This window comes from Lissotriton vulgaris, chromosome 2_2 (assembly GCF_964263255.1).
Source record: "Lissotriton vulgaris chromosome 2_2, aLisVul1.2, whole genome shotgun sequence".
Classification (NCBI taxonomy): Eukaryota; Metazoa; Chordata; class Amphibia; order Caudata; family Salamandridae; genus Lissotriton; species Lissotriton vulgaris.
The window spans coordinates 221285934-222439366 of NC_141688.1; the positions used below are offsets into that span (position 1 = coordinate 221285934).

The 1153433-nt window shown below is 42.7% G+C and overlaps 2 protein-coding genes and 1 pseudogene across 2 annotated transcripts; 2 read left to right on the forward strand and 1 right to left on the reverse strand.

Annotated features, from left to right (window-relative positions):
• Nucleotides 1-1095: 1095 nt before the first annotated feature.
• On the reverse strand, nt 1096-486201 carry ABTB2 (ankyrin repeat and BTB domain containing 2). The gene is made up of 17 exons (XM_086959586.1): nt 484609-486201; nt 198239-198385; nt 156900-157110; nt 68496-68648; nt 57438-57603; nt 51485-51574; nt 32185-32286; nt 31650-31746; nt 29831-29966; nt 20832-21058; nt 17930-18108; nt 15159-15264; nt 13708-13810; nt 11353-11443; nt 9120-9188; nt 6931-7044; nt 1096-3551 (listed from the first exon to the last, which is right to left on the reverse strand). Exons 1-17 carry the CDS (start codon nt 485651-485653, stop codon nt 3354-3356), a joined length of 3234 nt encoding a protein of 1077 aa, XP_086815712.1. The 5' UTR covers nt 485654-486201; the 3' UTR covers nt 1096-3353.
• Nucleotides 486202-590815: 104614 nt separating this feature from the next.
• LOC147729269 (mortality factor 4-like protein 1 pseudogene) lies at nt 590816-591352 on the forward strand (annotated as a pseudogene).
• A 107331-nt stretch (nt 591353-698683) lies between these two features.
• TFIP11 (tuftelin interacting protein 11) lies at nt 698684-805937 on the forward strand. Its single transcript, XM_086959587.1, has 13 exons — nt 698684-698770; nt 721728-721933; nt 723045-723207; nt 725263-725422; nt 729430-729557; nt 749391-749543; nt 767358-767864; nt 772763-772866; nt 773475-773643; nt 784925-785168; nt 791130-791272; nt 795597-795762; nt 804965-805937. The coding sequence occupies exons 2-13, from the start codon at nt 721734-721736 to the stop codon at nt 805318-805320; spliced, it is 2493 nt and encodes an 830-aa protein (XP_086815713.1). The 5' UTR covers nt 698684-698770; nt 721728-721733; the 3' UTR covers nt 805321-805937.
• The last annotated feature ends 347496 nt before the right edge of the window (nt 805938-1153433 follow it).

The window sequence follows — 1153433 nt, forward strand, 5'->3', positions numbered from 1 at the left end:
ACTCTGCAGAGCACACACTCTTTCTAAAAGTTGTATACTGTCTTGCACTACAGCCCAGGTGATAACCTGTGGGCCTTCTTGTGGGCGCCAGGAAACGTAGGGGCAACCTACCGAGCCCCTATCGCCACCACAACGTCACTGTTTGTGACGTTGAGGTGGTGATAAGGTCAGCGCCCTATTACCAAGGCAGGGTTAAACCACATAACGTGGCTAAAAGCCATGTTAAGTGGCTTAATGCTGCCTTAGTAATAGTGCCCCTTTCATGCTAAACTTAGCGGGATGCAGTGGCGGTTGCGGTGGGCGTTCCACTGCAACACCCATTCACTTTGTCGCTGCCAACTATTATCACAAGAGGCGATAATAGGTGGCAGCGCAGAACTTAGGATCAGGAAAATCCTGGTCTTAAGATGGCGAAACGAGGAGAAATGCTACATTTCTCCTCATTTTGTGCAGCACACATGGAAAAAGCAACAAGGTTTGTTTATGTGCAGGTAGGAGTCCCTTCCTGTACATAAACAAACCGATTTTTGAAAAAAAACAATTAGTAACTTACATTTGTGCTGCATGAAGCAGCACACATGTAAGTTACAAAATGGCATTCTAGGTTTATTTATGTACAGGAAGGGACACTTTCCTGTACATAAGCCAACCTCCCTGCTCCCTGCGTTAAGTCGTTAGCCTTAGCGCCATCGCAGGGGGAAACGCCAGGCTGCACCATATCCTTGGGAATATGGTGCAGCCTGGCGTTTCCGAAGTGGCGATGAGAAGCAATAAGCCAAGCAGGCTAACTCCTCTCACCACCACTTCCTAGATAATATGCCCCTATGTCAACACCAGTGGCCTTCATTCACCAGAGAGGGTGCAGAAGCTGTTTGACCTCCTCCGCCTCAACAACACGTTCAGACTGGAAGTGAACAAGGCCAGGCAGGAAGTGAACATAACCAATGGACAGAGAAGAGAGGGGTTCAATGGAAGGGTTACAAATATGAATGTTCATGTGTACAGTTGACAATGCGAGTCACACTTTGTTCATAGGCCCACCCCCTCTCCCACAGTTGCCACGGTTTATGCAAAACAACGACAGTGCTTCCAGAACATTCTGAAATCTGTTTATTTGGTCAATACTCATACACAAAATAAACAGTATAATATTTACATTATTTTTCACATAGCATTGGAAATATTCCTTTTTTTTAAATTAATTTGACAGTTGCTGTGATCATTTGGATAGTGAGTTACGCTTAATTCAAGTCCAAACTGTACATTGCCTCGGTACCTTTTCTTTGCAGTGCGCCAATAGAGCCGCACAGATGTGTGGGTCCTGCCACGTCTGGAAGCAATGCGCAGGCAGTGAAGTTCAGGTTAAGGTGTTTGTCTGTGGTCCAAGAAGCCATTGTAAAATGTGAAATAAACCATACAGTGAGATTTTAAGTATTTGCCACAAAAGCAAAGTATGCAAGGCCCTATGAGAATAGGTTTGAGAATTGTGTACCAAAATGTTTTAGTCGAACAGAAAAAATCATGATTTCCAGTTAGAAGGTAACAAATTACCATTGACACGGGCCAAGCTGGACACTGTGCTCCAAGGCATGACATTTACAGAACGTTGTTATGTTCAATGTAATGGACTGGGCCTCTGACAGACATCTGAAACACTAGACTGTACTTTTGGGTGGAGCTAAGCGGCAGCCATGTTTGGTGTAGAGTATAACGTTGACTATGTATAAATAATCTGTAAGAGGAGGTAGAGGCCATGGGCCATTCTTATCAATTGTAATGCAGCGCAGCGCGTCACCTTGCTACAGCGCCTTTCAAGAGAGGGCAGGAATGTGCCGTTTATATCACAATACGGTGCATTCCTGCCTTTTCCCAGAGCTGGCGCACAATAGGCGCTCTTGCACCATGTTACAGAGGTGCCTGCACTGTAAGGAGGATTGTTTTGTGCAGGAGGGGAAACCTTCCTGCAAAAAAACAATTCACTGACTCATTTTCCTCTTTGTAGGTGTGCTGCAGTGTGCCACAAACATAGAAAGATGAAACAACGAGGAGAAATGAAGATATTGCTCCTCGTTACACCACCCCTGGAAAGACGTAACACCAAAATGCTATCATTTTGGTGCATTCCCAGGTCTACGAGTAATGTTAAATCTGTAAATGCGTGGGACCACCCATGGAACGCCTCCCTGGAGCAGAGCAACGCAATGCAACGATTTGCGCTGCGTTACTCTGGATTTATCAAGCTACTCAGCGCCACGCAAGGTGGCCTTGTGTGGCTACCGAAATCTAATTTCGAGGGTTTTCATATCTTGATAAATACGGTCTTACATTTTGCACCATTCTCTCCTCCGACAGGTCGGGTAGGAGCCAATTACACATTTCCTCCACTAAACATAGCTGCTGTTTGAACATTGCACTGGGGCTTCCAAAAGCACTGACAGTTCTACAATGCATATGGAGGCTTCTAGAAACTCAAATCCTCAACTGATCACCTGTACAGACCAGAATATACAGCGCTGATGCAAGCTTCCTTGCTATGAGCAACTCTAAGCAGGATGTCAATTGGGATGTATGTCACACTCTGTGCACGTTCAGTCCTTGGCTTCTTTGCCGACAAGAGTTTCATCGAGTCTCTGTTGTGATGAGGGGTTTAGTGCACTTTCCTTACCTGCTAACCTAATGTTGGACACCAGGAGATACGGAAGATGGATATAAATTTAGGCCACAAGCTTCCTGGGTTGGGTTGGACTTCAAATAGGTATTTCTAACCCTCCATTGAGACATTTCGCATCTACTAATCCAGGACTCCTAGTTCTGTACTGATTGGACTAGTCCAAGAGAAGATGGGTCCATATCCATGAGATGACATTACTGTACAGCTCACACTTCCAACATCCGTCCTACGTTCAGATAGGACAGCAAGCTCTCATTCTGTTCATTAGAGATAAATAAGTCCCTTGGAACTGCTGTCTAGCATTTGATAATTTCCCAAAAAATCCTATTAGCTGCAAATGATTTGTGTTCATGTTTAGTTTTCCAACTTTTCTAAGACTTGATTTTGAGGTTTTTAAAATGCTCTGGAAATCCTCATCCTTCAGTGAAGCTCCAGTGTCCATGCGTGGTGCTTCTACGTCACCACGACTGTGCAAAAGAGAACAACGCCTGATTGCATTTTTTGTCCTATAATTTCAAACATGCCATCACCTGGCCAGTGAAAGAGGTCCACTTCATTAGTGCATCAAAGGATGTTGGGAGATTCACCAGCCAGTTGGCAATGAACAGGACGCGGAGGTCACCATTGCCAAGGTGCACCTGGTCAACACGGGGCCGCCTCTTGTGCCCTTCTTGCAGGAAGCTCACACTCTGGAGGTGATGTAAATGGAGTGTATTCGAGTGGCCAGGGTACGCTGCAGGTCCTGCAAGGTGTCCAGCCCTTGCACCCTACTGTTTCGGCCATAGATAAGTTGCCTAAAGGAGTCCTGCTCCAGCAAAGTGCTCATGTGCTTCAGAAAGTATCCTTCGCAGAAGAGAGCCAGTTCTGGGGCGTTGTGAATCTAGAAAAGAAGAAACAGACTGCATTCAATCCAAATATATCTCAAGCACTCTGGTTGGGAGACAGTGGGCCCAATGCACAGAACTAACTTAAGACAAAATCCTAAACATACTTTCATTTTCGTATTCACAAAAGGCACTTACTCATTTTGGTTTTCACAGAAGACACTTACTCATTTCGGTATTCACAGAAGACACTTACTCATTTCGGTATTCACAGAAGTTAGGACTCCTAACTTTAGGACTCCTAAAAGCCTTCTGTGAATACCGAAAGTCTTAAAATTAGGATTTTTCTCAGTTTAGTAGTAGGAAAGTTGAGAGAAATCCTAATTTTAAGACTTTCGGTATTCACAGAAGGCATTTAGGAGTCCGAAAGTTAGGAGTCTTAACTTCTGTGAATACCGAAAGGAGTAAGTGCGTTCTGTGAATACAAAAATGAGTAAGTGCCTTCTGTGAATACAAAAATGAGTAAGTGCCTTCTGTGAATACCAAAATGGTAGTAAGTTTAGTAGTTTGTCTTAAGTTAGTTCTGTGAATCGGGCCCAGTGATTGGAGACCCATATTTACATAGAGATATACAAATAGAACATCACTTTTAGCGACGCTCTGCTGATGATATGCCCTTCCCCATATTTACAGAGTGGCTATTTGAGACTTAACGCTGCCTAATATGCCCTATGCACATATCACTTCGCTTGAAAGGGGCATGCAATGGGTGAGGCTGTGGGCGTTCCACCACAAAACCCATTGCTTTTGATGCTGCTACAGATTGACAAAGATGTGTAAGTTTGAGACAGAAACCAAATCGCCATGCAAGAGCAGGTATCAAAATGGCGGAACTAGGAGAATTGTTTTCATTTCTCATTATTTTTGCTTTTTCTATGTGTGCTACAGAAAGTAGCACACATAGAAATAGCATGATGCCATTAATGATTGTAATTCAATAATTATGATTTGCTACTTCTATGTGTGCTGCCTTCCGCAGGACACATAGAAGTAACAAATCGCCATTACTGATTGTTCATGTGCAGGTTGTACTCTATGTGAAAGAGCAGAATGCCATCACTCACAGTGAAGTCAGCCAATGACTGAAGTGGGCTGAATGTTTGACCCATGCAGTATACTGCAACGGGTGTAAGTAAAATATGAAAGACGCAATCACAGACGAGGACGGTTGGGTGAAAGTATTTATTAGTAAGTTGATTTTACTAAAGATATATTCATAATATAAAGGTCTTGGCTAATGCCAGACCTAAACAAAGCAACCTGTGGATGAAAGAAGCTCGAATACCAAGTGTGCAAAAACGCTATTTGGCCAGATCTTTGTTGCGTTTATTGTATGGAGTAGGGATGCACTAGAGTTTTTGATTATGTTAGAACTTATTGTGTTGAGTTAGACATTTAGGCCCATCTTTATGAGGCCTATTTGTTATCCTTGCATCACGCTAGGCAACGAAAGGACAACGCAAAGCTTCAGTAATATTTATAAAGCCACAAAAGCACAGATTTGTGTGGCCTTTTGTAAAAAAAATATCAACACAAGGCAGCAACTTGTGCTGTGTTATGTTACACTACAACTTGTGAGACGTTCCATGAGTGAAACATGGGCATTCTCATCCATCCACCCATAGATTTTGGTGCATCTGCTCGTGTACAAAAAGTTGTAAACCTGGCAATGCATCAAAAGGCAACGGATTCCCATGTAAGAGTATCTTTATTTCTCCTTGTTATTTGTTCTCTCCACATGTGCTACATGTGCTACATTCTGCAGCACACATATAAAGAGGAAAATGCCTCTCAGAACTTCTTTTGTGCAGGAAGGTATGCTTTGCTGCACAAAAACAATCCTGCATATACGCTGGCACCCTTGCAATTTGGGGTGCAAGGGTGCCTGCGTCGGTGCCAGGCAGCAAGCACAGGAAGAGAGCTGAAGAGCATCATATCTTGGTAGATATGGTACTTTTTAGCTCTCTCAAACTGACACAACGCAGTGCAGCAACGTGCCTTGCTGCACTGTACTGCATTGCGTGAATAGTAAATAAATATGGCCGTTAGAGGCTTTCAAAATCTGGCAAAATTTAGGGCCTTGTTTAAAGGGCCTTGCGACACGTTTGCGCTTCCATTGCGTCACTTTTAGTGACGCAGTGGCGGCGTAAAACATGCCTCCTGGTGATCCCTATTTACAAAGTGACGCATCTAAGCAGCTGTGTCATTTTGTAATTCCCTGTGCTACATTATACCTGCGTCAGGTATAATGTATGCAGGGTGGGCATTCCCACGTAAGTAAGCCTTGTAGAAGTGACGCAGTGAAATCTTCGAGATTTCACTGCGTCACTTCTAGGGTGCAAATGCGTCTAAAACTTACGCCTGCTTCACAGCAGGCGTAAGACTTACGCAGGCCCTTTTACATGGGGCTTGCCCATGTGAAAGGACACATTGCTGGAGTTGCGCCACTTTTGTGACACACCAGCAATGCGTTACTTTTGCGCCTGCAGAAATACTGACGTTTCTGTAACTCCTTGCGACATGATGCATCACACAGTAAATATGACGCATCCTTCATGTCGCAAGGAGGGCGTACTGAGAAGTGACGAGTCTCTGCTTTCACGCAGCGATGCGTTCCTTCTAATAAATGAGGCCCTTCGTTTTTAGTGGTCTGTATTGAAGCCGTTCTCTTTATTTCTACGTTTTTATCTTAGCCCAGGAAGAAGGCACTTAGATTTCATAATAAATGGTCTGATTACCCTCATCTGCTAAATTTGGTCTGATCCATGAGGTACCAAGAAGCCAGGGCGGCTCCTTCACTATGTTGGAGGAGCGTTGGCCTCCCCTGTCAGCACCCTTAAAAACAGCCTCCCTGGAAGTGCAAATTGAGGGCTCTCAGGCCAATCCTGATGCTGCTCTCATGCTGTGAGAGCAGCGTCAGGATTGGCCGCAGGGGATTCTGGGAGCCTGTCTGCAGAGGAGTGAAGAGCGCCATGCGGCTGGAGGCAAGTTCTTTTTTTCCGTCCTAGGCCCTCTCTCGCACTCTTCCTCCCAGCCCGCCACCCTGCCACCAGCTACACTGCAGAGAGAAACTAGTCTGAGAAAAGCACGGACGTTCTCCTGTTCCCCCCCGGCTACTGCTTGGTTTAGCTGACAACAGGTTGTCGTTACTGCTCTCAGAGCTGCCCTGCCCTAATGTATGATACAGAGAAACCCTTCTTCAGGCTCAAGAAACCCTAGTGACAGCAGACTTTAAATGTAAGTTTCTCACCGCCAGATGCCACCTCCTACAGGCGCCATAAATATTTCTGGCTCGAATTTAATTTAAAGGAGTCTCTGAAAGCAGGTGAAGGCGGTGATGTGTTTTCTCTCACACACATGAGGCTGCCTCATTACCTTGGCGTACTTATAGATGTGTACAGCGGACTCCGTTGTGATGGTGTGCGCACAGCGGATCTCACAGTGCCTCTGCAGGGCATCCAGCTGGAACAGGCTGGCTGCCGAGAGTAGCTGCGAAGAAACACAGAGGAAGCCAATTAAAATCTGAAGGAGCTTCAACAGAGAAAGAACCCCTTTATGCAGGTGTGGCTTCTCCCCTACCGCCCCCCTTGTGCTGTGAAGTGGATCCCTTACTGCATGTGCATGCTACAAAGGCATTTTTTTTACACTCATTAAAGGTCATCTTTTTTAATCATTTCAGCAATTTTGTAACACAAAAGAAAATGAACTATAAATATATACACACACACATATATATACACACACACACATATATATTTAAACAAATATACACATATGTGTAAATATCGTCATTCTTCTAACTCTCAGGGAACAGGACAGGCTGTAGCCCACCATCGTAGAGGCGGTCCGTTAAAACGGCCTCCACAAATGAACAATATTAGTAATCCAGCACGTGGACGGTAAAACCCTCATAACCTCAGTAGGGAATCAAGATTCAGTTTTGAGACGATAATTTCAAGAGAGGCCTTTCCAGTTCACCTCACCACAACTAAAATATTGTACACACATTGTTTTCACACATTCTAATATGGTAAAATGTAATTTTTTAACAAAAATCTAGCATACAGTGCATATTGCGTAGAGGTAGTGCATAGCCATGAAATGCACATTAATAAATATAGATATGCATTATAGCATAGTTTTTGTATAGGTAGGACCACCTTCCTGCACAAAAATTATGTGTATTTGTAAACTAGTGTAATATTGAGTTCAAGAAAATATAATTAAACTACTTTTAATAAATTCTATACATTACTGTTAATAATTATTGTTAACGCATAAGAGAAACATAGGGGCATATTAGCAAGGAGTAGCGATAATTATTGCTAAATGCGCTTAGCTCACTTTTTTTTATCGCTGCCCATCGCCGGATATTATCGCAGAGATAACGTGCTATTAGCAACGTTTATCTTCAATGCGTTAAAACATCTTAGCGATAGCGGCTCAATGCGAGAATATCGCTGGAAAGCCAGCGATATTCTCGCATTAACGCCAATGGGGGCTTAATGTGATAATCCACCCCCCAATGACTATACAGGTAAGTCTACATTTTAGTAGGCGTTAGATTCTAGCGATAATAGCGATTATTGCGATTATTTTTATCGATACGCCTAGCTTGCAAATAGGCGATAGCTGTATTATAGACTGCTTTCAGTCGCTAACAGTTTGGGTACGCCCACTTTGGATGTCATTAGCGATAAATATCGCTGACATGCAAAGCGGGACCCAAACCTGTACTATCGCCTACAAGCTGTCGCTAACTGCTGTTAGCGACACCTTGCTAATAGGGCAATAAAATTATTGCCTCTTTAGCGGGAAAAAGTCCCGCTAAAGCGGCGATATGGCTCTTGCTAATATGCCCCAAAATTTTCTTACTTTATTTTTTAATGTAAGATTCAGAAAAATAATCTAATTTAATGCAAATTATTTAAATTAAGAATTCAGTTCAAAAGTAGAATATGAACTCTTTTTTTGTAGGGCGTTGAAGGTTTAAAACGGATGTTACCCTAGAAAAAAACATCCATCAAATGTGGGTGGCTTGACATATGTGCTGTGTGTGTACAACATGTGGTAAAAGGTTATGTCCATTTTTTCTTGATTGGTGATGGAAAATTCTTCACAAGTGTAGTGAGATGGATGAGTTGGATAGTGTATTGTAGTAGTTGAAGTCCATAAATCCTATAGTATACTGTCATAATGACTGAATTATGTATTCAATAATTTTAACATTTTAGATAATAACTTTCCAGAAAGAATAAGAAAATACATCTGGCCAGGCCAGTGAAAGTGGTAAGGGCATGTACACCCCTTAAAAACAATATTAAACCATATCTGTCTACGTTTGTTGGTACCAGGTTGTTTCATGTTTGAAGAGGAACATGGCTTTAGTCCAGAGTAGGTTTTATTTAACAAATTATTGCATGCTGGGAGTTGTAGTCTTTGTTCCCCTCAATGCAACAATTCGATGAACACCTGTGACAATCATGATCTGTCAAAAGGAAGTCCTGCACTGGAGATGTGTTCTCCTGGCAACACCATCTATCACACATGGTGGAGCGTTTTACCTCTAGGATGTCTGCTGTGGGAATGTCTATTGAGTCCGTTCCTCCATAATATAAATACTGCATCAGCATCTGAAAAGAAAGATGGTATAGACTGTCATGAACTGGCCACATTTCCCTCATCCCGTCTTAGGTGCTTAGAGGCAGACATCTAGATGCACTCAGCACTTCACAATCAGTAGCAATGCCCAGGTGGAAAAAGTTCATCTTTCAGATCAGATGTGCCCCCCTAGACCAATAAAATACCATCATTTCCATCTCACCTTCCACTGACTCTGTGGAAACTGTTCATTCAAACATTGACATCACTCCACTCTCGCCATCTTTTTTATTACCAACCACTTGAAGTGGCCAAAAATGAAAAGCGGACAATGTAGTCCATGCCGTGCAAGAACAGAGGTGCATGCACAGGGGCAAGAGCGGGCCCTGTAGGGCCGCCTATGTTTCCTTACCACCAGCAGTTTCATAGGGTGAGAACAGCCATGAGACCGCTGGCGGTGAGGAACCTTTAATATGCTTGGCAGTGCTGCCAAGCATATTGTGCCCTCAAAGGACCAGGGGGCATATTACCAACGTGAAGCGATATTTATCGCTAACGATGCTTAGCAACGATTTTTTTAACGCTAAGCATCGCCGGAAATTATCGCAGAGATAACTTGCTATTAGCAAGGTTTATCTCAGAAGCGATAAAAATCCTCACGCTAACTGCCAATTGAGAGATTATCGCTGGAAAACCAACGATAATCTCTCAAAGTTTGGCGTTAGGTGGATGATAGGGGCTCACAAACGTAGCCATGATATCCACCTTCCATAGGATATCATGGCTAAGTGAGGAAAATACCAGGTGTAAAAAAAGCAGTGCTAACCGCGGTTAGCGCTGCTTTTTTTTTATCACTAACAGGGTTAGCGAAATCCTTGATAACAGGAGAAATGTCCCTTAACAACATTTCTCCTATTATTTTTCTCTGGAACGCCCCCTGTGCATCTCATTAGAGATGCAAGGAGAAGCGTAGAGAAAAAGGGTGCTAACATGCGAATTTGCGTGTTAGCACCCTGTGGCTAATAGGGAGATAATTTTATCTCCGCTTTCTTGAATTGAATTGAATTGAAAAGGTTTTTCTATAGCGCATGGCTACTCGGAAGCATCCCAGCGCTTTGATATTGAACAGAGGAAATAGACATCAGAAACCTGAAGTAAAAAGGACCAGCTAATCTACATCTTAGGGAACAGTGCTGTTTTTAACTTCTTGCGGAATGCGAGCAGGTTGGGTTCTTGAGGGAGTGGTAAAGGAAGAGCATCCACAGCCTGGCCGCATTTCGCGAGAAGAGCCGGCCCCCTGTTCGGGCCCTGTTGGTTCTAGGGATTATTAGGAGGTTTTGCTGGTTTGAACGGAGATCCCTAGATGGTTTATATGGTCTGACCATGTCATTTAGAATGGGAGGGCCCTTCCCATAGAGAGTTTTATGGACCAGACAAAGGGTCTTGAAGTGGACCCGCTCCTTTATTGGGAGCCAATGCAGGGTCCTTAACGAAGGTGCCGCTGATGTGCGACCGCTGGTACCAGTAAGTAACCTTGCTGCGGAATTCTGGGCAATCTGGAGTTGTCGGGTGACGAGGTGGGGGCTCCCAGATAGAGCGCATTCCCGTAGTCCAGCCTTGATAGAATAAGGGACTGGACTATGGTTTTCTTGGCGGTCTCTGGTAACTGGGGAAGGATTTTCCGGATTGTCTTCAATAGGCCAAAGCAGGTAGCCACTGTCTTTCTTGCCTGGCCAAAAAAAAGCAGAGATAAATCCCTTGATAATATGCCCCAAGGGTCGTAACACAAGTCCCCGCGGTGCTCAGGGGCTTCCAACCTCCAGGGGCCCCCTCAGCAACACACTTTGGCCGGAGAGCTCCAGATTGAGGGGCCCCCTCCCTGTACCCTGCAGAGGAGCCCCCTCAAGTTTTGTTACGCCTGTGCTCAAGACCACTGTGCCACCTTCAGGGATCGTGGATCCCTGGCGGCTGACTCTGACCCTTGTTACCCTGCCATGAATTCGTTGCCCTGGCCTGACTACCCCTGGTATGTACAGGAGGATCAGCTTTAGAACTGTGGATAAAATGAGATTCCAGGTGTGTGCTCAGCATCTTCTCCTTATTATTCTAAGGAGTGCCTTTGATGGCTCTGGGAGCAGGAAACCAGGGGGCTGGCAGGAACAAATTAAGAGTTAGACCATCGCATCTTTTGCCTACCTGGAAAATATTGTACTTAGTGTCACCGATTTCCACCGTCCTGCTGCCGGGGTTATCTGGCTCCGCCTTGTTGGTCATCAGAGCTTTAAACCTGCAGAGGGAGGAGAAAGGCACTGTTGTCAGATCTCAAGGACATGTCACATATCAAATGATGGTTGGATAAGATCATCACAAACGAAGACTTTTTTGGGGTAAAACTGATGAAGGCTGCACAGTAGAAACTAAGATTACTACAGGCTTCCCAGGAAAATGCTTCACAAATTAACGCCAAGGTCTAGAGTACCCAACACCAGCCAAGATTACTGCCAGCTCCCCAGGAGACCTGAGCTCTGTGCTCTAATCCTCAGTCTGGATTATGACAGTTCTGGCTAGTCTACCTTACACCCATCATGGTCACACACCGCTACATAATGTGCTGCATTTAAGTATTGCGCCTGCTTGTCTCCAGTCCGCGTCACACTGCAGCGGCTACACTTGGAAGGCAGGTGTCTCTTCAGATTGACTTGGTTGTCTGTAGTGTCTGAGGATTATGAAGAGTTCTCGAGGAGCGCCCGCTATTTAGGGTAGAACAGACTATGGCTTGTAGCGGGGCCCAGGTCAACACACTGAAGTGGGGCCCTCCTTGGGGCGAAACCTACTTTACACTTTAATAATATTATCCTGTGGTGAAATAGACACGCGACAGATCCAGCACCTGGCGCCCGCCTTCTAGTGGCATCAGCCGTGCTAGCAACATCATGATCGATAAACAGGGAAGCATTAGGTTAAAATCTATCAATAGTTGTACTACAAGAGCGCAGGACCTGAGGAATAATCCTCAAATTCATTGGCACTCCCTTATACTTTCAAAAAAATATTTTACAGTTTAGATACAACCTCGCTTATACTTTGTCGTAATTTTCTGGAAAACTTAATGATACTGTTTCTATTGTTAATCTTCTACATGTAAGTCCCAGCACATTCTTAAGTGAAGTGCCCCTAGATCTTCCTGTACTTTTCTGCATTATGTAAGATCACAGACTTTATGGTTCAAAGAAACAATGCGCAGCTGAGCACCTTTGATAAGAGATCACAGTGGCAGGACACTCTGAGCCTTAATTACAGCTCCCCCCTGATCACCCCCCGTGTTTCACACCTGGTAAACTGAGGCGCCAGTGTGAGGCATCCTCTCCCCTTTATGTGCTTCATAGTAAGTACCAAGGGGCATATCATCAACAACCGGCGATAATTAATGCTAAGTGCACTTAGCGCTAGGATAATTATCGCCGGCTACCTCTGGTTTCTATCACGGAGATAGCGTGCTATCAGCAACGCATACGTCAAAACGATAGAAATCCAAACGTTAGCTAGAAAACTGTGCGATTATCGCTGGAAATCCAGCGATAATCGCACAGGGAACGGCGATACCTTGATGATAGGGCATGCCAGACTTAGCCATAATATCCACCTTCCATTGGATATTATGGCTAAGTCAACCTGAAAGCAGGCGTAAGTAAAGTAGCGATAACTAAGGTTAGCGCTACTTTTCTTATCGCTATGTTCTTCATCGTGCAGATTGTAAATAGGAGAAATGTCAGTTAGCGACATTTCTCACGGTATTTTGGGGCGGACCGCCCACTTTGCATCTCATTAGAGATGCAAAGCTTGGTGTTCAGGGACAGGGCGCTAAAGCAGGGATATATGCGATAGCGTGACCTTGCTAAAAGTGCAATACAATTATCGGCACTTTCTGGCTGCAAACGGCCGCTATAGCGGCAATAATTGTCTTGATGATATGAGTTAACACGGTAATACTGCACATTTCTCACACTTTGAACTGCAAAACTCATGAGGAATTCTTAATAAAATTTGTTGGGAGAAAAAACTGATTCTGAAATTTGAACAAATTTTGTAAAATTGTTTCGGGCTAAAACCACCATTTGTGATCAAATCAGATTACCAGGGTTTAGGAAGGTCAGATTAGGTTGCGGAGTTGTAGCCCTCCGCTGATTGGCTGGGCGAGAGAGCCACACTACAGGAGTCCTTTATGTCTCCAAAATAGGGCAGCTCTTCTTTCAGAGACAAGCTCAGAGCACAGATGAACAAGGGACAAATGGAGATATCAACGGAGGGCATCATTTGAGACCAGGCCGATTAATGTCCTGCCCTTTAAATATTCACTGTAAACCTACAACAATTTTGTTTCCTCCAACAGCCCATATAACCTGATGGACACCAAAAGCTGACAGAACAACATGCATTCCAAAAGGTTTATCATTTTAAAAGGCCCCTGAGGCACACTTAATATTGAAGGATGGGTTGAAGCACACGACCAATGAGGAACGAGCCCTGCTGAACTCTGACATTTGAACCCACCTGTTGGAGGCCGTCACCAGCAGCACCTTGTGAGCATAGAATAGCTTCCCTTCCACCACGAAAGTCACATCAGACATCTCTTTATTGTTGAGAAAGTGAGGGTCTGGAATCGAAAGAAGAGACGTTAAAGGGCAGACTCTACAGGAAAAAGGACGGAAACATCTACCCCAAACCCTAAAAGCCGTTCATCCTCATTTTTCCATGCGAGGGAACAAAGGGACAATGGATAAAGTGAGTTAGTCACCCAGGATCAACTGGATGAGAATCTTAGGAGCGTATTTACGAACCCCTTGCACCGCCGTGGAGTTACTTTTTGTGAGGCAACGGTGGCACAAACCAACAAAACATATTTATGAGACTTTGTGTGACTTTAAATGACATCATGGATATGATGTTTTGGAAGGTGAGTAATCATGGATATGAAGCAAGACACTGCAGTGCAAATCGCTGCGTCGCCTTACTCTGCACTAGGGAAGAGTTCCACGTGTGTTGCGGTGTTCCAAGGCAAATCCCATGGTTTTTGATGCATTCCCACATTTAAGAGGACTTGTAAACCTGGGAATGTTTCAAAATCTTACACTTCCCCAGGTGAGGAGTAACGAGGGGAAATATGTTCATTTCTTCTTGTTTTTTCCTCTTTCTATGTGTGCCGCGGTCCAATGACTTCGCCTTATGTTCGGTCCTGAGAGTTACATGGACTTGTATGGGTAGCCGGTCTTTTGCCTACGTGGGCCTTAAATTGTGGCACGACCTCCCGCTATCCTTGAGTAGTTGTATCTCTCTGACAACGTTTCAGAAACAGTTGAAAACCTAGATGTTTTGAGCTAGTATGCTCTGGATGCTCTTATCCGTCTCCAAGCGCTGGGAAACCCTGTGTAGGTAACTTTTATGCTATATAAGCGTTAATAATAGCGTGGGCCATACATATGTATTTACATTCAGATATAGCTGCCCTTAGCATCGTAAGGTGAAAACTACTGCATTGGTGTAACAAAAACAATGGTGACAAGGAATAAGACAAAATACAGCTGTCCGTCAGCGAGACCTAAACACCACTACTTCCTTATGTTGATCTAGCTAGGCCTATGCATTTTAATGTTTATTGAACTGTTTAATTTATATGCGAATAGCCACAACTTTTACACGCCCTGGACAGCGACACCTACCCCTTCCTCCCCTCCCCCCCCATACCTAGTATTAGAATATCTGTGGGAGCAGCAGGAAAACGGTAAGAGGTACTGAATCGCCGTCTATTGGGGCCAGGGAAACTCTTGGCGTATTTAGAACAGGGGACCCATCAATTCAGGCCAATGGAACCTCAGAGTTCCCAGATTCTAAGCACAAATGACCAACAAACTCCCCAACACTGGCCAATTACAGGGCAGGATGAAAAACCAATGGAAACTGTCCGTGTGAGCGTGCTGACGAAGGGTGGCCACGCGGGCTCTCACCTAGTCGAGCGGGCAGCGTCTTCTTTATCTCGGGTATGCTGGGGATGGGGCTGCTGCTGTAGCAGTGGGCGAAGATGGCGGCCAGCTGTTGATTGACGGCATCATTCTGTTGGCAAAGAAGACACTTTCAGTTGATAGAAGGTACATACTAAAGCGTTACACTGTTCTAAACTGAACCCCAGTTTTTAAACCACTGCATCAGTTCCTCCACCAACTGTGATTTTCAATTTGCTAAAAAAAATAATTTCTAAGTCAATATTTTTCTTGGCACAGATGTCGTGATTAGCTGAAAAATGTGATGGTGCACAGTTATGCGTTTATATTTCACTGCCAGGAAACTGCGGTGCTCCCAATGTTTCTGTTCAGCAGCTTCTTACATTATAACACATCTGTGCGAGGTCGTGTGGATGGACAAGGCTGCTTAATGCCAAGGGTCTGCTCCCTGATATGGGTCTCCGCAAAGGCCTCACCCTGTCCTTTATCCGGCCCTGGCTAGTGCTCTGCCCTAGTGAGCCATCTCTGCTTCCCATGCACAGCTGCCATCTTTGGGCAGAGCTACCAAAGGACAGGATACAGATGGACCAGTGAGCACTGCACGGTCAGCTCTTCCCAGGCCTGCGAAAAATGGACATGTGTGACCTGAAGTGACAGATTTTCTATTACCACCTCCTCTGTGCAGTCACATCAGAATATTAACCTTATGCAGCAGATCAGGAGACTGGCAGACGGTGGGCGGAAATGGATGGCATCCCACAGGGGACAATGCCACCTTCTAGCCAGAGGCCAATGAACAAGATATAAAGTCAATAGTACAAAGTATATAGCACACTCTATGACAAGGTGTCTCTTGGAGAAGAGGAGGTAGTACCCTTGTTTGTGACCCATGCAATGGCATAAGCCTGTGCCAACCTATTATAGCTGTAAGCATCTGATTCTGCCATTTACACTTCCACTGTGGCCTCACAATGGCTGCACACAATGAAGTGCTTAATTTGAGCCGGTGTTTTCTGGTGCTTAGCACTAGCACTTATTTGTCAACACCGGCACCTTTGATAGTCTGCCACGTTGTCTAAATTAGAGACGAACACAACAGTTGTTTATTAATTCAATATACATTTAATAATGACTAATACCTGCCACCCATGCCATTCTTATAGATTTGGTGGCCTGGGGTAGTTTAAATTGTCACACCTTTAGGGTGTGATGGTTAGTAGTTGTTTTGTTTCTGTTATTGGCGTTACTGGCAGGGGTAGTTGGTGGTGCAAACTGAAGCGACCTGTTTATGTTTAACAAATTATGCTCTGATTCAATGCTTCTCTGAAAACTGTGCTTGAATAGGGGTGTAGTGTTAGGAAGCTCATGTTTGTCTGCAGAATGGACCGCCCACTACTTATCCACCGATCACTATTTATGCAGGCCTCGGAGTGGTGAGGTTGTCTCTATAATGAGTTGAGGGAGGGGTTTTCTGGCAGCAGGAAACAAACCCATTAGACAAAAACTGTAACACAAATGCACCCTGCATATATCGCTTTCTTTCATAGCCCTTTACCTTCTGTATGCTGTTATTATTACCCAGTGTAACGTAGTAGTGATATCCTGACACTGAAAGGAAAAAAGACCAAGCGATCAAGGCTTCATTTTTGAACCTGTGACCTGCACATCCCACACACGTCTCAGCAGCGAGCGCTCAACCCATGTCTAAAGGCGGTCACATAGTGACACCGGAGATGCAGGAAAATTAGAGCATGAGATACATGGACACTAGAAATAATTCTCCCTAGGTGTTGACACAGACTATAACTAGTTATTATAAGTGGCTGTGATATCACTTTCTGCTTAATTCCTGTTCCTTCAGCTGCCTTCATAACTTTTGGACCAGGGAGAGCAAGAACAAAGAGTAAAGCTAGGGTCGTGAGGGGGCAAACTAGGGTGCTACTTGGTGTATGTTCGCTCTATTGTTGTGGAGGAGTACGAGGCCTGTTGTGGAGGGGTACCACACTGTTGTGGCGGGGACCACACTTGTTGTGGAGGGGTACATGCCTGTTGTGGGGGGCACCGCACCTGTTATGGAGGGGTACACGCCTGTTGTGGAATGGTAGCACGCCTGTTGTGGAGGGGTACTACCCCTGTTGTGGAAGGGTACTACGCCTGTTGTGGAAGGGTACTCTGCCTGTTGTTCTGGGGTACCACGTCTCTTGTGGAGTGGTACTACTCCTGTTGTGGTGGGGTACCACGCCTGTTAGGGAGGGGTACTACGACTGTTGTGGAGGGGTGCTACACTGCTTCCCTCCGGTTCCTGGTACCGGCACTGGTCCGCAGTGAGTGAGTGCTAGTGTCCGAGATTGTAACCGCCTATAATTTTGGTAGTTCTAGTGCGTCAATTTATTTAATAAATGGAAGACAACCAACCATCTCTGTATGCATCTATGTCATATTAACTGCTAACATAAATCAAAGTTGCCTTCTGGCAAGCATTCGTTCTTTATTCCTGGCTTCTTAGGATCCCTCCTCTCAAAACCTTCTCAATCCATTTAAATATTTCACCCTCAGTATTATATTTTACACCCTCAGTTCTTTGCATGTGCCAGTCTACCTCCTGTTTGCACACTGGCTCTCCCTGCATCCTTCTGGCTTGTCAAACATACAATCAGGCACTCCTCTTGGTGTGGAGGATAAAGGGATTCTGTAAATTAAGTCATAAGCCAAGGTGGAATAAAAATGCATTTTCCAGGTAGCGGCAATCTGCCTGAGGCACCGCCCACCCCTCTTACCTTACTGGTTTTAAGGATATTAAACATCAGCTGCAGCCCGTCCTCAGCCAGCTCCTCGTTGAACTCCTCCTCTTTGATGGTGGTGAACTCCCGCAGCAGGGTCTGCGTCACGGAGAGCCGGGACTGATGGAAGGAGGTCCGCAGAGACTCTATCCAGACGTGCAGCTTCCAGGGGATACCTGTAGACACGGTCCAAGCAACCAGAGTGCAGAGTATTAATAAATATCAGTATAAAAACAGAAATGTAGAGGCCAATGAAAGAAGAAGGCCTACGTAGGGTGCCAATATCACTAAGGGGTCTATTAGGATGGCGGTCGGAAGATCGGCCCAACAGCCATGGTAGCGGGAAAAGGCCACTCGCAAGGACCACGGCATAACCACTGGTCCGATTAGCATGCTCCGCAGTAGAGATCTGACCGCGATGTTATGATCGCAGGCATTAACTAGGCGTCGGTTGCTGCTCCCAGCAGCACCGCCGCAATGAGAAAAGGAGCTTTGCATGCATGTCACTGCGCTGCGTGGCAGGCACTACACAGTGCCTACCACCTGGTACAGGGACATGTAGGGGGTACCATGGGGGGTGTGTGGGGGCATCAACACCCCCCCAACACATTGGGGACCCACAATGGGCCCCCAGAGACATTCTCCGCATGCCTTTTCATGGCGGTCTCACCGTCGCGGAAAGGCTGGCTACGGCCCGTGGAGCCTAGCCCTGATCCGGCACCATTGTAGCTGTCCAGTACTGCCCAAAAGGCTGATGTGCGGACTGGTACTGGCGGAAATGTGGGAGGGCGGAAAATTTCACTGGCGTGGTCGTCACTGCCATGATAATGAAACCGGCAGTTTTCCGGGTTGCGATCGTAGGTGAATGCCCGCCGCCGGTCGGGTGGATGCCACCGCCGGCAGCGGCCATCCATCCGCCATCCTAATAGACCCCTATATACTGAAATACCTCCATAAATATGCAACAGCTAGCCCTTAAATCTGCCTTGTATTATGTATCTTCTAGAGCCCCTAACACATGCCATAGTTTGAAGATCCGCCATGGTTTGTGTGATATCGGTCCCTTGTAGAGGCCTTTTATCTGCTTCGGGGTGTCTCTTCTAGATCCTCGTAGATTTGCTATGGTTTGGCGTGTGTACATCTCTTCTAGATCTCTTACACTTGCCTTTCTGTCTGTTCTAGATACTATTAGATCTGCCCTGGTTCAGATGGAGTGTGGCCAATCTAGATCTCTCATACTAGAATGGATTCTGTCTCTTCAGGATCCATCCATCTCCAGTGCTTTGCCTGGTGGGTGTCCCTTTGAGGTCGCCTATAGAGTCTGTCTCTTCTAGATCCCACACATCTGCTATCTGTGCCTGCTGAGTGTGGATCCTAGATTTACTACATCCAAATATGTATTATGAGGTCTCAGTGCTCCCCCTTGAATCCACCCTGGTTTGATTGTGTGTGTGGTTTGTGGACCCCTTATGTCTGACTTGCATTTTTATCTTTTCTAGATGCCATAGCTCTGCAACAGTGTTCTTGGTTTGTACCTTTTCTAGATTCATTATATCTGCCACAGAGTCTGTCTCTTGCAGACCCCTTAGACCTGCTATGGTTTGCCGAGTGTGGGTCCCTTCTGGATCCCTGTCATGGATTCTGTCTGTTCACAGATCCAACCTGGTGAACACATGACCTCTTAATTCCAGTAGATAAACAACAGTTCATCTGATATGTGTGCTCCCTTCAAACCGCCAGATCATTTACTTTCACATATTTAGATATAAGCCTACTTTGCGGCCTCGCACACACATCTCATCGCTTTCATGGAATACAAGGCCTGGCTATATATTTGGTAGCGTTTCTTTCTAGACGAGAACAAAGTGGATGGCAGAAAAGCATCTTCCTACCATGCACATGTCTCTAGATATCAAGGGCCATATTTACGAGGGGGTTGCATCACTTTTGCACCATGTAACATGGTGCATGTGTGACGCTACTCACAAATGCGAATGCGTGGCCCTGAGAGGCCTGATAAATCAGGAGTGACGCAACGTTATCGCTGCACAGCGTTGTGTTACTCTGCTCTGCAAAAGTGTTTCCATGGGCGTTCCACGCAACTCCCATGGATTTTTATCCATTACCAGATTTACCATTGCTGGAAGACCTGGGAATGCGTGCGGCAAAGTAAAAACGGTACTCACTTTGGTGTCCAACCTCAACGTGGGTCACACACAACAGGATTTCAATTAATATACAATCCGCGAACTCACTCACATCACATACACACAACGCTGTAGTTAATTATAGTGCCACAGACATATTGACAATATCAAATTTAATATAAATGTATTCCTTCACAAAATAGCACGACACATCATTTATAATCTAGTCATTTATATATATAAAGTACAGTTCAAAAGAGAGATAAAAACAAATATCTTTATTATTACACCATAATTAAAATTCGACATCACAAATAAGGGAGAAAGAACACATAAGACAGTACAATTATTCGCCAAAATGCTACGCCTCCCCAGGTAAGGCGTACCAAGGAAAATATCTTCATTTCTCCTCCTTAACGCCTCTTTCACTGTGTGCTGCAGCCCACAGCATGCATAGATAGAGGGTTAATGCCTCAGGAAATTGGTTTAGAGCAAGTGGGTGCCCCTTCATGCAATAAAACAATCCTGCGTGCAACGCAAGCTTCCTGGTGCAAGGGTGCCTGCGTTGACGCTAGGCAGCCGACTGTGTGCCAGTGCGGGGAAAGAGCAGGAGTGCGCCGTATTATAATAAATACGGCGCGTTCCTGCCCTTTCCCTATAAAGCCGGGCAGCCCAGCAAGTGGCCTAGCTGCACTAAGTGACTTTTACATAAATATTCTCCCAAGTGTTTGGAAACGCTCAGCCTGACTCACCGAGTGCCCGGAGCTCCATGGTGATGTCGATGTAGCCGTGTTCAGCGCTGTAGTAGGAGGCCTCCTGCAGAGCCTTCATCCTGGCTTTGCTGAGCCGGACCTGTCCCTCGTTGCAGCTCCCGGTGCTGGAAGTGTCGCTCTCTACACCCTCGGCCAGGATCTCCTCAAGCGACAGGACATCTCCCTTGGAGTGCTGCGGCTGCGTCAGCAGCTTCCGCAGAACGTTCCTATCAGACATCTCACAGTCAATTCTTTATGTCATGCATGCATTGTTTACAAAATGCTATTTATTTATTATGTTATGCGCAGTGACGTGGTATACCTGTAGGAGGTCTCTCGCTGCTCTAATTAGGATGTTTCCATTTTCCACGTTTGGGATCCTATAAAGTTTCTTTATTTCTCATGTGACATGCAGGTAGATACATCAAGCATTTTTGCGAGCGCAAACGGTGCGAAAAGCAAAATTCGGCCGTTTGCACCCGCAAAAATGGCATTTGAGATACATCAAGGGTTCATGCACTCGCAATTAAAAAATTTGCAAATAATTGCGAGTTCTCAAATTGCGATTGCATTTAAGGAATCACAATTTGCGATTCCTTAAATGCAATGCATGAACCATTCCTAGATTGTGAGTTCGCAATATGGGGCCGCTATTTACCGTGAAGTCAAACTACGTGGTAAATAGCAAAAACTTAGAAAAATGCACTTTAGTGCATTTTTCTAAGTTGTATGTTACACACACAAATGTACTTTGGACATGTGTGTGCGCAACACCAGTGAACATTACCATTTCAGGGGTGCAAGGGTGTCCTTTGGACACCCTGGCACCCTTGAAATTGCGGCACATTTACGTTTAGCTAATTGCTAATCGCAAATAAGGAATGACTCCCCATTCATTCCTATGGGCCTTTAGGCCCATAGGAATGAATGGGAAAGCCATTCCTTATTTGGGATTAGCAATTAGCTAATCGCAAATTAGGAATCAGTAGGAATCACAAATAATATTGTGATTCCTACATGCATCCCGTTTTGCGAGTCTTTAATAGCGAATACTTAAAATTCGCTATTAAGGACTCGCAAAACATGACTTTGATGAATCTGGGGGATGACCTTTAGCTTAGTAAACTGTATAATCACTCCTATTTAGCGTAGATTGACCTATCCCCTGCCAGCATGCCACCAATGCCTTTCAAGGTCTCAGTCAATCACAACCACTATGATAATGCCTCTTGGCTCCTAGCAAGCAGTCAGAGCTAGCGCTTGGAAACTAGCGCTGGCAAGGCAGCCAACAATGGGAAGTAGGATTAACTCATTTAAAATACAAAGATCCATTCTTCTTTTGTATCACATGGACATAATTTCAAAATATGGCCCTATATTTACATTATGGAGCATACACCACACAACCTTTCCAGCATCAGCTGCATTAACAGGCTTATTTATGAGAGCCTTGAGTCACTTTGTACCGTGTAAAGTGGTACGTGCGTGACGCAGAGCTCTCATAAAGATTTATTTAGCCACGCAAATCCACCCTGCATGCCTTTCAGTGGCCTCATAAATCATGAGTGAGGCGACGCAGCACAGATCGCTGCGTCGCCTGACTCTGTGCCTAGTAGACTTTTCATAGGAGTTGTGGTGGATTTTTCCCCACAACACCCATAGAATTTGATGTTGCCCAAGATTTACAAAGCAATGTAAACCTGGGGGAGGGGCCAAATCCGTACGTCTTCCGAGATGAGGCATAATGAGGAGAAATATGTTTATTTTGCCTCGTTTTCCCCTTTCCATTTCTGCTGCATTCTGCAGCACACATAGAAAGAGGAGAAAGCCTCTTTGGATTACTTTTGTGCAAGAAGGTGCCCCTTCCTGCAAAAAGACGATCCTGCCTGCAACAGAGGAACCATCGCACCATGGTGCAGGGAAGCCTACGTTGGCGCTGGGTTACCAAAACGGCGCCATCACAGGCCCAAAGGACAGGATTCCACGTATTGCTTAAATATGGTGCCATCCTATCCTTGCACTTTGGCGTAGGGCAGTGCCGCAAGATGCCGTGTGGCACTGCCCTATGCCAAAATGTCATAAATGAGGCCCTAGTGCTTAATTAAGTTATGGGCATTGGCACTATTTTAGGACCTATGACTTATTTTTCTCATCAGACTGGCAAACTGTTCTGTAGAGATAATCATGTTACTATGAAATACTTTGAAAAGTTCATGAGTGATTTGTTTATTTTCGTGACAGCTCCACTGAAAGCGAGATCCCGCTCAGCCCTCAGAGTGACTGGGCAGAGATGAATGTGAGTGTCTACTTGGGGAAAGGCCAAACCACAGGGCTAGACCCATTTTCGCGGAGAAATTAGATATTGTTACATATCATTAAGCCAGAGAGTAATTAACTTTGTTATAGGTGGAAAAAATGTGCACATTTCACATACAGTGGGCCAGAGGTACATATATAAATCTGAAAACTCAATCTGCTTTTTATTCTGATAGAATAATTTGGATTCATGATTAATGATAAAAGTAATAGTAGAGGAGGTTAATCAAGCAAAGCATTTTTTACAGAGTGTTAAAGTCCACCGCAAATGCAAACTGCTCTGTAGCAGCAACGTTAAAACTGGCGATGTTTAAAAAAAAAAAACTTCAGCATATGGCATGTGTCTTTATTTTCTTTCAATTTTATTGGGATAATTAAAAACAGGCCCTAGACCATTGCACAACCAATAACTTTACAGCAGTAATGGATAACACCAATATAAGGTAATTTGTCTAATTTGGGCTAGTGGCAAACGCTCTTACCCATACTAGTGGAGAGAACGTATTGTTAGGGGTGAGTGAAAATTATTCTCCGCTAGCAAGTACGCAGAGTTTTGCCACTCCACTTTCTGCCGGACGGTGAAATTCTGGAAAAACTCTGCCACCAGCCATGTGGCACAATTTTATTCTCGCGCATGGCTTGCCAAAGTTAAGCAGGCAAGCGCAAGTGAGAATGTGCACCCCCTAGTGTGATTTTCAGGCGCCAGAACGACTAACAGAGATTCCTGAATCCAGGCGGTTACGGAAGGTCGCAGCCATTTACGTTTTGAAACCTGCGGTTCGAGTGGAACATATGCTGAAGCATTAGAAATCTACAGCGCCCACTGGTGCCTACGTGGTACCGTTCGCATTGATTTTACACTGCGGAACAAGCTCACAGTGCTAAAAATCGGTGCTAGCAGCACGTAATACTGACTTCTATCCACTCGCGGAACTCAACAAAGTTTTTATGAAACTCCACAAGTTCTGTCCACCCCTACTTATGGTACAACATGTGTATTTCTAAAGGGCATGTTCATCCCAGAAAGGGTATCTTTGCACTGACTGAAATAACAGATGTTTGTTACTCAATGGTAGGTAATCTGCCAACCTCAGAAGGATGAAAGACTGTGGGGACTTGTCCTGGATTCGCACCTGTGATGATACAGTCAGCAGCGGCTCCTCTGCTATGGTAGAGAGTGCTCGCCCCCTCCTGCTAGGAGCTTCAAAAAATAAAAATAAAAATAAAACAAAAATAGACTACGTTTATTATCTTTTTATTTATGTTTCCACCACCGAGTTTTGAGGGCAGGGCCAAGTTCGGGGAGACATGAGAGGAGTTGTTTACCACTGCTATTTAGTGCGAATGACGACCGGCCATACCGTCATGCGCAGTGAAGCTCTCTCCAACCCAGCTGCGTTGCCAGGTTGGCAGCAAGCCCAGGCTCCCTGTCAAACAGGAAGCGCAAATTATCGGTGCTCAGGCCAATCCTGATGCTGCTTTCTTGCTGCCACCAGCATTTCCAAAGGAGAACGAACAGCTTTGAACTCACTAAAGAACAACAATTCTGTGGTAATAAAACCGGCAGACAAGGGGGGAGCAATAGTGATGCTGAACGTTGACGACTACAAGAAAGAGATTTACTCACAGCTGAGAGATGGCTTAAGCTACAGACCAATAACGACCAACCCAACCAAAGAGATCAGACTTGAAATCCTGGAAATTACCAAGAAAGGTAAAGAAGAAGGTTTTAAATGTGAACCAACCAAGGGCTACCATCTACATTTTACATTTTACCCAAGGTCCAGAAAAACCCAGCGAAACCACCTGGTCGACCCAACATATCAGGATGTGGCTCACTACTTGTACCACTGTGCAAATATGTGGATATCTTCCTTAAACCACTCGCGGAAACAACATCAACTTATTTAAGAGACCCAATGCAAGTTATCAACTTGGTGGACCAAATGCCCTTCGATAAAGATAAAACAACTACTGGTTACGATGGACATCGTCTCGTTGTACACGAGTATTCTGCAAGTACCAGCACTACAATCTGTGAGGAGATCGCTACATTGGAGACCACAACCGGCAGGGGTACCAACTGACTTCATAATTGAACTATTAGAGATTGCGATGACAAATAACTTTTTCGTGTTCGATTTTTACATCCAAAGCAAAGGGGTGGCTATGGGGGCAGCCTTCGCCCCAGATCTGGCAATTCTGTTTATGGACGCCTATGAGCAGCAATGCATCCTCTCACCACACAACCCGTACCAAAGCAAGGTCTCAGAATGGCGGAGGTATATTGACGACGTCTTAATGATATGGACAGGGGACGAACAAGAACTTACCGCATTCGCACAATGGCTCAATTCACAATCTGAAGACATTAAATTTACTACGACTTTTACGATTACTTTTTCCAACACGGACAGGGTTTTCCTCTTAGCACTGTAATTAACGGAACAGTTTTAGCCGCTCTGGGCTGTTTTTCCTGCTGAGTGCGAGTCTAAATCCTTAACAAGTATATATGGATGTTTCACGCGATATAACACAGTATTTCGCACATCACCGGTCGTTTTACCAAGCGGTCCGTCTTTCCACATTTGCGAGACCAGGATTAGTTAAAGCTGTGCAGGCTCACTGGGTGAAGCACTGTTAATATAGCGATCTGGTCGAATACTTTTTTCCAACACGGACAGGGCTTTTCCCTTTAGCACTGTAATTAACGGAACAGGTTAAGCCACTTTAGGCTGTTTTTCATGACGAGTGCGCGTCTAAATCCTTAACATGTATATATGGGTGTTCCACTTGATATAAAACAGTATTTCGCACACCACAGTCGTTTTACCAAGCGATCGGAGTCACATGAGGGGTGGTATCGTTGTCCCATTTAGAAGCGGGCACGCCAGTGTCTCTGGCCTTTGCACACGGGCGGCTGTATTCACGTGTAATTGACAAACTGAACCGGTAGTCGAGTTTCTCCGGTATCACTGTAGTACTCGAGGATCCATGGTAGTATTACAATCGCGTGACTGTATGCAACCAGACCCTGTACTTTTAAGGCATCACAATATGACTGATATAAGGCTAAGCCCATCTTTTTTTCCATTTCGGGGACTAACATGTCTCCCTCAATACCTTCCTTTCAGACTCATTTCCCGGGGTTTGACTACTCTAGCGACCTGCAATGGTAGACTAAGGATACCGTATTCGGAAACAGAATTTTGGATGTAATTCACAATAACTAGGAGATTTATACCCTGTTACGCCAGGATACCGCCTGAGTAAGTCTCCCAATTTTGTAGTAAATTTAAACATAGGACAACCAGTATATATGTCCTAGGTTCTAACGAAGGGATCCCATTACATTTTTCAGAAACAAAAGGAGGTCCTGAAGGCCCTACACTGACGGTCAATAAGAGGGCGCGTAAGAAGTAGGTATCATGTACCCGGATACCACTCACTGATGCAGTGTTCACCACAGGCCATCATATATACTGAACACAATTTATTGTTTTAGGTAATCCCACACTGCCATGTCCTGATGAAGACCCCAGAATGAGGCGTGACTAACCCTTATATCCAGCGGGGTCGAAACGTAGAGTACATCACATTCTCGCATCATAGGATCTAATGAAATTGATTAATCTGTCCTATGTGTGATGAGTTTTAGAGAACTATGGTTTATTTTAGACTGTAACGGTCTACTTGTATTTTAACGTGATTGTGTTATTGTCACACTACCTTTACCCAGTCCCTCACCTACCTAATCACCCCCATCTTACCCAAATACCCTTCTTCTCTTCTTTACTGAGAGCACTATATAAAGTTCAAATAAGTTTGAAGGCTATACGGATGACTTTGAATTACAAGCGTTATTTGTGAATTTTGACTTTTGGAACCAGAAACTTTGATTAATATATTTGGAGCTATGGAATTTGCTTTGAATTTCAAAAGCATTAATGTTTATTATTTTGTGTTTGCTAAATAAATAATGTTGATGAATTATGACAAATCAATTCGAGGTGAAACTATGAAGTTTTGAATTTTTTTCCATTTATCTTTGTTTGGGATAAATTGAATAAACCCTGACCCCTCTTAAACGTACTTATTCTATGACCCAGTTCAGGTAGTTTTCAGGGTATACCCCGTTGAAACTCAACACCAGCAGCATGTCAGCAGCATCAGTATTGGCCAATGGAGTATGGGCTTTGCAGAACAGAGGAAGCTGGGAGAGAGCGATGTGGCGATCTGGTTAAGCAGCAGGTAAGTTGTCTTTTTTGTTGTTTATTGGTACTCCTCCCCTTGGCGGTGACTAAAGGGCTTATTAAATGGTAATAACAATGTTATTATCATTTTATTTGTTCCAGCTGCTTTGTGAGCTGGCGGGGCTGCTCTACTCTCAGTGCAAGAGAGGAGTGGTGTCAACACTGTGGTGCGCATGTTGCTTTGGCCGGCCCTTTGGGACCGACTCTCCAGTCATGTGCATTTTCCATGTTTCCCATCCAGGCTGCAATACAGCTTGAGTGGAGAACATGGCCAGGTTCCTGTCCCCGTCTGAGCACCAAATCACAGCACTCATCCCAATCACAACTCTGCAATGTAGCTTTGTGATTGGTCAGGGGTGCTGGGTGTGCTTCCCGGTTCCTGTTCCGGTGGGGAGAAGCGACAGAGCAGAGGCCACGGGACGCGGCAATAAGGTAAGTGGTTTTTATATTTATTTTTTTACATTCCCCTTCATCCTCTCCCCCGCACCCCCTATCTACTGTAGAGCGCGAGAGTGAGCTGGACTTAGTTTATGGAGAATGCTCTCTTCCAGTCCGACCAGTGACGAACATTCTATGAAGTACCCAACTGACAAAGACTAATTGCTACAACGGGCCGCTAGGTGGCACTGTTGTAACACATAGCTGGGTTCAAACTACCAAAACTTTTTATTCAACCTCGTCTCAGGGTGATTTTCTCCAGGCTCCTGGTCCTGCAGCTGCCTCTTCCTTAGCAGGCTGCGAGACCAAAACAGAACTCTGCTAATAAGTGATCTGGAAGGGGGGGTAGGTGAAAGAGAGACCTGGCCAGTATAGTCGCAGGGGGGCCAGAACCATGACAGATTTTTAGGGTAAGCAATGTCTATGTAAAGTAGTTCCATTTCAAATCACTGTACATCAATGTATCTGATGTGGACAGACTGAAAATCTGGCCTGGGTCGGTCCCTCCTATGCTGGAAACAGCTGGTCGAGAGTGGCTAACGCGGGTCCAGGGTGGCCTGAAGATACAATAGAATCTGAGAAAAGCCACTATGAAAAGGTCGTTTTTGCAGTTTTCTGTAGCACAATCTTGGTTCGAGGGTATTAGAGCACTTTACAAGACAAATGGATTACAATACACATGTTATAGACATGGGGAGATGAAGGGACTCATTTATGGCATTTTGGCGTAGGGCAGCGGAGCAAGTCGCCTTGGCCTACGGCAAAGAGACAGGGCAGGAATGCTCCTTATTTAAGCATACCGTGCATTCCTGTCCTTTCTACGGGCACAGGCTCCGTTTGGCAGCCAAGCGCCAACATTGGCACCCTTGCACCATGGGGCAGAGGCGCCTGTGTTGTCGGCAGGATTGATTTTGTGCAGGAAGCGTCACCTTCCTGCACAGAAATAATCCTAAAAGGCGTTCTCCTCTTTCTATGTGTGCTGCAGAACGTAGCACACATGGAAAGAGGGAGAAGAATAAGCTGAAATACAAACATTTCTCCTTGCTTATATTACACCTGTTCTGGGGAGGCATATGGGTTTGGTGATTCTACGTTTATGTGATGAAGTCAATCTGTGGCAGCATCAAAATCCATGGGTGTTGCGCGGGCTCACCCACCGCAATGGCCATTGAACAGCTCCCTGGTGCAGAGTTAGGCAACGCAGTGACTTGCGCCTCCGTGCCTTACTCCATATCTATGAGGTCATCCAAAGAAAGGCAGAGCGGCTTTCCGTGGCGCGTCGGAGCATAAGATAATGCGACGCTTCGGCGGTGCAAGCCTCTCATAAATAAGCCCCCGAGTAATTAACCCAGAAGCACGAGATGTAAATACTGTGGTTTATTAAAATATTGCTTCGAGTTGGCATGCAGGGCCTTCACACCTGATGGACAGTTTTATCCTCTGCCTGTCTCCCTGAGGCCTTCTATCCCAGTTCTTAAATGAAACTCTTACCAACCTGCATGATCCTGTGCTAAGAAGTGGGTCCTCAAACTTAAGAGACATGAGGCGAGAGGATTCCGCCTGGTGCTTAACTTCTCTGTTCACTTCCATCGGTTTATCAAGTGTTTTATCCATTCCTAAAATATAGAAGTCTCCCAATTGAACAGGTAGGGTATTTGCGGAGTTACCCTTGAACTATTTTTATACAGAATCAATCAATCTATCTATCTATCTATCTATCTATCTATCTATCTATCTATCTATCTATCTATCTATCTATCTATCTATCTATCTATCTATCTATCTCTCTCTCTCTCTCTCTATCTATCTCTCTATCTATCTATCTATCTATCTATCCGTCCGTCCGTCTGTATATCTACACGCCTGTCTCTCTATCTATCTAATTAGATTGCATTTTATTAACAACTAACAGATTGAGCTTGTTGTGGAAATAACCTATATAATGATTGATATGTGAAAAGGATGATTCAACATCATTCCTAAGATCTTCACCTGTGTCCATGTGCCGCGGAGTGACTGAAGCAGTTCATGTCTTCGTGCAGCGAGGAGGACAAACCATTGGTGTCCAGCGTGCTCAGCAGGGGGTCGGCTCCTCGGCTCAGGATCAAGCTGACCAGCTCATAGTTGCCTGGAAGACAGTAGGCAGAGAAACAGAAGAATACTTGAGAGCTAAGAAACATGAACTCTCTGTTCATTCTGTGCTCACAACTGACCAAAAAACTGTCTTAGTCTAGTGTCCAGAATGATAGGTTTATTTTTTGTTTAAACTTTATTTTCCATTTCTATGATACAAAAAGTCACAGCATCCACATATGTAGTACACTGCTGCACCGCAGTAGGTAACTCCCCGTTGAATCATACAATGAACATTGAATACATTAGAGGAGATTGTCTCCCCCCCCCCCAACTGTGTTTGCATTGGTAACTGCCTATATATGTAATCAGAACACCCAGACAAAGCTGTCCTACCCCACAATAATCATCTGTACTCTGAGAAGGTCGAGTCCCCTTCCCCCCAAGTTGAAAATCACATAACAATGGGTGCATCTGAGAGGCGTGTGCCCACCCTGTAGGGTGTCACCCCACTCCTTTGGGGACCAGCCTGTCCGGGGGTTGTGAAGTGGGGGTGGTGTTTATGTCCACTAAACAGGCTTTGAAGGTGCCCCAAATATCCTGTGGACGCGAGGCTGCAGGTATGGTGTCCGCGTACAGATCACTATTCGTGTTACCGTAGGCTAAACTCTGGCGCCAGGCCTTGGTCGTGGGAGGGGCCTTGCAGCTCCAGTCCAGAATGATAGTTGACTATTCAACATAAAACGGCCATGCTCTTCCTCCTAGACAGCCATGAATAAAAGAGCCCAGAGCAGGTACTGCTTACATTACGTGGGCCCCCTAGTAAACCATCAGTGACTCTGACCATGTCATTGTACAGTGCTACACACAGAAAATACCATACCTCACTCACCAACTCTGGACAACCTCTCTCTCATCACTGAAACAACCTAAGAATCCAACTATCAGAGGGAACATGAAAGCTACCCTCAAAGAGACTAAAGACATGCTGGGCGTCCATATAAACAGGCATGACACCTCCACATGCACTGGTGATAAACAGCTCTAGTGTAACTCACACACTTGGGCTATGCTGCCAGGAGCCCAATGCTTGACCACCCTTATGTGTTCTATCTGAAAAATAGGAAGAAACTGAGAGGTTCATTTACAAGCCCCTTGTGCCGCTGCTGCGTCATTTTTTTTAATGCAGCGGTGGTGCATTCCGGCCGACACACTGCTCCATATCTATAAACTGATGCATTGCGTCCAATGCTTCAGTATGGAGCCCTGCGTCACATTATTCCTGCGACACATATAATGTATCCAGGGTAGGCATTCCCACACAAAAAGCCGAGTAGAAGTGGTACAGTGAAATGTACGTTTGCGATACTCTACAACTTGACTGCGTCAAAATCCTAACGCCTGCTCAGACCCAAATGAGGCCCCAAACATCTAGACAACTCAACAGCCCTGCTGGGTTCTTGCATTTACTGACAAGAACTGAACAATTGTCTATAAATTCTTGACAGTGCACATGACTTCCAAGAGGCATCATGTCCTTTGTGCCACAAAGAGCCAGTGCAGGCTGGGTGTCTGTAACTTTATGTATCAGTGTTAAATATGAACCCCAGCACCCAGCATGCAGAGCGCTGCAGGCTCGGGGTGTTGCATGTGGCATGGAGCCACCTGGGAGCTGGGAGTGCACCACAAACACCGAATAGCCCAATAGCCTGCCACCTTCTGCATGCTGCCCCCTCACCTGCTGCCGATGCCAGCTGCAGCGGGGTCTCAGCGTAGTTGTCCTCCCCACTGTTGACCGCAGAGCCCTCCACATGTGCACCGGCGTCCAAGAGCAGCTGCAAGGGTGTAACATAGACATGTGTGTATGTTAGACATATAAACGTCAGAGACAAGGGTGTACATTTACATTAGAATGTGTGTGTGAGGTACAGTGCAACCCAAGAACATTATAAGGTGTGTGAGGGACGAGCGCAATAACAGAGCGTTAGTAGGCAGGTTCTCGAGAGAGATATTGAGCAGGAACTGAAAGGGAATAACAACAATAGATTGTGAGAATATGCGTTTGGGATGTGTGTGTGTGTTTGTGAAAGTTTCTAAATATATAACACTATGAGTATTCATGAACAGAGGCAGCAGCTACATGTGTGTTCTGTGTAAGCATCATGTGTACATGTGTGATTTGTGATGTGTGTGAGGGTTGGGTACATGCAACTGTGTGTAGTGTGTGTATGCACACATTTACATACATTGCGCCTTCCTGGTTGAGCACTTACCTGCACCACAGATATGTGACCGTGTAAGACAGCGAAAGTCAGTGCCGTCCAGTGCCTGCTGTCGGGGTGCACAGACGGGTATCTGGGGGAGACACCAGGAACCTGGAAAAAACGGAAGAACACAATGATTACTTATTTATTTGATGAGTTTATATGGCGCTGGCTAGACCCGAAGGTATATGAGCGCTTGACAACAGGTTACATTGTTACAAAGTGACATCAGTTACAAGTTGCTCATTTTTCCAAGAGTGGACATATCAGAGAAAACAATAGGTTAAACAATATTATGAGTTATTAGTGTGTAAAATAGCCAGCCGAACACGTCTTAACGCGTAAAGTAGGGTAGGGGGGATTGGGGAACAGGAGGGAGGGATGCAGATTCAGTAAGGCTGAAAGTCAAAGTATCAAGGAAGGAGGAGGTTGGAAAGGGAAGGAGACACATCAGGGAGACGGGGAAAACAATGTCAGAAGTCCGGCTGGGTAGGTGACGGCCAAGGCGGTCAACCTGAGTCAGACTCCTCTATAGCTGCATAGGACAGCTCCACCAGGCATCGGCCAAGGTTGCTCAGGCACCGTGTTAATAACAAACAGTTTTTCCGGTGAGAATGGAGTCTAGCAGCAGGAGCAAAGGACAATAGCTAGTCAAAACCGGCAAAGGGAGGTAGTACATCAGTGGGACCTCAAATTCACAGTCCACGAGCCCAAGGTCCGGATTAGTGTCATAGACATAAAAAACACATCATCTGGGTGGGGCCAGTTTCACTCTCTGCACCGGAGCACCATAGGACGGAAGGGGGTGTCTCGCAGTGGCAAACAGAATTGGAAGGAGGAGTTAAGCGACTGGGAGGGGGTGGGGCGACTAGAAGAACTAGAGCAGGATTGGCAATACCAAGACATATACCGGCAGCCCAGAGCATTCGTAGCAACCGGTCAAAGTCGCCCAGATGGTGCACCTAGATCACGGACCACGAGTAACTGGCTGACTTCAGTGATGAGACGGTAATATAGAGGTGGGCAGGTGGCCCACACCCGTATGCCAAAGTGGCCGGGGGGAGCACCGCTGTGAGGACCCCACTTCAGGCTCCAAGATTATAATTATTATGTTCTTGAAAGAACATTAATAATGTTCCTGGCTGTTTCAAAGTGGATCCCTAAAAGAAACTGCCGCGAGCAGTGTTGGGGTGCATTTCTATAGGATCAGCTACATTTTGGCTGTTGGAAAAAATGGGAATTATTGTGAAGCCAGTGCGTGTGTGTGTTTAGCAAATGTGAACACAGTTATTGTGAAATAAGTGATTGTGGAATTAGTGATCATGCAATTAAATATGATGTTATTCTATATGTAACTCTAAAGATGATCAAATTAGTTATTGGTGAATTATTCATTGCATACATCGAAATTGTTGTATCAATTATTTTTTAAATAATGAGCGTTAAATAAGTAATTGAGAAATTGTGATTGTTAAGTAAGTGAATATTGCTTTCTTGAAAGATCTTTTACAATTGTACACATGTGCTTTGTGTATTCAGAGATCGCAAGTGCAATGATCACATTGCTAGTAATTGCGGAAATAGCGATTGTTAAAGATTGTCATATAAAGTATTTTGATACTACTGGTTGTGAAGCCACTCCTAGGGGTCTCATTTATGAGGCTGTGCGTCACTTTTACGCCGCAGGTGCGTCACTTTTAGCGACGCACCAGTGGCGTAAAAAATGCACCTTGTTGCGCCATATTTACAAAGTAACGCATCTAAGTAGATACGTCACTTTGTAAACCCCTGCGCCACATTATACCTGCGCCAGGTATAATGTATGCAAGGGGGGCGTATTGACGCAAGAAAGGGTCGTAGAAATGACACAGTGAAATCTATGAGATTTCACTGCGCCACTTCTAGGACACAAATGCGTCAATTTCTTACGCCTGCCTCACAGCAGGCGTAAGACTGATGCAGGCCCTTTCATATGGGGCTTGACCCATGTGAAAGGACACATTACTGGAGTTGCGTCACTTCTGTGACACACTCCAGCAATGCGTCACTTTTGCGCCATACAGATACGTCAGAAATTCTGACGTATCTGTAACTCCTTGCGACATGATGCGTCATATTATAAATATGACGCATCCAGCATGTCGCAAGGAGGGTGCAATGAAAGGTGACGCATTGCTGTTTTCACGCAGCGATGCGTCACTTTTCATAAATAAGACCTGAAGTGTATTTAGAAAAAAGTGACCATAACTATTGTGGAATTAGTGATCATACAGTTCAATAAAATATTATTTCAGAATGTGAATCTACTCATTGTCAAATCAGTGAATGTTAATTATTTAGCGCATACCTGGCAAATGTTGTATTCATTATTTGGAAAATAGTGAGCCTAATATTCGTAATTGTGAAACTGTTAGTTTTGGAAATAGAAACTATGGTGTTTGTGATCGTGAAATTAGTGATTGCTGAATTACTGATTACAAATTAACCACTGCAAAAGAAAGGCAAGAACTATTAATAATTTGTTAAATTACTCACTGAAACATTAAACATCAGAAGATTACTTAATGCGGCTATCAGTGGTTGTAAAATTATACATTTTGAAATCATGACATTAGCAAGTGTGAAAATGCTAATTGTGTAATTAACAATCTCCAAACTATTGAATTTCAAAAAAGCGATTGTGAAATACGTATTCGGAAATTAATTTTTGTGAATGTTATATCTTTTTGAGAGCAGTGTAAACTGAAATTCTCCACTAAACCACTATTGGCAGCAGCAGTAGCAGAACCAACTCTTCATCCGTGAAAAGGTCTCTGCCTGAGGTTCCGTGACGGTTCCGTGACTATTTGAACCCGTGTTTTCAATATTGTCGGAAATACATAATATTGGTATCAGCGAACCGCAAATGATCCATTTAGCATATCCTGGTGTTTTCGCTATGCTACGAGCAAGAGCACTCCTGTTATGAACACATTTCTGATCTACCCACGGCATCCATCTTAGATCATGGCCGCCATTTTGTGTTTCCTTGCCCTCACATATGCAATAGCCTCTGATCACTCCACTTTGATTAAGGACACGTAGCCTTAGCCGGAGATTCACCTCTTACATGACACGTGCACCTTAAACCAGATCACGCTGTGGCTGCATGACTCGACAAAGGCTGCCTCCTCTGCCCGAGGCCAGTCCTGCCAAACTGGTCTTCGTGTCCATTGTACCTGATCATGATTAGGCGGCCGAAGCCGGTAGCCTTGCCCATTTACAACCCACAAGCATCCCTTATCCCGCTTTCCTATCTTCCACACCTGGCTCTGTTTCTTTCTTTCTGAATCTTTATTAGGGGGAGGTAACGAACTTTACGATGAGGCGGTCCGGGTCCTGAATGCAATATTGACAGGGAATTGTGACAAACTAGTGGGAACACCTCTTTTCGCAATGTTTGGCCTCAGATATTATCGACGGTTCCTGTGTAACGCCAAATATTTATTGTTTTAGACACAAAGGTTTTGGGAATGTATTACATGTAAAGAATTTGCCCCTAGCATAAAAAACAGTATATAAGGAGCAGCCCTCTTTGTACAAATCGAACAGGCTCCTGGTTACTGCCCGTGTGTAGTATCTATGACTTCTGTGTCCCTGCAGTAATAAACCTTTGGTCTTTGACGCCACCATCGAGAAGCCCGTGTTTCTGTTCATTTGTGCACCAAGGCAGGTGGAACTCCGGGGTCTTTGGGTGTTGTACCCTGACACCTCTGGACGGAACCAAGAAGTCCAGAACTCCAATTGGCGCCCAATGTGGGGCGACGTCATTCGGTACCGGTCCAAAAGCCTGAAGAGTTCGAGAAGCTTCGTGTGAAGATTCCTGAGGGAGGCGCCCCACTTCATCGATCCCGGCATATCGCAAAAGTGGCCCGAAGTTCTCTTCCACAAGGGTTTCCCGTTCAGGACGGCTGCAGTGGGCCGTTGCCTTGACCGTCGCCCTGTCTTGGACCCGAAGAGGTGCAGTCCTTAGTACGGCGAAACGTGACGGGTTTCTCCTTGGTGACGTCTTCAGTGACTCAGTTAAGTATTTAGTGATAGCTAGCTGGTTACTTTTGTGAGGATTGTTAAAAATCCTTGATCGGTTCTTGGTTTGGTTTGGTTTTGTCAGATTATCATTGGTTGTTCTAATTACGATAATCTATTTGGTTTAGTTTGGATATCGATACATCAGTTCGTTTTGGTAGGCCTAAGTTCTTGGTTCTAGTGCACATATTTGTTCCGTGTTTGTTTGTTTTGTGTTCCGGACTGAAAATGGTAAGTCGGAAAATGTTGTCTTGTTTTAGTTGCAACAGTGACTCACGATTGGAGGACTCTTGTCTGGTTCCTCCGATTGGGACTCCCCTATATGATTTATATTGCAAGTATGGCGTGGGTCCTATATCTTATAATGAGATATGGGTCCGTTATTGTAAGAAGGATGGTGTCCTTAGTTGGCCACTGCATGGTAGTTTTGAACCAGAGATTCTCGACAACTTAGAAGCGAAATTGTTTAAGAAGAAAGCCCGGCCGGCAATGTTTGATTCTTTCCGTTATTGGCGAAAAGAATCCAAACAGAGAGAAATGAGAAGGTTGAAGAAAGAACAGAAAGAACAAGAAGAGTTAACTCTAGAGCAAGCGACTAAACAGTTGCAGGCTAACGAGTGTGAGAAGGCTATAGATGTAGCCATTAGAGAGCATAATCTAGCGATTGACAAGTGCTATCCTGCCTTGCCATCGAAAATGGCTAAGATATTGGAGGATTCCGAAAACGATCCTCTGTTATCTTATCTGTTACGGTCACCTCCACCGTATGCACAAGGTGCTGCGGCTCCACTCGTCCCGAATGTTCAATTGCCGGTTGCTGGACAACCTGGTGCTCCTGTCCCTCAGAATCAAGTTCCTGTACTTCCTGTGGTGAATGTAAATGTCCCTACAGCTCCTCCTCTTCCTACACTGCCAGCCTCTATACCTACTTCTGTACCCACTGTTCCTCAAACTATTTTTCTCGATACTCCTACTGTTCCGTTATCTATTCCTACCTCTACTGCATTTTCTACGTCTGCGAGTGTACTAACTCCACTTTCTGTTCGTCGAAGAATCACTGATTCTGTTACTAATATGCTGTCTCCTATATATAAAACTTTGATTAAGACTCCTACTCCTGATTCTGTACAGAGACGGAGTCAGCTTCCAAGTGCTGAGGAACGGGGAGTTTTAGATTCCACGGCTCTCAGATGGATTTCGAAGGGTAGAAGATATAGTACGAGAGATGTGCTAGACACATTTATGCAGTGGGGGGAACCAACACAACGGTACGTCTTTGACGAGATGTGCTCATTGTTACGTGAAGAGATAGAAGAAGACGATGTTGAATCAGATTTGGAAGATTTAATTAGGGTTCAAAAGGAGTTTGCTGCTGGAATGATAGTGGGCGAGAAAATAAAGGAAGCGATGGAACTCATTTTAAGTTTTAGGAATGATCCATCTCTTCGTTCACCGAGAGATTTAGAAAAAGGTAAAATGAAGCTAAGTCGCCAATATCCTATGAGGGAGGTTCCTCCAATTTGGCGCGAAGCAATACAACGTGATGATAATGCAGGAATTGCAGCTGCTCCAGCACAGTTCCAACGAGTGTGGATACACATTCCATGGAAGCGAGCAGAAGTGTTAGCGGTGAAACAGGCCTTGCCAGATCCACGTAAGAATCCAGCCGGATATTACAAGGAATTAACACAGACAGTTGAGGCTTGTATAATGAACCTAGCCGACATCGATATGTTGTTTGGTAACGTAGTCCCGCAACCAGTGTGGGCTAAAATTCGTAGAGAGGATCATCAAGCTGCTTTAGGTGGTGATTGGGCAGCTATCACTGCAGCAGATGGTCAACAAATAGGTGGTGCGAAACCCGAACCTTTAATTGCTAATCTGCCAGGTAGAATAATTGATCTAATGAAGACTCTGATGCCAGCACTACGTGTAAATTGGGACAAGTTGTCAGCATGCAGACAGAAGAAAGACGAAAGTGTCTCCGACTTCTTCACGAGGTTCGAAGAGACTTTTGTGGATCATAGTGGTCAGGACATGAGTACAGAAGGAGGACAGAGATTGTTTGTCGATAAATTTGTGCATAATTTGTTACCTGAATTATGCAATAAATTAAAAGACTCAGAAAGTGCGTGGGCTGTATCTACGACAGCGCAAATACTTGCAACTGCGCAGTACTACGAAAATAGAGATAAAGAGGAAAAGGAAAAATCAGAGAAGAAAACGAAAGATTTAAAAACTAAAGTTCTTTTGCAGCAGGCGTATCCGCCTCGCACGAATCAAACTAATACGCAGCAAAACTCATACCAAAGGACAGATTATGGTTCATCAAGACCTCAATATCAATGGAATCAGTGTGTGTACTGTAAGAAAGAGGGTCACTATAAAAATGAATGTCCGATCTTAGCGCAAAATAATGCAGCAGCAGCACAGAGAGGTCGTGGTGGTTTTGTGCAGAATTCTAGAGGTCGAGGGCGAGGCGCTATGCCTCCACAAACGAATGATCGTCCCTCTAATCACTTTGATCAACGAAATGGACAATCTACTCAGCAAAATAGATCTCAACAATATCTTGTTGAGGACTATAATGAAGTAGATGAGGGTTATCAACAAAATGGGTACTAGGACAGCCATGGACAGAGAGAGGGAGTAGTATCAGTTCCAGTGGATCAGAGTGGGCCTTATGTCGCAGTAGCAACATCAGGTGTAGTCGAACCGTTTCTGTTGGATACTGGTGCCGCAAAAAGTTCTATCATTCATGCGAAACTCCCTGGCGCACCTTTGTCTGGCTCAACAAATGTTTCCGTAGGTTTTTCAGGCGCCCCTGTTTACAACCCGATATCTGGTCCTTTGTCTATTTCTGTTGGACCGTGCCAATTGAAAGCACCCCTGATTTTGACGACAGGTTGTAATGAAAACCTGCTTGGTTTAGATTTGTTAAAAAGACTATATGCGACATTGTACTGTTCTCCGGAAAGAGTACAGCTTACGTTGGGTAAAAATATCACCTCTCCGATGTATTTGTCAATGGACGCACTCCCGCCGGAGCTACGTTCACTCCCTGATTCTCTTTGGGCGACTGGTCCTAATGATGTAGGTCTCCTAGAAATTCCACCGTATGTAGTAACTTTGAAAGCGAATGTGAAATTTCCAAGAATTCCCCAATATAAAATATCGAGTGAAGGTGAGCGTGCACTTTTATTGATTGTGCAAGATTTGATTAAGAAGGGTGTAGTTGAAGAAACTAGAGGAAATGTCTGTAACAGTCCTGTATTACCGATTCTGAAACGAACTGTCCCTACAAAACCTCCAGTATATAGGTTTGTCATAGACCTTAGAGAAGTTAATAAGATTGTAATCCCGCAGTTTCCTGTAGTGCCAGACATTACTGCCTTGTTAACATTGATTCCTGCCACAGCCACATGGTTCTCAGTTATTGACCTAAAGAATGCCTTTTTCAGCATTCCGATAGCCGAAGAAAGTAGGGATATTTTCGGCTTCTGCCTAGGAGGTCGCAGTTTCAGATTTATACGCGCTCCACAAGGCTATTGTGAAAGTCCATCAATTTACAGTCAAGCTTTAAAAAGTCAGTTAGATTCTTTTGTCCTTCCTCCAGGTTCTGCCCTAGTACAGTACGTAGACGATCTTTTAGTGGCTGCCGATGACAAGGAAACTTGCAAAGCAGCTACAATTTCACTATTGCATCATTTGTCTAACTTGAATCACAAAGTGTCTCCTTCGAAAATGCAATACTGTTGCCAAGAAGTGACCTACCTAAGTCACCTCTTGTCAAAGGAGGGAAGGAAGTTGACCCCAGAAAGAATAAAAGCAATTACGCAGATGAGTGTTCCACGCACACAGAGAGAAGTACGTGCCTTCCTAGGTATTACCTCTTACTGTAGGCAGTGGATTCCAAATTTTTCTCTGTTAGCGAAACCGTTGGTAGCTTTGACTGGGAAAAATGTTCCGAGTCCGGTGCCATGGTCTGATGAATGTCAAGAGAGTTTTACTGAATTACGAAAAGCCTTGTGTTCAGCTCCTGTATTGGGTACACCTGATTACAGTAAGCCATTCACGCTCTACGTTCACGAAAGAGAAGGTTGCGCGTTGAGTGTTCTGACACAGAAGTTTGGTGATAAACAACGCCCTTGTGCGTATTTTTCATCAACATTAGATCCGGTAGCCAGAGCGTTACCTAGTTGTTTGAGAGCTACAGCGGCAGCTGCAGCTTCCATTCGACAATCTGCTGGTTTGGTGATGAACAATATGCTAGTGGTCATGGTTCCTCATGCAGTGGATACACTCATGAACCGAACGAAGACACAACACCTTACTAGTGCGAGATTATCTGGTTACGAGTTGACATTACTAGCGAGTCATATTCAGATCAAAAGATGCAATGTATTGAATCCAGCAACATTGTTGCCGACTGATCAAGAGTCGAGTGATTCCGAGCCACATGACTGCTATTTCAAAACGGAGGAAGAGACAAAAGGACGCATCGATTTGAAAGATACTCCCCTATCCGACCCAGATGGTACGCTGTATGTGGACGGGTCATGTTTTAAATTGGAGAATGGTGATGTGACTGCTGCTTACGCGGTAACGACTTTGAAGACGATTGTGGAGACTGCAAGAGTGAGTCAGAATTCTGCCCAAGCTGCAGAATTAATAGCTCTAACAAGAGCGTGTGTTTTAGCTGAGGGAAAGAGAGTGAATGTGTTTACAGACAGTCAGTACGCTTTTGGCGTGGCCCATAGTTTTGGCCGGTTGTGGAGAGAAAGGGGTTTCATTACGTCCCATGGGACTAAGATCCAGCATGGTCAGCTAGTTAACGACCTGTTGGAATCTCTAACCTTACCGACTGAAGTTGCGATTGTGAAGTGCAGTGCTCATAAAGCAATCACGGATGATGTTGGTCGGGGGAATGCCTTTGCTGATGAAACTGCTAAACAGACAGCTAGAGACATGATGAGTAGAATGTATGTTGCTACGTCTGCAAGATGGATTGCTGAGTCTGGAATGTGTGAAGACACTATGGAAAGTGTGAAAGAGATTCAGAAAGAAGCGACTGAGGAAGAGAAACGTGTATGGAGAGAAAGTACGGGTAAGTTGGACTCGAATGGATGTTGGATTGATTTGACAGAACAGCAGCGTTGGATGTTGCCCGATGCGTATGTGCTTGCAGTAGTGACGATGGCGCATGGAGTAGCGCATATAAGTTCTAAAGGGATATGTAAGATGTTGGCTCCGGTCTGGAAGAATGAGGGAATCAGTAAGTGTGCAGAAAGAGTGGTGAAAAATTGTATGGTGTGCTTGATGCATAATCCTGGCAAGGGAACTCCAACTCCAGCTGGTCATTTCGCTCCTCCTTCCTGTCCCTTTGAAGTAATTCAGTTAGACTTCATTCACATGGAACGCTGCAACAATTTAAAGTACGTCCTGGTGGTAGTTTGTGCTTTTTCCAGGTGGATAGAAGCATACCCACTAAAGGACAACACTGCCCTATCGACTGCCAAAATTCTTCTCAAGGAATTTTTCCCTAGGTATGGAATGCCACGGATTGTATGGTCAGATAACGGAAGTGAGTTTATAGGGAAAGTTATGCAGAGTGTGTGTGCCGGTTTAGGATTGAAACAGAAATTTCACAGTGCAAACCACCCCCAGTCTGCTGGTTTAGTCGAGGGTTACAATGGCACCCTCAAGCTAAAAATAGCCAAAATACAAGCATCCACAGGTTTGGCCTGGCCAGACGCACTTCCTTTGGCCCTGTTATCAACGAGAGCAACAGTACATTCTAGAATAGGGCTTAGTCCATACGAGATTGTGTTTGGCCGCCCGGCAAATATCTGGGGTGTGCCAAGGCCTAAGCAATTTTGCTCCATTGAATATCCTATGTTGATAGACTACCTTTACGACTTGACTGCTAAATTGAGTCTTATTCATCAACAGGTTTTCGATGCCTTGCCAAAACCTCCGGAGAGTCCAGGGCACCAGCTGAAACCGGGTGACTTCATCGTAATAAAGAACTTCGCGAGGACGAAGAACCTTCAACCAAGATTTGTGGGGCCTTATCAGATCTTACTGGCAACGAGGACAGCCGTACGTGTCGCTGGCCGTAAACATTGGATTCACGCTTCTCACGTAAAGCGTGTTCCGTTGCCGCTCCCTTACGACGACTGGGTGAAGAAGGGAATTGGTGCCTCCGAATCTGAAATCACACCGAAGTTCATCTCTTTCAGCGATGCCGAATTGATTACTGACACTTTGAAACCTGACTCTCCTCCTGAAAAAACTCCTTTGAACATTGAACATTTGTCTCCAGCATCAGAAGAAACTTTACTATCTGCGAACTTAAACTCTGCAACAGCTGCTAGTGATACACTATTTTCCGATCAGACAGTACCAGCGAAGAAGAGATACAACCTAAGAAGCCATAATATGGACAAATAAAGCAGGCAACTGCATATTGTGATTTTGATATATATATATTGAACTTTTGCCTTTAGCCAGGAAGTTTGCTATTGTTTATTGTTTTTAAAATTGCCTTGCCGTCTGGGTAGCCGTAGGGTCGTGGCTGTGTGCCTAGTTTGAATTTGCAGGGGTCTGACACAAGGTCGATCTTTCTGTTGGTTCTGGGAACTCCCAGGGCTGATAGAGGCATTTTCATCTACGTACACATCATCAGTGGTCGCGAGCGGATTGTAGAAGATGGAGCTTCCTGCGCTGCAACGAGAAAATGTGATTTATGTTCGCAGAAACAGACTTAATAGAATTCTTCATAGCAAATGTTTTCTGATGCAATGTGCCGTTACATTTTTGATTGTTTTAGCAACATTGGTGGGTGGAATCGTCTTTAGCATAAATTTGATTTTTGTGCCAGTTTCTACAGTACCTCCCCTTGATCCTGCTATTTCTACTGTTTCTTCTATACACTCTTTTCACTCGTTTCCGGAACATGAGCAAGCCCGACGCTCAGAATTTACCAACAACACTTTTGTACAGCTCTTACACCAACACCAACTGGTAGTTAACACGACAGACTGTTGGGTGTGTGGCTTGATACCTCACACCATGGATAAAGGTATTCCATATCTGGTTTTGCCTTACAGCTATAATGGATCATTTCAGGCCTTCCAAACGATCTTTGCTTATGCCCTTGAGACCTATCCTCCACGTCCACCGCGTTCCACTAAATATAACTCTGCCAACAAAGCTTTAGTCCAGGGAATTATTGACATGGTCAAGGACGTCAATAATACTCCATCTTACCCTAGAGACGAATTGCGAGTATATTTAAGTTGGAATACTTCAGAGTATCGCCTTAGTTTAGGAGAAAGCAAGCGTAAAAGCTCAACTCCAATCTGGGTCGTACCTCACCGAGGTCAGGTCTGTTTGCAAGGTAATGGGAGAAATCCGAGAGCTCAGCTAGGGAGGAGTGAGTGCGTAGAGACTTATGTGTTTCCGGCTAACTCTTCCCCTGCCTTTCTCACTGCTAGGGGTACCTATTTCATTTGTCGAGACAGAGCTTATACATGGTTGCCTGCCGACTTCTCAGGATCATGTTATATTGCTCGACTATTGCCTCCGACATACACTGCTTCACCTGATTACCACAGAACAAGAGTAGCGAGAGGTGTCTTCAGCAAGGAAGATACCGCTGGTCAGGAAGCTGGAGACTTCTTCAAAGGCTTCCTTCCGTTCTGGGGGCCTATGGCCAATAGTAGAAACATACGTCAGCTAACACGGGTAGTTGAATCTACTATTACCGAAACTGCTGGTGCCCTTAGCAATCTAACAGCTGAGCTTCAGGCGGATAGGCTCATGACGTTGCAGAACCGTATGGTTCTAGACGTTATACTTGCAGATCGAGGTGGGGTATGCAGAATGATCCAATCGAGCTGCTGTGTCTTTATTCCTAATAATGCTCCAACAGTCTATGAGGCGATCTCTAAGTTGCACAAGATTTCAGACTCCATACATGTAGACAAGGGAAACTGGTCCTTCATGGAGTGGTTTTGGACTCTGATCTCAGCGTGGGACCTGATGAGCATAGAACTAGATTCTGACATAGACTGAGTAATTGCCTATGTAAGGGCAAAAGGAGGGCCTGAGGTTCCGTGACGGTTCCGTGACTATTTGAACCCGTGTTTTCAATATTGTCGGAAATACATAATATTGGTATCAGCGAACCGCAAATGATCCATTTAGCATATCCTGGTGTTTTCGCTATGCTACGAGCAAGAGCACTCCTGTTATGAACACATTTCTGATCTACCCACGGCATCCATCTTAGATCATGGCCGCCATTTTGTGTTTCCTTGCCCTCACATATGCAATAGCCTCTGATCACTCCACTTTGATTAAGGACACGTAGCCTTAGCCGGAGATTCACCTCTTACATGACACGTGCACCTTAAACCAGATCACGCTGTGGCTGCATGACTCGACAAAGGCTGCCTCCTCTGCCCGAGGCCAGTCCTGCCAAACTGGTCTTCGTGTCCATTGTACCTGATCATGATTAGGCGGCCGAAGCCGGTAGCCTTGCCCATTTACAACCCACAAGCATCCCTTATCCCGCTTTCCTATCTTCCACACCTGGCTCTGTTTCTTTCTTTCTGAATCTTTATTAGGGGGAGGTAACGAACTTTACGATGAGGCGGTCCGGGTCCTGAATGCAATATTGACAGGGAATTGTGACAAACTAGTGGGAACACCTCTTTTCGCAATGTTTGGCCTCAGATATTATCGACGGTTCCTGTGTAACGCCAAATATTTATTGTTTTAGACACAAAGGTTTTGGGAATGTATTACATGTAAAGAATTTGCCCCTAGCATAAAAAACAGTATATAAGGAGCAGCCCTCTTTGTACAAATCGAACAGGCTCCTGGTTACTGCCCGTGTGTAGTATCTATGACTTCTGTGTCCCTGCAGTAATAAACCTTTGGTCTTTGACGCCACCATCGAGAAGCCCGTGTTTCTGTTCATTTGTGCACCAAGGCAGGTGGAACTCCGGGGTCTTTGGGTGTTGTACCCTGACACCTCTGGACGGAACCAAGAAGTCCAGAACTCCATGCCAGTACTTCTTTAGTTATAGAAAAATAATTCAGGGGCCAAAGTTTCCTTTAGGAACTAGCCACTGGTACGCCCTCACAGTCCTCTTTCTTCCACCATTCTGCATTGCCTGTCTCTTTATCTTACTTGTGCATATTTTTTTACATTCCTACCTTCTCCATTTGTCACAGTTTTCCCCTTTACACAGAGTTCCAGTGCTGGCCGGCCACAACCACCGGCACAAATTAGGCACTGGCTTCAATCGTGCACATGAATGGAACTGGCTAGTTTTGCCTAGACGGCTATTGTCCCACCAACCTCTCTAATACGACCGCCCCGTTTGTGCCAATTGTGATGGTTTGTTGGAACTTTTGAACATCTATACTTCCCATGAGACATTTCAGAGCTGATACACAACGCAGCAAGTGTGTAGCAATTTCACACCACTACGAACCTGGTGCATAACCAGTGGGCAGAATGAAAGCACCGTACCCAACTGTTGCGCCGTACATACTAACCACAAAGGAATGCCCTGTACTCACCTGTTGTGCCCTTCATACTTACCACGAAGGAAAGCCCCGTACCCAACTGTTGCGCCCTACATACTTACCAAGAAGGAAAGCCCCGTACCCAACTGTTGCGCCCTACATACTTACCAAGAAGGAAAGCCCCGTACCCAACTATTACACCCTTCAAACTTACCAAAATAAAAAGCCCTGTACCCAGCTGTTGCGCCCTACAAACTTACCAAGAAGGAAATCCCCGTGCCCAACTGTTGCGCCCTTCATACTTACCAAGAAGGAAAGCCCCGTACCCAACTGTTGCGCCCTTCATACTAACCAAAAAGGAAAGCCCTATGCCCAACTGTTGCGCCCTTCATACTTACCACAAAGGAAAGCCCCGTACCCAACTGTTGCGCCCTTCTAACTTGCCACAAAGGAAAGCCTGCACCCAACTGTTGCGCCCTTCATACTTACCAAGAAGGAAAACCCTGTGCCCAACTGTTGCGCCCTTCATACTTACCAAGAAGGAAAACCCCGTGCCCAACTGTTGCGCCCTTCATACTTACCAAGAAGGAAAACCCCGTGCCCAACTGTTGCGCCCTTCATACTTACCAAGAAGGAAAGCCCCGTACCCAACTGTTGCGCCCTTCATACTTACCAAGAAGGAAAGCCCTGTGCCTAACTGTTGCACCCTTCATACTAACAAAAAAGGAAAGCCCCGTGCCCAACTGTTACGCCCTTCATACTTACCACGAAGGAAAGCCCCGTACCCAACTGTTGCGCCCTTCATACTAACAAAAAAGGAAAGCCCCGTGCCCAACTGTTACGCCCTTCATACTTACCAAGAAGGAAAGCCTCGTACCCAACTGTTGCGCCCTTCATACTAACCAAAAAGGAAAGCCCTGTGCCCAACTGTTGCGCCCTTCATACTAACCAAAAAGGAAAGCCCTGTACCCAACTGTTGCGCCCTTCAAACTTACCACGAAGGAAAGCCTTGTACCCAACTGTTGCATCCTTCATACTTACCATGAAGGAAAGCCCCGTTCCCAACTGTTGCGCCCTTCATTCTAAGCTGTGTATTGACTCCCTCTTGAGGCGGAAGCCGAGAGGTTGTGTTGTTTGATGTCTGTAGCTCATAGCCTCATTTTAAAATTTGTTTTATATCGCACTGTATTTTTTGCTTGATCACGAAGCGTTTTACTCTGTTACTGTGCCCCTGCCTATCCGCCCAAATAGTAAAGCGGGTCTTACTTATTTACTCCTGCTGCTGCCTGCTAGATTTTAATTAGCACGGCGAGCCTACCGATCTTCCTTCGCACCCCCGGTGTCCCAGACTCACTTCAGCCGATTCAGGGCTGAGTCAGCGGTGTGCCGGACGGGCTAAAACTTAGAGCGGCCATCTTTGCTTGGGAAGCCTACTCTCGTGCTGTAGCGGAGAGTATAAAAAGGGAAGGGCATGTCACCTCGCAGCGGACGCGCTCAGCGGACGTGCAGGACCTGCGCCGGAGTTGTGCCAGAGTCCTGCCCGTCTGCGCCCGTCCGCGACCAGAACGTGGCCAGGACGATAGACCATACGCTCCCCCCATCTATAGGTATGATAGGAATACACTACTCAATCTACAACCATTCCACTGTGCGTTTACACATTCCCTTTCCTTGGATCTGACTTTATCTAGATATCCGTGTATGCCCTGCCATTTTGATCAGGCAGAGGAGAACTTGGCATTATGTTGTCCCTTTCGCACGCATTTTAAACGGCCCTTACCCATTAATAACAATGTCAAGATAAAGGCAGGCCTTATTAACTGTCGCTCTCTTGTAAAGCACTCCCTGGATATAGCCCTATCCCTAACAGACAACAACTGGGACATTCTTTTCCTGACGGAAACATGGCTCGGGGAAGATTCCAACCCTGCCTTAGCCCTAGCCATTCCTGTAGGATATAATATCTACTGTGAGAATAGGAATAGTAGTACCCACGGTGGCAGCATTGCTATTATTTATAGATCTGTATGGACCATTTCTTCATTCCCCTACACCCAAATTGATTCCATTGAGGCCCTCCCTTTTTGTATCCATTTTCAGGCTAATATTACTTTCTCAGGTTTACTTGTCTATCGACCCCCTAAGTCCAAGATCTCCGCGTTACCTGTCTTTCTGGACTATATTCTTCAGGCCAGTTTGCGTTACGCAAATTTCACCTTACTTGGAGATTTTAACCTCCATGTGGAGGATGCCTCGGATCTGAATAGCTTCAACTTCCTTTCCACACTTCTTGACGGCGACCTGGAACAGCTGGTCCATTGCCCCACCCACAAGGCGGGACATACCCTCGACCTGATTTGCTCCAATCTGCCAGACCTAATCATTGGCCACTCGTACCCTGTGATTTGGTCTGACCATCTTTTTATTCTGTTTTCTTTTTGTTTATTCCATCAAAAACGAACTTGTGTTCAGGCCAAAACCCACGGGCGCAACTGGAGTACTATCTCGCCAGTCAGTCTTAGCGCTCAGTTGGGTACCACAGTTCCGAGGGAGGCCGTTGATCTTGATCCTAGGCTGAACAATTTCAACAGCTGGATCACTTCTGCCATTGATTCAATTGCCCCCGTTAGGTCAATTAAAACTTTCCGTTCTGTCCCCTCCGCACCATGGTTTTCAGAAGAATTGCGTAAATGTAAACCGGCCTGTAAACTTTTAGAAAGGCGTTGGAGACTCTCATACTCTCCCGCCAGTAAAACAGAATATAAATTAGCACTCAAAAAGTACAGGAAAAAGATCATTGATCATAAAAGAACACACCTTGAGGAAAAAATTAGCAATGCTCATGGTTCTGCTAGGGAGATCTTTCAGACGGTAAGATCATTCACTGATCCTTTGGCCCTCAAACGCCAGTCCCCTGTCTCCCAATCTCTTTGTAATCGCTTATCTGTTTTCTTTGAGGACAAAATTGTCGCCATTTATGACTCCTTTCCTAATAAAAATCATCCTGATCCCTCCAATGAGTCCACATCAATCATTCCCTCTGACTTAGCACCTTCCAAGATCTTTACCAATTTTGAAGAAATCCCCCTTGATCTTTCTCTGGTAGAATTATCTAAATGTAGATCGGGTTCGCCGACCGACCCATCGCCGGCAAAACAATATAAAGCCTTGGCCCCGCTTCTCAACCCCATTTTGAACAGCATTTGGAACGATTCTCTCCAGACCGGCATCTATCCAGACTCATGGAAACATGCATGATTAGTTCCAATCCTTAAAAAGGCCAATGCTGATCCTAATGAGCCGGCTAACTATAGACCTATATCTCTGTTGCCGGCTCCAACAAAGGTACTGGAGAAATTAGCACAAAAACAACTTGCTAATTTTCTTGAATCCAATGGTGCTTTCCATGATTCTTAACTTGGATTCAGACATGGCCACAGCACGGAATCAGCTCTGATAGAGATGGCCGATGCTGTTTGCTGGAAACTCGATGGAGGTGCAAGGGCGGTGTTGGTGCTGCTTGACTTGTCGGCAGCATTCGACACCGTCTCTCACTCTGTCCTGTTGGGTCGTCTTCACTCTAAGGGTATTCAAGGCCAGGCCTTGAGGTGGCTATCTTCCTTTCTGTCCAACAGGACTCAGGCAGTCTTCACTCCCCCGTTCACGTCCAATAGCTGCCCGCTCAAGTGGGGAGTCCCGCAGGGCTCCTCCTTGAGTCCTCTTCTTTTTAATGTTTATTTTTCCCCGCTTGCTGAGATGATCGCCCAGGCTGGAATCAAAGCCACCTCATATGCGGACGATATCCAACTCCTGTTCGCCTATGATAAACTCTCCCTGTCTACTTTCGATCCTCTAAAAAACTGCCTGCGTAAAATATCAATGTGGATGGATAACAACTGCCTTCGACTTAACGCAGGGAAAACGGAGGTCCTTTTTTTCCATCAGCCATCTCCCCTGGACCCCCACCTTTGGTGGCCACATGACTTGAGTTCCCCCCCTCGCCTAAAGAATCTATAAAAAACTTGGGCGTCAGATGGGATTCCAACCTCTCTTTACGCAACCAAGTACAGACAGTGTCGGCGGCTTGTTTCTCCAAAATAAGGATGGTGAAAAAATTCATCAATTTCCTCCCTAATAACACCAGGAGAGCCATAGTCCAAGCTCTGATCACTTCTCACTTGGATTATGCCAACGGTCTGTACACCGGGCTGTCTGTAGGTTTATGCCATCGTCTACAGACAGTTCAGAACTCAGCGGTGCGCTTGGTGTGTGGTATTTCCCTAAGAGAGCGTATCTCCTCTCATCGGCGCTCGCTTCATTGGTTACCAATCCAGAAGAGAGTCGAATTCAAGGCCCTAATCTTGGCTCACAGGGCTTTGAAAGGACAAGGTTCGGCCTACCTGACATCCTGTCTGCGCCCTTACAAAAATGTGAGATCTCTCCGTTCTGACACCAAAAATGTTCTTATCTCTCCCAGATTTAATAAAACTCGTTCTGTAGGGAAAACTTTCCAGGTCTGTGCCGTCTCTTACTGGAATAAACTTCCTCTTGCAATCAGGTTGATCCCAGAGGAGCCCTCTTTCCGTAAGGCACTAAAAACTTTCCTTTTCTGCTGATCCCTTCAGGAGTAAGATTTATTTACACTCTCAGAAGCGCCGGACACCCCGGTGGGGTAGCCGCGCGCTATACAAGACACACTAAATAAATAAATACATACCACGTAGGAAAGCCTCGTACCCAACTGTAGCGCCCTTCATACTAACCACGAAGGAAAGCACCGTACTCATATTTTGCACCATTCATACTAACCACGAAGTAAACTGCCTTACCCATCTTTAGCAGCCTTCATATTAACCACGAAGTAAAGCGCCATACCCATCTTTTGCGCCCTTCAAACTTACCACGACGAAAAGCACCGTACCCATATTTTGCACCATTCAGACTAACCACAAAGGAAACTGCTGTACCCATCTTTTGCACCCTTCATACTAACCACGAAGGAAACCGCCGTACCCATCTTTTGCGCCCTTCAAACTTACCACGAAGGAAAGTGCTGTATCCATCTTTTGCGCCCTACATACTTACCACGAAGGAAAGCACCGTACCCGTTATATACTACAAGCTTACCATGAAGGAAGGCACTGTACCCACCTAGTGCGCCCTTCATACTTACCACGAAGGAAAACCTTGTACCCATCGGTTGCGCCCTTCATACTAACCACAAAGGAAAGCCTCGTACCCAACTGTAGCACCCTTCATACCTACCACAACGGAAAGCCTCATACCCATCTGTTGCGCACTTCTTACTTACCATGAAGGAAAGCACTGTACCTAACTGTTGCGCCCTTCATACTTACCACAAAGGAAAGCCTCATATCCATCTGTTGCACCCTTCATACTTAAGACGAAGGAAAGCCCTGTACCCTACTGTTGTGCCCTTCATACTTGCCATGTAGGAAAGCACCAAACCCAACTGTTACACCCTTCCTAATAATCATAATTCCAGGATTTGTAAAGCGCTCAGGTACCACAGGCGAGGTGTCTTGGCGCTGGGGCCGTCGGGAAGATTAGGCGCGCTATTACCCAGAGTCACAAGGTTACCGGCTAACCTGCCTACGGCGCCAGGAATTCAACCGTGAACCCCTATGCTCCGGAGTCAGCCACCCTGGCTGCGACACCATACCTCTTCCGTCATACTTACCGCAATGTCCAAGTTGGCTCCGGCGTCGATGAGCATCTGAACCATGGCCTCGTCTCCAGCTGCGCAGGCATACATGAGCGGCGTCATACCCTAGAGGATGCAAAAGGAGCCAGCGTTAGAATGGGCACAGGGGTTGACACTCGCTGTCGCTATATGAAAAAAAAGCACACCGCTGGTCTCCTCTAGTGAGTCTGTCAAAGTCTGTCACTGTAACTGCAGATGACTTCTAGACACTGGGACTAAGGCGCACAACACCCATTGGACTCAAAGGGCTTCAGCCCCCCCGTCGTGCGCCCGGGATGAGACAGCTTCCCGGGAACACACACGCTGCCACACCCGAGCACTTCACAGGTCTTTAAATGACCATTTGCATGCTAATGAGGCCTTGCTGTTGTTTCACCCCTTCTAAGATCCCCTGCAGCTCCACTCTGTATGTTGCTTAAAGATTCGGCCCCCCGAAATATTTTTTAAGCCTCCCCCCCCCCGAAATTTGACTCTAGTTGCGCCTCTGCTGGGACTCCGTGGCAAATGAGAATCCCAGGGACCTGAACGGGGCCACAAGTGGTTTGTCACCCACCGTAAAGTGACTACCGCAAGCATTTGCCTAATGTTCTATAAGCCAAATTTAAATGCTGGCTAGATTCCACATAGTACAGTTTTTTACAGCTTCCACTCATGGCTGAACTTGGGGGCTATATTGACATATTTGCTAATAAAGATTGCAACCACCTCCAGATGCAACTGCAGTTTTTTATTAAATCTTCCACTAATACCAGTTCAGTCTAGCTCCCCATCACATACACTGGTGAGAGTGTGTATGCTGCATCTGCTGAAGGTGCTCTGTATCATACACCACTACATGACTAAAACTCACCCTGGTCAATAACATTCATAACAGAAATGTCTGATCAGCCTCCAGTTCCCTCGTTCCTGTCTAAGGCATTCCTAAGCCCCGATAATGAGAACAACATTTTCAGAACACGTCATCATGCACCCTTTCATCAAACATAGAGCCTGGACTTTGCAAAGCAATTCAAAGTTGTAGCTTTTCCACTTTGCAGTCCTAACCACACAACATTAAAAGGCACGTTCACATTATGACAACAAGCACAAACAGAAGCAACAACACACCAACAGGCAAAAAAAGTTTTGAAAATACAGATTGCAAAGTATTGTGTAGATACAGTCAACACCGGGTATCATGAAATGGATGTTTATTAGACACACACAATGACTGTCTGTGGTGCGCCCTCTCCAGTCAGCTAAACGCTGGTCCGAGAGAGTACCACTGCATCATAACAGGGCCGAACATGAGCCTAGACCTTGCGATTAAAGGCGATCGCCACATCATCACAACAGGGTGGAAATCCGATAACCCTAGACCCTGGGATTAAAGGCAATCGCCACCGCATCATAATAGTACAGAACACATAACCCTAGACCCTGGGTTTCTAGGCGATCGCCACCGCATCATAATAGGGCAGAACACAAATCCCTAGACCCAGAGTTTCTAGGCGATCGCCTCCGCGTCATAATAGGGCGGAACACATAACCCTAGCCCCATGGTTTCAAGGCGATCGCCGCCATATCATAATAGGGTGGAACACATATCCGTAGACCCTGGGTTTCAAGGCGCTTGCTGCCGCATCATAATAGGGCACAACACATATCCCTAAACCCTGGGTTTCAAGGCGATCGCCACCGCATCATAATAGTGTAGAACAAATATCCCTAGACCCAGGGTTTTAAGGCGATCACCGCAGCATCATAATAGGGAGGAACAGATAACCCTTGACCTGGGATTCAAGGCGATCGCCAATGCATCATAATAGGGTGAAACACATAATGCTAGACCCTGGGTATCAAGGCGATCGCCGCCGCATCATGATAAGGCGGAACACATATCCCTAGACCCAAGGTTTCAAGGCGTTTGTCGCTGCATCATAATAGGGCGCAACACATAGACCTAGACCCAAGGTTTCAAGGCGATAAGGCAATTACCACAGCATCATAATAGGGCGGAACACATATCCCTAGACCCTGGGTTTTCAGGCGATCGCCGCCTCATCATAATAGGGCAGAACACATATTCCTAGACCATGGGTGTCAAGGCAATTGCCGATGCATCATAATAGGGTGGAACACATAACCCTAGACCCAAGGTTTCAAGGAAATCGCAGCCGCATAATAATAGGGTAGAACACATAACCCTAGACCCTGGGTTTCAAGGCGATTGCCACCGCATCATAATAAGGCAGAACACATATCCCTAGACCCTAGATTTCAAGTCAATCGCCGCCGCATCATAATAGGCGGAACACGTAACCATAGACCCAAGGTTTCAAGGTGATCGCCGCCGCATCATAATAGGGCGGCACACATAACCCTAGACCCAGAGTTACAAGGCGATCGCCGCCGCATCATAATAGTGCAGAACACATATCACTAGACCCAGGATTTCAAGGCCAACGCCGCAGCATCATAATAGGGAGGAACACATAACCCTAGACCCTGGGTTGCTAGGCGATCACTGTGCATAATAGGGCAGAACACTTAACCCTAGATTTCAAGGCGATCGCCGCCACATCATAATAGAGAGCAACACATATCCCTAGACCCTGGATTTCAATGTGATCACTGCAGCATCATAATAGGGCGGAACACATAACCCTAGACCCTGGGTTTCAAGGCGATCGCCGCCGCATCATAATATGATGGAACACATAACCCTAGACCCTGGGTTTCAAGGCGATCGCCGCCGCATCATAATATGATGGAACACATATCCCTAGACCCTGGATTTCAAGGTGATCACTGCAGCATCATAATAGGACCAAACACATATCCCTAGACCCAGGGTTTGAAGGCAATCGCCGCCGCATCATAAAAGGGTAGAACATATAACACTTGTTCCTGGGTTTCAAGGCGATCACCGCCACATCATAATAGGGCGGTTCACATATCCCTTAACCCAGTATTTAAAGGCGATTGCCGCCGCATCATAATAGGGCAGAACACATATCCATAGACACCGGTTTCAAGGGGATCGCCTCCGCATCATAATAGGGCGGAACACATAACCCTAGACCCAGGGTTTCAAGTCGATCACCGCAGCATCATAATAGGGAGGAACACATAACCCTAGACCCTGGGTTGCAAGGCAATTGCCACTGCATCATAAAAGGGCGGAAGACATAACCCTGGACCCTAGGTTTCAAGGCGATCGCCATCGCATCACAATAGGGCGGAACACATATCCCTAGACCCTGGGTTTAAAGGTGAATGCCAATGCATTATAATAGGGTGGAACACATAACCCGAGACCCTGGGTTCAAAGGCGTATAGCCACTGCATCATAATAGGGCGGAACACATTACCCTACACCATGGGTTTAAAAGAGTTTACCACCCCATCATAATAGGGTGATACACATAACCCTAGACCCTGGGTTTACAGGCGATCGCCACAGCAACATAGAAGGGCAGAACACGTAACCCTAGACCCTTGGGTTTATAGGTGATATCCACCGTATAATAGGATGGAACACATAACCCTAGACCCTGGGTTTAAAGGCGAACGCCACCCCATCATAAAAGGGTGGAACATATAAGCCTATACCCTGGGTTTAAAGGCGAATGCCACAGCATCATTAGAGGGCAGAACACATAACCATAGACCGTGGGTTTGTTGGCGAACGATATGTCATCATAATAGGGCAGAACACATAACCATAAACCCTGGGTTTAAGGGTGTACGCAGCACCACCCAGGGTTAACAGGGTACATCACGAAGCCAGTGCTTGTTTGTTTAGAAAATGCAAACCTAGTCGTTGTGAAATTAGCGATGGTGTATTTAGTGATCTAATGATTGGCAAATTAGCGATTGGGGAATTATTTATTGCTTACATTGTAAATTGTGCCATTGATTATTTTGAAACCATTGATTAGTGAATTGGTTATTGTAGAATTATGAATGTGAAATTAAGGAATGTTGCTGTCTTGAAACATATTTTAGAAGTTGCAAAAAGAAGTAACAAATCTTTTGTGCATTTGGAGATCACAAATACAATTATTGTATTGGTGGTAACTATGGAAATAGCGATTGTTAAAGATTGTTAGATGAGGTATTTCGAAATTACTGTTTGTTCGGAAACACCTATTGTTTTTTGCAAAAAAGGACCTCAGGTATTGTGGAAATACTGATCATAAAATTAAATAAGAATTCATTACAGACGGTGAAGGAGTAATCAGGAACAGCGAAAGATAGGACCGAAGTCTCAACATTCGCTGTCGCAATGTGCTAGAGTGTGAAACACTCTGAGGGGCACATACAGAGTGGAAGTGCTACGAAGTGGCCGAATTCACCTACGCTGATGCTTACCGCCTCCCCACAGCAGTCTTGGCAAATGCAAATTTATATGGACGTTGTACAAGTGTTTCAAATGAGTCAATACGCTGTAATGTAACCTAACACAAAATATAATACAACAAAGACTGAATTATACATAAAAATTGATTCAATGTAATCGTATCACAGGTCAAATGCTCACGAACATAACCCATAAAAGCGAGACTGCTATTGGCTACATACATTTTCGCCCTTGTTAGTTATCACTTGCAAGTCTAATCTCATCTAAACCACGCACTCCAACGTCTTAGCCTCTCCATCTTATTGACTCATTACTGGACCAAAGAAGGACTTCCATCCACCTCCCTCGCCCACTCACTGTTCAAGAGGTTGATGAAGGGGTCCAGCCTCACCTTCCGCAGTCTGTTGGCAGACAAATACTTCACCATAGTAGCCGAGCCCTACACGTTCTTGGCACTCTTTAACCACAATCAATCACATCTTTGTCCCTTCCCTTGGTTCACTGAGCAAGGGAAACAATTCAAGGGGCTCTGTAAAACTTGAAAATAAATAAGGTGGAGAAAAGAGGAGGTATCCAGAAGAAAAACTTTATAGAGTGTAAGGAAGTTCCCAGCACCATCTAGAAGCCAAATGGCATTTCTCCAAGAGTTCCGAAAGTTATCTATAGGCTAAAAGAACAACTGAGCTTAGCCAAACGTCTCATCCCTTAAATGTCTAAAAAATGATTACAATATGGCTAACCGGGCAGCCAATGAGGACCAAGACAGACGCCAACCATCCGCCAGGTCTCCTTCTCCGCCCAGTTCGGTATCCACTAACTCGGCTCCATCTCATCAGGAGCCCATCCTGCCAAGTTGGCCCAACATTTGCCACAGCGAGGAACATACTCTAGCCCTGATAGAGCCATTCACTGGTCACTACAGGCCGGTCACAGCCACTGCAGGTAAGATAGGTGGGGCATTGGGGCCGGCTTGGGGGATTTCGAGAGAAGGCCACAAGGAAAAATTAAATAAATAATACATTTTCCCTCTTGATCGTCTCTCAAAATCCGCCCCAGCGGACCGACTGCCCCACCGCTCTTACCTGCAGCGGCCGTGGCTGCTACAAGCATTATACGCTCCTCTATCCTAGAACGGTGAACACCTTCCTCCTTGTGAAGAGCCATTGTCAAACATCTGCTATGAGACCAACATGGGCCGTCCCAGTGCTGCTATGAATGCCGTCAATGGACGGCCACAGTTGCCTCGGAACACGTCTGACTCGCTGGATAGGTTTAGTCCTGTTACTGGAGACCTGACAGACAGTCCTGCCGTATGACGCATTCCCAGCCCCAACTGCCTTTTACAGCCTTGTCCCAGTAGTAATCCCTATTTCTTATTAAGTCCATTGTCCATTTTCCTACAGCGTCCACAAAGATTTTTGCAGAAGTTGGAGAAACTCAATGAGGTGTAGTACCAGCTAAGCGATACTGCTAGGAAGGGTTACTGCTGACCAGTGCTAAGTCTCAGCGTAGACCGACTGCTCCCTACCACTCTCACAAACCCATCCTTCAACCTTCTACCTGTCCTTCCTGCTCAAAGCCTACCTGGTCGTCCATGGTATTCACCCCGTCTGGGCCCAGCACCTCTTCCGCTTGGCTTATAAGGTCCGTCCGGCCACAGTTCAGCAACCGGAAGCCCAGGTCCTGCTGGAACTTCTCCGTTGCAGCCTTGGCGTCCAGCCTCCTGAAGGAACTGAAACAGCATTCAGGTCTGAGGAGGAAGAGGACACAGAATGAGTTTGACAAAGTCCACGCCGTTCAGAAAATCAACAACAAAGATTGACTGAATGAACAAACTCGACTCCATATGAGTATGTTCACTCAAGCGCTACAACCCTTGGATAACCAAAGCTGGCAGGATGGCCCGATGATCTGAATGCGCAAGATGAAAAAATGCAGTATTCAGGAGGTTATTAGTCCAAACCCTGGCAAGGCGGACCTAGCCTTGCAAGGTCAATAAATTGAATATTATTAGTCGGGTAAAAACAACTGTCAATTTAAAACGCTTAGAAAAAGCAGAAGCGCTATATGTAGTGCTATATAAAAAAAAACTACTAGAATCAGGGCCACAGGAATTTTGCAATTGTAAGATCGCAACGTTTTTAGCAAAATTATGGCTTGCCACATTTGCCACATAATCCATCATCTGTTGCTTAATCTACAATTGTTCCTAGCTCATACGGTTCAATAGACACTAAAACGTGGCAACTCGTGCTTCTGATCACCAGAAGGTCCTTCACAAAGATTGACTAATCATCTTTCAGTTACTTATTGCTATATTAGGGTAATAAATTGGTAATTAGTTGAAATATTTTCTTACACACTGTTACCAGTGGAAAATGACAAAATAATTAATTAATACTAGTTCAAATGTGTCACATAATGCCACACAGTTTGCTTTTTCTAGCTGCGTAATTAAGTCAAATTTGCCGCATAATTTGATCCTCTTCTGCTAGATAATTCCAGTGGCCGTGACTATAATTAAAAACTGGTATTCATCAATCTCTTATAGTAAGTCACAATTTTAAAATCCACCGTAGCTGCCGAACACATCTACGACCAGAGATTAAAAGAGAAAAGTGCACGTGCTCGGTATAAAATTATAAATAATCTAGATTTTTTTAAGCATTGTTTACAAATCTCCTTGTCACAATTACTGTGTGAAAACTACCAATTTGGAAGGACACATTTTAAAAAGTGACTTTAATACTAAAGGAGAAAACTGTCATGAAGACAACAACAATTCTACCCCAATCATTACTTATGGTAATAAAATGCGAATCCTACTTTTATGCAATATTTCTTTATTGTAGCCAAGGCTGATGAAATTATGTGGCAGAGGAGGACCGAATTATGTCGAATGTATGGATAAGTATTAGTTCTCTATTTGTAATTATCATGTCAATACTGCTACAAAGCTTTAACCTTACAGCATCAGTTTAACTTTTGATTACAGCAATCAGCAATTGAAAGGTGAAATGATAATCTTAGGCAAGAGGCTACTACTGCGGGGTAAAAGCTAGAAAGTATTTTTCTTAAAATCTGCAAATTATACAGCAGGAGATGGTATATTTGGTTGGTGAGGCGTACATCCAAAACTATGCACACATTAAGCGGTGGCAGTATTGCACAATTCCAGGAGCCCTGAATATAGCATATTGACTTGGTTCAAGGTACTGAAACTCTTCAACTCACAGCAGCGTCAGCAGATCATAGTAGGGGAGAACTCAGACTTTAGTAATGTAAATGTATAGTGATTTCCATAGCGCCTACTATTGAGATTGCGTCAGTTTCTAGATACTCCCAAAATTGACAAAAAACACCTGAGGTAAGACGGCTGGCCAAACTTACATGCACTCTTCTAAGTGGACACCCATTCTGTCTGTCTTGACCAGGCCCCGCCCCGCATGCACGCACCATCAGCCAGAGCCCGTCACAGAAAAATAAAATTATATTATTGTTTTAAAATCATTTTATTTTCTGTGGCGGAATCTGAACAGTGGGTCGACGCTCCTTGACCAATACGGAGGAGCCGCCCCTGCCTGAGGTGATGTTCAGTAAAAGATTTGCTCATAATCCCAATATTTGAACCTACAGGAGGCTGGGGTGAGAATTCAGTGTCCGGCAGCTGGGAATTCATCCCCTAGATTAGACCTTCTCTCTGTAGGGGTCAGGGATTGCTGGAAGACATTCTGTGATTTGCCAAAGGATTCAGAACTCCCAAGTGGATAGAAAATCCTGCAACCCATAAGCCAAATTCAGGAGAGCATGATAAACAGGGAGATTAGGGAACTCTGCCTCTGGCAATTTTATTTAAATTGAAAAAAACCTTAGTGGCCTCATCAAGTTTGCTCAATTATGAAGTAACCAAATGATGGGCACAATTTTTGTGGAAGAGCTGTTTTCCTGCAATACAGCTTGCACTAAAACCGTATAGGGGTGTAAATGATACAATATTGACATGTGACAACTTTTCTATTCATTTAACTAGGCTAATTTTTTTTTAAATCCTCAAATTATTTAATAAAATGATTAAATGCAATCCCATTTCCCAAAAACCTCAAATAACTTGTTTCTAAGCAGTTTTAGCCTGCTAAATTTTTCAAAATCCCAAATAACCTATTAGTTTGTTGATTGACTGCTGCAACTATGTGAAATCTTCCAGATTATTTTATAATATTTATTTTGTGTATTCACTTTTTATGATACGGCTGCACGCTCCCTGCCACCGCGGTTCAGGGTTTCCATGCCCCACTGTTCCCAAGACTGTTGCCCCAATATGGGGAATTTTAGGTCAACCATTTTTCACGAGGTCCGTGTCGGAAAATGATAAAATATATTCTACATTTTTCTTGAGACTCCAAAATTTGTGAGCTGAGTTTATCACCTACCGCACCTATGGCGAATGTAAGTCCCCCCACTGTTTACAAACACTTTACCTCCACTCTTCGTGAGATAATGTCATCTTATAGGTTTTTTAGAGAGGTCCATCCCTTCCTTTCTTGGTTTATGCCGATTTCCAACGGTTTGCTCAACCTGAGTGTAATGAGGCTGACAAGGACACAAGCTATGGAGCAAAAACCCTTCCTGAGGGGTCTCTCTTCACATCTGAGTGCAGCTTGGCACGGCTGCTAGGCGTTCACTTCAGAGGGACTACGGATTTACTTCGGAAAGAGTGGGAAACGAGCACTGGCAAAGCCAAGTGGTCTTGCCTTGGCAAGCTGACGCAATAGTTATTTTTGTATTTTCCTTGCAGGCATATCCTACGAAAATAAAGAGAAAGAAAAAAGAAAACAAGCTAGTGCCTTATACCGGAGGCCATACGCCTGCAGTGTGCATTTTAAATTGAAAAGAAAAATAACCATCACAAATAATTTTAATAGAACAGCGGAGGGGCTTCCTACCTGGCAGGTGCACTTAGAATAGGTACAGAAAACATGTTTAGATTCTAACGCATGTCACAGGGAGATAAGAATTTGAAAACTCTAAGATGTGGTTTAAACACACAAGGATAAATGAAAAATTAAAAGGGATTAAGACTGGAAATGCAGAATATTATCTCACCAGCCGTGGCCCTGATGAGCACATTTCTTTTTAGGTGGATGTGCGCGTGTAGTCAGGCACAGAAACATCACTCTGAGTGGAAGAGAGCCATGGCTGAAGTGAGCTGACCCTCTGCCACAAGCTGGACGCTGTGATGGGTGAAGCGAGGTGTCAATAACAGACAAGGCCCTGCTCCAGGGGAGCTGATGAATAGCCCCGTCTGTGTCTGCATATGTGCAGAGTTGGACTGGCCTTTAGGGCAGGAGGTACTTCAGGATGGGCCAGTATCAGAGATTGTGTTTTTTGGTCCCATCTAGCAGGTCCATCTCACAGACTGAAAACCAGTCCAGCATTGTATGTGTTATGTACCTGTGATTTAAAGTTTTATATTTTTTACCCTGGCGACACTGAATTTTTAGGCCAGACCTACAAGGGTTTCCAGATTATAGCTCTGGAGCCAGACTTACTAAACAGTAATAATAATTTGAATAATATTAATAAGAATGGTAATTATAATGCCTGTATTAGCAATGTTATTAATATTAATTGTTGGATTACTGAAACCTTTTCTTCATCACTCCTGGAGCTTTCTTCCTCATCTCATTCCTTACCACATGAGCAAATTGTCTCTTCTCAATAGATGTCCCAGATGTTTATTCCATTTTTATTATTACAAAATCCTCTTTTTATTAATTATATTTATCCATTGAGAGAACCATGAGGCAGATTTTCGCTCAAAGCATTTCTTGTAGAGGCCAGGCCTGCATCCTGGTCAGAGGCCAAAGGATTAGAAGGGAGAGAAGGGAATCTAAGGAATTGTGTGGTGGAGATGACCCCAGGGGAAATTAATATTACCGGTAAGTAATCCAACCATTACCACTTGTGGCCACTTCTTTTTCGCTGATGATGTGCCAAGAAATAAAATCCTGGCCAATCAACAGGCTAATAAAGAAAAAGAAATCAGTGCATGTGAGGCAGAAAGCGGCAAACGCATCAGCCTACAATTACAGGAAACTAGAGACATTTTTTTTTTAACTAAATACCAAATTATCCCCAGAACCTTAACATAACCTACAGTGAAGACTAAATGCAGGCCTACTACCCAGGCGGCCGCCATGCAGATATCCACTACTGACATTAGAGGACCTCCCTGTACACCAGAGGGAAGGACAGAACCTTCTGAGGAAGCAGTGATGGATATAGCAGGACCAAGGCAACAACTGAGGGAAGAAACGGTAGGTTCAGTCCACTTCCTGGAAGAACTAAAAGTAACAAAATAGCTACAGTGTCGAAAATCTGGGCCCTTATTTATGAGGCTGTGCGTCAGTTTTGCGCCGCCGGTGCATCACTTTTTGTGACGCACCAGCGGCGTACAAAATGCGCCTTGTTGCGCCATATTTAAAAGGTGACGCATCTAGGTAGATGCGTCACTTTTTAAACCCCTGCGCCACATTATACCTGTGTCAGGTATAATGTATGCAGAGGGGGCGTTCCCCCGCAAAAAGCCTCGTAATAGTGACGCATTGAAATCTATGAGATTTCACTGCGTCACTTTTGGGACGCTGTTGCGTCAAAATCTTGCGCCTGCCTCACAGCAGGCGTAAGACTGACGCAAGCCCTTTCACATGGGGCTTGCCCCATGTGAAAGGACGCATTGCTGGAGTTGCGTCACTTTTGTGACACACTCCAGCAACGCGTCACTTTTGCGCTTACAGATACAGATACGTCAGTATTTCTGACGTAAGTCCTTGCGACATGATGCGTCATACATTAAATATGACGCATCATTGGTGTCGTAAGGAGTGCGCAGTGAAAAGTGATGCATCGCTGTTTTCACGCAGCGATGCGTCACTTTTCATAAATGAGGCCCCAGATGTTCTTTTCAGATAAACAGAAATAGCTCTTTGAGCATCCGGTGCATGTAGGGCTTGTTCCTGGAGAGAAACTGGATTCAGGGATAAAGAGGGAATAGCAATTTCTTGTTTCAAGTTTTTTTTAGAATGGCGCCTCCTCTGCTACAGCTGAGAAGTCCTCCCCCCCCCCCACCACCGCAAGCACCCTTAAAAAGTGACAAATAAAACGATAACAAAATGGGGTTAAAACACGTTCTAATATTGTTTTATTTTTCTTGTGCCGACTCCTGGGGGCGGGGCCAGAGTGACGATAGGGAGCTGGTCACTACAATTCAGTGCGCATGTGGGTTTGGCCAGCCGTCTCCGCCGTCTCAGGGCAGCGTGGCTCTCTCCAACCCCAGCTGCAATGCCGGGTTAGAGAGAGCAGGCATAGACTCCCAGTCTGCCCTAGAGCGCACATCATCAGCGCTCAGGCCAATCCTGATTCACGAGTGCAGCCACAAGATTGGGCGCAGCGCAGTCTGAGAGCCTGTGCCTGCCCGCAATGAAGCGGGGAGGAGCAGAAGAGTACGACAAGATGCTGGAGGGCAGCAGGTAAGTTCTTTTTTTTTGTTCATCACCCCCCTCGCCCTATAACCCCACCTTTTTTCACTGATATGACCCACTCCTGTACATTTGGAATAAAGTGTGTAACTAATTAAAAGACAACTGTGTCTGAAAATATCCTAAGGTTCTGGGGCATTAAGAGTAATGACCCCTACTCACCCATAAATTAGGCAAAAACATGTAAACCAGAAAGTGCACTGAGCAGATATCCGTGTTATAGCTCTCTTGATAGGTAAATAAAATACATTTAACACAAAAGGTTATGTTTATAATAGAAAGGGGGAAAAGACTTGCAAACACAAATCCCTTATTCAGTAAGGAAGGGAAGAGGGAGTGGTTTCAGGAGGTAATAGTAATAATTCTAATAGAAATGCTAACCCTGACATTACAACAACTACTACTACCTATTAATAATAATAATAATAATAATAATAATAATAATCACTATAATCACAAGAGCTCTAATCATGTTTATATTAATAACAGCCAAGATAGTGCTAAAAGAAGAAATATGAATCACAAAAGCTATAGTTCATTTTATAATATTAATAAATATATAGTTACGTAAGGCCATGGACATCATACTCTCGGTCAGTAGGCTTGGCCAGTAAACATGGTGGTAATGGATGAATTAGTAATAGCATTACCGGTCTTCATTATCATTGTATGTAAAGACGGGGTCATAACATTGAGGAATAACCGCAGCAATATATTTCTTTACAGCCAGTAATTTATACATACTGAGATAAAAGGCAGCCAGTTACACTTGCGAATGTTACTGTGCGTGTATGGTATTATGGCATATGTCTCGATAATTTCTGTAAGTACTATAATGTAGTCGAGGAGAAAAAATGCACAGTAATCTAATGAAATAACCATAACCAGGCAGCAAGAAAAATGACAATACATTTTACTTAATAGCTACACTTCTTCAGTAGGCAATATACCCTGCAGGGAACTTTTGAAAGTTTCCTACAGAATTCCAGTGCACAACTAACAGACTTTGTCTGCCCTGCTCGAATTTAAACTTGTGGCTAATGTTTTACTAGACCACAATGCTGAAAAAAATGTCTTTCTTTTTAGCCCCGGAGAGGGGCATCTTAGGTCCCATATTAGATTTTTCCTCATAATTGTACTACAGCCATTATGTCAAAATATTTAAAGATAATTATAAGAAGCTGGCTCTGTATATACTATACCACATGGGATATAGGTTGCACAGAGTCCAGTGGAACCCCAAAGGTAGGCAGAGGTAAAAGTAGATAGCACCTCACTCTCTATTTGTGGTAGTGTGGTCGAGCAGTAAGGCTTTAACAGAGGGTAGTAATAAGCATTGGTTGTTCACACTCAATCAACAAGCGATGTCACGCACTCAAAGACTGAATGAACTCAGACCAATTTGTTTGTATCAATATTATTAAGTTATTTTTATTTCTAGAACCAAGCCAAGCCTGGTGCAGGTAAGTGAAATAATACTTTGCAAAATTATATGCAGTGATTTACAGTTGAATGCAGTTTCAAATGCAGTTGGTTGAATTAGAGGTAAGTCAACAGTCCGATATTACTTTTTAGTTATGTTACAGATTACTGTACATGTTAATTCTTGGATTACTTTTGCTAATCAGTGTGATAAGCCTAGATATGACACCAATATGTGTCAATAAGGAGACTATGGGGGCTGGGATAAATTCATAATCTATCAGAAAAATATTACCCCAAGACCATCAATCTAATAATTGCCCATGCATGTGTGCATTGCCTGCGTTGGAATTCACGATCTCATGTGTAAAATAAGCTATGCTCTGACCACATTTCTAAATAGGGCCCAAGCAGTACCGGTTTTGACTACAGAAAAGAGGGTGTAAATTGAGATTTGATTCAGTATATGATAGCATAGGACACTACACACCTAAACCTGTATGTTTATGTTTTATAATCAACTTTTGGCATATACTTACATATACTTTAGTGTTTTGCTTGATGTGATGCATTGTATTTCGGTTTTTACTTGTCTTGTTTCTAATTTATTAGGTAACAACTGCAACCTTTTGTGAAGGTGTTTAAAATAGTACATGTAAAGTGTTCATTTTGTTTACAAAACAATGAATGGCTTAAGAAACATGATACCTTGTATAGTCCCACTTATTTAACTCTTGAAGATAGATGTTTATTTCTATTGGTGCGTTCTAATTTTGTGTACATCTTTTAAATTAGAACAGGTCAAGTCATTGACGTTTGGAGAAACAATTTTTTTGTTTTTCAATCCTGATATTATTAGATTGATGGTCTAGGGGGTAACTTATTTTATGACAGAGTAGATATCATCATGATACATTTCCTAAACAAAAGGTAAGTAATTCACTATTCACACATATGCAGTCTTTCGAGATTTCATACAAACTAACTCCACACTTAGAAGAATTTGCAAGGGAAAAGCATTCAATGCAACCCTATGGAAGGAAATAAAGTTAATGGTTTGCAGCTAAATACTTATTTGTGGGAGTTGGTATTTTGAGGTTAGAACCAGGGTTCCCCCAGGGTCGAGGATGCACTATCAGAACACCCTGAGTGGCACTAGGGCGGCTGGGTGCAGAGTGCTGAGGCCCAATGTTATCCAATGGGGGAGAGGGGGCCTACGGTTGGTGGTAGCTAAGCTCTTGGTGTTAGGCTCAGGGCAAAGGGGATCTGAGTTAGCATACAAATGTGCACCTGCAGCTGTGCAGGGTGCTGTTTTGGGAGTCGGGTGCCCTGTTGTTTTCATGGGAGTTGGCGTTTTTGAATTTTGGCTAGAGGCTTGGTCCAGGAAGACTTCCGGGATGAACCAACAGCTAGGCAGATAAGTAGGAGGGCTCAGGGACATAGGTACACCTCGGGTACTCTTCTCCAGGGCGCAGGGTGGCTGGATGCAGGGCGTCTTTTGCGGTCCGATATCACCTTACTGGGCCATTCGTGTTAGGAGGAATCTCTGTGCAGAGGCAGTAGGCGACGTCGGAAGTCCTGAAGGGGTCAACCCATGGTGGCCTCCAACTCTGTATTACTGGATTATCTCGCTGGGACCAGTGGGCCACCCGGATTCGGGCCATAGGCATCGGATGCAGTGGTGGTTACAGGCAGCTGGTTTCTTTGTCCTCAGCAGACTCAGAGTCTTTCTTGGGAGTCTCTTTTAAACAGAGCTGCTGTTCACAGGAGATCCGGTCTTTGTAGCAGGCAGTGAGTCCTCCAGGGTTCTGGAGGTCACTGGCTGCAGGACAAGGAGACCTTTTGGCACAGGATTTCTGGACACTGCAGATGAGCTGGTAGGGCTAGGGCCATTTCGGTTCTACTCTGCAGCCACCTCTGCTGGGTGTCTACTTTTGTCCTACTTCTTCGTAGGTTGCGAGAATTTGTCTTCTTGGTTCAGGGCTTCCACCTAAAAACTGTTTTTAGGCAGTGTTTTAGGGGTCTCGAGGTCAGTAGCCACTGGGCTACTGACCTTAGGGTGACTACTCCCTTGATGTCTCACATCACGTGGGGGAGTGGGCACAGTCCCTAATCCTTACTGGAGAGTACCTGACATCTGTAAATGGTGGGTACTGAAGAATGTTCTTTACCTCGCCTACCCCACCCGAGGCGTGGGGTTAGCAGAGGTGGGCACACCTTCTGGGCTGCCTATGGCTGGGTCCAAACTGGGGTGGTGTGGTGAGCAAAAGAATGATGGATTAAACCCAGATCCTTGTGACTAGGGGTGAATGTTTGCATTGTCCAACAGTCCATCAATTGTTTCTTTTGCATATGTCGCCCTAAGTGGGAAGGGTATGCTCAGACGTGGGTCTCGTGCTCACTACACCACTGGATTCAAGCTAGCCTGGCTGATGAAGGGTGATGCCCTGAAACCAGTCCCAGGATACTCGTTTCCGGTCCAGGGAGCACTAGGCTTGGCAGTTCTGGCTCGACTGTTCCCATAAGGAACAGGATCAAGACTGATTTGCATATGGCTGGGTCCAAACCTAGATTCTTGTGACTGGGAGAGAATGTTTGCATTGTCATACATTCTGTCTATCAATTGTTTCTTTTGCTAATTTTTCATGCCAGTGTACCCGCCGAAAAGGGGGGGAGACAGGAAGGGTGCCTGCTCCTTATAGCAGGAGAGGCTGGGGGTTGCATTACAATGAAGGCAAGGCCTTTGACGCTACCTTGCCACAGATGGCTCTTCCCGAACTGGGGAAGGTGTGAAAACCTCTGCCCATGAAAGGCTTTGTTTCTGGCCTCAGGGAGCGAAGGCTTCCACCCCAGGGATCCAGAAACATGTCTTGTGGTGGCAGGCAGGTGAGTACCAGTCAGGGAACCCACCAGAGACTGGTAGTTTTTCAGGGGGCATCTCTAAGATGCCATCTGAGTGCATTTTTCATTAAATCCCAAACTGGCATCAGTGTGGGTTTAATGTGCAGAGAAGTTTGATACCTATGCCAGGGCAGTGGGTTATAGGCATGGCATACAGGAAAATGTACCATGTCAAATCATTACTTTGTTCCGCACCAAAACATGCAGCCTGCAACTGTAGTGTATGTGTGTAAAGGTACAGGGCTTCTAAGGGTGGCACAATCAGCTGCTGCCCTTAGAGGTATTCCCTGGCCCTTGGTACCCATGGTATATTTTACAAGGGACTGACATTTGGCCAGAGAGCGGCAATTGGGGGTACAAGGTACAGTTTTGTGAAACAACACAGTTCCTAGGACCCTGACTGGCAGGGACCCAGTGCACATCAAGTCATAGTGCATCATGAGGGTTACTGCAACAGAAACCCCGCTTCCTACAATAATGCAAAGTGAATAACGTTTTTACCACCACTTATCTTCCTTGCCATCTGCATACCCACTTCTTTAGTTGAAACACCGATAAAAATACATTGTTAAGTTAAAGAAAGACACCCACAAAACAGTTGTCTTCTATAAAGAGACGCTGGTCTATAGGATAAAGTCTGAGACGGGCTGATACCGACACGTAACAGACTCAGCGCTCCCGCTGGTCCACCACAAAATTCTGCTGATTCCCTGCATAGCCACCTCCACCTGCAATAAATACCATCTCTGGGAAGAATTCAAGATAGGGATATCCAACATACTTCAGTTGTCGGGGCTCGCAGTCCAGTCCTGGGAGCAGTAGTCGCGCCGTCTGCCGAATGTCGTCGCTGTCAACAGTGAGGCTGCGCCGGTGCTCGGCGTAGGTGATGGCCACCCGCATCCATTCCATCAGTGGCGGCAGCAACATAAATGGCCTGTACAGGGGAGACAAGGGAGACAACGTGCATTAGAGTGAGATCCGACCATGAGGGGGACCAGGATAAAGGACTATAATAATTAACAACATCTTACACTTGAAAATATGCCAGCAAGGGTCAGCATATTCATCATGTACATCTCCTAACATAGTCTATATTGGATAGATATAGACATCAAAACTTTTATAGAAACTTACATGCGAAATACAAATTAGCTATGTTGAATTCCGATCAGTCATTGATATTCTAATTGATTATTTAGAATCGCAATTGTTCATTCGGAATTCCAGTTAGTTCCTTCCGAACCAACTGATCATCTGTGCTCATGATTATTATTCGGAATCCCGACTGGTCCGATTGAAATCTGATTGGTTAGTCTGGTTCCTGCTTCATTATTCTGACTCATGATTGGTCATCCAGAATTCTGAATGGTTGTTCGAAATACCATTTCATAAAGACAAAACTATTACTAAATTGTAGCTCAATACTTGCCTTTCAGCTACTCTAAAATTGTTATCTTGAATATGTTAACTCTCACTACATGACAAACCATATTTACATATACATTGCTATTTGGGGATCATATTTTGGAGTTGGAGCTTTAAGTATGTTCCTTGTTGCCATTTATAAATCACCTCGTTTGGACTGTCTCCATTATGTAAAAGTGGGGAAAAAAAGTCCACAAAGTTTGACATGTATGCCGCATGTCAGTGCACAATTAGGAATCTAAGTGGAATCCCTAATGAATTTCCGGTTTTAATGCCCACATGAAGTTATTTACATTTAAATGAACATTTATGAACGAGATAATCGGAATTTCAGAATGCTAATTAGATTTTCAATAGTGACTAGTTAAATTTTAATTCATATTAATTTGCTTTGCATGGAAATTACAAGACAAAGGAAATTTGAAATTATGGTTCGGAAATCCGTATAGATAATCATAATTCCAAACTCCAAATTGGATCAAATTGTGTTGAGACTAACTCACTGGCACACACTGCTTTTGCAGTAAAATCCGTGTTAACTAGAGGAACGGTCTAGAGAATTTTAAGACAAATTGTAATGGCAATTAGACTCTAGATAGTCCCTTGACTGTAACACAAGAGGACAACTATCTGGAAATCTGACGCGTCATAATGGATTCCCTTTTGAATCCCACAAACTTCTGACTTTGAACTTTAGGTGTTTAAATCCCCAAGGTAGGAACTGCGAATGTTCCATCATGTTCCATCATTCACTAGCCCCCAATCACACGTCGACAAGTCACTCAGAAATAGTTGTCTTGCTGAGAGATTGGCCACTTTAGGCTAAAAATAAAGCACATTTCTCAGAAAAGTACTATAAATGATTAGTGACAGGATATGTCAGTTACTTAGATACCGACCACCAGATTCTACCTCACAATAAGTGTGCCAGCCAATCAAATAGCTTAGCTTGCAGTACAGAAGACTGTAGCTTCCTCACAAGAGACCACTGTCCTAGCAGGGGGAAAGGGGGAGTGCTGGCACTTCCGCGTGCTACATTGCTTGCCGGCCGTGCTCACACACAGATATTCAAGCAGACGTACTGGTAACCGTGCACGCACGTGAACGTACACATCAACACACATCTGCACTCAAATACAATTCACAGACTGCCTCTCCATGTTTGCATCACTTGAGCAGGCTGGTGGAATACCAGTCATAATTACAATGAAGTGCAGTCTTTGTGCCCATTCAGTCCTTGGCATCTTAGCTATTATCACACACGTTTTGAGTTGAGGACACTTATACTTGCTAGACACAGTAATGTCGTCTCTTCATGATCACTGTGTCCCTTAAGTCTCCTTTCCTCACACCGATACACACACAATCTCTTTCCATCACAATAGTTTTTTCTGTCGTCTGTTCTGTATTAGAGTCCCTCAGCTGTGGCATCCAGGATCAGTCTCTGTTGTTGAAAGCGCCGGGATGCCCCCTTGCTGTGGCAGCTGCGCGCTATACAAGCACAAATAACATACCATAACATAACATAACAGATGTGCAAGTAAAAAGGTTTCAATTTGATATAAAACATGCATATATTTACGAAGTTACCAGTTCAACATGTTTGATGGCTGATACTTTCATAATTGTGTCCTTAAATCCTTATGGAGCAGGGCATCTGGTACAGTGTGAATTGTCACTCTTACAGGAGTGTGATGGTTAGTAGTTGTGCTGGCGCGGTCATTGGCAGTCCTGGCGGCGGTAAAGGGTGGTGCAGGCTGCAGTGGTCTTCTCATGAGAGCCCTGTCACTCAATGTTTTACAAATTAAGCACTGCAGAGGTCCCACTGGGATATTACTGTTCAGCACAACTTATCCCTCGAGTCAAACCATGACAAACAAATTCAGGGTCCCTCAGCCATTGTGGAACAGTTTGGTGCGTTTCTGTGACCACAGGTCTGAACTGTAGGCTGTGGGCATTGTCCAGAAACTTAGCAAGTGTGTCCTAGCCTTAACTGTAGGGCGCTGCCTACGACTATGCATATGAATGTGCTCTAATAACTGTTGTATAAAAAAAGGTGGCAAACAGAATCTCTGCTTCATACAGATGAAAAAGCAATAGGTGACGTCACTTAGGGCCAGATCTTCCAAGAGTTTCTACAACGCACCGACCGCGCAGCAAGCACAGCTGCTGTGCTGAGTTGAGTCAATGTGAGAGAGCAGAACAACACCCCATCTCCTAAAATGTGGGGCTCTTGTAGCCCCTCCCTCCGCTGGCTGCCAGGGGCCCGCACAGGTGCAATGTCCCCATAGTGCGAGAGTGTCTACATAGCGGGCAGCATTGTTTTTGCGCAGCAGGGGGTTCCTGCTCATAAGAAAAGCTTGGCTGTAAGGCGTTTCCTCTTGGCATCTGTGCCGTACAGTGCAGATCACTAGCAAAGGAGAGAAAAGAGGAGTAAATTACATTTCTCCTCTTCAGGCCAGCGTCGGGCAGGCGCAGCATTCTGGCGTAAATCCCTGTGTACAATGTTTGTGGATAGCAATTTGTGTCAAGGCCCACGGGTGCTACCATGAGCACACAAAGTGCCGCAAGCACAATTCGTACTGCACTGTAAATCCACCAGTGCACTTTGCGCCAGGTTTGCCTTAAAAAAAGTCTCGCAAATTGATGCAAAAACTTTCAGGTTTTCAGCCTTAGAGTATAACTAAAAACAAGAGGAAATTAAAACAATGGAGCCATTTTGCTAAGTGTTGCAATTCTACAAAGTAACCAAAAGACATATGTTAAAGTATAAACATTAGCTTGATCCAGAGTTTGTAAACAAAGAGGTCCTTAGAAGGAGTCCACTGTCCACCCAATGTAGGGTGCTCTGTACTCCACTATAGATGCTCGTGTGGAGCCTGAAGGGTCTGTCATTAGGAACAGCGACCCTTTCAATGGTTTGTAAGTGGCCGCAGTGGGCGGGGACCTGAGAACATGGCCGCCATTTATAATTCATAAACACAGGAAATGAGCACCTGGTGAATGGGCTTTCATTGGCCGTCATTAGCAGGAAACGGAAATTGGGGTTTAGGGTTGATAGAATGGCGCTGCCTTGTTATGGTAGGAGTGGGCGAGCGGAGGAAGATGGTGGTGCCAGAGAGGCGGAGAGATGCTTTGCAAGGAGGGGCAGCTGTGGCGGCTGGTATTTGACGGCGGTGGTGGGTGGTACAAGGCGGGGGAGGGGAGAAAGAAGGGAGTCAATTGAAAAATATTAAAACACTCACCTGTTTCCACCTCGGCTTCTCGGTCCTCTTCGCCTGTTTTCAGGTCATGTAGATGGAAGGACCCGGCTCCTAGTCTCCCCATAGCCAATCACAAAGCTGCAATGCAGCATTTTGATTGGTCTGAGCGCTGTGGTTCAGCACTCACCCAGGACATGGGAGACTGGGCATGTTCTGCACCCAGGCTGTAGTGCACAGTGCGCATGATGGTTTGGTCGGATGTCTGCACCTTGCCACTTAGAGTGGGCAGCCACTCCTGCCCTGCTCTGCGAGCAGAGGAGCCCTGCCCCGCATTACCCAACACAGGGCATAAGAGAGTTACACAGGCATTTATGGCCAGTCGTTTGGCTCCAAAAATGGAATAGTAGCAGCATTGCAGAATAACTGTGTGGCACAGAGCTTGAGCAGTGCTGAAAGGAGAAATTATCGCAAAAAGACTACAGAGACCAGGATGCCTAGGGAGGCTCACAGGTGTGCCCACCAAAGGACACGTGTGGAGTGCCGAGGGAGTGTACTGCTGGAAAATGTGCTTAAAATATGTAGGTGTCTGAGTTCACGTCAGTACGCACTTCCTGGCCTATACTTGCACCAAAAATGGACTCTCGCCGCCGCATGGCCAGCACCCGCGGCTTCCAAAGGTGTGGACTTCACTTTTCCTGAAGATTTCCAATGAGAAAAAAGTGTGCTTAGAGAAGTGAGCGGCAGGAGTCTGAGCAGTATTTACACAGGATACAATGAAAAATGACGGATTGTCCCATGATGGTGTGGCAGAGATCCTGCCCCCACTTGAGACTACAGAGACCAGAATGCATTGGGGGCTCACAATAGTGAAATGTGGTAAGAAGACGACAGAGACCAGAATGCATTGGGAGGCTCACATGTCTGTGCCTAGTAAAGGACTAGTGCTATAATAAAATGTAGTGCCCACAAATAACCAATGGTGTATCCTCACTATTGGGTTAATGAAAAGAATGTCCTGCAATGAAAAAGATAGTCTTTCAGGCACTACACCCTGAGGTGGACCAGGGAAGGGGCCTGGGCCTTGCCACAAGGGTGGGGGTTGGTGTCATGAGGTTGTATTTCGGAGATCTTGTGTGGGCACACCTTGCCGTCACATGGCTCAGGTATGGTTTCTGTATCTGGGCACCTCCTCCGGACATGGCCAATGGATGTGTATCAGTGCCCTGAGGTTGGATTTCAGGGATCTCGTGTGGGCACCTTGCGGTCTCATGGCCCAAGGATGGGTCTCTGTATCATCAGGTTGAATTTGAGAGACCCTATCTGGACAACTCATCGTGACATGGCCCATGTGTGTCTGTACCAGAAGGTTGGATTTCAGATATCCTGTGTCAAGGGGTGAACATCTCTGCTACGAGGCCATAATGAAGAGACCCCTTGTGGGCACCTCGGCCTGAGATGGCTCGTGGTGTATCTGTGCCATAATGTTGGTTTTTAAAGACCCCGCGTCCCCACATGGGCACCTCGGCCTGAGATGGCACACGTGGGGTGTTTCTACTCAGTGCTTAATTTGTAAAATTTGAAGTGCAGGTGCTCAAATGTTTGTCGGAGGCCACACCTACTTTTCTCCGGCTCCACCCACTTCTTCCACTGGCTCCACCCACTTACTATATCCGCTCCACCCACATCCTCAACTGGCACTGCTAAAAGTCAGATGTAATACCCAATCTGATTTTCAGGATAGGAGGTTCCCCTGCCTTGTGAACATTTTGAAAAAGATTAAATCAAAAAGTGCATTTAAAGCACAATTTTGGAATAAATTAGCTAAAATCACTAATGCATTGAAAAGGAACAAATCCAGTGCTCTATGTGCCGATTTGGGGAAATTACAATATTGGGGTATCATAAGGAGGACATGTATCTCTCCAGGTGCAGTAACAGGCCATGTTGCCAATGCATTGTGAAAAGTGGAAGAGCTACTTTAGTCAGCTGGTACTTTTTTTCACTAATGTGCTGCTTCCATAGCAGGTGTGAGGTCACGGCTGCCCGGAGAGAGGGGCAGTGCTTTATCTGTGCACTGACCAAGTCTGCATCTGGTGCGCCCACTTAAAGAGGCCAGGCTTGTTCACTGGAATATTGGGCTGCAGTTTAAGACCCTTGTGTTTCTAAGTTCATCAGATGCTGATGCTCTTATATCAATCCTTTCTGGTCTGATGCTCTTGCCAAGTAGAAAACCTGCTCTCAGTCTCACTGGCTATGCTGCAGCCTCACATTACCTCTTTGAGCCACAATTGTGTATTTTCAGGTTCAACAGATGCTAAATGCTTGCAGAGGTAACCCCTGTCAGTGCTAGTGCTCTTACCCTTCAGTCCAACTATAGTTTGTATTTGGCTACTGTTTACTCACACAGATGACAGGAATGTCATGATGCACTCTACATGGATCTTTCTCTTCACCTGAATGTTAACACACCTCCCGTTTTACCAGCTCAAAACAAGCTCCCAACAACTGAGCAACAGTATAATGAACAGCAAGTGTTTTTTGAATTATAAAAAGTGCAAGCAGAGGTCATGAACTTGGAATTAAATACGTGATCAGCAATATAAACACACAGTGTGTGAAACGGTCTTGTATACATGTGTGGTTTTTCAAAACGAAAATCTGTTCCTATTCAATTTATGAATTTGAAGGTAATTAAAAAACTGTTATCTGGAATATTACAGCAATACATGTTTTAAGTTTGCTTGAGTTAGATAACTTGTCGGTAATGTAGAAAGCAACTCAACCGTTCCTTAAGATACTTTGAGAGCTACAGTGGGAAAAGGTATCGTTGCAGATCACTCATCACAGCAGACCTTTGATGGATCCCCTAGAAATGTGCTCGACAATGTGCAAACACTGCTTGACTGACAAAGTTTTTTTTCTTCTGTTCATCAGGGATCCCAGCCAACATTCCTTCCCCTTGATAGCTAAAAGTAAATGAAAGGCAAACTGCGCAGCACCTTCTGTGCCCCATTTCAAAGTTTACGATGCAATGCAATTCACATACTTTTAGGTCATCGTGGGGGGCCCCAAGCACCACAGAGGTTGCAGAGGTCTCCATCGCGCCCCTGTAACACAGATCACACTGCAATAAAGCAGCACACTGTGGCACAAAAAACCCAGAAGACTGACATCATCAAATGTGTGACACATTACACCACGTCCAGAAAATTGTTTCCATAAGATGGTGATAATTTGATAAGAGATGTGAGCAGCAAAAGCAGCCTCAGTAATCATCCAGTACAACAACTAGTGCCAGGATATAATGTTTGTGCACTGGGCCGGCGCAAGAAAATCTTAATTTAAACAGACTCTGGGGCAGTGCCCCACCAAGAGGCTCGTTCGGGGAACCAAGCTTCACCACAGGCTTGGGGCAGATGTAGGACTGTCTCACGTTCTTTCTGTTAGACAACAAGAATGTCTCGATGTCCCACCTGCCAGAATACAGGACTGTCTTTTGTATTTTGTATCGAGTAATATGAGTGCATCACTGTCCTTTCTGCCAGATACAAAGGCTGTCTAGTGTTCCCTCAGACAGTCAGGGTCTCTGTGTACCACATTTCAGCATGTCGGAAACTGAAACTTGGAGAGATCAAAAATGAGGTTAAAAGCTTAGAACTGTATGTATTGTGATCGTGTGTAAAGTAACGTGCTCAGTGGCACTTACCCCATCAATGCCTTGTTGATGTCACTGCCCTCCTAATGGCACCGCTGCAGTTTCACCCGTGGTGGCAGCTGAACTCTCCGCAAACAGCAGCAGTACCGGTTCTTGCCGGGCCAGGGCTGGGCTGTGTCAGTCACTCCTCGCTGATTGTCAGTGAGCACTGATTGATGGTGAAGGAGGCATGAAGGACGGGCCCAGCTGCGACGTGCAGTGGTAGCACAGCCCGCCCGAGAGGAGAGGACTCGAGTGCCTTGCACAGATCAGGCTGCATTCGGAATTTCACTTGGCTGCAGGCCGCTGCACTCTGCAATAGCAGGATGGCCAGGCTGCTGAGGTACCTGGCACCACTTCGTAGTGGCCGTGGGCCCTATTGACTTCAGATACGGGTGTGGCGGTTCCGTGCGGATACCATGTTCTACCGCCGCACTTGGAATGAGAGATATTGCCTCGGTAAAGTGTCACCCACCACTAAGTTTGTAGGGTCTGTGGTACGATAGGTGAACGAGGGTCCACCGCAGTCCGCAGAGCTTGCCTAGTCACGCGGCACAACGAGGTGCAAATTACAGCGGCAGACTACTCCCGCCTGTGACAGCTTGAGCAGGCTCATTCATACTTTAAATGTACCGCGCGCGCCCGCCCAATTGTGTCACACTATCGGCTGTTGCGATTGGATGCAGGCCTACCACGTCAATACCGCGCATCATCATTGGGCAACCGTCACGTTTCTCTAATAAAAGAGAGAGGGACCCTCTACCAAAGGGATGGGGTACCAACTATTGACTTTGTCAAATAAGAAATTCCCTCTGGCCACATAAATCAAAGCAACATAAATGACAACCAACAATACAGGCAAACTTAATAGTGCAGTAGAAACCAAAACTATGAAACAACAAATAAATCACCAAATGTATAAATTTATTAAAATATAATTAAAAACTAAACAAATAGTAATGGTAAAATCAAGGGGACACAGTCAATATAGGGAACGGAAAATCTTCACAGTTAATTACACAGGTTCCTAAAGTATAGTAGAAGGAGGAACTCAATAAGGTTATATTCAGCAGCAGTCAGAATAGTCCTTAGTTGGTCATATGAGACCAACTAAGGACTATTCTGACTGCTGCTGAATATAACCTTATTGAGTTCCTCCTTCTACTATACTTTAGGAACCTGTGTAATTAACTGTGAAGATTTTCCGTTCCCTATATTGACTGTGTCCCCTTGATTTTACCATTACTATTTGTTTAGTTTTTAATTATATTTTAATAAATTTATACATTTGGTGATTTATTTGTTGTTTCATAGTTTTGGTTTCTACTGCACTATTAAGTTTGCCTGTATTGTTGGTTGTCATTTATGTTGCTTTGATTTATGTGGCCAGAGGGAATTTCTTATTTGACAAAGGCAACCGTCACGTTGACAGACTCTCGTGAGCAACAGGTGTTAGTGGAACACTGTAACCAGGCGAGTCCAGAGCAAGCTCAGCCAGCCCCCAAACTTAGTTTACTGGCTGCAAAGCAGCGCGGACGCACAATCTCATCTAAGGCAGGAACTCGGAACACTCTGCACCGAGTCTTGGGGAAATCAATAAATATCATGTGGATAATGTGACGTCACGTGCAGCAGACGCATAGACCCGGCCCTGATAAGAAAGTGCCGGTGCTAAGCACCGGAAAGCACCGGCACAAATTAAGCACTGTTTCTACTCCGCGTGGGCACCTCAGCCTGAGATGGCACGTGGTGGGTGTTTCTATTCCACGTGGGCACCTCAGCCTGAGATGGCACGTGGTGGGTGTTTCTACCCCGCGTGGGCACCTCGGCCTGAGATGGCACGTGGTGGGTGTTTCTACTCCGTGTGGGCTCGGCCTGAGATGGCCCGTGGTGGGTGTTTCTACTCCGCGTGGGCACCTCGGCCTGAGATGGCACGTGGTGGGTGTTTCTACTCCGTGTGGGCACCTCGACCTGAGATGGCCCGTGGTGGGTGTTTCTACTCCGCGTGGGCACCCCGGCCGGAGATGGCCAGGGGTGGGTGTTTCTACTCCGTGTGAGCACCTCGGCCTGAGATGGCCAGGAGTGGGTGCTTCTCCCCAAGTGGGCACCTTGACTTGAGATAGCCCAGAGTGAGCGCTTCTCCTCTGCGTGGGCACCTCGGCCTGAGATGGCACGCTGGCGGTGGGTGCTTTTACACAGCGCCTGACCCCGAGTACCTGGGTCTCACCCTCTAGGCCGGGTGGTCTCACTTGCCACGAGCCCCGCACCTGACCCCGGGGGCTTTACGCGGACCTTCCGAGCCCCTGACAAGCAGGTTATTGTATATCATGCATCGCAGAGGTCACCGGGTCCAGGCCTCCGGCTCTCGGGAAATGTCAGCCATTCTGAAACATCTTTTAACAACTCTTTGCAAAATTACACGAATTTTGGAACCAGCAGGTGAAGCGGGCGTTTGACCTCACGTGTCAGAGTTCACATTCTGTAACCTTGCGGCCGTTGTTTTTTATTTTTCAAACAGTGTGTTTGCATTTTTGCGAGGTCACATCTAGGCAGAGGCTAGGCCGAGAGGTCTGACCTCCAGGTCCATCCGGGGTCTGCGGGGCTCAGGCAGAGTCTGTGGCATGCCTCTCTGACGCGGCACTGAATCTGCCCAGCTGTGGCAGCCTGTAGACCTGCATAGCCATTGGCTGTCAATAAGGCACGGTAATACCGGACACAATATTACCATGCATTGTTTACGTCCCTTTTCCAGATGTAGTACCTCTTTTGTACATCTGGAATGAAGTACAACATTCCGACCTCGGTGTTAACACACTCGTTTCCACATAATTTCACCACTTTCTGGGCTATTTTCATACATATTTTTTTCACCTGTTTTAGCAGGTGGATTAGTGTCTGGAATTACCACGTTAATTGTATTTCAGCTTTAAGTGGGACACTTTGCTAAGATTATATTTCTCAAAGCAACTTTTAATAGTGGCTTTCTTTCACTATTTGTTATCTAATTAACTTTACGAAAATTGCAATGGCTTCAAATGTTTTTATTTTAATCACGTGCTTCCAGGGGGAAACATTTAGAACTTCATAAACCCAATAATTTCCCTCAATGCCCCCACAGATGTCAGCTAGGAGTAGCCAGGGGGTAGGCACTGCTAACTCCAGCTTGCCCTCAAACACCCAGGCACTTACTTACAGTGAAGTTATAAAAGAAAAATGTGAACGACAAAAACAGACCAATGGGCGTAGTGGGCTGCCTTCAAGTCCCTAAATGCAAGCATATTATGTATAATATAATTAATTCAAAAACGACAAAAGACCAAAAAAAGGGATCTAACAATGCATGTTACTACTTTCTGCAGTTTTCTCTTTTTCCCTGACTCCTCAGCAGTAAACAAGAAAATGCTATTGAGGATTTATAGGTAAGACGATTTATTAAGGATATGATGCTATCAGAGGTCAAAAGCTTTGTGATGTCAGATCCATTACCCCCAGAATTTTTTGTGAATAAAGATTAATGAAAGTCCTCCTGGAAACATTTCTTCAAACAAGGTTCCATTCTTCTACCCACTCTCTTAATGTGTGATCTCTTGAGATAGGGGATTTGTTGTTCTGGCCCAGAAGCTCCATAACAAAGTGCCTGCCTGCATCACAGCTTGGCTTGTCTTCATTCCCTCCGTGAACGCCCTGAGGAGTGATCTCTGTGAATAAACTCCCCCATCCAAGACCCCCACACCCTTTGCTGTCAAATGATATAAAGCTACATCAAAAAACAGAAAAACAAGATGAAACTGTGTTGGATCACTAATGGTAAGATAGGGTATTTGCAGCTCTAAGAAGCTCCTAGACTATGGCAGGAAGCGCTACACGGAAGCACGATGAAGAAGTCCTGCCGTCTGGTCTTGGCCTACTTGTGTTTCTTCCAATATAGTGGCTTCTGGGTTAGCCGGCCAGTAGGGGTGTTGGTCATCTCCGCCAGGCATGCAGGGACCTTCCTTGCGTTTCTTCCACTCCAATGTCCCGAATCGCGAAGGTGGGCAGCCTGTGGGGTGGTGGTCTTCTCAGCCAGGCAGCCTTCCTGGGGGAAATAGACTGAACAATGCGGTCAGAGCCTGGCAGGCCGTTCCAAAGTAAGCGCAACCACGCTTGCCTTGACCACGCATATGTCTTAACCACGCATATGCATGGTTAAGGCATATGAGTGATCTAGATGCTAAGATGGACGGGCCCCAGAACAGAAAGGATCGGGAGTGGACGCAATGAGGTAAGTGGGGCTGGTTTTGAGGGTGTGGGGTAGTTTTTAAGGATTGGGGTAGTTTAAAGGGCTCAGGGTTAGGAAGTCGGTTTTTGTCAGGGCTAGGGGGCGGGTTGGGAGGTTGGGGTTGCATTTAGGGCTCGGGTGAGGTCGTTTTTAGGGCATGGAGGGTCAGGGTAGTTGTTAGAAATTGGATTTCTGCTTGGCTGAGGCTTGCGCCAAAGCCAGGCAGAAACCACCACTCTATTTAGGGCAAAGGAGTTACACTCCAAAGATAACCCCTACTCACCCCCTTGGCAACGTGACACGAGCAGTCAGGCTGATCCCAGAGGCAATGTGTAAAGTATTTGCGCACGCACCCACCAGCCACAACATCCCAGGCCCCCCACAAAAGGAACTTCACACAAGGTTATATCAAATATAGCCTTTGTATTCTTCAAACACATCAGATAGTAATCACACAATATACATGGTGCCAACTGGCACGGGCAATATTTACAAGGGATTATGTACACCTGAAGGGGCCACATGGACCACTGTCAGCCTCAGTACTTGGTAAAGAAATAGTACAATAGATAACTTGGTAACAGTAAGAAAGGCCATAAAACGTACCACCAGTAAACACTGGTAATCACTATACTTTGCGACAGTCTGTGACATGAAATCCATCATACACAGTATCCCATAAGTCTAACTACATTAGACCCTCACCACCTAGGTAAAAATTACACTAGAGGCGTAAATCACACAGGGAAATATCCACTCCCAAACACAAACCAAAACAGGTAAAACTACCTCCTATGCCTAAACCATATCTAAAGGTATCAAAACAGGGTGCGCAAAACATACTATACACAATACATTTCCTAGCACACAAAAGTATTAGCACCTAAATCACAATAGCACATTAATCATAATAGCATAAATCACATTAGGGCATGCCCCTATAAATGTAATAATCCCCCCAGGCCCACTAGCCATCTCAAATAAGGGGGCACAAATGCCCTATGTCCAGAGAGTCTGGGCTGCTGCCTAAGCAGCAAAAGTCAAGATTGCGCCACCGCCCCAAAACCTAAACGTTGCAGCTGCCCACTACTTGCCGGGCAGCTGAGAACAATGAACTGGGGCCTAAACGCTGCAGCTGGCACTAAGTGCTGCGCAGCTGTGGAAGGCCAAGGTAGGGCAAAGGAGTCTGCCTCACTCCTAGATTCACAAAGAGATGTCCCCTTAAAAAAAATGCCTAAACGGTGCTGCTGCCCACTTCTTGCTGGGCAGCTGTAAAATCAAAACGGTGGCATGGGCTCTCAGCTCTCACTAGCCCTCAGGAGCAAAACTGCACCCTAACGTTGGAGCCATCTAGGCTCTGAAAATCATGAGGCCAAAAAGGTGGGCAAGAACATGGGCCTTTAAAAGAAATATAGTCCCCGCTGGAGCCATCTAGGCTCAGGAACCACTGCTGCGCCCGTTGGTGCCCTCTAGGCTCTGGAAATCAAAGGTGTCCCCTAGGGAACTGCAGGGGAAAAGACACGGGCCCTTACAATACATACAATACATACAACCCCGTTGTGGAGCTTCACTCTCCGGATAATTAATGCCCCCATCGGTGGAGCCATCTGTCTCTAAAAGTAACTGGGGCCTTGTGGGATCCACGTAGGCTCGGTGATGGAAACCTGCCCCCTGTTGGAGCGGCCCGCTGCCATCCGGAGCCGCTCTAAAGAAAACACTGTCCCGGTGCCTCCAAGGCACCACGATGCTCACCCGGAGCTTCCCCCCCAGTCCTTTAAAACTCACCGGGCTGTTCTCCCTGGCGGGGGCTCCTAGGGGCAGCGGCACTTCCACAATGCAGCAAGGGGGAGGCACCGGCAATGTGCCTCGCGCCCCCCTTCTGCAGGGCACAGGCGGCGCTTGCGGGGCTCTCTCTTCTCATGAGAGCCTCGCCTTCACAATGCGCCAGCTTCACCCGGTCCCACAACTCGGGACCGTGACTTCCTCACTACCGGCAGCAACCGCGGGGCTCTCCCCTTCGCAAGGGAGCCCCGCGACGCAGGCTGCACCATCACTCCCGCTCAATAGCAGGCCCCGTCCAGGTCACAGGCGGGCCTGCCTGACTTCCGGTCTTTGCACCGAAGCAGCCAGCGGCGGGGATTTCTTTTGTGGCAGGAAATGAGGGGTAGGCTCCCTTGGAATTAGAGGCACATCGCGGGGTGGGCTTCACTGTCACCGTAACACTCATGATAAGATAGATAAATGCATGAGAAAGGGAGAATAGATCAGAGGTAGAATATGCCCCAATTAAATATGTATTAAGGGGGCGTGAAGGTTGCCACCAACAGAGGCAGGGTAAACCAGTGAAAATGAACATGTTTTTTTATATAATAGGAGGGGGATAAACTGATCAGCTAAACCATGCACTGTACCTACAATATAGCACATAAAATATGTATGATAAGTGTGAGTTTACAATGTAATGATGGATTGTACTTGCATATATTTGTTTTTAGATCCTCACAAATTGCCTAAGCTTTGGAAAGTCACTCGACAGCACTGTGCCCTCCGACCTTTTCTTTTCCACCTGCCTCTGCCCCTCACAGTTAATTAATATTGCCGACGCGTTTGAAGGTGTTACCCTCTTCATCATGGGCTGCAAAAAATGACTCTTTAAGATCGTGTCCTAACAATTTCCGGTTTCTTTTATTTCAAACCCCCAGGTAAGCATGCATTTCATCACACGTCACTCTCGTGATTGCTGGGACTTGAAGTCCGTGACATGATAATTATTTTATTTTTCTTTGAGTGAACTGATCAGCTAAACCATGCACTGTACCTACAATATAGCACATAAAATATGTATGATAAGTGTGAGTTTACAATGTAATAATGGATTGTACTTGCATATATTTGTTTTTAGGTAGAAAAATCATTGAACAAGATTGGGGACAACTAAACTATCTGTATGTCTTGAAAAAGGTGGTATCAAATTAATATAAACCGCCGAAACGCGTCGACGCTAAAGGGAAGCACAATTGAACAAGAAAGCCAAATAAAGGGTGCAAATGTAAAGTTGATAATATTGGCCTTGGGCTATCGAAGTCAATGTGCAATTGAATCGGAGAATTTTTAGGTCTATCATGTTTTGTTGTTGTCCAGATTATGCAGGTCATAATGGGTATATATTAAATGTGGATTTATTGAAAATTGTGTTGATTTTATTTGAACTGTGGGAAAATTACTTTTAAAGTTGTTTGTCTGTGACACCAGAGGTTGTAAATGCACTTTTCTGGAAACCTTGTATATGTATTGTTTCAATTTTTTTTTATTATTGTAAAAGCCTAAGGATTATAAATAAAGATATATGTTTTTTCAGTCAAGAAAATATTTTGTGTTATAATATTGAACAAGTGGTGGCTATTTTGTATCACTGTGTAACATTAGATATAACAGTCAGTATGGGTAAATCACAATCAAGGGTACCTTCTTCCTTTTTGGTAGAAGTACCTCTATTCCCTTGGTTCATCTAGGGGTCCCTCTCATATGTTACAGACCTTCTACGCTAGACACAATAAATCTGCGCACATCATCGCGCAGCATTTAAGCTCATGAGTTCGCACAAACCAAACTCGCCCCTGTGCTCCCCACACATCAGGAAATACCATGGACACACATATTCCCCATTCATTCCTATGGGAGGGCAGGCAAATATCACCACACGCACTCAGAGAGTGCACGCACTTTACACTGGGCCATAGTGCTAAAGTGCGCAGAGATCAGAAATCACTATAATTATGTCACATCAACTGGCACACATTTCAGGGGTGAACCTCCTAAAAGGGCCAAGTCCAACAGTAGTTTTAAGGGCTGTGGGGGCAGGATACTTTTCAGGGCTTGGGTGGTCGGGGTGCTTTTTAGGGCACAGGGGTCAGGTACTTGTTAGGGCGATAGGCAGCTGGCATACGGTGGGATCTTTATCGCACATCCACAGCATTGCGTGGTCAAGGCATGCATGGCAAAGGAATGCATTGTTCAGACACATTCATGGTTTATGCAACGTAGTAGAGGTACACGTGGTTTAGCCATGCGTGTCTCTATCAAACAACCCCTTCCTGGTGTCACATATAAACATAAACAGTTTTTGCCACTCGTAAAAACGTGTTTTGAAGCGCCCCTGCTGGAGTATCTGGAAACCCATTTTGCTCACCCACCCTCACTGCAAACACTGTTGAACTGAATACTGAAAACAACTCAAAGAATGCTTTTGAAGAAGAACAGTGACATATTATTTATTAAACAATGAGCAGCTGTGTGTGGGGCTTCGCTTCCCAACAATGGAAAAGCCTGCAGTCAATGACAGGTCCAAAGCAGCTGCTACTTTCTTGTCTATTGCTGTTTCATCACTTGCATTAGCACAAGAGAACAGCTTTGCATCAGCAGTTGTGTCTCTTATGACCTTGTGACCCTAAAGGTCACCAGGAAGCAGCAGGCAGCGTGTACTGGCCTCCTGCAGGCCGCACCGACAAGTGGCCACCCTAGAAGGTACAACAATGAGTTGCCTGCGTTTAATTACAGAGGAAATCCAGTTACAGAAGAGAAAAGATTGCAACACATTTATATAGTGCTTCATCCCCATGATAAAGCCATGAAGTGCACTAACAGTCGAGCACGCGGCACCATAGGGGGAGTACTTGCTTTAAAAAGCACTGAGTTACAGAGTGACCTATGTGGGAAGCGTTTGAGTATAACACATGAGTGGCCAGAGTGCGTGCTTATTTTGTCTTCGGTTGCTGCGGCTCAGTATGTAATGGTGGGAAGAGGAGTTATTATTTTCCGCAATAGAGCGGGCCATGTCATTAGAGCACTGCTTAATTACTACCGGTGTTAGGTGGTGCTCAGCACCGGCACTTAGTTGTAAATACCAGCTCGTACGTAAGAGAATCTGCCACATGTGGGTGTTTTTTTTAGCATATTTCATTAGTGGAGCATTTAGCCATTTAATTTTATTTATTTATAAAGTTTTACATAGCACTAAATAGACCCAGGGGTATCAGAGCGCTTTACACAAGTAAAGAAGAAGTTGCACTACATCGTAGAACATTAGAATCATAAAATATATAAGCAAAGACATCACACTTAAATATACATTGGGGGAGTGAAGAACGCAGGTGGTTGAAACAGTCAGATGACCCCCATCACAGAGAAAGTCTGAGTGATCGGGGAGATCATTAGTCTATTGATGCCTGGGCAGGTTGACTTGGTCAGGGAAGTATTGGTTGAGGAGCCGTAGTTTCAGGTCCTGTTTGAAGCCAGGGAAGGAGGGGTTGCATCTGAGGTTAGTAGGGAGTGTGTTCGATATCCTGGGAACATTACCAGAGGAGGATCGGCACTGGGTCGCTTTCCTTTTCAGTTTCAGGGGAATGAGAAGAAGTGAGTTGGAGCTTCTAAGAGTTCTTGATTCACTTGCTTTAACCCGTTTGTTGTTCAGGTAATTGGGGGATTGGGTGTGAAGGGCCTTGTGAGTGATGTAGGCCAGTTTGTAAATACATTTTCCTTCCATGGGGAGCCAGTTGAGAGATTTGAGGGTAGGTGTGATGTGTTCAAATCTTTTTCCACCAGTTATGAGTCGAGCTGCCAAATTAAGGACTGACATTAGTGGGGCAAGGTGAGCTTTTGGTGCACCTGTTAGGATGGCGTTCCCGTAGTCTAGTTTAGAAAGGACAAGAGATTGTACAATTGTCTTAAAATCATCCTGGGGAATGAAAGGTTTAATTTTCTTGAGGTGTTTTAGAGAGTAAAGTGCACCTTTTGCAGAGTTCTTGATGTGGTCTTTCATTGACAGGTTCTTATCCAGGGTAATGCCTAGAGATTTTACTGAATCAGATAGGACAAGGGAGTAGTTTAGAGCATCAAGATTCTTGAGCCAGCCTTGGATAGGTCGGTGGTTACTTTTCGGAGAGAACAGTATTAATTCTGTTTTGTTCGGGTTTAGCTTTAAATAGTTTGCCTTAACTCAGGATTGGATCTTGGTTAGCGTGGCATTGAGGTGTTAGACACCTTTGGGTGATTTGATTTTGTAGTATATTTGCGTGTCATCGGCATAGAGGTGGTATTGAACCCCTGGTTGCTTCAGAATAATTGCAAGGGGTTCAATGAAGAGATTGAAGTGGGATGGTGAGAGAATCGATTCTTGTGGTACTCAAAGTTTGACACGTGATGGTGCAGAAAGGCAGGAGTTGATTTTAATTTGTTGCGAACGGTGCTGAAGGAAGGAAGTGAACAATTTTAGTATTGTGACATTAATACCAGAGCATCTCTTCAGAGTCTCAAGTAGAGCTGGATGGTTTATTTTGTCAAATGCCGCTGATAAGTCAATAAGAATGAGGAGACAGGCCTCACCTTTATCTAAGGCTCTGTAGATATCATCTGAGATATTGAGAATCGCTATTTCAGCTCTACAACCTTTCCTGAAACCTGATTGAAAGGTGTCCAGTAGGTTGAAGTCATCCATATGTTTGTTGAGTTGTTGGAGAACGCATTTCTCTAATGTTTTAGCTAGTAACGGTAGGTTGTAGATAGGTCTGAGGTTGCTAAGCTTGTTTGGGCCGGCCCCTGGTTTCTTGAGTATGGGGGTGATTTTGCCTAGTTGTAGTGAGTCTGGTATACAACCTGATGCGAGAGCTGTGTTAATGATTTTTGTTCAGAAAGGGGTAATGTTGTGGTTGAGATTTTTTACTATTGTGGATGGGAGGGGGTCCAAAGTGTGGGAAGAGGGATTTAAGCAGGCAAGTATATTGAAGACTTCGATTTCTGACAAGAGTTAGAAGGTTGACCAATTAGCGGCATTCTTCAGTTGGAAGCAGGCCTGGTTGTCCGTGGTAAGATATTGTTCTGTTTGGTCAGGAGTAGTTAAAAGGCGGCAGGTTGCGAGGCAGGGAGGCTTTGGGGTTTGGATGAAGGATTGCTCAATTTTTGCAACTTTATCTGTGAAGAAGCTGGTGATTTCTTTGCATCGATCCTTGGTGGCAATTATTTCTTGTGGAGGTGTGACGTTAGTGTGATATTTTACAATTTTGAAGAGTTCTCTAGGTCTATTTTTTGCCTGGTCTTGTAGGGTGTGAATGAACGAGGAAGTCTAAAGAATATCCCTTGAGTAGTTATAAAAACCACAGTATGTATAGAAAAAGTTATTCTGTATCCAAGATACCCATATACATGTTAACAAGGGACAGGCCAAGGTCCAAAGTGTAAAGTTTACAATCTTTTTATTAAAATAGATACAAATTATTTCAGAATTAAAATTTCAGAAAAAACAATTGTTCTGAAAGCATACAATATAAACAAACATCTCATACCTTTAAAAATAAAAATACAAGAAGGACATTTCAATTAAAAAAGTGCATAAAAAACCTAATTCAGTACATATATATTACAATAAATTGATTTTCAATAACACTAAGTATACAAAACACCAAAAACACCCCAATTGCTGTAATCGCTCGAACGAATAGTTTCTTACCTGTCGGTGTAGTTTTGCAGCTTGAAGATCTTTCTGGATTCACTGTGCTGTGCATTATTCCGCGATCTGGTGGTTGGGTCCGGATTCGTAGTCTTTTTTCTCTTTTCATTTTTTTTTTTTTGTAGATCAGTTGGGCGTCGGAAGCTCCCACCCTTGGGCGCCATCTTCGGATTCTTTTTTCTTTTCTTTTCTCTTTTGTGGTGAATCCATGGCTATATGTATTAAACTTTCCTTCAACGTAAACTTCTTCACGTATATTTGTCTTTGTTAAACGTTCCTATCTTACTCCATGTCCTTCCACCTTCTCCAGCCTCATCTTTCTGGCGGAGGTTGGTGGGTTCGCTAGTGAATCCAGAAAGATCTTCAAGCTGCAAAACTACACCGACAGGTAAGAAACTATTCTTTTTGCACCGTGAATCTTTCTGGATTCACTATGCTGTGCATAGATTTCGTAGCGGTTTTGTCACTCATATGGCGGCTGGGTGGAAGATGAGCGTTGGTTGTTAAAGATATGTTGAAGCACTCTTTGGACCAACCTATCTCGAGTGAAGTGACACCCGACCACTGTGCACTGTTGCAAAACTATTTTAGTTTATTTTATTTTTCAATTCTTAATGTTTGATTTCAAAAGAAAAATTTGACCTTATCTTTTCAATTCAGTACATTAAAAACTTCATACACATTTGTGCTGATAATTGACACATTGGTACATAAGGCAGCAAAATTTAAACGATAAGCAAACAAAGTAAAAAATCATCCAATTAATTATTCATTCTCCGTTGTAATGCCCGATGCATTTCGAGCCTGGTAGGGCTCTTCTTCCGGGGCCTGAAATCTAAGCAGATTGAAACACAGGTTTTAAAAGCAGGTCGATACATTTAGGACCAAGTATTGTCGTGTGTGAAATGTGAGTGCTCAAGTTTAACAAACCTCCACCTGGTGGCCACGTGATTTGTGAAAAATGGGCTTACCCTGTAATTCTTTGCGCAAGCGAAATTCTGAAATTAATGGAATGAACCCTTAGTAAACAACCTCATGAACAAGTTCAGAGTGCAAACACTCAAATCAAATACACTGAAAAGCGCTAAAAAACTCACCTTCGTGGTGAAATGCAGCGTTGAACAATTCTAAAAGACAAAACCGAGAGGAGCCTAGGTCAGTAACCCAAATCAACCAAATGAGACCGTTGGAAAAACCATTAGAAACTACCGCTTGACATAATGCATACCTTGGAAATTTAACAGATGACTTCTACTGCCGTAACAACTCTCTAGGCGGTTGCCAAAGGTTTGAATGCACCGGCTTCACTTCCTGCTGTACGTAGCGCCGCTACCGTGTGTACACCAATGAAAACGCAGAACGTCTCAAACGTCTAAAAACGTCACTAGTCAACAACTAGAGCGAACCGGGCTCGGTGCCCGCGGCTCGACTTCCTGATTCTTCCACTCACAGGTGAACTGATACCGCTCGGTTAGTCTTAAGACTCGATTACTCACAACGCTGGGTGAAAAACAGTGACAAAGAAAGGGAAACTGATGAAATTAAATAAAACGTGTAGAATTAAGTGTTTCGTGCAGTGAATGGTGACCTAAGTAAAACGTTCAATGGCATACTGTATTGATCAACCAGAAGTACATACATGTTTTACATGGTGCACAGTATAATGCGTTATTTTCACAGAAAGCATGAAAAATCAATTTTTTCATTTAGCCCCTTGGGATCTTGCGTCCCCAACCTTTTGATCCAGTAAATTTCTCTCTGTAGGAGAGATCTAGTTAGATCTGTTCCCTCAAACTTTTCGACTTTCTCTAGCACTGAAAACTGCAGTTGGGCTATGCTGTGCTTGGCCTCCAACCAGTGTACTGCTAAAGGGCTTTTGGTGGATTGATTCCTGATTGTACTTTTATGTTCCGAGATACTGATTTTTAATTTGCGTTCAGTTTTACCAACATAAAGTTTCCCGCATGGGCACTTTATGTAGTAAATCAGAATGTTGGAGTTACAGTCTGCGTTGTGGAATAGAGTTATGGTTTTGCCTGTTTGCGGATGATGTATGAATGTTCCTGTGATGACATTATTACAATGTACGCAATTTCCAAATTTTTTCATCCCTGTGAAGGAAGATATCTGTTTTTGTTTGAACTTGGGTCCTAGAAGTTCTTTCAGATTCTTTGACCGGGTGTAGGCAAAAATTGGTTTTTGATCAAAGATTCCGTTGAAGTCTCCTTCATTTTGCAAGAGTGTCCAATGCCGATTTACAATGTTTTTAATCTTTTGAGAACTTGTGGAAAATTTAGAGACAAATACGTGTCTTTCCATTTTCTGTTTTGCTTTTTGTTGCAGAAGATTAACCCTGTCGTATGCTTTGATGCGTTCTCTAGTTTTCACCAAGAGGTCTTTCGGATATCCTCTCTCTTCATATTTATTTTGTTGTGTATCGAGATGTTTCTCCAAATCAGGGTTCTTAGAACAAATTCTTTTAATCCTCATGAACTGCAGGGAAAGAGGTAAATTGTTTTTCAAGTTTTGCGGGTGGAAACTTTGATACAATAATGCGTTGTTTACATCCGTATCTTTGCGGAAAACTTCTGTATGCAGTGTTGAGTTTTCTAAACTGATTGCCACATCTAGAAAAGAAATCTTATGTTCGCTTATGTTGAACGTGAATTGGATATGTTCATTGTATTGATTCAACAAAGCCAGTTTCTTCTCCAATAGAGTTTTCTCAGAGTTCCAGATGACAAAAATGTCATCTATAAATCTGCAGTATAGTATAGCATGATTGGTCCACTCTTGATCTGTGTATATATGGTCTGCTTCAAATTTGGCCATGAATGTGTTGGTGCCCCGGCAAATCCCATGGAAGTTCCCTGTTGTTGTAAGAAAAAGCGTTCTTCCCATTGGAAATAGCTGTGGTACAGACAGTAGTGAAGGATTTCTAATATGAACACTTTGTCATCTCTGATTGAAGGTTGGCTGAGCAGAGCCCATTCAACAGCCTCCGGTCCTCCTTGATGGGGGATAGATGTGTACAATGATTTTACATCTATGGTACAAAGTAACACCCTGTTTTCTGTGGGGACAGCTTGTAGTTTCAGTAGAAAATCAGTAGTGTCTTTGACATATGAGGGCCACTGCTGTACGAAAGGTTGTAGAAATTTGTCTATGTAATGTCCCAGGGGCTCGAAGATGGTACCGCACCATGTTACTATTGGTCTCATAGGAGGATTATGTATTTTGGGGAGCATATAAAGGCGTGGTCTTCTTGGATGGTCCACTGTCAAAAATTGTTTAGTCGTTGTGGTGATGTGTCCCAGTTCCAAGGATCTTTCCAGAATAGTGTGTAAGATGATTTTGAGTTCATTGGTGGGGTCTTTGTCTAATGGTAAATACGTGAATCTGTCTGAAACATGTTCTACCACTTTATCAATGTAGAATTTTTTGTTCATCACAACGATGGCTCCACCTTTATCTGCTTTTTGGATTGAGATGGCAGGATTGTCTTGCAATGATTTCAGAGTATTTCTATCTTGGATCGATAGATTTTTCTTTTTCCCTGTTTGTAAATTGATTTTTTGGATGTCATTGCATACTGATCTCTCAAACGCATCTAAAATCTTGTGGGAAACCGGTGCTTGAAACTTTGACTTGGGACGAAATTCCAAGAGTTCAGTCTCTTCTTTTTGAGGTGTTGTGGGGACTACATTGGTAAAGAAGTGTCTCAATTTTAGGACCCTCATGAACTTGAAAAGTGAAACATCACATTCAAGATGGTTGGTGGTATAGGTAGGAACAAACCCTAAACCTTTATTTAGGATTCTTGTTTGATGAGAAGACAGGATGGTATCTGAGATGTTTACTACCAAGTTTACTTCTGACTCCTTGTGGTTGGTTTTTTTATGACCTCGCCTTGTTTTCCTGTTGGTTTTGACGTTCCTGGTGGTTGACTGGAATCCGCTGCGTCGGATAAAAAAGGCTGCTTTAACCCGGAGGCATGTGCCTCTCTCTCCTCTGATGGTTTTGCAGCTTCTGGCATGTGTGTTTGGACTGATGGTCTATTTGCTGTTAAATCTGAATCTGACACCGAGCTCTCTTCTGATGATACATTTGTCTTCTTCTTTGGAAAAACTCTTCGTTGGGCGTAAACTTCCGCCCATGTGTACACTTCTTGCAATTTATAATCCAGTGTATCTCTTTTAAATTTCCTCAGTTTGCCTTCTTGGATTTCTTTTGTGTGTTTGTCCAGTCTTACATTAATTTCCTCCAAGGATTTGTCCCAATCAACTTTATCCATTCTCTCTTCCAGATTCGCTTTTACTTCTTCGATTTCTTTTGACAGGTCGTTAATGGCTTTGGCCAATTCCTCTATTAGAAGCAAAATTAAATCCAGGCTGCATTTATTTAAAATCGAATACCATCGATCCATGAAGTCTTTGTTCAAATGAAACCTAAATAGCATGGGCTTGATAGACAGCCTCAAACCTCTGGGAATGAGTTTGACTCGATGATATTGCACCAGTGTCGATGCATGTAGTTTTTGGTTGATCTCTCTTCTTGCCAGGAATTCGAAGTGTTTTAACTGCTGTATGATCGTGGTCCCTTGTGTATCGGCTGTTTTGATTTCTTGGATCAATGAATAAATAGCGGATGCTTGTTCCGATGTGTAAGCTAGGGTGCTTGCTCTGTGTTCCGTCGTGTTTGAAATTGCCTCAAATTGCATTTTGGGTGCTTTCTCACAAGGACAAAGTTACGAAAATGAATGTAGGGGTGTGCTTCTCCCCTACATTCATTTTCGAAGCACTCTTTGGCCCACTTGTGCTTCCTTGTTCATCTGCACATCTACGCAATAGTGTTTAGTAAAAAGTGTGCACTGAAGCCCATGTTGCCGCCAGGCATATATCTTGGATGGGCGTGTTTGCCAGGAAGGCGATCGTTGCCCCTTTCTTTCTGGTTGAGTGGGCTCGTGGCCCCTCCGTGAGCTCTTCACCAGCTTGCATGTGGCAGAGCTGTATTGTTTTGGCAATCCATCTTGCTATGGTGTTCTTAGTCACTGGTCTACCCAGGAGACTCCTTGCGATGGACACAAAGAATTGTTTTGTCTTCCTGTGTTCTTTCGTCCTTTCTATATAGTGCATTACTGCCCACCTTGCGTCCAGAGTGTGGAGCGCCCTCTCCGCGTTTGACGTGGGCTTCTGGAAGAAGCTAGGTATCTGGATACTTTGGTTCATGTGGAATTTAGATACTACCTTGGGCATGAAATGCGGGTCTGTCCTCATCACGACCCTTTCGATGTGTATTTGTATGTACGATTCTTGCAGCGTCAAAGCTTGTAGCTCGCTCACTCTGCGTAGCGATGTTATTGCTACTAGAAAGGCTGTCTTCATTGTCAGCATTTGTAGTGACGCTTTATGGATGGGTTCAAACGGTGGCTTCATGAGTTCCGTCAGTACCACGTTCAAGTTCCATGCCGGCAGCGGCATCCTCTTGGGTGGCGCTATTCTCTTCGCTCCTTCCAAGAACCTTTTCACTACTCTGGAAGTGAAGAAACTTCTTCCTGTTTCTCCTCTTGTGTATGCCACAATCGCTGCCAGGTGAACCCTCAGCGAGGACGAGCTTAGTTTAGCTTTGATCAGGTGCCTGAGGTATCTGAGTACTGTAGACTCTCTAGTCAGTTTTCTCTCTAGGTTTTTCCTGTGGCACCACTGCGTGAACCTCATCCATTTCTCCCCATAGCACTTCCGCGTGCTGGGTCTCCTTGCTTCTCTCAGCACCCGAAGTGTGCTCTCTGGTAGTTTTAGATGTGCGAACTCTAAGTCCTCAGGAGCCACGCTGACAGGCAGAGGCTTTCTGGTTCTGGGTGTAGAACTTGTCCCCCTTCCATGGAGAGAAGGTCTATTCTTTTTGGGAACTTGCGACATCTCCATAATCTGAGAGTACCAAGTCTGCCTCGCCCATTGGGGAGCCACCAGGATGAGAGTCATGTTGCTCGACCTGCACTTGTTCAGAACTCTGGGGATCAGTGGCGTCGGTGGAAAAGCGTAGGCAAATTTCTTTGACCAGCTTATCCATAGGGCATTCCCATGGGACATTGGTTCCTGTTCCCTCGATGCAAAGTGTTGGCATTTTGCATTCTGGCGTGTTGCAAACAGGTCTATTGTTGGTGTGCCCCACCTCCTGAACAGGTTCTCTGTCTCTTGGTTGTTCAGTTCCCATTCGTGGGACACCGATGCTTGCCTGCTGAGCCAATCCGCTTCCACATTGTCCTTCCCTGGCAGGTGTATGGCAAGCAGGTCTATCCTGAGTGGGATCGCCCATCTCCATATTTCTTGAGCCAAGCTCGACAGAGGGAATGACTGAGTCCCCCCTTGCTTGTTGATGTAAAACATCGTTGTGGTGTTGTCTGTCTGTATCATCACCCTTTTGTTGTAAAGGTGCTTTTGGAAGGCCTTGAGGGCCGCAACACTGTTTTCAGTTCCAGGTAGTTGATCTGCTTGACTGCATCTCCTGGGTTCCACAGACCCCTCACTCTGAGCCTGTTCATGTGTGCGCCCCATCCTTTCTGGGATGCGTCTGTGGTGATGGTCACAGTTGGGTCCGGTGGCGTTAGAGGCTTCCCCATCGTTATATTCTCCTTCGTCCACCATTTCATCTCCTCCTGCACATTGTGCGTAACAACCACTAGATCTTCCCAACTTCCTTCTGCTTGTGACCATTGCTGTTGCAGCCACTCCTGTAGTGGTCTCATCTTTAGCCGAACATTGGGGACCAGGTGGATGCATGACGCCATCATCCCCAAGATCTTGCTCACCGTCCTCACTGTCAGAACTTGCCCCTTCTGGTAGTGACGTTTCTCCCTCAGCAGGCTGAGTGTTCTCTTCTCGCTGGGTGTCACTCTGCATTTAACCGTGTTGATCAGGGCTCCCAGGAAGATTTTCACTTGTTCTGGGTCCATGGAGCACTTTCTCCAGTGGATGGAGAAGCCCAGGTTTGTGAGCGTTCTTGTGACCTGTTCTGCGTGAGCTTTGCATCTCGTGTAAGAGCTTGCTTTCACGAGCCAGTCGTCCAGGTAGGGGTACACGTGTTACCCTCCCTTCGTAGGTGTGCGGCCACCGCCGCGAGGCATTTGGTAAAGACCTTTGGCGCTGACTTGAGCCCGAAAGCCAGGGTTGTGAACTGGTAGTGGTCTTTGTTCACCTTGAATCTTAACATGTGTTTGTGTTTCCTGTTCATGGGGATGTGCAGGTATGTGTCTTTTAGGTCTATCGTGGACAAGTAGTCCCCGGGCCTTATTTGTGGGATGACCTCTTGCAGGGAAGTCAACTTGAACTTTTGAGTTTTTACGTAGGTGTTCAGGAACCGTAGGTCTAAGATGGGTCTTAGGCTTTCGTCCGCCTTTGGTACTAGGAAGTAGTTTGAGTACACCCCCTTGTTCCGTTCTCTGTGCGGGACTTGTTCTATGGCCTCTTTGAGGAGCAGTTCTTGAGCTTCCTCTTGGAGCAACTGCAGTTCTTTGCCCTTGTGATCCCTTCTCTTTGGCTTTCTGCTTGGTGGATATCTTTCCAACTCTATGCAGTATCCGTGCTGTATAATGTGTAGTATCCACTTGTCTGTGGTTATTTTTCTCCATTCGTGTAGAAAAAATCTTAATCTTCCCCCTACTGGTGTTGTGTGTTCTCTTGAGCCGTGTCCGTGTGAGCCTCCCCTTAGCTGTTGGTGCTCTCCCCCCTGAGGCTTTTGGTGGGTGAGCGCCTCCTTCTTCACGGAGTCACTTTTGGGGGGGTTGATCACCACCTCTCCGTCTCTGGCCTCGTCCGTTTCCTCTCCCTCGAAAGGACTGGCCCCTATTCTGGGAGTTCCAATTCTGCCTCTGTTGACCCTGGTGCCATTGGTTGTCACTCTGTTGACCATGGTGGTGCGACTGTTGTGAATGTGATTGCTGGTTTCCCCCTCTACCCATTGGTCTCCTTGTGGGGGTGCCTCTCCGCATCCCCCTGAATTGTAGGGCTCTCATCGATTTGGCTGTCTCATTGTCCTTCTTCAGCTGAGCCAGTTTGTCTTCTACTGATGCCCCGAGCAGCGTCTCCCCGTTGAAGGGGGTGTTCAGGATGTTATTTTGCACTTCTGCCTTGAAGCCTGATATTCTGAGCCAGGCTTGCCTTCTCTCAGTGATGCCTATGGCCATCAGCCTGCTAGATGTTTCTGCCCCATCTAGGGCTGTCTTCAGGCATGCGTTTGCTATGTCCTTTCCCCCCTCCACGAGGTGGGATGCCCTCTGCCTGTACTCCTCAGGCATGTGTTTCAGCAACTGGCTCATCTCATCCCAGTGCTGATATTGGTGTCTATTCAGGAGTGCATTGGAGTTTGCCATCCTCCAATGCATAGCGGCATTTCTTTCAATTTTCCTTCCAGTGAGGTCCATCCTCCTGCTTTCCTTATCAGGTGGTGGCCCAGATGTGGTTGGCACGTTGGCCCTTCTTCTGGCCGTTGCCGCGATTATGGAGTCAGCTGCCACGGTGCCCTGGATATAAGGGGGGTCCTCGGAGGAGAACTTGTATTTCTTCTCCGTCCTCGGTGTCACTGACCTGCATGTGGCCGGTTCCTTGAAGGCTTCAGTCCCTTGGGCCGTGACGCTCTTCAGCATGGGCAGGAAGCTGCTTTTCGTCTGTGAGGGGAGCAAAGTCTCTAGCAGGAAGTCAGCCTTTGTCTGTTCCTCCTCCAACTTCACATTGTAGACTGCTGCAGCCTTCTTAACGACCTCATAGTAAGCCCCGATGTCGTCTGGCGGCGAAGGCCTCGAAGGGTATGTCTCCACAGGTTCCTCGGGGTTATCGGCCTCGAGATCCTGCCATTCTTCCTCTAGCGACGCCGAGGATTCTGAGTAGTAGCTCTCGCGGAGGTAATCTCCTTCCGAGCGGTAGAAATCCTCCTCTTCTCCCTCATCTGTGGGGTTTGGAGTTTTCGGCGGCTCTTCGGCTTCGAAGTCCTCCTGCACCTCTACCTCTTCGGCGGTCGCAGCGGTCTTCGAGGGAGTCGAGTAGGTCTTCGAGGGAATCGTATAGTTCTTCATTGTTTCCTCGAAGGCTTTCTTCCTCTGGAGCATACTCTCCATTTCGGCCTCGAGCCTTCTTCTCTTTTTCTCCATCTCTGCCACTTGCTCGGCGTCGAGCTTTTCGGCAGGTCTCTTCGACGGTACCTTCGACGTCGAGGCCGTTCTGAGCGTCTTCTCGCTCGAGGGTCCCTTCTCGAGGGTCTGCCTCGACGACCTTTGCTTTTCGCTGGTCTTTGCCATCTGGGAGTCCTTTTCGAAGGATCCGCTGGGCCTTTCGGAGGATGCGGCTTCGGACGTCGAAACTTTCGTCGCCGGCGCTCCTTTCGAGGACTTAGCCTCTGCTTTTCGGGGTTCTCCCTCAGGCTTTCTCGGCCCTGTCTGGGTTTTCGGGGTCGTAGACTCTCCTACCTTTTTTGAAGGTCTCACATCGGTCTCTACGACCATGAAGTCATCTGGTCCCTTCGTCGGAGGAGGCACCCAGCTGGTAGAGGGTCGGCGTGGTCCCCTTCCCTTGCATCGTGTGGTGGGCCACCCTCTGTCTCTCTCGAACTCTCAGAGTCTTCGGCGTGAAGATTGAACAGGCGTTGCAATCCTCGCTGGAGTGGTCGATCGGCAGGCAGAGGTTGCTGACCGGATGCTGATCCTTCTGCGCGTACTTGTGGTGGCAATTACGGCAGAACTTGAATGGGGTGTTGTCCATGTGCTCGCTCAGGGGGCCCCCTGCGCGCGCTTTCTCCTTGGCCGTCGAGTATCACAAGGTTTTCTCCTCTTTCTTCGTTCTGGCTCTAGGAGGTCTTCTTCTCCGACTTCCCTCGGTCCTTTTTCCTCAAAAACTTGGTGTATTTCCTTCTTTTCTCCTGAAACTTCTCCGGAGCTTCATGCGACGATCCAGACCCAACGGCGGAAAAAAGAATCTGAAGATGGCGCCCAAGGGTGGGAGCTTCCGCAGGAAGCGTGTCGACGTCACGAAGGTGCACCAAATGGTGGGACGTCGACGCCCACCTGGGCTACAAAAAAAAAAAAAAAGAGAAAAAAGACTACGAATCCGGACCCAACCACCAGATCGCGGAATAATGCACAGCATAGTGAATCCAGAAAGATTCACGCTGCAAAATGTTATTTCTACCAATTTGTGGGATCCAATAGCCTTGCACAATTCATGTATTCATACCACAATTATTAGATTTACATATAGTTGGTATCTTCTAGGCTTTATTTGGATTCTCTATTTTTCTGTGCGTCGACGTGTTTCGGTGTTGGTCACACCTTCATCAGGACAATTAATAGCGGGGTCTCACTTTCATATAAGTGGTATCCTTCTAATTTATTGGAGTCAAGGTGGTTTTGCCTCACTATCGCCAACCGTCGTCTAGTGCCTCCCAGTAGGATTCAAATTCTTTAATCTTGGACAATCTTGTCAGTGTGATGTGGTCGTGTGCTTTAAATGTCCTTAGCGACCAGATTCGCAGGGTTATAAAGTTATGCCTTTGCGTAGCAGTCTAGTAATCTTTTCCTCTTTTATTTGTGATTAAAACGTTTTACTTCTTTTCCTCTCCGATATCCACGATTATTTTCTATGTGGGTATCTTCTCTTCGGAGCGAAGTTGTTTTCCCACAATATTCACTGGCTACAGAGGGTGACTGTTGTGCACATTTCCCAGCGTTGCCGAACCGGATATGTTCTTCCACTATGTCGCGTAGTTCTTCGCCTCGTGTCTGCCGGTGTTTTCTTTAAAGATGTGTTCTTTATATGCCAGCCGGGTTGACCTAAGTTGCGCTAGGTGGAGAGTCGAAGGCTTTAATCTCCGAGTCCTTTCTGATTGTCTGAGTTGTCGCCTTTCGTTATTAAGATCAACATTGAACCAGGATTTAAATTTGTTAGATCTCAAATGTTTTAGTTTGAGGGGAGCTACTTGATCTAACACCCCTGTTATTGTGGAGTTAAAGTGGACTGTGAGGTCATCAGCCGTCATATTGGGGGCTGGGGTAGTAGCTGGGCATGACACCTGGATTCCAGATCCGTTATGGGGACTCCTTTGATGTTCCTGGTCCAGTGCTTAGGTTTGTCAGGACGTATAGAAGGGTTTCTGAAATGTGAGACAATATTAAATATTATGAGGTGATGATCACACCAGTCAATAGGAGAAATCGATCTCAGAGAAACAAGCTCATTTTTGGTAATGATCGTATCCAGTGTAGCTCCTTTGATGTGTGCTGGTCCATTGCAAAGTTGTTTGAGGTTGTTTATTTCAAGCAGGGTGGAGAGGTACTGTGAAGTGGTGTCTTCTAGGTTGTTCCAGTGAATATTGAAGTCACCCAGGAACACGTCTTCTGTGTCTGTTAGGGAGAAGTCAGATATTATGTTGGTTAGTTTTTCAGTAAAGATGACACGTTCACCGGGAGGATGATAGATGGTGTGAAATTTGATGGGCGTGGTACCTTTGTAGGTTTAACACCTAGGTACTCCAGGGTCTGGTATCCCGTGGATTTTAATCTGGTAAATTGTATTCCTTCTTTGTAAATGATACCTAGGCCACCACCTGTTTTGATCTGTCTGGGAGGGGGGGGGGGGGGGAGGGGTAAGAAGGTCAAGGATGGGGGTAGAATGGTCACTGAGCCACATTCTGTGAGGAATGTGATGTCTATTTCTTCCGTGAGTATAACTTCAGTAATATCTGTGGCGTGGTGAACTGCTGATCTGCAGTTGAGGAACATGCACGATAGGGAACGGGGGTCTCAGTGTTGGTGTGTTCTGTATGTATAGACGTGTATAGAGCAGGGGGTCTTGGCGAGCTGGCATGTCTAGGGATTCTGTTTGTGATCACTATAACAGGGATAGCAGAAGTGGCTGTGTTCTGGCTTATTGCGAGGTACGAGTCGTTGATCTACTCTGCTTCTCGTGCTGAGATAGGGCAGAGAGTCCGGCTAGGTCGATGAGCCTGCTTCCTCATAGGGTTGGTGGGCCAAGGTGAACCAGTAGAGGTTAAAATTACTATTCCCACTCCAAAGAATGCAACAGTAGGGAAAGCGTTGGATAGCATAGGGGTAGAAATTACAATTCCCACTCCAAAGAGTGCAACAGTAAGGAAAGGGTTGGATAGCATAGGTGTAAATATTACTATTCCCACTACAAAGAGGCGCAACAGTAGGGAAAGCGTTGGATAGTGTAGGGGTAAAAATTACTATTCCCACTCCAAAGAGTGCAACAGTAGGGAAAGAGTTGGAAAGTGAATGGGTAAAAATTACTATTCCCACTCCAGTGAGTGCAACAGTAGGGAAAGCGTTGGATAGCATAGGTGTAAATATTACTATTCCCACTACAAAGAGTGCAACAGTAGGGAAAGCGTTAGATAGTGTAGGGGTAAAAATTACTATTCCCACTCCAAAGAGTGCAACCGTAGGGAAAGCGTTGGACAGCGTAGGGGTAAAAATTACTATTCCCACTCCAGTGAGTGCAACATTAGGGAAAGCGTTGGATAGCGTGGGGTAAAATTTACTATTCCCACTCCAGTGAGTGCAACAGTAGGGAAAGCGTTGGATAGCGTAGGGGTAAAAATGACTATTCCCACTGCAGTGAGTGCAACAGTAGGGATAGCGTAGGGGTAAAAATTACTATTCCCACTCCAGAGAGTGCTATAGTAGGGAAAGCGTTGGATAGAGTAGGGGTAAAAATTACTATTCCCACTCCAGAGAGTGCAACAGTAGGCAAAGCGTTGGATAGCGTAGGGCTAAAAATTACTATTTCCACTCCAGAGAGTGCAACAGTAGGGAAAGCGTTGGATAGCGTAGAGGTAAAAATTACTATTCCCACTGCAGTGAGTGCAACAGTAGGGAAAGCGTTGGATAGTGTAGGGGTAAAAATTACTATTCCCACTCCAACGAGTGCAACCGTAGGGAAAGCGTTAGATAGCATATAGGTAAAAATTACTATTCCCCCTCCAGTGAGTGCAACAGTAGGGAAAGCGTTGGATAGCGTAGGAGCGAGCAAAAATTACTATTCCCACTCCAGAGAGTGCAACAGTAGGGAAAGCGATGGATAGCGTAGGGGTAAAAATTACTATTCCCACTACAGAGAGTTCAACAGTAGGGAAAGCGTTGGATAGCATATAGGTAAAAATTACTATTCCCCCTCCAGTGAGTGCAACAGTAGGGAAAGCGTTGGATAGCGTAGGAGTAAAAATTACTATTCCCACTACAGAGAGTGCAACAGTAGGGAAAGTGATGGATAGCGTAGGTGTAAACATTACTATTCCCCCTCCAGTGAGTGCAACAGTAGGGAAAGCGTTGGATAGCGTAGGAGTAAAAATTACTATTCCCACTCCAGAGAGTGCAACAGTAGGGAAAGTGATGGATAGCGTAGGTGTAAACATTACTATTCCCACTCCAGTGAGTATAACAGTAGGGAAAGCGTTGGATAGCGTAAAGGTAAAAATTACTAATCCCACTTCAGAGAGTGAAACAATAGGGAAAGCGTTGGATAGCCTAGGGGGTAAAAATTACTATTCCCACTCCAGTGAGTGCAACAATAGGGAAGGTAAATACTTCATACATTATAAAAATATATATATATATATTAATACCAATAAAAAGTTAATTAAAAGTAATTACAAATGTAATATAATATAATAATTAATCAATTAAAAATACAAATGCAAATTAATTAATAAAATTAATTACCTATTAATACAAATTAATGACCAATTACCCATTAATTAATTAGCAATTAAAAATTAATTAACAATTCAAAATACCAATAAATAAATTAAAATATTTAATTAGTGACAATAAAATTACTTCCCAACCTATTCCCCTATAAACACACAACCCGCTATGGGAAATACATTCATAAAATTAACATAAATATCAATTAATAAAAATGTGTTACCAATTAAAATTTAATTAATTACCAATTAAAAATTAATTAACAATTAATTCAAGATAAATACCAATAAAGAAATTAAATATTTAATTAATTATAATTAAATTACTTCCCACCCTATTCCCCTATAAACCCGCAACCTGCTACAGAATTAAATTACGTAATAATTAAATAACATAAAAATTCATTACTTAAAATAAATTATAAAATAAATATACACTTTTCACACATATACTAACATACAAAATACTTTAAAAAATTCGATATTTTAAAATATTCGACATATTTAAGACCTATATTATATACTTCAATATTTTTACTTTCTATATTCATGAAATTCGATATTAAATTACTTAACTTAAATTCGATTTTTTGTTGTTGACTATATTCTGACCATTCGATATTATGTCCATTCTATATTTTGAAGTCAATATTTATGTAAGTCGATATTTTTAACTCAATATTTTGTCTAGTTACCGTGCAGAGATGTCAAAGGTAGCACGCACCACTGCTGTGCAGAGCTGTGAAAGGAAGCGCGCACCTTGGTGCTGAAAAACCGAGTGTTAAAAGGTACAGTCAAATTTTAAACTGTGCACTGTGCATTGGTGGGAAAGGATGCACGCACCAACCCTGTACACTGTGCAGAGATGTGAAAGGTAGCACGCACCACAGCTAAGCAGAGGCATTATTTAGCAGCGGTAGAAGTAAGCGCGCACAAAAAGCAAGTGCTAATAATTTAAGTGCCCATGTGCGCAGGTAGACACCGGCTCAAATTAAGCTCCCAGCAAGGGCCTGCGGTATGCCCCTGGATCGAGCGAGCACCAAAAGTAATGTTGGGAAAGGAAACATAAATCACAACTGTGCACTATGCAGAGATGTCAAAAGTAGCACGCACCACAGCTGCGCAGAGGTGTGGAAGGAACCACGCACCACAGTGATGAAAAAACGCTAATGTTAAATATTGCGTTAAATAAGATGGTCCCGAAAAAGAGGCGACTATAGAGGCCAACTACAGAGTACAGCAAATGTCTTGACAGTAACTAGTACAAAGATAACGGAGCAGGAAGAGAGTGCTGACATTGATGAAATGCGAGTGCTGACAAATGAAGTGCGCTCTCTTATGGCGGTGGGTGGGGTCTGTCCCTTGGCCGGAGTGGAGGGGAAGCACTTTGTTAGTATCTTATTGCCATGAATGCGAGTGATGGAAAAGAAACGCGTACTCTTGTGGCGGTGGGGTCTGTCCCTTGGCCGGGGTGGAGGGGACGCACCTTGAACGAAAAGCTGCAAGGTCTTGACAGATGGCACGCTGTTTGCCGCACGCTATGGGAGTAAACATTTTCCGAAAAGATGGGACATGCACCCGCCTTTGGCCAATTGCATGCTTGAATTTTTTTAATCCACAGGCAAAGGCTATTAGCACGTGTGGAAAATCGAACACCACACACACGAGTTTGCAGAAAGTCTGTAGTGATTCCAAGAGCCCTTGTCCTAGAGCAGGGCATGCGCGCTGTGCTAGGCTCGAACTACTAAATAATAATAAAACGGGTTTAAAACACATTTTAAAATAATTTTATTTGCTGGTGGTGCTCCTGTGCTCTAATAGAGTGGCCACAGCTGAATATATCTTTGAAAGCGCAATAAAACTAGGACTTCAACTTATAAAGTTGAATGTGATGTGTGGGTAGCACCAGCTGCAGTGGACCAGTGTGAAATACCTTGAGCAATGGCACTTGATTTTTTTTACAAATTAAGTACTGGATGAAAAGAGTGTTGGTGAACTTCTTTAGCTCCTAAGTTTCCTCGTGCAAACCATGGGACCATGGTTGGCCCTGATATGGTAAGGGGTATCACGTAGGGTAGGCATATTACGCTCCATATAGAGTGTACGGATAAATGCCGATAGGAAAGGAAGTCGTTGTCCATTAATATGATGCTCTCTTATCCAATATCTGTTTTAAGAGAGTTGCTGTAGCTCACTTTGCTTTCTGGAGCGTGTAGGCCTAAATTTAGAATTCCAAGAACAGGAGGACTACAAGTACTGTAAGTAATGCAGAGAAAAATCCTGAAATAGATGAGGTACTAACACATGAGCCTTGGTGTCTCTTTCACATGGAGAGTAAGCAAACACCATGAGCATAGAAAAAACTAAATAAAAAAAAGACACCTTCACAGCACATCAGCCCCTATGAGGACAAACACATCCTTAGAAGCCAGCACCCACTCCACCTTTTTCCAACTAGCCACAAAATCCGTGTTTCAAAGGAAGTTATACTAATGTTTAAGAAATACCTCTGCCAGTGACATTTGAAAAGGTCCACTTACAACATGTAATGTACTGTACCTAGCATCTCTAAGGGGCATATTTAAACACCCCTATTACCACCACAACGTCACTTTGCTCGACATTGTTGTGGTGATAGGGGCTTTGCCTTATTCACAAGGTGGCGTTAAGCCACTTAATGTGGCTTAACGTCCCTTGTGAATAAGGCACTCTTTCACGCTATAATTAGCATGAAAGGGGCGGGCATGGGTGTTGCGGTGGGGTTTTAATGCTGCCCCATATTTACACGGGTGGGGTAAATAGGAGGCTGTGCCAAAATTAAGACCAGGAAAAATTAACCAATCATTAAAATAAATTACGTTTTGCAACTTCTATGTGCACTGCATTAAGCGGCACACATAGAAGTTTCAAAACGCATTTCAGATTGTTTATGTGCCGGTAGGGACACCTTCTTACACATAAACAATCTTCACCTCCACGCAGGCATCCTGGCACTACGCTGCAAAGGGTGCCTGCGTTGGCGCTACGCAGCTAAATTAGCACCAGCGCGGGGGTGGGGGGGGACTCAAGGCTGCACCTGCTTTTTAGTAGTGGCGTAGTCCAGCATTAAGCCAAGGAAGCTAACGCTGCTCTCCACCACTGCCGTGTAAATATGCCTCTAAGTGACTCCAAAGCTGTAATATACATATATTTCAATGGAAAGACAAAATGTAAATGTTTCATTCAGAAATGTGTTTCCAAATGCAGTATCCATGTTTACCCGGAAACACTCTGCTCAAACATGGCGGCTCGATTTGAATGGATACAAGGAGAGATGCGTCCGCCCATTGTCCTCTTTCGGATTGTGTAGGGGAGAATTACAAACAGGTCGGTTGAGGTGTCAAGTATGTAAAGGAAGGCATAGAAAAAAGAGAGACTGATGGGAGGGAAGACTGACAAATGGAGAGGTAAAACAGCCCCACATGCATGAAGTTCAACAAATGCAAGAGCTCCTTTGAGGGCGGAATAATACACCAGAGCAGTCAATAACATTAGGTAAGACATGGATACGCCAGTGGGCTGAGCTAAGACGTGATTGACAAAGTTGGCAGCCAATAGCTGAAAGGAAATGGTCGGAGAAAGCCTAGGGTTGAAAAGGGTAGATCGAAAGCCCATTCTGCGTACATTGTAAGCTATAGGTCTGTTTGACAGTTGAACTGTTAAAGCCCAGTCTTAAAATTGAAATATGCTCAAGATCACACAGTGTAATAGAAATGGAAAGCTGGTGTTAGAGTCGTTGCAAACACTGCCCTTAGACGGCAGCTTTATTATCTAAGACACTTCCACCAGTGGTAGATTTACACATTGCACACATATGTACTTACAAATTGCTGCACACACTGGGGTAACAATTCCTACTGTCAAAAGAAATTAAGTAATTGCCATGTTAATCATTAAAAAAAACACAGAGGGCTCAATTCACAGAACTAACTTAAGACAAATCCTACATTTACTACCATTTTCGTATTAACAGAAGGCACTTACTCATTTTGGTATTCACAGAAGACACTTACTCATTTCGGTATTCACAGAAGGCACTTACTCATTTCGGTGTTCACAGAAGTTAGTAGTCCTAACTTTAGGACTCCTAAATGCCTTCTGTGAATACCGAAAGTCTTAAAATTTGGATTTTTCTCAGTTTAGTAGTAGTAAAGTTAGGACTCCTAACTTTAGGACTGCTAAATGCCTTCTGTGAATACTGAAAGTCTTAAAATTAGGATTTTTCTCAGTTTAGCAGTAGTAAAGTTAAGACTCCTAACTCTAGGACTGCTAAATGCCTTCTGTGCCTTCTGTGAATACCTAAAGAATTAAAGTTAGGATTTTTCTCGGTTTAGTAGTAGTAAAGTTAGGACTCCTAACTTTAGGACTCCTAAATGCCTTCTGTGAATACCGAAAGTCTTAAAATTAGGATTTTTCTCAGTTTAGGAGTCCTAAAGTTAGGAGTCCTAACTTTACTACTACTAAATTGAGAAAAATCCTAATTGTAAGACTTTCAGTATTCACAGAAAGCATTTAGGAGTCCTAAAGTTAGGAGTCTTAACTTTACTACTACTAAATTGAGAAAAATCCTAATTTTAAGACTTTCTGTATGCACAGAAGGCATTTAGGATTTCTAAAGGTAGGAGTCCTAACTTTACTACTACTAAAGTGATAAAAATCCTAATTTTAAGACTTTCTGTATTCACAGAAGGCATTTAGAAATCCTAAAGTCAGGACTACTAACTTCTGTGAATACCGAAATGAGTAAGTGCCTTCTGTGAATACCGAAATGAGTAAGTGCCTTCTGTGAATACCAAAATGGTAGTAAATTTAGAATTTTGTCTTAAGTTAGTTCTGTGAATCGGGTCCAATGTTTTGAAATAGTTTTGAATGAGTACTGAAATTAAATTCCAAATAGTAAACCAGTAAACTGGGTAGAAAACTAACCAGTAAGACGAGTCAGTGGGCTGACCAACCAAAGTAGAGGACTAGAGCCAATAATTGAAGCTCCTGGGGTCTCATTTATGAGGCGGTGCGTCACTTTTACGCCGCCGGTGCGTCTCTTTTTGTGACGCACCAGAGGCGTAAAAAATGCGCCTTGTTGCGCCATATTTACAAAGTGATGCATCTAGGTAGATGCGTCACTTTTTAAAGCCCTGCGCCACATTATACCTGCGCCAGCTATACTGTATGCAAGGGGGGGCGCATTAATGCAAGAAAGGGTCGTAGAAGTGACGCAGTGAAATCTGTAAGATTTTACTGCGCCACTTCTAGGACACAAATGCGCCACTTTCTTACGACTGCCTTACAGGAGGCGTAAGACTGACGCAGGCCCTTTCACATGGGGCTTGCCCCATTTGAAAGGACACTTTGCTGGAGTTGCGTCACTTTTATGACACACTCTAGCAATGCGTCACTTTTGCGCCATACAGATACGTCAGAAATACTGAGGTATCTGCTTTTGCGCCATACAGATACGTCAGAAATACTGAGGTATCTGTAACGCCTTGCGCCATGATGCGTCGTACTGTAAATATGACGCATCATTGGTGTCGCAAGGAGGGCGCAGTGAAAAGTGACACATCGCTGTTTTCACGCAACGATGCGTCACTTTTCATAAATGAGGCCCCAGGTGACTATGTGGCTTATTTATGAGCCCTTGCGTCACTCTTGCCCCGCTGGTGCGTCATTTTTTGCGCCTAGAGAAACGTCAGAAATACTGACGAATCTGTAACTCCTTGCGACATGATGCGTCATGTTGTAAATATGACGCATCCAGCATGTCACAAGGAGGACGCAATGAAAAGTGACGCATCGCTGTTTTCACGCAGCGATGCGTCACTTTTCATAAATGAGGCCCTCGGCTTTTCATCCTTCTGGGGCTGGTAACATAAGTAGCAATAAGTGGGGGGAATGGCAGTTCCTGCCGTGAGTAATTTATTGCCATATAAAAATGCAGGTATGTTCAGAGGGCACCGTCCATAAAGTTATACAGCCTCTTATGTTGATGGTTAGGAAGAGGGAGGGTAAAACTGGATGAAAACCGAAACTCGGCATAGATATTTGGAATCGCAGTAGTAAATTTAACAAATTCAACAGGCTTTAAAACTGTTGCTGATCAGGTATCGCACATATTTCTCTGAAATGTTTTTTTTGCACCTCTTGAGCCGGCTTGTCAGGGGAAAAGCCGTGATTCCTTCCAGATGGCAGCCTTCGTGCCTGCCTGTGATGGCGTCCACTCGGCGGCGTTCTTCCATGAGGCAGGCCGTTAATGGAGAGACGAGAACCCCTCTCCCACCTTCTTCCCAACAAAACAAAAAAACTCCTGCTTTTATGGGTCATAACTCAAATTGCAAAGTGCTCACTCTTTTTAATTTTCACTTTCTTGAATGTTAAGGTAAAACGCAGCTGTGCCCTGTCTTGGGCATGGACTGTGCAACTGAAATAGTGAGATTTCCTGAGAGGCCAGTTGGGTTGGGGGAGAATCACCACCATTATTTACATTATATTATGGCAATGCACCTAAGATAAATATGAAATGAGGATGGCAAAGCGAAAGGTGACTCCATTTTTATGCAAAAACAAAATTCCAGGAGTACGCCTTTTGGAGAAATAGAGAAGTTTTTTTCCTGAACTCCTCATGCGAATTAACAATTTTTGGAAAAGAAAGCTTGTTTTCAGTTTTTTTCTTCACTCTGTTCTTATTTCCAATTAAAGATAAATTATCTTTGGTGATGAGTAAGGGGATTGCCTATTTGCTCCCTGCAGAGACTACAGGGGCAGCTCGTTCTGTGTGTACATACTGGGGTAAAAAAAAATAAAAGACAACAGAAAATCACTGAGAGGAAAAAAACGCGTAAATGAAAGTACCAGGTTCTGTTTCTGGTCAGTCTTTCATTGCCTCAGGGATTCTGGCACGGCTCATGTTCCCAGATCACTACATTTTTAGGTCTCGCCTGAGACAGCGCATACGCTGTCTCTTTGAGACATTTAGTAAGTGGCTTTTAAAAGTGCCACCAGAGGCTTTTGCTGGCCTACAGCTTGCATTCACGAGCTTGTGAACGCACAGCTGCCGTCTGATTTTTATTGCTGTAATCATGCTCCTCTGCTCGCACTCCCCCTCCCTTCTCCCCCTCCTCTTTGTCAGTTTCATTTGTGTCTTCTATCACTGTGAATGCTCCTGCTTCCACCAGGCACACACCATCAGTCGTCAGTGCACGCTTTCACCAGGCACACGCACCACCAGGCGTCAGTGCACGCTTCCACCAGGCACACGCACCCCCAGTCGTCAGTGCATGCTTCCAACAGGCACACGCACCACCAGCCGTCAGTGCACCAGGCACACACACTACCAGCTGTCACACACTACCAGCTGTCGGTGCACGCTTCGACCAGGTACACACCACCAGCCGTCAGTGCATGCTTTCACCAGGCATACACACCACCAGCCGTCGGTGCATGCTTTCACAAGGCACACGCACCACCAGTCGTCAGTGCACGCTTTCACCAGGCACACACACTACCAGCCGTCAGTGCACGCTTCCACCAGGCACACACACCACCAGCCAGTAGTGCATGCTTCCACCAGGCACACACACCACCAGCCGTTAGTGCATGCTTCCAGCAGGCACACACAATACCGGCCGTAAGTGCACGCTTTCACAGGGCACACACACCACCAGCCGTCAGTGTACGCTTCCACCAGGCACACACACCACCAGCCGTCAGTGCACACTTCCACCAGGCACACACACCACCAACCGTCAGTACACGCTTCTACAGGCACACACACTACCAGCCATCAGTGCACGCTTCCACCAGGCACACACACCACCAGCCATCAGTGCACGCTTCCACCAGGCACACACACCACCAGCCATCAGTGCACGCTTCCACCAGGCACACACACCACCAGCCGTCAGTGCACGCTTCCACCAGGCACACAAAACCAGCCATCAGTGCACGCTTCCACTAGGAACACACACTACCGGCCGTCAGTGCACAATTCCACCGGGCACACACACAGCAGACGTCGGTGCACGGTTTCACCGAGCACACACATCACCAGCTGTCAGTGCACGCTTTCACCAGGCACACACACCACCAGCCGTCGGTGCACGCTTTCACCGGGCACACACACCACCAGCCGTCAGTGCACACTTTCACCAGACATACACACCACCAGCTGTCAGTACACACTTCCACCAGGCACACACACCACCAGCCGTCAGTGCATGCTTCCACCGGGCACATACACCACCAGCCGTCAGTGCACACTTCCACCAGGCATACACACACCACCAGCCATCAGTACACGCTTTCACCGGGCACACACACCCCCAGCCGTCAGTGCAAACATTCACCGGTCACACACACCACCAGCCGTCAGTGCACTCTTTCACCAGGCACACACACCACCAGCCGTCAGTGCAGTAAGCAGGCTCTTCTCAGAGTTTCTTGGTGTTTCGATGCCTGGGAGGGAGTGGGTTGAGCTTCCTTAACCATGCTGAGTATGCAGGTGCAGTGCATGAACTCCTGTGTGAGTGAGTCATGCTGCCTGGGGCTCACTCACTCCACACTTGTAAATTGTGCCTGCACCAGGCTTTTTCTCAATTGCAAAGTTCGGTGCATGCGCACTGCTAGGCAGCCCCCACACCTCCGGGAAAGACTGCTTCCTATAAACCAGATTGGAAACAACATTCAGAGCAATGAAAACAAGTTCATTTGATGCAAAGAACTGTTAACAAAAACCATGTCCAGCTATTGTAGATCTGGCAACTTAAACAACTTAAACAAAACAGCAACAAAAAACAGTGGCGTAGCCAATAGGTCTCGCTTTTTGGACCCTATAAGTATTTAGTTGTGCAGCAGAATATCCAACAACACCAACTAGTGCATGGCTAAACACTTATAAGGTCCCAAATGTGAGACCTATTGGCTATGCCAATGCTTGTTTCGGTTGGGAGCTTGGCAAGCCGTGGGGGTGGGAGGGCTGATAGGTCATCGTGCCAAACATGCATTCACCCCCTACATTCAAGTAATAGAGGAAGTCCTTTTGCCTGGTACAGGAAGTTACCCTTTACTAAAATGGCGGACGGTGTTCTTCGAGGGGAGCCTTGTTACACATAAGCATCTGCTCACAGCGACCCAAAAATCAAAGATTACAGGTGAACCAATGGGATGGCAGCCCAACGGTAACACAGCCTTTAAGAGGCATAGTCTGCTAGAAATTCTCTCTTTCCTTCTAAAGACCTGCATGCCTCTGCTTTCTGCATCTATTTTGGTCCTTTTCAGAGGAGAGGAAACTGCCATAGAACTACTTCAATAGTATATCTGGGAGCCAGATTTTTCCATAACACATAAACACTCCATTGTGGTTCTCTGACAAACTCTTGCTTCAACTGTGAAACAAGATGGTTGCTCCCACAATGCATTGCTGCTTTGTTTAATGGATGCCCAAAGGCTCTGAAGATGATGAGCTGTCAGGATTGGGCCATAAGGCCGCCTTGACGCTATGTTACATAAACATCCACTGGTTGTCAAAAAGCTAGATGCAAACTCTAGGGAGTGAGTTCCATATCATGGGAGCATTTCCAGAGAAAGAACGTGTCAGGGAGGATTTCTTTTTCAGTATGACAAGTATGAGAAGAAGCGCTTTAGAGTTTCTTAGAGATCTAGCACTACCAGCATTTGAAAGTTTGTTCCCCAGATAGTTGGGATTATATGTATGAAGTGCTTTGTGGGTGATGCAAGCGGTCTTGTAGAAACATCTTCCTTCGATTGGGAGCCAAATGAGGCTCTTGAGGGCCGGTGAGATGTGCTCAAACCGATTGCAACCTGTTATTAGCCAGGCTGCCAAGTTCAGAACTGAGCTTAAGGGGGCTAGGGGAGTTTTTGGAGTTCCTGTGAAGATGGCGTTATCATAATGAGGTTTTGAGAGGACAAGTGATTGCACTACCTTTCAGGGGGAATGAAAGGATGGATTTTCTGGAGATGTTTTAGTGTGAGGAGTGCTCCTTTGTTGATGTGGGCTTTCAATGACATGATTCTGTCCAGGGTGATACCTAAGCACTTACTGGAGTTGGACAGCGTTAGAGACAGTTTAGAGCATCCAAATTCTTGAGCCATACTTTGATTGATGGATGCTTGTTTCCGGTCCAGGGTAGACATGGCTTGGCAGTTCGGGCTGGACTGTTCCCATGAGGCACAGGGTAGGACTGATTTGCATATGGCCGTGTCTGAACTGGGGTTGCGGAGTGAGCTAAAGAATGATGATGGATTAAACCAAGATTAGTTGACTGGGGGTGAGTGCTTGCCATGTTCAACACTCCGTCCATCATCCCGTTTACTTTTGCTCTGTTCGCCCTAAGTAGGCAGGGAATGCCCAGACGTGGGTCCCTTGCTCACTTTGCCACTGAATTCAAGCTAACCTGGCTGATGACGGCTAATTAGCCAGAAACTGGACCCAGGATGCTGGTTTCCGGTCCTGGGAATACATAGCTTGGCAGTTCGGGCTGTACTGTTCCCATAAGGCACAGGGTCAGACTGACTTGCATATGGCCATGTCTGAACTGGGGTGGGGGAGTGAGCTAAAGAATGATGATAGATTAAACCCAGAGCAGTTGACTGGGGGTGAGTGCTTGCAATGTTCAACACTCCGTCCAACATCCCCTTTGCTTATACTTTGATTGGTAGCAGGTTATTTTTTGGGGAGAAAAGCAGTAGTTCAGTTTTGCTGGGATTTAGCTTTCAGTGGTTTATATTAAGCCAAGTTTGTATATTGATTAGTGTGGTATTCAGATGTAGGCTGTCATGGGGTGTTTTTTTCTTGTAATAGAGATGGGTGTCATCAGCATATAGGTGATATTTGACCCCTGCTTGGTTCAGGATAACCGTAAGGGGTTCCATGAGGAGATTGAAAAGGACCGGGGATAGAGATGAGCCTTGGGGTACACCATGAGAAACTAGCGTTGCATTTGAGAAACAGTTGTTTATTTTTATTTGTTGCGAGCGATGTTGAAGGTAAGAAGTGAACCAACTAAGGACTGTGCCATTGATCCCAGTACGTGTCTTGAGTGATTGGCTGGTAGAGTCCGGGAGACGGGTGCTGTGTAGTACTACAGGAGAGACGTGCAGAGGCGGCACAGAAGGTTTTTCAATATTTTATTTTTATATCATGCTTCACCCTTCCTGACTCCATCCCCATACAGAGGCAGCCACCTCTGCCTAATACCCAATGCACTGGAATTCTTTACAAACTGACAGGTGCCAGATGATGAGCTTTTCAGAGAAAAACTGTTATGTGTATCTGATATTTCTGGTTTCTGTACTTTAAGTTGTATTTTGATCCAGTATCATGGGACCCTAAAAGGAGTGGGGCCCATTGGTACGTGCCTACTTTGCCGTTTTGGTAATCTGGAACTGGTTGTGGGGTGTCTGCAATCCCAATACAAAACAAACTACAAAGGTCCAATTGGTTTACACTCTTCAGAAGGTATCTGAGCTTCCAGAAGGCATCTGAGCTTCCAGTCGGTGAAAACTCCTTGCTGAATAACAATTTCCACTCCGACCCTGTCATATCACATTCTTAAGACTGAGTGAGATTCATTCTACAGCTCATACAGTGCCAGGATACCCTACCGGGTGAGTAGTGCGCTATACAAATACACATAACATCAGGTACAGCAACCTGGACTCCTCACAGCAATTGCAGGTGAGTCAGGGCGTGATTTGGTTCTACTGCCAAGTGCTGAACAGAGAGCGCTTTTGTCACAGGCCTTTAAGGGTGCATTTTCAAATAGAAAAAAATGAAAGTTACTGTTTTTAAGGGAAAGTCCACTTTAAACTGGTGCACCTGTGACGAGCTCAGCTCGTCATGAGCACAGGAGCGCCCTGCCTCATGATGAGCTGAGCTCGTCATGAGCATCGAAGAGGTTAATGCTTTTACAGTCACGGGACTAAAAAGAAATGACCGGAACTTTAAAAAAGAGAAAGATTGAAAAAAGAAAACAGACACCCTATTATTTCAAAGCATGCAGAACCATGGGGCATATAATATGTGAGCCATATATTTTCGCAAATAGAGCAATTGATGGACGGAATGCTGGAACAATGTCAAACATTCTTCCCCAGTACAGAGATCTGGGCATAAATCCATCTTTTGTTTGCACAGTATGCCATTCCAGTTTAGACACAGCCATATGCAAATCAGTCTTGACCCTGCAGCCCATGTGAACAGTATGGCCCGAACTGCCTGGCCAGATCCTACCTGGCGGGAAACTAGCATCGTGAGACCGATTTCAGGGTATCACCACTCATCAGCCAGGCTAGTTTGACTCCAGTGGCATGGAGAGCCCAGGACTCACATCTGTTCCCGTGGGGTCCAGACTGATTGGCATATGTCTGGATCCAAACTCGACTGGCGTGATGTGTGCGGTGTTGGATTTAGGCCCAGATCTCTGTTATGGGGGTGAATGTTTGACATCGTTCAGCATTCCGTCCATCAATTGTTCTTTTCACAGATATTTTCACAAAGGCATTTAGGATACTTGTGGAGATGTACCTATGCATTTATGCCCTACTGGCCTAGCAATGCAACTTCAGAAAGCCCTAACTTCAGAAAGCCCAAACCACCAGCAGAAGGCCTGAGGTAGGCAATCACGCCTGTGCGCGGTGGGGCAACTGTCAACAAAAGACCAGGTCCCCTAAGGTCTAAATCTATGAACTAGGGTTGTAGGTAGAATTTTTGGTGTGAACGAGCAAAGACACATTTTGCAACCTAGTTTCCTAAAAAGCGAACATATTTGATGTTTGAGGGGCAATCTGGCGCCCTCTAGTTTCAGGCACCATTGGTGGCTGCTTGGAATTGCTTTCTACAGCATCAGTCCAGGGTGAGAGACAATAATACGTCTTTCTCTACCTCCTGCTTTACCGAGGTAAAGGTCTGACGATTACTCTTCCCTTCTATTATATGTAAGGCCACTGGTATTATGCTGCAATGCAGGACCAAATTATCGGCAAAAGTGACTAAATTATGTAGCAAGAAAAGGAAAATATGCGGCATATTGCAGCTCATTTTGTGACAGTAGTCCTTAACTGTTCGGGCATTTTTGGAAATGTAACGCTTTCTGGACAAATGTTAAACTCATCAGTACCAGGTTAACAACAAAATACAGCAATAAGCAACTGAACATTACCAGTCAACACTTGCAAAAGGCGTTCCACTGCACTTCAACGTGTTGCTACATTTTAGAAACTTTTGATCCATTTGAGGTAGAATTTTTTTTTCTTATGCAAATGTATCAGATGATGTATTATGTGACCAATGTGAGAAATACATAATTATGCGGAAAATGCCGCAGCCGCAGAATTCCATGAACTCATTCTTCACAGCCAGCCCACCTTTCACTTTATTGTTGGAGCAGATGCTGGCCAGCGAACTGGGCAATTTCTGAGTACTGATGTCTAGTCCTGGCCCTAAAATGGCCATCTGAGTGACATGTGCTTTTCATACTAACTAACATCTGTATCAGTAAAGAGTTTGTTTATATAAACTTCATATCCAACTTTCTCCATGTCAAAACACTTTAATTAATACGTGCCATTATTACCCAATTTAACTGTGCTTAATTTATCAACACCAGAAGAACAGAAGACTGGGGTGGCCTTACTGTGATTGAAACTATAGACCAGCGCATCACAACAGATGTCAGCAGCGATGGTTTAACTCACGGAGATCTGGCCGACGAATGAATGTGATCTGCAGGTTCCAAGAGTTGTCCAGTGCTTTATAATTAACGTTGCACTAAATTGATCAATAGAGAGATGCAGACATATAAAGTTAAATCCCAGCAGGGCCCACTCAGACTTTCATCTCTCAATCGCGATAATTTGAGGCCTTTTAATGTGTATTGTAATAACCCCTGTTCTATACCGTGCTTAAAAAGAGCAAACTGTGGTAGGAAAAGCCATACTCCCCGTGGCGTTGTGTACAGTGCTCAGAAACAACCACCAACAGCAGTAAATGTTAAAGGAAAAAAAGAGTTATTATTGTTAAAATTGGCAGAGGAGAGGAAACAATATCGGTGCATTTAGGAACTGGAGCTGTGGGAGAAAAGCAAGCCTTTGTCAGCCCAGCACCATGCCCGGACGCTGACAGGAAATAAAGCGGCTTTGTTCATTCACGGCTATTTTGGCGCTACTGCATACGCTCTGTTATAGGTCCGGATGGGACACTAACAATGAACAATGCACGGGGGCTTCTTTCCCAGATGGTTACTGACCGGGCACAGCGCTGCACCAGGCGCTATCTGCTGCTGAGAGGACTGTTTTTGTCGCCTCTGCATTCAGCGCGGGTGGAGAACAGATTACGATGCGTGGGCGCCCTGCTAAATCCAGATTCACAAAGTATTGTATTGTAATTCTAAAGCGCCACTGTCCCTGATGAGCCGTTGAGGCGCTTGATTACGGGCAGAACGCTGCTCTGGAAGTTAAGGTTAGTGGTTAATCCATCGGTTATGGATTATTGTAATTTGCCTTGTGCTTGCAAGGAAATTGCGCCCTGTAGTTTCTTGGTGGAAGGTGACATTAATAGGAGTTAGGTGTGATCAGGGCTTTAAGTGGGCCGGGTCCTGCCAAAAAGCAGGTGCCAAAACCGGACCCTTTCGGGCTCTCTTTTATGGTCCTCACTCTCCGAGTGAAAAAAATAATAATATTAGTTTCGCAGCTGGACCACCCTCCACTGCCTTTCATGTGTCTTTAAAGAGAGCCGTTACAGTTCGTTCAGTTTCATCATTTCAGAACTGAAGCACTTTAAATATTTTATACAAAGATGCCATTTTTGTTGCTTATTTATCAAATGCAACTAACAACCCCTGACAAAGCCAGTAGTCCTGGCTTTCTGTAGGACTAATGCTGCTTGCTATATTTATTAAATATCTGCATGCACAGACAGACAGAATCATCGAAATATCCGTTAGGCGGCACATAATGCTAATCAGAGAGTTCTTTATAGTGTTTTAAGCCACGCCCTTAATTGTATCTGCCACGCCCCTTTCAGAGACCCCCCCGCCCCCCCGTTTTTATTTTTTATTACCAGGGCTCTAGTTAGGAGGCCTCCACAGCTTACACCGCCCATTGCCACTGAGGTTGTTGCCAGTCACAATACAAACAACCATGTTTGATACAAGTGTGACAGTTGAGATTATTCCAGGCCCCCAGAAATAGCCGGGCACCAGGCTTTTTTAGTTGTTTTTAATATATAATGAATTAATAAACAATTGCTATACTGCTAATTTTTTAAATTATGCAAACAGCACCACCATGTGGCAGCTGTCATACGTGTTGGTGTTGACAATTAAGTGTTGGTACAGAGCACTCAAAACCACCACTCAAATTAAGCGCTGACAGTGCTTAATTTGTAACAAAATAAGTGCCAGGCCTCGTGTCAGGAGGCCCTGCAGCTTGCACCACCCATTGTCCCGGTCAGTTCTGCCAATAACTGTATCAGCACAACTACTAACCATCACACCCTTGCACGTGTGACAGTGCAGACTACTGCACACACTTAAAGCTATCAGAATGGCTTGGGCTGCAGGGGATGTATGACATTACAACGCATGCTTTTACCACGCATGCTTTTACATCGCAAGTTTTACAACGCATGCCTTTACAACGCATAGTGTTGAGGGGTGCTGGATAGTGAATATTTTAATTTACTATTCCAACTCCAGTCCCCGTGGATAGTAGGGAAGGTGTTGGATAGTAAATTAAATCTATTCCCTATCCTAGAGCGCCCCCCAGCGCAATGCGTTGTAACGGTTTGCGTTGTAAAAGTTGCGATGTAAAGGCACTGCGTGGTAAAAGTTGCGTTGTAAAGGATGTTTCCCGGGCTGCAGGTATTCATCATTGTTAATGTAAACTGAATTGATCAACAACTGTTGTTGTGCTCATCTCTACACTAGACAGACAGAGCCACCGTGTGGCAGACTGCCATAAGCGCTGGTGTTTACAATTCAGTAAAGGTGCCGAGAACTGGTAACCTCCGGCTCAAATTAAGCACTGATGTTCTAGGGTCGAGCAGCCAATGGCTTCGCTGCTCGCCAAGGGGCTGTAGACTCTTAAAGCTGTCCTTCGTTTCCAGTGGCCTGTAGCATGCCGGGCTTTTCCTGAGATTTAATGCCAGTAACAAGAGCCAAAGCTTCAGGCTCATAGTCCCTCATCTGTGTCGATCACCTGGCACCGCTGTGCTACTTCCACCTCGGTCTGCCTGTGCTGCTCTTTTCTCACTTGGGGCAGTGACCAAACTACAACAAAAAAATTGCGTCCATGCCAGGGGTGGCTACTATGTTGGAGTGGAGGAGCGTCGCCCCACAATGCCCCCAAGCACATGAAGAATAAATTGTTCATTTATTACCATTTTATTTTTCATCCCAGTCCCGAACAGAGGGTCAGTACAGGGGCAAGGCTGCTGCTGAGTCACAGCAGCAGGAAGAGGGTGGCCTGTCTATGCACTGCTCAAAGGGTGTCTTTTTGGCGGACCAGTGTGCAGTGCCCAGCCACACATGCGCACGTTAAACATCTGTAACCCTAAAGACAGCTGGGTTAGGTTAGAGCAAGTGCAGGCCTCCAGAGTGTTGTAGAGCACTGAGTGAGGCAGTTCCCTCCAATCAGGGCAGTGCTCTTATGCTGGTGATTGCAGCGCCCTGATTGGTCGAGGGCAAGCAATGAGTGTAAGTTTTTTATTTTTATTTCTTTTTTTCTTTTATATGCGCGCGCCTGCCCGCTCACCCCTACAGTAGTTGCCAGCCGCCACTGCTCCAAGCGCGTCATGAAGTACAGTAGTTGCTAGGATCACTCCATTGCAGTGAATGTCATCAAGAATGCACCTTTTATTCCGTTCTGCTACCCTTGTTGTTTCTTGGTCTCCACCTGAGGTACAGGGTACACAGTCCCGTCCCCTCGGATTCTTCGTTGGATGAGTTTTCTAGTGGGAGTTACTGGTCCACAAAAAAGAAGTTGTTGCAGCTGAGCGAGGGTCAGCCCAGTTCTTGCTGCCACTGAATGCTCCACGCATTATATCGCTGTGTATGATCTCACTGTCATTGACGGCACTGGGGACCATATGTTGTAGCAAGCATTGGCAAAACCAATAGGTCTCGCCTTTAGAAGAGCTATTGGCTCTGGCAATGTGTTATTGTCATGTTGTATGCCAGTTTGACTGCAGTTCAGCACAGCTAACATTTAGAGCCGTGGAGCATCCTAGAGTGGAGTGGGGCGAGTCGAGTATCGGAGACCGTATTTATTTGAGTAGCATTTTGTAGAGTGGTACAGGGGTGAAGAGTATCATAGAGTTAAGCAGAGGGCAGTAGGGCTGCACACCCTCCAAGCCTCGGAAGGTCATTGCTTGCTACAACATATGGTCCCCAGTGCCATCCTAGACATCGAAACCCATACACAGCAATACAATGCGTGGAGCATTCGGTGTACTGCACGAGTATGTGTTACAGCCTCAATTACAAATAAGATAGAAACAATGCCACTTGGCAGTAAGATACTCCTCATCTTTTGAGAACAGCGCCTACAAGCAAAAACAAAAGGAAACACGAGTGCATAGTAAGAAAAGGAGACTTGGCAAAATAAAAAGGTAACTTAGGAAAAATAATATTTGCAATATTATTTGTCCTGCTGGGCACCTTTTTGCCAGGGCACTAGAAGCTAAACAGGACAAAATAGTACCTCAATCACGTTGGGAGCAGCAGACGAGCTCCATCAGTGCTTGGTCCCTGCTCCACAGAGAGGAATGGAAATGATGTTAGGCATGCCTTGACAAATTACGAGTCTGTAAAGAATAGTGGCACACAAGCCAACAAATGGCAATGGGCGGGCTACAAGCCCTTTTCTGAATGCAAGAGTCTCTCTCGCCTAGCGCAGCATGCTCTCGCAGGCTCCACCCTAAAAACAACTTTGCTATTGATAGCTACCCACCTATAACTCTATGGGCTAGATGTAGGAGCCCTAATACCGGTCGGTAACGGCCGAATTCGGCCGATACCGACCGGTATTAGGGTTTTCAAATGTAGGGGGCCTAATTTTTTCCGATTCGGTAAATTTACCGAATTGGTATATTTACAGATTCGGTAAATCCAGATGTAGCTGGCACTTCAAAGAGTGCCACAGGCCCTTTAGGAGTCTGTATTTACCACCCAATACTATTGGGTGGTAAAATACCGAATTCCAGTGTACATGCACATCTGTGCATGTACACCTATCCCATGTGACACACAGACATGCCCTTAGGGCATGTATGTGTGCCACATGGTACACAAGCCTACAATTGGGGTGCTACAAGGTGTCAAAGTGACACCCCGTTCCCGCTGCCAGGATTCAGTATTCGGTATTTCCCATTGATTCCTATGGGCTTCAAGGCCCATAGGAATCAATGGGAAATACCGATTCAGTATTTACCGAATCGGTAAATATCGAATCTTACAGAATTGGTAATTGTAAAAGAAAAATTACCTACATCTGCCTACTTCCAATTTACCTACTCTTAAATGCCGAATCGGTATAATACGGTATTTAAGAGTAGGTAAATCGGAATTATCTACATCTGGCCCTATATATTTTTATACATAATTAAGTCAGACCGAAGTGTTTATTACTCAGCTTTTTATAAATGTTGTCTGTATTTTCATAGTGCCATATGCAGCTGAATAGAACTTCAATGTGCTTTTGGTTGTGCTACTAGGAGCAACTCAGGGCACTGAAAATGAACCAAGAACAGGGATACATGTAGTGTTGAGAATATACAAACATTTCTGATGGTATGCTTAGAAGGTTGCACTAGGGCATGGCCATGTGACGTGACCCCCGAGATCCCATTTCCACCATGTGTAATTCTAACAGTGCACATCTCATTAAGCAGACACAGCTAAAATAGGTATCACACAGTTGTCAGTTGTTTTGCCCTGGTGCAAAAGTGTATATTGGGCCAAATGTTGTGTTCCTCCTCACCCAATTACAGAAGTAGCCAAAAAGATGCAAAATGGATGTGCCTCATATGATGCGTACTAGTGCAAACGTTGTGCAACCTGGAGCCCATATGGATGAAGTGTTGTGAAGCAGCAGAGGCTTCGCCTCTGACGTTTGTAGACACAGTTGGAACTCCACACACCTATGAGGACCAGCAGCCCAGCTCAACGCTCGCTGCTGACACATGCTGCTACCTGCAGGCAACGGAAGGCAGGTCCTAATGAGAATTTCATCCTTATGAGGCTGGTAAATTGAGTACCAATACACTGGGTAATAATTACTGCTTTTTAGAGCGCTTAGAGATGGCAAAACGGTATTATGGCGCACTGCATAGAAGTGAGTTGTTATCATTTCGGCACAGAGCTTTAGACTTCGCAGCAGAGCTGCAAACTTCGGAAGTGCGTCTCATCCTGTTTTAGTACCAAAGGTGTGAGAGAGCGCAAACTGACCTAAATGTATAAATGCACCACATTTACACGTAGTAAGCACAAGTCATGAAGAGAAATGCCATGAGTGCTGATAGTATCTACATCTATATTCTGAAATGTGTAGTTAATATAGAGATTTAAGTAGAAATGGAACTAATGAAAAACTGTGTGAACTATATGACTTTAATAGACGTGATTATTCCTGAATCCATGTTGTGTAGCTGCTAAAATGTAAGATGGCATACGGTTAAACGTAGAACGAAGTAGGCCTCAGGGCCAGAGCTAGAAGGGAGGGGGAAGGTGGTTCAATTTCACAACATGGATTGCACTAATGTTTTAGTAATAACGAATAGGCCATGATTTATAGATGTGTTTACCGAATAAATAGAATAAGAGTACTAACATGCTAATAATTAAAGAAGAAGTTGAATGCTATAATCAGTATGAGAAATGTTATAGGGCTGGAATGTTTTAACGTTGATTTGCACATACTAGTCTGGGCCGGGGAATGTTGCAACACGGTTGGAAGTCTATGAGAATTGGGATTTTGGCTGCAGATGTCTGTCTGCAAGAGAAAAGGGGGTATTCAATTATAAGTAATATGAATAGAGGTTTGTTTGGAAGACGGCCCAGACATGGAGGAGGGTTCCGGAATGTTTAAGGGGTATCAGCGGGCCGGAGAAGAGTCTGAGAAGCAAGGTCGACTCTAACCACAAGGCCTCATCATGGAAAAAGCCAGAAGCTACACCACGTGAGGGGCGTCTCACGAGGGGCGTCCTAAATGTTGTTGTATTTTTGTATTAGGGACAGCACCCCTGGGTGGAGTTAGAGCAGAAGCCTGAGGACCCTTTAGAGAGCGGATGGGTAGGCAGAGAGGGGTCATGACTGGAGAACTATAGGTTTCCACCAAGAGGCTGAGAGTGGGTGACTTCCCTTGGGGGTCATTCACTGCTGACACCTTAGGTTAGGTTGAGACCTGGTTAAGTAGGGATACCATCTAGAGCAGGGTAGGGACAGCCTAACTTGTGTTTTTCCCTCCAACTTACATGACGGAGAGATCGCAGTATGTGTCAATGCTGATAGCTTTATTATTCTTAGAACTCGTGCTTGTAGTTTCCGTTGCTCGTCTGAGGGCTTTCAGAGAGCACATGTATGTAGTTGGGCCCGTGTATTTTGTGAATCTCATCTTGAGATGCCTGTACCTACAACTTATCTTAACTTTGTAATAAACCCTTGAAAGCTAGAAGTTGTTTGTGATCTTTTGGAGCAGAGTCCTTTATTGGGTGAACTAACTTGGTAAGAGATGCACTTTCTTCCCTCAATGACAGGCAATAAAGGTTCAGTCGACCAGATTGGGGTTTTAGATCAATAGTGATAAGGTATCGATCAAAATCTCGCCCTTCCAGTTGGTAGCTATAGAGGATGGTTGCCTTCTTGAGGAAGGTGATCTAGGCCAGGTTAGATTACCCCAAGGCCCCTAGAGATCGATGATCGGAAGAACCGCCCGCCGACGAAGGTCCGGATGACGTGAGACGGAAAAGCAGCAGTATCGGTCGAGAGTGAGTATAAAGGGTCATGCGTGCTAGATTGCGGTGTTTTTGTGTTGTCTCTATGTTGTAATGTCTGGCGGAGTTGAATGACTGTAGAGAGACTGTGGAACAGGTTGTGAGCGCGCACAACCGGTGGAAATCTTAAGTTCAAGGAGAGCTTAAGTGGTTCGGGTGTGCCGGACACCCAGAGTAATTGTCAACTAGTGTGAAGGGGGGTCATGAGGTACCATTGATCACCCGAAGGACCGGGATAGGGGGAACGTAAGAGTGAGTGCGTGAGTAACGGACGCTGGACGGAAGTTACTGTGTGTGTAAAGAACCTATCAGAGAGACGATAGACATCTCATCAGTTGTGTTGACAATTACAGATAGACTGTGGACGTACAGTCGAGGGAAGTGACCGCTTGGTCGGAAGTAGTCATTTTTCAGAGTATGAATGGGACGCATGCATGACCGCGAGGAGAGCTGAGAAGAGAGGGGTGCTGCTGCGAAGCGGAGACTAGTGACGTCAGAAAGTGCCGCACTGGAATTGGCCGGCCGGTGAAAGACCACGCTGCGATAGGCCAGCTAGCACAGCCGCGCTAGGATTGGTGGATTGTCATCAGGAAGTAAACAGAGTATTCAAGCTGGAAATTGTGCGCATAATTATGAAGTGTTTTAAATGGTTAAGAGCGCTGTTTAAAAGAGAGAGGCGGGGATCGTATGAAGGGGAAGAAGCCCCGCCGGAGGGTACACCAGCTCGTTATATGGGGACACATGTTGGGCTGCATACGATTCTGTGGATCTCAGAGTGGAGTAAGATTACAGACGGAAATGAGGAACTGACGTTCCCGAAGTATGGGACGTTCAGACTAGAGGTGTTACACAGATTAAAAGCAATTATGACCGCAACGAGACCCTTGCCTAGACCGACCCAGTTTGAAGCCCTTAATGCATGGATTAGGGCAGCGCACGAAAAGAACATGAACAGACGACAAGAAAGGGTGAAACGTTCGGTAAGGGCAGTACAGGATGCCAAGTGGGATGCGGATGCTAAAAGATGGAGGGTGCATAACATGGAAGTAAATAAATTATATCCAGTGTTAGAGATGCCCGGGAACAAAAGCCCCCTAGAAGAAGATGACGAGAGCGAGACAGAGGACAGCCTGATAAACAGATTATTGACAGACAGGCCACCCCCGTATAACAGAGCAGGGGGAGATGTCGAGAATAGAGAGAAAGGGGGGGCCAATGCAGGAGAGCATGGGCCGCTTCCCAGTCCCGATTGGGATCCCACTGCAAAGAAAGAACTGTCCCAGCCTAGCCAGGTGCAGCAGGTAGTCGGGAGGTTTGTGGTGCAAAGGGCGCCAGAGACGGAGTGTGCCACATCCTACGCATTACCCGATGCACTACAGGTACCTGTTACCATAGGTCCTATAGTATCGATATATGACCCAGAGAGGGCTAGAGGGGAGGAACGGGTACGGAGGGACAGAGAAAGAGCAGAGATGGCAAGGAGGAATGATACGATCAACTCCCCAAGTCAGTTGCCGATACCAAGAGAGTGGAGCACCCCAGTACACACAGCAGGAGATCCGGGGGGCCATAGATGGCCAGAGGATATGAGGGGATCAGGACGGAAATCCTTTCAGGAGTTAAACGAGTACATGAAGAAATGGGATGAGGCAGTTGAGGCTCACAAGAGCATCATAGCTGCGGAAGCTGAAAGGGAAAGTCAGGACAGCAGAGCCCGGACTCACTGCGGGGCTGAAGAGAGTAGCCCGGAGTGGGACGGAAGGGAAAAGGATAGGAGGGGAGTCACCCATTGGGCCCGGAGTGGAGGTAGATCAGACCTGGAGAACAGGGGCCCAGGAAGCGGGGGGGTGTCTCGCCCAATACGTAGTGATGAAGACAGGAGGGCTCGGGAGTACAGAGACAGCTTTAAGTGTATCCACTGTGTGCCCGGCAACAGAGAACAGAATGAGAGTTGTGAGAGGTCGCACCATAGTCCCTGTGATGACGGGCATGAGCGCAGCCCAGGGAATATGGGAAACCAGGAAGGATCGTATCAGATACTGAGTGATACTAGGCCAAGAGAGAATGGAGACCGAAGGGAGAATAGCAGAGAGTCCTACTGTGAAAAGAGAGGAGAGAATGGACAAAGTAAGATAGGGGGTAACAGGCCCGTGTTCCATCACCTTCCAAGATCGGATGGCCGAGCATGGGACCTGGAGAGATGGGAGCAAGAGAGAACACTCCCCAACTCTCCCGAACCCAAACGTAGGGCCCGGAGTTGGGATGGGAGAGAAACTTGTGAACCTCCCTCGAAGGAGTTATTGCGAGCAGAGATAAAAGCCAAAAGACTCGATGTCTCCAGCTTAAGGTCAGATCTGGATGACATGGTAGACGGTACCCTGCCCTTAGAAAGAATGGACATGTATGAGCAGGATGAAATTCTGTTCATGGCAAAAGACGTAACTCGAAAGGCGAGGGCAATCCATGAGAAATTGGTAGAACTAGCAGGCAAATATATGGTGGACCTGTCAAGAACCAAAGCATTACAGGGCAACCACAGGCTACATTACTCAGACCGAGACCTAGATGAGAGGAGAACCATTGGATTGAAAACACACATAAGGGAGCTGATCACTGGAATAAGGACATGGAGGGCACTGGATAAGTGGGAAGAGAGATGGTCCAAGAAAGGGACCGTCAGGAGAAGCACACTTGGTATGACACCAGGAGGACAGCAGGGAGTAGAGACATACCCTTTGAGGGAAGTCGCAAATGGGACCTATGTTCACGTCCCTTGGAGTAGGGGAGATTTAGCTGCTTTTACCACCTCCTTCCCCAAACTGCGGGAAAACCCAGTGGAGTGGTATAAGCAAGTTGAGAGATTCGTAAAAATCTCAAAGGTCCTATGGATAGATTTGAACACGCTGTTTGACATTGTAGTGCCAGGAGATTTGTGGACCGCATGCAAGGTTAGCGCTGAGTGGCCCACCACAGAGCCCGAGAGAGATGCTAAGACTAATGGGCCGTCCGAGAATGTGATGGCAAAATTCGAGAGAGTAATGACTTGGCTGAAAGATAAAGTGCCAATGCAAGACATAGATTGGGTAAAAATTGACCGAACAAGACAGGAACCCAAAGAGACGGTTCACGAATACTATGAGAGGTTGCTGAAGGCGTTTAAACAGTATAGCGGTTTGGATGTAATGGATCCAAAGGACATAGGGCAATTTGTGTCCAAGTTCGTCTTGGGCCTGAGACCGGATATTAGTTTAATGATACAGCAACACTTGATTTGTTGGCAAAATAAACCCCTAGACGAAATACTGAGGTATGCCAGGTACTGCTGTGATGAGATAGACTCCAAGGCAAAGAAACTAAAGGAGAAACTGATGGTGGTACAGATGCAGGCAGCTGGGAAGGGGGGACAGCAGCAACAGGAACCAGGAGCAGGTACTGGAGGAAAGAAACAGTACAGTCAGAACAAGGGCAATGAGGAGAACTCCACCTTTAGACCCAGGATAGATATAGCTGCCTTAAAGAAAACAACTAGGTGCCACCAGTGTAACGAGGTGGGGCATTGGAAACGCGAGTGTCCCTATAATGTTGAGATAGGAGACCAAGAGGTAGAAGAGGAAGAGACCCAGAGTGCGCCTACAAGAGGGGTAACGCAATACCAGGGAAAGGTGCTCAAAGGGGGGGGCCCACCTCCCCGAGCTCAGTTCCCGCAGCCACCCAGAGTAGGGACTATGGGTAAGACCTATAGACAGATGCCACTGTTTGTCGGGGGAGAGGAATGCTATTATGTGGACCCACTAACTGGACAGAGGGTGGAAAGGGATGACTGCACCCTCGGGGCAGCTTTGGAGGTAGACCAGAGGGGACCCTATGTTGAGGCCGAAGTGGCAGGGTTCCCCACGACATTTCTAGTGGACACAGGAGCCACCCGATCCACGATCAGATCAGCCGCAGTTCCAGGCCTGCCCATGTCTGGAGAGACCATACAAGTGGTGGGGGTCGCTGTGAGAAGTTGGCCTGATAGGTAGTGTTTCCAATTCTGGAACCACTGGTTATCAGTCCAAACAAACCCCAAAGATGTCAGGTTGTAAGTCAACCTTGTAGACAAGCTATCCTAGTGGTAGCATGGACTAAGCAGCCTTAAAGGCTTAACTTAAGAGGTCGTGTTAAGCGAGCTGTTTTACCACATACAATCCTGTAATCAAATGAAAGGACACCACACAAGTATATATTATAAAAATATATGTATTTATTTCTAAATTACTCCCCAGTACTCTTTATGAGGAAAGGGGCACAAGCGTTAAATCAAAAGCACTGTTACACATATAAAGTTGCACGTTTATGGATGAGGGCGGGTGGCCACTCAGACCATATATTAAAAAAGTGGTATAAGTAACACTTTACGAACAATGGTTAGGCCTAGGGCCTAGAGATTCGCTGGGAGCAGTCAGGACAAGCAATGAAGAAGTCGGGAGTAGCCCACAGGAGACGGGTGCAGCACGGAAAGTGCGGCGCGCACCAATGCACTGTCAATGGTGCGTAAAAGTCAATTAAAGTGAATAAAAAGATACTTCCGCTGAACCTAGGAACACAAAACTTTAGACACAGACCCTAGAGGTGTGTACCAGTGTAAAGACACCGGCGTTGCAAAGTTACCTCACCCACAGGCCGTGGGTGCACAGGGTCGAAGTGGCGTCGGGTTCTGTCACGCAGGTTCTGGGTGCTTGGAGCTGTTGCAGCTGCAGGCGCTGTGAAGCAGAAGTGTCCGGTGCGATCCAAGGGTGGATCCATGTAGAAAAGTACCTGAAAGCAGAGGGGACAGAGTCTGGGTCACTCAGCAGTGACCAGGGTGGAACCAGGACGGAACCAGGCAATGTCGGGCGCAATCAGGCGGTTGTCGATAGGCTTCTCTCCGCTGTCACGTGGGCTCTGGGGCATCTGCGACGTCCAGGAGCAGGTCACGATCTGTCCCACGTAGGCTCTCGCCGTCAGCACCGTCGGCTTGAAGATTGTAGCAAACAGCACTTGGCAAAAGCAATCCACGCGGAACCGGGAGATTGCTTATCACTCGAACCAGGAGGGTCAGAGTGGGTGCTCCTTTTCACAGGAGCTGGTGCAGATCTGGAGCAACCAGAAAAGCAAGTCGGATTTCAAAGTTCGTCGGCACAGGGGCCACAAGCCAGCTGGCAAGTGACCGGGCCAACGCGTCGAGCGCACACAAGCAGAAGGGCCCCACGCAGCACTCAGCGAGTGTGGAGGGGTGAGCTTTGGTGCAAGTGGAGCTCGGGGCTGGGGCTTCTCAAACCCCGGTGTACAGCTTCGAGGGTCACTCGTGGGCCGCACGGTCAGCGTCTCGTGGCCTTTTCAAGATGGCGTGCCCCACGCTTCCGGTCGCCTCCACGGGTCTCAGCTCTGCAGGGACTGTGGATCGGGCAGGTAGAAGGCAGGCAAGCTTGATCTCGTCGGTCTCTGTCGCTCGAGTTCCGGCGGGAACTGCAACAAAGCAAGGGTCGAGGGCTGGATGGTGCCTGTTTGCACAGGGTGGTCACTCCTTGACCACAAGGGAGATTCTTCAGTCTTCTCACGTCGTGTAGAAAGTCGAAGGGTCCAGATTTCGTTTCTTATGTTTCTTCAGGATGATCTGAGGTCCGTTGGGACTGCTCCCCCTCTTATTCGAATCTCGGGGGTTGGACATCCTGCTAGGTCCCCTCCTATGGGTGGGACCCAGGAAGGGGGTGGTTACACCCCTCTCCTTTGATCCTGGCCGCGCTGGGACAGGGGCTGGGAGGCCCCAGAACCGGTTTGGCCTGATCCTGCAAGGGGCAGCCTTGTGCTCCCCAGGCAGTGTCTGGTTTCTTTGAAACCTCCCTACTCCAATCCACTATCTCCTGTCTGGGGTGGTTTGACACCGCCCTGTGACAGGAAACTCTTTGTCCAGGCCTCCTCTGCCGGGTTTCGGTCAGCAGCAGGAGGTCAGACCCGTGTCTGTGGCAGGGGCATCCATTTTGTGGATCTGAGGCTCATTTTAAATCAACCGCGTTTCAGTAAAGTAACATGTCTTTTCCCTCTAGAAGGGTGGAATGCTACCCCCGTCGCCAGAACTGGCGAGGGGGTAGTATTCCAATTCGTATGACACCTTACACGACATGTTTTGATAAAGCCAAACCAAAGTTGCTATATAACCGCGAGGATTATAATGCGCTTAAGAGTATATGGTATGGCGTTATCCCGGATCAGCTTAGGGAGTTGTTCCCGACAGCTGCAGACAGGCTCAGCTCATGCCAGAGCACCATCTCACATAAAACCACGCACTCTGCCTCCAGGATTGATGAGGCCTTCCATAGGAGTGGCTTACAGGCTATATATGTGTCCAGATATAGGTTTAGATATAGGTATACTATATCTAAGCAAGGGGTGATTACACCCACTTGCCCCAGCTGAGTGATCAGCCAGTTGTGTCAATTTAGATAGCCAGCCAGGGGTGGCAAAAGATATGCTGCAGCCCCTGGTAGGCCTTGGATGCACCTATGCCCTGGGCACCTATAGTGCTCTGTACAGGGGCTGATAAGGTGACCCAAGCCAATCTAGTTATGCACCTAGGGTACATGGAATCCATTTTACAGAGAGAGCAGATAGCCTGGGGCCCTGATTAGCAGGGAACCAGGCCAACTAAGTCGAAAACCAGCTAAACACAGGGCAAAAATCTGGGGTAACCATAGTCAGGTAGCCACCTTCCTACATAACCCCCCCCCAAACGAAAGGAGATTAGGCTATCCTTGGCCAGGTAAGCCTATATTGCCTGAGTGGCCATATAAGGAAGTACCTGCACTAGCATGGGTACCCCCTGTCTCATGGTCCACTAAGCAGTCCCTCACCCTAGGGGTATTAGAGGGTCTCCACCATAGGGAATCACTACCTTGGGTGTGTTTATGCAAAGTTAAAGGCTGGTTTGGATATGGAGTATTGAAGTGAGGCTCCACTATTTTTGGGCTCAACTTCCTCCAATTATCTTCCACCATGGGTGCCTTTCTTTCTTCAACTGAGTTGCACTGAGCTCTCAGGGTCAACCTCTGGCTACCTAAAGCTGGAGGCTGGGTCCCTCTGTTTGGCTTGCTGGAGGGACAGTTCAGGTTTGGGCCCTTTGGGTCCCAGGTTTGGCTGTGCCCAACAGAATCCATCTGTGGGAGGTCCCTAACTATTTTTAAGGGGGCTCCCTCAGGAGTTTTTAAAGTTTTCACCTTACTAGGCCTACTAGTTTTGGTGCCCCTAATCTGTTGATGGGGGTGCTTTATTTGACAGGGGGCCCTCTGGGTCTCACTGTCCTTCTTGTCCTCTGCAGCCCTGGGCTGACTAAGGCAAGGTAGAGAGGGGCAGGTTACCTGCTCCAGACTGGATCCCACCTGAGAAGGGTCCACTGCCATCAGAGGCTCTGTCAGGCCAGGCCTAACAACCTCTGGGGCAGTTCCTTCATCAGGGGTAAGATCAGTTCCCTGAGGAGGCTGATCTTGTCCTACTGTCTGGTGAGGGGGAGATTTCTCTTCCTCCTCCATGCTCTCAGTTTGGGTGGAGTGATCCATCATTTCAGGCTTCACAACAACCGTATCTGTTTGAGTTTGGGCTGTGGCCATCACAGCCCCACCAACCTTTTCAGGAGGAGACTCAGTTTGGGTTTCTGCTGTTATCATAACAGCTTTGCTATTCTGGTTTGGAAGAGCTTCTGGTAAAGATGGGGCAGAGAGTTGCTCAGCCCTACCAACCTTTTCAGGAAGGACATCTTGAATTGGGGCTATAGCCAGTACAGCCCCACTAACCTTTCCATTGGAATTTACCATTCTAGAATGGATTTCCTGTTCAACCTCAGCCCAGGCTGAGATTTCCAAATCATTACCCAGTAGACAGTCTACAGGCAAGTTTGGTGACACTGCCACTCTCTTTGGGCCAATGACACCTCCCCAGCTGAGACTTACTACTGCCATGGGATGATTTGTTTGGATACCATCAATGTTTGTTACCTGGTATGTGGCACCTGGTAAAAGTTGCTTAGAGGGGACTATACAGTCAGCCACCATGGTGATGCTAGCCCCTGTGTCTCTAAAAGCTTCAACCTTCAAACCATTGATGATTGGTTCCTGTCTATATTTGCTCAAGGTATTTGGGCAAACAGAGAAGTTGGCAAACCCCATGCCAGTCTCATAGACAAGATCATTTGGGGATGGAGACCTGGATAGGCCAGGGTCCCCTTGGGCTCCAAAAGTAAACCCACCCAGATTCCTGGGTGTGCTCCCACTTCCTGGGGGATTACTGCTGACAGTAACAGGAGGTGTTGGAGCTGGCTTTGGAGGTATGTTTTCTTTATTGCCATTCTTGGGACAACAGCTGTCTGTTTTGTAATGCCCAACCTGTTTACAGGCATGGCAATAAGGCTTTTTCTCTGTTGAAGAAGTGTCTTGGGACCCACCCCCCTTCTTGGAGTTTTGGGGCCCTGGGGAAGTGTTTTCTTTACTTTTATCCCCACCCTTATCTTGAGGCTTGGTAGACTCCTTCTTCTGATTATTGTCCTGATTCTTAGGCCTAATCCTGGTTCTGACCCACTTATCTGCCCTCTTTCCCAATTCTTGGGGAGAGGTCAAATCTGAGTCCACCAGGTGCTGGTGTAAGAGCTGGTTCTGACAATTACTAAGGATCTGCTCCCTCATAATCAAATTATACAATCCTGTGAAGTCATGTACTTTGCTGCCATTCAGCCAACCCTCCAGAGCCTTAGTTGCACAATCAACAAAATCAGTCCAGTCCTGAGTCTGTGTCTTCTGGGTATCTCTGAACTTTAACCTGTACTGTTCAGTGGTTAAGCCAAACCCATCTATCAGAACACTCTTCAGGACTTTGTAATTGCTGGCATCCTCATGTCTGACAGTGAGGAGCCTATCCCTCCCTTTCTCTGAAAAGGAGTACCATAAGATTGCTGCCCACTGTTCCTCAGGAACCTGCTGTACCATGCAGGCTCTCTCCAGAGCAGTCATCCATTTGTGGATGTCATCCCCTTCCTGATAGGGGGGCACAATCTTTGTCAGGTTTCTACTATCATAGGACCTGGGTTTCTCTTTAGGAATTTTGCTGCCACCAGTGGCATCTAAGCCACACAATTTTCTTTCTCTTGCTAAAGCAAGTTTAGCTTGAGCCAAGGCTACCTCTTCCCTTTCTATTTGGAGTTGGACAGCCCTCATCCTGGCCCTATGCTCTTTTCTCTGGGAGGAAGTCATTCCTCTTTGAGATTCTCTTGAGGCACTAGAAAGGTGAGAGTCCCTTGACAGAGATCTCTCCCTTCTATTACCTGGGAGAATTTGGTTATGAGATCTGGAGTGGTGCTGGCCCTCTCCATTCCCATGTAGGTCCAAGTTGGCCTGGTTAAGCCTGGCAACCTGTACCTGGTTTCCCACCTGATCCTGATCTTCAGGCTCATCTAAATCAGAGCCTTCTTCTTCTTCTTCCTCCTCCACTACATCATCTTGAAGATCCTCATTCTCAGGACAGTTTATCCCTTCACCTGAATCTAAGGGAGCCTGACTCACCTTATCTAGATCATCCTTTTCTAGGAGAGCTACTAGGGAAGGAATGGTAGGGCCTCTGCCCTTTTTTAGCCCCCTGGCTGTGCACAAGGCACTCAGGTCTTTGTGGCTAAGGTTGTCATATCTGGATGTTGTCCCTATAGGATCAACTTCTACAGGAGCAGAGCCTGAGGCTCTACCTGTATCAGACATGACTGCTAGTGAGGTGTAAGTGGTGCACTTACCTACACTAAGTGGTTTCCTACTGTACCTTGCTAGTGAGTTGTAGTCAGGGTGTGCTAATCCCTTTAATCTACAACTACTAAGTTCAGTAGAACTTAATATGCTAAGCTTTTGATTTATATGTACCTAGAGGTACTTGATGTGATCTTTCAATTTGATAAAGATTGCAATGGTAAAACAAACAGCAAGCTCAAATCCGCACCGCTGCACACCAATGTGAGAAGTTGGCCTGATAGGTAGTGTTTCCAATTCTGGAACCACTGGTTATCAGTCCAAACAAACCCCAAAGATGTCAGGTTGTAAGTCAACCTTGTAGACAAGCTATCCTAGTGGTAGCATGGACTAAGCAGCCTTAAAGGCTTAACTTAAGAGGTCGTGTTAAGCGAGCTGTTTTACCACATACAATCCTGTAATCAAATGAAAGGACACCACACAAGTATATATTATAAAAATATATGTATTTATTTCTAAATTACTCCCCAGTACTCTTTATGAGGAAAGGGGCACAAGCGTTAAATCAAAAGCACTGTTACACATATAAAGTTGCACGTTTATGGATGAGGGCGGGTGGCCACTCAGACCATATATTAAAAAAGTGGTATAAGTAACACTTTACGAACAATGGTTAGGCCTAGGGCCTAGAGATTCGCTGGGAGCAGTCAGGACAAGCAATGAAGAAGTCGGGAGTAGCCCACAGGAGACGGGTGCAGCACGGAAAGTGCGGCGCGCACCAATGCACTGTCAATGGTGCGTAAAAGTCAATTAAAGTGAATAAAAAGATACTTCCGCTGAACCTAGGAACACAAAACTTTAGACACAGACCCTAGAGGTGTGTACCAGTGTAAAGACACCGGCGTTGCAAAGTTACCTCACCCACAGGCCGTGGGTGCACAGGGTCGAAGTGGCGTCGGGTTCTGTCACGCAGGTTCTGGGTGCTTGGAGCTGTTGCAGGCGCTGTGAAGCAGAAGTGTCCGGTGCGATCCAAGGGTGGATCGATGTAGAAAAGTACCTGAAAGCAGAGGGGACAGAGTCTGGGTCACTCAGCAGTGACCAGGGTGGAACCAGGACGGAACCAGGCAATGTCGGGCGCAATCAGGCGGTTGTCGATAGGCTTCTCTCCGCTGTCACGTGGGCTCTGGGGCATCTGCGACGTCCAGGAGCAGGTCACGATCTGTCCCACGTAGGCTCTCGCCGTCAGCACCGTCGGCTTGAAGATTGTAGCAAACAGCACTTGGCAAAAGCAATCCACGCGGAACCGGGAGATTGCTTATCACTCGAACCAGGAGGGTCAGAGTGGGTGCTCCTTTTCACAGGAGCTGGTGCAGATCTGGAGCAACCAGAAAAGCAAGTCGGATTTCAAAGTTCGTCGGCACAGGGGCCACAAGCCAGCTGGCAAGTGACCGGGCCAACGCGTCGAGCGCACACAAGCAGAAGGGCCCCACGCAGCACTCAGCGAGTGTGGAGGGGTGAGCTTTGGTGCAAGTGGAGCTCGGGGCTGGGGCTTCTCAAACCCCGGTGTACAGCTTCGAGGGTCACTCGTGGGCCGCACGGTCAGCGTCTCGTGGCCTTTTCAAGATGGCGTGCCCCACGCTTCCGGTCGCCTCCACGGGTCTCAGCTCTGCAGGGACTGTGGATCGGGCAGGTAGAAGGCAGGCAAGCTTGATCTCGTCGGTCTCTGTCGCTCGAGTTCCGGCGGGAACTGCAACAAAGCAAGGGTCGAGGGCTGGATGGTGCCTGTTTGCACAGGGTGGTCACTCCTTGACCACAAGGGAGATTCTTCAGTCTTCTCACGTCGTGTAGAAAGTCGAAGGGTCCAGATTTCGTTTCTTATGTTTCTTCAGGATGATCTGAGGTCCGTTGGGACTGCTCCCCCTCTTATTCGAATCTCGGGGGTTGGACATCCTGCTAGGTCCCCTCCTATGGGTGGGACCCAGGAAGGGGGTGGTTACACCCCTCTCCTTTGATCCTGGCCGCGCTGGGACAGGGGCTGGGAGGCCCCAGAACCGGTTTGGCCGGATCCTGCAAGGGGCAGCCTTGTGCTCCCCAGGCAGTGTCTGGTTTCTTTGAAACCTCCCTACTCCAATCCACTATCTCCTGTCTGGGGTGGTTTGACACCGCCCTGTGACAGGAAACTCTTTGTCCAGGCCTCCTCTGCCGGGTTTCGGTCAGCAGCAGGAGGTCAGACCCGTGTCTGTGGCAGGGGCATCCATTTTGTGGATCTGAGGCTCATTTTAAATCAACCGCGTTTCAGTAAAGTAACATGTCTTCTCCCTCTAGAAGGGTGGAATGCTACCCCCGTCGCCAGAACTGGCGAGGGGGTAGTATTCCAATTCGTATGACACCTTACACGACATGTTTTGATAAAGCCAAACCAAAGTTGCTATATAACCGCGAGGATTATAATGCGCTTAAGAGTATATGGTATGGCGTTATCCCGGATCAGCTTAGGGAGTTGTTCCCGACAGCTGCAGACAGGCTCAGCTCATGCCAGAGCACCATCTCACATAAAACCACGCACTCTGCCTCCAGGATTGATGAGGCCTTCCATAGGAGTGGCTTACAGGCTATATATGTGTCCAGATATAGGTTTAGATATAGGTATACTATATCTAAGCAAGGGGTGATTACACCCACTTGCCCCAGCTGAGTGATCAGCCAGTTGTGTCAATTTAGATAGCCAGCCAGGGGTGGCAAAAGATATGCTGCAGCCCCTGGTAGGCCTTGGATGCACCTATGCCCTGGGCACCTATAGTGCTCTGTACAGGGGCTGATAAGGTGACCCAAGCCAATCTAGTTATGCACCTAGGGTACATGGAATCCATTTTACAGAGAGAGCAGATAGCCTGGGGCCCTGATTAGCAGGGAACCAGGCCAACTAAGTCGAAAACCAGCTAAACACAGGGCAAAAATCTGGGGTAACCATAGTCAGGTAGCCACCTTCCTACAGTCGCTAACAGGAGAATGACCAGTCCTCTGACTGAACCCGTGCAGGTGAAAATAGGGAAGTACAGTGATGAGCACCAGTTTGTGGTTTGCGATTCTAGTCCTGTATGTCTGCTAGGAAGAGACCTTTTGTGCAAACTAAATTGCACCATATACTGCACACCACAAGGAGTGGAGGTATTGACTAATGACGACGATGCTGACTTTAAAGTCGCGAATTCCAGGATATGTGTGGAGTTGTATCCCACTCTGACGGTAGATGAGCTCCCCTGGGATCTGAGAGAGACAGTAGCTCCAGAAGTGTGGGATTTCACTGGGGAAGAGATTGGGTTGGTGAAAGGGGTGGACCCAGTGAAAATTGTAGTGAAACCGCATGCTGAGTTTCCAAGAACACCTCAATATAAATTGACTCCAGAAACGATTGCAGGCATAAAACCCGTGATCGAGTCCATGATTAAGCAGGGAATACTGAAGGAAATCGTGGGTAGTCCATGTAACTCCCCGATTATGGGTTTGCAGAAACCAAATGGGAAATTCCGGATAGTGCAGGACCTCAGAAAGATTAATAACATAGTCGTTTCATGTTGTCCAGTGGTACCGAATCCATCAGTGATACTGTTTCAGATACCGTTCCAAGCAGAATGGTTCACTGTAATTGATCTTTGCCAGGCTTTCTTTTCGATCCCTTTGGACGAAGAGAGCCATTTTCTTTTCGCATTTAAGCTGGAAGGTCGCGTCCTAACATGGTGTCGTATTCCTCAGGGGTATACAGAGAGCCCATCGATCTTCAACCAGCTTCTAAAGAAAAATCTTGAAAGTCTAGTGCTGCCCCAGAGGTCAGTTCTGGTCCAGTACATAGACGACCTCCTTGTGGCGTCAGAAACAGAGGAAGCTTGCAGGGAAGACTCTATTGCTTTGTTAAATCACCTAGCTGAGAATGGGCACAAGGTGTCCCCGGGAAAATTGCAGTACTGCCTGACAGAGGTGCAGTACTTGGGACACAGAATTGAGAAAGGTAAACGAAAAGTGTCACCAGACCGGATAGAGGCCATCATGAAGATGAATGCGCCTAAAACACAGAGAGAAGTCAGGATGTTCTTAGGGATGGTGGGATATTGCCGACAGTGGATTGCAAACTTTTCACTGAAAGCAAAGCCCTTGCAAAAACTGACGCACAAGGAGGTGAGTGATCCGGTACCATGGGACAAGGACTGTTTGATGGCGTTCCTACAGCTGAGAGAGGACCTATGTCGTGCTCCGGCTTTGGGAATGCCAGATTACGATAAACCATTCTTGCTTTATTGTTGTGAGAGAGAGGGTTGCGCGCTGTCTGTGTTGGTCCAAATTCATGGGAATGCCCGTAGACCAGTCGCTTACTTCTCGGCTACTTTAGATCCAGTAGCTGCAGCGTTGCCCGGATGTCTCAAATCCGTTGCCGCAACAGATGTCAGCATTGAAAGATGTGAGAACATTGTCATGGGGCACCCGTTAGAGGTGCATGTGCCCCACTCTGTTGAATTGTTAATGACCAGGACTAAAACTCAGCATCTGACCAACAGCAGGCTCACGCGCTATGAGCAAGTCATTCTTGCTGCAGAGAACGTGACCCTCAGGAGATGCTCTGTTTTAAATCCTGCTACCTTGATGCCACTTCCAAACGATATTGAGGATGATGATGAATGTACAGACCATGACTGCCTCGATGTGACTGAACTATGCACCAAACCGAGACCCGACATCGTAGATGAGCCACTGACTGACCCAGACGAAATTTTCTTTGTTGATGGCTCATGTGTAAGAGACGAAGTTGGGCAGTTGAGAGCAGCTTACGCTGTTTGTACAATTACTGGAGTTGTGGAAGCTGGATGCCTGAAAGGAGTACACTCCGCACAGGTAGCCGAGATCATTGCCCTGACGCGTGCCTGCCTGGCAAGCAATCAAATCCGAGTCACCATATACACTGACAGTCAATATGGTTACGGGGTAGTTCACGATTACGGGCAGTTGTGGTCTCAAAGAGGGTTCATGACCTCTTCAGGCTCTCCCATTCGCAATGGAGAGTTTGTGCGCCTGTTGTTAGAGGCGTTGCAATGTCCAGCAGGTATCGCAGTTGTGAAGTGCACCGCACATACCAGAAATATGGACTTCGTGTCACAAGGCAATAGATATGCCGACGAAGTCGCGCGGTATTGTGCGGAACAGGGGTACTCTTTCACAGAGGTGGAAGTGGGTGGAATAACTGTAAGAACTGAATTAGCCATGATATTAGAAACTGTTGATACTTGGGACGAACTGAAAAACATGCAAGAAAATGCTCCTGATTTTGAAAAGGAAATGTGGGAAAAGGCAGGATGTGTGGTGGGTGAGGCCTATTTCTGGGTCTCACCAGATGGCAGAGCAGTGTTGCCCAATGAGATGGTGAGCCCAATGGCCAGACAAATACATGGTCCCGTCCACTTAGGAAGAGACGCTATGCTGAGAGTGTTTAGACAGACCTGGTACAACCCTAAGTTCAGAGTAGCAGCCGAAGCAGTGTGCCAGCGTTGTGTGACTTGTCAGCAGTTGAATGTAGGGAAAAAGACACCAGTTGCACTGAGCCACATTGGGAGATCAGGAGGTCCATTCAATCGAATGCAGATAGATTTTATTGAAATGCCAAGGTGCCACCGCCTCCGCTATGTCTTGGTGGTTGTTTGCGTATTCTCCAGGTGGGTTGAGGCATACCCTACACGTAGGTGCGACACCCTCACAGTAGCCAAGTTACTGCTTAGGGAGCTTATTCCGCGCTTCGGGGTGCCGGCCTCTTTGGAATCAGATAGGGGAACGCATTTCAACAGCTCACTTGTGAAAATGATTTGTGCGGCTTTGAACATAGATCAGAAATTGCATTGCAGTTATCGACCAGAGGCCTCAGGAATAGTGGAACAAATAAATGGCACCATTAAGGCCAGAATTGCGAAAGTGTGTTCATCAACATCCTTGAGTTGGCCTGACGCTTTGCCATTGGTTCTTATGAGCCTCCGTAGTACCCCAGATAGGAGAACGGGGTTGTCTCCCCATGAGGTGTTGATGGGGAGAGCAATGAGGTTGCCATCTGTCCCAACTGCTGCGCTGATTAACATCACAGATGATATGATCCTGGACTATTGTAAGGGGCTGTCTGACGCCATTCATTCTGTGTCCCTTCAGGTGCAGGCTGCCGAGGTTCCATCGTGCCAGGGCCCGTGTCATGACCTGTTTCCTGGAGACTGGGTCCTGGTGAAAAAACACGTGAGAAGAAGCTGCCTGGATGTTCGTTGGCGTGGGCCCTTACAGATCATCCTGATCACGAACACGGCGGTGAAAGTGGGAGGCCTGCCCAACTGGATCCACGCGTCGCATACGCGGAGGGTTCCAGCACCTCTGGAAGAAACAGCTCCTCTCTCGGATAGACGTCCAGCTGCGGACCGAGAAGCCATAGAGAGGGCCAGCCAAGCTGTAGAGGTGCCAGCGGAAGCAGGGAACGAGTCTGACCAAGCTGAGGACGGTCAGTACAACAGCGAAACAGACGACGCTACGGAAGGAGAAAGTAGCTGGGAGTACGGGTCAGACACTGACAGGTCTGACAGAGAGCGAGAACCGGCAAGAAGGAGAAGGAGTCGAAGGGTACGTGGAGAAGCTGATTGGCCACAGAGAAGAAGCTCTAGTCTGAGGTCAACTCCAGAGAGAACCCTTCCTCCGATATCAGAGGACTCAGACCCGGAAGAAGGTGCTCAGGGCGCTGAAGCACCGGACTTGAGGAGGTCAAGAAGAGTGCGGGTGCCTAACAGGAGATATTCCACCCCTGAGTGGACATATCTGGTGACAAATGTCTTCGAAACCGGAGACAGGGAGGATCCGAGCGGTGGTGGTGTCCAGTTCTGAGCCCATCGTCACGGTGGAAATACGACTGTTAGTACCCGGTGTCGAACAAGAAGGGTCACTAACTTTTATGCTCCCCAGACCTCCCCGTCTCAGCAAGTTAAAGCACATGTTTCTCACAGAATTGCAATTCCCCGATTTTGGTACAAAGATAACAGCCCAAGAAGAGCACAATCTTCGTATGGAAATATTGAACTTTGCTGTCGAAGCTGCAGGCAATCGCCTGATAGTAGATGCTTAAAAGACTTTGTAAATAAGCGAGAAGAGAAGAAGATTACCTAGCGCCCAGGAAGCAGAGAATCTTAGGGACCTTCCCTTGAGTTGATGGAGAAGGGCTAGGGTTGTCTGTATTGAACTGTTAAAGGACTGCTGCGAAAGAGGTTGTCAGCTTCCAGTTGTGTGGTTCTAAGGACAAAAGGAATAAAATAGACTGTAAAGGAGCGGAAAGGAAAGAACTTTGTGCTGAGTTACGAGAGAGCCACACTGTCTGACGAAATGGAGGCCGGCACCCAGAACCGCAGAGCGAAATGTATAATAGGTACACTAATAGTAGGAGTGATAATATTAATAGCTTTAGTGGTAACTGTCTCTTATGTAGAGGGACGTGAGGAGGAGGCAAAGGTAACTGATGTGAAATCTGTAGAGGCGCTTACACCCACCGTTGCTGGTGAGAAAGGGGAAAACACACAAGAAAAAGCGTTATTAGCTGCAGAAGCCCGCAGGTTACACGTAGATGAGTCCCAAGGAGACTTTAGGTCTAATGCTTATGCTAAACTTTTATATGAATACGTGGATGCCATGGAGGTCAAGGACTGCTATGTTTGCATGCAGTTGCCGGCGTCTGTAGATGAAGGCATTAGATATCATCACCTCCCGCTGACATATGGCATTACATGTAGCTTGTTGCTTAGTATATTTTATGGGAGAGATAGTTTTGAATACTATTTCTCCAATTACGATGCAGTGCTACCAGAAGTCCCAAATTATAAACAAATGAACAAATGGGACTACTGGAAAAGTGAAGACAGGTTGGCGAAGTTTTTCATTCCTTGGATTACCTTAGATACTTCACATGCCCGTAGAAATAACCTGACATGCAAGGTGTCAGAAGTCGAGAAGAAGTTCATAGGGCAGGTGGATGATCGAAATAGGAGACAAAAGATTTTGAAAAAATCAGGACAATGGAAAACAGATTGGACCGAGGAAGAGAAGGCACACAAGAGAAAGGGTAGTAGTGGTCCAATAGCTTTGGATAGAACGCAGAGAGGAAAGTTATGTCTTCATAGAGCCAAAACGTATTATGAAAATGTATACGTGGGAGAAGTTAGCTGTGAACATGCTTTCAATCTAGAGTACTATACCAAGGACTTCCTGAAGGGAATGCAAGTGATTCCAAATGTGTATTTTGTATGTGGAAGAAATGCCTACGTGAGACTACCTGACAACTGGTATGGATCATGTTACTTGGCCATTATCTTCCCTAAAATATATCATGCCCAAGATTTAGAGATCATCGAGGGCAAGACATCATCGAGGGGAAGGAGAGATGTAGGAGATGCAGAAATGGTTGGAGATGTCTTTGGAGCTGTGTTCCCGCTTTTGGGTCTAATCCTTAATGATGTTAAAATTAGACGACTGGCAACAGTCGTAGACAGGTTGTCTGCCAGCACTGCTCAGTCCTTAATGCTGGTAGAAGGAGAGATGCAATCGATAAGGGCTATGGTTCTCCAGAACCGTCTTGCATTAGACGTCCTATTAGCAAAAGAGGGCGGAGTCTGTAAGGCTTTGAAGGTCCAAGAATGTTGCACTTACATTCCAGACAATTCAAAGCCCCTTGAGAAGGTTATTAGGAACATAACGAATATTCACAAGGAGATCGAAGACCTGAGTAGAGAAAATGTCTGGGAAAAGGTGGGCCATGGAATGAGTGAAGCTGGAAGTTGGCTCACCACCTTAGGCAAAAGCTTTGTATGGTCTATCCTAAAACCTATCATCATAATATTGATCTGTGGGATCATGTTGTGGGGATTGGTGAGGGTATTCAAATGGTACAGAGCAAGAAGGTCAGAGAGAGCCCAGAGAAAACAGCTGCAGAGATTGGCTGCCATACAAGATAGTCAGTACAGGAGTCTGAGGGCTCTGGAAACGCAGAAACGAGTTATGCTAGCAATCACTGCAGTTTAAAAATTAATGATGACCCCGAGAGGTCATCAAAGGGGGGAACTGAGAGAGCGCAAACTGACCTAAATGTATAAATGCACCACATTTACACGTAGTAAGCACAAGTCATGAAGAGAAATGCCATGAGTGCTGATAGTATCTACATCTATATTCTGAAATGTGTAGTTAATATAGAGATTTAAGTAGAAATGGAACTAATGAAAAACTGTGTGAACTATACGACTTTAATAGACGTGATTATTCCTGAATCCATGTTGTGTAGCTGCTAAAATGTAAGATGGCATATGGTTAAACGTAGAACGAAGTAGGCCTCAGGGCCAGAGCTAGAAGGGAGGGGGAAGGTGGTTCAATTTCACAACATGGATTGCACTAATGTTTTAGTAATAACGAATAGGCCATGATTTATAGATGTGTTTACCGAATAAATAGAATAAGAGTACTAACATGCTAATAATTAAAGAAGAAGTTGAATGCTATAATCAGTATGAGAAATGTTATAGGGCTGGAATGTTTTAACGTTGATTTGCACATACTAGTCTGGGCCGGGGAATGTTGCAACGCGGTTGGAAGTCTATGAGAATTGGGATTTTGGCTGCAGATGTCTGTCTGCAAGAGAAAAGGGGGTATTCAATTATAAGTAATATGAATAGAGGTTTGTTCGGAAGACGGCCCAGACATGGAGGAGGGTTCCGGAATGTTTAAGGGGTATCAGCGGGCCGGAGAAGAGTCTGAGAAGCAAGGTCGACTCTAACCACAAGGCCTCATCATGGAAAAAGCCAGAAGCTACACCACGTGAGGGGCGTCTCACGAGGGGCGTCCTAAATGTTGTTGTATTTTTGTATTAGGGACAGCACCCCTGGGTGGAGTTAGAGCAGAAGCCTGAGGACCCTTTAGAGAGCGGATGGGTAGGCAGAGAGGGGTCATGACTGGAGAACTATAGGTTTTCACCAAGAGGCTGAGAGTGGGTGACTTCCCTTGGGGGTCATTCACTGCTGACACCTTAGGTTAGGTTGAGACCTGGTTAAGTAAGGATACCATCTAGAGCAGGGTAGGGACAGCCTAACTTGTGTTTTTCCCTCCAACTTACATGACGGAGAGATCGCAGTATGTGTCAATGCTGATAGCTTTATTATTCTTAGAACTCGTGCTTGTAGTTTCCGTTGCTCGTCTGAGGGCTTTCAGAGAGCACATGTATGTAGTTGGGCCCGTGTATTTTGTGAATCTCATCTTGAGATGCCTGTACCTACAACTTATCTTAACTTTGTAATAAACCCTTGAAAGCTAGAAGTTGTTTGTGATCTTTTGGAGCAGAGTCCTTTATTGGGTGAACTAACTTGGTAAGAGATGCACTTTCTTCCCTCAATGACAGGCAATAAAGGTTCAGTCGACCAGATTGGGGTTTTAGATCAATAGTGATAAGGTATCGATCAAAATCTCGCCCTTCCAGGTGCGAGGACTCTAAATAGTTAAAACGTGCAGTTTAATTTCCTGTAGGGATTCAGGTCGTATAAAGTGACTTTTCTTGGCTAGGATACTGGCACGCCTCACACCACATAATCTGTACTTCTCTGTTTCTATATTTATACAGACAGCGCGCCTGAAACCGGAATCTGGAGCCTTCCCCAGGGGGCAGGTGTTGGGCAAGAAAGGAAACCCCAAGCCAAAAACTACAAGAAAAAAAACAGAACGACAATTTAGAGGGAAGGATAAAACCTAACCAGAAGCAAAACCCACTGGGTTACTACAAAAACAGAAAACGTTAGTAAAAGGACTAGATTAATTACAGCAACGCCGGCTTCCACCTGAATACAAATGGTTTGGGAGGAGGCACTACAAAGCTTAAAGGCTTAGCTCTGGTGCAAGAGTTTTTTGGAGCCCAGGCAAAGTTATAATTTGCCATTTGGCCACTCTCTATCCCTGCATAATAAGGTTATGTCTGAGCTGATTAACAGCAATCATTAACCCTCTTGAGGCAAAATCTTTGTGAATTGGGCCCACTGCCTCCGTCAGAGCTGAAACTAATACTGAGAAGTTTAAGTGCATTACTCAGACTTTCCAGAATTCAACTTTTCCAACTAGAGCATAAGGTCGGGAGTAGTTGTACCATTGTGCCCGACGTTCTTTCCCATCGGTTTGCCTGTCTTCATTCCCAGGTCTGCTCACGAGTGAATGCATGAATGCATGAATAAATGCATTGATTTGTTAATGAAGTGAATGAAGCCTTACAAAGTTCTACAGTGACCTTGAAATGTATTCCATCATTAAGGGGGTGTAAAAGTAGAGCCCCCACATGTTTCCTCCATGCTCTTTTCTAGTAGCTGTTTGTGTGCGCTCGGAAGCCTCATGCACGAATCAGTGCAGGGGGGAGAGGGGGAGGGGGGGGGGGGCTGCTATTTCCCAAATCTGGATCAGGCCGATAGTACTTTAATGTTCTGTATAATGTCCTGGCAACACAGTTTCCTTTACTCTTTTATTCTTTCTAAGGGGGTCTCTTAATTTCGAAGTGAAAAGGGAAGGCCAGAAGTAGGGGGTCTTTTGCCACTGCCAAGGGAGGTGGGAAAATGAGCTTAATGACGTTGGAGCAGAATTAATAATCCCCAGTACTCACTATCTGGCACTTGTCCAGTGGGCCATCTGCAACAGGACGGGCAGCATGCGGAGAAACTTAATGTCCAACATGAAGAAATATTGTCTTAGTTAAGCAAATACCTGGAACCAATGAGGACAACCGAGTGATGGATGCTGGATCTCTGTGACTGACTATGGGTCTGATGTAAATTGCAACATTATTGTACCTCATGTAAAGCGCTCTGATTCCTTTGGGTCTAGCCAGCGATATATATTATCCTAATGCTGTCCTAAGGGGCTCCCCAGTCCCTGAGACCTGTCTGGGGGCTGAGATTGTTCCAATTTTTAAAAAGGGCTGTCCACTTGCTCCATCAAACTATAGACCAATTAGTCTACTCGATACCACTCAGAAGCTATTGGGCCGAATTCTGCTGGAGAGGCTACTGGGCTGGATGGAGGAAAACAAAACTTTGACCACCCTCCAAGCCGGTTTTAGATCAGGGGTCTCGACCTTGGACCAGATCTTCAGACTCCAGGTTCTATATTGGAAAAACTGCAAGAGTAGAGGGCGGCAGCCTCTACCTTGGCTTTGTGGACCTGCGGGCCGCATAAGATCTGGTTCCTAGGGAGAGGCTCTGGACGGTGCTGGAGGAACTTGGTTTCCCTCCTTACTTTCTAGACTCCATTACCCGGCTCCACACTGGGAGTTATACCCAGGTGAGATGTGGGAAGAATGGGGAATTATCTGATCGTTTCCCTGTCACACGAGGAGTACACTAGGGCTGCGTACTGGCCCCTACCCTCTTTAGTTTATATGTCAATGGCCTGAAAGACAGACTTAATTGTGCCAAGGACAATGATGCACCACGCCTGGTCACTGGCAGGGTGCCCGCTCTGATGCTTGCGGACGACACCTTGCTGTTGTCGCGGACATCATCGGGCATTCAGCGGGTTTTGGATGGGTTTGTTTCTTTTTGCGCCTCGCGGGGTTTGGAGATCAACTTGGAGAAAACCAAGTTTATGATCTTCAACCCCCCGAGGCACACCCGCCCCAACCCCACATTGAACGGAACCCCCCTTGAGAGAGTCAAGCCATTCACATACTTGGGAGTGACTTTGACAGAACAATTCACATGGGACCAGCAAGTCTCTAAATCCTCCCTGAGACTTGCACAGATAATAGGTGGCATAGGCAGATTTTGCAGCGCCTTATCCTTTAAACCGGTTACCCCTGCCCTAGAGATATATAAAACACAGGTCAGGTCTGCAGCCTTATATGCTGCAGAACTCTGGGGACACACCAACACATGTAACCTAACGAAAGTGGAACATTCTTTTATGCGGCATTTGTTTGATCTCCCGCAAAGTACGCCTCTGCTCCCACTACGCTTGGACCTGGGCCTGGAACCTATTTCTGAGCTGGCGGCAGCCCGACCTCTGCTCTATTAGAGAAGGCTCTGGTCTGTCCCGGAGCTGGAACCGTTTAGAGCAGAATTCAAAACCATTTGGGGGCAGTTAAAGACCAAGAACATCCCATGGCTGGCACACGTTAAGTCTCTTTTTTACCAAATCGGCCTTCCCCAACTTTGGGATACATCGGAGGATAGCTGTTTGAGGATCCAAAGGACTGTCCTGGTGGCAGCTGTAAAAGCTCACAACCTCAAACTGCTACATTGCTCAAATTCCCTGGGCAGATTGTCCAATGAGTTCCTCACAACCAAAGTAGAATTCAGGATGGAGGCGTTCATGGACCAGGTGCAACCTCCACTGGCAAGAAAGCTATACATTCAACTGAGACATGGCTCTCTACCAGTCGGGGAATTCACTTCAAGATGGGCAAAAGCGATGGAGGCTAACTGCCCTGCCTGCAATCATGCCAGGGAAGACATTATACATATCCTCTTTTTCTGCCCAGCATATGGTGAAATTCGGAAGTGCTGGATCATCCCACTTTGCAAAAACTTGGGCTTTAGGCACTGTACTCTTGCCTGTAGAGTCTTTACTTATGACACTATCCCTCCCATTGTCTTTGCTGTTTCCCGGTTTCTTGTGGGTATGTGGAGGAGAAGATCCGCAATAATCCATAAGGACTAAGGGACTATTGTTTTCATTTTTAACTACTCCTTTGATATCCATTGTTTAATAACTTTTTAACTCCATGTATTTATATTTTAATACTGTGCTTGTATATATTTTATTGCACTTTTATGGTCTTTGACCGAAATAAAGTTATCAAAGAAGAAAGAATATTATCCTATTAATTTAATTTGTTCCCATTTAGTACTCTTTCTCTCTTTGTCTACCTCCCTAGCTCCTATCCCCTCTCCCCTGAATTTCCTCACCTTTCTTGCTAGTCTACCTAGCCCCCTGTCCTTTGTGCCCTTTGACTAAGCACTCCTTCTCCCCTTGTTGGGGAAAGATCCAATATTTATACTCTGGAGTCTTAGCGAACCCATTGAGAGAGTCCATTGCGCCAAGGGAGCCACTGACAGCTTTGGTATGATATGGCACCCCTTGCCAAAGCACTCCCTCTCCCCTTTTTCGGGTAAGATCCAGTATGTAGGCCTTGGAGTCTCAGAGACCCCTCTGAGAAAGTCCACCGCTTAAAGGGAGCCTCCCGCAACTGAGATAGGGAAGTGATACCACTTCCCCTGGGATCACAGCATACTGGACTTTGGCCGTTGCTTTGACTTGTCTACAGGTTTGTGGCCCAGTCGCCCTTCCTCTCCTCTTTCCATGCGGTGTCCTTCACCCTCCCCTCCTCTTTCCCGCCTCATTACCTGTCTACTTCCCCAACTCCTCCCCCTCCCCTGAATCTTTCCCCTTGCTTGCTTTTCCCCTTACGTATTTTTGCTTATTGTTTATCTCGACCTTACAAGTTACTATGTTGCCAAGCTCTATTAACGGTGTAACTTTTGTAATAATGTAACCTGTAACTATGATCTGATGCTCATGTAAAGCGCTCTGATACCTCCGGGTCTAGCTAGCGCTATATAAAACCTTTAAAATAAATAAATAAACAAATAAGTACTCCACTGCAAACGCGACAGCGCACCTTGTCTGCCTAATTATCAATCCCTCTGCCCATTTAGAGACCACTAGACTATAAGGTTTCTGTTGTGAAGCCCCCGTTATCTCTGTGGAAAGAGAGCTTCCTCTTACGTCCTCATAAAGCAGGGGTAGTCGGATGAGCGACGTTACACCCCCACCATTTTTAGTGATGTGTAATGGCCTTTTTTTCTGTCCATCACTGACCAGAAAACCCTGGGGGTGAGGAACACAAGAAAAGAATAATGACCCCAACCACCAAGGGGAAATCTCTCAAGGTGTGAGGGGGGTCATTCGTTTTCTCTTTTTCAAAGACAAACTCTCATTTTGGGAATTTGTTTTTGAAAAAAAGTAACAGCTAAGAGTTCAGTGTACGACCGTAAAAAACGATGGCGGTCGTCCACCAAACTTTTTGTACCTTGAAAGGAACCAGTGAGAAAGCGGTTCCCTTCTGGGGACAGAGAGAACTGCTGCGTCAGCAGTTACCTCTAAATTTGACAGATGATAGTCTGTCAAGATGACAGAGGTAATGTACTCTCCCACCCTGACCCATTTAGTGCAGTTCATCAAAGTTGAAATAAGGCACTACTCTGCCCATGTGTGTATAGGTTATCGAAGAGTGCAAACTTCACTGAAGAGCAACGGAGCGCAGATCAAGCGCTGTATCCCTGAGTTATAATTAAGGACCATTGGTGGTGAGTTCTATCTTGTGGAGGTGGGTCTTCAGCTGCTTTCTCCACTGTAGAAGGGTTGGGTCACTTTTGATGTTAGCTGTTAGCTTAGATGAAGCATGCTGGTCATCTGTTTTCTCTTTTCTACTGCTGCCAGTTTCTGTCTGGTGATATCCAGGCTTCTGGTGTGGTGCTGCCCACTAATTTCTCTGCCTTTGGAAGTTCAATCCTCTGCCCTTGAAAACGTTGCAGGCTAGGAAAGGGGACCAGTGTAGTTCTCTCAAGGTAGGACTTCTTTACGCCTTTGATGATATGTATTTTTGCGTGTAGGATCCCTACCAGGGGACCCAGTACGGTGCCAGGGCGACAGCGGGGCAAGGAGTTGCCGTGAGCAGTGAGAGGGCTAAGGTGTGGACTGTTGTTCTGATATAAGTCATTTTCAGGGAGGCAGAATTTCCCTTTCTGCAGTAATGAGAGTTGGTACTATGCTGTATTTATTTTCTTGCACATGTGTTCAGCGGCAGCTAGTGTCAGGGTTGAGTAGCGGGGAGGCAGTGTGGCGTGGGTGTAGCGGATTAGCACGACAACAAGGGACTACACAATAAATAAAAATAAATGAAAGAATAACTTGCCGTAACTTCAGCCAGCCGCATCTCACTCTCTCCTGCTCCTCTGCAGACATGCTCCCAGAATCCACTGCGGACAATCCTGACGCTGCTCTCACAGCACGAGAACAGGATTGGGATTGGCCTGGACGCCCAGGATTTGCCCTCCCATGGAGACTGGGATCCTGTACCTGCTGTCTGCAACTCTGCGACGCCGCTCAGGTTGGAGACACCTTCACTGCGCATGACAGTTTGGCACCTACCACTCCCCCTCTGTGGCTGTCACTCCCCTGACCCTGCCCCCAAGACTTGGCACACTTAGAAGAAATATAAAATGATGATAAACTGGGTTCAAAACCCGTTTTATTACCGTGTTATTGTGCACGTTTTTGGGAGGGTCGTGGCAGTGGGGGGTGGGGGGGGGGTGGGGCGACGTTCCTCCACCACAGCAGAGAAGCCGCCACTGATATGTGTTCTTTGAAGATGAAATTGGTGTCCAGGGAGAACCCAAGTGATCACTTGCTTGCCTTCAGCTGGACGAGGACCTGTACAAGGTCATCTCGGAGATGACGAGCAGGAGGAGTTCAGTCCTGGTTGGGATGAGTTTTAATGTTCATAGAGGATAGAGCCAGAGAGGCCCCATTTGTACCATCCCACCTGGGTGAGGCAAAGACTGTTTTGGGTGTCAGCCATACATCCTAGGTTGGGAAAGACTCCACCCCCCGTAGGTGCATCAATCAATGACAGTTTGGAGTGTGTGCAGCACAAACACTGTTCCCACATCAATCATCATGATGAAAATCTCTCTTTTAGAAAATAAAACACAGTGTTTTCAGGCTGTAGCAGAATCTTTACCAGTGCTTCTCTAGTAAGAAATTTGTATTGGAAAGTTCCAGATTTATAGAACCAAAATCACGCTGAGCCACTTGAATGAACATAATCTGTGACCTCAAAATAACCTCTATATCTATTCTATGATTGATTCTAGATCCAGACTCACCTTCTCTTGAGATTAAGCCCCCGCACCACTGAATGGGCACTGCTCCCAATGTTTCTAATCACCTCGAGACTACCAGTAAGAATAAGTGACTAAAATGCAGACAATGAACCCAAACCCTTGACCCATCAATGCCGGCAAATATTGTAGACTATCGCACATGGATTGTGGACATTTGAGCGAAATATCTTGAATGCTTCTTACCCAGGAAATGACAATCGTTATTGTGTTTTATTGTATTAGTACTATTTATGATTTCTATTCGTATTTACATGTATACAACAGGAAGTACTATATTAATCAACAGGAAGTACTATATTAATCAACAGGAAGTAGTATATTATTCAACAGGAAGTAGTATCAACAAGAAGTAGTATATTAATCACATGACAATCAATCAATCATTCAGGAGAATTGTAAGCGACCTACTTACCCAAGAGCGTCCCAAGGCACTGGGGTGGGGAAGGGGGGGGGGGGGGGGTGGGTTACGCAGTTCTGTAAGTCAAAGAGCCAAGTTTTGTGCACCGTTCTAGAGGTGTTCAGGGAGGAGGCGTTTTCTGATGTCGATCGGGAGCTCGTATGAGGTCTCAGCCGTGATGTAAGAGAAGGCTCTTCCCCCAGATCTGGCTCTGTGAATGCTCTGGGATTTGGCAAGTGTGAAGTAGGCGGATCATATGTTTCTTTTGGGTTTGTGGAAGGGGATTCTCTCGTTGAGGCATTGGGGTCTGGTGTTGTGGAGGCATTTGTAGCCGTGGGTGAGTATCTTGAAGGTGACTCTCTTCTTGACAGGGCACCAGTGGATATTCCGTAGATGTTGGTTGATGTGGGATGCTGAGGACAAGTCTGGCGGCGGTCTTCTGTATCGTCTGGAGCTTGTGGAGTAGATACCTACTTAGACAATAAGTCTAAGTAGGTATACACCATCAGTCCTATTATGGTGCGATGTTTGCTTTTGGAATATGTATTTTTCTTCTCATGCTACATACAAGTAAAAGTCCATTGATGTTTCTATTACACTCTGTACGATATAACTTGCATTTCAAAAATACCATGCGTCTAGGTTTTATGATATTTCTCATAGAGATAAAATTAATGACCTGGGCAACACTGACACCTATAAACTACTGCAAGATGCTATCTTCACAACTCCGAAGACGCCTAAGCACCAACCACATTTGATAAACCCTTCCATTCACCCCCCCCACCCAGGTACATCATGTAACATTACTACCACTCACCTTACGTGTGACGTAACCTTGGAACACAACATTTAATGTAGTATTACTTCCCTTTCTCAGTGCTTGATTTGTAAAAAAAATACTTGCCAGGGCTCTCGGCAGGAGGCCACTGCAGCTTGCACCACACATTGCCATGCCAATGACAGTAAAAACACAACTACTAACCATCACACTCCTACCAGTGTGACAATTCGGACTATTTCCAGCTCGCAAAGCTATGAGGATGGCTTGGGCAGCAGGTAATAGTCATTTTTATTGTATATTGAATTTATAATAAACTGTTGTGGTCATCTGTAAATTTTACATAGCGCCACCTTGTGGCAGACTCTCACAAGCCCCGTTGTTGACAATTATGTGCGGGTGCCGAGCACCACAAAATACCGGCTCAAATTAAATACCCCCCTCCCAGTAGTTACTAGATATTTATTCTTAAGAGGTAGTACGATATTCTCGCTTTATTACAGACAATGCTATAATTAACCCCATATTTATAAAATGCTCCGCATTAAGAAGGCAATTTTCTGACTCCAAATCTGCAGCTGCCACACGCACACTATACGTATCCTACACCTGACCTCGACATGAAAATCACTTTCCTGGAAACAGGATGGAACCTTATTAAGTGGTAGTAGAGTAGCCAGACATGTACCGGTTTACATCAACCACGCCCACTGTACTCTATAGTGACTTTATAATAAGCTGATTCTAAGCCGTCCCAAAGCGACCAAACCAAGCCCCCTCGCGTATTCTTACCGTATATCTGATAGGGACCTTCCTTTGGGGGTTGACTGCTTTACTAAGACTTTAGTGATAATGGCATTTTTTATTTACGATACATCCTTCAGGACCTGGAAACAGCTTGTGTGAGGATTTTATTGATCCAGGGTGGTTGGTTCGTTCATTTGGTCCCTGAATAGGCTTTCGTAACAGGGAAATAATGTGTCCTGTTTTGAGTGTGACTAGAAAGGCTTCTTGACTGAGGGAGGGGTTGATGATATTAGGGAGAATTCTGAGTGCTTCGAATTTCATAATCGAAGATTGAAATAACAAAATGTGACGCGTGTATACAACGACTCTTTAGTCATTAATTTTGAATTCTAAAACTCCACTTTCAACTTGTTTCACAGCCACAAACAACTCCCTGTGAACTGATGGGATACGACATTGTGAACAGTGTTGTAGCACAAATTGATCCGACCTCAATGGAAGGGTCCCTGAGATTTGAAGACAACCCTCAAGGCTAAGATGAAGTTTACCAAATCTTTATTTGCCCACTCCGCAGATCAACATGGAAAGATATGGAATTAGAATTCTTTCATCTTCATGAAATGATGCCTAACATCGATAACGAGACGCTCTACTCCGGAGAAAAAGAGATATTGTGAGTCCGATGATCCACCTTCTACTGACGATGGTCACTTTTATGATGTTCGTGATGACTATGCCACAGATGATGATGCTGAAATGTTAAAGCAAAATATATCCTTAATAATAATAATAATAATAATAATAATAATAATAGGGGCATTTATAAAGCGCTGAGTTACGCGCACCGGCGTGTCCCCGCGCTGACAGTGAGAAAACATGAAACAGGGAAAACAGTGCTGGCAGGACACAATTATCTAGTAAAGAGGTAGGTTTTTAGCTTAGCTCGAAACTTCATTTCTGCTGGTTCCAGGCGAAGGTCCACTGGGAGTTTGTTCCAGTGGTTGGGGGCCAGGTGCCTGGAGGACCTACCTCCCATACGAGCTTTCTTTATCCTGGGAGTCCTCAGCAGTCCTCCGCCCGCAGATCTGAGCGCTCTGGGAGGTTCATAGGCTTCGATCAGTTTCTGCAGAGGTCGGGGCACCCTACCATATAAAATCCGGTGACATGTGCAGAGGGCTTTGTACTCAACTCTGCTCTTTACTGGCAGCCAGTGTAATTTTTGAAGTGCCAGCTTCGAGGGCGCCCTTTTGGGCAGCCTAAGAATCAGGCATGCCGCCGCATTCTGCAGCACCTGAAGACATGCCACGCTTTTACTCGGTGCCCCAAGGTACAGCAGGTTCGCATAGTCAAGCCTTGCGGTCACCAGGGCATGCACCAAGGTTTGGTGGGCTTCCAATGGCAGAAGGTCTAAGACTTTCCTTAGTCTCTTCAGGACCCCGAAGCATACTCCTGCCACCCGATTGATCTGAGGCCAAAAGGTCAAAGCCGCATCGAACCAAACGCCCAGGTTTTTGGCCTCCTGACAAGGGGCAGGAGTTGGTCCAAGACAGGATGGCCACCAGGCTGACGACCAGGCTGACTGGGCTCTCCCTACCACCAGCACCTCTGTCTTGCTGCCGTTTAGCTTCAAACAATTCATGACCATCATATCGGCAAGATCTTTCATGCACGATTGGAAGCCATCTGCAGCAAGACAGGGCGCGTGCGACAGGGAGATGACCAGCTGTGTGTCGTCAGCGTAAGTTACCAATTGGAGGCCATAGCTCTCCACAATCGATGCAACAGGTGCCACATACAAGTTAAAAAGGGTCGGGCTCAGGGACGAGCCCTGAGGCACGCCCTGGCCCAAAGGTACCCCTTTGGAGTAGTAGTCACCCAGCCTCACTTGAAAGCTCCTTCCTGTAAGGAAGGCCTGGATCCACCTCAGCGCGGTGCCGGCGATGCCACCTTTGCTCAGACACTGCAGCAAGGTGGAATGTGCTACAGTGTCGAACGCCGCGCTGAGGTCAAGCAGGATCAAGGCCATGGTTTGCCCTCGTCTACGCCCTGTCGCAGATGTTCGGTTGCCATGAGAAGGGCGGACTCTGTGGAATGACGCGGTCTGAAACCAAACTGCGTATCGTGGAGCAAACCCACCTCCTCTACATGCTTCATGATTTGGGTGTTCACTACCTTCTCAGCCACTTTGGACAGAAAAGGTAGGAGTGAGATGGGCCTCAGATTTTCCAACACCTCAAAACCAATGTGAGACTTCTTACGGAGGGGGAGTACCACCGCCTGTTTCCACCCCTCAGGAAGCGTGCCAGAGTTGAAGGAAATATCCAAGACGTGCCTTATGTAAGGCTCCAGGACACTCAGACTGTCCCCCAACCGCTTAGGAGACACCGGGTCCATAGGGGAGCCAGATTTTACCGAGAGGCACGTCCTGACCAGCTCCTCAGGAGGGGGCGTGATGAAATTTGTGAGGGATCCCAGGATCTCCCTACCCACTGCCGTAACTTCAAACTCAGCCCCCATGGGAGGAGGGTTGGGGAAGGTCGAGTAGATTTTCTCGACTTTGGTGGAGAAATAGTTGGCGATGCGGTTACATGTTTCAATCGAACAGCTCTTCGGGTCAACAGACGAGTCGATTGTGGTCAGTGACTTGTAGATACAGAAGAGCTCCTTAGCAGAGTTTTTTGCCCCTAGAATTTTCCCTGCGTAAAAGGCAGCCTTCGACTTTTTGATCAGTCTGTGATGCAGCCGCCTCTTCGCTAAGAACAGTTCCCTGGCTTGAGCATCATAAGATACCCTCCAGGCTCGTTCAGCACGCTTACACTCTGCCTTTGTCCGCCGCAGCTCTCCATTGAACCAAGGAGCAGATCTTTCCTTGCGGCCGCCCTCAGATGTGCGGCAGAGTGGCGCTGTCTGATCTAACGCCTCCGTGATGCGCCTATTCAGGTTGAAAACAGAAGATTCAATGTCCGCACCTCCAGGCTGGCCTTCCCTTGTCAGTGCTAGATTAAACTCCTCCAAAGAGAATTTTGCCCATTTCCTCCGGGAATAGTTCAGGGGTGCCTGACTACACTTTATAGGTTTTATGTTATTTATAGAAAATGCCACCAGAGAGTGGTCTGTCCAGGGAATTGGCTCAATTGAAGAGACTTGAACCCCTCCCCAGTTAGCAAACACCGGGTCCAGCAGATGTCCTTGACGATGCGTGGGACTAGAGAGCTTGAGTTCAAGCTGAAGTGCTTGGATGTCCCTACAGAAATCCTCCGCTCCTTTATCCTCTGGGCTATTAAGGTGTAAATTCAGATCTCCCAGTAAAAGAAATGTGTCCCTACGTAACGCAGCCTCGGTAAGACTCTCTACCAGGCTCTCTCTAAACTTGGTGCAAGGCCCAGGGGGTCGGTAGACAAGAAAGCCTTTAATCACCGTCCCCCCATGTATTTGTATGGTAAAAGTACCTACTTCACTCTCCGCAACCGGGGTGGACTCCAGTGCACAATCAAGATTTTTCTTAAAAAGGATAGCAATTCCTCCTCCCTTCCCCACAGTCCTATCCTGCCTGACCATGGAGTAATTCTCAGGCATGGCCTCAATGATATCAGAGTCGGAAAACTGGTCTAACCACGTTTCCGTGAGGAACAGGAGATCGAACTTTCTCTCCGTGAGCAGCTCGAAGATATCGAGTCTGTGCTTACGCAGTGACCTCACATTGAGAAGTCCGCACAATAGTGCGGCACGCTCCTCAATGGTATCCAGCACGGTGGTGAAACGATACCGGCATTGGCCACACTCCTTATCCTCACTTGACATGCCATGCAAGCGGGAGCAAATGGTCACCGGCCGTAGGCCAAGGAGCTGCTCCCTGTCCCAGCAGATGTTACTGACCGGACCAGGGGTTCTAGCCCTAGCCCGCGGACGGGCGCAGACGGGCTCGACTTTGGCGACACTTCGGCGCGCCTTCGTCGCGCCCGCTGGCCGCCGAAAAACAAACAGGAAAACAAATTAAAATTATGCTGTGCAGCACAGTCCGTAGTTGAAAGCCCAGCGTGACCGCTGTTTAAAACACAATGCCTGCGCGCAAAGCAGCTGTAAGCCCTGCCACTGCTCACTCACCGCCACTCGCCCCACGTCTCTGGTTCCCTTTTGAAGCCCTCAGCCCGTCTGCCTCACAGCCACTAGACCGCTAACTGGTCACTCACAGGCGGAAGCGGAAGTGACTGTCTATCACCTCCACGCCCTCCGCTCAACGGTGCTAGCCACCCTGTCGGACCGAGGCGTGGAGGAGGGAAGACAAGACAGTCACCCCAAATGCGTCCGGTGAGTCGGGGGATACGGGGGGGATACAGGGGGGTTAACAAAGCCTCAGCCAACTAGGACTTGACCCCGGCGGAATCACCGCCACGAATGCCGCCGAAAAACAAACAAGAAAACAAATTAAAATTATGCTGTGCAGCACAGTCCGTAGTTAAAAGCCCAGCGTGACCGCTGTTTAAAACACAATGCCTGCGCGCAAAGCAGCTGTAAGCCCTGCCACTGCTCACTCACCGCAGGATAACTAATTGTCAATAACTGGGTTGCTTTCCTTCAACGGGTTGCATTTAACGCAAAGTTGCATATGATGTCACTCAGGATCACAAGTCGGAAAACTCCTTGTTATTGGCAGCCACCCATCTAGAGTTTTCTGTTGTGTGAAGCCCCCGACTCAAATACTCTTTCAATGTTCAATTGAAGCCATGCACCAGCTGCACGGGGCAGAGAAGTCACGAGAGAGCTTTACACAAAAGGTCCTAAACTCTGCTAACGCTACAGAGCAGTATTGGTGTCCAACCCTGTCACCCGCTGGCCAGGTGTCTGTTCCATCACTAGAGCAAATATTTAAAAGAAAACATACTTGCTACTCTCTTTACCTATACCAGACTTCCCACAGCCCTATCCCATTACCCTGAGGAACTACCTCCCTTACACCGTAATATTATTCAATATGTCAATATTATTCAAAAGCAATGCCTAGTAGACTAGGCCATCCTCTCCCTTCCCTCCACTTTCTACCGAATGCCTACTCTCTACTCACAATGCAAGAGAGGAGAGTGGCCGCCATGCTGCAAGCGGCTCAATAAGAACCAATATCAGTGTGAACTTCAGTCCCTCATTATTCGTATAGCGGGTCTACGCAGAACCTCAACCAGCAGATAAAGTTGTGCTAGATGATGCTAGAACGCCACCCACATTACCCACCACTCTGAGGTCTGGGGAGAATCAAGAGGTGGAGAAAGTGGCTGGGACCATAAAATACCAATGCCATAACACCACCTCTCTCGGATCTCTGGACTACCGAAGGAGGGAGCAGACCTACATCCACCAGTACATTGGTCCATCGTCAGAGCCGGGAAAAATTAAACGCAACTTTCACAGCTTTGATGTGCGAACAGTGAATAACCAGGTCTCAAATCTGGTATTATGGATAATGGCTTCCAGGAGAAACCATACACAGCAAAACATTTACCCCTATTGTGGGTAGAGTAGAAGAAAGAATGTTGAAAAAGCTGTTGCTAAAAAAGGTAGGGAACTGGGCATGTGCGCAACAATCTGATTTATCATTAAGTATTTAGACCAGGTTTTTTCTGTCCTCCAACAGCAGGATCCTCACTATCAGCACCAATATATTTAGCATTAAAAAATTAAACAAACCTCCAGCTGGGTGAGTCCAGTATACGCCTACCTTTCGTTGTTGAGAGCCATGCGCGGTGGATCCAGGTTCGGATTCTCCATGGACTCCATCTGCGGACATCGCAGGAAGTAGTAGAGCGTGTGCAAGGCATCGGGGGACCAGGTGATTGGCTGCTGCTGTCGCGTCTGTCGGATGGGGCTCATGCCAGGGCGGAGCGTGTTTAAACACTGCATGTGGTGCATGGCTCGCGATACTAAGTCACCTACATGTTAGGAGAGAAGATGACAGCCTTAGTATGCATTTGGACCTATGTACTGCACAAAGTAAAGACAGAGAAACATTTTAAAGGTACCTCTAATTAAGTTAACATTCTGTAAAACAATGGGTGCATCCTCTTTCTGAGCTGACTCACTTTTCAAAACGCTTGCGTACTATCTTTGAGTTGACCTGTATTCCCCTTTTACAGCACTTCTTGAGCTAACTCTGAACAAATACAGTTTTCTAACACCTACATCCTCTTTCTGAACTGATTCAGTTTCCCAAATCCTACACCATCTTTCTGAGCTAAATCAATCTTCCAGATGTTTTCACCTTCTTTCTAGCTGATTGAATTTTTTAAACATACACACCCAGTTTTCAAGCTGGTTCGGATTTAATAACCCGGCAATTTTTATGTTTCAATTCACAAGGCTTTCTTTTACAACTCTTTGGCCCAAATTTCAGTCTCTCCTCTCCATTCTTAAAGTTTGAATTTTTTCTCCTCTTCTCAGTTGTGTTTGATCACCTTTCTCACAGTTGCAGGCGTGTCGTAGAGGTCTCGTTTTTAGGGCAGGTCTGGTTTGCCTGACACCATATGATTTTAGTCGGTTGCGCAAGCATAGATTCCAAATTGAGTTAAAACAACACTTTGGCTCTGTGCTTGGAAAAGAATTATAGCTAAAGGAATTGTTTATGGTCCACGTGACTATGGGCAATGCCAGTACATTATACCCGGTACAAAAGGGGGTGGTGATGGACGGAGCATCTGAATCAATCAAACACTCACACCCAGTCAAAAGATCTGGGTTTAATCCATCACCGTTCTTTAGCCCACTCTGCCACCCCAGTTGAGACATGGCCATATGCAAATCAGTCTGACTCTGTGCCTCATGGGAACAGTCCAGCCCGAACTGCCAAGCCATGTCTTCCCTGGACCGGAAACAAGCTTCCGAGGACCGGTTTCTGGCATTCCAGCCGTCTTCAGCCCGGCTTGCTTGAATCCAGTGGCAAAGTGAGCAAGGGACTCACGTCTGAGCATACCCTCCCACACTTATGGCGGCCAAAAGCGGTACAAAAGGGGGTGTGATGGACTGAAGACGGTAGGAATGCCAGAAACCGGTCCTTTTGTGTGGGCTACACTCACGCAGCCCACACAATTGCACATGGTTCCATTCGGCTACATAAAAACGCACACTCAATGCCACACAGAAATACGTAAAAGTTTGTTTAGATATGCCACGTGGATCCATGCACACACGAGGCATACACGCTCTTATACAACACACACATCCAAACGCGCACACATGGATCCGTGCACAATGTGTCACACACACACACATGCACGGGCAAACACGGCCACCTGTTCACACATTCATCACTGCTCTTGTGCTGCATGGAATATTACAGTTGGTGTTGCAATATTTAGCATTGCCAATAGCTCAAACTTAATTAACCCGAGACCTATTGCATTGCAAATGCTTGTTCAATCTGTATTGATGTTAGCATAGGTGCCAGGGTTCTATCCTAACACATTTTGCTTTTGCACACAAACATATTTTCTCAAAGCCGCCATCTGGATTTAAAAGCTCTGCATCAACTACTGTATTAATAAAATCCTTTAGGGATTATTTTTAAAAATTCACTTGCATACATTTATTAGTGGCTCTACCCAGAATGTATTTGTAGGAGAAAGAGTGCATTCTTATGCCCAAATTGTGGATACCTGCAACAGTGTACAGTTCTGGTTGTGCATTTTGTTAATTACTACTTGCAAAATGGTCTTGTGTGCATTTCTGTATGCAGTGGCCTCAATTGGACTGTGCCTGTAAGCGTTTGCTGCGGCTTGCACTACCACACTCCCACCAATTGCAGCTATTGAGCAACATAACAGTGTGAGTTTAAGGAATGCAGCAGTCTGCTCATATTAGCCAATGTAAGGCAAGAATGATGGAGGGCCTCTTAAGATGACTGCAAGGCTCCTAACTTGAATTCAAGCTAGATGTGCCTGACTTCAGACCTTAAGGAGGCCCTGAAAGACATCAGGAGCTGAGATAACATTATTGTTCACACAGCTCTCTGATGGATGTCACGTGTTGTTTTTCTGAGTCCCCAGATAGATCTTGCAGTCTGTGTGTTCTCTTTTGTATGTGCATGTAACTAGCATGATCGAGGTAACTGTTAGCAGCAATACTATGTGTCTCTTCTCGGAGACTCAGACAAATTTCAAGTGCTCACCGACCTTTTTCCACAGCACCCCCCACCCCCAAGGGGCGGCAATCTGAGGGGTAGCCCCGGGCGCCACAAGCTCTAGCTACGCCCCTGGGTACAGTGGGTGTAAACCAATGGTCTGGAATGTGGACCCGAGCAAGTGAATTTGGAATTTAATTCAAGCATTCCAGCCATCACATTGTTGTATTTTGTGGTGATTTGTTTGGGACAACCGAACAATGTGATAACTTGTGGATTACCTGAAACTAATCTACCTAGTTTAGAAAGTTATTTTTGATTTGTGTGGGTAGTACTCCCGTTTGTCATTCAATTGCATCTAATCACTTTCACCAAACAACTAAAACATTATAACCTCAGGACACGAGAGGCGGAATAATAAAAGTTATTTCGTTTTTAATAATATCCTGGGTGCATGAACACATTTCAGTGCAGAGTGAAGGAGAAGGCGAGTCCTTTCCACAGGAGGCCCTCTAAAAACTATAAAAATCAATGACGAAGATACAGAGTTAAGACTGCGCATCACGTTTTGTATACAATCTCTTGCTTTCTGAAATAAACCCCATCCTAAAAGACTTTTCTGTGTTTGAAGGTGATTTAAGCTTAAAGGCCCCAGGTAACGTTTTCCGTTCCCATGTCAGCTATGTTTTGCTACCTTTTACTCTTTAGGTAACTTTTAAAGATAAAGTGGTTCATTTACCAGCTTTACTGATAGACATACGGACAAGCACCGTCAGACCGTCATATTCTCTATTGGGTCCATGCAACCAGTGCTTTAAATGGAAAGATAGGAGTGCAGGTACTCACTCTTTGGAGTACCTGTTTGCCCCTGAGAAGTGCTGCTACTCTCCCATTTAAGTGCATGGTGGCAGTGCTGAGAAGATCCAGTACTCTCCCATTTAAGTGCATGGTGGCAGTGTTGAGAAGCGTAGGTATTATTCTCCCATTTAAGTGCATGGTGGCAGTGCTGAGCAGTGCCAGTACTCTCCCATTTAAGTGCATGGTGGCAGTGTTGAGAAGATCCAGTACTCTCCCATTAAAGTGCATGGTGGCAGTGCTGAGAAGTGTAGGTATTATTCTCCCATTTAAGTGCATGGTGGCAGTGCTGAGCAGTGCCAGTACTCTCCCATTTAAGTGCATGGTGGCAGTGCTGAGAAGATCCAGTACTCTCCCATTAAAGTGCATGGTGGCAGTGCTGAGAAGTGTAGGTATTATTCTCCCATTTAAGTGCATGGTGGCAGTGCTGAGCAGTGCCAGTACTCTCCCATTTAAGTGCATGGTGGCAGTGCTGAGCAGTGCCAGTACTCTCCCATTTAAGTGCATGGTGGCAGTGCTGAGTAGTGCCAGTACTCTCCCATTTAAATGCATGGTGGCAGTGCTGAGAAGTGCAGGTATTATTCTCCTATGTAAGTGCATGGTGGCAGTGCTGAGCAGTGCCAGTACTCTCCCATTTAAGTGCATGGTGGCAGTGCTGAGAAGTGCAGGTATTATTCTCCTATTTAAGTGCATGGTGGCAGTGCTGAGAAGTGCCAGTACTCTCCCATTTAAGTACATGGTGGCAGTGCTGAGAAGTGCAGGTATTATTCTCCTATTTAAGTGCATGGTGGCAGTGCTGAGCAGTGCCAGTACTCTCCCATTTAAGTGCATGGTGGCAGTGCTGAGAAGTGCAGGTATTATTCTCCTATTTAAGTGCATGGTGGCAGTGCTGAGAAGTGCCAGTACTCTCCCATTTAAGTGCATGGTGGCAGTGCTGAGAAGTGCAGGCATTCTCCCTTTCAAATTAAAGAAGTGCAGGTACTCAGTACTGGTCCATTTATAGCAGCATTAGCGATGGAGATATCAGAAAAGGTGTCCCATATTTGCAAAACACGCTAGTTTTGAACCAGTCCAGTTTTTAACGAGAAAAAACAAATGAAATCGTTTTTTTTTTTTAAATACCCAGATAGTGGGTGTTGCAGCATGCATAGTGGGCACACCACTGCATATAATGTAATCTTTTTTATCGAGAGTCGTAATGGATGCATGCATTTTATATGGTTAGATCTGTGAAGCAGCCGCCTAACACCCTAAGCGCTATACATCTCAATAAACAAATGATCGGCACAAGGCCTTTTTGACTCGGGAATGAATTGCGCCATTAATGACAAACTCTGGCGCCGCCGTGTGAGAAGAACCGGTCCTTCCTGGGCCGGAATCACACGGGTGCCCGTCGAGTGATTTCATTTACCGCAGCCCTGCGGGCCTCGCCCGGTGAGTGGAAAACTCTCCGCGCGTCTCCGAGGCTTCCTACCCGTTCCTGGCTCCGGCACGAGCCGAATGAATGGACCCAAAGTCCCTGTACCCCGACCCCGGGGGTTCTGGGCGTAGAGTGTTTGGAGGTGCGGGACCTCCCTCCTCCTTTACTTGTGGCGCGGGCCTTCATGGGCAGACCACGTGCTGCTGGACAGTAACAGGGAAGGCCTGAATGGCACAGCCTGCCACACAAGCCCCTCTTGTCCTTCTCAATAAATGGAGGTGTGTGAGGGAAATCTGGAGACTATATACTCCAATTACAGCAGGTGCTGTAGACTCTGGCACTCGCTTTCAAGCAGAGCCTTGCGTGGCCTACTCATCCAGTCCTGGTTTTACCCTTGCACTCTCAGCAGTACTTCTTTTGCACACCAAAAAAAAAGAAAAAAAAAGTGGTAGGGCCCTTGTCAGGGGTCACTTCCGCTTGCACCACCTACAGCCACTGGCAGTGCTGCCAGTGACATGCCATCACAACTACTAACCCTCACTCTCCTACGAGTGTGATAATTCGTGCTATTCCAAGCCCCCATAGCAATAAGAACAGTTTGAGTGGCAGGATTTAGTCATTTTTTTGTACATTGAATTAATTAACAAATATTTTTGTGTTCACTTCTAAATTAGACAAACACTGCCATCATGTGGCAGACTGTCATAAGTGCCGGTGCTGACAATTAAGTGCTGGTGCTGAGCACTGGAAACCACTGGCTCAAATTAAGCACTGACTCTCAGTTACTTCTAGCTGGGCATTTATCTTCTCATTAAGTAAAATATTGCAGCTAAAAGCCAGGATTGGGCATAGGCTATCTTACTTAAGATCTTTAGAAAACACCTTGACAAACAACTCTATCCCGTGGTTTAGTGGAATTCACTTAATAGCAGCAAAAAAGGGCACTGCAGAGAAAAAAAACGCAATTCTCTTTACCCCGTCATGCATCTCTAGCAGACACCAACAATAGGTTTACTAGAATAAACATATAGTATGGGGTTTCTGGTTTATTGTGAAACTATTCACTGTATAGCCCTATAATATAAGGAGAATGTGTCTTAAGTCTACACATTTTTGCATAGGGGACTGCATAAGGTACGCTATTCAATACTAATCAATGAGGGTGGCACCATGCCGCATTTTCAGGATCTCCACAAAAGATAAATGTAGAAACAATTACTCTGAATGGGAATCACTTACATGCTATGGGGTGATCCTAAAAATCTGGCCAGGAGCCAGTCTTAAAAGGGCCAACATTCTCCATCCTTGGCATCTGGTAGATTCGTAAATCAGGGCCGATATCTGTATGTATTCCAAAGGCTGACAGCAAGCATCGCCAAAGCCCTGCTGCCATGGAAACCCCTCTCAGGACCACCCTGAATTCTGGAACGACTACTGCTTCATAAACTTAAACTTAACTTTACTGACACTCCAATAAAACCAAGCCAATTTGCCTCAACATCAGTCAACCCCAGTAAACCCCAAGGACACTTTACCACTTCTCCTCATCCACCGCAATCATTTTCAGAAAATCATTCATATAGTAAAAAATTAAAAACAAACCACAGTTTAAAACCTATTTAAGACGTTCCATGACAACACCATCACATTTGTTACACCAAAACTTCTCTTGCAGAGCACCCTGGTGATCAAAATAGTTACCTTCATTTATATTTGCTTGTCTCCCACAACTTTGCTCATCTGCAGCACCTACGCCGATGATTGCTACCATTAAATTAGTAGCACTCTATGACACACATAATGAATATGCATGAGGTAAATTTACATCTCATACACTTCAAAGGAGATTTACTCATATTTGTTTCTGTACTTAAACACCGGAGTGCATTTTACTACACTGTGCAGGCAGAATTAGCCCAGCCTGTACCACTCCTTGTTAAATTGTGGGTAACGTTTGTATCACTTCATCTAAGGCAGCTCTTATAGGAACACTGGAGCATATTATCAACAACTAGCGATATTTATCGCTGAATAAGCTTAGCAGCATTTTTTTTATCGCCATGCTTCGCCGGATTTTATCGCAGAGATAACGTGCTATTAGCAATGTTTATTTCTAGAGCGATAACATTTCAGGCGATAGCGGCGAAATGCATGAATATCCTGGAAATCCAGGGATTCTCAGGCATTATCGCTAATAGGGACTTAGCCTGAATATCCACCTCCCATTTGATATACAGGCTAAGAAGTGGTCTGAGCAGGCGTTAGGCTTTGGAGAAATTCGCGCTTAGTGCGAATATTCCCATCGCTACGCCTGTGTTAATAATAGGTGATAGTGATGTTAGCGACTGCTTTTATTTGCTAACAGGTTAGGTACGCCCACTTTGCATGTCATTAGCAATAAATATTGGTGACATACAAAGCGGGCCCCAAACTGCTCGCTATCGCCTACAAGCTGTCGCTAACTGCTGTTAGCGACAGCTTGCTAATAGGGCAATAAAATTATCGCCGCTTAGCAGCCAAAAACGGCCGCTAAAGCGGCGATAATCTCATATCACCAGCCTTGGTAATATGCCCCACTGGTTATTAGACAATCTACTGGTGAAGACACGAGATCTTTGGCGCATGGATGCAATGGGTACCAGGAGGTGTGGTGCAGCAGCCAGAGCAGCTGACTCTGGAGCACGGGCTCATGGGTTGGGCGCTGGCGGCAGCTAAGCTTGGCCCCCTGTGACTCTGGGCAATAGCTCACTTAATCTCCCTGATGGCTCGCCGCAGCGCCTAGACACCCTCTGGGTGATTAGTTTGCGCTTTACAAATGCCGGATGGATGGATGGAGGTCAAATGCAGGATTATACTGGATTGTTGCTACACTCAGTGGTGTTAACCCAAAAATCCTTTCAAACCATTTATGGAAGGAGCTAGGCAACTTCAATCCACCCCTTTCAATCTTTTATCTCCAGCCAGTGACTAGATGATTGAGTTTTTCTTCATATTTAACACTACAACAAAAATGGCTTTAGAACTAGATGGTTGAAAAACATCATCTCCGACCAAAATGCCTCCTACAGGATCATAGAAATGGTGCTATAAGTGCCCCCCCGCTATCTGCCATTAACATATCCTCCATTTCTGTCCAAGCAAGAAACTGAAAGAGGACCCGCTGCTGTGGGGTACAGGACCAGGCCAACACCGAGCAACAACAACAGAGAACGCTCTGAATAAAAAAAAAACACACACAATCCACCCGAGAAAATAGAAGTTTATGTTAGGCTTAGCACTAGGACTCTAGTTAGGTTTAAGATTTGTTTCATGGTTCGGTTTGGGGTTACGGCAAGAATAAGTGTATGGTTAAGGGTTAGAGTAAGGGTTATATTTATTATAGGGTCAGGTACAGCTGATTAAAGGTTAGGTTTACAGATTGGTTTAGTGTAAATAACCGATTTGATTTAAGGTTAAGGTTAGGATTAGATTTTGTGTTAGTGTGTGTAAGAGTGCGTCACAGTCATGCTGCAAAAGAGGTGCTCAGCATGCTTGTTATTTTTCTTTACTATATGTAATTAGTAACTCACAGGTAGTTTTCAATGATATGTAGACTCGCAATTATACTTTCTGAAAGATAAGTATGAATACAACTGACACGTTTCGCTCAGGCATACTTCGCCAAGGGATTTTTTTAAGGCAGTTACATTTGCCTGGTAGTGGTCATAGGACACAAACAGGACAACCCACATGACATGTGCCAAGACTGCAGCTCACAAAATGCCCTTTTGCATTTCTCACCTGATGTAAAAGAAAGACTTTGCAATGCATGTAGAAGACTCTTATAGTAAGTGCGCCATTGCGTTTTTACACCAGAGCACTCTGTGGTTGTCTGCAGGTTTAGCAAGTAAATAAGTTAAAGATAAACAACTTTTTTTTAAATCAATAAGTTTTGTGACTTGTCATTAATATTCACAGTAGTTGCTGCTCTTCTGTTCCTCAACATGTTAGTGGGTATGGTTGATTTCCATGCAGATGTCCTAAACTAGGACAGTAAGGGTAGGGAAGAGTATGTGCAGCTTGGTGGGTATTTCTTAGAAGGACATACAACTAAAGACCCTCTTTCCCCCACCCTCGGTCCCACTCCCTCTAGGGATCTGGGGGTGCAATAGGAAAGCCTTTTAAATACATTCCTATGTGTCAAAATAATGTGTGCCTGAAATATTAGGCACTTAAACTAGCCACCGAATCTCAAAGGGACTTGAAGAAAAACAAGATCTCTTAATGGACCTGCTAGGGGAAATCTGCACCAGAGAAGCAACAAAGCGACAGAAGAGGTCAGAAAGGCACATAGAAGCTGGAACCTTGAAACGTGACACCAAAGAGTAACACAGCTGATTGCAACAAATAAAATTACAACTAGGAGTATGCAAAACTATTCTTTTACTGGTAAAGTTTGGTGATGGTGACAAACATCACAACTGCACTACGTTGTTGGTATTCTCCATAACAGTTCTCAGTATTTTTCTGGATATCATTTTACCACTTATGCAGCATTCAAAAGCAAAAAAGAAACTCACTTTTCCTGGAAATTTTTATTATTTTCTGAAACTTTGTGAAGTTAAGAAATGTAAAAAAGACTGCAAAACCCAACATTGTAATCTGGACACAGTAGAGGAGGATTTTAGGTAGCATTGCGCATTCCTAAACTTTGGGATTTGAAACAGAAGAATAATCGCTGAGCTAGAATAAACCTAGAGGCTGAAAGAGGCTGCTTATTAATGGAGTCAGGGAAACGCTGACGGAAATGAACAGCTGTGTTTAGAATGCGCCCAAGCACCAGAGTATAGGCTTCCAGGCACATATAGCATTTGTTCCCTGTTGCAGATGAGGCATTCCCCATTTGGTTTGGCATGCAGTGGATTTTTTTACCATAACCCTTGGGTTTCATGCATATGTTACAGAGCTTACAATGCCGTTATGTGCATGGTTTTATACTTGCTATGTTTTTACGCTTGAGAGCACAGACACCAGGTGCCCCACCAGCACCTTCCATGACCCAAAAGAGAAGTGTAGATCACTCAGTGGTCAAACGTGCTGCACAGCCCATGACTATTACAGTTTGGCTGCCCTCTACTGGGACGTCCGCTTCTGTGTCGTACTCAATAAGCGCAGCTCCACCTTTAGGAGAATGCGCTTTGCACTAGGCATAATGCTATGACTGGGGTCCACACAGGAGTGTAGCGTATGGTTAAGGTACAAATGGGGCTCAGGGGAGGCTAGAAAGTGCAGAATAAGAGAGGATTCCGGGAATTACACTTGCTCAGTACAGAGAGGTCTGTTGATGTGCTGACCAGGGAATAAACTATAGCCAGGGCCACTGGAATTATGTGATTTTGCGGCGTTGCTGATTTTCGCAGTTATGTTTTCACCGCCTTCTGCCACATAAACCATCATCTACCACATAATCTGTAGATTTTAATAAAAAAATTGTTTCTTGCTCAAATGGATCAAATTACAAAAAGATGGGTTCCTGTGCACCAGAAGGCTTTTTGTAAAGGTTGACTGGTCATCTTTCAGTTTCTGATTGTTGTATTTGGGTGTTAAATTGGTACTAATTAAGGTGAACTCGTTTCTCAGACAAATGTACCACAGTATGCCGCATTATTTGGCTTTTTCTGCCACATAATGTAGTCAACGTTGCTGTATAATTTGGTCCTCCTCTGCGCATAATTTCAGTGGCCCTGACAATAGCAACTGAAGGACTGGATTCCTGCTTTGGCTTAGTAAATATAGAATTGTTGCTCTCTGAGTAGCTAAGAAGGAGTACATCATGTTTGCCACCCGCAGAACAGTGGAATGGTTGCTACTGCCAGTGAGAGGATAACTGATTTTACTATATGTGTGGCTGAAGCTGTGTCCCTCTGTCAGACCTTCATTATACCAACTGCGGCTTTCCGTAGGGGTCAGCTCATTCTCCTGGGTTTTTAGGTCGAGCCTGGCCAGCGCATGCGCTGCTCTGAGGTCTGCTGTATTGGAGTATGCAATAGAAGGCCCGCCCACTATCCGCCCATATTTATCCTTGGCTTGTATCATTGTCCTTCGTACATGCTGGCTTCTGATTCGTTAATAGGCTTGTTAGTCCCTACTTAGTATCGCCTTGTCTTCAATTGTAACCTCCTATCAGGACTGGCCCTTTTACTTCGGATGTTACACAGTACGCCTTTTTTTTTAGTCTGTAGTCACTATTTTCTTTAATGAGTTTCTCCTACTGCAGGCACAACAAGCTTTCCTGCAACAATCAGCGTGCTGTACGTGCTTTCACTTTCTGAGCAGCCGGGACAATGGCAACCGCTATTTGGATAGGTCTGGTATTTACAAGAGTTTGAGCTGTTGGCATTGTAAATGACATTGCCTTTTATTTATGTGTTAATTAGCAAAACAGATGAATAAATGTCACTGTCATTTGCAATGCCAGTAACTTATACTCTAGCAAATGCGACACCTATTGCATTACAAATGCTTGTCATACATGGCTGCTGGTACACGCTGGTGGTGCAAGTTCTGATGTTCATTTTTCACAGGGCTGGATTTCGTATACAGATACTGGTGCACGCTCGTGTCTCAAGCTGCACTGAACACATTCTGGCAATAGTTCCCTAACTGCCTTTGTACGTTCAGGGATCCTGGTGCACATTGGTGCCTCACGGCACACAATCTGGTGTTGGCTTCCTCTGTGGAAGGCTTTCTGGTGCACGCTCATGTTGCACATTGCACAGCACACTCTAATGCTAGTTTTCCACATGGCATAGCTGGTTTTCCTACACATATCCAGGTGCACGCTTGTGTCGCACCTTGCACTGCACACTTCTGTCTAATGCTGCCTTTCCACATGTCTGGTGTACATGCACAGATTCTGGTGCACGCTCATGTCTTACGCTGCACAGTACACTCTAATGCTGGTTTTCCACAGGGGTATTTTTCATGCACTTATCCTGGTGCACAATCGTGTCTTGTGCAGCACTACACACATTTTGCTACTGGTTTTCATACACGTATCCTGGTGCATGCTTGTGTCTCACGTTTGACAGCACATTCTAATGCTAGTTTTCCACTTGTCTGGCTTTTGTGCACAGAGCCTGGTGCACGCTTGTGTCCCATGTAGCACAGCACACACTAATGCTGTTTTTCCACAGGTCTAGTTTTAATACATGGGTACTGGTGACTGATTGTGTCTCGCGCTGCACATCACTCTTTAATGCTGGTTCCCACATGGCTAGTTTTCATGCACGGATCCTGGTGTACGTTTAAGCCTTACGCTGTACAGCACACTCTAATACTGGTTTCCCACATGACTGGATCTCGCGCACGGATCGTGGTGCATGCTCATACCTCATGCTGTACAGCACTAACTAATGATAGTTTTCATAGAAGGACCCTGGTGCACGCTTGTGTCTCACGCGGCAGAACACACTTTAATGCTGGTTTTCTGTAGGGCTGTTTTTAATGCGCGTGTCCTGGTGCACGCTTGTGTCTCACACTGCACAGCACACTCTAATTCTGGTTTCCCACACGGCTGGTTTTAGCGCACGGATCCTAGTGCACGCTCATGCCTCACGCTGCACAGCACAATCTAATGCTGGTTTTCACAGGAGTTTCTCCTACTGACATTCAACGCACCATGCACGCTTTCACTTTCTAGCAGCTGAGACAATGGCCGCAGCTTCTTTGCAAGGAAATTTGCAAAGAGATAGGTTTCGTATTTACAAGAGTTAGAGCAATTGACATTGTAAATGACGATGATTTTTATTTTGTGTTAATTAGCATAACAGATAAATAAAAGGCATTTGCATTTACAATGCCAATAGCTTAAACTCTCACAAATGCGAGACCTATTGTTTTACAAATATTTGTTTAATATGTATCTGATGCCTCTGGTCTGTTTTATTTAGTCAAAGAGTTTTCGATTATACTATATGAGGGCCTCGCACCCTGGCTCTCTGTAAGTGTAAGGAAAAGACTGCGAAGGAGTCATTTGGCCCTGCACACTCCTTAAAGTATGGCTCACTGCCTCTACGTAATTGGTTCTACATTAACATGTCTTTGTGCCAATGCCAAGCAACCCCAAATTGGAAATATCAGAACATTTCTTTCAGAAGCTGCGTTCCAGGAAAACACCAAATAAGTACTGTTGTATTGTAGTAGCGTTTGTATGGCGCCTCATGCTCCCGAGAAGTTTACCAAGCACTTCTTGTGGGTACGTAGTAGGCTATTTGTAGTATTAATAGCTGGTGTAGTGACCTGCTGGTCACTGTTCTAGTTGTTATAATATACCAGCCACTCCTACAGGGCTGGCTCACACACCTCCCCACACCCATCAGTACAGGCGGCACTGGACATGTGACCCTGCCAATAAAAGGGGCCGGGCGCACAGGCCATGGGCCAGTTCTACCATCTAACTACCGCGTCTGTGTGATTCCTATCTATGCATGGTGGCTTATAGTCTCAGTATTACAGCTGGCAGAGTGGATTTATAACGTCAGATACATGGTAATGGGTTTATGTCAGACAATGGGAGTTAGGTTCTCATTGGGCTTCACACCCCCAGCAGAATGACAAAAAGTTCGACCCCAGGGTGAGGGCAACCGGAGCAGACGTAAACAAGCATCGCCCATCCGGAACTTCTTTTAGCCTGCACAGTGCGCTGACTCATGCATCGCGGCTTATAGTGATTCTCTGTGGTCTATGCCTTGGGGTCGGTGAGCGCTCTGGGGGCCCTCTACGGGTCTGTGAGAGCTCTGGGGGCCCTCCCCGCCCTTCTTGTGTCTGAGGCGAGCAGTCATACTAACTAACCACATTTACACTGCGGGCTCCCTGCTCCCACCACAGCCAGGGTGTGTCTGGGAACAGGAAGCCTCATTAGGCCTCTCATTGGTCAATGGCGTCTGTGAACGCCTGCGCGAGCCTCCGAATTCCCAGAGTCCTCGAGGCTTCCCAGACAGCTCTGGGCTAAAACCGAGCCCAGGGGAAGCTCCCGAGGCCACGTGACCCGCCAGAGCGGAAATATCAAAAGGGTTTCGACTGGCAGCCGGCGGTGGGCGGGGCATCCGCTGGGAGAGCTGCTGCGCTCTCGCACTGGAAATAGAGGTAATATTCGCCATGTTGTGCAGAGACGTACAAAAACAAGCCATGAAGTCTATGCATAGATTTTTTTTTAGACTGCATTTACAAGTATGTTTGTGCTGTAAGCAAAATGATTCAACTTCAGTAATTAGTTATACTTTATGCTAAATTGAATACAGTATTTTTCTCCAATATTCGCAGACGATGGTCTGCGAAGATTGGAGACAAATACTGTATTTAACTGCAGACCAGAATTTCAAGGCTGCAACATCCGATAGATCTACATGTAGTAAATATTAATGGAAGCCATTTACTTAGTGTAGGAAGGTGGCTACCTGACTATGGTTACCCCAGATTTTTTGCCCTGTGTTTAGCTGGTTTTCGACTTAGTTGGCCTGGTTCCCTGCTAATCAGGGCCCCAGGCTATCTGCTCTCTCTGTAAAATGGATTCCATGTACCCTAGGTGCATAACTAGATTGGCTTGGGTCACCTTATCAGCCCCTGTACAGAGCACTATAGGTGCCCAGGGCATAGGTGCATCCAAGGCCTACCAGGGGCTGCAGCATATCTTTTGCCACCCCTGGCTGGCTATCTAAATTGACACAACTGGCTGATCACTCAGCTGGGGCAAGTGGGTGTAATCACCCCTTGCTTAGATATAGTATACCTATATCTAAACCTATATCTGGACACATATATAGCCTGTAAGCCACTCCTATGGAAGGCCTCATCAATCCTGGAGGCAGAGTGCGTGGTTTTATGTGAGATGGTGCTCTGGCATGAGCTGAGCCTGTCTGCAGCTGTCGGGAATAACTCCCTAAGCTGATCCGGGATAATGCCATACCATATACTATTAAGTGCATTATAATCCTCGCGGTTATATGTTAACTTTGGTTTGGCTTTATCAAAACATGTCGTGTAAGGTGTCATACGAATTGGAATACTACCCCCTCGCCAGTCCTGGCGACGGGGGTAGCATTCCACCCCTCTAGAGGGGACGACATGTTACTTTTGCTAAAATGCGGTTGATTTTTAAAAGAGCCTCAGATCCACAAAATGGATGCCCCTGCCACAGACACGGGTCTGGCCTCCTGCTGCTGACCGAAACCCGGCAGAGGAGGCCTGGACAAAGAGTTTCCTGTCACAGGGCGGTGTCAAACCACCCCAGACAGGAGATAGTGGATTGGAGTAGGGAGGTTTCAAAGAAACCAGACACTGCCTGGGGAGCACAAGGCTGCCCCTTGCAGGATCCGGCCAAACCGGTTCTGGGGCCTCCCAGCCCCTGTCCCAGCGCGGCCAGGATCAAAGGAGAGGGGTGTAACCACCCCCTTCCTGGGTCCCACCCATAGGAGGGGACCTAGCAGGATGTCCAACCCCCTAGATTCGAATAAGAGGGGGAGCAGTCCCAACGGACCTCAGATCATCCTGAAATCAACTTTAAACTAAGAAGACGACTGGACTTCGACATTCTGATGATAGAAGACTGAAGAAGATCTCCCTTGTGGCCTAGGAGGGGCCACCCTGTGAACACAGGCATCACCCAGCACCTCGACGTCTACTTTGCCGCCGCCTCCCGCCGGAGTCCGAGTGCAGAGCCTGACAAGACCCAGCTTCCCAGACTTCTCCCAGCCCGATCCACAGTCCCTGCAAAGAAGGGACCCGTGGAGGCACCGAGAGACGTGGGAGCGGCCATCTTGAAAGACCCCCGAGACGCTGACTGCGCAGCACCCGAGGCACCCTCGACTCTGTGCTTTGGGGTTTAAGAAGCCCCAGAACCGAGCAGCATTTGCACTAAAGATCAACCCTCCAGCATCTCCACGATCTGCGTGGGGCCCTTTTGTTTTGTGCCACTCGACTCGCCATCCCGTCCGCTTGTCACGTGGTCAGCGGCCATCTTGGCGACGACATCTACAATTTACACTGTGGGTCTGGTTGCTCCAGACCTGCCCTCGCTCCTGTAGAAAGGAGTACCCGCTCTGACCTTGCTGGTCCGAGTAATAAGCCTTTTTCACTTTCCCCGTGGCTTGCATTAGCCAAGGCTTGTTTGCTTCAATCGAGTTGCTGACACCGCCATCAGCTAGAGCCTTCGAGGGACAGCTCGTGATCGACTCCTGGACGTCCTTGACCTCTTCGTGTCCACGTGGCTGCAGAGAGAAGCAACCCCTGATCACCTGTTTGCACCCGACTTTGCCTGGTTCCAATCTGGTTCCACGGTGGTCACTGGTCAGTGACTTTGAACATTGTCCCCTCTGCTTTCAGGTCTTCACCACTTCAGATCCACCCTTGGATCCACCGGACACTTCTGCTTCACCTCGCCTGCAGCTGCAACAGCTTCAAGCACCAAGAGCCTGCGTGTCAGAACCCGACGCCACTTCGACCCTGTGCACCCACGGCCTGTGGGTGAGGTAACATTGCAACGCCGGTGTTCCCACACTGGTACACACCTCTAGGGTCTGTGTCTAAAGTTTTGTGTTCCTAGGTTCAGCGGAAGTATCTTTTAATTCACTTTAACTAACTTTTACGCACCATTGACAGTGCATTGGTGCGCGCCGCACTTTCCGTGCTGCACCCGTCTCCTGTGGGCTACTCCTGACTTCATCATTGCTAGTCCTGACTGCTCCCAGCGAATCTCTAGGCCCTAGGCCTAACCATTGTTCGAAAAGTGTTACTTATACCACTTTTTTGATATATGGTCTGAGTGGCCACCCGCCCTCATCCATAAACGTGCAACTTTATATGTGTAACAGTGCTTTTGATTTAACGCTTGTGCCCCTTTCCTCATAAAGAGTACTGGGGAGTAATTTAGTAATAAATACATATATTTTTATAATATATACTTGTGTGGTGTCCTTTCATTTGATTACAGGATTGTATGTGGTAAAACAGCTCGCTTAACACGACCTCTTAAGTTAAGCCTTTAAGGCTGCTTAGTCCATGCTACCACTAGGATAGCTTGTCTAACAAGGTTGACTTATAACCAGACATCTTTGGGGTTTGTTTGGACTGATACCCAGTGGTTCCAGAATTGGAAACACTACATATCAGGCCAACTTCTCACATTGGTGTGCAGCGGTGGGGATTTGAGCTTGCTGTTTGTTTTACCATTGCAATCTTTATCAAATTGAAAGATCACATCAAGTACCTCTAGGTACATATAAATCAAAAGCTTAGCATATTAAGTTCTACTGAACTTAGTAGTTGTAGATAAAAGGGAGTAGCACACCCTGACTACAACTCACTAGCAAGGTACAGTAGGAAACCACTTAGTGTAGGTAAGTGCACCACTTACACCTCACTAGCAGTCATGTCTGATGCAGATAGAGCCTCAGGCTCTGCTCCTGCAGAAGTTGATCCTATAGGGACAACATCCAGATATGACAACCTTAGCCACAAAGACCTGAGTGCCTTGTGCACAGCCAGGGGGCTAAAAAAGGGCAGAGGCCCTACCATTCCTTCCCTAATAGCTCTCCTAGAAAAGGATGACCTAGATAAGGTGAGTCAGGCTCCCTTAGAATCAGGTGAAGGGATACACTCCCCTGAGAATGAGGATCTTCCAGATGATGATGTAGTGGAGGAGGAAGAGGAAGACTCTGATTTAGATGAGCCTGAAGATCAGGATCAGCAGGGAAACCAGGTACAGGTTGCCAGCCTTAACCAGGCCAACTTGGACCTACATGGGAATGGAGGTGGCCAGCACCACCCCAGATCTCATAACCTAATTCTCCCAGGTAATAGAAGGGAGAGATCTCTATCAAGGGACTCTCACCTTTCTAGTGCCTCAAGAGAATCTCAAAGAGGAATGACTTCCTCCCAGAGAAAAGAGCATAGGGCCAGAATGAGGGCTGTCCAAATCCAGATAGAGAGGGAAGAGGTAGCCCTGGCTCAAGCTAAGCTTACCTTGGAACAAGCTAAACTTACCTTGGCAAGGGAGAAAAAAATAAGTGGCTTAGATGCCACTGGTGGCAGCAAAATTCCTAAAGAGAAACCCAGGTCCTATGATAGTAGAAACCTGACAAAGATTGTGCCCCCCTATCAGGAAGGGGATGACATCCACAAATGGATGACTGCTCTGGAGAGAGCCTGCATGGTACAGCAGGTTCCTGAGGAACAGTGGGCAGCAATCTTATGGTACTCCTTTTCAGAGAAAGGGAGGGATAGGCTCCTCACTGTCAGACATGAGGATGCCAGCAATTACAAAGTCCTGAAGAGTGTTCTGATAGATGGGTTTGGCTTAACCACTGAACAGTACAGGTTAAAGTTCAGAGATACCCAGAAGACACAGACTCAGGACTGGACTGATTTTGTTGATTGTGCAACTAAGGCTCTGGAGGGTTGGCTGAATGGCAGCAAAGTACATGACTTCACAGGATTGTATAATTTGATTATGAGGGAGCAGATCCTTAGTAATTGTCAGAACCAGCTCTTACACCAGCACCTGGTGGACTCAGATTTGACCTCTCCCCAAGAATTGGGAAAGAGGGCAGATAAGTGGGTCAGAACCAGGATTAGGCCTAAGAATCAGGACAATAACCAGAAGAAGGAGTCTACCAAGCCTCAAGATAAGGGTGGGGATAAAATTAAAGAAAAGACTTCCCCAGGGCCCCAAAACTCCAAGAAGGGGGGTGGGTCCCAAGACACTTCATCAACTGAGAAAAAGCCTTATTGTCATGCCTGTAAACAGGTTGGGCATTACAAAACAGACAGCTGTTGTCCCAAGAATGGCAATAAAGAAAACATACCTCCAAAGCCAGCTCCAACACCTCCTGTTACTGTCAGCAGTAATCCCCCAGGAAGTGGGAGCACACCCAGGAATCTGGGTGGGTTTACTTTTGGAGCCCAAGGGGACCCTGGCCTATCCAGGTCCCCATCCCCAAATGATCTTGTCTATGAGACTGGCATGGGGTTTGCCAACTTCTCTGTTTGCCCAAATACCTTGAGCAAATATAGACAGGAACCCATCATCAATGGTTTGAAAGTGGAAGCTTTTAGAGACACAGGGGCTAGCATCACCATGGTGGCTGACTGTATAGTCCCCTCTAAGCAACTTTTACCTGGTGCCACATACCAGGTAACAAACATTGATGGCATCCAAACAAATCATCCCATGGCAGTGGTAAGTCTCAGCTGGGGAGGTGTCATTGGCCCAAAGAGAGTGGCAGTGTCACCAAACTTGCCTGTAGACTGTCTACTTGGTAATGATTTGGAAATCTCAGCCTGGGCTGAGGTTGAACAGGAAATCCATTCTAGAATGGTAAATTCCAATGGAAAGGTTAGTGGGGCTGTACTGGCTATAGCCCCAATTCAAGATGTCCTTCCTGAAAAGGTTGGTAGGGCTGAGCAACTCTCTGCCCCATCTTTACCAGAAACTCGTCCAAGACAGAATAGCAAAGCTGTTATGATAACAGCAGAAACCCAAACTGAGTCTCCTCCTGAAAAGGTTGGTGGGGCTGTGATGGCCACAGCCCAAACTCAAACAGATATGTGTGTTGTGAAGCCTGAAATGATGGATCACTCCACCCAAACTGAGAGCATGGAGGAGGAAGAGAAATCTCCCCCTCACCAGACAGTAGGACAGGATCAGCCTCCTCAGGGAACTGATCTTACCCCTGATGAAGGAACTGCCCCAGAGGTTGTTAGGCCTGGCCTGACAGAGCCTCTGATGGCAGTGGACCCTTCTCAGGTGGGATCCAGTCTGGAGCAGGTAACCTGCCCCTCTCTACCTTGCCTTAGTCAGCCCAGGGCTGCAGAGGACAAGAAGGACAGTGAGACCCAGAGGGCCCCCTGTCAAATAAAGCACCCCCATCAACAGATTAGGGGCACCAAAACTAGTAGGCCTAGTAAGGTGAAAACTTTAAAAACTCCTGAGGGAGCCCCCTTAAAAACAGTTAGGGACCTCCCACAGATGGATTCTGTTGGGCACAGCCAAACCTGGGACCCAAAGGGCCCAAACCTGAACTGTCCCTCCAGCAAGCCAAACAGAGGGACCCAGCCTCCAGCTTTAGGTAGCCAGAGGTTGACCCTGAGAGCTCAGTGCAACTCAGTTGAAGAAAGGAAGGCACATATGGTGGAGGATAATTGGAGGAAGTTGAGCCCAGAAATAGTGGAGCCTCACTTCAATACTCCATATCCAAACCAGCCTTTAACTTTGCATAAACACACCCAAGGTAGTGATTCCCTATGGTGGAGACCCTCTAATACCCCTAGGGTGAGGGACTGCTTAGTGGACCATGAGACAGGGGGTACCCATGCTAGTGCAGGTACTTCCTTATATGGCCACTCAGGCAATATAGGCTTACCTGGCCAAGGATAGCCTTATCTCCTTTCGTTTGGGGGGGGGTTATGTAGGAAGGTGGCTACCTGACTATGGTTACCCCAGATTTTTTGCCCTGTGTTTAGCTGGTTTTCGACTTAGTTGGCCTGGTTCCCTGCTAATCAGGGCCCCAGGCTATCTGCTCTCTCTGTAAAATGGATTCCATGTACCCTAGGTGCATAACTAGATTGGCTTGGGTCACCTTATCAGCCCCTGTACAGAGCACTATAGGTGCCCAGGGCATAGGTGCATCCAAGGCCTACCAGGGGCTGCAGCATATCTTTTGCCACCCCTGGCTGGCTATCTAAATTGACACAACTGGCTGATCACTCAGCTGGGGCAAGTGGGTGTAATCACCCCTTGCTTAGATATAGTATACCTATATCTAAACCTATATCTGGACACATATATAGCCTGTAAGCCACTCCTATGGAAGGCCTCATCAATCCTGGAGGCAGAGTGCGTGGTTTTATGTGAGATGGTGCTCTGGCATGAGCTGAGCCTGTCTGCAGCTGTCGGGAATAACTCCCTAAGCTGATCCGGGATAATGCCATACCATATACTATTAAGTGCATTATAATCCTCGCGGTTATATGTTAACTTTGGTTTGGCTTTATCAAAACATGTCGTGTAAGGTGTCATACGAATTGGAATACTACCCCCTCGCCAGTCCTGGCGACGGGGGTAGCATTCCACCCCTCTAGAGGGGACGACATGTTACTTTTGCTAAAATGCGGTTGATTTTTAAAAGAGCCTCAGATCCACAAAATGGATGCCCCTGCCACAGACACGGGTCTGGCCTCCTGCTGCTGACCGAAACCCGGCAGAGGAGGCCTGGACAAAGAGTTTCCTGTCACAGGGCGGTGTCAAACCACCCCAGACAGGAGATAGTGGATTGGAGTAGGGAGGTTTCAAAGAAACCAGACACTGCCTGGGGAGCACAAGGCTGCCCCTTGCAGGATCCGGCCAAACCGGTTCTGGGGCCTCCCAGCCCCTGTCCCAGCGCGGCCAGGATCAAAGGAGAGGGGTGTAACCACCCCCTTCCTGGGTCCCACCCATAGGAGGGGACCTAGCAGGATGTCCAACCCCCTAGATTCGAATAAGAGGGGGAGCAGTCCCAACGGACCTCAGATCATCCTGAAATCAACTTTAAACTAAGAAGACGACTGGACTTCGACATTCTGATGATAGAAGACTGAAGAAGATCTCCCTTGTGGCCTAGGAGGGGCCACCCTGTGAACACAGGCATCACCCAGCACCTCGACGTCTACTTTGCCGCCGCCTCCCGCCGGAGTCCGAGTGCAGAGCCTGACAAGACCCAGCTTCCCAGACTTCTCCCAGCCCGATCCACAGTCCCTGCAAAGAAGGGACCCGTGGAGGCACCGAGAGACGTGGGAGCGGCCATCTTGAAAGACCCCCGAGACGCTGACTGCGCAGCACCCGAGGCACCCTCGACTCTGTGCTTTGGGGTTTAAGAAGCCCCAGAACCGAGCAGCATTTGCACTAAAGATCAACCCTCCAGCATCTCCACGATCTGCGTGGGGCCCTTTTGTTTTGTGCCACTCGACTCGCCATCCCGTCCGCTTGTCACGTGGTCAGCGGCCATCTTGGCGACGACATCTACAATTTACACTGTGGGTCTGGTTGCTCCAGACCTGCCCTCGCTCCTGTAGAAAGGAGTACCCGCTCTGACCTTGCTGGTCCGAGTAATAAGCCTTTTTCACTTTCCCCGTGGCTTGCATTAGCCAAGGCTTGTTTGCTTCAATCGAGTTGCTGACACCGCCATCAGCTAGAGCCTTCGAGGGACAGCTCGTGATCGACTCCTGGACGTCCTTGACCTCTTCGTGTCCACGTGGCTGCAGAGAGAAGCAACCCCTGATCACCTGTTTGCACCCGACTTTGCCTGGTTCCAATCTGGTTCCACGGTGGTCACTGGTCAGTGACTTTGAACATTGTCCCCTCTGCTTTCAGGTCTTCACCACTTCAGATCCACCCTTGGATCCACCGGACACTTCTGCTTCACCTCGCCTGCAGCTGCAACAGCTTCAAGCACCAAGAGCCTGCGTGTCAGAACCCGACGCCACTTCGACCCTGTGCACCCACGGCCTGTGGGTGAGGTAACATTGCAACGCCGGTGTTCCCACACTGGTACACACCTCTAGGGTCTGTGTCTAAAGTTTTGTGTTCCTAGGTTCAGCGGAAGTATCTTTTAATTCACTTTAACTAACTTTTACGCACCATTGACAGTGCATTGGTGCGCGCCGCACTTTCCGTGCTGCACCCGTCTCCTGTGGGCTACTCCTGACTTCATCATTGCTAGTCCTGACTGCTCCCAGCGAATCTCTAGGCCCTAGGCCTAACCATTGTTCGAAAAGTGTTACTTATACCACTTTTTTGATATATGGTCTGAGTGGCCACCCGCCCTCATCCATAAACGTGCAACTTTATATGTGTAACAGTGCTTTTGATTTAACGCTTGTGCCCCTTTCCTCATAAAGAGTACTGGGGAGTAATTTAGTAATAAATACATATATTTTTATAATATATACTTGTGTGGTGTCCTTTCATTTGATTACAGGATTGTATGTGGTAAAACAGCTCGCTTAACACGACCTCTTAAGTTAAGCCTTTAAGGCTGCTTAGTCCATGCTACCACTAGGATAGCTTGTCTAACAAGGTTGACTTATAACCAGACATCTTTGGGGTTTGTTTGGACTGATACCCAGTGGTTCCAGAATTGGAAACACTACATATCAGGCCAACTTCTCACACTTAGTGATTGTAACCAAAATGTACCATGGACGAGGGATCTCTGGAGCTATATTTGACAGCAATGTAAAGGTGCAATGATTTCTGGGAGCAGCACCTGAAGGCAGAGTGCATGGAACCGTGTGAATTGGGCTATGGCACGAGCTGAGCCCGGTTGCAGCTTGCGGAACCGAGACCCAATGGCTGTTCCATGATAACGCATATCATATCGGTAACTTCGGTAGCGCGTTATCAAGACATGTCGAGTAAGGTGTCATACGAATCGGGATTCTGCCCCCTCACCAACTCTGGTGACGAGGTTAGCATTCCGCCCTTCTAGAGGGACACAACATGTACGTAACTGTGAACCCCGGTTAAAGTTAACTGAAGCCTCAGCGCCACAAAATGGACGCTGCCACCACAGACACGAGTCTGACCTCCTGCTGCTGGGAGTCCTTCCAGCGAGGAGAGCTTGGACAAAGGGTTTCCTGTCAAGGACGGTGTTCGCACCGTCCCAGACAGGGTTTGTGTATTCTGGGTAGGTAGGGCTTTGCGAGAAGGTGACTGCGGAGTGGCACCCCGGTGCTCACTACGCATCTGCCGGCTAGAACCAATTCCAGGGGCGCGCAGCCCCTGACCTGGGGAAAGTCCAGCAGGGGGAGAGGGGTGTAACTACCCCCCTTCCTGGTCCCACCCTTAGGGCAGGACCTAGTCATGTACCCACCCCTTTCTTTAGGATAAAGGCCGGAGCGGGGACCCTTCCAAATTAGATCATCTTTGAATCAAGAATACTTTCTACGAAAGGACTTCGAGACTCTTCTCAAGATTTCTCCCTTGTGGCTAAGGAGTAGTCACCCTGCATCCGCAGGCACCATCTAAGAACTCTGCGGTTTGCTGCAAGTCCTTCCTCCAGGATCCGACGGCCCAGCTCGACGAGAACCGGCTTCCCTGGCACCTCTGACCTCTACCCACGTCGTCAGCTCAGCTGAGATCTGTGGGTGCGACGAGACCTCGAGGGACCGGCCATCATCAAAACCTGCACGCTTTCTTAATCAGCACGACCATCGAAGCAATTCTCCGGTGAGTGCTCTGGGGTCCGAGAAGCCCCGACCCTGAGTAGCTCCAGCACCGAAGTGCAGTCTCCCAGCATCCCCACGATCTGCGTGGGGCCCTTCTGCTCGCTGCTCAGCACGTTGTCTGGTCACTAGCCGCTGGCTTGTGCCCTTCTTTGACGACATCCGACAACTAACGCTGCTGGTCTGGTTGCTCCAGACCGGTCCTTGCTCCCTTTTTCGAGAGGAGCACCCCGGACCCTCCTGGTCCACTCAAGACGCCATCTTAGGCCCACCACGTGGCCCTGAGATGTGCCAAGGCTTGTTGCCCCAATCCTGGGCCCAGCGACGCCGACAGCATCAACCTTCGTGGGACAGCTCGCACCTCCATCCTGGTCGCCGACAACGCCTCCTGGTCCGTGAGACTGCAGAGCCTAGCGTCGCCCACTAACCTAGTCGAGGTGACGGCCAACCGGTGCCATCCTGGTACCCTCTGACTACTGGCTAGTAGTACGAACTTGGTCCCCTCTGCTTTCAGGTATCAACAATCACTGATCCAGGCTTGGATCTCTACGAACTATTCATCACTGGTCGCCGGCCAGCAACTCCTTTTCTTCCGGCTCCTGGCTCGTCAGCGAAGACCCCCGACGCCTGTAAGACTTGTGCAGCCGCAGCCCTCGTGGCTAGGTAACTTCGGCATTTCGGTGCCTGCATAGCCTCCTTACTCTAGGGTCCCGAGTCCCTCGCTTCCGACTTGCCTTATCGGGTCCGCCCGAGACCACTAAACTTTCCGTGCCCTCGGGCACTTGTTTTAAATTGTGCACTTGAAGTATTTTCTAAGAGCTTTGGTTCTGTGCTTAGTACCCTGTCCTCATAAAGAGTACAGGGCTGTTGTGATTCTAATAAATATACTGTTTATTTTCATAACACTTGTGTGGTGTGTTTTCACTTGGTGTTCAAGGGGTATGTGATGGTATAACAGCTGGCTTAACACGCCCTCTAGAGTTTAGCCCGAAGACTGCTCGTATCCACGCTACTAGGATAGCTGGTCTAAGGTTGACTTACAACCAATCACCATAAGGGTCGTTTGGAACGATACATAGTGGTCGCTAGAACAGCGAACGCTGCATATCGGGCCAACTTCTCACAGCTACTCAAGTAGGCTTTCTCTGTCATTTGCAGCAGGTTTATTACTTTTTGCAATGAATAAAAGGATCTCAAAACGACATCAAGAAATATTTTACAAATCTTTGGGAAATATTTTTCCCCACTCAATTTCAGCATAAGCTGATCTGCAGCACAGCTGAAAAACTAGAACTCAGCGTAAAGTTTGCTCAGGAAGATTTCAGACCATCCTGAACATTTCTGGCAAATCTGTAAGCATTCTCGAGGTCACTTGTAAAATCGATCCCAAGAAGTAAAATACGTGGTCCCGATTCATAAAGGCAGTTTCATTTATTAACACAAGGCTATGACTATTGCTTTTTTCGACCTACGTGGATTTCCCAAAAGGATTCATGAAGGGTATAAATGTACTCACCACTGTGCATTTCTTTGCTGTACGTACACCTTCTTTGCTGTACGTACACCTTCCACCTGTGCAGTGGGAAATGGCCTTCTCCGCAAGGCAAGATTAAATGTACATTTACAGTGGAGGGTCCATTTAATTTCCGTGAGGAGTACTCCAAAACAAAGAACTCTCCACAAGGGGATAGGAATCTTTAGGGAAAGGCATACCATATTCCAGATAGTGTGCCTGGATTCCTGTTGCCTGGTGTAGCTTTCCGAGCACGCCTCTACGGGGAATGATTGTGAATATAAAATAGTAAAAGTGTGTGCAAGACAGTCTAAATCCTTGCACATAAGCTGTAGTTTTTTTCGTGCATAGGGTGCTTAATTTTTATGCCTATATGCACTTACATGGATAAAAAGGTGTGCTTTTTCGGTCGAGGACCGGAAATGCTGGCTTGCCAGCTTCCGGGAGGAGTCGTATGTTACTTAGTAGGGATCTGGAACCCGCCTCCCTCGCCCGTCTCTCCTCATTGGCTGGCTTCCTAAAAGGAGGCCAGCCATTGGAGGAGAGAGCCGTCCCTCCAAATAAGCTCCGTCTTTTTCGGATTCGGGGGCGTGATTTTTTGCATTCTTTAACCCTGTGACGTCGTCTGTCACTCAGGGCGCAAAAAACACGCCCCCGAATCTGAAAATGGCGGCGCTTTTCTTTAGGCCATTTCTCAACAACAGCCGCCCCAAGAAGTCGCAGCCTCCTCCACCTGGCAGTCTCTGTGTGCCCATTTTCTATTTGCGAGAGAGAATCGAATCGGCAGCCCCTGCACGCGCGCCGTTCCCGCTCCCGCTGTCCGTGCGCAGTTCGCCCCCCCCCCCCTGTCCGCCGTGCACAATATGAGCCTTTCTCTCTTAAGCGAACGATACAAATAGCGCCACATTTGGAGCCCACGAGGCGCTACACTAAGTACCCGATAGCACAGACCAGTGTCACCCTTCAGTGGCCTGCATACCGTGCATGATTTGTACTGGTGCTAAGCGTGCAAGGAGGGCTTTGGCGCTTGCACGCACTGGCACAGAATTAGTGTTTTTTTGCACTTGAATATGTTGCACTTTGAATGCGTTTGAAAAGTTGCGATGTTTGTCGAGGTACGTTGTGTCGCCGTTCGCCCCCCCCCCCCCTGTCCGCCGTGCACAATATGAGCCTTTCTCTCTTAAGCGAACAATACAAATAGCGCCACATTTGGAGCCCACTAGGCGCTACACTAAGTACCCGATAGCACAGACCAGTGTCACCCTTCAGTGGCCTGCATACCGTGCATGATTTGTACTGGTGCTAAGCGTGCAAGGAGGGCTTTGGCGCTTGCACGCACTGGCACAGAATTAGTGTTGTTTTTTTGCACTTGAATATGTTGCACTTTGAATGCGTTTGAAAAGTTGCGATGTTTGTCGAAGTACGTTGTGTTACGTGAGTGATCACAAACAGTCGCATTTCAGCGCTTGTGAAGCATTATTTTAGATGCTCAGGTACTCTTAAAGCGCCCGTAAAGCCCTAGCGCTAGAGTGCGGCTTCTTCGGAGTTGAATTTGCACTAAACTAGAGGGGCAGCCCTGTCCTCTGAAGCCACCGGGCTTCCGCTGTTATTAGTTAATCACAAGGCTATTTCAACACACAGATTCCACTTACTTACCAGGCGACCAGTCAGCTTTGCACTCGTGAAATGATTTACTCCTGTCCAGCAGTGGCAGCGCGGGGGGGGGGGGTCAGGAGAAGGCTCCTATAGACATTTTGTGAACACCTCATAACTTTTCCCAACCCATCCCCAGCCTGGAAACGTCCCACTGACACGGGCAGGAGTAAATCAAGGATAAAACAATGTGTCGTCTTCGTCACGAGGTGGAAGTTCCCCATTCACAACACCCCCACGAAAGCGTCTCTCCAAGGGCTGTGGCGTCAGGTGGGGGAGGGGCCTTCTTCAGACCCCGAGAGAGATGCTTCCGGACAGGGGCAGGGTCCGGCTGCCACCCGCACAGTCCAGACACTGGCAACCGGAGCTTCTCGACTACTCTGCATTCCTACGAGGGACGTCATGCCCTCTGTGCTGTAACACTGTGTTGTGTTGCGTAGTACTGAACTCAAAGGCATTTTATTGTATAGTATGGTGTTGTGCTGGCCTGCACTGCATTGTACTGTCAAGGTACTGTGCTCAAGGTATGTTATTGTATGGTGTTGTGCTGTGCTCAAAGTATGATATTGTGTGGTGTTGTACTGCCCTGCACTGCATTGTACTGACAAGGTACTGTACTCAGAGCATGTTATTGTATGGTGTTGTGCTGTCCCAGACAGATTTGTTTAGTTCTACTCGGAGTTTTTGGTGAGGGTGTTGTGTTGCACAGTACTCAATTGTATTTTATTGTGTGGTCTGCTATTGTACCAAGGTGCGCGGTATTGTACGGTGTTCTGTAGTAGACATTTGCATCAATACCTGAGGGGTGTTGACACCCACAGTGCACTAAGGGGTGTTAAGAAGTCGCAGACCGCCTTAAAAGCAGAGACTGATACCCTTGACCGTAGACCTCAGAAGGATGAAAGTTTAGTTTGCCCTGTTAGGAAGCGAACCTGTGACCAGAGCGCCAAACAAGCACAGACTGACGTCACAGGTAAGGCGCGCCGCAGGTGTGTTTGGGGTTTGTCCTTTCCTTGTTGTTGTAAATGAAGCCATTCGGGGGTGAAGATGTTATCCACCTCCCGGAACCGGAAGTGCGCCAGACTGTCCTGCCGCAGCGTGGCAGCAGTATCACCACTGCGACCCCGAGATAGCTCACAGGGGTAATGCGCCTTCTCCAGAGGTCTGCGGAAGTTTAGCTAGCCAAGGAAGGAATAACTGGGGATAACACCACAATGCAACTCGAGGATTGATTTAACATGTTTACCAAGATGATTATGGCTGTCTGAATTCTATGCAAAAAGAAGAGAACGCTGCTGAATTTCTTGAGGAATGCCACACTTTGTGTCGCACGTTTCTTCTTGACATCCGTACCTCAATGCATAATATATAGCACATGGAAAATCCAAGTAGAACAATGCATTGCAATTGTGAGAATTCCACTGTTTGATTCCCACCTTTTGATACCGAAGCTTAAGCACGGCCCATATGAATTAGCAACATCCATTAATACGTGTGCATGCGCCCCTCAGTGGCGTTCATTTTATGAGCCTGAGAAGGATGAAAAGCTCTGTGCTGGCTTCACCATGAGTTGAAAGCAGTGACCTTCGCATCGTCTAGATATATTGGCAGTATGCCAGGAACGAATATTTCGCTTTTTTAAATTGTTGATAATGGATATGTTTATAACTTGTTTGAAATATAAATGGGGAAGCTAATGAAGTACTTAGTTAAAATCCGTTTCTGGAGAGAAATCTGCATCACTTTAACCTTCTGTAAGGATGTGGTAAGTGCATAAGAGATAACATGTACGTACCTACCACTTGTTAAGAAGCTGCATGTGATTATCAGACAAAGAATTGAAATGCAGATGTATACTGGAGGCTAGTTCTGGTGTTATGTTGATACAATGGTTGTAGCAAGACATATTTCCATTGGGGAATTGGCAGTAGGAACGCTAATCCCCAGAGGTGTCTTAATGGTTATATCTGAAGGCCCAATACATCAGGTGGTAATATAGCTGAGAGGGTTAGGACACTTGCAGTAGTTGTTTATTCAGCAGGTGACAGCTTTCAATCATAGTAAAATAGCTTTGCTGCAGTGTGCTCTGTTCAATCTGCTGGGTACAGGTTTGAATCCTTGAAGGTTGCTCAGTGGGTTGTTGCAGAGATACGGGTGTAACCTACAGGTCACAAATTCGAATGCTGGGAAGTTTGCTGAGTTAAGTGTGCAGATGTTTCCAAGAGCTGAATGTAAAGCTGGTGGCATAAGCTTGACACCCTAGAAAATTACTTCTAGCTTTCAGTCATCTGAGCCATTGATTATGAGTTATGGGCAGTGGTAATTACTGCAGGTTAGGCCAGGGCAAATAGCGCATGATTTAAGCGACTTACCTGATCATAATATAACATGTGCATTTGTAAATTACACGTTCAGCCCCGAAGGGGCATCTTGATGCTGAATAAGAGATGTTTATTGTTAGCCAACTATAAGAGGCTATTACATTGATTACCCAGGCAGGCGTTTGACTGCAAACTCTCCCAGATGCCTTTGTGGGTGGGGATGTGGGGGATTGTTTAGTGCGCAGGTTTAACGATTCCCCTCAAGGCTCATATGCTGCATTTACTCTTGGTGTGCCTGAAAGGTGACAGATTGGGAACACTGGAATCTGAAGTCTTGTGCAGCAACATAAGCTCTCTGACTGCGCACTTCAAATCGGCACACAAAAGTGAGCAGGGTCATGCTCCTACAATTATAGGCCTCTTAGTAAGGGCTGTTGCTAAACGATGACATGTTTTGTGCCATAGAGGTGCACCTCTCAGGGACATGCAGTGAAAATTATTGCTCAGCACACTGGGCTGGTATTGTCATAACAGCATTTGGGCCTTTATCATAACTTCAGAGTGAAAGGCATATATTAAGCATTTAGATGAAAATCATCTTCTGGATGAATAAGAAACTATAAGTGCTGCATTTAAGTGGCTTCTGCGTGCGTGAGCTCCTCACCCCACTCCCCCCCCCTCGTTGCTTGTGTGTGCGTGAGCTCCTCCCCCCTCCCCCTCCGCCTTCGTTGCTTTTGTGCATGAGCTCCTCACCCCCCTCCCCTCCTCTTTGCTTGTGTGCGTGAGCTCCTCACCCCCTCCCCCTTTCCTCGTTGCTTGTGTGCGTGAGCTCCTCACCCCCCTCGTGGCTTCTGCGTGCGTGAGCTCCTCAACCCCCTCTCCCTCCTTGTTGCTTGTGTGGGTGAGCTCCTCACCCCCTCCCCCTCCCCCTCGTTGCTTGTGTGCGTAAGCTCATCACCGCCCTCCCCCTCGTGGCTTCTGCGTGCGTGAGCTCCTCACCCCCCTCGTGGCTTCTGCGTGCGTGAGCTCCTCCACCCACCCCTCGTTGCTTTTGTGTGCGTGAGCTCCTCACCCCCCTCCTGTTGACTTTTTCTTTTGATAAGGTGGTATAATGATAGTTAGGGCTTATGCTGCGTTACGACCCCTGGCTGTGCTTGCTCCCCTGCCCCCTGGCTGTGCTTGCTCCCCTGCCCCCTGGCTGTGCTTGCTCCCCTGCCCCCTGGCTGTGCTTGCTCCCCTGCCCCCTGGCTGTGCTTGCTCCCCTGCCCCCTCGCTGTGCTTGCTCCCCTGCCCCCTCGCTGTGCTTCCTCTCCTGTGTGTGTATGTGGCTCTGTGTGGATATGTGGCTCTGTGGCTCTGGGTGTGTGTGGGGCTCTGGGTGTGTGTGGGGCTCTGGGTGTGTGTGTGGGGGGCTCTGGGTGTGTGGGTGTGTGGGGCTCTGGGTGTGTGGGGCTCTGGGTGTGTGGGGCTCTGGGTGTGTGGGGCTCTGTGTGTGTGGGGCTCTGTGTGTGTGGGGCTCTCTGTGGCTCTGTGTGTGTGTGTGGCTCTGTGTGGATAGCTTTTTTTGTAGGTGGCTCTATGTGTGGGTGGCTCTGTCTGTGTGAGGGTAGCTCTGTCTGTGTGAGGGTAGCTCTGTGTAGGGAGCTCTATGTGAATGACTGTGTGAGTGGCTCTGTGTGGTTGGCTCTGTATGTGTGTGTGGGTGGCTTTGTGTGTGAGGCTCTGTGTGGGTGTAAATACAATAGGTCATGCATTTGCGAGCGATTAAGCTATTGGCATTGTAAATGACAATGCCATTTATTTAACGATTAAGCTATTGGCAATGTAAATGACAATGCCATTTATTTATGATTTTAAAAAAAAATGTCATGAGCAATGCCAATAGCTCTACCTTTAATGATGCCGAGACCATTGCATTGTAAATGCTTGTTTCTAACTGCGTTGCTCTTGCCCAGTTGTGGTTGTCCTCTCTGTGGCTTTTCCTTTCCTGTTGATTTTCAAGGCTTTTCTTCTGAATTGAACTGCGGAGAGTTTGGTCCTCTGGTCATATGTCTTTGTAAGGGAGCCAATGTGTCGTAAGCACTAACCAGAGTGGTATTGTGGGTTTCCATAATTTTACAGTGCGGACAGATTCAAGGCCCAGGAAACTCCCAGATGTGCGATCAAGTGCGTCATTTTGTTTGGGTTGAGGTTTTTCTTGGACCTTAAAAAGGTTAGCTTACTTAGGCCTGAGCACAAACTTGTGGGTCAGCAGGAGTGCAGAATGAACCTTAAGGATCTAGGGTGTAGCTATTGCTAGTGCAGCAGTTGCAGTGGCACCAAGGTCAGAGGGGGAAACCACACATTCCTTACATCAGTTTTCTGTTTTTAAGCAGGATAGGGAAGCCTATTTTTTGTCTGCAATAGGTCCTATGGCAGTCTTTGCTTAGCCACTGATAAGGATGCGATTGAAACAAAAATGTTAGCAAATCGGGTTGATTTTGCCAATGCCTGTTTCTTGAAGATGGTAGGTACCTGGCACAGTGTCAGAGGGGATCAGCCGTTCGCATTCATTCAGACGACTCTTGCAGCCTTTTTGTGTTGTGTGTCAAAAACTTCACAACCTAGCGCTCCAATGCAGCCTTGTGGCGCTTTAGGAAACCCTGACTTTAATAAATGATTGTGCCCAAGAGCAAGCAGCTCGTTGCAGCCTATCGCTGCGGTAGACATTGGCACACTTGCTTTTCTACTTTTTGGTGCATTTGTGCAGTAGCTGAGATCAGCCCTCAGTCTCAGGACACCAAAGAGATCAAGTGATATTTAATAGCAATGTGACAACATCGATACAAATGGAGACTGACCCAGCTGTGCTGAGTAGGTAGCTTGAGAAACCATAGCCTATCCAACATGTAAACATTCACCTACCCGACTGCCAAAAACTTGCACCAGATATGGGAGGTCTGGAGTTAGAATATTACACTAACCCGGTACTAAACTCTGGTAAGTGACTTTAGATCAATTTAATCATTAAAAGATACTTTAAATTGAGCAGTTTTAAATTAATAAAATGTATACATTTAAAGCAGGTCAATTATTGCTTTTGTTGACGTAACATAAATGTGTGCATTGGTAAAGCCAGCAAATTATATATGTTTACTGTTAACCAACCTTTGAAGGATGAAAGGGTGAATAGACTCACTAGGATTCAAACACAGATTCGGGGAGGGGATGTAATAGTCCACTCAGCCACGAGGCCTGGCCTCTTTGTAAGAGTGATACAATTTCACACATGGTAATGCTTTTATTTTCACCAGCCTTAACAAGCCCAGGCATGCAGAGAAGAGTTGTATGGCCAACTGTGAGTAACAGCACACCAATGCAATATTTCATATAGAGCTGTAAATACTGGGACAGTTACAAATGACAATTTCTTTTAAAAATACTCGAGCACGAACCTTGACTGATATAAATACACTTATTCTAGTTATGTTTTAGTAATTTGTGTTTCACTGTGAAATGAAAGGCACACGTGCAACGGGTGCTTTTATGGGACCCCAGAACATGCTCAGAAAGGAACTTTTAATGTGTCTGTTTTTAACATTTCTATAAGCATATGGTTTAAAGTGATGTTGATGCATTTTGCTTGAAAGCCGTGGAGACTGTGAACTGCATGGCCTTTCGGTGTTTGGCCTCTCTACTGAGACTGACAATATATTAGCCTAACTATGAATAAAAGAAACACGCGCGCGAAAGAGAGAATACAGGTATGTTGGATGAAAGCATGGAAGGTAGACAGGAAATGTGTAGAGAGCCAATAGATTGGGTTTTGTTTGTGTCATTTACGAGGACATATAAAGAGGTTTGCAAAGCCCTAGTGTATCTCTGTAACCAAGTATATTAATAAAACAAACATTGGTTTCTTTCCAGACATGTTCCCTGAATTTTTACCTCTTTATTCCCTTCTCTTTCAATGACGTTTATTTTTTCATTTCATTTTTATTTTCTTATAGCAATTTCAAGTATTGATTTTGTATTCTACTTTCCCTTCCTTTTCTTCCTCTCCTCCTCGCTCTTTCTTTCTCTTTCTCCTCTCCCTTCCACAAAACAAAACACCTTTAAACGCTTTATTCCTTGGTACAGTTTTTATATCGCTTTTGGGGATTGCATTGCATATTGTTACATTTTAATATTGCTATCTCTTTTCATTGCCATTTATTTTTATAATGATGTTTTACTCTATATTTCCTACTTAATAAAGCTTTCTAAACTTAAACAAACATTGGTAATGCCAGTAGGTCTAGATCTTACTGCCTGCATGTATCAACACTGGAATTGTTGATTCTTGCTTTTTGTAAAGCAATACAAAACCAAGGAGCTAACACCTACATTTTTGGGGTCACCAAAAGCACATGTTGCTATAGTAATCCCTGGCACTGAAGGTGACTACATTGTGTGTGGCTGTGCTGCCTGTAAACAAAGCAGAAAGCTGGCACTGTATATTGTAGTTGGCGGAATTAAAATGTGAATGAGACAATAACAGACCTATGGTTGAAAAGGGATGGCTGAAAGCCCCCGTCCTCGTATGATTACAATGTATACCATAGATCGTGCATATCTATTTCAGTTACAATCATTGTCTTTGCAGTATCACATGGCGGCAAAGTATTTTCTTTATATAATGTCATACCATTCTGGTATTCATTTCCCCTTTATTATTTATTTTATTTTGTATTTTGATGCCTGGTGGTGCTTTTTTTCTTCAAAAGTGACTGAATTTGATAATGTATTTTCATCACGAGGCTGTCGGCATGTCGTCGAAAATGTTCTCTATGTCTATGAACCTAAAATGTTTATCTTTCTGATTTATGGGTGCTCTACTCTAACTGGACAAACGGTATCAGGTAGCCGAAACTCGTCATATTCTTTTGAACTAAATAAACCAGTGTACAGGAATTTAGTGTGACGCTACTCTGTTCATATTGGAACTGCAGACTCCTTCGGATATATATGTGTGTGTATGTGTGTATATATATATATATGTAATAATGATTAGATAATTATTATCGTTTTTGTTATTGTTCTTATTACTATTATTGTTATTATTAATAATAATAGAGCACATTTTTTCCTACACTGCTGCAAATATTGTTGGAATTAACCGATCTCACAGTGGAAGGGTTTAACAATACACTTCCTAATCTTGTCGAGGTGGATTTTTGGGCATAGCATTAGTGACTACCACTGACAAGGCTAAGAACTAAAATTACGTAACACCCGTCAGTCTGAAAGCTGTAATAAGGAAGATCTACAATACAGCCCTTGACAGCTACTCATTTTGCTGAATATATTACAACTACAGCAACAGAGCAACCACAAAGTATACCCCTGGACCACGGGGCACCTGTGGGACACTCACCCCAGGACAAAACATGCCAGGAGATTGAAGCAATGTAACACCCATCATCGTGAGTACTGTAATAAGAAAGGCGCAAAAATTATTGGAATCAGCACTTCATCAAGAAATAACATAACATTTCTTTCACGTTGAGTTAGTCCAAAAAAGTAACATAAGTAGCAGGTCCAGAATCCACTGATGATCGGAATAAATTCTTTATTAGTTGATCCCAACAATAAAATCCAAATACACAAGTGATTCTCTTTTAGCCAACGCGTTTCGTCTCTTGATCGAGACTTCTTCAGGGCTCAAAAAATATTGCGTGTTGAACAATTATAAGATGTCACTCTTAATGAGATACAGCGTCCGTATTCTGTTTGAATACGGACGCTGTTCTTGCTTCTGGCCACCATGCCTTCACTCGTTAAAACCAGTTTGCTATGAATATGACAGCAATGAAAGAAACTCAATTTATGTCTCATGTTGCACTGTATCTCATTAAGAGTGACATCTTATAATTGTTCAACATGCTATATTTCATCAGTGGATACTGGACCTGCTTCTTATGTTACTTTTTTGGACTGACTCAACGTGAAAGAAAAGTTATGTTATTTCTTGATGAAGGGCTGATTCCAAAAATTTTTGCATTTATGTTTTGGGCCTTTGGGAGTAAATAGGGTTGTACTTCATGGTTTCTTGAGCACCATCATTAGATTACTAAGCCCCTTATATTAACAGGTGCAGTGGTTGACCTCAACCCTTCTGTGTTTTGCTTATGTAATAAGAAAGGCATACGCTGTAGCACATATCGACTCAATTTGCTGAAATAGTAAACCTGCAGTAACAGAGCAGCGATCATCTGTGGTGCATTCAACCCAGGGTAGAACCACAGCACATCACTTTGTAATGCACGTCCTTATGTCTGGTGTAATACGAGAGATCTATCAGGTAGAGTATGACTCACGTGGCAGACCTGCAACAACAGAGCAAGGACAGGGGGTATCCATGGACAGCAGTGCTTCTATGGTACACTGGTGTCCAGTGCCAGCATCGCAGAGGTCAAGCCAGTGATGACCACCCAAGATCTATCCTTCCGGAGTCTGTTGGGAATAGTAAATCACTTCCACAGGACACTACACACTATATGAGCTCTCTGAATAGAGTAGCCAATCACAGTCAAAGTTTGGGTTATGGTAGAGTCATCTGTGTGGTACATATTGGTATGTAATCAAGGATTCTATCACAGACTGGAGTTTGATTAGTCTGTTTCACTACAGCATCAGGGATTTTCTACATCAGAGGGTGCTTCTGTGAGCTGTTGAAACTGTATTTTCTGGGGCCTGTGCACTTCGTTTTTTGGCCAGCAGGGGGAGTAAAGCTTTATTCAAACAGTATTGTTAGATTTTGAGTTAGTGAAGCCTTTACCTGCTGAAGTCCAAAGTTGTGGATTGAGCCTGGTTGTCTCCTAGGAGATTCTGAACAGGAGCAAGCAGCTTCCAACTCCCTGGCCAGCAAACCTTGTCTGAGGTTACTGGGACCTTATATGGTGTGCTGATGGTTGGCACATGTGTACACTGATTGGTGGTTGTATCTGGTGTTCCTATTGGGTTAGCGTTAATGTCCTCATTGGTTGGGTATTTGAGGGTTCTGATTGGTTTCTCGGTCTGTGATTCAATCATTGCAGGGTTGGGACTAGGGCTAGGGTTCGGATTTCTATACGAAGTAGGGACTAGGGCTTCCTATGTTATTGGTTGTTGGGAGTAGGGTGGGACTAGGGCTAGGGTTAGTCCTTTAATTGGAAGTAGCTATTTAGTGCTTCTGGTGTGATTGGTAGTTGGACCAGTTGTGGGACTAAGAGTAGGGTTAGGCTTTCTATCGGAAGTAGGGACTAGGGCTACCTGTACCATTGGCTGCTTGGACTTGGGTTGGGACTAGGGGTAGGACTAAATCCTTTATTGGATGTCGAGATCAGGGTTTTTTAACTGATTGGGTGCTTGGACTCGGGTTAAGATTGGCTGCAAGCTCCTGGTCTCCTATTGGTTCTAGATGTTAGGGCTAGTGTTGTGATTGGATAGTGTTAGGGCTAGGGTTCCTATTGGCTGAAGGGTTCACCTGATTACTAGGGCTACAAAAAGGGCCAGGCTTAGCCTCGACGCCCGGGCTGAGACGCCCTAAGGGTGGAGAGGACAAGGGTAGTTGCCTGTTTGGGCCTGTTCGAGACTGGTCGGGACTAGGGCCAGAAATGCTGCCCTTTTTCTCCTAAAAAAAAAAAAATCCTTCACTCTTTTATCCCTCCACAATCCTTTTTCTATCAAAATTAACAGACTAACAAGTTCACTTCTCAAATTCCATGTTCCATATTCACCTATACTAATATACTGCCCAAATAACTGAATAACATATCTACTACTCAAATTACTTCATATTTATACTATACTAATTTTCAACACTAATCCTTTATGGGTTCCGGAGTGGCGTACTACTTGCCAAAAAATCGCTTCAACACCCTTCAGGGGTAACAAGTGCTATATGAATGCAAATCTTACTTCCCCTTTTATCCATCCGCTATCCTTCTCACTCCAAGTAACAGACTGAAATTACCTCATATTTCACCATATTAATTCACCACTAATCCTTTATAGGCTCCCTGAATAGCGTGCGTCAACAAGCGAGCGATAAATAAATACTAACCTTTGTCCTACTCTATCTTTCTGCTATCAATCCAAATCCAAATAACTGACTAACCTATCCACCACTTAAAATGTACTTGCATATTTCACTATACTAATTCAAAACTAATCCTCTGTGGGTCCCGGAGTAGCGTGCTACTACCCGCCGAAAAAGCGCTTTGACGCCTCGTCAGGGGTAGTAAGCGCTATATAAATGCAATTACAATACAATACAATACAATACATTGCGCTGTTTACACCGCAATAGCTTTACAACACGGGTATTACAACGCAAGTCATTACAATGACTGAGGCTGGAGGGCGCTCTGGCCTAAGGAATAGTGGGATTTACCATTCCAACACCTTGCCTGTTGTACGTAGACTGGAGTTGGTATAGTAAATCATACTATTCCTTCGTCTAGCGCCCTCCAGCGCAAGTCGTTGTAACGACTTGTGTTGTAATGCCTGCGTTGTACAGTTATTGCGGTGATGTAAAGTCATCTATTCCTTAATAAGACACATGGTTCTCAGTTATGGCATTTGTTGAGTCTGTCCACAGCAGTTTCCACTCCTTTTCAGCTCGCCAAGGTTGTTGGTCATACCCTGTTCCCTGATTATAGCATGTGAGTGTGGTACCTGAAGATAGGGAGGCCTGGACCTCTCTCTACTGCTCTGCCTGGCATGGGCTAGGATGGGGGTTAGGACCTCTATTTAATAGAGCTCTTACAGTGCTCGCAGGGATGCCTAAGTCAATGGTGCATCTGTGCTGTCACTGTGTTCGGGAGTTCGCAGTTTTCTCTTGGCTACTGTGTGTGTGGTTTATTACTGGTTAGTGTTATTGTGCGCATGTTATGTAAGTGCATGGTGCATCTCTGTTGTGTAGGGTGGCTACCCAGATTTCTCTTGGATGGTGTGCGTTTGTGCGGTTTCTCAGTGGTTAGTGCTGTTGTGCTCACAGTGAAGCGACTGTATTAGTCGCCTCTGTGCTGTGTTGGGTAGGAATGTAGTTTTCTCTTGGATGCTGTGTGTATGTGCCGTTTCTCAGTGGTCTGTGCGGTTGTGCTCACAGTATTAGTCGCCTCTGTGCTGTGTTGGGTGGGTATGCAGTTTTCTCTTGAATGGTGTGTGTTTGTGCGGTTTCTTAGTTGTTAGTGCTGTTGTGTTCATAGTGATACTACTGTATTAGTCGCCTCTGTGCGGTGTTTGTTGGGAATGCAGTTTTCTCTTGGATGGTGTGCGTTTGTGCGGTTTCTCAGTGGTTAGTGCTGTTGTGCTCACAGTGAAGCGACTGTATTAGTCGCCTCTGTGCTGTGTTGGGTAGGAATGTAGTTTTCTCTTGGATGCTGTGTGTATGTGCCGTTTCTCAGTGGTCTGTGCGGTTGTGCTCACAGTATTAGTCGCCTCTGTGCTGTGTTGGGTGGGTATGCAGTTTTCTCTTGCATGGTGTGTGTTTGTGCGGTTTCTTAGTTGTTAGTGCTGTTGTGTTCATAGTGATACTACTGTATTAGTCGCCTCTGTGCGGTGTTTGTTGGGAATGCAGTTTTCTCTTGGATGGTGTGCGTTTGTGCGGTTTCTCAGTGGTTAGTGCTGTTGTGCTCACAGTGAAGCGACTGTATTAGTCGCCTCTGTGCTGTGTTGGGTAGGAATGTAGTTTTCTCTTGGATGCTGTGTGTATGTGCCGTTTCTCAGTGGTCTGTGCGGTTGTGCTCACAGTATTAGTCGCCTCTGTGCTGTGTTGGGTGGGTATGCAGTTTTCTCTTGAATGGTGTGTGTTTGTGCGGTTTCTTAGTTGTTAGTGCAGTTGTGCTCACAGTGATGCTGCTGTATAATTCTCCTCTGTGCGGTGTTTGTTGGGTATGCAGTTTTCTCTTGAATGGTGTGTGTTTGTGCGGTTTCTTAGTTGTTAGTGCAGTTGTGCTCACAGTGATGCTGCTGTATAATTCTCCTCTGTGCGGTGTTTGTTGGGTATGCCATTTTCTCTTGGATGCTGTGTGTGTTGTATCTTGTGATGGAAAAAAGATGTACCAACCAAACAATATAATTATTATCTAAGAGGAAGAAGGCACTTCTTTTTTTCACCTTATTTGACATATCATTCTTTCTTGACCCCAACAACATCACTCCCCATCATAAACCATACAGGGGAAGAAAGCAACAATAGTTTGATGCCAGCCTATGAAGGGGTTATTTAAAACACCTGCATGAGGCACTACTGCATGTAACTAGAGAAGGGAACCAGTGTTTTCACCCATGTGATATAAACCAGCCGTTAGACACGACACCTCAAGTTTTAGCGGAGATGGTGTCAGCGGCATCACTGCACACCTGGTTCTGCTTAGGAGTGTGTGTGATGTTGCAAACTCCCAGAGAGGCGCCTGGCCACATGCGGAGCACGGCCTAGTCCTCACCTAGGCTGGTGCCTGAGCTCGCTGATGTTGATGGGTGTCCTTTACCTCATCTAATGCAGATGTGCTGCTGTGCATGTTTTACCTTGACTTTTGGGTTGTGCAATGCACCACTAACCTCACAGCATATGTCGTGATAGAAAACACCAAGGAGCAGTGAAACAATAAAACATCTCAATGCACGGCTAAGAACAGAAAGGTATTTGATCTCGTGCATCGATGAAAAATGTAAATGGAACTGCTAAGGAGGAATACACGAACATATAACGTATGGGTCTGAGTCATTAAGCATTTACTGTGCATATGGTGAACTCAGGTGCACACTTTGATGTGACCCCGAGGTACCACTCCACAAAGTACCATTGGTGAGCCCAAGTCACTGACTCAGGACTGGAGGAATTTTCTGTGTGAGCAGCACTGACAACCGCAGAAATGACACTAGTGTCGTAGAATTGACACACTCTGAATTTTAGGTTTCTGGATGTCATTTTGGGAGTTCTTGGGTGAAGTAGTCTGTAAAAGTAGGCGAATACCTACAAACGTGTACATTTCTTTCATATTCACATACCTCTTGTAGGAAGTCTCCTGCAATAGAAATACACGGAAATGTACTTCTGTCTGAGGCTGGAGCAAGTGTGTCTAGGGCAGAATGGGGCAGGATATTCATTTTAGGTGTAACTGTAAGGATACCTTGATCAGGACATGTCTTTTCCCAGAAGAGAGCACACATTCGAATGTGTAAATAGAGTTTTGCATTAAGCTTTGGGTGCAGAGTTTTCTGCTTGGTGGAGGTTCTGCATCCGTAAAAGTTCGCACTGGAGGAGTCAATAGAACCAACGGCAATGAAAACATTTCTGGAGCACCCCTTGGATTCTTTCTGAGTTTCAGAAGAGTGGAAGTGTGTTCCAGATGATGAAGACACCACAGGGGGCACATATTGACTTTTCAAACGAGCTCTTTGTGACGCAGGCCCAGTGTGGGTCGATGGGGCCCCTCTCACCTCCCTGAGCGTAGGGGCCGCAGTTTATCCGAGCACGAGTCATGCCTACTTTAGGTGGGAGTTTTTTGTGAGAAATAAGACAGCAGCCCATACAAGAATATGTTTTCCCGTGTTCCAAGGGACATGGCTGTGGGGAGGGAGGGAAACCTTTCTACTTGCAGGCACACAGCACCCGGTGGAGAGCAGGACCACCCTCGGGGCTCAGGGCTGTGTGTCTTGTACTGACCGTGACTGGAGAGCATGCACGTGCTGTAGCGTCGCTCTTTCTGATAGTACATCAGTACCTTGGTGCTGCTCCAGCCGAAAGACTCCCATTTATATTTCTGTTTTGCCAGCTTTGCTCTCCCTCTGTCGCAGGTGAGTCTGCATACCACCTGTCCTCACCGCTCGCCCGCCCATCACAGACCCCCTTTCTTTTCCTCCTGCCCCGCTTGCAGACCCCCCCCCCCCCCCCCCCCCCCCTTCATTGCCCCCCGAGGCTCGCCGGCCTCATACTCACTCAGCTCGGAGATGCTGCCCACGCAGGTGGCCAGGAGGGCCTGCTCCAGGGTGCGCAGCTCCAGCTGGGCGTAGGCGTCGGCCCGCTCGTCCTTGCACATGGAGCCGTCATTGTAAGGACTGAAGTAGGCGGGGAGGGAGAGCACACCTGCGGGGGAGAGAGAGAGAGAGAGAGCATTAGAAGGGACCACGCCAGACCCCACACACACGACAACTGACAGCACCAGACCCCGCAAGAGAACTGACAGCACCAGACCCCACACGAGAACTGACAACACCAGACCCCACACGAGAACTGACAACACCAGACCCCACACGAGAACTGACAACACCAGACCCCACAACACCAGACCCCGCAACACCAGACCCCGCACGAGAACTGACAGCACCAGACCCCGCACGAGAACTGACAACACCAGACCCCACATGAGAACTGACAACACCAGACCCCACATGAGAACTGACAACACCAGACCCCACACGAGAACTGACAACACCAGACCCCACACGAGAACTGACAACACCAGACCCCACAACACCAGACCCCGCACGAGAACTGACAGCACCAGACCCCGCACGAGAACTGACAACACCAGACCCCACATGAGAACTGACAACACCAGACCCCACATGAGAACTGACAACACCAGACCCCACACGAGAACTGACAACACCAGACCCCACAACACCAGACCCCGCACGAGAACTGACAGCACCAGACCCCACATGAGAACTGACAACACCAGACCCCACACGAGAACTGACAACACCAGACCCCACACGAGAACTGACAACACCAGACCCCACAACACCAGACCCCGCACGAGAACTGACAGCACCAGACCCCGCACGAGAACTGACAACACCAGACCCCACATGAGAACTGACAACACCAGACCCCACATGAGAACTGACAACACCAGACCCCACACGAGAACTGACAACACCAGACCCCACAACACCAGACCCCGCACGAGAACTGACAGCACCAGACCCCGCACGAGAACTGACTGCACCAGACCCCGCACGAGAACTGACAACACCAGACCCCACATGAGAACTGACAGCACCAGACCCCGCACGAGAACTGACAGCACCAGACCCCGCACGAGAACTGACAACACCAGACCCCACACGAGAACTGACTGCACCAGACCCCGCACGAGAACTGACAACACCAGACCCCACATGAGAACTGACAGCACCAGACCCCGCACGAGAACTGACAGCACCAGACCCCGCACGAGAACTGACAACACCAGACCCCACATGAGAACTGACAGCACCAGACCCCGCACGAGAACTGACAGCACCAGACCCCGCACGAGAACTGACAACACCAGACCCCACACGAGAACTGACTGCACCAGACCCCGCACGAGAACTGACAGCACCAGACCCCACATGAGAACTGACAACACCAGACCCCACACGAGAACTGACAACACCAGACCCCACACGAGAACTGACAACACCAGACCCCGCACGAGAACTGACAGCACCAGACCCCGCACGAGAACTGACAACACCAGACCCCACATGAGAACTGACAACACCAGACCCCACATGAGAACTGACAACACCAGACCCCACACGAGAACTGACAACACCAGACCCCACACGAGAACTGACAACACCAGACCCCACAACACCAGACCCCGCACGAGAACTGACAGCACCAGACCCCGCACGAGAACTGACAACACCAGACCCCACATGAGAACTGACAACACCAGACCCCACACGAGAACTGACAACACCAGACCCCACAACACCAGACCCCGCACGAGAACTGACAGCACCAGACCCCACATGAGAACTGACAACACCAGACCCCACACGAGAACTGACAACACCAGACCCCACACGAGAACTGACAACACCAGACCCCACAACACCAGACCCCGCACGAGAACTGACAGCACCAGACCCCGCACGAGAACTGACAACACCAGACCCCACATGAGAACTGACAACACCAGACCCCACATGAGAACTGACAACACCAGACCCCACACGAGAACTGACAACACCAGACCCCACAACACCAGACCCCGCACGAGAACTGACAGCACCAGACCCCGCACGAGAACTGACTGCACCAGACCCCGCACGAGAACTGACAACACCAGACCCCACATGAGAACTGACAGCACCAGACCCCGCACGAGAACTGACAGCACCAGACCCCGCACGAGAACTGACAACACCAGACCCCACACGAGAACTGACTGCACCAGACCCCGCACGAGAACTGACAACACCAGACCCCACATGAGAACTGACAGCACCAGACCCCGCACGAGAACTGACAGCACCAGACCCCGCACGAGAACTGACAACACCAGACCCCACACGAGAACTGACTGCACCAGACCCCGCACGAGAACTGACAACACCAGACCCCACATGAGAACTGACAACACCAGACCCCACACGAGAACTGACAACACCAGACCCCACAACACCAGACCCCGCACGAGAACTGACAGCACCAGACCCCGCACGAGAACTGACTGCACCAGACCCCGCACGAGAACTGACAACACCAGACCCCACATGAGAACTGACAGCACCAGACCCCGCACGAGAACTGACAGCACCAGACCCCGCACGAGAACTGACAACACCAGACCCCGCACGAGAACTGACAGCACCAGACCCCGCACGAGAACTGACAACAACAGACCCAACATGAGAACTGACAACAACAGACCCCACATGAGAACTGACAACACCAGACCCCGCACGAGAACTGACAACACCAGACCCCACATGAGAACTGACAACGCCAGACCCCACACGAGAACTGACAACACCAGACCCCACATGAGAACTGACAACAACAGACCCCACACGAGAAATGACAACACCAGACCCCACATGAGAACTGACAGCACCAGACCCCACACGAGAACTGACTGCACCAGACCCCGCACGAGAACTGACAACACCAGACCCCGCACGAGAACTGACAGCACCAGACCCCGCACGAGAACTGACAGCACCAGACCCCGCACGAGAACTGACAACACTAGACCCCACATGAGAACTGACAACAACAGACCCCACATGAGAACTGACAACACCAGACCCCACACGAGAACTGACTGCACCAGACCCCGCACGAGAACTGACAACACCAGACCCCACATGAGAACTGACAACGCCAGACCCCACACGAGAACTGACAACACCAGACCCCACATGAGAACTGACAACACCAGACCCCACATGAGAACTGACAACAACAGACCCCACACGAGAAATGACAACACCAGACCCCACATGAGAACTGACAACACCAGACCCCGCACGAGAACTGACAACACCAGACCCCACAACACCAGACCCCGCACGAGAACTGACAGCACCAGACCCCACACACGACAACTGACAACACCAGACCCCGCACGACAGCTGACAGCACCAGACCCCGTACGAGAACTGACTGCACCAGACCCCGCACGAGAACTGACAACACCAGACCCCACATGAGAACTGACAACACCAGACCCCGCACGAGAACTGACAACACCAGACCCCACATGAGAACTGACAACACCAGACCCCGCATGAGAACTGACAACACCAGACCCCGCACGAGAACTGACAACAGACCCCACACGAGAAATGACAACACCAGACCCCACAACACCAGACCCCGCACGAGAACTGACAGCACCAGACCCCGCACGAGAACTGACAACACCAGACCCCACATGAGAACTGACAACACCAGACCCCGCACGAGAACTGACAACACCAGACCCCGCACGAGAAATGACAACCCCAGACCCCACACGAGAAATGACAACACCAGACCCCACAACACCAGACCCCGAACGAGAACTGACAGCACCAGACCCCGCACGAGAACTGACAACACCAGACCCCACATGATAACTGACAACACCAGACCCCGCACGAGAACTGACAACACCAGACCCCGCACGAGAACTGACAACACCAGACCCCGCACGAGAAATGACAACCCCAGACCCCACACGAGAAATGACAACACCAGACCCCACAACACCAGACCCCGCACGAGAACTGACAGCACCAGACCCCGCACGAGAACTGACAACACCAGACCCCACATGAGAACTGACAACACCAGACCCCGCACGAGAACTGACAACACCAGACCCCGCACGAGAACTGACAACACCAGACCCCGCACGAGAAATGACAACCCCAGACCCCACACGAGAACTCGACGAGAGAGAGAGAGAGAGAGAGAGAGAGAGAGAGAGAGAGAGAGAGAGAGCGCGCACTGGAGTACCAACTCGCTCGAGAGTTCCCTCATTGTGGCACCTCGGAGTGAGAGCTCGCTAGAGAAAGGTCCCTTAGTGTGACAAAGCGGAGTGAGAGCTCGCTAGAGAGAGTTCCCTCAGGGTGACACAGCGGAGTGAGAGCTCGCTAGAGAGAGTTCCCTCAGGGTGACACAGCGGAGTGAGAGCTCACTAGAGAGAGTTCCCTCAGGGTGACACAGCGGAGTGAGAGCTCGCTAGAGAGAGTTTCCTCAATGTGACACAGCGGAGTGAGAGCTCACTAGAGAGAGTTCCCTCAGTGTGACACAGCGGAATGAGAGCTCACTAGAGAGAGTTCTCTCAGTGTGATACGGTGGAGTGAGAGTTCTCTAGAGAGAATTCACTTAGTTTGACACACTAGAGTGACAGCTCGCTAGAGAGAGCCCTCAGTGTGACACAGTGGAGAGAGAGCTCCCTAGAGAGAGTTCCCTCAGTGTGACACAGCGGAGTGAGAGCTCGCTAGAGAGAGTTCCCTCAGGGTGACACAGCGGAGTGAGAGCTCGCTAGAGAGAGTTCCCTCAGGGTGACACAGCGGAGTGAGAGCTCGCTAGAGAGAGCCCTCAGTGTGACATAGTGGAGAGAGAGCTCCCTAGAGAGAGTTCCCTCAGTGTGACACAGCGGAGTGAGAGCTCGCTAGAGAGAGTTCCCTCAGGGTGACACAGCGGAGTGAGAGCTCGCTAGAGAGAGTTCCCTCAGGGTGACACAGCGGAGTGAGAGCTTGCTAGAGAGAGTTCCCTCAGTGTGACACAGCGGAGTGAGAGCTCACTAGAGAGAGTTCCCTCAGGGTGACACAGCGGAGTGAGAGCTCACTAGAGAGAGTTCCCTCAGTGTGACACAGCGGAGTGAGAGCTCGGTGTTGAGAGTTCCCTGTACTCGACACTGCACACGAGCATGGCACCATTGTGTGTGTACTGAAAAAAATGTTTGCACTGGGTACAACAATACATGGCACAGTTAGGGATATAAACTGTGGTTTTACTACACACCGCTCGAGTCAGTGTTCGTGTGGCAGCGGGCAGTGGTGCACAAGAGCCCGAGTATCAGCATTAATGCATTAATCCGAACTAAGTGTAGTGGTTATCAATACATTAACTCAATGAGAACAACGAAGGAACTCACATGCCAGGCACACACAGCTTTTAAACTGTTAACCACAAGCAACACTAATGCACACTGTATACTCTACATATCTCTAGAAGCAGGCACATCAATGCATAGGTCAGAGTTCACACAAAGCCATTTCCTGTGATGTTGTCAGTAGTGGGCCATTTCCGATTCCAAGTCCTCTCCCCTTATTGCTTTTGAGGTCTGGTTAAAATATCCTAACGATTTTAGACATCCTTTTGAGCGGGAAAACGACAAGGAAATTTGTCACACACAAGAACGTGTAACTCTCCGTCATTTTGCGTGTGATACAAATAGTGCAGAGCTTGCTGCTTGTCTGCGTCAAATCTAGTCTACAAATATTGTAATGTTTCATGCCTGTCTTCACCAAATCCATTTTACAAGTAGCGCAGTGCCCACAGCCTGCTTGTCTCAAATCCATGCTACAAACAGTGTGTAAGACTGCCTCTCTCGAATCCATGACAGAAATAGGGCGCTGTCTACAGTCTGCCTCTACCAAATGCAAGATACAAATAGGTAGCAGCTAGCATGTCTCTGCCAAATCAGTGATGCAAATATTGTAATATGTGCAGCCTACTTAACCTAATCCATTGTACAAATAATACAATGTCTACAGCAGCCGCCACCTAATACATGATACAAAGGAAGGTATTTACAGCCTGCCTCTACCAAATGCATGATACAAATAAAAAACACCTTACAGCCTGTCTCTACTGAATCAATGATACAAATAGTGCCACATGTGCAGGCTTCGTCACCTAATCCGTTGTACAAATAATGCATTGTCTACAGTCCGCCGCCACCTAATACATGATACAATGGAAGGTATTTACAGCCTGCCTCTACCAAATGCATGATACAAATAGAAAACACCTTGTGAGAAGTTGGCCTGTTAGGTAGTGTTTCCAATTCTGGAACCACTGGGTATCAGTCCAAACAAACCCCAAAGATGTCTGGTTGTAAGTCAACCTTGTAGACAAGCTATCCTAGTGGTAGCATGGACTAAGCAGCCTTAAAGGCTTAACTTAAGAGGTCGTGTTAAGCGAGCTGTTTTACCACATACAATCCTGTAATCAAATGAAAGGACACCACACAAGTATATATTGTAAAAATATATGTATTTATTTCTAAATTACTCCCCAGTACTCTTTATGAGGAAAGGGGCACAAGCGTTAAATCAAAAGCACAGTAAAACATATAAAGTTGCACAATTTTGGATAAGGGCCGGTGGCCACTTAAACCATATACTAAAAAAGTGGTATAAGGAACACCAATCGAACAGTGGTTAGGCCTAGGGCCTAGAGATTCGCTGGGAGCAGTCAGGACTAGCAATGCTGAAGTCGGGAGTAGCCCACAGGAGACGGGTGCAGCACGGAAAGTGCGGCTCGCACCAATGCAATGTCAATGGTGCGTAAAAGTTACTTAAAGTGAGTTAAAAGATACTTCCGCTGAACCTAGAGGAACAAAACTTTAGACACAGACCCTAGAGGTGTGTACCAGTGTGGGAACACCGGCGTTGCAATGTTACCTCACCCACAGGCCGTGGGTGCACAGGGTCGAAGTGGCGTCGGGTTTTGACACGCAGGCTCTTGGTGCTTGAAGCTGTTGCAGCTGCAGGCGATGTGAAGCAGAAGTGTCCGGTGCGATCCAAGGGTGGATCGAAGTAGAAAAGTACCTGAAAGCAGAGGGGACAGAGTCTGGGTCACTCAGCAGTGACCAGGGTGGAACCAGGACGGAACCAGGCAATGTCGGGCGCAATCAGGTGGTTGTCGATAGGCTTCTCTCCGCTGTCACGTGGGCTCTGGGGCATCTGCGACGTCCAGGAGCGGGTCACGATCTGTCCCACGTAGGCTCTTGCCGTCAGCACCGTCGGCTTCAAGATTGCAGCAAACAGCATTTGGCAAAAGCAATCCACGCGGAACCGGGAGATTGCTTATCACTCGAACCAGGAGGGTCAGAGTGGGGGCTCCTTTTCACAGGAGCTGGTGCAGATCTGGAGCAACCAGAAAAGCAAGTCGTATTTCAAGTTTCGTCGGCACAGGGGCCACAAGCCAGCTGGCAAGTGACCGGGCCGACGCGTCGAGCCAAAACAAGCAGAAGGGCCCCACGCAGCACTCGTCGAGTGTGGAGGGGGTAGCTTTGGTGCAAGTGTAGCTCGGGGTGGGGGCTTCTCAGACCCCGGTGCACAGCTTCGAGGATCACTCGTGGGCTGCACGGTCAGCGTCTCGTGGCCTTTTCAAGATGGCGTGCCCCACGCTTCCGGTCGCCTCCACTGGTCTCAGCTCTGCAGGGACTGTGGATCGGGCTGGGAGAAGGCAGGCAAGCTTGATCTCGTCGATCTCTGTCGCTCAAGTTCCGGCGGGAACTGCAACAAAGCAAGGGTCGAGGGCTGGATGTTGCCTGTTTGCACAGGGTGGTCACTCCTTCACCACAAGGGAGATTCTTCAGTCTTCTGCGTTGAGTAGAAAGTCGAAGGGTCCAGAATTCGTTTCTTATGTTTCTTCAGGATGATCTGAGTTGCATTGGCACTGCTCCCACTCTTATTCGAATCTGGTGGGCTGGACATCCTGCTAGGTCCCCTCCTATGGGTGGGACCCAGGAAGGGGGTGGTTACACCCCTTTCCTTTGATCCAGGCCGCGCTGGGACAGGGGCTGGGAGGCCCCAGAACCGGTTTGGCCGGATTATGCAAGGGGCAGCCTTGTGCTCCCCAGGCAGTGTCTGGTTTCTTTGAAACCTCCCTACTACAATCCACTATCTCCTGTCTGGGGTGGTTTGACACCGCCCTGCGACAGGAAACTCTTTGTCCAGGCCACCATATGCTGAGTTTCGGTCAGCAGCAGGAGGCCAGACCCGTGTCTGTGGCAGAGGCATCCATTTTGTGGATCTGAGGCTCATTTTAAATCAACCGCGTTTCAGTAAAGTAACATGTCTTATCCCTCTAGAAGGGTGGAATGCTACCCCCGTCGCCAGAACTGGCGAGGGGGTAGTATTCCAATTCGTATGACACCTTACACGACATGTTTTGATAAAGCCAAACCAAAGTTGCTATATAACCGCGAGGATTATAAGGCGCTTAAGAGTATATGGTATGGCATTATCCCGGATCAGCTTAGGGAGTTGTTCCCGACAGCTGCAGACAGGCTCAGCTCATGCCAGAGCTCCATCTCACATAAAACCACGCACTCTGCCTCCAGGATTGATGAGGCCTTTCATAGGAGTGGCTTACAGGCTATATATGTGTCCAGATATAGGTTTAGATATAGGTATACTATATCTAAGCAAGGGGTGATTACACCCACTTGCCCCAGCTGAGTGATCAGCCAGTTGTGTCAATTTAAGAACCAGCCAGGGGTGGCAAAAGCTATGCTTCAGCCCCTGGTAGGCCTTGGTGGCACCTATGCCCTGAGCACCTATAGTGCATAGTACAGGGGCTGACAAGGAGTCCATTTCCAATTGTGGTATGTACCTATAGCACATGTATCATAAATTTAGAGAGAGAACAGCAGGCTGGGGGTCTGATTAGCAGGCCCACAGCCTCAGTAAGTCGAAAACCAGTGAAGCAAAAAGCAAAAATTGGGGTGACCATAGGATAGCAGACCCTACTCTCCTACACACCTTATAGCCTGTCTCTACTGAATCAATGATACAAATAGTGCCCCATTTGCAGGCTTCGTCACCTAATCCGTTGTACAAATAATGCAATGTCTACAGTCTGCTGCCGCCTAATAAATGATACAAAGGAAGGTATTTACAGCCTGCCTATACCAAATGCATGATACAAATAGAAAACACCTTATAGCCTGTCTCTAGTGAATCAATGATATAAATAGTGCCCCATGTGCAGGCTTCGTCACCTAATCCATTGTACAAATAATACATTGTCTACAGCAGCCGCCACCTAATACATTATACAAAGGAAGATATTTACAGCCTGCCTCTACCAAATGCATGATACAAATAGAAAACACCTTATAGCCTGTCTCTACTGAATCAATGATACAAATAGTGCCCCATGTGCAGGCTTCGTCACCTAATCCATTGTACAAATAATAGAATGTCTACAGCAGACGCCACCTAATACATAATACAGAGGAAGGTATTTAGAGCCTGCCTCTACCAAATGCATGATACAAATAGAAAACACCTTATAGCCTGTCTCTACTGATTCAATGATACAAATAGTGCCATTTGTGCAGGCTTCGTCACCTAATCCGTTGTACAAATAATGCATTGTCTACAGTCTGCTGCTACCTGTATTAACATGATTGTGATGGTGGGTGTGCTGCGGGCCGGAAAAGCAGGCGAGGAGGCCGTATATAGTGGGCTATACTGGATGTTTATTGTACAAGTGGGCAGAAAGAAATGTCACAACAAAAGGGAAAACAAGGAAGGGTCCAGGGTTGCAGTCCGCTCCGGGCGTTGGGTTGTGGTCCTGGTCCTCGGATACTCCAACGACGGCTCCGATGTAGGGGAGGTCCACGGAGGGCAGTAAGAGAAAAAAAAACAAAGGACCGTTAGTCTTATCCTGCTCGTCAGGCGCTAGATACCGAACACCGTCACCCGGGCAGTGAGGGGGGGGGGGGGAAGAAAGAGATCGTGAGGAAAGGGTGGTATGGGGAGGTAGGAACACAGGTCGGATGATAGAAAGGGTGTAGAGACTGGACGTGCGGGGATGGGGAAACGGTCGGCGTTATGCTGTGAGGGTGCTATACACTTATGCAACAGTGCAGGGTACGTGATGCTACAGAGGGGGGAAAGGAGTATTTACAGGGGATTTACAAGGACTCCTAACGAGCAGGGGTAAGGAAGGCTTAAGACACTCACCCGGTCCGCCGTAACTCTCCAAGTGAGTTACGGCCGCTCTTCAGCCACCTCCTGAGGACTCCACCACTCTTTGGTCCACACCTCTTCGTCACACGTCTGCTCTCCTTCTCCACCTCCAGTCCGAGTCTCCTGCCACGATGCTCCGACGGGGTTCTCTTCTCGAGTCTCGGTTTTATCCTGTGCTGGCGCTGCCTCTGGGGCGGGACTTCCGGGGTCGGAGGGATATGCTTCCTCCGGACTCGTTGTTCTGGTTGGTCCCTGCGGGAGAAAGAAGGGCGGGGATCCGTGGGTTATGGCTGTTTTTCCGAGTCCAGTCTTCGCCATGGGGTTTGGTTTGCGAGGTCGCAGTCCCGGTGGAAACGAAGGAGGTATGTGCGGGGGAGGGCGGCCTCCATTGTGGGGCCGCGGGGACGCCACCTCACATTGATACAAAGGAAGGTATTTACAGCCTCCCTCTACCAAATGCATGATACAAACAGAAAACACCTTACAGCCTGTCTCTACTGAATCAATTATACAAATAGTGCCACATGTGCAGGGTTCGTCACCTCATCCGTTGTACAAATAATACATTGTCTACAGTCCGCCGCCACCTAATAAATTTTACAAAGGTAGGTATTTACAGCCTGCCTCTACCAAATGCATGATACAAATAGAAAACCCCTTATAGCCTGTCTCTACTGAATCAATGATACAAATAGTGCCACATGTGCAGGCTTCGTCACCTAATCCGTTGTACAAATAATGCATTGTCTACAGGTCGCCACCACCTAATACATGATACAAAGGTAGGTATTTACAGGCTGCCCCTACCAAATGCATGATACAAATAGAAAACACTTTATAGCCTGTCTCTACTGAATCAATGATACAAATAGTGCCCCATGTGCAGGCTTCGTCACCTAATCAGTTGTACAAATAATACAATGTCTACAGCAGCCGTCACCTAATACATGATACAAAGGAAGGTATTTACAGCCTGCCTCTACCAAATGCATGATACAAATAGAAAACACCTTATAGCCTGTCTCTACTGAATCAATGATACAAATAGTGCCACATGTGCAGGGTTCGTCACCTCATCCGTTGTACAAATAATGCATTGTCTACAGTCCGCCGCCACCTAATACATTTTACAAAGGTAGGTATTTACAGCCTGCCTCTACCAAATGCATGATACAAATAGAAAACACCTTATAGCCTGTCTCTACTGAATCAATGATACAAATAGTGCCCCATGTGCAGGCTTCGTCACCTAATCCGTTGTACAAATAATATAATGTCTACAGCAGCCGCCACCTAATACATGATACAAAGGAAGGTATTTACAGCCTGCCTCTACCAAATGCATGATACAAATAGAAAACGTATAGCCTGTCTCTACTGAATCAATGATAGAAATAGTGCCACATGTGCAGGGTTCGTCACCTAATCCGTTGTACAAATAATGCATTGTCTACAGTCTGCTGCCACCTAATACATGACAAAAATGAAGGTATTTACAGCCTGCCTCTACCAAATGCATGATACAAATAGAAAACATCTTATAGCTTGTCTCTACTGAATCAATGATACAAATAGTGCCCCATGTGCAGGCTTTGTCACCTAATCCATTGTACAAATAATACAATGTCTACAGCAGCCGCCACCTAATACATTATACAAAGGAAGGTATTTACAGCCTGCCTCTACCAAATGCATGATACAAATAGAAAACACCTTATAGCCTGTCTCTACTGAATCAATGATACAAATAGTGCCATATGTGCAGGCTTCGTCACCTAATCCGTTGTACAAATAATGCATTGTCTACAGTTTGCTGCAACCTAATACATGATACAAAGGAAGGTATTTACAGCCTGCCTCTACCAAATGCATGATACAACTAGAACACACCTTACAGCCTGTCTCTACTGAATCAATTATACAAATAGTGCCACATGTGCAGGGTTCGTCACCTCATCCGTTGTACAAATAATGCATTGTCTACAGTCCGCCGCCAACTAATACATGATACAAAGGTAGGTATTTACAGCCTGCCTCTACCAAATGCATGATACAAATAGAAAACACCTTACAGCCTGTCTCTACTGAATCAATGATACAAATAGTGCCACATGTGCAGGCTTCGTCACCTAATCCCATGTACAAATAATGCATTGTCTACAGCAGCCGCCACCTAATACATGATACAAAGGTAGGTATTTACAGCCTGCCTCTACCAAATGCATGATACAAATAGAAAACACCTTATAGCCTGTCTCTACTGAATCAATGATACAAATAGTGCCACATGTGCAGGCTTCGTCACCTAATCCGTTGTACAAATAATGCATTGTCTACAGGTCGCCACCACCTAATACATGATACAAAGGTAGGTATTTACAGTCTGCCTCTACCAAATGCATGATACAAATAGAAAACACCTTATAGCCTGTCTCTACTGAATCAATGATACAAATAGTGCCCCATGTGCAGGCTTCGTCACCTAATCCATTGTACAAATAATACAATGTCTACAGCATCCGCCACCTAATACATGATACAAAGGAAGGTATTTACAGCCTGCCTCTACCAAATGCATGATACAAATAGAAAACACCTTATAGCCTGTCTCTACTGAATCAATGATAGAAAGAGTGCCACATGTGCAGGGTTCGTCACCTAATCCGTTGTACAAATAATGCATTGTCTACAGTCTGCTGCCACCTAATTCATGACAAAAATGAAGGTATTTACAGCCTGCCTCTACCAAATGCATGATACAAATGGAAAACACCTTACAGCCTGTCTCTACTGAATCAATGATACAAATAGTGCCCCATGTGTAGGCTTTGTCACCTAATCCATTGTACAAATAATACAATGTCTACAGCAGCCGCCACCTAATACATTATACAAAGGAAGATATTTACAGCCTGCCTCTACCAAATGCATGATACAAATAGAAAACACCTTAAAGCCTGTCTCTACTGAATCAATGATACAAATAGTGCCACATGTGCAGGCTTCGTCACCTAATCCGTTGTACAAATAATGCATTGTCTACAGGTCGCCACCACCTAATACATGATACAAAAGTAGGTATTTACAGCCTGCCTCTACCAAATGCATGATACAAATAGAAAACACCTTATAGCCTTTCTCTACTGAATCAATTATACAAATAGTGCCACATGTGCAGGCTTTATCACCTAATCCATTGTACAAATAATACAATGTCTACAGCAGCCGCCACCTAATACATGATAGAGAGGAATGTATTTACAGCCTGCCTCTACAAATAGAAAACACCTTACAGCCTGTCTCTACTGAATCAATGATACAAATACCGCCACATGTGCAGGCTCCGTCACCTAATCTGCTGTACAAATACTGCAACATTGGAAGTCTCTCACCACCTAATACTTGATACAAAAGGAGCCTTTACTACCTGCCTCTATCAAATGCATGATGCAAATAGGAAACAGTTGATAGCCTGTCCCAACCAAATCAATGATACAAATAGTGCAACATGTGCAGGCTCCTCTACCTAATCCGTTGTACAAATAATGCAATATCTACAGTTTGCTGCCACCAAATGTATGATACAAAGAGAGGTCTTTACAGCCTGCCTCTACCAAATATCTGATACAGATAGGAAACAGCTTATAGCTTGTCTCTACCAAATCAATGATACAAGTAGTGCAATGTGTACAGCCTCCTCCACCTAATGCTTTGTACAAAAAGTGCAATATCTATAGAATACTGGTACGTAATACATGATACAAAGAGAGGTCTTTACAGTCTGCCTCTACCAAATGCATGATACGAATAGTGCAATATCCACAGCCCCATTAACCTAATCCGCTGTACAAATAATACAGTGTTTACAGTCTGCCTCCACCAGATACAAAGAGGTCTTTTCAATCTGCCTCTACGAAATGCATTATACAAATGGTGTTGATTGTACACTGTGCATCTACCAAATCTGTGATCAATATATGGTTGTACCTATAGCAGATTAACAGATACATTCTACAAATAATGCATAGTTTACAGCATTTCTTTGCCTGATCTGATACAAATTATGAAATGTTTACACTCTGCATCTACCAAATCTCAAATTTGTGATCAATATAGTGTCACATCTATAGCGCATTGATGCTACAAATAGTGCAGTGTTTACAGCCTTTCTTAGACTGAAACAATACAATGTTTCTTGTTTGCCTCTACAAAATCTATGAGCCAATTAGTAGTTTTTACACTCTGCCTCTGTGTAGAAGAAAAGTGATACATGAAGAAACCCTGCTCACCAGCCCAAATTCAACACCCGCCTACCGGAAACAGTGTAAATGACGATTCACTGTAGAGGTGCACTAAGCACAATTTCCCTGAGCAGGGTCGATGGCTCACATATCCATACAACATATGGAACTAATTTATGGCGCCGAAAGAGGGAAAATATGGAGTGAGGTTCACAACTTGTTCGGCTTCCATTGACACAGCCCACCGCAACATACCTGGATGGTGGAAATTGGCGTTAACGTTAAATTGAGGCATTAATAAAGTTTCGAAGGGATTTTTTCCAGGCCAGGCGTCTATGCATGAATAAGGCAGACAAGGTGAATGTAGGCAGCCCGAATCTCGGCTTACAAGCCAAACACGCGTCTAGTTTTCAGGGTACGTCAGGTGTTGATGTTAGGAGGAAATAAGAACCACTTTATGAAGTGCCTGCATACATTAGAGCACATATGGTTCTAGCTAACATCATGGGCTACAAGGTTTAGAACAAAGAGAGGTATTCAGACGGAGATTTGTGGGGGTGAGAATAGTGCACCCCTCTTAAACACGGGATTGTGCCGCGACCACCACACCCCCTCCTGGATCAAGTCCATCTTGGCCAGGTGACACTAAGAAAGTTTGGCCTTCGTATGCCACAGTTACGATGGAGAAACCTAGATGGCGGCTGCCTACCATGGAGGTCCGAATGTGAGGCCGGCCATCTTTTTTTATGGATATTTTCCTCTGTCGCTCCATCAGGGTGGGTGTTTAGGCTGGAAAGGTGGCCCGTTGTGTTGTAGTACCCCACCTTGTGCTTTTCTACAGGCTCTTTGTATCGGGAACAGTGGTAGCAGGAGGTGTTTGTGGGATCATTCATATAGATTTTAGTGGCATCTTCAACCCAGAAAAGGACCAGGATAGCAACTTTAGATCAGTAGATGACCAGGATAGCATCTTCTTCCCAGAACAGGACCAAGAAAGCATCTTTAGCCGAGCAGAGGACCAGGATAGCATCTTCAGCCCAGCAGAGGACCAGGATAGCATCTTTAGCCCGGCAGAGGACCAGGATAGCATATTCAGCCCAGCAGAGGACCAGGATAGTAGCTTGATCCAGAACAGGACCATGACAGCATCTTTAGCCGAGCAGAGGACCAGGATAGCAGTAGAGGACCAGGATAGCATCTTTAGCCCAGCAGAGGACCAGGATAGCATCTTCAGCCCAGCAGAGGACCAGGATAGCAGCAGAGGACCAGGATAGCATCTTTAGCCCAGCAGAGGACCAGGATAGCATCTTTAGCCCAGCAGAGGACCAGGATAGCAGTAGAGGACCAGGATAGCATCTTTAGCCCAGCAGAGGACCAGGATAGCATCTTTAGCCGAGCAGAGGACCGGGATAGCATCTTGATCCCAGAACAGGACCATGACAGCATCTTTAGCCGAGCAGAGGACCAGGATAGCAGCAGAGGACCAGGATAGCATCTTTAGCCCAGCAGAGGACCAGGATAGCATCTTTAGCCGAGCAGAGGACCAGGATCGCAGTAGAGGACCAGGATAGCATCTTTAGCCCAGCAGAGGACCAGGATAGCATCTTTAGCCGAGCAGAGGACCGGGATAGCATCTTGATCCCAGAACAGGACCACGACAGCATCTTTAGCCGAGCAGAGGACCAGGATAACAGTAGAGGACCAGGATAGCATCTTTAGCTCAGCAGAGGACCAGGATAGCATCTTCAGCCCAGCAGAGGACCAGGATAGCATATTCAGCACAGTAGAGGACCAGGATAGTATCTTCATCCCAGAACAGGACCACGATAGCATCTTCAGCCCAGCAGAGGACCAGGATAGCATCTTCAGCCCAGCAGAGGACCAGGATAGCATCTTCAGCCCAGCAGAGGACCAGGATAGCATCTTCAGCCCAGCAGAGGACCGGGATAGTAGCTTGATCCCAGAACAGGACCATGACAGCATCTTTAGCCGAGCAGAGGACCAGGATAGCAGTAGAGGACCAGGATAGCATCTTTAGCCCAGCAGAGGACCAGGATAGCATCTTCAGCACAGTAGATGACCAGGATAGCATCCACATCCCAGAAAAAGACCAAGATAGCATCTTCAGCCCAGCAGAGGACCAGTATAGCATCTTCAGCCCAGCAGAGGACCAGGATAGCATCTTCAGCCCAGCAGAGGACCAGGATAGCATCTTCAGCCCAGCAGAGGAGCGGGATAGTAGCTTGATCCCAGAACAGGGCCATGACAGCATCTTTAGCCGAGCAGAGGACCCGGATAGCAGTAGAGGACCAGGATAGCATCTTTAGCCGAGCAGAGGACCAGGATAGCAGTAGAGGACCAGGATAGCATCTTCATCCCAGAACAGGACCAAGATAGCATCTTTAGCCCAGCAGAGGACCAGGAAAGCATCTTCAGCACAGTAGATGACCAGGAAAGCATCTTCAGCCCAGCAGAGGACCAGGATAGCATCTTCAACCCAGCAGAGGACCAGGAAAGCATCTTCAGTCCAGCAGAGGACCAGGATAGCATCTTCAGCCCAGCAGAGGACCAGGATAGCAGTAGATGACCAGGATAGCATCTTCAGCCCAGCAGAGAACCAGGAGCATCTTCAGCCCAGCAGAGGACCAGGAAAGCATCTTCAGTCCAGCAGAGGACCAGGATAGCATCTTCAGCCCAGCAGAGGACCAGGATAGCAGCAGAGGACCAGGATAGCATCTTTAGCCGAGCAGAGGACCAGGATAGCAGTAGATGACCAGGATAGCATCTTCAGCCCAGCAGAGAACCAGGATAGCATCTTCAGCCCAGCAGAGGACCAGGAAAGCATCTTCAGTCCAGCAGAGGACCAGGAAAGGCACACCCGTGCACAATTTTGAGGATTACCAATGACTATGCATTTAATTAATTTTTTTTCTATGTAAATTAATTTTTATGTGGATATCCTGAAAACTGACATGTATTCTGTCATCCTGGATGAAAGGGTGGGGTTGGGATGTACGCGATTACCATATAATTGTAGTAGTAAGTGTACATGAAAATGTAGATGTTTTTAGGAGACACTGATATATCAGCTTTTGGAAATGCTATGCGCCTCTGACTCAATCTAGAAATAAAAAAAATCCCCTAAGAATGACTTTACTCTGAGGTGAATACCTTGTCTGGGTGGCTGTGGTTCAGGCATCACCACAACTGGCCATTATTGCTTCGTCAGCTCCTGTTTTGATTTGTTTAAAGCCAAACATCCCCTCCTCCTGGTACATAACTTCCTGTTTGGGAAGGTTCTGAAAGGGGGGCAGGCACAGACTACTCTGCTAACATTTGGATTAGTTACACATGTTCTTTACAGCACTGTGAAATGGAAACCCGCAGCACCAGGCAGAGTTTTACATCTTCCATACGTTTATCGCTCAGAGAACAAATTCTACTAAATGTCTGCTTTTAATACAGCAGGCTGTACTAGACAAGATGCATTTGGTGAATACATTCTCGTACTTTTTGCTAAGATTTTAAAATATATATTTGCATCAAATTTTACAAAGTCTCATCAAGTAAGTACAAATAGCAGTTTTCTGTGATTCGAGTTAAAAAATATGTTTAATCGTTTGGTAAATGAGATTGAGACTTTGTTAATATAATGTTTTCTACAATAACCATTGAATGTATCTATACCCGCCCCCTTGCTGCTGGAAAATGATATTGCTGACACCGCACATTAGGTTTTAAACTTCTGTTCCATGTTTAGGCTTTTCATGGTGGGGGCACTTCCATCATATACTCTAATAGTGGTCCATCATTTAACTAATCAACGGTGCCCCATTCTTCCACGGTACAGGGCGGGTGCCTAGGTAAGGCCTGGTGCAGATGTAGCAGTTGTGCACAAGTGCCACGTGGTGCAAAGTGCAAGGAAATACTAGCCTTTTGTTAATGACTGCGCAGCACTCCAACAGCAAATTATGTTTTGACTTCAGCCCAGTAACTCCGATCACCATTCATGGACGTAGGCTACTGTAACACCCACCCTTCGGCTTTTTCTGTGTTTTACAAATATTTTCTCACTATTAATGACATAACGCGTCCATTACTTACTGGTTTTTGCATTCTTCCTAATCCTACTCCCTAGCCTTCCTTCTTGACCAATGAGGCTCTCTTGCCTCCAGCAGAACCCTCCCTGTTTAACCCCTCGCCCCTTCCTCAAGCCAACCCAGACACTCAGTTGGTCCATACCGGGAGGCACCAGGAAGGAAGGTGTAGAAGAAGGACTAGAAGTAATTCCATTATCGATAGGTAATGGACGCTACCTTCTGTCCCTCCCTCGCCTTCCTACTTACCCAATAAGGACATAGCAAACAAAATAGAAACGGACAACTGAGTCAGAAACGCCCAACAATAAAAAAACTGCCTAGAGGCTACACAGAACCACCTCTACTCCCACAGAGAGGACTACATTCTGTGACCCAACACAGAAACCAGAGGAACCAACTCAGCAACCCGATAGAGATGCCCAAACGAGGAAGGAGATGGCCAAGTCCCCGTCCTACAAACTCCACCACAGAGGGCCGCAGGAAAACAACAACCGTAGTCACCATCCAGAGTGCAGAAGGCTCTGAACACCAAGGGGGGAAATCATCCCCTTAGCCAACACGACCAAAAACATACCCATCCACTTCAAGAAGCAGAAGAAAGAAGGCCCCGTCCGAGCCATGCCACACATAATGCGTACATAAGGGGCAAAAATGGAGGACCGAGCAAAGCCTCCAACTCCCACTGCAAAGTCCAATTGCACGGAGATAACGCACTGCGCCGGTAAACAGGACAACTGTCCCAGAAAAAAAATAAAAGTCACCAGCCCTGTTAAGTTAAAATATCCCAAGAACAACGAAACGCTTGATTTGCCACCCAAGGAACCCCCAAAGGAACCCCCAAGAAGTGACTGACAGACCATGGCAGCAGTTAACCGCAAACATTACACAACCAGAAACAGATTGGACACAGCAGTAACAACCAGCGGCTCCAAACACCCATATGAAAAGGCCGGGCAAAGGCTGGCCTAATCATGTAGAACAGATGTACCTCAAGGTCCAACCTGGCTTTAGCACTAGTGGTGCCCAGTGCAACAATCACTTTTGGCGCCCCTATGTCCCATGACCGCCTCCTCAGATTCTCTCCCTACCACCTGTAAAAGTGTCCCTCACCTCTCCTATCATAAGATATTGCTAAACCCAGCCCCCCCCCCTGAGGTCACAGTGCGCCCCCTCCACAGGTCAGTGCCCAGTGCGGCTGCACCAGTCACACTGCCCTAAAGCCGGCCATGTCAAGGTCCACCAAGACACCGCCAACAGCGCTGGAGCACCGAGACCAGCTAAGTAACACCGTGCAATCTCCATGTTGGCAAACACAACCTCCCCACTGATCAGAAAGGAGGAGCTGGAAAGAAAAGCAGAGATGGAAGCTCAGGAGTATCCCGACCGAACCAAACACCAGCCACTCCAGGGAGGGGACCCTCAGCAGAAACGTGAGTCACAGAAATGGGGAAAGGACAAACACAAGAACCAGAGACCCACAACAAGACAAACCTACCACTGGCCAAGCCAGAGGACACCGTATCTTTGTAACATAATGTATAATTTCTACATGATGTATGGAATATCGTTAAGCATCTGGAATTCCCAAGTGGTCTCCCATCCATGTACAAACCAGGCCTGACCCTACTCAACTTCTGAGATCAGACGAGATCAGGTGCTCTAAGGGTGTTATGGCCATAGGCCCAACCTTCAATAATGGAAGTGTCAATACCCATCTTCGCAAAGGAGCAGGAGCCAGTAACGAAAGACCGTACCCGTAGGGCAAGAGTCAAAGCCAGCAAACATTAGGCCACAGTGACACATTGTAATTGGAGCCCCATTAAACAACACAAACGTGGGGATGCCAGCAGTGTGGTGACCAGGGACAAACACAATCCCCCTACTGAAGGATCGCTGGACTCTGTCCGTCAATTGTCGATAGTGATACTTCCCTGCTACGCAGAAGACACCACCAAGCCAGGGCAGGACTCGAGTAAGGGATACATGCAGGTACACGGCATCCCCCCACTCTTTTCACAGGGTGGACGCCGTCCCCCCTGTCAAGCAGAAATATGCTGTACTTGCCCCAGTGTCATTCTCAGACACGAGAACAAGATCAGCAGTGCCTGTACGTTGTCTGCCTTCCATTCCCATCCATGGTGAGATTTAATGTGCTAACACATGCAAACACACAGGGCTCGAGTCGGGGGTACCTACACGGCATCCCTCACTCTTTTCACAGGGTGGACGCCCCCTCCCAGAAATATGCTGAACGCGTCCGGGTGTTATTTTCAACCACAGAGACACGTTCAGCACGTGACATCATGAGTAATTTGCATATTGTCAGTCCCCCACTTCTTTTTATAGGACTTGTGCCCTGAGCCAGGGGGTTCACTGGTAGAAGCACCGCAACTGCCAGAGAACCCCCCATTGGAGACCCCTGGCTCCATCATGAAGGGAAAACACCAGAAGGTAAGTCTTTTTGGAGACAAATTAAGAACAGGGTGAGGAGGGGACGAGGGGTGTTTTATGTAGAAGAGGGAGGGGTCTAGTGAAGGCAAGGGAGCCTCGTTGGTTAAGAAGGGAGGGACGGGGGGGGGGTCATGCTGCTGGGGACGGCTTCAATATGGAACTGGCTTTTTTTTAAAAAAAACATTTTTTTAAGATAAGACTGTACGACGCACCCCAGCTTCAACTCACTTGTACCTGCATACTTCTTGCATATGTTTATTTGATGTAGACTTTTCTGCTCCTGTTACAACTTCACTGTTTAGTCCTGACCAACATCATTCCTAAGGCAGGGATCTACTTCTAAAACTTTACTCTTACCTACATGGACGAAAGATATTTATATATCCTACCACCTATCTTCTCATTTCCCAGTGTGCTGTGCTCCATCGCCCTCTTTTCGATTAATTGCAGATATTATAAAGTTTTACACCAGGGCTACTGACGTCATTCATCATCAAGGCTTTGTGATGGGCGCTCCTCGTGCACATCTGCCAGGCAGGCACCCGACCCAGTCACATCTCTCAGGGGGTGAATGTTCTTACTGCAGACACTTGTTGGTAAACTGCAGCTCACATGTTCTCCTCAAAGTCATGTATCTCTGGGGTTCATTGGCATGTTTTAAAACCAGCGTTACCCTATCTGACTCTGCGTCTATTCCGTGCCGGAGAGATCTCGCCGCATATACCTAAATGTATGTACCCTTCACTTTAAAAGTTCCAACTTCAGTGAAAGTGCTCTGTGGCCTCCTTTTCGTGACAGCTCCACTGAAAGCGAGATCCCGCTCAGCCCTCAGAGTGACTGGGCAGAGATGAATGTGAGTGTCTACTTGGGGAAAGGCCAAACCGCAGGGCTAGACCCATTTAAGAGGAGAAATTCGATATTGTAACATATCATTAAACCAGCGAGTAATCAACTCTGTAATGTGAATTGTTATAGCTGGAGAAAATGTATACATTTCATGGTGGGCCAGAGGTGCATTTAATAAATCTGAAAACTCAACGCAGCTTTGTAGCCCGCTGTTAAGACCCTATAACGAGGGTGAGGGCCTAACGACAGGTATAGTCTGAGGCAGAAGGGCTATAAGGCTAATAGAACATTTCACCCACTGAGGTTAGAATGTTCTATATTAAAAATGGAAAAGCAGAGAAACAAACAATGCCTGTTGGAGCTCCGGGCTTCTACCGGCCATTATTAGCCCGGAGCCACTTCATTGTCTTCAATGGAGCTCTCAACATTCCAAGGTACAAATCTACTTTATATCATGATATTATGATAGAATGATCCGGATGCATAATTAATCACGAGAGTAATCGTAGAGCAGATTTTTCCGGCAAAGCATTTTCCATAACATTAAAGTCTTTACCAAATTCAAACTGCTCTGCATCAGCATAGGTAACATTTATAATATTTTTTTTAAAGTCTTCCATATATCATGTCGTTTACTTTTCTTTCAGTTTCATTCATGTATTTAATAGCAGGACCTAGACTATAGGGCAACCAATTACCTTGCCGCAGGCTCGGATAGTGCCCACATTAGGTGATGTTCTTAATTTGTGCCGGGGGTACCCGCAGTTATTTTTGGAGACAGGGACTGCTGTTTGTCATCAGGATTTTATCCAGAGAAAGAGAAAAGAAAGGCAGGAAAGAAAGTAGAGGGAATCACACTAGTTGCAAAGGGGGTAAGTCCATCATTTGTTTATATGTCTTCGTTTGTTTCTGTATGACGCAAAGCATAAACCTAAACTATGTATTGTATATTCCTCTCTGTGAACTGCTGTATAGTTTACACTCTTTCGGCAGCTTTTGATGTGCCACAAAACACTACTGTCCTAGCCCTGCCTAGAGACCTGGTGGATGGTCCTAGATGGGTTCACGTTCTTCCTTGTCCCCACTTAGCAGAATCGTCCAGATCCCTGCAGTACCATCAGAGATCCCGAGGGCACAGAGACCTTCTCCAGCGATGAATGCCTAATGAAGGAAAGGGGGGACATCAAGTCAAAATCCGCTCCCGCGACCCTGCATACTTGAACGTTCCGGGCCGAAGTTACCAAGGGACTAGCATGTAATCAAAAGCCGACCGACCGACCATCCATCCATCCATCCATCCATCCATCCATCTACATCCATCCAGCCAGCCAGACATCCATCCATCCATCCATCCATCCATCTACATCCATCCATTCATCCATCCATCCATATTATGAATCTATGGCTGTTGTATAGGGTGAACCAGATAGGAAGGTCTCTGCCTGCAATAATCTGGGAAGATGGCTTAGTGAGACAAGCGCTATCAACTGACACTAGCTGAAACATTATTTCTTGAAACACATAATGTGCATGGGGGACTATAGCAGAGCGGGGATGCGGTACGTCAGCAGAATGCTCAGCAGCACTTTTGCATTTAGTTATTTGAAATTCTAGATGGTCGCTGTCAATTAGGGAGTGTTTTCCAATAAGATTGGCATTCTGAATGTCATTTGAAACCTCCACGTGGAAAACTCCAGAATGCACGAAAAAAGCAGATAACGTATTTCAGACTTCAGAGCAGCCGCATGAAAACAAGAATGCATTTTTATTCTGCTTTACATGATGACTTGGACTATGTTCCAAAAACTGGGACATATATTTCCAAATTAGGAAAAGCATTGGGACACTGGGACAATCCTTAGAAAACAGGGACTGTCCAGGGAAATGCCAAATTATCTATGGGTACACCCGGAATATTGACACCAAAATACAGATGGGGCACAACATTGAGGAGAAAATTTAGAACATGAAACATCAACAGGTAAGTCAGTCTCGAATGTGTATACCTTAATTCACATGTATGTACATCTGTGGTACATTTATATCTTCAAGGTACGTAGATGTGGAGGAAAGGATAGCAAATGTGCAGCTCCCAATATATAGGGGGCTTTTTTAAGTAGTACAACTACTGACATCCCACAATGACTTGCAACAGAAAGGACAGCAATTGAAACAGAGTGTCATCCCCCCACTCCCTGGATCTAGGGGGGTGGGTCAAACTGCCTGAAAAGCCAGGATATATGATGTACAAGGGTCACTGCCTTATGACATCACGATAGGAATCAACAAATAGGAGCCAGATGTCAACAAATGGCCTTCCTCCTAGGAGAGATGGTGATCCCATAGGGCAAAATTTCACTTTACCTGGAAAACCAAAAACCGTTGAGTCGTCGCTCTTGAGGAAGAGGTGACAGCCATCTCCCGCACAAAACACATAAACTCTCCCCAGGATGGGTCTCACTCAAAAAGATTACCCTTGAAATTTGATCGAAAGTTCACTTTGGGCACTGGGAGGGCGGGGCTTTTAGAGGGAAAGGCTAGTGGGAAAGAAACTGGCTCCACATTAGCAGCCTGCATTATTCTGTCTTTGGACACAGGAAAGGCAGTCCAGCCCACCACAGACCGCAGACCAGCTGAAACTAATCTCCCAGCCCAGGATTTATTGACTTATAATGGGACTGGAAACCTAATGCCCAGCCGCCCCCTCCCACATGTAAGTGGTTCCTGAGTAGGGCTCGGGGGTGCTCCCCGGCTAGAGCACCTGGCTGGGGTCGGACTCGGACTTTAGAGGTTCACTCCCGCTGCCCCAGGCTCTGCAGTTTCCACAATGCGGATAACAAGTGTATATCTGTAAATACCAAAATGCAAAGAGAAGGCTGCGTGAACTGCTCACACGTGGACAACTCGAGATCGGTGCTCTCCGGGGGTGTATTTACAGGGTTAACGGACGTCTCCTTCGTGCCTGTGACACCACAATCATACCTAGGTTTTCATTTCACAGACAAATTCACTATTGTAGTTATTGCTCGTTTTATTACAAGCCCAGTGCTGTTTATAGGTGGGGGTGTGCTTTGTTTGTGCCAATACTTCCTGCCAAGGAGAGCAGGTTTATTCGACTTGTAGTGACTGCTGAGTGCTGCGCACAAAAGAGCAAGAGAGACTGCATGATATTCACACCCTCTTGACTATATTTAAATCAGGACTCTCCTTCAATATTATCTAGGGGAATCTGAAATTAGCATTCGAAAAAAGCACGCAGTCTGCCATTAGCGTGGCACCAAGCACACAGGGGCTTATTTTAGGGCCCTTGCGTCATTTTTGCGCCGCCGGTGCGTCACTTTTTGTGATGCACCAGCAGTGTAAAAAAATGGGCCGTGTTACGTCATATTTACAAAGTGACGTATCTAGGTAGATGCATCACTATGTAAACCCCTGCGTCACATTATAACTCCGCCAGGTATAATATATGCAGTGGGGGGGTTCCGACGCAAGAAAGGGCTGTAGAAGTGACGCAGTGAAATCTATGAGATTTCACTGCATCACTTTTTGGACAAGGTATACATTAAGAGGGAAAATATACTATCCTAACTCCAGTCCTGGAATATTTGGGGAAAGTGCTACTTCCCCCCAAATCATCCAGGAGACTTACTGTTCTGATTCCAGCCTCTGAAAATTTGGGGGAAAGTTGAAAATTCTCCAAGTGTTTGGTCAATGGAAAAGTACCAGTTTTGGCAATTACTTCAAAATCCTGGAAACATTTAGGAATACCATTAGAATAATTGCAGATGGACACCATGCAGACGGACGGGACAACCGCTGCGAAGCTGGGAAAGGGTTAATATATGATGGCCTTTAGCAAAATTCATACTTCGACCTTATCTGTGAACAGCAAATTTAGAAGAAGCAACAGTAGTGGAATGTATTTGTTTTGTACAAAAATATTACACTCACAGGAATTGTCCTGTGTGCTACCGTCACGCTTGGCTTTTCCACCAGTTGCACGTGGCACAGTCAGAATTTCTGTCAAATACGTGTAATAGGAAAAGTAAAACTACAAGTCCCAGAGGGCAAAGCGCTGCTTAGTACAAATCTGCTAATTAACGACTGGCGTATGCTGCCATACATCAGACCTGGCAGCAACAGCACAAAGTTGCATTTCCTGCCATATGGAACCCTGAACCAATTTTGCTGCGATTCGTTATATATTTATTTTTCTAAAACGTCGCCTTCCCGCTCACGTCATTGCAGAAAGAATGTGATATTATACTGCCCACTGAGACATACTCTGTTTATACCCTATCCATCCAAAAAAGTGCTGTACAAAAATGTTTCAATGCTATGTAGAAATATTGTTTATCAGTGTTACCATAACATGGTAAGTAAAAAAAAAAAAAAGAACGTTTATTAGTCACATAAAACAGTGGCAAGGTTTTTGCAATTAAAGGAGGCGCCAGGTCTGCTTCCGAAAGTGTACGTTTAATTCTTCATATATGAGACTGCATTCCCGCTGGTTCCCCCGCCCCTCCTAGCTTCATAATTACAAACACATTCACTCTGTAGAAACCTGAAGCCTCTGCGGGGGTCTTCGCCCCCCTGAAGCTGAAGTGCCATTTAGAGGCTTTCCTCAGTCATAAATCTGGCTCCAGAATGCCTTCCAGGGGTTCAGGGCACAGCACGTGGAGGGCCTGGGGTGTGCAATGGGCCTGCTCGGTTGTGTGCACTCAAGTGTGGGAGATTCTGAGCAAGGCACTTCTGTATGCAAATGATTGGTCCCAGAAAAGCAGAGATAACACGTAGGGGGCCTTCTTTTCCTCGTCTGGGGATGGGTGGGCACTTGTCAGTTGCAGCTATTGGTGCACGTGTCTGGTATCCCATCAAAAGCGCTAAAACAGGCATCGGAGTCTCCTAGGAGCTGAGCAGAGGTGGAAGCAGATATAACAAAAAGAGATTCACACCCCAATGAAACGTCACAATGTGAAAGATTCACAGCGGGCGTCTGTCTGGTAGAGAGCCTGAAAGGGTCCTGTCTCAGCACCTGCGTTTTAGACCTGCGGGTGCTGAGCACAGGCAGGACCCGGCCCACATAAAGCCCTGGCTATCTCTTAAATGCTGATAACAAACACATGTTTTCTTCTGCCCATCATTCCCCAAGAGGACCACTGTAGAGTGTCAGGCTGCCTGCAGCCACTTATCCTGGATGACACCCCACCCCCTCTCAGAAATGACATCTCTTTCCCTCCCCTTTGCCTGCGTCAGGCCCTTCTAGACGACGTCCCACCAGATCAGACCAGGGGGTTTCAAACTTGGGGGACGGTCCCCCCTAGGGGGCCCAAAGTGATTTTAGAGGGGAAGGGGGGACATGCACTGGCCAAAAGAAGCATTATGTTGATAACAGAGCTCTGTTTTAAGTGAAACGATTGAGTGGCAGTAATAGGCTGTCACTAACATCTTTTGTCATGTATTTCCTGGCTGAGAGTAAGTGTCAAAATGAAAGGGACTCCAAATATACCTACAAACTCACCCCCCATTTCTAATAGTCACACTGAGGATACTTTTACAAGTTACTAAGGCCTGCCTGACCAGAATAGTATTTTTGGCAAACATGTATTTGATTGCATTTTTGAAAGAGGTTACAGAACTTAATTGCCCTGCTTAAATACATTTAGACATACTTAAACATTGCCAATATAATCAAATAATCGTGAAAAACTCAGAAGGGGCACGATAATTCTTATTTTTTCACTGGGAGGGCTCGTGGTATTACAAAAGTTGAAGACCACGGGTCTAGGCGGTTCACAGCACTGACCCTTCTTGCCAAACGCTAGTTTTTTTTGTAATTACAACATGCCTATGCACCCTCACCACCTAGAGGTATCTGGCTTCCACTGTGATTATTACGTTGAAGACATCTGTAACTAATCGGCTTTGTATATGGATATGTATATGAATGTAAAATATTATAGTATGTAACTAACTGTGCCAACTTTGCCAAATACAAATGGATATTTATAGAGTTTCTGTTTGAAAAACAATGTTTAAATTAAGTGTCTTAAAAATTCCTACATCTATAATAATTGTTGTACAATTCATAGCCTTTCAGTCTTTCTCGGATGGGGCAAAAGCTTTCATTTTTCAAAAGATCAAACTTTGCTCAGGTACACTTTAGTTCTACGGATTGTCAAAAATTTGCAATAGACAAATAGCCCAAATCAAAAAATATAGATATTAAATATTTCCAACACGAAAATGATCTAATTCCCTTCTAAGTCAGAGCCCTCAAGTCTGTCATTTCCTGTCCTGTCCTCACCTCCTCTGCCCCCAACTCTCTCACTCCTACACCAGTAGTTAGAAATCCCCTGGTACCTGGAATCCTACCTGCCTTTCACAGGCGCCAAGTACTTCTTTTCTACAAAACCGCTCCTTCTGAAGAGGCGGTAGGACTCGAGGAGCTTGCTTGTTGGTCTTCTTTCATACTCGCTCCTGCCTTTATTCAAAATACTACACTGGGTTATTCTGGCCCTTCACATGCTTCCTATGTCTGCTGCTTCATCCTTCCAGCATCCCTAGATCAGCTTGCAATCTGCAACAACCATTGCAGGCATTAAACATGCAATCAGTCTCGCTGCATTCAATTTATATCACCACATAATAAAAACAATACTCCATAACCATACCATGAAATCCAGGAAAACAACATCCCCATAGGCCTTGTTAGACTATGAGAAAACTACCTTAAACACATCCTCCCAACTGTAGAGCATTTACTCCAACTAAGGCAGAGTGGATTTAAAATTCATCAAACAGTGGGAAAGGTGATTATTTTGGGCCCCCCCCCCAACTTAAGGTGAGGACCCAGATGAAGACCTGGAAAGGAAAAGCATGCAGTGCGTAATGATTTTGTGGTGGTCCCATCAAACTAGGAAAACACACAAGATGATGGACGGAATGTTGCATAATGGCAAAACATTCACCCCCAGTCACAGATCTGGGTTTAATTTTGCTCACCAAGTCACCCCAGTTCAGACATGGCCATATGCAAATCAGTATTGGCCCTGTGCCTCATGGGAACAGTCCAGTCCGAACTGACAAGCCATGTCTTTCCTGGACCGGAATCAAGCATCCTAGGACCGATTTCTGGCTATCAGCCGTCTTCAGCCAGGATAGCTTGACTCCAGTAGCGTAATGAGGACGGTACCCACGTCTGGGCATACCCTACCCACATAGGGTGAACAGCAAAACATACAAGATGATAGACGGAATGTTGCAGAATGGCAAAACATTCACCCTCAGTCACAGATCTGGGTTTAATCCATCGTTATTTTGCTCACCAAGCTACCCCAGTTCAGACATGGCCAATTGCAAATCAGTCTTGACCCTGTGCCTCGTGGGAACAGTCCAGACCAAACTGTCAAGCCATGTCTTCCCTGGAACGGGATCAAGCATACCAGGACCGGTTTCTGGCTATCAGCCGTCTTCAGCCAGGATAGCTTGACTCCAGTGGCGTAGTGAGCACGGGACCCACGTCTGAGCATACCCTTCCCACATAGGGTGAACAGCAAAACACACAAGATGATGGGCGGAATGTTGCACAATGGCAAAACATTCACCCATGTTGTTTTTGCAATTGTCACCCTGAGTGGGACGGGTATGCTCTGACGTGAGTCCCATGCTCTCCATGCGACTGGAATCAAGCTTTCCAGGCTGATGAGGGCTGAAAGTCCGAAACCGGTCCTTGAATGCTTGTTTCCAGTCCAGGGAGGACCTGGCTTGACAGTTCGGGCTGGACTGTTCACATGGGGCACAAGTGATGTATCCATCATCAAGGAGCGAGGCAGACAATAAAGTAGGTGTGATGAAGATGATTTATTTCAGGAAAAGAGATAGTGTTAACAGAGCCCACGCCAACCGCTGCAGAGGAATCACTGGAATGCCTCGGCACAGGATTCCACATTCCAATGCATGCGGCGAGGTGAGAGCAGCAGGGAGAGCGAGGAGGCACGAGGATACAACACATCCTCCTTTCTAGAAAAGAAAGAATTAAACTTAACAGAATGTACATACAGGCAGAGTAATAAATGCAGACATATAACATTGAGATCTATCTGGAAAGGAAAAGGTTATTTACCAACAATGTAATCTTTATGCCACACAGGAGGTTTCCTCGGACGGGAGGAAATTGGATGAGATGAGTGGAGGGGAGTGGACCCAACAGAAGGTGGAGAAACAGGAGAATGACTTGTATTGAAACCAGTAGAAAAGGTCCTAGTGTGGTTGGGAGCAAAAGAACTGCTAAGAGAAAAAGGAACTTTGACAACCTTAGAAAGGCTCCACACATTGCCATCTGACAACTCCACAACCTGCTTACCCACTCTAACAACTAACATTGGGTCAGAAAAACGTGAAACACCAGATTTAAGAAAACCAGACTTTCTCACACGTACCCAATCACCAACCTTACAGGGATTGCTGGAAAAGGAAGGCACTAAAGGGGAACGACGACTAGCATACTTGCCCTTGACAAGATCATGCATCCAGGGTTGGCTCAAATTACACACACCTTTCCTCCCCCGCATTATTTCAAAAGGAGAAGGTTCACCATAGGCCTTAGGTGTATTCCGATAGCTCCACAAAAGCTTTCTAACAGCCTCGTAACAATTCTCACCATTGCACACAGCTAGTTGTAGACCTTCTTTGAGCACCCTGATCCACCTTTCAACCATGCCATTGCCTTGAGGGTAATAAACAGAGGAACGTTTGTGTCGAATACCATGATTGCTACAGAAAAATTTCATCTCGGAAGAGGTAAACTGAGGGCCATTATCAGAGAGCAAGGAAGAGGGAAAACCTTCCTTTTCAAAAATCGAATTTAGAAAATCGATAACCACCCTAGAAGATACAACAGAAACGAACTGGACTTCTGGCCAACTAGAGAACTGGTCTATCAGGACAATGGCGTACACAGGACCCTGACCAAAAGACATAGGACCAGCAATGTCAACAGAAACGCATTCCCATGGTTTTGACGGTCTAGAGATGGGATCGTGGAGGTACTTAACAGGCTTTTGAGATTTGTCACTCACACAACATTCAACACACGATCGTACCTTTCTCTCGATAAGTCTGTCGACTCCAGGCCACCAAAATTCACTCCTAATCCTTTTTTTCATATTGGACATGCCTGGATGACCCTCATGAGCCATGTCCAAAACAGTGTTTCTTAAGTTATCAGGAACTACTAACAGTAAACCTCTCAAGAGGGTTTCCCCTTGGACTGAGAGTTCAGGAGCCACATGAGAATAAGGCAAAACATTAGGAGATAGACTATTTTTAGGAGGCCAACCATTTTTGACAAAAGATATGACATCTAAATAAACTTGGTCATCAGCACAAGCAGAATTCCAAACATCTTCACTAATGCATCCATTGGATACCTCACAAATAGATACAACTTTGTCAGGGTCATCATCAGGTGCAACAAAATTATCATCATCGATGGGAAGTCTTGAAAGAAAGTCAGCAAGGACATTCTTAGCACCGGGAATGTACTCAAGAGAAAAATGGAAATCTTGAAGTTTATACTGCCACCTAGCAATTCTAGAAGTGGCTTTACCGCAGCCTTTGGTTGTGAAAAGGTCTACAAGGGGCCGATGGTCTGAGCGTACTACAAAGTCAGTGCCATATACATATCTACGAAAGTATTCAATGCCCCACCAGCAGGCTAATGTCTCCTTCTCAAGAGTGGAATATTTCGTCTCAGCACCTCGTAAAGGCCTTGATGCAAAAGCAATGGTAACAAGACCTCTGTGTTGCTTTTGCATCAGAACCGCACCAATGCCAACATTGCTGGCGTCAGTAACAATAAAGGATTTACAATTAGTGTCGAAAGGTGCCAAAGCAGGAGCAGAAATGATACATTTTTTGATAAAATTGAATTGACATTTACAGTTATCGTCCCAAATAAATTCCTGATGGTTCTTCATCAGGTTGCGAAGGTGAGATGTTTTATCAGAAAAAGATGGAATGAATTTGGCATAATACTCGGCCAAACCGAGGAAAGATCTCAGTTGATCTTTGTTGACAGGTTCAGGTGCATTTTCAATTGCTTTGACCAGACTGACTTTGGGAGAAATTCCTTGTCTGCTAATGGAATGACCGAGATAATCTACAGAATTTTTTCCAAATTTGCACTTTTCTTTGGTGAGAGTGAGACCGTTGTCCTGAAGGATGGAAAGGACTTTAAACAAAACTTCAGAATGTTCACGTTCGTCCTTACCAAAAACAAGGATGTCGTCCTGAAAATATAATACATTGGGTACATTCTTAAACATGTTGTGCATTACACGCTGAAACACTGAGGATGCGGACACTAACCCAAAAGGCATTCTTTTATAACGGTATGCACCCTCAGTGGTAATGAATGAAGTCAAATGTCTACTGTCATCATGCAGAGCAATCTGGTGATATGCGTTAGATAAATCCAAAGTGGTGAAAATGGATGCATCCTTCAGCTTAGCAAACATTTCACCAATATTGGGTAAAGGATGCCTATCTACCCACACGCTTGAATTTAAATCGCGCATATCAACACATAAACGAATTTTACCGTTAGGTTTGTGGGCAACAACTACTGGCGAAAGCCATTCGGAGGATTCAATTTCCTCAATTACATCTAAGTCACATAACCTTTGAAGCTCAACTTTTACAGATTCACGTAAGGCTAAAGGTATGTTGCGTACCTTATGTACTTTTGGAACAGCATTGTGCTTGAGAATAATTTTATGTTTGAAATTTTTGAGTAAACCCAAGGTAGGGGAAAAGACTTGGGGAAAGATAGTTTCCCATTTGTTGTCTGGAACCACATCAACAGAATTGATGAAGTCAGAATACCCTAAAACTTGATCAGGGTGATTGGGATCAAGTTTTATCATCAATTCTCTTTGCTGTGGCCAACCAAGTAAACACGACCCATCTTTGGCAACATAAACCTTAGCCTGAATCGATTTGCCCTTGAACGATAAAGTGGATGGAAAATATCCAAAAACATCGATAGGTTTTTTCCCATAACCCCTTAATTTTATGTCAGAGGGAAATAATGAAACAACATCAGGAAATTCATTTAGTAACACGTCATCGCCTATTAAAGTATACTTTGCTCCAGAGTCGGCCATGACTTTTATCGACTTGGATCCAATTTGAAGCATACAGAAGGGTGAGTCTTTCTTTTCCTCTCCAACTTCGTAGACAGTACAGATGTCGTCGTATTCATCGTCATCAATGTCCACAGGTTGGACTTCAGAGAACCTGGGGCGTCTGGGGTCAGAACTAGAATATCTTGACTTGTTGCGATTCTTACACATCCTAGAGAAATGGCCTCTGGACTTACAATAGTTGCAAAATTGTCCAATAGCGGGACATCTCTTATCCGTAGCCACATGGCCGGGAAAACCGCATTTGAAACAGATAACATCTTTTCTGAAGTTTTGATGAGATGAAGAAGTGAACATAGGTTTGTTGGAAGCAAAAGAAGTTGGATTCTTTTTGACGTTTTGGACAACTGATATACTTTGATTTTCCAAAGGAAGATCTTTAGATTTCTTTTCAGATAGTTCTTTTATTCCAAGCTTCATATCCTCAAATCGGTGAGCGATGTCAATTGCTTTTGAAAGAGATAGATCCTTCGCGTCAAGTAATTTTTCTTGAAGTTTCACATCAGAGACGTTGTGCACGAGTTGGTCCCTTAGCATTTGATCTTGAAATTGTTGATAGTTGCATTTGGCTGCAAGGATCCTTAAATCTTTGATAAAGGAATCAACTGGTTCCACTAGAAGTTGTTTTCTGCTAAGGAACTTGTGACGTGCCACGACTTCATTAACTTTCTTTATAAATTGTTTGTCGAGTTGCATAATTGCATTTTCGTAGACATCTGCTTCTTCTTCCTCTTCATCGTCTACTGTGATAGGAGGGAGATGAGAGAGTATTTGTCTCCCTTCTGCGCCGAGTGAATGCTTAAGAATAGCGAATTTGCGTTTGTCTGTGAAATTCTCGCCTCCAATAGCTTCAAGATAGGCCTCAAATCCTTCACGCCATTGTTTCCATTCCAATGGTGGTTCACCGGGGCTTGCCAAAAATGGCGGAGGAGCATTAAAGCTCTCCATTGAGATGTAAAGAATATGACAAGAAAAAAAAAAAAATAGAGAAAGAATTCCAATAGCGTGTAAAAAAAAAAAAATTATTATTTCACTTAGATATTGTGATGTCATAAATATGGTGAACCATTCTTTGCAGAGTAATTGAGTAAAGGACTTTCTGTCGTCACAATGGCAGCTAGAGCAATTTCCTTGAAGAAACCCTTTGTGATGTCACAATAGCAGCATGTGAAGCGCTGACGCTGTCCGATTGCCAGTGCTGAAGGATTGGAATGCAGGGAACGAGGTGCGCGTGAACTTGCTCGCGCTGAACTACGAAGGCGCGTGGTGGAGTGCACGCGTCACCAGCACAGTCAAAATCAAACGAAAGACATCAAAATTGAAAATAACCTCACCGCTTGGGTTGAAGAAAGCGGGACTTTCACCAAATGAGTGCTGCTACGGCAATGAAGACTCGGAAGGGGTAGACGAAGAGATTAAACACCTTCGAACAGCAACGGTAATCGTGGTCCGGGAAAACCGGGGCTGCAGGCTCTGGGGTCGCGTAGGTTCGTTCACCTCAAGTCGCCAGTGATGTATCCATCATCAAGGAGCGAGGCAGACAATAAAGTAGGTGTGATGAAGATGATTTATTTCAGGAAAAGAGATAGTGTTAACAGAGCCCACGCCAACCGCTGCAGAGGAATCACTGGAATGCCTCGGCACAGGATTCCACATTCCAATGCATGCGGCGAGGTGAGAGCAGCAGGGAGAGCGAGGAGGCACGAGGATACAACAACAAGGTCAAGACTGATTTGCATATGGCTGGGTTCAAACTGGAATGGCATGGTGAGCAAAAAAACGTGGATTTAGGTCTAGATCTCTGTACTGGAGCGAATGTATGACATTGTTTTGCATTCTGTCCATCACCTGTTGTTTTTACACCCATCAAACTAGGACCACCACAGGCTGAGTTATGGGCAAAAATAAGTTTTGAATAAGAGCCCCGCAAAGCATTATGGGGCACTTTGCCATAGTGCAGTAAATATTATAGTATTGGCTCCCCTGCTGAGTGGGGGAGAGCCAGTAACGTTTTCTTTTAGTTTTCTTTCCTTTCTACAGGCTCCCAGGGCGTTTCCCTTTTTTAAACGGGCGCATAAAGAAAGCATTTGTTTGTCAAGTTGACAAAGAAATGCTATTTTTGTAAAAGTTCCCCATGAGGCGTTTTCACGATAATGTCGGCCGCACCAGTTCTTTACACGAGCCGCTTGTAAAGAAAAAAGAAAGTGTTGAGAGAGAGCTTACCATTTAGGAAAATAGTTCTCTGAGGCTGTAATTAAAGCCTAGTGGATAACAACACATCTAAGAGGGAGTGTTGTCATGGAAGGTTACAAATTGATACAAGGTGGTACTAATGAGGGACAACTAAGCCTATTGACCAATGAAAAGCCACAGTTTCCAAAGGACCATAACACAAGCCAAGGAAAAATATGGGCGGAGAGTGGGTGGAGTTTTAAGTCCATACCACACCACAGCATGCCTTGCAGAGCAGCATATGCGCTGCCCAGGCTCGACCTAAAAAGGATCACTAACAGAAAATCGGAAACAAAAATATTGTGTGGACACAATATCCTGTGAATAATATTGATGACCAATATATCGAGAAGGGCAGGGAAAATAGATAAATATAGATTTACTATTCATACCTCTACATCTACTTATAGTGAAAAAATAAAAAATAAAAACGAATATATATATATATATATATATATATATATATATATATATATATATATATATATATATATATATATATATATATATATATATATCGTCATGGTACATATATATGTCGGCCATGTTACCTATAGAAACTTACCTTCACAATACTTTTGTCCTTGATATTTCTGAACATAATATTATAGTTTTCGATATCCTGTCTTAATACCGGAAAAAAAGGGCAACTTAGAAAATGACAAATCCTATCTTTAAAGCGATTGATGACACCTGCACCTTCTGACAATCTTTGCTGGACCAAACTACATCTTATTATCGTCCCTAAGCCACATTTGAAGGAGTCAGACCATATACCTCTGGATTTGACTCTCAGCTTTACTGCACTCCATGTCTACGCTATCTGATTTCCAAACCATCTTTAGGGCTTCTCTGGATGAAGTCAACAGCTCTCAAGGGGAGCGCCTCAAAATGGAGGTCTTGATGCTGTGGTGAGAATCTTGCTGGTCATCCAGATTGTGAGCATGCGCCCTCTTAGATCCCCACCCCTATCTGGGAGAGGTGCGCACTTCATCAGAAAAAAGAACAAGCATTTACAATGCAATGGTTTCGCCTTTGTTAAAGTTAGAGCTATTGGCATTGCTCTTGACATTATTTTTATTTATGTATTTTTTAACATAAATAAATGGCATTGTCATTTACAATGCCACTAGCTTTATCTCTCGCAAATGACACACACAGAGCCCCCCCCACACACACAGCCACACAAAGCTCCCCACACACACAGCCGCACAAAGCTCCCCACACACACAGCCGCACAAAGCTCCCCACACACACAGCCACACAAAGCTCCCCACACACACAGCCACACAAACCTCCCCACACACACAGCCACACAGAGCCCTCCACACACACCCACATGGCACAAGCAGGCAACAGGGGCACACTGAGGCACAAGCAGGCAACAGGGGCACACGGACGCACAAGCAGGCAACAGGGGCACACTGAGGCACAAGCAGGCAACAGGGGCACACGGAGGCACAAGCAGGCAACAGGGGCACACGGAGGCACAAGCAGGCAACAGGGGCACAAGCAGGCAACAAGGGCACACGGAGGCACAAGCAGGCAACAGGGGCACACGGAGGCACAAGCAGGCAACAGGGGCGCACAAGCAGGCAACAGGGGCACGAAAACTGAGGCACAAGCAGGCGACAGGGGCACACGGAGGCACAAGCAGGCAACAGGGGCACACGGAGGCACAAGCAGGCAACAGGGGCACGAAAACTGAGGCACAAACAGGCGACAGGGGCACACGGAGGCACAAGCAGGCAACAGGGGCACACGGAGGCACAAGCAGGCAACAGGGTCAGGAAAACAAGCACAAGCAGGCAAAAGGGTCACAAGCAGGAATTGTAATTTAGACGGGGCTGAAGTGTAGAACGGTCAGTAGGGAAGTAGTGTGGCTGGTGCAGTGGTACCAAGTGGTACCAATTATTCTGCAATTGACACTTGCTTTATTCCCACCTTTCTGTTTACAGACTACACTCCGAGCTACTGTAGTGGCAGTATCCTCTGAGCTCGTGTCGCAGAGCTGCCAGGTGGCGCAATGTATATTCAAGAGCACGTATGGGCCCCTATGTATAATATAGTCTCGGCGTGAAAGCAGCAAAATACAAAAAATATGTATGATTACAGCTTTACAGATGAACAGCAGTAAAGATGCATGATTAGAAATAGTGAGTTTAAACTACTAGTGTGAACTTTTTGGGTGTGTTCCTGCCTAATCAAATATATGAAGAATGCTACCTTTTTTTACTGGATCTGTACTATAAATGTATTAAAATGTGTTTTATTGGAATACAAATAGCTTAATTAAATCCCTCCTTCAGAAACAAAAAGAGTAGCTTTGGGTTCAAAAAGAAGGTTGTGTGCTAAAGGTCACACTGTGTGACAGAGCTTGGGTATAGTAGTCGTTTTACAAAGTGCACTTAAGCCGAAGCTGGTTTAGCATTTACTGTATTTTTGTAGGGACCTTGTATGTAGGAGACCTGTTTGTACCTTAGTAAATATGGGCCAAAGCTTTAACGACTCACTCATCGAAACAGTTTGCTAATCCTGCCACTATTTAATTAAATTCCAGAAAAAATATGTAATGCGTTTTTAAAGACCACTTGCTGATGGCAGCTGCGTCCTTTGCCATGGTGGTCCCCTGTCATGCTCCATAAATGGCACATGCCATCCAGGTTACTTTGGAGGGTGGCACAGGGGCACAGCGTGGCGATCTCTTTCACGCAGAGGGACGGTTTCAAGACCTCAACAAAGAGAGGCATTCGCCCCTCCATGCCCCCTGCCCCCTGCGGGGGGCGTGTCACAACTAGCAGGCCTGGCGTGCACCAAGCACATCTGTCACTTGTGAGGAAATAAATGGCTCTCCGTGTGGCCAATGGGCTGGCAGTGACTCAGGAGGTCAGCCAACCATGGCAGCCCACCAGCACCTGCCGCCATTTACGCGACACCCCGGCCAGCACGCACAAAGCCAGGCCGCACTCTCTGAACCCGGATCACCAAGGGGTGACCTAAGGCACACAAAACATCCCCCCCAAGGAAGGTTGGCATTTGGAACCCTCCACCCAGCCTTTGTTACAGCGTGGCCCTACACCAATGTCTGCCAAAAAACACCTGCATTACCATAATGTCTGTGCGGGTTCAATGTGCTAAATTACATTAACGCATCTCTCTCCTGCATACATACACAGAACCGTCTGCTTCAGAAACGTGTTTCTAAAACTCCCGTCAAAGTTTTATCTCTCTACTTTGGTTTCCAGTTGATTTTCCCATACTACAAACGGGCTGCGTTAAACCTCTTTACTTCAGGTGTGTATCTTGTGTACAATATGTGATCTCTTTACTCGCTCTCTGATTAACCTGTAGCAGTTAGAATCAAGGAAAGGCGAACTCCCCGTTTCATCCTTCCGAGGTCGATACCCCAACCATCATGCAAACGGGTGATAGTAACACCTGTTATGTACAGCGCCTATTGGTGGCAAAAAGTGCAACATTAAGCGCTGTAAATAATATTTCATGCTGGCTCCTACTCAGCCCCCAGGTGCCTTCCGTCAACCTCAAAAATTGAGCCCCATCAGGACCACGGATCACCTCTTTCCTAAAGATGCTTTGCACAGCTGTGCACAGGAAGGCTCAAACAACAGGCAGAATTTTTGGCTGTCTTCCTTGGAGGAGTCTTCTTTGGGGAACAGAGTAAATAAAAGACCATGGCGGGGATATTAACCTTGTCTTAAAACATAAAAAATTAGCCTGGTCTTAAAACATAGCCCGAGTCCAGTGCCCCTGGGCGCTGCCCCCAACTGCTGCTCTATGAAAGAGGACAATGCTCCTCTGCCTTCAGCCTTTGCAATGAAAGTCTGACGCGAACGTCCAAGATTCAACGTGGCAGCGCTGTTTTGCCTCAGATATAACTGGCGCCAACGGCCCCTCTGGCACGGCCCGACAGCCCCACCTGGCTGCAGCCACCTCAGTGTTTTTAATCACCAAGGGCATCAGCTGGCGATAGGTCTCAGAACCCCCGCCTGCCACGTGCACCCGTTTGTCCTTCCGTCAACCTCAAAAATTGAGCCCCATCAGGACCACGGATCACCTCTTTCCTAAAGATGCTTTGCACAGCTGTGCACAGGAAGGCTCAAACAACAGGCAGAATTTTTGGCTGTCTTCCTTGGAGGAGTCTTCTTTGGGGAACAGAGTAAATAAAAGACCATGGCGGGGATATTAACCTTGTCTTAAAACATAAAAAATTAGCCTGGTCTTAAAACATAGCCCGAGTCCAGTGCCCCTGGGCGCTGCCCCCAACTGCTGCTCTATGAAAGAGGACAATGCTCCTCTGCCTTCAGCCTTTGCAATGAAAGTCTGACGCGAACGTCCAAGATTCAACGTGGCAGCGCTGTTTTGCCTCAGATATAACTGGCGCCAACGGCCCCTCTGGCACGGCCCGACAGCCCCACCTGGCTGCAGCCACCTCAGTGTTTTTAATCACCAAGGGCATCAGCTGGCGATAGGTCTCAGAACCCCCGCCTGCCACGTGCACCCGTTTGTCCTTCACGAAACCTGCGCGCGCCACCTCAGTGCTGCGGCCTCCAGAGCTGCACAGGAACCCGGAAGAGAGGCCCCGCAGCGGGGACTCCTGGTGTTGATCCTGGGTGTGCTCTAAATGTGCTTCCGCCTCAAGACCGAGACACATACTAGATTGTGACATCGCACATTCACGGACCCGTGACTATTTCCCATAGTACAGCTCTACCATCCCTCAGAACTAATTATACATAAACTGCGATAGTAACTGGAAATATTGATTTATGCTAGAACGCTTCTTGAAGTTACTAAGGATATACGAACATAAAGTCGTATCTTTTCATAAAATGAATAACTCTACTTGGACAATATTTTATTGTGAGACACAAGTGCTGGTTTGAAAATATTTAAGGGGGTTAAGGAGACATGGATGCAGGAGTTATTAGGAATAAAGAGGGGGGTCAAGGTGGTCTGATCATGAGGGGCACAGAGACCTGGGTAGAGCGGTTTTGTTACAGACGGGTTAAAGCCTAAAGGTAGTCTGATTCAGTGGTACAAGAGGAAGAGTTGAGGCGGTCGGGCTAAATGAGCATGGTTTAAAAGGCCACATCGCAGGTCCGTCTGAAGTGATCTGTTGTTTGCAAGGGGGCTAAATGGGGGACTGTGTAAGGTGCCCGGTCTACTCATTGGGAGTATAAGGGAGTAAAGCGGGAGGGTTACAGACGGAATAAATGGGAGACTGATTAAGGATGTCTGCTACTACGAGGTTACGGCGACCTGGTTAAAATGACGTGGTTACAGACGGGCTGAACTGGGGTCGGATTATGATGATGGGGCCAGATGGGTGGAGGGTAGATGTCTGGGTGATATGTTCTGCATACATACGCGCCCCTGCACACTTACCTCTGGATAGCAGTCCTTGGCCAGCACCTGTAGCATGGCAGTCTTCCCACAATGCACGTCCCCCACGAGGACCAGCTTACACCTCACCACGGCGGGGGCCTGGGGGCTGCGCCTTTCCTTCATACTCGGGATCTGCTAAGGGCTGGGCCCCTTGTGCTGAGGCTGGCCTCCTGGTGGTGGTACCCCCAGACTCTGCGGAGGCCTCTGCGGCTCCCCACGCTGCAGTAAACTGTGGCGGAGCTGGGATATCAGCTGGACCCAGGCTGTCCCGCTGCAGTGGCTCTCTGAGGGGTGTCCAGACTACGCCACTGGAGCAGCGCACCGAGGGCCGCCCGGCTGCTGGTGCTTGGGCTCTGCTGCCTCTCAGGCCTGCCCTCGCGCCCGGGGGCTGCTGAGGCTGGAAAGGCTGGGGGCAGCACGGGCTCTATGGGGGCCGCGGGGAGCTGTGCAGCGGTCAGTCAGCCCTGGCTGTGGATGCCCGGCTCTGGAGGGGGCTGTGCACGCGCTGCTGCTGTCCCGGCTCAGGCGCTGGTGGTGCTCGCGCTGCTGCGGTGCCTGGGCTGCGTGCTCTGCTGCTGTTTGGCGGGCTCTCCTGGGGGTGGGGGCTCTGCTGACCTGCACGACTTTGCCGCGCTTCGCGGTGCCTTGGACGGGTGACGCAGAAGTGCCGGCAATGCCGGACCAGACACGGGGGCGTTCCCGGCGTCCCGTGACGTCGGCAAAAGCCAAAGAATGTCGGGAACGCCCCCGTGTCTGGTCCGGCATTGACGGACAGGCCCCTCGTCCAATGGCAAGGCTCCGGTTACGGAGCCAGCCAATCAAGGACGAGGGCCGAACCAAGCCACCCTACGGTTCTCAACAGGATTTCGCCTGCGCCGAAAAGATGCGCAGAGCGCATCTTCGGCGAGGCGAAACCTAAAAAGCCTATGCTACCCCTGGACAAAGACCACAGGGCGGACGAGTTACTCCGTGACAACGGTGAAGGATATCCCATCTGCCGAGATCTAAATCAGGCGCTTGCATTAATATAGGAACTCTGACTGTGATGCTTCTGTCATTACCAACTCAACTGTGACAAAGCCTGCTCTATGGGCCTCCCACCCTATCCATCGTGCAGAACATGGTGGCCAGGCTCGCCATTGGCTACGGGAGATTCAACAAGGACTCTCCGGTCCGTCCTGGTTGCCAAGCTCTAGCCAGATCCAAAGCCTTTGGTGGTGTGGGCCCCAGAACCTTCCCAGACAATCTTCAAGCGTCCTCTTGGTCAAGGGCCACGTCTCTTGTTGACTGCCCCACGTTGTAAAAGATCTCAGAAAAGAGGACGGACATTCTCTGCTTTTAATCCCTCCCTCTGGAATAACCTGCCTCTCCATCAGCAGCACACTGAAGGCTACAAATGTTGTGGAAAGCACTCAAGTCCCAGTTGGTTTGCTGAGTCAGCTGGAATGCATAGTGCCCTGAAAATATGTAGATAGATTGATCCAGCAAGTCTTGAGGCCTGCATTCTTAATTTTAGCCCCATCTTTATTTTACCCCAAATTCAACTTCTAATAATGTCACCAATATGAAAGATATCTGCTGCCACCCAAAGCATACATGACTTTTTGCACCGTCGGTCTTGTGCCTTGTACAGCAGTTCATCAGTTCATCAGTGGAGAAGTGTGGCTCAATGGTTAGAAGCCGCAGACCCTGATGCAGAGGTCTGGTCCGGGACCAGGGTTCAATTCCCGACGCGGCAGGGTCTTGGGTCAAAGTCCGCGGACTCGATAATTCTCGCCTAGGTGCCTACGCTAACCATGGGTCCCACTCTGCAACTCTGGGTAATAGCTAGCTCAATCTCCACAATGGCCCTAGCAGCGCCGGGGATGCCTGGCTTCACCTTGGGGGTGCCCTCTCACAGGGAATGCCAGGACGGGTTCCCCAGCGGTATACAGCGCCAGGACGCCACGTAACGAGGTAACCGTGCGCTTTACAAGTATACATACATTTACATTTACATCTCTTGCCAGATAATAAAGTTACAGATTTAAGAAACCTCTATCTAATCCCATCATCTGCTCATGAAGAAAAGTGTGTGTCCCTGGGCAAAAATGAAAAACCGCTGAATAGAGACGTAGAATTCATCACATGATGGACAATGCGCGACCGCCCTTTTCCGACCCTCGTGCAGAGTAGGGTGACCAACCGTCCGTAAATGCCAAGAACACCCCGTTATTTGGACCTCTTGTACATTATCCATGAGGAATTCTTTCACGGGCGCCTTTTGTCCGCCATTAGAGCGAGCTGCCGTCCTGCAAGCAGCCCGAGAGTTCTAACTCTCACTGCAGGGGGGCAGCTCGCGCACCTGTATGATCCCAAGGGCCTGCAGCAACCCCAACCCAAATCGGTGCAACCAAATCTCTCCCCTCACTGCGGGGTCTGAATTGGACCAATCACCATAAAGAAATTGTTAGGGCTCTCTCTCGCTTCTATATGTTCTATAGATAGTACGGTGGTGCCACATTTCAGGTAATGTGCTAAACAGTGCATTTTACGGCAAACTGGGAGAGCAGAAATGGGGAAAATTGTATATAATTTTAAAAAGGACCTTTACATGAATATGCAGATTTTTCTACCAATGATTTTGACACACGAAGGGCAAATCGCTCATTTTAAAACACGTTCGGTCTATATTATTGGTGAATACGAAGGAACGGCAGACAACTCGATATCAGGTAGTAGGGAGGAACGCTCTCTTCCAAACCACTTTCAATAAATATGGTGCATTTGAAAGTACGCCCGATTGCTTATTAATTGCCTGAACTTGATAGGATTAAACAAAACAATGTTGGAGGGTTGGGGAGGGCTAAGGGTTCACCACCTGCTAGAACTTAGGTAAAAGTGAATTGCCCACTTTATTCGATGAATTTGTGTCCGGAATTTTTACACTCGCTGTCCTGAATTTGCATGCAGGCCAGTTGTGCACACTAGTGCAGAGTGTTGTAGGAGGATGCCAGTAGATAATGGCCACATTGGAGTCTTAGCTGGTCCACAGTGCCCCATGCATGCAGGGGTGGCCAGGCCTACTCCTCCTGGCGGACATATCTCCCTGTGTGCTCGTGCGCAGTCACGGGGGCCATTTGTGCCCAGGACGGGTCCTTCCAAAGCGGCAGTGCTGGGGGAGTGCCCCCCTGGTCACCAGTGACCCCCGCGCGCCCCTTGACCTCTCCCCGCCTCCGGTACCAGGCTGCAGGCGGCTTCCTGTGGTGAGAGGTGCGGTGCCATCTGTCAGGCTGCGGGTATGTGCCAGGGCCGGTGCTGACGCGGCAGGCAGGCAGGGCCCGTGCAGAAGGAGGAAGATGGAGCGAGGGCGGAGGGGGTGTCGCCGGCTGCCCTGGACAGGAGAGACAATGCAAGCGGCTCCTCGGGTTACTGCAGCCTCCATCTCTGTGCACCCGGCTGGGGGCGGGGGGCATGGGAAGGGGAGGGTGAGGGCTGACCCCTTGGTATTCTCATATTTCCAGCAGGACTACAAAGCATCAGGGCCCCCAACGCTAATGTTTCCAAACAAAAACGCAGCTTCACAGACCACTTCCCACACTGCACGTGCAACAAACACTCGTGCCCCACATACAGGCCCGCCTGGAGTCACCCGGATCGTTTTTAAGCGCTATGTCGTCAACCTCGCTGCAGCTGAGCGCTATACACCTTCAGGATAGCATATATGACCAGCGAGCCCTCTTCGTTGGCACACCATTGAATCAATGTGTAACTCTGGGGCATATTATCAACAAATAGCGATATTTATCGCTAAGTAGGCTTAGCGGCAATTTTTTTATCGCCACGCATCACCGGATTTTATCGCGGAGATAACGTGCTATTAGCAACATTTATCTCAAAAGCGATAAAATTCCCGGCAATACAACAAAATCTGTGAATATCGTTGAGAATACAGCGATATTCACGCATTATCGCTAACAGGGTCTTAGCCATTTTATCCACCTCCCATTGGATATAATGGCTAAGAACTGGTCTGAGCAGGCGTTAGATTTTGGAGATATTAGCGCGAATATTTCCAATGCTACGCCTGTGTTGGTAATAGACGATAGCGACGTTAGCAACTGCTTTCAGTCGCTAACAGGTTGGGTACGCCCACTTTGCATGTCATTAGCGATAAATATCGCTGACATGCAAAGCTGGCCCCAAACCGCTCGCTATCACCTACAAGCTGTCGCTAACTGCTGTTAGCGACAGCTTGCTAATAGTGCGCTAGAATTATCACCGCTTAGCGGCCGAAAACGGCCGCTAAAGCGGCGATAATTTCCTATCGCCTGCCTTGGTAATATGCCCTATAGTCTCTCCCACCCAAGAAGCCCCCAGTAACCTGGACGACAAAACGTGTTTGACTTAAGTAACTTCCAAGTATGCGTTACTTATGGTTAAAAATAATGCCCACCATGGTTGAAGGACGTCACCAGTGGATAAACAAGCTCTGGCAAAGCCAATAGGTCTTGGTTGTATTTGGAGTCTTAGATATTTGGTACAAAGCCTTCTACAGGGGAAAAAACACACATATGCAATAATTGTGTTCTGTATACAATGGGGTCGATAATACAATGCGTCAAGATTCAGTGCACATTTAAGAAGTCAAACAACCCCCCATGTACTCCAATACAAACACAACACTGGGAGCGGAGTGATGACAACAGCATGAGTTGAGAGAGCGCAGGTCCTCTGAGTGAAGACAAAGCCCACTGCCTGCAGATTTGAAAGAATTGGTAACAATACAGGCAGCTGAGCATCACGCCACACCCAAAACTTGGGGTAGAATACTTTAGAAAAATGCAGACAAAAGAGAATCCGACATCCTGCCTCAACAGCTTCATAGGAATGTTTGTGTAACCGGAGTTGCTGTTAAGTGCTCATGCAAGGCTAAGCAAAGACGTTGAACCGCCTGTAACACAACCATGTACCACAGCAACCTTATTTAACACATTTGGGTTGAAACTTGTTTTGCTGTATATTCTGCATGGAATATTTGCTTCCAAAAAGAACAGATGCGGCTGCAAAGCAATGACATTGGCTTCCAATCATAATATTCTAGCGGATTGCATTACGCTTGAAAGTCATGATGTGCACAATTTGTGTTCATATGAAGGTTTTTTGAAAATGTTCTATCATTTTTTTATCTGTTCGATATTTGGGTGATTGCTCCGTTCCTTGGGATATTCTGCTTTACATTTTGCATCATTTTGTGTTTTAAGTTAGATGTCCGTAATTTTGTATGTCATTTTTTGCAATTGCTTTGCTGGGGACCAGGGTTCGATTCCCGGCGCGGCAGGTTTCTGGACCAGGGTCAGCGGACTCGATAATTCTCTCGCCTCGTTGCCCACTCTGATCAGCGTTCACACTCGGCAACTCTGGGCATTAGCTTGCCTCATCTTCACTAACGGCCCCACCAGACCGCTGGGGATGCCTGGTCTCACCCTGGAGATACCCATTAAGGGACCATCTCTCAGGGAAGCCAGGAAGGGTTTCGCAGCGGTCGAAGCGCCTTGGGACCCTCCGGGTAAGTAGTGCGCTATATAAATGCCTATACATTTACATTTACATTTAACTTTAGGCATTTTTTTAATGAATTTTTTAGTTTTTGTTATGTAAGTTTTTTAGTATTATTTGGTTTGAAGAAGACAAGAGGAGCGTGATGAATTTGTTAATGTATTGCTTGCCGAATATCATTAACAGAAAGTGAGTTAATAGCGCCTTATTTTTTATTTCTTTGCACTGTAGGTTTCCTTTTTTCATAGTTTTCATTGGTGTTGGTTGTAATCTAACCTTTTTAGGTCGAGCTTAGCGGTAGCACGCATGCACTGCTCGCTCTGCGAGCCATACTGCGCTAGCAACCCTGCCCACTTCGCCCATATTTGTCATTGGCTTTGTGTCATTGTCCTTCTTAATTTGTGACTTCTGATTTGCAAATGGGCTTGTTAGTCCCGCCTAGTCTCCTTTTGTTACGGCCCATAACGACTGGACCTTATACTTGGCTCATTACACGGCCTGCTTTTTCTAGCACTATTTTTATTATTGTCACTGATGGGGACAATGGCGGCTGCTTTTTTGGGAGTTTCCTGCCGATAAAACAGCGATAATTTGAACACCAGTCCTTGATAATATACCCCATAGTTTGTTATGTTGGAGTCATGTTCACATGTTTGACATTTTGCACACTTCCAGAATCCTGGTGTGTTTAGCCATGAGTTTGTCTTTGGTTCTCTTTGGTTTGTCTTTGGTTCTCGTTTTCTCGTGGTGATGCCTCTTAAAGAAGCGGTTTTACGATAGGTTATGCTGGGATGGGATGTTAAGTTTTCTCCTAGCGTTTCATCAAGTTGTAAAATTTCCCAGTTCCTACTTATTACTTGTTTTAGCTCTCCACTTTGGTTATTAAAATCCGTGATTAGTCGTGTTGTGCTATCTGTTGCACCCTCTTTTTCATCTGGTTTCCTTTTTGACGGTGTTAAGAGGTCGATTTGGCATTCTTGATTATTTCCAACGAATACCCTCTATCAATGAAATGACAACTAATCTCCCGATTTCGTGCTCTAGATCATCAGTTGCAGAGCAGTTCCTTTATATATATATATATATATATATATATATATATATATATATATATATATATATATATATATATATATATATATATATATACATATAATATATATATATGTTCTAGATATAAACGATCAGTTACCGCTACATGCGCCATGAAACCATAGTCATGGAACCAACTGGTGCCAAGGAACAAGATGATCGTAATTCAAAGCTCATTCTGAATGTTCACTCAAATACCTGCCTTAGATACATGTTTTTTTATTGTCCTAATTCTGTTGGCAGCTTATCATTTCCTACCCATCGTATGCCAAGATTCCTACCTTTTACCAGGGATCCTAAGCCTATGCCATGGATTCTCACTGTGTGCCAAGAACTCTAAACTATACCCTGATGCTAGGGTTTGCCAGCTTATGCTGTGGATGGCCAATAAATAGCTGGCATGGCCAACTTATTCCAGGAGTAGCCATCCTATGCCAGCCGCGCTCAAGACATGTCAATGATGACATTACTCCTCGAATATCTACCTTTTACCATGGATGGCCACTTTATGCCGTGAGCGGCCGCTAGATAAGAAGTGAAGGATTCCCACTGTAGAGAGTGGTGGCCACCAGATGCTTGCAATGTCCGCATCGTCAGGAATGCCCATCTTATGCTAGCAATGTGCATCTACACCAACGGTGCCCACCAGAAGTCATTGATCCCCACCATTTTTGACGCTCTGGTGGCATTTATGGCGATACCCCGTTTCCTAGGGAGCATCACAGACCCAATCCTGTCTCGTAGGAGGCGTGAGGGTGCTCTACCCTCGGCAGCAGAAAGCCTTAGCATGTCAACGTTGATATGATATTTGATGTCGCAGTCATCGATGACCTAATTTTTGCTGTAATTTGTTATGTTGTGTGAGTCACGAGCAGTGCACTATATGGAGTAACGGTGGGGCAGGTGATCATAACTTTCAAATGTCAGTGTTTTGTTCAATCATAGCATATCTTCAATTGAATACTTTTGGGAGAATTTGTTTGTAGTTTTATAACATTGCTTCGTACTGGGAACAAAAAAAAGCATAGCTTCTCTTCACAAAAGATTTTCGTTCTCAATATATACATTGGCCAAACCTTTGGCTATGCCTGTGCTGTGACCATTAGCCATGCCCTTTGCCAAGTCACCCAGCGCCAAGAGCCACATGCCCACTCCTCACAGACTTCAGCCACCTTCAACAAGTGCTGGGAGATGGTGGTCATTTCAGCCATATCCAGCATCCAGCCCCCTCAGGCTCCATAGCTCCCAGGACCCGACCCTCACCCACGGCCTGCACTTTGTGGTGTTGTCCCTGGTTTGTACTGTGCGCGCCCTGAGCTGCAACCCTTGGGCTCTGTGACAGGGTATGGCCTCTGACAAAGGCCATTTGCGACCACTCTCCATTGATTTGCGGCATACAGGTTCTACAAAACTCGTAGAAAACAACAAACTGTGCGTCAGCATTTCTTATTGTGGAAAATAGCATTTCCCACCCCTCTAGTACGTCCCCTGAAACTCCCTGAACGTTGGGTGTACACTCCGGAAGACCCCCTATCTAGGGGGTCATTAGGATGACGGGCGGACTAAGTCTGCCCGCCATCCTATTGGATTACAGGACCGCCCGTCATAAGGGCTGGGTCCCGTGGGGGGTATTAGGATGCGTCCGCAACAGTGGTCGGCGCATCCTGCATTTTTAACATTGTGGCAGGCGGTGCTCTCAGCATTATTGTGGCGTCCAAGGATGTCTGGCGGTTCGCCACCGCCCGCAAGGCGGTGGCGATCCGCCATACATCCTAATGGGACCCTAGTCTTTATGTACTAAAACATCCTAATGGGCCCCCTAGTCTTTTGATAGAGGGTAATACAGGATTTTAAATGGTTTAAGGACTGATATGATGTCCTATAACGGACGTGGGGGCAACATTTCAGACATCAACAAACCACTTTCTTGTTATCTGGAAAAACCTTTGGATGTTTGAGACCTCCAGAGAGTCTAACAGGAAACATATCTATATTCAATTAATCATTTTCATTTTTATTTCGTAATTGAGGGTCACGTACCATTCATAAACCAACGTTTTCAAACCGAACATTCATATGTATATAAAATGAATTCCCTAATACCTACTACACACTATTAGGGTGATACATTCTCAAAAACAATTGAAAGGATTTACATCTAACTGGGGGTAAGTCCATGCAAGAAACAAAACCACAATTAAGTACCCATGGAAAGCACGATCTGCTCATAGCTAAGAGGTCTCTCCGTTCTCTCTCTAGCTCTGTCTCTCTCTTTCTCTGCCTGTCTCTATTTCCCTCTCTCACTCTCTCATTTCCACTCTTAGTTCCTCTTATGCTTTCTCTCTCTCGCTCGATCTCTTTCTCTCTCTCTCTCTCTCTCTCTCTCTCTCTAGCTCTGTCTCTCCCTTTCTATCTGCCTGTCTCTATTTCCCTCTCCCACTCTCTCTTTTCCACTCTTTAGTTCCTCTAATGCTTTCTCTCTCTCTCTCTCTCTCTCTCTCTCTCTAGCTCTGTCTCTCTATCTCTATCTGCCTGTCTCTATTTCCCTCTCTCACTCTCTCTTTTCCATTCTTTAGTTCCTCTAATGCTTTCTCTCTCTCTCTCTCTCTCTCTCTCTTTCTCTGTAGCTCTGTCTCTCTCTTTCTATCTGCCTGTCTCTATTTCCCTCTCTCACTCTCTCTTTTCCATTCTTTAGTTCCTCTAATGTTTTTTTTCTCTCTCTCTCTCTCTCTCTCTCTCTATCTCTCTCTCTAGCTCTGTCTCTCTATCTCTATCTGCCTGTCTCTATTTCCCGCTCTCACTCTCTCTTTTCCACTCTTTAGTTCCTCTCGTATGCTATCTATCTCTCGCTCTCTAGCTCTGTCTCTCTCTTTCTCTCTGCCTGTCTCTATTTCCCTCTCTCTCTCTCTCTCTCTCTCTCTCTCTCTCTCTCTCTCTCTCTCTCTCTCTCTCTCTCTCTCTCTGTAGCTCTGTCTCTCTCTCTCTATCTGCCTGTCTCTATTTCCCTCTCTCACTCTCTCTCTCTCTCTCTCTGTAGCTCTGTCTCTATCTCTCTATCTGCCTGTCTCTATTTCCCTCTCTCGCTCTCTCTCTCTCTCTCTGTAGCTCTGTCTCTCTCTTTCTATCTGCCTGTCTCTATTTCCCTCTCTCGCTCTCTCTTTTCCACTCTTTAGTTCCTCTAATGCTTTCTCTCTCTCTCTCTCTCTCTCTCTCTGTAGCTCCGTCTCTCTCTTTCTATCTGCCTGTCTCTATTTCCCTCTCTCGCTCTCTCTTTTCCACTCTTTAGTTCCTCTAATGCTCTCTCTCTCTCTCTCTCTCTCTCTCTCTCTATCTCTCTCTCTAGCTCTGTCTCTCTATCTCTATCTGCCTGTCTCTATTTCCCTCTCTCACTCTCTCTTTTCCAATCTTTAGTGCCTCTAATGCTTTCTCTCCCCCCCCTCTCTCTCTCTCTCTCTCTCTCTCTCTCTCTTTCTCTGTAGCTCTGTCTCTCTCTTTCTATCTGCCTGTCTCTATTTCCCTCTCTCGCTCTCTCTTTTCCACTCTTTAGTTCCTCTAATACTTTCTCTCCCCCTCTCTCTCTCTCTGTAGCTCTGTCTCTCTCTTTCTATCTGCCTGTCTCTATTTCCCTCTCTCACTCTCTCTTTTCCACTCTTTAGTTCCTCTGCTTTCTCTCCCCCCTTCTCTCTCTCTCTCTCTCTCTCTGTAGCTCCGTCTCTCTCTTTCTATCTGCGTGTCTCTATTTCCCTCTCTCGCTCTCTCTTTTCCACTCTTTAGTTCCTCTGCTTTCTCCCCCCCTCTCTCTCTCCTTCTCTGTAGCTCTGTCTCTCTCTCTCTATCTGCCTGTCTCTATTTCCCTCTCTCGCTCTCTCTTTTCCACTCTTTAGTGCCTCTTATGCTCTCTCTCTCTCTCTGTAGCTCTGTCTCTCTCTTTCTATCTGCCTGTCTCTATTTCCCTCTCTCGCTCTCTCTTTTCCACTCTTTAGTTCCTCTAATGCTATCTCTCTCTCTCTCTTTCTCTGTAGCTCTGTCTCTCTCTTTCTGTCTGCCTGTCTCTATTTCCCTCTCCCACTCTCTCTTTTCCACTCTTTAGTTCATCTAATGCTATCTCTCTCTCTCTCTCTCTCTCTAGCTCTGTCTCTCTCTTTCTCTCTGCCCGTCTCTATTTCCCTCTCTCTCTCTCATTTCCACTCTTTAGTTCCTCTTATGCTTTCTCTCTCTCGCTCTATCTCTTTCTCTCTCTCTCTCTCTCTCTCTCTCTCTCTCTCTCTCTCTCTCTCTCTCTCTCTCTCTCTCTCTAGCTCTGTCTCTCTCTTTCTGTCTGCCTGTCTCTATTTCCCTCTCCCACTCTCTCTTTTCCACTCTTTAGTTCCTCTAATGCTATCTCTCTCTCTCTAGCTCTGTCTCTCTCTTTCTCTCTGCCTGTCTCTATTTCCCTCTCTCGCTCTCTCTTTCCACTCTTTAGTGCCTCTAATGCTACTGCCTCTCTTCAGTACAGCCCACCCACTGACTCCTGGCTGCCCTCTCCAGGCGAGGTGACCCCTCCTCAGTGGGAGACAAGACGATGGCCCTGCACACATTTGATTGCTACTCTAATCAGTCCAGTGTGCACCCGCAGGGATAAAACAAATAACTATTTCATGAAAGAATAATCACAGCGCCATCTGCACGATGACTCGACCACTTTCAGCTGACCCGGGCACTTTGCAGGGGCCTATGTGCCGTGAGGGGACCCCGGCATTCGTAATAACAACATTTAGTTTCTTTCACTCTTTGCAGTGCACAGCCTTGCTCGACTTTTTCAATATAGCTTACATATATTATTCCGGTCATGCAAAGCCAATCACTTGGACCAGGTCAAGACATTGAGTTCCCAGATCACCTCATACAGCACCCCAGGTTTCTACTCCTGAGCGTTCATCTGACAACCTAATGCATTCTGGGAGTTGTAGTCTTGGTTGACTTTTATTGGACTAACCCACCAAAAGCACTGCTGTGTGAATAGGAAAGTGCAGAAGGAGAAACTTGGTGTTGACAGTATGTTTTCTGACATTTCTGTTGGCTGCCGCTGCAGCCAAGGCCTTAGAGGTGTCTTTTGGCAGGAGTGGTTTGTGGTTGAAGTGTGTCCTGTGTGGGAAGGATTGGGTGTGGTACATGTTGCCTTGACATGTCCTTTGATCACGTGGCAGCAACCCTGCTCCTGCTGCCAGGCGTGTGAGAAGCAAGAGAGGGCGCTTCTTCTAGTTCTGTTTCAACATACTTTACTCTGAACACCTTTTTTGTTTTTACTCACATGCATGTAATTATAAGTAGAACTGTCCTATCACGCTCGAGGTAATTTCAGGCACATATTGATATTGATATTGATATTGAGATGTATTTGTAAAGCGCTCGTTCGCCCGGGGGCTTCATGGCGCTGTAGACAGGGACACAACGCATCAGTCACAGGAAGCAAAGAGGAACTCATCAAAACGCTTGAGAAAAGAGCCATGTTTTGAGGGAGTGTCTGAAACTAAGGATGTTTCCGCACATTTTAAGGTGAAGAGGAAGGGAGTTCCAGAAGGCAGCTGCAAGGTGGTCAAAGCAGCTGCCTCCAAGACGCTTCCTTTTATAAGTAGGGACAGTCAGAAGATGTTTATGCATGGAGCGAAGATTCCTAGGGGGGTCATATTTTTTAAACAGATCTCTGATGAATAGGGGGCCTGATTGTTGTAAGGACTTAAATAAAATACAACCAGTCTTAAAAGCCACTCGTTGCTCAACAGGCAGCCAATGTAGTTGTTTTAAGCCCAGTCTGACAGACTGCCTCTTAGGTAGATTCTGAATGAGTCTGGCCGCCTTATTCTGAATCAGCTGGAGGCGCTTTAACTCACCGACCGGGAGCCCAAGATAGAGACTGTTGGAAAAATCCAATCTAGACAGAACCAGGGAGATAACAATCTGTGTGAGCGCCTCCAAAGAGAAGAAACGAGCAATTTTCTTAATTTTCTTCAGCTGAAATAGACTGGAGGACACCACTGCGCTGACCTGCCTTTTCAGAGACAGATCTTCGCTAAGGAAGATTCCTAGGCTCTTAACCGAGGACGATTTAGATGGGGGGGCTCCCATGCTGGACGGCCAAAAGCCAGGGTTCCAGCTGAGTACACTCTGCCCAGGCAAGACCAACTCAGTCTTGCCTGGGTTGAGCTTCAGGTGATTGCAGCTCATCCAACTCAGGATGTGAGACATGGTGTTTTGAAACACTACCACTGAGTCCTCGGTGTTTAAGGGAAAGATGAGCTGCAAATCATCTGCGTAATTGAAGATGGTGACTCTGGTATCCCTGAGGGAGTACAGCAGGGGGCGTAGATAAAGATTAAAAAGCAAAGGTGACAGGGAGGAGCCCTGAGGGACTCCACAGGTAGTAGGGATAGTGGGGGCCGTGAAGGGGCCCAGTCTCACGGATTGGGTGCGGCCAGTAATAAATGAGCGAATCCAGCTCAGCGCAGGACCCCTGAGGCCGGCCTGTTCGACACGGTTGACCAAGATGGTATAGTCAACCGTGTCGAATGCCGCTGATAGGTCTAATAAAACCAGCGCCTGATGGATCCCCTTGTCTGCATTCCGCCTCAAAGTATTCTGAACTGAGACGATGACTGCTTCAGTGGAATGAAGAGGACGGAAGCCAGCCTGGTTAGGCGCAAGGTACTGTGTTCTTTCCAAGAATTGGGACATGCTATCACAAACATGAGCCTCCAATATCTTGGCACAGTACGGCAGCAGGGAAATGGGCCTGTAGTTGAGAGGATCCGATGGATTAGCCCCAGCTTTTTTCAGCAAAGGGATGAGAAGGGCTTTTTTATAACTGGCAGGGACCAAACCCTGTGAGAGGGAACCATTCATCATGAAAAGAATGCTCTCAGGGATAGCGGCTCCCACTTCCCGCAGGATGTAGGGAGGGCAGACATCATCAGGAGAGCCAGATTTTACTTTAAAAAGAAGTTTGGATAGACAGGCAGCATCAATGGGGGGGAAGGATTCCAGGGTAGAGAGATTGTGATAGATGTCCGGGGGAGGAGGGGATAGGGTGGTAAGAATGCTTTGCTTTATGGTGCAAATCTTATTCAGAAAGAAGGTATTTAGTGTGTTGCAGAGATCCTGGGTGGGAGCCACAGCTGGGGAAGTTCTGTCACTGCCACAAAGACCCTCCACAATGTTGAATAAATCTCTGGATTTATTGCGTGAGTGAAGAATTTTCTCAGAGAAATAGTCCGTTTTGTGCTTCTGAATAAGTTTCTGATACTCCTTCCGTGCCCTGCAATAATCAGCCTTGTCAGATTCTGAATAGGCCGACCGCCACTTACGCTCCCTTTGACGAACTTGCAGCTTTGCAGCTTTAAGATGAGGTGTAAACCATCTATGAGCGTCATGAATACGGGAACGGGGGAAATTGGAACAGGGAGCATGGGCATTGGCGGCCTGAAATAGCCAGCTGGAGAAGGCTTCTTCATACCCCTCAATATCCTGATCGAGCGGGGGGAGGGATGAAGTTAAGGTATCAATGAAGGCAGGGAGGTCAGCGTGCTTCCAGAGTCTAACTTTCCCTCCTTGCTGAGGCGGCTGTTTCCTGTTCTCAGTGATGATGATAGAAAAATCGATCAGAAAGTGGTCCGACCAAATACATGGAGTGATGGAGTTAATGGTAAGAGGGATGTCCTGCGACCAAATCTGGTCGAGGCTGTGTCCTTTTTTATGGGTGGGGAGATGAATCTGCTGAATGAGATTCATATCCGAAAGGGTTTCTTTCAATGCAGCTGCCTGCCCCACCGGCTCAGCAGAGTCCAGCCAGAAATTAAAATCACCCAGCAGCACAATTTTCTTATAACTGATTATCAGAGGAGCCAAAGATTCTGCTAAAAGTGCAGCGAATGTGGGCATGCTCTGGGGGGGGGCGGTAGATGAGGACCATAAGTAAGGATCCGCTATTAGTGTCCATCCTAAAGATCATGTTGTCCGATCCTACAAGATCGAGGGAAGGGAGAGGGGAGAAGATGTGGATTTTTGATATGATAGCGGCAACTCCTCCGCCCCTTTTATTGGCAGGTCTATCCTCATGTAAAATATAATAGTTAGAGGGGACTGCAGCCAGGATGTCAGGTAAGGAATCAGCATTTAGCCAAGTCTCCGTGAGGAGTAAAATGTCTGGTTGCTCGGCCTGAAGTAAAAGGAATATGTCCATGTGATGCTTCACCATGGACCTTGTGTTTAGATAAAAACATTTAAGAGTTGTCTCGACCCCCAACGAGGGAATAGGGATGGCAGAGGGGTTAGGACAGATGAGCGGGTCAATGATATATTTAGGACGTAGGATGCCATGGATAGCGGCACGCTTTAGGACATGCGCGGGTAGGGCAGGCCCTGTGTCGTCGGAGGGTCGGAGACACAGCAGGTCAGGAGAGGAATAAGACAGTGTTTGACCAGGGGTCCTGGCCCCGTGCCCCGGTCTGCCGCGGACGGGCGCAGACGGGCTTGACTTGTGCGCGACTTCGGCAACACCAACACAAGTATGTTTACTAATGCGTTGTCTAAACGTACTGTATTGACGATTCATTTTAGAAAGTGAGCTAACCTGTCTTTTGAGTCAGCGGCCAGTGGTTTAGTGGTTGCTAAGAGTTGTCTTCAACAATGACATCACTTAAGGGTTCATTCTTTTAGGCTTTTCTGTAGCTGAGGTGCTTTTCTAGTTTCCACATCTGGATGAGGATGGAGTTACCAAGTTTCAGACATGAACTGTGAGAAATATTTCCATTTCAAAGATGGTGTTGGCATGCAGGAGGAGCAATCAGGTATGTATGTGTATGTGTATTGTCTAGATTTGTGAAGTGTTGTGTGAAGCCTTGTGGTTATCTCACAGTGCTGTTTGAGAAGGAAAACCAAGGCTACAGTACCCAGAATGCACTGGTTTATTAAATGAAAGTTCAAGACTGAAAACTTGAGGCCCGATTCACAAAGGGCCTTTTCACTCGTGGTGGAGCGCTTGAATTCGTGGTGGGGTCCCTGCATTGAGAAACTGCAATGCAGAGGTCCGCCACGACTGTGGGCCCCCCATCTGGAGTGCGGGACCTCCACAACGGGTGTGGGCCTCTGATACGACTGCAAGACCTCCACTACGGGTGTGGGCAACGCCGCGAATGCGGGACCTCCGTTACGAGTGCAAGGCCAACACCCCAGCTGCGGGACTTCCGCTATGAGTACGGGACTCTGATACAACTGTGGGACCTCCACTACGAGTGCAAGGACAACACCATGACTGCAGGACCTCCACTACGAGTTCAAGAACAACACCACGACTGCAGGACCTCCACTACGAGTTCAAGAACAACACCATGACTGCGGGACCTCCACTACGAGTTCAAGAACAACACCACGACTGCGGGACCTCCACTACGAGTTCAAGAACAACACCATGACTGCGGGACCTCTACTACGAGTGCAAGGACAACACCATGACTGCGGGACCTCCACTACGAGTTCAAGGACAACACCACGACTGCGGGACCTCCACTACGAGTGCAAGGACAACACCATGACTGCGGGACCTCCACTACGAGTTCAAGGACAACACCACGCTGCGGGACCTCCACTACGAGTTCAAGGACAACACCACGACTGCGGGACCTCTGCTACCAGTGCGGGCCTCTGACACGACTGCGGGACCTCCGCTACTAGTGCAAGGACAACACCATGACTGCGGGACCTCCACTACGAGTTCAAGAACAACACCACGACTGCGGGACCTCTGCTACGAGTGCAGGCCTCTGACACGACTGCAGACCTCCGCTTCGAGTGCAAGGACAATACCATGACTACGGGACCTCTGCTACGAGTGCACAGACAACACCATGACGCTGGACTTCCGCTACGAGTGGGGTGAGCACCGCCATGACTGCAGAGGTCCTTTGGGAATCTGGTCCCTGCTATTCTACTGACACGGAGTGATTTGGAAATCCTGCCTTTGTTTAATGTTCTCCTAATTTATAGAGAGCTTGTCTGCCAATTGTATGGCCTTCTATCGATCTCGCCTCCGCCAACTGTCTGAGTGTTTGCCCGGATATCACTGCGTCTGGACGTTGTCACCCCTTGACATGGTGTGGCCAATAACTGGCAGAGCAGTCGCGTTCCGCTAAAGACCGGCCCTAACATAGCTCACTTTGTTCAGTCCTGCTGCTCTAGAAGTGTCGTTGTTGCACTACTCTTGCAGAGTTATTTATCTCGGATGTATAAATCTGGTCATCAGCGCCACTACTCTACATCTGCGACATTCTTGTCACTACTCAATGTCATATTCATGTACCAAGCACACTCTCATCCTTACCTCTTTCATACAGCGGCTGCTTATCACAAATAGATTTACCCCCGAAAGCACACCATTGTACTGCTGTTCTCTGCATATGTTGAACTGCCAACTACAAATATATACGTTTTCTCAGGGCAATAATGTTGCCAACCCCATATGTATTGTGCTCTTACTTGCCCAATACTACATTTGAGACGGTGGTTGCCAGTCATTTTTATGCAGCAGTACTTATTTCTCCTTATCAGGCACTTACCCAGAACAAGAGAAAGAGAAATACACAAAGAAGCAAAAAGGAGGGAGGGAAATATGGGGAAACAAACGCACAAAGGCAGAAAGCAGAAACCTGCAGGAGTGAGGAAAGAAAGCAGGGAGTGTCTAGTTGTAAATTAAAGAGGGAGGAGGTGGATTCAATACTACGCAGCCCTGGTATTCGGGCCGCCAACATTTCATAAAGATTACTGCGGGCTTCTGAGCAGAGCTGTCGGCACCGGCACTCATTCTTTCACAAATTAAGGACTACTCTTGCTACCTCACATAAATGTATTAATTAATTTCTCTTTCACTTGCAGCTGTTGTGGAAGTGATCATCCTAGCACCCTTCGTTGTTAAAAGAGTTCTGTCTCTCTTAGGGGTGCAGTAGCGCGACATCAAAAACTCTAAAATAAAAACTACGGGAAAAAAAAGTCCACGAGATAGGGAGCTGTGGGACAGCAGCGGTCGGGTAGAGTGCTCACCCTGAGCATGCTTGTGGAACATCAATGCTCTTGGCACGTGCTGACTGTTGCGGCAGCCATTTTGTAATTTGACGTTTTCTGCCGCTCCAGCAGGCAGCAGCCGATCGGCCTTGTTTTTAGCTCAGCTTTGCACAGTAGCTCTTTGGCAGGCCCCAAGGGGTATGCGCTGTCCAACGATGTGATAAGTGATTGATTGATTAGGTCGCTTCTTGCTGAGGCCTGGTCGATTGTAGCGAAAGACTGTCTGCTCGACATTCCCATCCTGCCCAGAGCAGGGGAAGGCCAGCAGCCCAGCACTGACAACCAGTCCTAATATGCCTCATTGGGTAAACGCACCTGCAGCTGCTGTCTAGCAATCACTTTTATAATTTTATGTCAAGCATATCATTTTTACTGATGTTAGAGCTCTAGAAATTTCAGCACGTAGCTTTGTACCAGAGGGAGTTTCCTTCTAAGTTACTGAGGGGGCATATGTAAGTAATTTCCATTTTGCGATTCTCAAATAGCGATTTTTAAGGAATCGCTATCTGAAAATAGCAAAATGGAATGTATGTAATAATTCGCCATTTTTTTGAGAATGTCTAACATTCCTAATTTGCGATTAGCAAATTGCGAATCATTATTAAGGAATGAGTGTCCCATTCATTCCTATGGGCAAAGGCCCGTAGGAATGAATGGGGATACATTCTCAAATAGCATTTTTCTGTGTGAAAATCGCAATTTGAGAATCAAAATTCCAAGGGTGCCAGGGTATCCAAAGGACACCTGTTGCACCCCTGGAATGTGCCTGTAAGTACATGTGGCGCACATATATGCCCTAAGGACATGTCTGTGCGCCACATGACACTTTGAATTTTTTTAAAAAATGCATTTTTAAAGAAAATTGCAAAATACCATCTACTTGTAGTAGGTGGTATTTTGAGATTCCTTTTGCCAAAATCGCAATTTTTAAGGCACCTCTACATAGCATTTAAGGAATCGCAAAATTGCGATTCCTTAAATGCTATAAGCAAAGTAAGGTATCACATTTTTAGGTCTCGCGACCTATCGATGTGCGCAAGCGCATCGAGCGGAGCGAGAATTCAAGTGGCGAAAACATCATGAAACCAAAGGGCTTTCAGCCCCGCGGTTTTCATGCAGTTCACGTGAACCACGTGTTTAAACATGCACGAGCATCGGCAACATTTCTCAATCACCCTCCCACAGGCACGCCCCCCACCAGGCTCTCCCGCCCCCATCAGGCTTCCCTCCTAATACGCCGCAACATTTCTCAATCACCCTCCCACAGGCACGCCCCCCCACCAGGCTCTCCCGCCCCCATCAGGCTTCCCTCCTAATCCGCCGCAACATTTCTCAATCACCCTCCCACAGGCCCGCCCCCCCACCAGTCTCCCGCACCCATCCGGCTTCCCTCCTAATCCGCCTCCCCTCGCTCGCATTCCCGCCCCAGGCTCTCCCGCCCCGATCCAGCTTCCCTCCGCCATCTGCCTGCCACACTAGAGCTGCGGACGCCTCAATCTCCTCCCACCTCGCATGGCCGTCCTTTCTGCCCGCCAGCACTTCAGTTCCGCCCTGTCTAAACCATGCCTCCTTTCTCGTCGTTGCCTCCGCATCAGTCAATCAGATGCTTGTTCTTGTTTTTTCTTTTTACTTTCAAACTACTTTTTCCCACCAGTCTCCCGCACCCATCCGGCTTCCCTCCTAATCCGCCTCCCCTCGCTTGCATTCCCGCCCCAGGCTCTCCCGCCCCCATCCAGCTTCCCTCCGCCATCTGCCTGCCACACTAGAGCTGCGGACGCCTCAATCTCCTCCCACCTCGCATGGCCGTCATTTCTGCCCGCCAGCACTTCAGTTCCGCCCTGTCTAAATCATGCCTCCTTTCTCGTCGTTGCCTCCGCATCAGTCAATCAGATGCTCGTTCTTGTTTTTTCTTTTTACTTTCAAATTACTTTTTCCCACCAGTCTCCCGCACCCATCCGGCTTCCCTCCTAATCCGCCTCCCCTCGCTCGCATTCCCGCCCCAGGCTCTCCCACCCCCATCCAGCTTCCCTCCGCCATCTGCCTGCCACACTAGAGCTGCGGACGCCTCAATCTCCTCCCACCTCGCATGGCCGTCCTTTCTGCCCGCCAGCACTTCAGTTCCGCCCTGTCTAAACCATGCCTCCTTTCTCGTCGTTGCCTCCGCATCAGTCAATCAGATGCTCGTTCTTGTTTTTTCTTTTTACTTTCAAACTACTTTTTCCAATTTCAACTGTCTCGGAGTTCCCTTGTTTCTCAGAGCATGGTATTATCTTCTTATTTCCATCACGTCCATCGCTAAAAGAGAGGAAGGCTTACAGGAAACATCCTCTGCAGCGGGGCTTATCTCGACTGGGACAGTAATTCAAAGTGAAATGACGCCCCCCCACCAGTCTCCCGCCCCCATCCGGCTTCCCTCCTAATCAGCCTCCCCTCGCTCGCATTCCCGCCCCAGGCTCTCCCGCCCCCATCCAGCTTCCCTCCGCCATCTGCCTGCCACACTAGAGCTGCGGACGCCTCAATCTCCTCCCACCTCGCATGGCCGTCCTTTCTGCCCGCCAGCACTTCAGTTCCGCCCTGTCTAAACCATGCCTCCTTTCTCGTTGTTGCCTCCGCATCAGTCAATCAGATGCTCGTTCTTGTTTCTTTTTACTTTCAAACTACTTTTTCCAATTTCAACTGTCTCGGAGTTCCCTTGTTTCTCAGAGCATGGTATTATCTTCTTATTTCCATCACGTCCATCGCTAAAAGAGAGGAAGGCTTACAAGAAACATCCTCTGCAGCGGGGCTCATCTCGACTGGGACAGTAATTCAAAGTGAAATGTTTTTTTTACTGTTTTGGCTTCTTTCTGCGCCAGCAGGCGGAAAAAAAGACAATGGGAAACACCTGAGCCGCCAGAGTCAGCACTCCAGACTGTCAGAATCCACAGAAAGTACGTGCGCCCCACAAATAGGCCATCAGCTCCACCGCATGCCTTCAACCCTAGTTACATCAACCCTAGTTACATTTAATTAGAAGCAGCAGCATTTCTCCTGCGCCAGGCCACATCAGGCCACTTTCACCCACACAGCAACACTTACAGACACGCTGATAGAATTCACTTTTCGTTACCCTAATTGCCCTATGATGATGTGCGAGTTAGCATCATATGACTAACTAATGAAGTTCGTATATGCATCTATGCTGAATTACTATTCTTGCTCCTTGCTTATGCTCAAATGTATGTGTGACCATATTAGTTTCTTAACTTAGCCTGTGTGCCACCATTTTGTGTAACCCTCTTTGCCTGCGGGCCCTGCTCGCTCATATGCCCCTCCCGCAGGAATACAGAAATGTACTAAGACAGCAGTTTTCGTTTCTCAGCTTACTGTGGCCGAAACTAACCAGTCTCTTTATCAGTAATGTTCTCATGCCCAGAGACGCCGAAGCCTAGCTCCATGGCCTTGAGTAGAGATAATAATGTATCCCTTGCAGGTGCAGATGCCTGCTGTATGAGAGCATTGTCCACTGGTCTGAGGCTCGGTGATTTTCCACAAGGGGCGTACCCCTCGTTACTGTATTGCATTATAATGTATTGCTGTGATGCAGAGAGTCAGTCCTCTCGTTCGCACTCCTAGGAGTGAGGTCGGACAGGGCCCTCTCATATGAGTGTTATTTGGCCTAATAAAGACTTTTGTTTATTCTTCTCCACTGTCCGGCTGACTTCCTATATAGTGACTATAGGTGAGTGCGGTAAGTCACTCGGGTGGATTTGAGCCACGCTTATCAGATGACGCCCGAACAGGGACCCCGCGATAAGGATCTTTCTCACCCGTAAGTGGGTAGCAGAAGACCGGGGACCCGCTGGTCGGCACGGTGGGCCCGGGTACCCATCTGATGCCGAGCTTGGTTCTCGCAGCGCTGCCCCACCCTGCTGATCGGGAGAGGTCCCGGTTCGGATCTTACGCCGGGGTCCAGAAGGCGGAACTTGAAGCTGACCGTGTTGGTCCTGGCAGCCGGAGGTGGGGAACGGTAGAGGTCGGTGCCGCCTACGGAAGGTGAGTGGTCCACCTGTGATTGTTGCAGGAACGGGAGTGTTCCGGGAGACTAGAGTGTCTCTAATGGTTTGAGGAGCCGGTGTGCTCCTGGGGCTAGTGTGCTCCGGGGAACTCAGAGTACGAGTTGGTGCTCTGACAGACTCGACGAGGTTGGGGACGTATTTAGATGTAATTGTTGATAGCGATCCGACCGGGTGGTACTGTGGTGAAGGCGTGGCTCATTGTGGGCAGACTCCGGTGCTTACCCTGAACTCCTAGTGTGGTGGTTCAGTGGAGGTGAGATCTGGGTTTCCCGCGGTAAAGTGCGCAGTGATCCATAGTGCCGCACGGGTGGCGGATCTGTTCCTCGTCCTCAGGACAGTTAGTATACTGTTCGGTCTGCGGTAGAGTCCAGGTTCCCCAGGACTTGGTCGACGGGCCTTGTCCCATTTGGTAACACGTGTTTGAAGGTAATATATGTATATGTGCAAGTGTGATTTTTGATGTATGTCTGTATGTGTGTGTGAACGAGCGTGAGCTAGAGCCTTAAGGTAACGTAGTCTGTGGAGAAGTGTTTCTTTTACACCGAAGTAGAGATGCAGTGTTTTAGTAAGTTACGATGTTTTGGATGCTGTTGTCGACCCTCAGATACTAGACTGGCCGAGAGCCAACCTGCACCCCCTGAAGGGACACCGAGTTTTGATATGTATGTCAAACATGGACTGGTCCCGATTTTGTTTGGTACTTTGTGGCACCGGTACACTGCTGATAATGTGGATTTGCAATGGCCTTTGACGGGTTCTTTCGATGAAGCTAAGTTGGACTATTTGCAAGATAAACTGTTTGCCAGGCGTAGCCGTCAGAGTATGTTTGATTCTTTGCGAGTGTGGCAGAAAGAGGCCAGGAAGCGCAAGCTGAGAGATGAGAAAGAGGCTTATAAAAAGTCCACCCAGACTATGGCGCAGAAGGCGAGAGAGCAGGTGGGAAATGAGAATGCGCTACGTATGGAGCGCGCAGATAGACTTTGTAGGTTGAAAGAAAATAATAGTTACGTGGTATGGGAGGACGACCCGGATGAGATGGAAGACATTTTGAATACCCGACCCCTTCCCCCTTATGCCCCACAGCCCTTGTATCCCTCCTTGCCAATTCCAACCCCCGCTAGCGGTGTTCCGGGTCCTTCAGCCAGTGCTCCCCAACAATCCTCGCCCTCGACACCCCTCGTTTCCTTACTCCAGACCACCTCACCTGCACCCTCCCAATTTTCGTTGGCACTCCCTAGTGTTTCAGCTAGTACCACCCCCAGTCAGGAGATGCTAACGCCGAGTCGAGGCGCAGGTAGCGGATTACTCTCGCAGGTACGGAAGTTGCTTACGCGTTCTACGGTTGGTTTAGATGAAAAGAGTATGGTGGCTAATCAGGCATGTCAGTGGGCCAGGAATAATATTTATTCGTTTGAAGATATTTGGTCCACCATGAAAGATTTTGAGCCTTTGATGCAGCAGCACGCTTTGTGGCACATGTCCAATGTATTGATACCACTATGGAAGCAGGGGTATGGAGGTGTGGCTCCAGGGTCTTACGAGATATACAGGCTGGAGCCTACAGAACGAATACAGGGGTGAAAGAAGTGATGAGTAGTTTACGTGCACTATTACAATACAGGAATGAATTGCCCTCTGCCGGCGCACCCCATTTCCCAGGTCTCCACCCAATGCGCGAGGTGCACCCTATTTTCCATCCCGAGGTCCCCGAGTTGCTAGATCCAGTAACGAAGGCTGTTACCAGGAACAGGATAGATGCGCATTTTCAGGAGCAATGGGTGTATACGCCATGGAAGAGAAGTGAGGTATTATCATTGAAGGCCCAGCTACCGGATTCTAGAAAGAACCCGACTGCCTATTACAAAGAGCTTACAGAAGCGGCGTCTTCCACTGTGATGACGTTGGCTGATGTTGAATTGTTTTTCGGGCTTTTGGTCCCGGTTGATGTGTGGCGACAGGTGAAAGGTACTGATCATGCAGAAGAGTTAGGAGGTACGTGGCAGGAGTTGCAGGATTGGGATAAGGAGCATAAGCCAGGGGAGAAGCCGAAGGCCGAGATTTTAGCTTTGCCAGGGCGCATAATAAAATATATGCATTCTCTCATTCCCCCGAAAAAGGTAGATTGGGACAAGTTGACGGCATGTAAGCAGAAAAAGGATGAGGCAGTCTCGGACTTCTTTACGAGGTTTGAGGAAACGTTCATTGATTTTAGTGGGCAAGATGTGTCACAAGATGGAGGGTTACGGCTATTTGTTAATAGGTTTGTCGTGAACTTATTGCCTGAAATATCAGCAAGACTGCAAGCGTCGGAGAGCACGTGGACAACGTCCTCTCCTTCGAGTATTCTCAGCATGGCACAGTATTATGAGCACAAAGAAAATGAAAGTAAGGACAAGCAGGAAAAGAAGGCTAAGCATTTAAAGACAAGAGTTTTGTTGCAGCAAGTGGCTAGAGGCAGAGGAAGGGGCGCAGCGCCGAGTCGGGGGGGGGGGGGCTTTGGGAGAGGTGAGAGTAGGGAAAGGCTTCAGTGTGCGAAGTGTAAGCAGGAGGGGCATTGGTGGCGGGATTGCCCACTGCTTCAGTCGGGCGGCGGTCCAGGAAGAGGACGAGGACGAGGTAGTGGTGATTTTGGGAGACAGGCTACACGGTCAGAAGGAGGTGGGAGACCGGGAGGAAATTACTTTGATAATGGTGCAGACAGACAACAGTTGCAGAGGGGTGGTGGTCAGTACTATAACGATGATTACTCGGTGGACGATTTGACAGGGTTCTCCCACAACTAGGACAGCGTAGGACAGAGCATGGGACCAGTACTTATGGAAGTTGATCAGAGGGGACCTTATGTCGAAGCAGACTTATTGGGGTCTCAACAAAAATTTCTAGTGGATACGGGTGCAATGAAAAGTTCAGTGGCTCGTTCTCGGGTCCCAGGGGCGGCTCTGTCTGGCAAAAATAACATCTCTGTGGGTTTCGCAGGAACTCCGGTGATTAGCCCCATTTCTAAACCTCTCACGTTAACGATTGGCCCTTTTACTGTTGATTCACCGTTTCTATTGACATCAAATTGTGGAGAAAATTTGCTGGGTTTAGATTTATTGAAAAGATTACACGCCACCATCTATTGTTCTCCGGACGGCGTGTACCTTACTCTGGGTCCGAATGTTGCCCGCCCATTGCAGTGTTTTTCGAAAGACGACCCATTACCACCTGAATTTCAAGGCATACCCGACAGCTTGTGGGCTGTCAATGATACAGATGTAGGTAAAATGGATATTGCCCCGGTGACCATAAGAGTGAAGGTGGGAGCGAAATTGCCTAGAGTACCACAATACAGGATTCCTAGGGAGGGAGAGAAGGCCCTGTTACAAATAATACAAGATCTAATACGGTCTGGGGTAGTGGAAGAGACTGATTCGAACATATGTAACAGTCCTATTTTACCTATCCTCAAAAGACGGTCACCTGAAGCTACTGATAATACTCCTGATGTTTATAGATTTGTGATCGATTTGCGACACGTAAATAGAGTAGTGGAGCCACAGTACCCGGTGGTCTCGGACATTACTACAATATTGACCATGATACCCCCTTCTGCCGAATATTTCCCTGTCCTAGACTTGAAAAATGCTTTCTTCAGTATTCCAGTACATGAAGACAGCCGTTACCTCTTCGGATTCTCATTGGCTGGCCGAAGCTTCCGCTTCAAGAGAATTCCTCAGGGGTACACGGAGAGTCCGAGCATATATAGTCAGGCTATAAAGGCACAATTGGATGAACTGGAACTTCCACCTGGCAACGTCATGTTGCAGTATGTGGATGATATCCTGATAGCATCGGACGACGAGAAGGGTTGTCGGGATGCTACTGTGAAATTACTGCATCATTTGGCCAAAAGAGGGCATAAAGTGTCCCTTCCAAAGTTTCAATACTGTCGAACGGAGGTCACCTACCTCGGTCACCTCCTTTCGAAAGTGGGGAGGAGATTGACGCCAGAGCGCATAAAAGCGATCACTAACATGCAGGTACCTAACACGCAGCGAGAGGTGCGCGCGTTCTTGGGCATAACATCGTATTGTCGCCAGTGGATACCTAACTATGCGTTACTAACAAAACCCCTATTGTATCTGACTACCAAGGAAGTGCGCGAGCCCCTACCCTGGACCCCCGCATGTCAAGAAGCGTTCGAGTCACTAAAAACGGCTTTATGTTCTGCGCCAGTTCTTGGGACACCTGATTACCAGAAGCCTTTTGTTCTTTACGTACATGAGGCGGAAGGTTGCGCGTTGTCTGTCTTAACTCAGTGTTTTGGGGGGAAGCAGAGACCTTGTGCTTATTTCTCTGCAATGCTCGATAATGTGGCAAGAGCGCTGCCGAGCTGTCTGAGAGCCACGGCGGCTGCTGCGGTTTCTATAAGCCAGTCGGCAGGGCTCGTACTGGGATCAGATCTCACAGTCATGGTACCGCATGCTGTGGACATTCTGTTGAATAGAACACAGACGCAGCACTTAACTAGTGCTCGTCTTACGGGTTATGAGATGACTCTTTTTGCACCCCATGTTACGATCAAAAGGTGTGCTACACTGAATCCTGCCACCTTGTTACCTATCCCCACAGATACAGATACAAAAGACGATGACATACATGATTGTTTGTTCAGGACTGAAGAGGAGACAAAGGGGAGGGTGGATCTGACAGACAGGCCCTTGGACGAACCAGACGGGGAATTGTATGTGGATGGGTCCTGTTTTAAATTGCCAGATGGTACATCGACAGCAGCCTATGCAATAACAACATTACAGACAGTAGTGGAGACCTCTAGGATACCTTACAATTCTGCCCAGGCTGCTGAGATTGTAGCCTTACTGAGAGCATGTGAATTGAGTGAGGGGCTGGATGTGAACATTTATACTGACAGCCAATACGCCTTTGGCGTGGCTCATAATTATGGGCGACTTTGGGCAGAACGGGGATTCCTGACCTCTCACGGACAACGCATACAACATGGCCCACTGATATTACGACTATTAACGGCACTGACGCTACCCAAAAGACTGGCTGTAATAAAATGCAGCGCACACAAGACAATAGTGGATGATGTAGGACGAGGCAATGCTTTCGCCGATGAAACAGCAAAAGAAACTGCTAGAGAAAAATTACCACGGATGTTTGTGGCAGGACCAGCTAGATGGGTCCCAGATGTTCATATGTTCGCAGACACTGTACAGAGTGTCAAGAACATACAGGGCAAAGCTACAGAAGAGGAATTGAGAGCATGGAAGGATGGGCAGGGACGATTGGATGCGGATGAATGTTGGACAGATGTGACAGATAAGAGACGATGGTTGCTCCCGAATGCGTACGTTCTCCCAGTAGTGACGATGGCGCACGGGCCTGCCCATGTTAGTGCAAAGGGAATATGTAAACTGTTAGACCCAGTGTGGAGCAATAAGAATATCTCTAAAGTGGCCACTCACTTGGTTCGTCAGTGCATGGTGTGTTTGAGACACAATCCTGGAAAAGGTACTCCTGTCCCAACTGGAAATTTTGCACCCCCTTCTTTCCCTTTCGAGGTGATTCAGATGGATTACATCGAAATGGAAAGGGTCAATAACTTGAAGTACGTCCTTGTAGTCGTATGTGCCTTTAGTAGGTGGGTGGAGGCGTACGCTACGAAAGATTGCACAGCCATTTCTACTGCAAAAATGTTGATAAAGGAGTATTTTTCCCGTTTCGGATTACCTAGGGTGATCTGGAGTGATAATGGCACGTCCTTTAATGCAGAATTAGTGAAGCAAATATGCAAAGGTTTGCAAATTTCTCAAAAGTTCCATTCAGCCTTAAATCCCCAGGCAGCAGGACTTGTGGAGCGCTTTAACGGCACGCTCAAGCTAAAGATGGCCAAAATATGTGAGAGTACAGGTCTCCGTTGGCCAGACGCCCTTCCCTTAGCTTTGCTTTCAACGAGAGTCACTGTGAATGCGAAAATGGGCGTCTCCCCCCACGAAGTGGTATTCGGCCGTCCGGCCAATATCTGGGGAGTGCCCAGGCCTAAATGTTTTACTGAAGTACCATACCCTTTGTTGACAGATTATCTGTATGCTTTGACTAAAGATCTCGTTCTATTCATCAGCAGGTAGCAGACACTCTGAAGCCGTTGCCGGAGGGGCCTGGACATTCCATCCACCCAGGGGACTGGGTGGTCGTAAGAAGATATCAGCGGAAGTCTTGTCTGGAGCCGAGGTGGTCGGAACCACGCCAGGTACTCCTCACCACGCGCACAGCACTTCGGGTCGACGGAAGGAAGGCGTGGACGCATGCCTCACATGTGAAAAGAGTCCCGCTTCCGTTGCCCTATGACAAATGGGTACAGGATGGCATCGCTGACGAAGAGAATGAGTCTATCCCGAGGTATGTTCCTTTCTCGGATGCTTCACTGATTGGAGAAGAGCGAAGCGGAATAGAGAATTCAGTGAGCTCTACTACTCCTGTTGCCACTAGTGAAGAGACACCAGAGAGTTCAGCATCTGCCACAGATTCACCTGTTTTGTTCACTGACCCCGAAGTGCCAGGGAGCACTCGCTACGATTTGAGGCCCCGAAGAAAATAAGTAACAGTGCTGAAATATGATGGACTAAACACTGGAAGAAGGGCTTAGTGGACATTCTGAATAAGAAGATTTAGTGGTAGGGATGGACTTGTAAGAGCCCTGGTGTTTAGCCGAAGATTGGGTGCTATGAGACTATAGAGTGGTGCGGGCCCGAATTAAGTGCTTCCCTTGTTTCCAAATTTGTTGAACAAGCAACGTTGGAATTAGGTATGAACGGTAAAAGCCTGCCTGTGAGGCTTTGAAGGACACAGGGAGAAGATCCCTTTTAAGGGTTGAAGAACCCCTCTGGCCGGTTGAGGATTGTCTGGGACTATTTTTTTAGTAGAAGTGTTTTTTTATTTTTTATTTTATTTTTTATTTTTTATTTTTGATATATTTTGAACGAATATTAAGAATGTATCCCTTTGGGCGGCCCATTCCTGATGAGGAGCAGCCCTTTGCAGCTCCTCCGAGACCTGAGCCTGATTCCCCCTGGTTGGCCCTTCCCCGAAAGGGAAAGATAGTGGTTATAATTATTATTCTGATTGCCTTTCTAGTGACTCTTGGAATATTGTTTTTCCTGGATAAAGCTTACCCCGTTCATGTGTTTGCACCTGCACCCACTGCCGTTCCTGAACATAATATGATTACTGTTGATTATGGTGAAAGAATGTTAAGAAAAAGTTATAAAGACAATGTTTTCATTAAGACTTTGCACCATGCGCACGCCACTACCAACTTGACAGATTGTTGGGTTTGTGGGCTTTTGCCTTCTGCTGCCTATAAGAAAGATAGATTCCTTGCCCTCCCTTTGACGCCGGTGAATAGTTGTGTGGGGTGGTATACTCTTATAGGTCTTGTTAAATATTTCCAGCAGCCAGATTCCCTGACTCCCCGACTGCAGAATAGGGGGTGGACAATGACAATGCGAGTACGCCCTCTGCCTCCATCTTCCCTTGGACGAATATATACTGATGGACGTTTTGACCAAACTTTTATAGAGACGTGTGAGAAAAAGCTGGGTCGATTCCTGACACCAAATGATACTGACAGACTAAGGGATAGTTTCCTGAAATTGAATGCCACTCTGTCCTACAGACACCCCCCGAAGAGTAACGACAGTTCCAAGTCTCTGATACCCCTGGCTGTGGTGGGTCCTTCTCCATTTTTCTGTATAGAGGGAAGGGGTCCCATCAAAGTTGGTAATAGCTCCTGTAATGTGACTGCTTCAATACGCTTGCCTCTTAGCCCCTCTTTGATTGCCCCACCCAGTATCTATTTCGTCTGCGGTGATAATGGATACTTGTGGTTGCCCGAGGGTTGGGGTGGGGTGTGCTACTTGGCCTACATGATTCCTCCTGTGTATGTGGCTCCTTCTGATTACCACAAAACTCATCGTCGATTCCCCAGTCCCCAGGAGCAGCCGCAAGAGCAGCGTAAAAGGAGGGAACTTCAGGTAGATGACGTTGATCAGACGGACACCTCGTACCAACAATGGACTGATTTTTCTAAGGGTTTATTGCCTTTCTGGGGTCCGATATTTAACAGCAGGGCTATCCGACGACTGTCTAGGGTAATGGAAAAAGTAGTCCTCACCGAAGCTGACATTACGACTAACATATCTGTCGAGATTCAGGCTATGAGATTATTCACGATCCAGAACAGGATGGTGCTTGACGTCATACTGGCTGATAGGGGCGGGGCCTGTCGCGTCATCGGGACATCTTGTTGTGTTTATATACCTGACTCAGCCCCGACTGTTAACTTGGCAGTACAAAAATTACATAGATTAGCGACTGAACTACATCAGGATAATGGGACATGGTCCCTACAGGGGTGGCTCTGAGGTGCTTTCTCTTCCTGGGGTTGGAAAATATTGATGGGTTTGGTTGGTGTGGTGAGTGTAATTCTGACTTGCTGCCTTTGCATATATTGCCTCCCTCCATGTTGTTCAATGTGTGCTGCAAATATGCGTCCGAAAAAGAAGTTATCTGGTCAATATACCACTTCTATGATTACTGAAATTCCTGCTGATGCAAGTTAGTTAATGTTTATTGCAGAAGATGTTCTAGACTAAAGAAATAAAGTCTTGCCCCTAAAATGGATGTCGGCACTACCTTTTGCAAATAGTTAGCCAATGATGCTAAAAGGAGGGTCTGATAGAATTCACTTTTCGTTACCCTAATTGCCTTATGATGATGTGCGTGTTAGCATCATATGACTAACTAATGAAGTTCGTATATGCATCTATGCTGAATTACTATTCTTGCTCCTTGCTTATGCTCAAATGTATGTGTGACCATATTAGTTTCTTAGCTTAGCCTGTGTGCCACCATTTTGTGTAACCCTCTTTGCCTGCGGGCCCTGCTCGCTCATATGCCCCTCCCGCAGGAATACAGAAATGTACTAAGACAGCAGTTTTCGTTTCTCAGCTTACTGTGGCCGAAACGAACAAGTCTCTTTATCAGTAATGTTCTCATGCCCAGAGACGCCGAAGCCTAGCTCCATGGCCTTGAGTAGAGATAATAATGTATCCCTTGCACGTGCAGATGCCTGCTGTATGAGAGCATTGTCCACTGGTCTGAGGCTCGGTGATTTTCCACAAGAGGCATACCCCTCGTTACTGTATTGCATTATAATGTTTTGCTGTGATGCAGAGAGTCAGTCCTCTCGTTCGCACTCCTAGGAGTGAGGTCGGACAGGGCCCTCTCATATGAGTGTTATTTGGCCTAATAAAGACTTTTGTTTATTCTTCTCCACTGTCCGGCTGACTTCCTAGATAGTGACTATAGGTGAGTGCGGTAAGTCACTCAGGTGGATTTGAGCCACGCTTATCAACGCAACGCCACTCACACCCATGCAAGCCCACTATCATCCACGCAACACCACACTCACCCACGCAACGCCACTCACTCACTCACGCAAAGCCACTTTCACCCACACAGCACCACTTTCAGACACGCAATGCCACTCACACAGGCAACGCCACTCACACAGGCAACGCCACTCACACAGGCAACCCCACTCACTCAAAGCAACGCCACTCACTCAAAGCAACGCCACTCACGCAGCGCCACTCACTCAAAGCAACGCAACTCACACATGCAACGCCACTCACACATGCAACGCCACTCACACATGCAACGCCACTCACACATGCAACGCCACTCACACATGCAACGCCACTCACACAGGCAACGCCACTCACACAGGCAACGCCACTCACGCAACGCAACTCACTCACACAACGCCACTCACACACGCAACGCCACTCACACCCGCAACGACACTCATCCACGCAACCCCACTCATCCATGCAACACCACTCGCACACGCAACGCAACTCACACATGCAACGCCACTCACACATGAAACGCAACTCACACATGCAACGCCAATAACACATGCGACGCCACACATGCAACGCCACTCACACATACAACGCCAGTCACACATGCAACGCCACTCACACATGCAACGAAACTCACACACACAACGCCAATCACACACGCAACGCCAATCACACACGCAACGCCACTCACACACGCAACGCCACTCACGTTGCCAATAGGTCTCGCAGTAGGAAAGTTGGAGCCATTACCATTACAAATAACAATGCCTTTTATTTTTTTTTCATGTTGAAAACATAAAGGGCTCTGTCATTTACAAAATCAATAGCTCCACCTTTCCTACTGCGAGACCTATTGGCAACGCCAGTGCTTGTTTGCGATTGCTGCCGTACAGGGCAGAGCACACACACTCCTGTTTGCCACACTCGCTGTACCTTGAGTCGACCCCATTGGGTGCTGCGGTACAGCGCAGAGCAAACACGTGTGTTTGCACATCACTCGCTGTATCTTGAGATGACCCCATTGGGTGCTGCCGTACGGCGCAGAGCACACACGCCTGTTTTCCCATCACTCGCTGTATCTTGAGAGACAGCACACTTGCCAGTATTATGGATCTGCAGTCTTCAGTGAGGTATATTCGCTCCGTGGGGGTGTCAAAAGATGTGCGGTTTGAAAACCTGCCCTGTGTGTCTGGGAGATAAGAGGAATCTCTTCGAGTCCGTGAGGTCCGTGGGGACAGATGCCTGGCCCGCCACGCAGTCTCCGATGATGCGGTGTCTGGCTGCAAACTGTTATCAGGCGCGGGGCACTGATAGAAGCTGAGAAGAGCCCATTTGTCAACCTGTCCGCGCAGGGGGTGAACAATCCCCTCCTGTTATCAGTGGCAGCCCGTCATGCCGGCCCCAGCCCCCTCCTGGAGCCCCGCCGAGTGATGGGGTGGGACAATCTCTGGAACAAACCCGCTCTTGACAGACGAGGTCGACCAGTCGTCTGTTGGCACAACATGAATGGATGTGCCAGGGCGGCAGCGAGAAAGGTGGCATGAATGCGGCCCGGTGAGTGCGTCTCTTGGGCACACAACCTCTCAGTATGAGGTATGGAAAAATAACACCCTCAGGAAGGGGATGCGGCCAGTGGTTAACCTACTAGTTATACTCCAAGAGAACTGAGCTCTAATCCCCGCTTCCCTGCTTGACCACATAGCGTGACCCTGGGCAAATGTCTGCATTTCCCGTAGCTCGGTTCCTTCGTACATCAACACTGGGAGAGCTTATAAAAGGGTCCAATGTTCGTCTCTGGCCCAAGGGTATTCTCGGTTATTCCCTCGCCTGCCTGTAGACAGGACTGGCTCCAGTCATTAATACCATCCCTGTTGAAACGTCCTGTTGACCAGCCGCCATGTTCTCTCTTTCTCATACAGTCCGTAAACATTACACACGGTGACTTTACACCTCCGCCAATAGTGAGTACAATGAACGCACGTGCAATGCACATGCATTCCAAACCGTGAGCATGTTGTCTTTCTCATACCAACAGTAAACATTACATACAGTGACTATTAACTTCAGACTGTAAGTCCGTGTTTCATAGTGAGCACACATCCAGCGAGTACGCTTCCGCCAGTCTTTCATGCAATGGGCCAGCCGGATCTTGTTATAAGCAGGCACTTCATAGCAACGAGTAAGTGCTTATTTTGTACAACAGCACACACCGAAGAGACCGAGGGTGTTCCATTTAATGTAAGCATTTGTTATCATTTCAGCATGCGTTTATGGTACTTAACCTAGACTTCATTATCCAAGTTGACCTATTTTTCATGTTGTATGTTTTTTAATCTCTGTTTTGCTTCCTTACTGCCTTCCCACTATGTAATGCAATTTCCTTCTGGTTTTACAGTGTGTATGTGAAGCGCTCTGATGCCCACGGGTCAAGCTAGCGCCTTATAAAACTTTTAAAATAAAATAAATAAATACAACAAAATGCCATATAAGCACTCATCTCAAACAGTACCTACGTCAGACAGTCGTGCGTGCGCACTATGCTTTCCATACATTCAGTGTTGAATATGCCTCCTACGTTCATAAGCTGAGTACGCAGTGTATATACTGAGTACACGTATCACGCACATTTCCCCCCTCCCTCTGAAGCCCACAGAGGGTCTTCCCTCCTCCTCGGGCCTGCATCGGAAGCTATTTTCCACTTGTAGCTTTCGCATTATTGGCTCCCACCCCCAGGCCTTGTGATATTTAATTGAAATCTCGCCCAGATGAGCGACTCCTCCACTCCCAGGAAATGGCGGACGGATGAGGGAGGTTGGGTGGGGGGATGCGGGGGTCTTTATTTTTCTACTTCGATGTTGCAAGCCTTGGGTTTTTGCGTGCGCTGTTGATTAACTCCACTACACTACAGACGCAGGAGGCAGCCGTCTCAGCGGTATTCTGTGCCCGTCTTCAAAACACAGCGAGAAGCCCTCTGGGTAACAACGGAGCTCCCCGTGAAATGGAGAGGGCGCGGAGGGATTCTTCATACTCCAGGGGATTCGCGCGGTATTTATTTATTTATTTATTTATTTTATTTATTTATTTATTTATGCAATTTTATATAGCGCGGACTTTACCCGAAGGTGTCGGAGCGCTTTACAAAAGGACCAATAGTGATACACGAGGAACAAAATACAAAAGCAAACAATAAGTTACATGGATCAAAAGTGACACTAGTTAGCAACCAAAATACATGAGGTAGTAATCGGTGCATTACAGGAGAAAAACGTGATATGGGTGTAGGTTACAAAAACGTACAAAATACAAGTAGAAGTATAATACTGCAATAAAAGGCAGACACTCCACCACAAGAACCAACGTTACGTAGGCAATGGTGGCACTTGTGCAAGTATTTAAAACAAACAAAAAGTGCGAGGTAGCAAACAGTGTGTTACGAGACAAAAGTGACGTGTGCAAGTTCCAAAAGGGTACCATACACAGGTATTGGGATATTACTAAACATTTAAACTATCAGAACACACTGGGGAGGAGGTACCATAACCCTGGCCAATAGACTTTCCAATAATGGAAGGTCTTCCTTCAGACGAAGGCAAGGGTGTGAGTTAGACTTGGAGGTGTCTTTGGAGGAGGAGAACTTTAAGGTCCAGTTTGAAGGCCTGAGAGGAGGAGGTAGCCCCACGGTAGTCTATACCGGTCTAGAAAACACTGTGACAAGGCCTTGCGGACTCATCACCACCCTGTGAAATGGGGAAGGCGTAGAGGGATACATCATACATACTTAAGCGGATTCACACATTTGTCCCAAGGTATTCTGTGTCTGTCTTCCCCCTGATGATCTCAAGACAGTAGTACAATCCCTAGTTCTCTCTAAGATCAACTATGGGAACGCCATCCTAGCAGGACTCTAAAAGCTCACCTAGCCCCACTAAGGGCAGTGCTGAACATGGCCGCCTGACTCATATCTGGAGTAAGAGTGGGCTTAGGGTTTCGCTCCGTCCACGGAGTGTGCATAGTGTGGCCTGTAGTGTTGCCAATATCGCGAATCGCGAAGTAGGCAAAACTACGCACACGCATTGGCGGAGCTAAGTAGCCAGCCATCCGCCTCCCTCCCGCGCTCTTGTAAAAGCCCTGGCAACAATTTAAAACAATGTTAAATAAATTAAAACGACTTACCTTAGATGCGGCGTCCTGGGACACCCTCTACCTAGTTTCTTGCCACTTCTTCCTGACAAATGTGCATGCGCGGGCGCCGTGCATTACTCGCGGGAAATGCGCATGCCCCGGGACGCCGCATGTGCGGTAAGTTGCTTCGCGTTGCCCCACTACGCACACTACACCCACCCCTAATCTGGAGATTTAAACACATCTCTCCAGCTCTCAAATCCCTGAATTGGCTTTCCATGGAAGGGAGGTGTATCTACAAGCTGGCAAGCATCACACACAAAATCTTTTACCTGAACAACAATCTAGCAAGAGCAGCGCAATCCAGAACTCTGAGAAGCTCCAACTCACTCCTTCTTATCCCTCCAAAACTGAAAAAGAAAACCACTCAGTACCGATCGTTTTCTGGCAACGCTCCCAGGATATGGAATGCTCTCCCTAGAGTCCTCCTGTTTCAAAAGGGACCTAAAACTCCATCTCCTTAACACATACTTTCCTGACTAATGTCAACTAACCTAGACTACTATATCCTCTCTCTCTTCACATTCAACGATAGTTGGTGACCGGACTGTGTTAGCCACCTATGTTTGTTTTCTCTCCCTCCCCTGCACTGTTTACCTATTTTTCATGTTGTATTTTGTTATCTCTGTTTTGCTTCCTTACCGCCTTCCTACTATGTAATGCAATTTCTTCTGTTTTCATAGTGTGCATGTAAAGCGTTCTGATGCCTAAGGGTCAAGCTAGCGCTATATGAAACTTTTAAAACAAAAATAAAAAAATTAAAAAACACCACGGCAAGGGCTTGCGCGCTCATCACCTCCCTGTGAAATGGAGGAGGCGCGGAGGGATTCTTCTTACTCCAGGGGATTCACGCACTAGACCCACCGTATTCTGTGTCTGACTACAAAACACTGAGACAAGGTCTGCGGTCTCATCACCGCCCTGTGAAATAGAGAAGGCGCGGGGGGGATACTTAATTCTCCTGCGGATTCACACATTAGTCCCACAGGACAAAATGTAAAACAAAAATCCCCCTGAAGTCTGTTTGATCACATACTTTGAACGTTGTACCTCATCAGATCTGACTCTTTCCGAGAAGCTCATGGACTCGGCTTTGCGCCGGAGGCACCTTGATAAATATCTGGTCACATTGGAAATGGTTTACAAGTGGTAACTACTCTGACATACTGCGGCTTCTCAGGTAAGGTGTTTACATGATACCTTTAAAACTTTACAAAGACAGTGACTCAGGCACTGATGACTGCCCTCTGTTGATGGCGATGGCTTGATGGTGGGCATAAACTCTTCTCTGACGTCTCATCTTCAGCTGGGACAAAACTCAGCAGCCCGTCTGGTATAATATTTACCTATAGGTACCAGAATAAGGCTGGTGTTTAGTTACTAGCACTGGCTTTCCCTGAGGAAAAGGTGTATCTTTAACCTTCTCTGGCTTTCTCAATAGGCCTTGTTCCGGACAGGCCCATTATATCTCGGGACGCATTCTTTTTTTTTTCTATCCAGCCAGTGCTTAATTTGTGCCTGTGCTTTCTGGTGCTCAGAACCTACACTTAATTGCCAGCACCGGGGCTTGTGACAGTCTGCCAGGGCTTTGAGGCCCTCTGGTACTGCTCGGGCTCTTTCATGTAGAATTCAAACCACCCGTAATGGAGTCCTTCTTTCTCGTTTCTTTCTTGCTCCTTACTATTGGAACAAGTTACCTGTTCACAATCGCTCTTGTCGCCTCTTTCTGCTTTTTAAAAGATATTAAAACATGCCTTTGTAGCATCGCCTCTTTGTAAATTCCAGGATGAGACTTGACGCTGCCCTCTCTGTTAGCTGGGATACTCCATATGGATACTCCGGCTGGAGTAAACTCCGTATAGAGTATACTACATCCATACAACATACAGGAGCAGCGTATTGTTTCACTGGAGCACCCAGTGACATCTTTTCCGTTTAGATTCCCTGAGGGTGTGACTGCGCTCCAAGGCGTGGGACTCACACACAATGAGTGACGCTTTCAATCTAGGAGGCGGGCCTACCCGGACAGATGTCAAGAATAAGATCCCCCTTCCCACCCTTTTACTCTCCTGCGAGTAGTTGAGTTGGTCTGTAGTGAAAAGAGAGATTCTTTCACCACAGCAGTATCCTTGCCAAGTGTGCTGAGAGCACAGAGGGTGTGTGTGCCTCTGTGGGGGAGGGGCATGCAATCTTTGTAGGGCACATATTGGTCTCCTCTCTGTATACTAGAGTTGCTGGCTGAAATAAGCAAATTCTGTGAGTCAGACAAGTGCGATGAGTGGTAGGAAGTGGGCAGCTGGGGGCAGGAGATGCCGTGGCACCTGGGCAATTTAGCTGGAATGTTTATTAGCCGCAGGGGAGTCCAGCACGCAGTGTTTTTCTGTGGTCAGGAGCCCCTTAGAATGGTATCTCAAAGCTCTCAGACAAAAAGTGCAGAGCAGTGCTCCTGGGTAAACACAGTACATGTTCTTGACGCGGATGGTAGATAAAGACAGAGGACGCAGGATGGTGAGAAGCCCCTTGTGTGTTAGACTTCTTGGTTTACCCTCTTATCATGACCTTTTCTATTCTTTCTAGCCCCTAGAAAGTTACAGGACGCATTGCAAACACACACCAAGATTCTGGCTGCTCTTGATATACATTGCAAGATCGTCTATATATATACTTTATATAGTTTTGTACGGTGTGAGGTCACTACAAAGGGCGAGGTTACGCAGCTGCATTTTTGAATAACATGAAGCTTAAGCGGTAGCCCAAGTCCGATCGGTTGCAAGGAGCCGACCTGTAGCCGTTATTGTTCTGCCTTTGTCCTCACAAGGCTTTAGCGGATCTCCAGACTCCCAACTATCAATCTTCATGGGTTACACAACCAGAGGTGTTCACTTCTGTTCTCAGGTGGAGGTAAAAGCAGTTCTGCAGTCTAGCTCTGTACGCCCATCAATATGCATCCATGTTTCTGTTGTCCGAAGGTACACTGTTGGACGAGGATCAAGTCGGCGGGTTATAGGCTCATAGCGGGGAAGTAGTAAGGCGTCGTTTTTTAATGTAGCCGGGTTCGTCGCTCCAGAAAAACTTTTTTAGCTGGTGCAGAGTATCTCAAAACTTACCATCAACTCAGGTGGCCTTTTTAGACCACTCTGGCATGGTCTGGATCACTCGTGATGAAGATAGTAAACATATTGTAACAGATGAACCACCTGACATTAATTAGCATAATTGTCAAGATGATCAACGTGGTGCTAAGTTATCTCATTGTGTCTTTATTTACCAGAATAAACTCCTCAACACCCGTATTTTCTCCCCCCAAATCTTTACCCAAGCCTTTGACTTCAATGCTCAAGCCACAGATGCCCTCCAGCATACTACAGTTGTTACAGTTGTCTCTCTGTTCTCTTCTCTCTGCCCTCTCTCTGCCACCCCAATCCCAGTGCCGCAGTACTCGCCCCCACACTTTCACCCCTTCCCCATCCTCCTGGCCCCCTTTATTTTGACCTGTTCTCCCTGCTTAGACTCCATCATGTGTTATAACTATTGCCCCCCCACCCCCCATCTCCCTTTCTCTTACCTTCCTCTTCTGGGGGGTTCTGTTCTCTATATATTGTGTGGATAAGAATGATTTTTACAATATTTTACTTGAACTGGAAATTTTGATAAATGTAAAGTCCTTTTTTCATGTCTACCACTGCTATTATAGCATGGTCGGCGAGGGGGTGCGGAGGGGTAAATGTACTACCAGCACAAAGCATTCCATAAAATCGAGTTATTATTACTACCCGTTGCTGAATTTGTCAAGTTAAAATAGGTTTCTTCAACTTGAATGTAAGTATTTATGTCAGAATGGTATCGACAGTTGTGGTTTCGCCAACTAGGCTTTTCACCAAAGTTTCATCAAGTGCTTTAGGCTTTGCCAAAGGTATGAAAAATACCAATACAAGAGAAGTTCAGACATGGCTGAGATCTCTGCAGTGGATGCATGAACCCAGTGTACTATCATCACAGCAAGGAGAAAGTGTCCCTTCACTTAGGGGCACATGCATCAAGCATTTTTGCCTTCGCAATCGGCCCGTTAGGGAACGCAAAAAATGCTTTTCAGATGGAGCAAACCCCAATTAACGATTCTGTAACAGGTTACTGAATTGCAAAAATGGGTTTGCAATTTGGTATTTGGTAGGGGTGTGTTCATGGCGTCCCTTCCAAATACCGAATCCTAACGGTATGAATGAATGTTTTCTGACCATGAATACACTCGTAAAACAAAATTGAAAGAACACTTTTCATTTAACTTTTTGTAAAGCAAATCGTTTTCCTTTAAGGAAAACGGCTTGCTGTACAAAAAAATATTGCTGTAGTTAAAGGCAATCACAGACTTGGTGGCCTGCTGACCTCAGCAGCCCCCCAGCCCCGTCATTTTTACGATTCCTAGGGGGTCGCAAATTGAGATCTACCTCATTAATATTAATGAAGTAGACCGATTTGCTAAGCCCTATGAATCGCAATCTGAAACGCTTTGAGTTTCATGCATTGTAAATTACGATTACCTAATTGCGAGTCTTAGGAATTCGCAATTAGGTAATGGTAATTTACAATTTTGATGCATGTCCACTTAATGTGGTAAGGGCACTACTTAATTTGAGCCGGTGGTTTTAATTGTGAGCACCAGTGCTAATGACAGTCCACCACATGGTGGCGCTACCTGTCTAATTTTTGAATGAGCACAAAATAGTTGTGAAATACTCATTTAAACATTTAAAATTACTATTACCAGCCGCACAAGCCATTCCTATGGCAGTGGGCGGTCTGGACTAGGCCAAATTGACATCCTTGTAGAAGAGTTAAGGTTAGTAGTTATTGCCAGCGGAGACGGGACACTGGGTAGTGCTAGCTTCAGTCGCCTCCTGACAAGGGCCCTGGCGCTTCTATCTTTCTTTTTTTGTTTGAAAATTCAGCACTGAAGGGGTATGAAAGAGACAGTGATGAAAATGAAATGAAATGAAAAATTGCACTTATATAGCGCGTAACTACCCGGAGGCCTCGCAGCGCTGTGAATCCTACAGCAAGGCCGTGCTCTCCCAGGAAGTTAGGCAGGCTCCGGATCCCGTGACTCGGTGTCTGCACAGCTCCCTGCCTCATCCCCCAGACTGCACCAGGTATATGTAGGCCAGGCTCATCAACACCTAGAACGCCCTATTAATTAAAGACTGAAATCTTCTTCTCACACTTGTGACTTGACTGACAATCATCAGCCGCTCCCTGGAGACCCCGCCGCAGCCCCTCTCATCGCACAGCTCTGTGCTGTGTCTGAACAGGCAGCAGCGCTGGGATCAGGCCCTCTGTGCGTCACCGGGTGCAGGGTCCACAGGGCCCAGCAGGAGGCAGGATTCAGGGTAGAAGCAAGAATATCTAAAGATGCAGGAAAAGGAATCACTGAGATGAACAGCAGAGGCACAATCTTTGGTGCTTGAAACCGCTGTCTTTCTGGAGGTATGGTAAAACATGAGGTGTACATTGAAAGATAAAATCCAGACACAATAGCTGAAACTCACTAATATGATTGCAAATATTCTTTGAGACTCCTCCCCTCCCATTTCTAACATGTGAGGTCCTGTTTTGATCTAAAAAAAGCTTTTTTTTAATGGATGTTGCATGGTCATATCACTCACATTAAAAGTAAATGAATGGAAAACAGTATTTAAAACAATCTGTATAAGAACTGTCTAAGGTCATCCGAGCAAAACGATACAGAACAGAGCTGGCTCGATCAGGGCCGCCCTGAAAGGCTGGGGCACAAGGCCAGCGCCCACTTTTCCATGCCTTAATACAATTTCCTACTGAGAGCGCAAAACCTCACAGGTAATGATAATGCAGCTGTCAAACATAGAACCCTCCCACCACCAACATTCCAAGATGAACCCAGAGGAAAGTGAGGGAAACATAGAACCCTCCCACCACCAAATTCCAAGATGAACCCAGAGGAAAGTGAGGGAAACATAGAACCCTCCCACCACCAAATTCCAAGATGAACCCAGAGGAAAGTGAGGGAAACATAGAACCCTCCCACCACCAAATTCCAAGATGAACCCAGAGAAAGGTGAGGGTAACATAGAACCCTCCCATCACCAACATTCTTAGGATGAACCAAGGGGAAAGTGAAGAGAAACATAGAACCCTCCCACCACCAACATTCTTAGGATGAACCAAAGGGAAAGTGAAGAGGAACATAGAACCCTCCCACCACCAACATTCTAAGGACGAACCAAGAGGAAAGTGAGGGAAACAAAGAACCCTACCACCACCAACATCCTAAGATGAACCAAGGGGAAAGTGAAGAGGAACATAGAACCCTCCCACCACCAACATTCTAAGGACGAACCAAGAGGAAAGTGAGGGAAACAAAGAACCCTACCACCACCAACATCCTAAGATGAACCAAGGGGAAAGTGAAGAGGAACATAGAACCCTCCCACCACCAACATTCTAAGGACGAACCAAGAGGAAAGTGAGGGAAACAAAGAACCTTACCACCACCAACATCCTAAGATGGACCAAGGGGAAAGTGAAGAGGAACATAGAACCCTCCCACCACCAACATTCTGAGGACGAACCAAGAGGAAAGGGAAGAAAAACATAGAACCCTCCGAGCACAAACATTCTAATGATGAACCAAGGGGAAAGGGAAGATAAACATAGAACCCTCCCACCCCCAACATTCTAAGGATGAACCAAGGGGAAAAGGAAGAGGAACAAAGAACGCTCTGAGCACAGACATTCTAAAAATGAACCAAGGGCAAAGGGAAGAGGAACATAGAACCCTGCCACCACCAACATTCTAAGGATGAACCATGGGGAAAGGGAAGAGGAACATAGAACCCTCCCACCACCAACATTCTAAGGATGAACCAAGGGAAAGGGAAGAGGACATGTAAGTAAATAAAAGGCCAGCGGGCAGTACCAATGTGGAATATACCAGTGGGATAAGATTCTTTGTGTCCAAAGCAACATTTCTGTGTTTTGCTGTAGATGCTAAAAGGACACATTAAATCCAGTGAATCACAATCTGCTACATGATGAGACACTCACACCATGTGAGTGATTGTGGTTCAAGATGACCATCTCACACCCAGTCTATGACACCGTATTTCAAGGTGTGACACTCTGCTCCAAAGTGTCACACTTACACCCTATGAATGACTCTGTCCTCTCAGACGTCACACTCACACCCCGTGAGTGACTGTGGTTCAAGATGACCTTCTCACACCCAGTGTATGACACCGTTTATCAAGGTGTGACACTATGTTCCAAAGTGTCACACTCACACCCTAGGAGTGACTCCGTACTCCTAGATGTTACACACACACCCTGTGAGGGACTGCGGTTCAAGAAGACCATCTCACACCCAGTGTATGACACCGTATATCAAGGTGTGACACTATGTTCCAAAGTGTCACACTCACACCCTAGGAGTGACTCCGTACTCCTAGATGTTATACACACACCCTGTGAGGGACTGCGGTTCAAGAAGACCATCTCACACCCGGTGTATGACACCGTATATCAAGGCGTGACACTATTCTCCAAAGTGTCAGACTCACACCCTAGGAGTTACACACACAGCCTAGGAGTGACTCTTTCCTCATAGATATCACACTCACAGCCTAGGAGTGACTGTGTTTCAAAGCGTGACACTCACAGCCTAGGAGTGACTCTGTGCTCATCGCTGTGACACTTACAGCCTAGGAGTGACTCTGTGCCCATAGATGTGATCACCCCCGTTTCAATACGTTATCAAAGCTTTTGTTGCAGTAACTTTAGTGCTTGTAGGCAGTTGGACTGCAGTAGCAGTCATTCATTCCCAGATGATGTTCTCAAGACTGTGTTTCACAAAGTCCAACAAAAAACTGGTTCTGCACAATGTATGCTCCTGAAAGTTCAAGCTCAGGCAGCTAGATAAATAAATAAAGTAATAATAGCTGTGTGGAGGACAAGCTTTTTTTGTTTATGGATGCACATAGTTTCTGCCCAATCAAAACATGTGCTTCTGGCTCCCACCATGTGGACAGAGCCAAAGCCACTCTCCTGGGGATTCTCACATAATTGTCTGGCGACAGTTGTGCTGTAAAGCCAAACCATACAAAACTGCAAAAACATAGCATCCTGAATATTGGATTCCTACTATCACACATGAGTACAGATCTCGCTATAAAAAAGGCGACTCCAGTCTGGAATATTTTGGGGGGCCAGCTTGCTAATCGGGATTGAGGCATATAGATATTCGTTTGGGGAGATATTTATTAAAGGCTAATCTTGTGGTGAACTTTATTAATGGGTATATTTTTTCAGTTTAGGTGGGTTTTCACATACCGGTGGTATCAGTGTGCTTAGTAGAGCCCCGAACTACCAATGGATACCCCAAAGGAGGAATTAAAACGATATGACTTAGCTTGCAGACAGTGTAGGGCTGGGCACCACAGATATTTTCCAGTCATGATAAAGCCAGGCTACACTTTTAAAATAAAAAATAAAAATAAAAAACAGTTTTTTTCTGTTTCCAAAACATCAAACAATACACTGTGTCCATCCATTGTACAACAGGTCATTTTAGGCAGCGCAGTTGAATAATACAGTATCTGGCAGGACTTACAGCTTGACTTATAGTCCCCCTCTGGCCTTTAACCACCCGCCAGTCACCGAGTATTACGTTGACCCTGCCGGATATAGCACCCACCCATTCCCATAACAGAGTCCATTCAACAGACAACTGTCTGTTGAATGGACTCTGTTATGCAGCCGGCAGCCGACTCCTGGAGATGTCTGTACCCCACAGATCAGCCTATAGTGGCGCCGTCACCAATGCCAGGACACGTGTCCTTGATGGGCTGATGGGGGATTGGCTCTCTAAAGTGTATGAGTAGATGCTGAGATGCAACAGCGGGGATTGAGGATGAGAAGCCTGTGTGAGATATCAACATAAGGTTTACCGGGATCATCAGCATCGTTCTTCTGGAGATACAAGTACCATACTTGTCATCGGGGTGGCAGGTACGAACAGAGTAGTGCTATCCAGGTCCCTGCTCCAGAGAGCTAGGGAAGAGGATGGTGCTGGATCCGCTTGCAGTGATGCGGACTCCATTTTGGGATCACTGCATTTACAGCTTCTGGAAAGGCATCAGCATGACTGAATGTTAAACTCATCACAAACCTTCCCAGGTTGGCTTCCTCCACCCGGTCCATTCCAGCTGGCAGCCCATGATGGAGGCCGGGGAGAGCGAGGAAAGGACACACACTTTTTGCAGACAAAGTGCGTCATTGTGCATCAGAGTCTTGGAAAACCATAGCTAAATAAATTACCATTTTTATGCAATAATGAATTCTAATGTCTCATGGTACTGAAAACGCCCAGCGTTGGTAGATATTTGAAAATAAATCAAATGTGTTATGTCAAAAGCAATACATTTGACCTAGTTGGGAAGCAGTGATTGGAAATACGGTCTTACCACTAGGCCAGACGCTAGCTGCTTATATCTAGATACACAGACCTAAGACAAGTTGGACCAATCCCATCCTGAGAGTTGCTGCTGGTGCAGCAGAGAGTAAGAGTAGTTCTGCTATTTGGCCTGAGTTGGCTGAAGGTAGACAGCAAATAGCTTACCCAAAAGATATTGATATAGACCACAAATTGTGCTGTTCTACATGAAATGCACGATAAAGATGTGCCCATTCAGGTATCATCATACAGTTTAAACTAACTAGAATAAAAATAGTAATTGGGTAGTTCTTATAAAAATATCTCAGACCATCAGACTCTCAGGGTTAGACCAATGTCCTTGGGACTTGGGGCAAAACCTGACGGTTATTAGGTGTGTTTGTTTATTTCGGAACACAGCTTGGAAGTACATTTGACACCGCTGTAAAAGTAACGCCCAACGTTCTAGACAATGATGCAGACATAATAATGTGGATATTTTGAGATGTGTTGTAGTTGGTTTCCAGCTTTCCAGTGGTCAGAAGCCTAGTGAGATATTTGGAGTCCATCCCTCTGCTTTGGCATAAGATTTTACATCCTGCTGTTGGAGGCCGGCCCTTCTCGACTGCGGCTTCCGGTGTGCGGAACGCCCTGCTTGAGGATCCCAATGGAACCTCAAGGTTTTCTGCCAAATTACAGACTCACTTCATCCTCTAGGCCTCCTAGGTAATACAAAAAAAATCTAATTTTAGGTCATTATTTTACAATGCCCGCTTGATTCCTTGTAGGGAGGTGTAGCTGCACTTAAAACAAAAAAAATTTGGAAAAACACAATCGCGCTGTTTGGGCTATTTTCAACTGTTACTGTATATTCTGAAAGGGCTCAGTGCTGGGAACTCACCAATACTCCCATTTTATACGTTTTTGAGTCCAGAAAAAACAAAAAATATACATTATTTCCAGCTGTGTAACTTCATACATATTGAATTTGCTAGGGGGCTGTTTTTCCTTTGAACGTCTATCTTCGACGATCACTCCACTCTCTACAGCAGATTCACAGGGCCATTTGCACTCAAGTGATATGTACACTTATAAAATGGCTTGATTTATGTGTGCATGCCGTTGGCCAGACATGTACTTTACTTGTACTTGATTTACTCCTACATAATATTATACCAATAATAGTTTAGTGTTAGGTTCCTAGCTGAGCACACGCAGTGGGTGTTCCAGGTTGTTGCTCTTAAAAGTGTAGAAACATTCCCAAACTCATTAGTTTATAGGTATTTTCAAACTATCCATGACCCGTCCCCAAGTTCAAAACATTTGAAACAATCAAACAATCGTGTTTGTTAAGCGTGACTGCTCACCGATAATGGTCTCAAGGTGCTGGGGAGGAGGGAAGGTGCAGGTTTCAGTCCATCAAGGAGGGGGTCTATCGAAGAGCCAAGTTTTGTGGTTTCTCGTGAAGACGGAGAGTGATGTTGCCTGTCTGAGGTGCAGGCTCTGGCCACGAGGAAGGAGAAGGAGCAGCCTCCCGATCTGGTCTTTCTGGTGCGGGGGACCACAGCGTAGGAGAGCTGGGCTGATCATAGGGTCCGTTGGGATGCATGGAATTTGAGTTGGCTGTTCAGGTATGCTAGTCCGGTGATGTGGAGGGCTTTGTGTGTGCGTGGGTGAGGATCTTGAAGGTGATTCTAGGCTCGATGGGGAGCCAGTGGAGTGTGCGCAGGTGCTGGGAGATGTGGCAGTGTCTTGGCAGGTTGAAGACCAGTTTAGTAGTGTTGTTCTGGGTGTTTTGTATGTTGTGGGTGTAGTTTTTGTTTATTCCGGCGTAGAGTGCGTTACCCTAGTTGAGTCTGCTGGTTACTAGGGCATGAGTGACATGCTTTCTGTGATCAATGGGGATCCATTTGAAGGTCTTGCACAGGAGGCGCAGGGTAGGGCAGCAGGAGGATGTGACGGAGTTGATCTGGCAGTCCATTTTGATCTCGGAGTCCAAGTTGATTCCAAGGTTGCGTGCGTGATACGTGGGGGTGGGTGTAAATGTAGGAGCAGCTAGACTGAGTTGTTGAAAAATGAGGACTATCAACTACTGAGTGGTAGGATAACTTGAAAAACCAGGGCGGATTATGGGGAGCATTCATATTCAAACTTACTTCTACTACAGAGTAAGGCCGTTGCAAGTCACAAACGTTACACCCACATCTTTTTAAGTGGTACTACAGGCCAAACAGGCTGAAATGTGGTCAAGCATGGCTTGCCTTACGTAGCGCAGAAAGCATGGATACTGATAGATAACTGTCAGGGAAGGACACAGATTCAATAGAGTCACACAAAGCATGGCTACTCATAGGTACCGCCAGGGAATGACATACAAAGCATGGCTACTCATAGGTTCCGCCAGGGAATGACACAGAAACCAATGGAGTCACTTAAAGCATGGCTACTCATAGGTACCGCCAGGGAATGACATACAAAGCATGGCTACTCATAGGTTCCGCCAGGGAATGACACAGAAACCAATGGAGACACTTAGAGCATGGCTACTCATAGGTTCCACCAGGGAAAGGCATAGAAACCAATGGTATTGCTACTCATATCGTAATGGAGTCACACAAAGCATGGCTACTCATACGTACTACCAGGGAATGACATACAAAGCATGGCTACTCATAGGTACTACCAGGGAATGACATACAAAGCATGGCTACTCATAGGTACTACCAGGGAATGACATACAAAGCATGGCTACTCATACGTACTACCAGGGAATGACATACAAAGCATGGCTACTCATAGGTACTACCAGGGAATGACATACAAAGCATGGCTACTCATAGGTACTACCAGGGAATAACATACAAAGCATGGCTACTCATAGGTACCGCCAGGGAATAACATACAAAGCATGGCTACTCATAGGTACCGCCAGGGAATGACATATCTCCCAGCACCTGCGCACACTCCACTGGCTCCCCATCGAGACTAGAATCACCTTCAAGATCCAATGACATACAAAGCATGGCTACTCATAGGTACTACCAGGGAATAACATACAAAGCATGGCTACTCATAGGTACCGCCAGGGAATAACATACAAAGCATGGCTACTCATAGGTACCGCCAGGGAATGACATACAAAGCATGGCTACTCATAGGTTCCGCCAGGGAATGACACAGAAACCAATGGAGTCACTTAGAGCATGGCTACTCATAGGTACTACCAGGGAATGACATACAAAGCATGGCTACTCATAGGTACTACCAGGGAATAACATACAAAGCGTGGCTACTCATAGGTACCGTCAGGGAATGACATACAAAGCATGGCTACTCATAGGTACTACCAGGGAATAACATACAAAGCATGGCTACTCATACGTACTACCAGGGAATGACATACAAAGCATGGCTACTCATAGGTACTACCAGGGAATGACTTACAAAGCATGGCTACTCATACGTACTACCAGGGAATGACATACAAAGCATGGCTACTCATAGGTACTACCAGGGAATGACATACAAAGCATGGCTACTCATAGGTACTACCAGGGAATAACATACAAAGCTTGGCTACTCATAGGTACCGCCAGGGAATGACATACAAAGCATGGCTACTCATAGGTACCGCCAGGGAATGACATACAAAGCATGGCTACTCATAGGTTCCGCCAGGGAATGACACAGAAACCAATGGAGTCACTTAAAGCATGGCTACTCATAGGTACCGCCAGGGAATGACATACAAAGCATGGCTACTCATAGGTTCCGCCAGGGAATGACACAGAAACCAATGGAGTTACTTAGATCATGGCTACTCATAGGTTCCACCAGGGAAAGGCATAGAAACCAATGGTATTGCTACTCATAATTACCGCCAGGGAATGACATAGAAACTAATGGAGTCACACAAAGCATGGCTACTCATACGTACTACCAGGGAATGACATACAAAGCATGGCTACTCATAGGTACTACCAGGGAATGACATACAAAGCATGGCTACTCATAGGTACTACCAGGGAATAACATACAAAGCATGGCTATTCATAGGTACTGTCAGGGAATGACATACAAAGCATGGCTACTCATAGGTACTGTCAGGGAATGACATACAAAGCATAGCTACTCATAGGTACTACCAGGGAATGACATACAAAGCATGGCTACTCATAGGTACTACCAGGGAATGACATACAAAGCATGGCTACTCATAGGTACTACCAGGGAATAACATACAAAGCATGGCTACTCATAGGTACCGCCAGGGAATGACATACAAAGCATGGCTACTCATAGGTACCGCCAGGGAATGACATACAAAGCATGGCTACTCATAGGTACTGTCAGGGAAAACATACAAAGTATGGCTACTCATAGGTTCCGCCAGGGAAAGACATAGAAACCAATGGAGTCACACAAAGCATGGCTACTCATAGGTTCCGCCAGGGAAAGACATAGAAACCAATGGAGTCACACAAAGCATGGCTACTCATAGGCACCACCAGGGAAGGATATAGAAACCAATGGAGTCACACAAAGCATAGCTACTCATAGGTACCGCCAGGGAATGACACAGAAACCAATGGAATCACACAAATAAGAAGGAAAGGTCAGTTGATCGCTCTAACGATGAAAAACCTTGCAAATAAAAAAACAGGGCCGAATTTGACCCCACTTTTGAAGGTAGCCCAGACCAAACTTCTTCTCTCGAATGCTTATGGTAGCGAGGCAATGCGGGGAAGAGACGCTAAGGATCTGGCCAACACATAGGTCAAAGCTTATAGAACTATGCTTTGCCTTCTGCCCCACACATTACCTGCTCAAATAAGGCTGAAGTTTGGTCTTCTACAACAACTCCTAGCCAGATCTGGCTGCGCTTACATCATCAGCTGGCATTAGATTAGAAGTGCCTCTATAAATACACTATACCACTTGCTATGGCACGACAAACAGCACAGGGAGTCCCCCCAAGCTAGGAGCTACCTTTAGTTATCCCTGGAATCTACCATACTCATGGGACTTTGGTACGCCCTACTTGGCTATTTCAACTTTAAAATACTTGTCTGGAAAACCATAAAACAAATGTAATTTCCTTGGTGTGGACAAGGCAAGCTCCTCAAACAGATCTCTTGCCTGGATGGCCCTTTACTCCTACAAATCACTAACCCCACAAACATTCTTTAATCAGGGTTATCCTAAATCCATAAAAATGAATTTCTTAAGGCTTAGACTGGGGATCTTTCCGTGTGCTCCACCATGGATTCCACCATCTTCCACCATGGCTGAGGACTACAGCACAAGACACTTGCAGACTGTGTCACATCAAGAATGGCGACATTTAACACCTAATTTGCTTATGCAAGGAACTGCACCATGCACAGCAACAGCTTCTAAGAGAACCTCTTAAACAGAACAGGAATCCACACCAGGAGACAAGCAGTGCTGGCCAGCTCACACCCTGAAAATACCCAACTGAACTGCAGATTGGTAAAATTCCTTATGCTGGGTGAACAAAAAATACCCCAAATACTATAAAATGCTCCATAAAGCTTTGCCACCGCAGGCTGTCCAGAGACGAGAAGAGGCCTTAGCCGGACCACACTAAAGGACAGACTCCCAGAAACACAGGGATGATCCTTGCAATAAGTTGAGACAATTTGCACAACTTACTCAAATGGGCAAGCATGCTGGCGCAAAAAATCTGAGACGGCACCTTACAGTATCCAACGAGCGAATGACATTCATTAGTAACCACAATTAATTTTGATTTTAAACTGTAGAAAAATGTTCTAACTTTGGGTTTTACGTGGTCTTTTCCGAAGATTTTCTTTTATAATCACAACAAGCAAAAAGGCAGCAAAGGTGGGTGGTATCATATTGAATATCTGTTTAAAATGTTATTCTTGTAAGTGTTAAAATTGCAATGGTTTTAGTTAACTACGCAAAAATAAAGAAACTTAAACTTAAATATAGGTACTGCCAGAGAATGACATACAAAGCATGATTACTAGGTACTAGAAGGGAATGACATACAAACCAATAGAGTCAAAAATGTACACTACTAGGACAGAGACAAGCATTCTCACTCCCAAAAAATGAAATTACAAAAGCGAACATCAAATGACTCTACATGTTGTAGACCCCCCTCTTTAAAGCACATTGTTAACATGTGACCACAACTGATGGATGTATTAGGAATGTTACACATTTGAACATTTTCATGAGTTATGATACTTACAACTATTAACACACACTCAGACACGTCATGTCCCAAAAACCCACACATAGAGAGACACAAAAAACATACCTCTGCCAGCTAACACAATTTTGCATAAATACATTGAGCACGTGAATAAAGCAAGATGTGTGACTAGAAATTCAGAGTTCTGCTTAGACCAAGCCTCCCTCTGTGAAGGTCACCTTTCGGTGAATCTGCATTAGATTATCCAATCAGAGCTCTTTCTGTTACACTCGGAAGACGTGAATCACATCTGACACTCCCGCGTGGAGGATTGGTTACATATGTAACTGGACACAGGCCAAGATGTGGGATTTGTTATCACTTTTCTCTCCATTGGTCCTCTCCTTCCAGCCTCCTCCATGACCCCGAAAAAGTACACTGTGCACTTCTCTGCCACATGTCCCTTTCAGGGGATAACATTCAGAAACAATTTGTGGTTTTATCATACTGGTTTCCAGGCGAAGTGCTTAGTAAAACTGTTTGTGCTATATAAAACTGCAAAAATAAATATAAAATTAAAAAGAAGAACACTTAAGGTGGACATCATGGGCTCAAGCCTTTACGGCTGTTAGTGGTTTGGCAAGTGTGTCATTGACAACCCACGAGGCCAAAAAACAAGAGTTCAGAAAGGAAGCAGGGATTTCTGAAAAGGAACTATGCCTTCATCACGGTTGACACCCTGAGGAGTCACTAACTCCAGATATATGTCTGTAGTGCATTAGATGGGATCTCAGCTTCAGTCTTCATCACTTGTAATTTAGAGCAATTCTGTGTGTAACTCTCTCCAGCCCATTCTGTAAATTTCCTATGTAAGTTTGCCCGCATATGTAACCAATATGAGAAATGGTGAACACTTAGTCAAACGCATGCTTGTATTTCTGTTGAGCTACAGAGATAATCCACTGGGGTTAGGGCACCTTGATGATATCTGTACGACCTCGTTTTCATAAACTACGAAAACAAACACAAAAAACTTAAATACATAATTCCCTACATAAATTTTGATCCGTTTTTAGAGTTTGGCCAACAGGGAATGTCACTGAAAAAGTGGTGTTGTACCCTGTGTACCAGACTCTCAGTACTCATGCTCAATTAAGGTGTGGGCGAACCATCCCATTTCTGCCCATGGTACCTCTTTGGTTCTGCAGGTGAGAACCTCCAACTGGTGGCCTGAACAGGGGAGGTTCCTCATAAATGGCAGAGTAGCGAATCACTGACAAAATGTCGTATAAAAAATATCGAGGTACAAAAATATTGTGACAAAAATATCGCAGTTAAGAATATAGACATCCTATCTACATCATGGTAAGTAAAAAAAAAAAGAGAAAAGATGCCGATGTGAAAAATATTATTGTAAAAAATATCAGTTTTTTAAAAATGTTAAATAATAATATAAAATAAAGTAAATAATACATATAATTAAAAGAAACCATTACAATTATTAAGAATTGTTTAAAAATAATAACATACATGGTAAAATACATTAAACACATACATATAAAATATAATATATAAACTTACTTAATATTCATAAATAATTATTTTAATAACCTATAAATTGTTTTTAATACATATATACACATACAAAAAAATGAAATAAAAATATAAAGAATATATATCACAAATTTAAAAACTACAATATTTTTAATGTTTTTAAAATAAATTATACACAACATTAACTAAAATAATATAGAAAAATATTGAATAGCAAAGAGAAACAAATTACTATTCCCTCTCCAAAGAGTGTTGGATAGCTTAGGGGTAAAAATTACTATTCCAACTCCAGAGAGTGCAACAGTAGGGAAAGTGTTGGCTAGCGTAGGGATAACAATTACTATTCCTACTCCAGTGAGTGCAACAGTAGGGAAAGCGTTGGATAGCTTAGGGGTAAAAATTACTATTCCAACTCCAGAGAGTGCAACAGTAGGGAAAGTGTTGGCTAGCATAGGGGTTACATTTGCTATTCCCACTCCAGAGAGGGCAACAGTAGGGAAAGCGTTGGATAGCGTAGGGGTAGTAATTACTATTCCCACTCCAGTGAGTGCAACAGTAGCGTAAGTGTTGGATAGCATAGAGGTAAAAATTCCTATTCCTATTCCAGAGAAACCAACAGTAGGGTAAGTGTTGGATAGCGTAGGAGTTATAATAGCTATTCCAACCCCAGAAAGTGCAACAGTAGGGAAAGTATTGGATAGAGTAGGGGAAAAAATTACTATTCCAACTCCAGAAAGTGCGACAGTAAGGTAAGTGTATGATAGCGTAGGGGCAAAAATGACTACTTCCACTCCAGAGATTGCAACAGTAGGGAAAGTGTTGGATAGCGTTGGGGTAAAAATTACTATTCCAACTCCAGAGAGTGCAACAGTAGGGTAAGTGTTGGATAGTGTAAGGGTAAAAATTACTATTCCCACTCCTGAGTGTAACAGTAGGGAAAGTGTTGGATAGCGAAAGGGTTAACATTAATATTCACACTCCAGTGACTGCAATAGTAGGGAAAGTGTTGGATAGCGTTGGGGTACAAATTACTATTCCAATTCCAGAGAGTGCAACAGCAGGGAAAGTGTTGGATAGTGTAGGGGTAAAAATTACCATTCCCACTCCAAAGAGTGCTACAGTATGAAAAGTGTTGGATAGCGTAGGGTTTTAAAATAACAAACTTATCAATTACTTTTTTTACATTTAATAATGATTACCAATAAATTAATTATAAATACCTATAAAATAAAATTACGAATTACTTACTTTAATAACATTAAATTACTTCTCACCCTATTCGCCAATAAACACACAAACCACTCCGCATAAAATTTAACACAATTAATATAATGATCAGTTAATGAATAAAAATGAGTTGCCAAATAATAATTAACAATAAATAAATTATCAATACCAATAAAAATGAATACATAATTACTTAATTATAATAAATTAGTTCCCACCCTTTTCCCCTTTAAACACACAACCCACTCCTAAACAAAATTAACACATTTAATATATTTATCAATTAATTAATTAATAAAATTAATTACTAATTCATAATTAACAAACAATAAACTAATTATCAAAACCAGAAAAAAATGATTAATTTATTTATTTTAATTAATTTACTTCACACCCTATACCCCTGTAAACCCAAAACCCGCTAAAAATAAATTAATACAATAAATAAAAATGAAAATAAAAATGAATAATTACTTAATTACAATTACATTACTTCCCACCCTATTCCCCTATAAACCCACAACCTACTTCAATAAAAAAAGTCGATACATTTAATATGAATATCAATTAATCAATTAATTAAAAAATGATACCTATTAATAATTATTTAAAAATAAATTAATTATCAATACCAATAAATAAAAATTACGAATTACTTAATTGCAATTAAAATACTTTCTACCCTATTCCCTTATAAACCCACAACCCACTACAGAACTAAAAATGCAAAATATAATTAAAAATAATTAATAAGTTCTAAAAATTATGAATTAATTTACCATAATTAAATTAATTCCCACCTATTCCCCTATAAACCAACAACCCGCTACAGTACTAAAACACAAAATGTACTAAAAATTTTTTTTACTAACTTCTAAACAATTGATATATATATTTAATAAAAAAAATACAAAACATAACAAAAATGTGGAACACATACATATGAAATACATATTAAAATACATAACACTAACATAAACATCGATATTATTAACATCAATATTTTTGCTATCGATATTACCAACTTTGACATAGAAAAAACAATATTTCTTACCTTCAGGTCGATATTCTAGTCACCAATATTCTTGATGTCGATATTCTGTCCCTACGATATTTAAAACTCGATATTAAGGTAGGTCGCATTAAAAAACTCGATATTTTGTCTGTGCACCCAGAGGAACGTCACCCCACCTGCTGCAAGCACAGCATGCAAATACATATAAATAAAGGAACTGGCATAGTTTGGGGCACAGGGCTGAATCGCAAATTTGCCGGATGACTGCTGTGTATATAGTGCACATGTCTAATTGTCCGGCTGTCTTTCAACGTACAGCTAGACATGCGCACCCAGCAATTCCAGGGCTGTGAAACAGCCAGTGGATTGCTGGCACAGGTCGCAGCCTCGACATGCGCGCTGGGTTAGCCTACTACAACCAATCCTGGAGCTGCTATCATGCTAAAAACAGCATAAGAGCAGCCACTGGGCAGAAAGAAAGTTCTTCCCTTTCCTACTTGTGGACACCAGTATCGTGGGAGAGAAGTGCCGCACCGGGCAGGAGCAGCTTTAAAGTTGAGTTGTGCGCCATCACACCCTACCATATTTTTGCAACACTAGCTGCCACTGGTACTTAATGTCAATTTTCTGTGTTGTCACATTGAACATGGCAGAGCTTCAGTGCCTTCAGAGAAGCCACTGCGATAGCAGCTTATTGGAAAGCACACAGATCTCAGTTTCCTTGGCGGAGTGCTCTCAATATGGCAGGTTGTAGTCAGTGCTTAATTTGAGCCGGTAGTTTCGGTGCTCAGCACCGGCACTTAATCATCAACACCTGCAGTTTTCATAGGCCAGTAAAGGACACTTTAATTTATGGGGAGCTTCGGTAATTTGACCATAATCACAGGATGTTCAGCCAAGGTCGCGATTCGAACCTGATACCTCAGCTCCAAGTCGCCAGTTCTGGCCATTACACCACATCCTCTCCCCACTTTCATGGTTAGTTGTTGGTTCTGTTCTAAGCGGCGCTAGCAGGAGAAATGGCGGGTGCTAGCTGCCTCCTGACGAGAACCCCAGCACCTGTATTGTTGCAAATTAACCACTGTCTGTAGTCCACCAGGGCAGTGCAGTAAATCTCTTTCTATAAGCCCCGTATTGCCTAAATACAGCCAGCCACGGTCAGATGCCACATCTTGCAAGACTGGATCAAATTTCTGTTCTTACTCCCGTCTTGCACTATTTGGTGGCAAGCTATTGGTAACTTTGTTAGGTGCATGGCTGATTTTTTTATAGCAAGATATCTATGTAAGGTTGAGAGTTTGGCTGTCTCTGTTTTTGAGTCTCTATTTTTTAACACACGTTCTTGCTCTCTGCCTTCCCATGATACTAAGAGCCCAGCCCCAATTCAATAAACAATGCTCAGCACAGCTAATAGTCCCCGAGTGAACGTATAAAAAAGTGCAAGCAATTGACAGTCACACAAAGCAGCTATTCGACCTGGCAGCCCCCAAACATATTCAAGGCTGAACACTGCAACAGAAGATGTCTGCCAAAGTCAAGTAGAAACGTCGACCAAATACTTCACCTCATCAATAGCACACACCCCAATGCCTAGGTTCATATTCACATATGCACCCTCACAAATGCATTTCACATCTCATTTGTACCACTGGCTTTCTTTGAGCAGCCTCTTTCGTCTATATTGGCCTAAGACAATGTCAATCTCTTTTTAACTCAGTGCAGTGGAGTGAGCTAAGAGGTAGACCCATTGTCCCTCGAAATATGGTAAGAGGTGGAAACAGGGGATCACCGTGGGTTCTTTAGAGCTGGAAGGAACCCACACAAGACTTTCGGGATTTCCACATAAGATACATTTACATATAGAGACTGTCAATCATTTACGCAGTCAGAGCATTTCCTGCAAGCCTGACACCGAACCGGCCCTACTGGACCTACGATGTCCCACAGCCACCGCCAAAGATGAGTCTGGACTGACCCAGGACCACCACAGTCCGGTCTGGTGATGGAGAGGGACGCGTTTGATACAAGCTGCAGGCATCTGCCGTGCCCAGCTCGGTGCCAGCGGGCTCAGTTCGACCCTCACTCATCTCAGTGCGGCTCAGCTGAGCTTAGCTGCACTCGGCTAGGCCTCCGTTGAGAGTAGAATTACTCAGCATGACCATAAACCTACCGAGTATTCATTGTTATTAAGTAGAGACATGCCATGTCGATGTGTGACTAAGGGCTCACTTTATTTAGCCAGCAGAACTCTGAATTCTGGGACTTGTCGTTTTTGAAGTTTGGCCCTCAAATTCCAGCACGAGATGTGCTACTGTCTAAAAAAAATAGTAACTGGGGTGAAGGTTCATAGGTGACATGGATGGGTTTCCTTGGCGCATATGTCTGGCTCCAGAATACAGCAGTCCGACAGGGATTTACTGAAAGAAGCTCAGAATCTCTTGTTTACTTTCCAATTGCCCTCGGCAAGGTTTAAATCACCTTCAATCTGTTCATCTCCGAGCAGACTCTACATCCGTTTTCAATAGAGAATGCATTTCCTACTCTCTCTCTCTCTCTCTCTCTCTCTCTCTCTCTCTCTCTCTCTCAGTTTATGGCGAGTTGCTTCTAGAGTGACATCCCTCGAAGAAGGCCCACAATGCTGCATGTTTCATGTAGAGTGCTTCATTTAAGAAAAATAACAAGCCACTGCACGTTTATTCAACATGTGGCCTTGTTTAGGTGCAGTGTGGTTAGGAGCCAGCATGAAGGGGTTAAATGAGGAGAGGATGTAGCAGTACGGCTAGAGCGGTCGAGCTCGAAGCTGGAGAACCGGGTGCGACTCTTGGCAACTACACTCAACATCCTGTGATACTGGGCACATCCCCTAATCGCCCTGTCTCCAACTGTAACGCAACTGGTACGCATGTAAAGTGCTTTGATACCCGATGTCTAGGGTCTAGTTCGCGCTATATAAAACAAAAAAAAATCAGTGTAGTGAAATAGTACATTGTTGCACAGAAGTAGAACGTCATTACACATATCATTTAGGATACAGCCTCTGTTTCATACAACACATCCACACTTAGCTTTTTTTTAATTTTTAAGTCTCGACGTCTGCACAGCAAAAGTACTGTTTGTTGCGAGACATATTGTGAGCTAACCAAGAACAAACAGGGGCTTGAAGCCCGCCCATTGCTTATCATAGGTTGGCTTTTCTGTCACTCTTATTTGCCTGCTTTTTATTTCATTTTAGTTGGAAGACGAGTTGAATCGATAACAAAAATGAAAAAAACCATGTAAAGCATTCTTTTTTTTAGGGAATCAGGTGTGGGAAAGAAATGCGTGGGTGGGGTGCATGCTTTTAAAGCCAGTGGGGAAACATAACAAGTTGGGGGGACAACACAGCAACGCAGGTGGGGGGATCAAACAGGTTAAAAAAAGCAATGTGGGACTGTGGGGAAAGCTCGCAAAATGAGAAGGCAGCGTGGTCAAAGTGTGAAAGAAGCGCATGAGGAAGAAAGCAGGAAAACACATGCACTCTTGTAGAGTGCTTGAGCAGAAATAAAAAGGGTAGCACCTGAAAAAGCAAACAGTGGAATGATATAGTAATGTGTCCATGCTCCAGGGGAAGGACAAACAAGAGAAGAGTATGGAAGGCTGATGAATAAGAAGGAAGCAAATCAGAGTGACACTGTAGCCAACCAATGCTGAGCAATGGGCGGGCTCTGATCACACTGTAAGATAACAATATACCTCACAATAGACACAATGTCTTAGGTGAGACCTAAAAAGGGTGTTCCCCTGTGGAAACTTGTATAGCCAGGCATTTATCAGATGAAACACTTAAATAGTGATAATTGAAATGTGCAAATTATTATAGTGGTATTCTTTCCCACCACGTTATCCTACGCCAGGTGCCACGCACCTGCCCCTTAGAGTGGTGGACCCCCACCTCCGGTCCTTGTCCGCCCTTACCAGGGCCCACCTCTCGACCACCAGGCTGCCCAGGGACGCCCAGGAGGCTCGAAATCTGTCGCCCTAGCTTCCCCAGCCGGTGGTCACTTCCTCCCAGCGGAGAGCTAACCATATCCCCCCCTCAGAGCTGGCCTATGGAGTCCGCCAGGCGGCCTCCCATCCATTTTGTTAGTCACTGTTTACTGATCGCAGGTCTCTTCTCCGCCAAAACACTCTTCGAAACATTATATCTAAGGGACGGGTGGGTGGGAGTTTCAGAATGCCGGGCTGGATCACGGAGAATGGCTTCAGTGCCGGCGTGTGCAGTCAGGTATCCTGGAGTAGTAGCGGGTACAGAGACCCCGGTCACAGGGAGTTGACCCTAAATAGGCCAAAGGTCTCCGCCCCCCACCACCCAGGACACGCGTCACCGCCTGACCCGGAAGTGGGGTGGCCGGCCGCCGATTGGGCCACCCGTCCGCCCAACCACCAATAAGCAGGGGCGGGGTCCGGAGGAGCCGGGTCCTAAGTGCGCGCGTCCTGATTCTCCGCGCTTGTCATAGTGGTATTCTTTCCCACCACACGTTATAGAAGTGTTTTCCTTATTTTGTATTTTTATTACTATTTACAACACAAAAGTATTAGCCTAAACAAGGAATATGGCCTTGTAGTTATATTCTTCATGGTGTATCGGCTTGCACAAATTAACTAATCCTGGGCAAATAACCTATGTCCTGGAGCCTCCCTTTTCTGACTAGACAAATAAATGGGGGCACTTATAAACAGGCAACTACTATAAGATCCTATAAAAAACACAAGGTATTTTCAATTAACGAAAGAACCACAGCCCTGGCTCGGTAGACCGTTGTGGAGGTTGCCCGGGTCTCACAGAAGCATCACCGCCAGAATTGGTTTTAGCAGAGGAGCTCAACTGGAAAATGCATCAAGTTCACCAGAAAGCAAACCTCTGTGTGGAAAAGGCCACTGACCACGAAGAAAGCGCCGGCCTGCACGCTAGGCGCACTCCTGAAGACATGTTCCGCAGTAAATAATACATGGGCCTTGAACGAAGAACAAGGTGTAACCCAATCAAGGGTCCCCGGGGGCGGCATGGGTCACGAAGGGAACAGAACACCGTCCTTCTCTACTCCCCAGGTAATATTACAGAGAGGGCTTCCCTCCAGGCAGACCTGTCCATCAAGGCACCTTCTATCTCTGAAGGGGGCAAGAACTGCATTTTATTGGCGCGCTTTTTTGTCACAATCTGATCTTCTACACTGCCCCGCTCTGCATTCAAGTAATGTGAGGATAATTTGTAAATATTTATAAACACACACACACACACACACATATATATATATATATATATATATATATATATATATATATATATATATATATATATATATATGTATATATATATATATATATTCACTGAAAAAACCATAGGTTATAGACCATATATAGTTAGGGATTAGCATTTAAAAAACCTTATTTTATTTGCACAAAACCATTGAAATTCCATATATAGTTAGTTGCACTAACTATATATCGCGGACCCGCAATCCACTGCTAATGATGTCACATATTACATCATTCATGACATGGTCAGTGACATCACTGATGACATCACTGATGACATCTCAAATCGGAATTTTTTTTTTTTTTTTTTGGGTTACACTGACGGTTAGCTTCCCGGTTAGCTGCCCGGTTAGCTGCCCGGTTCGCGAACCAAGACGCGTCTCTACGGCGAAAAAAATCGGATTTTTTTTTTTTTTTTGGGCCCGGCGTGGCTCTATAATATCCCCCTCATCAATCCTAGGGGGTCAGAAGGGGTCTACCTTGCCCCCTTTCCTTCATTTCCCCCTTTGTTTTGGCCTCCTCTTGTCTCTCGATCCTACCGAGAGACAAGATGGCGGCCGCACCGGACTGTTTAGAATGTTGACAGACACCGGAGAGCCAATCAGCTTCGCCTCGCAAAGTTCCGATACGCGAAAAGTTCGCGAACCGGAGCGCTGCCCGGAGCGCTGTTACAGATATATATCTTGATTTAAACGTTAATTTCTCAAAATCCACTGAAGCACATATATTGAGACCTAGCAAAGGCACATCGGGCTAACAGTCCCTACAATTTTGCCAAGTTTCGTGCAAATCCATTCAGCCGTTCGAGCTAAAAGTGAGTCCAACCGCCCTATGGAAAACTCAATGTTAAAAACGCGTTTTGGGACCCCCCTTTTTTCTCAGGCCCCCTTGACGAAACCCCCCCAAATTTCCAGGAGCTGCTCAGAAACAAAATGTGCCATTTTCCTGAAAATTTCAGCCGATTCCGTCCACAAACGCCAAAGTTATTAGACATAGAATTTTCAGAAATCCCATAGGGAAAAAATCCTAACTATATATACCTACTGGCGACCGCCAGTAGGTAATATATATATATATATATATATATATATATATATATATATATATATATATATATATATATATATATATATATATATATATATTATAGAATTTCATCACTAATACATTTTTACTGTATTTTAAACATCAATGCACACCGAAAATAATCTAGCTCTCTCTATGTAGTTATTTTAAAGACCTCAAAAATTAGATAACAGATCTTCTTTTGGGGTGTTTCTGTGTGCCAGGTCTGCTGTGCATATTGACTATATGGAGCGATTAACATTTTTTTTTATGAGATGGTGTAATAAAGATTAGATACTTTCAGATTTACACATGCATTGGTACTATAAGGTTAAGGCGTTTGGCACCATAATGCATTAAAATCATACAGCCATTCGAGAGTGAGTCAGTGTAATAAATGTGTAAGTATATATAAACTAGCACTGGCGAAAAACGTTGGTCTGCCACAGTAGCTCTGCACAACAAATAGGTGCTAATGCAGACAGAGTTAGCACATTAGAGCAAGACACATTAAAAAGAGAATCAGCAGAAGCATAGAAAGAGAGCTATACCCATAAAGTAGTCCCTAAAGCATAGGATACAAGCACTTGAGTGAAGGTGGAACGATACAGCTAAACAGCCAGTAACATTAGGTGAGAGATAAATACTTCACTGGACTGAGCCAACACGTGACTGACACTCTTTAGCCAATGGCTGATAGCGCCGGATTGAAGACGGACAATTATTGAAACGGTGGAAGCAAATCCCACTCTATGTGTACTGTTAACAATAGGTCATTTAGACAGCTGCTCTGACAAAAGCTAGACCTCATAAATGCCATAAAACCAGGAACCCTAGTGATAAACCAAGGCCAAACTTGAAAATAGACTGCCATTGGACGTTAGTGCAGTAATAATGTTAATCTTTACACGTTCATATCACTAGGTGGCCACTGACTGGTGGAGCCTTAACACAATTCAAGCTGGGAATCATCGCGATAGATCAATAGCTGGTAGCCAGGGGTCGGTGATGCTCTCTCTGGCTTGTCATTTGGTACCCCTGCTCCAGCCCTTGCCGCCACTCATCTTTAGGGAAATACAGCAGCGACAGGAACAGAAAGCAAGAGGTAAGAGCTGGTCACTCTCTGTTGCTATGAACATGTCCTTCTGGGCTAAAACTAGGAGGCTTCTGAGGAGAGGGTGGGGCAAAGGTTCAGTCCTGTATTGTTATCAGGTGTCACGTGGTGTATGATGTCACTTCCTCTGCCTGTGGGATTTTGGTAAATTTCCATCCATGCATAACGTCACAATAGCCTCTGTTTTGCGTCTTGTACCAGTATCTCTCTTACACAGCCAGGACAGTGAAGTCTGACAAAAATACTTAAGGCTCGATTTTTTTTGGGATGCCCCCTCCTAGCCTTTCTTTACTCCGTCCCCATCATATACCTCCAGTTCATGCACTAGTTACTTCCTGCGTCTTAGCAAGGCGGGACCTCCAGCAAAAAGACTCAGGCCCTCCGGCGCCCATGGAAACTACAGATGAGTGTTGTCCCTCCCAGAGGCCATCTTGGCCAGCGGCATCTCCTGGAGCCTCACGTGCTGTGTGGGTTTCAACCCTCAGCTCAAGCTCTTCAGGCATCAAGCCCTTCCTGGAACAAAATGGCGGCCATCGCCCCATTAAAGTCATACATTACATGCATCTCTTCTTTGTTGACTCAAAACTCACACATGCTTGTTACAGGGGTCACAGGACGGAAAAAAAGACCCATTTGTGATAGGGTCAGTCCCGCGGTGTCTTGATGCGGCTTATTAGACCTTCCTTCTGCTTTTTAGCTTTTAAACCCTGGGAGCAGGGAAAGGTTATGTGCTTCTCGGCAGCCCCAGAGACCTTTACTGCGCCTGCTGAAGTCATTTTGTCATTATTCAAGTAGCCGATGGGCCCAGGCTACAGTATTTGTTTATTTTCCATTGAGTCTTTCCCAGCTCTGGAAATATCAGGCTGTGAGGCCGAATATTTTCAAGCACTGAGAGTGAAATACCAGCGATTGTCAGGGGTGCACTGGAACACACGGCTTTCAGGAGACTAGCCAACAGCCTGGTGCATTGGAAAGGCCAGCAGGGCTGGGGCAGAGTACACCTGACTAGGGTAACTCTAGAAGAAGAGAGCCAGAGCACTGCACATCTTATTTTATTTATTTATTTAAGAGGTTTTAAATAGCGCTGGCTAGACCCAAGGGTATCAGAGCGCTTAACAATGGTTAGGTGAAGAAAAGGAAAAAAATTGCAATATAATATTTGTGCAAAAAGGTAAAAAGCAGGACAAATAAAGCAATCTACACAGTACGGTAATAACATGGGACTATAAATAAGGAATACCATTGGACCCTAGCCAGTATTAAATAGTAAAATTAGCGTGGATGGTAGGGGATGAGGGGTGGGAGTAAAAAGTAGGGGGGGAACGGAGGAGGGAGATGGAAAGGGTGATAGCATGCGGGAGTAGGGAATAATTACAAGAGAACTAGGGGGAGGGTAGAAGTAAATGCAGGAGTGGTAAGAGGGGGGTAGTGAGTCAGGTATAATGTAGCAGGCACCTAGTACCGTAGGGGGCGGGTTGTGAAACTGTGAACAGGTGGCAATGATAAAGGACCCCAGTATTTGTTGAGAAGGTGCAGCTTGAGGTCCTTTTTGAAGCTGAGGTAGGAGGGGTTGCAGCGCAGGTCTTTAGGGAGTGAGTTCCAGGTAGTAGGTGCATTTCCAGCGAAAGAGCGTGTTTGAGTAGATTTCTTTGCATGGCCTCCACCGCTCACCGCGGTTCCCATGGCCTCCACCACTCACCGCGGTTCGCATGGCCTCCACCGCTCACCACGGTTCGCATGGCCTCCACCGCTCACCACGGTTCGCATGGCCTCCACCCCTCACCACGGTTCTCATGGCCTCCACTACTCACCATGGTCCGCATGGCCTCCACTACTCACCACGGTTCGCATGGCCTCCACCGCTCACCACGGTTCGCATGGCCTCCACCGCTCATCACGGTTCGCATGGCCTCCACCGCTCACCACGGTTCGCATGGCCTCCACCGCTCACCACGGTTCTCATGGCCTCCACTACTCACCATGGTCCGCATGGCCTCCACTACTCACCACGGTTCGCATGGCTTCCACCGCTCACCACGGTTCGCATGGCCTCCACCGCTCATCACAGTTCGCATGGCCTCCACCGCTCACCACAGTTCGCATGGCCTCCACCGCTCATCACGGTTCGCATGGCCTCCACCGCTCATCACGGTTCGCATGGCCTCCACCGCTCACCACAGTTCGCATGGCCTCCACCGCTCATCACGGTTCGCATGGCCTCCACCGCTCACCATGGTTCTCATAGCCTCCACCGCTCACCACGGTTCTCATGGCCTCCACTACTCACCATGGTCCTGTTGGCCTGCACCGTTCACTTTGGTACCCATGGGCATACATAGCACTGGTACCCACATCCCCCCCCCGTTCCCCCCGCCCCCCCCCTCCCTCCTGTCACCAGAGTGCTCTGTTGCTTCCGCGGAGACTCATTGGACCAGTACACTCCGTGTGCACCCCGTGAGCTACAGGGGCCCCAGGTTCTGCCCTGTCCACAGGATAGACTATACCTAATCCAGCCTGCCCACCCCCATAGTGCTGTCAGCAGGGTGGGCAGGAGTGCCCCCAGCACCTCACAGTACAGAGCACGCTGCGCCTCTGAGCGCTGATCTCCGTCAAGGAAGGAAAAACACGCTTTAAACGGCATTACCTCGTTAAATGTGATTTAAAGCACATGGCGGGGAACGCTCTCCCTATGCCTCTAGTGAATCCCAGCTGGAGCAGGCCAGCCGGGCCCCGTGCCCTGGATCCCGGCCTGTCCCTGGGGGGTCTATGCGCCCGCCGAGGCCGGCACATCCTCTATTCATCGCATCCCTCTCCCGTGGCCCCCGCGCTGGTGAGTGCTGGGGTCTCTTTCCCTTACCTCTCCCCGTCGGCGTGCCAGCCTGCCAGAGGTGTGCCAGTGTCACGTCATGGTAAGGGCATGTAGTGGCCTACTCTGGATTTTGAAAAATCCCTCCAAATTAAACTCACCCTCTCAATGGAAACAAGAGGTCAGGAGACTTTTCAATAGGAATGGTTCTCTGAAAGGCTGGTAGGGCTGAGGGACAGTCAGTCAAATATTTAAAGCACTCATGATGCTGGGAGCCTGCAAGGCAGCAGTGGCCTAGCCGGGGTACCTTGGACCCCTGCAGGCAAGGAAAGGCTGACACACAGTGCCCCCACACCCTCTGTGGATGCATTAAGGCTAGGTGCCCAAATGAGTCCTTACAATCAGGGCAAACGTGTTCCAGTCCCAGGCTTTCATTTACCAACCCAGTGCATCCTGGGACTTGTGGCCAAAGGTTCAGAGTAGCGGTGGAAGGAGAAAGAGGACTGAATGACGGTGCACCAGGTGACTCGGGGTCATACGCTAGCCCTGTTTTCATGCATCCATGGGCAACCACAGGTGCCAGCGATATTGGCTACAAAGCCAAGGCACATGGGCATGCAGGTCACCTGACACGAAGGACGTCTTGGGTTCAGCCAATCAGAAGACCTCACTGCAGCTCTAAAAAGCCACAGAGACCAGATGACTCCACACCGTGACACAATTTTTCCAGTTCAAGGTTTTGATGTAAAATATCGGTGCATTCTAGGAGCTGTAGTACAATTTTAATTGGACTAACACACCTGATGACAAGTATGAATAAAAGTAAAACCCAGGAATAGAAACGTCGCGTTGAAGTGACATCTGGTCACACTTGACACCGGCTACTTGGCAGCTCTGAGTGGGGTTGGAGTGAGGGCAGTCGCGTATTAATAGGGTGACTCTGTTCACCATATTATTAGGAAAGGGTTTTAGATAATATTTGCCTCTGTCCTCTGGTGCCCCATCTCTCGTGAGCTCTAGTCCTGTTACTTCTTTCATTCCTGCCAAGGAACAGATGTCTTTCTTCACGAATTAAAGTTTCTACCAATTATTCCAAGGAAGCAAGCCAACTGTAGTGAAGCTCGTTACAAGCCAGTGGAGGGTCGCTGAGTGGGTTGTAGTAAAGGAGCCCCCTCCCCAAGCTAACCCAGTGTGTTACAAGCTTCCGCCTGCTAGCCCGCACCACTTCCGGTGTCGTGATGGCGGTATTGTTGGGCCAAGGCCAGTGCAACCACCCCTTCCACCGAAGACTCCTCTCAGGAGTGTAGGGTGAACACCCCGACGTCAGAACTGCCACAGTCTTTCCACAGACAGGCTCCAGCTCAAACAGTGACACGTCGGTGGCGTTCCTCACACACCCTTCACATCTCACTCTGTGGGTGTGAGGTTTAGCACTCGCACAGCCCAGAGGCGGCTCACCACCTTGACAAACCCTGCCAGCTAATTGTAGCTGGAAAAAGGTTACCATGTGGCTATCCACGCAACCAGGCAGTCTTAGCTCCAGCCTGGGGCTTTAATATCAGCCCGTTGCAATCTGGGGTCATTTTGCATCACTTGTGACCCAATATGCTTATAGATTAGAAGGGTTTGCAAAATGTAAAAGTGGAATTGATCAGCCATTGGGGCTCAGTAATGGGCCTTCACCAGAGTAGTTGTGTGCCAGTGTTATGCCAGCCTCTGGCAGCCATTGTGCCTTTAACCCCTCAGTCTCCAAGTGAGAAGCTAGCAACTCCCGGAAGGTGTTCTTCCGGTAACCAGGCTTCATCGGCATCAGTTGCTGATCATCTGCTGAGCTCAGGGCTCCACTGCCCGTTGTGTTTAGATACCCCCAGTCATCAACATAGTGTGTTCACTGCTGGAATGTGTTCTTTACCACTTAGTGGCGACACCAGGCCCTCAAAGAATAATGTTCTGGGAAACTTCTATAAGTCAAAACAGGGAAGGGGGCGAGGGGGGGCTGTCAGGACAGCCAGGATGATCTAAGCCTGGTCATTCTGTCTTGTGGTTTGGAACACAGAAGGAAAGAAGACCACCTTCAGCAGATTAAGAAAGGAAATGACGTAAGCATATAAAGCGGAGAACAAGTATCCTGACCGCAGATGTGTGTGAGACATTTGTTTCATTATTCCAGACAGACGGGGTGTACCACTCTGTTCTGGGGGTGAATTCGTGCTGGTGGTGTGCATTATTTCCCCCCTCCACATCTCTAGCAGTGGTCTTTCCCTGTCCTTCCATCTTACCCTCCTTGATGCGATTGTCTTTTATCAGCCGTGGATAGAGCAGCCCTTCGGTGCTTGATGGTAGGGGATTATTGATTCATGTATTTGCAGTTCTATGTGGAGTGTACCAGACCCAGGGAGGTCTGAGGGCTTCACAGGAGGAAACAAGACAGGAATTATATTTCAATGGATGGTACATCTGGAAGTAATACACCTACATAGAAGAAGTTAAGTAGGAATTAACAACATCAAGGCATCATTTGCAGATTCTTTATAATGTACATTATATTGTAATGTCCATATATTGGACAAACCCAGAACATACAATGCGTGTAAAGAAAATCAGAGGTGATCGGGCCACCCTGTTCAAACCTAAGGACCGACAACGTCTGCTGGGAGGTTTAGATTTGTAGATATTATTTAAATTGTAGGCAATGGCGGAAACGTAATAAAATGTACCCCGTGATCATATACATTGGGGGTGCAGGCATACTACATCAATAGCCATAGATAGGCTGCCCATTAAACCGTGGGTCTAAGGCACCAGCTGCAGAGCCCTCTCTGAACCCATCTTCCATGCTGCATGCGTAATAGCAGTGAGATATCTCTGGCGGTTAAAGTGCTTCCTGCAGAGAAAGTTTGCAGTCTAGGCAGGTTGACTCATCATAAAATAGAACAGACGGTTCATCTGCCTTCTGCGAAGCACCCACTACCTATAGCATGCAGGTCACAGGTTTGTGTTTTATAGAGCACGTACAGTGGGTTACTGCTATTTCTGCAGAGTACCTCCTGTTGCCGGCTTGTCACCAGGTGCAAGACTGCCAATGTAGCTCAGTGAGTTATGCACCAATATCAAGGAGCTGTACGCAAACTGCGCGGCATTCAGAGTTGAACCTCACTCTTTCGCCCCAGTCTTTCGTAATTTCGTAGAGAATTCAAACCAAGACTAAACCACCCGTCCATATGAAACCAGGTCAGTGGGACCGACATGAAACCTTTAAACCTATATGAACCAATCAGCATATAATAACACAACCCGAGAGTGGTTCACACAGGTCATTGACAGGCACATTGTACCCATTTTTATTCTCAGCAGTGTGGGCTCGAGATACTATGTGATAGTAAATATTTGATATAGGTATATGTTGACATAGACGACAGACTGGATAGATTCTATCTCGTGCCAGAGCAGACTTGTGTGGCTCTGCTGACACTATACAAGGCATGATTTCCAAGACATCGCTGAATCTACCGTGGTCAGATGCTACTGATACAACTGAGACAGATTGTCTCCAGAAGTTTATGGTTTCAGAAAGGGTGACAGCTGGCTTATGCCCTGATAAGACCCATAGATTGAAGCATTGAGTCGAAACGTTGTGACTGACATGTTTTAAAGGATGCCCTATGCTTCGTTCTATGTGACATCCGTGGGTGTGTTTCTTGTTGAGTTTTTATGCTCAGCTTGTTCAGCACTGCCCTGTCTGCACGATTGTGAAGCATTTGCAAATACACTGTGATATTTGATTACAGACGTTCTGTTCTTCGCACAAAGAAAAGCTCTTGTGTACACGTGTTGGTCTGTGTTTAAATATGCAGTTTATTTCATATAGGCTACAAACTATTGTACACCCATTTCTAATCAATCCCAGTAGACCTATGCACCATTTTCCTGTTGTTTCTTTGCTGGAATTGGCATCAAAGGGTTAAACTACAGCCAGCTCACAGCTTGGATGACACTTGCAAAATGAGTGTTAATGGCCCTTTACGGGAGGCATTTGTAATAGACCCCGCTGGACCTAGAATTAAGAGGTCTCCCTCGCCCCAGCAGGACATACAAAGTGGGACCACAGCTGAGTGGTCCGGTCCCAATATTACACTTGGATACAATCAATTTATTACACTGGAGCCGGACCCGGCTCAATAACAGCTGCCGAACACAGTATCCGCAAGGGGATCCCTTTATTTTGAGCGCTGGTATCAGGGGTTTTAATCCCTTTTAAATAAAATAGAAGAGAGGTTTGTGTATTTTGCCGGGGAACTAGAGAGCCACATTTTCCATGAAGAAATGGACACAACAGTACATTAACAATACAATATACTTAAAAATGACTATTACCTTGCCCAAGCCATTCCTATAGCTTTGGGGGCCTGAAATAGTCAAGATTCTCACACTTGTGGCAGTGATGGTTAGTAGTTGTGTTGTTACCATCATTGGCAGCGCTGGCAGGGGCAATGTGGGTGCGAGCTGCAGTCCAGCCCTGGCGGGAGCCCTGGCACTCAATTCATTTTTTTTTTACAAATCGATCACTGAATGTTCAACCCATGGCTAGTGCTAGAGCGGGGGCTAACATGATTTGGCATCAAGTGCAAATTACACTATCTTTACTACAGTACATCACAGATTAAAAATATCCATACTGGGGTAAAATGCCAAACTAATTCCCCCATGCCCTGTAATTACACCTTTTACACAGAGATATACATTCTGTGCAATGACGATGGACCCACAATGAGGGATGTGTGAAATGTATATTACCCGAGCAAAATCTTGAAAAACTATTTATAGTTGTATACCTGCATTTCGTGCAATATCTGAGGTTAGAAGGTTGTTGAAATTTTTACTCCCAGAGGTGCTCAGACCAAAAATGTCTTGCGGGAACTATGGCGCAGGATGCGTGACGTGGGTGCGTGCACGCTGCGTAGTCAATGTGTGACTTTAGACATCTTATGATTAATACACTGGATCCGATATATGACGGCGTATCTTACATGCAATTTTCATGCAGACGATGCGATGCGCAAAATGTGCATAAAAAATATCAAATTTTAAATCCCAGACTGCTGGATGTATGGTGACAAGACAATGGCTGTGCGCTAGTTTGGTTCAATAAGAAAAGGAATGTATGATGTCATAGTCCACATCTGTGTATTAGGAACAGTTGTGGCAAAGGCAGCAGCCATTCCTTACTTATAGTGAAATCCTATTGTAAAGCCAATCGGGCTTCACAGATGGATTGTCATCACACTGTGGTAAACCTATGGACAGGCATTTAGTTATGTGGAATCTTATTCGTTACTGTAAGTAAAGAAAGGGTTTTAGAGTCGGTTACTCCCTCCAAGGCGGGAAGATTTTCACTGTAAGAACCCATGGTAGTCCCTCATCAACAAGGCTGTACTTTGTTTTTCCAGCTGTAATAGTAAAGATTCTGTAATTTTACGCCTCTGCACCTGATAACTGCCTTATAGGTTCACTATGTTCAATACCGCGGGCTTGACTTTGTAATGGTGACACGCCAATCATAAAGCTATGTGTTGATGGGTTAGTTGGGAAAAGTTAAGTCTGGAGCCCTAGGTCTCAAAACTACAAGTTACCGGAATGCAATGAAAAATCCTATATTGCGACAACCAATCACATATGAACCTGGGAAAATTGGCAGAGAGGGGAGGCAAGATGGGAAAACTGCAGACAAAAAATTCTACTTCTAAAATTCTCCTTGACCTGCGAACCAACAGCCCCTTATTTTGATGTCCTTTCCACCCCAGCTCTGTGCTTTCAACACCAGAGAGGGAGAGGGTGAGAGGGAGAGAGAGGGAGAGGGAGATAGAGAGCAGAGCTAGAGAGAGAGAGAGACAGAAGGACAAATAGAGGATTTCACAGCGATGCGACATCTTGTTAGTGCTCAGAGTCACACCGAGGCACTGCCTCCCAGGAAGTACACTCCAAGGACTTGTGCAAAATTAGAAACATTTAAGTAAGGCAGCAGGCGTGAGGCCTCAATGTCTCTGCAGACGGCGCTGAAGTAGTGGCGCTTAGAAGAGCTGTGGTGTGCAGACTGGGGCGAGAGGTGATCCCCGAGTGACCCTCTAACACCGAGTGAGTTCTGAGCCTCTGGTTCATTCATATTCCTGTGATGACAGGGCGGTGATGCTCAGGCACATGTCAAGATAGTTGTGTATGCGGAGCCCCGCAAGAACATCCCCTGGAGGAGCACACCAATTGAGATCACACAAAGGTGCTTCTTTATTGGATTCTAAGTCTTTATTACTTCATTTATATCGTAATTTTGAGTTTTTGCACGGCTTCGATATTTAACAGCATATCGAGAATGTGATAATCCATTTACACATGAACATTATGCTCCAATGCATTTCGGGCGTAGGCGCCCTTGATCACGGAGAGCTAAAAGAGGAAGCAGAGAAAGATAGTAGGTGAGGAAAGGTGTTCGAATTCGAGGGTACGGGGAGTCTATCAGTGTGCTCTTAAGTGTGGGGCTGCTAAACTTAGGCTTGCGCAAGTGGAGTACAGAGTGAGGGGTTAATGGAAGAATTACCGCCGGTGAAATGTGATAGGTATCTGAGTAATCAAACGGGAAAAAAAATGGGAAAAAACGCTAAGGGCGTGCTCTTAAATGTGAGGCTACTATGTTAAGTTCGCGTAAATAAGGTGCAGGGTAGGAGGTGATAGGAGTTTTACCGTCGGTGAACTAAATCGATGGCGGGTCTCTGGGGATGCTTACTTCAATGTGAAACGTGATGTCCTTAGGTCTGTTCCTGCGGTCATCTGTTTGCCGTCAGAGTCGCGTAAGAAACAACCGGCTTAATCAGATGAGTAGACAGAGATAACGGACTCAAGTCCGTGTATCTGGGGGCCATCTTGGAGTGGGGCAATCCTCTAAAAACACCGGATAGTGTGTACATGCGTATGTGAATGAGGGTGAGGGAATGAGCTTGGTGAAAGAAATTACCAGTAAACACAGATAAGTGTGCAGAATAAATAAGGTAAACAATATTACATCAATGTGTAAACATGGAGAGTAGAAGCATAAATATAGTGAGATGAGTGAAAGTAAAAGGAGATACACAAAGGTTAGGACAGGATGAAAGATAGTACTCAAAAGTTGGTGATGAGAGAGAAAGAGCTCCAATATTAGGTAGGTTAGAGGGAATGCGGGTGAGGGAATTTGAATATCATGGGAGAAATAGGGGTTGGGTAGGGTAAATAGGTGTGAGGAAATTAAACATAGTGAGAGAAATAAGAGTGAATGAGGTTAAGATAGGGTGAATACAGTGATAAAGAAGAATAAGAATAAAAGTGAATAAGGTTAAGATAGGGTGAATGCAGCGATAAAGAGAATGGAGAAGCAGCAACATTACAGTAATATGTTATAGGTAACAGCTAAATTCTGTACGATCATTGAGTCCATGGGGCTTGAGAGTCTGTAAAAGGTAAATCCACTCGAGTTCTCTCTTCAGTAACAATTTGGTATTGTCTATACCTTCTTTTCTGGATACGATCTCAAGGACCATGAATTTTAGTTGTGCGATGGTATGATGTGCTTCCATAAAGTGAAGAGCAATGTTGGATTTTTCAGATTTGAGTCTGATGTTAGACTTGTGCTCATTCAGGCGGGTTTTGATTTTCCGTTCGGTCTTCCCTATGTATAATTTACCGCATGGACATTTGAGGGCGTAGATGAGGTTGGTGGAGTCACATGTGGCATCTACATGGAGTCTGATGTTGTGTCCTTTCATAGGGTGTTGTATTTGATTGCCTCGGATTACACTGTTACAGTGTCCGCAGTTTAGGCACGGTTGGGTGCCACGGTGTTTTTTGGTGAACTCAGTAGGTTTAGCCAATATTTCCTTGATGTTTCGGCTCCTGGTGTGAGCAAATATGGGGGGCTCATTAAAGATGCCTTGGAAATCCGGTTCATTTTGTAATATTGGCCAGTGCTTCCAGATGATCTTTTTATATGCTGCGCTAGCAGTGGAGTATTTGGACACGAGGACCATACGTTGTTCTGTGTTCCTATGAGTCTTTTTAAGACAATCCTGTCTCGATGTGTTAGCCACACGGTTCTTGGCGTCTTGCAAAATGTTTTCTGGGTAACCACGTGCCCGGAATCTTAAAGACATTTCCGTCATGCGTTGATGAACTATGGTTTCGTCAGAGACTATGCGTTTGACACGCAACATCTGGGAAAACGGAAGGTGCTTTTTCAGGGACCCTTGATGGAAGCTGGTGTAATGGAGGGCATTATTTCGGTCTGTGTTCTTTCTGTAAAGATCCGTCACAATACCATCGGTTGTATTCTTGATGTGAACATCTAAGAAGGCAATGTCTGTGTTGCTGATTTGCCACGTAAGTTTAATCCGTGGGTCTTTGGTGTTAGTTTCTGTCAGGAGGTTATGAAGCGATTCTTTGGTGTCTGCCCATAGAAAAAACAGGTCGTCAATGTATCGTAGAAATAGTTTGGTGTGTTTCTGGAAACTTGGATGGGTGTATAAGAATTTGGTTTCAAAATTCTCCATGTAGGTATTAGCGTAGGACGGGGCAGCGCAGTTTCCCATGGCCATCCCCGAGAGTTGTAAAAACCACTGATAAAGTAGCTGTGATAGAGCGTAAATATCATTAATTCCATCAGGAATGTTTGCATGTCTGGGTGAATATCGCTTTTGAGAAGACTTTGCTCTATTGCCTCGATACCCCCCGCGTGGGGTATTGATGTGTATAATGAGCTCACATCAGCTGTGCAGAACACTAAAGGTTCATTGTTAGGCTTTTGAAACTCAGACAATTTTAGGAGAAATTCGGTGGTATCTTTGATGTAGCTCAATGCTTGGTGCACGAGAGGTTGTAAGTATTTGTCCAAGAATTTGCCGGTGGTTTCGTGGATTGAGCGTTTGGTGGACACTATGGGTCTGAATGGAGGATCCATGAGATTCTTATGAATTTTTGGACACATATGTATCGTAGGGCTTTTTGGAAATTCCACTAGCAGGTACTTTTTAGTGCGTTCTTCGATGATACCCAATTGAAATGCTTTATTGACAATTTCCTTCAGTTGGTTGTGGTATTCATTGGTGGGGTTACAATTCAGTGCCATATAGGTGTCAGTGTCTTGGATATGTTCCCTGAGTTTGTTGGAGTACATTTCGCTGTCCAATATGACAAGGGCTCCACCTTTGTCTGCTTTGGTGATTTTTATGTTAGCGTTGTTAGCTAAAGATTTCAATGTATCACGGTCTTTGATGGTAAGATTGTGGATTTTTCTGGGTGCCTTGAAATTGATGTTGGCAAAGTCTTTTCGGACCAGTGTCTCAAACATGTCGATGCACTTATGGCTGGTAGGTGCCTGGTAGGTGCTTGAGGGTCGTAGACCCTTGAGTTCATCTGATTTCTCCATAGTGGAAGGGGGCAGGACATTATCGAAGAAATGTCTTAATCTGAGTTTCCGTGTGAACTTGAAGGTACTGACCTCCAGTTCCAGGAGATTAGTTGTAGTCGTGGGGATGAAGGACGTCCCTTTTTCTAACAATTCCATTTGGTGGTTGGATATTTGGGTTTTAGAGATGTTGATCACGAGGCTGCTTTCTTTGGTTTTTGATCTTTCTTGGCTACTGTACTCCTTGTGGCCGGTGGACTTGGATCTCGCTCTTTTGATCTTGCTCCGCCTGGGTCTTCTTGGGGATCTGGGCTGATCTCTAAAAAAGGACGGCTAGAGGTAGTTTGTTCTCCACTGGTGCTAGGAATGGTGGCATTAGTACTAGTGCTCATCTGTTGTCGGTCAGCTGTATTTCTGCTATTAGGAGGTTTTCTAGTTGACCGGGTGGTCGAGTCGGTATCCGATGAGGAAGTATCCGTTTGGGAGTTGAATGGTCGGTTGCGCCGTCTTTGGGCGTAAACATCAGCCCACGAGTAGACCTCGTCGAGCTTATAGTCAAGCGTGTCGCGGCGGAACTTCCTCACTTTACGCTCGTGTATTTCTTTCTGGTACTTGTCCAGTGTGAGTTTGGTTTCATCTAGCATAGTTGTAAGTTCATCCGCTGTCAGCAGATTCTTGATTTCATTATCAATTTCTTTTATTTCCGATTCCAGCTCCTTGAGAATCCCAGCAAGTTCCTCGACTATTAGTAAAATGAGGTCGAGGCTACATTTATTTAAAATTCCATTCCACTTCTCAAGAAAGGTCTTGGAGTTTTTGCAGAGAGATGGTTTCAAAGAGATGCGTAATCCGCGTGGGATTCTGAGTGCCCTGTGGTAACGCAATAGTGTGCTCGCATGGAGCTTCTGGTTTATGTGTCTTTTTGACAGGTAGATAAGCTGCTTAATACATTGCTCTTTATTTCTGGTGGTGGTGGAAGGGCTAATGTCTTCCTCAATTAGCGAGTATATTCGTTCTTTCTCCGATTCATCGAAGGCCAACGTATGTGCTCTGGCTTCTGTGCTTTTACTGATGTCATCGAACTGCATGGTGAATGGGTGCTACCCCGTGGTGGACGGAGTTATGAATGAACGAATAGTGGAGATAACGGGGTGCACACCTCAAGTTGAAGAAGTTGCTCAATAAGAGATGGAGTATTGTGGGTTATGGGTGCTCACTTAGGGTGGTGTTATCCGTCACGGAACACCTTCAAGTATCAAGATAGTTGTGTATGCGGAGCCCCGCAAGAACATCCCCTGGAGGAGCACACCAATTGAGATCACACAAAGGTGCTTCTTTATTGGATTCTAAGTCTTTATTACTTCATTTATATCGTAATTTTGAGTTTTTGCACGGCTTCGATATTTAACAGCATATCGAGAATGTGATAATCCATTTACACATGAACATTATGCTCCAATGCATTTCGGGCGTAGGCGCCCTTGATCACGGAGAGCTAAAAGAGGAAGCAGAGAAAGATAGTAGGTGAGGAAAGGTGTTCGAATTCGAGGGTACGGGGAGTCTATCAGTGTGCTCTTAAGTGTGGGGCTGCTAAACTTAGGCTTGCGCAAGTGGAGTACAGAGTGAGGGGTTAATGGAAGAATTACCGCCGGTGAAATGTGATAGGTATCTGAGTAATCAAACGGGAAAAAAAACGGGAAAAAACGCTAAGGGCGTGCTCTTAAATGTGAGGCTACTATGTTAAGTTCGCGTAAATAAGGTGCAGGGTAGGAGGTGATAGGAGTTTTACCGTCGGTGAACTAAATCGATGGCGGGTCTCTGGGGATGCTTACTTCAATGTGAAACGTGATGTCCTTAGGTCTGTTCCTGCGGTCATCTGTTTGCCGTCAGAGTCGCGTAAGAAACAACCGGCTTAATCAGATGAGTAGACAGAGATAACGGACTCAAGTCCGTGTATCTGGGGGCCATCTTGGAGTGGGGCAATCCTCTAAAAACACCGGATAGTGTGTACATGCGTATGTGAATGAGGGTGAGGGAATGAGCTTGGTGAAAGAAATTACCAGTAAACACAGATTACCAGTACTGGTAATTTCTTTCACCAAGCTCATTCCCTCACCCTCATTCACATACGCATGTACACACTATCCGGTGTTTTTAGAGGATTGCCCCACTCCAAGATGGCCCCCAGATACACGGACTTGAGTCCGTTATCTCTGTCTACTCATCTGATTAAGCCGGTTGTTTCTTACGCGACTCTGACGGCAAACAGATGACCGCAGGAACAGACCTAAGGACATCACGTTTCACATTGAAGTAAGCATCCCCAGAGACCCGCCATCGATTTAGTTCACCGACGGTAAAACTCCTATCACCTCCTACCCTGCACCTTATTTACGCGAACTTAACATAGTAGCCTCACATTTAAGAGCACGCCCTTAGCGTTTTTTCCCGTTTTTTTTCCCGTTTGATTACTCAGATACCTATCACATTTCACCGGCGGTAATTCTTCCATTAACCCCTCACTCTGTACTCCACTTGCGCAAGCCTAAGTTTAGCAGCCCCACACTTAAGAGCACACTGATAGACTCCCCGTACCCTCGAATTCGAACACCTTTCCTCACCTACTATCTTTCTCTGCTTCCTCTTTTAGCTCTCCGTGATCAAGGGCGCCTACGCCCGAAATGCATTGGAGCATAATGTTCATGTGTAAATGGATTATCACATTCTCGATATGCTGTTAAATATCGAAGCCGTGCAAAAACTCAAAATTACGATATAAATGAAGTAATAAAGACTTAGAATCCAATAAAGAAGCACCTTTGTGTGATCTCAATTGGTGTGCTCCTCCAGGGGATGTTCTTGCGGGGCTCCGCATACACAACTATCTTGATACTTGAAGGTGTTCCGTGACGGATAACACCACCCTAAGTGAGCACCCATAACCCACAATACTCCATCTCTTATTGAGCAACTTCTTCAACTTGAGGTGTGCACCCCGTTATCTCCACTATTCGTTCATTCATAACTCCGTCCACCACGGGGTAGCACCCATTCACCATGCAGTTCGATGACATCAGTAAAAGCACAGAAGCCAGAGCACATACGTTGGCCTTCGATGAATCGGAGAAAGAACGAATATACTCGCTAATTGAGGAAGACATTAGCCCTTCCACCACCACCAGAAATAAAGAGCAATGTATTAAGCAGCTTATCTACCTGTCAAAAAGACACATAAACCAGAAGCTCCATGCGAGCACACTATTGCGTTACCACAGGGCACTCAGAATCCCACGCGGATTACGCATCTCTTTGAAACCATCTCTCTGCAAAAACTCCAAGACCTTTCTTGAGAAGTGGAATGGAATTTTAAATAAATGTAGCCTCGACCTCATTTTACTAATAGTCGAGGAACTTGCTGGGATTCTCAAGGAGCTGGAATCGGAAATAAAAGAAATTGATAATGAAATCAAGAATCTGCTGACAGCGGATGAACTTACAACTATGCTAGATGAAACCAAACTCACACTGGACAAGTACCAGAAAGAAATACACGAGCGTAAAGTGAGGAAGTTCCGCCGCGACACGCTTGACTATAAGCTCGACGAGGTCTACTCGTGGGCTGATGTTTACGCCCAAAGACGGCGCAACCGACCATTCAACTCCCAAACGGATACTTCCTCATCGGATACCGACTCGACCACCCGGTCAACTAGAAAACCTCCTAATAGCAGAAATACAGCTGACCGACAACAGATGAGCACTAGTACTAATGCCACCATTCCTAGCACCAGTGGAGAACAAACTACCTCTAGCCGTCCTTTTTTAGAGATCAGCCCAGATCCCCAAGAAGACCCAGGCGGAGCAAGATCAAAAGAGCGAGATCCAAGTCCACCGGCCACAAGGAGTACAGTAGCCAAGAAAGATCAAAAACCAAAGAAAGCAGCCTCGTGATCAACATCTCTAAAACCCAAATATCCAACCACCAAATGGAATTGTTAGAAAAAGGGACGTCCTTCATCCCCACGACTACAACTAATCTCCTGGAACTGGAGGTCAGTACCTTCAAGTTCACACGGAAACTCAGATTAAGACATTTCTTCGATAATGTCCTGCCCCCTTCCACTATGGAGAAATCAGATGAACTCAAGGGTCTACGACCCTCAAGCACCTACCAGGCACCTACCAGCCATAAGTGCATCGACATGTTTGAGACACTGGTCCGAAAAGACTTTGCCAACATCAATTTCAAGGCACCCAGAAAAATCCACAATCTTACCATCAAAGACCGTGATACATTGAAATCTTTAGCTAACAACGCTAACATAAAAATCACCAAAGCAGACAAAGGTGGAGCCCTTGTCATATTGGACAGCGAAATGTACTCCAACAAACTCAGGGAACATATCCAAGACACTGACACCTATATGGCACTGAATTGTAACCCCACCAATGAATACCACAACCAACTGAAGGAAATTGTCAATAAAGCATTTCAATTGGGTATCATCGAAGAACGCACTAAAAAGTACCTGCTAGTGGAATTTCCAAAAAGCCCTACGATACATATGTGTCCAAAAATTCATAAGAATCTCATGGATCCTCCATTCAGACCCATAGTGTCCACCAAACGCTCAATCCACGAAACCACCGGCAAATTCTTGGACAAATACTTACAACCTCTCGTGCACCAAGCATTGAGCTACATCAAAGATACCACCGAATTTCTCCTAAAATTGTCTGAGTTTCAAAAGCCTAACAATGAACCTTTAGTGTTCTGCACAGCTGATGTGAGCTCATTATACACATCAATACCCCACGCAGGGGGTATCGAGGCAATAGAGCAAAGTCTTCTCAAAAGCGATATTCACCCAGACATGCAAACATTCCTGATGGAATTAATGATATTTACGCTCTATCACAGCTACTTTAAGGTTGACAATCAGTGGTTTTTACAACTCTCGGGGATGGCCATGGGAAACTGCGCTGCCCCGTCCTACGCTAATACCTACATGGAGAATTTTGAAACCAAATTCTTATACACCCATCCAAGTTTCCAGAAACACACCAAACTATTTCTACGATACATTGACGACCTGTTTTTTCTATGGGCAGACACCAAAGAATCGCTTCATAACCTCCTGACAGAAACTAACACCAAAGACCCACGGATTAAACTTACGTGGCAAATCAGCAACACAGACATTGCCTTCTTAGATGTTCACATCAAGAATACAACCGATGGTATTGTGACGGATCTTTACAGAAAGAACACAGACCGAAATAATGCCCTCCATTACACCAGCTTCCATCAAGGGTCCCTGAAAAAGCACCTTCCGTTTTCCCAGATGTTGCGTGTCAAACGCATAGTCTCTGACGAAACCATAGTTCATCAACGCATGACGGAAATGTCTTTAAGATTCCGGGCACGTGGTTACCCAGAAAACATTTTGCAAGACGCCAAGAACCGTGTGGCTAACACATCGAGACAGGATTGTCTTAAAAAGACTCATAGGAACACAGAACAACGTATGGTCCTCGTGTCCAAATACTCCACTGCTAGCGCAGCATATAAAAAGATCATCTGGAAGCACTGGCCAATATTACAAAATGAACCGGATTTCCAAGGCATCTTTAATGAGCCCCCCATATTTGCTCACACCAGGAGCCGAAACATCAAGGAAATATTGGCTAAACCTACTGAGTTCACCAAAAAACACCGTGGCACCCAACCGTGCCTAAACTGCGGACACTGTAACAGTGTAATCCGAGGCAATCAAATACAACACCCTATGAAAGGACACAACATCAGACTCCATGTAGATGCCACATGTGACTCCACCAACCTCATCTACGCCCTCAAATGTCCATGCGGTAAATTATACATAGGGAAGACCGAACGGAAAATCAAAACCCGCCTGAATGAGCACAAGTCTAACATCAGACTCAAATCTGAAAAATCCAACATTGCTCTTCACTTTATGGAAGCACATCATACCATCGCACAACTAAAATTCATGGTCCTTGAGATCGTATCCAGAAAAGAAGGTATAGACAATACCAAATTGTTACTGAAGAGAGAACTCGAGTGGATTTACCTTTTACAGACTCTCAAGCCCCATGGACTCAATGATCGTACAGAATTTAGCTGTTACCTATAACATATTACTGTAATGTTGCTGCTTCTCCATTCTCTTTATCGCTGCATTCACCCTATCTTAACCTTATTCACTTTTATTCTTATTCTTCTTTATCACTGTATTCACCCTATCTTAACCTCATTCACTCTTATTTCTCTCACTATGTTTAATTTCCTCACACCTATTTACCCTACCCAACCCCTATTTCTCCCATGATATTCAAATTCCCTCACCTGCATTCCCTCTAACCTACCTAATATTGGAGCTCTTTCTCTCTCATCACCAACTTTTGAGTACTATCTTTCATCCTGTCCTAACCTTTGTGTATCTCCTTTTACTTTCACTCATCTCACTATATTTATGCTTCTACTCTCCATGTTTACACATTGATGTAATATTGTTTACCTTATTTATTCTGCACACTTATCTGTGTTTACTGGTAATTTCTTTCACCAAGCTCATTCCCTCACCCTCATTCACATACGCATGTACACACTATCCGGTGTTTTTAGAGGATTGCCCCACTCCAAGATGGCCCCCAGATACACGGACTTGAGTCCGTTATCTCTGTCTACTCATCTGATTAAGCCGGTTGTTTCTTACGCGACTCTGACGGCAAACAGATGACCGCAGGAACAGACCTAAGGACATCACGTTTCACATTGAAGTAAGCATCCCCAGAGACCCGCCATCGATTTAGTTCACCGACGGTAAAACTCCTATCACCTCCTACCCTGCACCTTATTTACGCGAACTTAACATAGTAGCCTCACATTTAAGAGCACGCCCTTAGCGTTTTTTCCCGTTTTTTTTCCCGTTTGATTACTCAGATACCTATCACATTTCACCGGCGGTAATTCTTCCATTAACCCCTCACTCTGTACTCCACTTGCGCAAGCCTAAGTTTAGCAGCCCCACACTTAAGAGCACACTGATAGACTCCCCGTACCCTCGAATTCGAACACCTTTCCTCACCTACTATCTTTCTCTGCTTCCTCTTTTAGCTCTCCGTGATCAAGGGCGCCTACGCCCGAAATGCATTGGAGCATAATGTTCATGTGTAAATGGATTATCACATTCTCGATATGCTGTTAAATATCGAAGCCGTGCAAAAACTCAAAATTACGATATAAATGAAGTAATAAAGACTTAGAATCCAATAAAGAAGCACCTTTGTGTGATCTCAATTGGTGTGCTCCTCCAGGGGATGTTCTTGCGGGGCTCCGCATACACAACTATCTTGATACTTGAAGGTGTTCCGTGACGGATAACACCACCCTAAGTGAGCACCCATAACCCACAATACTCCATCTCTTATTGAGCAACTTCTTCAACTTGAGGTGTGCACCCCGTTATCTCCACTATTCGCTCAGGCACATGTCCCATTATCCCTTGTGAGATGCTCCTGTCAGTGAGGACCAGTCTCCGCTTGGCAGGATGGCCTCGGAGCAGGAAGCAGTTTGCAGCTACCACAGGACAGGTCTGGACCTGTTAAGTGTCTCCCCCAGCCTTCTAAAAGCTCCTAACTAATTTCAATATCTCTGTCTGTTTTTGTGATGCGCTGTACAGTCTTGTCTGGAGAAGCTAGTTTAGGGCTACCTGGACCCTTGGTGGCATGCGAGGGATGGTGCGTAGCACGTAATGTGATGTGTATCCGCCATGCCCTGGTCGGGATGTGATTCTGATGGAGCACAAATATTCTGTGACCATCACCAGGTAGGGTTCTTTATTTCTCATATATAAAACTCTGCAAAAAAAAACAACTAACTTTATTGATTTTTAACAAAGCATGTACCAGTGCATTGGCAGCAATTCAAGGGTAGGATGTTATAAAACGCGAACAGCACTAATCCAGTGGTTAATTTGTAAAAGAATAAGTGCCGGGGGCCTCATTTTGCTCACAAGTCTGGCGGTGCCGCTGCAGAATGTCAGGGTGGTCGAATTATACATCTATATATTCCGGATCCCACCGCATGCCTCTTTCATCCTCTCCGTGCCCAGGTTATTTTCATCCCTGATTTCCCCCTTTGTCAATGTTTTTATGTCTTTCTCCTTCCTTGCTACCTTCTTCTCTCAGGGTCCGAGCCAAAGTCTGATGATTAAAAATAAGTCCTGGTCCGCAAAAAAGAGTGCTGGGGGCCACATCTGGCTATTAGCCACAGCTTCCCCAAAAGCAGGAGGAGGACACCTACAAATCTGTAGGCTCCAAGGTGGCAGGCATGTTGACAAGGCTAGGGACAGAGTTACGGCTTTAAGCTGCCTGGCTTTAGGCCTAGCTTACCCTAAAACCGCCAGGTCGTTTCTTTACTATCACCACCCTGCAAGTTAAGTCAGAGAACACATAGGGTTAATATATGCAAAGACAGAAGATGACATTTAGCATTCTATCAGTGACGTCACAGTGCGTAATGGGAGGGTAAGACACCAGATGAAAGCAGCAATCTGCATGTTGCATGTGATGTCACAGAATGTCACTTAGTGCATACAAACCAGTCACACTTTCCTTCTGCCTATAATACAAGCAGTGTCCTGAGCGTACACAAACCAGATGACAGTCAGCCTTAGAATTATGTGACGTCATAGAGTGTATTGAAAAGGTAACAAAACAGATGGGCTGGCCTAGGTTCACATGTCTTGTAAAGCGCTTCGATACGTTTGGGTCTAGCTAGTGCTATATAAAACTCTCAAATAAATAAATACATATCATAGTGAAATATAACTTGAACATACCAGACAATAACCAGATTTGATTGAGCATTGTGAATCTGACATCATAGAGTGAAAATCAACTTAAACATGCCAAATAATAACCATATATAAAATTCTATATGTAATAGCAAAGTGTAAATAATATAATATAACATGTTGCCAGCCACAATTACCAACCCATGTGCGATATCAGGGGCCCTATTACAGAAGGTGCCCTGGGGGCGCAACAGGCATTTGCGCCTGTTTTGCGCGCCCACAGGGCACTTTGATATTATGGAAGGGTACGTAGATGCTTGTGCGTGTCCCCTTCAATAATACTGATTGCGCTGGCTCACTTAATACGCTAGCGCTACCTTCAGAAGGTGTTCCCACATTGGCATAGGGGGGTATCCTATGCAAATGCGGGGATGCCTTTGACTCTGCGCTCGCGCCATATTACAAAAGGGGGCAAAGACAAAGAAGCCCTCAGGAGGCCACTGGCAGCGCGCCATTTAAAAAGGTGGGGCACTATTAGTGCGCCTCCTAACAGCAGACCTCTGCACGGGGTAAAGGGGGGGTCCCATGAACCCCCGCAGCCATCCCCTTGCAGGCAGGTGCAGTCACTGACTGTACTCGCCTGCACGGGATCTCTGATCCCCATTGAAAGTGCAGGTGGGTGCCGCCTGCACTCCCTAAACAGGGAACGGCTGCTCCTTGTCTTCTCATGAATGCGCTGCCCGGTCATACAGGGCGGACCTGTAGCGTGGCTGGGCTGGAACCGAGGTTTGTCATCAGAGCTGCGTTTAGGATGTCCTGACTGCTGATCCCAAATGGCGCAGCTCACAGCGCCTGCTTTTGCTTGAAACAGCTGATGGAGGCTGTGTTTTTGTTGTCCAGCTGGAATGGATCAGTCATCATATGTGAAAACACTGGAGTTTGGCATGGGCGGTGCTGAGCAGGCAGGCTCAACACTGCCGCCTTATCGCGGGTACACCCTTCCTCTGATGCAACGAGCGCCAAGAGACGCCCCTGTATCGTGCATTATATTATAAATGTAATCTATCAACGAACGAGAGCTTACTGTGCCTGCCACAGAGAATAATTATTATCAGAGACAGTGGTCCCTAGACAAGAAAGGAAATGTACAAAGAATAAATATAGACTAAATAGAACTATATTTCTTTTTTGAAAATGTCCAGCCGGACAGTTTAATATCTTGATAAGGATAATACAAAAGGAGTTTGTCACAAAGTGTGATGTACGTGGGACACCAGCCGATGTCTGACTAACACACAAGGGGGACACAAACAGAAAAGGGGAATAATAGGCAAGGTAGGGTCATCTGAATATCATAAGTCATAAGCAGACAATCCACAATATACACATATGCATGCACAATTTTTGTCAACTATGCATTTAGTGCATTTTAGGTCGATGACGTTTCGTACCATACATGATATTGGTTCATTCTCAGGATAGTAATAATTGCCTAGAGAGAAAACAATGTCACTATAACCCACGGTGGGGTAAGCTGTGAATCAATCAGCGCGGGAATGGCGATTGATTAGGTGGGTTTCACGGGAACGGGTCCGGCGTGAAAAACGGAAAGATCAGAGGGAACGATACCCTGTTCAATGAATCGAGATAGAAGACTGGCACAGGTCCACAATGGGGGTCCTTGCACGGCGTGAGGGAAACTTTACAGGTGCCACAGAGAATAGCAACACCAGTTGCAGTAGAAATCCCTACATGTAATTCAATGTACACGTATTCTCATAACATGTAAAGAGCTCTGATACCTATGTGTCTAGCTAACACTACAAAAACTAAACAATCTATACTACTAGTATAAAGAGAGAACAGAAACTTTTTGGCAAGGTAAACTCGGGAACCACAGCGCCAATCCACACACCCAATACATTGTTAGAATCCTCAGGGTGTGTAGATGGACATAGGCGACATAAAATAAAAAATAAAACGTAAATTAAAAAATAAAAATGTACAAACAAAGTAGTCCACTAAAACTAGCGCCGGCCGCGACGTATCGCTGACCGCGACCTACACGTGCGTGATGACGACAGGCGGGGAGGAGCGGCGAGGAGTGGCGGTGAAGTCCAGAGCTCGGGGAGGAGCAGAGGCTCAGGTAAGGCGAGGGGGGAGGCGGGAGGCGGTCTGGGCAATGTCGAGGCGGGCAGGGGCCCGGGAGTGGCGGTAAAGTCCAGAGGTAAGTCAAAGGCGGGAGGCAGGCGGGAGGCAAGCGGGCGGGAGGCAGACGGGCGGGAGGTGGTCTAGGCAATGTCGGGGCGGGCGGGGGCCCGGCTGGGACTGCACAAAAGCTGAAAATGCTGCCCCCAGCCCCCTTCTGCCCCGGGCAACGCCGGGGCGGGCTGCTAGTAAATAAATAAAATATAAATACCATGACTATCCCAGTGTTTAATGTAAGCCGGTGGTTACCGGTGTTCAGCACCGGCACTTAATTGTAAAACCTGCACTTATGACAGTATGCCACAAGGTAGTGCTGTTCGTTTAATGTAGAGACCCATAGAACAACAGTTGTTCATGAATACACTACACTGTAAAAATGACCAATGCCTATCTTTGAAGGCATTCTTATAGCTATGGGAGCCTAAGCAGTCTGAATTGTCACACTTGGAGGAGTGTGTTGTTAGTCGTTGTGTTAGTGCAGCCATAGGCAGCGCTGGCATAGGCAATGGGCTGGTCCAAGCTGCAGTGGCTTCCAGACGAGTGCGCGGCACTTATTATTTCACAAATCAAGCACTGGACCAACCCCTTATTCCTATCCATGTAGCTATAAATGTCCGTATTTCCCTGCATCAGCAGCGTGTTCAGTCTAAGTTTTACTCTGTATTTTGGTACTTGTGTTATAAATTTATAGAGGAATAAACAGGACGATGCGCACCGGAATGACAAGAAACCAGCATTTGCAATGCAATAGGTCTCGCATTTACAAGAGTTTACGCTATTGGCATTGTAAATAACAATGCCTTTTATTTATGTTTTAACCCCTTCCATGCTGATGCTCGTGCTCGTGTGCTGATGGCGGCTCCCGGCCGTTATGACCACACTTGCAATTGGAATGTGCCGCACATTTAGATTTGCGGCTGCGCCCAAGGAGTTAAAAACCAAAACATAAATAAAAGGCAACATCATTTACAATGTCAATAGTTCAGACTTGCGTAAATGCGAGACATATTGCATTGCAGATGCAAGGCATCACAGACAAAGGGAGGGCATGTGCCTGGCGCGTGTTCACTCAGAGGTGTTTCTCAAAGAACAGCAGTGATAGTTTGAAGAGTCCCACAGCAGGGAGCCTTGGGGCATCGGGGCTTCATGGCACTCGGAATGCAGAGTACAACTCTAGAAACGGGAAGTCAGAGCCATACAACTATAAAACCTGAAAAATCAGACATCATCCTCAATTAGCATAATAGGTTAAGAAACAATGTCTAACTCTGTTTGGGTAAAGGGCGCTTAATCAGAATGTGGAAAGTTTTGAGATTATATAGAATATTATTTATAAATAAAATCTGTGGTCATTTTGGTTGGTGCTCTAAAAACATAAATAAAAGACAACAGCCTAGGACGCTGGGTGCGAGACATAACTGCTGAAGCAGTAGAAACTGCGCTCAAACACCCTCTTTTACTGACAAGGAAGTTACTCGTTAGTTAAATCATCTCATGGCAGTAAATCCATGGGAGCTACAAGTCTTCCTGAAAAACACCTGAAAGGGGCAACCTATCTCGAACAACAGTAAAGCTGCCATCAAACATAATTATGGAATGACAAACACTGACTCAAGGAAACCGCCACCGCATTCCTTCCCTGATCCTTTCACACAGGTGGCAGTGTGCAGAACCAGACATGCCCACGCTAAGCATACCCCAGGACAGCTCCACAGTGCAGTGTTACAGAGTGATTGAGAAGCTTGTAACTATGCTGACAATATTTGGCATCTTGCAAGTTTTACTAAAGACGTGTCCCTTATCTACAGCTACTTTATTCAATCTGTGGTTTCCAGGGCGAAACACGACCTACATAATGTAGGTATTCACTGCTTTTTGAATGCCACCCTTTCCCTCTCCCACCCATCCGTTATAACACCACCATTCCTACCCTAAACTTAGTGTAATGTAAATTCCTCAAACTATCAGAGTTTTTACAACAGATTCTAAGCTAGGAAAAACAAAAAACACTATTCCCGATTTAAAAAGAAGCATACACTATTGAATCATCAGCCACGGGTTTAAACAATACACAAGGATGTTTTATATAAAAACAAAAAACCCCAAAAATGTTAAGTCACTTGGGTCTCACGAAGCAAAAATCAATTGTAACTCTTGACATAGAAAGGGACTGGTTGAACCATTTTTGTTTGTTCTGTAACATGTACTGCAACACCAACATCACAAGCACCGAGTTGAGGCTTACAATTGTGTTACTGCAAAACATCACAGAAGAACAGAAACGACAAGCAAAAAACAGCAGGTGCTAATGAACGTCACATCAATCATCCTTTCGACCTTCATCTTAGCACTTAGTGTTGTGTGAGACTGCGTACCTTAGGTGGAATTTCACCTGTTACGCTTTCAGCCAGGGACGTCAATTGGTGGTAGTCAGGGGTCGCGGCTACTTTGTTCGAACAGACCGCTTCGGCTCCCGATCACTGGCTGTTTAATTGCTAAAGTGGGTTGTATTGTCTGAGGGTAGGTACCATCTGCACATGAGAACATTTACAACAAGTTCACCTCAGTGGGTACCACTGCCTTTGCCCCGCGTCTTGTTAAAACCACATCTCTCTATGAAGGCAAGGTGTCCCTAATCATCAACCCAATCTCATCTGAGCAGGTCTTTCCCCAACGTTAGAGTTGTGGTCACGGAGAAAGGAAGGAACACAAAGGGTGTTGTGACACTCCAAGAGGGAATTTGAATGTAAGGCAGAAGCGTACAGGGTCAGCCACTGCAGAAAGAACTACCTGCTTCAGGGAAGGATCCACCCAAGCGCAAACCTTGACTACAGAAAGGCAGCAGATGAGTAAAAATGAGTTTAGACTACTATTCATATAAAACGTTAATCCCGAACAGCCCAAACAAGCTGACGCCAGGAGAGTGAATGTATTCAGCTCAGACACCGCAAGCGCGGGAGACGCCATGCGCGTACTTATCGTCTGCCCGGGCACGCACATGTCAAGCGCACGGTGGGAGAGTGTGAGCCAGAAAGGAGACGCCATGCGCGTGCACATGGCCTCTTGTGCGCGCTCATGATTTGTCTACCTTCGCTCACCAAACTCACAACAATAGTCTCGCCAAGGAGAAGCAGCACATGCGCTGCATTCGCTAGGCGAAACCTAAATATGTGGACTAGAGGCGCCACTCACACTTGCGATCAGGACACTCTAAGCAGGCTTCTCTAATGACTAGCTACTGAGCGACTGGTACCTCTCCAGCTACCTGCGAGTAGCTCACCTGTGTGCACTCCAATCTACGAAATTTGAAGCTTTTATAGGTTGAATTAATTTATGGCGAAATTGAAAACAGTGCATTTGAGACGAAAATGTTTGTATTGTTAGGCCTTTTAAGCTCTTGTTAGGAGAACATGGTTGAATGTTTAAAATATATTCGTAGCGGATATTTAAGTGATAATTCATTCGGCATTGGGAGAGACATTACTGAATGATATTTGTTGCCAGGAGCATGGCAGTAGTTGCTGGTATGTATTACCCATGTAAAGGCATTCCACATTGAATAAGCCATATTACATTGCGTCTGTGAGTCCTGCCTGATGCACTGCGGTGATCAATGCTTTACCAAATGATTACCACATCCTAGACAGGTGGCTACCATCGGCGTCATTCAGGGGTCACAACTGTGACCCCTGGTTTGGCCGCTGCTACCTTTAGTACTGCTTTTGCTCCCTTTCGGTAATCTCAGGGCCGGACTGGCCGTAGCGGGCACCGGGTGTTTCCCCAGTGGGACGGTTTTGGGCCACTGGGAGCCGTTTTTGTTACCGGGGGTCGGCAATATCGGCACCCTGTAACAAAATCTGCCTAAACTGGCCTTCGCAAACTGCTCAGCTGTGGACTCAGTAGCTGGGTGACTCTGTGGACTCAGCAGCTGGGTGGCTCTGTGGACTCAGCAGCTGGGTGGCTCTGTGGACTCAGCAGCTGGGTGGCTCTGTGGACTCAGCAGCTGGGTGGCTCTATGGACTCGGTAGCTGGGTGACTGTGGACTCAGCAGCTGAGTGACTGTGGATTCAGCAGCTGGGTGGCTCTGTGTACTCAGTAGCTGGGTGACTCTGTGGACTCAGCAGCTGGGTGGCTCTGTGGACTCAGCAGCTGGGTGGCTCTGTGGACTCAGCAGCTGGGTGGCTCTGTGGACTCAGCAGCTGGGTGGCTCTATGGACTCGGTAGCTGGGTGACTCTGTGGACTCAGTAGCTGAGTGACTGTGGATTCAGCAGCTGGGTGGCTCTGTGTACTCAGCAGCTGGGTGGCTCTGTGGACTCAGCAGCTGGGTGACTGTGGACTCAGCAGCTGAGTGACTGTGGATTCAGCAGCTGGGTGGCTCTGTGTACTCAGTAGCTGGGTGACTCTGTGGACTCAGTAGCTGGGTGGCTCTGTGGACTCGGTAGCTGGGTGACTGTGGACTCAGCAGCTGAGTGACTGTGGATTCAGCAGCTGGGTGGCTCTGTGTACTCAGTAGCTGGGTGACTCTGTAGACTCAGTAGCTGGGTGACTCTGTGGACTCAGCAGCTGGGTGACTGTGGACTCAGCAGCTGAGTGACTGTGGATTCAGCAGCTGGGTGGCTCTGTGTACTCAGCAGCTGGGTGGCTCTGTGGACTCAGCAGCTGGGTGACTGTGGACTCAGCAGCTGAGTGACTGTGGATTCAGCAGCTGGGTGGCTCTGTGTACTCAGTAGCTGGGTGACTCTGTGGACTCAGTAGCTGGGTGACTCTGTGGACTCAGCAGCTGGGTGGCTCTGTGGACTCAGCAGCTGGGTGGCTCTGTGGACTCAGCAGCTGGGTGGCTCTGTGGACTCAGCAGCTGGGTGGCTCTGTGGACTCAGCAGCTGGGTGACTGTGGACTCAGCAGCTGAGTGACTGTGGATTCAGCAGCTGGGTGGCTCTGTGTACTCAGTAGCTGGGTGACTCTGTGGACTCAGCAGCTGGGTGGCTCTGTGGACTCAGCAGCTGGGTGGCTCTGTGGACTCAGCAGCTGGGTGGCTCTGTGGACTCAGCAGCTGGGTGGCTCTGTGGACTCAGCAGCTGGGTGGCTCTGTGGACTAAGCAGCTGGGTGACTGTGGACTCAGCAGCTGAGTGACTGTGGATTCAGCAGCTGGGTGGCTCTGTGTACTCAGTAGCTGGGTGACTCTGTGGACTCAGTAGCTGGGTGACTCTGTGGACTCAGCAGCTGGGTGGCTCTGTGGACTCAGCAGCTGGGTGGCTCTGTGGACTCAGCAGCTGGGTGGCTATGTGGACTCAGCAGCTGGGTGGCTCTGTGGACTCAGCAGCTGGGTGACTCTGGACTCAGCAGCTGGGTGACTCTGGACTCAGCAGCTGGGTGGCTCTGTGGACTCAGCAGCTGGGTGACTGTGGACTCAGTATCTGGGTGTCTCTGTTGAATCAGCAGCTGGGTGGCTCTGTGGACTCAGAAGCTGGGTGACTGTGGACTCAACAGCTGAGTGACTGTGGATTCAGCAGCTGGGTGGCTCTGTGTACTCAGTAGCTGGGTGACTCTGTGGACTCAGTAGCTGGGTGACTCTGTGGACTCAGCAGCTGGGTGGCTCTGTGGACTCAGCAGCTGGGTGGCTCTGTGGACTCAGCAGCTGGGTGGCTCTGTGGACTCAGCAGCTGGGTGGCTCTGTGGACTCAGCAGCTGGGTGGCTCTGTGGACTCAGCAGCTGGGTGACTGTGGACTCAGCAGCTGAGTGACTGTGGATTCAGCAGCTGGGTGGCTCTGTGTACTCAGTAGCTGGGTGACTCTGTGGACTCAGTAGCTGGGTGACTCTGTGGACTCAGCAGCTGGGTGGCTCTGTGGACTCAGCAGCTGGGTGGCTCTGTGGACTCAGCAGCTGGGTGACTCTGGACTCAGCAGCTGGGTGGCTCTGTGGACTCAGCAGCTGGGTGGCTGTGGACTCAGTATCTGGGTGTCTCTGTGGACTCAGCAGCTGGGTGTCTCTGTGGACTCAGCAGCTGGGTGGCTCTGTGGACTCAGCAGCTGGGTGGCTCTGGACTCAGTATCTGGGTGTCTCTGTGGACTCAGCAGCTGGGTGGCTCTGTGGACTCAGCAGCTGTGTGACTGTGGACTCAGCAGCTGGGTGGCTCTGTGGACTCAGCAGCTGGGTGACTGTGGACTCAGCAGCTGAGTGACTGTGGATTCAGCAGCTGGGTGACTCTGGACTCAGCAGCTGGGTGACTCTGTGGACTCAGCAGCTGGGTGGCTCTGTGGACTCAGCAGCTGGGTGGCTCTGTGGACTCAGCAGCTGGGTGGCTCTGTGGACTCAGCAGCTGGGTGGCTCTGTGGACTCAGCAGCTGGGTGGCTCTGTGGACTAAGCAGCTGGGTGACTGTGGACTCAGCAGCTGAGTGACTGTGGATTCAGCAGCTGGGTGGCTCTGTGTACTCAGTAGCTGGGTGACTCTGTGGACTCAGTAGCTGGGTGACTCTGTGGACTCAGCAGCTGGGTGGCTCTGTGGACTCAGCAGCTGGGTGGCTCTGTGGACTCAGCAGCTGGGTGGCTATGTGGACTCAGCAGCTGGGTGGCTCTGTGGACTCAGCAGCTGGGTGACTCTGGACTCAGCAGCTGGGTGACTCTGGACTCAGCAGCTGGGTGGCTCTGTGGACTCAGCAGCTGGGTGACTGTGGACTCAGTATCTGGGTGTCTCTGTGGAATCAGCAGCTGGGTGGCTCTGTGGACTCAGAAGCTGGGTGACTGTGGACTCAACAGCTGAGTGACTGTGGATTCAGCAGCTGGGTGGCTCTGTGTACTCAGTAGCTGGGTGACTCTGTGGACTCAGTAGCTGGGTGACTCTGTGGACTCAGCAGCTGGGTGGCTCTGTGGACTCAGCAGCTGGGTGGCTCTGTGGACTCAGCAGCTGGGTGGCTCTGTGGACTCAGAAGCTGGGTGGCTCTGTGGACTCAGCAGCTGGGTGACTGTGGACTCAGCAGCTGAGTGACTGTGGATTCAGCAGCTGGGTGGCTCTGTGTACTCAGTAGCTGGGTGACTCTGTGGACTCAGTAGCTGGGTGACTCTGTGGACTCAGCAGCTGGGTGACTCTGTGGACTCAGCAGCTGGGTGGCTCTGTGGACTCAGCAGCTGGGTGACTCTGGACTCAGCAGCTGGGTGACTCTGGACTCAGCAGCTGGGTGGCTCTGTGGACTCAGCAGCTGGGTGGCTCTGCACTCAGCAGCTAGGTGACTACGCCCGTCTCACTCCTCCGCGCTGTCGGAGCCGGTCTTTCTTCCCAGTCTGTTCCGAGCGCAGGTTACAGGGACCTCCCAGCCGGTTCTCACCCAGGTACAGAAATAGACTCCCCCGGAGGCCGCCGCGTCTGTCTGCTCTTCGCGACCGGTTCGCGGAGCCCTCCCGGTTTCACAACAGGCACGGCTCACCCACGGCCGATGGGGCGGGTCACAGCGGGGCAGGTCCAAGAGCCTTTGTTCTAAAAAGAAAGATTTCAGTGTTTAATCTGCCGCTCTCCCCCGCTGGGCCGGGCCCCGCGGTTACTCACAGCCCTGTCTGAGCTCTGCGGCCTGGGCTGGGCACCTCAGCATGTCTCTGAAGGGAACTCCAGGAGAGTCTGAGAGTCCAGAGAGTTGACGGCTCCAATAATGTCAGTACCACCACTCATTCCAAGGCCATTGGTACCTTTTCCACTGTTCACCAAAGTGGATTCTCTAACATGGGCCGAGCAGAGGCCAGAATGGCTCCTGTGATTGCCTCACCCCAGGCCATTAGACACCCTGTTGCCCATCCCGGACCTTTAGGAGATAGCTCAATGCATTTTGGGTGTTGTAGTCTTGTTTTGCTTCATTTGAACTGACGCAATAACACACCAGCACTAGGTGAAAAGTTCTGCACCGGAGACAGTGTCGGAAATGACATGTAGTGAGACGGCCCCCCTCAGAGTGGCGTCACCCCAAGAGTGACGGCTGCCGAGCAGAGCTTCTTGAGACAGGACGTCTCTGGCACCGCCCCCTACATGAGCTCTACAGTCATTGCCAAGGTGGACGTTGGTCACAGGTATACTAGTTGTGGGTTTTTTACAGTTAAATTTAATTCGCAAACATTTATGAATTTTCCAAAATGTCACACTATGAAGGTTGCCAAGATATTCAGACTTTGCAAAACTAACACATCACATCCAATTTTTGCTACAAAACCTAATTGATCACATTTTTTTCATTTGTGTGAGAAGAGAAGTTTGTGAAGTTTTAAAGAAAACTATTACAAGCAAAGTCTTCAATTGTGCCCGCCCTCTTGAGCATACGACCCCCTTGTTCCAATTGAGTGTTCTACATTTTAGTTTAAGGAACTGAGAATTATAGAACAAAAATGACAAGAGATGTTTAAAAGAGATACGTGTGTTTAACATATGACAGCGTGCAATAGAAAGAGAGCTAACCCGAAAAGCATGCGGAGTTAATTCGGTAGAAACACATTGACTCTGGCGCCGGATTCGGTGCAATAACATGACTCCCACATTAATCGCATTAAACCTCAGAAAGTTTGTAGGTCTGGAGAAACGTATCTGTCCCATAGAGCCGCCGCTGAGAGTTTTGCTCGATTAAAATCGGAGTCTGTTAGATAGAGAATGGCCTATCTTCCTGGGGTGCTGTTCAGGACAGGCCACACTGTTCGCAAATTTGGATTAATCAGCTTGAGGAAGGCCAGCTCCGAGCACCAAACAAGGGGGCATTCACAGGGAGCCGGGGTACCGGCTGGCCACCAGCCTGGCAGAGGCAGGCGGGCCATGCACGCTGAGATGCCGTCAGCCACAAGGCATACCATCTGACTGACACCCCGCCAGCCCTACCTGACATGCAGTGACATCGGCCTGCAGTGGAAACCTACTCCTTTCTCTATGCATGACTGTCTCCGCCCCGCCCCGCTGGCATTGGTATCAATATTTGTTAAACGTAACCCTCTGAATCTTCCGTGGAATTTTTGAGCCCAAGACCCACCGAGGCAGGGAATTGAACCCTGGTCCCGGCCCGGGCTAGCCCTCTGCATCTTGGTCTGCCGCTCTAAACATTGAGCCACACTTCTCGACTTCAAACACCCCTCCATATTAGGGCACTTCTCTCAAGTATACAGTTTGGGCTCGATTGTCTTTTTGCAACACCTCTTCAAACACCCCAATAACCTGGTTTAATTGTACAGTGTCTTTGATGTAAAGGCCCTCTTTGCTCTTTGTATGGACAGCTCAAGACCACCTCTGTGCTCTGCACTTTTCCATCTACACCCACAACATTTGCAGTGCAGGTGACAGTTTTCAAACAGTTGGCTTGCACCGCCAACAAGAAGCCATTAATGTTCTACTGAGTGGCATCCAGTATGTTGTCAAATTGACATGCAGGCGGGTTCAGGCACTCCATCGTGGCCTCCTGCACCCTTGATGAAGGTCTCCAGGTCTCCAGTGGCAGTGCCTCAACACTGCATCGTGTACGTCCCTTGAAGAAGTTCAGGGTATCAGGCAGGGTTCCTTTAAGTGTTTCTGCTCATTTCGAGATGCCCGCCACTCTCTCCGTTGTCTTCAGTTCCCAGCCACAGTAACAGAGAGCACCTGCACCTTATGCTGCATAAAGGACTCTCTTTTCTTGCCCCACCCTGGTCCTTCAGTCATTTCTGTATAAACCTCTGGCATCTCCAAGGCAACTGCACTGAGTAACCCAATGGGCCACTGCTACCCAAACTGTCCATCACACAACTCCTACCTGACGCCCTGAGCATCGTCACCCGTGGGCCCGTGGCATTCCATGTATTGTGAGCAAATGAATGAGGTTCACACCTATAGAGTGAGACTTGCGAAGATTGTCATCCTTCTCTTAATTTTACACTGGCTGAAAGGTTCCACGATGTACCTTTTGATGGCTTTATTCTCACTCTTATTTGCTATTTCGTTTGATGGCATGCATCCACTACCCGTGTTTGGCCCTCCACTGGAGCACAGCCTCCTTTGTATCCTTTTGATTTGTATCCTTCCACTGCTCGTATTTGGAGAACTACTTTTTTTTTATTAAGCTCTCCAAGAGAATGTATGTGTTCTCTCTCTCTCTCTCTCTCTCTCTCTCTCTCTCTCTCTCTCGTTCTATCTCTCTCTCTACTCTCTCTCTCTCCCTCTCTCTCTCTCTCTTTCTCTCTTTCTCTCCTTCTCTTTCTCTCTCGTTCTCTCTCTCGCTCTACTCTCTCTTTCTCTCTTTCTCTCTCTCTCTTTCTCTCTCGTTCTCTCTCTCTCTCTTCTCTCTCTACTCTCTCTCTCTCTCTCTCTTTCTCTCTCTCTCTTTCTCTTTCTCTCTCGTTCTCTCTCTCTCTACTCTCTCTCTCTCTCTCTCTCTCTCTCTTTCTCTCTCTCTCTTTCTCTCTCGTTCTCTCTCTCTCTCCCTCTCTCTCTCTCTCTCTCTCTCTTTCTCTCTTTCTCTCCCTCTCTTTCTCTCTCGTTCTCTCTCTCTACTCTCTCTCTCTCTCTCTCTCTTTCTCTCTCTCTTTCTCTCTCGCTCTCTCTCTCTACTCTCTCTCTCTCTCTCTCTCTCTCTCTCTCTTTCTCTCTCTCTTTCTCTCTCGTTCTCTCTCTCTCTCTCTCTCTCTTTCTCTCTCATTCTCTCTCTCCTTCTCTCTCTCTCTCTCTTTTTCTCTCTCTCTCTCTTTCTCTCTCGTTCTCTCTCTCTCTACTCTCTCTCTCTCTCTCTTTCTCTCTTTCTCTCTTTCTCTCTCTCTTTCTCTCTCGTTCTCTCTCTCTCTCTCTCTCTCTCTCTCTCTCTCTTTCTCTCTCTCTCTTTCTCTCTCTTTCTCTCTTGTTCTCTCTCTCTCTCTCTTTCTCTCTTTCTCTCTCTCTCTTTCTCTCTCGTTCTCTCTCGTTCTCTCTCTCTCTCTCTCTCTCTCTCTCTCTCTCTCTCTCTCTCGTGCTTCTATCCTCCCTTGAATATCAGCCCCCAGGTTGCTTACCCTTCACCCACCTCCCACCCACTCACCCGCTGCTCCCCTTTGAGAGAGTTTGTAGAAAATTGTAAAACGTGACAGAAATTACCAAACCAAAATGTTGTTTTTTAAAATACTCAGAATTTCCCGAACCCCCCTCTCATGACCAAACCTGGGTCTTTCATTTTTTTTATTCAAACCAAATGTAAACACTTCCGGTATAATGGCTTCTGTGACATTTCATCCGCCTGAGGTTAACAACATGTGTATCACTGAGCTGAGTAGTTCGAACACCTGTTATTTGAGCTGTAAGACACCGTTCAGTCTGTGTTTGCACAAAATGCAGGGTTAGTCTGAAAAGACCCCTCAGGGCAGGAACGAACACTTCGATCTGCAGAAGGAAACTCGAGATATAGCACAGTTCTTATTTTGTTTATTTATTTGAGAGTTTCATATAGCGCTAGCTTAGACGCAAAGGTATCATGGCGCTTTACAACAGTAAAGAACTTGATTAGTTATCATAAATGGGACAAGGTCCTCCAAATCCGGAAACACGCGAGATCACATCTCCACGCGCCACACAGTAGTCATCTGGGCATCTCATCAACAAAATAACCGTGCGTAAAGGATTTCAAGGCGCATATTTTCTAAGTAAAATATGCGTTTAATTTTGAGAATAAATGTCAGATTCCAGCCCCATAGAGCGGTGCCATCTCTGAGGCGCAGAGCCAAGTTTCTTGTGGCTCCTGAGCCCAGACAGTGTGACTGCAGAGCTAATCCAGGGAGGAGAAACAGGGGCTGAGAAGAGACCACTCAGGGACAGAGCAGTGTCCGTGCCAAGCCCTGGCTGCAGCAGACTCGGGGGAACCAAAGGTGCCCGGACGGGGGATTCCCCCAACATTCCCTGGTACCCAGTCAGTAGCATCACGCAGCGCTGGTTTAAAGAGTCGATTTTCAGGGGGGAGGGGAGGGGGGAGAGGCTTACAAATAATATTTCCTTGTTGTTTCCTATTTTGTTAAACTCGAACCTCCCAAACATTCCAATGACTGAGTTAAAATTCTGCTTCGTGCCTGACACCAAACACATCCAATTCTCAGTTTTCCTTTATATTAAATGCAAAATAAAATGCATTGTTCTTAGACAGCTATAGGTATTCCTTCTGAGGAAAGGTACTGCTATTAGTGCTACGATTACTGTTACTATTACTAATACAAAAATAAGAAAGTTTCTTATTTTGGTATGGAATTGTGTTTCTGCCATTGGCTAAGCTTTAGTGTCCTTCTCGTTCCAATTTTAGGTACAAGAAATTGAAGGGACCTATTGGGGAGTTCGTTACATCTACCTGGTAAACCAAAAATAGAGAAATATTTTTAGGTCTCGCGACCTATCGATGTGCGCAAGCGCATCGGGCGGAGCGAGAATTCAAGTGGCGAAAACATCTTCAAACCAAAGGGCTTTCAGCCCCGCGGTTTTCATGCAGTTCGCATGTACATGCACGCGCATCGCATGCAAGCCCAGCCCAGCCTCTCGCATTCCAAGGCTCTCCCGCCCCCATCCGGCATCAGGCTTCTCCTCCCCTAGCAGCACTCCTCCCACACCAGCAACTCCCCCTCCCACACCAGCACCTCCCCTCTCTCTCACCGCAAACACAGCCTTGCCCTAGCAGCACTCCTCCCACACCAGCACCTCCCCCCTCCCACACCAGCACCTCCCCTCTCTCTCCCCGCAAACACAGCCTTGCCCTAACAGCAGTCCTCCCACACCAGCACCTCCCCCCTCCCACACCAGCACATCCCCTCTCTCTCCCCGCAAACTATTGCCTCTCCGTGTTCTCTTTTCGACTCCCAGGTGCCACCGCAGCCTAAAGAATTGCATAATTGTGGTCACAGTTCTGGATCATAATTCCCATCTGTGTTGTACAGGTCTAGCATCCTCCCCTCACCCATGGCCCCACTTGTTCTTTCATTGCCATACATTACTTACTGTAGGGGGAATCTGTTGCTGTCCTCCGCACACTACTGGTATTAGAGCTCTGGTAGAAAATGGATTAATAAGTACGAACCGCCTGAGATCACACTGTGCCCTAGACCCAGAGTCGCCAGTTGAAGGCGGTTGATTTTTATTAAAATGTCTACCCTTTTGTGCAGTGTTGTCACTTTAAATACAGCTTATTTTGTCCACTTGTTTAGCTCTTTTCTGCATGCACGGCTCAAAGCACATTGAAAAAAAATACAGTAGATTAACTTGAGCTTCCACACAGTAAGCCGCCCTGCTCTTCAAGCTTCGCTGCCAAGAATAACTATACCAGTCTATTCACCCAGGAGCCCCAAAATGCACGTTGTGCAGGAACAAACCAGCCTTCTAACCAGGCTGTAGACGGGCCAACAAATCCCATTGTAAATAGCTTTGTCATGCGCCTTGAAAAAGGACCGTTCCGAGTCGGAATGATCCCTCCTGTCCGGTTTACCTGGCATCGCGTTTCTGTCTCACGAAAACTAGCCGTAGGCGAGGAGGGGGGCGGTGCTCACCCCATCACCTTCTGTCTGCTATCAAGCCCGCTATCCGTCGGACTCGGACATTTACAACCTGTGCTGAAGGGCCATAAAACACCCCACTCCACTTCAAAGCGGGCACAAGGGATTCTTCAGAGTTGAAGGCCATCCCCCACCCACAGAGTTTTTTTTTGGGTTCCTTTTCAACACGCAAAAACAAATACTGAAGAGGTCCGAATCACATCAGCCACTTCATTTCATGCTTATTTTGTTAATTTACTTGTTGTATTTTTTATGTCGAGCATACATGGCCCAAGCGCATTAGAGTCCTTTACATGAGCACAAGTTTACATTGAACTTTTTTGGAGGCATGGGAGGTTAAGTGATTGGCCCAGAATCACAAGCTGTTGAACCGAGGCCAGTATTCGAACCTGCGCTGCCATTGAGAAAGCCGGCAACTCGGACCACTAGGCTACATCTCCTTAATGGTGGCCTCCAACTAAGACAATTAGCATAGTTAAGGGTCGATGGCTCATGGTTACACAAATTAAAAGAAACTTTCATGGGGACATGAATAATTACTGATAGCAAATGACCCAAGTAAATGGCCTGCTCTCTACCTCTCAATATTTACCTGCCTCTACAATTTAAACACCAGAGCCCAAGACTGGCTAAGAGCACCAGTCTGATTACTGATGCACGACACCAAAACACTTCTCCACAGACCACATTGCAAATACAACCTCTTTCCACCCAAGCAGTTTCTCGCTGTGTAGCATGCTCCTCTCCATCTATGTGCTTCAGCGTCTCACAAGTGGTATGAAGCGCTATACAACTCGAATATAAACACAAATAGGTAATAAACTTTCTTTGGCGTCTCCGAAATATTTTTTTTCAGATTTAAGGCACTAATTAAAATCATCAAACATGTAAAACAAAAAAAAGTAAACAAATGCCCCATTCAAGAAACACTTCTGAGGACACCTACTTACCAATAACAAAAAAGCACTGGCCTTGCCAATAGGTACATTTTATATTTATATATCGTTATTGGCATTGTCAATAACAATATATAAATATAAAATGTCATTTACAAAACCAATAGCTCAAACTTTCCTACTGCGAGACCTATTGGCAACGCCAGTGCTTGTTTTAGTTGCTTCCACCTTCTCTCATGTTAGAGGGTGTGGGCCCTATGTCGGAATATTTAAAAATGTCTCCTGCTCCAACACTCATCCACCCTCTCCGCCAACCCCCTAGTGACCCTTTTATTGACAGAGTTTTTACCCCAAAATTATACCACAATTTTAAGGTATGGATTTTCAGATTTCAAGGCTAGATACATTTTGCATAACTCCATCATCTACTGCTTGTTTCTTGATTCCAGGGTGACATCTCCTAATAAATGCCTGCATTAGAAGGGGTAAACAGGTGGTCGTAGATAATTATGGCAGAGTATTGTTCTAGGTCAGGGGTCCCCAAACCGGTCCTGGAGGGCCGGATCCATGCCAGATTTTTAAAATAACTACATGTATCTCAATGGGGATATCCAAAAAATCTGGCATGGATCCGGCCCTCCAGGACCGGTTTGGAGACCCCTGTTCTAGGTGATAACACCCCTCCACACACATTTTTGGGACTTGTCCTAGCACAGATCTAGTTGTCTCGTGAGCCTCTTGTTTTCCAAAGCCAATCATAACAAAAGCGCATACACATGTATACATACATGGGGTTTTGGTAGGCTCTCTGCAGCTCTTGGTCTCTTTAGGTGTCATTCATATTTTGCATCCGCCCACCCCAACATGCTGGACAAGCCAGTGGAAAAGCCGCCTTCAGCCATTGGCTCTCTTCACTGAGTGACTCAATTTTGCTTTTGCGTCCAGGGACATACTTAGAAAGAAGTCTACTTCAGTGCAGGAGCTGGAGAGCCACCTCTGCTCTCATTCTGTTTTCAATTCATTTATTACAATTTATTTTAGTGATATGCCATTTTCTAACTTAAAAAAAAAACATCTACACCACCTGTAAAGTGTTGCATATTTACTTCTTATTCCTTGAAAGTTTTTCACCACCTTGCAAGGGTTGCATTTTCACTTTTTATTACTTTAAACGTTTTGATTCATATGTTTGCAAAATAAAATGATAAGTTAAACAGCATTGCTGGTTTGCCAAATTCGGACTTATTTGCTTTACCAATACTATGTCTTTTTTACTTGTCCTGTGATTGGTGTTCAATGCAACTAGTAAACCTCACACATAAACTGTTCACCTGCAGACATTATTTGACAAAGAAGCACCTCCCCAGCCCACAGCCTTTGATGCCACTCAGACAGGAGCTCCTCAGCAGCTGTTTATCAGTGGGGCCGATAACCACTGATAAATAGCGCAGAAGAGCGACCCCTCCCCAGCAGTCAGGCTGCTGAGGGGATTACCATGGAATGCAGTGCATTTGCTCCACAGCACCCTGAAACCACAAGAGGAGCAGCGGTGGAGACGGGCACCCCTCCCGCCAGGGCACCATCCTCTCGGTGCCATCCTTATAAGCCCTCTGATCTGCGAGAGTAATTGAGCATTTCCCCTGGTTCATAAATCTGCGCTCGCTCTGGCAGGCGTTGCTTGGCACGGCTTTAGGGAGGCCCTCGCCCATTTTTGTGGGCACACCCTTGGAGGAGGATGCAAGGAAATCTACAATAGGTTCATCCATCTTGTCTGCAATGTGCCCTTGGGGCTTTGTGCGCCGGTGCCCGCCTGGCACGTGAGTGGCACACCCGAGGACTGTGCAAGCTGGTGCCAGGGCCATACATGAGTGCAACAGAGAAAGGCTGCTATCCAGCACTGGTACAAGCTGCGGAGCCAGCAGGCCAGGGTTCGAGCCACGCCGTCGCCACTTGACACAACTGCGCCCTCTTTTGCTGCTGCTTACACTGCCTGTCTAAAAACATTGTCAGTGCCCCAACTTTATTAAATATTATGTGAGTCACTGAAAATTGAGAGAAGAGAGGGACGGGTAGCAAAAAATCCCTTCAAATAGTATTTGTTTCAACAGCTGTAGAGTCATGGGCATCTTAATGATTTTGGGGGCCATGGGCAACACGTATTCTGAAGGCCCCTGCTCAGAATGACTTTGAATTTATGATTAATGTCAGCTCCTTCATGCACTCTTTGGCCAGGTCACTGACAGTGCACAGTCAAACTCATCCAAATGCTAAATGTGTTTACAGCTAGTATTAGGATTTGTGACGTGTTACTATTACTGCAAATAATCTCTGCGTCACCCTCCTATTTCTCATATGTGAGGTCCTGTCTTGCTCTAAAAAAACGTTGTGATGGATCTTGCATGAAACATAAAGACAACATTTCTCTGTAACATATTTATAATAGACTCTCACACAACACCCACAGTTAAAGAAATGTAGAGGAAAACAGTATTTAGAACAATCTGTATAAGAAATTACTCAAGGTCGCATGGACAAGACTTTATGCACAACAGAGCTGGCTCTATCAGCCCCCCCCCCCCCCCCCCCGAAAGGTGGGGTCCTGAGCCGGATCCCACTTAGCCCATGCCTTAAAACGTCTCTGTGTAGAGTAAGAATAGACAGACAGAGGACTGAATGGCAGATAGGACTCAAGATAGCAAGATAAAATAAGGGACTTCTGGTGTTTCTAGAAGCACACAAGCCAACACGTGTTTAGCGATATTTATATATTAGGTGGACGGTTCTTTAGGGCTTAACTACCAAATCTTTTAAAAATAAGTCTCTGGTAAGGATATAGTATTGATTAGTACTAAAATATTTCAAGATCAGAGCAGAACGTCAATATTTTTTAATACTAAATGAGTGGAATCAATTGAAGGTAATTTAAATTAAGGACAGAACAGTTGGGCATTGTCACCCCTGATCAGTCAAAAGAGTACAGCATCTCAGATCTGACTTTTTAAAGTGATGTAAATAACACATTACTGGTAAACAGTTTACTGGTACCCAAATTATTGACCTCAGAAGGATAAAACGCTGAGTTGGCCTTACTGGGATGTGAAATCCTAACTACCAGACCACTGCATGTGTCAGTGGAGAGTGTTTAACTCGCTAAACCATCTTTCAGCATCGGGCTTGGCCTGTACAGCCGCCCTGTAATGCTTTCTTTTACATAGGTTGCAAGTAAACCCTGGGTGATCTAGTGGTCTTTAGGACAAGTACCAGCGGCAGAGGGAGTTACTCACACAGTCCTCACTCACCTAACCACGTTGATAAGGGCTGATTGTCGGTAAATTTCCTTCTGTTCTTATGAAGTTCTAAACTGTAAAATCCAACAAATGTCTACTTTTGAAGAAATCAGAACACACAAGTAGAATTTGCGAGTTAGAGGGAGAAACTGGGGGAAATTACAAACAGTACAAGGTGGTGAGCTAGGTAAGTTATTATATTGGCTACCGTGTCGGAGAAGGATTCAGAAAACAGGCAATAAATATATAGCCACCCCACTCCCGCACATTCTCCCTTCAAGACAGGTGGTCTCTAGATAATTCATAAATTCACCCAAACTCATCACTGTGCACCCCCAGAGGGCAGTACACAATTCCTTTTCACATGATTTTAGGCACAGGCTGATGTAGTGATTCATCCTTTTGCTCACAATCACACGATGTTGCGTCAAGCGCCGAACTCCCAAGGTTCCAAAGTCAGCCGCTCTAGCCTCTAGGCGCATCCTTCTCCCGCTCATGTAAGGGCACGGTGTTTTCAGTTTGTTTATTAGAGTCTTGCAGGTTTTTTGCAGTCTCAGCTTTCACCTGCCATCCCCTATCAGCAGCTACACTATGCATGCCTTTGTTTACACATAAAAGCAACGACCCTGGTGGTTTCCCAGGCCTCGCGTGCTAGGCCCAAGGCGCTGCTGGCACGGTTCGCTGTACTCATTATGCTACTCAGGAAAACAAAACGAAGAAACTGGTAAGATAACTTAGTTGCTACCAGACTGCTGTGAGCCTCCGGTGTAGGGAGCAAGCCGCAGATAACCTTATTTCTACAGCTGATAATGAAATATGTTATTTAAGTGCCAATGGACGCTTTATTTTTTTATTTTGAGACTTTGAGTACTGGTTAGATTCGAGGGTATCATAGCGCTGTACAAGACATGTTACACAGAACCATGTACAAGATACAGAGACCCTAGCACCGGTAGAAGGATTTCAGGTTCATATAGTCTACAGGGGGGGGGGGGGGGGGGGGACACTGCAACAATTGTATATGTATTTTTACTTATAGTAAGAAAGAACTACATAATGTGGTGAACATTTTTGTTTCAAAACTTAGTTGCACGCAAATGTATCATTTTGAGTACGACCTCCATCCAGACACGGCTTTTTAGCCAGCCGCAAATTGCATGGGTAAATAGCTTTAATTGTCCCGCAGGCAGCATTCTTTGTGTGTATATGTCATCTGCACTATGACGAGTGAGCCTTTCAGTAAGTCATGTTATTTTTTTTCATATAACAGCGTCTAAGAATGTTGAGACTTCTAGGATCATGAGTAAAAAGTAGTAAAAGTGAAACTTCAACTCCCAGCAAGCACAGTTTTAGCTGGAAATGAGGTGCCCCAGTCACGACACAGGACCAGCCAGCAGCTTTGGAAAGCTGGTGACTGTCAGAATGTGTCATACATGACACGTGACAGCCTGCAAGCTACGAGACACGAGGGAGAGTGGGACCCGTGAAAATAAAAGTAGACGGACAGGATGCAAATAGACTGCAGAAAGAGGACCCCAGGGGGGGGGGGGGGGGGTCATGGGGCCCTCCAGGACTTCTAAGGGCTTCTAATGACCCCAGGGAGGTGAATCCGAGCAGCTGTCCCTGTGATCCTGAGAGGGGGTCTCCTTCCCTTTCACACGAGAGTTCAAAGGGCACAGCTCCGGGGTTAAACACCCCCTCGGACTCCCGCAGCCATACAAACATATCACCTGTCAGCAAACCGCCCGAGACAGCCCCCTGCGAGCCGCAGGTCCGTCTTATCAGAGCAGAGACACACGGCAAGCAGAGCTGCGTTTCAGCACAGGGCTCCCTCATTAAAAGAAACCCGTTTTATTCACACGGAACAGACAGGTTCTGCGCGCTGCTGGTGCTCTTAGCACTGCTTACACATGTGTTTCCAAACCATCACCCCTGAGCCTGCCAGTGAGGTGTGTGGGCCTCATAGCGCCACGTGATTGGGTAAGAAATCTAAATATATATCAGCAAGCTGCTCGCTTTCTGCTGCACTGCAGAACTATAGGATGTTTAATTGTTTTACTGCCTCGTTAACAAGATTACAAACTTGGCACCCCTCATATCCCATGTTCCTAACTTGTGGTGTGTTCCTGCGGACCCTTCATGCACTCCTAGCGTCTGCCCCCTGAGCAGTCTCTGTGAGCCCTTCTCACTCCATCCCTCCTCCTGACAAGTCAGTGCAGCCTCCTCGTCCGTACCTGCTTGTCAGTACCTCTTGCATCCCAAGGTACTGACTTGTGGTGTGTTCCTGCGCACCCTTCATGCACTCCCTGCTTCTGCCCCCTGAGCAGTCTCTGTGAGCCTTTCTCCCTCCATCCCTCCTCCTGACAAGTCAGTGCAGCCTCCTCGTCCGTCCCTGCTTGTCAGTACCTCTTGCATCCCAAGGTACTGACTTGTGGTGTGTTCCTGCGCACCCTTCATGCACTCCCTGCGTCTGCCCCCTGAGCAGTTTCTGTGAGCCCTTCTCACTCCATCCCTCCTCCTGACAAGTCAGTGAAGCCTCCTCGTCTGTCCCTGCTTGTCAGTACCTCTGGCATCCCAAGGTACTGACTTGTAGTCTATTCCTGCGCACCCTTCATGCACTCCCTGCTTCTGCCCCCTGAGCAGTCTCTGTGAGCCCTTCTCACTCCATCCCTCCTCCTGACAAGTCAGTGCAGCCTCCTCGTCCGTCCCTGCTTGTCAGTACCGCTAGCATCCCAAGGTACTGACTTGTGGTGTGTTCCTGCGCACCCTTCATGCACTCCCTGCTTCTGCCCCCTGAGCAGTCTCTGTGAGCCCTTCTCACTCCATCCCTCCTCTTGACAAGTCAGTGCAGCCTCCTCGTCCGTCCCTGCTTGTCAGTACCTCTTGCATCCCAAGGTACTGACTTGTGGTGTGTTCCTGCGCACCCTTCATGCACTCCCTGCTTCTGCCCCCTGAGCAGTCTCTGTGAGCCCTTCTCACTCCATCCCTCCTCCTGACAAGTCAGTGCAGCCTCCTCGTCCGTCCCTGCTTGTCAGTACCTCTTGCATCCCAAGGTACTGACTTGCGGTGTGTTCCTGCGCACCCTTCATGCACTCCCTGCTTCTGCCTCCCGAGCAGCCTCTGTGAGCCCTTCTCCCTCCTCCTGACAAGTCAGTGCAGCCTCCTCGTCCGTCCCTGCTTGTCAGTACCTCTTGCATCCCACGGTACTGACTTGTGGTGTGTTCCTGCGCACCCTTCATGCACTCCCTGCTTCTGCCCCCTGAGCAGTCTCTGTGAGCCCTTCTCACTCCATCCCTCCTCCTGACAAGTCAGTGCAGCCTCCTCGTCCGTCCCTGCTTGTCAGTACCTCTTGCATCCCAAGGTACTGACTTGTGGTGTGTTCCTGCGCACCCTTCATTCACTCCCTGCTTCTGCCTCCCGAGCAGCCTCTGTGAGCCCTTCTCCCCACCTCCTGACAAGTCAGTGCAGCCTCCTCGTCCGTCTCCCTGCTTGTCAGTACCGCCAGCATCCCATTACCGCACTCCCTGTTCCGAAAATACGCATGGCTCCTACTGCCCTTCTCTCAGTCCTTCCCCTCTGACCCGTCACAGGTCCACTATCTCTTTCTTTAACTCCCTCTTTACTTATTTATTTATTTATTTACAGAAGGATTCACTGAAAAAAACAAAGGTTAAACTAACGTTCGAGTTAGATGAGAATTTCAGTGACAACCTCACAGGTTAAATGTACAAGACCCCTAAAGTTCACCAGTTATAGTTAGCTCTAGTAACTCTCACTCCTGCCCTTAGGTAACTATACCTTGTGCCCTCCTCGCCTTGCACAGTTTTCGCATAAATAAACTTATTGCCATTGTTACAGTCAGTGATATCATAGGCGAAGTAATGAGTGATGTAGTGTTTAAGGTAATAAGCAGTGCATGGTGTTGGTACGAGGTATGGGGCCCCTCTCTACCCACAAAAAACCAACAACTTTTGCCACCTCCCGTGTCTTGGCCCAACCTAGGGCTTTTTTTAAGACATGCTTTAAAAAAAATGTTGCCGCAGATGCGCAGAGCCTCCGCGAATTAGAGGCAACAATTTTTACAAACGTTTTTGTCTCCAGACAGGGTACCTCTAGTCCCTCCGATCTTTTTTCCACATTTTTTAGCACTCTGTCGGGACTGAATCCGGAGTCCTAAGGTGGCTGCCGCCAATCAAATCTCTCCAAGAGATCTGTTGGGTCCCCGAATCCTCTGCGGCGTGTATACAAAGTTTTTACACCAAATCACAAAAGCACTCTTTCTGGACCAAGGTGCTGCTTTCTGCCAAATTTTCTTGGCCCAACCTAGGGCTTTTTTTAAGATTTGCTCTAAAAAAAATGTTGCCGCTGATGCGCAGAGCCTCCGCGAATTAAAGGCAACATTTTTTACAATCGTTTTTGTCTCCAGACAGGGTACCTCTAGTCCCTCCTATCTTTTTTCCACATTTTTTAGCACTCATTCGGGACTGAATCCGGAGTCCTAAGGTGGCTGCCGCCAGTCAAATCTCTCCAAGAGATCTGTTGGGTCCCCGATTCCTCTGCGGCGTGTATACAAAGTTTTTACACCAAATCACAAAAGCACTCTTTCTGGACCAAGTTGCTGCTTTCTGCCAAATTTGGTGAAAATCCGTCCAGTGGTTTGGGCTGTAGCTGTCTACAGTTCCCATGGAAAAATTTATAGGGAAAACGAATATTTGGACCCCCATTTGTACTCGGCATCCACTCGGCAGATCACCTTGAAACTTTCCACGTGCAACTAGTCAAAAAGTAGCACTTTTTTGGAAAGTTTTGTGTCGATTCCTCAAAAGGCGCCAAAGTTATTAGCAACACAAAAAGGGCATTTCCTATAGAAATGCATTTTAACTATAACTACTCAGTGGCGACAGCCACTGGGTAATATAGTACAACGGAGACCCACATGGTAACTAAGCACTTCACATCAAAGTAAAAGTCAACACAAGTGACACTTTTAAAAGGAATTTTTATAAGGTGTAATTTACAAAAAATATTAAAATTAGAAGAATCCTCGCCATTGTACATTAGATTTTATGCCAACACAGTCCTCATTTTTTCAATCAATCAGGGATTTGTAAGCGCGCTACTCAACAGTGAGGGTCTCAAGGTGCTGAGGGTGGGGAGGTGGGTGGTCTGGTGTCCCCAGATCTGTTTCGCCGAAGAGCCAGGTCTTGAGGGTCTTCCTGAAGGTGTTCAGGGAGGGCGCGCGTCTGATGTCTAAATTCTCACTCCATAAGCCAAACAAGTCCCTACGCTATGTCCATCAGTTCGTATTCATTGTGTCATGAGCGTGAATAGAATGGTTATGTGGGGTTGGCAGGCCCTTCTCCATTGCGGATCCAACACTATAGACCTCCCTCCCAGCTTTCTACCACGCAAAACCCAAGCTAGGCAAGGTGAGAAAAGGTATCACAACCTGGGTGTGTACCAATAAACGTAATTCTTCCCTCCTTTTCCTGTAGGCTTGGCATATCACTTCCCCAGCACCAAGAAGCTGAGTGTGCGCTCGCTCTACAAATCAGAAGCAACCTTGTGCCTTGGAATAGCTTTAAATCATCCAGTTAAAACCTGAACAGACATGAGGGTTAGATGTAAATGTAAATGTACAGGAATTTATATAGAGCAAATCACCAACCGGTCTCTAAGCGCTTGCTTAGGGAACGCGTCCTGGTGTTCCCCTGTGAGATAACCCCGACAGGGTATCCACAAGGTGAAAGCCAGGCATCCCGCCGCCAGGGGCCGTTGTGGAGATTAAGCAAGCTATTGCCCAGGGTCGCAGAGTGTGAACCCGTAAATCGAGTAGGCACCGGAGCGAGAATTGTCGAGTCCATGGACATTTTAGGACTCAAGACCCCACCGAGCCGGGAATTGAACCCTGGTCCCGGGCTGACCTCTGCTTCCAGGTCTGCCTCCTCTAACCAGTGAGCCACACTTCTCCACCAGTAGAGCTTTGCGTCCTTGCTTGAAAATATAAAAGTAGGGTTAGTTCTAAGAGCTGGAAGGCTAGAGTCCCTGATTTTGGGTGCGCTTCGCGAGTTTGCCACTTAACATTTTATTTGAGAGCGGAGGTTCGAGTCTGAGGGAGTAGGAGCTCCTAAGGCAGCGGTTCCTAAACTATTTATTCCAGGTGGCGGGAATGGCCGTCTAAAAGACCAAGATTATGGTGTTTATTACACGAGAATAATATCAGGGTTGATTAACTGGGCAGTTAATACATAGATGTATCTGATAACTCTTCATTTTCACAGCTACATATGTGAGTACAGCACCCAACCCCATTTTTTTTTTCGAGGTTCAGAAGATGTAGCGAGATGAACAGGCCACTAGCAGAAGAGTTCAGACTGGAGCGGATGAAGAATTACAATTGAAAGTGGGAGTCTTGAGAGTTCTGCTATAGAGCAGAGCTTTGCAAACTAGAGTTTAGGTTTGGGGGGCCTCCTGGTTGAATGGGTGAATGTACACAGGCTTTATTTTTCTCTATTTTGTTGTTGATTGAGCACAAGCCGTGCTGCGAGTAGCTGTCAATGCACATACACATTTAATATTTACAACATGCAAAAGAAACAATAAGACCGTGTACATTGGCACATGTGTCAACATCGAAAGCAATCTGTAGTAATTTATTTCATATCCAACTGTGAAACCAAATTACTTTTAGCCCAAAGCAAGCTTCCCCAGAGACTCCTTAAGGAGGAAGGTTTTCAAATCTCTGCCAAAAACCATCAAAGATGCTGCAAGCTGCAAAGAGAGAAGGAAAGAATTACAGTCTGAGGTCAGCGGCAGAAAGGGTGCAAACCAACTTCACTCATGGAATTTACAGATGCAATGTAGGAGTAAATATTTTACTGCCTGCTTTTGCGGGAGGAAGCACCAGTTCATGTAAACGAGAAACACGCACACATAGCAGGGATAAGAATCCCACAGATCGCCTGCTGCTCCGGTGCCCAGCTGACCCGCCCCGCACGTGTTACAGCACGAGCTTTCAGCTGCCAGAGCCATTTGATTGGCTGCCTGGTATAAACCCTGAGGATCAATCAATCAATCAGGAGTTTGTTAAAGCGCAACTACTCACCTGTAAGGGTCTCAAGGCGCTTGGTGTGGGGAGGTGCAGGTTCCATTCCATCAAGGAGGGGGTCTGTCGAAGAGCCAGGTTTTGAGGTTTCTTGCAAAGATGGGGAGCGATGTTGTCTGTCTGAGGTGGAGCGGAAGGGCGTTCCATTCTTTGGCCGCGAGGAAGGAGAAGGAGCGGCCTCCCGATCTGGTCTTTCTGGTGCGGGGGACCTCGGCGTAGGAGAGCTGGGCTGATCGTAGGGTCCTTTGGGGTGCGTGGAATTTGAGCCGGCTGTTCAGGTATGCTGGTCCGGTGCCATGGAGGGCCTTGTGTGCGTGGGTGAGCATCTTAAAGGTGATTCTCGCCTCGACGGGGAGCCAGTGGAGTGTGCGCAGGTGCTGGGAGATGTGGCAGTGTTTTGGCAGGTTGAGGACCAGTCTTGCGGCGGCGTTCTGGATGTTCTGTAGCTTGCGGATGAGGTTTTTGTTTATTCCGGCGTAGAGTGCGTTGCCATAGTCGAGTCTGCTGGTGACCAGGGCGTGAGTGACTGTCTTTCGGTGTTCGAGGGGGATCCATTTGAAGGTCTTACGAAGGAGGCGGAGGGTGTGAAAGCAGGAAGATGAGACAGAGTTGATCTGGCGGTCAATTTTGAGCTCGGAGTCCAGGATGATTCTCAGGTTGCATGCGTGGTCTGTGGGGGTTGGCGGGTTTCCGAGGGCGGTGAGCCACCAGGTGTCGCTCCGAGGATGGTCTTTATTTGTGAAGTAGCCAGTCAGAATTGCTGAAGTACCAGTTGTATTGTCAATTGTGATTGGCTTATGTGCAGACAATCGTAATAAGGAGTGAAATTAGGAGTGAATCTTCTGCGTTTGGACATGGCATACACCTACAACTAAATGCAGTGGCGGCCCTGCGTTATGGCGGAGTAGTGTCGCCCCGCTGCTGAAATCAGGTAGAGGTATGTAAAATAAAATGATTATAAAGGAGTTATAAAACTTCTTTATTAGTATTTTATTTTACTACATACCAAAGTTGCAGCCGCGTATTGAGGGTGGGGCCAGCAGGAGGAGGGGTGGGCTCAGGGCACTGCAAGTGCGCATGTTGCTTCGGCCGGCTGTCAACTGCTGGCCACACTGACAAGGGCACTTAGATATCACAAGGCTATTGCATGGAGATTTCGGCAGCCTCAGGAGCACAGATTCCCAGTCCCTGATGGAGCGTGGACACAGCCTGCTCCGCTCAGTCCCAACGCTTCTCTCATGCTGGGTAATAACAGAATGAGAATAGTGTCTGGATTGGTTGACTGCATAAGATAGATATATTAAACTTCTGCGCTTCAGTAGATATCAACAATATTCTGCTGAAAATTGCCAATGAGACTCCTTTTAACACCAAGGGAGGGAGGCTGGGGAGAACAAAGCTTCACATAAGTGTCAAGGAACACCTGAGGTAGGGTCCTCAGGATGAATGTAAGATGCTCAAACCACCAAGCACTCTTCCGGAGATGGCCGGCAGTCCTCTCCCCGGCACACATTTAAAGTCATTTTCAAGTTACTATGATTGCTTACTGGCCATATGTCCTGCAGATTTCTCAGTTATTTAAAGGTGGTAAAATACAAGTTTGACAAGTTGATGTTGAGTGAGTTGGTTTAGTCAAGTTAGCATCTGATGCTGCTACCCATCAGCCGTGTAACATTAGCCCACGCATCAGTTATGCCACTAGTTCCCATCGGTACTACCTCATTTGCTAGGGTAAAAGGGAGAATGAGCTGCAGTAGCCCGACGGATGGTGGGACGACCCGACCACAAAGGTGAGTCAAGCATCAACAGTCATTTCTGAGTCAATGGTGATTGGTCGGCTTTTCATTTTAGTGTCCTGGATGGTCGATGCAACATGACGTGTGGAAAAAGGTCAAATGATGGTATGTTGGTAATTCTTTTGGCAGTGAGCAAAACTTGTGCAATTTTATTTCCATTAAGATTGAAGAAACTTCTAGCCGTTCATGGTTCAGTTGCCCATAGGCACGAGCGAAGAGCTGGTAATGGTTGCTTGTTCATGTTGCATTTGACAAGTTGGTGTACCCTGCATAATAATGTTTAAAATAGTTGTGGTCACCTCTAATATTCCGTAGTAGGTGGGGGTAGATGTTGGAAGGGTAAAGAGGAATACTTGTAAGAGTAGGTTGTGGTCGTCTTTTAACTTCAGGGGGACGGGCAGAGGTAGGTGCGCAAGAGAACAGGCAACAGAGGGATCCTCATTGGAGCTTTTATTGGTTGCCTTTCATCTGACAAGGGTGGACGTAAATGTTGTAGAACACTGTCTACAAGGGTATCCTTGTTGTAGAGGTTATGGCCTACTTTTATCCTCAGGAGGCCGGCGGCAGATGTAGAAGAGTGCGGTTTGTTATCACAGGTTATGGCCACTTCTGCTCTTTGTGGAGTGGTGGATGACCATGTGGTTGACGAGTACTTTGTGTAGGCAGGTCCTTGTCACCTTTGATCTTTACGAAGAGTGGACGCCGATGTGGAAGCATACCGGCAACAGAAGGATCCTCTTCAGAACAGGGTGTGGTCACTTTTATCTCCAAGGATGCAAGTAGATGCTGAAGGGTACCAGCAACAGATAGATCCTCAGAAGCAGACTAGCCAGAGCAAGCACTGGGTGTTTTCCCGGTTCGCTGGAAGAGTGGGGCCGGTGCCTGACCCGTGGGGGCTCGTTTGTTACTGGGGGCCGGTTTTGCAGCAGTTCTGCAGTATGGTGCTCCTGTAACAAAAGCGGCAGCGGTGCTTGACACTAACACTCACCGGGCCGGTCAAGTGGAATTGCCGCGGCTGGTTTCAGGTCCCAGTCCGGCCGTGTGGATCCTTACAAGACCATGTACAGGGTTAGGCAGAAATTGAACAGGAAGCTTCAATTTCTGACTCATTTAGGGCTTGTGTAAAGGAAGGAGGCAGTTGCCTCTAACCAGCAACAGAACTCAGCCTTCTAGCCTCCAGTACTGAAGATGACACTGATCTCTAGAAGCACTAGCCGGCATGTGGTACATTTGTTAGTAGCTTCTAGGGTGTCATCCCAGGTTTTGAAGGGGATCTTTACGTGGGATGTTCTGATGTATTTGGACAAGAAGGTTTTAGGATCTCAAACGTGGGCAGGATTTTGTGAAAGGCCTGTCATTGTGGGAGATATTTTCTTTCTTGTGTAGGAGAGGTACATGTTTTTTTGGATGAAGCTTGAAATGTTGTTTATTTGAAGCATTTTAGGAAATGGATAAAGTGTGGGGCCAAGAACTTTGTTTTCTTTAAGGTTCCTGGCCAGTCAGGGGAGACTAAGGAGGAGGAGCAAGCGGAATTCCGGGGTGCAGAGGAAGGACAGTAACCAGCAGAGAAGAAGAGGCTGTGTCACCACTTTGCACAACACTGGTGTGGCCACAGCTGGGTGCCTGGAGGTCACATCTGGAAAGGATTGTCAATTTCTGAAGGCCAAATCTCTACAAGTATAAAGAGAGATTTGAGGCACTTTATAGACATACATCTTAACCAAAGATCCCAAAAACGTGCACACAAGAGAAAAGGGACATCTGAAACAGGATCTAGGACAGAGATATTCAGGTGTCAACAAGGAGATTTTGCTAATAAAAGGAGAGGCTGGAGATGGAGGTAAAATGCGACTGCGTTGGTGGCCTGGAGAGTACCAGCTCTGAGTAGTGGTAGCAGAAGCGAGGATCGACCTCTAGGCAGATTATGTGGCATCAAAATAATTCACAATGGCACTGTAGCCACAACACGGTTCATATGAAATAGTACCGGAGACGTAGTACTGGATCCACTAGAAGTAATTGTGCTAGCCACCACTAGTGAGAGAAATTGTACTGGAAGCGACACAAGGCCTCGCCAGGGGTGGTAAGTGCTATATAAATGCAATACACCCATGAAGTTTACGTCGGCAGCACAAGAGCACCCAAAACAAAATAAGAACAATTTTTGGAACACAATCCTCGCCCTGAATATCAGGTCTTAATAACCCAACTCATTCTATTAACCTCCAAAGGATGAAATGCTTAGTCGACCCTGGTGGTCGACAACATCTGAAAGTTACTATCAGCTCTTGGCAGATACTATCTTGCCCAGAACTCTGTGTGATCCCTTACAGCAGACACAGTACTGTTGACATAACGTAGGAGCCTCTTGTACGTGGGCATTCCCAGTTTGGAAAGTTCTTTTTAGGGAATCTAAAGAGGGTTCCTGCAAGGTGTTGATTCCAGAAGGCATCGTGGTTCCAAAGTTTGTACCGGTTTCAAGGACCCTTGGGCTGTCTAAGGCACAGTAAGGAGGGCTTGTGAGGAGAGGGCGGTGCTTGTAGCCTTACTTTAATCAATCAATCAATCTGTGTTTGTAGAGCACACCAATCATCCCAAAGGGTTTCCAGGCTCGTGACTTTCCAGTTGGGGAATACCATGCTTGCAACGTAACCCGGGTACTTGGGACACGTGATGACAGACAAAACCCCCAATCAGGCTTTCCTTGGCTATTAGTGAGTCTTGCATAGCGCCACATGCATTGTCGTAGTTGCTTCAGTGCGCAATGTCTGCCAGGTACTGACAGAGTAGTCAAGCCTTGGTACAGTCAGATGGCGGTAGCAGCACCGTGTCAATGGCGCGCTCTCATCAGGCTGCACGAGGACCCTCTCTGATGCCCCCACCCTCTTGCACCAGCACCCTATCCAACTGCAGACATTAATGGCATAATATGAAATAGACAGAGTATAAACTGGGAGGGGGCGAAGTTTACACTTTGCCGGCGAAGTTGGGAAGACATGGGAACAGTAACCCTTCGTGAAGGCAGATGCACTTTCCTGACTTCGCCCGAGGAAAAGCTTGGCATCACCCTTCTATCCCAGATGTCCTGCCCAAAAATGACAGGACACTGGCTGGCCTGCATTAGTAGTTTTCTCTTCTACAATTCAGGAGTCAAGACTCAACCTCCCCGTGAGTGGCAGCGGATAAACTGTGTAATCCTTTATCCACCTCCTGCAAGTTCTAAAGGACCGCGAATGAATGATACACACAGCTGCAAGCTTCATACTTCGCAAACTGTGGAAGTATAAAACACATGTCGTCCATGCCTGTGGTGATATCTGCAGTAGATATCAGTCGATGGTTAGTTTCCGAGATCCAATGGTGGATAAGGAGTCCTGTCCATTTATGACTTGCAGTTCAATGACTGGTTGAAGAGACAATGTTTAGGGCCTTTCTGAACCCTCAGTGGATCTATTATGACATTAGGCACGCACACAAGAGTTTAAGAAGCAATGTTTAGATCTTTCTGAACCCTCAGTGGATCTATTGTGATCTTAGGCATGCTCAGAAGAGTTTAAGAGGCAATGTTTAGATCTTTCTGAACCCTCAGTGGATCTATTGTGATCTTAGGCATGCTCAGAAGAGTTTAAGAGGCAATGTTTAGATCTTTCTGAACCCTCAGTGGATCTATTATGACATTAGGCATGCTCAGAAGAGTTTTAGAGGTATTGGTTAGACCTTTCTGTACCATCAGTGAATCTTTTGTGATCTTAGGCGTGCTCAGAAGAGTTTAAGAAGCAATGTTTAGATCTTTCTGAACCCTCAGTGGATCGATTGTGATCTTAGACACGCACACAAGAGTTTAAGAAGCAATGTTTAGATCTTTCTGTACCATCAGTGGATCTATTATGACATTAGGCATGCACAGAAGAGTTTAAGAAGCAATGTTTAGATCTTTCTGAACCCTCAGTTGATCTATTGTGATCTTAGGCATGCTCAGAAGAGTTTAAGAGGCAATGTTTAGATCTTTCTGAACTCTCAGTGGATCTATTATGACATTAGGCATGCTCAGAATAGTTTAAGAGGCAATGTTTAGATCTTTCTGAACCCTCAGTGGATCTATTGTGATCTTATGCATGCTCAGAAGAGTTTAAGAGGCAATGTTTAGATCTTTCTGAACCCTCAGTGGATCTATTATGACATTAGGCATGCTCAGAATAGTTTAAGAGGCAATGTTTAGATCTTTCTGAACCCTCAGTGGATCTATTATGACATTAGGCATGCTCAGAAGAGGTTAAGAGGCAATGTTTAGATCTTTCTGAACCCTCGGTGGATCTATTATGACATTAGGCATGCTCAGAAGAGTTTAAGAGGCAATGTTTAGATCTTTCTGAACCCTCAGTGGATCTATTATGACATTAGGCATGCTCAGAAGAGTTTTAGAGGTATTGGTTAGACCTTTCTGTACCATCAGTGAATCTTTTGTGATCTTAGGCGTGCTCAGAAGAGTTTAAGAAGCAATGTTTAGATCTTTCTGAACCCTCAGTGGATCGATTGTGATCTTAGACACGCACACAAGAGTTTAAGAAGCAATGTTTAGATCTTTCTGTACCATCAGTGGATCTATTATGACAATAGGCACGCACACAAGAGTTTAAGAAGCAATGATTAGATCTTTCTGTACCCTCAGTGGATCTATTATGACATTAGGCATGCTCAGAAGAGTTTAAGAAGCAATGTTTAGATCTTTCTGAACCCTCAGTTGATCTATTGTGATCTTAGGCACGCACACAAGAGTTTAAGAAGCAATGCTTAGATCTTTCTGTACCATCAGTTGATCTATTATGACAATAGGCATGCTCAGAAGAGTTTAAGAAGCAATGTTTAGATCTTTCTGAACCCTCAGTGGATCTATTATGACATTAGGCATGCTCAGAAGAGTTTAAGAAGCAATGTTTAGATCTTTCTGAACCCTCAGTGGATCTATTGTGATCTTAGGCACGCACACAAGAGTTTAAGAAGCAATGATTAGATCTTTCTGTACCCTCAGTGGATCTATTATGACATTAGGCATGCTCAGAAGAGTTTAAGAAGCAATGTTTAGATCTTTCTGAACCCTCAGTTGATCTATTGTGATCTTAGGCACGCACACAAGAGTTTAAGAAGCAATGATTAGATCTTTCTGTACCATCAGTGGATCTATTATGACAATAGGCATGCTCAGAAGAGTTTAAGAAGCAATGTTTAGATCTTTCTGAACCCTCAGTGGATCTATTATGACATTAGGCATGCACAGAAGAGTTTAAGAAGCAATGTTTAGATCTTTCTGAACCCTCAGTGGATCTATTATGACATTAGGCATGCTCAGAAGAGTTTAAGAGGCAATGTTTAGATCTTTCTGTACCCTCAGTGGATCTATTGTGATCTTAGGCACGCACACAAGAGTTTAAGAAGCAATGTTTAGATCTTTCTGAACCCTCAGTGGATCTATTATGACATTAGGCATGCTCAGAAGAGTTTAAGAGGCAATGTTTAGATCTTTCTGAACCCTCAGTGGATCTATTATGACATTAGGCACGCACACAAGAGTTTAAGAGGCAATGTTTCGATCTTTCTGAACCCTCAGTGGATCTATTATGACATTAGGCATGCTCAGAAGAGTTTAAGAGGCAATGTTTAGATCTTTCTGTACCATCAGTGGATCTATTGAGACCTTCGGGATGGCCAGATAGTTTGAGTAGATGGGGGAGCTGCCAAGTGTTCTTCCTCACCTGCTTCTCTCTTTTCAACTTTCTCTACATAATTAAGTGGACGCGGCTAGAATACAGCTTTCGGATAGAGGTTGGCACTGACCGTCTTGTGCCCTTGTACTCTAAATCAACACTGCTCTGTATCCCTGGGTCTCAGTTCTTTTATTTGTCCCAAAATTAGAATTTAGAAAAACCCAAACACCTATGAAGATGTACGCCGACAGCACAGGAGCACCCACAACATAATAAGAACGATTAATGGAGCACATTCCTCACCCTGAATAGCAAGCCTTTATAACCCTCCTCATTCTATTAACCTCCAAAGGATGAAATGCTGAGTCGACCCTGGTGGTCGACAACATCTGCAAGTTATTCTGAAATCCTTGCCTCAAACACTGAACCCCCCGAGCTAGGCAGCTCACTCTGCGAGTGTCTCTTGCTAATCAGAGAGGACACCTGCACTAGATTCTTTAAATTTAATAGCTATGTATAATTATTTTGATTAACTTTAATTGCTGCTAAAATTAACGTTGTGTACCAGTATAATTACCTTTTCCTGCAGCAACTTTTAAAAATCGCTGGCATCACATCTTGGGGAGAGGAAGAGGAGTTATGACGCTAGGGAAGATCTGTGCATTTAGGACATGCTCCAGACACGATTCAGAGTGGTGCACTTTAGCTGAAGACGCAAGACACTTAAAATATAGGCGGATGGATTAATGTAAATCAATCCATGCTTTTAGAACAATTATTGGTTTGCCCCCAGTCAGAATAAAGCGGTGGTCGGCAGCAATTACTTTGAGATTCTGGCTTGATAGAACATCTGTGTGCAGTATGTATTGTTACCAATTTATGATAATATAAATAGATTGGGGGTTGACTGCACCCAGAAGCGCATTACACTCTCCCACCTCATGTTATTGGCTATTTGGTGTATCTCTGTGCCTTCCACTAGGTGCTACCATTGGAATGCATGAGGGAATCTTTTACATTTGCAGAATACACTCAGTAGTCACTTTGTTTCCACACATTCATTTATTTATCTCCTACATGCATTCTACGTGGAAAGCAAGTCTTTTGACTACTTTGTTTTCCCAGCCCTGGAAAAGTCAATAGTTCAGGCTTCAATGTGCAAATAATGTCAACAGCTAATGTGAATGGCTGTGTTTATAACGCTTAGCACATTATAAGCCAGACACACTGGTTTCACCAGTGCTTATCTGCACTGGTATCATGTCGTAGCCTAACAGGTAGCAATTATAAGAAAAACTGCAGCACACAGGGAAAAAAACATCGCAACTATTAACCCTGTCCATGCTTGGCCGACAGGAGCACTCCCTCCCTGGTGCTGCGAACAACCGTTGGCCGATGTACCCCCGCCCACCCTTTAGAATGCCTGCACCGGGGTGGAATTGCCGCCGCGGTTAAGGTGTTTAGCAATGCTGGAGAGAACCTTCAGCAGACAGAATGCGACCATGACATTAGTGTGGTGTATTGTCATCGTGGGGCGTCTTGGCCCTACCTACAACATGAGGGGTTGCGGAAGCATATACGATGTATTCATGTTCCATTTCTCCTACTTGGACCATATGTCTTTTAAGGAACCATATGATGAAGATGTCACAACAGATCTCAGAACCATCTGTAGGTCCCATCAAACAAACAAACATTCTGCTACGCCTATTGGTGGTGATTGTTAGAGATGCGGGCGGGAGGAAGAGAACTAAAAACCATATAAAGGTTGTTTCCTAACGTGTTCTAGTGTTAAGATACAAAGAGCATTATAAATATTTGATATATGGGAGCATGTAATCCCTTTATAAAAGCCAGTTTCTAAGAAAGGCTGTCTCTGTAATAACTTACTACAGTTGAGTTTTGACGTCATGGTGCTCGCTGCCAGAGTCAACAACCAAGGGGCAAGGCAGGGCGCCAAGCATAATTAAGGCTGCAGTTTACATAGCAAAAAACAGACCTGAGTTTTTCTACTCCTGCTGTTTCTCTAGATCAACAGTGATCAACAGAAATGATATATTTATAGCAACACACTCCTGGTAATTAGATAAAAAAGAGAATCTCTTTGCACTTTTTCACACATTGTTAGATACAGTATTTTTTTTATCTGACCTGTATTACTGATTTCTTTTTTGCAACAGAAATCTTTTTTTCAACAAATATCTAACTGCTTTTTGGTGTGTTTTATTTTGCACCAGATATTCTTATTTTATTGATTAGGTCCGCAAACATAATTTCTCTTTTATGTGCAAAAACCAAACTCCAGGAATTTGAGAGGTTTATTGGAAGGGAGAGGGTGTGAACATGTATTATACAGAATAAAGTAATCCATAACAGACATTAAAAGTATAAAGTAACCCGTAACAGACATTAAAAGTATATGGCAAGCCGCCTCGATATTTCCATTACTTTTTTTTCTACTGTGTTGTTCAGCGCACTTTGTACTTTTATCTGTTGTTCAATATTATCACTATTTTTCACGTTAAAGTTCATCTCAATTTTGTTTGAAAACAATGTTATTTTTCAACTTGAAAGTAATATTTTATGAAAAAACTGTTCAATTGTGTATTTATTGTCATATAATGCTATACCTAGTTATGGACTTTACGCACTGTACGATATTTTGCCTCTACTTGGTCTTTTTTTTTCTTCAACTAACTTGTATCCATGTGAGCTACGCACCAGTACAAGGCAAATCAGGGAAGAGGCGGGAAAAGTCACTAACGCCATCAAACATTAAATGTCAGCTGTGTCTCAGTATCAGAATGGTTCACTGTTGTCTTGAACAGCCTGACCTCTCTTTCGTGATTTTTGCTCCCTACATTTGCCCATATAGACATAAAAGTAGTGACTCGTGTATCCCACACAAGGCACGAGTGCAATAAAATTAATGGCATGGTGAGAAAAAAACGTTGGATTTAGACCCAGATATCTGTACTGAGGTGAATGTGTGACATTGTTCTGCATTCTGTCCATTAATTGTTCTTTTTCCAGTGCAATACAGTCCTGTACAGGCTGAAGACTGTGCCTGCTCGGTGTTATCATTAGCTAGCTCAGCGGTGCTCATTTTAAAAACCTAGGGAGGGTTGTATGCCGATCCAGCGCAGCGGGGTTTTACCTGGGACGCTCGGAAGGTGGGCCGCGTTTGAAAGTCTATTCTTTACACTAAATTAGCCTGCGGGATCCTCGGTGCCTCAAATTGCGCCTGCCCTGTTAGCGGATGTTCGTTAGCTGCACTTCCGGTTAGACGGAGCTCGCGGCTGTGACACCCATCAGCTGCTCTGCATGAAAGATTCAGCAGGCAGCCACCGACACAAACATTAGAGGCTGTTATTTAAGCACTTAAAACAAAGGGGGTGAGTGGGGGGTCGCCAGTCAGGGAATACACGGTCCTTTGTCTTCCTTCCGGTAGTTGGAGATTAACCTGAGTAGGTTAATTCACAGGAAATTAAAGGCAGCCCGGGCTTCCTTTAATCTCGTTTTAAACAGTTGTTCCTGTCTGGCTGTCCATGTGAGACCCCTCTGATGGCGATGTTCCATCTGTCGAGACAGACCTGCAGAAGGCCTTCATTCTATCCGAATGACTGACTGGCTATTCACACACTCTGGCCAGGCCTAGGGCAGTGGGCTGCAAACTTTTTAAAACTGCGCCCCGCTTGCCCCAGTATTATTCAAAAAAATCATTAGGGCCCACAATTATTCTATTAAATTGCAATGTTTTAATATGTCTTGACTTATTCTAACCATTACAGTTACATTTTAAAAATGCAATCAAGTGCATGATTGCTAAACATACTATTTTGGTTAGGGAGGCCTCACTAACTTGTAACAGTATCCACAGTGTGATTATTAGAAATGGGGCAGGGTGGCTGGAACAATATTTGGAATCCCATCTCCCAGGCCGATATAAATGACAAAAGTTGTTAGCGATGGCCCATTACATTTTTGCTAATCATTTGTTTTTAGCTTAGAACAAAGCCCTACTATTAGCATGATGCTACTTTTAACCATAGCCTGCCCCTCCGGCCCCCCTGGATCAGTTAAAGCCCCCCAAAGAGCACCCTCCCAGAGTGAAGACCCCTGGCATAGGGTGATGTATGAGGCCTCCATCATGTATGTGGCCTCCATCAAGAGAAGTGCTGTGTGCACCGTACTGATATCAAATGGAGCGTAGAGGACTAACAGCACTTTGTTATGGAATGAGAGGCCTGAAGGACTGGGACAAAGTCAACCGTCGATGAAAGAGCGGAAGAAGAGCAGGTGAGGGCACTGGGCAATCCCCCGGTGCGCCGCAAGGGTGGGCGCCGGCTTCGCCAGGGCCGGTTTTGGTTCTCAGTCCGGCCCTGAAGAAGAGTCAACCAACTCTTAGACGGTTGGGGCACAGTCAGCCACAAATGAGCCAGCGAGGGAAGATTCAGTCACATCTGAGAGGGTTGGGGCTGACTCAGCCATATATTAGAGGGCTGAGGCAGAACCTCTCAAATATGAAAACGTTGAAGCAGAATCAGTCAGGCATGGGGCAGAGTCAGTCACATATGAGACAGCAGAGAAAGAGCTAGCCATGTGTCAGATGGATGGACCAAAGCCAGTCACACAGCAGGGATGAGAGGTGGTAAATGTCTGTCTCTTGTGTAACAAATCAGTCACATATGTGAGGGATGGGGCCGAGTCAACCACTTAGAAGAGGGCAGAGACAGCTGATCACATATGAGACTGGCTGAGATGGATGCAGTCATATTTGTTGAGACAGCAGAGGCAGAGTGTGTCACAAGTGAGAAGGTTGAACTGAGTCAGCCACAAATTACACACCAGAGAGTAAGTAACCCCAAGTATCAGAAGGCTGGAGCACAGTCAGTCACAGATGAGACGGCTTGGTAATGCTCCATTTATCTGATGACTGGTTCAAAATCAGTGACATATAAGAGGATGGGTTAGAGTCAGTCACTTGCAAGAGGGCTGGGGTACAGTCAGTCACATATGGCAGAGATGGGTCTGCACCTTCCACATACAAGGCACAGTTGGCCACATATGAGAGCTGTGGCTTCACTTGAGTCCGCTGGAATAGAGACAAGCGCCCTCAGAATGGCTTGAGCTGACTCAACCTCACTTTTACATCACTCTATTACCAGGTCTGAACTCGCAATTTTTCCGATCTGCTGTTATTCTTAGTGGGAAAAAAACTTCCCACCCTTCTGCCACTACTGTTGTTGAGTAAGCAACTTCTTTTGTTACGCTGTGTACATTTATAAAGCTCAAAATCACCGGAGAGGGTATACTGGTGATGAGCACGTATGTCTAGTCTAGCCTCGCCTAGGGCAGGCAGTAGGGCCTTATTGGAAGAGCAAGATTTTCAGCTTCGGAACTCCAGAATTGAGGGTGCGGCTCTCATGTTTATCAGCAGGTCGTTCCAGGCTAAGATGATTCCGAAGTACTTGGCATAGGAGGTGGGGGTGGCACTAGTCCCAACGAGATGGGCTCTTCCTAAAGATAAGATCATGACTACTGTCTTGGTGTTGCATTTGAGACAGTTGGCCTTCATTCAGTTGACGACTACGCTCATTCAGGAATCAAACCTGTTCCATTAGTTCTTCTCGAAAGTCTTCTGACACTCTTTTCAACCAAGTGACTACACATCTCTGTGCTAAGGACCTTCTCAACCCCTTTCTGGGTGGATTCCGTGCCAGACATTCAACTGAAACTGCACTCTCGCACATCAACAGCTTTATTTCTTCTGCTCCCCACAGTTACCTATCTTCTAGCCTCACTGCTCCTGATCTTTCTGCATCCTTTATCCCCGTAGATCACCCCTCATTGCTTTCCTCACTTCATACCATTGGCATACAGAACTCTGGTTTTACTGTTGACTGGTGTCCATCTCGCAACTCTTTCCAGTGAAATGCCTACCGGCCACTCAACCTGTTGGGGTCCCACCAGTTTTGGGTCACTCACTGATCATCAACAGCTTCTTTTCAGAAGATATACCAGTTCAAGATGTTGACCCACGCATACAAAGCCCTGCACAAGATTCTCACCTCTGGAGAACCTTGTACCGTTTTCCCAGGTAGACAAACTCTGTTTCATCACAGAACTAGGTTGCTGTGTGCTAGAAGCAAGTGTCTTGGCAAGATGCAGTCAATGGTATCATGTGGCATGTCCACTGATGTCCTTTCCATCTTTCTGACCTACTACACACCCCACAGGATTTTCGGTACGCTAACCGGTCACTCAAACAACTCCTTGTGTATTATCCAGGTTCCACTCTCTAAACCTTCTAGGTCTCCCCACTGGACTCACTAGGCCCTGATATCGAAGCCTGCACTACAGTCAAATATTTGCAGCTAACACTTACTTTGGCAATGGTAACTTGTCTTTGTTTTCCTGCCTCCAATCACAAAAGTGGTCTTCGAGTAATGCCACAATCACCCTTTCTGGTTATTCTATTCACCCTATATGCATATCATGTTACGTACCTCTTATGTCAATTTGTACAGAATTTCGACTGGACATGACATGCAGCGCTTGTCAATAAATAAATAATTAAATATAAAAGGCCTGAAGTAGGGTCATGTGAGCCCCGGTCAGACACGTATGAGAGTGATGGTAAAGGGTCAGTCACCTACGAGATGTTGTGGTTGAGTCAGTCTTATGTGGGAACGTTGTGACGGAGTTAGTAACAAATGTGATCTTGGTGGTATGTGAGGCCTACTCCTCAGCAGTCACAGGTGGCGCATCGTGATATACCATAAATCCGTAGCATGTCTCTGTTCTGATTCTAGCAGCTTCGTGGGTCCCTAAACAACATGGGATATTATTACTCAAGTAAAGGATATTTATTTAATTCACTCCAGAATACTGCCTGAATTTGCACTTGTAGCCTACAGGTTCCAAGGCATCTGCAACAGGTGCAAGAACCAGCTTAGATATCTTTCCATCCATATTTTATAACAACTGGGCACGTCATAGAGTGCGCTATATAAAAATGTGAACATTATAAGATAACTTGCCCAGATAGTACTACCTCACGAGGTTTCTTTAGTACCATGGTTCATATTGTTGTTGATGATTTTAGCTCAATTTCTTTTTGTAACTGCTGCTGATTAACAGCAGTAAAAACAGGTTTCTAAGTCTGTGTTTCTGCTCACAAATACTAAACTAGATTATTTAGGCTGATATCTGCACTATTGTCTGCGTTCGATGTGTAGTAAAACTGCACACCCTTACTGTGTGTATTATCACCTTAAACAGTCCGTACTGAAGTGAGCCAGCCCACGGTAGCCAGCACAGCTGCGTGCCCACCTGGCGACCGCACTGTCTCTGTCAGGGCTTGCAGACAGGACACAGACTCTGCCCTTGCCATCTACCCTAGCTTGTTCAGAAGGCCTCTGCCAACCAGCTGCAGCCCTGGTCCTGCCAGGGAACCTCTTCAACCAGGCGATGGTACCCACTGAGTGCAGGCAGAATGGTCCTGGGCATGAAGAGTCCTCCAGTGGATGGCACAGACAGGGCAAGGGATGGAACATATTTTAATACAGGCCCAAATTGCACTGATCAAGCACAGCGAGCGTGTTTTACCCTCTGCAGGGTTAATTATCTATCTATCTATCTATCTATCTATCTATCTATCTATCTATCTATCTATCTATCTATCTATCTATCTATCTATCTATCTATCTATCTATCTATCTATCTATCTATCTATCTATCTATCGCTCTTTCTATACACACACACATACACCTACATGTACACTTTCATGCAGGTCTGCGACCCCCTTTGTGAAGGTGACTTCAAGGGCATGGCGCCTTTAAACACTGTCAAACACATAATTTCAGCATTTTGCAGCGCGAGTCGCTTTCACTAGCGTACGTGATCCGTTAAAGTGGGACTTTTTGTGTTAATTTATGCAAATTCTATTAGTAAAAATACTGCTATACTTCTAAAGTCTAATTTTAGCGCCGAGATTTGTACGAGCTACCTTCTTACAGCGCTACTGCGACGCACATGCTATCATGACTTCTGCATTCAGTGCATGGACGTTTTTCTTTTCAATTAGCACTTCCAGCAGCGGCTCGCTTCGAGGCACTCGGAGCACTTTTCGAAACAGCAGTGCTAGTTTCCTTGCATAGTCGGCCAGTGTACAGCCAACCTGTAGCAGAGGGTAGCGGGCACACCCCGGGGCCACGGGGGCATCAATGCCAAGTTCATTTCGTGGTGTTGTACATACACAACTCTTTTCCAATGCACTTTAAGGACAAGTTATAAGAGCGGAGTAATAACACCTGAACAACATAAAAAGGAGTGAGAGGTAGAAGTGTGTGTGTGGTGGCTGGAAGAAGGAGAGACCGAGAATTCCAGTGAGTGCTGGGGTCAATTGTGACTTCACACCTGCCAAAGAGGTCTCATTTTACCCTTTATTAAACAACTCCTCATATTACACTCGATCACTATTGACTTAGTCAATGGCTCCATGGGGCGATGGACAACGGGGTAGGGGGGGGGGGGGGGGGTGCCAGGCCTGAGAGTTTTGTTTCGTGACATGATCTGATCAGAGATATGATCAATACATCAGCACATGGGATCCACATCTCTTTATATTGACTCTGTGCAGGGGAGTGAGGGGGCGGGGGAGTGGGTGAAGATGCCAGAGAGGGGTGGGAGACCTGCACAAGGTATAAACTAAGTGTTTACACGGACTGATAATGTGCACATGTGCAGATTCACAACCCAGCAGCCCGCACATTTATGCCAAATGAGGTGAGAAGATGTTTTTGTGCTCAGTGACTGCCCACACGGTGTCCACCAAGGGACAGGGTACCATTGGCAAATACTTGTGCCAACTCCAGATTACTGTGAGTAATTTCTTCTACTATTACCTCTTTTGGGGGCGCGGATCTAGTAGAAAAGAAAGTAATACTCAGCAAGGGCCCCGTTTAGGGCATCTGGTGGCAATAGAAACCAATTAATAAGCAAGGGGTGGTCCACAGAGGTTCAGTTTTGAGACGTAACATGACATCATTCTTCAGAACACGTCTCCTTACCGAGCCCTGCATCACTATAAATCACCAAGGAAAGGTGTTCTAGAACATTCCTTTGTTTGATGTCTGCTTGAATTTTGTGTCCTACTGTGACATCATTCTTCAGGACACTTCTCTTTACCGGGCCCTGCATCACTACCAATCACCAAGGCAACGCGTTCTAGAATATTCCTCTGATGTCTGCTTGGGTTTTGAGTCCTACTGTGACATCATTCTTCAGGACACTTCTCTTTACCGGGCCCTGCATCACTATCATTCAACGAAAGGTGTTCTAGAACATACCTTTGTTTGATGTATGCTTGGGTTTTGTGTCCTAATGTGACATCATTCTTCAGGACACGTCTCTTTACCGGGCCCTGCATCACTATCAATCACCAAGGAAAGGTGTTCTAGAATATTCCTTTGTTTGATGTCTGCTTGGGTTTTGTGTCCTACTGTGACATCATTCTACAGGACACTTCTCCTTACCCAGCCCTGCATCACTACCAATCACTCAACAAAAGGTGTTCTAGAACATTCCTTTGTTTGATGTCTGCTTGGGTTTTGTGTCCTACTGTGACATCATTCTTCAGGACCCTTCTCCTTACCGTGCCCTGCATCACTATCAATCACCAAGGAAAGGTGTTCTAGAACATTCCTTTGTTTGATGTATGCTTGGGTTTTGTGTCCTAATGTGACATCATTCTACAGGACACTTCTCTTTACCGGGCCCTGCATCACTATCATTCACCAAGGAAACGTGTTCTAGAATATTCCTTTGTTTGATGTCTGCTCGGATTTTGTGTCCTACTGTGACATCATTCTTCAGGACACTTCTCCTTACCCAGCCCTGCATCACTATCAATCACCAAGGCAACGTGTTCCAGAATATTCCTTTGTTTGATGTCTGCTTGGGTTTTGTGTCCTACTGTGACATCATTCTTCAGGACACTTCTCTTTACCGGGCCCTGCACCACTATCATTCACCAAGGAAACGTGTTCTAGAATATTCCTTTGTTTGATGTCTGCTTGGGTTTTGTGTCCTACTGTGACATCATTCTTCAGTACACTTCTCCTTACCGAGCCCTGCATCACTATCAATCACCATGGAAAGGTGTTCTAGAACATTCCTTTGTTTGATGTATGCTTGGGTTTTGTGTCCTAATGTGACATCATTCTTCAGTACACTTCTCCTTACCGAGCCCTGCATCACTATCATTCAACGAAAGGTGTTCTAGAACATACCTTTGTTTGATGTATGCTTGGGTTTTGTGTCCTAATGTGACATCATTCTTCAGGACACGTCTCTTTACCGGGCCCTGCATCATTACCAATCACCAAGGCAACGTGTTCTAGAATATTCCTTTGTTTGATGTATGCTTGGGTTTTGTGTCCTACTGTGACATCATTCTTCAGGACACTTCTACTTACCCAGCCCTGCATCACTATCAATCACCAAGGCAATGTGTTCTAGAATATTCCTTTGTTTGATGTCTGCTTGGGTTTTGTGTCCTACTGTGACATCATTCTTCAGGACACTTCTCCTTACCCAGCCCTGCATCACTACCAATCACCAAGGCAACGTGTTCTAGAATATTCCTTTGTTTGATGTCTGCTTGGGTTTTGTGTCCTACTGTGACATCATTCTTCAGGACACTTCTCCTTACCCAGCCCTGCATCACTATCAATCACCAAGGAAAGGTGTTCTAGAACATTCCTTTGTTTGATCTATGCTTGGGTTTTGTGTCCTAATGTGACATTATTCTTCAGGACACTTCTCTTTACCGTGCCCTGCATCACTATCAATCACCAAGGAAAGGTGTTCTAGAACATTCCTTTGTTTGATGTATGCTTGGGTTTTGTGTCCTAATGTGACATCATTCTTCAGGACACTTCTCTTTACTGGGCCCTGCATCACTATCATTCACCAAGGAAACGTGTTCTAGAATATTCCTTTGTTTGATGTCTGCTTGGGTTTTGTGTCCTACTGTGACATCATTCTTCAGGACACTTCTCCTTACCCAGCCCTGCATCACTACCAATCACCAAGGCAACGTGTTCTAGAATATTCCTTTGTTTGATGTCTGCTTGGGTTTTGTGTCCTACTGTGACATCATTCTTCAGGACACTTCTCCTTACCTAGCCCTGCATCACTACCAATCACCAAGGCAACGTGTTCTAGAATATTCCTTTGTTTGATGTCTGCTTGGGTTTTGTGTCCTACTGTGACATCATTCTTCAGGACACTTCTCCTAACCCAGCCCTGCATCACTACCAATCACCAAGGCAACGTGTTCTAGAATATTCCTTCGTTTGATGTCCGCTTGAGTTTTGTGTCCTACTGTGACATCATTCTTCAGGACACTTCTCCTTACCCAGCCCTGCATCACTACCAATCACCAAGGCAACGTCTTCTAGAATATTCCTTTGTTTGATGTCTTGATGTCTTGATGTTTTGTGTCCTACTGTGACATCATTCTTCAGGACACTTCTCTTTACCGGGCCCTGCATCACTACCAATCACCAAGGCAACGTGTTCTAGAATACTCCTCTGATGTCTGCTTGGGTTTTGAGTCCTACTGTGACATCATTCTTCAAGACACTTCTCTTTACCGGGCCCTGCATCACTATCATTCAACGAAAGGTGTTCTAGAACATACCTTTGTTTGATGTGTGCTTGGGTTTTGTGACCTACTGTGACATCATTCTTCAGGACATGTCTCTTTACCGGGCCCTGCATCACTATCAATCACCAAGGAAAGGTGTTCTAGAAAATTTACTTTGTTTGATGTCTGCTTGGGTTTAGAGACCTGTTGGGATATCATTCATCAGAACACTTCTCCTAACCAAGCCCCACATCACTATTACTCAATCACCAACTATAGTTTTCCTTGAATGTCTATGTGTTTTGTGTCTGCTGAGGTTTTGAGACCGACTGAGACATCATTCATCAGAACTACCCCTGGGCATAGCACTATGCTACGCTCGCGTAGTTTGCGCAACTTTGCACTACGCGAAGTGCAAACAGCGTAGTGCAGCGGTCATTTTTTGCTTGCTCGCGGTCGTCAACGTCAAGTTGGCGACCGTGAGCAAGCAAAATGACATCCTCGCGAGACTATTTCCTTGTTCGCGATCAGCAACATCAAGTTGCCGATCGCAAGCATGGAAAATAAACCTCCCAGCGAGATTCTCAACGCGAGGAGGTCTCATTGCGAGTGGTCGCTCATGCTTGCGACCGCTCGCAATGAGAAACTACCAGTCTGCGTTGAGAAAGCTGCAGCTCGAGTAAAAATCTACTCGAGCGGCAGAAAAGTACAGCTCGCACTGTGCAAGTTGCCGTTTTCAATGATTGTACAGTGCCGGATGCATGTCCGCACTGTGGAATCATTGAAAACGACATCTTGCACAGTGCAAACATGCAACAACGTAGTTCGCGTAATGCTATGCGTAGCTCGCGTAGTGCGAAGTCCACTTTGCCTAGCTACGCGTAGCGCTACTACACGAACTACGCCCACCCATAATCACAACGCTTCTCTTTACCGAGCCCTGCATCATCAAAAAATCATCAATATAAGGTGTCCTTGAATAAACATTCAAGGACACCTTATATTGGTGATTGATTGCTGATGCAGGGCTCGGTAAGGAGAAGTGTTTGTTGTCTGCTTGGGTTTTGAGACCTACAGCTGGCCTATAGGTTTCTCGAGTTCTACTGAGCTACTAGGAGTCCCCTTTGCATCACAGAACTGGAACATATTACCTAGAGAGATGCAGGAGAGTGATAGCTGTGAGAAAGCAAAGACAGCGGTGAAGACTAAGATACTCATTAGTCATGCTTAGCAAGTAGACCTGTTTTACATGCACTCTTCACAATGACAGAGAAACAGCCATTTTCTTTTCGTGGGAATATTCAGCACCTGCATCTGTGTGTCTTCGTGTAAACAACAGCGGGAAGCTGTTTACTTCCCCTTCGTTTTACCAGACAGTTCCATTTATTTGTGGTCCATTCTCTCTCCCGGTGCTATTTGTAGAGACATGGTACCAAAGGCAGTGGCTCCAGGCCCCGCTCATGCGCTGCTTTATCTGCCTCAATCTACCATCCGCTGCCTGAGGGGTCCCCAGGGACGCTTTCTAGCATTATTAGAATGGACAATGGGGTTCCGGGTCCTTGCAGTTGTGAATACGATGATGTACAATGCTGAAGTCCCATTATGCGAGTGCAGTGCCAAAGAAAACATCCCCTTGACATTGATCAGCGTCCTCTAACAGCACAAGAGAGCCGAGAAGGAAGTGTGGCGGGTGAATGGTGGGCCACGATGGGCTACTGCAGGGGTGTCCAGCGTAGTCCGGCGAGAGCCCCATTCATGTAGTATTGTCAAGATAAACACTGACTACGTACATGCGTTCCACTTGTTTTTATTGGTGCAAATGATTGGTACGTGGATATCCGGAAAATCTGGCATTGCTTAGGTCATACTCGACCCAAATGAGCCCGCCCTACACTATAGTGCTCATTTGTAAGAGTAAAAACAGCACAGGGAGTCGGCTGGACACTCAGAAGTTGGTAAATGTGGCAGGCCAACCTCCGAGTGTCAAGCTGACTCTCTGTGCTGTCGTTACTCTCATGTCAGGTCTGCCAGTAGGGCTGGCACAGTGCACATGGCATTTGGTGGCTGGTACAGAGGCCGCCCCAGGTGAGACTATGGTTGACATCTGACTGACACTGCTCCAGCCCTCTGAGGTTCCGTGACAATTGTAAGTGGTGTTTCCGACTCGCACGGATATGGTCGAGTCTAGTATCTATGAACCGCAAATGACGAGTTTAGTAAGTGTGCGCAGTTTCGCTGTGCTAACTTAAACCGTTCGTTTGTTATGTGGGCTTTTCATCTGTACCCACGGGTTCCATTTTAGATACGGCATCCATTTTGTCTCTTGCCCTCAAGTAGTCAGCGAACGGACGCTGTCCGCTTCGCGACCCTGGGACTCCCAAGATATTTGCGGAAGACACATGTCCTTTGAAAGTGTCTTTATGATGAGGGGGTTGCTACTGTAAGGCAGGTGGCGCCGCTCGAGGCTCATCTTGCCGCACGGACTTATTGTCTCAGCCGTGCATCTCATTAGGCACGTTCCTTTGATGCCTGTATCTCGTGCTTCCCGACACCTCCCCTTTTACACCCTTTCCGATCTCCCCACTGTCTCCGTCTTCCTCTGCACCTGTCTTCGTTCCTGTTTCAATCTACTTTACTGCTGATTGGAATTTGCTAATGGTGGGAAGATGGGTTTTTACAGTTGGGAACCGCCAAATGTTTCCGCACTTATGTTCCGGACCTTGTATGTTTCAAAGCGACCAAAACGACCCCTCTGGGAGCTAGATGTGGGAACTGAGTTGTAAACCTTTGTGTTCAATGTTAGCCTATGGGTAAAAACTGTATAAAAGGAGCGATCCACAAAACCAATTTGAAGCAGTCTCCCCAAGTTGCACGTGGTGTACTTGCCGTGACTTCTGTGTTCCCTGCAGTAAATAAACCTTGACTCTTTGACGCCGAAGGAAGTGTCCCGTGTCTCTATGACTTGTACGCCGGAGCAGGTTACCCACGAAGGTTTCAGGTGTTGTGCCCTGGCACCGCTGGGTCCAAAAGAACCCAGTCCTTCAGTTGGCGCCCAACGTGGGGCTGCATCAGTGGTACCGGTCCAAGCCCGACGATCGTGAGGAACTTCGTGTGAAATCTCCGAGGGAAGGTGCACCCCGCTTCATCGATCCTGTTGTCGAAATAAGTGGCCCGAAGACTTTTCCCGCGAAGATTCCCGCCTCCTAACGGCTGCGACGGACTGCTGCCCTGACTGTAGACCTGTTTTGGCGCCTGGCGTAGACCTTGGTATAGCGAGACGATTGACGGGCCTTCCTGAGGACGCCATTGATCTTTGAGTTAAGTATTTGTGGGTCGCTCCCAGAATCCTTGGTTGTAAACACTTTAGCGAGTGTTTTTGTTGTAGACACTTTAGCGAGTGTCTTTGTTGTAAACACTAGTGTTTGTTGTTGTTGTACACGCTGTGTGAGTGTTTTTGTCGGTGACACTTTGCTAAGCGTACTTTGTTGTTGTATTTGTTTGACGACTGCAGCCGCCAAAGACCGAGGGTTTTGTTCTTGCTGGGACTTGGTAAATCCCGTAACCCTTGAAGTTTGTGAAACTCGGCTAGCGTGCAAGATGCCTGGTCGCAGTACTTTGTTCAGTTGCTTTAGACCTTGTGGTGCGGATTCCCTGCTGGAGGACTCGTGTCCGATACCTCCGGTAGGAACTCCTACTTATGACCTGTATAGCAAACATGGGCTAGGCCCGATTGCTTTTAACGATTACTGGATAAAATATACAAAGAAAGACGGCGATCTTCGTTGGCCACCTCATGGTAGCTTCGAAGCGTCGATCTTAGATAATTTGGAACTAAAGTTGTTCGAACGTAAATCTAGGCCGGCCATGTTTGATGCCTTTCGGTTGTGGCGCAAAGAAGCCCGACAGAAAGAGATCAGACAGAATAAACGTAGTGAGCGAGATAATGTTGCTACTATTGTGAAGAAAGCTGAGCAGTTTCAGCGTGATAAGGAGGATAAGGATAAGGAAGTGTTTGAGAGGCTGCAGCGTATGACCATAGATAAATGCTATCCTGCTTTGCCTACGGAGTCGGATAAGAAGGAAGAGGCAGTTGAGGATCCTTTAATGTCCTATCTTATGAAGTCGCCACCTCCGTACGTACAGGGTACCGCAGCTCCTGTGGTCCCTGCCGTACCTGTTCTTCCACCTGTTATTCCTCCGCCTGTTCCTCAACCTGCACCCGCTCTTCCGACTGTTCCTGCTCCTGTGCCTGTTTCTATTCCTACTGCTCCTCCGCTTCCACATACTCCTACTCACGCTACTGCTCCTGTGTTGTTAACCCCTGTTGTTGCTAATGCTTCTACTCCTTCTCTTGTTAGTCCTGTGTCTTATTCTTGTCCCTCTACCCGTAATCGTAATTCTCCCATTGCGACAAACTTCTTTCAGTCGCTCGGACCTGTTTTTGGGTCTGCTGGTTCTGATGGTCCTCAGAGACGTAGCCAGCTTCCTGCTAATAGAGAACGCGCTGCGCTCTACAATATGGCGATGGGTTGGATGGACAATCCACAGAGAAATCCACCCCGAGTTGTTCTTGAAACATTTAGTCAATTCAACATACCGACTCAGAGATATGTGTTTGACGAAATGTGTAAACTTTTACATGATCAGATAGCGGCCGTTGCGCCTGACGAGGTGCTGACCGCCCTGTCTAATCTTCGGCTTCAGTTCGCTACTGGACTGATAGTCGACACTAATGTCCGACGTGCTATCGAGCAGTTGCTGTCTTTTCGTCTAGCTCCTATTCCTCACGCACTGTTTGTAGAGGATCTTGAACGCCAACAAGCTGAGTCTGGCCAATATCCTATGCGTGAAGTTCCGCCGGTTTGGGTACCCGCTGATAATACCGATGTTAATAACCCAATAGCGGCACATTTCCAGAGAGTGTGGATACACCTCCCATGGAAACGATCGGAAGTGCTTCAGGTGAAACAAACTTTGCCCGATCCTCGCAAGAATCCTGCAGGGTATTATAAGGAATTATCGCAGCTCGTAGATGCTACGGTAATGAATCTTGCCGATATCGACATGTTGTTTGGCAATGTCGTACCGCAACCGGTATGGGCCAAGATTCGTCACCAAGATCACACAAATGAGTTAGGTGGTGATTGGGCTGCTATTACAGCGGCAGACGCTGGACAAGCGGCTGCTACTAAACCCGATCAGTTGATTGAACTTCTTCCCCAGCGAATCATTACGTTAATGAAAACGCTCATGCCAGCTATGAAGGTAAATTGGGACAAGTTGTCAGCCTGTAAGCAAAAGAAAGATGAGAGTGTTTCAGACTTCTTTACGAGGTTTGAGGAAACATTCGTTGATCATAGTGGACAGGATATGGGTACTGAGGGTGGACAAAGGCTGTTTGTGGATAAATTTGTATCGAACTTATTGCCCGACTTGTGCAATAAATTGAAGAATTCAGAAAGTGCGTGGGCCGTTTCTACCTCAGCTCAGATATTGGCTACGGCACAATATTACGAAAATAGAGAAAAAGAGGAAACTGACCGTGCTGATAAAAAGACAAAAGAGCTGAAAACTAAAGTGTTGTTGCAACAAGCATATCCGCCGCGTTCTAATCAGAATACGTCTCAGCAGAATAGATCACAGTCGCAATCGAATCGATCGCAGTCGCGTAATGATTCCTCTTTTAACAGATCTTCATTAGGGTACAATCAATGTGCTTATTGTAGACAGGAGGGACACATTAAATTTGATTGTCCTGCTTTGAATGATCGTAATATTGGTAATTCGTCTAGAGGAGGCCGTGGTGGTTCACAGAATGCATCACGTGGTAGAGGTCGTGGTGCTCAGAACGACCGTTCTGACAATTCATCAAATTCTAATAACTGTTTCGATCAACGTGGATCATCACAAGGACGATCTGCGCAGTACAATGTAGACGATTATTACGTCGATCAGGGAACTGACGATAGTAATTACTAGGACGGCCAAAGACAAGGAGAGGGAGTGGTATCAGTTCCGGTTGATCAGAGAGGGCCTTACGTCGCAGTTGCTACATCGGGCGTCGTTGAGCCTTTTCTGTTGGACACTGGTGCAGCGAAAAGTTCTATCATGCATTCGAAACTCCCTGGCGCACCTTTGTCTGGCTTAACAAATGTATCCGTTGGATTCTCTGGCGCCCCCGTTAGCAATCCAGTTTCATGCCCTTTGCCCCTTAAAATTGGGCCTCGTGAGCTCGATGCTCCGTTGATTTTAACCACTGGTTGTGGCGAAAATCTTTTGGGTCTGGATTTGCTTAAACGTTTGTATGCAACTTTGTATTGTTCTCCTGCGGGTGTAAAGCTTACGTTCGGAGAGAAAGTAGTCTCTCCCATGTATTTGTCCCTCGATAAGCTTCCACCGGAATTGGATTCTCTTCCTGCGTCTTTGTGGGCGGCGGGTCCAAACGATGTGGGCCTACTTGATATCTCCCCTTATGTTGTTCAGTTGAAATCGAATGTGCGATTGCCACGTATTCCCCAATATCGTATCTCCCTGGATGGTGAACGAGCTTTGTTAGCGATCATTTATGATTTGATCGAGAAAGATGTTATTGAGGAGACACGGGGAAACGTGTGCAACAGCCCTGTACTGCCCATTCTTAAACGCACTGATCCTACCAAACCGCCTGTTTATCGTTTTGTTATCGATTTACGGGAGGTAAATAAAATTGTGGTTCCTCAATTTCCTGTTGTGCCTGACATCACGGCGCTACTGACTCTGATTCCAGCTACTGCTTCGTGGTTTTCGGTGATTGATTTGAAAAATGCGTTTTTCAGCATCCCGATTGCCGAAGAGAGCAGGGACCTTTTCGGTTTCTCTCTTGGTGGACGTAGCTTCCGGTTCAAACGCGCTCCTCAAGGCTACTGTGAAAGTCCATCGATTTACAGTCAAGCTTTGAAGGGTCAACTGGATGCGTTTAGGTTGCCGGTTGGTGCGGCTTTAATCCAATACGTCGACGACTTATTGGTGGCTGCTGATACTCAGGACATTTGCAAAATTGCTACGGTATCGTTGCTGCAACATCTCTGTGAGTTAAATCACAAGGTGTCACCTTCTAAACTCCAATATTGTTGTCAAGAAGTAACCTATCTAGGTCACTTATTGTCAAAGGAGGGAAGGAGATTGACCCCAGAGAGAATTGCAGCGATTGCGCGAATGGCTGTGCCACAAACCCAGAGAGATGTGCGTGCCTTTCTAGGTATCACGTCGTACTGCAGGCAGTGGATTCCTAATTTTTCATTGCTAGCGAAACCATTGGTGGCTCTTACGTGCAAGGATGTTTCAACTCCTTTACCATGGACGGAAGAATGTCAGAAAAGTTTTTCTGAATTACGTGATTCGTTGTGTTCGGCTCCTGTGTTAGGTACCCCTGATTACAGCAAGCCGTTCACGTTATATGTTCACGAGAGGGAAGGTTGTGCGTTGAGTGTCTTAACGCAACCTTTTGGTGGTAAGCAACGTCCATGTGCATATTTTTCCTCGACCTTAGACCCAGTAGCTAGAGCATTGCCGAGTTGTTTGAGAGCAACTGCGGCAGCTGCGGTCTCCATCCGACAATCAGCAGGATTGGTCATGGATAATATGCTTACGGTGATGGTTCCGCATGCAGTCGATACTCTTTTGAATCGAACGAAAACTCAGCACTTGACGAGTGCGAGGTTATCTGGGTACGAATTGACGCTCTTGGCAAGCCACATTCAGATAAAACGTTGTAATGTCCTAAATCCGGCAACTTTGTTACCGATTAGTGCAGAGTCAGATGAAGTAGCAGAACATGACTGCTACTTGCGTACAGAGGAGGAAACAAAAGGTCGAGTGGACCTTAAAAACACCCCATTGGAAGACCCTGACGGCACCCTGTATGTGGATGGGTCATGTTTTAAATTGCCGAATGGTGATGTGACTACTGCTTATGCTGTTGTGACGTTGAATACTGTCGTTGAGACTGCGAGATTGAATCAGAATTCTGCCCAAGCTGCAGAGCTGATTGCTCTTACTATAGCATGTGTATTAGCAAAAGGTAAACGTGTGAATGTGTACACCGATAGTCAGTATGCTTTCGGTGTAGCGCATAGCTTTGGACGGTTGTGGCGAGAGCGTGGTTTCTTCACGTCGCATGGCACGAAAATACAGCATGGCCAGCTCGTGAACGATCTTTTGGATGCATTGACTTTGCCTGCTCAAGTTGCAATTGTTAAGTGTAGTGCGCATCGTAAGGTGACGGATGATGTTGGTCGTGGTAACGCGTTTGCAGATGAGATTGCTAAGGAGACTGCCCGGAACCTTAGCACTCGAATGTATGTGACGAGTTCGGTTAGGTGGCCTACAGAATCAAGTATGTGTGAGAATACTATAGAGAGCGTGAAGGCAATTCAGAATGAGGCCACTGATACTGAAAAGACGAAGTGGAAAGAAAGTACGGGAAGGTTGGATGCGAATGGTTGCTGGATTGATTTGTCGGATCAGAAAAGATGGATGTTACCGGATGCGTATGTACTAGCCGTTGTGACAATGGCACATGGGTTAGCACATATTAGCGCGAAAGGTATTTGTAAGTTGTTGGCTGATGTGTGGAAGAATGATGGTATTACGAAGTGTGCTGAACGTCTGGTGAAGAATTGTATGGTGTGTATAATGTACAATCCTGGCAAAGGAACCCCAACTCCCCCTGGCAGTTTTGCTCCTCCTTCGTATCCCTTTGAGGTGATTCAATTGGACTTCATCCATATGGAGCGATGCAATAACCTGAAATACGTTTTGGTTGTGGTTTGCGCATTCTCCCGATGGATCGAGGCCTATCCCCTCAAAGATAATACTGCTTTGTCTACTGCGAAAATCCTACTGAAGGAATACTTTCCTCGGTATGGAATGCCTAGAGTCGTGTGGTCAGATAACGGAAGTGAGTTTGTTGGAAGTGTGATGAAGAGTGTGTGTAAGGGCCTTGGAATTAATCAAAAATTCCATAGCGCCAATCATCCCCAGTCAGCTGGATTGGTTGAAGGTTACAATGGTACCCTTAAATTAAAATTAGCAAAGATTCAGGCTACGAGTGGACTTTCGTGGCCTGACGCTTTGCCTCTAGCACTACTGTCAACTAGGGCGACTGTACACTCCCGAATAGGGCTTAGTCCCTATGAAATAGTGTTCGGCCGTCCTGCGAATGTGTGGGGGGTTCCTAGGCCAGGTATATTCGTTGATCTTGAGTATCCGATGTTGATTGACTACTTACATGACTTGACTGCTAAACTGAGGTTAATTCATCAACAGGTTTACGACGCCTTGCCGACGCAGACGGAGGGTCCAGGCCACCAGCTCCAGCCCGGTGATTGGGTTGTCACCCGTAATTTTTCACGCAAGAAGAATCTGGACCCCCGTTTTGTTGGACCTCACCAGGTGCTCCTGGCCACGAGGACTGCCGTTCGTCTTGAGGGGCGGAAGAATTGGGTACACGCTACCCATTGTAAACGAGTCCCTATTCCTTTGCCGGCAGACCCGTGGGTGAGGAAAGGCATTGCGTCAACAGAAGCAGAGACATTGCCGGCGTTTGTACCTTTTAGCGACGCACAGCTTGTTGGTGAACACTCAGCGCAGCAGAAAGCCACTGTTGGAACATTGTCAGCAAAAGACTCAAGACCAAATCAACAAACTGATCAGCAGGACGCTGTCTCCTCAACGGATCCTTTGTTCGACGAGCAGACACGTCCCGGGAAACATCGATATTCCTTGCGTTCTCATACTAAGGACAAATAAAATTGTTTTCTTGCTTTGCTGAAACTGATAACTGCAATATCTTCGTTTCCCCTGATCAACTTTGAACAATTCGTATCATTGACACTTGTTTTGTACATATATTAAGATTTTTCTTGTATCTTTTCCTTCCACAGCTGAACTAATTGTGCTAAATAAATACATATTGTGTATTGAGGGCCGTAGGGCCGCGCGCGTACTTCCTTCTGGACAGTAGGTCTTGACGCTAGGTTAAAGGCCGTCGGTTCCTAGGAACTCCTGGGGATTGACTATTGCTGCACAGAACGAAGTGCGTCAAGAAACGTTGCGGACGGTCGTAGGGAAATGGCATTTTCGAAGCTGAACGATTTGGAAGGAACGCAGGCGTACAGAGTCAAACTGCAGACACTCAGTCGTACTAAATGTGTTGTATTCCAATTGTTTGTATTGTTTTTAACTGCTTCTGCATTCTTGGCGGGTGGGGTGTATTATGCTATGTCTTACTTTTTGCTTCCTACCCCTACTCCTACTTCTTACCCTAACCTTACTTCTATTACTTCTACTGTTTCTCCCCATTCCTTTCATATTTTACCGGAACACGAACAGGCTAGACGTGTAGAATTCCGCAACAATTCCTTTATCCAGCTCCTCCATCAGCATCAGTTAGTGGTTAACACTACTAATTGTTGGGTGTGTGGGTTGATGCCACATACTACGGGTAAGGGAATCCCATATCTGGTGTTACCGTATAGTTCCCAAGGGTCAGCTCGAGCATACCAAACAATGCTTCGAAGCGCACTAGGTTTCCACCCCACTCCAGAACGTTCCCCCAAACCTGGTCCTACCTCGTACCAGTGGGTGCTATCGATGGCAATACAGGATTTGGAAGATGAGATCCATGATGCTTTTCTCATCCCTAAAGAAGAGGTACAAGCCTATAGGGCCCCGAGTAGAGGGGAATATAGTATGTTCACTAATGAAAAGCAGCTTCAAAGCTCGCCTCCAATATGGGTCGTACCCCACACTGGTAATCTTTGTCTCGTGGGTCGTGGTTCGCAAGCCTCACTTGGAGTCAGTGCTTGCACTGAAAGTTACGTTCTGCCAATGTCCCCGACCCCTGTGTTTCTGGCTGCCAAGGGTACGTACTTCATCTGTCATGATCGTGCACATACATGGTTGCCCTCAGACTTCATGGGCTCATGTTTTGTTGCAAATCTGTTGCCTCCGACGTTCACTGTAGATGCTGATTACCATAAGACTAGAGTTGTACGAGGCGTAATTAGCGAAGAGGATACTGCCGGTCAAGAGGCAGGAGACTTTTTCAAGGGTTTCCTCCCGTTTTGGGGACCTATGGTTAATAGTAGGAACCTGAGACATTTGACTCGAGTGGTAGAATCGACAGCTAATGTTACTGCCAGTGCCCTTGGTAATATCACCTCAGAACTTCAGGCGGAGAGACTTATGACGTTGCAAAACCGTATGGTTTTAGATGTCGTCTTGGCGGATCGCGGTGGGGTATGTAAAGTGATCCATTCAAGCTGTTGCATTTTCATACCTGATAATGCTCCTACTGTCTATCAAGCCATCTCGAAGTTGCATAAGATCTCCGAATCCATACACGTGGATGTAGGGGATTGGACGCTACTCGGATGGTTTTGGGGCCTGATGTCGACTTGGGGTTGGAAGGTTCTGATGATCATCGGGGTTGTGGTAGTGTTCCTGTTCACGTGTTGCCTTTGTGTGCAGTGTGGTCCTGCCTTATGTGGCCTCTGTGCTACAACGTGTATGAGACAACCACCTGTTACCAAGGGGACTCGGTCGGACAGAGCTATGCTACAACGACATCTTGATGGTCTGATGAATATTGAATATGATTCTGACTAGTGCTTGCCTACATGAGGGCAAAAGGAGCGTCTGAGGTTCCGTGACAATTGTAAGTGGTGTTTCCGACTCGCACGGATATGGTCGAGTCTAGTATCTATGAACCGCAAATGACGAGTTTAGTAAGTGTGCGCAGTTTCGCTGTGCTAACTTAAACCGTTCGTTTGTTATGTGGGCTTTTCATCTGTACCCACGGGTTCCATTTTAGATACGGCATCCATTTTGTCTCTTGCCCTCAAGTAGTCAGCGAACGGACGCTGTCCGCTTCGCGACCCTGGGACTCCCAAGATATTTGCGGAAGACACATGTCCTTTGAAAGTGTCTTTATGATGAGGGGGTTGCTACTGTAAGGCAGGTGGCGCCGCTCGAGGCTCATCTTGCCGCACGGACTTATTGTCTCAGCCGTGCATCTCATTAGGCACGTTCCTTTGATGCCTGTATCTCGTGCTTCCCGACACCTCCCCTTTTACACCCTTTCCGATCTCCCCACTGTCTCCGTCTTCCTCTGCACCTGTCTTCGTTCCTGTTTCAATCTACTTTACTGCTGATTGGAATTTGCTAATGGTGGGAAGATGGGTTTTTACAGTTGGGAACCGCCAAATGTTTCCGCACTTATGTTCCGGACCTTGTATGTTTCAAAGCGACCAAAACGACCCCTCTGGGAGCTAGATGTGGGAACTGAGTTGTAAACCTTTGTGTTCAATGTTAGCCTATGGGTAAAAACTGTATAAAAGGAGCGATCCACAAAACCAATTTGAAGCAGTCTCCCCAAGTTGCACGTGGTGTACTTGCCGTGACTTCTGTGTTCCCTGCAGTAAATAAACCTTGACTCTTTGACGCCGAAGGAAGTGTCCCGTGTCTCTGTGACTTGTACGCCGGAGCAGGTTACCCACGAAGGTTTCAGGTGTTGTGCCCTGGCACCGCTGGGTCCAAAAGAACCCAGTCCTTCACCTCCCAGCCTTCAGATGGCAGTCTGGACATTTCTCGTCTACCTAAAGGCGGGTGAAGGCACTGAAGATAACTACAGGCTGACTGCAAGGGTCGCTTTCATGTTTATTTCATGTGATGCCAGGAGACAAGTGTCTGCCTGTGGGTGCCACCCCAGCACGCGGCGAACAGGATGCCAGGCCTGGGGGCGCAGTAAGCGCCCTCAAAGCTACCCTCCCCACGCGCTGCCCGAGCACAGAGGGCGCATTGAGCTGGTATGGGAAGGGGGCTCGTCGAATCTGGCACCGGGTCCGCCCTATCGCAGGCCAAGTATGAATCGCTTCTAATCTGAAACTGTGGGCATCTCTTCTGACGAGTTCACCCCCGGACGGGAAGGAAGGCATCTATCTCCCCAGAGGAAGCGATCCACAGACGCCACTAACCGCAAATATCACATCCCGGAGGGGAGGCTGCCAACCGGGGCGGGGGAGCCCAAGTATGAGGGGAGGGGGGGGGGAGAGGGCCCCCAAAAGCCCCGATCAGGGGGCCATATAATAGTTGACGCTTGAAAAACCCTAAATTGACGGAGGCCCCGAGCTGGGCTGGTGTCTAGTTGTCAACGCCTCCAAGGTCAAATTATTAACGGTTGTTAGGAGGTCAGCGTAATGGGTGTGGAAGGCCTACTACAGCAGGTGTGACGTCATAGCCTCACCGGAAGTTTCCTCCCAACCCGGCCACCAATAATCCTCACTTACACCAAACTTACCGCGAAAAACAATTATTGTCAAGCTTCGAGCGCCTCGCAAGCACTTGTGAACTCATGTCTTAACTAAAGCGGCGCGTGTACCTACAGTTGTCTGTGAGACTTACCTGCTATATGGAATTTGGGGTGTGTGAAAATGGCAGAATTTCCTTTTCCTAGTTTTAGTGCTTAATATAATCTCGTGTATTGGTAATTACTCTTACCTGTGTTCAGGGCTTTAAGTGGGCCGGGTCTCAAGGGGTCTGCGCACGGGCAATTTTTTTAAAAGGGGCCTCGAAACGGGTCTCTATCAGGCTCTGTTTTGTGCCCTGGCACAGGCGGTTTGTTGTTTTCCAGACTGACTGCAGTCACAGCGGCACATCGATGTGTGCTGCTCACTTCTCACTAGTGGAGAAGTTACGGCACGACCTAAAGGGAAGGGAAATTCTTGCTTTTTACATCTCTCGTGTCTGCTTTTTTAAACGCACGACTCCGAGCGCTGGTGCGAGCGAGGGAGCCCTGTGGAACAGCGCACACTGCAAATTGCCACTTATCTTTTTGAAGGTCAGGAATAGCAACCTTGTTGTGGTGTCACCAGGGCTCTAAGTGGAAGCTTTTTCACTTTCTATGCAAGCCTGGTTGCTGCTTATTTGTCTTATGCAACTAACAACCATTGACAAAGACGATAGTCCTGACTTGTTGTAGGTATTTTGTTACTTGTATCTTATATCTAGATGTAATGACAGAAACAGCAAAATACAAGTCGGGCGCAAACTATGCTAACCACAGATTTTTAAGCTTATGTGTTAAGCCACGCCCCTAATTACATTGGCCACGCCCCTTTGAGAGACCCCCCCCCCCCAGTTTTTTCATCCCACTTACAGCCCTGCCTGTGTTCCACTCCATTGTTTTTTGCTCACTCTGACACTGCAGACGGGGCCAAGCGCATACAAACCAGTGAAAACTGTCTGGACTGTGGTCTGTCTATCGCCAGCCAACTAAATAAACAACCACTGCACGAGGAAAAACACAGAGCATATGGCATAGCAGCCCGAGGTGAGACTATGGTTCACCCCCAACACTTATTTGCGTAAAAGACACTCCCCTGAGCAAGCATTCACACATTAACTCATTTTCCCAAGAAAATACAACAATCCTGGTGTGTGAGAGAGAGACAGAGTGTGAGTGGGTCAGAGAGAGAGTGTGTGTGTGTGTGTCTGTCTCTCCTTCATACCACTGTCAATGCAATGGTTCTTTCTCCCCAACAGGCGGTTAATGGATTCCCCGATAAAACATTAATTTGCACCGGAGAAGAGTTGGTGCCAAGAATCACTTTTGAAGTCTTGCGCACGAGGCTCGTCCGGGGGATCTTCCCTGTCGTTTTTGGGCGCGCGCCAAGGGACGTTGCACTTAATTTGTTTCGCAGCTTCCAGAGGGACGAATAATGTGTCTTCTCAGTTTTGGATCGTCAACTGGCAGTTTCATTTCGTTTATGCGTTATTTTTCTGTTTGAAGAGCTCAGAAAAGGGGAGAAGAGGGAAATATACAGGAATTAAAAAATAAGAGACGGGGATCGCGTATAGTTCTGTGAGGCCCATCCGCACATTTTTTAGTACAAGACACAGTTTTACCGAAATCATAACTTAAGCAGAAGTGACAGCACACATTACTCTGCCCCTGTGATGACAGGAAGTGACGTCATGTGGTCTTTGAAACATAGTAGGCTTGAACGCTAATGGCATCACAAGAAGTGGGTAGTAAATTCTGCAAGAAGTGTAAAATTCTAACATAGCTTCAGCATATAATAGAAGTAAACAGAGGCAGCTCTGGCCTGTAAAGGGATATTGAGAAGGTGTGACCATTGGTTTCTTGCCGGCTACAGGATCAGAGAGGCCGTGTACAGGACAGCCTGTTTCCCTGATGCTGTACGGATGGCACACCTGAAGGTATGGGGGTCAAAAGGCAAACAATTGGGGTGGATACATGAATCCCCCAGTTTTCATCCAATGCCTCAAACGCTGCCTGCACATCACCAACCCTGGCCGTCCAGAGCCTACCCGACACTCAATCCCTCCAAGACTGAAGTCCGGCTCAAACCGGTCTGAATGATATGAACCTTGATGGTTTCCAACACCAACTCTCACCAAATGCCAAATGACTTGGATTCACCCGGGACCAACCTCACCCTCAAAATACATATTACCAAACAACAAAGACTTACTCTCGCCCCACTCCATGACGTCCCAGACTCCAAACTAGCAACTTTTCCGGGCATAGTACACGTCGCAACATGACTCTTCCAGGGCCTTTACAAATATGATCCCATCACCCCCCTTGGATGGGACTCCATTGGCACCCCTGACATTTCAAAAAGTGTGTATTATTTCTCATTTTTAAATCTGTTTTCCCTGGCCAGATTTCCGTGAGCCCTCCACCCCAGAATACCCCAAGGCAGGGTTGTGTTTTTACAACTTTGTTTTATGAGTAACGCGTCCACTCCGTTTTCTTTTTCTGTAGTCTGAACGTGCAAGTCTTGAGTTTAAGGTGAGGAACAACGGCTGCAGGTACCACAATGCGCAGAAAAAACTTGGCATGGGTGATCTACTCACAAGAGGAATATGTGCATTTGAGATTATTAAACTAATATTAGACTATTGTTTGTACACTCATATGCAATAGAAATTAAACATTTCAAAGGGGAAAAAAATGAGAGCAGAGATTGGGCAACAAGCGTTGGCACTGACATGCACAAAGTTTTCGCTAGATGCTCACTGATGCTCAGGAAAAGGCCTTCCCTGACAGGGCAAGAGAGCCTACGGCTGCAGTCGGCTGACCCACTGCCACGAGCTGGTTGAAGTGGGTGAAAAAAGAATAATCTAAATGACAATTTGATAGACCAATGGATAAGGAGGGCTGACCCGAAGCCCCTCTATGTATGCATAAATATTCCTCTCTCGTGGGATCGGAATGACATCTGATTTTCTATTAATGTATTGTGGATGTCACGAAAATTGCTAAAAAAAATATGTCTAAAAAAAGTATGTATAACTGTTTATATTTTTGTTTATGAACTTTGTTGAAAACATGAGGCTAGCGGTAATAGCTAAGTTGCCACTCGGCCAGACCTAAAATAGGGGAGAGGTGGATATAAAAGTTAGACACCTGAGAGAAGGGGAGGCATTTGAGTAGATACAATAAATAGGAGAAATGGACAGTGAAGTAGTGGGTATGGCCCTACGGAGGTACCCTGAGATCACAGGACAAGGTTAGCAGCGAAACCAGGGACCCCTTTTTGTCTGTGCTTGGTTTACATTCGTGCTGCCACGGGCTCTCATCTCATCGAACTACAAACTCGCCTCTCACTCTTTCATGTTCTCCTCCAGCACAGCACTTTACCCTCTGGGGAGGAGAACGTCTACAAAGGTTTGAAGTGCAGAAGTGTCTTCAGAGAGAGCTTCCAGTTCACACACTGCGCAGCGTATATATGAACTACCAGGAGGCCGCCGGCAGGCTTTACAGTCTGCTTTAGTTCCTGCCATTGAGTTACTGTGATTTATGCCTTTCTTTTAAACCAGCACATGGTTTTGTGTATCTCACACCAGGGACTGGAAACACTCTACGGAATGTGGGTTCTCATTGAGTGTGTGCTCTCGTGATGGGGTGATTGACAGGGTGTACTGATCTGGGATTGGATAACGGTACGCGGCTTGAGCTGAAGACAGGCCAATGGAGTCTGGTGAAGCAGCGCAGGTTCTGCGAAGTTCCCAGCTCTGCTCAGATTCCAGACCTAGTTGTTTCATATCCTCATATCATTCTACATCCTGGTGATGACCGTATAAAGCGTTGAAAGGCTGTAGACAATAGCGGCTTTAGGACTGGTAATAAATAGATGCATTACGTTTTGTGAGATGCTTTTAGATTTTTGGTCCCTACACTCCTTCGCTACACTGATTGTCACCAATTCATGAGTCTCATAATTAAATTAATATTTTTAAATGATACCCTTGAGAGCTATTGAGGTTTAGTACGCATGCTGAGAATCTGAAATGTTTCGGCCCGGTTAGACAGCTTTGGTCTAGAACAACCAATGCTCACTTCCACTACTCTGGTCATACCCCAGTTGGATTTCCACATCACTTGGTCACCGCTCCAGTTCTTGCATCTCTCTTTCCATGAGATCTGTGGTTCTGATGTTGCTCCATCACGGTAGCTGTCCGCTGGACCGTCTCTAATCCATCTTTCTCCTTGGATTATGTGAGCAGAGCATGCACACAGTAGGAACTACTTTACCGCTGAGGCCCATTTAACTGGAATGTCCTTCCTCTCCGTACCTTTAACCAAAAATCTTGTATGATGGATCGGTTTCATACCGAAACACACGTGTTTTAGTTTTTAAATGCCGAAGCACACATACCGGAGCCATAGCCCCACTGTGCGGGGTATCTCCTGGAGACTCCGGGGCCGGGTCAAAGATTGCAACACACGTAAGAACTCCTGGCGTGACTTGTAAGTAATGGCCAAGGAGAGGAAGGCCTGCCAGGCGAAATCCTCAGAAGGAACATCAGGAAAGCTCTGTGTTTGATTTAGAGCCTCTCGCAGTCTGCTAACTACATCTCGCACCAGAACTGTGACTCCTGGTTTCATTTCATTCAGCTGCAGCGTAAAATGTAGAGAAGTTGAACACTTGTAGCGAAAAAGAAAACATTGATTTCAGCAAAGTTAGAGTATTGATCGGAGACTCTTACAAATACTATATAGCGCTGACATGACGGTGGGACTTAAACGCTGCAATTCCAGGATCCCAGAACTAGCCTCACAATCCGCTAAACCCACAATTACTAGAGTGCCATTTCTGATATACTGTTGCATTCCACCCCAGTGTGCTTATCCCACAGGGCTCTGACAGGGATATTAGATACGCCAATATCTAAGACGTGTACAGTTGGCCAAGCTACTGGAAGGCCGGAGCAGAAACAATGCATTCTTTACAGCGCAGAAAGATGCTTCCTTAGATTCCCCATTCTACACGAAAGGTACCGCAGGAATCAACCAGTGCTATACAGTTCTATGTAATGGTAAATGTAATTTGTACTTGTAAAGCGCACTAATACCCCAACTGGGGTGTCCTGGCACTGTAACGCATACTGCTGTGGAACCCCTTCTGGCTTTTCCCTGTGAAATATGCACTCCTGGGCACCCCCAGGGTGGAGCCAGGCATCCCAGCGCTGTTGGGGTCGTTGTGGAGATAAAACTAGCTATTGCCCAGAGTTGCAGAGTGGCACCCAAGATTAGAAAAGGCACCGTGGCGAGAATTATCAGGTCAGAGGAAATTGAGCCCAAGACCCACGAGGCGAGAATTGAAACCTGGTCCCGGGCCAGACCTCTGCATCAGGGTCTGCCACTCTAACCATTGAGCCACACTTCTCTACATAAATCGTAGAAAGGTTAATGAACTGAAGAGAGCTTAGGGAGTTATTCAGAATATGCCACATTACATGCCCATTATGGGCTATGGTACTTATAATATGTCGGGTAAGCTACCTGCCACGTTTCGACGGAGCATACCAGCCACTAAACTCTAAGTAAGGCCCTTGGATTTCCTTAACGATTTCTATGGATATGCGTCAACAAGGAAATCTTTGTCTGAAGTAATTAAATTAACAAGGAACGCTGGGAACATAATCCATGGTCCTGGCCCTGTGCTTCTGTCGACCCCAGCTGAGTAGCTTTCCCCCTCCCTCCTTGGATCTGGCCCTCAGCCTGGGAGCTCCGGCGAATGAGGCCAGTCGACCCCAGCTGAGTAGCTTTCCCCTTCCCTCCTTGGAGGAGTTTGGCAGCCTAGCCCTTACGATTTCATCCGGCTCGCCTCTTGATCCTCTTCCTCCAAAACTCTGGAAGGTGTTTCAGGAGGATCTTTTCCAGCCCTTGCATTCCATCTGCTGCCAGTCGTTTGAAACAGGGACGGTACCGGGCTGCAGGAAGAAGGCAGTGGTATCTCCGCTCTTAAAAAAACCTACGCTTGACCCTGTTTGCCTCTCCAACTACCGGCCAATCTCCCTGCTTCCTTTTCCAGTCAAAATCATGAAAAAATTGGTTACCCGCACTCTGTCCGGCTTCTTAGAAGGGAACACCTGGCTGGACGAGACGCAATTCGGTTTTCGCCCAGCTCATGGGACAGAATCCGCGTTGGTGACCGTGTTAGACAATCTGCGGGCGCGAGTCGACAGTGGTCGGGCAGCCTTTCTGGTGCTGCTCGACATGTCGGCCGCGTTCGACACGGTCAGCCATCCTACCTTTATTTCGAGGCTGGAAGAGTGCGGGGTCAAAGATAAGGCCAGGGACTGGTTAATCTCCTATCTGGACAACTGTCAGCAACGGGTTTCGCTCCCCCCCTTCAGCTCATAGGAGCGGAGAGTAGGACAAGGAGTACCTCAGGGCTCAGCCATCAGCCCTATACTCTTTAATATCTACCTCCGCCCTCTAGTCCAGCTCATTAAATCTTTTGGGATCTCCGCATTTAATTATGCGGATGATACCCAGCTGGTCTTTTCACTGGAGGGACAGGACGCAGTCCCATTGGAGACCTTCCATCGGTGCATGCAGGCTACAGCGGAATGGCTCCGTTTGAACTCGTTACAGTTCAATGGAACTAAGACAGAGGTCCTGTATTGCTCCAACGACCGAGTTCCCCGTGATCTCCCAGACGATTTTTGGCCCCCGTCATTTTCAGAGACGGTGTCAGCCGCACAATCGACACGTAATCTGGGTGTCATTTTTGGGCCCAACCTGCAGCTAGATCTGTACGTAAATAAGACCACCTCAACGTGTATGATGCTGATCCGCATGCTGCGCAAGGTTTTACCCCTCCTCCCTGAGCAAGCCAGACCCGAAGTAGTGCGAAGTACCATCCTAAATTGACTCGACTACTGCAACGCACTACTTCTGCAGGCCCCGGTAACACTTCTGGGCAAGCTCCAAAGGGTGCAAAATATGGCTGCCAAACTCGCCCTCTCCCGCCCCTACTACAGCTCTTCCACGGCAGCGTTACAGGAACTCCACTGGCTGCCGGTCCATCTACGCGTTTGCTACAAAGCAGCATGCATTGTGTTCAGGGCCATCCATGGCTTGGGCCCAATCCCTTTGCGGAGAATGTTTGCCTGGTACCTTCCATCTCGAGCTTTACGTTCCTCTTCATCCAGGCTATTAATAGTCCCGCGCTTCCAGAGAGTGAGGATGGGTGGCCGATCGTTCAGAGTAGCGGCGGCCAAACTCTGGAACTCCCTGCCAATATCCCTGAGAAGTCTTGAGGATCTCTTAGCCTTCAGAAAGGCGCTGAAAACCTACCTCTTCCCTGGGACAGGCTAAGCTGCTGATCTTGCTGGATCATGGGTCAAAGCGCCAGGATGCCCTTGGTGGTGACAGGTTTGCGCTATATAAGTATACCACAATACAATACAATACAATTCTTCTTGCAGGTACACGAGGGGAATGCACACAGAGGTGCAGACCATAAACCTATGTCGACTTCCCCTGCTCTTTCCTGCCTAAGATTTGGCCAAAATAACTGCTAATAAGAAAATAAGGGAAAATCTACTTTTTAGCCCATGTGTGGATTGAAAATGGGCTAAAAATCCAGCGTTTAGACAGAATATTGGAAATAAAAATATTGTGGGCAAAGTATTGTACCAAGAATATCGAGGACAAAATATCACGAAGGTCAGTTTCTATAGGTAAGCAAAGGTTTACTATATATAACTCCACATATATGTACCATGACGATATATATATCTTCAATGCACGTAGATGTGTAGTCAAGAATAGTAAATCTCTACTTACCAGTGCACTTACCTTCACAATATTCTTGTCCTTGATTTTGTTGACATAATATACTGTCCACACATTATTTTTGTTTCCGATATTCTGTCAGTGATCTCCTAAATTCACCATGTAGGGGAACTATATAAATGGGTGTATTTCTAGCAGTAACTGCTGATTTTCTACCAACTGCTTACTTTGCAGCAGTTCTTGTAATCACAGAAATTACCATTTTCAGTTCTTTTCTTCGCATGCTGTAGGCAGATGGGAAAACAGTGAAAATGGTGCATTAGCACTGTGACTCACATCCATGCACCATACACAAAACAAGCATTGGCTGCCAGAACTTTAGCTTTGTCAATGTTTGCTTTGTTTTGTCATTCTTTGCTTTTTGCAAATGGTTTATTGTTGCAGTAGCTGACGGGCCCTAGTCGATCTGCATAAACACACTGACTAAAGGGACAAGTATTTTTGGTCACAAAAAACACACTTTTTATAGTATTCCCTGGCATTACAGGGGATTCTTTGGGGGAGGGTTTGCTTTAGAAAAGTACAGAATGGTGTCACTCACAGTGCTGTTTGCTAATGGCCTTTGTGGGACGACCCATTGCCCTTTGTTGTTTGCTGTAGTGGCTGGAAGAACAAGCATTAGAAATGCAATAGGTCTCGCAGCATTAGAGTTAGTGCTTTTAGAATTGTTTATGGGTTTTTTTGTAAATCTTTAGCATGAGGTTGAGGGTGAGTGAGGGTGAGTGAGGGTGAGGGGTTGAGGGTGAGTGAGGGTGAGGCTGAGGGTGAGTGAGGGTGAGTGAGGGTGAGTGTGAGTGAGGGTGGGTGAGTGTGGGTGAGTGTGGGTGAGGGTGAGGGATTGAGGGTGAGGGGTTGAGGGTGAGTGAGGGTGAGGGGTTGCGGGTGAGTGAGGGTGAGGGGTTGAGGGTGAATGAGGGTGAGGGAGGGTGAGGGGTTGAGGGTGAGGGGTTGAGGGTGAGTGGGGATGAGTGAGGGTGAGGGGTTGAGGGTGAGTGAGGGTGAAGGTGAGTGAGGGTGAGGGTGAGTGAGGGTGGGTGAGTGAGGGTGAGTGTGGGTGAGTGTGGGTGAGTGAGGGTGAGGGATTGAGGGTGAGGGGTTGAGGGTGGGTGAGGGGTTGAGGGTGAGTGAGGGGTTGAGGGTGAGGGTGAGTGAGGGTGAGGGGTTGAGGGTGAGTGGGGGTGAGTGAGGGTGAGGGGTTGAGGGTGAGTGAGGGTGAGGGGTTGAGGGTGAGTGAGGATGAGGGGTTGAGGGTGAGTGAGGATGAGGGGTTGAGGGTGAGTGAGGATGAGGGTTTGAGGGTGGGTGAGGGTGAGTGTGAGTGAGGGTGAGTGAGGGTGAGGGTGAGTGAAGGTGGGTGAGGGTGAGGGGTTGAGGGTGATTGAGGGTGAGGCATTGAGGGTGAGTGAGGGTGAGGGGTTGAGGGTGAGGGTGAGTGAGGGTGAGGGGTTGAGGGTGAGTGAGGGTGAGTGAGGGGTTGAGGGTGAGTGAGGATGAGTGAGAGTGAGGGTGAGTGAGGGGTTGAGGGTGAGGGGTTGAGGGTGAGTGAGGGTTTGAGGGTGAGGGGTTGAGGGTGAGTGAGGGTGAGTGAGGGTGAGGGTGAGGGGTTGAGGGGGAGGGGTCGAGGGGGAGGGGTTGAGGGTGAGTGAGTGAGGGGTTGAGGGTGAGTGAGTGAGGGTGAGGGGTTGAGGGTTGGTGAGTGAGGGTGAGGGGTTGAGGGTGAGTGAGGGTGAGGCTGAGGGTGAGTGAGGGTGAGTGAGGGGTTGAGGGTGAGGAGTTGAGGGTGAGTGAGGGTGAGGGGTTGAGGGTGGGTGAGGGGTTGAGGGTGGGTGAGGGGTTGAGGGTGAGTGAGGGTGAGGGGTTGAGGGTGAGTGAGGGTGAGGGTGAGTGAGGGTAAGGGTGAGTGAGGGTGAGGGTGAGTGAGGGTGGGTGAGTGTGAGTGTGAGTGTGGGTGAGTGTGAGTGAGGGTGGGTGAGTGTGGGTGAGTGTGGGTGAGGGTGAGGGATTGAGGGTGAGGGGTTGAGGGTGAGTGAGGGTGAGGGGTTGAGGGTGAGTGAGGGTGAGGGGTTGAGGGTGTATGAGGGTGAGGGAGGGTGAGGGGTTGAGGGTGAGGGGTTGAGGGTGAGTGGGGGTGAGTGAGGGTGAGGGGTTGAGGGTGAGTGAGGGTGAAGGTGAGTGAGGGTGAGGGTGAGTGAGGGTGGGTGGGTGAGTGTGGGTGAGTGTGGGTGAGTGAGGGTGAGGGATTGAGGGTGAGGGGTTGAGGGTGGGTGAGGGGTTGAGGGTGAGTGAGGGGTTGAGGGTGAGGGTGAGTGAGGGTGAGGGGTTGAGGGTGAGTGGGGGTGAGTGAGGGTGAGGGGTTGAGGGTGAGTGAGGGTGAGGGGTTGAGGGTGAGTGAGGATGAGGGGTTGAGGGTGAGTGAGGATGAGGGGTTGAGGGTGAGTGAGGATGAGGGGTTGAGGGTGGGTGAGGGTGAGGGTGAGTGAGGGTGAGTGAAGGTGGGTGAGGGTGAGGGGTTGAGGGTGATTGAGGGTGAGGCGTTGAGGGTGAGTGAGGGTGAGGGGTTGAGGGTGAGGGGTTGAGGGTGAGGGGTTGAGGGTGAGTGAGGATGAGTGAGAGTGAGGGTGAGTGAGGGGTTGAGGGTGAGGGGTTGAGGGTGAGTGAGGGTTTGAGGGTGAGGGGTTGAGGGTGAGTGAGGGTGAGTGAGGGTGAGAGTGAGGGGTTGAGGTGGAGGGGTGGAGGGGGAGGGGTTGAGGGTGAGTGAGTGAGGATGAGGGGTTGAGGGTGAGTGAGGATGAGGGGTTGAGGGTGAGTGAGGATGAGGGGTTGAGGGTGGGTGAGGGTGAGTGTGAGTGAGGGTGAGTGAGGGTGAGGGTGAGTGAAGGTGGGTGAGGGTGAGGGGTTGAGGGTGATTGAGGGTGAGGCATTGAGGGTGAGTGAGGGTGAGGGGTTGAGGGTGAGGGTGAGTGAGGGTGAGGGGTTGAGGGTGAGTGAGGGTGAGTGAGGGGTTGAGGGTGAGTGAGGATGAGTGAGAGTGAGGGTGAGTGAGGGGTTGAGGGTGAGGGGTTGAGGGTGAGTGAGGGTTTGAGGGTGAGGGGTTGAGGGTGAGTGAGGGTGAGTGAGGGTGAGGGTGAGGGGTTGAGGGGGAGGGGTCGAGGGGGAGGGGTTGAGGGTGAGTGAGTGAGCAATTTATTGTACCGTATGTTTCTGCTGAAATACCTTCGGGCCGTGTTTGCGCTGTAAAAAAATGCAAACCAGACGGCTCCTCACTTGGTGTCAATGTCGCTCGAAATGAAATCTGTTTTGTCTCATCAGCAGAAACATCTAAGTTATTGGGGACAATTTGCCACTCAATACTCATCTAAAAAGAGCGCCCTCCATATACAATGGATACCTTTGCCTTCACCAAAATGCTGACCCCGTTATGCCTGTAATTAATTAGCACGGGTGGAGGGGTCAGGCAGAACAGGGCAATGACGAGGATCCCGATGTAATGGCTGGAGCGAGCGTCTTTGAAGCGAGGGAACCGGTTGCGAGCGAGCGCTGTGATACCTTTGGAGTGCCGGTACAAAAGTAAAAAAAAAAAAAAGTTTTAAAAAGTCGTGCATAAAACATGAAAGGAACAAGCAATTACTGAAAGCTACGGAAAAGCGTGTTCCCCATATTTGTTTCCCCACATTGTAATGTAAACTTGGTTTTCAAAATATCAGTGGAATGAAATGGTTTATTAACATCAAGGCATATTTTTGGACAACTGGCGTACAGCAAGACGAGCGGCCGCCATGACTGGTTGTTAAAACAAAAAAAAGAGTAGTTTGTGCGCTGTAAGGAAAAAAAAACAGCAATTACGGTGGGGTTGTGGGGGCGGTCAAACACGGGACAGGGAGACAAGCCTAACATTTATTTAACAAAAGAGAACATGCAGCGTGCGCATCCTTGCACGTTCCTGTCACAAAACTAGTCGCCCTGCTTTTAAATAAATATGTTCTGTGCAGTCAAGATCGAGTTAGGCGAGCTGCACAGTAAACGGGGCGAGGAGAGAGGCGGGGAGGAAAACAAGCATCAACAAGGCTAGCGGCAGGCAGGCAGGGGAAGAGAGGGGAGGGGGGAGGAGAAATGCGACACGGCGGGAAGGGGAGGGGGCGGAACGGGGGCGGAGAGGGGAGAGACAAGCAATTACTGAAAGCTACGGAAAAGCGTGTTCCCCATATTTGTTTCCCCACATCGTAATGTAAACTTGGTTTTCAAAATATCAGTGGAATGAAATGGTTTATTAACATCAAGGCATATTTTTGGACAACTGGCGTACAGCAAGACGAGCGGCCGCCATGACTGGTTGTTAAAACAAAAAAAAGAGTAGTTTGTGCGCTGTAAGGAAAAAAAAACAGCAATTACGGTGGGGTTGTGGGGGCGGTCAAACACGGGACAGGGAGACAAGCCTAACATTTATTTAACAAAAGAGAACATGCAGCGTGCGCATCCTTGCACGTTCCTGTCACAAAACTAGTCGCCCTGCTTTTAAATAAATATGTTCGGTGCAGTCAAGATCGAGTTAGGCGAGCTGCACAGTAAACGGGGCGAGGAGAGAGGCGGGGAGGAAAACAAGCATCAACAAGGCTAGCGGCAGGCAGGCAGGGGAAGAGAGGGGAGGGGGGAGGAGAAATGCGACACGGCGGGAAGGGGAGGGGGCGGAACGGGGGCGGAGAGGGGAGAGACAAGCAATTACTGAAAGCTACGGAAAAGCGTGTTCCCCATATTTGTTTCCCCACATCGTAATGTAAACTTGGTTTTCAAAATATCAGTGGAATGAAATGGTTTATTAACATCAAGGCATATTTTTGGACAACTGGCGTAAAGCAAGACGAGCGGCCGCCATGACTGGTTGTTAAAACAAAAAAAAGAGTAGTTTGTGCGCTGTAAGGAAAAAAAAACAGCAATTACGGTGGGGTTGTGGGGGCGGTCAAACACGGGACAGGGAGACAAGCCTAACATTTATTTAACAAAAGAGAACATGCAGCGTGCGCATCCTTGCACGTTCCTGTCACAAAACTAGTCGCCCTGCTTTTAAATAAATATGTTCTGTGCAGTCAAGATCGAGTTAGGCGAGCTGCACAGTAAACGGGGCGAGGAGAGAGGCGGGGAGGAAAACAAGCATCAACAAGGCTAGCGGCAGGCAGGCAGGGGAAGAGAGGGGAGGGGGGAGGAGAAATGCGACACGGCGGGAAGGGGAGGGGGCGGAACGGGGGCGGAGAGGGGAGAGAGAGAGAGTAGGCAAGGGTAAACAAACACGGACGTGCACGCGCCCGTGACTTTTAAGGTCAATGCGCATGCGCATAAGCTTAATGCGCATGCGCATTGACCTTAAAAGTCACGGGCACTGCAAGGAATCGCCACGATTCCTTGCAGTTAGATAAAGAGTGGATGAGCCCCTATAGTCTCGCTTGCTCGATGCGCATGCGCATCGACAGGCGAGACCTAAAAATGTGAATGATACAACAATTGACTACCCAATGAAGAAAGCTGGATGAGAGTCATTATAACTATACAGATTATACACATAATTTTAGAAAACCTAAAAATCCACCCTGCACAGTCCTACTGCCGATGTGACCCGAGGCTGTGATGGGGAGTCACCAGTTACTATAGGTCTAGTGTGATATAGTCAGCCTATCTGGGCTTTTTTAGGCTACTTTACTTCATATTTCAGGACTTGGTGGATTATACATATAATTTGAAATGCAAAACTATACATTCTAAAATTCAAGATACTGTTGGCCAAAAAGAGAAAACGTATAATGTAAAGGGTCATTCTCGGCATTCTGCTCATACTGGACAGAGCTCCAGTTCTAGGACCACAACCAGGGATTATCGGCTGAAACGTCCACGCCCGATTCCCCGGTTGACATGGTGTGCGCCCGCTCAAAAGACACACTATTGCATTTGTCACTCCGAGTGGGACGGGTATGCCCAGACCTGGGTTCCTTTCTCTCCATGCCACTAGAGTCAACTATCCTGGCTGATGAGGGATGAAACCCCAAAACAGGTCCAAGGATGCTTGTTTCCAGTTCAGGGAAGACCTTGCCTGGCAGTACGGGCTGGACTGTTCCCATTGGGCACAGGGTCAAGATTGATTAGCATATGGCTGGGTTAAAAATTGAATGGCATGGGAAGCAAAAAAACGTTGGATTTTGGCCCAGATCTCTATACGGGGGTGAATGTATGACATTGTTCTGCATTCTGTCCATCCACTGTTATTTTTGCCTTTACCACCCTGAGTGGGACGGGTATGCCCAGACATGGGTCCCGTGTTCTCTATGCCACTGGAGTCAACTATCCTGGCTGATGAGGGCTGAAACCGCGAAACCGGTCCCAGGTTGCCTGTTTACAGTCAAGGGAGGACCTGGCTGGCAGTTCAGGCTGGAGCGTTCCCATTGGGCACAGGGTGAAGACTGATTTTCATGTGTTTGGGTCCTAACTGGAATGGCATGGGGAGCAAAAAAAAATGATTTAGGGCCAGATCTCTGTGCTGGGTGAATGTATGACATTGTTCTGCATTCTGTCCATCAATTCTTCTTTTAGCATTCGTGTTAGACAGAAGCACAGTGATACTTGGGGGATGACACTGGGTACCAGATAGGCACAACCACAATTACAAGAATGCAGAGGTGGTGGTAAGACAACCAAGATGGCTGCAGTACCACTCATGGAATGGGCCGCTTGTACCACTGAGTGCTCTGAGGCCAGCCTTCAAAGCGCTACATAAGGAGAAATAAACCCATGCCTTGGATTCAGATTCCTGTAATACAATGCCCCCTAGGACAGAGTACCATATAAGTAGCGGCCTATGGATGTGTGTGCTTCTCACAGGCTCTGACATTTTAAGTGAAAACAGGTCTTGGAGAGGGAAGTCCTAATTACCACGTAGGGAGCTCGATAATTAGAAACAGAAGTGCAGGGACCCTGTGAATACACCAACTTTCTGTTGGACTGTTATTGTAAACTGGTGGGAAAAAAATAGCCTACCCCAGCCTCCCGCCCTCATAATTAAATTCTGAATCTGGCAGGGTGATACATAACTCCAGCTGAATGGGGGCTTTGGTACGACTCGAAACACCAATAACGCCCTCACGTACTGCTCGTTACGTCACAAACGGCAGCTTTGACATCGTCATGCCCTGACCAATGACAGCACCAATAACTTCACAGGCGCTGCGTATGGGGCATAACACATAGTAGATGGCTTGCGCCACACTTTTTGAAGGGCATGCATTGCAGGGTTTTGAGACACGCCATGTTCCCTGTACGCACAGGAGCGTAGGGGATAGTGCATTGATTGTGGGACCCCCCCTGTATTCGTGGACCCAGTAATAGTACACAGATGTATGTAGGATACACAGGTCATGGCAACAGTTCCATGTGCCCCCCCTACACAATGGGACATTATACACAAAGGTAGCTGCCAGGGGCCAGGCCATCTGTGTACACACAGGGAGTGGCGTTTTCCTTTCCCAGGGCTGGCTACCTTAGCGTGTATAAGGGACGACTTGTGCGGAATTGATTGGAATTCGACGTCAGGAAAAAATGTATGCTACCCAACACTGTTGGAAACAAATGCAAGAAGTCTACCCAGAACAACACTGCACATCACACCTGCTCTGGGGGAGAGAGAAGGGGGTTCACTGTCCTCTTCTGGTCAATCTGTGGTCTTCTTGTGAAGGATACAAGACGGAAGCACGCACGGTGGGCCAGGAACTAGGGGGAATTCAGGATAAACCGAAAGGGGGGCAGCAGGACAAGCAGAGCAGAGCACAGGGTTGTCAGGGGCTTTGGTGGGGCAGGGCGGGGGATGATGGACACGGGCCAAGACTGTGGATGGTGGAGGTGGGGCTGGGTAGAGGGTGGTGGGGGTGGGGCAGGGTGGAGTGATTCAGGTGGGGCAAGGTAGGGTGATCAGGTTTGTGCAAGGCGGGGTGATGAGGGTGGGGCAGAGCGGGGATGATCAAGATGGGGCATCAAGGTGGGGCAGGGCAGGGGTGATCAAGGTGGGTCAGGGCTGGGGTGATCAAGGTAGAGTTGGGCGGGGGTGATCAAGGTTGGGCAGGGCGGGAGTGATCAAGGTGGGGCAGGGCGGGGTGATTAAGGTGGGGCAGGGCGGGGTGATCAAGGTGGGGCAGGGCGGGGGTGATCAAGGTGGGGCAGGGTGGGGTGATCAAGGTGGGTCAGGGCGAGGGTGATCAAGGTTGGGCAGGGCGGGGGTGATCAAGGTGGGGCAGGGCGGGGGTGATCAAGGTGGGGCAGGGCGGGGTGATCAAGGTGGGTCAGGGCGGGGGTGATCAAGGTTGGGCAGGGCGGGGGTGATCAAGGTGGGGCAGGGCGGGGGTGATCAAGGTGGAGCAGGGCGGGGGTGATCAAGGTGGGGCAGGGCGGGGGTGATCAAGGTGGGGCAGGGCTGGGGTGATCAAGGTGGAGTAGGGCGGGGTGATCAAGGTGGAGTAGGGCGGGGTTGATCAAGGTGGAGTAGGGAGGGGTTGATCAAGGTGGAGTAGGGCGGGGTTGATCAAGGTGGAGTAGGGCGGGGTTGATCAAGGTAGGGCGGGGGGATCAAGGTAGGGCAGGGCGGGGTGATAAGGGATTGGGGGCAGATGGTGGATGATCAAGGTGGAGGGGCAGGGTGGTGTATGATTGAGGTGGGGAGGTGGTTGCAAGTTGTTTCATGTAAGATTTGAGATGTACATTTCACTGTGGCATTCCTCCCCCCACCCCGGCAACTCCGAGTCGTAGCACACTAGAAGTTATACATTCACACTTTAATAAGACTGGCAAACGGAAAAAAACTAGGGATAGGCCAGAGTGGTGTGGAGTGGGGGCTGCTCTTGAACAGCAGGGGACGCTGGCACGAGGCAGTTTGATGTTTTTTATGGGCAGCCTCATAGAAGGTTGACTGTAAAATTTCAGAAAAAGCTCATACTACGTTCATTGATCCTCCAACAATATAGAGCAGGAGAAAATGTATCTGAAAGGGATTTATCGGAGTAGATCAGATCTGAATAAACTTGAAGATATCTCAATAAATATCAATGGACGTGGATAAGATATATCTGGTTATGGTAATAGTAGGAACGTTTCTTGTGTGATAAATATCTAATTTAAAATAATTATAAAGTAAGCACATAATAACATTTCAAGTGTCACAACAGATATTTAAATAAATGTTATTAATACAGCTTAAATGACACAATATTAAATACATTATAAAACACTAGAACACCGACCATAGTATACATAAACATAAAGATGTATTAGTCACGGTTTTTTGGCAGGGTATCATAAAGGCACAGAATGGGATCTTATCGATAATGGACGATAATGGACGGATTTTTTTTTTTAGATAGAATGAATTAAATTAACACAGATCTGAATGGACTAGAATACTCCAGAAAAGATGGGATCAGCATAGAACAGAAGTCAATACAGCTGAATAGAGTAGGTCTGAAGAGTAGAAATCTAAACCGATCTGACAGATCTGAACACAGCTCAATTCCTCTGAATAGAATTAGTCCGAATACACCCAAATAGTTGTGATTAAAATAAGTCTCAATTCCTTTTCACTAAAGAAATTTTAAACTCAAAATCAATAAGTGAATTACAAAGAGACTATGGAACAAATAGGAGACCAACAGGGCAAAGTGAGGAAAAATAATGCTAGGGTGACGGTTACATGCCTTCAAATTGTATATTTCTCTTATTGCTCAGTTAGAGGCCGTTGATGCAGATGGCTCTGCCCATTGGGAATGCTGGAAGCAACTACTCTCAGCATAGCTTGCATAAAGAAGCATAAGACAGTACGTACATTAATGTTAACGGCTGGTATTTCTTTCGAGTAGCAATCCATTCCATCATTTTGCACCTTTGTACTAGTACAGAAGTGGACCAACCAAATGCAGATCCGTTTTGGCCTCGCCACAAAATTCCCAGACGTTGTCCCCTTGGGCACGACAGCACAAGCAGACCCCGTCAGCCTTGAACCCCTACAGTGCTGTGGGGTGCAGGGTTAGCTCTGTGCCTGTGGCTGGCCCCTACCTGAGAGCCGCGTGCTAGCCGCTCACCTGGTCATGAATGCGAGCCTTGTGGGTGCCTTTGGCACGCGGGCGGCGCCCTGACAAGTGCTCCCCTCACAGAGGCGCTATTGTAGAGGCACACACAGGGGGCTGTGTGAGGGGGCGGTGTGAGGCGCATGGGCACACCTCTGGATTACCTCCCAGTGCCGTCTCTGCGTGCCCTAGTGCTCTGCGGTGAAGACTGTTTATTTGCAGTAGCCGTATAGAAACTAACTGACTATAAACGTCACCAGAGCCCTCTGGCCTCCCCTTTATATTCCATCAATTGGATTCGACGCTGGGAAGTCTCCGGGCCTCCCCTGGCTTGCCTTGCTCTCCTAACACTGTCCCAGGCGCTTCTGAATTGTGTCGTGGTTTGCTAGGCGCTACATGTACGTGTGACGAGTAGTCACTTAACTCATCCTCAACTTCCTTTATAAAGGTGGTCCTCAGAGCCAGCGCCTCATACCGGGCCCTCGAGGCGCGCTCTCCTCTTCTTTGAAGTGAGAATGTTCGCCTTCTTTAGCAAATTTCATTCTACCCCGAGGTAGTGGAATATAATTGAAAAGTTTCCCTTTAAACCTGCCCGTGCACCCTGTGGCGTTTTGGACAACGCGTCGGGAAATTGGTCCCTCTTATTTTAAAAAAAAAGAGAAGAAACCCACTCGCCATTCCCACATCGCACTAGTGGACAGAGTGTGGGTTCTATGTTCACTTTTGGTCTATTATGTGCGTGCAACTGATTTAAAAATCACCGGTCAACACTTTTTGTTCAAACTATTGAAAATAATATTTAGAAATAATGCTGAAACGATTCCGTAGCACAGATCACTAAGGCAGACAAACAGATGTTGTGAAACACGATCAAAAAAGGGAGGCACACGGACTTTTCCTCAGTTACCGTTGTCCGAAAGATCTAAAAAAGATATTGAATTTAAAAAAAAGAATAGGATTCAAGAGATGTGTTCGGTTTCTTGTTCTTTAACCTCGGCAGCAGCGAAACTACACGAGCTTTCAGACACTATAACACGCATTTATTTTTTAATAAGGTTTATGAAATGTTTATAGGAGATTAATAATATTTTATACGTGTTTTGCCTAAATGTTCAAAAGGCATCAAACTAGCCACGAGGCATGCTCTGAAACAACCTGCTATGAGATGTATAATAAGCACAGAATACGAGAGGGAGGCGGGGAGGGGCTAGGCCCATAACCAACACTGAGACACCCATCAAGGGCTCAGAGTGACCAGGAGCTTTCACACAATCACTCAACTGGAATCTCTTCGAGCACCATCTTTGGAGATCCCTCCATAAGCCACCCACCCCCTCAATAAGGTTGCGAACATACCTGCTCTAGCACGGATGTGAGGTATTGCCTTTGTTGAGTCAGCCTATTCTGGAGTTCAAGACACAGTTTGGGGCCGGTGATCTGAGGGAGAGGTACCATGACTATGTCCCTAGCAGAACTTTTCGCTCTTCTTCTGACCCTTTGGCTAGAGCCCCAAGAAGTTGGCCGCTTAGAGCTGGCTGCAGATCCTCCTCCTACCTGGGGCTGGTCACAAGTAACAAACTCCCTCAGGTCCGACGCACTACACAGGATCTCTCCGCCTTGTAGAAAAAACGCAAGACTTGGTTCTTCTGACAATCTGCATAGGTCTACGCTGTAGGTGCCATTACGTCTGTTTAGCGCCGGGACAGTCTATGGAGTATCTGTGCACTGTATAGATCTCTGTAATATTACATAACATAACATTTGGACAACTTCACAGCGTTTCTCCAGTGTGTGTTTTCAAAAAGCCTACAGCAAGAAAATCTTAGAGGTTGGCTCCTGGATCTGGCCTTTCTAATCTGTAGACTGACAACTTTTTGTCATCATCAATTACACACTGACAATATTATGCAGGGTCCCTGCAGGGTCTCATCTGCCAAGGACCTGTGCAAATATAATTGTAAAAGATTCTGAAGATGAGCAGCCAGCAGGCCTGGGAGTCAGTCGGGGCGGAAAGCCTCTGCTGGGATCCCACGCGTTATATCAGTTGTCATCATTGCTTTGTATCTCCCATATGGCTGCATCCGTGCCTCTGGGGCTCTTAACACATGCAATATCATTTACATTTATGGGCTGCGTTGGACATATTAATATGGAACAGCCTAAAGACAGGTCAGAACATACATATTATATACAATGCATAGACCAAATTCAGGGTGGTGATAAGACATGTACTAATTGAAGAGGAATTCGCCAGCGAATGTTATGGCCTGACACGGAGGCCAACATTATGGAATACATCCTTTATTGCTGAAAATAATAGGACTAATAGAATTGAATACGTTTCCTTCTTGTGCCACAGGAGATCAGTGCATAATATTGGGTCTGTGTCTTGCATTTGTAGTGGCAACAGCAAAATTGGAAATTCAAAAAATACAAAAAGAAGAAAAAAAAGAAATAGGTCTACATGATCGGTACTCCCCATCAGGTGCAAGGTACGACAGTAAATAACGGATAGAGGGCTGGTATATATGTGGGCACCTTCAATATACCTGTGCACTATCAACTCTCTCAGACCTTGAAATATGTTGTACTTATAATAGTGCATAGGTATATATCCTAAAACCCTGCTATATACCTGCACACTATCAACTGTTTGTGCCCTTGAAACATGAGGTATATAGAACAGTGCCTAGGTATATATGCTGATCCATCAATCAATCAATCAGAGTACTTATAAAGCGCGCTACTTACCCGTGAGGGTCCCAAGGCGCTGAGGGGAGGGGTGAGTGCTGCTACTGCTCGAAGAGCCAAGTCTTGAGTAATCTTCTGAAGGCGAGTAGGTCTTGGATCTGCTGTATGTGGGTAGGGAGGTTGTTCCAGGTCTTGGCGGCGAGGTAGGAGAAGGATCTGCTGCCGGAGGTCATTCGTTTGATGCGGGGGACTGCGGCGAGGGCGAGGCTGATGGAGCGGAGCTGGCGGGTGGGGGTGTGGAAGGCTGGTCCGGCGTTGTGGAGTGCTTTGTGTGCTTTGTGTGCGTGGGTGAGGAGCTTGAAGGTGATCCTCTTGTCGACGGGGAGACAGTGTAGGTCTCTCAGGTGGGGTTGATGTGTGTGCGGCGGGTGACGTTGACGATCAGTCGGGCGGAGGCGTTTTAGATGCGTTGTAGTCGTTGTAGGTGTTTAGCTGGGATTCCTGCGTAGAGTGTGTTGCTGTAGTACAGTCTGCTGCTGACAATGGCCTGTGTCACCGTTCTTCTTGTTTCGGCGGGATCCACTTGTAGATCCTGCGGAGCATGCGGAGGTTGTTGTAGCAGGAGGAGGATACGGCGTTGACCTGCTTAGACATGGAGAGACATGGAGAGGGAGGAGTCGAGGATGAATCCTAGATTGCGTGCATGGTCGGTAGGTGTTGGTGCTGGTCCCAGTGTGGTCGTCCACCAAGAGTCGTCCCAGGCTGAGGGGGTGGGTCCGAGGATGAGGACCTCTGTCTTGTCCGAGTTCAGCTTCATACTGCTGCTCCTCATCCAATCGGCGACGGCCTTCATTTCCTCGTGGAGGTTGATTTTGGCGGTGTGTGGGTCCTTGGTGAGGGAGAGGATGAGATGGGTGTCGTCAGCGTAGGAGATGTTGAGGTCGTGATGGCGGACCACTTGTGTGAGGGGGACCATGTAGACGTTGAACAGCGTTGGGCTGAGGGATGAGTCCTTGGGGACGCCGCAGATGATGTCGGTGGCTTCGGATCGGAAGGGTGGGAGGTGGATGCTCTGGGTTCTGCCGGAGAGGAAGAACGTGGTCCAGGAGGATGAGGGCTGATGTTTCGCCGTTGTCTAGTTGGCCCCTGATGTCGTCTGTGGCGGCGAAGAGGGCTGTCTCGGTACTGTGGTTTTGTCTGAATCTGGACTGGGACGGGTACAAGATGTTGTTGTCTTCGAGGTGGCGGGCCAGTAGCATGTTGACGATTTTCTCAATGACCTTTGCCGGGAACGGGAGCAGGGAGATGGGCCGGAAGTTCTTGAGGTCCTTGGGGTCCGCTTTGGGCTTCTTGAGGAGGGCGTTGATTTCGGCGTGCTACCAGCTTTCCGGGAATGTCGCTGTTTCGTAGGAGATGTTGATGACCTTCCATAGTTGGGGTGGGATGCCTGCATCTGCTTTGTTGAATACGTGGTGTGGGCACGGGTCAGACGGAGATCCTGAGTGAATGAAGTTCATGACCTTGCGTGTCTCGTCGTCGTTGGACCAGCAGGTCAGACGGTTGGCGCTGGTGGTGTTCACAGGGGAGGTGGAGTCTAGCGTAGTCGGGGCGGTCGTGGTGTTGATGCTGTCGTGGATGTCAGCAATCTTGCGGTGGAAGAAGATGGCTAGTGAGTCGCACAGTACTTGTGTTGGCAGAATGTTGTTGGCGTTGGCGCTGGGGTTGGAGAGTTCCTATACGATGCTAAAGAGCTCTTTGCTGTTGTGTGTGTTGTTATCCAAGCGGTCTTTGAAGGAAGATCTCTTGGCTAATCTGATGAGGTGGTGGTGTCTGCGGGTGGCGTCCTTGTGGGCTGCGTGGTTGTCCGGTGTGCGTTCGTGGAGCCATGTCTTCTCCAGTTTCCGGCATGCGCGTTTAGAGGTCTGGAGCTTGTCGGTGAACCAGGTGGCTCTCTTGTTGGCATGGCTTTTGGAGGGTTTCTTGAGCGGGGCGATGGTGTTGGCGCAGTCGACGATCCACTGTCTGAGGTTTCGGGCTGCGGCGTCTGGGGTGGTGGGGTCGGTGGGTGGGTTCTTGGTGAGGGAGTGGATCAGCTGGTCTTTGGTGACTTTGCTCCAGCAGCGGCCAGGCAGCTGTTGAGTGTGGTGGTGCGTCGTTGCTTTCTTGAAGGTAAAATGGATGCAGCGGTGGTCAGTGCAGTGGTGTGGTCGAAGGCGATGTGGGAGCCTGTGGAGAAGATAGGAAGGCCACGTCTGGGACGGAGGTGTCGAGGAGGTCCCAGAGCTCAACGGCGTGTTTGCGTGTGAAGCGGGTGTTGAGGAGTATGCAGCGAAGGTGGTTGGGTCTAGTCCTTGGAGGTGTGATGGTTCTGTCACAGGTGAAGCTGCAGGTGTGGCAGGAGAATGGTCCGTGGGTCCGTTTCGGGGCGACCTGGAAGCAGTGTGGTTTCGGCCGGCGTTGAGTGCGTGGAGGGTGCTGGCGTCGTAATGGATTCTGGTGTTGTGGCGTTCGCGGGGCCCAGGAGTTCTGGCGCTGGGCGTGGTCCAGGCACGGATGGGCGTGGCACACCCGCTGCGGCGTCCGCTGTGTGGCTGCTTCTCGGCCTGCATATGAGGCGGCTTGGGAGGGAGAAGCAGATGGGAGGCGGGAGGGGAATGGGTGTACAGGGGGGCGGGGCCGCAGGGATGCAGCGGTGGGAAAGGGTTGGATCGGTAGCGGCAGGGGGCGGGGGAACTGGTGCACAGGGCAGAAGGGAGGGAAAAACCTAGGGAACAAGGAGGCAGCAAGGAGGCAGGAACCCTAGTTCCTGCTTCCTTGCTGCCTCCTTGTTCCAGTCAGGTGACGAGCAGTGGCGTGGGGGCGACCTGCCTCCAAGCAGGGTCAAAGGTCACAAAAAAGCACAGAAAGGTCACAAAAAACGGGGGAGAAACGAGTGGCACAGAGGCACAAAGGTCACACGAAAGGGCAGAAAGGCCACCGATGTTTACCTCACCGCAGTCCTTTCTCGCTATCCACTACTACTTCCTTCTTGTTCTGCGATCTTCCCCCTTCCGGGTTGACCATGCTACCACACACGCCGGATTGACCACTGCTAACCTTCGAGGCACCGAGCCAGCAAACCATTAAGTAAGTCGGCAATTTGTGCAGCGTTCTCATTTGAAACACTATTTAAGTATATCGCTGTAAGTTTAACCTCGAGCTTCCTCGTTTTTGTTGTTTTAGACTCTCCATACGTCGGATGACACGTGAGTGTTGAAGACGTATTGTTCTAACCTTCACCCGTTAATAGGCACTATAAACATCACCGCACACGATATGAACCTGATAATGAGCCCACTTCACCCTAGTTCGCACTTTGTTTCTAGACGTCGGCCACTCGTGAGCACTCCTCACTGTTACCTTCCTGCTTGCTACGCATTGCGAGACTCGAAGGCTGTTTTATTATATATTTTTTGTTATTATTTCAGACACTTAGTGCTATATCTTTTGTTTACTTGTAGAGCTCCCAGACGAAGGGCCTATGGCCCGAAATGCATTGGAGCAGTTTTTGAAACTTGATGGAATTGTGAATATGTAATACAACCAAGAAAATGAAATTATTATGGAAAGTTATCATGAAGATTAACGATGACATCAGAATAAACCATTCACGCCAATCTTTTGTGGAATCTTGTTTATCAAGAACCTAAGGTGTGCCCACATCACAGGGATGCCACCAAAGTCTTATGGTGACACATAATTGAATATAGAGGCAGAATGGTCACAAGAAAGGGCAGAAAAGGTCACAAAAAACGAGGAGAAACGAGCGGCACAGAGGCAGAAAGGTCACAAGAAGGGGCAGAAAAGGTCACAAAAAATGGGGGGGGGGGGAACGAGTGGCACAGAGGCACAATGGTCCCAAGAAAGAGCAGATAGGGATGAGGCGCAGGTGGTAGCCTGCAAGTGGAGGAGGGCCTCAACTTCTACAGCACCAAGCAGCTGGGATGGGTCAGGACACACAGGCGGAGCTGTGTGGTGGGGGAGCGACCTACCTACAAGATCAATGGTTGCTCTCCTCACCGCGCAGCGGCCGGCCTATATGGGGAGGTGGGAGGGAGGAGCAGCGAATGCGCAGTGAGATGGCGGGGCCGCAGGTGTCGCAGCGACAGGAACGGGAGCAGCGAGGGCACCAAGTCGGGCACAATCAGGGGCAGTGAGGGAGAACAGAATGCAGGAAAACAAGAACAATCAGGGGAGCAGAAGACAAGAAAAACGAGTACAATCAGGGTAGCAGAAGGCAAGAAAAAACGAGTACAATCAGGGGAGCAGAAGGCAAGAAAAAACGAGTACACTCAGGGGAGCAGAAGGCAAGAAAAAACGAGTACAATCAGGGGAGCAGAAGGCAAGAAAAAACGAGTACACTCAGGGGAGCAGAAGGCAAGAAAAACGAGTACACTCAGGGGAGCAGAAGGCAAGAAAAAACGAAAAAACGAGTACAATCAGGGGAGCAGAAGGCAAGAAAAAACGAGTACAATCAGGGGAGCAGAAGGCAAGAAAAAACGAGTGCAATCAGGAAAGCAAAAGGTAAGAAAACGAGCACAATCAGGGGAGCACAAGGCAAGAAAACAAATGCAATCAGGGGAGCAGAAGGCAAGAGAACGAGTACAATCAGGGGAGCAGAAGGTAGGAAAAACGAAGGGTAATCAGGGGAGCAGAAGGTAAGAAAAAAAAGAGGACAATCAGGGGAGTAGAGGCAAGAAAACAAGTACAATCGGGGAACAGAAGGCAAGAGAATGGGCACAGATAAGAATGCAGGCACACGGGGTAGACAGGCAACAGCGGTCACAGACACCAGAAGACAGTATGGGTAGTACAGAGAAGACAGACAGAGAGCGACAGTGATACAAACCCAAGGCCTATCACTGGCCACCAGGGATGAGGCGTAGGTGGTAGCCTGCGGGTGGAGGAGGGCCTCAACTACTACAGCAGCGGTAGCTGGGGCAGGTCAGGACACGCAGACGGAGCTGTGTGGTGGGGGAGCGAACTACCAGCATCACATATACCTGCACACTATCTAATGTGTCAGTCCTTGAAACATGAGGTGTATACAATAGTGTATAGGTATATACATTGGCATATATGCTGATACCCTCATATATACTAAGAGTGGGCATAGCTCACGGAGTGTCACTACACGGAATTCCACAGAGTTGAATCAAAACTCTATGGAATTCCACTCCACCCATTGTAACTTAGACTACAGCGGAGCTCGGCAAGAGTGTCACACGTCCCCTACTTTCTACTTGGCTACAGAATGCAGATCCTGGAGGTCGACAACGAGTCCACAATGCTCTCCGACTGCCTCCTGCATTCGATTTCAGCCTCTGGAAGATTACCTTGGCCTGCCTTGCCTGCAGCAGACCTACTCTTGTGTGCATTTGGGTCTTATTGCACGGATGCGCACTAGAAACCTGCAGCGTCTGCGAGCCATGCCTCAGCTCTGCGCATGGACCCTGTTTCAGTCCTTGCAACATGAGGTTTATATAATAGTGCATAGTAAATACGCTAATGCCATGATATATACCATCAATATACCTGCGCACTATCAATTGTTTCAGCCCTTGAAAGATAAAGTTTATATAATAGTGCAAATGATATATGATGGTATATATGCTGATATCATCATATATACCATGATATATACGAGAGCACTATCAACTTCTTCAGTTCTTGAAAGATGAGGTATATATATAATAGTGCGCATATGATCCCTCCCTACCCATGATATCTAACCACTATAACAGCACCAGTGACACAAAGTGGCGCATAGTGGAGTTATAGCAAAGCCAAATTAATCGCCAGCCAATCAGGTTGTGAAAAGCAGATTTTCCTGACACTACAGGAAATAAAGTTCACCAAGATGAAAATGAGCTGAAATTACTATGTCCAACTTAAAGGTGATTTGAGGCCCCGGTGTGATTTTGGTTCTCTTGGGCTCAAGCAGAATGATACAGTGAAGAGTTGTTTTAATTTAAACTAGAAACCAGATTTATTATTCAGTTTCACCTACTTGTAGATGCTAGAATTTGCTTAAAGTATGTAAAGGGTCTAACTGGAAATCAAACTCAGCACCTGGCAAAAATATACAAACCAGCCCCACACTGCAGGAGGCCTAGACTAGAATGTGGGTATGGGTCATGGTTGGGCCATGGCCTCCCATCAGACGTTAGAAGGAGGCACCTCGCCTTCAGTCCATCAAGGGAATGCCAGGGTGGTAGAAAGGCTGGCCTATTAAACACCGCCTCTTAAACATGTGCTTTTAGGGCTCTTCTCCCTGCTATCTAACTTTCAGATTCGACCCTTCCATTACCCCAGATGTAGGTGGTCAGTTCACAAAGCCTTCCTTTTGTTTTCTTTTAGTTCCTTCCACTCCCGCCATTATAGCAGGCTAGTTGCCGGTTCTGCACTCTCCCTTCTGGAACTCACTTTCCAGCCCCCCTGCAACTCTATTAGTCAATTTTTCTACATTTCAGACCTACAAAAGCTCATATTTTTTTGCGTCGAATATCAGTAGAAGCATTAATTTGTCTTTTTATTTTTTTATTTAGTCAGCCCTCTTCGTCCACTGGCGTGTTGTGGTGTCATTCACACATTTCTCCTGCTCACCACAACATACAGCATGCAGCAGTGGTTCAGCCCTCTTCATCCACTGGTTTGTTCTTGTGTCATTTACTTTGTCTTCCACTCACTGCAGCATGCGGGGGTGGATCAGCCCTCTTCATCCACTGGTTTGTTCCTGTGTCATTTACTCTTGTCTTCCACTCACTGCAGCATGCGGCGGCTGGGTCAGCCCGCTTCATCCACTGGTTTGTTCTTGTGTCATTTACTGTTGTCTTCCACTCACTACAGCATGCGGCGGTGGGTCAGCCCTCCTCATCCACTGGTTTGTTCTTGTGTCATTTACTCTGTCTTCCACTCACTGCAGCATGCGGGGGTGGGTCAGCCCTCCTCATCCACTGGTTTGTTCTTGTGTCATTTACTCTGTCTTCCACTCACTGCAGCATGCGGGGGTGGGTCAGCCCTCTTCATCCACTGGTTTGTTCTTGTGTCATTTACTCTGTCTTCCACTCACTGCAGCATGCAGGGGTGGGTCAGCCCTCTTCATCCACTGGTTTGTTCTTGTGTCATTTACTTTTGTCTTCCACTCACTACAGCATGCGGGGGTGGGTCAGCCCTCTTCATCCACTGGTTGGTTCCTGTGTCATTTACTTTGTCTTCCACTCACTGCAGCATGCGGGGGTGGATCAGCCCTCTTCATCCACTGGTTTGTTCCTGTGTCATTTACTTTTGTCTTCCACTCACTGCAGCATGCGGGGGTGGGTCAGCCCTCTTCATCCACTGGTTTGTTCCTGTGTCATTTACTCTTGTCTTCCACTCACTGCAGCATGCGGCGGGTGGGTCAGCCCGCTTCATCCACTGGTTTGTTCTTGTGTCATTTACTGTTGTCTTCCACTCACTACAGCATGCGGCGGTGGGTCAGCCCTCCTCATCCACTGGTTTGTTCTTGTGTCATTTACTCTGTCTTCCACTCACTGCAGCATGCGGGGGTGGGTCAGCCCTCCTCATCCACTGGTTTGTTCTTGTGTCATTTACTCTGTCTTCCACTCACTGCAGCATGCGGGGGTGGGTCAGCCCTCCTCATCCACTGGTTTGTTCTTGTGTCATTTACTCTGTCTTCCACTCACTGCAGCATGCGGCGGTGGGTCAGCCCTCTTCATTCACTGATTTGTTCCTGTGTCATTTACTGTTGTCTTCCACTCACTACAGCATGCGGCGGTGGGTCAGCCCTCCTTATCCACTGGTTTGTTCTTGTGTCATTTACTTTTGTCTTCCACTCACTACAGCATGCGGGGGTGGGTCAGCCCTCTTCATCCACTGGTTGGTTCCTGTGTCATTTACTTTGTCTTCCACTCACTGCAGCATGCGGGGGTGGGTCAGCCCTCTTCATCCACTGGTTTGTTCTTGTGTCATTTACTTTTGTCTTCCACTCACTACAGCATGCGGGGGTGGGTCAGCCCTCTTCATCCACTGGTTGGTTCCTGTGTCATTTACTTTGTCTTCCACTCACTGCAGCATGCGGGGGTGGATCAGCCCTCTTCATCCACTGGTTTGTTCCTGTGTCATTTACTTTTGTCTTCCACTCACTGCAGCATGCGGGGGTGGGTCAGCCCTCTTCATCCACTGGTTTGTTCCTGTGTCATTTACTCTTGTCTTCCACTCACTGCAGCATACGGCGGGTGGGTCAGCCCGCTTCATCCACTGGTTTGTTCTTGTGTCATTTACTGTTGTCTTCCACTCACTACAGCATGCGGCGGTGGGTCAGCCCTCCTCATCCACTGGTTTGTTCTTGTGTCATTTACTCTGTCTTCCACTCACTGCAGCATGCGGGGGTGGGTCAGCCCTCTTCATCCACTGGTTTGTTCTTGTGTCATTTACTTTTGTCTTCCACTCACTACAGCATGTGGGGGTGGGTCAGCCCTCTTCATCCACTGGTTGGTTCCTGTGTCATTTACTTTGTCTTCCACTCACTGCAGCATGCGGGGGTGGATCAGCCCTCTTCATCCACTGGTTTGTTCCTGTGTCATTTACTTTTGTCTTCCACTCACTGCAGCATGCGGGGGTGGGTCAGCCCTCTTCATCCACTGGTTTGTTCCTGTGTCATTTACTCTTGTCTTCCACTCACTGCAGCATGCGGCGGGTGGGTCAGCCCGCTTCATCCACTGGTTTGTTCTTGTGTCATTTACTGTTGTCTTCCACTCACTACAGCATGCGGCGGTGGGTCCGCCCTCCTCATCCACTGGTTTGTTCTTGTGTCATTTACTCTGTCTTCCACTCACTGCAGCATGCGGGGGTGGGTCAGCCCTCCTCATCCACTGGTTTGTTCTTGTGTCATTTACTCTGTCTTCCACTCACTGCAGCATGCGGGGGTGGGTCAGCCCTCTTCATTCACTGATTTGTTCCTGTGTCATTTACTGTTGTCTTCCACTCACTACAGCATGCGGCGGTGGGTCAGCCCTCCTCATCCACTGGTTTGTTCTTGTGTCATTTACTTTTGTCTTCCACTCACTACAGCATGCGGGGGTGGGTCAGCCCTCTTCATCCACTGGTTGGTTCCTGTGTCATTTACTTTGTCTTCCACTCACTGCAGCATGCGGGGGTGGATCAGCCCTCTTCATCCACTGGTTTGTTCCTGTGTCATTTACTTTTGTCTTCCACTCACTGCAGCATGCGGGGGTGGGTCAGCCCTCTTCATCCACTGGTTTGTTCCTGTGTCATTTACTCTTGTCTTCCACTCACTGCAGCATGCGGCGGGTGGGTCAGCCCGCTTCATCCACTGGTTTGTTCTTGTGTCATTTACTGTTGTCTTCCACTCACTACAGCATGCGGCGGTGGGTCAGCCCTCCTCATCCACTGGTTTGTTCTTGTGTCATTTACTCTGTCTTCCACTCACTGCAGCATGCGGGGGTGGGTCAGCCCTCCTCATCCACTGGTTTGTTCTTGTGTCATTTACTCTGTCTTCCACTCACTGCAGCATGCGGGGGTGGGTCAGCCCTCTTCATCCACTGGTTTGTTCTTGTGTCATTTACTTTTGTCTTCCACTCACTACAGCATGCGGGGCTGGGTCAGCCCTCTTCATCCACTGGTTGGTTCCTGTGTCATTTACTTTGTCTTCCACTCACTGCAGCATGCGGGGGTGGATCAGCCCTCTTCATCCACTGGTTTGTTCCTGTGTCATTTACTTTTGTCTTCCACTCACTGCAGCATGCGGGGGTGGGTCAGCTCTCTTCATCCACTGGTTTGTTCCTGTGTCATTTACTCTTGTCTTCCACTCACTGCAGCATGCGGCGGGTGGGTCAGCCCGCTTCATCCACTGGTTTGTTCTTGTGTCATTTACTGTTGTCTTCCACTCACTACAGCATGCGGCGGTGGGTCAGCCCTCCTCATCCACTGGTTTGTTCTTGTGTCATTTACTCTGTCTTCCACTCACTGCAGCATGTGGGGGTGGGTCAGCCCTCCTCATCCACTGGTTTGTTCTTGTGTCATTTACTCTGTCTTCCACTCACTGCAGCATGCGGGGGTGGGTCAGCCCTCTTCATTCACTGATTTGTTCCTGTGTCATTTACTGTTGTCTTCCACTCACTACAGCATGCGGCGGTGGGTCAGCCCTCCTCATCCACTGGTTTGTTCTTGTGTCATTTACTCTGTCTTCCACTCACTGCAGCATGCGGGGGTGGGTCAGCCCTCTTCATCCACTGGTTGGTTCCTGTGACATTTACTTTGTCTTCCACTCACTGCAGCGGATTGGTGACGTTACAACGCAGGCTATTACAACGCCTGCTGTTACAACGCAGTTTTTACATCGCATACCATTACAACGCATAGTGCTTTTAAGCGCTGAATAGTGAATTATTTAATTTACTATTCCAACTCCAGTCCCCGTGGATAGTAGGGAAGGTGTTGGATAGTAAATTAAATATATTCCCTATCCTAGAGCGCCCCCCAGCGCAATGCGTTGTAATGGTTTGCGTTGTAATGAATGCGTTGTAATGGTAGTGCGTTGTAATGAATGCGTTGTAAGTGATGTTCCCCACTACAGCATGCGGCGGTGGGTCAGCCCTCTACATTCACTGGTTTGTTCCTGTGTCATTTATGTTTGTCTTCCACTCACTACAGCATGCGGCGGTGGGGCAGCCCTCTTCATCCACTGGTTTGTTCCTGTGTCATTTACTCTTGTCTTCCACTCACTACAGCATGCGGGGGTGGGTCAGCCCTCTTCATCCACTGGTTTGTTCCTGTGTCATTTACTTTTGTCTTCCACTCACTGCAGCATGCGGGGGTGGGTCAGCCCTCTTCATCCACTGGTTTGTTCCTGTGTCATTTACTTTTGTCTTCCGCTCACTGCAGCATGCGGGGGTGGGTCAGCCCTCTTCATCCACTGGTTTGTTCCTGTGTCATTTACTTTTGTCTTCCACTCACTGCAGCATGCGGGGGTGGGTCAGCCCTCTTCATCCACTGGTTGGTTCCTGTGTCATTTACTTTTGTCTTCCGCTCACTGCAGCATGCGGGGGTGGATCAGCCCTTTTCATCCACTGGTTTGTTCCTGTGTCATTTACTTTTGTCTTCCGCTCACTGCAGCATGCGGGGGTGGGTCAGCCCTCTTCATCCACTGGCTGGTTCCTGTGTCATTTACTTTGTCTTCCACTCACTACAGCATGCGGCGGTGGGGCAGCCCTCTTCATCCACTGGTTTGTTCCTGTGTCATTTACTTTTGTCTTCCGCTCACTGCAGCATGCGGGGGTGGATCAGCCCTCTTCATCCACTGGTTTGTTCCTGTGTCATTTGCTTTTGTCTTCCGCTCACTGCAGCATGCGGGGGTGGGTCAGCCCTCTTCATCCACTGGTTGGTTCCTGTGTCATTTACTTTTGTCTTCCACTCACTGCAGCATGCGGGGGTGGGTCAGCCCTCTTCATCCACTGGTTGGTTCCTGTGTCATTTACTTTTGTCTTCCACTCACTGCAGCATGCGGGGGTGGGTCAGCCCTCTTCATCCACTGGTTGGTTCCTGTGTCATTTACTTTTGTCTTCCACTCACTACAGCATGCGGGGGTGGGTCAGCCCTCTTCATCCACTGGTTTGTTCCTGTGTCATTTACTTTTGTCTTCCGCTCACTGCAGCATGCGGTGTGGGTCAGCCCTCTTCATCCACTGGTTTGTTCCTGTGTCATTTACTTTTGTCTTCCGCTCACTGCAGCGTGCAGGGGTGGGTCAGCCCTCTTCATCCACTGGTTGGTTCCTGTGTCATTTACTTTTGTCTTCCACTCACTACAGCATGCGTCGGGGGTGGGGGGGGGCAGCCAACTTTGGCAGCGGGCTAAGTTCACTGTGAGGGATGGCATTCTGTTCTTTTACAAGGGGTGCATACTCACACAAAGTAGTGCCTTTCAGTGCCAGCAACTGCTATGGAAATTAATGCGTTTTGAGAACAAAAATTATATTGGCTTTTAGCCCATTTCTATTGACATCGAGGAGGGTCTGGCAGTCCCGCCCAACAAAAAATGTTTTACAAGAACCACGATGAAACAAGCACTGATGGAGCCACGAGGCTGGCAGCCAACACCAGATCTATTTGCTTTGGCAGTGATTGTTTAATATGGTGTTATTTAGCTGACTTAGGGTGCCAATTAAGAGAGTGTGGCAAGCAACTGAGCAGCCTCATGGATGGGCGTAACCCATAAAAACTGAGGGGCCGATTCACAAATGCATTTAGGAGTATGGAAAGTATAACTACAGGAGTACTGTTTTACGTTCTCCTACATGCTGTTATCAGAGAGACCCAAAGTATCGAGCATGCTACTAGTATTAGTAATAAGAGGGCAGCGTTCGTGTTGATAAGGGTCTGATTTAGATTTTGGCAGGCGTGTTACTCCACCACAACGGTGACGGATATCCCATCCGCTGAAATATAAATCCTATTATATCCTATAGGATCTACCTAGATCTAAATCAGGGCCTAGGAGTGACTACAACATCCTTTGATATTTCCCACACAGGTGCACAAATGCCACATTATGCTGTATTATGCTATAGATGTTTACACAGGCAGCATAACCCAGACTGCATTTTATGTGCCCATTTCAACCTTGCTTTCATTTCTGCTGCAGTTCATTACTTGCTCAATCTTTGCTTGCATTGTTTTTTTTCTTCTTGCTTTCAGTTATTTTATCAAGTGCTACATTTATACGGTCTTGTTCTGGGTAATCATACATTGCCTCAATTTCTCTATCAGCAGGCACTGCATTGAAGTGGAGGTTGAATTGTAAGTCATAGTATTGAAGGTTTAGTTTAGAAAGCAATGATAACCTGTCGATGAAAAAATCCATTTGTTGAATATTCTGCTTCTTCTTGCTGCGGGTGAAGCGGATAACGTTGGCCAAGGGTCCTAGTTTCTGTTTTTTATTGGTCCAAGTGAGTCTCCATGCTGCATTCGCCTGCATTGTTCAGTTTTGTCTTTGACAGGGTTAGTGACCATTGCGACGCAAATGGCGGCTTTTGGACAGCATGTCTACGCGTTCAGGACTATATGTTCGGTATTCCAACAGTCATCTGATTGGTCTAGAGGTGCCTTGAAGTCTTTGTGGTGTCCAGACACCTCTATGAGCTTCAAATAGGATATAATCAATAATGCTTGCCAACTTGTCACATTTAGAGATGTCAGATGTCCTTCTAGTGCTCTTCCGATGTTTCTCTGTAGTTTTATTTCATTTCCCTGCGACTCTAATCTGAAACGCTCTACAAACTAGGGGCGTTCATCCTGATCACAGTTTAGGGTTTAATACTTTGACAAGCAAGTTCATGGGTTACTATTTAGAGATAATCTATCAGGAACCATTTTGGCCAAAATACCTTCCATACCGTTTAATTCCAAAGATCTTAGTAGAATTTGGGTTTAGTCATAATTAGTAATCGATTTTAAATAGTTGATGGACGGTGAGCATACCTTGAGCTATCAAGATTTCAGATGTCAGCGTGTTTTTATAAATGTACTCTGGTGCAATATGACTTGTGACTCTTGGTAAGCAGGGATTTCGTGTGGGTGGGGACCAAGGCAAAGTCTTTGGGGTTAAATACAACCAGCTCGTTTTTGCAGACAGAGCTCGCAGGAAGTGGTCTGTAAGTCATGTTTTCACAGAGACCCATGGAGACACATTCCCATAGGCTGGTAGCATCACCGGTATCTTGCTTGATTCAGTCAAACGGGTTCTTGATTGAGTAAAATGGGAAGTTAACTCTACCATAGTCTCTGAGTGAGATCCGAACAGCCAGGTCATAAAAACTTGGGCCATGTCTCACTTATATGTTGCAGAAAATGTCCTATAGAAATTTGTGGGATGAAAGGGGCGCAACATTTAAATGTATAGGTGTAATTTTCAAACTGAATAAGTGGCCTGTGAAGTAAGGAAAGTTTGCAATTAAAGGATGTGGTAAGAGTAAATAAATTCATAACTCAATACTTTGGGGAGGTGCCTGTTAATGTGCATTTAGAGTGAGCCTCTCGCCATGTTTATAGAGGCGCTGGTGCAGACAATCCCAAACGAGGCCGACAACAACCAGCTTTAAACTCCAATTACAGGAGGTTAAACGGTTCAGCGGCTGAATGCCTCGTCTTTGCACCGCTAGAGGAGTAGGGGGTGGGTGCACAATCTCACCATTATGCTGGGGAGAGAGAGAGTGGTAAAGAGAGAGACAAAGAGAGAACGTGTCTGGTATATGTCTGATAATGTCTGTTTGTGCATGCATGTGTTTCTGTCTGTGCGTTTCTATCTGAATGCATGTATATCTGTCTGTGTGTGTGTTTGTGTGCGCATGCATTTTTGTCTGTGTGTGTCTGTGTGCGAATACATGTATTTATTTCAGTGTGCACATTCATGTATTTCGGTCTGTGTGTTTCTGTCTGCATGCATGTGCTGTGTCTGTGGGTGCATGCATGTATTTCTGTCTTTGTGTGTCTGTGTGCGCATGCTTGTATTTCTGTCTATGTGTGTCTAGGTGCTCATGCATGTATTTTTGTCTGTGTGTTTCTGCCTGCATACATGTGCAGTGTCTGTGGGTGCATGCATGTATTTCTGTCTGTGTGTGTCTGTGTGCATGCATGTATTTTTGTCTGTGTGTGTGTGCGAATGCATGTATTTTTATCTGTGTGCACATGCATGTATTTCGGTCTGTGTGTTTGTGTTTGCATGCATGTGCTGCGTCTGTGGGTGCATGCATGTATTTCTGTCTGTGTGCGCATGCTTGTATTTCTTTCTATGTGTGTCTAGGTGCACATGCATGTATTTTTGTCTGTGTGTTTCTGTCTGCATGCATGTGCTGTGTCTGTGGGTGCATGCATGTATTTCTGTCTGTGTGTGTCTGTGCGCATGCATGTATTTTTGTCTGTGTGTGTGTGCGAATGCATGTATTTTTATCTGTGTGCACATGCATGTATTTCGGTCTGTGTGTTTCTGTCTGCATGCATGTGCTGTGTCTGTGGGTGCATGCATGTATTTCTGTCTTTGTGTGTCTGTGTGCGCATGCTTGTATTTCTGTCTATGTGTGTCTAGGTGCACATGCATGTATTTTTGTCTGTGTGTTTCTGTCTGCATACATGTGCAGTGTCTGTGGGTGCATGCATGTATTTCTGTCTGTGTGTGTCTGTGCGCATGCATGTATTTTTGTCTGTGTGTGCGTGCGAATGCATGTATTTTTATCTGTGTGCACATGCATGTATTTTGGTCTGTGTGTTTCTGTCTGCATGCATGTGCTGTGTCCGTGGGTGCATGCATGTGTTTCTGTCTGTGTGTGTCTGTGCGCATGCATGTATTTTTGTCTGTGTGTGTGTGCGAATGCATGTATTTTTATCTGTGTGCACATGCATGTATTTCAGTCTGTGTGTTTGTGTTTGCATGCATGTGCTGTGTCTGTGTGCGAATGCTACATGAATCCCGTTTTGCGAGCCTGTAATAGCGATTCCTAATGAATCGCTATTATTGACTCGCAAAACGGGTCGTTGATGAATCAGGCTGTTAAGGAATCTCAAATAGAGATTCCTTAAATGCAATTCCTCGCAAATGTGCGAATTCTTTAATAGTGGATTTTGCATTTGGGAGGATGAATCCAAATGCAAAAATTGCACTCGCAAAGGGCCAGATTCTCAGAATCTGGCCCTTTGCAAACGCAATTAAGCTTGATGAATCTGGCCGATTGTGCTGTATCACTAAATACTTATAAAGTCCCAAAAGCGAGACCAATTGGCTTGGAGCTTAGAATTAGAAACCTTCTGAGAGCGCTCATGGACAGAAAATCGCAGAGGTGAAGCGAAGAGCTGCCACAGGGTTTATTCTTATAGCTGCGCAGCCCCCGTGATACACAATGCTGCACATCTTCACTTCACCACTCTTCATGCTGAGGAACCCTTGAAAAGGCGAAAGTGAAGCAATGCAGCTTGTGTACAGGAGAGCTTCAAACATGGGCTGAACCCCCTCCCACGGTCCGGCCCGGTTATCAGATCACTTATATCCATCCACCAGGAAGCTCTTGGGGGGACTATGCACTATAGATTTCTTAACTACACCTGCATTTTCAAGAGGGACGCAGGCACGTGACTGTGGTGTGTTAAAAGTCAGTACAGACCATGGTTAAAGCGTCAGATTGTTTTTCATCCACATTCTTTTCATCTCAATTATAAGTAAATATGTGACTGGGTGGCGGGAAATCAAAATGTGAGCCCCATCAGACATCAGTGTCAAGGATTAATACCTGAAACATTTCTTTTCAAAATATTAGAAAATGCTTATGGACTTGTCATGTGCTTATCTAGGTTCCTGATCGATACTGTGACCTTATGCCCCTATTCGGCTATAAAGCCCTTTGTTCCCTATATTGGCATAACCGTTCAAGTACGATTTTCTGTAAAGTCATCTCTGGCCTCACACGAGCAGAGCCACAGAGCCACATTCCAGCATGACTCTCTGCTACTTCCTTTGCGACCAATTAGTGCAATGACAGAGCAGCAGTCACTATCTGATATTCCTAGATAACACTCCGAGTTCTTCAACAAGATAAAAACTTAGCAAACCTGGAAATCCCCGCTTGCTATGTTTTGATTAGTAATAGAACTCTAATGAGCAACTGATAGCTGCCACTTCCTAGTGACATCTTTAATTGACGTCTTATGTCCAGCAAACTTGCGTCAAACCCGGCACCTGTCAGGTATAAATATTACCAACGTTGCCTTAAGCAATGAGCGAACATGTTGCTGATGCCAGCTGCCTGCATGACCCCGTGTTGGTAAAAACTAGCACTCTGTCGCTGCAGCCTGCTATCCTGTGGTGGTGAAGCTACTGATTACCATTATCGCCGCTACAGCGCGACCTATGGTGCAGTACGCTTGAGGAGCCGTGCAGCCGTCCTCTGCGAAGACATCCAGCCCAGCTGCCCGCGGACGCTGTCACCCCTCCTTCCTCCAGACGCGCTGAGAGAAGCCGCTGCCTTTCTCGTGCAGAGAAATCCAGTCCCGGCGCTTCCAGTTTACCCTCGCAGGTGACTGGGATATCGAGAGAGACCCCTGAAGGAGATACCAATCCTCCATCATTCTATTCAGAGGTATGGTGTTGACTAAACCCTTAGAAGAGAATTCTTGAAACAAACCTTGGCAAAACCAACTTAACTTAAGCTACTTACTTACTCCCCCTTCTCACGTGTTAGGCTTAGGTCAGGCACACAGGGGTAGGCTTAGTTAGAAGCACCAGTTGAGTATGTTAGCCTAATGTATATATGACTGTATAAATGTTTTATTACTTTTAAACCATTGTATGGCTAAGAAACCATATCAATGCTTTTACAGTTCTATTTCGCTATTCTTATCTTACTGTACGTACTTTTTATAATAACAGTTATTGCAATTGTGGCAATACATTTCTCTTGTATGAGAAGAAAGACTGTTCAATAAATGTCAACCTTTATTGATACACGCCCGTCTCTCTATTCTCTACATACTGTGAAAGTAAACTGCACTAGACTAACTGAGTGAAATCTATGTCTATTGTTTCACACGACCCTAGAGATCGACTCTTGATCTGAGGAGCAAAGTTGTCATGTTGCACGGTTGTTGGAAAGCTGAATCCCTTCTTGTCTGTGCCAAGGAAGCTGATCACTTCCTATGCAGAGAAGAAAGTTTCCAGTGACCTCTGAGCTAGTTGGTAACACAACCCAATTAAGTTTAGCATAGTCAGTAGAGGCCTGGAATATAGCCAGTTCCACGTCAATACTACTGTTTATGTTATTCCAATGCGCAGGGCCTAGTGGGAAACTAGGAACTACACTACATGGCGCCCAACGTTTGGTAAGGCGATAAACTAACGCAAGACTTGTAGAGTAACTCAGTCGTGCATATTTCACACCCCTTTCTCCCTTAAATACTCCAATAGACGTCTGGAGTGGGTGAAAGGTTAAAATCCGCCCGACCTTAGTAGGAAGAGATTCCTATGTAAAGCTCTGGTTTATTCAACGTTGAAGGATACAGTGTTCCAAAATATTGTGTATCTAATCTTTGTCTCCTTGGAGACCTACTCTGCAAACCTGCATTTTTTGAAATGTCAGTAGAAAATAACGGCACCACTGGGGCCGCAGTAGATGCGACTCAGCGAGGTCCCGAATACACAGACCCGGATGCTATTATCATCCCGGTCCACTTAAGAAGATCTATAACTTTAAAACTTATAGAACATGGACTGACACCTCAAGGTGGTACAGTAATTTTCGTGATAGAGGCTCACGAGTATCGGCAGACAGAGGTATTCTATTCATGGATAAACTTTCCAGCGGTAAACGCTATAACACAAGAGTTTCACTATTACAAAATAGAGGAACCTCCGGATGAGTACGCCCCTTTCGAGGAGGTTGAAATTCCACTTAAATTTCAAGAGCACCTGCTCTGGTTTAATGGCGCCCTAAAACACAATGATCACATAACTAGGCTCGGTCCACTAGGTAGACCAGGAGCCACGTGGCCGGTTCTAGCCAGCTACACACCACATCCTGACATTGCAAAAATGTCTAGAGAAGAGCTGTTAGCACAGCTAAACACATTAATAAAAATACATAGGCAATTAGTCCAATATGTAATACGGACTGCAACAGTCCAGCCAGCTGTTAATTCACACCAGCTGACCCCTCATCAGGGGAACACAAATAAAATTACACCACAGAACATACAGTCATGTCTTGGTAAAACACCCGTAAAACGGGAACAAATTCCTTTCTGGTTAGCCCAGAAAATCACTCAAATAGAGGCAGTATTTCCTGATACTACCCCTATTGAGAAACACAGAATCTTGACCATCTGCCTTCCTATGGGAATCGCACCACACGTGGAGGACTGCGACACTTGGGGTACAGTCTTTGCTTCCATTTACACAAAAACACACGGTGTTCCGTCTATGGCGGTAATACCAGACGTGCTAAAACAGATTCAAAATGAATTCGGTCCAGAACCAGCTTTAAATCTAGGTATGAAATTACTGAAAGATTTCAAGCAGGTCACGGCTATATTATTAGCCAACGTAAAGGGAGAAGCAGCATCTGTGGCGATTCGCCAGAAGTTGAGGGAAACAGATATAAAAGATCCTGTTGAGCTTGCAAAAATCATAGAGAAATGCTATGAAGAATTAGGTAGAGACAGCTTGGGTGGAAAACCAGTTAAGCCCCAACTGCTCGAAAATCCTGAAAAATTATTTATTAAAAATAATTTAAATACTCCTAAAAAGAGCTGGGATGGAAATAAACAATCCACTCCCAAGGAAAAAGTTTTCCAGTCCAGAGGAAGGTCTCCTCGACGGAGGGAAAGAACTCCGACTCGAGAACGCCAGTCTCCCCAACGGGAGCCCTCTGAGAAAAGATATAACCTTAGAAATAGGGATAATATAAAAAAACCTGATAGATATCAAAGTATTGATACACGTCCCTCTCGATCTTTTCCACAGAATTCGGAAAGAAGAGGACGGTCAGACCCAGGAGAGCACACCAAGTCCAAAGACAAGGAACCTGCTCAAAATAAGAAATCTCAATTTCAGAAAAAGAAGGTAGCCAGTATTAGAGTAATCAACCATGCCGAGAATACTGAGGACACAGTTGAAAAACGGGGAGTGGGCATTGACAATGTTGGACAGTGCAGCAGAGATCAGTATAGCGCGCAAGATCTTGATGAGTCATCTGGAGACAGTGGACACGAATGAATACATTCAGGTTGAAACTGCCGACGCCAGGCTTAGCGAGCCCCATAAAATATACGAAATAACATTGCGTATAGAGGGTGATAAGACTAGGAAAATTAAGGGTCTGTTTTGGGATAAGCTCTCGAAAGGCTATGATATTCTGTTAGCTGAAAAAGATTGGCCCCCAGAGTTTGTCAGGGAGTGCCCTCGTGGCGAAGAAGTAATTTTGCCTGCCTTCTCGAATCACATACCGATTCACAAAAAATACACATATGCAAGGAAATGGGCTGTAGCCCAGGCACCTGCATTGTATAAAAATCATGTAGGATGGGATGAGGATTCAACGCCTCACAAAATCCAATTAAAAAGTGAACCAACTGCCCAACGGCAGTATCCCATTAAGCAAGAAGCTAAAAAACAGGTCAGGGAGATCTTAGATCAACTTGAGTACCAGGGGGTGATTGAAACATGCACCTCTCAAATGAACAATCCTTTGTTTCCTGTCTCCAAGCCAGACAATTCATATCGTCTAGTTTTGGACTACAGACACCTTAATACATGTTGCAAAACTTTTGCAGTACAAAACTCGCATAGTGCAGCCCTAATGAATAATATAGTTAGGAAAAAATATAAAACGACATTAGACATTTCTAATGGTTTCTTTTGTCAAAACATTGCACCAGAAAGCAGATACTTGACCGCTTTCTCCGTATTTGGGTCACAGAAAAAATTCTGTCGTCTCCCACAGGGGTTCAAGAACAGCCCAGGACTATTCTCAGCTAGGGTAACAGAGTTACTACAAATCTATGATGATGAAGCATTGTCTTACGTAGATGATATTTATCTCACAGACGACGACTTGGATACTCACTTGAAAAGAGTGAACACCATTATACTTGGGTTCGCAGCAGAGGGTTACAAATTCAACTTTAAAAAGTCCCGAATTGCCCATCTAACAGTACTATTTTTAGGGTACGAATTATCAAGTGAAGGGAAAAGCCTAGCGGACAACTTCTTAGAGAAGTGCGCTGTACTCCAAGCTCCAAAAACGCTGAAGAATTTACAATCAATACTAGGTTTTCTGAATTTCGGAAGAACTTACATTCTAAATTACGCAGAGAGGGTTAAACCTCTCTACGAACTAATAAAACCTGATTTAAAACAAATCAATTGGACTCAAAAACACACAGAAATTTTGAGATCACTGCAAACAGACATGTTAGCAAAAACAAAATTAGATACACGTGACAACACACGTGATCTTGTAATCCGAGTCATCCCAGGAAGATGCGGATTCACGTACCTAACCTCTAATGAGGGAGAAAAGGTACCAATTTCAATTAAGTCTCACTTGTACACACAAGCAGAAAAAACATTCAGTCGCACAGAAAAAACTGTGAACGCAGTGCAAATCGCATTAGCAAATGAAAGAGAACTAGCACACGGCAAACGGATTAATATCCTTACAGCGGAATCCGCCTTCGAAGCGCTATTCAGCCCAGTAAACCTGCCTACAGTGGCACTGGATCCAAAATGGATACAGTGCATAGATTCTCTAGGAGCGGAAGACGTGAAATACTATTTCGCCCCGCAATACGAAGAACTGAATGATTTAGAATATGAAGAAGAATATCCTCTGCCAATCGAAATCCTGCCTCTCCCACAGTACGCATGTATAATCTATACAGATAGCTTTGTACAGCATTTCAACGTAGAGAGAAAATCCTACGATGCAGCATGTGCGATCATTAAAGGTCGTTGGCTGTGCGGTAAATTCAGACCGAAAGTAACAAAAACTGAATCTGTAAGAAACTGTTCGGTTCAGAGAACTGAAATCAGATCTTTAAAGATGGCGCTAGAAAATGCAGAACGCGAATTCCCCACACTTATCGTGTGCGATTCTCATTTTTGCGTCAACTCTTACAACAATAAACTGCAGAGTTGGATCGAAAACGACTACAAAGATGACACAGGTGCCACAATAAAGCATAAATTGCTTTGGGAACAAGTAGCTCTTTTACACAAAGAACTACAAAAGACTCACGTGATTCACGCACAGAGTCTTCAACGTGATGGCGTTCACGTTGCAGGGAATTCATTGGCTAATACAGCCACCGCGGAAGCAACTAACCCGGCTTCCGTAGCCACAGAAAAGCGTACAGATAAGTATATAGACGGGGAAACAATGCTAGCAGTAAAAACGACCGTAAAAGGCGACTGTGCAGCACTACCCGTAAACTATCCACTCAATTATGCATACATAATCGATGCAAACTCCGTTCCTTTTGCTCGAATCCCTGGAGTGGGGGATAGAGTAATTCCAAACAGGAGCAGGAGGGGCTTCCTCCTACTGGAAGCACACATGGGGTTGGGTCTGAAACACCAAACAATAAAAGCTTCTCTGAAAGAATTGCAATCAGAGTACTGGTGGCCAGGAATGAGTATAGATATTCAATGTTTTGCTCAAAATTGTGAAGACTGCAACAGAGATCGCAGTAATGAACAGGCCAGTGTAGTTTCAGGATCCCTTCTAGACAGCATAAGGCGGTCTATCTGCGCAATCAAAGAAGAGAAGCGCGTCCCAGTGTACAACGTTTAAGACGAAATGCACTTAAAAAATGAGGCCACCAGCACTCGGCTGACGCCTAGAACTGTTATAAAAGATTAGCGAGTCCATATCGGCACATACGCAACTACCACGTTCCATTCTGACCAGGGTCCTGCTTTCAGCTCTCGAGCTTATAGGGAGGCCATGGCCAGCATGGGAATTGGGTTGCGGTATTCTTGTCAGTCATACAATAGTGTGATAGAAAGAAAAAACCGGGGCATAAAGCAATCTATAACAGCGAAGGTATTAGGTTCAGGCGCTGGGTGGGTCAAACATTTAATAAGTGTCCAGACTAGTCTTAACAACATGCCAAGAAATTCTCTAAAAGGTTTCAGCCCATACGAACTATTGTTCGGAATAAGAATGCGCGTTCAGGACCTCGATAGTCAGATGTCAGTGGTACAAGAAGAAACAAAGCAGTTTGAAGTAAAAGACCGTTTGGCTGTTTTACAGGAACTGAATGAAACAAGAAAATCATTAAGCAACATAAAGTTAAAGCAACAGCCAAATACCACTGACGAGGCACCACCCGCAACAGCCCCAGCAAGGCCTGTCTGGATTCCAAAGATTGGGGATCTAGTCAGAGAAAAGATCGCGGTTAAGAAGGAATTTGGGCCTTCTTACAGAAAAGCAGTACCTGTCTTAGCAGTCACCGGAACAAGATCAGTTGTGCTACCGCCCCTTGCTGGTAAAAAGGAGAACAGAGTCGTGTCCATCGATCTGGTAAAACCACAAGCATGTGGCCTATAATCAACAGTAGGCCCAGTGGACTCCCAAGAAACAACAGAATACCCAAACTTGCAACAATCCAAGAGGTTCAAACTGAAAGACTCATCACATTCGATCAGCCTGCAGTGCACAATGAAGGACTATGCAATAATGTCATGGAACTCGTGCCTCTTGAAACACAGATTGAAACAGTTCGTCAAGAAACAACACCAGTTTACACTAATGTGGCATCAGAAAGTGCTACCGAGAGACAGATTGAAAGAACAATCCCATCAATTGACAGAACTGCCTCTGGTTATTTCATCAACTTCGACAACTTCTCTGAAGATTTAAATGACCCGGAAGTGATGCCAGAAACAAAAAAGTCTTTTAAAGAAAAAGCAACGGAACTCTTTCATCAACTGAAGGAAATCTACCTCATTTCCCCTTGGCTAGAGTTCTGGTTTGGTCTAGGTGTATTTTTCCTCCTGCTTTGGCTCATCGTGGTACTGTGTTTGGGAAAATTCATTGAAGGAAAATATATTACAATGGACACAGCAAGTCAGAACATCAACCTAGTCCTGAAACCACACAGATCATCCCACGTGAAGAAAAGAGAACTGTCAACAGTAAATGTCACAGCAATTCCAATACCTGGTGGGGTAGTATGGGAGAAAACAGACTATGAGATCTATGGTCCAGTCGAAATCCTGAAGTATCCTCATCAACTAAAGGTTTCCTTAAGTGACTTTGTGACACCAAGTACATTCTCTGATGATTGGGACTTTAACAGTATTAATGACATGATGTCTGATTTAGTAATGTCAGCTAGATTCACAGATCATGATTATTTACAAGGTTCATCTAGTTATGAGCAGTTATTCTGTTACACCCACTATGGGGATCATTACTTGCATAAATCTGCACAGCCTAGAAATGTTTTTATGTATAATCAATGGGAACATTGTTCTACACCACCTAAAAGCAGTTCTAAAGCATTTTTTGAGAAATTCAAATATTTTTCAGGGTTTAACACCAGTGATGCAGAAACGTTTTATTATAAACTGTTAGATAAAACAGGAATGAAAACAATGCTGACAAATTCTAAATTGATATATTCAGAAGCATTTTATGACAAAATGATGACATTTGGTTTTGATTATTGGAAAAATAATATTGAAACGAAAACAATTTGGGGTACAAAAGATTGGCAGGTGCAAGGCATAGAAGCACTATTTAGAACCTGCATGATACCAGAACAAATGTTATTTTTAAATGACACTGTACACCAAACATCTTGTCTTGGCCTAGCCAAAAACAAAGAAATGAAAACACCGTCTATACCAAAGCCAATAGCTGAGAATACAACTGCAGATAATGAGTTAGACGTGTTACACATTTTACATTTCAACAGAACACATCCTGATTGGAAAAAGTGGTTAATCTGGCCTACAGACACAAATAGCTGTCAAGATAGATTCCTGAACAAAACACAGGGTTTGAAAATGACCAGATTAGACTCAAGATATTCCCAGAGACAACATCCAGGAATTATAACCACATACAGTGTAGGCAAACTATGCCTAGAATGGCTAACTACATCCACACTGGCTGAAATTAAGCAACACTTGTCTTTGTTAAAAGATGGTGCTGATTTGCGCGATTTCATTCTTGGACCACGCAAACAGCGTCAAAAGCGTTTCATAGCGACCAGCATCTATGCTGCTTACAACGAGGCTTGGAAAGTAAAGCAAATTGAAACTGCTGAAAAGATACGAGAAATTGATCGTATTAATTTGGAAAAATCACTTTCTGTGGTAGACAATGGGTTAATGACTCTGTCTTCCAGAATATATTCTTTGGACAATATTGTATCCTCTGCCTTTGATGTGATAGACAGAGATTTGCTAATGTTACAACATGGCCAGTCTCAATTACGCTCTATTATAGAACTAGGCTGGACGCTGCAAAATCTTCGTTCAGGCTATGTGCCTTGGCGTTTAATCAACACAACGTCATTATTTTCCATTTTTAACCTTACTGATAAACAGATCAGTTTGGCACAGAAAGGAGCAGACTATACAATCTTGAGCATCGAGAAACTCGAGAGATTACCATTGACAATGTCAGAGAGCCCTGTCATTGAATGGATAATACACGGAATTATCACAATTCCGATAACAACTTTCCGATTTAAAAAATGCCTTGAATACATACCTGCTGGCCAGTATGAACAATTGGGTAAGGGATATGTTAAATCCGAATGGAAATTACCATACACTCATTCTTGCTATAGTGACAGCGACAAAAATGTATTTCTTAGTGGTGACAACTGTAAACACTCACTAAGCGGTATACTTTTGTGTCAGGGTATTAATTTACACGGAGCATGCGATGGCAATTCAAAAAACCTTTCATGCCACCAGCTAGTCACACCTGCAACTCAGATAGAGCCCTTCTTTATGCAACTCGCAAACGGGAGTTACATTCTAAGAACGGATCACAGGTGCTGTGGCCTCGCGCCCGGACTAAGTTATCTAGTAGAAGTTACGTCCATGGTCAAATGCTGTATGCAAGCATTGTTTCCGAGCGGGCCTCCAGACTTAGTGACTCCCCTCTGGCCTCGTCTGAATCTCTATTCTATACGAATTGATACATTAAGCAAAATGAAATCTGTGCTTTTACAGACAACAGTGCCTATAACGTCATCTAAAGAGACGTATGATCTTCTAGTCGCAAGGACGGCTACTGAGGTCCATGACCTTTTATCAACAAATTGCCCCGTGCATTTCGTACAAATACTAAACCAACTCCTTAACATGTCTAGTGCTACGAGCATCCCAGGCATATTTAAGACAGTCTTTACGGGACTGCTAACACCCTTCCAGGCAATTTTGGGAATCTTTCCTAATTTTGTGCACTCTATCTTTGGTGGTATTCCACTATTTTTGGGACTCATCGCAGGGATTCTATTTTTGACCATCCTGCTACGTTATGGCAAACCTCGGCTCAGACATAGCTCCCATGGGAATGGAAGAGACAATCCTAGCAATGCGCTACAGGGACAGGATAACTAACGTCCTCGGATTGGCCAGGCTGAGAGATCTAAACATGACCTGGTTCCTTTCATTCAGACCAATATGGCAAAATTGCATTTTACCTGTGCTACGGTGTATGCTTTGCGGCGAGGAATGCGTGTTGGACATCTGTCTTTCACTTCCATCAGCAGTACCAACGGACGTCGATACTTTGCTAAGTCCAATAACTGCTCACGCATTGTGTTGTCCCCAGCGGCTACCAATCCTGATGACAGCATTCGTGGAGACTCCTGTACTACAGCCAAGTGGTAACAGTGGAGCGAGTGACAAAAGCAACATCATCCAGGTACAACGTTCTGTGAGCATTGCTGATCCTGCCTTCGATGACAGCAATCATTCTCACACCTGCCAAGTTACAGCGCTATCTAATTTGGTTGAACTATCACCTGATTTTGTAGACCAATTCTTTGCGAGCCTGTCTGATACGATGTTCTCACCCACAGAGAAACAATAACTTTTGAAAAGCTTTCCGACACACGGCGTTCCCATGAACTCTGAATTCGGCCTTCAGTTTTGATCAACATAAAACTGCCAGGAGCTTTGGTAAACTGATTTTTTTTTCTCTTTGAATTGGACAATTTTTAAAAAATATTGACCCTTCCTTTTTTGGCACGAACAATTCTTTGCTTAACGTAAAAACTATTCTTAGAGAACAGAAGCTTCACACTTCTATTTCTAAACACTTCTAGAGACATAACAACATAACACCAGCCTCTAGCACACATTATTACAATGCATTTTTATGTGATGATTTATCTCGCATTTCTTCTGTCAGAGATACTTCATGTGTAATTCTTTATGCATAATCGTTCATTGATTTCATATGCAATAATTTTTTGAATGATTACTATGCTTTTAAAACTACGTACAGTACCTAAATTCCATGTATTACAAGTACGCCTATTTCGAATGCATTTATGTATTTTGGGGTGGGCTATGTTACACATGTTACACATGCATCTAATTGCTTAGTTTTAGTAATTTTGATGGACATGAATTCGTGGAGTGGGTGTCATGTGCTTATCTAGGTTCCTGATCGATACTGTGACCTTATGCCCCTATTCGGCTATAAAGCCCTTTGTTCCCTATATTGGCATAACCGTTCAAGTACGATTTTCTGTAAAGTCATCTCTGGCCTCACACGAGCAGAGCCACAGAGCCACATTCCAGCATGACTCTCTGCTACTTCCTTTGCGACCAATTAGTGCAATGACAGAGCAGCAGTCACTATCTGATATTCCTAGATAACACTCCGAGTTCTTCAACAAGATAAAAACTTAGCAAACCTGGAAATCCCCGCTTGCTATGTTTTGATTAGTAATAGAACTCTAATGAGCAACTGATAGCTGCCACTTCCTAGTGACATCTTTAATTGACGTCTTATGTCCAGCAAACTTGCGTCAAACCCGGCACCTGTCAGGTATAAATATTACCAACGTTGCCTTAAGCAATGAGCGAACATGTTGCTGATGCCAGCTGCCTGCATGACCCCGTGTTGGTAAAAACTAGCACTCTGTCGCTGCAGCCTGCTATCCTGTGGTGGTGAAGCTACTGATTACCATTATCGCCGCTACAGCGCGACCTATGGTGCAGTACGCTTGAGGAGCCGTGCAGCCGTCCTCTGCGAAGACATCCAGCCCAGCTGCCCGCGGACGCTGTCACCCCTCCTTCCTCCAGACGCGCTGAGAGAAGCCGCTGCCTTTCTCGTGCAGAGAAATCCAGTCCCGGCGCTTCCAGTTTACCCTCGCAGGTGACTGGGATATCGAGAGAGACCCCTGAAGGAGATACCAATCCTCCATCATTCTATTCAGAGGTATGGTGTTGACTAAACCCTTAGAAGAGAATTCTTGAAACAAACCTTGGCAAAACCAACTTAACTTAAGCTACTTACTTACTCCCCCTTCTCACGTGTTAGGCTTAGGTCAGGCACACAGGGGTAGGCTTAGTTAGAAGCACCAGTTGAGTATGTTAGCCTAATGTATATATGACTGTATAAATGTTTTATTACTTTTAAACCATTGTATGGCTAAGAAACCATATCAATGCTTTTACAGTTCTATTTCGCTATTCTTATCTTACTGTACGTACTTTTTATAATAACAGTTATTGCAATTGTGGCAATACATTTCTCTTGTATGAGAAGAAAGACTGTTCAATAAATGTCAACCTTTATTGATACACGCCCGTCTCTCTATTCTCTACATACTGTGAAAGTAAACTGCACTAGACTAACTGAGTGAAATCTATGTCTATTGTTTCACACGACCCTAGAGATCGACTCTTGATCTGAGGAGCAAAGTTGTCATGTTGCACGGTTGTTGGAAAGCTGAATCCCTTCTTGTCTGTGCCAAGGAAGCTGATCACTTCCTATGCAGAGAAGAAAGTTTCCAGTGACCTCTGAGCTAGTTGGTAACACAACCCAATTAAGTTTAGCATAGTCAGTAGAGGCCTGGAATATAGCCAGTTCCACGTCAATACTACTGTTTATGTTATTCCAATGCGCAGGGCCTAGTGGGAAACTAGGAACTACACTACAGACTGACAAGGCAGTGTAGGGCGCTGCGTTTCTCCTTTGTTCAAGGAAGGAGCAAAATGCCTCGAGATAAATGCATGCCACTTGACAGATCTTGTCTCATATCACAAAACACATTTCTAGCAGCACCCGGCTATTGGGAATGTTTACGCCTAAACGCACGGAGGCAGCACAAGCAATGCAAACAAGAAGAGCTGCAGACTGCCGCTAATTACACTGGCATTAAATTTAAACATTAAGTTGCTGGAGTATTTCAAATTTGATAAAATTCAATCTATTCTGAAATATTAATTTTATTTTTCTGCTTCCCCCCAGGTGGTGATTCCTTTTCTACACAGGAGAGCAGTACCGCACTTTATTAGAGATTTAGGACAAGTCAACTTGGTTCTCCAAACTTTTTATAAAAATACTTAGAAACAAAAATCACGGAGGTATAACTCCAACCCCATGAATACGATGATGTATTAAACAGAGTAAAACTGGGAACTGGTGGCAGAAAGGAGAGAGGCAAAAGTCCCAGAATGTTAAGGTACCAAGAGTATCCTGAGAGTCCCACTGCAGAGCGTTGATCTCGTGTGAAAACGTGAGGCCCCATACGACAGTAAACAATCAGCGCTGCAGACAGGTTATTCAGAAGGAACCCTGCACTTAGTAATAACAAGTACAGAGAAGGGTGCGTGCGCGGCCGTCACGCGACACGAACGTGAAAGTGCACGATGGCATAACTCCAACCCCATGAATACGATGATGTATTCAACAGAGTAAAACCGGGAATTGATGGCAGAAAGGAGCGTGGTAAAAGTCCCAGAATGTCAAGGTACCAAAAGTATCCTGAAAGTCCCACTGCAGAGTGGTGATCTCGTGTGAAAACGTGAGGGCCCATAGGGCAGTAAACAATCAGCGCTGTAGACATATGTTATTCAGAAGGAACCCTGTACTTAGTAATAACAAGTACAGAGAAGGGTGCGCTCGGACGTCGCGAAAGTGCAAATGATCGTGATCGCGATCAAGCGCCCATATGATGCCTCTACTCAAGCGCACGCCCGCGAGTATGAATGAGACTTGTGTAGCCCCAGCTAGTACGGAAAGCAATTCCCTGCTCGCTGGACATGAATGGATGCCCGGAGAGAGGTGCTTAATTACCCTTGACAACAAAGGAAAGGCAGATGGCAGCGTGTGCACGTGCACACAGCGCTACGAGGCCTTCGGGTAGTAATGCGCTTTACAAAACTCACTTTCAAGTTTGTAGCCAGCCAGCAAACGCCTGGGTAGCACCTTCGAGATACCCTTTACTAAAAGTCAAGCAACAGTGCATGCGCTGTTCTAGGCTCGACCTAAACTGAACTGGTAGAAATACAACCTGGGCAAAAGATGTGGGTTTTGTGTCAGTGACAGCAAGGACTCTACGGGACAGATGGAGTGGCCCTTGCCCCATATTAGAAAAGCACAGTGAGGTCACCTACTTGGTTGACCTGGGCACAAGCAGGACACCCAAAAGGGAACAGCATTCAGCTTTTCCATGAGAGGGCTGACAAAACTATACCGATGGTGATGGATGAGGAACAGAAAACAAAGAGTGAACCTCAGCCTGACTCCTCTCTTACTGCCCCAAAGTTGGGTCAGTGGCTAGAGTTGTCTACTCAGGTACCCTCTCTGCCCAACTGCAGGTTGATTGCAAGGTAGTCTTGCAACAGTATGCTTAGCTCTTTTCCTTTACCACATGGTCACTGAAACTAGTGTACCCATGATGACTAAATAATACTTTATTCAAATCAAATTGGTCTGAGTTCAGTCTTTGAGTGTGTGACATCATTTGCTGATTGAGTGTGTACAACCAATGCTTATCACTACCCTATGATAAAGCCTTACTGCTCTCCCCCGCTACCACAAACAGAGAGTAAGGTACTTTCTACTTTTCCCTCTGCCTACCTCTGGGGTTCCACTGGACTCTGCGCACACTATACCACATTTTGGAATAGTATATACAGAGCCAGCTACATTAACCACAGGGGAAGTTCTCCCCTCAAGGGTGACTAGTAGAAGGGGCAATTGGAAACAGTAACCCCCTGAAAGCTCCCAGCTACAAGAGGGGTGTCCCAGTGCTCTCTCTTTACACTAAGCAGCTCCACTACCTGCGGTGATCCACTGCTCCACCTTTCACCGCAGCACTGTCCCCAGAACAGCAGAGTTTGCGCGAGTGCTCAGGACAGGGCACTTATTTCATAATCTGGCATTAAGCATGAGGTCTTGACCTACTTAATAAGAGTGCACCATGTACTCTGGAGCTGTTGGGACACTTCACCCAATACATAATCCCCCCCACTAGGCTCCATGCCACTAGCAACACTCAGCAGCTGTCCTAAAATGTCCTATTACACTTGGCTGTGAATTGGTAGTTTAGACCAGTTGGTCAAGTACAGCTCCCAAAATGCATTGTTTTTTTTTAAATGCAATTCTAGAACTTCACCTCCCACAATGCACTGTTTTTTATGTGATGCGAGCACGGCAGCTCCATTAATGCATCTGGGCATTAAATGTACTGCTAGAACTACAGCTCCCACAATGCATTGAAGTTTAACATGTAATTCTAACACTACAACTCCAACAATGCATTGGGAGATTTAAATATAAATCTAGAATTGCACTTCCCGCAATGGGGTTATAATGTAATGCCAGAACTCGAAAATCGTGTCACGAGTGGTATGGAGTCAGCTGGTAACCTTAAGAATGGTTTCCGTGTATTTTGGAATGAAACGTTCGCATAAGAGGAATACAGCCCCGCGGTTGGCACTCATGGTTCCACACAAGTGCCCTATTCAGAGTGCTGTTGCTGGTGGCAGAAGCCCAGGGTGCACCGGCGCCTGAAGTAAACTGGGGAGTAATGTAAAAAGGACGCATTCTTTATCCTAAGACAAACGCTTTCTTTCTAATCCATCAATTTGAACTTGGCAAGCAAGGCGCTTGAACCGTCTTATAAATGGACAGGACCCTTAAAATTTCACAGATTGGACTTAATGTGGAAAGAAAAGTGTGGGAAAAATAGAGCGATTCAAAATGGCCACCGCACATGGGCCGGGCCTTGGAATAACACAGCATTTTTCACTTTGCGCCGCTTGTTCGCCAGAACACATGGCCTTTTCTCCTCGCTCATTGATTTTTTTCTTTTTTTCCCTTCTTTCGTTTCTTTCCTTCAAGCTTTTTCGAGCCCTTGTGTGTATTTTGGATCGCTTCCCATCCTACCCAGATTTCCTGTCTGAGTCTGGGCGTCATGGCAACAGCAGAAATCTGTGAGCCCGGCCCTTCTGATGAGGCTAGGCCTGGCCTAGCTGGCAGGCCTGGTGTCTTTTTCCATCACAAACACGCGAAAAGCCTTTCGGGCTGGGGTGGAACTTCTGAGAAGACATGGACCCAGCTTTCTGGATAATCTTAAGATATCCCACCTCTGCAAGGCGCGTTGGGCTGGGGCACACTCAGTCACATCAGGTCGATAAGGTTCTTGTGCAGCGCTTGTGAGGGCCAGCCTGGTGCTCATAGCAGCCGCCCCAGTTTTTAGAGTCACCATTCTGTAAATCATGGATGTCAATTCACTTAAATGCCAGGCGTAGAGCTGGTTACATCACATGCCCTTTGACTGCTGATGACAACAAAGGGTTGCATACATGCCAACATCTTAGAGCAGGCAAGTGGGATATTTTAAAAAACATAGTCGGGAGAATATATATATATTTCTCACCGACTTATATTGCAGCAGAGGCAATCTGCCTGAATGGGCTCTCTTGGTATGTATGGTGACAGACTATCAGCATTTCGTTTGTGTCAATTTAATAGCATAGCGCAAACAAAAACACAGTTCTAAACTCTGCTCTTATTAGGACTATGTAAAACTGCCACATGCTCTAAACCCCCCCTCCAAGTATTAAGAACACAGTTTGAACTTTGCTGTCAGAGGTAATTTTTGGAGGGGGAGATTGGAGTGTGCGTGATCAACATTTTATTTTAGGCATTTTTACAGAACTGTGAATCGCATGGCAGGAATCAGGAGGTGGGAGACTGTCCTTGACATCGGAAAGTACAGAGGGTGTACCAGGTTTGTAGAGCCCTATGGTGAGTTGGAAACATGCTATGTAGCAAGAGACTACAGTAGTATGAGACACTTTCTATTACGGACCGAACCACGTTCTAGTCCGCCCTGAGATGCTACGACCACATGATCCGGACCACCAAACGCCCTGCTCTGACAGACCGCATCGATGCCAGCACTAACAGAAGCAAATAATCTTTACCATTGTGAAGGATTTCACCTCACTAGTGGCCACCACTAGATCACCCACTGGTGGGACTTCCGCAGCAATCTCTCTCAATTCTTCAGCAACAAAATCTCCAGTAGCAGCTGCCACCGAGTAGCAAGGGTGGGGAGGAATAGAAAAATCACATTTTTTTAAATTCCTTACCTTGCTGCTAGACTGCCGCCTTGCCACGTGTCGGCTCTTCTGTTCCTGTTTGCAGCAGGTAGCACAAACAGGCTCCACTAGCCGATCACAACGCTGCAATGCAGTATTGTGATTGGTCTGAGTGCTGTGGTTCATTCTCAGACAGGCAGTGGTAGCCTGTGCATATATTCCACACCAGGTTGTGTATTACTGCCTGGTGGGGAACATGCAAAGTGTGCATGGCTGTGCAAGTCATAAGTACCGTGCTCATACCCGTTCTGAATTCCTCCAATTTTTACATTACCTTCGCAGACTCTTGGAAACGCACAACTGTCCTCCTATCGCTAATGAAATCCTCTACCAATCTTGCAAACCTCTCTAACTACAGACTAATCTCTCTACTAACATTCCCGACCAATCAACGGATGCCTTACCAAACACCTCAGCAAATATCAACTCCTTGACACAGCTAATTCTGGTTGCAGACCTAACCACATGTTAAGAAACTGCCCCCATTGCTGCCATGGATGACATCCACGTGACTCTGGACAGATGAAAACGAGAGATCCTCATCCTCCTGGACCTCTCTGCAGCGTTTGACATGGTGATCCACCCCATCCCAAGCCAACGCCTAAACAACAACGGGATCTACGGACATGCACTCCGAGGGACCTGCTCCTTCCTGGCTGGAAAGACCCAGTAAGTAAGCCTGTCACCAGACACTTGTGACTTAATCTGCGGACTCCCAGAAGGACCTCCCTGAGCCTGATCCTCTGCAAAGCATACATGATTCCTTGAGCCAGCATCTCAAGACATCAACGTCCTCTTCCTCGCCTATGCAGATGACATGCAACTCATTCTCTCCCTCTCGGACAAGGTACCCAATACCCAGATCCAGTTCAATTCATGCATGACTGAAACCACCCACTGGATGAAGAGCAATTGTCTGTAGCTGAACACCGAAATAGAAATAGCACTTCACGTGAGACTGTACCTGGTGGCCAACAGAGCTAGAGCCTACACCCACCTCCACCACCCATGCCAAAAGAACCACGCGATTGTTATACAGAGCAAACTTGACATGACCACCTAAGTAAATACTGTCATCGCCTAATACTTCCCTGCACTGAAAAAGCTGAGGAACATTTTCAAAGGACTCCCAATCAGCATCTGCACTACTTTCACTCACGCCCTTGTCACACGCAGCTGGACGAGCTAATCACCTTCTATGCTGGAATTAACAATAAACTCACAGCAGGCTCCAGACCATTCAGAACACTGAAATCAGAATCACTCTCAACCTCCCACACCGCATTCACATCACACCACACCTGAAAGAGTTTCACTGGCTCCCTATATACAACTGAGCGTTATACAAACTCCTCACCCAAACATTTGAGTCAGTGCATACCAGTGGGCCAGCACACTTCAACAATTGCAACTGCTTTCACAAACCTTCCAGGTGCCTTTGCTCGTCCAGACTCCCACTTGCACAAATCTCATGCAGATGGAAAACCAGATTCAGTGGCTGAGCCTTCTCCTACATCAGTCCAACACATAAGAGCCTCCTCAGGGCCTGAATTCCGCAAGAAGGCCGATACATGGCTTTTTGAGTAATACCATTAATTCCCAGGGTTGGCTAGAATCCCACCTGCTCAGCACCAGGATACCGTCATAGGTGATAGTGCGCTCTACAAATCTTCAAAACACAACATAGCATTGTGTGGGTTACCATAGACCAAGTCAGATGTCGGCTGGCCCTGTTTTACCCTCCGACTGACAGCAGAATCCTCGAGGTCAACTGACCTATCAAATAAACCCTATATGGGCAGGAAAACAAGTGTAGAGTAAGAAGGGCACCTCCAGTGGCCACAGCCAGAAATTCAGCCTACATTGTTGGTTCTTCAGTCGGGTTTCATAGAAATCACACTTCTTCAGCAAGTGATATACGCAGGTGGAAATAGCTCTTATCGAAACCCCCCTGGTATCATATGGAGGCCGGTGGCGTCCAAGTAAGCCCAACCATGCCTCGGGGCACCCCCCAGGTTATGCCAGGGGCTAGCCTTGACCCGGCATCTCTTTATTTCATCTGTGCCCTGCCCCATATCAAGCCCATATGAGGTCATCCAATGTGAAGACTATTGTAAATGTCAAAGGCCCATCCTGAGACGTTACCAACCATACATGACCATAGCCCCCCAAGGTAAAGCACAACCCCTGTGAGATTACTCAACAGGGTGATAGTTGGAGGTCGGCTAGGTCCATCCCAGAGGCTATCAAGCACCAGCAGTTGTGTGTCCCTCATACCTTGCCTTAATATGTCCTAGACAGGGCCATATTAACCCCTTCGGTGCTGATGACGGCTCACGGCCGTCATCAGTTACGGTGGGCGTGTGCTGATGACGGACGGGAAGCCGTCATGACCACACCCGCGATCGGAATGTGCCGCACAGGTGCCGAATTCCGGCCGCGGCGGAGGGTTTAAAATCAGTAGAGCACCTAAGAGCTTCAAAATATTTTGGTCCCCCCCATATATCTAATTCAGAATGTAAACAATAATAAACCGTAAAATAACCCCTACGATGCCTCTGTCGGCCAACGTCCGTCACGAACTCTACCTCTATAGTGTGGCGCACGTCCGTTGGCTGACGCAGCCCAGCCCACTCCGCTAAACCGCCGCACCGCGGTGGAATTGCTGCCGCGGTTAATCGGATAAGATGTTCTATTTATAAATGAAAGAAAACTTACAATAAGATGGAAAATGTTTATTCTTGTATACTGCCACTTTATTGATATTTGAATCGTTCTCTCCTACTTTTTTTAACTGCAACATTTGCAAATTTGCGCTATATGGTCAAGGGTAAAGACGGCAATGGAAAATTTCTGTGGTGCCCCCCTTCCCTTGATGCCATATGCATGTGCTTAGTTTGCTTAATGGTTAATCCAGCCCTGATCCTAGAGTACTCAAGAAGCATGCATATGTTTTTACCTTGCATGCCAGTACCACGCAATATTAGTCTAACTTAGGGGTGGGGTAAGTATTAGTAAGGTAAGTTTAAATATATATCTATACTACTATAATAAAGGTAGAACTTTCAGCCTTTGAGGCGGGTAAACTCGGGAACCACAGCGCCAATCCACAAACCTGATACACCGTTGGAATCATCAGGGTGTGTAGATGGTTATAGGCTATATAAATTTTAAACAAAAACGTTATTTAAAAAATTTACAGTAAAAAAAAAAAAGGAGTCCTGCCGAAGTAGCGCCGGCCGCGACGTGCGTGCTCACGTCAGGAGCGTGGGGAGGAGCGGCGTCCTGGAGCGCGACGAGGAGCGGCGGACATGGCGCGGGGGAGGAGCGGTGACGTGAGGAGCAGCGGACAGGCCAGCGGTGGTGCGAGCAGCGGACAGGCTGGAGGAGCGACGGCTGAGGTAAGGGAGCGGCGGACATGGCGCGGGGGAGGAGCGGTGATGTGAGGAGCAGCGGACATATTTAAAGCAGTATATCAGCAGCGGACAGGCGGGAGGAGCGGTGGCTGAGGTAAGGGGACCCATGTCGGGGCAGGCGGGAGTCGGGGCAGGCGGGGGACGGGCCGGGCGGGGGCCCGGGCTGCTGGACAATGTCGGGGTCGGCAAGGGTTAGGGAAGCCTGTTGCTCCCGGACAAGGTAGGGAAGGGCTGCTAGTATATGTATATATTTAATTTTTATCTTTTTGGGGATACCCCCCAGTCCCTCATACTTACCTTAAATGTGTGGTAAAGGTATGAGGTAAAGGCCAATACGTGGTATACACCTACGTTGTAAAGGCACTGCGATGTAAAAATCCAGTTGTAAATACTGTTTCCACAGTAAGATTCTATGATGTAACAAGGCATGTAAAAACATTGCATGCCTTTATAACGCATTGTTTACCCCACATGTTTTAGCACACATTTGCTTTTACTTCACATGCCAGTACCGCGCATTATTAGTCTAATTAAGATAAGTATTAGTAATCTGAGAGACTTACAGGTGAGTAGCGCCCTGAGAGACTTACAGGTGAGTAGTCGCTCTTTTCAAGCCGCCTGCTGGATTGAGTAAAATAAGTTTAAATAAATGTATATCTATCTATATATTTAAATGGTATGTTTTTTGGGGGGGACCTTCCAAGCCCATACTTACCTTAAATAGGTAGTGTAAAGTTGTGTGGTAATAAATACGGAGTGAAGGCACTGCGATGTAAAAATGGCGTTGTAAAGACTCAGCAAGTTGCAGCGGTGCGTATTCCAGGTCCGCGGCTGTCTGTCCCTCACAGCAACGTCTTGAAGTAGTACCCACCCCCGTGTGTTTTCTTGGGCCGAAGCCGACTAGAAACTCGACACACTGTTTGAGACCAATTCAGTGAATGGGACAAAAATGACCACATCCTTCGTCATAGAGAGGGGTCAGGCGTCTTGACCCCTCACACATGTTTCCCCCATGGGCTCCGTTCCGATCAATCGCCATAAAAGGTGCCCCGTTGGGGCATGCGCCGCCTGGCTGCTGTGTGAGGCTAATCCGTGCCAGCGGCTGCGGTTTAATGGCAGACCAGACCACTGAGGCTCGTAACTACAGGCCCCCAGAGTCCAAAGATGGCACAGGCTGGCACAGAGCCGTAGTGTTCACGAACCCCTCCGGGCCGTAGTAAAACCCAGGAATGCCGTGCACGGAAGTGACCGCCCCATAAAGGCCTCCATCTGCTGGATGGATTTCTTCCAGTGAAAAAGCAGCTGAGTTCAAGGGCTTTGCTGTCATTGGTGCAGGAGGTGCAGTGGCACCCGGTTCACGGGTGAAGGGTCCATTGCACCCCAATTATGGCTATCTATTAATAGTAGAGAGTCGCTATCCTGGCTTAAACTGAAGCCCTGGGCACCCTTGCTATGCCGCAGTTGACATTTAAGCGATATTGACCTGTTTGCAAACAGCGCTTTGTGGACCAGCCCTACATCTTCCCAGCACTACACAAAAAAGGTGTCACTATTGTCCAGGTGACCACGTTTGTTTTCTCTGCCTTGCAAGAATGATAGACCGAGCCAGCCCCTCGTTGACTGTCACTTGTTATTTACAAATTGCACAAACATGTTTGTAGAACATTTATTAACTTTCTAAGTTAACTTTCAAATTGTTGCTTAGGGTATGGAGAACCCAACTGATAACAGAGTCGGTTTATTAAACTATTTTTCCAGCATAACAGCAGCAAAATATCAGTGTTATGTAGGAGTCAGAACAGATTTTGGAGACTCAGCACACCAAAGTGTTCCTTGAAGGGCTGCGTTTGTCACACTGCACAGGCAGGTTGCTGTAGGGTAGTGTGAAAATGGGAAAACACTAACCCTGGGCGGTGAACTCCGATCTGCTCGTGGAGTTTGTGGAGTTTTCCACACTCCGAGTTACGCGGAGCTCGCAGAGTTTTGAAAAACTCTGCTCCACGTAGTGGAGCGTAGTTTTTTCCCTCGCTCGTGTTTGGCAACGTCAAGTTGGCATCTGCAAGCGAGGAAAATCATCCTCCTGGCTGGATTTTTCCTAGTTCACGATCGTCAACATCAAGTTAGCGAGCGCGGAAAATCAACATTCCGGCGATATTTCTTATTGCTGAGGGGGTCAGGTTTCTCATTGCGAGTGGTCGCTTATTCTTGCGACAGTTCGGGTTGAGAAACTGCCTGTTCACGCTGAGAAAACTGCTGCTCGAGTAAAAGTGTACTTGAGCGTCAGAAAAGGAAAGCAGGGAGCGCTTGTGCTGTGCACGGTGCCGTTCGCAATGATTGCATAGTGCAGACAAGTATCCGGCACTGTGCAATCAACACGCACAGCATTTGTTCTATTGACCTCCGCTGCTTGTGGAGCTCGGAGTAGTGCAGCAGAGTGTTTTTGCACTTCGTGGAGTTCTGCATAGTGCAACTCCTGTAACTCCCCCTAGGGTCAGAAAACACAGCTTGGAATGTTGAGAGTTTTCTTCATAAATGCGCATCATACACAATTATTTATTTCTATCCAGAGAAGCCTACGCTGTCACAACTCAATGGAAACTGTTGTGACTATTTAAACGTCTAAGGTCCAAAGCAGCTATTTTGTTTGAAACATGGATTTTTGTTACTTAACCAAACTTTATGGTTACTAACAGCTTATGGGGGTTTGGTTTTATCCTACTTTGCAGGCCTACTTAGTGAACAAGCTCCATGTCACATTAAATATATCAGTAGAAATAAGACCGGTCTTATAATACTGTCACTAATTTGTTCTGTCCCGACGAAGGACTGGGCTAGGACACAGCTAGCTCCTATGGCCGAAACATGTCAACAGGTGTATTACAGTAGTTACCCAAGATCATTTACATCCTTGAGCGTAATCATTCCAGACTCAGCACCATGCATGCTGCCACTCACTTGTGTTTGTATTCAGCCACTAACCCTGCAAACAATGTTATTTCCAGTACACATTCTCGTTCACTGCACCACCTCTATGTGACTTCTATACCAAAAGGTTTTTACTGGAAATCAATATCGGAGACATAAGGAACGCATTTTAAATCACATACCTTTGTTTAAGCAGAATTGCAGGTCTGGTACAATGTTATTTTATGTGCATTTGTAAAGTGTGCTACCACCCACAAAGCTATCTAAGCAAAACAATTATTTTGGCATATGCCTTATTTCACAATAGTGTACCTCTGCATATGAAATAATTTACACAATGGTGTGCCAGTGTGCATGAGACAGTTTCTGCAATTGTGTCTCAGTGTGCATAGGTCAGTTTCTGCAATGGTGTGCCAGTGTGCATAGGTCCGTTTCTGCAATGGTGAGCCAGTGTGCACGAGCCAATTTTCCAAAGGTGTGCCAGTGTGCTGGGTCATTTTCCACAATAGTGTGCAAGGGTCAGTTTCCACAATTGTGTGCCAGTGTGCATTAGACGGGTTCTGCAATGGTGAGCCAGTGTGCTTGGATCGGTTTGTGCAATGGTGTCTCAGTGTGCATAGGTCAGTTTCTGCAATGTGAGCCAGTGTGCACGGGCAATTTTTACAAAGGTATGCCATTGTGCATGGGTCAGTTTCCACAATGCTGTGCCAGTGCACATGGGTAAGATTCGACAATGGTGTGCCAGTGTGAATGGGTCATTTTCCACAATGGTGTGCAAGTGTCCATGGGTCAGTCTCCACAATGGTGTGCAAGGGCACATGGGTAAGATTCGACAATGGTGTGCCAGTGTGAATGGGTCAGTTTCCACAATGTTGTTACAGTGCGCACGGGTCTGATTCCACACTGGTATGCCAGTGTGCATGGTCAGTTTTCACAATGTTGTGCCAGTGTGTATAGGTCACTTTCTGCAATGGTGTGCCAGTGTGCACAGGTCAGTTGCTGCAATAGTGTGCATCGGTCAGTTTCCGCAATGGTGTGCCAGTGTACATGGTTCAGTTTGTGCAATGGTGTGCCAGTGTACATGGTTCAGTTTGTACAATGGTGTGCCAGTGTACATGGTTCAGTTTCCACAATGGTGTTCCAGTGTACATGGGTTAGTTTCCGCAATGGCATGCCAGTGTGCATCAGTGAGTTTCCACAATGGCGTGCCAGTGTGCATGGTCAGTTTTCACAATGTTGTGCCAGTGTGTATAGGTCACTTTCTGCAATGGTGTGCCAGTGTGCACAGGTCAGTTGCTGCAATAGTGTGCATCGGTCAGTTTCCGCAATGGTGTGCCAGTGTCCATGGTTCAGTTTGTGCAATGGCATGCCAGTGTGCATCAGTGAGTTTCCACAATGGCGTGCCAGTGTGCATGGTCAGTTTTCATAATATTGTGCCAGTGTGCATAGGTCAGTTTCTGCAATGGTGTGCCAGTGTGCACAGGTCAGTTGCTGCAATAGTGTGCATGGGTCAGTTTGCGCAATGGTGTGCCAGTGTGCATGGGTCAGTTTCTACAATGGTATGACAGTGTGCATCAGTGAGTTTCCACAATTGCGTGCCAGTGTCCAAATGGCGTGCCAGTGTGCTTGGGTAAGTTTCCACAATGGTGTGCCAGTGTGCATGGGTCAGTTTCCTCAATGGAGTGCCGGTGTACATGGGTCCATTCCTGCAATAGCGTGCCAGTGTGCATAGGTACATTTAAGCAAAGGTGTGCCGGTATGCATGAGTCATTTTCCATAATAGTGTGCCAGTGTGCATGGGTTAGTTAGTGCTATAACACGCTAGGAGGCATGTATTTCATTCCACAATGGCGTGTTAGTGTACCTGGGTTAGCTTCCATAGTTGTGTGCCAGTGTACATGAGTAAGTATTCAATCGTGTGCCAGCGTGCACAGGTCTGATTCCACAATGGTATGGCAGTGTGCTGGATTAGTTTCCCCAGTGGTGTGCCAGTGCGCATGGGTCAGTTTCCACAATGCCGTGCCAGTGCGCAATGGTCATTTTCCCCAGTGGCGTGCCAGTGCGCATAGGCCAGTTTCCCCAGTGGTGTGCCAGTGCGCATAGGTCAGTTTCCACAGTGGCGTGCCAGTGCGCATAGGCCAGTTTCCCCAGTGGTGTGCCAGTGCGCATAGGTCAGTTTCCACAATGCCGTGCCAGTGCGCATAGGTCATTTTCCCCAGTGGTGTGCCAGTGCGCATGGGTCAGTTTCCCCAGTGGTGTGCCAGTGCGCAAAGGTCATTTTCCCCAGTGGCGTGCCAGTGCGCATAGGCCAGTTTCCCCAGTGGTGTGCCAGTGCGCATAGGTCAGTTTCCACAATGCCGTGCCAGTGCGCATAGGTCATTTTCCCCAGTGGCGTGCCAGTGCGCATAGGTCATTTTCCCCAATGTCATGCCAGTGCGCATAGGCCAGTTTCTCCAGTGGTGTGCCAGTGCGCATAGGTCAGTTTCCACAATGCCGTGCCAGTGCGCATAGGCCAGTTTCCCCAGTGGTGTGCCAGTGTGCATGGGTCAGTTTCCCCAGTGGTGTGCCAGTGCGCATAGGTCATTTTCCCCAATGCCATGCCAGTGCGCATAGGCCAGTTTCCCCAGTGGTGTGCCAGTGCGCATAGGTCAGTTTCCACAATGCCGTGCCAGTGCGCATAGGCCAGTTTCCCCAGTGGTGTGCCAGTGTGCATGGGTCAGTTTCCACAATGCCGTGCCAGTGTGCATGGGTCAGTTTCCCCAGTGGTGTGCCAGTGCGCATAGGTCAGTTTCCCCAGTGGTGTAACAGTGCGCATAGGCCAGTTTCCCCAGTGGTGTGCCAGTGCGCATAGGTCAGTTTCCCCAGTGGTGTGCCAGTGTGCATGGGTCAGTTTCCACAATGCCGTGCCAGTGTGCATGGGCCAGTTTCCCCAGTGGTGTGCCAGTGCGCATAGGTCAGTTTCCCCAGTGGTATACAGTGGCCATGTGTCTATTTCCACAATGCTGAGCAAGTGTACATGAGTCAGTTTTGACCGTGGCGTGCCTGTGTTTATGTGTCTCCTCTTAGAAGATATTGCCCGGCACTCTGTACTAAGTTGTCTAACTTGCACTTGTAGGGCTCAGTTACTTGTACTATTCATTTTTAGGTCGAGCCTGGGCAGCGCATGTGCTGCTCTGGGAGGCATGTTGTATTCTAGTATGGACTTGAAGCTCAGCCCACTTTCTGCCCATATTTGTCATTGTCATTGTCCTTCATAAATGCTGGCTTCTGATTCGTTAATAGGCTTGTTAGTCTTCATTCGTAACCTCCCATGAGGACAGACCTTTTAATTTTGTTGTTACACAGTACCTTAGTCTGTAAACACTTTTTTCTTGAATGAGTTTCTCCTCCTGCAGGCGCATTCAGCGTGCCATGCACGCTTTCACTTTCCAAGCAGCCCGGTACAACGGCGGCCGAGGTCTCGCATTACAAGAGTTTGAGCTATTGGATTGTAAATGACAATACCTTTTATTTATGTGTTAATTATCAAAACAGAAAGGCATTGTCCCATTAGCTTAAACTCTCGCAAATGTGATACCTATTGCATTGCAAATGCTTGTTCTAAGGGGTTTGCTGAGACTCTGGCTTGTTAATTCTCCTGGGTGTATAGTGGTGATGATCATGATGGAACAGGAGGATTACACCTCACGGTAGGCCCTGCCGCGGATAGACGTGGTTAGCCAGGACCTCCTCCATCCCAGGCCAGCGACAAACGATCACCCACGGGAACAAACCTGAAAAGCGCCAAGAGGCAGTCCCTGGTGTGGTGCGCTACACTAATTATCAGTATTATTATTACTAAAGAAGAGCGGGTCTGGGATTGGTGCACCGCCTCAAGCAGGAGTGATAATGTCACACCAAGACTGTTCTAGTCAGTTACCTGCTTGCACCACCAGGAATGTCGCAGCTCGTGTGCACACTTCCTGTTCCTGTGCAATACGCACGACTTTGCACACCAAATGGGGTGCGCCCTATCAGCATTTCCTGGGGTTCGAGCCAGTAAAGAAACAGCCTGTTTTATACCAAAAACGAGGGCGTATTCTTAGGGTGGAACACAAAACAAACATTTGTATTCCAATAACAGGTAGAGTTTGGTGAATCCTGAACGAAGTGTTCTGTTTGTTTCAAGCGCCGAAGCGAGCGTGAAGCCCTGTGCGTTCATTGGTCAGGCAAAGCCTTCAAAACAAGCACATCTGCGCCACAGATGGGCCCAGCCGCAAGTTTACGGCCTCACCGGCCTGCACGCGTTTTATGAATGTGCGAACCTCGGATGCTCTTCAAACACAATAAACAGCGCTATTTGACACGGTGTAGGCTCTGAACACTCCGACATCCTGTGGGTTGAATGCTGACTGAACAGGGCGGTCCAGCGATTTTTTTGTCTTTTTTCGGAGTTTTATATAGCGCGAACTTTACCCGAAGGCATCAGAGCGCTTTACATGAGCACGAGTTGCATTATTGATGGACACATGCATTTTTGTTAGGCACGGGGAGATTAAGCGATTTGGCCAGAATCACAGGAAGTTGAGCGACTTAGCCGGGACAGTTCCCCTGCTTGGAGGTCGACCGCTCCAGCCGCTACTTCCTCTCCCCGCCAGAAGCCTTTCTTGAACTGTGTGTAGCCTACACCTTTACCTAAAATCATGTGCGGATTTCCCTCAGATAAACTGTATGTACAGTAACCTCAAACCTATTTGTACTATAAGCAGGCCAGCGCCGAGAGGCGATCTCTGTGGCGCGTTACTACATTGCGCTAAAAAGCCCAAACACACCCTTTCCCACGCGCATCCCGTGACCCCACGTGCACGGACCCTGGTTTAGACGAACTAGGTGACAGTCTGCGTCACAGAGGGGACGCTGGGCTGGGACAGGGTCAGTGTGCTCCCAAGGAATGGTTCTTGCGTCACAGAGGGGCGCTGGGCTGCTGCAGGGTCACCCTGCTCCCGAGGCATGATTCTGCGTCACAAATGGGCGCTGGGCTGGGACAGGGTCGGTCTGCTCCCAAGGAATGGTTCTTACATCACAGATGGGCGCTGGGCTGGTGCAGGGTCACCCTGCTCCCGAGGCATGATTCTGCGTCACAGAGGGGCGCTGGGCTGGGACATGGTCAGTCTGCTCCCAAGGAATGGTTCTGCGTCACAGAGGGGCGCTGGGCTGGGTCACCCTGCTCCCGAGGCATGATTCTGCGTCACACATGGGCGCTGGGCTGGGACAGGGTCAGTCTGCTCCCAAGGACTGGTTCTTGCGTCACAGAGGGGCGCTGGGCTGGGACAGGGTCGGTCTGGTTCCAAGGAACGGTTCTTGCGTCACAGAGGGGCGCTGGGCTGGTGCAGGGTCACCCTGCTCCCGAGGCATGATTCTGCGTCACAGAGGGGCGCTGGGCTGGGACATGGTCAGTCTGCTCCCAAGGAATGGTTCTTGCGTCACAGAGGGGCGCTGGGCTGGGACAGGGTCGGTCTGGTCCTAAGGCACGGTTCTTGCGTCACAGAGGGGCGCTGGTCTGGGTCACCCCGCTCCCGAGGCATGATTCTGCGTCACAGAGGGGCGCTGGGCTGGGACATGGTCAGTCTGCTCCCAAGGAATGGTTCTTGCGTCACAGAGGGGCGCTGGGCTGGGACAGGGTCGGTCTGGTCCCAAGGCACGGTTCTTGCGTCACAGAGGGGCGCTGGTCTGGGCCACCCCGCTCCCGAGCCATGATTCTGCGTCACAGAGGGGCGCTGGGCTGGGACATGGTCAGTCTGCTCCCAAGGAATGGTTCTTGCGTCACAGAGGGGCGCTGGGCTGGGACAGGGTCGGTCTGGTCCCAAGGAATGGTTCTTGCGTCACAGAGGGGACGCTGGGACAGGGACAGTGTGCTCCCAAGGAATGGTTCTCGCGTCACAGAGGGGCGCTGGGCTGGTGCAGGGTCACCCTGCTCCCGAGGCATGATTCTACGTCACAGATGGGCGCTGGGCTGGGACAGGGTCAGTCTGCTCCCAAGGAATGGTTCATGCGTCACAGAGGGGACGCTGGGCTGGGGCTGGGTCAGTCTGCTACCAAGGAATGGTTCTTACGTCATAGAGGGGGGGCACTGGGCTGGGGTAGCGTCAATCTTCTCCCAAGGCATGGTTCTTGCGTCACAGAGGGGACGCTGGACTGGGTCAGTCTGCTACCAAGGATGTTTCTTACGTTCTTGCGTCACAGAGGGGACGCTGGGCTGGGTCAGTGTGCTACTAAGGATGTTTCTTACGCCCAGATGGGCTCTGGGCTGGGACAGGTTCAGTCTGCTCCCAAGGAATGGTTCTTGCGTCACAGAGGGGACGCTGGGCTGGGGCAGCACCAGTCTGCTCCCAATGCATGGTTCTTGCATCACAGAGGTACACTGGGCTGGGGCTGGGTCATTCTGCTCCCAAGGAATGGTTCTTACGTCACAGACGGGACATCGGGCTGGGTCAGTCTGCTCCTAAGGCATGGTTCTTGCGTCACAGAGGTACACTGGACTGGGGCAGCGTCAGTCTGCTCCCAAGGAATGTTTCTTGCGTCACAGAGGGGACAGCGTCTGTGCTGGGCCGGTGTCAGTCGGCCCACAGCCAGGTCACGGTGCTCGTGCCATGGAGAGTACAGCGCCTGGGCTGGGCCGGGGTCAGTCTGCCTAGTAGTGACGGGTCAATGTGCCATGGAGACAGTGCCTGGGCTGGGACGGGGTCAGTCTGTCCAGTAATTACGTTTCTCGTGCCATGGAGAGTACAGCGACTGGGCTGGGTCGGGGTCAGTCTGCCCAGAGTGACGTGTCTCGTGCCATGGAGAGTACAGCGCCTAGGCTGGGTCAGGGTCAGTCTGCCCAGAAGTGACGTGTCTCGTGCCATGGAGAGTACAGCGCCTGGGCAGGGTCGGGGTCAGTCTGTCCACAGGTCACACCTCTCGTGCCATAGATAGAACTGGACTGGGCTGGGCCGTGGTCAGTCTGGAGAGAACAGCGCCTGGGCTGGGTCGGGGTCAGTCTGACCACAGGTTACGGTGCTCGTGCCAAGGAAAGTACAGTGCCTGGGCTGGCCCGGGGTCAGTCTGCCCAGTAATGACGTTTCTCGTGCCATGGAGAGACTGAGTACAGCGCCTGGGCTGGGCCGGGGTCAGTCTACCCAGTAGTGACGTTTCTCGTGCCATGGAAAATACAGCGCCTGGGCTGGGCCGGGGTCAGTCTGCCCAGTAGTGGCGTTTTAATGTGCCATGGAGAGTACAGTGCCTGGGCTGGGCCGGGGTCAGTCTGCCAACAGGTCACGGTGCTCGTGCCATTGAGAGAACAGCGCCTGGGCTGGGCCGGGGTCAGTCTGCCCATTAGTGACGTTTCAATGTGCCATGGAGAGAATAGCGCCTGGGCTGGGCCGGGGTCAGTCTGCCCATTAGTGACTTTTCTCGTGTCATGGGGAGGACTGTGGTACTGGGCTGGGTCGGAGTCAGTCTGCTCTTGTGTGATCAGACCTCAGGCAGCAGAGAGGGTAGAACGGTATAGGGTGCTTTTAGAAACCCCCAGTGCGCCTCCCCGATTAGCCCCTGTGACTTCCAGGAAAGCAGGCGAGGGGGAGGGGGGCAGTGTTTGCCTCGGTGCTGCTAATGGCCGCGCTTTGTAAACATTCCATGCAGACCCTGTCTGTGGTTTTATCTGATGGACCCCGCTCATGGAGACATCTCCGGAGAGCTGGGAGCGAACTCAGCGCCGGCAGAGAGTGCCCCGCCTGCAAGCTGCCTGTCTGATGAGCCATGTGTCTGTGTATCTGTGTGTGTCCGTCTGTCTGTCAAGCCACCTGCGTGCCTATGCACCTTTGTCTACCAGCCTCTGTGCCTGACTCTCTATCCACTTGTCTGTATGTGCTTGCGGGTCTCTCTATCTACTGTCTATCTTTCTGTCTGCCTCTACTTATATCTAACGCTCTGTCTGCATCGGTAGCGCATAGAAGGTGTGCGCTCACTCAGGTAATCTGTCTCAAGGAGTTCGAAGGCTGGTGTAGAGTAGGGCTGCACTGGGAGCCCTTATACTCTTAGGCGGACAGTGGGTTCAGAAGAGCTTTGCGGTTGTGCCTTTGTTGGGGGGGGGGGGGGGGGGGGGAAGTTGGACTGAGGTTTCGTCTGTGCAAATGCAGTGTGTGATTGTCCACGGGAGATCATTCTAGGGGCAAAGAGTAGGTTGTGATGTCATCATGGAATATAAAGGCTGTTGCTGACTAAATGTATTGTGTGTGATATCATCATGGAATGTTGAGGCTGGTGGTGACTGAAGACATTGTGTGTGACGTCATCATGGAATGTTGAGGGTGGTGCTGACTGAAAGCATTGTGTGTGATGTCATCATGGAATGTTGAGGCTAGTGGTGACTGAAAGCATTGTCTGTGATGTCATCATGGAATGTTGAGGCTGGTGCTGACTGAAATTCTTGTGTGTGATATCATCAGGGAATGTTGAGGCTGGTGGTGAATGAAAGCATTGTGTGTGATGTCATCATGGAATGTTGAGGCTGGTAGTGACTGAAAACATTGTGTGTGATGTCACCATGGAATGCTGAGGCTGGTGGTGACTGAAAGCATTGTGTGTGATGTCATCATGGAATGTTGAGACTGGTGGTGACTGAAGACATTGTGTGTGATGTCATCATGGAATGTTGAGGCTGGTGGTGACTGAAAGCATTGTGTGTTATGTCATTATGGAATGTCGAGGCTGGTGGTTACTGAAAGCATTGTGTGTGATGTAATTATGGAATGTTGTGGCTGGTGCTGACTGAAAGTCTGTGATTTCTTTCAAGAATATTGACGCTGAAGTTGAGTGAAAGCACTAAGTCTGTAATGTTATTATGGGATGTTAATGCTGAAGCTGATTGACACCTCCGAGTCTGCGTGATATGATTATAGAATGCTGATTCTGAAGGCGATTGGAAGCTTTAAGTTTGTGATGTTATTATGGAATATTGATGCTGAAGCGGACTGGAAGCTATAACTCTATGATGTGGTGCAGAATGTTGAGGCTGGAGCTGTCTGAAAGCGATGAGTCTGTAACGTCATCATAGACTGTTGAGGCTGAAACTGACTGAAAGCAGAGTCTGTGTTGTCATCATAGAAAGTTAAGCCTGAAGCTGACTGAAATGAGTCTGTGATGACATCACGTTGAGACTGGAGCTAACTGGTACCTGTGTGTGAGGTGCTGGTGGCCAGAATAGGATAAAACTTTAGACGGGAAGGAGCTAATCACCAGGTTTCCTGAGGAACCCCTATGTGAGCTGGTTCCAAGATAAGGTTTCATTTTAGTAGCATACAAATGACTCCTCTCATGTAAGTATCAGAGAGTCCCCACACTCCAAAATTCAGTGGAACCAACCCCATTAAACTGATGCGGCACATTGTGTTCAGAAGTGGATCTAGTGATAAGTAGGATTACAGGCGCAGCACCAGGATCACACATTGAGTGTCTTTAACAGAGGCACAGTTCCCAGGACTTTGACAGACGAGCCAGCCGGAATGAATGAATGAATGTGAAACGGACTGATGGGATATGTGGGCACATAAAATAAATGTTCTCCAGTTGCAAGAAGTTCCCTTTCCCATTGTTTGACAGGAATTTTCACCAGGCATTGTCAGCCTACCAGGATAAGACTGGACAAACTGCAAAAAGGAAACTACAGGTCTGTGGCACACATTCGGACAACCCACACAGCCAAGTCTCTGGGAATCCTAGTCCAGAATGAGAGTCGAAAACCAGCTTAATGTAGCAGAAACAAACCGACCAATGGCAGGGGCTGTACGGTACTCACATCTTAGCACTCTGGGATGGAGTCCCGCATGCAGGGAGCGCGGAACCTGCACCCAGGGATGGAGTCCCGCATGCAGGGAGCGCGGAACCTACGCTCAGGGATGGAGTCACGCATACAGGGAGCGCGGAACCCGCATTCAGGGATGGAGTCCCGCATGCAGGAAGCGCGGAACCTGCGCTCAGGGATGGAGTCCCGCATGCAGGGAGCGCGGAACCTGCACTCAGGGATGGAGCCCCGCATGCAGGGAGCGCGGAACCTGCGCTCAGGGATGGAGTCACGCATGCAGGGAGCGCGGAACCTGCACTCAGGGATGGAGTCCTGCATACAGGGAGCGCAGAACCTGCACTCAGGGATGGAGTCCTGCATGCAGGGAACGCGGAACCTGTGCTCAGGGATGGATGCACGCATGCAGGGAGCGCGGAACCTGCGCTCAGGGATGGAGCCCCGCATGCAGGGAGCGCGGAACCTGCGCTCAGGGATCGAGTCACGCATGCAGGGAGTGCGGAACCTGCACTCAGGGATGGAGTCACGCATGCAGGGAGCGCGGAACCTGCGCTCAGGGATGGAGCCCCGCATGCAGGGAGCACGGAACCTACGCTCAGGGATGGAGTCACGCATGCAGGGAGCGTGGTACCTGCGCTCAGGGTTGGAGCCACGCATGCAGGGAGCGCGGAACCTACGCTCAGGGATGGAGTCACGCATGCAGGGAGTGCGGAACCTGCACTCAGGGATGGAGCTACGCATGCAGGGAGCGCGGAACCTACGCTCAGGGATGGAGCCACGCATGCAGGGAGCGCGGAACCTACGCTCAGGTGTGGAGTCACGCATGCAGGGAGTGCGGAACCTGCACTCAGGGATGGAGTCACGCATGCAGGGAGCGCGGAACCTGCGCTCAGGGATGGAGCCCCGCATGCAGGGAGCGCGGAACCTGCGCTCAGGGATCGAGTCACGCATGCAGGGAGTGCGGAACCTGCACTCAGGGATGGAGTCACGCATGCAGGGAGCGCGGAACCTGCGCTCAGGGATGGAGCCCCGCATGCAGGGAGCACGGAACCTACGCTCAGGGATGGAGTCACGCATGCAGGGAGCGTGGTACCTGCGCTCAGGGTTGGAGCCACGCATGCAGGGAGCGCGGAACCTACGCTCAGGGATGGAGTCACGCATGCAGGGAGTGCGGAACCTGCACTCAGGGATGGAGCTACGCATGCAGGGAGCGCGGAACCTACGCTCAGGGATGGAGCCCCGCATGCAGGGAGCGCGGAACCTGCGCTCAGGGATCGAGTCACGCATGCAGGGAGTGCGGAACCTGCACTCAGGGATGGAGTCACGCATGCAGGGAGCGCGGAACCTGCGCTCAGGGATGGAGCCCCGCATGCAGGGAGCACGGAACCTACGCTCAGGGATGGAGTCACGCATGCAGGGAGCGTGGTACCTGCGCTCAGGGTTGGAGCCACGCATGCAGGGAGCGCGGAACCTACGCTCAGGGATGGAGTCACGCATGCAGGGAGTGCGGAACCTGCACTCAGGGATGGAGCTACGCATGCAGGGAGCGCGGAACCTACGCTCAGGGATGGAGCCACGCATGCAGGGAGCGCGGAACCTACGCTCAGGTGTGGAGTCACGCATGCAGGGAGTGCGGAACCTGCACTCAGGGATGGAGTCACGCATGCAGGGAGCGCGGAACCTGCGCTCAGGGATGGAGCCCCGCATGCAGGGAGCGCGGAACCTGCGCTCAGGGATCGAGTCACGCATGCAGGGAGTGCGGAACCTGCACTCAGGGATGGAGTCACGCATGCAGGGAGCGCGGAACCTGCGCTCAGGGATGGAGTTCCGCATGCAGGGAGCACGGAACCTACGCTCAGGGATGGAGTCACGCATGCAGGGAGCGTGGTACCTGCGCTCAGGGTTGGAGCCACGCATGCAGGGAGCGCGGAACCTACGCTCAGGGATGGAGTCACGCATGCAGGGAGTGCGGAACCTGCACTCAGGGATGGAGCTACGCATGCAGGGAGCGCGGAACCTACGCTCAGGGATGGAGCCCCGCATGCAGGGAGCGCGGAACCTGCGCTCAGGGATCGAGTCACGCATGCAGGGAGTGCGGAACCTGCACTCAGGGATGGAGTCACGCATGCAGGGAGCGCGGAACCTGCGCTCAGGGATGGAGCCCCGCATGCAGGGAGCACGGAACCTACGCTCAGGGATGGAGTCACGCATGCAGGGAGCGTGGTACCTGCGCTCAGGGTTGGAGCCACGCATGCAGGGAGCGCGGAACCTACGCTCAGGGATGGAGTCACGCATGCAGGGAGTGCGGAACCTGCACTCAGGGATGGAGCTACGCATGCAGGGAGCGCGGAACCTACGCTCAGGGATGGAGCCACGCATGCAGGGAGCACGGAACCTACGCTCAGGTGTGGAGTCACGCATGCAGGGAGTGCGGAACCTGCACTCAGGGAAGGAGTCACGCATGCAGGGAGCGCGGAACCTGCACTCAGGGATGGAGTCAGAACCTGCGCTACTCTGCTAGTGTACGGATGGACACAGGACAAAATACTTTTCTATGAAATCTCCCTTAGCCCTGTGGATGGAGAGCATAATATATTTTTATAGCACTGAGCATGACAGAATTCTATTTAAAACACCTCTGATTTCAGCAGCCAGAGTCAAAGAGGCTTCCCCTTACAGTACAATCTAATAAACTCTTTTCATAAACAGAGAAAACCCAATCCAGCTGCAGCTTTCTGTGAGCACGCGGCCAGCATAGTCCCCTTTCCAACACACAGCAGTCATAGTAAACCGGGCAGCCCTTCGCTTCCAAACTCCTCTCACACACTGTCTGCAGGTGCTTCATTATCAGCGTGTGCGGGAATCGCACCTCTAAAAATACCAGTGAGATTTCCTGTATAGAATGTCTGTTGAGTTCCACGCGTATAAAAGGTTTCTGATCTCCCACATCAGATGTGAACTTGTTTTCCTAGCAGCCAATGCAAAGGCATTCTGGTAGTTGACGTTTATTTGATACTAAAATAACAATAGAACAACATGTGTCAGAATGCAAGTGATATGAGCTAGGAAGCCATGGCTGGCTGAACCTCTAAAACCTGTCCAGTGGCAGATGAATACAGAAGCAAAATATAATAATTCCCACAGAATAATGTATCCCTCATTTTAGTTTGAGTGGTAATAGTTTAGTTTGGGTGTAATTCATAGCGCACCATTGTTATGATCTTCTATTGATTCATTTCTGAAGTCTTGATTCAGTAGTGATACCCTAATGAACAAGCAAGGGAAAACCAAATGTTCCCGTATTGCCAATGCTTTTTAGTCTCCCCTATTGGCTTTGCCACTGTTGGATGCTTTAAAAAAGTTCCGAGATTGGCACAGCCAATAGCAGGGACAGAAGTAATTAAACGCTACCTCCGGATGCTTGCCACATTGGGTGATATATTGTGGCGTGACGCAACACAGGAGCCATCTTGAAAGTATAGAATAAAACGTGATATCATGCGTTCAAGATGGCCACCATATTCTAACACGCATGTTGCGTCACGCAGTGTGGCAGACATCTTGATAGTCTTTAAATCGCCCCTAATGAATGAAACAAAACAATTTCAACAGACCATTTTCACTCCATTCAATGATAATCCTACTGCTCTGAAGGGAACCCAGATCGCAAAAGTGCTCGGTGATTATACAAATGTTGAGTAGGCACTATAAAATGCGCAATATTTAGGAACAATACTAGTTGGGTACATTAAAACTGAATAAAAGAGGCCTTCTCATATGCCAATGCGCTGTGACAAGTATCTTATCCCGAGAATTATAGGACTGGAATTAAAATAGTAATTTATTACGTCATATAATTTTATTGAGGCAAGATTAGCTATATTTCAGATTTTAGTTTTCAAGCACAACATATCAATCGAAAAGTATTTAAAAATATAATACATTTAAAGACAGACCCCCAGATGCATCAACAACCCATTTTGCGATTCCTTAATAGCGAAAAATACCGATTCGCTATTAAGGAATAGCAAAATGGAATACATCAAGAAATCACAAAAAAATAGCTGTTTCTTAGAATTCCTTAATTGCGACTCGCAAATTGCGACTCGCAATTAAGGAATACCTCCCCATTCATTCCTATGGGCCTAGAGGCCCATAGGAATGAATGGGAAGACAATCTCAATATGCGAAACGCAATTAAGGAATTGCAAATTGAGATTGCGATTTCAAGGGTGCAGGGGTGTCCAAAGGACACCCTGTTGCCACCCTGAAATTGATCTGTGCACATATGTTGCGCACACACATGCCCTTAGGGCATGTATGTGCGCAACATGAAACTTTGAAAAATGCACTTTCGTGCACTTTTCAAACTATTTCCAAATTACCATGAAGTTGTACTTTATGGTAATTTGAGTGCCCTATTAGCGAATTCACTATTTTTGAAACTTTCATGCATTGCATTTAAGGAATCTCAATTTGAGATTCCTTAAATGCAAAAAATCGCAATTTAACGATTTCTCAATTTGCGATTTTTGCACTTGGGATGATGCATCCCAAATGCAAAAATACCGGTCGCAAAGGGGCAGATTCTGAGAATCTGCCCCTTTGCGAGCGGAGCTGAGAGTGTTTCAACGACAAAAAACATCAGTCAAAACACCAAGGTCTTGTCTAGCCACATCAGCCTGCGGTCTCTCGTCTTGGTCCTTTCTGTGTCTGCTTCCTTTCCAATGCTTTTTTATACTCCAGACTCATGCCTGGCACATGTCTTACTGACTCTGCCACCTTATACTGGCGACGAGGATTCTGAATATCCTGGCACCCACCAGTGGCACCCTATTGCGGCGTCTTGCCGTGCACCTCTCCAGTCGGCTTCCCCATCATCCAGTTGTAGGAACTGTGGTGGTATGGAGCCGTATGGAGCCACACCAGAGTGACACGTGCCCGGCCAGAGGTAAGACATGCCACCGCTCCGCCTGCGTCAGTAGGGGCACAGTAGAAGGTCAGAGCGCGACCACCGGCGTCACTAAAGACCCTCAGCTCGATAACAACAAGTATGAGGCTGGTGGTACGACCACACATTCGATAAAGAACGCCCCGGCCAGTGAAGGGGATGGTGTCTACCACATCGTCGTCATGCAACCAGGAAGGGGGAAGCGGAAACCAGCCTCAATCAGCACCTTTATGAGTGGTGAGAAGCCAATACCTGCCCTATTCGACACCGGGCGGCTTTCAACATAATGGACCATGACCAGTTCAGGAAGCTGTAATCCTGCCAATGGCTGCAAGATGCTAAAGCAAGATCTTTCTGTATGGAAGCTAGGACGTGTTACAGTTGGCAGGAGTCGTCATACTGAGAATAATGAATGGAGATCTAAGTATGCGCACCCGCTTCCACAGCATCAAGGAGAGCAGAGGCAACCTCCTGAGATGCCACATAGAATACCTGGTGCTACTCTTCTTTGCCAGGCCAAGTGGGAGACACTTTGTAGGTCTTCCCAAACCTATTTCAAGGCCTAGGCCGCCTGCATGATACACAGATAAACTGCACAATTCATACGTGGCACTGAGCCACAAACGCGTACCATTCCATCTGAGACCCCAGGTGGAGGAGGAGCTGAGCAAATTGGAGCAGTAGGACGTAATAGAGAAGGACTCTGGATAAACACTTTGGGTGTCTCCTCTGGTGGTGCCACCCAAATCAAAACAACCTGGTGCCGTCTGCCTCTGTGTGGACATGCGCCTCCAAAAGCAGCGATACACAGCGTACATCATCTAATGCCCACCATGGATGATAAAATCTCAGACTTAAATGGGGTAAGTGGTTTTCAAAACTGAAATTGAACGCTGGGAACCAGCAGCTTAACCTGACTCCGCATGCAGTATATTACCACCTTTTCTACTCACCTTGGCCCCAGGGCCCACCGCATCTCGTCAGTAGCAGTAGAGTTTCAGAACAGGATCAGAGAGGTGCTGTATTGCCTCACCGGCATCATCAATATCATTGACGATATCCTGATCTACTTCCATTCCCTGGCAGATCACCACAAGCACCTCCGTGCCATCCTAGCCCACCTGGAAGAACATGTGCTTACCCTCCACAAAGAGAAGGCTCATTTTTCGAACAGTTAACACAATTTTTCGGCTTCATATTTTCTAAATACGGCTTGCGGGTAGACCTGTAGAAGGCAGCGGCCATTCACAACGCACCAGGACACGGGAGAAGTGAGAAGCTTCGTCGAGATGGCCACATATTGTGGTACGTTCATCACGTCTCTGGAAACCCTGTCAGAACCCCTGCGAGCCCTCACAAAGTCAGCTGTCAAGTGGGAGTGGAATGACAAGGCCAAAGAGGCATACTGGCATGTAAAACGAGCGCTCATGAACGATGCACCAATGGTGTACTACGACCCCCTCTGCCACACTGAGCTGGTTGTTGATGCCAGCCCGGTGGGGCTGAGAGCAGTGTTGCTGCAAGAAGCAATCCACAAGACATAGGTACCAATAGCATATGCCAGCCAAGCCCTCACATGGATGGAGTCCAAATTGAGAGGGAGGCTTTGGCCATCCATTGAGGCGTCAGCAGTTCCACCTTTATTTATGTGGGTGAGGGTTCACAGACATCACTGACCACACACCATTGGTCCCACTCTTTGCTGGAATGGACCATAATGCCCAACTTGGAATCTAGAGGTAGGCTGTCCAATTGCAGATTTATGATTACGAAATTTACCACCTCCAGGGGCCCACAACCTAGTCAACTTCCAGTCACGACACCAGAAGGCAGCTGGAATTGACAACAAAGAGGAAGATGAATGGCAGAGGACTTTGTAAGTAGGGTGCTTGCCTGTGGCGATGCCTGTTGATGACATAAGGAAGGTGACCAGCTTGAACCTGTGCCTTCAGAAATCAATAGAGGCCCTCAGCGCCCAAACATGGAGCCGATTCTTGGATGGAGGCCTAGGGTGGGATGCAGTAGGCAAAGCAATCATCACCCAGTTATGGTGAGTCGCCAAGAACTCAGCAACATCCCTGATGGACTCTTGCTAAGAAGCTCACTGTGGTCATTGTGGCTGACTACTCCAAATACCCCATGGTGGAAGTGTCCCAGCCCAGCATTCAGAGCTGTACGCCTAGTACATGAATAGAAATTCGCATTGTTCGGACTATGAGAAGGAATCAAAACCGATAATGGACTTCCAATCCAAAGCCAGAAGTTTGGAGACTCCCTAATGGGCCACAGAGTGAGGTGCTGGAAAGTCACGCTAGCACAGCCCCAAGTGAATGGGAAAGTTGAACGATTCTAAGGCCCCTCAACAAGACAGTGTGAATTGGAGTGGATCAAGGGGAAGGGCTAGTGGTAGGCCTGAAGAAGTTTCTAATAGCGTATCGGCAAACCCCCTACAGCACAACAGGGTGGGCCGCAGTGGACCTCCTGAGGAGGCGCCCAGCGGGAGACAACTTCCTGAGGATGCCACAAAGGGCTAAGCACCAAGAAACTAATGCAAGAGCCAGGCAGACGGCGGTGTCCAGGTACCCACGCTGCAAGAAGGAGGTATAGTGTTTATCAAGGATCACCGTCCTGGTCACATGTTTAGAACACCCTTTAAGAGAAACACTTGGGGAATCACCTATACCCAAGGTACCATGGTCCCAGCTTCACACCTTGGAGAGACTGTAGCCTGGAGCATGCCATGGTAGAAGAATGCACACCGAGCCTGGGCACGGCTGGGACAAACCAGATAGATCCCCCAGGATGACGAGTGGGCCCAAGTGGACTGGCCGCCACCTGACTCTGCACCCCCACCCTGCAGCATTGGTGCACAGGCCAGGCCGTCATTTGACCCATCCACTGCACAGCGACTCCGCAGAGGGTCAAGATAGCACTCAATGGCTGCACCTGAGGTCGACCCCATAGAACCAACCGAAACCTCTGCATCAACCTCATCGCATCCTCAACGACTGAGTGTGGAAGTAGGAGAGAACGGGGTAGATCCTCTCGCGACTGGATCCTGGTCAAGGCCTAATGTGGGGAGGGGTGCAGAGAGCCACCCGGCCTCTACCTAAAGGCACTTCACGCATTAAAAGCACACATTAACAGTGCTACGTTTACACAAGGTAAAGGCATATATTTACAAGACACCTACTATATAGAGATATATATCGGTAGCTATATAGATAGATACCTATGGCTCTATATAAATCTATATATATAATATGGGGCCATATTTACATATTTAGACGGTGATGCAGGGCTGTAAGTGGGAAAAAAACTGGGCGTGCTCTAAAAGGGGTGTGGCAAACTTTTAAAGGGGTGTGGCCTATCCAGCAAAGGATGATAAAATAGGCAAAAAAGTATATTTATTAAGAATACGCCATAAAATACCAAACACTTTAAAAGAACATGTAAATATTATTTAAATTACTTAGAACTCTATTTTAGGATTTCCTAAAACCCTTGAAGATATTCACTGTGTCTATTTTGCTGGGGTTTCTCTCAACAATTTTCTTCAGCAGACCTTCTACCTTTTGCCAGCCAACTCTTTACATACAGCTTTGCGTCAAACGTTTCAAATGGAGGATCACTGAGTTTTACCCATAAGCATGAAAAAATGGTCTTTACAAGACTAGCAGTTAAGTTAATTGCGCTGAAACCTCTCTCGCAATCCGCATTACTTGCTGACAGGGTTTCCATGCAAACTACTAACTTTTTTAATGCTACACTAGTAACACCAATCAAAAACCGGGACGTCTGCTCACCCTTTCTTTGATCTTTGAGGCCCGAAAATAGAGCCCCCTAGAGCCCCCTTTCGAGGCCCCCCCCCCAAAAAAAACTGGGGGGGGCTCAGTCCCCCCACAGGCCGCGTCCCCACCCCCCGGATTAAAGCCCTGCGGTGACGCAAAACCGGGACAGGCCAGCTGTAGTCGTGAGACTAAAGAATTTAGTCCTACTTTTATGTCTGGCCCGTCCCAGAATTTACTTCTAAATATATGGTCCCCTAGAGACTCTGCCCTAGACTGTGATTTCCTATATTAAAAGCCTAGAGGGCCAGAACCATGCCCTAACGGCCATGACACGGTACCCATCTCGCCTCTGTATCTAGCTCGGTCTTCCTCGATTTTGCTTTTCCCCTTTGCTCCCTGTGTCTGCCACCCCTCCTAAACCCATACCCCTCCCCCCAGACCACCTCCTTCCTCTTTGCCTCTCTCTCCGGTTCCCACCCTGTTTCAATCGCCTCCTGTACGTTTTCTGTCTGCGTTGTCACGCCGTCATTTGACTCCTCCGGTACTCTCTCCCCCTGCTGCTGTCTGTGATAGTTACTAAAGCGCCTGCATGCTGCAGACTCCTGAGAGGAGCTGTCACCCCTCAGGATTCCTGTCAGATACCCGAAGAAAACACTGCGAGGAAGTAAAACCTGTACGCTGGACCTTCCTAGTAGTAAGATCGGTGTATTCAGCAGCAGTGCAGTGCACATAGCTGAGCAATCTGTCTACTAGCAGTGGAACCTGTGAGGTCAGAGGTTCTACTGCCTCATTTACATAATGTATTAACTGCAGAACGCAGTTCGAGGGTTCAAAATGTTGCATTTTATAACAACGTTTTCCGTGGCCTCCAGGCATACCAAGGCACTGCGATATCAGAGGCGACTGCTACTCCTCTCCAGTGAACTCATTTTATCTTCTTACGAAAGATAACATTCTGAGTTTACCCGTTCAGTTTACAACCTGTGTACAACCAGTCGCACAGACTGCTCTTTGCAGCACGTCCCTTAACCCACCGAACTATCCTATTCTGTTCTGCAAATAAGTATCTGCAAATAAGAAAATCGTTTTTGTTTTAATTTTAAAAAATGTCAGCGCAGATTTCATTCAATTGTTTATAAAAGCGTCACGTAGTGTCCCATGAGTTACAGTTTCCGTTCACGAAGAATGCTTTAATAAAACTGTGTGTATTGCTGCCAGTAACTTTGCCACGCATGGCGCAGGGCGTTTGTGCTTAGCCAGCAGGGCCTGCCCTCGCCTCGCTGAGAGCACGTGCAGCCCTCAAAAACTGCAGCCGCAGTAAAAGCAAAGGCTGAAACTCAAAGGGGAGGTGTTGGGCGTTAATAGTCTTTTTCAAACATGCCCCCACGGCCAGAACCACAATGCTTGCCTGCCTTTTGTTAATTGGGCCTTCCAGGGGTAGCTCTGTGTTAGTAAAAATGCAGCTGTGGCCTTTTATAACAATACATTCTAGTCGGGTTGTGATATTCCTACTCGCCTGCGATGTTGGAAATAGCTTCACTACTCTACTGTAATAATATATTACAGGTGAGTTACCCTCACAATCACTAGCCCAAAGCTTCGAGGGTGGATGCTCGCAGCACAGATAGGTGACATTGTCTCCACATAGGTGTGTCCTAGAGGCAGCCAGCGAGGAGCAGAACCAGTGTGTTTAAATACTGAGTGTGGTGGTGGCACTTGGGCGAGGGATTCCTTTACCACTATACCCAAAAATATGGCATTTCTATATTTTGCCAGCCGAGCGCACCAACGATTAGTGTAAAGAACAGGTTTATCAGTGATCCAACCATTCACTAGGGCCACTAGCATTGTGTGATTGTGCGGTCACAGCGATTTTTGCATAATTGTAGATTTGCGGCATCTGCCACATGAACCATCTTCTGCTGCACAACCTGCCGCTTGTAACAAAAAAATTGTTTCTAGCTCAGGCGGTTTAAAAGTTTGTAAAAAGGCAGCGACGCATACAGCAGGGCAGTGAAAGGCCCCTTGCAAAGGTTTACTGGTAACCTTTCTGTAACTTATTGCTATATTTGGGTGTCAAACTGTTAGTAATGAGGTACAACCAATGCCCAGACAGTGTTAAAAAGCTTAGAAATGACAAAATAATGAAGTTATACTATCACAAAAATAATATTCTGTCTCAGTCATCTTCTCTGCAACTGAACCTAAAAAGCATGCAAACTACAGAGGGTATTGTATTGTAATTGCATTTATATAGTGCTTACTACCCCTAACGAGGCGTCAAGGCGCTTTTTTGGCGAGTAGCACGCTACTCCGGGACCCAGAAAAGATTAGTGTTGAATTAGTATAGTAAAATATGAAAGTAATTTAAGGGGTGTATAGGGTAGATCCTGGAAACCTTCTCGGATGATTAGTGCGCTGCACAAATCAACATAACAGTCAAGGAATTCCTTACACTCTGATTGGCTAAGCCAAAGTTAGCATTTCATATACAGTTTCATAGGTATTAACATGACTGAGCTCAGGGTACACACAGATCTCTGCAGCAGGCACTCAACCCACGGAACATTCTCGCTGGAAGCCAGGTGAAGAGGACTCGAGCATGCCAATGAGAAGTGCAGAGAGGTTCTGCCAGGCGTCCATCCTGAAAGCATCGTTTCTCTGAACCTGCTCCTGAGGGCACTGGGGTAGCGCATGATAAAGCTTTTAAGAGCACCAGAGTCTCCACAGGGCAGCGCACTCTGCTGCTGATGGAGCCATTAGGCCTTGGGTAACATGCTCTTACAGCGCGCGCCGCCACCTGGAAACACAGCAGTGGGAGGGAAGCCAAACACCCCGACTCCGCCCTCCACCTCCTCCCCACCCTCACCTACCCAGCTCACTCTCAGCTGGGTCTCTAGAGTGCTGCAGAGAGACAGTCACAGTAGTGGACTGAACTGGTTTTGAATGTATATAGTGCCAACTACCTTTGACGAGACATTGAAGCGCTTTATGGCGAGCAGCATGCTACTCCGGAACCCAATGTTAGTGGTTAGTCCAATGCTTTTGTTGTGCTCTTCCCGTATCCATTCCATGCATTTGCTTCAGCCTGTTTGTGGTACAGTAACCATTATTAGAACATTGGAATGTTGAGCGCTCCATGGAAAACAGTGGAGGGCTCCGTGCACTAATGGCTGGTAGGAGGCTGGAGTGCCAACATTCCAATGTTTCACAAAGGCCTCACGGAGCCCGATTGGATTTCTACCCCCTCTGGCAGGGCGAGGCATTTGTTTAAAAAATCTGTACATTCTGCCCTCTAAGGGAGAATTGTTCTAATAGTCATTATAGGCCCTCGCCTTTGGCTCAGACCTTTACTTCTGGGGCGGGCCTTTAATGGCCAGTAGAGCCCGGTACGGAGGGCTAAAAGGATATAGAGGGGCCTATGTAAGAAAAACATTGTTGATACAATGAACAGATGTATTGTGTGGTTGCAAGGAAAATTTGAAAAAGAGAGAGAGAGGAAGGCGGACAGGTATTCAACCTAAAGTAGTCTATATACTAAGCGGGATGCAGAAGGTGGAAGAGAAGGAGAAATAATGGAGGAAAAGTTTAAAGTATAAGTATAGGTTAATTTTTTATGACGGGTTTTAGGGAACACTTTTCAAAACAACTTGGGCTCCTACTGCTATGAAAAGGTCTTGGCACTGCTGTGTTGTTTGTCATCAGAGAGATCTGTGCTTTCTATTACGCCACAGAGAGATCTGTGCTTTCTATTACGCCAGGAGGCTAAGTGTCAAAATGAAATGAACCACATGTGAAAGCTAAGAACAGCACTTCCGTAGTGGGAGGGGTGGTGTGTCCCCACATGCACTGTGCACACCTCTTGTTTCATGTATGATCATGTGTATGTGAGATGAAAGGGGCCTGGATCATGATGAAACAGAACTCTGGGAGAAGGGCTCAGAAGCAGCGAGATGGTGGCTGAGCTTCTGATGATGGGGGGTCTCTGAGGCCGAATAATCGCAGAGAAATCAAGCATTGGCATAGCCAATAGGTCTCGCCTTTGGGACCTCTTACGTTTTTAGCCTTGCAGCACATTTTCCTGGGTGCTACAACATTTACTGAGCCCAGTTCCATTACATATATACCCTTTGAAACTTTCAAGCAGTGCACTCAGACAACGCATTTTTATAGTGCTTCAACAGTGAATGACGGCAAATGGCACTTTACAGCTGGAAGTCAGCAAGTTATAAGAGCCACTGAAATTAGCCAGGAAAAGAAGACCAAAGTATGCAGTGCGTTCCACTATAGCATTATTTATCCATTTTGACATTTGAACACACTGGTAGTTTGAACATGTTCACCTTATCCGTACCAGTTCAACACAGGCATAGAGCAATCAGCTGTTATACTAAGCATTGAGCCGCCAGTTGTATCTGTGCTGCTTCTGAGCATTGCTCCATCCGCTGCACCAGACCCGTGCCTGTTTAGCTGCAATTCGAGAGAGCCCACCGACGTTGATTTTGTCTACCTTGGAGAAAACCATCAACCCCAGTGGACCGAGGAGCCCTCCATCTATCGGAGCTATGTTTTACAAGAAAGTCTGGGGAAATTACTTAGCAATCATCTTGTCCCGGGTATACAAAAACTATCTATTTGCCTAATTGTTTCTGGTTCAGGAAATAGTTTAGAACTTCAGCGCAAGCATCGGAGAACCACCTCTGTGTTTCTGTAAGTTGTGCTTTTAGGAGAGAATACAAACTCACTGAAAACAGTGCCAAGTGAGCGAATGTCTGTATTGTGTATCCCAGTGGCAGCAAGTCAAATGTAGTTGTGACTACCGTGAAGCAATGAATCCCCAGCAGGGAGGATGAATATGAAATGCATGTTTGCCTGCTAGGGCCACATGTATATCGCAAATGATTACGGTCCACACAAATCAATATCTCTATGGCAGTATGAATTGGTGAAACAAATAAGATCAAGTAGTCTCTTAGGAATGCTACAAAAAAAGATAAAAACTGCCTGAAAAAATATAGCTCACCAGAACAATTGTTGAAGCCACATAAAGTAGGTCTGCTTCTTTTCCTTTTTCCTTTCTGTTTTAGCTATGGGTCAGAAAGCGCCGGGACACTCCCTGGAGTAGCCGAGCGCTGTATAAGACACCCATAACATTAACATTAACATTAACAGTAACTCCATTGGCGTTCGCCCTTCTTTTGTGCTTTAACTCTTTCGCTGTGGCGGCTATTCCGCCGCAGCGCTAATTGTCGCAGGGGGCGCGCGGGTGAGCTCCGCGGGTGACAGAACCGTTCTGTCATGGCTTGCGGGTGAGCCGTGCTCATGACGGAACCGTTCCGTCATGAGCACAGCTCACCCGCGAGCCGTGACGGAACGGTTCCGTCAATAGCCTGGAAGGGATTAAATACCATGCTTTCACAGCCATAGAAAGGAGACTAACCAAGGGGAAAAGCAAAATAAAGATATACTAATCGCAATGTGTATGTGTTTTAAGAGAATCATCATTACTGTTCGGGACCCGTAGTGCAGGAATGCACATGTAAACATGCACGGCCGCGCGGAGGCTAATGGGAAAGCAACCGCACTAATTAGAAAACTGATCCACAACAGATGGCACTCCGCGCGCCTCTGCTCACTCTCGACAGCTGAAGGCCATGGGAGTGAACATTTTCAGAAAAGGTGGTACATGCACCCGCTTTGGCCAATTGCGTACTTTCATTTTTGAAAGCTCCACGTCAAGGCCAATAGAATGTGACAACCACACGCACATGCTTTCAGAAGAAAGCTTTCTGAATGTCTGGAGTGTTTCCAAGAAGTCCTCTTCTAGAGCAGCGCATGCGCGCTGCGCTAGGCTCAGCCTATAAATGAAACAGAGGGAAGGTGAGTACAGAAAAACACTGGCACAACTTCTGGTAGCTGGTATTCTAAAGAGAGTATCAACCCTCCTGTAGCTGAGGCCTGCACTGTGTGGCCTCACTGCACCATAGTGAGTCCGAACTATAAGACCTCTGGCTACTGTAGGTGGGAACTGCACTATGAGACCTCAGGCTCCTGTAGACGGGCCTGCACTATGAGACCTCAGGCTGCTGTAGACGGGCCTGCACTATGAGACCTCAGGCTGCTGTAGACGGGCCTGCACTATGAGACCTCAGGCTGCTGTAGACGGGCCTGTACTTTCAGACCTACGGCTGCTGTAGAGGGGCCTGCACTATGCAGACACCACCGGGTATAAAGAAACCTGCACTATGCGGACTCCACCGGGTATAAAGAAGCCTGCACTACGTGGCCTCAGCCTGCTACAGAGGAGCGTGTACTATGTATGAGTGACCTGTTGTAGAGGAGGCTGCACTCGGTAGCCTTCGCCAGCTAAAGTAGGACATGAGTTGCAATATGTGGCCTCCACCTATTGCAAAAGGAACCTGTTCGATATGTCATCTGCCTACTGTGCAGGAACTGGACCTATATGGGATCGACTCTCTATAGAGGAACCACCATTATGTGGCCTCCACCTTCTATGGAGGAACCTGCACTGTGTCGGGTCGACCTGCTGTAGGCGTACTAGCACTATGTGGCACTGACCTGGTGTAGAGGCGCCTGCCCTATGTGGCATCCGCCTCCTGTAAAGGTACCAGCACTATATGGTCTTGAACTGATGTAGAAGAACCTGCACTGCGTGGCCTCTGTCTGCTATAGGGGGACCTACATTAGGTCACTTTAGCCTTCAGTGGAGGGACCAGCACTACGTGGCTCTGAATACTGCAGAAGAATAGGCACTATGTGGCCTCTTCCTGCTTTTAAGGAACCTGCACTGTGCGGCTGCGGGCTACAAAAGTATCCTGCACTGTGCCGCTGCAGCCTGCTGGCGTAACCTGAACTGTGCGGCTGCAGACTGCAAGAGTAACCTGCACTGTGCCGCTGCAGCCTGCTGGCGTAACCTGAACTGTGCGGCTGCAGACTGCACGAGTATCCTGCACTGTGCGGCTGCAGACTGCAAGAGTATCCTGCACTGTGTGGCTGCAGCCTGCTAGAGTAACCTGCACTGTGCAGCTGCAGACTGCAAGGGTATCCTGCACTGTGCCGCTGCAGCCTGCTGGCGTAACCTGAACTGTGCGGCTGCAGACTGCACGAGTATCCTGCACTGTGCCGCTGCAGCCTGCTAGAGTAACCTGCACTGTGCAGCTGCAGCCTGCTAGAGTAACATGCACTGTGCGGCTGCAGACTGCAAGAGTACCCTGCACTGTGCGGCTGCAGTCTGCAAGAGTACCCTGCACTGTGCGGCTGCAGCCTGCTAGAGTAACATGCACTGTGCGGCTGCAGACTGCAAGAGTACCCTGCACTGTGCGGCTGCAGTCTGCAAGAGTACCCTGCACTGTGCGGCTGCAGTCTGCTAGAGTAACCTGCACTGTGTGGCTGCAGCCTGCTAGAGTAACCTGCACTGTGCAGCTGCAGACTGCAAGGGTATCCTGCACTGTGCCGCTGCAGCCTGCTGGCGTAACCTGAACTGTGCGGCTGCAGACTGCACGAGTATCCTGCACTGTGCCGCTGCAGCCTGCTAGAGTAACCTGCACTGTGCAGCTGCAGCCTGCTAGAGTAACCTGCACTGTGCGGCTGCAGACTGCAAGAGTACCCTGCACTGTGCAGCTGCAGCCTGCAAGAGTACCCTGCACTGCGCGGCTGCAGCCTGCTAGAGTAACCTGCACTGTGCAGCTGCAGACTGCAAGAGTATCCTGCACTGAGCGGACGCAGCCTACTAGAGTAACCTGCACAGGTCGCGGGACAGACCTCCACTCTGTGACCTTACCCAGTACAGGAGGGCTCTGCCCTCAGTTGCTTCAGTGTACTGGAGGGACCTGCCCTCATTTGCCTCTGTGCAATGGAGGGCCTGACCACAGTTGCATAAATACACTTGAGGCACATTCCCTCAGTTGCCTTCGTGCACTTGAGGGACCTGCCCTAAGTTGCCTCAGTGCACTGGAGGGATCTGCCCTAAGTTGCCTCCGGGCACTGGAGGGACCTGCTCTCAGTGGCCTCTGTGCACTGGAGGGACCTGCCCTCAGGTAACTCAGTGAACTGGAGGGACCTGCCCTCAGTTGCCTCCATGCACTGGAGGGACCTGCCCACAGTTGCATCAATATACTTGAGGGACCTTCCCTCAGTTGCCTCCGTGCACTTGAGGGACCTGCCCTCAGTTGCCTTCGTGCACTGGAGGGACCTGCCTTAGTTGCCTTCATGCACTGGAGGGACCTGCCCTCAGTTACCTTCATGCACTGGAGGAACCTGCCCTCAGTTGCCTCAGTGCACGGGACGGACCTGCCCTCAGTTTCCTCAGTGCACTGAAGGGCCCTGCCTTCAAGTGCCTCAGTGCACTGGAGGGACCTGTACTCAGTTGGCTCCGTTCACTGGAGGGCTCTACCCGGAGTTGCCTCAGTGCACTGGAGGGACCTGCCCTCAATTGCCTCTGTACACCGGAGGGACCTGCCCTCAGGTGCCTCACAGGTCACTGGACATGCCTCCACTCTATGACCTCACCCAGTACTGGAGGGTGCTGCCCTCAGTTGTCTCAGTGCGCTGGAGGGACCTGCCCTCAGACTTAAGTGCACTGGAGGGACCTACCCAGTTTCCTCAGTGCACTGGAGGGACCTGCCCTCAGTTGCCACAGTGCACTGGAGGGACCTGCCCTCAGACTTAAGTGCACTGGAGGGACCTGCCCTCAGTTTCTTCAGTGCACTGGAGGGACCTGCCCTCGATTGCCACAGTGCACTGGAGGGACCTGCCCTCAGACTTAAGTGCACTGGAGAGACCTGCCCTCAGTTTCCTCAGTGCACTGGAGGGACCTGCCCTCAGTTGCCACAGTGCACTGGAGGGACCTGCCCACAGTTACCTCACAGGTCACTGGACATGCCTCCACTCTATGACCTCACCCAGTACTGGAGGGTGCTGCCCTCAGTTGCCTCAGTGTACTAGATGGACCTGCCTTCATACCACAATGCACTGGAGGGACCTACCCACAGACCTCAGTGCGCTGGAGGGACCTGCCCTCAGTTGCCACAGTGCACTGGAGGTACCTGCCCACAGTTACCTTACCTCACAGGTCACTGGACAGCCCTCCACTCTATAATCTCACCCAGTACTGGAGGGCGCTGCCCTCGGTTGCCTCAGTGCACTGGAGGGACCTGCCCTCAGACTTAAGTGCACTGGAGGGACCTGCCCTCAGTTTCCTCAGTGCACTGGAGGGTCCTGCCCTCAGTTGCCTCAGTGCACTGGTGGGCCCTGCCCTCAGTTGCCTCAGTGCACTGGAGGGACCTGCCCTCAGTTTCCTCAGTGCACTGGAGGGACCTGCCCTCAAACTTACGTGCACTGGAGGGACCTGCCCTCAGTTTCCTCAGTGCACTGGAGGGTCCTGCCCTCAGTTGCCTCAGTGCACTGGTGGGCCCTGCCCTCAGTTGCCTCAGTGCACCGGAGGGACCTGCCCTCAGGTGCCTCACAGGTCACTGGACAGGCCTCCACTCTATGACCTCACCCTGTAGTGGAGGGCTCTGCCCTCAGTTGCCTCAGTGCACTGGAGGGACCTGCCCTCAGACCTCAGTGCACTGGAGGGACCTTCCCTCAGACCTCAGTGCACTGGAGGGACCTGCCCACAGTTATCTCACAGGTCACTGGACAGGCCTCCACTCTATGACCTCACCCTGTATTGGAGGGCTCTGCCCTCAGTTGCATCAGTGCACTGGAGGGACCTGCCCACAGTTATCTCACAGGTCACTGGACAGGCCTCCACTCTATGACCTCACCCTGTACTGGAGGGACCTGCCCTCAGTTACCTCAATGCACTGGAGGGACCTGCCCTCAGTTGCCACAGTGCACTGGAGGGACCTGCCCTCAGACTTAAGTGCACTGGAGGGACCTGCCCTCAGTTTCCTCAGTGCACTGGAGGGACCTGCCCTCAGTTGCCACAGTGCACTGGAGGGACCTGCCCACAGTTACCTCACAGGTCACTGGACATGCCTCCACTCTACGACCTCACCCAGTACTGGAGGGCACTGCCCTCAGTTGCCTCAGTGTACTAGAGGGACCTGCCTTCATACCTCAATGCACTGGAGGGGCCTACCTGTAGAAAATAAATACAAACTTGGTGAACATTATCGGCGCCATCTTGCCCCTTTTCCAAGCCCATTCGTGCGCGTAAGCGGCAGCCATTTTGAGCACCATGGCCTCCCTGCCCCTCGCTGATAGCCAGCGCGTCTCTCTCTCTCTTAACCTCGCAAGCATTCCCCCGCACGCTGACAACCCCCGCTCTCTCATGCCTTGGGTCATAAACCCCCCTTCAGCGCAGCTTCACCACTGAGTCCCATCCTGTTCCCAGCGCAACACCTCCCCTCATTCCTTTCATGGCCTCATACCCTTTTGATGCAAACCCCTTTTCCTGTGTCCCCGTTTGTCTTCCCTGTTCCCAGGCCGCCACCTGGCTCTGCGGATACTGTTTATTACCCCGTACAGTAGGAAGCTTCCCCTCCCCATCAAAAGACCCCCGAACCGATCAAAGCCCCCACCCCATGAGATCCGATCAACCCCATGCATTCCGTGAATCGGCGGAATGCCCTGCTGTGCGACAACCATCACCTGTTGTGACCGGGGTGGGGAATCCAACTGTAAATGTATGTGGGAACGGGTCTGGAGGGGAGATTCCGAGGATGTTCTTTCAAGTACTAAAGTATTGCGAGAATGTGTTATGTGCAATAAAGGTCGTAAACCCTAGTATAAGAGGCCAGGCCTCAGAGATGTGGTTAGAGCACCTCGTGACGATACTTGCTGTCTGAATTGATGTGTTCTCCTCCGGAGAGAATAAAATCCTCGTTTCCTGCCTTCCAGTCTCCAGCGCCTGCTTCTTCATTGATTAATATTGGTGGGTCATAGAGGCGATACCGCCGGGCAACAAAAAGGGTCTTTGGTTACCGGTTGTCTTTGGAACCCTTTTTAACAATTGGCGTCCCAAACGTGGGGCCCATCAGCGACTCGTGGATCCAGTGGGAGAGGTCCCGACGACAGAGTGAACGACTGCAACGATCGGAAGGTACCCTGTCCGATAGACCCTCGTCTGACAGCCGATCATCCGAACTTCACTGGTTCCGAACAGACCTCTCTCGAGTGATCTACGGTCCTGACTGGGAACCATCAGGAGTGCCACGAGAAGTACGAAGAGAAGAGGACGATCGGGCGCTGGATTCGGAAGACGAGAAACTGTCCATGCGGTCCGGGTAAGGTCGTGTAAACACGACGAATTGCGAAAGTGATAGATAATTGAAAGTAATTGATAATTGTTGAGAAAATACTAGTATTACTTTTTGTTAATTTATTGGAGATTCACTGTCTACAAACGGAGAAACAACAGGCTCTCCCTTTATAAACAGTGAAGGATAGGTACGCACCCGTCGGACCTATCTTTCTCCCCCACTGAACAATTGCCCCTTCCCCCCCATTGATTAACTGTTATAGATTGTTTTCTGGAGATTCTCTGTCTGCAAACAGGGAAAAATAGGTCCCCTCTTTACAGATAGTGAAAGGGTAGGTGACGCGAACCTTTGCGAGCCTACTTATTCTCCCCATTGACCATATTGATTTTTTATTTTTGACCTAACATTGATTGATTGCTCAGAATTGGTTCATGAGGTATTCACTACGTGCAAACAACGTAGAATAGAAATATTCTGTCTAGTCTTTGCACGCAGTGATAAGATAGGTAGTGCTGACTATTATCCCATTGTGATCCGTCATGCCTGTCTTCTCCCCACTGGTCAGTAGCCTGTTTAACCCGGACCGCTTATTAGAGATGAACCATCCGGCTCCGCTGGAAGGCACCCCTAATAAGGACATGTTCATGAAGCATGGATTAATCGCTATAGCCTACAGTGAGCTGTGGCATAAATATACGAAAAAGGATCGAGAAAGACAGTGGCCACTGAGAGGATCCTTTGATCTTGACAAAATAGAAACGGTAGAAATAGCCCTTCGTAGGAATGGAACAACACCTATTATGCTCGATAGTCTCGGTATGTGGCGCAAAGAAGCCGCACGACGAAGGGAAGGCGACGAATTCGGAGAAGGTGAAGGGACACGACGGATAACCCTCCAAACGTCTAGTAGGCAAAGGGAAGGGCCAGCGATGGCACAGTCTCGAGAAGTAGACATGAAAAGCGAACGGTGTAAAGGGATGTGCCGACAAGCCAACCCCGGAACACAACGACCCGAAGGTAATCCCCCGACATTACGCACAGGACGGACAGATTTAAAACAAAACCAATGTGCTTTCTGTAAATGTCTTGGACACTGGAAAGCCCAATGCCCGACTCTGCAAAGCATAGGTAAGAATGGAGGGTTGACAGAAAGGACGGACAGACAGAAAGGAAAAAGACGTGAGATAAAAACCAATCAGACTAGTGCAGACAGAACAGACAGGACCACCCCGTTTGATTATGCTCGGTGGCACAGATTTCGTCAGACCAATTTTAACGACATGTTAGAGTTCTGGGACTGATTGCTCTCTGTTGCTCCCCCACTCTGAAAAACAAACACAACTGCAGGTCAGTGTAAACAACCCCCCGTTAGAGAAAAGACTCAAGAAAGCCAAGCGTCTATTATATAACTTAGGATTTAATTACGGTAAAACACACAACCAACAGTAAATAGAATAACTAGTAGAACTCTCTAAAAAAGCAAACTTGACTAATAGGAAAAATACAAAACATGTTATGCTCACTCCGGAAGTCCTCGAAATGTAACAGTTCGATGGTCCCGCCCATCCGAAACACATAGCACGTGTGGGGCGGGGCCTGCCAGCAACCATGGGCCAAAAAGAGATCGCTGGCGAGAAGGTACTGGAGACTCCACACAGCAGGCAATGAAATGGTCTTCCCATACTGCCCTTCCAGGGATGGCGCCCCCCGGACCGCGAGTAGGGAGGGGGCGGATGAAAATGACCCCCTCCCTTGTATCTCCTGGTCCGGCCATCACGAATTCCTCCATCGAACGGATGCAGGGTGGGCAGGGAGGAAGAGGCGACGCGGACGAGCCTCTTCCACCTCCACAGGTAGGAGGCTTCCCTGCCCTGGCCCGACGCCGATGTCCTCCAGCCGGGCGACGGCCATATTTCCGCAACACAGGACACACAATGCCCGACTCGTATATTTTCTCAGTACAGGACATACAAGACCCGGCTGGTATACTTGCGTAGTACAGGACATACAATGTCCGACGGGCATATTTACGGAGCACCGGATGTACAGTGGTCCCCCAAGAGTCGGAATCAGGGGTGTAGGGTGGTCATCATGTGCGCCCCTGATTCCAAGAGACGGCGTAGGATGCACCGGGAGAGGAAGGCGGCACGGTGAGCCTCCCTCACCTCCCCAGATGAAGGCTCCACTGCTGCACCCTGGCGCCCCGAACCAAAATGTCCTGCTCCAGCAACATGATGCTCCGTCTTTCGCCATCACAAGAAGTTTCTTCCTCTCCTGATAGATACAACGAAGGGCGGTTGCTGCAGGGTCTCAAAATGGCGTCTGGGCCCTCGAAAGGCGGGTCTAGGCCGCTGGAGTAACTTTGTCCGAAATTGCAACTCGGGCACTTGCCCACCTGGGCGCAAGCCCCCACCATCGACAAACATCCCCTCGACTTTGAAGATTCTACCAAAGTCCCAAGAGCCCTCGGCCCCATCAGGCTTCCGGTGAGGAACAGTTGCATTGATCTCAAATGAAATAACCACGGCACAGCAACAAGATGGCGGTGCTCTCGTGTCTGCATCAGCTTCCGTCTGAACCACCCAGGAACATTATGGGCTAACGAACTCGAACAAGTTCCGGCTGAACATCAACATGACCCGGTAAGAGAGACTCTACCCCCTCCCTCTCTTGATTGACGGTCCACACCACCAGCCCCTCTGTTAGCACAGTTTTCTTTTGAACTGCCGAAAGGGACTCTGGTCCAAACGCCAATTGTCGGGGATATTTTGCCCCTGATGCTACTTCCGGACTAAACCGGCCTCGCCCAAAATGGCGCTGGTATCAATGGAAACTAACGGATGCCTCGTGGTGTTCCTTAGCTAATGAAACTTGATGTACTAAGATATATATATATATATACGAACCATTGCGCACTCGATGTTAAAGGGAGGAGGGTTCACTTGGCGAACATTTAAGAAGGGTTCCGTAAAACGTTGATTTCAATGAACAATTTATTTTTGATATTTGTTGTAACTGATACATAACGTCGCTTATGATGCACACCCGCGGTTTACATCTAGGAAATGTGATTACGATGAGCTTGACTGTGTTTCCATTTATGAACTGAAATGCCCCTGATTCCTTCGTCACGCAATGAAATGTTTTTGGTTACTTGCAAATAATTAATTAGACCTTTTTACATGTTCTTGTGCTACAAAATAACCCCCTACTGTATGTGCTTCCATCGACGACATGTCAGGCCAAAATATGAATTGCGCTCTCACATTTTACGTACTGAATAATTCTACAAATAAAGGTCTTAAAAAGCTATGGATAGGCATCGCGTACTTCTGTAAATGCGGGTATCGGTGGGAGGGTTTTTCTGTGCGCAACTGTTCTGCTCTTTTTTTAAGGTTATCCGAGAAATGGTTGTTCGGCCCTGGGTTGATGGTCAAATCAAAGGTATGATACGCTGCCTCCAAGATATGCGACTAAGCTCAGGGACTGACGTATGAAGAAGGACCTCGACTTCTGAGAATGGGTAAAGTAAAACGGTGTGATTGATAAAATGTTATAAAGATATGGTGGTCGAAGGTACTAAGGTACAGGATTGAACAAAGAACTGATATGCCTTAGAACATCACAGCTTTGGGAATGATTTAGGGATCCCGATGGCCGGATACATCTACAAAACCGGGCACCTCACGCTAGGCACCTCTGATTCCTCTTTTTAGCGTTTTCACTACATACGATCCTTAATGCCATCCTCGAACCTCCCCATGAACAACCTATCACATTGCCTGCCCCCATGACTTTAGGAAACCAGAACCCTAAGGGATTATATCCCGAAGAGATAAGTACGAGTATGTGGTAAGTAAAGGACTTTCGTGCCCATACATTTGATGTGTCCGAATGTTGTCCCCCTACCCCCCCTTTTTCCCCTTTTTTCCTCTGCAGGTTACATTAGAATCCCGATTAGAGTACCATAAGGGATCTGGAACCACGTCACGCCCGATGCATGAAGACGGACTAGCGCTGCAAAACGGCACAACAAGGACGCTCTACCCAATGCACGACCTTTTTACCTGATCTAATGCTTTTCTGTCCCAAAACTGCATGCTTTCTACATCCTAACACAGACCCGAAACGTCTAGACGTTAGGTCACGCACTGAATAGCCCAAACAATACACGGTCATTCCCCATGTCACACGTGTACTGTTTGGCCTATTGTCTGTCTCTCTCTCTCTCTCTCTCTCTCTCTCTCTCTCTCTCTCTCTCTCTCTCTCTCTCTCTCTCTCTCTCTCACTCACTCTTCCGCCCCTCCACACTTTCCCTCTTCCTAGCAACTGGCACCTAATTGGCGAACCTGGTGCACCTCCTGATTGGCCCCAAATACCACAAGTATTTGCACAAATTTGTCCTAAATAAAATTGCATCGGTACCACGTTAATACCTCTCCTTTTCTATTAAAATATGGATGAAATTTAAATTGGCCGATAAGGAAAGGGACAGGTAAGACGACTAAGGTTCCCTAAATTTGACCCACTCTCAGGGGACTATTTGTCAGTGACTTCTATGATAAAATGTGTCTGTGGTAATACGACCATCCCCATTGAAAATTGTCTCCGTACCCCAAGCTGTAAGAAATGATCGAGACACCCCCATCTACCCAAAATGCCACCAGTTTGGTATCAGCCGCCCTGAACGAGAACTTAAAAAGCGCCCCTTGCTCCGATTCGCTGTGTTCCTAATCGTTTTTCATAAGATCCCACCTTCCCCGAGGATAAGTTTAATAATTATCGCAAACCACCCCCCCGAGTTTTTGTAGTAACCAGGTTGCGAGGATTTATATAGAAAGTTAGAAAGATGTATGCAAAGTTAAAAATTAGATTGAAAATCGAAAGACCTTGTTGCTGTAAGCCTTGCTGAAAATAGGATGTTTTGATGTAATGAAGACTTGTTTAGCCTATGTTCATCCCTCAGAAGGATGCCTATCAGACTATGGTGAATAGCACGTTGCACTTTTTGTAAAATACAAGGTCCTGAAGACCAGCCTAGCCTTTCAAGACTTGTACTAGGGAAATGGGTCTCTGCCAGAAGAACTGACATCTACTATAATAGACATATGACAAATGAACGTAATAATCATCAAAGCATCAAAGAATTAGCCAACAAAAGGAAATTGTAAGGGATCCAGCAAACCCATCATCAATTGCTTATACGCTAGCCGCAAGAATCTCCAATGTAGCGAGTGCTTACCCCAGTTGCTTGGTGTTGGGAGAGAAATAGACTTATGTAATTACCTTTTTCTGCAAAATCTCTAAAGACTGTCTTTTCAACACTCGTTTAAGGGTATCACTGTCGGAGGAGAAAGAGACCGGATGTGGGAGCACGCGGCCTGACTGCGGATGATGTGGAACCTCAGCGACGGAGGCCGAGGCGAGACCACAGCAGTAAGGAGTCGCAGGACGGGGCACTGTTCCAAACAAAGCTAAGGAAAGGGCTGACCTGAAGCCCCTGCTCTATGATCAACGTATGCCAAAAAGTCCCCGCTCTCTGAACATGGTTACGGACCCGCCTGTCGCAAACCCTCCGTCCCCCTGATCTGTTCCCGACTTGGCCTTGCTCCATCCCCTCCTTCTCCGACCTACCATAAGGACTGTTCACACCCGCACCTTTCCACCCGAACTCCCAAGTTCCTCCAAATCCTACTGAGCTACCCAGAGAAGAGTACTCCCTGCGTCAGAAGGGAGGGAGCTCCGACTAAGTAGACCACGAACTATGCTAAATCCCAGAACGGTGACCTAGAACTCCACCAAGGGTCGCCCCCGAAGAAAAGATAAACAAAGTCTGTGGTTCTGCCCGCTACCAATGCCCCTGAAGATGATGGAAGCGACTGGAAATGCTCACCACCCAGACCCAAGAAACAAACAGATCTCACAAATCAGGAACAATCGCATTTTTTGCAGATCTATGCTCTGCGTTACAAAAGAAAGTGCACCTGCTCCAAAACAGTAACGCATTGCTCCTATGAGGCCTGGCGAAACAAGACAAAATGTACCCCTGCCCGCAGACCTCCAACGACTCAATCCACATGAACATTCCTGTTGACGGACCGAATTGTAATCCAGGTGCTTAACAGTGCCAACAGAAGATGACAAAAGACAACGAGAACTCTGATATTTTTACTGTCTCTCCTTTCTCTCCCAAGCACCATTGGACTGACTATGCACCCGCCGTATACAAAAAGGACTTACTTATATGATAACTTACCAGTTCTTATTCTATGATCTGTACCCAACGCCCTCGCTACGTAATTCTAGTCTGATATTGCATTACGATGACTTTCTCTGCAACCAACTTAACGATGAACCCGCCTACTAAATGATGAGATTTTTCAATATGATGTTTACAATGTGATGTTTATGTACAGTTCTTTCGCCTAAATCCCCTCTCCCTTACTTATGATCGCTGCATATAGATGTAGATAGGAAATAGGCCAGCAAGATGTCTTGGAAATGTTAAAGGGAGGACTGTAGAAAATAAATACAAACTTGGTGAACATTATCGGCGCCATCTTGCCCCTTTTCCAAGCCCATTCGTGCGCGTAAGCGGCAGCCATTTTGAGCACCATGGCCTCCCTGCCCCTCGCTGATAGCCAGCGCGTCTCTCTCTCTCTTAACCTCGCAAGCATTCCCCCGCACGCTGACAACCCCCGCTCTCTCATGCCTTGGGTCATAAACCCCCCTTCAGCGCAGCTTCACCACTGAGTCCCATCCTGTTCCCAGCGCAACACCTCCCCTCATTCCTTTCATGGCCTCATACCCTTTTGATGCAAACCCCTTTTCCTGTGTCCCCGTTTGTCTTCCCTGTTCCCAGGCCGCCACCTGGCTCTGCGGATACTGTTTATTACCCCGTACAGTAGGAAGCTTCCCCTCCCCATCAAAAGACCCCCGAACCGATCAAAGCCCCCACCCCATGAGATCCGATCAACCCCATGCATTCCGTGAATCGGCGGAATGCCCTGCTGTGCGACAACCATCACCTGTTGTGACCGGGGTGGGGAATCCAACTGTAAATGTATGTGGGAACGGGTCTGGAGGGGAGATTCCGAGGATGTTCTTTCAAGTACTAAAGTATTGCGAGAATGTGTTATGTGCAATAAAGGTCGTAAACCCTAGTATAAGAGGCCAGGCCTCAGAGATGTGGTTAGAGCACCTCGTGACGATACTTGCTGTCTGAATTGATGTGTTCTCCTCCGGAGAGAATAAAATCCTCGTTTCCTGCCTTCCAGTCTCCAGCGCCTGCTTCTTCATTGATTAATATTGGTGGGTCATAGAGGCGATACCGCCGGGCAACAAAAAGGGTCTTTGGTTACCGGTTGTCTTTGGAACCCTTTTTAACATACCCACGGACCTCAGTGCGCTGGAGGGACCTGCCCTCAGTTGCCACAGTGCACTGGATGGACCTGCCCACAGTTACCTTACCTCACAGGTCACTGGACAGCCCTCCACTCTATAAACTCACCCAGTACTGGAGGGCGCTGCCCTCAGTTGCCTCAGTGCACTGGAGCGACTTGCCCTCAGACCTCAGTGCACTAGAGGGACCTGCCCACAGTTATCTCACAGGTCACTGGACAGGCCTCCACTCTATGACCTCACCTTGTACTGGAGGGCTCTGCCCTCAGTTGCATCAGTGCACTGGAGGGACCTGCCCTCAGTTGCCTCAATGCACTGGAGGGACCTGCCCACAGACCTCAGTGCACTGGAGGGACCTGCCCACAGTTATCTCACAGGTCACTGGACAGGCCTCTACTCTATGACCTCACCCTGCACTGGAGGGACCTGCCCTCAGTTGCCTCAATGCACTGGAGGGACCTGTCCTCAGTTGCCACAGTGCACTGGAGGGACCTGCCCTCAGACTTAAGGGCACTGGAGGGACCTGCCCTCAGTTTCCTCAGTGCACTGAAGGGACCTGCCCTCAGTTGCCACAGTGCACTGGAGGGACCTGCCCACAGTTACCTCACAGGTCTCTATGACCTCACCCAGTACTGGAGGGCACTGCCCTCAGTTACCTCAGTGTACTAGAGGGACCTGCCTTCATACCTCAATGCACTGGAGGGACCTACCCACAGACCTCAGTGCGCTGGAGGGCGCTGCCCTCAGTTGCCTCAGTGCACTGGAGGGACCTGCCCTCAGACCTCAGTGCACTGGAGGGACCTGTCCACAGTTCTCACAGGTCACTGGACAGGCCTCCACTCTATGACCTCACCCTGTACTGGAGGGATCTGCCCTCAGTTGCATCAGTGCACTGGAGGGACCTGCCCTCAGTTGCCTTAGTGCACTGGAGGGCTGTGCCCTCAGACCTCAGTGCACTCAGTTGCCTCAGTGCACTGGAGGGACCTGCCCTCAGTTGCCTCAATGCACTGGAGGGACCTGCCTTCATGTGCCTCACAGGTCACAGGACATACCTCTACTCTGTGACCTCACCGTGTGTTGGGGGGGGGGGGGCCTGCTGCCTCACAATTCACTGGGGGGCGGGGCTTGCAGGCGGTGACCCCAGCCTGCACTGGTGATACGCGCCGCCGGTGCAGGGGGCTTCTCACGCCCACTGTTTCCTCTGGCCCTGCTGGGCCTGTGAGCTCAGCCGCCAGCTGTAAATATGTGCCTAGTGTCGAGCACCTGCCCTCGGGGGCTAATCTGGGACCACCAGGGAAGGACAAGGACCCCGACTGCGACGGACATCAGCTGATGGCGTATCCAGATGAAACACTTTCTAAACTCCAATAGCGATGTTTGCACACTTTCCTCGCCAATACTTTTCATTGTTCCCCCTTGATTGCTTAGGCCCCCACTCCGATGAACCCAGATTGTACATGTATTATTTCTGTACGCAGACCCACCCCCCTCCCCCCATACCCCCTCCCAGAGACTTCTTAAGAATTGTTGGAGGCCCTGTTCAGAGCAGCTTTGGAATTATGATCCAATTCCTCCATTTCAGGGCCTCTGTGGCCAGGTCACTGATAGTGCTCAGACACAATGGTGCACATTTTAAATGCATTTATCTCTAATATTAAGTAATAGTGACATGTGTTTTAAATATTGTAACGAGGCATCAGCTCACTAATATTGGTGCAGAGCATCTCTGTGACCCCCCTTCCATTTCTCATATATGAGGTCCTGTTTTGATTTTAAAGAAACATTTTTTGGGGATGTTGCATGAAACAAGCACATTTTATTGCAAAATGCCAGTAATGTATCCTCACAAATCACACACATTAAAAACTCATTTAAGGAAAACGGTATTTAAAATCCTCTGTTTAAAATTATTCAAGGTCATGAGGGCAAGAATATGTGCAGAACAGAGCTGGCTCTACCAGGGGCCCATTGAAAGGCTGGGGCCAAGGGCCACAGCCCACTTTGCTCATCCCATGCATTAAAACATCTCTGCCCCCTCCACGTGCGTTGTAACAAAGTAAGACTGCTTTATAAACCCAAACAATGTGCAGTGGGGGCGGGGCACTAGTGCTGTATGCAGAGCCTTCAGGGCGCACACAGAGTCGAAACAGATCGAACTGTGTCAGCGCGAGAAGAGCCGCAGACACTGCCGGGGCCAGAGCAGAGGCAGCACCGGCCGGCAGGACTGGCCGGGAAGGGGGGGGGGGGGGGTGAGCTAGGGGCGGAATGGGTGACATGAAATAACCGTGTTTACAGCGCTTCGAGCAGGGGTATCCAGGCACAGTAAAGAGAGGTTCAGCGGCCTGCGTGGACACCTATAGTAGTCACTAGTATCGTACCACTAACACTCTGCCCAAAAGTCTTATCTCTTTCAGAGATACGGGACCAGTTCATCCTTTGCAGGACAGACTGCGCGCACGCGCATCCGTTCCCGGGAGGACATGGGTGAATGTCGGAACATTAGTTCGGTTGGTTGATGTCCCTGCTGCGGTGAGCTGAGCCGATCACCAGCTCATTTGCTCGGTTTCTATCCACTCCCCTCCCAGCCTTTCACCTCCCCGAGCCTGTCAAGCTCTGTTTACGGAGCCAGCCCTGTCTGTCTTTCTAATCAGCTGTCATTTATATGCAAGGGGGTGTCAAGTAAAGCGACGTGGTGGGGTGGTCCTATCTGCTAGAATGCGGTGCTGAAAATATACATTACAAATGTACACACACACACATGCATGCACAGACTGATCATACAAGCAATTTAGGCGATATGTGTGCACGGAGGCGCAATGAACGCGTGCACTAGTAGCTGGGATGATCCAAGCAGATGTTCGGAAAGTTGCAACCTTTGGACAGACAGACAGCAGCGATTCTCTGAACGTGACTCGGCCGGTCAGAGAAAGTCTCAAAGGACCTTCCACAATCACCGCCGTGATTAGTAGCGCTATACCTGGCATGCGTTGAGAGCGCCGAGTACATCCGGTGTTCGTTCCAGGAACATAAGACTTTTTCCAAATGATGCACACAGCCAACCCCTCCCAATCCCAGGAGGGGCTGCAAGGCCCAGTGCTCGTGATCACCGAGTTCAAGTGGATAACAATCTTTCACAATTCTCTTCCCAGTCTGCGTCGCGCCGCTTTAAACTGGAATAACGGGCCACTCTGGGAGACGCCAGTTTTCATCCTTTGCCCTCCAGTTTATACGCAACGCTCTGCAACATGTGCATTAACCCACTGAGCTAACATATTTTATTAAAATGTGACCTACACCTAATGTTGAAATAACATTGTAAGCAAGACAATGATGATTTGGAATGTAAACTATACATGTACGTACTGTTTATACAGTTTTTTTTTTTAAAGAAGTCATAAATAACATGCCTGAGTTTATCCTATACCTCTCTTTACTACTATTGGTATAGCGCATAGAAGTGTTTGCATTGCAGGCGTTTTAACAATGAAAACTGCAGCGCAGTAAATACGTGTGCGTAAAATAACCTATCAATGTGTTGTATTACATTGCCGTTTCAGGGCCATGAAGGGGTCGCAAAGCGCTTATAACAATATGTTGCTATGATAGACATGTATGACGGACAACTGAATACAGGCACGTGCGTTACTCGGGCACGAGCCACCGGAGCGGTGCACAGCCACGAGCCACCGGAGCGGTGCACAAGGAGGAGATGAGATCTAGGCACTGGACCGCCGATCTTGGGTTAAAACATTACTAATCTCGGTTTCTCAGCTTCCCCATATCGTGTGACCCTGGGCAAACACTTTCATCTCTCCAGTACTCAATAACCCAGTTAAAAGCAGGACCGTGCTGCCCGGGGAGAGGTAGTGGGGGGTGGGGTGGAGAAGGGCGGGTCGGAGTCATGGTTGGACGGTGTGTGTGTGGGAGGAGGTGAGGGGGTTAAAAGTCTCTACAGATCATTTCTACATTTCTAAAACGGGAGCCTGCACTCTAGTTACGTGTGGGGGAGGAGGGGATAGGTGCATGTTGTCCTAGCCCTCTTTAGTCCATCCTCTAGATTGGGAAATGTCTGCACTCCCCTCCCCCCTCAACCCTGTAGATTATGGGATTGGACATCGGAGACCGCCAAACACTACAAAGTAGCCTTTTCAAACAGTCTGACCCCTGATTGGAATCCCGGAATATACAAATGGGCGTTCCCAAGCAGACTTTGCATACTCGCAGCTTTTTCTGGAACCGAGATTCTTGGGTAAAAATAAATAAGCATGTCTGCAGAGATCCTGTGAAGTAAACATATTAGAGCAGAGTGATAATATTCTGCTGTATATTAGTGTGGACACGCCCCCTCCAACTCCGAGATTCGGCCACCGATCGCCCTCACCATAATATTGATGTGCTTTGGAAGCTGATATGTGAGAACAACCACTACTATCGTAAATGCAGGCGCGAGTGTTACACCAGGGAAAATATATTTATTATAACACGGTGATCCTCGTGGTGTCATCAGATGCTGCAACAACCATTACAAGCAGAAAGTGCACAACCACTTAGAGAGCTGAAAGCCTAGTTCACAACAACGATGCAGAAGAGAAAATTACAGAGTGAGGGCAAAAAACAATCTATCAGAGTGCTGAGGGACCCAGGGGGCATATTTTTTGATAAACAAAACGCATAAACACTAGGTTAAAACACCCGCTGTGTAAACCTGCCTATAAATTGTAGGTTGCTTGGTTCTATAGACTTAGCATTTCAACCTTAAAGCTGATTAAATCAGTCCCAGGGTTGGGCATTTTTTTTACAAGAAAAAATGTCATTCCTAGATGGAGTACACAAGTAGAAAAAAGGTTGCATGTTTTAGTGGAAAATTACAGCCAGGGAAGAGTTTACAGTCAGGAGAAAAATCATTTCACAATAGACATATTTGTAGGTGCTTGCTTGTACACCCCTAATGAAAGTCATGTGGAACTACTGACCGCCTGATATGTTATCTAACTCAATAGTAATCTTATTATCAACCTCGGAAGGATGAAAGGCTGCGTTGAAACCCCAGGATTTGAGCCTGTGACCAAGGGGTAAAACACAGGTATCCGCAATGGACACGATAGGAGGGGTAGAGGTCAGCAGTAATATCAGAGAGTTTTCCATGAAAAGAAGAATAAACACAAGGCACAGCCTCCTAGCAGAGGTGGTGAGGTCAAAAATAGTAAAAGAACGTGAGCGGCTGGAGCGGCCATAGTGAAACAACAGTAGTAAGCAGTGACACAGTAAGAGACCATGTAGCGTTTAAGCGTCAAGAGAAGGCATAGAATAAACAGATTGATGCAAAAGTACAGTTCCCACCTGACCTCAAATTCTCATTTTTGATGGGAGGGTTCCAGATTTGGGCCTGGAAGTACAATTCAAGCATCCCTTGCATACACACTACTGAAGTTTGCTCTAACATGATCTGGGACTTACCGTTGGCGTTCTTCCCACATATAAGGTGTTCGTAAGGTTGCAACACTCCCCAGAGCTCTGCGTCGTTGTTGATCACCAACTCAAGGAAGTCCATGGAGATCTCTCCACCTGCCCCGTCCAGACCCTGGCTCAGAAGTACCCGGCTCCTGACCTCTTCCACCAGGTTCTCCATGCAGGCGGTCAATGAGATGGCCGCGTACTCGTGAATGCGCACCGAGATCCGGGTGTCCACCATCCAGCGAAAGAACCGCCCCACAGACAGGCTCAGACCACAACGAGCCGACTTGCCCTTCCTCAGACCCTCACCAGCGCTCATGCTATAGAGCGAGAGTGCACGCACTGACGCCAGGACGCAACTCTCAGCCAGGGCCCAACTCAGTATCAGTTTGATGGCGCTCTGGATCTCAAACCGAGTGCACTTGGCGTGCATGACGCTCAGCCGCTGGGCCTCCCGAGCAATGCGGATCAACGCTCTCTTGAGCAAGGCCGACAACCTTCTGACCGCTTCTTGGGAGAAGATCTTACCGTGGGCGTCTTGGGAGAAGGCCTTACCTGTGGCCTCCTCGGAGAAGACCGGGATTTGGTGCTCATAGGAGGAAGTATTGTCTTGGACATCCTGGGAGAAGGTCATTCCATTGACTTCCTTCGTGAAGGTCCTTCCACTGACCTCCCCTTTCCTCAAGAGTTTCCCAATCTCTTCATCGGTCCAGGGGAACTCCTCAAGGTCCGGCAGTTTTGAGCACCTGGAGAAGAGGTCCGAGGCCTCTGGGTCTTCAGGTAGGACTGCGACGTTGACCGTATCCCAACTGTTGTTCCGACTGTTCATGGATCCAGAGTAGCACCACCAGGCACCCCTGTGCTGGGAGGAGGCCAAGGCCTGAGAGTTGGACTTGGACGATGACAGGCTGAGCGACCTGCAGGAATCTTCCGCCCCATACCCCGAGTCCAGGGTCAGATCCTCCAGGGTCTTCAAAGCGGAGCTATACATCCCGGCCATGGGGGAGGACACGGCTGGGCTCCTCTTCTGGGGCTCAAAAAAGGCCATTCAACTCCTTTCAAGGGCACTCTAGAACTTCCACTCAAGAGTGGTTTCTCCAGAGTCCAAAGGTAAGGTACAGTGCAGAATACATTGGGCAATCCAGCGCCCCTTCTTTTCACACTCAACCCTGACTCACAGAAAAGCATCAATAGCGCATGCCAGCAGAGTTGCAACTGGGGCTGCAGCGCGTTGCATGATTGGTTAACTAGGGCTCCAGGCCTGGAGGGTTCTAATCAGGCATAGAGGGCATTATTCCACATTAATGCACCCTTCAGCTCTTTGTACTTTGCCAGCCCAAAACCCAAGCGAAAACAAGGGTCGTTACAACCATACGAAGAAGGGGAGTAGTCACCCCATCCGGGCCAAAAGCATCCCCTTCTCAGCAGAAACCGAACAGCAATCCGCTCCCTGTTCCTGAAACAAGTCTGTCCAGAGCCGACTCTATCACCCTGTCCAGCCCAGCCGAAGTCCCTCCATGCAGCTGTGCAGAGCCCACTCCATCAGCCCAGCAGCGCTCCCCCATCCGCTCCCAAACAATCCTCCATGCAGCTCCGGAGCTGGGAAACTTCTCCCAGCCCAGAGTTTGGCACACTGTGCAAATCCCATATGCAAATGAGCCCGGGCCGGGGCCTATGGGATGCTACACAGGAGGTGGGCTCGGCCAATGAGATCATACCCGGGCGGTGCGCTTGTAAACGAGGCGTGCTCGCAGGGCTCTCGGGGCGCGCGGCGGTTTTCATTCCAACTCTGGCACGGATGCTCTTTAACCCGTTGCCAGCCAGGGAGCAGGCGCACTCTCCCCCCAGCTGTTCCTTCTCGGAGCTGCCATCGTCTCTTTGATCTTAATGGAGCTTCCCTGATTGTTTAACTCTCCCTGAGGGCCAATCCCGGCTCCTCCACTGCGAGCTCTCCGTGTGCCCAAGGGCGCTTATCCCGGGGCTCCGAGCCCCCTGCTGAGATGGAATACATTGAGCTACAGCCCTCACATCAGTGTTCAATTATTTATCGAGTCTTATATAGCGTGAACTAGACCCAAAGGTATCAGAGCACTTTAAAGAGTTGGCAAAGAAGCAGTGATACGAGTAGCATATGTAGTAAATACAAATACACGGAGAACATAAAAATAGCTGGTAACATTATGTACAAGACGTATGCAGTAGACAGTAAGATATGCTTGAATGCCTACCTGATTACAATGCTGTAAACACCAACAGAAGATATTAAAACAATGCGCTTATAAGAAAATATGTACATTTCAGTATCGACCTTGTGCATATCTACTGCTGTTAAAGCCTCTTTACTAAAATGTGTTTATTTTTTTAGCCCCCTTAACTATCAATCCACACAGTTATTGGCATGGCATTCGTGGCAGACTGTATTTAGAATTACTCAAAAATCAACAAAATTTCCATTTTTATCCACATTAAAAATAAATACAGACGAGAAAATAAATGTCTTCTGTCTGTATTTATCTGTAAAAATCAGTAACAACGTAAAACAGAGAGCCTTAATCATATAATATTAGAACTGGAGCAAACCTCTCACGTCGGGTGAAACGCATTTATGATTGTTAATTCGTCTAGAGGTATAGAGAATAGCTCAGCAGGTTCATGCAGCATGTTGCTTTGGCAACACAAATATTTCAGTGTACAAATGGCCATGCAACAAAACTGCTTCTTCAGAAGTCAGTGGTCTGGCAATCAATGGTGCACCAGGTGCAGTGGAACCGGGACATCACCGCTCTCGGGGATCATTCCACCCCTAATTATGTTGGTATTTTACTACCCAACTTGTGGACCAGGGTTCCTTTTTCCCATAGTTACATTAGAGTCCAAGAAGCCTTTGCTATGACATTAGCAGAAATCTATGTTTGAAGCAGGTTTCCAGCAGGCGTGGCCGCGAGCAATGGCTCTGCAGTATAGGCCAAGAGCGTTCCTTTCTGCACTTGACTATTTGAGTAGAGAGGACGAACAGTCAGAGGCTTCCCGGGGAAATAGAGTGGGGGCAAGAGCTAAGTACTGAACAGTTAACCAAAGGACACAATAACGTATTGTCCAGCCCAGTACTTATCTTTGAGGTATAAGACAGTATTTTAAACTCACAGCAATACGAAATACTACACAGGTCAATTAGAATGCAGGGGGAGGATGTGGCATAGCGATCAGAGCTGCCAACTCTGGAGCTGGGAAAAGTCTTTTTCTCCTCGCTATATGAGATATCTCATGACAATAGTCCACAATATACTGTGGACATAGGCATTGATTAGGCACAGGCACAGAATACTTCACGTACCCCAATGATCAATTGTGCAACCAAGTTTTAGATCTTTTACCCTTTGCGTTCACTCAACCAATCATGGCTCATGTCCCTGCACCAGACTCTTCAGCACGTTCTAGCCTCCCATTCCAGATGGAGCCTATAACTGCGTGTATCTGCTGGTTGGGATTGCGGTGCTAGCAGCCGGCGCACAACCAGCTCAACGCATGCATTACAATGCATACGTTTACATTGCGTGCAATTACAACGCACGCGACATTACGACGCATGCGTTCACTACGCACGCCATTACATCGAATGCGACGTTACAACGCATGCTATCACACCGACGGGTCGTGTGCCAGGAGGGGCTCCGGGAATGTTGTGCACCGGGACGGGGAAACAACGCTGGAAGCACAACGAGAGACAGGTAAGGACGACGCTGGACTCGTAGTGTTTTAGGGTTTAGAGTAGGTGATGGGGAGTGTAGTGGTGGATAGTGTTTTAGACTTTAGGGATTAGGGTTTAGGGCTTAGGGTTGAAGAAGTAGTATATGGTAGGCTATAGGGCTTAGGGTTTAGAGTGGTGTAGGGTACTGCATAGGTCTTGCCTGAGCCAGCGCAGGCGCTGTCTCAGGCGAGACATTTAGTAAGTGAGTTTTCAAAGTGCTACCCACTGGCTTTTGCTAGCCTAAAGCTTGCGTGAACGCGAGCGTGAACGTGCACAGCTGCCAGTTTTTAGCACCCAAGGCACGGATATATGATGTTACAATGCGTACTTTTAGCACGCATACCATTACCACGGATTTTTTACAACGCAGGTCATGTTACAACGGATACCTTTACAACGCAATACACTACAACGCTGATACTATTACAACGCATACCATTACATCGTAAGTATAATTTTAGGTAAGTAAATAATATTAATTTATATTGTAAATAATTATATTAGAATTTTTATATTTAATTATTTATTATTAAATTAATAAAAAAATAATTGTAATTTTTAAATTTGTATATATATATAAAATACCCCTGTACCCCAAAAAACAAACCCAGCCCTAAGTATATAATATTAATTTATAATATAAATGATTATTTAAGAAGTATTATATTTAATTATTTATTAGTTAATTAATAAAAAAATAATTGTAATTTTTAAATTTGTAAATATATATTAAAAATGCCCCTGTACCCCAAAACCCAAACCCAACCCATAAACCTAAAAATACCCCTGTACCCCAAAACCCAAACCCAACCCTAAAACCTAAAAATACCCCTGTACCCCAAAACCCAAACCCAGCCCTAAAACCTAAAAATACCCCTGTACCCCAAAACCCAAACCCAACCATAAAACCTAAAAATACCCCTGTACCCCAAAACCCAAACCCAGCCCTAAAACCTAAAAATACCCCTGTACCCCAAAACCAAAACCCAGCCCTAAAACCTAAAAATACCCCTGTACCCCAAAACCCAAACCCAACCCTAAAACCTAAAAATACCCCTGTACCCCAAAACCAAAACCCAACCCTAAAACCTAAAAATACCCCTGTACCCCAAAACCCAAACCCAGCCCTAAAACCTAAAAATACCCCTGTACCCCAAAACCCAAACCCAACCCTAAAACCTAAAAATACCCCTGTACCCCAAAACCCATACTCAACCCTAAAACCTAAAAATACCCCTGTACCCCAAAACCCAAACCCAGCCCTAAAACCTAAAAATACCCCTGTACCCCAAAACCCAAACCCAGCCCTAAAACCTAAAAATACCCCTGTACCCCAAAACCCAAACCCAACCCTAAAACCTAAAAATACCCCTGTACCCCAAAACCCAAACACAGCCCTAAAACCTAAAAATACCCCTGTACCCCAAAACCCAAACCCAACCCTAAAACCTAAAAATACCCCTGTACCCCAAAACCCAAACACAGCCCTAAAACCTAAAAATACCCCTGTACCCCAAAACCCAAACCCAACCCTGAACCCTAAAAATACAAATACCCCTAAAAAATGTTATTTAAAAAAGATAAACTTACTTAATAACGATGTAATGGTATGCGTTGTAATAGTACCTGCGTTGTAGAATAATGCGTTGTAAAGGTATCCGTGGTAATGGGTTTTGCGTGGTAACGGATCCGTGGTAACGGTACTGCTTGCTAAAAATTGCGTGGTAACAGTTACATCCCCGAGGCACCATCTGGAGCGTGATTACTTTCACTTTTGGCGGTGCTGTGCGCGCACCATTCGCGTGTTTGTCGGTGCGCGCTTCCCTGCTTTCACTTTTGCCGTATTTTGTTTTTTTACTTCTCGCTCTTCAAATGCATTTTTTTGTTTTTTGCTGTTTCACAATTGGTTCATCTTTCCCTTTTCACTGTTTTTATTTCGAATTATTTTCTGTGTGCTGGCCTCGACTGCATCTCCACTGGCACGTGTGTTAATTTTTGTTTTGTATTATTCACCAACTGTTCATTAAGGGTTTTTTAGAGCAACAACAGTTTTAATCAAACATTTCCAGACATGCCTTTTTCCTCAGCACATGCAATTTACTGAAACTTTACATTTAATTTCACATTCGTGTCGGGCCGTAATAGAACACCACCATCTCAACCAGTTACACTAAATGGACTGGGTTACTTACATTGTAGAATTTGTCTGACATTGGCACTTGCAGAGTTAGCTCTTCAATTTACAGGGATTGTGAACGGACCATTCATCAGACGTTGACAAGAGCCTGGCTCCTTCTAGCAGTAAAGGGAAAACAGTCACTACTTACTATTCAAGTAGAGACTTGGAAAGCACACAGAAGAGAGAATACCTTTACATGGAAATGTGCTAAAATCATTTTCAGAGTGCATATGGGCGTTGCTTAAATACCAAACACACTTCGCGATACTAAACACGGAGCAAAAGTCACAGGATGGTTTTGCCTCTTCACTTTTCCCCAGAGGACATATTCACAATTCCTAATTTCGGTTTTGTCAGGTCTATGATGAGGCGCTGAAACAATTCTTTCCCAGGAGAAACTGTTAGAAGGCAGCATTTTCACTCCGTTGATGCTCACCAACTTCATTTTTTAGATATTGCCTACAGACAGATTTTAGCAGTCAGTTGTCAGATACTTTTTGTGACCAACAGTGGGCATTGGTCAGCCCATTGCTTACCATTTGTTGGCTACTTGTCAATCTCATTTGCTTACATCTTATTCAACCACGTTCCTTCTTCATCTTGTTTGTCTTTCCCCGGAGTATAGCCTCTTTACCGACTTTTTGATTGGATGTCTTGTGTCCTTCCGCACCTTCACAACTGGTTACTACTTTCCCTTTCCGTACTCCAAGGGGCTCAAGGGTCATCTTTCCCCTTCTCTCCCCACATACCCATTTATAACTGCCTTGTTCTATTTGTTGCTCCCCATTCCATTCGGTGCTTTCTGTACACCCACCCCCTTCATGTTCAACTAAGATTACATTTTTTTAATCTAAATACTCCCTACACAGCTTCTTAGTTGCTCCCTTGCCGCTTGCTGGCATTTACCCCACCCACCAGTCACTTTTGTCTTTTTTTTTTATAGATGGCATATCAGCTTCAAGTAGCTGCTCAATCACTCCTTTCTTTAAATAAAATGAGGTATGATACACTTGTGTATTTTAAATCTACTCTTCTAATAATGGGCACCTGTCCTCTTGAAATAGTAAATACAAAATGGCTGCTGCGTCATGACGCTATTTTGCATATGCGTGTTGACGCTGGGGACGCTGTAGCACCATGCATTAGTGCAAATGCACGTTTATACATCATCACACTTTCCCTTTGTTTTTTTGAAGCTGAGCTTTATGTTCATCAATAACCAGTTCTTTAAAATATTTGACAATGCTAAATAGCACGGGCAAAAATCATTGGAAAAGTCAATATCCCTGCATTGGCAAAGCCAACAAGCATTGGCATAGCCAATAGGTCTTGCCTTTGGGACCTTAGAAGTGTTTAGCCATGTAACAGTTGATGTTGCACCAAGGATATTGTGCTGCATAACTAAATACTTATAAGGTCCCAAAAGCGAGACCTAATGGCTATGCCAATGCTTGTTTTGGCTTAGGGGTTCGGGCTTAGGGTTAATAGTAGTGTGGGGTACTGTATTTGGCTTTATGGGTTAGGGCTTAGGTTTAAGAGTTGTGTAGGGTACTGTTTTTGGCTTTAGGGGTTAAGGCTTAGGGTTGAGGGTAGTGTCAGGGGGTCGTCGTATGTTGGGAAGGTTTATATTAGTGTTTGGGGGAAACAACCTTTACAACACAACTTTTACAACGCACTACCATTACAACAAAACTTTTACAACGCAACATCCATTACATCGCATGCCATTACAACGCAACCATTACAATGCATGACACTACAACGCACACCACTACACTGCATGCCATTACAACTCATACCATTACAACACATACCATTACAACCCATACCATTACAACGCATAGTACCCTTACACTATCCAACACTTACCCTACTGTTGCACCCCCTGGAGTTAGAATAGTAATTTTTACCCCTACACTATCCAACACTTACCCTACTGTTGCACCCCCTGGAGTTAGAATAGTAATTTTTACCCCTACACTATCCAACACTTACCCTACTGTTGCACCCCCTGGAGTTAGTATAGTAATTTTTACCCTTACACTATCCAACACTTACCCTACTGTTGCACCCCCCTGGAGTTAGGACAGTAATTTTTACCCCTACACTATCCAATACTTACCATACATGCAATGTAATGTTATGCGTTGTAATGGTATGAGTTGTAAAGGTAGTATGCGTTGTAATGGAATGCGTTGTAAAGGTAGTTTTTAAAAATTCGTTGTAATGGCATGCATTGTAATGGAATGTGTTGTAATGGATGTTGCGTTGTAAAAAATGCGTTGTAAAGGTATGCATTGCAAAAGTATGCGTTTTAATGTCATACTTCCGTGTTTGGGGGCTGTTAGGGAGAATTTTATGGTGTAAGTGAAAGCTTTGTATTTCAATCAATCAATCAATCAATCATAGACATTTATAACGCGCACTACTCACCCGGAGGGTCTCAAGGCGCTTGGGGGGGGGGATCCGCTACTGCTCGAACAGCCAGGTCTTGAGCTTCTTCCTGAAGGAGAGGTGGTCTTGGGTCAGGCGTAGGTCGGTCGGGAGGGAGTTCCAGGTCTTGGCGGCCAGGTGGGAGAAGGACCTTCCTCCTGTTGTCACTCTTCGGATGCGGGGGACGGCGGCGAGGGCGTGACTGGTCGATCGGAGATGACGTTTGGGATGGTAGAAGTTGAGGCAGCTGTTGAGGTACGTCGGGCCTTGGTTGTGTAGGGCTTTGTGTGCGTGGGTGAGGAGCCGGAGGTAATTCTCTTGTTGACCGGGAGCCAGTGCAGGTCTCTCAGGTGTCCGGAGATGTGGCTGTGCCTGGGGATGTCGAGGATGAGTCTCGCTGAGGCGTTCTGGATCCGCTGGAGTCTCTTCTGGAGCTTGGCGGTGGTTCCGGCGTAGAGGGCGTTGCCGTAGTCCAGTCGGCTGGTGACGAGGGCCTGGGTGACCGTCTTCCTGGTCTCGGTGGGGATCCACCGGAAGATCTTGCGTAGCATGCGCAGGATGTTGAAACAGGACGAGGAGACCCCGTTGACTTGTCTGGTCATGGAGAGGGAGGAGTCCAGGATGAAGCCCAGGTTGCGTGGGTGGTCTGTCGGTTTGGGTGCGTTGCCCAGGGCGGGGGGCCACTAGGAGTCGTCCCAGGCGGAGGGTGAGGAGCCCAGGATGAGGACTTCCGTCTTGTCCGAGTTCAGTTTCAGGCGGCTGGTCATCATCCACTCGGCCACGTCTTTCATCCCTTCGTGTAGGTTGGCTCTGGCGGTGGCGGGGTCGTTGGTCAGGGAGAGGATCAGCTGGGTGTCGTCGGCGTAGGAGATGATGTTCAGGTTGTGTTGGCGTGCGATGGCCGCAAGGGGGCTCATGTAGACATTGAAGAGGGTGGGGCTGAGCAAGGAGCCTTGAGGGACGCCGCAGATGACTTCCGTGGCTGCAGATCTGAACGGGGGTAGGCGAACTCTCTGTGTCCTTCCGTCGAGGAAGGAGATGATCCATTCCAGTGCCTTCTCCTGGATTCCGATGTTGTTGAGGCGCTGCACTAGGGTGCGGTGGCAGACAGTGTCGAATGCCGCGGAGAGGTCCAGGAGGATGAGGGCCGCTGTTTCACCGTTGTCCAGCAGGGCTCGGATGTCATCGGTGGCAGCGATGAGGGCGGTCTCGGTGCCGTGGTTGGCCCGGATGCCAGACTGTGAGGGGTCGAGGGATCCATTTGTCTCAAGGAAGGTGGCCAGCTGCTTGTTGATGGTCTTCTCGATGACTTTGGCTGGAAACGGGAGGAGCGTGATGGGGCGGTAGTTCTTGAGTTCGGTGGGGTCTGCTGTTGGTTTCTTTAGTAGAGCGCTGAGTTCGGCGTACTTCCAGCTCTCTGGGAAGGTGGCGGTGTTGAAGGAGGTGTTGATGATGTCCCGCAGGTGGGGTGCGATGACAGTGTCGACCTTGTTGAAGATGTGGTGAGGGCAGGGGTCGGTTGGAGATCCCGAGTGGATGGAGTTCATCATGCGGATGGTGTCTTCGAGGTTGATCGGTGTCCAGGCGCTGAGGGTGGTGGTGGGGGGCGATGGTGTGGTCGTGGGGAGCGTTGGTTGTGTGCTGAAGCTGTTGTGTATGTCAGCGATCTTGTTGTGGAAGTAGGCGGCGAGGGAGTTGCAGAGGTCTTGCGATGGGGTGATGTCGTTGGTTCCGGCGTTGGGGTTGGAGAGCTTTTTTTCACGATGTTGAAGAGTTCCTTGCTGTTGTGTGCGTTGTTGTCCAGCCGCTCCTTGAAAGCTGTTTTCTTGGTGGCGTGGATCAGTTGATGGTGCTTTCGGGTGGCGAGCTTGAGGGTGGTCATGTTGTCTGGTGTTGGGTCTCTTCTCCAGGCTTTCTCGAGGGCTCGGCAGTTCTTCTTGGAGCTCTTGAGTTCGTCTGTGAACCATGGGGCCTTTTTGCTGCCGGGTCTGCTGGGCGGGGTCCTCAGAGGGGCGAGTTTGTCCGCGCAGTTGCTGATCCACTTCGTGAGGTTGGCGGCGGCCTGGCTGGGGTTCGCTGAGCTGGCGGGAGGCTGCTGGCTCAGGGAAGCGGCGAGGTGCTCCGCTGTGATCTTGTTCCAGCTTCTTCGTGCCACCTGTTGCTGGTGGTGGAGGATCGTGGTTCTTCTGAAGCTGAAGTGGATGCAGCTGTGGTCTGTCCAGTGGAGTCCGGTGGCGTGGCTGAAGACGACGTCCTTGCTGGATGAGAAGACGGCGTCGAGTGTGTGTCCGGCGAGGTGGGTGGCGCTGGTCACCAGCTGCTTGAGTCCGAGGTTGGCGAGGTTGTCAAGCAGGGTGGTGGTGTTGCGGTCGTTGTTGTTCTCCAGGTGGAAGTTGAGGTCCCCGAGGAGGATGTAGTCAGCGGAGGGGAGGGCGTGCGGGCTGATGAAGTCGGCGAAGTCTTCGCTGAATGGTGTGCGTGATCCCGGGGGTCGGTAGATCAGGGTGCCTCTGAGGGTGGTCTTGGGGTCGGTGTGGATCTGGAAGTGGAGGTGTTCGGCGGTTGTCAGGGTGTCGTCGGTGTTGGTCGTGATGCGGATGATGTTCCTGTGGATGATGGCGATGCCTCCTCGAGTCTGGTTGTCGCGGTCCCTCCGGTTGATCTTCTATCCCTCCGGGATGGCGATGGCGATGTCGGGCGCTGAGGAGTCGTTCTTCCAGGTTTCCGTGAGGAAGGCGACGTCTGGGGATGTGGTGTCGAGGAGGTTCCAGAGTTGGACGGTGTGTCTGTGGACGGAGCGGGTGTTTAGCAGGATGCACTTCAGGTGATTGCTGCTGGTGCTCGGCTTGGTGGGTGCGGGTGCAGTGCAGGTCCGGATGCAGGTGAACTTGCAGGAGCGGCAGCTGAAGGGTCCATGGGTGCGTCTCGGGGTAGCTCGGTAGCATCCCGGGATTCGGCCGTTGTTGAGTGCGTTGAGGGTGGCGGCCGTTGTTGTGTGCGTTGAAAAGGTATTTTCAATGCATGTGTAGGGGAATGCGATGCCATGGCTTGCGTGGTAAATTCATGCGATGTAACTGTGCTTATGATGTAAAAAATGCGATGTAATGCCAAGCGGTGTTTGTTTGCGTTGTATCGACATACATCCTAGCAGCCTGGCGGGTGCGGCTCACACACCTGATCTCACTGCAGCGGCTTCACCTCCACTAGGACTGCGATGACGAGCATGTGCTGGAATAGGGAGCGCTCAGTGAAGCCCACATTATAGGCCAGGGCAGCCGCATTCCTTTCCTGCCGACCCCCCTCAGCCAGGGACAGACCAGTACTCCCGTTCGGCAGTTGTGGCCTCCAGGCCGACTCATCTGGAATGTCAGGCTTCAGCAGTCACAACCTCTGGGCCGTAGCAGGACTTTCTGCTATGGTGGTACAGTACACGGAGACCCCCAGCCCACCCCACACCACTCCGGTCCCAGACCCAGTGTACTGTGCTGAGGGGGCCTCCTGGAGCTACCCCCCGCCCCCTCCAATCCCCCCACCTCCTCTGCAGGGGCTGCGGGAGAGAGAGCTTATGTAATGCCACTACACGGTGATACTTTGTCTTGCAACAGTCATGGTGCAGTTCACACGGGGACCGCTCACAGTGATCCGGGTACTCCCTCGCAGCGCTGTACACTCCCGGCTTCACTCTCTGTGACTGTCAGCTCTCTGCTGTGGCTCCTTATGCCTGGAACACACTAGGCTTCTCTTCCTGGACAGTTTCTTCTACTGCAGGGCCAGGCACAGTCCTGCCATCCAAGCAGGCTGGCAGGCTTCCAGGCACTTTGGGCAGACTCTGTGCTCTTCCAGCAGAAAGTGTAGATTCAGGTGATGTTCCCTCACCTCTTGGGGGACTGACTGTCCGCCAGACACCAGCTCTGGTGAGACAGCAGCTCTTAGAGTACTCTGCGGTGCACTCCCTTCCTTGGTCAGGAAGAACCTGGTAGAGGAACAATGTGGGAAGGGTTGGTACCCGTTTTTATATACATTTTCCCGACATAGGATATGGATCTATAGTCTGTGTTTTCAAAATCAGTTTTGACTAGTTTTCTTTCAATGTCATTTTCCTAGTGTTCCTCAGACACAGCCTTTGTGCAAAGTGAGATCTTTCGCAGTATTTAGCAATGGGTGTGCCTACAAGGAGTGTCCAAATCATGAACACAATGAGGTGTAAGATAATGGCACCAGACTGTCTTCAGCCTTCGTGTGGAAGGATTCAGAGACAGGACAGCGGTGCTGGGACAGTTTTCAGAGCGGGGGTTCTGCTATAAATGTTACGTCACTGAACTCACAAGGATTGTGAAAAATGCAAGTCTCACGCTAAGAACAAGAAGAACTAGTGTATCACATCAGCTATCCCTATGGTAAAGACGTGGGATATAGCTTGCGGTGTACTATGGAGTGCGCTGTCACACATATATTACTTAAGCTTTATGTTGTGGAACATTTACAACCAGCACACTTTATTCAAATGACCCCTAGAGTTCCTCAGACATTCACCTTTACGGATAAAACTATATAGCAAAAAATAATAGTGTGTGGAAAATGGGTTTAACAAATAGTTATCATTTGCACATAACCAAGTGCCTTGATAGGTTTTGTTCTTATTTATATCTTTGTTTCTATCACACTTCAGCAAACTGCTCCATTTGTGCTTTCCTAACTGCTGATACATTTTGAATAATTTGTACAGTTCATGTACAGGTATTTACATTTTATTGTGTTAGAAAACAATTGCCATCCTACAATTTTCACACTCCTAGTACCCCAACAAGATTGTCAAATAGTTCATTATACAAGATCTTCTCACTTTGCAATCAGAGAAAGAAAAGAAAGTACCAGTCTCCATCTTAAAGGAAGTAGAAGCAACTTGACAGAAGACGTACCCTGATATTTGACCGCTGCCTTTAAATGCACAGCAAATATGGCATGATGAAAACAAACATTTGAAAGCATCTTTATTGCTCATTCACCATCTGAACTCGAGCATGGCTGTTCTGGAGGTGCTGTTGCACCACGCACCACTACTTCCAGTGTGTATGAGACAGGCAGAAGATCTGGTCCTGCCTAGAAACCTTGTCACTTTAAACAAATGAAAGTGCAGTCCAACCACTCACGTCTACCATCTACCAAATGGCAGTGCTCACACTAACATGGCCTTCACTGGCTCCACTGGCTCCCCACAACAGAAGAATAACCATCAAGCACCTCATGCACGCCTACAAGGCCCTCCTCAACATCGGACCAGCATACCTAAACCACCAGCTCTCCTTCAACATATTCAACAGAAACCTTCGTCCATTCGACCTCTCCCTGGCCACCATCCCACGCATCTACAAGACCAGAATGGATGGAAAGTCCTTTTCCTTAACTAACTGACAAGACCTGGAACGACCTGCCCCCCCCACCTCCGCCAAAACACTACACTGCTCCAGTTCAGGGTTCGACCTCAAGACCTTGCTCTTCAGACGACCCCGGAGCCGCCCCTCCCTAGCACCTTGAGACCCTCGCGGGGGAGTAGCTGCGCTTTACAAACCCCTGACTGTGATTGATTCATTCATTGCATTTCTAAAGGAATCACCGTCTCTATCCTCCACCATTAAATGTCTGGGTTTCTATTCCCATAGCCACAGGGATTTTGACAATACACTTCCAGTATCTGGGGTTGCTGTCTTTATTCTCCCTTTTGTGTCATGCTAAACTAAAGGCATCAGATTCTACTGGCCCTAGTACTTGGACTCATACCACACATAAAGTCCTTCTACTAATTTCTCCAGTCTCTCCTGCCTCCTTGCCTCTTGTTTTTAGTGAGCTAATCTTACTACTTCCTCTTGATCTTCCTGGCCTTCTCCTCATAGTTGGCTGTCTGGAGAGCCAACTTCAAGTTCAGAGTCTCCGACAGACTTTACCCACTAACCAGAATAACTCCTTGAGATGGTGGACCTGGCACCTTGAAACTGGAGGAGGTGAGCCACACTCAGCTTGTGCCTGCGTAAACCCTATGCTAATGGGCTTAAAGAGGCCAACATCACAGAACTCCATCTCTAGGTTCCTATTATGGTATCCGTCCATCACAGTTTAGTCACTAGCACACAGTTCTTTAACTTGCACTTAACAATACCTACAAGGATTGTAGGAGAGCCCTCTGGGACCCCTCCACCCTCTCCCCAAAGCATAGAGAATTTACCCGATTTATGAACAGAGTGTCAAGTACTACTGCCACCAAACATGTGACATGGACACAAGCTATGCCTAGTAAATGAGCCCATATCAAGGAGAAGCTGGTCCTAAGTTGCTAGTATTCTGGATCAACCTGGCTTGGCAATCCAGGCTGTAATGTGCCCACGAGGAGCAGAGTCAAGACTGATTTGCGTATGGCTGGATCCAAACTGAGGTGGCATGGTGGGCGAAAAACGATAGATTGGGAGGAGGCCCAAGCGACTGCCAGTGGCTGAGATTGATTCAAAGCATTCTATCCACCACCTTGTTTTTAGCAGGAGGGTCCAGATATCATGGTCCTGCCCTACCTAGGGAGGCAGTCCCTCTGATTGGACAGCTGCTCTTTGGTGGTTTACCCGCGAGGTCTCCTGGGAGATTCAGCATCCAATGGCAAGGTCCAGCTATTCCGCATTGTAAACAGCTGCAGTTGATATCGAGTACAGCCTCTGCCATACAGGTATATTCTCTGGGTCTGTTCTTGATCAAGAAATGCATATAGAGACTTGGGGGGATCTCCTCATGTTATGGGTCGCGCCTAGCTACCCTCATTGCCAATGTTTGCTTTATCTAGGTGCTCCGCACTGAGAACAGGCTTGGCTTCAGATTCTTGGCCTTCACTCCTGTAAAGCCACACACTACTTCCCTCTCCCAGCTGGCAGGCAGGCAGGCTTCTAGCCAGCAGTCAGATTCTTAGCTCCTCTAGTGGAAAATGCAAACATTAGGTTAAGTCCCATGTCACTAGTGAGACTGGCTTGGGGTGGTTCTCTTTTAATTGTCCTTCTCAAAGGTGGTCCCCATACACAGTCATTTTGTAAAGTGATGCTTCTAACACCAGGTATTACTGGAGCTGTCTCCAAGCTGGAGCCTCCAACACAATTAAGTGTGAGATCTCGGCACATGACAGTCAAAAGCCTTTCTAAAGGAGTAATCAGGGATAGCCAAAGAGTTGGTCTGGCTTAGGACGCTTCTCACCTTGAACAACATCAATTACAGTCCCACCATTCGCCCCTACCATCTGCCAAATGGCAGGACCAGGAAGAAAGAATCTGCAGCCCCTTGCTAACAAAGTCTTCAGACAATTTCTGAATGTAGCCATGTCTCTGTTCTCCTCATTTTATTATCCGTGTCTCCATATTCCAGCTACAGGAATTCAGATGATACATTTTGGCTGTTTGGGGAACCTCTTCTCGTCTTATCAAGCCGAAACAGGTCTCACTGGCTTCAGGATAGAGTAGTACATAGACGCAGATGCATTGTGCCACTGTCACTCATGCTATACAGGCTCACTATACACGCACATGCACTGAACTTACATACGTGATGTCAGCGCAAGGTTCTTAGTAATAAATAGCAGTGGAAATATACACAAGAACGGTCAGTAGGCCACAGTGTAACTGACACAGATAAAAAAAATCTGGTCAAACAATATATCTATAAACAAGGTATGAGGCCACCAACGCTCAATGTGCTAGACTCAGGACAGGGACACTAGTCCCAAGTCCACTGGTGTGCAGACAAAATATTGAGTTTTTAATATTGACTGAAAGATATACTGAGTCATAAATATCGTGAATGAGAAATATTGACAACAAGAATATCGTGGTCAAGAATATCAAATTAAGGTAAGTAATATTGATTTAAAAAATATCAAAGTGTTTAATATCCTTTGCAAAAATATAGTTGTTTAAAATATTATTTGCTTACTTAGTGTTACGTATTTTAGTATATATTTTAAATGTATATTTGTTTTTGTATAAGAATAGTTCGTATTTTTTAATATGGTGTTACATTTTCAGTAGTTATTAATTTTATTTTGATTGGATTTTGCATTTTTTAGTTACCTTAGCGGGTTGTGAGTTTATAGGGGAATAGGGAGGGAAGTAATATTATATGAAATCAATTATTATTATATATTAATATTTATTTTATTGAGGTGTTATTGTGTAAGGTAATTTATTATTAAATCATTAATATTTGGTTGTTTAATATCAATTAAATAATTAGGAATTAATTATAGTAAATGTTAATTCTTTTGGGTGAGAGAGTTGGTGTTTGGATAAAGGGTGGGAAGTAATTTATATCTGATTGATTAATTAATAATTGGTTGTTAATTAATATTAATTAATTGGTAATTCATTATGGTAATTGAGTAATTAAGTTAAGGTGTGCGTTTTGGGGTTTATAAGGGTAAAAAGTGGAAAGTAATTTATTTTTGATTAATTAATAATTATTCATTGATTGATATTCATTTATTTAAAATTAATTATGGTAATTGTGTAATTAATTTTAGGTGTGGGTTGTTGGGTCTATAGAGTTATAGGGCCGGAAGTAGTTCATGTTTAATTCATTGATTTATTTATAAATATTAATTAATATTAATTTATTAATTGTAAATTAAATATGGAAATTGTGAAACATACTTTTAGGTGTTTCTTGTGGTGTTTATAGTTGTAAAGGTTTGGAACTAATTTGTGTTTAATTATTTGTTTGGTTGTTAATTTATGTTAATTTATTAGTTGATATTTACTTTAGGTAATTCTTTATTTTTGTGTGTGTGGTTTTTACTTTTAAAGTGGTAAAGGGTGGGTATTTAATACGCTTTACTTACTTTATAATTATTTGTTTAATAGTAATAGGTTTTAATTTTAAAATACGTTTTAATTGTGTAATCTATTATTTTACAATTTAATTTAGGTGTGTGTTGTGGGGATTCTAGGGTTATAGTGTGGAAGTTAATTAATGTTTCTTAGTTAAGTGTGGGAGTGTGTTGTGGTTTGTGTGATGTTGTAGGGTAGGATACACAATAAAGAAATTCATGTAATAATTAATGTTTTTGTTTGTAAATATTTTCTAGTTATATTGTTTACTTTTTTAACATTGATTTTATTTTCTAGAATATTTGTAGGTATTTGTTATATGTAACTAATATTATAATATGTTTTAATTTGTTAAATTGTTATATTAAATATATTTGAATAGTAATTTTTATAATATTTTTGTTTTTAAATATACATTTTTTTTAAGGACTGGAGTGTGAATAGTAAATTTTATGCCTTTGCTATCCAATACTTTCCCTACTTGTGCACTCATTGGAGTGGGAAAAGTAATTTTTACCCCTCTGCTAACCAAATGTCCCTATGTTGCACTTATAGAAGTGGGAATAGTAATTTTTACTCCTTGGCTATCCAACAATTTCCCTATTGTTGCAATTATTGGAGTGTGAAAAGTAATGTTTACCCCTCCGCTACTCAACACTTTCCCTACTGTTGCACTCACTGAAGTGGGAATAGTCATTTTTACCCCTACTCTATCCAATACTATCCCTACTGTTGCACTCGCTGGAGTGGGAATAGTAATTTTTACCCCTCGGCTATCCAACACTTTCTCTACTGTTGCACTCACTGGAGTGGGAATGGTAATTTCCACCCCCTCCGCTATCAAACTCTTTCCTTACTGTAGCACTGACTGAAATTGTAATAGTAAATGTAATCCCTCCGCTATCCAACCCATACCCTACTGTTGCACTCCTTGGAGTTGGAATAGTAAATTTTACCCTTTCGCTATCCAACACTTACGCTACTATTGTACTTATTGGAGTAGGAATAACAATTTTACCTTTCAGCTATCCAACACTTTCCCTACTGTAGCACTGACTATATTGGGAAATGTAAGTTTAAATATTTTTTAATAGTTTACTGTTTCAATTTATTATATAATGTTTTTTTATATTTTAAATTATTGATATATAGATATATTTTTTACTTTTAAATAATTTTAAATTCATAAAATAAATTGAAATCAATAATATATTGTCTTAAAGTAAATATATATACATATGTATATATATATGTATAAATTATTATGTTTGTGTGTTTACCTTTTTGAAATTAAGTTTTTTTATTATATTTTGTTAAAATAAATAATCAATGTATTTTAGTTTCTTAAAATAAATTTTCTTTTGTAATATATTTATTATTGAATATTTTATATTTTATATATATAAATCAATATTTTGTAAAACTATATTTTGTACACCTATATTTTTAGTCGATTATTTTTGTTCTTATCTGTTTAAGTATCGTAAGTTAATATTTTTTGTAGTCTTTATTTTGTCATCGATATTTGTAATAGTGAACCCTGTCCACTATGAGATCACTCTTGATCCTACCCTCCAGGTCACAGAGCTGGTTCTGGACCTTGCTTAGATAGGGACAGATTTAGGCCTTTGTGCACATGCTAACTTAGTGTGACACCAGGGCTAAAATAAAAGACAAGATACTAGATTCACATGTAGCCCGGCACTCGGGGCATGGGAACACGGCTGTGTACCTTGCAGACATTATAGCACCAACATGCATGATCCATTGATATGGAGTAATAACGGTTTAAAACAATTAGTGTTGTCGCAGGGGATGAGAATTTTGCGAAGGTCCTGTAATTCTACTGTATCTCATGTTACATTGTCCGCTCTGTCTGCGCTGAAGGCAGGATGGCTCTACGTTCACATTTGAGGCAGCCATGCCTCCGGGTCCAGACCATTACTCAGGCTCTGCAATACCCCTCTCACCTCGTCCGTCAGTAATAGAATTATGGAAAGCTAGGGTGTGCAGAAATGTTCTTTAATTCACAGAGTTGTGAGAAGTTACTGAGTCTGAATACTCTCTTTGGAAAGTTTACCATTTTTTTATTAATTATACCCAAACATAGATTTGCCGACCGTATTATTTGAGTGAGAGGGAAATTATCAGAGGGTTTATAGAACTCCGTGGATGGATCATGCCTTTAAAAACATGGTCAAATTCAATAAACAGTGGGACGACCCAGTGTCCCTCAGAACCTGAGTATGGATATGTAAACAAAAACAATGGTTCTGTCGGGTGTAAAAACTATTTCTTATACAATTGATCAATTTACTAAGTTGTTTTCACAATCCTTAAATGTCAGTATCTGATTAGTTTTGACATATGGAACACACAAAAACACAAACGCAACATCATTTGAAGGGTATTATGTTATTTTATATAAATTACATCATTTATATATACCCAAACATTTGTAAAAAAGCTGTCAACACAAGGTGAAATTTATGGTGACACATGTATAAGTGACATATTGTGCTCAGTGATCAAGTTTAGTGCGCATTATGTACAAAGTGATTAAAATATGTACAGGGGAAAAGGAGGAGAAGGCCAGAATAGAGCACAATGGCCTTGCTGCTTTATACAAGTTCATCTTTTGCACGTAATGCTGTGATCTGGACCAAGAAGTATTGTCGATGTTTCAACTCAATCTATGCATTACTGAGTAGTCAATGCGGGTCTTCAGCAGGATAAAGGTGGGGGGAGAGGGATGACAGCCTATGGATACCTAGTTAAGCATCAGTAGCACATACAGATCTAATCTGTGCCTTAAATGGAAAAAACAAGACCCAATGCAAGCATTATTAATATGATATTACAGGGTTTGCAAAGACCGGTTTGCAAACTTTTGTGAATTTGGACACTGTTGTCATGAATGAAAGAACGTAACCTTCCCAATAAAATAGGAGACTTTGTACCCCTTTAGTTAAATTATGCAATATTCACAAACTTAGATATTAGTGAACTCTTAAAGAGAGCAAGAAAAAGTAAGTGTTACATTAGAAACAGCGGTGGGCAAGAGAATAATGTTTTGTAGTTATTGCCAGGCACCAGGAGCATAGTGTAGGCCCGCCTACCACAAGGTGTTGCAAACTCACAGGGGCAATACCTGTCTGAGCTGAGCACAGCGTACCTTTACTACTTTCGGCTATTCACAAAATCCAAATATAAAGTTTTTCATAGAGTTGAAGTGAAAAAAACGAGTGTAAATTACTACAGACAAATGGAAACAGTAGTAAGACCAACACCACACAAGGCCAACACTGGTATTGCAACACCTTCCCTCAGAAAATAATGGCGGTAGGACTTAAGGTAAAAACTGTGTTGGAAATAACGTTACATTAAATTAAATAGCTAAAAATATAAAGAAATATAATTTTATGTTAAAAAATATCTATAGATAACACATTTATTATTTAATTTTAAACATATAACAGCTGTTTTTGAATATATAAATAATGTAATATGATTGTTTATTAAAATATAAGTACATTACTTTTAATGAATTCTATGCATCACTATTTACTATTTAATAGAAAATAAATTAATAATGTAATATTTTTTATTTAGTTCTACATTTAAAATAAATATACAAATCTAATCTACCTTAATATTTAACATAAAAATATTTTCACACCCTTAGACCCTCTGTTTCTCCAAGGATCCCAAAAGGCAGGCAAGCACCAACCGGCCGGGCGCTAGTCGGTTTTGTGGATCAGACCCTAGTGAGGCTAGCATCCTGCACATGCAAGGGTGAATGATAAAGCACTTGGTAGGTCGCTGCCGTGACAGCGTGAAAGCGAATGTGTCTCTCTCGTATTACTCTGCTGTGCTCGCCCTCTCTGTGAGACCCCAATAGTGTTCTATGATCCAAGAAACCCTTGTTATTTTTAGTTAGTATAGGAAGGCGTCCTCCTGACCCAGAATTTCACCCAGGATAACTTTCATTATAAGTAGTGACTGACATTTCGGGATAAAAAGGGACACTTTGGTGAAAGGAGACTTAGTTCTGTCATTGCTTCGGCTTTGACAGTAGCATGGTACCAGTATGGGCGTTCTCATACAAAGTGTAAGGCTGTGCACACTGCTGCCAAAAGCCTGACATTGAGGTGGAGGTACATATCGGACGAGAAGCGATATCTTCATCATATATAAATGTGGGATTAACTGCTACTACTTAAGGATGAACGCCAGCACCGTACAAGCTTAGTATCATAACAAATATAGACCCTGGTATAAAGCACAACATAAGCTCATGAGCCACAGTCCATTTAGGGTGTTGTATGACTATAAATGGTCAGTAGAAGACTCTGGCATACAGCTGGTGTCACTATATCGATTACAGAAATATCATGCTACATGAATATCAATGTAAATATAGAGAACCTGGAACCTATTGGTAAATATAGATTTACTATTTTTATTTTTACATCTAATTACCTTGCCAATACACATATTGTGAAGGTTCATAGATTTATTTATTTTTTTGCCATTTTCAAACAAACCATTTAACAAAGACAAACAAAGGAAAGAAAGGCAGGTCTGTGCAGTCAGGACAATATTAGATTACTTATGTGTCAATCATGGTTATAGCAAGAGAGACTGTGCGGTACCTGTTATATTAAACCACAAAATCGGAGCATCAAGTTAGTTACTGACGCAGCAGCTCTCGTTGCTGCTCCAGCATAAAGGAGGGACACCAATACAACAAGCTTGAGTTAAGCCACAGTAGTCTACAGCAGATCCAACACTCACGCATGCTGCAAACAGGCAAGCACCACTCGCTCAGCAGGGGGCTTCCACCACTTGAGTGCAGTAGTAATGGCCGGGGACAGCAGAGTCACTCCTGCCTCCAGCGAGTGCACCGCAGAATTATTCGCTTCAGACAAGAACCTCCCCTAAGGTCAGTTATGGGGTGGGAGTATCCTATCCCAGGAGGGTAGAATCGTGACCCTATGCAATTCCCAGACTTGTTTACAGACTAAGTGCATTAGCACTCAGTCTGTAAACAAGTCTGTTGCCTTCCGGGCTACCCTTTGTTTGTTTTAGATCTGTTTTTATTTTCCAGGCAAAAACACATACCACAGGTCTAATTAATACACAGCTTTAAGCCTACAACCCTATACAGGGCCTGCCGCAGATTTTGACTTGGCACTGGAGCCATTAGGAATGTACAGGAAAAGCCAGTTGTTACACAGCGTTTCGCCTACAACCCCCAAGGGGGCGGCCGCGTCTCATGGTGCATATTGTTATGCCATCTGGGCATTCGAAAAAGCAAGACCCCGAAGATCTATTTCAAATAACGAACGGGCAACCAGACCAAAATCTCCAGACCAAAATCTCCAGTCAGCCCAACAGGGCCCAGTAACTGTAAGAGTAATGGAGAGGAGAAAGAGAGAAGAAGAGAAAAGAAGAAGAAGGTAGTAGAGGGGGGGAGACAGTACAGCATGAGTAAGATTAGTGTGTGTAGGGGAGGGGGGAAATGTGAGAGGGCCTGGGTCAGCACTAGTGTTAGCGGAGTTCCGGCGCCTGGGGACAGCTACGGAAGCAATCCACCAGGATCAGGGGGTACAATAGCATCCTCAAAGAGGCGCAGTGTCCTGAGCCTGGTAGGCATATGGCGTGCATGTTCTACAGTGCAGAGATACTTAACCAGGGGTTGCCTAACAGCCTTAAAACGTGTGTCGCGCGCTTGCCATCGCGCTGTGAATAGCTCCATCGTGTTGACATGCCAGAGACGTACAAACCAGGCTGCGATTGGGGGGGCTTCACTTTTCTTCCAGTACAGGGCTATAAGCTGCTTAGCCGCTCCTAGCATTTGGAGCGCCAGAATCCAATTGCTTCAGGTGAGTGTCTTCAGGCTAGCAGGTTTAATGTCTAGTAGGATTGTGATCGTGGCATCAGGCAGAGGGAACCCCAATACCCCCCTGATGTGGCTAAGGACCTCCTCCCAGAATAGGGTCAATGTTGGACATGCCCACCAAACATGAATAATATCCCCAGATGCAGACCGGTACCTCCAGCACAGAGGAAAGGATGTGGTAAACATCATGTGGAGACGTTGGGGTGTGTAATACTATTGAGTCATGAGTTTATATGCATTTTCCCGCTATGGGATACTACAATATACTTTGAGGACATCCTGCCATAATCTACACCACTGCGAGGTTGCAATGTCCGCGCCAGACGCCAACTACCATTGGTTTTGGTGAGGGTGAGAGGGTGGAGCCTGTGAGTGCTGCAAAATCTGATAAATCTGAGAAGTCAGCCCTTTTGATCCACGAAGAGTACGTGCCAGCCGTTCGAAGAGGGTGAAGTCGCGAGTAGCCGCCTGATACATCTCCCCCTCGGACACCCAGTGCCGCAGCTGAGCATACTGAAATCTCGCTTCCAATGGTACGCGAAACTCCTCCCCACATTGGGCAAAGGTCTTAAGTGTACCCCCTCATACAAATCACAAATCACCCTGCAGTCTACCTGTGTCCATTTGTCAAAGGCACAGGTACGATGGGCGGGCGGGAATAGTGGATTCCCCTCTATTGGGGTGTGCAGGGATGGAAATGTTGTGAGGCCTCTGGGCACAGCTATTTTATCCCATATCTCTAAGACCGTTCTTGTGGGCACCTCTCCTAGAGCGCGCCGCCCGATGTAGCCATGCAAGATCCCAGATGGTTCGCCCTGTCACTGTCCGATCCATGTGCAACCATCCCTTCTCACTCTCCTGCACCCCCCACTCCACTACAAAGTGTAGATGCGAGGCCCAATAGTAATCCACAAGATTAGGGCAGGCAAGCCCCCCCCCATCCTGTGGCGTCATTAGGAGCTTTTGGGAGAACCGAAGCTGCTTCCCACCCCAGATAAAGGCAGTGAGATCGCGTTGCAGGCCTCGTATATAGTGAAGTGGAATAGGTGTGGGGAGGCATTGAAACAGATATAGAATTTTAGGGGGGAACGCCATCTTGATGGCATTAATTCTGTCCAGCCACGATAGCACCAAAAGCCTCCACCTCCGATGATCTTCATGGACCGTTCTCCGGCATTCCCGCCAATTTACTTGTGTCCAAAGAGGGGGTCAGCAGGAGGCCTAAATAGCGAATGTGCAGGGAGGCCTAATGATAAGGCACGAGGTTCTCCAGGAGGGGGATCTCCTCCCTCGGAATGGTGAGATTAAGGGCCCAAGATTTGTCATGGTTAATCTCAAGGCCTGAGGCCCTCTCAAAAAGGCACAGCGCTGATTGCAGTGCCGGTACGGACTCCCGAGGGCGCGTTAGGGTGAGGATAAGGTCATCCGCAAACAGCGCCACCTTGTTCTCTCGGCCACCGAGGGGTATACCATGGATATCGGGTGCCCGACGGATCATCTCCGCTAGGAGTTCCACTACAAGGGCAAACAGCAAGGGTGAAACGGGGCACTCTAGCCTTGTAGCCCTATGGATGGAGAATGGCGCAGTGAGCTGTCCATTGACACAAATCCTGGTCTGCGGCCCAAGATATGGGGCCATGATCCTTGTCATCATATTCTGACCTAGCCCACACTTTTGCAGAACCGCCCGAAGAAAGGTCCATTCCACCCGATCGAATTTCTTCTCCGCGTCTAGCGATAGAAGGCAGGCCGGGAGCTGCCAGTGATGCGCTTTCCCCACAAGATGCGGAAGTTTACACACGTTGTCCGCTCCCTGCCAATTTCGGATGAAGCCGACCAGGTCTGGGTCCACGAGTCCTGGCAAATAGGGATCCAGGCGTTTTGCTAATAGTTGTGAAAAGCAGTGAATCTCCTAAGACCCCCAATGCTGACCGGCGCAGGGTCACCTTTAATTCACTGGATTTACTATCAAAATAATGAGGCAGGAGCTGGAAACTGGAAGACAAGAAACAAGTTTATTTCTCATGAGGAGAACCTGTCAACAGACACCGTGGTAATCTGCTGAGGTGTTCTGACAACAGCTCTCCTGCAGTCACTTTTATACAGTATCAGGACAAAGTTATCTTTATGATCAGCGTCATGTAAGCTTGGTATCCCTGCCCCAGATAGGTTGTCACACAAGCCAAACATTGTTTCATCAACATGGTTGCACAAGCCCAACAGTTATTCTGCTCCCATCCAGGCCAAACAGACAATTTTATCCCGCGGCTAGACCTTGCTTCAGGGTCTAAAACATGTGAGACCGGCCAGATCCAAAAGTCTGTTCTGTTGATAAAAACAGGTCCCATTGTTGGCAAAAACAAGTCTTGCTGTGTGCAGTGCAATAAACCATGTTTGCAAGAGTCTGTTTGGTATTTGGAACCTTTTTGTGTAAAGGTGTCAATGGGCCTGCCTGTAAACAGAGATGAGAGGAAAAACGAGTCTGTGGCAGCAAGTGCTGTTGATGTTTGTCGTGGCAATAGTTTATAGCCCCCAGCTCACATACCAGGTTGGTCAGAGGGATGCTATTATGGGCAGGGAGAAACTAAAGGTGACAAACGGAATACAAAATGGCTGCGGTGGTCTGAATGACTGCAGTTTATGTGCACGTAGGAACTTCCATCAGACAAGATGGCGCAGATAATGTTCATGATTGTCGTTTTGCTATTAACAGTTGCCTCTTTGAACATAACTAGCCAGCTTGTCAGTTTATTTGAATCTCCATAATGTCCTGTATCTCTTGTTCATACATTACTCTCATTTTTGTGAGCTGAGTGTCCATAGTCTTAGGGCGCAAGGTATTTATGCAAAGAGAACACAAAGGTGGTATACAGGTTGTACAGGTAGATGCACAGACAGTGGGAGAAGAAGATCACTATCAGTACAAACAGCATTGTCAATAACCTATGCAGTGAATGTAACAAACTGGGAGATAGTGTATACAAAAAGGGTATTTGCTGTACCACACGTTTAAACTTGGTGATGAGCATAGTTCCTAGATGATGTAGTAAATTCATTGTAACACAAAAAGAGTTTATCATACTAATTGTTTTGTAGGATCTCTAGCGCGGCTGGAGTGTGTCCTGAGGCGGAAGCCGGGACTGTGTTTTATTTGTTTTACTCGCTCTGAAAATTGCTGCTAAATACTGCCAGACAGACTGTGTGTATTTTAAATTGCCAGATATCTTTTAATTAAACTTTGTAATTTGTGCATCTCGCAGGGCGCGAACCCGCGTTCCCGCCTCACCAGACCCGCCATATTGAGTGAAGGGGACGAGCTGGGCGAGCACTCTAGTGCTCTGCCCCGCCAGCCCCTGCCTGCATAAAAACTTGTGAAGCCCTGCACTCGCGTTGACCTCTAGCGCGGCTGGAGTGTGTCCTGAGGCGGAAGCCGGGACTGTGTTTTATTTGTTTTACTCGCTCTGAAAATTGCTGCTAAATACTGCCAGACAGACTGTGTGTATTTTAAATTGCCAGATATCTTTTAATTAAACTTTGTAATTTGTGCATCTCGCAGGGCGCGAACCCGCGTTCCCGCCTCACCAGACCCGCCATATTGAGTGAGGGGGACGAGCTGGGCGAGCACTCTAGTGCTCTGCCCCGCCCGCCCCTGCCTGCATAAAAACTTGTGAAGCCCTGCACTCGCGTTGATCTCTAGCGCGGCTGGAGTGTGTCCTGAGGCGGAAGCCGGGACTGTGTTTTATTTGTTTTACTCGCTCTGAAAATTGCTGCTAAATACTGCCAGACAGACTGTGTGTATTTTAAATTGCCAGATATCTTTTAATTAAACTTTGTAATTTGTGCATCTCGCAGGGCGCGAACCCGCGTTCCCGCCTCACCAGACCCGCCATATTGAGTGAGGGGGACGAGCTGGGCGAGCACTCTAGTGCTCTGCCCCGCCCGCCCCTGCCTGCATAAAATGTCACCCAGACCCAGGGAGCGCAGCGGACGGGCGCAGCGGGAGCGCCGGGCGCGCGCCGAAGCCGCGCCTAAGCCAAGCACGTCTGCGCCCGTCCGCGACCGGACACGGCCAAGGGCCACCCCCCCTGTCCCGGCCACCTCTATAAAGTGGAGTCGCAATGAGCTTGTAAAACTTTCCACCATTGTTTGCAATCCTGGCCTCCATACTATACACGCAGGGGTGGAAACTGGCTGTAGACATTGTCAATTTCAATTTACTACGTCAATAGCCGATACCCCTAGCTGTTCTACCCTGTCCTGCGGCTTACTCAATGTAAGATCACTCCGACGCCATAAATTCAACATCCACGACCTATTAGTCGATAGACAACCGGACCTGATATTCCTTACAGAAACGTGGCTAGATGGTCAATCCGACCCCGACATCATCCAGGCATTACCGCAAGAATACCTGATGACAAGGTTGGACAGACCTGACGGCAGAGGCGGAGGCATAGCTATTGCTTTTAAACAGCAACTCGCCTGCCAACTGGAACAAGTACACATGGCAGATTGCGAGGCCGGCGTCTTCACCATAAAAGTCAATGGGGGGACCACGGTGAAGAGTTATTTAATCTACCGCCCCCCAGGCCCCCCGGCAAGGTTTAAAAATAACTTAATAGAAAGTGTCACTGAGATGGCGTTGAGGAGAGATAAGTTCCTATTACTAGGGGACCTAAACATGCACTTAGAGGACCAGACAGACAAAGGAGCTATGGAGTTTTGTCAAGAACTCCAGGCCTTACAATTAGAGCTAAAGGGCCAGCTCCCTACTCATCAGCACAACCATCTGCTCGACCCAGTGTTTGCTAACTGGGAGGATGTCACAACGGTTCCCCCCGTGCCTCTCCCCTGGACTGATCATTTCCTGGTACCATTTGCGATCTCCCTCCCAAAACATAAGGTGATAGATCCCTCCCCCTCAACTACCCCAGGCGTAATTGGGCCAGGTTCTCTCTACCTGACTTCAACGCAGCCCTTATAGCACAGGGCCCCCCTGCGGGTGACGACGCGGATATGGCAAACAAACTGCTCAACACTCGTATTACAGCGGCCCTTGACCTTACGGCCCCCTTGGGCCGTCCAAAGGTGGGTGGTCGCAAACAAAGAACGGCACCCTGGTTCAACAAGGAACTACGGAGTGCCAAGAAGAACTGTAAACGGGCAGAAAGGCAGTGGCGGTCAGCCTATGACAGCCTAGTAAGAGAAAAATATCTCACTAACAGACGGTTGTACCACAATCTAATCAAAAAAGCAATGCCACTATGCCACTAGAATTATGGATGCTGAAAACTCAGCCAAGGAATTATTTTGTGTCTACAAATCCCTGGATGTCCCCCAGTCCTCGACAGAACTAGAGGACCGATCAGTCACTGCATGCAATCGCATTGCTGATTATTTCAGCGACAAAGTTTTCAAAATCTACTCAGCATTCCCTATCCAACCGGTGGCAGGAGGGGAGATTAAAATCCATGATAGAGAGGCTGAGGGACAAAATTTGTTGCTTAAATTCTCCACCCCACCAGGAGAAGACCTGATCAAAATTTGTAAATCAGTAAAGTCAGGTTCCCCACGGGACCCATCATCTCCCAAACGGTTGGGCGATAGCTTGACGACACTCGAACCATACATCAGGCATCTGCTGGATATCTCTTTTAACTCCAGCAGTTTGCCTATGGAATGGAAACAAGCTGTGGTGCTCCCGCTCCACAAGAAGCCCAATATCAGCTTCGATAAGCTGGAGAATCTGCGTCCTATCTCCCTTCTACCCTACTTCTCCAAAGTGGCAGAGAAGGTGGCCAATTTGCAATTAATGCAATTTGTGGAGAACACGAGTCTCCTACACCCTACCCAGTTTGGATTCCGGCCCGACACTCAACGGAGTCGGGTCTTCTCATGGCAACCGAAACCATCAGGCAGGGTGTTGACGAGGGCCACACCATGGCCCTGATCCTATTAGACCTGAGCGCCGCGTTCGACACTGTAGCTCATTCCATCCTGCTACAGTGTCTGAACAATGGAGGGGTAGGAGGCGCAGCTCTAAAATGGATCCAGTCGTTTCTATCCGGACGTGGTTTCCAAGTCAGACTAGGTGACTGTTACTCATAGCGAGTGGCCCTCGATCAGGGGGTCCCGCAGGGCTCGTCTCTGAGTCCAACACTTTTTAATCTTTATGTTGCGCCAGTTGCCACTATAGTGGAAAGTCACGGCCTGCGCATGGTATTGTACGCTGACGATACACAGCTCGTCATCTCCCTATCGCGAGCGCCCGGTCTGTCGGCAGACATCTTCAGAGCATGCATGCAAGATCTAGCTGCCTGGATGTCTGCCAACTGTCTCAAGCTCAACGGAGGCAAGACTGAGGTGCTGGTGGTGGGGGGAGACCAAGCAGCCTGGACATCAGAGTGGTGGCCACCCTGCCTAGGACCCACACCAGTCCCATGCCAGGAGGCGAGGAATCTCGGTGTTTGGTTCGACTCTAAACTCACTTTCGGACCTCAGGTCAACCGTGTGATCGGTTCATGCTTTGGGACCCTCAAGACCCTCAGGAAGGTCTTGGAGTTCCTTCCCATCAAAGCCCGCCAAACACTTGTGCACGCCTTAGTCACCTCCAAAATGGACTATGGCAACCTGCTCTACTTGGGGACCCTCGAGAAGAACTTAAACCGTCTGCAGGTTTTACAAAATGCTGCAGCTCAGCTGGTCCTCAGACGGCCCAGAAGATCAGCCTCAAAATCCGCGCTTCAAGCACTTCACTGGCTCCCGGTGAGAAACAGGGTGAAATTCAAAGCACTCTGCACGTGCCACCGGATCATCAACGGTAGGGCACCCCTCCCCTTGCAAGATCTTCTGACACAATATGAGCCTGTGCGTTCCCTTAGATCATCTGGCACGCGACGCCTGGCCATTCCTAAGGTGTCCAAAGCCAGGATGGGTGGCAGGTCCTTTAGGTACCTGGCAGCGTCCAGTTGGAATGAACTCCCTGTGGCGCTCCGCCTGGAACCCTCAGAGTCCACCTTTAGAGCTAAACTGAAAACACTTCTCTACTCCCAATAGTGTTCCTTCTCCCACCTCTCCAGCCTGCACTAGGATCTCAGCGCGGGGACACGCCGTCGGCGTCACCATGCGCTCTACAAATCTCCCTATTATTATTATTATTATTATTATAAGGACCACTAAGTGCATTATTGAGAACTAGATTGTGTGAGGAGCCACAATTATAAGTATATTTATGAAGGCAACTGGCGTTGTATAATCCTTGTGATACACAGTTTACTCTTTCTTCCATATGGTATGATATTCCTATGCTATATTAATACAATGACACTATAGATGTAGAATTTCAAAGGAAAACCTTTTTCTTGTCCATTTGGGCAAAATGAATACAAGGTGATTGGGAGAGAAATTCAACCTAATATAATTGTTGGTCAGGGAACTTTGTCAAAGCTTCTTCTTTCCAGTGTCCTTTCCAGTGAGCCATCACTGGTAGGCTCCCGTTGTTCATCTAGCGTTGGCGCTGTTGAGCACCGGCGGTGGAGCTATGCATCCAGCTCGGGTCCAGATTCCCGTTGCACTGTGAGGTCGTTCTTTCTCTAGGATCACAGTCCCTTTGCCCTGTTCACTAACTAATCTATCGCTGGTACCTTAGACCGGGTCCCGCACCCTATTCTTGATGCGTGAAGTCCATCCCTACTAACCCTATTCTATCTACGTGCACTGTTCCTTCATCAAGTGAATTAAAATCCCATGTGAAAAAGGGGGCTGGGGGAGTCAAAGCAAGAAAGGGTGGAGTGGGGTCAGACTGGAGATGGACCAAGGGGGGCAGAGACTCCACACAAGTGAGCCCACCAATTAGGCCCAATGGGCTGAGACTTCAGGCAAGAGTAGACCAACAGGCTGGGGGCTTCTGGACAGCCCTTCTCTCTTTCATTCTTGTTGTCGGTGATAGTGCCTCTTTGCTCTGCGGCTCCATCTTGGTCGTGGTCATAGGTGTTTCATGACACGTCCGACCTCTCTCTTCCAATGACTGGAGTGCGTCCTGAATGTAGTAGCGAGTATAAAACACATTTTTAGAGAACTGGCAGGGGAAGACGTTACACAGTTTAGTTTTCTCTCCCAATCAGCTGGGGAAATAGGTATCATTTACTTAAAAGGAAGATAATATAGATACTCTGAGTCTTTACATCTGTGTATATTATTCACTCATGAACTTTCACTGTTGTGCAGGTCTGCAAACACCTCTAGGAATTTCCAGCATACAAATTATCTCTTGTGTCCATTCCTTTTACTTTTATGGTTGTGGCAAGAAATCTAAAATTATTAATTATATAGTCTGTCAAATTTAAACTGACTTCTCCAGCAAAAACCTGTTGTTACAAACAAATACCTGCAGGGCTATATTTTCTTCAAGATCTGCTAACCACAATAAAAAGTGTGATGCGTTATTATCATGGCCATACAGGTACCCTTCCTAGTATTGTGCACCATAAAGTACATAGGCTGAGCACTGTCCCATCCTGTCAATGCTCCTTACTTTTAACTAAACATCTTGACCTCAGTACCCACTCAGCAGGGCTTACTACAACATTCCTGTCAGTTTTGTTCAAATCATTTTCTGTAAACATTATTCTTATTTTTACATCATCCTTTACAACCTAGCTACTACATTAGTTAATGAAGGACTTGCGATGTTCCTAAAACTAATATGCAATGTTTGTGGTAACAAGAACAATGATGGTGGTGCCACTAAGGCATTTAAACCAAAGCCACCGACATATAGCTCCCTTTTAAGGGTCAGATTAGGGGAAATCAGTCGTCTTACCCTTCCTTTCATTTTCAGCCAATTAAATTCTATCATTTTACAGAAAGGAGGGGCAGTAACAGGCATAATATGGTATTCTGTTCCTGTCAATTTGTTCAAACACTGTTGTGTTAAAGCCAATTAGACGTGTACTTGTGAGGTACAGTGTCTTCATTTATTCAAGAGCGTATTCACAGCATTCTAAGAAGTGAATGGCTAAGTATGAGTCCACCCATTTGTCTTATGGAATTAGTCCCAGCATGGTCATTCCTGGACAGCGTAGGTAGGCTCAAAGAGAGAGAGAGAGAGAGAGAGTGCACAACAACAAGCTATCCAGTGCACTTACCACGTAGAACAGTACAGGACAATTTGCATAATAAGCACATAAGCCAAAGGAAACATAAAACACACAGTCTTTGTATACACACAATACAAAATAGGATGTGACAATACATGTACCAAGCACAGAAACCGCCAAAAAACGCAGTGTTAGTTGCACAAAATGACTTTTTCATGCATGTCGCGCATCTCATAGTACATTTAATTTACCCAGGGCCCATACTCCTTCCTTCCCCCCTTTTTCTTTTGAAAATACTTACTCTTTTTAATGGCTGGACACATGCACAGTCGTACTAATACTCACATTGTGTCTCCCAACATCTAGCAACGATAGTCCGAGTTGAGGTATAGGTGTAAAGTAGGGATGCCAGTCAGATGTGCAATGGTACGGCTCTCATGTTTCTATGTGGATGGAAGAAGAAGGGGTAAATTTAAAACATGACAATGTCTCTAACATCTGGGTGGAGGGAGATAAGATGAACCCCAACCCAGGGGACCCTTCACTTCTCCATTTGGTCAGTAAATAAATCAAATTCATCATTCTCACTAGTGTGCGTTACTTCATTCTAAATAGGATAGAAAGTGTTTCTAGGAAAAGTGAGAGGTCGCACACTTGTGATACCTACTGGAGCCGGGCTCTATTCATTGCAATAAACCTTCAGGCTCCTGATGTAAACTGCCCTCCCATTCACTGGCTTCCAGGAGACAAGTTTTTAGTAAGGAAAGTATCATATTTTAATTAAAAAAAATATTTGTCTTTCGCATGTGGGCCCCAGGTTCAGGCCTGTTTTTCACATCCCATTGGCCAGCTGGTTAGCAACCCAGCCATACAAAAGCGTTCTCATATTGACCCATATGCACATGACATGTACACATACATACTATACAAACATTTCACGCACACACAATGCACAATTTCATAACACTAGCCTATTTTCGCATAAAAGATAGTGTGCTAAGCCTTTCCAACCTTCAGTTGAAACACCGCTATAACCTAAAGAAAAGGAGGGGGCAGCATCTATAGCACATCAATACGCGTGATGATGAAGATTTTTAACCCACCATGAATCAGACTCATCTCTGAGATACAGTCCTTGGCATCTTGGTATTGAAACCCAGAAACATTTAGTGCGGCAAGGTTAACTAATGGCGGAACGTTCACTACATGGATCATTCAAGTGCAGCATTACAGACCGCGTGTAGGAAAAGGTCAGATGCCAGAGGTATTCAGTATAAGGTAGCGGGATGATGGATTAATGCTTTCATTTAAAAAAACAATCTACAGTGGTCTGGGGCTGTCCCCATTCACAGAATAGGGAAACTATAGGAAGTGGCAAGTTACACTGGGTGCATCCTTGTTTCTAAGGGTGTACATCTTAGTTACAGTGGCAAGACCACTAACAAACTCGTTTAATGTTTGCATGGAGATCAGTTTGCGGGCGGATGGGGGAAACAGTGCAGCTCCAGTTCAAAAAACGTGTGGGCACAGCTGTGCTAGGAAACCACAGATTTGTAACTGCCAGGGCTGGCAGACCTACCCATGGGGTCCGCAACCACTGCCTAGGACATGCCTTAAAGGCTCGTGTTTTGATGCACCACTCTATATGACATAATAGAAGCTGTGCCTTTCTAAAACCAGCAATATGTGTTTACGCCTGACTCCTAAAATGCGGTGGCTAGAAAAGCTTTTCCATATTACAAACTAAACAGATGACCTTTTTCCTAGGAGGCTGTGGGTGGTAAAAACAGAGCAAGACTTTCCTTAAATGCTCATTCAGGTTAATGTAACTTGTGCATGGACATCAAATGCTAACACTTAAAATGAGCTTTCTTGTGATGTTTCTCCAAGCCCTGGTTTTGGCAATGCAAGCAATTAGGGACGATATTTTCTCTATTTTCATTTAATAGATCTACATCTCACTTCTGTCTAATGTTAGACTGGATGGCATACCGCTGGTAAGGCTCAGGAGCATTTGAAAAACCCCTCTGAAGGTCGGCAAGATTATTAGAGTGGAACAGGGGTGGGAAGGTAGGTGAAACACATGGTGTGCAAAATAAAGATTACGATGTTTAGGACCCAAAGAACCAGAATGCACCTGGGGTTCACAGTCAACCAATATCTGGCAAAAGTACTCCCTTGGAAACTATACAATAGAAGTACAAAAATGTTCAATGAGAAAAATGTGTGCTTTTGCTCCTTCAAGGGAGCTGCGAAGTTAAAGAGGCTGAATTTACTATCCTCTTCATTGACATATTTAAACGCCAGGATGTTAAAAATTACTTATGTTGTAGAAGTGCAAATAAATAAAACATATCTTGACTATTCTTTTAGCGTTGTTTCTGCGTACTGAATCTTTTTAACTTTTTAGAATTGAATTACTCATTCTACTGGCCACTGAAAATCGAGTTTCTTCTTTGTGTATTTGTTCCACAATGAGCCATGGGACAAATACCGTACTTTATATCTAACAAACAATTCGAGCTTAAACAACCATTTTCCAACAACTTTAGAAAAGAAAGGCATGATGGATATCGGTTAAAGTAAATCTCTCAATTAATCCTAAATTCAGACAAGAAGCCTGCATTACCTGCCCTTTACTATTTGCAAATACTAACTTCTGTTCAAACAATCAATCAATCATTCAATATTCACGAGGCTAATTCATATTTAATGTACATGTCTTTGTTAGGGGTGCCTTCCGGCGGTGCCAGATGACTGACCTCTTACAAACGGTCCGGTCCAAAAGAATTACCAAACAATCTAGACAAAAACAGGCATAACATATTTATCGGTCAAAATGAATATCTCAATATTAGTTGGACAAAAGTCAGCACTACCTGTTCTTCGCTGTCTGCAAAGAGGGAGAATATTCATATTCTCTGTTGTTTGCAAGCAGGGAATGTCTCAAATAACTTCAAAGAGGAATACTAGTATTCTATCGAACTATTCAATCAATCAATCAATCAATCAATTTGTCGCTTTTTCACGACCTTACCTGGACCGTATGTACAGTTCTTCATCTTCCCCTTCCAGCGCCTGTTTGTCCTCTCACTCCAATATCAATCCTCTACGGTTCCAGTCAGGACAGCAGGTCACTTGAGAAAGGTCTGTTCGGAACCGGTGAAGTTGAGTTGATCGGCAGCCAGACAAGGGTCTCTTTCAGGCAGGTGCACTCCAATCGTTAGATGTTCACTCCGTCGTTAGGACCTCTCTCACCGGACCCACGTGTCGCTGATGAACCCCGTGTTGGGACGCCAATTGTGAAAAGCAGCGAATATCATAAGACCCCCAATGCTGCCCGGCACAGGGTCACCTTTAATTCACTGGATTTACTATCAAAATAATGAGGCAGGCGCTGGAAACTGGAAGACAAGAAACACGTTTATTTCTCATGAGGAGTACCTGTCAACAGACACTGTGGTAATCTGCTGAGGTGTTCTGACAACAGCACTCCTGCAGGTCACCTTTATGCAATATCAGGACAAAGTAATCTTTATGATCAGTGTCATGTAAGCTTGGTATCCCCGCCCCAGATAGGTTGTCACACAAGCCATGCATTGTTTTTTCAACATGGTTGCACAAGCCCTAACAGTTATTCTCCTCCCACCAAGGCCAAACAGATAATTTTATCTTGCAATTGGACCTTGCTACAGGGTCTAAAACATGTGAGATCGGCCAGATCCAAGAGTCCGTTCTGTTGATAAAACCAGGTCCCATTGTTGGCAAAAACAAGTCTTGCTGTTTCTAGTGCAATAGACCATGTTTGCAAGAGTCTGTTTGGTATTTGGAACCTGTTTGTGTATAGGTGTCCATGGGCCTGCCAGTAAACAAAGAGGAGAGGAAAAACGAGTCTGTGGCAGCAAGTGCTGTTGATGTTTGTCATGCGATAGTTTAAAGAACCCAGCTCACATACCAGGTTGGTCAGAGGGATGCTAGTATGAGCAGGGTGAAACAAAAGGTGACCAACGGAATACAAAATGGCTGCGGTGGTCAGAATGACTGCAGTTTATGTGCACGTAGGAACTTCCATCAGACAAGATGGCGCAGATAATGTTCATGATTGTCGTTTTGCTATTGACATAGTTAGGTGTAGACTTTTAGGTCAGTGTTCAACAAAGCTATGGGGCGGTAAGACGCACAGACCAGGCTTTACTTTGAGCATGTGAGGCCAGTAAACATAGCTGTGGGGAGCAGTCAAAGAGTCTGTTGGTGGGCCGAGAAACAACTTACAAGTTACAAATGCCCAGTATGAAGCCAGCATCAGGCAGGTCCATACCATATGGAAGAACTTTGCAACAGTCACACGACAGCGGGGGCTCACCTACAAAGCTACAGGGAACACGCTATTGAGTAGCAAGGGGTGAGATAAGCCTGGGGCAAAAAATAAACCTGAATACATTTAAATATGGAATTCGGGAGACCTTACTCCTGAGGCGGAAGCCGGGAGAGCTAAGAACCCATTTTTATGTCATTTGTGTGATACTGTGTCTGATTTTAAAAACTAGCAATCTCACCTACTGCACTCTTGGCAACCTAAACAGCGGACACTCGCTGCAACGTAACCCCTCATTCTTCTTTGGTCGCCGATACACGAGGGCGAGGCGCGTCACGGACACGCCCCCTCGAGTGGCCACGCCCCCTAGCTGCATAAATAGCGCGCCCAGTGCCCTGGCGTCGCGCTAATCAACATACTCCTGAGGCGGAAGCCGGGAGAGCTAAGAACCCATTTTTATGTCATTTGTGTGATACTGTGTCTGATTTTAAAAACTAGCAATCTCACCTACTGCACTCTTGGCAGCCTAAACAGCGGACACTCGCTGCAACGTAACCCCTCATTCTTCTTTGGTCGCCGATCCACGAGGGCGAGGCGCGTCACGGACACGCCCCCTCGAGTGGCCACGCCCCCTAGCTGCATAAATAGCGCGCCCAGTGCCCTGGCGTCGCGCTAATCAACATACTCCTGAGGCGGAAGCCGGGAGAGCTAAGAACCCATTTTTATGTCATTTGTGTGATACTGTGTCTGATTTTAAAAACTAGCAATCTCACCTACTGCACTCTTGGCAGCCTAAACAGCGGACACTCGCTGCAACGTAACCCCTCATTCTTCTTTGGTCGCCGATCCACGAGGGCGAGGCGCGTCACGGACACGCCCCCTCGAGTGGCCACGCCCCCTAGCTGCATAAATAGCGCGCCCAGTGCCCTGGCGTCGCGCTAATCAACATACTCCTGAGGCGGAAGCCGGGAGAGCTAAGAACCCATTTTTATGTCATTTGTGTGATACTGTGTCTGATTTTAAAAACTAGCAATCTCACCTACTGCACTCTTGGCAGCCTAAACAGCGGACACTCGCTGCAACGTAACCCCTCATTCTTCTTTGGTCGCCGATACACGAGGGCGAGGCGCGTCACGGACACGCCCCCTCGAGTGGCCACGCCCCCTTCTACGCCCAGAACTTCCACTATTTATCATGTGTCTTGGTAGGAAGCGCAGCGGACGAGCGCAGCGGGAGCGCCTTATGCGCGCCGAAGGCGCGCATAAGGCAAGCTCGTCTGCGCTCGTCCGCGAACGTCCGGGACCAGGGGCCAGGGACTCTGTGGGCTACTATACTTATACGCCTGCTGAACTACTAACGCTGCGCCCAACCGCCACGAAATGTCCACCGGTTCCTCATAACGCGGCGAAACGCATATCTCACTTAGGCATAGGCAACCCCGCCACCCTTACAAATGTCCCTGCTCCTGAGTACTCCATGCTCACGACCACACCCTGCTCTACCTACACGTTCAGGTGTATATACCTCAATACCCGCTCCATGATTAAACATCAATCAGATATTTTTCTGCTACTTATGGATAAACAACCTGACATGCTGCTATTGACAGAGACTTGGCTCACTCCGGACTCATTACCGGACATCTTAGCTGCCCTACCCGCAGACTACTACATTCTATCAGCACTCCGCCCAGGCGGAAAAACTGGGGGAGGAGCAGCTATAATCGTCAATAAAAAATTCCAACTTAGACAGCTCCCCTCTCTGCCTCTACCCAACACTGAAAACATAGTCGCCAAAATAGACACTCCTAACGGCTCACTTGTGCTGGTCCTACTATATCGCCCTCCCCAAACCATGGCCACATTCCCGTCCACTCTAGCTCAGCTACTGGCACCGTTGGTCACTAACCATCCTAAACTACTTCTGGTCGGAGATTTAAACTTTTGGTTCGATAACTTATCATTGGACCCCCAGGCTGCAGAGATGAGTGAACTTTTTTGTGATCTTAACCTGACACAACACATCCACACTGAGACTCACCAGAAGGGCCATAGCCTCGACCAAATCTGGTCTCTGAACGTGTCACTATCCGCAATAGATATCAAACCTTGCTGCTGGTCTGATCACCACAGCATAAGTTTCTCCCTCCAGTTAGACAAGACTACTCACTTTAAGCTACAAACTAGCAAAACCATTAGGAAATGGACCTCTATGGATATGCCAGCCTTCCTTAACTTTCTGGGTGACTCCCCTCCCCTTGACAGCTCCAATGTGGAGGAGGCTGATGGCGGTTCAACGAATGGCTTACTGCAGCGATTAACATCTTTGCCCCTCCTACGCATCTCAGCAGTTCTAGGAGACCGGACGCACACAAATGGTTCACACCTGAACTAAAAAAATTGAAACTGGAAGTGAGGCAAAAGGAAAGATCTTGGCGCTCCCAGTACTGCCCTCTGGCTAGGGCCACATATTGCTCAGCCAGGAAGACATACCAAAAAACCCTACTAAACCATAAAACCACCTATTACTCATCTAAAATCCTACACTCCACCAATAAGTCAAAAGAAATCTTCAGGATAGTGAACGACCTTTGCAATGACGATAGAACTTCCCCCACAAGCGCTATGCAACTCCCTGAATGACTTCTTCCGCGATAAGATCTTAATGATTAAACAGAATATCTCCACACTTCCAGCCTGCGCCCCTGTGGACGACATCTATTTTAATCCCTCAACTTTACATTCCTTTCCCCTTATCGATTTGGAAACTTTCTCGGTACTACTGTCCAGAGTCAAATCAGGCTCCCCCAAGGATGTCTGCCCCCCTCAAATCATGAAAGAAATTGGCCGAGCCTTACCCAACAGCATGATATCCTTGCTCAACGACTCTCTCACTTCAGGGATAGTGCCGAGCAGCTTTAAGCAGGCCCTATTGATTCCCCTCACCAAGAAACCCGGTATCGATCCGCTGGACCTCACGAACTATCGGCCCATACCCATATCCTTACTGCCCTTCCTATCGAAAATGCTGGAGGCGCATGTTACCAACTGCCTCTCTAACTTCATGGAGGAATCGGAATACCTCCAACCCAACCAGGCAGGTTTCCGGCCTGGTCACTCCACCGAGGCAGTAATATTGGCCGTCCAGAACACCTTGAGGTCCAACGCTGATAACAACCTTCACCAGGCCCTAGTACTTCTTGACTTGTCCACCGCATTCGACACGGTTGACTATTCCATTCTGGTCAACCGTGTCGAACAGGCGGGTCTCAGAGACTCTGCCCTAACCTGGCTGAAATCGTTCATCTCTGAACGCACTCAGTCTGTCTGCTTAGGCTCCTTTTCTGCTGCCAAAATCAAGTCTTTCTGTGGGGTGCCCCAAGGCTCTTCATTATCCCCCTTGTTATTCAACCTATACATGCGGCCCCTTCTCTTCGCTCTGAGAAAGCACAAAGTCACTGCATACAATTATGCAGATGACTTGCAGCTCGTTTTCATTCTTAACTCCCCAAATGCGGTAGAGGACTTCCAAGCCACTATGACTCTAATCCAGAGCTGGATGTCCTCAAATCACCTTAAATTAAACCCAGGGAAAACTGAGTTGATCATGCCCGGCAAGAGCGAAATCAGTTGGAGCCCCAACTTCTGGCCTACTGATATGGGCCTCCCCCCTAAGAAATCTCTGACTGTAAAAAGTCTGGGGATTACCATCAACGAGGACCTCTCGCTAAGATCCCAAATTGGAACCGTGGTTTCTTCTGGATTTTTCCAATTGAGGAAAATTAGGAAAATCGCCCATTTCCTCACTCCCTCCGCCTTAATTCAGGTGGTCATGGCCCTAGTCCTCTCCCACATCGACTTCTCAAACAGCCTATATCTTGGCCTACCTGTAGGACAACTTAGAAGACTGCAGTACTTGCAGAACCAGGCCGCTAGGCTGATCTGCAAAGTACCCAAATGGGAATCGATTAAACCAGGCATGGAGAGCCTGCACTGGCTACCTGTGGCTCAAAGAGCCGAATTCAAAGCCGGATGTATCATCTTTAAGGCTCTGCAAGGCAAGGGACCTCTATTCATCAGAAAACTGATCGGAAGATATGTTCCCTCACGGAACCTTAGATCAGCCCACAAAGACCTTCTTGAAGTACCGCGCTTTAAGAAAAAACGACAAGGTGGCAGCGGCTTCCACTTCCTAGCAGCTACCTATGGAATTCTCTGCCACTAGCCCTCAGACAGAGTAGAGACCTCCTTGCCTTCAGAAAGGCATTCAAGACTCACCTCTTTACAAAAGCCTACTTGAAATAACGCTCCCGGCAGACTCACCCTCTGTTATGTTTTTTATCTTTCCAGCGCCAAGAAGCCCTCGGGCGTATGTGCGCTTTACAAATTTTTAATAACATAACATAACATAACTTGGGGGTAAACACCAGAATTTTCTCCCAGGCAGTATTCCTGAGTATTGGTCCTAGGCCTATAGCCCAGCATTGGTGTAGCTGTGACAGGTCCCTTTAAGCCCCCCTACAACAGGCCATGATCTAGGAGTGTGACCGCCCTCCTCATACCAGTGATAAGGAGCAGATATCGGAGGCACTCATGCTCCAGAGGTGCGGAAGAAGCCACTCTCCACAATGTACAGATCTTACCCATCAGGGTCCCATGCAACAGGAAATGTCCAGCTTGAATGCCATTGAACTCCAACGCATCCAGAACGCTTCAGCCAGACTCATACGAGACATCCCGCGTAAAGACCACATCTCTGGCCACCTGAAAAACCTCCACTGGCTCCCCGTTAACAAGAGGATTACTTTCCGCCTCCTAACCCACGCACACAAATCACTTTACGAACTTGGACCCGAATGCCTCAACTCACGACTTTCCTTCTACACCCCCTCCCGCCAGCTACGATCCTCCAACCAAGCCCTTGCAACTGTACCTCGCATCAACAAAACCACCATGGGAGGCAGATCCTTCTCCTACCTGGCAGCTAAAACCTGGAACTAACTTCCCACTCACCTTCGCCTCACTCAGAACCACCTAACATTCAGAAAGCAACTTAAAACATGGATATTCGACAAGTAATTCCCCACCCTTCTTCAAGCGCCTTGAGACCCTCTGGGTATGTAGCGCGCTATATAAATCACTTGACTTGACTTGACTTGACTTGACTATGTCTCCCTCAGGTCTAGGAAAGAGCAAGCGTCACCCCCGCAAATAGGCTGCCTATTGTGGTGTTACCGTACTCGAGCCATGTGGCCAGACAGGTCCAACGCCCAGGTAGTGCCAACATCGGGCTATCAACATGGGGAGCTCGCAAGTATATGGAGCTTGGTATGAGTTCTCTGCAAAGCCCATGCCCACGCATAGCATGGCAAGTGAACCAAGACATTCTGACCTCAAACCATTGAGGCAGAGGTGGGTACAGAGGTATGCAATTAAGAAGAGTCCTGGAAGGAGTCCTATGCTCCTGGTGGCTCACCTCTTCCCAAAGCACCAACCGCCACAAAGCGACCCACACTATAACTGGACGGCCAAATAATAATGTTCAAAATTCGCTGCAGTCAATCCACCCTCATTGACGGACAAGCACAGTCTCTTAAGAGCCTCCCTACATCTCAATGACCCCCAATAGAAGGTAATAAGGATGCTATCTAAGTCCCAGTTAATACACCTTAGAGAGCTTGACTGGCAGTGCCGCAAATAAATCAAGGTACTGCTGTAGTAAAACCTTCTTAGAGATAGCTATCTAACCACTGACCGGTATAGCCAGGGAACCCCAGAAGACAACTGACTGCGGTGTGGCAGTCAGAGCCCGGGCAAAGTTCCCCGTCAACTGCAGAGATCTATAAAGATCTACTCCCAAGTAACGAATAGAGACATACTCCCAACGCATCACCGGCAAGGCCATGGGGTGGGGGGGTGGGGGGGGGGGATCGACATCTGAGCTGCGGCGCATTTGATAGGTACAGGACTTGTGCCAATGTACCACTAACCCAGACATTCGGCCATTGGCAGAGAAGGCTGCCACTGCACCCTCTAACTCAGAAGGCCTACCGGGCACATACAGCAGCATGTCGTCTGCATATAACGAGATATACACATGATCAGACAACACCTGCAGTCCTCGATAGTGTCCACTTAGCCGCACCATCAACGCGACTGAGTGTACAACAGTGTAGTTCTTTTATCAAATGACACTCCAAATCCCTTCCCAATAAAGGTGGCATCTAGAAAGTCCCGATGCACGGAATCAAACGCATGCTGTATATCCATGGAGAAATACACAGTATCTGGTGGAAGAGTGCCCTGCCTGTCCAGGATGTAGATCAGCTGACAAATATGAGGCAGAGTACTACGGGCAGGTATAAAAACAGTGGTGGCTGGTAAACTTTGATAGCGGTAAGGCACAACCACTGGCCTAAATTTCACTAAGTGAACTAGTGAAGGGAACAACTTCCACTCCCCCCAGGGATAATTCTTTCTCTTCAACAAGATTTTCTTGTGCACAGTAATCTCTCTACCACAAGCGGCATCTTTGCGTTTGATCCTCATGCTCTTTAAACAAAAAGTTAATTGTTAAAGCACTGAAATCTACAAACACACACACGTGCATTCCTAAAGAAACACACATTAATGTTCACAAACAATATATCTAGGCCATGGTAGACAAACAGAAGAGCAATCGCAAAAAGACCTTGACTCAAGCAAACCTTCATATTGGTGGTTTCACAGTGATTCTCCCGACTTTCTCTTCCTCCTTCTCTCTCCTCTGTTTTTCTCTCTCTCGCTCATTGTGGACTCCAGTAGTACAAATTAAGCACTGCCTCCATCAAGCATAGACAGGTGGCGCTCTCCCTGTGGTGTGAGCATCAGAAGAGCTGTGCCCTAGTACCCACTATGTCATTGTAAGAGCAGCACTTACTCAAAACAAGATCTGCCTAGGTTCCCTTTTATGTTGCCACCCAGGTAGATTTGCCCACACACCCACTGCGTTGCCTGTGAAGCCATGTTGTGGCTTCATCTGCAGGCTTAGAACCTCCAATGATACAAAGGCTGGCTATGCCTGCTGCCACCAAGGAGGCACTCCACTGGTGGCACACACGAGGCTCTTCACAACTCTAAACAACACATAAGCATTAGTGTCAGATTGCTCTAGTGTATTATGCAGCGCTGGTATTATGAAGAGCGCGCATCAGGCACGAAAGTGAAACAATGAGTTATAGCATTTCGACTCATCTGCCAATCAGTGTTGATAGGGAGGTCCTTGTAGCGCACCTTGGCGGCGCAGGGGGGAGCGGTTTATTATGAAATAAACAACATTTGTAATAGTTTAATTAAACTAGCAAACAATGCTAACACTGTTATAACTGTAAAACTGCTCTAGCTGACCTGGAAATGGCCGCAGCCTTTGACACAATACTCCAGTACATGTAGTTATATGCACAGATTGGTTTTATGTGGCACTTCTAAGCGCAGGATGCTGTCCCATTCACTTTGCAGTGCCACTGTCTGTGAATGTGTAATAACCTCTACTATCCACAAAGCTTTAAACGAGCCGCAGTTTCATTCCAGACAGACTCATTCATTTTAAGGCACGAAAAGATGTGTGATTTGCCAATAATAAAATGGCACCAGCTGTCTGCCAGGTAAGTTTCCTGTTTAATGTACAAGCCACACTAATAAATAAATAATACACAGCGTGTGATGTGATTATTTATTTACCAATGCGGTGGTACTGTGGCAAATAAATAAAGTAAGGGGGCCGGCGCTCCACCGCCAAAAGAAATCAGCCACCACTGTATAAAACCTTTCTGATCGGGGAGTATCAATCTGCCCATATGTGGTAAGATCCTATTTTAATCCGCATTGAGCATGGTGAGGGGGTGGTAGGTGTCCACCAGCAGTGGATCCTTGTCTTTCTTGGAGAGCAACACAATCAAGACCTCGCGCCAAGAGGGTGGAAGCAAACCCTGCTGCCATGCTCTATTTAAGAATTCCACTTGTTTAGGAGCAATGGCAGCTAAGTAAGTAGAGTAGAATTCTAAGGGCAACACATCTAACCCAGGGATCTGCCCTGGGCCATCTTCCTGAGAGCTTCCAGAACTTCCTGCACTGTAACCTCGCACCCAGGCACTTGGCTATGGCCAGAACAGGGCCAGTGTAGCAGAACTCATCAACTATCACGATTCATTTACCCCCGTGCCCATTGCATATAGTGTACGACGAAGGCGGAGACCCCAGCACCCGGATAGCCCCAGGAATGACATTGCCAAACTCTACAAATGCGGATTGATTAATGCGATAGTAGTGCAGGATTACCCCATTAAAGTCCTCCTGTGCGAACATGTGTTGGCCCACAGTCTCTTTAACCTAAAGGATAGTCTGCACCTGCATCTCCTCCCGAAGGAGTCAGGCTAGCATGCTCCTTGATTTGTCTCTATCCACGTGAGCCCTTGTGATATACGCCATGTAATAGTATTATCACAGGCATTCTACTATTGTGTACACATTTCTCCCATTCAGCAAGCATGCGCTCTCTGCCCGCAGTCATCCCTCCCAAGTAAGGACCAACTGCTGCCAGTGAATGTCTGAGTACAGCTGAGTGTGCACCCATAGTTTATTAGAAATTCAACAACCACGCAACACAACCTTGAAGGTCTCGTATTCAACTTTGTTGCCAAGCCAAAAATGAGTGATCCACTCACTGAGCATGGTAAGGAACACATGATCTACTAGGGGTCCACCGGAAAGTGCGCAGAAGGGGGCAATGGTTAGAGTATGTCTGTGCCAGATACTCTGCATCCACCACCCTCTCACATGTCTTGTCACAACCGAGCCCGTAATCCAACCGAACCTCTAAATCATGCAAACGGAGCGATAGGAGCATGAATTGGTATTATGGTCTTGCATTCTCCTGCAATCCACCCAGCTCCACAGTAGCCATCTGCTACTTTAGACACAGCCAAACGTAATGGGGTGGAACCTATCCATAGTAATGTCCGCCACGCAGTTGAAGTCTCCTCCCACTATACGCGTGTAGGACAACATTGCTGGTAGCAGGTGCAGCAAGTTATTTAGAAATGAATGTTGATTGGTATTCTGGTAAACCGCCACAGGAGTGTAACCCATAGACCACGTTGAGATTTGGAGGAGTTCCATATCTCAACTGGATTCAGAAGAAATTAGTATATATGTATGTACAAGACATTACAATGAAAGAACAAAAGGGGAGAGACTCAGAATGATTTGTTGGATGTGCTCATGGCATCATATATTTTGAAATAAGAGTTACACATGACAGTTATATCAGCACTGTATAGCAAAAATGCAGAGGCAACCCTAAAGGAGTTAGTGCACGTTGTGCTCGTGAAAAGAGGTAACGGCGCAAGTGACAAGTGAAGAACACCGGCAGACACCGCACACGCTTGTGGCGGCCTCGGTTATACTCGTTTGCGAATCACCGACTGGAGTGCTCGGTCCTCACTACACAATTAACACCAGGATTCCACATCCGGCTCCTTCCAGCAGTCGATCGGGTCTCCAACCCTGCATCTGGCCCAGGAATCGTTCTGACTACCAGAGGATCACACACCAGTGTGCCGCCACCGACCTCAGACGTTTTCCAATGCTGCCACGTCTCCAAAAGGACCGGTTCACTCCTGGATCCTGATCAACTTCACTACAGCACCCACGACTTTGGCATCGCGGTCTTGATGACGATCCTGACTCAGTAAGGATCGAATCGCTGACGACCATTCTTTTCTAGTGCAATTTATAACGCACATCCTTCTCTGGTTCATGGAATTGCTCTAAATCGTGTTCAATGTATTTAAGAAAATCATTGTGTAGAACCAATCATCCTGTAGATATTTAACATCACTTTTTCACTTTGCGCCTAGCGCTTTGTTCCTCACTTATCACTTGCGCCGTCACCTCTTTCATGGTAATGTCGTGTGTAGGAGAGTAGGGTCTGCTATCCTATGGTCACCCCAAATGTTTGCTTTTTGCTTCACTGGTTTATGACTTAATGTGGCTGTTGGCCTGCTAATCAGACCCACAGCCTGCTGTTCTCTCTCTAAATTGATGCTAATGCACTCTAGGTGCATTACGAATAGGATCTGGTTCACCTTATAGGCTCCTGTAATAGTGTACCCCAGGTACCCAGGGCATAGGGGTATCCAAGGCCTACCAGGGGCTGCAGCATGTATTATGCCACCCCTGGCCTGGCCTACATATTTGACATAACTGGCTTATCAATCAGCTGGGGTAAGTTGGCGTAATCACCTCTTACTTAGGTATAGTATATCTATATCTAACATATCTGGACACATGTTAACCTATAAGCCACTCCTATGGAAGGCCTCGACAATCCTGGAGGCAGTGTGCTTGGTTTCATGTGAGATGGTGCTCTGGCACGAGCTGAGCCTGTCTGTAGCTGTCAGGAACAACTCCCTTAGCTGTTCCGGGATATTGCCATACCATATACTCTTAAGTGCATTATAATCCTCGCTGTTACTTGCTAACTTTGGTTTGGCTTTATCAAAACATGTCGAGTAAGGTGTCATACGAATTGGAATACTACCCCCTCGCCAATTCTGGCAAACGGGGTAGCATTCCACCCTTCTAGAAGGACACGACATGTACATAACCTGAACCCCGGTTAAAGTTAACTCGAGCCTCAGCATCACAAAATGGATGCTGCCACCACAGACACAAGTCGGAACTCCTGCTGCTGGGAGTCCTTCCAGCGAGGGAGGCTTGGACATAGGGTTTCCTGCCTTGGGAGGTGCGAGCACCACCCCAGACAGGATTTTGTGTATTGGGTAGGACAGGGCTGAATAGAATGAGACATGCCTGGGGCACACAAGGTGTCCCCGTGCATAAGCCAGTCCAAACCGGTGCTGGGGCTTTCCAGCCCCAGTCCTGGCGTGGAGCTGGACAAATGAAAGGGGGTGTAACCACCCCCCTTCCTGGTCCCACCCAGAGGAGGGACCTAGCAGGTGATCCGGCCCCTAGATTTGGAATAAGAGTAGGAGCTGTGTCCCAAGACTTCAGATCATCCTGAACTCGACTTGAAACTAAGAACAAAACTGGACTTCGACATTCTCCTGCACAGAAGACTGAAGAGTATCTCCCTTGTGGCCAAGGAGTGACCACCCTGTGAATACAGGCACCATCCAGCAACTCGACGTCTGCTTTGCCGCCGCCTCCAGCCGGAGCCCGAGCCCAGAGCCCAAAAAAACTCAGATTCCCAGATATCTCAGAGCCCGATCCACAGTCCCTGCAAATAAAAGACCCGTGGAGGCACCGAGAGACGTAGGACCGGCCATCTTGGAAGATTCATGAGAAGCTGACTGCGCAGCACCCGAGGCACCCTCGATGCTGTGCTTTGAGGTTTGAGAAGCCCCATCACCGAGCAACATCTGCACTGAAGATCAGCCCCCCAGCATCTCCACGATCTGCGTGGGGCCCTTTTGCATTTTGCCACTCAACGCATCATCCCGGTTACTGGCCCGTTGGCTAGTGGCCATCTTGGCGACGAAATCCGAAATCAACACCGCTGGTCTGGTTGCACCAGACTGGCCCTCACTCCTGTAAAAAGGAGCGGCCCCTCTGACCTTGCTGGTCCGAGTGAGAAACTTGTATCGTTTCCTACGTGGCTTGCATTAGCCAAGGCCTGTTTGCTCCAATCAAGAAGCCGACACCGCCATCGGCTAGAGCCTTTGTGGGACAGCTCGTGATCGACGCCTGGAAGTCCTCGACCTCTTCGTGTCCACGTGGCTGCAGAGACAATCTTCACTTCTTCGCCTGTTTGCACCCGACATCGCCTGGTTCCCTCCTGGTTCCACGGCAGTCACTGGCTAGTGGCTTTGAACATTGTCCCCTCTGCTTTCAGGTCTTCACCTCTTCAGATCCAACCCTTGGATCCAGCGGAACTCCCCTCGACGACCCGCCTGCAGCATCTTCATCTACAGGCTCCATAGACCAGCGCGACAACACCCGAGACACTTATGCACCCGCTTCCTGTCGGTGAGGTAACCCTGGCACTCCGGTGCTCCTGTGTAGCAATACACCTCTAGTGTCTATGTTCCAAGTTGCTAGGTTCTAGGTCATCCGGAAGGTTCTCTTTTCAGTAACTTTGTACTTTTTACGCACCATTGACTTTGCATGCTGTGCTTTTAGCGGGCCTTTCCCGACTTAGTCACTGCTAGTCCCAAACAGCTCCAGCGATTCCCAAGGCCCTAGGCCTACTTCCTTTTCGGATAGTGATACTTATACCACTATTTTAGTATATGGTTTAAGTGGCCCCTAGGGCCTATCCATATTGTGCAACTTTTGTATATTTAAACTGTGTTTTGTTTTAACGCATTTGCTTCTGTCCTCATAAAGAGTATAGGGGATACTTGTAGTAAATAAATATATCTATATTTTCAATATATATCTGTGTGGTGTCCTTTCATTTGGTATTCCAGGGGATTGTATATGGTAAAACAGCTTGCTTCACATGCCTTTACAGAGTTTAGCCTAAGACTGCTTTGTTCACGCTCCCTCTAGGATAGCTGGTCTATAAGGTTGACTTACAACCAATCATCATAAGGGTTGCTTGGCATGGTACAAGGTGATCACTAGAACTAGTGAGCATCATATACCAGGCCAACTTCTCACATCTTGTACAAACATATATACTAATTTCTACTGAATCCAGTTAAGATATTGTTGATACTTCTATTGATCGGTATTCTGGGCATAGACATTACGCAAGGTGATATCATAGTCATCCAACCAACCCATTACTAGGACATATCAGCGCTTTGGTGCAATAACTGCCTTATGTAATTGGAGGGCACCCCAGGGCTAATCTAAATGAGGGGCCCCCTCGCAAAAGCAGAATCGGCAGTGCACTACAGTTGCCCCTACCAACTCCTGATAAGTGTCCGACAGGTGTGTCTCCAGTAGGACCCCAACCTGTGCCACCTCAGGTTTAAGTAAGCCCATACATTATGGCGTTCAGATGTGGACAATACCTACACATTCCAGGTAATCAACCGAATTCGGTCAGCCAGTCAGGCGATCACTCGTGCAACCCAGGGCTCCATGAATGTTCATTCATGTGGGATAATGTATAGTAAACCTGTGCTTGGAAGTATAATATTTAGAATACGATTTATTAGTAACATGCCCCAGCCGGCAACACATGGCCTAAAATGTACTCATTATTAGGAAAAAGGGAGCATCCAAAAGTCGAGGTATAGCTGTGAAGGGGGCTCCAAAATTATTTATTCGTGGACTGAATAAGCCTTGCGTTAACTTGTTTACAGTTACCTTTCAAAGATGGAGGAGGAAAGAAGAGGAAGATTTTAATTTATATTATACAGTTTTTTGTACATTTATACAGTGCCCAAACCCTGGCACTAACAGGCAGAATTTTCACACATTTAATGTAAGTGCAAAAATAAAGCGATTAGAGGTGTTACTGAGCTGAACACAAATTCTAAAAATGAACTGTAAATTAAAAATTTCTAGCAATACATTCAAACGGTGTATTTTTAAGAATAACATGTTTTATAAATCCTAACTAGCAAAGTAGCTGGGCTTGGGCGATGGGGTAATGATTGACTCTCGGAATATTCAATCAAAATCCAATTTTCATGAATCAATCTCTGTGACGTCACAGTGAATGAAAGTCTAAATTCAACCTGAGGACCATTAGCATAAAGCACAGGCAACCTGCATAGAAAAATTTAAATAAGCATTGGCCATGTCAGTAGGTCTATCCTTACAACTCAAAATGCCTTATTAGTCACTGATGATTTAATGAACTCACTTAATAGTCACTCATGCATCCACTCATTAGTCTACTTGCATTTATCCACTTACCCATCCACAATAAATCACACACACAAACTCAACAAGCATATGGCAAATAAAGTAAAATAAGTTAAAGAATGACAGTGGAGAGAAAGCAGTATCCTGTATATTCGTGCCAGGCATCTTGTCACAACTCAGAACAGATTGACCCACCTTAAGAATCAGGCACAGCGGGAGTGATGCAGATGCTAGTTTCGCTCTTCCCTAGGAGCGGTACCCTAAGTAAATAATATAGATTACACTCCCCTGAGAGAACCTCACACAGGGAAGGGGAAAAATGGAGAAACAAAATGTAAAGGACTGGCAGCCAGAAATCATCTACAGCACATGATGACAGGTAGAAACCTCATATTAGGTCTGCCTTCTGGTGTCCTGCAGAAAAACACAAGGAACACTATAAATACACCCCACTATCCTGTCCCAGCATATGCTATATGAATATGTATATATAATGGAAGAATTCACTCACTGGTATAAGCTGCCACAAACATCCAAGCAAAAAAGGGCATCAAAAAGGAAAAAATAAAGTAAAAGTAAAAGAAATTTGAGCCACCATTGATTCACAGGTTTGAAGAGCAATAGTCTTAGTAACAATGTCACCAGTCATACAAGAATAAAGCTACTTAGCTCATGCAGTGCTGTCTCTTCCTGAGAAGTCAGATACTTCCACGAAGATGTTTAGAAACAATCCTTCTTGTCTCTAAGCGATCTCCGAAGCACACAAATCCGAGCCACTCAACAGCTCTTGGTTCTCAACAATATCCCGCAAATTGCCGAGCCAACGGTAAACAAAAATAAACACGAGCGTAAAAAAAGAGTCCAAGGACTGGTACTCCACTACCAGGGCCAGATGTCTCCGTACCGAATTCCCGTATTATATCCCAAGTCAAGGTTTACACACCGTGAAAAGCAGAGAGCGTCTCCCTCGGCGTCTCAGCGCGGCTCCACACAGCGCATCTCAGCGCGGCTCCAGAGTCAAAGGTCAGTTGATACCGCGGAAGCAGAGAGCGTCTCCCTCAGCTTTCAGCGCGACTCCACACAGCGCGTTTCAGCGCGGCTCCAGGATCAAAGGTCCGTGAACCCAAACATCACTCACAGAATCCTCAGGTTTCCAGATTCGAAATACTAGAAAAGGCAAACACATCAGGTGACAAGCACCTAGTGCAACCCGGGAGGGGCAGATATAGGAAGCGGAAGGGTGAAAGGATAACAGACACAGAGGACAGACTATCAAAACAGGCATCCTGGGATACTGAGTCCAAAGGCTAACGCACCTAAAATGTGATAGTACCCCCTCTCAACGACCGATGTCTCGGCGGTCCACCAGGCTTAGTAGGATGCAAGGTGTGAAGACGCCTCAAAAGCCCTGGACAATGTAGATTGGTGCATGGTTCCCAAGAGCGTTCTTCCGGTCCATACCCTTTCCAATCAATCAGGTATTGCAAGACACCCCTCACTCTACTGGAATCAAGCACAGCCCGCACTACATACTCTACCTCCCCTACAATTTCAATAGGCTGAGGTCTCACTGAAGGTCTGGTACCCTGCATATAAGGTTTCAGTAGTGACACATGGAACACAGGGTGTATGTGCCAAGAGGAGGGAATTTTTAACTTCATTGCTACTAGATTGACTACAGCAACAATGGGATACGGACCAACAAATTTAGGTTGTAAACGAGTGTTCCCCTTGAATTTCAAGTATTTGGTACTCAGCCACACCTTATCACCTGGGGAGTATGCTGGTTCAGGGGTTCTTTTTCTGTCTGCTTGTAGTTTGTAGCGATTTCTGGCTGCCTCCAGATGTTCTTTGGCATCCTGTACAACAGAAGTAAGGTGAGCATGGTGTTCTTGAATGGTAGGATGGGTGGATGAACACGGTTGCTCAAAGGGCAGAAAATTGGGATGATACCCATGAAGGCAAAAGAAGGGCATACATCCTAATGAAGAATGAGTAGCGTTGTTATAAGCGAATTCTGACATCCATAACAGCGTTCTCCATTCCTCGTCCTGCTGGAGGGTGAAACACCGTAAATATTGTTCCAGTGTTTGGTTAAGCCTTTCAGTTTTGCCATCCGTCTGCGGAAGATAGCTCGTGGATAATCTAGCATCGATTTTCATGATGTCACACAGAGCCTTCCAGAATTTGGAGGTAAACTGTGTTCCTCTATCCGTGATAAGAACAGAGGGAACACCATGTAATCTGACTATATTTTGCAAAAAGACGGTAGCTAGTTCTCCTGACGTAGGCAACTTAGTTAATGCAATAAAATGACCCATTTTAGTTAGGTGGTCTATAACTACTAAGATGGTGTTGTTGCCGAAACGGAGAGGCATTTCCACGATGAAATCCTTGGACACCGTGTGCCATGGGGCAGGAGGAATTGGTATGGGACGTAGCAATCCGCTGTTTCGATGATGTTGTGCTTTCCCTTGAATACATATGGGACATTTAGCAACATACTCCTCAATGTCCTTCCGTATCGTCTCCCACCAGAAATAACGTGAAGTGGCCTGCAACGTTTTCTGGACTCCCATGTGTCCACTCAAAGAGGAGTCATGAGTCCATTGAAGTACTTGATTCCGTAACTCATTCTCAGGAAGGTACAATTGCGCATCCCTAAAGAGTAACTTGCTTCTCAATATTCTCTGTAAAGGTTCTTTGGCTATCCAGGATTGTACGTCCATGGCTGCAGTCCTCTCTTCAACTTGCTTCAGGAAATCTGAGGAACATGTGATAGCTGAAGCTGAAGTAGACGTGAGAAGAAAGCCTTTTGAAGAATGATGGGTCTTCCATTTCTGGGCTTTGTTCCTACAGCACGGATTCCGGTCTTGAAAGGGCTTCGGCTTTCCCATTTTGTGGGCCAGGACGGTATTTAATTATGAAATCATAAACAGAGAAAAACAGAGACCACCGTAATTGTCGTGGCGTTAAGGCTTTTGCACTTTTAAGAAAGAGGAGGTTCCGATGATCCGTATACATCTCCACTGTGTCTCTGGCCCCTAAAAGATGATGTTGCCATTCTTCGCACGCCCTTCTAATGGCCAGCAGTTCTTTATCTGTGATGCTGTCGTTTACTTCACATGAGGACAATTTCCTGGGAAAGTATGCCACAGGATGAAGTTGGCGTGTTTCAGGATTTCTCTGCGATAGTATGCCTCCTATAGCGTAATAAGAGGCATCTGTTTCCATCACAAAGGGCTGACTAGCATCCGGATGTCGTTGGATGGGGGCTGTGACGAAGCGGTTTTTTAAGGCTTGGAAGGCATTTTCAGCAGCCTCAGTCCACTTAAAGACTGCTCTTTTCTTCAATAGATGGGTTAATGGCTGTATGATCCTGGAGAAGTCTTTAATGAATCACCTATAAAAAACTATGAAGCCCATAAAACTTTGCAAGGCCTTCACACAAGAGGGAGGTACCCACTGAATGATTGACTGCATCTTGTTGTAGTCCATCTGTAACCCCTACGGGCCGCTGACGTAACCTAGAAACTCCACTTCGGTGGTATGAAATAAACACTTCTCCAGTTTGGCATACAGCTCATGACGCTGCAATCGTTCCAAGACTTCTGTTACATGCTTGACATGGTCTTCGTGTGTGGCGGAATAAATCAAAATGTCATCAATATAGACAATGCACGAGACATCCAGTAAGCCCCTCAACACCTCATTCATAAAGAATTGAAATGCCGCAGGGGCATTACACAGGCCGAAGGGCATAACCCGATACTCGTAGAGCCCATATTTGGTGCGGAAAGCGGTCTTCCATTCATGCCCTCTGCGGACTCTCACAAAGTGATACGCACCCCGCAGGTCCAACTTGGTAAATATTCTTGCGTCCTTCAACTGGTCCAATAGGACTGGAATCAGAGGGAGAGGGTACCTGTTCTTTCTGGTTACTCTATTGATGGCTCTATAGTCTATGCATGTTCGCAATCTCCCTACCTTCTTTGGGATGAAAAACAGAGGTGACAAAGCAGGGGACTTAGAAGGACGAATGAATCCAGTCTCCAATAATTTCTTCAGATATTGTTGCAGATAGGTGTTCTCTGCCTCAGTAAGGGCAAATATCCTGCTACAAGGAATACTAGTTCCTGGTTACAGCTCTATTACACAATCGTATTCCCTCTGCGGGGGTAATTTACTGGCTTCTTTCTTGCTGAAGATATCCTGATACTTCTGGTAGGCCTCTGGAAGAGTAGGGATAGCGTTGACTCTCAAACTTCTCCCGCCGCTGGCTAGTGCACTCACAAGAGTTTCTATCCTGATTTCCTCATACATGTGAGTCAGGGTACAATGTTCCACACAATCATCCGAGCTGGGGGTAATGGTATGATCTGCCCATTTCACTACAGGGTTGTGTTGCGTCAACCATGGCATCCCCAAGATCAATTTGAACTGAGGAGCATCTATTATATCGAAGGAAAAATGCTCGTAATGGTTTTGTCCTATTTGCATGACCAGTTGACGAGTATGATAACATTCTGGCCCTGATGTCAGATCAGATCCATCCACGGCTTTCACGGCTTCAGGTGTTTCTTTCTGAATGCGCGGGACGCCTATTCTTCTAGCATATTGTTGGTCAATAAAGTTGCCGGTAGCTCCTGAATCCAACATTGCGTGTACCATCACAGGCGTTTCTTCTGGCGATTTTATGGTGACACACACGTTCATGTGGGGCACTGACGGTTGCATTGTGTTGGCTACAGCATGATAGACCTCTTTCTCTTGGTCTTGACTCAAACAAGGGGTCTCTAGCTTGTTTGAGCCCTCTCGTTTCCTGTAGCATAAGAGGGATAATCCACTGCCGGTATGTTCCTTACACTTTTGGTTTTTGCTTTGCAGTCTTTAATGAAATGCCCTACTTCCCACAATACATACAGAGTTTCTGATTGCGTCTTCGGGTTTGTTTCTCCGGACTCAGGGGGCCTCTTACCCCTCCTATTTGCATTGGTTCGGTAGTATCGGGGGACGATGCGCCTTCCAATACGGTTCTTGGTTTAGACATCGGAAACCTCACTTCATAACGATGTTTAGCCCCCTTCCGTTCCTGAAGCCTATGATCGAGCTGTACCGTAAGGTCTATGAGCTCTTCACACGAAGAAGGCATATTCACCACTTGGGCCAGAACGTCTGTTAGCTCCCATCTCAATCCCTGGTAGAACAAGGAGACTCTCTTTTCAGAAGGCCAATCAGTTTCAAGAACACAACGGTTACGGTTAGTTATATAGGACAAAAGGTCTTGTGACCCCTGTTTGATAAGTTCTCTATCTAGGGAAAGCATATGAGCCTTTGGATCAAACAATTTACGCATTTCCTCACAAAACTCATCATGCTTAGCCAATACTGGATCATTTCTATCTATGAGAGGGAACGACCAGGTCGCTGCGTTGCCTCCTATGTATGACAACATAAATGCAGTTTTAGAATGATCATCAGGGAAGACACGGATTTACACATGAAGTGCAACTTACACTGTCCCAAAAACATGCCAATTTTCTTAGGATCCTCTAAGAACCTTTCTGGTGAAGCCAATGGTAATTGCACTGGTTGAATAACCTGTATGGTGGAAGGACCCTGCACTCCCTGTGCTATGAGGGAAGGGGTCTGTATAGGAGGCGGCAATGTTGTGGACCGAATGTACTGGGCTCCACTAGAACTGGTGGGACTAGCCCGGGCTATACCGGCAACCTCACTTCTTAGAAGACCCACTTCATTCCCCATTTCTTGATTCTCCCCTCTGAATGTGTCTACCTCCAACCTAAAAGCCGTAAGGGACTCCAACAGAGTAGTCATGACTGTATTGGTATCCATCGCTCAGGCCGTGATGAACACTTTGGCTTGTCACTCTGTCACAACTCAGTACAGATTGACCCACCTTAAGAATCAGGGACAGCGGGAGTGATGCAGATGCTAGTTTCGCTCTTCCCTAGGAGCGGTACCCCAAGTGAGTAATATAGATAACACTCCCCTGAGGGAACCTCACCCAGGGAAGGGGAAAAATGGAGAAACAAAATGTAAAGGACTGGCAGCCAGAAATCATCTACAGCACATGATGACAGGTAGAAACCTCATATTAGGTCTGCCTTCTGGTGTCCTGCAGAAAAACACAAGGAACACTATAAATACACCCCACTATCCTGTCCCAGCATATGCTATATGAATATGTATATATAATGGAAGAATTCACTCACTGGTATAAGCTGCCACAAACATCCAAGCAAAAAAGGGCATCAAAAAGGAAAAAATAAAGTAAAAGTAAAAGAAATTTGAGCCACCATTGATTCACAGGTTTGAAGCGCAATAGTCTTAGTAACAATGTCACCAGTCATACAAGAATAAAGCTACTTAGCTCATGCAGTGCTGTCTCTTCCTGTGAAGTCAGATACTTCCACGAGTTCTCGGGAGATGTTTGGAAACAATCCTTCTTGCCTCTATGCGTTCTCCGAAGCACACAAATTCGAGCCACTCAACAGCTCTTGGTTCTCAACAATATCCCGCAAATTGCTGAGCCAATGGTAAACAAAAATAAACACGAGTGTAACAAAAAGAGTCCAAGGACTGGTACTCCACTAGCATGGCCAGATGCTCTGTACTGAATTCCCGTATTATATCCCAAGTCAAGGTTTACACACGTGCGGCTCCAGAGTCAAAGGTCAGTTGATACCGCAGAAGCAGAGATCGTTTCCCTCAGCTTTCAGCGCGGCTCCACACAGCACGTTTCAGCGCGGCTCCAGGATCAAAGGTCCGTGAACCCAAACACCACTCACAGAATCCTCAGGTATCCAGATTCGAAATACTAGAAAAGGCATCAGGTGACAAGCACCGAGTGCAACCCGGGAGGGGCAGATATAGGAAGCGGAAGGGTGAAAGGATAACAGACACAGAGGACAGACTATCAAAACAGGCATACTGGGATACTGAGTCCAAAGGCTAACGCACCTAAAATGTAACACATCTGCATGCAATGCAGTATAAAAAATTGCATTTTAAGTATCAGTTGGCAGCCGTTTTACAATGGCATTGTACATAGTGTGTCTCTGTACTTGTTAAAGTTCCAATATGGCACCCACATTTAGAAGGAACGTGTCAACCATTTTGGATCAGTAAGAGAATGATTCACCACATAAAATACCATTCCAAGATGGCTGCTTTGTAAACATCACACTGTTCAGTGTTATAATTTTTATTAGCATTTCATAAATACGGTACAAGAAATATATGATAACATTGCATGTCTTAAAATACATAATAGTAGAGAAAGAATAATGAATACAATTATAAATATAAAAGCAAATGTATCAAAATCCATAGAATAGCGGAAAAAAGGAGGAAATTAGGGGCAAAAAATATTATATAAAATAAATACAGATATCATTAAATGTTAAATAGTGAATATAAAATATTAAAGCATTAAACCATAAATGTGACAACAAATCATTTAAAAAAGGGAAAAAGATAGAAACATAAGTTATATATTTCATTAAAAGAATTTATTTGAAATATTAAAAGGGAATGCATTATAAAGAATACAGAATCACACCGGTAGTAGGTATAAATATAATACTAAAAAGTTGACTAATTGAATAGAATGCAGCATAATCATTAGTCATTAAACTATCAGTACCCAAAAATCAATTCAGTGTAATGAACGGAGTAATCTAAGATATAAGGTGAGCAACAGATATATCTTTTACCTGTAGGAAAGGGTCCCATACTTGTAAAAACAATTCAGGTTGATCTTGATTGTTATAAATGACTCTCTCATGTGAGGCAGAGTGGATCATTGATGCTAGCCAAGTCTCCTATGATAGCGGAGTTGAGTATTTCCATTGTCTTTGTAGGAAGGTGGCTACCTGACTATGGTTACCCCAGATTTTTTGCCCTGTGTTTAGCTGGTTTGCGACTTAGTTGGCCTGGTTCCCTGCTAATCAGGGCCCCAGGCTATCTGCTCTCTCTGTAAAATGGATTCCATGTACCCTAGGTGCATAACTAGATTGGCTTGGGTCACCTTATCAGCCCCTGTACAGAGCACTATAGGTGCCCAGGGCATAGGTGCATCCAAGGCCTACCAGGGGCTGCAGCATATCTTTTGCCACCCCTGGCTGGCTATCTAAATTGACACAACTGGCTGATCACTCAGCTGGGGCAAGTGGGTGTAATCACCCCTTGCTTAGATATAGTATACCTATATCTAAACCTATATCTGGACACATAAATAGCCCGTAAGCCACTCCTATGGAAGGCCTCATCAATCCTGGAGGCAGAGTGCGTGGTTTTATGTGAGATGGTGCTCTGGCAGGAGCTGAGCCTATCTGCAGCTGTCGGGAACAACTCCCTAAGCTGATCCGGGATAATGCCATACCATATACTCTTAAGCGCCTTATAATCCTCGCGGTTATATAGCAACTTTGGTTTGGCTTTATCAAAACATGTCGTGTAAGGTGTCATACGAATTGGAATACTACCCCCTCGCCAGTTCTGGCGACGGGGGTAGCATTCCACCCTTCTAGAGGGAGACGACATGTTACTTTACTGAAACGCGGTTGATTTAAAATGAGCCTCAGATCCACAAAATGGATGCCCCTGCCACAGACACGGGTCTGACCTCCTGCTGCTGACCGAAACCCGGCAGAGGAGGCCTGGACAAAGAGTTTCCTGTCACAGGGCGGTGTCAAACCACCCCAGACAGGAGATAGTGGATTGGAGTAGGGAGGTTTCAAAGAAACCAGACACTGCCTGGGGAGCACAAGGCTGCCCCTTGCAGGATCCGGCCAAACCGGTTCTGGGGCCTCCCAGCCCCTGTCCCAGCGCGGCCAGGATCAAAGGAGAGGGGTGTAACCACCCCCTTCCTGGGTCCCACCCATAGGAGGGGACCTAGCAGGATGTCCAACCCCCGAGATTCGAATAAGAGGGGGAGCAGTCCCAACGGATCTCAGATCATCCTGAAGAAACATAAGAAACGAAATCTGGACCCTTCGACTTTCTACACGACGTGAGAAGACTGAAGAATCTCCCTTGTGGTCAAGGAGTGACCACCCTGTGCAAACAGGCACCATCCAGCCCTCGACCCTTGCTTTGTTGCAGTTCCCGCCGGAACTCGAGCAACAGAGAACGACGAGATCAAGCTTGCCTGCCTTCTACCTGCCCGATCCACAGTCCCTGCAGAGCTGAGACCCGTGGAGGCGACCGGAAGCGTGGGGCACGCCATCTTGAAAAGGCCACGAGACGCTGACCGTGCAGCCCACGAGTGACCCTTGAAGCTGTACACCGAGGTTTGAGAAGCCCCAGCCCCGAGCTCCACTTGCACCAAAGCTCACCCCTCCACACTCGACGAGTGCTGCGTGGGGCCCTTCTGCTTGTGTGCGCTCGACGCGTTGGCCCGGTCACTTGCCAGCTGGCTTGTGGCCCCTGTGCCGACGAACTTTGAAATACGACTTGCTTTTCTGGTTGCTCCAGATCTGCACCAGCTCCTGTGAAAAGGAGCACCCACTCTGACCCTCCTGGTTCGAGTGATAAGCAATCTCCCGGTTCCGCGTGGATTGCTTTTGCCAAGTGCTGTTTGCTGCAATCTTGAAGCCGACGGTGCTGACGGCGAGAGCCTACGTGGGACAGATTGTGACCTGCTCCTGGACGTCGCAGATGCCCCAGAGCCCACGTGACAGCGGAGAGAAGCCTATCGACAACCGCCTGATTGCGCCCGACATTGCCTGGTTCCGTCCTGGTTCCACCCTGGTCACTGCTGAGTGACCCAGACTCTGTCCCCTCTGCTTTCAGGTACTTTTCTACTTCGATCCACCCTTGGATCGCACCGGACACTTCTGCTTCACAGCGCCTGCAGCTGCAACAGCTTCAAGCACCAAGAACCTGCGTGACAGAACCCGACGCCACTTCGACCCTGTGCACCCACGGCCTGTGGGTGAGGTAACTTTGCAACGCCGGTGTCTATACACTGGTACACACCTCTAGGGTCTGTGTCTAAAGTTTTGTGTTCCTAGGTTCAGCGGAAGTATCTTTTAATTCACTTTAATTGACTTTTACGCACCATTGACAGTGCATTGGTGCGCGCCGCACTTTCCGTGCTGCACCCGTCTCCTGTGGGCTACTCCCGACTTCTTCATTGCTTGTCCTGACTGCTCCCAGCGAATCTCTAGGCCCTAGGCCTAACCATTGTTCGATAAGTGTTACTTATACCACTTTTTTAATATATGGTCTGAGTGGCCACCCGCCCTCATCCATAAACGTGCAAATTTATATGTGTAACAGTGCTTTTGATTTAACGCTTGTGCCCCTTTCCTCATAAAGAGTACTGGGGAGTAATTTAGAAATAAATACATATATTTTTATAATATATACTTGTGTGGTGTCCTTTCATTTGATTACAGGATTGTATGTGGTAAAACAGCTCGCTTAACACGACCTCTTAAGTTAAGCCTTTAAGGCTGCTTAGTCCATGCTACCACTAGGATAGCTTGTCTACAAGGTTGACTTACAACCTGACATCTTTGGGGTTTGTTTGGACTGATACCCAGTGGTTCCAGAATTGGAAACACTACATATCAGGCCAACTTCTCACATTGGTGTGCAGCGGTGCGGATTTGAGCTTGCTGTTTGTTTTACCATTGCAATCTTTATCAAATTGAAAGATCACATCAAGTACCTCTAGGTACATATAAATCAAAAGCTTAGCATATTAAGTTCTACTGAACTTAGTAGTTGTAGATTAAAGGGATTAGCACACCCTGACTACAACTCACTAGCAAGGTACAGTAGGAAACCACTTAGTGTAGGTAAGTGCACCACTTACACCTCACTAGCAGTCATGTCTGATACAGGTAGAGCTTCAGGCTCTGCTCCTGTAATAGTTGATCCTATAGGGACAACATCCAGATATGACAACCTTAGCCACAAAGACCTGAGTGCCTTGTGCACAGCCAGGGGGCTAAAAAAGGGCAGAGGCCCTACCATTCCTTCCCTAGTAGCTCTCCTAGAAAAGGATGACCTAGATAAGGTGAGTCAGACTCCCTTAGAAACAGAGGAAGGGATAAACTCCCCTGAGAATGAGGATCTTCAAGATGATGTAGTGGAGGAGGAAGAAGAAGAAGAAGAAGGCTCTGATTTAGATGAGCCTGAAGATCAGGATCAGGGGGGAAACTAGGTACAGGTTGCCAGGCTTAACCAGGCCAACTTGGACCTACATGGGAATGGAGAGGGCCAGCACCACTCCAGATCTCATAACCAAATTCTCCCAGGTAACAGGAGGGTGAGATCTCTATCAAGGGATTCTCATCTTTCTAGTGCCTCAAGAGAATCTCAAAGAGGAATGACTTCCTCCCAGAGAAAAGAGCATAGGGCCAGGATGAGGGCTGTCCAACTCCAGATAGAGAGGGAGGAGGTAGCTCTGGCTCAAGCTAAACTTACCTTGGCTCAAGCTAAACTTACCTTGGCTAGGGAACAGAAATTAAGTGGCTTAGATGCCACTGGTGGCAGCAAAATTCCTAAAGAGAAACCCAGGTCCTATGATAGTAGAAACCTGACAAAGATTGTGCCCCCCTATCAGGAAGGGGATGACATCCACAAATGGATGACTGCTCTGGAGAGAGCCTGCATGGTACAGCAGGTTCCTGAGGAACAGTGGGCAGCAATCTTATGGTACTCCTTTTCAGAGAAAGGGAGGGATAGGCTCCTCACTGTCAGACATGAGGATGCCAGCAATTACAAAGTCCTGAAGAGTGTTCTGATAGATGGGTTTGGCTTAACCACTGAACAGTACAGGTTAAAGTTCAGAGATACCCAGAAGACACAGACTCAGGACTGGACTGATTTTGTTGATTGTGCAACTAAGGCTCTGGAGGGTTGGCTAAATGGCAGCAAAGTACATGACTTCACAGGATTGTATAATTTGATTATGAGGGAGCAGATCCTAAGTAATTGTCAGAACCAGCTCTTACACCAGCACCTGGTGGACTCAGATTTGACCTCTCCCCAAGAATTGGGAAAGAGGGCAGATAAGTGGGTCAGAACCAGGATTAGGCCTAAGAATCAGGACAATAACCAGAAGAAGGAGTCTACCAAGCCTCAAGATAAGGGTGGGGATAAAAGTAAAGAAAACACTTCCCCAGGGCCCCAAAACTCCAAGAAGGGGGGTGGGTCCCAAGAAACTTCTTCAACAGAGAAAAAGCCTTATTGCCATGCCTGTAAACAGGTTGGGCATTACAAAACAGACAGCTGTTGTCCCAAGAATGGCAATAAAGAAAACATACCTCCAAAGCCAGCTCCAACACCTCCTGTTACTGTCAGCAGTAATCCCCCAGGAAGTGGGAGCACACCCAGGAATCTGGGTGGGTTTACTTTTGGAGCCCAAGGGGACCCTGGCCTATCCAGGTCTCCATCCCCAAATGATCTTGTCTATGAGACTGGCATGGGGTTTGCCAACTTCTCTGTTTGCCCAAATACCTTGAGCAAATATAGACAGGAACCCATCATCAATGGTTTGAAAGTTGAAGCTTTTAGAGACACAGGGGCTAGCATCACCATGGTGGCTGACTGTATAGTCCCCTCTAAGCAACTTTTACCAGGTGCCACATACCAGGTAACAAACATTGATGGCATCCAAACCAATCATCCCATGGCAGTAGTAAGTCTCAGCTGGGGAGGTGTCATTGGCCCAAAGAGAGTGGCAGTGTCACCAAACTTGCCTGTAGACTGTCTACTGGGTAATGATTTGGAAATCTCAGTCTGGGCTGAGGTTGAACAGGAAATCCATTCTAGAATGGTAAATTCCAATGGAAAGGTTAGTGGGGCTGTACTGGCTATAGCCCCAATTCAAGATGTCCTTCCTGACAAGGTTGGTAGGGCTGAGCAACTCTCTGCCCCATCTTTACCAGAAGCTCTTCCAAGACAGAATAGCAAAGCTGTTATGATAACAGCAGAAACCCAAACTGAGTCTCCTCCTGAAAAGGTTGGTGGGGCTGTGATGGCCACAGCCCAAACTCAAACAGATATGTGTGTTGTGAAGCCTGAAATGATGGATCACTCCACCCAAACTGAGAGCATGGAGGAGGAAGAGAAATCTCCCCCTCACCAGACAGTAGGACAGGATCAGCCTCCTCAGGGAACTGATCTTACCCCTGATGAAGGAACTGCCCCAGAGGTTGTTAGGCCTGGCCTGACAGAGCCTCTGATGGCAGTGGACCCTTCTCAGGTGGGATCCAGTCTGGAGCAGGTAACCTGCCCCTCTCTACCTTGCCTTAGTCAGCCCAGGGCTGCAGAGGACAAGAAGGACAGTGAGACCCAGAGGGCCCCCTGTCAAATAAAGCACCCCCATCAACAGATTAGGGGCACCAAAACTAGTAGGCCTAGTAAGGTGAAAACTTTAAAAACTCCTGAGGGAGCCCCCTTAAAAATAGTTAGGGACCTCCCACAGATGGATTCTGTTGGGCACAGCCAAACCTGGGACCCAAAGGGCCCAAACCTGAACTGTCCCTCCAGCAAGCCAAACAGAGGGACCCAGCCTCCAGCTTTAGGTAGCCAGAGGTTGACCCTGAGAGCTCAGTGCAACTCAGTTGAAGAAAGAAAGGCACACATGGTGGAAGATAATTGGAGGAAGTTGAGCCCAAAAATAGTGGAGCCTCACTTCAATACTCCATATCCAAACCAGCCTTTAACTTTGCATAAACACACCCAAGGTAGTGATTCCCTATGGTGGAGACCCTCTAATACCCCTAGGGTGAGGGACTGCTTAGTGGACCATGAGACAGGGGGTACCCATGCTAGTGCAGGTACTTCCTTATATGGCCACTCAGGCAATATAGGCTTACCTGGCCTAGGATAGCCTTATCTCCTTTCGTTTGGGGGGGGGGTTATGTAGGAAGGTGGCTACCTGACTATGGTTACCCCAGATTTTTTGCCCTGTGTTTAGCTGGTTTTCGACTTAGTTGGCCTGGTTCCCTGCTAATAAGGGCCCCAGGCTATCTGCTCTCTCTGTAAAATGGATTCCATGTACCCTAGGTGCATAACTAGATTGGCTTGGGTCACCTTATCAGCCCCTGTACAGAGCACTATAGGTGCCCAGGGCATAGGTGCATCCAAGGCCTACCAGGGGCTGCAGCATATCTTTTGCCACCCCTGGCTGGCTATCTAAATTGACACAACTGGCTGATCACTCAGCTGGGGCAAGTGGGTGTAATCACCCCTTGCTTAGATATAGTATACCTATATCTAAACCTATATCTGGACACATAAATAGCCCGTAAGCCACTCCTATGGAAGGCCTCATCAATCCTGGAGGCAGAGTGCGTGGTTTTATGTGAGATGGTGCTCTGGCAGGAGCTGAGCCTATCTGCAGCTGTCGGGAACAACTCCCTAAGCTGATCCGGGATAATGCCATACCATATACTCTTAAGCGCCTTATAATCCTCGCGGTTATATAGCAACTTTGGTTTGGCTTTATCAAAACATGTCGTGTAAGGTGTCATACGAATTGGAATACTACCCCCTCGCCAGTTCTGGCGACGGGGGTAGCATTCCACCCTTCTAGAGGGAGACGACATGTTACTTTACTGAAACGCGGTTGATTTAAAATGAGCCTCAGATCCACAAAATGGATGCCCCTGCCACAGACACGGGTCTGACCTCCTGCTGCTGACCGAAACCCGGCAGAGGAGGCCTGGACAAAGAGTTTCCTGTCACAGGGCGGTGTCAAACCACCCCAGACAGGAGATAGTGGATTGGAGTAGGGAGGTTTCAAAGAAACCAGACACTGCCTGGGGAGCACAAGGCTGCCCCTTGCAGGATCCGGCCAAACCGGTTCTGGGGCCTCCCAGCCCCTGTCCCAGCGCGGCCAGGATCAAAGGAGAGGGGTGTAACCACCCCCTTCCTGGGTCCCACCCATAGGAGGGGACCTAGCAGGATGTCCAACCCCCGAGATTCGAATAAGAGGGGGAGCAGTCCCAACGGATCTCAGATCATCCTGAAGAAACATAAGAAACGAAATCTGGACCCTTCGACTTTCTACACGACGTGAGAAGACTGAAGAATCTCCCTTGTGGTCAAGGAGTGACCACCCTGTGCAAACAGGCACCATCCAGCCCTCGACCCTTGCTTTGTTGCAGTTCCCGCCGGAACTCGAGCAACAGAGAACGACGAGATCAAGCTTGCCTGCCTTCTACCTGCCCGATCCACAGTCCCTGCAGAGCTGAGACCCGTGGAGGCGACCGGAAGCGTGGGGCACGCCATCTTGAAAAGGCCACGAGACGCTGACCGTGCAGCCCACGAGTGACCCTTGAAGCTGTACACCGAGGTTTGAGAAGCCCCAGCCCCGAGCTCCACTTGCACCAAAGCTCACCCCTCCACACTCGACGAGTGCTGCGTGGGGCCCTTCTGCTTGTGTGCGCTCGACGCGTTGGCCCGGTCACTTGCCAGCTGGCTTGTGGCCCCTGTGCCGACGAACTTTGAAATACGACTTGCTTTTCTGGTTGCTCCAGATCTGCACCAGCTCCTGTGAAAAGGAGCACCCACTCTGACCCTCCTGGTTCGAGTGATAAGCAATCTCCCGGTTCCGCGTGGATTGCTTTTGCCAAGTGCTGTTTGCTGCAATCTTGAAGCCGACGGTGCTGACGGCGAGAGCCTACGTGGGACAGATTGTGACCTGCTCCTGGACGTCGCAGATGCCCCAGAGCCCACGTGACAGCGGAGAGAAGCCTATCGACAACCGCCTGATTGCGCCCGACATTGCCTGGTTCCGTCCTGGTTCCACCCTGGTCACTGCTGAGTGACCCAGACTCTGTCCCCTCTGCTTTCAGGTACTTTTCTACTTCGATCCACCCTTGGATCGCACCGGACACTTCTGCTTCACAGCGCCTGCAGCTGCAACAGCTTCAAGCACCAAGAACCTGCGTGACAGAACCCGACGCCACTTCGACCCTGTGCACCCACGGCCTGTGGGTGAGGTAACTTTGCAACGCCGGTGTCTATACACTGGTACACACCTCTAGGGTCTGTGTCTAAAGTTTTGTGTTCCTAGGTTCAGCGGAAGTATCTTTTAATTCACTTTAATTGACTTTTACGCACCATTGACAGTGCATTGGTGCGCGCCGCACTTTCCGTGCTGCACCCGTCTCCTGTGGGCTACTCCCGACTTCTTCATTGCTTGTCCTGACTGCTCCCAGCGAATCTCTAGGCCCTAGGCCTAACCATTGTTCGATAAGTGTTACTTATACCACTTTTTTAATATATGGTCTGAGTGGCCACCCGCCCTCATCCATAAACGTGCAAATTTATATGTGTAACAGTGCTTTTGATTTAACGCTTGTGCCCCTTTCCTCATAAAGAGTACTGGGGAGTAATTTAGAAATAAATACATATATTTTTATAATATATACTTGTGTGGTGTCCTTTCATTTGATTACAGGATTGTATGTGGTAAAACAGCTCGCTTAACACGACCTCTTAAGTTAAGCCTTTAAGGCTGCTTAGTCCATGCTACCACTAGGATAGCTTGTCTACAAGGTTGACTTACAACCTGACATCTTTGGGGTTTGTTTGGACTGATACCCAGTGGTTCCAGAATTGGAAACACTACATATCAGGCCAACTTCTCACATTGGTGTGCAGCGGTGCGGATTTGAGCTTGCTGTTTGTTTTACCATTGCAATCTTTATCAAATTGAAAGATCACATCAAGTACCTCTAGGTACATATAAATCAAAAGCTTAGCATATTAAGTTCTACTGAACTTAGTAGTTGTAGATTAAAGGGATTAGCACACCCTGACTACAACTCACTAGCAAGGTACAGTAGGAAACCACTTAGTGTAGGTAAGTGCACCACTTACACCTCACTAGCAGTCATGTCTGATACAGGTAGAGCTTCAGGCTCTGCTCCTGTAATAGTTGATCCTATAGGGACAACATCCAGATATGACAACCTTAGCCACAAAGACCTGAGTGCCTTGTGCACAGCCAGGGGGCTAAAAAAGGGCAGAGGCCCTACCATTCCTTCCCTAGTAGCTCTCCTAGAAAAGGATGACCTAGATAAGGTGAGTCAGACTCCCTTAGAAACAGAGGAAGGGATAAACTCCCCTGAGAATGAGGATCTTCAAGATGATGTAGTGGAGGAGGAAGAAGAAGAAGAAGAAGGCTCTGATTTAGATGAGCCTGAAGATCAGGATCAGGGGGGAAACTAGGTACAGGTTGCCAGGCTTAACCAGGCCAACTTGGACCTACATGGGAATGGAGAGGGCCAGCACCACTCCAGATCTCATAACCAAATTCTCCCAGGTAACAGGAGGGTGAGATCTCTATCAAGGGATTCTCATCTTTCTAGTGCCTCAAGAGAATCTCAAAGAGGAATGACTTCCTCCCAGAGAAAAGAGCATAGGGCCAGGATGAGGGCTGTCCAACTCCAGATAGAGAGGGAGGAGGTAGCTCTGGCTCAAGCTAAACTTACCTTGGCTCAAGCTAAACTTACCTTGGCTAGGGAACAGAAATTAAGTGGCTTAGATGCCACTGGTGGCAGCAAAATTCCTAAAGAGAAACCCAGGTCCTATGATAGTAGAAACCTGACAAAGATTGTGCCCCCCTATCAGGAAGGGGATGACATCCACAAATGGATGACTGCTCTGGAGAGAGCCTGCATGGTACAGCAGGTTCCTGAGGAACAGTGGGCAGCAATCTTATGGTACTCCTTTTCAGAGAAAGGGAGGGATAGGCTCCTCACTGTCAGACATGAGGATGCCAGCAATTACAAAGTCCTGAAGAGTGTTCTGATAGATGGGTTTGGCTTAACCACTGAACAGTACAGGTTAAAGTTCAGAGATACCCAGAAGACACAGACTCAGGACTGGACTGATTTTGTTGATTGTGCAACTAAGGCTCTGGAGGGTTGGCTAAATGGCAGCAAAGTACATGACTTCACAGGATTGTATAATTTGATTATGAGGGAGCAGATCCTAAGTAATTGTCAGAACCAGCTCTTACACCAGCACCTGGTGGACTCAGATTTGACCTCTCCCCAAGAATTGGGAAAGAGGGCAGATAAGTGGGTCAGAACCAGGATTAGGCCTAAGAATCAGGACAATAACCAGAAGAAGGAGTCTACCAAGCCTCAAGATAAGGGTGGGGATAAAAGTAAAGAAAACACTTCCCCAGGGCCCCAAAACTCCAAGAAGGGGGGTGGGTCCCAAGAAACTTCTTCAACAGAGAAAAAGCCTTATTGCCATGCCTGTAAACAGGTTGGGCATTACAAAACAGACAGCTGTTGTCCCAAGAATGGCAATAAAGAAAACATACCTCCAAAGCCAGCTCCAACACCTCCTGTTACTGTCAGCAGTAATCCCCCAGGAAGTGGGAGCACACCCAGGAATCTGGGTGGGTTTACTTTTGGAGCCCAAGGGGACCCTGGCCTATCCAGGTCTCCATCCCCAAATGATCTTGTCTATGAGACTGGCATGGGGTTTGCCAACTTCTCTGTTTGCCCAAATACCTTGAGCAAATATAGACAGGAACCCATCATCAATGGTTTGAAAGTTGAAGCTTTTAGAGACACAGGGGCTAGCATCACCATGGTGGCTGACTGTATAGTCCCCTCTAAGCAACTTTTACCAGGTGCCACATACCAGGTAACAAACATTGATGGCATCCAAACCAATCATCCCATGGCAGTAGTAAGTCTCAGCTGGGGAGGTGTCATTGGCCCAAAGAGAGTGGCAGTGTCACCAAACTTGCCTGTAGACTGTCTACTGGGTAATGATTTGGAAATCTCAGTCTGGGCTGAGGTTGAACAGGAAATCCATTCTAGAATGGTAAATTCCAATGGAAAGGTTAGTGGGGCTGTACTGGCTATAGCCCCAATTCAAGATGTCCTTCCTGACAAGGTTGGTAGGGCTGAGCAACTCTCTGCCCCATCTTTACCAGAAGCTCTTCCAAGACAGAATAGCAAAGCTGTTATGATAACAGCAGAAACCCAAACTGAGTCTCCTCCTGAAAAGGTTGGTGGGGCTGTGATGGCCACAGCCCAAACTCAAACAGATATGTGTGTTGTGAAGCCTGAAATGATGGATCACTCCACCCAAACTGAGAGCATGGAGGAGGAAGAGAAATCTCCCCCTCACCAGACAGTAGGACAGGATCAGCCTCCTCAGGGAACTGATCTTACCCCTGATGAAGGAACTGCCCCAGAGGTTGTTAGGCCTGGCCTGACAGAGCCTCTGATGGCAGTGGACCCTTCTCAGGTGGGATCCAGTCTGGAGCAGGTAACCTGCCCCTCTCTACCTTGCCTTAGTCAGCCCAGGGCTGCAGAGGACAAGAAGGACAGTGAGACCCAGAGGGCCCCCTGTCAAATAAAGCACCCCCATCAACAGATTAGGGGCACCAAAACTAGTAGGCCTAGTAAGGTGAAAACTTTAAAAACTCCTGAGGGAGCCCCCTTAAAAATAGTTAGGGACCTCCCACAGATGGATTCTGTTGGGCACAGCCAAACCTGGGACCCAAAGGGCCCAAACCTGAACTGTCCCTCCAGCAAGCCAAACAGAGGGACCCAGCCTCCAGCTTTAGGTAGCCAGAGGTTGACCCTGAGAGCTCAGTGCAACTCAGTTGAAGAAAGAAAGGCACACATGGTGGAAGATAATTGGAGGAAGTTGAGCCCAAAAATAGTGGAGCCTCACTTCAATACTCCATATCCAAACCAGCCTTTAACTTTGCATAAACACACCCAAGGTAGTGATTCCCTATGGTGGAGACCCTCTAATACCCCTAGGGTGAGGGACTGCTTAGTGGACCATGAGACAGGGGGTACCCATGCTAGTGCAGGTACTTCCTTATATGGCCACTCAGGCAATATAGGCTTACCTGGCCTAGGATAGCCTTATCTCCTTTCGTTTGGGGGGGGGTTATGTAGGAAGGTGGCTACCTGACTATGGTTACCCCAGATTTTTTGCCCTGTGTTTAGCTGGTTTTCGACTTAGTTGGCCTGGTTCCCTGCTAATAAGGGCCCCAGGCTATCTGCTCTCTCTGTAAAATGGATTCCATGTACCCTAGGTGCATAACTAGATTGGCTTGGGTCACCTTATCAGCCCCTGTACAGAGCACTATAGGTGCCCAGGGCATAGGTGCATCCAAGGCCTACCAGGGGCTGCAGCATATCTTTTGCCACCCCTGGCTGGCTATCTAAATTGACACAACTGGCTGATCACTCAGCTGGGGCAAGTGGGTGTAATCACCCCTTGCTTAGATATAGTATACCTATATCTAAACCTATATCTGGACACATAAATAGCCTGTAAGCCACTCCTATGGAAGGCCTCATCAATCCTGGAGGCAGAGTGCGTGGTTTTATGTGAGATGGTGCTCTGGCAGGAGCTGAGCCTATCTGCAGCTGTCGGGAACAACTCCCTAAGCTGATCCGGGATAATGCCATACCATATACTCTTAAGCGCCTTATAATCCTCGCGGTTATATAGCAACTTTGGTTTGGCTTTATCAAAACATGTCGTGTAAGGTGTCATACGAATTGGAATACTACCCCCTCGCCAGTTCTGGCGACGGGGGTAGCATTCCACCCTTCTAGAGGGAGACGACATGTTACTTTACTGAAACGCGGTTGATTTAAAATGAGCCTCAGATCCACAAAATGGATGCCCCTGCCACAGACACGGGTCTGACCTCCTGCTGCTGACCGAAACCTGGCAGAGGAGGCCTGGACAAAGAGTTTCCTGTCACAGGGCGGTGTCAAACCACCCCAGACAGGAGATAGTGGATTGGAGTAGGGAGGTTTCAAAGAAACCAGACACTGCCTGGGGAGCACAAGGCTGCCCCTTGCAGGATCCGGCCAAACCGGTTCTGGGGCCTCCCAGCCCCTGTCCCAGCGCGGCCAGGATCAAAGGAGAGGGGTGTAACCACCCCCTTCCTGGGTCCCACCCATAGGAGGGGACCTAGCAGGATGTCCAACCCCCGAGATTCGAATAAGAGGGGGAGCAGTCCCAACGGACCTCAGATCATCCTGAAGAAACATAAGAAACGAAATCTGGACCCTTCGACTTTCTACACGACGTGAGAAGACTGAAGAATCTCCCTTGTGGTCAAGGAGTGACCACCCTGTGCAAACAGGCACCATCCAGCCCTCGACCCTTGATTTGTTGCAGTTCCCGCCGGAACTCGAGCGACAGAGAACGACGAGATCAAGCTTGCCTGCCTTCTACCTGCCCGATCCACAGTCCCTGCAGAGCTGAGACCCGTGGAGGCGACCGGAAGCGTGGGGCACGCCATCTTGAAAAGGCCACGAGACGCTGACCGTGCAGCCCACGAGTGACCCTCGAAGCTGTACACCGGGGTTTGAGAAGCCCCAGCCCCGAGCTCCACTTGCACCAAAGCTCACCCCTCCACACTCGACGAGTGCTGCGTGGGGCCCTTCTGCTTGTGTGCGCTCGACGCGTTGGCCCGGTCACTTGCCAGCTGGCTTGTGGCCCCTGTGCCGACGAACTTTGAAATACGACTTGCTTTTCTGGTTGCTCCAGATCTGCACCAGCTCCTGTGAAAAGGAGCACCCACTCTGACCCTCCTGGTTCGAGTGATAAGCAATCTCCCGGTTCCGCGTGGATTGCTTTTGCCAAGTGCTGTTTGCTGCAATCTTGAAGCCGACGGTGCTGACGGCGAGAGCCTACGTGGGACAGATCGTGACCTGCTCCTGGACGTCGCAGATGCCCCAGAGCCCACGTGACAGCGGAGAGAAGCCTATCGACAACCGCCTGATTGCGCCCGACATTGCCTGGTTCCGTCCTGGTTCCACCCTGGTCACTGCTGAGTGACCCAGACTCTGTCCCCTCTGCTTTCAGGTACTTTTCTACTTCGATCCACCCTTGGATCGCACCGGACACTTCTGCTTCACAGCGCCTGCAGCTGCAACAGCTTCAAGCACCAAGAACCTGCGTGACAGAACCCGACGCCACTTCGACCCTGTGCACCCACGGCCTGTGGGTGAGGTAACTTTGCAACGCCGGTGTCTATACACTGGTACACACCTCTAGGGTCTGTGTCTAAAGTTTTGTGTTCCTAGGTTCAGCGGAAGTATCTTTTAATTCACTTTAATTGACTTTTACGCACCATTGACAGTGCATTGGTGCGCGCCGCACTTTCCGTGCTGCACCCGTCTCCTGTGGGCTACTCCCGACTTCTTCATTGCTTGTCCTGACTGCTCCCAGCGAATCTCTAGGCCCTAGGCCTAACCATTGTTCGATAAGTGTTACTTATACCACTTTTTTAATATATGGTCTGAGTGGCCACCCGCCCTCATCCATAAACGTGCAATTTTATATGTGTAACAGTGCTTTTGATTTAACGCTTGTGCCCCTTTCCTCATAAAGAGTACTGGGGAGTAATTTAGAAATAAATACATATATTTTTATAATATATACTTGTGTGGTGTCCTTTCATTTGATTACAGGATTGTATGTGGTAAAACAGCTCGCTTAACACGACCTCTTAAGTTAAGCCTTTAAGGCTGCTTAGTCCATGCTACCACTAGGATAGCTTGTCTACAAGGTTGACTTACAACCTGACATCTTTGGGGTTTGTTTGGACTGATACCCAGTGGTTCCAGAATTGGAAACACTACATATCAGGCCAACTTCTCACAGTCTTAATATACAATTTTTAGCAGTAGCTAATGCAGTGTGGACTAGACGACATTGCGGTTTAGAAAGGTTAGGGGAATCTTGTAAATCATGCAGTAAAATTGTTGCTGGTGAGAGTGGTAACTGTAAGGGGACGGTGTTACACAGAAATCGTGCTATATATAACCAGTAACCAGTGGGACATTTACATATAATATGTACAATGTCACAACCAGAGGCATTACATCTCCAACAATTAGTATGCGATAGTAGGCCTGCTTTATGTAATTTCACCGGAGACCAGTGGCAGTCATGAAGTATTTTAAATATACAAAATTTTAAACGAGCCTCTCGGGCACCTTTAACTAAGTTTTCCAGTAAAGTTATCCATTGTTCATTTTCATAGGAAAGTCCTAGGTGTGATTGCCACCTGGAACGAAGGTCTTGTGATAAAGGATGAGAAAATAATTGTGTTGTACAGACCAGAGATAACCCCTTTGTATCTTCCCCAAGTGTAAAGATAAAATGTTATTGGTGAAATTTGCAGTGTCCAGGGTTTCGAGCCTGAAGCCTTAAGAAGAGAGTTATATAGCTGTAGATAATTATCCTTTTGTAATAGGGGAAGATTTAACTCCTCAACCAATTGTGAAAAGAATTTGAGGTCTCCATTATGAAGAATCTGTTCTAAGGTAAGGATACCCGCCGATTTCCATGTAGGCCAGAAGAGAGTTTTCCCTTTAATACGTATTGCAGAGTTAATCCATATTGGGGCTTTTACATGTAGACGTGGATTAAAGCCTAAAATACGATGTGACCTTTGCCAAGTATTACGCATTGCAGATAACTTAGGATTATGGGGCTCAAGAAGGCTGGTACCTGACTCATATAAGGCAGAAAGACCTGATTCAGAGGGTAAGAGAAATCTTTCAATATGTACCCATTGTGACGTGTTAGAGTTATCGTGACGCATGTATGTAAGTTGGGATAATTGTAATGCAATTGAATAGTGTTCAATCGAGGGGAGACTCAAACCGCCATTAGAATGAGGGGCAATCAATTTATTGATAGCTAAATGGGGTTTGATGGGGCCCCATATAAAGGATTTAATCTTAGAATCTATGAGACGTAATGTGGATAACGGAATATGGAAAGGAAGCATTCCTAGTGTGTAAAGAAAATGTGGGAGAGTGACCATTTTCACAGTTTGTACTCTACCCCACAAAGATAAACCCAAGATTTTCCACTTATCGAAATCACGTTGTAGTTGGGTAAGTAAGGGGTTTACATTATCCGTAACCATGGCTTCCGTTCCCTTATTCACAAGAATACCTAAATATTTTAAACGAGAAGACTGCCAATGGAAGGGGTAACCTTGTTTCACATGTTTTGAGGTTCCATCAGATATACGAAGTGCTTCACACTTATCCCAGTTAATTTTATACCCAGAAAAAGAAGACAAGTTTGTTAAGGATATCGCAACATTTGTAAGCACGTTTGCTTCACTAGACAAATCTCAGGCATCTTTGAAAAGGGTTCTACATCAGGTCTCTGGTAGGGCCGGACATGGCAGAGGACGCTCGACCGGCCGCTACTCAAATACCATTCCTCAGCGAGGATATGTCCCGAGGCGGGGTCGAGGTTACAGCCAAGAACCAGAACAGGCAGGCTTCTACCCGTCCAGATCTCGCGGCTACAGAGGCTGGTTCAACCATGGTGTCAACCGAGGTTACAAGAATTTCGACAATCAGTCCTCTGGTAAGTCCGGTGTGTCCTGTCACTACTCTGGGGGGCAGGTTGGGACACTTTGTGGTGAATTGGGCGAGTCTCACTTCAGATGTTTGGGTCCTAACAGACCGTTCAGGGCTACCAGATAGAAATGTTGGAATGTTCCCGTCAAGTTTCCCCCCCCTCAGCCTCTCCTTTTTTCCCATTTAGAACAGAGTTTTATAGACTCATAACTAGAAGAGCTGTTAGCCAAACAGGCTATTGCGGTGGGACCCTTCATTCCAGAAGGGTTTTGCAGCAACAACTTTTTGGTACAAAATAAAGGTGGCGGTCAACACCTAGTATTAAATTTAAGAGATTTCAATCCCTATGTCATTTATCACCACTTCAAGATGGAGGGTATCCACCTCTTGAGAGATCTCCTTTTGGAGAAAGACTGGATGGTCAGGTTGGACTTGAAGGACGCCTACCTTACTGTCCCGATTTGCCCCTCACATCAGAAGTTCTTGAAATTTCCATGGAAAGGGCAGTGGTACCGATATCGATCGCTCCCCTTTGGCCTCTCCTCAGCTCCTTGGGTGTTCACCAAGCTTCTCAGGCCAGTGGTATCCCGTCTCTGGGAGATGGGGGTGCGTCTCATTGTGTATTTGGACGACATGTTGATTCTTGCACAGGATCGGGATCTCCTCCTCACACATCTGAATTAGACGATGTCCCTTTTACAGAATCTGGGGTTCGTCATCAATGCCAAGATATCGGTGATGATTCCGTACCAACAGATGGAGTTCCTAGGTTTCCTGATAGATTCAGTCTCTGCACAGCTCCTCCTTCCAACATCCAAGATCAGGTCCATAAAGAGGGAGATCAGAACCACCTTGTCTAAGGAACTATTTTCCTTGCGGGTGCTAGCGAGGATTATGGGTCCCCTTGTGTCCTCGATCCAGGCCATATTCCCGGGACCCTTACATTACAGGGCCCTTCAGAGACTCAAAATCTTTTATATTCAAAGGAAGTTTAATTACGATCACCTCATTCCCCTTTCCTCAGAAGCCCGAGAGTAGCTTCAATGGTGGCAGGAGCACATGACAGCCTGGAATGGGCGAGCTATCTTCGGAGCCGCCCCGGACGTGGTCGTCGAGTCCGACGTCAGTCAATGGGGTTGGGGCGCTCGCTGTGGGGATTTTACCACAGGAGGACGATGGTCAGCAGAAGAGCTAAAGCTGCACATAAGTTGTCTAGAGTTGTTGGCAGGGTCCTTGGCCATCAGCTCTATCTCACCACAGAAGAGCAATTGTTGCATCCTGCTGCGAATGGACAATGTCTCAGCGGTGAGATACATCAATCGACTAGGGGGGACGAGGTCCCGTATGCTAGTCCACATTGTGAAGGAGTATTCGCACTTCTGACTGGATCGCAAGATCTCTGTTGTAGCGGAGTATCTTCCAAGAAGTTCAATCAGATTGCGGATTAGAATTCCTGGTTCTGGCGGGACTACAGCGATTGGAGGCTTCACCCCTCGTTGTTTGCTCAGATCATGGTGAAGCAAGGCCCATGTCAGATAGATCTGTTTGCCTCTCGCCTCAATGCCCAGCTCCCACTGTTCTTTAGTTGGATACCGGACCCGATGGCGATGGGTACGGGTGCGTTCCTGCATCATTGGGGACCACAGAGGAATTATGCATTTTCTCTGTTTGCTCTGATCCCGAGGGTGGGGGGCCTTTGTCTGTCGCCAGAGGGCTTCACTAGTGTTGGTGACCTCGTTTTGGTCGACTCAATCGTGGTTTTCCACACTGTTGGAATTATCTGTGGATCTTCCCTTCCGGCTTCCAATATTCTCAACGCTGCTCCAGGACCCAGTGGGGTCGTGCCACCCGTTGGTCCTGCAAAATCAGTTAACCCTGATGAAGGGACGCTTTCGGAAGACTTGAGAGCATGGCAGGACTTTCACAATTGGCTGCCAGCTTTATGCAGCAAGCTTGGGCTCCTTCCACCCGGAAACAATATTCTGCTTCATGGAAGAGATGAGTGGGTTGGTGCCTTCAGAAACAAGTGGATCACGTGGGATCAAATGTAACAGAGATTTTGCATTTCCTGTCAGATTGTGCAGAATCAGGCCTTGCTTACAGGTCGGTTAATAATTTCAGGTCTGCTATTTCTGCGGGACATGATCATGTTGACGGTAAGCCTGTGGGGATGCATCCCCTGGTTTGTAAGTTACTTAAGGGTGTCCGTGTGGCTAATCCCCCTCGGCCCAGGTATTCCACTTTATGGAATGTTTCAAAGGTTCTCTCTCTTTTGGAATCCTGGCCAGAGAATGCTGATCTGTCTTTGAAACAGCTTTCTGCCAAGCTTACAATGTTGTTATGCCTCATTTCATGTCGAAGAGTATCAGATGTTAAAGCCTTAAACTTGGCTGGTAGGATGTTTTCTCCACAGGGTGTCTCTTTTATTATTACAAGAAGGACTAAGATCATGTCTCGTTCAGTGGAGTATCCTGCTTTTCCACATAATAGTAAATTATGCATGTTGCAGTGTTTGAAATGCTATGAAGAACGTACTATTGCACACCGAACTGATCCGCTGGGTCAGTTGTTACTTTCTGTTCAAAAACCATTAAAGCCAGTTGCTGCTGCTACTTTAGCTAGCTGGGCTAGATGGATTATGTCAAAAGCTGGCATTGACATTTCTGTTTATGGTGCTCATTCTGCTAGGGGAGCTATGGCCTCTAAGGCCTATTTGTTAGGATCCCGTTTGGAGGACATCCTTAAAAAAGCTGATTGGTCTTCTGATTCAATGTTTAAAGTGTTTTATTATAAGCCTATTCCTCATGTTTCTGATGCTTTGATTGATGAGATTTGAACCAGCATAATCAGAAGCCTCCGGGCCTGCCATAGAATACAACATTTTCTAGCTATTGCAACAAGAATTTTAGATTCTATTAAGGACACGGATGCGAGGATTATCCCACCCATTGGGACAGTTTTTAAAGCAACTGTGAAGTTGTTTGATGTTATATTGTGATAGCAACTTTTGCCCACCCGATGAGAAATGAAGTTGTGGGCTCCCTTTCTCAACCTTGTTTTTCTGTTTTAAGTAAATGATTCTAACAAGAGTTGAGCACCTATTCCGGAAGGAGCTACTGTGCCTTTCTGACAGAAGCGGATGCCTGTGTTTGTTTTGGATTATTCTCCATTGAGAATTCCTACAGGAACTGTTCATCTCTCCGTTGAGAGTTTAAAGACTGTGATTGTTCTTATTTGACTGATTCGCGCAAATATAGAGGAGGCCAGATTAGTGTCTCTCTACTTTGTATGCTTGATACTGCTGTGATTGGCTGTAAGAAAAGAGGCGTGGTTCAATGCCTCATGGGTATTGTTGTTTTTCATTAATGTAGTTTTACTTTCATTGGCTGCTGTGTTTGCAGTAAAGAAATGAGAAAGCATAATCCTCGCCTCCGTGTCCTTAATAGAATCTAAAATTCTTGAGGCGATAGCTAGAAAATTTTGTATTGTTTTAAAATTTTAAATAGGTATGTCCATTCTACTCGATCGAATGCCTTTTCGGCATCAAGCGATAATGCTATGGCATCGTCTTGAAGAACTTTAGCAGCGTGAAGGGTGTGAGTTAAAGAATGCAAATTATTTTGAGAGGAGCGTACAGGTATAAATCCCGCATCAGACTGTTCAGCCATCTTAGAAGACTAATGCGCTTTGGGTATCATAAACTATGAAAAAGTATGAACAATACCAAGATGGTCATTGGTTTTAAGAGGAGTGGCTGTGCATGATGGCGCATACTGAAGTTGTAGTCAGCAAAAAGCACTCTGGCAGCAACACCCAGCGAGCTGCAAAATATGAAAAAAAAGAAGGAAAGAAATGAAAGGTTCCAATAAAAGGAGGACATGGAAACTAAAGGAATGCCCCACCACTCTTGGCACTGAAGCACACTACATTTTAGGCTGATAAAAGTATGCATGTCATCAGGCAAAATGCCATCAAGGAAATACCAATACAGCCATTAGTGAGGTGGCCTAGTCCATTGCCCCCAAGCTGTGTGATGTCATAGAGAGAATAAGAATATGAATGTCACTTACACAGCCTAAGGCAAGACAAGGCTGATCTAAAACCCCACTATGTATGTCTAAATATGAATGTATGCATTTTATCTATTGGTCTTTTTGATTGCTAGTACCTGGCAGAAAAATAACCTGCCCAGCCCTCGTAAGAGGGACAAGCAAGGACTATTAAAGTGCATATCTTCTACCTCTGAGTTTGTCAGAGGGGGTAAACCCTTCACAACCAAATCAGTCTGTGAGATTCCATGTCACAAATGATCCGCCTAAAGCTGTGACACGATGTAATAATAACCACCTTTAGAGGCCTTTTGGCTTTAACATATGCTCTTTATAATAAGTATGTTAGGCATACTGCCTTTGTCATAAGGTTTCATATTAAAAGTAAGTGAAAGAATCTTTATTCGATATACAATATAATCCTAAAAGATAAAATACAGATGAAACCACATAAAAACATTCAGATCAATAAAACATTAAAGCCACCATAATGACCTCAGATCACAATTTCTAAAACTATCAAGGAAAGAAAAGAGGAGAAAGCAGAACACCATATAATTAAAAGAAATGTTGTCTGTTAGAAATTTGCAACAAAGTATATCAATTTAGCTCTACTGCGGCTACCGACCCACCTGGTTACCTTCCTTAGAGCCTTGCATACGGATGTGAATGTTTGCGTCAAATATGGTTTGGGTGACTGGTGCATGTTCCGGGAGAAGACGGTCTATGTGGCTCGGGCCGTCCTAAGAAATGGGGCAGGATTTGGTCCCAGTGGAACGCGTATCGTGGAGATATCTGCACTCCTCCACTTGAGTATACTACTGACGTCCCATCGTCCCCGTAGTTGACGTTCCAGATGATTGTCTATAGTGCTATTCTGCGTAGTTCTTTTCACCATTCCCCCGTCCCTAGAAGTATGTCACAATATTCTTTAGAGACTGGTTCCCTCGCCCTCTCCCCTTGAGCCCTTGGAATCGCTCCTGCCATGTGATTGTGTGGTGTGTTTGTTATATGTTTTTCACCAAAATCATAAAACTAAACCTATTTTATCCTTTTGCTTTTTCTGTGTTTGGGTGCCGGTACACCATTAAGCTGCTATTCTCTGTTCTAACAGTACTGCCTCTATATCTGGCATCCAGATGTTCATTGTCATAGCGGCCGGCCTGATTGGGTTGTGGGTAGACGCTGTGTACTGTGCATATCGAAAATAAAGGTTTTAAAAAAAATATATATATATATGGTTTGGGTGGGGAGTGCGCTCACACTTTTAGCCTTCCTTGGAAGGCTAAGGCAGGGCTATGTGTTGGCGCCTATTTTATTTGCGTTATACATTAATAGCCTGAACACCTATTTGGTTGCCAACGGGATAGATCTTCCATAGATAAAGACAGTTAGTGTACCTTACCTGCTCTGCGCTGATGAGGCAGTGCTGATTTCCAGACGGGAAATGGCCTTGAGTAGTTAGTCGATCTTTTTGTTAATTTTATTGAGGACCTAGAATTGGATACACACAACACCAAGACCCACTAAATGGTGTGTGGGAGGAAGTTTTCAAAAAGTAGACACATATTTATCAAGGGGCAAATAATCACTAAGGTGTCTACCTTTCCGTATTTGGGAATAACTATTATTCTCGATTTACTCAAGACTGTAGTGCTATGTATTGATTCCCTTTTGTCGATAGGCAACACACCTATTTTGCCCCTATTGCAAAGCTATAAAATGAAACTGATATTTGGAGATACAGAATTTGCAAGGTCATCCAGCAGGAGGAAGTTTGATTTGCAGGAAACTTTTGGATTGGCCTATGAATAATGCATCTTTTTTTATCCGTGAGGAATTAGGAATGGAATATGAGGAGGATTGTGTGAAATTGGCCCCACTTTTACTATGGATTTCAGTATGGTGTGGTTAGAAAACGGATTTAAATAGGGACGTTATTGTGGACAGCCTCGGTGTATGTATGGCCATTAGATACCGTGGCTAAATTATAATAAAACTGTTGCGCAGTCCCTAGACTGTATGGACCTTTTTTATAGGCTGCAGATTCTTTAAAGGGGGGAATCGGAAGATTTTAAAGGAACCCCACCCCCCCTCCAACCCCCCCCCTGGCCTACGGTCCTTGTACGCCTTATTCGCCCCGTTGATTATATCTGTTTGGGGGATTTTGGTACCATTTAAGGAGTGTGTGGCAGATTCCCAGTGAGGTGAGAACCACAAACACCTAACGAAACGGAAAAGTAGTGTTTTAACAGTTTCTATAATGCTTTGTAGGTCCAAACTGTTCAGCTAAATCGTGTTTTGGTTTTAATAAATGTATTACTTTTATTTTAGACATTGTTTGATTTGCTTTTGTGCACATTCAGTGGCTTTTTGTGTTTGGAATTAATCTGTGTATTATACATTTTATATCTTGCATTTTTTGCACATCGAACCTAGCTCTTTTGCACCTTGTATCTTGCACTTTGATTCTAATTCTTAGCTCCTAGTACTTTGCACTTTTTATTCTCTGTGTATTGCACTTTGGACTAGGCACTTTGTGCTCCCAGTCTTTCATTTACAAATCAGTATTTGGTACTCTCCTACTTTAAGACATTTTGGGATAAGATATTGTACCTATTAAGTGACAGAAATGGTTAAGCGTCAGCTGGAAAAAAAAATCGGTAGTCGACACACAAGCAAGGAGTTAGGCAGTATTATAGGTGGGAGACCCCATGACACAGCACCGGCAGGGAGTAAAAATTAGTTAGTAAATCACTTCACTAGTACAAAAGATCCCGAATAACCAACCCCGCCAAATTAGAGGGGATGGTTCCTAGTAGGATCGACTAACTATAAAACAAACTCTGCTAAGAGACAACCAGGCTTATGAGGGAAAAGCTGACATATCCATACATTTACCACCAGAATGCTGCCCGTATATTGCAATCATGGTTAATGTGCCCTCTACAAACGGGACAAAGAGAGACTCATAATACCCTAAAGAGCAAAGTGGTTCATTGGCTAGATCAGAACTGTGGATGGTTCCATGTTAAAATATCGAGGGCAAAAATATAGTTGAAAAAAATATTGATGTAAAAATATCGATTACAAAAATTTCGAATTCCTATACTTAAACAGGTTAGTGCAATAATATTGATGTAAAAAATATCGACTGTAAAAAATAACATAAATTAAATACATTCATTAACAAATATTGATATTATGAAAAAAAATTATGTAATATAGATTTAACAAAGAAACATAATTTATTTAATATAAACACAAACAAATATTTACATATACATATATTTACTTAAATACATTTTATTAACTATTTTCTTTATTTAATTTATAAACGTTTTAATTATATAAAAATAAAATAAAGACATAAATAATTAAAAAATAAAATATTCCATATTTAATTAACACATAAAACTATTTAAAAAAATAATACATACATTTAATAACAAAATAAAAACCTTAGTAGTTAAAATGTTGGATAGCGAACGGGTAAAAATTACTATTCCCACTCAAGTGAGTGCAACAGTAGAAAAAGCGCTGGATAGCGTAGGGGTAAAATTACTATTCCCACTCAAATGAGTGCAACAGTAGGGATAGCGCTGGATAGCTGAGGGGTAAAATTTACTATACCCACTCCAGTGAGTGCAACAGTACGGAAAGCGCTGGATAACGTACAGGTAAATATTACTATCCCTACTCCAGTGAGTGCAACAGTAGGGAAACCGCTGGATAGCGGAGGGGTAAAATTTACTATTCCCACTCCAATGAGTGCAACAGTAGGGAAAGCGTTGGATAGCGTAGGAATAAAAATTACTATTCCCACTCCAATGAGTGCAACAGTAGGGAAAGCGCTGGATCTCAAAACAATTAGAAAATAAAACCATCAACATTTTTATTACATTTAATTTTCAATATTAACATAATTAATATATAAATTCAAATATATTATTAACAAAGATAATAAAAAAATTACCCAATGTTTAACAGTATAAAATCCACAACACACACCTACAATTTGTTACACACTTACATTTAATAATGACTAATTATTTAATGAAGATTAATGTATTAATATTTATTAATCAATCAATAACAAATTAATTACTTACCACCTTTCACACCATTTACATATATTAACACCAAACCACACACCTAAAATTGAGTACACAATTACAATTATTAATTACTAATTAATTGATGGTAATTAACTTAAAAGTATTTAATATTAATCAATTTTATTTTATTAATTACCACCCTTCACACAATTTACACATATAAATACCACAATACACACCTAAAATTAATTAAACAATTAACCTAATTATTTATTAATTGACTAATTGAAATTAATTACCAACTAATTATTAAACTATTATTAATTAATCAATTAGCACATTAATTATTCAATACATTTTATAAAATGTAATTACTTCCCACCCTATTCCCCTATAAACCCACAACTCACTATGGAACTAAAAACGCAGAATTTAACTTGACATAAATTAAAACTAGTTAAACTCTAAAACATATAATACCAAACAATTCACATTAAAAACACTAAAATACATAAAATTATTAATAAATCTATATTTTTGTAAATTATATTTTTGTAAACGATATTACTTACAAAGATATGTATGTAATCGCTATTACTTACCTGTCAGTCGATATTCTTGTCAACTATATTTTTGTTCTCGATATTTCTTCTTCACGATATTTTTGCGGCAATATTTCTATCCCACAATATTTTTGCGGCGATATTTCTACTGTGCGCCCTGTTGATACGCGGTGGCAGGAGCAAGTCATATACTCCTAATAAGAAGAGTAAGTTGGTTCGGCCCCTTAGCCAAGAAACTCATAGGAGATTGTATAATAATTAATTTTAGAAATTCTAGCTGGGGATAGAAACATCTTGGACAGAGCAGTACCACCATTGCAATTTGACCATAATATATCATTACAACCACTTGGTTTTTGTGACGGGCATTTTAGGTTTACACACTATAGGGAAGCTGTACAAGGTCATTTTCATACGAAGCTTACTCTGCCAATTCATCCCCAATACGCATTACCAGTGTCAAACAGATATCAAGCCCTGAGTACTTTACAAAATAATGATTGACACAGGGATACCCGTTCATCCAGCGTGGAGTATATCTCTACTGGAGACGGGTTAATTGAACATGAAGCCTGGGGTACCAGTTGTTAATAATTTACTAGTAAATGTATCATATGCTGTTCTAAACGCTAAGAGCTTACATGTAGGGACCGCATATACAAGTATGGATGAAGGAAGTAAATGTAAATGTTCTAGTGATAAATCAGTGAAGATATTTGAAAATGGTTATACAATTGCTACATGGAACATTGCCGGCCTGGTAAGCCAACAGGACTCACTAGGTTGGCTAGATTTTATTAGTGATCACGACATACAGCCCGATTCATGAAGCTATATTGCTCTCGCAAAGGGCCAGATTCTGAGAATCTGGCCCTTTGTGAGTGCGATTTTTGCATTTGGGATTCATCATCCCAAATGCAAAAATCGCTATTAGCGAAATCGCATATTTGCGAGGAATTGGATTTAAGGAATCTCTATTAGAGATTCCTTAAATACAATTCATTAACCAATTGGAAATAGCGAATTCGCAATATTTGGTCGCTATTTGCCACGAAGTCTGACTTCGTGGTAAATAGCGAAAAAATAGTAAAAAGCACTTTAGTGCATTTTTTTCTGTTGCATGTTACACACACACATGTCCTTTGGACATGTGTGTGTGCAACACCTGTTTAAATTTGCATTTCAGGGGTGCTACAGGGTGTCCTTTGGACACCCCTGGCACCCTTGAAATCGCTATCTTATTTGCGATTAGCTAATTGCTAATCGCAAATAAGGAATACTCCCCATTCATTCCTATGAGCCTTTAGGCCCATAGGAATGAATGGGGAGTTATTCCTTATTTGCGATTAGCAAGGAATACTCCCCATTCATTCCTATGGGCCTTTAGGCCCATAGGAATGAATGGGGAGTTATTCCTTATTTGCGATTAGCAATTAGCTAATCGCAAATAAGGAATGTGTAGGAATCGCAATTTATTTTGCGATTCCTACATGAATCCCGTTTTGCGAGTCTGTAATAGCGATTCCTTATGATACGCTATTACAGACTCGCAAAACGGGTCTTTGATGAATCTAACTGATAATCTGTATACAAGAAACCTGGTGTACTGATCCTGTTTACATAGAAGGGTTTACTTTATATGGGTTACTGGCAGTGCCTTCCCCTGCAGGTAGAGCGAAAGGGGGGTATTTGATTCCCATGTCAAATAAACTACCAGCTGTTGTCAAAACAGTGATTACAATCCGAGCGCACTCTCAGATTCTGTGGTTGTATTGTAAAAATGGTAGAGATGTGATTATTATCACCTACTATAATAATGTGTACGATTCAACTCGCAGTAATATCGTACTTGAACTAGACAAACGGCTTGATAACCTGTTAGGCATGATCAATATAAATATTGCAATCATATGGGTTGGGGATTTTAACACAAAATTGTTCCCATTGTCTATTACCAGAGTCTGTGGGTATGAGAATGATGAAGGAGACGACTGTATACACTTTCTACAGTGTTTATGAAGGAGCCTTAAGCACCATGATGGCCAAGTACAACCTCGAGTCCTTACAGTGTGTCCACGACAATAATGGGGATTCAATACCAACTTTTTATAGGCAGGAATAGAACATCTGTTATTGATCATGTGTTAATTTCTTCAAGTATTATACATATGTGTTCCACCACAAGGATCGCTCAGTTAGCATTTAGCGACCATAACTGCATTATAATGTCTATATTTGTTTGGGGCAATAAAGCTGTATTACATGAAGATACTATTGTTATTATTTCCCCTATTAGAACAAATGGAACACAAATTAAATGGGAGGGGGTCGATAAATGTATTACATAATATTGTTTCAAAAAGTGGTGCAGAGATTTCCTACTACCTTAATGATAATGTTAACCCCACCCAGGCGATAACAAATTTTAGTAAAATTCATAATATTATCAAAGGGATACTGACTACTACCCTAAATAAAGCAGGGAATAGTTTGAACATATTTGTACCCAGGCCTATAAACAACTGAAACAGGCTCCTCATAATAAACCCAGGAATATCAAATTAATTAAAAATCTACAGCTTAATTACAAATCTGTCCTTATTATAAGTAACAGAAAGCTACAGGAACTAGCATGGGACAAGTTTTCATTGCCAGCCGACACAGCCAACAATTAGTTATTTTGGGAAACTGTCAATTCACCGTTTTAAAAATGTCACTCATTCTCAGATCTACTATCGCATGTACAGTGTGAAGCATGGGTGATACATTTTTCTAGCATGTTTAATCCATCTGATCATGAAGTATCGAGACCTGAAAAAACCAACGCAGTGTAAGTGATGAGGTTAAGGAAAGACTGAACGGAAGTATGGGTAGATAGGGTCCCAGTAGACGTTTATAAAGCAGCTTTAGATTTATCTGACCCCATCCCTACCAGAGTTTTTAATCTAGCAGTAACAGAGTGTACACCGCCAATTGGGCCAATCTGTGATTATCGCCATTTTTTAAAAAGGGAGTAAATCTGAAGCTAAAAATTATCGTCCCATTTCGCTCTTAAACTCATAAGCAAAAGTGACGATCAAAGTGTTATTGGTGAGATTAGAAGAGTGGGCTACTGAGAATGAGATATTATACCCAGTGCCAAATAGTTTTAGAAAAGGGCTAGGAACGATGTAGCAATGCATTCAGTTAGAACTTTTAATAGGTAAATATACATGTGCAAAACAGAGGAGATTATATTTTTCCTTTGCAGACCTAAGTAGTGCTTTTGATCTCATTGGTAATACTGTACTGGGCCCGCTTTGCTTAACCTTGGAGTTCCTGAACCTATTATAATTTTTCTTGCAAGGTTATATGAGACATTGACATGTAAAGTTTGGTATGGGCAATGTGGTGAATGCACCCTAAATTTTGAGGTCAAAAGAGGGCTCCACCAGGGATGAGTCTTAGAACAATTGCTCTTTACACTGTTTATAAATGAAGTAGACAAAGCCCTCCAATCGGGGCAGGAGAATGCACCCCAAATAGCTGGCAGTCCTATACCAGTTCTGCTTTATGTAATCTTAATGAGGATGCTGTGCTATCCAGAACCCCAGTTGGCCTACAAGGATTAATGGACAAGTATAGAACTTTTATTACTAGAAGGAAATTGCTAATTAACAATACAAAAACTTTTACTATGGTGTGTGGCCCTAAACCCAAGAATCATAAATTATTTTATATCGACAGCACAAGAGGCAAAACTGATAATAATTTCTGTTATTTGGGAATAATTTATTCAGGCAATGGGAACTGGACGCATGAATTAACTAACGTCCGCTGGAAGCTGATAAAGAGTGCACATGGGTCTAACAATTTGCATCACAATTGGGAGATTGCCGTATAAAGGATATGATAGATATATACAAGGCTAGATGTGCTACCATTGCTTTGTACGGAGCAGGGGTGTCGGGCCACAATTATGGCCAGATTTTACAACAAGAAAAAATGTATTTTATCTTCTATGTCTACCTCCCTCCACATCTATAGAGATAATGCAACTAGAAGTAGGGATAAATTACCTATCAGATTTGATTGCTTTTCAGCCTTTTATACTCTGGAAAGCTATCTGGTCCAAGGGGGCAAACTAAATGTGTTCAAATAAATATTAAGGATTGTTTACAATTGGAAAAACTATCCTTGGTCAAAATATATCATTGATCTATATAGTGATTTATTTAGGATTTGAGCACCACGAAAAACTAGGATATGTGATAACTTTATCAAAACAGGTGATGAAGGATACTTTTTTGGCAAATAAAAAAGAGATCCGCATGAGAGTTATAGGGTAGCAAACCACATATATATTTTATAATACAATTGAACATAGAAGTGGTTTTCAAGACTATTTATCTACATTTATTAAGTCCTCTCATCGTTTTGTACTGATAAGATTGAGACTTGGAATAGCAAATCACCTAGTCGCTTTCCCAATAATGAAAACGCGGCCATATCCTTGTGCCCTTGTGATGAGCAATCTAAACAAAGCACCATGCACTTTTTGCTGTTTTGTAATTTTTACTCGTATTTTAGATGTTTTTATCTGAAGCCACTTTTTAAAAAACAAAATGCGAGCACCTCTGATGCTGCTATAAAATTACTTGTTACTCTTAATGATACAGGGATTTGTTTTTATGTTGCACTATATATTCAAAAAGCAATGGATGTGAGAAAAGGCATTGCGCTTGTCGACTGATTTACAAGTAATTAATTAGACTGTTTTATGTACGGTTGATTTTGTTTTGTTAGAATTCTTATTTATCTAACATTTGTTTTTGCTCTTCTGGTTGTTGTACATAACGAATAAAGCTTGCTGAAATGAACTAACTTAACATGTCTTTTTATGATAATTAAGTCAGGCGGAATAACTTGCCCCAACTTTTCCTAATAAAGTGAACAGCTCTATGGCAACTACCATAATCTCTCCCAATCAATCTACCAGGCCTACAGGCTTTATCAAACCCTAGTGACCATAACTTACTCCTTACCACTGTATTCTAGATCATCTTTCCCACAATGCAAATAGTCTGGCATCTACTCATGATATAACCACTACGTACAAAATCACTGTTGGCAAAGCAATGTCACCCCCTAAAATTAGTTTAAAAAGATGCCTAAAGTTTAAATCTTGTACTCCTAGGGTGTGGTAGACCGGGGCGACTAGCACTACAGCCTTCGCCTATTACAGAAATCTGTGAGATTCCGTGTATCACAATTCTATTTCAGGATAGGAGGCTCCGATTATGCTATTCTCATTTCTTTATTAGAAATGCCCAGCAGCCAATAAAACAAGTAAAAAACCACAATACCCACGAACACTTCGGTAACAACCATAGAGTCTGTCGTATATAAGGCCATGTAGATAGTCACACTTCCTCTTTCTTTGCTGCTCCGCAGCCGGTTAAGTGCATTTCTCTTACCCTATTGCGATTTTGCTGTGTTTTTCATTGTATTTTGATAAGCGCTTTGCTTAGGCTTTGTGCTGTGTTTCTGTGCCTGTGTGCCGCTTTTCCCTCGTGCTGCGGTGTTGCGCGGCTGGGAGCGTGTGTCACCTCTCTTTATGTCTGGGCGCTTTGTGCCTGTGACCTTTTTTTTGTGGCGTGGGAGTTGGGAGTTGTTGTGGACTCGCGCTTGCAGCGCGAGCTCCCTTCGCTCACTACGAGGCAGCCGGTGTCTGCGCATGCGCAGTGGCAGTTTCCGGCGCTCCGTGTCTCTTCACAATACCGGTGCTAGTGACATCCCTTGCGAGTAAGAACACCCACAACCTTGGAATTAACCCCTGCTGACGCTGGTGGTTGGCAAAAGCTACTGGCTGTATAATTTTGGCATAGGCTCTGCCTAGAGTGCATTTTTTTCTACACGGCAAGCCCTCCCTCCACCTTCTAATTATTTTTTTGGCAGTTTTCTGCAGTTTTCATTGGTTTGCTGTGGGGTTTTTGACACTCCCCCGGAATTTGCCTTTGGCAAGTATAAGTTTCTGTCATCTTGTGGGCATATTTACACTTTTGGTGTATAATGAGTGATTACTATATCGAAGATGACTGTGAATATGACGAAGAGGCCTCTGAGTCTCTTGAGCAGGACTTGGTGGAAGTCCTTGATAGAGGTGTACAACATTCCATTAATAAGGCGCTAGTTTGCGCTATTATTCCTCTGAAGAGTATGCTCAGCAGCAGAGTTGGGTGCCTGCATCGTGTAAGTCCACTTCTTCCCCAAGTAATCCTCATGCCTCTGACTTTCAGAGGTAGGCAAAGTCTCTGTCCACTGCCAAGTCCAAGTCTGCAGCGGCTGCAGCTGACAGTGATGACCAGCTTTCCTCGTCGTCCTCTGACCATGTACCGCATCCTCCGAAAAAGAAGAAGTGCAAAGAGCATTTTGTGGATGCCCCCTCTCATCCTCCCGTCCTAACCTTTGACCCCTTAGACATTGTCCACCCCAATTACACCGCTTGGCTCCCCTCCCCGGCGGTGGCAGAGTATGTACAACAGCAAATCCGTCAACCTTTTGAGAAGGAGGTCCATGCACGTTTCCGTTGGGAGTGCCCTAGACCGGAGCTGGCGGACAACCTGGCAGACACACCGGAGGTGGATCTCACCATGGTGACTTACCTTCGTAAATTTGCTAAGGATCCAAAGAAGGGTCTGGACCTTTCATGGCGTTCGTGCCAGGACAAGGTCCTTGATCTGCTGGGCCCGCTTACAAAGATTTTGGATCTCGGCTTCATAGCCAAAGAGTCATCTGCAATGGTAGATCCAGATGAGCTTATCGAGTGGGCTCAGAGGGCAATTTGCCAACTTGGCAACGCCAACTGCGCTCTTTCCAGCGAGAGGCGTTGTTCTATACTCCTTAAGCTCGATCCTAAACTGGCGGAGCTTTCCACTTTGGAATCTGGTCCTGCTGCTCAGGGCTTGCTTTTTGGTCAGCCGTTTTTGAAAGAACTGACCCAGTTTGTCAGCACCTTCAGTGGTCTGGACAGAGCTCAGGCCTCGCTTTGGCGGGCTTTCCGTCCAGTTTTCAGCAAAGCCGGACGAAATAGGGGACGCTCGTTCGGCTGTGGTTCCCAGCAACCCTACCAGAGAGGGTTTCAGTCCCATAAAGGAGGTCATCAGGATTCCGGCTACTCCCAAAAGTCCAATTTCTATCCCTCTAGGAAAGGCAGTGAACAATACAAGAAAGGACGTTTCGGTGGAAACTCCGGCGGATAACAGGATTCCGCAACTTCAGGTGAGCCTGATTCCTGTTTGCAGTGTGGTGCTGGGGGGCAGGATACGTTTTTTCCTAAGACAATTGGCGGTTGATCTCCAACGATGCTTGGGTCCTGGAGACGGTCCAAGGGTACAAAATAGAGTTTTACCAACCCCAGCGTCAATCCCACCCTCCCTTTGTTTCTCCCAAAGGGATCAAAAGTTCATTTCTGAAGAACTAAAGTTACTTCTCTTGAAGGGGGCGATTGTTCCGACCGTGCGCCATCCGCAAGGGTTCGTCAGCGCGGTTTTCCTTGTGGAGAAGAAGGGAGGGGGCTCCAGATTAGTGCTCAATCTCAAGGAGTTCAACGGAGGTGTAGTCTACAGACACTTCAAGATGGAGGGGTTCTATCTGTTGCGTGATCTTTTGCACGAGAAGGACTGGATGGTTCGTCTCGACCTCAAGGACGCTTACTTGTCCATTCCCATCTACCGTCCCCATCACCGTTTCCTCCAGTTCCACTGGCAGGGGACTTGGTACGAGTATCAGGATCTCCCGTTCGGCCTCTCGTCTGCACCTTGGTGCTTCACGAAGCTGTTGGGCCGGTCGTGGAGTCTCTTCTCAGTCGGGGTGTTTGTTTGATCATTTACTTGGACGACATCCTCCTTCTGGCGGATTGTCCGCTCAGACTGATGTCTCATCTGGAGTGGTCCATAGACCTCTTACAGTCCCTGGGCTTTCTGGTAAACGTTCAGAAATCTGTGTTGAGCCCGACGCAGGTGATAGACTTCTTGGGTTTCCGGGTCAACTCTCTTACATGTCAACTTTACCCAATCAGAAGATTCGGTATATAAAAAGAGAATTGACTTCAGTTATTGCAAGACTGCATGTGTCATTGAGGTCGTTAGCACGAGTTGTCGGTCTATTGGCTTCTTCCCTTCAGACAATCTTCCCAGCCCCTCTCCATTACAGGGCTTTGCAGCGCCTGAAAATTCACCATCTCCAAAACGGCCTCCGATATTTGGATCAAATTCCTCTCTCAGAGGAAGCAAGGTCGGAGGTGCAATGGTGGCTTGATCATATGGAAGCTTGGAATGGTCGCGCCCTGTTCGGATCCTCGCTGTAGGTAGTGATCGAATCGGATGCCAGCCGTTGGGTCTGGGGGGCCCGGTGCGGTCCAGTCTTGACGGGGGGTCGGTGGTCTCCCCAAGAGCTATCCCTCCACATCAATTGTCTGGAGCTCCTGGCGGGCTCCTTTGCGATTCGTAGCCTCTCTCCCCTTCGGTCCAACTGCTGTATACTTCTCCCTATGGACAACGTATCTGCAGTCGTTATATCAACAAACTGGGGGGAACTCGGTCGAGGTTACTGGTGGAGATTGCCAAGGATTTTTGGCATTTTTGTCTGCAACAGAAGATCACTGTTATTGCAGAGTATCTCCCCGGCCGCAACAATCTCATGTACTCATGAACTCGAGACACCTGAGGGACTTCAGCGATTGGAGACTCCATCCATGAGTGTTCCATTGCATTCTCCGGACTTGGGGGCAGTGTCAGATACACCCGTTTGCTTCCCGCCGCAACTACCAGCTCCTGCTGTTCTTCAGTTGGAGGCCGGATCCGGAAGCCCTAGCCGCGGATGCCTTTCTCCAGCCGTGGCCAGCGACTCTGTGTTATGCCTTTCCCCCGTTCATGATGATCCCCAGGGTTATGGCTTACACGAAGCGCTACCAAGCAGAGCTGATCTTGATAGCTCCTCTGTGAGGAGCTCAAGCGTGGTACCCGGTTCTCCTGGAGATGGCTTGTGCGGTGCCGTTCCTTCTTCCCCAGAAGTGGAATCTCCTGCTGGATCCTCTTCAAAATCCGCATCCCCTGATTCTGTCAGACTCTTTCCTTCTATTGGCGTGGCGGATTTCGGGTAACTCTGGTCGGTCCCAGGCTTTTCTGCAGACGCTTCCAGATTCATCAGTGACGCCTGGTCTCCAGGTACCCACAAACGCTACAGGGGCTCTTGGCAGAGTTGGTGTGACTGGGGTGTTCAACGGAAAGTTGATCCAGCATCAGCAGATGTTTCTGTGATGGTTAACTTTTTGGCCTCGCTTGCTTCGTCTGGTTTAGCATATTGCACGGTGAACAATTTCCGTTCTGCTATCTCTGCGGGCCACCTCCATGTGGACGATAAACCGGGGGGTGAACATCCTTTAGTTGCTAAATTGCTCAAGGGTATCCGCCTTGTGAACTCTCCGCGTCCTAAATACGTTTCTCTATGGGACGTGTCGGTTGTGTTGCGTTTTCTGGAGGCCTGGCCGGTCAATTCTTTGCTATGCGGTTAACAGCTTTCAGCCAAACTGACTATGTTGTTGTGTCTGGTTTCCTGCAAACAGGTGTCTGATGTCCGTGCTTTAGATCTGGCCGGGCGCAGTTTTACTCCTGAGGGAGTCACGTTTCGCCTCTCTTGACGTACCAAGACCAATACTGCATTCATTTCTTATCCGCCTTTCCCCGCTCATCCCAACCTTTGTGTCGTTCGATGTCTCAAGGATTACGAAGTAAGTACCACTTCTTTTTCGTTCCGATATGCAAGGACAGTTGTTGATTGCTTTGCAGAAGCCTTTTCGCCCCGTTACCCCGGCTACTTTGGCTCGGTGGGTACGTTGGCTCATGGCGGAAGCTGGAATTGATGTGTCTGTGTTTGGGGCACATTCTGCTCGAGGGGCTATGGCTTCTAAAGCTTTCTCGATGGGTGTCACTTTGTTTGATATTATGGAGGCCGCTGATTGGTCCTCTGATTCTGTTTTTAAAACCTTTTATTTTAAGCCTATTGATCATGTTGCTTCTGTTGTGGTGTATCAGCTTTAAACATGCATAATCGGAACCTCCTGTCCTGAAATAGAATTCAAAATTTTCAAAAATACGTGATAAGAATTTTCAATTCTATTAAGGACAAGGAGGCGATGGTTATCCCACCCGTTGTTGTATACATTATTGTTGCTGTACACATGTTCAAGTGTTTATTGCTGTTGAAATTATGCAATTGCCTTGTCTTTCTACCCACCCTTCTTTTTTATGCTCATGTTACACGGAATGTGTATTACGGCTCTATGTCTCTTTTCAGGATCTGATCCCAAGTGACGACTCTTCGTTGAGGCCTGGATTTTTCTGCCTGCTCCTCTGAGGATTGTAGTTCCTGTCTTCTTCTGTCGTTGGCATTATGAAATTTCCTTGGCTGTCCTGGATTGGAGATGGTGTTTTCCGTGATTGCCTTTCCATGTTGTTTTCTGGTTTACTTGAACAATTTTTTCTCACCAAAGGAAGAGGAAGTGTGACTATCTACATGGCCTTATTTTGAAAGACTCTATGGTTGTTACCCAAGTGTTCATGGGTATTGTGGTTTTTTACTTGTTTTATTGGCTGCTAGGCATTTCTAATAAAGAAATGAGAATAGCATAATCCTCGCCACCTTGTCCTTAATAGAATTGAAAATTCTTGTCACGTATGTTTGAAAATTTTGAACTCCTGCCTACAGGCTTTAACACGCTGCAGTGAGCAGCTCACCCTTAAATGCCTGTTAGTTTTAACTCATGCTTTTCAATATAAATAACTCAGACCGACTTATTTTATCTTAACTTTACATTCCAAACAAAGCATTGGACAAAACTTTTCCCATTGGACCAATCCGATCTGAAGGCTTTTCATTGGCTTCTCGCCATAGCCCACTCAGGCTTCCTGCATTGTGCCCACGAGGCAATTATAAACTCGTCTAAATGCTACAAAAGTTCGAAAGTGTATCATGTACAGTTTTTAGTCTGGCTTTTTATAAAAATAAAAAAATAAAAATATGGGGCACCGGGGGCTAAACGGACGTGTCATAATGGGATAAATGACAATTTTGTTCTGAAAAGAACCGTTAAGGTTTCGTTGTACTGTACCTTTATATATATAAAAAAACATTTAACATGGGCGCCAATATTTGTAAACCTAATTTCAAGACTTCTGTCATGGAATTTAAAACGAAGGACCCTTGTTTGTTTCGTTTAACGAGGCCACGAATTGAATGAGCAAGGCGACCTCTCGCTTCCACTGCCCTCCTCATAATAATGTTGTCTGCCACGGACTCCTTTCCATTCCTTCCAGATTACAGGCCTTTTCCTCGGGGAGAGATCCGTCACCTGCACCCGCCCGGCACCGACGCTAAATATACTCACTCGGGCACTCATTTGCTTCCATGTCTGCCATAAAAAATAGGAGCCTGCTTTTTTTTTCTTTTCTTGCAAAAACACCGCTGCTCCTTCTGAATGGGCTCTTTGTACTGAAACATACACAACCTCGACCTTGAACCAGGCTGTTCGACATGAAAAAGCGGGGCCTGGCTTCTCTCTTTCCCCTCTAAATTCGTAGCACATTTTTGCGTGCAGCTGCGGGCTCTGCCCTTTATGTTTTGCTGGTGCAAGGGCGCCACCTGGTGGAATTAATGAGGAGTTAAAGGCGCTGACAGACTTAGCTACCTGAAGTTATTGGAGCGCTTTACTTGAGCACCGGTTACGTTACACAAGGACACGGGGAGATAAAATGATTGGCTCGGATTCACAGGATGTGGACGTGACCCCAAGGCTCGAGCCTTGGTTTTCCAGCTCCAAAGTCAGCAATCTAGCCGTTAGACCACATCCTCTCCCCTATCTGTTTGACTAGTTTGACGTTTTGTTGCAAAATCACTACCAGCGATAGGGTTGCACAGATTGAGTTGAGAGATTCTGTATTAGATCATTTTAGAAAAAAGAGCAAAACACACAGACAGAAACTAGCAGCATTTACAAAACCGATAAGTCTGGCTACCGTTTTCAGCAATTTACTAAAACATTTTAACGAGCCTTGGTCAACGAAAAACAACTACACTGATTTTTTCCTGCATGCAATCCATCTTTGAAATAAAGAATGTAAAATTTCAGTATTCAATGTACTTTTAGTATGTAAAATAGTCATTGCAAAGCAAGCTTTCCCTTGGCAGTGGTAGGATACTCCGAGTGCTGGAATTGGAAGTAAATTACTCCAGGAACACATAATTTGGGGGTGAAAGTGTGGCATGGAAAAGGGGCAGAGTATCGAGGGGCAGAGCCGTCAATGCAGAGTCTGAGAGTAAGCCTATCAGTTAAAGAAAATCTGCAACAAAGACATTGGCAACAAGGACACGTGTGACAGTTAATCAGTTCCAGTGCTTTAAATGGAAAAAAATAAGTGCAGGTACTCACCAAAAGGAGCAGTGGGCGGAGTTTAGGGTGGGCACAAGGGCGGTGCTAAGGCGGAACAAGGGGTTCGCTTTTTGACCATGTCAAGGTTGTATGCACAAAATCTGCATGCATTGTTAGAATGCGGGATGTATATGTCCATTAGTTAGCTCAAGTCAAGTCAAGTCAAGTCAAAGATTTATATAGCGCGCTACATACCCGGAGGGTCTCAAGGCGCTTGAAGAAGGGTGGGGAATTACTTGTCGAATATCCAAGTTTTAAGTTGCTTTCTGAATGCTAGGTGGTTCTGAGTGAGACGAAGGTGAGTGGGGAGTGAGTTCCAGGTTTTAGCTGCGAGGTAGGAGAAGGATCTACCTCCCATGGTGGTTTTATTGATGCGAGGTACGGTAGCAAGCGCTAGGTTGGAGGAACATAGTTGGCGGGAGGGGGTGTAGAAGGAAAGTCGTGTGTTGAGGCATTCGGGTCCAAGTTCGTAAAGTGCTTTGTGTGCGTGGGTTAGGAGGCGGAAAGTAATCCTCTTATTGACGGGGAGCCAGTGGAGGTTTTTCAGGTGATTAGAGATGTGGTCTTTACGTGGGATGTCTAGTATGAGTCTGGCTGATGCGTTCTGGATGCGTTGGAGTTTTTTCTGGAGTTTTGCAGTGATACCTGCATATAGGGTGTTTCCGTAGTCCAGGCGGCTGGTGACCAGTGCATGGGTGTCCGTTTTTCTACTTTCAGTGGGGATCCAGCGAAATGTTTTTTTGAGCATGCGAAGAATGTTGAAGCAAGATGATGAAACGGCGTTGACTTGTCTGTTCACTGCTCGCGCTATGATTCAGGTGCTATTTTTTTCTGGTTTTTTTTTACGATATGACGCTGTGTATGCTGGCCACGTCACTGCACTTTAACCTTCCCCCGCCCTCTTCCATCTTGTTTCTTCTCCCATCCACCTCTTCCTATCCGGTTTCTTCTACCCACTGCCACTCCTTCCATGTTTCTTCTAGCCGCTTCATAAAGCTTATTTTTAACTGCCCCATTACAAGACCTAATGGTTTTGCCAATGCTAGTCTTACTTTTTTCTCTCAATTCAGTTTATTTGTTTTTTTGCCAACTTAATAACCCCTTTATCTTCACTATCAAACCGTTGCACAATCCAATTTCCTTTAGGGTATTTAGCAGATTTACCCACTCCTGCTCATGTACTGTTTAAAGGTTTCAGCATTAAATTGCCTCCACTGTCACTATTATGACTTTTAGTAAACCTTCCTTTCTGAATATAGCATTCACAAAGTTAACCTCAGCAAATATTTCCCATTTGCTTCGATTTTGTAATCTGTGCTTATAAGAAGTACTCTTTAAACAGAACCACTTGCGCCTGCCTGCAAACGGTTTGAAATAAAGTTTGTAATGTGAAGCATTCCAAAGAAATGAGGACAGTTTATGTATCAAACCTCAAGGTCTGAATACTAATGAAGGAATTGCATAACGGATTTTTCGATAATCGAACTAAAAAGCATTCCTTATATCAACTGCCTAAGGATGACATGCTGCTTCATGCTGCTTCAGCCCGCCTTAAATTGAACCAGTGTCCTACATTCCACTGAGCCATCTGTCTAGTACACGAGTCTCTACTGAAACTTTTGAAAACCTGAGTTAGGGCCAAAGCTGACAATGTCTGTACTGGGGAACCAGGGTCAATCTACACCTTTTTCATTGGACTTACAGTCTGTCCGAGGTCGATAAGAATCTGCGAGTTTGGTAACAAGATCCCTTCTTGTTTACACATGCAAGAAGGCAATTTAATTTAGATGCGTGGCGACGGTAAAAGCATTAGCAAACGTTCTTTTGCTTTGTCCTGAACAGTGCCTCCCACCGTCACCGATTAGATTTTACAGCCCCCTCTCAGCCCCACTGTGAAAGATCAATGATATGCCAATGACTCTGCAGACACACACCCTGCTCTGATGACTTAAATGCCGCTCACGCTGTGTCCTGGTGACGAGCTCCTGTGAGTGATTCCATGCAGTGCTTGTTAAAGGTGCTGCATTGGTATCAGTTAAGGGATGAAGGAACGCTGGCTGCCTCGGTTAAAGTCAGGTCCCCATGAGTACCGGTACACTCTTTTTCTAGAAAAAGTGCCGGTACTCAGTATCGGTGAGTACCGGCCCATTTAAAGCACTGATCAGTTCTAGCTTACTTAATTGGTCCCAAATAGGCTGCATTTTAAAATATGTTATAGGGGTAAAACACCTGCTGCAGAGGTGTTCCCAGCAATTTTGAATGGATTATAATAGCAACAAGATAACTCTGGTGGTGAGTGCAGTTCCGAGAGAGACCTGTGTTTTGGCCAGTCACAGTTTTAACTCATGGAGTAGCATAGAGGGTTAATGTATCTGCTGCAAAGCAACAGATCACAGGTTTGTATTTTATGTAGCTAGGTAAGTGGGCTGCTACTTTTGTCACTGAGCTTAGTTTGTCACTCCCAGTTCATAAATTACAATCCTTCTTACATTGCACAGTGAGTTATTTACTGCCATCAAGGTGCTAGCTGCATGCAAACTGTGAGTTTCAATGTGTCTCTGTTTAGGATGAAAAGTACTCTGACACTCTACACTGGGATATGTAGCGCTATAGAGGAATTACATAACAACTAAATTAGTATGTGACATTTAAATCGTTAGTGTGTAACTCAAACACACAGATACATCTTGACTTCTACAGTGCATGCATATGTTTTACATAGGAGGTTTCGGGGGGGGGGGGGCGTTATGGGGTGGTGTTGAAAGAAGTCAAAAACCCGCCTCCAAGTCATGTTTTGTTTAAGGTACTCGAATATACCTGTGTGCCTGTTTCCTTCGATTCCATTTGCATCTATGCTTTGGGCTACAGGTGGCTCCCTGCTGAGAGTATACTTCAACAATCGAGGCACGGATGGTCCTTTAATTCAGGTATTTTTTTGGGGCTCAGCTGCAGGAAGTGAATATAAGAGAGCCTCGTCACTGCCTGCGGGTTACTGCCCCAAACGGACTGCAGACTACGTGCAGTGCTGCTGAATTATGTCTTTGTTGGAAAATGACACCAAGACAAATTCAGTGTATTCTCTGGGTCAGCTGGATCCCAGATCTGGCACAGAAATAGATGCCAGAACCAGGATTCACTGGGATCCCCCTACTTCCCACAACCGGATACACCATACAGGTGTTAGCATGAGGTGAGAGTAGTGTTCTGTAAAGAACCAGCAGGTCTTGCAGACAGCTTCGCTGTCAAACTACACTTAAAATCTGAGGGCCCGATTTACAGAATGAATTTAAGACTCAATCCTAAACTTACTACTATTTTGGTATTCACAGAATACAATTACTACTTTTGGCATTCACAGAATGAACTTACTACTTTTGGTATTCACAGAAGTTAGGATTTTGTCTTAAGTCTGTCTTAAGTCTGTCTTAAGTTTGTCTTAAGACAAACTTAAGACAAAATCCTAAGTTCTGTGAATACCAAAAGTAGTAAGTGCATTCTGTGAATGCCAAAAGTAGTAAGTGCATTCTGTGAATACCAAAATAGTAGTAAGTTTAGGATTGAGTCTTAAGTTCATTCTGTGAATCGGGCCCTGAGTGTGCTTTAGATGTGGGCATAGGGTGTCCACGGTTCCAGCGTATCTAGGGACTTCCTGCTTCCAATGCTGTGTATGTACACAGTGCCCTGTGTGTGTGTGTGTAGAAAGCTTGCACACACAGAAGGGGGAGAGACACAGCGCTGTGCTTAACACACCCCTGGTATTACGAGGCCTCATTGCCAGATGTCTCTACCCTCTATAAAACCTATTTGAAACTACTGGTGACATTCATTTTTTGTTTTCATTTGGACTTTGGTGCTTTTAGGAAGTAAATCAGTTAATTCATTCAAAGCTTGTCAATCACATCGGAGCTCAGCAACCCAGTCTTGAAACGGTCTGTTATCTTAGTTTGCAGTTGTACATATAGGGCGAGATGCATCAAGCAAATCTCTTCTGGTACAGCAAACCCTATTTTGCAAGTCGGCAACCTGTTACTGAATTGCAAAATGGGTTTGTGATTGGCTATTAGGAAGGGCCGTGTTTAGGGCGTCCCTTCCTAATACTGAATCACATCAGTATGCATGAATTCTTAGGGACTGAAATGCGGTCACAAAAATTCACATTTTACCACCTACTTCAAGTAGGTGGTTAACAATTCCCACGAGACCCCTTTCCCTTTGTGAATGTCTGAAAATGCATTTTCTAAGATCAGGCAGAGGTCCCACAGACCTTTGACTGCTCTTAGAAAATGAAAGGAAACGTTTTCATTGTTTTTGGTAAAGCATCTCGTTGTCCTTTAAGAAAAAAGGGCAGCTTTACAAAAAAAAGATATTGCTTTATTTAAAAGCAGTCACAGACATGGTGGTCTGCTGACCACAATTCCCTTATTCATTTTATTTTATTTATATACTTATATAGCGCTTGAATCGACTCCCGAAGGAGTATCTCTGCGCTTAAGCGTACACTTGAGGGAAGATAGACTACCCTAGAATACTTAATACGTGCGGAACAGGAAGGTATTTAACAGTTTCCTAAACTTAGCATGTTCTGGACATAGTCTGAGAGAGACAGGCAGTTCGTTCCAAAGGCGAGGACCAAGATAGGAGAAGGCCTTCCCTCCAAGTGTTGCCCTTTTAATAGTAGGAACTTCAAGAAGAGAGTTACTGCTGGAGCGGCGAGCACGTGAAGGTGTATAGGGTGTAAATTTCTCCGCAATATAGAGGGGGCCCATGTTCTGAAGAGCTTTACGAATAACACAGCAGGTTTTAAACTTGAACCATTGGCGAATAGGCAGCCAATGGAGCTTCATCAACAGAGGGCGCGATGGTGACCTCGGTGGCGTATCCTGGACTAGCCTTGCCGCTGTATTTTGGACTACTTGAAGTCTGCTAAGTAAGGTATCGTAAGCTGAAATCAGCAGCCCATTACAGTAGTCCAAGCGGCTAAGCACTAAAGCCTGAACCAAAGTTTTCCGGATGGAGTCCGGAAGTAGCGGAAGAAAGACTCTTCGGAGCAATCCGATAACGTGAACGCATGAGCCAGCTGTCTGATTTACTTGCTCTTTTAGAGTTAGAGCTTGATCTAGCCGGTTACCTAGGTTTTTCAGTTAGAAAGTAAAGGAGGACCCCGCACAGGCTAATAGGGGACTGGGGGGATATTGTATTTTAAAAAACAGGGATGTCCCCACGAGAGAACAGTCTTCGACTGAATTTCACACCTGGTTCTTAAGTTCTAGGGTGAACATTTCATTCCAGAAGAAAGACATTTATGAAGCATGCCATTAATATGGCGGGGGAGGTAAAGTTACAATGATTTATACTCTACTTCTATCAGTATATGGTAAAACCAATTACTTGCTTGTATCCCTAAAGATGCCAAATTCCTAAGGAGATAACTGTTATACACCCTTGTTCGAACTGTAGTTATTTAGTACTTCCCACCATGAACACAATATTTGATTTTTGCACAAACAAGCATAAACATGACACAATGCCAGCACAGCAGAAGATCAAAATAAAATTAAAATTAAAAAATTTTTCCACACCATGAGTTACTCTGTCAAACATTTATTGTATATATACATTGTTAAAATTTCATTATTGCATAGTATAACATTTTTTTCAAAAGATCATCATTAAATACATTTGGATCAACACAGTTAAAAACAAAGAATCACAGGTCGACGCGGCGTTTCGGTTTCTTGAATTAGTACCTCTTTAGGGATACAAGCAAGTAATTGGTTTTACCATATACTGATAGAAGTAGAGTATAAATCATTGTAACTTTACCTCTCCCGCCATATTAATGGCATGCTTCATAAATGTCTTTCTTCTGGAATGAAATGTTCACCCTAGAACTTAAGAACCAGGTGTGAAATTCAGTCGAAGACTGTTCTCTCGTGGGGACATCCCTGTTTTTTAAAATACCTAGGTTTTTCACCACAGACTTGGGGACAGGATTGGCGCCTAGGTCTGATGGCCACCATTCAGGAGTCCACAGAAGAGGGGCCTCACCAAAAAAGCATTACATCGGTCTTTCCCACGTTACATTGTAGAAAATTATGAGCAGTCCACTGTGATACAGCCCGCATTCCATAGGAGAAGGCTTGTTGGACCGCAGTGGTTAGTGTGTTGAATAGAAAGAGGAGCTACGTGTCATCAGCATATGTAATGGGTATAAACCCGTATAACCTCAGGAGACTGGCCAAGGGGGCAACATAGATGTTAAAAAGTGTAGGGCCCAGGCAGGAGCCCTGTGGTACGCCCTTGGTCAGTTCCAGAGGAGCTGAACGAAACGCGCCCAATGTTTACACTCTGCGAGCGGCCAGATAGAAAATTTCTCATCCATGACAGGGCTGACCCCCTAAGCCCCACTTCTACCAGTCCTCTGTTATGTTATGTTATGTTATCCGGATTTATTGAGCGCACAGATGCCCCAGCGAAGGGGCGTCCTGGCGCTAGTGCAGAACAGAAAAACGGACAGAAGGTGGAAGACACAACACAACAACAGCAGAACTAAGGAGCTACGGGGAAGAGAAAGGTTTTGACAGCCTTCCTAAAAGCAAGGAGCTCATCAATGGCACGAATGTGGACAGGCAAGGAATTCCATAGTTTGGCGGCAAGGACTCGAAAGGAGCGACCGCCAATCCTGGATCTCTTGAAACGAGGAACTATGGCAAGGCGGAGAGTAGAGGACCTCAGAGAACGAGCTGGAACGTAAGGGGAAATGAGTTGCTGCAGAATCTGAGGGGAAGAAAGCTTAAGGATTTTGAATGTCAAAATCAAAGATTTTGCCACCGGCCGCCCATGGAGATTGAAGATGGTTCTCCTAGCTGAGCAGAATTTAGGCAAACCAACCAGAGCCCTGGCGGCAGCGTTCTGGACGCGTTGGAGACGGGAGAGCTCAGCCTGATTGACTCCAAGAAAAAGAGAGCTAGCATAGTCTAATTTAGACAAGATCATGGCTTGTACGATGAGTTGACGGGTGGGAGCGTCAAAGTATTTGAAGGTGGACCGAAGCTGACGCAGAATCCCAAAGCATGATGCAGCGGTCTTTTTAGTATGAGTGGAAAAGCTCAGTTGGGAGTCAAACCATACCCCAAGGTTCTTAACTTCAGTGACGGGGGTAGGGGTAGGACCGAGCTCATGTGGCCACCAGCTATCGCCCCACAGATGAGTTTGTTTCCCCACAATGAGCACCTCGGTTTTCTTAGCGTTCAATTGCAGGAAATTATCATTCATCCAGTGAGCATGACATCATGGAAGACAGTGTTGAACGTCGTGGATAGGTCCAACAGCACCAGAATCATAGAACGTCCCTTGTCAAGGGACATTCTGATGTTATCAGTCACAAAAAGTAGTGCAGATTCGGTGCTGTAGTTGGGCCTAAACCCGGACTGGGACTGATCTAAACATCCAGTTTGTTAGACAAATTTAGACAAGTAGGTGTTTACATGTTTCCGTTAGCTTGCTCAAGTATGGGCGACGTGAGATCGGTTGAAGGTTTGCTAACTCTGTCCATGGAATATTGGAGTTCTTACGAATGGCTTCACCAGGGCCACCTTCCAATCCTGTAGCACCAGATCCCCTGTAAGGGAGAGATCGTTAAGAGACTATGTCATAGGGCCAAGTTGCTTGGCTAATGACGGAAAGCTTTTGGCGGGGATGTAATCAGATGGGGAACCAGACTTGACCTGGCGTATTAATGTTTCAACCTCCGTCATAGTGATGATGGCAAATTCAGTGAGTAGCACAGGGTTGGTCAACTTCAGGGTCGGTATACACACGGGATTGCTAGATAAGTTTCCCGTCATTTTGATTTTATCATAAATCACCTCTATTTTATGGGCGAAGTAAGAAGAAATATGGTCACACAGCTGTTGCGAGGGCAAATCAAGGCTTTCACATGCCTTAGGTTTAGTGAAAGATTGTAAAATTTGATACAGCATTTTTGATGAGTTTCCGGCCTGTTTTAATTGTGATGATATGTGAGTTTTTTGTGCGTTTTTTATGCTTTTGTGGTATTTAGACAGAGAGAGGTGGTATAGGTTTTTATCCAACTCAGTGTGTGTGGTCCTCCAAATCCTTTCTAGCTTCCTACACACTTGTTTTTGCAAGCGCTGCTGGTCTGTGAACCATGCTGCCTGGAGCTGGTTAGGGCGTGTCATACACAGTTCCATAGGGGCTATCTGGTCGATCGCCTTAACAAAAGCCGAGTTATATTTAAGTAGGGCTTCATCAATGTTATCAGATGCTTCGAATTGGGGTTCTATGAACGCATCTTGAAAAGTTTCTGCTGAGACCTTGTGCCACTGTCTCCGCGAAAAGTATGTAGCCGAAATCCAGCTTTTTGGTACTGTCAGATCATGCATGAGAAATTCGATAACAGAATGGTCCGACCAGTTCACTTGCCTGGGAGGGTCACATATAATTTTGGATGAGTTAGTAAATATCATGCCCAACGTGTGGCCAGCTGAATGTGTTGGGCCCTCATTATGCTGCATTAGTCCTAGTAAGGACAGGTCAGTCAGAAGAGTCTGAGCATCAGGGTTATCTATGAGGTCACTATGGACATTGAAATCTCCTAATAGTAAAAAGTTATTTCCTGAGTTAAGATGTGGAGCCAATAATTCAACTAATTGCAAAGAGAAATTTGCTTTCCAGCAGACACGTGTGGGAGCATCTATCCTAAAGACCAATACTTCCATAGTGGCAGTACTACATTGGTCTAGGACCGAGATGTGATTCCGCTTTTATAGCTGATGGCGATACCACCCCCAATTTTGAATGGTCTATCCAGTCTAATAATTTTAAATCCTTCCAGGATACCCAGTGAAACAGCTGGGACCGAATGAGGCTTAAGCCAGGTTTCGGTAAGAAAACCCAGTTCCGACAGGGCAATTCTTCAACCCTTTCTATATGGTATCTACTGAGGACAAGCTAGTATGACATGGATAGATGAGGGTTGCTTGAAACCGATAATGTCTGCATGAGATTGGGGATTCTATGCATGGCCATGTTTCTGATGCACATCCTAAAGATGATTTTTGTGATACCTAGGGGGTCGCAAATCGCGACCTACCTCATTAATATTCATGTGGTAGGTCATTTGCGATCCCATAGGAATTGCAGAAAGTGATAAACACTCGTTCATGCATTCAGTTTTGTGATTTTCTAATTCCGAATTGCAAGGATTCGCAATTAGGGCATCGGTCTTAGCACAGCTGTTCAGCCTGTTCCTGGTGTCTGAGAATTTCTATGATATGGGCAATAAAGGCTTGTTAGTGATTTCAATGAAAACCAATTTAATGGAATACCATTGCTGGGAAACCCTTTCACCTAAACTTTTTAATGAAAATTTGCAGAATGAATGGTATTTACCGTTACACAGAAACCAATCCCTAGAAAGGTCTTACTCGAAACTGGCATTTGCATGCTTATTTCCAATGTGTAAATAGCATGATTGCAGACTTTACTGTCAGAAACAGTTTTGTCGGTGTTATTGATTTCAACGCTTTACTGCAGGGGACTTTATTTTATAGTTATATCTTTGACATTGTCAAACAATGACTATGAATTCTATTCTAACATTTGCTGACTGGCCACCACCTCTGACACTATCCATTCTTAACCCCTCACAACTCCAAAACACCAACAATTCCTGTCCTCCGAAGGCACTTACCATCCATAAACCCCACCCATCCCTGACCCCTAAAACCTCATCACCCATCACTGAACCCAAGAACCCTTCACTACTCCTAAACTCTACCCAACTTCAATATAATGGTGTATTGGTCCTTAAATGTATCTGTACTATAAAATATGTCCTTTAATTTATAATGTATTTATATTTTCTTAAACAGTTTGCATTTTTCTACTGAATGAGATTAATCATCAATAAAGTGGTTGCCCAAGTGCGACAGCAGCGTGTGCCTATGGGAAGGCACGGTTGGAATTCTAGTGTCTGCAATGCACCGCGGACAAGCACTTTGGACAGATCCCTCCCAGGCCAAAAGGCAGCAGCTAGAAACATTAACTAGGCTTATCGGCCTTGTGAGGATGAAGGCTGACCAGGGGGAATTCAGTTGGGTTGAATGAAATTGGTAAATAGTGCAGTTCTGCGAATAAACCCCAAAAGTATGCCAACACCTCTCTGTTAGAAAAAACATTCTGAAAATGAGGTGCTAGGCGTGTCGGATGCAGGCGGCACGGGGTTGTGCGACGACAGCCTTATAACATTTCTTGGCACGTGCTCTCCCACGGGGGATCCACCCGAAGCAGCACTTATTCTAAACCCTTGAAGTGAAAGTAAATATTCCAGAGGAGCTCAAACCGTGGCTGGTTGATGACTGGGACTTGATTACTAGGCAAAAGCAGCTCTTCTATCTCCCTGCTAAAAAAAGTGTGGATGCCATTTTGGAGGATTATGCAAATTACAAGAAGTCGCGAGGCAACACAGATAACAAGGAGTATGCAGTGAACGAAGTGGTTGCTGGAATTAAGGACTACTTTATCGTGATGCTCGGCACACAGCTGCTGTACAAGTTTGAGAGGCCACCGTATGCAGAAATTCTGGCTGATCATCCAGATGCACAGATGTCACGCGTCTATGGAGCGCCTCACCTTTTAAGACTGTTTGTCCGTATTGGTGCAATGCTTTCCTACACACCTCTGGATGAGAAGAGTCTGGCTTTATTATTGAACTATTTGCATGAATTTCTGAAGTACCTTGCAAAGAATGCACTAGTATTGTTTAGCACCAGTGACTATGAAGTTGCACCTCCTGGTACCACCCCTGCCTGCCATAGGCCCTGCTTGGAGCGAGTGAGGTAAGAGGAGAGCAGCAGCAGATTCAGAGGGGTGGGTGGCTGAGTCTGTGGCTCATCCATGATAGCTGCCAAGGTGTCAGATTGCTATGTGTGGCACTTTCAGAATTTCATTGTAATTATGAGTGAAATGTCAACGTCTAGAAGTCACACTTTCTCAGGGACAAAAATTAAAATCCCTCATGTATGTGCATGTAACTTGCTTGATCGCGGTAACTATTAGCAGCAATACTATGTGTCCCTCGGACATCTTTCAAGTGCTCACCGTCCTTTTTCCCCAGCACCCCCCACCAAGGGGCGGCAATCCGAGGGATAGCCCTGGCGCCACAAGATCTACCTACGCCCCTGCCCTGCAGGGCATCCATGAGTGCCTCGCGTTCTCCTTTCTATTTCTGGATTTTTCAATCACTGAAAAGTATTAACCCGTGACTCTGGGGAACGGGGGCTTAATTTAAGACGCTGCTTTCCGGTGCTCGGCACCTGCCCATAGTTGTCAACACCACGGTTTGGCTTGTGAGAGACTGCCACAAGGTGGCGCTGTCTGGAGAATGTAGAGATGACCACAACAGTTAATTTTAATTTCAATACACATTAAAAATTACTATTACCTACAGTCCAAGCAATTCTTATAGCTGTGTGGGCCTGATATATTACGAATTATCACACGTGTAGGAGTGTGATGGTTAGGGGTTGTGTTTTTACCATCACTGGCAGGGGCAGAGTTTGTTGCAAGCAACAGTTAACTCCTGCCGAGAGATCTGGCCAGTATTTTTTTTTTTTTTTTTTTTTTTACAATAAAGCACTGGGAGAGAGTAGTAATACTACAGTAAATGTCATGTTCCAAGGTTATACCCCACATAAGATAAATGGCAGTAATGTTACACGATGTACTGGGGTGGGGGGGGTGAATGGAAGGTGTGACTGGAGCTTTATTGCATGCTTCCTGTGTCTTCCCTGTCCCTACTCTAACTGTCCTCTTCCTGTGTCCACTCCTCCTCTTCCTCTAGCCCCCTAGCTCCGCCCACACCCAGCTACTAGACTGCACTTCAACATTACATCTCCCCCCTTGTTAACGAAATGAACTTAGCGTCTAACATATTTAGAGTTCCTGGGTCAGCCATACAAGTCCGCGGGCTGTTCGCTTGAGATATATGGACGTATCTCAGTTTGCGTTGTGTGGCCTTCTGCCTCCTCGACGAGAGCATCTTTTATTACGAGAGTACATCTTTGCACTTGCGCGACTTCTCGTGTGAGGTGCATATGTTCAGATTCATGATGTTTGTTTCTCAACTTCTGAGTGATCCACTCACCTTCAGTGTCTGAGGTGCCTGTGGAGAGCTCAGTTTGATATCGGCAGTCTGTTCTCCTTTGTGACTCTTGCTCACGTGACGCTCGGCCTCTTTTCCGAGGGGATGTTGTTCGGGTTCCCTTCCGAGTGTCTGCATGTATTTTTACTTCCTTTTGCCTTGTCAGGTCAAGAACAACACTGTCTTCCTGTTTCGAGTCTGGGATGCCAGCGGGTGGGGTATGAACTGTGGAGATCATCTAGGTATGGCTTGGAGGTTGATTTGCTGTCTCGGGTTGTCTCTCCCACTCCTGCTCGCGCCTAGAACAGGTAAACCCTGGAACCGGCTGGGTATTTGTGTGTTTCGTTCTCATCCGATGATGACTTGTCTCTCCTGACATGTCCGGCTTCCTTTGCAGATCGACTGGTTGGTCCGTTTTTATTTGGGTGCTAATGGCCACGATGTCTGCTTTCCTTTTATAGGACCAGGACCTTCGAGTCAACCTCTCTGCCCCTATCCGGGGTGACGGTGTAGTATTTGTGTCGCGATGCACCTGTGATTGATATGACAGGTTGTCTGGTGGAGTGATTGAGTGTGCATTGACGTTGGTGTGAGACGTGTCGCTCTTGACGGGAAGAGTGTTCCTTGGTTCTCTGATGTGTTCGGGTGCTTGGCGCCATGGCCGTTGTCGGGACCACGACTCCGTCGACTCAAAGGATCGGACCGAAATGCTATCTGAATCAGAGGGGTTCTCTATCACGTCCCTCTGAGAGTGTTCTTTTGAGAATGTTACGCGTGGCCGTTGTCGGGACCACGACTCTGCCGACTCAAAGGATCGGACCGACGTGCTTTCTGAATCAGAGGGGTTTTCCGTCAGTTCCCTCTGTGAGTGTTCCTTTGAGAATGTCTTAACAGGTGGTCTTCGGAACCGGGTAGTCCATGACGAGCTGCTTTTAACATCGCAATTGTCTTTGAAATGCTTCTCCGTGTGTCTTTGTTGGAACATCTTCAATGTTGTCTCATTTGGGAGGTTGTTTGATGATTCCTTGCTTGTTCCTTGTGCTTGATCTCAAGCTTTTGCCTCTTCGTCCTTCTCGCCTGAGGTTAACCATCTCCGCTCTGTTTCTTCGTTGTTGCGGGGCCCATGGATGCATGGATCTTTTCTTGCTTGTTGTTGTTGTGGAGGACCAGTCCGTCTTGTGCGATCTGGTTCTCCTTCCCAATTGTTTGGTGCTCTAATATCTCTGATCTGATGGTGGTGTTCTCCCGCCAGCTGTTTCCTCGGACTCATCTTCACTCCTTGGCGATTGATGTTCCGACGTCGATTTCCGGTGTTGACCATTGCGACCCCTTCTTCTATGGTTTGTCTTTCTCCCCCACTTGTTGTGCAGAATGTCATCTTGTCCAGTAGTGCAATCTGTCCCACTGGACGCTCCCTCCTCGTCAGAATAGCGTGTGTCATACTTTGAATGACTCCTTGAGGGACTCCTGGGGGTTGATACCTCCTGGGAGTTGTTATTTGGATGGTTGACTCTGAGTAATCTTTGGTTGATTCTGAGTAGTCAGACGCTGAGTAATCTGATTCTGAGTACTCCTTGTCACTTTCCTTGTCACTGTGTCTCTCCCGTTGTCTTTTCGCTGGTCTGCCTTCTCTCTCTCTCCTTTTGTGTTTGTTTGATTTCTGAGTTCTCTCTTCCCAGGTATCTCGAAGTTTTGCACTCAGGTGCAAATCCATCGATGTGTCTCTTGCTTGGACTTGCATTCCAATTTCGTCTTTCTTGATAATTTCCTTTAGCGACCAATGCCCTCTCAGTGTTTTGTGCTTTGTTTCAGGGTTTTCACAGCCTTCAAATATTCGGAGCCAAACAGCATCCTCATTTGTAAACGTGTTGAAATGGCAGCCTTGTACCAGACTTTGCAACAGAGTGATGAAATGTGGCAATGGTTCGCCTGGTTCCTGTCGTGCTGTGTTGAAGACCATGCGATTATGATCCACATCTGCCTGTGCATTGAGATGGGCACAGAGCACCTCTTGGAGTCTATCATAAATGTCCGCTTCTTCTTTGGAAAATGTTCTAATTGGGCATCGGCCCCCAGGACCCACCAGATGGAGGAGTAGCACCAGACATTTTCTTTCTCTTTGCTCACCGTTGGCTTTCAAGAAATCGTCCAATGCTTCAAGCCACCAGTGCCGTTTGAGGCCCTTGATCCAATCGTCAATCTGCGCCACTGGGGGCGATACTTCAATGTGTGGAGTGAAATACTGAGCTACGTCTCCTCCCGCTATGAGAGAGGGAGGTTCTGATCTGTCGTAGACGCGGGGCATTGTGCTGTTCACTTTTCTTCGGGTTTTCCTTTCGACTGTTGCAAATTCTCCAGTCACATTCTCGATGAGATAGTCTAGTGTTTGTTGTGCTCGTTTCGGGTTTCAGTTGCTTCTGCTTGTTCCACTATGTGGTTGTCTCTGCTTGTGTTTTAGCTTGATCTTGATTGTCAGTTCTTCCTTCAGTTCACTCATGTTTGGTCAACTTTGCACCCTTGAATTTATCCATGGTTAGCGACAATGTTGGGTTTCACTTGCTTGTTGTGTGTGTTTATTGGCTACTTCACACTTTCTTCGGCTCGTGCTCGTTGCTGATTCCGTTGTAATTATTTATGCATTGCCTTTATTTATGTTTGCTTGTTGCTTCTTTTAGTTTATAGACACGTGTTATTTCATTACGTCCGCCACTGCGCATTCGCTTGCGTTTCTGACTGTTCGCCTTTCCACCAGTGCTGACATTTGTTTTGTCAATGCTTGTTTGTTAAGTCACTCTTGTGGTTGCTCTTGCTTGTTAGTTGATTCACTCTCGTGTTTGCATGTGTTTATTCTGTTTTGGTTGCCAAGACTTGTTCATTGTTGTCCACGCGCCGTTATCCACGCTTATTTATTTGCCTTACCAATGCCTATTTCTTTGCATTTATCAGTGCTTGTTTATTTGCACATACCAAGGCTCGTTGACTTGCATGTACCAATGCTTGTTTATTTGCATGCACCAATGCTTGTTTATTTGCATGCACCAATGCTTGCTTGCCTTTGCCAATGTTTGTTTGGTCTTCGCCAATGCTTGTTTATTTGCATATACCTTACAGTTATCAGTGCTTGTTGACTTTCTTTTGCCAATGCTTGTTTCTTTGTTCTTGCCAGTGCTTGTTTGTTCACTTTTGCCAATGCTTGATTTCTTGACGTTGCCTGACCTCAAGATGGCCGCCTTCCCACCTCACAAGGGGATGTCTCTAATAGCCTGACTCTAAGATGGCCCCCATTTTGGAAATCTCGCCCTCCATGAGATTTGATGCCATTCACTCTCCAGGCTCTCTCCAGGCTCACACGTTCCCTCAGCACTCACCGGCAGCCGATTTCTTCATGCAGCTCACCCTCAGCAACTCCCCAGACGCTCCTCGGGCACCGGAGCAGCCAGACACGATCAGGGTGAGATCCCGATTTCACTTCGTGGCGCGCATGCGATGTCCCACGCATCGGGGGTGAGCTTTTCTTCCGTTTGGCGCGAACAGCGCTCTTGCTTCTGGGCACATCCACGGGGCTTCCGCACTGCCCCAGGCGCCTTCTTGTAACCAGGGTATTAGGCAGGATCGGCGTGGGCTCCCGATTTCTCCTTACTTTTAAGTTCCCGCTTTTCTTCGCCCGCAGCGTGCCAAACCTCACGCATCGGGCTTGAGGTTTTCCGACCTCGGATCTCCCTCGGGCTCCGCTTTCAGCGCTCTCAGCAGCGCTTGGCAGGCGATCTTCGTGGGGCAACGTCCTCCACACTGAGGCACTTTTCTCTTCTCTTTGGGGCTTGGCAGAGTCGGGGTGGGCTCCCGACTTCTGCTCGTGCAGCGCTCACTAGTTTTGCACGCTTCCCGCGTGAGTCGCGTTTTGGCGCGAAGGGTGTCTCTTCTTCGAGCGTTTTAACGCTCGGTGCCTCGGCTCCCTCTTGGATCCCTCTCAACTGCTGGGGGAATAGGGTCACCTGCTGCCAGCTTCTCTCTCTGGGGCAGCTCCATACAGCGGCGGCTTCTTCTTCTCGGCGCCGCCTGGGACAGGGCACTCTTCTGGGGTTCTGTGGGCTAGGTTCATGCCCATCCCACCCTCGTCGCCAGTTGTAGCATCGTGCTACAAATAAAGACAGACACTGTTGGATGTTTGACCGGAGCTTTATTGCATGCTTCCAGTGTCTTCCCTGTCCCTACTCTAACTGTCCTCTTCCTGTGTCAACTCCTCCTCTTCCGCTAGCCCCCTAACTCCGCCCACACCCAGCTACTAGACTGCACTACAACATTACATCAGGGTCGGTCAAATATGGTTTGTGTAAAAACGTCTACGTGGTTGTAGAACATAGCATCTTGAAGCAGTATATAGGTGTCAGTGTTGCTCAGGTCAATAATTTTATCTCTATGAGAAATATCATAAAAACTTGACCCGAGTTATTTTTGAAATACACAATATATCGTACAGAGTGTAATAGAAACATCAATGGACTGTAACTTGTGTGCAGCATGAGCAGTTAAAAACATATTCCAAAAGCAAACACCACCCCATATTAGGACGGATGGTTTATGCCTACGTACACTTTTTGTCAGGTGATAAATATACCACTTCCTGTTGATTATTATACTACTTCCTGTTGATTAATATACTACTTCCTGTTGATTAATATAACACTTCCTGTTGTAAAGATGTAAATACGAATAGAAATTGTAAATAGTACTAATACAATAAAAACACGATAAAAGCATAGATGAAGCAGAACAGAGAATTAGTGACTTAGAAGACAAATCTAATACTGCATCCACTTCCATTCAGCAACTCCAGGGATCAACGGTCCAACTCAGACGCCAGTTAGCGGAATTGGAGGACAGAAACAGAAGGGGCAACGTTCGCATTTTTGGAATCCCAGAAAATGCAGAGAAAGATGCGAATTCCTGCGTAGACTTCCTAGAAGCTTGGATTCCGAAGATAACAGGGATATCCTTCCACCATGAGTTTGAACTCGACAGAGCCCACAGAGTTCCCAGCTACATCCCTCACGGATACAGAGGCCCGCGTCCACTGATATGCAAACCACTGAGGTACCAGCATACGGAGGCTATTCTTCAATTCGCAAGACGCAATCACAAAATCACTTGGGAAGGCCTTAATATAACTTTCACCCAGGACTACTCGAAAGACACACTCGAAGTCCGGAAGGGCTTCCTGGCCCTGAGAGAAAAACTTAGATCGAAAGACATTCAGTACTCCTTTGTTGGTCCGGCGAAATTCAGAATCACCATACAGGGCAAACCGAAATTCTTCACGGACCCCAACGCACTGGCACAATTCATCGGAGACTCCCCACCGCAGAACATGGACTTGTCCAACGGCTCCTCAAACAAACGGAAGACCAACTCGCAAGAAAATATAAACTCGGGTACTGGTCATGGGTGACCCTGACAGGTCAATCTCAAGCCTCTATCTTGAAGTTGATAGTGCTCTCATTATTCAGTATCTTCTACAGTAGATAATAAGTCGAAGTAATCTTCACCCGTGAGCAGCCGAACATTCTGCTGCCGCTTCAGTTTCAGTTTCTGTTGATGCTTTGAATCTGTTTGACTCCGTCAGGTAAGACCGCTCAGCGTGCATGCCGAGGTCACCTGTACACCCACTAATATCCTTGTCGAATGGTTTAGAATGGAACTCGCTTTGTGCTCTCTAATCCGAAATCAGGGCGTATGCTCTGCTCCATCACCTTTAATACCATGATCCTACCAGGGACTAAGTTGGTCCTCAGAGTCTTTATATGTACCTGTAGAAAGTCCCCTCATGTCATCTTGTCTTCTGATTGCGCATACCTTTTGTTTACGCATGTCTTTCATGTCTTACACGTACGAATGTACACAGTATGCGCGGCTAAATGGTCATGCTCAGGTACCTTTTCTTCATTACTCTTATTGAATATGTTCTTAAACTTCACTCCTTAGTTAAGTTTCATGGTAACACGATTTATCAGTGTCTCAAACACTACTAGTTACTGCTTACTAGATACAGCTAGCGAATATTGTTAGTTACCTGTTCCCTGTTACAACCACCAATCTAACCCCTTCCTGTGCCGCAGATGGATGGCAATGCCGTCGCAGTTCCCAAGTTCTTTTGAGAGGGTAGGGGGGAGGGGGGAGGGAAGGAGAGGGAGGGAGGAAGGGGGGAGGGGGATGGGGGTAAGGGGGGGGAAGGGGAGGAAAAAATCTGGTTTGTTTCAGCATGCTTTTTTTATTTGAGGTTAATGCTCTTTCTCAACTATATGTCAGCAAAAGGACTGCTTTCCGATAGTTCATGGGGGCTCCCGCAAAGCACACACCGAGATTTAACCCTTCGTGCTACTAGCCTGCCCGCAGTAATAGCCTACAGTACCATGTTCGCCACGAACCCGAAATGCGTCTGCTCAATCAGCACTATTGTAACAGCAATACAGTACAGAACCAATGAAACAGCTTACTCATTCATACCCATCACACACCCACCACCCTCTAACATACTCTTCAACAACATAACACCTGAACAAGAGCGACACAATAGTAACCAATGACTCGTAATACATCTATCTCGGAGGGCCTTAACATTGTTTCCCTCAATGTCAAAGGTCTTAATCATCCGGTCAAGAGGAGAAAAGTTCTGGAGTATCTGGCCAAATCCAAGGGAGACATCCTACTCCTGCAGGAGACTAAACTGTCAAAAGATGACGCTGACTTTATAAACCAACATTGGATATCTCACAATCTTTGCTCTCCAGCGGTTAGCAAAAAAAGGGGGGTTCTCACACTAATAGCTAAGAAATCCAACATCTCCGTAGTTTCACATACTCACGATGATAACGGCCGCTTCGTCATGGCACACCTTCAGAGAAACGAAGATCATATCCATGTCTTGAACGTATATGGCCCCAACAATGACGATCCAGAGTTTTGGGATTCGCTAGCCCCGACCCTAGATTGTATCCCCCAGGGAGAACTACTAATTATGGGGGGTGATTTCAACCTGCCACTAGACCCAATCACCGATCGACACTCCAATTGCGCCTACCACCCCACTCGCTCACATACTAGTTTACACCGCCTATGCTCCAGATTCAACTTACACGACTCATGGAGACTCCAACACCCTGACGGCCGTGATTACACCTTCTACTCGCCTCCTCACAATTCCTACTCGAGGATAGATTATATCCTCATTAATAGCCCCTTCACTCATCTCATCGAAGAAACCAGTATTGCCCTAAACTGATTTCCGACCACTCAAGCATACAGACCAAACTAGTGGGCTCCAGTTCCATTCTCCCCCCTAAAAGATGGAGATTCAATGACGAAATATTTTCCGAACCGGAAAACAAACGAAAGATCGAGGATGCCATCCTAGACTACCTCAAATTTAATGACACCCCCGACTCAGACATAGCGAATGTTTGGGAGGCACTCAAAGCCACTCTGAGAGGAGTAATAATAGGCATTCGAGCCCAAGCTAACAAAAAATTAAACAAAGACTTGTCCACTCTGGAAGGGAACATCAAAAAGCTGGAAACCGCCCATATGGCAGATCTCCAAAACTTGATGATTTTAAACGACCTCACCAAACTCAAATATGAATACAACTCGATACTCAGTAGAAGGGCGGGGGTCTGGGTCAATAAGTTTAAGGCTCTAAGAACATGTGAGGGCAACAAAGCTGGGAAGATCTTAGCGTCATATCTAAAACATAAAAATAAGCAATTCAACATTGCCTCAGTTAAAGATAGCAACAACGTCATCCAAACAAAGCAGAACCTAATTCTTAACACATTTAAATCATTTTACCAAGACTTGTACAAAAATAACCTAGACTTTGACTCGGAAGAGTGTAACAGATACCTAACCTCACTGGGTCTTCCTAAACTCAACGATACTGACAAGGACACACTGAACTCTCCGATTACCATACAGGAAGTATCAGCGTCCATTAAAACGCTTAAGTGTAAGAAAGCACCGGGTCCTGACGGGTTCTCAGCCAGCTTCTATAAAGAACTCACGAACTCCCTGAGCCCAACTCTCCTAAAACTATTTCAATCCTTTAGCGTAACTAAGGGTATTACCAATTCGATGAGTGAAGCTACCATCATAGTCATACCTAAAGAAGGTAAGGACCCTCTGCTAACCAAAACTTACAGGCCAATCTCCCTAATTAATTTAGATTGCAAAATTTACGCAAAGATCCTCGCCACATGTCTAAATTTACAACTCCCGAAACTAATTAGTACATCACAAGTAGGCTTCATGAAACAGCGCATGTCTAACGATAACACTATGATCCTCTGTCACGTCATTGAAAAAGCCAGAATGTTTGCAGCCCCGGCCGTAGCCATTACCCTCGACGCAGAGAAGGCGTTCGACAGAGTCTCCTGGTATTTCCTCAAGAGCTGCATGTCCGCCTTTAACCTAGGAGAACCATTCACTGATTTGGTTATGGCCCTATACCGTTCACCTTCCGCACGCATTGCTATAAATGGTTCATTGTCGGACCCCTTCCCCTTAGAACAAGGGACAAGACAGGGCTGCCCCCTCTCCCCCTCACTTTTCCTCCTGGGAATGGAACCCCTAATTGCACATATAAAAAAAAATGAAAACATCAAAGGTGTGAAATTCGGAGATAAGTGCGTCAAACTTGCCGCCTATGCGGACGATATCCTGATTGTAACGGAATCACCGGAATCTTCCATTACTGCACTAATGTCCACCATAGATAAGTACTCTTCCCATTCAGGATACAAACTCAACCGGGATAAATCTGAGGTCAAACCACTCAATATTTTGACCACCAAAGAGGTTCTGGGAGACTCAGGGCTATGTTGGCAACCAGAGTTTGTGAAATACCTAGGTATCGAGTTCGGTGACTCCCTCATGGAGACCCTCCATCGAAACGAAAAAATCACTTTAAATAAAATCAAGACGCAACTAGAGGGGTGGTTCCCCCGTTTCATTACTTGGTGGGGTAGGGTGGAAACCATCAAGATGATGATTTCACCTCTAGTTAATTACCTCATATCTATGCTCCCCCTAACCCTCACATCTGACTTCTATCACAAATTAGATATGGCCATCTCTAATTTCCTATGGAAAGGGAAAAGGGCAAGAATCAGCATAAAAAAACTTCGCTTAGACAAAACCGCGGGTGGGGTCAATCTGCCAGACTTTAAAAGGTACAAGACCGCATTCCTAGCCAAACAAGGAGCCCACTGGCTCGCTCCCTCACCTGACTATACCCCAGTATGGCTAGAAATTGAGGAGGAAATTCTAGACGGTATCTCCCCTAGCGCGGCCCTCTCATCTAACCTGAACAAGCTGACCCACTCTAAATCAATATTTCATAACACAAAATCTGCTCTCCTGAAGTTTGATAGAATCCTAGAAAACAACATCCGGGGCTCACGATGGGAATCCCTTTGGGACAACCGTAACATTATGTACAAGGGTAAACCCATGCACAACGAGACATGGATCAAAAAAGGCACACTGTTCCCACACCAGCTGTACGCGGGGGCATACCCTATTCCCTTCAGTGACCTACAAATCAAATACGATCTTGCACCAATTGAATTCTATACCTTCCTAAATGTAAAAACGGCTTTGTCCAAAACCAAACTTTCCCCGTCACCACCCTCACTCCCACCATACCTTGCCAGGCTAAACAGACTAGGACACCAGGTTTCCTTTCTCTATAGACTCAGCCGTCCCCAACAATCTGGCCTTACTGCCCCAATTACACAATTCTGGAACAACCTTTCTTCCAGTCCAATCACAGACTCAGATTGGACCAACGCATGGATATCTTGCACGAGACACAAAATCAGCCCTACACTATCACAGACAAAATACTGGCTCTTACATAAGGCCTTCTGGACCCCAGCGCGATTATTTGCACACAACCTCACCCCAGATGCCTTTTGCTGGAATTGCAAAAGCGCTGAGGGTGACTTGTCACACATCATCCTAGAATGCGACTGCGTGGCGCAATTTTGGGGGAAGATATTCGACCTGATCTCAAAGCTATTCCACATATCACCGGTAAAAGAGCTCCCTTACCTAGTTTTCGGGTTCACCCAGGACCCATCCCTTGATGCAGATGATAGAGCATTACTTGACCTCCTCCTCTCGGCGGCGGTTAAGACAGTCCTCAGTAACTGGAAGGATACCAGCAAGGCCAACTACGCAGGGTGGTTGAATTGGATAATCAGCTTACGTGGAGCAGACAATATTACACTCCTTCAGACACCGTGGCGCCCTCCCACGAGAAAACTATGGTCGACTCTTGATAACTACTTTACGTCACATAAACCACCTTAGATTGTCCCACACACCGTCCACGACCCACCAACATATGCTCCCCGACTGCCTTCATTGCACTATTGACTACCGAAGAAAATTGTCCTTAATGAATGAGTGAACTGCTGTTGGAATACAATGTCTGTTGCTAGATTGTTATTGGGTATGAGATACGTGCTATACTGTTATAGGCTAGTTGCCAGCCATGTACTTTTGTACTGACATTTACTGTGATATATTGTAGCGTACAATACTTCTGATTCGTAAATTTATGACCCATGCTATGCTAATGGATTTGCTTTTTATTGTCTATGCTGAAACAACCAATAAAAAAACTTTTGAAATTAAAAAAAAAAACACGATAAAGATTGTCAATTCCTGGGTAAGAAACTATCGAGATATTTCGCTCAAATGTCCACATTCCATGTGCTATAGTTTACAATATTTGCCGGCATTGATGGGTCAAGGGTTTGGGTTCATTGTCTTTATTTTAGACACTTATTCTTACTGGGAGTGTCGAGGTGATTAGAATGTATTTAGAGGTTATTTTGAGGTCACAGATTACGTACATTCAAGTGGCTCGGCGTGATGTTGGTTCTGTAAATCTGGAACTTTCCATCACAAGTTTCTTACCAGAGAAACACTGGTAAAGATTCTACTACAACCTGCAAACACTGTGTTTTATTTTCTAAAAGAGAGATTTTCATCATGATGCATGTTGTGCAAACAGTGTTTGTGCTGCACACACTCCAAACTGTCATTGTTTAATGTACCTACGGGGAGTGGAGTCTTTCCCAAACCAGGATGTATGGCAGACACCCAAAACAATCTTTGCCTCGCCCAATAGGCTGTTACAAATGGGGCCTCCCAGGTCTCTGGCTCTATAAACATTAAAACTCATCCCAACCAGGACTGAACTCCTCCTGCTCGTCAGTTGTAGCAAGCCAAGGTTCAAGACTAGATCTCCGAGATGTACTTGGACAGGTCTTCGTCCAGCTGATAGCAAGCAAGTGATCACTGCGGCTCTCCATGGACATCAATTTCTTTTACAAAGAACACTCAGTGGCGGCTTCTCCGCTATGACGGAGGAGAGTCACACGCTGCCACCAACCTCCCAAAAACGTGAACAATAAAACGGTAATAAAACGGGTTTTGAACCCAGTTTATTATCATTTTATATTTATTCTAAGTGTGCCAAGTATTGGGGGCAGTGGGAATGACAGACACAGAAGGGGAGTGGTAGGTCCCAAACTGTCATGCGCAGTGAAGGTGTCTCCAACCTGAGCTGCGTTGCAGAGTTGAAGACTGGAGGCACAGGATCCCTGTCTCTGTGGGAGTGCAAAAGAAGGGCGCCCAGGCCAATCCCGATGCTGCTCTCATGTTTGCCCGCAGAGGATTCTGGGGGCCTCTCTGCAGAGAGGCAGGAGCGAGTGCAAGGCCGTTGGCTGAAGTTTAGTTATTTTTTTTGTGTGTAGTACCTTGTCTTCGTGCTTATCCACCCCGACCCCGCCGGCCTGCCTCCTGCCACTCAACCCTGCCACTAGCTGCAGCGAAACACGTTTGCAAGAAAGTAAAGACAGCACGGTAACAACTCTCTTTACTGAAGAAAGTGAAACCTTACCTCTCGGATACTATTTTCTGAACAACAGTCCAAACCTTAGCCTCTCACAACTAGATGGGGGCAACTCCCTGCCCTGCTGTCACTCTGGCACCGTGCTGGCTCCCCTGGAAGGGATCCTGCACGCACAAATACATATCATGTTAGGCGTAAAGAAGTCCAACCTTGAGAGAACTGCACTGGTCTCCCTCCTGGAGTATACCATAATCAAGTGCAGAAGAATTTACTTCAGAGGGCAGAGAAACCAGTGGACAGCACCACACCAGAAGACTGGATATCACCAGACAGAAACCGAAAACTGTAGAAAAGAGAAAACAGATGACAAGCTTTCTTCAGCTATACTCACAGGATATAGAACAACACCCCAGTTTACATAAGAAGTGCCCCAACCCTTCTGCAGTGCAGAAATCAGCAGAAGACCCACCTCTACAAGATGGAACTCACCACCAATGGGCCTTAATCATAAGTCAGGGATACGGCGCTTGGTCTGCGCTCCGCGACTCTTGAGTGAAGTTTACAATCACCTATACACACATAGGCAAAGTAGTGCCTGATTTCAAGTTTGATAAACTGTACTCTGTACTCTGTTCACTGCAAGCAACAATGTTACCTTCACCTACACACCAAACTCCCCTGGACTGACCACCGCTGCGTCCACTACACCTTCAAGAAACACACCACATATCACCACCCTCAACGGATCCACCACCGCAGTTGGACCAAGGTCACCGAAGACCAGCTAATAGCCACCCTCGCTCGAAACCCACCAACCGACTCCACCAACACTGACATTGCTGCCCGCTACCTCAGGCAATGGATAGACGACTGCCCCAACACTCTTGCCCTGCTCAAGAAACCCTCCAACAGACGCACCGACAGAAAAGCCACCTGGTTCCCCACCAATCTCACGGTATCCAAACAGAACTGCAGAAGACTCGAGAAGTAGTGGCACCACGAACAGACACCTGATAACAACACTGCCCACGAGAACGCCATTAGCAGGCACCAACAACTCATCTGACTTGCCAAGAGGACCTCCTTCAAGGAATGCATTGACAACAATACACACAACAGCAAAGAGCTCTTCAACATTGTGTAGGAACTCTCCAACCCTAGCTCCAACTCCAATGACATCGCGCCATCGCAAGATATTTATAACTCCCTTACCACCTTCTTCCACCACAAGATCGTAGACATCCACGACAGCTACAACAACCAGACCCCCGACAGCCACCAACACCTCAGAACAACCGCCCCCTAGCCACACTGACCTCCTGCTTTCCTGGACCCACGTCAACAACTCTCTAATAAAAGAGAGAGGGACCCCAGAGCCAAAGGGAGGGGGTTCCGTAACGACTATAAGTCAAAAGAGAAATTCCCTTTGGGCAAATAAACACAGAATATCTAGTTCTTGCGGACCAAACATTAAAAAACAGCAATATATAACACATGAACACATATACACATGGGAAGCAATGTAAACAGAATTAAAACCAAGTGAAAACACTCAAGTAGAATTAATCTAAACAATTTATTAGTGTACACTATATTAGTAAAAAAATGGGAAACATAGAGAACCGGAAAACATATACAATTAATTAGTAAAACATTCCAGTAAACAAAAGGAGGTACAGGTTGAGGACTAAATTCAAACAATGATACTGAAATGTCCTCTCTTTCTTGACCATGTATAACTCCTTTGTGCGTCGACGCGTTTCGGTGGTGAGTACACAGTTAAACCACCTTCATCAGGACAGAAGAAATAGTTGTTTCCCATAAATTCTAAAAATTTAAAACAGAACCAGTCTTAGTTGGAGTCAATTATTTATAACAACACATAAAGGTTCAAGATTAAAAAAAAATATATATAGTGTAAACAAATATTACTACCCTAACAGAAATTCTTTCAACAATGCCTCCATGAACAAACATAACAAAAGACAACAGGACACAACATTACAAAATGGTTAAAAGTCAATGCCTAATAATTAAAATTCAACACTGTGTGTGCATTGCATCTCATCATTCCACATTTCATAGATACTCAATATGCGGCATCAGTATATAATATTATAGCGTGTTTCTGAAGTATCACCATACACTGACAATTCTCAATTTCAGTTTGTTTACCCCACTTAAGTATAGACAAGAGAGGTAGGAGATACGGTCTTATTGATATACCACCTACCTCGATAACGGTAAATGGGTTAGAAAAAGGGGTATTCAGCCTCCTTTCACACTAGGAAGATATACGTCCTGCGAAATATCCTCCTACTTATAAAGATTTAAAAAGTCCTATATGGGGAAACGAACACGGGTTAGCAAAAAGCTTATTTAGAATTAAGCAGTCATAACCATCTAATTTTGTCAAGGTAGTAGAGACAGGCAAACCCGGTAGGTCAGATTACTACCCCTGGTCAAGCTATGGTGCGAATATATTCAATACATAAAAATTATATATAAAAAATCATGACTATTTGGCGTCACAGACTTCTACAGTGCATACAGATAAGGAGGTGATCCATGGATATTAGAATAAACACTGGCCTGAAGGATTTGCCTACACCAGATCCATAATGCCCGTAGGACACAAAAATCCATGATCTAATTGTTCGGGGTTATGCCCAAATAGAGTCTTTACTAAGAAGATATATATAGGGTTTATTTCACTGCAGGTGGAATATACCTAGAACACTGATAAGGAATATGGGCTTGATGGAGTCAGAGGGATAAAAAACCTTTTCATACTCTTAACATCCGGGTCTTAACATCCGGGTCATACTTACGTGAATTTTAAAAACGTAAGCTTGACACGCGGTATGAATGACTGTTATGATGGGACATTACTATAAGAAAATAAACAAAAGCATACAAGCCTTGTCTTATTATTAGCCCAATCTTACTAGTACCGCAACACAAAGTATTCACAAGCAGGCAAAAGTTGCTGATAGTGGAGAATCACTTACTTAATATATGATTAAAAATAAGTCCGACAAAAGGCAGTCATCGTATATATAATTTCTGCTTTCCTGGCTTCTTATGCGAGCGGTATAGGTGAGAGCCTGGTTAATAGGAAATGTAAGTAAACCGTCCGTTACAAAATACAACATAGGCAGGTCTCAGCTAGCAAGCGTAGCTCAAATATCACTTACTTTAATGCAAAATTTTTTTAAAACCGGAGCCTTCAGAGAACAGAGCCCGCCGTGATTCAGTCGTGCGTCTCCTAAGAGGCAAATATGCCAAAAATTAGCGAAGTTCTTCTACGGCTATACAAAGCGCGGATAGACTAGCGGATTCCCGAGTTAGACTCTTACCTGTTTGCAGTACCGGAAAAAGCGTCCCGCGTGTCTCTCAATACTGATACTCTGCAACAAAACACCGGCCGTGTTTGCCGGCTTAAGTGCATCGTTCCTTTCTACGACATCCGTGACATCATGGTCACATGGACAAGAAATCACAAAGCTAAAGGAAGGACTTAGCGTACGATACTCGGGTGGCATAAAAACCTACGTTTATAATTCATAAATTGCTCAAACTAGCACCATGAAGAAAAAAGTTTAGTTGCGATTAAATAATAAAAGTAACGATGAAATAAATAAACAATGAGGAAATTTATATATTAAAAATTTTTTTTTTATTATTTAAAAAATATATAAATAAATTGTAGATAATGAAAATATGATTCAAAGGAACCTTCTTATTACCTCAATAATATTGCCAATACATGACATTGTTGGTATATATTGTCTACTCAATAACAGACGTAGTGGTTGGGAAACCCATACTTTCAGAAACGGATGAGTGCCAGGATTTAATATAGGGTAAATCTACCCCATTAGTTCCTAGGCAATATAGTTCTTAGACAGTATAGTTCTATAGGTTAAAGGACTACGCTATATTTAGCTGCATTGATCTAAGTAAAAACAGCTTAAATTTAAATTGCTTATCGAATACAGATGTGCATCTATGAACAGACAACTGCTCACATGCAACCAGACATGAAAAAGGGGGACAGCACAGATTTCATACCGCTATGTGAAGTTTGACCTAAGCGACAGTGAACCGTTATACAGCACCAATAATACGGTCCCACTCTTCTCTAGAATTTAAACCTCTTCTGACAGTATCAAGGTACGAGATATACCATTGCTCTCGCTCTTTTCTTTTAGAGACCATGTCACCACCTCTCTTGCCTATTTTGATTTTCTCTAAAATAAACCAAGTGAAGTCCGATTCCTTATGTTCTTTTTCCAGAAAATGGGGCACAATAGGTGCTGTGATCTTTTTGGTCTTAATAGCAGATCTGTGCTCTTGCAACCTCGTACGTGCCTCTCTGCCTGTTTCTCCTACATATGAGAGGCCGCACGGACACCTAAGTAGGTAAATAACATTTTTACTTCTGCAGTTATTATGGGATCTGCATTTAACAGTCTTGTTGTTACATTCAATTTCTGTTCCCACAATGCACTGAGCACATACATTGCATGTACCACATTTAGTTGTCCCAATCACTTTTGTTCCATCTATTGTTCGTTGAGTATTCAGTGGTTCATCCTTATATGTGTGCACTAGCAGATCACGTAAATTTTTATTTTTCTTAAAAGCGAACAAAGGTCGTTCTAGGGACAATTCTTCTTCGTGATTAAGGATATGCCAGTTACTATTAACCACATTTTTGATCTGGTTGCTAATGTTAGAGAATTTACTTACAAAAACAACCTTGTTTAGAGGGCCCTTTTCTTTCTTGCTAGTCTGAATTAATGCTTCACGGTCATAGAACCTTGCTCGTTTCATAGATTGTGAAAGCAACTTTTTAGGGTATCCCCTCTCTCTAAACTTTATTTTGAGCGTCTCTGCATGTTTGTAATAATCCCCTAAGTCCGAGCAATTCCTCCGGAGACGGAGGAATTGACTAAAGGGAATACTTTCCCTTTGTGATTTGGGGTGAAAGCTAGAGAAGTCTAGTAACGTGTTTTTAGCCATGGGTTTCGTGAATAATTCCACAGTCAGGGTTCCACAGCAGTTCTTAATTGATATATCTAGGAAATCTACTTTGGTGGTACTGTATGTGGATGTAAACTTCAAATTCGGATCTCCCAAATTAAGCCACTGGAGAAATTCATCTAAGAGCTCAATGGCACCCTCCCAGATGAAAAAAATGTCGTCAATGTAGCGGTACCAGCCCGCTACATTTTCGAAAAAGGGTGCCATTTCATTATTGATATGTTTGGCCTCAAAATTGCCAACATACAAACAGGCCAGACTGGGGGCACAGGTCGCCCCCATGCTGGTCCCCTTGAGTTGTTTGAAGTACTCATTCTTAAATAGAAAGATGTTATTAGTTAAGATGAGTCTAACACAGTTTACTATGAATTCCTTGTTGGCACCACCCAGGTCTTGTTCAGATAAAAGGTTGTCAATGACTTCAATGGTGTCCAATTGTGGGATGTTCGTGTAAAGAGACTCAATGTCCAGGGTGACCAGACACTGAGTCTCTTCACAGAACGACAAGCCTTCGACCATAGATATAATATGGGCCGAATCTCGAACATAGGACTTCAAATTGCACACCAGGGGTCTAAGGAAATGATCCACATACTTACTAACTGGTTCCAACAAAGAGTCAATGCTACTAACAATAGGTCGCATTGGAGGATCTGATTTATTCTTATGAACTTTAGGTAAGCCATAAATGGCTGGTGTTTTTGGTTCAAGATTGTTAAGGAACCGAAATTCATCCTCACATATAAATCCTGCTTCCCTAGCCTCAGTCAGCAAGTCTAGACATTCCCTCGCCACTCTTTTTAGGCTGGATTCAGTAGTGCGGGCATAATGTTCTCTGACATTCAGTAGGCCAAGCATCCTATACTCATAATCGCTTGTATCGAAGACAACTACACCACCGCCCTTGTCAGCTGGCTTAATGGTAAGTGAGCTATCTTCTCTAAGTTTATTTAGGGCTTCTCTTTCAGTTGTGGAGATATTGTGAGAATAACATTTTTTGTCTTTGTCAAGTAACTTGCGTATTCCACTCTCAACCGCAGTTTCAAATGCTTCTACATTTTTGTTTACCATACTGAGAGTAGGAGTAAATTTAGATTTCGGTTTAAGTCCGGAGATGTTAGTCCGGTCCCTGCTCTCCCTATTTTCAAAGAATCTTTTTAATCGTATCTTTCTAAAAAAAGATCGTAAATCCTTTTCTAGTTGAAATTTGTCTAGATTGGTGGAGGGCACAAAGCTAAATCCCCTACTTAAGATTCCTATTTCTTGTGCAGTAAGGTCCTTACCAGATAAATTAATTATTGGTAGTTTGTCGGTTTCCAGTAGCGTTTGTTTCTGGTGCTTAAATAGTCCTGTTGAGGAGGTCCCTGGTTGTAGTTCTGCTGGGGGGGTCCCTGATTGTAACTCTGTTGTGGGGGCCCTTGGTTGTAGTTTAATTGAGGGCGGCCCTGATTGTACTGGGGTTGCCTGCCTCGACCTCTGTACCCGTTGTACATTTGGCCTCTCCTCGGGCGTGATTCTAAAAAAACCCCTTGGTCACTACTATCTCTTCCACAGTCATTGAGTCCTTCCTCCTCAGAACCAGAGCTAATAATGGGCTAATAATAAGACAAGGCTTGTATGCTTTTGTTTATTTTCTTATAGTAATGTCCCGTCATAACAGTCATTCATACCGCGTGTCAAGCTTACGTTTTTAAAATTCACGTAAGTATGACCCGGATGTTAAGACCCGGATGTTAAGAGTATGAAAAGGTTTTTTATCCCTCTGACTCCATCAAGCCCATATTCCTTATCAGTGTTCTAGGTATATTCCACCTGCAGTGAAATAAACCCTATATATATCTTCTTAGTAAAGACTCTATTTGGGCATAACCCCGAACAATTAGATCATGGATTTTTGTGTCCTACGGGCATTATGGATCTGGTGTAGGCAAATCCTTCAGGCCAGTGTTTATTCTAATATCCATGGATCACCTCCTTATCTGTATGCACTGTAGAAGTCTGTGACGCCAAATAGTCATGATTTTTTATATATAATTTTTATGTATTGAATATATTCGCACCATAGCTTGACCAGGGGTAGTAATCTGACCTACCGGTTTTGCCTGTCTCTACTACCTTGACAAAATTAGATGGTTATGACTGCTTAATTCTAAATAAGCTTTTTGCTAACCCGTGTTCGTTTCCCCATATAGGACTTTTTAAATCTTTATAAGTAGGAGGATATTTCGCAGGACGTATATCTTCCTAGTGTGAAAGGAGGCTGAATACCCCTTTTTCTAACCCATTGACCGTTATCGAGGTAGGTGGTATATCAATAAGACCGTATCTCCTACCTCTCTTGTCTATACTTAAGTGGGGTAAACAAACTGAAATTGAGAATTGTCAGTGTATGTTGATACTTCAGAAACACGCTATATTATTATATACTGATGCCGCATATTGAGTATCTATGAAATGTGGAATGATGAGATGCAATGCACACACAGTGTTGAATTTTAATTATTAGGCATTGACTTTTAACCATTTTGTAATGTTGTGTCCTGTTGTCTTTTGTTATGTTTGTTCATGGAGGCATTGTTGAAAGAATTTCTGTTAGGGTAGTAATATTTGTTTACACTATATATATTTTTTTTAATCTTGAACCTTTATGTGTTGTTATAAATAATTGACTCCAACTAAGACTGGTTCTGTTTTAAATTTTTAGAATTTATGGGAAACAACTATTTCTTCTGTCCTGATGAAGGTGGTTTAACTGTGTACTCACCACCGAAACGCGTCGACGCACAAAGGAGTTATACATGGTCAAGAAAGAGAGGACATTTCAGTATCATTGTTTGAATTTAGTCCTCAACCTGTACCTCCTTTTGTTTACTGGAATGTTTTACTAATTAATTGTATATGTTTTCCGGTTCTCTATGTTTCCCATTTTTTTACTAATATAGTGTACACTAATAAATTGTTTAGATTAATTCTACTTGAGTGTTTTCACTTGGTTTTAATTCTGTTTACATTGCTTCCCATGTGTATATGTGTTCATGTGTTATATATTGCTGTTTTTTAATGTTTGGTCCGCAAGAACTAGATATTCTGTGTTTATTTGCCCAAAGGGAATTTCTCTTTTGACTTATAGTCGTTACGGAACCCCCTCCCTTTGGCTCTGGGGTCCCTCTCTCTTTTATTAGAGATTCTGTGCACAGTCCTCGGACTGGAGAGCTTCTGGTTTACCTACTAGGTAAAGAACATTGTAATTTGAGGGATATTTATCCTCAATGGATCAAATTAAGACCTTTGGGTTTAGCGAAGATCAATTACATCGGATTATCAGCACCAAAAGTGGCAATAGAATTACAGTAGCGTCTGGCAAAGGGGAAAACTGGGGAAAACTAGTTAACCTCAAGAAGAAGCTTATTCGTACAGAAGCCCATGCTGACTTCCTGGTCGAATACGTAACATCTGGGACCATTCCCATTGGCCTACAGGTTCGCAATGAACCAGGGGTCTTTACAGACAACAGAAAGTTCCTTGAGACGTGGGCATTAATCTCAAACAGATGCAGCCGAGATTGGATGCTGTTGATTATTGAGACAGCCCAGGGTCTTATTATCCTAGAAAAAGAGGAAATTGATAAACTAGAAAATGAATTAAAAAGTTGCCCGGCTCTTGAAGAGGCCAAAAAAAAGCTGGCTGACATCAACCGAGATGTAGAAGGATATAGCACGTATTTGCTGAATAAGAAAACTAACAAGCTTAAGAAGGATATTGAACTATATGCAGAAGAGAAAGTTTATCCATTTCTACAAGAAAATTATTATCAGAACAAATATAACGGAAGATGGGAACAACCGCCAAACAGACAAATATATTCTAGGGGTGGTAACAAACAGGTGACTTTCTCTAACTCATCCTGCTCTGGTTCTGAGGAGGAAGGACTCAATGACTGTGGAAGAGATAGTAGTGACCAAGGGTTTTTTTTAGAATCACGCCCGAGGAGAGGCCAAATGTACAACGGGTACAGAGGTCGAGGCAGGCAACCCCAGTACAATCAGGGCCGCCCTCAATTAAACTACAACCAAGGGCCCCCACAACAGAGTTACAATCAGGGACCCCCCCAGCAGAACTACAACCAGGGACCTCCTCAACAGGACTATTTAAGCACCAGAAACAAACGCTACTGGAAACCGACAAACTACCAATAATTAATTTATCTGCAATAATAATTAATTTAACTTACTGCACAAGAAATAGGAATCTTAAGTAGGGGATTTAGCTTTGTGCCCTCCACCAATCTAGACAAATTTCAACTAGAAAAGGATTTACGATCTTTTTTTAGAAAGATACGATTAAAAAGATTCTTTGAAAATAGGGAGAGCAGGGACCGGACTAACATCTCCGGACTTAAACCGAAATCTAAATTTACTCCTACTCTCAGTATGGTAAACAAAAATGTAGAAGCATTTGAAACTGCGGTTGAGAGTGGAATACGCAAGTTACTTGACAAAGACAAAAAATTTTATTCTCACAATATCTCCACAACTGAAAGAGAAGCCCTAAATAAACTTAGAGAAGATAGCTCACTTACCATTAAGCCAGCTGACAAGGGCGGTGGTGTAGTTGTCTTCGATACAAGCGATTATGAGTATAGGATGCTTGGCCTACTGAATGTCAGAGAACATTATGCCCGCACTACTGAATCCAGCCTAAAAAGAGTGGCGAGGGAATGTCTAGACTTGCTGATTGAGGCTAGGGAAGCAGGATTTATATGTGAGGATGAATTTCGGTTCCTTAACAATCTTGAACCAAAAACACCAGCCATTTATGGCTTACCTAAAGTTCATAAGAATAAATCAGATCCTCCAATGCGACCTATTGTTAGTAGCATTGACTCTTTGTTGGAACCAGTTAGTAAGTATGTGGATCATTTCCTTAGACCCCTGGTGTGCAATTTGAAGTCCTATGTTCGAGATTCGGCCCATATTATATCTATGGTCGAAGGCTTGTCGTTCTGTGAAGAGACTCAGTGTCTGGTCACCCTGGACATTGAGTCTCTTTACACGAACATCCCACAATTGGACACCATTGAAGTCATTGACAACCTTTTATCTGAACAAGACCTGGGTGGTGCCAACAAGGAATTCATAGTAAACTGTGTTAGACTCATCTTAACTAATAACATCTTTCTATTTAAGAATGAGTACTTCAAACAACTCAAGGGGACCAGCATGGGGGCGACCTGTGCCCCCAGTCTGGCCTGTTTGTATGTTGGCAATTTTGAGGCCAAACATATCAATAATGAAATGGCACCCTTTTTCGAAAATGTAGCGGGCTGGTACCGCTACATTGACGACATTTTTTTCATCTGGGAGGGTGCCATTGAGCTCTTAGATGAATTTCTCCAGTGGCTTAATTTGGGAGATCCGAATTTGAAGTTTACATCCACATACAGTACCACCAAAGTAGATTTCCTAGATATATCAATTAAGAACTGCTGTGGAACCCTGACTGTGGAATTATTCACGAAACCCATGACTAAAAACACGTTACTAGACTTCTCTAGCTTTCACCCCAAATCACAAAGGGAAAGTATTCCCTTTAGTCAATTCCTCCGTCTCCGGAGGAATTGCTCGGACTTAGGGGATTATTACAAACATGCAGAGACGCTCAAAATAAAGTTTAGAGAGAGGGGATACCCTAAAAAGTTGCTTTCACAATCTATGAAACGAGCAAGGTTCTATGACCGTGAAGCATTAATTCAGACTAGCAAGAAAGAAAAGGGCCCTCTAAACAAGGTTGTTTTTGTAAGTAAATTCTCTAACATTAGCAACCAGATCAAAAATGTGGTTAATAGTAACTGGCATATCCTTAATCACGAAGAAGAATTGTCCCTAGAACGACCTTTGTTCGCTTTTAAGAAAAATAAAAATTTACGTGATCTGCTAGTGCACACATATAAGGATGAACCACTGAATACTCAACGAACAATAGATGGAACAAAAGTGATTGGGACAACTAAATGTGGTACATGCAATGTATGTGCTCAGTGCATTGTGGGAACAGAAATTGAATGTAACAACAAGACTGTTAAATGCAGATCCCATAATAACTGCAGAAGTAAAAATGTTATTTACCTACTTAGGTGTCCGTGCGGCCTCTCATATGTAGGAGAAACAGGCAGAGAGGCACGTACGAGGTTGCAAGAGCACAGATCTGCTATTAAGACCAAAAAGATCACAGCACCTATTGTGCCCCATTTTCTGGAAAAAGAACAGAAGGAATCGGACTTCACTTGGTTTATTTTAGAGAAAATCAAAATAGGCAAGAGAGGTGGTGACATGGTCTCTAAAAGAAAAGAGCGAGAGCAATGGTATATCTCGTACCTTGATACTGTCAGAAGAGGTTTAAATTCTAGAGAAGAGTGGGACCGTATTATTGGTGCTGTATAACGGTTCACTGTCGCTTAGGTCAAACTTCACATAGCGGTATGAAATCTGTGCTGTCCCCCTTTTTCATGTCTGGTTGCATGTGAGCAGTTGTCTGTTCATAGATGCACATCTGTATTCGATAAGCAATTTAAATTTAAGCTGTTTTTACTTAGATCAATGCAGCTAAATATAGCGTAGTCCTTTAACCTATAGAACTATATTGTCTAAGAACTATATTGCCTAGGAACTAATGGGGTAGATTTACCCTATATTAAATCCTGGCACTCATCCGTTTCTGAAAGTATGGGTTTCCCAACCACTACGTCTGTTATTGAGTAGACAATATATACCAACAATGTCATGTATTGGCAATATTATTGAGGTAATAAGAAGGTTCCTTTGAATCATATTTTCATTATCTACAATTTATTTATATATTTTTTAAATAATAAAAAAGTTTTTTTTTAATATATAAATTTCCTCATTGTTTATTTATTTCATCGTTACTTTTATTATTTAATCGCAACTAAACTTTTTTCTTCATGGTGCTAGTTTGAGCAATTTATGAATTATAAACGTAGGTTTTTATGCCACCCGAGTATCGTACGCTAAGTCCTTCCTTTAGCTTTGTGATTTCTTGTCCATGTGACCATGATGTCACGGATGTCGTAGAAAGGAACGATGCACTTAAGCCGGCAAACACGGCCGGTGTTTTGTTGCAGAGTATCAGTATTGAGAGACACGCGGGACGCTTTTTCCGGTACTGCAAACAGGTAAGAGTCTAACTCGGGAATCCGCTAGTCTATCCGCGCTTTGTATAGCCGTAGAAGAACTTCGCTAATTTTTGGCATATTTGCCTCTTAGGAGACGCACGACTGAATCACGGCGGGCTCTGTTCTCTGAAGGCTCCGGTTTTAAAAAAATTTGCATTAAAGTAAGTGATATTTGAGCTACGCTTGCTAGCTGAGACCTGCCTATGTTGTATTTTGTAACGGACGGTTTACTTACATTTCCTATTAACCAGGCTCTCACCTATACCGCTCGCATAAGAAGCCAGGAAAGCAGAAATTATATATACGATGACTGCCTTTTGTCGGACTTATTTTTAATCATATATTAAGTAAGTGATTCTCCACTATCAGCAACTTTTGCCTGCTTGTGAATACTTTGTGTTGCGGTACTAGTAAGATTGGGCTAATAATAAGACAAGGCTTGTATGCTTTTGTTTATTTTCTTATAGTAATGTCCCGTCATAACAGTCATTCATACCGCGTGTCAAGCTTACGTTTTTAAAATTCACGTAAGTATGACCCGGATGTTAAGACCCGGATGTTAAGAGTATGAAAAGGTTTTTTATCCCTCTGACTCCATCAAGCCCATATTCCTTATCAGTGTTCTAGGTATATTCCACCTGCAGTGAAATAAACCCTATATATATCTTCTTAGTAAAGACTCTATTTGGGCATAACCCCGAACAATTAGATCATGGATTTTTGTGTCCTACGGGCATTATGGATCTGGTGTAGGCAAATCCTTCAGGCCAGTGTTTATTCTAATATCCATGGATCACCTCCTTATCTGTATGCACTGTAGAAGTCTGTGACGCCAAATAGTCATGATTTTTTATATATAATTTTTATGTATTGAATATATTCGCACCATAGCTTGACCAGGGGTAGTAATCTGACCTACCGGTTTTGCCTGTCTCTACTACCTTGACAAAATTAGATGGTTATGACTGCTTAATTCTAAATAAGCTTTTTGCTAACCCGTGTTCGTTTCCCCATATAGGACTTTTTAAATCTTTATAAGTAGGAGGATATTTCGCAGGACGTATATCTTCCTAGTGTGAAAGGAGGCTGAATACCCCTTTTTCTAACCCATTGACCGTTATCGAGGTAGGTGGTATATCAATAAGACCGTATCTCCTACCTCTCTTGTCAATACTTAAGTGGGGTAAACAAACTGAAATTGAGAATTGTCAGTGTATGGTGATACTTCAGAAACACGCTATAATATTATATACTGATGCCGCATATTGAGTATCTATGAAATGTGGAATGATGAGATGCAATGCACACACAGTGTTGAATTTTAATTATTAGGCATTGACTTTTAACCATTTTGTAATGTTGTGTCCTGTTGTCTTTTGTTATGTTTGTTCATGGAGGCATTGTTGAAAGAATTTCTGTTAGGGTAGTAATATTTGTTTACACTATATATATATTTTTTTTAATCTTGAACCTTTATGTGTTGTTATAAATAATTGACTCCAACTAAGACTGGTTCTGTTTTAAATTTTTAGAATTTATGGGAAACAACTATTTCTTCTGTCCTGATGAAGGTGGTTTAACTGTGTACTCACCACCGAAACGCGTCGACGCACAAAGGAGTTATACATGGTCAAGAAAGAGAGGACATTTCAGTATCATTGTTTGAATTTAGTCCTCAACCTGTACCTCCTTTTGTTTACTGGAATGTTTTACTAATTAATTGTATATGTTTTCCGGTTCTCTATGTTTCCCATTTTTTTACTAATATAGTGTACACTAATAAATTGTTTAGATTAATTCTACTTGAGTGTTTTCACTTGGTTTTAATTCTGTTTACATTGCTTCCCATGTGTATATGTGTTCATGTGTTATATATTGCTGTTTTTTAATGTTTGGTCCGCAAGAACTAGATATTCTGTGTTTATTTGCCCAAAGGGAATTTCTCTTTTGACTTATACCCACGTCAACAACACCATCAAAGCCATGAGCACCATCCACTCCGGCTCGCCGACAGACACCTGCCCGCACCACATCTTAAACAAAACAAGCACCACCATCGCACCCCACCTCCGGAAGATCATCAACACCTCCTTCGAGACAGCCACCTTCCTGTAGAGCTGGTAGCACGCCAAGATCAACGCCTTACTCAAGAAACCCAAGGAGGACCACAAGGATCTCAAGAACTTCAGTCCCATATCCTTGCTCCGGTTCACGGCGACAGTCATTGTGAACACTGTCAACAGGCAACTGACATGCTTTCTCGAAGGGTACAATGCTCTGGTCCCATCCCAATCAGGATTCCGCAGCAATCACAGCACCGAAACTGCCCTCATCGCCGCCACCGACGACATCAGGACCCTGCTTGAAAACAGCGAAACAGCAACCCTCATTCTCCTGGACCTGTTAGCCACCTTCGACATCATCTGCCACCACACCCTAAGCACAAGTCTACACAACGCAGAGATCCACAACAAAGCCCTGGACTGGACCACCTCCTTCCTCACCGGCAGAACGCAGTGTACGCCTCTCCCCCTTACGCTCGGAAGCCACCATAATCCTCTGCTGCGTACCCCATGGATCATCACTCAGCCCGACACTCTACAACGTCTACATGGCAACTCTCACCAACATCGTCCGGTCGCACGACCTCAATATCTTTGGTAGACTCAGGACCTATTGACCTTCAGAAGACACCTCAAGACCTGGCTGCTCACTCAAGCAGTAGCAGCGCCCCCCCCCCCCCCCCAGCACCGTGAGACCCTCACGGGTGTACAGTGCGCTTTATAAATATGTTGATTGATTGATTGATTGATCAGGGTGGTAGAGGACATTACCTCTGCCATTTTGACGGACCACCATCCGTCAAATTTAGAAATTACTTCTGACGCGGCAGTCTTCTCTGTACCCTGAAAGGTACGCTGTTGCGTTTGCAGTGGAGTACTCTGTCCGCTAAATCGGGCCCATAGAAAGTTACAGAGATCCAGCATCCATCATTCGGTTGTGCTCATTGGTTCCAGGTGTTTGCCTAACTGAGACAATGTTTGTTCATGTTGCACATTAAGTTTCTCTGCTTGAGTGCCCGGCAGATCCGAATGCTCCCTGTCCAGTTGCAGATGTTCTACTGGACAGGTGCCAGATAGTGAGGCCTGGGCTATATTAAATCTGCACCAACGTCATTAAGCACATTTCCCCACCTCCCTTGGCAGTGGCAAAAGCCCCCCTACTTCTGGGCTGCACTTTTCACTTCGAAATTAAGAGACCCCCTTAGAAAGAATATGAGATTAGAGGAAAGTGCTTTGCCAGGACATTATACAGAACATTAATGTACTATCAGCCTCATCCAGACTTGGGAAATAGCAGCCCCCTGCAATGATTCCTGCACGAGGCTTCAAAGTGCACACAAACAGCTACAAGAAGAAGGGTGGGCCAGAGCATGGAATACACATGTGGGGGCTCTCCTTTTACACCCCCTTAATGCTGGAATACATTTGAAGGTCACTGTAGAACTTTGTAAGGCTTCACTTCATTAACAAGTCAATTCAATCATTCATCCATTCATTAACACATCAATACATGTATTCATTCATGCATTAATTCATTCAGTTCAGTTCAATTAGTCTTTATTCGATATTTCCAATCATAAAAGACACTATACAACATAAAAGTGTCATATAAAAATATATCATCCTAAAAACATGCAATACTCGCAAAATTTAATATCAACATTATCGAAAGTTCTTAACAATTATGCACCATATAAATAAATATATTATATTATACACACTAAAACCATTCCATAAAATTCGACCAGGGGAGCCTTCCCTACAAGGTCGATTTACAAAAAGGGGGTGGTGATGAACAGAGTGTCTGAGTTAAACAGACCACTCTTACCCAGTCCAAAGATCAGGGCTTGATCCATCACCGTTATTTATCTCACTGCCCCATCCCAGCTCAGAACCTGGCTATATGCAAATCAGTCTGTCCCTGGCCCAGGGCATCATGGGAACAGGGCAGACTAAACTACCAAGCCAATTCTTCACCAGAAAGGAGACAAGCTACCGGGGACCGGTTTCTGGCATTTCAGCCTTCTTCGGCCCGGCTTGCTTAAATCCTGATGGAGCAGTGAGAAAGGGACTCATGTCTGAGTATACCCTGCCACACCTATAGTGGCCAAAAACGATTTACAAAAAGGGGGTGGTGATGAACAGAGTGTCTGAGTTAAACAGACCACTCTTACCCAGTCCAAAGATCAGGGCTTGATCCATCACCGTTATTTATCTCACTGCCCCATCCCAGCTCAGAACCTGGCTATATGCAAATCAGTCTGTCCCTGGCCCAGTGCATCATGGGAACAGGGCAGACTAAACTACCAAGCCAATTCTTCACCAGAAAGGAGACAAGCTACCGGGGACCGGTTTCTGGCATTTCAGCCTTCTTCGGCCCGGCTTGCTTGAATCCTGATGGAGCAGTGAGAAAGGGACTCATGTCTGAGTATACCCTGCCACACCTATAGTGGCCAAAAACGATTTACAAAAAGGGGGTGGTGATGAACAGAGTGTCTGAGTTAAACAGACCACTCTTACCCAGTCCAAAGATCAGGGCTTGATCCATCACCGTTATTTATCTCACTGCCCCATCCCAGCTCAGAACCTGGCTATATGCAAATCAGTCTGTCCCTGGCCCAGTGCATCATGGGAACAGGGCAGACTAAACTACCAAGCCAATTCTTCACCAGAAAGGAGACAAGCTACCGGGGACCGGTTTCTGGCATTTCAGCCTTCTTCGGCCCGGCTTGCTTGAATCCTGATGGAGCAGTGAGAAAGGGACTCATGTCTGAGTATACCCTGCCACACCTATAGTGGCCAAAAACGATTTACAAAAAGGGGGTGGTGATGAACAGAGTGTCTGAGTTAAACAGACCACTCTTACCCAGTCCAAAGATCAGGGCTTGATCCATCACCGTTATTTATCTCACTGCCCCATCCCAGCTCAGAACCTGGCTATATGCAAATCAGTCTGTCCCTGGCCCAGTGCATCATGGGAACAGGGCAGACTAAACTACCAAGCCAATTCTTCACCAGAAAGGAGACAAGCTACCGGGGACCGGTTTCTGGCATTTCAGCCTTCTTCGGCCCGGCTTGCTTGAATCCTGATGGAGCAGTGAGAAAGGGACTCATGTCTGAGTATACCCTGCCACACCTATAGTGGCCAAAAACGATTTACAAAAAGGGGGTGGTGATGAACAGAGTGTCTGAGTTAAACAGATCACTCTTACCCAGTCCAAAGATCAGGGCTTGATCCATCACCGTTATTTATCTCACTGCCCCATCCCAGCTCAGAACCTGGCTATATGCAAATCAGTCTGTCCCTGGCCCAGTGCATCATGGGAACAGGGCAGACTAAACTACCAAGCCAATTCTTCACCAGAAAGGAGACAAGCTACCGGGGACCGGTTTCTGGCATTTCAGCCTTCTTCGGCCCGGCTTGCTTGAATCCTACAAGGGGCATAATCAAGCAACACATGCAATTCCCGAACCAGCCTACAGGTATTTGCTTCTTAGTGCCCAGGACTAAATAAGAAATTTTGCCATAGCGATAACAATGTCTGTACGTATGTTCGATACTAGAATACGCAAGGCTGTCATACACGATCTGGTACCAAGGTTGGAACACAGTGGCTTGAGCCACCTGTGATGAGGGTCCTTGTAAGCTGGGCCCACAAAGGGTACATGGGTTACGACTCTTCCTGTAATGGGCACGAAGGGAAATCGATATCTAAAGCCTTATTCCATTTTGCAGTAAAAGGTCTTAGCGAAGAGTGCTTACTCTAAATTGGTGGTATAGTTTCCTATCACCAGGTTTTGTAATCAAGTTCCAGTAGGCTTCTGCTTCCATCACAAGCTTGTGCTCCAGGAGGATACCTGTAAGCGAACTACTGTTCACTGACGACATGGTCTACCTAGTAATCATAACCCAGTAGAGTACTTTATACTATTTTTTACTGGGAAATAAATTCCCTATTGGATCTTCCCACAAGTGGAAGAGCCCCATATCAAACACGTTACTCTTGATCTTCTGCAACCATTTGAGGACAGGTCGGCTTGTCTAATATGCTCAAGGGCATTGGCGTAAGACGCTAATTCTGGTGTGGTCCAGATCCTCCTCCAGTCGGCTAAGGGTCTGAATCCTGCCACTTCATCTATAGAGAGACAGCTAAAATCAGACAACAGGGGCTTGATGGAGGTTGATTGGGGCAGGGCGGTCAGTGATCTCAGAAACTTATTTTGCACAAGGACTAGGGGTGATAAATTTGCAAACCAACATAGTTCTGCACCATATATTATAGAAGCTCTGATCTACCCGTTATAAATCGATAAAACCAGCCACACCGATTTGGTATTTGATTGTCTATATTCTTTAAGTAGGGCACTTGCTAGCTGGTTGTGCCTGAGAACTAGAACGTCTAACTGTGGGGTCCAGTTCATATTTCGACCCATAGTCACTACTAGATAGGTAAAGGTATCTGTTTGTTCAAAAAATATTACTACTCTGCCTTAGATGAGTTTGTATTCATGTAGCACCATGAACTTGGTTTTGTCAACACTTACTACCAGTTCATGGTCATTGCAAAACTCTGTAAATCTGTCAAAGGCACACTGCAGACTAGATTGAGTTTTAGATAAAATTAGAGTGTCATCTGCAAACATTAAAAGAGGGACCCTTGAACCGTCGAGAGTTGGGGCATCTGTTGGAAAGTTGGTATAATACGAAATAACCTTTTTTATAAACAAGGAGAATGGGGTAGTGTGAGAAGTTTGCCTGATATATGATGTTTCCAATTCTGGAACCACCTTGTATCAGTCCAAACAATCCCTTATGGTGTCTGGTTGTAAGTCAACCTTATAGACAAGCTATCCTAGTGGTAGCATGGACTAAGCAGCCTTAAAGGCTAAACTCAAGAGGTCGTGTTAAGCGAGCTGTTTTACCAATCACAATCCTGTAATATCAAATGAAAGGACACCACACAAGTATATATTATAAAAATATATGTGTTTATTTCTAAAATAATCCCCAGTACTCTTTATGAGCAAAGGGGCACAAGCGTTAAATCAAAAGTACAGTATAACATGTGAAAGGTGCACAATTATGGATGAGGGCTGGTGGCCACTCAAACCATATATCAAGAAAGTGGTATAAGAGATACCAATCGAACAGTGGTTAGGCCTAGGGCCTAGGGAATCGCTGGGAGCAGTCGGGATAAGCAATGCTGAAGTCGGGAAAAGCCCGCGGGATTCGGGTGTAGCGCTTAAAGCACACGCATGCACCAATGCAAAGTCAATGGTGCGTAAAAGTTACACAAATAGAGTTTAAGGATACTTTCGCTGAACCTAGAAGGACAAAACTTTAGACACAGACCCTGGAGATGTGTACCAGTGTGGGAACACCGGCGTTGCTGAGTTACCTCACCCACAGGAAGCGGGTGAATAGGGTCGAAGTGGCGTCGGTTTTTTTTCCCGCAGGTTGTTGGTGCTTGAAGCTGAAGATGCTGGAGGCGATGTGAAGGAGAAGTGTCCGATGTGATCCAAGGGTGTATCAGAGTAGAAAAGTACCTGAAAGCAGAGGGGACAGAGTCTGGGTCACTCAGCAGTGACCAGGGTGGAACCAGGACGGAACCAGGCAATGTCGGGCGCAATCAGGTGGTTGTCGAGGAGTTTCTCTCCGCTGCCATGTGGGCTCTGGGGCATCTGAGATGTCCAGGAGCAGGTCACGAGCTGTCCCATGCAGGCTCTCACCGTCGGTGCTGTCGGCTTCAAGATCGGAGCAAACAACACTTGGCAAGAGCAATCCACGCAGGATTGGAAGATTGCTTCTCACTCAGACCAGGAGGGTCAGAGCGGGTGCTCGTTTTCAGAGGAGCTGGTGCAAGTCTGGAGCAACCATAATCGCAAGTCGTATTTAGGTTTTCGCCAGCACAGGGGCCACAAGCCTGCTGGCAAGTGACCGGGCCAACGCGTCGAGCCAAAGAAAGCAGAAGGGCCCCACGCAGAACTCATCGAGTGTAGAGGGGTGAGCTTTGGTGCAAGAGTGGCTCAGGGTTGGGGCTTCTCAAACCCCGGTGTACAGCTTCGAGGGTCACTCGTGGGCTGCACAGTCAGCGTCTCATGGTCTTTTCAAGATGGCGTGCCCCACGCTTCCGGTCACCTCCACGGGTCTCAGCTCTGCAGGGACTGTGGACCGGGCTGTAAGAAGACAGGCAAGCTTAATCTCGTTGATCTCTGTCACTCGAGTTTTGGCGGGAACCGCAACAAAGCAGATGTTGAGGTGCTGGATGGAGCCTGTTTGCACAGGGTGGTCACTCCTTGATCACAAAGGAGATTCTTCAGTCTTCTACGTTGAGTAGGATGTTGAAGGGTCCAGAGTTTTGTTTCAAATGTTTCATCAGGATAATCTGAGTGCGTTGGCACTGCTCCCATTCTTATACCAATCTAGGGGGCTGGATTACCTGCTAGTTCCCCTCCTATGGGTGGGACCCAGGAAGGGGGTAGATACACCCCTTTTATTTGATCCAGGCTGCGCTGGGACTGGGGCTGGTGTGCCCCAGAACCGGTTTGGCCGGATTATGCAAGGGGCAGCCTTGTGCGCCCCAGGCAGTGTCTGGTTTCTTTCAAACCTCCCTGCTACAATCCACTATCTCCTGTCTGGGGTGGTGTAACACCTCCCTGCGACAGGAAAGCCTTTGTCCAGGCCTCCTCTGCTGAGTTTCAGTCAGCAGCAGGAGGTCAGACTTGTGTCTGTGGCAGAAGCATCCATTTTGTGGATCTGAGGCTTTTTTAAAAATCAACCGCGTTTCAGCAAAATAACATGTCATCTCCCTCTAGAGGGGTGGAATGCTATCCCCGTCGACAGAACTGTCGAGGGGATAGTATTCCAAATCGTATGACACCTTACACGATATGTTTTGATAAAGCCAAACCAAAGTTGCTATATAACCGCGAGGATTATAATGCACTTAATAGTATATGGTATGGCATTATCCCGGATCAGCTTAGGGAGTTGTTCCCGACAGCTGCAGACAGGCTCAGCTCACACCAGAGTGACATCTCACATTAAACCACGCACTCTGCCTCCAGGATTGATAAGGCCTTCCATAGGAGTGGCTCACAGGTTTATATGTGTTCAGATATAGGTTTAGATATAGGTATACTATATCTAAGCAAGGGGTGATTATACCCACTTGCCCCAGCTGAGTGATCAGCCAGTTGTGTCAATTTAAGAACCAGCCAGGGGTGGCAAAAGCTATGCTTCAGCCCCTGGTAGGCTTTGGTGGCACCTATGCCCTGAGCACCTATAGTGCATGGTACAGGGACTGACAAGGAGTCCATTTCCAATTGGGTTAAGTACCTATAGTACATGTATGTGAATTTAGAGAGAGAACAGCAGGCTGGGGGTCTGATTAGCAGGCCCACAGCCTCAGTAAGTCGAAAACCAGTGAAGCAAAAATTGGGGGGACCATAGGATAGCAGACCCTACTCTCCTACAGGTAGGAGCAAGGACACACCCTTGCCGCACACCCTTATTTACTGGGAAACGTGCTGTCAATTCACCCTGCTGTTCCTCACCTAACTTGGGCATAATTTGCCTCATGCAGTCGAGTGGCAAAGCTTAAGATTTTATGGGGCATCCCAGCCTCCTTTAGTGCATCCCATAGCTTGTGGTGGGGAATCAAGTCAAATGCTAATTTTAGGTCATCAAATGCTGCGTAGAGAGTTCCCCCTACAAGATTCACCGTACTCCAATATATCAGCATAAATCTGAAGACATGGTCAATGGTACTGATGTGGGGTCAAAAACCCGCTTGATAAGTAGATACTACATCCTGGTCTACTATCCATTCGTCTATTCTACCGAGCAAAAGTCTAGCAACTATTTTCTGCATGGTGTCAATTAGGCTTATTGGCCTATAATTGCTAGGATTGGCACGGTCACCCTTTTTATATATGGGAATAATTTATAATGATAAAAATATACTTGGTTCAGTTCCTCTTGTCTTCTTTAAAAATATCATCTGGGATATAGTACGGGCCTGGAGCCCTCCCCGCTGGAACCCCTTCCAGGACCCTTTCTATCTCACCTCTATCAAATGTAAAAACTGCCTCATTATTGACCTCAGTATAAACAACTACTACCCCACTTAACTAATTGCTAGAATTTAATCCAGTTTTTTCTACAGCTAGAATTAGTTAAGGACACCCATCTATCCTCATCAAAGTCCTTCTTTGCCCTTGCTTGTTTGACCTCTTTGGAAATCCCATCTCTGATTGCATTTGAAAGTTGCTTCAATGCAGCTCTACACGCCTTGTTATACCATTTGGCTGATTTTTTTGTAATGTGCCTAACTGGTCTCTTGTTTTTTGTGAACAGGGTTTGCAGTTTTACAAATAGCTCTTCATGCACCTTCTTGTGAGCCATAGAAAAAATATCAGAGGGATCTAATGAGCCAAATAGTAACAATGTTCCTTCCACCATTGCCTTAATCTGTGCTACAGTAGCTTTATCTTCTGAAACCACTGCCCATTTCAGCCGTCGACAATCCCATTAGAATAAGTATCTGAAGGGGATCTTCCGTCTACAACCCTTAACCCTCTCCCAAGGGACATGCTTTTTAATTGTAATGCCGCCTCCGTCCATTTGTTAATTGGTGGCAGCAATAGAGATGGTCTCCCCCAACTCTGATCTTCCTCGATTGTAAGGCTATAGTCGTCTACACCTAGAGTCTCGAATGTGCAGTTGAGGTCACCCATAATCACCAGGACATCTAAATCGTTAATAAATTTATCCAGGTGGGCGATGGTTGGTGACTCTTTCCCTCCCACAATCCCTCTTGCACATACATTTAAGAATATAAATTCAAGCTCTCCCTCAACACGAACTTTGATGGCAAGAATATCTGGGCTATCTATTGGCAATTCCTCTACTTGGAACAATGTCTGTTGCTTGGCCCATATAATCAGTCCCCGCTTGGTCTCCCCTTTCTATTTGCGATTGCCGCTTTGCCGAAAGCCAGATAACCTGGATGATAGATCATTTCTACTGACCATGTCTCTTGAAGGGTAATTAAATCATATCCCTCAATAAAACATGACCAATCAGATGACAGAGTTTTTGGCAATAGGCCGGCGATGTTACAAGATAGCAGAGAGATTTGGGGGGAATAATACCCTCAGGTTTTACAGCAGATGGTACGGATTCCAAGGTAACCGGGATCTCAGCTACTACTTGTTGGAGTCCCTTGGTTGAACTTAAAGGGGGAATAGGTGAACTATCGGAATTCTCGTCCCAAGTCAGAGTGGAAGGGAGAAGTCAATCGCATAGATCTAAATCAGATAGTTGGGTGTATCTGTTAGAAAGGGTTATCTCTATTGGTCTAGGTGCCTGTCTCCGGGGTGCCCGTTGTTGCCAATTTCCCCCGTGAGAATTCAGCAACGGTAAGATGAGCACCTTATCCGTATATCTGCCTTTCATCCCTCCCAGGTTATCCAATAGAAATCTAGTTATATGTACATTATTAAAATTAACAATTACACAGTCACCGTTCCCTTCCTTCCTCACATAGCCAATCCACGAGGTACGTCTGGCCATAATCATATGCTTATCAACACCCTCTGCCCAGATCCCAACATCCTTAAGTCGGTTGTTAAACCAATGCAAAGCTTCTGGCAGAAGTTGATCTGTCGTTTCAGTCTGCTTTTCCCGTAGCGGTGGTACATTCGCCAAAACAAGCACTAGAGGGGCAGCTGCCGGGGAAAGATGGAGAGTCAAGGAATCGACTTGCAGAGCGTTCTGTCCCGAACCTCCAGATCCTTCTTTGCGAGTAGATACGTTAGAATGACGAGCTAAGGGGCAGGGTTCACAATTAGAATCCTTGTTCGGAGCGGTTTCTGCCTCCCTTCTGGCATCACCAGAAGGGCTCAACATTGATTGGGCAAACTCACTTGACAAGTTCCCTAATGCTGCATCATGCTTGTCCAAACGGACCACGTTTTTCAGAGTTACTGCAACTAAATCTATTTGGGGCCCAAGAGCAGAAAGTTTGGTTGCATGAAGACTTAAGGGCTTGGATTTTGCTGTAACTAAGACTGGTACTGTGTTCCCTGATTTACTAGTTCAGGTCACAGAGGTAGGCTTGAGTTGGGAAGAAAGACCCTCAAGAGCTGAAAAGCATGACATGGCCTGGGATTCAGCAGTAGTTAGGCAATCTTCGATCCGTCTCGGCCTATAAGTAATGGGAGATAGTAAGGTTGACAGAAGATTTTCGAGCCTTCTCCACATTTCCTCGTTAGAATTCGAGCTATGGCCACCCACAGCTTCGAAATCAAAATCGAAGGGGGGGGGTGGTGGGTGAGGGGGTCGGAGCTTGAACGCCTAATATACTTTGCTCACCTGCTAGTGCGCGTCCTCCATTTTTTTTATTGATCCTGGGCGCTTTCGTTGTTATTGGCCTGTGAGGGCCACCTCCTCTCTTTCTTTTGACTGCAGGGTCAGCAATAGAACGGTTAGTGTTGTTTTTGTTTTTTTTCAAAGATCTGGCTGACGTTGGTTGAGGCATACTGGTAACAGTATTTGTTACAACTACTGGAGATTTTGCTATGCCCTCCAATAAGCCTGCTGATGTAGACACAGAACCGCTATCTTCATTATTGATCGTGGCAGTCGTTATATTTACGGCAGAATTTACCGGAGAGAGAGCTGCAGCAATTAGACCTAAAGACGATCTTTGGTTAGTAGCGGATCCAGGGACAAACGGTTCTCTGTTAGCGCTCTCTCCTTTTCAAGCACAGAGGTTGCCCTCATTATAAACTGATCTAGTGTCCCCGCTATGCTGCCGCCATTGGGTGCGTCTAACCTCCGTCCGTCACGCTTACTCATCTGTTATGTTCCTGAAGGTCCGCCCCCGGCGCCCCGAGGGCTGGACGTGTTGGTCATGTGACGCCCTATAATAAAAAGAGGTCTAGCACGTGCGCGGGTGTTCAGAGAGAGAGACGCACAGACCGAGCAAGCAAACTTATTCCCAGTGTCTGGCTGAGTTTATTATAGGGCCACGTGTTAGGCCTAGCTAGGATTAGATGCCCCGGAGTGTAGGTCCCAGACTCATCTCCCTAGGGCAGTCCCATCCCCAGCACGCGACACAACAATTGGCGACGAGGGTGGTTGTCGATCCCTCGCTCAGGGTGTGTGTGTGCCCCTCCGTGGGTGAGGCGGCTGCGGGTGCTCCCAATTGCCCGCAGTGCTCGTGCCTTGCTGCCACGCACACCCCCGCAGCGCTCTCCTGGAGGAACAACTTTGATCCCTGGCTCTCGGCAGGTGAGCGGCGCTGGCTTGCACCTTCCTACTGCGCACAGGAGCTCGATTGGTCGCGCGAGGTCCTCCCTCCACGGCCTCTCCACGCCCGGTGCCGCACCGTGCTTGGTTGCACGTGCGTGACTCGCACATCGGCACGCCTGGCGAGGCTCTCCGGTCGGCGCCCGGTCCTGCCCAGCTGCTCGAGGGGACGTGGTGCTAATTCGCCACAGGCCTTCACTTTGCCACCCGTCGCTGGGGCGCAAGGGCCGTCATCTGCCTGGCCCGTGGAACTCGAATCGCCTGAGCGCGTCGGCCGCTCTCTCCGCGCTAGTCGGAGTGCCCCTCCGGATCATTCCCGAGCTGCCCACGGACCGGCTCCAGAGCGTCCAGGGCGATGGCTACCATTCCGCCCATTGAACCGTTTGTGGTGGAGGGTGCGCCCTCCACTCTCGCACCGAAGTGGAAGGAGTGGGTGGACAGGCTCCTAATATTCTTCGAGGCCACCAAGGTCCACAAGGAGCAGAAGCGGGCCATGGTCCTCCATCTTGGGGGCAAGGACATCCACTCCATCGCCCGGACCCTCACGGAGCCGACTCCCAAGACCCATCACACCCTAATCAATGCACTCACCGCACATTTCGAACCCATGGCCAACCAGGATTATGAACGATTCATTTTTCGGCAAGCACGGCAACTGCCGGATGAGTCATTGGACGCATATCACTCCAGGCTAAAGAAACTAGCACTAACATGTGGATTCCAGGACGTCACAGAAGAGATCAGGGGCCAGATCATCCAAGGATGCGCCTCTGCTAAGTTACGTGAGAGAATACTGGAGGAGTCGGGGAAACCTCTGCCAGATATCCTCACGCTGGGTCGCACTAAGGAGCTGTCCAAGGCCAGGGCAGCCCACATGGAAGCGGCGCTACAAGCCAACATGAAAGTGGAACCAGTTAACAAAGTACAGGTCCGCCCACCGCCCAAATGGGCCAAACGAACAACAACCCTTCAGGGCGGAGCCTCAGCGCAGTCATGTGGCTACTGTGGGGGCCCGAAACATCCGGCGCCAGAATGTCCAGCAAGAGGCAAGAGATGCTCCGGCTGCGGAAAAATGAATCACTTTGAAAAAGTGTGCAGGTCCAAGAAGTTCGGCAAACCGCGCCAGTCAGTACACACGGTTGCTGAGCACGAAGGTGCGGAAGGAGAACCCAGCAACAGTGACATGGACGATGACGAGGAGGAGCGATCCGTACACAAGGTGCACATGATTGGCACCGCCACCAGACGCACCAGGACGCTGCCACAGTGCTCCATACAGGTGGCCGATCAGGACATCATGGCAACAGTCGACACGGGAGCCTCGATCAACCTCATGAGCGCATCCCTCTACAGGGACATGGCTACCCCTCCCGACCTCCGCCCCACTCCGATCACCGTTTTTGCCTACGGACAGGACGTTCCCCTCCGCATCCGCGGAAAATTCAAAGCAACGGTCTGACACGGGGACAATGTCACGCGAGCCAACATCTTTGTGTCGGAAGAGGGTCAAGGTATGCTCCTGAGTTGCCAGACGGCAGAGGACCTGGGGGTGGTCACATTCGCATTTGGTGTGCATGAGGAATCGGTACAGCAACTCATTATGGACTTCTCTGACCTGTTTGAAGGAATTGGACGCTTCAAGGGCCGGGAAATACATCTGCATGTGGACCCCACTGTCCAACCCGTGGCCCTGCGACACCGTCGCGTTGCGTTCCACTTGAGACCACTGGTTGAGGAAGAGCTACAGAATCTGGAAGCAGCGGGGATAATTGAGAAAGTGTCCGGCCCCACCCCCTGGGTATCGCCCATCGTGGTCACGAGGAAGCCAAAACAGCCTGGAGCGCTCCGGATTTGCGTGGACATGCGCTTACCCAATGCTGCCATCAAGAGGGAGCGACACATCACCCCCACGATAGATGACCTGATTGGGGAGATGGCTGAAGCCCGGTCTGCTCAATATTTGAATCTCCGGGCGGGGTACCACCAACTCGTACTGGACAAGGAGTCCCGGAATATTACAACGTTCTCCACCCACATTGGACTGCGCAGGTACACCAGGTTGAGTTTTGGAATATCCAGCGCTGCCGAGGTCTTCCAAAATGTTATCCAGGAACTGATTGCTGGCATACCGGGAGTGATCAATGTCAGTGATGACATCATGGTACACGCACGAACAATCCCAGAACACAACCAACGGTTGGCGCAGGTCTTCCGCAGACTCCGAAGTGCGGGGCTCACACTGCACCGAGACAAGTGCGAATTCCTACGGAACAGACTGGGATTTTTCGGATATGTGTTCTCAGACGAAGGAGTCAACCCTGACCCTGACAAGGTGAAAGATATCAAGAATGCACCACCGCCCGCAACAGTCACGGAGATCCGAAGTTTTCTCGGGATGGTAAATTACTGTGGCCGTTTCATCAGAGACTTGGCCAACCTGACTCTCCCCCTGCGTGAACTAACCAAAGACTCCACTCCATGGAGCTGGGGACCTGAACAGGAAAAGGCATTTCAAGACATTAAGAACGCACTCTCCAGCATCACCACGTTGGCGTTTTTTGACCCACGAAACTCCACTCTCATTGCAGTAGATGCCGGACCGGCGGGACTGGGGGCCGTCCTGATGCAGAGGGCTCGAGACGAGATAGACTGGTCCCCGATTGCATTTGCTAGCCGGTCCCTCACGGACACAGAACAAAGATATTCCAAAATTGAAAAAGAGGCCATCGCCATACATTGGGGATGTCGACACTTCCATTTGTACGTCTACGGCAAGCCCTTCACGGTGGTAACTGACCACAAACCGCTGCTGGCTCTGTTCTCAGGCACCTCATCCAAGCCACCCCCAAGAATAGAAAAATGGATCTTACAACTGCAAGAATACAATTGCACTATTGAATATCAGCCAGGGGCGAAAAATCCGGCGGATTACCTATCACGTCACCCTAGGCCTGCAACTCCTGAAGAGATGGACGAGGCAGAAGAGACGGAAGCGTATGTACAGTGGGTCGTGGCGAGATCATGTCCGCGCCCCATATCATTGGAAGAGGTTGTGAGCGCCATGGCTCAGGATGCTTGCATACAGCGGGCCAAGGACCTTCTCCGAACCGCCAACTGGCAGAAAGCCAAGGAGGGCTGGAAAGTACTCACCCCTGAAGCTCAAAAGATCATGGACAGTTTATACCACGTGAGGTCTGAACTAAATGAAGATGCGGCGGGATGCCTCCTGCGGGGGCATCGCCTAGTGATCCCGACGGCTCTTACAGGACGAGTGATCCAACTGGCCCACATAGGTCACCAGGGGATGGTCAAGACGAAGGCTCGACTGCGGACGAAGGTATGGTTCCCGCTCATGGATGATATGGTGGAGAGTGTGGTGCGATCGTGCGATGCCTGTCAAGTTACGGGTGACAACCCCCGTGAGGCCCCCATCATTGTGGAACCTTGGCCACAAGGACCCTGGGAGAGAGTTAGCATGGACTTTGGCAGTCTCCCGGATGGAAGACACACGCTGGTAATGATAGACGATCACTCAAAGTACCCTGAAGTCGAAATTGTCACAAGCACCAGTGCAGACTGTGTCATCCCCAAAATGGAGAAAATCATTGCCACTCATGGAGCCATGAGAGAACTCAGAACAGACAATGGACCGCCATTCCAGGGTCAAGACTTTGCTGAATACCTATCGTCTCTGGGGACACGTCACAGGCGCATAACACCTAGGTGGCCTCAAGCTAATGGGGAGGCCGAGAGGTTCATGAGGACTTTGAACAAAGTTATTCGTATTGCCCACGACAAAGGACAGTCAGTGGAAATGGCCATTTTCACATTTCTCCGAAGTTATCGCCAAACCCCGCACTCCACAACTGGGGTGGCCCCCGCACATCTCCTTCTAGGAAGGGTGATAACTGACTCCATCCCTCATCACCCCCGGTGGGCACCTGCAATGATAAATGAACATTCGGTAGAGAAGAAGAGAAGTTCTGCATGTGAAAAGATCAGTCAGAAGCGCCGGGCTGTGGCACCGCGCTTTAAAAGAGGTGATGTGGTACTCATCAGAAATCGTGTGACTGGGGGCAAATTTAAACTCAACTACGAGAAGCGACCATGGCGAGTTATTGGAGTCAAAGTAACCCGCCTCACGGCCATTCGAGGAAGAGACAGGGTGACTCGCAATGTGTCTCATTTCAAACTTTATTATCCTTCAACCCTCGAGTCAGAGTGCCAGCAAGGCAGTGAGCAAACCGAAACCGCAACCAATGTGCCGGCAGTTGAATCAACAACTCGTCAGGAGGCCCGGCAAGACAACGAGTATCCAATTTCTAGCGAAGAAGTGGGAGGTGACGCGGAGGCCTTGGATGAGGCCCCAGATCCGGAGGGGGCAGACAGAGAGGCGCCAAGTCACGAGTTGGAGGTTGGAACGGAACTGATGAATCAACGGGGGTCACAACGTCAGCTACGTGACAATCCCACCCCCTCCGGCTGGCTGACAGACTACTTTACGTAAGACTGTTTTTTTTTTACATATATGCATGCGCAGTTTGAACTGAGTAGCTGGTGGCGTGGCCTGGCATTTGAAGGACGCTGAAGGCATCGGTCCCAATGGTTCATCGAGCAAGAGAAAGAGTTACGTTTAATGTGTTCATTGTTGGTGTTTTGGTTTTTCCTTATTTTAGGAGGAATGTTATGTTCCTGAAGGTCCGCCCCCGGCGCCTCGAGGGCTGGACGTGTTGGTCATGTGACGCCCTATAATAAAAAGAGGTCTAGCACGTGCGCGGGTGTTCAGAGAGAGAGACGCACAGACCGAGCAAGCAAACTTATTCCCAGTGTCTGGCTGAGTTTATTATAGGGCCACGTGTTAGGCCTAGCTAGGATTAGATGCCCCGGAGTGTAGGTCCCAGACTCATCTCCCTAGGGCAGTCCCATCACCAGCACGCGACACAACACTCATCGTTGGTGTTTTAACCCACCAGTCAACAAGGGTAGCTGGTTATAAATATTGAGGACATTAAATTTAACAAAACTAACCTTGCAATATTAGCGAGTTTAGAGAGGGGGCCGGCCCGGCCTCATCCGGTCTCTGCCGAGCTCAGACGGGCCCGGGCTTATCCCTGCGTGCCTGCGCGTGTTCCGTTAAGCGGGTTCTGCGAGGCGCTATGTAGGCGTCGACAGAATCAGGGCAAGTAGGCTCAGGTGCGGGCCCACTCCACACGCCCCCTGGGACTTACAGTTCCAAGAAAAAGAAAAGAGTCCATCTCAAAGACTGACGATGCAGCTCCCATTCACTGATGACTAGACCTGGGAGTGACGACCGGCACACCGATGGGGAAGAACTACATTGTATAATGGCCGTGATCCTCGCAGTACAATTACTACATTTTGCTCTAGTTGGAAAAGTTGAATTCTGGAAAGTCTGAGTAATGCACTTAAACTTCTCTGTATTAGTTTCAGCTCTGACGGAGGCAGTGGGTCCAATTCACAAAGATTTTGCCTCAAGAGGGTGCCACCGTACCCTAGTGAGGCGCCTCAGCAACGTCGGAATCCAGGAGAACGCACTGGAATGGATCATCTCGTTCCTCGCCGGAATGACACAGAGAGTCCGCCTCCCCCCGTTCAGATCAGAAGCCACCGAAGTCATCTGCGGCGTTCCCCAAGGCTCCTCGCTCAGCCCAACCCTCTTCAACGTCTACATGAGCCCCCTCGCAGCCATCGCACGCCAACACAACCTCAACAACATCTCCTACGCCGACGACACCCGCTGATCCTCTCCCTCACCAACGACCCCGCCACCGCCAGAGCCAACCTACACGAAGGGATGACAGACGTAGCCAAGTGGATGATGAACAGCCGCCTGAAACTGAATTCGGACAAGACGGAAGTCCTCATCCTGGGATCTTCACCCTTCGCCTGGGACGACTCCTGGTGGCCCCCCGCCCTGGGCAACGCACCCAAACCAACAGACCACGCACGCAACCTGGGCTTCATCCTGGACTCCTCCCTCTCCATGACCAGACAAGTCAACGCCGTCTCCTCGTCGTGCTTCAACATCCTGCGCATGCTACGTAAGATCTTCCGGTGGATCCCCACCGAGACCAGGAAGACGGTCACCCAGGCCCTCGTCACCAGCCGTCTGGACTACGGCAACTCCCTCTACACCGGAACCACTGCCAAACTCCAGAAGAGACTCCAGCGGATTCAGAACGCCTCTGCACGACTCATCCTGGACATCCCCCGACGCAACCACATCTCCGGACACCTGAGAGATCTGCACTGGCTCCCGGTCAACAAGAGAATCACCTTCCGTCTCCTCACCCACGCACACAAAGCCCTACACATCCAAGGCCCAGGATACCTCAACAGCCGCCTCAACTTCTACGCCCCCACACGCCAGCTTCGATCGACCGGCCACGCCCTCGCCTCCGTCCCCCGCATCCGAAGAGCCACCACAGGAGGAAGGTCCTTCTCCTACCTGGCTGCCAAGACTTGGAACTCCCTCCCGACTCACCTCTGCCTGACCCAGGGCCACCTTGCCTTCAGGAAACAGCTCAAGACCTGGCTGTTCGAGCAGTAGCAGACCCCCCCCTCCCCTAGCGCCTTGAGACCCTCCGGGTGAGTAGTGCGCTATATAAATGCTTTGATTGATTGATTGATTGATTGATTCCTGATGGCTGTTAAAGAGCTCAGACATAACCTTATTATGCAGGGAGAGTGGCCAAATGGCAAAGTATAATTTTGCCGGGGCCTTCCAAAACTGCATACACCAGAGTTAAGCCTTTGAGCTTTGTAGTGCCTTCTCCCAAACCAATTGTATTCAGGTGAAAGCATGCTTCCCTTAATGAATTTAGTCATTTTTATGAACACTTTCTGGTTTTGTAGAAATCCATTTGATTTTGCTTCTTGTTTTATACCATTTCCTCTACATTGTCCTTCGGTTTTTTTCTCTTGTAGTTTTCGGCCTTTTCTTCTAAATTGTCGTTCTGTTTTATTTTCTTGTAGTTTTTGGCTTGGGTTTTCTTTTCTTGCCCAGCACCTGGCCCCTGGGGGAGGACTCCAGATTCTTGTTTCAGACGCGCTCTCTGTATAAATCGAGAAGTACAGATTATGTGGCGTGAGGCGTGCCAGTATCCTAGCCAAGAAAGAAATGTTATACGACCTGCAGCCCTACAGAAAATTAAGCTGCACGTTTTTGACTATTTAGAGTCCTTGCTTCTTTGGTGCTAAAACCGGATGGGAAGCTCTGCTGTGAATTTAAAGCTCTGTGGTGAAATGATAACAACTAAGTTTTATGCAGCACTCCAAGCCAGAGCTTAGCCACCTCTAAGCGCTTTAAATAGCAATCATTAATACCCAGTGCAGTGATACTCAATTAACCAGCCTCATAAGAATGAACTGCTCAGTATGGCCTGTCCATACTTGCCAGCTGCGAGCGTTGACCTGGGCTGCTGTTTCTCAAAGGAGTGTGTCCAGTGGTGACTGCACAGGTAAGAGCGGTGGGGTGGTAGGGCGGGGTGGAGCAAGATGGGGGGAAGTCGACAGACGACGGGATAAGTAAAATCAAATAAAAAAAATACATAAAACTACATACCTTGCGCTCGCCGTATATTAGCGCACCACTCTTACCTGTGCCGGCCGCCACTGATGAAGTTCTGACTGTGTCTACAAGCGACAGTGGTGAACCCTCTGCTGCTCCACAAAACTTCTCCATGCGCGCTGCCAGGTTGCACAAAGTGTGCACCAGTACAAATATGAGACACATCCATTTTGCATATTTTTGGCTCCTTCTTTAATTGAGTAAAGGAGGAACACAACATTTGGTCCAAACCACAGTTTTGCACCAGGACAACACAACTGACAACTGTGTTATTACTATTTTGGCTGCTTAATGAGATGTGCACTGATAGAATTACACATGGTGGAAATGGGATCCCGGGGTCGTGTCACAAGGCCATGCCCTATTGCAGCTTTCCATGCATACCATTAGAAAGGTTTGTATATTCTCAAAAGTACTAAATCTACCCATGCTCGTACTTCTACTAAAGCAAATTTACTACTATTTTGGACTTGAGCTCAGAGAGCTGCAGTATCCATGTACCCCTGGTGCTAGGCCCATTGCAGCGCGTTTATCCTAGTAGTACACCTAAAAGCACACTGTAGTACCTTTCAGCTGCACATTGCACTATGAACATACATACACCATATATAAAAGGCATAGTAATAAACACAACGGTCTGAATTATATATAAGAACATATATAGTTATAGATGGGCTGCTATCAATAGCACGGTTGTTTTAGGGTCGAGCCTGCGAGAGCATGCTACTCTAGCGCATGCTTCTCGCCTGTGAGACACTCTTGCATACAGAAAAGGACTTGTAGGCCGCCAGTTGCAAACCATTTGTTGGCATTCCTGGCACTCTTCTTTACAGACTCGTAATTCGTAAAGGTAGGCCTATCATATTTACGTTCCTCGCTGTGGAGCAGGGACCAAGTACTGATTGATGCAACTTAATCAGTTCCAATCTGCTGCTCCTAACGTGATAGAGGTACTATTTTGTTCTGTTTAACTGTTAGTGCCCAGTGAACAGAAAGCAAGAGACTAGCCAAAACGCTCAATAGGACAAGCAAAATTGCAAAGATTTATTTTCCATAGTTAACTTTTTTATTTTGACAATTCTTCTTTTCCCACTTTGCACTACTGTTTTCTTGTGTTTTTGCTTGTGGGCACTTTTCTCAAAAGATGAGGACTATTTTATTGCAGTGGTGACATTGTATCTTTCTTATGTGAATTTCTGAAATTATGTTTTAATACATAATTGGCGGTACACCCCAATCCACCCCACTCCAATCCGCCCCACTCAAATCCACACCAATTCAACCCACCTCACCCCACACCAATCCGCCCCATTCAATCCAATCCACCCTAGCCAACCCAAACCACTCAACCCAATAAACTCCACTACAATCCACCACACTCCAGTCCTCTCAACCAACTCTACTACAATCTACCTCACTCCAGTCTGACCCACTCCAATCCAAAACAATCTGCCCCACTCCAAAACAACCTGCACAACTCCAATTTGCCCCACTCCAATCCAAAACAAACTGCTCCACTCCAATCCAGAAACTATCTGCACTACTAGATTCCAAAACAATCTGCCCCACTACAATCTAAAACAATCTGCTTCCTTCTAATCTACGCCCTTAGATAGATTTCAGAATAATGTACTCCCAGGTCACATGTGTCTCCTACTATGGTTGGAAGCACACAGTGTTTATTTAAATACCCCTTACACACCAATAGGGCCCTTGGTGTCTAGCTACTTCATGGGGGTCTTTTCGCACCGCTGCGGGACGGGGAGTGCTATGAACTACGACTACGGGGGAGCACTGATTTTCAGAACTATGTGTAGTGTAGGAGAAGTGAGTGGAAGGGTCAGGGGTGAGAGAGGGAAGTGAATTAAAAAAATAGCCGGCTCCTATGGACTATAAACTTTAATATTCCTTTAAGCTGGTACTATTTAAAGAGTGGCAGGTATTCATCATATATGTACAGGTAGTGTAACTACTTAAAAATGCAAAATCTCATGTACAAGATACAATACCCATGAGGTATTCTGTACGGTAATTTTTTTTTTGTGGATACAATGCCCCATGAGCCTTGGAACAGGTTGGGAAGGGTGCTTATAGTCACACTTACATCATGGATACCCCGCGGCTCAGTTGAACCTGTACATATATAACCTTTTTTCATATTCACTCACGTAGTCCTACTCAATCGACATTGTTTCGATAGAATAGTGATAACAAAAGGGATCTCTCTTTGTCCTGATGAAGAAGTCTGTGAGCTTCGAAACATGTACATACACAGGAATTAGGACCACAGCCTAGCTGTTTTCTCTCTGAATTGATACCATGTACTCTAGGTACATACCAGATTGGTTACTGGGATATCCTTGTGAGTACCTATTGCTGGTGCCCTAGGTAATCAGGGCATAGGTACCCCAGAGGCCTGCCAGGGACTGAAGCATGTATTATGCCACCCCTGGACAGCCTTCCAAAATGGCACCACAGGTCTGCACTTGCAGCGTGGGTAAGGTGGTGTAAGCACCCCTTACTGAGATATAGTATACGTATATCTATATATCTAGGCACATATTAACCTACAAGTCACTCCTATGGCAGGCCTTGACAATCCTGACGGCAGAGTGCTTGGTTTTGTGTGAAAGGGGGCCCTAGCATGAGCTGAGCACCTCTGCAGCTTTCAGAAATATCTCCTAATAGCTGTTCTATGATATAGCCATACCATATACTCTTAAGTGCTTTATAATAGTCAAGGTTAATGCTAACTTTGGTTTGGCTTTATCAAAACATGTTGTGTAAGGTGTCAAACACTTTGGAATACTACTCCCGCCAGTTCTGGCGGAGGGGGTAGCACTCCACCCTTCTAGAGGGAGAAGACATGTACACACTGGTATACCCGGTTGTAGTTTAAATGAGCCTCTGCATCACAAAATGGATGCTGCTGCCACAGACACAAGTCTGACCTCCTGCTGCTGGCCGAAACTCCGGCAGGGGGGCGGGCCTGGATAATAGGTTTCCTGTCCAAGGAAGTGCTAGCACCTCCCCAGACAGGCTGTAGTGTATCAAGGCAGAGTGGGCTGCATTCAGTGAATGCTTTTGAGACACTGCCTGGGGCACACAAGGTGATCCATGCATTTCCCAGTTCAAAACGGTTGCTGGGGCACTAAGCCCCAGCTCTGGCATGAAAATGAACAAAGGAGAAGGGGTTTAACCACCCCCAACCCAGGTCCTCCCATAGGTGGGACCCTAGAGTTAGTCCAACCCCTAAACTTGGTATAAGTATAGGAACCCAGTCACTAGGACTTTAGATTACCCTGGACGAAACTCTGAAGAAGAAATCTTGGACCTTCGACATTTAAATTCGACATAAAGACTGAAGAATCTCCCTTGAGGTCAAGGAGTGACCTCCATGTTCAAACAGGCACCTAGAAGCATCTTTGCCAGGCTGTATTTTCGAGGCTCCCGCCGGATCCAGAGGAATCTGCGACACAGGACATGAACTTCCAGACATCTCTGAAGCTGACCTGGGATCCCAGCCAAGCTGAGACCCGTAGCTGACACGATAGACGTAGGACCAGAATTCCTGGACATCCTGCATTTTTGTAACTGCACCTACTTCCCGAAGTTTCCCGAAGTTGTGCATTGGGGTATTTGAAGCCCCTGCCCCAAGCACCTATTGCACCAAAGTACAGAGGCCAGCACTCCACGAGTGACCCGCAAGTTCCCATTCTTCACCGCAGCTAAAGGCTCCTTCGCGGTTCCTATTACGTTGGCCAGTGGGCCCCCATGAATGACAATCTTTTGTTTCTTGAGCTTACCTTATTCCTCTAGACGTGCTCTCACTCCTTTCCAAAAGAGGAGTCCCTCAGACCTTGCTGGTCTGCACCGAAGCCAATCTTGTCATCTTGCATGGATTGCTGTTGCCAAGGCTTGTTAGGTCCTATCCGGATTCTGACACTACAGCACTCGAGATCTTTGTGGGACAGCTCGTATGCAGCTCCTGGTCTTCGTTGACGCATCCTGGTCCTCGTGGCTAAAGAGTTAAGCTACACCTTTTCACCTGAAAACACCCGACATTGGTTGGCATCGTCATATCGCTATCCTGTTCACTGGCTAGTGACCTGATAAGCGTGGCTCCAATCCACCTGAGCGACTTACCTCACTCATCTATCATCTTCTTATAATAAGCCAGCCAGGCAGTGGAGAAGAATAAGAAATATATTTATTAGGACATAATATTCATCTGCAGATGGGCCCCGTCAGGTCTACACCCCAGGGAGTGCACCGAGAGGACTGCTTCATCTCATCACAGCAATACATTACAACTAGGCTTTCCTGTTTTCAGTTTCTATTTTTAGTAAATTCCGGTGGTGTTTTTTCAGTGCTTTCCAGTGATTTCCATACCTCAAAAAAACAGTGCTTTTCAGTGTTTACTCATTTTCGCGTCATAAAAAACAACTGAAACTGTGTTTTGCCAGTGTTTATGGAACGCTTTGCTTTTATGTTTGTTTTTTCAATTTTTCTTCAGCATATTGTATGGTAGTGTAAGTGGCTATGAGCCACTCATGAGGAAAAGCTAAGCAAGGGATGTACACTAGAGTATGAAATACAGGTATATTGCTGGCGCTGTTAGAGTACTCCTTAGAAAAATCTAAGGATGGTACTGCAAAAGTTCAACCTACTCACAAGTAATACTGGTGCAACAGTTTCACAGTACTCACGATAAAACGCTACGCAAGGCATGCAGTTGCAAACAAAACACCTGTGAGTTAGTAGCACCTTATAAGAAGCATAAGAGAAAGCAATATATAAGTGTGTAGACCAGTGCTTCATTTGTGAAAGAGAGTGTCAGGGCCTGAAACTCTGCTCAGAAGCCAGCGGCCGGTGCAGTAAAACATAGGCGCGAGGAATACCAAGGCTGGTAGTTTTAATGCCACCTCATACCTCTTTAATCCACTACTAGACAATCCCCTCCCCTTTATCTCACTCCTTGAGGTTCCTGAATTTTCATTTTGTGACAGTTTTGCCGTCTTCCACCGTCTTTCTGCTATGTGTAATAGGCACATAAATGATGTGGAAAAATAAGTGTGGGTTCCCCAAGAGTAAGTGTCCCCACTGGCAACCACCAGCTATTTCTCCCTCTGTCTCACTCCCTCTCACTCCCTCTCTCTCCCTCTATCTCCCTCTATCGCACTCTCTCCCTGACTCCCTCTGTCTCACTCACTCTGACTGTCTCACTCCCTCTCTGTCTCCCTCTCTCTCCGTCTCCCTCCCTCTCCTTCCCACTCCCTCTGTCTCCCTCCTCACTCTCCCTCCCTCCTCACTCTGTCACCCTCCTCCCTCTGTCACCCTTCTCCCTACCTCCTCCCTCACCCTGTCACCCTCCTCCCTCCCTCCTCCCTCTGTCTGTCACCCTCCCTCGCTCTCCCTCTGTCTGCCTCGCTCTCCCTCCCTCGCTCTCCCTCCCTCGCTCTCCCTCCCTTTCCCTCCCTCGCTCTGCCTCCCTTTCCCTCCCTCCCTCCCTCTCTCTCCCTATCCCTCCCTCCCTCTGTCTGCCTCCCTTTCCCTCCCTCGCTCTCATTCTGTCTGTTGTTCTATCCATCTCTGTAATACATGTGGACAGACAGAAGGGCAACACCTAGCCATGCAGTGAGAACTCCCACTGAAGGTAAACACCTTGCCATGTAGTGAGAACTGAACAAGAAAATGACAACACACACACCCCCTCAGGAATATTAAAAAGCATGACAGAAACTGATGTACATTTTAGATTCCACACAGACCTTCTCTTCCTACAGCAAAGACCCTTCACAGACAGAATAATACAATAACAATATCAGGAAGAAAGAGGTCTAAGAGAGGCTTCAGAAACGACATTCCACTGTAGGGCAACTTCGGACAGAGAAAGCACTTGTGAGTTGTATCTCTGGTTGGAGATCTCTGACGCCAGAACACCCCCACGTGAGCCAGGCAGGGGGCCTGGTGTTGCTCTGGCCCTTTGGCCTTTCACACCTCGGCACCCCATTCTCTTGTCTGTCTTCTCCCCCTGCACTCTGGCGCTCATGTAAAGCGCTCTGATACCTCCGGTAAACAGCACACTCAGTCCCAAGGTGTGCAACACTGCTCTCTGTCACCAGAGCACACGACGAACACCTCCTACATGTGCACTTTCACTCTCTGCCACCTATAAACAGTACACTCGCCTCAGGAGTGCAATCATTCTCGCTGCAGCACACAGATTACTGTTTGCTTCTAAATTTAAAGAGCTCTCTCTCTCAGAAAATTACTTCCTGCAGATCTTTAAATTATTGTCGATCATTGATGAATCTCTCCACATTTTTCCCTCAATCATCTAGTTTAAGTATCTGTCAAAACCTCTTACTTTCGAGTGCAAAGAGAGGCGAATGGCAAGAGGTCTTGGCTCTGAAGCCTTGCAGGTAATTTTCAGCCCAGAGGGAAGAACGAATTGACTCGGCGATGGGATTTCATAATACACTACCCATTTTAACAATGAAGTCGGTTATGCGTCAATGTATGCATGGTATAAGTAAAGAAATACAGAAAAATAAAAAATAAATCCCACTTGGATCGCTATTTTCCTACACGTGGTTCAAATTCATGGAACTAGAATGTGCAAAGCAGTTTTTAACTAGGACTGCTTGATAAAAGGGGGAGGCTGTGTCGTGCACGCTGGCCCCTGGCTAAAAACAATCACGCTATCCTGTGAACAGGGGCAACCGTAATGATGATGTAAGAGACGTAGCACCACTTTTTTGATAGTGTGAAAACAAGCATTTGCAATGCAATAGTTCTCGCATTTATGCGAGTTTGAGCTATTGACATTGCAATTAACAATGAGTTTTATTTTTGTTTTTGTTATTAAAACATAAATAAAAGGCATTGTCATTTACAATGCCAATAGCTTAAACTCGCATAAATGCGAGGCTTAATGCATTGCAAAAGCTTGTTAAGTGTGAGGTTCCTAGCCACCGCCAGTCAGGATATTCAGACAAAAGGAAGCCTGATTGCCCCTTAACTTGCACATAATGTTGCGTTCCTCTAATTTCGCTCTGTTGTTGGTGTAACTGCATGAATCCTGATTTCCGTAAATAGACGGAGCCCGAGTGATTAACTGAACCTTTCATCTCTATTGTTAAATTTGAGGACTGTGCTCCCAGCAGAGAATGGACCCCCCTGTGGGCCAAGGGAGCCTCTCATAAAAGAAACCGGGCGCATGGGAGGTGGAGAGTCAACTGCACAGCTGGAAACACTCTAACCTACCAGATAGCAGAGATGAATTGGGATCACGGAGCCTACTGCAGTGATCTGTGTGCAGCTGGCAGGTCCGATTTGGTTTAGGTGAAATAATAGAGTTTAGTTTTCCTAATGTCATCAATCACGTTGAAAAGAGAGCAGGACGAGCATGCAAAGCCACGGATTGCAGGATGAAGGAGGAAGGGAGCGAACACCACCATGAACAGCGGAAGGAGGGTGAAATGTTTAATTGAAATTACTGATGCCTAGGTCAGATGCATATTTGTCATGCTATGGCTCCCTCAAGTGGCCAAAAGGTGCAAGTGGCCAAGTGGTGAATCACAGTTGAAAAAATAAGCGATACTCGGTTTAAACCGGGTCAGCTGATTTGAAGTCGGTAGGGTAATCTCAATTACATTCGGTTTTAACCGAATTCCGGACAGCCTAATTATAACATAGCATGGCATAGTAAAACCATGCCCAGTGCCCAGACTGGAAAAGTACTGGGCTCAGCAGAGGGTGAACAATGAACTCATACATGAGGCATCTGCACCTGCGAAGGCAACACTGTTATCTCCCCTCAAGGCCACAGAGCTGAGGCTCTGCTACTCCAGAGCATGGAAACATTTCTGAAAAACTAACTCAACGCATGAAATGCTGAAACAGGGATTTTCTGCTCATAAGGGAGGGGAGAAAACTATACCATGAGACATTGGAGCTGCAGAGCAAATGTCAGCATCAGAAGTCTGTCCGCCATAGGCAAGCTTCTCTCTCTTATAGGAAAGTATACAGAAATATCAATAATGGGAACCTAACCAAGGGAAAGCAATGTACCACATCAGGTTTTCTAACTTAGAAGGCAATATTAAGACAAAAGCTTACACATTACAGAAACAATTCTATCCAACTGAAGCTTGCATATTACAAAAATAGCTCAGTGGGTTGCAGCACATGAATAATAAGCTGTAACTGCATATGGGTTAGACACATTAGGCTAACATATTCACAACATCATTAGGACATTCTGTAACAGGAAAATTACAATCTATCAGACCCTCATTTTAGCCTATTGTGGCTAACATAAGTTCAGCCTTTATTAATTAAAGGAGGGACTGTACAATTCTAAAGGAGAGAACAGGGACGGCATCACTCATCAAAAAAAGGGAAGCAAAGAAAACAAGATTAACCAATAATATGTCATCATAAAAGATATCTGGTATCGGGAAATGAAATACTAGGATGAGCATGATCATAGAAGGCGTGCAGCATACTATAGGGCAGGAAATGCAGAGGCAACAAGTAAAAGAACAACCCCTGCAATACCTAATTAGACAATAATTATTCTCTGGGTGTGAGGCCCCCTCCGTTTTTGACTAATCTAAACATATGTTCTCGGGGTACCATTTCTCTATAACACTAAGTCATGATCGGACAACTTAAAAATTCATCACAGTTTAAATCATGAGCAGGAATTAATGCAAATAATATCAAACTGTCATTATCAGGGAAAATACCCTATTGAATTCTATACTGAGGGCTCACTTGCATTATCAGCGAGGACCTATATCTAACATCCATGAAGTAGATCTTTATCGGGCTGAGAAATATTTTTTTACTAAACTACTCAAAGTATACTAACCCTCACAGCTACTTCCATAGGGCAGGAATACAAGCAACACTTTTCCACCCTTGTGTGTGTATGAAGGCAACGACCCACACCCAATAATCTGCAGTACTATAAGTAACATGTGTCTGGTGCAACAATGGAATACTACACCATCCTAATGAACTTCCCAGTGCTCTTCCTCGTGAGGAACTAGGGTCACTCTCATGTGGAGTTGGAATAGTACTCATGAGGGTATGCGCCAAGCAACAAGAAACTAATTCTCTAAAGAGAAATATGAAAGCAATTGTTAGGATACAAACAAACACAATATTAAATTTGTAGACCATGAGAACCAAATGAGATCAGGGACATCTGAACAAGGAGCCGCAAAGGCTGCTCCTCCTGGGGAATAGGAACATTCAAAGGGACTCATTTTCCTAGCTAAAAGTCCAAAGTAAACTAGGGGAAACACAGTTCACACTGAGGCCAACCAGAGGGGATCTTCTCCCTTCAAGGGATCTTCTCCCTGTGTCCGTTAAAGCCTCACAGGCAGGCTTCTATTGTTCATTCCCTAACTCCCACGACGGAGTCGCACAGCTTCACTACTCAGAGGAGCACTTAATCTGGGCCCAGGCGCAATCCTAGTGTCCCACCTGACAATGTCTCGATAGTGCACCAAGGCTCTTCCAGCAGTCCGTCCCTAACACTTTCTTTAGTCCTTCCCTACTTCTCTTACTCAGCCCTTCTTCCGGTGCCCTGCTCTCCTTTCCTGGGCCACAGATTGTATCGAGCGCTCCTTCGCACCTCTGGATCTGTGAACAGAATGGGGGGCTCAATGGCAGGGGACTTATCCGCTGATATTGAATCACTGTAGTCAAGAGAGGCCATACCACTAGCAATCAGAACTGGCCTCTTCGCTCTTTTATCCGGCTCAGCGACGCCCTTTCTCACCCACTCATCATAGTGCAAAAGAAGCGGGACCCTCTTTACGTGGCTTACGTGGGTCCACGACTTATGGCCCTGGATACTGAGTGCGGTTCGGGTGGCAAGCAGCACCTGCCTCGGCTCTCTTCACCTCTACTCCAAGAAAGACTTCCGCTGGTATCTTCGGATGATGACTCAGTCCCGTGTTGGATGGTGTGTCCAGGCCCCTCCGGTTGCGGCTTCAGTGTGTCTGCTACCTGCTGATGAAGGGAACGAAGATCTTTAGTCAAAGCATACAAATAGTCTGTCAACAATTACGTGTCTTTCTCCCCTGAGGCGGAAGCCGGGGGCATCTCTCTCCTATCCCTCATTACCTGCTATTTTGCCGTGATTTCTAGTGCTTTTTAAAAAACTGTACATATTTTAGCTGGTCATTTTTAATATTTGTGATACTGCTTACGTGATTGACCCGACGAGATTACTTCGTCTTAGGGTTCCTGATACTGGCCTCTCTCCCCCGGCGCAGCCTATTGCAGCGCTGACGCCGGCTGGGAAAACGCTAAACCGCCATCTTGGGGGGAGGCAGGGTAGCGCTCCAGCTCTTGGACGCCTCTCGCCCTCCCTTGCTACTTAAGGTGTGTTTTGCTTAACATCAGGCAGATTAAGTGTCTTTCTCCCCTGAGGCGGAAGCCGGGGGCATCTCTCTCCTATCCCTCATTACCTGCTATTTTGCCGTGATTTCTAGTGCCTTTTTAAAAAACTGTACATATTTTAGCTGGTCATTTTTAATATTTGTGATACTGCTTACGTGATTGACCCGACGAGATTACTTCGTCTTAGGGTTCCTGATACTGGCCTCTCTCCCCCGGCGCAGCCTATTGCAGCGCTGACGCCAGCTGGGAAAACGCTAAACCGCCATCTTGGGGGGAGGCAGGGTAGCGCTCAAGCTCTTGGACGCCTCCCACCCTCCTCCAGAATGGATAAAAAAAAGGGGACTTCCCGTCCGCGCAGCGGGCGCGCCTAAGGCAAGCCCGTCTGCGCCGGGCCCGCGCCTAGCGCCGGTCCCCCTGCCATTCGACCCTCAATAATTACATGGATCAACAGGCAGCTTCTTTTGCTCAGACAAGGCGTCTGCTCCCCTGATGCCCACTGCTGTCCTCTTAGTTTAGAGGATTCCCCTTACAATTGCTCTGCGTGCAAATTCGCCATTACCCGCCAGCGGAATCGGGGCCTCCCTTCACTGAAGGTCACTAAACCCCAGTTTCCCCCAAAGCTGTTAAAGGCGGCCCTAGTCAACTGTCGCTCTTTGCCTGGTCATGCCACTGATATGGCTATCATTGGACACTCAGGATTGGGATATTTTAATCCTCACTGAAACGTGGCTTAAAGATACCTCCAAACCTGATATACACCTGGCCACCCCCCCTGGCTATCGATTGGTGGGTATCAATCGTGACATTAACAAAACTGGGGGGGGCCTTGCTGTTATTCTGAAATCTCACCTTAACTTGAGCGTTAAGAAATTAACCAACCTAGGGCTTATTGAAGCTATGTATTTCACGATTATGGATTCAGCCATTATTATTTTTTCCGGCATCCTGGTATACAATCCAGAGGTGAGGTGTGGAGAGGTGTGGCTCACTGGTTAGAGGCGGCAGACCCGAGAGCAGAGAACGGCCCGGGACCAGGGTTCGATTCCCGACGCGGCAGGGTCTTGGACCAGGATCAGCGGACTGATAATTCTCGCATCGGTGCCTACTCCGACCAGAGATCACACTCGGCAACTCTGGGCATTAGCTTGCCTCATCTCCACAACGGCCCCACACAAACGCCGGGGATGCCTGGTTTCACCTTGGAGACCCCCAGGAGGGACTATCTCACAGGGAAAGCCAGGACGGGTTCCCCAGCGGTCTATAGCGCTACGAGGCCTGCGGTGCGGGTAGCAGTGCGCTTTACAAGACACAATTTACAATTTTACCATCCACCCACGGCCTGTACTTCCTCTCTTAACATTTTATTGCACACCATAGCTGATCTCTCCCTAAAACACTCCTCTTTTACGGTGTTGGGGGATTTCAACTTACATGTTGACAATTCTTCATGTACACAAGCGTCTCTCTTAATGGAAACCTTACAAGGATTAACTCTGTCCCAATTAGTTAAGGGCCCAACACACAAAGCTGGGCATACCCATGACCTTATATTCACCAATCACCCTCGTGTTACCTCTCTTTCTGCCCTGCCCCTTACTTGGTCTGACCATTTTCTCCTTCCTTTTGAAATTACTATCCCTTCCCTTCCCCTTCCTTCCTCTCTCATTAGAGAAAATGGACGAAAATGGTCTAAAGTTACTTGTGATTCCATTGATCCTTATTTCTTTTATCAGTTCAATCCTTCTGTAGATTTTAATGAGGAAGTTGTTAGATATAATTCCGCCCTTATCTCTGCACTGGATGCTATTTCCCCTTTAGCTCCTATCACTTCCGCTAGATCTCGTCCATCTGCTCCTTGGTTTTCCCCCACGTTGCGAGAGGAAAAGAGTCGATGCAAACAGCTTGAACGTAAATGGCGGCAGTCCTATGATCCTGAGGCAAAAACAGTATATAAGTCTGCCTTGAATAAATTTCAAAAACTAAAACGGTCCACAATGAGAAGTTACTTCTCACAGTTAATTAAAATGGCTGAGAACTCTACCAAAACTCTCTTCAAGATTGTGAAGGATTTTGTGAATCCCCCTGCCATGAAGACCCAGAGCTCTCCCACTCAGGCCCTTTGCAACGGGCTCTCTGATTTCTTTCAGGATAAAATTATCAAGCTTTCTTCTTCATTTGAACCAGCTTTATCACGCCCCTGGACTGCTGAGCCAGACTCCCAGCAATGCTCGTTTAATTTTTTTGAAGAGCTCACCCTTGATACAGCCACGAAACTAATCAGTCAGGTTAAATCAGGGTCACCATTGGATCCAGTCCCCGCCAAAGTGATGGGAAATCTTGCCCCGGTTTTAATCAGTCCTCTCCTTTCCATATGGAATTCCTCCTTGTCCCAGGGTCAGTTCCCTTCAGTGTGGAAACAGGCTATGCTGCTCCCCATCCTAAAAAAGCCAGATGCGGATCCCACACAATTCTGTAACTATCGCCCGATATCCCTTCTTCCTAAACCTGCTAAGATCCTAGAAAAGGTTGTTCAGAGGCAATTGGCCTATTATTTAGAAACTAACCAGCTGCTGCACGACTCCCAGTCAGGATTTAGAACCGGCTTCAGCACCGAAACTGCACTGCTGGAGGTATCGGAGACAATTCGAGAGTGTGTGGACAGGGGTGAGGAGGCCATGGTTGTCCTCCTCGACCTGTCCGCTGCTTTCGATACGGTTTCCCATGATATACTACTGGCTCGTCTGCAGCAGCTGGGTATTGGAGGCACTTTACTGACCTGGATTAAATCTTTCCTCTCAGGGAGGACTCAGAAGGTTCTTCTTCGACCCTTTGAATCGGAGGTCAAACCTCTCCTGTGTGGTGTGCCCCAGGGCTCGGCCTTGAGCCCTCATTTGTTTAATGTTTACCTGGGCCCGCTTGCCAGGGTAGTTGAGTCATGGGGGGTCAGGGTGGTCTCTTACGCTGATGATACTCAGCTTGTTTTTCTTTTAGAGACCACTCTGACTCCCACTTTTCCAACTTTCGCAACTGCCTTGGCAACATTTGCTCTTGGATGGCTTCCAACCATCTGGTTTTGAATACTGACAAAACGGAGGTTCTTTTCTTTAGCCAAAAATCTGCCCCTCCCGCTGCCCTGTGGTGGCCTACCGCTCTGAACCCCCCTCCAAATCCAGTCCAGTCAGCCCGCAATCTCGGCTTCCTTTTTGATAACTCCATGTCCTGCAAAGCCCAGGTCAATAAAGTTACTTCTGCCTGCTTCGGCAAACTGCGCATGATCAGGAAGATCTTTCCCTATCTCCCTTTGGACTCTCGCAAGACTATTGTCCAGGCTCTTATCACGACACATTTGGGGGCTGATTCCGATCCTGGAAAAACACTGTACAAACCGTGATATGGAGCGTTTTCTCCATACAACTAGTACTTGTAAGGAGGCCCCTACAACCTAGGAAGTACGATCAGTACAAATAGACGCACTCCTTACAAATTGTAAAAAAGACCATACAACTCGTATATACAAGCGATTCCGATTCGGATTGCTCTGTACGCGACGTTCCCATGTATTCCCGGCAGCAGTTTACAACCCGGCAAGTACAATTCGTACAACCGGCATGCAGTACGGCTCTTTTTTTACAAGAGCCAAAAAGTGCGGGAAAAGCCTTGTACACCCCTAAAACAGTACGAGACAGACTCCCCCATGTACGCGTCGTACACCCTATGAATACAGGGGTACGGTGCGTATGCACAGTGCGTACGGATGACACGGAAAGTGGGGTACGATGCGTACATACGCGATGAAGGGGTACTGGTCGTGTGCGCACTGTACCCCAAAACCGCGTATGTACGCACCGTACCCCAAAATCGCCCGTGTACGCACCGTACCCCAAAATCACGTATGTACGGTGTGTAAATGCGCGATGTTGGGGTACAGTGCGTAAACAGGCAATTTTGGGGTACGGTGCATACATACGTGATTTTGGGGTACGGTGCGCACATATGCGATTTTGGGGTACGGTGCATACATACGTGATTTTGGGGTACGGTGCGCACATATGCGATTTTGGGGTACGGTGCGTACATATGTGATTTTGGGGTACAGTGCGTACACAGGCGATTTTGGGGTACGGTTCGCACATATGCGATTTTGGGGTACAGTGCGTACACGGGCGATTTTGGGGTACGGTGCGTACATACGTGATTTTGGGGTACAGTGCGTACACGGGCGATTTTGGGGTACGGTACGCACATATGCGATTTTGGGGTACAGTGCGTACACGGGCGATTTTGGGGTACGGTGCGCACATATGCGATTTTGGGGTACGGTGCGTACATGGGCGATTTTGGGGTACGGTGCGTACATACGTGATTTTGGGGTACAGTGCGTACATGGTCGATTTTGGGGTACGGTGCGCACATATGCGATTTTGGTGTACGCACCATACACATGCCTCGCATGTGGGGGGACCCCTGTACGCCTCATACCTCTATACAACCCGTACCCCGGTATGAGTCGTACCCCCAGAACGAGTCATACCAGGGTATGAGGCGTATAGGGGTTCGCTTCGTTGCCAGGTACGAGTCATTCCCCGTATATAGGCCATTTTCCATACAAATCGTATGCTGACAAACCGGTACGAATCGTACTTGACGGGTTGGACAGCCTTTTTACAATTTGTATGGTCTTTTTTACAAGTCCGTGTCGTACAGCTTTTCCTGATCCGATTTTTAAGGATTGGGCCGATCTGTATGTATTTTTCCCGTACGAATCGTACTACACGGTTTGGAAGGGACTTGTACAATTTGTATGGAAAAAAACTACAAATCCTATTTGTATGGAAAAAAAATCCAGGATCGGAATCAGGCCCTTAGACTATGCCAACAGTCTTTATGCTGGCGCCCCCCTCTACCTTATTGAAAGGTTACAAATTGTTCAGAATGCGGCGGCTAGACTCATTGGAAATATCCCTGTCCGTAACTCTGTAGCAGCTTATCGGAAAGAACTGCACTGGCTCCCCATCTCCAGTCACATTCAGTTTAAAGTTCTGATCATTGCCTTTCGTGCTATTAACGGATTAGGCCCTGCTTATCTGAGTAAAAGACTTAAACTATCTGTATCTGTCAGATCATTGAGATCAAACAGCCTACGTCTCTTGGTGGTACCCAGATTTCATCGCGCCAGGAGTGGGGGTAGAACGTTCGGAGTGGCTGCGGCCAAGTATTGGAACAGCCTCCCTCTGGACCTTAGGTTCATTGAGTCAGAGCAAGTATTCCGTCGGAAACTTAACCACATGCGTGCGAGCGGAATTCCGCTCGCACGCTCAGATTTTCTAAATCCCATTATTCATGACGAGCTGGGCTCGGCATCAGCGTGCGAGGAGGCTACGCCATGACGAGCCCAGCTCGTCATCAGCCCGAAGGGGTTAAGACCTGGCTGTTTACTAGTCCTTAAAACATCTTTCTTCTGGGGAGGTACTTCGTAGCTCCGTGTTATGATGTACTCTGTAGCTCCGCTTCATGATTGACATGTACTCTGTAGCACCGGGACACCCCCTTTGGGGGTAGCTGCGCACTTTATAAGCTTCTTAAATAATAAAATAAATAAATAATAACAAAGGGTATTCAATATCAGCAAAACAATTTGGTCTTGGGACACCACAAACATTTTCTGGGCAGTGTGAATTTGAATGTGAAAACATCTCAGGCCTATCAATAAATTTGTGCTGACAATAGGTAATACATTACATATCTGACAGTTTACACTGTATTACTTGTAGACGGACGTATGCATTTACTGAATTCTAAGAGAAGAGAAAACATAAAACAAAACAGACATGTTGTATTCCCGCATTTTCACTTGAGAAACAGCATAAAGGGAAGTTCAAACCGCTCTTCCTATAGCGAGCACACAGCGTCTACTTTGTTCTGCTTAACACCCGCTCGGTCCACAGACACGCCACTGAACTCTGGGACCTACTCGACACTGCATCACCGGACATCGCCTTCCTTACAGAAACTTGGATGAACACATCATCAGCACCCGACATCGCCATAGCCATACCGGATGCTTACAAGATTACCCGTAAAGAACGCACCAATCAAACAGGAGGAGGCATCGCCATCATTCATAAGAACACCATCAAAATCACGACCAGCTCCGACGATAATCTCGCAACCGCCGAACATCTCCACTTTCAGATCCACACCGACCCTAGGACCACACTTAGAGGCACCCTCATCTACATGCCTCCAGGTACCCGCACTCAATTCAGCGATGACATCACGGACTTCGTCAGCCCACATGCCCTCGCCTCCGAGAACTACATTCTTTTAGGAGACTTCAACTACCACCTTGAAAACAAACACGACAGCAACACCACTACCCTTCTGGACAACCTGGCCATTCTCGGACTCAAACAACTTGTTGACACCCCCACCCATGTAGCCGGACACACGCTCGACCCCATCTTCACCTCCAGCAAGCACATCTCCTTCGATCGCACCACATCTCTCCACTGGGCGGACCACAGCTGCGTCCACTTCAGCTGCAAAACCACCCTGACCCACAACCGCCCACAACCTATCCCTCGAAGAAACTGGAACAAAATCACCCCCGAACAACTCCTCACTTCACTCAACCAAAACCCTCCCACCCTCTCAATGGACCCAGACCAAGCGGCCACCAACCTCAGGCAATGGATTACCCACAGTGCGGACGAATTAGCACCCCTGAAAAAGCACCAGTTGAAATCAGCCAGCAAAAAGGCCCTGGTTCAATGATGACCTTAAAAAATCCAAGAAGATATGCCGCGCCCTGGAGAAAACATGGAGAAAAAACCCAACCACCGACAACATGTCCACCCTCAAAGCAGCCACCCATAAACACCATTAAATGATTCGATCCGCCAAGAAATCTGCACTCAAGGATCGTCTCGACAACAACAATCACAACAGCAAAGAACTCTTCAACATCGTCAAAGAATTCACCAACCCCACCGCAGCATCTAACGACATCACTCCTTCCCAAAACCTCTGCGATGCGTTATCCTCCTTCTTCTACAACAAAATTGCCGACATTCACAACAGCTTCAAGAACACTCCCAGCGCTCAACCCTCCCCACCCCCCTCAAATCCTGCTCCGCCATATAACAACCTTAGCACCTGGAACCCAATCACCACTGAAGACACCATCCGCCTAATGAACTCCATCCACTCTGGCTCGCCTACCGACCCTTGCCCCCACCACATCTTCAATAAAGCGGACTCCATCATCGCACCCCACCTCCGAGATGTCATCAACTGCTCGTTCAACTCTGCCACCTTTCCAGAAATCTGGAAACACGCCGAACTCAGCGCCCTCCTGAAGAAACCAACAACAGACCCCTCGGATCTCAAAAACTACCGACCCATATCCCTCCTCCCATTCCCGGCCAAAGTCATCGAGAAAGGCGTCAAGAACCAGCTCGCCACCTTCCTTGAATCCAACAACTCCCTCGATCCATCTCAATCCGGGTTTCGAGCCAAACACAGCACCGAAACTGCCCTCATTGCAGCGACTGACGACATCCGAACACTTCTGGACAACGGTGAAACAGTGGCCCTCATTCTACTCGACCTCTCTGCCGCTTTCGACACAGTCTGCCACAGCAACCTTATACAACGCCTCAGCAGCATCGGCATACAAGGAAAAGCCTTGGTCTGGATCACCTCATTCCTCGCTGGGAGAACTGAAAGAGTCTGTCTTCCCCCATTCAACTCTGAGGCTACTGAAGTCATCTGTGGCGTACCACAAGGATCTTCACTCAGTCCCACCCTCTTCAACGTTTACATGAGTCCACTCGCCTCCATCGCGCGTCATCACAACCTTAACATCATCTCCTACGCCGACGACACCCAGCTTATCCTTTCCCTCACCAAAGACCCTAACACCGCCAAGAACAATCTCCATGAAGGCATCAAAGAAGTAGCCAAATGGATGAAATATAGCCGCCTAAAACTCAACTCAGACAAAATGGAAGTGCTCATCCTAGGATCTTCCCCCTCTGCCTGGGACAACTCTTGGTGGCCTTCCGCCCTGGGCACAGCACCCACACCCACAGACCATGCCCGTAACCTTGGCTTTATCCTAGACTCATCTCTCTCGATGTCCAGACAAGTCAACGCAGTCTCATCCTCCTGCTACAACGTACTTCGCATTCTCAAAAAGATCTTCCGCTGGATGCCCCTCGAGACAAGAAAGACTGTTACTCACGCATTGGTCACGAGTCGACTGGATTATGGTAACACACTATACGCCGGAATCACAGCAAAACTACAGAAAAAACTACAACGCATCCAAAATGCATCAGCGAGACTCATATTAGACATTCCGCGCCAAGACCACATCACCGGACACCTAAAAGACCTCCACTGGCTTCCCGTCAACAAAAGAATTACATTCCGCCTTCTCACCCACGCACACAAGGCCCTTTACAATCTAGGATTCGAATGCCTCAACACTCGACTGTCCTTCTACAAACCCACCCGACAACTAAGATCATCCAATCAAGCCCTCGCCGCTTTCCCACACATCCGTAAATCCACCATGGGTGGCAGATCCTTCTCCTTCCTTGCTGCCAAGACCTGGAACTCACTCCCCACTCACCTCCGACTTACTCAAAACCACATCTCCTTTAGAAAAGAACTGAAAACCTGGCTATTCGACAAACAATGAACCCCTTCCCCAAGCGCCTTGAGACCCTCTGGGTGAGCAGTGCGCTATACAAATGCCCGAACTTGAACTTGAACTTGAACTTGAACCTTCACTGTTGTGCAAAACTGCAAACACTTCTAATATTCTTTTCTTACTCAAAACAACTATCTTTTTGCTCATGACCATGCTCACATATTATAGAAGCAGCAGCAAACTAACTTCTACAAAGCTATCATTTCTAAAAAAAATTTTTTGCATCTTTCACCTTTCTCACTATTTAGACCATGTAACATTTTTTTTAGGGGAAAACCTGTTCACCAGCTCTAATAGGGATTGTCAGCTCAACTATACAGGCTAACTGATAAGAGACTTGTGATACCTGTGCACCTTTACTTAGTGCTGCTCAATAATGAGGTTGTTACCTAGGAATGTGAAACAAAAAAAGTACAGGACTATTGTTCCCTTCAAAGGTCAAATAAGGAAACACTAGTCTGGGGTGTCTGGGCGGGTCTTTTCAAACCTTTCATCCCTATCCAATTCAAATAATTCTCTATTAAAGACTATCAGTTTATTTTCACAGACAAGCTAATGAAGAACTAGCAATGTACTTGCAAGACTACAATAATGGTGTTATCACCCAACACTTGTAGAACAAAACCACCCACATCTAATTCCCCTTTTAGAGCAAATCAGGACAGGCTAATAAAAATTTGAGAAGAGGAGGGAGCAATATACATGTTACCTAGTCCTAATTTATAGGAGAGCTAGCGCGGAGCTAGCTTCCTCCCCCAGTTTTGACAGAAGGAAATCTGAAACATATTTCACTTCAGTCAACACCATCAACCCCCGGGTGTAGCACTGGGCATGAACAAAATTCTAAGAAATACATAGCACTTTTGAGAGGGCTAGAAAGCCTTTTAGCACATGTACAAATGTCAATGCCACAAAATGATGTGTGTGTGCCTATTAATATATAATACAATGTAACTAAGGACAATTCATTATAATTATTTATTTATTACAAAACACACTACTTCTTTTGAGGTCTTTTATTCCCATGAAGGAGTAAGGAAAAGGAAATGGGACTGGGACTGGGACACAGCTAAAATCCCCCATAACTAGGCACTATGCGACATTCATTAGGAAAATGGTGGTAAAAGGGAAATCTATAAAAGAACAAAAATTACTTAGGTAATGGTCAGGCTTGTGACACAACACCATGAGTACACCGTAGAACTCTTGTTTTTACTTCTATACCATTTAACCAAATAGACATGCACTGCTGAAGTGTTGTCTGTGAAATTTAGGGACCAGAACAAATTTCCCCCAGAGGAGCTTGTACTAGTACCAAAAATAGAATTGTAAAAACAATACAAAACAGAAACATACATAAAATAAAAACAAGCATACCAAGCCAGCAGGTATACTTGCTGTACTAGCACAGGAAGCATAGACAAATCCCTGCAACACATGCAAAGGAGCTGTGACACACAACACAATGCTATGCATTTCATGCACAGTGAAACTGCAGCCCAAAACCCAGTATGCTGGCCTCCTTAATTTGTCAGGCTTAAGATCGATCAGCATATCTACCATGCAGAACAGAACAAACAATGCACAATAAGCCAAAGAAAACATAAAAACACACAATATTTACATGCGTATAACATAAAATAATACGCAATACTACATATACCAAACACAAATGCCACAAAAAGGAAAACACAATATTAGTTACTCAAAGGACTATATTTTTCTCATGCATGTCATGCATCATGCGGTGCCAGTGCGCACGTAATCTGTCTAACACAAAGTTGCATCAATACTCATCATACCACAGAGATAAAAATGTTTCCCATTGCACTGAAACGAAACAAATCAAACCACAAAAAAAACAACAACACACAAAATTTTGGACAAAAAGGCAATCACTAGTAAAAATACCTTCTACAAATACTTACTTTAAAACCTATGCTTTGAGCTCATTCACACCTGTTCATCTATATTATCTATCATCACCCTATATATACTTATCCCAATACTATAGGAAAAAAAGAGCATCCTTTCAATGTAAAAAAAACCAAGTTCTCTTCTAAATGTCCACTTTCCGTTCTGAAACCCTGTCTGCTGTCTCAGACAAGAAACACACCTAACCTCTTTTAATCTTCAACCAAAACCCTGCATTTCATTTTTTTTAAACTCCACAGTTATTTCTAACTAATTGAAGCAAATTCTGAGCTATCATTTATCTATAACCTTATGAAAAACTTAAAGCAGGCTAAACACTCAGCTAAAAGGCAAAACATTTAGCAGCATTGAAAATCACATGACAATCTTGTAATGATATTTAAGGCAGCATCAAAAAGGGAAAAAGATATACATTTACTTTCATATCTTTCACTTGCCATGAACCAGTAATTTCCATATTGTGCGTAAACATTTTAATCTTATTATTAAAGGTACCAAATCTATTTCTGCACAGACATTGTTCCCTATCTAAATGGGCTATTTTATAACCAATGCACTTTCTCATCTTTAAACAAAAAGGGGCATCTTACTTCTGGGTAAAATCACAGCTCTAACTGTGTTATGGTAACTTTTCAAACTCATGAATCATACACATTTTAATCCTGTTGCCAAAAGTATATTCTCACCCCCAGAACATACTAAATGCTCCAGTGCACACTAGCAGACATTTGAACAAAACACACACTCTGCACCTCCACTCAGCGGGTGGGGCACTGGACCCACTGCAATGGTGTCCCATGGACAAACTGCATACAAAGACTGTTATACAAATCCAATATATATACACACATATATACATTCCCACCAGACCACTCTTATGAGCAACACAATCAATATTATTTACCTGCTAGGGGCTATGCATTTACCTACCCTCGCATGATCAGTACCCTCCACTAGGGATCCACTAGCAAAGTCACTAATCAGTATGCCAATCAGAGACCCCCCAACTCAATATTTATTTAAATAGAAAAATGTTATACTATGACATGGTCCAACAGTGAAACAAAAAATCAACAACAAAAATGCACACAACAAACAACCAATAAATCTCTTCTTTTTGCCATTAAACTGCACAAAAATCAATCACTTATTCTGAATACAATTCAAACTATAGGAGTAACATGTGCTTAAACTATTGCATCTGAAACACTCACTAACATATTTAGTAAATTAATTTTTCTCAAAACAATCCTTCTTTTCTCAGACTAGGCCATTTTAAAGTGTAATTCTCTATGTCCAAACGGAATAACCTGTTGAAAATTATTCATAATTTTGTTCCTGATACTAAATCACATGTGTTCTGAACAACTGCATTATACTTTAGTCTAATCTTCTGTCTGTGCTCTGCGAACCCATTGAATGCTGTTATCACACCAAGGTCACAACTGCTCTGCTCTTTCACACACTGTTATTCTAAACCTTACCAGCCCAGAGTTCTTTTTTATTTTATTGTGGACTGAAATACATCTACTCAACAGGTCATTTTAAAAACTAACTAAACAACTCCAGCTCTCCACCCCCTTTGGAGGCCTCTTTTGCCGTTCAGAAAATGCATTTCACTCTTACCGTCTTCCAAGAGCTAAGAATTCTGGGCTGCTAGCCAGCCTTCCTGGCCCCCTGGCATTCATCACCAAGGCCAAATCTGCCTCGCACTCTGCGCTCGTCGTTCTGGCGCTGACAAAGCCAATAAGCCTTCCTAACCCTTTCTAACATGCAATAATTAGCCCTATTTAAAAAAAATACATTTCTCTTTTTTTTCACTTCTTTCTAACTTTACACTCTTTCTACATTCTATTAATATACATTCTAATTACTGGTAATCACATCCTTATTCTTTTCTTCATCTTCTACTGTTCACAAATTAAGGGGATGAAAGAAACCAAATTCTTTTCCATAGAGCACAGCACTGCATGCACTTTTAAACTACATGCAAAGCACACTGATAGCCAGGCACAACCATCTCAGGTAGCTCACAAGGACCAGACAATCTAACTCATGCAACAAGATGCACTCACTTCATTCAAAGAAACATTTACACAAACAAAAGGCAACCCACAGACTGCTCTCAAACCAAACCAATTATAACCAAATCAAACATATTACATGAAATACATACCCCAACCTCTTAATCTCTGCTCACATTGGCTCACTGAGCCATTACAAGCACATTTAAATGGGAACACCCTGCAAATTCCAAATATACACATTTTGTCTTCTTTTAAAACTAAACTGTTGATCTGTCCATATTCTGGGCTATCATAAGTCCTCTCATCTGTCTTTTCTGAACCTCTTTCTGCCACAACCTTGGGGAATTAAACATGCTCTGACAGCTGTGCCTAGCAAACAATCTCTCCTGCAAGTAATCTATCTTAGCTGCATCAAAAATATTAAACAAAATCTGGATAAATCCATATTCATATACATCTAAAAAATTAAAAGAGTCCTCTACAGGAGCGGGTTGGCTCTCGGCCAATCTGACATCAGTTGAACTGCAAACAAAACAGGTGATGGACAGAATGTGGATCAATGTCACACATTCACCCCAGTCCGAAGATCTGGGCCCAAATCCATCGTTTTTTTGCACTCCACACCACCCTGGGTTAGACAATGGCGATATGCAAATCAGCTCTGACCCTGTGCCCCCTGTGCTCAGACGTGGGTCCCAGGCACTCCACACCACTGGAGTCAAGCTAGTCGGGCTGATGAGAGGTGTTACCTCGAAACCGGTCCGGTCCTCGGATGCTTGATTCCGTTCTGGGAAGGACATGGCTTTTGTAGTTCGGACTGGACTGTTCCCATGGGGCACAGGGTCAGAGCTGATTTGCATACCGCCATTGTCTAACCCAGGGTGGTGTGGAGTGCAAAAAAACGATGGATTTGGACCCAGATCTTTGGACTGGGGTGAGTGTGTGACATTGATCCACATTCGGTCCATCACCTGTTGTGTTTGCATCAGTTGAACTGCAGCAACACCTAAAACATCGCAACTTACTGAAACACGGCATCTTGCACACTCAATCAAACACCACCAAACTCACCCAATCAGATACCGCCAAAGAACCCACACATACCCAGACACAAAAGAACCAAGCAACTATCTCCACATACAACCACCTACATTTGCCCACGCACATACATCCTATGCATTAAGTCCCTGCCAAACACGTGTTACCATAATGGGACAAGGTCAGCCGACCAAGTCCTGGGGAACCTTGACCCTACCGCAGGCCGAACAGTACACTAACCGTTCTGAGGTTGAGGGAACACATCCGCCACCCGGGCGGCACTACAGATTGCTGCGCACTTTACCACGGGAGACCCAGGACCCGCTCCCAACGAACCACACACACTAGGGGTTGGGTGAGTCCCTGAATCTGCCCGCAATGAGCCACGCCTCCACCGCAGTACCACCTGGTCGGATGACCACAAACAAACGTCCACCCAACCGCCGCCAAGTCTGTCAGAGCACCACTCACACTCTGAGTTCCCCGGAGCACACTAGCCCCAGGAGCACACCGGCTCCTCCAACCACTAGAGACACACCGATCTCTTAACCACTGGGGACACACTAGTCCCTGGAGCACCCTAGCTCCTTCAATCACCAGTCGTACCACTCACCTCCTGTTTGTGGAACCCGACATCCACTGTTCTCCACTGCCGGCTGCTGGGACCAACACGGTCAGCTCCAAAGTTCCGCCTTCTGGATCCCGGTGCAGGATCATGAACCCGGACCTCTCCTGATCAGTAGGGTGGGGCAGCGCTGCGAGAACCAAGCTCGGCATCAAAGTGGGTACCCAGACCCATTGTCCGACCAGAGGGTCCCCGGCCTTCTGCTACCCACCAACGGGTGAGAAAGATCCTTATCGCGGGGTCCCTGTTCGGGCGCCATCTGATAAGCGTGGCTCAAATCCACCTGAGCGACTTACCTCACTCATCTATCATCCTCTTATAATAAGCCAGCCAAGCAGTGGAGAAGAATTAGAAATATATTTATTAGGACATAATATTCATCTGCAGATGGGCCCCGTCAGGTCTACACCCCAGGGAGTGCACCGAGAGGACTGCTTCATCTCATCACAGCAATACATTATAACATAGCATGGCAGAGTAAAACCACGCCCAGACTGGAAAAGTACTGGGCTCAGCAGAGGGTGAACAATGAACTCATACATGAGGCATCTGCACCTGCGAAGGCAACACTGTTATCTCCCCTCAAGGCCACAGAGCCGAGGCTCTGCTACTCCAGGGCATGGAAACATTTCTGCAAAACTAACTCAAGGCAATAAATGCTGAAACAGGGATTTTCTGCTCATAAGGGAGGGGGGAAAACTGTACCATGAGACATTGGAGCTGCAGAGCAAATGTCAGCATCAGAAGTCTGTCTGCCATAGACAAGCTTCTCTCTCTTATAGGAAAGCAAATAGAAATATCAATAATGGGAACCTAACCAAGGGAAAGCAATGTACCACATCAGGTTTTCTAACTTAGAAGGCAATAATAAGACAAAAGCTTACACATTACAGAAACAATTCTATCCAACTGAAGCTTGCATATTACAAAAATAGCTCAGTGGGTTGCAGCACATGAATAATAAGCTGTAACTGCATGTGGGTTAGACACATTAGGCTAACATATTCACAACATCATAAGGACATTCTGTAACAGGAAAATTACAATCTATCAGACCCAGACTCTGTCACCTCTGCTTTCAGGTTCTTCATATCTCCAAACCACCCTTGGATCCACCCGGACACTTTACCTCTGGTCCCCTGCAGCACTTCTACGCAGCTCTCCATTGGAATCGACGACGAAACCAGACACTAAAAGGCACCTATGCACCCGGCTTCCCTGGGTGAGGCAACATGAGTACTCTGGTGCTCCCGTGGGTCTTGACTCTCAAATTGTCTTAGTCTGAAAGGGTTACATCGTAGTTCACCTCCAAGTGTCCTTAATCTTTAAAATTGTAACGTGTTCGTTCTCCATAGAAAGTCAATGGTGATTCGCGGCTGTGTTTAGACTCTGCACACGTCCCCCGTGGGTCTCCTGTGTCCCTACCTTGGGTGGTTCCAGGTTGCCCCAGCGGTTCTACAGGCCCTAGGCTTTACTTCTAACCCTCAAGTGGTTCTTATACCACTATTTTAGAGTATGGTTTGTGAGGCAAAATGTATACTGTGCAACTTATCGTATGCTAATTAAGTTCCTAGTACTGTACTTTTACCTCTGACCTCATAAAGAGACCAGAGAGGTTGTGTTTAGAATAAATACATATATATTTGATATATACCTTGTGTGATGTACTTTAATTTGATCATTCAAGAGATTATAGACTGGCAAAACAAGCTGCTCTACATTCCTTTGAAGACTTAGCCTGAAGGCTGCTCTCCCCAGCTACCACTAGGATAGCTTTCTATAAGGTTGACATTAAACCTACCATCAATAAGGGGTGTTTGGGCTGGTGCAAGGTGCCCACTAGAATAGTGGACATCATATACCAGGCCAACTGCTCACACATTTGACCTGTGAGTACATTATTCTGAAATCTAATGGAGGGTGGATCTCTGTGTCTTTGCAACATTTCTAGAGGAGGATGTATCCTCCTCCAGTGCTCCTTTTGGACACTACCTCTTCACTCCCTCTTTTGTTTTTGTGATTCTTCTAATCTACCCCACTACAATCCAACCCACCCCAATCTAATCCACCTCACCCTAATCCAGTCCTCCTCACTCCAATCCAATCCACCACACACCAGTCCAATCCAGCCAAATCAAATCTACCCCAATCCACCCCACCCCAATACATCTCAATCCAATCTAATCCACATCACTCAGCTGCAGAACAAAAGTATCATTGCTACAACTCTTCTTTTTTGTGGACTAGTAATTCCCACTAGAAAATTCAACCAACGAAGAGGTAAGGGGGACAAGACTGTGTACCCTGTACCTCAGGTGGAGGCCAAGAAACAATAGGGAAAGAAGGAAAGTTGCATTCTTGATGACGTCACCAGCAATGTAGGGGCTAGGCATCTCCTGTACTTTAGCATTCACATGGAGGACATTTTTTTTGTTGCTTTGTCACTGCACCAGACGCAAACACAGTACCAGAGTCCAGACAGAGGTGGAGATAACATAGCGGTGCCAGGTGATCGACGCAGTTAAGGGACTATGAGCCCTGACACTTCAGCTCTTGTCACATGTATTATATCTTGAGAAAGGCCCGGCATGCTGTAGGCCACTGGAAATCAGAGACTGCATTGAGAATATACAGCCCCTGTGCGAGCTGTGAAGCCATTGGCTTCTCGACCCCAGAACATGAATTGGTCGGCATGGCAGGAGGGGCCATATGGAAATTTAGTGTTTAATTTGAACCGGTGGTTTCTTGTGCTTGGCACCAGTACTTAATTGTCAGCACCGGTGCTTATGACAAGGTTCCACATGGTGTCAATGTCGGTTTAATTTAGAGATGAGTACAACAGTTGTTTATTAATTCAGTACATATTAACAATTATGAATACCTGCCACCCAAGCCACTCTTATAGCTTTAAGGGCGTGGAGTAGTCTAATCTGCACAGATGCAGGCATGTGATGGGTTGTAGTTGTGTTAGTACAGTCATTGGCAGCGCTGGCAGGGGCAATGGGTGGTACAAGCTGCAATGGCCTGGCACTAATTTTGTTACAAATTTACCACTGATGGCAACTTTATTCATTCTGCAGAGGGTGGTGGAAAAAACGTTGTACTTTGTACCACTGGCTGAACCTGGCCGCCAAGTGCATGAAGGAAGCCCGGTAAGATGTCATAGGCGCCCACTGCCTCAAGACCTTCTTCTGCCCTGCCCAAGATCCTGAGCAGGAAGATTTTACTTACACAGTGGCAGCAGCTGTGGAAAGTTGTAGCAGCCTCTCGAACAACACCATTAGCACTGACAGAGATGAAGAGCACCCCACAAGAAGCAGATGGTGACCTACAAAATGGTGGGGTGGGCGTAGTGCCCAACCGCCTCCAGAAACAATTTCCCCCTTCCTTTAAAAGTCCATACTAAAAGAAAACCCTGCTTAAAACCCCAAATAAAATAACCTTCCCACCAAAATAAAACAAACACAAACTAAAGTACATCCATTACACATTTTAGATGAATTAAATAAAATTAAATAGCACTTACCCACAGGCTCCACATCCTCCTCGCTGTCCTTCCAAAGACTGTGGAACGAAGAACCCCATTCCGCCCCAACTACTTCAGACGCTGCTCTCACGCTCCTTCAGGCCCTAGACGCCTGTGCTTGGTCTCCACCCAGCTATCTAAGGCAACTGGGTGAAAAGCTTTAAAGTACGCATGTTCCTTTGGCCGGCGCAACACCACCTGGCAAAGTGACATGCGCACTTTGAAGTGGCCAGGACTACTACAGTCCTCCTTCTGCCAATCGGCAGCAGAGGACACGCCCTCCTGGCTTGGAGGCAGGCTGGACGTGACGGCGTGCCTTGGCTAAAATTAAAATGGCAATGAAATAATTTAATTGCCATTAAAGCAGCTGACGGGGGTCGAAGCACCCCCGCACTCATAAAGAAACTGCCACTATCTGAGGTTCCATGAATGCTGAACCCGTTCAATAAAGGTTGTCGTATCGTAACGATTTTGGTATCAGCAGACCGCAAATGATGAGTGCGGTATGTACGAGTGTTTTCGTCATGATCGATTGATGGATTCACTGCATATTCAGGGATTTCGTTCTGAACCTTTGGGTTCCATTTTGTGTACGGCAGCCATTTTGTGTGTGGTTGCCCTCACATAGGCTGATGACTGTGGCCAAACGAGTCTCTAGGACATGTACATCTTAGCTTGAGTTTGTTCTGACTTCTGTGTGACGTGAACGAGCTGACTCCCTTGCCTGAGGCTAAACTTGCTAAGCCAGTTCCTTGTTAGGCAGCTGGTCAGATAGAGATCAAAGAGCAGGACATTGCTGAGTTTATGGTACACGCACACACCCTTCTATCTTACTTCTCATCTGCTTCTGCTCCTACCTTTATGGCTTAATTATTGATTTGGGTTGAGGTCTTTTATGATGGGTCCGTCTGGCCTGTTCGAGCAAGAATGTTGGATTTTGCCTTGTCATTTCTGGTGGGCTGGACAACGGAAAGTGGGATTGTCATCATGCGATATGTTTGAAATATCACCCTCCAATTGGTCAGTTTGAATGTAATCGATGCTAGCCAGGAATGTGATTTTTAGCATAAAAGACGATGCTCCGCTCTATAAATTTGTGCAGTCTCTAGCGAACCACCCGTGTTGTGCTTTGTAGACCTCTGTTCCTGGTTGCAGCCAATACATTTTGATCTTTGACGTCACCAAGAAGTATCCCGTGTCTCTGTTTGCCAAGACAGGTGAATCCGAAGACTTCGGGCGTTTCCCCTGGCTCCGCTGGGTTCTAAAAACCCGGTTCTTCAGCAGGCGCCCAACGTGGGGCGACTTCAGCGGTACCGGTCCAAGCCTGAAGATCGTGAGGAGCTTCGTGTGAAAATTCTGGAGGAAGGCCTGCCACTTCATCGACCCTTGTATGTCGTCGTGGTCCGAAAGTCTTTGCTGCGAGGTTCCCCGCTTTCCAAAGGCTACGAAGGACTGCTGCCCTGACTGTCGCCCTGTCTTGGAGCCATTAGACGATTTGTAAAGCGAGACGTTAGATGGGTCTTCTGGTGACGCCATCGACATTTCAGTTAAGTATGAGTGGAGCGTCTCCCAGTTCTTAGTTTTGTTTTGGTATCCCTTCGGGATTCTTTGATTTGGTACTTGCAGGCCCCAAAGCAAAGGGACTCGTGTATTCACGAGACTATCGTTTTAAGATTTCCCTTGAAGTTTGAAGCTAGACTAGTGAGCGAAGTTGCCTGGTCTTAGCAGACTTGGAAAGATATTTTGTTGTGGTTGTAATAGGAATTCCCGAATGGAGGACTCGTGTCCGGTTCCTTCGATTGGAACTGGGACCTATGAGCTCTACGTAAAACATGGAGTGGGCCCCATCGCGTATAATGAAACATGGATCAAATATACCAGGAAAGACGGTGTCCTACAGTGGCCCCGTTATGGTAGTTTTAAAACAGAGGTTTTAGACAATCTCGAAGTTAAACTGTTCAAATAGAAAGCCCGGCCGGCGATGTTTGACTCTTTCCGCTTATGGCGAAAGGAAGCCAAACAGAAAGAAATCAAGTTAGCGAAACGAAATAAGAGAGAACAAGGTATGTCAATGGTGCAAGCTGCTATACAGTTTAGAGATAATGAAGAAGAACAAGAAAGCGAACAGTTGCTTAGGCAACGTAAACTAGAGGCAGACAAGTGCTATCCAGCTCTGCCACTTCAACAGCAAGATGAAAAGAAAGATCTTGTGAAAGATCCTTTAATGTCGCACCTATTGAGTTCGCCACCCCCTTATGTGCAGAGTGCTACAGCACCTCCACAAGTTATAGTTGTGCAACCTCCGGTTGTTTTGCCTCCAGTGGTTCCTCAACAGCCAGCTCTTCTTCCACTGGCTCCTACTGCTTTGGCGCAGCCTTCTCAAGGGCCGCCCACTTTGGTACCTCCTTTGTCTGCTACTCCTTCTGTTACTGTTCCGACTTTGGTTTCTTCTCATTTTGCTTTGTCTCCTGTTATTCTGTCAACTTCTCCTGCTGCACGACAGAGAATGACTGATGCTGTTGCTGGTCTCTTTTCTCCTCTTCTTGGTTCATTGGATATGTCTCCTGTTGTAGAGCGTAAGCAATTGCGTAGCCAATTGCCTGGTCCCGATGAACGGACAGTGTTAGATCACTTAGCGCGTAAATGGGTTGCGTATCCTTCGCACTATGATCTTGAGTGTGTTATGGATGTTTTCCATCAATGGGAAGCACCGAAACAAAGATATGTTTTTGATATGATGTGTTCTTTCCTTCGTGAACAATGGGAAGATGCTGGTTTAGGACAAACTCCGCCTGAGTTGTACCGTATACGTTCTGAGTTTGCGAAAGGGACTTTAGTGGGTCTTGAGGTTGAGAAAGCAGTTGCCACGTTGTTGTCATTTAGGAGTGAATGTCCGTCTCAGAAACTGTTTGAGCCTTATTCTTCAGTTAGGAGAAAGGTGCGACAATATCCGATGAGAGAGGTTCCTCCAGTTTGGAGACCTGGCGATGCCAATGCTGTTCCAATTTTTCCGCCACATTTTCAGCGTGTCTGGGTACATGTTCCATGGAAACATGCTGAAGTTTTAGCCCTTAAGCAGACTTTGCCTGATCCACGTAAAAATCCAGCAGGGTACTATAAGGAACTATCTCAAACTGCGGATTCGTGCATTATGAATTTAGCCGATATAGAAATGTTGTTTGGGAATGTTGTTCCACAGCCTATATGGGGATTGATTCGTCATACGGATCATGCACAGGGATTAGGTGATACATGGAATAATCTTAGAGCCGCAGATAATAGACAAGTAGGTGGTGCTAAACTAGAGGGTGTGATTGCTGACCTCCCTGGTAGGATTATTAATTACATGAAGACTCTGATGCCTGCTATGCGTGTTAATTGGGACAAGCTGTCTGTGTGTAAGCAGAAGAAAGAAGAGATTGTGTCCGACTTTTTCACTAGAATCGTAGAGACGTTTATTGATCACAGTGGTCAGGACAATGATTAGAGCGGCAGACCCTGATACAGAGGTGTAGCCCGGGACCAGGGTTCAATTCCCCGCCTCGGCGGGTCTTGGGCTCAAAATTCCACGGACCTGATAATTCTTGCCTCGGTGCCTATTCCAATCATGGAGTCCCACTCTGCAACTCTGAGCAATAGCTTGCTTAATCTCCACAACGGCCCCCACAACGCTAAGGATGCCTGGCCTCCACCTTGGGGGTGCCCAGGAGTGGACGCCTCACAGGGAAAGCCAGGATGGGTTCCACAGCGGTAATCGTTCAAGCGCCTTGAGACCCTTGCGGGTGAGTAGTGCGCTATACAAGTATCAATTACATTTTTAAAAAAAAAATATTATTTACATGAGTACAGAAGGTGGTCAACGGTTGTTCGTTGACAAGTTTGTACATAATTTGCTTCCCGAGTTGTGGAATAAGTTGAAGGATTCTGAGAGTGCTTGGGCTGTTTCTATGTCAGCGCAGATTTTGGCTACTGCCCAGTACTATGAGAATAGAAATAAGGATGAGATAGAGAAAGCGGATAGGAAGACTAAGGAATTGAAGACTAAAGTTCTTCTACAGCAAGCTTATCCGCCTCGTAATACTCAACGCGATTATCAGCAACCTCAGCAATATCAATGGAACACGCAAAGGTTCGAGTCTTCTCAACCGCGTTTTCCCGTAGGCCCTAATCAGTGTGCGTATTGCAAAGAAGAGGGTCATTTCAAGAGTAGTTGTCCGGTTCTGTTATAACGCACAAATGGCGCTTCTGGTGTGAGAAGTCGAGGTGTTCAGCAAGCTCCTAGAGGTAGAGGACGTGGTGTGTTTCCTCAGAATGCACGCACTTTGCCTCCACAGAATTCTATGAATAGCTTTGATCAGCAGAATGGTGCATCTGGTAGGACAGCACAGTACTATGTGGACAATTACTATGTCGAAGGTGAGAATGTGGATGGTAATGATTGCTAGGACAGCCATGGACAAAGAGAGGGAGTTGTTTCAGTTCCAGTAGATCAGAGTGGACCCTATGTTGAAGTGATTGCATCAGCTGTGTCAGAGCCTTTTCTGTTGGATACTGGTGCTGCGAAGAGTTCTATTATGCACTCTAAACTCCCTGGCGCACCTTTGTCTGGCTTAACGAATGTTTCAGTAGGTTTTTCTGGCGCCCCGGTTACGAATCCGATTTCTAGTCCGTTGTCTATTTCTGTTGGACCTTGTGAATTCGAAGCACCCCTCATTCTGATGACGGGTTGTGGTGAGAACTTATTGGGATTGGACTTGTTGAAGATATTGTATGCGACGCTATATTGTTCTCCATCAGGAGTACACCTTACATTGGGTAAGAGAGTGATCTCCCCGATGTATTTATCTACAGATCGACTTCCACCTGAATTGTCTTCTCTCCCTGATTCTCTTTAGGCTACTGGTACGAATGATGTGGGCCTTCTAGAGATTCCGCCATATGTTGTGACGTTGAAAGCGAATGCTAGATTGCCACGTATTCCACAATATCGAACTTCCAGTGATGGTGAAAGAGCACTTCTGGCGATCATCTATGATCTGATTGAGAAAGGTGTGATTGAGGAAACGAGAGGTAATGTGTGCAATAGTCCGGTTTTGCCTGTTCTGAAAAGAACTGATTCTTCACGGCCTCCTGTATATAGGTTTGTGATCGATCTTCGCGAGCTGAATAAGAACGTTGTTCAGCAATTTCCTGTTGTGCCTGATATCACTGCTTTACTGACTTTGATCTTGGCTACAGCCACGTGGTTTTCGGTGATTGAATTGAAGAATGCTTTCTTCAGCATCCCGATTGCTGTGGAGAGTAGAGATATTTTTGGTTTCTCTTTAGGAGGACGAAGTTTCCGGTTTAAGCGCACTCCTCAAGGCTATTGTGAGAGTCCATCAATCTATAGTCAGGCTTTGAAAACGCAACTTGATTTGCTTGTGTTACCTGATGGTGCTGCTCTTATTCAGTACGTCGACGATCTGTTAGTTGCTGCAGACAATGAAGAGATTTGTAAAGAGGCTACTTTGTCGTTGTTACGTCATTTGTCTGATTTCCATCATAAGGTTTCTCTTTCGAAGTTGCAATATTGTCGACAAGAAGTTACCTATTTTGGTCACCTCTTATCGAAGGAGGGAAGGAAACTGACCCCAGAAAGAATTCAAGCGATTGCAAAAATGAGTGTGCCTACGACACAGAGAGAAGTACGTGCTTTTCTAGGTATTACATCGTACTGTAGACAGTGGATCCCTAATTTTTCATTGCTTGCGAAGCCTTTGATAGCTCTTACTGTTAAGGATACTCCGTACCCTATCACTTGGACTGACAAATGTTAGAAGAGCTTTTCAGAATTGCGCGATGCGTTGTGTTCGGCTCCTGTGTTGGGTACTCCCGACTACAGTAAGCCTTTCACATTGTATGTCCACGAGAGAGAGGGATGTGCATTGTCAGTTTTGACTCAACAGTTTGGCAATAAGCAACGTCCATGTGCTTATTTTTCGTCGACTTTGGATCCGGTACCTAGAGCGTTGCCGAGTTGTTTGAGAGCTACAGCGGCAGCGGCTGTTTCAATTCGACAGTCTGCTGGTTTGGTGATGAACAATACACTGATTGTGATGGTTCCACATGCAGTAGATACCTTATTGAATCGTGCCAAGACACAGCACTTAACTAGTGCTCGGTTGTCTGGTTACGAATTGACATTGTTAGCGAGTCATGTGCATATAAAGAGATGCAACACGTTGAATCCAGCTACGTTGTTGCCGATTTCAGTTGAGACAGATGTTTCTGAACAGCATGATTGCTTCCTTAGGACAGAGGAAGAAACGAAAGGGAGGATAGACCTTAGGGACACTCCTCTTGCTGAATGTGATGGTACTTTATGGGTTGATGGTTTGTGCTTTAAGCTTCCGAATGGTGATATGACTGCGGCATATGCTGTTACGACTTTGCATACAATTGTTGAAGCTGCACGTATCCCACATAATTCAGCGCAAGCAGCAGAGTTGATTGCATTGACAAGAGAGTGTGTGTTGTCGAAAGGAAAACGAGTGACTGTGTATACCGATAGCCAGTACGCGTTCGGTGTGGCTCATAGTTTTGGACGTTTGTGGAAACAGGGTGGGTTCCTGACTTCGCATGGGACTAAGGGTCAGTTGGTGAATGAACTTCTTGAATCACTTACTTTGCCGTTGTAAGTTGCATTTGTGAAATGCAGTGCGCATAAGAAAGTTACTGATGATGTTGGTCGTGGTAATGCGTTTGCAGATGGAGTTGCGAAAGAAACTGCGAGAGATGTGATGAGTCGAATGTATGTTGCGGGCCCGGCGAGATGGATTCCGGATAGAAGTATGTATGAAGATACGATAGAGAGTTTGTAGTCAATTCAAGCTGACGCTACAGAGAAAGAGTTGAGTGAATAGAGAGAAAGTAAGGGTAAATTGGATTCGAATGGTTGTTGGATTGAGTTGTAATGGCGCATGGAATGGCTCATATCAGTGTGAAAGGGATTTGTAAGTTGTTGGCTCCAGTATGGCAAAATGCTGGAATTCCTAGGTGTGCAGAGAATTTGGTTAAGAATTGTATGGTGTGTTTGATGTACAATCCTGGTAAGGGAACTCCAACTCCAGCTGGTCATTTTGCTCCTCCAACGTATCCGTTTGAGGCTTTGCAGCTAGATTTCATCCACATGGAGAGGTACAACAACCTGAAGTATGTGTTGGTGGTTGTTTGCTCTTTTCTAGATGGGTGGAAGCCTATCCTTTGAAAGATAACACTGCCTTGTCCATAGCTAAAGCCCTTATTAATGATTTTTTCCCTAGGTTTGGTTTGCCAAGAATGGTCTGGAGTGACAATGGGAGTGAATTTGTGGGTCAAGTGATGAAGAGAGTGTGTGATGGGTTAGAAATCCGGCAGAAGTTCCACGCTGCAAATCATTCCCAATCAGCTGGTTTGGTTGAGTGCTATAATGGCACTCTTAAGCCAAAGCTAGCCAAGATTCAGGCGAGCTCTGGTCTACAATGGCCTGATGCCTTGCCGTTAGCCCTTTTGTCCACAAGAATGACTTTGCATTCACGAATGGGACTTAGTCCTTATGAGGTTGTGTTTGGTCGCCCGGCAAAATTCAGCGAGATAGAGCATCCTGTATTGCTTGACTACCTGTATGAATTGACGGCTCAATTGCGTGTTTTGCATCAACAGGTTCATGATACACTGCCACAAGCATCTGAAGATCCAGGACATGCTATTGAACCTGGCACATGGGTGTTCGTGAAGAATTTCCAGCAGACTAAGAACGAGCAGCCCCGCTGGAACGGACCCTATTTGGTGCTACTGTTCACACGATCAGCAGTGCGAGTGCGCGGTAAAAAGAACTGGATCTACGGCGTACATTGTAAGAGGGCCCCTTTGCCTCTGCCGTACGACCGGTGGGTCCAGAAAGGACTTCCTGATTCTGAGACCGAGACTGTGCCTCGTTTTCTGCCTTTTAGTGATGCCCGTTTGATTGGAACGAACACTGAACGAGAAAGCGACGATCTTCTGCAAGAAGCTGTGCCTCCGTCGAATCGTTTGGACACTTCTGAACCTGAGCTCCTGTTCCGAGAACAGACATTGCCTGGGAAAGAGCGTTATAATTTGTGACCGAGAGTCGCTGGATAAATAAAAAAGTGAAATTCTTTCTTTTTCTGACTTTTGAAGGTTAAGCTCTCCTCCGAAGAACTATTTTGATTTTTGTTTTTCGAACCACCATCTGATACAGCTGTAGGGTCGTGGTGTCAAGTCTTTGAAGTGCAAGCCGAAGACGTTAGGTCAACGGTTCTGGTTGGTCTAAGGGAGTTGCCCTGGACTGACAGACGCATTCCTTAGCACAGAACACCCTACCGCCGCGAGCAGCAAGATAGAGAGGTTGGAGTTTTTCGAGATGGAGAGACCTGTTGAAAGAATGAGCTTTAAGAGCAAAATATGTACTGTCATGAGTAGAAAATGTTTTTTAATATTGTGTTTATTTATGTTACTTAGCTTAATGATGTTTTTAATTGGATATGTGACATTCTCTTTTCAAATGACGTGCTGCATGACGACTTGTGCTCAGAAATGTAGCAAAATAAAAGAATAGTTCTTAATACAAGTTTGAAATACAGCTTATGATAAATTGAACTTAATCAATTGCAAGAGCGGTGCCTCTATTCAATGTACTTTTGAAAGTGTGGTGTGCGTGTCACAGGAAAGATATGATAAACGCTTGAAGATAAAAGTGCAGGCACCGAAATAGATGAGAGATGACAGGTGTGTGTAAATTAGTGGAGCTTGGCTTTTTGTAAAGTTTGGTGTGCGTCACCGTACCAGTAACACACATTAACATAGGTGTGCTATTACCAGAGTGTGAACTTTGCCTGACCTCAAATTGGCTACCATGCGGGAAACACTTATGCACCAGTAGGACGCTGAAGACGCGTAGGAGGATGCATGTGCAGAACTGCTCAAAACATTGGGAAAGCCTCACAAAACTTCAACACACCAGAGAACACAGTACTTCGCACAATAGTGCTGCACGACGGACATGGCAGTCGGAAGGACTGCAAGCAGACCTGTTATTTCAGAAAATGAGAAGGAATTCTTACTCGTGAAGGACAGACAACTGATGCCCTCTCCACTAGATCCATGCGTGGGAGTCCTACTGACTGGTAACTAGTCGCCAGTGTAAAGATACAGGTGTTGGTCTCAGAGGTAAGTTAGCAGGACATTAAAAACCCTCTTCCTCCACGACAGAAACACATCAGACAAACCGTCCAATTCCTCTTCCAGAATCTCACTCTCCACCACATTCTATACATTCCCCTGGCACGCATGAAAAAGCTTTCACCAGTAGAATGTACAGAACAACCCAACACAGTCCTGTATTATAATGGAAAAACAAGACTACAAATTCCAGAATTCAAAGAAAAAATCCTGGACTTGGGCAGCACATCAGGCATGGACCTTAGTAATTTGGCAGGGCTGTCAGTACATCTTGAAACAGTAATTATAAGAAGACAGCACTTTGAAATGTGTTGCAAAACTGCCCTAGAACTCCTGGCTGATAATTAAAGTAAACAAAAGTTATAACAGGCGATTTTATTTAGAGTTCTGTTTCAATATAGTTTAGACAGATGTGTACGTTGATGCTGCAATGTACAAAAATAGTTCTTTTGTTGGGTTTCCATGTGCGTAGAAAATACTTTATTTCTTAGATTCTTTTGACAGGTAGGTAGGTCCGGAGAATAGTCAACAGTTGACGATTCTCCGACACAGGATTAGACTGATACTATACAATTTAACACAAGAAGATATCATACCTCACACGGAAATAACACAAGAACTCAGAAACGCCTGGGGTGCTAGACATGTTAATGCTGTCTAATATACGAACGAGGAAGGGCACCAGAATACAATACTCGATGTACTATATGAACATTATGATTGTCCAGGTGACGTTACTGGTACAGATTGATCTTATGTTTCCTACCAAGAACTCTTGAACAGTGCTTACTGAGATTTTTGCCCTGCAGAAGCCTCTATGTAGGGCGAAACGCAGTGGCTGTACCTAAAGTATCTAATAAATAAATAATTAATAAATAATTTGCTACGCACATGAAAAACCAATGATAGAACTATTTGTGAACAGTGAAGCATCAACATATAAACTGTATTTCCTGTCTTCTTTCTGTCTAAACTGCATTTTATTTGTGCCATTGTAGTATGTCAGTATTACTGTGCCTTTAAACGTGTACATTCTTTTCAGAGTGTTCTTATGATTCCTTCTCCTCTCATTCTGTTCCTCCACGACAGTTTGCTGTTGGTACTTTCCACACTAGCAACCTCTGTTGTGTGCTCCCTGTTTCTGTACTTGTAGGATAAATCCAGTTTCTACAGTCTTCCTCAAGACTGTAGCTTATATGTTTTACCCCTTACTACATTTGGTACCAGGAGCGGGGTGATTTTTTTTTCTCTTCAGTTCTCCGATTTTACCCTCTGGATTTTACATTTGGACTGGATTTTAAATTTGGAGCCCATAGGTGTTACGAGTCTCGACCATCTTTAACGGTGATCTACTTTCCGGAAGGTGGGTCAGACAATTTTAACTCAAATTAAAACTTTACTGTGTAACTTACGGGTTGTCCGCGAGCCCTCTTACGGTTTGTCCTCGAGCCTCCTTTCAAACCCAAACATTACTTGCTGACATATGCGTCATCTTCTTTATCTACGCCCCCAAGCTCTAAGCCTCCAAGCGTTCCAAGACTCATCGTCATTACGTTGCTGAACTACAGAGCATTGTGGGAGCAGAGTGCTGACGTCAGACGCATAGCAACCATTTTGAGTAAGTCGCAAAGCAATTTCCCAGCTTATACGACTTTACTCCAACGTTTTTTCACATTCAGCGCTCAATTTTATTCGTTGTGCGCTCTCATTGCCACTCGGTGATTCGCACACCAACAGCATTATTATCAATATTATACTCTTCAAACACGCTGAAAGAACAGTTTGAAACTTTCATCACCTTATGAATTGAACAAGAGGCTTCAACTGTGAGTTTATTACATTTTGCCAATTTATTATATTAATTCATATGCTGGCAAACTCCTTTCATCATACTTCCCTAATACTCATTTTATTGTGACGTTTTACTACTCTGTTGTTTCATCTGTATTATCATGGCTGCTGCTCAAGATGTTATACAGCCATCACCTTTTCTACAAAAAACGGGTAAACCAGATTTAAAATGGTTTGAATGGTTAAAAGACTTTGAGAACTACTTAACTGCAATTGGTGCTGATCGATATTCTCCCACAAGGAAATTAGCTCTACTAATCAACCACCTCGGAGCTGCTGGTCGCAGGATTTTTGAAAACCTTCCATATTTTCCTCCGCCAGTCTCCGAAGATGCTGTTTGGAATGTATTCTTAGAAGCAAAACTACGCATGGGGAAACAATATTCTGGACTCAACAAGTGTTCGTTTAGAAAGATTCAATTTCGCAATAAATAAACAGTCCTCACTAGAATCTGTAGAAGACTATATTGCAAGTTTAAGAGTTCTAGCAGAGAAATGTTATGTTATGTTATTTTGAAATAATGTGACTTTGGTGCTAGTGTTGACACATATCTAAGAGAACAGTTTGTGTTTTACTGCCATTCTAAAAAAATACAAGAACACCTTCTCACTTCTTGTAATCCCACTTTGGCTGACACAATTGACATTGCCAAAAGCATTGAAAGGTCAATTGTTACATCCAAAGTCCTAGCTAGCAACCAACATACTAGTTTTTCTACTCTAGTTTATACACAAACTGCTTCTCTTGACACCTCCCAAACCATGAATTTTGTCTCTGAAAGCAATGCAGTTTGTGCCATTAATTCAAAACAAGCTTCAGAAAGGAAATTTAATAGAAACCAACCCACAAGATCTCAACTTATTTTCTTTTGATGTGGTTCTAGAAACCACATAGGGAACAATCTCACATGCCCTGCATTAGGGAAAAAGTGTGTCAAATGTCAGAAATGTGGGCATTTTCAAAACCTATGTAACAAAAGAACGTACACTTCTTTTAATAGCAATCCCAGACCCAGAATAGCCAACATCTCATTAGACACACATGTAACACAAGACTGTGCATCTCAGTTTGCCAACATGGTAGTAGCAATTGACTTTCCTGAGCTTTCTTACAAACCTATTAAAGGTCCTTTTATTGATATCACTATTGATAACAACATTATTCCAAGCATGGCTGATTCAGGTGCACCTGTTACCATTTTATCTGTTGTTACATATTATGAAATATGGCCTGACAGTGCTCCGTCATTGCTCCTGACATCAACCCGAAAGCTTTTGGCGAGCAAGATATTGATTTGATAGGGTTTTTTTGGGACACTGTCACGTGTTTAGGCAGATCAATTAAAACTAAAATATATGTAGCAATAAAAGGGAGGAATATCATTGGATGGAAGGATCACAGCATTTTAGGTATCATTTTACGCCCTGGACAAGATCCTCCCATAGCATTAGGTGAACTACCTTCAAGTATACTAGCCATTAGCGATCACAATTCTGTTATGGACAAATTTGCAGTAAACTTTCCTGATGTTTTTAAAAAATCAGTTGGCACTGTCAGAGGTTTTGAACACAACATTTTACTTATAGACAATGCTATTTCCAAAGTGCACAAAGTCACACCCATTCCACTCAGTGTCAGAGATGATCTTTAAACCCTTTTATCTAATCTTAAAGCTGAAGGCCTTATTGTACCCATAGATGTCTCTGAATAGGTTTCTCCGGTGGTTTTGCGGACAAAAAAGACCGGCGACCCAAGGTTGTGTGTTGATATAATATCTCTTGACCAAAATATATTAGTGACTGCCACCCTTTACCACACATACACGAAATGCTATCCAACATTGGTAAGTCAAAATTCTTCTCCAACATCGACTTACATTCGGCTTATCATCAAATTCAACTCTCACTCAAATCTCAACCACTCACTGCTTTTGTAACACTGTTTAGAGCATTTAAATATTTGAGATTGCCTTTTGGCCTCGCATCATCTGCGAGCGTTTTCCAAATGCTCATGGACAATCTTTTTGGTGAGTTAAGTCAGGTTTAAGCGTTCCTAGATGACATTTTGATGCAAACAGAAACCAAAGAAGAACATTTGATCATTCTTAATAAAGTTTTTTCAATTTTACAAGATAAGGGCATGACCATAATAGCCAACAAGTGTAAATTACTTGTCCGTGAAGTTGAATACTTAGGACATTTAATTTCCAGTGATGGCATTAAACCAAAATTTTGTAACACTGAAGCCATACGCAATGCACCTCCTCCGTCCGATAAAGACGCTTCTTTCCTCGGTCTTTGTGAGTACTACGCAAGATTTGTTCCCGGTTACGCCCAATTAATACAATCATTAAGATGTTTACTTAAAAAAGGGTGCAAATTTGCGTGACCTAACATTCTTCAAGAAATTTTTGAGAAAGTTAAATTACTAGTCATCAATGCTCCTGCTCTACAAACTTTTATTCCTAAAGCCAAACCTTTCATGTCAGTAGATGCCTGTCAAAAAGGCTTAGGAGCAGTATTTGGTCAATGGGTGCTTTGGCTTCTCGAGCTTTAACTACAACTGAATGTAATTATAGTACAATTGAATACGAGGCTCTTGCCATTGTTTGGGCTGTTCAAAAGTTTAAAACTTATATTTGGGGTACTCCTTGTGAAGTTTTTACCGACCACAAACCACTTGTGTCTTTAATGTCAGGAAATGGTTTAGGTAAATCATCTGCAAGACTAGTAAGATTGCTTTCTAAGTTACAAGAATACAACCTTGTGATCAAATACATCCAGGGAGGGAAAAATGTACAGGCAGACTGCCTTTCTCGCTTACCGCTCCCAGATTGTAGTGAAGGTGAAGACGGGCTTCATACTGACTGTGTTGTTGGTTTGATTGATTCTGTTGTTATGTGCACCAATAACATCTCTCAAGATGAATGGACATCTGCCATGGGAGATGATGAGACTCTTAAAAAAGTAGAAATTTCCATCAAAACCAAATGTCCGAATACTAAAAGTCTTAGCAACGAGTTGAGGTCCTTTGCACAAATCAATGATGAACTATAATTTGAAAATGGAATTTGTGTCAGGGACGGGATTTTTGTTCCTCCAACTTTCCTAAGAAATAAAATCATTGGTATTGCCCACGAAGGTCATTTAGGCATCTCTGCAACTTGCAACAAAAATTGAAAACAACCTATTGGTGGCGAAGTTTAGTCAAGCAAGTACATATTTTTATAAATAACTTTCCTACATGTGTTATCTCAGATAAATACTGGAAAATTAACAAAAAAAACTCTATTTCCTGTGCCATTTCCTGATTTATTTATTTATTTATTTTCAGCATTTATAAAGCGCACTGTTACCAGACGGTGTCCTGGCGCTGGTTGACCACTCCAAAGACTAGCCCTAACGCTTATTGCCTAAATATCCATGTTTTCAGGACCTTCCGAAAGGACATCAAGTCTAGTATCTGTTTGAGGTCCGCTGACAAGGCGTTCTAAGCCTTTGCTGCTCCCAAAGAGAAGCTTCTGCCTCCCCATTGTGCCTTCTTAATTCTTGGGATCACTATCAGCCCCGATCGGTTGATCTCAGTTGTAGGAGAGTAGGGTCTGCTATCCTATGGTCACCCCAATTTTTGCTTTTTGCTTCACTGGTTTTCGACTTACTGAGGCTGTGGGCCTGCTAATCAGACCCCCAGCCTGCTGTTCTCTCTCTAAATTTATAATACATGTGCTATAGGTACATACCACAATTGGAAATGGACTCCTTGTCAGCCCCTGTACCATGCACTATAGGTGCCCAGGGCATAGGTGCCACCAAGGCCTACCAGGGGCTGAAGCATAGCTTTTGCCACCCCTGGCTGGTTCTTAAATTGACACAACTGGCTGATCACTCAGCTGGGGCAAGTGGGTGTAATCACCCCTTGCTTAGATATAGTATACCTATATCTAAACCTATATCTGGACACATATATAGCCTGTAAGCCACTCCTATGGAAGGCCTCATCAATCCTGGAGGCAGAGTGCGTGGTTTTATGTGAGATGGTGCTCTGGCGTGAGCTGAGCCTGTCTGCAGCTGTCGGGAACAACTCCCTAAGCTGATCCGGGATAATGCCATACCATATACTCTTAAGCGCATTATAATCCTCGCGGTTATATAGCAACTTTGGTTTGGCTTTATCAAAACATGTCGTGTAAGGTGTCATACGAATTGGAATACTATCCCCTCGCCAGTTCTGGCGACGGGGATAGCATTCCACCCTTCTAGAGGGAGAAGACATGTTACTTTACTGAAACGCGGTTGATTTAAAATGAGCCTCAGATCCACAAAATGGATGCCCCTGCCACAGACACGGGTCTGACCTCCTGCTGCTGACCGAAACCCGGCAGAGGAGGCCTGGACAAAGAGTTTCCTGTCACAGGGCGGTGTCAAACCACCCCAGACAGGAGATAGTGGATTGGAGTAGGGAGGTTTCAATGAAACCAGACACTGCCTGGGGAGCACAAGGCTGCCCCTTGCAGGATCCGGCCAAACCGGTTCTGGGGCCTCCCAGCCCCTGTCCCAGCGCGGCCAGGATCAAAGGAGAGGGGTGTAACCACCCCCTTCCTGGGTCCCACCCATAGGAGGGGACCTAGCAGGATGTCCAACCCCCTAGATTCGAATAAGAGGGGGAGCAGTCCCAACGGACCTCAGATCATCCTGAAGAAACATAAGAAACGAAATCTGGACCCTTCGACTTTCTACACGACGTGAGAAGACTGAAGAATCTCCCTTGTGGTCAAGGAGTGACCACCCTGTGCAAACAGGCACCATCCAGCCCTCGACCCTTGCTTTGTTGCAGTTCCCGCCGGAACTCGAGCGACAGAGATCGACGAGATCAAGCTTGCCTGCCTTCTACCTGCCCGATCCACAGTCCCTGCAGAGCTGGGACCCGTGGAGGCGACCGGAAGCGTGGGGCACGCCATCTTGAAAAGGCCACGAGACGCTGACCGTGCGGCCCACGAGTGACCCTCGAAGCTGTACACCGGGGTTTGAGAAGCCCCAGCCCCGAGCTCCACTTGCACCAAAGCTCACCCCTCCACACTCGCTGAGTGCTGCGTGGGGCCCTTCTGCTTGTGTGCGCTCGACGCGTTGGCCCGGTCACTTGCCAGCTGGCTTGTGGCCCCTGTGCCGACGAACTTTGAAATCCGACTTGCTTTTCTGGTTGCTCCAGATCTGCACCAGCTCCTGTGAAAAGGAGCACCCACTCTGACCCTCCTGGTTCGAGTGATAAGCAATCTCCCGGTTCCGCGTGGATTGCTTTTGCCAAGTGCTGTTTGCTACAATCTTCAAGCCGACGGTGCTGACGGCGAGAGCCTACGTGGGACAGATCGTGACCTGCTCCTGGACGTCGCAGATGCCCCAGAGCCCACGTGACAGCGGAGAGAAGCCTATCGACAACCGCCTGATTGCGCCCGACATTGCCTGGTTCCGTCCTGGTTCCACCCTGGTCACTGCTGAGTGACCCAGACTCTGTCCCCTCTGCTTTCAGGTACTTTTCTACATCGATCCACCCTTGGATCGCACCGGACACTTCTGCTTCACAGCGCCTGCAGCTGCAACAGCTCCAAGCACCAAGAACCTGCGTGACAGAACCCGACGCCACTTCGACCCTGTGCACCCACGGCCTGTGGGTGAGGTAACTTTGCAACGCCGGTGGCTTTACACTGGTACACACCTCTAGGGTCTGTGTCTAAAGTTTTGTGTTCTTAGGTTCAGCGGAAGTATCTTTTTATTCACTTTAATTGACTTTTACGCACCATTGACAGTGCATTGGTGCGCGCCGCACTTTCCGTGCTGCACCCGTCTCCTGTGGGCTACTCCCGACTTCTTCATTGCTTGTCCTGACTGCTCCCAGCGAATCTCTAGGCCCTAGGCCTAACCATTGTTCGTAAAGTGTTACTTATACCACTTTTTTGATATATGGTCTGAGTGGCCACCCGCCCTCATCCATAAACGTGCAACTTTATATGTGTAACAGTGCTTTTGATTTAACGCTTGTGCCCCTTTCCTCATAAAGAGTACTGGGGAGTAATTTAGAAATAAATACATATATTTTTATAATATATACTTGTGTGGTGTCCTTTCATTTGATTACAGGATTGTATGTGGTAAAACAGCTCGCTTAACACGACCTCTTAAGTTAAGCCTTTAAGGCTGCTTAGTCCATGCTACCACTAGGATAGCTTGTCTACAAGGTTGACTTACAACCTGACATCTTTGGGGTTTGTTTGGACTGATAACCAGTGGTTCCAGAATTGGAAACACTACCTATCAGGCCAACTTCTCACATTGGTGTGCAGCGGTGCGGATTTGAGCTTGCTGTTTGTTTTACCATTGCAATCTTTATCAAATTGAAAGATCACATCAAGTACCTCTAGGTACATATAAATCAAAAGCTTAGCATATTAAGTTCTACTGAACTTAGTAGTTGTAGATTAAAGGGATTAGCACACCCTGACTACAACTCACTAGCAAGGTACAGTAGGAAACCACTTAGTGTAGGTAAGTGCACCACTTACACCTCACTAGCAGTCATGTCTGATACAGGTAGAGCCTCAGGCTCTGCTCCTGTAGAAGTTGATCCTATAGGGACAACATCCAGATATGACAACCTTAGCCACAAAGACCTGAGTGCCTTGTGCACAGCCAGGGGGCTAAAAAAGGGCAGAGGCCCTACCATTCCTTCCCTAATAGCTCTCCAAGAAAAGGATGATCTAGATAAGGTGAGTCAGGCTCCCTTAGATTCAGGTGAAGGGATAAACTCCCCTGAGAATGAGAATCTTCCAGAAGAAGAGGAGGAGGAAGAGGAAGAGGAAGGCTCTGATGTAGAAGAGCCTGAAGATCAGGATCAGCAGGGAAACCAGGTACAGGTTGCCAGGCTTAACCAGGCCAACTTGGACCTACATGGGAATGGAGAGGGCCAGCACCACTCCAGATCTCATAACCAAATTCTCCCAGGTAATAGAAGGGAGAGATCTCTGTCAAGGGACTCTCACCTTTCTAGTGCCTCAAGAGAATCTCAAAGAGGAATGACTTCCTCCCAGAGAAAAGAGCATAGGGCCAGGATGAGGGCTGTCCAACTCCAGATAGAGAGGGAGGAGGTAGCTCTGGCTCAAGCTAAACTGACCTTAGCTCAAGCTAAACTTACCTTGGCTAGGGAACAGAAAATAAGTGGCTTAGATGCCACTGGTGGCAGCAAAGTTCCTAAAGAAAAAGACAGGGCCTATGACAATAGAAACCTGACAAAAATTGTGCCCCCCTACAAGGAAGGGGATGATATCCACAAATGGATGACTGCTCTTGAGAGGGCCTGCATGGTACAGCAGGTCCCTGAGGATCAGTGGGCAGCAATTTTATGGTACTCCTTTTCTGAGAAAGGGAGGGACAGGCTCCTCACTGTTAGACCTGAGGATGCCAAAAACTACTCTGTTCTGAAGAGTGCTCTTATTGAAGGGTTTGGCCTAACCACTGAGCAATACAGGTTGTTGTTCAGAGACACCCAAAAAGCACAGACTCAGGACTGGACTGATTTTGTAGATTGTGCCACTAAGGCTCTGGAGGGTTGGCTGCAGGGAAGTAAAGTTTCAGACTATACAGGATTGTACAATCTTATGATGAGAGAACAGATCCTTAATAACTGTCAGAACCAGCTGTTGCATCAATACCTTGTTGACTCTGATTTGACCTCTCCCCAAGAATTGGGAAAGAAGGCAGACAAATGGGTCAGAACAAGGATTAAGCAGAAAAACCAGAACCAAGGTGACCAGAAGAAAACAGACCAGAAGGGTGGGAATCAGAAAGATAAAGAAAAGGACCAGAAGTCTTCAGGCCCCCAAACTAGCAATAAGGAGGGGGGTTCCCAAAATGGAAACAAGAAAAAGAAGAATGATGGCCCAAAGAAACCTTGGTGTAATACCTGCAAATCAGTTTCACACTGGGGCAGTGAATGCACTAAGAAAAATCCAGTCCCCACCACTGCAGCTCCTAAAGCAACTGCACCCCCTAGTACAGTCAGCAGTGGTGGTACACAGCCAAAGGGTTTAGTAGGGTTGACCCTGGGTACTGAGGTGGAATCTGGCCTAAGTAGAATCCCCACACAGGCAGTTCTCCTATATGATGTGGACATATCTTTGCCCACTGCAGTAAGCCCCAGTAACCTGGGCAAATATAGGCAGACTCCCTTAATTAATGAGAAACTGGCTCAGGCCTACAGGGACACTTGTGCCAGTGTCACAATGGTGGCGCCTGGCTTTGTGGACCCTGGACAAATTGTACTAGGTGAAAGTTACCTAGTGACCAATGCAAGCAACTCCACTACTTCCCATAGTGTGGCTGTTGTGAACTTCTCCTGGGGAGGGGTAGATGGCCTAAAGAAAGTTGTTGTGAGTGCAGACCTCCCAGTAGACTGTCTGTTAGGCAATGATCTTGAAAGCTCAGTTTGGTCAGAAGTGGAGTACAGGACTCATGCAGAAATGCTAGGGATTTCAGCTCATGTCCTTGCAGTGACAAGGTCTCAGGCTAAGAAGTGCCTTCCTGAACCAGTGGTGGATCTTGAAACAATAGACCAACCACAACCCAAGAGAAGGAGCAAGAGGGTTAAGGCTGTGCCTTCCCACTTGCCCCAGGTTGAGGATCAGGTTTCACAGGAAACTGATTCTGCAGTCCAAGAGGAGACTGTCTCTGAGGAGCTTGAACCTGATCAGGTTGAGTTTCTGGGGACAGGGGGACCCTCAAGGGCAGACCTGGGGCAGGCCCAATTAGATTGCCCTTCACTTGAACCCCTCAGACAGCAAGCTGCTGCTGAGGCTGCAGGGAATGCTCAAGGTACCCATAAGGTGTATTGGGATGAAGGACTCCTTTATTCAGAGGCTAGAGACCCCAAGCCTGGCACCACCAGGAGGTTGGTTATACCTTTGAAGTTTAGGGGCTTCCTTCTTACCTTGGCCCATGATATTCCCCTTGCAGGACACTTAGGCCAGAATAAGACTTGGGACAGGCTTGTTCCACACTTTCACTGGCCTCACATGTCAGAAAATGTCAAGGAGTTTTGTCGCTCCTGTGTCACTTGCCAAGCCAGTGGTAAGTCAGGTGGCACAACGAAGGCCCCCCTGATACCACTACCTGTGGTGGGGGTACCCTTTGAAAGAGTTGGAATAGACATTGTGGGTCCCATGGATCCTCAAACAGCATCTGGGCACAGATTTATACTGGTGGTAGTGGATCATGCCACCAGGTACCCAGAAGCAATTCCCCTGAGGACCACCACAGCTCCTGTGGTGGCAAAAGCCCTCATTGCAGTTTTCTCAAGAGTGGGCTTTCCAAAGGAGGTTCTTTCAGACAGAGGTACTAACTTCATGTCTGGATACTTAAAAGCAATGTGGAAAGAGTGTGGAGTAAACTATAAGTTTACCACACCCTACCATCCACAGTGCAATGGGCTTGTGGAAAGGTTCAACAAGACCCTAAAGGGAATGATAAAAGGGTTACCAGAGAAGCTTAGGCGGAAATGGGACATCCTTTTACCCTGCTTGCTCTTTGCTTACAGAGAGGTCCCACAGAAGGGGGTTGGCTACAGCCCTTTTGAACTTTTGTTTGGCCACCCTGTAAGAGGTCCATTGAGTTTGGTGAAGGAAGGATGGGAGTTACCTCTCAAAAAGCCTAAACTAGACATTGTGGATTATGTACTTGGTCTCCGCTCCAGGATGGCTGAATACATGGAGAGAGCATCCAAAAACCTTGAGGCCAGTCAGGAATTACAGAAAGCCTGGCATGACCAAAAGGCTGTTCTGGTTGAGTACCAGCCAGGGCAGAAGGTGTGGGTGTTGGACCCAGTGGGGCCAGCAGCTCTCCAGGACCAATGGACTGGACCCTACCCTATCATTGAAAAGAAGGGAGAAGTCACCTACTTGGTTGACTTTGGCACCCCTAGGAGCCCCCACAGGGTGCTCCATGTCAATCGTTTGAAAGCATTTGTTGACAGGGAGGACATGAGTCTCCTCATGGCCACAGATGGGGAACAGGAGGAAGAGAGTGACCCTCTCCCAGACCTACTTTCCCAGAACCCTGATGATGGTTCAGTTGATGGAGTAGCCTTGGCAGGCAGCCTCACTGAGCAACAACAGGTGGACTGCAGACAGGTGTTGCAGGCCCACAGACAATTGTTTTCACTCACACCCAGTCAGACTAACTGGTGCACCCATGAGGTGGATACTGGTGACAATCTGCCTGTGAAGAATAAGATCTACAGGCAACCTGACCATGTCAGGGATTGTATAAAGGCTGAGGTGCAAAAGATGTTGGAGCTTGGAGTGATTGAGCCATCAGAGAGCCCATGGGCTAGCCCAGTGGTCCTTGTGCCAAAACCTCATACCAAAGATGGGAAGAGAGAAATGAGGTTTTGTGTGGACTACAGAGGTCTCAATGCTGTCACTAGGACAGATGCTCATCCCATTCCAAGAGCAGATGAGCTCATTGATAAATTGGCTTCTGCCAAGTTTCTGAGCACATTTGATTTGACAGCTGGCTACTGGCAAATCAGACTAGCTGAAGAGTCAAAAGCCAAAACAGCATTCTCTACCCCTAGTGGGCATTATCAGTTTGTGGTAATGCCCTTTGGTTTGAAGAATGCACCTGCCACTTTCCAAAGGTTGGTGAACCAAGTCCTTGCTGGGTTGGATGACTTTTGCGCAGCATATCTAGATGATATTGCTGTCTTTAGCTCCACCTGGGAGGATCACCTGATCCACCTGAAGAAGGTTCTGGAGGCCCTGCAAAAGGCAGGCCTGACTATCAAGGCTACTAAGTGCCAGATAGGGCAGAGCAAGGTTGTGTACTTGGGCCACCTAGTAGGTGGGGGTCAAGTTCAACCACTGGAGAGCAAGATCCAGACCATACAGGACTGGACTCCTCCAACTACCCAGACACAAGTCAGAGCCTTCTTGGGCCTGACTGGGTATTACAGAAAATTTGTAAAGAACTATGGGTCCATTGTGACACCATTGAATGACTTGACATCCAAGAAGATGCCCAAAAAGGTTCAGTGGACAGTTAGCTGTCAAAAGGCATTTGATGACCTGAAGAAGGCCATGTGCTCTGCACCTATCCTGAAGAGTCCTGACTACTCCAAACAGTTCATTGTACAGACAGATGCTTCTGAGTTGGGGGTGGGAGCTGTGCTTTCACAACTTAATCAAGATGGTCAAGACCAGCACATTGCTTTTATTAGCAGAAGGCTGACCCCCAGGGAGAAACGTTGGTCAGCTATTGAGAGGGAGGCCTTTGCTGTGGTTTGGGCCCTGAAGAAGTTGAGGCCATACTTGTTTGGTACTCACTTCCTAATTCAGACAGACCATAAGCCCCTCTTGTGGCTAAATCAGATGAAGGGTGAAAATCCCAAACTGCTCAGGTGGTCCATTTCCCTACAGGGGATGGACTTTACAGTGGAGCACCGCCCAGGGACTGACCATGGTAATGCAGATGGTCTCTCCCGGTACTTCCACTTAGAACATGAAGACTTATCTGGTCAAGGTTAAGTTTAATGTCCCTGCGTTTGGGGGGGGGTTATGTAGGAGAGTAGGGTCTGCTATCCTATGGTCACCCCAATTTTTGCTTTTTGCTTCACTGGTTTTCGACTTACTGAGGCTGTGGGCCTGCTAATCAGACCCCCAGCCTGCTGTTCTCTCTCTAAATTTATAATACATGTGCTATAGGTACATACCACAATTGGAAATGGACTCCTTGTCAGCCCCTGTACCATGCACTATAGGTGCCCAGGGCATAGGTGCCACCAAGGCCTACCAGGGGCTGAAGCATAGCTTTTGCCACCCCTGGCTGGTTCTTAAATTGACACAACTGGCTGATCACTCAGCTGGGGCAAGTGGGTGTAATCACCCCTTGCTTAGATATAGTATACCTATATCTAAACCTATATCTGGACACATATATAGCCTGTAAGCCACTCCTATGGAAGGCCTCATCAATCCTGGAGGCAGAGTGCGTGGTTTTATGTGAGATGGTGCTCTGGCGTGAGCTGAGCCTGTCTGCAGCTGTCGGGAACAACTCCCTAAGCTGATCCGGGATAATGCCATACCATATACTCTTAAGCGCATTATAATCCTCGCGGTTATATAGCAACTTTGGTTTGGCTTTATCAAAACATGTCGTGTAAGGTGTCATACGAATTGGAATACTATCCCCTCGCCAGTTCTGGCGACGGGGATAGCATTCCACCCTTCTAGAGGGAGAAGACATGTTACTTTACTGAAACGCGGTTGATTTAAAATGAGCCTCAGATCCACAAAATGGATGCCCCTGCCACAGACACGGGTCTGACCTCCTACTGCTGACCGAAACCCGGCAGAGGAGGCCTGGACAAAGAGTTTCCTGTCACAGGGCGGTGTCAAACCACCCCAGACAGGAGATAGTGGATTGGAGTAGGGAGGTTTCAATGAAACCAGACACTGCCTGGGGAGCACAAGGCTGCCCCTTGCAGGATCCGGCCAAACCGGTTCTGGGGCCTCCCAGCCCCTGTCCCAGCGCGGCCAGGATCAAAGGAGAGGGGTGTAACCACCCCCTTCCTGGGTCCCACCCATAGGAGGGGACCTAGCAGGATGTCCAACCCCCTAGATTCGAATAAGAGGGGGAGCAGTCCCAACGGACCTCAGATCATCCTGAAGAAACATAAGAAACGAAATCTGGACCCTTCGACTTTCTACACGACGTGAGAAGACTGAAGAATCTCCCTTGTGGTCAAGGAGTGACCACCCTGTGCAAACAGGCACCATCCAGCCCTCGACCCTTGCTTTGTTGCAGTTCCCGCCGGAACTCAAGCGACAGAGATCGACGAGATCAAGCTTGCCTGCCTTCTACCTGCCCGATCCACAGTCCCTGCAGAGCTGGGACCCGTGGAGGCGACCGGAAGCGTGGGGCACGCCATCTTGAAAAGGCCACGAGACGCTGACCGTGCAGCCCACGAGTGACCCTCGAAGCTGTACACCGGGGTTTGAGAAGCCCCAGCCCCGAGCTCCACTTGCACCAAAGCTCACCCCTCCACACTCGCTGAGTGCTGCGTGGGGCCCTTCTGCTTGTGTGCGCTCGACGCGTTGGCCCGGTCACTTGCCAGCTGGCTTGTGGCCCCTGTGCCGACGAACTTTGAAATCCGACTTGCTTTTCTGGTTGCTCCAGATCTGCACCAGCTCCTGTGAAAAGGAGCACCCACTCTGACCCTCCTGGTTCGAGTGATAAGCAATCTCCCGGTTCCGCGTGGATTGCTTTTGCCAAGTGCTGTTTGCTACAATCTTCAAGCCGACGGTGCTGACGGCGAGAGCCTACGTGGGACAGATCGTGACCTGCTCCTGGACGTCGCAGATGCCCCAGAGCCCACGTGACAGCGGAGAGAAGCCTATCGACAACCGCCTGATTGCGCCCGACATTGCCTGGTTCCGTCCTGGTTCCACCCTGGTCACTGCTGAGTGACCCAGACTCTGTCCCCTCTGCTTTCAGGTACTTTTCTACATCGATCCACCCTTGGATCGCACCGGACACTTCTGCTTCACAGCGCCTGCAGCTGCAACAGCTCCAAGCACCAAGAACCTGCGTGACAGAACCCGACGCCACTTCGACCCTGTGCACCCACGGCCTGTGGGTGAGGTAACTTTGCAACGCCGGTGGCTTTACACTGGTACACACCTCTAGGGTCTGTGTCTAAAGTTTTGTGTTCTTAGGTTCAGCGGAAGTATCTTTTTATTCACTTTAATTGACTTTTACGCACCATTGACAGTGCATTGGTGCGCGCCGCACTTTCCGTGCTGCACCCGTCTCCTGTGGGCTACTCCCGACTTCTTCATTGCTTGTCCTGACTGCTCCCAGCGAATCTCTAGGCCCTAGGCCTAACCATTGTTCGTAAAGTGTTACTTATACCACTTTTTTGATATATGGTCTGAGTGGCCACCCGCCCTCATCCATAAACATGCAACTTTATATGTGTAACAGTGCTTTTGATTTAACGCTTGTGCCCCTTTCCTCATAAAGAGTACTGGGGAGTAATTTAGAAATAAATACATATATTTTTATAATATATACTTGTGTGGTGTCCTTTCATTTGATTACAGGATTGTATGTGGTAAAACAGCTCGCTTAACACGACCTCTTAAGTTAAGCCTTTAAGGCTGCTTAGTCCATGCTACCACTAGGATAGCTTGTCTACAAGGTTGACTTACAACCTGACATCTTTGGGGTTTGTTTGGACTGATAACCAGTGGTTCCAGAATTGGAAACACTACCTATCAGGCCAACTTCTCACATCAGTGATCTAGCAGGTTTGTACCACTGAAAGTACTGGGTCAAACACTGCGGACCCAGCCCTTTAAGTGCCTTGAAGACTATGCATAATGCTTTGAATGCAATCCGCTTGCGCACAGGCAGCCAGTGTAATTTCACCAGCTCTTGGGCGACTGAGGCAAATTTGGGAATACCCGTGATCAGGCGAGCCGCTGCGTTTTGCAGAGTTTGTAATTTATGAAGGAGCCATTGTTAAGCACTGATCAGTAGGCCGTTGCAGTAATCCAGCCGAGACAGGATCAATCCAGACACTACTGTTTTTCTATGCTCATCTGGAAGAAAGGGCAAGATCTTGCGTAGAGTCTTAAGAACAAAAAAAGTGGCTGAAGACAGCGCATTTACTTGAGGCCCAAAGGACAGTTTATCGACCAGAATTTGTCTCTAGCCCCAAAGAGTAGAACCTTGGTCTTGGCCGAGTTCAGTTTTAGGCAATTCACTGCCATCCAGTCACTGACTGCAAGCATGCAGTCTTTAAACCTGCTGGCCGTGCCTTCCTCTCCTCCCGGTAGCAGCGATACCATGATCTGTGTGTCGTCTGCATATGATGTTAAGTTAAAACCAAAGGCTCTGATGACTGGTGCTAGGGTGGAAACATAAACATTAAAAAGCGTTGGACTCAGTGATGAACCCTGGGGAACTCCGCAAGGGAGTATGAACGGACTAGATTCTTGGTCATCCAAGGTCACCACCTGACTCCTGTTGGAGAGGAAGGCTTTCAGGATCTTAAGTGCTTTGCTCTGAATCTCCGCGGCCCTCAACCGGCCCACCAGTATCATGTGGTGGACCATATCAAAGGCCGCGGACAGGTCCAAAAGGATCGGTGCGGCTTTTCCTCCAGCGTCCATCACTTTCCTAATGTCTTCCGCAGATTTAATTAGTGCCGATTCCGTGCTGTGCCCCGCCCTGAACCCGTGTTGAGATGGGTCCGGAGCTTGCACAGCGCCAAGAAAAGTGCTTAACTGAGAATGGATGTACCATGTTACAACGCATACTATTACGACTACCTACCATTACAACGCAACTTTTACAACGCATAAACTTTTACAACGCATGTTAATACAACGCATTTTTTTACAACGCAGGTACCTTTACAACGCATACCATTACAACGTAAGTATTGGTAAGTATATATTAATTTAAAAATCGTAAATTAATTTTTTTTAAAATAATTTAATGTTATTTAATGTAATTTAATATCAATTAATTCATTTAATTGAAATCTATTTTTACCCTGTACCCCTGTACCCAAAAAACTAAAAACTGACCCTGAACACCCAAAATACCCCTTTACCCAAAAACTAAAAACTGACCCTGAACCCCCAAAATACCCCTTTACCCAAAAACTAAAAACTGACCCTGAACCCTCAAAATACCCCTTTACCCAAAAACTAAAAACTGACCCTGAACCCCCAAAATACCCCTTTACCCAAAAACTAAAAACTGACCCTGAACCCCCAAAATACCCCTTTTCCCAAAAACTAAAAACTGACCCTGAACCCTAAAAATACCCCTTCACCCAAAAACTAAAAACTGACCCTGAACCCTAAAAATACCCCTTTACCCAAAAACTAAAAACTGACCCTGAACCCTAAAAATACCCCTTTATCCAAAAACTAAAAACTGACCCTGAACCCTAAAAATACCCCTTTACCCAAAAACTAAAAACTGACCCTGAACCCTCAAAATACCCCTTTACCCAAAAACTAAAAACTGACCCTGAACCCCCAAAATACCCCTTTACCCAAAAACTAAAAACTGACCCTGAACCCCCAAAATACCCCTTTTCCCAAAAACTAAAAACTGACCCTGAACCCTAAAAATACCCCTTCACCCAAAAACTAAAAACTGACCCTGAACCCTAAAAATACCCCTTTACCCAAAAACTAAAAACTGACCCTGAACCCTAAAAATACCCCTTTATCCAAAAACTAAAAACTGACCCTGAACCCTAAAAATACCCCTTTACCCAAAAACTAAAAACTGACCCTGAACACTAAAAATACCCCTTTACCTAAAAACTGACCCTGAACCCTAAAAATACCCCTTTACCCAAAAACTAAAAACTGACCCTGAACCCTAAAAATACCCCTTTACCCCAAACATATAACATTTAAAATATAATTATATACTTACCAATACTTGCGTTGTAATGGTATGCGTTGTAAAGGTACCTGCGTTGTAAAAAAATGCGTTGTAAAAACATGCGTTGTAAAAGTTTATGCGTTGTAAAAGTTGCGTTGTAACAGTACTGCGTTGTAAAAAATGCGTTGTAACAGGTGTATACCCTGAGAATTCATTATTCCCTCTATAAGGTTGGCCGGTAACGGCAGTCTGGCAATTGGTCGATAGCTGTTCAAATCGTCAATATCCAGATTTTGGTTTTTTTAAAAGAGGGAGGATTGATGCCCGGGATGGAAATTTCCCACTTTCCAGCTTATTATTAAATAATGATGTAAGCACAGAGGCTATCGGTGCTGCAGCTAGCTTTGCTATGGTAGAAGGACAGGGATCATGAGGGGAGCCTGATTTTAGCCTCAGCAGCCGCTTCCTAACCTCCTCCTAATTTACCGGGGAGAAGCACAGGAGCCTGCTTTTCTGGGAATTGGTCTCTACCAGTTCAAGATTATCCTCTGGGGGGGTTGCTCTTTGTTTGGCCATCCAGAGAGTTGAAAATGGTCTCCACTTTATTTTGGAAAAATTTAGCCAGATCTTCACATAATTCCTGACTAGGGGGCACAGCCGCTGGTTTTGGGGCTGCCAGGGTAAGCACTGTTTGGTAGAGTTCCTTAGGGGAGTTTCTTGCCTCCTTAATGCGATTGGTGAAAAAGATACTCTTTGCTTTCCCTATCAGATCTTTATATACACCTAGTTCCAATTTATATCTCTTTTTGTCGGCCTCATAATAGTTTTTCCTCCATATCCGTTCTAGTTTCTTACAGATAATTTTTTGCTCCCTGATCTACCTTGGGACAAAATTGCGGTGGATTTTTCAGGCCCATTCACTCTACTACTTTTAGACAAAAGATATTGTATTGTTACCATTGATTATCACTCTAAATGGCTTTACTATTCTTTTGTACAAGCAGCAAATTCTACTACAGTCATTTCTTTTCTTCAAAATATTTTCAAAAATGAAGGTACATTAATTATATTGTTACAGACAATGGGCAACATTTTCTCTCTAATCAAGTTGTTAATTTTTTACACAGCAATGAAATACATCTCAAATTTACTTTATACAACCCCTCTTCAAATGGCCTTGTTAAGAGAGCAAATGTTTTATTAAACAAGAAGTTCAAACTGCTCTTGCATCTAATGTTGTTATTGCTGAATTCTTACAAAAAAAGAATTTGGGCATATCTAAACGCTCCTCATTCTACCACTAATATCACACCTTTTTAGACTCTTAGAGGAATAGAAGCTAAATCCAAACGTATGCCTAAATGGTTCAGCAATTTAGCTGCAGGGCAAGATCTGGAAAAAAACAGAAGTGTAATAACAGACTTACAATTCACTAAAAACTTTGTTGCCAATAAACAATGACATCAAAAGAAATTTTTGATAGTAAATCTAAGTTTAATAACATGGACTCCAATGTTCATGATTTGGTTCTCATTAAGAAACCTCTTAAGGTATGTAAAGGTCCTTCAAAATTTACACAACCTGTCCGTGTCATCAAAGTTACTAAGAAAACAGAGGTTGGTGGAGCAAGAACAATGTAGTAAAAGTTACCAAATCTCAAGTTGGAATTTTTAACAAAGTATATTCCAACAGAGAAGTTGAAAATGATTCTGATGTTACTTTTGGTCCTGGTTTTGATACTAAAACTGATAATTTAGCTTCACTCACATGTTCTTCTCAATCTTCTTCAAGAAAAGTTTCACCCAATATAAATATCTCGAACAATGATGCTGTTGTTCGCAACCATCATACTTGCAAATTACCTATCAAATTCAAAGACTATGTACTATATTAATTGGTGTTGATGGGGGAGGGCAGTCCTGCCAAGAGTAATGCAACAGGTGTGACGCTCATGCATTTCAGTGCGGTGATCCGCAGCACCGCACGGAAATGCATTGTCACGCATTTCGACTTGTGCCAGGCTCGCCAGCGGCACTCCTGTGCCTTGGGCTCTCAGTGTTCTGAGAGAGGTACTGCCAGCCGCCCGAGCGCCTAAACAGTTAACTGCGAGACTCTGCTGCAGCGCTCAGCGGCGCGCTACAATGTATCTAGTCTCTCTGCCAGCAGCTGCCTTTGCTGTCCGACTAAGTTCCTGTTGCCCGGAAACTGTAAACATCATGCGCAAACAAATGGTGCAGGCGGCGCCGGCGCGGCTACTCAGACTCTGTCCTAGACTGCTGCTGGTGGGCAGGGCTGCCCTCTAAGTCGTAATACTCAGCTGTCTATAACCACACCAGGGGGCCGGGATTAATCCGGATGTGCCGATTAGCACGAGTGCAGGCTGTGCGGCACGAGACGCTCATGTTTCTCTGAGCGCAATCATGGCCGTGCGCGGCGCCCCGCAGCGCTTTGACACTGCAGCTCGCACCTTGCCCCAGACCCACCTCTGGCAGCTGAGTTCCTCAGGTCAGCAGAGCGCCCCGGCGGCGGCGACAGACTCACTGCAGCTCTGGCCAAGCTGCGCCCAGGCCCGAGGTCTGGACTGCGGAGCGTGGCCCGGGCTCGGGGGTGACGGGGCCGCGGCCCGGCGGCAGCCGAGGAGTGACAGTGTCCGTCGGGATGAAGCAGCAGGCACAGCTGGTAGGCAGACTAGTCAGAGTGGCCAGTGTTGAACCACATTGTGGGTGGGTGGGTACGGCAGCAGCTCAGCAAGTCACTTAGTAAGTGTGTCAGTCACTGACTATCACAGTTTTATTTATTTTTTATGTTATGAACTTTGCAGCGCTGCGTCATGCGGACAATTTACCCCGGGTGCCAGAGAGCGCTTCAACAACAGACAGAGACAACAACTCTGTAGTACTGAGGAGAAACTAGTTGTAAGGCAAATTAATTACACAAAAAGCTTAAGCAAACGTGTTACATGAGGCATAAGTGACAATCGTGAGCAAACGATATAGAACAAGCGCTGCATTACAGGAAAGTGGCATGATGATGCGACGCGTGCAAGTAAGTTATAAAAACCGTGCAAAGTTAGTAACAAGTAGACTAGAGCCTATAATAGTGCAATAAATGGCAGACACTCAAACACAAGAACAAACGAACGTTACGTCGTAGGCAATGGTGGCACTGTCTGGTGCAAGTGTGACAGCAAACAAAATGTAGGAGGTAGCAACCATGTTAAGAGAAAAGTGACACTCAGCAGCAAGAGCTCAGAGCTGTTTGTTAACTTCTATGTAGCCACTTACCTCCTGTGACATGCATTTATTTAAAAAAAAAGGCAGAAAGCCTAGGCTGCGAATGTAGTAGGAACAGTAGTTTTCAAAGAAATTGGGTACCGGTAGGCCAGCCAGAAGGTGAGACACTCACTGTCACACAGCAGCACCTACGTAGAGAGGTAAGCACTGAGCCTTCAGCATTATTACAGCCCATCCCCTTGGACCTTCTACGAAGAGCACTGCGTCATTTATTCTATTTGCCTGGCGGTAGCACCACCGTGACCTTTACTAACATGACATGATGCAGTGAAACAATAATTTCACATAATAAAAAGCATCGATCTACAGGGCTGCTCTGTCTGATTATCCTTCCGGAGTCAGAAAGCCTGCTGCCCCTGGTTTAGTCTGACTTAATACTTCTGCAGCACGTGTAATCACAACAGCTGCTCCGAGTGTCATGTAGGGCTGTGAATAGTGGGTATTATCAAGTCCGAAGTCGGGTCAGTGCATGGACATTTACACTCTCAGTGTTCTTCACAGTGTCTTTTTTTCTGATTTGTGAAGTGGCCTTCCCTAAACACACTGAGTCAAACAGACAGAGACCTGTGTTGTTGACTTCAGTGTGGCTCCTCTCTGCTCGCACATCCTGTTGAGTTGGGGCCTGGACAGTCTGAGAGACCTGCCACAACATGAGACTCAGACTCGAGGCCCAGGCCAGGGGTCCCCATCTTGTTGCTAAGCAATGGCCCGGCTGCCTCGTGATCATTACAAGGCAAGCTGAGGAGAGGCAGAGCTGAACCCCAGTAATGTCACCAGCCCCTACCAGCACAACAACAGGTGGCCAGTCCGGTTGCTTTCGGTTCAGCCTGCGCCTCATGATCATCCACGATGGTTACAGGAGGGAGCAATAGGAGTAGTCTCCTTCCATTGCTGTTGCTCTGCAACAGTTTCAAGAAGTTCTTGGAGTTTCTTGTTGCTCAGTTGGCTGTAATTTCTGATATTTATAAGTTTCCCTCGCCTTAAATGCATGATCTTTGCTCCCGAGAAAGTGTCACTCATAGTCGTTGAAATGTCACTCATGATTTCACTCAAAATTTTAAAATATCACACAGGGCAATCTGAAACCTTGGCAGCTATGGGAGGGGTATGTAGTATGTCAGTATTACTGTGCCTTTAAACATCTACATTCTTTTTAGAGTGTTCTTGTGATTCCTACTCCTCTCATTCTGTTCTTCCACGACAGTTTGCTGTTGGTGCTTTCCTCACTAGCAATCTCTGTCGTGGGCTCCCTGTTTCTGTACTTGTGAAATAAATCCAGTTTCTACGCTCTTCCTCAAGACTGCAACTTATTCGTTTTACCCCTTACTACAGCCATGTGGCAACTGGTCGCCTGAGGTGGGCAATATGTGTGCCTTAATACAAAAAGTGACTTAATTGGGTGGTGCAGTCATGTCAGTACTCCCCCGATGCAATTAGGAATATAGAAGTGACGCCTTGAACATCAGCTGTACTCTCAAATTCAAAACAAACTCAATACAAACGGCATTGCAAGATGAGGAAAACAGCAGTGTTTTTTTCTTTGATGCGCAGTGTACGTGCAACCTTAAAATTTCACTGACACTACTTTGATAGTAGATGAAACACGTCTCCTTTTGGGTTACATCCTACCAAGGTGCCTGGGATAACTCACAGGGGCTTCTTTTCCAAGATGGCGCTCCCATTTCCTGCTTCCTTCGTAGTACGCCGACGCACAGTAGCTTGGTTTGCCTTTCTTCAGTTTTTACTGCAGTACAGCACTCAGTTTGTCCCTTCACGCGTACCGTACTACGACGCGTACAGCAGCCGGATGTGAGGGAGGGAAGTGTATTGGGATCCGGTGTGAATGTACCTGCAGCTGGAGCTCTTAAATTGAAGTAAGTCTGCTGCGGGTCACTTGTGAGAGCCCGAACAGACATAGAGCACTTTATTTTACTCTCAGTCTTTATTCTGCCCACATGCATCCTCTCCTGCCTTTACCCTTTCCATCTCTAGTCTTCTTCTATCCTATCGTATGTTCAAAGACCTGGCCTCTCTTTTATATAATACATTCCCTATCGACCCAGTTGTATTTCTATCCCGGGTTCTGTCACCTCCAACTTAAATCAACCTTCTTTCATTCACTGGCTTTTGCCAGGCCAACCTAATATATTACATACTTTTCTGTTGTATTGCTCTTCAGTATATGTATAATCAATGCCGTATACAAACGTATACATATATTTTTATCGATAGATTTATATAGGTGTAGTGAGGAAGTGTAGTCATACCATGCCTTAAATTTCAAGTATGTAGTTAGTTTCTTGGCTTTTAATTCCAAGGTGCTACTTGCCTCATAGTTCAAAAGTTCGAATAATGTAGCTGTTGCTCTGATATTAACCACCCCGATATGTTTGTAAGGACAGGACCTCTATATAAAACTAATGGTTCCTGCTGCATCAAAATCTTAGCTGCAAGCAATCACTAGTAGTCCAGTGTTAGACAGCTTTATACCACTAGAGTTTTATCCGCTCTGTGGTTTGGGGGTTGTCTTAGTTCTGGTGTATATAGTTGTGGTCCTCAATAAGTAACTTCGGTGGTTTACCGCTTTGTTCCCCCTGGAGGTTCACTGCCCATATAAAGGGCCCTATAACCCTGTTGTAATGTGGCACTTGCTTTTAGCAGTGCTTTATGCTCCTGTGTGTATGACATACCCTGTGTTCCATTCTGTTGTGGTGCTGCGTACGTGGATTCCACCGGCGGCAGTTTGTAATGTGACTGCAGAAGGTGGGATCACGCTCTCTGTGCTCGATCTACTGATGATCAAAGCTGTATTCAACCTGTCCTATGTCCCGAGTCATCATCACACTCCTCATGCATGAGTACCGATCTGTTGCTCTTGAAGTTCATTGCTATAGTCTTATATTCCACGTTTCTGAGCCACTGAGTATCTGCCTTAGTCACAGGTCTACTACAGCTTTCGTCATCATAGTTTATTGCTTGTGTCATAAGTTATATATATATATGTTGGTTGTAATCCCTGAAATTAATGAGTCAAAACAGGAGGGTCTTTTCTTTTAGACTTTATTCAGCACTCAACATAGTGTATGTCACTACAGCTTTTTTCTCAACTGCCCCTGTATACATTACATTTCCCAATTAGTTTCCAATGCCAACATTCCACTATCTCACAGTTTGTGACATTACATTACTCCCCCTCCCTTCATTTTCGAAAAGAAGAGGAAAAAATCAAATGAAACAAAAGAGAGTAGAGACTCAGCACTTGGATTACATTTGTTGAAAAATAGTAATATTTCTTGATACTACTCTGCTATTACTTTCTGCTGTAATTGGAGTACTATGAATTTTGGAACTTCCTAAGGACTCTTTAGAACTTATTCTGTGACATTCTTACTTGCTGTTGCTTCACCAATACTGAGTTTCCTACACTGTAGTTCTAATTTCGAAAAGTCTTCTGGCTCTCAGCATAGTGTTTCATTTTTAGGTCGGGCCAGCTCAGCACATGCGTTGCTCTGCAAGGCATGCTGACCCTACCTTCCACAGATACTATCTGCATCCCCTTCCGACCCACACGCTGTGACCACCCTGACTCCCTCAGCTACGGTCGCTCCCCTCGCAGCTCCTAGCACTGAAGACATTTGGTATCGTAGCGCTCACCTGCATTTCTCGCTGCTCCTTATTGCCAATTTGCTAATGCTCACCCCCATCGCCCCTCTTGTCTCTGCACTGCCCTGACTGCCTGCGCGCCATCACTGTAGAGACTTCGCAGCGCCCAGAAGCATATCCTTTCCATCAGCTGTGTAAACGCAGCGCACCTTTACCGGACTGACCTCGCAGCGCCCACAAGCTCTATTACTGTTCAGCCTCTTGTCTGCAATAATTAATTAATTAATATTCGTAGCGCTTGAAATAATCTAGACGCTTTGGAACCATTTAGTGCACAGTAATTAATTAGCGTTGTGCCACTGTTTAAAACGCGCAGCCAGGAGGTTTGTCTTGCGCTTGCACACATGTGTTTATTTTGTGCATAGCGTCGTGTTTCAGGCTGTACCTCCATTTCAGGTTCTTTTACTGACCAGCTGCCATTTTGTGCTCTGTTGCTGTCCCTCCCTGCCCTGACCTCCGCCCCGCCTCCCAGCTGACCCTACCTTGCCCCTCCCCCTACACTATCCATATATGACAGTTGTTCCCGCGCGCAGCGTTCACGCGCAGCGATCGCGCCCAATCCGCGCCGAAGGTGCGCCAAAGGTAAGCCCGTCTACGCCCGTCCGCGCCTGGACCGCGCCCAGCGCCAGACCCCCTGCCCCTCGCGCTGCCCATCCCTCCCGCATTACCTACGATGCCGCCACCCTCCTAGCCCTTAACCCCGGTCGCGCCCCCACCTGCGTCCAAGCCGCTCCTGGACACACCCATGGACCATTCTCTTGCTACTCCTGCAAATTCAGCGGCACCGACAACATCTCCGCTACGACCACACCACAGATACCCGACCCCAACCACATACAATGCATCCTTCTCAACACCCGCTCGGTGCACAGGCACGCCATTGACCTATGGAACCTACTAGACACCATCTCTCCAGACGTCGCCTTCCTAACGGAAACATGGATGAACGCTTCCTCCGCCCCAGACATCACCATTGCCATCCCGGAAGACTATAAGATCACACGCAAAGACCGTACCAGCCACACAGGAGGAGGCATCGCTATCGTCCATAAGAAATCAATCCGCATCTCAACCAGCTCTGACACCAACCCCGCCAACTCCGAACACCTCCACTTCCAAATACACATCGACCCCAAGACCACACTCAGAGGCACCCTCCTCTACAGACCACCAGGACCCCGCGCTAAATTCAGTGAAGACATCACGGACTTCATCACTCCACACGCGCTCCCCTCCAAAGAATACATCCTTCTGGGAGACCTCAACTTTCACCTCGAAAATATCAACGACCGCAACACCACCACCCTCTTGGACAACCTCGCCAACCTCGGACTTAAACAACTAGTCACTTCCCCCACCCACATCGCAGGTCACACACTCGACCCCATCTTCACCTCCAGCAATCATGTCTCCTTCAGCCACACTACGGATCTCCTCTGGACTGACCACAGCTGCGTTCACTTCACCTACAACAAGCCAAAACCCACTAACCACCTCCATCCAACTCTGCAAAGAAACTGGAACAAGATCACCACCGACCAGATCTCCGCATCGCTCCTTCGAAACACTCCAGCCCACTCTTCTAACCCAGACCAAGCCGCCGCCAACTTCACCCTATGGTTATCCAACACCGCCGACACCATAGCACCACTGAAAAAACGTCAAAGCAAACCTGGCAACAAGAAGGCCTCATGGTTCAACGATGATCTTAAGAAGTCCAAGAAACTCTGCCGCTCCCTTGAAAAGGACTGGAAAAAAGACCCAACCACTAGCACCAGGGACGCCTTCAAAAACGCCGCCCGCACTCACCACCAACTAATCCGAAAGGCCAAGAAAACAGCATTCAAGGATCGACTTGACAACAACGCCCACAACAGCAAGGAACTCTTCAACATCGTCAAGGAATTCTCCAACCCCCCAGCCAACTCCAACGACATCACCCCCTCTCAAGCCCTCTGCGACTCCCTAGCCTCATTCTTCCACAACAAAATTGCAGACATCCACAACAGCTTCGACAACCAACCCGGAGACCAACCCACCCAACCATTTGCTGAACACTCCCCCCCCGTGAACACCCTCAACGACTGGAACCCAATCTCTACTGAGGACACAATCCGCCTGATGAATTCCATCCACTCAGGCTCCCCCACAGACCCATGTCCTCATCACATCTTCAACAAAGCAGACTCCGTCATAGCACCGCACCTACGAGACGTCATCAACTGCTCCTTCAACTCCGCCACCTTCCCGGAAAGCTGGAAACACGCTGAACTCACCGCCCCTCTGAAAAAACCCACAGCGGACCCCACCGAACTCAAAAATTACCGCCCCATTTCGCTCCTTCCATTCCCGGCCAAAGTCATCGAGAAAGCCGTCAACAACCAGCTCGCCGCTTTCCTCGAAGCCAACAAATCCCTCGACTCCTCACAATCTGGCTTCCGAGCAAAACACAGCACTGAGACCGCCCTCATCGCAGCAACAGACGACATTCGAACTCTATTGGACAATGGAGACACAGTCGCCCTCATCCTCCTCGACCTCTCGGCAGCATTCGACACAGTTTGTCACAGCACCCTGGTACAACGCCTCAATAACATCGGAATACAAGGAAAAGCACTTGAATGGATCACCTCGTTCCTCACCGGAAGAACCCAGAGAGTCCGCCTCCCACCATTCAAGTCCGAGGCTACTGAAGTCATCTGTGGCGTACCTCAAGGATCCTCACTCAGCCCCACCCTCTTCAACGTTTACATGAGCCCCCTCGCGGCCATCGCCCGCCAACACAACCTCAACATCATCTCTTACGCGGATGACACTCAACTAATCCTTTCTCTCACCAATGACCCCAGCACCGCCAAGACTAACCTACACAAAGGAATGAAAGAAGTTGCCGAATGGATGAAACAAAGCCGTCTGAAACTGAACTCAGACAAAACAGAAGTCCTCATCTTAGGTACATCCCCCTCTGCATGGGACGACTCTTGGTGGCCGGAAGCCCTTGGAAAAGCACCCATCCCGACAGACCACGCACGGAACCTAGGCGTCATCCTGGATTCTTCACTCTCAATGAACAGACAAGTCAGCGCCGTTACCTCATCCTGCTTCAACATTCTTCGCATGCTCAGAAAAACATTTCGCTGGATCCCCACCGAAACAAGGAAAACAGTCACCCATGCTCTAGTCACGAGCCGTCTAGACTACGGAAACACCCTCTACGCAGGTACGTCCGCTAAACTCCAGAAGAAACTCCAAGGAATCCAAAACGCCTCAGCCAGAATCATATTAGACATCCCGCGCAACGAACACATCTCTGGCCACCTGAAAGACCTCCACTGGCTACCCGTCAATAAGAGAATCACCTTCCGACTGCTAACCCACGCACACAAATCACTCTACGACATCGGACCGGAATGCCTCAACTCACGACTATCCTTCTACACCCCCTCCCGCCAACTTCGCTCTTCCAGCCAAGCCCTCGCCACTGTACCTCGCATCAACAAGACCACCATGGGAGGCAGATCATTCTCTTACCTGGCTGCTAAAACATGGAACTCACTCCCCGCTTACCTTCGCCTCACCCAGCACCACCTAGCATTCAGAAAGCAACTTAAAACGTGGATATTTGACAAGTAAACCTCCTCCCATTTCTAAGCGCCTTGAGACCCTCTGGGTAGGTAGTGCGCTATATAAATTCTCTGACTTGACTTGACTTGACTCCCATATTTTTCATTGGCTTGTGCCATTGTCCTCTGTAATCTGCAGCTGTTCATTTGTCAATAGGTTTAGTAGTCCCTCCTTAGTACCGCCTTGTCTCATTTTGTAACCTCCCATGGCAACATCTCCTGTTACATGTGTTATTAGTTGGTTAGCCAAATTACAGCCTCTGAGCACGAATGCTACTTATCATTTCCTTTAAAATTGTGGTCCTGGATGCTTCTTAGTTCCAATCACTGTGTTGGGGACTCTCATATCACCACACATTCTTATATCCTCTGTATCTTTTTTCAGAACTGCCACAATCAGAGATATCCATTTAACTGGCTCAAAAATATCTTGCTGAAGAATTGAATGTATCTTTTTCTACATTTGCCTGTAATGTACTGGAACTCTTCTGTGAGCTTGTGCCACTGGGGTCACAGCCTCATTAACCCCTACGCTGCGGGGGGTAAGTACCCCACTGTGCTGGGGGGCAGGAGGGCGCGCACAGCGCCCCCACGCTCATGACAAGCTCAGCTTGACATGAGGCACGGCGCTCCGGTGCTCATGATGAGCTGAGCTCATCACAGCTGCACCTGTTTCCGTGGAACGCCTGCACAGCAGGGGAATTATCTCTGCGTGTGAGCGTTCCACGGCTCATGACGAGCTGAGCTCGTCATGAACACCGGAGCACCGTGAGCTCGTCATGAGCATGGAAGGTGTTAATGTGATTGCTTTATCATTCAGCTTTCCTAGTCCTGTAAATAATTGTGGATACTGCTTTAGAGCCGGGTGGTCCGTTGTGATATGACACTTGGAATCGTGTTGCAGTATTTATAAACATGTATTTATTTTCAAATATATGTTTTTTTACCTCTTTATTAGTTTCATCCTTATCAGTCAATCCAATTAGCTCTTTTTCTGATATAATGCCTGGCACGGTAGACCTGATAATAAAACATATGTATTCTTCTGCTTCCAATTGTTCTTCTATCTCTGTTTCTGTGGGGTGCCTAGACAAATAATTTGCTGGATTAAATTATTTTCCCAGCTTGTAAATGATCTTTAAATCATAATCCATCAGTCACTTCTCACACCTTTCGGTACGTGGAGGCATTGTCATTTTTGGGTTTCAATAAATTGCAACTAGTGCATGATGGTCTGTTCTAAAAGCAAAGTGTTTGCCATATATAAACTCATGTTAATGTTCACACTCCTAAACTACTGCAAGACTTTCTCTATCTAGCTGTGAGTACCTGAATTCAACATCAGACAGACTTTTACTAGCATGTGTTACCACATACCAAGGAGTTTCCCTGCCAGGTTTATGCTGCACCAAGAGCATACCAAGTCCCACAGGGATGGTATCCACTACTACCTCTGTGCACAATTGTGGATCAAAATACTTAAAATTAGCTGCAGACAATACGCCATCTTTTATTTGTTTAAATGCTTGTTCATAGTTTACATCCCAATTGAGTTTTTGACCTTTCTCTGTTAATTCTGAGAGCAGTGCTCTTATAATGACAGATTTTTTTACGAACTATGAGCAGTAACTGGCCATTCTCAAAAATGGAAGCAGTTCAGACACACTATAGGAATAGCTGTCACGTATAAAGATGATAATTTTGGGATCAGGTCTTGTACCTTTTTGAGAAAATATGTGACCATAAAATATTAATTCAGATTTGTTTCACACACTTTCCTAAGTTTAGCTTTAGACCTGCTGTCACAAGTAGTTCACTTAATGCTCAATCATGTTCTACCTGTGTTTTTCTGAATATCAAAATATTGTCACTATAGTTTAGTGCATTCCTCACAGGCCTCATTACATACATTCTTTATTGTTTTCTGAAAAATCCAGAAGCTGAGCATATCGGGGCTCAAAAAATCCCAAAAATGTTACTAGTCCTGCAGGACTAGTACCTTAAAAAATGTCCTCGACCTAACTGCAACCTACTTGACCTCCGTCTCTTTAAGCGGAGCAATTGTGACAACGTAACAAGATTTAAAGGCATCTTTACTGCTCATTAACTTTGTGAGCAATAAAAATGCCTTTAAATCTTGTTATCTTGTCACATTTGCTCCGTTTTCACAGACAGGGGACAAAAGTTGGTTTGTTTTCCTACTCGCCAGAAAGGACGAGTAGGACCTAAAAATTTAGCTCGACTATGCGAACGGTCGAGTGGAATTTTCGAACCCTGCATGTAGTAAAGTTCAATCTTTTGTACCTAAATTGCCCTAAATGCAGCAAAAATGTTCTGTAACAAGACTAATCATCAATTTCTAATTGATGGCATCCCTTATATAAACCCAATTTTGAGAAGATTTAGCACACCACTGATGCTAATTATCGTTTCCTTTATAAATATGGTCTTGGATGCTTCTTTCTTTCTATCAGTCACTGTGTTGGGGACTCTCATAACCACACAAATTCTTATTTCCTCTATCTTTTTTCAGAAGTACCACAATCAGAGATCCAATGCATTGGCCGAGAAACTGGCTCAAAAATATTTTGATGAAGAATCAAATTTATCTTTTTTTATTTTTGTCTGTAAATGTATGTGAACTTGCGCCACAGGTTTCACAGTCTTGTTAATGTGATTGCTTGATCTTACTGCTTTTCTAGTTCTGAAAACCTTCCGAAACAAAAAACTCACTGTTTTGCTTCCCACTAGAAAACATATACATGTGATGGACTAAGAGATGGTAGTTTATCCATGTTCTGATATTTAGTGACACATATTAAATTGCACGTTCCTACACTGTCTAGCACAAAAGGTACTTTTTATAAGCCAACTACGCTATGTACAGACATTTTTTTAGTTTCCTCTCTTCTGATCATGTGAATTTGTTTGAATTTGCATCCTTCAGACATCCTGTATAATCTTTATGATTGTTCATCTTCTTCATCCTCATAATCATTTTTAACACTGCATTTACCTTCGATATTTAACTTTGCTTACTTTCCTTTTAGTCTCAAACATATTTTGCTTGTTTCAGTTTTTTAATGCTTTTTTTTGTATCTCTCTTGAACCTGCACAAACTTGTAAAATGATTAAACCTTTCACTTTATACGCATTGTTGACCTAGTGCAGGACAAACTTTTATATTTGGGAACTGCAATACACATCTATAACACTGCCTCTTTTTCTTTATTTTGCCCATCTGCTAATTCTGTATTAGCATCATATGTTCTATGTAATGTTATATTGTATGTCATTGTTCTTCATTGTTCTTCAGTTTTTACCCGACCTTGCTCCATATTGGTAATATGCTTTTGTCACTGTTCGACTGCAAGTAATTTTTCCTACAACTTTTTCCTGTATTTTACAGAACATCCATGAATTATCCTAAGTCTTATTGCTTCTTTATTGTTAAACTTTTCGAATTCACAAAAAGTGATAAGCTTCCTTAATCTTGTTACATATTCATCCATGAACACCTTATTTTGAAAAGTAACACTGAAATTTATAATTTTCGAAATCCAAATTCCTTTGCCGATCAAACCTGTCATTTACCTTTTCTTGTTCAAATCCTTTACATCATCTCTTACCAAATTTAGTAGATTGTTCGCCAGATGAACATCTGTGTGCTATTAACATTTAGCGTTTACAAAATGCTTGAATCTTCTCCATTTCTCCCACCCTTGTGCAATATTGTGCTGATAAGAGAAATTTTAAAGGCCTTTGGAAAATTATGCTTTATACATTTGCTATGGTCTGCTCATCATTGTTTGTGTCTGTGTTAATTGTAGCTTCACTGCTTGTTTCTACACTTGATTTTGTATTTAGGGAAAAGAAAAATATAAAAATGTGCCTTTTTAAATTTGAGTCTAGTTTGACCTTGAAGCAGAATTAATTATGTTTATTTGACATTGTGTTGAACTGCAGTTGACTTTATAATGGCCATTGTCATTTATTTCAATGATGCAGTTCACCTCATGATTGAAGTAGATCTGCCTGACTTTTTATTGCCTGTCATCCTTTATTTCAATGCTGCAGTACACCTTTAAATGTTAATCAGCACAGGGTGCACTTGTGCTTGTATTGGCACTGCACGTGTGACTAGCACGCACGTGTGCTGTGTCATTTCAGGATATCATACATGCACATGAGCAGCGTCTTTCATGATTTAACTGAGTAGCATCTTTTGAATAGCATGGTGCTTGTGCACTTCAACCTGCATCCTGCTAGTACATTAAAGGTTGTTCAGCCTTCTGTACTATCTTATGAGTGCTATAGTAATTTTTCACTGCAGGATGTTCGTACAACTGTCTGATGCCTGTCCCGCTGTTGCTGCTAGTTCACTTCAAATGTCAGCCAACCCAGGGGTGTGGAATTTAATGAAATATCTACTTGTCCATGGGGCAGATTGCTTCATAAATTTACTTGTTCTGTTACAAAATCCACTTGCCCCTTTGGTGCCATGTAGTGTGGTGATAAATTATGGAAGCAATCTCATTATATAAGAGCTCTGATGTAGCCTCTCTGATAATGCCTGGGCTCATACCATAGTAGTTTTTGAATACTTAAAAATCCCCTTATGTTGCCACGTTTCCGGAGATCTACATACTGGAGCGGCAGGTAGTGGTAAGCAATAGTTAGTGTTAGAATGCCCTTTTGAGTATTTGTAAACCTAATAACTTGCATGTTTTAAGGGTTTTCAACAACTCTTCTCATACTGAGAAATGTTGGAAATTTACTCCTGACAATGGCAGGCGTAAGCATTCTTCCAGAGCTGGGGAAAGAGTGGTTGGAGGGAGAGTGAACTTGTAAACACTCAGATTTTCGCATGAGCAAATCTGCGCATTCATATTTGTTAATGCTAAAACGCAGTTCACAAATATTTTCTAGGAGTACTATTTCTTGTCCTACTTATGTAAATTATGGGGAATTCACAAAGCCATATAGCTGTACTTAATGCTAAGACATATACTTTTGAGACTTTCTTTAATAATTGGGCCCCAAATTTGGTCTGACGTTGACCATGACCTTTTGCGTTTATTAAAATGCTGTCTGTCTCTCTCTGTATTGGCTGGCTACACTGTGAGTGACCGCATACTGCTCTTTCACAAGGCGCATATCGGCCACAATGTAGTATTGTTCATTGCCAATAACTACTGTGGCAGTGTGTGCTTTTTGAGACAAAAAACAATTGTTGCTTTTGCCAATGTTTGTTATAAATATGATGCTGAGGACTCAGCAGCTCCCTCACCAATAAGGTTTTACAAAAATCATGCCAAAATAATTCACACATTGGCAAAATTAAAAAGCTGCCCACCAATTTCAGACCTTCTGGCTTTGCCAATGCTTGTTTATTTTTGTTTCCCATAATCTTATACAAACTGGTTACACTGATTTTTCATTATCAATATTTTTTAGGAAATGCTAGAATGCAGCAACACATGTTACTAAATGATGCTGCAGAGAATTGGTACCTGAAAGTTTACAGTAGTTTAGCTAAATGTTTTTTTTTCCTGCTTTCTTCTTTTTTATGAACATTCTATTTTGAAAGCAAAGAATCATCAATCTTGGGGGGCGTGGCTTGGACGGCAGGAGGAATGGCCGCCTAAACAGAGTGCACCGCGGATAGGGGAGCGAGCTCCGTGTTACCACTGCTCCCAGCGGCGCGATTCGGTCCAGATCAAAGGTACCTGCGCCGGGACCCTCGCTGCACCCATCGATGCCCTGAGATCTGTCTGGGGACCGCTTTGTGGGGACTTTGCTGGCCTTCGGGCGGCCGCGCCTGAGTCATTAAGCTCACGTGGTGATCCTTAACCGGTCTCACTGCCACATGGCTGCATTTTAATACCCTAAGACAGAGGTCTTCAATCTGTGGGGCGCGACCCCCAGGGGGGTCGTGGAGTCCTGGGAAGAGGGTCGCAGATTCTGCCAGAGTGCAGTTCCTGGCGTAGGGCTGATCGAGGGTCCTTAAGGCGGAGGCCGCCTAATTCACACCGAGGTGTGAAAAACATTAAAGCCTCGTTAACAAGTAAAGGTCTTTTAAAGACCTGTGATAGTACTCTGGTGTGCCTTTGTGTGTGTCCAAGCTGTTTCAGCCAGGCTGACATACAGGAGCTGGGGGGGGGGGAGGGGAGGGGGGTTGAGGAGGCTGTAGCTTAGCTGTGGGTTTATTTTTACTTTTAACGTTTGATATAGCGCTTGTTTAACCCGTAGGTATCAGAGCGATTTACAAATACACAGTAAACAGCAGAAGGACATTACAATCATATCCTTGGTTTAAGTCCCACGAGCCCTCATACCTGGCGCCTGTGCAGGAGAAATGTGGCTGAGAGTCTGTTCTTCATGGTGAGATGTTTTCACAGCCGGCTGCCCCCCCCCCCCCCCCCCCCCCCCCCCCATCCCAAGCAGGGAGGCACAGAGATGCCCTCCCATGAGAGAGGAAGACGAAGCAGAGAGATACTGACCCCCATGAGAGAGGCACAGACAAGGTGGGTGAATGAATGATGGGTGGATGGATGGATGAAAGGGTGGACGGATGAAGGATGTATGGATGGATGGATGAAAGGGTGGATGGCTGTATGGATGGACGGATGGAAGGATGAAAGGGTGGACGGATGTGTGAAAAGGTGGGTGGATGAATGATGAGTGGATGGATGTAAAGATGAAAGGGTGGATGGATGGATGAAGGATGGATGGATGGATGTGTGAAAAGGTGGGTGGATGGAGGATGGATGGATGAAAGGGTGGATGGAAGGATGAAAGGGTAGATGGATGAGGGATGGATGTATGGATGGATAAAAGGTTGCATGGATGAATGATGGATGGATTTGTGAAAAGGTGGGTGGATGAGTGATGGGTGAATGGATGGATGTAAGGGTGGATGGATGAAGGATGGATGGAAGGATGAAAGTGGATGGATGGATGAAGGATGGATGTATGGATGGATAAAAGGTTGCATGGATGAATGATGGATGCATGGATGGATGTGTGAAAAGGTGGGGGGTGTCATGGATTGGCAGCAGCGCAGGCTCACACACGCCACTAACCTTAGGTCAGGGTGTCCGGCAGAAACGACTTCGGATGCTAAGCTCTCCTTACCCCACCAGACACGGAACCCACAGTGGAAGCGAAACACACTGTGCGCACACGTACCTAGCCGGGAAAGGGGAAGTGGATAAAATAAAAAATGGGTAGCGATGATTCCTTGGGATCCCCCGGGAGTCTGGTCACCAAGATGCTTAGGACAGCAGGAGAGGACCCACCTGATTAGGGAAAAGTAAGGAACACAGTCAACACTACACTTCAGGTGTCTCGGACAGTATATGAAGCAATTTGTAGGCACACCACTCACCGGAATCATACAAAACCCTGGCAGTGAATAGAGGACACCACAGCAAGCCTGCAAGGACTATGACTCGTTCTGTAATGAGTTCAGAAACTGTGGCCTGAGGTAGTCAAAAAGGAAGTAGAAAAATAGCGGTTGTTTAAAATGGCACAAACCGCTCTCAGTGTCAGCCACAAGATTGCTTCAGGGAACCCACAAGAAAACGTCCGTGGAATAATGTCTCTTTCTCTGTGTGGCAAGAACTGTCCGTGAACAAAACAAACAAAATAATAAACAGTTCTGAGACTACGTCTCCCAGAAACCCTCTCTGGCGAGACAGCGAGTATGGATGGATAAAAGATTGCATGGGTGAATGATGGATGGATGTGTGAAAAGGTGGGTGGAAGAATGATGGGTGGATGGATGGACGGGTGGATAGGTAAAGGATGGATGTATGGATGGAAGTATGAAAGGGTGGATGGATGATGGATGTATGGATGGATAAAAGGTTGCATGGATGAATGATGGATGGATGTGTGAAAAGGTGGGGGATGAATGATGGATGGGTGGGTGGATGTATGGATGAAAGGGTGGATGGATATATGGATGGAATAATGAAAGGGAGGATGGATGAAGGATGGATGTATGGATGGAAGGATGAAAGGGTGGATGGATGAAGGATGGATGTATGGGTGGATGGATAAAAGGTTGCATGGATGAATGATGGATGGATGTGTGAAAATGTGGGTGGAAGAATGATGGATGGATGGACGGGTGGATAGGTAAAGGATGGATGTATGGATGGAAGGATGAAAGGGTGGATGGATGATGGATGTATGGATGGATAAAAGGTTGCATGGATGAATGATGAATGATGGATGGATGGATGTGTGAAAAGGTGGGTGTGTGGATGGACGGGTGGATAGGTAAAGGGTGGATGTATGGATAAAAGGATGAAAGGGTGGATGGATGAAGGATGGATGGATGTGTGGAAGTGTGGGTGGATGAATGATGGATGGGTGGATGTGATGAGGTCTAACAGGCGCATTCATGGTTGTCGATAGTTGTTTATGATGAGGAGTACCAGTTTCTAGAATCTTTTGTCGGAAGGGGGTCCTTTTGCCTAAAAAGGTTTTACAAGGGGGTCTCAACATCTAAAAGTTTGAAGACCTCTGGGGAGATTCTCACCCATGATCTAAGTGAGCAGCGCACCTCACCTACTATGCATTGATTGGTCTCTGCGCCTACATGTTACTCAGTGCACTCCCTGCTCTTCCGTAAGCCGTAACCAGTGTCATACATGCCTTGGAGCCTGGTCCCATCCACTCAGGTGTTCCCAGGTGCATAAGTAGTCTCTTTTCGCGTGGGTGCCCAGTCTCGACAGCCAGCAGTGTCCTCCTACAGCACCTACGGTCTGGCTGGTTCCCAGCAAATGCGAACATAATCCAGACACAATAGCAATCCTGCGGCCGACACTTTTCGCAAAGGTGCCCAGCCTTTTCATCCAGCGGTGTTCTCCTACAGCATTTAGGGTCGAGCAGGCACCCAGCGAACGAGAACATACATCAGGCAACAATGGCGAACAGAGAGGACAGGAATAATTCTAAAAAGGCGAAACCAGACTCACTTTTGGACTCACCCATCAAAAGTAAAGCCGATATGGCAGCCAATATGGAAATGATTCTCAGGAAACTGGCAGATCTACATGAACTTTCTAAATCCACCAAATCCAATACCGACTCTATGCAACTTGAGCTCACTGCGATCAGAGCTGATATAAATGTAATTAACACGGGCTTGGGCGCGGCTGAACAACGAATAAGCGACATGGAGGACATCTCAAAACAATCAGTCTCCAAAATCAAATGTCTAGAAAAGACCACGGAAGAGTTGAAACGCCACAACGCGGAGTTGGAAGACAGGAACAGAAGAGGTAACCTCAAGAACTTTGGCGTTCCGGAGAATTCAGAAAAAGATGCGGATTCCTGCGTGGCATTCCTTGAATCATGGATTCCCATGATCACCAAATTGGACTTCCCACACGGCCTTGAATTGGATAGGGCGCACAGGATCCCCACCTTCGCTACCAAGAGTTCCAATGGCCCCAGACCACTGATCTGCAAACCCCTCAGATTTCAGCACGTTGAGATGATCCTCCAATTCGCAAGAAGAAAACACTCCATCTCATGGGATGGCCATAAAATCATCTTCACACAAGACTATCCAAGAGATGCAGTGGCAATCCGCAAAGGTTTCCTGGAGCTCAGAGACAAGCTAAGATCCAAAAGCATTCCTTTCTCCTTTGCTGGTCCAGCGAAATTCAGGGTTGTAATCAACAGCCACCCGAGATACTTCACAGACCCCAAAATCCTTGCTGATCTTCTGGAAGACCGTCTCGAACAAGAAAAGGACCTGGCGTCCGGCCTCTCGAACAAAAGGAAGACATGATCTCACTTGCAATCTGGCTCAATTTACTGTCATTCTAGTTTCAATTCTACCTTTAATATCCTACTCCGTAATTGTTGCCCTGCGCCTCAATGTTCGTCCTCCTGCGGGCCATAGTTTCCTTTGCTTGACACTTCCTTGTGGATGCAGGTACCCACATCTGTACTGTGAGTAGGCCTTGAGCCCCAATATATTGATGTTCTTTCGTGTTCTATTTACGCATGTTGTATGCTCCAACCTGTAATCAATGTTTCTTTCCTAAATGCTTGCCTATTTGCGGTAGGTGTAGCAGCAGCTTTAATGCCAATAGACCTGTGCCCTGCTATAGCGTTGTAATATTGTTGTAATATTGCTGATCTTTATTGCTCTGTATTGCTCTTTATGGCTCGCCGACACGGTTAGTTATATGTGCTATAGTTATATCCATTTCGCATTACTGCTTAATGCCTTTGCTCTCTAATCACCGCTCATGTTCACTGTTATAGTTAATGGGCCTCTCCTTTCAACGTCACAGCAGCTTGTACTGGTTAAAATATGTAAAATTGCCGAACTTATTTCTAACATTACCTTATCTTAGTCTAGGGAAGCTTCTAGCTACCATCTATGTATCCCTGATTTCCGCCTTGCACGGGACTGCCGTCGCACTCCCGATGTACGTATTGGGGGGGTGATAGGGGGGGGGGATAGGGGGAGGGGGTGCAGGGAGGGGGAGGGGGGTGTAGGGAGGGGAGAAAATGGAGCTAAAAGAGTTCAAAGTGCCTTAGTCTTTCTTTATTTTCTGTACTGTTTTGTTCTTATGTTTACCTATTCCACATATGTCAGATGCATTTCGTTGCAGTCCACTGTACCTTCACACAATGGCCCTCACGCTGACCGCGCTGAGCAACTTGGGGAGCTACCCATTGTCTCCCTTAGATCACAGCGCACTTTCTCAGCGATGCTCCTCACCCCAAATGGCTAAGACAAACTCACTAGCCGTTGATCTCACAATAGTCTCTCTTAATGTTAAGGGCCTCAACCCTTCCGGTAAAACGGAGGAAAGTTCTCGAGTATATTTCCAAATCCAAGGGGGACATTATTTTACTGCAAGAAACCAAACTGTCCGAGGATGATCTCCGCTTCTTGAACATCCATTGGGCGTCATACATCCTGTCTTCACCAGCATCTCACAAAAAAAAGCTAACCTTACTCTAGTCTCACACTCCCACGACGAAGTAGGCAGACTATCCATTACTAACCTTCTAAGGGAAGACGACCCCATTCATGTACTAAATATCCACGGCCCAAACGCAGACGACCCGGAATTCTGGGATTCTGTCTTCCGCTCATTAGAACCTATCCCTACGGATGACCTGTTGATAGCGGGAGGTGACTTTAATCTCCCCTTGACCCAATTCTTGATAGACAATCTAAGTGTGCCTTCCACCCCTCCCGCTCGCATGATGCCCTCCTTCGCCTCTGTGACAGATACCACCTGAAAGACTCATGGCGCCTACAAAATCCAGATGGTAGGGATTACACATTTTACTCTGCAACACACAATTCCTAGTCACGTATCGACTTCATTTTGGTCTCAAGCCCCTTCACACATCTTATAGAGGAGACAGAAATAGCCCCCAAATTAGTCTCTGATCACGCCTGTATCCGCACCAAACTGGCTGGTTCCAAAACGTTTCTCCCACCGAAGAGATGGCGCTTTAATGATGAGACACTTTCAGACCCCACAACAAATAATAATATCAAACGCCATTGAGAAATATCTTTCCATAAACAACACCCCCAACACTACACCTAATACCCTGTGGGATGCTCTGAAAGCCGCAATTCGTGGGGTCATCATCACCATTAGGGCCAGGACAAACAAGGCGCTTAATAAAGAACTAGAGTCTCTGGAACACCGGATTGGCACACTAGAAGCCCAACACAAATCCAACCCGCTTGATTCTATAGTTTTAGATACGTTTACCAAGAAAAAATATGAATACAACTCCATCACCAGCAAACGGGCGGGAGTATGGATTAATCGCTTCAAGGCCCTAAAACTATGCGAGGGCAATAGAGCTGGGAAACTGTTGGCCTCCTACCTCAAACATAAACAGAAACTGACTACCATATCGTCCATTAAAGATACCAGCAACGTCACACATACTAAACAGTCAAACATCCTTGACACTTTCAAAACATTCTACGAAGATCTTTACAAAAATGACAAAATATTAGACGAATCCGCCTGCGCTGACTACCTCAATTCACTCTACCTTCCAAAACTTTCTGAATCTGACAGATCTCATCTGGTCTCCCCAATCTCTAGTTCAGAAATCAAAGCAGCAATTAACACCCTGAAGAATAATAAGGCCCCAGGTGCAGACGGCTTCACTGCACCCTTCTATAAGGCCTTTGCAGACCAAATTAGCCCTCCGCTCCTTAAGCTTTATAACTCTGCTGCAGTCAGTGGCGGTGTTTCCCCTTCAATGAGTGAGGCCACGAATATAGTACTACCCAAAGAAGGGAAGGACCCACTACTCACTAAAAATAACCGCCCCATATCCTTGATAAATCTAGATTGCAAGATATATGCTAAAATCTTAGCGACCAGACTAAATTCCATCCTCCACAAATTAATTAGCCCCTCGCAGGTTGGCTTCCTAAAAAAACGGATGTCTAACGACAACACAAGACTATTATGTCATATTCTAGAAAAGGCAAAGTCCTCTCCTGTGCCAATGGTGGCGATAACCTTGAACGCGGAAAATGCCTTTGACAAGGTCTCGTGGTCCTTTCTACGTCAGTGTATGCACTCTTTCAACCTTGGCGACCCCTTTACCAGGATGGTGATGGCCCTCTACTCTGCCCCTTCTGCCAGGATAGCTATAAACGGCACCCTATCTGACCCTTTCCGCCTATACCATGGTACCAGACAGGGTTGCCCTCTCTCACCAGCTCTCTTTCTATTAGCCCTTGAGCCCCTCCTTACAGATATCAAAAATAACGTGGACATTGCGGGTATTTCTTTTGGGGACTCGCGTGTCAAGTTAGCAGCGTATGCGGACAACATTCTGATCACGACGGAAAACCCTGCTAACTCCATTGCTGCGCTAATGACCTCAATTGACAAATACTCCTCCCTTTCCGGCTACAAATTAAATAGAGATAAATCCGAAGTAAAACCTCTTAATATCCACACTACGTGAGAAGTGCTGGGCAATTCCGGCCTATTCTGGCAAACAGGCGTGATTAAATATTTGGGGATTGAGTTCACAGATGAGCTATTGAGTACCCTTAAACATAACGAAAACAAAACCCTGAACAAAATCAAAAGTCTGTTGGCCGGATGGTCACCCCGTTTCATCACCTGGTGGGGCCGTATTGAAACCATAAAAATGATGATATCCCCCCTGGTTAACTACCTTGTCACGATGCTCCTACTCTTCCTCTCCAAAGAATTCCATACCAAATTGGATAAAATCATCTCGGCATTTCTTTGGCAGGGCAAAAAAGCCAGAATCAGTTTTAAAAAACTACGATTAGATAAAAAACTAGGAGGAGTCAATCTGGCGGATTACAAAATTTACCAAACCGCCTTTTTAGCAAAACAGGGGTCGCACTGGATATCCTCCCAACCTGATTATACCCCAGTGTGGCTCTCTGTGGAAAAGTCAATATTGAAGGGTCTCAGCCCCTGCGCCCTACCCACCGTCAAACCCCGTCCCAGCCTAGGTCCGGGTCCTATCTTCAAAAACACTAAATTGGCTCTTCTAAAAGTTAGTAATTACCTGCCACAACAATTCCGTCACTCGTATTGGGAGTCATTATGGCACAATGCCGCCATTACATACAAAGAGAAACCTCAAAACTACCCCGCCTGGATAGACAGTGGTATCATATTCCCCCACCAACTCGTTGAAAACTCGCATCCACTAACCTTTAAGGAAATTCAGGATAAGTTCCGACTCCATAATGTCGAATTCTATAACTTCTTACACATTAAAGTAGCACTAGCAGAGGCTAACCTGAAGGCTGTCACTCCCTCCCTCCCAGTCTTAATCACCTCTCTTAACAAATTGGGGCACCAAGGCTCTAGACTGTACAAACTAATGCGGCCACAATCGTCCACCCTAAATGCACCTCTCCAACGATACGGGGATTCATTCTCCTCCACACCTAACTCAGACACAATCTGAGCCAGTACTTGGGAGTCCACCACTCGCCACAAAATTTGCCCTACACTATCACAGACCAAGTTCTGGCTTCTACACAAGGCCTTCTGGACATCTAGGAGGTTGTTTCTGCATAAAATCAGGTCCGACGACACGTGTTGGAATTGTACAGGTGAGGGAGGAGATCTGGAACACCTAATCTTCAAATGCCCCTGTGTTACCTCCTATTGGGACAGAATCTTTGGCTTTATAAATAAAGTCCTCCATATCACCCTACCAAGAGAATTTTCAACGCTTGTCCTAGGTTTTGCCAAAGCCGTCACACTCAATGATGATGACAAAGCCCTACTGGACCTGTTGCTGACGGCTGGGGTTAAAATCATACTTAATAACTGGAAAAGCACAAACAAAGCTTCTTTTCCCCACTGGTTGAATTGGGTCTCCCACTTAAGAGCTGCAGTCAACATATCCTTAACTTCTACCCCATGGAGACCGCCTCTCAGGAAAATTTGGTCCTCACTAGACGATCACTTTGACTCATTCAAACCTCCTTGAAATTTGGTTACTTGGCACTCGGAGCGTTTCATACCATAGTTGATATTTACATCTTTCCTATGTTTTATAGGTTTGGTTTACGCAAATGTATAACTCATGATGCTTCTGCTCTAGTGTGGTGGTGCCAATTTCTCCCCAGGTCATGTTATACAAGCCGTCGTGTAACTTTGGACGCAACTCTCCTCTATCTGCCTGCTGGACATTATATGTGGAACCTTGTTTGTTTTACTGGACTTGTTTGTTTTACTGGAATCGATTTGCTTTGCTAGTACCAAATTTTATATTTCATATTCTTATGATTTTCTTACAGTACTGTACTTAATTTTATTGAAATTGATCTTTCTTGTACTGATGTATCTCTTTGTAGCTCCTAATAAAAATCTTTGAACACAAAAAAAAGAATCATCAATCTTGCTTTCAAGCTTCTGCAAATATTTTCATCAAATCAAAGAGCATTCCGGGAGCATTATATATAGCCATATAGCCTCATTCTAAACTTTGATGACTTGTGTACACATTTTTATACTGGAACCACTGTCCCTAGTGCAGTCAGAGCTTACAACATTTACTTAGAGCTCTAACTACAATAATAAAGGCTTTGAGTTAAATAACCATAGATACAAATTTGAGCAGCATTAACATATGGGCAAATATATTACCTTACCTGCAGATAGTGCCCTTCACCTGATCCATAATGTGGTACTGCAAAGCTTGGACTAAGGATTCTCTTGACTGAAGTGGTAGCCACTCGCATAGTTTTATGAGCGGGCGTCATAATCCAAAGCAAGCGCCAGTGATGTCATTAATATGTACTTTCATGGAAAGATCCTCATCCACCATGATGCCCAGGTTTCTGCCCACAACCTTCGAAGTTGGGACTACACCCAGGCTATTCGACCACCAGTCATCCGACCATACCGATTGGGCTTTACCACATAGAACGATCTCTGTCTTGCTTCTGTGAAGCTGCAGACCGTTTTACTGCATGCATGTGGCAATATCATTCATACAGTCTCAGAACCTTTCCTTAGTTGTTACTGAATAAGGTCCCATAGTGATGACAAGCTGAGTGTAATTTGCATAGGAGATTTCCTCAAAAACCCGTAGGATTTTATTACTTGTGCTAGTAGTTCCACATTAATATTGAAAAGAGTGGTACCTAAGGCAGATCCCTCTGGCACCCCCTAATCCAAGACTGGTTCGTGGGACAAAGGACTCCCGAAATACTTCAGCCATTCCAAGGCGTTCCCTCCAAAACCAATCTCTCTGTCTACTAATTAAGACTGCATAGAGAGATAGTTTCAAATACTGCCGACCGATCCAGAAGGAACAATATGGAAGAGTATCCAATATCTAAAGAAAGTCTTATATTGTCTCGGAACTCCACCAGTGCAGTCTCATTGCTATATAATGAACGTAAGCCTAACTGGGAAGGATCAAGCAGATTATGGTTTTCCAATCAAGCTGTCAGTTGTGAATTCACCAAGATTTCCATGACTTTACCCAGAAAAGGTTGCAAAGAAATAGGTCTGAAGTTTCCTAACTCATTAAAATTAATCCTGGCTGATTTCCACACCCAGGTTAGAGAGAGATTGAATAACTCTATGAGGCAAGGATCAATAATGTAAAGCGGGGTTACATCTTCAAGAGATCTGCACTTAATTTGATTTATAAGGGAGTTCACTTGATCTGCTTTCACCCTATTAAACTCCTACAACAGCAACGGACAGTTTCCTCTGAAACGTACTCTCATACTATTTAATGTTTAATTCCTTTTTCCGAAGAGTTATAGTTTGGTAATTTGTTCGTAAAAAACAAACAAACAGCTAGCTCTTCTACTAAAGCTTGAGATGTAGGAATAGATTCTTTACAGGATAAAGGTTTAGTGAATTCTTTAAGAATCTTGTAGAATTATTTAGATGAGTTAACAGCATTGTCTATTAGATCTAAAATGTGGGCTTTTTTGGCCGTTTTAATGTTATTGAGATAGAGCCTGATGGCCTTTTTATAAATAACTCTGCCTTCATCTTTTTATGAAGAACTCCATTTCCGTTCAAACTTCCTACATGCTGACTAGGCATTCTTTAAGGAATTTGTGAAACAAGGGGCTAACATTCTTCTTTGCTTAGGCTTAAAAAACATTTCAGGCAGCACCTTATCCCGTGTCCGAATTATGGCTTTCTCTGTACTTTAGTTCACTCGTATTGGAGGAGGCGCTGTGTTAAGACCAACAAGTGGAGACTGGGGCTGATGGACAGGGGACCCAGCAAGGGGGCTGTGGCGAAAAGTAGGCACGGGACAACTGTTAAAATAAAATGTGATCAAGACTCATCCAGGTCGTACCGCCTCACGTCCCCCCTGTAGCGCAGTTATCAGTAAAACATTGTATTGGTAACTCTGGTGTACCTCACGGTGTCGCTCTGTAATTTGTCGATGTAAGACTTATGTGAAAAAAGCATGTAGTTGATGGAGCCTCAGAACAGAGTGCAAGCTGTCAGCAAGGTAGAAGGAACATCAGGAGGGTGTTATCCCTGATGCCCATGCAGGACAGAGTTGTAAAGAGTGTAGTATGTTAAACTGTTTAAATGACAAAAGTGAGTCGGGGATGAGAAAGGACAATAGTATAGAGATTGATAAGTCCGGCAGAGGTAACCTATTAAAAACATGTATTGAGTAATATGTACCGAAATTTGTAGTGGGGGATTGGAATGTTCATGATTAGGTATTAGAAGAGTTTGTTGAAGAAACGTCTTTCAAGGGAGCAAAAGGAATGCAGAAAGGCTGACCATAGTGTAGCCACCACTACACATATTTCTTTTCTGATCATTAACGAATATGTTCAACTAATCCTAATGCGACAGTACTTTCAAATGTGAATTATGCCTTATCACTGCTCTTTGGCTAGGAATGTATTTGTTGCAGGCATCCTGTGAGACGCTATGAAGAAAATATGGTTTGTTTGAATATTACCTTAGGTGCATTACTGACAATTTATCAAAAGTAAAATATTTCGTTTACTTTCTAGGAAATCATGTCGATGTCCCATCTTTATGGCAAAGATGACGACGACGATGGAGTGGAAATTGAACGTTTCGAGATCACAGACTGGGATCTGCAGAATGAGTTTAACCCAAACCGCCGACGTCACTTTCAAACCAAGGAAGATACAACATATGGGATCTGGGCAGAGAGAGATTCAGACGATGAGAGACCCAGCTTTGGAGGCAAAAAGTATGATAAGTGTGTTATGCATAATGTATGTCAATGTGACAAGCTGTATGTACCCAGCACTAGAAACTAAAGTACTTTAAAGCTAGTCAGGCACCTGTCACTGCAAACCTCTCTTTGGTGCAACATGGTTTTTTCCTGTAAATGCCTTGGTCTCTGCCAGCAGGGCCTTCAGAAATACACAAGAAAACCTGATGTGTAGCTGAGTGAGTTATCTAGTGTAACCAAACCCGCTGCATGGCGGTAGCAGATGAGGCAAGTGTAACGTACACCTTGACTTAGGAAGGTTCTCTAAGCCTCGACAGTCTGGTTGTGCCTGTTCTTTAAATCTGTGTATAAACTAACGGTTCATCTATTTCATATGGTACCAATGACTATTTCTCGGTCATAAGGACTGTGATGGTGGTTGCAGGTGTTAGTCTAGGCCATCTCTTTTTAGGAGACCATAATTGCTAGGCATTTTCAGCAGCTCTACTGTAGCACTGAATAAAATAAATGCACTAAATCTTTTAGTAGGCAGATTCAGTCCTTTCTTTTTGGTGAGACAAGAGGGTGACTTTATTTACAGGCTTATCACCATTTATCCCTCTTAACTTGTTTTTCCATTAAGTCTTTGTCCATGTAATCTAAAGATGGCCTTGTATTCTTGTTTTATATGCTCCCTACTGAGAATGTAAAGCACACCTGTTTTCTCTCCGTGGACGTCTCCATTGCTAGTTTGTTCTTGAGAGTTGTCAAAATTCACTTCAGGTTTAATGAGCAGTGGTGTGCGTATGTGTGCCTGTGCCCTTGGATGTATGGAGGTATATGTGTGTGTGTGTGTATGTGTTGGTGTCATCTGGCTCCTTTACTAGCTCAACTAGGCAACCTTGTTAGATCTTCCACAGCTTTGTTTCTAGCAGTTTCTTGCCCCTTTTTATGTTGGTGAATGAATTGTGTAGATGGTGGTGAGAATATTGTGCAGTCCGTGTTCTTTTTGGCTTTTAAATGGCTTACATAATCTTCTGGAATATCCTAATTTAAAGCCAAATAAGAAACCCCATGCATGTAAATCGTATATAATTACTACATGTACACCAAGGTTTCCTTCTGTTCTCGTTTTATGTGATCATAGATCGCGAGATTATACAGCCCCTGTCAATTTTATCAGTGCTGGAATACGAAGACCGGCACCCGAGGACAAGGCAGAGCTCTACTCTGATTCGGATGAAGAAGTGCCTGTGCCTGTGAAACGAGAAGATTTTCCTAAGGAGTTTGAGCCAAAGAAGTTAAAAACGGTGAGTTGAGCAGAGGCTGTAGGCAGCTTTCTTTAGATACTCACTGGGAAAAAACACCACTTGTATTGTCTCATCTGTTCCATGATTCTATGTGGCCCTTATGGGGAATTGTAGGTAATTAGGAAACAGGGCTTGTTACTAGTAGGGCCAATGCATCTAGGTGATGATTACAAAATTGCCACCTAGATACCTTGGCCGTACTAGTATCAACCTCTGTCTTTTCTTCATACCTGCTTGCTAGTCCCCTAAGTTGAGCTCATCACTGCTAGACAAAGGGATGGGATAGTGAAATCTCTGCAACCTCTGGGTAGCTTCTATTTATTTCCAATTGTATTACAGTTGAGGTCACTATCTTCCAGAAAGTAAAAAGCATTTGCATAAGATTGTATACAACTCCATGTGGAAATAGGGCAACTGTATTTGTATGTTTAGAGCAAGAAATGGATCCTTCCCGGCCATCATTAAACAGATGCAGAAGAATGTGACAACTTACGCCATTGTCTAGTCCAGACATGCCTTGGTCAAGCTGCTGGTACATCAATCTGGTGGTATTATGTGTTATAAAGTGAGTTCCTGACCTCAAAGAACACCAGAGTGCTTCAAAGTAGTTCAGATAGAAGTCTCAAATAAAATATCACACTGTAGAAAAAATATCAAGTGAGAGTCCTTAGTAATATATGACATTGGAAAGCTTAACACAAAAATCGAAAAAGAAACCCATCACTACTCAGAAATGGTGTACAGCGAGGTGGCATTCTTTAGTGGTAGGTAAACAATGGAATCTAGCCAGAAGGTTTGTTCAGAATTTTACTTTATAGATCTCTGGAATAAAAAGTTCCAGATAGAATCAGTAAATTACCGAAAGTTGTCATATCTCCGTAGATGCTCCGACTTTTTAGTAGACTATTTCCAAAATGGCTGGAAAGAGAACAGTGTTCTGCTTGGTTGTCATGATGCACCGAAAGGCATTCTTTCTTAAGGTGAAGCAGTGGTACCATAAATATCTAGAAAAGGCACGACTGAGCTCACTAAAGAGATCATCCTTGTAGCTCACAAAGCACAAACATTAGTTGCTTAAGCAGGAAAAATGCAGACACCACTTACAAGTGTTATTTCCTTGGTAGTCTGAAATTTTCCAAAATCCAACCAGAGCCAAATTTAAATCCTGTGGGTACACACTAATACATGCGTCTAGAATGATGGACATGCCAGTATCTGTATGGATTGTCGGGAAAATGAGAGAGTGGAAGAGATCTTGCCTTTCTCTGTTATCATGTTGTAGTTTGGTTAGTAGGTCTTACTTACTTAATATAGTGGAGCAGGAGTAGAAACAGAGAAACAGTACTCAGAGCCCAGGGATGCAAGAAAGGAGAGAAAAATTGGGAAGTACAGTCCAGGAGCTCTGGTAACCGGTCTAGTAGAGTTGTGTCCAACACAGGAGGGGAAGTTTAAATCTTGGTCACGATGTAGGCTTATGATATAAGGAGGGAAACCAGAGCACCTCAGAACAGAGTTAACGCCTCTCTGTTAGTTTGGTTTGCCTACATGCTCAATTACATTTGAAGGATCTAAACGTTAAACTTGGGCCTCCATTTTAAAGCACATGTAAACGTTGTAGAGTGGTAGTAGATATTCTTGGGGCATATTTTGAGAAAGATCGCAATAGAATATGTTGCCTTTTGAAGAGATAAATTGCCAGTGTAGGGCCATATTGCTCTGTAGAGATGAGCAATGTCTATGGGATGAAAGCTTGTTTGCTAGTAGTCTTGGCGTGGTGGCTGTATATGTTAGCAATGCATAGCTCTGGCTAATGGAACACTCCGCATGATATACTCATGGTGAGCCACAACAGACTGGATGCATGTATTTTTTGCTACTTCTCCTTTCAGATCCAGTGTAACAGGAATGGCTTCGTATTGTGCCTATTTGTAAATTCCTGGTGAATATGGGTCGGATTGGTTTCTAAGATGTATGTTCGGTTAGCCATCAAAAATGTAAGGAAGCAGGAGTTGGACTTGTCAAATCTATATCACCTGCATTATTTGTTTCCCACAGGGTGGAAATTTCAAGCCTTCACAGCAGCGGGTCTTTGCTGGAGGGATTATAAACAGTGCAGACTTTGGATGCTGGGAGAAACACACAAAAGGAATAGGCCAAAAACTACTGCAGAAAATGGGCTACGTTGTAGGCAGAGGCCTTGGAAAAAATGCACAAGGTAATGTTTGATGATTCACAACTAAAAACGAGTTCTCTATTGGAGTGTGTTTAGGATCTTTGAATGTCCAGAACTAAAGCCTTGCTCTTGGCTGTTAAACTGAGAGCAGTGAAAACACTCCATGTATCTACAGCCAAGGTACAGCACAGGAAGTTTGAGTAGGTGGCCTGGTTTATGATGAACACTTATGTAAGTGGACACATTGCACTAGTCCAGACAACCCGTAGAATGATTTAAGAGGTCTTAGACAAACTTAGAAAGCTCTCTAAGTGGAACAGCGGAGAGCAGCCTTCAGCTTGTTTTACCAGAATGCAATCCTATTGTATAGATTAAGTGAAATAAAACCACACCAAGTATTTATACAAAATATGTATTTATTATAGAATACTCTCTAGAATGTTCAAGTATCTCCAACACATAGAGAAACACAATGCACACATTATTTAAGTTAAAAATACAGTAAATAGTAGGATGTACACAGTGGACCCCATTGGGATACCAAATCATATTTTAAGAAAGTGATATAAGAACCATGACTCGAGTCAGGACGATGTCGAGAGGAGGTGTGAATTGCTGGGGACCCACAGAACCACCCAAGGTAAGTCGATAGGGACCTCACGGAGATCGTGTGCAGTGTGGAACACACCCTTGTGCTCTGTACAAGTCTATGTGCAAGTCTCAGTTGGATATTTAAAGATTAGGGACCCTTCCCAATGTGCCCTGAAGATGCCCCTTGGAAGTCAGAATGTTGTAGAGCCACCCCACACGTGGGTTATCTAGTACCCACGTTACCTACACCACGGACGCCTGGTGCATAGGTGTGGAGTGGTGTCAGAAACCGCGGTCGTACCTGATGGAGGACTTCATGAAAGGCTCGATGCTGGAAAAGGAGAAAATGTGCGTGGGAATCCAAACGTTGATTCTTGTAGAGGAGCACCTGAAAGCAGGGGGATAGTGTCTATGTCACTCTGGAATGACCAGAAGACTTGGAAGACGAATGCCCTCTGTTGTCGGGTGCTTCAGGGAAGAAGATGATGAAATTGACTCTGCAGCTGCGAGGACCAGACGACGCTGAGGATGACCAGGACCCAGATACGAGCTGTCCCACGAAGGTTGTCCAGTGCTGAGGGATCGGTGTCCGGCTGGAGCACCAACAAGCCTTGGCAAATGCAGCCCTTGCCAGAAGTCAAGAAGGTTCAAAGTTGGGACCACCAAGGCCCAGGTGACTGCCCACAAGCAAGGGAATCATGGCAAACCCCAAGCAATTGGGGGAGCCCAAAGGAAACAAAGGTGTCCCTCAAATGGACCCACAGGCCGGAGGCACTGGAGTGGCGAGAGGACCTCTAGCATCCTACCAAAGGAGCAGGCCACGTGCCCACGAGGCGGTGTGGCCGAAGATCTTGGTGGTAGAAGATGTAGGAGGGTGGGGATACTTGAAGCCCAATGCACTGGTTGCAAAGTTGCCAACAAGCCTTTGCACTTGCAAAAGAATGTGTTGCACAGGGGTTCAGTTATTGCAGCACCCAGGATGGATATGGGCCATAACTTTGTGAGAGGGCAGCTCCGGCCTTGAGAGACGTAGGAAACCACCACCTGTGTTGTTGAACTCTTCGGAGTCTGCAGGAGCTCGGGATCAGCAGACCATGTATATGGAGGTGCCTCCATATACAAGTAAGTGACTCCTTCACTTCAAGGGAGATTCCTACAAGTGTCTTGATACTCCACAGTTCCTGCACGAACCCTGTATTGTGCACAGGCACAGGCACAGACGAGACAGCAGACTGGAAGGGAGACAAAGTTAGGCCCAAACAAAGTCCAGCTAGGTCCAGAGTACCCACATGGTAGTAGTGTAGTTGTGTCTGTTCTGAATCTTATTCCACAATGAATCTAGGTACCTATACCCAGGTAAGCCCTTAAGTACCCTAGGGAAAAGATTTGAAAGGATGTGGGGAGGGTCTGAACAGGGGAGAGGTTACTCCGATGTCCTTTGTCTAGTTTCGTAGCAGAGCCGGAGCCAACTGCTCCCAGAACTGGTTTGCGCTGGACTATGCACAGGGAAGCCAAATGTGCCCCTCATGCAGACTTTCGGTGCTGGCAAGCGCAGCCACCTGGTTCAAATACCCAAATCATGTTTTGAAGGTGGTCCCACCTCCCTGTGACAGGATGCCTATAGTTCCATCTTCCTCTGCTCAAGCTTGGGTCAGCAGCAGGAGGGCAATAATGTGTCTCTGATTGGCAGAAACCATTTTGTGCTATCCGAGATAGAAGGTTGGCACCGTGCACACAGAGAGCCTAACGGAGGGCTCTACCAGTGCCTGAAATTACTCCCACACCGTTGTAGGTGTGGGGTATGATTCCAACATATTTGATACCCAACATGATGAGATTCGTTGCAGCCATTTTCGAGATGGTCATCGCGTACATACACGATGCCCCTCTTTATACTATATGGCTGCTTCACTGACAACCCCAGAGAATGAACTCCATAGGCTACAGGGGTTTCCTCATGAGGGGCACCCTCTCGCTTAGAATCAAACTCCCTGGATTCAGGATGGCAAAGGCCTTCTATAGGGATGACTTATTGGTTTTTAGTGCAGTGACCCAAGGTATAGTAAACCTATATCTTTAGTAAGTGGTGTAAACACCAACTTACACAGGCTGCAATGGCAGGCCTGTAATTTCATTTTGAATTGTCTCTCATGGGTGGCACAATATGTGCGGCAGCCCATGGAAGCCCTCTGGGGTACCTTTGCCCCTGGGTACATGGGTACCATATACTAGAGACTGACAAGGGTACCCCAGTATCCAGTGTGGTATGTACCTAAGTACTAAACACTACAATTTAGGGAGAACGCAGATAGACTGGGTTCCTGATTAGTGGTATCCCAATCAGACCAGTCAAAACACAGCTTGGCACCAGGCAAAAAGTTCGGGTGACCATGCAGAAGGATACTACCTTCCAAGAGGTAGTAATGGCCATTGCTGGTGTCGAGGTACGAGTGTTACAGAGGCCTATGTCTTCATTGCACAATTTTAAACTGGTCCTCTTGCTATGTACTGATTATAACATAACAACAGTTTTTTGGAAGGCTGTTATTGACCTGTTTATCATGAAGATTTTCCATTATTATCTTGCAATTGCAAAAGCAGCCTAATTATTAGAAATGTTGCTGGTAATTGGAAGAGTCCTATAGAACATTCACTTGAACTGTTAAAGAAATGTAAGCTGGTGGGGAAGGTGGGTGTTTGGATTTTTAAGCTAGATAACCAGTTAAACCTATTACATACATTCTGCATGAACTGGAGTAGAAGCGTGTTATCCGTGGTTCTAGCTCAAGATGATTCTAGTTGTCTCCTAAAGCATTGTACAGGCCAGCAGTGCTAGTTAACCTGTTGACTAGGGATAGATTATTTCTGCAGCTGCTAGGCATAGTCATTTGTTTTACCGGGGCAGGGTGAGATCATCTACTTTGCTACCAAGCCAAACCTTCTCCGGCTTAGTTTTCTGAGTTTACTACTCCCTTGCATCTGAAATCCGGAATCTTCTTAGTAATGGGTACCCTCATTTTGCTCAGCTCTTTTTTCTGTGCGCTGTTTCCGGCTGTAATGTTCATTGCTTCCACTTCTTATAAATTTGCTACCACTGTTTACCACTGTAGAGCTGCTCTTAAAATCCTTCTCAAACTTATTTCACTGCTACCTACCAAGTACCCTACTGCAGAGTAAGTATTTAATGTGGGCTTGGAAGGAGAAAAAGATCACTCTTGCATTTCACACCTCCAGGTGAAAGTAACTTTCAATGCCTATTGTCTTAGGGTGGAGGTGAAGGATTTCCACAGATATGGGACATCCTGCTCTGTTCAACAAATAGGACACACTTCTTCCACAAATGCACATCAATATAGTTGTCTTTAGTGTTACTGCCGTGGCCATAGGACAGGACATTGTTTGCATATGTTGTGTTGCATGGGAGTCCAGACACTGTTAACACTGTTTCTTTCCCTTAGGTATAATCAACCCAATTGAGGCCAAGCAGAGGAAAGGAAAAGCGGCCTTGGGGGCATATGGGTCAGAAAGGACAAAGCAGTCATTGGAGGATTTCCCAGCAGTTGACTCGGAGGAGGAAGAAGCGGAGGTGGGCTTCTAATATTTTATTTTAAAATGTCCCTCTATGTTGCTGATGCAGCCAACTCCAGTTTTAATCCTACAATGCTGACTTTGGTTTTTCCCTTTCTCACTTTAATTAACTGTTTTCAGGATTAGTGTTGGGTCCAGCTAGTGAAAGTTTGTATTTCCTATAGATTTGCCATCTTAAAGAAATTTTCTTATTTGGGTTGCCTTCCTTATTGTTGTTCAACAGTGGTAATTTATCAGCCATTCCACTGTTGCTCAAAACGAGATAGCACTTGGCTACTGACTGGCCACACCGGACCTGTCTGCAGCTAAATGCTGCAAGAAATACATTTTTACACTCCTATTTATTTATGGATCACTCCTTATTAGAAGACGCACTACTTTTTGTTAAAAGCTAACAAACTGTGAAACCCACGTTCACTGCCCATGGCATTGGATTACATTTTATCCGGATACAATTAGAAAAACTGCTCCCTCCCAGAAGTTCCTGCCTGTAAAAATAAGCAGTTAAACATAGCACTAGTATCACTAAGCTAATAAACAGACCTTCTTTTGACGTTCTGTACCATACTGAAATGCAGCTTTCTTCCGACTGCTACCTGATTAGTTGGTTGCGAAAGACTATTGTTTCTGCTGTGTGAACATTATAGAGGGGTTGTCGGTTATAGCTCTACAGCATGTAGACGTTTTATTGGAGGAATTCTCAATGGAACTTCTTTGGGAGAATGTCATTTGAATTGATATGATACTAGGGGGTTGATAGGCTACCTCTGCCAGTTTACCATGTGATTTTCTGGGAGCATAAACCTGTAGTTAAGCATCCTCCGAGCCACAGTTAATTTGATACTTCAGAATGACAGATGCACTTTTAAAAGTACCCATTTGGTTGGCCCAGTCTTTTCTGCCAGTAACACCTTGACTTCCGATGAGCTGTGCTATTCATCTGTGGTATTATCATTTAAGAACCCTGTATAACATCTCTGAATCTTTCAGCTCCCCACTTGAGTAGACAAACCATCACAAGGTTGCAATAAACTGGAAAGGCCAAAACTTTGAACAGTCTGTGGAAGGCGTGTGTGGCTATAAATGCACATGCTGTGAATACACCTGCCATCTAGTGTTGGGCCTGGATGTGTGCAAGTTGTTTATTCTTCAAAGTCTTTAGAATCACATGGTACTGTGACACCTCCTCTTTCTGGTAGTGCGCATGGTCAACGACTCCGATGTAAGATTATTTTCTTCTTTCTTGTATTGGTTTCGGATATGTCACCTTCGTCTCACCACTGTGCTTCCACGGTGATGGAACAGACGCCATTCCACTACTGTCCCCACTGCCACCACGAGAAATACCCTCGTAATGACCTTCATAGAGTATGCAATTTGTGCCCGGCTGCCGAGCACAACGAGGTTGCCTGCAACACTTGCTGCTCCTTCTGCTTCAAGAAGACTCTCAGTGATTGTCTTCTGGCTCAACATTGAGATGCCAGGAGGAGCAGAGATGACTCCTTAGACCTCTTCAGCCCCTAGGACTTTGATAGAGTACACCACCTACAATCGTTGGCCACAGATGAGCGAGCTTTCGCCCCTGATGACAGCTCCGCCTCTGATCTGGAGATCAAGGATCTTCCACCAGCGTAGCCAGCCATGATTACAGCAGTCCCTACCTATCAACAAAGCTCCAAGCTGAGCAGCCCCTTTCCAAGGGTCGGCGAGCCTCTCTGCAACACCAGACTGGCCACCACTGCCTTCGGTCCATGGTCGGCAACCGACCACCACCTTAGCACATAATTCCCGTTCTGGCTCTGTGACAAAGTAACTATTGAGGCCTCAGCGCCATGTGTGCCCACTTCAGAGCCGACCTGACCGTCGTAGCTGGCACCTTAAGCATTGATATTAAAATCGGCATCTGAGCCGAGAACCTCATTGAAAATCACGAAAATCGTCCTAAGCACAGGTGCCATCAAGCTGTTCCTCCATAAACTACAAGAGGAGATTGACGCCCGACATAAACACTTGGTAATACATCCCCAAATAGGCCAGATTCTTACCAGCCCTCCAGGGCCTGCTGCTCAGCTGTCTAAACATCAGCTGTCCTTTGTGGAAGCCTAGGACAAGCCACATCCAACCAAGCAGTGCAAGAAAATGGACAAGGCTCCCCGCTGTTTGCCTGTCTCTCTCCCACCACCTCCCCTATACACCTCAGGGATCACCTCAATCTGGCATATAGGGCAGGATAGAGAGGACCCCTTTGACACTCCTTATCAGGGCAATACCTGTAATTCCTATAACGCTGACCTACTGTAGGACACAGATACCGACCTGTACCCTGCTCATCCCTTGACTCTGGATGACTCCACGTCCTACAATGAACTCATTGGTAGGGCTGCCTCCTTCCTCGATGTGGAGCTCCACACTGAAACTTTGGTGCAGGACTTCCTTTTGGAGATCCTGTCCTCCACCCACCGATCCACCAAGTATGTTCCTATGCTCAGGAGCATGCTGCCTCACACTCCTGACATCTTTATGGACCCCTGTTGCGCCAGGATCATCAACACCCACGGCATACAAGAAATGCAAAGCTTCCCTTACTGACCCCTTCCACATTTGTGGCCTGATACCACCCGACTCCCAGGGTGCAACTACTGCCTGTAAAAGGGCCAACTCTCACCAGATGCCCATCCACCAGATAAAGCAAACTTATGGATGCTATGTGGAAGAGGATAGCAGCAGATTGGGCCAACCATTGGTGGATTGACTACTATATTGGGATGCTCTCCAGATATGAACGTGCCCATTTGGATAATATGGAGGTGCTCCCACAACAATCTTCCAGAGGAGCACAGATGAAGGGGCTAAGAGTTCATCTGTGAAGGAAAGCTGATCTTGAACACCATCATCTGCTGCGCATTGGATGCCACGAACACTGCTACATTGGGGGGGGGGGCAACTACAGTGTCCTACTGCTCATGCATGCATGGCTCCGTATCTCCGGCTACAAACCGGAAATTCAACAAGACTTGCTCAACCTGCTGTTTGATGGCCAATATCAATTTAAACCGCAAGTTGACCAGTTGGTGGAAAAAATGAAGAAAAATATAGAGATGGGAAAGCGATGGGTGCCCTTAAAAAAAAAACCTACTACTTGTGGCTCCTTTTGCTGCAGTTATACCATGCAGGCTTAGAGACCACCTTCCCTGAGGCCTCTACGTTTTAATAGCATCCACAAGCACAGCAGTCCTCCCTAGAGGGCTGTTTTAGAGCGTCCTACAGAGACAACAACTCAAAAGGCGGGAGTAAAGCTGGTACCACAAAGGAGCCAACGCCACCATTAAGCCCTGACTTGCCTCTGATTTCCCGCCATTCTCACGACACCTGTCATGGGCTTGGGGTGGCGGGGAATAGGGCACCTATAAAGGTTCTTTTCCGCTTGGCATAATATCACCTATTGCGGGAATAGTTCCGAGCACTCATTCTAACTGGGGCTATAGAACCTGTCCTGCATCATAATTATCAACAGGGCACAAGAGCTGTACTACCAAAAAAGACTGTTCCCTCCAACCTATTCTAGACCTCAGTCCCCTACATAAATACATTCATTTAGAGCACTTTCACTTGATTATTGTACAGGGTATCACCTGCTACTGCAACAATGCGACTTTATGGCCTCTCGGCTTGAAGGACGCTTATTTCCACATACAAATCCACCCGGCACGTTGCTAGTATCTCTGGTTTTAAGTCAGCGTAAACCATTACCAGTGCTAGGTGCTACGCTGCGTGTCACCACTGCATCCAGGGAGTTTACTAAGTGTCTCCCTGTGGTCGCCGCTCAGCAGCGCAGATAAGGGCGTCCATATCTACCCATATCTAGACGACTGCCACATTTAGAGGCCCATTCTTTAGGAATGCCACAAATACGTACAGCTTATGATGAACCTCCTTCACGAGTTAGGGTTTACCATCAGCGCTACAAAATCCCACCACCAACCCCTCCAGATACAGCCCTACCCGTGGGCAATCCTCAGCTAAGAAGAAACATGGCCTATCCAAATGATGCCAGGTAGGACACAGTCCTTCCAGACACTAATTGCTCGTTTTTAACCAGACTACTAATTCACAGTCAAGACAGTCATCCGCCTCCTCTGCATGATTGCTTCCTGTATTGCCATAGTGCCACATGCCAGGCTCCACATGCATCTGCTGCAGGAGTGCCTAGTGCACCATTAGTCTCAGACTGAGTGAATTTGGGATGAACTACTGTTCATCTGCCGTCACACTTGTCTCTCACTGCAGTGGTAGAACACAAAGGGGCAGACTTTTATTGACCTAGTTCCGCAGTGGACCATTGCCATAGATGCCTCCCTTATGAGATAGGATGCAAACTTACAGGACCTCACTGTTCAAGGATAGTGAAAACTCAGTCACCAGTAGCTCCATACTAACAACCTGAAACAGCTATCTGTTCACCTTGCATTGAAGACTTTCTTTCCGCACTTTACTGGCAAGGGAATTCCTCAGAAAGTCTGACAACATGACAGCCATGTATTATCTTCAGTAGGAAGGCAGCACCTCTCAAGCTCTCTCCTAGCCCAGAGTATTAAGCTATTGGCTCTCCACCACAAGGACCATCTGCTAGCAGAGTACCTTCTGGGAGTGGATGACTTTGCAGACCTCCTCAGCAGGTTGAGGCAGCAAGTCCAAGAGTTGGGAACTCCACCTGCATGTCCTTCTTCAATACTTCTGCCATTGGTAATTCCCAGAGATAGACCTCTTCACCACAGCGGAAAAAATCAAATGCTCAAGCTTTGCCTCCAGGTTCCCACGCTCACAGTTCTGGGGCAATGCACTATGGATGAATTGGTCAGGTATATTTGCCTATGCTTTTCCTCCTCTCCCACTATTTTGTTTGTGGTTCGGGTGCTTCGACAAGCGTTTCTTACGTTCATATGTAGGCTGCCACCTGGGTCTGCTTATCCTGGTTTACAACTCTGATCGTACTCTGTGGCACCACATACAAAAATCCCAAATAGGCTGTACCTTTTCAGGCAGAACCATGCAGAAATCAGGCAACTAATCCCCAAGTTTCTCAATCATGCGATCTAGCTTCTGAAATTTTAGAATTAGGGTACCATAATCTTCCACCGGACTGCATGAGCATTCTCAAGGAAGTACGCAGGCCCACTGTTTGTGCCAGTTATGCTGCCAAGTGGAAGAGGTTTGTGTGCTACTGTCATTCAAAACATATTGACCTTTTAACTTCCAAAGTGCAGGATATTGTCTGCTAGCTACTTCACTTGCAGACTTCTGGTGTGGCTTTCATTTACATAGGGCTGTACCTAGTTGCTGTAGCCGCCAATTTTCAGAACAGACAACACAGCTACCTCTTCAGAATTCCAGTCATTAAAGCTTTCATGGAGAGCAACAAGAGTGCCATTCTTCTTCGGGTTCCACCAACCCTGTCATAGAACCTCAGTATTCTGCTGACGAGACTCATGGGTCCTCCATTCAGACTTCCACCCCTCCAGTGTCTCTCCTGGAAGGTGGCGTTTTTGGTAACTTCACTCCAGGATATCAGTTAGCTTCAGAACCTAACTTCAAAATACACAGAGATAAGATTATTCTCCGTTCCAACCCTAAATTCCTCTATACGGTGGTCTCCGAGGTCCACCTTAACCAATCCATTGAACTCACTGTCTATTTCCCACAACCTGACTCCGTTGCGGAGTGATCTCTCCATACTTTGGATGTTAATCAACCCTCATGTACTATATTTACAGGTATAAACTGTTTAGAAAAACACAACGCTCTTTATTACTTTCTCCAAACCCCAGAAAGGAAAGGTCCTATCCAAATCGGGTATTGCAATATGGATCGTTAATTGCATCCAGATACGCTATCCTAAAGCTAACAGAACACTTCCCATTCCTCCTAGAGTACACTCCACTCTGAAATTAGGCGGCTCTGTGGCACTATCATGGAACCTCAATATTATACTGACTAAACTCATGGGTCCTCCATTCAAACTTCTGCCCCCTCCAGTTTCACTTTTGTAAGGTGCATTTCTGTTTGCCATAACTACACTCCGGTGTATCAGTAAGCTTCAGAACCTAACTTAAAAATCTACAAGGTTTGTTCTCCACACCAACCCACTCCACTCTGAAAAAAGGCACCTTTGTGGCCTTCCTGGATAACATTCCAATAGCTGGCATCTGCAAATCAGCTACCTTGTCCATGCTACATACCTTTACAAAACACTACTGTGTGGATGTGCTAGCCTCCCAAAACGCCTGTGTTGGCCAGTCAGTACTTCAGACAGTTTTTTCAAACTGCTGTAACTGGGAGAACTGCTCTATAATCTTTGCACAGCATTTGTCTCTACAGCCACACATGTCTCGAGCGGAAATTGTTACTTACCTAGCAAGAATCTGTTTGACATGTAATGCTGCAGATTAACATGTGCCAACCCTCCTCCCTGGTTGCCTGTGACCTATGCAGTGATTTTTCTATTTCACTTTCCTCTTTTCTGCGTGGACATCTTGTGTACATACTTTGCTTCACATTCCATCCTCTACAACTGTGCTGGAAATTAATCTAACATTAGAGTTGATGACCGTGCACATTACTAGCAAGAGGAAGAGTCACAGTACCTAGTCACTCGAAATACTTCTGAGAAAGAAAAACAACTAGCATACACTTAGGACCAACACTAGGTGACCAGACTATCCACAGCATGTGACTCTACAGCACTACATGCCACAAATAGATGCTTACTGGGTTAGTAACCTTTACCTTGTAGTGCCCTGGTAGTGCCTCAGGGCGATACTATTTTTAAATAGCCTTTGGTAATGTTAATTATTCATCAACACAATCTTTTGTATTGTGGATACTCAAGCTTGTTTACAATCTGGGAAAGAACCCTGCTTACTGAGCTAACATATGATTTTCTAGCAAGATGGCATCTTGACGTGGCTTTGAGTAAAGACCTATACTCAGCATGGTCAGTTAGTACTGTTTTTTTTACTGCAGCGTTTGGTGGATTAGATATGTCAGCTCTCAAGACATGTCGAAAATGGACCATTGCAGTACCATGGCCCTTGGCCAATAGATTAGTGGACACTTCTGTCCACCAACATCCGCTAGTGAGCTCTCTTAATGGAGGCCTGTTGCACTCGCACATTAAGGCCTTACTGCTACCAATGCCCCTCTCGCTGAAGTCCACACTTGGTAGGCTTCTCTTAAAGCCCATCTTCTACCCCTTCCCACATGTTGCACACCATTACGGTTGTTACTGTTTTACAGACATCCAAGTGCTTTAGACACACTACCCACTCATCCAGTGTCTTCACTTCTCTTTCAGAATGGTAGAACATGCAAGCTGGCATAGTAGGACAGCTTGGAGGGAGATTTTGAGGCAGAAGGAGATCAACCTTTAGAGCGCCCTTTGCCTGCATTGGAACAGAAACGGTTTTATGAGGGATAATGTGCACTTTTGCATGTCAGTTAGAAGACATGGTCTCCTTCCTGGATGTGTGGAATGGAGTCTCTTTCTTAGATGTCATTTGGTGCACATGAAAGGTGAAATTTGTTGCTACATGGGAGAATGGATTTGTGCCTTCCCGGGGAGCACAGAGCATACCTTCTGGGGATCCGGGGAAGTCCTTGTCGATCAGCGCACACATGCTTCAGTGTGCGACTGTAAAGCATTCAGAAGATTAACGCGCCACTACGCTAATGTGGTTTGTCGTACACTGCTGCCAGGCAGCTTAGAGAGCAAACTCATGAGGCATCACATATGATTTTAAAGGATGCATTATGGCTTCTTTGTTTGGTGAAGTGCACTGCTTTTGCATCAAGTGGATGAATCAAGTTGCTGAACTTACAAGTCCGGTAAAATGTCATATGGACAAGAAGATTGTAAATATTTTTCGAATACATTGTTTTAAGGTTTCAAACAGGAGTTTGAGATACTTTGGATTAGTAGATTTATATTGAAAATCCAGTTGGTAGGTGTTAATATTTAGAGGAGTGCCTTCTGGCTTAAACTTGTACATGCTTTGGAGTCTTTTAATTCATTCTCCAGTTGAAGTAAAAACACAGCATCTTAAATATGTTACACTGATAGATTGATCATGTATTTTTAGGTTGAAATCTATGTAAAAGAGCTATAAATTAATGAAATATATTTCTAGATGACTTTTAGTTCGCTTTTGTTTTACAAATCCCATCATCTGTTAATGGTTATTTTTTTTTATAAGTATAGTACTTTTAATTCAATTGGTTATTTGAGGTAATGAGTTATTTATGAAAATATGCTAGCTTTTCAAATAAGATTGGAGTAGACATTTAAAAAAGTTTTTTTAGGTTAAGCATACCCAACAGCTCAACTGGTTGAAATAGATCTTTTGTCAGCTTACCAAGAATTTACAGTGAGTTTAAAGCCCTCCCATTGCTTACCATTGGTTGGTTTTATTGACACTTTCTTTTTTGATAGCGTACCTTGCTCATCTCGTGCAGCTCCCTCCCCTCGGGCATAGCCTCTCTAGTTGTGTCCTTCCATTGCTCATTTTTAGGGAACGTCTTCTTTCTTTTTGCTTAAGCATTCCATTAGTTATCTAGTTGTCTCACTTGTATGCTTAGTAACATCAATAAGAGAGTAAGGGTCAAAAGTAAACACTCTCATACCCCTGAATTAATGACTCAAACAACAAGAGAGTGTTAATACAAACAGACCATGCTAGCAAGATTAGTACTCAATATCGCAGGTATGTTAGACAAGGCTATAAAAGATAGCTGGAAAGGATAGAGTGCACGTGTCAGAAAAACTAGCTAAAAAGAACCCTCAGGCCCCAGTGGACCACTGGTAGCCGGTTGTCTTCATTGGGTCCCTTTTTATAGCTAGAAGGTGAATGGTGAATCTAAAAAGAGTACTCACTACTCCTCAACATAATTTAATAAGAGGGTAGCTCCAACTCTGTTAAAAACAGTGATTAGAAAAACATTGTCTTTCTGGACTACTCTAGGTTGTGCAAATTTGAACCACAGAGTCCCTTTGTAGAAGAAGTGTGAAGAAAATTAATTAGTAAAAAGAGGTGGTCAACATGTTTCTGCCAGGTAAGCAAATTCGCTCGGCATTCGTCAGGACCAGTATAAAAAAGAAACAACTCACTGCCCTGGGCACCCTAAAGTGTACAGAAGCAGAGAGTATGGTCATTTGCTAATACGACCTGTAATTTGTCGAAGCAGTTGGTAGAGGAATTTTTCAAATCCTAGAGGCCCCCTCTCTTGAGGTGGTACCACTCGATATTTTATTTACTATTAAACTGCCCCATGGGCCAAAGCGGCAGGAGGAATCTTCACGCCTGGGCCATTCACTCCAGACGGCTCCCCGCTTGTTCACCTACGAACTGCCACATCCGCCGCCCGTAGCTACGGGCGGCGGATGTGGCAGTTCGTAGGTGAACAAGCGGGGAGCCGTCTGGAGTGAATGGCCCAGGCGTGAAGATTCCTCCTGCCGCTTTGGCCCATGGGGCAGTTTAATAGTAAATAAAATATCGAGTGGTACCACCTCAAGAGAGGGGGCCTCTAGGATTTGAAAAATTCCTCTACCAACTGCTTCGACAAATTACAGGTCGTATTAGCAAATGACCATACTCTCTGCTTCTGTACACTTTAGGGTGCCCAGGGCAGTGAGTTGTTTCTTTTTTATACTGGTCCTGACGAATGCCGAGCGAATTTGCTTACCTGGCAGAAACATGTTGACCACCTCTTTTTACTAATTAATTTTCTTCACACTTCTTCTACAAAGGGACTCTGTGGTTCAAATTTGCACAACCTAGAGTAGTCCAGAAAGACAATGTTTTTCTAATCACTGTTTTTAACAGAGTTGGAGCTACCCTCTTATTAAATTATGTTGAGGAGTAGTGAGTACTCTTTTTAGATTCACCATTCACCTTCTAGCTATAAAAAGGGACCCAATGAAGACAACCGGCTACCAGTGGTCCACTGGGGCCTGAGGGTTCTTTTTAGCTAGTTTTTCTGACACGTGCACTCTATCCTTTCCAGCTATCTTTTATAGCCTTGTCTAACATACCTGCGATATTGAGTACTAATCTTGCTAGCATGGTCTGTTTGTATTAACACTCTCTTGTTGTTTGAGTCACTTGTATGCTTCCCTTCTTCCACATTCTTTTCTCATCTGTGTTGCTTTCGCACCAAATGCTCTGTGTTTCTCTCTCACACCCTTGTGCTTGCTTTTCTTACCTGTGCTGCATGTTGCTCTCTCTCTCTTTCTTTTGTTGTTCTCCTTCATGTTTCTCTTCCTCACATGTTGCTTGCAACCCACTCTTACTTTCCTGTCCACTCACTACTCGTGGTCCCCAATCCCTGTAGTCCTTTTTCTTTAATTTTTTTAAATAAATAATATTCCTTAAATCCACTAAGGCACAAAAAGAAAAAGTACTATAGTCCTTGTGGGTTGCTAAAATTTTTTGGAGAAAGAGAGGGAAGCACTTTTTGGAGGAGGTGCATGCATGCGGGATTACGCAGTCCTGTGCATACGTCATCATGCATACATGATGACAGCTCACCTTTTTCATGTAAGGAGCAGACGCTGTTTAGAGTAGTTTCCATTTTGCAAAGTGGTTTCGAGCCTGGTTTAAATAGAGTACATTTTTTGAATGTTAGCAATTGATAAAGCTTGGAAGAGCTGCAACATTGCTCTGTTAGTTATGCCCTGTAGTCTTCCTCTGAGAGTTTAATGAACTAGAATAAAAAGTTGCTGCGCGACACGTTCATAGAGCTAAAGCAGACTCAGGGGAAACATTTTTATATTTTTATCCCAGATAGGCTAAAGATGACACAACATATTGTCCATCCTACACATGCTAATTAACAGTAAAAATACTTTTTATATAAAGTGTCAAAGTGTATTACATTTAATCTGCAGAATTTTCTATAACTCTTGATCCATTTGCATCAGAAATCTCTTTTTATTTTTGTAGATAATGCAGAAAATGATGAATTATGTTAAAAATGCTGAAAGACTTATAATGCGACAAACAGCCACTGCTGACTCATTAGGTTTCGCCTCGCCGAAGGATGCGCTCTGCGCATCCTTTCGGCGCAGGCGAAATCCTGTTGAGAACTGTAAGGTGGCTTTGTCCGGCCCTCGTCCTTGATTGGCTGGCTCCGTAAACGGAGCCTTGCCATTGGACGAGGGGCCTGTCCGTCAATGCCGGACCAGACACGGGGGCGTTCCCGACATTCTTTGGCTTTTGCCGACGTCACGGTACGCCGGGAACGCCCCCGTGTCTGGTCCGGCATTGCCGGCACTACTGCGTCTCTTCTCCTCCGTCGCCGGCCTCCAGTCTCCTCCTCCCCGATTGTATTGCCCCGTGACTGGCCGGCCGGCCAATCCTAGCGCGGCCGGCCGGAAGTGCCCGCCCCCCGCAGCCCGGGGAAGAAGGAGAGGAAGACGGTAAGCACTATGGCGGCGCCCGCGGGGAGAGCGGAGAAGTGCCTCTCCAACCTGCCGCTCTGTCTGGGCTGCCCAGCCTGTCGCTGCTTGCTCCCGTCCCCGTTCCCGTGGTGATGTTTTTCTGAAACGTAAGGAGTTTGCGTATTTTTAACCTTATTTGGTAGCACCCCATACCGCAGACAATGTTAAAGTCCTCCCTTTCCAAAGTCTTTCCTGATGTCCATCGCTCATTCTTTAGCTCCTGGTTCTGAGACTAGTACTAAAAAGCTAGTTCTTGGTCACTGTCCCCTCCAGGCCTGATGGTATCCGTAAGACTCTGCCTTTCTCACTACCTTTCTACCCCTGAAGCTTATCCTGAGGTCTGGCGCCTTGCTGATGTTGGTACCTACCTTCCTATTGTTGCCTAGTAGTTACTACCCCCGTAGTCTTGAATGTGGTTCCCTGACTATGCGCCCGTTTACTGTTGTGCCAGTCCAAAGGCCCTTCTTCTTGTTGACATCTTTCTAGGCTCCCGATCGCCTGCCCAGACCTTGTCCCCGAGGGGAACAAGTCCACCACTCGCCCCTATGAGCGGGACACAGGCCCCAAACATCACAGCGACTCCACCACTCCGAACCATCACTTCGGGTCCACTCGACTGAGCCACCACATCGGCTGTCCCAGCCAGATTTTGATCCCTCTGCCCACCGCCATGTTGTGGTTGCTAAAGCCCTCTCTATGCTCTATGATGGGGGATGATTGTTGCCTTCCGATCCTGGCCTCTCTCCCAACCTCCACTATCTACACACCATTATCGAACATGTGTTTGCCCAATATCGCCCTGAGTTGACCCCTGACAAGATCCACACAGTTGGTACTGTCTGCCGACCGGACCTCCTTTACAAAAACATTCTGTGGTCTGCTGTGCTGCCTTGATGTTTGCCTAAGTACGAACTGCACATTGTTGTCGATATATGTGCAAATGGTTGACGCCTGCTTGACTCTTCTTGCTTTGTTTGGTGTGCTGTTGCCTGGTATTTTGCCCCCGAGAAGGGCGCGGACGCTTCATGTTGCATTGTTTCCCACTCTCTGAGCCCTCCGCCTACACTCAACTAGATACTGTGCTCCTACTCTGTTGAAGGCCGCCGTCGACGAAATCGATGGTGAAGCCGCTGACTGGACCACCCATGATGTCTTATTTTGTTTTGCTATGTATTGTTTTGCTTCTTTCTCTGACCTCCCATATGGCATCGCCCAAGGCCTGTCTCTATATATATATATATATATATATATATATATATATATATATATACACGCCAGGTTGCCTCTGTTTGCTTCTTTGCTCTGTCTGCTTCTCCTCCCCCCTCCATTCGCTCAAACACTGTGCCTTTCCTTATACTACAACCTCAGACAGAGCCGATTGTGCAGCCGTTGGCCGGACCACCCACGCCGCTCTGCACGAGGACCTTGGCTCCTTTGTCAAGGTTTTGCTTTGATCTGTTTCTCTCCCGGACCCCACAAGCTGTAGTACCTTCGCCTGTGACCTGTCGACTATAGTTATACCCCCGCCAGGAAAACACCTCTCTTGTCTCCCAGCCAGATAATCTCTGAGCCCTCCTGCCCCTGTTTTCCGGCCGACGCTGAGAGAGACTGCCTACACTGGGTCTCAGCTAGACACCACTCCTCCCGAGCACGGTTCATATTTACTTAGCGCACCGCTCCTGGCGCCTCAAATACTGCTCTCCTGTGGCAGGCGTAGCGCCCGTTGAGTTAGCCCTCGCATCTCCTCGACTCCACGTTAATAGGCCTTAATTACAAATTAAATTCAAACTACCTAGGCTCGCCCCCCCCAGTTTGCTGAAAGAGCCTTTGTGACGCTCGCGCCCGGCGCAACAATTGTCCTGTCTTCACTCTCCTGCTGAAAACTTTCAACCTCCATCCCCCCTATAAGTGACACACACATATTTAAAATGGCCGCTCCAGTCTGCTGTTGGGCTCCTGATTGCTACTGTAAGTTCACGCCTGGCGCATCATTTTCCCTGATCTCGCCCGCCCTAGAATGTTCCACTCTCACTCTGACTCCCCTTATTACTGCGCTTAGGCCTGCCTTAGCTCCTCTCAGAAAAGCACACTCTCTCTGACTCCCTCTATCAATACTACGAGTTGCCACTACCCCTAGCTTCTCTTACACTCTATGATTTTTGGCTTGCTAATTAGTAAGGCACATCCCTTCCACCCTCCCTATACCCCACACCTTAACACCCTATCCTGCAAGACCTATACCCCTCACCTTAAATAGTTATCTTGCAAAATTCAACACCACTGAGGGTCATTCACTGGTAACCTTTTTACTCCCACCTCTCTATTAACACTAGTCAAAATAACCCACCCCAGCATTCCCCCTTCGGCTCAGTTCAGAATGGACGCCAGACTCCAGAAACTAGGTATTAATAGTTACACAACTAATTCCCGGACAAACCTCTCCAAAACCCAGAATAAGAGCCAGCTGTAGGTAACTTCCATTTAGCGAGTCCTTAATAGCCATTATTACTGAAACTTTGTTGTGCCCATGGAAGGCATGCGTATTTATTCTGGGATTTAACATTGCATTGTAAAGTTTCTTATTTGATCAGTTCTGGTGTATATTCTGGGTTAAAACTTTGGCTGGGTCATTTTGGTGTGCTCAAAATTTGATTGCTTCCCAGGAGTGATTCTCGGATTTTAGATTTGGTGCGTGGATGCTTAGAGTGGGTAGAACAAGGTGTGTGGCTGGTCTCGGTGAGGGCTGCTACGCCTACGTCTTAGGTGTGGAGAGTTGGTGTGCGAATGCGCAGCGTGGAGGCCCACTCTGCAGGGGAGCTCAGGGTGACTGGTTTTACAGGGATGAACTGGGGCAGGGGTGAGACCCTCCAGGTCTTTGTTTGAGATGCTCATTCTATTTCTCTTTCATCCAGTCCAGTCTTGTTCTTTGCATTCTCGGGCTTATAATGAGAAAATCAGTTACAAGACCCAGAATACAAATAAAATAACTTAGTTAAAATGAACCACTTACACGAGGCAGAAGGGACCTTGAGCGATCTGGTTTTGCAGATTGCTGCTCTGTTTGGTGCAAGGTAGGTAAGGGGAGCAGAATCTTGGCAGTTCGACAGGAGTGTCAGGGAGGACACTGGAAGGAGGAAGGTCTTTGGATGACTCGGCAGAAAACTTTAGCATGACCATGTGAAACCATTCCATAGGAATGTCATTCATTTAATTGAGTTTTGTGCAAAGTGCACTTGTTACACAGTGCATCAGTGTATATCGAACCATCCTTTGTAATGGTTTCTACAAGGCATGACACGCTTGTTAATTCTGCTGTGGTCTCCTCTCAGGCTGCCTCTATCCTGTGCCCACCAGGGGCACTGGACTCGGGCTATGTTTTAAGACCAGGCTAATTTTTTATGTTTTAAGACAAGGTTAATATCCCCGCCATGGTCTTTTATTTACTCTGTTCCCCAAAGAAGACTCCTCCAAGGAAGACAGCCAAAAATTCTGCCTGTTGTTTGAGCCTTCCTGTGCACAGCTGTGCAAAGCATCTTTAGGAAAGAGGTGATCCGTGGTCCTGATGGGGCTCAATTTTTGAGGTTGACGGAAGGCACCTGGGGGCTGAGTAGGAGCCAGCATGAAATATTATTTACAGCGCTTAATGTTGCACTTTTTGCCACCAATAGGCGCTGTACATAACAGGTGTTACTATCACCCGTTTGCATGATGGTTGGGGTATCGACCTCGGAAGGATGAAACGGGGAGTTCGCCTTTCCTTGATTCTAACTGCTACAGGTTAATCAGAGAGCGAGTAAAGAGATCACATATTGTACACAAGATACACACCTGAAGTAAAGAGGTTTAACGCAGCCCGTTTGTAGTATGGGAAAATCAACTGGAAACCAAAGTAGAGAGATAAAACTTTGACGGGAGTTTTAGAAACACGTTTCTGAAGCAGACGGTTCTGTGTATGTATGCAGGAGAGAGATGCGTTAATGTAATTTAGCACATTGAACCCGCACAGACATTATGGTAATGCAGGTGTTTTTTGGCAGACATTGGTGTAGGGCCACGCTGTAACAAAGGCTGGGTGGAGGGTTCCAAATGCCAACCTTCCTTGGGGGGGATGTTTTGTGTGCCTTAGGTCACCCCTTGGTGATCCGGGCTCAGAGAGTGCGGCCTGGCTTTGTGCGTGCTGGCCGGGGTGTCGCGTAAATGGCGGCAGGTGCTGGTGGGCTGCCATGGTTGGCTGACCTCCTGAGTCACTGCCAGCCCATTGGCCACACGGAGAGCCATTTATTTCCTCACAAGTGACAGATGTGCTTGTGCCTCCGTGTGCCCCTGTTGCCTGCTTGTGCCTCAGTGTGCCCCTGTTGCCTGCTTGTGCGTCCGTGTGCCCCTGTTGCCTGCTTGTGCCTCAGTGTGCCCCTGTTGCCTGCTTGTGCCATGTGGGTGTGTGTGGAGGGCTCTGTGTGGCTGTGTGTGTGGGGAGGTTTGTGTGGCTGTGTGTGTGGGGAGCTTTGTGTGGCTGTGTGTGTGGGGAGCTTTGTGTGGCTGTGTGTGTGGGGAGCTTTGTGCGGCTGTGTGTGTGGGGAGCTTTGTGCGGCTGTGTGTGTGGGGAGCTTTGTGTGGCTGTGTGTGTGGGGGGGGCTCTGTGTGTCATTTGCGAGAGATAAAGCTAGTGGCATTGTAAATGACAATGCCATTTATTTATGTTAAAAAATACATAAATAAAAATAATGTCAAGAGCAATGCCAATAGCTCTAACTTTAACAAAGGCGAAACCATTGCATTGTAAATGCTTGTTTATATCTAGTGGCCTCTATAAGGGAATTCGCACCTTCATTGTTGTAAACGCAGACAGTAAAAGGGTAAACATAAGCATTACTAGTTACTGGTATGTTTAAAAAAAAAGCAGACCGTTCGAGGGCAGTCTGGATTTTCTACTCTTGGGTTAACACCGTTGCATTGTGGGGTATGCTGTGAATCAGGTTGGATTATAGGCAATCTTTGCTAAAGGTGAAGAACGTGAAACATTTGACACGGTTCATGTTTCCGAAAGCCATGGTCCAGTCAGCATTTTGTTTAAAAGAAGTGTGCATAGGCCTGTAGGAAAGTGCCCCTTTTTGACATGTTCATCCGAATTTTTTGCCTGGTAATGGATGTAATTTTGACAAAAGTGCACCGGTTTCCTGCTACCCAGGTCCCCAGTGCCAGATCTCTTTGCCTACAACTGACCAATTGGCAATACCTTTAGCACCCCCAGAAGTCCCTAATAAATGGTACCCCTGGTACCTAGGGCGTGGGTACTACAGAAAGTCCCTAAGGGCTGCAGCATGTATTGTACTATCCTAAGGGAACCCTCGCCATACTCTTGCATACTGCCATTGCAGCCTGAAGGACATAGTGCGGACGAAAGTAAAGACATAACATGGCACACCTCTGTGTGCTACACCTGCAGACACTGCATGCAATATATGTAAGTCACCCCTACAGCAGGCATTTCAGCCCTACGGCGGGGTGCATTATATTACATTTGAGGACATATCTGCATGAGCAGATATGCCCGTCTGATGTCAAAGTCGATTCTTGTACACTGCAATTGAACAGAGAAGCCATCTTGGTAATATATACTGGGCACTGGTGCTTACTCCAGCTCCATGATGGCTTCACTGAAACCAAAGATGTTTGGTATCAAACATGTCTTATTAATAAACCCACACTGATTCCAGTGATGAATCCTACTATTCCACTAGTGTGCTGGCTGACTGGTATAGTCTAGCCTGCCATGACAGACACACTTCTGACCCCCTAGGAGGTGAGGGCCCTGTTCTCAGAGGTCAGAAATAATGCCTTCTCTGGCAGAAGGTGTTTTTACACCTCCAGCAAACAGGATGACTAGCTATCAGCATACCAAGGCCGGAGGTCTGAAAGCCATACTGCCTTCGATTTGCAACTCCAGCATCTCCCAGACCTGGGACAAGCCACCCCCTGCCCTGAGGCCCATTTGGCACTAGAACAGGCAGGAAATTAGTATGCGAAGTAGGCACAAAGCACACCCAGGTCAGTCACACCCCTAAGGTGAGCTGCCTGATGTGCCCCCTCCTAGGAAAATATCACCATCTTGGTAAGGGTAGAATTTAAGAAACTGTGATCGGGTAATGCCCTCTTCATACAGGAAGTGGCCATATTTGAGATGCAGTGACCCCATGGGTAGGTAGCCCATTTGCTACAACTCTCCACTCCCCTAACGCTCCTCAGTTTAGTATTTAGGAGGCTTCCTAAATCCAGAACTTTAGATTCCACTGACTACAAAGAAGAAGAGGACACTGAAGAGCCGATTCCCGCAAGAACAGAGGGCTGCTGTGGACTTTTGGTGCCAAACACTGCCTGCCCCACAGAAACTCATCAGTTGCAAAACCAGACTTGTCCTGCAGCTGTGCATCCTCCACAAGTCCCGGAGGGTTGCCAGCACTTTACCAAGCAGCCAGCATCTTCTTTAGAGTAGAATAGCTACTCGCCTGCAGGCACAGACTGCGATATCCATTTGAATGAAACTGCACCAGGTTCACCAAGCAAAAGCCGCCCAGGAGAAATTTGGCGCACTGAAGGAGGCCAAATCTTTCTACCTGCCAGCCTGAAGACTGCAGGACCTCCACAAGCCCTCCTGTAACAATACTCATGTACCAGAGCCTTGCCTTAACCAAAGCTTGTTGAGAGTCCAGTCCGTACACCAATGACATCACTGACAACCAGCCGATGAGGGACGTCCGCACCACCGAGGCCAGCCCCGTGAATTTCCCGGTTGCATTGTTTTTGTTATCCTTGCTGCTCCTGACCGACACCAGTGAGAGCATCTTGATGCATGAAAGCCAGCCAACGACTAACACTCTGCACCTGAGCCATCCAGCCCGGGTCTAAGGAAAATGACTGGTCCTCTGTGCCCCTAGGAACCTCATGATATGAGCCCCCCATTAGGAGTACCCAGATTTGTCCCCAGATCCCCTTTGCAGCCTATTTCTAAGTGCCCCCCCTCCTTTCTACTGCGTAGCGCGTAAGGATACCAACTAGACCAGCATTTCTACACTCTGACTTACCAGGGCAGATCAGACCAATCTGCTGATGGTACTTTGGTCACTGTCCCTCTACCACCTCACAACTGAAAGGAGTTCCATAGAAGGAAACACAATTCAAGTATATGTATGCAGTGAATATGCTTTCTCCCATAGGAAAGCATTGCGTGTAAAAAAGCACTGCTGGTTAACAGTGCTAAAACTGTAAAAAGTCCATTACGAAAAAATACTTACCTCTTTATTGAGTTTTTGGATTAAAATGTATATAAAATGCATGTTATTTTTCTAAATTGGCGTGGCTCTCCTTTTGAGTGTGTGCTTCAATTATTGACTCTGTGTGTGCCACACATGTCTAACACTCCTCTCTACATAAGCCTAAGGCTGCTCGACCACACTACCCTAGGTAGAAATTGCTAGAGCAAGCCCCCGTCAACTCATAGGAGATGCCTATACTCTTTACATTGTATACCTCTTTTTGATGTACCATATAAAGAGACAGCTTCCTACATTGCCCCATCCATCGTTTACACTAAAAGTTCTCAAAATAAATTCTTTAATTAACCATCATTATAACCAAGTTACAAATGCCATAAAAATCAGTCCAATACATTTATTTGATTTGTTGTAACATTTCTTGTTTATTACGTTATCTTCAATTGTTGTGATTCATTCATATGCCTGTGGCAAGTACATACAATGGTTCTCCCAACAACTTAATGCAGCCAACATGTTTCACTCTTCAATTGTTGATAAATCAGGGTTGTTTTTTACAAGGCTTACACAGTTATCTAAAACAGTATTGTATGTAATGTGGGAGCAGGCCATAATTTCTGGTTGTAGCATGAAATCTAAAGGTGCAATCAGTGTAGCCAAGTGAGCCAGCCTTCAGTAGTCCAATATTTTAAGTGTCTGTAGTTCTACTAAGACAATATTTGCAAGTTATCCTTGATATAGAAGAAATTAGTCTTAGTCATAGAAGTGCAGTCCGCAGAAGGTGTTGCACCTTGTAATAGTAATGATCCAGTTGTAACACCTTGTAACAGTAATGAACCAGAATCTGGAAATGTACTTTCCCCATCTGTTGGTTGAAGTGTTGTAACTTCTAATGATAATGATTCTGCTTCAGCAATTGTTAATTGCGATTTGTCTAAGAAAAGAGTATGTTCTAAATATAGTCTATACTCCTTTGTAATCTACTCAGAAATGTTGTGTCAAGATTATAATCAACTGGTTAAAAGAATAGTAATAGACAGTTGGTGTAATCTACAGTCTGTTTGTGTTTTAGGAATTTCAGAAGCAACTTAGCCAATGGCGGAAAGACCCTAGTGGTAATAAAAAGAAACCAAAATACTCCTACAAAACTGTTGAAGAGCTGAAAGCTAAAGGTCGGCATGGGAAGGCCCTATCTGCCCCACAAAAGGATGTTTCCCAAGTGAAGGTAAGAACCGGTTGTAAGTTGGACAGTAGCTCATTTGTACACATCATTTGTTTAGTATGTAAGGCTTCTTTTATGGGCAGGTCCTAGATAGTCAATATACACTTACGTTATCTGATGCTCTGTTGATTTAATAACTGGTGTATCCCCAGACGACCTGGGATCAAGTTATGAGTGCATGCTAGTTTTCTTCTTGCAGTAAAAATATTGTCCTGATGAAAGAGATGATTTACGCTTTAGCACGTATGCAGAAATTTCAATCAACCAGATTGAATTTATTAGGGAGAGCTGAAGCCCTAATTGTTAACTAAAACAATTCGTTTGAAATGCTGAATGTTTACAACCATGTCGGTGACATCAAAAACATTAACTGACAAAACAGGTTCTACTTAATGTTAGAGAAAGTTATATACCCCATTCACTCCCATACACTGTGCAGGCATGCCAGGATTATCGCAGACTGCAGCAGTGCAAGCTTCCCTCCCTCAAGGTACACGAGCAAGGCCAGAGATTTGTTTTGTCTCACACAAAATAAGTACAGGAGTCTATCTGCCCTCAGGAACACAGTACACTTATATCGTAGAAACATTGCATCAACAGCGGTGCAACATTACCTTAGAGCATCTGAGAATTCTTTTATAGGTGACCTCAAAGTCAGTATTCGATAGGATAGGGATGCAAGGAAAGGAAGAGGCATGCAGAGTGCCGAAGGAGTTATCTCACCAGTAAAAAAGGTTAGATAACCATGTGTAGGGTTTATAGAGTGATACCTTTCTGTCAGAGGGAAAAGTTTAAAAGAGAGACCAAAGTACACCTAGCCCATTCAACACAGTGCCTCAGAAAGTGGCACAGAATATCATACAGCTTAATGGCCTGCAATACTGCTGTGTCCTGGGGATACGACGCAAGGATTTTAGAAGCAAGGGAGAAACATGTTAAAGCACAGCACTCATATGGCCGGGATGCCCGTCACCCCCTCCCAACACAATCCCCAAGGATGGGAAGTCGGACGCAGTTCTGAACTTTTGGAAGGCGGGAGGGAGTCACCCTCCCGGCCGTATTTATTAAAATATGAAACAAAATTTAAAACATTAAATAAAAAGTTTCATAATCATGTACAATTTTACATTTATTACATTTCGATGAAGACATGTTCTTTGGCTAACCTTAACAAATCTCTAATACAAAGGTTTCCTAGCCGAGTCTATCATCCTGCAAATGAATACATTCTAAATTAAAATTGTACATCCTAGCATTAAGGGCCAACGGCAAGGTCTTAACCGGTGTCAGATCCCTACTACCAAAACTGTCGCCCTCACGGTGTGAATGACGCATGCGCAGAGGACTGTACTCTCACTGCCAACTGCAATTTCCCTTGTCTTGTTGGGGGCCCCCCTTTCCGCTCGACGCCATCTTAAAGGTCGTCCGAGCTCCCGTGTGAGGTATCTGTAGGAAGGACAGCGTGGACTGAACCCCCGCCCCCCCCCCCCATCCCCACACTCTCTATCCGCCGTCGCGGATATCCGGGCCCCGGGAAATTCATAGGAGGGGCATATAGCCGCCTCCTCCCCTGGGAGGGGCCTATGGCCGTCTCCCCTTAGGCGACCCATCCTTAGTGGGTTCCGCCTCTCAGTGGGAGGGGCCAATGGCCGCCTCCCACCGGGCGCTCCCATCCATGGTGGGTGGCGCCCCCTCTAGGGACCTTGAAATTACTGCTCACCGATCATGACCTTACCGCCCGACCAAAATAAATACGACAGTTGTTTACCTACCAAAGAAGAAAAAAGTTCATTGCATTTCCTCAATGTGTCATGACTGCTCACTCCTACCAAGACCAAAACATTATCCTACAGGCAGAAGTCACATCCATATCTTAAACATTCCTTTACTTTTCTACAAAGGAAAAAAGGCCTACTCAGCAAAACTTTATTAAAAGAAACATTGCCATAAGGGGCTGGTGGGTGGGTCAAAATTGCTCCTTGTTCCGTCGAGGGCTCACGAGCAACGAGTGGGTGCAGCCTTCAGAGCACAGGAACAAGAGGACGCTTCTTCGGATTCCCGCTCTATTTATTTTTCTTCGGGAGGGCGTGTACCCTCCTCCGGTACGCCTACTGGGCGTGGTCCTCGGTGTAGGTGTCTAGGACAACCCCTCTTGGGCGGGAAAAGGCGCGCCCCGGCTACGCCGCTTCGGGCATATCAGCCGAGACACGCCCCCCGCCCAAAATGGTTTCCCGGGAGGATCGGGGCACCCAACCATACGTTCGGGGGGACCGAGTGGTCGCCCCTTTCCATATGGCCGGGATGCCAGTCACCCCCTCCCAACACAATCCCCAAGGATGGGAAGTCGGACGCAGTTCTGAACTTTTGGAAGGCGGGAGGGAGTCACCCTCCCGGCCGTATTTATTAAAATATGAAACAAAATTTAAAACATTAAATAAAAAGTTTCATAATCATGTACAATTTTACATTTATTACTTTTCGATGAAGACATGTTCTTTGGCTAACCTTAACAAATCTCTAATACAAAGGTTTCCTAGCCGAGTCTATCATCCTGCAAATGCATACATTCTAAATTAAAATTGTACATCCTAGCATTAAGGGCCAACGGCAAGGTCTTAACCGGTGTCAGATCCCTACTACCTACTATCTCCTGACTACTCACTCTTGCTGTAGGACTCGCTAGCGCTGGGACACCTCCCCAGAGGTAGCTGTTCGCGCTTAACAAGCTTCTGTATTATTATTATTATTACTACCAAAACTGTCGCCCTCACTTTGTGAATGACGCATGCGCAGAGGACTGTACCCTCACTGCCAACTGCAATTTCCCTCTCCGCTCGACGCCATCTTAAAGGTCGTCCGAGCTCCCGTGTGAGGTATCTGTAGGAAGGACAGCGTGGACCCCCCCCCCCCCCTCTCCACCCCCCCCACACTCTCTATCCGCCGTCACGGATATCCGGGCCCCGGGAAATTCATAGGAGGGGCATATAGCCGCCTCCTCCCCTGGGAGGGGCCTATGGCCGTCTCCCCTTAGGCGACCCATCCTTAGTGGGTTCCGCCTCTCAGTGGGAGGGGCCAATGGCCGCCTCCCCCCGGGCGCTCCCATCTATAGTGGGTGGGGCCCCCCTCTAGGGACCTTGAAATTACTGCTCACCGATCATGACCTTACCGCCACAGGCCGGATAGTTGACCGGCTATCCGGCCCCCCCAGACTCCTCCTAAAGGTCATGCTTCCTCAAACCCCTTAGCCATGCTATGAAGTCTCCTATGAGTAAAACATTCCCCTCCCGGGACAGATGAACCCCATCATTCAGATACATGTGATCACCCCGAATACACCCATGAGGAATACTATGCAACTGCGCAGAGCGAAACAATCTACCAATTTTATTGTTAACCTTCTTCACCGAATGGTTGAGAGCTGACACTGAAAGGCCCCCCCGCCATACTTTCCTGGGAATCATGTGGGACCAGGCAATCGTGCACCCCGGGATTCTTTTTGCCAACCAACTAACGGCAGACAAAACTTGCTCGAACAATATTTGTCTACCCAGAGTCACCAAGTCATTGCCCCCCAGGTGTACTATGACTACAGATGGCGGTGACCTCTGCCGCCCTAAGAGACCCTCAGCAAAAGATTCGAATTGGTCAATACAGAGCCCGCCCCTTCCGTGGAAGGCCACTCTGTACCCGTATTCCCCAGCTGCGCGAGTCGCGTCACCTGCTTTGAATACGTCCCCGGCCCGCCTCACGTATGAGTGGCCCACGACCCACACCACTCTCTCCTCAGACAGTGATCCATGACCACTGGTCTCCAGGTACTGGGTCGACTGCAAATTCCGCCCCGCATAACATGCTCGCGAAACTGAAATACAAACAAAAGACAAGAAGCGTGAGTGCATGTCAATTGACTTACAACATGTGCAATCGCACATACCTTCTGAAGCAATTCGAGGACCATCGTCCCAACTGTTTTACTTCCTCCGCACTCTGACCCCTGGCTGTAGCCTCAGTAGCCGCCCCTATCCTAAAGGAGTGGGTCCCAAAATCGCTCGGGTCCATGCCTGCAGCAGCGATTGTGAGTACCAGCACCCTCTGAAACTGAAATCTCGTCAGTGGGGTGCCATCCCTGTGCCTCAGCAAACTTCCCCCCCACGTAGCAGCCCTCAGTGCCAAGTATTCCTCTATACACAGTATTGGGCACGTGGGGGACCCTCGCATGCGCTGCACAATAACACTGTTCCCCGCAGCCCCCTGGTCGGTCTTGGACCTGGCTATCGTAACAACCATCGAATCACCCCTAATTAGAACGTGATTCCTGCACAGGCCTCCCTCAAGGTCTTTTTTATTCCTAGCGACCAGTTCGCTCACCCGCATCGCCCCATGGAACGCCAATGCGAAGGCTGCCCGGAACAAAACCGCCTCGAATTGGGAGGAGCATGTCTCGACTAGTTTCGCCATAAGTAGGGACAACCTTTCTAAGCCAATCTGGTGCCTCTCATCCTGCTTGCGACCCTCAAGGCGCTGCCAGCCGCGAAGGGCTTTTCTCGCCAAAAAGGAACTTGTTGGGTCTTTTATGCCATGCACCTGTGCCATAAATGAAATGGCCGCCCTGTGCCTACTGGCCGTTGCCGCTGACCGGCCTTCTCGGTGTAGAGCTACCAAGAACCCCAGGAAGGACTCCTCCTGACCCCAGTTCAGACTCCCTGTCGGACCCAAAAATGTGCAATAGAAACGAAACGCTCCTTCATATGCTTTCCTTGTCCTGGGGGCTAAGCTTGCTGCCACGAGGTCTTGTAATCCGGGGCACCGATCAGCCAAAGCGCTTCGGGGAATGGGGCCGCCACTAGGTCCGCTGTAGGTAGATAACCCCTGAACGCCTGCATATGTGAACAAGAGAGTGCATCAGCTGCATGATTCAGTACGCCCGGCACATGTTTCGCCCTGAACTGTACATTCAGTCTCATGCAAAGCAGCACAATTTCCTTCAACAATCTCAAGATCCATTTGCAGCGTGCTGCCTGTTTGTTAATGCATTCGACAACAGTCATATCATCAGACCAGAATACAACAGAGCGGTCTCTGAAATCGTCCGGCCAGGCCAGCAGAGCCACAAAAATAGGGAATAGCTCCAGGAACCCAATGTTACTTGTGAGACCGCATGAGTGCCACCATGCCAGCCATGTTTGCGCCGACCATCGGTTACCCAAGATGGCGCCAAATCCAACGCTCCCTGCCGAGTCAGTCCACAAACCCAGCTCGTCCGAAGACGCTGGCGGCTTGTTCCACACTACTCGACCGTTGAAGTCCGCCAGAAATGCCAACCAAATGCACATATCCTGGCGAACCTCTGCCGACAGTCTCGTGCGGTGGTGTCCTTCTTTGAGACCAACCATAGCTTGTGCAATAGAGCGTGAGAAGGGGCGGGCCATTGGTATAACTCTCAAGGCAAAGTTAAGCAGACCCACTGTTTGCTGTAACTGGTGCAGGGTTACTTTCTCTTTACTAAGGCAAAGTTCAAGGGAAGCCCTGAATTTAGCTACCTTTCCCACCGGCAAATGGAAACATCCCTCCACAGAATCGAGCTCAATTCCGAGAAACTCCAGTGAAGTAGATGGTCCAGCCGTCTTACCTGGTGCCAATGGGACTCCAAACTCCCTCATGAGGATGCAAAATTCCTGTAGCGCCTGCGCACATTTCGTGTCGCCGGCTGCTCCCAAGAACAGAAAGTCATCTAGATAATGCATAACATGCCTATGCCCTGTGGCCTCGGTGAACGCCCACTCTAAAAAACAGCTGAATTTTTCAAAATAGGTACAAGAAATGGAGCAACCCATTGGCATGCATTTATCCATGTAATAACTCCCTTGGAATGCAAAACCTAGCAGACGCTGATCCTGTGGGTGTACCGGGGGCAACCGGAACGCTGATTCGATATCTGATTTCGCCATCAGCGCCCCGGGGCCCAGGCGATTTAACATGGTGACGGCATCATCGAATGATGCGTACCGCACCAAACAAACTTCTGGGTCAATAGCATCATTTACCGAGAAACCCCTTGGAGCAGACAGATTATGGATCAGCCTAAACTCCCCCGGGTCCTTCTTCGGGACCACCCCTAATGGGGAACAGATGAAATCCGCCACTGGCGGGCGCTGAAAAGGCCCCGCCACTCGCCCTAGGCTCACTTCTTTTGCGATTTTTCTCTCTACCACACTTGGATTATGCTGCGCGGATAGCTGGTTTTTACAAAAAGGTTCCCCTCGAAAATCCCCCGCCGGGATGTGGAAGCCGTATAAGAAACCCTTCCTCAGCACCCCAGCGGAGACATGATCAGGGTATTTGTTTAACCAAGGAGTCATAGCCATGAGATCAACGGGAGTCGACAATTGTTCACCATGATCCACCTCAGTCCTGTTTGGACCCTCCTTTACCTCCCGCCCCGTTATTTTTCGATCTACATGAACTCTCCGGGTGTGAGGAATTCCCACAGCCCGCACACGCATGCTTGAACCTACATGTTCCCTGCGGTCTGCTACAGTTGCCTCGATTGAAGCCCCAACAGACCCCCCGCTTTCCACCATTCCCGCCGGTTTTCGGCTGGTGATCCCCACCGGCGCCCGCTCGAAAGGGCACCGCAGGCTTTTGGCGGGAAACCCCCGACCCACTCCCGCCTGGAGAGGATGTGGTCCCAGGCAGGAGTTGCTTATGCCAAGAAATTGAGTCGAGGCAGTCCCTTGTCAGCGAGGAATCATACTCTTTTGCTTTACGGAATTTCATGTCGTAACCTTTCCATTCATCCCCCTCATACATTTCATAAAAATCCATTATGCGAGTTTGATAACAAGACAGTTCAGTCAATACCTCGGGTGTACGTTCCCCAATAATCGCAGTAAACATTGCAAAGGCCTTCGCCCAATTCGTTATCGTCTCCTCCACCCTAAACTCAGCCATCTTGGCGCGCCAAACGCTCGGGTGCAACAAATCTTTCTGAGTTTTGGCATATTCCATCTCGCGATGGTCAGTTAATAACGAAAACATATTGACATACTTGTCTGCCCATATCAATTCTTTCGTGGCAATCGCGATATGTTGTACCACCCTCTCCCGTCTTGAGGGTAATGAGCCCTCCCCCGCCAGCGGCAATGCGAGCTTACCCGGTTCGGTCGTTGATTCCGCCGCTTTCTCGCGACCAGCCGCCGGTCCTTCCGGTATCACCTGTGGGGAAACAAGAGGAAGATTCGCCTTCGCGGCATCTCGCGACTGTCGCAACTGCTGGATTAGTAACTTGGCCTCTTCGGCCGTGTCTCCGGGCGCCGTAGCACCCCCTGCCTTCTTATTGAGCCATGCGGCCAACTGGGTGGCCAATTCAGGAGGCATATCCTCGTCGGTAGCGGGCGTAATCACAACCGGGATCGGTTGACCCGCTTCTGGGATTGGTACCGGGTCATTAGCTGGTGTGACAGGGGCTACCGGGGGTACCTCAGGGACCGGAACCTCCCCTGCAACCGCCCTCCTCTTGACCCGTTTCCCTCTACCCTCGGGAACGATTCCCGGCGAGGCCGGGCCTATTACCTTCTTAGGGTTACCAGGCTTGTTCATTGTGGCCAGTTGCTTCTTGACGACCGCCAAATCTCGACCAAGCGCTGGGACTTGTCCGACTTTCCGTTCCATGCCCGCAATTCTGTACACCAACATGCGTAGCACCTTGTCTGTCTCGGCACCCTTTCCTGCCTTCTTGCCAGACATGGTCTCGATTATCCGCTCCGAGTCGATCACACGGTCCTGGATCCTTCGCTTTAAAGTCACTGAAAGAAAAAGCACAAGTATTACAAGTTCTCAAAATTGCTCCTTGTTCCGTCGAGGGCTCACGAGCAACGAGTGGGTGCAGCCTTCAGAGCACAGGAACAAGAGGACGCTTCTTCGGATTCCCGCTCTATTTATTCTTCTTCGGGAGGGCGTGTACCCTCCTCCGGTGCGCCTACTGGGCGTGGTCCTTGGTGTAGGTGTCTAGGACAACCCACTCTTGGGCGGGAAAAGGCGCGCCCCGGCTACTCCGCTTCGGGCATACCAGCCTAGACACGCTCCCCGCCCAAAATGGTTTCCCGGGAGGATCGGGGCACCCAACCATAAGTTCGGGGGGACCGAGTGGTCGCCCCTTTCCATCGGTGTTGGGCCCATGGTATTTAATCTAATTATAGCTTGTATGATTTCTATGCACTTTGCACATTTCATTATACTATAGGTAACCAGCATAGCTCCAAATTCATGCCAATGTAAATAATGTACATTAAGATTCATCATAGGTGTTTTGAAAGTCTCGCATAGATCCATGATGGTTGATTTTATGCCAGACAACCCTCAATTACATGAACTGTTGTATCACAATAAAATATCTACTATAGAACAATCTATGCAGTTTTTTATCTTACGGAATAAGAACCCAGTTGGCTCTGCAACTGTGCTTATGAGAGAAAGTTTCAAGAAGGTTGATAAAAAAAATGTCAATTTATGGAATTTTACAAATTTGAAATCCTGATTTATATCCAATATGCGGTAATAGTCTTTTTGATGCACCAACTTTTAATATTGTATTAGATGTGCTTTGTAGGGTTCCCCTAGGCAGTGCATGTGCTGTATCTTCATTTTGTTTCTTATCAGTATCCACTGCTCAACATTGGTCTGCTTCCTGTTCCCTCTATATGCTTGCTTGTATGTGGTTCGCCTGTGATAGCTTTATGTGCGGAACCCTTCTGTGGAACATGGCCCAAGTTTGTGTGTCCTTCCACTGCTTTACTTGTGGTCGCTACGTTTTTATTTTGCTTTCACTGATGTTTGAGATTGCATCTCGTCCACGTATTTCCTGCGTTTCTTTAGCTTTAATGTACTTTGTACAGATCCTGAATTTTCTATTTAGTTCTACCAGTGTTTGGTAGTGCATCTTGGGCACATCTTTCCTAGTGTTTCTTTAGCTATAGTGTATTCTTACAGATTCTGTATTTATTTTTTCATTTACATTGAAACTCTTTGCCACTGCGCCGTGCCCAATTCCTGAATTGTAACTTATTTGGTTTAAACAAAGCCAGTATTTGCTTTCATGTTTGCCTGTTTACAGTGTGTAGATGCTACATTATTTATACAGAGAAGACTACATTTATCAGTAAGCATTCACTCCAAGTGACTGTTTACAATGTATTTTTATTTGTTTTCTTATAAATCTCTATATTGATTTTCATTAATATACGAACATTGGCAAATGAAATCAATAAACTTTTCAGACCAATGCTGAATGGGAACACAGCCAAAAAAAGAAAAATACATAAATATGATATATCTTGTCCCCTCTGACTAGCCAACAGGGGGTGTATAACCAACATGGTTAACAACAACGGGGGTAACACGGGAAAGGCGGAGGGTGTTTCCTTGTATTCGTACTGTTGTCCTCGAGGTTTAGGCTGAAGGCATGGTTGAAGAGTGCAGCTGTTTTTATGACTACAAGGAGGGAAAGAGGAGAGACCGGGTATGTGCTATTTGATTGAGGGGCTGGAGGGTCGGAGTTTGTAATCTGTTGACCTTCTGATGCCGTATTTATGGGGGCACATATCCCCTCCCTCGCCCAAAAATTGGGTTCGATTAACTGGGTGTGGGGGTATGTCCTCCTTGACATCAATCAAAGAGCTGTAGAGTGTTAAGCCATTGAGGTATAATGCAATGGAATTCTAGCCTTGCCATGTTATCTATGAGGGTTGCCATAGAAGTGTAAATTTGTGGTCGAAGTATGTTAGTTTGTAGGTAAATCTTTAGCCACATTTTGTAAAACCTGAGAACCTCCTACTAGGGTTATTTTTTTTTTCCAGGACAGTGCGATATGTTTTTTGGCCCTCCCTGTCGTGTTGTATTAGCGTCTTGTCAGGTCTGGTTCTTTCCTTCATATTAGAAGGCATTATACCCAGGAGGGTCGTGAGTGGTTGTGCCGAAATGTGGTATCCCAGCTTGCCTTAAATGTGGTAGGCCACATCCTTTCAGAATGCCTCTATAAGTGTGCAGTCCCATAATATGTATAGAAAGGTTCCTTCTTTCTATGCAAGGGGCCAAGGTAACATTTTATTTAGATAGTCTGGTGTAAGGTACCATTGTAACAGGATTTGGTAGGCTGATTCTCTGTAGAAGATACTTCATAAAGTTTTGGGTATATTGTGCCAGAGCTAGTCCCATTCCTTGGTGTCTAGTATGGTCTTCTGTAGGCCCGTTTTCCAACGGACTTGGTACCTGAAACATGCTATTAGCAGATTTACCCGCACTTTCTGCCCCATTTAGACTACTAGGTACTGGTGTAATGGCTTTGAAATGCTGCGACCCTGCCAAACAGAACTCAGTGTTTGTGCGCTGACCGTTAAATGTTTAATTGGCTTATCCCTAGGTGGCATTGCCTAACTTATTTGTGCGTCCATAGTATATGGTCCCAGAAGTAACCAGGGTCGGGAAGTGAGTGTCACCCAGGGACTGCAGCTCTTGTTGTGCCACCCTGAGTGGGACAGGGTAACACATGGCTCCTAGTCTGCCACTGCTAAGTAAAAGGGCAGTTTAAATTGCTTACCTGGCGTTGCCATTTACGGTAATGGCAAAGCCAAAACATTCCTTTTTTTAATATAGGTCACCACTAAGGGAAGTCTAACGAGCCTTAAGGCAAGGTGATGCGTTTTAAAGAGTGGGACATGTACTGTTACATGTTGAGCATTAAAAATGCTAAATGGTTGTTTTTACTATGGAAAGGCTAGTACTTACCATTAGCAAGTACAGAGTTACAGGCTAAAACCTAAACCCAGCTAAGTTCGAAAGTTGGTACCACAATATATCAAAAGGATCAGTGCATTAAATCCAATTCAATGATTATATTACATTTAATGTCACTAGTGGGCAAGGTGCAACTCTAGAAGTTACCACTTAGTTGGCCAAGGTTTCCCATCCCGTTTACTTTTATACTCTGGGTCTGTCCTGCAGATAGCTAGAAGAGATGTTACCTCCCCTAGGCAGGTAGCCGCACAGGTGTTCGCCCAAAAGGTGTGTTTCAAAGCTTAAGCCGCCTCTGAAGGGAAAATGGGGATCACTGGGGAGAAGGGCTGCTCTTTTGTTTAGGTAGATAGGCTCGCACTAGGGCCAGGGAAGGGGAAGCCAGTTGTCAAACCCGTTTTCCATGGGCATCTAGCCTTCATGGTAGCCACTCCTTTGGGTTGTGCCAGGGAGCTCTGGACATCGAGAGGTGTTCCGCCATCTTGGGGAGTGGGCAGAATGGTGCACCCTCGGATACCCCGATGCCACAGTTCCCATGTAAAGTGGTCATCAGAAGGAAGGGAACTCAGTTAGGCTTTTTGCCTACCACCCACATCCTACCCGTAGGTCATTTTCATGACATACATAGGGAACCCCGGCACCAAACACTCCGGTCACAATTGCACTGGAAGAAGGACTGCCCTGCTGCACCAAGTTCCCAGCGCAGAAAAGGCTGCACTAAAGATGACCGCACCTTGTGCCTAGCAAAGGGTGACTATGCCTGCTGTTTCCTATTCAAGGAGATGTCAACACCACAGCCTATCCAAAATAAAGAGAGACTAAGAGGTCTGTCAACTGGCCTCCTGTTCGCAGCACAAAGACACAACAGCTGAGGAAGCCTACTAAGGGTGTCCGATGGTCCAGATCCCTGGATCGCCACTCCTCACTGCTGTGCAGCACCAAGGAACAGGATCTGACAGTCGGAGGATGCACCCTAGTATGCAGAACTTAGGAGAATCGTCGGAGTGCAGCTTGGTCACCCAGAAGGCAATCTACAGCCCGGAGAAGGATTTGGCTGTGACTGCAACGCTTGACAACTGGTAGTCCAGTGGCGACTGGTATTTGTCCAGACAGGAGAGGACCTTGTGGAACATCAAAAACTGTGTCCAGGGCCTCACCGCAGTGAAACAAGGAGTACCACCAAGAAGACTCCAGTCAACTGTGCTGCATCCACAGCTTCCTACAGCACACTGTATCCATAGCATCGGGACCACTCCACTTCTTCGAGCTTCCCTTTCACTGCCTCCAAAGAGTTGTGGATGCTATTTTATTTTAGCATTCATGAATATTAATGAACTCCCTTCATGTAAAAGGAAACACTACTTTCGTTTAATGCTATTTCCTCCTTACTAGTAAGACAAAGCGAAGGGGTCATGGTAGTAGTGATCACGATGCTGAGTTTACTTAACTCAATGCATTTAGGCCTAACAGTGATTGCTGCACATTAGAGCAGCCGATCTGGCTTTAAATGATAGTCAGCGACCTCAAAAAGAGAAATGTGACTCTGTTCCTATTTGTTTTGTGGTCATCTGGGTATAGAAAGAGAAAACTTATGTACACATGTTGAAAATGCCACACGCTCGCTCACTATACAATAACCCACAGTCCACCCTTCTTCTGCTAGGGTGAGTTTGGAATGGGTACACTCTACGATATGTCAATGTCTATGGCAAAATCTATATGGAAAATCTTACAAAATAATTCAAGTCTTTACATCTGTAAAGGCTATATTGAGAGAAGAAGCAATGTGACGGACCTGCTTCAATTTCCCAGTTTATAAATACAGTAGGGAAGCCATTAATTCCTCTGCCGGTGTAGTACTAGAACAGTGGGCATTAGCAACGCTTATTGGAGGGCAACTTACCTTAAATGTAGGGATATGTTTATTTAAACCTAATTCAAAAGGAAAAAAAAATTACAAGCAGAGGCTGAATCCTGTCAGTAAATACCTTTAGAGCAGCTAGTCTGCTACATAGTCCCACAGGATTAATGTGACTGTCCCAGCCTTTAGAAAATATTTTTAGACCTCCTTTGCACCCGTTCTTATAAAGGGCTTCTTGATGTCTCTTGAAGATAGTTTATCCTTAATAGCTATAATAAGACGGTCTGCCCCTTTGGTGTTTATGAACTCTTCTCGTGAACCAATAGATAGGTTGAATCGATACCATCCGTGGAGAGTAGCTTTTTTAGGTGCTTTTACCTCAACCAGAACCGCTACCAAAATACAATCTATATGTTGTCATGAATCTTGTACAGTATTCAATAAGAATAAAGTGTATAACAGCAACCCTTCTTTTCTCCGAGATCCCAGATTTAAAAGTCAAGCAGACAATTTTATATGGGTTCTTTACCCTGCACCACCACTTGTTCTTAGAAGATGAACAGAGTGCTTACGGTTGGGTTAAGTGGATGTTCTTATCAGACCTATTTCTTTTAAATGAAATTTGCAGGTTGGTGACGTAGATCTCCGTACATAACTCTGCCAGATACTACTTTCCGGACTGTAGATAGATAAGCAAATGGGACAGCTTCTCTGTGGACCGGTTTCATTTGTGGGCATTTCACCACTATTACCATGCATTATTTTTACTTTTTTCCTGTAAGCATTAACTAGTGTTTGGCTTGCTGGTCTGTTATAGTGTTTATAAATATCTATATACACCCCATGATGGAGCGAAATTGTAACATTCTTGCAATAGTAGTACTCTATCCTGATTATCTTTCTGAAATTTCTAAACAAACTAAATCATAAGCCCATTTCCTGGGAAGAATTGAGGGAAACTTCTATCTCCTTGCTTTCCGCTGTTAGCAGGTACCGAGGATTAAAGGTAATTGTGCTGCATAATGGGAGTTTGGAATATATTTTAAATTTCTTAGTATAAGTGTTTTGCCTATTGTGTTTTCATTCCTTTTTAGGTCTCGCCTGGACATCGCATCCGAAGGATGCGTCCAGGCTGGAGACTTAAAGCTGTCTGACACGGGGGAATGAGGGACAAGAAACTGTGACGAGCTTATCCTTGGCTGGATTCAGCTGCGTGCACGCGCGTCAACATTCACGCATGCGCACATCACAGCCACACGCATACACAGCCCTCACGCATGCGCACATACACACGCATACACAGGCACACCCCCGTCGCCGCCACCGCACCTACACGCATACACAGAGACCCCTCCACACACACCAGCCCCTCTCCTCCCGGCTCCACTCACCGGTGTCTGGCGGGCGCTCCCCGGGTCTCCAGGCTCCTTCCCTTCCTCCGCAGCTGCAGGCTCTCCCCACATCACGGGGGCCCGCTGCTGGACAGAAGGCTTCTCTGTGGCCGGGCGGTGGTAGCGCTCGGCGGGGCTCTCTCTCCACATGGGAGCCCCGCCTCCTCAGTGCGCCCGCTTCGCCCCGCGGGTCTTCACCCGGTCCCCCATCTCGGGACCGGGACTTTAAGGGAACCGGTATCCAGGGCTCCTTCCTGGTCACGGGAGCCCCGGGGCCGCAATGCTCACGCCACTTCCTGCTGCCGGCTCCTCTTCCTGGTTGCACGTCAGGTCCCGGGCCAGCAGCCAATCAGAGCGCGGCCCGGGAATGACGTCACAGAGGTGTCCCGCAGTACCGCCCCCGGCCTGCCTGACTTCCTTTTAAGATTCCATCACAAACGTGATGCCGAGGATGCGATGGACGCCATGGATGGGCGCGAACTTCTGGTGCAGATGGCTCGTTATTCAGAAGTCTGAGTCTCGCGATATCGAATAATGTCAACAAAATGCGTAGAGTTTATCGATTGTAGGATTACGAACTAGAGCGCATATGTGTCTCGCTATACAGCAATAAGCTCCTTACGGCACAAGGCGGTTTTCCGGCTGTGGCAGCAAGGAACTGAGCTGCACGTTCTCTCTGCTGTTCTGTGTGTGGTCTCTGAGAACCACGTATGGCCTCAGCAATGAAAGGCTAAAAAGCCTGCTGGGCTGGTGAAGGAGTATGGCATTGGTAAACATCTACTGTAGCCATTGAGAGAGCAAATGGCTGGCAGAACTGTCCTGTGAGAGCAGAAAAGCCAGAGGTACATGCAGTGACTATGCTCTGCTTGAACTGTTTCAAGGCAGAGTCCACTTTTCCCCCAAAAAGGAAAGAGCCTTCAAAGGGCATCTCCATTAGAAACACCTGGACAACTGCGCGGAAGGTTGTAGACCTCATCCCGTCGTTGCATCGAAGAGTCACATTAATGCCCATTGCTCGCCCTAAGCAGGTCAGCTGTGTTCATGCCAGAATGTACAAGTAACTTCACCGCACTGCAACAATCTTGAATAGCCTGGATGAGAGACGCCTAAAGGTCGTTTGGAACAGCCGGTAAAACATGTGCCACTGTGTCCGAAAGAGCATGAGAGCAGTAACCTAGAAGGCAATTGGAATTCAATGGCCTCGGGGCGAGACACAGAGGTGAAAATTTGTTTGTGGGGCACAGATGATGCTGAAGGTGCCAGCAAAAGTCCGACTTGAGGCACCTGCAGACAGTGAGTGCAGAGTGCGTGCAGAAACAGTGAGTGCAGAGTGCGTGCAGAGTGACAGTGAGTGCAGGGTGAGGGCAGAGTGACAGTGAGTGCAGAGTGACAGTGAGTGCAGAGTGACAGTGAGTGCAGAGTGCGTGCAGAGTGCGTGCAGAGTGCGTGCAGAGTGACAGTGCGTGCAGAGTGACAGTGCGTGCAGAGTGACAGTGCGTGCAGAGTGACAGTGCGTGCAGAGTGACAGTGCGTGCAGAGTGACAGTGCGTGCAGAGTGACAGTGCGTGCAGAGTGACAGTGCGTGCAGAGTGACAGTGCGTGCAGAGTGACAGTGCGTGCAGAGTGACAGTGAGTGCAGAGTGACAGTGAGTGCAGAGTGACAGTGAGTGCAGAGTGAGTGCAGAGTGACAGTGAGTGCAGAGTAACTGCAGAGTGACAGTGAGTGCAGAGTGACAGTGAGTGCAGAGTGCGTGCAGAGTGACAGTGAGTGCAGAGTGCATGCAGAGTGACAGTGAGTGCAGAGTGAGTGCAGAGTGAGTGCGAAGTGACAGTGAGTGCGGAGTGACAGTGCGTGCAGAGTGACAGTGCGTGCAGAGTGACAGTGCGTGCAGAGTGACAGTGCGTGCAGAGTGACAGTGCGTGCAGAGTGACAGTGCGTGCAGAGTGACAGTGAGTGCAGAGTGACAGTGAGTGCAGAGTGACAGTGAGTGCAGAGTGACAGTGAGTGCAGAGTGACAGTGAGTGCAGAGTGAGTGCAGAGTGACAGTGAGTGCAGAGTGACAGTGAGTGCAGAGTGAGTGCAGAGTGACAGTGAGTGCAGAGTAACTGCAGAGTGACAGTGAGTGCAGAGTGACAGTGAGTGCAGAGTGCGTGCAGAGTGACAGTGAGTGCAGAGTGCATGCACAGTGAGTGCAGAGTGAGTGCAGAGTGACAGTGAGTGCAGAGTGACAGTGAGTGCAGAGTGACAGTGAGTGCAGAGTGACAGTGAGTGCAGAGTGACAGTGAGTGCAGAGTGACAGTGAGTGCAGAGTGACAGTGAGTGCAGAGTGACAGTGAGTGCAGAGTGCGTGCAGAGTGACAGTGCGTGCAGAGTGACAGTGCGTGCAGAGTGACAGTGCGTGCAGAGTGACAGTGCGTGCAGAGTGACAGTGCGTGCAGAGTGACAGTGCGTGCAGAGTGACAGTGCGTGCAGAGTGACAGTGCGTGCAGAGTGACAGTGCGTGCAGAGTGAGTTCAGAGTGACAGTGAGTGCAGGGTGAGTGCAGAGTGACAGTGAGTGCAGAGTGACAGTGAGTGCAGAGTGACAGTGCGTGCAGAGTGACAGTGAGTGCAGAGTGACAGTGCGTGCAGAGTGACAGTGAGTGCAGAGTGACAGTGAGTGCAGAGTGACAGTGAGTACAGTCACTCAGCACCACCATATTATCACTCAGAACCACCACAGCATCACTCAGAACCACCACAGCACCACCACAGCATCACTCAGCACCACCACAGCACCACCACAGCACCACCATAGCACCACTCAGCACCACCACAGCATCACTCAGCATCACCACAGCCCCATTCAGCACCACCACAGCCCCATTCAGCACCACCACAGCCCCATTCAGCACCACCACAGCATCACTCAGCACCACCACAGCACAAATATGTTCTCTCAATGTTTCAAGCTTTATTACAAATGTCACAAAAGATGTTAATATTTCACTTCTGTTCTTGGATTTCGTTACAATAAAATACACTGAACAGAATCTTCACAAAAGTTATTTACAAAAGTTTAAGCTATTGCCATTATAAATTACAATCACTTTTATTAAGTATTAAAAAAAATTAAAAGCCATTGTTATTTGTAATATCAATACATCTAAGTCACGTAAATACAAATGTTGCATTACAAATGCTATAGGTGTCACATTTGCGAAAGTTATAACTATTGGCATTGTAAATGACAAAGCTATTAATTTAGCTATTTTCAAAACCAACACATAAATGAACATTTGGTGAATTACCATTAAAATATTTGACTTTTTTACTAAGATATTATTGTACTCTTTTATGCAAACAAAATTTAGATACTGCATAAATAACTTTAATAAAACATATTTTATATGTAGCTTTTTATGTAAAAAAAAACTATAGCACAAAGCAAAAAACAATTGCCATTTACAATGCTAATAGCTCAAATTTAAATAATGCGAGACCTATTGCATTGCAAATGCTTGTTTCCCTTTAAGACTGGAGAATTAAAAGCGGAAAAATCAGTCCACTTGCTTTGCAGGCGATATTTTAAAATGAAACTTGCTATAGAAATATTTCAGAAAAGCTTGATAGCCGTTTCTCTTGTTAAAGTGCTGTGGGATCCGGCATTTAGGCAAATACAGTAAATTATGTTGACTTACTGAAGATAACATTGATGTAACACTAGGGTTACAACTAACATTTCCTCCTGGATGGTCCCACATAATACTAAAGTGGAGTGTCTTGTTTTTTTTTAAGGTGATTGATATGACTGGCAGGGAGCAGAAGGTTTACTACAGCTACAGTCAAATTGGCATCTCACACGACATCCCAGAGGACCACCCTCCAACGACAGGGAAAGACACAAAGCCCCAGGGCTTCGCCCTGCCCGAATTAGAGCACAACCTTCAGCTTCTGATAGACATGACTGAGCAAGAGATCATCCAGAATGACCGGCAGCTTCAGTATGAGAAGGACATGGTCATCAACCTGTCTCATGAGATGGAGAAGCTAACCGAGGTCCTTGTCCGGGAGGAGGCTGCCATCCACAACCTGGCAAAGGTGCTGGAGACGGTGGAGGAATGCGAGCGACGCCTGCAGCCCAGCTGCGAGGACCCGCTAACACTGGAGGAATGCGCAGACGTCTTTGAGGAACTGCAAGAGAAGTATTACGAGGAGTACAGGATGTCTGAGCGCGCTGACCTGGCAGCAGCCATTGTGTATCCTCTAATGAAGGATTACTTCGACAATTGGGATCCGCTAAAGGTACAGATGTTTATTGATATTGGTTTGAGAATTCTTTTTTATTCCCATTGAAAATAATCCTCTTATCATGCAGTTCATATGCAAGTGAGTGTCAAGGGTTTTTGATGTCCATGAAATACTCCCTGTAGCAGAGGAGTGCACTTTGGCGAAAGTGATACAGAGTGACTGGTGATGACGTTTTTAACTTTTAATGATTTATGTAGTTCCTTTCTCGATGTTTGAGTTGCTAAGGAAAGTTGAAAATAACTGATGTAGAGGCAGAAAACTCACTTTGTGTTGACTCCTAGACAAACCCACGGACATAGTCTGTAGTGGCAAGTTAAAGAGCACCTTGTTTAAAATAACATTAACAATATGTGATGAGTATGGGAAAATAATATGCTTCAAAGAGCTGAAAAACACTGCTACCTTTATTCAGGCCTTCACATAGTTGGGTAACCAGAGCACTCTTGCACTCCTTGTAGGGGATTTATATAGCACAAACTTCACTGCAATGCAATGGAGGGCAGAGCAGGTAAGTCTCTTACAGTGATGTAAGGCCCTAGTCCATAATTTTCAATTCTATGCTCATAGCACTCACTTTCATTCCTTACGTAAGACGTTTTCAAATTTGTAAATCTGACGTACCCCAGTTTTCTTATTTATAAATCTGACTGACCCCAGTTTTGTTAGGTGATTGCATTTGTAGTACTTTGAAATGCCTTGCATCTTCTTTGACTCTTTGAGACTCTCAGAAATCGGATGCTGTTTTAGGCCATTTTTGTGGGGCTTGCATGGAGAACAAGGTACGACACCGCCACCGTGGAGACTAGTTCTCTCATCTTTCTGTTCCATGAGAGACACTTTGCAAGTCCCTTTCATTGTTGGTCTTCTGGTGATGTCCCCGGTGCGTTTGCATCAGGACTATTTTGTAGGTGCCCATTGTGTCTTACACTGGATACTGTGCCAAAATAACATGTGTTTAACATTCCTTGGGCAAGTGCCTGAGTTCTGTAGGTGCTTTTCATTAGAGAACCTCAATAAATCTTCCAGTAAATATACTCCAAAGGGGTTGGTGGACATTATTTACTACCCTTGGTTGTGAGTATCAGTCTAGGCATAGGGATGGTGGAAACTCAAAAGGTTTAGGCCCATTCCTTGATGCTATATAATGACAATGTGTATGAGGTTGCTGGCTCCACCATGATTATGCCCATCTATAGATAAATCATAAATAAATATGGCTGTCGAGTAGAACTGATATTGGTCATGTTTAAGCCCTGGACGTGTCTGATCTCTGAAGAGAGGAGGGGTTTATCTAATTATTCCCCAAGCAGAAGCTCCAGTGCCTTGCAGGTACGGAGGTGTATTTGCATGTTCTCAGAGACCTCTTTCCTTTTTGTGGAGGGTAAGGCCTTTAGGCACAGTACAAGGGTTCATGCTCAACTGGACTTGCCTTTCATTATGGTGCCTTCTGGTCCTAGGGTACTAGCTCAAAAACTGCATTCTTTTCATCTGATCCTGATCTCACCTTCCTTTTTGGTGCACTGTCTATCTTGTGGTGGTGCCTGTACATGAGAGGTTTTCTCATTGAAAAGCTTCAGGTTGTAGGGGCCACTATTGTTGATTGGTAGCAGCCACCCTTGTCAGATTCTGCTCCCCTCAATTCTTGTAGGAGATTTGAAGATCCAAATGAGGGACAAATTCTTCACAAAGTTGTTGTACAGAATTTCAAGGCTCCTGGCTCGGCTTCAGGATCTGCATCAGCTCATATTAAGAGATTTGACACGCTGGTATCGCCCGAGGCAGGCCTGTGTAATTTCTGAAGTTCTAAGTAGGTATGAGCCTTGACTGAGGCACCTTTGCAAAAACATCAGCGCATTATACATGTTTATTCCAGTGCTACTCTGTTTGCTTGCACCTTGTTGTTATTGATCGATTGAAAAAAAGTATAATGGACAGCATTGTACATCAATTGCTCACTCTGTGGACTGCTGTGGTCATGACATTGAGAAGATCGGTCAAGAGATGGGCATGGTTCTTCTCATAATTTCTGACATAAGATGCCAGACCTCCTATTTGTTCTCACTCTTTTTCTATGGTTGAGGTCATATCTTTTTCAAAACCGTAGTCATTATAGCCATGTCAATTTATGATGTTGACCACCATCAAAGCTTTCCAGCATTCTATCAAGGACAGACCACTTTCGTATATCCTGTAGATTTCGATGTTAGACCAACAGGTGAACCTTCCAGGAGAGGTGTGCTATTGGCCAAGAGAACACTTTGGGGTCCAAAAGATTCTGCTGCTGCTACTCTGGGATTCCAAACCTGTTTCCCTGGTGATAAGGCATAGTCGTTTTTTTCCTCAGCTGATTTGGGCTTTTCTTCAGGGGCAGAATGTAGTAGTCACAGTTGCAACCTGCTGTGCCTCTTCTCTTAAGACCTTGAATTCTGTTGCAACACCTCAGAGACTCGTCTCACATGAGCCATCTTCGTTGTTCTAGTCCTGTTGATAGCAGTGATGGGGACACTACTGTGCATCAGCTTCACTCCAGGGAAATCAAAAAGAAACTGATCAGGCAGGCACCATATGTCGCTCGGAATAAACATTTTCTGATGTGCATTTAGTGTGTACCATTTTAAAACACCTGTTGCTTTTTAGAAAAAGTGTGTACCTTACACAGATACTGGACCCTAGCCAGATTCAGTACATTCGGTAGTTAATAATGGCCTTATCCAGGTTTCCCTGAAGTGAGGGGACTGACTTTGTGGTCTAGATACCTAATTTTCATAACCTTGGATTTTCAAAATGTTGCTCGTACTTATAGCTAAGGGCAAGCATTTTCCAAACAAGATACTCCTGTTTCGGGTGAGCCTTTTGGCGGTATACCTTCCACCCCTGCTGAGATGAGTAATTGATCATAACAACCTTTCCTCCCTTCATTCCATCTAGACATCTCAAATATCTGCTTTTCAGCATGGGCTATTCTTTAAGTAGGGAAACATCCTATTTTTCCTCCTTGGATGTTTTGCTCAGAGCAGCCAAGGTCAACTTTCGTCCAAGTAAATAAATCCTGGTGGCCATTTAGGACTTTGGTCCATCAATGGTTGCATCATAAGTATTTGGGATGTGCCAGAGGCCTGGGCTGAAGAACTCTTTCATGCAGTAGCCGTCTCGTTAGGCTAAAAAGGAGATACACTCAATTTCATCTAGGTTTACTTTTTCGTCTGGACTTGGATTGAGAATTTCAGTTTCAAAACTAGAAAAATATTTCATACAGCGATTTGCTTCGAACAGAAACTATGCACAAATTCTGAGCTCGGGTTTTCTTAAATTCAGAGGCAGCTACTCTGGGATCCCTAGGAGTTTGCAGGCGGGAATCTGAAGATGAGTAGAAAGCTGTGTGTACATACAACATAATTTTAAAGTTCTCTTACAGCCAGCAGTAATAACCTAACACGCCCTCATATCTGTAATCTTACAGTTCACATCTGACCGGAGTAATCTTCAAGGTCATAAGCATATTGGCTGGTTTCCTGACAGCAGTTAAGTATAAACAAGCAATAACCAACCTACCATAGGCAGGGCTAAGCACACGCTTCTGCTCAGTGCCAGGATGCCTTCACGAGTGCCAGTGCACTTTACAAACACACATACCAAGCTAACTTCTAAGCTTGATTGTTTACTCTTCCTCAGAGGGTGTTCTTACTCTGTTAGAAATAGTCTTGTTCCCCTGCAGAAGTGTGGTTAATCTGTTAAATGATCCATTTACCTAAAAACAGCGAGTACGAGTCATTCCTCACCTTGCAGCATTATATTAGCAGCTTGTTATCACTAAATAAAATCTCCCTGATCATTTGGAATACACAGTTCATCATCCCTTTTCGGTACCCTGAATCTTGTGCTAAACCACATTCAATAATTGGAGACTGGCAGGGGAAGAAAAATCCTGCCCATGGCTCCCCTTTGACCCACCCAATTCTGAAACTGTTGCATGTGAAGCTGAGCATATCTCATCTAATTATGCCCTCAAAGAAATCCTCTCTTTCAACATGAGTGGGAAGAATGGTGCTTACTTCAGCATTTTAGTAATCACACCTGCTGCTTTACATCTGTGTAGAAAGCACATGGACGAGGCTGAGCAACAGAACGATTTCTGTTTGCAGATGTGAAACCTCTACCAGAAGGCACTGTGATCGCGGTTTTGCCACTGCGCTGTGAATACAAAGACCAATCCCCCTGCTGGATTTGTCGACATTTTACAGTTTTTTTATTTCACTTCTTGGTTGTATTGCTATTAATGTTGATTTCCACGAGGCCTATTTAGTAGTACCTGAAGTCTACAGGAACCTTGATTGGTTTCCATACACAGTTTTGTAATTTGGTGTCACATTGATGGGTGCTTCATCTGACACCTCCTGTTCATAGTCGTCAGCTGGTTCAGTACAGCATAGTTGTTTCCGCAGCATTAGTGTTTATGATGTTCAAACCTGTGGTTGCCAGTAATCTGAAATTGTTTCTTTGATTGCAATTTGCCTACTCTCTGTGCTGACAGCATATCAGTTGCTCTACCCCGGAATGTCATACAATCACACTTATGGGTATCCTGGTCCCTTTGGCACGCCTATCCTTTCTTATGGACCCGTCCGAATTTCTTACCAACCAAGTTCATCCATCATCGCTCTCGCCGCCACCCACAGTGAGCTGAGTGCTCGTGTTAGCTGTGATGTACATTTGTTGTAGTTAAGTAACATAGGTTATAATGACTGCACCTACACACAGTGTGACTACCATCAAAGAAATGCTTTAAATTTGTTAATATTACGTTTTTACAAATGAGCTATCCTGGGCTACCTTAGCTTCATGCCTACTACTTTGTAATGATCTATGCATCCATGCTTTTCTCTTCTTGTCAGGATCCCACCTATGGAGTAGATGTGATGACCCGGTGGAGAGTACTTTTGGAAGATGGTCACCTGTCCCATAGTGCTCAAGATTCCTCTGTGGACCCATATCACAGGTAATTCTCTGAGTCTTTCAGTCCGCATGTTCGGATTCATGTCCATAAATAGTGACTCTGGAGTCCTGTAGTTATTGTACCTCACTATTGCACAATGGGATCTTGTGAAATGGTAGATGGAGTTAAATTGTGTCAAAAGCATATTCTGTGCCTCCTCCAATGTGTCCATGCCTTCTCAGCAAAATATGCATATGATTTCCTGTAAAACCCTGAAAGTTTACATGGGACCCCTGATAGTGTAATAAACATTAGGCATTTAGTATATTTAGCATGTGTCTTTAATTTTAATAAATATAGCAGTAGTTTTTCCTTAATTTCAGACAGGATATACTATTTGAAATGATGTGCATGTGTTTACAAGTGGTACCCAAAGTCTTATAAACAATCTATTCTGAATAGAAAGGCTGTAAGGAGTCCTGTGTTAACTGACTTGCATTGTGCAACTATTTTTATTTTTTAAAATGACTAAGTGAACCAGAATGCTCCAGCAAAATCTTGGGAAGATGAACATTTCGTAGCAGATGACTGACAATTTTCAAGGAAAACATGTATATATTCTTGTGTGTTTTTGTTTGCTAAACTAAGTTCTTGTCATTTTTAATTTTTAGGTTAGTTTGGGAAATGTGGATTCCGCGCATAAGAAATGTCATAAACCATTGGCAGCCTCGGAACTGTGAGCCTATGGTGGATTTTCTTGATTGCTGGGCACATTTGCTCCCAATTTGGATTATGGACAATATCCTGGATCAGCTAATTTTTCCAAAATTGCAAACAGAGGTACACGCTATTGTAAGATGGGAGGGGTGGAGGACAGTTTTGGATATTAATGTACCCAGCCTGTGTAGAATGACCTTGCACTGACTTGTTTGGATGATCAAGAAGCATGTGGCCAGATGTCTTGCTTTGACTCATGAAAGTGGGATAGAATTTACTTCTTCTGTACCATACAGATACTCCAAGATAAAGATTTATTTTTCTGTGTGCTACATATGTGACCCATATCACATGAAAATAAGATCCTATTGAGCATTTGCAAGAAGATGGTTTGTGCCTCAAAGCACAGATATAGCATCTGGACAGTACAACACTACAAATCTATAGAACTGCTGGTAGTGTCCGTTTAAAATAAAGGAGCAGTGAATGGAGTGTGTTTAATTTTTATCTTCTGCAGAACCCTCTTTGGGGTAAAATCCAAATTCATCTTAGAGATCCGCCACTTTTCCATCTTTAATTGAAACAGCTGAGCCAGTCTTTGCCTTGGCACCTGGTGCTGCCAGAGGAGTGTTTGTGTTTAAGGCCATGACCGATCATCTTCTTGAGGCTTGTACACCTGCTGGTGTTTCTTACTTCTCTCACATATCTTTTAGAGGGAAATAGTACTCAACCATCTGTCATTGACTCCACAATAATCTTCTCCATTGACATATATTGGTATTAGCGCAACTAACTTTCTCCTACGCCTTCACCGTGAGTAGAACATCCTCCACATTCATTTTATGGTTCCACAACACCATCCCACACCAACAACAGATCAGACCTTGCCTGTTGAAAACCAAAGCCTGCATGTACCAAAACATGCTTGTTTCCATGTTAGAGACCATCTCAATGCTGCTCCAATTAAGGAATATTTTAAGGCTTACCTCTTTAAAGAATACCGCATTACAATGCCAAACAGTCTACAAACCAGCTCCTCCTTCTCCCATTATTTATGCTGACCATTCATCGTGCTCTACTGCTTTTTAAATACACATAAACATTTCCATTTCCAAGGACCCCATTCAACTGGCTAATTGCAATGACTTCACCACTTTCGCCATTTGAAAAAAGTGGAACTCTCTGGACTGCCAAATGTATACAAATGAATGACCTTTTACTTTGCGATGTGAAATATCGACCCATTAGGCACATCCTTCCCTTTTTAGGTCGAGCCTAGAGCAGCGTTTGCGCTGCTGCTCGAATTTTAGTAAGGGGCTTTTTAAAGTGCTATCCACAAGCTTTTCCTGGCCTGAAGCTTGCGAGCATCTGCCTTTCTTATCTCATTAAGCCTTGTTCTAATGGCTCCCTCCTCCCTTCTCCCCCTCCCTCCTCGTCCGCTTTGATGTTCTCAGTGAGCTGCATTACTTTTTACGGCCAATACTTGTTAAAAATCTGGTCACCTTAATTATAGGGAGCTAACAATGTATTGTCTGTCCTTATCTGCCATGGGCCTTTCCACCGTCAGTCTGACCTGTAAATTCAAGCAGACCGGGTTTTGCACTTTTTATTGGACTACAGATAATATGCGCTAAAATGGTTTAATTAATGTGGTTAGATGTAGAAATGCTGCGTATATTTTAATGGTCCGACATATCTGGCAGGATGTCTAACAACCCATGAGCATGGCAGGCTGGTGGACGGACGGGCACACATGCAGAAATGTGCAGACTGGACTACAAAGTGTGAATGGGCTTGCATGCATGTTCGTTATTTATTTCTGTCTGCGTCCGTCTGCCTGCTCCCCTCTCTGTTTACATCTATGTTCCCAGCAAACCGTGGGTCTCCCTGCTCGGGACACATGCGCTGCTCCTCAGTAAAGATGTACGGGTCCTGGGTTCCCATTACATCACCCACTGCAGTGTGAGAACCGATTGCTCAATTTAAACCCTCCCAGGAAACTGACGTCCAATGGGAGCAGCGGAGGAAGGGTTTACCCTTACCACCCCGGCCTGCCTTGGGTATTCTGTGCGCAGCATCTGAGGTAAAACACTACAGCAAACAGCCCAGAATGAAGACAGCAGATGTACACCCCCCTCCCTTCAGCTCTCCCTCTGAACCTCAAGCGTCACACAATGTGCAGATACTGCAACAGAACTAAGCAACTGGTGTCCCTCGGCAGGCACGCACGCATCGTGTGCTCTGAGGACCACACGAGAACTGCAGGGCAGCTGTGACGTGCACGGTTAGATGTGTGTGTCGCTGAAGGGCATGACTGTGCTCTCAGGGCTGCGTGAGTCCCCAGTTCTGGATTAAGGGACTGATAAATGTCAGCCTCGTGGTAAAACAGCAGGAGGGGCTGAAGGTGAGGGTGGAGGTGCACTGCAGTGTGACTACTACTTGCAGTGCCCTAGGACTCCAGCCGCACAAGCATCTTCATGCAGTGCTCGGTTCACCGCAGTGTGACTGCTCCCTGCAGTACCCTGGCAGTGCGATATGACTGCAGCATCATGCGCTTCCTCTTGTAGTGCTGTGACCACTGCAGTGTGACTACTTCCTGCAGTGTTCTGGCAGTGCTATATGACTCCAGCAGCTTGCGCTTCTTCATGCAGTGCAATGACCACTGCAGTGCTATGGCAGTGCCATAGGACTCCAGCAGCACACGCACCTTCATTCAGTGCCACGACCATCGCAGTGTGACTACTCCCTGCAGTGTGACTACTCCCTGCAGTGCTCTGGCAGTGCCACAGGACTCCAGCAACACACGCTTCCTCCTGCAGTGCAATGACCACTGCAGTGTGACTACTCCCTGCAGTGTGACTACTCCCTGCAGTGTGACTACTCCCTGCAGTGCTCTGGCAGTGCCATAGGACTCCAGCAGCACACGCTTCCTCCTGCAGTGCTATGACCACCGCATTGTGACTACTCCCTGCAGTGTGACTACTCCCTGCAGTGCCCTGGCAGTGCTATAGGACTCCAGCAGCATGCGCTTCTTCATGCAGTGCTATCACCACTGCAGTGTGACTACTCCCTGCAGAGCTATACGACTCCAGCATCATACGCTTCCTCCTGCAGTGCTAGGACCACAGCAGTGTGACAGCCTCCAGCAGTTTGCAAGCAAAACACTAATGATCCATCTCATAATAATAAAAAATGAATGTATAATGCGGCTGGTTGTGCCCCCGCGCTGAGACTCTATGCTACAACCAAGACAAGCATTGGCATAGTCTATATGTCTCGCCTTTCGGACCTTATAAGTATTTAATTATGCAGCACAACATCATTGGTGCAACTTCAACTGAGTTATGGCTAAACACTTTTAAAGTCCCAAAGGCGAGACCTATTGGCTATGCCAATGCTTGTTGACTCTTCTGCATTGTAATACAGTTGGACTTTAAGTGGCAATATCTATGCTAGATTACTGCAATGTTACTTACGCTAATCTACCTGCCAAATCATTAAAATGCTTAGGTTCGAGGCATGTGGGCTGCTAAATTCATATCTTTGCATTAGATCGCCACCTAGTGTTGGGTCCGGATGATCGCACATTGTTGTCCTGGAAGAGTCTTCGAAGTATCCTGAGATGGGTGGCTCCTCCCCTGGACTACAGTGCGCATGGGCATCGGCTCCATCCCCAGATTGTTTTTTTCCGCCATTGGGTTCGGATGCGGTCTCGACGTCTCTCCGTCGGAACCGAATAAACATCTCTTTTTACGGCCAAAAGGCTTTGGGTTCTTTACGTCGGTATTGTTTGCGTACGGTCTCTAGTTCTTCCGTCTCTCGGAGCCGGAATCACCGGAGTTTTTACTACTCTTCGGACATCGAGGCCTTCTCATCGCGACTCGACTCTAAGTTCCCAGCATGGAGCGGAGTCCGTTTAAACTCTGCCCGCTCTGTGGGTCCAAATACCCACATATAGACGTACACCCGGTTTGTAATAAGTGCCTTTCGCCAGACCATGACGAAGGAAGTTGCCGGGCCTGTGCGAAGTTCAGGTCGAAGAAAACTCTGACGATTCGGCGCGCAGTGCGCCTCGTGGCCAAACAGGCGGCCCCGGATCCAGATAACATCTTCGGCGATCAAGAAGAAGAGGACCAGAGCCATCATCTTCAAATCTCCCCGCCTGTGACGGAGGTCGAGGCTGATCCGGAATATGACGACGACGGAGTCGTGGGTCAAGGCCTTGAATACGTCGACGAGGTAGGGGACGACGTTATGGTTTATGGGGCCGAGGAAGATAGCTCAGGGGACGAGCTATGCCCCGAAGTTGATGAACATCAGGAAAGGGTCGCGGGATCGCCTGTCGGCCTTACCCAAGACCCTGTAGCGCAAGCCACGGCCCCGCCTGTCGGCCCGGCCACGGACATACTTGCTGCGCCGAGGGTTTCGAAACCGAAACTGAAAGCAACGGTCTCGACTACACCTAAAATGGCCGACCCGAAACCGAAACCGAAAGTTAAGGACTCAATCGTCCCTAAGATGGCGGTCGCAACAGCAAAAACAACTAAACCGGCGACCTCATCGACTCCGTCGACCTCCGGTCCGCAGAAGTCGAAGAAACACGGCGATTCCACAGGGTCGAAATCGGCGCCGGAGGAGAAATCCTCTAAGAAGGGTGGCACGCACAAGACAAGCGCGCCGGCGCCGGCGAAGCCTGCCAAGACAACTGACACAGCCCCGGCTCCGACGGGGACATCGGCGCATCGTTCCAGGGACTCGGGGCCGTCCATCCCTCCAAAAGACCAACGGAACGTCGCATCCGAAGGCAAGGCCACCTCGTCGGTGCCAAAGACATCGGTCACCGACGCATCTCTCGTGGCTGCTTCACTACAAAGAATTAAAGACAAGGCTTTTTCTTCGTCGACGCCTACGCCATCGACGCAGAAGGCGGCAGACGTCCCGGTCAAACCGGCAAGTAAGCTCCTTTTCCTTCTACCGCCAAAAGTGGTGCCAAAGGCCTTTTCCTCGAAATCGACGCCAAAGAAGTCGGAATCTTCTACGGCAGGGACATCTTCGGGTCAACTGCTCGACCCTGAAGAGGATTCGGAGTGTTTCATAGACGCGGACACGGGGAAGTTGACCCTTTATAAAAGGAAGATCACTTCGCAGCCGGTGGAATCCTACGTCATTCCCCTAAAGAAGAAAAAGTTTCCACAGGACGCCTCAGGCCTCATGGAACCTATCAAGACTCCTCTGGGAAGGAGCCCAACACCGTCTCCAGACCACTCTGAAAGCGAGGGCTATGCTGAAGATGAACAATACACGTTCCCAGTCAATGAACCTGATGCACAGCCAGATTCTTATTATGGCATTGGGGACCAAGGCACCCAAGATGTGGGGCAAGACCCACAGACTTTCAGTACACGTGCATCCCCTACAGAGGATTCTGCAGGTTTCCATGCACTCATTGAGAGGGCAGCTGCTAATCATGATGTGGACATGCATGCTGACCCAGTTGAGGAGGACTTTCTATTCGACACATTTTCAGTTTCGGAAAGAAATGTAAAGACCCTGCCTATGCTCAAAGGGGTCCTCAAGCATGCTGCGGACATCTTTAAAGAGCCTACCAGGGCGAGGGTGGTCAACCCACGTATTGAAAAAAAGTACAGACCAGCGCCTGCAGATCCTGCATACATTCGAGGACAATTGCCGCTTGACTCCTTGGTGGTAGCAAACGCACGCAAGAGGGCCAACTCCCAAACAACGGGTGAAGCTCCTCCCCCGGATAAGGAGTCCAAAGCGCTAGAGGCAGGAGGCAAAAGAGTGGCTGCACAGGCTGCCAATTTTTGGCGTATTGCAAATACACAGGCACTACTGGCACGATATGATAGATCACATTACGACACACTAGAGCAGATTGTAGAACACCTGCCTCCGCAGTTTCAAGAGGGCACCAAAATGATTATACAAGAAGGACAACTGATTTCCAACGCGGCCATAAAGTGCGCACTTGATGTCGCGGACACAGCCGCTAGGGCCATTAACACCAGTGTCATGCTCAGAAGACAGGCTTGGCTCCGCATATCGGGGTTCAAACCTGACATTCAAACAACCATACTTAATCAACCAGTCAATCCGGATAGACTGTTTGGTCCAGATGTTGACACCACCCTGGAAAAGATTAAAAAGGACACTGAAACCGCTAAATCGATGGGGGCCCTACAATCTCAGCAGTTTCGTGGCAATAATTTTCGTCGCTCAGGTGCCCGTGGAGTCACCAGAGGACAGATGGGTCAACAGTCACAGTTCCCTAGAGGTGGAGCACAGTCCTCGTACCCCAAACAAAACAAGAGGGGCTACAGGGGAAACAGCAACAAAGGACGTGGCAAAGGAGGCAACAATTCACGCTCCTCTGCCCCGAGCAACCAGTGACTCTCTGTCACTGCCCCCCGACCATTTAACACCTGTCGGGGGGAGAATACAGCAGTTCCTGCCCGTCTGGATCAACATCACCACAGACAGGTGGGTGCGACAGCTTATCCAGTACGGTTATTGTCTAGAGTTAAAGTCCACTCCACCCAACATTCCACCAAGGCAAAGACCTATGTCCGCAGAGCACTTGCACTTATTGCAGCAGGAAGTGTTGGTGATGCTGCAAAAAGGGGCAATCGAGCTCGTGCCAATGGGGGAGGAAGGCACAGGGGTTTATTCCCTGTACTTCCTCATTCCAAAGAAGGACGGATCTCTCAGACCAATTCTGGATCTCCGTCCCCTCAATCTGTACATACTGTCAGAGCATTTCCACATGCTTACACTGCAACAGATTCTTCCTATGTTAAACAAAGGAGACTTCTTAGCAACCTTGGATCTCAAGGATGCTTATTTCCACATTCCGCTACATCCGTCCCACAGAAAGTACCTCAGGTTCACTATACAGGGCACGCATTATCAGTTCAAAGTCCTACCCTTCGGAGTCACAACTGCCCCAAGGGTCTTTACCAAGTGTCTGGCGACTGTAGCAGCGCACCTCAGGAGGCAGAACATCCATGTCTACCCCTACCTCGACGACTGGCTCGTTCAAGCCAGGTCGGAACAGCAGTGCGCCGCGGACATGTCGACTACCATTCACCTCCTTCACGACCTGGGTTTCTCGTTGAATTACCCAAAGTCACACCTTCAGCCGGCACACGTCCGGCAGTTTCTGGGTGCGACAATCAATACCCTGACAGCCTCGGCACAACCAAACCAGGTCAGGATAGACGGCATACAGTCTTTAATCCAGAAGTTCAGACCGGGACACTCACTTCCAGCAAGAGTGTTCATGCAGTTGATAGGCATGATGGCCTCCTGCATCTTCATAGTCCCTCACGCACGGTTGCATATGCGCCCGCTCCAGGAGTGCTTAGCAAATCAGTGGACACAGGCTCAGGGACAATTAACAGACCTAGTGTTGGTTACCAGTCGGGCATACAACTCTCTGCATTGGTGGACTCCACACAACCTTTGCAAGGGCCGACTGTTCCAGGAGCCAGTGCCACAAGTTATCCTGACGACGGACGCATCTCTCCAGGGATGGGGAGCACACCTGCTCACTTACACAGTGCAGGGACTATGGACGACGCAGCAACAGAAGATGCACATCAACTATCTAGAACTGATGGCGATCTTCATGGCACTCAAGTCCTTCATTGTACATCTGTGCAACAAAGTGGTGTTAGTCCGGACGGACAACATGACTGCGATGTACTACATCCAAAAGCAGGGGGGCACCCACTCACCACAGCTGTCTCACCTGGCTCAGAGCATGTGGAAGTGGGCCATTCAGAGGAACATCTTCCTCATGGCAGAACACCTCCCGGGGAAGGACAATCAGATGGCGGATCTGCTCAGCAGATACAGTCATCAAATGCACGAGTGGGAGATACATCCATCGGTACTCCAGCCGTACTTCCAAAGGTGGGGGCGTCCAGACATAGACCTGTTCGCCACAAGGGAGAACGCAAAATGCCAAAGCTTCGCCGCCAGGTTCCCACACCCCCAATCGCAGGGCAATGCGATATGGATGAACTGGTCAGGCAAATTTGCTTACGCTTTTCCCCCGACACCCCTGATACCACTGGTGGCGAGGAAACTACGGCAACACTCCATGACACTCATCCTAGTTGCTCCAACGTGGGCGCGCCAAGCATGGTACACCACGTTCCTCGAACTCTCAGTGGTCCCGCATCAAAGACTGCGCCTCACGCCCAGACTTCTGACGCAGAACCATGGAGATATTCAGCATCCAGATCCGCAACAGCTCAACCTAGCGATCTGGCTCCTGAAGTCTTAGAGTTTGGGTACCTAAACCTACCTCCTGAATGCATGAACATCATCAAGGAGGCGAGGAAGCCGTCAACCAGAGCATGCTATGCCGCAAAATGGAAGCGTTTTGTCATTTACTGTGCAGACAATGACATAAACCCGCTAGATGCATCTATCCCTAACATCATTTGCTATCTGTTACACCTTTATAAGTGCAAACTAGCGTTCACTTCTATTCGGATACATCTATCCGCCATCGCAGCTTACCTTCAAAATAGGCAGCATCTCTCAGTCTTCAGGGTGCCGGCCATTAAAGCGTTTCTGGAAGGCCTGAAGCGAGTCATTCCCCCAAGAACACCGCCAGCTCCCGTGTGGAACCTCAATGTGGTCCTCACAAGAATGATGGGACCACCGTTTGAGCCAATGCACTCGTGCGAACTGCAATTCCTAACGTGGAAAGTTGCTTTCCTAATTGCCATTACGTCACTAAGACGAGTAAGTGAGTTGCAAGTACTCACGATACAAGAGCCATTCATCCAGATTCATCCAAATAGGGTAGTACTACGCACTAACCCCAAATTCCTTCCAAAGGTGGTGTCACATTTTCATCTCAACCAAACTATCGATTTGCCTGCATTCTTCCAGAACCCACAAACAGTGGCGGAAAGGATGCTCCATACGTTAGACGTACGGAGGGCATTGATGTACTACATTGACAGGACACAACACTTTAGGAAGACAAAACAACTCTTTGTTGCCTTCTCACCACAACACAAGGGCAACCCAATTTCCAAAGCAGGAATAGCCAGATGGATTGTTAAGTGCATTCAAATCTGTTATCATAAAGCCAAGCGCACTTTAACGATACCCCCAAAAGCACACTCCACACGCAAGTTGGGGGCATCCATGGCTTTCCTTGGAAACATTCCTCTGGAGGACATTTGCAGAGCAGCCACGTGGGTTACACCACATACCTTTACAAAACACTACTGTGTTGATGTACATTCCAAACAGCAAGCGGCTGTAGGGCAGGCTGTTCTCAAGACACTTTTTCAGGTTTCTGCAGCTGGCACGGGCACCCGCCGCTGATGGAGGGACTGCTATGTATTCTATGCAAAGATATGAATTTAGCAGCCCACATGCCTCGAACTGAATATGCTACTTACTAGTATGCATCTGTTCTTGGCATGTAGGGCTGCTAACATTCATATCGCCCACCCTCCTCCCCGGTGCCTGTCGCAGCTGCAGATATACTATTGTATTCAATCATTAGCATGGACATCCTTTACACTTTTCACTCCATCCTTTGCCACAATGGCGAAAAACAATCTGGGGATGGAGCCGATGCCCATGCGCACTGTAGTCCAGGGGAGGAGCCACCCATCTCAGGATACTTCGAAGACTCTTCCAGGACAACAATGTGCGATCATCCGGACCCAACACTAGGTGGCGATCTAATGCAAAGATATGAATGTTAGCAGCCCTACATGCCAAGAACAGATGCATACTAGTAAGTAGCATATTCATTATGCCACCCCTCCGAGCCTCAATATGTGCAACTCTGACCATTTCATTGCAACCCTTCAGACATTACACTGGTGACCAGTACAGCGGTGAACACAGGTCACAATTATGTGCATCGTGCTTAATGCATGACATGGGTCGGATCCTGGAACTTGAAGGAAGATCACTCACCTACCAAGGCTTCACCCTATGAAACCTCCTCTGTTTTTTTTATCTGAGTCTTGAATAATAATTCCTGAACTTCAGAGAAGTATTGAAAATATATTCCTTGAAGGATTCTGCTAAAACACGTGACCTGCCTCGCTTTTCACCCTCATCCCTAGTTGTTGGATAATGAAACACACCTCTGAATCCGTTTATTGTTCAGTTTTCTTCCCTGTTTAAGACTTTGAACTGCTACAAAATTGTATTGAGCGCTGTAACAAATACTCAAAAAGGAAATTACCAATCTGTAGAAGGGGCTCAACAAGAGAATTAGCCCAGCTTGTTCAACTATAAAACCAACAACCCTAACTAGCTGCTCAACCCAAACTGTCTAACAGCTGTAATCGCAAAAACCTACCTCCTAAAAGACACAAATCTCCCAGATGCAACTGTTTGTATTGTTTTTCTGATATAGAGCGCATAGATCAACGACAGCTTAATAGAGATTTATTGCTGATTAGCCCACTACACATAGTCTGCTATCGTCACCAAGGACCCACTGTTCTCTGCCTCCAGTCATGTCCCTCATCGCACTAACTATAGTTATTGCTAGGGCCTCTTTATTTTAAGTGTTTGATTTTCCCTTCAGTGTGCTCCTTGGCCTCTGCGTCTACCCTTAGTTGTGTGCCAAGTCCTTCTGCAGCCATAGCCTTCCTTGTCACATTCTGACAGCGGGCCCTCTAGTCTGATGTTTGCTCTGTAGCATGCTCAACTCAAGGAAGCTTTCCCTATTGTGGGCAAACATTAGTAGTGTCTGAACACCAGACGAGCAGTATCTAGTACCTGTTGCTGCTCTTTATGGAGTCCTGTAGGTTTTCTTAGGATCAGTATTGGTGAAGAGCTTCACACTTTCACATCAGCTCTGTCACACCATTGGCTTCAACCCTCCATATGGAACAATATTGAATTATCAAGTCATTCAAGATTCCAAGGATTTGAAATTAGAATATTAACAATACATTTTGATGTTAGGAAGCAGTAATTTTATCTGTTATTAACGAACAAAGTAGATGCTAAATGGTTGGCTTTTTTTGTTATTTTCAGGTTTTTGTTGCTGTATAGATGCCACATTTCTTACTGCCATACTGTTCACACATCTCATCATTTTTAAAAGGCTCATTTGAAATACTTTAAACCCTGGGGCATTTGCAAAGCAACTCTGCAGATTTTGGGTTGAAATATTACCAGTGGATGACACAAACCCACATCAAATGTACTTGTAAGTGTTGTCAGGAGCGTAAAATAATTCATATCAGAACCATTTTCACAGATATTTTTTCGTGAAACCAAAATATTTTTTTTATACTTCAATTAAAATTGACAGCATAATTCTGAAATGTATCTTGTACATTCTCATGGCTTCTTTCACCTTTTCTTTCCTACTCTGTATCAGGTTGATAACTGGAATCCATTGACTGACACAGTACCAATCCATTCCTGGATCCACCCTTGGCTACCACTGATGCAGGTGAGGTTAGAGCCATTGTACTCGCCAATCAGGAACAAGCTGGCCAGCGCACTGCAAAAGTGGCACCCCAGCGATGGATCTGCCAAACTCATCCTTCAGCCCTGGAAAGATGTGTTCACCCCTGGCTCCTGGGAGGCCTTCATGGTGAAAAATATTGTGCCTAAACTAGGTGAGAACAAGCTGTCTTTTCAGCTGCAGTTGAACCGGCATTGTTGTTGTGTTATTAATTACTTTTTTTAAGGCAAATGATGCCTTGCAATTGGGAATTAAAGCTCTTTGATGTTGCTTCCTGTTTTAAATGGAATTGAACCTTTTCCTACAATTTCAATATTGAAAGCTGCGTAATATAGGCAGCTAAAGAATGTTGGCTATGCCAGCAGAAGTATGGCTTCTCATCTCTTGCTAAAGCACAAATAATTCACAAATTTGCCCGGATGTTCATTGTAGTATCTAACTCATTTTAGCGGCCAAATTCACCATTTTCCGGTGGCAGTCAACAACTGCTATCACTATTTGAACTTGCAAAGCAAACAAACCAATACAGTGCCAATTGTTGTTCAGTTACTGTTACTCAATATTACTAATTTTGTTGATTTTAGTTTTCAGTACTGATAAAGACTTATAGTAGCATATTGTAATATTCGCCAGGTACCAGACAGGATCCAGAGACTTTTTTGTTGTACCTCTGCGCGCAGGTAAGTAAAGCGTAGTGGCTCCACGCTAACACCATTGCACTCTGAATATGATGTGCAGAATCTATATAGGAGCCACCAAACTCTGATCCAGAACTAACTCTCGTCTCTATCAGATCTTTACTGCAATCAAAAAATAGTTTTGCAGGTTCAAAGTGACATATCGGTGCAAGGATGGGCAAGGAGGGGCGTACACAGGAGAATGACGTAGAACGGGTATTATTTTTCTGTATTCTCTTTTAGTATAATACGCCAGTCTGAGACTGCAGGTTAATGCCTCTTATCCTCTTTTGCCCCTTCTAGGGGTTGAAATCTCAGTAGCAAAGTCCGGATAATAACTCTTATTGCGTCTACTTTGGGGCCAGCACAGTCTGAGTCTACTATCCCGTCCTCGTTTTCCCCGGGGTGTTCACCTCTCAATGGCTCTGCAGTTTGTTCGGGGGAGAAAAGAGATATGGAGACCGTAAGGTTTCTAAAGTGGCATGAGTGTAGGGGAAAGGAGTGAGGGACCACCGATGCTCAGTCACGCAACTAGTGAATCTAAGGTGAAGGTATTGTGAGACTCATGCGGGGTGTTTATAGCTACTTACGGAACAGACTTCCTTCCCACCCACCCCGTGATTCTGTACCGTACCTTGTGGTGCAGCACCGACTTGTAGCCCTTCTGGCTCCCTGGTCGGTACTATGTTCGCAGGATTAAAGAACAGCAGACTTCCGTCCTCTGATTTTCCAGGCTCCTCGCTACACCAACTACTTCTTTCACTTCCGGCTCTCCTCTTGTTGGTTTCCCGGGCTCCCTCTAATGCCCAGCTGCAGTATATGTCATCGTGACGTTGCAGGTTTTCTGGCCTTCTGTTCAGGTGAAAGGGGCCGCTCTCTCCTAAACTGTCTCCTGTGGGAGGTTACAGTAATCGCTGCAGTCTTCTTCAGGCTGGGGAAAGAGAAAGGGACTTGTTGGGTAAGTGATACCTCCCTCAGCTCTCTGTTCTCTGTCAGGGTCACAATGGGAGGCAAAACTGTGACAGTCTGGTATCAATGTCTGGTTTTAAGCCCTGTAAGGACTATTGCACAACCGATTCTGTTACTTGTTTGTGCGGAACCTGAGTTCCGGCGCACCTGCCACTACTAAACATGTCGTAGTGTACCACAAGACCAAGCTGTGACTCTTTGAGTCCTTGTCAACTCCTTGCCAGTCTGCGAGCACCTACGAGCCGAGAAGTACTTTACCAGTATTACTTCCAGCCGGTTCACCCTCTTACGGAAGTCTTTCATTTGGGACAAACATCCACTGAGAACTTTTTAAAGAGTGCTGAATGGACACTTTGTTGGAGTCATGATCAAAACTTGCTCTGGTCTCCCAGTCACCACCAGACTGTACAACACCACACCTTGCCTGGGCGTCTAAGCATTTTTGTATCAGCACCTCTCCCCTCAATCTTTGTAGTACAGGCAACTTCAAGTAAGACTACCACCAACACGTTCCTAATTACTCACTCAAACAGGTGGAACTGTTTGTCAAACAAGTATTTTTGTTCACTAGCCTGGTGCTTCGATCAGTAAATGTCAGTGGCCTACTGGGAAACTATCCCCACGCCTTCTGATATTCAGTGGCTCAAGTACTCCCAGGTGTTCCTGAGTATCTCCGAACGGTCCTCGCACAGGCCAAACAGGATGGTTGTGGCATAGCCAGTTTCATAATTTGTTGTGGCTTGGACATCTCCGATTGAATCAGACGGGCCATTGAAGTGTCACTAATTTCCGCCACGTTGGGCTGTGGCCTACCAGTTTTTTTTAGACAATTTCAAGTCTCTTATGGACATGCTGTTTGTTGGGACTCGCCTGTTTGGGGACAGGCCACACTCTACTCTGAAGCGGTACAAGGAGGTCAGGGCCATGGCACACTCCCTGGGCGTATATTCCCCACCTCACCCGGTGCATCATTCACCTGACAGACTGTTCTTTCTGTGTTGGCTGGCTGGTGTTATCATGCGACTGGTGGTCCATTCTTGGGAGGGGCAATGCCATACCCTTCTTTCTATGCCTTTCACACATCCCCCCCCCCCCCCCCCCCTGGTACCACCCGGCAGGATCACTAAATGCCAGGACGGACATACTTCGATGTCAGCGCTTAATAGATCACGAGTGGCTTTTGCACCATAAAATGGCGCAAGATCTCTCCCGTGAATGGAGAGAACATTGACACAATCTTTTCGCCACCACTAAGAACACTTAATGTCCACACTTCCGCCATGCATCCCTCGACAAAAACTGTATCAACAGTATTGTTTGTCTTCCAGAGAAACACTATTAAGGTTTGTCACATTTGCCATGAAATATTGTTTAGGGGACTTTGGGGTAAGGAGCCTAGATGCCCAAAATCTACACTGAACCTGTTAAGAAAGCATGGACACAAAAATCTTCATTGGGTCCCACTGTTACAACCTCATAGCAAAGACGCTATTTTCGTAATTGTGAATCCTGTCTGATGGTGACTTGCTCAGCATTGAGGTACTTTTTGTCTACATCCTGCTTCACCTCAAGGGCTTTGATATCAAAACTTTTTTCCTCCCGAACTTTGAATTGGAACAAATACTCAATTTTAGGATGATATACAAAATCAAAGGCTCTACCTTTAATATCTAAAGTTCATGACATGGTGTACTATCCTGTGACGGTGAGAGAAGCGACAGGATCCTCCTGAGCAAGCCTGAGCCATCCTCAGCTCATCCTCAGCTCATCCTCGAGGATGAGCCTCTGCTCATCCTCCAGGCTTGGATCCTCATTCGCTTAGCCGAGAACTTCATCAACCTAGAGATACATCTCAACCATGCTCTTCCATCACATAGCCATTTATTCGTTGCCTTAATAGTGTCCTGGCCTACTTTACCAATCAGACAGCTCATGAGAGACCAGATCTCCTGTCTAGATGGACTGGTAGAATGTGTCACCACAGCTACCATATCTAAGATTTCCCTCTTCACTCCTGATTAGCCTCCATTGTGGTGATTTGAGCCTGACCTCTGGCTGCGTGAACATGTTCATAGAAGAGAGATGGTTGCAGACAAGATCTTCTCATGCCTTCAAATAGAAGAGATTTTGTGTGACATGCAAGGAGAAACTATTGGACAGAGGGCGTGGCAGGTGACAACTTTACGTTTTTACCATTAGGTTTAACTTGCCAGCTAACATGCCTTCAAAAAACCATCTTCCTGAAATATCCCTTTTCAGCCTTCCGATGATTTATCTTTTTTAAGCAACTCAATCCAAGTATATTGTCATTACTAATTTGATGCGCCCTTCTCTTGAACCTGTGCACTAATATGCGCTATAAAACTGACATTGTTAGTGTCCAGTTCATCGTCTGGAAGGGTGAACAATGTCCCTTAGTCTGCATCCTATGACAATGTTTCCCGTAGAATCATCCTTCTATTTTCCCTGTAGATTGTGTCCGTATTTCATATAAAGATGTACAATTTATCTTCCCTTATGTTTTGAATCAGTCTTTTCCTACGTTAATACTCTGAGAGCCCTTTAGTTTTTGTTTCAACAAATTCAAAGACATTTGTACTTGCAAACAAATCCTAATTTGCTAAGGACCATACTGCTACTCGTATTAAAATTAGCAAAACTACAGCTAAGATCAGATGTTAGAAACACCTGCCTGGATTATGAGTCCCAAGGGCTCATACCAATAGGTGAAACTTCTCTGGAAAGTCAAATATCTATTTCACTGCTACTCCCAATTCTCCTGGGGTATCATCTTCGGATATATGTCGTTACTACGCATACTTTTACAACGCATGCCTTTACCATGCTGGTTTTACAACGCAAGTCGTTACAACGACTTGCGTTGGGGGCGCTGGATAGTGAATAGTTTAATTTACTATTCCAACTCCAGTCCCCGTGGATAGTAGGGAAGGTTTTGGATAGTAAATTAAACTATTCCCTATCCTACAGCACCCCCCAGCGCAAGTCGTTGTTACGACTTGCGTTGTAAAAGTTGCGTGGTAAAGGTACTGCATGGTAAAAGTTGCGTTGTATACGCTGTTCCCCATCATCTTCCATTTAGGTGAGAAAAGGGCAGATCTAAGATTGTTAAATAATATAATCTGAAGTAAACATTATATGCTTGGATTGCTAGTTCTCTATCATGCCTTTCTTCACTTAATGTGTAATGAACCGGCCTGCTTCTCATACCTACCAAGGGAATGGTTAGAAGAGTAACAATTCCTAAACTTTCTCTATTAGGGCTGTCAAAATGAACCACCCTGTACTGTTGTTCATTTCTCCCTGGGACATGGCAGCAGTGGGATACCTTTAAATGACATTCTCTATTCCTCTCTAGTAAGTGTGTTACCACTGTGACCCTATTACCTGAACTATTTTTATAAGCAAAGTATTAAAATATGTTTTAGTCCATTTATTTACATAACTTTATTTTTAATTCTGATTGAATTAATGAATAGCAACACAGATATTATTGCCATTAAATGTAATTCTATTTTGAATATTTTTTAGAGCTTTCTAGTGCTTTTTTTCAGATGTTTTCCCCACTTTCCTCCTATAGTGTGATACATTTGGGAACTCACATGTAGATATCCTACTTTTAGGACTTTAGTGAGGATACCAATTTATAAGTACCAAGATTTACAAGCAAGTAACCGATTTCTTTTTAGAGGTCTTTATACCTAAAACCTTTCTAAGTGCTTTGGGACTAGTCCTGTCATTTTCTATGGTGTTATCTTCGTATTTGCATTATTTAAATCTGACGTCCGTGGGAAAGGTTATACTGATGTGGCAAAATGGTAGCTGTAAAATCTGGAAACCTGCATTTTTTGTTCTTAGCCATTGCTTGACAAAAATTGCATCATCAAGAACAGTATGCTTTTATCTACCTGTCACTGCGTTCTTATCTTCTGAAATTGAGAGACCTCCGAAACAGAATGTCAATTGAATTATGTTGAGGCAGTATGGCTATATGCACTGGTGTGTGAGTTTTACTTTGGATCGGTTGGGTTGGTGTTAGGATGCTCTTGTTACCTGGGTAGTACCTACAGACAACTCAACATCTTTTTTACCTTCCAGTATTTTAGCTCTGCTCTCCTACAACATCTAATTTATGCATCCAAAATAATCATTATGATAGTGGGAGAGTGCCCTGTAACCAAACCCAGAGCATTAAGCCTTACCTGTCCCCTGATGACTTCATTAGGTCGCACATCTCTACTACGTCACATATTTACTCTGCTAATCTTGAATCAGAGTGAATTAGAAACCACATTTAGTCCTGGAGGAAAAAAACATAGTAAAATAGTTTAAAGTAAAATCTTGTAGGCTGCAGTTTTTGTGCAGACAGTGCTTAATGATGCCCTATAGTGTAGTGTTTAATCCCTTTTCTGTCTTGTGCTGTGGATTAATCTACTTTTTGTCGTTCACAGCCTTGTGTCTAAATGAGTTTGTCATCAACCCTCACCAGCAGCACATGGATACCTTCTCCTTTGTAATTGACTGGGAGGGAATGATTTCCGTCTCCAGCCTGGTAGGACTGCTTGAGAAAAGCTTCTTCACTAAGTGGCTGCAGGTAAGTATTTCATGTCTTCTGTATTTTAACTAAAACATTGATTGTGTGTTCTTAACCGCTGTGCACTGTCCTGTGTTTTAGAGTGAACATGAACAGTTCATGAGGTGCACACTATAAGTAAAAGAAATAAATCTATCAAAGGGTATCGTAAATTCTACAGTGGCCCACAACTTCACACCACCCAGTTTAGCAATAACACTGTTGTCAGCCACTTTTCATTATGCATTTTCTGTTCAGTTGTTATTACTCCCCTTTTAAATGTATACTCCATATCTGTTGATGGGAACAGAGTAGAAACAAACATATTAATACAAACCTTTCAATGGCAAACATTTACATGCTTGATGTTTGTCATTGTGAGAAAGGGCCCTCTTTTTACATGGTCCCCCCAACTTTTTGCCAAACTGTTGATGTACTTTGACTGAGTTTGCCCTGGGTTCCTGCCAACCAGGTACCCAAGGCCTATGTTCTTTCCCTAAAACTGCATTGAGATGAGACCCAATTGGCACTCTTTAGCCAGAGGTCAGCCCCTGGTAAATGGTACCATAGGTACCATGGGCACTGTGACCGAGAAGGCCTCTAAGGGCAGCAGCACTTATGCCATCCTTAGAGGCGCTGTACCTTTACACAGACACAACACACACACTGAAAGTGCATGCTGCGTGTTAATGTGCAGAAGAAAGTGAACATTCAACATGGCACACATCCCTGTGTGCCATGCCTACAACCCACTACCCTGGCATAGGCCAGTGACTTCTCTAGCCAGGTACACTATACCTGCACCTGTAGGTGCATGAGCTCTGTACCCCTACAGTGTTTAAGCCAATTCCTAGACCTTGTTAGTGCAGTAATGCCTTTAAGAGTATATAATACCGGAAGTTTGTCATAATGAACTCCACTGCACCATTATGGCTTTACTCAAAACTGGGAAGTTTGGTATCAAACTTCTCAGCACATTAGACCCACACTGATACCAAATGAAAAATGCACACAGAGGGCACCTTAGAGGTACCCCCTGAAAAAGGACCTAACACTAGTAAATCAAATCAAATCAAATGAGACTTTATTTCGGTTAATATTTCAAACCATAAAAAGTACATACATTGATTACATTTTCAACTTGCGCATCAATACAATATTAAAAAACATTATACACGAATATCATTAAAAATCATCATGATTGTTAGTTAGCAAAAAGTGTCCTTCTGGTCCTGACATAATGCAGTATTACTTAAAAAAAGATCATAGGTCTAAGCAAGTTCTTATTCTCAGTGCAAGTTTTAAAAACGACAAAATATGGAGTACACAATCCTGGTGCAGGAGCTGCAAATAAATAAGGGCAGGTCTAATTTGTTTAAAATCCAATGTTCTCAGCAAGTCAACAAGAAAGTAGCGTCTGGGATAGTCATAAAACCTGCATAAAAATATAAAATGTAGCATATCCTGAGGAGACTTCCCGTCGCAGCCACAGGGAGCTACATGTTTACTAAAAATGTCTGATTTGGGTCTTATTAAGAACTGCTGAAAAGTGTTAAATCTGAACCTAGTCAGCAAGAACTTTTCATGTGAGCTAAAGGCGCAAGCCAGGTAGGGCTCCATTCCACCACACGACTTTAGCATGATAAACTTTCTGACACTTGGTTTCAGCACTTCCACACTTTCTCTGTCCGCCAATTTAAACTTGAGATAGGCTCTTTTAACCGCTGTTATGTCCCCCTTCACAATGCCACTCGGATGGGAGAACAGTTTGGGGAACCCCAGCATTTCAAAGCATGATTTCAAGTATTTTAGCTAGTATTCTGACTGAGTGGCTGCTCATCAGCTGCCACCACCAGATCTGTTTCTGGACCCCCGTGTCATGAGCCTGTTGCTCTCTGGTGTCTAGAACAGTGTGCATTCTGAGATGAGGTGCCAAGCCTCTTCCCCCAGGATGGGCAGGGTCCATGACGGGGAAGCTTCAAATGCCTAAACGCCTAAAGACACCCCTGCACCCACAGCCTTGAGTAGCCTACAGACAGTGTCCCAGCATCCCTAGATATCCCAATTTACCTCACCAACCAGTGGTTGCCTCCATATTATCTTCATCCCCGAGCCTGCAGTCTTTGTTGTAACAAGCGAATCCCCATTGAAAACAACTGGGCACCGTACGCCAAAAAGGCACCCTGCACCCAGCTACCCCTGCGCTGCATGCTAACTCTGATCCCCCTTTGCCCTGAGCCAAACACCAGGAGCTTTGCTGCCACAACCCTGTTGCCTGCTTGTGGTTTTCCAGCTGAATCTCTTGCCCAGAGTGGGGATCAGAACCGGTGGTGACCAGTTGCTGCAGCAGCAAAAGGCCTGGGGAAGCTCACAAAAGCGGCAAGCCATTGAAGCTTCCCCTTCGTTGACCCTGCCCATCCTGACGGAAGAGGCTTAGCACCTCGTCCCAGGATGTGCATTGTACCAGCCCCTCCCCCCTCACACACCTCCCGAGAGAGAGAGAGGCAGGCTTCTGACCCAGGGGTCCAGAAACATGTCTGGTGGTGGCAGCTGGTGAGCAGCCACTCAGCCAGGACACTAGTGTTAGATTGTTTTTCAGAGGGTAGATACTCTCTGTGTGCATTTTTCATTAAATTTCACTCGGACATCAGTGCGGGTTTAATATGCTGAGAAGTTTGATAGCAAACTTCTCTGTTTTCAGTGCAGCCATTATGGTACTGTGGTGTTTGTAATGACAAACTCCCAGCACCATATGGCAGCACTGCACTTACAGGGTCTAAGAATGGTATAAGACACTGTAGGGGTACAGATCTCATGCACCTGCACCCTCACCACTGGCATAGTGCACTTAGCTAGAGAGGTGGCTGATCTATGCCGGGCAGGGCAGTGGGTTGTAGGCATGGCATACAGTGCCATGCCTACTCTTCACTTTATTCTGCACCAAAACACGCAGCCTGCAAAGGCAGCGTGTGTGTGTGTGTGTGTGTGTGTGTGTGTAAAGGCACAGGGCCTCTAAGGGTGGCACAAGAAGTGCTTAGAGGTCTTCCCTAGTCACAATGCCTGGGTACCTGTGTTACCATTTACCAGGGACTGACCTGTGGCCAGAGAGTGCCAATAGGGTTGATTCTTCAGTGCACTTTTAGGGAAGAACATGGACCCTGGGTACCTAATTGGCAGGAGCCCATGACACACTCAGTCAAAGCACTTCAGCAGTTCATCAAAAAGTGGGGGCAATGATGCAGAAAGAGGCCACTTTCTCACTCTGGCTGCCCTAGTGCAGCTGAGGGTGTACTGAGAGTGCATCTCATTTTGGTATAGTATATACAGAGCCAGCTTTCTCCTGCCCTCCAGACTGGCCTACTCCTGATCAGTATTGTACCTAGTTGAGAGGTAGGAGGCTTCCAGTTTGGGAGAGCTGCTCCGCACCAGAAGAAGCAGAACACACCAAATTCTTCCAATTCTACCCTCCTCCACTCTGATTCTGGTGGACCACGTCCACCGTACTATGTCCGTGCAGGGGTCAGCATTGCTTGCCTCTCTTTTAGGATTACACTGAATGCTGAATGCATAACTTGTGTGCCTTTTGCATTAAACTATGAGCAGGAGGTACAACCCCAGCTCACCATCTTGCCAGATATTGATTTATAGGCCTGGAGTTTCTTTTGGGAAGGAAAAAAAGAAAGCCGACTTCTGGCTCCATCTATCATTTTTAGTTCAGTGCTATTGCAAGCTGGACTTGCAGTCTTTTGCCAAGAATGAAACTCTCTAAAAGCTGCCTTAACATGGCCTAAACACTGGCACGATAACCATCATATCATTAAAGTGCAATAAGAATTTTAAATAGAAACAGATAGCAGCATCACAGTTTGTAGGATCAGTTATATCAGTCTTGTTAATAAATATGGTTTGAACTGGTTTCTCCTTGAATTTCTGTGTGTATTGTTGACACGTACCAGGCAGAGCTTTGGCCCCACGTTCAAAGGCACAGCAGTAGAGAGCTCGGCTGCTAGATTTCGTGATTTGTTGCACAATGGCACACCGCTTATCTGCAAACCTATCTGGTGAGAGCTCAAAGGTCCCGATTGCTTGTTGTGCAGCGTCGTGCTGATGTCTGTAATTTGCTCATTGACCTTTTATGTCATTCTCCAACTTCCCTGCTATATGGGGAGGGGAAGACCGCATTGGTCAGTGCACGGCTATTTCTTTTTTTAGGAATCTAATGAGATCCTGGTGAATTATTTATGTATTGTAATAACTGCTCCTTTGAAACATACTGAATTTGGAGAAACCTTTTTCACACGTCCATGATACTGTTAAAACACATTTTCACCCTGTATGTGCTCAGGTTCTGTGCTCCTGGCTGAGCAACAATCCTAATTATGAAGAAATCACTAAGTGGTACCTGGGATGGAAGTCCATGTTCTCTGACCAAGTGCTGGCCCACCCGACCATCAAAGAGAAGTTCAACGAGGCCCTTGATATCATGAACCGGGCAGTTGCTACCAGTGTGGGTGAGTGCAATGCCTATTGTTTCCGTACAACAGAACAAAAATCCAAGGAAAATATAGAATTTGGTAATTGAATAGTATTTGATATCTGGTTTGTAGACACATTCAATGTTATTCATAGCAACTGATCTTGAGCGCTGACCTTCATCGTCCTCAGCACCGTATAATTTTGCGGTTATTTATTATTTATATTGTGGCATACATAAGCATTGAGACCACTTAATATTGTTGAATTGCTATTTTTACTCCGTTAAAGACCTTTTGACAAAATGCGGGTGGAGTGCAATTGCCTTAAAACTCGAAGTCAAATAAACTGATATGATTTTAAGGTAGTTCGTCCTCTCCAATATTGATTTACATTCCGATACTTGTGTGTAGTGGAAAATGCCAAAACTATAAAAGAGGCAGTACACTTTGTGAGCAGCTCACACTTAACATGTAGGTACTCTGTAAGTGGCACTACTTTTCCATCCTTAAAGATAAGACAGTAGCTTGAGAGGGAGGGTAAATCGAAGGACACATTAGTGGCATTCAAGCTGGCAGGAGTGCCTGGTGATAGAACTTCTGTTTGACAGAATTAGAAGACATATGTTCCTCAGTGGTCCGCATGGTATTCTAAATGTGTTTTCCTTGGAGGTCGCGGAAACAGCAACTTGTTCCTCTAAGTGATGCTGACTTTATGTTATTTCCTCGAATGTAAAAATAAGAGAGGCGTTCATCTTGAGAGAAACAAAAAAGCAAACCTGAGAGAAACAAAACAGCAAAGGGTGTTAAACTTGTGTTCATCTCATCCACTGATATTTACTGTGACCCACTTTCACGTCCAACTTGTTTTTTTTTTGTTTTTTTACTGTTCCGCTACAGACTAAGTCTGTAGGTAGAGGCCTCTCTCATGTACTGGAACAATAGCTGTTCCCCCATTAGTACGACAAGTTAAAACAAGGCTCTCAGTCTCCTGCAGCAGACTGGAAGGGCAGTTTAAAACGGCTAACTAGACTTTGCCATTTAAAGTAATTACAAACCCCAAACTTCCCTTTTTAATGTAGGTTAGTCACCCCTATGGCATGCCCAACCAGCCCTAAGGAAGAGTACTGATTGGTAGAAAGCAGAACCTGTATTTTTACATGTTTCAGCAATAAAATCCCCAAATTGTTGTTTTAGCTGTGGAAAGAGTAGTCGCCCCATTGTCATGGCACCCAAGCCCTTTTATCTTGTAAATGGTTCTACTAATGTTGGTACTATTTGGTATCAATAGAATCAGTACATTAAATCCAATTTAAAGAGAGTATATCCAATATAATGTCATTCGTGGGCAAAGTATAACTTTAGTAGTAGCCGCTTTAGTTGCCCTATGTTTCCAGTGCCCTTTTAGTATTGTACTCACGTCTGTCCTGCAGGCAGATTTCTTCCCTCCTGGTGAGAAGTGCTGATGACTCCCAGGAAAAGTAACAATAGAGGCCTGCCCCTGGAGTAGGTGTTCCACACCCAGGCAGGATGCCACATGGGTGTTAGCTCAAAAGGAGCGCTTTGAAGGTGGACCCACCATTGAAAGTCAAATGGCGTACACTTGAGAGAGTGGTTACTCTATTGTTTTTTTAGACAGGCTGGCGCTATGGACAGCAGAGGAGAAGCCGGTTGTTGAACCCTTTTTCCCTGGGCATGTGTCCCCTTTGTAGCCACACCTCCTGGGTGGGCTAGGGAGCTCGAAGTGTCGAGGTGGCGGTCTCGCCATGTTGCGAGTGGGCAGAATGGTGCATCCTGGGATAGCCATAGCAAGATGCCGCACAGTCCTGGAAAGTGGTCATCAGGAGAGAGGAGACCTGGTAGCCCATTGTCTGCCAACTGCAGCCTACCCTGCAGGCATTTTCTGAAAATAAATAGGTCACCCATGAGTCCAAGAATTCAGATATCGACCAACTTGGAAGAAGGACCAAAGGAGGCATTGCCTGCTGCATAGAGGGAAATGCAAAGGGAGGCATCACCATTGAAAACTGCACCTTTTGCTCTTGGTGGCTAATAAAGGAGGAGACTGCCTGCCGGGTCCTGCTCTTGGAGAAGCTGTCCCCAGGGCCTAGTCAAGCCAAGAGTGTCCTAGGGCCAGCTGACTGGCCTCCGTTTGCAGCAAAGGGACAAAACGGCTGAAGAAGCCCTCTGAGGCTGGTTGATAGCCCAAGTCCTAAAGCCGCCACTATCACTGCTGTGCAGCACTAAGGACCAAGACCTGATGCACAGAATTGAACCCTAGTCTGCCGAACACAGGGGTGCTGTCGGAGAGGGGCTGGGTCCGTCAAAAGGCGAGTTATTGACCCAGGAAGGATTTGCCTGTGACCGCGACACTGAGTGATTGGCAGCTCACTTGTGACTAGACTACATCCAGTCTGGATAGCACTACGTGGGATGTTGACTCTGCAAACAAGACCCGCTCACCACTCTGTAGACCAAAGTATCGCTACAGGAAGGCTCCAGTCGACCGCATCACATCCTTGTGACATCCATCATCCCTTGCATCAGGACCACTCCATAGGAATCCATTGCAACTCAGATAAAGTGCCAGGAATGCTGAAAGACTGCTTCTTCTGTGAAGGTAACTGTTCTTAAGGTCACTGCTGGTCCCCTGATTGGCTCTCTGCCGGAGTTGGTCACCCCAAGTACTTCTACCTGACCGCATTGACACTTATACCATGTTTACTTTGAGAAGTTTTCTAAGTGTCACATTTGTTGAATTTGCCATTGCTTGTTCGTGGTTTCGTGAAAACGCTTTGATTTATTACTTCTTTTAAAATCCATAGTTCCGGAACTCTGATGGACCTTTTTTGTTCTAGTGTCTAAATCTATATATATAAAAACGAAAGTATGTCTGTCTGTCCTTTATGCATTACTACACCATTTATACGATCGCCATGAAACTTGGGGAAGTTGTTGAGTACACTCCAGCGAAGGTTTCTGTAATTTTTTTTTAAATCGGCCCCCTAGGGCCCTCCTAATCTTTCGAATACTGAAATAGAAAGCGAATTTGCGAGCATCGTCGACAGTTATGACCCCCAAACGGAAATCGATTGGTCAATCTACATCAGAAGCACGAGAAGGCATTACGAGCTTTAGAAACAGACGAGAAACGGGAAGCAAGATTAGAAGCTATTCGAATACAAACTGCTCAAGCCCATAATGCTATTCGAATACAAACTGCTCAAGCCCGTAATTCTCAAACAAACGAGAAAAGAGAATCAAGATTGAAAGCCAATCGAGTACGCACTGCTCAAGCCCGTTCTTCTCAAACGAACAAGCAACGATGATCAAGATTGGAAACCCATCGATTACGCACTGCTCAAGCATGCTCGAATGAAACAGAAGAGCAACGAGAATCAAGATTGGAAAACGATCAATTATGCACTGCTCAAGCCCGCTCGAATTAAACAGTAGAGCAACCAGAATCAAGATTGGATGCCAATCGAGGATGCACTGCTCAAGCCACACTTAGAAATGTTTTCAAAAATAAAAGGGCTACGTTTCAATAACAATGACACAATGTAAATTTAATGTTATCATAACGAGTTTCCTTGAACTTCCTTTCTTCTGAGATCGCAGCAACGCGCGACAGGCAAGGAAGTTCCTATTAAAATACAGTATGTTTTTATGAACTGGTGTCTTAATTTCTTGAGTGATGTGTTGATTTCTTCTTCAATAATTTTAGTGTTGTTTAAATGCTGTAGAATTGTACCTCTGTGTAAGCCTTGCTGCTCAGTGCTACATCTGCACAGGGTTGAGCTGAAGGTATGGCAGACCATACCTAAGGGTCCTAGAGGGGTTGTTAAGTGGATCACACACAAAGGCTACACAGCCACACTATTTAATACACCCCTTTCCTTACACTGCCATATCCCCTCTGAACAGGAACAAAAGCAACCTCAGAACTCTTTCAGCCTTGTTAGGGCTCATCAATGAGGTGCAGCTTTAGTCCTATGGCTAGTGACCATGGGACCACATCTGGACACATGCGTCGCAATTAGGGCATCTCCCCAAGAAAACATGAAAAACCTATGAGTAGAATACTTGAATTAAACAGAGCCACTGGTAATCACTGTAGGCTGTATTCCATTCTATCATTTATTTATTTTTCATTCCGAACCTGCAAATTATAGGGCTTTGTGCTTGGTTTGTTAACACTTGAGGCACAGGATTGAAATTAAAAATATGAAAGGGTTTTTGTGCTCCAACTATGTAAATTGAGAGATAGTTTAAATTGACCATTTTAGAGTGGTAGACCTAGTTTAGCTGTTATGATATTTGAGCACTATATATTTTATAGTTAACCTTCTGGTTTTGTTTCTATTCGCCATAGACTTTTAATTACTTGATCGCAGCCTCCCATTCAGCTATTTTACTTTCGAGCAGGCGAATTGTATCATAACAGAGTGCTCCAAGCTGTGTGAAAAGCCATTTTAAATGTTAAAAATCTCATAGACCTTTCATTACGTATTTGGCCACAATAGATCAATTTAAATTATCATTACCAATATCTAATGTTAGTCTATACTTTGTCTAGGACTCTGAAATAGGAAAATGGGTGGTGTTGGCATTAAATATATGCACAGCCTCTGTTTATGCCTTAGTTCTGGGTAGAAGTCCCTTCATAAAGGGCTGCCTACAGGGGTGTAGGCTGAAATTAATCATGAGGAGTCTTTCTTTACTACTGCACGTCGTACACAGAGTAGTGTGCATATTTAGTCTGTATTGTTATAAACACTCCAGGCCTTATCACCTTTTATTGGAGCAACAAAAACATGCTCAAGAGTCTAGCCATTGGGTGCAGTACATAAGGAAACATACAGAAAATAACAGGTCCGTGTTAGGCCAGACAAGTAGGCAGGCATGGAAGATTGTCATTGTTTTCTAACCGATAAATGTTGAATGACAACCTAGGTAGTATAATCCTGGCGCACACATGAATAGTAGTGCTTAACGTGAGAGTTTCATCGCTGGTATAATGAGGCATCACCAGACAACATGCTACGAAAGGCCTAGCAATACCAACAATCTGTGCAGTGCCACTAAAATAAAGGATCTGGAGTTGTTCTGTGCAGTCACAAGCAATGATGTCTTTCGTCATAAACACAGAAGGTAGTGTTTTTTCATAGTTTAAAAAGCAGAATTGAGGGGGTGTCTTTCCACAGTTAGAAAAGGAGTTTAAAGGATGTGCCTTTTCATGGGTGCAAAGGTACAATCCTGATTTAGTAGCACATCAACACCTTGCCATAGGTTGTAAGTCAGAATCTCGTAGTCAGAAGTATCATTTGACAGAATGATTCTGTACTACATGTTATATATAAAAATATTAGCCCGTTGGGTTTAGATTTTCTGGTATTTCCTCCTCTGGGGGTTTATTTTTGTAAACAATATTTGCACTTTGTCAGGCGATATTCTAGCACTACAAAGTCACCTTCTGGACCTAGGTAGAGCTACATGCTGGCACATAGACCTGCATTTGCCATCTCAGCTCCGGATGTATGACGTTACCACGCATACTTTTACCACGCATGCCTTTACAACGCGGTTTTTACAACGCATACCATTACAACGCATAGCGCTTTGGGGTGCTTGATAGTGAATAGTTTAATTTACTATTCCAACTCCAGTCCCCGTGGATTGTAGGGAAGGTGTTGGATAGTAAATTAAATCTATTCCCTATCCTAGAGCGCCCCCCAGCGCAATGCGTTGTAATGGTCTGCGTTGTAAATGCTGCGTTTTAATGGTAGTGCGTGGTAAAAGATTCGTTGTAAACGTTGTATACCTTCAGCTCCTGTTGGAAATTTGCCCTTTCTTCATGGTGATTCTGAATTTTTGGGCTTTTTGTTGAACCCTGTCTTGCTGCATATAGGGCTCTCACTAGTTAGCAGGGGTTCAGTACACAGAGTGCATGTGCTCCTCCTTTCAGCATGGTAAAATTGGTATAATCCATATTGGCATATGTAATGCACCTATTAGTTCCTAGTATATGGTGCCCACAGTATCCCCAGGGCCTGCAAGTCAAAGTCACAAGTTGTCTGCTGCACTCGTTGTGCCACCAACTGCAGGGACAATGCAAACATGGCTGAAGGCCTGCTACCTATAGCTCGGCTGTGCAGGTTAAAACTGCAAATGTGGACTGTTAAAATAACCCATTTGGCAGGCCTAAACCCACTTTTTAAATAATAATTGCTCACTACTGGGTGGCCTTACTGCCCATCCAGGCAAAGTGTATGGAATTAGAGAGTAGAGCATGTAAATGTTTCATGTTAACTGTCCCTGGAGTAAAACTATTTTTTGGTTTGTAGCAGGCTTTGCTGTTACATATGCAAACACTTGGATGCAATATTAAAATCGAATCCTGTTCCCTGGGTGATGGGACTAGCTAGATAAATAAATAAAGAACTATTTTTATTAGTAGTTAGCAATCCAACTTAATCTTGAAGTAGGATTTGTTCTAAATATTAGGGACAGGTAACTTTTAAAAAAAATACATTGGCCCTACCTGAACTCCCTGGAAACCAAATCTGCATTTTGTTCTCCCACTTAGGCCAGCCAATAGTTTTTTATTTCTATGGGTGTGCATGAAGTGTGACCTTGCTCCCAGGAGCAAAACAATAGGCTAACATGTATGGACAGAGATGCCCCCCTGACACAGACAGAATAGCCAAAGGGTGGCTGGGAGGATCCTTCTTAACAGTAAAGTGTCAAGTCTTTCTTGACCTTTACATCATGCTTGACAGCTTTGCTGGGGGTTTTCAAAAGACACCTACGGCACACTTCAAAAAGGCCTCCAATATCATCGGCAAATGTTAGGTGACAGTCCTTCCATTGTCTGGTCACCCAGTCAGGCTACAATCCCAGTGGGCCTCCTTTGACATGAGAATGTCACAACCTCTTTGACAGGTCTGCTATAAATTATTGAAGCATGCTTCAAAGGAGGGTTCCAGAATATTTTATGTGCCTCCACTATGGGATTACTAAAAACTCGACTATGATTTTACCAGTTTCCTGGCTCTGGGTTTGTTGCGGCTTCAGGGACTGCCTTAAAATGGATTTTAGTGTTAGCCGGGTCTGGTGGCTTAGTGGACTGATGCATCTACTGCATGGGCCTGTGTTTGACCTCATGGTCACAGGTTCAAATCCCGGTGGGTCCACTCAACCTTTCATCCATTTGAGGTTGATAAAATGAGTACCATTGAGTTGGGTAACAATACACATCTGTTATTGAACGCCTTGAGACCCCTGGGTAATAAGTGCGCTTTACAAATACAAGTGTTATGTTATGTGAGAAGACACCAGGACTTCGATAGTACACTTCCCACACACTTACTAGCTCTAAGAGCCCAAGTTTGAGTATGACCAAAGAGTTTATCCATCTAGAAAATACTCAAAGTAGGTAGGGTTAGCCCTGGGGAGATTTACCCAATTAGTTAGGGCGTCCCCAGGTGTCATTCCCACCCACTAGCTCTAACGTGGCACCTGCAGGCACCCAATTCAGAACACTCCTGGACCTGTGGCAAATCAGTAGAGAACTGTACCTACTGCCTGATACGACCTTAAGACTTGACCTGCTCTCCCTCTTGTACCCAAGATAAAGAAATGGACTCCATAGGTCATAAGGCTTGGCCGCCTGTTAAAGCTACAGGGACACAACAAGTGTCTACAGGCCTTTTACTGCAGCTGCCTAACTGACAGGTGGCAACTGATTGGACGGGTCCTGGACTCTCCTGTTAGCCTCTGCCTGCCACCCTGTGAGCCTCTAAGTGCCTTCACTGAGGTCCTGGGGGGGCTTTAGAAGTGCACTCCAGTAGTGATTTAAAGTCTCAAAGCAAAATCTCTCAGCAGGTCGAACCTGGTTAGTGTATTCAACCCGCACTCCATTGCCGTTAGCATCAAATTCTGCCTAGATCATATTTTACCATAAGCACTCACTATCATTGGCACTTGGTGCTTCGTGGTCCTATTTCTGCTACTACTATTTCTAAAACTAAAAAAAATGTGTATCCCCAGTTCCCCTTATTGGATCGATGTCATTTTGTTGTCATTATTTATTATAGCCTAGGATCCTGGCCTGCTCTAATGTTTAACAAGGAAGCTGGCCTTTAATGGCCGGTAAAGACTGCTTGGACATTAGAACATTAGACATTAGAACATTCTGCCCCTAGAGAGCACAATGTTCTAATTAGTAAAAACAAAGGCCTCTCGGAATCGGAGAGTGTTTAACCCCTTCCATGCTGATGACGAACCCCAGCCGTCATGCACTACGGTGCTCGTGTACTGATGACGGCTGGGGTTCGTCACGGCCCGCCCCTGTTCGTGTTTACAGCACACCAGGGGAATCGCGGCCGCATGGAAGGGGTTAAATCCCCCCCCCCCCCCGGCTCAGAGAGGGCTTTGTTTACAGCAGCAGCTGGAAAGGAAAATGACACTGGCATGTGGCTCTCCGGGTTCTACCAGCCAGTAGAAGCCTGGAAGCACTTTATTACTGTTTTTAGTGCTGCATAAATAATTTACACATTACCTTGTAGTTAAGCCTATCTGTTCTGTGCCATAGCTATCAGGAGTTTGGGGTTTGATTAATGTAGTCACTTTAGTCGTTCACTCTGACAAAAATTATGATTATTACATGAGATGGGTACTTAACCCTGCTCAACTAGAACCCAAATTCTTACAGCTTCCCTAAATTCTAGGTCCCCATTGAGATACCCACTAGGTTAAAGAACTATTTAATTTTGAGAACAGAGAGGACAGTTTTATTGAAAGAGGGGAAGTTGTAGACTAAAAAGCCCAGTGATGTATTAGGTTTGCTGCATATGTTGCTGTAGAGTCGATGCTGTGTATACTTCTTCATCTTGTGACAGGGGATGTGAATGCTACTTGTTTGTGGTAAAGTTAAACATATTTGGAAGTGTCTTGGTGCAGCCCCCCAGATTACATCTTTCCTGTTATAGTTAAATTATTATTTCTGCAGATGGTGTTGGTTCAGTAAAGATACAGCTCTTATAATTCTCATTTATTAATGTACTAGGAATTTGCAGATGCGCCATACTGTTTTTGTTCCCAGAAGAGCTTTCTTTGCCATTTAGATTAGATGGCCCACATCACTACATTTATTCAGTAATTTGTTAACCTGGCAAGTCAACTGGAAAGGTTTTGTTTACTTTTTCTGACACTCTTGTATGTTTTGCCCCCACATAAGGTGCCTACATGCAGCCGGGTGCCCGGGAAAATATCGCCTACCTGACGCACACCGAGAGGCGGAAAGACTTCCAGTATGAAGCCATGCAGGAGCGCAGAGATGCCGAAACCATTGCCCAGCGTGGCATCGGAGTCACACCAAGCGCAGTACCAATGAATTTCAAGGACCTCATCCAGACCAAGGCCGAGGAGCACAACATTGTTTTCATGCCGGTCATTGGCAAGCGGCACGAAGGCAAACAGCTCTACACCTTTGGACGCATTGTCATTTACATAGACCGAGGAGTCATATTTGTTCAGGGCGAAAAAACTTGGGTGCCTACATCCCTGCAGAGTTTGATAGACATGGCCAAGTAACCCTGCTGTACTGATACTACCCACACCTCTGAGTCTTGTTTCCATTGGTGGACTGAATTTGTTTCCGAAACATTCAGCTTCCAGAAGACTTTTTACTTAACCCCTAAGTTTTCCAAACTGTTCTTTTACAACTTGGCACTTTCAGACACTGCCCTACCTCCTATTCACCACTGAATATGTATTGCCTTGGAACCACTTGCTAATTCAAGTTTACGTGGTACTTCTTGGAGGCTCTCCTTTTCTGGCTAATGTATTTTTTGTCAGCACCCTCTAGTTTGTTTTATCATTTGGAAGGCCCTTTGCCACTGCATACTCCTTCCTTTTCTCCTCCCAGCATCTGGAATAAGTACGGTCCCTGGAACTGGTTGGCAGAGCCGCTGTGGGCCAGTGACAGTGATGATGAGATGACCCCTTCAAAGGGACCGATATAACCATGATCTTTGGAACAGTCCAGCCACAGACCAGCAGGTTAATAGCTGTGCGTGCCAACATTCAAAGTATTTGTGTGCGGTACAAAACTAAGTCCCGCTTTAAGGCAGAACTTGTTACTGCTGCACTTTCTAAGATAGCTATCTGTAAAATACTGAGCCAATGTCAATAAAAGATAAGAAAGCTAACTTGGTTCCTTTACCTGTTCTGTATTCTCTTTCTATAGGGAGAACTTTTGATGAACTGAATGTTAAACATAGGTGGAAGTTATGCAGTGCTGGTACACGCTGGCCAAACCCAATCCAGAATTGTAATGTTCAATTTCTGCACCGTCATTGTTTCACTTTTGAGGACATATTGTATGCTGCAAATGGTTTTACGTTTTCTTTCATACTAGTTTGCAGGAACAACATTAGAAATACCATTTAAATAAATAAAAATACACCCTTTACTAGTTGAATCTTGGTTTTGAGCATGTAATCGAGGATATTTACGGTGTTTAGTTTTGCTCCAAATTAACTGATCCTCTTCGTTTTTATGGTATTTGTTCTGGCCTGGCCGGGCCTAGCCTATAGTAAAATGAGGTAAATGCAAGCCAGCCTCTACCCATGAAAGGCTGCCAGGCCTGGAGACTCACAGGTCGTGGTGAGCTTCAGGCATTAGCTTGATTCACCTGTCGGTGGGTCCGTTTTAAGGCCAGTTTGACTCCAGGTTACCTTTTGGTTCCGGTCCAAGCATGATTTTGAATCTGGTTCCTGCTTGGATTGACTTTTATGGTAGCCTCAGTGCGACTTTTAGCATCTTTTAGAAGTTTGGGGGTTCAAGTCTGTACACAATTCATAGACTACAGCTGCCGTGCATCCACAGGACAGTACTTCATGTCAGTTATTTACTCATTCTCAGTAGTTGTTGTTCACCTCCTCCACTTCAGGGTTACCTGTGGCCCTAAGGCACCTCTCTTTAAAATACACTGCAGCACATCCTACGTGGCAGCTTGCACATTTTCGAAGGGAGGGAGAGAATAGGGTGCATAGCGTAGCCTTTGGGCACATTACTACCACAAGTGACCATGCAGGCACTGATGTCATGAGAGTAGTGACAATACATGAAGCAAAACACTGAGGCACCCTCTCAACAGATAAGTAGGGAGTTTGTGCCACAAGACGCAGCACATAATCCGAGTTTACAGGTAAGTCATCTTTGGTAATTGGAGCCAAAGTCCACCTCCTCAGTCAGAGATAGGTGGTTCAGACCAGGGCTGCTGACCCAACTAATCCTATGGGAGAGGGATGGAAATAGTAGGCTAGTCAAGGGCTTCCCTTCAAGACCAGTAATAATTGTTTGCTGCCTCTGTTGCCTGCATAATATCTTTATTTGAAGTGGAGGTTGAGGCTGAGCCCATACTACGCAAGGGACACGAGGGGAGATAGCACGTTCATGGAAGCAGTCGCGGCTGTCGCCTATCTGTAATACTGCCAGCGGGTGTGGCCCTCAACCTAAGATTGCAGTTACTATATGCTTCCAGTCCCCCGTATAAATGTAGGGGTAGGAGAGAGGCTTCCCAAAGAGACAAAGCCCTTATCTCCCACCATTCCTTACCCTCCATTTAGAGCATCAAGGAGCGGGTGACTCAGGAAGACTTTACAGCCCAAAAGAGCATGAGGAACTTACCTCTAATGTGTGACGCTCTTGTCCTCTGGTTCTTTTATCATATGAACAATAACGTAAATGAAGGTCACTTTCATCTTTTTATGTCATTAGACTTACTGCACCTATGCGTTAAAATACTTAGGAATCTTGTCGACCTCGAAACTGTCTTGCAACCACTGTAACTTCACAAAATTCCCCTGAAGTAATTCCTCATATCTGCCAGCAGCCGTAGACACTGGAGGCACATTTCACAGTACACACAAGCCAAAAAATATTTATTAAAGCACTCAACTGGTTTATTCATAGATTTATGTTTTGTCATCTTATGTTTTGCAGGTTCCTTTCACCAACTTAATGGCGTTTTTATTGTATTACACTCTCAAGAAATTATTCATTGTATATATCATTTGTGTAGTACAGATCTCGACACCGAAGATATTTACATAAAATCAGAGAACAGTGCTGCAAATTAAGGAGTTAGGTGAGAAGGGGGTGGGGGGCATGGTCCGCATTAGAGAGGAGCAGAGATGCCCAGAAAAAAAGTATTTATTGATCAGTTGTAAATAGGTGGAGTTTTCCGGCTCCTTCTGAGGTGGAGAAGGTTGTTGTTGGTCCGGAGGTTGAAAACGTGTCCGCAATGCCGGAAAGCAGGCGGTGCAACAAGCAGTTTAGAAGCATACATTATGTTGGTGGTAACCAGCACTAGCACAGGCTCACTGGTTAGAGGCGGCAGACCCGAGAGCAGAGGACGGCCCGGGACCAGGGTTCGATTCCCAGCGCGGCAGGTTTCTGGACCAGGGTCAGCGGACTCGATAATTCTCTCGCCTCGGTGCCCACTCTGATCAGCGATCACACTCGGCAACTCTGGGCATTAGCTTGCCTCATCTTCACTAACGGCCCCACCAGACCGCCGGGGATGCCTGGTCTCACACTGGAGATACCCATTAAGGGACCATCTCTCAGGGAAGCCAGGAGGGTTTCGCAGCGGTCGAAGCGCCTTGGGACCCTACGGGTAAGTAGTGCGCTATATAAATGCCAATACATACATAAATATTTTATGTATTTATGGCGCTTCGATGATGAGTATGTAGTGTAGTTCCTAGTTTCCCACTAGGCCCTGCGCATTGGAATAACATAAACAGTAGTATGAACATGGAACTGCGGATATTCCAGGCCTCCACTGACTATGCTAAACTTAATTGGGTGTGTTACCAACTAGCTCAGAGGTCACTGGAAACTTTCTTCTCTGCATGGGAAGTGATCAGCTTCCCTGGCACAGACAAGAAGGGATTCAGCTTTCCAACAACCGTGCAACATGACAACTTTGCTCCTCAGATCAAGAGTCAATCTCTAGGGTCGTGTGAAACAATAGACATGTATTTCACTCAGTCAGTCTAGTGCAGTTTACTTTCACGAGATGTAGAGAATAGAGAGACCGGCGTTTGTCAATAAAGGGTTAACATTTATTGAACAGTCTTTCCTCTCGTACAAGAGAAATGTATTGGCACAATTGCAATAATTGTTATTATAAAAAGTACGTACAGTAAGATAAGTATTGCGAAATAGAACTGTAAAAGCATTGATATGGTTTCTTAGCCATACAATGGTTTAAAAGTAATAAAACATATATACAGTCATATATACATTAGGCTAACATACTCAACTGGTGCTTCTAACTAAGCCTACCCCATTGTGCCTGACCTAAGCCTAACACGTGGAAGGGGAGCAAGTGAGTAGCTTTAAGTTAAGTTGGTTTTGCCAAGGTTTGTTTCAAGAATTCTCGTCTAAGGGTTTAGTCAACACCATACCTCTGAATAGAATGATGGAGGATTGGTATCTCCTTCAGGGTCTCTCTCGATATCCCAGTCACCCGCGAGGGCAGACCGGAAACGCCGGAGCTGGATTTCTCTGCAAGAGAAAGGCAGCGGCTCTCTTCAGCGCGTCGAGGAAGGAGGGGGGACAGCGTCCGCGGGCAGCTGGAATCTGCTGGATGTCTTCGCAGAGGGACGGCTGTTCAGCTCCTTAAGCGTACTGCACCATAGTTCGCGCTTTAGCAGCGATAATGGTATCAGCAGCTTCACCACCACAGGGACAGCAGGCTGCAGCGACCGAGTGCTAGATTTACCAACACGGGGTCTTGCAGGCAGCTGGCATCAGCAACAGTAGCTCGCATTGCTTAAGGCAACGTTGGTAATATTTATACCTGACAGGTGCCGGGTTTGACGCAAGTTTGCTGGACATAAGACGTCAATTAAAGATGTCACTAGGAAGTGATAGTTATCAGTTGCTCATTAGAGTTCCATTACTAATCAAAACACAGCAAGCGGGGATTTCCAGGTTTGCTGAGTTTTTATCTTGTTGAAGAACTCGGAGTGTTATCTAGAAATATCAGATAGTGACTACTGCTCTGTCATTGCACTAATTGGTCGCAAAGGAAGTGGCAGAGAGAACTATGCTGGAATGTGGCTCTGTTCGTGTGAGGCCAGAGATGACTTTTCAGAAAATCGCACTTGAACGGTTATGCCAATATAGGGAATAAATGGATTTATAGCCGAATAGGGGCATAAGGTCACAGTATCGATCAGGAACCTAGATAAACACGCAACACCCACTCCACGGGTTAATGTCCATCAAAATTACTAAAACTAAAGCAATTAGATGCATATGTAACATTGCCCACCCCAAAATACATAAATGCATTCGAAATAGGCGTACTTGTAATACATGAAATGTAGGTACTGTACGTTTTTTAAGCATAGAAATCATTCAAAAAATTATTGCATATGAAATCAATGAACGATTATGCAAAAGGAATTACACATGAAGTATCTCTGACAGAAGAAGGGCGAGATAAATCATCACATAAAAATGCATTGTAATAACATTTGTGCTAGAGGCTGGTGTAATGTTGTTATGTCTCTAGATGTGTTTAGAAATAGAAGTGTGAAGCTTCTGTTCTCTAAGAATAGTTTTTACGTTAAGCAAAGAATTGTTCGTGCCAAAAAAGGTCAATATTAGAAAAATTGTCCAATTCAAAGAAAATAGATTTCCAAAGCTCTTGGCAGTTTTTGTTGATCAAAACTGAAGGCCGAATTCAGAGTTCATGGGAACACTGTGTGTCGGAAAGCTTCTTAAAAGTTATTGTTTCTCTACGGGTGAGAACATCGTATCAGACAGGCTCTCAAAGAATTGGTCTACAAATTCAGGTGATAGTTCAACCAAATTAGATAGCGCTGTAACTTGGCAGGTGTGAGAATGATTGCTGTCATCGTAGCCGGGACCAGCAATGCTCACAGATGGCTGTACCTGGGTGATGCTGCTTTTGTCGCTTGCTCCACTGATACCACCTAGTCGTAGCACAGGAGTCTCCACAAATGCCGTCATCAGGATTGGTAGCCGCTGGGGACAACACAATGCGTGAGCCGTTATTGGACTGAGCAAAGTATCGACGTCCATTGGTACTGCTGATGGAAGTGAAAGACAGATGTCCAACACGCATTCATCTCCGCAAAGCATACATCTTAGTACCGGTAAGATACAGTTCTGCCATATAGGTCTGAATGAAAGGAACCAGGTCATGTTTAGATCTCTCAGCCTGGTCAATCCGAGGACGTTAGTTATCCTGTCCCGGTAGCGCATTGCTAGGATTGTCTCTTCCATTCCCATGGGAGCTATGTCTGAGCCGAGGCTTGCCATAACGTAGCAGGAGGGTCAAAAATAAAATCCCTGCGACGAGTCCCAAAAATAATGGCATGCCGCCAAAAATGGAGTGCACAAAATTAGGAAAGATTCCCAAAATTGCCTGGAAGGGTGTTAGCAGTCCCGTAAAGACTGTCTTAAATATGCCTGGGATGCTTGTTGCACTAGACATGTTAAGGAGTTGGCTGAACATTTCTACGAAATGCACGGGGCAATTTGTTGATAAAAGGTCATGAACTTCAGTAGCTGTCCTTGCAACTAGAAGATCATACGTCTCGTTAGATGACGTTATAGGCACTGTTGTCTGTAAAAGTACAGATTTCATTTTGCTTAATGTATCAATTCGTATAGAATAGAGATTGACGAGGCCAGATGGGAGTCACTATGTCTGCAGGCCTACTCGGAAACAATGCTTGCATACAGCATTTGACCATGGATGTTACTTCTACTAGATAACTTTTCCCTGGAACGAGGCCACAACATCTGTGATCCGTTCTAAGAATGTAACTCCCGTTCGGGAGTTGCATAAAGAAGGGCTCTATCTGAGTTGCAGGTGTGACTAGCTGGTGGCATGAAAGGTTGTTAGAATTTCCATCACATGCTCCGTGTAAATTAATACCCTGACACAAAAGTATACCGCTTAGTGAATGTTTACAGTTCTCACCACTAAGAAATACATTTTTGTCGCTGTCACTATAGCAAGAATGAGTGTATGGTAATTTCCATATAGATTTGACATACCCTTTACCCAATTGTTCATACTGGCCAGCAGGTATGTATTCAAGGCACTTTTTAAATCGGAAAGTTGTTATCGGAATTGTGATAATTCCGTGTATTATCCATTCAATGACAGGGCTCTCTGACATTGTCAATGGTAATCTCTCGAGTTTTTCGATGCTCAGGATTGTATAGTCTGCTCCTTTCTGTGCCAAACTGATCTGTTTATCAGTAAGGTAAAAAATTGAAAATAATGACGTTGTGTTGATTAAACGCCAAGGCACATAGCCTGAACGAAGATTTTGCAGCGTCCAGCCTAATTCTATAATAGAACGTAATTGAGACTGGCCATGTTGTAACATAAGCAAATCTCTGTCTATCACATCAAAGGCAGAGGATACAATATTGTCCAACGAATATATTCTGGAAGACAGAGTCATTAACCCATTGTCTACTACAGAAAGTGATTTCTCCAAATTAATACGATCAATTTCTCGTATTTTTTCAGCAGTTTCAATTTGCTTTACTTTCCAAGCCTCGTTGTAAGCAGCATAGATGCTGGTCGCTATGAAACGCTTTTGACGCTGTTTGCGTGGTCCAAGAATGAAATCGCGCAAATCAGCACCATCTTTTAATAAAGACAAGTGTTGCTTAATTTCAGCCAGTGTGGACGAAGTTAGCCATTCAAGGCAGAGTTTCCCTACACTGTATGTTGTTATAATCCCTGGATGTTGTCTCTGGGAGTATCTAGAGTCTAATCTGGTAATTTTTAAACCCTGTGTTTTATTCAGGAATCTATCTTGACAGCTATTTGTGTCTGTAGGCCAGATTAACCACTTTTTCCAATCAGGATGTGTTCTGTTGAAATGTAAAATTTGTGACACGTCTAACTCAATATCTGTAGTTGCATTCTCAGCTATTGGCTTTGGTATAGACGGTGTTTTAAGGTCTTTGATCTTAGCTAGGCCAAGACAAGATGTTTGGTGTATTGTGTCATTTAAAAACAACATTTGTTCTGGTATCATGCAGGTTCTAAATAGTGCTTCAATGCCTTGCACCTGCCAATCTTTTGTACCCCAAATTGTTTTCGTTTGAATATTATTTTTCCAATAATCAAAACAAAATGTCATCATTTTGTCATAAAATGCTTCTGAATATATCAATTTAGAATTTGTCAGAATTGTTTTCATTCCTGTTTTATCTAACAGTTTGTTATAAAACGTTTCTGCATTACTGGTGTTAAACCCTGAAAAGTATTTGAATTTCTCAAAAAATGCTTTAGAACTGCTTTTAGGTGGTGCAGAACAATGTTCCCATTGATTATACATAAAAACATTTCTAGGCTGTGCAGATTTATGCAAGTAATGATCCCCATAGTGGGTGTAACAGAATAACTGCTCATAACTAGATGAACCTTGTAAATAATCATGATCTGTGAATCTAGCTGACATTACTAAATCAGACATCATGTCATTAATACTGTTAAAGTCCCAATCATCAGAGAATGTACTAGGAGTCACAAAGTCACTTAAGGAAACCTTTAGTTGATGAGGATACTTCAGGATTTCGACCGGACCATAGATCTCATAGTCTGTTTTCTCCCATACTACACCACCAGGTATTGGAATTGCTGTGACATTTACTGTTGACAGTTCTCTTTTCTTCACGTGGGATGATCTGTGTGGTTTCAGGACTAGGTTGATGTTCTGACTTGCTGTGTCCATTCAATTGTAATGAACGTTCCTAAAATTAAAACTAAAATTAGGCAGAGTAGGAGTATGAATACCCCTGAAATAATCCAATGCTCAATCAACGGTGAATCCAGATATAGTTCTTTGATTTGTTGAAGGAGTCCTGTTGTATTTTCTTTAGAGTACTTTTTTGTTTCTGGCATCACTTTGGGGTCATTTAAATCTTCAGAGAAGTTGTCGAAGTTGATGAAATAACCAGAGGCAGTTCTGTCAATTGATGGGATTGTTCTTTCAATCTGTCTCTCGGTAGCACTTTCTGATGCCACATCATTGTAGACAGGTGTTGTTTCTTGACGAACTGTTTCAATTCGTGTTTCAAGAGGCACGAGTTCCATGGCATTATTGCATAGTCCTTCATTGTGCACTACAGGCTGATCGAATGTGATGAGTCTTTCAGTGTGAACCTCTTGGATTGTTGCAAGTTTGGGTATTCTGTTGTTTCTTGGGAGTCCACTGGGCCTACTGTTGATTATAGGCCACATGCTTGTGGTTTTACCAGATCGATAGACACGACTCTGTTCTCCTTTTTACCAGCAAGGGGCGGTAGCACAACTGATCTTGTTCCGGTGACTGCTAAGACAGGTACTGCTTTTCTGTAAGAAGGCCCAAATTCCTTCTTCACCGCGATCTTTTCTCTGACTAGATCCCCAATCTTTGGAATCCAGACAGGCCTTGCTGGGGCTGTTGCTGGTGGTGCCTCGTCAGTGGTACTTGGCTGTTGCTTTAACTTTTTGTTGCTTAAGGATTTTCTTGTTTCATTCAGTTCCTGTAAAACAGCCAAACGATCCTTTACATCAAAGTGCGTTGTTTCTTCTTGTACCACTGACATCTGACTATCGAGGTCCTGAACACGCATTCTAATTCCGAACAATAGTTCGTATGGGCTGAAACCTTTTAGAGAATTTCTTGGCATGTTGTTAAGACTAGTCTGGACACTTATTAAATGTTTGACCCACCCAGCGCCTGAACCTAATACCTTCGCTGTTATAGATTGCTTTATGTCCCGGTTTTTTCTTTCTACCACACTATTCCCTTCCGGGGTATGACGGACAAGAATACCACAACCCAATTCCCATGCTGGCCATGGCCTCCTTATAAGCTCGAGAGCTAAAAGCAGGACCCTGGTCAGAATGGAACGTGGTAATTGCGTATGTGCCGATATGGACTCGCAAATCTTTTATAACCGTTCTAGTGTCAGCCGAGCGCTGGAGGCCTCATTCTTTAAGTGTTATTAGCCTTAACTATTAATAGGACGCAGGGTGGGGTGTAGGCAGCGTTACGCTCTTTCTGATTGGTAGCCGGTAGCAAGGTTCGCTACTGCGATCCCTATTACAGTTCTCACAATTGTTTGCATATATTTGGTGTTCTACACTCATTCCCGGCCACCAGAATACTGATTGTAATTCAGTCAGTGATTCCTTGATCTTTCTGTGCCTAGGACCCAAACCCATATGTGCGTCTGCTATTAAAAATATTCTCCTGTTCGTGTTTGGAATTACTCTGTCCCCCACTCCAGGGATTTGAGCAAAAGGAACGGAGTTTGCATCGATTATGTATGCATAATTGAGTGGATAGTTTACGGGTAGTGCTGCACAGTAGCCTTTTACGGTCGTTTTTACTGCCAGCATGGTTTCCCCGTCTATGTATTTATCTGTACGCTTTTTTGTGGCTACGGAAGCCGGTTTAGTTGCTTCCGCTGTGGCTGTATTAGCCAATTAATTCCCTGCAACGTGAACGCCATCACGTTGAGGACTCTGTGCGTGAATCACGTGAGTCTTTTGTAGTTTTTTGTGTAAAAGAGCTACCTGTTTCCAGAGCATTTTATGCTTTATTGTGGCACCTGTGTCATCTTTGTAGTCGTTTTCAATCCAACTCTGCAGTTTATTGTTGTAAGAGTTGATGCAAAAATGAGAATCGCACACGATAAGTGTCGGGAATTCACGTTCTGCATTTTCGAGCGCCATCTTTAAGGATCTGATTTCAGTTCTCGGAACCGAACACTTTCTTACAGATTCAGTTTTTGTTACTTTCGGTCTGAATTTACCGCACAGCCAACGACCTTTAATGATCGCACATGCTGCATCGTAGGATTTTCTCTCTACTTTGAAATGCTGTACAGAGCTATCTGTATAGATTATACAGGTGTACTGTGGGAGAGGCAGAATTTCGATTGGCAGAGGATATTCTTCTTCATATTCTAAGTCATTCAGTTCTTCGAATAGCGGGGCGAAATAGTATTTCACGTCTTCCGCTCCTAGAGATTCTATACACTGTATCCATTTCGGATCCAGTGACACTGTAGGCAGGTTTACTGGGCTGAATAGCGCTTCGAAGGCGGATTCCGCTGTAAGGATATTAATCCGTTGGCCGTGTGCTAGTTCTCGTTCATTTGCTAATGCGATTTGCACTGCTTTCACAGTTCTTTCTGTGCGACTGAATGTTTTTTCTACTTGTGTGTACAAGTGAGATTTAACTGAAATAGGTACCTTTTCTCCCTCATTAGAGGTCAGGTACGTGAATCCGCATCTTCCTGGGATGACTCGGATTACAAGATCGATCGTGTTGTCACGTGTATCTAATTTTGTTTTTGCTAACATGTCTGTTTGCAGTGATCTCAAAATTTCTGTGTGTTTTTGAGTCCAACTGATTTGTTTAAAATCAGGTTTAATTAGTTCGTAGAGAGGTTTAACCCTCTCTGCGTAATTTAGAATGTAAGTTCTTCCGAAATTCAGAAATCCTAGAATGGATTGTAAATTCTTCAGCGTTTTTGGAGCTTGGAGTACAGCGCACTTCTCTAAGAAGTTGTCCGCTAGGCTTTTCCCTTCACTTGATAATTCGTACCCTAAAAATAGTACTGTCAGATGGGCAATTCGAGACTTTTTAAAGTTGAATTTGTAACCCTCTGCTGCGAACCCAAGTATAATGGTGTTCACTCTTTTCAAGTGAGTATCCAAGTCGTCGTCTGTGAGATAAATATCATCTACGTAAGACAATGCTTCATCATCATAGATTTGTAGTAACTCGGTTACCCTAGCTGAGAATAGTCCTGGGCTGTTCTTGAACCCCTGTGGGAATCGACAGAATTTTTTCTGCGACCCAAATGCAGAGAAAGCTGTCAAATATCTGCTTTCTGGTGCAATGTTTTGACAAAAGAAACCATTAGAAATGTCTAATGTAGTTTTATATTTTTTCCTAACTATGTTATTCATTAGGGCTGCACTATGCGAGTTTTGTACTGCAAAAGTTTTGCAACATGTATTAAGATGTCTGTAGTCCAAAACTAGACGATATGAATTGTCTGGCTTGGAGACAGGAAACAAAGGATTGTTCATTTGAGAGGTGCATGTTTCAATCACCCCCTGGTATTCAAGTTGATCTAAGATCTCCCTGACTTGTTTTTTAGCTTCTTGCTTTATGGGATACTGCCGTTGGGCAGTTGGTTCACTTTTTAGCTGGATTTTGTGAGGAGGTGAATCCTCATCCCATCCTACATGATTTTTATATAATGCAGGTGCCTGGGCCACTGCCCATGTCTTTGCATATGTATATTTTTTGTGAATCGGTATGTGATTCGAGAAGGCAGGCATAATCACTTCTTCGCCACGAGGGCACTCCCTGACAAACTCCGGGGGCCAATCTTTTTCAGCTAACAGAATATCATAGCCTTTTGAGAGCTTATCCCAAAATAGACCCTTAATTTTCCTAGTCTTATCACCCTCTATACGCAATGTTATTTCGTATATTTTATGGGGCTCGCTAAGTCTGGCGTCGGCAGTTTCAACCTGAATGAATTCATTCGTGTCCACTGTCTCCAGATGACTCATCAAGATCTTGCGCGCTATACTGATTTCTGCTGCACTGTCCAACATTGTCAATGCCCACTCCCCGTTTTTCAACTGTGTCCTCAGTATTCTCGGCATGGTTGATTACTCTAATACTGGCTACCTTCTTTTTCTGAAATTGAGATTTTTTACTCTGAGCAGGTTCCTTGTCTTTGGACTTGGTGTGCTCTCCTGGGTCTGACCGTCCTCTTCTTTCCGAATTCTGTGGAAGAGATCGAGAGGGACGTGTATCAATACTTTGATATCTATCAGGTTTTTTCAGATTATCCCTATTTCTAAGGTTATATCTTTTCTCAGAGGGCTCCCTCTGGGGAGACTGGCGTTCTCGAGTCGGAGTTCTTTCCCTCCGTCGAGGAGACCTTCCTCTGGACTGGAAAACTTTTTCCTTGGGAGTGGATTGTTTATTTCCATCCCAGCTCTTTTTAGGAGTGTTTAAATTATTTTTAATAAATAATCAGGATTTTCGAGCAGTTGGGGCTTTACTGGTTTCCCACCCAAGCTATCTCTACCTAATTCTTCATAGCATTTTTCTATGATTTTGGCAAGCTCAACAGGATCTTTTATATCTGTTTCCTTCAACTTCTGGCGGATCGCCACAGATGCTGCTTCTCCTTTAATGTTGGCTAATAATATAGCCGTGACCTGCTTGAAGTCTTTCAGTAATTTCATACCTAGATTTAAAGCGGGCTCTGCACCGAATTCATTTTGAATCTGTTTTAGCACTTCTGGAATTACCGCCATAGACGGAACACCGTGTGTTTTTGTGCAAATGGAAGCAAAGACTGTACCCCAAGTGTCACAGTCCTCCACGTGTGGTGCGATTCCCATAGGAAGGCAGATGGTCAAGATTCTGTGTTTCTCAATAGGGGTAGTATCAGGAAATACTGCCTCTATTTGAGTGATTTTCTGTGCTAACCAGAAAGGAATTTGTTCCCGTTTTACGGGTGTTTTACCAAGACATGACTGTATGTTCTGTGTAATTTTATTTGTGTTCCCCTGATGAGGGGTCAGCTGTGGTGTATTAACTGCTGGCTGGACTGTTGCAGTCCGCATTACATATTGGACTAATTGCCTATGTATTTTTATTAATGTGTTTAGCTGTACTAACAGCTCATCTCTAGACATTTTTACAATGTCCGGATGTGGTGTGTAGCTGGCTAGAACCGGCCACGTTGCTCCTGGTCTACCTAGTGGACCGAGCCTGGTAATATGATCATTGTGTTTTAGGGCGCCATTAAACCAGAGCAGGTGCTCTTGAAATTTAAGTGGAATTTCAATCTCCTCGAAAGGAGCGTACTCTTCCGGAGGTTTCTCTATTTTGTAATAGTGAAACTCTTTTGTTATAGCGTTTACCGCTGGAAAGTTTATCCATGAATAGAATACCTCTGTCTGCCGATACTCGTGGGCCTCTATCACGAAAATTACTGTACCACCTTGAGGTGTCAGTCCGTTTTCTATAAGTTTTAACGTTATAGATCTTCTTAAGTGGACCGGGATGATTATAGCATCCGGGTCAGCCTGTAGGAGACTCGAGTCCTCCTCAATTAGTAGGGATGCCAGCCTAGCTGCTTCCCTTTCGTCTTCACTGTCTGACATTTTAAAAATGCAGGCTTTGCAGAGTAGGTCTCCAAGGAGGCAAAGATTAGGTGCACAATATTTTGGAACACTGTATCCTTCAACGTTGAATAAACCAGAGCTTTACATAGGAATCTCTTCGTACTAAGGTCGGGCGGATTTTAACCTTTCACCCACTCCAGACGTCTATTGGAGTATTTACGGGAGAAAGGGGTCTGTGTGAAATATGCACGACTGAGTTACTCTAACGTCTTGCGTTAGTTTATCGCCTTACCAAACGTTGGGCGCCATGTAGTGTAGTTCCTAGTTTCCCACTAGGCCCTGCGCATTGGAATAACATAAACAGTAGTATCGACGTGGAACTGCGGATATTCCAGGCCTCCACTGACTATGCTAAACTTAATTGGGTGTGTTACCAACTAGCTCAGAGGTCACTGGAAACTTTCTTCTCTGCATGGGAAGTGATCAGCTTCCCTGGCACAGACAAGAAGGGATTCAGCTTTCCAACAACCGTGCAACATGACAACTTTGCTCCTCAGATCAAGAGTCAATCTCTAGGGTCGTGTGAAACAATAGACATGTATTTCACTCAGTCAGTCTAGTGCAGTTTACTTTCACGAGATGTAGAGAATAGAGAGACGGGCGTTTGTCAATAAAGGGTTAACATTTATTGAACAGTCTTTCTTCTCGTACAAGAGAAATGTATTGCCACAATTGCAATAATTGTTATTATAAAAAGTACGTACAGTAAGATAAGTATTGCGAAATAGAACTGTAAAAGCATTGATATGGTTTCTTAGCCATACAATGGTTTAAAAGTAATAAAACATATATACAGTCATATATACATTAGGCTAACATACTCAACTGGTGCTTCTAACTAAGCCTACCCCAGTTTGCCTGACCTAAGCCTAACACGTGGAAGGGGAGCAAGTGAGTAGCTTTAAGTTAAGTTGGTTTTGCCAAGGTTTGTTTCAAGAATTCTCGTCTAAGGGTTTAGTCAACACCATACCTCTGAATAGAATGATGGAGGATTGGTATCTCCTTCAGGGTCTCTCTCGATATCCCAGTCACCCGCGAGGGCAGACCGGAAACGCCGGAGCTGGATTTCTCTGCAAGAGAAAGGCAGCGGCTCTCTTCAGCGCGTCGAGGAAGGAGGGGGGACAGCGTCCGCGGGCAGCTGAAATCTGCTGGTTGTCTTCTCAGAGGGACGGCTGTTCAGCTCCTTAAGCGTACTGCACCATAGTTCGCGCTTTAGCAGCGATAATGGTATCAGCAGCTTCACCACCACAGGGACAGCAGGCTGCAGCGACAGAGTGCTAGATTTACCAACACGGGGTCTTGCAGGCAGCTGGCATCAGCAACAGTAGCTCGCATTGCTTAAGGCAACGTTGGTAATATTTATACCTGACAGGTGCCGGGTTTGACGCAAGTTTGCTGGACATAAGACGTCAATTAAAGATGTCACTAGGAAGTGATAGTTATCAGTTGCTCATTAGAGTTCCATTACTAATCAAAACACAGCAAGCGGGGATTTCCAGGTTTGCTGAGTTTTTATCTTGTTGAAGAACTCGGAGTGTTATCTAGGAATATCAGATAGTGACTACTGCTCTGTCATTGCACTAATTGGTCGCAAAGTAAGTGGCAGAGAGAACTATGCTGGAATGTGGCTCTGTTCGTGTGAGGCCAGAGATGACTTTTCAGAAAATCGCACTTGAACGGTTATGCCAATATAGGGAATAAATGGATTTATAGCCGAATAGGGGCATAAGGTCACAGTATCGATCAGGAACCTAGATAAACACGCAACAAGTAGAGCTGTAAAACAAAGCACTAAAAGTGTAGGCCAGTGGTGGTGGTGGTGGATAAAATGTCAGTGGACAGCTGCCCACTTTCTGCCATTGGGAGGGCAGCAGGCTACGCATGGAGCTGGCGGAGACCAGGTTCAATAGTGGGTGGTGGGTAAAGCTGCTACTCCATGGGCTTACGTGGGGTATCTGGGGTCGTGCCCTTCAGGAAGGCTGTCGATGTAAGTTTTATTTTGTGTTTACACACAGAACAAAGCATGGCATTTAGATTAAAATAGTCCTTCATTAATGTGTATTCATCATTTATATGTGAGTGTCATGCTAAGGGCCATTTTAAAATAAATAAACATGTTAAATTGATCAAGGAGTGAAGAAAATGTGGCCTGGAACAGATGGTAGCTCTTTGGAGCTTTGTAAAATCCTTAGGCGGCTGGTAACAAAACGTTACATGCACACGTTTACGTATCGAGATTGTTTATTATTTCCATTCCATACGGATCATAAAAGAGCCCCCCAAATACATCACGTTAGCCATTTGCCAGAACTAAATCTTCGATGTGGGTAACTAGGGAGCCATTTGCACAGAGAAATTGGGAATACAAACTGCCTCGTCTAGTGCTTCTGTGGACTGAATTACGAAGGCGCCATATACTGGAGGTCTCCTTCTCTTCCTCAGGAGAGGCTCCCTGTAATTTTCATGGATGAGACGTTGACAAATTTGCATCAGGCTGTGGAATAAGTGACTGAGTTTTATAGACCGTGGAATATGGAGTATAGATGACTAACTTTCCCAGGGTGTTGGGGCTGGTTCTGCTCTCTGTAATTGATGTTCCTGTTGTGTTTCTGGAGTAGTAATTTGTAGTAGCACCTTGTGGGAACCTGGCCTGGTATATGATGTACATTTATGTAAGTGGGTACCTTGCACCAGTCCAGGCAACCCATCTGGCGATTTAGGTCTTAGACAACCTTAGAAAGCTTTCTTAGTGGTAGCTGTGGAGAGCAGCCTTCAGGCTTAGTCCAGAAGGAGTATATAATCTTTTAGTATAGATTAAGTAAATCGGAACCACACAATGTAGTTTTAAAACTAGGTATTTATTATATAATACTCACCAACACATAGATATCTCCTACCCGGAGTTATGCACAATGTACAGAATACTTTGCATAGAAATCACGTAAATAGAACAGAATACACAGTGGACCCCAGGGGGAACCAAACCATATATTACAACACATCTCAAGACAATGTCCAGAGGAGGTAGAAGTGCAGAGGACCCTAGGAACCACCCAAGGTGAGTGACTGGGAGGCCCAAGGAAATCGTTTGCATTGTGGGAACATGACCGCGTTCTCTATACAAATCAACGTGTAAGTCGCGTTTGCAATTTAAAATTTTGCGTAGCCTTCCTAGTGGATCCTGAAGTTACCCTGTGGAAGACAGAAGGTTTGAGAGCCACCCCGTCCGTGGATACCCCTGTACCCACGTTACCTACACCAGGGAAGCCGGATGCATTGGTGCGTAGTGGTATCGGAAACCGCCATCGTACCCAACGGGGGACTACAGTAAAAGGAGAAAGTGTCCGGTGGATTCTGAAGGTAGATTCGAGTTGCAAGCAGAGAGTTGTCCTCTCTGCTTGCAGGTGCAAGCAGAGAGGACAGAATCTATGTTACTTAGGAGTGACCAGGAGATTTGAAGACGAATGTACACCGATGTCGGGTGTTGCAGGAGAATTGACGGTGACCTTGACTCTGCAGCTGTGAGAACCAGGTGATGCTGTGGAAGACCAGGAGCCGGGCTCGAGCTGTCGAGTGTTGAGGGGTCGGTGTCCGTCGGGAGCAGCAACAACAGCTAGTGATACAGGTGGTGATGGAAGAGACCCTTTTACCCACAGTTGCCTCCACCTCGGGACAACTGTGGTAATGGGAGAGACCTTTAGGCTATAAGTGGCAATAGTGGTGATGAAAGAGATCTTTTGGCCCATAATCACCAGTACTTCAGGAATCCTGCCAAGTGGACAATGCATCTCTCAATTACCAGCCCTTAACAAATATATACTCTTAATGTGTGGAAGTCCACAGAAACTACTACTTCCTAATGAGAGGAAATTGACTCCTAGAACATGATGTGGAATCCTGTATAAATCTTGCCGATAGAAGATGCCATATCAGGATTGCATGCAGATGTGGCCACTTGAGAGCATCTTGCTAATTAGTATGAGCAGATGTGGTCAAGTTGTCTTTTATTCAACATCCTTGGTAAATAATCTGCTCCCATACATTTTTGTTTGTGTTGGAGGCATAATGAGAAGTTCGAGGCATATTAGCTGCAGATTGTACACTTAGCATTAGATCACCACCTGGTTTTGGGCTCGGATGATTACAGGTTGTTGTCTTTTTGGAAGAAGTCTTTGTAGTCACGAGATAGGTGACTCCTCCCTTGGACAATAGTGCGCATGGTCATAGACTCCATCCTCCGATTGTTTTTTTCCGCCACTGGGTTTGGATGAAAGTTCTCTTCTCCGGCTAGAAAAACTTTTCCAGCAACTTCGAAGCGCAAAAACTTTATAAAACTAACCTCGACATCGAATATACTACTTTCGACGCCATCCGATACCTTCCAGTCGTCGACGTCGTGCGACCTACACCTCATGGACAGGACTCCGTTCAAGAGATGCCCGTTCGACCTACACCTCATGGACAGGACTCCGTTCAAGAGATGCCCGTTATGTCGAGCAAAATTTGCTCATAGCGATCATCACGAGGTCTGCAACCTCTGTCTATCGCCGGATCACAATGAGTCGACCTGCACGGCTTGTGCTTCCTTCTGATCGAAGAAGACCATTCGGGATCGGAGGGCCCGTCGACACGAGATGAGGCGAACGGCCCCAGCACCGGAGACCTTCTTCGTAAGGGGAGATCTTCGAGGAAGACTTCTTCGATGGGGACGTCTCCGAGGAAGAGGTTCCACTCGCCGCTGAAGAAGATTCACCTGATCTCCAGATCGTATCAGAGGTAGAGGTCTCAGATGACTCGATTCCTTCTCGTCAACCCGTGAGTACTGCGTCCAAGCCGCTCCTGGACGCACCCATGGACCGTTCTCCTGCTTCTCCTGCAAATTCAGCGGCACCGACAACATCTCCGCTACGACCACAACACAGATCCCCGACCCCAACCACCTAGAATGCATCCTTCTCAACACCCGCTCGGTCCACAGGCACGCCATTGACCTTTGGAACCTACTAGACACCATCTCTCCGGACGTCGCCTTCCTAACGGAAACATGGATGAACGCTTCCTCCGCCCCTGACATCGCCATCGCTATCCCTGATGACTATAAGATCACACACAAGGACCGCACCGACCATACAGGAGGTGGAATCGCTATCGTCCATAAGAAAACAATCCGCATCTCAACCAGCTCTGATGCCAACCTCGCCAACTCTGAACACCTTCACTTCCAGATCCACATCGACCCCAAGACCACACTCAGAGGCACCCTCCTCTACAGACCACCAGGACCACGCGCAAAATTCAGTGAAGACATCACGGACTTCATCACCCCACACGCGCTCCCCTCCAAAGACTACATCCTTCTGGGAGACCTCAACTTCCACCTTGAAAAGATCAACGACCGCAACACCGCCACCCTCTTGGACAACCTCGCCAACCTCGGACTTAAACAACTGGTCACTTCCCCCACCCACATCGCAGGCCACACTCTCGACCCCATCTTCACCTCCAGCAACCATGTCTCCTTCAGCCACACTACGGATCTCCTCTAGACTGACCACAGCTGCGTTCACTTCACCTACAACAAGCTGAAACCCATCATCCACCTCCAACCAACTCTACAAAGAAACTGGAACAAAATCACCACAGAGCAGATCTCCACATCGCTCCTTCAAACCTCCCCAGCCCTCTCCTCTAACGCCAACGAAGCCGCCTCCAACCTCACCCTTTGGTTATCCAACACCGCCGACAACTTAGCACCACTGAAAAAACGTCAACACAAACTTGGCATCAAGAAGGCCTCATGGTTCAACGACGACCTCAAGAAGTCCAAGAAACTGTGCCGCTCCCTTGAAAATGCCTGGAAAAAAGACCCATCCACCAGCAAGAAGGACGCCTTCAAAAGCGCCATCCGTACTCACCACCAACTGATCCGAAAAGCCAAGAAAACAGCATTCAAAGATCGACTTGACAACAACGCCCACAACAGCAAGGAACTGTTCAACATCGTCAAGGAATTTTCCAACCCCTCGGCCATCTCCAACGACATCACCCCCTCTCAAACCCTCTGCGATTCCCTAGCCTCTTTTTTCCACAACAAGATTGCTGACATCCACAACAGCTTCGACAACCAACCCGGAAACCAACCCACCCTTCCATCAGCTGACCATCTTCCCCCCGTTAACACCCTTAACGCCTGGAACCCAATCTCCACTGAGGACACCATCCGCCTGATGAATTCCATCCACTCTGGATCCCCCACAGACCCATGCCCTCACCACATCTTCAACAAAGCAGACTCCGTCATAGCTCCGCACCTCCGAGACGTCATCAACTGCTCATTCAACTCCGCTACCTTCCCAGAAGACTGGAAACACGCTGAACTCACCGCCCTTCTGAAAAAACCAACAGCAGACCCCACCGAACTCAAAAACTACCGCCCCATCTCGCTTCTTCCATTCCCGGCCAAAGTCATCGAGAAAGCTGTCAACAACCAGCTCGCCGCCTTCCTCGAAGCCAACAAATCACTCGACCCCTCACAATCTGGCTTCCGAGCCAAACACAGCACTGAGACCGCCCTCATCGCAGCTACAGACGACATTCGAACTCTACTGGACAATGGAGACACAGTCGCCCTCATCCTCCTCGACCTCTCTGCAGCCTTCGACACAGTCTGCCACAGCACCCTTTTACAACGCCTCAGAAACATCGGAATCCAAGGAAAGGCACTGGAATGGATCACCTCGTTCCTCACCGGAAGAACCCAGAGAGTCCGCCTCCCACCATTCAAGTCCGAGGCCTCTGAAATCATCTGCGGCGTACCACAAGGATCCTCACTCAGTCCCACCCTCTTCAACGTATACATGAGCCCCCTCGCGGCCATCGCCCGCCAACACAACCTCAACATCATCTCCTACGCGGATGACACTCAACTGATCCTATCTCTCACCAAGGACCCCAGCACCGCCAAAACTAACCTACACGAGGGAATGAAAGAAGTCGCCGAATGGATGAAACAAAGCCGACTGAAACTGAACTCAGACAAAACAGAAGTCCTCATCTTAGGTAAATCCCCCTCTGCATGGGACGACTCTTGGTGGCCGGAAGCCCTCGGAAAAGCACCCATCCCGACAGACCACGCACGGAACCTAGGCGTCATCCTGGATTCTTCACTCTCAATGAACAGACAAGTCAACGCCGTATCCTCTTCCTGCTTTAACATTCTTCGCATGCTCAGAAAAACATTTCGCTGGATCCCCTCCGAAACAAGGAAAACAGTCACCCACGCCCTGGTCACGAGCAGACTGGACTACGGAAACACCCTCTACGCAGGTACTACCGCAAAACTACAGAAGAAACTACAACGAATCCAAAACGCCTCAGCCAGGCTCATATTAGACATCCCACGCAACGAACACATCTCTGGTCACCTTAAAGACCTCCACTGGCTACCCGTCAATAAGAGAATTACTTTCCGACTGCTTACCCACGCACACAAATCACTCTACGACATCGGACCAGAGTGCCTCAACTCTCGACTGTCCTTTTATACCCCCTCCCGCCAACTTCGCTCTTCCAGCCAAGCCTTCGCCACTGTACCTCGCATCAACAAGACCACCATGGGAGGCAGATCCTTCTCATACCTGGCTGCCAAAACATGGAACTCACTCCCCGCTTACCTTCGCCTCACCCAGAATCACCTAGCGTTCAGAAAACAGCTTAAAACATGGATTTTTGACAAATAATCCTCCTCCCCTTCCTAAGCGCCTTGAAACCCTCTGGGTATGTAGTGTGCTATATAAATATTATGACTTGACTTGACTCAAGCCAAAGGTATCGGTCAGCACTCCGCCCATGGCGCCCAGTCGAGACCGTACTACTCCCTCCGACGCCCCGCCCTCGGCTCCGAGGAAACAGACTATGCCTTCCGGTGCTTCGGCACCGAGCAAGCCGCACGTGCCAATTCCACCTCTTCCATCGGACCGAGGCACCCTTCGACACCGAAGCCAAAACACCCTTCGGTGCCACAAGACAAAGTTCCTACAGCACCCAAGCCTAAAGACGCGCCGGCGCCGTAGTCGAAAACTTTCCTGGATCCGACAAAAGCTCCGGCTCCGAAACCTTCCGGTCCAAAGAACAAAGATGGAAAGCCAGCGTCCGGCGCCTCTACGCCGAGACCTGCTTCCACCCCAAAGACTCCGGTCTCGGTACCGAAAACTACTAAGCATGTTTCAGAGGCCCCTAACCCTCAAATAAGCCAAAAAAACACCTTCGGCACCGAAAACTTTGCCACGGGACTCTGCAACTCCTAAAGCAAAGGACACAAAAAGACCTCTATTGGCACCGAGAAAACCGACGCCGAAGAAGGTTGTGGAGGAAGAAGAACTGTTTAGACCAGACCCTAAACAAAAGTGGGTCTATATCAACCCTAAAACAGGACATGTGGAAGCTATTCCTCATAAGAAGAGACCAGCAGACACACCACTTCGACCTGTGGTTCCTGCCAAGAAGGATTGTGCAACTTCTCCGATGCACCCTTGCTCTCCTTTACCTTCTTCCTCTCCTATCCCTCCTTACTTTTCACCTAGAGTTTCTCCTGCTCAATCTCCTGCATCCTCACACCACACTGATGACGAGTATGATTTAGGTGGGGGGGATGGTTCACCAGATCCACAGACATACCCTGTAGATGAAGGTATAGACCCACATACCTATCCTACAGATGAAGATTTATATGTGTACCCACCTAATACTGTGCTTGACATTCCTGATCCTCAGTCCTACCCAACAAAATCTTCCCCTCCAGAAGACCGCATTGGGTTTAATCACCTCTTACATAGGGCTGCACTTTACCATGGGGTTACAATGAACTCTGATGCCATTGAGGAGGATTTTTTACTAGACACATTTGAGCAGTCACAAAGGTCTACACAAATACTGCCTATGATCAAAGGAGTCATTAAACATGCTCCGGAAGTATTTAAAGACCCTGTACGTTGTAGAGTTTTAATTCCCAGAATTGAAAAGAAATATAGACCAGCATCAGCCGATCCAGTCTATATTAAGGGACATCTGCCACTAGACTCTCTAGTAGTGTCCAATGCCCGAAACAGAGCTAATTCCCAGACTTCTGGTGACGCGTCCCCTCCTGACAAGGAATCCAAAGTTAATTGATGCGTCAGGAAAGCGTATTGCTGCGCAAGCTACAAATATATGGCGCACAGCAAATACACAAGCCCTGCTCATACGTTATAACAGGGCTCACTATGATCAATTGGGGAAACTATTAGAGCACATCCCAGATCGATATAAAGATCAGGCAAAAGAGCTCATACAGGAAGGCAAACTAATATCCAATGCCTCAATAAAATGTGCACTAGATGTAGCTGACACAGCATCCAGAGCAGTCAATACTAATGTCATACTTCGACGACATGCGTGGTTACAAATTACCGGATTTAAGACGGAGATGCAGACTACCATCTTGAACCAGCCTTTCAATCAGAACCAATTGTTTGGCGCAGAAGTAGACACTACACTAGAGTAGATGAAAAAGGACAAAGACACAGCTAATTCTATGGGAACGATGCAATCCACACAGACTAAGAGTTCTTTTCGTCGCTCCTTTTATAGAGGAGGTTCCAAGCAAACCGGTACAGATTCAACAACGTCTTTCAAGAGACACACACAGACCTCCTCTAACAAAGGCCACTTTAGAGGAGGATACAGAGGCAATAATAATAAGGGAAGAGGTAGAGGTAACAACAACCGCTCCTCTTCCACTCCCAAACAGTGACTTCCCTCTGCTCCCCCTACAGCATTCCACTCCTGTAGGGGGCAGACTATCACAGTTCCTACCTGTCTGGTATTCCATCACCACAGACAAGTGGGTAAAACAGATTATCCAACATGGCTACTGCCTATAACTCACAGCAACCACCCCCCAAACATACCACCCAGGCAGCGTCCGATGTCTATAGACCATCTGACCCTGCTTCACCAGGAAGTTCTAGCGCTTCTACAAAAGGATGCTATTCAATTAGTTCCTTTAAAAGAACAAGGGACAGGGGTTTACTCCCTTTACTTTCTAATCCCCAAGAAAGACGGGACACTACGTCCAATTCTCGACCTCAGGCCCCTCAACCATTACATACAGTCAGATCACTTCCACATGATCACTCTGCAACAAGTACTCCCACTACTACAACAAGGCGATTTCCTTTCAACACTAGTCCTAAAGGACGCCTATTTTCACATTCCCATACATCCTGGTCACAGGAAGTATTTAAGGTTTGTCATACAAGGACAGCACTATCAGTTCAAAGTCCTTCCATTCGGGGTCACAACAGCACCACGAGTGGAAGCAAAGTGTGTAGCAGTAGTAGCAGCACATCTCAGAAGACAACAGATACATGTCTTCCCTTACCTCCACGATTGGCTCATAAAAGCCAAATCATTCAATCAATGTGTCCAACACACAAATCAGACAATTCAAACGTTGCACAACTTGGGGTTCACAATAAACTACACCAAGTCGCACCTGCAGCCTTCGCATGTGCATCAGTATCTAGGAGCTACCATAGACACATCTACAGCTCAAGCGTATCCCAGTCCAGCCAGGGTACAGAGCATTCAGACCTTAGTCTCCAGTTTTCAACACCAGCAGTCTCTCCAAGCCAGAGTGTTCATGAGACTAATAGGCATGATGGCATCTTGCATCTTCATAGTACCACATGCAAGACTGCAAATGTGCCCCTTACAAGAATTTCTAGCACAACAGTGCAATCAGGCTCCAGGTCAGCTCACAGACCTGGTGTTGGTAGACAGCCGTACTTATCGCTCTCTGCAATGGTGGAACACCAAAAACTTGACCAAAGGACGGCCGTTCCTCAAACCTGTTCCACAAATAGTGCTCACAACAGACGCATCCCTCACAGGATGGGGAGCCAATCTCTTACATTATACCACACAAGGACAATGGAACAACCAACAAAAACTGTTCCATATCAACCATCTAGAGCTGCTAGCGATATTCTTGGCACTCAAGACGTTCCAATTACAAGTGTAAAACAAAGCTGTCTTAATCCGGTCGGACAATATGACAGCCATGTACTATGTACAAAAACAGAGGGGGACACACTCTGCACCTGTCCCAGCTAGCGCAGAACATTTGGAGATGCGCTATTCCTCAAAACATACATCTGGCAGCAAAACACCTTCCAGGAGTCACAACAGATTCACAAATAGGAAATACATCCACAAGTTCTTTAACCATTCTTCCAAAGGTGGGGGCATCCACAGATGGATCTGTTTGCCACCCACGAGAATGCAAAATGCCCAACCTTCGCCGCCAGGTTTCCACACCCACGGTCCGAAGGCAATGCGATATGGATGAATTGGTCAGGCAGATTTGCGTACGCTTTTCCGCCTCTCCCACTCATTCCACTAGTAGTGCGCAAACTCAGACAACTATCTCTAAAACTAATACTAGTAGCTACCACATGGGCACGCTAACCGTGGTTCACCACACTACTAGATCTCTCGCTGGTTCCACATCAAAAGTTACAGCTCGGGCCAAGATGGCGGCTTAGAGGCCAAGATGGCGGCTTAGGTGGACGCGTTATCCGGAGGCTCCCCGTCCTGAGCCCCCATGCCCTACCTTAGCCACTGACTACCCTGCAGCCGGACCCGGGGCTTTGCAGCAGGGAGTAGGGGACAGCACACAGACGGCATCTCGGCCGCCGGCCGACGGAGAAGATCCTCTGAAAGACCGGCAAGTGGCGCCAGACCTGGGGAGACGGGAGGCGGTCCGTCTCCCGCGCAGCAGACGGGGCGGGAGGTCTGCGACGGCCTCACAGCTCCGGAGGAGGGCATCGGAGCTACCTTGGGCGCCTGTGGGGGCCCGCTGCGAGTGGGCACCCGATCTGAACCCGGGGGTCGAGGAGGAGGCCCGTACAAGCGGGCGTCAGGCTACCCGGCCGGGGGCAGCTAGGAGAGGCCCCGGCTGCGGCCCAGCGACCGGGGGGAGGGGCGGCCCGACCTCGCCCTGCAGCGCGACCCGGAGGGACGGGGCCGCACCTACTGCCTGGGGGGCGTGAGCGGAGTGCTCCAGAGCGGCAGTGGACCGGCCCTGCTACAGGACCTCGGGTGAGCCGTGAGCTGGAAGAGGCACTGCGGGACCCGGCGAGAGCGGCCAGTAAAGGCCCCGGCTGCGGCCTAGCCGCTGGGGGAACGCGAGCCCAGCAACTGAGGTGAGGAGGACACGTGACCTGGTGGCCTGAGGCGCGGCCATTCCTAACGGGGAGAGCGACGGATCTGGCACCGCCGCGGGGCACCCAGTGAGTGAGGTGGAGGCTGGGCCCGAGGACAGCAGGGGCCGGCAGGTGGAAGCAGAGGGGGTCTGCCGGGCAGAGGTAGCCCACACTTGGGATCGGGCACGCTCCGTGGTTGACCCCTGTGGGGACCCCTCAACTATGAGAAATAGCGCTGAAGGGGCTGGACGGGGACACTGCTGGCACTGAGACACGAGGTGGCCCCCTCGGCGGCGTCGAGTGCCCTGCTGCTGTTTCATCTTGAGGCAGGGCGGAGGAACTCGGGGTGAACGAGCCCTGCGACGCCACGAGAAGTCGAGGGGCACGGTTCGCTCCCCAATACCTGTGACAAGAACGAGGCCCCGGGGATCGGGTGCGGAGGCCTGCAGCGGAACCACGGAGCAGGGAAGCAACCCCAAGACGACGACAGCCTCAGCTACGCACCTTGGGGGCGACCTCCTGCCTTCGAGGGGGCGCCGGCAGCCGGGGGACACCGAGGGCCCGGAGTCACTGAAAGGGCCATAGGGGAGAGCGCTAGACTGGGAGCCTTGAACCACTGAGGGCTCGCTGGGTTTTCTGATCGTGCTGGGCTCCTGACGGAGCTTTAGGCCCAGACGACTCGACTGTACCCCCAACAGAGCGGTAAGATTGCGGCCAACAACCACAAGGGGAACCGCACCATCACGGACCTGTTGTCAAAAGGGAACCGCAAACCCGAAAAAAGCCCAGACAAGCAGACTCAAGGGCCCCCGACTAAAGGCGCCGACCAAGATGGGGGAGAGGCCCCGGCGACCAAGGCTTTCATGGAGGCACTCTTCAACTCTCTCAAGGAGGACATTCAATCCCTCAGACAGGACATGGCAGGGGAATACAAGGAACTTCGCCGCGATGTGGATGACCTGGGGGAACGAATGGCAGCTAACGAGCTCTCTGGAAAAGCTCGGAGCGAAGAAGTGGAATTTCTCCGACAGGAAATTGTCCGGCTTAATGACCAGCAGACTGACCTCCAGTCCCACACGGAGGACTTGGAGAATCGTTCCAAGCGGAACAACATCAGGGTTCGGAACGTGCCCACCTCGGCTGAGGGGGGGAATGTTGCTAGCTATCTCCAAGGTCTGTTCCGAGCAGTCCTCGTAGTGGGTGACAACTTCGAAATCCGCATCGATAGGGCACACCGGGTGGGCCTGGCACGTCGGTCCCAGGGGCCTCCCCCTGACATCCTTGCTTTTCTGCCTGATTACGCCTTGAAAGAACGCATCTTGAAGGCGGCACGCCTCACAGCCCTTTCAATACCAAGGCCACGCTTTGGAGCTCTTTCAGGACCTCTCAGTGATCACGCTGCAAAAGAGAAGAGCCTTCAAACCCGCAACCACGTTCCTACGCAACGAAGGGGTCCAGTACTCCTGGGGCCACCCCTTTAGGCTGATCTTCTGATGGAATGGGGCCCTCCATCAATTGCGCTCCCTAAAAGACACTTGCTCAGTGCTGGGGATTTCGTACGAGGAGCCCCAACTCGGCTTTGATGGGACTAGCGGAGCTGCAGGGTCTCCGGCCGCATCCTCTCAAGTGACAAGCGACGGCTGGCAGAGGGTACGGCGTGGCCGATCGTCGAGGAAACCGCTCAAGCCTGACATAAAGACTATGGAGCAGGAGAAGGCGGCAGCGATACAGGAAGTCTCCAAGGACACTGGTGCTGGCCCGTGAGGTCCGGTAGGGGGGTTATACACAGATACCTGAAGCGCGAGGGTTGGGGAATGGGCGGGGAATCTCGAACCGTCGAGCCGCCACTGCCAAATACCCACAAGTACTCTTTGACTGTAGTTCTGAACTGAAAGGATGGGGTCAGAAGTTCTGCTCCGAACTCTGGGTCTCCAGTTGGGGACTGTCGTTCTGTTCTTTTGTTGGGGGGGCGGATGGGGGGGGGATTGTGTGGTGTTGTGCTGTGGCACTGTGGTTCCCGAGGTCTTCTGCTATCTGTGGAGTGGGGGATGGACAGGGGCACTTGCCGGGGCGGGGTTGACGGAGTGGCCCTGGGGGGCTACCCCGGCGCTTTCGCTGGACAATGTGAGTTGTGTGGATGGGACACGAGGATTGTGGAGATGCCCCGGTTTGGGAGGGCGGGGCAGGGGAGGGCACCTTTAGCGGAATGGTCAGGTTCTGTCCCTAAATGCCTATAACGATCGGGACATGGAATGTTAAGGGCCTAAACTCCCCGCAGAAACGCCAGAAAGTGTGGAAATATGTGCTAGACCAACACTTAGACATTGCCGCATTACAGGAAACACATCTCCTGAAGTCGGAGGACCACCGACTCAAACATAAGAAATACTCCCTTATATATAAAGCCTCAGCGACCTCTAAGCAGAAAGGGGTAGCGCTGCTGTTTAGTCCGGCCGCACAGTTCGAACCTATGTGCACGCAAAGTGACAAAGATGGGAGATGGCTTATGGTCAAGGGTCGTTTGAAAGGTAAAGTGTGCACTCTGGTGTGAATTTATGCCCCCTGGTGTGAATTTATGCCCCCAATACTGGTCATAAGAGTTTCCTGCTTACACTCCTGGGTAAAGTGACAGATTTTGCAGAGGGGCCTGTTTTACTTTGGGGGACTTCAACCTTGTATGGCACCCAACACTAGATAGTACACACACTAGAAGATCTGAATTGGGCTTATTCCCGGACTCTATCCAGGCGCTGATGGGGGACATGGGGCTCCTAGACAGTTGGCCAGTAGCGCATCCGAACACTCGAGATTTCTCATTCTACTCCCATGTACACCAAACTTACTCCCGACTCGATTACATCTTCTTTAGCCAGTCCCTCCGGGGTTCCCTGCGGGACGCGAAGATCCTCCCCATCTCTGTGTTGGACCATGGGATGTACACTATATGTTTAACTTGGCTGGGAGGTGCCCCGAAACCAGCGCTGTGGTACTTCCCGGAAGCGTTGGTGAGGGACAAGGAATCATGCACGCAATTGAGGGAGGCCATCGGGGAGTTCTTCTCCTTCAATAACCCGGAGGAGACCTCTGAGTATAACACCTGGGACACGTTCAAGGCGGTTCTTAGGGGTAAATGCATGTCGCTTAATTCGGCCCTTAATAAACAGCGCGCTAAGGAGAGGGAAGGCCTGGAACAGGAACTATTGAAGGCCGAACAGACACACAAGCAGACTCCCACCAGGCAGACACTGAGAGCACTCACGGCCCTTAGAGGCAAATTACGAGCTATTTATAACAATAGAGCGGAGTTCACCCTCCTCAAACTGCGCAGCCTGGCCTATACACAGGGGGACAAAGTGGGGAAACACCTGGCCAGACAGTTAAAGGACAAACGGGAGAGGGAATATATCGGGGGCATACAAGATAGTGCAGGGAACCTACAGCACAGGGATGAGGACAAGGCTGATCTCTTTGGGGAGTTCTATGGGTCCCTGTATACAGCGGACGCCCCAGACGCGGACTGCCAGGGCGTCTTCTTGAAGGACCTGCCCGTCCCTCAGGTGTCCCCGGAGTGGAACAATATCCTCATAGCCCCTATCACCCTAGAAAAAGTCCTAGCGGCGATCAAATCCCTCAAGGCTCATAGAACGCCGGGGACAGATGGTACACAGCAGTCTTCTATAAGACCTTTGCCACCGAGATTGCGCCCCACCTGGCCCGCCTCTTCAATTGCATGGCCGCGGAGGGTAACTCAGCGGCCTCCATGTGCTAGGCGGTGATCTCGGTCATCCTTCAAGCCAGGCAAGGACCCCTCCCACTGCGCCTCATATAGGCCCATTGCCCTCCTTAACGTGGACGCCAAACTTTACTCCTCTATACTGGCCAAGAGACTGGGCGACCTTATGCCCCTTATAATCCACCCCGACCAGTCTGGCTTCATCAAAGGGAGGCAAACCCACGACAACACTAGGCGCATCATCCATTTAATAGAGAAGGCCAACAGATTCAAAATTCCTGCAGTGTTGATCGGTCTGGACGCTGAAAAAGCGTTCGACCGAGTGGATTGGTGCTTCTTGTGGTCCACTTTGCAGAGGTTTGGATTCTCCCCTCAATTTGTTACTATGCTCCAGGCCAACTATAGACACCCGCGCTCCAGGGTCTCGATCAATGGGGTGCAATCGACCCCCTTTGGGCACTCCAGGGGGACGAGGCAGGGTTGTCCTCTGTCGCCCTTACTCTTCGCCCTCAGCATAGAACCCCTGGCTATAGCGATCCGGGAGCATCAGGGGATAGAGGGTCTACCCTTCACTGGTGAGGCCCACAAGATCTCGCTATTCGCGGGTGATGTCCTCCTCTCTCTGTCCAATCCGCTGGGTTCCCTCCCACATTTACAGGAGCTGCTCGCCTCCTTTGAGGGTGTAGCGGGCTTTAAGGTTAACCTGACCAAATTCACCATTCTCAACCTAACTCTTCCTCCGGCTGAGGCCTCGCAGCTTCGAGCGCTATCTCCACTCAGTTGGGCACTCTCATCGTTACAGTATCTGGGGGTCCAACTGACTCCCAAGATCAATCAGCTATATGCGGCCAATTTCCCTGAGCTTATCACCCGGCTCCAACGGGACCTCCTCCGTTGGAAGCCGCTCTTTCTCTCCTGGTTTGGACGCATACACGCCATCAAAATGACCCTCCTACCTAAACTACTCTATTTATTCCAAGCACTCCCTATAGAGCTGGAGAAGGACTTCTTCAAGCGTCTCAAGACCATGATTCTGAAGTTTGTGTGGAAGGGGGGAAGGGCACGTTTCTCTTTCTACATGCTAAAGCGCCCGCAGCGAGAGGGGGGGCGGGGCTTCCAGACCTTTGCCTCTACTATAAGGCAGCTCAATTGCGCGTCCTGGTTGAATGGGCACAGATGGAGTCGGAAAAACACTGGCTCCATATGGACCGCAGCGTAGCGGGCAGAACAATCTGGGATCTGATATGGCGCGCTAAGAATGACAGACCCCTCAATGCGTACATCAGCACCCCGACACACACTACCCTAAAGGTGTGGGACACTGTGGCTGAGAGGGAGGGCTTGACGTCCTTCCCATCGCCACTCACCCCGATCCACTTCACCCATTCCTTTCCTCCGGCGCTCCGTGAGGGACCGTTCGATGCCTGGAGGACGGGGGGCTGTCTCGCACTCACGCACCTGTTCCACAACTACGACCCACTGACTTTTGACAATTGCAGAAGGGACTATGGGGTGGGAGACGGGGAGCGTTACCATCATGCACAACTCCTTCATTGGGCCCTAGGTCCACAGGTTAGGGATGGTGCCACCAGACCTCTTACCACACTCGAGTTATACCTGCTCAAGGCCAAGTCTATGAAGGGGCACTCTCGGCACTGTACAAGCTCCTACTCTCTACAGAGACTGCACCACGGCCACGCTATATGTCATGGTGGGAAGGTTTGGCGCAGCGGGACATTGGGGAGGAGGAATGGAAACACCTTTGGGCAGATATCTTTAGCTTTAATCGCTCCACGAAACTGAGGGAGGCACACATAAAGGTAATGGCAGACTGGTACTTATACCTAGCTAGACTGGCTAAGATTTTCCCGGGGACATCTGATAGGTGCTGGAGGGGGTGTAGACTACTGGGAGACTTCCAACATATATGGTGGGACTGCCCCTCCATTAAGCCGTTCTGGGAAGAGATCCTCGCTCAGATAAAAACCATTTTAGGATACCCGGTCCCGACCACGATGGCAGAAGCACTTCTGGGCCTTCGGGACCCCCTGTTATAACACCAAACCAGGGCAGATAAAAGGATTATGTGGATATGCTTGGGGGCTGCTAACCTAGCCATTGCAAAGGCTTGGAAACCAAGGGAGGCGCCAGCGATGTCACTGTGGCACTCCCGCCTGTGGCAACTGCTCAGCCTGGAACGCATGTCAGACATCTCCTGTGAGGACTTTAAGAACTTCAAATATCGTTGGGGGCCACTGGTCGCGTTCCTTTCTAAGGGCCTCCCCTCTGCGGTATGCCCCTCTACAATCCGGGCCTTGCACTTGTTCCAGTTTTAGAAACAGTACACAGACCTCAAGGGATGACGCGATACTGTATGGCACTTTCACCACTGGGGGGGGGGTTGGGTGAGGGCGTTTGGGGGGGGGGGGGGAGTTGAGGGTCCTGGGGTTTCTGGGTTGCGGGCAAAATGTCCACCTTTAGCGGTCCTGGCGCTCTGGGAACGCAACAAGGGCAAAGGCTCGCACTGGTATGGATGGAGCTTCAAGGTTAGGAGGGCCTGTCATACACAAGAGTATGGTGATGGGCCATGGCACTGGGGAACTATTACTTCTGGACTTTGCTGAGACTCGACCCTGGCAGCCCGAGCGAGGATTGTTATAGACTTACTGTGCATGGACCAGTGGTGTCTTGAGTCGTGGTTAATTATTGACCCCTTAACCTGGCCGTACTGTGAATGCAATGCTCCTTGTCTTATGGGCCCCTGCGTGGGCATGTTGGCGGTTTGTGCCCTGCTTTTTTTTCGAATGTGGACAACAATAAAATCTGTTTACAAAAAAGTTACAGCTCACACCCTCCCTATTAACACAAAACCATGGAGAAATAAGACACCCAGAACCATGCCAACTGAATTTGGCGATCTGGCTCCTGAAGTCTTAAGGTTTGGTTACTTAAACCTACCACCAGACTGTATGAACATCATTAAAGAAGCTACGAGACCCACTACCAGAGCGTGTTATGTCGCTAAGTGGAAAATATTTACAATATATTGTAACAATAATCACATTGATCCATTGGATATTTCCATCCAAAATATCATTTGTTACCTTTTACATCTACAAAGGTCCAATTTGGCGTATTCCTCCATACACCTGCATCTTGCAGCAATTGCCTATTTACAAAATAGGCAACATCTATCTCTCTTCAGAGTACCTGCAATCAAAGCATTCATGGAAGGATTAAAACGAATAATCCCACCTAGGTTACCACCTGCTCCGGTATGGAACCTTAACATTGTCCTTACAAGACTCATGGGACCCCCTTTCGAGCCTTTACACCAGTGGTTCCCAAACTTTTTTGACCTGTGGCTCCCCTGACCTAATCGGCAGTTGGCCGTGGCTCCCCACCATTTTTTTACCGGTGGGTGGGTGGGTGGGTGGTGTGTACCTTCTGTTATCTTCCTTAAAGTATTTGGGACGCAATGAAGGTATTATATTGGTTGGAATGCTTGAATTATTAATCTCATCCACTGGCTGCATCTCAATCCATCGTTTTTCCCCCCAACAGAGTACCTGGTCCTAAACCCTTATTTATGCCAGCTGCTGCTTTCAGTACCTTTTGGTACTGAGACCCGCTCTGAGAAAATGGAACATTGAGTCTGGTCTGTCGTAATCAGTATCCCCAGCCTTATTTTTACACTAAAAAGGTCTGTCCTTCCATCTGTGTGCCCATCTATATCCAAACATATTCAACCATTTGCACACCTATCCACCATATATCCTTCCGTCCATCATTTCACTCATCCATCCCTCCATCCACCCTTTCACTCATCCATCCATTATTCATCTACCCACCCTTTCCCCCCATCCATCTGTACAATCATCCATGCATCCACTCTTCCACCCAGCCATCCATTCACTAACTCATCCATCCACCCATTCACTTACACATCCATTCACCCAGTCATTTATCCTTCCACCCATTCACCCTTTCAGTCATTCATCCTCCCTTTCTCTCTCCATCCCCCTTTCACTTATCCATCCATCTACCCACCCATTTACTCATCCATTCATGAATCCATCCATTGATCCTATTACTCATCCATTCTTTCACTCATCCACCCATCCGTTCACTCATCCAGCCATCCGTTCTCTCGTCCATCCACCCTTTCACTTCACTCATCTATCCATCCTTTTGTCCATCTACCCCCTTTCACTAATTCATCAATCCTTACATCCACCCTTTCACTCATCCATCCATTCACCATTTCACTTATCAATTCATCCATCCACCCATTCACTTGCCCGTCACCTACCCTTTCATTCATCCACCCATCCATCCTTTCACACACCTATCTACTCGCCCATCAGCTGCCCTTTCACTCATCCATCCATCCTTTCACACACCCATCCACACTTTTACCCATCCATCTACCCTTCCACCCATAGATCTACCCTTCCACCCATACATCCATCTATTTACATTTTCTCTCATCCATACTACCATTCATTCACTCATCCGTCCATCCTTTCTTTCATTATCTATCCATTCCCCCTTTCATTTATGCATTCATCCTTTCAGTAATCCATCCAGCCATTCAGACATTCCTTCACTTATTTACTCACCCACCTTTTCACATTATGAGCTGAGCCTTTGTTTGCAGAGTGGCGGGCAGAAGAGTCCCATTAAGAATGAACCACAGCAAGGGGTGGGGTGGGCTGGTGGAGAGTTCCCTATGCCCCTGCACATAGGCAGACTGAAAACGTAGAAGTCATGCATGATGCACAGTGCCAGGATGTGAGGTTACTGTAACATGGTGTTGCTTCCAGGGCTTTAAGCGGTGTAAAAAAAACTGGGGGGTCTCTTCAAAGGGGGTGTTTGACGTAATTAAGAGCGCAGCTTAAAACACTAGGCTAAAAATATGAACTTAGCATAGTGTTCTGCCTCACTGGTATTATGTTGTCTCTGCCATTGCATCCAGATATATAATACAGCAAGTATCATTACACCCCAACAAGCCAGGACTATTGGCTTTGTCAATGGTTGCTAGTTCCTTAAAAAAAAAAGGAGCAACCATGGCTTTGTTGAATACAATATTGAAAATACTTCAGTTCTAAAATGACAGGACAGTGTTCTTTTAAACTTATTTTACAGGCTTCTTTGAATGATGTGTTTTCTAAAGTTGCAGCGTGGGCGTTTTACTTTTTATCCTACAGAATGTCCTTCTGTACTCTGAGGCAGGAGGAGGCCGCCACATGGTGTCACACTCCCAGACTGCCCCATTGTCATTCAGTAAGTGGCAATCAGCGGCATACTGAATGACAATGGGCGGGATGGGCTGTTCGTGCTCCTGGAGGAGTGCGAGGCGCCTCCAGCAGCAGGGGTGAGGCCTCTCACTGGGGAGCAGCGCTGCTCCCTGTGATGGCCAAAATTACAGATAGTGTGCGCGGCGCCCCTGGCACCTCATTACAGCGCACCGGGGCGCCGCGGCACACAATTTGGGAACCACAGCTTTACACAAATGTGAATTGCTTTAAGCGGTGTGAAAAAACTGGGGGGTCTCTTCAAAGGGGGTGTTTGACGTAATTAAGAGCGCAGCTTAAAACACTAGGCTAAAAATATGAACTTAGCATAGTGTTTTGTCTCACTGGTATTATGTTGTCTCTGTCATTGCATCCAGATATATAATACAGCAAGTATCATTACACCCCAACAAGCCAGGACTATTGGCTTTGTCAATGGTTGCTAGTTCCTTAAAAAAAAAAAGGAGCAACCATGGCTTTGTTGAATACAATATTGAAAATACTTCAGTTCTAAAATGACAGGACAGTGTTCTTTTAAACTTATTTTACAGGCTTCTTTGAATGAAGTGTTTTCTAAAGTTGCAGCGTCGGCGTTTTACTTTTTATCCTACAGAATGCCCTTCTGTACTCTGAGGCAGGAGGAGGCCGCCACATGGTGTCACACCCCCAGACTGCCCCATTGTCATTCAGTAAGTGGCAATCAGCGGCATACGGAATGACAATGGGCGGGATGGGCTGCTCGTGCTCCTGGAGGAGTGCGAGGCGCCTCCAGCAGCAGGGGTGAGGCCTCTCACTGGGGAGCAGCGCTGCTCTCTGTAATGGCCAAAATTACAGATAGTGTGCGCGGCGCCGCTGGCACCTCATTACAGCGCACCGGGCGAGCAGCGCACAGTTTGGGAACCACAGCTTTACACAAATGTGAATTGCAATTTTTAACATGGAAGACTGCTTTCCTTGTTGCCATCACCTCTCTCAGAAGAGTTAGTGAAATACAAGCATTCACAATACAAGAACCATTTTTTCAAATACATCCTAATAAAGTGGTTCTTAGGTCTAATCCTAAATTTCTACCAAAGGTTATCACTCCTTTTCATCTTAACCAATCTGTAGAGTTACCTGTGTTTTTCAAAAACCCAGACTCTTGTAGCAGAAAGGGCCTTACACTCCTTAGATGTTAAGAGAGCTCTGTTATACTATACAGATAGGACTAAATCCTTTAGAAAGACAAAGCAATTGTTTGTATCTTTCTCTCCTCCACACAAAGGCAACCCCACCTCTAAGGGGGGGATTGCCAGGTGGATTGTAAAGTGTATACAAATATGCTATCCAAAAGCTAAACGCACACTAGCAATTCCTCCTAGAGCGCACTCCACTCGTAAACTAGGAGCTTCTATGGCTTTCTTAGGAAATATACCACTAGAGGACATATGCAAGGAAGCAACATGGTCTACACCACATACCTTCACTAAACACTATTGTGTGGATGTGCAAGCCAAGCAGCAAGCTGCAGTAGGCCAAGCTGTCCTACGAACATTGTTTCAAACTACTGCAATGGATACAAGCGACCACCGCTAGGGGAGACACTGCTGCACAATTGATGCTAAGTGTACACTCTGCAGCTCATATGCCTTGCACGGAAAATGCTACTTGCCAGTGTGCATCTGTTCTTGGCATGTAGAGCTGCAGATTCGTACACGCCCTTCCGGCTCCCCGGGACTTGTATCCGTTCCAGTTCTCATCTTACTTGGATGCACACGCATGGACATCCTTTCTCTTTACTTCTACTAACTCCATCATTTCCGATCATGCCGAAAAACAATCTGAGGATGGAGTCGATGACCATGCGCAGTATTGTCCAAGGGAGGAGTCGCCTATCTCGTGACTACAAAGACTTCTTCCAAGAAGACAACAACCTGCAATCATCCGAGCCCAACACCAGGTGGCGATCTAATGCTAAGTGAACGACTCTGCAGCTCTACATGCCAAGAACAGATGCATACTGGTAAGTAGCATTTTCCTTTCAAACATCGGGACCCAACACTTCATGGCAGGAGTATGCAAAGCATGTGAATTTACAGCTCAACATGCCAAGAACAGAACAGATGCTTACTGAGTAAGTAGCATAATCCTTTTGCAGCTTGAAGAATTTTCTGGATTGACAAGCGACCCACCCACCTCTACCTAGAAGCTGACCTTTGATCCCGAAGACTGGAACTGGAAATGTGTTACTTACCTCTTTAACCACACTGTTGTTTTCCCCATAGCTGAACATTGAACTCTTTTCAAAGTGTTGACTTTCCAAAGGGGAAAGCATTTATATTTAAAAAATAGTTAGCTTATTGTGAAGATATTAGTCTTAAAATAAAATACAAAGTATATTTTTCTAAAATTGATGTGGATCTCCTTCTCGTGTGGCCATTATTGGTCAATGTTCTTCAGTAAATTTCTTCCACTCCTCTGAGTTAGGCCTAAGGCTGCACGCCCACACTACCACTCATGGAGCACTCTGCATTTTACATTGAATCCTGCACTCTTTTGGGGAACCCCTGGACTCCGTGCACAGTATAACCACCAACTGGTGATACCATAAACAGAGCCAGCTTCCTACACAGGGATTTATCACAAGTTTATTTGAGTTAATTGATGTGACATCTAGTAGGGGGTGGCCTTATCCTTCGAGTTGGATACATGTCCAACCCAAATAATAAACAATCCTAGACTTTCTGTGCAGATGTGACAATGTAGCATATATTTTGAAGTCAATTGCGTATTTAATACTTTTTTACTACGCTATGATTTAGGAGCAGCATGTTGGGTTCTATGGTAGGTTCTACATGTAAGAACTGATGAACATTCCTTTGGTGTTATAGGTGTTATGAGTAACATTAGGTTTCATCGAGATGCTGTTAAAAGAATTCTAAGAAATGGGTTTTCCTCATGGGAAAATTGTTAATTGTTAGCAATGGCTGCTCTCACATTGTAATGCTTAGAGGTTAGGAAATCTGTTCAAGTTTGGAACGAGTCTATACGTTGGCATTCATGCTATGCAGTTGGGTCGGTGTCACAATTGCATGTACAGATTTCATCTTAAAAGCTTGATTATCAGCATTACCATAGCCTCATTTACATTTGTGCCTGATCTTCAACAATTGCGGCTTAGACTTGCTGCCTCCATTACAGGTTTGTGAACTGAATTTACCTTTCACTTTGAATGAATGTTAACCCAGCATACTAGACTTTTGTAACAAACGGGACTCAGGACCTGTGAACTTGTAAACTTTGAAATGTTAATCATTAACCACAAGTGCAGAATCAACTCTGTTTTCATATACCAAAATAGAAAAGGCCTATGATGTCACCAAGGCAATGACCTTCCCTTAGTGATGAGATACAATCTATCCAGTACTTTGCTGTTGAACTGCTGACCGGCACAAAACATGTAGTTGGTATCTTGTGGCATGATTTCTAGGGAAAGAATGGACCATCTTAAGAGGAGCTTGCTTTCTCCTCCCCAACAGTAAAAATTTGTGCGCTTGTACTAACATTTGTTCTCCCAGATTGACCTGGCTGTTTGAGTTGTTCTGTCAATTAAGTGTCTTGGACGCAAATCGCCATATAAACAATTTCAATTTAATGTGTTGACCTACTTCACCTCCATGCTAGCAATGCAACCTTGTTAGCTTCACGTGTGTTGGATGTGTGCGTTTCGGTAATCTATGTGTATATATATTTTTTAGGTGGATATGATTATCGTCCTACATTTTCAAACACTCCAAACAGTGGTTACACCCAGCCCCAATTTAACGCTCCTCGTGACTACTCCAACAACTATCAACGGGTAAGGGGTGGTGTTCATAAATATGATTGGGGCTGGGAACGTGTGGCTCTTTATCATTGCTCATGTGAAAAGTATCTTGCCTTTATAGGTATTCTGTGTAATATATCACAGGTGTTTTAGAAAAAGTCCAAGATAGTCGAATTGATGTACGATTTTTAGGTAAATTTATTTCAGATTTGTAGTATGTGCTGCTGTAGATCACACGTTCTTGCTGATCCAGTCTAGAAAAATACAATGCTCCAGACAAACATTCCTCACATTGTTTCGCCATCCACAACATCAAAAGCACCACTTTAATTAGAGATTTGAACCTTGACCGGACGTTTCTTTAGGCTCCAGGTTGTATGAGTTATGGGGGCTTTAAAGGATAATATGGCATTCTAATTTTTCCTGAAGTTCATTGAGAAAAGTCCCCAAAGACTGTCATCATCATACCCCAAGCCTTTGGGTAAGTCGAAAAAAAAAAAAAAAATTCTAAGCTGGAGTCTGCCCCTTCCTGCCACTCAATACTCTTTGGAAGGCGAGAGAGCGCAATGATGCCTCGATCTCACTCCCGAAGTATGTCTATCATTGGGGCCGATCTTGCAACTTACGTGCAACGCACTACCAGAAATTCAGGGCCATCTATGATACTTGGGCATCAGAGTCCCTAGAAGCCCTGCTCTGACTCTTCGGATCCCTACCGGCTCCCTGTGGTATGCCTTCATGCCAAAGTTGTGGAGTGGTCCTACATCTGGAGTACCACTGGCAGGTTGGCCCTCCGCGTCAGTTGGACTCTCCGTAACCACCACTGGGCCTCCTGTAACGAATCCGGTGCCACACTGGATCCTGGAATTAAAATCCCCAAGCCAACTCCATCAATGCTGGAAGAAAAGGAGGATGTTGGATGCTTAGTTTACGCTGCCTCCACCTCAGGTCGCTTTTGAATTTAATGAACATACGTCTCCCCCTCACTTTACTTGCCATCCCCACAAGGAATGACTCATATATTGCCTTCCTTATTAGGCAAACAATTATGATGCAGTTGATGAAGTTGGGTTACCAAATAACAGGAAAATAGGTATGAAGACGGTCACAGCATGGCAGCGGATAGGCCGTATGTTGAATACCACTTTGCTGTACTCCACGCTGATGCCGCTTACCTACCATCTAGACATGCCCCTACTTCAAGAAACAATATTCCATAGGTTCAGACAGCGTATTAATGTCCGTACTTGGGGAGACATGTATCAGGATGGATGTTTTCGCACAGCAAAACAAATGCTGCAGGGCACACAACACAACTCACTTGACTTGTTTCTCTATACTCTTTTTAAACAGGGGATGAGATGTCTCATCCCAGACTTCCCAGCTGAACCGCAGACTTTGGCGCCGCTGCAAGTATTGCTGCAAAGTGTGGCGGCTAAGCGCCTAGTCTTGCTGCTTTATAGGACGGTACACTCACACAGAGACCTGCTGCATACAGCTTCCCAAATCTGCTGGAGTGCGGATCTGGGAATCGAAGTGACAGATAACCACTGGGAATTTTGCTGTTCGCAGACTGAAAGGGTATCAGCCAGCAGCAGACTCCGCATCCTACACTATAAATTCCTGTAGAGGGTATATTACACTCCTGCTAGGCTGTTCACGTACCGGCTAGGGACTCCGACAGGTGCGACAGATGCCATGCTCCTGGGGCGGGGTTTTTGCACCTAGCATGGGATGCCCAGGAGTGAATGAGTATTGGGTGCAAGTTTTTGATGCTTTGACATTAATGATCAATGAACCACTGCCCCCCACCCCACTGATGGTTCTACTGGGCTATGTTAAGCCGCTGAGATTGATCCACTGCATGTATATGGCTTTGGCGCTGCTGATGGCGAAGAGACGTGTGGCCTGCCGCTGGGGGAGGGGACGGGCACCTAAATTTATGGACTGGCTGACGACTTGGTGACTTGCCAGGAACGCCTTGCGACCTATGCTGAGCTGCTGCCAAGTACCTCTCGTCCCAGAGACATATGGGCCCTACTGACGTGTTACTGAATGATGCATCTACGGGCCCCAGAACAGTCTGGTCCGACCACCCCTCCCCACGCTAACATAGCATGGGCGTAGGTGAAGCACATGCAACAAGGAGGGGGAGTAACGTAGGGTGTAGAATGTACAAAATGTTTGATCATAAAATAAATACATAAGATGTAGACATGGACGCTTTGATCTTGATACACTGTTTAAGTGCAATAACGTGGATTTTGCTGAATGCACAGAGAGATAACACACTGTCTCTACAGTGAGGGAATACCAACTATTACCTCTGACACAATATACATGTAACTGTTTTGTCTGAAAGATTCATAAATGCGACTGTAATCACAGTGTACCAGTGAACATATGTAATACTGCTGTTGATGCTATATGTTTTTACCCAAAACTCAATAAAAAGAATGTTACAAAAAAAAAAAAATAGGTACGAAGACCTTTTAAGAGGTTGGTGGCCTGGATGCTTTCCCCTTGAACCGGCACCCCTTCACTGAAAGGTTTGTGGCGCCGGCGTCTATAAGTCAGACAAGCCTGAATTCCTTTCCAACTACTCCCCCCAGTAGTCCAAAGGAGTGGAGATCTGTGGGAAGAGGGTATTTGCTTTCTTCCACCAACCTTGCCGTCAGATCTGTGAATGCTAGCAGCTTTTTGGGACGCATCTCCCATGCTCTTAGGGATTCAGTGGCTTTCCAATGTATTCTAGTAGACCTCTACATGTCATCAATCAGGCAATACAGGTAGGCTGTGGCAAAGTTCACAGTTTGTTGTGGCTTGAACACCACAGGTTCCATTGGGTGGGTCATCTGCCCAGCCACATCAGCCCTGGTGTACCTTTTACTTTCTGCCAATTAAGCCCCAGCAAGATGCCCACAAGTGTTGCGGCTCTGGTACCTATTGCTCCCACAAACCGGGTCAGCGAGCCACTCCCCTTCCAACCCCCCATTCCACCCTAACCCTGCAGCCCTACCTGCCAAACTCCTTTAGCATGCCCTTAGTGGTGCACAGCCACCCAGTTAGAGGCAGCACCCGATGATTTTTGCTGTGTTATTTTAGATCTGGGTGCTATCAAATTCTTCCTAATGAAGAAATAAAATGCCCAGTTTGTCTGCCCTCAACTCTGGAGACTAAACGGTGGCGTTGGATCTGCAGGATGCCTTTTTCCAGGTGCTCTACCTGCGGTTTTTGGTTGGCCACAAGCATTTTCAGTTCCCTGCATTCCCTTTATTCTCACCAGTGCCCCTCAGGTGTTCATAGAAGTGATGGCAGTGGTAGCAGCACACCATCGGAGGTAAAGGGTCCGAGTCTTACCCGACCTCGACGACTTATTGTTGAAGGCGAGATCACCCAGGGCAATCGTCAACCACCTCCAGACTACAGCGAACCTTCCGGCATCTTTGGGGTTTATTATCAATGTGCCAGTCAAACCATGTCACTCCTGAGACGGTCCCTTCATCAGAGCCATTCTGGCTACTGTACAGTTTCATGATTTCCCTTGGAAAGGATAGTCGAGAACATTCAGGGATCTCAATCTTTCAGCTCAGTCCCGGGTTTCAGTGAGGTCCACTCTGAGGCTACTGTTTGAGATTTCACCCTGCATCCTGCTTTTCAAGAGCACTTGGTGGGAAATTTAACATTACACAATGGGAGATCTCACCTGCGCTCCAATATATCTAAATTCAAAATTAGCCTTGTAAACAGGTTAAATAGAATAATGAATGAAAATGCACATAACAGTTATAACACCAATGGTGTAACCAAAAGTTGCTGGTCACAAAAGGGCAGTGTCCATTCCTCAGATCCTGGTTCAAAAACTCCAACACATCCAAAGTAAAAGGGTCCAGAATTATTGTCCACAAACTGTATATTTGATGGCAGATTTCTTCTTTATTCTTAATTTCTTTTGGTTGATGTATCAAACTTCAATACATTCAGTCAACAGCCAACACGTGTTTCGTCTGGCTTGTCACATTAGCCAATGACTTCATCAGGGCTTTAACATGTGTTTCGTCTGGCTTGTCACATTAGCCAATGACTTCATCAGGGCTGTATTATAAACATCAGATACATATTTATCAATATTCTGTTGTTACTCCAAAGTTATTCTTAGCAACAGAAAGATAAGTGAAGAAAGTAAAAGATCACACTAGTACACCCCCGTGATTTATGAGGAATGTAAGAAAGAAAGTCTACTATGCCAACAAGGTCGTCGGTTCACCATTGTGCACGCCTCATTACCCAAGAACTAGTTCAAATATGACCATAGTCACCTTTCAACATAAAACAGAAGAACGTCACTGAAGATTCATCTCATCCTCTTGACTGAAAACGACCTTCTTGTCCTCTGAATAACACAAATAAATCAGGTCAATAATTTTTCTAACTTAACTACAATACCCTATCCTATTGTCCTCACTACATTATAGCCAAGTCCTAAATCCATCTCTTATCCACATTAAATAATAAGTTATTTTTCATATATTACAAATATGCACCGTGCTCATCTATCGTCACTCTTGCACACCAAAAAAATTAAATTTCTCTCTAAACTCACTGCTGCTATATATCACCATCACCTCCAATAGATTATAGAAAATGAACATATAAATCGACTCCTGATTGCACGCGGAAATAGTATATGTCTGTAGTAAAAATTACAAATATCAGTCATGTTCCAGTGTATCCACCAATATTTACAGTCATTATAATCTCACTGCCATTCAACCTTACCGGGTTTCTTTCTTAAGTTCTGTTTGATATCACAATAGTATAAACAGTGGAGTAAAGTAAATTCAAAGATCCTCAGGTATCTGCATGAGGAAATATAATTTGACAAATACTCTAAAATATAGAATTATACGCCGACTGTTCCAACAACGAACTTTCTACGTAAGTAATGCTCACAAAAGGCTCAAACTTTCGTTATTTGTGGCCTGAGGATTTATAAATGCAAAGAAAAACCATCAGTTTCACCTCCCAAGAAATAAACTCTCATCTTGTGCATAAAGCCCCCGAAACAAGACTCACCAACTACTTCCGTATCTGTAGTAGTCCTGTCACAAAGTCGCCGGGTGAAGAATAGAAAGACGAAAAAACAGCGTATATTACCATGCGCTCAATAACGTATTTAACCGTAAATATGATTAGACTAACAGTCCTCGCTCACCAAATTTCAGCATAACATCGTCTATTTCAGATCCAGCGTGCAGCACGGTCGCCATGTTTGTGTGTCCTTATATATTTATTTTTATTTATTTAAAGTTATAAGGCGCACAGCTACCCGCTGTGGGTTTCCCGACGCCAAGGGATAGACTGGAGAAGAAAGAACTAGGAGGCATCAAAGAGTGGAACAACTAGAAAAAGACTGTTCTGAAAGATTATTGCTGGAAAAGCCAAGTTTTTAAACCCTTGCGAAACCTGACAAGATCAGTTTCCAACTTCAGCCTAACAGGCAGAGTATTCCAAGATTTTGTGCCCAGGTGGGAGAATGAGCGGCCGCCCATCTTCACCAGCCTAAATCTAGGAACAACAAAATCTCCTTTGACTGCAGATCTGAGGGTACGACTAGGTGTGTAGGCATGAATGAGACTGTGAAGGTACCTAGGGGTAGAGCCCTGTTTTATCTTGAAGATATAACATAGAGCCTTAAATTTAATTCTGTTCTTAATTTCAAGCCAATGCAAGTCGCGAAGGGCTAAGGATGCGGATGTTTTCCGGGGAACATTGCGTAACAACCGTGCGGCCGCATTTTGGACAACCTGAAGGTTTTTCACAGTTGTCAAATCGGCACCAAGAAACAGTACATTCCCGTAGTCCAGGCGAGATGTTATTAAAGCCTGGACCACCGTCCTTTGAGTGGGAACCGGAAGCATCCACAAGATTTTTTGGAGTCATTTTAGTGTGGCAAAGCAAATGGCAGCCACCTTTACGGCCTGTTGTCGCATAGTAAGCTTTTCATCGATTAAAAATCCGAGATTGCGAACCAGGGCCACAGGCTTCAGGGTAGGACCCATACTCTCTGGCCAATGTTAGGGGCCCCAGAGATCTTTGTCCTTACCCAGGATCACAATCTCGGTTTTATCGCCATTTAAATTAAGAAAGTTTACCTGCATCCATCTTGCCACTTGGGACAGACCCAATTTAAGAGCCGAAGCATTGCTGCCTTTCCTTCTAGTTAGGGAGAAAATAATTTGTGTGTCATCGGCATACGGAAATAAAGTTAAGCCAGCTTCTTTCACAATGGTGGCCAGGGGTCTAATATAGATGTTAAATAGTAATGGGCTAAGAATAGACCCCTGGGGAACGCCGTACGCCGATGCACAAATTTTAGAAGATGCTTTGGCCGAAAAAACCTGAAAGGTACGCCCACTCAGAAAAGAGGCTATCCAAGTTAGGGCAGAACCCCCAACTCCCAAGGATTGGAGGGATGTGAGAAGAATGGAGTGAGACATGGTATCGAACGCAGCGCTTAAATCCAACAAGATAAGTGCCGATGTCTCCCTGCGATCGATACCGTGTCTAAAATTCTCAGTAACCCCCAGGAGAGTAGTTTCAGTAGAGCGGTGAGCCCTGAAACCTGATTGTGATGGATGCAGATAGCCTGAACTCTCTACCAGATGAGATAGTTGGGAATTAATGTGTCTCTCTAAGATTTTTGAAAAAATAGGCAGCAACGAAATGGGCCTATAATTGGATAGGTTTGAAACATCCGCACCTGCTTTTTTCAGCAAGGGAACTACCATCGCGTGTTTCCACTTCTGTGGAACACATGATTCTGTCAGTGAGGTATTCAGTAGTTTCATCAGTACGCGACGGGAGTTTAAATCAAGCTGTTTTAAAATTTTTGCCGGAAGAGGGTCACAGGGAGAGCCATATTTAATGCTCCTAAGACAATTGGCGAAGGAGACATCATCAAAGGGCGACCACTCAGAGAGTTTAGTTATCATAGGAAGTTGGCAGTTTTGGGCTGACACAAGAGTGGAGGGTAAGTCTGCGCTCAAAGGACGAAGACCCAGCGAGTCGTAGATCCGTTCTACTTTGGTGATAAAAAAACTCAGCAATTGAGTTACACTGTTCCTCATTCAAAGCTGGAGGGGCTGGGATGGAATCTGCTCCTGTTAGTTGTTTCACCACAGAAAATAATGTGCGCGGGCAATTCTGGGCATGTGAGATGGTATTGGCGATATGAGTAGCTCTTGCAGCCTTACATTGTTTAAGGTAGTCTCTAAGAGCTACCTTGTATGCCATCTTACGGGAGGGAGAATAAGAACGCCTCCATTGTCTCTCAAGTACCTTGCATTTGGATTTCGTAGTTTTTAAATTCTCCGAAAACCATGCTGCAGGTTGACGATGGGGTAAGACGTGTAAGGGTGCAAGGGGAACAAGTTTATTCACAGCAGTAGTCAACCAATCGGAGACTGCTACTTCCGATACCAAAAGAGATGAATTAACATTTGGCGATGTGTTAGATAGATAACTGTTAAACTCAATGATGTTAAGTTTACCCCAACAACGTGATTTTTCACCTGAGTCAGTGTCAAATGCTGTGTTCGTAGTACACGGGAGAGAAAATTTGACTGCCATATGATCCGACCATTCCAAAGGACGGGCGGCCGATTCACAGTCATACGCAAGATTAGACAAAACAGGGTCCAACAGGTGCCCTGCCGAATGAGTGGATCCTGAATTGCATAGTAAGATGTTAAGCGCTTCTAAGTCTGCTACAAAAGTTTTGCTAATTGAGCATAGGGGATCTTCCAGATGTAAATTCAGGTCCCCCAGAATAGTAAAATTTGCGGCATTTAAGATCAATGGAGCAATGGTTTCCGAAAAAGACGTCACCCAAGGGTTGGTGTTCCCAGGGGCACGATATATCAGTAAACTGGATAAGGTCATCCGGGCACTGATAGCTAATTTGAATAAGGCAGCCTCACAGCCCTGTAGCAGAAAAGCCTCAAATTTGCAATTATAGTTAGATTTAAATATTATGGCAATGCCGCCGCCCCTACCTATGTCTCTGTCTCTATTTACCATGACATAGCCGGAGGGAATCGCGAAGGCAATATCCGGTCCCGAGCTTGCCTGGTGCCATGTTTCCGTTAGGATAATGGCATCTGGTTTCTCATCCACAAGGAAATCGTAGATATGATTTTGGAGTTTAGGAAGGGATCGGCAATTAATGCTCCAAAAATGCAGTTTAGGTTCGGTAGAGAGATTTAGTTGCAACCATTGTGTCCTGTGGAGGTGGACGTTTCCTCCTTTTACATCTGCTCATCCTCCCCAGGGTGAATCCGCAATTGTTACATTGAAACCCCTGAATGGGGGGAGAGCAAGTAGAGCAATGCGTGTTCAACACATGTCTATGAGAAAGCAGGTCAGCGGCCTCATAAGTTATAATAGTACCTGGTAGGGCAGAAGTGATATCAGCAGTAGTAGAGTTGGTGGCCCCATGGCCCTGCCTGGCGCGGACGGGCGCAGACGGGCAGGACTTAGGCTCAACTTCGGTGCGACAGAGGCGCGTCCGCTGATCGCGTCCTCTGCGCGGAGAAGCGGCCATCTTGCTTTGTAGTCCCGTGTGCAGCGCGCAGGCGCTGGGACTTGTAGTTTTTGGCAAATGAGTCCAGTTACCGTGCAAGAGAATAACCAAAGGGCGTCTCCGGCCACAGACCCCAATTCGGGTGTATCAACACGGAGGAATAGTGCGGACAATGGGAGAGTTGGTCAGTGCAAATATTAAAAACAATAAAACAGGTGCAAATAAATTTCTACATGTAAATGATTTTATTTTATTTTATTTAAAATTACGAGCTAACTATCACCCGGCTCAGGTGAGCTAAGTCCTAGCCAAAACGAAGCAGTTCTAGGGAGCAGCACACGTAATCTGAGTGCCCCCAGTAGCTAAGAGTTCTCGCGACCGGACCCTCACCCCTCACTTTGTAGTCCCGTGTGCAGCGTGCAGGCGCTGGGACTTGTAGTTTTTGGCAAATGAGTCCAGTTACCGTGCAAGAGAATAACCAAAGGGCGTCTCCGGCCACAGACCCCAATTTGGGTGTATCAACACGGAGGAATAGTGCGGACAATGGGAGACATGGTCAGTGCAAATATTAAAAACAATAAAACAGGCGCAAATAAATTTCTACATGTAAATGATTTTATTTTAAAATTACGTGCTAACTATCACCCGGCTTTCCGCCTCAGGTGAGCTAAGTCCTAGCCAAAACAAAGCAGTTCTAGGGAGCAGCACACGTAATCTGAGTGCCCCCAGTAGCCAAGAGTTCTCTATAATATAATACTATAATATATATATGAGCGCCATATTGTAGTGTGCAATTTTCGCAAAAAAGTACAATGTTCTTATCTTAACTTATCAATTACATGATTATGATACTAAGGATCTACTGTATTAACAATCCGATCCACACAGAGGCAACAATTCTAGATAAAACTCCGTCCGCTAATATCAAACGTGCGATATGTGTATTCGCGATTACCTCGATCCCCGATTATCTGCTCAAACGTCAATACTCTCCGTATTAATAAGAGCGTTTAAGGCTATTCCAAAGTTACAAGTATTTACTCATCCTCCATCTCAAAATAATTATAAATTCGAGAGCAAGAATATATATTACGACTCACTCCTTATTATGACAACAGATTACTCAATCTAAAATTAATATATAGCAGTCTCGAACCATGTGTCAGGGCATGGGTGTTTCGGCCCCTTATACTAAGTACTACCGATAGCTCTGTTGGACGGATGCAAATAATATCGGTATATATTCCCCTCAATATTCATATGTTTCACCTTTCGGGCAAGGCAATGTAACGTGGAGTAGGGTTAGGTAGAATTAAGATTAGAATAAAATATAGAGGTACACGATGTATAGTGTATTTGAAAATAAGAAAAAGTATATAAGATCAGATCACAAATATCGATCCTCTGGACCAGACAGTAAAGAAAAACAGTGCCAAAGAGAAAACACACCCTATGTACAGTGAAACTGTACTTTCCCCTAATTGTACACAGTAGATACAGTATTTACATTTCGATAACGGAAAGATTTATCAATATGCTTAAATTGTCACTTTTAAAGTGCACATTGTACATATGTTCAGTCACGTTTCCTCTTGAACCACAGACAACATACAGTAAGGAACTAAGGGGTATACAATTTATGCAATTGCTACATGAATTCATCAACATAATGATATAATGCCTAATACATCGTAATCAATGACCCAAATAGTACTGTAATTCAGAATCTACATTTAGGCCATCTTCGACGGCCCTTAGTTTCATGATCCACATGCATTCCCTGCGTCGTAACCGAAGGGTTCTGTCCCCGCCTCTTTTATCTGCACTCACTATGTCAATACCATGGTAATGGAATTGATGTTTAATCCTATCATTTTGGGTCCTAATATAATGTGCAGCTATAGGATATCTAGTGTCATCATTTTTGAGAGCTCTAAAATGTACTATCATCCTGTCACGTAGTCTCCTAGTGGTACTACCGACAAAGATCTTGCTACATGAACACACAATTACATAGACCACATGTGTAGTCTCGCAAGTAATAAAAGAGTTAATCTTAAAAGTTCCCATTTGATTGTAGTTAAACTCCTAAATCCTCCTAACAGCCCATCTGCAGGAGCTGCAGTTACCACAATAATGAAAACCCTGCAGTTCGCGTCTAAGCCAATTTGGTTTATCTGGTACAGTATGATAGCTAGGACAAAGTTTATTAGACAAAGTTGTTCCCTTCCTGTACGTAATATTTGGTCTATCATTCAACATTTCCTTAATATCAGAGTCACTCAATAGTAGATGCCAATATTTCTTGAAAATCCCAAATAATTGATGACTCCCTTCACCATAGTTGGTCACCAGCCTCACCACTCTCTTGGCGTCCTTTGTATTTTGAGGGCTCGGTTTGGATCTCAATGTATCTAGTCGTGAAATATTCCTAGCTCTTTTTGTAGCTGTGTTAATGACGTTATCCGAGTATCCTCGAGCTTTGCTCCTCTTGTTCATCTCAATCAAATTGATCTCAAAATCTACATCCTCTGAGCAGGTTCTGCGGGCTCTTAACAATTCTCCATATGGGATGGAGTTAATCTGGTATGATGGGTGGCAACTATCCGCTGACAATATTGCATTACAACTTCTAGTTTTACGATACATCCTACTACATAATTTGTCATTTTTAATAAATAGTTCTACATCAAGAAAAGTCTAATTTTTTCATAACTATATTCTGTTGTGAATGTCATATGTACTTGATTATTGTTCAGATGATCAGAGAACTCATTTAATTCTTCTATGGTGCCTCTCTAAATCATCAAGCAATCATCTATGAATCGACCCCAATAGTATAGGTGGTCGATCTATTTACTGCCCTTGGGGCCCCAGATCCACTCCGCCTCAAATCAACCCATAAATAGGTTGGCAAAAGACGGAGCGAATCTGGAACCCATCGCAGTTCCATGTCTCTGCTTGTACCATTTATCTTTAAAAAGAAAATAGTTGTTCTCAAGAACCAATCTTGTAATTTCTAGTAACATCATAGTATGATCGTATTGTTCAGCTGGTAGTTTTCTCAAAAAACTTTCTATAGCTGCTATCCCCAAGTCATGGTCGATATTGCTATATAAAGAAATGTGGGCTCTGTAGTTGGTATTGTAGTATCAGTGGTCCCGACATCAAAGGGAAATCCCTGACCATGTCCAGATTTCAGAGGAAACTGCCAAAGATCTGCAGTGGTGGTTCTTGGTTGCGTCTTTGGAAGACCAGCTCTCCCTACCCCACCCAGAGTGACAGTGGTGACAAATGTGTCCCATCTGGGTTGGCAGTCTGGGAAAAATAGAGCTTGGAGGCCCGGCACCATATGATCTCCTTGAGCTGCGGGCCATCCACTTGGTGTTTAAAGCCTGCCTTCCTTCCATCCAAGGGGAGGCTGGTACAGGCGCTCGCAGAAACCGCAAGCTGCATAGAGTGGAGTCCTGTATCAGGGGGGCACTGTGCCTCTGAATAGGACTGGACCACCATGGGATCTTCCTAGTGCTGAACCACACGATATTATCTATGAATTCCAGGGCAGACAAACTCTGCCATCGACATGTAGAAGCGAACGAGTGACAGTTTAGCAGGTGGCATAAGTTCTCTTCCACGAATGGAGAGAACCAATGCTCAATTTATTTACCACTGCCAAGAATGTGCAAAGGTAGCACTTGTGTGTTGTAGTTTCCCTGGAGTCTCTTGCTAGGAAACACGTTCTGCCTAGAGTGGGACTCCTTTATGCCTTACCACTGATACCTCTACTGCCCTGTGTGCTGAAGATCAGGACTGACCGGGCCAAAGTCATCCTAGCATCCCTGGATTGGATCTGGAGAGAATGATATTTAGAACTACTGGTTTTACGCATCTGTTCTCTGATCAGGCTGCTCCTCCATGAGAACCTGCTATCACAGCAACAGTGCAGGTTTCTGTACCCGGGCTTTGGCCCTCTCCACCTTAATACATAGAGATTGAGCGTCGACAGCCTAACACCTTGCTAACAGCTGGAGCTGGTAGATGTCATCTTGGCCATCTGGTATCCCTTGACCAAAACTGTATAACATAATGTTGACACCAATTTGTGGTTAGGTGCGGCACACGCCGGCTTAACCCCATCAAGGCCAAGTTATCTTGCGTTCAGTTGTTTGTTTTCTCTTTCGCCTATCAAGGCTTTACTTTGGGCACATTTATAGAGTATTTATGGCTCATCAGCCAGGTATGTGAGTTCCGCGCTACTCCCTTTAGAACCAAAATGTTCCTGCATGATGAGCCCTAATCAGGGTGACACCAGTCCCGGGTTGCTTGTCTTCATGTTTAGGGAGCACCTGGTTTGGCAATTCGGGCTGTATTGTTCTCATTGGAGCAGGGTCAAGGATTGATTTGTATATGGCTGGTACCAAACTGAGGTGGCATAGTGCACGAAATAATGATGGTCTGTGTTGCAGCCTCGGGTAATTACCAATGACTAAACTTATTTCTATAACTTTCACATAACTATCCACATCTTTTTATATTTCTCAAAATGCGGAGGTTGGCAAAAGTATTAGACCTACAGCCTCCAGCTATGCAGTTGTAGACTACAGTTCTGACAGGGGTACTCTAGCCTGGTCAAGCACCTACAGAACCTCTATTAGCATGTAATAAGGCTGTCACGGATACCCTTTTGGTCACTTGGCTGAAACACTGTTTGCCACCACCATCTAATAGGGAGGTTTTACTATGTCCTTGTCCAGCACCAGGCAAAACAGCCTTTCTTTCACAGCCTCCTACACCAGAGATTGGTGGTGCAAGCATACTCCACTGAAGTATATCTGAACCCTGCCCTACAACACAACTTGATTACGATTCAATGAATAGAAACTGTTGGCAAGCTTATTTTTACCTCTAGGAGACTCGCTCGACACCCAGTGATTGCCAGCTGTGTTCTAGGCTCCTACTCCCATGCCCTATGGGACCATATGGGAATCAAGAAGGGTCTTGACTCATTACTCAGGATGGCTGAGTCCAACTAATATATTAAACAACACAAGAGCCAACACTGGGGTGTCAAATTTTAGATGACTGATTACTATGTGGCGGCAGCTGCTTCGATTGAAACCAAAAACAACCTATTTTCCTTTAACCACAGACAAATTTATTCTCTTTATAAATCAAACTTTTTGTCTTTTTCTGTTTTTTAAGCACACTATTCGTCGTGCATGGAAAATACGAAATATACAAAACAATGAATTATATATACAAAATGTACAAACAGATAAATATACAGTTTCAGACACACTTGGCCATACATTCATACAACATGCATTCACAACAACAGACAATATATAGAGAAACACTGCGTCCGAGCATCGGTCAATCAGTTCAATGGAGAGAATTGCATTCTATGTTTGAATGATCTGTTCTAGTTGTTATTGTCACAGTCTGTCTTATAGAACCAAATGAATCGAACAACTGTTCCAACAAAAATTGGTGACCAGATGCGGGACAAGAAGCTGGTCGACGCGTTTCGAACCCCTTTTAGTTAAAAGGGGGTTCTCCTCAGGACCGGAATGGTTCTGAAACAAAATAGAGAGGGGATGGCTTAGGAAAACAATTCAGAATTGAAATGAATAGAAGGGGATCAACTCCCTGTGTTCAACAAGGGCTCCCTACCTTAATCCAAAAGTATTAAGAACTCAAACAATGGCAGGCAGGTGAAAATCCAAAGTGGAATAGTATTTCCCAATAAGCGTGATCAAAGTCGCTGTGGGGGAAGACAATACAAAAAGACAACATTTAGTGTCTACTCTTTCGCAATGGTTCATTCAGCTCTAGAACGTTAAGGGGAACCGGTCGGGTTTGATGGAAACTTACCCTTTCGTGGCTTGCTTCGTGCTCGCTGTTCTGACAGCCGGTGTCTGTACGCCCGCTCCTCTGCTGCAAGAGGAAGCGATAAGGGTTGTTAGGACGCTAGCGTGGGAAACGCGTGTGCATTGAATGAAAGGGATGCATGAAGACATACCGATGCGGGAGCAAGGCGTGAGACCTACTCCTTCGGCGGTGTCCGTGGTTCACACTGCCCTAGTAGTCGAGTGGGTGTGGTGCCTCAGTGCTTCCTGGTTTAGATACGGACGACTGGGGTTGCTGGGACTTGTAGTCCAAATCCACGATTTTGGCTGGAGAGTCATACAAAGACTGGCGTGGACTAGCTCATGGGCCGGGCTTGTAAATTTCTGAGATTTCGTTTAGTCCTCGTACGGCAGTGTTGAATTTCATTATGAGCATAGCTTCACGTTGGGACAGTCTAGCTTCAGTGTCACCACCCCTAGGGTCTTTTTCTATTTTGGACAAAACTGTCCATCGCAAATCCATGTTCTCGTGCTTACATTTGATCCAATGATTGACCAATGGGGCATTTTCCACCCCCCTGCGGACGCGAGATTTATGTTGCGTGATCCTGTTTCTGATTTCCTGTGTAGTTTTCCCGATATAGACTAGAGGGCAAGGGCAAATGATGGCATAGACTACGTTTTTGGATTTACAATTAGTAAAGGTATCGTGTTTCCAGTGTATATTATCAAATGAAAAAACTGATTCCTCGATAGTCTCATCGCAACAAGTGCATGTCCCGCACTTGTGATGGCCTTTAGGTGGAGGTAATCCAAAAAGGCTTTGTAATGTGGGTGCCCTGGTGATGGGTAATGCTGCCCTAACGACATAGTTGGCCACACTTTTATCCTTTTTGTACGCAAAAAGTGGTGGTGCCATGAAATCCTCATGCAGGTTTTTTAGTAGGTGCCAATTTGACATGATCAATTTTTTATGTAAGTTTGCAGCTGGACCGAAGGTGGTTACACAGACCATCCTTTTCACATCAGGTTTGACTCTTTTCTCCAACAACGCCTCTCGAGGGGTCCACCACGCTCGTTTGAGGGAATTTTTTATAAGTTTTTTAGGGTATCCTCTCTGAATGAGTCGATTTTTCAGTTGTTCAGCATGGGTGAAATATTCTTCTTTGCTCGAACAATTTCTGTGAATTCTAAGAAATTGCCCATAGGGCAAGTTCTGTCTTAGGCTGCGCGGATGGTTGCTAGTAAAATGCAGCGCTTTGTTCCTGTCGGAAGGTTTGCGGAATAGTGTCGTACTCAAACCTCCATCTGAAGGTTCCACTTTTACGTCCAAGAAGTTGATCGATTCATTTGAAGCTGAGACCGAAAACTGGATGTCAGTCGTTCTCGAGTTTAACCAACATACGAATTGGTCCAGGTCATCATGTCCCCCTGTCCAGACCATAAAAATGTCATCGATGTATCGCATGTAGTGTGTTATGCTGCCGCCAAAAGGATTAGATTGGTAAATGAATTTCTCCTCAAATAACCCCATGAACATTACAGCTAGTTCCGGGGCAAAGGGGCAACCCATCGCCACCCCTTTAATTTGATAAAAAAATTCATTGTCAAACGTAAAAAAGTTCTTTTGCAATGCAAATTGTGCGAGGTCTAGGATGAACTTGGTCGGGACTCTGACTGGTCTTTCCCTTTTGTCAAGGAACACTGTTAAGGTTTCCATTGCTTGCTCCTGGGGTATCTGGGTGTATAAAGACACCACATCCAGTGTAACTAGGAGTTGCCTGTCCTGATCAAATTGGATAGTCGATATGCGGTTTAGAAAAGCAGTGGTATCTTGGAGATGGGCCGGGATGGTCTGGATGAAGGGTTTCAAGAAATGATCAATATATTTGGCTATAGGTTCAAACAGAGATTCGCATCCTGAAATGATGGGCCGTCCTGGTGGATTTTGTTCGTCCTTGTGCAATTTGGGTAGCACGTAGAACACAGGCGTTCTAGGGTTTTTATTTTGTAGGAATGCTAACTCCTTTGGTCCTAAAAATCCTTCATCGAAACCTTTTTGGATGATGTCAAATAGTTGATTCTTTAATTCATGTGTGGGGTCCTTCCCAATGCGTCTGTAGCAGTTCAGGTCGTTTAGCTGACGATGTACTTCCGATTTATATTTGTTAATGTCCCATAGGACCACGGCTCCGCCCTTATCGGCTTGCTTAACGACTATGGTGTTATCATTTTTCATTGATATTAGTGCATCTTTCTCTGCTTTGGAAAGGTTAAACTTCACAAATGGTTTCTTTTTTTCTATTGACGAAATACCTGATAGCACGGTGGTTTAGAATGTTGAGACTTCCTTCGGGATTTTGGGTCCTTTAGGACAAAACGTAGACTTTCTCTTAAGGCCTGTAGTTTCCTCATGGGTGTTCTCAATCGCATCTTGAAAAAAGGTTTTTAAACGGATTTTTCGACAGAATTCCAATGTCTCGAGTTTCAATCTTGTGAAATCCGTAGGTCTAGATGGTACAAAGTTAAGTCCCTTAGTTAGGATAGATGTTTCTGCTGGTGAGAGCATCCTATCGGATAGATTGTAAATCGGTGAGGGCTCTAGTTGTTGTAAGATTTCTGGCGCGTCCTCATTTGCCATGGTTGTGTATACCGAGCTCGTTCTCTGGGTTTCGGTTGACCCCGTCCTAAAAAAGGCTGCTGATTTTGTGCTTGTTGTTGGAATTGATTTGGTCGGTTGACAGCCCTATTTTGATTTGATCTATTGCTATTGTCTGGTTCACTTCCAGAGGAAGATGTTGTGTCCGAGAAAGTCAGAAATTTTCGACGAGATCGTCCTTGGTTATCCTGTAAGTAGCGTCGTGAATCCGAATAGGTAAAGAAGTCTTTGTTGAGGTATGGATAAATTGATTCCAATGAAAAGTTTTTTTTGTCCACTTCAAACTTGTTGTTTTTTTGAGTCACAGTGAAGTCCTTAAATTCAAGTATTTCTTTGTCAATTTTCTCTAAAAGAGATTTAGAATCAGTGATCAGTTGGTTGGTCTCAATTTCCTTTGTTAAGGTTTCGATCTCCTCTAGTTCCTTCAGAGATATTCTGTGTGCCGTCTCTATAGTGAGGACCATGAGGTCCCTACTGCACTTCGTTTCAATGCCGCTGAAACCTTTTTTATATAATGGATCGTCTGTAAATACCACTGGTATGTTACGGATCACTAGACCCGCTGGGATAGTACCAGCCCAGAGGTGTTGCAGTAAAAAATGACCATGAAGGTCTGTCCGGATCTGTTTTTTGCGTAGCCGAATGAGCTTATCTGATTCGTTCTGAGTGTTAGCTGTAAGGCTGAGAGCCACGGAGGCGAACACTGGAGGATCCCTGATCAGATTTTTAATGTGTTCTTCACTATAAACTAGTGTGTCTTCTTCAGCCATATCACACAAGTGAAACACTTAGACAAAACACACAAAGACAATGTGAGTCACGAAAGTAAAAGGAAAAAAGTAAAGTGAGTGAGAGTAGTTCCAACTGTGTAACCAAACACGAATGCCCACAGGCTGGGCAAAAGCCAGTCGAAAACCAACAATTAATACCCTGCGGTAGAGGTTGCTACCAATCAGGACCTCGCGAGCAATTGCCCGCTCAAACGTAGGAGAATCAAGAAGGGTCTTGACTCATTACTCAGGATGGCTGAGTCCAACTAATATATTAAACAACACAAGAGCCAACACTGGGGTGTCAAATTTTAGATGACTGATTACTATGTGGCGGCAGCTGCTTCGATTGAAACCAAAAACAACCTATTTTCCTTTAACCACAGACAAATTTATTCTCTTTATAAATCAAACTTTTTGTCTTTTTCTGTTTTTTAAGCACACTATTCGTCGTGCATGGAAAATACGAAATATACAAAACAATGAATTATATATACAAAATGTACAAACAGATAAATATACAGTTTCAGACACACTTGGCCATACATTCATACAACATGCATTCACAACAACAGACAATATATAGAGAAACACTGCGTCCGAGCATCGGTCAATCAGTTCAATGGAGAGAATTGCATTCTATGTTTGAATGATCTGTTCTAGTTGTTATTGTCACAGTCTGTCTTATAGAACCAAATGAATCGAACAACTGTTCCAACAAAAATTGGTGACCAGATGCGGGACAAGAAGCTGGTCGACGCGTTTCGAACCCCTTTTAGTTAAAAGGGGGTTCTCCTCAGGACCGGAATGGTTCTGAAACAAAATAGAGAGGGGAGTGGCTTAGGAAAACAATTCAGAATTGAAATGAATAGAAGGGGATCAACTCCCTGTGTTCAACAAGGGCTCCCTACCTTAATCCAAAAGTATTAAGAACTCAAACAATGGCAGGCAGGTGAAAATCCAAAGTGGAATAGTATTTCCCAATAAGCGTGATCAAAGTCGCTGTGGGGGAAGACAATACAAAAAGACAACATTTAGTGTCTACTCTTTCGCAATGGTTCATTCAGCTCTAGAACGTTAAGGGGAACCGGTCGGGTTTGATGGAAACTTACCCTTTCGTGGCTTGCTTCGTGCTCGCTGTTCTGACAGCCGGTGTCTGTACGCCCGCTCCTCTGCTGCAAGAGGAAGCGATAAGGGTTGTTAGGACGCTAGCGTGGGAAACGCGTGTGCATTGAATGAAAGGGATGCATGAAGACATACCGATGCGGGAGCAAGGCGTGAGACCTACTCCTTCGGCGGTGTCCGTGGTTCACACTGCCCTAGTAGTCGAGTGGGTGTGGTGCCTCAGTGCTTCCTGGTTTAGATACGGACGACTGGGGTTGCTGGGACTTGTAGTCCAAATCCACGATTTTGGCTGGAGAGTCATACAAAGACTGGCGTGGACTAGCTCATGGGCCGGGCTTGTAAATTTCTGAGATTTCGTTTAGTCCTCGTACGGCAGTGTTGAATTTCATTATGAGCATAGCTTCACGTTGGGACAGTCTAGCTTCAGTGTCACCACCCCTAGGGTCTTTTTCTATTTTGGACAAAACTGTCCATCGCAAATCCATGTTCTCGTGCTTACATTTGATCCAATGATTGACCAATGGGGCATTTTCCACCCCTCTGCGGACGCGAGATTTATGTTGCGTGATCCTGTTTCTGATTTCCTGTGTAGTTTTCCCGATATAGACTAGAGGGCAAGGGCAAATGATGGCATAGACTACGTTTTTGGATTTACAATTAGTAAAGGTATCGTGTTTCCAGTGTATATTATCAAATGAAAAAACTGATTCCTCGATAGTCTCATCGCAACAAGTGCATGTCCCGCACTTGTGATGGCCTTTAGGTGGAGGTAATCCAAAAAGGCTTTGTAATGTGGGTGCCCTGGTTATGGGTAATGCTGCCCTAACGACATAGTTGGCCACACTTTTATCCTTTTTGTACGCAAAAAGTGGTGGTGCCATGAAATCCTCATGCAGGTTTTTTAGTAGGTGCCAATTTGACATGATCAATTTTTTATGTAAGTTTGCAGCTGGACCGAAGGTGGTTACACAGACCATCCTTTTCACATCAGGTTTGACTCTTTTCTCCAACAACGCCTCTAGAGGGGTCCACCACGCTCGTTTGAGGGAATTTTTTATAAGTTTTTTAGGGTATCCTCTCTGAATGAGTCGATTTTTCAGTTGTTCAGCATGGGTGAAATATTCTTCTTTGCTCGAACAATTTCTGTGAATTCTAAGAAATTGCCCATAGGGCAAGTTCTGTCTTAGGCTGCGCGGATGGTTGCTAGTAAAATGCAGCGCTTTGTTCCTGTCGGAAGGTTTGCGGAATAGTGTCGTACTCAAACCTCCATCTGAAGGTTCCACTTTTACGTCCAAGAAGTTGATCGATTCATTTGAAGCTGAGACCGAAAACTGGATGTCAGTCGTTCTCGAGTTTAACCAACATACGAATTGGTCCAGGTCATCATGTCCCCCTGTCCAGACCATAAAAATGTCATCGATGTATCGCATGTAGTGTGTTATGCTGCCGCCAAAAGGATTAGATTGTTAAATGAATTTCTCCTCAAATAACCCCATGAACATTACAGCTAGTTCCGGGGCAAAGGGGCAACCCATCGCCACCCCTTTAATTTGATAAAAAAATTCATTGTCAAACGTAAAAAAGTTCTTTTGCAATGCAAATTGTGCGAGGTCTAGGATGAACTTGGTCGGGACTCTGACTGGTCTTTCCCTTTTGTCAAGGAACACTGTTAAGGTTTCCATTGCTTGCTCCTGGGGTATCTGGGTGTATAAAGACACCACATCCAGTGTAACTAGGAGTTGCCTGTCCTGATCAAATTGGATAGTCGATATGCGGTTTAGAAAAGCAGTGGTATCTTGGAGATGGGCCGGGATGGTCTGGATGAAGGGTTTCAAGAAATGATCAATATATTTGGCTATAGGTTCAAACAGAGATTCGCATCCTGAAATGATGGGCCGTCCTGGTGGATTTTGTTCGTCCTTGTGCAATTTGGGTAGCACGTAGAACACAGGCGTTCTAGGGTTTTTATTTTGTAGGAATGCTAACTCCTTTGGTACTAAAAATCCTTCATCGAAACCTTTTTGGATGATGTCAAATAGTTGATTCTTTAATTCATGTGTGGGGTCCTTCCCAATGCGTCTGTAGCAGTTCAGGTCGTTTAGCTGACGATGTACTTCCGATTTATATTTGTTAATGTCCCATAGGACCACGGCTCCGCCCTTATCGGCTTGCTTAACGACTATGGTGTTATCATTTTTCATTGATATTAGTGCATCTTTCTCTGCTTTGGAAAGGTTAAACTTCACAAATGGTTTCTTTTTTTCTATTGACGAAATACCTGATAGCACGGTGGTTTCGAATGTTGAGACTTCCTTCGGGATTTTGGGTCCTTTAGGACAAAACGTAGACTTTCTCTTAAGGCCTGTAGTTTCCTCATGGGTGTTCTCAATCGCATCTTGAAAAAAGGTTTTTAAACGGATTTTTCGACAGAATTCCAATGTCTCGAGTTTCAATCTTGTGAAATCCGTAGGTCTAGATGGTACAAAGTTAAGTCCCTTAGTTAGGATAGATGTTTCTGCTGGTGAGAGCATCCTATCGGATAGATTGTAAATCGGTGAGGGCTCTAGTTGTTGTAAGATTTCTGGCGCGTCCTCATTTGCCATGGTTGTGTATACCGAGCTCGTCCTCTGGGTTTCGGTTGACCCCGTCCTAAAAAAGGCTGCTGATTTTGTGCTTGTTGTTGGAATTGATTTGGTCGGTTGACAGCCCTATTTTGATTTGATCTATTGCTGTTGTCTGGTTCACTTCCAGAGGAAGATGTTGTGTCCGAGAAAGTCAGAAATTTTCGACGAGATCGTCCTTGGTTATCCTGTAAGTAGCGTCGTGAATCCGAATAGGTAAAGAAGTCTTTGTTGAGGTATGGATAAATTGATTCCAATGAAAAGTTTTTTTTGTCCACTTCAAACTTGTTGTTTTTTTGAGTCACCGTGAAGTCCTTAAATTCAAGTATTTCTTTGTCAATTTTCTCTAAAAGAGATTTAGAATCAGTGATCAGTTGGTTGGTCTCAATTTCCTTTGTTAAGGTTTCGATCTCCTCTAGTTCCTTCAGAGATATTCTGTGTGCCGTCTCTATAGTGAGGACCATGAGGTCCCTACTGCACTTCGTTTCAATGCCGCTGAAACCTTTTTTATATAATGGATCGTCTGTAAATACCACTGGTATGTTACGGATCACTAGACCCGCTGGGATAGTACCAGCCCGGAGGTGTTGCAGTAAAAAATGACCATGAAGGTCTGTCCGGATCTGTTTTTTGCGTAGCCGAATGAGCTTATCTGATTCGTTCTGAGTGTTAGCTGTAAGGCTGAGAGCCGCGGAGGCGAACACTGGAGGATCCCTGATCAGATTTTTAATGTGTTCTTCACTATAAACTAGTGTGTCTTCTTCAGCCATATCACACAAGTGAAACACTTAGACAAAACACACAAAGACAATGTGAGTCACGAAAGTAAAAGGAAAAAAGTAAAGTGAGTGAGAGTAGTTCCAACTGTGTAACCAAACACGAATGCCCACAGGCTGGGCAAAAGCCAGTCGAAAACCAACAATTAATACCCTGCGGTAGAGGTTGCTACCAATCAGGACCTCGCGAGCAATTGCCCGCTCAAACGTAGGAGAATCAAGAAGGGTCTTGACTCATTACTCAGGATGGCTGAGTCCAACTAATATATTAAACAACACAAGAGCCAACACTGGGGTGTCAAATTTTAGATGACTGATTACTATGTGGCGGCAGCTGCTTCGATTGAAACCAAAAACAACCTATTTTCCTTTAACCACAGACAAATTTATTCTCTTTATAAATCAAACTTTTTGTCTTTTTCTGTTTTTTAAGCACACTATTCGTCGTGCATGGAAAATACGAAATATACAAAACAATGAATTATATATACAAAATGTACAAACAGATAAATATACAGTTTCAGACACACTTGGCCATACATTCATACAACATGCATTCACAACAACAGACAATATATAGAGAAACACTGCGTCCGAGCATCGGTCAATCAGTTCAATGGAGAGAATTGCATTCTATGTTTGAATGATCTGTTCTAGTTGTTATTGTCACAGTCTGTCTTATAGAACCAAATGAATCGAACAACTGTTCCAACAAAAATTGGTGACCAGATGCGGGACAAGAAGCTGGTCGACGCGTTTCGAACCCCTTTTAGTTAAAAGGGGGTTCTCCTCAGGACCGGAATGGTTCTGAAACAAAATAGAGAGGGGATGGCTTAGGAAAACAATTCAGAATTGAAATGAATAGAAGGGGATCAACTCCCTGTGTTCAACAAGGGCTCCCTACCTTAATCCAAAAGTATTAAGAACTCAAACAATGGCAGGCAGGTGAAAATCCAAAGTGGAATAGTATTTCCCAATAAGCGTGATCAAAGTCGCTGTGGGGGAAGACAATACAAAAAGACAACATTTAGTGTCTACTCTTTCGCAATGGTTCATTCAGCTCTAGAACGTTAAGGGGAACCGGTCGGGTTTGATGGAAACTTACCCTTTCGTGGCTTGCTTCGTGCTCGCTGTTCTGACAGCCGGTGTCTGTACGCCCGCTCCTCTGCTGCAAGAGGAAGCGATAAGGGTTGTTAGGACGCTAGCGTGGGAAACGCGTGTGCATTGAATGAAAGGGATGCATGAAGACATACCGATGCGGGAGCAAGGCGTGAGACCTACTCCTTCGGCGGTGTCCGTGGTTCACACTGCCCTAGTAGTCGAGTGGGTGTGGTGCCTCAGTGCTTCCTGGTTTAGATACGGACGACTGGGGTTGCTGGGACTTGTAGTCCAAATCCACGATTTTGGCTGGAGAGTCATACAAAGACTGGCGTGGACTAGCTCATGGGCCGGGCTTGTAAATTTCTGAGATTTCGTTTAGTCCTCGTACGGCAGTGTTGAATTTCATTATGAGCATAGCTTCACGTTGGGACAGTCTAGCTTCAGTGTCACCACCCCTAGGGTCTTTTTCTATTTTGGACAAAACTGTCCATCGCAAATCCATGTTCTCGTGCTTACATTTGATCCAATGATTGACCAATGGGGCATTTTCCACCCCCCTGCGGACGCGAGATTTATGTTGCGTGATCCTGTTCCTGATTTCTGACTTTCTCAGACACAACATCTTCCTCTGGAAGTGAACCAAACAACAGCAATAGATCAAATCAAAATAGGGCTGTCAACCGACCAAATCAATTCCAACAACAAGCACAAAATCAGCAGCCTTTTTTAGGACGGGGTCAACCGAAACCCAGAGGACGAGCTCGGTATACACAACCATGGCAAATGAGGACGCGCCAGAAATCTTACAACAACTAGAGCCCTCACCGATTTACAATCTATCCGATAGGATGCTCTCACCAGCAGAAACATCTATCCTAACTAAGGGACTTAACTTTGTACCATCTAGACCTACGGATTTCACAAGATTGAAACTCGAGACATTGGAATTCTGTCGAAAAATCCGTTTAAAAACCTTTTTTCAAGATGCGATTGAGAACACCCATGAGGAAACTACAGGCCTTAAGAGAAAGTCTACGTTTTGTCCTAAAGGACCTAAAATCCCGAAGGAAGTCTCAACATTCGAAACCACTGTGCTATCAGGTATTTCGTCAATAGAAAAAAGAAACCATTTGTGAAGTTTAACCTTTCCAAAGCAGAGAAAGATGCACTAATATCAATGAAAAATGATAACACCATAGTCGTTAAGCAAGCCGATAAGGGCGGAGCCGTGGTCCTATGGGACATTAACAAATATAAATCGGAAGTACATCGTCAGCTAAACGACCTGAACTGCTACAGACGCATTGGGAAGGACCCCACACATGAATTAAAGAATCAACTATTTGACATCATCCAAAAAGGTTTCGATGAAGGATTTTTAGGACCAAAGGAGTTAGCATTCCTACAAAATAAAAACCCTAGAACGCCTGTGTTCTACGTGCTACCCAAATTGCACAAGGACGAACAAAATCCACCAGGACAGCCCATCATTTCAGGATGCGAATCTCTGTTTGAACCTATAGCCAAATATATTGATCATTTCTTGAAACCCTTCATCCAGACCATCCCGGCCCATCTCCAAGATACCACTGCTTTTCTAAACCGCATATCGACTATCCAATTTGATCAGGACAGGCAACTCCTAGTTACACTGGATGTGGTGTCTTTATACACCCAGATACCCCAGGAGCAAGCAATGGAAACCTTAACAGTGTTCCTTGACAAAAGGGAAAGACCAGTCAGAGTCCCGACCAAGTTCATCCTAGACCTCGCACAATTTGCATTGCAAAAGAACTTTTTTACGTTTGACAATGAATTTTTTTATCAAATTAAAGGGGTGGCGATGGGTTGCCCCTTTGCCCCGGAACTAGCTGTAATGTTCATGGGGTTATTTGAGGAGAAATTCATTTACCAATCTAATCCTTTTGGCGGCAGCATAACACACTACATGCGATACATCGATGACATTTTTATGGTCTGGACAGGGGGACATGATGACCTGGACCAATTCGTATGTTGGTTAAACTCGAGAACGACTGACATCCAGTTTTCGGTCTCAGCTTCAAATGAATCGATCAACTTCTTGGACGTAAAAGTGGAACCTTCAGATGGAGGTTTGAGTACGACACTATTCCGCAAACCTTCCGACAGGAACAAAGCGCTGCATTTTACTAGCAACCATCCGCGCAGCCTAAGACAGAACTTGCCCTATGGGCAATTTCTTAGAATTCACAGAAATTGTTCGAGCAAAGAAGAATATTTCACCCATGCTGAACAACTGAAAAATCGACTCATTCAGAGAGGATACCCTAAAAAACTTATAAAAAATTCCCTCAAACGAGCGTGGTGGACCCCTCGAGAGGCGTTGTTGGAGAAAAGAGTCAAACCTGATGTGAAAAGGATGGTCTGTGTAACCACCTTCGGTCCAGCTGCAAACTTACATAAAAAATTGATCATGTCAAATTGGCACCTACTAAAAAACCTGCATGAGGATTTCATGGCACCACCACTTTTTGCGTACAAAAAGGATAAAAGTGTGGCCAACTATGTCGTTAGGGCAGCATTACCCATCACCAGGGCACCCACATTACAAAGCCTTTTTGGATTACCTCCACCTAAAGGCCATCACAAGTGCGGGACATGCACTTGTTGCGATGAGACTATCGAGGAATCAGTTTTTTCATTTGATAATATACACTGGAAACACGATACCTTTACTAATTGTAAATCCAAAAACGTAGTCTATGCTATCATTTGCCCTTGCCCTCTAGTCTATATCGGGAAAACTACACAGGAAATCAGAAACAGGATCACGCAACATAAATCTCGCGTCCGCAGGGGGGTGGAAAATGCCCCATTGGTCAATCATTGCATCAAATGTAAGCACGAGAACATGGATTTGCGATGGACAGTTTTGTACAAAATAGAAAAAGACCCTAGGGGTGGTGACACTGAAGCTAGACTGTCCCAACGTGAAGCTATGCTCATAATGAAATTCAACACTGCCGTACGAGGACTAAACGAAATCTCAGAAATTTACAAGCCCGGCCCATGAGCTAGTCCACACCAGTCTTTGTATGACTCTCCAGCCAAAATCGTGGATTTGGACTACAAGTCCCAGCAACCCCAGTCGTCCGTATCTAAACCAGGAAGCACTGAGGCACCACACCCACTCGACTACTAGGGCAGTGTGAACCACGGACACCGCCGAAGGAGTAGGTCTCACGCCTTGCTCCCACATCGGTATGTCTTCATGCATCCCTTTCATTCAATGCACACGCGTTTCCCACGCTAGCGTCCTAACAACCCTTATCGCTTCCTCTTGCAGCAGAGGAGCGGGCGTACAGACACCGGCTGTCAGAACAGCGAGCACGAAGCAAGCCACGAAAGGGTAAGTTTCCATCAAACCCGACCGGTTCCCCTTAACGTTCTAGAGCTGAATGAACCATTGCGAAAGAGTAGACACTAAATGTTGTCTTTTTGTATTGTCTTCCCCCACAGCGACTTTGATCACGCTTATTGGGAAATACTATTCCACTTTGGATTTTCACCTGCCTGCCATTGTTTGAGTTCTTAATACTTTTGGATTAAGGTAGGGAGCCCTTGTTGAACACAGGGAGTTGATCCCCTTCTATTCATTTCAATTCTGAATTGTTTTCCTAAGCCACTCCCCTCTCTATTTTGTTTCAGAACCATTCCGGTCCTGAGGAGAACCCCCTTTTAACTAAAAGGGGTTCGAAACGCGTCGACCAGCTTCTTGTCCCGCATCTGGTCACCAATTTTTGTTGGAACAGTTGTTCGATTCATTTGGTTCTATAAGACAGACTGTGACAATAACAACTAGAACAGATCATTCAAACATAGAATGCAATTCTCTCCATTGAACTGATTGACCGATGCTCGGACGCAGTGTTTCTCTATATATTGTCTGTTGTTGTGAATGCATGTTGTATGAATGTATGGCCAAGTGTGCCTGAAACTGTATATTTATCTGTTTGTACATTTTGTATATATAATTCATTGTTTTGTATATTTCGTATTTTCCATGCACGACGAATAGTGTGCTTAAAAAACAGAAAAAGACAAAAAGTTTGATTTATAAAGAGAATAAATTTGTCTGTGGTTAAAGGAAAATAGGTTGTTTTTGGTTTCAATCGAAGCAGCTGCCGCCACATAGTAATCAGTCATCTAAAATTTGACACCCCAGTATTGGCTCTTGTGTTGTTTAATATCTATGGGACCATATGGCACACGTTTTTGCCGGCAGTTCTGGTGCCCTTTAGGCATCTCTAACTCAAGCAAATCGAGGAAGGCTGCAATGCAGTCAAATTTGGCTTCTACTCTGGCTTGCATGTCTGACTGCCTCTGTTGGGTGATGGGTACAAATGTGGCATTACGATGCCATGTTTGGTTGGGGTCTGTAGGCTTTTCTAGGGATGTCCAAGCATCCTTAGTGGACATGCCATTTGTTGGTTGTTGCCACTTAGGCAACAAAGCAAATGTAGCCCTGTAACAGCCTAAAGGTAGTAGGGCCACAACATGTGTCTTGGACTTTGGGTCCCCACTAGACATTTCCTCCAGCAAATTGGAGTCCAGGCTTTCAATATTGCCTCTGCCACAGCCGCTCCACCAGACCAGCAGATGGCAGAGGCTGCGGCTTACAAACATAATGCCTATGACTCAGGAACGTGACACTCCTGTGTCCATAACCACATAATTACTTTGTCTCTTGGCGAGGAAACAGACCCTCATTGGATCCAATATTTCCTCCAGAGGATGGCAAGCCATCACTATAGACAAGTAGGTTCTCCCAGTTGTACTACGTGCCTACGCCCTCCAATTTCACTCAATTCTAGGAATACTTTATTTGGCCACTAAAAGCCATAAAAGCAAAACTTAAAACATTTAAAAGTATAATGATGTAAAAAGGTTCCACATATGCACTCCACCCAGGCACACCTTCCACCTGAAAAGCGGTATATAGTTGGTGGAGCCTGGAGCATTTTCAGTTGGCAGTGCATTGCTTCTGGGTTGGAGAGACAATGTGAGAGGTGAAGAGCAGAGGCCACTGGTTTCTGTTGGATAATCAACTCCACATTTTGTTGTCATTTGGAGCGATTCCTTGGGTGCTAAAGGCATTCCTCCACACTATCAGAGCAAGGTTGGTGCAGATGCTCATAGACAAGACCACTCCCATGTGGTACTGCAACAAGCAGGATGGGGTGGGGTATTGGTACCAGCATCAGGAGACGCTGTGCCTCTGGGATTGGCTGGGCTTCTTGGTGATTCCTCTGGTTGTGAACCATCTGGCAGGATCTGTAAACGCCAGGGAGGATGAACTTCGTAAAGTCACGATTGGTGCTAGCACCTGAAGGTGACATAGGACAACTTTCATAAATGAGAACCCTATCTCTATCTTATCGCCACTGCAGAGTACATTAAATGTCTATACTTTTGTGTGTTCGAGTTTCCATGGCGGCTCTTTTCTCAAAGGCACATTCCATCTAGAGTGGAGTGGAGGTCTTCCTGCTGCTGCCTCTCCTCCCTAGAGGGTTGCAGATCAGGAGCAACAAGCCCCAATTCACCCCAGTGGTACTGGGCTGGTATCCAGAACCCTGGGCATGCGCATGGGCATTTGTCCTCCAATCAAGCAACTGCTTTTGGAGGACTTTCTGCTGCAGCAGCAGGTTACTGTACCCAGGCCTACACAGTTGGCATCTCAATGCCATGTGCTTGGGATGTTGCAGTTGACGTCTTTCAACCTTTCACCTGATGTCATTGATGTCATCTTAATGGCAAGGTGTCCCTCTACCAAATTAGTGTATATCAGCTGTTAGGATAAATTTGTGACTGTGTGGCACGTGACAAATGGACACAATGCCGTGCAAGTTGTGTGAGGTTTTGTTGGGCCCACTGCTGAAGGCTTTGTATGCTCTACCGGCGTTTTGCAGTTGCCTTATCAGCCTTTATATTTGAATCGTCCGTTGTGATGGTTTTTAAAAAAATGTTTACTCATTTGTTTCCTCCAGTACCCTTTTAGATGCCAAAGTGAGACTTCAACTTAGTTCTCACTTTTGTATTGTGCACCCCTTTTGAGCCGCTGCGCTGTTGTCCATTAATATTCCTGTCTTTGAAACTGGTCTTTCTTTCTCACCCTAACATCGTCGCGGCGTGAGAGTGAGCTGCAGGCTCTGTGGACCACATTGTGCTACTTTCTTCCCAGATAAGTTGGTTTTAAGGACCCAAGCTTCCTTTCTATGGGAGTGGTCCCTCCCACTATTCGTTGGCACACTTCCCTGTAAGGAGGAAGAGACCCCCAAAGTGCAGTAAGCTTTGACACTGATCTCACCATCCAGCTTCTGTGACACCAGGACACGGATATATGATGATACAACGCATATTATTACAACACATGCTTTTACATCGCATTTTTTACAACGCAAATGTTATTACAACGCGATTTTTTACAACGCATACTATTACATCGTAAAATAGTGTTACTTATGAAAAAGTACTATTACAACGCATTTTATTACAACGCATACCATTACATATAATAAATTTTTTTTGTAATCTAAAATCTGGCACGGGATGCAGGGAAAATAGGGGTTTTGGGTGGGTAAGTGTATTACAAAACGGGTCAAAAAACTACTATAATATTAAGATTCCGAATTAATTATTTAATAAATTAATACCCGAGTATTAAAAATTAAAAAATAATTCTGCTTAACATCGTATATCATAAAAACGCATAAAAATAATTATATACATTTTTGTCTTTGTTAAAAAAAACATGGCACGGGATGCAGGGAAAATAGGGGTTTTGGTTGGTAAGTGTATTAAAAAACGGGTCAATAATCTACCATAATATTACTAATCCGAATTAATTATTTAATAAATTAATACCCGAGTATTTAAAAACCGATTCAATTATTTAATAAATTAATACCTGAGTATTAAAAATAATACTATTTAACATCGTATACCATAATGACACACAAAAAATATATAATTTAAATTTTATTAAAAAATACCTAGTACGGGTTGCAGGGAAAATAGAGGTTTGTGGTGGCTAAGTATATTTAAAAACGGGTCAAAAAATTACCATAATATCACGATACCGATTTATAACGTTAATAAATTAATACTCGAGTATTAAAAATAATACTGTATAACATAGAATTCCGTAACAACGCAGAAGAATATATATATTTTAGGATAACAAGAAAAAATAAGAGTTTTCAATACTCGATGGACAAAAATAATGACCTTACGAACAAATTAACGCCATTTTAAACACAGTAATGAAAAATAATGTCCATCTACTATTTCCATGACCTCCAATGTCAACAAGAGATTCAAAATGGATGCTAAAACGGAACGAAAGTTTGAGAAGCTTACTTTTAAATAAAACAATTTAAATTATACGTTTCCACATGAAATGAATATGAAAAAAATATGATAGAAAACAATATAATTTAGAATAAATATAATGCTAATTAAGAAAAGTTATAAATAGACGTATCCCACCATTTTGAAAACAGTTGATTATCAACTAGCAGAGTAATCAGACGTGAAAACCTGACCCTCTGACCTCTTGAAATAAATATCAACGAAAGCGAACGTAGAAGCATTTCTATTTCATACAACAGTAAGTTATTTAAAACGATTTGCTAAAATGTTTAAGGTTAACATATTATCAGCGATATATTACCAAAAACTGTTTTAATATTGTATTAATTCATATAGTAGTATACATTAATTAAGTTAAACTTAGAACATAATGTGTGAGGTTGATTCGTTTTTTTGTTAACAAAGTGAACGGTAATAAGAGATAAAAATTGTTTTAAGAGAAATAAATGTATTTAATTTTCGATAAACAGAATATAAGTAATAAAACGATTTAAAATATTTCGTGAACAAATAAACAGTTTTATAATTAATTTTTAAAAAACGCGAACATTTCAAAACGAATGAGAGATTATTTAAAAATAATATTTCATAATTAGTACATCCAAATGCATGGTAAACGAATTATTATTAATTAATACATATATTTCAAAAGTGTACTGAAATATTATCTCAAGCAGACCCAACTCGAAAACAGAAAGTGATAATTCCATTAAATAAAGTGGATTAGAGAAAAATATTTAACCAATGATTGGAACATTAACTGTATAGTATAATAATCGTAATAAAAGAACTGTTTATAATAATATACATTATTTGTTTAAATTAATTAATGTAATCGAAAATAACAATGCACGTTAAAAAACGAACCCTATATATATCCCCACTCAGTTCATTAAATAACCCCAAATACTAAAAATAAATAAGATTAAACCGAAAGAAAATACAGTGTATAGAGTATTTATATCTATATAGAATAAGTTTCCCTTTCATAACAAAAATAAAAAGAATAAAACTGCTAATACAAAATCGTACGATAATGTGCACTAGTATAATATTTTCAGAATTGTAAACGATAAAAAAACATCACAGTGAAATAAAACTTTTCAAATTGTTTTGTTTATAGCCAAACAGAAAAAGTACCAAAACCCACAGAACGTCTAAAAGACAACCAAAATCGAAAGTATTTTGAAGACTTTTTGAAAATCAACCTTCAAAAAACCAAGGTAATTTCCATGAATACATACATCTCATTTACAGATTTCATAGCAATTGAAAAGCAATGTTGAAAACATTATAAGTGCAGATTCATAAAAAAAGGCCACATACTATTATAACTCTCGGTAAGTGAATATTCTGAGGAATTAATGGATAGTAAAAAGGTACTACTTATTATTCAAACTCCGTAAAAGTGCATGAGTAGGGAAAGTGCTGGATACTGTCAAAGTGCCACTTACTATTCTAAGTCCAGGTAAGTGAATATTCTGAGCAAGTGCAGGATAATGATAAGATGTGCCATATTTCTAAACATCCTTAAACGTAAATGCTTTTCCCCTTCATATATAGAACATCCAAAATATGAAACATTTTCTAAACATTGAACACCTTTTCAAATTCTTTTCTTCACAGCCAACCAGAAAGCACTTCAAGGCACAGATCAGCAAAAAGACAGCCAATAGGCAAACTATTTTCAACAATATTTAAAAAGGACCTTTAAAAAACCAAGGTAATTTTCATAAAGACATCTCATTTACAAATTTTTTTAGCAATTTATAACCAATATTAAAAGCATTATAAGTGCAGAATAGTTAAAAAATAGTAGTTACTAATATAACTTCATGTAAGTGCATGTTATTAAAAATGCTGGATAGTGAAAAATTGCCAGTTACCATTCTAACTTTTTGAAAGTGCGTGAGTAGGGAAAGTGTCGGATAGTGTCCAAGTGCTACTTACTATTCTAACTCCAGGTAAGTGCATATTCAGAGAAAGTGCTGGTTAGTGAAAAAGTGCCAATTACTATTCCAACTCCGTGAAAGTGCATGAGTAGGGAAAGTGCTGGATAGTGTCCAATTGATACTTACTATTCTAACTCCAGGTAAGTGCATATTCAGAGAAAGTGCTGGATAGTGAAGAGGTACCACTTATTATTCCAACTCCGTGAAGGTGCATGAATAGGGAAAGTGCTGGATAGTGTCCAAATGCCACTTACTATTCAAACTCCACATCATTGCATATTCTGAGGAAGTGCTGGATAATGAAAGGATGTGCCATATTTCTAAACATCCTTAAACGTAAATGCTTTTCCCCAACGTGGATAAAAAACCTTTTCAATTTGTTTTCTTCACAGCCAACCAGAAAGCACTCCAAGGCACAGATCAGCAAAAAGACAGCCAATACCCAAACTATTTTCAACAGTTTTTCAAAAAGAACCTTCCAAAAACCAAGGTAATTTTCATAAATAAACACATCTCAATAACATATTTCAGAGCAATTTAAAAACAATGTTAAAAGCATTATAAGTGCAGAATCATAAATAAATGTTACTTTATAACATAACTTCTTTTAAGTGTATGTTCTTAAAAGTGCTGGATAGAGAAAAAAAGGCAGTTACTATTCTAACATTTTGAAAGTGCATGAGTAGGAAAAGTGCTGGATAGTGTCCAATTGCTACTTACTATTCTAACTCCAGGTAAGTGCATATTCAGAGAAAGTGCTGGTTAGTGAAAACGTGTCAATTACTATTCCAACTCCCTGAAAGTGCATGAGTAGGGAAAGTGCTGGATAGTGTCCAATTGCTACTTACTATTCTAACTCCAGGTAAGTGCATATTCAGAGAAAGTGCTGGATAGTGAAGAGGTACCACTTATTATTCCAACTCCGTGAAGGTGCATGTGTATGGAAAGTGCTGGATAGTGTCCTATTACTACTTACTATTCTTACTCCAGAAAAATGCATAGTCAGAGAAAGTGCTGGATAGTGAAAAGTTCCCCTTTCTATTCCAACTCTATGATAGTGCATGAGTAGGAAAAGAGCTGAATAGTGTTAAAGTGCCACTTACTATTCAAACTCCACATCATTGCATATTCTAAGGAAGTACAGGATAATGATAAGATGTGCCATATTTCTAAACATCCTTAAACGTAAATGCTTTTCCCCTTCATATATGGAACACCCAAAATATGAAACATTTCCTAAACATTGAACACGTTTTCAAATTGTTGTCTTCACAGCCAAACAGAAAGCACTCCAAGCCACAGATCAGCAAAAAGACAGCCAATAGCCAAACTATTTTCAACAGTTATTGAAAAAGAACATTAAAAAAACTAAGGTAATATTCATTATTGAACATATATCAATAACATATTTCAGAGCAATTTAAAAACAATTTTAAAAGCATTATAACTGCAGAATCATAAATAAGAAAATGTGTCAATTACTATCCCAACTCTGTGAAAGTGCATGAGTAGGAAAAGTGCTGGATAGTGTCCAATTGCTACTTACTATTCTAACTCCAGGTAAGTGCATATTCAGAGAAAGTGCTGGTTAATGAAAAAAATGCCAATTACTATTCCAACTCCGTGAAAGTGCATGAGTAGGGAAAGTGCTGGATAGTGTCCAATTGCTACTTACTATTCTAACTCCAGGTAAGTGCATATTCAGAGAAAGTGCTGGTTAGTGAAAAAAAGACAATTACTATCCCAACTCTGTGAAAGTGCATGAGTAGGAAAAGTGCTGGATAGTGTCCAATTGCTACTTACTATTCTAACTCCAGGTAAGTGCATATTGAGAGAAAGTGCTGGTTAGTTAAAAAGTGCCAATTACTACTCCTACTCTGTGAAAGTGCATGAGTAGGGAAAGTGCAGGATAGTGTCCAAGTGCCACTTACTATTCTTACGTCTGATAAGTGCATATTCAGAGAAAGTGCTGGTTAGTTAAAAAAAGCTAATTACTATTACAACACCATGAAAGTGCATGAGTAGAGAAAGTGCTGGATAGTGTCCTATTACTACTTACTATTCTAACTCCAGGTAAGTGCATATTCAGAGAAAGTGCTGGATAGTGAAAATGTACCACTTACTATTCCTACTCTGTGAAAGTGCATGAGTAGGAAAAGTGCTGGATAGTGTTAAAGTGCCGCTTACTATTCAGACTCCACATCATTGCATATTCTAAGGAAGTGCAGGATAATGATAAGATGTGCCATATTTCTAAACATCCTTAAACATAAATGCTTTTCCCCAACATATATAGAACACCCAAAAAAATGATACATTTCCTAAACATTGAAAACCTTTTCAAATTGTTTTCTTCACAGCCAAACAGAAAGCACTCCAAGCCACAGATCAGCAAAAAGACAGCCAATAGCCAAACTATTTTCAACAGTTATTGAAAAAGAACCTTCGAAAAACCAAGGTAATTTTCATTATTGAACATATATCAATAACATATTTCAGAGCAATTTAAAAACAATGTTAAACGCATTATAAGTGCAGAATCATAAATAAGAAAATGTGTCAATTACTATCCCAACTCTGTGAAAGTGCATGAGTAGGAAAACTGCTGGATAGTGTCCAATTGCTACTTACTATTCTAACTCCAGGTAAGTGCATATTCAGAGAAAGTGCTGGTTAGTGAAAAAGTGCCAATTACTATTCCAACTCCGTGAAAGTGCATGAGTAGGGAAAGTGCTGGATAGTGTCCAAGTGCCGCTTACTATTCTTACTCCTGATAAGTGCATATTCAGATAAAGTGCTGGTTAGTTAAAAAAGCCAATTACTATTCCAACGCCACGAAAGTGCATGAGTAGAGAAAGTGCTGGATAGTGTCCTATTACTACTTACTATTCTAACTCCAGGTAAGTGCATATTCAGAGAAAGTGCTGGATAGTGAAAAGGTACCACTTACTATTCCAACTTTGTGAAAGTGCATGAGTAAGAAAAGAGCTGGATAGTGTTAAAGTGCCGCTTACTATTCAAACTCCACATCATTGCATATTCTAAGGAAGTGCAGTATAATAATAAGATGTGCCATATTTCTAAACAACCTTAAACGAAAATGCTTTTCCCCTTCATATATAGAACATCCAAAATATGAAACATTTTCTAAACATTGAACACCTTTTCAAATTATTTTCTTTACAGCCAACCAGAAAGCACTCCAAGGCACAGATCAGCAAAAAGACAGCCAATAGCCAAACTATTTTCAACAGTTATTGAAAAAGAACCTTCAAAAAACTAAGGTAATATTCATTATTGAACATATATCAATAACATATTTCAGAGCAATTTAAAAACAATTTTAAAAGCATTATAAGTGCAGAATCATAAATAAGAAAATGTGTCAATTACTATCCCAACTCTGTGAAAGTGCATGAGTAGGAAAAGTGCTGGATAGTGTCCAATTGCTAATTACTATTCTAACTCCAGGTAAGTGCATATTCAGAGAAAGTGCTGGTTAATGAAAAAATGCCAATTACTATTCCAACTCCGTGAAAGTGCATGAGTAGGGAAAGTGCTGGATAGTGTCCAATTGCTACTTACTATTCTAACTCCAGGTAAGTGCATATTCAGAGAAAGTGCTGGTTAGTGAAAAAAAGTCAATTACTATTCCTACTCTGTGAAAGTGCATGAGTAGGGAAAGTGCAGGATAGTGTCCAAGTGCCACTTACTATTCTTACTCCTGATAAGTGCATATTCAGAGAAAGTGCTGGTTAGTTAAAAAAAGCCAATTACTATTACAACACCATGAAAGTGCATGAGTAGAGAAAGTGCTGGATAGTGTCCTATTACTACTTACTATTCTAACTCCAGGTAAGTGCATATTCAGAGAAAGTGCTGGATAGTGAAAATGTACCACTTACTATTCCTACTCTGTGGAAGTGCATGAGTAAGAAAAGTGCTGGATAGTGTTAAAGTGCCGCTTACTATTCAAACTCCACATCATTGCATATTCTAAGGAAGTGCAGGATAATGATAAGATGTGCCATATTTCTAAACATCCTTAAACGTAAATGCTTTTCCCCAACATATATAGAACACCCAAAAAATGAAACATTTCCTAAACATTGAACACCTTTTCAAATTGTTTTCTTCACAGCCAAACAGAAAGCACTCCAAGCCACAGATCAGCAAAAAGACAGCCAATAGCCAAACTATTTTCAACAGTTATTGAAAAAGAACATTCGAAAAACCAAGGTAATTTTCATTCTTGAACATATATCAATAACATATTTCAGAGCAATTTAAGAACAATGTTAAACGCATTATAAGTGCAGAATCATAAATAAATGTCACTTTATAACATAACTTCATGTAAGTGCATGTTCTTAAAAGTGCTAGATAGTGAAAAATGGGAAGTTATCATTCTAACTTTTTAAAAATGCATAAGTAGGGAAAGTGCTGGATAGTGTCCAAGTGCCACTTACTATTCTAACTCCATGTAAGTGCCTATTCAGAGAAAGTGCTGGTTAATGAAAAAGTGCCAATTACTATTCCAACTCCGTGACAGTGTGTAAGTAGGGAAAGTGCCGGATAGTGTCCAAGTGCTACTTACTATTCTAACTCCAAATAAGTGCATATTCAGAGAAACTGCTGGTTAGTGAAAAAGTGTCAATTACTATTCCAACTCCGCTTAAAGTGCATGAGTAGGGAAAGTGCTGGATAGTGTCAAAGTGCTACTTATATTCTAACTCAAAATAAGTGCATATTCAGAGAAAGTGCTGGTTAGTGAAAAAGTGTCAATTACTATTCCAACTCCGTGAAAGTGCATGAGTAGGGAAAGTGCTGGATAGTGTCCAAGTGCCACTTACTATTCTATCTCCAGGTAAGTGCCTATTCAGAGAAAGTGCTGGTTAATGAAAAAGTGCCAATTATTATTCCAAGTCCATGAAAGTACGTAAGTAGGGAAAGTGTAGCATAGTGTCAAAGTGCTACTTACTATTCAAACTCCAGGTAAGTGCATATTCAGAGAAAGTGCTGGATAGTGAAAAAAAGGCAAGTACTATTCCAACTGCATGAAAGTGCGTGAGTAGGGAAAGTGCATGATAGTGTCCTATTGCTACTTACTATTCTAACTCCAGGAAAGTGCATATTCAGAGAAAGTGCTGGATAGTGAAAACGAACCACTTACTATTCCAACTCCGTGAAAGTGCATGAGAAGGGAAAGTGTTGGATAGTATCAAAGTGCCGCTTACAATTCTAAGTAGAAAAAAGTGCCTTTATAAGTAAAAATCTGCATTAAAGGCAAATATGTATTTCTAAATAAGTGTAAATAAGAAATTCCAAAATGTCTTTATCATAATTATAATATAATTTATATTTCCTTTTTTCAACAGGAAATGGCAAGCCAAACTCTGCTACTTATACCAAATCTAGAAAAGGGAACAGACTGCTTAAACATTGTGGGTATATATATTGTAATGAGAGGCTAAGTGAACCAAGGAGACATTGGAGGTGTGTACAATATTATACAGCCCGTTGCAGTGGCAGAGCGGTTACTGTTGGTGAGATTGTGGTAAAAACCACAGAACATAACCACTCTGCCTCTGCAATGGAGATTGAAATACGCGATACTATCAATGAAATGAAAGATATTGCATGCACCTCCAATCAAACTCCTGGTCAGATTTTGAGAGAGGTTGCACAACATGTCCCTGGACATGTTGCTTGTAATATGCCAACAATCCCAAATTTGCGTAGAATAATTCAAAGAAAAAAGCAGGCAAGTAACACACAAACTGTTACTCCTCAAACTTTTGCTGACATTTTAATTCCTCATGATTTAACTCTTTCTTTCTCTAATGAACCTTTTCTACTGTATGATAACCAAAACCCTCTCAAACGCATGTTAATATTTAGCACTCCCCGTAACCTTTTTAAATTAGAAAATACGGAAATTTGGATGATGGATGGGACGTTTAAAAGTACGCCCCATCCATTCACCCAAATTTACAGTATTCATGCTCAAATTAATAATAATGTAGTACCTTTAGTCTACAGTTTGCTACCAGATAAGCAATCTGCAACCTATACTGAGTTCTTATCAGTTATTAAAGAAAAAACTTCTTGAAAAAGTCCTAGGAAAATCATATTAGATTTTGAATTGACAATGATGAATGTCATCAACAAATTGTACGTGGATACCCAAATTCAGGGATGTTTTTTTCATTTTTCCCAGGCATATTGGCGTAAACTTCAAAAAACATCCCTGGTTGCAGATTACTCATCTGATAGCAAATTACAAGTAGAATTAAAAAAATTAACTGCACTTTGTTTTGTACCACCTGATAGTGTAGATGAATACTACACTGCAATTTCAGAATCGGAATATTTTATCGAAAATGAGGAAAAATTGGCACCCATTTTAAATTATTTCGAAGACACATGGATTGGGCGTCTAGGCAGATCGGGTCGCAGGAGGAAGCCACGTTACCATGTGGAGTGGTGGAATTGCTACTCAACCTGCTTAGAAGGTGGTGCAAAAACAAATAATGCCATAGAGGGATGGCATAACTCCTTCAGTCATACGATTGGCAAACATCATCCTAATTTCTACTCTTTCCTGAAAACTTTGAAGAAGGAGCAAAGTTTTCAAGAAATGAGACTAGCTCAGGCATTGTCAGGTATCCTAAACCCACGACCTTCAAGTCAAACAAAGGAGATGTCTAAGAGACTATTGGGTGTACTACAACAATTTTCGTTGTGTGTAGCTTTGGACTACCTAGAGAATGTTGCTAATATTTTACATTTTTAAATATTTTTTCTCTAACTTACTTTCCAGCTTTGCCCTAAATTGATTTTTAAATTTTTTAATTCATTTGACATTTTTGCAAACATTTTTTAAATTATTACTTGTCGGGTTCCCTTACCTTTTTTAAATATTTATTTTTCAAACTACACCTGTTAAAAATAGGGTAAATTTCTTTTCTCTTTCAAAAGGAGAAAACCCTTACATAATAGTTTTTATCAATCTTTTTGAAAATGAAAATGGAAATTATTTTCATTCCATTACTTTTAAATGTTGTAAACATTTTGAACGTTCAAAGTAAAGTTATACTATACAACATATGTCACCCCTTAATTTTTGCTGGCTTGTGAAAAATTATATTAGTAAACTGGTAGTAATATCGGAAAAATTGGTGTTTATTTATTATTTTTTTCAAAATTTTCTGTGCTATTTCAAACAGAAAAAGTTCTTTAAAAGCTAAGATTTTCATTTTTCTAAGCTTAAATTTAAAGCATTTTTGTTTCTTTTCAACAAATCTTCAAAATAAAATTTGGCCTTTTCTATCTATTAAATTATGTAAAATGTCATTTTTTTTCACAACAACCTAACTGCAGTATTTCTCGCTAACTAAAAAATTCAAATTGGCATTTTTACGAAATAATAATTACAACTTGCAATGAAAATCATTTTTTTTCCTAAATGTAAACAATTTCTTTCTTTAATAACGGACATCGATTTCAACTCTCTTAAACAAACGTAAACATGAAAATAAAACCATAACAACCAATTGAAAACATTTTTCAAAATTCTCTAAAAAGAATACAAACCAAACCTTGCATGATCTTTGAAAAACGAACTCTCTTTTAAATCCAGAAAATACAGTTTTCTATTATACAAAACAAGCCAAATGCTATCAGTTTTCCAAAAAATTGTTTCTAACCTATCCTATCTGTGTTCATCTAATTAAAAGAAACCAAACATATCTACCACTACACAAAACATATTACGTTCAAAATGTATACAATATATATCATAAATATATGTTTACAAACATATTTACCCTTTATTTTTCCCGTAACATAACCCGACGATGGCATATAACAGTGAAATGTTCGGCGATATGTTGAAATCTAATCAAAAACAACTATTAGTTTAATAAGCAACCTCTACTTAACCTCTCATTACAATATATATATCTTTTTAACTATGTTTTACTGTAAATAAAGTTTGAAAAGTTTCCTACCTTTAGCGCAGATCAGCTTCCTGCTACTTCCAGCAATCGGTAAATCCAAGATGGCGGCTTACGTCGACGTTAACGTGAAGACGTCATCCAAAAACATCAAAATAGAAAATGGACAATTACATTATAATGTATTATATGTTTATATTAATACATAATTGTATTATTTGTTAATAAAAAAAGTCATGAAAATATTTGAAATTGAAATAAAAATAAATATATTTGTTTTACATTTAATTTCATCAATAAACAAAATTTATATCGAAATAAATTGCGTTTCTACTTTTATTATTTTTAATTTTAACGTTATTAATTAAAATAAAGTTATCAAAAATTATGTATTTTATCACTTACCATTTGTCTACCCTTATTTCCTTCTTCTCCCTCCTGCATCAGTTGTTTTTAAACCATACAAAACTGTCCCGCGGATCCCATTCAAGTATTCATCGAAATAAATAAAGGACAAAACGCTTCATTGAAATCAATACTAAAGCGTGGGAAAATGTATAAATATAAATATAAAAATGATAAAAATAATATTTTAATTTGTTAAAAAATATTGTAAACACTAAACAATATTGTATTGATTTAATAATTACTAATTTAACATTCTACATAGATTAATTATATTTTTAAGTAAATACCTGAGTATTAATACTTGATTTTTTAATCTTCTTTACTTTTTAATATTTTTTTATATTTTATTTTCACTTCCAAAAAATAATGTAATAACAAAGATGATATTTATGTTGTAAAAAGTACCTGAGTATTAATACTTAATTTTTATTAAATAATTTCCTGAATATTAATACTTCCAACATTTTTTAATAATCACTAATTATTATAAATATTTTTATTTAAAACTAATATTTATATAATAATATATTTAATAACAAACAAATTATTTATACCTAATATATGAAAATTATTTAATTATAAATAAAATGAAATATTAATATAAAAACATTAATTAAAAATACAAAACATAAATATTACTAATTTAAATACTAAATAATAAATAACAAATAAATTAAAAATAATAAATAATAAATCAATAATTTATAAATACTAATAAAATTATAAAATATATATATTTATCTTAATACCAAAAAAATAAATTATATTATTAAATTTTTAAAACATACCTGAATATTAATACTTCATACTTCTTCTAATAATCACTAACAATTATAATTATTTTTATGTTATATATAAAATTTAATTATTTTTAAAAACAATAAATTATTACTAAATAAATAATAATTTAATAAAATTAATATATAAATAACTATGTATATAAATACCAAAAATATATTTTAAAAATAAAAAAATATTTCATTAATAATCATTTAAATACGATGTAAATACATGCGTTGTTATAGCACTTGCGTTGTAACACCATGCGTTGTAAAAACATGCGTTGTAATAGAAATTACGTTGTAATACCTGCGTTGTAATAGCACTACGTTGTATTAGTTGCGTTGTAATGGATGTTCCCCCCAGGACACTGTCTCCTTCTGCAGCGCCAAGACGCCCAAGGGCATACGCGCACTTTACAAAACCTCAAATCGAATCCCCATAGCACATTGAGTGTATGATCACATGGGTGCGAGCAAGGCGGTGCAAAAGCAGATCCTTTTCTAGTTGGATTGTTCTATGTACTATGATCTGCTCTGCACTGAAGAAACAACCTCCAGGGGACTTGCAGGCTCCTTCTACTGGAGCTAAAACAGTTGCCACTACACTGCCATGCGCAGTACCTGTACTGGACGTGCTGCAGGCAGCTACGAGAGCCCGCTCCCTTGGCGGTCAGGTGTGACGAGGGATATTTGGCCTGCTCGATTCTTCAGGCCGTTTTGTTTTTGGTTTGAGCCAGTTCAAAGATCCACCACCTGGGGAGGAACCGCTATGGTATCTGCTCATAAGGCCAGGCATCTGCAGATGGAAGTATACATCAGAGCAAGTCTCATGCCTTCAGTAATGCTTTTTCTGGTTTTAATCTATCCGCTAATTCCTCCTGAACCCTCCTCCCTGTTCTGTGAACGGCGCTCTTTTGCCATCTTGAGATCTGCGCCCTGAACATGCTAAACTGCGGTGTGGCTCTGCCTCTGCTGGAGATGCGGTTATGTGCAGTTATGCATGTCAAATCTGGAGTGGAAAGAGATTGGCGCAGACCCATATGACGTAACCTACCAATGTGCCTGGGAAATAGTCGCAAGGTGAATATGCAGTTAGAATATCCACAGGTAGGAGAGTTACCTAAGGTAAGTAATTTGTTCGATGTAGCAGAAGTAGGAAGCCACTTTTGTTTCACTCCTATGGCATATCACGTGGAAATGATCATGCTGAGAATCTAATAATTCATCCTAAGGACTTCCAGTGGAAGCCATACATAAAGTAATGACTTAAGCTAGCTGTAGGATCCTTTGTACATACTACATATTCGGTCTTCATCACAACTGCTATCAAAATATCTTCATAATGAGCTACAAAGATAGTGGTGTTGGGTTCTAATTTCTGGTCCTGATGAATTTAGTTCCGGGTAGGTTTAATATATCGTTTAGTTTGGAACAGGACGTGATCCATATTGTCTGTAGGATTTATTGGCTGGTACCTTGTGTAGTATTTTCCTCTTTGGTTGCCCTCCACTATGTGAACCTTCTATTGCTTTGAAACCAGTTGATATTCGAGGTAATTTACAAAATGTAGGGCAGTATAAGAAAATATTTTTTTTTGTTTTTTTTTTTTAAATAGAGAGAAATTACTTGGAACATCTGGCAGAAGTGGAAACACATAGTTTTACACGATCATTCCCCAAAACCTTGGGTTCTAAACTGGACCTTAAAGTAGTTCAGTTGAAAAATTAGCATTTTTAGTTTTGTTTGCAATCAGTACATTCGCTTACGAGCTATTTTGTTCAAGTAGCTGTATGAAGTGAAAATAGTACCTGCCTAATTTGTTAATATCGCACACATTTTCCTTAAGTGTTTATACATTTACTCTGTTGCATGTATGATCTCCCTCCACTGTTTCCTAACTTCCTTTTTTCTGATCTCCATGTCCTACTCTTTTTCCGTGTATACTGCCTTACTTGTTGAGTCCACCTGATGGAAATAATGTTGACATTAAAATGTCAACTTTTCTTTTAGAACAACAATGTGTTTACATCATCATTTACCATATCATTGGCCTAGTGTTTAAATACAGTTGCATGCTTTTAATCAGTTTTACTTTTTTTAAAAAAAGTGTTTTTTTATTGGCATTTCTAGAACAAAAACATGCGAAAGTACCGCACAACTTCCCATGCAGGGGGCAGATAAGAAGTCAAAGCTTTACAGAGCCCGTGTCCTCAGGGCGGCATCGTGGATCCAGGACTCAAGCAGGCTTTAAGAGAAGAGGAGGCAGTGGAAGCTCAGTACAGGCAGTCCCTCACTAGGGTGGCCAACAGAGTTAATGCAACGAGCCGCAGTGGGCACCGTCGCTAAGCACTGAGACGATGGGACAAGGCTCGCCCTGCACCCCATGATAGCAATATTACTTCCTCAACAATGTGACGGGACGTCACAGGAACAAGAACAAGTAACCCCCCTTTCCCACCCCCCCTTAACCCTCCCACCCACCCCAGTGGTGGTAGCAGAGTTCCGCAAACAAGATCTGAAGTGAAGCAAGCACACCTGACAGCTGGAATAAATGGAGAGCTCGTACACTAGGCGGACAAACTGCAGATGGAAGCCCCTTGGAGAGGAACCGAACCAGGGGACCCCAGTGAAATTTGAAGTTCTAAAAGTCATCTAGGAAGATGTCGGCCATTCTCTCCACACTCAACAACCTCCACAACCTTGCATGCCAAAGGGAAATCACAGGAGCCTCCTTCTTCCAGGCCGCAGCCAGGGTTAGCTTAGCCGCACATACACAGAGCCACAGTATCTTCTTATCTGCCCTGGTCTGGTGTTCAAGGTCCGGGTCTCGAAGGCCCAGCAGGACATGGGCCATCGAGTCCGAGATCGGGTAGCCCAGCACTTCTTTAATGTGGGACAGGATCCCCTCCCAGTATGGCCAGATGACAGGACAGTCCCACCAAATCTGACGAAAGTCCCCCAGTAGCCCACAACCCCTCCAACACCTGTCTGAAGAGTCAGGGATCATCTGCCGCAACTTGACCGGAGACAGGTACCAGTCCATCATTGTTTTGAGATGCGCCTCCCGGAGCTCCACCGAATGGTTGTGCCTCGCTATATCGGACCACAGGTGGGACCACTCTGTCTCAGAGATATCCCGGCCAAGCATTCCTTCCCACAGGGACATGTAACGGGGTCTAGGGGATAAGGTAGTAGACAGGAGGAGACCATAGATGAAGGAAATGACTCCCGCATGACGTAGGTGGCCTAGTAGCTGCCTCCCTCACTGGAGGGGACAAAGCCCAGTGAAGCAGCTGGGTATGGTGGTACCGCTCGGTCTGCTGGATCCCATAGTCCCGCATACAGTTATCAAAAGTGAGAGGGGCAGAGCCGTGGAACAAGTGTGTGAGCGCCAGGCAGCCCCCCTCCCTTCAAGCATCAAAGGGTCCCTCAAGCGTCGCCGGCGGTAAGGCAGGGTTAAAATGTATGGGCGTAAAGGGTGAAGGGAACGTTGCCCACCGCACATCACCAGATACCGAGTCCCATACTTTCAGGGTAGTGCTGGTGGGAGTACTAATGTAGGCATTCTTGGGCGTATCGCCCTTGGGTTTCCAAACCAGGTCCCAGATCGTCCTCCCAACTATACATCCGTCCATATACAGCCAATGTTTTTCCGACGCAGGCTGGGTCCATTCCACCAACACGCGGAGTTGCGCCGCTTTATAGTATAGGTGCATGTCGGGTAGGCCTACTCCCCCGTCCTTTCTCGGACTCCGCAAAGTGGCATAGGAGAACCGAGCTCGACCCCCTTGAAGCGAAGCATTAGCGTTTTAACGCGCCGAAAGAAGTCTCCCTCAAGGGTAATGGGTAGAGCCTGAAAAAGGTACAGGAGCTTGGGGAGAAGAGACATTTTTACCGCAAGAATCCTCCCTAACCAAGATATGAACATTGGTTTCCACCGGGCCAAGTCTCCCTGAATCTTCGCAAGTAGTGGGGGGAAATTGGCAGAGTAGAGCTTCTTAATTGTGGGGGTCAGGTGAATCCCCAGGTACAGTATAGAGGAGAGGGTCCATGGCAGAGGCGTGAGAGGCTGGAGGCGAACGACTTCCGCCGGAGGAAGAGTAAGATTGAGGACACAAGATTTCCCAAAATTACTCTTAAACCCTGCAACTCCCTCGAAGCGTAGTAAGGCCTCCCGCACTCGAGGAAGGGAATGGGCGGGGTCTGAGAGGGAGAGTAGGACATCATCTGCGAACAGGGTGATCTTGTGCGACTACCCCTCGAAGGGAATACCCGGATGTCCGGGTTCTCCCTCACCGCTAAAGCTAGAGGCTCTATGCTCAGGGCGAAAAGCAAGGGCGAAAGGGGGCAGCCCTGCCGGGTGCCCCAGGAATGCGGAAAGAAGGCCGATAGGTGTCCGTTGACCGCTACTCTAGACCGGGGAGAGCTGTAGTTGGCCCTGAGCATCATTAAGAATTTAGTCGAGAAGCCGAATGCTGTCAAGGTCTGGAACAGGAAACCCTAGTCCACCCTATCAAATGCCTTCTCGGCATCAAGGCCCACTAGAACAGCTGGGACCTTGAATTTATTGGCTTTCTCGATTAGATGCACTACTCTCCTGGTGTTGTCGTGGGTCTGGCGCCCCTTAATGAAACCGGACTTGTCCGGATGAATAAGTACCAGCATTAAATCATTGAGCCTGCCGGCAAGAATGGATGAATATAGTTTAGCATCTAGATTAAGAAGGGCAATTGGCCTATATGAGGAGCACTGAGACGGGTCCTTTCCGGGTTTGGGAATGACCGATATTATCGCCTCTGCCATGGAGCCTGAGGTCACCCCTTCCTCCGCCATACTATTAAATAATTGCACAAGAAAGCCACTGAGTTCAGCGGCGAAGGTCTTATAAAAAATAGCCGTAAACCCATCCGCTCCTGGGGCCTTATGGGGTCTCAGGGCCTTGATGGCAGTCAGAACTTCTTCCCTAGTGAAGGGAGCAGTGAGCCTCTCGTTCCATTCCGCCGACACTTGGGGCAGCGGCAGTGTTTCCAAGTATTCTTTTTGCGCCCCGGCTGCTAGAGTATCTCCCGCGTACAGCGCTTCGTAGAAGTCACCAAAGAGACCAGCCTTGGCTCCATCCTGGTGTGTCAGGACCCCAGCTGTGTCCCATATACCCCCAATATACTCCTTCTCTCTCTTCTCCCGGAGCTGTCGGGCCAGATGCCTCCCCACTTTCTTCCCCTGGGAGTAGGAGAGGCGCCGTAGCTTCAGTAGCGTGTATTCCGCTCTGTTATTATAGTGAGCCCTGAGTTTGCCCCTAACTGCCGTAAGTTTTGCCTGGAGGGTGTCTGCTTATGTGCTTGTTCAAGAGCAGAAAGCTCCTCCTCCAACTTCTCCATTTCCTTCCTTCTCAGCCTGTTAAGGGTAGCGTTAAGTGCCAGACAGGTGCAGCGTAGAGATGCCTTGAAGGCGTCCCATGTGTTAAAAACTGACGTGTCCCCTGCGATGTTAAGTTCAAAGAATTCACCAATAGCCTTCCTTAGCGCAATGCAGGAGGGTTTATCCCGCACTAGTGAGGCTGGAAAATACCATTTGCGGTGGGCCATATCGACTGCTTGCCAATGGAGGCAGAGAGCGAGCATACTATGATCTGAGACTGATGGGGGAAAGAGCTTGGCCTCGCGCAGGTCTCCCCGAAGAGACTGACTCAGGAATATGTGGTCTAGGCGAGAGTAAGAGTGGTGCACATGGGGAAAAAAGGTATAGTCTCTAGACTGCGGATAGAGAGAGCGCCACCCATCTACAAGTCCCATGTCCGCAATCATCTGCTGTGTTTCGGTGGAGAACAGACCGGCGTCAGATCTCTGGTGATGAGTACTGTCCAAGTCCCTTTGTCAAACCAGGTTAAAAACCCTCATTACAATCAGTGGCCCCTCAACGAAGTCCAGGACCCTTCTGAACAGCCCCTGTATAAACCCATTCTGACCCATATTGGGAGCGTAAAGGACCAGAAACGTGCATAGCCTGCCACGCAGCACGCCCTTGACCATGAGCCAACGGCCCTCCTTATCGCTATGGACTCCCATAGGTTGGAAATGCAAGACCGAGCGGAACATAAGGGCTACCCCCCTGTGCTTTGTGAGGGCTGAGGATCTATAAATAAGGGGAAATTGCTTGTGTTTAAGGCGGGATTCCTCCGACCTAGCTAAGTGGGTTTTCTGAAGAGCAACTACATCCAGCTGGTGGTCAAGTATATATTTCTAGACCCTCTGGCGCTTCTGGGGGGGGTTTAGTCTCTTCACATTCCATGTCCCTAAAGTGAGTGGCATCATAGATGGGGCAACAGACCTTGCTCGACACGGGGCATCCTTGGGCCACCCAACCCCCCCGAGGCCGAACTCGACACAACTCACTCCACATCTCTCTAGTGTGAGCGCCCCAGTCTGGTACAGCGACCTGTAATCCACGCTTTGTGCAGCGACCACTCATCATCCCAAACTCACCACTCAACGGGTCACCCCTCACCACCCCCCCTCCTCCCCTTTGCTACCCCCCTTCCCCGCAAGTACCCCAGAAGCCAGACCACGTGTAAACCCCAGCTACCACCACTACCCACCCTAACCCCCCCCTTCCACCCCCCAGCCCCCCTAGAAGAAAAACACAATAGACAAACCGCAAAAGGAAAAGTCTTAAGGACAGGGGAACATGGCACCAGTCGCAACCTGTCCAGATCGTGCCCACGGGCACCCTCACAATCATGAAGAGAAGCACTGGTGTTACCTCACAGTGGTGGTACCCTCCGGCGCCTGCAGATGGTCCTCTCAGAGTCACAAGGACGCCTCACCGTGGTCTGCCACTGCCTCAGTGACCTGGGCCACAGAAGCGACCGCCGCATCCCGTTCTTGCAGCATGGCCGACAAGTCCGGACCTCCCATCTGCTTCGGCTTACCCACTCTCTGCCACTCTGCTGAGCGCTGTCTTCGCCGGCCAGCGGAGCCGCTATCCCCGGGCGCCGGGTCCCGTCGCTCCAGGCCCAAGAGATTCAGAGCTACCTCCAATGAACGCACCTGGACCAACTTATTCTGCCAGCGGAAGATGAGGCGGAAGGGGTGCCCCCAGGAGTAGGGCACTTTTTGCTCCTGAAGTTATGTGATAGCGGGTTTAAAGTCCCTGCGCTTTTGCAGTGTAGAAGCAGCAAAGTCCTGGTATAGCAGGGGGTGATGGTTTCGGAATTGGAGAGGGGCCGCATCCCGTGCTTTCCTGAGGATCCTTTCCTTAAGCTGGAAATTGTGCACGCAAACCAGGATGTCGGGGGGCGGCGCCTGGGATCCACGCGGCAGTCCCACTCGATGCACTCGGTCCATTCTTATAGTCTGGACATCCTCGTCTTCAAGGATATTTTTGAACAGTGCCCCGACGTACTCTCTCAGATCCGCCCCCTCTCCTTTCCAAGGCACCGAGCGAATGCGAATATTGTTGCGGCGCAACCTATTTTCCAGATCCTCGGTATGGGCTTGTAAGTCAAGGTTTTGCTCTGTTAGGCGGATCACATCTTGTTGAAGGCGATGGATGTCCTCTGCCGTACCCACGTAATGTTCTTCCAGCATCACGACTCGCTCCCCCACACCGTCCACATCTCTCCGCAGGTCCGAGGCCAGCTGTGATCGCAGCTCAGATATATCTTCTTTGAAGGCTGCGAAAAGTTCGATCATGAAGGCCTTGGTCGCGGGCTCTTCATTGTCACCTTTTTTGGGGGATTTATCAGGAACGGGCGAGGCAGGGTGCGCCGCTCCTTTCAGGACCCCCTCTTTCCCGGGCTTGTCCTTTCTGGTCCTGTTGGACGCCATGGTGGATGTACCCTTGGGGAGGGTCACTACTGCCGTCCGTCGCATGCGCGACCTCCCGGGGCAGTCCTACACCGACCGCCGACAGTGCGGCCCGCTAGTCGCGTTTCCCAGGACCTCAAAGCCAGCCCAGTAGGTGTCTGAACAATCGGTTAGGGGGTCCGTGCTCTCCCCCCGTTGGCGTGTCAGGGATCCGGACAGGCTCCCCAGGGCATCAACTCCACAACTGTAGTGCTCTCCAGTCAAACGCCCCCGTGTACGCAGCGGCAGGCCACACCACGTGGCGAAGAACTCTGCGCCAGTGCTCTAATGGTCGCTCCTGCCGCGGGCCGCCCTGCACAAGCCTTTCAAGCGCACCCCCTGGACATGAGGGTCAGCAAGTTGCCTTCTTCTCCTCTGCGGACGTCTTTGTGAGGCCCAGGTAGGCACAACTATACCCGGGGTCAGCACCACTTGGCCGGGGGGTGTCCCCCCCGCCGCCCCCTGGATCCGGAGCCAACTCAGCGCTCCCAGTTATGGGATCCGGTGCAATGTGGAGACCGGCCGCGCAGCGGGGCATTAAGGACTCCTCCCCCCGCTCGTAACCGGCACTATTCCTGGCGGTAGCCGCCCAGAAGGGTAGATGCCACTCCCAGTCGGGGCCTTAACAGGCCCAGAAGCCCCGACCTTGATTGGGGATAATGGCTGATTCACGGCAGTACAGCCTGGGCATTCCTCGTCGCTCCAGCCCCTCCCAGGCGGAGCCTGGATCCTCACCTTCCGGCCTTCAGTTCACCGGCAGTCAGGGCACTAAGAGACCACCTCCGCTGACAAGTCCCAGGGGCCTCCGATGCCACTGAGTCAAGCCGGTACCCCGCCGGGCCGAACCCTCCTTCAGGCTCTGCCGCAGTTTGGGTCGGGTCCGCAGTCGGCGCCAGGCAGGCCGCTCCGGTGACTCTAAGCGCTCCAGGCGGCAGTGCGGGACCTATGGGCACCAGAGGCAGACGCCGGGGTGCAGGCAGTGCGGGGCACGGGAATCTGAAGGTCCAAGGTGACGCTACTCGGGCCGCCGCGGCCGCGAGCGCGCTGGAGCCAAAATCGCCGACAGGCACTGCCGCTGCTTAGGCTGGACCCACACTTGCCGCCCGGTAGGCCGCAAGAGCGAATTCCATCCCTCAACGTCCCTGCTGGCAGCACGGGACCCCCGGGCACCTCGGGTGGATACTGGCGCTCAAGCGGTGCAGGGACACGGAAAGCTGAGACCCAAGAGGGTGGTACAAGGCTATATTTCTCGTGGCGCCGGAGGGACTCGAAAACACGTCTCACTCCGCCGCCATCTTGGCCACGCCCCTCTTCCTTCCTACTTTTAAATGACTCCAAACAACTCTGTATTCTTTGCAGACAGGTTTTCTATGAATTCAGGTCAATATTTTGAGGCTGGTCCCTAATAGTTAATTAAATAGATCTGTCAACCGACTCTTGTTGGGTTACTTAAGATTAATGGTGTCGGTGAAGCTGATTGAGACCATTGATCATCTGACTGACTATTAAAAGCAATAGTCTACCAAGTCTGATCCAGTCTTTAGAGTCTGTTCCTTTGGAGTTAAAAGGGTTCCTGTCCTTTTGATCTGGTTTCTGGACTGTCGTAGAGTTACGCCAACTATTGATTGTGTTGTCTGAATCTGGGCCCCAGGCTGTCTCTTAGTAGTCTCCTGCTTTATGAAGAATACTTCATGTTAAAAATACCTTTTCGACGACTAATCTTTTCACTCTTCAAGTAGTCCAATGTATTTTTCTTGTGTATACTGGACTATTTTTTGTTGTGGCTTTTTTTCCCTGTTAGGATGAGTATCAACCAAATTTTAAACGTGGTTCTGGACAGGCTGGACCCCGAGGAGCACCGCGAAGTAATGCTCAAGTGATGCGTACCTAATTCTGCTCACCAGGAGACTCTTACCTGCTCTAGAGGGTTAAGGATTGTAAAGAACACTTGTTACTTACGACTATGAACTAGGCCTCCATCCAAGAACACAGTTTGCCCAGAACTTTTCTGCTGGAGTTCTTCCTTCTAGTTGGCTCTCGAATCGACTAATCCTGCATTTTTTTTTATTTTTTATTTTTTAAGGAGACCAGTAATTTCCACCCAAAAGCTCAGCAGAAAACATTTGTCAGGATTGTGAAATTGCCTTTCTACTAAATTAAGATGCAGTCCTGAAAACTTGAAATTCTTTTAATTTATATTATGTGACATTTTAATACCATCTCAGTGCTGCCGCCGCTGCTGTCCCGCCTGGGAGTACAAACACTTTTTTGCAGATGAGATTTACTAGCATTTTGAAAGCTGTATCTTTCCTTTTCTGCCTTTTTAAAGCTCCCGGTATTTCAAAATTTGTATATTGATGTTGCTTCCTGAGTTTCAATAAAGATGTGTTGCGTTACCTGCAGCCTGTTGCAAAGTCTGTTTTTTCGGTCTACTTTTGTGTTTGCTTCTGGCTTTCTGTCTTCTTATTTCAGGTTCTTGAGCCTGTGAAAAGGCAAAGACATAAAGGTGCTCATAGGATGGTCTACCACAATAGTGCATCTGTTCCATATGACCCGAAAGCATGTTTGTGAATTTAAAAGTTTAGGAGAGTCGTTGGACATTTCTAACATAAAACATTTTAAAGACCACTATCGGAACATCACCTTTCCCTCTCATGAATCTTAAATATGGTTTTAGGTTTCTTCCACCAAGTTTACTTTGCGTCTCCGGTTTAGTTTGCCCTTATAAGTGTAATATTTGTGTCAAAATAAAGCAATAGCTTGGAGTTTGATGCGTTTATTTTTTATCAAATGTGGCTGAGTAACTGGATCTCTTAGGCCGGATACCCATAAAGGATTAGTGGTGAATTAGTATGGTGAAATTTGAAAGTAATTTGAGTGGTGGATATTAGTTATTTGAAGTGAGAAGGCTAGTTTAGTTGGTAATGGCCCACAATCTCTAGAACATCGCGTTGCATCCTCCAGTATCAGTCCAAATGAAATTGTTTTTTATCGGACTTCATTTGAAAACAAAAGCTTACTTAAAAGAACACGTGGGTTAAATACAGCGAGTTTGAGGTTTTCTGTTCAATAACTCGCAGCAGCAAGAATACAATTGGTAACCAAAACTGGTCACCAGCATAACCAACGGGGCAGTCCTTCATTGTAGAGTATCTCATGTGCCTCACCGCCCTCATTCTTCTTAGGAGAAGGCTAGATTCTCAAGCAGAACATCAGAATACAAGAGACTTCCTTTACTACATATCCGTACCTGAAATGCAGGCAGCCAGTTTGAGGGCTGCAGTGATAAAGGGCTATGACCTGCAATAACATCAGTTTGAAAAACTGCCGTAACCAACCAATATCTAACTCCAAAATACAAAAGATTACCACTAATGATATTGCACAGAAAATACCTCTTCTAGTTAGACACTGTGAGAAAGCTTTGAATGCCATCACCCCGTAGATGAGCCCCGAAAGAAAAAAGTGCAGATGTTTCTTGTACCTGCAGTCTGGCCCACCTACCAAGGCTGAGATTGAAACAGGAGCAAAAGTTCAAAAGAATGAATCAGAAGCAATTGTAGTGTAGTTCCTAGTTTCCCACTGGGCCCTGCGCATTGGAATAACATAAACAGTAGTATCGACGTGGAACTGCGGATATTCCAGGCCTCCACTGACTATGCTAAACTTAATTGGGTGTGTTACCAACTAGCTCAGAGGTCACTGGAAACTTTCTTCTCTGCATGGGAAGTGATCAGCTTCCCTGGCACAGACAAGAAGGGATTCAGCTTTCCAACAACCGTGCAACATGACAACTTTGCTCCTCAGATCAAGAGTCAATCTCTAGGGTCGTGTGAAACAATAGACAGGTATTTCACTCAGTCAGTCTAGTGCAGTTTACTTTCACGAGATGTAGAGAATAGAGAGACGGGCGTTTGTCAATAAAGGGTTAACATTTATTGAACAGTCTTTCTTCTCGTACAAGAGAAATGTATTGCCACAATTGCAAGACTTGTTATGATAAAAAGTACGTACAGTAAGATAAGAATTGCGAAATAGAATTGTAAAAGCATTGATATGGTTTCTTAGCCATACAATGGTTTAAAAGTAATAAAACATATATACAGTCATATATACATTAGGCTAACATACTCAACTGGTGCTCCTAACTAAGCCTACCCCAGTGTGCCTGACCTAAGCCTAACACGTGGAAGGGGAGTAAGTAAGTAGCTTTAAGTTAAGTTGGTTTTGCCAAGGTTTGCTTCAAGAATTCTCGTCTAAGGGTTTAGTCAACACCATACCTCTGAATAGAATGATGGAAGTCTGGTATTTCCTTCAGGGGGCACTCAATATCCCAGTCACCCGCGAGGGCAGACCGGAAACGCTGGAGCTGGATTTCTCTGCAGGAGAAAGGCAGCGGCTCTTCTTCAGCGCGTTGGGAGGAGGAGGGGGGACAGCGTCCGCGGCAGCTGGAATCTGCTGGGCTCTTCGCAGAGGGACGGCTGTTCAGCTCCTAAGCGTACTGCACCATCGTTCGCGCTTTAGCAGCGATAATGGTATCAGTAGCTTCACCACCAAGGGACAGCAGCAGCGTACTGCCTGCAGCAGCTATGGGATGCACAACAGGGTGCACGGCAGCTTACAGCAGCACGACGGCTTGCACAACAAACATTGCTTAAGGCAACGTTGGTAATATTTATACCTGACAGGTGCCGGGTTTGACGCAAGTTTGCTGGACATAAGACGTCAATTAAAGATGTCACTAGGAAGTGATAGCTATCAGTTTTTATTTTGTTGAAGAACTCGGAGTGTTAATCTAGGAATATCAGATAGTGACTTCTGCTCTGTCATTGCACTAATTGGTTGCAAAGGAAGTGGCAGAGAACTATGCTGGAATGTGGCTCTGTTCGTGTGAGGCCAGAGATGACTTTCTGAAAATCGCACTTGAACGGTTATGCCAATATAGGGAATAAATGGATTTATGGCCGAATAGGGGCATAAGGTCACAGTATCGATCAGGAACCTAGATAAACACGTAACACCCACTCCACGTATTCATGTCCATCAAATTACTAAAACTAGAGCAATTATATGCATGTGTAACATTGCCCACCCCAAAATACATGAATGCATTCGAAAATAGGCGTATTTGTAATACATGAAATTTAGGTACTGTACGTTTTTTGAAGCATAGAAATCATTCAAAAAATTATTGCATATGAAATCAATGAACGATTATGCAAAAAAAATTACACATGAAGTATCTCTGACAGAAGAAGAGCGAGATAAATCATCACATATAAATGCATTGCAATAACATGTGCTAGAGGCTGATGTAATGTTGTTATGTCTCTAGATGTGTTTAGAAATAGAAGTTGAAGCTTCTGTTCTGTAAGAATAGTTTTTACGTTAAGCAAAGAATTGTTCGTGCCAAAAAAAGGTGAATATTAAAAATGTCTAATTCAAAAGAATTAATGCTTGAACGGGGAAATAGAGTTCCAAAGCTTTTTGCAGTTTTTGTTGATCAAAACTGAAGGCCGAATTCAGAGTTCATGGGAACGCTGTGTGTCGGAAAGCTTCTCCAAAGTTATTGTTTCTGTACGGGTGAGAACATCGTATCAGACAGGCTCTCAAAGAATTGGTCTACAAAATCAGGTGACAGTTCAACCAAATTCGATAGTGCTGTAACTTGGCAGGTGTGAGAATGATTGCTGTCATCGTAGTCAGGAGCAGCAATGCCCACAGAAGGTCGTACCTGGGTGATGCTGCTTTTGTCGCTTGCTCCACTGTTACCACCTAGTCGTAGCACAGGAGTCTCAACGAATGCCGTCATCAGGATTGGTAGCCGCTGGGGACAACACAATGCGTGAGCCGTTATTGGACTGAGCAAAGTATCGACGTCCATTGGTACTGCTGATGGACGTGAAAGACAGATGTCCAACACGCACTCATCTCCGCATAGCATGCATCGTAGTACCGGTAAGATACAGTTCTGCCATATAGGTCTGAATGAAAGGAACCAGGTCATGTTTAGATCTCTCAGCCTGGCCAATCCAAGGACGTTAGTTATCCTGTCCCGGTAGCGCATTGCTAGGATTGTCTCTTCCATTCCATGGGAGCTATGTCTGAGTTTCAGCTTGCCATAACGAAGCAGGAGGGTCAAAAATAAAATCCCTGCTACAAGTCCCAAAAATAATGGTATTCCGCCAAAAACAGAGTGTACAAAATTAGGAACGATTCCCAAAATTGCCTGGAAGGGTGTTAGCAGTCCCGTAAAGACTGTCTTAAATATGCCTGGGATGCTAGTGGCACTAGACATGTTAAGAAGTTGGTCGAGCATTTGTACGAAATGCACGGGGCAATTTGTTGATAAAAGGTCATGAACTTCAGTAGCTGTCCTTGCAACTAGAAGATCATTCGTCTCTTTTGATGACGTTATAGGCACTGTTGTCTGTAAAAGTACAGATTTCATTTTGCTTAATGTATCAATTCGTATAGAATAGAGATTCAGACGAGGCCAGATGGGAGTCACTGTGTCTGCAGGCCCACTCGGGAACAATGCTTGCATACAGCATTTGACCATGGATGTTACGCTTACTAGATAACTTTTCCCTGGCACAAGGCCACAACATCTGTGATCCGTTCTAAGAATGTAACTCCCATTTGAAAGTTGCATAAAGAAGGGCTCTATCTGAGTTGCAGGTGTGACTAGCTGGTGGCATGAAAGGTTGTTAGAATTTCCATCACATGCTCCGTGTAAATTAATACCCTGACACAAAAGTATGCCGCTTAGTGAATGTTTACAGTTGTCACCACTAAGAAATACATTTTTGTCGCTGTCACTATAGCAAGAATATGTGTATGGTAATTTCCATTCAGATTTTACATATCCTTTACCCAATTGTTCATACTGGCCAGCAGGTATGTACTCAAGGCACTTTTTAAATCGGAAAGTTGTTATCGGAATAGTGATAATTCCGTGTATTATCCATTCAATGACAGGACTCTCTGACATTGTCAATGGTAATCTCTCAAGTTTTTCGATGCTCAGGATTGTATAGTCTGCTCCTTTCTGTGCCAAACTGATCTGTTTATCAGTAAGGTTAAAAATGGAAAATAATGACGTTGTGTTGATTAAACGCCAAGGCACATAGCCTGAACGAAGATTTTGCAGCGTCCAGCCTAATTCTATAATAGAACGTAATTGAGATTGGCCATGTTGTAACATTAGCAAGTCTCTGTCTATCACACCAAAGGCAGATGATACAATATTGTCCAACGAATATATTCTGGAAGACAGAGTCATTAACCCATTGTCCACTACAGAAAGTGATTTCTCCAAATTAATACGATCAATTTCTCGTATTTTTTCAGCAGTTTCAATTTGTTTGACTTTCCAAGCCTCGTTGTAAGCAGCATAGATACAGGTCGCTATGAAACGCTTTTGACGCTGTTTGCGTGGTCCAAGAATGAAATCGCGCAAATCAGCACCATCTTTTAGTAAAGACAAGTGTTGCTTAATTTCAGCCAGTGTGGACGTTGTTAGCCATTCAAGGCAGAGTTTCCCTACACTGTATGTTGTTATTATCCCTGGATGTTGTCTCTGGGAATATCTCGAGTCTAATCTGGTCATTTTTAACCCCTGTGTTTTATTCAGGAATCTATCTTGACAACTGTTTGTGTCAGTAGGCCAGATTAACCACTTTTTCCAATCAGGATGTGTTCTGTTGAAATGTAAAATTTGTGGCACGTCTAACTCAATATCTGCAGTTACATTTTCTGGTATTGGCTTTGGTATAGACGGTGTTTTAAGGTCTTTGTTCTTAGCTAGGCCAAGACAGGATGTTTGGTGTATTGTGTCATTTAAAAACAACATTTGTTCTGGTGTCATGCAGGTTCTAAATAGTGCTTCAATGCCTTGCACCTTCCAATCTTTTGTACCCCAAATTGTTTTCGTTTCAATATTATTTTTCCAATAATCAAAACCAAATGTCATAATTTTGTCATAAAATGCTTCTGAATATATCAATTTAGAATTTGTCAGCATTGTTTTCATTCCTGTTTTATCTAACAGTTTGTAATAAAACGTTTCTGCATTACTGGTGTTAAATCCTGAGAAGTATTTGAATTTCTCAAAAAATGCTTTAGAACTGCTTTTAGGTGGTGTAGCACAATGTTCCCATTGATTATACATAAAAACATTTCTAGGCTGTGCAGATTTATGCAAGTAGTGATCACCATAGTGTGTGTAACAGAATAACTGCTCATAACTAGATGAACCTTGTAAATAATCATGATCTGTGAATCTAGCTGACATTACTAAATCAGACATCATGTCATTAATACTGTTAAAGTCCCAATCATCAGAGAATGTACTAGGTGTTACAAAGTCACTTAAGGAAACCTTCAGTTGATGAGGATACTTCAGGATTTCGACCGGACCATATATCTCATAGTCTGTTTTCTCCCATACTACCCCACCAGGTATTGGAATTGCTGTGACATCTACTGCTGACAGTTCTCTTTTCTTCACGTGGGATGATCTGTGTGGTTTCAGGACTAGGTTGATGTTCTGACTTGCTGTGTCCATTCAATTGTAATGAACTTTCCTAAAATTAAAACTAAAATTAGGCAGAGTAGGAGTATGAATACCCCTGAAATTATCCAATGCTCAATCAACGGTGAATCCAGATATAATTCTTCGATTTGTTGAAGGAGTCCTGTTGTATTTTCTTTAGAATACTTTTTTGTTTCTGGCATCACTTCGGGGTCGTTTTGATCTTCAGAGAAGTTGTCGAAGTTGATGAAATAACCAGAGGCAGTTCTGTCAATTGATGGGATTGTTCTTTCAATCTGTCTCTCAGTAGCAGATTCTGATGCCACATTATTGTAGACTGGTGTTGTTTCTTGACGAACTGTTTCAATCTGTGTTTCAAGAGGCACGAGTTCCATGGCATTTTTGCATAGTCCTTCATTGTGCACTGCAGGCTGATCGAATGTGATTAGTCTTTCAGTTTGAACCTCCTGGATTGTTGCAAGTTTGGGTATCCTGTTGTTTCTTGGGAGTCCACTGGGCCTACTGTTGATTATCGGCCACATGCTTGTGGTTTTACCAGGTCGATGGACACGACTCTGTTCTCCTTTTTACCAGCAAGGGGCGGTAGCACAACTGATCTTGTTCCGGTGACTGCCAAGACAGGTACTGCTTTTCTGTAAGAAGGCCCAAATTCCTTCTTCACCGCGATCTTTTCTCTGACTAGATCCCTGTTATGGCTGTCTTTTTGCTAGCTCTCTGGAGAAGGAGAATGATGGAGAGTGACTCCAGCCTATCACCCCCATAGCATAGGGATTAGGCCGATAGACAGGGACCCTGTCATATATATATAAAGGCATTTGCGTGTTATTTCCCTTAGAGTAAGGCTTATGAATTTAAGTGAGGGGTTAGATATATAAGTATTAGTCATGTTTCACTCATTTGCTAACATGCCGATCTGTTTTTCATGGAGCTATGCATATTATGGGCTCCGTAGGCCTTAAACGAGACAGACTCCATCTTGCTTTCTGCCCGGTAGCTCGAGAAGGCTTTCTAGGTCAAGAGTAATGTTTTAGTTTCAAGCTGTTGTTCGCTTGGAGAGAACCGGTTCAGGCTGACCCTTATCGAAGGAATGTATTTTTCTCCACTCCGAAGACACAACTTCAGGCCGGCCGGCTGGGAAAGTGTCCTTGGTACGGGGAGGTACAAGAATTTGGTGGGCGGCAGGTTACTGGCCGTGAATTTCCATGAAGGAACGGGCTTTGATATTAGCGAAGGTGTTAGTCTTTTTGTCAGTTAGTCCGTAGGCGGCATCTAGCCGTTAGCATCTCTGCCATTATTCATTTTCATGGTGGACAAGTCGCCATCTTTGAAGTCGGAGAAAGATTTAAGACCGAAACTCTCTGAGATAGACTGAACGAGAAGTGGCGCGGAGCGCACTGATACAGAGAGAGAGAGACGGTAGCTAATAAACAGCAAGGTTCCGAGGTCCTGAGGGAGAGCAGACGAGGTTGAGCCTAGCGGTGCAGACGTGTACTTGTGACGGCTGAGGGTGACTGCAAGGCAAGCAAGGACCCAGAGACGAGACAGGAGCCTAGATGACTGCCGAGTCCAGACTTCCCATTAACCAGGTGATGTCCGACCGATTCTTGTAGTACGTGCACTCTAACCTTTATCTTTTATTCCCTTTGCAAATGTAATGCTGCATAGTAATGTGATTTATGTCTATTGTTAATAAATATCCTAATTCATATAGAATTATCGTGTACCTGGTGCTTATGTTCAATCTTGGTAAACGGCATTCCTAGTCGAGCGCTATTTAGGTGAACGGATGAGAAATCCCGATCAGGCAAATGGTAATCGAATAAAGAGGGAGTGAGTGGACCTTTGATGCCAAGAGCAAGAAGTACACTATACAATCTGGACCCATATTCAAAGTTATTATTCTAGTTTTGTCCCAAGTAGATTGCCGAAATATCATCCCAATAATGGTTCATAGGAATGTGGTCGTCGTTGATATGCGGCGTTAATGAGAGCGTTGGGGAGGATACCAACGTGTAAATCCACCAGATTGTGGCTTGAATAAGTGAGAACGTCAGGAAGGACACTGACGCGTAGTTTCGCAGGATCGCGAACAATTTGGAAAAGGGAGCATTGGGTTCTGCAGGCCCGTGTGTAGACACACCGGATTGTGTGTCAGATCTGCCCTAGGGTAGAACGGTCTGGGTCGGGGTGACCGCGAGGCCAACTGATGTGAATAAGATATTGTAGAAAATCCGTATATGTATATTGTCATTCCCCATTCTTAGGTGCAACCTGTATATTTATCAGTATATCTACTCATTGTGAATACGATCTAAGAAGGGAAGGTGAGTACGTTTTGGCTGGGTCACAGGGGCCCCTGGGGGCTGATCCCATCTAAACAGAAAATCCAGCCATTACATCTGGCGTCACGAACTGTTTACGAAGCCTGTGTGCATTGTGTTGTTTTAATCTCGTTGGTTTGCGCTCGGCTTGTACGTATAACATTTTGTTTATAATTGTGTATATAATTTTTTGCGTGTCATTATGTTTGCGAAAAAATCATCGTCGGTTTTCAAATTACCGATCCAGATTCCCGGCTGGGAGTCTACGCCTTACGAGGCCTTGGCCCGTGAGTGGGCTGATTCTACTGGTTTGAGTGAAAATTGGTCTTCATGCTTGGAGCAGGCGGAGCCTGCCGATGTGGTTTTATGCCTACAGAAAGCGCCAGTAGTGAAGGGTGATGAGCTTCCTATTTTAGGACGCAGAGGGTGGATTGTTCTTAATGCATACAGAATATTGCATGAGAGGTTTGTTCAACTACAGAAACAGTTTAAAGATACGGAAGGACAGTGTGTTGAGTTGCAAAATGCGCATACTCTATTGCGTTGTCAAAATAAACTGCTTGCCGACAAACTTGAAACATATCAGACCATTGCCGAAAGAGCTGCGGTCCGTATTGCACGATATAAATATAAACATCGTCGTGGGCGTGTGTCTTCCCGCAAAGTGCGTATGATTGTAGCAAAAGCTGGAATGGATTGGAACCCCGATGAGTGGGACGGTAATATCTGGGATTCTCATACTTCTGACTCCTCGGCAGAGGAGGGTGACAAGCGCGAGTCTTCTCGCTCCGGACGTGATTGTAAATCTGCTTCATGCATTGATTTGACTCCCGATGGTGACCGTGCTCGTTCTTCCCGTGCGGATGACGTAGCTTGCCCTGATTGTTCTGTTAAATCTAAGATGCGGGCTTCCTCGGAAGCTCTTCCCGCAGTTTCTGCTCACCCGATCTTTCGACGGAAATTACAACAAGCCCCTGGTAATCCGGGTGGTATCGCTCTTGACTGTATTGAAGATTTTACTCAGCAGGAGATCAGTGACATCCTGCAACGATTTAAACAACGGCCTGGTGAGACCTTGCTTACCTGGATGGTGCGTCTTTATGAGCTTGGCGCTTCCGGTATTATGCTCGATGCTGTTGATTGCTTACGATTTTGCTCTTTGAGTTCTGATTCTACCATTCAGGACCATTTTCGGAATTATAATGGTAATGTCCAAACTTCTTTGCTCCAGCTTGCGTCTGATGGCTGTAATCATAAATATCCAACTGAGTCTGATTGGCCCTCTGATGAAAAGCCGTGGTACACTCTGCGCGATGCGTCGCAACGTTTAAAGGAAGAAGTCATGAAAACGTGTATCTTCCTTAGTACTGCTGACAGGTTATTGGATGGTCTTTTAACATCTTCTGTGCGTAACCGCATTATACGTACTTCTCCTGTTGCTTACAAGCAGGTCATGATGACATTATTGATTAACGAAACTGGCAATCCTTTGTCTGCTGTGCTCGAGTCTGTTCGTCAGCTTGGTGAGCTGGGTGAATGGTTTAAACCTGAAAGACAATCCCGACCTGAGGGTCGTACTGGTGGGGACTATAAGTTCTCTAGACGTGACATGTTTCTTGCTCTCATTGCTGATGGTGTGAAAAGGGAAGAGATTGATGGTGAACCTAATAATATCCTATGGGATATGTTTCGTAAGCGTGGTTTGGATCGAAAGGAAGGTGCCCGTCGTGTGCGAAAGAATGAGTATGATCGTGGTTCGGATGACAGTGGTGATGAGAGACGACGTGTGAATTCTGATCGCCGTGATGATCGGCGCCAGGAACGTGGTGGTTCTCCCCGTCGTAATGATGGGAGGGGGAGAGAGGATGATCGTGAAAGGGGAAGAGATGATCGTGGTTCTAGCAGACGTAGAGATGCAAGGAGTTATTCCCCTGACGTAAGAAAGAGGGAGGATCGTAACAGACTCTCTGACCGTAACTCACAACTTTTTGAACCTGATACTAATCCGTTTCGTACTGGAGACGGATATGAACAAGAAATTCTGATACCCAAGAAAACCGAGAACATTTACCCTGATCTGTCTTGGTTGACGGAACGCAGGAAAAATGACTAGGAAATAGGTCAAGCTCCGGTACGCAGGTGGGCCCACAGAGATTACAGACCCTATGTAGATATTGAGATTTTTTGGAAACATCGTAATATCCAAAGGGCCCGAGCGTTAGTTGATACTGGGGCGGAGGCCACTTTAATTCATGGTAAGTCAAGAAAATTTCATGGACAGTCTTTCACAATTACCGGTCTGGGTGGTAAAGAAACACCCGCAGTTCAAACTGCACTTGAAATTAAAATTGGTAGGATTCCTCGTAGAGAATACTCTGTGTTGGTTGTGCCACTTTTGGAATACATTATTGGAATTGACATTTTGAAAGGTATGACTTTGCATTTGGATGATGGTTACTATCAATTTGGTACTAGACAGTACATTTCGACCAGACCCGTACGGGTTGGCCGTTTACGCATGCCACCTATTAAGATCCCTTTAGCTACGAAAGTGATTTCTCAGAAACAATATCGCATCCCAGGTGGTCATGAAGAAATTACAGCTACGATTCAGGATTTGGTTGTTGCGGGAGTCATTACTCCGGTCACATCTGCTTGGAATAATCCTGTTTGGCCCGTGCGCAAAAGTGACAACTCTTGGCGCATGACTGTTGATTATCGAGAATTGAACAAACATACACCTAAATTGACTGTTGCAGTGCCTGACATTGTTACACTGATTGAGAGAATTCAAAAGCATCCAGGTACGTGGTATGCTTCCATTGATATTGCTAATGCATTCTTTTCAATTCCGATTGCCCCCGAATGCCAGGAACAATTCAGTTTTACATGGAATGGACGTCAAATGACGTTCCGGAGTCTTCCTCAAGGCTATGTACATAGTCCTACGATCTGTCACCGGCTGGTGGCGGAACATTTGTCTGAAGTGCCCACGATTCCACAAGTTCAGATTTGTCATTATATTGACGACATTTTGATTCAAGGTGAAACGCAAGACCAGGTACAGTCTCATTTAGATCAGATCATTGACTGTTTGCGAGCAAAAGGTTGGGAAATTAATCCTGACAAATTACAAACTCCATCCCAAGCTGTAAAATTTCTAGGAATTAATTGGCATGAGGGTCACAGAGAGGTGATTCCACAGGTTAAACGAAAAATACTTGATTTTGCTGTTCCCAGAAATAGGAAAGAGGCGCAATCCTTTATCGGATTGTTTGGATTTTGGCGTCAGCATATTCCCCATTTGAGTCAGATCTTGGCTCCATTGTATCGAGTCACTCGTAAAAAGAATGCGTTTGAATGGGGCGAACCTCAACAGACTGCTTTTAATTTGGCTAAAGAAGCTATTCAGTATGCTTTGGATTTGTGGCCTGTGAGTGACGGTGATGTGGATTTGAATGTGTCCGTGGAAGGTCTGTATGCCAATTGGAGTTTGTGGCAAAAGCAGGGCAGACAAAAAGTGCCATTAGGTTTTTGGACCAAAAAATTACCAGAGGCTGGTGAGCGTTACTCACCTTTTGAAAAACAGTTGCTTGCTTGTTACTGGGCTCTGGTGGATACCGAGCAATTGACTTTAGGCCATGCTGTGATTTTGAGGCCTGAAATTCCCATCATGCAGTGGGTTTTGAGTTCACCGAAGTCCCATCGAATTGGACATGCTCAGGAGGCTAGTGTGATTAAATGGAAATGGTACATTCAGGACAGGGCACGTGTGGGTCCGAAAGGTGAGGCGGTTTTACATGAGCGAGTGGCGCAGGCGCCCTCCAATGAGGCTGAAAGTGAGTGTTCGGTTCCCGTAGTGCAGGAGTCTCCCGTGAAGTGGGGTAAATCATTTGATGATCTGTCCGCGGAGGATAGAAAACATGTGTGGTTTACGGATGGTTCTGCGAAGTTCATTGGTGACAAGAGACATTGGAAGGCTGTCTCCTATAACCCGATTACACAGAAATTATTGAGCACAACTGGAGACGGTAAGAGTAGTCAATATGCTGAACTCTATGCGGTTTACCAAGTTTTGAAACAGGAATTACCAGGTACATGTCATATTTTCACTGATTCTTGGTCCACTGCAAATGGACTAGCGGTGTGGCTGCCGACATGGCATTCGCATAATTGGGAATTGCATTCTAAGGAGTTATGGGGTAAAGAGTTGTGGCAAGATATTTAGGAACTGCTTCCGCAGAGTACTGTAACAATCTTTCACGTGGATGCTCATACTCCAATCGATTCCCTTGACAAATTTTTCCATAACAATGCAGATGAACAGTCTAAAATTTCTGAGGCAGTGGTTGACATGCAAGATTCTGATTTGGCGGGATTGGCGAAATGGGCCCATCAGAAAGCAGGACAGAAGATTATTTAAAATTAGTTTTAGGTTTCAGAGAGCAGATTCCTGAAAAAAAAATGTGGTTGTTTTATGAAAAATGTTAGTGTGTTACTACAAAAAAAGGTGATTTAAATTTCGTTTTTGGATAAGGGTGATTGCAATATTTCAACAAGTTAATTGAAATTTTCTTGCAAGATTAGGGAGAGTAGAGGCCTAGAAAGATGTTTTAAAAAAAGTTAGTTTTAGGTTCCAGAGAGTTGATTCCTGAAAAAAAAAATAGTTTTATGAGAAATGTGAGTATGTTACTGCAAAAAAGTTGATTTAAATTTAGTTTCAGGATAGGCGTGAATGCATTATTTCAACAAGTTAATTGACATTTTCTTGCAAAATTAGGGAGAGTGGATGCCTAGAAAGAAGTTTATTTAAAATTAGTTTTAGGTTTCAGAGAGTAGATTCCTGAAAAAAGATGTGTTTGCTTTATGAAAAATGTTAGTGTGTTACTACAAAAAAATTGATTTAAATTTCGTTTTTGGATAAGGGTGATTGCAATATTTCAACAAGTTAATTGAAATTTTCTTGCAAGATTAGGGAGAGTGGATGCCTAGAAAGATGTTTTTTAAAAATTAGTTTTAGGTTCCAGAGAGTGGATTCCTGAAAAAAAATTGTTTGTTTTATGAAAAATGTGAGTATGTTACTGCAAAAAAGTTGATTTAAATTTTGTTTCAGGATAGGCGTGAATGCATCATTTCAACAAGTTAATTGACATTTTCTTGCAAGATTAGGGAGAGTGGATGCCTAGAAACATGTTTTTTACAAATTCGTTTTAGATTCCAGAGAGTGGATTCCTGAAAAAATATTTTTTGTTTTATGAGAAATGTGAATATGTTACTGCAAAAAAGTTGATTTAAATTTAGTTTCAGGATAGGCGTGAATGCATTATTTCAACAAGTTAATTGACATTTTCTTGCAAAATTAGGGAGAGTGGATGCCTAGAAAGAAGTTTATTTAAAATTAGTTTTAGGTTTCAGAGAGTAGATTCCTGAAAAAAGATGTGTTTGCTTTATGAAAAATGTTAGTGTGTTACTACAAAAAAATTGATTTACATTTCGTTTTTGGATAAGGGTGATTGCAATATTTCAACAAGTTAATTGAAATTTTCTTGCAAGATTAGGGAGAGTGGATGCCTAGAAAGATGTTTTTTAAAAATTAGTTTTAGGTTCCAGAGAGTGGATTCCTGAAAAAAAATTGTTTGTTTTATGAAAAATGTGAGTATGTTACTGCAAAAAAGTTGATTTGAATTTTGTTTCAGGATAGGCGTGAATGCATCATTTCAACAAGTTAATTGACATTTTCTTGCAAGATTAGGGAGAGTGGATGCCTAGAAAGATGTTTTTTACAAATTTGTTTTAGATTCCAGAGAGTGGATTCCTGAAAAAATATTTTTTGTTTTATGAGAAATGTGAATATGTTACTGCAAAAAAGTTGATTTAAATTTAGTTTCAGGATAGGCGTGAATGCATTATTTTAACAAGTTAATTGACATTTTCTTGCAAGATTAGGGAGAGTGGATGCCTAGAAAGAAGTTTTTAAAAAATTAGTAGAAGGTTTCAGAGACTGGATTCCTGAAAACAAAAATGTGTTTGTTTTATGAAAAATGTGAGTGTGTTACTGCAAAAAAGTTGATTTAAATTTAGTTTCAGGATAGGCATGAATGCAATATTTCAACAAGTTAAATGAAATTTTCTTGCAAGATTAGGGAGAGTGGATGCCTAGAAAGATGTTTTTTAAAAATTAGTTTCAGGTTTCAGAGAGTAGATTCCTGAACAAAAATGTGCTTGTTTTATGAAAAATGTGAGTGTGTTACTGCAAAAAATTTGATTTAAATTTAGTTTCAGGATAAGGGTGATTGCAATATTTCAACAAGTTAATTGAAATTTTCTTGCAAGATTAGGGAGAGTGGATGCCTAGAAAGATGTTTTTTACAAATTCGTTTTAGGTTCCAGAGAGTGGATTCCTGAAAAAATATTTTTTGTTTCATGGGAAATGTGAGTATGTTACTGCAAAAAAGTTGATTTAAATTTAGTTTCAGGATAGTCGTGAATGCATTATTTCAACAAGTTAATTGACATTTTCTTGCAAGATTAGGGAGAGTGGATGCCTAGAAAGAAGTTTTTAAAAAATGAGTAGAAGGTTTCAGAGACTGGATTCCTGAAAAAAAAATGTGTTTGTTTTATGAAAAATGTGAGTATGTTACTGCAAAAAAAGCTGATTTAAATTTAGTTTCAGGATAGGCGTGAATGCATCATTTCAACAAGTTAATTGAAATTTTCTTGCAAGATTAGGGCGAGTGGATGCCTAGAAAGATGCTTTTTACAAATTCGTTTTAGGTTCAGAGAATGGATTCCTGAAAAAAATTGTTTGTTTCATGAAAAATGTGAGTGTGTTACTGCAAAAAAAGCTGATTTAAATTTTGTTTCAGGATAGGCGTGAATGCATTATTTCAACAAGTTAATTGACATTTTCTTGCAAAATTAGGGAGAGTGGATGCCTAGAAAGAAGTTTATTTAAAATTAGTTTTAGATTTTTAGAGAGTAAGATCCTGAAAATAAATGTGTTTGTTTTATGATAAATGTGAGTGTGTTACTGCAAAAAAGTTGATTTAAATTTTGTTTTTGGATAAGGGTGATTGCAATATTTCTACAAGTCAATTGAAATTTTCTTGCACGATTAGGGACAGTGGATGCCTAGAAAGATTTTTTTTTAAATTAGTTTTAGGTTTCAGAGAGTGGATTCCTGAAAAAAAATGTGTTTGTTTTATGAAAAATGTGAGTGTGTTACTGCAAAAAAGTTGATTTAAATGTCGTTTTTGGATAAGGGTGATTGCAATATTTCAACAAGTTAATTGAAATTTTCTTGCAAGATTAGGGAGAGTGGATGCCTAGAAAGTTGTTTTTTACAAATTCGTTTTAGGTTCCAGAGAGTGGATTCCTGAAAAAAAAATTATTTGTTTTCTGAAAAATGTGAGTGTGTTACTGCAAAAAAGTTGATTTAAATTTAGTTTCAGGATAGGCGTGAATGCATTATTTCAACAAGTTAATTGACATTTTCTTGCAAAATTAGGGAGAGTGGATGCCTAGAAAGAAGTTTATTTAAAATTAGTTTTAGGTTTCAGAGAGTAGATTCCTGAAAAAAGATGTGTTTGCTTTCTGAAAAATGTGAGTGTGTTACTGCAAAAAGTTGATTTAAATTTCCTTTTTGGATAAGGGTGATTGCAATATTTCAACAAGTTAATTGAAATTTTCTTGCAAGATTAGGGAGAGTGGATGCCTAGAAAGATGCTTTTTACAAATTCGTTTTAGGTTCCAGAGAAAGGATTCCTGAAAAAAAAATTGTTTGTTTCATGAAAAATGTGAATGTGTTACTGCAAAAAAAGCTGATTTAAATTTAGTTTCAGGATAGGCGTGAATGCATCATTTCAACAAGTTAATTGAAATTTTCTTGCAAGATTAGGGAGAGTGGATGCCTAGAAAGGAATTTTTAAAAAATGAGTAGGAGGTTTCAGAGAGTGGATTCCTGAAAAAAAATTTGTTTGTTTTATGAAAAATGTGAGTGTGTTAGTGCAAAAATGTGGATTTAAATTTAGTTTCAGGATAAGGGTGATTGCATCATTTCAACAAGTTAAGTGACATTTTCTTGCAACATTAGGGAGAGTGGATGCCTAGAAAGAAGATTATTTAAAATTAGTTTTAGGTTTCAGAAAGTAGATTCCTGAAAAAAAATGTGTTTGTTTTATGAAAAATGTGAGTGTGTTACTGCAAAAAAGTTGATTTAAATTTCGTTTTTGGATAAGGGTGTTTGCAATATTTCTACAAGTCAATTGAAATTTTCTTGCACGATTAGGGACAGTGGATGCCTAGAAAGATGTTTTTTTAAAATTAGTTTTAGGTTTCAGAGAGTAGATTCCTGAAAAAAAATGTGTTTGTTTTATGAAAAATGTGAGTGTGTTACTGCAAAAAAGTTGATTTAAATGTCGTTTTTGGATAAGGGTGATTGCAATATTTCAACAAGTTAATTGAAATTTTCTTGCAAGATTATGGAGAGTGGATGCCCAGAAAGATGTTTTTTCCAAATTCGTTTTAGGTTCCAGAGAGTGGATTCCTGAAAAAAAAAATTACTTGTTTTATGAAAAATGTGAGTGTGTTACTGCAAAAAAGTTGATTTAAATTTAGTTTCAGGATAGGCGTGAATGCATCATTTCAAACAAGTTAATTGAAATTTTCTTGCAAGATTAGGGAGAGTGGATGCCTAGAAAGACATTTTTAAAAAATGAGTAGAAGGTTTCAGATAGTGGATTCCTGAAAAAAAATGTGTTTTTTTTATGAAAAATGTGAGTGTGTTACTGCAAAAAAGTTGATTTAAATTTAGTTTCAGGATAGGCATGAATGCAATATTTCAACAAGTTAAATGAAAATTTCTTGCAAGATTAGGGAGAGTGGATGCCTAGAAAGATGTTTTTTAAAAATTAGTTTCAGGTTTCAGAGAGTAGATTCCTGAACAAAAATGTGCTTGTTTTATGAAAAATGTGAGTGTGTTACTGCAAAAAAGTTGATTTAAATTTCGTTTCAGGATAAGCGTGAATCCATCATTTCAACAACTTAATTGACATTCTCTTGCAAGATTAGGGAGAGTGGATGCCTAGAAAGAAGTTTATTTAAAATTAGTTTTAGGTTTCAGAGAGTAGATTCCTGAAAAAAATGTGTTTGTTTTATGAAAAATGTGAGTGTGTTACTGCAAAAAAGTTGATTAAAAGTTTGTTTTTGGATAAGGGTGATTGCAATATTTCTACAAGTCAATTGAAATTTTCTTGCACGATTAGGGACAGTGGATGCCTAGAAAGATGTTTTTTTAAAATTAGTTTTAGGTTTCAGAGAGTAGATTCCTGAAAAAAAAAATGTGTTTGTTTTATGAAAAATGTGAGTGTGTTACTGCAAAAAAGTTGATTTAAATTTCGTTTTTGGATAAGGGTGATTGCAATATTTCAACAAGTTAATTGAAATTTTCTTGAAAGATTAGGGAGAGTGGATGCCTAGAAAGATGTTTTTTACAAATTCGTTTTAGGTTCCAGAGAGTGGATTCCGGAAAAAAAAAATTATTTGTTTTATGAAAAATGTGAGTGTGTTACTGCAAAAAAGTTGATTTAAATTTAGTTTCAGGATAGGCGTGAATGCATCATTTCAAACAAGTTAATTGAAATTTTCTTGCAAGATTAGGGAGAGTGGATGCCTAGAAAGACATTTTTAAAAAATGAGTAGAAGGTTTCAGAGAGTGGATTCCTGAAAAAAATGTTGTTTGTTTTATGAAAAATGTGAGTGTGTTACTGCAAAAATGTGGATTTAAATTTAGTTTCAGGATAAGGGTGATTGCATCATTTCAACAAGTTAATTGACATTTTCTTGCAAGATTAGGGAGAGTGGATGCCTAGAAAGAAGATTATTTAAAATTAGTTTTAGGTTTCAGAGAGCAGATTCCTGAAAAAAAATGTGGTTGTTTTATGAAAAATGTTAGTGTGTTACTACAAAAAAAGGTGATTTAAATTTCGTTTTTGGATAAGGGTGATTGCAATATTTCAACAAGTTAATTGAAATTTTCTTGCAAGATTAGGGTGAGTAGAGGCCTAGAAAGATGTTTTAAAAAAAGTTAGTTTTAGGTTCCAGAGAGTTGATTCCTGAAAAAAAAAATAGTTTTATGAGAAATGTGAGTATGTTACTGCAAAAAAGTTGATTTAAATTTAGTTTCAGGATAGGCGTGAATGCATTATTTCAACAAGTTAATTGACATTTTCTTGCAAAATTAGGGAGAGTGGATGCCTAGAAAGAAGTTTATTTAAAATTAGTTTTAGGTTTCAGAGAGTAGATTCCTGAAAAAAGATGTGTTTGCTTTATGAAAAATGTTAGTGTGTTACTACAAAAAAATTGATTTAAATTTCGTTTTTGGATAAGGGTGATTGCAATATTTCAACAAGTTAATTGAAATTTTCTTGCAAGATTAGGGAGAGTGGATGCCTAGAAAGATGTTTTTTAAAAATTAGTTTTAGGTTCCAGAGAGTGGATTCCTGAAAAAAAATTGTTTGTTTTATGAAAAATGTGAGTATGTTACTGCAAAAAAGTTGATTTAAATTTTGTTTCAGGATAGGCGTGAATGCATCATTTCAACAAGTTAATTGACATTTTCTTGCAAGATTAGGGAGAGTGGATGCCTAGAAAGATGTTTTTTACAAATTCGTTTTAGATTCCAGAGAGTGGATTCCTGAAAAAATATTTTTTGTTTTATGAGAAATGTGAATATGTTACTGCAAAAAAGTTGATTTAAATTTAGTTTCAGGATAGGCGTGAATGCATTATTTCAACAAGTTAATTGACATTTTCTTGCAAAATTAGGGAGAGTGGATGCCTAGAAAGAAGTTTATTTAAAATTAGTTTTAGGTTTCAGAGAGTAGATTCCTGAAAAAAGATGTGTTTGCTTTATGAAAAATGTTAGTGTGTTACTACAAAAAAATTGATTTAAATTTCGTTTTTGGATAAGGGTGATTGCAATATTTCAACAAGTTAATTGAAATTTTCTTGCAAGATTAGGGAGAGTGGATGCCTAGAAAGATGTTTTTTAAAAATTAGTTTTAGGTTCCAGAGAGTGGATTCCTGAAAAATAATTGTTTGTTTTATGAAAAATGTGAGTATGTTACTGCAAAAAATTGATTTGAATTTTGTTTCAGGATAGGCGTGAATGCATCATTTCAACAAGTTAATTGACATTTTCTTGCAAGATTAGGGAGAGTGGATGCCTAGAAAGATGTTTTTTACAAATTCGTTTTAGGTTCCAGAGAGTGGATTCCTGAAAAAAAAATTATTTGTTTTATGAAAAATGTGAGTGTGTTACTGCAAAAAAGTTGATTTAAATTTAGTTTCAGGATAGGCGTGAATGCATCATTTCAAACAAGTTAATTGAAATTTTCTTGCAAGATTAGGGAGAGTGGATGCCTAGAAAGACATTTTTAAAAAATGAGTAGAAGGTTTCAGAGAGTGGATTCCTGAAAAAAAATTTGTTCGTTTATGAAAAATGTGAGTGTGTTACTGCAAAAATGTGGATTTAAATTTAGTTTCAGGATAAGGGTGATTGCATCATTTCAACAAGTTAATTGACATTTTCTTGCAAGATTAGGGAGAGTGGATGCCTAGAAAGAAGATTATTTAAAATTAGTTTTAGGTTTCATAGAGTAGATTCCTGAAAAAAAAATGTGTTTGTTTTATGAAAAATGTTAGTGTGTTACTACAAAAAAGTTGATTTAAATTTCGTTTTTGGATAAGGGTGATTGCAATATTTCAACAAGTTAATTGAAATTTTCTTGCAAGATTAGGGAGAGTAGAGGCCTAGAAAGATGTTTTGAAAAAATTAGTTTTAGGTTCCAGAGAGTGGATTCCTGAAAAAAAAAATTGTTTTATGAGAAATGTGAGTATGTTACTGCAAAAAAGTTGATTTAAATTTAGTTTCAGGGTAGGCATGAATGCAATATTTCAACAAGTTAAATGAAATTTTCTTGCAAGATTAGGGAGAGTGGATGCCTAGAAAGATGTTTTTTAAAAATTAGTTCCAGGTTTCAGGAAGTAGATTCCTGAACAAAAATGTGCTTGTTTTATGAAAAATGTGAGTGTGTTACTGCAAAAAATTTGATTTAAATTTAGTTTCAGGATAAGGGTGATTGCAATATTTCAACAAGTTAATTGAAATTTTCTTGCAAGATTAGGGAGAGTGGATGCCTAGAAAGATGTTTTTTACAAATTCGTTTTAGGTTCCAGAGAGTGGATTCCTGAAAAAATATTTTTTGTTTCATGAGAAATGTGAGTATGTTACTGCAAAAAAGTTGATTTAAATTTAGTTTCAGGATAGTCGTGAATGCATTATTTCAACAAGTTAATTGACATTTTCTTGCAAGATTAGGGAGAGTGGATGCCTAGAAAGAAGTTTTTAAAAAATGAGTAGAAGGTTTCAGAGACTGGATTCCTGAAAAAAAAATGTGTTTGTTTTATGAAAAATGTGAGTATGTTACTGCAAAAAAAGCTGATTTAAATTTAGTTTCAGGATAGGCGTGAATGCATCATTTCAACAAGTTAATTGAAATTTTCTTGCAAGATTAGGGCGAGTGGATGCCTAGAAAGATGCTTTTTACAAATTCGTTTTAGGTTCAGAGAATGGATTCCTGAAAAAAAATTGTTTGTTTCATGAAAAATGTGAGTGTGTTACTGCAAAAAAAGCTGATTTAAATTTTGTTTCAGGATAGGCGTGAATACATTATTTCAACAAGTTAATTGACATTTTCTTGCAAAATTAGGGAGAGTGGATGCCTAGAAAGAAGTTTATTTAAAATTAGTTTTAGATTTTTAGAGAGTAAGATCCTGAAAATAAATGTGTTTGTTTTATGATAAATGTGAGTGTGTTACTGCAAAAAAGTTGATTTAAATTTTGTTTTTGGATAAGGGTGATTGCAATATTTCTACAAGTCAATTGAAATTTTCTTGCACGATTAGGGACAGTGGATGCCTAGAAAGATTTTTTTTTAAATTAGTTTTAGGTTTCAGAGAGTGGATTCCTGAAAAAAAATGTGTTTGTTTTATGAAAAATGTGAGTGTGTTACTGCAAAAAAGTTGATTTAAATGTCGTTTTTGGATAAGGGTGATTGCAATATTTCAACAAGTTAATTGAAATTTTCTTGCAAGATTAGGGAGAGTGGATGCCTAGAAAGTTGTTTTTTACAAATTCGTTTTAGGTTCCAGAGAGTGGATTCCTGAAAAAAAAATTATTTGTTTTCTGAAAAATGTGAGTGTGTTACTGCAAAAAAGTTGATTTAAATTTAGTTTCAGGATAGGCGTGAATGCATTATTTCAACAAGTTAATTGACATTTTCTTGCAAAATTAGGGAGAGTGGATGCCTAGAAAGAAGTTTATTTAAAATTAGTTTTAGGTTTCAGAGAGTAGATTCCTGAAAAAAGATGTGTTTGCTTTCTGAAAAATGTGAGTGTGTTACTGCAAAAAGTTGATTTAAATTTCCTTTTTGGATAAGGGTGATTGCAATATTTCAACAAGTTAATTGAAATTTTCTTGCAAGATTAGGGAGAGTGGATGCCTAGAAAGATGCTTTTTACAAATTCGTTTTAGGTTCCAGAGAAAGGATTCCTGAAAAAAAAATTGTTTGTTTCATGAAAAATGTGAATGTGTTACTGCAAAAAAAGCTGATTTAAATTTAGTTTCAGGATAGGCGTGAATGCATCATTTCAACAAGTTAATTGAAATTTTCTTGCAAGATTAGGGAGAGTGGATGCCTAGAAAGGAATTTTTAAAAAATGAGTAGGAGGTTTCAGAGAGTGGATTCCTGAAAAAAAATTTGTTTGTTTTATGAAAAATGTGAGTGTGTTAGTGCAAAAATGTGGATTTAAATTTAGTTTCAGGATAAGGGTGATTGCATCATTTCAACAAGTTAAGTGACATTTTCTTGCAACATTAGGGAGAGTGGATGCCTAGAAAGAAGATTATTTAAAATTAGTTTTAGGTTTCAGAGAGTAGATTCCTGAAAAAAAATGTGTTTGTTTTATGAAAAATGTGAGTGTGTTACTGCAAAAAAGTTGATTTAAATTTCGTTTTTGGATAAGGGTGATTGCAATATTTCAACAAGTTAATTGAAATTTTCTTGCAAGATTATGGAGAGTGGATGCCTAGAAAGATGTTTTTTCCAAATTCGTTTTAGGTTCCAGAGAGTGGATTCCTGAAAAAAAAAATTATTTGTTTTATGAAAAATGTGAGTGTGTTACTGCAAAAAAGTTGATTTAAATTTAGTTTCAGGATAGGCGTGAATGCATCATTTCAAACAAGTTAATTGAAATTTTCTTGCAAGATTAGGGAGAGTGGATGCCTAGAAAGACATTTTTAAAAAATGAGTAGAAGGTTTCAGAGAGTGGATTCCTGAAAAAAATTTTGTTCGTTTATGAAAAATGTGAGTGTGTTACTGCAAAAATGTGGATTTAAATTTAGTTTCAGGATAAGGGTGATTGCATCATTTCAACAAGTTAATTGACATTTTCTTGCAAGATTAGGGAGAGTGGATGCCTAGAAAGAAGATTATTTAAAATTAATTTTAGGTTTCAGAGAGTAGATTCCTGAAAAAAAAATGTGTTTGTTTTATGAAAAATGTTAGTGTGTTACTAATAAAAAGTTGATTTAAATTTCGTTTTTGGATAAGGGTGATTACAATATTTCAACAAGTTAATTGAAATTTTCTTGCAAGATTAGGGAGAGTAGAGGCCTAGAAAGATGTTTTAAAAAAATTAGTTTTAGGTTCCAGAGAGTGGATTCCTGAAAAAAAAAATTGTTTTATGAGAAATGTGAGTATGTTACTGCAAAAAAGTTGATTTAAATTTAGTTTCAGGATAGGCGTGAATGCATTATTTCAACAAGTTAACTAACATTTTCTTGCAAAATTAGGGAGAGTGGATGCCTAGAAAGAAGTTTATTTAAAATTAGTTTTAGGTTTCAGAGAGTAGATTCCTGAAAAAAGATGTGTTTGCTTTATGAAAAATGTTAGTGTGTTACTACAAAAAAATTGATTTAAATTTCGTTTTTGGATAAGGGTGATTGCAATATTTCAACAAGTTAATTGAAATTTTCTTGCAAGATTAGGGAGAGTGGATGCCTAGAAAGATGTTTTTTAAAAATTAGTTTTAGGTTCCAGAGAGTGGATTCCTGAAAAAAAATTGTTTGTTTTATGAAAAATGGGAGTATGTTACTGCAAAAAAGTTGATTTAAATTTTGTTTCAGGATAGGCGTGAATGCATCATTTCAACAAGTTAATTGACATTTTCTTGCAAGATTAGGGAGAGTGGATGCCTAGAAAGAAGTTTATTTAAAATTAGTTTTAGGTTTCAGAGAGTAGATTCCTGAAAAAAAAATGTGCTTGTTTTATGAAAAATGTGAGTGTGTTACTGCAAAAAAGTTGATTTAAATTTCGTTTTTGGATAAGGGTGATTGCAATATTTCAACAAGTTAATTGAAATTTTCTTGCAAGATTAGGGACAGTGGATGCCTAGAAAGATGTTTTTAAAAAATTAGTTTTAAGTTCCAGAGAGTGGATTCCTGAAAACAAAATTGTTTGTTTTGTGAAAAATGTGAGTGTGTTACTGCAAAAAAGTTGATTTAAATTTAGTTTCAGGATAAGGGTGATTGCATCATTTCAACAAGTTAATTGACATTTTCTTGTAGGATTAGGGAGAGTGGATGCCTAGAAAGATGTTTTTTACAAATTCGTTTTAGGTTCCAGAGAGTGGATTCCTGAAAAAATATTTTTTGTTTTATGAGAAATGTGAGTGTGTTACTGCAAAAAAGTTGATTTAAATTTCGTTTTTGGATAAGGGTGATTGCAATATTTCTACAAGTCAATTGAAATTTTCTTGCACAATTAGGGACAGTGGATGCCTAGAAAGATGTTTTTTTAAAATTAGTTTTAGGTTTCAGAGAGTAGATTCCTGAAAAAAAATGTGTTTGTTTTATGAAAAATATGAGTGTGTTACTGCAAAAAAGTTGATTTAAATGTCGTTTTTGGATAAGGGTGATTGCAATATTTCAACAAGTTAATTGACATTTTCTTGCAAGATTAGGGAGAGTGGATGCCTAGAAAGATGTTTTTTACAAATTCGTTTTAGGTTCCAGAGAGTGGATTCCAGAAAAAAAAATTATTTGTTTTATGAAAAATGTGAGTGTGTTACTGCAAAAAAGTTGATTTAAATTTAGTTTCAGGATAGGCGTGAATGCATCATTTCAAACAAGTTAATTTAAATTTTCTTGCAAGATTAGGGAGAGTGGATGCCTAGAAAGACATTTTTAAAAAATGAGTAGAAGGTTTCAGAGAGTGGATTCCTGAAAAAAATGTTGTTTGTTTTATGACAAATGTGAGTGTGTTACTGCAAAAATGTGGATTTAAATTTAGTTTCAGGATAAGGGTGATTGCATCATTTCAACAAGTTAATTGACATTTTCTTGCAAGATTAGGGAGAGTGGATGCCTAGAAAGAAGTTTATTTAAAATTAGTTTTAGGTTTCAGAGAGTAGATTCCTAAAAAAAAAATGTGTTTGTTTTATGAAAAATGCGAGTGTGTTACTACAAAAAAGTTGATTTAAATTTCGTTTTTGGATAAGGGTGATTGCAATATTTCAACAAGTTAATTGAAATTTTCTTGCAAGATTAGGGAGAGTAGAGGCCTAGAAAGATGTTTTAAAAAAATTAGTTTTAGGTTCCAGAGAGTGGATTCCTGAAAAAAAAAATTTGTTTCATGAGAGATGTGAGTATGTTACTGCAAAAAAAGTGGATTTAAATTTAGTTTCAGGATAGGCGTGAATGCATTATTTCAACAAGTTAATTGACATTTTCTTGCAAAATTAGGGAGAGTGGATGCCTAGAAAGAAGTTTATTTAAAATTCGTTTTAGGTTTCAGAGAGTAGATTCCTGAAAAAAGATGTGTTTGCTTTATGAAAAATGTGAGTGTGTTACTGCAAAAACTTGATTTAAATTTCCTTTTTGGATGAGGGTGATTGCAATATTTCAACAAGTTAATTGAACTTTTCTTGCAAGATTAGGGAGAGTGAATGCCTAGAAAGATGCTTTTTACAAATTCGTTTTAGGTTCCAGAGAATGGATTCCTGAAAAAAAAATTGTTTGTTTCATGAAAAATGTGAGTGTGTTACTGCAAAAAAGCTGATTTAAATTTAGTTTCAGGATAGGCGTGAATGCATCATTTCAACAAGTTAATTGAAATTTTCTTGCAAGATTAGGGAGAGTGGATGCCTAGAAAGAAATATTTAAAAAATGAGTAGAAGGTTTCAGAGAGTGGATTCCTGAAAAAAAATGTGTTTGTTTTATGAAAAATGTGAGTGTGTTACTGCAAAAAAGTTGATTTAAATGTCGTTTTTGGATAAGGGTGATTGCAATATTTCAACAAGTTAATTGACATTTTCTTGCAAGATTAGGGAGAGTGGATGCCTAGAAAGATGTTTTTTACAAATTCGTTTTAGGTTCCAGAGAGTGGATTCCTGAAAAAAAAAATTTTTGTTTTATGAAAAATGTGAGTGTGTTACTGCAAAAAAGTTGATTTAAATTTAGTTTCAGGAGAGGTGTGAATGCATCATTTCAAACAAGTTAATTGAAATTTTCTTGCAAGATTAGGGAGAGTGGATGCCTAGAAAGACATTTTTAAAAAATGAGTAGAAGGTTTCAGAGAGTGGATTCCTGAAAAAAAAAATGTTTTATGAGAAATGTGAGTATGTTACTGCAAAAAAGTTGATTTAAATTTATTTTCAGGATAGGCGTGAATGCATTATTTCAACAAGTTAATTGACATTTTCTTGCAAAATTAGGGTGAGTGGATGCCTAGAAAGAAGTTTATTTAAAATTAGTTTTAGGTTTCAGAGAGTAGATTCCTGAAAAAAGATGTGTTTGCTTTATGACAAATGTGAGTGTGTTACTGCAAAAAGTTGATTTAAATTTCCTTTTTGGATAAGGGTGATTGCAATATTTCAACAAGTTAATTGAAATTTTCTTGCAAGATTAGGGAGAGTGGATGCCTAGAAAGATGCTTTTTACAAATTCGTTTTAGGTTCCAGAGAATGGATTCCTGAAAAAAAAATTGTTTGTTTCATGAAAAATGTGAATGTGTTACTGCAAAAAAGCTGATTTAAATTTAGTTTCAGGATAGTCGTGAATGCATTATTTCAACAAGTTAATTGACATTTTCTTGCAAGATTAGGGAGAGTGGATGCCTAGAAAGAAGTTTTTAAAAAATGAGTAGAAGGTTTCAGAGACTGGATTCCTGAAAAAAATTTGTTTGTTTTATGAAAAATGTGAGTGTGTTAGTGCAAAAATGTGGATTTAAATTTAGTTTCAGGATAAGGGTGATTGCATCATTTCAACAAGTTAAGTGACATTTTCTTGCAACATTAGGGAGAGTGGATGCCTAGAAAGAAGATTATTTAAAATTAGTTTTAGGTTTCAGAAAGTAGATTCCTGAAAAAAAATGTGTTTGTTTTATGAAAAATGTGAGTGTGTTACTGCAAAAAAGTTGATTTAAATTTCGTTTTTGGATAAGGGTGTTTGCAATATTTCTACAAGTCAATTGAAATTTTCTTGCACGATTAGGGACAGTGGATGCCTAGAAAGATGTTTTTTTAAAATTAGTTTTAGGTTTCAGAGAGTAGATTCCTGAAAAAAAATGTGTTTGTTTTATGAAAAATGTGAGTGTGTTACTGCAAAAAAGTTGATTTAAATGTCGTTTTTGGATAAGGGTGATTGCAATATTTCAACAAGTTAATTGAAATTTTCTTGCAAGATTATGGAGAGTGGATGCCCAGAAAGATGTTTTTTCCAAATTCGTTTTAGGTTCCAGAGAGTGGATTCCTGAAAAAAAAAATTACTTGTTTTATGAAAAATGTGAGTGTGTTACTGCAAAAAAGTTGATTTAAATTTAGTTTCAGGATAGGCGTGAATGCATCATTTCAAACAAGTTAATTGAAATTTTCTTGCAAGATTAGGGAGAGTGGATGCCTAGAAAGACATTTTTAAAAAATGAGTAGAAGGTTTCAGATAGTGGATTCCTGAAAAAAAATGTGTTTTTTTTATGAAAAATGTGAGTGTGTTACTGCAAAAAAGTTGATTTAAATTTAGTTTCAGGATAGGCATGAATGCAATATTTCAACAAGTTAAATGAAAATTTCTTGCAAGATTAGGGAGAGTGGATGCCTAGAAAGATGTTTTTTAAAAATTAGTTTCAGGTTTCAGAGAGTAGATTCCTGAACAAAAATGTGCTTGTTTTATGAAAAATGTGAGTGTGTTACTGCAAAAAAGTTGATTTAAATTTCGTTTCAGGATAAGCGTGAATCCATCATTTCAACAACTTAATTGACATTCTCTTGCAAGATTAGGGAGAGTGGATGCCTAGAAAGAAGTTTATTTAAAATTAGTTTTAGGTTTCAGAGAGTAGATTCCTGAAAAAAATGTGTTTGTTTTATGAAAAATGTGAGTGTGTTACTGCAAAAAAGTTGATTAAAAGTTTGTTTTTGGATAAGGGTGATTGCAATATTTCTACAAGTCAATTGAAATTTTCTTGCACGATTAGGGACAGTGGATGCCTAGAAAGATGTTTTTTTAAAATTAGTTTTAGGTTTCAGAGAGTAGATTCCTGAAAAAAAAAATGTGTTTGTTTTATGAAAAATGTGAGTGTGTTACTGCAAAAAAGTTGATTTAAATTTCGTTTTTGGATAAGGGTGATTGCAATATTTCAACAAGTTAATTGAAATTTTCTTGAAAGATTAGGGAGAGTGGATGCCTAGAAAGATGTTTTTTACAAATTCGTTTTAGGTTCCAGAGAGTGGATTCCGGAAAAAAAAAATTATTTGTTTTATGAAAAATGTGAGTGTGTTACTGCAAAAAAGTTGATTTAAATTTAGTTTCAGGATAGGCGTGAATGCATCATTTCAAACAAGTTAATTGAAATTTTCTTGCAAGATTAGGGAGAGTGGATGCCTAGAAAGACATTTTTAAAAAATGAGTAGAAGGTTTCAGAGAGTGGATTCCTGAAAAAAATGTTGTTTGTTTTATGAAAAATGTGAGTGTGTTACTGCAAAAATGTGGATTTAAATTTAGTTTCAGGATAAGGGTGATTGCATCATTTCAACAAGTTAATTGACATTTTCTTGCAAGATTAGGGAGAGTGGATGCCTAGAAAGAAGATTATTTAAAATTAGTTTTAGGTTTCAGAGAGCAGATTCCTGAAAAAAAATGTGGTTGTTTTATGAAAAATGTTAGTGTGTTACTACAAAAAAAGGTGATTTAAATTTCGTTTTTGGATAAGGGTGATTGCAATATTTCAACAAGTTAATTGAAATTTTCTTGCAAGATTAGGGTGAGTAGAGGCCTAGAAAGATGTTTTAAAAAAAGTTAGTTTTAGGTTCCAGAGAGTTGATTCCTGAAAAAAAAAATAGTTTTATGAGAAATGTGAGTATGTTACTGCAAAAAAGTTGATTTAAATTTAGTTTCAGGATAGGCGTGAATGCATTATTTCAACAAGTTAATTGACATTTTCTTGCAAAATTAGGGAGAGTGGATGCCTAGAAAGAAGTTTATTTAAAATTAGTTTTAGGTTTCAGAGAGTAGATTCCTGAAAAAAGATGTGTTTGCTTTATGAAAAATGTTAGTGTGTTACTACAAAAAAATTGATTTAAATTTCGTTTTTGGATAAGGGTGATTGCAATATTTCAACAAGTTAATTGAAATTTTCTTGCAAGATTAGGGAGAGTGGATGCCTAGAAAGATGTTTTTTAAAAATTAGTTTTAGGTTCCAGAGAGTGGATTCCTGAAAAAAAATTGTTTGTTTTATGAAAAATGTGAGTATGTTACTGCAAAAAAGTTGATTTAAATTTTGTTTCAGGATAGGCGTGAATGCATCATTTCAACAAGTTAATTGACATTTTCTTGCAAGATTAGGGAGAGTGGATGCCTAGAAAGATGTTTTTTACAAATTCGTTTTAGATTCCAGAGAGTGGATTCCTGAAAAAATATTTTTTGTTTTATGAGAAATGTGAATATGTTACTGCAAAAAAGTTGATTTAAATTTAGTTTCAGGATAGGCGTGAATGCATTATTTCAACAAGTTAATTGACATTTTCTTGCAAAATTAGGGAGAGTGGATGCCTAGAAAGAAGTTTATTTAAAATTAGTTTTAGGTTTCAGAGAGTAGATTCCTGAAAAAAGATGTGTTTGCTTTATGAAAAATGTTAGTGTGTTACTACAAAAAAATTGATTTAAATTTCGTTTTTGGATAAGGGTGATTGCAATATTTCAACAAGTTAATTGAAATTTTCTTGCAAGATTAGGGAGAGTGGATGCCTAGAAAGATGTTTTTTAAAAATTAGTTTTAGGTTCCAGAGAGTGGATTCCTGAAAAAAAATTGTTTGTTTTATGAAAAATGTGAGTATATTACTGCAAAAAATTGATTTGAATTTTGTTTCAGGATAGGCGTGAATGCATCATTTCAACAAGTTAATTGACATTTTCTTGCAAGATTAGGGAGAGTGGATGCCTAGAAAGATGTTTTTTACAAATTCGTTTTAGATTCCAGAGAGTGGATTCCTGAAAAAATATTTTTTGTTTTATGAGAAATGTGAATATGTTACTGCAAAAAAGTTGATTTAAATTTAGTTTCAGGATAGGCGTGAATGCATTATTTTAACAAGTTAATTGACATTTTCTTGCAAGATTAGGGAGAGTGGATGCCTAGAAAGAAGTTTTTAAAAAATTAGTAGAAGGTTTCAGAGACTGGATTCCTGAAAACAAAAATGTGTTTGTTTTATGAAAAATGTGAGTGTGTTACTGCAAAAAAGTTGATTTAAATTTAGTTTCAGGATAGGCATGAATGCAATATTTCAACAAGTTAAATGAAATTTTCTTGCAAGATTAGGGAGAGTGGATGCCTAGAAAGATGTTTTTTAAAAATTAGTTCCAGGTTTCAGGAAGTAGATTCCTGAACAAAAATGTGCTTGTTTTATGAAAAATGTGAGTGTGTTACTGCAAAAAATTTGATTTAAATTTAGTTTCAGGATAAGGGTGATTGCAATATTTCAACAAGTTAATTGAAATTTTCTTGCAAGATTAGGGAGAGTGGATGCCTAGAAAGATGTTTTTTACAAATTCGTTTTAGGTTCCAGAGAGTGGATTCCTGAAAAAATATTTTTTGTTTCATGAGAAATGTGAGTATGTTACTGCAAAAAAGTTGATTTAAATTTAGTTTCAGGATAGTCGTGAATGCATTATTTCAACAAGTTAATTGACATTTTCTTGCAAGATTAGGGAGAGTGGATGCCTAGAAAGAAGTTTTTAAAAAATGAGTAGAAGGTTTCAGAGACTGGATTCCTGAAAAAAAAATGTGTTTGTTTTATGAAAAATGTGAGTATGTTACTGCAAAAAAAGCTGATTTAAATTTAGTTTCAGGATAGGCGTGAATGCATCATTTCAACAAGTTAATTGAAATTTTCTTGCAAGATTAGGGCGAGTGGATGCCTAGAAAGATGCTTTTTACAAATTCGTTTTAGGTTCAGAGAATGGATTCCTGAAAAAAAATTGTTTGTTTCATGAAAAATGTGAGTGTGTTACTGCAAAAAAAGCTGATTTAAATTTTGTTTCAGGATAGGCGTGAATGCATTATTTCAACAAGTTAATTGACATTTTCTTGCAAAATTAGGGAGAGTGGATGCCTAGAAAGAAGTTTATTTAAAATTAGTTTTAGATTTTTAGAGAGTAAGATCCTGAAAATAAATGTGTTTGTTTTATGATAAATGTGAGTGTGTTACTGCAAAAAAGTTGATTTAAATTTTGTTTTTGGATAAGGGTGATTGCAATATTTCTACAAGTCAATTGAAATTTTCTTGCACGATTAGGGACAGTGGATGCCTAGAAAGATTTTTTTTTAAATTAGTTTTAGGTTTCAGAGAGTGGATTCCTGAAAAAAAATGTGTTTGTTTTATGAAAAATGTGAGTGTGTTACTGCAAAAAAGTTGATTTAAATGTCGTTTTTGGATAAGGGTGATTGCAATATTTCAACAAGTTAATTGAAATTTTCTTGCAAGATTAGGGAGAGTGGATGCCTAGAAAGTTGTTTTTTACAAATTCGTTTTAGGTTCCAGAGAGTGGATTCCTGAAAAAAAAATTATTTGTTTTCTGAAAAATGTGAGTGTGTTACTGCAAAAAAGTTGATTTAAATTTAGTTTCAGGATAGGCGTGAATGCATTATTTCAACAAGTTAATTGACATTTTCTTGCAAAATTAGGGATAGTGGATGCCTAGAAAGAAGTTTATTTAAAATTAGTTTTAGGTTTCAGAGAGTAGATTCCTGAAAAAAGATGTGTTTGCTTTCTGAAAAATGTGAGTGTGTTACTGCAAAAAGTTGATTTAAATTTCCTTTTTGGATAAGGGTGATTGCAATATTTCAACAAGTTAATTGAAATTTTCTTGCAAGATTAGGGAGAGTGGATGCCTAGAAAGATGCTTTTTACAAATTCGTTTTAGGTTCCAGAGAAAGGATTCCTGAAAAAAAAATTGTTTGTTTCATGAAAAATGTGAATGTGTTACTGCAAAAAAAGCTGATTTAAATTTAGTTTCAGGATAGGCGTGAATGCATCATTTCAACAAGTTAATTGAAATTTTCTTGCAAGATTAGGGAGAGTGGATGCCTAGAAAGGAATTTTTAAAAAATGAGTAGGAGGTTTCAGAGAGTGGATTCCTGAAAAAAAATTTGTTTGTTTTATGAAAAATGTGAGTGTGTTAGTGCAAAAATGTGGATTTAAATTTAGTTTCAGGATAAGGGTGATTGCATCATTTCAACAAGTTAAGTGACATTTTCTTGCAACATTAGGGAGAGTGGATGCCTAGAAAGAAGATTATTTAAAATTAGTTTTAGGTTTCAGAGAGTAGATTCCTGAAAAAAAATGTGTTTGTTTTATGAAAAATGTGAGTGTGTTACTGCAAAAAAGTTGATTTAAATTTCGTTTTTGGATAAGGGTGATTGCAATATTTCAACAAGTTAATTGAAATTTTCTTGCAAGATTATGGAGAGTGGATGCCTAGAAAGATGTTTTTTCCAAATTCGTTTTAGGTTCCAGAGAGTGGATTCCTGAAAAAAAAAATTATTTGTTTTATGAAAAATGTGAGTGTGTTACTGCAAAAAAGTTGATTTAAATTTAGTTTCAGGATAGGCGTGAATGCATCATTTCAAACAAGTTAATTGAAATTTTCTTGCAAGATTAGGGAGAGTGGATGCCTAGAAAGACATTTTTAAAAAATGAGTAGAAGGTTTCAGAGAGTGGATTCCTGAAAAAAATGTTGTTCGTTTATGAAAAATGTGAGTGTGTTACTGCAAAAATGTGGATTTAAATTTAGTTTCAGGATAAGGGTGATTGCATCATTTCAACAAGTTAATTGACATTTTCTTGCAAGATTAGGGAGAGTGGATGCCTAGAAAGAAGATTATTTAAAATTAATTTTAGGTTTCAGAGAGTAGATTCCTGAAAAAAAAATGTGTTTGTTTTATGAAAAATGTTAGTGTGTTACTACAAAAAAGTTGATTTAAATTTCGTTTTTGGATAAGGGTGATTACAATATTTCAACAAGTTAATTGAAATTTTCTTGCAAGATTAGGGAGAGTAGAGGCCTAGAAAGATGTTTTAAAAAAATTAGTTTTAGGTTCCAGAGAGTGGATTCCTGAAAAAAAAAATTGTTTTATGAGAAATGTGAGTATGTTACTGCAAAAAAGTTGATTTAAATTTAGTTTCAGGATAGGCGTGAATGCATTATTTCAACAAGTTAATTAACATTTTCTTGCAAAATTAGGGAGAGTGGATGCCTAGAAAGAAGTTTATTTAAAATTAGTTTTAGGTTTCAGAGAGTAGATTCCTGAAAAAAGATGTGTTTGCTTTATGAAAAATGTTAGTGTGTTACTACAAAAAAATTGATTTAAATTTCGTTTTTGGATAAGGGTGATTGCAATATTTCAACAAGTTAATTGAAATTTTCTTGCAAGATTAGGGAGAGTGGATGCCTAGAAAGATGTTTTTTAAAAATTAGTTTTAGGTTCCAGAGAGTGGATTCCTGAAAAAAAATTGTTTGTTTTATGAAAAATGGGAGTATGTTACTGCAAAAAAGTTGATTTAAATTTTGTTTCAGGATAGGCGTGAATGCATCATTTCAACAAGTTAATTGACATTTTCTTGCAAGATTAGGGAGAGTGGATGCCTAGAAAGAAGTTTATTTAAAATTAGTTTTAGGTTTCAGAGAGTAGATTCCTGAAAAAAAAATGTGCTTGTTTTATGAAAAATGTGAGTGTGTTACTGCAAAAAAGTTGATTTAAATTTCGTTTTTGGATAAGGGTGATTGCAATATTTCAACAAGTTAATTGAAATTTTCTTGCAAGATTAGGGACAGTGGATGCCTAGAAAGATGTTTTTAAAAAATTAGTTTTAAGTTCCAGAGAGTGGATTCCTGAAAACAAAATTGTTTGTTTTGTGAAAAATGTGAGTGTGTTACTGCAAAAAAGTTGATTTAAATTTAGTTTCAGGATAAGGGTGATTGCATCATTTCAACAAGTTAATTGACATTTTCTTGTAGGATTAGGGAGAGTGGATGCCTAGAAAGATGTTTTTTACAAATTCGTTTTAGGTTCCAGAGAGTGGATTCCTGAAAAAATATTTTTTGTTTTATGAGAAATGTGAGTGTGTTACTGCAAAAAAGTTGATTTAAATTTCGTTTTTGGATAAGGGTGATTGCAATATTTCTACAAGTCAATTGAAATTTTCTTGCACAATTAGGGACAGTGGATGCCTAGAAAGATGTTTTTTTAAAATTAGTTTTAGGTTTCAGAGAGTAGATTCCTGAAAAAAAATGTGTTTGTTTTATGAAAAATATGAGTGTGTTACTGCAAAAAAGTTGATTTAAATGTCGTTTTTGGATAAGGGTGATTGCAATATTTCAACAAGTTAATTGACATTTTCTTGCAAGATTAGGGAGAGTGGATGCCTAGAAATATGTTTTTTACAAATTCGTTTTAGGTTCCAGAGAGTGGATTCCAGAAAAAAAAATTATTTGTTTTATGAAAAATGTGAGTGTGTTACTGCAAAAAAGTTGATTTAAATTTAGTTTCAGGATAGGCGTGAATGCATCATTTCAAACAAGTTAATTTAAATTTTCTTGCAAGATTAGGGAGAGTGGATGCCTAGAAAGACATTTTTAAAAAATGAGTAGAAGGTTTCAGAGAGTGGATTCCTGAAAAAAATGTTGTTTGTTTTATGACAAATGTGAGTGTGTTACTGCAAAAATGTGGATTTAAATTTAGTTTCAGGATAAGGGTGATTGCATCATTTCAACAAGTTAATTGACATTTTCTTGCAAGATTAGGGAGAGTGGATGCCTAGAAAGAAGTTTATTTAAAATTAGTTTTAGGTTTCAGAGAGTAGATTCCTAAAAAAAAAATGTGTTTGTTTTATGAAAAATGCGAGTGTGTTACTACAAAAAAGTTGATTTAAATTTCGTTTTTGGATAAGGGTGATTGCAATATTTCAACAAGTTAATTGAAATTTTCTTGCAAGATTAGGGAGAGTAGAGGCCTAGAAAGATGTTTTAAAAAAATTAGTTTTAGGTTCCAGAGAGTGGATTCCTGAAAAAAAAAATTTGTTTCATGAGAGATGTGAGTATGTTACTGCAAAAAAAGTGGATTTAAATTTAGTTTCAGGATAGGCGTGAATGCATTATTTCAACAAGTTAATTGACATTTTCTTGCAAAATTAGGGAGAGTGGATGCCTAGAAAGAAGTTTATTTAAAATTCGTTTTAGGTTTCAGAGAGTAGATTCCTGAAAAAAGATGTGTTTGCTTTATGAAAAATGTGAGTGTGTTACTGCAAAAACTTGATTTAAATTTCCTTTTTGGATAAGGGTGATTGCAATATTTCAACAAGTTAATTGAACTTTTCTTGCAAGATTAGGGAGAGTGAATGCCTAGAAAGATGCTTTTTACAAATTCGTTTTAGGTTCCAGAGAATGGATTCCTGAAAAAAAAATTGTTTGTTTCATGAAAAATGTGAGTGTGTTACTGCAAAAAAGCTGATTTAAATTTAGTTTCAGGATAGGCGTGAATGCATCATTTCAACAAGTTAATTGAAATTTTCTTGCAAGATTAGGGAGAGTGGATGCCTAGAAAGAAATATTTAAAAAATGAGTAGAAGGTTTCAGAGAGTGGATTCCTGAAAAAAAATGTGTTTGTTTTATGAAAAATGTGAGTGTGTTACTGCAAAAAAGTTGATTTAAATGTCGTTTTTGGATAAGGGTGATTGCAATATTTCAACAAGTTAATTGACATTTTCTTGCAAGATTAGGGAGAGTGGATGCCTAGAAAGATGTTTTTTACAAATTCGTTTTAGGTTCCAGAGAGTGGATTCCTGAAAAAAAATTTTTTTGTTTTATGAAAAATGTGAGTGTGTTACTGCAAAAAAGTTGATTTAAATTTAGTTTCAGGAGAGGCGTGAATGCATCATTTCAAACAAGTTAATTGAAATTTTCTTGCAAGATTAGGGAGAGTGGATGCCTAGAAAGACATTTTTAAAAAATGAGTAGAAGGTTTCAGAGAGTGGATTCCTGAAAAAAAAAATGTTTTATGAGAAATGTGAGTATGTTACTGCAAAAAAGTTGATTTAAATTTATTTTCAGGATAGGCGTGAATGCATTATTTCAACAAGTTAATTGACATTTTCTTGCAAAATTAGGGTGAGTGGATGCCTAGAAAGAAGTTTATTTAAAATCAGTTTTAGGTTTCAGAGAGTAGATTCCTGAAAAAAGATGTGTTTGCTTTATGACAAATGTGAGTGTGTTACTGCAAAAAGTTGATTTAAATTTCCTTTTTGGATAAGGGTGATTGCAATATTTCAACAAGTTAATTGAAATTTTCTTGCAAGATTAGGGAGAGTGGATGCCTAGAAAGATGCTTTTTACAAATTCGTTTTAGGTTCCAGAGAATGGATTCCTGAAAAAAAAATTGTTTGTTTCATGAAAAATGTGAATGTGTTACTGCAAAAAAGCTGATTTAAATTTAGTTTCAGGATAGTCGTGAATGCATTATTTCAACAAGTTAATTGACATTTTCTTGCAAGATTAGGGAGAGTGGATGCCTAGAAAGAAGTTTTTAAAAAATGAGTAGAAGGTTTCAGAGACTGGATTCCTGAAAAAAATTTGTTTGTTTTATGAAAAATGTGAGTGTGTTACTGCAAAAAAGTTGATTTAAATTTAGTTTCAGGATAGGCATGAATGCAATATTTCAACAAGTTAAATGAAATTTTCTTGCAAGATTAGGGAGCGTGGATGCCTAGAAAGATGTTTTTTAAAAATTAGTTTCAGGTTTCAGAGAGTAGATTCCTGAACAAAAATGTGCTTGTTTTATGAAAAATTTGAGTGTGTTACTGCAAAAATGTGGATTTAAATTTAGTTTCAGGATAAGGGTGATTGCATCATTTCAACAAGTTAATTGACATTTTCTTGCAAGATTAGGGAGAGTGGATGCCTAGAAAGAAGATTATTTAAAATTAGTTTTAGGTTTCATAGAGTAGATTCCTGAAAAAAAAATGTGTTTGTTTTATGAAAAATGTTAGTGTGTTACTACAAAAAAGTTGATTTAAATTTCGTTTTTGGATAAGGGTGATTGCAATATTTCAACAAGTTAATTGAAATTTTCTTGCAAGATTAGGGAGAGTAGAGGCCTAGAGAGATGTTTTAAAAAAATTAGTTTTAGGTTCCAGAGAGTGGATTCCTGAAAAAAAAATTGTTTTATGAGAAATGTGAGTATGTTACTGCAAAAAAGTTGATTTAAATTTAGTTTCAGGATAAGCGTGAATGCATTATTTCAACAAGTTAATTAACATTTTCTTGCAAAATTAGGGAGAGTGGATGCCTAGAAAGAAGTTTATTTAAAATTAGTTTTAGGTTTCAGAGAGTAGATTCCTGAAAAAAGATGTGTTTGCTTTATGAAAAATGTTAGTGTGTTACTACAAAAAAATTGATTTAAATTTCGTTTTTGGATAAGGGTGATTGCAATATTTCAACAAGTTAATTGAAATTTTCTTGCAAGATTAGGGAGAGTGGATGCCAAGAAAGATGTTTTTTAAAAATTAGTTTTAGGTTCCAGAGAGTGGATTCCTGAAAAAAAAATTGTTTGTTTTATGAAAAATGTGAGTATGTTACTGCAAAAAAGTTCATTTAAATTTTGTTTCAGGATAGGCGTGAATGCATTATTTCAACAAGTTAATTGACATTTTCTTGCAAGATTAGGGAGAGTGGATGCCAAGAAAGATGTTTTTTAAAAATTAGTTTTAGGTTCCAGAGAGTGGATTCCTGAAAAAAAAATTGTTTGTTTCATGAAAAATGTGAGTGTGTTACTGCAAAAAAAGCTGATTTAAATTTTGTTTCAGGATAGGCGTGAATGCATTATTTCAACAAGTTAATTGACATTTTCTTGCAAAATTAGGGGGAGTGGATGCCTAGAAAGAAGTTTATTTAAAATTAGTTTTAGATTTTTAGAGAGTAAGATCCTGAAAATAAATGTGTTTGTTTTATGAAAAATGTGAGTGTGTTACTGCAAAAAAGTTGATTTAAATTTCGTTTTTGGATAAGGGTGTTTGCAATATTTCTACAAGTCAATTGAAATTTTCTTGCACGATTAGGGACAGTGGATGCCTAGAAAGATGTTTTTTTAAAATTAGTTTTAGGTTTCAGAGAGTAGATTCCTGAAAAAAAATGTGTTTGTTTTATGAAAAATGTGAGTGTGTTACTGCAAAAAAGTTGATTTAAATGTCGTTTTTGGACAAGGGTGATTGCAATATTTCAACAAGTTAATTGAAATTTTCTTGCAAGATTAGGGAGAGTAGAGGCCTAGAAAGATGTTTTAAAAAAATTAGTTTTAGGTTCCAGAGAGTGGATTCCTGAAAAAAAAAATTGTTTTATGAGAAATGTGAGTATGTTACTGCAAAAAAGTTGATTTAAATTTAGTTTCAGGATAGGCGTGAATGCATTATTTCAACAAGTTAATTAACATTTCCTTGCAAAATTAGGGAGAGTGGATGCCTAGAAAGAAGTTTATTTAAAATTAGTTTTAGGTTTCAGAGAGTAGATTCCTAAAAAAAGATGTGTTTGCTTTATGAAAAATGTTAGTGTGTTACTACAAAAAAATTGATTTAAATTTCGTTTTTGGATAAAGGTGATTGCAATATTTCAACAAGTTAATTGAAATTTTCTTGCAAGATTAGGGAGAGTGGATGCCTAGAAAGATGTTTTTTAAAAATTAGTTTTAGGTTCCAGAGAGTGGATTCCTGAAAAAAAATTGTTTGTTTTATGAAAAATGTGAGTATGTTACTGCAAAAAAGTTTATTTAAATTTTGTTTCAGGATAGGCGTGAATGCATCATTTCAACAAGTTAATTGACATTTTCTTGCAAGATTAGGGAGAGTGGATGCCTAGAAAGAAGTTTATTTAAAATTAGTTTTAGGTTTCAGAGAGTAGATTCCTGAAAAAAAAATGTGTTTGTTTTATGAAAAATGTTAGTGTGTTACTACAAAAAAGTTGATTTAAATTTCGTTTTTGGATAAGGGTGATTGCAATATTTCAACAAGTTAATTGAAATTTTCTTGCAAGATTAGGGAGAGTGGATGCCTAGAAAGATGTTTTTTACAAATTCGTTTTAGGTTCCAGAGAGTGAATTCCTGAAAAAATATTTTTTGTTTTATGAGAAATGTGAGTATGTTACTGCAAAAAAGTTGATTTAAATTTAGTTTCAGGATAGTCGTGAATGCATTATTTCAACAAGTTAATTGACATTTTCTTGCAAGATTAGGGAGAGTGGATGCCTAGAAAGAAGTTTTTAAAAAATGAGTAGAAGGTTTCAGAGACTGGATTCCTGAAAAAAATGTGTTTGTTTTATGAAAAATGTGAGTGTGTTACTGCAAAAAAGTTGATTTAAATTTAGTTTCAGGATAGGCATGAATGCAATATTTCAACAAGTTAAATGAAATTTTCTTGCAAGATTAGGGAGAGTGGATGCCTAGAAAGATGTTTTTTAAAAATTAGTTTCAGGTTTCAGAGAGTAGATTCCTGAACAAAAATGTGCTTGTTTTATGAAAAATGTGAGTGTGTTACTGCAAAAAAGTTGATTTAAATGTCGTTTTTGGATAAGGGTGATTGCAATATTTCAACAAGTTAATTGAAATTTTCTTGCAAGATTAGGGAGAGTGGATGCCTAGAAAGATGTTTTTTACAAATTCGTTTTAGGTTCCAGAGAGTGGATTCCTGAAAAAAAAATTATTTGTTTTATGAAAAATGTGAGTGTGTTACTGCAAAAAAGTTGATTTAAATTTAGTTTCAGGATAGGCGTGAATGCATCATTTCAAACAAGTTAATTGAAATTTTCTTGCAAGATTAGGGAGAGTGGATGCCTAGAAAGACATTTTTAAAAAATGAGTAGAAGGTTTCAGAGAGTGGATTCCTGAAAAAAAATTTGTTCGTTTATGAAAAATGTGAGTGTGTTACTGCAAAAATGTGGATTTAAATTTAGTTTCAGGATAAGGGTGATTGCATCATTTCAACAAGTTAATTGACATTTTCTTGCAAGATTAGGGAGAGTGGATGCCTAGAAAGAAGATTATTTAAAATTAGTTTTAGGTTTCATAGAGTAGATTCCTGAAAAAAAAATGTGTTTGTTTTATGAAAAATGTTAGTGTGTTACTACAAAAAAGTTGATTTAAATTTCGTTTTTGGATAAGGGTGATTGCAATATTTCAACAAGTTAATTGAAATTTTCTTGCAAGATTAGGGAGAGTAGAGGCCTAGAAAGATGTTTTGAAAAAATTAGTTTTAGGTTCCAGAGAGTGGATTCCTGAAAAAAAAAATTGTTTTATGAGAAATGTGAGTATGTTACTGCAAAAAAGTTGATTTAAATTTAGTTTCAGGGTAGGCATGAATGCAATATTTCAACAAGTTAAATGACATTTTCTTGCAAGATTAGGGAGAGTGGATGCCTAGAAAGATGTTTTTTCAAAATTAGTTTCAGGTTTCAGAGAGTAGATTCCTGAACAAAAATGTGCTTGCTTTATGAAAAATGTGAGTGTGTTACTGCAAAAAAGTTGATTTAAATTTCGGTTTTGGATAAGGGTGATTGCAATATTTCAACAAGTTAATTGAAATTTTCTTGCAAGATTAGGGACAGTGGATGCCTAGAAAGATGTTTTAAAAAAATTAGTTTTAAGTTCCAGAGAGTGGATTCCTGAAAAAAAAATTGTTTGTTTTATGAAAAATGTGAGTGTGTTACTGCAAAAAAGTTGATTTAAATTTAGTTTCAGGACAAGGGTGATTGCATCATTTCAACAAGTTAATTGACATTTTCTTGCAAGATTAGGGAGAGTGGATGCCTAGAAAGAAGATTATTTAAAATTAGTTTTAGGTTTCAGAGAGTAGATTCCTGAAAAAAAAATGTGTTTGTTTTATGAAAAATGTTAGTGTGTTACTACAAAAAAGTTGATTTAAATTGTATTTTTGGATAAGGGTGATTGCAATATTTCAACAAGTTAATTGAAATTTTCTTGCAAGATTAGGGAGAGTGGATGCCTAGAAAGATGTTTTTTACAAATTCGTTTTAGGTTCCAGAGAGTGGATTCTTGAAAAAATATTTTTTGTTTTATGAGAAATGTGAGTATGTTACTGCAAAAAAGTTGATTTAAATTTAGTTTCAGGATAGGCGTGAATGCATTATTTCAACAAGTTAATTGACATTTTCTTGCAAGATTAGGGAGAGTGGATGCCTAGAAAGAAGTTTTTAAAAAATGAGTAGAAGGTTTCAGAGACTGGATTCCTTAAAAAAAATGTGTTTGTTTTATGAAAAATGTGAGTGTGTTACTGCAAAAAAGTTGATTTAAATTTAGTTTCAGGATAGGCATGAATGCAATATTTCAACAAGTTAAATGAAATTTTCTTGCAAGATTAGGGAGAGTGGATGCCTAGAAAGATGTTTTTTAAAAATTAGTTTCAGGTTTCAGAGAGTAGATTCCTGAACAAAAATGTGCTTGTTTTATGAAAAATGTGAGTGTGTTACTGCAAAAAAGTTGATTTAAATTTCGTTTCAGGATAAGCGTGAATCCATCATTTCAACAAGTTAATTGACATTCTCTTGCAAGATTAGGGAGAGTAGATGCCTAGAAAGAAGTTTATTTAAAATTAGTTTTAGGTTTCAGAGAGTAGATTCCTGAAAAAAATGTTGTTTGTTTTATGAAAAATGTGAGTGTGTTACTGCAAAAATGTGGATTTAAATTTCGTTTTTGGATAAGGGTGATTGCAATATTTCAACAAGTTAATTGAAATTTTCTTGCAAGATTAGGGAGAGTAGAGGCCTAGAAAGATGTTTTAAAAAAATTAGTTTTAGGTTCCAGAGAGTTGATTCCTGAAAAAAAAAATTGTTTTATGAGAAATGTGAGTATGTTACTGCAAAAAAGTTGATTTAAATTTAGTTTCAGGATAGGCGTGAATGCATTATTTCAACAAGTTAATTGACATTTTCTTGCAAAATTAGGGAGAGTGGATGCCTAGAAAGAAGTTTATTTAAAATTAGTTTTAGGTTTCAGAGAGTAGATTCCTGAAAAAAGATGTGTTTGCTTTATGAAAAATGTTAGTGTGTCACTACAAAAAAATTGATTTAAATTTCGTTTTTGGATAAGGGTGATTGCAATATTTCAACAAGTTAATTGAAATTTTCTTGCAAGATTAGGGAGAGTGGATGCCTAGAAAGATGTTTTTTAAAAATTAGTTTTAGGTTCCAGAGAGTGGATTCCTGAAAAAAAATTGTTTGTTTTATGAAAAATGTGAGTATGTTACTGCAAAAAAGTTGATTTAAATTTTGTTTCAGGATAGGCGTGAATGCATCATTTCAACAAGTTAATTGACATTTTCTTGCAAAATTAGGGAGAGTGGATGCCTAGAAAGAAGTTTATTTAAAATTAGTTTTAGGTTTCAGAGAGTAGATTCCTGAAAAAAGATGTGTTTGCTTTCTGAAAAATGTGAGTGTGTTACTGCAAAAAGTTGATTTAAATTTCCTTTTTGGATAAGGGTGATTGCAATATTTCAACAAGTTAATTGAAATTTTCTTGCAAGATTAGGGAGAGTGGATGCCTAGAAAGATGCTTTTTACAAATTCGTTTTAGGTTCCAGAGAAAGGATTCCTGAAAAAAAAATTGTTTGTTTCATGAAAAATGTGAATGTGTTACTGCAAAAAAAGCTGATTTAAATTTAGTTTCAGGATAGGCGTGAATGCATCATTTCAACAAGTTAATTGAAATTTTCTTGCAAGATTAGGGAGAGTGGATGCCTAGAAAGGAATTTTTAAAAAATGAGTAGGAGGTTTCAGAGAGTGGATTCCTGAAAAAAAATTTGTTTGTTTTATGAAAAATGTGAGTGTGTTAGTGCAAAAATGTGGATTTAAATTTAGTTTCAGGATAAGGGTGATTGCATCATTTCAACAAGTTAAGTGACATTTTCTTGCAACATTAGGGAGAGTGGATGCCTAGAAAGAAGATTATTTAAAATTAGTTTTAGGTTTCAGAGAGTAGATTCCTGAAAAAAAATGTGTTTGTTTTATGAAAAATGTGAGTGTGTTACTGCAAAAAAGTTGATTTAAATTTCGTTTTTGGATAAGGGTGTTTGCAATATTTCTACAAGTCAATTGAAATTTTCTTGCACGATTAGGGACAGTGGATGCCTAGAAAGATGTTTTTTTAAAATTAGTTTTAGGTTTCAGAGAGTAGATTCCTGAAAAAAAATGTGTTTGTTTTATGAAAAATGTGAGTGTGTTACTGCAAAAAAGTTGATTTAAATGTCGTTTTTGGATAAGGGTGATTGCAATATTTCAACAAGTTAATTGAAATTTTCTTGCAAGATTGTGGAGAGTGGATGCCTAGAAAGATGTTTTTTCCAAATTCGTTTTAGGTTCCAGAGAGTGGATTCCTGAAAAAAAAAATTATTTGTTTTATGAAAAATGTGAGTGTGTTACTGCAAAAAAGTTGATTTAAATTTAGTTTCAGGATAGGCGTGAATGCATCATTTCAAACAAGTTAATTGAAATTTTCTTGCAAGATTAGGGAGAGTGGATGCCTAGAAAGACATTTTTAAAAAATGAGTAGAAGGTTTCAGAGAGTGGATTCCTGAAAAAAAATGTGTTTGTTTTATGAAAAATGTGAGTGTGTTACTGCAAAAAAGTTGATTTAAATTTAGTTTCAGGATAGGCATGAATGCAATATTTCAACAAGTTAAATGAAAATTTCTTGCAAGATTAGGGAGAGTGGATGCCTAGAAAGATGTTTTTTAAATATTAGTTTCAGGTTTCAGAGAGTAGATTCCTGAACAAAAATGTGCTTGTTTTATGAAAAATGTGAGTGTGTTACTGCAAAAAAGTTGATTTAAATTTCGTTTCAGGATAAGCGTGAATCCATCATTTCAACAACTTAATTGACATTCTCTTGCAAGATTAGGGAGAGTGGATGCCTAGAAAGAAGTTTATTTAAAATTAGTTTTAGGTTTCAGAGAGTAGATTCCTGAAAAAAATGTGTTTGTTTTATGAAAAATGTGAGTGTGTTACTGCAAAAAGTTGATTTAAATTTCCTTTTTGGATAAGGGTGATTGCAATATTTCAACAAGTTAATTGAAATTTTCTTGCAAGATTAGGGAGAGTGGATGCCTAGAAAGATGCTTTTTACAAATTCGTTTTAGGTTCCAGAGAAAGGATTCCTGAAAAAAAAATTGTTTGTTTCATGAAAAATGTGAATGTGTTACTGCAAAAAAAGCTGATTTAAATTTAGTTTCAGGATAGGCGTGAATGCATCATTTCAACAAGTTAATTGAAATTTTCTTGCAAGATTAGGGAGAGTGGATGCCTAGAAAGGAATTTTTAAAAAATGAGTAGGAGGTTTCAGAGAGTGGATTCCTGAAAAAAAATTTGTTTGTTTTATGAAAAATGTGAGTGTGTTAGTGCAAAAATGTGGATTTAAATTTAGTTTCAGGATAAGGGTGATTGCATCATTTCAACAAGTTAAGTGACATTTTCTTGCAACATTAGGGAGAGTGGATGCCTAGAAAGAAGATTATTTAAAATTAGTTTTAGGTTTCAGAGAGTAGATTCCTGAAAAAAAATGTGTTTGTTTTATGAAAAATGTGAGTGTGTTACTGCAAAAAAGTTGATTTAAATTTCGTTTTTGGATAAGGGTGTTTGCAATATTTCTACAAGTCAATTGAAATTTTCTTGCACGATTAGGGACAGTGGATGCCTAGAAAGATGTTTTTTTAAAATTAGTTTTAGGTTTCAGAGAGTAGATTCCTGAAAAAAAATGTGTTTGTTTTATGAAAAATGTGAGTGTGTTACTGCAAAAAAGTTGATTTAAATGTCGTTTTTGGATAAGGGTGATTGCAATATTTCAACAAGTTAAATGAAAATTTCTTGCAAGATTAGGGAGAGTGGATGCCTAGAAAGATGTTTTTTAAAAATTAGTTTCAGGTTTCAGAGAGTAGATTCCTGAACAAAAATGTGCTTGTTTTATGAAAAATGTGAGTGTGTTACTGCAAAAAAGTTGATTTAAATTTCGTTTCAGGATAAGCGTGAATCCATCATTTCAACAACTTAATTGACATTCTCTTGCAAGATTAGGGAGAGTGGATGCCTAGAAAGAAGTTTATTTAAAATTAGTTTTAGGTTTCAGAGAGTAGATTCCTGAAAAAAATGTGTTTGTTTTATGAAAAATGTGAGTGTGTTACTGCAAAAAAGTTGATTAAAAGTTTGTTTTTGGATAAGGGTGATTGCAATATTTCTACAAGTCAATTGAAATTTTCTTGCACGATTAGGGACAGTGGATGCCTAGAAAGATGTTTTTTTAAAATTAGTTTTAGGTTTCAGAGAGTAGATTCCTGAAAAAAAAATGTGTTTGTTTTATGAAAAATGTGAGTGTGTTACTGCAAAAAAGTTGATTTAAATTTCGTTTTTGGATAAGGGTGATTGCAATATTTCAACAAGTTAATTGAAATTTTCTTGAAAGATTAGGGAGAGTGGATGCCTAGAAAGATGTTTTTTACAAATTCGTTTTAGGTTCCAGAGAGTGGATTCCGGAAAAAAAAAATTATTTGTTTTATGAAAAATGTGAGTGTGTTACTGCAAAAAAGTTGATTTAAATTTAGTTTCAGGATAGGCGTGAATGCATCATTTCAAACAAGTTAATTGAAATTTTCTTGCAAGATTAGGGAGAGTGGATGCCTAGAAAGACATTTTTAAAAAATGAGTAGAAGGTTTCAGAGAGTGGATTCCTGAAAAAAATGTTGTTTGTTTTATGAAAAATGTGAGTGTGTTACTGCAAAAATGTGGATTTAAATTTAGTTTCAGAATAAGGGTGATTGCATCGTTTCAACAAGTTAATTGACATTTTCTTGCAAGATTAGGGAGAGTGGATGCCTAGAAAGAAGATTATTTAAAATTAGTTTTAGGTTTCAGAGAGCAGATTCCTGAAAAAAAATGTGGTTGTTTTATGAAAAATGTTAGTGTGTTACTACAAAAAAAGGTGATTTAAATTTCGTTTTTGGATAAGGGTGATTGCAATATTTCAACAAGTTAATTGAAATTTTCTTGCAAGATTAGGGAGAGTAGAGGCCTAGAAAGATGTTTTAAAAAAAGTTAGTTTTAGGTTCCAGAGAGTTGATTCCTGAAAAAAAAAATAGTTTTATGAGAAATGTGAGTATGTTACTGCAAAAAAGTTGATTTAAATTTAGTTTCAGGATAGGCGTGAATGCATTATTTCAACAAGTTAATTGACATTTTCTTGCAAAATTAGGGAGAGTGGATGCCTAGAAAGAAGTTTATTTAAAATTAGTTTTAGGTTTCAGAGAGTAGATTCCTAAAAAAAGATGTGTTTGCTTTATGAAAAATGTTAGTGTGTTACTACAAAAAAATTGATTTAAATTTCGTTTTTGGATAAAGGTGATTGCAATATTTCAACAAGTTAATTGAAATTTTCTTGCAAGATTAGGGAGAGTGGATGCCTAGAAAGATGTTTTTTAAAAATTAGTTTTAGGTTCCAGAGAGTGGATTCCTGAAAAAAAATTGTTTGTTTTATGAAAAATGTGAGTATGTTACTGCAAAAAAGTTTATTTAAATTTTGTTTCAGGATAGGCGTGAATGCATCATTTCAACAAGTTAATTGACATTTTCTTGCAAGATTAGGGAGAGTGGATGCCTAGAAAGAAGTTTATTTAAAATTAGTTTTAGGTTTCAGAGAGTAGATTCCTGAAAAAAAAATGTGTTTGTTTTATGAAAAATGTTAGTGTGTTACTACAAAAAAGTTGATTTAAATTTCGTTTTTGGATAAGGGTGATTGCAATATTTCAACAAGTTAATTGAAATTTTCTTGCAAGATTAGGGAGAGTGGATGCCTAGAAAGATGTTTTTTACAAATTTGTTTTAGGTTCCAGAGAGTGAATTCCTGAAAAAATATTTTTTGTTTTATGAGAAATGTGAGTATGTTACTGCAAAAAAGTTGATTTAAATTTAGTTTCAGGATAGTCGTGAATGCATTATTTCAACAAGTTAATTGACATTTTCTTGCAAGATTAGGGAGAGTGGATGCCTAGAAAGAAGTTTTTAAAAAATGAGTAGAAGGTTTCAGAGACTGGATTCCTGAAAAAAATGTGTTTGTTTTATGAAAAATGTGAGTGTGTTACTGCAAAAAAGTTGATTTAAATTTAGTTTCAGGATAGGCATGAATGCAATATTTCAACAAGTTAAATGAAATTTTCTTGCAAGATTAGGGAGAGTGGATGCCTAGAAAGATGTTTTTTAAAAATTAGTTTCAGGTTTCAGAGAGTAGATTCCTGAACAAAAATGTGCTTGTTTTATGAAAAATGTGAGTGTGTTACTGCAAAAAAGTTGATTTAAATGTCGTTTTTGGATAAGGGTGATTGCAATATTTCAACAAGTTAATTGAAATTTTCTTGCAAGATTAGGGAGAGTGGATGCCTAGAAAGATGTTTTTTACAAATTCGTTTTAGGTTCCAGAGAGTGGATTCCTGAAAAAAAAATTATTTGTTTTATGAAAAATGTGAGTGTGTTACTGCAAAAAAGTTGATTTAAATTTAGTTTCAGGATAGGCGTGAATGCATCATTTCAAACAAGTTAATTGAAATTTTCTTGCAAGATTAGGGAGAGTGGATGCCTAGAAAGACATTTTTAAAAAATGAGTAGAAGGTTTCAGAGAGTGGATTCCTGAAAAAAAATTTGTTCGTTTATGAAAAATGTGAGTGTGTTACTGCAAAAATGTGGATTTAAATTTAGTTTCAGGATAAGGGTGATTGCATCATTTCAACAAGTTAATTGACATTTTCTTGCAAGATTAGGGAGAGTGGATGCCTAGAAAGAAGATTATTTAAAATTAGTTTTAGGTTTCATAGAGTAGATTCCTGAAAAAAAAATGTGTTTGTTTTATGAAAAATGTTAGTGTGTTACTACAAAAAAGTTGATTTAAATTTCGTTTTTGGATAAGGGTGATTGCAATATTTCAACAAGTTAATTGAAATTTTCTTGCAAAATTAGGGAGAGTAGAGGCCTAGAAAGATGTTTTGAAAAAATTAGTTTTAGGTTCCAGAGAGTGGATTCCTGAAAAAAAAAATTGTTTTATGAGAAATGTGAGTATGTTACTGCAAAAAAGTTGATTTAAATTTAGTTTCAGGGTAGGCATGAATGCAATATTTCAACAAGTTAAATGAAATTTTCTTGCAAGATTAGGGAGAGTGGATGCCTAGAAAGATGTTTTTTAAAAATTAGTTTCAGGTTTCAGAGAGTAGATTCCTGAACAAAAATGTGCTTGCTTTATGAAAAATGTGAGTGTGTTACTGCAAAAAAGTTGATTTAAATTTCGGTTTTGGATAAGGGTGATTGCAATATTTCAACAAGTTAATTGAAATTTTCTTGCAAGATTAGGGACAGTGGATGCCTAGAAAGATGTTTTAAAAAAATTAGTTTTAAGTTCCAGAGAGTGGATTCCTGAAAAAAAAATTGTTTGTTTTATGAAAAATGTGAGTGTGTTACTGCAAAAAAGTTGATTTAAATTTAGTTTCAGGACAAGGGTGATTGCATCATTTCAACAAGTTAATTGACATTTTCTTGCAAGATTAGGGAGAGTGGATGCCTAGAAAGAAGATTATTTAAAATTAGTTTTAGGTTTCAGAGAGTAGATTCCTGAAAAAAAAATGTGTTTGTTTTATGAAAAATGTTAGTGTGTTACTACAAAAAAGTTGATTTAAATTGTATTTTTGGATAAGGGTGATTGCAATATTTCAACAAGTTAATTGAAATTTTCTTGCAAGATTAGGGAGAGTGGATGCCTAGAAAGATGTTTTTTACAAATTCGTTTTAGGTTCCAGAGAGTGGATTCTTGAAAAAATATTTTTTGTTTTATGAGAAATGTGAGTATGTTACTGCAAAAAAGTTGATTTAAATTTAGTTTCAGGATAGGCGTGAATGCATTATTTCAACAAGTTAATTGACATTTTCTTGCAAGATTAGGGAGAGTGGATGCCTAGAAAGAAGTTTTTAAAAAATGAGTAGAAGGTTTCAGAGACTGGATTCCTTAAAAAAAATGTGTTTGTTTTATGAAAAATGTGAGTGTGTTACTGCAAAAAAGTTGATTTAAATTTAGTTTCAGGATAGGCATGAATGCAATATTTCAACAAGTTAAATGAAATTTTCTTGCAAGATTAGGGAGAGTGGATGCCTAGAAAGATGTTTTTTAAAAATTAGTTTCAGGTTTCAGAGAGTAGATTCCTGAACAAAAATGTGCTTGTTTTATGAAAAATGTGAGTGTGTTACTGCAAAAAAGTTGATTTAAATTTCGTTTCAGGATAAGCGTGAATCCATCATTTCAACAAGTTAATTGACATTCTCTTGCAAGATTAGGGAGAGTAGATGCCTAGAAAGAAGTTTATTTAAAATTAGTTTTAGGTTTCAGAGAGTAGATTCCTGAAAAAAATGTTGTTTGTTTTATGAAAAATGTGAGTGTGTTACTGCAAAAATGTGGATTTAAATTTCGTTTTTGGATAAGGGTGATTGCAATATTTCAACAAGTTAATTGAAATTTTCTTGCAAGATTAGGGAGAGTAGAGGCCTAGAAAGATGTTTTAAAAAAATTAGTTTTAGGTTCCAGAGAGTTGATTCCTGAAAAAAAAAATTGTTTTATGAGAAATGTGAGTATGTTACTGCAAAAAAGTTGATTTAAATTTAGTTTCAGGATAGGCGTGAATGCATTATTTCAACAAGTTAATTGACATTTTCTTGCAAAATTAGGGAGAGTGGATGCCTAGAAAGAAGTTTATTTAAAATTAGTTTTAGGTTTCAGAGAGTAGATTCCTGAAAAAAGATGTGTTTGCTTTATGAAAAATGTTAGTGTGTCACTACAAAAAAATTGATTTAAATTTCGTTTTTGGATAAGGGTGATTGCAATATTTCAACAAGTTAATTGAAATTTTCTTGCAAGATTAGGGAGAGTGGATGCCTAGAAAGATGTTTTTTAAAAATTAGTTTTAGGTTCCAGAGAGTGGATTCCTGAAAAAAAATTGTTTGTTTTATGAAAAATGTGAGTATGTTACTGCAAAAAAGTTGATTTAAATTTTGTTTCAGGATAGGCGTGAATGCATCATTTCAACAAGTTAATTGACATTTTCTTGCAAAATTAGGGAGAGTGGATGCCTAGAAAGAAGTTTATTTAAAATTAGTTTTAGGTTTCAGAGAGTAGATTCCTGAAAAAAGATGTGTTTGCTTTCTGAAAAATGTGAGTGTGTTACTGCAAAAAGTTGATTTAAATTTCCTTTTTGGATAAGGGTGATTGCAATATTTCAACAAGTTAATTGAAATTTTCTTGCAAGATTAGGGAGAGTGGATGCCTAGAAAGATGCTTTTTACAAATTCGTTTTAGGTTCCAGAGAAAGGATTCCTGAAAAAAAAATTGTTTGTTTCATGAAAAATGTGAATGTGTTACTGCAAAAAAAGCTGATTTAAATTTAGTTTCAGGATAGGCGTGAATGCATCATTTCAACAAGTTAATTGAAATTTTCTTGCAAGATTAGGGAGAGTGGATGCCTAGAAAGGAATTTTTAAAAAATGAGTAGGAGGTTTCAGAGAGTGGATTCCTGAAAAAAAATTTGTTTGTTTTATGAAAAATGTGAGTGTGTTAGTGCAAAAATGTGGATTTAAATTTAGTTTCAGGATAAGGGTGATTGCATCATTTCAACAAGTTAAGTGACATTTTCTTGCAACATTAGGGAGAGTGGATGCCTAGAAAGAAGATTATTTAAAATTAGTTTTAGGTTTCAGAGAGTAGATTCCTGAAAAAAAATGTGTTTGTTTTATGAAAAATGTGAGTGTGTTACTGCAAAAAAGTTGATTTAAATTTCGTTTTTGGATAAGGGTGTTTGCAATATTTCTACAAGTCAATTGAAATTTTCTTGCACGATTAGGGACAGTGGATGCCTAGAAAGATGTTTTTTTAAAATTAGTTTTAGGTTTCAGAGAGTAGATTCCTGAAAAAAAATGTGTTTGTTTTATGAAAAATGTGAGTGTGTTACTGCAAAAAAGTTGATTTAAATGTCGTTTTTGGATAAGGGTGATTGCAATATTTCAACAAGTTAATTGAAATTTTCTTGCAAGATTATGGAGAGTGGATGCCTAGAAAGATGTTTTTTCCAAATTCGTTTTAGGTTCCAGAGAGTGGATTCCTGAAAAAAAAAATTATTTGTTTTATGAAAAATGTGAGTGTGTTACTGCAAAAAAGTTGATTTAAATTTAGTTTCAGGATAGGCGTGAATGCATCATTTCAAACAAGTTAATTGAAATTTTCTTGCAAGATTAGGGAGAGTGGATGCCTAGAAAGACATTTTTAAAAAATGAGTAGAAGGTTTCAGAGAGTGGATTCCTGAAAAAAAATGTGTTTGTTTTATGAAAAATGTGAGTGTGTTACTGCAAAAAAGTTGATTTAAATTTAGTTTCAGGATAGGCATGAATGCAATATTTCAACAAGTTAAATGAAAATTTCTTGCAAGATTAGGGAGAGTGGATGCCTAGAAAGATGTTTTTTAAATATTAGTTTCAGGTTTCAGAGAGTAGATTCCTGAACAAAAATGTGCTTGTTTTATGAAAAATGTGAGTGTGTTACTGCAAAAAAGTTGATTTAAATTTCGTTTCAGGATAAGCGTGAATCCATCATTTCAACAACTTAATTGACATTCTCTTGCAAGATTAGGGAGAGTGGATGCCTAGAAAGAAGTTTATTTAAAATTAGTTTTAGGTTTCAGAGAGTAGATTCCTGAAAAAAATGTGTTTGTTTTATGAAAAATGTGAGTGTGTTACTGCAAAAAGTTGATTTAAATTTCCTTTTTGGATAAGGGTGATTGCAATATTTCAACAAGTTAATTGAAATTTTCTTGCAAGATTAGGGAGAGTGGATGCCTAGAAAGATGCTTTTTACAAATTCGTTTTAGGTTCCAGAGAAAGGATTCCTGAAAAAAAAATTGTTTGTTTCATGAAAAATGTGAATGTGTTACTGCAAAAAAAGCTGATTTAAATTTAGTTTCAGGATAGGCGTGAATGCATCATTTCAACAAGTTAATTGAAATTTTCTTGCAAGATTAGGGAGAGTGGATGCCTAGAAAGGAATTTTTAAAAAATGAGTAGGAGGTTTCAGAGAGTGGATTCCTGAAAAAAAAATTGTTTGTTTTATGAAAAATGTGAGTGTGTTAGTGCAAAAATGTGGATTTAAATTTAGTTTCAGGATAAGGGTGATTGCATCATTTCAACAAGTTAAGTGACATTTTCTTGCAACATTAGGGAGAGTGGATGCCTAGAAAGAAGATTATTTAAAATTAGTTTTAGGTTTCAGAGAGTAGATTCCTGAAAAAAAATGTGTTTGTTTTATGAAAAATGTGAGTGTGTTACTGCAAAAAAGTTGATTTAAATTTCGTTTTTGGATAAGGGTGTTTGCAATATTTCTACAAGTCAATTGAAATTTTCTTGCACGATTAGGGACAGTGGATGCCTAGAAAGATGTTTTTTTAAAATTAGTTTTAGGTTTCAGAGAGTAGATTCCTGAAAAAAAATGTGTTTGTTTTATGAAAAATGTGAGTGTGTTACTGCAAAAAAGTTGATTTAAATGTCGTTTTTGGATAAGGGTGATTGCAATATTTCAACAAGTTAAATGAAAATTTCTTGCAAGATTAGGGAGAGTGGATGCCTAGAAAGATGTTTTTTAAAAATTAGTTTCAGGTTTCAGAGAGTAGATTCCTGAACAAAAATGTGCTTGTTTTATGAAAAATGTGAGTGTGTTACTGCAAAAAAGTTGATTTAAATTTCGTTTCAGGATAAGCGTGAATCCATCATTTCAACAACTTAATTGACATTCTCTTGCAAGATTAGGGAGAGTGGATGCCTAGAAAGAAGTTTATTTAAAATTAGTTTTAGGTTTCAGAGAGTAGATTCCTGAAAAAAATGTGTTTGTTTTATGAAAAATGTGAGTGTGTTACTGCAAAAAAGTTGATTAAAAGTTTGTTTTTGGATAAGGGTGATTGCAATATTTCTACAAGTCAATTGAAATTTTCTTGCACGATTAGGGACAGTGGATGCCTAGAAAGATGTTTTTTTAAAATTAGTTTTAGGTTTCAGAGAGTAGATTCCTGAAAAAAAAATGTGTTTGTTTTATGAAAAATGTGAGTGTGTTACTGCAAAAAAGTTGATTTAAATTTCGTTTTTGGATAAGGGTGATTGCAATATTTCAACAAGTTAATTGAAATTTTCTTGAAAGATTAGGGAGAGTGGATGCCTAGAAAGATGTTTTTTACAAATTCGTTTTAGGTTCCAGAGAGTGGATTCCGGAAAAAAAAAATTATTTGTTTTATGAAAAATGTGAGTGTGTTACTGCAAAAAAGTTGATTTAAATTTAGTTTCAGGATAGGCGTGAATGCATCATTTCAAACAAGTTAATTGAAATTTTCTTGCAAGATTAGGGAGAGTGGATGCCTAGAAAGACATTTTTAAAAAATGAGTAGAAGGTTTCAGAGAGTGGATTCCTGAAAAAAATGTTGTTTGTTTTATGAAAAATGTGAGTGTGTTACTGCAAAAATGTGGATTTAAATTTAGTTTCAGAATAAGGGTGATTGCATCATTTCAACAAGTTAATTGACATTTTCTTGCAAGATTAGGGAGAGTGGATGCCTAGAAAGAAGATTATTTAAAATTAGTTTTAGGTTTCAGAGAGCAGATTCCTGAAAAAAAATGTGGTTGTTTTATGAAAAATGTTAGTGTGTTACTACAAAAAAAGGTGATTTAAATTTCGTTTTTGGATAAGGGTGATTGCAATATTTCAACAAGTTAATTGAAATTTTCTTGCAAGATTAGGGAGAGTAGAGGCCTAGAAAGATGTTTTAAAAAAAGTTAGTTTTAGGTTCCAGAGAGTTGATTCCTGAAAAAAAAAATAGTTTTATGAGAAATGTGAGTATGTTACTGCAAAAAAGTTGATTTAAATTTAGTTTCAGGATAGGCGTGAATGCATTATTTCAACAAGTTAATTGACATTTTCTTGCAAAATTAGGGAGAGTGGATGCCTAGAAAGAAGTTTATTTAAAATTAGTTTTAGGTTTCAGAGAGTAGATTCCTAAAAAAAGATGTGTTTGCTTTATGAAAAATGTTAGTGTGTTACTACAAAAAAATTGATTTAAATTCCGTTTTTGGATAAAGGTGATTGCAATATTTCAACAAGTTAATTGAAATTTTCTTGCAAGATTAGGGAGAGTGGATGCCTAGAAAGATGTTTTTTAAAAATTAGTTTTAGGTTCCAGAGAGTGGATTCCTGAAAAAAAATTGTTTGTTTTATGAAAAATGTGAGTATGTTACTGCAAAAAAGTTTATTTAAATTTTGTTTCAGGATAGGCGTGAATGCATCATTTCAACAAGTTAATTGACATTTTCTTGCAAGATTAGGGAGAGTGGATGCCTAGAAAGAAGTTTATTTAAAATTAGTTTTAGGTTTCAGAGAGTAGATTCCTGAAAAAAAATGTGTTTGTTTTATGAAAAATGTTAGTGTGTTACTACAAAAAAGTTGATTTAAATTTCGTTTTTGGATAAGGGTGATTGCAATATTTCAACAAGTTAATTGAAATTTTCTTGCAAGATTAGGGAGAGTGGATGCCTAGAAAGATGTTTTTTACAAATTCGTTTTAGGTTCCAGAGAGTGAATTCCTGAAAAAATATTTTTTGTTTTATGAGAAATGTGAGTATGTTACTGCAAAAAAGTTGATTTAAATTTAGTTTCAGGATAGTCGTGAATGCATTATTTCAACAAGTTAATTGACATTTTCTTGCAAGATTAGGGAGAGTGGATGCCTAGAAAGAAGTTTTTAAAAAATGAGTAGAAGGTTTCAGAGACTGGATTCCTGAAAAAAATGTGTTTGTTTTATGAAAAATGTGAGTGTGTTACTGCAAAAAAGTTGATTTAAATTCAGTTTCAGGATAGGCATGAATGCAATATTTCAACAAGTTAAATGAAATTTTCTTGCAAGATTAGGGAGAGTGGATGCCTAGAAAGATGTTTTTTAAAAATTAGTTTCAGGTTTCAGAGAGTAGATTCCTGAACAAAAATGTGCTTGTTTTATGAAAAATGTGAGTGTGTTACTGCAAAAAAGTTGATTTAAATGTCGTTTTTGGATAAGGGTGATTGCAATATTTCAACAAGTTAATTGAAATTTTCTTGCAAGATTAGGGAGAGTGGATGCCTAGAAAGATGTTTTTTACAAATTCGTTTTAGGTTCCAGAGAGTGGATTCCTGAAAAAAAAATTATTTGTTTTATGAAAAATGTGAGTGTGTTACTGCAAAAAAGTTGATTTAAATTTAGTTTCAGGATAGGCGTGAATGCATCATTTCAAACAAGTTAATTGAAATTTTCTTGCAAGATTAGGGAGAGTGGATGCCTAGAAAGACATTTTTAAAAAATGAGTAGAAGGTTTCAGAGAGTGGATTCCTGAAAAAAAATTTGTTCGTTTATGAAAAATGTGAGTGTGTTACTGCAAAAATGTGGATTTAAATTTAGTTTCAGGATAAGGGTGATTGCATCATTTCAACAAGTTAATTGACATTTTCTTGCAAGATTAGGGAGAGTGGATGCCTAGAAAGAAGATTATTTAAAATTAGTTTTAGGTTTCATAGAGTAGATTCCTGAAAAAAAAATGTGTTTGTTTTATGAAAAATGTTAGTGTGTTACTACAAAAAAGTTGATTTAAATTTCGTTTTTGGATAAGGGTGATTGCAATATTTCAACAAGTTAATTGAAATTTTCTTGCAAGATTAGGGAGAGTAGAGGCCTAGAAAGATGTTTTGAAAAAATTAGTTTTAGGTTCCAGAGAGTGGATTCCTGAAAAAAAAAATTGTTTTATGAGAAATGTGAGTATGTTACTGCAAAAAAGTTGATTTAAATTTAGTTTCAGGGTAGGCATGAATGCAATATTTCAACAAGTTAAATGAAATTTTCTTGCAAGATTAGGGAGAGTGGATGCCTAGAAAGATGTTTTTTAAAAATTAGTTTCAGGTTTCAGAGAGTAGATTCCTGAACAAAAATGTGCTTGCTTTATGAAAAATGTGAGTGTGTTACTGCAAAAAAGTTGATTTAAATTTCGGTTTTGGATAAGGGTGATTGCAATATTTCAACAAGTTAATTGAAATTTTCTTGCAAGATTAGGGACAGTGGATGCCTAGAAAGATGTTTTAAAAAAATTAGTTTTAAGTTCCAGAGAGTGGATTCCTGAAAAAAAAATTGTTTGTTTTATGAAAAATGTGAGTGTGTTACTGCAAAAAAGTTGATTTAAATTTAGTTTCAGGACAAGGGTGATTGCATCATTTCAACAAGTTAATTGACATTTTCTTGCAAGATTAGGGAGAGTGGATGCCTAGAAAGAAGATTATTTAAAATTAGTTTTAGGTTTCAGAGAGTAGATTCCTGAAAAAAAAATGTGTTTGTTTTATGAAAAATGTTAGTGTGTTACTACAAAAAAGTTGATTTAAATTGTATTTTTGGATAAGGGTGATTGCAATATTTCAACAAGTTAATTGAAATTTTCTTGCAAGATTAGGGAGAGTGGATGCCTAGAAAGATGTTTTTTACAAATTCGTTTTAGGTTCCAGAGAGTGGATTCTTGAAAAAATATTTTTTGTTTTATGAGAAATGTGAGTATGTTACTGCAAAAAAGTTGATTTAAATTTAGTTTCAGGATAGGCGTGAATGCATTATTTCAACAAGTTAATTGACATTTTCTTGCAAGATTAGGGAGAGTGGATGCCTAGAAAGAAGTTTTTAAAAAATGAGTAGAAGGTTTCAGAGACTGGATTCCTTAAAAAAAATGTGTTTGTTTTATGAAAAATGTGAGTGTGTTACTGCAAAAAAGTTGATTTAAATTTAGTTTCAGGATAGGCATGAATGCAATATTTCAACAAGTTAAATGAAATTTTCTTGCAAGATTAGGGAGAGTGGATGCCTAGAAAGATGTTTTTTAAAAATTAGTTTCAGGTTTCAGAGAGTAGATTCCTGAACAAAAATGTGCTTGTTTTATGAAAAATGTGAGTGTGTTACTGCAAAAAAGTTGATTTAAATTTCGTTTCAGGATAAGCGTGAATCCATCATTTCAACAAGTTAATTGACATTCTCTTGCAAGATTAGGGAGAGTAGATGCCTAGAAAGAAGTTTATTTAAAATTAGTTTTAGGTTTCAGAGAGTAGATTCCTGAAAAAAATGTTGTTTGTTTTATGAAAAATGTGAGTGTGTTACTGCAAAAATGTGGATTTAAATTTCGTTTTTGGATAAGGGTGATTGCAATATTTCAACAAGTTAATTGAAATTTTCTTGCAAGATTAGGGAGAGTAGAGGCCTAGAAAGATGTTTTAAAAAAATTAGTTTTAGGTTCCAGAGAGTTGATTCCTGAAAAAAAAAATTGTTTTATGAGAAATGTGAGTATGTTACTGCAAAAAAGTTGATTTAAATTTAGTTTCAGGATAGGCGTGAATGCATTATTTCAACAAGTTAATTGACATTTTCTTGCAAAATTAGGGAGAGTGGATGCCTAGAAAGAAGTTTATTTAAAATTAGTTTTAGGTTTCAGAGAGTAGATTCCTGAAAAAAGATGTGTTTGCTTTATGAAAAATGTTAGTGTGTCACTACAAAAAAATTGATTTAAATTTCGTTTTTGGATAAGGGTGATTGCAATATTTCAACAAGTTAATTGAAATTTTCTTGCAAGATTAGGGAGAGTGGATGCCTAGAAAGATGTTTTTTAAAAATTAGTTTTAGGTTCCAGAGAGTGGATTCCTGAAAAAAAATTGTTTGTTTTATGAAAAATGTGAGTATGTTACTGCAAAAAAGTTGATTTAAATTTTGTTTCAGGATAGGCGTGAATGCATCATTTCAACAAGTTAATTGACATTTTCTTGCAAAATTAGGGAGAGTGGATGCCTAGAAAGAAGTTTATTTAAAATTAGTTTTAGGTTTCAGAGAGTAGATTCCTGAAAAAAGATGTGTTTGCTTTCTGAAAAATGTGAGTGTGTTACTGCAAAAAGTTGATTTAAATTTCCTTTTTGGATAAGGGTGATTGCAATATTTCAACAAGTTAATTGAAATTTTCTTGCAAGATTAGGGAGAGTGGATGCCTAGAAAGATGCTTTTTACAAATTCGTTTTAGGTTCCAGAGAAAGGATTCCTGAAAAAAAAATTGTTTGTTTCATGAAAAATGTGAATGTGTTACTGCAAAAAAAGCTGATTTAAATTTAGTTTCAGGATAGGCGTGAATGCATCATTTCAACAAGTTAATTGAAATTTTCTTGCAAGATTAGGGAGAGTGGATGCCTAGAAAGGAATTTTTAAAAAATGAGTAGGAGGTTTCAGAGAGTGGATTCCTGAAAAAAAATTTGTTTGTTTTATGAAAAATGTGAGTGTGTTAGTGCAAAAATGTGGATTTAAATTTAGTTTCAGGATAAGGGTGATTGCATCATTTCAACAAGTTAAGTGACATTTTCTTGCAACATTAGGGAGAGTGGATGCCTAGAAAGAAGATTATTTAAAATTAGTTTTAGGTTTCAGAGAGTAGATTCCTGAAAAAAAATGTGTTTGTTTTATGAAAAATGTGAGTGTGTTACTGCAAAAAAGTTGATTTAAATGTCGTTTTTGGATAAGGGTGATTGCAATATTTCAACAAGTTAATTGAAATTTTCTTGCAAGATTATGGAGAGTGGATGCCTAGAAAGATGTTTTTTCCAAATTCGTTTTAGGTTCCAGAGAGTGGATTCCTGAAAAAAAAAATTATTTGTTTTATGAAAAATGTGAGTGTGTTACTGCAAAAAAGTTGATTTAAATTTAGTTTCAGGATAGGCGTGAATGCATCATTTCAAACAAGTTAATTGAAATTTTCTTGCAAGATTAGGGAGAGTGGATGCCTAGAAAGACATTTTTAAAAAATGAGTAGAAGGTTTCAGAGAGTGGATTCCTGAAAAAAATGTGTTTGTTTTATGAAAAATGTGAGTGTGTTACTGCAAAAAAGTTGATTTAAATTTAGTTTCAGGATAGGCATGAATGCAATATTTCAACAAGTTAAATGAAAATTTCTTGCAAGATTAGGGAGAGTGGATGCCTAGAAAGATGTTTTTTAAAAATTAGTTTCAGGTTTCAGAGAGTAGATTCCTGAACAAAAATGTGCTTGTTTTATGAAAAATGTGAGTGTGTTACTGCAAAAAAGTTGATTTAAATTTCGTTTCAGGATAAGCGTGAATCCATCATTTCAACAACTTAATTGACATTCTCTTGCAAGATTAGGGAGAGTGGATGCCTAGAAAGAAGTTTATTTAAAATTAGTTTTAGGTTTCAGAGAGTAGATTCCTGAAATAAATGTGTTTGTTTTATGAAAAATGTGAGTGTGTTACTGTAAAAAGTTGATTTAAATTTCCTTTTTGGATAAGGGTGATTGCAATATTTCAACAAGTTAATTGAAATTTTCTTGCAAGATTAGGGAGAGTGGATGCCTAGAAAGATGCTTTTTACAAATTCGTTTTAGGTTCCAGAGAAAGGATTCCTGAAAAAAAAATTGTTTGTTTCATGAAAAATGTGAATGTGTTACTGCAAAAAAAGCTGATTTAAATTTAGTTTCAGGATAGGCGTGAATGCATCATTTCAACAAGTTAATTGAAATTTTCTTGCAAGATTAGGGAGAGTGGATGCCTAGAAAGGAATTTTTAAAAAATGAGTAGGAGGTTTCAGAGAGTGGATTCCTGAAAAAAAACTTTGTTTGTTTTATGAAAAATGTGAGTGTGTTAGTGCAAAAATGTGGATTTAAATTTAGTTTCAGGATAAGGGTGATTGCATCATTTCAACAAGTTAAGTGACATTTTCTTGCAACATTAGGGAGAGTGGATGCCTAGAAAGAAGATTATTTAAAATTAGTTTTAGGTTTCAGAGAGTAGATTCCTGAAAAAAAATGTGTTTGTTTTATGAAAAATGTGAGTGTGTTACTGCAAAAAAGTTGATTTAAATTTCGTTTTTGGATAAGGGTGTTTGCAATATTTCTACAAGTCAATTGAAATTTTCTTGCACGATTAGGGACAGTGGATGCCTAGAAAGATGTTTTTTTAAAATTAGTTTTAGGTTTCAGAGAGTAGATTCCTGAAAAAAAATGTGTTTGTTTTATGAAAAATGTGAGTGTGTTACTGCAAAAAAGTTGATTTAAATGTCGTTTTTGGATAAGGGTGATTGCAATATTTCAACAAGTTAAATGAAAATTTCTTGCAAGATTAGGGAGAGTGGATGCCTAGAAAGATGTTTTTTAAAAATTAGTTTCAGGTTTCAGAGAGTAGATTCCTGAACAAAAATGTGCTTGTTTTATGAAAAATGTGAGTGTGTTACTGCAAAAAAGTTGATTTAAATTTCGTTTCAGGATAAGCGTGAATCCATCATTTCAACAACTTAATTGACATTCTCTTGCAAGATTAGGGAGAGTGGATGCCTAGAAAGAAGTTTATTTAAAATTAGTTTTAGGTTTCAGAGAGTAGATTCCTGAAAAAAATGTGTTTGTTTTATGAAAAATGTGAGTGTGTTACTGCAAAAAAGTTGATTAAAAGTTTGTTTTTGGATAAGGGTGATTGCAATATTTCTACAAGTCAATTGAAATTTTCTTGCACGATTAGGGACAGTGGATGCCTAGAAAGATGTTTTTTTAAAATTAGTTTTAGGTTTCAGAGAGTAGATTCCTGAAAAAAAAATGTGTTTGTTTTATGAAAAATGTGAGTGTGTTACTGCAAAAAAGTTGATTTAAATTTCGTTTTTGGATAAGGGTGATTGCAATATTTCAACAAGTTAATTGAAATTTTCTTGAAAGATTAGGGAGAGTGGATGCCTAGAAAGATGTTTTTTACAAATTCGTTTTAGGTTCCAGAGAGTGGATTCCGGAAAAAAAAAATTATTTGTTTTATGAAAAATGTGAGTGTGTTACTGCAAAAAAGTTGATTTAAATTTAGTTTCAGGATAGGCGTGAATGCATCATTTCAAACAAGTTAATTGAAATTTTCTTGCAAGATTAGGGAGAGTGGATGCCTAGAAAGACATTTTTAAAAAATGAGTAGAAGGTTTCAGAGAGTGGATTCCTGAAAAAAATGTTGTTTGTTTTATGAAAAATGTGAGTGTGTTACTGCAAAAATGTGGATTTAAATTTAGTTTCAGAATAAGGGTGATTGCATCATTTCAACAAGTTAATTGACATTTTCTTGCAAGATTAGGGAGAGTGGATGCCTAGAAAGAAGATTATTTAAAATTAGTTTTAGGTTTCAGAGAGCAGATTCCTGAAAAAAAATGTGGTTGTTTTATGAAAAATGTTAGTGTGTTACTACAAAAAAAGGTGATTTAAATTTCGTTTTTGGATAAGGGTGATTGCAATATTTCAACAAGTTAATTGAAATTTTCTTGCAAGATTAGGGAGAGTAGAGGCCTAGAAAGATGTTTTAAAAAAAGTTAGTTTTAGGTTCCAGAGAGTTGATTCCTGAAAAAAAAAATAGTTTTATGAGAAATGTGAGTATGTTACTGCAAAAAAGTTGATTTAAATTTAGTTTCAGGATAGGCGTGAATGCATTATTTCAACAAGTTAATTGACATTTTCTTGCAAAATTAGGGAGAGTGGATGCCTAGAAAGAAGTTTATTTAAAATTAGTTTTAGGTTTCAGAGAGTAGATTCCTGAAAAAAGATGTGTTTGCTTTATGAAAAATATTAGTGTGTTACTACAAAAAAATTGATTTAAATTTCGTTTTTGGATAAGGGTGATTGCAATATTTCAACAAGTTAATTGAAATTTTCTTGCAAGATTAGGGAGAGTGGATGCCTAGAAAGAAGATTATTTAAAATTAGTTTTAGGTTTCAGAGAGCAGATTCCTGAAAAAAAATGTGGTTGTTTTATGAAAAATGTTAGTGTGTTACTACAAAAAAAGGTGATTTAAATTTCGTTTTTGGATAAGGGTGATTGCAATATTTCAACAAGTTAATTGAAATTTTCTTGCAAGATTAGGGAGAGTAGAGGCCTAGAAAGATGTTTTAAAAAAAGTTAGTTTTAGGTTCCAGAGAGTTGATTCCTGAAAAAAAAAATAGTTTTATGAGAAATGTGAGTATGTTACTGCAAAAAAGTTGATTTAAATTTAGTTTCAGGATAGGCGTGAATGCATTATTTCAACAAGTTAATTGACATTTTCTTGCAAAATTAGGGAGAGTGGATGCCTAGAAAGAAGTTTATTTAAAATTAGTTTTAGGTTTCAGAGAGTAGATTCCTGAAAAAAGATGTGTTTGCTTTATGAAAAATGTTAGTGTGTTACTACAAAAAAATTGATTTAAATTTCGTTTTTGGATAAGGGTGATTGCAATATTTCAACAAGTTAATTGAAATTTTCTTGCAAGATTAGGGAGAGTGGATGCCTAGAAAGATGTTTTTTAAAAATTAGTTTTAGGTTCCAGAGAGTGGATTCCTGAAAAGAAATTGTTTGTTTTATGAAAAATGTGAGTATGTTACTGCAAAAAAGTTGATTTAAATTTTGTTTCAGGATAGGCGTGAATGCATCATTTCAACAAGTTAATTGACATTTTCTTGCAAGATTAGGGAGAGTGGATGCCTAGAAAGATGTTTTTTACAAATTCGTTTTAGATTCCAGAGAGTGGATTCCTGAAAAAATATTTTTTGTTTTATGAGAAATGTGAATATGTTACTGCAAAAAAGTTGATTTAAATTTAGTTTCAGGATAGGCGTGAATGCATTATTTCAACAAGTTAATTGACATTTTCTTGCAAAATTAGGGAGAGTGGATGCCTAGAAAGAAGTTTATTTAAAATTAGTTTTAGGTTTCAGAGAGTAGATTCCTGAAAAAAGATGTGTTTGCTTTATGAAAAATGTTAGTGTGTTACTACAAAAAAATTGATTTAAATTTCGTTTTTGGATAAGGGTGATTGCAATATTTCAACAAGTTAATTGAAATTTTCTTGCAAGATTAGGGAGAGTGGATGCCTAGAAAGATGTTTTTTAAAAATTAGTTTTAGGTTCCAGAGAGTGGATTCCTGAAAAAAAATTGTTTGTTTTATGAAAAATGTGAGTATGTTACTGCAAAAAATTGATTTGAATTTTGTTTCAGGATAGGCGTGAATGCATCATTTCAACAAGTTAATTGACATTTTCTTGCAAGATTAGGGAGAGTGGATGCCTAGAAAGATGTTTTTTACAAATTCGTTTTAGATTCCAGAGAGTGGATTCCTGAAAACAAAAATGTGTTTGTTTTATGAAAAATGTGAGTGTGTTACTGCAAAAAAGTTGATTTAAATTTAGTTTCAGGATAGGCATGAATGCAATATTTCAACAAGTTAAATGAAATATTCTTGCAAGATTAGGGAGAGTGGATGCCTAGAAAGATGTTTTTTAAAAATTAGTTCCAGGTTTCAGGAAGTAGATTCCTGAACAAAAATGTGCTTGTTTTATGAAAAATGTGAGTGTGTTACTGCAAAAAATTTGATTTAAATTTAGTTTCAGGATAAGGGTGATTGCAATATTTCAACAAGTTAATTGAAATTTTCTTGCAAGATTAGGGAGAGTGGATGCCTAGAAAGATGTTTTTTACAAATTCGTTTTAGGTTCCAGAGAGTGGATTCCTGAAAAAATATTTTTTGTTTCATGAGAAATGTGAGTATGTTACTGCAAAAAAGTTGATTTAAATTTAGTTTCAGGATAGTCGTGAATGCATTATTTCAACAAGTTAATTGACATTTTCTTGCAAGATTAGGGAGAGTGGATGCCTAGAAAGAAGTTTTTAAAAAATGAGTAGAAGGTTTCAGAGACTGGATTCCTGAAAAAAAAATGTGTTTGTTTTATGAAAAATGTGAGTATGTTACTGCAAAAAAAGCTGATTTAAATTTAGTTTCAGGATAGGCGTGAATGCATCATTTCAACAAGTTAATTGAAATTTTCTTGCAAGATTAGGGCGAGTGGATGCCTAGAAAGATGCTTTTTACAAATTCGTTTTAGGTTCAGAGAATGGATTCCTGAAAAAAAATTGTTTGTTTCATGAAAAATGTGAGTGTGTTACTGCAAAAAAAGCTGATTTAAATTATGTTTCAGGATAGGCGTGAATGCATTATTTCAACAAGTTAATTGACATTTTCTTGCAAAATTAGGGAGAGTGGATGCCTAGAAAGAAGTTTATTTAAAATTAGTTTTAGATTTTTAGAGAGTAAGATCCTGAAAATAAATGTGTTTGTTTTATGATAAATGTGAGTGTGTTACTGCAAAAAAGTTGATTTAAATTTTGTTTTTGGATAAGGGTGATTGCAATATTTCTACAAGTCAATTGAAATTTTCTTGCACGATTAGGGACAGTGGATGCCTAGAAAGATTTTTTTTTAAATTAGTTTTAGGTTTCAGAGAGTGGATTCCTGAAAAAAAATGTGTTTGTTTTATGAAAAATGTGAGTGTGTTACTGCAAAAAAGTTGATTTAAATGTCGTTTTTGGATAAGGGTGATTGCAATATTTCAACAAGTTAATTGAAATTTTCTTGCAAGATTAGGGAGAGTGGATGCCTAGAAAGTTGTTTTTTACAAATTCGTTTTAGGTTCCAGAGAGTGGATTCCTGAAAAAAAAATTATTTGTTTTCTGAAAAATGTGAGTGTGTTACTGCAAAAAAGTTGATTTAAATTTAGTTTCAGGATAGGCGTGAATGCATTATTTCAACAAGTTAATTGACATTTTCTTGCAAAATTAGGGAGAGTGGATGCCTAGAAAGAAGTTTATTTAAAATTAGTTTTAGGTTTCAGAGAGTAGATTCCTGAAAAAAGATGTGTTTGCTTTCTGAAAAATGTGAGTGTGTTACTGCAAAAAGTTGATTTAAATTTCCTTTTTGGATAAGGGTGATTGCAATATTTCAACAAGTTAATTGAAATTTTCTTGCAAGATTAGGGAGAGTGGATGCCTAGAAAGATGCTTTTTACAAATTCGTTTTAGGTTCCAGAGAAAGGATTCCTGAAAAAAAAATTGTTTGTTTCATGAAAAATGTGAATGTGTTACTGCAAAAAAAGCTGATTTAAATTTAGTTTCAGGATAGGCGTGAATGCATCATTTCAACAAGTTAATTGAAATTTTCTTGCAAGATTAGGGAGAGTGGATGCCTAGAAAGGAATTTTTAAAAAATGAGTAGGAGGTTTCAGAGAGTGGATTCCTGAAAAAAAATTTGTTTGTTTTATGAAAAATGTGAGTGTGTTAGTGCAAAAATGTGGATTTAAATTTAGTTTCAGGATAAGGGTGATTGCATCATTTCAACAAGTTAAGTGACATTTTCTTGCAACATTAGGGAGAGTGGATGCCTAGAAAGAAGATTATTTAAAATTAGTTTTAGGTTTCAGAGAGTAGATTCCTGAAAAAAAATGTGTTTGTTTTATGAAAAATGTGAGTGTGTTACTGCAAAAAAGTTGATTTAAATTTCGTTTTTGGATAAGGGTGATTGCAATATTTCAACAAGTTAATTGAAATTTTCTTGCAAGATTATGGAGAGTGGATGCCTAGAAAGTTGTTTTTTACAAATTCGTTTTAGGTTCCAGAGATTGGATTCCTGAAAAAAAAATTATTTGTTTTCTGAAAAATGTGAGTGTGTTACTGCAAAAAAGTTGATTTAAATTTAGTTTCAGGATAGGCGTGAATGCATTATTTCAACAAGTTAATTGACATTTTCTTGCAAAATTAGGGAGAGTGGATGCCTAGAAAGAAGTTTATTTAAAATTAGTTTTAGGTTTCAGAGAGTAGATTCCTGAAAAAAGATGTGTTTGCTTTCTGAAAAATGTGAGTGTGTTACTGCAAAAAGTTGATTTAAATTTCCTTTTTGGATAAGGGTGATTGCAATATTTCAACAAGTTAATTGAAATTTTCTTGCAAGATTAGGGAGAGTGGATGCCTAGAAAGATGCTTTTTACAAATTCGTTTTAGGTTCCAGAGAAAGGATTCCTGAAAAAAAAATTGTTTGTTTCATGAAAAATGTGAATGTGTTACTGCAAAAAAAGCTGATTTAAATTTAGTTTCAGGATAGGCGTGAATGCATCATTTCAACAAGTTAATTGAAATTTTCTTGCAAGATTAGGGAGAGTGGATGCCTAGAAAGGAATTTTTAAAAAATGAGTAGGAGGTTTCAGAGAGTGGATTCCTGAAAAAAAATTTGTTTGTTTTATGAAAAATGTGAGTGTGTTAGTGCAAAAATGTGGATTTAAATTTAGTTTCAGGATAAGGGTGATTGCATCATTTCAACAAGTTAAGTGACATTTTCTTGCAACATTAGGGAGAGTGGATGCCTAGAAAGAAGATTATTTAAAATTAGTTTTAGGTTTCAGAGAGTAGATTCCTGAAAAAAAATGTGTTTGTTTTATGAAAAATGTGAGTGTGTTACTGCAAAAAAGTTGATTTAAATTTAGTTTCAGGATAGGCCTGAATGCATCATTTCAAACAAGTTAATTGAAATTTTCTTGCAAGATTAGGGAGAGTGGATGCCTAGAAAGACATTTTTAAAAAATGAGTAGAAGGTTTCAGAGAGTGGATTCCTGAAAAAAATTTTGTTCGTTTATGAAAAATGTGAGTGTGTTACTGCAAAAATGTGGATTTAAATTTAGTTTCAGGATAAGGGTGATTGCATCATTTCAACAAGTTAATTGACATTTTCTTGCAAGATTAGGGAGAGTGGATGCCTAGAAAGAAGATTATTTAAAATTAGTTTTAGGTTTCAGAGAGTAGATTCCTGAAAAAAAAATGTGTTTGTTTTATGAAAAATGTTAGTGTGTTACTACAAAAAAGTTGATTTAAATTTCGTTTTTGGATAAGGGTGATTACAATATTTCAACAAGTTAATTGACATTTTCTTGCAAGATTAGGGAGAGTAGAGGCCTAGAAAGATGTTTTAAAAAAATTAGTTTTAGGTTCCAGAGAGTGGATTCCTGAAAAAAAAAATTGTTTTATGAGAAATGTGAGTATGTTACTGCAAAAAAGTTGATTTAAATTTAGTTTCAGGATAGGCGTGAATGCATTATTTCAACAAGTTAATTAACATTTTCTTGCAAAATTAGGGAGAGTGGATGCCTAGAAAGAAGTTTATTTAAAATTAGTTTTAGGTTTCAGAGAGTAGATTCCTGAAAAAAGATGTGTTTGCTTTATGAAAAATGTTAGTGTGTTACTACAAAAAAATTGATTTAAATTTCGTTTTTGGATAAGGGTGATTGCAATATTTCAACAAGTTAATTGAAATTTTTTTGCAAGATTAGGGAGAGTGGATGCCTAGAAAGATGTTTTTTAAAAATTAGTTTTAGGTTCCAGAGAGTGGATTCCTGAAAAAAAATTGTTTGTTTTATGAAAAATGGGAGTATGTTACTGCAAAAAAGTTGATTTAAATTTTGTTTCAGGATAGGCGTGAATGCATCATTTCAACAAGTTAATTGACATTTTCTTGCAAGATTAGGGAGAGTGGATGCCTAGAAAGAAGTTTATTTAAAATTAGTTTTAGGTTTCAGAGAGTAGATTCCTGAAAAAAAAATGTGTTTGTTTTATGAAAAATGTTAGTGTGTTACTACAAAAAAGTTGATTTAAATTTAGTTTTTGGATAAGGGTGATTGCAATATTTCAACAAGTTAATTGAAATTTTCTTGCAAGATTAGGGAGAGTGGATGCCTAGAAAGATGTTTTTTACAAATTCGTTTTAGGTTCCAGAGAGTGGATTCCTGAAAAAATATTTTTTGTTTTATGAGAAATGTGAGTATGTTACTGCAAAAAAGTTGATTTAAATTTAGTTTCAGGATAGTCGTGAATGCATTATTTCAACAAGTTAATTGACATTTTCTTGCAAGATTAGGGAGAGTGGATGCCTAGAAAGATGTTTTTTAAAAATTAGTTTCAGGTTTCAGAGAGTAGATTCCTGAACAAAAATGTGCTTGTTTTATGAAAAATGTGAGTGTGTTACTGCAAAAAAGTTGATTTAAATTTCGTTTTTGGATAAGGGTGATTGCAATATTTCAACAAGTTAATTGAAATTTTCTTGCAAGATTAGGGACAGTGGATGCCTAGAAAGATGTTTTTAAAAAATTAGTTTTAAGTTCCAGAGAGTGGATTCCTGAAAACAAAATTGTTTGTTTTGTGAAAAATGTGAGTGTGTTACTGCAAAAAAGTTGATTTAAATTTAGTTTCAGGATAAGGGTGATTGCATCATTTCAACAAGTTAATTGACATTTTCTTGTAAGATTAGGGAGAGTGGATGCCTAGAAAGATGTTTTTTACAAATTCGTTTTAGGTTCCAGAGAGTGGATTCCTGAAAAAATATTTTTTGTTTTATGAGAAATGTGAGTGTGTTACTGCAAAAAAGTTGATTTAAATTTCGTTTTTGGATAAGGGTGATTGCAATATTTCTACAAGTCAATTGAAATTTTCTTGCACAATTAGGGACAGTGGATGCCTAGAAAGATGTTTTTTTAAAATTAGTTTTAGGTTTCAGAGAGTAGATTCCTGAAAAAAAATGTGTTTGTTTTATGAAAAATGTGAGTGTGTTACTGCAAAAAAGTTGATTTAAATGTCGTTTTTGGATAAGGGTGATTGCAATATTTCAACAAGTTAATTGACATTTTCTTGCAAGATTAGGGAGAGTGGATGCCTAGAAAGATGTTTTTTACAAATTCGTTTTAGGTTCCAGAGAGTGGATTCCAGAAAAATTTTTTATTTGTTTTATGAAAAATGTGAGTGTGTTACTGCAAAAAAGTTGATTTAAATTTAGTTTCAGGATAGGCGTGAATGCATCATTTCAAACAAGTTAATTTAAATTTTCTTGCAAGATTAGGGAGAGTGGATGCCTAGAAAGACATTTTTAAAAAATGAGTAGCAGGTTTCAGAGAGTGGATTCCTGAAAAAAATGTTGTTTGTTTTATGACAAATGTGAGTGTGTTACTGCAAAAATGTGGATTTAAATTTAGTTTCAGGATAAGGGTGATTGCATCATTTCAACAAGTTAATTGACATTTTCTTGCAAGATTAGGGAGAGTGGATGCCTAGAAAGAAGTTTATTTAAAATTAGTTTTAGGTTTCAGAGAGTAGATTCCTAAAAAAAAAATGTGTTTGTTTTATGAAAAATGCGAGTGTGTTACTACAAAAAAGTTGATTTAAATTTCGTTTTTGGATAAGGGTGATTGCAATATTTCAACAAGTTAATTGAAATTTTCTTGCAAGATTAGGGAGAGTAGAGGCCTAGAAAGATGTTTTAAAAAAATTAGTTTTAGGTTCCAGAGAGTGGATTCCTGAAAAAAAAAAGTTGTTTCATGAGAGATGTGAGTATGTTACTGCAAAAAAAGTGGATTTAAATTTAGTTTCAGGATAGGCGTGAATGCATTATTTCAACAAGTTAATTGACATTTTCTTGCAAAATTAGGGAGAGTGGATGCCTAGAAAGAAGTTTATTTAAAATTCGTTTTAGGTTTCAGAGAGTAGATTCCTGAAAAAAGATGTGTTTGCTTTATGAAAAATGTGAGTGTGTTACTGCAAAAACTTGATTTAAATTTCCTTTTTGGATAAGGGTGATTGCAATATTTCAACAAGTTAATTGAACTTTTCTTGCAAGATTAGGGAGAGTGAATGCCTAGAAAGATGCTTTTTACAAATTCGTTTTAGGTTCCAGAGAATGGATTCCTGAAAAAAAAATTGTTTGTTTCATGAAAAATGTGAGTGTGTTACTGCAAAAAAGCTGATTTAAATTTAGTTTCAGGATAGGCGTGAATGCATCATTTCAACAAGTTAATTGAAATTTTCTTGCAAGATTAGGGAGAGTGGATGCCTAGAAAGAAATATTTAAAAAATGAGTAGAAGGTTTCAGAGAGTGGATTCCTGAAAAAAAATGTGTTTGTTTTATGAAAAATGTGAGTGTGTTACTGCAAAAAAGTTGATTTAAATTTAGTTTCAGGAGAGGCGTGAATGCATCATTTCAAACAAGTTAATTGAAATTTTCTTGCAAGATTAGGGAGAGTGGATGCCTAGAAAGACATTTTTAAAAAATGAGTAGAAGGTTTCAGAGAGTGGATTCCTGAAAAAAAAAATTGTTTTATGAGAAATGTGAGTATGTTACTGCAAAAAAGTTGATTTAAATTTATTTTCAGGATAGGCGTGAATGCATTATTTCAACAAGTTAATTGACATTTTCTTGCAAAATTAGGGGGAGTGGATGCCTAGAAAGAAGTTTATTTAAAATTAGTTTTAGGTTTCAGAGAGTAGATTCCTGAAAAAAGATGTGTTTGCTTTATGACAAATGTGAGTGTGTTACTGCAAAAAGTTGATTTAAATTTCCTTTTTGGATAAGGGTGATTGCAATATTTCAACAAGTTAATTGAAATTTTCTTGCAAGATTAGGGAGAGTGGATGCCTAGAAAGATGCTTTTTACAAATTCGTTTTAGGTTCCAGAGAATGGATTCCTGAAAAAAAAATTGTTTGTTTCATGAAAAATGTGAATGTGTTACTGCAAAAAAGCTGATTTAAATTTAGTTTCAGGATAGTCGTGAATGCATTATTTCAACAAGTTAATTGACATTTTCTTGCAAGATTAGGGAGAGTGGATGCCTAGAAAGAAGTTTTTAAAAAATGAGTAGAAGGTTTCAGAGACTGGATTCCTGAAAAAAATGTGTTTGTTTTATGAAAAATGTGAGTGTGTTACTGCAAAAAAGTTGATTTAAATTTAGTTTCAGGATAGGCATGAATGCAATATTTCAACAAGTTAAATGAAATTTTCTTGCAAGATTAGGGAGCGTGGATGCCTAGAAAGATGTTTTTTAAAAATTAGTTTCAGGTTTCAGAGAGTAGATTCCTGAACAAAAATGTGCTTGTTTTATGAAAAATTTGAGTGTGTTACTGCAAAAATGTGGATTTAAATTTAGTTTCAGGATAGGCATGAATGCAATATTTCAACAAGTTAAATGAAATTTTCTTGCAAGATTAGGGAGAGTGGATGCCTAGAAAGAAGTTTTTTAAAAATTAGTTTCAGGTTTCAGAGAGTAGATTCCTGAACAAAAATGTGCTTGTTTTATGAAAAATTTGAGTGTGTTACTACAAAAAAGTTGATTTAAATTTCGTTTTTGGATAAGGGTGATTGCAATATTTCAACAAGTTAATTGAAATTTTCTTGCAAGATTAGGGAGAGTAGAGGCCTAGAGAGATGTTTTAAAAAAATTAGTTTTAGGTTCCAGAGAGTGGATTCCTGAAAAAAAAATTGTTTTATGAGAAATGTGAGTATGTTACTGCAAAAAAGTTGATTTAAATTTAGTTTCAGGATAAGCGTGAATGCATTATTTCAACAAGTTAATTAACATTTTCTTGCAAAATTAGGGAGAGTGGATGCCTAGAAAGAAGTTTATTTAAAATTAGTTTTAGGTTTCAGAGAGTAGATTCCTGAAAAAAGATGTGTTTGCTTTATGAAAAATGTTAGTGTGTTACTACAAAAAAATTGATTTAAATTTCGTTTTTGGATAAGGGTGATTGCAATATTTCAACAAGTTAATTGAAATTTTCTTGCAAGATTAGGGAGAGTGGATGCCAAGAAAGATGTTTTTTAAAAATTAGTTTTAGGTTCCAGAGAGTGGATTCCTGAAAAAAAAATTGTTTGTTTTATGAAAAATGTGAGTATGTTACTGCAAAAAAGTTCATTTAAATTTTGTTTCAGGATAGGCGTGAATGCATTATTTCAACAAGTTAATTGACATTTTCTTGCAAGATTAGGGAGAGTGGATGCCAAGAAAGATGTTTTTTAAAAATTAGTTTTAGGTTCCAGAGAGTGGATTCCTGAAAAAAAAATTGTTTGTTTCATGAAAAATGTGAGTGTGTTACTGCAAAAAAAGCTGATTTAAATTTTGTTTCAGGATAGGCGTGAATGCATTATTTCAACAAGTTAATTGACATTTTCTTGCAAAATTAGGGAGAGTGGATGCCTAGAAAGAAGTTTATTTAAAATTAGTTTTAGATTTTTAGAGAGTAAGATCCTGAAAATAAATGTGTTTGTTTTATGAAAAATGTGAGTGTGTTACTGCAAAAAAGTTGATTTAAATTTCGTTTTTGGATAAGGGTGTTTGCAATATTTCTACAAGTCAATTGAAATTTTCTTGCACGATTAGGGACAGTGGATGCCTAGAAAGATGTTTTTTTAAAATTAGTTTTAGGTTTCAGAGAGTAGATTCCTGAAAAAAAATGTGTTTGTTTTATGAAAAATGTGAGTGTGTTACTGCAAAAAAGTTGATTTAAATGTCGTTTTTGGACAAGGGTGATTGCAATATTTCAACAAGTTAATTGAAATTTTCTTGCAAGATTAGGGAGAGTAGAGGCCTAGAAAGATGTTTTAAAAAAATTAGTTTTAGGTTCCAGAGAGTGGATTCCTGAAAAAAAAAAATGTTTTATGAGAAATGTGAGTATGTTACTGCAAAAAAGTTGATTTAAATTTAGTTTCAGGATAGGCGTGAATGCATTATTTCAACAAGTTCATTAACATTTCCTTGCAAAATTAGGGAGAGTGGATGCCTAGAAAGAAGTTTATTTAAAATTAGTTTTAGGTTTCAGAGAGTAGATTCCTAAAAAAAGATGTGTTTGCTTTATGAAAAATGTTAGTGTGTTACTACAAAAAAATTGATTTAAATTTCGTTTTTGGATAAAGGTGATTGCAATATTTCAACAAGTTAATTGAAATTTTCTTGCAAGATTAGGGAGAGTGGATGCCTAGAAAGATGTTTTTTAAAAATTAGTTTTAGGTTCCAGAGAGTGGATTCCTGAAAAAAAATTGTTTGTTTTATGAAAAATGTGAGTATGTTACTGCAAAAAAGTTTATTTAAATTTTGTTTCAGGATAGGCGTGAATGCATCATTTCAACAAGTTAATTGACATTTTCTTGCAAGATTAGGGAGAGTGGATGCCTAGAAAGAAGTTTATTTAAAATTAGTTTTAGGTTTCAGAGAGTAGATTCCTGAAAAAAAAATGTGTTTGTTTTATGAAAAATGTTAGTGTGTTACTACAAAAAAGTTGATTTAAATTTCGTTTTTGGATAAGGGTGATTGCAATATTTCAACAAGTTAATTGAAATTTTCTTGCAAGATTAGGGAGAGTGGATGCCTAGAAAGATGTTTTTTACAAATTCGTTTTAGGTTCCAGAGAGTGAATTCCTGAAAAAATATTTTTTGTTTTATGAGAAATGTGAGTATGTTACTGCAAAAAAGTTGATTTAAATTTAGTTTCAGGATAGTCGTGAATGCATTATTTCAACAAGTTAATTGACATTTTCTTGCAAGATTAGGGAGAGTGGATGCCTAGAAAGAAGTTTTTAAAAAATGAGTAGAAGGTTTCAGAGACTGGATTCCTGAAAAAAATGTGTTTGTTTTATGAAAAATGTGAGTGTGTTACTGCAAAAAAGTTGATTTAAATTTAGTTTCAGGATAGGCATGAATGCAATATTTCAACAAGTTAAATGAAATTTTCTTGCAAGATTAGGGAGAGTGGATGCCTAGAAAGATGTTTTTTAAAAATTAGTTTCAGGTTTCAGAGAGTAGATTCCTGAACAAAAATGTGCTTGTTTTATGAAAAATGTGAGTGTGTTACTGCAAAAAAGTTGATTTAAATGTCGTTTTTGGATAAGGGTGATTGCAATATTTCAACAAGTTAATTGAAATTTTCTTGCAAGATTAGGGAGAGTGGATGCCTAGAAAGATGTTTTTTACAAATTCGTTTTAGGTTCCAGAGAGTGGATTCCTGAAAAAAAAATTATTTGTTTTATGAAAAATGTGAGTGTGTTACTGCAAAAAAGTTGATTTAAATTTAGTTTCAGGATAGGCGTGAATGCATCATTTCAAACAAGTTAATTGAAATTTTCTTGCAAGATTAGGGAGAGTGGATGCCTAGAAAGACATTTTTAAAAAATGAGTAGAAGGTTTCAGAGAGTGGATTCCTGAAAAAAAATGTGTTCGTTTATGAAAAATGTGAGTGTGTTACTGCAAAAATGTGGATTTAAATTTAGTTTCAGGATAAGGGTGATTGCATCATTTCAACAAGTTAATTGACATTTTCTTGCAAGATTAGGGAGAGTGGATGCCTAGAAAGAAGATTATTTAAAATTAGTTTTAGGTTTCATAGAGTAGATTCCTGAAAAAAAAATGTGTTTGTTTTATGAAAAATGTTAGTGTGTTACTACAAAAAAGTTGATTTAAATTTCGTTTTTGGATAAGGGTGATTGCAATATTTCAACAAGTTAATTGAAATTTTCTTGCAAGATTAGGGAGAGTAGAGGCCTAGAAAGATGTTTTGAAAAAATTAGTTTTAGGTTCCAGAGAGTGGATTCCTGAAAAAAAAAATTGTTTTATGAGAAATGTGAGTATGTTACTGCAAAAAAGTTGATTTAAATTTAGTTTCAGGGTAGGCATGAATGCAATATTTCAACAAGTTAAATGACATTTTCTTGCAAGATTAGGGAGAGTGGATGCCTAGAAAGATGTTTTTTAAAAATTAGTTTCAGGTTTCAGAGAGTAGATTCCTGAACAAAAATGTGCTTGCTTCATGAAAAATGTGAGTGTGTTACTGCAAAAAAGTTGATTTAAATTTCGGTTTTGGATAAGGGTGATTGCAATATTTCAACAAGTTAATTGAAATTTTCTTGCAAGATTAGGGACAGTGGATGCCTAGAAAGATGTTTTAAAAAAATTAGTTTTAAGTTCCAGAGAGTGGATTCCTGAAAAAAAAATTGTTTGTTTTATGAAAAATGTGAGTGTGTTACTGCAAAAAAGTTGATTTAAATTTAGTTTCAGGACAAGGGTGATTGCATCATTTCAACAAGTTAATTGACATTTTCTTGCAAGATTAGGGAGAGTGGATGCCTAGAAAGAAGATTATTTAAAATTAGTGTTAGGTTTCAGAGAGTGGATTCCTGAAAAAAAAATGTGTTTGTTTTATGAAAAATGTTAGTGTGTTACTACAAAAAAGTTGATTTAAATTGTATTTTTGGATAAGGGTGATTGCAATATTTCAACAAGTTAATTGAAATTTTCTTGCAAGATTAGGGAGAGTGGATGCCTAGAAAGATGTTTTTTACAAATTCGTTTTAGGTTCCAGAGAGTGGATTCTTGAAAAAATATTTTTTGTTTTATGAGAAATGTGAGTATGTTACTGCAAAAAAGTTGATTTAAATTTAGTTTCAGGATAGGCGTGAATGCATTATTTCAACAAGTTAATTGACATTTTCTTGCAAGATTAGGGAGAGTGGATGCCTAGAAAGAAGTTTTTAAAAAATGAGTAGAAGGTTTCAGAGACTGGATTCCTTAAAAAAAATGTGTTTGTTTTATGAAAAATGTGAGTGTGTTACTGCAAAAAAGTTGATTTAAATTTAGTTTCAGGATAGGCATGAATGCAATATTTCAACAAGTTAAATGAAATTTTCTTGCAAGATTAGGGAGAGTGGATGCCTAGAAAGATGTTTTTTAAAAATTAGTTTCAGGTTTCAGAGAGTAGATTCCTGAACAAAAATGTGCTTGTTTTATGAAAAATGTGAGTGTGTTACTGCAAAAAAGTTGATTTAAATTTCGTTTCAGGATAAGCGTGAATCCATCATTTCAACAAGTTAATTGACATTCTCTTGCAAGATTAGGGAGAGTAGATGCCTAGAAAGAAGTTTATTTAAAATTAGTTTTAGGTTTCAGAGAGTAGATTCCTGAAAAAAAATTTGTTTGTTTTATGAAAAATGTGAGTGTGTTACTGCAAAAATGTGGATTTAAATTTCGTTTTTGGATAAGGGTGATTGCAATATTTCAACAAGTTAATTGAAATTTTCTTGCAAGATTAGGGAGAGTAGAGGCCTAGAAAGATGTTTTAAAAAAATTAGTTTTAGGTTCCAGAGAGTTGATTCCTGAAAAAAAAAATTGTTTTATGAGAAATGTGAGTATGTTACTGCAAAAAAGTTGATTTAAATTTAGTTTCAGGATAGGCGTGAATGCATTATTTCAACAAGTTAATTGACATTTTCTTGCAAAATTAGGGAGAGTGGATGCCTAGAAAGAAGTTTATTTAAAATTAGTTTTAGGTTTCAGAGAGTAGATTACTGAAAAAAGATGTGTTTGCTTTATGAAAAATGTTAGTGTGTTACTACAAAAAAATTGATTTAATTTTCGTTTTTGGATAAGGGTGATTGCAATATTTCAACAAGTTAATTGAAATTTTCTTGCAAGATTAGGGAGAGTGGATGCCTAGAAAGATGTTTTTTAAAAATTAGTTTTAGGTTCCAGAGAGTGGATTCCTGAAAAAAAATTGTTTGTTTTATGAAAAATGTGAGTATGTTACTGCAAAAAAGTTGATTTAAATTTTGTTTCAGGATAGGCGTGAATGCATCATTTCAACAAGTTAATTGACATTTTCTTGCAAGATTAGGGAGAGTGGATGCCTAGAAAGATGTTTTTTACAAATTCGTTTTAGATTCCAGAGAGTGGATTCCTGAAAAAATATTTTTTGTTTTATGAGAAATGTGAATATGTTACTGCAAAAAAGTTGATTTAAATTTAGTTTCAGGATAGGCATGAATGCATTATTTTAACAAGTTAATTGACATTTTCTTGCAAGATTAGGGAGAGTGGATGCCTAGAAAGAAGTTTTTTACAAATTCGTTTTAGGTTCCAGAGAGTGGATTCCTGAAAAAAAAATTATTTGTTTTATGAAAAATGTGAGTGTGTTACTGCAAAAAAGTTGATTTAAATTTAGTTTCAGGATAGGCGTGAATGCATCATTTCAAACAAGTTAATTGAAAGTTTCTTGCAAGATTAGGGAGAGTGGATGCCTAGAAAGACATTTTTAAAAAATGAGTAGAAGGTTTCAGAGAGTGGATTCCTGAAAAAAAATTTGTTCGTTTATGAAAAATGTGAGTGTGTTACTGCAAAAATGTGGATTTAAATTTAGTTTCAGGATAAGGGTGATTGCATCATTTCAACAAGTTAATTGACATTTTCTTGCAAGATTAGGGAGAGTGGATGCCTAGAAAGAAGATTATTTAAAATTAGTTTTAGGTTTCATAGAGTAGATTCCTGAAAAAAAAATGTGTTTGTTTTATGAAAAATTTTAGTGTGTTACTACAAAAAAGTTGATTTAAATTTCGTTTTTGGATAAGGGTGATTGCAATATTTCAACAAGTTAATTGAAATTTTCTTGCAAGATTAGGGAGACTAGAGGCCTAGAGAGATGTTTAAAAAAAATTAGTTTTAGGTTCCAGAGAGTGGATTCCTGAAAAAAAAAATTGTTTTATGAGAAATGTGAGTATGTTACTGCAAAAAAGTTGATTTAAATTTAGTTTCAGGATAAGCGTGAATGCATTATTTCAACAAGTTAATTAACATTTTCTTGCAAAATTAGGGAGAGTGGATGCCTAGAAAGAAGTTTATTTAAAATTAGTTTTAGGTTTCAGAGAGTAGATTCCTGAAAAAAGATGTGTTTGCTTTATGAAAAATGTTAGTGTGTTACTACAAAAAAAGTGATTTAAATTTCGTTTTTGGATAAGGGGGATTGCAATATTTCAACAAGTTAATTGAAATTTTCTTGCAAGATTAGGGAGAGTGGATGCCAAGAAAGATGTTTTTTAAAAATTAGTTTTAGGTTCCAGAGAGTGGATTCCTGAAAAAAAAAATTGTTTGTTTTATGAAAAATGTGAGTATGTTACTGCAAAAAAGTTGATTTAAATTTTGTTTCAGGATAGGCGTGAATGCATTATTTCAACAAGTTAATTGACATTTTCTTGCAAGATTAGGGAGAGTGGATGCCAAGAAAGATGTTTTTTAAAAATTAGTTTTAGGTTCCAGAGAGTGGATTCCTGAAAAAAAATTGTTTGTTTCATGAAAAATGTGAGTGTGTTACTGCAAAAAAAGCTGATTTAAATTTTGTTTCAGGATAGGCGTGAATGCATTATTTCAACAAGTTAATTGACATTTTCTTGCAAAATTAGGGAGAGTGGATGCCTAGAAAGGAATTTTTAAAAAATGAGTAGGAGGTTTCAGAGAGTGGATTCCTGAAAAAAATGTTGTTTGTTTTATGAAAAATTTGAGTGTGTTACTGCAAAAATGTGGATTTAAATTTAGTTTCAGGATAAGGGTGATTGCATCATTTCAACAAGTTAAGTGACATTTTCTTGCAACATTAGGGAGAGTGGATGCATAGAAAGAAGATTATTTAAAATTAGTTTTAGGTTTCAGAGAGTAGATTCCTGAAAAAAAATATGTTTGTTTTATGAAAAATGTGAGTGTGTTACTGCAAAAAAGTTGATTTAAATGTCGTTTTTGGATAAGGGTGATTGCAATATTTCAACAAGTTAATTGAAATTTTCTTGCAACATTAGGGAGAGTAGAGGCCTAGAAAGATGTTTTAAAAAAATTAGTTTTAGGTTCCAGAGAGTGGATTCCTGAAAAAAAAATTGTTTTATGAGAAATGTGAGTATGTTACTGCAAAAAAGTTGATTTAAATTTAGTTTCAGGATAGGCGTGAATGCATTATTTCAACAAGTTAATTAACATTTCTTTGCAAAATTAGGGAGAGTGGATGCCTAGAAAGAAGTTTATTTAAAATTAGTTTTAGGTTTCAGAGAGTAGATTCCTAAAAAAAGATGTGTTTGCTTTATGAAAAATGTTAGTGTGTTACTACAAAAAAATTGATTTAAATTTCGTTTTTGGATAAGGGTGATTGCAATATTTCAACAAGTTAATTGAAATTTTCTTGCAAGATTAGGGAGAGTGGATGCCTAGAAAGATGTTTTTTAAAAATTAGTTTTAGGTTCCAGAGAGTGGATTCCTGAAAAAAAATTGTTTGTTTTATGAAAAATGTGAGTATGTTACTGCAAAAAAGTTTATTTAAATTTTGTTTCAGGATAGGCGTGAATGCATCATTTCAACAAGTTAATTGACATTTTCTTGCAAGATTAGGGAGAGTGGATGCCTAGAAAGAAGATTATTTAAAATTAGTTTTAGGTTTCAGAGAGTAGATTCCTGAAAAAAAAATGTGTTTGTTTTATGAAAAATGTTAGTGTGTTACTACAAAAAAGTTGATTTAAATTGTATTTTTGGATAAGGGTGATTGCAATATTTCAACAAGTTAATTGAAATTTTCTTGCAAGATTAGGGAGAGTGGATGCCTAGAAAGATGTTTTTTACAAATTCGTTTTAGGTTCCAGAGAGTGGATTCTTGAAAAAATATTTTTTGTTTTATGAGAAATGTGAGTATGTTACTGCAAAAAAGTTGATTTAAATTTAGTTTCAGGATAGGCGTGAATGCATTATTTCAACAAGTTAATTGACATTTTCTTGCAAAATTAGGGAGAGTGGATGCCTAGAAAGAAGTTTATTTAAAATTAGTTTTAGGTTTCAGAGAGTAGATTCCTGAAAAAAGATGTGTTTGCTTTATGAAAAATGTTAGTGTGTTACTACAAAAAAATTGATTTAATTTTCGTTTTTGGATAAGGGTGATTGCAATATTTCAACAAGTTAATTGAAATTTTCTTGCAAGATTAGGGAGAGTGGATGCCTAGAAAGATGTTTTTTAAAAATTAGTTTTAGGTTCCAGAGAGTGGATTCCTGAAAAAAAATTGTTTGTTTTATGAAAAATGTGAGTATGTTACTGCAAAAAAGTTGATTTAAATTTTGTTTCAGGATAGGCGTGAATGCATCATTTCAACAAGTTAATTGACATTTTCTTGCAAGATTAGGGAGAGTGGATGCCTAGAAAGATGTTTTTTACAAATTCGTTTTAGATTCCAGAGAGTGGATTCCTGAAAAAATATTTTTTGTTTTATGAGAAATGTGAATATGTTACTGCAAAAAAGTTGATTTAAATTTAGTTTCAGGATAGGCATGAATGCATTATTTTAACAAGTTAATTGACATTTTCTTGCAAGATTAGGGAGAGTGGATGCCTAGAAAGAAGTTTTTTACAAATTCGTTTTAGGTTCCAGAGAGTGGATTCCTGAAAAAAAAATTATTTGTTTTATGAAAAATGTGAGTGTGTTACTGCAAAAAAGTTGATTTAAATTTAGTTTCAGGATAGGCGTGAATGCATCATTTCAAACAAGTTAATTGAAAGTTTCTTGCAAGATTAGGGAGAGTGGATGCCTAGAAAGACATTTTTAAAAAATGAGTAGAAGGTTTCAGAGAGTGGATTCCTGAAAAAAAATTTGTTCGTTTATGAAAAATGTGAGTGTGTTACTGCAAAAATGTGGATTTAAATTTAGTTTCAGGATAAGGGTGATTGCATCATTTCAACAAGTTAATTGACATTTTCTTGCAAGATTAGGGAGAGTGGATGCCTAGAAAGAAGATTATTTAAAATTAGTTTTAGGTTTCATAGAGTAGATTCCTGAAAAAAAAATGTGTTTGTTTTATGAAAAATGTTAGTGTGTTACTACAAAAAAGTTGATTTAAATTTCGTTTTTGGATAAGGGTGATTGCAATATTTCAACAAGTTAATTGAAATTTTCTTGCAAGATTAGGGAGACTAGAGGCCTAGAGAGATGTTTTAAAAAAATTAGTTTTAGGTTCCAGAGAGTGGATTCCTGAAAAAAAAAATTGTTTTATGAGAAATGTGAGTATGTTACTGCAAAAAAGTTGATTTAAATTTAGTTTCAGGATAAGCGTGAATGCATTATTTCAACAAGTTAATTAACATTTTCTTGCAAAATTAGGGAGAGTGGATGCCTAGAAAGAAGTTTATTTAAAATTAGTTTTAGGTTTCAGAGAGTAGATTCCTGAAAAAAGATGTGTTTGCTTTATGAAAAATGTTAGTGTGTTACTACAAAAAAAGTGATTTAAATTTCGTTTTTGGATAAGGGGGATTGCAATATTTCAACAAGTTAATTGAAATTTTCTTGCAAGATTAGGGAGAGTGGATGCCAAGAAAGATGTTTTTTAAAAATTAGTTTTAGGTTCCAGAGAGTGGATTCCTGAAAAAAAAAATTGTTTGTTTTATGAAAAATGTGAGTATGTTACTGCAAAAAAGTTGATTTAAATTTTGTTTCAGGATAGGCGTGAATGCATTATTTCAACAAGTTAATTGACATTTTCTTGCAAGATTAGGGAGAGTGGATGCCAAGAAAGATGTTTTTTAAAAATTAGTTTTAGGTTCCAGAGAGTGGATTCCTGAAAAAAAATTGTTTGTTTCATGAAAAATGTGAGTGTGTTACTGCAAAAAAAGCTGATTTAAATTTTGTTTCAGGATAGGCGTGAATGCATTATTTCAACAAGTTAATTGACATTTTCTTGCAAAATTAGGGAGAGTGGATGCCTAGAAAGAAGTTTATTTAAAATTAGTTTTAGATTTTTAGAGAGTAAGATCCTGAAAATAAATGTGTTTGTTTTATGAAAAATGTGAGTGTGTTACTGCAAAAAAGTTGATTTAAATTTTGTTTTTGGATAAGGGTGATTGCAATATTTCTAAAAGTCAATTGAAATTTTCTTGCATGATTAGGGGCAGGGGATGCCTAGAAAGATGTTTTTTTAAAATTAGTTTTAGGTTTCAGAGAGTGGATTCCTGAAAAAAAATGTGTTTGTTTTATGAAAAATGTTAGTGTGTTACTGCAAAAAAGTTGATTTAAATGTCGTTTTTTGATAAGGGTGATTGCAATATTTCAACAAGTTAATTGAAATTTTCTTGCAAGATTAGGGAGAGTTGATGCCTAGAAAGATGTTTTTTACAAATTCGTTTTAGGTTCCAGAGAGTGGATTCCTGAAAAAAAAATTATTTGTTTTCTGAAAAATGTGAGTGTGTTACTGCAAAAAAGTTGATTTAAATTTAGTTTCAGGATAGGTGTGAATGCATTATTTCACAAGTTAATTGACATTTTCTTGCAAAATTAGGGAGAGTGGATGCCTAGAAAGAAGTTTATTTAAAATTAGTTTTAGGTTTCAGAGAGTAGATTCCTGAAAAAAAAATGTGTTTGTTTTATGAAAAATGTGAGTGTGTTACTGCAAAAATGTGGATTTAAATTTAGTTTCAGGATAAGGGTGATTGCAATATTTCAACAAGTTAATTGAAATTTTCTTGCAAGATTAGGGAGAGTGGATGCCTAGAAAGATGCTTTTTACAAATTCGTTTTAGGTTCCAGAGAAAGGATTCCTGAAAAAAAATTGTTTGTTTCATGAAAAATGTGAATGTGTTACTGCAAAAAAAGCTGATTTAAATTTAGTTTCAGGATAGGCGTGAATGCATCATTTCAACAAGTTAATTGAAATTTTCTTGCAAGATTAGGGAGAGTGGATGCCTAGAAAGGAATTTTTAAAAAATGAGTAGGAGGTTTCAGAGAGTGGATTCCTGAAAAAAATTTTGTTTGTTTTATGAAAAATTTGAGTGTGTTACTGCAAAAATGTGGATTTAAATTTAGTTTCAGGATAAGGGTGATTGCATCATTTCAACAAGTTAAGTGACATTTTCTTGCAACATTAGGGAGAGTGGATGCATAGAAAGAAGATTATTTAAAATTAGTTTTAGGTTTCAGAGAGTAGATTCCTGAAAAAAAATATGTTTGTTTTATGAAAAATGTGAGTGTGTTACTGCAAAAAAGTTGATTTAAATGTCGTTTTTGGATAAGGGTGATTGCAATATTTCAACAAGTTAATTGAAATTTTCTTGCAACATTAGGGAGAGTAGAGGCCTAGAAAGATGTTTTAAAAAAATTAGTTTTAGGTTCCAGAGAGTGGATTCCTGAAAAAAAAATTGTTTTATGAGAAATGTGAGTATGTTACTGCAAAAAAGTTGATTTAAATTTAGTTTCAGGATAGGCGTGAATGCATTATTTCAACAAGTTAATTAACATTTCTTTGCAAAATTAGGGAGAGTGGATGCCTAGAAAGAAGTTTATTTAAAATTAGTTTTAGGTTTCAGAGAGTAGATTCCTAAAAAAAGATGTGTTTGCTTTATGAAAAATGTTAGTGTGTTACTACAAAAAAATTGATTTAAATTTCGTTTTTGGATAAGGGTGATTGCAATATTTCAACAAGTTAATTGAAATTTTCTTGCAAGATTAGGGAGAGTGGATGCCTAGAAAGATGTTTTTTAAAAATTAGTTTTAGGTTCCAGAGAGTGGATTCCTGAAAAAAAATTGTTTGTTTTATGAAAAATGTGAGTATGTTACTGCAAAAAAGTTTATTTAAATTTTGTTTCAGGATAGGCGTGAATGCATCATTTCAACAAGTTAATTGACATTTTCTTGCAAGATTAGGGAGAGTGGATGCCTAGAAAGAAGATTATTTAAAATTAGTTTTAGGTTTCAGAGAGTAGATTCCTGAAAAAAAAATGTGTTTGTTTTATGAAAAATGTTAGTGTGTTACTACAAAAAAGTTGATTTAAATTGTATTTTTGGATAAGGGTGATTGCAATATTTCAACAAGTTAATTGAAATTTTCTTGCAAGATTAGGGAGAGTGGATGCCTAGAAAGATGTTTTTTACAAATTCGTTTTAGGTTCCAGAGAGTGGATTCTTGAAAAAATATTTTTTGTTTTATGAGAAATGTGAGTATGTTACTGCAAAAAAGTTGATTTAAATTTAGTTTCAGGATAGGCGTGAATGCATTATTTCAACAAGTTAATTGACATTTTCTTGCAAGATTAGGGAGAGTGGATGCCTAGAAAGAAGTTTTTAAAAAATGAGTAGAAGGTTTCAGAGACTGGATTCCTTAAAAAAAATGTGTTTGTTTTATGAAAAATGTGAGTGTGTTACTGCAAAAAAGTTGATTTAAATTTAGTTTCAGGATAGGCATGAATGCAATATTTCAACAAGTTAAATGAAATTTTCTTGCAAGATTAGGGAGAGTGGATGCCTAGAAAGATGTTTTTTAAAAATTAGTTTCAGGTTTCAGAGAGTAGATTCCTGAACAAAAATGTGCTTGTTTTATGAAAAATGTGAGTGTGTTACTGCAAAAAAGTTGATTTAAATTTCGTTTCAGGATAAGCGTGAATCCATCATTTCAACAAGTTAATTGACATTCTCTTGCAAGATTAGGGAGAGTAGATGCCTAGAAAGAAGTTTATTTAAAATTAGTTTTAGGTTTCAGAGAGTAGATTCCTGAAAAAAAATTTGTTTGTTTTATGAAAAATGTGAGTGTGTTACTGCAAAAATGTGGATTTAAATTTCGTTTTTGGATAAGGGTGATTGCAATATTTCAACAAGTTAATTGAAATTTTCTTGCAAGATTAGGGAGAGTAGAGGCCTAGAAAGATGTTTTAAAAAAATTAGTTTTAGGTTCCAGAGAGTTGATTCCTGAAAAAAAAAATTGTTTTATGAGAAATGTGAGTATGTTACTGCAAAAAAGTTGATTTAAATTTAGTTTCAGGATAGGCGTGAATGCATTATTTCAACAAGTTAATTGACATTTTCTTGCAAAATTAGGGAGAGTGGATGCCTAGAAAGAAGTTTATTTAAAATTAGTTTTAGGTTTCAGAGAGTAGATTCCTGAAAAAAGATGTGTTTGCTTTATGAAAAATGTTAGTGTGTTACTACAAAAAAATTGATTTAATTTTCGTTTTTGGATAAGGGTGATTGCAATATTTCAACAAGTTAATTGAAATTTTCTTGCAAGATTAGGGAGAGTGGATGCCTAGAAAGATGTTTTTTAAAAATTAGTTTTAGGTTCCAGAGAGTGGATTCCTGAAAAAAAATTGTTTGTTTTATGAAAAATGTGAGTATGTTACTGCAAAAAAGTTGATTTAAATTTTGTTTCAGGATAGGCGTGAATGCATCATTTCAACAAGTTAATTGACATTTTCTTGCAAGATTAGGGAGAGTGGATGCCTAGAAAGATGTTTTTTACAAATTCGTTTTAGATTCCAGAGAGTGGATTCCTGAAAAAATATTTTTTGTTTTATGAGAAATGTGAATATGTTACTGCAAAAAAGTTGATTTAAATTTAGTTTCAGGATAGGCATGAATGCATTATTTTAACAAGTTAATTGACATTTTCTTGCAAGATTAGGGAGAGTGGATGCCTAGAAAGAAGTTTTTTACAAATTCGTTTTAGGTTCCAGAGAGTGGATTCCTGAAAAAAAAATTATTTGTTTTATGAAAAATGTGAGTGTGTTACTGCAAAAAAGTTGATTTAAATTTAGTTTCAGGATAGGCGTGAATGCATCATTTCAAACAAGTTAATTGAAAGTTTCTTGCAAGATTAGGGAGAGTGGATGCCTAGAAAGACATTTTTAAAAAATGAGTAGAAGGTTTCAGAGAGTGGATTCCTGAAAAAAAATTTGTTCGTTTATGAAAAATGTGAGTGTGTTACTGCAAAAATGTGGATTTAAATTTAGTTTCAGGATAAGGGTGATTGCATCATTTCAACAAGTTAATTGACATTTTCTTGCAAGATTAGGGAGAGTGGATGCCTAGAAAGAAGATTATTTAAAATTAGTTTTAGGTTTCATAGAGTAGATTCCTGAAAAAAAAATGTGTTTGTTTTATGAAAAATGTTAGTGTGTTACTACAAAAAAGTTGATTTAAATTTCGTTTTTGGATAAGGGTGATTGCAATATTTCAACAAGTTAATTGAAATTTTCTTGCAAGATTAGGGAGACTAGAGGCCTAGAGAGATGTTTTAAAAAAATTAGTTTTAGGTTCCAGAGAGTGGATTCCTGAAAAAAAAAATTGTTTTATGAGAAATGTGAGTATGTTACTGCAAAAAAGTTGATTTAAATTTAGTTTCAGGATAAGCGTGAATGCATTATTTCAACAAGTTAATTAACATTTTCTTGCAAAATTAGGGAGAGTGGATGCCTAGAAAGAAGTTTATTTAAAATTAGTTTTAGGTTTCAGAGAGTAGATTCCTGAAAAAAGATGTGTTTGCTTTATGAAAAATGTTAGTGTGTTACTACAAAAAAAGTGATTTAAATTTCGTTTTTGGATAAGGGGGATTGCAATATTTCAACAAGTTAATTGACATTTTCTTGCAAGATTAGGGAGAGTGGATGCCAAGAAAGATGTTTTTTAAAAATTAGTTTTAGGTTCCAGAGAGTGGATTCCTGAAAAAAAAAATTGTTTGTTTTATGAAAAATGTGAGTATGTTACTGCAAAAAAGTTGATTTAAATTTTGTTTCAGGATAGGCGTGAATGCATTATTTCAACAAGTTAATTGACATTTTCTTGCAAGATTAGGGAGAGTGGATGCCAAGAAAGATGTTTTTTAAAAATTAGTTTTAGGTTCCAGAGAGTGGATTCCTGAAAAAAAATTGTTTGTTTCATGAAAAATGTGAGTGTGTTACTGCAAAAAAAGCTGATTTAAATTTTGTTTCAGGATAGGCGTGAATGCATTATTTCAACAAGTTAATTGACATTTTCTTGCAAAATTAGGGAGAGTGGATGCCTAGAAAGAAGTTTATTTAAAATTAGTTTTAGATTTTTAGAGAGTAAGATCCTGAAAATAAATGTGTTTGTTTTATGAAAAATGTGAGTGTGTTACTGCAAAAAAGTTGATTTAAATTTTGTTTTTGGATAAGGGTGATTGCAATATTTCTAAAAGTCAATTGAAATTTTCTTGCATGATTAGGGGCAGGGGATGCCTAGAAAGATGTTTTTTTAAAATTAGTTTTAGGTTTCAGAGAGTGGATTCCTGAAAAAAAATGTGTTTGTTTTATGAAAAATGTTAGTGTGTTACTGCAAAAAAGTTGATTTAAATGTCGTTTTTTGATAAGGGTGATTGCAATATTTCAACAAGTTAATTGAAATTTTCTTGCAAGATTAGGGAGAGTTGATGCCTAGAAAGATGTTTTTTACAAATTTGTTTTAGGTTCCAGAGAGTGGATTCCTGAAAAAAAAATTATTTGTTTTCTGAAAAATGTGAGTGTGTTACTGCAAAAAAGTTGATTTAAATTTAGTTTCAGGATAGGTGTGAATGCATTATTTCAACAAGTTAATTGACATTTTCTTGCAAAATTAGGGAGAGTGGATGCCTAGAAAGAAGTTTATTTAAAATTAGTTTTAGGTTTCAGAGAGTAGATTCCTGAAAAAAAAATGTGTTTGTTTTATGAAAAATGTGAGTGTGTTACTGCAAAAATGTGGATTTAAATTTAGTTTCAGGATAAGGGTGATTGCAATATTTCAACAAGTTAATTGAAATTTTCTTGCAAGATTAGGGAGAGTGGATGCCTAGAAAGATGCTTTTTACAAATTCGTTTTAGGTTCCAGAGAAAGGATTCCTGAAAAAAAATTGTTTGTTTCATGAAAAATGTGAATGTGTTACTGCAAAAAAAGCTGATTTAAATTTAGTTTCAGGATAGGCGTGAATGCATCATTTCAACAAGTTAATTGAAATTTTCTTGCAAGATTAGGGAGAGTGGATGCCTAGAAAGGAATTTTTAAAAAATGAGTAGGAGGTTTCAGAGAGTGGATTCCTGAAAAAAAATTTGTTTGTTTTATGAAAAATTTGAGTGTGTTACTGCAAAAATGTGGATTTAAATTTAGTTTCAGGATAAGGGTGATTGCATCATTTCAACAAGTTAAGTGACATTTTCTTGCAACATTAGGGAGAGTGGATGCATAGAAAGAAGATTATTTAAAATTAGTTTTACGTTTCAGAGAGTAGATTCCTGAAAAAAAATATGTTTGTTTTATGAAAAATGTGAGTGTGTTACTGCAAAAAAGTTGATTTAAATGTCGTTTTTGGATAAGGGTGATTGCAATATTTCAACAAGTTAATTGAAATTTTCTTGCAACATTAGGGAGAGTAGAGGCCTAGAAAGATGTTTTAAAAAAATTAGTTTTAGGTTCCAGAGAGTGGATTCCTGAAAAAAAAATTGTTTTATGAGAAATGTGAGTATGTTACTGCAAAAAAGTTGATTTAAATTTAGTTTCAGGATAGGCGTGAATGCATTATTTCAACAAGTTAATTAACATTTCTTTGCAAAATTAGGGAGAGTGGATGCCTAGAAAGAAGTTTATTTAAAATTAGTTTTAGGTTTCAGAGAGTAGATTCCTAAAAAAAGATGTGTTTGCTTTATGAAAAATGTTAGTGTGTTACTACAAAAAAATTGATTTAAATTTCGTGTTTGGATAAGGGTGATTGCAATATTTCAACAAGTTAATTGAAATTTTCTTGCAAGATTAGGGAGAGTGGATGCCTAGAAAGATGTTTTTTAAAAATTAGTTTTAGGTTCCAGAGAGTGGATTCCTGAAAAAAAATTGTTTGTTTTATGAAAAATGTGAGTATGTTACTGCAAAAAAGTTTATTTAAATTTTGTTTCAGGATAGGCGTGAATGCATCATTTCAACAAGTTAATTGACATTTTCTTGCAGGATTAGGGAGAGTGGATGCCTAGAAAGAAGTTTATTTAAAATTAGTTTTAGGTTTCAGAGAGTAGATTCCTGAAAAAAAAATGTGTTTGTTTTATGAAAAATGTTAGTGTGTTACTATAAAAAAAGTTGATTTAAATTTCGTTTTTGGATAAGGGTGATTGCAATATTTCAACAAGTTAATTGAAATTTTCTTGCAAGATTAGGGAGAGTGGATGCCTAGAAAGATGTTTTTTTACAAATTCGTTGTAGGTTCCAGAGAGTGAATTCCTGAAAAAATATTTTTTGTTTTATGAGAAATGTGAGTATGTTACTGCAAAAAAGTTGATTTAAATTTAGTTTCAGGATAGTCGTGAATGCATTATTTCAACAAGTTAATTGACATTTTCTTGCAAGATTAGGGAGAGTGGATGCCTAGAAAGAAGTTTTTGAAAAATGAGTAGAAGGTTTCAGAGACTGGATTCCTGAAAAAAATGTGTTTGTTTTATGAAAAATGTGAGTGTGTTACTGCAAAAAAGTTGATTTAAATTTAGTTTCAGGATAGGCATGAATGCAATATTTCAACAAGTTAAATGAAATTTCTTGCAAGATTAGGGAGAGTGGATGCCTAGAAAGATGTTTTTTAAAAATTAGTTTCAGGTTTCAGAGAGTAGATTCCTGAACAAAAATGTGCTTGTTTTATGAAAAATGTGAGTGTGTTACTGCAAAAAAGTTGATTTAAATGTCGTTTTTGGATAAGGGTGATTGCAATATTTCAACAAGTTAATTGAAATTTTCTTGCAAGATTAGGGAGAGTGGATGCCTAGAAAGATGTTTTTTACAAATTCGTTTTAGGTTCCAGAGAGTGGATTCCTGAAAAAAAAATTATTTGTTTTATGAAAAATGTGAGTGTGTTACTGCAAAAAAGTTGATTTAAATTTAGTTTCAGGATAGGCGTGAATGCATAATTTCAAACAAGTTAATTGAAATTTTCTTGCAAGATTAGGGAGAGTGGATGCCTAGAAAGACATTTTTAAAAAATGAGTAGAAGGTTTCAGAGAGTGGATTCCTGAAAAAAAATGTGTTCGTTTATGAAAAATGTGAGTGTGTTACTGCAAAAATGTGGATTTAAATTTAGTTTCAGGATAAGGGTGATTGCATCATTTCAACAAGTTAATTGACATTTTCTTGCAAGATTAGGGAGAGTGGATGCCTAGAAAGAAGATTATTTAAAATTAGTTTTAGGTTTCATAGAGTAGATTCCTGAAAAAAAAATGTGTTTGTTTTATGAAAAATGTTAGTGTGTTACTACAAAAAAGTTGATTTAAATTTCGTTTTTGGATAAGGGTGATTGCAATATTTCAACAAGTTAATTGAAATTTTCTTGCAAGATTAGGGAGAGTAGAGGCCTAGAAAGATGTTTTAAAAAAATTAGTTTTAGGTTCCAGAGAGTGGATTCCTGAAAAAAAAAATTGTTTTATGAGAAATGTGAGTATGTTACTGCAAAAAAGTTGATTTAAATTTAGTTTCAGGATAAGCGTGAATGCATTATTTCAACAAGTTAATTAACATTTTCTTGCAAAATTAGGGAGAGTGGATGCCTAGAAAGAAGTTTATTTAAAATTAGTTTTAGGTTTCAGAGAGTAGATTCCTGAAAAAAGATGTGTTTGCTTTATGAAAAATGTTAGTGTGTTACTACAAAAAAATTGATTTAAATTTCGTTTTTGGATAAGGGTGATTGCAATATTTCAACAAGTTAATTGAAATTTTCTTGCAAGATTAGGGAGAGTGGATGCCAAGAAAGATGTTTTTTAAAAATTAGTTTTAGGTTCCAGAGAGTGGATTCCTGAAAAAAAAATTGTTTGTTTTATGAAAAATGTGAGTATGTTACTGCAAAAAAGTTGATTTAAATTTTGTTTCAGGATAGGCGTGAATGCATTATTTCAACAGGTTAATTGACATTTTCTTGCAAGATTAGGGAGAGTGGATGCCTAGAAAGCAGTTTTTAAAAAATGAGTAGAAGGTTTCAGAGACTGGATTCCTGAAAAAAATGTGTTTGTTTTATGAAAAATGTGAGTGTGTTACTGCAAAATAGTTGATTTAAATTTAGTTTCAGGATAGGCATGAATGCAATATTTCAACAAGTTAAATGAAATTTTCTTGCAAGATTAGGGAGAGTGGATGCCTAGAAAGATGTTTTTGAAAAATTAGTTTCAGGTTTCAGAGAGTAGATTCCTGAACAAAAATGTGCTTGCTTTATGAAAAATGTGAGTGTGTTACTGCAAAAAAGTTGATTTAAATTGTATTTTTGGATAAGGGTGATTGCAATATTTCAACAAGTTAATTGAAATTTTCTTGCAAGATTAGGGAGAGTGGATGCCTAGAAAGATGTTTTTTACAAATTCGTTTTAGGTTCCAGAGAGTGGATTCCTGAAAAAAAATTGTTTGTTTTATGAAAAATGTGAGTGTGTTACTGCAAAAAAGTTGATTTAAATTTAGTTTCAGGACAAGGGTGATTGCATCATTTCAACAAGTTAATTGACATTTTCTTGCAAGATTAGGGAGAGTGGATGCCTAGAAAGAAGATTATTTAAAATTAGTTTTAGGTTTCAGAGAGTAGATTCCTGAAAAAGAAAAAATGTGTTTGTTTTATGAAAAATGTTAGTGTGTTACTACAAAAAAGTTGATTTAAATTGTATTTTTGGATAAGGGTGATTGCAATATTTCAACAAGTTAATTGAAATTTTCTTGCAAGATTAGGGAGAGTGGATGCCTAGAAAGATGTTTTTTACAAATTCGTTTTAGGTTCCAGAGAGTGGATTCTTGAAAAAATATTTTTGGTTTTATGAGAAATGTGAGTATGTTACTGCAAAAAAGTTGATTTAAATTTAGTTTCAGGATAGGCGTGAATGCATTATTTCAACAAGTTAATTGACATTTTCTTGCAAGATTAGGGAGAGTGGATGCCTAGAAAGAAGTTTTTAAAAAATGAGTAGAAGGTTTCAGAGACTGGATTCCTTAAAAAAAATGTGTTTGTTTTATGAAAAATGTGAGTGTGCTACTGCAAAAAAGTTGATTTAAATTTAGTTTCAGGATAGGCATGAATGCAATATTTCAACAAGTTAAATGAAATTTTCTTGCAAGATTAGGGAGAGTGGATGCCTAGAAAGATGTTTTTTAAAAATTAGTTTCAGGTTTCAGAGAGTAGATTCCTGAACAAAAATGTGCTTGTTTTATGAAAAATGTGAGTGTGTTAATGCAAAAAAGTTGATTTAAATTTCGTTTCAGGATAAGCGTGAATCCATCATTTCAACAAGTTAATTGACATTCTCTTGCAAGATTAGGGAGAGTGGATGCCTAGAAAGAAGTTTATTTAAAATTAGTTTTAGGTTTCAGAGAGTAGATTCCTGAAAAAAATGTGTTTGTTTTATGAAAAAAGTGAGTGTGTTACTGCAAAAAAGTTGATTAAAATTTCGTTTTTGGATAAGGGTGATTGCAATATTTCTACAAGTCAATTGAAATTTTCTTGCACGATTAGGGACAGTGGATGCCTAGAAAGATGTTTTTTTGAAATTAGTTTTAGGTTTCAGAGAGTAGATTCCTGAAAAAAAAATGTGTTTGTTTTATGAAAAATGTGAGTGTGTTACTGCAAAAAAGTTGATTTAAATTTCGTTTTTGGATAAGCGTGATTGCAATATTTCAACAAGTTAATTGAAATTTTCTTGAAATATTAGGGAGAGTGGATGCCTAGAAAGATGTTTTTTACAAATTCGTTTTAGGTTCCAGAGAGTGGATTCCTGAAAAAAAAAATTATTTGTTTTATGAAAAATGTGAGTGTGTTACTGCAAAAAAGTTGATTTAAATTTAGTTTCAGGATAGGCGTGAATGCATCATTTCAAACAAGTTAATTGAAATTTTCTTGCAAGATTAGGGAGAGTGGATGCCTAGAAAGACATTTTTAAAAAATGAGTAGAAGGTTTCAGAGAGTGGATTCCTGAAAAAAATGTTGTTTGTTTTATGAAAAATGTGAGTGTGTTACTGCAAAAATGTGGATTTAAATTTAGTTTCAGGATAAGGGTGATTGCATCATTTCAACAAGTTAATTGACATTTTCTTGCAAGATTAGGGAGAGTGGATGCCTAGAAAGAAGATTATTTAAAATTAGTTTTAGGTTTCAGAGAGCAGATTCCTGAAAAAAAAAATGTGGTTGTTTTATGAAAAATGTTAGTGTGTTACTACAAAAAAGTTGATTTAAATTTCGTTTTTGGATAAGGGTGATTGCAATATTTCAACAAGTTAATTGAAATTTTCTTGCAAGATTAGGGAGAGTAGAGGCCTAGAAAGATGTTTTAAAAAAAGTTAGTTTTAGGTTCCAGAGAGTTGATTCCTGAAAAAAAAAATTGTTTTATGAGAAATGTGAGTATGTTACTGCAAAAAAGTTGATTTAAATTTAGTTTCAGGATAGGCGTGAATGCATTATTTCAACAAGTTAATTGACATTTTCTTGCAAAATTAGGGAGAGTGGATGCCTAGAAAGAAGTTTATTTAAAATTAGTTTTAGGTTTCAGAGAGTAGATTCCTGAAAAAAGATGTGTTTGCTTTATGAAAAATGTTAGTGTGTTACTACAAAAAAATTGATTTAAATTTCGTTTTTGGATAAGGGTGATTGCAATATTTCAACAAGTTAATTAAAATTTTCTTGCAAGATTAGGGAGAGTGGATGCCTAGAAAGATGTTTTTTAAAAATTAGTTTTAGGTTCCAGAGAGTGGATTCCTGAAAGAAAATTGTTTGTTTTATGAAAAATGTGAGTATGTTACTGCAAAAAAGTTGATTTAAATTTTGTTTCAGGATAGGCGTGAATGCATCATTTCAACAAGTTAATTGACATTTTCTTGCAAGATTAGGGAGAGTGGATGCCTAGAAAGATGTTTTTTACAAATTCGTTTTAGATTCCAGAGAGTGGATTCCTGAAAAAATATTTTTTGTTTTATGAGAAATGTGAATATGTTACTGCAAAAAAGTTGATTTAAATTTAGTTTCAGGATAGGCGTGAATGCATTATTTTAACAAGTTAATTGACATTTTCTTGCAAGATTAGGTAGAGTGGATGCCTAGAAAGACATTTTTTAAAAATGAGTAGAAGGTTTCAGAGAGTGGATTCCTGAAAAAAATTTTGTTTGTTTTATGAAAAATGTGAGTGTGTTACTGCAAAAATGTGGATTTAAATTTAGTTTCAGGATAAGGGTGATTGCATCATTTCAACAAGTTAATTGACATTTTCTTGCAAGATTAGGGAGAGTGGATGCCTAGAAAGAAGATTATTTAAAATTAGTTTTAGGTTTCAGAGAGTAGATTCCTGAAAAAAAATGTGGTTTTTTTAATGAAAAATGTTAGGGTGTTACTACAAAAAAGTTGATTTAAATTTCGTTTTTGGATAAGGGTGATTGCAATATTTCAACAAGTTAATTGAAATTTTCTAGCAAGATTAGGGAGAGTAGAGGCCTAGAAAGATGTTTTAAAAAAATTAGTTTTAGGTTCCAGAGAGTTGATTCCTGAAAAAAAAAATTGTTTTATGAGAAATGTGAGTATGTTACTGCAAAAAAGTTGATTTAAATTTAGTTTCAGGATAGGCGTGAATGCATTATTTCAACAAGTTAATTGACATTTTCTTGCAAAATTAGGGAGAGTGGATGCCTAGAAAGAAGTTTATTTAAAATTAGTTTTAGGTTTCAGAGAGTAGATTCCTTAAAAAAGATATGTTTGCTTTATGAAAAATGTTAGTGTTTTACTACAAAAAAATTGATTTAAATTTCGTTTTTGGATAAGGGTGATTGCAATATTTCAACAAGTTAATTGAAATTTTCTTGCAAGATTAGGGAGAGTGGATGCCTAGAAAGATGTTTTTTAAAAATTAGTTTTAGGTTCCAGAGAGTGGATTCCTGAAAAAAAATTGTTTGTTTTATGAAAAATGTGAGTATGTTACTGCAAAAAAGTTGATTTAAATTTTGTTTCAAGATAGGCGTGAATGCATCATTTCAACAAGTTAATTGACATTTTCTTGCAAGATTAGGGAGAGTGGATGCCTAGAAAGATGTTTTTTACAAATTCGTTTTAGATTCCAGAGAGTGGATTCCTGAAAAAATATTTTTTGTTTTATGAGAAATGTGAATATGTTACTGCAAAAAAGTTGATTTAAATTTAGTTTCAGGATAGGCGTGAATGCATTATTTTAACAAGTTAATTGACATTTTCTTGCAAGATTAGGGAGAGTGGATGCCTAGAAAGAAGTTTTCAAAAAATTAGTAGAAGGTTTCAGAGACTGGATTCCTGAAAACAAAAATGTGTTTGTTTTATGAAAAATGTGAGTGTGTTACTGCAAAAAAGTTGATTTAAATTTAGTTTCAGGATAGGCATGAATGCAATATTTCAACAAGTTAAATGAAATTTTCTTGCAAGATTAAGGAGAGTGGATGCCTAGAAAGATGTTTTTTAAAAATTAGTTTCAGGTTTCAGAGAGTAGATTCCTGAACAAAAATGTGCTTGTTTTATGAAAAATGTGAGTGTGTTACTGCAAAAAATTTGATTTAAATTTAGTTTCAGGATAAGGGTGATTGCAATATTTCAACAAGTTAATTGAAATTTTCTTGCAAGATTAGGGAGAGTGGATGCCTAGAAAGATGTTTTTTACAAATTCGTTTTAGGTTCCAGAGAGTGGATTCCTGAAAAAATATTTTTTGTTTCATGAGAAATGTGAGTATGTTACTGCAAAAAAGTTGATTTAAATTTAGTTTCAGGATAGTCGTGAATGCATTATTTCAACAAGTTAATTGACATTTTCTTGCAAGATTAGGGAGAGTGGATGCCTAGAAAGAAGTTTTTAAAAAATGAGTAGAAGGTTTCAGAGACTGGATTCCTGAAAAAAAAATGTGTTTGTTTTATGAAAAATGTGAGTATGTTACTGCAAAAAAAGCTGATTTAAATTTAGTTTCACGATAGGCGTGAATGCATCATTTCAACAAGTTAATTGAAATTTTCTTGCAAGATTAGGGCGAGTGGATGCCTAGAAAGATGCTTTTTACAAATTCGTTTTAGGTTCAGAGAATGGATTCCTGAAAAAAAATTGTTTGTTTCTTGAAAAATGTGAGTGTGTTACTGCAAAAAAAGCTGATTTAAATTTTGTTTCAGGATAGGCGTGAATGCATTATTTCAACAAGTTAATTGACATTTTCTTGCAAAATTAGGGAGAGTGGATGCCTAGAAAGAAGTTTATTTAAAATTAGTTTTAGATTTTTAGAGAGTAAGATCCTGAAAATAAATGTGTTTGTTTTATGAAAAATGTGAGTGTGTTACTGCAAAAAAGTTGATTTAAATTTTGTTTTTGGATAAGGGTGATTGCAATATTTCTACAAGTCAATTGAAATTTTCTTGCACGATTAGGGACAGTGGATGCCTAGAAAGATGTTTTTTTTAAATTAGTTTGAGGTTTCAGAGAGTAGATTCCTGAAAAAAAAATTGTTTGTTTTATGAAAAATGTGAGTATGTTACTGCAAAAAAGTTGATTTAAATTTTGTTTCAGGATAGGCGTGAATGCATTATTTCAACAGGTTAATTGACATTTTCTTGCAAGATTAGGGAGAGTGGATGCCTAGAAAGCAGTTTTTAAAAAATGAGTAGAAGGTTTCAGAGACTGGATTCCTGAAAAAAATGTGTTTGTTTTATGAAAAATGTGAGTGTATTACTGCAAAATAGTTGATTTAAATTTAGTTTCAGGATAGGCATGAATGCAATATTTCAACAAGTTAAATGAAATTTTCTTGCAAGATTAGGGAGAGTGGATGCCTAGAAAGATGTTTTTTAAAAATTAGTTTCAGGTTTCAGAGAGTAGATTCCTGAACAAAAATGTGCTTGCTTTATGAAAAATGTGAGTGTGTTACTGCAAAAAAGTTGATTTAAATTTCGGTTTTGGATAAGGGTGATTGCAATATTTCAACAAGTTAATTGAAATTTTCTTGCAAGATTAGGGACAGTGGATGCCTAGAAAGAAGTTTATTTAAAATTAGTTTTAGGTTTCAGAGAGTAGATTCCTGAAAAAAATGTGTTTGTTTTATGAAAAAAGTGAGTGTGTTACTGCAAAAAAGTTGATTTAAATTGTATTTTTGGATAAGGGTGATTGCAATATTTCAACAAGTTAATTGAAATTTTCTTGCAAGATTAGGGAGAGTGGATGCCTAGAAAGATGTTTTTTACAAATTCGTTTTAGGTTCCAGAGAGTGGATTCCTGAAAAAAAAATTGTTTGTTTTATGAAAAATGTGAGTGTGTTACTGCAAAAAAGTTGATTTAAATTTAGTTTCAGGACAAGGGTGATTGCATCATTTCAACAAGTTAATTGACATTTTCTTGCAAGATTAGGGAGAGTGGATGCCTAGAAAGAAGATTATTTAAAATTAGTTTTAGGTTTCAGAGAGTAGATTCCTGAAAAAGAAAAAATGTGTTTGTTTTATGAAAAATGTTAGTGTGTTACTACAAAAAAGTTGATTTAAATTGTATTTTTGGATAAGGGTGATTGCAATATTTCAACAAGTTAATTGAAATTTTCTTGCAAGATTAGGGAGAGTGGATGCCTAGAAAGATGTTTTTTACAAATTCGTTTTAGGTTCCAGAGAGTGGATTCTTGAAAAAATATTTTTGGTTTTATGAGAAATGTGAGTATGTTACTGCAAAAAAGTTGATTTAAATTTAGTTTCAGGATAGGCGTGAATGCATTATTTCAACAAGTTAATTGACATTTTCTTGCAAGATTAGGTAGAGTGGATGCCTAGAAAGAAGTTTTTAAAAAATGAGTAGAAGGTTTCAGAGACTGGATTCCTTAAAAAAAATGTGTTTGTTTTATGAAAAATGTGAGTGTGCTACTGCAAAAAAGTTGATTTAAATTTAGTTTAAGGATAGGCATGAATGCAATATTTCAACAAGTTAAATGAAATTTTCTTGCAAGATTAGGGAGAGTGGATGCCTAGAAAGATGTTTTTTAAAAATTAGTTTCAGGTTTCAGAGAGTAGATTCCTGAACAAAAATGTGCTTGTTTTATGAAAAATGTGAGTGTGTTAATGCAAAAAAGTTGATTTAAATTTCGTTTCAGGATAAGCGTGAATCCATCATTTCAACAAGTTAATTGACATTCTCTTGCAAGATTAGGGAGAGTAGAGGCCTAGAAAGATGTTTTAAAAAAATTAGTTTTAGGTTCCAGAGAGTGGATTCCTGAAAAAAAAAAATGTTTTATGAGAAATGTGAGTATGTTACTGCAAAAAAGTTTATTTAAATTTTGTTTCAGGATAGGCGTGAATGCATCATTTCAACAAGTTAATTGACATTTTCTTGCAAGATTAGGGAGAGTGGATGCCTAGAAAGAAGTTTATTTAAAATTAGTTTTAGGTTTCAGAGAGTAGATTCCTGAAAAAAAAATGTGTTTGTTTTATGAAAAATGTTAGTGTGTTACTACAAAAAAGTTGATTTAAATTTCGTTTTTGGATAAGGGTGATTGCAATATTTCAACAAGTTAATTGAAATTTTCTTGCAAGATTAGGGAGAGTGGATGCCTAGAAAGATGTTTTTTACAAATTCGTTTTAGGTTCCAGAGAGTGAATTCCTGAAAAAATATTTTTTGTTTTATGAGAAATGTGAGTATGTTACTGCAAAAAAGTTGATTTAAATTTAGTTTCAGGATAGTCATGAATGCATTATTTCAACAAGTTAATTGACATTTTCTTGCAAGATTAGGGAGAGTGGATGCCTAGAAAGAAGTTTTTAAAAAATGAGTAGAAGGTTTCAGAGACTGGATTCCTGAAAAAAATGTGTTTGTTTTATGAAAAATGTGAGTGTGTTACTGCAAAAAAGTTGATTTAAATTTAGTTTCAGGATAGGCATGAATGCAATATTTCAACAAGTTAAATGAAATTTTCTTGCAAGATTAGGGAGAGTGGATGCCTAGAAAGATGTTTTTTAAAAATTAGTTTCAGGTTTCAGAGAGTAGATTCCTGAACAAAAATGTGCTTGTTTTATGAAAAATGTGAGTCTGTTACTGCAAAAAAGTTGATTTAAATGTCGTTTTTGGATAAGGGTGATTGCAATATTTCAACAAGTTAATTGAAATTTTCTTGCAAGATTAGGGAGAGTGGATGCCTAGAAAGATGTTTTTTACAAATTCGTTTTAGGTTCCAGAGAGTGGATTCCTGAAAAAAAAATTATTTGTTTTATGAAAAATGTGAGTGTGTTACTGCAAAAAAGTTGATTTAAATTTAGTTTCAGGATAGGCGTGAATGCATCATTTCAAACAAGTTAATTGAAATTTTCTTGCAAGATTAGGGAGAGTGGATGCCTAGAAAGACATTTTTAAAAAATGAGTAGAAGGTTTCAGAGAGTGGATTCCTGAAAAAAAATTTGTTTGTTTTATGAAAAATGTGAGTGTGTTACTGCAAAAATGTGGATTTAAATTTAGTTTCAGGATAAGGGTGATTGCATCATTTCAACAAGTTAATTGACATTTTCTTGCAAGATTAGGGAGAGTGGATGCCTAGAAAGAAGATTATTTAAAATTAGTTTTAGGTTTCATAGAGTAGATTCCTGAAAAAAAAATGTGTTTGTTTTATGAAAAATGTTAGTGTGTTACTACAAAAAAGTTGATTTAAATTTCGTTTTTGGATAAGGGTGATTGCAATATTTCAACAAGTTAATTGAAATTTTCTTGCAAGATTAGGGAGAGTAGAGGCCTAGAAAGATGTTTTGAAAAAATTAGTTTTAGGTTCCAGAGAGTGGATTCCTGAAAAAAAAAATTGTTTTATGAGAAATGTGAGTATGTTACTGCAAAAAAGTTGATTTAAATTTAGTTTCAGGGTAGGCATGAATGCAATATTTCAACAAGTTAAATGAAATTTTCTTGCAAGATTAGGGAGAGTGGATGCCTAGAAAGATGTTTTTTAAAAATTAGTTTCAGGTTTCAGAGAGTAGATTCCTGAACAAAAATGTGCTTGCTTTATGAAAAATGTGAGTGTGTTACTGCAAAAAAGTTGATTTAAATTTCGGTTTTGGATAAGGGTGATTGCAATATTTCAACAAGTTAATTGAAATTTTCTTGCAAGATTAGGGACAGTGGATGCCTAGAAAGATGTTTTAAAAAAATTAGTTTTAAGTTCCAGAGAGTGCATTCCTGAAAAAAAAATTGTTTGTTTTATGAAAAATGTGAGTGTGTTACTGCAAAAAAGTTGATTTAAATTTAGTTTCAGGACAAGGGTGATTGCATCATTTCAACAAGTTAATTGACATTTTCTTGCAAGATTAGGGAGAGTGGATGCCTAGAAAGAAGATTATTTAAAAATAGTTTTAGGTTTCAGAGAGTAGATTCCTGAAAAAAAAATGTGTTTGTTTTATGAAAAATGTTAGTGTGTTACTACAAAAAAGTTGATTTAAATTGTATTTTTGGATAAGGGTGATTGCAATATTTCAACAAGTTAATTGAAATTTTCTTGCAAGATTAGGGAGAGTGGATGCCTAGAAAGATGTTTTTTACAAATTCGTTTTAGGTTCCAGAGAGTGGATTCTTGAAAAAATATTTTTTGTTTTATGAGAAATGTGAGTATGTTACTGCAAAAAAGTTGATTTAAATTTAGTTTCAGGATAGGCGTGAATGCATTATTTCAACAAGTTAATTGACATTTTCTTGCAAGATTAGGGAGAGTGGATGCCTAGAAAGAAGTTTTTAAAAAATGAGTAGAAGGTTTCAGAAACTGGATTCCTTAAAAAAAATGTGTTTGTTTTATGAAAAATGTGAGTGTGTTACTGCAAAAAAGTTGACTTAAATTTAGTTTCAGGATAGGCATGAATGCAATATTTCAACAAGTTAAATGAAATTTTCTTGCAAGATTAGGGAGAGTGGATGCCTAGAAAGATGTTTTTTAAAAATTAGTTTCAGGTTTCAGAGAGTAGATTCCTGAACAAAAATGTGCTTGTTTTATGAAAAATGTGAGTGTGTTACTGCAAAAAAGTTGATTTAAATTTCGTTTCAGGATAAGCGTGAATCCATCATTTCAACAAGTTAATTGACATTCTCTTGCAAGATTAGGGAGAGTAGATGCCTAGAAAGAAGTTTATTTAAAATTAGTTTTAGGTTTCAGAGAGTAGATTCCTGAAAAAAATTTTGTTTGTTTTATGAAAAATGTGAGTGTGTTACTGCAAAAATGTGGATTTAAATTTCGTTTTTGGATAAGGGTGATTGCAATATTTCAACAAGTTAATTGAAATTTTCTTGCAAGATTAGGGAGAGTGGAGGCCTAGAAAGATGTTTTAAAAAAATTAGTTTTAGGTTCCAGAGAGTTGATTCCTGAAAAAAAAAAATTGTTTTATGAGAAATGTGAGTATGTTACTGCAAAAAAGTTGATTTAAATTTAGTTTCAGGATAGGCGTGAATGCATTATTTCAACAAGTTAATTGACATTTTCTTGCAAAATTAGGGAGAGTGGATGCCTAGAAAGAAGTTTATTTAAAATTAGTTTTAGGTTTCAGAGAGTAGATTCCTGAAAAAAGATGTGTTTGCTTTATGAAAAATGTTAGTGTGTTACTACAAAAAAATTGATTTAAATTTCGTTTTTGGATAAGGGTGATTGCAATATTTCAACAAGTTAATTGAAATTTTCTTGCAAGATTAGGGAGAGTGGATGCCTAGAAAGATGTTTTTTAAAAATTAGTTTTAGGTTCCAGAGAGTGGATTCCTGAAAAAAAATTGTTTGTTTTATGAAAAATGTGAGTATGTTACTGCAAAAAAGTTGATTTAAATTTTGTTTCAGGATAGGCGTGAATGCATCATTTCAACAAGTTAATTGACATTTTCTTGCAAGATTAGGGAGAGTGGATGCCTAGAAAGATGTTTTTTACAAATTCGTTTTAGATTCCAGAGAGTGGATTCCTGAAAAAATATTTTTTGTTTTATAAGAAATGTGAATATGTTACTGCAAAAAAGTTGATTTAAATTTAGTTTCAGGATAGGCATGAATGCATTATTTTAACAAGTTAATTGACATTTTGTTGCAAGATTAGGGAGAGTGGATGCCTAGAAAGAAGTTTTTTACAAATTCGTTTTAGGTTCCAGAGAGTGGATTCCTGAAAAAAAAATTATTTGTTTTATGAAAAATGTGAGTGTGTTACTGCAAAAAAGTTGATTTAAATTTAGTTTCAGGATAGGCGTGAATGCATCATTTCAAACAAGTTAATTGAAAGTTTCTTGCAAGATTAGGGAGAGTGGATGCCTAGAAAGACATTTTTAAAAAATGAGTAGAAGGTTTCAGAGAGTGGATTCCTGAAAAAAAATTTGTTCGTTTATGAAAAATGTGAGTGTGTTACTGCAAAAATGTGGATTTAAATTTAGTTTCAGGATAAGGGTGATTGCATCATTTCAACAAGTTAATTGACATTTTCTTGCAAGATTAGGGAGAGTGGATGCCTAGAAAGAAGATTATTTAAAATTGGTTTTAGGTTTCATAGAGTAGATTCCTGAAAAAAAAATGTGTTTGTTTTATGAAAAATGATAGTGTGTTACTACAAAAAAGTTGATTTAAATTTCGTTTTTGGATAAGGGTGATTGCAATATTTCAACAAGTTAATTGAAATTTTCTTGCAAGATTAGGGAGACTAGAGGCCTAGAGAGATGTTTTAAAAAAATTAGTTTTAGGTTCCAGAGAGTGGATTCCTGAAAAAAAAAATTGTTTTATGAGAAATGTGAGTATGTTACTGCAAAAAAGTTGATTTAAATTTAGTTTCAGGATAAGCGTGAATGCATTATTTCAACAAGTTAATTAACATTTTCTTGCAAAATTAGGGAGAGTGGATGCCTAGAAAGAAGTTTATTTAAAATTAGTTTTAGGTTTCAGAGAGTAGATTCCTGAAAAAAGATGTGTTTGCTTTATGAAAAATGTTAGTGTGTTACTACAAAAAAATTGATTTAATTTTCGTTTTTGGATAAGGGGGATTGCAATATTTCAACAAGTTAATTGAAATTTTCTTGCAAGATTAGGGAGAGTGGATGCCAAGAAAGATGTTTTTTAAAAATTAGTTTTAGGTTCCAGAGAGTGGATTCCTGAAAAAAAAAATTGTTTGTTTTATGAAAAATGTGAGTATGTTACTGCAAAAAAGTTGATTTAAATTTTGTTTCAGGAGAGGCGTGAATGCATTATTTCAACAAGTTAATTGACATTTTCTTGCAAGATTAGGGAGAGTGGATGCCAAGAAAGATGTTTTTTAAAAATTAGTTTTAGGTTCCAGAGAGTGGATTCCTGAAAAAAAATTGTTTGTTTCATGAAAAATGTGAGTGTGTTACTGCAAAAAAAGCTGATTTAAATTTTGTTTCAGGATAGGCGTGAATGCATTATTTCAACAAGTTAATTGACATTTTCTTGCAAAATTAGGGAGAGTGGATGCCTAGAAAGAAGTTTATTTAAAATTAGTTTTAGATTTTTAGAGAGTAAGATCCTGAAAATAAATGTGTTTGTTTTATGAAAAATGTGAGTGTGTTACTGCAAAAAAGTTGATTTAAATTGTATTTTTGGATAAGGGTGATTGCAATATTTCAACAAGTTAATTGAAATTTTCTTGCAAGATTAGGGAGAGTGGATGCCTAGAAAGATGTTTTTTACAAATTCGTTTTAGGTTCCAGAGAGTGGATTCTTGAAAAAATATTTTTGGTTTTATGAGAAATGTGAGTATGTTACTGCAAAAAAGTTGATTTAAATTTAGTTTCAGGATAGGCGTGAATGCATTATTTCAACAAGTTAATTGACATTTTCTTGCAAGATTAGGGAGAGTGGATGCCTAGAAAGAAGTTTTTAAAAAATGAGTAGAAGGTTTCAGAGACTGGATTCCTTAAAAAAAATGTGTTTGTTTTATGAAAAATGTGAGTGTGCTACTGCAAAAAAGTTGATTTAAATTTAGTTTCAGGATAGGCATGAATGCAATATTTCAACAAGTTAAATGAAATTTTCTTGCAAGATTAGGGAGAGTGGATGCCTAGAAAGATGTTTTTTAAAAATTAGTTTCAGGTTTCAGAGAGTAGATTCCTGAACAAAAATGTGCTTGTTTTATGAAAAATGTGAGTGTGTTAATGCAAAAAAGTTGATTTAAATTTCGTTTCAGGATAAGCGTGAATCCATCATTTCAACAAGTTAATTGACATTCTCTTGCAAGATTAGGGAGAGTGGATGCCTAGAAAGATGTTTTTTACAAATTCGTTTTAGGTTCCAGAGAGTGGATTCCTGAAAAAAAAAATTATTTGTTTTATGAAAAATGTGAGTGTGTTACTGCAAAAAAGTTGATTTAAATTTAGTTTCAGGATAGGCGTGAATGCATCATTTCAAACAAGTTAATTGAAATTTTCTTGCAAGATTAGGGAGAGTGGATGCCTAGAAAGACATTTTTAAAAAATGAGTAGAAGGTTTCAGAGAGTGGATTCCTGAAAAAAATGTTGTTTGTTTTATGAAAAATGTGAGTGTGTTACTGCAAAAAAGTTGATTTAAATTTTGTTTCAGGATAGGCGTGAATGCATCATTTCAACAAGTTAATTGACATTTTCTTGCAAGATTAGGGAGAGTGGATGCCTAGAAAGATGTTTTTTACAAATTCGTTTTAGATTCCAGAGAGTGGATTCCTGAAAAAATATTTTTTGTTTTATGAGAAATGTGAATATGTTACTGCAAAAAAGTTGATTTAAATTTAGTTTCAGGATAGGCGTGAATGCATTATTTTAACAAGTTAATTGACATTTTCTTGCAAGATTAGGTAGAGTGGATGCCTAGAAAGACATTTTTTAAAAATGAGTAGAAGGTTTCAGAGAGTGGATTCCTGAAAAAAATTTTGTTTGTTTTATGAAAAATGTGAGTGTGTTACTGCAAAAATGTGGATTTAAATTTAGTTTCAGGATAAGGGTGATTGCATCATTTCAACAAGTTAATTGACATTTTCTTGCAAGATTAGGGAGAGTGGATGCCTAGAAAGAAGATTATTTAAAATTAGTTTTAGGTTTCAGAGAGTAGATTCCTGAAAAAAAAATGTGGTTTTTTTATGAAAAATGTTAGTGTGTTACTACAAAAAAGTTGATTTAAATTTCGTTTTTGGATAAGGGTGATTGCAATATTTCAACAAGTTAATTGAAATTTTCTAGCAAGATTAGGGAGAGTAGAGGCCTAGAAAGATGTTTTAAAAAAATTAGTTTTAGGTTCCAGAGAGTTGATTCCTGAAAAAAAAAATTGTTTTATGAGAAATGTGAGTATGTTACTGCAAAAAAGTTGATTTAAATTTAGTTTCAGGATAGGCGTGAATGCATTATTTCAACAAGTTAATTGACATTTTCTTGCAAAATTAGGGAGAGTGGATGCCTAGAAAGAAGTTTATTTAAAATTAGTTTTAGGTTTCAGAGAGTAGATTCCTTAAAAAAGATATGTTTGCTTTATGAAAAATGTTAGTGTTTTACTACAAAAAAATTGATTTAAATTTCGTTTTTGGATAAGGGTGATTGCAATATTTCAACAAGTTAATTGAAATTTTCTTGCAAGATTAGGGAGAGTGGATGCCTAGAAAGATGTTTTTTAAAAATTAGTTTTAGGTTCCAGAGAGTGGATTCCTGAAAAAAAATTGTTTGTTTTATGAAAAATGTGAGTATGTTACTGCAAAAAAGTTGATTTAAATTTTGTTTCAAGATAGGCGTGAATGCATCATTTCAACAAGTTAATTGACATTTTCTTGCAAGATTAGGGAGAGTGGATGCCTAGAAAGATGTTTTTTACAAATTCGTTTTAGATTCCAGAGAGTGGATTCCTGAAAAAATATTTTTTGTTTTATGAGAAATGTGAATATGTTACTGCAAAAAAGTTGATTTAAATTTAGTTTCAGGATAGGCGTGAATGCATTATTTTAACAAGTTAATTGACATTTTCTTGCAAGATTAGAGAGAGTGGATGCCTAGAAAGAAGTTTTTAAAAAATTAGTAGAAGGTTTCAGAGACTGGATTCCTGAAAACAAAAATGTGTTTGTTTTATGAAAAATGTGAGTGTGTTACTGCAAAAAAGTTGATTTAAATTTAGTTTCAGGATAGGCATGAATGCAATATTTCAACAAGTTAAATGAAATTTTCTTGCAAGATTAAGGAGAGTGGATGCCTAGAAAGATGTTTTTTAAAAATTAGTTTCAGGTTTCAGAGAGTAGATTCCTGAACAAAAATGTGCTTGTTTTATGAAAAATGTGAGTGTGTTACTGCAAAAAATTTGATTTAAATTTAGTTTCAGGATAAGGGTGATTGCAATATTTCAACAAGTTAATTGAAATTTTCTTGCAAGATTAGGGAGAGTGGATGCCTAGAAAGATGTTTTTTACAAATTCGTTTTAGGTTCCAGAGAGTGGATTCCTGAAAAAATATTTTTTGTTTCATGAGAAATGTGAGTATGTTACTGCAAAAAAGTTGATTTAAATTTAGTTTCAGGATAGTCGTGAATGCATTATTTCAACAAGTTAATTGACATTTTCTTGCAAGATTAGGGAGAGTGGATGCCTAGAAAGAAGTTTTTAAAAAATGAGTAGAAGGTTTCAGAGACTGGATTCCTGAAAAAAAAATGTGTTTGTTTTATGAAAAATGTGAGTATGTTACTGCAAAAAAAGCTGATTTAAATTTAGTTTCACGATAGGCGTGAATGCATCATTTCAACAAGTTAATTGAAATTTTCTTGCAAGATTAGGGCGAGTGGATGCCTAGAAAGATGCTTTTTACAAATTCGTTTTAGGTTCAGAGAATGGATTCCTGAAAAAAAATTGTTTGTTTCTTGAAAAATGTGAGTGTGTTACTGCAAAAAAAGCTGATTTGAATTTTGTTTCAGGATAGGCGTGAATGCATTATTTCAACAAGTTAATTGACATTTTCTTGCAAAATTAGGGAGAGTGGATGCCTAGAAAGAAGTTTATTTAAAATTAGTTTTAGATTTTTAGAGAGTAAGATCCTGAAAATAAATGTGTTTGTTTTATGAAAAATGTGAGTGTGTTACTGCAAAAAAGTTGATTTAAATTTTGTTTTTGGATAAGGGTGATTGCAATATTTCTACAAGTCAATTGAAATTTTCTTGCACGATTAGGGACAGTGGATGCCTAGAAAGATGTTTTTTTTAAATTAGTTTGAGGTTTCAGAGAGTAGATTCCTGAAAAAAAAATTGTTTGTTTTATGAAAAATGTGAGTATGTTACTGCAAAAAAGTTGATTTAAATTTTGTTTCAGGATAGGCGTGAATGCATTATTTCAACAGGTTAATTGACATTTTCTTGCAAGATTAGGGAGAGTGGATGCCTAGAAAGCAGTTTTTAAAAAATGAGTAGAAGGTTTCAGAGACTGGATTCCTGAAAAAAATGTGTTTGTTTTATGAAAAATGTGAGTGTATTACTGCAAAATAGTTGATTTAAATTTAGTTTCAGGATAGGCATGAATGCAATATTTCAACAAGTTAAATGAAATTTTCTTGCAAGATTAGGGAGAGTGGATGCCTAGAAAGATGTTTTTTAAAAATTAGTTTCAGGTTTCAGAGAGTAGATTCCTGAACAAAAATGTGCTTGCTTTATGAAAAATGTGAGTGTGTTACTGCAAAAAAGTTGATTTAAATTTCGGTTTTGGATAAGGGTGATTGCAATATTTCAACAAGTTAATTGAAATTTTCTTGCAAGATTAGGGACAGTGGATGCCTAGAAAGAAGTTTATTTAAAATTAGTTTTAGGTTTCAGAGAGTAGATTCCTGAAAAAAATGTGTTTGTTTTATGAAAAAAGTGAGTGTGTTACTGCAAAAAAGTTGATTTAAATTGTATTTTTGGATAAGGGTGATTGCAATATTTCAACAAGTTAATTGAAATTTTCTTGCAAGATTAGGGAGAGTGGATGCCTAGAAAGATGTTTTTTACAAATTCGTTTTAGGTTCCAGAGAGTGGATTCCTGAAAAAAAAATTGTTTGTTTTATGAAAAATGTGAGTGTGTTACTGCAAAAAAGTTGATTTAAATTTAGTTTCAGGACAAGGGTGATTGCATCATTTCAACAAGTTAATTGACATTTTCTTGCAAGATTAGGGAGAGTGGATGCCTAGAAAGAAGATTATATAAAATTAGTTTTAGGTTTCAGAGAGTAGATTCCTGAAAAAGAAAAAATGTGTTTGTTTTATGAAAAATGTTAGTGTGTTACTACAAAAAAGTTGATTTAAATTGTATTTTTGGATAAGGGTGATTGCAATATTTCAACAAGTTAATTGAAATTTTCTTGCAAGATTAGGGAGAGTGGATGCCTAGAAAGATGTTTTTTACAAATTCGTTTTAGGTTTCAGAGGGTGGATTCTTGAAAAAATATTTTTGGTTTTATGAGAAATGTGAGTATGTTACTGCAAAAAAGTTGATTTAAATTTAGTTTCAGGATAGGCGTGAATGCATTATTTCAACAAGTTAATTGACATTTTCTTGCAAGATTAGGGAGAGTGGATGCCTAGAAAGAAGTTTTTAAAAAATGAGTAGAAGGTTTCAGAGACTGGATTCCTTAAAAAAAATGTGTTTGTTTTATGAAAAATGTGAGTGTGCTACTGCAAAAAAGTTGATTTAAATTTAGTTTCAGGATAGGCATGAATGCAATATTTCAACAAGTTAAATGAAATTTTCTTGCAAGATTAGGGAGAGTGGATGCCTAGAAAGATGTTTTTTAAAAATTAGTTTCAGGTTTCAGAGAGTAGATTCCTGAACAAAAATGTGCTTGTTTTATGAAAAATGTGAGTGTGTTAATGCAAAAAAGTTGATTTAAATTTCGTTTCAGGATAAGCGTGAATCCATCATTTCAACAAGTTAATTGACATTCTCTTGCAAGATTAGGGAGAGTGGATGCCTAGAAAGAAGTTTATTTAAAATTAGTTTTAGGTTTCAGAGAGTAGATTCCTGAAAAAAATGTGTTTGTTTTATGAAAAAAGTGAGTGTGTTACTGCAAAAAAGTTGATTAAAATTTCGTTTTTGGATAAGGGTGATTGCAATATTTCTACAAGTCAATTGAAATTTTCTTGCACGATTAGGGACAGTGGATGCCTAGAAAGATGTTTTTTTGAAATTAGTTTTAGGTTTCAGAGAGTAGATTCCTGAAAAAAAAATGTGTTTGTTTTATGAAAAATGTGAGTGTGTTACTGCAAAAAAGTTGATTTAAATTTCGTTTTTGGATAAGGGTGATTGCAATATTTCAACAAGTTAATTGAAATTTTCTTGCAAGATTAGGGAGAGTGGATGCCTAGAAAGAAGTTTTTTAAAAATTAGTTTTAGGTTTCAGAGAGTAGATTCCTGAAAAAAATGTGTTTGTTTTATGAAAAAAGTGAGTGTGTTACTGCAAAAAAGTTGATTAAAATTTCGTTTTTGGATAAGGGTGATTGCAATATTTCTACAAGTCAATTGAAATTTTCTTGCACGATTAGGGACAGTGGATGCCTAGAAAGATGTTTTTTTGAAATTAGTTTTAGGTTTCAGAGAGTAGATTCCTGAACAAAAATGTGCTTGTTTTATGAAAAATTTGAGTGTGTTACTGCAAAAATGTGGATTTAAATTTAGTTTCAGGATAGGCATGAATGCAATATTTCAACAAGTTAAATGAAATTTTCTTGCAAGATTAGGGAGAGTGGATGCCTAGAAAGAAGTTTTTTAAAAATTAGTTTCAGGTTTCAGAGAGTAGATTCCTGAACAAAAATGTGCTTGTTTTATGAAAAATTTGAGTGTGTTACTACAAAAAAGTTGATTTAAATTTCGTTTTTGGATAAGGGTGATTGCAATATTTCAACAAGTTAATTGAAATTTTCTTGCAAGATTAGGGAGAGTAGAGGCCTAGAGAGATGTTTTAAAAAAATTAGTTTTAGGTTCCAGAGAGTGGATTCCTGAAAAAAAAATTGTTTTATGAGAAATGTGAGTATGTTACTGCAAAAAAGTTGATTTAAATTTAGTTTCAGGATAAGCGTGAATGCATTATTTCAACAAGTTAATTAACATTTTCTTGCAAAATTAGGGAGAGTGGATGCCTAGAAAGAAGTTTATTTAAAATTAGTTTTAGGTTTCAGAGAGTAGATTCCTGAAAAAAGATGTGTTTGCTTTATGAAAAATGTTAGTGTGTTACTACAAAAAAATTGATTTAAATTTCGTTTTTGGATAAGGGTGATTGCAATATTTCAACAAGTTAATTGAAATTTTCTTGCAAGATTAGGGAGAGTGGATGCCAAGAAAGATGTTTTTTAAAAATTAGTTTTAGGTTCCAGAGAGTGGATTCCTGAAAAAAAAATTGTTTGTTTTATGAAAAATGTGAGTATGTTACTGCAAAAAAGTTCATTTAAATTTTGTTTCAGGATAGGCGTGAATGCATTATTTCAACAAGTTAATTGACATTTTCTTGCAAGATTAGGGAGAGTGGATGCCAAGAAAGATGTTTTTTAAAAATTAGTTTTAGGTTCCAGAGAGTGGATTCCTGAAAAAAAAATTGTTTGTTTCATGAAAAATGTGAGTGTGTTACTGCAAAAAAAGCTGATTTAAATTTTGTTTCAGGATAGGCGTGAATGCATTATTTCAACAAGTTAATTGACATTTTCTTGCAAAATTAGGGAGAGTGGATGCCTAGAAAGAAGTTTATTTAAAATTAGTTTTAGATTTTTAGAGAGTAAGATCCTGAAAATAAATGTGTTTGTTTTATGAAAAATGTGAGTGTGTTACTGGAAAAAAGTTGATTTAAATTTCGTTTTTGGATAAGGGTGTTTGCAATATTTCTACAAGTCAATTGAAATTTTCTTGCACGATTAGGGACAGTGGATGCCTAGAAAGATGTTTTTTTAAAATTAGTTTTAGGTTTCAGAGAGTAGATTCCTGAAAAAAAATGTGTTTGTTTTATGAAAAATGTGAGTGTGTTACTGCAAAAAAGTTGATTTAAATGTCGTTTTTGGACAAGGGTGATTGCAATATTTCAACAAGTTAATTGAAATTTTCTTGCAAGATTAGGGAGAGTAGAGGCCTAGAAAGATGTTTTAAAAAAATTAGTTTTAGGTTCCAGAGAGTGGATTCCTGAAAAAAAAAATGTTTTATGAGAAATGTGAGTATGTTACTGCAAAAAAGTTGATTTAAATTTAGTTTCAGGATAGGCGTGAATGCATTATTTCAACAAGTTAATTAACATTTCCTTGCAAAATTAGGGAGAGTGGATGCCTAGAAAGAAGTTTATTTAAAATTAGTTTTAGGTTTCAGAGAGTAGATTCCTAAAAAAAGATGTGTTTGCTTTATGAAAAATGTTAGTGTGTTACTACAAAAAAATTGATTTAAATTTCGTTTTTGGATAAAGGTGATTGCAATATTTCAACAAGTTAATTGAAATTTTCTTGCAAGATTAGGGAGAGTGGATGCCTAGAAAGATGTTTTTTAAAAACTTAGTTTTAGGTTCCAGAGAGTGGATTCCTGAAAAAAAATTGTTTGTTTTATGAAAAATGTGAGTATGTTACTGCAAAAAAGTTTATTTAAATTTTGTTTCAGGATAGGCGTGAATGCATCATTTCAACAAGTTAATTGACATTTTCTTGCAAGATTAGGGAGAGTGGATGCCTAGAAAGAAGTTTATTTAAAATTAGTTTTAGGTTTCAGAGAGTAGATTCCTGAAAAAAAAATGTGTTTGTTTTATGAAAAATGTTAGTGTGTTACTACAAAAAAGTTGATTTAAATTTCGTTTTTGGATAAGGGTGATTGCAATATTTCAACAAGTTAATTGAAATTTTCTTGCAAGATTAGGGAGAGTGGATGCCTAGAAAGATGTTTTTTACAAATTCGTTTTAGGTTCCAGAGAGTGAATTCCTGAAAAAATATTTTTTGTTTTATGAGAAATGTGAGTATGTTACTGCAAAAAAGTTGATTTAAATTTAGTTTCAGGATAGTCATGAATGCATTATTTCAACAAGTTAATTGACATTTTCTTGCAAGATTAGGGAGAGTGGATGCCTAGAAAGAAGTTTTTTAGAAAATGAGTAGAAGGTTTCAGAGACTGGATTCCTGAAAAAAATGTGTTTGTTTTATGAAAAATGTGAGTGTGTTACTGCAAAAAAGTTGATTTAAATTTAGTTTCAGGATAGGCATGAATGCAATATTTCAACAAGTTAAATGAAATTTTCTTGCAAGATTAGGGAGAGTGGATGCCTAGAAAGATGTTTTTTAAAAATTAGTTTCAGGTTTCAGAGAGTAGATTCCTGAACAAAAATGTGCTTGTTTTATGAAAAATGTGAGTGTGTTACTGCAAAAAAGTTGATTTAAATGTCGTTTTTGGATAAGGGTGAATGCAATATTTCAACAAGTTAATTGAAATTTTCTTGCAAGATTAGGGAGAGTGGATGCCTAGAAAGATGTTTTTTACAAATTCGTTTTAGGTTCCAGAGAGTGGATTCCTGAAAAAAAAATTATTTGTTTTATGAAAAATGTGAGTGTGTTACTGCAAAAAAGTTGATTTAAATTTAGTTTCAGGATAGGCGTGAATGCATCATTTCAAACAAGTTAATTGAAATTTTCTTGCAAGATTAGGGAGAGTGGATGCCTAGAAAGACATTTTTAAAAAATGAGTAGAAGGTTTCAGAGAGTGGATTCCTGAAAAAAAATTTGTTCGTTTATGAAAAATGTGAGTGTGTTACTGCAAAAATGTGGATTTAAATTTAGTTTCAGGATAAGGGTGATTGCATCATTTCAACAAGTTAATTGACATTTTCTTGCAAGATTAGGGAGAGTGGATGCCTAGAAAGAAGATTATTTAAAATTAGTTTTAGGTTTCATAGAGTAGATTCCTGAAAAAAAAATGTGTTTGTTTTATGAAAAATGTTAGTGTGTTACTACAAAAAAGTTGATTTAAATTTCGTTTTTGGATAAGGGTGATTGCAATATTTCAACAAGTTAATTGAAATTTTCTTGCAAGATTAGGGAGAGTAGAGGCCTAGAAAGATGTTTTGAAAAAATTAGTTTTAAGTTCCAGAGAGTGGATTCCTGAAAAAAAAAATTGTTTTATGAGAAATGTGAGTATGTTACTGCAAAAAAGTTGATTTAAATTTAGTTTCAGGGTAGGCATGAATGCAATATTTCAACAAGTTAAATGAAATTTTCTTGCAAGATTAGGGAGAGTGGATGCCTAGAAAGATGTTTTTTAAAAATTAGTTTCAGGTTTCAGAGAGTAGATTCCTGAACAAAAATGTGCTTGCTTTATGAAAAATGTGAGTGTGTTACTGCAAAAAAGTTGATTTAAATTTCGGTTTTGGATAAGGGTGATTGCAATATTTCAACAAGTTAATTGAAATTTTCTTGCAAGATTAGGGACAGTGGATGCCTAGAAAGATGTTTTAAAAAAATTAGTTTTAAGTTCCAGAGAGTGCATTCCTGAAAAAAAAATTGTTTGTTTTATGAAAAATGTGAGTGTGTTACTGCAAAAAAGTTGATTTAAATTTAGTTTCAGGACAAGGGTGATTGCATCATTTCAACAAGTTAATTGACATTTTCTTGCAAGATTAGGGAGAGTGGATGCCTAGAAAGAAGATTATTTAAAATTAGTTTTAGGTTTCAGAGAGTAGATTCCTGAAAAAAAAATGTGTTTGTTTTATGAAAAATGTTAGTGTGTTACTACAAAAAAGTTGATTTAAATTGTATTTTTGGATAAGGGTGATTGCAATATTTCAACAAGTTAATTGAAATTTTCTTGCAAGATTAGGGAGAGTGGATGCCTAGAAAGATGTTTTTTACAAATTCGTTTTAGGTTCCAGAGAGTGGATTCTTGAAAAAATATTTTTTGTTTTATGAGAAATGTGAGTATGTTACTGCAAAAAAGTTGATTTAAATTTAGTTTCAGGATAGGCGTGAATGCATTATTTCAACAAGTTAATTGACATTTTCTTGCAAGATTAGGGAGAGTGGATGCCTAGAAAGAAGTTTTTAAAAAATGAGTAGAAGGTTTCAGAAACTGGATTCCTTAAAAAAAATGTGTTTGTTTTATGAAAAATGTGAGTGTGTTACTGCAAAAAAGTTGACTTAAATTTAGTTTCAGGATAGGCATGAATGCAATATTTCAACAAGTTAAATGAAATTTTCTTGCAAGATTAGGGAGAGTGGATGCCTAGAAAGATGTTTTTTAAAAATTAGTTTCAGGTTTCAGAGAGTAGATTCCTGAACAAAAATGTGCTTGTTTTATGAAAAATGTGAGTGTGTTACTGCAAAAAAGTTGATTTAAATTTCGTTTCAGGATAAGCGTGAATCCATCATTTCAACAAGTTAATTGACATTCTCTTGCAAGATTAGGGAGAGTAGATGCCTAGAAAGAAGTTTATTTAAAATTAGTTTTAGGTTTCAGAGAGTAGATTCCTGAAAAAAATTTTGTTTGTTTTATGAAAAATGTGAGTGTGTTACTGCAAAAATGTGGATTTAAATTTCGTTTTTGGATAAGGGTGATTGCAATATTTCAACAAGTTAATTGAAATTTTCTTGCAAGATTAGGGAGAGTAGAGGCCTAGAAAGATGTTTTAAAAAAATTAGTTTTAGGTTCCAGAGAGTTGATTCCTGAAAAAAAAAAATTGTTTTATGAGAAATGTGAGTATGTTACTGCAAAAAAGTTGATTTAAATTTAGTTTCAGGATAGGCGTGAATGCATTATTTCAACAAGTTAATTGACATTTTCTTGCAAAATTAGGGAGAGTGGATGCCTAGAAAGAAGTTTATTTAAAATTAGTTTTAGGTTTCAGAGAGTAGATTCCTGAAAAAAGATGTGTTTGCTTTATGAAAAATGTTAGTGTGTTACTACAAAAAAATTGATTTAAATTTCGTTTTTGGATAAGGGTGATTGCAATATTTCAACAAGTTAATTGAAATTTTCTTGCAAGATTAGGGAGAGTGGATGCCTAGAAAGATGTTTTTTAAAAATTAGTTTTAGGTTCCAGAGAGTGGATTCCTGAAAAAAAATTGTTTGTTTTATGAAAAATGTGAGTATGTTACTGCAAAAAAGTTGATTTAAATTTTGTTTCAGGATAGGCGTGAATGCATCATTTCAACAAGTTAATTGACATTTTCTTGCAAGATTAGGGAGAGTGGGTGCCTAGAAAGATGTTTTTTACAAATTCGTTTTAGATTCCAGAGAGTGGATTCCTGAAAAAATATTTTTTGTTTTATGAGAAATGTGAATATGTTACTGCAAAAAAGTTGATTTAAATTTAGTTTCAGGATAGGCATGAATGCATTATTTTAACAAGTTAATTGACATTTTCTTGCAAGATTAGGGAGAGTGGATGCCTAGAAAGAAGTTTTTTACAAATTCGTTTTAGGTTCCAGAGAGTGGATTCCTGAAAAAAAAATTATTTGTTTTATGAAAAATGTGAGTGTGTTACTGCAAAAAAGTTGATTTAAATTTAGTTTCAGGATAGGCGTGAATGCATCATTTCAAACAAGTTAATTGAAAGTTTCTTGCAAGATTAGGGAGAGTGGATGCCTAGAAAGACATTTTTAAAAAATGAGTAGAAGGTTTCAGAGAGTGGATTCCTGAAAAAAAATTTGTTCGTTTATGAAAAATGTGAGTGTGTTACTGCAAAAATGTGGATTTAAATTTAGTTTCAGGATAAGGGTGATTGCATCATTTCAACAAGTTAATTGACATTTTCTTGCAAGATTAGGGAGAGTGGATGCCTAGAAAGAAGATTATTTAAAATTGGTTTTAGGTTTCATAGAGTAGATTCCTGAAAAAAAAATGTGTTTGTTTTATGAAAAATGTTAGTGTGTTACTACAAAAAAGTTGATTTAAATTTCGTTTTTGGATAAGGGTGATTGCAATATTTCAACAAGTTAATTGAAATTTTCTTGCAAGATTAGGGAGACTAGAGGCCTAGAGAGATGTTTTAAAAAAATTAGTTTTAGGTTCCAGAGAGTGGATTCCTGAAAAAAAAATTGTTTTATGAGAAATGTGAGTATGTTACTGCAAAAAAGTTGATTTAAATTTAGTTTCAGGATAAGCGTGAATGCATTATTTCAACAAGTTAATTAACATTTTCTTGCAAAATTAGGGAGAGTGGATGCCTAGAAAGAAGTTTATTTAAAATTAGTTTTAGGTTTCAGAGAGTAGATTCCTGAAAAAAGATGTGTTTGCTTTATGAAAAATGTTAGTGTGTTACTACAAAAAAATTGATTTAAATTTCGTTTTTGGATAAGGGGGATTGCAATATTTCAACAAGTTAATTGAAATTTTCTTGCAAAATTAGGGAGAGTGGATGCCAAGAAAGATGTTTTTTAAAAATTAGTTTTAGGTTCCAGAGAGTGGATTCCTGAAAAAAAAAATTGTTTGTTTTATGAAAAATGTGAGTATGTTACTGCAAAAAAGTTGATTTAAATTTTGTTTCAGGAGAGGCGTGAATGCATTATTTCAACAAGTTAATTGACATTTTCTTGCAAGATTAGGGAGAGTGGATGCCAAGAAAGATGTTTTTTAAAAATTAGTTTTAGGTTCCAGAGAGTGGATTCCTGAAAAAAAATTGTTTGTTTCATGAAAAATGTGAGTGTGTTACTGCAAAAAAAGCTGATTTAAATTTTGTTTCAGGATAGGCGTGAATGCATTATTTCAACAAGTTAATTGACATTTTCTTGCAAAATTAGGGAGAGTGGATGCCTAGAAAGAAGTTTATTTAAAATTAGTTTTAGATTTTTAGAGAGTAAGATCCTGAAAATAAATGTGTTTGTTTTATGAAAAATGTGAGTGTGTTACTGCAAAAAAGTTGATTTAAATTTTGTTTTTGGATAAGGGTGATTGCAATATTTCTAAAAGTCAATTGAAATTTTCTTGCATGATTAGGGGCAGGGGATGCCTAGAAAGATGTTTTTTTAAAATTAGTTTTAGGTTTCAGAGAGTGGATTCCTGAAAAAAAATGTGTTTGTTTTATGAAAAATGTTAGTGTGTTACTGCAAAAAAGTTGATTTAAATGTCGTTTTTTGATAAGGGTGATTGCAATATTTCAACAAGTTAATTGAAATTTTCTTGCAAGATTAGGGAGAGTTGATGCCTAGAAAGATGTTTTTTACAAATTCGTTTTAGGTTCCAGAGAGTGGATTCCTGAAAAAAAAATTATTTGTTTTCTGAAAAATGTGAGTGTGTTACTGCAAAAAAGTTGATTTAAATTTAGTTTCAGGATAGGTGTGAATGCATTATTTCAACAAGTTAATTGACATTTTCTTGCAAAATTAGGGAGAGTGGATGCCTAGAAAGAAGTTTATTTAAAATTAGTTTTAGGTTTCAGAGAGTAGATTCCTGAAAAAAAAATGTGTTTGTTTTATGAAAAATGTGAGTGTGTTACTGCAAAAAAGTTGATTTAAATGTCGTTTTTTGATAAGGGTGATTGCAATATTTCAACAAGTTAATTGAAATTTTCTTGCAAGATTAGGGAGAGTGGATGCCTAGAAAGATGCTTTTTACAAATTCGTTTTAGGTTCCAGAGAAAGGATTCCTGAAAAAAAATTGTTTGTTTCATGAAAAATGTGAATGTGTTACTGCAAAAAAAGCTGATTTAAATTTAGTTTCAGGATAGGCGTGAATGCATCATTTCAACAAGTTAATTGAAATTTTCTTGCAAGATTAGGGAGAGTGGATGCCTAGAAAGGAATTTTTAAAAAATGAGTAGGAGGTTTCAGAGAGTGGATTCCTGAAAAAAATTTTGTTTGTTTTATGAAAAATTTGAGTGTGTTACTGCAAAAATGTGGATTTAAATTTAGTTTCAGGATAAGGGTGATTGCATCATTTCAACAAGTTAAGTGACATTTTCTTGCAACATTAGGGAGAGTGGATGCATAGAAAGAAGATTATTTAAAATTAGTTTTAGGTTTCAGAGAGTAGATTCCTGAAAAAAATATGTTTGTTTTATGAAAAATGTGAGTGTGTTACTGCAAAAAAGTTGATTTAAATGTCGTTTTTGGATAAGGGTGATTGCAATATTTCAACAAGTTAATTGAAATTTTCTTGCAACATTAGGGAGAGTAGAGGCCTAGAAAGATGTTTTAAAAAAATTAGTTTTAGGTTCCAGAGAGTGGATTCCTGAAAAAAAAAATTGTTTTATGAGAAATGTGAGTATGTTACTGCAAAAAAGTTGATTTAAATTTAGTTTCAGGATAGGCGTGAATGCATTATTTCAACAAGTTAATTAACATTTCTTTGCAAAATTAGGGAGAGTGGATGCCTAGAAAGAAGTTTATTTAAAATTAGTTTTAGGTTTCAGAGAGTAGATTCCTAAAAAAAGATGTGTTTGCTTTATGAAAAATGTTAGTGTGTTACTACAAAAAAATTGATTTAAATTTCGTTTTTGGATAAGGGTGATTGCAATATTTCAACAAGTTAATTGAAATTTTCTTGCAAGATTAGGGAGAGTGGATGCCTAGAAAGATGTTTTTTAAAAATTAGTTTTAGGTTCCAGAGAGTGGATTCCTGAAAAAAAATTGTTTGTTTTATGAAAAATGTGAGTATGTTACTGCAAAAAAGTTTATTTAAATTTTGTTTCAGGATAGGCGTGAATGCATCATTTCAACAAGTTAATTGACATTTTCTTGCAAGATTAGGGAGAGTGGATGCCTAGAAAGAAGTTTATTTAAAATTAGTTTTAGGTTTCAGAGAGTAGATTCCTGAAAAAAAAATGTGTTTGTTTTATGAAAAATGTTAGTGTGTTACTATAAAAAAAGTTGATTGAAATTTCGTTTTTGGATAAGGGTGATTGCAATATTTCAACAAGTTAATTGAAATTTTCTTGCAAGATTAGGGAGAGTGGATGCCTAGAAAGATGTTTTTTACAAATTCGTTTTAGGTTCCAGAGAGTGAATTCCTGAAAAAAATATTTTTTGTTTTATGAGAAATGTGAGTATGTTACTGCAAAAAAGTTGATTTAAATTTAGTTTCAGGATAGTCGTGAATGCATTATTTCAAACAAGTTAATTGAAATTTTCTTGCAAGATTAGGGAGAGTGGATGCCTAGAAAGACATTTTTAAAAAATGAGTAGAAGGTTTCAGAGAGTGGATTCCTGAAAAAAAAAATTGTTTTATGAGAAATGTGAGTATGTTACTGCAAAAAAGTTGATTTAAATTTATTTTCAGGATAGGCGTGAATGCATTATTTCAACAAGTTAATTGACATTTTCTTGCAAAATTAGGGGGAGTGGATGCCTAGAAAGAAGTTTATTTAAAATTAGTTTTAGGTTTCAGAGAGTAGATTCCTGAAAAAAGATGTGTTTGCTTTATGACAAATGTGAGTGTGTTACTGCAAAAAGTTGATTTAAATTTCCTTTTTGGATAAGGGTGATTGCAATATTTCAACAAGTTAATTGAAATTTTCTTGCAAGATTAGGGAGAGTGGATGCCTAGAAAGATGCTTTTTACAAATTCGTTTTAGGTTCCAGAGAATGGATTCCTGAAAAAAAAATTGTTTGTTTCATGAAAAATGTGAATGTGTTACTGCAAAAAAGCTGATTTAAATTTAGTTTCAGGATAGTCGTGAATGCATTATTTCAACAAGTTAATTGACATTTTCTTGCAAGATTAGGGAGAGTGGATGCCTAGAAAGAAGTTTTTGAAAAATGAGTAGAAGGTTTCAGAGACTGGATTCCTGAAAAAAATGTGTTTGTTTCATGAAAAATGTGAGTGTGTTACTGCAAAAAAGTTGATTTAAATTTAGTTTCAGGATAGGCATGAATGCAATATTTCAACAAGTTAAATGAAATTTTCTTGCAAGATTAGGGAGCGTGGATGCCTAGAAAGATGTTTTTTAAAAATTAGTTTCAGGTTTCAGAGAGTAGATTCCTGAACAAAAATGTGCTTGTTTTATGAAAAATTTGAGTGTGTTACTGCAAAAATGTGGATTTAAATTTAGTTTCAGGATAGGCATGAATGCAATATTTCAACAAGTTAAATGAAATTTTCTTGCAAGATTAGGGAGAGTGGATGCCTAGAAAGAAGTTTTTTAAAAATTAGTTTCAGGTTTCAGAGAGTAGATTCCTGAACAAAAATGTGCTTGTTTTATGAAAAATTTGAGTGTGTTACTACAAAAAAGTTGATTTAAATTTCGTTTTTGGATAAGGGTGATTGAAATATTTCAACAAGTTAATTGAAATTTTCTTGCAAGATTAGGGAGAGTAGAGGCCTAGAGGGATGTTTTAAAAAAATTAGTTTTAGGTTCCAGAGAGTGGATTCCTGAAAAAAAAATTGTTTTATGAGAAATGTGAGTATGTTACTGCAAAAAAGTTGATTTAAATTTAGTTTCAGGATAAGCGTGAATGCATTATTTCAACAAGTTAATTAACATTTTCTTGCAAAATTAGGGAGAGTGGATGCCTAGAAAGAAGTTTATTTAAAATTAGTTTTAGGTTTCAGAGAGTAGATTCCTGAAAAAAGATGTGTTTGCTTTATGAAAAATGTTAGTGTGTTACTACAAAAAAATTGATTTAAATTTCGTTTTTGGATAAGGGTGATTGCAATATTTCAACAAGTTAATTGAAATTTTCTTGCAAGATTAGGGAGAGTGGATGCCAAGAAAGATGTTTTTTAAAAATTAGTTTTAGGTTCCAGAGAGTGGATTCCTGAAAAAAAAATTGTTTGTTTTATGAAAAATGTGAGTATGTTACTGCAAAAAAGTTCATTTAAATTTTGTTTCAGGATAGGCGTGAATGCATTATTTCAACAAGTTAATTGACATTTTCTTGCAAGATTAGGGAGAGTGGATGCCAAGAAAGATGTTTTTTAAAAATTAGTTTTAGGTTCCAGAGAGTGGATTCCTGAAAAAAAAATTGTTTGTTTCATGAAAAATGTGAGTGTGTTACTGCAAAAAAAGCTGATTTAAATTTTGTTTCAGGATAGGCGTGAATGCATTATTTCAACAAGTTAATTGACATTTTCTTGCAAAATTAGGGAGAGTGGATGCCTAGAAAGAAGTTTATTTAAAATTAGTTTTAGATTTTTAGAGAGTAAGATCCTGAAAATAAATGTGTTTGTTTTATGAAAAATGTGAGTGTGTTACTGCAAAAAAGTTGATTTACATTTCGTTTTTGGATAAGGGTGTTTGCAATATTTCTACAAGTCAATTGAAATTTTCTTGCACGATTAGGGACAGTGGATGCCTAGAAAGATGTTTTTTTAAAATTAGTTTTAGGTTTCAGAGAGTAGATTCCTGAAAAAAAATGTGTTTGTTTTATGAAAAATGTGAGTGTGTTACTGCAAAAAAGTTGATTTAAATGTCGTTTTTGGACAAGGGTGATTGCAATATTTCAACAAGTTAATTGAAATTTTCTTGCAAGATTAGGGAGAGTAGAGGCCTAGAAAGATGTTTTAAAAAAATTAGTTTTAGGTTCCAGAGAGTGGATTCCTGAAAAAAAAAAATGTTTTATGAGAAATGTGAGTATGTTACTGCAAAAAAGTTGATTTAAATTTAGTTTCAGGATAGGCGTGAATGCATTATTTCAACAAGTTCATTAACATTTCCTTGCAAAATTAGGGAGAGTGGATGCCTAGAAAGAAGTTTATTTAAAATTAGTTTTAGGTTTCAGAGAGTAGATTCCTAAAAAAAGATGTGTTTGCTTTATGAAAAATGTTAGTGTGTTACTACAAAAAAATTTATTTAAATTTCGTTTTTGGATAAAGGTGATTGCAATATTTCAACAAGTTAATTGAAATTTTCTTGCAAGATTAGGGAGAGTGGATGCCTAGAAAGATGTTTTTTAAAAATTAGTTTTAGGTTCCAGAGAGTGGATTCCTGAAAAAAAATTGTTTGTTTTATGAAAAATGTGAGTATGTTACTGCAAAAAAGTTTATTTAAATTTTGTTTCAGGATAGGCGTGAATGCATCATTTCAACAAGTTAATTGACATTTTCTTGCAAGATTAGGGAGAGTGGATGCCTAGAAAGAAGTTTATTTAAAATTAGTTTTAGGTTTCAGAGAGTAGATTCCTGAAAAAAAAATGTGTTTGTTTTATGAAAAATGTTAGTGTGTTACTACAAAAAAGTTGATTTAAATTTCGTTTTTGGATAAGGGTGATTGCAATATTTCAACAAGTTAATTGAAATTTCCTTGCAAGATTAGGGAGAGTGGATGCCTAGAAAGATGTTTTTTACAAATTCGTTTTAGGTTCCAGAGAGTGAATTCCTGAAAAAATATTTTTTGTTTTATGAGAAATGTGAGTATGTTACTGCAAAAAAGTTGATTTAAATTTAGTTTCAGGATAGTCGTGAATGCATTATTTCAACAAGTTAATTGACATTTTCTTGCAAGATTAGGGAGAGTGGATGCCTAGAAAGAAGTTTTTAAAAAATGAGTAGAAGGTTTCAGAGACTGGATTCCTGAAAAAAATGTGTTTGTTTTATGAAAAATGTGAGTGTGTTACTGCAAAAAAGTTGATTTAAATTTAGTTTCAGGATAGGCATGAATGCAATATTTCAACAAGTTAAATGAAATTTTCTTGCAAGATTAGGGAGAGTGGATGCCTAGAAAGATGTTTTTTAAAAATTAGTTTCAGGTTTCAGAGAGTAGATTCCTGAACAAAAATGTGCTTGTTTTATGAAAAATGTGAGTGTGTTACTGCAAAAAAGTTGATTTAAATGTCGTTTTTGGATAAGGGTGATTGCAATATTTCAACAAGTTAATTGAAATTTTCTTGCAAGATTAGGGAGAGTGGATGCCTAGAAAGATGTTTTTTACAAATTCGTTTTAGGTTCCAGAGAGTGGATTCCTGAAAAAAAAATTATTTGTTTTATGAAAAATGTGAGTGTGTTACTGCAAAAAAGTTGATTTAAATTTAGTTTCAGGATAGGCGTGAATGCATCATTTCAAACAAGTTAATTGAAATTTTCTTGCAAGATTAGGGAGAGTGGATGCCTAGAAAGACATTTTTAAAAAATGAGTAGAAGGTTTCAGAGAGTGGATTCCTGAAAAAAAATTTGTTCGTTTATGAAAAATGTGAGTGTGTTACTGCAAAAATGTGGATTTAAATTTAGTTTCAGGATAAGGGTGATTGCATCATTTCAACAAGTTAATTGACATTTTCTTGCAAGATTAGGGAGAGTGGATGCCTAGAAAGAAGATTATTTAAAATTAGTTTTAGGTTTCATAGAGTAGATTCCTGAAAAAAAAATGTGTTTGTTTTATGAAAAATGTTAGTGTGTTACTACAAAAAAGTTGATTTAAATTTCGTTTTTGGATAAGGGTGATTGCAATATTTCAACAAGTTAATTGAAATTTTCTTGCAAGATTAGGGAGAGTAGAGGCCTAGAAAGATGTTTTGAAAAAATTAGTTTTAGGTTCCAGAGAGTGGATTCCTGAAAAAAAAATTGTTTTATGAGAAATGTGAGTATGTTACTGCAAAAAAGTTGATTTAAATTTAGTTTCAGGGTAGGCATGAATGCAATATTTCAACAAGTTAAATGAAATTTTCTTGCAAGATTAGGGAGAGTGGATGCCTAGAAAGATGTTTTTTAAAAATTAGTTTCAGGTTTCAGAGAGTAGATTCCTGAACAAAAATGTGCTTGCTTTATGAAAAATGTGAGTGTGTTACTGCAAAAAAGTTGATTTAAATTTCGGTTTTGGATAAGGGTGATTGCAATATTTCAACAAGTTAATTGAAATTTTCTTGCAAGATTAGGGACAGTGGATGCCTAGAAAGATGTTTTAAAAAAATTAGTTTTAAGTTCCAGAGAGTGGATTCCTGAAAAAAAAATTGTTTGTTTTATGAAAAATGTGAGTGTGTTACTGCAAAAAAGTTGATTTAAATTTAGTTTCAGGACAAGGGTGATTGCATCATTTCAACAAGTTAATTGACATTTTCTTGCAAGATTAGGGAGAGTGGATGCCTAGAAAGAAGATTATTTAAAATTAGTTTTAGGTTTCAGAGAGTAGATTCCTGAAAAAAAAATGTGTTTGTTTTATGAAAAATGTTAGTGTGTTACTACAAAAAAGTTGATTTAAATTGTATTTTTGGATAAGGGTGATTGCAATATTTCAACAAGTTAATTGAAATTTTCTTGCAAGATTAGGGAGAGTGGATGCCTAGAAAGATGTTTTTTACAAATTCGTTTTAGGTTCCAGAGAGTGGATTCTTGAAAAAATATTTTTTGTTTTATGAGAAATGTGAGTATGTTACTGCAAAAAAGTTGATTTAAATTTAGTTTCAGGATAGGCGTGAATGCATTATTTCAACAAGTTAATTGAAATTTTCTTGCAAGATTAGGGAGAGTGGATGCCTAGAAAGATGCTTTTTACAAATTCGTTTTAGGTTCCAGAGAAAGGATTCCTGAAAAAAAATTGTTTGTTTCATGAAAAATGTGAATGTGTTACTGCAAAAAAAGCTGATTTAAATTTAGTTTCAGGATAGGCGTGAATGCATCATTTCAACAAGTTAATTGAAATTTTCTTGCAAGATTAGGGAGAGTGGATGCCTAGAAAGGAATTTTTAAAAAATGAGTAGGAGGTTTCAGAGAGTGGATTCCTGAAAAAAAATTTGTTTGTTTTATGAAAAATTTGAGTGTGTTACTGCAAAAAATGTGGATTTAAATTTAGTTTCAGGATAAGGGTGATTGCATCATTTCAACAAGTTAAGTGACATTTTCTTGCAACATTAGGGAGAGTGGATGCATAGAAAGAAGATTATTTAAAATTAGTTTTAGGTTTCAGAGAGTAGATTCCTGAAAAAAAATATGTTTGTTTTATGAAAAATGTGAGTGTGTTACTGCAAAAAAGTTGATTTAAATGTCGTTTTTGGATAAGGGTGATTGCAATATTTCAACAAGTTAATTGAAATTTTCTTGCAACATTAGGGAGAGTAGAGGCCTAGAAAGATGTTTTAAAAAAATTAGTTTTAGGTTCCAGAGAGTGGATTCCTGAAAAAAAAATTGTTTTATGAGAAATGTGAGTATGTTACTGCAAAAAAGTTGATTTAAATTTAGTTTCAGGATAGGCGTGAATGCATTATTTCAACAAGTTAATTAACATTTCTTTGCAAAATTAGGGAGAGTGGATGCCTAGAAAGAAGTTTATTTAAAATTAGTTTTAGGTTTCAGAGAGTAGATTCCTAAAAAAAGATGTGTTTGCTTTATGAAAAATGTTAGTGTGTTACTACAAAAAAATTGATTTAAATTTCGTTTTTGGATAAGGGTGATTGCAATATTTCAACAAGTTAATTGAAATTTTCTTGCAAGATTAGGGAGAGTGGATGCCTAGAAAGATGTTTTTTAAAAATTAGTTTTAGGTTCCAGAGAGTGGATTCCTGAAAAAAAATTGTTTGTTTTATGAAAAATGTGAGTATGTTACTGCAAAAAAGTTTATTTAAATTTTGTTTCAGGATAGGCGTGAATGCATCATTTCAACAAGTTAATTGACATTTTCTTGCAAGATTAGGGAGAGTGGATGCCTAGAAAGAAGATTATTTAAAATTAGTTTTAGGTTTCAGAGAGTAGATTCCTGAAAAAAAAATGTGTTTGTTTTATGAAAAATGTTAGTGTGTTACTACAAAAAAGTTGATTTAAATTGTATTTTTGGATAAGGGTGATTGCAATATTTCAACAAGTTAATTGAAATTTTCTTGCAAGATTAGGGAGAGTGGATGCCTAGAAAGATGTTTTTTACAAATTCGTTTTAGGTTCCAGAGAGTGGATTCTTGAAAAAATATTTTTTGTTTTATGAGAAATGTGAGTATGTTACTGCAAAAAAGTTGATTTAAATTTAGTTTCAGGATAGGCGTGAATGCATTATTTCAACAAGTTAATTGACATTTTCTTGCAAAATTAGGGAGAGTGGATGCCTAGAAAGAAGTTTATTTAAAATTAGTTTTAGGTTTCAGAGAGTAGATTCCTGAAAAAAGATGTGTTTGCTTTATGAAAAATGTTAGTGTGTTACTACAAAAAAATTGATTTAATTTTCGTTATTGGATAAGGGTGATTGCAATATTTCAACAAGTTAATTGAAATTTTCTTGCAAGATTAGGGAGAGTGGATGCCTAGAAAGATGTTTTTTAAAAATTAGTTTTAGGTTCCAGAGAGTGGATTCCTGAAAAAAAATTGTTTGTTTTATGAAAAATGTGAGTATGTTACTGCAAAAAAGTTGATTTAAATTTTGTTTCAGGATAGGCGTGAATGCATCATTTCAACAAGTTAATTGACATTTTCTTGCAAGATTAGGGAGAGTGGATGCCTAGAAAGATGTTTTTTACAAATTCGTTTTAGATTCCAGAGAGTGGATTCCTGAAAAAATATTTTTTGTTTTATGAGAAATGTGAATATGTTACTGCAAAAAAGTTGATTTAAATTTAGTTTCAGGATAGGCATGAATGCATTATTTTAACAAGTTAATTGACATTTTCTTGCAAGATTAGGGAGAGTGGATGCCTAGAAAGAAGTTTTTTACAAATTCGTTTTAGGTTCCAGAGAGTGGATTCCTGAAAAAAAAATTATTTGTTTTATGAAAAATGTGAGTGTGTTACTGCAAAAAAGTTGATTTAAATTTAGTTTCAGGATAGGCGTGAATGCATCATTTACAACAAGTTAATTGAAAGTTTCTTGCAAGATTAGGGAGAGTGGATGCCTAGAAAGACATTTTTAAAAAATGAGTAGAAGGTTTCAGAGAGTGGATTCCTGAAAAAAAATTTGTTCGTTTATGAAAAATGTGAGTGTGTTACTGCAAAAATGTGGATTTAAATTTAGTTTCAGGATAAGGGTGATTGCATCATTTCAACAAGTTAATTGACATTTTCTTGCAAGATTAGGGAGAGTGGATGCCTAGAAAGAAGATTATTTAAAATTAGTTTTAGGTTTCATAGAGTAGATTCCTGAAAAAAAAATGTGTTTGTTTTATGAAAAATGTTAGTGTGTTACTACAAAAAAGTTGATTTAAATTTCGTTTTTGGATAAGGGTGATTGCAATATTTCAACAAGTTAATTGAAATTTTCTTGCAAGATTAGGGAGACTAGAGGCCTAGAGAGATGTTTTAAAAAAATTAGTTTTAGGTTCCAGAGAGTGGATTCCTGAAAAAAAAAAATTGTTTTATGAGAAATGTGAGTATGTTACTGCAAAAAAGTTGATTTAAATTTAGTTTCAGGATAAGCGTGAATGCATTATTTCAACAAGTTAATTAACATTTTCTTGCAAAATTAGGGAGAGTGGATGCCTAGAAAGAAGTTTATTTAAAATTAGTTTTAGGTTTCAGAGAGTAGATTCCTGAAAAAAGATGTGTTTGCTTTATGAAAAATGTTAGTGTGTTACTACAAAAAAAGTGATTTAAATTTCGTTTTTGGATAAGGGGGATTGCAATATTTCAACAAGTTAATTGAAATTTTCTTGCAAGATTAGGGAGAGTGGATGCCAAGAAAGATGTTTTTTAAAAATTAGTTTTAGGTTCCAGAGAGTGGATTCCTGAAAAAAAAAATTGTTTGTTTTATGAAAAATGTGAGTATGTTACTGCAAAAAAGTTGATTTAAATTTTGTTTCAGGATAGGCGTGAATGCATTATTTCAACAAGTTAATTGACATTTTCTTGCAAGATTAGGGAGAGTGGATGCCAAGAAAGATGTTTTTTAAAAATTAGTTTTAGGTTCCAGAGAGTGGATTCCTGAAAAAAAATTGTTTGTTTCATGAAAAATGTGAGTGTGTTACTGCAAAAAAAGCTGATTTAAATTTTGTTTCAGGATAGGCGTGAATGCATTATTTCAACAAGTTAATTGACATTTTCTTGCAAAATTAGGGAGAGTGGATGCCTAGAAAGAAGTTTATTTAAAATTAGTTTTAGATTTTTAGAGAGTAAGATCCTGAAAATAAATGTGTTTGTTTTATGAAAAATGTGAGTGTGTTACTGCAAAAAAGTTGATTTAAATTTTGTTTTTGGATAAGGGTGATTGCAATATTTCTAAAAGTCAATTGAAATTTTCTTGCATGATTAGGGGCAGGGGATGCCTAGAAAGATGTTTTTTTAAAATTAGTTTTAGGTTTCAGAGAGTGGATTCCTGAAAAAAAATGTGTTTGTTTTATGAAAAATGTTAGTGTGTTACTGCAAAAAAGTTGATTTAAATGTCGTTTTTTGATAAGGGTGATTGCAATATTTCAACAAGTTAATTGAAATTTTCTTGCAAGATTAGGGAGAGTTGATGCCTAGAAAGATGTTTTTTACAAATTCGTTTTAGGTTCCAGAGAGTGGATTCCTGAAAAAAAAATTATTTGTTTTCTGAAAAATGTGAGTGTGTTACTGCAAAAAAGTTGATTTAAATTTAGTTTCAGGATAGGTGTGAATGCATTATTTCAACAAGTTAATTGACATTTTCTTGCAAAATTAGGGAGAGTGGATGCCTAGAAAGAAGTTTATTTAAAATTAGTTTTAGGTTTCAGAGAGTAGATTCCTGAAAAAAAAATGTGTTTGTTTTATGAAAAATGTGAGTGTGTTACTGCAAAAATGTGGATTTAAATTTAGTTTCAGGATAAGGGTGATTGCAATATTTCAACAAGTTAATTGAAATTTTCTTGCAAGATTAGGGAGAGTGGATGCCTAGAAAGATGCTTTTTACAAATTCGTTTTAGGTTCCAGAGAAAGGATTCCTGAAAAAAAATTGTTTGTTTCATGAAAAATGTGAATGTGTTACTGCAAAAAAAGCTGATTTAAATTTAGTTTCAGGATAGGCGTGAATGCATCATTTCAACAAGTTAATTGAAATTTTCTTGCAAGATTAGGGAGAGTGGATGCCTAGAAAGGAATTTTTAAAAAATGAGTAGGAGGTTTCAGAGAGTGGATTCCTGAAAAAAATTTTGTTTGTTTTATGAAAAATTTGAGTGTGTTACTGCAAAAATGTGGATTTAAATTTAGTTTCAGGATAAGGGTGATTGCATCATTTCAACAAGTTAAGTGACATTTTCTTGCAACATTAGGGAGAGTGGATGCATGTAAAGAAGATTATTTAAAATTAGTTTTAGGTTTCAGAGAGTAGATTCCTGAAAAAAAATATGTTTGTTTTATGAAAAATGTGAGTGTGTTACTGCAAAAAAGTTGATTTAAATGTCGTTTTTGGATAAGGGTGATTGCAATATTTCAACAAGTTAATTGAAATTTTCTTGCAACATTAGGGAGAGTAGAGGCCTAGAAAGATGTTTTAAAAAAATTAGTTTTAGGTTCCAGAGAGTGGATTCCTGAAAAAAAAATTGTTTTATGAGAAATGTGAGTATGTTACTGCAAAAAAGTTGATTTAAATTTAGTTTCAGGATAGGCGTGAATGCATTATTTCAACAAGTTAATTAACATTTCTTTGCAAAATTAGGGAGAGTGGATGCCTAGAAAGAAGTTTATTTAAAATTAGTTTTAGGTTTCAGAGAGTAGATTCCTAAAAAAAGATGTGTTTGCTTTATGAAAAATGTTAGTGTGTTACTACAAAAAAATTGATTTAAATTTCGTTTTTGGATAAGGGTGATTGCAATATTTCAACAAGTTAATTGAAATTTTCTTGCAAGATTAGGGAGAGTGGATGCCTAGAAAGATGTTTTTTAAAAATTAGTTTTAGGTTCCAGAGAGTGGATTCCTGAAAAAAAATTGTTTGTTTTATGAAAAATGTGAGTATGTTACTGCAAAAAAGTTTATTTAAATTTAGTTTCAGGATAGGCGTGAATGCATCATTTCAACAAGTTAATTGAAATTTTCTTGCAAGATTAGGGAGAGTGGATAACTAGAAAGAAATATTTAAAAAATGAGTAGAAGGTTTCAGAGAGTGGATTCCTGAAAATAAATGTGTTTGTTTTATGAAAAATGTGAGTGTGTTACTGCAAAAAAGTTGATTTAAATGTCGTTTTTGGATAAGGGTGATTGCAATATTTCAACAAGTTAATTGACATTTTCTTGCAAGATTAGGGAGAGTGGATGCCTAGAAAGATGTTTTTTACAAATTCGTTTTAGGTTCCAGAGAGTGGATTCCTGAAAAAAAAAAATTTTGTTTTATGAAAAATGTGAGTGTGTTACTGCAAAAAAGTTGATTTAAATTTAGTTTCAGGAGAGGCGTGAATGCATCATTTCAAACAAGTTAATTGAAATTTTCTTGCAAGATTAGGGAGAGTGTATGCCTAGAAAGACATTTTTAAAAAATGAGTAGAAGGTTTCAGAGAGTGGATTCCTGAAAAAAAAATTGTTTTATGAGAAATGTGAGTATGTTACTGCAAAAAAGTTGATTTAAATTTATTTTCAGGATAGGCGTGAATGCATTATTTCAACAAGTTAATTGACATTTTCTTGCAAAATTAGGGGGAGTGGATGCCTAGAAAGAAGTTTATTTAAAATTAGTCTTAGGTTTCAGAGAGTAGATTCCTGAAAAAAGATGTGTTTGCTTTATGACAAATGTGAGTGTGTTACTGCAAAAAGTTGATTTAAATTTCCTTTTTGGATAAGGGTGATTGCAATATTTCAACAAGTTAATTGAAATTTTCTTGCAAGATTAGGGAGAGTGGATGCCTAGAAAGATGCTTTTTACAAATTCGTTTTAGGTTCCAGAGAATGGATTCCTGAAAAAAAAATTGTTTGTTTCATGAAAAATGTGAATGTGTTACTGCAAAAAAGCTGATTTAAATTTAGTTTCAGGATAGGCGTGAATGCATCATTTCAACAAGTTAATTGAAATTTTCTTGCAAGATTAGGGAGAGTGGATGCCTAGAAAGAAATTTTTAAAAAATGAGTAGAAGGTTTCAGAGAGTGGATTCCTGAAAAAAATGTTGTTTGTTTTATGAAAAATGTGAGTGTGTTACTGCAAAAATGTGGATTTAAATTTAGTTTCAGGATAAGGGTGATTGCATCATTGCAACAAGTTAATTGACATTTTCTTGCAAGATTAGGGAGAGTGGATGCCTAGAAAGAAGAATATTTAAAATTAGTTTTAGGTTTCAGAAAGTAGATTCCTGAAAAAAATGTATTTGTTTTATGAAAAATGTGAGTGTGTTACTGCAAAAAAGTTGATTTAAATGTCGTTTTTGGATAAGGGTGATTGCAATATTTCAACAAGTTAATTGAAATTTTCTTGCAAGATTATGGAGAGTGGATGCCTAGAAAGATGTTTTTTCCAAATTCGTTTTAGGTTCCAGAGAGTGGATTCCTGAAAAAAAAAATTATTTGTTTTATGAAAAATGTGAGTGTGTTACTGCAAAAAAGTTGATTTAAATTTAGTTTCAGGATAGGCGTGAATGCATCATTTCAAACAAGTTAATTGAAATTTTCTTGCAAGATTAGGGAGAGTGGATGCCTAGAAAGACATTTTTAAAAAATGAGTAGAAGGTTTCAGAGAGTGGATTCCTGAAAAAAATTTTGTTCGTTTATGAAAAATGTGAGTGTGTTACTGCAAAAATGTGGATTTAAATTTAGTTTCAGGATAAGGGTGATTGCATCATTTCAACAAGTTAATTGACATTTTCTTGCAAGATTAGGGAGAGTGGATGCCTAGAAAGAAGATTATTTAAAATTAGTTTTAGGTTTCAGAGAGTAGATTCCTGAAAAAAAAATGTGTTTGTTTTATGAAAAATGTTAGTGTGTTACTACAAAAAAGTTGATTTAAATTTCGTTTTTGGATAAGGGTGATTACAATATTTCAACAAGTTAATTGACATTTTCTTGCAAGATTAGGGAGAGTAGAGGCCTAGAAAGATGTTTTAAAAAAATTAGTTTTAGGTTCCAGAGAGTGGATTCCTGAAAAAAAAAATTTGTTTTATGAGAAATGTGAGTATGTTACTGCAAAAAAGTTGATTTAAATTTAGTTTCAGGATAGGCGTGAATGCATTATTTCAACAAGTTAATTAACATTTTCTTGCAAAATTAGGGAGAGTGGATGCCTAGAAAGAAGTTTATTTAAAATTAGTTTTAGGTTTCAGAGAGTAGATTCCTGAAAAAAGATGTGTTTGCTTTATGAAAAATGTTAGTGTGTTACTACAAAAAAATTGATTTAAATTTCGTTTTTGGATAAGGGTGATTGCAATATTTCAACAAGTTAATTGAAATTTTCTTGCAAGATTAGGGAGAGTGGATGCCTAGAAAGATGTTTTTTAAAAATTAGTTTTAGGTTCCAGAGAGTGGATTCCTGAAAAAAAAATTGTTTGTTTTATGAAAAATGTGAGTATGTTACTGCAAAAAAGTTGATTTAAATTTTGTTTCAGGATAGGCGTGAATGCATCATTTCAACAAGTTAATTGACATTTTCTTGCAAGATTAGGGAGAGTGGATGCCTAGAAAGAAGTTTATTTAAAATTAGTTTTAGGTTTCAGAGAGTAGATTCCTGAAAAAAAAATGTGTTTGTTTTATGAAAAATGTTAGTGTGTTACTACAAAAAAGTTGATTTAAATTTAGTTTTTGGATAAGGGTGATTGCAATATTTCAACAAGTTAATTGAAATTTTCTTGCAAGATTAGGGAGAGTGGATGCCTAGAAAGATGTTTTTTACAAATTCGTTTTAGGTTCCAGAGAGTGGATTCCTGAAAAAATATTTTTTGTTTTATGAGAAATGTGAGTATGTTACTGCAAAAAAGTTGATTTAAATTTAGTTTCAGGATAGTCGTGAATGCATTATTTCAACAAGTTAATTGACATTTTCTTGCAAGATTAGGGAGAGTGGATGCCTAGAAAGATGTTTTTTAAAAATTAGTTTCAGGTTTCAGAGAGTAGATTCCTGAACAAAAATGTGCTTGTTTTATGAAAAATGTGAGTGTGTTACTGCAAAAAAGTTGATTTAAATTTCGTTTTTGGATACGGGTGATTGCAATATTTCAACAAGTTAATTGAAATTTTCTTGCAAGATTAGGGACAGTGGATGCCTAGAAAGATGTTTTTAAAAAATTAGTTTTAAGTTCCAGAGAGTGGATTCCTGAAAAAAAAATTGTTTGTTTTGTGAAAAATGTGAGTGTGTTACTGCAAAAAAGTTGATTTAAATTTAGTTTCAGGATAAGGGTGATTGCATCATTTCAACAAGTTAATTGACATTTTCTTGTAAGATTAGGGAGAGTGGATGCCTAGAAAGATGTTTTTTACAAATTCGTTTTAGGTTCCAGAGAGTGGATTCCTGAAAAAATATTTTTTGTTTTATGAGAAATGTGAGAATGTTACTGCAAAAAAGTTGATTTAAATTTAGTTTCAGGATAGGCGTGAATGCATTATTTCAACAAGTTAATTGACATTTTCTTGCAAGATTAGGGAGAGTGGATGCCTAGAAAGAAGTTTTTAAAAAATGAGTAGAAGGTTTCAGAGACTGGATTCCTGAAAAAAAATGTGTTTGTTTTATGAAAAATGTGAGTGTGTTACTGCAAAAAAGTTGATTTAAATTTAGTTTCAGGATAGGCATGTATGCAATATTTCAACAAGTTAAATTACATTTTCTTGCAAGATTAGGGAGAGTGGATGCCTAGAAAGAAGTTTATTTAAAATTAGTTTTAGGTTTCAGAGAGTAGATTCCTGAAAAAAATGTGTTTGTTTTATGAAAAATGTGAGTGTGTTACTGCAAAAAAGTTGATTTAAATTTCGTTTTTGGATAAGGGTGATTGCAATATTTCTACAAGTCAATTGAAATTTTCTTGCACAATTAGGGACAGTGGATGCCTAGAAAGATGTTTTTTTAAAATTAGTTTTAGGTTTCAGAGAGTAGATTCCTGAAAAAAAATGTGTTTGTTTTATGAAAAATGTGAGTGTGTTACTGCAAAAAAGTTGATTTAAATGTCGTTTTTGGATAAGGGTGATTGCAATATTTCAACAAGTTAATTGACATTTTCTTGCAAGATTAGGAAGAGTGGATGCCTTGAAAGATGTTTTTTACAAATTCGTTTTAGGTTCCAGAGAGTGGATTCCAGAAAAAAAATTATTTGTTTTATGAAAAATGTGAGTGTGTTACTGCAAAAAAGTTGATTTAAATTTAGTTTCAGGATAGGCGTGAATGCATCATTTCAAACAAGTTAATTTAAATTTTCTTGCAAGATTAGGGAGAGTGGATGCCTAGAAAGACATTTTTAAAAAATGAGTAGAAGGTTTCAGAGAGTTGATTCCTGAAAAAAATGTTGTTTGTTTTATGAAAAATGTGAGTGTGTTACTGCAAAAATGTGGATTTAAATTTAGTTTCAGGATAAGGGTGATTGCATCATTTCAACAAGTTAATTGACATTTTCTTGCAAGATTAGGGAGAGTGGATGCCTAGAAAGAAGTTTATTTAAAATTAGTTTTAGGTTTCAGAGAGTAGATTCCTAAAAAAAAAAATGTGTTTGTTTTATGAAAAATGTGAGTGTGTTACTACAAAAAAGTTGATTTAAATTTCGTTTTTGGATAAGGGTGATTGCAATATTTCAACAAGTTAATTGAAATTTTCTTGCAAGATTAGGGAGAGTAGAGGCCTAGAAAGATGTTTTAAAAAAATTAGTTTTAGGTTCCAGAGAGTGGATTCCTGAAAAAAAAAATTTGTTTCATGAGAAATGTGAGTATGTTACTGCAAAAAAGTGGATTTAAATTTAGTTTCAGGATAGGCGTGAATGCATTATTTCAACAAGTTAATTGACATTTTCTTGCAAAATTAGGGAGAGTGGATGCATAGAAAGAAGTTTATTTAAAATTCGTTTTAGGTTTCAGAGAGTAGATTCCTGAAAAAAGATGTGTTTGCTTTATGAAAAATGTGAGTGTGTTACTGCAAAAAGTTGATTTAAATTTCCTTTTTGGATAAGGGTGATTGCAATATTTCAACAAGTTAATTGAACTTTTCTTGCAAGATTAGGGAGAGTGAATGCCTAGAAAGATGCTTTTTACAAATTCGTTTTAGGTTCCAGAGAATGGATTCCTGAAAAAAAAATTGTTTGTTTCATGAAAAATGTGAGTGTGTTACTGCAAAAAAGCTGATTTAAATTTAGTTTCAGGATAGGCGTGAATGCATCATTTCAACAAGTTAATTGAAATTTTCTTGCAAGATTAGGGAGAGTGGATGCCTAGAAAGAAATATTTAAAAAATGAGTAGAAGGTTTCAGAGAGTGGATTCCTGAAAAAAAATGTGTTTGTTTTATGAAAAATGTGAGTGTGTTACTGCAAAAAAGTTGATTTAAATGTCGTTTTTGGATAAGGGTGATTGCAATATTTCAACAAGTTAATTGACATTTTCTTGCAAGATTAGGGAGAGTGGATGCCTAGAAAGAAGAATATTTAAAATTAGTTTTAGGTTTCAGAAAGTAGATTCCTGAAAAAAAATGTATTTGTTTTATGAAAAATGTGAGTGTGTTACTGCAAAAAAGTTGATTTAAATTTCGTTTTTGGATAAGGGTGATTGCAATATTTCTACAAGTCAATTGAAATTTTCTTGCACGATTAGGGACAGTGGATGCCTTGAAAGATGTTTTTTTTAAATTAGTTTTAGGTTTCAGAGAGTAGATTCCTGAAAAAAAATGTGTTTGTTTTATGAAAAATGTGAGTGTGTTACTGCAAAAAAGTTGATTTAAATTTCGTTTTTGGATAAGGGTGATTGCAATATTTCTACAAGTCAATTGAAATTTTCTTGCACGATTAGGGACAGTGGATGCCTTGAAAGATGTTTTTTTTAAATTAGTTTTAGGTTCCAGAGAGTGGATTCCTGAAAAAAAAATTGTTTGTTTTATGAAAAATGTGAGTATGTTACTGCAAAAAAGTTGATTTAAATTTTGTTTCAGGATAGGCATGAATGCATCATTTCAACAAGTTAATTGACATTTTCTTGCAAGATTAGGGAGAGTGGATACCTAGAAAGAAGTTTATTTAAAATTAGTTTTAGGTTTCAGAGAGTAGATTCCTGAAAAAAAAATGTGTTTGTTTTATGAAAAATGTTAGTGTGTTATTACAAAAAAGTTGATTTAAATTTCGTTTTTGGATAAGGGTGATTGCAATATTTCAACAAGTTAATTGAAATTTTCTTGCAAGATTAGGGAGAGTGGATGCCTAGAAAGATGCTTTTTACAAATTCGTTCTAGGTTCCAGAGAATGGATTCCTGAAAAAAAAATTGTTTGTTTCATGAAAAATGTGAATGTGTTACTGCAAAAAAGCTGATTTAAATTTAGTTTCAGGATAGGCGTGAATGCATCATTTCAACAAGTTAATTGAAATTTTCTTGCAAGATTAGGGAGAGTGGATGCCTAGAAAGAAATTTTTAAAAAATGAGTAGAAGGTTTCAGAGAGTGGATTCCTGAAAAAAATGTTGTTTGTTTTATGAAAAATGTGAGTGTGTTACTGCAAAAATGTGGATTTAAATTTAGTTTCAGGATAAGGGTGATTGCATCATTGCAACAAGTTAATTGACATTTTCTTGCAAGATTAGGGAGAGTGGATGCCTAGAAAGAAGAATATTTAAAATTAGTTTTAGGTTTCAGAAAGTAGATTCCTGAAAAAAAATGTATTTGTTTTATGAAAAATGTGAGTGTGTTACTGCAAAAAAGTTGATTTAAATTTCGTTTTTGGATAAGGGTGATTGCAATATTTCTACAAGTCAATTGAAATTTTCTTGCACGATTAGGGACAGTGGATGCCTTGAAAGATGTTTTTTTTAAATTAGTTTTAGGTTTCAGAGAGTAGATTCCTGAAAAAAAATGTGTTTGTTTTATGAGAAATGTGAGTGTGTTACTGCAAAAAAGTTGATTTAAATGTCGTTTTTGGATAAGGGTGATTGCAATATTTCAACAAGTTAATTGAAATTTTCTTGCAAGATTATGGAGAGTGGATGCCTAGAAAGATGTTTTTTCCAAATTCGTTTTAGGTTCCAGAGAGTGGCATCCTGAAAAAAAAAATTATTTGTTTTATGAAAAATGTGAGTGTGTTACTGCAAAAAAGTTGATTTAAATTTAGTTTCAGGATAGGCGTGAATGCATCATTTCAAACAAGTTAATTGAAATTTTCTTGCAAGATTAGGGAGAGTGGATGCCTAGAAAGACATTTTTAAAAAATGAGTAGAAGGTTTCAGAGAGTGGATTCCTGAAAAAAATGTTGTTCGTTTATGAAAAATGTGAGTGTGTTACTGCAAAAATGTGGATTTAAATTTAGTTTCAGGATAAGGGTGATTGCATCATTTCAACAAGTTAATTGACATTTTCTTGCAAGATTAGGGAGAGTGGATGCCTAGAAAGAAGATTATTTAAAATTAGTTTTAGGTTTCAGAGAGTAGATTCCTGAAAAAAAAATGTGTTTGTTTTATGAAAAATGTTAGTGTGTTACTACAAAAAAAGTTGATTTAAATTTCGTTTTTGGATAAGGGTGATTACAATATTTCAACAAGTTAATTGAAATTTTCTTGCAAGATTAGGGAGAGTAGAGGCCTAGAAAGATGTTTTAAAAAAATTAGTTTTAGGTTCCAGAGAGTGGATTCCTGAAAAAAAAAATTTGTTTTATGAGAAATGTGAGTATGTTACTGCAAAAAAGTTGATTTAAATTTAGTTTCAGGATAGGCGTGAATGCATTATTTCAACAAGTTAATTAACATTTTCTTGCAAAATTAGGGAGAGTGGATGCCTAGAAAGAAGTTTATTTAAAATTAGTTTTAGGTTTCAGAGAGTAGATTCCTGAAAAAAGATGTGTTTGCTTTATGAAAAATGTTAGTGTGTTACTACAAAAAAATTGATTTAAATTTCGTTTTTGGATAAGGGTGATTGCAATATTTCAACAAGTTAATTGAAATTTTCTTGCAAGATTAGGGAGAGTGGATGCCTAGAAAGATGTTTTTTAAAAATTAGTTTTAGGTTCCAGAGAGTGGATTCCTGAAAAAAAAAATGTTTGTTTTATGAAAAATGTGAGTATGTTACTGCAAAAAAGTTGATTTAAATTTTGTTTCAGGATAGGCGTGAATGCATCATTTCAACAAGTTAATTGACATTTTCTTGCAAGATTAGGGAGAGTGGATGCCTAGAAAGAAGTTTATTTAAAATTAGTTTTAGGTTTCAGAGAGTAGATTCCTGAAAAAAAAATGTGTTTGTTTTATGAAAAATGTTAGTGTGTTACTACAAAAAAGTTGATTTAAATTTAGTTTTTGGATAAGGGTGATTGCAATATTTCAACAAGTTAATTGAAATTTTCTTGCAAGATTAGGGAGAGTGGATGCCTAGAAAGATGTTTTTTACAAATTCGTTTTAGGTTCCAGAGAGTGGATTCCTGAAAAAATATTTTTTGTTTTATGAGAAATGTGAGTATGATACTGCAAAAAAGTTGATTTAAATTTAGTTTCAGGATAGTCGTGAATGCATTATTTCAACAAGTTAATTGACATTTTCTTGCAAGATTAGGGAGAGTGGATGCCTAGAAAGATGTTTTTTAAAAATTAGTTTCAGGTTTCAGAGAGTAGATTCCTGAACAAAAATGTGCTTGTTTTATGAAAAATGTGAGTGTGTTACTGCAAAAAAGTTGATTTAAATTTCGTTTTTGGATAAGGGTGATTGCAATATTTCAACAAGTTAATTGACATTTTCTTGCAAGATTAGGAAGAGTGGATGCCTAGAAAGATGTTTTTTACAAATTCGTTTTAGGTTCCAGAGAGTGGATTCCAGAAAAAAAATTATTTGTTTTATGAAAAATGTGAGTGTGTTACTGCAAAAAAGTTGATTTAAATTTAGTTTCAGGATTGCGTGAATGCATCATTTCAAACAAGTTAATTTAAATTTTCTTGCAAGATTAGGGAGAGTGGATGCCTAGAAAGACATTTTTAAAAAATGAGTAGAAGGTTTCAGAGAGTTGATTCCTGAAAAAAATGTTGTTTGTTTTATGAAAAATGTGAGTGTGTTACTGCAAAAATGTGGATTTAAATTTAGTTTCAGGATAAGGGTGATTGCATCATTTCAACAAGTTAATTGACATTTTCTTGCAAGATTAGGGAGAGTGGATGCCTAGAAAGAAGTTTATTTAAAATTAGTTTTAGGTTTCAGAGAGTAGATTCCTAAAAAAAAAAATGTGTTTGTTTTATGAAAAATGTGAGTGTGTTACTACAAAAAAGTTGATTTAAATTTCGTTTTTGGATAAGGGTGATTGCAATATTTCAACAAGTTAATTGAAATTTTCTTGCAAGATTAGGGAGAGTAGAGGCCTAGAAAGATGTTTTAAAAAAATTAGTTTTAGGTTCCAGAGAGTGGATTCCTGAAAAAAAAAATTTGTTTCATGAGAAATGTGAGTATGTTACTGCAAAAAAGTGGATTTAAATTTAGTTTCAGGATAGGCGTGAATGCATTATTTCAACAAGTTAATTGACATTTTCTTGCAAAATTAGGGAGAGTGGATGCCTAGAAAGAAGTTTATTTAAAATTCGTTTTAGGTTTCAGAGAGTAGATTCCTGAAAAAAGATGTGTTTGCTTTATGAAAAATGTGAGTGTGTTACTGCAAAAAGTTGATTTAAATTTCCTTTTTGGATAAGGGTGATTGCAATATTTCAACAAGTTAATTGAACTTTTCTTGCAAGATTAGGGAGAGTGAATGCCTAGAAAGATGCTTTTTACAAATTCGTTTTAGGTTCCAGAGAATGGATTCCTGAAAAAAAAATTGTTTGTTTCATGAAAAATGTGAGTGTGTTACTGCAAAAAAGCTGATTTAAATTTAGTTTCAGGATAGGCGTGAATGCATCATTTCAACAAGTTAATTGAAATTTTCTTGCAAGATTAGGGAGAGTGGATGCCTAGAAAGAAATATTTAAAAAATGAGTAGAAGGTTTCAGAGAGTGGATTCCTGAAAAAAAATGTGTTTGTTTTATGAAAAATGTGAGTGTGTTACTGCAAAAAAGTTGATTTAAATGTCGTTTTTGGATAAGGGTGATTGCAATATTTCAACAAGTTAATTGACATTTTCTTGCAAGATTAGGGAGAGTGGATGCCTAGAAAGATGTTTTTTACAAATTCGTTTTAGGTTCCAGAGAGTGGATTCCTGAAAAAAAAAAATTTTGTTTTATGAAAAATGTGAGTGTGTTACTGCAAAAAAGTTGATTTAAATTTAGTTTCAGGAGAGGCGTCAATGCATCATTTCTAACAAGTTAATTGAAATTTTCTTGCAAGATTAGGGAGAGTGGATGCCTAGAAAGACATTTTTAAAAAATGAGTAGAAGGTTTCAGAGAGTGGATTCCTGAAAAAAAAAATTGTTTTATGAGAAATGTGAGTATGTTACTGCAAAAAAGTTGATTTAAATTTATTTTCAGGATAGGCGTGAATGCATTATTTCAACAAGTTAATTGACATTTTCTTGCAAAATTAGGGGGAGTGGATGCCTAGAAAGAAGTTTATTTAAAATTAGTTTTAGGTTTCAGAGAGTAGATTCCTGAAAAAAGATGTGTTTGCTTTATGACAAATGTGAGTGTGTTACTGCAAAAAGTTGATTTAAATTTCCTTTTTGGATAAGGGTGATTGCAATATTTCAACAAGTTAATTGAAATTTTCTTGCAAGATTAGGGAGAGTGGATGCCTAGAAAGATGCTTTTTACAAATTCGTTCTAGGTTCCAGAGAATGGATTCCTGAAAAAAAAATTGTTTGTTTCATGAAAAATGTGAATGTGTTACTGCAAAAAAGCTGATTTAAATTTAGTTTCAGGATAGGCGTGAATGCATCATTTCAACAAGTTAATTGAAATTTTCTTGCAAGATTAGGGAGAGTGGATGCCTAGAAAGAAATTTTTAAAAAATGAGAAGAAGGTTTCAGAGAGTGGATTCCTGAAAAAAATGTTGTTTGTTTTATGAAAAATGTGAGTCTGTTACTGCAAAAATGTGGATTTAAATTTAGTTTCAGGATAAGGGTGATTGCATCATTGCAACAAGTTAATTGACATTTTTTTGCAAGATTAGGGAGAGTGGATGCCTAGAAAGAAGAATATTTAAAATTAGTTTTAGGTTTCAGAAAGTAGATTCCTGAAAAAAAATGTATTTGTTTTATGAAAAATGTGAGTGTGTTACTGCAAAAAAGTTGATTTAAATTTCGTTTTTGGATAAGGGTGATTGCAATATTTCTACAAGTCAATTGAAATTTTCTTGCACGATTAGGGACAGTGGATGCCTTGAAAGATGTTTTTTTTAAATTAGTTTTAGGTTTCAGAGAGTAGATTCCTGAAAAAAAATGTGTTTGTTTTATGAAAAATGTGAGTGTGTTACTGCAAAAAAGTTGATTTAAATTTCGTTTTTGGATAAGGGTGATTGCAATATTTCTACAAGTCAATTGAAATTTTCTTGCACGATTAGGGACAGTGGATGCCTTGAAAGATGTTTTTTTTAAATTAGTTTTAGGTTCCAGAGAGTGGATTCCTGAAAAAAAATTGTTTGTTTTATGAAAAATGTGAGTATGTTACTGCAAAAAAGTTGATTTAAATTTTGTTTCAGGATAGGCATGAATGCATCATTTCAACAAGTTAATTGACATTTTCTTGCAAGATTAGGGAGAGTGGATACCTAGAAAGAAGTTTATTTAAAATTAGTTTTAGGTTTCAGAGAGTAGATTCCTGAAAAAAAAATGTGTTTGTTTTATGAAAAATGTTAGTGTGTTATTACAAAAAAGTTGATTTAAATTTCGTTTTTGGATAAGGGTGATTGCAATATTTCAACAAGTTAATTGAAATTTTCTTGCAAGATTAGGGAGAGTGGATGCCTAGAAAGATGTTTTTTACAAATTCGTTTTAGATTCCAGAGAGTGGATTCCTGAAAAAATATTTTTTGTTTTATGAGAAATGTGAATATGTTACTGCAAAAAAGTTGATTTAAATTTAGTTTCAGGATAGGCGTGAATGCATTATTTTAACAAGTTAATTGACATTTTCTTGCAAGATTAGGGAGAGTGGATGCCTAGAAAGAAGTTTATTTAAAATTAGTTTTAGGTTTCAGAGAGTAGATTCCTGAAAAAAAAATGTGTTTGTTTTATGAAAAATGTTAGTGTGTTATTACAAAAAAGTTGATTTAAATTTCGTTTTTGGATAAGGGTGATTGCAATATTTCAACAAGTTAATTGAAATTTTCTTGCAAGATTAGGGAGAGTGGATGCCTAGAAAGATGCTTTTTACAAATTCGTTCTAGGTTCCAGAGAATGGATTCCTGAAAAAAAAATTGTTTGTTTCATGAAAAATGTGAATGTGTTACTGCAAAAAAGCTGATTTAAATTTAGTTTCAGGATAGGCGTGAATGCATCATTTCAACAAGTTAATTGAAATTTTCTTGCAAGATTAGGGAGAGTGAATGCCTAGAAAGAAATTTTTAAAAAATGAGTAGAAGGTTTCAGAGAGTGGATTCCTGAAAAAAATGTTGTTTGTTTTATGAAAAATGTGAGTCTGTTACTGCAAAAATGTGGATTTAAATTTAGTTTCAGGATAAGGGTGATTGCATCATTGCAACAAGTTAATTGACATTTTCTTGCAAGATTAGGGAGAGTGGATGCCTAGAAAGAAGAATATTTAAAATTAGTTTTAGGTTTCAGAAAGTAGATTCCTGAAAAAAAATGTATTTGTTTTATGAAAAATGTGAGTGTGTTACTGCAAAAAAGTTGATTTAAATTTCGTTTTTGGATAAGGGTGATTGCAATATTTCTACAAGTCAATTGAAATTTTCTTGCACGATTAGGGACAGTGGATGCCTTGAAAGATGTTTTTTTTAAATTAGTTTTAGGTTTCAGAGAGTAGATTCCTGAAAAAAAATGTGTTTGTTTTATGAGAAATGTGAGTGTGTTACTGCAAAAAAGTTGATTTAAATGTCGTTTTTGGATAAGGGTGATTGCAATATTTCAACAAGTTAATTGAAATTTTCTTGCAAGATTATGGAGAGTGGATGCCTAGAAAGATGTTTTTTCCAAATTCGTTTTAGGTTCCAGAGAGTGGCATCCTGAAAAAAAAAATTATTTGTTTTATGAAAAATGTGAGTGTGTTACTGCAAAAAAGTTGATTTAAATTTAGTTTCAGGATAGGCGTGAATGCATCATTTCAAACAAGTTAATTGAAATTTTCTTGCAAGATTAGGGAGAGTGGATGCCTAGAAAGACATTTTTAAAAAATGAGTAGAAGGTTTCAGAGAGTGGATTCCTGAAAAAAATTTTGTTCGTTTATGAAAAATGTGAGTGTGTTACTGCAAAAATGTGGATTTAAATTTAGTTTCAGGATAAGGGTGATTGCATCATTTCAACAAGTTAATTGACATTTTCTTGCAAGATTAGGGAGAGTGGATGCCTAGAAAGAAGATTATTTAAAATTAGTTTTAGGTTTCAGAGAGTAGATTCCTGAAAAAAAAATGTGTTTGTTTTATGAAAAATGTTAGTGTGTTACTACAAAAAAGTTGATTTAAATTTCGTTTTTGGATAAGGGTGATTACAATATTTCAACAAGTTAATTGAAATTTTCTTGCAAGATTAGGGAGAGTAGAGGCCTAGAAAGATGTTTTAAAAAAATTAGTTTTAGGTTCCAGAGAGTGGATTCCTGAAAAAAAAAATTGTTTTATGAGAAATGTGAGTATGTTACTGCAAAAAAGTTGATTTAAATTTAGTTTCAGGATAGGCGTGAATGCATTATTTCAACAAGTTAATTAACATTTTCTTGCAAAATTAGGGAGAGTGGATGCCTAGAAAGAAGTTTATTTAAAATTAGTTTTAGGTTTCAGAGAGTAGATTCCTGAAAAAAGATGTGTTTGCTTTATGAAAAATGTTAGTGTGTTACTACAAAAAAATTGATTTAAATTTCGTTTTTGGATAAGGGTGATTGCAATATTTCAACAAGTTAATTGAAATTTTCTTGCAAGATTAGGGAGAGTGGATGCCTAGAAAGATGTTTTTTAAAAATTAGTTTTAGGTTCCAGAGAGTGGATTCCTGAAAAAAAAATTGTTTGTTTTATGAAAAATGTGAGTATGTTACTGCAAAAAAGTTGATTTAAATTTTGTTTCAGGATAGGCGTGAATGCATCATTTCAACAAGTTAATTGACATTTTCTTGCAAGATTAGGGAGAGTGGATGCCTAGAAAGAAGTTTATTTAAAATTAGTTTTAGGTTTCAGAGAGTAGATTCCTGAAAAAAAAATGTGTTTGTTTTATGAAAAATGTTAGTGTGTTACTACAAAAAAGTTGATTTAAATTTAGTTTTTGGATAAGGGTGATTGCAATATTTCAACAAGTTAATTGAAATTTTCTTGCAAGATTAGGGAGAGTGGATGCCTAGAAAGATGTTTTTTACAAATTCGTTTTAGGTTCCAGAGAGTGGATTCCTGAAAAAATATTTTTTGTTTTATGAGAAATGTGAGTATGATACTGCAAAAAAGTTGATTTAAATTTAGTTTCAGGATAGTCGTGAATGCATTATTTCAACAAGTTAATTGACATTTTCTTGCAAGATTAGGGAGAGTGGATGCCTAGAAAGATGTTTTTTAAAAATTAGTTTCAGGTTTCAGAGAGTAGATTCCTGAACAAAAATGTGCTTGTTTTATGAAAAATGTGAGTGTGTTACTGCAAAAAAGTTGATTTAAATTTCGTTTTTGGATAAGGGTGATTGCAATATTTCAACAAGTTAATTGAAATTTTCTTGCAAGATTAGGGACAGTGGATGCCTAGAAAGATGTTTTTAAAAAATTAGTTTTAAGTTCCAGAGAGTGGATTCCTGAAAAAAAAATTGTTTGTTTTGTGAAAAATGTGAGTGTGTTACTGCAAAAAAGTTGATTTAAATTTCGTTTTTGGATAAGGGTGATTGCAATATTTCAACAAGTTAATTGACATTTTCTTGCAAGATTAGGAAGAGTGGATGCCTAGAAAGATGTTTTTTACAAATTCGTTTTAGGTTCCAGAGAGTGGATTCCAGAAAAAAAATTATTTGTTTTATGAAAAATGTGAGTGTGTTACTGCAAAAAAGTTGATTTAAATTTAGTTTCAGGATAGGCGTGAATGCATCATTTCAAACAAGTTAATTTAAATTTTCTTGCAAGATTAGGGAGAGTGGATGCCTAGAAAGACATTTTTTAAAAATGAGTAGAAGGTTTCAGAGAGTTGATTCCTGAAAAAAATGTTGTTTGTTTTATGAAAAATGTGAGTGTGTTACTGCAAAAATGTGGATTTAAATTTAGTTTCAGGATAAGGGTGATTGCATCATTTCAACAAGTTAATTGACATTTTCTTGCAAGATTAGGGAGAGTGGATGCCTAGAAAGAAGTTTATTTAAAATTAGTTTTAGGTTTCAGAGAGTAGATTCCTAAAAAAAAAAATGTGTTTGTTTTATGAAAAATGTGAGTGTGTTACTACAAAAAAGTTGATTTAAATTTCGTTTTTGGATAAGGGTGATTGCAATATTTCAACAAGTTAATTGAAATTTTCTTGCAAGATTAGGGAGAGTAGAGGCCTAGAAAGATGTTTTAAAAAAATTAGTTTTAGGTTCCAGAGAGTGGATTCCTGAAAAAAAAAATTTGTTTCATGAGAAATGTGAGTATGTTACTGCAAAAAAGTGGATTTAAATTTAGTTTCAGGATAGGCGTGAATGCATTATTTCAACAAGTTAATTGACATTTTCTTGCAAAATTAGGGAGAGTGGATGCCTAGAAAGAAGTTTATTTAAAATTCGTTTTAGGTTTCAGAGAGTAGATTCCTGAAAAAAGATGTGTTTGCTTTATGAAAAATGTGAGTGTGTTACTGCAAAAAGTTGATTTAAATTTCCTTTTTGGATAAGGGTGATTGCAATATTTCAACAAGTTAATTGAACTTTTCTTGCAAGATTAGGGAGAGTGAATGCCTAGAAAGATGCTTTTTACAAATTCGTTTTAGGTTCCAGAGAATGGATTCCTGAAAAAAAAATTGTTTGTTTCATGAAAAATGTGAGTGTGTTACTGCAAAAAAGCTGATTTAAATTTAGTTTCAGGATAGGCGTGAATGCATCATTTCAACAAGTTAATTGAAATTTTCTTGCAAGATTAGGGAGAGTGGATGCCTAGAAAGAAATATTTAAAAAATGAGTAGAAGGTTTCAGAGAGTGGATTCCTGAAAAAAAATGTGTTTGTTTTATGAAAAATGTGAGTGTGTTACTGCAAAAAAGTTGATTTAAATGTCGTTTTTGGATAAGGGTGATTGCAATATTTCAACAAGTTAATTGACATTTTCTTGCAAGATTAGGGAGAGTGGATGCCTAGAAAGATGTTTTTTACAAATTCGTTTTAGGTTCCAGAGAGTGGATTCCTGAAAAAAAAAAATTTTGTTTTATGAAAAATGTGAGTGTGTTACTGCAAAAAAGTTGATTTAAATTTAGTTTCAGGAGAGGCGTCAATGCATCATTTCTAACAAGTTAATTGAAATTTTCTTGCAAGATTAGGGAGAGTGGATGCCTAGAAAGACATTTTTAAAAAATGAGTAGAAGGTTTCAGAGAGTGGATTCCTGAAAAAAAAAATTGTTTTATGAGAAATGTGAGTATGTTACTGCAAAAAAGTTGATTTAAATTTATTTTCAGGATAGGCGTGAATGCATTATTTCAACAAGTTAATTGACATTTTCTTGCAAAATTAGGGGGAGTGGATGCCTAGAAAGAAGTTTATTTAAAATTAGTTTTAGGTTTCAGAGAGTAGATTCCTGAAAAAAGATGTGTTTGCTTTATGACAAATGTGAGTGTGTTACTGCAAAAAGTTGATTTAAATTTCCTTTTTGGATAAGGGTGATTGCAATATTTCAACAAGTTAATTGAAATTTTCTTGCAAGATTAGGGAGAGTGGATGCCTAGAAAGATGCTTTTTACAAATTCGTTCTAGGTTCCAGAGAATGGATTCCTGAAAAAAAAATTGTTTGTTTCATGAAAAATGTGAATGTGTTACTGCAAAAAAGCTGATTTAAATTTAGTTTCAGGATAGGCGTGAATGCATCATTTCAACAAGTTAATTGAAATTTTCTTGCAAGATTAGGGAGAGTGGATGCCTAGAAAGAAATTTTTAAAAAATGAGAAGAAGGTTTCAGAGAGTGGATTCCTGAAAAAAATGTTGTTTGTTTTATGAAAAATGTGAGTCTGTTACTGCAAAAATGTGGATTTAAATTTAGTTTCAGGATAAGGGTGATTGCATCATTGCAACAAGTTAATTGACATTTTTTTGCAAGATTAGGGAGAGTGGATGCCTAGAAAGAAGAATATTTAAAATTAGTTTTAGGTTTCAGAAAGTAGATTCCTGAAAAAAAATGTATTTGTTTTATGAAAAATGTGAGTGTGTTACTGCAAAAAAGTTGATTTAAATTTCGTTTTTGGATAAGGGTGATTGCAATATTTCTACAAGTCAATTGAAATTTTCTTGCACGATTAGGGACAGTGGATGCCTTGAAAGATGTTTTTTTTAAATTAGTTTTAGGTTTCAGAGAGTAGATTCCTGAAAAAAAATGTGTTTGTTTTATGAAAAATGTGAGTGTGTTACTGCAAAAAAGTTGATTTAAATTTCGTTTTTGGATAAGGGTGATTGCAATATTTCTACAAGTCAATTGAAATTTTCTTGCACGATTAGGGACAGTGGATGCCTTGAAAGATGTTTTTTTTAAATTAGTTTTAGGTTCCAGAGAGTGGATTCCTGAAAAAAAAATTGTTTGTTTTATGAGAAATGTGAGTATGTTACTGCAAAAAAGTTGATTTAAATTTAGTTTCAGGATAGGCGTGAATGCATTATTTCAACAAGTTAATTAACATTTTCTTGCAAAATTAGGGAGAGTGGATGCCTAGAAAGAAGTTTATTTAAAATTAGTTTTAGGTTTCAGAGAGTAGATTCCTGAAAAAAGATGTGTTTGCTTTATGAAAAATGTTAGTGTGTTACTACAAAAAAATTGATTTAAATTTCGTTTTTGGATAAGGGTGATTGCAATATTTCAACAAGTTAATTGAAATTTTCTTGCAAGATTAGGGAGAGTGGATGCCTAGAAAGATGTTTTTTAAAAATTAGTTTTAGGTTCCAGAGAGTGGATTCCTGAAAAAAAAATTGTTTGTTTTATGAGAAATGTGAGTATGTTACTGCAAAAAAGTTGATTTAAATTTTGTTTCAGGATAGGCGTGAATGCATCATTTCAACAAGTTAATTGACATTTTCTTGCAAGATTAGGGAGAGTGGATGCCTAGAAAGAAGTTTATTTAAAATTAGTTTTAGGTTTCAGAGAGTAGATTCCTGAAAAAAAAATGTGTTTGTTTTATGAAAAATGTTAGTGTGTTACTACAAAAAAGTTGATTTCAATTTAGTTTTTGGATAAGGGTGATTGCAATATTTCAACAAGTTAATTGAAATTTTCTTGCAAGATTAGGGAGAGTGGATGCCTAGAAAGATGTTTTTTACAAATTCGTTTTAGGTTCCAGAGAGTGGATTCCTGAAAAAATATTTTTTGTTTTATGAGAAATGTGAGTATGATACTGCAAAAAAGTTGATTCAAATTTAGTTTCAGGATAGTCGTGAATGCATTATTTCAACAAGTTAATTGACATTTTCTTGCAAGATTAGGGAGAGTGGATGCCTAGAAAGATGTTTTTTAAAAATTAGTTTCAGGTTTCAGAGAGTAGATTCCTGAACAAAAATGTGCTTGTTTTATGAAAAATGTGAGTGTGTTACTGCAAAAAAGTTGATTTAAATTTCGTTTTTGGATAAGGGTGATTGCAATATTTCAACAAGTTAATTGAAATTTTCTTGCAAGATTAGGGACAGTGGATGCCTAGAAAGATGTTTTTCAAAAAATTAGTTTTAAGTTCCAGAGAGTGGATTCCTGAAAAAAAAATTGTTTGTTTTGTGAAAAATGTGAGTGTGTTACTGCAACAAAGTTGATTTAAATTTCGTTTTTGGATAAGGGTGATTGCAATATTTCAACAAGTTAATTGACATTTTCTTGCAAGATTAGGAAGAGTGGATGCCTAGAAAGATGTTTTTTACAAATTCGTTTTAGGTTCCAGAGAGTGGATTCCAGAAAAAAAATTATTTGTTTTATGAAAAATGTGAGTGTGTTACTGCAAAAAAGTTGATTTAAATTTAGTTTCAGGATAGGCGTGAATGCATCATTTCAAACAAGTTAATTTAAATTTTCTTGCAAGATTAGGGAGAGTGGATGCCTAGAAAGACATTTTTAAAAAATGAGTAGAAGGTTTCAGAGAGTTGATTCCTGAAAAAAATGTTGTTTGTTTTATGAAAAATGTGAGTGTGTTACTGCAAAAATGTGGATTTAAATTTAGTTTCAGGATAAGGGTGATTGCATCATTTCAACAAGTTAATTGACATTTTCTTGCAAGATTAGGGAGAGTGGATGCCTAGAAAGAAGTTTATTTAAAATTAGTTTTAGGTTTCAGAGAGTAGATTCCTAAAAAAAAAAATGTGTTTGTTTTATGAAAAATGTGAGTGTGTTACTACAAAAAAGTTGATTTAAATTTCGTTTTTGGATAAGGGTGATTGCAATATTTCAACAAGTTAATTGAAATTTTCTTGCAAGATTAGGGAGAGTAGAGGCCTAGAAAGATGTTTTAAAAAAATTAGTTTTAGGTTCCAGAGAGTGGATTCCTGAAAAAAAAAATTTGTTTCATGAGAAATGTGAGTATGTTACTGCAAAAAAGTGGATTTAAATTTAGTTTCAGGATAGTCGTGAATGCATTATTTCAACAAGTTAATTGACATTTTCTTGCAAAATTAGGGAGAGTGGATGCCTAGAAAGAAGTTTATTTAAAATTCGTTTTAGGTTTCAGAGAGTAGATTCCTGAAAAAAGATGTGTTTGCTTTATGAAAAATGTGAGTGTGTTACTGCAAAAAGTTGATTTAAATTTCCTTTTTGGATAAGGGTGATTGCAATATTTCAACAAGTTAATTGAACTTTTCTTGCAAGATTAGGGAGAGTGAATGCCTAGAAAGATGCTTTTTACAAATTCGTTTTAGGTTCCAGAGAATGGATTCCTGAAAAAAAAATTGTTTGTTTCATGAAAAATGTGAGTGTGTTACTGCAAAAAAGCTGATTTAAATTTAGTTTCAGGATAGGCGTGAATGCATCATTTCAACAAGTTAATTGAAATTTTCTTGCAAGATTAGGGAGAGTGGATGCCTAGAAAGAAATATTTAAAAAATGAGTAGAAGGTTTCAGAGAGTGGATTCCTGAAAAAAAATGTGTTTGTTTTATGAAAAATGTGAGTGTGTTACTGCAAAAAAGTTGATTTAAATGTCGTTTTTGGATAAGGGTGATTGCAATATTTCAACAAGTTAATTGACATTTTCTTGCAAGATTAGGGAGAGTGGATGCCTAGAAAGATGTTTTTTACAAATTCGTTTTAGGTTCCAGAGAGTGGATTCCTGAAAAAAAAAAATTTTGTTTTATGAAAAATGTGAGTGTGTTACTGCAAAAAAGTTGATTTAAATTTAGTTTCAGGAGAGGCGTCAATGCATCATTTCTAACAAGTTAATTGAAATTTTCTTGCAAGATTAGGGAGTGTGGATGCCTAGAAAGACATTTTTAAAAAATGAGTAGAAGGTTTCAGAGAGTGGATTCCTGAAAAAAAAAATTGTTTTATGAGAAATGTGAGTATGTTACTGCAAAAAAGTTGATTTAAATTTATTTTCAGGATAGGCGTGAATGCATTATTTCAACAAGTTAATTGACATTTTCTTGCAAAATTAGGGGGAGTGGATGCCTAGAAAGAAGTTTATTTAAAATTAGTTTTAGGTTTCAGAGAGTAGATTCCTGAAAAAAGATGTGTTTGCTTTATGACAAATGTGAGTGTGTTACTGCAAAAAGTTGATTTAAATTTCCTTTTTGGATAAGGGTGATTGCAATATTTCAACAAGTTAATTGAAATTTTCTTGCAAGATTAGGGAGAGTGGATGCCTAGAAAGATGCTTTTTACAAATTCGTTCTAGGTTCCAGAGAATGGATTCCTGAAAAAAAAATTGTTTGTTTCATGAAAAATGTGAATGTGTTACTGCAAAAAAGCTGATTTAAATTTAGTTTCAGGATAGGCGTGAATGCATCATTTCAACAAGTTAATTGAAATTTTCTTGCAAGATTAGGGAGAGTGGATGCCTAGAAAGAAATTTTTAAAAAATGAGAAGAAGGTTTCAGAGAGTGGATTCCTGAAAAAAATGTTGTTTGTTTTATGAAAAATGTGAGTCTGTTACTGCAAAAATGTGGATTTAAATTTAGTTTCAGGATAAGGGTGATTGCATCATTGCAACAAGTTAATTGACATTTTTTTGCAAGATTAGGGAGAGTGGATGCCTAGAAAGAAGAATATTTAAAATTAGTTTTAGGTTTCAGAAAGTAGATTCCTGAAAAAAAATGTATTTGTTTTATGAAAAATGTGAGTGTGTTACTGCAAAAAAGTTGATTTAAATTTCGTTTTTGGATAAGGGTGATTGCAATATTTCTACAATACAAGTCAATTGAAATTTTCTTGCACGATTAGGGACAGTGGATGCCTTGAAAGATGTTTTTTTTAAATTAGTTTTAGGTTTCAGAGAGTAGATTCCTGAAAAAAAATGTGTTTGTTTTATGAAAAATGTGAGTGTGTTACTGCAAAAAAGTTGATTTAAATTTCGTTTTTGGATAAGGGTGATTGCAATATTTCTACAAGTCAATTGAAATTTTCTTGCACGATTAGGGACAGTGGATGCCTTGAAAGATGTTTTTTTTAAATTAGTTTTAGGTTCCAGAGAGTGGATTCCTGAAAAAAAAATTGTTTGTTTTATGAAAAATGTGAGTATGTTACTGCAAAAAAGTTGATTTAAATTTTGTTTCAGGATAGGCATGAATGCATCATTTCAACAAGTTAATTGACATTTTCTTGCAAGATTAGGGAGAGTGGATACCTAGAAAGAAGTTTATTTAAAATTAGTTTTAGGTTTCAGAGAGTAGATTCCTGAAAAAAAAATTTGTTTGTTTTATGAAAAATGTTAGTGTGTTATTACAAAAAAGTTGATTTAAATTTCGTTTTTGGATAAGGGTGATTGCATTATTTTAACAAGTTAATTGACATTTTCTTGCAAGATTAGGGAGAGTGGATGCCTAGAAAGAAGTTTTTAAAAAATGAGTAGAAGGTTTCAGAGACTGGATTCCTGAAAAAAAATGTGTTTGTTTTATGAAAAATGTGAGTGTGTTACTGCAAAAAAGTTGATTTAAATTTAGTTTCAGGATAGGCATGAATGCAATATTTCAACAAGTTAAATGAAATTTTCTTGCAAGATTAGGGAGAGTGGATGCCTAGAAAGATGTTTTTTAAAAATTAGTTTCAGGTTTCAGAGAGTAGATTCCTGAACAAAAATGTGCTTGTTTTATCAAAAATGTGAGTGTGTTACTGCAAAAAAGTTGATTTAAATTCCGTTTCAGGGTAAGCGTGAATCCATCATTTCAACAAGTTAATTGACATTCTCTTGCAAGATTAGGGAGAGTGGATGACTAGAAAGAAGTTTATTTAAAATTAGTTTTAGGTTTCAGAGAGTAGATTCCTGAAAAAAATGTGTTTGTTTTATGAAAAATGTGAGTGTGTTACTGCAAAAAAGTTGATTAAAATTTAGTTTCAGGATAGGCGTGAATGCATCATTTCAACAAGTTAATTGAAATTTTCTTGCAAGATTAGGGAGAGTGGATGCCTAGAAAGAAATTTTTAAAAAATGAGAAGAAGGTTTCAGAGAGTGGATTCCTGAAAAAAATGTTGTTTGTTTTATGAAAAATGTGAGTCTGTTACTGCAAAAATGTGGATTTAAATTTAGTTTCAGGATAAGGGTGATTGCATCATTGCAACAAGTTAATTGACATTTTTTTGCAAGATTAGGGAGAGTGGATGCCTAGAAAGAAGAATATTTAAAATTAGTTTTAGGTTTCAGAAAGTAGATTCCTGAAAAAAAATGTATTTGTTTTATGAAAAATGTGAGTGTGTTACTGCAAAAAAGTTGATTTAAATTTCGTTTTTGGATAAGGGTGATTGCAATATTTCTACAATACAAGTCAATTGAAATTTTCTTGCACGATTAGGGACAGTGGATGCCTTGAAAGATGTTTTTTTTAAATTAGTTTTAGGTTTCAGAGAGTAGATTCCTGAAAAAAAATGTGTTTGTTTTATGAAAAATGTGAGTGTGTTACTGCAAAAAAGTTGATTTAAATTTCGTTTTTGGATAAGGGTGATTGCAATATTTCTACAAGTCAATTGAAATTTTCTTGCACGATTAGGGACAGTGGATGCCTTGAAAGATGTTTTTTTTAAATTAGTTTTAGGTTCCAGAGAGTGGATTCCTGAAAAAAAAATTGTTTGTTTTATGAAAAATGTGAGTATGTTACTGCAAAAAAGTTGATTTAAATTTTGTTTCAGGATAGGCATGAATGCATCATTTCAACAAGTTAATTGACATTTTCTTGCAAGATTAGGGAGAGTGGATACCTAGAAAGAAGTTTATTTAAAATTAGTTTTAGGTTTCAGAGAGTAGATTCCTGAAAAAAAAATTTGTTTGTTTTATGAAAAATGTTAGTGTGTTATTACAAAAAAGTTGATTTAAATTTCGTTTTTGGATAAGGGTGATTGCATTATTTTAACAAGTTAATTGACATTTTCTTGCAAGATTAGGGAGAGTGGATGCCTAGAAAGAAGTTTTTAAAAAATGAGTAGAAGGTTTCAGAGACTGGATTCCTGAAAAAAAATGTGTTTGTTTTATGAAAAATGTGAGTGTGTTACTGCAAAAAAGTTGATTTAAATTTAGTTTCAGGATAGGCATGAATGCAATATTTCAACAAGTTAAATGAAATTTTCTTGCAAGATTAGGGAGAGTGGATGCCTAGAAAGATGTTTTTTAAAAATTAGTTTCAGGTTTCAGAGAGTAGATTCCTGAACAAAAATGTGCTTGTTTTATCAAAAATGTGAGTGTGTTACTGCAAAAAAGTTGATTTAAATTCCGTTTCAGGGTAAGCGTGAATCCATCATTTCAACAAGTTAATTGACATTCTCTTGCAAGATTAGGGAGAGTGGATGACTAGAAAGAAGTTTATTTAAAATTAGTTTTAGGTTTCAGAGAGTAGATTCCTGAAAAAAATGTGTTTGTTTTATGAAAAATGTGAGTGTGTTACTGCAAAAAAGTTGATTAAAATTTAGTTTCAGGATAGGCGTGAATGCATCATTTCAACAAGTTAATTGAAATTTTCTTGCAAGATTAGGGAGAGTGGATGCCTAGAAAGAAATTTTTAAAAAATGAGAAGAAGGTTTCAGAGAGTGGATTCCTGAAAAAAATGTTGTTTGTTTTATGAAAAATGTGAGTCTGTTACTGCAAAAATGTGGATTTAAATTTAGTTTCAGGATAAGGGTGATTGCATCATTGCAACAAGTTAATTGACATTTTTTTGCAAGATTAGGGAGAGTGGATGCCTAGAAAGAAGAATATTTAAAATTAGTTTTAGGTTTCAGAAAGTAGATTCCTGAAAAAAAATGTATTTGTTTTATGAAAAATGTGAGTGTGTTACTGCAAAAAAGTTGATTTAAATTTCGTTTTTGGATAAGGGTGATTGCAATATTTCTACAATACAAGTCAATTGAAATTTTCTTGCACGATTAGGGACAGTGGATGCCTTGAAAGATGTTTTTTTTAAATTAGTTTTAGGTTTCAGAGAGTAGATTCCTGAAAAAAAATGTGTTTGTTTTATGAAAAATGTGAGTGTGTTACTGCAAAAAAGTTGATTTAAATTTCGTTTTTGGATAAGGGTGATTGCAATATTTCTACAAGTCAATTGAAATTTTCTTGCACGATTAGGGACAGTGGATGCCTTGAAAGATGTTTTTTTTAAATTAGTTTTAGGTTCCAGAGAGTGGATTCCTGAAAAAAAAATTGTTTGTTTTATGAAAAATGTGAGTATGTTACTGCAAAAAAGTTGATTTAAATTTTGTTTCAGGATAGGCATGAATGCATCATTTCAACAAGTTAATTGACATTTTCTTGCAAGATTAGGGAGAGTGGATACCTAGAAAGAAGTTTATTTAAAATTAGTTTTAGGTTTCAGAGAGTAGATTCCTGAAAAAAAAATTTGTTTGTTTTATGAAAAATGTTAGTGTGTTATTACAAAAAAGTTGATTTAAATTTCGTTTTTGGATAAGGGTGATTGCATTATTTTAACAAGTTAATTGACATTTTCTTGCAAGATTAGGGAGAGTGGATGCCTAGAAAGAAGTTTTTAAAAAATGAGTAGAAGGTTTCAGAGACTGGATTCCTGAAAAAAAATGTGTTTGTTTTATGAAAAATGTGAGTGTGTTACTGCAAAAAAGTTGATTTAAATTTAGTTTCAGGATAGGCATGAATGCAATATTTCAACAAGTTAAATGAAATTTTCTTGCAAGATTAGGGAGAGTGGATGCCTAGAAAGATGTTTTTTAAAAATTAGTTTCAGGTTTCAGAGAGTAGATTCCTGAACAAAAATGTGCTTGTTTTATCAAAAATGTGAGTGTGTTACTGCAAAAAAGTTGATTTAAATTCCGTTTCAGGGTAAGCGTGAATCCATCATTTCAACAAGTTAATTGACATTCTCTTGCAAGATTAGGGAGAGTGGATGACTAGAAAGAAGTTTATTTAAAATTAGTTTTAGGTTTCAGAGAGTAGATTCCTGAAAAAAATGTGTTTGTTTTATGAAAAATGTGAGTGTGTTACTGCAAAAAAGTTGATTAAAATTTAGTTTCAGGATAGGCGTGAATGCATCATTTCAAACAAGTTAATTGAAATTTTCTTGCAAGATTAGGGAGAGTGGATGCCTAGAAAGACATTTTTAAAAAATGAGTAGAAGGTTTCAGAGAGTGGATTCCTGAAAAAAATGTTGTTTGTTTTATGAAAAATGCGAGTGTCTTACTGCAAAAATGTGGATTTAAATTTAGTTTCAGGATAAGGGTGATTGCATCATTTCAACAAGTTAATTGACATTTTCTTGCAAGATTAGGGAGAGTGGATGCCTAGAAAGAAGAATATTTAAAATTAGTTTTAGGTTTCAGAGAGTAGATTCCTGAAAAAAAAATGTGGTTGTTTTATGAAAAATGTTAGTGTGTTACTACAAAAAAGTTGATTTAAATTTCGTTTTTGGATAAGGGTGATTGCAATATTTCAACAAGTTAATTGAAATTTTCTTGCAAGATTAGGGAGAGTGGATGCCTAGAAAGATGCTTTTTACAAATTCGTTCTAGGTTCCAGAGAATGGATTCCTGAAAAAAAAATTGTTTGTTTCATGAAAAATGTGAATGTGTTACTGCAAAAAAGCTGATTTAAATTTAGTTTCAGGATAGGCGTGAATGCATCATTTCAACAAGTTAATTGAAATTTTCTTGCAAGATTAGGGAGAGTGGATGCCTAGAAAGAAATTTTTAAAAAATGAGAAGAAGGTTTCAGAGAGTGGATTCCTGAAAAAAATGTTGTTTGTTTTATGAAAAATGTGAGTCTGTTACTGCAAAAATGTGGATTTAAATTTAGTTTCAGGATAAGGGTGATTGCATCATTGCAACAAGTTAATTGACATTTTTTTGCAAGATTAGGGAGAGTGGATGCCTAGAAAGAAGAATATTTAAAATTAGTTTTAGGTTTCAGAAAGTAGATTCCTGAAAAAAAATGTATTTGTTTTATGAAAAATGTGAGTGTGTTACTGCAAAAAAGTTGATTTAAATTTCGTTTTTGGATAAGGGTGATTGCAATATTTCTACAAGTCAATTGAAATTTTCTTGCACGATTAGGGACAGTGGATGCCTTGAAAGATGTTTTTTTTAAATTAGTTTTAGGTTTCAGAGAGTAGATTCCTGAAAAAAAATGTGTTTGTTTTATGAAAAATGTGAGTGTGTTACTGCAAAAAAGTTGATTTAAATTTCGTTTTTGGATAAGGGTGATTGCAATATTTCTACAAGTCAATTGAAATTTTCTTGCACGATTAGGGACAGTGGATGCCTTGAAAGATGTTTTTTTTAAATTAGTTTTAGGTTCCAGAGAGTGGATTCCTGAAAAAAAATTGTTTGTTTTATGAAAAATGTGAGTATGTTACTGCAAAAAAGTTGATTTAAATTTTGTTTCAGGATAGGCATGAATGCATCATTTCAACAAGTTAATTGACATTTTCTTGCAAGATTAGGGAGAGTGGATACCTAGAAAGAAGTTTATTTAAAATTAGTTTTAGGTTTCAGAGAGTAGATTCCTGAAAAAAAAATGTGTTTGTTTTATGAAAAATGTTAGTGTGTTATTACAAAAAAGTTGATTTAAATTTCGTTTTTGGATAAGGGTGATTGCAATATTTCAACAAGTTAATTGAAATTTTCTTGCAAGATTAGGGAGAGTGGATGCCTAGAAAGATGTTTTTTACAAATTCGTTTTAGATTCCAGAGAGTGGATTCCTGAAAAAATATTTTTTGTTTTATGAGAAATGTGAATATGTTACTGCAAAAAAGTTGATTTAAATTTAGTTTCAGGATAGGCGTGAATGCATTATTTTAACAAGTTAATTGACATTTTCTTGCAAGATTAGGGAGAGTGGATGCCTAGAAAGAAGTTTATTTAAAATTAGTTTTAGGTTTCAGAGAGTAGATTCCTGAAAAAAAAATGTGTTTGTTTTATGAAAAATGTTAGTGTGTTATTACAAAAAAGTTGATTTAAATTTCGTTTTTGGATAAGGGTGATTGCAATATTTCAACAAGTTAATTGAAATTTTCTTGCAAGATTAGGGAGAGTGGATGCCTAGAAAGATGCTTTTTACAAATTCGTTCTAGGTTCCAGAGAATGGATTCCTGAAAAAAAAATTGTTTGTTTCATGAAAAATGTGAATGTGTTACTGCAAAAAAGCTGATTTAAATTTAGTTTCAGGATAGGCGTGAATGCATCATTTCAACAAGTTAATTGAAATTTTCTTGCAAGATTAGGGAGAGTGAATGCCTAGAAAGAAATTTTTAAAAAATGAGTAGAAGGTTTCAGAGAGTGGATTCCTGAAAAAAATGTTGTTTGTTTTATGAAAAATGTGAGTCTGTTACTGCAAAAATGTGGATTTAAATTTAGTTTCAGGATAAGGGTGATTGCATCATTGCAACAAGTTAATTGACATTTTCTTGCAAGATTAGGGAGAGTGGATGCCTAGAAAGAAGAATATTTAAAATTAGTTTTAGGTTTCAGAAAGTAGATTCCTGAAAAAAAATGTATTTGTTTTATGAAAAATGTGAGTGTGTTACTGCAAAAAAGTTGATTTAAATTTCGTTTTTGGATAAGGGTGATTGCAATATTTCTACAAGTCAATTGAAATTTTCTTGCACGATTAGGGACAGTGGATGCCTTGAAAGATGTTTTTTTTAAATTAGTTTTAGGTTTCAGAGAGTAGATTCCTGAAAAAAAATGTGTTTGTTTTATGAGAAATGTGAGTGTGTTACTGCAAAAAAGTTGATTTAAATGTCGTTTTTGGATAAGGGTGATTGCAATATTTCAACAAGTTAATTGAAATTTTCTTGCAAGATTATGGAGAGTGGATGCCTAGAAAGATGTTTTTTCCAAATTCGTTTTAGGTTCCAGAGAGTGGCATCCTGAAAAAAAAAATTATTTGTTTTATGAAAAATGTGAGTGTGTTACTGCAAAAAAGTTGATTTAAATTTAGTTTCAGGATAGGCGTGAATGCATCATTTCAAACAAGTTAATTGAAATTTTCTTGCAAGATTAGGGAGAGTGGATGCCTAGAAAGACATTTTTAAAAAATGAGTAGAAGGTTTCAGAGAGTGGATTCCTGAAAAAAATTTTGTTCGTTTATGAAAAATGTGAGTGTGTTACTGCAAAAATGTGGATTTAAATTTAGTTTCAGGATAAGGGTGATTGCATCATTTCAACAAGTTAATTGACATTTTCTTGCAAGATTAGGGAGAGTGGATGCCTAGAAAGAAGATTATTTAAAATTAGTTTTAGGTTTCAGAGAGTAGATTCCTGAAAAAAAAATGTGTTTGTTTTATGAAAAATGTTAGTGTGTTACTACAAAAAAGTTGATTTAAATTTCGTTTTTGGATAAGGGTGATTACAATATTTCAACAAGTTAATTGAAATTTTCTTGCAAGATTAGGGAGAGTAGAGGCCTAGAAAGATGTTTTAAAAAAATTAGTTTTAGGTTCCAGAGAGTGGATTCCTGAAAAAAAAAATTGTTTTATGAGAAATGTGAGTATGTTACTGCAAAAAAGTTGATTTAAATTTAGTTTCAGGATAGGCGTGAATGCATTATTTCAACAAGTTAATTAACATTTTCTTGCAAAATTAGGGAGAGTGGATGCCTAGAAAGAAGTTTATTTAAAATTAGTTTTAGGTTTCAGAGAGTAGATTCCTGAAAAAAGATGTGTTTGCTTTATGAAAAATGTTAGTGTGTTACTACAAAAAAATTGATTTAAATTTCGTTTTTGGATAAGGGTGATTGCAATATTTCAACAAGTTAATTGAAATTTTCTTGCAAGATTAGGGAGAGTGGATGCCTAGAAAGATGTTTTTTAAAAATTAGTTTTAGGTTCCAGAGAGTGGATTCCTGAAAAAAAAATTGTTTGTTTTATGAAAAATGTGAGTATGTTACTGCAAAAAAGTTGATTTAAATTTTGTTTCAGGATAGGCGTGAATGCATCATTTCAACAAGTTAATTGACATTTTCTTGCAAGATTAGGGAGAGTGGATGCCTAGAAAGAAGTTTATTTAAAATTAGTTTTAGGTTTCAGAGAGTAGATTCCTGAAAAAAAAATGTGTTTGTTTTATGAAAAATGTTAGTGTGTTACTACAAAAAAGTTGATTTAAATTTAGTTTTTGGATAAGGGTGATTGCAATATTTCAACAAGTTAATTGAAATTTTCTTGCAAGATTAGGGAGAGTGGATGCCTAGAAAGATGTTTTTTACAAATTCGTTTTAGGTTCCAGAGAGTGGATTCCTGAAAAAATATTTTTTGTTTTATGAGAAATGTGAGTATGATACTGCAAAAAAGTTGATTTAAATTTAGTTTCAGGATAGTCGTGAATGCATTATTTCAACAAGTTAATTGACATTTTCTTGCAAGATTAGGGAGAGTGGATGCCTAGAAAGATGTTTTTTAAAAATTAGTTTCAGGTTTCAGAGAGTAGATTCCTGAACAAAAATGTGCTTGTTTTATGAAAAATGTGAGTGTGTTACTGCAAAAAAGTTGATTTAAATTTCGTTTTTGGATAAGGGTGATTGCAATATTTCAACAAGTTAATTGAAATTTTCTTGCAAGATTAGGGACAGTGGATGCCTAGAAAGATGTTTTTAAAAAATTAGTTTTAAGTTCCAGAGAGTGGATTCCTGAAAAAAAAATTGTTTGTTTTGTGAAAAATGTGAGTGTGTTACTGCAAAAAAGTTGATTTAAATTTCGTTTTTGGATAAGGGTGATTGCAATATTTCAACAAGTTAATTGACATTTTCTTGCAAGATTAGGAAGAGTGGATGCCTAGAAAGATGTTTTTTACAAATTCGTTTTAGGTTCCAGAGAGTGGATTCCAGAAAAAAAATTATTTGTTTTATGAAAAATGTGAGTGTGTTACTGCAAAAAAGTTGATTTAAATTTAGTTTCAGGATAGGCGTGAATGCATCATTTCAAACAAGTTAATTTAAATTTTCTTGCAAGATTAGGGAGAGTGGATGCCTAGAAAGACATTTTTTAAAAATGAGTAGAAGGTTTCAGAGAGTTGATTCCTGAAAAAAATGTTGTTTGTTTTATGAAAAATGTGAGTGTGTTACTGCAAAAATGTGGATTTAAATTTAGTTTCAGGATAAGGGTGATTGCATCATTTCAACAAGTTAATTGACATTTTCTTGCAAGATTAGGGAGAGTGGATGCCTAGAAAGAAGTTTATTTAAAATTAGTTTTAGGTTTCAGAGAGTAGATTCCTAAAAAAAAAAATGTGTTTGTTTTATGAAAAATGTGAGTGTGTTACTACAAAAAAGTTGATTTAAATTTCGTTTTTGGATAAGGGTGATTGCAATATTTCAACAAGTTAATTGAAATTTTCTTGCAAGATTAGGGAGAGTAGAGGCCTAGAAAGATGTTTTAAAAAAATTAGTTTTAGGTTCCAGAGAGTGGATTCCTGAAAAAAAAAATTTGTTTCATGAGAAATGTGAGTATGTTACTGCAAAAAAGTGGATTTAAATTTAGTTTCAGGATAGGCGTGAATGCATTATTTCAACAAGTTAATTGACATTTTCTTGCAAAATTAGGGAGAGTGGATGCCTAGAAAGAAGTTTATTTAAAATTCGTTTTAGGTTTCAGAGAGTAGATTCCTGAAAAAAGATGTGTTTGCTTTATGAAAAATGTGAGTGTGTTACTGCAAAAAGTTGATTTAAATTTCCTTTTTGGATAAGGGTGATTGCAATATTTCAACAAGTTAATTGAACTTTTCTTGCAAGATTAGGGAGAGTGAATGCCTAGAAAGATGCTTTTTACAAATTCGTTTTAGGTTCCAGAGAATGGATTCCTGAAAAAAAAATTGTTTGTTTCATGAAAAATGTGAGTGTGTTACTGCAAAAAAGCTGATTTAAATTTAGTTTCAGGATAGGCGTGAATGCATCATTTCAACAAGTTAATTGAAATTTTCTTGCAAGATTAGGGAGAGTGGATGCCTAGAAAGAAATATTTAAAAAATGAGTAGAAGGTTTCAGAGAGTGGATTCCTGAAAAAAAATGTGTTTGTTTTATGAAAAATGTGAGTGTGTTACTGCAAAAAAGTTGATTTAAATGTCGTTTTTGGATAAGGGTGATTGCAATATTTCAACAAGTTAATTGACATTTTCTTGCAAGATTAGGGAGAGTGGATGCCTAGAAAGATGTTTTTTACAAATTCGTTTTAGGTTCCAGAGAGTGGATTCCTGAAAAAAAAAAATTTTGTTTTATGAAAAATGTGAGTGTGTTACTGCAAAAAAGTTGATTTAAATTTAGTTTCAGGAGAGGCGTCAATGCATCATTTCTAACAAGTTAATTGAAATTTTCTTGCAAGATTAGGGAGAGTGGATGCCTAGAAAGACATTTTTAAAAAATGAGTAGAAGGTTTCAGAGAGTGGATTCCTGAAAAAAAAAATTGTTTTATGAAAAATGTGAGTATGTTACTGCAAAAAAGTTGATTTAAATTTTGTTTCAGGATAGGCATGAATGCATCATTTCAACAAGTTAATTGACATTTTCTTGCAAGATTAGGGAGAGTGGATACCTAGAAAGAAGTTTATTTAAAATTAGTTTTAGGTTTCAGAGAGTAGATTCCTGAAAAAAAAATTTGTTTGTTTTATGAAAAATGTTAGTGTGTTATTACAAAAAAGTTGATTTAAATTTCGTTTTTGGATAAGGGTGATTGCATTATTTTAACAAGTTAATTGACATTTTCTTGCAAGATTAGGGAGAGTGGATGCCTAGAAAGAAGTTTTTAAAAAATGAGTAGAAGGTTTCAGAGACTGGATTCCTGAAAAAAAATGTGTTTGTTTTATGAAAAATGTGAGTGTGTTACTGCAAAAAAGTTGATTTAAATTTAGTTTCAGGATAGGCATGAATGCAATATTTCAACAAGTTAAATGAAATTTTCTTGCAAGATTAGGGAGAGTGGATGCCTAGAAAGATGTTTTTTAAAAATTAGTTTCAGGTTTCAGAGAGTAGATTCCTGAACAAAAATGTGCTTGTTTTATCAAAAATGTGAGTGTGTTACTGCAAAAAAGTTGATTTAAATTCCGTTTCAGGGTAAGCGTGAATCCATCATTTCAACAAGTTAATTGACATTCTCTTGCAAGATTAGGGAGAGTGGATGACTAGAAAGAAGTTTATTTAAAATTAGTTTTAGGTTTCAGAGAGTAGATTCCTGAAAAAAATGTGTTTGTTTTATGAAAAATGTGAGTGTGTTACTGCAAAAAAGTTGATTAAAATTTAGTTTCAGGATAGGCGTGAATGCATCATTTCAACAAGTTAATTGAAATTTTCTTGCAAGATTAGGGAGAGTGGATGCCTAGAAAGAAATTTTTAAAAAATGAGAAGAAGGTTTCAGAGAGTGGATTCCTGAAAAAAATGTTGTTTGTTTTATGAAAAATGTGAGTCTGTTACTGCAAAAATGTGGATTTAAATTTAGTTTCAGGATAAGGGTGATTGCATCATTGCAACAAGTTAATTGACATTTTTTTGCAAGATTAGGGAGAGTGGATGCCTAGAAAGAAGAATATTTAAAATTAGTTTTAGGTTTCAGAAAGTAGATTCCTGAAAAAAAATGTATTTGTTTTATGAAAAATGTGAGTGTGTTACTGCAAAAAAGTTGATTTAAATTTCGTTTTTGGATAAGGGTGATTGCAATATTTCTACAATACAAGTCAATTGAAATTTTCTTGCACGATTAGGGACAGTGGATGCCTTGAAAGATGTTTTTTTTAAATTAGTTTTAGGTTTCAGAGAGTAGATTCCTGAAAAAAAATGTGTTTGTTTTATGAAAAATGTGAGTGTGTTACTGCAAAAAAGTTGATTTAAATTTCGTTTTTGGATAAGGGTGATTGCAATATTTCTACAAGTCAATTGAAATTTTCTTGCACGATTAGGGACAGTGGATGCCTTGAAAGATGTTTTTTTTAAATTAGTTTTAGGTTCCAGAGAGTGGATTCCTGAAAAAAAAATTGTTTGTTTTATGAAAAATGTGAGTATGTTACTGCAAAAAAGTTGATTTAAATTTTGTTTCAGGATAGGCATGAATGCATCATTTCAACAAGTTAATTGACATTTTCTTGCAAGATTAGGGAGAGTGGATACCTAGAAAGAAGTTTATTTAAAATTAGTTTTAGGTTTCAGAGAGTAGATTCCTGAAAAAAAAATTTGTTTGTTTTATGAAAAATGTTAGTGTGTTATTACAAAAAAGTTGATTTAAATTTCGTTTTTGGATAAGGGTGATTGCATTATTTTAACAAGTTAATTGACATTTTCTTGCAAGATTAGGGAGAGTGGATGCCTAGAAAGAAGTTTTTAAAAAATGAGTAGAAGGTTTCAGAGACTGGATTCCTGAAAAAAAATGTGTTTGTTTTATGAAAAATGTGAGTGTGTTACTGCAAAAAAGTTGATTTAAATTTAGTTTCAGGATAGGCATGAATGCAATATTTCAACAAGTTAAATGAAATTTTCTTGCAAGATTAGGGAGAGTGGATGCCTAGAAAGATGTTTTTTAAAAATTAGTTTCAGGTTTCAGAGAGTAGATTCCTGAACAAAAATGTGCTTGTTTTATCAAAAATGTGAGTGTGTTACTGCAAAAAAGTTGATTTAAATTCCGTTTCAGGGTAAGCGTGAATCCATCATTTCAACAAGTTAATTGACATTCTCTTGCAAGATTAGGGAGAGTGGATGACTAGAAAGAAGTTTATTTAAAATTAGTTTTAGGTTTCAGAGAGTAGATTCCTGAAAAAAATGTGTTTGTTTTATGAAAAATGTGAGTGTGTTACTGCAAAAAAGTTGATTAAAATTTAGTTTCAGGATAGGCGTGAATGCATCATTTCAACAAGTTAATTGAAATTTTCTTGCAAGATTAGGGAGAGTGGATGCCTAGAAAGAAATTTTTAAAAAATGAGAAGAAGGTTTCAGAGAGTGGATTCCTGAAAAAAATGTTGTTTGTTTTATGAAAAATGTGAGTCTGTTACTGCAAAAATGTGGATTTAAATTTAGTTTCAGGATAAGGGTGATTGCATCATTGCAACAAGTTAATTGACATTTTTTTGCAAGATTAGGGAGAGTGGATGCCTAGAAAGAAGAATATTTAAAATTAGTTTTAGGTTTCAGAAAGTAGATTCCTGAAAAAAAATGTATTTGTTTTATGAAAAATGTGAGTGTGTTACTGCAAAAAAGTTGATTTAAATTTCGTTTTTGGATAAGGGTGATTGCAATATTTCTACAATACAAGTCAATTGAAATTTTCTTGCACGATTAGGGACAGTGGATGCCTTGAAAGATGTTTTTTTTAAATTAGTTTTAGGTTTCAGAGAGTAGATTCCTGAAAAAAAATGTGTTTGTTTTATGAAAAATGTGAGTGTGTTACTGCAAAAAAGTTGATTTAAATTTCGTTTTTGGATAAGGGTGATTGCAATATTTCTACAAGTCAATTGAAATTTTCTTGCACGATTAGGGACAGTGGATGCCTTGAAAGATGTTTTTTTTAAATTAGTTTTAGGTTCCAGAGAGTGGATTCCTGAAAAAAAAATTGTTTGTTTTATGAAAAATGTGAGTATGTTACTGCAAAAAAGTTGATTTAAATTTTGTTTCAGGATAGGCATGAATGCATCATTTCAACAAGTTAATTGACATTTTCTTGCAAGATTAGGGAGAGTGGATACCTAGAAAGAAGTTTATTTAAAATTAGTTTTAGGTTTCAGAGAGTAGATTCCTGAAAAAAAAATTTGTTTGTTTTATGAAAAATGTTAGTGTGTTATTACAAAAAAGTTGATTTAAATTTCGTTTTTGGATAAGGGTGATTGCATTATTTTAACAAGTTAATTGACATTTTCTTGCAAGATTAGGGAGAGTGGATGCCTAGAAAGAAGTTTTTAAAAAATGAGTAGAAGGTTTCAGAGACTGGATTCCTGAAAAAAAATGTGTTTGTTTTATGAAAAATGTGAGTGTGTTACTGCAAAAAAGTTGATTTAAATTTAGTTTCAGGATAGGCATGAATGCAATATTTCAACAAGTTAAATGAAATTTTCTTGCAAGATTAGGGAGAGTGGATGCCTAGAAAGATGTTTTTTAAAAATTAGTTTCAGGTTTCAGAGAGTAGATTCCTGAACAAAAATGTGCTTGTTTTATCAAAAATGTGAGTGTGTTACTGCAAAAAAGTTGATTTAAATTCCGTTTCAGGGTAAGCGTGAATCCATCATTTCAACAAGTTAATTGACATTCTCTTGCAAGATTAGGGAGAGTGGATGACTAGAAAGAAGTTTATTTAAAATTAGTTTTAGGTTTCAGAGAGTAGATTCCTGAAAAAAATGTGTTTGTTTTATGAAAAATGTGAGTGTGTTACTGCAAAAAAGTTGATTAAAATTTAGTTTCAGGATAGGCGTGAATGCATCATTTCAAACAAGTTAATTGAAATTTTCTTGCAAGATTAGGGAGAGTGGATGCCTAGAAAGACATTTTTAAAAAATGAGTAGAAGGTTTCAGAGAGTGGATTCCTGAAAAAAATGTTGTTTGTTTTATGAAAAATGCGAGTGTCTTACTGCAAAAATGTGGATTTAAATTTAGTTTCAGGATAAGGGTGATTGCATCATTTCAACAAGTTAATTGACATTTTCTTGCAAGATTAGGGAGAGTGGATGCCTAGAAAGAAGAATATTTAAAATTAGTTTTAGGTTTCAGAGAGTAGATTCCTGAAAAAAAAATGTGGTTGTTTTATGAAAAATGTTAGTGTGTTACTACAAAAAAGTTGATTTAAATTTCGTTTTTGGATAAGGGTGATTGCAATATTTCAACAAGTTAATTGAAATTTTCTTGCAAGATTAGGGAGAGTGGATGCCTAGAAAGATGCTTTTTACAAATTCGTTCTAGGTTCCAGAGAATGGATTCCTGAAAAAAAAATTGTTTGTTTCATGAAAAATGTGAATGTGTTACTGCAAAAAAGCTGATTTAAATTTAGTTTCAGGATAGGCGTGAATGCATCATTTCAACAAGTTAATTGAAATTTTCTTGCAAGATTAGGGAGAGTGGATGCCTAGAAAGAAATTTTTAAAAAATGAGAAGAAGGTTTCAGAGAGTGGATTCCTGAAAAAAATGTTGTTTGTTTTATGAAAAATGTGAGTCTGTTACTGCAAAAATGTGGATTTAAATTTAGTTTCAGGATAAGGGTGATTGCATCATTGCAACAAGTTAATTGACATTTTTTTGCAAGATTAGGGAGAGTGGATGCCTAGAAAGAAGAATATTTAAAATTAGTTTTAGGTTTCAGAAAGTAGATTCCTGAAAAAAAATGTATTTGTTTTATGAAAAATGTGAGTGTGTTACTGCAAAAAAGTTGATTTAAATTTCGTTTTTGGATAAGGGTGATTGCAATATTTCTACAAGTCAATTGAAATTTTCTTGCACGATTAGGGACAGTGGATGCCTTGAAAGATGTTTTTTTTAAATTAGTTTTAGGTTTCAGAGAGTAGATTCCTGAAAAAAAATGTGTTTGTTTTATGAAAAATGTGAGTGTGTTACTGCAAAAAAGTTGATTTAAATTTCGTTTTTGGATAAGGGTGATTGCAATATTTCTACAAGTCAATTGAAATTTTCTTGCACGATTAGGGACAGTGGATGCCTTGAAAGATGTTTTTTTTAAATTAGTTTTAGGTTCCAGAGAGTGGATTCCTGAAAAAAAATTGTTTGTTTTATGAAAAATGTGAGTATGTTACTGCAAAAAAGTTGATTTAAATTTTGTTTCAGGATAGGCATGAATGCATCATTTCAACAAGTTAATTGACATTTTCTTGCAAGATTAGGGAGAGTGGATACCTAGAAAGAAGTTTATTTAAAATTAGTTTTAGGTTTCAGAGAGTAGATTCCTGAAAAAAAAATGTGTTTGTTTTATGAAAAATGTTAGTGTGTTATTACAAAAAAGTTGATTTAAATTTCGTTTTTGGATAAGGGTGATTGCAATATTTCAACAAGTTAATTGAAATTTTCTTGCAAGATTAGGGAGAGTGGATGCCTAGAAAGATGTTTTTTACAAATTCGTTTTAGATTCCAGAGAGTGGATTCCTGAAAAAATATTTTTTGTTTTATGAGAAATGTGAATATGTTACTGCAAAAAAGTTGATTTAAATTTAGTTTCAGGATAGGCGTGAATGCATTATTTTAACAAGTTAATTGACATTTTCTTGCAAGATTAGGGAGAGTGGATGCCTAGAAAGAAGTTTATTTAAAATTAGTTTTAGGTTTCAGAGAGTAGATTCCTGAAAAAAAAATGTGTTTGTTTTATGAAAAATGTTAGTGTGTTATTACAAAAAAGTTGATTTAAATTTCGTTTTTGGATAAGGGTGATTGCAATATTTCAACAAGTTAATTGAAATTTTCTTGCAAGATTAGGGAGAGTGGATGCCTAGAAAGATGCTTTTTACAAATTCGTTCTAGGTTCCAGAGAATGGATTCCTGAAAAAAAAATTGTTTGTTTCATGAAAAATGTGAATGTGTTACTGCAAAAAAGCTGATTTAAATTTAGTTTCAGGATAGGCGTGAATGCATCATTTCAACAAGTTAATTGAAATTTTCTTGCAAGATTAGGGAGAGTGAATGCCTAGAAAGAAATTTTTAAAAAATGAGTAGAAGGTTTCAGAGAGTGGATTCCTGAAAAAAATGTTGTTTGTTTTATGAAAAATGTGAGTCTGTTACTGCAAAAATGTGGATTTAAATTTAGTTTCAGGATAAGGGTGATTGCATCATTGCAACAAGTTAATTGACATTTTCTTGCAAGATTAGGGAGAGTGGATGCCTAGAAAGAAGAATATTTAAAATTAGTTTTAGGTTTCAGAAAGTAGATTCCTGAAAAAAAATGTATTTGTTTTATGAAAAATGTGAGTGTGTTACTGCAAAAAAGTTGATTTAAATTTCGTTTTTGGATAAGGGTGATTGCAATATTTCTACAAGTCAATTGAAATTTTCTTGCACGATTAGGGACAGTGGATGCCTTGAAAGATGTTTTTTTTAAATTAGTTTTAGGTTTCAGAGAGTAGATTCCTGAAAAAAAATGTGTTTGTTTTATGAGAAATGTGAGTGTGTTACTGCAAAAAAGTTGATTTAAATGTCGTTTTTGGATAAGGGTGATTGCAATATTTCAACAAGTTAATTGAAATTTTCTTGCAAGATTATGGAGAGTGGATGCCTAGAAAGATGTTTTTTCCAAATTCGTTTTAGGTTCCAGAGAGTGGCATCCTGAAAAAAAAAATTATTTGTTTTATGAAAAATGTGAGTGTGTTACTGCAAAAAAGTTGATTTAAATTTAGTTTCAGGATAGGCGTGAATGCATCATTTCAAACAAGTTAATTGAAATTTTCTTGCAAGATTAGGGAGAGTGGATGCCTAGAAAGACATTTTTAAAAAATGAGTAGAAGGTTTCAGAGAGTGGATTCCTGAAAAAAATTTTGTTCGTTTATGAAAAATGTGAGTGTGTTACTGCAAAAATGTGGATTTAAATTTAGTTTCAGGATAAGGGTGATTGCATCATTTCAACAAGTTAATTGACATTTTCTTGCAAGATTAGGGAGAGTGGATGCCTAGAAAGAAGATTATTTAAAATTAGTTTTAGGTTTCAGAGAGTAGATTCCTGAAAAAAAAATGTGTTTGTTTTATGAAAAATGTTAGTGTGTTACTACAAAAAAGTTGATTTAAATTTCGTTTTTGGATAAGGGTGATTACAATATTTCAACAAGTTAATTGAAATTTTCTTGCAAGATTAGGGAGAGTAGAGGCCTAGAAAGATGTTTTAAAAAAATTAGTTTTAGGTTCCAGAGAGTGGATTCCTGAAAAAAAAAATTGTTTTATGAGAAATGTGAGTATGTTACTGCAAAAAAGTTGATTTAAATTTAGTTTCAGGATAGGCGTGAATGCATTATTTCAACAAGTTAATTAACATTTTCTTGCAAAATTAGGGAGAGTGGATGCCTAGAAAGAAGTTTATTTAAAATTAGTTTTAGGTTTCAGAGAGTAGATTCCTGAAAAAAGATGTGTTTGCTTTATGAAAAATGTTAGTGTGTTACTACAAAAAAATTGATTTAAATTTCGTTTTTGGATAAGGGTGATTGCAATATTTCAACAAGTTAATTGAAATTTTCTTGCAAGATTAGGGAGAGTGGATGCCTAGAAAGATGTTTTTTAAAAATTAGTTTTAGGTTCCAGAGAGTGGATTCCTGAAAAAAAAATTGTTTGTTTTATGAAAAATGTGAGTATGTTACTGCAAAAAAGTTGATTTAAATTTTGTTTCAGGATAGGCGTGAATGCATCATTTCAACAAGTTAATTGACATTTTCTTGCAAGATTAGGGAGAGTGGATGCCTAGAAAGAAGTTTATTTAAAATTAGTTTTAGGTTTCAGAGAGTAGATTCCTGAAAAAAAAATGTGTTTGTTTTATGAAAAATGTTAGTGTGTTACTACAAAAAAGTTGATTTAAATTTAGTTTTTGGATAAGGGTGATTGCAATATTTCAACAAGTTAATTGAAATTTTCTTGCAAGATTAGGGAGAGTGGATGCCTAGAAAGATGTTTTTTACAAATTCGTTTTAGGTTCCAGAGAGTGGATTCCTGAAAAAATATTTTTTGTTTTATGAGAAATGTGAGTATGATACTGCAAAAAAGTTGATTTAAATTTAGTTTCAGGATAGTCGTGAATGCATTATTTCAACAAGTTAATTGACATTTTCTTGCAAGATTAGGGAGAGTGGATGCCTAGAAAGATGTTTTTTAAAAATTAGTTTCAGGTTTCAGAGAGTAGATTCCTGAACAAAAATGTGCTTGTTTTATGAAAAATGTGAGTGTGTTACTGCAAAAAAGTTGATTTAAATTTCGTTTTTGGATAAGGGTGATTGCAATATTTCAACAAGTTAATTGAAATTTTCTTGCAAGATTAGGGACAGTGGATGCCTAGAAAGATGTTTTTAAAAAATTAGTTTTAAGTTCCAGAGAGTGGATTCCTGAAAAAAAAATTGTTTGTTTTGTGAAAAATGTGAGTGTGTTACTGCAAAAAAGTTGATTTAAATTTCGTTTTTGGATAAGGGTGATTGCAATATTTCAACAAGTTAATTGACATTTTCTTGCAAGATTAGGAAGAGTGGATGCCTAGAAAGATGTTTTTTACAAATTCGTTTTAGGTTCCAGAGAGTGGATTCCAGAAAAAAAATTATTTGTTTTATGAAAAATGTGAGTGTGTTACTGCAAAAAAGTTGATTTAAATTTAGTTTCAGGATAGGCGTGAATGCATCATTTCAAACAAGTTAATTTAAATTTTCTTGCAAGATTAGGGAGAGTGGATGCCTAGAAAGACATTTTTTAAAAATGAGTAGAAGGTTTCAGAGAGTTGATTCCTGAAAAAAATGTTGTTTGTTTTATGAAAAATGTGAGTGTGTTACTGCAAAAATGTGGATTTAAATTTAGTTTCAGGATAAGGGTGATTGCATCATTTCAACAAGTTAATTGACATTTTCTTGCAAGATTAGGGAGAGTGGATGCCTAGAAAGAAGTTTATTTAAAATTAGTTTTAGGTTTCAGAGAGTAGATTCCTAAAAAAAAAAATGTGTTTGTTTTATGAAAAATGTGAGTGTGTTACTACAAAAAAGTTGATTTAAATTTCGTTTTTGGATAAGGGTGATTGCAATATTTCAACAAGTTAATTGAAATTTTCTTGCAAGATTAGGGAGAGTAGAGGCCTAGAAAGATGTTTTAAAAAAATTAGTTTTAGGTTCCAGAGAGTGGATTCCTGAAAAAAAAAATTTGTTTCATGAGAAATGTGAGTATGTTACTGCAAAAAAGTGGATTTAAATTTAGTTTCAGGATAGGCGTGAATGCATTATTTCAACAAGTTAATTGACATTTTCTTGCAAAATTAGGGAGAGTGGATGCCTAGAAAGAAGTTTATTTAAAATTCGTTTTAGGTTTCAGAGAGTAGATTCCTGAAAAAAGATGTGTTTGCTTTATGAAAAATGTGAGTGTGTTACTGCAAAAAGTTGATTTAAATTTCCTTTTTGGATAAGGGTGATTGCAATATTTCAACAAGTTAATTGAACTTTTCTTGCAAGATTAGGGAGAGTGAATGCCTAGAAAGATGCTTTTTACAAATTCGTTTTAGGTTCCAGAGAATGGATTCCTGAAAAAAAAATTGTTTGTTTCATGAAAAATGTGAGTGTGTTACTGCAAAAAAGCTGATTTAAATTTAGTTTCAGGATAGGCGTGAATGCATCATTTCAACAAGTTAATTGAAATTTTCTTGCAAGATTAGGGAGAGTGGATGCCTAGAAAGAAATATTTAAAAAATGAGTAGAAGGTTTCAGAGAGTGGATTCCTGAAAAAAAATGTGTTTGTTTTATGAAAAATGTGAGTGTGTTACTGCAAAAAAGTTGATTTAAATGTCGTTTTTGGATAAGGGTGATTGCAATATTTCAACAAGTTAATTGACATTTTCTTGCAAGATTAGGGAGAGTGGATGCCTAGAAAGATGTTTTTTACAAATTCGTTTTAGGTTCCAGAGAGTGGATTCCTGAAAAAAAAAAATTTTGTTTTATGAAAAATGTGAGTGTGTTACTGCAAAAAAGTTGATTTAAATTTAGTTTCAGGAGAGGCGTCAATGCATCATTTCTAACAAGTTAATTGAAATTTTCTTGCAAGATTAGGGAGAGTGGATGCCTAGAAAGACATTTTTAAAAAATGAGTAGAAGGTTTCAGAGAGTGGATTCCTGAAAAAAAAAATTGTTTTATGAAAAATGTGAGTATGTTACTGCAAAAAAGTTGATTTAAATTTTGTTTCAGGATAGGCATGAATGCATCATTTCAACAAGTTAATTGACATTTTCTTGCAAGATTAGGGAGAGTGGATACCTAGAAAGAAGTTTATTTAAAATTAGTTTTAGGTTTCAGAGAGTAGATTCCTGAAAAAAAAATTTGTTTGTTTTATGAAAAATGTTAGTGTGTTATTACAAAAAAGTTGATTTAAATTTCGTTTTTGGATAAGGGTGATTGCATTATTTTAACAAGTTAATTGACATTTTCTTGCAAGATTAGGGAGAGTGGATGCCTAGAAAGAAGTTTTTAAAAAATGAGTAGAAGGTTTCAGAGACTGGATTCCTGAAAAAAAATGTGTTTGTTTTATGAAAAATGTGAGTGTGTTACTGCAAAAAAGTTGATTTAAATTTAGTTTCAGGATAGGCATGAATGCAATATTTCAACAAGTTAAATGAAATTTTCTTGCAAGATTAGGGAGAGTGGATGCCTAGAAAGATGTTTTTTAAAAATTAGTTTCAGGTTTCAGAGAGTAGATTCCTGAACAAAAATGTGCTTGTTTTATCAAAAATGTGAGTGTGTTACTGCAAAAAAGTTGATTTAAATTCCGTTTCAGGGTAAGCGTGAATCCATCATTTCAACAAGTTAATTGACATTCTCTTGCAAGATTAGGGAGAGTGGATGACTAGAAAGAAGTTTATTTAAAATTAGTTTTAGGTTTCAGAGAGTAGATTCCTGAAAAAAATGTGTTTGTTTTATGAAAAATGTGAGTGTGTTACTGCAAAAAAGTTGATTAAAATTTAGTTTCAGGATAGGCGTGAATGCATCATTTCAACAAGTTAATTGAAATTTTCTTGCAAGATTAGGGAGAGTGGATGCCTAGAAAGAAATTTTTAAAAAATGAGAAGAAGGTTTCAGAGAGTGGATTCCTGAAAAAAATGTTGTTTGTTTTATGAAAAATGTGAGTCTGTTACTGCAAAAATGTGGATTTAAATTTAGTTTCAGGATAAGGGTGATTGCATCATTGCAACAAGTTAATTGACATTTTTTTGCAAGATTAGGGAGAGTGGATGCCTAGAAAGAAGAATATTTAAAATTAGTTTTAGGTTTCAGAAAGTAGATTCCTGAAAAAAAATGTATTTGTTTTATGAAAAATGTGAGTGTGTTACTGCAAAAAAGTTGATTTAAATTTCGTTTTTGGATAAGGGTGATTGCAATATTTCTACAATACAAGTCAATTGAAATTTTCTTGCACGATTAGGGACAGTGGATGCCTTGAAAGATGTTTTTTTTAAATTAGTTTTAGGTTTCAGAGAGTAGATTCCTGAAAAAAAATGTGTTTGTTTTATGAAAAATGTGAGTGTGTTACTGCAAAAAAGTTGATTTAAATTTCGTTTTTGGATAAGGGTGATTGCAATATTTCTACAAGTCAATTGAAATTTTCTTGCACGATTAGGGACAGTGGATGCCTTGAAAGATGTTTTTTTTAAATTAGTTTTAGGTTCCAGAGAGTGGATTCCTGAAAAAAAAATTGTTTGTTTTATGAAAAATGTGAGTATGTTACTGCAAAAAAGTTGATTTAAATTTTGTTTCAGGATAGGCATGAATGCATCATTTCAACAAGTTAATTGACATTTTCTTGCAAGATTAGGGAGAGTGGATACCTAGAAAGAAGTTTATTTAAAATTAGTTTTAGGTTTCAGAGAGTAGATTCCTGAAAAAAAAATTTGTTTGTTTTATGAAAAATGTTAGTGTGTTATTACAAAAAAGTTGATTTAAATTTCGTTTTTGGATAAGGGTGATTGCATTATTTTAACAAGTTAATTGACATTTTCTTGCAAGATTAGGGAGAGTGGATGCCTAGAAAGAAGTTTTTAAAAAATGAGTAGAAGGTTTCAGAGACTGGATTCCTGAAAAAAAATGTGTTTGTTTTATGAAAAATGTGAGTGTGTTACTGCAAAAAAGTTGATTTAAATTTAGTTTCAGGATAGGCATGAATGCAATATTTCAACAAGTTAAATGAAATTTTCTTGCAAGATTAGGGAGAGTGGATGCCTAGAAAGATGTTTTTTAAAAATTAGTTTCAGGTTTCAGAGAGTAGATTCCTGAACAAAAATGTGCTTGTTTTATCAAAAATGTGAGTGTGTTACTGCAAAAAAGTTGATTTAAATTCCGTTTCAGGGTAAGCGTGAATCCATCATTTCAACAAGTTAATTGACATTCTCTTGCAAGATTAGGGAGAGTGGATGACTAGAAAGAAGTTTATTTAAAATTAGTTTTAGGTTTCAGAGAGTAGATTCCTGAAAAAAATGTGTTTGTTTTATGAAAAATGTGAGTGTGTTACTGCAAAAAAGTTGATTAAAATTTAGTTTCAGGATAGGCGTGAATGCATCATTTCAACAAGTTAATTGAAATTTTCTTGCAAGATTAGGGAGAGTGGATGCCTAGAAAGAAATTTTTAAAAAATGAGAAGAAGGTTTCAGAGAGTGGATTCCTGAAAAAAATGTTGTTTGTTTTATGAAAAATGTGAGTCTGTTACTGCAAAAATGTGGATTTAAATTTAGTTTCAGGATAAGGGTGATTGCATCATTGCAACAAGTTAATTGACATTTTTTTGCAAGATTAGGGAGAGTGGATGCCTAGAAAGAAGAATATTTAAAATTAGTTTTAGGTTTCAGAAAGTAGATTCCTGAAAAAAAATGTATTTGTTTTATGAAAAATGTGAGTGTGTTACTGCAAAAAAGTTGATTTAAATTTCGTTTTTGGATAAGGGTGATTGCAATATTTCTACAATACAAGTCAATTGAAATTTTCTTGCACGATTAGGGACAGTGGATGCCTTGAAAGATGTTTTTTTTAAATTAGTTTTAGGTTTCAGAGAGTAGATTCCTGAAAAAAAATGTGTTTGTTTTATGAAAAATGTGAGTGTGTTACTGCAAAAAAGTTGATTTAAATTTCGTTTTTGGATAAGGGTGATTGCAATATTTCTACAAGTCAATTGAAATTTTCTTGCACGATTAGGGACAGTGGATGCCTTGAAAGATGTTTTTTTTAAATTAGTTTTAGGTTCCAGAGAGTGGATTCCTGAAAAAAAAATTGTTTGTTTTATGAAAAATGTGAGTATGTTACTGCAAAAAAGTTGATTTAAATTTTGTTTCAGGATAGGCATGAATGCATCATTTCAACAAGTTAATTGACATTTTCTTGCAAGATTAGGGAGAGTGGATACCTAGAAAGAAGTTTATTTAAAATTAGTTTTAGGTTTCAGAGAGTAGATTCCTGAAAAAAAAATTTGTTTGTTTTATGAAAAATGTTAGTGTGTTATTACAAAAAAGTTGATTTAAATTTCGTTTTTGGATAAGGGTGATTGCATTATTTTAACAAGTTAATTGACATTTTCTTGCAAGATTAGGGAGAGTGGATGCCTAGAAAGAAGTTTTTAAAAAATGAGTAGAAGGTTTCAGAGACTGGATTCCTGAAAAAAAATGTGTTTGTTTTATGAAAAATGTGAGTGTGTTACTGCAAAAAAGTTGATTTAAATTTAGTTTCAGGATAGGCATGAATGCAATATTTCAACAAGTTAAATGAAATTTTCTTGCAAGATTAGGGAGAGTGGATGCCTAGAAAGATGTTTTTTAAAAATTAGTTTCAGGTTTCAGAGAGTAGATTCCTGAACAAAAATGTGCTTGTTTTATCAAAAATGTGAGTGTGTTACTGCAAAAAAGTTGATTTAAATTCCGTTTCAGGGTAAGCGTGAATCCATCATTTCAACAAGTTAATTGACATTCTCTTGCAAGATTAGGGAGAGTGGATGACTAGAAAGAAGTTTATTTAAAATTAGTTTTAGGTTTCAGAGAGTAGATTCCTGAAAAAAATGTGTTTGTTTTATGAAAAATGTGAGTGTGTTACTGCAAAAAAGTTGATTAAAATTTAGTTTCAGGATAGGCGTGAATGCATCATTTCAAACAAGTTAATTGAAATTTTCTTGCAAGATTAGGGAGAGTGGATGCCTAGAAAGACATTTTTAAAAAATGAGTAGAAGGTTTCAGAGAGTGGATTCCTGAAAAAAATGTTGTTTGTTTTATGAAAAATGCGAGTGTCTTACTGCAAAAATGTGGATTTAAATTTAGTTTCAGGATAAGGGTGATTGCATCATTTCAACAAGTTAATTGACATTTTCTTGCAAGATTAGGGAGAGTGGATGCCTAGAAAGAAGAATATTTAAAATTAGTTTTAGGTTTCAGAGAGTAGATTCCTGAAAAAAAAATGTGGTTGTTTTATGAAAAATGTTAGTGTGTTACTACAAAAAAGTTGATTTAAATTTCGTTTTTGGATAAGGGTGATTGCAATATTTCAACAAGTTAATTGAAATTTTCTTGCAAGATTAGGGAGAGTGGATGCCTAGAAAGATGCTTTTTACAAATTCGTTCTAGGTTCCAGAGAATGGATTCCTGAAAAAAAAATTGTTTGTTTCATGAAAAATGTGAATGTGTTACTGCAAAAAAGCTGATTTAAATTTAGTTTCAGGATAGGCGTGAATGCATCATTTCAACAAGTTAATTGAAATTTTCTTGCAAGATTAGGGAGAGTGGATGCCTAGAAAGAAATTTTTAAAAAATGAGAAGAAGGTTTCAGAGAGTGGATTCCTGAAAAAAATGTTGTTTGTTTTATGAAAAATGTGAGTCTGTTACTGCAAAAATGTGGATTTAAATTTAGTTTCAGGATAAGGGTGATTGCATCATTGCAACAAGTTAATTGACATTTTTTTGCAAGATTAGGGAGAGTGGATGCCTAGAAAGAAGAATATTTAAAATTAGTTTTAGGTTTCAGAAAGTAGATTCCTGAAAAAAAATGTATTTGTTTTATGAAAAATGTGAGTGTGTTACTGCAAAAAAGTTGATTTAAATTTCGTTTTTGGATAAGGGTGATTGCAATATTTCTACAAGTCAATTGAAATTTTCTTGCACGATTAGGGACAGTGGATGCCTTGAAAGATGTTTTTTTTAAATTAGTTTTAGGTTTCAGAGAGTAGATTCCTGAAAAAAAATGTGTTTGTTTTATGAAAAATGTGAGTGTGTTACTGCAAAAAAGTTGATTTAAATTTCGTTTTTGGATAAGGGTGATTGCAATATTTCTACAAGTCAATTGAAATTTTCTTGCACGATTAGGGACAGTGGATGCCTTGAAAGATGTTTTTTTTAAATTAGTTTTAGGTTCCAGAGAGTGGATTCCTGAAAAAAAATTGTTTGTTTTATGAAAAATGTGAGTATGTTACTGCAAAAAAGTTGATTTAAATTTTGTTTCAGGATAGGCATGAATGCATCATTTCAACAAGTTAATTGACATTTTCTTGCAAGATTAGGGAGAGTGGATACCTAGAAAGAAGTTTATTTAAAATTAGTTTTAGGTTTCAGAGAGTAGATTCCTGAAAAAAAAATGTGTTTGTTTTATGAAAAATGTTAGTGTGTTATTACAAAAAAGTTGATTTAAATTTCGTTTTTGGATAAGGGTGATTGCAATATTTCAACAAGTTAATTGAAATTTTCTTGCAAGATTAGGGAGAGTGGATGCCTAGAAAGATGTTTTTTACAAATTCGTTTTAGATTCCAGAGAGTGGATTCCTGAAAAAATATTTTTTGTTTTATGAGAAATGTGAATATGTTACTGCAAAAAAGTTGATTTAAATTTAGTTTCAGGATAGGCGTGAATGCATTATTTTAACAAGTTAATTGACATTTTCTTGCAAGATTAGGGAGAGTGGATGCCTAGAAAGAAGTTTATTTAAAATTAGTTTTAGGTTTCAGAGAGTAGATTCCTGAAAAAAAAATGTGTTTGTTTTATGAAAAATGTTAGTGTGTTATTACAAAAAAGTTGATTTAAATTTCGTTTTTGGATAAGGGTGATTGCAATATTTCAACAAGTTAATTGAAATTTTCTTGCAAGATTAGGGAGAGTGGATGCCTAGAAAGATGCTTTTTACAAATTCGTTCTAGGTTCCAGAGAATGGATTCCTGAAAAAAAAATTGTTTGTTTCATGAAAAATGTGAATGTGTTACTGCAAAAAAGCTGATTTAAATTTAGTTTCAGGATAGGCGTGAATGCATCATTTCAACAAGTTAATTGAAATTTTCTTGCAAGATTAGGGAGAGTGAATGCCTAGAAAGAAATTTTTAAAAAATGAGTAGAAGGTTTCAGAGAGTGGATTCCTGAAAAAAATGTTGTTTGTTTTATGAAAAATGTGAGTCTGTTACTGCAAAAATGTGGATTTAAATTTAGTTTCAGGATAAGGGTGATTGCATCATTGCAACAAGTTAATTGACATTTTCTTGCAAGATTAGGGAGAGTGGATGCCTAGAAAGAAGAATATTTAAAATTAGTTTTAGGTTTCAGAAAGTAGATTCCTGAAAAAAAATGTATTTGTTTTATGAAAAATGTGAGTGTGTTACTGCAAAAAAGTTGATTTAAATTTCGTTTTTGGATAAGGGTGATTGCAATATTTCTACAAGTCAATTGAAATTTTCTTGCACGATTAGGGACAGTGGATGCCTTGAAAGATGTTTTTTTTAAATTAGTTTTAGGTTTCAGAGAGTAGATTCCTGAAAAAAAATGTGTTTGTTTTATGAGAAATGTGAGTGTGTTACTGCAAAAAAGTTGATTTAAATGTCGTTTTTGGATAAGGGTGATTGCAATATTTCAACAAGTTAATTGAAATTTTCTTGCAAGATTATGGAGAGTGGATGCCTAGAAAGATGTTTTTTCCAAATTCGTTTTAGGTTCCAGAGAGTGGCATCCTGAAAAAAAAAATTATTTGTTTTATGAAAAATGTGAGTGTGTTACTGCAAAAAAGTTGATTTAAATTTAGTTTCAGGATAGGCGTGAATGCATCATTTCAAACAAGTTAATTGAAATTTTCTTGCAAGATTAGGGAGAGTGGATGCCTAGAAAGACATTTTTAAAAAATGAGTAGAAGGTTTCAGAGAGTGGATTCCTGAAAAAATTTTTGTTCGTTTATGAAAAATGTGAGTGTGTTACTGCAAAAATGTGGATTTAAATTTAGTTTCAGGATAAGGGTGATTGCATCATTTCAACAAGTTAATTGACATTTTCTTGCAAGATTAGGGAGAGTGGATGCCTAGAAAGAAGATTATTTAAAATTAGTTTTAGGTTTCAGAGAGTAGATTCCTGAAAAAAAAATGTGTTTGTTTTATGAAAAATGTTAGTGTGTTACTACAAAAAAGTTGATTTAAATTTCGTTTTTGGATAAGGGTGATTACAATATTTCAACAAGTTAATTGAAATTTTCTTGCAAGATTAGGGAGAGTAGAGGCCTAGAAAGATGTTTTAAAAAAATTAGTTTTAGGTTCCAGAGAGTGGATTCCTGAAAAAAAAAATTGTTTTATGAGAAATGTGAGTATGTTACTGCAAAAAAGTTGATTTAAATTTAGTTTCAGGATAGGCGTGAATGCATTATTTCAACAAGTTAATTAACATTTTCTTGCAAAATTAGGGAGAGTGGATGCCTAGAAAGAAGTTTATTTAAAATTAGTTTTAGGTTTCAGAGAGTAGATTCCTGAAAAAAGATGTGTTTGCTTTATGAAAAATGTTAGTGTGTTACTACAAAAAAATTGATTTAAATTTCGTTTTTGGATAAGGGTGATTGCAATATTTCAACAAGTTAATTGAAATTTTCTTGCAAGATTAGGGAGAGTGGATGCCTAGAAAGATGTTTTTTAAAAATTAGTTTTAGGTTCCAGAGAGTGGATTCCTGAAAAAAAAATTGTTTGTTTTATGAAAAATGTGAGTATGTTACTGCAAAAAAGTTGATTTAAATTTTGTTTCAGGATAGGCGTGAATGCATCATTTCAACAAGTTAATTGACATTTTCTTGCAAGATTAGGGAGAGTGGATGCCTAGAAAGAAGTTTATTTAAAATTAGTTTTAGGTTTCAGAGAGTAGATTCCTGAAAAAAAAATGTGTTTGTTTTATGAAAAATGTTAGTGTGTTACTACAAAAAAGTTGATTTAAATTTAGTTTTTGGATAAGGGTGATTGCAATATTTCAACAAGTTAATTGAAATTTTCTTGCAAGATTAGGGAGAGTGGATGCCTAGAAAGATGTTTTTTACAAATTCGTTTTAGGTTCCAGAGAGTGGATTCCTGAAAAAATATTTTTTGTTTTATGAGAAATGTGAGTATGATACTGCAAAAAAGTTGATTTAAATTTAGTTTCAGGATAGTCGTGAATGCATTATTTCAACAAGTTAATTGACATTTTCTTGCAAGATTAGGGAGAGTGGATGCCTAGAAAGATGTTTTTTAAAAATTAGTTTCAGGTTTCAGAGAGTAGATTCCTGAACAAAAATGTGCTTGTTTTATGAAAAATGTGAGTGTGTTACTGCAAAAAAGTTGATTTAAATTTCGTTTTTGGATAAGGGTGATTGCAATATTTCAACAAGTTAATTGAAATTTTCTTGCAAGATTAGGGACAGTGGATGCCTAGAAAGATGTTTTTAAAAAATTAGTTTTAAGTTCCAGAGAGTGGATTCCTGAAAAAAAAATTGTTTGTTTTGTGAAAAATGTGAGTGTGTTACTGCAAAAAAGTTGATTTAAATTTCGTTTTTGGATAAGGGTGATTGCAATATTTCAACAAGTTAATTGACATTTTCTTGCAAGATTAGGAAGAGTGGATGCCTAGAAAGATGTTTTTTACAAATTCGTTTTAGGTTCCAGAGAGTGGATTCCAGAAAAAAAATTATTTGTTTTATGAAAAATGTGAGTGTGTTACTGCAAAAAAGTTGATTTAAATTTAGTTTCAGGATAGGCGTGAATGCATCATTTCAAACAAGTTAATTTAAATTTTCTTGCAAGATTAGGGAGAGTGGATGCCTAGAAAGACATTTTTTAAAAATGAGTAGAAGGTTTCAGAGAGTTGATTCCTGAAAAAAATGTTGTTTGTTTTATGAAAAATGTGAGTGTGTTACTGCAAAAATGTGGATTTAAATTTAGTTTCAGGATAAGGGTGATTGCATCATTTCAACAAGTTAATTGACATTTTCTTGCAAGATTAGGGAGAGTGGATGCCTAGAAAGAAGTTTATTTAAAATTAGTTTTAGGTTTCAGAGAGTAGATTCCTAAAAAAAAAAATGTGTTTGTTTTATGAAAAATGTGAGTGTGTTACTACAAAAAAGTTGATTTAAATTTCGTTTTTGGATAAGGGTGATTGCAATATTTCAACAAGTTAATTGAAATTTTCTTGCAAGATTAGGGAGAGTAGAGGCCTAGAAAGATGTTTTAAAAAAATTAGTTTTAGGTTCCAGAGAGTGGATTCCTGAAAAAAAAAATTTGTTTCATGAGAAATGTGAGTATGTTACTGCAAAAAAGTGGATTTAAATTTAGTTTCAGGATAGGCGTGAATGCATTATTTCAACAAGTTAATTGACATTTTCTTGCAAAATTAGGGAGAGTGGATGCCTAGAAAGAAGTTTATTTAAAATTCGTTTTAGGTTTCAGAGAGTAGATTCCTGAAAAAAGATGTGTTTGCTTTATGAAAAATGTGAGTGTGTTACTGCAAAAAGTTGATTTAAATTTCCTTTTTGGATAAGGGTGATTGCAATATTTCAACAAGTTAATTGAACTTTTCTTGCAAGATTAGGGAGAGTGAATGCCTAGAAAGATGCTTTTTACAAATTCGTTTTAGGTTCCAGAGAATGGATTCCTGAAAAAAAAATTGTTTGTTTCATGAAAAATGTGAGTGTGTTACTGCAAAAAAGCTGATTTAAATTTAGTTTCAGGATAGGCGTGAATGCATCATTTCAACAAGTTAATTGAAATTTTCTTGCAAGATTAGGGAGAGTGGATGCCTAGAAAGAAATATTTAAAAAATGAGTAGAAGGTTTCAGAGAGTGGATTCCTGAAAAAAAATGTGTTTGTTTTATGAAAAATGTGAGTGTGTTACTGCAAAAAAGTTGATTTAAATGTCGTTTTTGGATAAGGGTGATTGCAATATTTCAACAAGTTAATTGACATTTTCTTGCAAGATTAGGGAGAGTGGATGCCTAGAAAGATGTTTTTTACAAATTCGTTTTAGGTTCCAGAGAGTGGATTCCTGAAAAAAAAAAATTTTGTTTTATGAAAAATGTGAGTGTGTTACTGCAAAAAAGTTGATTTAAATTTAGTTTCAGGAGAGGCGTCAATGCATCATTTCTAACAAGTTAATTGAAATTTTCTTGCAAGATTAGGGAGAGTGGATGCCTAGAAAGACATTTTTAAAAAATGAGTAGAAGGTTTCAGAGAGTGGATTCCTGAAAAAAAAAATTGTTTTATGAGAAATGTGAGTATGTTACTGCAAAAAAGTTGATTTAAATTTATTTTCAGGATAGGCGTGAATGCATTATTTCAACAAGTTAATTGACATTTTCTTGCAAAATTAGGGGGAGTGGATGCCTAGAAAGAAGTTTATTTAAAATTAGTTTTAGGTTTCAGAGAGTAGATTCCTGAAAAAAGATGTGTTTGCTTTATGACAAATGTGAGTGTGTTACTGCAAAAAGTTGATTTAAATTTCCTTTTTGGATAAGGGTGATTGCAATATTTCAACAAGTTAATTGAAATTTTCTTGCAAGATTAGGGAGAGTGGATGCCTAGAAAGATGCTTTTTACAAATTCGTTCTAGGTTCCAGAGAATGGATTCCTGAAAAAAAAATTGTTTGTTTCATGAAAAATGTGAATGTGTTACTGCAAAAAAGCTGATTTAAATTTAGTTTCAGGATAGGCGTGAATGCATCATTTCAACAAGTTAATTGAAATTTTCTTGCAAGATTAGGGAGAGTGGATGCCTAGAAAGAAATTTTTAAAAAATGAGAAGAAGGTTTCAGAGAGTGGATTCCTGAAAAAAATGTTGTTTGTTTTATGAAAAATGTGAGTCTGTTACTGCAAAAATGTGGATTTAAATTTAGTTTCAGGATAAGGGTGATTGCATCATTGCAACAAGTTAATTGACATTTTTTTGCAAGATTAGGGAGAGTGGATGCCTAGAAAGAAGAATATTTAAAATTAGTTTTAGGTTTCAGAAAGTAGATTCCTGAAAAAAAATGTATTTGTTTTATGAAAAATGTGAGTGTGTTACTGCAAAAAAGTTGATTTAAATTTCGTTTTTGGATAAGGGTGATTGCAATATTTCTACAAGTCAATTGAAATTTTCTTGCACGATTAGGGACAGTGGATGCCTTGAAAGATGTTTTTTTTAAATTAGTTTTAGGTTTCAGAGAGTAGATTCCTGAAAAAAAATGTGTTTGTTTTATGAAAAATGTGAGTGTGTTACTGCAAAAAAGTTGATTTAAATTTCGTTTTTGGATAAGGGTGATTGCAATATTTCTACAAGTCAATTGAAATTTTCTTGCACGATTAGGGACAGTGGATGCCTTGAAAGATGTTTTTTTTAAATTAGTTTTAGGTTCCAGAGAGTGGATTCCTGAAAAAAAAATTGTTTGTTTTATGAGAAATGTGAGTATGTTACTGCAAAAAAGTTGATTTAAATTTAGTTTCAGGATAGGCGTGAATGCATTATTTCAACAAGTTAATTAACATTTTCTTGCAAAATTAGGGAGAGTGGATGCCTAGAAAGAAGTTTATTTAAAATTAGTTTTAGGTTTCAGAGAGTAGATTCCTGAAAAAAGATGTGTTTGCTTTATGAAAAATGTTAGTGTGTTACTACAAAAAAATTGATTTAAATTTCGTTTTTGGATAAGGGTGATTGCAATATTTCAACAAGTTAATTGAAATTTTCTTGCAAGATTAGGGAGAGTGGATGCCTAGAAAGATGTTTTTTAAAAATTAGTTTTAGGTTCCAGAGAGTGGATTCCTGAAAAAAAAATTGTTTGTTTTATGAGAAATGTGAGTATGTTACTGCAAAAAAGTTGATTTAAATTTTGTTTCAGGATAGGCGTGAATGCATCATTTCAACAAGTTAATTGACATTTTCTTGCAAGATTAGGGAGAGTGGATGCCTAGAAAGAAGTTTATTTAAAATTAGTTTTAGGTTTCAGAGAGTAGATTCCTGAAAAAAAAATGTGTTTGTTTTATGAAAAATGTTAGTGTGTTACTACAAAAAAGTTGATTTCAATTTAGTTTTTGGATAAGGGTGATTGCAATATTTCAACAAGTTAATTGAAATTTTCTTGCAAGATTAGGGAGAGTGGATGCCTAGAAAGATGTTTTTTACAAATTCGTTTTAGGTTCCAGAGAGTGGATTCCTGAAAAAATATTTTTTGTTTTATGAGAAATGTGAGTATGATACTGCAAAAAAGTTGATTCAAATTTAGTTTCAGGATAGTCGTGAATGCATTATTTCAACAAGTTAATTGACATTTTCTTGCAAGATTAGGGAGAGTGGATGCCTAGAAAGATGTTTTTTAAAAATTAGTTTCAGGTTTCAGAGAGTAGATTCCTGAACAAAAATGTGCTTGTTTTATGAAAAATGTGAGTGTGTTACTGCAAAAAAGTTGATTTAAATTTCGTTTTTGGATAAGGGTGATTGCAATATTTCAACAAGTTAATTGAAATTTTCTTGCAAGATTAGGGACAGTGGATGCCTAGAAAGATGTTTTTCAAAAAATTAGTTTTAAGTTCCAGAGAGTGGATTCCTGAAAAAAAAATTGTTTGTTTTGTGAAAAATGTGAGTGTGTTACTGCAACAAAGTTGATTTAAATTTCGTTTTTGGATAAGGGTGATTGCAATATTTCAACAAGTTAATTGACATTTTCTTGCAAGATTAGGAAGAGTGGATGCCTAGAAAGATGTTTTTTACAAATTCGTTTTAGGTTCCAGAGAGTGGATTCCAGAAAAAAAATTATTTGTTTTATGAAAAATGTGAGTGTGTTACTGCAAAAAAGTTGATTTAAATTTAGTTTCAGGATAGGCGTGAATGCATCATTTCAAACAAGTTAATTTAAATTTTCTTGCAAGATTAGGGAGAGTGGATGCCTAGAAAGACATTTTTAAAAAATGAGTAGAAGGTTTCAGAGAGTTGATTCCTGAAAAAAATGTTGTTTGTTTTATGAAAAATGTGAGTGTGTTACTGCAAAAATGTGGATTTAAATTTAGTTTCAGGATAAGGGTGATTGCATCATTTCAACAAGTTAATTGACATTTTCTTGCAAGATTAGGGAGAGTGGATGCCTAGAAAGAAGTTTATTTAAAATTAGTTTTAGGTTTCAGAGAGTAGATTCCTAAAAAAAAAAATGTGTTTGTTTTATGAAAAATGTGAGTGTGTTACTACAAAAAAGTTGATTTAAATTTCGTTTTTGGATAAGGGTGATTGCAATATTTCAACAAGTTAATTGAAATTTTCTTGCAAGATTAGGGAGAGTAGAGGCCTAGAAAGATGTTTTAAAAAAATTAGTTTTAGGTTCCAGAGAGTGGATTCCTGAAAAAAAAAATTTGTTTCATGAGAAATGTGAGTATGTTACTGCAAAAAAGTGGATTTAAATTTAGTTTCAGGATAGTCGTGAATGCATTATTTCAACAAGTTAATTGACATTTTCTTGCAAAATTAGGGAGAGTGGATGCCTAGAAAGAAGTTTATTTAAAATTCGTTTTAGGTTTCAGAGAGTAGATTCCTGAAAAAAGATGTGTTTGCTTTATGAAAAATGTGAGTGTGTTACTGCAAAAAGTTGATTTAAATTTCCTTTTTGGATAAGGGTGATTGCAATATTTCAACAAGTTAATTGAACTTTTCTTGCAAGATTAGGGAGAGTGAATGCCTAGAAAGATGCTTTTTACAAATTCGTTTTAGGTTCCAGAGAATGGATTCCTGAAAAAAAAATTGTTTGTTTCATGAAAAATGTGAGTGTGTTACTGCAAAAAAGCTGATTTAAATTTAGTTTCAGGATAGGCGTGAATGCATCATTTCAACAAGTTAATTGAAATTTTCTTGCAAGATTAGGGAGAGTGGATGCCTAGAAAGAAATATTTAAAAAATGAGTAGAAGGTTTCAGAGAGTGGATTCCTGAAAAAAAATGTGTTTGTTTTATGAAAAATGTGAGTGTGTTACTGCAAAAAAGTTGATTTAAATGTCGTTTTTGGATAAGGGTGATTGCAATATTTCAACAAGTTAATTGACATTTTCTTGCAAGATTAGGGAGAGTGGATGCCTAGAAAGATGTTTTTTACAAATTCGTTTTAGGTTCCAGAGAGTGGATTCCTGAAAAAAAAAAATTTTGTTTTATGAAAAATGTGAGTGTGTTACTGCAAAAAAGTTGATTTAAATTTAGTTTCAGGAGAGGCGTCAATGCATCATTTCTAACAAGTTAATTGAAATTTTCTTGCAAGATTAGGGAGTGTGGATGCCTAGAAAGACATTTTTAAAAAATGAGTAGAAGGTTTCAGAGAGTGGATTCCTGAAAAAAAAAATTGTTTTATGAGAAATGTGAGTATGTTACTGCAAAAAAGTTGATTTAAATTTATTTTCAGGATAGGCGTGAATGCATTATTTCAACAAGTTAATTGACATTTTCTTGCAAAATTAGGGGGAGTGGATGCCTAGAAAGAAGTTTATTTAAAATTAGTTTTAGGTTTCAGAGAGTAGATTCCTGAAAAAAGATGTGTTTGCTTTATGACAAATGTGAGTGTGTTACTGCAAAAAGTTGATTTAAATTTCCTTTTTGGATAAGGGTGATTGCAATATTTCAACAAGTTAATTGAAATTTTCTTGCAAGATTAGGGAGAGTGGATGCCTAGAAAGATGCTTTTTACAAATTCGTTCTAGGTTCCAGAGAATGGATTCCTGAAAAAAAAATTGTTTGTTTCATGAAAAATGTGAATGTGTTACTGCAAAAAAGCTGATTTAAATTTAGTTTCAGGATAGGCGTGAATGCATCATTTCAACAAGTTAATTGAAATTTTCTTGCAAGATTAGGGAGAGTGGATGCCTAGAAAGAAATTTTTAAAAAATGAGAAGAAGGTTTCAGAGAGTGGATTCCTGAAAAAAATGTTGTTTGTTTTATGAAAAATGTGAGTCTGTTACTGCAAAAATGTGGATTTAAATTTAGTTTCAGGATAAGGGTGATTGCATCATTGCAACAAGTTAATTGACATTTTTTTGCAAGATTAGGGAGAGTGGATGCCTAGAAAGAAGAATATTTAAAATTAGTTTTAGGTTTCAGAAAGTAGATTCCTGAAAAAAAATGTATTTGTTTTATGAAAAATGTGAGTGTGTTACTGCAAAAAAGTTGATTTAAATTTCGTTTTTGGATAAGGGTGATTGCAATATTTCTACAATACAAGTCAATTGAAATTTTCTTGCACGATTAGGGACAGTGGATGCCTTGAAAGATGTTTTTTTTAAATTAGTTTTAGGTTTCAGAGAGTAGATTCCTGAAAAAAAATGTGTTTGTTTTATGAAAAATGTGAGTGTGTTACTGCAAAAAAGTTGATTTAAATTTCGTTTTTGGATAAGGGTGATTGCAATATTTCTACAAGTCAATTGAAATTTTCTTGCACGATTAGGGACAGTGGATGCCTTGAAAGATGTTTTTTTTAAATTAGTTTTAGGTTCCAGAGAGTGGATTCCTGAAAAAAAAATTGTTTGTTTTATGAAAAATGTGAGTATGTTACTGCAAAAAAGTTGATTTAAATTTTGTTTCAGGATAGGCATGAATGCATCATTTCAACAAGTTAATTGACATTTTCTTGCAAGATTAGGGAGAGTGGATACCTAGAAAGAAGTTTATTTAAAATTAGTTTTAGGTTTCAGAGAGTAGATTCCTGAAAAAAAAATTTGTTTGTTTTATGAAAAATGTTAGTGTGTTATTACAAAAAAGTTGATTTAAATTTCGTTTTTGGATAAGGGTGATTGCATTATTTTAACAAGTTAATTGACATTTTCTTGCAAGATTAGGGAGAGTGGATGCCTAGAAAGAAGTTTTTAAAAAATGAGTAGAAGGTTTCAGAGACTGGATTCCTGAAAAAAAATGTGTTTGTTTTATGAAAAATGTGAGTGTGTTACTGCAAAAAAGTTGATTTAAATTTAGTTTCAGGATAGGCATGAATGCAATATTTCAACAAGTTAAATGAAATTTTCTTGCAAGATTAGGGAGAGTGGATGCCTAGAAAGATGTTTTTTAAAAATTAGTTTCAGGTTTCAGAGAGTAGATTCCTGAACAAAAATGTGCTTGTTTTATCAAAAATGTGAGTGTGTTACTGCAAAAAAGTTGATTTAAATTCCGTTTCAGGGTAAGCGTGAATCCATCATTTCAACAAGTTAATTGACATTCTCTTGCAAGATTAGGGAGAGTGGATGACTAGAAAGAAGTTTATTTAAAATTAGTTTTAGGTTTCAGAGAGTAGATTCCTGAAAAAAATGTGTTTGTTTTATGAAAAATGTGAGTGTGTTACTGCAAAAAAGTTGATTAAAATTTAGTTTCAGGATAGGCGTGAATGCATCATTTCAACAAGTTAATTGAAATTTTCTTGCAAGATTAGGGAGAGTGGATGCCTAGAAAGAAATTTTTAAAAAATGAGAAGAAGGTTTCAGAGAGTGGATTCCTGAAAAAAATGTTGTTTGTTTTATGAAAAATGTGAGTCTGTTACTGCAAAAATGTGGATTTAAATTTAGTTTCAGGATAAGGGTGATTGCATCATTGCAACAAGTTAATTGACATTTTTTTGCAAGATTAGGGAGAGTGGATGCCTAGAAAGAAGAATATTTAAAATTAGTTTTAGGTTTCAGAAAGTAGATTCCTGAAAAAAAATGTATTTGTTTTATGAAAAATGTGAGTGTGTTACTGCAAAAAAGTTGATTTAAATTTCGTTTTTGGATAAGGGTGATTGCAATATTTCTACAATACAAGTCAATTGAAATTTTCTTGCACGATTAGGGACAGTGGATGCCTTGAAAGATGTTTTTTTTAAATTAGTTTTAGGTTTCAGAGAGTAGATTCCTGAAAAAAAATGTGTTTGTTTTATGAAAAATGTGAGTGTGTTACTGCAAAAAAGTTGATTTAAATTTCGTTTTTGGATAAGGGTGATTGCAATATTTCTACAAGTCAATTGAAATTTTCTTGCACGATTAGGGACAGTGGATGCCTTGAAAGATGTTTTTTTTAAATTAGTTTTAGGTTCCAGAGAGTGGATTCCTGAAAAAAAAATTGTTTGTTTTATGAAAAATGTGAGTATGTTACTGCAAAAAAGTTGATTTAAATTTTGTTTCAGGATAGGCATGAATGCATCATTTCAACAAGTTAATTGACATTTTCTTGCAAGATTAGGGAGAGTGGATACCTAGAAAGAAGTTTATTTAAAATTAGTTTTAGGTTTCAGAGAGTAGATTCCTGAAAAAAAAATTTGTTTGTTTTATGAAAAATGTTAGTGTGTTATTACAAAAAAGTTGATTTAAATTTCGTTTTTGGATAAGGGTGATTGCATTATTTTAACAAGTTAATTGACATTTTCTTGCAAGATTAGGGAGAGTGGATGCCTAGAAAGAAGTTTTTAAAAAATGAGTAGAAGGTTTCAGAGACTGGATTCCTGAAAAAAAATGTGTTTGTTTTATGAAAAATGTGAGTGTGTTACTGCAAAAAAGTTGATTTAAATTTAGTTTCAGGATAGGCATGAATGCAATATTTCAACAAGTTAAATGAAATTTTCTTGCAAGATTAGGGAGAGTGGATGCCTAGAAAGATGTTTTTTAAAAATTAGTTTCAGGTTTCAGAGAGTAGATTCCTGAACAAAAATGTGCTTGTTTTATCAAAAATGTGAGTGTGTTACTGCAAAAAAGTTGATTTAAATTCCGTTTCAGGGTAAGCGTGAATCCATCATTTCAACAAGTTAATTGACATTCTCTTGCAAGATTAGGGAGAGTGGATGACTAGAAAGAAGTTTATTTAAAATTAGTTTTAGGTTTCAGAGAGTAGATTCCTGAAAAAAATGTGTTTGTTTTATGAAAAATGTGAGTGTGTTACTGCAAAAAAGTTGATTAAAATTTAGTTTCAGGATAGGCGTGAATGCATCATTTCAAACAAGTTAATTGAAATTTTCTTGCAAGATTAGGGAGAGTGGATGCCTAGAAAGACATTTTTAAAAAATGAGTAGAAGGTTTCAGAGAGTGGATTCCTGAAAAAAATGTTGTTTGTTTTATGAAAAATGCGAGTGTCTTACTGCAAAAATGTGGATTTAAATTTAGTTTCAGGATAAGGGTGATTGCATCATTTCAACAAGTTAATTGACATTTTCTTGCAAGATTAGGGAGAGTGGATGCCTAGAAAGAAGAATATTTAAAATTAGTTTTAGGTTTCAGAGAGTAGATTCCTGAAAAAAAAATGTGGTTGTTTTATGAAAAATGTTAGTGTGTTACTACAAAAAAGTTGATTTAAATTTCGTTTTTGGATAAGGGTGATTGCAATATTTCAACAAGTTAATTGAAATTTTCTTGCAAGATTAGGGACAGTAAGTTTTAGGTTCCAGAGAGTGGATTCCTGAAAAAAAATTTTGTTTTATGAGAAATGTGAGTATGTTACTGCAAATAAGTTGATTTAAATTTAGTTTCAGGATCGGCGTGAATGCATTATTTCAGCAAGTTAATTGACATTTTCTTGCAAAGTTAGGGAGAGTGGATGCCTAGAAAGAAGTTAATTTAAAATTAGTTTTAGGTTTCAGAGAGTAGATTCCTGAAAAAAGATGTGTTTGCTTTATGAAAAATGTTAGTGTGTTACTACAAAAAAATTGATTTAAATTTCATTTTTGGATAAGGGTGATTGCAATATTTCAACAAGTTAATTGACATTTTCTTGCAAGATTAGGGAGAGTGGATGCCTAGAAAGATGTTTTTTAAAAATTAGTTTTAGGTTCCAGAGAGTGGATTCCTAAAAAAAAAAAATTGTTTGTTTCATGAAAAATGTGAGTATGTTACTGCAAAAAAGTTGATTTAAATTTTGTTTCAGGATAGGCGTGAATGCATCATTTCAACAAGTTAATTGACATTGTCTTGCAAGATTAGGGAGAGTGGATACCTAGAAAGAAGTTTATTTAAAATTAGTTTTAGGGTTCAGAGAGTAGATTCCTGAAAAAAAATGTGTTTGTTTTATGAAAAATGTTAGTGTGTTATTACAAAAAAGTTGATTTAAATTTCGTTTTTGGATAAGGGTGATTGCAATATTTCAACAAGTTAATTGAAATTTTCTTGCAAGATTAGGGAGAGTGGATGCCTAGAAAGATGTTTTTTACAAATTCGTTTTAGATTCCAGAGAGTGGATTCCTGAAAAAATATTTTTTGTTTTATGAGAAATGTGAATATGTTACTGCAAAAAAGTTGATTTAAATTTAGTTTCAGGATAGGCGTGAATGCATTATTTTAACAAGTTAATTGACATTTTCTTGCAAGATTAGGGAGAGTGGATGCCTAGAAAGAAGTTTTTAAAAAATGAGTAGAAGGTTTCAGAGACTGGATTACTGAAAAAAAATGTGTTTGTTTTATGAAAAATGTGAGTGTGTTACTGCAAAAAAGTTGATTTAAATTTAGTTTCAGGATAGGCATTAATGCAATATTTCAACAAGTTAAATGAAATTTTCTTGCAAGATTAGGGAGAGTGGATGCCTAGAAAGATGTTTTTTTAAAATTAGTTTTAGGTTTCAGAGAGTAGATTCCTGAAAAAAATGTGTTTGTTTTATGAAAAATGTGAGTGTGTTACTGCAAAAAAGTTGATTTAAATTTCGTTTTTGGATAAGGGTGATTGCAATATTTCTACAAGTCAATTGAAATTTTCTTGCACGATTAGGGACAGTGGATGCCTAGAAAGATGTTTTTTTAAAATTAGTTTTAGGTTTCAGAGAGTAGATTCCTGAAAAAAAATGTGTTTGTTTTATGAAAAATGTGAGTGTGTTACTGCAAAAAAGTTGATTTAAATGTCGTTTTTGGATAAGGGTGATTGCAATATTTCAACAAGTTAATTGAAATTTTCTTGCAAGATTAGGGAGAGTGGATGCCTAGAAAGATGTTTTTTAGAAATTCGTTTTAGGTTCCAGAGAGTGGATTCCTGAAAAAATATTTTTTGTTTTATGAGAAATGTGAGTATGTTACTGCAAAAAAGTTGATTTAAATTTAGTTTCAGGATAGTCGTGAATGCATTATTTCAACAAGTTAATTGACATTTTCTTGCAAGATTAGGGGGAGTGGATGCCTAGAAAGAAGTTTTTAAAAAATGAGTAGAAGGTTTCAGAGACTGGATTCCTGAAAAAAATGTGTTTGTTTTATGAAAAATGTGAGTGTGTTACTGCAAAAAAGTTGATTTAAATTTAGTTTCAGGACAGGCATGAATGCAATATTTCAACAAGTTAAATGAAATTTTCTTGCAAGATTAGGGAGAGTGGATGCCTAGAAAGATGTTTTTTAAAACTTAGTTTCAGGTTTCAGAGAGTAGATTCCTGAACAAAAATGTGCTTGTTTTATGAAAAATGTGAGTGTGTTACTGCAAAAAAGTTGATTTAAATTTCGTTTTTGGATAAGGGTGATTGCAATATTTCAACAAGTTAATTGAAATTTTCTTGCAAGATTAGGGACAGTGGATGCCTAGAAAGATGTTTTTAAAAAATTAGTTTTAAGTTCCAGAGAGTGGATTCCTGAAAAAAAAATTGTTTGTTTTATGAAAAATGTGAGTGTGTTACTGAAAAAAAGTTGATTTAAATTTAGTTTCAGGACAAGGCTGATTGCATCATTTCAACCAGTTAATTGACATTTTCTTGCAAGATTAGGGAGAGTGGATGGCTAGAAAGAAGATTATTTAAAATTAGTTTTAGGTTTCAGAGAGTAGATTCCTGAAAAAAAAATGTGTTTGTTTTATGAAAAATGTTAGTGTGTTACTACAAAAAAGTTGATTTAAATTTTGTTTTTGGATAAGGGTGATTGCAATATTTCAACAAGTTAATTGAAATTTAAATTGCAAGATTAGGGAGAGTGGATGCCTAGAAAGAAGATTATTTAAAATTAGTTTTAGGTTTCAGAGAGTAGATTCCTGAAAAAAAAATGTGTTTGTTTTATGAAAAATGTGAGTGTGTTACTGCAAAAAAGTTGATTTAAATTTAGTTTCAGGATAGGCATGAATGCAATATTTCAACAAGTTAAATGAAATTTTCTTGCAAGATTAGGGAGAGTGGATGCCTAGAAGGATGTTTTTTAAAAATTAGTTTCAGGTTTCAGAGAGTAGATTCCTGAACAAAAATGTGCTTGTTTTATGAGAAATGTGAGTGTGTTACTGCAAAAAAGTTGATTTAAATTTCGTTTCAGTATAAGCGTGAATCCATCATTTCAACAAGTTAATTGACATTCTCTTGCAAGATTAGGGAGAGTGGATGCCTAGAAAGAAGTTTATTTAAAATTAGTTTTAGGTTTCAGAGAGTAGATTCCTGAAAAAAAAATGTGTTTGTTTTATGAAAAATGTGAATGTGTTACTGCAAAAAAGTTGATTTAAATGTCGTTTTTGGATAAGGGTGATTGCAATATTTCAACAAGTTAATTTAAATTTTGTTTGCAAGATTAGGGAGAGTGGATGCCTAGAAAGATGTTTTTTACAAATTCGTTTTAGGTTCCAGAGAGTGGATTCCTGAAAAAAAAATTATTTGTTTTATGAAAAATGTGAGTGTGTTACTGCAAAAAAGTTGATTTAAATTTAGTTTCAGGATAGGCGTGAATGTATCATTTCAACAAGTTAATTGAAAATTTCTTGCAAGATTAGGGAGAGTAAGTTTTAGGTTCCAGAGAGTGGATTCCTGAAAAAAAAATTTGTTTTATGAGAAATGTGAGTATGTTACTGCAAATAAGTTGATTTAAATTTAGTTTCAGGATAGGCGTGAATGCATTATTTCAGCAAGTTAATTGACATTTTCTTGCAAAATTAGGGAGAGTGGATGCCTAGAAAGAAGTTAATTTAAAATTAGTTTTAGGTTTCAGAGAGTAGATTCCTGAAAAAAGATGTGTTTGCTTTATGAAAAATGTTAGTGTGTTACTACAAAAAAATTGATTTAAATTTCATTTTTGGATAAGGGTGATTGCAATATTTCAACAAGTTAATTGACATTTTCTTGCAAGATTAGGGAGAGTGGATGCCTAGAAAGATGTTTTTTAAAAATTAGTTTTAGGTTCCAGAGAGTGGATTCCTAAAAAAAAAAAATTGTTTGTTTCATGAAAAATGTGAGTATGTTACTGCAAAAAAGTTGATTTAAATTTTGTTTCAGGATAGGCGTGAATGCATCATTTCAACAAGTTAATTGACATTGTCTTGCAAGATTAGGGAGAGTGGATACCTAGAAAGAAGTTTATTTAAAATTAGTTTTAGGGTTCAGAGAGTAGATTCCTGAAAAAAAATGTGTTTGTTTTATGAAAAATGTTAGTGTGTTATTACAAAAAAGTTGATTTAAATTTCGTTTTTGGATAAGGGTGATTGCAATATTTCAACAAGTTAATTGAAATTTTCTTGCAAGATTAGGGAGAGTGGATGCCTAGAAAGATGTTTTTTACAAATTCGTTTTAGATTCCAGAGAGTGGATTCCTGAAAAAATATTTTTTGTTTTATGAGAAATGTGAATATGTTACTGCAAAAAAGTTGATTTAAATTTAGTTTCAGGATAGGCGTGAATGCATTATTTTAACAAGTTAATTGACATTTTCTTGCAAGATTAGGGAGAGTGGATGCCTAGAAAGAAGTTTTTAAAAAATAAGTAGAAGGTTTCAGAGACTGGATTACTGAAAAAAAATGTGTTTGTTTTATGAAAAATGTGAGTGTGTTACTGCAAAAAAGTTGATTTAAATTTAGTTTCAGGATAGGCATTAATGCAATATTTCAACAAGTTAAATGAAATTTTCTTGCAAGATTAGGGAGAGTGGATGCCTAGAAAGATGTTTTTTTTAAATTAGTTTTAGGTTTCAGAGAGTAGATTCCTGAAAAAAATGTGTTTGTTTTATGAAAAATGTGAGTGTGTTACTGCAAAAAAGTTGATTTAAATTTCGTTTTTGGATAAGGGTGATTGCAATATTTCTACAAGTCAATTGAAATTTTCTTGCACGATTAGGGACAGTGGATGCCTAGAAAGATGTTTTTTTAAAATTAGTTTTAGGTTTCAGAGAGTAGATTCCTGAAAAAAAATGTGTTTGTTTTATGAAAAATGTGAGTGTGTTACTGCAAAAAAGTTGATTTAAATGTCGTTTTTGGATAAGGGTGATTGCAATATTTCAACAAGTTAATTGAAATTTTCTTGCAAGATTAGGGAGAGTGGATGCCTAGAAAGATGTTTTTTAGAAATTCGTTTTAGGTTCCAGAGAGTGGATTCCTGAAAAAAAAATATTTGTTTTATGAAAAATGTGAGTGTGTTACTGCAAAAAAGTTGATTTAAATTTAGTTTCAGGATAGGCGTGAATGCATCATTTCAAACAAGTTAATTGAAATTTTCTTGCAAGATTAGGGAGAGTGGATGCCTAGAAAGACATTTTTAAAAAATGAGTAGAAGGTTTCAGAGAGTGGATTCCTGAAAAAAAATTTGTTCGTTTATGAAAAATGTGAGTGTGTTACTGCAAAAATGTGGATTTAAATTTAGTTTCAGGATAAGGGTGATTGCATCATTTCAACAAGTTAAATGACATTTTCTTGCAAGATTAGGGAGAGTGGATGCCTAGAAAGAAGATTATTTAAAATTAGTTTTAGGTTTCAGAGAGTAGATTCCTGAAAAAAAAATTTGTTTGTTTTATGAAAAATGTTAGTGTGTTACTACAAAAAAGTTGATTTAAATTTAGTTTTTGGATAAGGGTGATTACAATATTTCAACAAGTTAATTGAAATTTTCTTGCAAGATTAGGGAGAGTAGAGGCCTAGAAAGATGTTTTAAAAAAATTAGTTTTAGGTTCCAGAGAGTGGATTCCTGAAAAAAAAATTTGTTTTATGAGAAATGTGAGTATGTTACTGCAAAAAAGTTGATTTAAATTTAGTTTCAGGATAGGCGTGAATGCATTATTTCAACAAGTTAATTAACATTTTCTTGCAAAATTAGGGAGAGTGGATGCCTAGAAAGAAGTTTATTTAAAATTAGTTTTAGGTTTCAGAGAGTAGATTCCTGAAAAAAGATGTGTTTGCTTTATGAAAAATGTTAGTGTGTTACTACAAAAAAATTGATTTAAATTTCGTTTTTGGATAAGGGTGATTGCAATATTTCAACAAGTTAATTGAAATTTTCTTGCAAGATTAGGGAGAGTGGATGCCTAGAAAGATGTTTTTTAAAAATTAGTTTTAGGTTCCAGAGAGTGGATTCCTGAAAAAAAAATTGTTTGTTTTATGAAAAATGTGAGTATGTTACTGCAAAAAAGTTGATTTAAATTTTGTTTCTGGATAGGCGTGAATGCATCATTTCAACAAGTTAATTGACATTTTCTTGCAAGATTAGGGAGAGTGGATGCCTAGAAAGAAGTTTATTTAAAATTAGTTTTAGGTTTCAGAGAGTAGATTCCTGAAGAAAAAAATGTGTTTGTTTTATGAAAAATGTTAGTGTGTTACTACAAAAAAGTTGATTTAAATTTAGGTTTTGGATAAGGGTGATTGCAATATTTCAACAAGTTAATTGAAATTTTCTTGCAAGATTAGGGAGAGTGGATGCCTAGAAAGATGTTTTTTACAAATTCGTTTTAGGTTCCAGAGAGTGGATTCCTGAAAAAATATTTTTTGTTTTATGAGAAATGTGAGTATGTTACTGCAAAAAAGTTGATTTAAATTTAGTTTCAGGATAGTCGTGAATGCATTATTTCAACAAGTTAATTGACATTTTCTTGCAAGATTAGGGAGAGTGGATGCCTAGAAAGATGTTTTTTAAAAATTAGTTTCAGGTTTCAGAGAGTAGATTCCTGAACAAAAATGTGCTTGTTTTATGAAAAATGTGAGTGTGTTACTGCAAAAAAGTTGATTTAAATTTCGTTTTTGGATAAGGGTGATTGCAATATTTCAACAAGTTAATTGAAATTTTCTTGCAAGATTAGGGACAGTGGATGCCTGGAAAGATGTTTTTAAAAAATTAGTTTTAAGTTCCAGAGAGTGGATTCCTGAAAAAAAAATTGTTTGTTTTGTGAAAAATGTGAGTGTGTTACTGCAAAAAAGTTGATTTAAATTTAGTTTCAGGATAAGGGTGATTGCATCATTTCAACAAGTTAATTGACATTTTCTTGTAAGATTAGGGAGAGTGGATACCTAGAAAGATGTTTTTCACAAATTCGTTTTAGGTTCCAGAGAGTGGATTCCTGAAAAAATATTTTTTGTTTTATGAGAAATGTGAGTATGTTACTGCAAAAAAGTTGATTTAAATTTAGTTTCAGGATAGGCGTGAATGCATTATTTCAACAAGTTAATTGACATTTTCTTGCAAGATTAGGGAGAGTGGATGCCTAGAAAGAAGTTTTTAAAAAATGAGTAGAAGGTTTCAGAGACTGGATTCCTGAAAAAAAATGTGTTTGTTTTATGAAAAATGTGAGTGTGTTACTGCAAAAAAGTTGATTTAAATTTAGTTTCAGGATAGGCATGTATGCAATATTTCAACAAGTTAAATGACATTTTCTTGCAAGATTAGGGAGAGTGGATGCCTAGAAAGAAGTTTATTTAAAATTAGTTTTAGGTTTCAGAGAGTAGATTCCTGAAAAAAATGTGTTTGTTTTATGAAAAATGTGAGTGTGTTACTGCAAAAAAGTTGATTTAAATTTCGTTTTTGGATAAGGGTGATTGCAATATTTCTACAAGTCAATTGAAATTTTCTTGCACAATTAGGGACAGTGGATGCCTAGAAAGATGTTTTTTTAAAATTAGTTTTAGGTTTCAGAGAGTAGATTCCTGAAAAAAAATGTGTTTGTTTTATGAAAAATGTGTGTGTGTTACTGCAAAAAAGTTGATTTAAATGTCGTTTTTGGATAAGGGTGATTGCAATATTTCAACAAGTTAATTGAAATTTTCTTGCAAGATTATGGAGAGTGGATGCCTAGAAAGATGTTTTTTCCAAATTCGTTTTAGGTTCCAGAGAGTGGATTCCTGAAAAAAAAAATTATTTGTTTTATGAAAAATGTGTGTGTGTTACTGCAAAAAAGTTGATTTAAATTTAGTTTCAGGATAGGCGTGAATGCATCATTTCAAACAAGTTAATTGAAATTTTCTTGCAAGATTAGGGAGAGTGGATGCCTAGAAAGACATTTTTAAAAAATGAGTAGAAGGTTTCAGAGAGTGGATTCCTGAAAAAAACTTTTGTTCGTTTATGAAAAATGTGAGTGTGTTACTGCAAAAATGTGGATTTAAATTTAGTTTCAGGATAAGGGTGATTGCATCATTTCAACAAGTTAATTGACATTTTCTTGCAAGATTAGAGAGAGTGGATGCCTAGAAAGAAGATTATTTAAAATTAGTTTTAGGTTTCAGAGAGTAGATTCCTGAAAAAAAAATGTGTTTGTTTTATGAAAAATGTTAGTGTGTTACTACAAAAAAGTTGATTTAAATTTCGTTTTTGGATAAGGGTGATTACAATATTTCAACAAGTTAATTGAAATTTTCTTGCAAGATTAGGGAGAGTAGAGGCCTAGAAAGATGTTTTAAAAAAATTAGTTTTAGGTTCCAGGGAGTGGATTCCTGAAAAAAAAAAATTGTTTTATGAGAAATGTGAGTATGTTACTGCAAAAAAGTTGATTTAAATTTAGTTTCAGGATAGGCGTGAATGCATTATTTCAACAAGTTAATTAACATTTTCTTGCAAAATTAGGGAGAGTGGATGCCTAGAAAGAAGTTTATTTAAAATTAGTTTTAGGTTTCAGAGAGTAGATTCCTGAACAAAAATGTGCTTGTTTTATGAAAAATGTGAGTGTGTTACTGCAAAAAAGTTGATTTAAATTTCGTTTTTGGATAAGGGTGATTGCAATATTTCAACAAGTTAATTGAAATTTTCTTGCAAGATTAGGGACAGTGGATGCCTGGAAAGATGTTTTTAAAAAATTAGTTTTAAGTTCCAGAGAGTGGATTCCTGAAAAAAAAATTGTTTGTTTTGTGAAAAATGTGAGTGTGTTACTGCAAAAAAGTTGATTTAAATTTAGTTTCAGGATAAGGGTGATTGCATCATTTCAACAAGTTAATTGACATTTTCTTGTAAGATTAGGGAGAGTGGATACCTAGAAAGATGTTTTTCACAAATTCGTTTTAGGTTCCAGAGAGTGGATTCCTGAAAAAATATTTTTTGTTTTATGAGAAATGTGAGTATGTTACTGCAAAAAAGTTGATTTAAATTTAGTTTCAGGATAGGCGTGAATGCATTATTTCAACAAGTTAATTGACATTTTCTTGCAAGATTAGGGAGAGTGGATGCCTAGAAAGAAGTTTTAAAAAAATGAGTAGAAGGTTTCAGAGACTGGATTCCTGAAAAAAAATGTGTTTGTTTTATGAAAAATGTGAGTGTGTTACTGCAAAAAAGTTGATTTAAATTTAGTTTCAGGATAGGCATGTATGCAATATTTCAACAAGTTAAATGACATTTTCTTGCAAGATTAGGGAGAGTGGATGCCTAGAAAGAAGTTTATTTAAAATTAGTTTTAGGTTTCAGAGAGTAGATTCCTGAAAAAAATGTGTTTGTTTTATGAAAAATGTGAGTGTGTTACTGCAAAAAAGTTGATTTAAATTTCGTTTTTGGATAAGGGTGATTGCAATATTTCTACAAGTCAATTGAAATTTTCTTGCACAATTAGGGACAGTGGATGCCTAGAAAGATGTTTTTTTAAAATTAGTTTTAGGTTTCAGAGAGTAGATTCCTGAAAAAAAATGTGTTTGTTTTATGAAAAATGTGAGTGTGTTACTGCAAAAAAAGTTGATTTAAATGTCGTTTTTGGATAAGGGTGATTGCAATATTTCAACAAGTTAATTGAAATTTTCTTGCAAGATTATGGAGAGTGGATGCCTAGAAAGATGTTTTTTCCAAATTCGTTTTAGGTTCCAGAGAGTGGATTCCTGAAAAAAAAAATTATTTGTTTTATGAAAAATGTGAGTGTGTTACTGCAAAAAAGTTGATTTAAATTTAGTTTCAGGATAGGCGTGAATGCATCATTTCAAACAAGTTAATTGAAATTTTCTTGCAAGATTAGGGAGAGTGGATGCCTAGAAAGACATTTTTAAAAAATGAGTAGAAGGTTTCAGAGAGTGTATTCCTGAAAAAAACTTTTGTTCGTTTATGAAAAATGTGAGTGTGTTACTGCAAAAATGTGGATTTAAATTTAGTTTCAGGATAAGGGTGATTGCATCATTTCAACAAGTTAATTGACATTTTCTTGCAAGATTAGGGAGAGTGGATGCCTAGAAAGAAGATTATTTAAAATTAGTTTTAGGTTTCAGAGAGTAGATTCCTGAAAAAAAATGTGTTTGTTTTATGAAAAATGTTAGTGTGTTACTACAAAAAAGTTGATTTAAATTTCGTTTTTGGATAAGGGTGATTACAATATTTCAACAAGTTAATTGAAATTTTCTTGCAAGATTAGGGAGAGTAGAGGCCTAGAAAGATGTTTTAAAAAAATTAGTTTTAGATTCCAGGGAGTGGATTCCTGAAAAAAAAATTTGTTTTATGAGAAATGTGAGTATGTTACTGCAAAAAAGTTGATTTAAATTTAGTTTCAGGATAGGCGTGAATGCATTATTTCAACAAGTTAATTAACATTTTCTTGCAAAATTAGGGAGAGTGGATGCCTAGAAAGAAGTTTATTTAAAATTAGTTTTAGGTTTCAGAGAGTAGATTCCTGAAAAAAGATGTGTTTGCTTTATGAAAAATGTTAGTGTGTTACTACAAAAAAATTGATTTAAATTTCGTTTTTGGATAAGGGTGATTGCAATATTTCAACAAGTTAATTGAAATTTTCTTGCAAGATTAGGGAGAGTGGATGCCTAGAAAGATGTTTTTTAAAAATTAGTTTTAGGTTCCAGAGAGTGGATTCCTGAAAAAAAAATTGTTTGTTTTATGAAAAATGTGAGTATGTTACTGCAAAAAAGTTGATTTAAATTTTGTTTCAGGATAGGCGTGAATGCATCATTTCAACAAGTTAATTGACATTTTCTTGCAAGATTAGGGAGAGTGGATGCCTAGAAAGAAGTTTATTTAAAATTAGTTTTAGGTTTCAGAGAGTAGATTCCTGAAAAAAAAATGTGTTTGTTTTATGAAAAATGTTAGTGTGTTACTACAAAAAAGTTGATTTAAATTTAGTTTTTGGATAAGGGTGATTGCAATATTTCAACAAGTTAATTGAAATTTTCTTGCAAGATTAGGGAGAGTGGATGCCTAGAAAGATGTTTTTTACAAATTCCTTTTAGGTTCCAGAGAGTGGATTCCTGAAAAAATATTTTTTGTTTTATGAGAAATGTGAGTATGTTACTGCAAAAAAGTTGATTTAAATTTAGTTTCAGGATAGTCGTGAATGCATTATTTCAACAAGTTAATTGACATTTTCTTGCAAGATTAGGGAGAGTGGATGCCTAGAAAGATGTTTTTTAAAAATTAGTTTCAGGTTTCAGAGAGTAGATTCCTGAACAAAAATGTGCTTGTTTTATGAAAAATGTGAGTGTGTTACTGCAAAAAAGTTGATTTAAATTTCGTTTTTGGATAAGGGTGATTGCAATATTTCAACAAGTTAATTGAAATTTTCTTGCAAGATTAGGGACAGTGGATGCCTAGAAAGATGTTTTTAAAAAATTAGTTTTAAGTTCCAGAGAGTGGATTCCTGAAAAAAAAATTGTTTGTTTTGTGAAAAATGTGAGTGTGTTACTGCAAAAAAGTTGATTTAAATTTAGTTTCAGGATAAGGGTGATTGCATCATTTCAACAAGTTAATTGACATTTTCTTGTAAGATTAGGGAGAGTGGATGCCTAGAAAGATGTTTTTCACAAATTCGTTTTAGGTTCCAGAGAGTGGATTCCTGAAAAAATATTTTTTGTTTTATGAGAAATGTGAGTATGTTACTGCAAAAAAGTTGATTTAAATTTAGTTTCAGGATAGGCGTGAATGCATTATTTCAACAAGTTAATTGACATTTTCTTGCAAGATTAGGGAGAGTGGATGCCTAGAAAGAAGTTTTTAAAAAATGAGTAGAAGGTTTCAGAGACTGGATTCCTGAAAAAAAATGTGTTTGTTTTATGAAAAATGTGAGTGTGTTACTGCAAAAAAGTTGATTTAAATTTAGTTTCAGGATAGGCATGTATGCAATATTTCAACAAGTTAAATGACATTTTCTTGCAAGATTAGGGAGAGTGGATGCCTAGAAAGAAGTTTATTTAAAATTAGTTTTAGGTTTCAGAGAGTAGATTCCTGAAAAAAATGTGTTTGTTTTATGAAAAATGTGAGTGTGTTACTGCAAAAAAGTTGATTTAAATTTCGTTTTTGGATAAGGGTGATTGCAATATTTCTACAAGTCAATTGAAATTTTCTTGCACAATTAGGGACAGTGGATGCCTAGAAAGATGTTTTTTTAAAATTAGTTTTAGGTTTCAGAGAGTAGATTCCTGAAAAAAAATGTGTTTGTTTTATGAAAAATGTGAGTGTCTTACTGCAAAAAAGTTGATTTAAATGTCGTTTTTGGATAAGGGTGATTGCAATATTTCAACAAGTTAATTGACATTTTCTTGCAAGATTAGGGAGAGTGGATGCCTAGAAAGATGTTTTTTACAAATTCGTTTTAGGTTCCAGAGAGTGGATTCCAGAAAAAAAAATTATTTGTTTTATGAAAAATGTGAGTGTGTTACTGCAAAAAAGTTGATTTAAATTTAGTTTCAGGATAGGCGTGAATGCATCATTTCAAACAAGTTAATTTAAATTTTCTTGCAAGATTAGGGAGAGTGGATGCCTAGAAAGACATTTTTAAAAAATGAGTAGAAGGTTTCAGAGAGTGGATTCCTGAAAAAAATGTTGTTTGTTTTATGAAAAATGTGAGTGTGTTACTGCAAAAATGTGGATTTAAATTTAGTTTCAGGATAAGGGTGATTGCATCATTTCAACAAGTTATTTGACATTTTCTTGCAAGATTAGGGAGAGTGGATGCCTAGAAAGAAGTTTATTTAAAATTAGTTTTAGGTTTCAGAGAGTAGATTCCTAAAAAAAAAATGTGTTTGTTTTATGAAAAATGTGAGTGTGTTACTACAAAAAAGTTGATTTAAATTTCGTTTTTGGATAAGGGTGATTGCAATATTTCAACAAGTTAATTGAAATTTTCTTGCAAGATTAGGGAGAGTAGAGGCCTAGAAAGATGTTTTAAAAAAATTAGTTTTAGGTTCCAGAGAGTGGATTCCTGAAAAAAAAAATTGTTTCATGAGAAATGTGAGTATGTTACTGCAAAAAAGTGGATTTAAATTTAGTTTCAGGATAGGCGTGAATGCATTATTTCAACAAGTTAATTGACATTTTCTTGCAAAATTAGGGAGAGTGGATGCCTAGAAAGAAGTTCATTTAAAATTCGTTTTAGGTTTCAGAGAGTAAATTCCTGAAAAAAGATGTGTTTGCTTTATGAAAAATGTGAGTGTGTTACTGCAAAAAGTTGATTTAAATTTCCTTTTTGGATAAGGGTGATTGCAATATTTCAACAAGTTAATTGAACTTTTCTTGCAAGATTAGGGAGAGTGAATGCCTAGAAAGATGCTTTTTACAAATTCGTTTTAGGTTCCAGAGAATGGATTCCTGAAAAAAAAATTGTTTGTTTCATGAAAAATGTGAGTGTGTTACTGCAAAAAAGCTGATTTAAATTTAGTTTCAGGATAGGCGTGAATGCATCATTTCAACAAGTTAATTGAAATTTTCTTGCAAGATTAGGGAGAGTGGATGCCTAGAAAGAAATATTTAAAAAATGAGTAGAAGGTTTCAGAGAGTGGATTCCTGAAAAAAAATGTGTTTGTTTTATGAAAAATGTGAGTGTGTTACTGCAAAAAAGTTGATTTAAATGTCGTTTTTGGATAAGGGTGATTGCAATATTTCAACAAGTTAATTGAAATTTTCTTGCAAGATTAGGGAGAGTGGATGCCTAGAAAGATGCTTTTTACAAATTCGTTTTAGGTTCCAGAGAATGGATTCCTGAAAAAAAAATTGTTTGTTTCATGAAAAATGTGAATGTGTTACTGCAAAAAAGCTGATTTAAATTTAGTTTCAGGATAGGCGTGAATGCATCATTTCAACAAGTTAATTGAAATTTTCTTGCAAGATTAGGGAGAGTGGATGCCTAGAAAGAAATTTTTAAAAAATGAGTAGAAGGTTTCAGAGAGTGGATTCCTGAAAAAAACTTTTGTTCGTTTATGAAAAATGTGAGTGTGTTACTGCAAAAATGTGGATTTAAATTTAGTTTCAGGATAAGGGTGATTGCATCATTTCAACAAGTTAATTGACATTTTCTTGCAAGATTAGAGAGAGTGGATGCCTAGAAAGAAGATTATTTAAAATTAGTTTTAGGTTTCAGAGAGTAGATTCCTGAAAAAAAAATGTGTTTGTTTTATGAAAAATGTTAGTGTGTTACTACAAAAAAGTTGATTTAAATTTCGTTTTTGGATAAGGGTGATTACAATATTTCAACAAGTTAATTGAAATTTTCTTGCAAGATTAGGGAGAGTAGAGGCCTAGAAAGATGTTTTAAAAAAATTAGTTTTAGGTTCCAGGGAGTGGATTCCTGAAAAAAAAAATTGTTTTATGAGAAATGTGAGTATGTTACTGCAAAAAAGTTGATTTAAATTTAGTTTCAGGATAGGCGTGAATGCATTATTTCAACAAGTTAATTAACATTTTCTTGCAAAATTAGGGAGAGTGGATGCCTAGAAAGAAGTTTATTTAAAATTAGTTTTAGGTTTCAGAGAGTAGATTCCTGAACAAAAATGTGCTTGTTTTATGAAAAATGTGAGTGTGTTACTGCAAAAAAGTTGATTTAAATTTCGTTTTTGGATAAGGGTGATTGCAATATTTCAACAAGTTAATTGAAATTTTCTTGCAAGATTAGGGACAGTGGATGCCTGGAAAGATGTTTTTAAAAAATTAGTTTTAAGTTCCAGAGAGTGGATTCCTGAAAAAAAAATTGTTTGTTTTGTGAAAAATGTGAGTGTGTTACTGCAAAAAAGTTGATTTAAATTTAGTTTCAGGATAAGGGTGATTGCATCATTTCAACAAGTTAATTGACATTTTCTTGTAAGATTAGGGAGAGTGGATACCTAGAAAGATGTTTTTCACAAATTCGTTTTAGGTTCCAGAGAGTGGATTCCTGAAAAAATATTTTTTGTTTTATGAGAAATGTGAGTATGTTACTGCAAAAAAGTTGATTTAAATTTAGTTTCAGGATAGGCGTGAATGCATTATTTCAACAAGTTAATTGACATTTTCTTGCAAGATTAGGGAGAGTGGATGCCTAGAAAGAAGTTTTTAAAAAATGAGTAGAAGGTTTCAGAGACTGGATTCCTGAAAAAAAATGTGTTTGTTTTATGAAAAATGTGAGTGTGTTACTGCAAAAAAGTTGATTTAAATTTAGTTTCAGGATAGGCATGTATGCAATATTTCAACAAGTTAAATGACATTTTCTTGCAAGATTAGGGAGAGTGGATGCCTAGAAAGAAGTTTATTTAAAATTAGTTTTAGGTTTCAGAGAGTAGATTCCTGAAAAAAATGTGTTTGTTTTATGAAAAATGTGAGTGTGTTACTGCAAAAAAGTTGATTTAAATTTCGTTTTTGGATAAGGGTGATTGCAATATTTCTACAAGTCAATTGAAATTTTCTTGCACAATTAGGGACAGTGGATGCCTAGAAAGATGTTTTTTTAAAATTAGTTTTAGGTTTCAGAGAGTAGATTCCTGAAAAAAAATGTGTTTGTTTTATGAAAAATGTGAGTGTGTTACTGCAAAAAAGTTGATTTAAATGTCGTTTTTGGATAAGGGTGATTGCAATATTTCAACAAGTTAATTGAAATTTTCTTGCAAGATTATGGAGAGTGGATGCCTAGAAAGATGTTTTTTCCAAATTCGTTTTAGGTTCCAGAGAGTGGATTCCTGAAAAAAAAAATTATTTGTTTTATGAAAAATGTGAGTGTGTTACTGCAAAAAAGTTGATTTAAATTTAGTTTCAGGATAGGCGTGAATGCATCATTTCAAACAAGTTAATTGAAATTTTCTTGCAAGATTAGGGAGAGTGGATGCCTAGAAAGACATTTTTAAAAAATGAGTAGAAGGTTTCAGAGAGTGTATTCCTGAAAAAAACTTTTGTTCGTTTATGAAAAATGTGAGTGTGTTACTGCAAAAATGTGGATTTAAATTTAGTTTCAGGATAAGGGTGATTGCATCATTTCAACAAGTTAATTGACATTTTCTTGCAAGATTAGGGAGAGTGGATGCCTAGAAAGAAGATTATTTAAAATTAGTTTTAGGTTTCAGAGAGTAGATTCCTGAAAAAAAAATGTGTTTGTTTTATGAAAAATGTTAGTGTGTTACTACAAAAAAGTTGATTTAAATTTCGTTTTTGGATAAGGGTGATTACAATATTTCAACAAGTTAATTGAAATTTTCTTGCAAGATTAGGGAGAGTAGAGGCCTAGAAAGATGTTTTAAAAAAATTAGTTTTAGGTTCCAGGGAGTGGATTCCTGAAAAAAAAATTTGTTTTATGAGAAATGTGAGTATGTTACTGCAAAAAAGTTGATTTAAATTTAGTTTCAGGATAGGCGTGAATGCATTATTTCAACAAGTTAATTAACATTTTCTTGCAAAATTAGGGAGAGTGGATGCCTAGAAAGAAGTTTATTTAAAATTAGTTTTAGGTTTCAGAGAGTAGATTCCTGAAAAAAGATGTGTTTGCTTTATGAAAAATGTTAGTGTGTTACTACAAAAAAATTGATTTAAATTTCGTTTTTGGATAAGGGTGATTGCAATATTTCAACAAGTTAATTGAAATTTTCTTGCAAGATTAGGGAGAGTGGATGCCTAGAAAGATGTTTTTTAAAAATTAGTTTTAGGTTCCAGAGAGTGGATTCCTGAAAAAAAAATTGTTTGTTTTATGAAAAATGTGAGTATGTTACTGCAAAAAAGTTGATTTAAATTTTGTTTCAGGATAGGCGTGAATGCATCATTTCAACAAGTTAATTGACATTTTCTTGCAAGATTAGGGAGAGTGGATGCCTAGAAAGAAGTTTATTTAAAATTAGTTTTAGGTTTCAGAGAGTAGATTCCTGAAAAAAAAATGTGTTTGTTTTATGAAAAATGTTAGTGTGTTACTACAAAAAAGTTGATTTAAATTTAGTTTTTGGATAAGGGTGATTGCAATATTTCAACAAGTTAATTGAAATTTTCTTGCAAGATTAGGGAGAGTGGATGCCTAGAAAGATGTTTTTTACAAATTCGTTTTAGGTTCCAGAGAGTGGATTCCTGAAAAAATATTTTTTGTTTTATGAGAAATGTGAGTATGTTACTGCAAAAAAGTTGATTTAAATTTAGTTTCAGGATAGTCGTGAATGCATTATTTCAACAAGTTAATTGACATTTTCTTGCAAGATTAGGGAGAGTGGATGCCTAGAAAGATGTTTTTTAAAAATTAGTTTCAGGTTTCAGAGAGTAGATTCCTGAACAAAAATGTGCTTGTTTTATGAAAAATGTGAGTGTGTTACTGCAAAAAAGTTGATTTAAATTTCGTTTTTGGATAAGGGTGATTGCAATATTTCAACAAGTTAATTGAAATTTTCTTGCAAGATTAGGGACAGTGGATGCCTAGAAAGATGTTTTTAAAAAATTAGTTTTAAGTTCCAGAGAGTGGATTCCTGAAAAAAAATTGTTTGTTTTGTGAAAAATGTGAGTGTGTTACTGCAAAAAAGTTGATTTAAATTTAGTTTCAGGATAAGGGTGATTGCATCATTTCAACAAGTTAATTGACATTTTCTTGTAAGATTAGGGAGAGTGGATGCCTAGAAAGATGTTTTTCACAAATTCGTTTTAGGTTCCAGAGAGTGGATTCCTGAAAAAATATTTTTTGTTTTATGAGAAATGTGAGTATGTTACTGCAAAAAAGTTGATTTAAATTTAGTTTCAGGATAGGCGTGAATGCATTATTTCAACAAGTTAATTGACATTTTCTTGCAAGATTAGGGAGAGTGGATGCCTAGAAAGAAGTTTTTAAAAAATGAGTAGAAGGTTTCAGAGACTGGATTCCTGAAAAAAAATGTGTTTGTTTTATGAAAAATGTGAGTGTGTTACTGCAAAAAAGTTGATTTAAATTTAGTTTCAGGATAGGCATGTATGCAATATTTCAACAAGTTAAATGACATTTTCTTGCAAGATTAGGGAGAGTGGATGCCTAGAAAGAAGTTTATTTAAAATTAGTTTTAGGTTTCAGAGAGTAGATTCCTGAAAAAAATGTGTTTGTTTTATGAAAAATGTGAGTGTGTTACTGCAAAAAAGTTGATTTAAATTTCGTTTTTGGATAAGGGTGATTGCAATATTTCTACAAGTCAATTGAAATTTTCTTGCACAATTAGGGACAGTGGATGCCTAGAAAGATGTTTTTTTAAAATTAGTTTTAGGTTTCAGAGAGTAGATTCCTGAAAAAAAATGTGTTTGTTTTATGAAAAATGTGAGTGTCTTACTGCAAAAAAGTTGATTTAAATGTCGTTTTTGGATAAGGGTGATTGCAATATTTCAACAAGTTAATTGACATTTTCTTGCAAGATTAGGGAGAGTGGATGCCTAGAAAGATGTTTTTTACAAATTCGTTTTAGGTTCCAGAGAGTGGATTCCAGAAAAAAAAATTATTTGTTTTATGAAAAATGTGAGTGTGTTACTGCAAAAAAGTTGATTTAAATTTAGTTTCAGGATAGGCGTGAATGCATCATTTCAAACAAGTTAATTTAAATTTTCTTGCAAGATTAGGGAGAGTGGATGCCTAGAAAGACATTTTTAAAAAATGAGTAGAAGGTTTCAGAGAGTGGATTCCTGAAAAAAATGTTGTTTGTTTTATGAAAAATGTGAGTGTGTTACTGCAAAAATGTGGATTTAAATTTAGTTTCAGGATAAGGGTGATTGCATCATTTCAACAAGTTATTTGACATTTTCTTGCAAGATTAGGGAGAGTGGATGCCTAGAAAGAAGTTTATTTAAAATTAGTTTTAGGTTTCAGAGAGTAGATTCCTAAAAAAAAAATGTGTTTGTTTTATGAAAAATGTGAGTGTGTTACTACAAAAAAGTTGATTTAAATTTCGTTTTTGGATAAGGGTGATTGCAATATTTCAACAAGTTAATTGAAATTTTCTTGCAAGATTAGGGAGAGTAGAGGCCTAGAAAGATGTTTTAAAAAAATTAGTTTTAGGTTCCAGAGAGTGGATTCCTGAAAAAAAAAATTGTTTCATGAGAAATGTGAGTATGTTACTGCAAAAAAGTGGATTTAAATTTAGTTTCAGGATAGGCGTGAATGCATTATTTCAACAAGTTAATTGACATTTTCTTGCAAAATTAGGGAGAGTGGATGCCTAGAAAGAAGTTTATTTAAAATTCGTTTTAGGTTTCAGAGAGTAAATTCCTGAAAAAAGATGTGTTTGCTTTATGAAAAATGTGAGTGTGTTACTGCAAAAAGTTGATTTAAATTTCCTTTTTGGATAAGGGTGATTGCAATATTTCAACAAGTTAATTGAACTTTTCTTGCAAGATTAGGGAGAGTGAATGCCTAGAAAGATGCTTTTTACAAATTCGTTTTAGGTTCCAGAGAATGGATTCCTGAAAAAAAAATTGTTTGTTTCATGAAAAATGTGAGTGTGTTACTGCAAAAAAGCTGATTTAAATTTAGTTTCAGGATAGGCGTGAATGCATCATTTCAACAAGTTAATTGAAATTTTCTTGCAAGATTAGGGAGAGTGGATGCCTAGAAAGAAATATTTAAAAAATGAGTAGAAGGTTTCAGAGAGTGGATTCCTGAAAAAAAATGTGTTTGTTTTATGAAAAATGTGAGTGTGTTACTGCAAAAAAGTTGATTTAAATGTCGTTTTTGGATAAGGGTGATTGCAATATTTCAACAAGTTAATTGAAATTTTCTTGCAAGATTAGGGAGAGTGGATGCCTAGAAAGATGCTTTTTACAAATTGGTTTTAGGTTCCAGAGAATGGATTCCTGAAAAAAAAATTGTTTGTTTCATGAAAAATGTGAATGTGTTACTGCAAAAAAGCTGATTTAAATTTAGTTTCAGGATAGGCGTGAATGCATCATTTCAACAAGTTAATTGAAATTTTCTTGCAAGATTAGGGAGAGTGGATGCCTAGAAAGAAATTTTTAAAAAATGAGTAGAAGGTTTCAGAGAGTGGATTCCTGAAAAAAATGTTGTTTGTTTTATGAAAAATGTGAGTGTGTTACTGCAAAAATGTGGATTTAAATTTAGTTTCAGGATAAGGGTGATTGCATCATTGCAACAAGTTAATTGACATTTTCTTGCAAGATTAGGGAGAGTGGATGCCTAGAAAGAAGAATATTTAAAATTAGTTTTAGGTTTCAGAAAGTAGATTCCTGAAAAAAAATGTATTTGTTTTATGAAAAATGTTAGTGTGTTACTACAAAAAAGTTGATTTAAATTTCGTTTTTGGATAAGGGTGATTGCAATATTTCTACAAGTTAATTGAAATTTTCTTGAAAGATTAGGGAGAGTAGAGGCCTAGAAAGATGTTTTAAAAAAATTAGTTTTAGGTTCCAGAGAGTGGATTCCTGAAAAAAAAAATTTGTTTTATGAGAAATGTGAGTATGTTACTGCAAAAAAGTTGATTTAAATTTAGTTTCAGGATAGGCGTGAATGCATTATTTCAACAAGTTAATTAACATTTTCTTGCAAAATTAGGGAGAGTGGATGCCTAGAAAGAAGTTTATTTAAAATTAGTTTTAGGTTTCAGAGAGTAGATTCCTGAAAAAAGATGTGTTTGCTTTATGAAAAATGTTAGTGTGTTACTACAAAAAAATTGATTTAAATTTCGTTTTTGGATAAGGGTGATTGCAATATTTCAACAAGTTAATTGAAATTTTCTTGCAAGATTAGGGAGAGTGGATGCCTAGAAAGATGTTTTTTAAAAATTAGTTTTAGGTTCCAGAGAGTGGATTCCTGAAAAAAAAATTGTTTGTTTTATGAAAAATGTGAGTATGTTACTGCAAAAAAGTTGATTTAAATTTTGTTTCAGGATAGGCGTGAATGCATCATTTCAACAAGTTAATTGACATTTTCTTGCAAGATTAGGGAGAGTGGATGCCTAGAAAGAAGTTTATTTAAAATTAGTTTTAGGTTTCAGAGAGTAGATTCCTGAAAAAAAAATGTGTTTGTTTTATGAAAAATGTTAGTGTGTTACTACAAAAAAGTTGATTTAAATTTAGTTTTTGGATAAGGGTGATTGCAATATTTCAACAAGTTAATTGAAATTTTCTTGCAAGATTAGGGAGAGTGGATGCCTAGAAAGATGTTTTTTACAAATTCGTTTTAGGTTCCAGAGAGTGGATTCCTGAAAAAATATTTTTTGTTTTATGAGAAATGTGAGTATGTTACTGCAAAAAAGTTGATTTAAATTTAGTTTCAGGATAGGCATGTATGCAATATTTCAACAAGTTAAATGACATTTTCTTGCAAGATTAGGGAGAGTGGATGCCTAGAAAGAAGTTTATTTAAAATTAGTTTTAGGTTTCAGAGAGTAGATTCCTGAAAAAAATGTGTTTGTTTTATGAAAAATGTGAGTGTGTTACTGCAAAAAAGTTGATTTAAATTTCGTTTTTGGATAAGGGTGATTGCAATATTTCTACAAGTCAATTGAAATTTTCTTGCACAATTAGGGACAGTGGATGCCTAGAAAGATGTTTTTTTAAAATTAGTTTTAGGTTTCAGAGAGTAGATTCCTGAAAAAAAATGTGTTTGTTTTATGAAAAATGTGAGTGTGTTACTGCAAAAAAGTTGATTTAAATGTCGTTTTTGGATAAGGGTGATTGCAATATTTCAACAAGTTAATTGACATTTTCTTGCAAGATTAGGGAGAGTGGATGCCTAGAAAGATGTTTTTTACAAATTCGTTTTAGGTTCCAGAGAGTGGATTCCAGAAAAAAAAATTATTTGTTTTATGAAAAATGTGAGTGTGTTACTGCAAAAAAGTTGATTTAAATTTAGTTTCAGGATAGGCGTGAATGCATCATTTCAAACAAGTTAATTTAAATTTTCTTGCAAGATTAGGGAGAGTGGATGCCTAGAAAGACATTTTTAAGAAATGAGTAGAAGGTTTCAGAGAGTGGATTCCTGAAAAAAATGTTGTTTGTTTTATGAAAAATGTGAGTGTGTTACTGCAAAAATGTGGATTTAAATTTAGTTTCAGGATAAGGGTGATTGCATCATTTCAACAAGTTAATTGACATTTTCTTGCAAGATTAGGGAGAGTGGATGCCTAGAAAGAAGTTTATTTAAAATTAGTTTTAGGTTTCAGAGAGTAGATTCCTAAAAAAAAAATGTGTTTGTTTTATGAAAAATGTGAGTGTGTTACTACAAAAAAGTTGATTTAAATTTCGTTTTTGGATAAGGGTGATTGCAATATTTCAACAAGTTAATTGAAATTTTCTTGCAAGATTAGGGAGAGTAGAGGCCTAGAAAGATGTTTTAAAAAAATTAGTTTTAGGTTCCAGAGAGTGGATTCCTGAAAAAAAAAATTGTTTCATGAGAAATGTGAGTATGTTACTGCAAAAAAGTGGATTTAAATTTAGTTTCAGGATAGGCGTGAATGCATTATTTCAACAAGTTAATTGACATTTTCTTGCAAAATTAGGGAGAGTGGATGCCTAGAAAGAAGTTTATTTAAAATTCGTTTTAGGTTTCAGAGAGTAGATTCCTGAAAAAAGATGTGTTTGCTTTATGAAAAATGTGAGTGTGTTACTGCAAAAAGTTGATTTAAATTTCCTTTTTGGATAAGGGTGATTGCAATATTTCAACAAGTTAATTGAACTTTTCTTGCAAGATTAGGGAGAGTGAATGCCTAGAAAGATGCTTTTTACAAATTCGTTTTAGGTTCCAGAGAATGGATTCCTGAAAAAAAAATTGTTTGTTTCATGAAAAATGTGAGTGTGTTACTGCAAAAAAGCTGATTTAAATTTAGTTTCAGGATAGGCGTGAATGCATCATTTCAACAAGTTAATTGAAATTTTCTTGCAAGATTAGGGAGAGTGGATGCCTAGAAAGAAATATTTAAAAAATGAGTAGAAGGTTTCAGAGAGTGGATTCCTGAAAAAAAATGTGTTTGTTTTATGAAAAATGTGAGTGTGTTACTGCAAAAAAGTTGATTTAAATGTCGTTTTTGGATGAGGGTGATTGCAATATTTCAACAAGATAATTGACATTTTCTTGCAAGATTAGGGAGAGTGGATGCCTAGAAAGATGTTTTTTACAAATTCGTTTTAGGTTCCAGAGAGTGGATTCCTGAAAAAAAAAAATTTGTTTTATGAAAAATGTGAGTGTGTTACTGCAAAAAAGTTGATTTAAATTTAGTTTCAGGAGAGGCGTGAATGCATCATTTCAAACAAGTTAATTGAACTTTTCTTGCAAGATTAGGGAGAGTGGATGCCTAGAAAGACATTTTTAAAAAATGAGTAGAAGGTTTCAGAGAGTGGATTCCTGAAAAAAAAATTCTTTTATGAGAAATGTGAGTATGTTACTGCAAAAAAGTTGATTTAAATTTATTTTCAGGATAGGCGTGAATGCATTATTTCAACAAGTTAATTGACATTTTCTTGCAAAATTAGGGGGAGTGGATGCCTAGAAAGAAGTTTATTTAAAATTAGTTTTAGGTTTCAGAGAGTAGATTCCTGAAAAAAGATGTGTTTGCTTTATGACAAATGTGAGTGTGTTACTGCAAAAAGTTGATTTAAATTTCCTTTTTGGATAAGGGTGATTGCAATATTTCAACAAGTTAATTGAAATTTTCTTGCAAGATTAGGGAGAGTGGATGCCTAGAAAGATGCTTTTTACAAATTCGTTTTAGGTTCCAGAGAATGGATTCCTGAAAAAAAAATTGTTTGTTTCATGAAAAATGTGAATGTGTTACTGCAAAAAAGCTGATTTAAATTTAGTTTCAGGATAGGCGTGAATGCATCATTTCAACAAGTTAATTGAAATTTTCTTGCAAGATTAGGGAGAGTGGATGCCTAGAAAGAAATTTTTAAAAAATGAGTAGAAGGTTTCAGAGAGTGGATTCCTGAAAAAAATGTTGTTTGTTTTATGAAAAATGTGAGTGTGTTACTGCAAAAATGTGGATTTAAATTTAGTTTCAGGATAAGGGTGATTGCATCATTGCAACAAGTTAATTGACATTTCCTTGCAAGATTAGGGAGAGTGGATGTCTAGAAAGAAGAATATTTAAAATTAGTTTTAGGTTTCAGAAAGTAGATTCCTGAAAAAAAATGTATTTGTTTTATGAAAAATGTGAGTGTGTTACTGCAAAAAAGTTGATTTAAATTTCGTTTTTGGATAAGGGTGATTGCAATATTTCTACAAGTCAATTGAAATTTTCTTGCACAATTAGGGACAGTGGATGCCTTGAAAGATGTTTTTTTTAAATTAGTTTTAGGTTTCAGAGAGTAGATTCCTGAAAAAAAATGTGTTTGTTTTATGAAAAATGTGAGTGTGTTACTGCAAAAAAGTTGATTTAAATGTCGTTTTTGGATAAGGGTGATTGCAATATTTCAACAAGTTAATTGAAATTTTCTTGCAAGATTATGGAGAGTGGATGCCTAGAAAGATGTTTTTTCCAAATTCGTTTTAGGTTCCAGAGAGTGGATTCCTGAAAAAAAAAATTATTTGTTTTATGAAAAATGTGAGTGTGTTACTGCAAAAAAGTTGATTTAAATTTAGTTTCAGGATAGGCGTGAATGCATCATTTCAAACAAGTTAATTGAAATTTTCTTGCAAGATTAGGGAGAGTGGATGCCTAGAAAGACATTTTTAAAAAATGAGTAGAAGGTTTCAGAGAGTGGATTCCTGAAAAAAATTTTGTTCGTTTATGAAAAATGTGAGTGTGTTACTGCAAAAATGTGGATTTAAATTTAGTTTCAGGATAAGGGTGATTGCATCATTTCAACAAGTTAATTGACATTTTCTTGCAAGATTAGGGAGAGTGGATGCCTAGAAAGAAGATTATTTAAAATTAGTTTTAGGTTTCAGAGAGTAGATTCCTGAAAAAAAAATGTGTTTGTTTTATGAAAAATGTTAGTGTGTTACTACAAAAAAGTTGATTTAAATTTCGTTTTTGGATAAGGGTGATTACAATATTTCAACAAGTTAATTGAAATTTTCTTGCAAGATTAGGGAGAGTAGAGGCCTAGAAAGATGTTTTAAAAAAATTAGTTTTAGGTTCCAGAGAGTGGATTCCTGAAAAAAAAAAAATTGTTTCATGAGAAATGTGAGTATGTTACTGCAAAAAAGTGGATTTAAATTTAGTTTCAGGATAGGCGTGAATGCATTATTTCAACAAGTTAATTGACATTTTCTTGCAAAATTAGGGAGAGTGGATGCCTAGAAAGAAGTTTATTTAAAATTCGTTTTAGGTTTCAGAGAGTAGATTCCTGAAAAAAGATGTGTTTGCTTTATGAAAAATGTGAGTGTGTTACTGCAAAAAGTTGATTTAAATTTCCTTTTTGGATAAGGGTGATTGCAATATTTCAACAAGTTAATTGAACTTTTCTTGCAAGATTAGGGAGAGTGAATGCCTAGAAAGATGCTTTTTACAAATTCGTTTTAGGTTCCAGAGAATGGATTCCTGAAAAAAAAATTGTTTGTTTCATGAAAAATGTGAGTGTGTTACTGCAAAAAAGCTGATTTAAATTTAGTTTCAGGATAGGCGTGAATGCATCATTTCAACAAGTTAATTGAAATTTTCTTGCAAGATTAGGGAGAGTGGATAACTAGAAAGAAATATTTAAAAAATGAGTAGAAGGTTTCAGAGAGTGGATTCCTGAAAAAAAATGTGTTTGTTTTATGAAAAATGTGAGTGTGTTACTGCAAAAAAGTTGATTTAAATGTCGTTTTTGGATAAGGGTGATTGCAATATTTCAACAAGTTAATTGACATTTTCTTGCAAGATTAGGGAGAGTGGATGCCTAGAAAGATGTTTTTTACAAATTCGTTTTAGGTTCCAGAGAGTGGATTCCTGAAAAAAAAAAATTGTTTTATGAAAAATGTGAGTGTGTTACTACAAAAAAGTTGATTTAAATTTAGTTTCAGGAGAGGCGTGAATGCATCATTTCAAACAAGTTAATTGAAATTTTCTTGCAAGATTAGGGAGAGTGGATGCCTAGAAAGACATTTTTAAAAAATGAGTAGAAGGTTTCAGAGAGTGGATTCCTGAAAAAAAAATTGTTTTATGAGAAATGTGAGTATGTTACTGCAAAAAAGTTGATTTAAATTTATTTTCAGGATAGGCGTGAATGCATTATTTCAACAAGTTAATTGACATTTTCTTGCAAAATTAGGGGGAGTGGATGCCTAGAAAGAAGTTTATTTAAAATTAGTTTTAGGTTTCAGAGAGTAGATTCCTGAAAAAAGATGTGTTTGCTTTATGACAAATGTGAGTGTGTTACTGCAAAAAGTTGATTTAAATTTCCTTTTTGGATAAGGGTGATTGCAATATTTCAACAAGTTAATTGAAATTTTCTTGCAAGATTAGGGAGAGTGGATGCCTAGAAAGATGCTTTTTACAAATTCGTTTTAGGTTCCAGAGAATGGATTCCTGAAAAAAAAATTGTTTGTTTCATGAAAAATGTGAATGTGTTACTGCAAAAAAGCTGATTTAAATTTAGTTTCAGGATAGGCGTGAATGCATCATTTCAACAAGTTAATTGAAATTTTCTTGCAAGATTAGGGAGAGTGGATGCCTAGAAAGAAATTTTTAAAAAATGAGTAGAAGGTTTCAGAGAGTGGATTCCTGAAAAAAATGTTGTTTGTTTTATGTAAAATGTGAGTGTGTTACTGCAAAAATGTGGATTTAAATTTAGTTTCAGGATAAGGGTGATTGCATCATTGCAACAAGTTAATTGACATTTTCTTGCAAGATTAGGGAGAGTGGATGCCTAGAAAGAAGAATATTTAAAATTAGTTTTAGGTTTCAGAAAGTAGATTCCTGAAAAAAATGTATTTGTTTTATGAAAAATGTGAGTGTGTTACTGCAAAAAAGTTGATTTAAATTTCGTTTTTGGATAAGGGTGATTGCAATATTTCTACAAGTCAATTGAAATTTTCTTGCACGATTAGGGACAGTGGATGCCTTGAAAGATGTTTTTTTTAAATTAGTTTTAGGTTTCAGAGAGTAGATTCCTGAAAAAAATGTGTTTGTTTTATGAAAAATGTGAGTGTGTTACTGCAAAAAAGTTGATTTAAATGTCGTTTTTGGATAAGGGTGATTGCAATATTTCAACAAGTTAATTGAAATTTTCTTGCAAGATTATGGAGAATGGATGCCTAGAAAGATGTTTTTTCCAAATTCGTTTTAGGTTCCAGAGAGTGGATTCCTGAAAAAAAAAATTATTTGTTTTATGAAAAATGTGAGTGTGTTACTGCAAAAAAGTTGATTTAAATTTAGTTTCAGGATAGGCGTGAATGCATCATTTCAAACAAGTTAATTGAAATTTTCTTGCAAGATTAGGGAGAGTGGATGCCTAGAAAGACATTTTTAAAAAATGAGTAGAAGGTTTCAGAGAGTGGATTCCTGAAAAAAATTTTGTTCGTTTATGAAAAATGTGAGTGTGTTACTGCAAAAATGTGGATTTAAATTTAGTTTCAGGATAAGGGTGATTGCATCATTTCAACAAGTTAATTGACATTTTCTTGCAAGATTAGGGAGAGTGGATGCCTAGAAAGAAGATTATTTAAAATTAGTTTTAGGTTTCAGAGAGTAGATTCCTGAAAAAAAAATGTGTTTGTTTTATGAAAAATGTTAGTGTGTTACTACAAAAAAGTTGATTTAAATTTCGTTTTTGGATAAGGGTGATTACAATATTTCAACAAGTTAATTGACATTTTCTTGCAAGATTAGGGAGAGTAGAGGCCTAGAAAGATGTTTTAAAAAAATTAGTTTTAGGTTCCAGAGAGTGGATTCCTGAAAAAAAAATTTGTTTTATGAGAAATGTGAGTATGTTACTGCAAAAAAGTTGATTTAAATTTAGTTTCAGGATAGGCGTGAATGCATTATTTCAACAAGTTAATTAACATTTTCTTGCATAATTAGGGAGAGTGGATGCCTAGAAAGAAGTTTATTTAAAATTAGTTTTAGGTTTCAGAGAGTAGATTCCTGAAAAAAGATGTGTTTGCTTTATGAAAAATGTTAGTGTGTTACTACAAAAAAATTGATTTAAATTTCGTTTTTGGATAAGGGTGATTGCAATATTTCAACAAGTTAATTGAAATTTTCTTGCAAGATTAGGGAGAGTGGATGCCTAGAAAGATGTTTTTTAAAAATTAGTTTTAGGTTCCAGAGAGTGGATTCCTGAAAAAAAAATTGTTTGTTTTATGAAAAATGTGAGTATGTTACTGCAAAAAAGTTGATTTAAATTTTGTTTCAGGATAGGCGTGAATGCATCATTTCAACAAGTTAATTGACATTTTCTTGCAAGATTAGGGAGAGTGGATGCCTAGAAAGAAGTTTATTTAAAATTAGTTTTAGGTTTCAGAGAGTAGATTCCTGAAAAAAAAATGTGTTTGTTTTATGAAAAATGTGAGTGTGTTACTGCAAAAAAGTTGATTTAAATGTCGTTTTTGGATAAGGGTGATTGCAATATTTCAACAAGTTAATTGAAATTTTCTTGCAAGATTATGGAGAGTGGATGCCTAGAAAGATGTTTTTTCCAAATTCGTTTTAGGTTCCAGAGAGTGGATTCCTGAAAAAAAAAATTATTTGTTTTATGAAAAATGTGAGTGTGTTACTGCAAAAAAGTTGATTTAAATTTAGTTTCAGGATAGGCGTGAATGCATCATTTCAAACAAGTTAATTGAAATTTTCTTGCAAGATTAGGGAGAGTGGATGCCTAGAAAGACATTTTTAAAAAATGAGTAGAAGGTTTCAGAGAGTGGATTCCTGAAAAAAATTTTGTTCGTTTATGAAAAATGTGAGTGTGTTACTGCAAAAATGTGGATTTAAATTTAGTTTCAGGATAAGGGTGATTGCATCATTTCAACAAGTTAATTGACATTTTCTTGCAAGATTAGGGAGAGTGGATGCCTAGAAAGAAGATTATATAAAATTAGTTTTAGGTTTCAGAGAGTAGATTCCTGAAAAAAAAATGTGTTTGTTTTATGAAAAATGTTAGTGTGTTACTACAAAAAAGTTGATTTAAATTTCGTTTTTGGATAAGGGTGATTACAATATTTCAACAAGTTAATTGACATTTTCTTGCAAGATTAGGGAGAGTAGAGGCCTAGAAAGATGTTTTAAAAAAATTAGTTTTAGGTTCCAGAGAGTGGATTCCTGAAAAAAAAATTTGTTTTATGAGAAATGTGAGTATGTTACTGCAAAAAAGTTGATTTAAATTTAGTTTCAGGATAGGCGTGAATGCATTATTTCAACAAGTTAATTAACATTTTCTTGCAAAATTAGGGAGAGTGGATGCCTAGAAAGAAGTTTATTTAAAATTAGTTTTAGGTTTCAGAGAGTAGATTCCTGAAAAAAGATGTGTTTGCTTTATGAAAAATGTTAGTGTGTTACTACAAAAAAATTGATTTAAATTTCGTTTTTGGATAAGGGTGATTGCAATATTTCAACAAGTTAATTGAAATTTTCTTGCAAGATTAGGGAGAGTGGATGCCTAGAAAGATGTTTTTTAAAAATTAGTTTTAGGTTCCAGAGAGTGGATTCCTGAAAAAAAAATTGTTTGTTTTATGAAAAATGTGAGTATGTTACTGCAAAAAAGTTGATTTAAATTTTGTTTCAGGATAGGCGTGAATGCATCATTCCAACAAGTTAATTGACATTTTCTTGCAAGATTAGGGAGAGTGGATGCCTAGAAAGAAGTTTATTTAAAATTAGTTTTAGGTTTCAGAGAGTAGATTCCTGAAAAAAAAATGTGTTTGTTTTATGAAAAATGTTAGTGTGTTACTACAAAAAAGTTGATTTAAATTTAGTTTTTGGATAAGGGTGATTGCAATATTTCAACAAGTTAATTGAAATTTTCTTGCAAGATTAGGGAGAGTGGATGCCTAGAAAGATGTTTTTTACAAATTCGTTTTAGGTTCCAGAGAGTGGATTCCTGAAAAAATATTTTTTGTTTTATGAGAAATGTGAGTATGTTACTGCAAAAAAGTTGATTTAAATTTAGTTTCAGGATAGTCGTGAATGCATTATTTCAACAAGTTAATTGACATTTTCTTGCAAGATTAGGGAGAGTGGATGCCTAGAAAGATGTTTTTTAAAAATTAGTTTCAGGTTTCAGAGAGTAGATTCCTGAACAAAAATGTGCTTGTTTTATGAAAAATGTGAGTGTGTTACTGCAAAAAAGTTGATTTAAATTTCGTTTTTGGATAAGGGTGATTGCAATATTTCAACAAGTTAATTGAAATTTTCTTGCAAGATTAGGGACAGTGGATGCCTAGAAAGATGTTTTTAAAAAATTAGTTTTAAGTTCCAGAGAGTGGATTCCTGAAAAAAAAATTGTTTGTTTTGTGAAAAATGTGAGTGTGTTACTGCAAAAAAGTTGATTTAAATTTAGTTTCAGGATAAGGGTGATTGCATCATTTCAACAAGTTAATTGACATTTTCTTGTAAGATTAGGGAGAGTGGATGCCTAGAAAGATGTTTTTTACAAATTCGTTTTAGGTTCCACAGAGTGGATTCCTGAAAAAATATTTTTTGTTTTATGAGAAATGTGAGAATGTTACTGCAAAAAAGTTGATTTAAATTTAGTTTCAGGATAGGCGTGAATGCATTATTTCAACAAGTTAATTGACATTTTCTTGCAAGATTAGGGAGAGTGGATGCCTAGAAAGAAGTTTTTAAAAAATGAGTAGAAGGTTTCAGAGACTGGATTCCTGAAAAAAAATGTGTTTGTTTTATGAAAAATGTGAGTGTGTTACTGCAAAAAAGTTGATTTGAATTTAGTTTCAGGATAGGCATGTATGCAATATTTCAACAAGTTAAATTACATTTTCTTGCAAGATTAGGGAGAGTGGATGCCTAGAAAGAAGTTTATTTAAAATTAGTTTTAGGTTTCAGAGAGTAGATTCCTGAAAAAAATGTGTTTGTTTTATGAAAAATGTGAGTGTGTTACTGCAAAAAAGTTGATTTAAATTTCGTTTTTGGATAAGGGTGATTGCAATATTTCTACAAGTCAATTGAAATTTTCTTGCACAATTAGGGACAGTGGATGCCTAGAAAGATGTTTTTTTAAAATTAGTTTTAGGTTTCAGAGAGTAGATTCCTGAAAAAAAATGTGTTTGTTTTATGAAAAATGTGAGTGTGTTACTGCAAAAAAGTTGATTTAAATGTCGTTTTTGGATAAGGGTGATTGCAATATTTCAACAAGTTAATGACATTTTCTTGCAAGATTAGGAAGAGTGGATGCCTAGAAAGATGTTTTTTACAAATTCGTTTTAGGTTCCAGAGAGTGGATTCCAGAAAAAAAATTATTTGTTTTATGAAAAATGTGAGTGTGTTACTGCAAAAAAGTTGATTTAAATTTAGTTTCAGGATAGGCGTGAATGCATCATTTCAAACAAGTTAATTTAAATTTTCTTGCAAGATTAGGGAGAGTGGATGCCTAGAAAGACATTTTTAAAAAATGAGTAGAAGGTTTCAGAGAGTTGATTCCTGAAAAAAAATGTTGTTTGTTTTATGAAAAATGTGAGTGTGTTACTGCAAAAATGTGGATTTAAATTTAGTTTCAGGATAAGGGTGATTGCATCATTTCAACAAGTTAATTGACATTTTCTTGCAAGATTAGGGAGAGTGGATGCCTAGAAAGAAGTTTATTTAAAATTAGTTTTAGGTTTCAGAGAGTAGATTCCTAAAAAAAAAAATGTGTTTGTTTTATGAAAAATGTGAGTGTGTTACTACAAAAAAGTTGATTTAAATTTCGTTTTTGGATAAGGGTGATTGCAATATTTCAACAAGTTAATTGAAATTTTCTTGCAAGATTAGGGAGAGTAGAGGCCTAGAAAGATGTTTTAAAAAAATTAGTTTTAGGTTCCAGAGAGTGGATTCCTGAAAAAAAAAATTTGTTTCATGAGAAATGTGAGTATGTTACTGCAAAAAAGTGGATTTAAATTTAGTTTCAGGATAGGCGTGAATGCATTATTTCAACAAGTTAATTGACATTTTCTTGCAAAATTAGGGAGAGTGGATGCATAGAAAGAAGTTTATTTAAAATTCGTTTTAGGTTTCAGAGAGTAGATTCCTGAAAAAAGATGTGTTTGCTTTATGAAAAATGTGAGTGTGTTACTGCAAAAAGTTGATTTAAATTTCCTTTTTGGATAAGGGTGATTGCAATATTTCAACAAGTTAATTGAACTTTTCTTGCAAGATTAGGGAGAGTGAATGCCTAGAAAGATGCTTTTTACAAATTCGTTTTAGGTTCCAGAGAATGGATTCCTGAAAAAAAAATTGTTTGTTTCATGAAAAATGTGAGTGTGTTACTGCAAAAAAGCTGATTTAAATTTAGTTTCAGGATAGGCGTGAATGCATCATTTCAACAAGTTAATTGAAATTTTCTTGCAAGATTAGGGAGAGTGGATGCCTAGAAAGAAATATTTAAAAAATGAGTAGAAGGTTTCAGAGAGTGGATTCCTGAAAAAAATGTGTTTGTTTTATGAAAAATGTGAGTGTGTTACTGCAAAAAAGTTGATTTAAATGTCGTTTTTGGATAAGGGTGATTGCAATATTTCAACAAGTTAATTGACATTTTCTTGCAAGATTAGGGAGAGTGGATGCCTAGAAAGATGTTTTTTACAAATTTGTTTTAGGTTCCAGAGAGTGGATTCCTGAAAAAAAAAAATTTGTTTTATGAAAAATGTGAGTGTGTTACTGCAAAAAAGTTGATTTAAATTTAGTTTCAGGAGAGGCGTGAATGCATCATTTCTAACAAGTTAATTGAAATTTTCTTGCAAGATTAGGGAGAGTGGATGCCTAGAAAGACATTTTTAAAAAATGAGTAGAAGGTTTCAGAGAGTGGATTCCTGAAAAAAACAAATTGTTTTATGAGAAATGTGAGTATGTTACTGCAAAAAAGTTGATTTAAATGTCGTTTTTGGATAAGGGTGATTGCAATATTTCAACAAGTTAATTGAAATTTTCTTGCAAGATTATGGAGAGTGGATGCCTAGAAAGATGTTTTTTCCAAATTCGTTTTAGGTTCCAGAGAGTGGCATCCTGAAAAAAAAAATTATTTGTTTTATGAAAAATGTGAGTGTGTTACTGCAAAAAAGTTGATTTAAATTTAGTTTCAGGATAGGCGTGAATGCATCATTTCAAACAAGTTAATTGAAATTTTCTTGCAAGATTAGGGAGAGTGGATGCCTAGAAAGACATTTTTAAAAAATGAGTAGAAGGTTTCAGAGAGTGGATTCCTGAAAAAAATTTTGTTCGTTTATGAAAAATGTGAGTGTGTTACTGCAAAAATGTGGATTTAAATTTAGTTTCAGGATAAGGGTGATTGCATCATTTCAACAAGTTAATTGACATTTTCTTGCAAGATTAGGGAGAGTGGATGCCTAGAAAGAAGATTATTTAAAATTAGTTTTAGGTTTCAGAGAGTAGATTCCTGAAAAAAAAATGTGTTTGTTTTATGAAAAATGTTAGTGTGTTACTACAAAAAAGTTGATTTAAATTTCGTTTTTGGATAAGGGTGATTACAATATTTCAACAAGTTAATTGAAATTTTCTTGCAAGATTAGGGAGAGTAGAGGCCTAGAAAGATGTTTTAAAAAAATTAGTTTTAGGTTCCAGAGAGTGGATTCCTGAAAAAAAAATTTTGTTTTATGAGAAATGTGAGTATGTTACTGCAAAAAAGTTGATTTAAATTTAGTTTCAGGATAGGCGTGAATGCATTATTTCAACAAGTTAATTAACATTTTCTTGCAAAATTAGGGAGAGTGGATGCCTAGAAAGAAGTTTATTTAAAATTAGTTTTAGGTTTCAGAGAGTAGATTCCTGAAAAAAGATGTGTTTGCTTTATGAAAAATGTTAGTGTGTTACTACAAAAAAATTGATTTAAATTTCGTTTTTGGATAAGGGTGATTGCAATATTTCAACAAGTTAATTGAAATTTTCTTGCAAGATTAGGGAGAGTGGATGCCTAGAAAGATGTTTTTTAAAAATTAGTTTTAGGTTCCAGAGAGTGGATTCCTGAAAAAAAAATTGTTTGTTTTATGAAAAATGTGAGTATGTTACTGCAAAAAAGTTGATTTAAATTTTGTTTCAGGATAGGCGTGAATGCATCATTTCAACAAGTTAATTGACATTTTCTTGCAAGATTAGGGAGAGTGGATGCCTAGAAAGAAGTTTATTTAAAATTAGTTTTAGGTTTCAGAGAGTAGATTCCTGAAAAAAAAATGTGTTTGTTTTATGAAAAATGTTAGTGTGTTACTACAAAAAAGTTGATTTAAATTTAGTTTTTGGATAAGGGTGATTGCAATATTTCAACAAGTTAATTGAAATTTTCTTGCAAGATTAGGGAGAGTGGATGCCTAGAAAGATGTTTTTTACAAATTCGTTTTAGGTTCCAGAGAGTGGATTCCTGAAAAAATATTTTTTGTTTTATGAGAAATGTGAGTATGATACTGCAAAAAAGTTGATTTAAATTTAGTTTCAGGATAGTCGTGAATGCATTATTTCAACAAGTTAATTGACATTTTCTTGCAAGATTAGGGAGAGTGGATGCCTAGAAAGATGTTTTTTGAAAATTAGTTTCAGGTTTCAGAGAGTAGATTCCTGAACAAAAATGTGCTTGTTTTATGAAAAATGTGAGTGTGTTACTGCAAAAAAGTTGATTTAAATTTCGTTTTTGGATAAGGGTGATTGCAATATTTCAACAAGTTAATTGAAATTTTCTTGCAAGATTAGGGACAGTGGATGCCTAGAAAGATGTTTTTAAAAAATTAGTTTTAAGTTCCAGAGAGTGGATTCCTGAAAAAAAAATTGTTTGTTTTGTGAAAAATGTGAGTGTGTTACTGCAAAAAAGTTGATTTAAATTTCGTTTTTGGATAAGGGTGATTGCAATATTTCAACAAGTTAATTGACATTTTCTTGCAAGATTAGGAAGAGTGGATGCCTAGAAAGATGTTTTTTACAAATTCGTTTTAGGTTCCAGAGAGTGGATTCCAGAAAAAAAATTATTTGTTTTATGAAAAATGTGAGTGTGTTACTGCAAAAAAGTTGATTTAAATTTAGTTTCAGGATAGGCGTGAATGCATCATTTCAAACAAGTTAATTTAAATTTTCTTGCAAGATTAGGGAGAGTGGATGCCTAGAAAGACATTTTTAAAAAATGAGTAGAAGGTTTCAGAGAGTTGATTCCTGAAAAAAATGTTGTTTGTTTTATGAAAAATGTGAGTGTGTTACTGCAAAAATGTGGATTTAAATTTAGTTTCAGGATAAGGGTGATTGCATCATTTCAACAAGTTAATTGACATTTTCTTGCAAGATTAGGGAGAGTGGATGCCTAGAAAGAAGTTTATTTAAAATTAGTTTTAGGTTTCAGAGAGTAGATTCCTAAAAAAAAAAATGTGTTTGTTTTATGAAAAATGTGAGTGTGTTACTACAAAAAAGTTGATTTAAATTTCGTTTTTGGATAAGGGTGATTGCAATATTTCAACAAGTTAATTGAAATTTTCTTGCAAGATTAGGGAGAGTAGAGGCCTAGAAAGATGTTTTAAAAAAATTAGTTTTAGGTTCCAGAGAGTGGATTCCTGAAAAAAAAAATTTGTTTCATGAGAAATGTGAGTATGTTACTGCAAAAAAGTGGATTTAAATTTAGTTTCAGGATAGGCGTGAATGCATTATTTCAACAAGTTAATTGACATTTTCTGGCAAAATTAGGGAGAGTGGATGCCTAGAAAGAAGTTTATTTAAAATTCGTTTTAGGTTTCAGAGAGTAGATTCCTGAAAAAAGATGTGTTTGCTTTATGAAAAATGTGAGTGTGTTACTGCAAAAAGTTGATTTAAATTTCCTTTTTGGATAAGGGTGATTGCAATATTTCAACAAGTTAATTGAACTTTTCTTCCAAGATTAGGGAGAGTGAAAGCCTAGAAAGATGCTTTTTACAAATTCGTTTTAGGTTCCAGAGAATGGATTCCTGAAAAAAAAATTGTTTGTTTCATGAAAAATGTGAGTGTGTTACTGCAAAAAAGCTGATTTAAATTTAGTTTCAGGATAGGCGTGAATGCATCATTTCAACAAGTTAATTGAAATTTTCTTGCAAGATTAGGGAGAGTGGATGCCTAGAAAGAAATATTTAAAAAATGAGTAGAAGGTTTCAGAGAGTGGATTCCTGAAAAAAAATGTGTTTGTTTTATGAAAAATGTGAGTGTGTTACTGCAAAAAAGTTGATTTAAATGTCGTTTTTGGATAAGGGTGATTGCAATATTTCAACAAGTTAATTGACATTTTCTTGCAAGATTAGGGAGAGTGGATGCCTAGAAGGATGTTTTTTACAAATTCGTTTTAGGTTCCAGAGAGTGGATTCCTGAAAAAAAAAAATTTTGTTTTATGAAAAATGTGAGTGTGTTACTGCAAAAAAGTTGATTTAAATTTAGTTTCAGGAGAGGCGTCAATGCATCATTTCTAACAAGTTAATTGAAATTTTCTTGCAAGATTAGGGAGAGTGGATGCCTAGAAAGACATTTTTAAAAAATGAGTAGAAGGTTTCAGAGAGTGGATTCCTGAAAAAAAAAATTGTTTTATGAGAAATGTGAGTATGTTACTGCAAAAAAGTTGATTTAAATTTATTTTCAGGATAGGCGTGAATGCATTATTTCAACAAGTTAATTGACATTTTCTTGCAAAATTAGGGGGAGTGGATGCCTAGAAAGAAGTTTATTTAAAATTAGTTTTAGGTTTCAGAGAGTAGATTCCTGAAAAAAGATGTGTTTGCTTTATGACAAATGTGAGTGTGTTACTGCAAAAAGTTGATTTAAATTTCGTTTTTGGATAAGGGTGATTGCAATATTTCAACAAGTTAATTGAAATTTTCTTGCAAGATTAGGGAGAGTGGATGCCTAGAAAGATGTTTTTTACAAATTCGTTTTAGATTCCAGAGAGTGGATTCCTGAAAAAATATTTTTTGTTTTATGAGAAATGTGAATATGTTACTGCAAAAAAAGTTGATTTAAATTTAGTTTCAGGATAGGCGTGAATGCATTATTTTAACAAGTTAATTGACATTTTCTTGCAAGATTAGGGAGAGTGGATGCCTAGAAAGAAGTTTTTAAAAAATGAGTAGAAGGTTTCAGAGACTGGATTCCTGAAAAAAAATGTGTTTGTTTTATGAAAAATGTGAGTGTGTTACTGCAAAAAAGTTGATTTAAATTTAGTTTCAGGATAGGCATGAATGCAATATTTCAACAAGTTAAATGAAATTTTCTTGCAAGATTAGGGAGAGTGGATGCCTAGAAAGATGTTTTTTAAAAATTAGTTTCAGGTTTCAGAGAGTAGATTCCTGAACAAAAATGTGCTTGTTTTATCAAAAATGTGAGTGTGTTACTGCAAAAAAGTTGATTTAAATTCCGTTTCAGGGTAAGCGTGAATCCATCATTTCAACAAGTTAATTGACATTCTCTTGCAAGATTAGGGAGAGTGGATGACTAGAAAGAAGTTTATTTAAAATTAGTTTTAGGTTTCAGAGAGTAGATTCCTGAAAAAAATGTGTTTGTTTTATGAAAAATGTGAGTGTGTTACTGCAAAAAAGTTGATTAAAATTTTGTTTTTGGATAAGGGTGATTGCAATATTTCTACAAGTCAATTGAAATTTTCTTGCACGATTAGGGACAGTGGATGCCTAGAAAGATGTTTTTTTAAAATTAGTTTTAGGTTTCAGAGAGTAGATTCCTGAAAAAAAAATGTGTTTGTTTTATGAAAAATGTGAATGTGTTACTGCAAAAAAGTTGATTTAAATGTCGTTTTTGGATAAGGGTGATTGCAATATTTCAACAAGTTAATTTAAATTTTGTTTGCAAGATTAGGGAGAGTGGATGCCTAGAAAGATGTTTTTTACAAATTCGTTTTAGGTTCCAGAGAGTGGATTCCTGAAAAAAAAATTATTTGTTTTATGAAAAATGTGAGTGTGTTACTGCAAAAAAGTTGATTTAAATTTAGTTTCAGGATAGGCGTGAATGCATCATTTCAAACAAGTTAATTGAAATTTTCTTGCAAGATTAGGGAGAGTGGATGCCTAGAAAGACATTTTTAAAAAATGAGTAGAAGGTTTCAGAGAGTGGATTCCTGAAAAAAATGTTGTTTGTTTTATGAAAAATGCGAGTGTCTTACTGCAAAAATGTGGATTTAAATTTAGTTTCAGGATAAGGGTGATTGCATCATTTCAACAAGTTAATTGACATTTTCTTGCAAGATTAGGGAGAGTGGATGCCTAGAAAGAAGATTATTTAAAATTAGTTTTAGGTTTCAGAGAGTAGATTCCTGAAAAAAAAATGTGGTTGTTTTATGAAAAATGTTAGTGTGTTACTACAAAAAAGTTGATTTAAATTTCGTTTTTGGATAAGGGTGATTGCAATATTTCAACAAGTTAATTGAAATTTTCTTGCAAGATTAGGGAGAGTAAGTTTTAGGTTCCAGAGAGTGGATTCCTGAAAAAAAATTTTGTTTTATGAGAAATGTGAGTATGTTACTGCAAATAAGTTGATTTAAATTTAGTTTCAGGATAGGCGTGAATGCATTATTTCAGCAAGTTAATTGACATTTTCTTGCAAAATTAGGGAGAGTGGATGCCTAGAAAGAAGTTAATTTAAAATTAGTTTTAGGTTTCAGAGAGTAGATTCCTGAAAAAAGATGTGTTTGCTTTATGAAAAATGTTAATGTGTTACTACAAAAAAATTGATTTAAATTTCATTTTTGGATAAGGGTGATTGCAATATTTCAACAAGTTAATTGACATTTTCTTGCAAGATTAGGGAGAGTGGATGCCTAGAAAGATGTTTTTTAAAAATTAGTTTTAGGTTCCAGAGAGTGGATTCCTAAAAAAAAAAATTGTTTGTTTCATGAAAAATGTGAGTATGTTACTGCAAAAAAGTTGATTTAAATTTTGTTTCAGGATAGGCGTGAATGCATCATTTCAACAAGTTAATTGACATTGTCTTGCAAGATTAGGGAGAGTGGATACCTAGAAAGAAGTTTATTTAAAATTAGTTTTAGGGTTCAGAGAGTAGATTCCTGAAAAAAAATGTGTTTGTTTTATGAAAAATGTTAGTGTGTTATTACAAAAAAGTTGATTTAAATTTCGTTTTTGGATAAGGGTGATTGCAATATTTCAACAAGTTAATTGAAATTTTCTTGCAAGATTAGGGAGAGTGGATGCCTAGAAAGATGTTTTTTACAAATTCGTTTTAGATTCCAGAGAGTGGATTCCTGAAAAAATATTTTTTGTTTTATGAGAAATGTGAATATGTTACTGCAAAAAAGTTGATTTAAATTTAGTTTCAGGATAGGCGTGAATGCATTATTTTAACAAGTTAATTGACATTTTCTTGCAAGATTAGGGAGAGTGGATGCCTAGAAAGAAGTTTTTAAAAAATGAGTAGAAGGTTTCAGAGACTGGATTACTGAAAAAAATGTTGTTTGTTTTATGAAAAATGTGAGTGTGTTACTGCAAAAATGTGGATTTAAATTTAGTTTCAGGATAAGGGTGATTGCATCATTGCAACAAGTTAATTGACATTTCCTTGCAAGATTAGGGAGAGTGGATGTCTAGAAAGAAGAATATTTAAAATTAGTTTTAGGTTTCAGAAAGTAGATTCCTGAAAAAAAATGTATTTGTTTTATGAAAAATGTGAGTGTGTTACTGCAAAAAAGTTGATTTAAATTTCGTTTTTGGATAAGGGTGATTGCAATATTTCTACAAGTCAATTGAAATTTTCTTGCACAATTAGGGACAGTGGATGCCTTGAAAGATGTTTTTTTTAAATTAGTTTTAGGTTTCAGAGAGTAGATTCCTGAAAAAAAATGTGTTTGTTTTATGAAAAATGTGAGTGTGTTACTGCAAAAAAGTTGATTTAAATGTCGTTTTTGGATAAGGGTGATTGCAATATTTCAACAAGTTAATTGAAATTTTCTTGCAAGATTATGGAGAGTGGATGCCTAGAAAGATGTTTTTTCCAAATTCGTTTTAGGTTCCAGAGAGTGGATTCCTGAAAAAAAAAATTATTTGTTTTATGAAAAATGTGAGTGTGTTACTGCAAAAAAGTTGATTTAAATTTAGTTTCAGGATAGGCGTGAATGCATCATTTCAAACAAGTTAATTGAAATTTTCTTGCAAGATTAGGGAGAGTGGATGCCTAGAAAGACATTTTTAAAAAATGAGTAGAAGGTTTCAGAGAGTGGATTCCTGAAAAAAATTTTGTTCGTTTATGAAAAATGTGAGTGTGTTACTGCAAAAATGTGGATTTAAATTTAGTTTCAGGATAAGGGTGATTGCATCATTTCAACAAGTTAATTGACATTTTCTTGCAAGATTAGGGAGAGTGGATGCCTAGAAAGAAGATTATTTAAAATTAGTTTTAGGTTTCAGAGAGTAGATTCCTGAAAAAAAAATGTGTTTGTTTTATGAAAAATGTTAGTGTGTTACTACAAAAAAGTTGATTTAAATTTCGTTTTTGGATAAGGGTGATTACAATATTTCAACAAGTTAATTGAAATTTTCTTGCAAGATTAGGGAGAGTAGAGGCCTAGAAAGATGTTTTAAAAAAATTAGTTTTAGGTTCCAGAGAGTGGATTCCTGAAAAAAAAAAAATTGTTTCATGAGAAATGTGAGTATGTTACTGCAAAAAAGTGGATTTAAATTTAGTTTCAGGATAGGCGTGAATGCATTATTTCAACAAGTTAATTGACATTTTCTTGCAAAATTAGGGAGAGTGGATGCCTAGAAAGAAGTTTATTTAAAATTCGTTTTAGGTTTCAGAGAGTAGATTCCTGAAAAAAGATGTGTTTGCTTTATGAAAAATGTGAGTGTGTTACTGCAAAAAGTTGATTTAAATTTCCTTTTTGGATAAGGGTGATTGCAATATTTCAACAAGTTAATTGAACTTTTCTTGCAAGATTAGGGAGAGTGAATGCCTAGAAAGATGCTTTTTACAAATTCGTTTTAGGTTCCAGAGAATGGATTCCTGAAAAAAAAATTGTTTGTTTCATGAAAAATGTGAGTGTGTTACTGCAAAAAAGCTGATTTAAATTTAGTTTCAGGATAGGCGTGAATGCATCATTTCAACAAGTTAATTGAAATTTTCTTGCAAGATTAGGGAGAGTGGATAACTAGAAAGAAATATTTAAAAAATGAGTAGAAGGTTTCAGAGAGTGGATTCCTGAAAAAAAATGTGTTTGTTTTATGAAAAATGTGAGTGTGTTACTGCAAAAAAGTTGATTTAAATGTCGTTTTTGGATAAGGGTGATTGCAATATTTCAACAAGTTAAATGACATTTTCTTGCAAGATTAGGGAGAGTGGATGCCTAGAAAGATGTTTTTTACAAATTCGTTTTAGGTTCCAGAGAGTGGATTCCTGAAAAAAAAAAATTGTTTTATGAAAAATGTGAGTGTGTTACTACAAAAAAGTTGATTTAAATTTAGTTTCAGGAGAGGCGTGAATGCATCATTTCAAACAAGTTAATTGAAATTTTCTTGCAAGATTAGGGAGAGTGGATGCCTAGAAAGACATTTTTAAAAAATGAGTAGAAGGTTTCAGAGAGTGGATTCCTGAAAAAAAAATTGTTTTATGAGAAATGTGAGTATGTTACTGCAAAAAAGTTGATTTAAATTTATTTTCAGGATAGGCGTGAATGCATTATTTCAACAAGTTAATTGACATTTTCTTGCAAAATTAGGGGGAGTGGATGCCTAGAAAGAAGTTTATTTAAAATTAGTTTTAGGTTTCAGAGAGTAGATTCCTGAAAAAAGATGTGTTTGCTTTATGACAAATGTGAGTGTGTTACTGCAAAAAGTTGATTTAAATTTCCTTTTTGGATAAGGGTGATTGCAATATTTCAACAAGTTAATTGAAATTTTCTTGCAAGATTAGGGAGAGTGGATGCCTAGAAAGATGCTTTTTACAAATTCGTTTTAGGTTCCAGAGAATGGATTCCTGAAAAAAAAATTGTTTGTTTCATGAAAAATGTGAATGTGTTACTGCAAAAAAGCTGATTTAAATTTAGTTTCAGGATAGGCGTGAATGCATCATTTCAACAAGTTAATTGAAATTTTCTTGCAAGATTAGGGAGAGTGGATGCCTAGAAAGAAATTTTTAAAAAATGAGTAGAAGGTTTCAGAGAGTGGATTCCTGAAAAAAATGTTGTTTGTTTTATGTAAAATGTGAGTGTGTTACTGCAAAAATGTGGATTTAAATTTAGTTTCAGGATAAGGGTGATTGCATCATTGCAACAAGTTAATTGACATTTTCTTGCAAGATTAGGGAGAGTGGATGCCTAGAAAGAAGAATATTTAAAATTAGTTTTAGGTTTCAGAAAGTAGATTCCTGAAAAAAATGTATTTGTTTTATGAAAAATGTGAGTGTGTTACTGCAAAAAAGTTGATTTAAATTTCGTTTTTGGATAAGGGTGATTGCAATATTTCTACAAGTCAATTGAAATTTTCTTGCACGATTAGGGACAGTGGATGCCTTGAAAGATGTTTTTTTTAAATTAGTTTTAGGTTTCAGAGAGTAGATTCCTGAAAAAAATGTGTTTGTTTTATGAAAAATGTGAGTGTGTTACTGCAAAAAAGTTGATTTAAATGTCGTTTTTGGATAAGGGTGATTGCAATATTTCAACAAGTTAATTGAAATTTTCTTGCAAGATTATGGAGAATGGATGCCTAGAAAGATGTTTTTTCCAAATTCGTTTTAGGTTCCAGAGAGTGGATTCCTGAAAAAAAAAATTATTTGTTTTATGAAAAATGTGAGTGTGTTACTGCAAAAAAGTTGATTTAAATTTAGTTTCAGGATAGGCGTGAATGCATCATTTCAAACAAGTTAATTGAAATTTTCTTGCAAGATTAGGGAGAGTGGATGCCTAGAAAGACATTTTTAAAAAATGAGTAGAAGGTTTCAGAGAGTGGATTCCTGAAAAAAATTTTGTTCGTTTATGAAAAATGTGAGTGTGTTACTGCAAAAATGTGGATTTAAATTTAGTTTCAGGATAAGGGTGATTGCATCATTTCAACAAGTTAATTGACATTTTCTTGCAAGATTAGGGAGAGTGGATGCCTAGAAAGAAGATTATTTAAAATTAGTTTTAGGTTTCAGAGAGTAGATTCCTGAAAAAAAAATGTGTTTGTTTTATGAAAAATGTTAGTGTGTTACTACAAAAAAGTTGATTTAAATTTCGTTTTTGGATAAGGGTGATTACAATATTTCAACAAGTTAATTGACATTTTCTTGCAAGATTAGGGAGAGTAGAGGCCTAGAAAGATGTTTTAAAAAAATTAGTTTTAGGTTCCAGAGAGTGGATTCCTGAAAAAAAAATTTGTTTTATGAGAAATGTGAGTATGTTACTGCAAAAAAGTTGATTTAAATTTAGTTTCAGGATAGGCGTGAATGCATTATTTCAACAAGTTAATTAACATTTTCTTGCATAATTAGGGAGAGTGGATGCCTAGAAAGAAGTTTATTTAAAATTAGTTTTAGGTTTCAGAGAGTAGATTCCTGAAAAAAGATGTGTTTGCTTTATGAAAAATGTTAGTGTGTTACTACAAAAAAATTGATTTAAATTTCGTTTTTGGATAAGGGTGATTGCAATATTTCAACAAGTTAATTGAAATTTTCTTGCAAGATTAGGGAGAGTGGATGCCTAGAAAGATGTTTTTTAAAAATTAGTTTTAGGTTCCAGAGAGTGGATTCCTGAAAAAAAAATTGTTTGTTTTATGAAAAATGTGAGTATGTTACTGCAAAAAAGTTGATTTAAATTTTGTTTCAGGATAGGCGTGAATGCATCATTTCAACAAGTTAATTGACATTTTCTTGCAAGATTAGGGAGAGTGGATGCCTAGAAAGAAGTTTATTTAAAATTAGTTTTAGGTTTCAGAGAGTAGATTCCTGAAAAAAAAATGTGTTTGTTTTATGAAAAATGTGAGTGTGTTACTGCAAAAAAGTTGATTTAAATGTCGTTTTTGGATAAGGGTGATTGCAATATTTCAACAAGTTAATTGAAATTTTCTTGCAAGATTATGGAGAGTGGATGCCTAGAAAGATGTTTTTTCCAAATTCGTTTTAGGTTCCAGAGAGTGGATTCCTGAAAAAAAAAATTATTTGTTTTATGAAAAATGTGAGTGTGTTACTGCAAAAAAGTTGATTTAAATTTAGTTTCAGGATAGGCGTGAATGCATCATTTCAAACAAGTTAATTGAAATTTTCTTGCAAGATTAGGGAGAGTGGATGCCTAGAAAGACATTTTTAAAAAATGAGTAGAAGGTTTCAGAGAGTGGATTCCTGAAAAAAATTTTGTTCGTTTATGAAAAATGTGAGTGTGTTACTGCAAAAATGTGGATTTAAATTTAGTTTCAGGATAAGGGTGATTGCATCATTTCAACAAGTTAATTGACATTTTCTTGCAAGATTAGGGAGAGTGGATGCCTAGAAAGAAGATTATATAAAATTAGTTTTAGGTTTCAGAGAGTAGATTCCTGAAAAAAAAATGTGTTTGTTTTATGAAAAATGTTAGTGTGTTACTACAAAAAAGTTGATTTAAATTTCGTTTTTGGATAAGGGTGATTACAATATTTCAACAAGTTAATTGACATTTTCTTGCAAGATTAGGGAGAGTAGAGGCCTAGAAAGATGTTTTAAAAAAATTAGTTTTAGGTTCCAGAGAGTGGATTCCTGAAAAAAAAATTTGTTTTATGAGAAATGTGAGTATGTTACTGCAAAAAAGTTGATTTAAATTTAGTTTCAGGATAGGCGTGAATGCATTATTTCAACAAGTTAATTAACATTTTCTTGCAAAATTAGGGAGAGTGGATGCCTAGAAAGAAGTTTATTTAAAATTAGTTTTAGGTTTCAGAGAGTAGATTCCTGAAAAAAGATGTGTTTGCTTTATGAAAAATGTTAGTGTGTTACTACAAAAAAATTGATTTAAATTTCGTTTTTGGATAAGGGTGATTGCAATATTTCAACAAGTTAATTGAAATTTTCTTGCAAGATTAGGGAGAGTGGATGCCTAGAAAGATGTTTTTTAAAAATTAGTTTTAGGTTCCAGAGAGTGGATTCCTGAAAAAAAAATTGTTTGTTTTATGAAAAATGTGAGTATGTTACTGCAAAAAAGTTGATTTAAATTTTGTTTCAGGATAGGCGTGAATGCATCATTTCAACAAGTTAATTGACATTTTCTTGCAAGATTAGGGAGAGTGGATGCCTAGAAAGAAGTTTATTTAAAATTAGTTTTAGGTTTCAGAGAGTAGATTCCTGAAAAAAAAATGTGTTTGTTTTATGAAAAATGTTAGTGTGTTACTACAAAAAAGTTGATTTAAATTTAGTTTTTGGATAAGGGTGATTGCAATATTTCAACAAGTTAATTGAAATTTTCTTGCAAGATTAGGGAGAGTGGATGCCTAGAAAGATGTTTTTTACAAATTCGTTTTAGGTTCCAGAGAGTGGATTCCTGAAAAAATATTTTTTGTTTTATGAGAAATGTGAGTATGTTACTGCAAAAAAGTTGATTTAAATTTAGTTTCAGGATAGTCGTGAATGCATTATTTCAACAAGTTAATTGACATTTTCTTGCAAGATTAGGGAGAGTGGATGCCTAGAAAGATGTTTTTTAAAAATTAGTTTCAGGTTTCAGAGAGTAGATTCCTGAACAAAAATGTGCTTGTTTTATGAAAAATGTGAGTGTGTTACTGCAAAAAAGTTGATTTAAATTTCGTTTTTGGATAAGGGTGATTGCAATATTTCAACAAGTTAATTGAAATTTTCTTGCAAGATTAGGGACAGTGGATGCCTAGAAAGATGTTTTTAAAAAATTAGTTTTAAGTTCCAGAGAGTGGATTCCTGAAAAAAAAATTGTTTGTTTTGTGAAAAATGTGAGTGTGTTACTGCAAAAAAGTTGATTTAAATTTAGTTTCAGGATAAGGGTGATTGCATCATTTCAACAAGTTAATTGACATTTTCTTGTAAGATTAGGGAGAGTGGATGCCTAGAAAGATGTTTTTTACAAATTCGTTTTAGGTTCCACAGAGTGGATTCCTGAAAAAATATTTTTTGTTTTATGAGAAATGTGAGAATGTTACTGCAAAAAAGTTGATTTAAATTTAGTTTCAGGATAGGCGTGAATGCATTATTTCAACAAGTTAATTGACATTTTCTTGCAAGATTAGGGAGAGTGGATGCCTAGAAAGAAGTTTTTAAAAAATGAGTAGAAGGTTTCAGAGACTGGATTCCTGAAAAAAAATGTGTTTGTTTTATGAAAAATGTGAGTGTGTTACTGCAAAAAAGTTGATTTGAATTTAGTTTCAGGATAGGCATGTATGCAATATTTCAACAAGTTAAATTACATTTTCTTGCAAGATTAGGGAGAGTGGATGCCTAGAAAGAAGTTTATTTAAAATTAGTTTTAGGTTTCAGAGAGTAGATTCCTGAAAAAAATGTGTTTGTTTTATGAAAAATGTGAGTGTGTTACTGCAAAAAAGTTGATTTAAATTTCGTTTTTGGATAAGGGTGATTGCAATATTTCTACAAGTCAATTGAAATTTTCTTGCACAATTAGGGACAGTGGATGCCTAGAAAGATGTTTTTTTAAAATTAGTTTTAGGTTTCAGAGAGTAGATTCCTGAAAAAAAATGTGTTTGTTTTATGAAAAATGTGAGTGTGTTACTGCAAAAAAGTTGATTTAAATGTCGTTTTTGGATAAGGGTGATTGCAATATTTCAACAAGTTAATGACATTTTCTTGCAAGATTAGGAAGAGTGGATGCCTAGAAAGATGTTTTTTACAAATTCGTTTTAGGTTCCAGAGAGTGGATTCCAGAAAAAAAATTATTTGTTTTATGAAAAATGTGAGTGTGTTACTGCAAAAAAGTTGATTTAAATTTAGTTTCAGGATAGGCGTGAATGCATCATTTCAAACAAGTTAATTTAAATTTTCTTGCAAGATTAGGGAGAGTGGATGCCTAGAAAGACATTTTTAAAAAATGAGTAGAAGGTTTCAGAGAGTTGATTCCTGAAAAAAAATGTTGTTTGTTTTATGAAAAATGTGAGTGTGTTACTGCAAAAATGTGGATTTAAATTTAGTTTCAGGATAAGGGTGATTGCATCATTTCAACAAGTTAATTGACATTTTCTTGCAAGATTAGGGAGAGTGGATGCCTAGAAAGAAGTTTATTTAAAATTAGTTTTAGGTTTCAGAGAGTAGATTCCTAAAAAAAAAAATGTGTTTGTTTTATGAAAAATGTGAGTGTGTTACTACAAAAAAGTTGATTTAAATTTCGTTTTTGGATAAGGGTGATTGCAATATTTCAACAAGTTAATTGAAATTTTCTTGCAAGATTAGGGAGAGTAGAGGCCTAGAAAGATGTTTTAAAAAAATTAGTTTTAGGTTCCAGAGAGTGGATTCCTGAAAAAAAAAATTTGTTTCATGAGAAATGTGAGTATGTTACTGCAAAAAAGTGGATTTAAATTTAGTTTCAGGATAGGCGTGAATGCATTATTTCAACAAGTTAATTGACATTTTCTTGCAAAATTAGGGAGAGTGGATGCATAGAAAGAAGTTTATTTAAAATTCGTTTTAGGTTTCAGAGAGTAGATTCCTGAAAAAAGATGTGTTTGCTTTATGAAAAATGTGAGTGTGTTACTGCAAAAAGTTGATTTAAATTTCCTTTTTGGATAAGGGTGATTGCAATATTTCAACAAGTTAATTGAACTTTTCTTGCAAGATTAGGGAGAGTGAATGCCTAGAAAGATGCTTTTTACAAATTCGTTTTAGGTTCCAGAGAATGGATTCCTGAAAAAAAAATTGTTTGTTTCATGAAAAATGTGAGTGTGTTACTGCAAAAAAGCTGATTTAAATTTAGTTTCAGGATAGGCGTGAATGCATCATTTCAACAAGTTAATTGAAATTTTCTTGCAAGATTAGGGAGAGTGGATGCCTAGAAAGAAATATTTAAAAAATGAGTAGAAGGTTTCAGAGAGTGGATTCCTGAAAAAAATGTGTTTGTTTTATGAAAAATGTGAGTGTGTTACTGCAAAAAAGTTGATTTAAATGTCGTTTTTGGATAAGGGTGATTGCAATATTTCAACAAGTTAATTGACATTTTCTTGCAAGATTAGGGAGAGTGGATGCCTAGAAAGATGTTTTTTACAAATTTGTTTTAGGTTCCAGAGAGTGGATTCCTGAAAAAAAAAAATTTGTTTTATGAAAAATGTGAGTGTGTTACTGCAAAAAAGTTGATTTAAATTTAGTTTCAGGAGAGGCGTGAATGCATCATTTCTAACAAGTTAATTGAAATTTTCTTGCAAGATTAGGGAGAGTGGATGCCTAGAAAGACATTTTTAAAAAATGAGTAGAAGGTTTCAGAGAGTGGATTCCTGAAAAAAACAAATTGTTTTATGAGAAATGTGAGTATGTTACTGCAAAAAAGTTGATTTAAATGTCGTTTTTGGATAAGGGTGATTGCAATATTTCAACAAGTTAATTGAAATTTTCTTGCAAGATTATGGAGAGTGGATGCCTAGAAAGATGTTTTTTCCAAATTCGTTTTAGGTTCCAGAGAGTGGCATCCTGAAAAAAAAAATTATTTGTTTTATGAAAAATGTGAGTGTGTTACTGCAAAAAAGTTGATTTAAATTTAGTTTCAGGATAGGCGTGAATGCATCATTTCAAACAAGTTAATTGAAATTTTCTTGCAAGATTAGGGAGAGTGGATGCCTAGAAAGACATTTTTAAAAAATGAGTAGAAGGTTTCAGAGAGTGGATTCCTGAAAAAAATTTTGTTCGTTTATGAAAAATGTGAGTGTGTTACTGCAAAAATGTGGATTTAAATTTAGTTTCAGGATAAGGGTGATTGCATCATTTCAACAAGTTAATTGACATTTTCTTGCAAGATTAGGGAGAGTGGATGCCTAGAAAGAAGATTATTTAAAATTAGTTTTAGGTTTCAGAGAGTAGATTCCTGAAAAAAAAATGTGTTTGTTTTATGAAAAATGTTAGTGTGTTACTACAAAAAAGTTGATTTAAATTTCGTTTTTGGATAAGGGTGATTACAATATTTCAACAAGTTAATTGAAATTTTCTTGCAAGATTAGGGAGAGTAGAGGCCTAGAAAGATGTTTTAAAAAAATTAGTTTTAGGTTCCAGAGAGTGGATTCCTGAAAAAAAAATTTTGTTTTATGAGAAATGTGAGTATGTTACTGCAAAAAAGTTGATTTAAATTTAGTTTCAGGATAGGCGTGAATGCATTATTTCAACAAGTTAATTAACATTTTCTTGCAAAATTAGGGAGAGTGGATGCCTAGAAAGAAGTTTATTTAAAATTAGTTTTAGGTTTCAGAGAGTAGATTCCTGAAAAAAGATGTGTTTGCTTTATGAAAAATGTTAGTGTGTTACTACAAAAAAATTGATTTAAATTTCGTTTTTGGATAAGGGTGATTGCAATATTTCAACAAGTTAATTGAAATTTTCTTGCAAGATTAGGGAGAGTGGATGCCTAGAAAGATGTTTTTTAAAAATTAGTTTTAGGTTCCAGAGAGTGGATTCCTGAAAAAAAAATTGTTTGTTTTATGAAAAATGTGAGTATGTTACTGCAAAAAAGTTGATTTAAATTTTGTTTCAGGATAGGCGTGAATGCATCATTTCAACAAGTTAATTGACATTTTCTTGCAAGATTAGGGAGAGTGGATGCCTAGAAAGAAGTTTATTTAAAATTAGTTTTAGGTTTCAGAGAGTAGATTCCTGAAAAAAAAATGTGTTTGTTTTATGAAAAATGTTAGTGTGTTACTACAAAAAAGTTGATTTAAATTTAGTTTTTGGATAAGGGTGATTGCAATATTTCAACAAGTTAATTGAAATTTTCTTGCAAGATTAGGGAGAGTGGATGCCTAGAAAGATGTTTTTTACAAATTCGTTTTAGGTTCCAGAGAGTGGATTCCTGAAAAAATATTTTTTGTTTTATGAGAAATGTGAGTATGATACTGCAAAAAAGTTGATTTAAATTTAGTTTCAGGATAGTCGTGAATGCATTATTTCAACAAGTTAATTGACATTTTCTTGCAAGATTAGGGAGAGTGGATGCCTAGAAAGATGTTTTTTGAAAATTAGTTTCAGGTTTCAGAGAGTAGATTCCTGAACAAAAATGTGCTTGTTTTATGAAAAATGTGAGTGTGTTACTGCAAAAAAGTTGATTTAAATTTCGTTTTTGGATAAGGGTGATTGCAATATTTCAACAAGTTAATTGAAATTTTCTTGCAAGATTAGGGACAGTGGATGCCTAGAAAGATGTTTTTAAAAAATTAGTTTTAAGTTCCAGAGAGTGGATTCCTGAAAAAAAAATTGTTTGTTTTGTGAAAAATGTGAGTGTGTTACTGCAAAAAAGTTGATTTAAATTTCGTTTTTGGATAAGGGTGATTGCAATATTTCAACAAGTTAATTGACATTTTCTTGCAAGATTAGGAAGAGTGGATGCCTAGAAAGATGTTTTTTACAAATTCGTTTTAGGTTCCAGAGAGTGGATTCCAGAAAAAAAATTATTTGTTTTATGAAAAATGTGAGTGTGTTACTGCAAAAAAGTTGATTTAAATTTAGTTTCAGGATAGGCGTGAATGCATCATTTCAAACAAGTTAATTTAAATTTTCTTGCAAGATTAGGGAGAGTGGATGCCTAGAAAGACATTTTTAAAAAATGAGTAGAAGGTTTCAGAGAGTTGATTCCTGAAAAAAATGTTGTTTGTTTTATGAAAAATGTGAGTGTGTTACTGCAAAAATGTGGATTTAAATTTAGTTTCAGGATAAGGGTGATTGCATCATTTCAACAAGTTAATTGACATTTTCTTGCAAGATTAGGGAGAGTGGATGCCTAGAAAGAAGTTTATTTAAAATTAGTTTTAGGTTTCAGAGAGTAGATTCCTAAAAAAAAAAATGTGTTTGTTTTATGAAAAATGTGAGTGTGTTACTACAAAAAAGTTGATTTAAATTTCGTTTTTGGATAAGGGTGATTGCAATATTTCAACAAGTTAATTGAAATTTTCTTGCAAGATTAGGGAGAGTAGAGGCCTAGAAAGATGTTTTAAAAAAATTAGTTTTAGGTTCCAGAGAGTGGATTCCTGAAAAAAAAAATTTGTTTCATGAGAAATGTGAGTATGTTACTGCAAAAAAGTGGATTTAAATTTAGTTTCAGGATAGGCGTGAATGCATTATTTCAACAAGTTAATTGACATTTTCTGGCAAAATTAGGGAGAGTGGATGCCTAGAAAGAAGTTTATTTAAAATTCGTTTTAGGTTTCAGAGAGTAGATTCCTGAAAAAAGATGTGTTTGCTTTATGAAAAATGTGAGTGTGTTACTGCAAAAAGTTGATTTAAATTTCCTTTTTGGATAAGGGTGATTGCAATATTTCAACAAGTTAATTGAACTTTTCTTCCAAGATTAGGGAGAGTGAAAGCCTAGAAAGATGCTTTTTACAAATTCGTTTTAGGTTCCAGAGAATGGATTCCTGAAAAAAAAATTGTTTGTTTCATGAAAAATGTGAGTGTGTTACTGCAAAAAAGCTGATTTAAATTTAGTTTCAGGATAGGCGTGAATGCATCATTTCAACAAGTTAATTGAAATTTTCTTGCAAGATTAGGGAGAGTGGATGCCTAGAAAGAAATATTTAAAAAATGAGTAGAAGGTTTCAGAGAGTGGATTCCTGAAAAAAAATGTGTTTGTTTTATGAAAAATGTGAGTGTGTTACTGCAAAAAAGTTGATTTAAATGTCGTTTTTGGATAAGGGTGATTGCAATATTTCAACAAGTTAATTGACATTTTCTTGCAAGATTAGGGAGAGTGGATGCCTAGAAAGATGTTTTTTACAAATTCGTTTTAGGTTCCAGAGAGTGGATTCCTGAAAAAAAAAAATTTTGTTTTATGAAAAATGTGAGTGTGTTACTGCAAAAAAGTTGATTTAAATTTAGTTTCAGGAGAGGCGTCAATGCATCATTTCTAACAAGTTAATTGAAATTTTCTTGCAAGATTAGGGAGAGTGGATGCCTAGAAAGACATTTTTAAAAAATGAGTAGAAGGTTTCAGAGAGTGGATTCCTGAAAAAAAAAATTGTTTTATGAGAAATGTGAGTATGTTACTGCAAAAAAGTTGATTTAAATTTATTTTCAGGATAGGCGTGAATGCATTATTTCAACAAATTAATTGACATTTTCTTGCAAAATTAGGGGGAGTGGATGCCTAGAAAGAAGTTTATTTAAAATTAGTTTTAGGTTTCAGAGAGTAGATTCCTGAAAAAAGATGTGTTTGCTTTATGACAAATGTGAGTGTGTTACTGCAAAAAGTTGATTTAAATTTCGTTTTTGGATAAGGGTGATTGCAATATTTCAACAAGTTAATTGAAATTTTCTTGCAAGATTAGGGAGAGTGGATGCCTAGAAAGATGTTTTTTACAAATTCGTTTTAGATTCCAGAGAGTGGATTCCTGAAAAAATATTTTTTGTTTTATGAGAAATGTGAATATGTTACTGCAAAAAAAGTTGATTTAAATTTAGTTTCAGGATAGGCGTGAATGCATTATTTTAACAAGTTAATTGACATTTTCTTGCAAGATTAGGGAGAGTGGATGCCTAGAAAGAAGTTTTTAAAAAATGAGTAGAAGGTTTCAGAGACTGGATTCCTGAAAAAAAATGTGTTTGTTTTATGAAAAATGTGAGTGTGTTACTGCAAAAAAGTTGATTTAAATTTAGTTTCAGGATAGGCATGAATGCAATATTTCAACAAGTTAAATGAAATTTTCTTGCAAGATTAGGGAGAGTGGATGCCTAGAAAGATGTTTTTTAAAAATTAGTTTCAGGTTTCAGAGAGTAGATTCCTGAACAAAAATGTGCTTGTTTTATCAAAAATGTGAGTGTGTTACTGCAAAAAAGTTGATTTAAATTCCGTTTCAGGGTAAGCGTGAATCCATCATTTCAACAAGTTAATTGACATTCTCTTGCAAGATTAGGGAGAGTGGATGACTAGAAAGAAGTTTATTTAAAATTAGTTTTAGGTTTCAGAGAGTAGATTCCTGAAAAAAATGTGTTTGTTTTATGAAAAATGTGAGTGTGTTACTGCAAAAAAGTTGATTAAAATTTTGTTTTTGGATAAGGGTGATTGCAATATTTCTACAAGTCAATTGAAATTTTCTTGCACGATTAGGGACAGTGGATGCCTAGAAAGATGTTTTTTTAAAATTAGTTTTAGGTTTCAGAGAGTAGATTCCTGAAAAAAAAATGTGTTTGTTTTATGAAAAATGTGAATGTGTTACTGCAAAAAAGTTGATTTAAATGTCGTTTTTGGATAAGGGTGATTGCAATATTTCAACAAGTTAATTTAAATTTTGTTTGCAAGATTAGGGAGAGTGGATGCCTAGAAAGATGTTTTTTACAAATTCGTTTTAGGTTCCAGAGAGTGGATTCCTGAAAAAAAAATTATTTGTTTTATGAAAAATGTGAGTGTGTTACTGCAAAAAAGTTGATTTAAATTTAGTTTCAGGATAGGCGTGAATGCATCATTTCAAACAAGTTAATTGAAATTTTCTTGCAAGATTAGGGAGAGTGGATGCCTAGAAAGACATTTTTAAAAAATGAGTAGAAGGTTTCAGAGAGTGGATTCCTGAAAAAAATGTTGTTTGTTTTATGAAAAATGCGAGTGTCTTACTGCAAAAATGTGGATTTAAATTTAGTTTCAGGATAAGGGTGATTGCATCATTTCAACAAGTTAATTGACATTTTCTTGCAAGATTAGGGAGAGTGGATGCCTAGAAAGAAGATTATTTAAAATTAGTTTTAGGTTTCAGAGAGTAGATTCCTGAAAAAAAAATGTGGTTGTTTTATGAAAAATGTTAGTGTGTTACTACAAAAAAGTTGATTTAAATTTCGTTTTTGGATAAGGGTGATTGCAATATTTCAACAAGTTAATTGAAATTTTCTTGCAAGATTAGGGAGAGTAAGTTTTAGGTTCCAGAGAGTGGATTCCTGAAAAAAAATTTTGTTTTATGAGAAATGTGAGTATGTTACTGCAAATAAGTTGATTTAAATTTAGTTTCAGGATAGGCGTGAATGCATTATTTCAGCAAGTTAATTGACATTTTCTTGCAAAATTAGGGAGAGTGGATGCCTAGAAAGAAGTTAATTTAAAATTAGTTTTAGGTTTCAGAGAGTAGATTCCTGAAAAAAGATGTGTTTGCTTTATGAAAAATGTTAATGTGTTACTACAAAAAAATTGATTTAAATTTCATTTTTGGATAAGGGTGATTGCAATATTTCAACAAGTTAATTGACATTTTCTTGCAAGATTAGGGAGAGTGGATGCCTAGAAAGATGTTTTTTAAAAATTAGTTTTAGGTTCCAGAGAGTGGATTCCTAAAAAAAAAAATTGTTTGTTTCATGAAAAATGTGAGTATGTTACTGCAAAAAAGTTGATTTAAATTTTGTTTCAGGATAGGCGTGAATGCATCATTTCAACAAGTTAATTGACATTGTCTTGCAAGATTAGGGAGAGTGGATACCTAGAAAGAAGTTTATTTAAAATTAGTTTTAGGGTTCAGAGAGTAGATTCCTGAAAAAAAATGTGTTTGTTTTATGAAAAATGTTAGTGTGTTATTACAAAAAAGTTGATTTAAATTTCGTTTTTGGATAAGGGTGATTGCAATATTTCAACAAGTTAATTGAAATTTTCTTGCAAGATTAGGGAGAGTGGATGCCTAGAAAGATGTTTTTTACAAATTCGTTTTAGATTCCAGAGAGTGGATTCCTGAAAAAATATTTTTTGTTTTATGAGAAATGTGAATATGTTACTGCAAAAAAGTTGATTTAAATTTAGTTTCAGGATAGGCGTGAATGCATTATTTTAACAAGTTAATTGACATTTTCTTGCAAGATTAGGGAGAGTGGATGCCTAGAAAGAAGTTTTTAAAAAATGAGTAGAAGGTTTCAGAGACTGGATTACTGAAAAAAAATGTGTTTGTTTTATGAAAAATGTGAGTGTGTTACTGCAAAAAAGTTGATTTAAATTTAGTTTCAGGATAGGCATTAATGCAATATTTCAACAAGTTAAATGAAATTTTCTTGCAAGATTAGGGAGAGTGGATGCCTAGAAAGATGTTTTTTTAAAATTAGTTTTAGGTTTCAGAGAGTAGATTCCTGAAAAAAATGTGTTTGTTTTATGAAAAATGTGAGTGTGTTACTGCAAAAAAGTTGATTTAAATTTCGTTTTTGGATAAGGGTGATTGCAATATTTCTACAAGTCAATTGAAATTTTCTTGCACGATTAGGGACAGTGGATGCCTAGAAAGATGTTTTTTTAAAATTAGTTTTAGGTTTCAGAGAGTAGATTCCTGAAAAAAAATGTGTTTGTTTTATGAAAAATGTGAGTGTGTTACTGCAAAAAAGTTGATTTAAATGTCGTTTTTGGATAAGGGTGATTGCAATATTTCAACAAGTTAATTGAAATTTTCTTGCAAGATTAGGGAGAGTGGATGCCTAGAAAGATGTTTTTTAGAAATTCGTTTTAGGTTCCAGAGAGTGGATTCCTGAAAAAATATTTTTTGTTTTATGAGAAATGTGAGTATGTTACTGCAAAAAAGTTGATTTAAATTTAGTTTCAGGATAGTCGTGAATGCATTATTTCAACAAGTTAATTGACATTTTCTTGCAAGATTAGGGGGAGTGGATGCCTAGAAAGAAGTTTTTAAAAAATGAGTAGAAGGTTTCAGAGACTGGATTCCTGAAAAAAATGTGTTTGTTTTATGAAAAATGTGAGTGTGTTACTGCAAAAAAGTTGATTTAAATTTAGTTTCAGGACAGGCATGAATGCAATATTTCAACAAGTTAAATGAAATTTTCTTGCAAGATTAGGGAGAGTGGATGCCTAGAAAGATGTTTTTTAAAACTTAGTTTCAGGTTTCAGAGAGTAGATTCCTGAACAAAAATGTGCTTGTTTTATGAAAAATGTGAGTGTGTTACTGCAAAAAAGTTGATTTAAATTTCGTTTTTGGATAAGGGTGATTGCAATATTTCAACAAGTTAATTGAAATTTTCTTGCAAGATTAGGGACAGTGGATGCCTAGAAAGATGTTTTTAAAAAATTAGTTTTAAGTTCCAGAGAGTGGATTCCTGAAAAAAAAATTGTTTGTTTTATGAAAAATGTGAGTGTGTTACTGAAAAAAAGTTGATTTAAATTTAGTTTCAGGACAAGGCTGATTGCATCATTTCAACCAGTTAATTGACATTTTCTTGCAAGATTAGGGAGAGTGGATGGCTAGAAAGAAGATTATTTAAAATTAGTTTTAGGTTTCAGAGAGTAGATTCCTGAAAAAAAATGTGTTTGTTTTATGAAAAATGTTAGTGTGTTACTACAAAAAAGTTGATTTAAATTTTGTTTTTGGATAAGGGTGATTGCAATATTTCAACAAGTTAATTGAAATTTAAATTGCAAGATTAGGGAGAGTGGATGCCTAGAAAGAAGATTATTTAAAATTAGTTTTAGGTTTCAGAGAGTAGATTCCTGAAAAAAAATGTGTTTGTTTTATGAAAAATGTGAGTGTGTTACTGCAAAAAAGTTGATTTAAATTTAGTTTCAGGATAGGCATGAATGCAATATTTCAACAAGTTAAATGAAATTTTCTTGCAAGATTAGGGAGAGTGGATGCCTAGAAAGATGTTTTTTAAAAATTAGTTTCAGGTTTCAGAGAGTAGATTCCTGAACAAAAATGTGCTTGTTTTATGAGAAATGTGAGTGTGTTACTGCAAAAAAGTTGATTTAAATTTCGTTTCAGTATAAGCGTGAATCCATCATTTCAACAAGTTAATTGACATTCTCTTGCAAGATTAGGGAGAGTGGATGCCTAGAAAGAAGTTTATTTAAAATTAGTTTTAGGTTTCAGAGAGTAGATTCCTGAAAAAAATGTGTTTGTTTTATGAAAAATGTGAGTGTGTTACTGCAAAAAAGTTGATTAAAATTTCGTTTTTGGATAAGGGTGATTGCAATATTTCTACAAGTCAATTGAAATTTTCTTGCACGATTAGGGACAGTGGATGCCTAGAAAGATGTTTTTTTAAAATTAGTTTTAGGTTTCAGAGAGTAGATTCCTGAAAAAAAAATGTGTTTGTTTTATGAAAAATGTGAATGTGTTACTGCAAAAAAGTTGATTTAAATGTCGTTTTTGGATAAGGGTGATTGCAATATTTCAACAAGTTAATTTAAATTTTGTTTGCAAGATTAGGGAGAGTGGATGCCTAGAAAGATGTTTTTTACAAATTCGTTTTAGGTTCCAGAGAGTGGATTCCTGAAAAAAAAATTATTTGTTTTATGAAAAATGTGAGTGTGTTACTGCAAAAAAGTTGATTTAAATTTAGTTTCAGGATAGGCGTGAATGCATCATTTCAAACAAGTTAATTGAAATTTTCTTGCAAGATTAGGGAGAGTGGATGCCTAGAAAGACATTTTTAAAAAATGAGTAGAAGGTTTCAGAGAGTGGATTCCTGAAAAAAATGTTGTTTGTTTTATGAAAAATGCGAGTGTCTTACTGCAAAAATGTGGATTTAAATTTAGTTTCAGGATAAGGGTGATTGCATCATTTCAACAAGTTAATTGACATTTTCTTGCAAGATTAGGGAGAGTGGATGCCTAGAAAGAAGATTATTTAAAATTAGTTTTAGGTTTCAGAGAGTAGATTCCTGAAAAAAAAATGTGGTTGTTTTATGAAAAATGTTAGTGTGTTACTACAAAAAAGTTGATTTAAATTTCGTTTTTGGATAAGGGTGATTGCAATATTTCAACAAGTTAATTGAAATTTTCTTGCAAGATTAGGGAGAGTAAGTTTTAGGTTCCAGAGAGTGGATTCCTGAAAAAAAATTTTGTTTTATGAGAAATGTGAGTATGTTACTGCAAATAAGTTGATTTAAATTTAGTTTCAGGATAGGCGTGAATGCATTATTTCAGCAAGTTAATTGACATTTTCTTGCAAAATTAGGGAGAGTGGATGCCTAGAAAGAAGTTAATTTAAAATTAGTTTTAGGTTTCAGAGAGTAGATTCCTGAAAAAAGATGTGTTTGCTTTATGAAAAATGTTAGTGTGTTACTACAAAAAAATTGATTTAAATTTCATTTTTGGATAAGGGTGATTGCAATATTTCAACAAGTTAATTGACATTTTCTTGCAAGATTAGGGAGAGTGGATGCCTAGAAAGATGTTTTTTAAAAATTAGTTTTAGGTTCCAGAGAGTGGATTCCTAAAAAAAAAAAATTGTTTGTTTCATGAAAAATGTGAGTATGTTACTGCAAAAAAGTTGATTTAAATTTTGTTTCAGGATAGGCGTGAATGCATCATTTCAACAAGTTAATTGACATTGTCTTGCAAGATTAGGGAGAGTGGATACCTAGAAAGAAGTTTATTTAAAATTAGTTTTAGGGTTCAGAGAGTAGATTCCTGAAAAAAAATGTGTTTGTTTTATGAAAAATGTTAGTGTGTTATTACAAAAAAGTTGATTTAAATTTCGTTTTTGGATAAGGGTGATTGCAATATTTCAACAAGTTAATTGAAATTTTCTTGCAAGATTAGGGAGAGTGGATGCCTAGAAAGATGTTTTTTACAAATTCGTTTTAGATTCCAGAGAGTGGATTCCTGAAAAAATATTTTTTGTTTTATGAGAAATGTGAATATGTTACTGCAAAAAAGTTGATTTAAATTTAGTTTCAGGATAGGCGTGAATGCATTATTTTAACAAGTTAATTGACATTTTCTTGCAAGATTAGGGAGAGTGGATGCCTAGAAAGAAGTTTTTAAAAAATGAGTAGAAGGTTTCAGAGACTGGATTACTGAAAAAAAATGTGTTTGTTTTATGAAAAATGTGAGTGTGTTACTGCAAAAAAGTTGATTTAAATTTAGTTTCAGGATAGGCATTAATGCAATATTTCAACAAGTTAAATGAAATTTTCTTGCAAGATTAGGGAGAGTGGATGCCTAGAAAGATGTTTTTTTAAAATTAGTTTTAGGTTTCAGAGAGTAGATTCCTGAAAAAAATGTGTTTGTTTTATGAAAAATGTGAGTGTGTTACTGCAAAAAAGTTGATTTAAATGTCGTTTTTGGATAAGGGTGATTGCAATATTTCAACAAGTTAATTGAAATTTTCTTGCAAGATTAGGGAGAGTGGATGCCTAGAAAGATGTTTTTTAGAAATTCGTTTTAGGTTCCAGAGAGTGGATTCCTGAAAAAATATTTTTTGTTTTATGAGAAATGTGAGTATGTTACTGCAAAAAAGTTGATTTAAATTTAGTTTCAGGATAGTCGTGAATGCATTATTTCAACAAGTTAATTGACATTTGCTTGCAAGATTAGGGGGAGTGGATGCCTAGAAAGAAGTTTCTAAAAAATGAGTAGAAGGTTTCAGAGACTGGATTCCTGAAAAAAATGTGTTTGTTTTATGAAAAATGTGAGTGTGTTACTGCAAAAAAGTTGATTTAAATTTAGTTTCAGGACAGGCATGAATGCAATATTTCAACAAGTTAAATGAAATTTTCTTGCAAGATTAGGGAGAGTGGATGCCTAGAAAGATGTTTTTTAAAACTTAGTTTCAGGTTTCAGAGAGTAGATTCCTGAACAAAAATGTGCTTGTTTTATGAAAAATGTGAGTGTGTTACTGCAAAAAAGTTGATTTAAATTTCGTTTTTGGATAAGGGTGATTGCAATATTTCAACAAGTTAATTGAAATTTTCTTGCAAGATTAGGGACAGTGGATGCCTAGAAAGATGTTTTCAAAAAATTAGTTTTAAGTTCCAGAGAGTGGATTCCTGAAAAAAAAATTGTTTGTTTTATGAAAAATGTGAGTGTGTTACTGAAAAAAAGTTGATTTAAATTTAGTTTCAGGACAAGGCTGATTGCATCATTTCAACCAGTTAATTGACATTTTCTTGCAAGATTAGGGAGAGTGGATGGCTAGAAAGAAGATTATTTAAAATTAGTTTTAGGTTTCAGAGAGTAGATTCCTGAAAAAAAAATGTGTTTGTTTTATGAAAAATGTTAGTGTGTTACTACAAAAAAGTTGATTTAAATTTTGTTTTTGGATAAGGGTGATTGCAATATTTCAACAAGTTAATTGAAATTTAAATTGCAAGATTAGGGAGAGTGGATGCCTAGAAAGAAGATTATTTAAAATTAGTTTTAGGTTTCAGAGAGTAGATTCCTGAAAAAAAAATGTGTTTGTTTTATGAAAAATGTGAGTGTGTTACTGCAAAAAAGTTGATTTAAATTTAGTTTCAGGATAGGCATGAATGCAATATTTCAACAAGTTAAATGAAATTTTCTTGCAAGATTAGGGAGAGTGGATGCCTAGAAAGATGTTTTTTAAAAATTAGTTTCAGGTTTCAGAGAGTAGATTCCTGAACAAAAATGTGCTTGTTTTATGAGAAATGTGAGTGTGTTACTGCAAAAAAGTTGATTTAAATTTCGTTTCAGTATAAGCGTGAATCCATCATTTCAACAAGTTAATTGACATTCTCTTGCAAGATTAGGGAGAGTGGATGCCTAGAAAGAAGTTTATTTAAAATTAGTTTTAGGTTTCAGAGAGTAGATTCCTGAAAAAAAAATGTGTTTGTTTTATGAAAAATGTGAATATGTTACTGCAAAAAAGTTGATTTAAATGTCGTTTTTGGATAAGGGTGATTGCAATATTTCAACAAGTTAATTTAAATTTTGTTTGCAAGATTAGGGAGAGTGGATGCCTAGAAAGATGTTTTTTACAAATTCGTTTCAGGTTCCAGAGAGTGGATTCCTGAAAAAAAAATTATTTGTTTTATGAAAAATGTGAGTGTGTTACTGCAAAAAAGTTGATTTAAATTTAGTTTCAGGATAGGCGTGAATGCATCATTTCAAACAAGTTAATTGAAATTTTCTTGCAAGATTAGGGAGAGTGGATGCCTAGAAAGACATTTTTAAAAAATGAGTAGAAGGTCTCAGAGAGTGGATTCCTGAAAAAAATGTTGTTTGTTTTATGAAAAATGCGAGTGTCTTACTGCAAAAATGTGGATTTAAATTTAGTTTCAGGATAAGGGTGATTGCATCATTTCAACAAGTTAATTGACATTTTCTTGCAAGATTAGGGAGAGTGGATGCCTAGAAAGAAGATTATTTAAAATTAGTTTTAGGTTTCAGAGAGTAGATTCCTGAAAAAAAAATGTGGTTGTTTTATGAAAAATGTTAGTGTGTTACTACAAAAAAGTTGATTTAAATTTCGTTTTTGGATAAGGGTGATTGCAATATTTCAACAAGTTAATTGAAATTTTCTTGCAAGATTAGGGAGAGTAAGTTTTAGGTTCCAGAGAGTGGATTCCTGAAAAAAAATTTTGTTTTATGAGAAATGTGAGTATGTTACTGCAAATAAGTTGATTTAAATTTAGTTTCAGGATAGGCGTGAATGCATTATTTCAGCAAGTTAATTGACATTTTCTTGCAAAATTAGGGAGAGTGGATGCCTAGAAAGAAGTTAATTTAAAATTAGTTTTAGGTTTCAGAGAGTAGATTCCTGAAAAAAGATGTGTTTGCTTTATGAAAAATGTTAGTGTGTTACTACAAAAAAATTGATTTAAATTTCATTTTTGGATAAGTGTGATTGCAATATTTCAACAAGTTAATTGACATTTTCTTGCAAGATTAGGGAGAGTGGATGCCTAGAAAGATGTTTTTTAAAAATTAGTTTTAGGTTCCAGAGAGTGGATTCCTAAAAAAAAAAAATTGTTTGTTTCATGAAAAATGTGAGTATGTTACTGCAAAAAAGTTGATTTAAATTTTGTTTCAGGATAGGCGTGAATGCATCATTTCAACAAGTTAATTGACATTGTCTTGCAAGATTAGGGAGAGTGGATACCTAGAAAGAAGTTTATTTAAAATTAGTTTTAGGGTTCAGAGAGTAGATTCCTGAAAAAAATTTGTTTGTTTTATGAAAAATGTTAGTGTGTTATTACAAAAAAGTTGATTTAAATTTCGTTTTTGGATAAGGGTGATTGCAATATTTCAACAAGTTAATTGAAATTTTCTTGCAAGATTAGGGAGAGTGGATGCCTAGAAAGATGTTTTTTACAAATTCGTTTTAGATTCCAGAGAGTGGATTCCTGAAAAAATATTTTTTGTTTTATGAGAAATGTGAATATGTTACTGCAAAAAAGTTGATTTAAATTTAGTTTCAGGATAGGCGTGAATGCATTATTTTAACAAGTTAATTGACATTTTCTTGCAAGATTAGGGAGAGTGGATGCCTAGAAAGAAGTTTTTAAAAAATGAGTAGAAGGTTTCAGAGACTGGATTACTGAAAAAAAATGTGTTTGTTTTATGAAAAATGTGAGTGTGTTACTGCAAAAAAGTTGATTTAAATTTAGTTTCAGGATAGGCATTAATGCAATATTTCAACAAGTTAAATGAAATTTTCTTGCAAGATTAGGGAGAGTGGATGCCTAGAAAGATGTTTTTTTAAAATTAGTTTTAGGTTTCAGAGAGTAGATTCCTGAAAAAAATGTGTTTGTTTTATGAAAAATGTGAGTGTGTTACTGCAAAAAAGTTGATTTAAATTTCGTTTTTGGATAAGGGTGATTGCAATATTTCTACAAGTCAATTGAAATTTTCTTGCACGATTAGGGACAGTGGATGCCTAGAAAGATGTTTTTTTAAAATTAGTTTTAGGTTTCAGAGAGTAGATTCCTGAAAAAAAATGTGTTTGTTTTATGAAAAATGTGAGTGTGTTACTGCAAAAAAGTTGATTTAAATGTCGTTTTTGGATAAGGGTGATTGCAATATTTCAACAAGTTAATTGAAATTTTGTTGCAAGATTAGGGAGAGTGGATGCCTAGAAAGATGTTTTTTAGAAATTCGTTTTAGGTTCCAGAGAGTGGATTCCTGAAAAAATATTTTTTGTTTTATGTGAAATGTGAGTATGTTACTGCAAAAAAGTTGATTTAAATTTAGTTTCAGGATAGTCGTGAATGCATTATTTCAACAAGTTAATTGACATTTTCTTGCAAGATTACGGGGAGTGGATGCCTAGAAAGAAGTTTTTACAAAATGAGTAGAAGGTTTCAGAGACTGGATTCCTGAAAAAAATGTGTTTGTTTTATGAAAAATGTGAGTGTGTTACTGCAAAAAAGTTGATTTAAATTTAGTTTCAGGACAGGCATGAATGCAATATTTCAACAAGTTAAATGAAATTTTCTTGCAAGATTAGGGAGAGTGGATGCCTAGAAAGATGTTTTTTAAAACTTAGTTTCAGGTTTCAGAGAGTAGATTCCTGAACAAAAATGTGCTTGTTTTATGAAAAATGTGAGTGTGTTACTGCAAAAAAGTTGATTTAAATTTCGTTTTTGGATAAGGGTGATTGCAATATTTCAACAAGTTAATTGAAATTTTCTTGCAAGATTAGGGACAGTGGATGCCTAGAAAGATGTTTTTAAAAAATTAGTTTTAAGTTCCAGAGAGTGGATTCCTGAAAAAAAATTGTTTGTTTTATGAAAAATGTGAGTGTGTTACTGAAAAAAAGTTGATTTAAATTTAGTTTCAGGACAAGGCTGATTGCATCATTTCAACCAGTTAATTGACATTTTCTTGCAAGATTAGGGAGAGTGGATGGCTAGAAAGAAGATTATTTAAAATTAGTTTTAGGTTTCAGAGAGTAGATTCCTGAAAAAAAAAATGTGTTTGTTTTATGAAAAATGTTAGTGTGTTACTACAAAAAAGTTGATTTAAATTTTGTTTTTGGATAAGGGTGATTGCAATATTTCAACAAGTTAATTGAAATTTAAATTGCAAGATTAGGGAGAGTGGATGCCTAGAAAGAAGATTATTTAAAATTAGTTTTAGGTTTCAGAGAGTAGATTCCTGAAAAAAAAATGTGTTTGTTTTATGAAAAATGTGAGTGTGTTACTGCAAAAAGTTGATTTAAATTTAGTTTCAGGATAGGCATGAATGCAATATTTCAACAAGTTAAATGAAATTTTCTTGCAAGATTAGGGAGAGTGGATGCCTAGAAAGATGTTTTTTAAAAATTAGTTTCAGGTTTCAGAGAGTAGATTCCTGAACAAAAATGTGCTTGTTTTATGAGAAATGTGAGTGTGTTACTGCAAAAAAGTTGATTTAAATTTCGTTTCAGTATAAGCGTGAATCCATCATTTCAACAAGTTAATTGACATTCTCTTGCAAGATTAGGGAGAGTGGATGCCTAGAAAGAAGTTTATTTAAAATTAGTTTTAGGTTTCAGAGAGTAGATTCCTGAAAAAAATGTGTTTGTTTTATGAAAAATGTGAGTGTGTTACTGCAAAAAAGTTGATTAAAATTTCGTTTTTGGATAAGGGTGATTGCAATATTTCTACAAGTCAATTGAAATTTTCTTGCACGATTAGGGACAGTGGATGCCTAGAAAGATGTTTTTTTAAAATTAGTTTTAGGTTTCAGAGAGTAGATTCCTGAAAAAAAAATGTGTTTGTTTTATGAAAAATGTGAGTGTGTTACTGCAAAAAAGTTGATTTAAATGTCGTTTTTGGATAAGGGTGATTGCAATATTTCAACAAGTTAATTGAAATTTTCTTGCAAGATTAGGGAGAGTGGATGCCTAGAAAGACATTTTTAAAAAATGAGTAGAAGGTTTCAGTGAGTGGATTCCTGAAAAAAAATTTGTTTGTTTTATGAAAAATGTGAGTATGTTACTGCAAAAAAGTTGATTTAAATTTTGTTTCAGGATAGGCGTGAATGCATCATTTCAACAAGTTAATTGACATTTTCTTGCAAGATTAGGGAGAGTGGATGCCTAGAAAGATGTTTTTTAAAAATTAGTTTCAGGTTCCAGAGAGTGGATTCCTGAAAAAAAAATTGTTTGTTTTATGAAAAATGTGAGTATGTTACTGCAAAAAAGTTGATTTAAATTTTGTTTCAGGATAGGCGTGAATGCATCATTTCAACAAGTTAATTGACATTTTCTTGCAAGATTAGGGAGAGTGGATGCCTAGAAAGAAGTTTATTTAAAATTAGTTTTAGGTTTCAGAGAGTAGATTCCTGAAAAAAAAATGTGTTTGTTTTATGAAAAATGTTAGTGTGTTACTACAAAAAAGTTGATTTAAATTTCGTTTTTGGATAAGGGTGATTGCAATATTTCAACAAGTTAATTGAAATTTTCTTGCAAGATTAGGGAGAGTGGATGCCTAGAAAGATGTTTTTTACAAATTCGTTTTAGGTTCCAGAGAGTGGATTCCTGAAAAAAAAATTTTTGTTTTATGAGAAATGTGAGTATGTTACTGCAAAAAAGTTGATTTAAATTTAGTTTCAGGATAGTCGTGAATGCATTATTTCAACAAGTTAATTGACATTTTCTTGCAAGATTAGGGAGAGGGGATGCCTAGAAAGAAGTTTTTAAAAAATGAGTAGAAGGTTTCAGAGACTGGATTCCTGAAAAAAATGTGTTTGTTTTATGAAAAATGTGAGTGTGTTACTGCAAAAAAGTTGATTTAAATTTAGTTTCAGGATAGGCATGAATGCAATATTTCAACAAGTTAAATGAAATTTTCTTGCAAGATTAGGGAGAGTGGATGCCTAGAAAGATGTTTTTTAAAAATTAGTTTCAGGTTTCAGAGAGTAGATTCCTGAACAAAAATGTGCTTGTTTTATGAAAAATGTGAGTGTGTTACTGCAAAAAAGTTGATTTAAATTTCGTTTTTGGATAAGGGTGATTGCAATATTTCAACAAGTTAATTGAAATTTTCTTGCAAGATTAGGGACAGTGGATGCCTAGAAAGATGTTTTTAAAAAATTAGTTTTAAGTTCCAGAAAGTGGATTCCTGAAAAAAAAATTGTTTGTTTTATGAAAAATGTGAGTGTGTTACTGCAAAAAAGTTGATTTAAATTTAGTTTCAGGAGAAGGGTGATTGCATCATTTCAACAAGTTAATTGACATTTTCTTGCAAGATTAGGGAAAGTGGATGCCTAGAAAGAAGTTTATTTAAAATTAGTTTTAGGTTTCAGAGAGTAGATTCCTGAAAAAAAAATGTGTTTGTTTTATGAAAAATGTTAGTGTGTTACTACAAAAAAGTTGATTTAAATTTCGTTTTTGGATAAGGGTGATTGCAATATTTGAACAAGTTAATTGAAATTTTCTTGCAAGATTAGGGAGAGTGGATGCCTAGAAAGATGTTTTTTACAAATTCGTTTTAGGTTCCAGAGAGTGGATTCCTGAAAAAATATTTTTTGTTTTATGAGAAATGTGAGGTAACTTTGCAACGCCGGTGTTCTTACACTGGTACACACCTCTAGGGTCTGTGTCTAAAGTTGTGTGTTCCTAGGTTCAGCGGAAGTATCTTTTAATTCACTTTAACTGACTTTTACGCACCATTGACAGTGCATTGGTGCGCGCCGCACTTTCCGTGCTGCACCCGTCTCCTGTGGGCTACTCCCGACTTCATCATTGCTAGTCCTGACTGCTCCCAGCGAATCTCTAGGCCCTAGGCCTAACCATTGTTCGATAAGTGTTCCTTATACCACTTTTTTAGTATATGGTTTGAGTGGCCACCCGCCCTCATCCATAATTGTGCAACTTTATATGTTTTACTGTGCTTTTGATTTAACGCTTGTGCCCCTTTCCTCATAAAGAGTACTGGGGAGTAATTTAGAAATAAATACATATATTTTTACAATATATACTTGTGTGGTGTCCTTTCATTTGATTACAGGATTGTATGTGGTAAAACAGCTCGCTTAACACGACCTCTTAAGTTAAGCCTTTGAGGCTGCTTAGTCCATGCTACCACTAGGATAGCTTGTCTAACAAGGTTGACTTACAACCTGACATCTTTGGGGTTTGTTTGGACTGATACCCAGTGGTTCCAGAATTGGAAACACTACCTATCAGGCCAACTTCTCCCATTGGTGTGCAGCGGTGCGGATTTGAGCTTGCTGTTTGTTTTACCATTGCAATCTTTATCAAATTGAAAGATCACA

What these genes read in the sequence shown, in the direction of transcription:
- TFIP11 (XM_086959587.1), top strand. Translation starts at nt 721,734, where the DNA reads ATGTCGATGTCCCATCTTTATGGCAAAGATGACGACGACGATGGAGTG. An exon ending in CCCAGCTTTGGAGGCAAAAA is followed by an intron (nt 721,934 to 723,044) that starts GTATGATAAGTG and finishes ATGTGATCATAG; the next exon opens with ATCGCGAGATTATACAGCCC. An exon ending in TCTTCACTAAGTGGCTGCAG is followed by an intron (nt 791,273 to 795,596) that starts GTAAGTATTTCA and finishes GTATGTGCTCAG; the next exon opens with GTTCTGTGCTCCTGGCTGAG.
- ABTB2 (XM_086959586.1), bottom strand. Translation starts at nt 485,653, where the DNA reads ATGGCCTTTTTTGAGCCCCAGAAGAGGAGCCCAGCCGTGTCCTCCCCC. An exon ending in TGAATACCATGGACGACCAG is followed by an intron (nt 51,575 to 57,437) that starts GTAGGCTTTGAG and finishes TGCATCCTCTAG; the next exon opens with GGTATGACGCCGCTCATGTA. An exon ending in GACGCTGCCCGCTCGACTAG is followed by an intron (nt 13,811 to 15,158) that starts GTGAGAGCCCGC and finishes TTTCGATTCCAG; the next exon opens with ACCCTCACTTTCTCAACAAT.